The sequence below is a fragment of the Linepithema humile genome, chromosome 1, assembly GCF_040581485.1.
Source record: "Linepithema humile isolate Giens D197 chromosome 1, Lhum_UNIL_v1.0, whole genome shotgun sequence".
NCBI lineage: Eukaryota > Metazoa > Arthropoda > Insecta > Hymenoptera > Formicidae > Linepithema > Linepithema humile.
Genome location: NC_090128.1, coordinates 45,896,734 through 47,033,128, shown reverse-complemented (window position 1 = coordinate 47,033,128; position 1,136,395 = coordinate 45,896,734). Strand labels below are relative to the sequence as shown.

The following is a 1,136,395-nucleotide window of genomic DNA, read 5'->3' as shown; positions in this document are numbered from 1 at the left end:
GATGTATGTGTGAGGTATGAATGTGAGAGTGTATGATTGTGGATGAGTGTGTGTATGTGTGTATGCAAGGCGGGAAGTGGCAACCCACGCATCACCTCGATGCGCAGGTGCCCCCCGCCGATGCATGCATGACCCCCGACTTCCGAGCATCTTCGCAGCAGCGAAGGCGCCCAGAGAGTACGGGGGCCAAGTGTGTGCGTGTGCGTAAATGTGTGTAAATATGGGCATGAAGCACGGGGAGGGACGACCCCCGGCCGAGCATGCAAAGTCCGGGAACGACTGGGGGAATAGCTTACGCACCTCCCCCCCATCCACCCACGGTTTGATATCGGAGTTTTCCTTCTCCTAGGCCGACTGCCCACACAGGGCTAACGAGCTCGGCCTGCCCGGGTCTTTTTATAGAGGTTTTACCACCCTCGCGGCCCGTCCTAGCAAAGCTAGCACCGGCCCCCGGCCCCATTAACTGGGGTTACGGTGTGAGTCGCCACGCCCCCCCACGTGCCATGGGGGGCTCGACCGTTATGCCGAAACATCGGCGTGCTAACGAGGCTGGTCAGGCCCCGGATTTTTTCTCGAGGTTTACTCCTCTATCCCGGTGGAGTGAATAACACTCCTAACGGATCCGGGCCTCCGGGCGATTGAAGTCAGGGCCGCCAACCCCTACCGGCGAATCGGGCAAACACCCTTGGGAGGTCGCCGGACCCCCTTTCCCCCTTTTGGGGAAGTGTGTGTTCCCACTATCCCCGCAGAGGGAAACGCGCGCTCTTAGCACCCGCGCCACCAGCGACCAAGTGGCACGGGTGAGCCCCCTCACCACGTCAAGGTGGCGCACGACGAGGGGGAACCTAACCTAACCTTTTTTTTTTTTTTTTTTTTTTTTTTTCTGGGAGGGGCAAGCCCCTCCCCGGGGGTGGGGAATCTTCTAAAAGACACCCTCTGGCGTGCAATGGGAAATCCCTGCCAGAGGGTAGTGTTGGATTCGTCCGGAGGAGTGGTCTGCGACACCACTGCCCCCCCGGACGCCTACCAACTAAACCCCACCCCCGTTGATGTGCCATCAGCAGTCATATGGGGGGAGGCTGGGAACCGCAAACGCATACATCCAGCCATCCCCCCTGACGAGCCGGTTTCCCGGCACAGAAAATCATGGGGAGAACATAAGTTCTCCCCCCCCCTCTGCGCTGCTCCACTCCGGGCCGGGGCCCGGCGGTCCACACTGCGGGCGGCCCGCGTCCTTATGCCGCGCCATAAACCGCCCGCAGGGGACCAAGAATCTTCGGGTCGGTCGAGATGGCCGACCCGTTGGTCTCACACCCAGGCCCGTGTAATGCCCGACCTGGGTCAGGCCGGGCCTGGGGGGACCTAGACCATAGCACAGCTCACCTCCTCCGGACTTGTGTGCGGGAGGCGTCAAACGCGTAGCCCCGTGTCCGGGGAGGGAGCCCACCCTACAAATGGGGGCGATGATGTGTGGCAGGGGCACGCCCCCACCCCCCCCACGCCCGACTTCTCGTACTGGGGGGCTCAATGCCCCCCCTGAAACCTTTTCTGGCTCGCACCTCCTCCGGAATCTGAGGCGGGGGGCGCGAGGCGCCCTATCCCGCCCTCCGAAGGAGGGAGCCCACTCCTCAGATGGAGCGATGGTAAGAAGCGCGGGGGCAAGCCCCCACCCCCCCCTCACTCTTCTCCTCGATTGGGGGGCATAATGTTCCCCGACTCATCTGCCCATCGGGGGGGAGCCGGCGGAATCCCGTCTGACACTCCCCCCCCGGGGCAATCCTCACTTCCCCTCCCCTTTAAGGAGGGGACAGGGGGGCTAAGGAGGGAGGATGAAGTTACTCTCTCCTCCCGCCCCCCCTCTTCTTCTTCTTCTTTTTCCCCTGTCTGGCCTCTCCGGGGGGAGGACGTGACTCATGGATTTCATCCATGTCCTCCCCCAGGCCATCCATCAGGAACCTCGACGCCTCCCCCAAGGGTGGGGGAGGTTTAGCCGGTTTTGGGGGCTGCGGTTCCATCATCCGGGGCCTCCTCGGGACGAACTGCGTCTCCGCAATGAGCCTCCAGTGCGGATACTGAAGTGCAGCCTCCTCGGCCACTCTTTTCAGCACTCCGACCCCCTCCACCTGGTTGGGACCGGAGTGCCCCACCTCCATCCTCCTCTCTGTCCCGCATTGGGACATGAAGGAGCCCCCGAAGCGGACGCTGCGCAGCGATCCACCATGGGCTTCCCAACCCCACCGCATCCGCCTCACCACATCTTCACGGGCCGGGGGGAATGGAACATCCTCCCGCCCCCAATCCGCAGCTGTGATGATGCTCCTCCACCTGAGGAGGACCCCGGACGGGAGGCCTTCCCTTTCGCGGTCCTCCCCTTGCCGAGGAACATCACTTACCGGGGGGGCAGTTCTCCCAAACTCCTTTGCTCCCTCCAGATCGCCGCCCTCCTTCTGGATGGGAGGTGGGTCCTCCACTCTCCTTCCAGTCATCCCTCCATCCATCCCTCCCTTTTTGGGGAGATGGGGGGAGGGAGGAGTGGCCCCATGCACTTTCTTGGCAGGAACCAATCCCCCCTCTCCGCTCTTCCGCTCCTCCGCCTTTGGTTGGGGGAGCCCCCCTTCACCCAGAGCGGGAGGAGAGCCCTCGCTCACCCTCCCACTCATTCCTTCCTTCGCCACTACCCCGTCACCTCCCTCTCTCTGAGAGGGTTGAGTGGGCTGGGGGGGGCTAGTACACCCATCCTTTCCTCCCTTCTTGGGAAGGGGAGGGGTGGGAGGAGCGGCCCCATCTATTCTCCTCACCACCGGGACCAGCTCCATCCCCCCCTCCTCAAGTCCTCTGCCCGAATTGGGGGGGGCCTAGAGCTCCCCCCATCAGGCTGACCCTTTCCCTCCTTCCCCGGGGTGGGGATGGGACCCAGACTTCTCCTGGACCCCCCACCCCCAACCCCGGCTTCCATCTTCCGTGCAGGGGTGGAGCAGAGCGAAGGGCCCCCAGTGGCCCCCTTCTCCCCATCCCCTGTCTCCTCCCTTACCACCACCCCGCCACCCTCCCCCTCCCGAGAGGGTTGAGGGGGCTGGGGGGGCCAATACGTCCGTCCCCCCTTCCCTTCTTGGGGAGGGGAGGGGTGGGAGGAGTAATCCCGTGAACTTGCTTCACAGGGACCTCCCCCCCCGATCCTTCTGCCTGCATTTGGGGGGGCCCAGAGCTCTCCCCCACAGGCAGATGTCCCTCTTTCCCCGGGGCGGAGATGGGGCCCGGGTCTTTCTTGGCCCTCCCACCCCCAGCCCCGGCTACCTCCATCCTTCTCACAGGGGTGGGGCAGAGTGGGAGGCTCTCAGTAACCCCCCTCCCCCCATCCCCCGCCACCTCCTTTACGGGTGGAGGGATCAGCATCTCCCCGGCCTCCTTCGCCGGAGCGTCCCAGGGGACCGTCCCCCACCCATCCTCCACCTCCATTGCCTGTGGTGGGTCAGGAGAGAGGGCAATAACGGGGATAAGTACATCCCCACCCTTTCCCCCGCCCCCCAGGACTTCCTCCTCCTTCCCTACATCCCCACTTGGGGGCGCCGCGGGGGGTACGGTCTTTTCCCCCCCCGGTTTCCTCCAATCAGGGTCCCAGATGAGGGGGCTGGTCCTCCCCTCGCCCCTTTTCCTCCCCTTTTCCTTCGTCCCACCTTAGGTGGGACGACCGGGCAGCTGCGGCCACCTATACGGTGGGCCGCACTCCTGCCCTCCTCCGCACAGGCCGGGCAGCTCGCCTTACGTTGCGAGCATGCCCGGGCCATGTGCTCGGTGCCCCCGCAGTGGAGGCAGCAGCCGCTACGCTCCACCGCTGAGGGGCACCTCCACCTTTCGTGCCCCCTCCGCAGGCACTTAAAGCATCGAGGGGGGAGGGTGGGATCACCTTTCCCCCCTTTTTCCTCCTGACGGGCGGGCCGTAGTCCCCCATTCCTCCGTGTCTGCGTCCAGGCCTCGGATTTGCCTGGCGCAGCCACCCTCTCTGTTTTGGAGGCCGGAGGCATGACACCTCCCCCTCCGGAGAATCCCCCCTCTACCCTATGCACATTGGTGCGTCCTCGACGGATCTCCTCGATTACGACGAGGAGATCCCTTAGAAGCCTGTGGGCTTTCTCCCACAGGTAACCCTCCGCGGTAGCCATCAGATCCAGGGCGCCCGCGTGGCACGCCCTGGATAGCTCGTCGCACGATGACGACAGGGGGGGCACCGAGCCGGTATACCCCCCTCGCCGGCCCCTGGGGGTCCGAATCCCCTGAGGCGGTAAACGTGTTCCTCCTGTCGTCATAGTTTTCCCATAATTGTGTTTTGTTAACAGAGTTGTCATCTCCGGGTTTTTTATCGTGGTTTTCCTTCCACTAGGACGGTTGTCGACCAGAACTATCGAGCCCGTCCTGCCCGGGTCTTTTTATAGAGGTTGTTCCACCCTCGTAGCCCGCGTATGCAACAGTGCATACACCGGCCCCCGGCCCCAGACTTGGGGTTACGGTATGCTGCGACTTATGTACTGTGGGGTTGCGCAACTCACCCACAGGGATCGTTCGGACCACACATTTTTAACGTCTCTGTGGTCATTCAGCCTTCGGCACGATACCTTCCACCTTGGCTTGAGACACCATCCTTGTCGTCCCGGACTCAGCACACAAATCGGCGCGCACGCCTCACGGACCCCCAAAAAGCGACTGGCCCGCTCGGCGCACGCAACCGACCAGCCGGAGGGAGAACCCCCCCCGCCCACCCGCCCGCATGAAGCCCGACATGCGGCGGCTCACGCGCGGCGGCACGCCCCGAAAGCGCGCCCCCGGAAGGAGCTCCGTTCCAGCAATGGAATGCGGATTCCCCCGAGGAACGCGTCCCGACGCGGCCGCCGCCACCCTCACCACCACATGCCGGCCCGTAAACGGACCACAGGTCCCCACCCGGGCGGGCGTGAATGAGCATGAATGAAAGTGTATGTGTGCGCGTGTGATGTATGCGTGTGCGTGATTAATGAATGAATGTGTGTGTATATGCAGGACGGGAAACGGCATCCCACGCATCGCTGATGCTACAATGCGTGGGCGCCCCCCGCCGAATGCATGCGTGGCCCCCGACTTCCGAGCAGCTTCGCATCAGCGAAGGCGCCCAGACAGTACGGGGGCCAAGTGTGTGCGTGTGATGTATGTGTGTGTGAATGAATGCGAGGCACGGGGAGGGACGACCCCCGGCCGAGCACGCAGCGTCCGGGAACGACTGGGGGGGAGAGCTTACGCACCTCCCCCCCATCCACCAATGGTTTGATATCGGAGTTTTCCTTCTCCTAGGCCAACTGCCCACACAGGGCTAACGAGCTCGGCCTGCCCGGGTCTTTTTATAGAGGTTTTACCACCCTCGCGGCCCGTCCTAGCAAAGCTAGCACCGGCCCCCGGCCCCATTAACTGGGGTTACGGTATGAGTCACCACGCCCCCCCACGTGCCATGGGGGGCTCGACCGTTATGCCGGAACACCGGCGTGCTAACGAGGCTGGTCAGGCCCCGGATTTTTTCTCGAGGTTTACTCCTCTATCCCGGTGGAGTGAATAACACTCCTAACGGATCCAGGCATCCGGGCGATTGAAGTCAGGGCCGCCAACCCCTACCAGCGATTGGGACAAGTCCCTAAGGAGTCGCTGGGCTCCTCTTGTTCCCTCCAGCGAGGGAACTGTGCGCTCTTAGCACCACAAGACGACTCCAGCGAGCCGCCCCATGGTGAGCCCCTTCACCACGACAAGGTGGCGCACGACGAAGGGGAACCTAACCTAACCTTTTTTTTTTTTTTTATTGGTTTGGGGCCCGACAAGTCGGAGCCCCTGGGGGTGGGGAAATCTTCTAAAGACCCCCCTCCGCGTGCAATGTGCAGTCCTAATGACCGCACTGCGGAAGGGGAGTGTGGGATTCACCACCCAGCGGAACTTTGCTGCGGTGGTGCCTACCCACTAAAACCCCACCCCCATTAAACGCTTATCGTCTCCTGCCATTAAGTGGGAGAGGGCTGGGTATCGCCAGTGGCATCCGTCCAGACTCTCCCTGGCATGCCGTTGTTTGGCTCCGCAATTCTCCCCCCCTTTTGAGAGGGGGGGTAGGAGGTTGCCCTCCTCCGTCTTTCAATTGTCTTCTTCTTGGGGGCTGAGGGGGAAGGGACAGGTGCCCAAAAGGGGCCCAATCTTCCCTCCCCCCTCTCCCCCTGACCCACTCCGCGAGACGACAATCTAGTTAATAGACCGCCGTCCCGCGGGGGGCCTATCTTCTTTGGGGAGGAGAGGGGTATAAAGTCCCTCTCTCCCCCAAGGGTCCACCCGGCCTGGCCCTAACGGGGTCAGGCCTTCGGAGACCTCCCTCTGCGCAGCAGTCTGCTGCCAATCCCCCTACTCCCGGGAACCTCTGCGTCCCCGACACCAGTCAGGGAGCACAACTGCCCACGGAAGAGGGGGTTGTCCTGCTTGGCCATTAGGGCCTTAAGGTCCCTTTCCCTAGTGGGTGGGGGCCATTCTGGGCGGGGGAATCGAGTGCAAAGCATTCGACTCCCTTCCGCTCTATTTTGCACCGAGGTCTGCAGGTCCACCTCCCCCCAGTTTATACCTTGGGGACAGGCCTCGGTGCATACCGTCTTCAGGGCAATGAGTTCCCTAAGTTTTCTCAGGAAACCCACCGCCCTTTTACGGAGCTCTGTGGGGCCAGTTGGTGGGCCTCGAAAGAGGAACTGGAGGATTACTCCTCTTTCCTCCTCCAGATTGGCACCCCACAGGTCCGGCCTATGAGTCTTTGGAAGACTCATTTCCCTTAGGATGCCTTCGCAGGCATCCATCATTCCTAGGGAGTTCTCGTGGAAGCACATTACCTCCACTTCGAACTCCCTAAAGAAGTCGGTCTGCAGGGGATCCCACGAGCCGCCACTCGGCAATGCGGGTCCCGCATCCTCCTCCTTCCTCTTCTTTGGAGGTGGGGACTTTGTCCTCACCTCTTTCTCCGCAGGTGAAGGCTTCAGGGGAGTTTCCTCCTCCTTCTCCTTCACCTGTATCTCCAGGGGTGGGGAGTTAATCCCCACCACTTCCTCAACCACCATCCCCATTATCGGGACTGGTGGGGGGGAAGGATTAGCCTCCCCCTCATCATCCGTTACCACTCCCGCCACTGGGGGTGGTAGGGGGGGACGAGTCCCCCCCTTCTCCTCAACCTCCATTACTGGAGGCGATAGGGAGGGACAGGTCCCCCCCTCCTCCTCAACCTCCATTGCTGAAGGTGATGGGGGGGGACAAGCCCCCCCTTCCTTCTCAACTCCCACTGCGGGAGGCAGCAGGGGGGGACAATCCCCCCCACATCTGGTCCACCTCGAACAGGGTTCCAGGGGGGGATCTGTCCCCCCCTTTCCCCTCTTCTTCCTTCTTCTTCGTCTCCCCCTAGGGGGGACGATCGGGCAGGTGCGGCCACCAATCCGGTGGGCCGCATCCTTGCCCGCTTCCTTGCAAGCCGGGCAGCTCGCCCTCCTCTGCGAGCATACCCGGGCTTGATGGCCGGCACCCCCGCAGTGGAGGCAGCAATTGCTGCGATCCACCGCTAAGGGGCACCGCCATTTTTCGTGCCCCCTGAGGAGGCACTTAAAACATCTAGGAGGGGGAGTGACCTCCCCTCCCTTTTCCACCTTTTTTTCGGGCATAAGCCCTTCCCTCCTCTGGGTCTGCGTCCCAACGCTACGTACGTTGGGAGCAGACCCTTTCCTCGCTATAGAGGAATAGGAGGGTAGTCCCCCCTTTCCTCCGGGGCATTTGCCCCCACTGTTGGGCGCTTGCGCGCTGCGTCCTCGGATCTCCTCGAGGAGGGTGAGGAGAACCCGTATTGTTCTGAGGGCCTCGGCCCACAGATCGCCTTCCGCGGTAGCTCGTTCGTCCAGGGCGCCCGCGTGGCACGCCCTGGATGGCCCGTCGCACGATGACGACGAGGGGGGCACCGGGACCGGATACCCCCCGCGCCGGCCCCTGGGGGTCCGAATCCCCTGGGGCGGTAAGGTCGTCCTCTTCGTCGTCATTGTGTTTATCATAGTTGTTATTTGTTAACAGAGTTGTCTTCTCCGGGTTTTTTATCGTGGTTTTCCTTCCACTAGGACGGTTGCCTACCAAGGTTGACGAGCCCGTCCTGCCCGGGTTTTTTAATCGGAGTTCTTCCTTCTCCTAAGGCATGCTCTTAGCCCCTTGCTTCACCCCAATCCATCCTGGGACCAGCGTCCCGATCCGGAAAGGGAGATCATCAGCGTGGTCTACCCCAATCCATCCTGGGGCCGAAGCCCCGATCCGGAAAGGGAGATCATCGACCAGGGGAGCCCTGGCACCACGACAAGGTGGCACGCCATCGCCAGGGAACCTAACCTAACCTTTTTTTTTTTTTTTTTTTTATTGGTTTGGGGCCCGACAAGTCGGAGCCCCTGGGGGTGGGGAAATCTTCTAAAGACCCCCCTCCGCGTGCAATGTGCAGTCCTAATGACCGCACTGCGGAAGGGGAGTGTGGGATTCACCACCCAGCGGAACTTTGCTGCGGTGGTGCCTACCCACTAAAACCCCACCCCCATTAAACGCTTATCGTCTCCTGCCATTAAGTGGGAGAGGGCTGGGTATCGCCAGTGGCATCCTTCCAGACTCTCCCTGGCATGCCGTTGTTTGGCTCCGCAATTCTCCCCCCCTTTGGGGAGGGGGGGTAGGAGGTTGCTCTCCTCCGTCTTTCGATTGTCTTCTTCTTGGGGGCTGAGGGGGAAGGGACAGGTGCCCAAGAGGGGCCCAATCTTCCTTCCCCCCTCTCCCCCTCTGACCCTCCTCACAGAGTTTAACCCTATATAGGTTATTACTCCGTGGGGGGCCTCTCTTCTACCCGCTTCTCCACTACCTTCACCTTGGTAGGGCGGGTGGGGGTGCTTGGTGCAGGTCTTTCCTCTCCCTCCTCCCCCTCTGTTACTCTTGCTCTCTTTTGTCCCGGAGTTGGGCCGCGTGGCTCAACCTCCATTGGGACTGTCTGAGGCTTTTCCGCCTCAACGCTGCCCCTAACTGGGACAGACGGTGTAGGCTCTGGATCCCTCTCCAAGGGGGGAGTTGTCCTTTCAGCAGGGGGGTGGGCCCGTGATTGGGCTCCCCTCTACCTCCAGGTACAACTCCCCTTTCCTCCCTAGTAAGTTTTTTAGGTGGCTTCCAGCGGGGGGGAACTGGAGGACAGAGCTCCGCTCCCGCCCTATGGTTTGCCACCTTACCCCTTTTAGCACAGATTGGGCAGTGCGCAGGGACCTTGCACTGCGCCATCTTGTGTTCCTTCTCCCCGCAGTTCATGCAGCAGTCCGTCCTATCCTCATTGGACGGACAGCTCTGCCGCATGTGGCCACGGGCATGGCATCGGTAGCAGCGGGCTGGCCTACTTTTCAGCAAAACCACCTGGAAGGCGGTCCAGCCCGCTTTAATCCTACCCGCCTCTGCCGCTTTAACCACGGCTCTATCTGGACCCTGGGCCCAGATTGACCTTTTGCCCCTTATCAAGGGGTTCCAGGGTCCCAACTTAAACTCTTTTGGGGAACATTCCCCCACCTCCGCCAGGGCCTCCCGGATTTCTTCCGGGGTGACCGACTCCATGATCCCGGTTAGCCGTAGATCGAGTCGGCGCGACGGCCTCCTGATCGCAATGCTATCGGTATCACCAACAGCGATGCGGATCTCAGAGGCTAAGTATGAGGCTTTAGCCTCGGCATCCTCCCCCTTTCCTGGGATTTCCAGAAGAGCCCCCCCCCGAAGCTGGATTTCATCCGTAATTGGGTGATCCCCAGTTGTTCGAGGGAGATGCTCTCCTGCGCCTTCCTAATTACTCCGGAAAGAGTATCTGGCTCCTTCACGGAGATGAGGATAGCGGCGGAACGCGGCAGCCTCTTCTTCGCCTTCTTTATCGCAGTTTTGCGATCCATCTTCTTCCTCTCCTCCTTCTTCTGGGAGGCAGGGATTGCTGAAGGTGCTGGGGGGGCAGCCTGTGGGGCAGTATTAGCCCTTCTGCCACGCTTTCCCGCCACCGTGGCCCACGTTTCTGTGGGGGGATTACGTGGGTCTACGCCCGTTGATTCCCCCTCCGCTAACGGTCCTGCCGCATTTCCTGCCCCTGGTGGGGGATCCTCGGAAGGAGGGGGGGAATTTCTCCCGCCCCTCTGCCACCTTCGGCTCTTTTCGCCTTCTTGGAGCCAGAGGCGTCCTTCTTTAAGGGGGCCTTTGTGGTCCTCTTCTTCTTCCGCTGCCCCTTCGCCCCCCTGCCAGGCGCAGTAGGGACAACATGGGAAGCAGAAGGGGGGAGGCGAGCCTCGCTTATTCCGCTCTCCAGTTTCTCCATCCTGCTGGTGAGGGTCTGGAGTGCCTCCATTATCCCCTTGAGAGAAATCTCAATGGGGATCTGTGGGACAGAGTCACACTCCATTCCCTCATCTCTTCCTCCTTCCTGGGCTGGAGATATCTCCTCAACCCCGTCCGTGCTTGGACGGGGAAGGGGAGAAACCCCCCTTGTGGGAGAGGGCATCGGCTCGCATGGCTGACGCCTTCCTTCTCTCTCCCTCTCTCTCTCTCTTTCTCTCATTTCCGCCAGATCGACTCTCTGCAGTTTCATCTGCGTGTCGATCTGACGGACTTGGGCCTTGAGGGTCGCGTTGCTCCTCTTTTCGGCAAGGTATCTGGCCTTCCAGAAACCTGGGTCTCCGCCGTGGGCTGCCCTGCTCGTCAGGGTCTTGAGCACTTCCCTCAGGACGAATACGTTCATTTTAATTCGTCCGCTTTGTTGGCCTCTTATGTTCCTTGAACATTGCCTGATCTGCTCGATGGTGAGGAGCTTCCGGTCGAAACTTTTATAAAGTTCCTCCGTAGAGCCCCTCTCCATCTTTTGGATACTCCGCGCTGCCTCCCGCTTTTGCGGACCAGTCAGCGACGGAGGCACCACTTCTATCTCCTCTTCTTCGGAGGCCGTCTCTCCCCGAACCACCATTTCTAACTCCTCTGTTTCCGAGTCAATGAATGGGCCTGTCCCATCTTTCCTCGGTCTCCCTTGTGCCCTTCGGGCCGACGCGAATCTCTTTGACGGGTCCGTCCTTTCCCCGGCAGGGACCCAACTGGGTATTCCCGTCGAGGTTGATGGGGGGGCCGTGGTCCCATCCTCCATTCCCTCATCCTCTCCTGAGGTGATGAGGCAGTCCTCGAAATCCACAGTAGGTGGGGGTAAACCCTCCACCTGTGTGGATGGACCCGGTTGAGGGTCTTCCGTCCTGGACGTGGTCGGAGGGAGGGTAGTAGCCCCATTGGGCTCCCCACTCTCCTTCCCTCCCAGAGACAGGGAGACGGGGTCTTCCGTCCCGGGCGTAGCTGGAGGGGGGGTAGAAGCCCTCACGGGTTCCCCCTCCTCCATCTCATCCGTGGACAGGGAGATGGGGGTCTCGGCCCCCTCCCTCTCAGCCGTCCCCTCATCCTCCTCCTCCGAGGATGATGATGGGTAGGTACAAGGCTTGTACCTTTTTCTCCTCCCCCTTCCCTCCTCTTCCTGCTTGTCCATCTTTTCCCGGTTTCCCCGGAACGCGAGCGGCTTTCCTCCCCCTTTCAATCCCGTGGGATTGAGAGTTTCATCCTCATTCCCACTCCTCCAGAATTCGGCGGTACCCGGTATCCATGGGATACCGAGTTGCTCGAGCCTCTTTGTAGCTCGGCTGTCCTCCTGCATGGTTGGGGGAAGATCATCTCCCAACAATTCAGCGACGGATACAAAAAGTTCCGCCGCAAAAACCTCAGGGACATCTTCGGTTTTTATACCGAGTTTGCGGTATGACCAGGCTGCCGCCCGCAAGATTCCCTCATAGGCCTCCCTCTTATCCCACTCTCGGATAAAGTCGAATGCTTTGGTAAGGGCACTCGACAATGTTTCCGGGGATACTCCAGCGGGGAACGATTCATCCCAAACCTTGTATTTCACAAGGTGTGGTTTCGCCGTTTCGTACCCTTGTTCATCCTCATCATGATAGGCCAGAAAGGCCCAGAGCGAATAGAAACTCTTCTTGAGCCTATTCGCCTCTGCCTCACTCTCTTTGAATAGAAAATGGGAGGTGGCTATCCCCGTAGCGGCATCACTAACCGCCTTGAGGATTCTCCTCATCCTTATCATCGCGGTAGTATTTTCCACCTTCTCGCCCGCGGAGCACGAGACGGCTGGCCCTTCGTATGATGACGACGTACTGGGAGCAGGGACAATACCCCCAGATACGCCGGCCTCCGGGATCCGAAGCCCATCGGCAGTCTCCAATCTCTCTTCTTCCATGAAGATCCATAAATTGTAATTTTTTAACGAAGTTGTCTTCTTCGGGTTATTTATCGTGGTTTTCCTTCCACTAGGACGGTTGTCGACCAAGACTGACGAGCCCGTCCTGCCCGGATCTTTTTATAGAGGTTTTGTCTCCCTCGCGGCCCGTGCAAGCTCAGTGCAAGCACCGGCCCCCGGCCCCAATAAATTGGGGTTACGGTCTACCACCCCAGCAATAATGCCAGGGTGTCCTCCCTCTGTCGCTCCCCTTCACGCCCGCGTACTCAGGGACCACGTCCCCGAGCCGTTTGAGCGGAGAGGGGGAGCCACCCTTGTGGGACACCGCTTTCCCTCCATGCCAGACGGCATGTCCTGAAAAGGACATCCGCCCGAGACACAGAGGGAACCAGCACCCACATCCACCCCTTTAGACAGGGCCACCGAAGTGACCCCACCAAAGACCCGTCCCGCCGGAGCAGCAGCCCCGGCCAAGACAGGCCTCCACCACGGGGGGAGCACCCCCCTGGCCAGCCGCCCCACTGGGCTAACGAGCCTGGCCGCCCGTGCATGGAGGGGAGATAGAAATCTCCCCCTAACGGTGCCATGCCACCGGGGGTTTGAAGTCAGAGTCCCCGTCTCCTACCAGCGATTGGGACAAGTCCCTAAGGAGTCGCTGGGCTCCTCTTGTTCCCTGCAGCGAGGGAACTGTGCGCTCTTGGCACCGCGGGAACACCCTTTCAGGTATTCCCCCGGTGAGCCCTCTCACCACGACAAGGTGGCGCACGACGAGAGGGATAGTGGTGTGCCCGAAGGCCCATCACGAAGGTTTAACGACAACCTACAACCCTGAAACGGCGACCCGAAGGTCGCCCCATCACAAGGGGGTAATTTCAATCATGGGCACCACCCTTTAGGAATCCCAGGTTTATTCAAGGAGTATCCTTCTCCTGGACGTTTATTTAACCCTTCTCCGGGTCGTTACTCCGAGTCGTCGGGCGCCATTGGCTTGGTAGCTACCTTCGCTACATGTACCGGGTCGTCCATTCCCAGAAGCAACTTGTTAGGGGAGCCGCCCTCACCTCCCAGACGATCTTTGTTAAGCCTGGATCCCGGCCAGCTGGTTTTTCCCATTTTTGAGGTTTTTCATCAGGAGGTATCCTCAAACCCCCGGTTGATTAACGAGGCGATCCTGCCTCGGGGCGATCTTTGTTAAGCCTGGGTCCCTGCCAGCTGGGTATTTCCATTGAGACTTTTCATCAGGAGGTGTTCTCATACCCCCGGTTGTTTAACGAGGCTATCCATCCTCGGGGCGATCTTTGTTTAGCCTGGGTCCCGGCCAGCTGGTTATTTCCATTTGAGACTTTTCATCAGGAGGTGTTCTCATACCCCCGGTTGTTTAACGAGGTTTTCCTTCCTCAGGACGATCTTTGTTTAGCCTGGATCCCGGCCAGCTGGTTATTTCCATTTGAGACTTTTCATCAGGAGGTCTTCTCAAACCCCCGATTTTTTAACGAGGTTTTCTTCCTCTGGACGATCTTTGTTTAGCCTGGATCCCGGCCAGCTGGTTATTTCCATTTGAGACTTTTCATCAGGAGGTATTCTCAAACCCCCGGTTTTTTAACGAGGTTTTTCTTCCTCGGGGCGATCTTTGTTTAGCCTGGATCCCGGCCAGCTGGTTATTACCATTTGAGACTTTTCATCAGGAGGTATTCTCAAACCCCCGGTTTTTTAACGAGGTTTTCCTTCCTCGGGACGATCTTTGTTTAGCCTGGATCCCGGCCAGCTGGTTATTACCATTTGAGACTTTTCATCAGGAGGTATTCTCAAACCCCCGGTTTTTTAACGAGGTTTTCCTTCCTCGGGACGATCTTTGTTTAGCCTGGGTCCCGGCCAGCTGGTTATTACCATTTGAGACTTTTCATCAGGAGGTATTCTCAAACCCCCGGTTTTTTAACGAGATTTTCCTTCCTCGGGGCGATCTTTGTTTAGCCTGGATCCCGGCCAGCTGGTTATTTCCATTTGAGACTTTTCATCAGGAGGTATTCCCAAACCCCCGATTTTTAACGAGGTTTTCCTTCCTCGGGACGATCTTTGTTTAGCCTGGATCCCGGCCAGCTGGTTATTTCCATTTGAGACTTTTCATCAGGAGGTATTCTCAAACCCCCGATTTTTAACGAGGTTTTCCTTCCTCGGGACGATCTTTGTTTAGCCTGGATCCCGGCCAGCTGGTTATTTCCATTTGAGACTTTTCATCAGGAGGTATCTCAAACCCCCGGTTGTTTAACGAGGTTTTTCCTTCCTCGGCTTTTTAGGGCATGCAAACTGGCGGAGGAGAAAGAGGAGAGGATAAGACGGGAGGTGGAAAAGGAAAGGAAGGGAGACAGTCTACAGAGACCCATTTTGAGGTTTTCCCCCTCAGTTTTTTTCCAGAGTTGAACTTCTCTGGCCAAATTTTAGGTCATAAGGTGAAGTGCAAGCCTCAGAGCCTTTTTTGGGTATGGCGCCCCAAGTTTTTTTAACGAAGTTAGACTTCTTCGGGTGTGCTCTTAGATCCCGCATCTCCACGAATGGATAGCGGGGAGCCCTGGCACCACGTCAAGGTGGCACACCGTCGCCAAGGAACCTAACCTAACCTAACCTAACCTAACCTAACCTAACCTTTTTTTTTTTTTTTTTTTTTTTTTTTTTGGGACCTTTTCACCCGTCAGGCCCCCTCGAGGGTGGAAATCTTCAAAAGACTCCTCCCGTCGTGCAAGGGCTGAGAATTGCTACCCCTCAGCCTGACGGGAGGGAGTGTCGGATTCACCGCTCACCCTGACTAGTCAGGAATGAACGGTGCCTACCGACTAAAACCACCCCCGCGAAAGCCACATGCGCCGGCGTGATCAGGGGGAGACCAAGGTATTTACGAACTAGCGCATTCCATCTCGATCTCCCCCCTATGCTGGTCCTGGTGTCAGGATCTTGATCCCATTAATGGTGGTCCAGTTGTGGTCCGGACTCTCCTGTCCCCGCTACCATCTTCACGGACCCGTAGAGGGGCCTGGTTGGGGAGAACCTGACCGGTCAGGATCACATCCCCTCGGCTTCTTGGAGTCCACCTGAGGGGGGCTTGTCGAGTCCTCCCTCGGTCGCTTGGATTCCCCCGCACCTCCCAACTCAACATCCATTTCTGGAGATGAGAGGGAAGGGGGAAGGATCGGTTGGGACTCCTCACTGTCCTCTTCTCTGGGCCTCGATGCACCAACCGGTAGCCTCAACGGAGGAATCGGAGGGCAATCGTTGCTCCCGGACCTGTGGGCTGACGGGAGCCCTTTGAGGGCACATAGCGGACAATGCGGCCTCTTCCTGCAAGAGCCCGCCGTATGGCCCTCCTCTCCACAGCGGTAACAGCATTGTGCCCGATCCATAGTGGATGGGCAGTTCAGCTGTACATGACCCCGGCCTAAACACTTGAAACATTGCGCAGGGCGGCTCCGAAGGAGCTCAACCCTGGCATCCGACCAACCAATCCTCACTTTACCGGCACTTGCGATCCTCATCGCCGGTTCCGCGGGGCATTGGGCCCAAATCAGGCTTAGGCCTCTACGGCCTGAATTCTGAGTCCTGCCCACTCGGATCTCCTCGACCCCACATCCTCCCAATCGGGAGAGAGCCGCGGTTATATCCTCGCGCGAGGTGTACTCCTCGAGACCAACGAGTCGGAGATCCAGTCTTCTCGTCGGCCTGGTGACCCTCACCTCTTCCGCTTGGTCCGCCATCACATCCCTAATTCGACCAGCGAGGTCGTCCGCCTTCTGCTTGGAGTTTTCTCCCGAGATCTCCAAGAGAACTCCTCCATTTCTGGCCTTCCTCATGGTCAAGGACCCTATATTAAGGTCCTTAATGTCTATCCTCTCCTTGGCCTTTTTCATTACTTCCGCGTAGCTTCCAGCAGTTGTAATTGAAACAGCCGCCGAGCGTGGCAACCTTCTCTTGATCCCCACAAGAGATGGGCCTCCCTTTGAGGGCTGCGACGGCTGCGTTCCTCCAGACCTCTTGGCGGTAGAAGAGGGTGGCATGGTAGGCCCATGAGGCCCCGTATCTTCTCTCTTCTTTCTGCCTCCTTTTCCCACGGTGGTCCAGGTGGTTTCTGCCCCCCGTAGGGGAGGCGCAGGTCCACCTGTCGGTAAATCCCCCTCCGATAGAACCTCCACCCCACAGGGTGGGGGGGGCATCCGGGGGGGTGCGGCACCGGGCCCCTTCTTCCTTTTCTTCATCTTCTTACTTCCTTTAGGATCCGGTAGTACCGGGGCAGGAGCGGTACGTCCGCCCATCCCCAGGGAATCCACGCGATCCTTTCCTCCCTTAGTACCCGGTAGTACCGGAGCAGGGACGGTTCGTCCGCCCAGCTCCAGGGAATCCATTCTGTCCTCCATCCTCCTCACCGCTTCCATCACCGAGACCAGCGACCTGCTGACCTCCGTGATGAGCTGTAGACTCATCCTGTCTGCATCTGGGATTCGACGCAGAGAGTCCATCTCCAGATCCGTATCAATATTGGGGTCGGTCAGACCGGTAGATGCAGCAGCAGTGGCGCTCCCCAATTCCGATCGCCCCAACGGTTCCCTACCTAGTGTGGGGGACATGGGGTCCCTAATCAACGGGCCCTCCGGATTGGAGGCCTTTGCCTTCATAAAGCGGATGACGTTTTCCGCTTTGGCCAGTTTCCTTATGAGATTTTCATTCTGGGCCTTATAGGCCGTATTGTCCTTTTCGACTGTGATAACCCGGGATTTCCAGTATCCCGGGTCCCCTACCTTGTCAGCTCTGGTAGCCAGAGTCCTCAAAACCTCTCTAAGGAGGTATACATTTAACTTAATCTTCCCACTAAGGGAACCCTTCATGTTTGAAGTGACCGATCTCGCATGCTCGATCTCATCCAGGCAGCTGTCGGCGTGGACCACGATTTCCCTTGCCGAACCACGCTCCATCTGTTGGAGGCGATGTTCAGCAGTTGCACGCTGGTCCCCAGTGAGAGGCGGTGGGCGCACCATTAAGGCCGACGTCCCCGCAGTCTCCATGTCCTCTTCCCTATAGGGGAATTTCTTCCCTTTCTTCCTTCGAATATTATCCTTTCCTCTTTCCGATCCAGACGTGGACAGGGCCTTAAAAGGACCCGTCCCATCCTTTCTGGGCCTTCCCTGTGCTCTATGAAGCGCAGGTAGGCGCCACTTCTCCCGGGGAGGTACATCCTCCTCTTCAGGGCCCGTATAGGGCCTGGAGGAGGGGAAGTTCTCTCCAGATCCCAAATCCGACTCCCCCTCCAAGTCCGAATACAAAGGACCCAGACCAGGGGGTGGGACGGTGTCCTCTTCATCGGAGGAGATGGTCATCTCCACCACCTCGGTAGCGGGTTTCTTCCCCTCTTCCTTCTTCTTTTCTTCTATCGGACCTGGTCCCCTCTCCACCGTAATGGTGCCAGGGGCCAGTAGCTCCTGGGATGTTACCACAGGACCATGGTCTGAGTCCGAAGAATCCGGATCCCTATGCATTTCCTCCAGAAGTCTGCTCTTCCTTTGCCCCTTCCTGAAGACAGGGGGACCAATCCCACCTCTAAGTCGGAGAGGGGTATTATCCGCCTTCTCCGGGGATTTATATCCCAGCTGTCCGTATTCGTACGGTCTACCCGATTTCCGTAGAAATTCCATTGCCCTATTAACCTCTTCTTTCTGTTTCAGGTCGGAGCCCAGCAGTTCAGTAGCAGCCAACAGGACAACACACGCATGTCGGTAAGTATGCCTTAATTTCTTTCTCTTCCATTTTTCAGGAACTACATCCTTCATACGACGGTCATAGCGAGACCACAACCCAAGGACAGAATCCGCCATTTCCTTTCTCGTTGGTATTTGGAATGTGCTCCTTCCACCAGGACCCATAGTTTTATAGAATTCCCATGACATGTCTATATCACACCTACATCTCTTTACTCCACAACCCAGTCTTCCTGCTATAAAGCAGTAAATCCCGCACAAGTCTTTCGCGAACACCATAGAACGTTCCGAAAACAGTCTCTCACTCTGTCTATACAGGGCATACACTGATCCGATAGCTCTATTGACCACTGAGCTCGGTGAACACTCAATGGTCAGCCCGTCGCTAGATGACGACATGACAGGAGCCGGGACAGGACTCCCACCACGCCGGTCCCTGGGGGTCCGACTCCCCTGAGACGGTACACTATGTCCTTTTTCTTTGCCCATGTCCATATAAAGAAAATTGGTTTGTTGACGGTGTGTCCTTCACCGGATTTTATATCGGAGTTTTTCCTCTCCTAGACCGATGGCCCACCCTAGGCTTACGAGCTCGGTCTACCCGGGTCTTTTTATAGAGGTTTTACCACCCTCGCAGCCCGTGATAGTGCCACCACACTATCACCGGCCCCCGGCCCCACAAACTGGGGTTACGGTATGGGACGCTATCGCCCCCCTCGTGCAATGGGGGCTCGACCGTTATGCCGGAGCACCGGCGTGCTAACGAGGCTGGTCAGGCCCCGGCTTTTTTCTCGAGGTAATGCTCCTCTATCCTGGGGGTGTGTTTAAATAAACACACCTATCGAGTCCAGGCACCCGGGCGATTGAAGTCAGGGCCGCCAACCCCTTCCGGCTAATCGGGACAAGTCCCTTGAGGGGTAGCCGGACCCCCGTTCCCTCCTAAGAAGGAACTGTGCGCTCTTAGCACCGCGGAAACACCTTTTCAGGTATTCCCCCGGTGAGCCCTCTCACCACGACAAGGTGGCGCACAACGAGAGGGAACCTAACCTAACCTAACCTTTTTTTTTTTTTTTTGTTGTTTTGGGGCTCGACAGTAGTCGGAGCCCCTGGGGGTGGGGAAATCTTCTAAAGACCCCCCTCCGCGTGCAATGTGCAGTCCTAGTGACCGCACTGCGGAAGGGGAGTGTGGGATTCGCCACCCAGCGGAACTTTGCTGCGGTGGCGCCTACCCACTAAAACCCCACCCCCAAGTAAACGTGGTCCTCTCCTGTCATTAAGTGGGAGAGGGCTGGGTATCGCCAGCGGCATTTCGTCCAGACCCTCTCCCTGACTTGCCTTTGGTGCGTGGCACATCAATTCTCTCCCCTCTAGGGGGGGTAGGAGGTTGCCCTCCTCCACCTTCCTCTTGTCTACATCATGGGGGGGCTGAGGGAAAAGGGACAGGTGCCCCAAGAGGGGCCCATTTCCTCCCCCCCTCCCCCTTCTGACCCTCCTCACGGAGTTTAGCCCTGTATGGGTTATTACTCCGTGGGGGGCCTCTCGTCTACCCGCTTCTCCACTACCTTCACCTTGGTAGGGCGGGTGGGGGTGCTTGGTGCAGGGCTTTCCTCTCCCTCCTCCCCCTCTGCTACTCTTGCTCTCTTTTGTCCCAGGGTTGGGCCGCGTGGCTCAACCTCCATTGGGACTGTCTGAGGCTTTTCCGCCTCAACGCTGCCCCTAACTGGGACAGACGGTGTGGGCTCTGGATCCCTCTCCAAAAGGGGAGTTGTCCTGTCAGCAGAGGGGGTGGGCCCTTGATTGGGCTCCCCTCCACCTTCAGGTGCAACTCCCCTTTCCTCCCTAGTTGGTTTTTTAGGTGGCTTCCAGCGGGGGGGAACTGGAGGACAAAGCTCCGTTCCCGCCCTATGGTTTGCCTCCTTACCACCACTAGCACAGATTGGGCAGTGCGCGGGGACCTTGCACTGCGCCAGCTTGTGTGCCTTCTCCCCGCAGTTCATGCAGCAGTCCGTCCTATCCTCAGTGGACGGACAGCTCTGCCGCATGTGGCCACGGGCGTGGCATCGATAGCAGCGGGCTGGTCTGCTTTTCAGCAGAGCCACCTGGAAGGTGGTCCAGCCCGCTTTAACCCTCCCTGCCTCTGCCGCTTTTACCACGGCTCTATCCGGGCCCTGGGCCCAGATTGACCTCTTGCCCCTTATCGAGGGGTTCCAAGGTCCCAGCTTAACCTCTTTGGGGGAACATTTCCCCACCTCCGCCAGGGCCTCCCGGATTTCTTCGGGGGTGACCGACTCCATGATCCCGGTTAACCGTAGATCGAGTCGGCGCGACGGCCTGCTGATCGCAACGCTTTCGGTATCCCCAACAGCGATGCGGATCTCGGAGGCTAAGTATGAGGCTTTAGCCTCGACATCCTCCCTCTTTCCTGGGATTTCCAGGAGAGCACCCCCCCGAAACTGGATTTCATCCTTATTTGGGTGATCCCCAGCTGCTCGAGGGAGATTCTCTCCTGCGCCTTCCTTATTACTCCGGAAAGAGTATCAGGCTCCTTCACGGAGATGAGGATCGCGGCAGAGCGCGGCAGCCTCTTCTTCGCCCTTTTTATCGCTGTTTTGCGATCTATCTTCTTCTTCTCTTCCTTCTTCTTCTGGGAGGCTGGAGTTGTTGAGGGTACTGGAGGGGCAGCTTTTAATGGGGCAATAGTAGCCCTTTTTTTGCCACCACGTCCCACTACCTTGGCCCACGTGGATTCCGTGGGGGGATTACTAGGGTTTTGACCCGTTGATTCCCCCTCTCCTGACGGTTTGGTTGCCGTCTTTCCTGTCCCCGATGGGGGGTCCTCAAGAGGAGGGGGGGGAATTTCTCCCGCCCCTCTACCACTTCCGGCGTTCTTCATCGCCTTGGAGCCTGAGGCACCCTTCATCAAGGGGGCCTTTGCGGACCTCTTCTTCTTCCGCCGCTCCCCAACCTTCCTGCCAGGCGCAGGAGGGGCACTAGGGAAAGCGGAAGGGGGGAGGTGGGCCTTAGTTATCCCGCTCTCCAGTTTCTCCATCCTGCTGTTGAGGGTCTGGAGTGCCTCCATTATCCCCTTGAGAGAGATCTCAATGGGGATCTGTGGGACAGAGTCACACTCCATTCCCTCATCTCTTCCTCCTTCCTGGGCTGGAGACATCTCCTCAACCCCGTCCGTGCTTGGACGGGGAAGGGGAGAAACCCCCCTTGTGGGAGAGGGCATCGGCTCGCATGGCTGACGCCTTCCTTCTCTCTCCCTCTCTCTCTCTCTTTCTCTCATTTCCGCCAGATCGACTCTCTGCAGTTTCATCTGCGTGTCGATCTGACGGACTTGGGCCTTGAGGGTCGCGTTGCTCCTCTTTTCGGCAAGGTATCTGGCCTTCCAGAAACCTGGGTCTCCACCGTGGGCTGCCCTGCTCGTCAGGGTCTTGAGCACTTCCCTCAGGACGAATACGTTCATTTTTATTCGTCCGCTTTGCTGGCCTCTTATGTTCCTTGAACATTGCCTGATCTGCTCGATGGTGAGGAGCTTCCGGTCGAAACTTTTATAGAGTTCCTCCGTAGAGCCCCTCTCCATCTTTTGGATACTCCGCGCTGCCTCCCGCTTTTGCGGACCAGTCAGTGACGGAGGCACCACTTCCATCTCCTCTTCTTCGGAGGCCGTCTCTCCCCGAATCACCATTTCTAACTCCTCTGTTTCCGAGTCAATGAATGGGCCTGTCCCATCTTTCCTCGGTCTCCCTTGTGCCCTTCGGGCCGACGCGAATCTCTTTGACGGGTCCGTCCTCTCCCCGGCAGGGACCCAACTGGGTATTCCCGTCGAGGTTGATGGGGGGGCCGTGGTCCCATCCTCCATTCCCTCCTCCTCTCCTGAGGTGATGAGGCAGTCCTCGAAATCCACAGTAGGTGGGAGTAAACCCTCCACCTGTGTGGATGGACCCGGTTGAGGGTCTTCCGTCCTGGACGTGGCCCGAGGGAGGGTAGTAGCCCCACTGGGCTCCCCCCCCTCCGTCCCCCCCAGAGACAGGGAGACAGGGTCCCCCGTCCCGGGCTCAGCTGGAGGGGGGGTAGAAGCCCTTACGGGTTCCCCCCCCTCCATCTCGTCCGTAGACAGGGAGATGGGGGCCTCGGTCCCCTCCCCCTCATCCACCTCCTCATCCTCCGAGGAGGAGGAAGACCGGAGGGTGCAAGGCCTGATAGGCTTGTTAGGCCTTTTTCTCCTCCCCCTTCCCTCCTCCTCGTGCTTGTCCGCCTTCTTCCGGTTTCCCCGGGATGCAAGCGGCTTTCCTCCTCCCTTTAATCCTGTGATTGTGGGGAGGGAGGGATCCTCTCCTCCCTTCCATGCACAGGTGGTGCCCGGCATCCATGGGATGCCGAGCTCCTCGAGCCCTTTAGAAGCTCGGTCGTCCTTTATTAAGTAGGGGTCGACGTCATCCCCCAACAATTCAGCGACAGAGACATAGAGCTCTGCCGCAAAAGCCCTAGATACGTCATCGGTTTTTATGCCTATCGGCACGTATCTATGGGCGGCCATCTTTTTAAGGTAGCTGAAGGGCTGGTTTTGTTTTTCACCCCAAAAGTAGACTTCGGTCCACACCCAGGGGAGAATAACCGCCACTATCTCTATAGGCACGCCAAATGGGAGGGTGTCGTCCCATATCTCATCAATAATGAGTTGCGTCCTGGCCAGATTCAGCCCCTTCACGTCCTTCGCACGGAACGCCATAAAGGCGAGAACAGTCGCGAATTTTTCGCGGTACTCCCAGTCCTTTTTCCCAAAGAGATGGATCTTATCTCTTATACCGCATACGGTATCCTCCAGCGTCTTAAGGATCCTAGACATCCTTGTCTTCGCGGTAGTATTTTCCACCGTCGCGCCCGCGGGGCACGCGACGGCTGGCCCTTCATATGATGACGACGTACTGGGAGCAGGGACAATACCCCCAGATACGCCGGCCTCCGGGATCCGAAGCCCTTCGGCAGTCGCCAATCTCTCTTCTTCCATGAAGATCCATAAATTGTAATTTTTTAACGAAGTTGTCTTCTTCGGGTTATTTATCGTGGTTTTCCTTCCACTAGGACGGTTGTCGACCAAGACTGACGAGCCCGTCCTGCCCGGATCTTTTTATAGAGGTTTTGTCTCCCTCGCGGCCCGTGCAAGCTCAGTGCAAGCACCGGCCCCCGGCCCCAATAAATTGGGGTTACGGTCTACCACCCCAGCAGTAATGCCAGGGTGTCCTCCCTCTGTCGCCCCCCTTCACGCCCGCGTACTCGGGGACCACGTCCCCGAGCCGTTTGAGCGGAGAGGGGGGGCCATCCTTGTGGGACACCGCTTTCCCTCCATGCCAGACGGCATGTCCTGAAAAGGACATCCGCCCGAGACACAGAGGGAACCGGCACCCACATCCACCCCTTTAGACGGGGCCACCGAAGTGACCCCACCAAAGACCCGTCCCGCCGGAGCAGCAGCCCCGGCCAAGACAGGCCTCCACCACGGGGGGAGCACCCCCCTGGCCAGCCGCCCCACTGGGCTAACGAGCCTGGCCGCCCGTGCATGGAGGGGAGATAGAAATCTCCCCCTAACGGTGCCATGCCACCGGGGGTTTGAAGTCGGAGTCCCCATCTCCTACCAGCGATTGGGACAAGTCCCTAAGGAGTCGCTGGGCTCCTCTTGTTCCCTCCAGCGAGGGAACTGTGCGCTCTTGGCACCGCGGGAACACCTTTTCAGGTATTCCCCCGGTGAGCCCTCTCACCACGACAAGGTGGCGCACGACGAGAGGGAACCTAACCTAACCTTTTTTTTTTTTTTTTTTTTTTTTTGTTCTGGGAGGGGCAAGCCCCTCCCCGGGGGTGGGGAATCTTCTAAAAGACACCCTCTGGCGTGCAATGGGAAAATCCCTGCCAGAGGGTAGTGTTGGATTCGTCCGGAGGAGTGGTCTGCGACACCACTGCCCCCCCGGACGCCTACCAACTAAACCCCACCCCCGTTGATGTGCCATCAGCAGTCATATGGGGGGAGGCTGGGAACCGCAAACGCATACATCCAGCCATCCCCCCTGACGAGCCGGTTTCCCGGCACACAAAATCATGGGGAGAACATAAGTTCTCCCCCCCCCTCTGCGCTGCTCCACTCCGGGCCGGGGCCCGGCGGTCCACACTGCGGGCGGCCCGCGTCCTTATGCCGCGCCATAACCGCCCGCAGGGGACCAGAATCTTCGGGTCGGTCGAGATGGCCGACCCGTTGGTCTCACACCCAGGCCCGTGTAATGCCCGACCTGGGTCAGGCCGGGCCTGGGGGGACCTAGACCATATACAGCTCACCTCCTCCGGACTTATGTGCGGGAGGCGTCAAACGCGTAGCTCCCGCAGTCCGGGGAGGGAGCCCACTCCACAATTGGGGCGATGATGTGTGGCAGGGGCACGCCCCCACCCCCCCCACGCCCGACTTCTGTACTGGGGGGCTCAATGCCCCCCCTAAAACCTTTTCTGGCTCGCACCTCCTCCGAATCTGAGGCGGGGGGCGCGAGGCGCCCTATCCCGCCCTCCGAAGGAGGGAGCCCACTCCTCAGATGGAGCGATGGTAAGGGGCAGGGGCAAGCCCCCACCCCCCCCTCGCTCTTCTCCTCGATTGGGGGGCATAATGCCCCCCGACTCATCTGCCCATCGGGGGGGAGCCGGCGGAATCCCGTCTGACACTCCCCCCCCGGGGCAATCCTCACTTCCCTCCCCTTTAAGGAGGGGATAGGGGGGCTAAGGAGGGAGGATGAAGTTACTCTCTCCTCCCGCCCCCCCTCTTCTTCTTCTTCTTTTTCCCCTGTCTGGCCTCTCCGGGGGGAGGACGTGACTCATGGATTTCATCCATGTCCTCCCCCAGGCCATCCATCAGGAACCTCGACGCCTCCCCCAAGGGTGGGGGAGGTTTAGCCGGTTTTGGGGGCTGCGGTTCCATCATCCGGGGCCTCCTCGGGACGAACTGCGTCTCCGCAATGAGCCTCCAGTGCGGATACTGAAGTGCAGCCTCCTCGGCCACTCTTTTCAGCACTCCGACCCCCTCCACCTGGTTGGGACCGGAGTGCCCCACCTCCATCCTCCTCTCTGTCCCGCATTGGGACATGAAGGAGCCCCCGAAGCGGACGCTGCGCAGCGATCCACCATGGGCTTCCCAACCCCACCGCATCCGCCTCACCACATCTTCACGGGCCGGGGGGAATGGAACATCCTCCCGCCCCCAATCCGCAGCTGTGATGATGCTCCTCCACCTGAGGAGGACCCCGGACGGGAGGCCTTCCCTTTCGCGGTCCTCCCCTTGCCGAGGAACATCACTTACCGGGGGGGCAGTTCTCCCAAACTCCTTTGCTCCCTCCAGATCGCCGCCCTCCTTCTGGATGGGAGGTGGGTCCTCCACTCTCCTTCCAGTCATCCCTCCATCCATCCCTCCCTTTTTGGGGAGATGGGGGGAGGGAGGAGTGGCCCCATGCACTTTCTTGGCAGGAACCAATCCCCCCTCTCCGCTCTTCCGCTCCTCCGCCTTTGGTTGGGGGAGCCCCCCTTCACCCAGAGCGGGAGGAGAGCCCTCGCTCACCCTCCCACTCATTCCTTCCTTCGCCACTACCCCGTCACCTCCCTCTCTCTGAGAGGGTTGAGTGGGCTGGGGGGGGCTAGTACACCCATCCTTTCCTCCCTTCTTGGGAAGGGGAGGGGTGGGAGGAGCGGCCCCATCTATTCTCCTCACCACCGGGACCAGCTCCATCCCCCCCTCCTCAAGTCCTCTGCCCGAATTGGGGGGGGCCTAGAGCTCCCCCCATCAGGCTGACCCTTTCCCTCCTTCCCCGGGGTGGGGATGGGACCCAGACTTCTCCTGGACCCCCCACCCCCAACCCCGGCTTCCATCTTCCGTGCAGGGGTGGAGCAGAGCGAAGGGCCCCCAGTGGCCCCCTTCTCCCCATCCCCTGTCTCCTCCCTTACCACCACCCCGCCACCCTCCCCCTCCCGAGAGGGTTGAGGGGGCTGGGGGGGGCCAATACGTCCGTCCCCCCTTCCCTTCTTGGGGAGGGGAGGGGTGGGAGGAGTAATCCCGTGAACTTGCTTCACAGGGACCTCCCCCCCGATCCTTCTGCCTGCATTTGGGGGGGCCCAGAGCTCTCCCCCACAGGCAGATGTCCCTCTTTCCCCGGGGCGGAGATGGGGCCCGGGTCTTTCTTGGCCCTCCCACCCCCAGCCCCGGCTACCTCCATCCTTCTCACAGGGGTGGGGCAGAGTGGGAGGCTCTCAGTAACCCCCCTCCCCCCATCCCCCGCCACCTCCTTTACGGGTGGAGGGATCAGCATCTCCCCGGCCTCCTTCGCCGGAGCGTCCCAGGGGACCGTCCCCCACCCATCCTCCACCTCCATTGCCTGTGGTGGGTCAGGAGAGAGGGCAATAACGGGGATAAGTACATCCCCACCCTTTCCCCCGCCCCCCAGGACTTCCTCCTCCTTACCTACATCCCCACTTGGGGGCGCCGCGGGGGGTACGGTCTTTTCCCCCCCCGGTTTCCTCCAATCAGGGTCCCAGATGAGGGGGCTGGTCCTCCCCTCGCCCCTTTTCCTCCCCTTTTCCTTCGTCCCACCTTAGGTGGGACGACCGGGCAGCTGCGGCCACCTATACGGTGGGCCGCACTCCTGCCCTCCTCCGCACAGGCCGGGCAGCTCGCCTTACGTTGCGAGCATGCCCGGGCCATGTGCTCGGTGCCCCCGCAGTGGAGGCAGCAGCCGCTACGCTCCACCGCTGAGGGGCACCTCCACCTTTCGTGCCCCCTCCGCAGGCACTTAAAGCATCGAGGGGGGAGGGTGGGATCACCTTTCCCCCCTTTTTCCTCCTGACGGGCGGGCCGTAGTCCCCCATTCCTCCGTGTCTGCGTCCAGGCCTCGGATTTGCCTGGCGCAGCCACCCTCTCTGTTTTGGAGGCCGGAGGCATGACACCTCCCCCTCCGGAGAATCCCCCCTCTACCCTATGCACATTGGTGCGTCCTCGACGGATCTCCTCGATTACGACGAGGAGATCCCTTAGAAGCCTGTGGGCTTTCTCCCACAGGTAACCCTCCGCGGTAGCCATCAGATCCAGGGCGCCCGCGTGGCACGCCCTGGATAGCTCGTCGCACGATGACGACAGGGGGGGCACCGAGCCGGTATACCCCCCTCGCCGGCCCCTGGGGGTCCGAATCCCCTGAGGCGGTAAACGTGTTCCTCCTGTCGTCATAGTTTTCCCATAATTGTGTTTTGTTAACAGAGTTGTCATCTCCGGGTTTTTTATCGTGGTTTTCCTTCCACTAGGACGGTTGTCGACCAGAACTATCGAGCCCGTCCTGCCCGGGTCTTTTTATAGAGGTTGTTCCACCCTCGTAGCCCGCGTATGCAACAGTGCATACACCGGCCCCCGGCCCCAGACTTGGGGTTACGGTATGCTGCGACTTATGTACTGTGGGGTTGCGCAACTCACCCACAGGGATCGTTCGGACCACACATTTTTAACGTCTCTGTGGTCATTCAGCCTTCGGCACGATACCTTCCACCTTGGCTTGAGACACCATCCTTGTCGTCCCGGACTCAGCACACAAATCGGCGCGCACGCCTCACGGACCCCCAAAAAGCGACTGGCCCGCTCGGCGCACGCAACCGACCAGCCGGAGGGAGAACCCCCCCCGCCCACCCGCCCGCATGAAGCCCGACATGCGGCGGCTCACGCGCGGCGGCACGCCCCGAAAGCGCGCCCCCGGAAGGAGCTCCGTTCCAGCAATGGAATGCGGATTCCCCCGAGGAACGCGTCCCGACGCGGCCGCCGCCACCCTCACCACCACATGCCGGCCCGTAAACGGACCACAGGTCCCCACCCGGGCGGGCGTGAATGAGCATGAATGAAAGTGTATGTGTGCGCGTGTGATGTATGCGTGTGCGTGATTAATGAATGAATGTGTGTGTATATGCAGGACGGGAAACGGCATCCCACGCATCGCTGATGCTACAATGCGTGGGCGCCCCCCGCCGAATGCATGCGTGGCCCCCGACTTCCGAGCAGCTTCGCATCAGCGAAGGCGCCCAGACAGTACGGGGGCCAAGTGTGTGCGTGTGATGTATGTGTGTGTGAATGAATGCGAGGCACGGGGAGGGACGACCCCCGGCCGAGCACGCAGCGTCCGGGAACGACTGGGGGGGAGAGCTTACGCACCTCCCCCCCATCCACCAATGGTTTGATATCGGAGTTTTCCTTCTCCTAGGCCAACTGCCCACACAGGGCTAACGAGCTCGGCCTGCCCGGGTCTTTTTATAGAGGTTTTACCACCCTCGCGGCCCGTCCTAGCAAAGCTAGCACCGGCCCCCGGCCCCATTAACTGGGGTTACGGTATGAGTCACCACGCCCCCCCACGTGCCATGGGGGGCTCGACCGTTATGCCGGAACACCGGCGTGCTAACGAGGCTGGTCAGGCCCCGGATTTTTTCTCGAGGTTTACTCCTCTATCCCGGTGGAGTGAATAACACTCCTAACGGATCCAGGCATCCGGGCGATTGAAGTCAGGGCCGCCAACCCCTACCAGCGATTGGGACAAGTCCCTAAGGAGTCGCTGGGCTCCTCTTGTTCCCTCCAGCGAGGGAACTGTGCGCTCTTAGCACCACAAGACGACTCCAGCGAGCCGCCCCATGGTGAGCCCCTTCACCACGACAAGGTGGCGCACGACGAAGGGGAAACCTAACCTAACCTTTTTTTTTTTTTTTTGGTGCTGGGGCCAGGACTCGTCCTGACCCCAGGGATGGGGAAATCTTCTAAAAGACCCCTCTCCGCGTGCAATGTGCAGCCCTAGTGGCCACACTGCGGAGAGGGAGTGTGGGATTCACCACCCCAGCGGAACTTTGCTGGAGTGGCGCCTACCCACTAAAACCCCACCCCTTTTGCTTTGCCTCCACTGGCCATTCAGTGGGAGAGGCCCGGGAATCGCCAGCGGCATGTCTTCCGGACCTCTCCCTGACCAACCTCTTTCGAGGCGTACTCATCTCCCCCCAAGTGGGGGGAAGAGGCGTTAAGCCTCCTATCTCCTCCGTTGCGTCACTCATCTGGGGGCTGAGGGGAGGGGGACAGGTGCCCCAAAACGGGGTCCAATCTTCCCTCCCCCCCTCTCCCCCTGACCATCACCACCTCACGGCGGCCCAGAATGGGCCACCGCTCAGTGGGAGGCCTAACATCTTTGAGCGAGAGAGGGACATAAAAGTCCCTCTCTCACTCAAGAGTCCACCCGACCTGGCCCTAACGGGGTCAGGTCTTCGGGACTTTCTGCATTGCTGCATAATGCAGCAGCACTCCTCCCCTGCCAACCACGGGGCCCTTTCCCGGAAAGCGGGAGACCCCGCCGCCCACAGGGGGAGGGGCTATTCTTCCTCATCCGTATCCGAATCCCCAAAGAGGCTATCTTCGGGGGAGGAACTTCGAATTAGCTCCTTGATGTCCCTCTCCCAATAGGGAGAAGGCCACTCAGAGCTGGGGAATGGGGTACTCAGTATCCCACTCCCCTTGTCTCTATGTTCTAGCGAGGTCAGACTGTCTTGAAGTCCCCACTCAAAGAGGCGGACCTCAACCTGACCTGCCTCGACTTCACCAGTCTTCACCTTCTGGGCGACGAGGCTCTCGAGATCCCTCTTGAGCCTCCCCGCCCTGGCCTGAGCCTTAGGGTTTGTTCCTCCAGGCGGGCCACGGAAGACGAGCCCTAGGCTCACCATTCCGCAGCCGCCCTTCAGACCCCACAGGTCCGGCTTCTGTGTCCCATCCGGGCACACCTCTAGGAGGATGCACTCGCACGCATCCAATACCCACGAGGAGTCCTCGATGGGGCAAAACGCCTCCACCTCAAACTCTAAGAAGGTTGAGGGGATTAAGGGCTCCTGCGAGTCGTCACCTCCCGGCGACAGGAGTCCAGCCCCCTTTTCCTTCTCCTTCTGCAGGGGTGGGGGTAGTAAACCCCCGCCCATCACCTCTGATGGAGGATTTAGGGGAACGTTCCCCTTCTTCTCCATCTCTTTACCAACGTGGGAGGGCGCCCCCCCGCCCAAATTGGGCGAGTTGGGGGCGCTCCCACTTCCTTCTTCTGGGGGTTTGGGGGGGGTCTTCCCCTTTTCAGGGGTATTTCCCCCCTTCCCCGAGTCCTTTCGGACTTTCTTCCTCGGTTTAAGGGGTGGGGGACCCGAACTCTTCGGGACCACCATCCCCTTCTTCAGAGAGGAGGAGTCCGGGGGGACCGGGAGACCACACATAAGCGTGGTTCCCCCCCCCTTCCTCTCTCCACCACCCGTGGGTCGCTTTTCCTTAGATAAGGAAGAGCGGCCCTTACTTCCTTTTTTGGAGGGCGCGGAGGAGGACGCCGATGAGGTGTAGCCCCCATCGGAATCCCCTCCCATCCTCCCCTTCCCTCTCACCCTAATACCCCCATCCCCGCGCTTTCGCGGGGGGACCAGGGGGCAGGATGATCCGCCGATATGGTGGCGGTATGCCACCCCTCTACTCCTGCAGGCGGGGCAGTTTGCCTTACCGGCGCACTGTCCCGCCTGGTGCCCCGGCTCCCCGCACCGGAAGCAATTCTTGCTTCGGTCAAGGGGTCCGGGGCATTCCCACGCTTTGTGCCCTCGGCACAAGCACTTAAAGCATCGGGGAGGGGTATTATCCCCCCCCGATGCAATACGTGCGCCATCACTGGAGCGGGGTGGGGAGATCCTCCTTTTTTGGAGGCCCACTCCGCTGTCATCTTCCCTGGACTCGGACTCCGGGGGGGAGAGGGAGCTAACTCCCATCTCCTTCTTCTTGGTTGTCCCCCTTTCGGTCGGGGCCCGAAGGACCTCCGATCGCAAAGGGGGGGACGAATCCCTTTCCATCTGCTGTGGCCGGTGGTGGCCACATGTCGGACAAGTGCCCGACCCATCTAGTAGCCTTTTCAGGCGCTCATTCTCGGCCCTTAGAAGGGCCATCTCCTGCGTAACCTGCAGGATTGCCTGCAGGCACTGAAGGGCAACAAAGCCCTGGTCATCCTCCGCGGTAACCGTGTTATCCAGGGCGCCCGCGTGGCACACCCTGGACGGCCCGTCACAAGATGACGACAGGGGGGGCACCGGGACCGGATACCCCCCTCGCCGGCCTCTGGGGTTCCGAGGCCCCTGAGGCGGTAAGTTTAAGCCTGTAGTCGTCATCAATATCATCACTGTAATTTGTTAACAGAGTTGTCTTCTCCGGGTTTTTTATCGTGGTTTTCCTTCCACTAGGACGGTTGCCTACCAAGGTTGACGAGCCCGTCCTGCCCGGGTTTTTTAATCGGAGTTCTTCCTTCTCCTAAGGCATGCTCTTAGCCCCTTGCTTCACCCCAATCCATCCTGGGACCAGCGTCCCGATCCGGAAAGGGAGATCATCAGCGTGGTCTACCCCAATCCATCCTGGGGCCGAAGCCCCGATCCGGAAAGGGAGATCATCGACCAGGGGAGCCCTGGCACCACGACAAGGTGGCACGCCATCGCCAGGGAAACCTAACCTAACCTTTTTTTTTTTTTTTTTTTTTTATTGGTTTGGGGCCCGACAAGTCGGAGCCCCTGGGGGTGGGGAAATCTTCTAAAGACCCCCCTCCGCGTGCAATGTGCAGTCCTAATGACCGCACTGCGGAAGGGGAGTGTGGGATTCACCACCCAGCGGAACTTTGCTGCGGTGGTGCCTACCCACTAAAACCCCACCCCCATTAAACGCTTATCGTCTCCTGCCATTAAGTGGGAGAGGGCTGGGTATCGCCAGTGGCATCCGTCCAGACTCTCCCTGGCATGCCGTTGTTTGGCTCCGCAATTCTCCCCCCCTTTTGAGAGGGGGGGTAGGAGGTTGCCCTCCTCCGTCTTTCAATTGTCTTCTTCTTGGGGGCTGAGGGGGAAGGGACAGGTGCCCAAAAGGGGCCCAATCTTCCCTCCCCCCTCTCCCCCTGACCCACTCCGCGAGACGACAATCTAGTTAATAGACCGCCGTCCCGCGGGGGGCCTATCTTCTTTGGGGAGGAGAGGGGTATAAAGTCCCTCTCTCCCCCAAGGGTCCACCCGGCCTGGCCCTAACGGGGTCAGGCCTTCGGAGACCTCCCTCTGCGCAGCAGTCTGCTGCCAATCCCCCTACTCCCGGGAACCTCTGCGTCCCCGACACCAGTCAGGGAGCACAACTGCCCACGGAAGAGGGGGTTGTCCTGCTTGGCCATTAGGGCCTTAAGGTCCCTTTCCCTAGTGGGTGGGGGCCATTCTGGGCGGGGGAATCGAGTGCAAAGCATTCGACTCCCTTCCGCTCTATTTTGCACCGAGGTCTGCAGGTCCACCTCCCCCCAGTTTATACCTTGGGGACAGGCCTCGGTGCATACCGTCTTCAGGGCAATGAGTTCCCTAAGTTTTCTCAGGAAACCCACCGCCCTTTTACGGAGCTCTGTGGGGCCAGTTGGTGGGCCTCGAAAGAGGAACTGGAGGATTACTCCTCTTTCCTCCTCCAGATTGGCACCCCACAGGTCCGGCCTATGAGTCTTTGGAAGACTCATTTCCCTTAGGATGCCTTCGCAGGCATCCATCATTCCTAGGGAGTTCTCGTGGAAGCACATTACCTCCACTTCGAACTCCCTAAAGAAGTCGGTCTGCAGGGGATCCCACGAGCCGCCACTCGGCAATGCGGGTCCCGCATCCTCCTCCTTCCTCTTCTTTGGAGGTGGGGACTTTGTCCTCACCTCTTTCTCCGCAGGTGAAGGCTTCAGGGGAGTTTCCTCCTCCTTCTCCTTCACCTGTATCTCCAGGGGTGGGGAGTTAATCCCCACCACTTCCTCAACCACCATCCCCATTATCGGGACTGGTGGGGGGGAAGGATTAGCCTCCCCCTCATCATCCGTTACCACTCCCGCCACTGGGGGTGGTAGGGGGGGACGAGTCCCCCCCTTCTCCTCAACCTCCATTACTGGAGGCGATAGGGAGGGACAGGTCCCCCCCTCCTCCTCAACCTCCATTGCTGAAGGTGATGGGGGGGGACAAGCCCCCCCTTCCTTCTCAACTCCCACTGCGGGAGGCAGCAGGGGGGGGACAATCCCCCCCACATCTGGTCCACCTCGAACAGGTTCCAGGGGGGGATCTGTCCCCCCCTTTCCCCTCTTCTTCCTTCTTCTTCGTCTCCCCCTAGGGGGGACGATCGGGCAGGTGCGGCCACCAATCCGGTGGGCCGCATCCTTGCCCGCTTCCTTGCAAGCCGGGCAGCTCGCCCTCCTCTGCGAGCATACCCGGGCTTGATGGCCGGCACCCCCGCAGTGGAGGCAGCAATTGCTGCGATCCACCGCTAAGGGGCACCGCCATTTTTCGTGCCCCCTGAGGAGGCACTTAAAACATCTAGGAGGGGGAGTGACCTCCCCTCCCTTTTCCACCTTTTTTTCGGGCATAAGCCCTTCCCTCCTCTGGGTCTGCGTCCCAACGCTACGTACGTTGGGAGCAGACCCTTTCCTCGCTATAGAGGAATAGGAGGGTAGTCCCCCCTTTCCTCCGGGGCATTTGCCCCCACTGTTGGGCGCTTGCGCGCTGCGTCCTCGGATCTCCTCGAGGAGGGTGAGGAGAACCCGTATTGTTCTGAGGGCCTCGGCCCACAGATCGCCTTCCGCGGTAGCTCGTTCGTCCAGGGCGCCCGCGTGGCACGCCCTGGATGGCCCGTCGCACGATGACGACGAGGGGGGCACCGGGACCGGATACCCCCCGCGCCGGCCCCTGGGGGTCCGAATCCCCTGGGGCGGTAAGGTCGTCCTCTTCGTCGTCATTGTGTTTATCATAGTTGTTATTTGTTAACAGAGTTGTCTTCTCCGGGTTTTTTATCGTGGTTTTCCTTCCACTAGGACGGTTGCCTACCAAGGTTGACGAGCCCGTCCTGCCCGGGTTTTTTAATCGGAGTTCTTCCTTCTCCTAAGGCATGCTCTTAGCCCCTTGCTTCACCCCAATCCATCCTGGGACCAGCGTCCCGATCCGGAAAGGGAGATCATCAGCGTGGTCTACCCCAATCCATCCTGGGGCCGAAGCCCCGATCCGGAAAGGGAGATCATCGACCAGGGGAGCCCTGGCACCACGACAAGGTGGCACGCCATCGCCAGGGAACCTAACCTTTTTTTTTTTTTTTGATGTTCGGGGCCCGACAATGCTCTCGCAGAGCCGGAACCCCAGGAGTGGGGAAATCTTCTAAAGACCCCCTTCCGCGTGCAATGTGCAGTCCTAGTGACCACACTGCGGAAGGGGAGTGTGGGATTCACCACCCAGCGGAACTTTGCTGGGGTGGCGCCTACCCACTAAAACCCCACTCCTTAACTTTGTCGTCACAGGCCAATGTGGGGGAGGGATGGGAATCGCCTTAGGCATATCATCCATTCCCTCCCCCTGACCTCGCCCTATTACGGGGTACTACACACCCCCCTAGTGGGGGGAGTAGGAGGTGACAACCTCCTCCTTCCTCCTTTTGTCCCTCCTCTTGGGGATGAAGGGGTAGGACGAGCAGTTTAATGCCACCCGCCCCGCCCCCCCCCCCTGACCACCCCTCGAGGCTTCAGTCCAATTAGACTGTTACTCCGGGGGGGGCCTATCGTTCTTCCGCTTGGCCTTTAATTTGGCTGGGCGGGGGGATGTGGGGGAGGGGTTATCCTCTCCCACTCCCTCTTCTCTAGTCCTCTTCTGCCCTGGAGTCGGGCCCGAAGGCTCTATCTCCATCTGGGCAGAAGGGGATTCTTCTTCCACCACGCTGTCCCTAATCGGGGCAGACCGTGGTGGCATCGGTTCCGTCTCCTTTGGGGGGGTTGTCTTTTTAGCGGGGGGGGTGGCCCCTGTGGGCTCCCCACCACCTCCAAGGACAACTCCCCTTTCCTTCTCCCCTGCTTTCTTAGGCGATTTCCGGAGGGGGGCAACTGGGGGACAGTCCTCTCCACCCGCCCTGTGGTCCGCCTTCTTTTTCCTTGATACACAAACTGGGCAGTGTGCCGGAGCTTTGCACTGCGCCAGCTTGTGTCCTGCTTTCCCGCAGTTTATGCAGCAGTCCGTCCTATCCTCTTTGGACGGACAGAACTGACGCATATGGCCGCGGGCGTGGCAACGATAACAGCGGGATGGTCTGTTCATTAACAGCTCAACTCTAAAGTTGTACCATCCCACTGTAATCCTGCCCGCATCTGCCACCTTGATTACGGCCCTGTCTGGGCCTTGAGCCCAAATGGACACCTTGCCCCTATTCATGGGGCGACAGGGTCCCAGTCTGAACTCAGTGGGGGAACACTCCCCCACTTTTGCCATCGCCTCCCGGATTTCCTCCGGTTCCGCCATGCCCTCGAACCCCGTTAGTCGGAGGTCGAGTTTGCGCGACGGTCTCGTGATTGTAACTCCCTCGGTTTGGCCGAGGACGTTACACATCTCGGAGGCCAGGTACGATGCCTTGGCCTCCGCATCCTCCCTTTTTCCTGGAATCTCCAGGAGGAAGCCCCCCCCGTAGCTCCTTTTCGACTGGATGCTGGTGATACCCAGCGATTCCAGAGAAATGCTCTCCTGCGCCTTCCTCAAAGCGCAAGAGAGCGTTGCCGGTTCCCTTGCCGAGATGAGGATTGCCGCTTTACGCGGCATCCTCTTCTTGGCTTTTTTGACCGCTGCTTCACGGTCTCTCTTCCTTTCCTCTCCCCTCTTGCGGGAGGCTGAGGGGGCAGGAGGAGTGGCTCGCGGGCCAGCGGCACCGCGTTTGCCCTTCGCCACCGTGGCCCAGGTGGTCTCGGGTGGGGGGCCCCGAGGGCCTGAGCCCTCGGTCCCCCCCAGACCGGTATCCGTCCTGTTAGCTGCCAATAGTGGGGCTTCAGGGGGGGGAGGAATCTCCCCCACCCCTCTACCCCCAACTATTGATTTCGTCCCTTTTGAGGCTGAGACGGCCTTCTTCGAGGGGGCCTTTTTTGCTCCCTTTTTTTCCCCCCTCTTTTGTCTCCCTCCTCCCCTACTATTAACAGCAGGGCGAGCACTGGGAGCAGACGAAGAAAGGCGGATCTCCAACAGACCCGCCTCTATCGTCTCAATCCTCTTGGTGAGGGTTTGGAGCGCCTCCGCGATGCCCATGAGACTGGTCTCAATGGGGATCGGGGCAGGCGCGTGCTCCATTCCCTCACCCTCCTCCGCCTCGGAACCTAACCGCATCCCAGCCGGGTCCGGGGGAAGGGGGGACCCCCCCCTCGTGGGGGAGACATGACTCCGTTCCCACGGGGTGGGGCTTTTCTCCCCCGCCCTCCTATTGGCCAGCTTCCCCCTCTGCAGGGTCAGCCTTCTGCTGAGCTTCTTGACCTCAGCCTTGAGGTTCGCAGTGGTCCTCTCCTCGGTGGCGAATTTGGACTTCCAGTATCCTGGGTCGCCACCTTCTATAGCCCTGTTCGATAGGGTTTTTAGGACCTCCCTCAGAACATATACCGCCATTTTTAGGCGGCCGCTCTTTTCCCCTTTGAGGTTTCCAGAGCATTGCCGGATACCCTCAATGGAGATGAGCTCCCGGTCGAAATGTTTATACATTTCTTCCGTGGATCCCATCTCCATTTCCTCTATCCTCTTCACTGCTTTGCGCTTTTGCGCGCCAGTGAAGGACGGGGGAGCAACCTTCTTGAGTTCCTCCGCCTCGCCGTCGGAGTTCAGATCCGACTCCATTGCCACATCGCGTGGGTTCACGAACGGGCCCGATCCGTCAAGTCGAGGTCTCCCCTGCCCCCTAAAGAGCTCGGGGAATCTTTCCGCCCGGCTTGCCTTTTCCCCGGGTGGTATCCTATTGGACACACCCGTTGAGGTCAAGGGGGCGTCCTCGCCTGCCATTTCCACCTCCTCAGGAGAGGAGGGGAGGAGCTGGTCTGCGAAGTCCACCGCGGGAAGGGGCAAGCCCTCTACTCGCGTGGACGGACCCGACTGGGGGTCCTCCGTCTCTGTTGCGGTCAAAGGGGCGGGGGTGGGGGTTCCCGTTGACTCCTCCCCCTCCTCCTCTATCGCGCTTTCTGGCGAGAGGGGTGGCATGTCTACCTCAACCATCTCATCCATTTCCTCCTCCATCTCTCTATCCTCCGAGGAGGAAGAAGAGATGTAAGTGACTTGCCTGTACTTTTTTGTCGCCGTTCTCGCAGATCTACGGGGAACTGGCGGCATCCCTCCTTTCAGCCCAGAGGCTGGGAGGGGGGGGTGGTCCTCCCCCCCTCTCCAGACATCAGTGGTGCCCGTCACCCAAGGGATTCTGAGCTTTTCAAGCATTATATATGCTCTTTCGTCCTTCCTCATTAACGGGTCAAAGTCGTCCCCCATCAGTTCCATAACTGAGGTGAACAACTCCGCCGCGAAGGCCTGAGGTGTGTCGCCAGTCCTAATGCCGGTCGACTCATACCTTATGGCAACCACCCTCTTTAATTCACCCGCGGGGAACCCATCGCTCCATCCACAGACGAAACTGAACGCCTCCGAGAGGCACTCAGAGATCACCTCCACGGGCACCCCAAAAGGGAGCGAGTCTTCCCAGGTCCCAACTTTGGAGAACCAAGTTTTGGCCACCCTGCTCTTGTCCTCCCTATTGGCACGGTAGGCCAGGAAGGCAAGGAGAGCTGCAAAGCTCTTCAGGCTCTCATCCCCCTTCTTTCCGAAGAAGTAGCGCCTGATTCCAATCCCATCAGCGGTATCTGCTACCGCCTCAAGGATCCTTTCCATCCTATCCTTCGCAGTAATATGTTCCGCCGTTGTGCCCGCGGTGCACACAACGGTTGGCCCTTCACATGATAACGACACACTGGGTGCAGGGACAGTACACCCAGATGCGCCGGCCTCCGGGATCCGAAGCCCATCGGCAGTCGCCTTACTCATTTCTTCCATTGAAGATCATCATGTGTGATTTTTTACAGAGTTGTCTTCTCTGGGTTTTTACTCTTGGTTTTCCTTCCAATAGGACGGTTATCTGCCAAGACTGACGAGCCCGTCCTGCCCGGATCTTTTTATAGAGGTTTTGTCTCCCTCGCGGCCCGTGCAAGCTCAATGCAAGCACCGGCCCCCGGCCCCAATAAATTGGGGTTACGGTCTACCACCCCAGCAGTAATGCCAGGGTGTCCTCCCTCTGTCGCTCCCCTTCACGCCCGCGTACTCGGGGACCACGTCCCCGAGCCGTTTGAGCGGAGAGGGGGAGCCACCCTTGTGGGACACCGCTTTCCCTCCATGCCAGACGGCATGTCCTGAAAAGGACATCCGCCCAAGACACAGAGGGAACCGGCACCCACATCCACCCCTTTAGACGGGGCCACCGAAGTGACCCCACCAAAGACCCGTCCCGCCGGAGCAGCAGCCCCGGCCAAGACAGGCCTCCACCACGGGGGGAGCACCCCCCTGGCCAGCCGCCCCACTGGGCTAACGAGCCTGGCCGCCCGTGCATGGAGGGGAGATAGAAATCTCCCCCTAACGGTGCCATGCCACCGGGGGTTTGAAGTCAGAGTCCCCGTCTCCTACCAGCGATTGGGACAAGTCCCTAAGGAGTCGCTGGGCTCCTCTTGTTCCCTGCAGCGAGGGAACTGTGCGCTCTTGGCACCGCGGGAACACCCTTTCAGGTATTCCCCCGGTGAGCCCTCTCACCACGACAAGGTGGCGCACGACGAGAGGGAGGGAACCTAACCTAACCTTTTTTTTTTTTTTTTTTTTTTTTATTATTGGTTTGGGGCCCGACAAGTCGGAGCCCCTGGGGGTGGGGAAATCTTCTAAAGACCCCCCTCCGCGTGCAATGTGCAGTCCTAATGACCGCACTGCGGAAGGGGAGTGTGGGATTCACCACCCAGCGGAACTTTGCTGCGGTGGTGCCTACCCACTAAAACCCCACCCCCATTAAACGCTTATCGTCTCCTGCCATTAAGTGGGAGAGGGCTGGGTATCGCCAGTGGCATCCGTCCAGACTCTCCCTGGCATGCCGTTGTTTGGCTCCGCAATTCTCCCCCCCTTTTGAGAGGGGGGGTAGGAGGTTGCCCTCCTCCGTCTTTCAATTGTCTTCTTCTTGGGGGCTGAGGGGGAAGGGACAGGTGCCCAAAAGGGGCCCAATCTTCCTTCCCCCCTCTCCCCCTGACCCACTCCGCGAGACGACAATCTAGTTAATAGACCGCCGTCCCGCGGGGGGCCTATCTTCTTTGGGGAGGAGAGGGGTATAAAGTCCCTCTCTCCCCCAAGGGTCCACCCGGCCTGGCCCTAACGGGGTCAGGCCTTCGGAGACCTCCCTCTGCGCAGCAGTCTGCTGCCAATCCCCCTACTCCCGGGAACCTCTGCGTCCCCGACACCAGTCAGGGAGCACAACTGCCCACGGAAGAGGGGGTTGTCCTGCTTGGCCATTAGGGCCTTAAGGTCCCTTTCCCTAGTGGGTGGGGGCCATTCTGGGCGGGGGAATCGAGTGCAAAGCATTCGACTCCCTTCCGCTCTATTTTGCACCGAGGTCTGCAGGTCCACCTCCCCCCAGTTTATACCTTGGGGACAGGCCTCGGTGCATACCGTCTTCAGGGCAATGAGTTCCCTAAGTTTTCTCAGGAAACCCACCGCCCTTTTACGGAGCTCTGTGGGGCCAGTTGGTGGGCCTCGAAAGAGGAACTGGAGGATTACTCCTCTTTCCTCCTCCAGATTGGCACCCCACAGGTCCGGCCTATGAGTCTTTGGAAGACTCATTTCCCTTAGGATGCCTTCGCAGGCATCCATCATTCCTAGGGAGTTCTCGTGGAAGCACATTACCTCCACTTCGAACTCCCTAAAGAAGTCGGTCTGCAGGGGATCCCACGAGCCGCCACTCGGCAATGCGGGTCCCGCATCCTCCTCCTTCCTCTTCTTTGGAGGTGGGGACTTTGTCCTCACCTCTTTCTCCGCAGGTGAAGGCTTCAGGGGAGTTTCCTCCTCCTTCTCCTTCACCTGTATCTCCAGGGGTGGGGAGTTAATCCCCACCACTTCCTCAACCACCATCCCCATTATCGGGACTGGTGGGGGGGAAGGATTAGCCTCCCCCTCATCATCCGTTACCACTCCCGCCACTGGGGGTGGTAGGGGGGGACGAGTCCCCCCCTTCTCCTCAACCTCCATTACTGGAGGCGATAGGGAGGGACAGGTCCCCCCCTCCTCCTCAACCTCCATTGCTGAAGGTGATGGGGGGGGACAAGCCCCCCCTTCCTTCTCAACTCCCACTGCGGGAGGCAGCAGGGGGGGGACAATCCCCCCCACATCTGGTCCACCTCGAACAGGTTCCAGGGGGGGATCTGTCCCCCCCTTTCCCCTCTTCTTCCTTCTTCTTCGTCTCCCCCTAGGGGGGACGATCGGGCAGGTGCGGCCACCAATCCGGTGGGCCGCATCCTTGCCCGCTTCCTTGCAAGCCGGGCAGCTCGCCCTCCTCTGCGAGCATACCCGGGCTTGATGGCCGGCACCCCCGCAGTGGAGGCAGCAATTGCTGCGATCCACCGCTAAGGGGCACCGCCATTTTTCGTGCCCCCTGAGGAGGCACTTAAAACATCTAGGAGGGGGAGTGACCTCCCCTCCCTTTTCCACCTTTTTTTCGGGCATAAGCCCTTCCCTCCTCTGGGTCTGCGTCCCAACGCTACGTACGTTGGGAGCAGACCCTTTCCTCGCTATAGAGGAATAGGAGGGTAGTCCCCCCTTTCCTCCGGGGCATTTGCCCCCACTGTTGGGCGCTTGCGCGCTGCGTCCTCGGATCTCCTCGAGGAGGGTGAGGAGAACCCGTATTGTTCTGAGGGCCTCGGCCCACAGATCGCCTTCCGCGGTAGCTCGTTCGTCCAGGGCGCCCGCGTGGCACGCCCTGGATGGCCCGTCGCACGATGACGACGAGGGGGGCACCGGGACCGGATACCCCCCGCGCCGGCCCCTGGGGGTCCGAATCCCCTGGGGCGGTAAGGTCGTCCTCTTCGTCGTCATTGTGTTTATCATAGTTGTTATTTGTTAACAGAGTTGTCTTCTCCGGGTTTTTTATCGTGGTTTTCCTTCCACTAGGACGGTTGCCTACCAAGGTTGACGAGCCCGTCCTGCCCGGGTTTTTTAATCGGAGTTCTTCCTTCTCCTAAGGCATGCTCTTAGCCCCTTGCTTCACCCCAATCCATCCTGGGACCAGCGTCCCGATCCGGAAAGGGAGATCATCAGCGTGGTCTACCCCAATCCATCCTGGGGCCGAAGCCCCGATCCGGAAAGGGAGATCATCGACCAGGGGAGCCCTGGCACCACGACAAGGTGGCACGCCATCGCCAGGGAACCTAACCTAACCTTTTTTTTTTTTTTTTTTGTTCGGGGCCCGACAATGCTCTCGCAGAGCCGGAACCCCAGGAGTGGGGAAATCTTCTAAAGACCCCCTTCCACGTGCAATGTGCAGTCCTAGTGACCGCACTGCGGAAGGGGAGTGTGGGATTCACCACCCAGCGGATCTTTGCTGAGGTGATGCCTACCCACTAAAACCCCACTCCTATGTAACGTTGTCGTCACTGGTCAATGCGGGAGAGGGATGGGAATCGCCAGAGGCATGTCATCCATTCCCTCTCCCTGACCGGCCCTATTATTGGGTACGACATCTCCCCCCTTTTTATTGAGAGGAGTAGGAGGTGTTAACCTCCTTCTCCCACTATTTGTCTTCTACTTGGGGATGAGGGGGGGAAACCCCCCTCCCCTGACCCCCCACGGAGCTTCAGTCCTTCGTTAGACTGTTACTCCGGGGGGGGCCTGTCATTCTTCCGCTTAGCCTTTAACTTGGTTGGGCGGGGGGATGTAGGGGAGGGGTTATCCCCCCCCTCTCCCTCTTCCCTACTCCTCTTCTGCCCTGGAGTCGGGCCTAACGGCTCAGTCTCCATTTGGGCTGAGAGAGGTTCTATTACCACCACGCTGTCCCTAACCGGGGCAGACCGTGGTGGTGTCGGTTCCTTCTCCAAAAGGGGGGTTGTCCCTTTAGCGGGGGGGGTGGCCCCTGTGGGCTCCCCGCCACCTCCGGGAACAACTTCCCTTTCCTTCCTCCCTGAACTAGTCGCCGGTTTCCGGAGGGGGGCTACTGGGGGGCAATCCTCCCCACCCGCCCTGTGGTCCGCTTTCCTCTTATTAAGTACACAAATTGGGCAGTGTGCCGGAGCTTTACACTGCGCCAATTTGTGTCCCACTGCTCCACAGTTTATGCAACAGTTCGTCCGGTCTATATTGGACGGACAGAACTGCCGCATATGGCCACGGGCGTGGCATCGATAGCAGCGAGATGGCCTGCTTTTCAGCAGCTCAACTCTGTAGTTGTGCCATCCCACCTTTATCGTGCCCGCTACTGCCGCCTTAATTGCGGCCCTGTCTGGGCCCTGGGCCCAAATGGACACCTTGCCCCTGTTCATGGAGCGACATGGCCCCAACCTGAACTCAGTGGGGGAGCATTCCCCCACTTTTGCTATTGCCTCCCGAATTTCCTCCTGTTCTGCCATGCCCTCGGTTCCCGTCAAACGGAGGTCGAGTTTGCGCGATGGCCTGGAGATTGTAACTCCCTCGGTTTGACCAAGGACGCCACGCATCTCGGAGGCTAGGTATGATGCCTTAGCCTCCGCTTCCTCCCTCTTTCCCGGAATTTCCAGGAGGAAACCGCCCCCATGGCTGCGTTTCGCCTGGATGTTGGTGATTCCCAACGTTTCCAGGGAGATGCTCTCTTGCGCCTTCCTCAGGACAACAGGGAGCGCCGATGGCTCCCTTGTCGAGATGAGGATTGCCGCTTTACGCGGCATCCTCCTCTTGGCTTTTTTAATCGCCGCCTCGCGGTCCCTCTTCCTCTCCTCTCCCTTCCTCTGGGAGGTCGAGGGGACCGGGAGAGAGGCCCGCGGGTCAGCGGCACCGCGTCGGCCTCTCACTACCTTGGCCCAGGTTGTCCCAGATGGGGGGTCCCGAGGGCCTGAGCACCCGGTCTCCCCCAGTCCGACAACCGCTTCATTTGTTGCCAATAGTGGGGTTTCAGAGGGGGGAGGGATTTCCCCCACCCCTCTCCCCCCATTGGCTACCTTTTTCCCTTTTGAGGTCGGGACGGCCTTCTTCGAGGGGGCCTTTTTTTTGGACCCTTTTTTTTCCCTCTTCTGCTTCTCCCCTCTCCTGCTGACAGCAGGACGAGTACTGGGAGCAGACGGAGGGAGGCGGGCCTTTGCCAGATCCACCTCCAACGTCTCTATCCTCTTAGTGAGGGTTTGGAGTGCCTCCGCGATGCCCATGAGACTAATCTCGATGGGGATCGGGGCAGGCATGCTCTCCATTCCCTCTTCCTCTGCTTCGGGACCCATCTGGGTTCCGCTGGTCCCAATTGTGACTGGGGGAAGGGGGGACCCCCCCCTCGTAGGTGTCCTCGGTCTTGGCTCCCATGGGGAGCGTGTCTCCTCCCCAGCTCTCATGTCGGCTAGCCCAGCCCTGCACTGAGCCAGCCCCCTTTTGAGCCTTTTGTTCTGCGCCTTAAGGTCCGCAGTGATCTTCTGCTCGGCGGCGACTTTGGCCTTCCAATAGCCCGGATCTCCGCCGTGTATGGCCCTGTTCGACAGGGTTTTTAGGACCTCCCTCAGAATAAAGACCGTCTTTTTAAGGCGGCCGCTCTGCTGGCCTCGGAGGTTCTTGGAACTCTGCCGGACCTTTTCAACGCCGAGAAGCTCACGGTCGAATTGTTTATACAATTCTTCCGTGGAGCCCTTCTCCATTGCCTCGATCTGCTTCACTATCTGCTTTTTCTGCTGACCAGTGAAGGACGGAGCTATTATTTCCGTCTCCTCCTCTTCCTCGGATTCACCCCCATCCGGTTCCACCTCCAAACCCGTTTCGGTTGGGTCTATAAACGGACCCGAGCCGTCAAGGCGTGGTCTCCCCTGCCCCCTAAAGAAGGTGGGGAGTCTTTCTTCCAGGCTCGCCTTTTCCCCGGGAGGTATCCCAGAGGGTGCCCTCGTATAGGTCGAGGGGGCGTCCCCATCCTCCATCTCCGCCTCTTCGGAAGAGGAGGGGAGGAGTTGATCCGCAAAGTCCACTGCTGGAAGAGGCAAACCCTCTACCTGTGTGGACGGACCCGGCTGAGGGTCCTCCGTCTCGGGTATGGCCGAAAGGGTGGGGGGGACATAAGATGGACCCCCCTCCCCATCAGTCCCACTCAGAGGCGAGAGGGGTGGGTCATCCACCTCAATCACCTCCACAGTTTCCTTCTCCCTGTTCTCTTCCTCCTCTGAGGAGGATGAGAAGGCGGTGATGGGCCTAACCCTCCTCCTCATCACCCTACCATCCTTCTTGGCAGTCCTCTCGGATCTGCGGGGCCCAGTTGGCTTACCTCCTCCTTTTAGCCCAGTAATTGGGGGGAGGGAGGGGTCCTCTCCTCCCCTCCAAGCACCGGATGTGCCCGGCACCCATGTGATGCCGAACTGTTCGAGCTTTTTGAGGGCTCGATCATCCTTCTTCATGTTGGGGGGGAGGTCGTCCCCCATCAGTTCCGCAGTCAAGGCATAAGTCTCGGCCGCGAAGGCCCAGTGAGCATCGTCAGGTTCTATACCTGACGCTTCCAGGTCCTGGGCAGCCATCTCCCTTATACCTTTCAGAGGCTCCTCAAGCGTATTCCACCCAGTGGTGAAGTAGAACACCCTCGAGAGGTCCTCTGGGAGCCTCTCCGCTGGCACTCCGTATGGGAGCGAGTCGTCCCAGATCCTGCAGTAGCCAAGAGCTCTCTTGGCCACTGTCTTATAACCTGGGTTGTTCGCACGATGCGCCAGGAAAGCCAGAAGAGCAGCGTAGCTCTTACGGAGTTCCATCCACTTCTTTTTATCCTCGAAGTGCGCCTCGCACATTACTATGTGAGCGGCGACACTACTCACCATCGCAAGGATTCTGTCAATCCTTCCCTTCGCGGTAATATATTCCGCCGTCACGCCCGCGGGGCACGTGACGGTTGGCCCTTCACTGGATAACGACATACTGGGGGCAGGGACAGTACCCCCAGATACGCCGGCCTCCGGGATCCGAAGCCCATCGGCAGTCACCATACTCTTTTCTTCCATGAAAGAAACCATAAAATGTAATTTTTTACGAAGTTGTCTTCTTCGGGTTTTTTTATCGTGGTTTTCCTTCCACTAGGACGGTTGTCTACCAAGACTAACGAGCCCGTCCTGCCCGGGTCTTTTTATAGAGGTTGAGCCACCCTCGCGGCCCGTGCAAGCTCAATGCAAGCACCGGCCCCCGGCCCCAATAAATTGGGGTTACGGTCTACCACCACGGCAGTAATGCCAGGGTGTCCTCCCTCTGTCGCTCCCCTTCACGCCCGCGTACTCGGGGACCACGTCCCCGAGCCGTTTGAGCGGAGAGGGAGAGCCACCCTTGTGGGACACCGCTTTCCCTCCATGCCAGACGGCATGTCCTGAAAAGGACATCCGCCCGAGACACAGAGGGAACCGGCACCCACATCCACCCCTTTAGACAGGGCCACCGAAGTGACCCCACCAAAGACCCGTCCCGCCGGAGCAGCAGCCCCGGCCAAGACAGGCCTCCACCACGGGGGGAGCACCCCCCTGGCCAGCCGCCCCACTGGGCTAACGAGCCTGGCCGCCCGTGCATGGAGGGGAGATAGAAATCTCCCCCTAACGGTGCCATGCCACCGGGGGTTTGAAGTCAGAGTCCCCGTCTCCTACCAGCGATTGGGACAAGTCCCTAAGGAGTCGCTGGGCTCCTCTTGTTCCCTCCAGCGAGGGAACTGTGCGCTCTTGGCACCGCGGGAACACCCTTTCAGGTATTCCCCCGGTGAGCCCTCTCACCACGACAAGGTGGCGCACGACGAGAGGGAACCTAACCTAACCTTTTTTTTTTTTTTTTTTTTTTTTGTTCTGGGAGGGGCAAGCCCCTCCCCGGGGGTGGGGAATCTTCTAAAAGACACCCTCTGGCGTGCAATGGGAAAATCCCTGCCAGAGGGTAGTGTTGGATTCGTCCGGAGGAGTGGTCTGCGACACCACTGCTCCCCCGGACGCCTACCAACTAAACCCCACCCCCGTTGATGTGCCGTCAGCAGTCATATGGGGGGAGGCTGGGAACCGCAAACGCATACATCCAGCCATCCCCCCTGACGAGCCGGTTTCCCGGCACACAAAATCATGGGGAGAACATAAGTTCTCCCCCCCCCCTCTGCGCTGCTCCACTCCGGGCCGGGGCCCGGCGGCCCACTCTGCGGGCGGCCCGCGTCCCTATGCCGCGCCATAACCGCCCGCAGGGGACCAGAATCTTTGGGTCGGTCGCAACGGCCGACCCGTTGGTCTCACTCCCAGGCCCGTGTAATGCCCGACCTGGGTCAGGCCGGGCCTGGGGGGACCTAGGCCATATACAGCTCACCTCCTCCGGACTTGTGAGCGGGAGGCGTCAAACGCGTAGCTCCCGCAGTCCGGGGAGGGAGCCCACTCCACAAATGGGGCGATGTTGTGGGGCAGGGGCACGCCCCCACCCCTCCCACGCCCGACTTCTGTGCTGGGGGGGCTCAGTGCCCCCCCTGAAACCTTTTCTGGCTCGCACATCCTCCGAATCTGAGGCGGGGGGCGCAAGGCGCCCTATCCCGCCCTCCGAAGGAGGGAGCCCACTCCTCAGATGGAGCGATGGTAAGGGGCAGGGGCAAGCCCCCACCCCCCCCTCGCTCTTCTCCTCGATTGGGGGGCATAATGCCCCCCTTTAAACTCACCAGTGGGGAAGGATAGGGCAAGCCCTCATCCCCCCCACCCTCCTCAAAGCGGGCGGGGTTTGGTCCCCGCCCCGTCGTCCATTGTGTGGCAAGGGGAGGGCCGACGGCCCGTCCGCCACCCCGCCCCCCCCGGCCGGGCCCCCCATTCTAGCCCCAGCCCCGCCCCATCCCGGGGTCGCACGTGGGGCTCCACCGGGTTTACCGGAACCGTCGCACGCCTTCTAACGACGGTCCCCCGGCGAGCACATCCCACTTCCCGGGGGGCGGGAGCCCCTGCTGCGAGGAGCCGAGGATGGGGGGCCGGGGCAGCAGCACCACGGCAGTCCCCCCCGCCACTCTCCACGAGAGGGGGGGTCGTTAGTTGCCCCCCCCTCTTTACTCCTCTAAAGCGAACGCAAGAGGGGTGAGGTACCGGGAAAAGGGCATAACCCCTAATCCACCCACCCCTCTGCATCCTTCCTCCCCTCACCACCCTTGTTTTCCCCCACTATTGGGGGGGGGTGCTGCCGTCGCCGGGGACTGTCCTCGAGTCGCCGGGCGTTGTTCCCGCGACTCCACCTCCATGAGAGGAGGGTTGGTGGGCGGGAGAAGGGGGGGATCCCCCCTCCTCCTTAACTCTCGCCCCCCCCCTCTCGATCCTCCCTCCCCCTCCACTTTCCCCCGATCCTGGGGAAGGGGAGCCACTTACCGCTTTTGGAGGCGGCCGCAGGGGCACCGGTTCGTATCCCGGCGGCATTAATTTCGCCGTGAGTCCCCAGTGCGGAAATGCCTGGGCCGTCTCCGTGACCCATCTCTTTAGCACTCCGGTCCCCTCCCCATTGTTGGGACCGGAGTACCACACGTCCACCATGGGGTCCACCCATCCCGGGTTTAGACGTCCCAGGTTGATGTGGTCGGCGTCGAGGCCAGCCTCGCCCCACATCCGCCGCAACCTCTTGCGGAACTCCCGGAAGGATGGAGGGGGGCCCTCCGCCCCCCCCCCCGGTCCGGAACTCCCCCTCCTTTTTCCCCTCCACCGGAAGATGACAACTCTGGGGACGGTACACTCCCCGCAGTCACACCGCTCCCCATGTGCATCCTCCGGCGGTGGGCCATCTTCATCCTGGGGGGAGGCGACCCCTACATCCTTCGCCTCCACCCCCATTTTCCCTCCTCTGTTGGAGGGTGGGCAATTACCCTCCCTCCCGGCCTCTCCCTTCGGGCCCTCACTCCTCCCCGCAGTCCCCTCCCTCCGGAGGGGTTGGGTGGGGCTGCTACCCCCCTCCTTCTCTCCCCTCCCAGGAAGGGCAGGGGTGGGAGGAGCGGCCCAGTGTATCCTCCTCACCACCGGGACCAGCTCCATCCCCCCCCTCCTCAAGTCCTCTGCCCGAATTGGGGGGGGCCTCGAGCTCCCCCCATCAGGCCGACCCTTTCCCTCCTTCCCCGGGGTGGGGATGGGACCCAGGCCTCTCTTGGCCCCACCACCCCCAACCCCGGCTTCCATCTTCCGTGCAGGGGTGGGGCAGAGCGGAGGGCCCCCAGTGGCCCCCTTCTCCCCAACCCCTGTCTCCTCCCTTACCACCACCCCACCACCCTCCCCCCCCTGAGGGGGTTGAGGGGGTTGGGGGGGGCCAGTACGTCCGCCCCCCTTCCCTTCTTGGGGAGGGGAGGGGTGGGAGGAGTAATCCCGTGAACTTGCTTCACAGGGACCTCCCCCCCCGGTCCTTCTGCCTGCATTTGGGGGGGCCCAGAGCTCTCCCCCACAGGCAGGTCCCTTCCCTCCTTTCCCGGGGCGGAGATGGGGCCCAGGTCTTTCCTGACCCTCCCACCTCCAGCCCCGGCTACCTCCATCCTTCTCACAGGGGTGGGGCAGAGTGGGAGGCTCTCAGTAACCCCCCCCCCCCCCTCCCCCGCCACCTCCTTTACGGGTGAGGGAATCGGCTTCTCCCCGGCCTCCTTCGCCGGAGCGCCCCAGGGGACCGTCCCCCACCCGTCATCCGCCTCCATTGCCTGGGGTGAATCGGGAGAGAGGGCGACAACGGGGATAGGAACATCCCCCCCCTCCCCCCGCCCCCCAGGGCTTTATCCTCCTTATCTCCCCCCATTGGGGGCACCGCGGGGGGTACGACGGTTTTCCCCCCTCGGTTTCCTCCAATCAGGGGCACAGATGAGGGGGCTGGTCTCCCCCTCGCCCCTCTTCCTCCCCTTTTCCTTCGTCCCACTCTAGGTGGGACGACCGGGCAGCTGCGGCCACCTATTCGGTGGGCCGCACTCCTGCCCTCCTCCGCACAGGCCGGGCAGCTCGCCTTACGTTGCGAGCATGCCCGGGCCATGTGCTCGGCGCCCCCGCAGTGGAGGCAGCTGCCGCTACGCTCCACCGCTGAGGGGCACCTCCACCTTTCGTGCCCCCTCCGCAGGCACTTAAAGCATCGAGGGGGGAGGGTGGGATCACCTTTCCCCCCTTTTTCCTCCTGACGGGCGGGCCGTAGTCCCCCATTCCTCCGTGTCTGCGTCCAGGCCTCGGATTTGCCTGGCGCAGACACCCTCTCTGTTTTGGAGGCCGGAGGCATGACACCTCCCCCTCCGGAGAATCCCCCCTCTTCCCTATGCACATTGGTGCGTCCTCGACGGATCTCCTCGATTACGACGAGGAGATCCCTTAGAAGCCTGTGGGCTTTCTCCCACAGGTAACCCTCCGCGGTAGCCATCAGATCCAGGGCGCCCGCGTGGCACGCCCTGGATAGCTCGTCGCACGATGACGACAGGGGGGGCACCGAGCCGGTATACCCCCCTCGCCGGCCCCTGGGGGTCCGAATCCCCTGAGGCGGTAAACGTGTTCCTCCTGTCGTCATAGTTTTTCCATAGTTGTGTTTTGTTAACAGAGTTGTCATCTCCGGGTTTTTTATCGTGGTTTTCCTTCCACTAGGACGGTTGTCGACCAGAACTATCGAGCCCGTCCTGCCCGGGTCTTTTTATAGAGGTTGTTCCACCCTCGTAGCCCGCGTATGCAACAGTGCATACACCGGCCCCCGGCCCCAAACTTGGGGTTACGGTATGCTGCGACTTATGTACTGTGGGGTTGCGCAACTCACCCACAGGGATCGTTCGGACCACACATTTTTAACGTCTCTGTGGTCATTCAGCCTTCGGCACGATACCTTCCACCTTGGCTTGAGACACCATCCTTGTCGTCCCGGACTCAACACACAAATCGGCGCGCACGCCTCACGGACCCCCAAAAAGCGACTGGCCCGCTCGGCGCACGCAACCGACCAGCCGGAGGGAGAACCCCCCCCCCCCCCCCGCCCGCATGAAGCCCGACATGCGGCGGCTCACGCGCGGCGGCGCGCCCCGAAAGCGCGCCCCCGGAAGGAGCTCCGTTCCAGCAATGGAATGCGGATTCCCCCGAGGAACGCGTCCCGACGCGGCCGCCGCCACCCTCACCACCACATGCCGGCCCGTAAACGGACCACAGGTCCCCACCCGGGCGGGCGTGAATGAGCATGAATGAAAGTGTATGTGTGCGCGTGTGATGTATGCGTGTGCATGATTAATGAATGAATGTGTGTGTATATGCAGGACGGGAAACGGCATCCCACGCATCGCTGATGCTACAATGCGTGGGCGCCCCCCGCCGAATGCATGCGTGGCCCCCGACTTCCGAGCAGCTTCGCATCAGCGAAGGCGCCCAGACAGTACGGGGGCCAAGTGTGTGCGTGTGATGTATGTGTGCGTGAATGAATGCGAGGCACGGGGAGGGACGACCCCCGGCCGAGCACGCAGCGTCCGGGAACGACTGGGGGGGAGAGCTTACGCACCTCCCCCCCATCCACCAATGGTTTGATATCGGAGTTTTCCTTCTCCTAGGCCAACTGCCCACACAGGGCTAACGAGCTCGGCCTGCCCGGGTCTTTTTATAGAGGTTTTACCACCCTCGCGGCCCGTCCTAGCAAAGCTAGCACCGGCCCCCGGCCCCATTAACTGGGGTTACGGTATGAGTCACCACGCCCCCCCACGTGCCATGGGGGGCTCGACCGTTATGCCGGAACACCGGCGTGCTAACGAGGCTGGTCAGGCCCCGGATTTTTTCTCGAGGTTTACTCCTCTATCCCGGTGGAGTGAATAACACTCCTAACGGATCCAGGCATCCGGGCGATTGAAGTCAGGGCCGCCAACCCCTACCAGCGATTGGGACAAGTCCCTAAGGAGTCGCTGGGCTCCTCTTGTTCCCTCCAGCGAGGGAACTGTGCGCTCTTAGCACCACAAGACGACTCCAGCGAGCCGCCCCATGGTGAGCCCCTTCACCACGACAAGGTGGCGCACGACGAAGGGGAACCTAACCTAACCTAACCTAACCTAACCTAACCTAACCTTTTTTTTTTTTTTTTTTGTTTTGGTTTAGGGGCCAGAAGGGCCCCCCCGGGACGAGGAAATCTTCAAAAGACACCTCCCGTCGTGCAAGGACTGAGGATTGCTACCCCTCAGCCTGACGGGAGGTAGTGTCGGATTCACAGCCTGTCCTAACCTTAGTCAGGATCAGACTGTGCCTACCGACTAAAACCTCGTCCCAGACAAATCCATCGTGCGTCGCCGTGTTAGGGAAGGTTCCGGGATCACTAACGGGAGCATAAACTCCGTCGCCCTCCCTAGGCTGACCCTGTTAATCAGGTCCTGAGCCAAAGTGGTCCGGTGTTGGTCCGGACTTCCATATCCCCGTTATCGTCTTCACGGACCCGACGAGGGCCCTGGTTGGGGAGAACCTACCGGTTCCCGTCCTCTCGCCTTCTTCAGCTCCGCCTGAGGGGGACTAATAGAGTCCTCCCTCGGCCTCTTCGCCTCCCCCGAACTAACCGTCTCCCTTTCCACCTCAATATCTGAGGTAAAGAGGGGGGCACGAGGGGGCGGTTGAGTGGGCTTCTCCCCCGAATCACCACTAGTAGCGGCGATACCGCTGCGCACTTCCCGTTTTGGGGGAATTGGCGGGCAGTTTTCACTCCCCGTTCTGTGGCCCGAAGGCCGGCCGTTCAGGGCACAAATGGGGCAATGGGGGCTCTTTCTACAGGAGCCCGCGTTGTGTCCCTCCTCACCACACCGATAGCAGCAGCGAGCCCGAACCACGTTGGATGGGCACTGCTGCTGGATGTGCCCGCGGCCCAGGCAACGAAAGCACTGGGCCGGACGGCTCCGGAGGAGCTCCACCTTCACTGAGGTCCACCCAATGTTCACTGAGCCCCTCTCGGCAAGCTTCAGTGCCGCGTCCGCTGGGCACTGGGCCCAGACCAGGTTAAGGCCCCGACGGCCCGTGGTCTGTACCCCTCCCATCCTCACCTCGTCCACCTGGCAACCACCCTCCGTGGCGATTGTGGCGGCAATCTCTTCCGGAGTAATCGCAATCTCCAGGCCAACGAGTCGGACGTCCATCCTTCTCGAGGGCCTGGATATCTTGACCTCCCCCGGTAGGTCCTTCACTGCCTCTCGCATCCTAGAGGCCAGGGCGTCCGCCTTCATTCTGGACTGTTCTCCAGAAATTTCAAGGAGGACTCCTCCGTTTCTCGCTTTCCTCATGGTGAGGGACTTGATGTTAATGTCCTTGAGGTCGATCTTGTCCTTCGCAGTCCTTATAACATCCGCATAGCTGCCAGCAGCGGTGTTAATCGCCACCGCGGCAGTCCTCGGGAGCCTTTTCCTCGCCTTGGCGTAGGAGGGTCCACCCTTCTTGGGCTTTGTCTCCTGCGTCACCCTTTCCTTGGTAGGGGGAGGAGGGGGTAGAGGAGGCCCACGCGGCCCTTTCCCCTTTTTCCCCTTGCCTCCTTTCACCACGGTGGTCCAAGGGGCTTCCGCCTCCCGAGAGGGAGGTACAGGTACCCCTGTCGGTAAATCCCCCTCCGAGATGACCCCCGCCTCATGCGACGGGAGGGATATCCGGGGGGGTGCGGCACCGGACCCCCTTTTCCCTTTCTTCTTCTTCTTCCTTCCTTCAGGACCTGGTTGTACCGGGGTAGGGACGGTTCGTCCGCCCAACTCCAGATGTGCAATCCGGTCCTCCATCCTCTTCAACGTTTCCGTCAGAGTGACCAACGTGTTGCTAACCTCCTTGAGAACTCTCACTCCTGCCCCACCAACGTCCGAGGTCTGTCGAAAGACCTCGGCATCCGACTCCAGATCTAGAGTGGAGCCGATCATGGTGGCGGGTACGGCCTCCGTACCACTCCCCAAATCCGACCGCCCCATCGGGTCCCTACCGAGGGTAGGAGACCTAGGATCCCTAATAAGGGGCCCTTCCGTGTTGGGGTTTTGGGCCAGCTTACCCTTGAGGAAGCGTACTGCATCCTCCGATTTGGCCAGCTTCCTCAACAGGCTCTCGTTTTGGGCCCTATAGGCCGTGTTGTCGCTCGTCAGCGTGTTGACCTGGGATCGCCAGTATCCCGGGTCCCCCACCTTGTCCGCCCTGGTACACAAGGTCCTTAGCACCTCCCTCAGTAGGTATACATTGGTCTTGATTTGACCACTAAGGGAGCCTTTCATATTCGAGGATGCAGCCCTCGCGTTCTCGATCTCATCGAGACATTTATCCGCGTGGACTACAACCTCCCTCGAGGAACCTCTCTCAATCTGCCGGAGCCGATGTTCCACCTTCCCACGTTGATCCCCTGTAAGAGGTGGGGGGCGGACCATCATTAAGGAGGTCCCCGCAGCCTCTTCATCATCCTCCGTGTATGGAAGGTTTTTCCCTTGCTTCCGGGTCTTCTTCTTCCCTTCCTTCTCCGATCCCGAGGTGGACAGGGCCTTGAATGGACCCGTCCCATCCTTCCTCGGTCTTCCCTGGGCCCTGTGTAGCAGAGGGAGGCGGAATAACCCCTCTGGCTGCTCCACAGTGCTGATCCGAGAAGCGGGCCTGGAAGGGCCCGCCTCTTCTCCCGAGTCCTCAAATCCCCAATCCGGGTCCCCTGCTCTGCTGGGGGGGCGTGTAGTGTCGTCCTCCTCACCAGAGGAGTCGGCCACTTCCACCACTTCCATAGCGGATTCCGCATCCTTCTCCTCCTTCTTTTTCCCCTTTTCAGGGGCTGGCTTCTTCCCCACTCGGACAGTGTCAGGAGCCAGCCGTTCCACGGACGTAATCCTAGGCTTAGGATCCGAGTCCGACGAGTCCGTGTCCTCAATCCTATTCCTTATGGAAGTCGCCTTACTCCTTGTTTTCCTCTCTGAACCAGAGGAGCCACCACCACCCCTGATACGTATAGGGGTGTGATCCGCTTTCTGCGGAGAATCCCTTCCCAATTTTCCAAATTCATATGGCCTCCCCATATCCTTGAGATAGTCCAAAGCCTTAATAATGTAACCTTTTTGTTTCAGGTCCAGTCCAAGAAGTTCGACGGAAGCCGCCAGGACAACGCATAGGTGAAGGTAAGTATCCTTATACTTTCCAGCCTCCAATACACTATCAAAGGTGTACCATAGCTCCCTAAAAGAATCAGCCAGTTCCACCCTTGTTGTGTGGAGGGTGCTCCCTCCCTCGATCAAGTTTTTTGACCTTAAAAGGTCCCAGGCCCTTTTAGAGTCACATCTACAGTCACTCTTACCGCACTTAAGATTGTCTGTGATAAAACAGTAAGCCTTACACAGGCTTGACACCGTGTCCAAGCACTTTCCTGGATGCGTAGTTGTCAGTACAACAGCATGTTCAAACAACGCGAACGCTGAACCGATCACATTATTGACTGCAGAGCTCGGCGAACACCCCACAGTCAGCCCGTCGCTGGATGACGACGCAGCAGGAGCCGGGACAGGACTCCCACTACGCCGGTCTCTGGGGGTCCGAATCCCCTGAGACGGTACACTATGTCCGTTTTTCTTGTCCATGTCCATATAAAAGAAAATTTGGTTTGTTAACGGTGTGTCCTTCACCGTGTTTTATATCGGAGTTTTCCCTCTCCTAGACCGATTGCCCACCCTAGGCTTACGAGCTCGGTCTACCCGGGTCTTTTTATAGAGGTTTTACCACCCTCGCAGCCCGTGATGCGCCGCCACACGCTATCACCGGCCCCCGGCCCCACAAACTGGGGTTACGGTATGGGACGCTATCGCCCCCCTCGTGCAATGGGGGCTCGACCGTTATGCCGGAGCACCGGCGTGCTAACGAGGCTGGTCAGGCCCCGGCTTTTTTCTCGAGGTAATGCTCCTCTATCCTGGGGGTGTGTTTTAAATAAACACACCTATCGAGTCCAGGCACCCGGGCGATTGAAGTCAGGGCCGCCAACCCCTTCCGGCTAATCGGGACAAGTCCCTTGAGGGGTAGCCGGACCCCCGTTCCCTCCTAAGAAGGAACTGTGCGCTCTTAGCACCGCGGAAACACCTTTTCAGGTATTCCCCCGGTGAGCCCTCTCACCACGACAAGGTGGCGCACAACGAGAGGGAACCTAACCTAACCTTTTTTTTTTTTTTTTTTTTTGTTGTTTTGGGGCTCGACAGTAGTCGGAGCCCCTGGGGGTGGGGAAATCTTCTAAAGACCCCCCTCCGCGTGCAATGTGCAGTCCTAGTGACCGCACTGCGGAAGGGGAGTGTGGGATTCGCCACCCAGCGGAACTTTGCTGCGGTGGCGCCTACCCACTAAAACCCCACCCCCAAGTAAACGTGGTCCTCTCCTGTCATTAAGTGGGAGAGGGCTGGGTATCGCCAGCGGCATTTCGTCCAGACCCTCTCCCTGACTTGCCTTTGGTGCGTGGCACATCAATTCTCTCCCCTCTAGGGGGGGTAGGAGGTTGCCCTCCTCCACCTTCCTCTTGTCTACATCATGGGGGGGCTGAGGGAAAAGGGACAGGTGCCCCAAGAGGGGCCCATTTCCTCCCCCCCTCCCCCTTCTGACCCTCCTCACGGAGTTTAGCCCTGTATGGGTTATTACTCCGTGGGGGGCCTCTCGTCTACCCGCTTCTCCACTACCTTCACCTTGGTAGGGCGGGTGGGGGTGCTTGGTGCAGGGCTTTCCTCTCCCTCCTCCCCCTCTGCTACTCTTGCTCTCTTTTGTCCCAGGGTTGGGCCGCGTGGCTCAACCTCCATTGGGACTGTCTGAGGCTTTTCCGCCTCAACGCTGCCCCTAACTGGGACAGACGGTGTGGGCTCTGGATCCCTCTCCAAAAGGGGAGTTGTCCTGTCAGCAGAGGGGGTGGGCCCTTGATTGGGCTCCCCTCCACCTTCAGGTGCAACTCCCCTTTCCTCCCTAGTTGGTTTTTTAGGTGGCTTCCAGCGGGGGGGAACTGGAGGACAAAGCTCCGTTCCCGCCCTATGGTTTGCCTCCTTACCACCACTAGCACAGATTGGGCAGTGCGCGGGGACCTTGCACTGCGCCAGCTTGTGTGCCTTCTCCCCGCAGTTCATGCAGCAGTCCGTCCTATCCTCAGTGGACGGACAGCTCTGCCGCATGTGGCCACGGGCGTGGCATCGATAGCAGCGGGCTGGTCTGCTTTTCAGCAGAGCCACCTGGAAGGTGGTCCAGCCCGCTTTAACCCTCCCTGCCTCTGCCGCTTTTACCACGGCTCTATCCGGGCCCTGGGCCCAGATTGACCTCTTGCCCCTTATCGAGGGGTTCCAAGGTCCCAGCTTAACCTCTTTGGGGGAACATTTCCCCACCTCCGCCAGGGCCTCCCGGATTTCTTCGGGGGTGACCGACTCCATGATCCCGGTTAACCGTAGATCGAGTCGGCGCGACGGCCTGCTGATCGCAACGCTTTCGGTATCCCCAACAGCGATGCGGATCTCGGAGGCTAAGTATGAGGCTTTAGCCTCGACATCCTCCCTCTTTCCTGGGATTTCCAGGAGAGCACCCCCCCGAAACTGGATTTCATCCTTATTTGGGTGATCCCCAGCTGCTCGAGGGAGATTCTCTCCTGCGCCTTCCTTATTACTCCGGAAAGAGTATCAGGCTCCTTCACGGAGATGAGGATCGCGGCAGAGCGCGGCAGCCTCTTCTTCGCCCTTTTTATCGCTGTTTTGCGATCTATCTTCTTCTTCTCTTCCTTCTTCTTCTGGGAGGCTGGAGTTGTTGAGGGTACTGGAGGGGCAGCTTTTAATGGGGCAATAGTAGCCCTTTTTTTGCCACCACGTCCCACTACCTTGGCCCACGTGGATTCCGTGGGGGGATTACTAGGGTTTTGACCCGTTGATTCCCCCTCTCCTGACGGTTTGGTTGCCGTCTTTCCTGTCCCCGATGGGGGGTCCTCAAGAGGAGGGGGGGGAATTTCTCCCGCCCCTCTACCACTTCCGGCGTTCTTCATCGCCTTGGAGCCTGAGGCACCCTTCATCAAGGGGGCCTTTGCGGACCTCTTCTTCTTCCGCCGCTCCCCAACCTTCCTGCCAGGCGCAGGAGGGGCACTAGGGAAAGCGGAAGGGGGGAGGTGGGCCTTAGTTATCCCGCTCTCCAGTTTCTCCATCCTGCTGTTGAGGGTCTGGAGTGCCTCCATTATCCCCTTGAGAGAGATCTCAATGGGGATCTGTGGGACAGAGTCACACTCCATTCCCTCATCTCTTCCTCCTTCCTGGGCTGGAGACATCTCCTCAACCCCGTCCGTGCTTGGACGGGGAAGGGGAGAAACCCCCCTTGTGGGAGAGGGCATCGGCTCGCATGGCTGACGCCTTCCTTCTCTCTCCCTCTCTCTCTCTCTTTCTCTCATTTCCGCCAGATCGACTCTCTGCAGTTTCATCTGCGTGTCGATCTGACGGACTTGGGCCTTGAGGGTCGCGTTGCTCCTCTTTTCGGCAAGGTATCTGGCCTTCCAGAAACCTGGGTCTCCACCGTGGGCTGCCCTGCTCGTCAGGGTCTTGAGCACTTCCCTCAGGACGAATACGTTCATTTTTATTCGTCCGCTTTGCTGGCCTCTTATGTTCCTTGAACATTGCCTGATCTGCTCGATGGTGAGGAGCTTCCGGTCGAAACTTTTATAGAGTTCCTCCGTAGAGCCCCTCTCCATCTTTTGGATACTCCGCGCTGCCTCCCGCTTTTGCGGACCAGTCAGTGACGGAGGCACCACTTCCATCTCCTCTTCTTCGGAGGCCGTCTCTCCCCGAATCACCATTTCTAACTCCTCTGTTTCCGAGTCAATGAATGGGCCTGTCCCATCTTTCCTCGGTCTCCCTTGTGCCCTTCGGGCCGACGCGAATCTCTTTGACGGGTCCGTCCTCTCCCCGGCAGGGACCCAACTGGGTATTCCCGTCGAGGTTGATGGGGGGGCCGTGGTCCCATCCTCCATTCCCTCCTCCTCTCCTGAGGTGATGAGGCAGTCCTCGAAATCCACAGTAGGTGGGAGTAAACCCTCCACCTGTGTGGATGGACCCGGTTGAGGGTCTTCCGTCCTGGACGTGGCCCGAGGGAGGGTAGTAGCCCCACTGGGCTCCCCCCCCTCCGTCCCCCCCAGAGACAGGGAGACAGGGTCCCCCGTCCCGGGCTCAGCTGGAGGGGGGGTAGAAGCCCTTACGGGTTCCCCCCCCTCCATCTCGTCCGTAGACAGGGAGATGGGGGCCTCGGTCCCCTCCCCCTCATCCACCTCCTCATCCTCCGAGGAGGAGGAAGACCGGAGGGTGCAAGGCCTGATAGGCTTGTTAGGCCTTTTTCTCCTCCCCCTTCCCTCCTCCTCGTGCTTGTCCGCCTTCTTCCGGTTTCCCCGGGATGCAAGCGGCTTTCCTCCTCCCTTTAATCCTGTGATTGTGGGGAGGGAGGGATCCTCTCCTCCCTTCCATGCACAGGTGGTGCCCGGCATCCATGGGATGCCGAGCTCCTCGAGCCCTTTAGAAGCTCGGTCGTCCTTTATTAAGTAGGGGTCGACGTCATCCCCCAACAATTCAGCGACAGAGACATAGAGCTCTGCCGCAAAAGCCCTAGATACGTCATCGGTTTTTATGCCTATCGGCACGTATCTATGGGCGGCCATCTTTTTAAGGTAGCTGAAGGGCTGGTTTTGTTTTTCACCCCAAAAGTAGACTTCGGTCCACACCCAGGGGAGAATAACCGCCACTATCTCTATAGGCACGCCAAATGGGAGGGTGTCGTCCCATATCTCATCAATAATGAGTTGCGTCCTGGCCAGATTCAGCCCCTTCACGTCCTTCGCACGGAACGCCATAAAGGCGAGAACAGTCGCGAATTTTTCGCGGTACTCCCAGTCCTTTTTCCCAAAGAGATGGATCTTATCTCTTATACCGCATACGGTATCCTCCAGCGTCTTAAGGATCCTAGACATCCTTGTCTTCGCGGTAGTATTTTCCACCGTCGCGCCCGCGGGGCACGCGACGGCTGGCCCTTCATATGATGACGACGTACTGGGAGCAGGGACAATACCCCCAGATACGCCGGCCTCCGGGATCCGAAGCCCTTCAGCAGTCGCCTTATCATTATCTTCCATGAAGATCATCTTGTGTAATTTTTTACGAAGTTGTCTTCTTCGGGTTATTTATCGTGGTTTTCCTTCCACTAGGACGGTTGTCCCCCCGGACTAACGAGCCCGTCCTGCCCGGATCTTTTTATAGAGGTTTTGTCTCCCTCGCGGCCCGTGCAAGCTCAGTGCAAGCACCGGCCCCCGGCCCCAATAAATTGGGGTTACGGTCTACCACCCCAGCAGTAATGCCAGGGTGTCCTCCCTCTGTCGCCCCCCTTCACGCCCGCGTACTCGGGGACCACGTCCCCGAGCCGTTTGAGCGGAGAGGGGGGGCCATCCTTGTGGGACACCGCTTTCCCTCCATGCCAGACGGCATGTCCTGAAAAGGACATCCGCCCGAGACACAGAGGGAACCGGCACCCACATCCACCCCTTTAGACGGGGCCACCGAAGTGACCCCACCAAAGACCCGTCCCGCCGGAGCAGCAGCCCCGGCCAAGACAGGCCTCCACCACGGGGGGAGCACCCCCCTGGCCAGCCGCCCCACTGGGCTAACGAGCCTGGCCGCCCGTGCATGGAGGGGAGATAGAAATCTCCCCCTAACGGTGCCATGCCACCGGGGGTTTGAAGTCGGAGTCCCCATCTCCTACCAGCGATTGGGACAAGTCCCTAAGGAGTCGCTGGGCTCCTCTTGTTCCCTCCAGCGAGGGAACTGTGCGCTCTTGGCACCGCGGGAACACCTTTTCAGGTATTCCCCCGGTGAGCCCTCTCACCACGACAAGGTGGCGCACGACGAGAGGGAGAGTGGTGTGCCCGAAGGCCCATCACGAAGGTTTAACGACAACCTACAACCCTGAAACGGCGACCCGAAGGTCGCCCCATCACAAGGGGGTAATTTCAATCATGGGCACCACCCTTTAGGAATCCCAGGTTTATTCAAGGAGTATCCTTCTCCTGGACGTTTATTTAACCCTTCTCCGGGTCGTTACTCCGAGTCGTCGGGCGCCATTGGCTTGGTAGCTACCTTCGCTACATGTACCGGGTCGTCCATTCCCAGAAGCAACTTGTTAGGGGAGCCGCCCTCACCTCCCAGACGATCTTTGTTAAGCCTGGATCCCGGCCAGCTGGTTTTTCCCATTTTTGAGGTTTTTCATCAGGAGGTATCCTCAAACCCCCGGTTGATTAACGAGGCGATCCTGCCTCGGGGCGATCTTTGTTAAGCCTGGGTCCCGGCCAGCTGGGTATTTCCATTGAGACTTTTCATCAGGAGGTGTTCTCATACCCCCGGTTGTTTAACGAGGCTATCCATCCTCGGGGCGATCTTTGTTTAGCCTGGGTCCCGGCCAGCTGGTTATTTCCATTTGAGACTTTTCATCAGGAGGTGTTCTCATACCCCCGGTTGTTTAACGAGGTTTTCCTTCCTCAGGACGATCTTTGTTTAGCCTGGATCCCGGCCAGCTGGTTATTTCCATTTGAGACTTTTCATCAGGAGGTCTTCTCAAACCCCCGATTTTTTAACGAGGTTTTCTTCCTCTGGACGATCTTTGTTTAGCCTGGATCCCGGCCAGCTGGTTATTTCCATTTGAGACTTTTCATCAGGAGGTATTCTCAAACCCCCGGTTTTTTAACGAGGTTTTTCTTCCTCGGGGCGATCTTTGTTTAGCCTGGATCCCGGCCAGCTGGTTATTACCATTTGAGACTTTTCATCAGGAGGTATTCTCAAACCCCCGGTTTTTTAACGAGGTTTTCCTTCCTCGGGACGATCTTTGTTTAGCCTGGATCCCGGCCAGCTGGTTATTACCATTTGAGACTTTTCATCAGGAGGTATTCTCAAACCCCCGGTTTTTTAACGAGGTTTTCCTTCCTCGGGACGATCTTTGTTTAGCCTGGGTCCCGGCCAGCTGGTTATTACCATTTGAGACTTTTCATCAGGAGGTATTCTCAAACCCCCGGTTTTTTAACGAGATTTTCCTTCCTCGGGGCGATCTTTGTTTAGCCTGGATCCCGGCCAGCTGGTTATTTCCATTTGAGACTTTTCATCAGGAGGTATTCCCAAACCCCCGATTTTTAACGAGGTTTTCCTTCCTCGGGACGATCTTTGTTTAGCCTGGATCCCGGCCAGCTGGTTATTTCCATTTGAGACTTTTCATCAGGAGGTATTCTCAAACCCCCGATTTTTAACGAGGTTTTCCTTCCTCGGGACGATCTTTGTTTAGCCTGGATCCCGGCCAGCTGGTTATTTCCATTTGAGACTTTTCATCAGGAGGTATCTCAAACCCCCGGTTGTTTAACGAGGTTTTTCCTTCCTCGGCTTTTTAGGGCATGCAAACTGGCGGAGGAGAAAGAGGAGAGGATAAGACGGGAGGTGGAAAAGGAAAGGAAGGGAGACAGTCTACAGAGACCCATTTTGAGGTTTTCCCCCTCAGTTTTTTTCCAGAGTTGAACTTCTCTGGCCAAATTTTAGGTCATAAGGTGAAGTGCAAGCCTCAGAGCCTTTTTTGGGTATGGCGCCCCAAGTTTTTTTAACGAAGTTAGACTTCTTCGGGTGTGCTCTTAGATCCCGCATCTCCACGAATGGATAGCGGGGAGCCCTGGCACCACGTCAAGGTGGCACACCGTCGCCAAGGAACCTAACCTTTTTTTTTTTTTTTTTTTTGTTCGGGGCCCGACAATGCTCTCGCAGAGCCGGAACCCCAGGAGTGGGGAAATCTTCTAAAGACCCCCTTCCACGTGCAATGTGCAGTCCTAGTGACCGCACTGCGGAAGGGGAGTGTGGGATTCACCACCCAGCGGATCTTTGCTGAGGTGATGCCTACCCACTAAAACCCCACTCCTATGTAACGTTGTCGTCACTGGTCAATGCGGGAGAGGGATGGGAATCGCCAGAGGCATGTCATCCATTCCCTCTCCCTGACCGGCCCTATTATTGGGTACGACATCTCCCCCCTTTTTATTGAGAGGAGTAGGAGGTGTTAACCTCCTTCTCCCACTATTTGTCTTCTACTTGGGGATGAGGGGGGGAAACCCCCCTCCCCTGACCCCCCACGGAGCTTCAGTCCTTCGTTAGACTGTTACTCCGGGGGGGGCCTGTCATTCTTCCGCTTAGCCTTTAACTTGGTTGGGCGGGGGGATGTAGGGGAGGGGTTATCCCCCCCCTCTCCCTCTTCCCTACTCCTCTTCTGCCCTGGAGTCGGGCCTAACGGCTCAGTCTCCATTTGGGCTGAGAGAGGTTCTATTACCACCACGCTGTCCCTAACCGGGGCAGACCGTGGTGGTGTCGGTTCCTTCTCCAAAAGGGGGGTTGTCCCTTTAGCGGGGGGGGTGGCCCCTGTGGGCTCCCCGCCACCTCCGGGAACAACTTCCCTTTCCTTCCTCCCTGAACTAGTCGCCGGTTTCCGGAGGGGGGCTACTGGGGGGCAATCCTCCCCACCCGCCCTGTGGTCCGCTTTCCTCTTATTAAGTACACAAATTGGGCAGTGTGCCGGAGCTTTACACTGCGCCAATTTGTGTCCCACTGCTCCACAGTTTATGCAACAGTTCGTCCGGTCTATATTGGACGGACAGAACTGCCGCATATGGCCACGGGCGTGGCATCGATAGCAGCGAGATGGCCTGCTTTTCAGCAGCTCAACTCTGTAGTTGTGCCATCCCACCTTTATCGTGCCCGCTACTGCCGCCTTAATTGCGGCCCTGTCTGGGCCCTGGGCCCAAATGGACACCTTGCCCCTGTTCATGGAGCGACATGGCCCCAACCTGAACTCAGTGGGGGAGCATTCCCCCACTTTTGCTATTGCCTCCCGAATTTCCTCCTGTTCTGCCATGCCCTCGGTTCCCGTCAAACGGAGGTCGAGTTTGCGCGATGGCCTGGAGATTGTAACTCCCTCGGTTTGACCAAGGACGCCACGCATCTCGGAGGCTAGGTATGATGCCTTAGCCTCCGCTTCCTCCCTCTTTCCCGGAATTTCCAGGAGGAAACCGCCCCCATGGCTGCGTTTCGCCTGGATGTTGGTGATTCCCAACGTTTCCAGGGAGATGCTCTCTTGCGCCTTCCTCAGGACAACAGGGAGCGCCGATGGCTCCCTTGTCGAGATGAGGATTGCCGCTTTACGCGGCATCCTCCTCTTGGCTTTTTTAATCGCCGCCTCGCGGTCCCTCTTCCTCTCCTCTCCCTTCCTCTGGGAGGTCGAGGGGACCGGGAGAGAGGCCCGCGGGTCAGCGGCACCGCGTCGGCCTCTCACTACCTTGGCCCAGGTTGTCCCAGATGGGGGGTCCCGAGGGCCTGAGCACCCGGTCTCCCCCAGTCCGACAACCGCTTCATTTGTTGCCAATAGTGGGGTTTCAGAGGGGGGAGGGATTTCCCCCACCCCTCTCCCCCCATTGGCTACCTTTTTCCCTTTTGAGGTCGGGACGGCCTTCTTCGAGGGGGCCTTTTTTTTGGACCCTTTTTTTTCCCTCTTCTGCTTCTCCCCTCTCCTGCTGACAGCAGGACGAGTACTGGGAGCAGACGGAGGGAGGCGGGCCTTTGCCAGATCCACCTCCAACGTCTCTATCCTCTTAGTGAGGGTTTGGAGTGCCTCCGCGATGCCCATGAGACTAATCTCGATGGGGATCGGGGCAGGCATGCTCTCCATTCCCTCTTCCTCTGCTTCGGGACCCATCTGGGTTCCGCTGGTCCCAATTGTGACTGGGGGAAGGGGGGACCCCCCCCTCGTAGGTGTCCTCGGTCTTGGCTCCCATGGGGAGCGTGTCTCCTCCCCAGCTCTCATGTCGGCTAGCCCAGCCCTGCACTGAGCCAGCCCCCTTTTGAGCCTTTTGTTCTGCGCCTTAAGGTCCGCAGTGATCTTCTGCTCGGCGGCGACTTTGGCCTTCCAATAGCCCGGATCTCCGCCGTGTATGGCCCTGTTCGACAGGGTTTTTAGGACCTCCCTCAGAATAAAGACCGTCTTTTTAAGGCGGCCGCTCTGCTGGCCTCGGAGGTTCTTGGAACTCTGCCGGACCTTTTCAACGCCGAGAAGCTCACGGTCGAATTGTTTATACAATTCTTCCGTGGAGCCCTTCTCCATTGCCTCGATCTGCTTCACTATCTGCTTTTTCTGCTGACCAGTGAAGGACGGAGCTATTATTTCCGTCTCCTCCTCTTCCTCGGATTCACCCCCATCCGGTTCCACCTCCAAACCCGTTTCGGTTGGGTCTATAAACGGACCCGAGCCGTCAAGGCGTGGTCTCCCCTGCCCCCTAAAGAAGGTGGGGAGTCTTTCTTCCAGGCTCGCCTTTTCCCCGGGAGGTATCCCAGAGGGTGCCCTCGTATAGGTCGAGGGGGCGTCCCCATCCTCCATCTCCGCCTCTTCGGAAGAGGAGGGGAGGAGTTGATCCGCAAAGTCCACTGCTGGAAGAGGCAAACCCTCTACCTGTGTGGACGGACCCGGCTGAGGGTCCTCCGTCTCGGGTATGGCCGAAAGGGTGGGGGGGACATAAGATGGACCCCCCTCCCCATCAGTCCCACTCAGAGGCGAGAGGGGTGGGTCATCCACCTCAATCACCTCCACAGTTTCCTTCTCCCTGTTCTCTTCCTCCTCTGAGGAGGATGAGAAGGCGGTGATGGGCCTAACCCTCCTCCTCATCACCCTACCATCCTTCTTGGCAGTCCTCTCGGATCTGCGGGGCCCAGTTGGCTTACCTCCTCCTTTTAGCCCAGTAATTGGGGGGAGGGAGGGGTCCTCTCCTCCCCTCCAAGCACCGGATGTGCCCGGCACCCATGTGATGCCGAACTGTTCGAGCTTTTTGAGGGCTCGATCATCCTTCTTCATGTTGGGGGGGAGGTCGTCCCCCATCAGTTCCGCAGTCAAGGCATAAGTCTCGGCCGCGAAGGCCCAGTGAGCATCGTCAGGTTCTATACCTGACGCTTCCAGGTCCTGGGCAGCCATCTCCCTTATACCTTTCAGAGGCTCCTCAAGCGTATTCCACCCAGTGGTGAAGTAGAACACCCTCGAGAGGTCCTCTGGGAGCCTCTCCGCTGGCACTCCGTATGGGAGCGAGTCGTCCCAGATCCTGCAGTAGCCAAGAGCTCTCTTGGCCACTGTCTTATAACCTGGGTTGTTCGCACGATGCGCCAGGAAAGCCAGAAGAGCAGCGTAGCTCTTACGGAGTTCCATCCACTTCTTTTTATCCTCGAAGTGCGCCTCGCACATTACTATGTGAGCGGCGACACTACTCACCATCGCAAGGATTCTGTCAATCCTTCCCTTCGCGGTAATATATTCCGCCGTCACGCCCGCGGGGCACGTGACGGTTGGCCCTTCACTGGATAACGACATACTGGGGGCAGGGACAGTACCCCCAGATACGCCGGCCTCCGGGATCCGAAGCCCATCGGCAGTCACCATACTCTTTTCTTCCATGAAAGAAACCATAAAATGTAATTTTTTACGAAGTTGTCTTCTTCGGGTTTTTTTATCGTGGTTTTCCTTCCACTAGGACGGTTGTCTACCAAGACTAACGAGCCCGTCCTGCCCGGGTCTTTTTATAGAGGTTGAGCCACCCTCGCGGCCCGTGCAAGCTCAATGCAAGCACCGGCCCCCGGCCCCAATAGATTGGGGTTACGGTCTACCACCCCGGCAGTAATGCCAGGGTGTCCTCCCTCTGTCGCTCCCCTTCACGCCCGCGTACTCGGGGACCACGTCCCCGAGCCGTTTGAGCGGAGAGGGAGAGCCACCCTTGTGGGACACCGCTTTCCCTCCATGCCAGACGGCATGTCCTGAAAAGGACATCCGCCCGAGACACAGAGGGAACCGGCACCCACATCCACCCCTTTAGACAGGGCCACCGAAGTGACCCCACCAAAGACCCGTCCCGCCGGAGCAGCAGCCCCGGCCAAGACAGGCCTCCACCACGGGGGGAGCACCCCCCTGGCCAGCCGCCCCACTGGGCTAACGAGCCTGGCCGCCCAAGGAACCTAACCTAACCTTTTTTTTTTTTTTTTTTGTTTTGGTTTGAGGGCCAGAAGGGCCCCCCCGGGACGAGGAAATCTTCAAAAGACACCTCCCGTCGTGCAAGGACTGAGGATTGCTGCCCCTCAGCCTGACGGGAGGTAGTGTCGGATTCACAGCCTGTCCTAACCTTAGTCAGGATCAGACTGTGCCTACCGACTAAAACCTCGTCCCAGACAAATCCATCGTGCGCCGCCGTGTTAGGGAAGGATCCGGGATTACTATCGGGAGCATGCCTCCGTCCCCTTCCCTAGGCTGACCCTGGTGACCGGGTCCTTATCCTCTTGTGTCCGGTATTGGTCCGGACTACCAATTCCCCGCTACCTCCTCAAGGACCTGATGATGGGCCCGGTTGTGGTGACCCTGGACGCACTGTCTCAGGGCCTCGCGCCTTCTTTAATTCCGCCTGGGGAGGACTGACGGAGTCTTCCCTTGGCCTCTTCCCGTCAGTGGTGGTTGATCCCCCCACCGATTCTGTCTCCATATCAGGAGACGAGAGGGGTGGTTGCTGGGATCGCACAACCCCGTTGCCTTCATCGCTACGTTGGATCGTAGTCCGCACGGTTTCCCTCTTAGGAGGGATAGGGGGGCAAGCCGTACTCCCTGCCCTATGCCCCGAAGGTCGCCCGTGAAGGGCACAAATGGGGCAGTGCGGCCTAACCCCGCAACTCGCCGCTGTATGGCCTTCCCCACCACACTGGTAACAGCAGTGTGCCCGATCCACGATGGATGGGCACTTCTGCTGGACGTGTCCTCTGCCCAGGCATCTAAAGCACTGGGCCGGTCTGCTCGGAAGGAGCTCGACCTTCACCTGGGTCCACCCTATGTCCATAGACCCGGCTTCGACGAGCTTGATGGCCGCCTCTGCCGGGCACTGGGCCCAAGCCAGGTTCAGACCCTTACGGCCCGTGGTTTGGATCCTCCCCAGCCTAACCTCATCCACCTGGCAACATCCCACCTGGGATATCGCGGCGATAATCTCACCCCGGGAGTACGTATCATCCAGGCCGACGAGTCGGAAGTCAGTCCTTCTCGAGGGCCTGGAGATCTTGATCTCTCCCGGCAGGTCTCGCGTAGCCTCCCTCATCCTAGAGGCCAATGCGTCCGCCTTCATCTTCGACTGCTCTCCCGCTATTTCCAGGAGAACTCCTCCGTTCCTTGCTTTCCTGAGTTTCACTGACTTGATTCCCAGGTCCGGTAGACGGATCTCATCCCTCGCCTTCCTCATCACATCCGCATAGGTGGTGTTGGTGACGTTAAGCGCCACCGCCGCGGTACGTGGGAGCCTCCTCTTCAATTTCTTCACGTCGGTGGGACCACCCTTCAAGGGCTGAGTCCCCCGCGCAGTCTTCTCCTTGGTAGAGGGAGGAGGGGGTAAAGGAGGCCCTCGTGGCCCCTTCCCCTTTTTCCCCTTGCCTCTCTTCACCACGGTGGTCCAGGTGGTTTCCGACTCCCGAGAGGGAGGTACGGGCCCACCTGTCGGTAAATCCCCCTCCGAGATAGCCTCCACCTCACGGGGTGGGAGGGATATCCGGGGGGGTGCGGCACCGGACCCCACCTTCTCTTTCTTCTTCTTCCTCTTCCCCTTGGAGTCCTCTTGCACCGGAGCAGGGACGGTTCGTCCGCCCAGCTCGAGGCTTGCAATCCGGTCCTCCATCCTCTTCAGAGTTTCCATCACGGAGACCAACGAACTGTTGACCTCCGTGAGGACTCCCAATCCTGCCCCACCAACATATGAGGCCTGTCGGGGGGCTTCAGCCTCCGACTCCAAATCTGGAGTGGGGTCAAACGGAGTAGCGGGTACGGCCTCCGCACCACTCCCCAAATCCGACCGCCCCATCGGGTCCCTACCAAGGGTAGGAGACCTAGGATCCCTAATAAGGGGCCCTTCCGTGCTGGGGTTTTGGGCCAGCTTACCCTTGAGGAAGCGTACTGCATCCTCCGATTTGGCCAGCTTCCTCAACAGGCTCTCGTTTTGAGCCCTGTAGGCCGTGTTGTCGCTCGTCAATGTGTTGACCTGGGATCGCCAGTATCCCGGGTCCCCCACCTTGTCCGCCCTGGTACACAAGGTCCTCAGCACCTCCCTCAAAAGGTATACATTGGTCTTGATTTGACCACTAAGGGAGCCTTTCATATTCGAGGATGCAGCCCTCGCGTTCTCGATCTCATCGAGACATTTATCCGCGTGGACTACAACCTCTCTCGAGGAACCTCTCTCAATCTGCCGGAGCCGATGTTCCACCTTCCCACGTTGATCCCCTGTAAGAGGTGGGGGGCGGACCATCATTAAGGAGGTCCCCGCAGCCTCTTCATCCTCCTCCGTGTATGGAAGATTTTTCCCTTGCTTCCGGGTCTTCTTCTTCCCTTCCTTCTCCGATCCCGAGGTGGACAGGGCCTTGAATGGACCCGTCCCATCCTTCCTCGGTCTTCCCTGGGCCCTGTGAAGCAGAGGGAGGCGGAATAACCCCTCTGGCTGCTCCACAGTGCTGATCCGAGAAGCGGGCCTGGAAGGGCCCGCCTCTTCTCCCGAGTCCTCGAATCCCCAATCCGGGTCCCCTGCTCTACTGGGGGGGCGTGTAGTGTCGTCCTCCTCACCAGAGGAGTCGGCCACTTCCACCACTTCCATAGCGGATTCCGCATCCTTCTCCTCCTTCTTTTTCCCCTTTTCAGGGGCTGGCTTCTTCCCCACTCGGACAGTGTCAGGAGCCAGCCGTTCCACGGACGTAATCCTAGGCTTAGGATCCGAGTCCGACGAATCCGTGTCCTCAATCCTATTCCTTATGGAAATCGCCTTACTCCGTGTTCTCCTCTCTGAACCAGAGGAGCCACCACCACCCCTGATTCGTATAGGGGTGTGATCCGCTTTCTGCGGAGAATCCCTTCCCAATTTTCCAAATTCATATGGCCTCCCCATATCCTTGAGATAGTCCAAAGCCTTAATAATGTAACCTTTTTGTTTCAGGTCCAGTCCAAGAAGTTCGACGGAAGCCGCCAGGACAACGCATAGGTGAAGGTAAGTATCCTTATACTTTTCATCCTTCAATACACTACCAAAGGTGACCCATAGCTCTTTAAAAGTATCAGCCAGTTCCACCCTTGTTGTGTGGAGGGTGCTCCCTCCCTCAATCAAATTTTTTGACCTTAAAAGGTCCCAGGCCCTTTTAGAGTCGCATCTACATTCACTCTTACCACACTTAAAATTGTCTGTGATAAAACAGTAAGCCTTACACAGGCTTGACACCGTGTCCAAGCACTTTCCTGGATGCGTAGTTGTTAGTACCACAGCATGCTCAAACAACGCGAACGCTGAACCGATCACATTATTGACTGCAGAGCTCGGCGAACACCCCACAGTCAGCCCGTCGCTGGATGACGACGCAGCAGGAGCCGGGACAGGACTCCCACCACGCCGGTCTCTGGGGGTCCGAATCCCCTGAGACGGTACACTATGTCCGTTTTTCTTGTCCATGTCCATATAAAAGAAAATTTGGTTTGTTAACGGTGTGTCCTTCACCGTGTTTTATATCGGAGTTTTCCCTCTCCTAGACCGATTGCCCACCCTAGGCTTACGAGCTCGGTCTACCCGGGTCTTTTTATAGAGGTTTTACCACCCTCGCAGCCCGTGATGCGCCGCCACACGCTATCACCGGCCCCCGGCCCCACAAACTGGGGTTACGGTATGGGACGCTATCGCCCCCCTCGTGCAATGGGGGCTCGACCGTTATGCCGGAGCACCGGCGTGCTAACGAGGCTGGTCAGGCCCCGGCTTTTTTCTCGAGGTAATGCTCCTCTATCCTGGGGGTGTGTTTTAAATAAACACACCTATCGAGTCCAGGCACCCGGGCGATTGAAGTCAGGGCCGCCAACCCCTTCCGGCTAATCGGGACAAGTCCCTTGAGGGGTAGCCGGACCCCCGTTCCCTCCTAAGAAGGAACTGTGCGCTCTTAGCACCGCAGAAACACCTTTTCAGGTATTCCCCCGGTGAGCCCTCTCACCACGACAAGGTGGCGCACAACGAGAGGGAACCTAACCTAACCTTTTTTTTTTTTTTTTTTTTTTTTTTGTCTGGGAGGGGCAGGCCCCTCCCCGGGGGTGGGGAATCTTCCAAAGACACCCTCTGGCGTGCAATGGGAATATCCCTGCCAGAGGGTAGTGTTGGATTCGTCCGGAGGAGTGGTCTGCTACACCACCAGTTCCTCCGGACGCCTACCAACTAAACCCCACCCCCGTTGATTTGCCGTCAGCGGCCGTTATGGGGGGGAGGCTGGGAACCGCAAACGCATACATCCAGCCATCCCCCCCCGGCATGCCGGTTTACCGGCTACTCAGTATTTGTGGGGAGAACTAAGTTCTCCCCCCACCCTCTAACGCATCACCGGGTCGGAGGCATAAGCCCCCTCTATCCACCAAATATGGGCGGGACGAAGCGAACATAGCCATGTTAGTGGGTGTCGCTAGACGACCCGCCCATAGAGGATCTACTCCCTCCCTTTTTGCTCCTTGGCCCCGGTTTACCCGGTGGTAACAGCCTCGGAGCATCAAGGGCACGAACCTTGGGGGGTTTTCGGAGGGGAGGGCTCACCTCATCCCCCTTACCCCCCCTTGGTCGCTTCTCTGCCGGGGTACGGGAGGGCCCAACGGACCCATCCGACCCCTCCGACCTCAGGACTCTCCTAGAGCTGTTCCCGCTGGGATCATGCTCGGGAGATCTCCTCACCACAGTTTCCCCTTCTCCAGAGGAGGCGGGGCCCAAGCCAGCAGGCGTGGTCACCCCACCCCCAGAAGGGGGAATCAAATTGCTCCTTTTTAAAGGAACTCTAGGCGCAGGGGGGATCGGAGGACATTTCTCCGACCCCGTCCTGTGATCCGCCTTCTTTCCTGCTGTGGCACAAAGGGGGCAGTGGGCCGGACGTCCACAAGTTGCCCCCTTGTGCCCCTCCTCCCCGCACTGGAAACAGCGGGGGGTCTTGACCAATTTGGCCGGGCATCCCCGCTGTGTGTGTCCACGTGCGAGGCAGCGGAAGCAGCGGGTCGGTCTGTTCGCCAACAGCTCCGCCCGTGCGGAGAACCACAGTCCAACTGTGATCCTCCCTGCTTCCGCCACCTTTACAGCAGCCCTAGCCGGGCACTGCACCCACACCATGCGCAGCCTGCGTATTGCAGGGCGCAATGGACCCACTCGAATCTCCGATTCAGAGCATCCACCACTGGCAGCAACCGCCTGGCGGATCTCCTCCTCGGAGACCGATTCCTCGACCCCCTTTAACCGGAGGTCGAGACGCTTAGTGGGTCGAGTGACCCTAATGCCCTCAAATTTATCTTTGAGGGCCATTTGGAGGACGGTGGTCAGGCGATCCGCCTTAGCCTCCGCCTCCGGACCGCCTCCTGGTATTTCCAGGAGGAGGCCCCCTCCACCAAAAACTCCCTTGGCATTGATAACGTCAATGCCGAGTTCATTGACGTTTATCTCCCGCCTCGCGGCGGTCAATGCCTCGGACAAATTATCCTGTCCAACTAGCATCACCGCCGCCGAGCGCGGGAGACGCCTACGCATTGCCCCAACTGGGTTCGCCTTAGGCGCCGCCCCTTTAGGGGCTGTCCTCGGTGTGGCCAGGCCCCGCCGTGTCTGGGTTACTGGAGTGGGGGGATTAGGTCCCACCCCATCCCTGACAGCCTTCTTTTTATTGCGCCGGCCTACAACGACGGCCCATGTCTCAGGGCCATCCGCCGGCGTGACACCTCCAGAAGGGGGAGGACATACAGGATCGGCGGGGGACCCCGGTGTGGGTTGTGAAATTCTTCCATCTACCCGAGGGGCCGCCGCAACGGTCCTCCTTTTCCTCTTCTTCCTCCCCCCACTACCCCGAGCAACTCCCCCAACGGAGGGCGCCCGGGGGCGGAAAGAGGAAGGGGCCGGAGAAGGGGGAGGCATCGCCACCCTCTCCTCCAGGCCCTTTAGTCTATCGCCAAACCCGGCAAGCGTTCTGGCGATCACCGTCAGAGTCGCAGATAGACCCCCTGACAAGGGGTGAGGGGCTCTCCCCTCGCCCTCTTCCACATTCATGCCAGCCTCCCCAGCATTATCTAAGCCGGGAGGGGCACTGTCATCCCCAGGGGAGGCTGGTCTCTCCCCAGCCAATAAATTGGCCCGAACCGCCTCCAACTTCCTAACTCGACGCTGGAGGCGGCCATTCTCTGCCTTGAGGGACTCCACCGCCCCCTCCAGCGTCTTGATCTGTGTCTTCATATATCCGGGGTCTCCGCCCTCAGAGGCCCGCCCGGCCAATGTCCGGACTACCTCCCTGAGGACGTAGACCCCGAACTTGAGCTTCCCATTAAGCTCCCCCTTCAGGTTGCCCGCCCTCTGGCGGACAGCCTCGATCGAGAGGAGCTCCCGATCGATGTCTTTCTGCATCTCATCGGTTGAGCCCCTCTCGATCTTTCTGATGACTTCTTCCGCCTTCCTTTTCTGGAGACCAGTAAAGTTGGGCGGAACTATTTCCGCAGTGGGATTTCCCCTCGCGGAACCCCCTGCACCCGCCCGAGTAGCAGCGCCCTCAGACGCGCTACCGGCCGTGGAGGTGCCCGCATTCACCTCCGATCCCCCGTCGGAATCAGAGTCCGACACAATCAGGGGAGGCGCGGGTTTGAACGGACCAGTTCCGTCCTTCCGCGGCCTCCCCTGTCCCCTACGCAGGGATCGGAATCGCTCATCGCCAAGCGTCCTAAGAATAGGGCGCGGCGAGCCGGGATCAATTTCGGGGGAGGGGCTGCGGGCCCCCAAATTAATGGAATCCCCCAACCCCTCCTCCAACACCTCCCGGAGAGGACCCTCCGCAATAGGGGAGGAAGAACTCCCCCCTCCCAGCTCCATTCCTTCTCCCGGGGAGACGGAAACCATGGACCCGGGTGAATCACCCGCTCCGCCCCTCAACGGTAGGGGAGTGTAAAGCTCCCTCCCCTCGGTGGAGGGAGCGCACGAGTCTCTGAAACTCGATACGAATCCCCCCACCCACGGCCTGTTGACCCTCTCCAGGTCCTCCATCGCGAACGCCTGGTCCTGCCCGTTTTCACCCGGGCCCCCGCAAAGCTCGAAGACCGCCAACATTGCCCGGCAAGATTCCAGGTAAATGGGGTCCTCAGGCCCGTACAACCTGGTCCACGCGTAGAGCGAGCTCGCCTCATCGACGATCCCCATCCCCGGCACGTCGTACTGGTAGGAATCGTCCCACCTCGCGTCATTCTGGAGGATCCGCATAGCAGTAGCGCTGCGCTCCCTGCTATCCTCACCTCCCCCGCCAATTTGTTTCTCGAGAAACACAGTCATCCAGCTACTGGCCCACATATAGTCGACCAGGGGGATACGTCCCACCTGTTGACTATGGGTCAGCACTGCGTCCGCCAAAACGGTGCTCATCCCACCGATAATAGATTCTGCTACGAGACTCGGGGACAATCTCGCAGCAGGCCCATCGCTAGATAACGACGCGGCAGGGGCAGGGACTACACCCCCCTCCGCGCCGGCAACTGGGCTTCCGAGACCCTGTTGCAGTACGTTTGCATCTCTTTCTGTCATGGCAGTATCATCAAATGTAATTTGTTAACAGAGTTTTCTTCTCCGGGTTTTTTATCGTGGTTTTCCTTCCACTAGGACGGTTGTCTACCACAACTGACGAGCCCGTCCTGCCCGGATCTTTTTATAGAGGTTGAATCACCCTCGCGGCCCGTGCAAGCACAATGCTTGCACCGGCCCCCGGCCCCAAACTTGGGGTTACGGTATGAAACGCCACGCCCCCCTCGTGCAATGGGGGGCCAACCGTTATGCCGGAGCACCGGCGTGCTAACGAGGCTGGTCAGGCCCCGGGTTTATTATCGTGGGTTTCCTTCCACTAGGACGGTAGCCATCAGAGCTAACGAGCCCGTCCCGCCCGGGTTTATGTTCGGAGTGTCCTTCTCCTAGATGTGCTCTTAGCCCCAAGAGCCTCCATCCCATCCATGCAGGAGAGACATCTCCTACATGAATAAGGAGATCTGCGGCTTTGGGGAGCCCTGGCACCACGTCAAGGTGGCACATCGTCGCCAGGGAACCTAACCTAACCTAACCTAACCTACCCCAACCCAACCTTTTTTTTTTTTTTTTTTTTTTTTTGGTTCGAGGGCCAGAAGGGCCCCCCCAGGGTGAGGAAATCTTCAAAAGACAATTCCGTCGTGCAAGGGCTGAGGATTGCTACCCCTCAGCCTGACGGAATTAGTGTCGGATTCACCGCTCACCCTAACTATCGTCAGGATGAACGGTGCCTACCGACTAAAACCTCACCCCGGTAAGATCCATTCGTGCACCGCCATGTTAGTGAGAGTCCAGGGCTGACGGACTAGCGCATTTCACCTGTTGTCTCACGTAGGCCTATCCTGGTAAGGGATCCAGATCCTTAGAAGGTCCGGTATTCGTCCGGACTCCCATATCCCCGGTACCGACTTCACGGACCTGTTGAGGGTCCTGGTTGCGGGGAATCCGGACAATCTGGTCGATCAGGTCCAGTTCCTCGCGCCTTCTTGGAGTCCGCTTGAGGGGGACTGGACGAATCCTCCCTCGGCCTCTTGGCCTCCCCCATGCCCGACATCGACTCCGTCTCCATCTCTGGAGAGGAGAGAGGAAGGGGGGGAAGTTGGGACCGCATTGTCTCATCAGGCACAATACCGCGCACTTCCTTGGATTTTGGAGGAATCGGGGGGCAGTCCGTACTCCCCGTTCTATGGCCCGATGGTAACCCTTTAAGGGCACACAGTGGGCAATGTGGTTTCCTCCTGCACTCACCTGAGGAATGCCCTTCCTCTCCGCACCTATAACAACAGCGGGCCCTATCTATATTAGAAGGGCACCGCTGCTGAACATGCCCACGACCCAGGCAACGGAAACACTGGGCCGGGCGACTCTGAAGGAGCTCCACCTTCACTTGTGCCCATCCGATTTGCACTGAGCCCACTTCTGCGAGCTTGAGTGCAGCGTCCGCAGGGCACTGGGCCCAGGCCAGGTTCAGGCCCCTACGACCCCCGGTCTGTACCCGTCCCAGTCGGACTTCCTCCTCCGTCGCAACCTCCCTCGTGGGATATTGCCGCGATTATGTCCTCGCGGGAGGAGATGGAATGATCCCCCAGGCCAACGAGTCGGAAATCTAGCCTTCTCGAGGGCCTGGAGATCCTCACCTCGTCCGTTCGGTCCGCCACAACCTCCTTTAGCTTGACCGCTAACGCGTCCGCCTTCATCCTGGATTGTTCTCCTGCAATTTCCAGGAGAATTCCTCCATTCCGCGCATTCCTGATCTTCAAGGAATTGAGGTTTAAATCCTTGAGATTTATCCTCTCCCTGGCCTCCTTCATGACGTCCGCATAGGTGCCATCGGGGGCAGAAATTGCCACCGCAGCGGTTCGCGGAAGTCTCCTCTTGATCCCTGCGCGGGAGATGACGCCCTTCGAGGGTTTCTTCGCCTGCGTTTTCCCTTCCTTTTTGGCAGTGGTGGAAGGGGGTAAAGGAGGCCCTTGAGGTCCCTTTCCCTTCTTTCTCCTGCCTCCCTTCACAACCGCGGTCCAGGGTTGCTCCATCTCTCGTGGATGAGGGATGGGCTCCTCAGCCGTCAAATCCCCTTCTGACAGGACCTCAGTCCTTCGATGGGGTAGTAGGGGGGGTGCGGTGACGGATTTCCCCCTTTCCCTTCCCCTTCCCCTTCTTCTCCTTCCTCTTCCCTTCGTCTGCATGAGCCGGGCCAGGAGCGGTTCGTCCGCCCTGTTCTAGTCGTGCGACGCGATCCTCCATTCTCCTGATGGAATCCGTCATAGAGGTCATCAGGGTACTTAATTTCCTGTCGACCTCCATGAGGATCTTCGTTGCCATCCCTCCATTTACCGAAGGGCGAGAAGGGGCTTCCCCCTCCAAGTCCAACTCCATATCCGTGACGGGGTCAATCGGCATATCAAGTGTGATATCCGATCGCCCCATCGGGTCCCTACCTAGAGTAGGAGATCTAGGGTCCCTGATTAGAGGGCCCTCCAAGTTTGGAGGATTGGCCTTGAGGTAGCGTATAGCTTCCTCCGCTTTGGACAATTTCCTCAGCAAATTCTCGTTCTGGGCCTTATAGGCCGTATTGTCCCTTTCCACAACATTGACCCGGGACCGCCAATATCCCGGATCACCCACCTTGTCCGCCCTAACCGACAGGGTCCTCAGCACCTCCCTAAGGAGGTATACATTGACCTTAATTTGGCCGCTGAGAGAACCCTTCATGTTGGTAGTAGAAGTCCTTGCCTGTTCTATCTCATCAAGGCATTTGTCTGCGTGGACAACAATTTCCCTTGACGAGCCTCTCTCCATCTGCCGTAGACGGTGTTCCACCTTCCCTCTTTGTTCACAAGTGAGAGGTGGGGGACGTACCATAAGCATGGAGGACCCCTCCGTCTCCACATCCTCTTCTTTATATGGAAGGTTTTTGCCCTTTTTTCGGGTCAAACCTTTCCCCGATCCCTCTGTTCCCGACGTGGACAGGGCCTTGAATGGACCTGTCCCGTCCTTCCTCGGTCTTCCCGGTGCTCTATGAAGCATCGGGAGGCGATACGGCCCCTGAGGGTTTTCCCCTCCCTCACTGATGCGAGATGCAGGCCTGGAAGGGCCTGCCTCATCTCCAGAGTCCTCCGACCCTGGATCCCCAGCTCTGCTTGGGGGCGTTGAGTGGTGAACTCCTCCTCTGGAGAGTCTCCCACCTCGACCACCTCCATGTCAGATTCTTCGTCTTCCTTCTTCTTCTCCTCTTCAGGTGCTGACCCTTTTTTCACGGTGATGGTACCGGGGCCAACCTTTCGAGGGACGTCATCCTAGGAGCATGGTCCGAGTCTGAAGAGTCCGAACCGTGCAAAGCCGATAAAGTTCGGCTCTTCCGCATGCCCTCCTTAAACACAGGAGGACCAATTCCACCCCTAAGACGGAGAGGGGTATTATCCGCCTTCTCCGGAGTTTCCCGTCCCAGATGTCCGTATTCATACGGTTTACCCAATTTCCTTAGGTATTCCATTGCCCTATTAACTTCTTCTTTCTGTTTCAGGTCGGAGCCCAGCAGTTCAGCAGCAGCCACCAGGACAACGCACGCCTGCCGGTAAGTAGACCTAATTTTCTTTCTTTTCCATTTTTCAGGAACTACAACTCTTCTACGAAGCTCATATCGAGACCACACCCTAAAAATGGAATCCGCCATTTCCTTCCTGGTTATACGGAATGTGCTCCTTCCACCCGGACCCAGAGATTTATAGGTTTTCCACGCCATGTCCGTATTACAATGGCAATGCTTCTTTCCGCACCCCAACTTATCTGCCATAAAGCAGAAGGTCCCATACAAGTCAATCGTGAATTCCATGGACCTGTTCGAAAACAGTCTCTCGCCCTGGCTAAACATCGTCGCCACTGATCCGATAACTCTATTGGCCACTAGGCTCGGTGAACACCTAGTGGTCAGCCCGTCGCTGGATGACGACGTAGCAGGAGCCGGGACAGGACTCCCACCACGCCGGTCCCTGGGGGTCCGAATCCCCTGGGACGGTAACCTTGTTCCTGTTTGATCAGCCATGTCCATGTAGATAAACTTGGTTTGTTGACAGTGTGTCCTTCACCGGATTTTATATCGGAGTTTTTCCTCTCCTAGACCGATGGCCCACCCTAGGCTTTCGAGCTCGGTCTACCCGGGTCTTTTTATAGAGGTTTTACCACCCTCGCAGCCCGTGATAGTGCCACCACACTATCACCGGCCCCCGGCCCCACAAACTGGGGTTACGGTATGTGACGCTTACGCCCCCCTCGTGCAATGGGGGCTCGACCGTTATGCCGGAGCACCGGCGTGCTAACGAGGCTAGTCAGGCCCCGGCTTTTTTCTCGAGGTAATGCTCCTCTATCCTGGGGGTGTGTTTTAAATAAACACACCTATCGAGTCCAGGCACCCGGGCGATTGAAGTCAGGGCCGCCAACCCCTTCCGGCTAATCGGGACAAGTCCCTTGAGGGGTAGCCGGACCCCCGTTCCCTCCTAAGAAGGAACTGTGCGCTCTTAGCACCGCAGAAACACCTTTTCAGGTATTCCCACGGTGAGCCCCCTCACCACGACAAGGTGGCGCACAACGAGGAGGACGGGGTTGCAATATGTTGCAACCTGTTCCAACCTAACGGTCCGAAATTTTCCAAGTCCCCGACAACCGATGAGGGGAAAAAAAAAAAAGTTCCCAGATTCGCGGGTTCCAACGACGTTTCTCGACCTCCCGAACGCGTGGGACCCCACTTTTCGGAACCCGAAAAAAAAAAAAAATTAATTCAAATAATTCGGACGAAAGTCGCTTGCGAGAAAATTCTTTGTCTCCATTTATCTCGGAAACCCTTCGAGATAGACGCTTGTATAGAGGATAGCGTGGGAAGGGGTCGAGTTGCGTCGAACGCGACCGGTCCCGAGGCCGTCCGACCAACCCCCGCCGAGATATAAGGGATGAAGGGTGAAAAAAAAAAAAAAAAAAAAAAAAAAAAAAAAAAATCACAATTTCGGCAAACGGCTGCGCGCGTTCGAAACACCTCCCCGTGCCCTCCGATTAAGGTCCTGAGGTCCGACCCTCCATCTCCCGTAGTTACCGAGTTACCGAATTTCAAAGGTCGCATACCGACATCTTTCGGGGGCTCGTGAGCCTAAACCGAGCTTTGCCGCCATATAGTTCATAGGGCCAAAGTTGCTTGTTTCGACGAGTACTACACTTCTACCTGCTCACTTTTTTTGCTCCGATTCGAAGTTGCGCTACTCCTGTAACCTTTTTTTTTTTTGATTGGGGGGGTCTTTAAAGGCCCCCCAGGGGGTGGGAAATCTTCGAAAGACACCCCAGCGCGTGCAATGGGGCAGTCTGACTGTCCCGGCGCCGGGGTAGTGTTGGATTCACCGGTTTCTTTGCTATTTAGCTTTGGAAACCGGTGCCTACCAACTAAAACCCACCCCCCTGACAAAAGGCTTACCAGCCTTGTGATGGCCGGGGCGGAAAACCATCGGTATACTTCACCCCGACCACCAGGCGAGTCCCTCGAGGGAACATCTCCTAAAAGAGATCTTCTACAGGTCTCTCGTCTAATCTTGGAGGGGGAGAGTCCTCCTCCTCCTCTCCCTTCTTATCTTTCTCAGGGGCCCTGGGCCCCCTAGTCGGAGAGATCCTCCTCTTCCCGACGCTGAGACAGCGTCAGGGGGGATCTGTCCCGACTACGGGACGTGGTGCGGGACCTGGGCCCTGGCTTGCGGCCCGCCCCAGTCTCGCTCCTTCCGGCTCTCTTTTTGGCCGGCAGTTGTTGGGCCTGATCGGAGTCCGACCCCTCCGCCGGTCGAGGGCGCTTCTCCCCGGCCTCGGTGTGTGTCGAGAGATCCGACATCACCGAGGCCGTTTCCGCAGGCGACCCCGGCCTACTTGGTCGGGGCACCCCTCGGATTCTTGCCGAGGACTCCCGGGCCGTCCGGGGGGCCCGGCTTGCCGGGGCCCGGAATGGCGCCGAGGAGCCCGCGGCCCCTTTGGCCGTCGAGGCGACCGGGGGTACTCGAGGGCACTCTTGTGCCCCCGCCCGGTGCCCGGACTCTTTACCGCGGTCGGCGCATACGGGGCACCTCGGCGGGGCTTTGCAGGTGCCCGCACCGTGGCCCTCCCCACCGCAGTTGAAGCAGCAGCGTGTCCTGTCCACTTTGGACGGGCATTGCTGCTGCGTGTGCCCCCTAGCCAGGCACCGGTAACACCGGGTTGGTCTGGCTGGGAGCAGGTCAGCCTTAGCGGTGGCCCAGATTATTTGTAGCCCCTGTAGCGCCGCGATCTTCATCGCGGCCCTGGAGGGGCACCTCACCCAGACCACCCTATTACCTCCTCGCGGGGGGCGCAGTGGGCCTACCCGCACATCTTCCTTCTGGCAGCCGCCATGCGTGGCAATGGCGGCTGCGATGTCCTCCGCCGTGGCGAACATCTCGACACTGCGGAGGCGAAGTTCGGAATAAGTACAGGGACGAGATATCTTCGCCTCGTCCCCGACATGTTTCCTCATCTCCCCGGCGAGGGCGTCGGCCTTGGCCTCTGCACCCACGCCAGGGATGGCGATGAGGAAATTCCCCGCGAGTGTCGTCCGCGCGCGGACACCCTTGATGTCCAAGTCCTCCAGTTTAATGGAGGACTTGGCTTTACTCATTACCTCCGAAAGGGAGGCCGTCGGAGGAACCGAGATCATAACGGCCGCCGTCTTGGGCAGCCGCCTCTTGGCCCTCTGCAGGGCCTCCCTTTTCTTCACCGCCTCTGTGGGGGCCTTGGCCTTCCCATCAGTCGGCGGTGGAGGGGCTGGCTTGGACTTGCCCCCCCTCTTGCTCCTCGTCGCTTCGGCGTATGAGGGAGCCAGGGCCGAGACGGGGGGAACTGACACCCCCGCCCCCGAGTCCGGTCCCCCGTCAGCCGGAGTCCCCAAAGGTAGGTCCGCCAATCTGGCGGCCCGCCTTTTGCGTGACTCCCTCCTTTTCGCACTCCTCGAGACGGCGCCCGAAGTCGGGGGCCGCGGTTGAGGAGGGGGTTGGGAGGGGCGCTGCTTCGACGGCGCGCGCGCCGCCTCGAGGTCGGCGACTCTCTCGTTTAGTGACGAGAGGACCGCCGACATTCTCGCCATGCCATCTTTAAATATGGTGGCGACTCCCTCCAGCATCTCCCTCATTGCCGGGGTAATCCCCGGAGGAAGAGGAGGAGGAGGAGAGGGGGCCCTGGGGGGACGAGGGGGCGACAAGTCCCCCCCGCCCGAAGGTTCCTCTATTTCCATCCCCCAGTCGCCTGACTGGGGGGGGAGTGCCAAATGCACCCTGTCCACCTCCGCCCCAGTTGCCTCTGGCTGAGTGCCAGAGGGGTCCGGGACGGGGGGGTGTACGCTGGGGGGAGAGGGAGACCACCTAGATGTTCTCATCTCCCGCCGCATCTCCTCCTTCTCTCTCCGGAGGACTATTACCTCCTCCCGGAGAGTCTCCAACTCTCTCTGGAGGCGGGATAGTTCCCCGCCCCCAGAGTCCGCCAACCGTTGGCCAAAAGCCAGAACTATCTCCTTGAGGAGATAGCTGTCTTTCTTGAGGCGACCGCTCCAGTCCCCCCTGATAGAGGTGGACTTGGAGCGGATCGCCTCGATCTCGTCCGCCAGCGCGGCGGCCTCCGAGGCCGCTGCCATCGGAGACCTGTCGAGAATGTCCCGCAGGAACAAGTCGACATCTTGCCGCTGCGGCGCCGTGAATCTCGGTGGGCGGGTCAGTCGCAGGGGCGCCTCATTGTCATCGTCCTCACTATCAGTGAGGACGTAGATTTTTCTTGAGGCCCTCGGGGACCTCTCTCTCTTCTTCCTGACATCCCCCAGTCTCTCCCAAGGCTGGGGGATGCCATCCTCTTGGCGCTGCGCCATCTCCTCAATGGAGATGGACGGAGGCTTGTAAGGGCCCTGTCCATCGAGACGGGGCCTGCCTCGACTGCGCTCCAGCGGGAACTCCCCTGGATTTGGTGCGGGGGGGGCTGCTGCCTCCCCTACCTCTTCCTCCTCTTCGATCTCGATTGGCTCGTCGGCGGCAGCCGTCGACGAGGTCGAGGGGGCGTCTGGTGCCGGAGAGGAGGGCTCCGCAGGTTTGCGGTTGGCTCCTCCCCGGACCTTCTCCTCAAGAAGGTTGGACAGTTGGTACTTGCCCACCATTTTTGCGAAGAGGGGCTCCCTAGCCCGGGCTCGCTCAGTCTCGAGAGATTTCTCGAGGCTGTTAATCAGCTCGCCCGGGAAGGGACCCCCCTTCTCTAGCGCCTCCATCAGGTACTGGAGGGCAACCCCCCAGTACTTGGGGACGAAGCTGAGCTGCCAGCTCACTTCCTCGTCCCCATCGACCTCCAAAGTTGGAGGACATCGAGGCATCAGCCTCATGAACTCGTCCGCGGCGCGGGCGACACCTAGCCAGTCTTCCTTGCGGAAGCACTGGAAGGTTGACTCCGAAGAGTCAGCCAGCCCCTGCGCTACCTCACCGATAGCACGTTCACCGGTGGAGCTCGGAGTCAACTCCACCGGAAGCCCATCGCCGGATTCCGGCGCCGCTACTGCGGACGCCGTCGACGAGGGGGCACCTGGGACGATAGCCCCCCCCGCCGAATCCCTGGGTGTCCGATCACCCTGGGACCGTAACAAAAATCCCTTGCGAAACATTTCGTTACCATAGAATGTAATTTTTTAACGAGGTTGTCTTCCTCGAGAGGGTTTTCTCAGGGCCCTCCACCCTTAGGCCGGTTGCCTACTCCACGGCTAACGAGCCCAGCCTACCCGGGTTTTTTTTTATGTGGTTTCCATCCACCGCCGCACCGGGCTTGGTGCGTTCCGAGTTGGACTCCTCGGGCTACGCCCCTAGAGACCGACTCGGCTTCACCGCCGTCTCCGACCCTGCCTCGGAAACGTCCGAGCGGCTCGGGGAACGGCCACGGCCCGACGAGCCCGGTGGAGTTCCAGGACATCGCCGGCCCGCACCCTCCTTCACGGCCGCGTACGCGAGGACCACGTCCACGCGTCGTTTGGCCAAAGAGGGAGGGCTCTTCCCTTGTGGGACTCCGCTTTCCCTCCATGCCAGACGGCATGTCCTAAAAAGGACATCCGCCCGAGACACAGAGGGAACCGGCACCCACATCCCTTCCCTTTAGACAGGGCCACCGAAGTGACCCCACCAGAGACCCGTCCCGCCGGAGCAGCAGCCCCGGCCAAGACAGGCCTCAACCACGGGGGGAGCACCCCCCTGGCCAGCCGCCCCACTGGGCTAACGAGCCTGGCCGCCCGTGCATGGAGGGGAGATAAAAATCTCCCCCTAACGGTGCCATGCCACCGGGGGTTTGAAGTCAGAGTCCCCGTCTCCTACCAGCGATTGGGACAAGTCCCTAAGGAGTCGCTGGGCTCCTCTTGTTCCCCCCAGCGGAGGAACTGTGCGCTCTTAGCACCGCGGGAACACCCTTTCAGGTATTCCCCCGGTGAGCCCTCTCACCACGACAAGGTGGCGCACGACGAGAGGGTACTCCTGTAACCTAACCTAACCGGGAAAATACAAAATTCTCTCGGTCGCAGCTCTCGTCCTGACTATTTGCCATGACACCGCAAGGACCTACCCACTAAAAAAAAAAAAAAAAAAAAAAAAGAAAAAAAAAGTATGCCACGCAACCCGTCGTACTGCCCAATATGTATATGCAACACCCTGTTGCATATACATGGTGTTGTACTCCCACTTGATAGTGTGACGTCACCTCCCCTTCGTCGTGCGCCACCTTGTCGTGGTGAAGGGGCTCACCATGGGGCGGCTCGCTGGAGTCGTCTTGTGGTGCCAAGAGCGCACAGTTCCCTCGCTGGAGGGAACAAGAGGAGCCCAGCGACTCCTTAGGGACTTGTCCCAATCGCTGGTAGGAAACGGGGACTCTGACTTCAAACCCCCGGTGGCATGGCACCGTTAGGGGGAGATTTCTATCTCCCCTCCATGCACGGGCGGCCAGGCTCGTTAGCCCAGTGGGGCGGCTGGCCAGGGGGGTGCTCCCCCCGTGGTTGAGGCCCGTCTTGGCCGGGGCTGCTGCTCCGGCGGGATGGGTCTCTGGTGGGGCCACTCCGGTGGCCCTGTCTAAAGGGATGGGATGTGGGTGCCGGTCCTCCTTGTGTCTGGGGCCGACTCTTCCTCTTCCAATTTTGGGAGGGGAAAGGGTGCGGTCTGGCATGGGGGGGAAGCGGCGTCCCACAAGAACGACTCTCCCTCTCCGGCCAAACGGCTTGTGGACGTGGTCCATGAGTACGCGGTCGTGAAGGAGAGTGACGGGCCGTCGATGTCCCGAAACTCCCGGGCTCGTCGGGCTGGGCCATTCCGAGCCGCTCGGACGTTTCCGAGGCAGGGTCGGATGGCGGGGGTGTAGCTGCTCGGGCCGCTCGGAATTACTCCGAGGCAGGGTCGAGCAGTGAGGACCGTTCACTTCCGGAGTGCGTCCCCGGTTTTACCGGTTCCGGAGTGTTCGGTCGAGGAGTGGGTTCGCTGGTCGCCACGGCGGGTAAGGCGTGGAGTGGGTCGCAACACTCCCCGCCCCAACCGTCCGTGGGGCCCCCCGCGTGGCTGCACCCACTGCGGTGCCCGCATTGTCGGAGGTGCGGGACCCCCGAAAACCCCTGAGTAAAATCAGGGGCCAGTAAGGGGCTGGAGGCCAGTGCACCGGATGATTATTCCCGGTGCCTGAGCCATATGTTGACCTCCCGGGGGAACTCGGGACGTAGAGGGCATGCCCGGTCAACGGAGCCGCAGTGGGTCGTGGGATAGAAACGAAAATGATGCCTTTTACTAAAAACGTGAGCGATGATGGTTATCGGAATCGGTGTCCCGAACCCGAGAGTATTCTTCTCTCGGTCGATGCACAGATCTCCGATGTTGGGGGAGAGGAGATGTCGAGGACGTCTCCAGAGTCCAGTGCTCCATCTCAAGTCTCAACTTTGAGATTGAGGGGGGGCATGGACTCCGACGACGTGATGATGGTGGAAGAAATGAGTGGGAACCCACCCCCCTCTCTTCAACCACATCAAAGACCTGGGCCCAGGTCAAGAAAAGGCACCCCTGCGGGTACCCCGGCTCCATCAAGGAACCCTTCCAGAGCCGGGTCTCCGAGGAGACTGCAGGGTAAGTCAAGGACGGGGTCGGAGGAAAGCCTCCTACGAGGGGTCCGTGCCCTCGTAGACTCCAGCCTTGATTATGAGAATGATGGCAATGAGACAACAGCCTCATCTGCCTCCAGAGCCAGCAAACAGGAGATTGGGGCCAAAAAAAGGCCTAGAAAATCACCGGAGCCCGCTAATCTTCCGGGGACCCCCTCCTCTGATGAAAAGAGGAGGAAAAAAGGGAGAGGACGGAGAGGAGGACAAGGGTACAGGGTACCATGTCCACTGATGAGGAAGATAATGAGGACTTGAGGATGCGCGCTAGGAAAGATGAGCCTAGGGGGCGTCCTGCTTTGGATCCCTCACATGTGGGGCAATTCACTCTTCAAAAAAGGAGGGAGTCTGACATGAAGAATGTCGAGAAGATGCACAAAAAAGTGGCGGAACAGGTGATGAACCCTCATCATGTGATTGACCGTACGACGCAAAGATATCTCAAGCACGTCGAGAAAGTGAAGAACAAAGTCGCAGAATACAAAGATGCGTCGATCCAGGACATCTTGGACGACTTTAAGACGAGCACTGAAGGCATCATTAAGGTGGCCGACATCTTGAAGGGGTTGAAGGGGGACCTATCCGGGCTCCTTAAAACGGCGGCTTCCTCTTTTGAGGCGGGGGTTGCGATACTGGCGGAAAGAGCGGAGAAGGGCTATTATAGCCCCGTTGCGGGCAGAGCCCCCCCCTCCGCAAACACAAAATTGGAGGACATCCTGGAGGCTAATCGCCTCCTGAAAAAAGAGAATGATGACCTCCGTAGGGAGAGGGAGGAGAGGGAGAGAACCTCCCCTCCTCCTTCCCCCCCGAAAACAAGGATTAGAGCTGCGGCCGCAAAAATGGAAGAGGCGGAAGTGGCAACGGGGGTGGGGGAGGTGATGGAAATCATTCCAGAACCATCCCCCATAATAGTCACCAGGGAGGATTTGATAAATAACCCAGCATATAGACCCCCCGTCCAGAATAAAGTGAAGAGGCTGGAGGACCCTGTCCTCCCGGTGATTGCCAGCGACACCGTCCTCCCGGGTGACGGTCTTGCTGGAATTATCGCTAGGGAGGTGAAGAAACAGGTGGAGGAGTCTCTCTCCCGGGTGATGAGGGAGCTCCCCCAAATGTTGAGGGAGCTCTTGGGGGACAGGTTCCCCCCTCCCTCCTTGCCTAACCCTCCTTCCCCTGGACCCCCTGCCGGTAGGAGTCCACCCTCAACTAAAAGGGTGGCTCCCCCTGCGGCGGACTCCAGGGGGGGAGGGAAAGAAGGGGAAGGGGAAGGTGTTGGCGCGGTCCGCCGCTGTGCGACAGCCCACTGTCGGCCCTTCCCCCCCCCCCTACAGGGGAAAAGAAAACCCCGGTTGCAAAACCGAGGCAGCCAATTCCCACTGGAGGAAGACCCGCTGTAACGAGCACTGCCATGACCCCGGGGCAGCAGCAACAACAGCAGGAAAACTCACCACCTCTGTTTACAGAGGTGGTGAGAAGGAAGAAGAGGAAGGAGACCCCTCTCTCCTCTACAACTAAGAACGCAAAAGGGACAATAAAGACGGTGCCCAATACCGTCCCTAAATCCCCCCCCTCCCCGCCCAAATCGGGCCCTCAGGGAGATAAGGGAGGGAAAAAGAAGAAGAAGAGGAAGGTGCCTAACACCGCAGCTATCTCCCTCACATGTCCAGTGGGGGAGTATACTGAGGTGTTAAAAAAGGTCACCAGGGAGATCTCACTGAAGGAGATGGGGATCCCGCCGACGAAAGCCGTACCTGGTCAAACTGGGGCAATGATCATACAGATCCCGGGCCCGGAGGGACAAAAGAAGGCGGACATACTGGCGCAAAAGATGCGCAGTATGTTCGCTGACAGACCCGACGTGCGGATCAATCGCCCTCAAAAAATGGGCGAGATCCGTATTCGGGATCTGCCACCGTCGACCACGGCGGAGAGTGTTGCTCAGGCCGTGGCGGAGAAGGGAGGGTGCTCCCCCACTGAAATCAAAGTGGGGGACATAAAGCCCTCTCCCATCCCCAGGGGCCTATACACGGTCTGGGTTAAGTGCCCCCTCGGGGCGTCAATAAGGTCGCCCAGGAGGGACACGTAGTGGTTGACGGATTTTTCCGGGCCCGGGTTGAACTCTTGGAGGTGCGCCCCCTCCAATGTTATAGATGCATGGAGAGGGGCCACGTTAGGGCCATGTGCCCTAACACAAATGTCGACCGCAGCGGTATTTGTTACCGCTGCGGAGAAAAGGGGCATGAGGCCCGGGGATGCACGGCGCAGGTCAATTGCGTCGTGTGTCGAGATGCGGGCCTTCCGGCCTCCCACCGAATGGGGGGGCCGGCATGCAAACCCCCCAAAGGGGGAAATAAGAAGAAGAAGGGGGGAGCTGCCATAGTGGCACCCATCCCCCCTCCTAAAAACAAGGAGGTAATGACGACAGCGGCGAAATCGTCCACAGGGGGGGAACCAAATCCCCCCATGGAAGACATGGAGGTGGACCCACCTCCAGCTGTCGTAACAACGGCAGGCACGAGTGGCCTGGAGGAGGGACAGGTTAGTGAAAACTAACAATGTCCACGAAACTCCTCCAGGTCAACTTAAATCACGCCCGTCGAGCCCAAGATTTATTTCTGAAGGACCTAGACGGGCGTGATGCTGGTCTGGGAGTGGCGACGGAGCCGTATCAGGTGCAGGAATCCAATCCCAACTGGGTTTCGGCCTCGAACGGCTCCGTCGCCATTGTAAGGAGGAACTCCCCGCAATCCCCCCCCTTACCCTTGTGGAACGGGGGGCGGGATTTGTCATAGCGCGATGGGGAGCGCTTTATGTGGTGGGGGTATACGCCCCACCAAAACGGCCCCACCCTGAGCTGAGAGAACAGCTGAGGGTGGTGGGGGAGGGCATTCGCCGGTGCTTCCCCCATCCCGTACTGGTGGCCGGGGACTTCAACTCCTGGTCAAGGGAGTGGGGTTCCCGGTTCACCAACACCAGGGGTGGGGCCGTGGTGGATTGGGCGGCGGGTCTCGGCCTCTTGTTATTGAACAGGGGGTCAGATAGCACCTGCATCCACCCCCGGGGGGAGTCCATCGTCGACTTGACGTGGGCTTCCCCCCGGGCCGCGGACTTGGTGAGGTCATGGAGGGTGGCGGATCGGGAGACTCTCTCGGACCATCTATGTATAGAGATGGTCCTAACCGCCACCCCCCAAGAGGTGCTGGCCCGCCGCCGCCGTCAAAGGGGTGAGGGTCCCCCTAAAAGGTGGGCACTGGCCAGGATGGACCGGGACAAATTGTTGGCGGCGGCCTTGGTGGAGGCGTGGTCGGATTCCCCCGACCTCGTCGACGCCGGGGCCGAAGCCAGGGAGATCGGGGACATGGTCGAACGCATGTGCGACATGGCCATGCCCCGATCAAAACCCGCCCCCCGTCGGGCCAAGTATTGGTGGAATGAGGAGATCGCGGGTCTGCGAAAGAAAGCGAACGCAGCAAGACGCGGTCTCCTCAGGGCCCGAAGACGGGTGGGCGGGGAGGATGAAAGCACTGCCGAGGCGTACGGGGAGTACCTGGCCGCAAGGTGCTCCCTAAGGACAGCCATCGGCAGGGCCAAAGCCAAGGCCTGGGAGGAGATGCTCGCAGAGCTTGACCGGGACCCTTGGGGGCGTCCGTACCGTCTGGTACTCAACAGACTGAGACCGGCGACGCCCCCAACCTCGGAGATGCTGGACCCCGGGTTCCTCGACCAGGTGGTGGGGAGTCTCTTTCCTTTAAGAGACGTCCACATCCCCCCTAGGGGGGATCCCCCCACTTGGACCGAGGACCTGGAGATATCAGAGAGGGAGCTATCCGAGGCGGCCAAAAGGTTGGGGGCTACTGGTAAGGCCCCCGGCCCGGACGGGGTTCCCGGCCGTGTTTGGGCCTTGGCTTTTGGCGTGGTGGGTGCTCGACTGAGGCGACTGTTCAATGAATGCCTCAGGTCGGGCACCTTCCCCTCCTTGTGGAAGGTGGCGAACCTAGTGCTACTTCGCAAGGAGGGGAAACCGGCGGAGCAACCTTCGGCTTACAGGCCGATTTGCCTGCTGGACGAGGTCGGCAAGTTATTCGAAAGAATCATTGCCGGCCGAATCGTCCAGCACCTGTCGCGGGATGGTCCCAACCTATCGGAGGACCAATTTGGGTTCCGAGAGGCCCGATCTACAACAGATGCAATTATGCATCTGCGGGCCCTCTCGGACCAAATTGTAGGGGAGGGAGATGTGGCGTTGGCGGTGTCGCTGGACATTGTCAACGCCTTCAACTCCCTCTCATGGGAATGTGTGGGGAGGGCCATGGAATTTCATGACCTTCCCCCATACATAAGGGAGGTCCTTTGGGACTATTTCCGTGACAGGACGCTCCAGTATAAGGACCAGCTGGAGCGGGTAAGCCGAAGGGAGGTCTGTTGCGGGGTTCCTCAGGGGTCGGTGTTAGGACCCCTATTATGGAACCTCGCATATGACAGAGTGCTCCGCACAGCTCTTCCCCCGGGCTGTCGTCTGTTATGTTATGCAGACGACACTCTGGTGGTAGCCCGGGGGAGGAGCTGGAGAGAGGCCCGGGACGCGGCGAACGCCGCCACCCGGGCAGTCGTACACTCGATACGAACAATGGGACTCGAGGTCGCCCCGCAGAAGACAGAAGCTCTGTACTTCTATAGCAGAGAATCGGGGCGACCCCCCCCCCCACCCAAATCTGGGTGGGGGAGGTACGTGTCCGGGTAGGGACCCAGATGAAATATCTGGGCCTCACCCTGGATGGACTTTGGGGGTTTGAGCAGCACTTTGCTGGGATAACCCCCAAAGCGGAAAGGATGGCGGCGGCATTGGGTCGCCTCCTTCCGAACTTGGGTGGTCCGCGGAATAAAGTCAGGAGACTTTACGCGAACGTCGTGCAATCGGTGCTCTTCTATGGAGCACCGGTGTGGGCCGAAAGGGTCACGGCCAGTCGGCGCATACAGGCGTTGCTACATCGTCAACAGCGCCGGCTGGCCATTAGGTTGATCCGGGCCTACAGCACGACGTCGTACGCGGCGGCCACGGCTCTGGCGGGCCTCATCGCGGCCGAGTTCCTGGCGAACTCGTACGCTGAATTTTATCGGCGTACGAGGGACCCAGACCGGACCGGGAGGGCTCGCCTATTGCCACGAGTCGTGGCCAGACTACGGACGGACGCCCGCCGGGGAGCCTTGGAGGCATGGCAGACCTTCTTGGCTGGCTCCACGGCGGGTAGATGGACCACCCAGGCCATCCAACCCTGTCTTCCCGAATGGGCGGACAGGAGGGGACACGGTATCGGGTTCCACCTGACACAGGTACTCACCGGACATGGTTGTTTCGGTGACTACCTGTGCAGGATAGGTAGAGAGTGTACGACAAGGTGCCACCACTGTGCGGCCGGTCGGGACTCGGCGCGACACACTCTAGAAGAGTGTGAAGCATGGGAGGGAGAGCGTCGGGTCCTGACCGCAGTGGTCGGCGAGGACCTCTCCCTACCAGCATTGGTAAACGCCATGCTGGAGGGAGAGGATAAATGGAGGGCTGTCTCCTCCTTCTGTGACAAAGTAATGTTTCAGAAGGAGGAGGCGGAGAGAATAAGAAGGGGGGAGGCGGTAAGGGGAGGGGATTAATTAATCCCCCCTCCTACTATATTGTCGCCAATAACCCCCCCCCCCACCCCCAAGAGGGGGCAGAGGAAATAGGGGGCCTCCCTGGGCGGTGACATGTATCACAAGCGTGTTACTACCAACCCCCGGGGAGGTTCTCCCCCTAGGAGGGACACAACGGGTCCTTTCAACTTGGATGGCCGGAGAGGAGATACCGTAGACGTATCGGAATTCTATCTCTCCTCCGGCGGGGGGTCGGTTAGGAGCGGGGGCTCCTGGCTGACCTCAGCCCCCCAATAAACACGGGAGGGCGGGGAAAAGTCGCGATTGCCCGGCTTTTCCCGTAATAGAGGATCACATTGGGAGGGAGAAGGGACGTACTGTTCCCTATCCCTCCCCGCGAGGAGACCGATTCCGGTCAGACCTGAGGGAGGGTGAGACGAATACCGCTGGTGATACCTCACCCTCCCTCTATATGGTCCAGGAAGGCTATCGGCAGGGGTTTTAGTGGGTATGCCTGAAACACCTTCTCAGGAGACTCCCACATAACCCACGGGATCCCCCCCGGGACCCGTGGGTATCCATAAAGGATTTCCCCTGCCTCACCAAAAAAAAAAAAAAAAAAAAGTGTGACGTCACCTCAGGATTGAAAATTGTTGATGAGGAGTCGGAGGTAAGTAATCAATTAAGCAAAACTATGTAGCCTGACTGTTCAACCTCTCTCTCTTTCTCTCTCTCTCTCTCTCTCTCTCTCTCTGCTTCCTCTTTAGCTCTCATCACTCTCGCACAAAAAAAAAAAAAAAAAAAAAAAAAAAAAATGTGAGTCTTCCACTTTTCCTCGTTTTTGATTACTTCCTCAATAATGGATCTTAAATCTAATCCTACTTTTCTGCTCAGCACACTCCGAAGCGTATCCCTCTCCTGTTTCCAGGCGGGACAAACCTCTAGTGTATGCTGGGCCGTGTCAATTCCGTTATTGCAATGGTCGCAATTCGGGAAAATAGCCTTTTTAATTTTTGAAAAGGTATGCCTTAAAACACCCGTGCCCTGACACTTTTTGTGTACAGTGAAATGTGGTGTATCACTTTTTCATCCTGTACCACTCTTCCAGATGTGGGACGGTAGCTTGGGTCACCCTAATACCACTGGTATTGTGGCTAGTTGTCACTCTTATCTTCCACTCCTTAACTGCTTCTCTCTTAGCTTCAAGACATAACCTCACCTTGACGGAGTGTTCCAGAAATGTGCCTTCCCGTTCCATATTTTTTTTTACTTGTTTGTAAATTTTGTTTAAGACATTAGCGGTTAAATCCAATGGGGTGCATCTGGCTAATATCGTTGCGGCCACAAAGGAGATTGTCTTATAACCGCAACACATCCTCGGACAGATCTTTCTTTGCAACCTATAGATCTTTCTTTTTACCTGTATATTTCTAGTTATGTTCTCCGCCCACACTGGCGCTCCATATAAGAGCACCGAGTGTATTACATTGGAGTACAGTCTCCTTATTTGTTCCTTTGGACCCTTTGAGTTAGGCATGATGCCCGAAAGAGCGTTGAATGTTTGTTCCGCCCTCTGGACGGTATGTTTGAAATACGGGGCAAACGTCCAACTTCCGTCTGTTATGATACCCAAGTACTTAATGTTGTTTTTTGACCTGTACTAATTCTCCTTTTACTAATGTATATATTTGCTTGTTTTTTATAGTGTTTGAAGGGAACGCCATCGCTTCTGTTTTGCTGGGGGCTACTCTAAGGCCAAGCTTTTCAATCTCGAGGACGAGTGCCGCCGCTGCAATTTCCGCTCTTTTTGCTGCTTCTTCAACTGTGTACCCGTGCACCGAAAGAATTGCGTCATCGGAATAGCAGATCACAGTGCTATTTGCAGCTAAGTTCTTAGACTGTAGAATTCCGTCATATCCTATGTTCCAGAGGGTGGGACCCGGAACTGATCCCTGTGGGACTCCTCGAGTGATTTCTCTTCTGGTTATCCCACCACTCTGATCAATATAGGTTATCCACCTATTGCTCAGATAGTCTGTAATTATCCTTATCAGGTAATCAGGGAAACTCTTGTCCTTCATGGCTCGGATGATGGTCTTCCATGGCGACGAATTAAATGCATTTGCTATATCCAGTGCCACTGCCACTACTACTTTATCTTGCCTTGTCTGTTCCTGTAAATATGATCTTAGTCTGTTTATGGCATCGATCGTAGATCTTCTCTCTCTGAATCCAAACTGCTCATCGGAGAGGGCATTGTTATCTCTAAGGTGAGTATGAATCCTTTCTACAATTACCCTCTCCAACAGCTTCCCGGCTTCATCTATTAAGCAAATAGGATGATAACAACTCGGTTCATCGGATAGACCTTCCTTTTTTCTAAGCAGAACAAGATTCGCAACTTTCCACTTATTTGGGAATTTGCCTTCATTTCAGACAGGAAGTGAAACACTTGGTCCGCGTTGGGATCAAGTACTTCACCGTTCCCGTCATCACAACTCCTACGATTCCTCCTGGACCCGGTGCCTTGTTGTTTTGTATCTTACTCATGGCCAATTTAACCTCATACTCTTGTACTTCCAGTTCTGAGTTCCAATTAGAGTGCTCTTTTCTTAGATTCTGGACTGCATCCCCTTTCGGAAACAGGGCGTTTACAATCTTCTCCATCTTATCCGGCGATAGTGTGGATACTATTGGCATGGCCTGGGGTTTCAGTTTTTTGGTCACTATTTCAAATGGACGTTCTCAGGGATCTTGGCCAATTGTTGCCATTAGATTTTTCCATGCATTATTTTTAGCTCTGCGTATAGCTATCCGTAGTTTCTTCTGCGTTTCTTTGTACTTTTTAGTTAATGATTTTATTATAGTACTGTCTTCTTCCTTATCTTTTTTCTTTTCTCTAGTTAGTTTCCTTCTTATTTTTATGCATTTATTTCTTAAAGACGCAGTTTCTTCGCACCACCGATAGGTGTTATGTTGATGTCTTCTTTTGCTTCTTGACATTGCTAAATCTGAGGCTTCATGTAATGCCTCTTCTATCCAATGCACCTGTGATTGCGCATTTTGCTCCAGGTGGTTCCTATCGCACCAAGTCTTGGCCGTGATTGCGGCCGTTAATCGATCCATATTTATCTTGTTTTTATTCCATCTAGGGAAGCTACGTTTAGATTCTTTAGCTCTTCTTTTGATTAGAGTCAGTGAAGATCCCAACGTCATCCTAATATATAGGTGATCGGAGGCCGTAGGGTTCTTTAAGTCTACGTACCACTTTTTGATTCTACTGAACATAGCTGGTGTCGCCCACGCTAGATCCACTGTGGAGCTTCCCTGGGATCTCACACACGTAGGTGTAAAACCTCTGTTTACCAAAATAAGGCTTCTGCCAGCAGCCCACTCTGCCATGATTTCTCCTTTTTTGGATTGTTTTTTGTCCTACTGGAGAGACCTCGCATTAAAGTCTCCCATAAGCAGAACTTGCCTCCCTAGATTGGGGTCTATTAACGTACTTACCGAGCTGAGGAAGGCCCTGAACTTTACCTCTCCCGTTCTCGGCGAGCAGTAACATCCTATAATAATAGTTTTACCCCATCTACGGCTACCCAATTAGCTGTTCTTGCTATAAGTATACAGGGGAAGTTTTCCCCTATGTCACCTCCTCCCCATATAATGGCTACTTTGGGGAATTTACCAGTAGAGCTTCACCATCTAGGACTCTCTGGAATTTGGTAAGGTTCTGCTACGATTGCAAGACTCGTTCTCCACTCGCTCATATTCTGGAGGAGGAGATCTTGAGCCTCACCAGAGTGGTTTGCATTAGTCTGAATAATTGTGAGGGCCATTATCTTGCCGTATTGTCCTCAACCTCCATATTTGTGTCCTCTCTCGTCAGTGGGACCGTCGAGTTCTTCTCGATTGGCCTCCATTTGACTGGAAGACATGGTGGGCATTCAGGGCTGCCCACCTTGTGATTATCTTTTAGTCCTTTGCTTTTGCAAATTGGACAGCTGATCTTCTTTATGCAGTTTTCCGCTTTATGGTCGGTTTCTCCACAATTATATGATATATTTTGGAATGATCCATAGACCACCCCACGGTGAGCCTTCTCACCACGACAAGGTGGCGCACAACGAGAAGGCCCCTTGTAAGTCCTAGAAAAAAAAAACAAATTTTTTCTCGATAACCGGCAGTTCTGTTGAGAGTTCTGTATAGCCCCTCACGAGTTCTAACGATTATCCTTACTCGAAACGCTAAAATCAAAATTGAATAAGTTCATGCTATTTTTTGTTTTCTAAGTCGAGAATTTCAAATTTAATTTACGTAGTATTTCGAGCAGAACTATTTTTGAAACTTATCTAGAACTATAGAACTATTTGAAATCTACTCAGAACTATAAAAAAATTTGGATTTTTTACATAATAGGAGACGCCGTGAAGTTAGCCCCCCGATTTTTTAAATGGTGTTTTCTTTACTTTAAATGGCAGAACTCTTTCTAAAATGGTCTGAGAACTCTAGAACTCTTCGGGGGGCATCCAGAACTCTAATCATTTTTTTCAATTTTGAAAAATGTGGGGCCAACTTCACAGAAGTCTCAATGACTCACTCTCCGTTCCGCAGCTCTTTTCCGTATCATCTGATTTCACCCTCAGACTCTCTTGTCCGAAGTCATGCTCATGCAGCCACACTCACATCGCCTTAGCTTGATCACGTGAACCAATGAAAACATAGAACATTGTCGTTGGCGGGAACCCACCGGATTGGTTTGGGGAAACCCAAGCGGCCAATGACGGCTCATGGCTGACATGCACGCATTTGATTGGCCGGGAACGCAACCTTCTAGTGACTAGCCTCTTACAATAAAACCATAGGTTTGTCTCACGGACTAAGGAATAGAGGGACGGAGCACAAGCTGTACCGGTGGAGCACGTTTGCGGCGGGGGGGGGGCGCCATATTCGTTTAGTATCACCACACATAGAACTCACTATTTGCGTATGTGAGAAATGAAAGTCAGATCCTGCGCACAATAAACAAAATAGGAAATAGAAATAGGAATAATTATTAAATATTAGAAATAAGAAATTGGAATTATTTATTTTAAAAATAAAAAGAATAGAAAAAATTAATGCATGAATTAAGAAATAAGAATTGGAACTAATTAATATATTTTATTCTCTTGTTAGACGTAAAATAATTTCTCTTTTTAATATTAAATGTTTATTGCTATTTCTAATATTTTGTCTACTGTATGCAGAGCCTCAGAGTAATAAAAGTTAAAGTATTTTATAAAATTTATAGTACAACAAAATAAAACCGCCTAACCTCTTTACGCTTGTCACTCGTTATGTCTAGTGGCACCACTACACGAGTGTAACCATGTCACAGACACAGAATCTCTGTGTGAGAATCGCTACATCAATATGGCGGAAAGCAGTCCCCCCCGCACGCTTGAATTAGGATGCCGTCACATACAGCCCGTAATCCGTAATCCGCACCAGAAGTCCGCAAAAGTTACTAGGTATTTCGTCCGTAACGTTACGTGTGTTTTTATCTCCTCGTGTCCCATGGAGCCGTAAATACAGTCGTAACGGTAGTACTATTTTTTATTTAACAAATTATAATTATTTATTTGTATTTTATTCATAAAAAAACTACAGAATATATTATAATTTTAACAAAAGTTTTAATTAAATCATCAAATTTAGTTAAATAAATAAAATTAAGAAAAGCATTACTAGTAATAACTAGTAACTTGTAGTAACTTTTACGGAAATTTCATGAAATTACGGCTCCATGGGACACAAGGAGATAAAAACACACGTAACGTTACGGACGAAATACCTAGTAACTTTTGCGGACTTTCGGTGCGGATTACGGAATACGGGCTGTATGTGACGGCACCCTTACCATCCCCTCTCGTCTAAACTAGGACTTTAGACTCGGTCCCTCTATTCCTTAGTCCGTGGTTTGTCTTTAAGCCTTGTGTCCACGATACTAGAACTCGGTCCGAGATCTCGGACTGAGGGAAAGTTACTAGAACTCGGATCATGTACACACTGAATTTGGATGCAAAACTCGAATAAGAAGCTCAAACGAAAAAATGTGTTGCGTCCCATTTTTCGGAACGAGTTATTGCGAGTTATTAGATTTTACTAGTTTTTTTTGCAATCTGTCAAGACAAAATATAAGATACTTATAGTGATACGAGATACTGTGAACAATATAAATAATATTTTAGTAAGTAATTATAGAATTAAAAAAATAAGAAAAATATAATTCTTAAATAAAATAAATTAATAAGATTAATAATTAATAAGATTTACATAAGTAGTTATTATTAGTTTTAATGCAGATTAAATTAGACATTAAAAATATATTATAACCTATATATACATATTATTTTTCAAGAAAAGTATAATAATATATAAAATTGATTTTCAGAAAAAACTTCTTTTATAATAAAAAATGGATAATAAGGAAAATGTTAAAATTTTATTAATGTTATATCAACAACATTCTTGTTTATATGTTACAAATAGTGTTGATTATCATAATCGTATGAAACGAGATCAAGCTTTACAGATAATCTGTAATCAGTACAAAGAATTAACAGGACAACCACTAACAACTGAAATTGCAAAAAAAATTAATAATTTAAGATCACAATATCTGGACCATCTAAATAAAATAAAATATTTGAAATCAAGCGGTGCATCACTTGATGATATCTATAAACCAACTTGGCAATATAACATAGATCAGAAAATCATCGTAAAGAATCGTAACTCGATTACAACGCTAACTATATTCAGCCAAGTATAAATATTATTGTTCGAGGACTCGGACCGAGATCTCGGATTGAGTTCTAGCATCGTGGACACAAGGCTTTACAATCTCATCTGCAAACAGTAGCTATCTGAGATAGCTTCTGCTCGCAGATGACATCATCATTGCCCCTGTTGCCGCTCGCCCTTCTCTGCATTTACCCCTCTTGCCGCTCGCCCCTCTCTGTATTTGCCCCTTTTGCCGCTCGTCCCTCTTTGCGTATGAGGTAACCTTCTCTCTACAGATCTTGCACCAATTTGTTCTTCATTGCAGTGCAACAGTTCACGGTACTCGTTGCACTGGGTCTTGAGCAAGAACAAGCAGTGCAGGGCAGTGCGAGAATCGGGTAAGTTGATAATGGGTGGGAAATTTAAAAAGTACAAATAATCTATTATAAATATTAAAGTAACCTATTTAATATTAAAGTAATTAATAATTCTCTTAAAATTAAATTATAAGCACTGAAATTGTACTAATAATCTAAATTTCAGAAAATCAAGCTGTGATAGTACTAACTTTTATTAAATGTGAAGTTTTATTTTTTTAGAGAAGCTAAATGTATATAAAAGTTTTTTATGCTGTATTTGTGTAACATAAAATTATTGTTAATAATAATTGCAAATTTACAGCTGAAAATATGTATATATATGAAAAATATGCTGAAAAAGAGCTGAAAAATATGTATGTATATATGAAAGATTTAATTAAATATTATCTTCAAAGCTTTGTTTTTATCTAAAAATAATATATTAATAATAATATACTTTGTAAAGAAATAAATATTTCCAACACTCTAAATCGATCTATCAGTTCATATGCTACTATCCTCGATAATCGAAAATGCATGATAAAACCCAGTTTGTCATAATTATGAACAATATCTTCTATTTAATTATTTATTTTGACACGTTCAATCCTTTGTATCATTCCAAAAATTGGATGTAATAATTGTAACTCATCAAAATTAAAAAAAAATAGTTACTAGGTTAGATTAGATTAAATTTCCAAAAAATTTTAATTTTATTAATATATAACAATAATAAATAATAATACATTGCACATAAAATACATATCTTACCACCGTCATCGTCATCTAAAAGAGGTATAAATGGTGGCATTAGATTTATATTTTCTTTATCCGAAGAATCTAATAATTCATTTAATATTACGCGTGCGTCATGTTGATCACTGCACTGAAACGTTCTTTATACTTACTTACTTACACTAACTTGTCCCCGCTTGCACTATTTCAATTCAGTTCAGTGCAGTGTGAACTCAGTGCAGCGATAAAGAACAAACCTTATGAATACCGGCCGTAGTGCATCCGTCGGTCACACTATACTTACTACGTCTATGGACCAGACTATCTTTCTGTTCTGTACTATTTTGTTTAGTACAGTACCAGTGCAGCTAAAAAGAACAGATCTTACGATCGACCGAATCGACTGACGTGGTGAGTCGAGAATGCATGTGCGGCGAATTCAGTGGCCACATCGACGAACATCAGTTTTGCACGAATGGCCTGTGTGGCCTGTGGACATTGAACGACATTGAAGTCGCGGAACAGCGCGACGACGCTTTTATAGCTTTGTATCCGATTATTTTAGACGAAAAACGGCGATAAAATCCTAATAACATGGTTTTGTTTACGATAATCGCAAGAGTAGCGGATGGCCTGCCACTGGCAGCTACCATGCAGGACAACGAGCAGGTTAGTAATGTTATGATGAAATGTCATTTCACTATTAGGTTTTGTACTTTGCTTTTGCAATTAACTCTCATTGAGAAAAGAATGACTATATGTATTGGTGAAAGTTTCGTTTTATTTGTAAAGACCAGAGAAGAAAATAAAAATTTATAAATTTTGAACAAGCGAATGAAAAGTTAGAGCAAATTTCTAACTTTTCAATCAACTTTAGCACATTAATGTATAGTATGTTTGTCTCTATTCTGTTGCAGGATGGTAAGAATATTGTAGAATATCAGAATCAAGCAAAGATGTTATTTAGAAAACTAGGTCCGCAATCTCCATCGAGATGTACCCTGGAAACTGGACCTTATCTTTTTCAGTGAGTTTGGTTATGTAGATGGATTACTATCGGTATAATTTGTTTGTGTCTTATATCATATTTCTTTACAGCTATTTAATTGAAAATGAAGTATGTTATCTTGTATTGTGTGAAAGGAATTATAGTACACGCATAGCTTATAGTTATTTGGAAGATATTGCACAGGAATTTCATGCTCAGTACGGCAAACGTGTAAATACAGTAACCAGGCCTTACACCTTTATTGAATTTGGTAAATCAAAGATAAAAATTGGTACTGAATATATCATTTTTGTTGAATTTAGAATCCACTTTATTTTATTTATCTTTCAGATACATATATTCAGAAAGCCAAGAAAATCTTTTCAGATAGTAGATCTCGCAGAAATTTGAATACACTTAACAGTCAATTGCAAGATGTGCAAAGAATCATGGTACAAAATATTGATGATGTTTTACAAAGAGGCACTGTACTCTCAGGTATTTTTTTTTACATCAAAAGGATTTTATTATATTTGTGTGTGTGTGTGTGTGTGTGTGCGCGTGCGCGCGCATGCACACATATACACACATATATTAGTAATATATATTTGTGCGTGTTAATACAATATTGCACTTTGCAGAATTGGATACAAAGACGCAAAATTTATCCATGCTATCACAAAAGTACAAGAAAGACGCGAGACATCTAAACAGCAAATCGATGTATGTAAAAGCTGTTGCTGGCCTTGTTGCATTTTTGGTCTTCCTGTTGTATTTCTTTATTCTTTAGTTAAATATAACATAAGCAAAAAAGAACAAATCAATATGTATAAAAAATTCCATTTCCAAGTGAAAATAGAATATATTTTGTTTGTCTCATTTTTAATTACAAAATGTTTATAATTTTAATATTTATTTATAATCACGAAAAAAGTAAAAATTTACATACGAAACAAAAATTGTAAGAATATGATTATATTAATGTATCCAAACTAATCTATATCAAAATTATGTTTACAAAAGCATAGTACGTAATTATGAAAACACACACAGTAAAATATTCAGTTATTTTTTAACGCTATGTGAAAGCGCAAATCTTTTTTTTACTATGTAATATAGAAATGAATGTAGATGTAAGAATTTTTTTACATCAATTTCGATCGAGTCCTCGTATCTTATAAAAAGACAGAATGATAAGATGTGCAATCATTTTTAAAATATTTGTGTAATATATACTTATTTTCTTACTTATAGAATAATATTAAATTGCCCTAGAAATTGACGTTGAGAAACTTGTGTGAGAAAGATAAAAAATGTATATTTTATATCTAATCTCGCCGATAAAAGAAAAATTATATTCCTCATTCCTACATATTTGTTAAATCATACAATTTATGTGTAATCTATAAAATCTTTAACTAGTACTGATATAAGAAAATATATTTATTATCAATTGTAATTATATTTTTGAATGGTATGCAGGTATATGATGAGTAGGGATAGGAGAGAGGGAAATAATAAAATTGTATTATAGTCGTACACATATACAATTAATGTTATCACATTTGTATGTATTTCAATTGTACTGAAACTAATGGTGATGTATTTCCAATAAAAATCTATATACGAATAAGTATTTATATAATAATTCTATTATTCACATTTTTTGACTAAATCCATAATTTTTACACTTTGTATCATTCGTTTTTTCATCTAAAAGATAAGATGTATATATAAGTGCATGTTGATATACTGATAAATTCTGCTGTATTAGTCACGTAATATTTACCAGTACCCATCTATAATTTCATACATATTCGAATAATTCTTGATAATGATATGCAATGTTGGAAATTCCATTATAGTTTTATTTTCCAAATTTTCTTTCAACACAAGTGTAAGATCCGACCTGTAAAATCTGGAAAAACAATAACTAAAATTCATATAAAAGATTACTATTATTTAATATGTACTTATAAACTGTTAAAAGTTAATATCTTATTCTATCAAATAAATGTGAAAACTATTTATTTACTGAAAGTTTGCTTTATTTATTTTTTCAGATTTTAATAGTACTTTAATACCGTTTACTCCAGTTGCTCTATAAAATTTTAATTTGTTTGCCAGAATCAATCTTGTACTTAATTCTTCAATATTAGTCTTTTCCTCTAAAGGGATCGGATTTAAAACATGGTCCAAAAGTGTTGCTAATATAATGTTGTCTAAAGCTCTGTGAAAAACATAATGACAAATTATAATATGTACATTTGTAATGTGTAAGTATTCAAAAGTTTATTTATATTTTAAAACTACATTTACGTGTATACTTTTTCACAATCCACTTTGTGTTTTCAGCTTGTGAGAAAATCCATTCTATTCTCTAGAATAATTCATTGGTCTTCCAATTGAGAAATTAGTGTTTTCCTTGCGCCGACTAAAGATTTGAACATAAATAACAGTGATACTTTTCTACAAGTCTCAGTTCCTCGATTTAAGTGTTAGAAGAAAGAGCATCATAACTTGGTTGTAAGCTCAGATAGCATACATGTAAAAAAAAGATTTTTACTACTGATAAAATACTTGATTTGACGTGTGTATTTTTTCTCGATTTCTTCTCTTTTTATCAATAATTGATCTGTTAACTTGCTTACGAAAACGATAGTCTGCGTTACATTTTAATACCTTAAAACATTGCAATTTTCTGCTCAATAACTTAAATAGAAAAAAATATCTTGCAGCTCAGTAAATTATCAGTGATAAACGCTAAAGGGAGAAATTTTGTTTTATTACGGAGTGATTACGGAGAGATTCCGTCACAATTCAGTTTCTTGGATAACGTAAGTAACTTACTTTTAGAGCCACAAATCAACAACGAAATCATTCAGTGAAAAATCTAGTAACTTTCCACAACTGTTGAGTCCGCTTCGACTCTTTCGACTTTGAGAATTGCTATTATCGCTTTTCGATAGATTTCGAATTACAATTAATTATGAACGATTATGAAACAGGCGAGAAAATATGTATGTGCTATAAATACAAAATTGTTTTCGATTCGTCCCGTGCTCTTTTTGCGACTATTGCTCTTTGATGTAAATCTCACGTGCAATAACTAATTTTAGGTATTTTATAAGATGTCGAACGTTTTATAAAATGACATTGAACATTCATTTACATACAATTGTTATTTTATATTTTTTATTTTAGATTGAAGATCGATTTACCTGTGCCTCGAGAGTCGGCCAAAATCCTTCTCACATACTTATTTTATGTTCGAAGTATCACGAATTTGCTGCACGACTGTCATTAAGTAAACATTATCGTCTTTCACCTAATTGCTGATGCTAATTTTATATTTGATTTAACAAGTGGCATTTTAAAGGAATGAATCTTTACATTTTCTGCCCATCTTGACAAATTTTTCATAGTACTTTGTCAGTTATCTCATTTTGTTCAATGCCTAAAGTCGATGAATTAGCGAATGATAGCAGGTTCATATTAATACAATACATGTTTCAAAGTGTAAAAATTATTTTTATAACAACTATTGATGAGCACTCTGAAGATAAATTACAGAATGTCAAGCAAATGCTTACATTGTTTGTTTCTATTAAATACAATATTTTATATTATACAAATTATCTTAAAACAATGTTAAATTTGCGACACAGATGCTCTGCTTTTACACGGAATTATGCAATCAGTTTGAGTTTATTGCGAGAAGAACTTTTATTCGTCTGTGCTCTTTCTCTTCTTTTCTATTTTAATATTTCAATATATACAATGGTATTTCTTACAAAATCACTGATTATAAAATCAGTCAAGTTGTAACTTTTACTGTGAATAGACCAAGTCACCTTTAAAATAAACGTTAATCACAATGTTTATCTTGGAGGTAAAGAAACATTTTAACATGTGGTAGCCAATCAGGAGAAACAATTACAAATCCTCTTATAATTGCAGCAATTGTAACTATTAAGAATGTATATCTAACTATGTGAAACTATTTATAATTTATCTAAGTCGCAAATAACAAATGACTATTGACAATAGACGTATCGCATTGTACGAGTATTACTGACTGTTCGTACATTTTCTTATAAAGTTAAAAGAAAGAAAAAATATATAACAGTTGTGAACATAATGCATCTACGCTGCCTTCGCATACGGAACAATCTCATTGTCTTTCGGTGGAGCATCGTAATGATCACAAGACTTCTAAAATTATCTCCGGTGCATGCTGCGTCCCTTATATCGCGTTTGAGGTACGTATAAGTACAATATCGCGATAATTTATTGCGATAGCGCTTTGCACTGCTTACAATTCTCCATTCGCTCATTGAATTCCTCTATCTGTAATGTCATCTCAAAGAATTTATACTTGTCATGAATATTTCGCGTGGCAGTGCGTAAAATGTTCTGAGGGCTTGTTCCAGGTTCTGCAAATAAAAATTCATAATCATTTTATTTGTAAGAAAACATAAATACATACCACAAAATGATATAACGAACGGAAAGATAATAATGTATAATATCCAAATTGTGTACGTGCTCTTATTCGCAAACGGAATTGACAAAAAGAAGTTTATGATGAAATATACAATATAATGAAAGACTTTAGAAAAATTCTCAGAAATCAGAAAATATGAAAACATTCAAAAAATCTAAAAGTATAAGCGTCTTTTAGCATTCCCCGGCAGCGTGAGTTATTCAAGACTTAAAAATAATTGAGTTGCGCAACACTGAAATGCATAAATAAGAAATGCATATGTAAGATTATATTTTTAGATGAAGCATACTTATAGCGAGGTGCGCCGACAAGGCAGTCTTGTCGAGCGAGAGTGCCCAGATTCTAAGATTGTGCACCTTAACAACTCCATCTATTTGCATAAAGGTACTTTCCACTTGAGAATACTCGAAACCTTTTGGAATTCCTTCCATCAGGACGTTCACTACGTCCTTAATAATTGCCACCGTGGTGAGGATAACTAGTACGGAGAAGAGGAATGTGCATATGGGATCTACTATGCTCCAACTTGGCTGAAATATAAATGAATTTTTAAAATCAAAATATCTATTGCAAAATTTGTGTACTGAATTGTGCAAACAATACCATGAAATTTTCCAATATAAGAGATGAACATAAGGAAGCATAAAATAATGACATATATGTGTATCAATAAGAGCTATCACTGAAAGTTTTGGAAATACCTTAAAGTAAATGATTAATGCCGCGATGAATACTCCTATACTCTGAATAAAATCACCCAAGACGTGAATGAAAGCTGCACGAACGTTGATGTTCCTTTTCGTATGTTCACCTTTGAGATCATCATCAAGCCCGCTTTCTGAATCGTTGTTTCCGCCGTGACTGTGTCCACCATGACTATGACCATGTTGATGCAACGATAAACCCATTCTGCAATGCAAAATTTTTTATCTTGATGCTACATATGTATAATGTACTTATCTTTTCGTATACATATTTCTTCAAAGAAGATAAAGTTCAATTTCCAAAATTTTACAACAAAATCGATATACTACATTTCTATTTGTATCTTTATCATTTGAAATAACTTTTTAAATTATATAGTTTATAACTTGGCTTGATTAATTCTTAAAAATTTTAGATCCCTCGCTGAAAATATAGTTGTCATATATTTGCAACTTGAATTGATATCATGCGTGAAAGATTGCTCAACAATCGAAGAATTCGATTGATGTAACATACTATGCATATCGCGATCACGATTGTTATCGAAGTTTCACGGATAAATGCGCATAGTATTATAAATTATATTATTATGCACGAGCTATCGCAAGACACTGCGCAGTTAAATAAATATTATCGTTAATGGTATCACTAACACTAGATTTACCGCAACACCAACTGCAGACGTGATTAGCATCACCGTCGAGTTCAATTCGAAATCTTTGTGGACAATCCTTTCAATTGCGAGGTAGAATAGAATGCCAGTGACCACCCATATTAGTAAAACAGAAGTTAACGCACCGATTACCTAAAACAGCATACAAGTAATTTTTCATCATCACTTTTTATGCACATTAAAATTTCGATTATTTTCTGACATTATAGACTGCAAACTTCGAAAATGCTACGTGTAAAAATTTTTCTGCATACATCAATCCTTCTTAGTACAATAATTGGTGAACATTTTTCATATAAAATTGATTTAAAAGTTTTTTAAATAAAGTACAATATTTAATGCATATTTCAAATTGCTAACTTTCAAAACAAATTTTAAATTAGTTTATTAGTGAAATATTATTGGTAAAAATAAAATTAAAATTGACAATAAAATTGACAATAATAAAATCCATTTGAATAATAGAAATAAAAGAAATATTTATATTTGATATTAATGTGAAATACATACCTCCGCGCGATACCAACCAAAAGGCATTTTTCTGGTTGCCGGTCTGCTCGCGACCCAGATGGAAAAGAGAGATATCATAAATGATGCAAAATCAGTTAACAAATGTGCAGCATCGGTCGCTATCGCCAAACTATTTGACAATACTCCGCCTAAAGAGAAAAAAAAGAAAAATTTGTAGAAACACGCGTACCATGAGTATTTCTTTGCATCGATATGATTAGTAAATTAGTGTGAAAAATCAGACATTATGACATTAATATTAAATTACCGACGATTTCTGCTATCATAAAAATAACGCAGAGTGCACTCGCGATCAACAATTTTTTTCGAGCTTTCTTGTCGATCTCCTCGTTTCTCTCTCTGTGACAATGATCTTCTGGGGATGCTGAAAATATGACAAGGACACAGTCAACTTACATGCTTATTTGAAACTAGCTTTAAAAGATTAGATTTTTTTCGAATATTGACGAATTAAGATTAAGATAATTAGGATTGTGTTTGGCTAATTGTAAAAATTATTTTCTCAATATAATGGGCATTCAAACAGTTTCTTGGTTTTCCCGGTTATCTTCTTTCATTTTTATTCAAATACTGCAATAATCTAATCGATATTTCTTTTTTATATTTACATATATAAATATTGATTGTTATTATATTTCTATTTCTTCTCATAGTTTTCTCTTAAATATCTATACCATCAAACCTGCTTCCTCAAGAAAACATACTTGTCGGATTCTGTTGATAGTCCATAGTTGCATTGTCATCGAGAGAGCCTTTCACTACCGTGCAACAACCTGACAATTTTCCATGAACGCAAAAGATCACTTTACGTGGCGGCAATTCACTTTCCTCATCTTCGTTATTGTTCGGAGGAATACTCGTTCCATAGCCATAAATTGCTTTATCCTTGAATCTGCAATTTGTCATAAAATTGCAATAAAAAAAAATATTTTTTTTTTTTCTCGCATTTAAATATCATCATGTATGTAATTGTGAATAACAGCATAAAAATTATCTTCACAGAAAAGACTACTTGATTTTATCATCACAAATTTATCATCGTTTTTTTATTCATTATTTTATTATTGAATTTGTTATTTATTTCGTCTTATTTATCTCGTTTCTCTCGATTGTATGTATGTACGAGACAAACGGAGTACTTTCGATTTATTTGTTAGATTGTCATTTTCTTCACGATCGTAAACGCACATCGACTGCTCTTTTTTTATGTTACGTAATAAAAGAAAGTATGATTACGTGTTCGTCGAATAATTGTCAAGTGGGTTAACGGCGATAATTCAAAAATGGAGAAAATAAAATATCTATCTATATATGGAGTAACTTTTCTTTAACAAATCGTTCCATTTCGTAAATTATTATTGTCTCAAATTTATTTTATTTGATCGAACTTGACTTTTTACGCTGAAACAATTTCATTGACCGTTTATTCGTTGATTAACACACAAATCATGATAAATAAAAAATTACAGCAATCTCTCAGTTATCTCAGATATTGTGTTTCTCGGCTTTCTTGGATAAGATTTCAACGGAGATAGAACTCGCGCGTGATAGGACGTGCTTGTTTTATGTGTTGAAAGAAAACGATGTACAAATATTTGTGTATTGAGAAAAAAATTCGATATAAAGTCTTTGACGAAATTAATAAATATAAAGTTGGAATTTTTAATAGCGTTAAATATTTTCTGACTAGAATCTGCATATCACACGTAAAAACCTATAACCCTATACAACTTTATTAACTTTATTTATTCGATAAATGTTTTCTAATAACGTTTCTAGTATTTCATCGTGTCGTTAGATATTTGTTCATCAAATAAATACAATGCAATTACTCCTTGTAAATGTATGTTTATAGGGAAAAAGGGAAAATGTAAAACAATAAAATGAATAAAGTATCGACATTATATCAATTGTTATGATAGAAATGTATTTTAATTGCATCGTAATTATGATACACAACTACCCACACGGCACACATATCCGAAAGACGTCCAGAAGACATCCCGAAGATATCTTTGAGAGATACGATACCTTCGGGATGTCCCCCGAACGTCCCCCGGATATGCATGCTGTGTGGGTAATTTCATAACGAGCCTTATGGAACACTCAAATGCATAATATGTGTTATCAACCAGAATTATACATGCTACACTTTAATATGACAATATGCCATTATATGCGAATACGTGACCAATCCTTATCGCGTTTCACAGAGCGGCATTATCTGTCAGACAGATATATCAATAATGCCGTGTGCAAATGCGCATCCACGCATACACATTCTTTTGCGTTCTTCTATCTGACTGACTGTGATTCATGATTATCAATGATGCAAAGTCATCGAAAAATATCGACAGAGATGATGATACACAGTATAATAGTATATCGCACAGTGTGCACTATCATGTTAAAATGTAGAAAAATTTAGATGACATTTAGCTACATCTGATCGCAGATCTCTGTATTGGATATATATCTTCTACATTAAATGTTATCATACGATGATGTGATTGTAATACAATCAATCTGTGATACAGAGTAACACAGAGCTTTCTTAAGATCGATCTAATAATAATGTTACAATTAGTTATCCTATCTCGCAAAGAAAGTTATTAAACATTACGAAACTCATCATTTTCATCATATCACAAATTACAAGCATCAATCTCAATATTTACTCGCAATTTTACTCGCGGCAGTTATAAATCTATATATTGATATTTTTTCCCGGAGTAGAAGAAGTTTTGGTTTTTGCAGAAATCACACACTATTTGTTCGGAAGTTATTGACATAGAAAGAAAAGATTGCGATCCTCAAATCACACGAGAATTTGTTTTTAGAATAGAACCAGATCGTAAACAGATTTTTACGAGGATGGGAGTGAGGAGGAGGTGACTTCCGCCACTCAAACTGATCTAAATCTTGGAATTTTTGTCGGAATGAGAATACAATACAACGAGTATAAGATACGCGAGGATGTGATCACGCTGATACATATTCCGAGGGTCACGAGTGGCATACTTCGATCAACTTCCTTTTATTCACGATATACTCGCTCGATTCTGCTTATCTTTTCTCCTCCCACGCTCGTTAGTCAGCGAGGAAATGATAAATAGTTTTACAACTTTTCGGAAATTCCACCATTTATTATCTTTCAAATGACCAATCCGAGAATAGCTTATTGTCAATATTCTTCTTACATGAAATTACTAGCTTCCAAAAGTCGTTATTATTTTGTTGATGATAATCAGTTAATATATTGCTCTCTCTCTCTCTCTCTCTCTCTCTCTCTCTCTCTCTCTCTCTCTCTCTCTCTCTCTCTCTCTCTCTCTCTCTCTCTCTCTCTCTCTCTCTCTCTCTCTCTCTCTCTCTCTCTCTCTCTCTCTCTCTCTCTCTCTCTCTCTCTCTCTCTCTCCCTCTCCCCCCCCCTCTCTCTCTCTCAGCGATTAAATTATCATATCATATGAAATTATGGATTTGTTTTGAATGATCTGCGCATGGTTCATCATCGCAAAGTCCCAAGTAATCAGGTGTGCACCAGCGGATTAAATTGACGACAGTCAATTCGCCATTCCGTCGTCGAGTTATCCGACACCATGTCAGTTTCATATTAATTACACGGTGATAATACGAGCACAGTCTCGTCTCGCCGAGACGAGAATCACATCAAAGATGTTTCTCAGAGAAATGTCTCGCCGAGATACGACACAAATTTTCAAAAGTTCTTTAATTTCCTAATGAAAAACATTACTAATATTCTAAAAGTACACTAAAGCTTAAAAACCCTAAGAATGTGTGGGAATCAGATAATTGAATACAATTTTGATAAAAATAAAATTGTTAACTAAATGCACTTGACTTGTGCATGTAAATGTGGAAATCATCATCATAAATATTAATTTAATCTTTTGGAAGAAAGAAGAAAGAACAACTTGTTTGTATTTGTTTAATTGATTATTTCGGAAAACTCGAAAAGATGCAAGTACATTTCTTTTCACGGCGCCCATGATTGTTTCACGATCACATGCTCGCGATCATACGCGCTCGTGCCCTTCTTTCCACTGCGATAAAATGTAATCGTTATACTAACCATAAAAAGTATCCATTTTACAAGTGTCACTGCTTGAAACTTATGATTTCATTATGTAACTAATATTATTATTTATATTATTCATTCTGTAACTAATCAACACTTGATCTTGCTACAAATTTTGAAGAAAATATTTTCTTTTGCTTAATTTGAAGCAGGTATGAGGTATTAAATATTGAATATAGAAAATGCGATTTTATTATTGAAATTAAATGTAAAAGCGATTGCTAGTATAGTCCTTGGTGGATTTTAAATTATTTAGTGAATTAATACAATAAAAACAAATATAACGCTAAATCCATTCGTATTTTATGATTTATGTAAAAATAAGTTGAAGAAAGATGTAGAAATATGAAAGAAAGTATTTCAAAGTTACGTTTTGAAGACATGGGTCTTCATCATGAACATCAAGCTTTCGGGTCACTTGAAACCGGTTCCGTTATTTCCGACAGTTTATTGAAAATACTGCACAATGAATAAAAATGAATAGTGCGCGCGTAATGTTTGTGAAAATACATTCCTCTTATTGTCTTTCTCATACACGCGTGCATGATCTCGTAACTATGACTTACAGCGTGAATCATGTTGACGCTATATTATACAGTTCGACAATATCTATTGTAAATATCAATTTCGTGGAGAGGAAAACACTACATCGAAGAAAGTAATCGATGGAACGCGTTACGCGATGACTATCGTCGTCGAGAATTTTATTTTGTGAAATAAATTTTATGAAAAATTTTCGCGAGATTTTCAGAAAGATTTCTATATTTACAGAATCTAATTTGGATGGATTGGATGGAATTAATTTGTTACTTTTACATGTGAAACTTGTCTCAACGACTGACAAATTTAATAGAAAGAATCGTGTTTTTGTTAATGCACGCGAGACTGGTTGCACGTCCTCGCATACGATTCTATGTTAGATTCTGTCGCGTGGCAAAGTGAAGGGAATCGCGGCCTTGTTATTTGTAGAATTACACTGCATGTCGCGCACGGTAATTGCCGCATAATTTCGACAATCAGCGAGCTAGCTTCCTGACTCGTTAATTCGCGGAGACATTGCCGGAAGAAAGAGAAATCGAAGAGAAGAGCTTTCTCGATACGACGTGTGAATATCAACAAACAGCGATTATCATCAAGATTCGCGCTACTATTCGCGCTACTATGACGCTTGAAATTGTGACAAACGGTAAGAATATTTTGATAATCTACCGTGGAGCGATAGCGATACTCTCAGATTTATATCAGATTTCTCAGAATTGCTGCGCAATATTATATTTAACGTGATGTTATATAATTTATAAAAACGAGGGGAAAGAATTTTCAAAACTAAAAATTTAATCGACGAGAGAAAAGAACTAATTCTTAATAACTCAAAAATGCTCGATGCCTCGACATTTTTCTGCAAATATTGCAAGTACTCCAAATATAAAGAAATTGCTAAAACATTTCAAGCGAATCACTTTAGATCATCAATCATTTTCGACAATTTACACGACAGAAGACTTAAATTGAAGATTGACAATATACTTGCGGGCGTGTAATTTTTCTCAACTATACCCCACACGTGCTGTTATTTTCCAATTGATTTCACTATCTATCTATCGCGTCATATTTTTGGTCCGTCAATATAACATTCACACAGATATAAAATATCCCTACATATAACAAAATATCACAATATATTCCCACTCCACAAGAATGAGAAAGAACGCGGAATGTATTTCAAGAAACACACGATGGCGTACGATTTTCCAAAAAATCCCTTCTCTTGAAGAAGCACACTCTTCAATTGATTCCACTAGACACTAATAATCACCAAATCTTCATGCAACATCATTTTCCTTTTAGGGATTGTCAAAAATTAACTGATAAATTATCAAGAACTAACGATGCACATACCAAAAACTAACAGTGCACGTATCAAAATACCAACACACATGTACCAAATGTACCTCCGAAATAAGAAAAGAAAAACGCATGATGTAGATCACATTCTCCGCGAGGAATTAATCAAAATCTCCAAGATTCTCGCAATCTCGGGAAACTTTCCACGTGATGCAATCATTCGCCGGTCTCGCGAGATCTCTTCGGCTTTTCGGAGGTTGTTTTCGCCTGTCTGTCGTACGTCGAGGATAATGCAACTCGAAGAAAACTCACAGCTTAATCTTCTCGTCGTCCATGATCGATCCCGTAGTGAAAAGATCCAGTGGGGATCCAGCTAGTTCTCAGTAGGTCGACAGCCAAACGCGCGATGTCGTGTCAGTCTTACACGAGACGATCCGATCAACGATCTTGTTTTGTCGAATCGCTCGGGAACGCCAAGTGCCAAAAAAAAAAAGAAAAAAAAAAGAAAATAAAGAAAGAAGACGAAAGCCGAGCGATGCCGAGAGGTAGAAACACCAGGAGGCGGGTGGAGGCAGCGGCGGATGGAGAGATGGAGGCGGCGACTGTACGAGCTGTAATCAGTCGAGTCGTGTAACGCGCGTAGTTGTGTGTCGTCGTCCTCCGGATCAACTGCAAGCGTCACTCCTCAAGTGAACGACGAAAAGCCATGTCCGTCTTTCGGTGGAACAGAGCTCATGCCTGGCGACTCTCTCGTCCGGCAGATAAAAGACTTGACATCGACGCGCCATCAACCTCTCTCTCACTCTTCTCTTCTCTTTTCTTCTTCCTTCTCAGTCCCTCTACCTTTCTTCTCGGTTCGTCTGTCTTTATCGCGAATCCCCACTCGCCGATGAGTCGCTCTCTCGTTCCCTTTCTATCTGCTTGCTGTTCGCGCATCTCTGTCTTTTTCTTCTATCTTCGTTAGGATATCAGCAACTTACAGTACAGTTAAACGTATCTTAATTTACTCGAAACAGAGAGAAATTGAAGAGAAAAGTAGTTTACTTTCAGAATATTGTAGTTGAATCGGCTACCTTTTACATGAAAAATCTTTCTTCTTCTATCATAAATCTCATTCATTTTTTTTTTCGCTTTCGTGAAACTTTTTATATTCTTATGATCTTGTTACTTGAAAAATTAAATGCACTTCCATACATCCATTGATATATCCTTCGATAATCACAGAGCTCTGCAGTCGAATGATTCTATATGTCGTTTAGTAATCAATATTCAATAGATGTTTCGATCCCGTTCATTCGAGAGCAGTTTATTGAATTTATTATGCTGTGTGACAAATTTCACAACCGCGTCAATTATTCAAGCGATTTATCGGCTAGCGTGTTGACCGATTGTCGTTTATCTTTCTTGCACCGACATATAATTGGTAATAATCGCACTAGTCCCGACACTCGTCTTATCATTCGCTCGAGAATTTTAAAAAAGACACTCGGAACTGATTTCTTCGCAAATTACTCGCTGGTAGGATCGATCGATCGATCAGTTTTGCGCGGACGTCGTTCGTACTTTCACAACTTAAAAAAAAAATATCCTGCTCTTCCAGTAGACTGACGATACTTTTCTTTATAAAAAAAAATGCTATCGATAATTTTATAGATCGTAGCAGAAGGTAAATATCGCGATCCTATTAAGCGGCCATTGATCGTGCCGTGGATTGCGGATCGAGACTAATTGTGAGCATGAAATAAACGCACAGTATGTTCGTGTAGCTTTCCATGAAGAGGCACCGCCAGCGCACGTGATGCATGAGCAACACGATTCAGAAATCGCGTCGAATGCGTGCCGATCTTTCATATTTTTGTAACGGGCTTCTTATATTTTATATTTCATATTTTTGTAACGGGCTTCCTATATTTTAATAGCGGTTACTCCAAATTAATCGATCTAGATTTATCCTTAAAGAACCGTCATAGCATCGCCAATAGGTTTTCATAGATTGATCATTATCTTATGAGGACACAGAAGTCGAAGGAAAAATTTTGAAAACTCGATAAAAGTTTTAGCAAAAATGCAGCGGAAATGTGGCGTAAACGCGTTCTTTCGAAACAATATAATATACACGGAGAAAGAATAACAAATAAATTTGCATGTAAAACTAAATTAACATAGGTAAGTAGTTTAGATAAACTTGTCTACGTAAACATTCTTGTGAAATAAATAGATATATTATACTTTTCACATAGTTTTCTTGTGCGACTGATATGCGTGTGCTGTGCTCATATATAATTATTTTTTTGAAATGTTAAATGTATTGATGAAAGAAATAATTGACAATAATAAATTAAATTAAAATAAACGCTGTTCATAATGTTCGGAACATTTAATCCAATATGTTCGATATATGACATGGAAATTATATTCTCACACACAATATAAATAAAAGATTGAAAAGATAAATATATGAAAAAGATGGCTAAACTTATCGTTAAATATATCATGTAAATATGAAATATAAAAAATTTTTCCATTAGGCATGCTTTTTTAAATACTGACAATGGTATAAATTATGCTTCATGATGTATAACATGTTACGGTCAATAATACACACACACACAAGCATATATTATGACTGGAAGAAATAAATGCTCTTGGTCAAGCTAACTGATGATATACCTACTCTCATAAATTATCTATAACAAATTGCGCCTCGTTGTCAGTATAAAGATATAAAAATCAACACAATGCAGTGCAAAAATTCACTTTTATATGAGCATCAATTTGTTGAAATTGTTTGCACAAAATCGCTATATGACATACATGAAATCGAAATAATGTAATTTTGATATTTACTCATTGACGATGCAACTGAGGTCCATTTTTGCGGTGGCCGACATTCCGATGCTAAACTATCGAGTTCTGCTGATGCGATGACATTTTGTAACTTTTTCGAGAGTATGTGACGAAACGGGAGGGTAGGGTTTCGTGTAATACAATTGGACGTTTGATGCTGTATTTTTGCATTTGCAAAAGCGTGATCCAGATTGTAAAAACGATCGTCCAGGTATTAAAAACACAAGCAAAGGAAATAATAATACGTATTAATGTGTGTGACTTCCGTCTGTTTTTCAATAAATGGGTATATAGTCACAATCTCTAGCGAGCAGACGGTAAAAAATATATGATGGCCGTAGAATTTTTAACGATTAGTATGTCCTTGGTACGTGTAATTTAGTGCGCAACTTGAGATTTTTAGATAAATCAAATTAATATTAACGTTGGTCTACCGAAGCACGTGTCTATTGCAAACGCTAACATATTCTGCCGACCGATCAAAACTGTTTCTTATTTGTTTTTGCTATCTCAATTTTGTCAATATGGTGTGTTTGGTCAATACTCGATAACTTTTTGTTGTGATAAGGGAATTTCTAATTTATGTGAATAAATTATTAATATCAAAATATACATATATATATCCGCATACTCTGCAGAATAAACGAATATTTATTTTATTCTATATAAATTTGTGTGCCTCAGTAACTTTTGTGAAACTGAATTTCTCACATTCCAAATCTGAAATAAATTTAATATTTTTGTATTCTCTCTTATTTTTATTTTTACTTGCTCATTATATCACTTGAGAATTTGAATTACATATGTTAAATTATCTAAACTAAAACTATTATATTACAAAATATATGTTGAGAATAGTAAAAGAGATATATTGTGTGTGTACATTTTTGTCTAGCTATCAAATATTCGACACTCGAGTGAAACGCATAGAAAATTCTGTTTAACGAAAAATTCGTAAACAACGTAACACCGCTGTAAAACATTAAAATATTATTAAAGCGAGACTTACTCGTTGGTCTTGTTGTTTCGCCCGACAGTGACAATGTCACTATCTTCCATGTCGTCGTGAATTTTCCGGACAGATCGTCACTGAGAAATAGCGTGGACGACGCGAATGCGCGAGCATCGAGCAATTGACAGAGCCAAGCCAAGCCAAACCGACCACGCAGCACAAGGCAAGGCAAATCTGCGACAGCGCGGGGTTGTGATGCGTTGGGAGATGTCATTAGTACATGCGACTTGGCTCTCCTGATACGTGTTTACATAAATATTATGAGTGTGAGGGGAACGACGAGACGCGCGCGTAAAACAACGACCCGGATTATATCCATTTTATATCTACAATTCTTCGAGAGCCGTTGTGATAAAGATGCTCCTGATTTGATGCAGACGCGAAATGACCAATGAGCATTGCTTCGATTTCTGTCAATCGAACGATTAGGTGAACATGATAATCGCTCTTATCGCGAGAAATTGCTTTATTTTGCGCAGCACTTGGATTTTCCATCGAAAGATTTTAAATGATGGAACGTAATTCATCATCGTTACAAGCGCGTTATCGCTATGCTATCGTTTTTATTCGATTGAAATTATCGAATTATCAGGAATATTCGTCAATTTCTTTGTCCGTTTCGCTCTGATTCACTTCATCACCTCTGCGACCAAGCTAACTTTTTACAAAAGACACCAACTATCATTACCACGTGCAATGATGCGTATCGAAATCCATATAACATTACAAAAACTCATTAATAACGGGATCGAAAAAATATTTTATATATCTTCGAGAATATATAAATTCAGTCGTATTTAACCGCATCTGCTGATTTAAAGATCGATTGAATCAATGCTGACTAGTGATTAGCTATATTGTATATGGGACAGAATATAAAAGAGATATAGTACAAATGTTACAAGTTTATTCCTTACAACTAGCATAGTAGACAATAAATCACAATTGGTCTAGTAGCATGAACAACAAAAAAGAGAGACGTGTGTTCATGAATAACTGGAATACTGTAATCTCAACAATTATCAGTTATTGAATTTTACCGATTATTCGCTTCGACTTGGTTTGAAGAGAATTAGATTCACTCATATCTGCATAAAAAGGAGAAGAAAAAAAACAAGACACTTTTGAAATTTTACGATTGTATAAAGTGTAAAGTGTAATGAGAATAAGTAAGAAAAACATTTGGCTTATGCATCGTTATTTGACGAACGAGCATCCATGGCAAATATTTACACATAAAGTGCCAAATGTCAATTACAAAAGTGAAACGAAGAATTTTTACGTATCAACATTTCATGAATCTACAAAACAGAAATTCTTTTTTTACAGAATTCAATAACCTCGGTTCAATATACCTAGGTTGTTGTATATAATTTACAATTCTTCGTGCTTCGAGGCATCGTCAACAGTTTCTGAAACAAAGAGCAGAAGTGTCACGTAAAAAGTGATTGAGAGACGTACGTATTGTAAGAAACGTACCATTGTCTTTTTCCGTCTGTCTATTCGCATTCTCTATCTTCTGCTGCAGAGCTTTAATTTCTTCATCATAACCTATCCACTCGGGCAAGATACGCATGGCTGCTTGTAATTTGGCCTCTTTAGTCATCGGATTATTACACTTTAATAGGAGAAACAAAACAGAAGAGATGTTACTTGGCAAATGTAACATGAAATAAATATGAAATAATGACGCATTCGTCTTTGTTATGTATAAATAAGAATACATACCAGATCTATAGTCTTAGCGTACTGCTTGGATGCATCGTCACACCATGTTTCACACCATAGCCACTCTTGTGGTAATGTCTTGATGGCCACTTGATGAATCATATTATTAGGGAGATCCTGAAATGATTGACGCAATAAATGCAAATAAATGCAAAAAGGAACCGTGGCAATTTTAACAATTAAACTAATAATGTATTCTCTCTCTTACATATGCCCTTATAAATTATTCATTTCACGCACCTGATCAAGATTCGCTAGGCTGTTTGGATCTTGACTCAACGCCTGATACTGTCCTCGCAACCTATCTCCGGCAGCAATGCGGCGAAATCGTTTGAGATCTACCACGTACAACGCACTGATGTGATAAGCGCGCCCTTGTAAGTGATTTCTCCAATATCCTTGCTTCCAAAATCTGAATCCATCCATTTCAGTTCTACTATCACAGAAAGGTGTGTACGCATATGGCGCACCGCGGAGATCCATGGTTGCTAATTCTTTCAAATCTGCTCTTACAACCTGTATAAAAATAATTGTTATGAATCAAGTATACTGGAGTATGAGACAAATAATTCATATCACTATATTTTAAATTCTCTCATCTACCTGATCAGCATCGACAAAAATTATTTTCTTAACGTTCAGCGGGAATAACACATCGAGGAACAATATTTTGTATCCCCAAATAGTTCTCTGTTTCTCGGTCTGTTGATGAAGCCAGCGAGGCCACTTGTATTGGACGAGTTCATACTCAAAGCCATATTCTTTAGCCATATGTGGCAGAAAATCCTATGTTAGAGAAAAAGAATACTTATTACTCATGTCTGGAATAATTTGCAAGATTTTCCACTTGTGAAATAAGACACATCTTTTTTATGTGACGCTGCTGCTTACTTTTAATGTTGGTGAGAGGTAATTCTTCAAGAACCAGAACTTGACAGGACTTTTAGTATGTTTAATGACACTTAACATCATGATCTTTAAGAATCTTTCATATAGATGGCCGGAGGCGAGAGAAAAAATATTTAATTTTTCATCTTGGTCTTCATTTTCGTCTGTGGTAGTAAACGTCCTAGGTTGGAAATACATCAAGATATATAAGATGTGTTAAAAACTTGGATCACTAACGCGATTTAATCAATATCTATTTATATCAGTCTCACACACACACGCGCGCGCGCGCGCGCGCGCGCACGCACACGCACACGCAACACACACACACACACACACGCACACGCACACGCACACACACACACACACACTCATACACGCACACACACAATAAGGTATTCCGATTCATACATCATTATCAAGGCATTAATACGATATGCTACAGAATAAGATACCTAATAGAAAAACAGGTCAAAGACAAAAATATAACTTTATATTATAGTAAATTGTAATTAGAGCAGCTGTAAATGATTTGTAAATGATAATTGGGAGCATATTAACATTGCGGATTGACTGTAATTTTTTAACTGTAAAGTTGCGGATGTTACAATTTCAAGTCACACAAAGATATTCTTTTTTGTAACGCATACGTATTTATTTTTTGTGTGGATCTTTTTCGCATTCAATTATATTGATATAAAAAGTTATGGCTGTACTTAACTATATAATAATGAGAAGCTTACCAAAATTTGGCAATGCTAAAAAAGAGAGAATAAATAAAAGTTAAGTCAAAAGATAATGGAATACCATGCTACACATGTCGAGTACTAATACCCGTAACAGCAATAGGAGATTTCATTTAAACATGGAATATATAAGTAGCCTAATTAATCGGACGTACCTAGAAATAGAGTTCCACAATCCAGAATCCTTCTCGTCGTCTGATAAGAGATCCATTGCTGTCTTGTCTGGCTTCTTAGAAACTTTGATTTTTAGCACGTGACTCCTCAAAGAACTTATTAGCACTTTCACATCGTTGCCATTCTGAATAACATCTTGTCCGTCGACAGTGGTAAAGTCGTATATTTCTGCGGAGCGTCCTTGCCGGAGTCGCAACACCCATTCGCCGGGATTTGCCTTCAACTGGAAGTATCCCAAGTTGGCCATTACTATAGTGTCAACCATCACAGATTGTTTCTCAGTGCCTAATGTGAATTGAAGGCCTCTCGGTGGATTCCCCATTACTGCTTCAAAGCAGTGGCCTTCGAGCAACAAATATTCCAACTCGTATTCGCTGCGATATACGTATAAAGATTAGCGAAATAAACCACAATCTCAAATTCATTGTACATATTTGAATATATTTACCTGTGAACGCCCATCGCGACTTTATCGAGTTTGATGTTATCTAAATCATAGACACTGCGAACTACTTCTACCAGCCAATTTTCGGGTGCGTGAATATATTGTGTCAGTAATGACGAAGTCGGGAGTTTTGTGAATTTTGCAACAGAGCCACTGATATTTCCTTCCGTTGTGAACTGCAGCTCAGGTTCGAGCACAAATCGATAAAAACTGGAACAAGAGAAAATATGTACACAATTCAGGAAAGAAATTATAAGGAGAAAATAAAGCGTTACTTTACCTTTTCAATGGCATATCACTATTTTTGTCTAAGCAGTTTAAGAACACCTTTATATTGCAATTTAAGGCTCGCTGTAATGTTTTCAATATTGGACCCAATTTTTGAGCACCGCGTGAAACTGGGTCTGCAATAGCAATAAAGTTGAAAGCAACTTCATCAGGATTGGCCGCTAAAATCTTGATAACACTGCAAAATGGAAATAATCATTCTTATTATATATAATTTATGTTTCACACACTTTGTAGAATACTTGAGTAATTTACCTGTGATCATCTCCATGGAAAGGAACATCATACCGACTTCGAGTTTGTGGTCGTGGCACTAGGAGCGAAGTGATCTTCATAATCGTATCATCCGTGATGTCATTTTCTTCTGAATAAAATGTTACAAATATTCCATTATCTTTATCGTAAAGTTTAAAAAGTCTTTAAACTTGAGCAATTTATCATTAAATACCATATTCATCATTGAAGATTTGATCCTTTATTAATTTCATAAATAATTTATCGCCGTAAGTACTTTGACTAAATCTTTCTAACAAAGAAAAGTCTTCACTTGTGAATTCCTCGCCATTATCCAAGGGACCAATGACACGACCATTACACAAAATTGCTTTTGCTCCCGTCTCTAAATTTAAAGCGTTTGTGACGTAATGCTGATGCAACAATAATATCGGATTTTGATTTTCCAACATTGCTATGACGGATTCATCCTATGATAATATTATCGAATTATTAATGAGATCATTTTCGACACATCTATATATCCGCAGACACATGCACGCGCGCGTATGTGTATGTTACCTCAATGTTAAAGTTGCCATCCGCAATAAGAGCTGCATTGTCTTCTTTGATTACTTTACGTACATAAAGAATAGCTCTTTCTGGTGATAATGCGTTCAATGCAGAAAGGACAATTTTATTAATATCAGATTTTAGATTTTCATCATTTTCTGCATTAATAATAATACCAACTCGCGCATCAGTATTCGATTCCTACAAAAACGTACATATAACAATTTAATATATTGTGTATTACAATATACACAAAATTTGATTTCAAGTAGTAGTAGTGTAGTACTACGTACTACATATTCAAGAGCTTCTCGTAGTAATTGTCTGCCAGATAATGATTTTAAATCAGCTACAACCCAGAAAGAAAATAAGTGATGCGTATTACTGCGACGTGGTACAAAAAAATAGTGTATCTTCTTCATCAAATAAGTTGATAGATCTTGAATACTCCACTTGGTGTAATCCTCATCTTCAGGAATTGAGCCAATTAAATTTAACCACGCATTCTTGTCCACTTTCAAAATACGCTCGTTCAATCTAGAAAGCAAAATAATCGAATCCTAGAGTAATCAAAATTTATCGTATTAATTTGAAAAGTTAATCGTGAGTTACACACCGTGGCATAACATTGGGTTGGCTCATAAGAAAATCAACAACATCGTCTCCTTCGGTTACTTCACCTCGATATACTGCTTTTTGAATGATAGGTGTTTGTGACATAATAGTAGACAATACGGCTTCCTCGTATGATTCAGAATTTATCTGATTGGGTGTTAAAGGCACACCATTTAACAAAGCTTGTGGAAATTTTTTGAAACCACATCGTTTTATAAAGTCATTGGTTAGATGTCGTCCTACATCATATTCCGATTCTTCACCGAGAATGTAATTTATATTAGCGGAAGAGTCCTTGGATCTAATAACTTTTTTTATATCGTCTACGCTTGCACCATAAGGCCCGATGTAATTTCCTAACTGAGACAAAAATATATTTTGTTACTTTTCATTGATAAAAATACTACTGATAGAATTACATTAATACAAAGTTTCACCTCTGCTAAGAAATGTAAAGCTTCTTTAGTACTCTTGGTGTCTGCAAAATAGTGATATGCATTGTTCACTGCAACACTAGCATCCGTTAAACCAATTACGGATGTATTGTAATTTGCCACAAAGACAAATCCTATTCTCAGTGGTGCTGAATGTGCGTAAAGAGATTGTGCTAAAGTTATTAGAGACATTGAATCTTCATTCAGAGGATCGATAATTAATACCTGAAAAAAAAAAGAAAATAAAAAATTATATGTAACATCTCACATAAAATTATTATTATAGTATAGTTATTTCAAGTTTAGTGATATCAACCAGATTATACAAATTTCTTCTAATATTTCTCAGCATGCCAGGAAAGGTTGGTCGTAATAATTCAGTTAACGATGGCGACCATCTGCTATAACGTGAATCATTCTCAATATCGTTGATCCAATTAATTGCAGAATCTCTTATATCCATTGCAAAGTTTTGATTATCTGTGCCTCCAGATAAATCCAAAGCTAGCAGTTTACTCATCTTTTTGTTAGTAAAGCCTGTAACAATTTATCAAAATTCAATGAACATGTACCTTTTAATCTATTAAATAAATAAATAAATTAAAAAAAAAAAAAAATATATATATATATATACACATAACGTTCTGCAGATCCTACCAATTTTATGAAGAGCTTCCATCACTCGTAATTCGCTTCTCAGAGATTCTAAAAGCGTTAGTACATCAATGGCTTCCAGGTCAAAAAATAAGCCATTGATAAAAAGAGCTGTATCAGTTGGTTGTATATTTAAACTTGCCATGAATATTTCCTGATTTAACTTCATTTCTTTTTTCATATCACTATTCACCTTGGTTCTAATTAACGATTTTGCCTGTAATACGAAAATATGTCAACTAGTACATATGTGTATATATCCAGCTGATATACAGAATTTGCTTTAAAGTACATACTTGCATAGGAAAATTCTGTGATATATCAGTTAAAACGTTTAATGCTTCTGCATAGGGGGACTTCATTATTCTTTCAGCTGCTTGATGACTTAGTTCTTGAAATTGCCATACTTTGAAAGCTCCAATTTCGTGACTAGTTTCCAGTAAATGTGTTTGTATTTTATCCAGTTCAGCTTGTTGATCTGGATATAATTTTCTGGGAAAAATAATATTTTGTATCACATTAATACAATGCTATACTCTATACAAGGAATATAAACTGAACCTCTTACGTTCTTACTGACCACCTTACTTTAAAGTCATAAAGTTGATTCCTTCAATTTCTTCCATGCCGTCATTTGTCACTTCTGAACTCTTTCCTGTATTGTCTTTAATGTCAGAATCATCAGTTGCTTTGTATTCTGTAGACTTCATCTGCAACTCTACACCATAGCCCGATAAACACAATTTCTTATTTGTTCTATCCTGTAAATTATTTTTAAAACAATAAGCAGCAATAGCACACATTATCGACTTTCTCTATGTGCATATATATATTGACTGTATATATATTCTACATCACACACTATATATTTATATTTTTGCTACCTTTACATAATGACGCAAAATATAATTGATCCCTTTTGTTTCCGCTATGTTTTTTAACTTTTCATGAAAATGAATGAAAGTAGAAGTTCCAATTTGGCCATACAATATTATTGCTTTATCCGATTCTGATGTACTTAAATATCGATGATCTACATCATAAGTATCTGCAGTTTCCCATGTATTCTGAAAAGTAAACAATAGTTACAATGCATTATTTACACACATATACACACACACAAATTGCAAATTACAAACCTGTTTAAGTAATTCATCTATGTCATCTAAAGCACAGGTAAATGTTCCACCAATGTCGACAACATTATCGCATTCATATGAAGAAACATTTTTATTCACAGCCATTTGAGAAAACATTTCAACACGTGCAGAATAAACACGTAAAGACAATCCTAACTTAAAAACTGCTATTTCTGACTCAGATAAATACTTGCTAGCCAGTTCCAGAATTGTATCGTAATTTTCTTTTTCTGTACCTATAAGCAGTAAATTAAAGAAATTGAGAATGATCGGTCTATGAATACTTCCAAATTAATTCAACTATAACTGAATAGTTACCTATTACAAAATTATTAATTTTATTGGAAAATGCATCAATAAATTTCCAAAAGTAACTTGGATTTTCATCACTAAGATACTCAGCTGCTTCCAAAATGAGAGGTGTCTCATTCCATTTGGCATTTATTAAAGTTGTCACATATTTGTTGATCTTCTCTGCTCCGAGTTGAGTAGAGCATAACAAGAGCATATAAAAAAATATGAACCCCATCTGCAACATGTAAGAGAACAAGTATCAAATATATGTTATCAATGATTTATAATTCTCAAAAAAAATCAATTTATTGTAAAATAATTGAGTAAAATTGTCAAAACATCTAATAAAAACGCGTTTCACGAAGAAAAAGCTGAATGTTAAGAAAATTTTATATGGGGCAAATCTTTACTCGCTGTCAATTACATTTTAATATTTGTCAATTACATTTAATACAAAAGACGATAAGATCAAACTTGCTGCATGCTAGTAAATGATTAATAAATAATGTTATAACAATGTACGCGCGGCTTTAGATCTCGTTGATAACCTGACCAAGTTGCCGATCAACTCCACTAAACGTACCTCCAAAAATTTTATTAAAATTATATTAGCTACAAAAAATGCATTTATGATTACAGCCAATCTATACAAGACATGTGTCCAATGTGCCACATGCACAATCTCTTAGAACAACGAGCAAATCTACAAGTCTCGCGACTATCGTACACAACGAATGAATCGAATGAATGGCAATGGTGACGTATACAATGTATGTACATACGTACATAGATACATGCCGTCGTTGCCGTTGAGAATTGGCAGCATTCGATAGCGTTCTCAGAAAGTGAGAACGCTTGAACAACGAATGAATCTGATTGGTTGTATTTGATTGAGTGAAATTTGTCCATTTCAGGTACGTTTATTGGTCAGTTCAAATGTGCCGATCGTCTGCACAAGAATAGATAAAATAAATTTTATTTGTATTTCTTTGCACGCAATAATTTATTGCTATAATATTTGTTTATTTTGAGATACACAGAAAATTTGTTATAAATAAAAGAGTTAATTTTTTCAAAGTCGACAAGTCGACTTTTTTAAATGTAAATTAGCAATAAAATAGATTAATTTAAAAAATTATTTTTAAAGAAATTTGTCTGTAACTATTGTGACAATATACTATAGAAGTTTTCTTCTAATAAATAAAAAATCACATTAATTAAATTAATTATTTAATTAATTAATTAATCATGTTTCTCAGATGTAGAAGGATAATAAAAATGTACACAAAGCGTAATATACAACGTATAACCTATTATTTACAACCATGTACCAATTTTACATAAAATGTATTATTTTAGATTTTGTCTCCGATAATAGGTCGCTTATCACACTGTTTTAAAAAGGGCGCGCGATTGCGCCTTTCGATAGAAGCGTGATTTACGTTCCGGATCGGTCAACATATCGAACATGAGGTCTGTTCTTTATAGCTGAACTGGCTGTACTAGTTCAGAGTTTATCTTTTTCCCTCCACATTGGAAGAAGAAAGATAAACTCTGAACTAGTGCAGCCAGTTCAGCTATAAAAAACAGACCTATGATTGTTCGTCAGACAATTTCGCGCTGCAGACGGTAATATGAAGTGTAACGGACGAGAATCGTCACATAATGTGCATAACAAACGTTTCTTTCCGCGATTCATCCAAACAACGATTCGGCAAATCGGGCAGTCTCCGCAACTTTGTACGTAATTTCAGCTATAGCGACACCAGTTGTGAGAGCTTTCGGTACGAATACTTGAATGTGTAGGCTATGTATTCGCAGTATGCAAGACTGCTGCTTTTCCAGCTGAGATAACACACAGTTGCATTATTAAGAGATTTAATTATTAAACACAGCGAACCAGACTGCTACGCACCTACGGTGAGTCTTATGAAATTTTGTCTTGTCAATTTTGAATGAAAAAAAATGAAAGCGGCAATCTATGTTGCTTTATATCTCGCATACCAGAATATGGCGATACAAATAATGTTGCATGATATTGGTTATTATTAGGCACAACATAATACAGAATATATTAAACACAGCGATTTTTAAGAGTTACAATATTATAATATTGCACACAGACGTATATCAATAATAGATAACGTCGATAAAATCTCGAAATTATCGAATATTTATAATATTTTAGATATGAACCCTTAAAGTAATTTTGAATATATTGTTTTTGAATGAAAAATAACAGATATAAATAATTTTTAAGTTGTAATTGACTATGGATCAGAAATTATTAATGGGTTTAGAAATGATTAAAAATTGGTTTTTACCTAAATAAATACAAATAGATCTTACTTTCAATAGAATTTTGATTAGTTTACAACAAAAATGTATAATACTACATACTCTCTCTCTCTCTCTCTCTCTCTCTCTCTCTTATATTTACTCTTACATTAATATAATTTATAATGTCAAAATAATATTTATAATAACACAACATTACTAATATGTATTTACTATTAAAAATGGAAAATCTTCTTGACTAAGAGAAATTGTCCAAGTAGCAAGCGGTCATTTTCTGATGTGTTTTTGTCGTTCTAATTACTAATCATGATGTCATAATCGGTTATTATGATGACAAAATAACGTCAAATAATAATGGCTTGAGTGATTTCAAAATCGTCAAAGAATTGAAGTCTAAAATATTATCCAATAATTTTTACACTCCGCGAAAATAATGACGCATTCTCGCAAATAAACAATATTATACAATATTATAATAACAAATATTATTTCACAAATGTTTTATAAGAACTTTTTGAAAAAGAATCAAAATAAAAATATATGTTGCATTTTTTTACCAAATTATGTATTCTATTAGAATTCCATGGACCGTAGCTGATTCGCTTACATATGGCAGCCTTCATTGAAACTTATTATCAATTGTGCTGACAATATCTTTATAAATTTACACAAACAATAAAATTGTTTCGTATAATTCACTGAAAACATAACGCACGGCAAGTTTGATAAATGCCGCTAGATTTCACTTTACACGCTTGTGTTTATCGATTTATTATGTTCATCATAGTGGCAACTTTAACAGCTTTTTACAATGTGAATTTTATTGACATGTAGCAAACGCCCATCATGTATAGAAATACTTACGGGTTGCGTATATTTATATTCATGCGCTCACATTAGATGTTTGTGTATGGTGTATATTATATATATATTATATACGTGTATGTATATATATATATACACACACACACACACACACACACACACACACACACACACACACACACACACACACACACACACACACACACACACACACATACGCATACACACTATATATTATATGCGTAGCACGTTCAACGTGACGCAAAATCATAAAGTAATTAACATTACAACTTCGTTATACCATCTTGTTCTATATTACACCTACAAGACATTATTTGCAGTTTAGTGTGTCTCGAGAATAACAAGAAAAGTTTGAATCTAGCAAAGCAGACGGAAGCTGTGCTTTTAAATAAGCGTGTTTATCGTGTTTTGATTCTCTAAATTTTATTTAATGTAGATATAGAACAAAAATCAGAACAATCATATACAGCATCAAGTATGTGCTGTGGTTTTGAGTCGTAAATTGTAGAATTGATTCAAATATGAATCTAATCTCTTGTACGTTTTATGTACTTGTATTCCGATAGATTTTGTTCGATTCGAAAATGTTTGAACTTTATGAACTCGATAGTAGTTATCGACATAATATCTTGCTTTATTATGAAACAAAGCGATATATATATAAACAAAGTTATATACGTATATACATATATATGGAATATATCCTCAATTATATTTCTGAACTAACAATAAAATATTTATATTGAAATAATTAACACTTGGAGAAAAAGTTTATCGGAAAGAACTTTCTCTCTCTCGTACATGGTGTGCGACTATTATGCTCCTAACTCTTTAACAATCGCAACAGCAATTAATAAACGCCGTTTATCTGCGTTTAAATACTAAATCTCGCCCGCGAGAACGAAGGTTTCGTACCGGAACGCTAACATTACAATAATCCTGCTTCTTTCTTGTATGTCGTCATTTGTTGTCTAAAAGCAACTCTGCATGTATTCGCGTTGACAGCCGAAAGGATGGACGGATCGCTGCAGCAATGTACGGGGGATATGGGAGATAGTTTTTCAGATAAATTTCAAAGGAAGGTGCACAAGTTTTGCCCTTCGATTACAAAGCGAACCCTGTCTCATCATATATTTTAATTAACAACAACGGCAAGAACACTATATATACAATCGTAGTCTACGGTTGAGAAAGATCACAAACCAAATTAAATTAAAATTAAGCTTGACTATTGATTCATGTAGAAATAGACAGTTAAATGTTCACTAAATGTAATAGTTTTTGTTGTTAAAAATATAAATTTTTTCAATCGCTAACTTGTCAAAACTAATAAAAATTAGCAATCAAAAATGTTGATACAATAAAATTAAAAATTGAAAATATATTGCAAAATATAATGAAGAAAATAATAAAATAGATTTTACAAGTCTTTCTTTCCTATAAGTTTTCCAAATTAAACCTATTTGTGAAACAGAAAATAATCATTACTCAATACGCACATTTATGCAATTTATACTTTATACCTCACATGATGACATTGTTATATTTATACTATTAATAGTCAACAGAGTATTAATAGTATTCATTCATAGTGAATTAATTGAAGTGCACAGTCGGGGGGGAGGGGGGGGGGGAGCGGATCGTGATCTTTCTCGATGCGTATGCCATTATGGACGTGTGTGTACATTCGTGCCACATATCCAGGTCAGTGTATGCATACGATACACGTACATTCCTAATGCTCTTGTATGAATATACCTTGATTCACCTTGCGTGTGTATACGCTACGTACATCAAACGAAAGAGAGATACACGCGCTCATTCGTTCCACACAAATACACATACACACATGCGCGCGTATAACACATATACGTATATATATTTGTGCTCGCACAACGGTGATTCGCGCGCATACATATACGTTGTAAAAAAAATGGATAAATTTACACAATTAAGATGTAAAAATTACACGATAAATAGCAGAAATTTACTAAATATATAATGTAAATTTACATAATTTCATAAATTTTATACTATTCACTTACAATTAGTATACAATTTCCTTTATTTATCATATAATTTTTACATCTTAGTTATGTAAATTTATCGAAGTTTTTGATAGTGTAGGTATATGCAATGCATAGCATATAAAAGTAACTTGGTAACATACAATAAATCGTATTCTTGTTTGGCACATCTCACCACTTATTGGATCCATGCGCGCGCACGCGCACGCGCGCGCGCGCGCGCACACACACACACACACACACACACACACACACAAATTCGTATTAATCTTTAATTTTTAATAGAATGTAGTGACGTGTGTATATAGCGCCAATCCAGATGCAAATAGTTTCTCCACATATACATACTTTTTGCATCTTTGAGCTGCGAACATAATATATAAAAAAAATTCGATTATTTCAAACATTTGGTATTACATTTTATTTGAGATAAAACGCGATTTATTTTAGGGAGAGTCTAAAGATTTTAGGCGGGTGTTAAATCATATAAGAGCACGCACACATATATGTGTCTTCTGCACGAACTTGTATGCTCTAGTTCCGATCTATATAAATATTGATTATGAAAAGTACCAATGTTATTAAAGTACAAACTTATGGCCTGTAGAGCAAGAGTAGAGTCGGAGAATCTGCACTGACATCGTTAAACGCGTTGCACAAATATCCGCGCAAATATCTCGCCGAAATAATATAACTCACTTGTATAATACGCGCAGTGGGGTACGCGCGTACTTTATATATGTATATATATATATATATATTCTATCTATCTATATTTAAATTATGTACTTTCCGTATAATCAATATTAGTGCGTTGTCGATCCTATCTATCTCTAGAAAATTATAAGAGGAACGTGGTTAATCTGTATCACACACATATGTTTTCTGCTGTTAAAACATACCGCGCTGAACGAAGAACATGCTTAATAGGCGAACGCATTTGCATGGGAATTGCACTCTCGTGAATTCAAGATATTTTCCCGAATTTCACCCCGATAGGTCTCTTAAATTTTCTTCAATCAATTTTAATTAACCGTCAATGTCTTTGAAGAACAAGTTACATTGAAGATACGACGCGTTTTCGTTAAAAATTGCATAGTAAAAGTTTGCGAATCATACGTGTGCAAAGTCGCGAATGTAAAGATCGCGACTAATTCTGTCTCGCAAATCTTACGAAATTTTTTTCTAAAGGAACGAAATAATGAAACAATTGCGACATCATTCGACAAGAGTGCGACTCCGTGGACCCATTCGGAAAATCCGGTGCGCAATCGAAACCAAGATCGTCGATTACAATTTCTTTGCGCAGTTTTGTTCTCTCTTTGTTTAAATAATATATATATCCACGAACAAGGCACTCTCTCTGCTTGACAGAAGGGTTTTTGCCGGATAGTTTGTCCTCACACGTCGGCCAGTACGTGTACCGGCGAGTGAAGTTTTTATCGCCAGATCAAGTTTTCGTTTCATCTCCTTCCTTGAAAACGTCGAGTAAAAAAATGGTCGGGATACGTTTTAGAATATTTCGATAAGAGTTCTCGCGCTTTACAAATCTCGCTTGTTGCATCGAAAACTCCGGAGTTAGGCTCTACGCTGGACAGATTCTGCTTTTACAAAATTGTTTTTTATCTTTCTTTCTTTAAAGATTAATGACATTTTTTTGCTGTTCTTCCTTCTGCATCTTTTTCTCCACCTTCTTAAAGTCGTATAGTCAAAGATCGTACAAGACTTTCGATGAAACGTCATTCCGTTTTTGGCTAAGAGAAAAGTAGTAACACATCGATCAAGAGATTCTTGATCTATAGCAATTCTTCTTTATTTTCGATTATTTTATATTATGCACTAGAGCGAAATAATGTGACATGCACATTTGTGCTAGATAATGATATTGCTATGCTTTCAAACTTCTTTTCGTTCATGCTTTTATATCTTTATCACAATTCTCTCCTATACCCGTTAACATTGTTGAGAAAATTGCAAAAATGTGAAAAAAAAAAATTAAAAAACTAGGAAGCTACATTTAGCTGCCAGTATTATCCCTACACTTGGACAAAATAGTAGAACTGAATTCTACCTCTCCGTTCGCGATTAATTAATTATTCACGTTTAATTTCGACTAACTGAGAATTAAAACAGTGTGCAAAGTCACTTTTAAATTAAACACCATATTAAGAAAAACATGTACAACGCTACAACGCTTTTTTCACCTAGGTGAATTATTGACGAAATTTCAGCTACTATACTTACTCAGTTTACTTCATCTCGGAAGCAACTTAAAGAAATGCCACGGTCGTACCGAAAAAAGACGGATGTAGGTCGTAACCATTATTACGAATCACATGATCGGTTTAATCCTTTCAATTCTTATATGAATGGCATACAATATCGACAGTTTGCAATAATTACTTGATGTATAATTTTTTCATCTCTTTTATCAATGTGTAGTTATACCAGTCACCACTAACGGAGACATTATGTGTTGAATTCTACAAAATGTCCGAAATGTCGTAACAATGACGAAGAAAGTAATTTCTTGATGACAAAATAAATTACAAGTGTTGAATAGATATTTTTCGCGTGCAAAGTTTTGTGTTTTCAAGAACATTTGAAAGTGTGAAAAACAGGAAATTAGTAATTGTTATGAATCTTGATATCCTTCACACGGGCTAACCCGTGTATAATGTTGTATTTAATATTTGCAACATTTTGTCAAAATTCCAAGTCTTCTTTCGTTGAAATGAAAAATTTCGTTAAAAATTGCAAATTTAGCGCAAACGCGTACGTATTCGTATTCATTTAATGCGATATCGAGAGGATTAAAGCAAAATGTGACTAGCGCATTGTTTGCACAATTATCCTGCGACCTGCACGTCCATCCTCTTTCGATACGAACACGAGCCAGTGCCGTCGTCGCAGAGGAGGTCTCGCCCACGGGCAGATCGACGTGCGTTACAAGGGGAAGCATTTAGTACGTTTTTGGGCAACGACCGATCGGCAGTCGACCTTAGAACCGAGGGTGAAATTCTCCGGCTTGACGGTCTCCTCGACGGAGATTTTGCCGAGTCGCTTTTTAACGCGAAACGGCGTCGACCGGGGCGATATGATCTCGTAAAGATCACTAGTTCGCCCTTGAACATCTCCTTTGTTGATCCGCTGATCGATGGGAATGGCGATGTCCACTTCGGCGCAATGATTCTGACTGGGCTTCTTTGGTTGTTCCTTTCCCGTCGGTTCGTCGATCTGATCTGTCTTGCTCATCTCTTCAAACGGGGAGCTGAAGACGTCCGAAGAGTAGCTTTTAGAGTCACAGATCAGCGTGAGAGTGGGATAATGGTCGGTCTCTTCAGGTTCGAATGGCAAGTCTCTCGTGGAGGCCAAAGAGATCGCTCTGGCTTCTGGCTTTTGAGGCTTCTCCTCGTCGGCGTAATCCAGCGACAGACATTTCTTCTCGAAGAGAGCTGGCCCGGGTGATTTCTGCTCGGTTTTCGTCTCACTACTCGCCGTCAGCTGCTGTTGACTCTCTTTGGTCGCCTCTTGCTCCCGATTCGACGTGACTTTACCCTCTTCCGTAGTCTCCAGCGAATTGATCATTCTCGATGGACGTCGTACGCTATTCTCACGCTCGACCGAAAGACAGAACTCTTTGTCCGTCAGTAGAATGCGCTTCGGCATCCGTATCGGCTTCTGATCGAGATCCAGATCCTTCTCCCACGATGGAGTTTTCAACAGACTTTTGATCTTACGCAACTCAGTTAGCAGATCCATAGTCTCCTGCGACGGCTCGTGAAAGATCCGTCTCTTCGGTCGTCTGATGGACGCGTTCGTATCCGACTCGTGATCGCTGGGATGATCGATCCCTTCTTGCTTCCTCAGCACGGACCTCGTCGTGCTCTCCTGACTCTCCTCACCTCGTTTATCCTCAGCAGTTCCGGTGGCAATCGGTTTCGTGTCAATCGTTGCGACGTTCTCCAACCTCGCTGCGCTCGTCGTCCAGGTTTCCGCCGGTAGGAGGTTCAATCTCTCCTGTCGACTTATCGCGCCATGAGCGGCTCGAGTTCGCCGTTTGAAAGCCGCGTAACTCTCCGTGGATATCTCCTGCAGCTTGAACTTATCCTGCAGCTGTTTGAACGTTTCCTTTGTGTATTCTTGAACACCTCGACGTGTCGCTAGCGAGTCCTCCGACGAGATCTCCCGCGTTCTCCCGATGTCATCTGTTATAGTTCGTGAAACAGAGGGAAACGAAAGCGCGTCCTTCGCCAAAAGATTGTCGGAAGAGATGCCTCGTCTCTCGAATTGATTATATTTGACGGACCGATGCGTATTCTCGGCCGCCTTCCTAATATCCTCAATGGTGGATTTTCTGGTTTTCATCGGGGAAAGCGTCCCTCTTTCCAGAGTGTTGTATTCAGATTCGATATCGCGATCAGGAGAGACGCTCGAAATGGGCCTTTTCGTGGGCGAGTTCGGCGTGCTGCCACCGCTACGAAAAATCTCACGGGAATCCTGGAGAACCCTGCGACGAATCGGAGTGGCTGATTCCTTCTTCGCTCGCTGTGCTGCTCGCGCTGCACTTGGCGGCGAGTTGCTCCAACTGTTGATTTCACCCGATGAATCCAGACACGTGGTCGAGGAGGATATGATCTCCTCACTGGTGGTCACTCGGCACTTGAGCAATTCCGCGGCCACGCTGGTCGGTCGGTTCTGCAATTCCAGCTTCGATGCTGCTCGCTCGTCGTTGCTCTCTGCCGTCGGCAATGAACACGGGCCTGAATCCAACACGTCGTCGAGGGAAGAACCGCGCAACGGATCTCGATGCCCCTTCAACGGAACGGGGCACTCCAGATCCTCCGTTTCAAAGGAGTACATCTTGAGCAGAAATTCTTTGCCCGAACGCCTTCTCTCGAAGGTTGCCGCAGTCGCTTGCGAGAGCACCGAAGATTCGCGCACTTGTTCCAAACGAGAGGTTGGAACAGAAGTTGGCCTTCGAACGGTGTTTTCAACATTCTCTTTGGCAATAACTCGATCAATCTCATGTATAACGTTGTTCTGTACGCCGGCGTGATTCCTAACTGTGTCATTCGTCTTCGTCTCGATCTTCACTTGATTTCTGCGTTCGTTATGCGACGTATCGAAAATGAATTTGTCCAGAGTCTTGGACGAGCCAATTTTCTCCAGGAACGGTCTCTCGATGGCTTTGCTAGGTCCGATCTTCTCCAGATAAGGCTTGCCGATGACTCTCGGCGTGAATTTCGCCAGGAACGGTCGGTCTTCCGTCTTCGAGATACCAATTTTTCTGAGAAACGGTCTCTTCTTCTCCTTGTCTTTATCTTTGGCGGTGTCGAATGAGCGATCGCTCAGCCGATCGTTACTATAGGAAGAGTTATCGCTGCTCTTGGAGCGGGCTCGCTTGCTCCGCGACGAATACGGCGTGAGCGGTGTTCTGGGTGTTCTCGGAGTGAGAGACGGACTTGGTTCCACGTTCGGGCAGGTCTCGTCCAGGAGTGCCATCGCGGTCTTCAAATCCATGCAAGCTTTCCGAGGCATAGGTGTCGCCGACTTTGGGAATTCGCTCTCGATGCTGCTGTTTCTCGTCGAGTTTAAATCCGGTCTACCATCTCTGTCATCAGCGTACAAGTACGAGGGATACGAGCTGCGATCGCCCATCGGTCCCGGCGAGGTATCCGTCGTCGGATAGTCCTCCAGGTACCAGGGTGTCACGCCGAGATCCTCTGGTCTCGCGGCAGGATTCTGCGATGTCATCGTGCTCTTGCTGACAGCGTCCTTGCCGCCGGCAAGGATCTGCTGTTGCGGCTGTTGTTTCTGTTGCGGCTGTTGTTGCTCCTGCTGATATTCCGATACACCGATGCTGGACGATGGTACCGCTCCATCGCTGACAGAGACTTCGTTTGACGTACGACTGAGAAGCGGCCTCCGATAGCTGGAGCAAGTGGCGAAATGCGGCGGTGCCGGTCTCGCAGTCTCCACGATGACGCGACCTTGGGCGCACGGCACCACCGGTTCCCCGTCCGCCGGTGCCTCCTCCGGGGTCAGCGGCAGCGCTGCCCCGCGACCAAATTCAATGAACCACAGCTCGTCCCTCAACTCGCTTTCTCACTTCTTCTCGTTCATGTCTTTGTTCAGGTAATGCAGCACATAATGCAGGACTAAGTCGTAACAGTACTTGTATTCCGTCTGGAAAATGATATTACGAATCAGTATATCTTCGTAGGCGGTGACTTACCTTTTCATCTCAACTCTTAAAAATATCTCCATAAACAAGAAAAAAAGAAATGTATCATTACATTGGACAATATTATTAATTGTAATTGGAGGAAATAGAAAGTTGAGAAATATGAAATTGAAAGCTAAATATATTTTTAGTTGATTTGAATTGTATAATTTATTATAATTCGCGCTCAACTGATTAATGTTCAAGTCACTCTATTTTGGGAAAACAAAGAAAACCCACGTACCATATTTTCCACAAGCTGCGGCCTATGCCTGCGCACAGTTTTCACAGCTTGGAAAATATCAACCTCTCCGTGTTGAATGACCTGTTCTATGCAAGCGTTGGCGGCACAATAGACGCCGCAACGACTTCTGCCGTCGGGCGATACCACAGCTACCGGTCCGTAGTCCGTTCGTTGCCTCCATCTCTCAACCATATTCATGAGTTCGACTAAACTATTCGTGGAGGTGGGTACTTTGTGGCCCATTGGCCAACAAGTCAATTGGAACAATTGCACGGTTTTCGGCGGTGCTTTCACACCCGCCATCAATTCTGTCAACGAAACGATCTTCTTATTTATCCTAAAAACCTGAAAGACAAAATTGGTAGAGCTATAAATAAGAAGATTTATCTTCTTCTTTTTTCCAAATATACATTTTTCGCGAAAATTTAAATAAAGCTAGACTTTTGCTAGATTTTGAACGTCACGAAAAGTAGTTGACAAGAAGATTGACACACTCTCTCTCTTTCTCTCTCACCCAAGTTTTAATGTTCGTGTAATGATTATGGCTGATGTGATCGATCGTGAACACAGGTCCGTACTTCTTGGAGTGCCTTCCTTCCGGCCAAAAGCTAGGAAAATTTGCGGATCCCTGAGGCGGTACGCACAGCACCACCACCGCGGCGCATTCGTAATCGTAAACCAAAGACCAGAATTCACCGCACGTGTGCCGAAGAGGCCATTCCGTTACAATATATTCTCTCGGTTTTGTGTAACCCTGCATGACGCGAGAACAAATAAATATTTTGCGCAACAAACAGATCGCGCGAGAGAAATAATACAATTGTATATACATATATGTATACGTCGAGAATAACAGAGCTTTCTGTTATTCTCGACATTGAATTCACAATCTTGAGTCAGAATTATAGCTCACTAAGCAAATAGCAGATTTTTGAAAATTTATATTAATAATTCTTGCTGTAATGAATAATAATCACGCTTCATTATCATTTAACGATATGTTTTGCAAAACATTTGGTTAAAAATTTAGTTTTAATAGAAAAAGTGGAGACTTTTTAATATATTTTCGGTCTCCATTCTTGAAGGAAAGAAGTTCAGTAGATAATTAATTTTATCGACTTACGTCCACAAAAACGGCATTGATATAATCCGTGAAACTGTTGCCCTGAAAACTGGTAAGATATGGTCGAAAATTGTCCGCTGTAACACAAAGACAGAAATTGATTTGTGCAGCGAAATTTTCGCGAAAAGCTATTTTGTCGAAACTGTGCTATTTTGTCCAAGTCGCGCGCAGGTTGAAACTCACGTGGAACCACCAAGACATCTCTGTTTTTCTCTCTATTGTCAGCTCTGTGTCCACCGGCACAGTCGCCGATTGTAAAACGCGGCGTCTGCTTGCAAATTTGTTGATACTCTCGTTGGTATTCGTTCATCTTGGTTATGGAATTCTTTATGCTTTTTTGCTTCAAACGTTGCGACAATTCCGCCACGGGAAACCACGACGTACCGCACACGACAAATTCTTCTAGCGTGTCGTATATGAACTTGTACTGTTCCTATATCATAAAACAATATATAAGATAACAATATACAAGATAAGATCAAAGATTATCAAAGTACGCGATTATTAACTGTTTTAGTTGAGATGCTAAAATTTTCGATCGAGCTTGTACAATGCTTAATTGATATCGTACCAAATTTTCTATGACTCCTCTTCTGCTCTGTCTTAGCTTCTTCAAGTAACCAAACACGTCAAACGCGTCTTCTTCTTCGGCCAACTCCATGTTCGCGTCGATCGCTAAATATACCCCCGATCGTCCACCACCATCGCTTTACATAATAAATTACGAATAAGTTTATCATCTCGTTCGCGAAAATCAGTGTAATTAGTCATTCGCTCTTGTAACTTGTGAAACAGAAGTATTCTTACTTGCAGTGAACAATCATAGGTCCGGATTCATTCTTTATGGTTGATCCCACAACCGCACGAACACGCCGTCTAAATTCCAGTACCGCGTTTCCAAAGGGACAAGTATGCGAGTGCCATTCTGTGTAATGAAATTGTAGCAACGTTCTTTCTTCAGTAATCTCCTGAAAACATTTTCGTATGAAGAAAAAAGTGACCGAACAATCATGTAATCATCATCATCATTATTATTATTATTATTTCATAATGATTATTTTACTCTCTACGTAAAATATCATTCCCATTTTATTTCTCGCTTTGCTATTATTTTCTATAGCTTTGCTATTTCCTTATCGTTTCGCAAACTGTTTCAATTATATACGAAAATATATTAAGCACTTGAAATTTAAGATCAGCAATCAAAGATATAGAACATCGCCGCTTAACAAATTAACGAAATGCCGGTATGCTTTCGCGCGCGGAGCTAACTTATGCGGAGCCGGCAAATTACTTTCAAAGAAAAGTCAAGATTCTCCTTCTGCATTGTTACTCCAACAATGCCGCGTGTTAAACTCGACAATTAAAGTCGCATCTTGCATTGCTCGGTCCATGTTGCATGTCGAGATGTTTCGTAACACCTCGACTCGCACTTTGCTATTCCCGAAATGGCAAGTTACAGAAAAACTCATTTTTTTAAACATATTCGCGCGAATTGTTAATAGTTTTGCATAAAGAGATATATCACGTGTTGGCATTTGACGAAAATCTATTTCATCTAAATATAAACGTACAAGTTGAATGAAAACTTGTTTTAAAAAAATATTTAAAAAAATACTTCATATAATTAATACCATAGTATTGCAATGAAAATTTAATCGAATCGAAATTTTTCTTTGATTTCTATTAGCATCACTTCATATGTGTTATTAATTATTGTATTTTCTTAAAATACATGCAAGTTTTCTCATTCAATTTGTCTTAATAAACATAAACGATTAACATAAAAAAATGAGCGGAACATTATACGACATGTGAAAATAAAGTACTCGTCTTACGAAACAATACAATTGGAAAAGCATCTTTCTTTGATATACAATACAATACAAAAGTTTAAAAGAGAATACCAAGTCGAAGATTAGAAATGTAGTTGGGAGGGGGGGGGGAGAGCAGCACTAATGTGATGAGGAGATAATTTTTAAGTCCGGAAGAATTCTCTTGAAATAACAGAAAAATAAGTTTAACAGAAAAAGAATTAACTTAAAAACGATACGAGTAACGGAATCAGATCACAAAGTGTAATAGTTGTTCCTCGTTCTCGCAGATAAAGACGCAATTAAATTAGCCGCTTGTGTGTAACAGCTACTCGAGCAAACTTATCATCGTCTTTTTCTATCATCATCGCGGATTTGCATCACATTTCACGTTCGGGCAGTGCCGATTAATTACGCTAGCTCTTTCACGAACTTTGTTTCATCGTTTTCCGCGTCTCATCCACTCCTAATCTCATCTTTGTTTTTCGAGATAACTCGGTCAAGTTTCGAGTTTGTCCGAGTTTGTCGTCGATCGAATACCATATTACCGAGTCGCAGTCATTCGAATCCCACGCGAATGTTTAGCCAGCAGAAATTTCCCCGACAAAAGGAGTAAGAATCTAATGACCGTCCATAAATTATCCGGATAATCTTCGTCGATGTGTCGCCTGTGTAGTTGTAAGCCCTCTTGATTTATTCAAGTCTCAATATATACAAATATCCCTACAATATTGCAGCAAATTTGTGTCGTTCAGTTGACGATGACAGATAATATCTATTGCAAATTTTTCAACTTGTACGGATTCGCGACTAGCTGAAATAACCAAGCGTTTGCCACTGTATTGTCGATCGATCGGTGCAAAATAGTTGCACATATTTGCGCTTTCTCACAAATATTGAATGTATTTGGGTATTTGTTCTGCGTGCGTTATTCACTGCTGCATATATGTCGAAAGTTATTAATCCGTACGCAGGTTTGTTTAAAAAAAAAACACACTCGTGTTTCGCTTTTATTATCCCAGATCCCATTTAAACTTTGTTACAGAGGGATATCTAGTGCGTGCGTAAAAATTATCCTTCACGGAAATATCAAGTACACTCACGTCATCCTCGTTTTTCTTGTAGAGCTTTATCGTTCTTATATGAAAATTGGCGAGTTCTTCTTCCTTTAACACAGAAACACCTATGCCGCCGTATTCCTCATCTTTGTCTTTACTCGCCGGCCAGTACTGTACACACATTACCTGTGAAGAAAAAGTCACAGATGAAAAGCTACGAAGCAATGTGAAGAATTTATATAACGGACTCTAAGTTTAAAGCTGACATTAGCGAAAGACTCGCGGTCAATGTTATCGCACGGTGCTTTTTGGCGCGACGTGGTAACTTTAATGGACACTATTTTCGAACTTTCCGCATTCTGTTCTCTTTACAAGAGTCTTGTTTCAAATGGCCTTTTACCTTGATGAAATCAAAGGTTTTCGTGAGCATAACGATGCAGGAAGCTTGTTCTTGCCAGACCATCCGCCAGAATTCCGTTACTGTATTCTCTATAGGTCCCTGAGTGACGATGTAAGCATTTGGTTTCAGTATACTCTGAAACGCAATATTAATATCGACATGGTAACTTGACGCTCTCGCTACATCATTAATATTCGCCTAAGCTTTCTTCGTGTGAACGGATGTAATCAGCTTGTGTTAACTTTGAAGAGCAACAGACGCGATTTCAAATTTGCCGACATGATAAATCTAGTCTTTTTCACGGTGAAATACATGATCCAATTGCATTATTGGATCGCATTTAAAATTCACAATTTAAAACTTAATTAGCCAAGGACTTTCGGGTACTAACGGGTTAATATTTATTGTCGAACATACTTACGTCTACATAGGATGCATTAACATAATCGGAATCAGGCTCGCCTTCTATCGTTTCCAACACTACTCTATTATAGTCATCTATAAGAAGGAAGGAAGAGAAATACTTGAGTTCTCACTTTGGTAAAACTCTTATTCTTAAATGAAAAGAAATTCTTGTTAAATAACCGACGCAATCGGCAATTGCAGTCATCTTATAATCATCTTATAATCGTGTGATTTGTTTTCTCCTTTATAAAAAAGTTAATCAATGAAAATCCAACAACTGATAATTCGTACGACTAATTCGTACAGTGATAGTAAAGTAGTTATTATTGCAACTAATTCTAACAATTATCCATCATTGTTAGAAAATCTATTACTTATTTAGTACAAGCTCCAATAATTGGAGATATTAAATTGTCAAAATGCGTTATCCTAACTATACTCGTTTGTTCGCTGATAATTATCAAAGTGAATTCTCGTTATGCAGCTTTTTAGCGTTTTCAATCGGAATTTTATCTCATTACGTGTGCAAATTGTTCGTGTAATTAACATAATTTTCTTCTGGACACGGTAATATCCGCGGTATGACGCAATGAGGGACTCGATCGACGATTACTACCTACATGGAATACACTTTTGATTTTGGTTCTTTTCCTTGTTCGCGGGTTTCGTGGCGTGTCTGCACGAATGCGTTTCCACTTTTGTCGCCGTCTGCAACATAACAAAATGAAAGATGAAAAAATTGAATGTCAAAATTCAAATTGGTAAAAATAACAAATGTATTTTAACTATACTGGAAAAAGTTTTGTTGTATTATAAGAAATTCTGGTTGATTCTACTAGTCCGTGAACAAGAATACGCTCAACCAGAAGCGTTTTATTAATATAATAAAATCATTTTTCTCAGTGTATGTATTCAGTTTTAATCATGGACTCTTCGGCTTTTTAAATAATTTCTCCATCAACTTTGAAGGCATTTTGATGGATAATGCTGGTGGTCTCTGACTCTTCCATGTTCTTTATTGGACATACAGTTTTAACAACAATGCCAATTATCAATCTTTCTATATGGAAATTATTTGTCATGAAGAATACCTTGCGTATTTCGTCTTATTTGTTTGCTAAACGCTTCGACACTCTTGTGGTACCATTTATTATGATTTTTACTTGTAACGACACTGAGGAAGGCCTAATATAGGCAGAAACGTTTGTCTTTGTAATTTTTATAATATAATTTAATTTTTGCACAAACACCGGCTCTTTTTTTGCCTTTTTCTTCCAAAATTATTTGAAAAATAACAAAATTATAAAGAAAATTGACAAGTATTATTATATTATTTATATCGAGCAGAAGTATATGTAATTGAAATCTTGTTATAACATATTTTGTATAAATTATAATTATTCATCTCTCTTAGAGAGCAGAGCACACGCACACACGCACGCACAGATACTTAGAAAACACTGTCACTCTTATGATTGCTATTCCTAGTGAAAGACTTTATTGCGCGTATTATATCATTAGGTTATTTGCTGTCATCGATATTCTTAGTAGATTATTGGATTATTAAATTATACAAATATGTAAATTTAGGAAACCAAGCAATCTTTGTTTGGAAATAAATAAGATTAATTTTTCGTAGGAAACGTATAATGCTTTGCATGTCAAAATTTTTCAAGATTGTCGGAACTTTTTAGTCAAGTTTCGATTTAATGGGTGTGAGTGACGTAGTAATTGCACATTATTTGCTTTGACAGTGACAATTGTCTGAGCATATCGCTTTATTATTATTACTAAGTTTATCAAAATTGTTTGTACAATTTTTTCCAAAACATCATCGATGACTTGTATTATAACAGTATTAGAATGCGGTTTTTTAATCGATTCTGCTTGATACATGCATTTTATATATTAATTGAAAAATGATATTTTCATTGTTACTGTTACTATTAACAGTTCATTGTTGTTGGAAATTTAATTAATTCATGCTTTTCATAAATGCACAACTCTCGCTGTCTCAAGTTTTTCACATTTTCCATATGCAGTTAATGAACATATATATATATATACATATATAAAAGGTTGTCGATTTTTGTCGTATTTAGGAAGCGCGTTTATCACGTAGCACACAGATTTCTTGATAGAGTTTGATATATATATATATATATATTAGGACCTTGAATAAGTTCTCGCTGTTTTTTTTGTTAAAAAAAAACATTAATTTAAAATATAAGGCTTACAATAACTTTACTCAAAGTATTGTCCATCATTAGAGACCACTTTCTCCCATCTTTCTGGCAGTAATTGAATCCCCCGTCGAAAAAACGATTCATCTTTTGACGCAATCCATGAATCGACCCATTTTTCGGTTTCTTCGAAAGAATGGAAGCGCTGCTCGCTCAAACCATGCGCCATCGACCGAAACAAGTGGTAATCCGAGGGGGCTATGTCCGGTGAATACGGCGGGTGAGGTAGAACTTCCCATTGAAGCGTTTCCAGGTAAGTTTTGACTGGTTTTGCCACATGTGGCCGAGCATTGTCATGTAACAAAATGACTTTTGGATCATTCCTAACGCTTTTAAACGTTTTGAAACTGTTGACGCATCTACTTGCAATGTTTTCCCGAGCTCTACTAGCGTCTGACATGGATCTAGATCAAGCAATGCCTCCAATTCTTCGTCTTCAAACTTTGTCGGTGCTCCAGAACGTTCTTTATCTTCAAGGTCAAAGTCATTATTTTTAAAGCGCCTAAACCAGTCTCTGCATGTCGTATTCGACAGAGCATTGTCACCATATGTTTCAACAAGAATTCTGTGTGCTTCAGCTGCAGATTTCTTTTGAATAAAGCAGTGCAATAAAATTCCCCGCAAAAACACTTTATTTGGCACAAAAGTAGACATTTTCGCAATAGGTAATTAAACACGTGGTTGACACTGTGGTAAACTGTATCTACTAGAATTTGAGGTTACATATAGTACTACTTAGCTGATGCGTTTCCGTACGAAATTCCATGCACAGAGTGCCGCTACGCCATCTTTTAAGAAACAGCGAGAACTTATTCAAGGACCTAATATATATATATATATATGTATATGTGTGTGTGTGTGTGTGTGTGTGTGTGTGTGTGTGTGTGTGTGTGCGCGTGCGCGCGCGCGCGCGTGTGTGGAATAAAAGAAAGATTAAACGTTAAAACTCATTGTTAAAGTTGTGATTAGAGCTGTGCAAATCTTTTACATGTATTTAAACTTAAGATTTAAACTTAAATGTTTTTCTTGAGCTTTCATCCTTGCATTAGAAAAATATAAAAAATTAAATCCACTCTTAAAAAAGGCATGAAAGATAGATACTCGAATGTATCGAAAGTATTGTTGACGTTTTTCCGCGACGCTGATTGGTTATCGCGATTATTCTGACAGTTTGGTAGTTTGAGAGCAAAGGTTATTTTGACGGTTATTTAAAATAAAAAAAATTTTATTAAAATATTTAGATTTTATAATTATTAAATTATTATAAGAAGTGCGCGCCTGTATTGTTCTAGTCTTGTTAAAAAAGCCATTCGTCAATTGGAATTTCTCGAAAGTACATATATACTTATAAAGTACAAATATTTTCTTCGTGATATAAAAGATGTAGATCGATTTTGCTCTGTGAGAGAGTGAAATGTGAAAGCAACTCGGTGAAATATGTAAATATTGCTTGAAACTTCTCGTCTCCTGAAACAGTTGCGCCAAATAGAAACATGTGATTGTGATATGAAGAAAAGAATAAAGACCAGACTGAAATGATGTCGTACTTCAAGGTGCAGTTAAGAATTCAATTGTATCTCGTCATCCATATTGAGTCTTCTCGTACATCGCGTGCTACTTGTATAATAATAGGAATAATGATTAAAAAACGCAGACTGCAGTAGACAGTACTGAAAGGATTTTAAAATTTTGATGATGATACCTATGATACCTTTTTTAACATTGAAATTTTGAATTATGGATAAGGTTTCCTTGAGTTTTCTTTAGCCGCAAATAATGAAAATTAAGCCAATAAAACTTTGCTTTTAAAAGAGAATGTCCTTCTATAATCTCAATGAAAATAATGACAGTGTAGATAGGTTTAACTTGTAACTAAATTTGCTTAACCTAACCTAACTTAACTTGTTAACTGCTACTTTGATCAGATGAAATGTTTTCGAATCGACTGCGCGAGACGCAAAATTCGCGATATTCTTGGTAGAGCGGCTTGCATCATCAGCTTTGACTATCTCTTTGGATCGTGTGATAGTATATGTATAGTATCCGTGCAAATTACCGGGGCAAAGCATATCTTTCGTGTGCTTGCGTTCTGAAACGGCTGTCTAATGAGAAACCGATATTATACCGAGTCTCTATTTCTCAACCTATACTGCTGAGAGAGGTTTGCTTTGTCTCTTGGCTGTCTGTCTATCTCTGAGCATGCTGCAATATCCACAAGTATGCCTACGTGCTACATGCATGTACTTGCAGACGATGCTGTCGGCTGCATCACGTACGTATGCAATGATGTATATGTCTTCATCATCGTACAAACAAATAAACTTATTCCGGCAGCTAATAACATAGCACTGATCAGTATTTGCAATAATGCGCAATAAGAGCTATACATTATTTAACAAATTCATACAATTGTTAGAAAAGCAATTAAATTTTTTGTAATTCACTACAGACTACAGACACGTTTCTTTTTAACGCGATTGTGTGCGTAATTATCAAGTCAAGGAAATCGTAAAATACAATAAATTATTATTGATTGCGACATTACTAATAATCGCGATAGCGCGTTTAAGCGAAGAACGATGATAAAAAGTGAAAAGTTGTTGAAGCGAAAAAGACGAAATCAAGAAGTGACCAAAGTTTGATGAGTAGACGGAAAATGGCTTTTACCAGACCTCACCTGAAACTCCACTCGGTATAGAACCGGGAATTTCCGACGCAACTCGCAGAGCTTTGGGAACTGCGAAAGCTCAGTCGGTGCGGTCGGCAACGTGGTGCTCAATTTGCTACTCCCCAATTCTTCGGTAGCTGTAAAGAGAAGAGAAAGATTATTAATATAAAATATTATTAATATAAATGTGTGTATGATGGAACAACATTACAGTTACTGCTAGTAACAATAGTAAAGTTCATTGACAATAATAACGACGACATTTTTCTGCGGATACATATAATAATATCCTCGTCACAGATACATACGATATAAACAAAGCTGTGGTATGTGTATACTACTCATATGGAAAGAATCGTGGATAAATTGAACCGCTGAGCTCTTTAGCTACCTGTAAATTACTTGTTTGCTCGCGGAGATTTTGCACTCGCAAGGACTGAATCTCACCCGAGGGTAGAAAGATGAATGGCAAGGTGCGAGGGACAGGTGAGGGTGAGACAAATCCCTATTTCACTCGAGGAAAATTTGCAGCTGCTCGTCACTCTCAACATTCCCTGCGCGTATTATACGTATGTATGTTCTCTCGAGAAATGTATGCATGCGTGTACGTGTAAACTGCTAAAAATTATCAATTTGTTGAGAAGCACGAAATTTATACTTTGTAAATGATTTCTGACAGACTAATAAAAGCTAAAGAATTAACTTTTTAATATTAGACATTCTGATTAATTTTTGCCACTAAAATATAGTCGAGTGCATGATTAACGCTCGATATCATATGATTTTATTTCAGGATACACTGTTTGTGTGTGCATTGTTTAATATATCATTCCGTATGTTCTCGCATTTATTAGAATATAAATTAATTCTAATGCTTATACAGATTGAATTGAGAATTGTAAATTATTCTTGCTCATAGGAACGCAACGCTACCTATATGAATGCAACAACCTTGTTACCTTTTGAATAGAAAAAAACTGTACATAGTGCAATATTAATGTCATGATTATGATGACAATATTGTCTTAATTGAAAAGATTTTCCGAAAAAAAATTTAGAATAATTCCGTTTAAAGTATTATATTGAATAGTGGTTTAAATTGATTGTGACTAGAAGACTTTTAAATATTATGTTACGCGACATGGCATTATTCTTATTACTTTGATACATTCTACAATTTCCATCAAGCTTTCCAATAAAAAATACAATATAAAATAAGAATGAATCACAATTATCAGCATTTTTGTCTCATTTTCCTCTGTTGTAATATAATGGAAAACGTGTTGAAAGAAAACGAATTGAAAAACGTGAATTGAAAAACGAATTTCATTTCTTGTTTCTTGCACTGTAATTTTTTTGTTAAAAACAGTGCACTATACTTCTGGGAAACTCGCATAAATATCGTGTTCTATCAGACTTTGCATGTCGAATCGTGAAGAGATAAACATGCGCGTTGATGGTTGTTTATCGGTTCGAATTTATCAGTGGGGGATACATTTATTATTAGATCCACACATATACAACGCATCAAATCAAATTTAACAAGATTTAATCAATGTTTGACAAGATGTAGAGTTTGTTAGAAGTGTCTTAAGCCTAGAATGCAATTTTTCATAATTATTTATATAGCTTGCGTACATCTTTATGATATGTGAGAACAATAAAAGAAAATTACATAAAAATGTATCAAGTATATGACAACTTATCATATTTAATTTAAATGTTATAAACACGATAATTCTCTCTCTAAAATAGTCAGAAAAAATTTGACTTAAAAAAAAAGAAAAATTAAACATTTTTTTCACCTATAGATAGATTCAAAAAATTGAATGAATAGGAGGAATAGGCCAGACGAATAAGAGTGATAGATAGATAGATAGATAGATAGATAGATAGATAGATAGATAGATAGATAGATGGATAGATAGATGGATAGATAGATGGATAGATAGATGGATAGATAGATGGATAGATAGATGGATAGATAGATGGATAGATAGATGGATAGATAGATGGATAGATAGATGGATAGATAGATGGATAGATAGATGGATAGATAGATGGATAGATGGATGGATAGATGGATGGATAGATGGATGGATAGATGGATGGATAGATGGATGGATAGATGGATGGATGGATGGATGGATGGATGGATGGATGGATGGATAGATGGATGGATGGATGGATGGATGGATGGATGGATGGATGGATGGATGGATGGATGGATGGATGGATGGATGGATGGATGGATGGATGGATGGATAGATAGATAGATAGAGAGAGAGAGAGAGAGAGAGAGAGAGAGAGAGAGAGAGAGAGAGAGAGAGAGATATGGCGTTATATATACATATGTATAATTTATTATATATATATCTCTTCCAAGATCCATGTTGATCAGTACAAAAACCAAATGTCCTCATTTGAACACAGCCAAAAACCGCGGCTACTTTAAAGCTTAGATAGATAGTCCGGTCCTTCTCGAGGAAAAACCTAGTCTCGACAAGTTGAAAATCGCCTTGACACGCTTGGCTACCTCGACGATAGGGTGACCTTCGGTGCACACGTGTGCGCGTGAGAAATCTAATTAGATCTTTTCCTATCATCGCGTATCTTCCTCTTCCTCGTCAAACCTTCATCGATATCGCTCAGCTAATTGCCCTTCTTCAGCTTCGTCAATCTGCTTTTGTAATTATTAAATTTTTATACAGATTAAATATAAAATTATTTAAATATTCTTATTGTAACAAAAATCATTTAGCAAATAAAAAGAAATAGATAGGCTTTGAATATCAAATTATGAAACAAGATATTTCATTAATTTTGTTCACCTTCTACTCTGTAATTTTGAAGATCTTGTTCACAAAACGTATAAAAGTAAATATTTTTACAAAGTCAAGATTATTGAATTACCAGCAAGATATGTAAGATATCGAGCCATTTCTATAAATAATATTGGATCCCATTCAAAATCAAAATGTCTTTTACATGAGATACAAACCTATGTAGTCGGCGTCGGAATGCGGTATGTTCCTACGCGTGGAAATACAATACGAAGCACAAGCGTGTTAAAATTAAGAGGAAGCCATTTCCGTATCTGATCATTGAGCGTTGTATTTTCAGTTGCCAGACATTCTCAGATTCGACACTGGCCGGGCGCGACCCTTCGACGATTGCTTCAAGGAGTTGCATTCTTCGAGATAGCCGCAATGAATTCCAGCCCGGCGATTCGATAGCTTTCGAGAGAGTTTCGCAGTGATTACACAGAGTAATTCGCCAAAGAGTAACTCGACCCTTTTGCAGTCGACACGTGTCGATGTAGAGAACTCTCTCAACCAGTCGCTCGTTCGAAGTGAGCGCCCGTTTGCTTAGTAACAAATATCGTTTATTTCTATTTATCGCGTCAAGATTTAATCGTACGTATTCATACTGTTTGCGACTCAACTTTGTTAATTTCACCAAAAAAATCTTGGTCGATATCGCTATAATTATACGTCTGCATTTTTCATACGCTTGTTTGTCCAAAATGTTTTGCATCATAAATGTTTCTTTATCAACGCAAACAGATGGAAGGAAGCGGGTGCGGTAATGCATCAGATCGACAAGTACAAATACAAGTCGCAGAAAAAACGTCTCACGACAGCTCGCTTGCGTGGTAATAAACTCGCTGTTAAATTGGGCAAATCAGATCTTACGGATTCGAGTATCAGAGAGACGTTTAGATCAAATGCTGTTGACTTTGACAAGTTTATTCGCGATCGGGCGTTCAATTTTAGCGGAGTAAAGTGTTTAAAGTGGAATGAAAAAAATCTCTCTTTTTTTATTTACATAAATATTCTAGAAAAACAAAATTTACTTACATTGGAGTTAAACAAAAGAAGCTACAAGACGTATATATTTTAAGTTTTTCGCATTTTCGATCGATTTTTCACTGGTTTTGATATTCTTGCTTCTTAGTTGTTTAATATTTGAATTTAAGGTTTCTATGAGTGTTTCAAGGTGAGATTCGTAAATTTTTCAAATTGTACCGACAACAAACCTGTCATTCCATTCTTTATTTATAACACAAAAGATGTGTATGAATATATAAAAATCTCTTCTACAATTTTCGTTTACAATTTTTTTCGGATAAATTTTTTTTAATTTTTACCAATTTGAATTAAATTTAATCAAAACATTCCGGTACAAAACATTTTTTTCATTTGAGAGCAAGGCCGACATTTTCTATTGACAAACTCGTTTTCAAACTTGCCGTAAATTCTAATCAACCCATCAAGTACGGCAGTTAATTAACGAGAAATTTGATCCGCACGCGTTATCTACTGCGTGTCCGCGTGGTAATTGTTATTGTCTTTCGCTGATCGATTAGACATTTAAAGGCACTTGGGAAATTACAACGGAGATTCATCAACTTGGCCGCCGCGTTAACAATTGGGCGCAAATTTGTTTTGTTGCATTGCTGTTGAATCGTCCGTCGATCTGGTTTACGTATTTTATATTCTGTATCAACATATTGCGTAATGTGTATATCATAGGACATAAAAAGCATAACCATTGTTAATGTCACTAGCAGGATCATGCTAATTTCACGTCTACGTGACCCCGCGTCGCCCATTAGTTGTCTGTCACAAGGGTGAATGCCGCTTGTGTGATAATTGCCGATGGTTTAATTGCTTTAATTAAAAGTAATATATTATTCATGATTAATATAAAAGGTGGCATACAACCCTCCCCCCTCCTCCTGCTCCTGCTCCCTCCTTAGATATACAATACAGTATTATAGGATGAGAAATATCTAACGTTAAAATATAGAAGAAACTTTGATCAAATTTTCAATTTTTTGTTAATTAAACATTGTACTGCTTTATAAAAATGCATTCAATATATGTGTATGCATAGAATTGTAAAAATTTCTTTCCCATCTCTGACTTTTCTGTCAATTTCTGTACCATTTGATGAATCGAATTGATGAGATAGAAGCATTTTTTATTTGATAAATCAAACCACATTTGATTTGATAGAAATAGATGTTATTGATTGCAAGAATCTGTGACTCTCTCCGCGTAAAGATGTCTTTCATTCTAATACGTCGTGTGACGCGGTACGATACACTCCAATCTAATCAAGATTATTAAAGGATGCGATTTTAGTTAACGGGAGTGCGTATCTGATTGATTTATTATTGCCCTTTCGCAAATCACCCGCTATTGAACGCTTCAATCTTATTACAAAGAGAACGTAAAGCAAAGTAAATGAATGACGAGAAGTTATTATCAACAGACATCTAATATATAGTATCTCTACATTTAATAGAGACCATATTGAAGGAGCTTATACATATACAGGATGCCCCAGGATGACCAACTGTATCACTCATCGTTAATAGCAAATTCCTTAGGTCATTTAGAGATGAAAATCTATACCAAAATACATCAAGGCTACAGTAATTTTTAAATATAAACTATTTTTTAAAAATCGACCGATCAGATTGTTAAAAATTTACGCGCTCTCAAGCACATTACATGTTGACTTTTATATTCTTATCACATGAGAAATCTCAGGAATCTACTATTAACGGATGATACAGTTGGTCCGGGACACTCTGTATACATAAAAGAATAAAAGATTATCACGTCTAATAAATCACATACACGAATCTAATCATGTTGCGTTACCTCCCAGATGGTTTTCATCAACTCTCTTCTATTTATCATGATCCTATCGATAGAGCTCTTTGGTGGGCCGTAAGGGCCGAAAATACACGCGATGAGAGATTCTGATGTTGTTGACATTTTCGTTAAAAGAAACGACATTTTCCTACCAATTTTACTCTCATTGTGAGAACCAACGAGAGATAAAGGCAATTTGATCAGTCGTTTCGGGCACACTTTTTTATTGCACTTTCTCGGAAACCCTGTTTTCCTAAAAGGGTAAAGAAAGAGTATTTCGTGGAAAATTTCCCCGCATTCCGCTAGCAACGCACCGCACCGCACCGCACCGCACCGCGCGTGAGTGATTACATATCGTGTTTATTATATTGATTGCGAATGCCTTCAACTTTAAATAAACATTTGAATATAGGTAAATTGTTTTATCATGCGTGTCTTTCTGATTCCAACATGAGCCAGAATTGCGAATCGAGCATGAACACGTCAAACGCGAAATTACAGCACGTCTGAATTCAGCATCCTCATCAGCACGACGTGTATGTTCTTTTGGTTTACGGTCGACACAAGCAAGTGTACACGCTTGATCTCATCCTCATGATATACCGATTACGCGGTAAAGCGTGTTATCACATTATACCGGGACAGTGAGATGAGATGAAAATTCCTCCGGATCGAATGAATTATGCCAGGGCAAGAACAACGCTCGCTTAATTTTGCTCGGCAAATCATTAGTTTATCATTTGACATCGATTTTCACATTTCAATTTATGATGTGACCTAATTTTTGTATATGAGCAATGTTGTCGAATCGAATGCGAACCCTTATGTCGCCAAGTGAGTAGTGACAAGTAGATTGTTAAATCAAGCGATTGACGTACTTGAGATCGGAAGACAAGTCAAATTAATATTATACATTTGTACAAGAGCCTGTCTTCCGATTTGTGTGTTTTTTATTTATATGTAGTGAAAGATCGGACTGGCACACGATATAATTTACATTGGCGTCGATCTGTCGTTAATAATCATAATTGAATATGTTTTTCAGCACCTGTGACTGTTGTCAGTTTTATGCTATCGCACTTTCGAAATACGTCAGTAGTGCTTCAGCGTCTAATTATGCGAGGGTGATCAAATGCATCGAAAAACGTTAAATCATCAAACATCGAACATTTAGGGAGTCAACGTGATTTGATAGATAGAGCATTTTCCCGCAGTCCATGCAACGTTCAAGCAACGGTGAGTGTTTGTTTGTTACTTCTATGTGAATTTTTGTGTGTTGCAACTGCACAATGTGGAATTTGCGCGATTTGGAATTCGCTCGATGACTAAACCCGAGAGAAAGATATTATTTTTTCTTCGATTCCATATTTGTGTGTTTACAGCCAATATAAACAACAAAATAAAATTTTTTTATTGCAAGAAACTGCTAAAAAGTAGAAAAATTCAAACATAATAGGCAATATGTGTAGTAGATTTTACGTTATTAACGTGCGTATCAATCCAATAAAATATATTTGTCTATTTTATATTATTCTCCTTTCGGTACGAGTACACTACATCAAATGACATTAAGTCTATGTGCTTTAGCATGATATCATTTATGATATTCTGTAACATGAGTATTATATATAATAATACATCTTAAAGTTACGTACTTGTACAAATGCATTATAAATGATGTAACATGTCATTACTATAATTAACTGCTGCTATAAATTATTAGCGACTATCAATCAATATTCATTTCTCAAGATAATTAAAATTTCAATATTGATTTAGAATAATTATTAATTTTTCCAACTAGTTTCGTTGTTTGTTTCAATTTTACATATGAAACACAAATAAAAATAACTTTATTGCAAAATTATAACCAATTATAAAGTATTAACACAAATTGAAATAATGTAAAAAGTAAAACAAAAAAGAAAGAATAAAAATTTTCATCGTCGATATCATGCTTGTTACCTTGCGCAACTCATATCGATAATTATGCAGTTTTACGTCATTATATTTCTCGCTCGTCAATTTCGGCTATTTTTGGAAAGCAGAGTTTGATGAGCGCAGCATAATGGCGCTAATGCTGTACATTGTTACACGAACGCCAGCGTTATTTCTCCGTCAGATTACCAATGTAGAGAATCCACGTTTTTTTTTGTTCATCGATGATAATGCCACAGACGCGAGAAATACGCCGATTTCGCGATGTATTTTTTTTTGTCTGCAAATGTATCGGCATGATGGTGATATTGATTGGATCGAACACATCGCGCTATATGGCAGTTTCACTGTCGTTGGCAGACGTTGTCTAACCACTTGGACTTGTCAGGAAGCGTATAATAAAACGCAAACTATCGTGTTCACGTGACATCATATACTATAATAGGCAGTTGGCCATATCTTGTGTGCGAAACAGTTTGAAACATGTAGAATATTAATTATTGTATAATTGCCTCGGTAACAGATAAGACAAAAGTTAAATCGACATCAATGTTATAACGACATAAATGAAGAACAATTATTCCATGATCACTCTGACACACTCGATGCATATTCGTACACCTGGTATCTCTGTATAGAATAAAAGGACAAAGAAGGAAATGGCATAAATGATCGTACGTATCACCTTGGCTCTTTTTTTCCATTTTGGCGAGACGCATCGCTCCCTCGTGGATTGAGAAGATTGATAATACCCCGCGGAGTTGTTGGAAAAATTTATCACATCGCTGTGTGATTTTATTTTTATCCCAGTATCCCTCTTATCCTCTCATCTCTTTATCTTACAGCCGAGAAGTTTTAAGTGAGAACTCCAGTTGCGAATTTTATACGGAATATGCGAAATTTTGATTGTATCGACTGTATAACACGATTCTTAAAAATGTGTTAATGCAACTAAATTTAAAGCATTAAAACACCAAAAGGAACGACACCGAATGCTCTATTATTATTGCCTGAGGAAATACATAATACTTATCTGGAGATACCGTTTATCTAATGGTACTGTGTAGACAATAATTAATGGTAATGGGCCGCAAAATTCGCGATGAAAGTGCTATATGTATATCGAAAGCATTTCTGATCCACTACCACAGGTGTGGTACGATGATTGGATGCATACGTATGTAGGTATGTACATATACGTGTATACGATGTGCACGTAATACGGCTAATCGTTTCGAAATTTTTGCGCGACAGCAATATCGCGATTCTTTGTGCACAACTATAGAGATATGAAACTATGATGTTAAATGTGAGAGTTGCGCGAGCGACTCAATCTCGCATCTTTTACACAATTCTGCACGCCACTGTATTATATATCGTAGCGCCTGAAGCGCTAGAGAGACAAACAATTCTAATAATGTAATGGAAATAATTCATTCCTGGTTAGAACTCTGTATTACATTATAACGCATTGTCAGCGTCATTTAACGAGAAAAGAATTATTAGAAAATATTACAAGATTTAAGCTCAACGATTTTTAATCGTAAGAATTTTAATCATGGAAATTCAGAATTTTTATTTCTATACAGTGATAAGACAGAGAAGAAGTAAAATATTATGTATCTATTTCTTCGTTACCGATACAATTACTAGTTGTTACTCGATATACTCTTTTAGCTTCGATAATAATGATTGTATCCCACCATTTCAAAACTTATTGCAGAAACGATCATTTTTAAGCGTAATATCACCGAACCTCGTCGCAGTCTTAAATTCTCAAGTTTGTTGAAATCCAATATGCCGTGAGATACTTTACTTCCTTAAATCGTCGTCTCCTCGTTTAAACTTGTGGAACGCGGTGAGATGCGCTATATGTACATATATGGAAACTGCGATAAATTTACCGGCACACGTAGGGTGGCAAAATAACCGCAGTCATACATTATAAATTTCTGTGTCGGGCACTTCTGATAAAATGTAGCTGGTCGGCTGCACCTCTCCCTCTCTCACTCACTCTCTCTCTCTCTCTCTCTCTCTCTCTCTCTCTCTCTCTCTCTCTCTCTCTCTCTCTCTCTCTCTCTCTCTCTCTCTCTCTCTCTCTCTCTCTCTCTCTCTCTCTCTCTCTCTCTCTCTCTCTCTCTCTCTCTCTCTCTCTCTCTCTCTCTCTCTCTCTCTCTCTCTCTCTCTCTCTCTCTCTCTCTCTCTCTCTCTCTCTCTCTCTCTCTCTCTCTCTCTCTCTCTCTCTCTCTCTCTCTCTCTCTCTCTCTCTCTCTCTCTCTCTCTCTCTCTCTCTCTCTCTCTCTCTCTCTCTCTCTCTCTCTCTCTCTCTCTCTCTCTCTCTCTCTCTCTCTCTCTCTCTCTCTCTCTCTCTCTCTCTCTCTCTCTCTCTCTCTCTCTCTCTCTCTCTCTCTCTCTCTCTCTCTCTCTCTCTCTCTCTCTCTCTCTCTCTCTCTCTCTCTCTCTCTCTCTCTCTCTCTCTCTCTCTCTCTCTCTCTCTCTCTCTCTCTCTCTCTCTCTCTCTCTCTCTCTCTCTCTCTCTCTCTCTCTCTCTCTCTCTCTCTCTCTCTCTCTCTCTCTCTCTCTCTCTCTCTCTCTCTCTCTCTCTCTCTCTCTCTCTCTCTCTCTCTCTCTCTCTCTCTCTCTCTCTCTCTCTCTCTCTCTCTCTCTCTCTCTCTCTCTCTCTCTCTCTCTCTCTCTCTCTCTCTCTCTCTCTCTCTCTCTCTCTCTCTCTCTCTCTCTCTCTCTCTCTCTCTCTCTCTCTCTCTCTCTCTCTCTCTCTCTCTCTCTCTCTCTCTCTCTCTCTCTCTCTCTCTCTCTCTCTCTCTCTCTCTCTCTCTCTCTCTCTCTCTCTCTCTCTCTCTCTCTCTCTCTCTCTCTCTCTCTCTCTCTCTCTCTCTCTCTCTCTCTCTCTCTCTCTCTCTCTCTCTCTCTCTCTCTCTCTCTCTCTCTCTCTCTCTCTCTCTCTCTCTCTCTCTCTCTCTCTCTCTCTCTCTCTCTCTCTCTCTCTCTCTCTCTCTCTCTCTCTCTCTCTCTCTCTCTCTCTCTCTCTCTCTCTCTCTCTCTCTCTCTCTCTCTCTCTCTCTCTCTCTCTCTCTCTCTCTCTCTCTCTCTCTCTCTCTCTCTCTCTCTCTCTCTCTCTCTCTCTCTCTCTCTCTCTCTCTCTCTCTCTCTCTCTCTCTCTCTCTCTCTCTCTCTCTCTCTCTCTCTCTCTCTCTCTCTCTCTCTCTCTCTCTCTCTCTCTCTCTCTCTCTCTCTCTCTCTCTCTCTCTCTCTCTCTCTCTCTCTCTCTCTCTCTCTCTCTCTCTCTCTCTCTCTCTCTCTCTCTCTCTCTCTCTCTCTCTAAAATCCAAATTACACGAGGATTTGTGTCTAACAGAATCCGACAGAAATGAGATAGTAATCATGCAGAGTATAGAATTAAATATTATTATGCATATTTGTACACAACCAAATAAAATATTTCCACTATTCCACTATTTTTCTAATATTTCTATCTTGGAATAAGCAAATTTCAAATTACCAATTGTACGATTTTGTTACGATTTTGCATTCATGATCGACTGTAGGAGGAATAAGAAAACATACGCTTAGACAACTAATTGTGAGATATATTTTTAATCTTTCAAAGGTATGGATGTATGCTTTCCAAGCTACTGCTTACTCACTCACAATGAAACAATGAGATTCTTTCAGAGTCTCGCCATTTCGCTTTTTTGTTAATCTCTCAATATATCTTCAATGAACAATTGAAATTAAATCGAAGCTTTTTATCGATTAACCGCAGTTTCGAAAAGAAAAATTGCCAAAAGATTATCTTGAATTAAGCCTTGACCCTTTCTCGCTTACAATTAGTATTACAAAATGGCGGAGTAATCACGGACGCGTAATTCCTTCAAGACTACTTGCATTATTTCAAGATACAGAACGTATCTTGGATGTGCTCTCTGAGAAATCAATCTACTTATTCGAAATTATTGAATTAAAAAGACAATGTCAGTCATTTTTTTCTAAAAAAAACTTGGATAAATTTGCGATAATGCAATCACACTGAAACTTTTCAATATTGCAAATGTTGGCTATTTGTGCAAGTGTTGCAATCGCTGAAATTAGACTGCAATTTGCCCTCGTACTTCTCGTATGTACTGCTTACGTGTACTCGCACGTAGATAGTCAAATAGACAGTAGATAGTCGGTGGCGCAAGCGAGTGGGTGAATTTTCGAGCGATAGCGACGAATCAATAATCAATACCCTAGGATTGGATCGAATAAATGATGATTGACACACGACTACACACGGATATTTGCCGAAAATCCACATATTAGCACTAGCTGCCAAGCACTAGGCCAACCGTTTGTATGCCTGTTTATAATCGAGCACAATCTCTTGTCGAACACATGTCTATTTTAGCGTACTGGATCGAATGACATGGTGTACGTCGTGTAATATTTTTGCTTATCGAAATCGATACTTGGTTGAATAAAAGCGTTTACGCTTATTCCGAGACATGTGTTACCGCTCCTTTTATCTATGTTGACTAGTTTTGATCCAACTTTTACTTTTTTTATTACTAATTTAAAACTAAATCCTTTTCAAGACATTGATCAAGACATTTATCACCTGAAACAAAGTGCTCTCATTCTATAGCTTTTCAATATTTCATTTTATTCAAGAAAATATTCGTGACAATGAATGATCATCACGGCGGTAAAGAAGCGATAAAAAGTGATAAAAGAATGAATAAATCTTGAGGAATTAATGTGAGATATAATATTAATAATAAATAAATTTTACAAAATATATTTTCGCACATTTTTATCATATTATGTCATAATGTTTGATTTATGGTATATTCGCATACACTATATACCATATGAGATTTTATCGAAGAAAAACGATCCACATCCAATCTATAAATATATGCGATAGATCCGTGAATTAATACTGTTTGCACGATTGTTCACTAACGTTCGACCGGGGAGTCAACTCGGCAGTGATTGCGGCACAGTTGACAAAGCTCATTATGCGAGCACTGTAAACAACATCATCCTGCGTATCTGGTAAGCAATCGCCGTTCAAAGAACGTACATAGACGTAGTAATACACAGCCATAACTAGAATAAACATCGAGGCACAGACAAGTTGAAGGAGTGCCTTTTCAACTTACTGCTACCTATCGCATCGCCCACGATTTGCAATTTCGCAAAGGTCTCTCGCAAAACTTTCATATGATAAGCGATTATCGGTATCGGAGCGACTAGAGAAAGTCCTGGGGATTCGGATCGATCACAGCGATCATTCGGAATCTACGTCTTTCCGTTACTACGATATCTGACACAATCCGCGTAAATATAAACAGCTACGGGAGACATTCTTTGTCGTTTCGCATTCAGGATGTATCGGTAGAGTCCGAGAAAATCCGTGGGAGATGTGTCGGATATATTCAAATTTTACTGCTCGTCGAAGCTCGCGCGGATTTCCCTCTCTTTCTTTGCGAGGTATTTTCCCTGCATAGATACTTAGTCAGATACGATAGCACAAGATAGTCATGGAAATTCGATTCGAGACATTCGGAGAGAGACTCTTTCGCAACACAATACAAACTATAAGTAGAAAATAACAATTGCATAAAAATAAGTATTTCATAATGCTATGGATATTATTGATAAATCAAGTAAAGTAACATTATTTGTGAATTTATGTACAATGTGAAAAAAATTTTCTTAATTTGTATTGCAAAACTGAAAGCTGTTTAACCTATTATATAACAAAGTGGATACAGAACAGTGGAATTAACTAACAATAAGCACGAATATACAATCACTTCTAATGGATTTTTTTCCATGAAAATTTATATTTTGTAGGTTCAAAATTTGAAAGAAAATTAATCTCAAAGCTAGAATGTAAAACAGAGTTATGGTATAAAAATCAGATCTGCAACCGTGAATTCGACTTATTTTAACGCGATAGAAAAACAAAATACTAAGCAAATCGGAACTATGGTTAAAGAATTATATTGTTAATATTAACGCGATAATCTTGAGAATAGAAGATAATTATATTCAAGGAATTATATGCAGGCAAAAGATAGTTTTCTCTTAACGAGTTGCGTTGGAGAGTTAAAGTTTATTTACACCAAATGAGTTTACGTGCAACCCAGTGCAATTAATCGTTTCGAAAGGAGTAGGAAGGAAAAAAAAATTCGAAAGGATTCGGTGGCAATTAATTCAATGCTTGCGAATTGAAGTTGTAACCGAATTTGATGACCCAGAGAAGATCATCTTAATAATCTTTCTAGTTTTGCGAGCATATTGCACACGCCTTTTGAAATACCAAGTATCAAATTCGTAAACTAAAGTGATGGGAACAAGAAGGAAGGGGTGGAAAATAAATGAGATTATATGATAAATGAAGACAAATGGAGATAAATGAATAATGCAAATAAATAGCAATCGTCGTAACAGTCTTTCATTGAAGAAATATTATTCGAGCTATTGCGAGAGTGTAACATATTTTTTCAAGAACGAAAGGGAAATGATTAGCGCAAAAAATGTGCAAGCGTGTCGCAACCCGCTTTTCACCATCTATGGAGTTGCGAAAGGAGAGTACTCGGAGATCTAAGCTCCGATTAATCGTCCTTTCGCTATGCGAGAGCTTCAAAGCTTGCATAAAATCAGAGAAAATAATCGCGTTGAGAAGGAAAAGTGGAAAGAAAGAAACCTTCGTATGAAAGAAACCTTCGTATCGGAAAGATGTATTGAAGCAGAGTCTCTCTTAGATAAAACTTTATTTCCACTGAGAAGAACGTTTTTCCTCTCACCAGAGAATCGACGGGAGGTTGAGAAGAGAAAAAGATCAGGTGCCAAAAGATATTCGGAGAATGTAGGCGAGAAACAGAGCAGGGAGATGCCGCATTTTCCAAAGTTTACCTCGGACTTGGCAATTTTGCCGACCAGCAACCAATCGAATTTTCAACTGTAAAGGAGATCGCGAGATATCGACTTTCTCGCCATTTGATCAGCTGGCACTTGTCGCGACACAGAGTGCGCACCGAGTATTAAATTGTGAAATTGGATAAGGTAAGATCAGACCTTCCGCGCTAATTTTCGCTGTATCGAGATTTCGAGAAGATTCGTAACGTTAAAAATTTCATCGGCCATTCGAGAAGATGTCGTTTGAACGAAAGGCGCAAACTAAAGAGGGGTTGTTTCTAAAAATTGAAATGTTAAAATGCATATCCGAATACGTTGCATTAGAAACAATAATGCAACAAATAGTTATTTATATAATAAAAACCATTTTATATTAGATAACTTTCTGAGATATCTACAACTGACGAATATCACTGGCGCGTGCATGCGTATGCGTGTGCGTAATCTTGATATTCAAAAAATACATATTTTTCTTTTAATCGTTATATAATAAGTTCATATTTTTAAAGCATTGATAATAGTAGAAAAATATAACAGAATTCAAGTTTTGGCCACAAATGATTCAATATTCGATATCCACGAGACGCTGTTTATATAATACAATATTTGCTGTTTAAGAATTAGTGTAGAAATTTCTCTGTAAAATGGAAGCAATCACTAGGTTGTTCAAATATTAACGAGACTAATTTTTTTTAAGCATTTATCCAGAGAAATAATACACCTATTAAAAATAATAAATATGGGAAAAATATCTCGATCTTTAGGAGGAATATGTAAAGTAATAGGTAATAAATAATATTTCTGAATAAATGCTTTTTACACACTTAAAAAAATTAGTCTTGTTAATATTTGAACAACCTAATATTAACTGTTTTTGCTCGTGTTAAATTTTTGCAAAACAATGATATCTCCATCGTATAAAATCAACCAAATTCTAGATTATTTAGCATTTCCATCTGATAGTGTGTTTCCTATTAACGAGCAGGAGAGACCCAATTGCTCTCTCTTCTGAAAAATTTATGCTTCTGCACATAATTTCTCTTTCAGGCTCTTTTGGAGTCTTTAATTATAAATCATGAAGCTCAGTCGGAGCGCGCGTATCCGTAAATCCCAATCCTCCAACAACATTAAAGTTAATTTCGATACGAGTTGAAAAGACGCCGTTCCCGTCGCTCGCTCTCATTTCTACTTATTTAATAAATTTATGGCGGCGCGGAAATAAACGGCGACAAGTAGCCGCCGGAGTTAGGAGGAGGATTCTGTCGAGGAAAAGAGGAGGTTGGTAGGAGATGGATCGATTCGGTAAGAAAGTGGAGGATGAGAAGACAGGAGAGGGCGACTCAGAGGAGGGTTGGTTGGAAATCGTTGAAGCGACACTTTTCCAAGTTTCGTAGCTGATCGATCAGCGGCAGCAAAATACGCGGTCGTACTTACCCTTGAGACTTGGCAAAATTGAAAGAAAAATGAAAGTTATTTCCTCCAAAGACAATGCGCATATCATTATCGAATAATGAAGAAAAGCTATTATTTTCGATGTGCCGTGCGCGTGCTTTCTCTGCCCAGTCCCCCCCCCCCCCTCCCCTCCCTCAATATAGAGTGTAACCGCGTAATTATTCCCGAATATGTGCGATAAATGTCTCTGTCATTCGGTCATATAATACTTGCTTCAAGATAAACAGAGACTGTAGCAAGTATTTATAATTGATTTCTTTGGGGATTGCCGATTGCTTCATCAGATGATATCTTCAAGTGTCTTTGAAAGCTTGAGATATCTTGAATAGCTTCCTAACTTTTTGCAATGACATAACATTTTCCTAGTGGATTATATCGTGATACGCATGTTCTTAATTTCTTTTGGCAATACTAATTTTAATTTGCAAAACCGTTCGTCGATTGTCGTAAAAGCAACGTCTGGTCTCGCTGCGGTTAAACCGGCGAAAACAATTCCCGACATTGACAGTCATATTTCAGCGTCTACTGTCGCATAAAGGGAAGTATACGTAGAACTTTTGCCGCATATGCGGTAATTTATTCCGCTTGATTTCTGTACTAATGGTGCGTTTTTTCAGGCAGCACCTCTATACTCATGATTGCAAAGCTTTTTTCAATAAAAATAACGGATTTAAGAGAATTTGACGCGGTAGTATTCGGTTAAAATTAAAATATTTGAAAAATATTTAAAAAAATTGTCACCTTTTAATTTGATTTATTTATATACTATTGTAAAAACATGATTGTTATGACATTGAAAACATATTTATTTATTAAGTGTTAATATGATCAATCTATTTTTTCACATAATGTTCTTTCGTTAAAAGCAAAGTAAAATAGGAAATTATTGTGTAATAAAGAGTAATCCAGAGATTAAGTATAAGATAACAAAGCAGAAATGTAAATTTAATTGCCTAAAAATATAGATTTACTCCGCCTTCTGTATAAACGATTCACTTGATACATCGTGCGTGTAATTTGCAACGTGATCGGTGCTTGCTTTAATCTGTGTCTAGCACGTTCCACTGATCTACTGCATATACAATATCTAAGATGCGGAAAGGAGTTAACTGCCGTCACCAACTGTTTGCATAATTCACGCCGCATCGGGATTACGTTTCATATGCGAAACGCGAACTTGGATTGCAAATAGGTCAGCGATGTTCGTTGTACACGTACTTTTATTCGCTTGTTGTCGTCAATTGTATATACGTGCAGACCGGTCGATATTCTCTTGCATCATACATGGAGATTTGAAGAAAAGTCAAATGTCTGCATCGCGAGACATGTGCGGATCTGGTTGAAAAATTCAAAGACAAAATATTGGCCTAAATCGACGCCGAACACTCCGTGCAGATCGCTGTTATTGCGCACACCATTTGGCGACGCGCCAGACTTTGAGACCTAAGTAGCCGTCTCGAATTATTCTGCGAAATACTCGCGTTTCGAGAGAAAGAGAGAGAGAGAGAGAGAGAGAGAGAGAGAGAGAGAGAGAGAGAAGCACGAAAAATAGTACTCCTGATATATTATTTTTGTAAATAGCATCTCGGTTACGTGAAAAAAATATGCTAATATCGTCTTTGTTTCTGTTGTATTATTCCATGTTATCCATGAAAATCAATCAAAGTAAAGATCGTAAAAGAATCGAATCTTGGACACGGACATGAAGATATAATTTGGAAATATTTTAATTTTGACACAATATATCATTTTAACATCAATAAGTTGTATAGGAAAATATCAGTAAATTGTATATCAGAAAATTTTTGTATAGACACATTAAATTAATTAATCAATTATATCAATATGCAGTTATAAAAATCATTGCAGATAGTGATTTCGGTTACACTACTCTTTATCAAATATACAGTCGTATATGGAACGCGTCATTGCTACATTACACCCCCGGGGCCGCCGCGGGAAAGGCGCGGGGGGGGGGGGGGGGGAGAGTAGTGGCAAAAAAAATCCCCCTTTCGCGTCTAGCAATTTCGACCGTTTCCACCCCCGCTTTATTAATCGCTTTATATATTATAATTATAATTAATCGCTACTAAATTGTAAATTAACTAACACTTGGTGTATATAACGTTAATATACATAAAAATGATCAATCATAGTTGTAACAATTTCAAATGCATCTATCTATTGATGTACAATAACAATTTATAATACCCGTTATATTATAATCGATTTGAATTATTTGAAATCATTCTTTAGTCGAATCTATTCTACGACTGTATAGTTTTCACTTGTTTGCTGCGTAAGTCTCATCCAACATTTTGAAAAATTGTGAGAAAGATTGCACGTGTATCCAAGAGAAAGACAATAAATGTTATTACAATTTTGCGATTTTATCGAAAAATTATATGCATATAACCCTTTCTCGCCGAAATAGTGGAATCTCGAAGCGCGTGTATATATAAGCGAATTCATTCACGGCGAGTAAATTTACGTAATCCGAGACGCTCGTCGAGCGAATTTACGGATTACCGTGATTTCTCCGGACACTGATGTTTAATGCAATTATCCAAACTTGCCCGTTTCTATTTGACGCGCTCGCGTCCCACGACAATGAATTTAATCGCGATTTGCGCGATTAGCAAAATTTTTTCATTGTCTCTGTCATATATTTTTACAAAAAGATTTACAAATTGGTAGACTTACAACTGATTATAAATAGCACCTTGCAAGCATTTTTTCGCAGCAATTACATGTCTCAAAATATTGTTATATTTATTCATCGTTTATTTGCAAGTTTTATATCTTCTTTTAAATTTATAGATACAAATAGCTGCGAAAAAAACATTTAACAAATATATTTATTAATTAGTTGCTGTTGTTAATTTAATAGTTACACTTTTCTTTGTTACTTTGAAGACGGTGTAAAACTGATTTCGCTCCAAGCGTAAAACTATTGCAATGTTACTTGACAATTGTACAAATTGCAGAAATGTTTACGCCTCGTAGCATGTAACCAGGTAGCGTAATCAAAGACAAACGAAACATCCGTTGATGATGATTGAATCCGGTTGCATGCAATTCGGACAAAAATCATTATCATAAGACCAACGATCGATGGGCAATCATCCGGTCGGGTAATATCACCGGCACGGGTGACACGCAGAAAACGCGAGCTAACGGCAAGGGAAACATAATTATCGGCCAGTCAACGTAAATACTTACTCCTTACATGCCATCAACCTCTTGGTTTTCTCCTTCTCGTCTCTCTGTCTCTCTCGACTGCACGAAAATCATGGGTAATTGCGACGTCTGTCCGGTGTAGAGAGAGACCCTTCGATTTTGCTGGATTACTCATTTTGATCGCGATAAATCACTATCGGAAGCCGAATACCAATAGCTGATTTAATCGCGAGTCATACGGCAATGTGAGAGTAGCAATTATTTTCGCGTAAACGAAGGAGCTTCGGGGGAATTGATTTAATTATATTTAAGGAGCCGACCACACACAGAGGGTATGTGATTCATAAATGACAAATCCATGTCAATGTCGTTAGGTTCGGTTCCCTGCGGTTTGCAATTTGTGATCGATTTGATTGCAAAACAATCGAAATTGTTTATTTATCAAAGTGATTGATTTTGGTATGTAACGCTCACGTTAAAACACCATCGATTGTGAATGGAGGAGGAATATCCAGCGTAGAAACACAATAGGTGTTTCGATCTCGATATTCGGTTTGAAATTTAGTCTTATCGATAAACTGTAATCTATTGATCGATTTAACAAGGATTTCTTTTATGGATGTAGTTAGACAGATTTTCCGCTTACATTTCAGATTTTTTTCTTCCGATAGAAGTTTTTTATATTCATAAAGTATACACACAAAATGAATTATACTACATGGAATTAAACGATTCACGTGGCGAATCTTGTCGCAGCGCGAACAAAAGAAAGAACCATGTTCAATATTGAATTTAGTAAATTGGTGTAAAAGTGGAATGTTTGAAGAAAATGTTACTTTATCGAATATAGTTTGACTTGATGTGTAAAACGAATGCATTTTGGCTATTTTTACTTGGTGCATTTTACACGGAAATCTGCATTGCTTAAATTTTACAACAAAATAACAGGCTTTGCTCATGAGAGTGTTACGCATACGTCAATAGCTATGTGCAGAATCGGATATATATCAACGTAGGCCAGAAATAGATCTCGAGACCTGCGTCAGGGTCGCCCACCCAACCTCTCGACGTACACGATAGCTCATCGATTTTGAAAGATCGTAAATTGCATCCAAAATCATTAATCCATTATCCGTTACGCTAATCTTTTCTTATTCCATCACTTAACAACAAGCTGATATTTTTTTATTACTTTATCTTATTATTTATCACAAATCGTTTACTAATTAAATTACATTTAACATCCATGTATTATGTATACATTTGTTACATAGATTAATTTTATAAGCAATAATATGTTGGTTGGCAACCACAATATCTTTGATTATAACTTTGAATTTTCTACAAGTAGAAATTTGTGAATAAAGGTGCTGAAACGAGTTTGACATGTGATAGAAAAATGAGGAGTTGAATTTCCGTCGTAAACAGAGCTGCCACATTTCAATATCTCACAGAAATCACAATACTAGCGACTGTAATCTTTTCCTATTCCTTTGTGTCTACGTCTTTGCCCCATCATTTTTCATCAATTTTACAACAATAATCTTGACAGCGCCAAATATCTTTTTATAACAATGGAATGATAATAAAAAGTCAACACAATGCGTACATGAGACGAACGGTAAGTTACGAATGTGTGTTATTTGACGATAATAAGGACAATAAAGTATACAGATAGATTATAATAGAGTATTTACAAATACATAATAAGCCAATTATAATGGTCTATTGTATCGGAAATTTTTGTTGGATGCATAAAAGAAGCTGAATTAGAAAGGACCGACTTGACAGAGCTGGTGTTCTCCGAGTGACGTTCCTGAGTTTGTGCCGTCGTGAGAATTCGAATTCACAGTGTGGACTAACGTGGGAGTACGGTTAAGTGATGAGAAACGGCTTTAGATGGAAGGGTAGATGCCTTGCGGGAAGTAGTACATTCCCTCGTTGGGTCAGGCACCTCTAATCTGACAGCGAACAGAGTACAGTTCGCTCGTTCAGCGCAGCCCGCAGAGTTCGCGCTACTTGAAATCAATCGCAATCTATTTTTAATCTAATAGAAAGACTGCTAGCCGTCGCGTGATCACTCTACCAAGTCGATTGTTTAAGATGGTTAAGATAGTTAAGACGATGGAAAAGTAAAGCTTTTGGTCGACCAAGTTTAATCTTGAGCCACGTAAAATATTTTTCTTCCATTCTACAAGTTGAATTTTATTTCCAAACACACCACACATATTTGTAACTTTACATAGGTACGATATATATATATGTATATATATATATATATATATATATATATATATATATATAAGTACATATACATGTAATTAAAGTAGTCTGTATAATTTTGATATTTATTTCCACTATTTATTTCTGCTACAATTATAATAATTTTTATGTGTTAATAGAGTTGTGCAGTGCGCGAAATATTGTAATGCACTTGGGACTTTATGTCCACAATAAAATCTCCAATTATGTCCCTCCAATTATTTCGTAATTGAAGAGAGAAGCTATTCTCTCAATAGACAGGAGCTAGCATGATCATCTATAATTCTATGTCGCGAGTAGAGAAAGAAAACGATAGCATAACAATGAGCTTGCTAAAGGCTATCTACACTATCGAGCATTTTTATCGAACAATTTCTGCTATAAAACATCAACTCCCCCCCCCCCCCCCCTCTCTCTCTCTCTCTCTCTCTCTCTCTCTCTCTCTCTCTCTCTCTCACACACACACACACACACACCTAACTGTTCAGAAATAGTGTACAAGAATCGAAAGTTTTCGAAAGAAACAAGTATTCAGAAATAAGACGGCCAAACGTTGCCAAAAGTTTCGAGCCAAATCGCATTGAAATTCAACAGTTTCTATGTCGCTGTCCGTTACAAGTGCTACGTCTTATTTTGTATATAAATTATTGTAAATCTAGTACATAAAATTATTATTCTCAGTGCTTTTAAAAGTGTAAAAGCAATTTTTCTTTAGATTTTGCTAGATTTCTATGAATTATACGTGTTTCTGCGAACTAAACAGCGCGGCCTTTTAAGGAATAATTTGCTTTCACCGAGCTGCGGGACGTTTGTGTGTTGTGCACACTGTCTGTGGAATCTTGCACAGTTTTCGAATTTTTTCGAAAGAAAAATCTCGGGAGAAAAAAGTGAGAGAGGGAAAGTGGATCCTTCCCTCGGGATCTTTTGCACCTCCTTCATTTTGCGCGATATATATTAAGAGTCGGCGCACACGACAGTAAAAATATACGATCGGAAGTACACGCGCCGGAAAATAACTTTATCTGACAACCGGAAAAAAATATAACGATGAAACTTGTACGATAGGATAGGATACGAGAAATAGAATAAGTAATATTAAGGCTGTAAAGCGTATAAAACGCAGGACTTTCTAATTCATATTATCCATATTATCCACTTATTTCATAGCTGAAAGAGAGAAGAGGAAGAAGTTTAAATAATAACATACATTTCTTACAACGCTAAATATTTATTAAAAAGATTAAAATTATTTTTACTTTATTTGCATATTACGCGTGTGTAGGTATTGCGTAGGTATTGTGCACACATTGAATATCATGAATGACAACATCAATGATATAACGATAATATGATACGTGTGATATGTGCGTCGTTGCGACATGGTTGCAATCTAAGACCTTTAACCTTTACGTTGTCAAGCTTTTCACTAGACTTCGCTAAGCTTCGCACCAAACATGCACACGATTAAATTGGAATACAGTATTGTATGCATCTGATACAATAGAGATTAATGACAGTTTCTGGTAACGTGTTGCGCCAAAAAATTGATAGACAATTCTATATATGCGCTAGGAGAAAAATAGCAGCCGGAAGTTCCGATAAAAGACCGGTTGTTACTCCTGTTAAAAATTGAGAATAAAGCTAAGAGTTTTTTGTAATATACTTTATGCGCAATTCTTTATTAATTAATAAGCTTTATATTTTCAACTTGATTTCAAAGATTTACTTTAAATAATTAAACGCACGCGACATATATTAAATATACGCGATTTTCCAATTTCGTAGGATTTTCTCTTAACCAGTTGAGTGGTAATGTATCATATATGTACAAAAAAAAAGTGCCAAACGTGGTAATGTATCATATATGTACATTTCTAAATAACTCCACTAATTTTCAACAGATTTGCATAAAGCTTGATATCCTAAAGTTTTTTGGGCTGCTGAATTCGATTCTGTTGTCAAAATTGCAAAATTCAAAATGGTGGATCCAATATGGCGACTGTTAATTGTTAAAACGACTAAAATATTAAAGTTAGATAAAATATGTATAAAACCTTATTTGTAGAGCTTTTTATGAGCTTCATTTTATGTTTGACAACTTTTTCCGTACAATGAATACTTTCTGAAATAATTAACAAAAACAGTTTTATTTTTGAACCTTTGAGGGAGGCTGGGGGGCGAAGGGGGCATTTGCGCCAAAAATCCATTTGGGAATATTATTCACTAGATATAATAAGTATTTAGGCTGAATATAAGCCAAATCGGAGGTGATAGCTTTTCGGAAGTTTACCTCCCGTTTTTTGATCCACCACCACTTTTGACTGAAAAATTGTAATAAACATTAAAAAAAATCATTGTTCTTATCTTGAAACGCCTTTTTAAATGATCCCCACTCGATCCATAGTGCCATTTAACATTTTCCACCCCTATTCTGCCCCCCCCTCCCCCCGTCCCCCAGGGCGTAGAGGGGGGGATCCACACCCATTCCGAAAAGTTGCTTTTTTGAAAACTTTAAACCCATGTTTCACCGTTTTTCGATATTTTAACTTTTGGCTCTTACCACTTTTGGCACAAATCTTTCAGAAAAGTCTACCACTCAACTGGTTAAACTTGAAATAGACTAAAAAGTGAATAGAACATACACAGGTATAGTAGAACTAAATAAATACTGTAGAGGTTTGTTGGAAATGCACTTCAAGATGCCGTATATACATAGATTGTATTAATTATCGTATGATGTGTGATCGAGAGAATTCAAGATAGAAAGCTACGAAATTCAACAGAAGCGGAAAATAAATTGATTGACACCGGAATGAGGCTGTAAGATAACGATTGCCATCGATTGCAAGTATTCTTGTGGTAAAAATTACAAAGTTACAAACAACTCGTGAAAAATTGAAACGCGCATTACAATGGGGAGCAAGCGCTTTCAATTTGATCTCGTAGAGAGTTTGATGTATCCAAGCAGTATTCAAGACAGATGTCTGTACAGCGTGAGAGAGAGAGAGGGGGGGGGGGTGAGAACATTGCAGATAGAGTAGGGCTTGAAATAAAATGAGAAAAGAAGATAGATAAAAGTCGGCTTTAGAACCACGGTTCTCGCGCAGAAAAGCAAGCCTGCATTCGCCTTCAACACAAAGAGAATTTTTAATTGACCCTTTGTTGTTGATTCTAAAGTAAAGTTTTTTTGTCGGCGATTATAAGCAACTCCCGGGTCATTGTGGATGATATATAAATCACTTGGAGACGACGGCTTTACTTTTCTTTCCAACACTAAGAATAAGTAACGATCGTTCTATCGAAATTAATATTTAAATCGAGACGATTCTGTCGCGCGTAAAGTATTGCGAAGTATGTCGGAATCGCTCTTTCTTGCAGCATTGAAATCGAAATATCGTGATAGGCATATCTGTGATAATAATGCAACGCAAATTTCGCAATAATTGATGTCATTTATTTATTTTCGCACTAGATACTATGGTTTCTTTCGATGATGTAATAGTGTAATGCGAGGCTAATGCGAGAAATTCTTAATTGTTACAAATTTGCACATTTGTGAAATCACTCGCAGTTATTAATCGCCAATTGAACAAGTCAGCGCGCACGTAAATGAAAACACATCAAGTCACGCGATAAATTTGTTCGTGTGAAATTTGCGCGGATCTATAACTCGCCTTCGGGTTAGATTAAATGATCGAATTGCGCCTGTGCGCAATTTAATTTGATTTCGCAATCAGCGGCTTTATTATTACGCGCGACGAGCGGGCGAGCACGATGGCAGCGCGAGTCAGAATTTCCGATCGAAATTGAACACGCGATATAGTACACGTACCTATGTACGATCGTTTCGCAATTGCCCGTACTGTTGGATCAATTATCGGTGGACACACATATATGTGTGTATCACGCCACCACCAATTTCTTGTCGCAATTTATTCTAGTCCGATATATTCGATTGATAGCGGTAAGCTAACGCTTGATTAAAACTCTCCCTCCTGCTATTCTCCTTCTCCGAGAAATTAAATATATATTCGGTACTTGATGTATAATATCAAACACATTTTAGATTTAAATTTAATACAATAAAATATTATTTCTTTTCCATCGTCAATATCGGTATCGTAGTCTATTGTCGCACAACTTTAAATTAAGGCGGAGATATAAAAACGCGTGTAATGAGCCGTGTTACGACATGTAAAATTTCTAATGAGATAATGATACAGTTTCAGCGACAATGTCTGCATAATGATTATCAAAGTTCATTGTATTGAACGCAGGTTGTTGAACGTCTGTACAGACGTTCTATGCGCTCGTGCAACGCACAGTCGCTAGTCGATGCAGTCGCGTTTGCTGCAGTCTGACAAGTACAATGAACCAGTCTGTGGACATAATCGCGACAATAAACATAGATGTTTCGATTTCCGTAAGTTGGAACGGACAACTTTCCGCGTACATTGCCGCACATTCTATAGCTCATCATCGAACGCAACGCCGTATCAACTTACTGCGTTCGTTCGATATTACATATAGAATGCGCAATGTGTTTCGGACTTACATTCGACGCTTTGTTCTTCGGCGAAAATATCGATCGCCGGCGGGAAAGCTCTCAAGCACATACGAGACTGGTAAAGACTTGGGCAGAGACTTGGGCAGTAGACGCACGACGGTGAGGAGAATTTTGCAATTTTATCGCCAGCCACAATAATTGGATAAAATAAGAATTATGTGTCAAGTATATTAACGTCAAGTGCGAGAAAGATAGCAAAAACAAGAAAAGAAGAAATTTTTCATTTTGTTTGCCACTTATTTCCACAAAAAGTTAAATTTTCAATATAATTAATTAATTAATCGAGGGAATAATTATCGACAAAATAAATTGCAAATATTGGCAAATTTTCGAAAGGTGAAACTTTCATTGAAAAATATTATCCTCTTTGCGATTGTGCCAATAAGTCTTTCGTCTTTCGTCTTTTTTATTCTCGTGACAATCAGTGAGAATCAGTGACGTCGATCGTGGATGTAGTCGCGAGAGCTGCTGCTATCGTGTCGATGGTGACCGGTGACTCGAGTAACGAGCGATTGAGCTTACTTGGCGCTATGACAAGTTCGCATTTCGTGCCGATTGACACCCGACATCGATACACTGTGTGTGCCTCCTCTCGGAAATTCCGCATTACGAACACGCTCGACGGAATGCCGGGAACGCGATTCTTTCTCAAATAACCGTACGGCGATTCGGATAACCGATGGCACGAACAAAGCGGAAGATGCCGCGAAGATAAATATAAACGTGCTCGTGGTCGCGAATTAATGACCGTCCGCAATTCCGGAAGGGAAACGAGCCGAGCACGTAGGAAACGCATCTTCTGTCATATACAAGTTGGTGAATTGCACAAGTTGCATATTTTTCACATTTCGAAAAACAAATGTGTCCGCTGATTGTACTTGACGTATAATCTGACCTTATTGTTAGAGTCCAATTTTTTAATTTAAATATTAAAATATAACATTGTATATGTCATTGTATATAAATATGTTCACACTTGTGTGTAAAATTGCGCGCATCAATGCATCTCAGATATCTCAGATATCTCAGATATCTCAGATATGGTGCGGAATGAGCGGTAATCTTAACCGACTGCAGTTTATTTATAATGCGCTCTTGAAGCCGCATACACCGAAATATTTTTGTTTTATCTCGACTCGTTCTAAATACGCCAGCGTATTCTCTTTGCAAAACTTGGAGATGCCGAACTCCGTGTGGAATTCCATCAAGTTATTTTTGCCGGTCGGCTCATTTGACGCGTACCATCGCCACCATCGATCGAATGGATATTCAGTCTACCTACCTATTATTTATAATTATCAATTTGCAAAGAAAAATCGATCAATTTCAGCAAGTAAAATCACACAATGACGAAGCGATTGTGTGCGCATGTTGCGCATTGTAAAATCGCAATGGACAATTTTTTATCCAAGTGCCGTAAATAACCTTTTATAAATGATGTGAAAGAAAATATTTTGTATCAAAATTTATTATGAATCTGTATATTTTGACAAAGTGTCTGTCAAGTATACGTTAGATGGAGTTTATTCACGTTGTGTGTACAACGAAGATGCAGAATTGTTGTAACGAGGAACAATATTAATTTCTTACAATAAGTAAACATGTTGATCGGATTTTAACTCACTAATTTTTCTAATAAAAATTATTTAAGAAATTTTTCTGTCGATATTAAATGTACATTTTCTGTTCGTATGAGTTTTTCAATTTTTCACTAATTTCAGTAATTTGCTCAATTGTCAGGGACCAGCAGCAATTGTGCTTTTTCCTAAGCTTGGTATTGCATATTTTAGAAAAAGATTTGAAATCAACAATTAATTCTTTCAATTTAAAACCGTGTGTATAACAGTCGTCGTGTACCGATGAACTAACAAAATAAGAGGTCGAGTACTCTGACAAATTCCAGTATAGTCGTTGTCACGCAATGTGGCAGTTTTTATACTTGCATCCCGTATCCGGTTCGCAAACTTAGGTCAAACATGAATCAGTTCGGAAAAGCATTATTTTATTTTCGTTGCGAAAGAGGCCTGCCACTGCTAACAACGACGATGCTGAGGTACAACGCTCGTAACGGCGAGTCGTCCGCCGTATTTGTGTCAAGATCAACTAACTTTGTTCATCGTGTGACAGCAACGTATCTGCAGTGGCGTGGACCAAACGTTATGCAGTTGGTTATATGCGCCAGTTTAAAAATATCGGATGCACTGCTCTTTGCAGCATCTCTGTTTCTCCCGAAGCTATAATTTCTTGATTCGTCAATCAAAGCCAGCTAGCTATTTGACCTTGTCAACTAAACTCGATAAATCATACTAATTGTCTTTTAGAAAAATATCAAAAATGCAATTATTCAGTTTTGATTTATTCAGTCTTTGAAACTGAAAAAAAAAAAAACTGTGGAAGATTGACGTGTTTATTTCATATAGAACAAATTAATCTAATCAGAAATATCTAATTTCGATATCTGATCGTTGGCTGCTCACCTCTTTTGAAAAAAGTTTCCATTCCAAATGTAAACAAAGTCATATTTTCATAATATAATATTCAAGGGCATTTTTCTATATCTGAAAATAAAGACGACACGAAAGAGATTTACTGCGCTTCTCTCTTACGGTTTCGCTAAAACTGTAACAATGCATTTCGTGTTATGAAAAATTAGCCATTTTTCTATCTCATTGTCAGTCTCAATATTTGATATGCTTTTTCGACGCAATGTTTATTGAATTCTTTTCACATGGTTTTACTGGCCCGCATAATTTACCTTTCATAAGAAAACCATCTTTTTCCAGGATTTCACTTTGTATGTGAAGATAAAAAATGCACGTCGGAGAGCGCCATACAATAGCAATAGAGAATACGTAACTGACGGTGTCCTTGTTTCAAGCAATGATTAACGCATCTCGATCACATTGTTCACTGTATATAACTAGAAGTAAAATGACAATGCTGTTCGCGTACATCAACAAAGAGAAAAGTTTTTCCACGATCTAAGCGAGTAAATGAATGACTTTACTATTAGAAATGCAAGTCAACAATGACTTTATTTTACGTGACAATTTTCCGCTATAAAATACGAGTAATGAACTCGATCGGTCTTTAATCACCCGTTAAAACGCTAGCTACATGCTCGTAGCACCATGAGTGAAGGAACGCACGTATTAATTGATTTTTTGTATGATGACATGTATCAAAGCATATATATCAGTCAGGAAAAATACTACACCTGAAAATAAACAACTCCTCAATCTCATTGCAGATGAAATTCTCGATACATTGATTCGCCATTTAAAGCTGTCGTTTACTATAATTACTCTTGCATCACGAATAATTTTTTATCGGATTTCTTAATTTGATTTAAAGTTAATTTAAAAGTTACCAATACTACAAGCTTCATTCTGACTTGCCAACGATGGCAGATGACCGAGTTATTTTTTTGAGATGCAAAAGCATCAAAAAGAAATTTTATAAAATAATATACCGTTTAAGAAGTAGTCAATTTACGCCTCGAAAGGCTGAGAAAGAGAGAGAGAGAGAGAGAGAGAGAGAGAGAGAGAGAGAGAGAGAGAGAGAGAGAAAGCGCGTTCAGCTTTATGAAATTATGCGCTTGATGTTCTTTATCGAGTGTCAATTGCGCAGTCGTTAAGTAGGAGTCTTCAGATTTCGTGACCTGAATACATAAAATTCAACCTAGTGGAAAATGCATTTACGATACCGACGCGAAAATTCACGCAATTTCAACGTGCAACGATGCAGTATCTCGTATTTACGAAGCTAGTATTATACATTTTGTTCGTCCTCAATGAAATATTCATTTTGTTCACAGCTTCACTGCATCATATTGCATACATTCATGATCATAGCTAAAAGAGTAAACGAGAACCCAACGTATCGATTTGAAAAATATGTAAAGCATTGTTTGTTAATACTACATCTTATTTATATTAATAATTTATTACGCTTAATGCGAAAGTTGCACAAATCACCACCAATCGGATCAAGGCTTTCATTTGTCAAATGATTCAAGCCGTAAAATACCGATAAAAATACCATAACACAATACCATCAGCATCGATTGCTTTTTAATTCATTCTTCTGCTCGTGCTGTATACAATTCTCGTCGTTTATAATTCGTTATTGTATATAACGCACATGCATTTATGCACATTAGTGCGGATAATAAAGAGAAGCATAGAAAGTCGATTGAAAGATTTGGAAAATCAGAGCATCTTTTTTTTAAATATCTGGAAAATGTTTTTCTCCATCACTTTAATGTTGCCTGGGATTAATTTGGGGTACGCGATAGTAATTCATTGCGAGAAGAGGAAATCAAGTCGACTTACCGAAGGAGATGAGACCGCTGTTTAGCATCGACAATTTGATCTGACTGGGAATCGAGGCGAGACTCTGTCCGGGATTTAGATGACGCTTTCTAGGCGGTTTCTCTGGTGCCCGGGGTGCGCTTCTGCTTCTATGGTGATGATGATGCTTCCTATGCGAGTGAGAATGCGAACCGGCAGCAGTCGAGGCTGCGCCCGTACGATCGGAACCGACACTACTCAAACCAAGAACTCCACCACCCATCGATTGAGTTCGTAGAGACGACATATTCTGCAAAATTAAGAAAGAAAAGATAAATTTAATAATAATAATAAAGTCAATTTTACAGAGCGTCGAAACAACATGTTAAAAGAATATTTGCATAACTATGTAAAGATACAATTATAAAAATACTACGCATAATAGAAGGAAACTTTATTTTAATCAATTGATTCTATTATATTTATTTTATTTTAAAAGATTTTACATTTTTGGCGTTTACGATGCCTTTTAATAATTGTAGCGACATATTTCGACCGATTTTTATTGCTTTTCTTTGGAGAAGAAATTTCCCGGCAAAAATAAAACATTCCAACATTATAGACTTTGAGATGTATACATATAAATATATAATGAAATTAAATAATAGAAAAATATATTTAATATCAATAACATACGAGCCCACATACGAGCAAGGCCGGTAATACATAACTTGACAATATATTCTATTTTTATCACTTTTGCGAAAAACGAAAGAATGCAAACATTGAAAAAAGATAAATCGCGAATATTCCTCTCCTAATATTTACATATCCCAATAGCTTTTGTGTGTGTGTGTCTGTGTGTGTGTGTGTGTGTGTGTGTCAAGAGCGTTTTAAACCAGTCAACACTCTGTTGTAACACACCCACTGTCTTCCGAAGGATTGTCATCATCCTCGCTACGATCCATCGCGTCTGGGAACGTGCCGAGTGACGCGTAAGCACGTATAGTTTGTTATTTAAAAAACTATAGCATCCACTGATTGTGAGATTAAAACGCGATTTTTTAATTTCCCAGAAAAATATTTCCAACAATGTTAGTGACAAGAAGTAATTAAAGATCCTCTTAAAGACACTTGCATGTTTTTTTTCGGATATCTGATAAACAAATTAGTTTTTTTTAATCATTTTCCAAAAGATTTACCGAGTAATAGCGCTCGTGCGAGGATTTCCGCGAAATTTCACAGACGAACCGCGATGAGCGTCTAAAACAAGCAACGTTTCGCCTTTTGATCGACTATGATCGTTGCACGCGTCGTGACAAAGAATAGAGACACTCGGTTCAGCTAGCTGGCTAGCTGACGCAAGAGATCGTGTTGTGTTTTCTTGCGTTTCCTCGACGCCTATATTTATCAGCGCGACGTAATAAGTTAATAACCTCTTACGCGTGTCGCTCTCGATGATCGTAAGCAGTGTTAACGAATCAAGTGTCAGTGCTTTTTAATCTTCCCTCACCTTGTGTTGTAACAAAATCGAGAAATTCGACTGCAGAATACCTAGCAGAATAGCGGAAAGTTACAAGAGACTCGCCACGAGTATTAATCAAATTTATAGATAAAGCTTTAAAATGCAATCTTTTGCAATCATTTGTAATTATATTCAGTTTATTACAATATTTTTGAAAAACTTTCTGCCGGGTATATACGCTTTTATATTCTAATTGTAGATGAGCTAATAATCTATGATCGTCTACTTCATTGCACTTTCATTGTACTTGCATACACTCGGTAAATTTCGTCCATGTCTCCATTTTTCATTAATAGCACCGTACTTTTAATTGCATTTTCAGGGAAATCTGAGAAATGATGATATTAAAAGCAGCCTAAGAGTTACTTTGCCGGATCTACAATAACTTTGTAAATTGGGGGTTGATGGAACATCTCGCGCGATTAACAACTATTCTGTGAAACATACAACTATTCTGCTTAATTATTTTTACAGCATTTTCTATCAAATGCAAATTCATCTAAAAATTCATTGTTTTTATTAATAATGCATCTACATCGCAGAAGAGTGTACGATTATAAATAGCGATTTGCTCAATCGGTCGGAATTCGATTCCTTTGCACCGCGTTTTAGTGCATTTTGTTAAACGTAATTTGTATTAAATAAAATTTGTGCAAGTTTTAGAATTTAGTGAAATTTATTTATATCATGCGAAATATTAATTTCTATATTGCAAAATGTTTGTAAAATTATATCCTACGGTATTAAATATTCTATCTGGTTTATATACATATATATAAATTATAATTATTAACTTCTAACCATGTGCGATTAATGATTATAGTACGAGTATATCATGGTAGAACAGCCGACTGCTTTATTTGCTTAATCGACCGAAACTAGATAGCGAATTATTTCTCTGTACCCGGATTTCGGGGACACGCCCATAGGTAAATCAGTTAATATTATAATTATGCAGACGAAGATTACGCTCGACCAAGCGGAAAGAGCTGAAAATGTATTTTATCGGTTTGCAATCTAAAAGTTGATGATTAATTTGCAACAATTGTGATTGTTGATGATGTAAATTTAATAAGATAATGATTTTTATTTACTAATTATTATCGAGCAATCTGGCTTACAAAAAGAATTTCGCATAAAGCATTCGCTCTAATATCACAGCAGAGTGAATGTATGCATTCGTATTCATGCCATATTTATATATGTTTACACGCCCACAAAGCACAAATTTAGACCTAAAAATATTTAATATTGCACAAATTGCTGTTTCATAGCGGCAGGCGAGAAGAAGACCACCCTTTTTCTCTTGTATATCCTTTCATCAGAACATATTTTGTTTTTGCCTATGCTGTCGCCTTTTTCTTTAAGAATCGCTGATTCTATTTTATCGTCTAGCGTTTGATCAGGAGAGAGAACAATGGTGCAAAAAGATTCAAAAAAGATTCGTAGATAGAGACACTTCTCGCATTATAGTCGCACGTTGAACAGCCACATAGATTCCAAATTTTTGCCATCACACACGCCAGATGTTATCTGACTCTGCCAAAGATTAATTTGTGTTTATATTCGAGCTTTTGCTGTCTCGTTATTTACTGTCATCGATGTATGTTATTGATGTATGCATTAACTATATTCACACATTAATGAAATTTAGTTCAATGCCTCTTGAATTAATATTTTAGTTAATAAATTATTTATGTATGCAGTATTTAATGTGACAAAAAAATTCAGACATTATGGATTACGATTAATTGAATTTTTACGCACTATCTGTATCTTTACTATCTTTTAATCATTTTTGTTGATCTAATCTTTGGATATTTAGCAAAATATCTATTATATCATACTCAATCTCATTTTTTACTTCAAGAAAGATTACTTATTTTTTGTTCTATGAGAGAAAAATCTCAATTTTTATAATTTGAATACACAAGTCATTGAGAATTCATAGATAACGAAAAGAATATCGTTACCTCATGAGCAAAAGTTTTCAAAGTTTCGCGTGGGCGTCTTTGTTCGTTGTATTGATATTTTTAAACGTTTTGTAAGCAATCACAATCAATAAGATTGTAAGCAATCAATCTTGCTTCTTTCAGAGGCAGTTCAGTTATTCACTACTCTATCGACTTATTCAAGGTTGTTGTCGTTCCATTAAATGTGGGTCAAACGCGATTGTGCCAATGTTATCTCGGTTTCATTTCTTACAAAGGAAAATTAACTAACGATCGCAGCTTTTGATTTTATTTCAGCTTTGCGCTCCATTTGACGTTACTATGTTTCTTACTTATTTCTATACTTTTACCTTTCACTTTTCACCTTTTACACACAGAAAAATAGGAAAAATGATTAGTATGAAACAAGTCTATGTTTTTATGCGGTAAAACTTTTAATATTCATCGAATGTACCAAAGAACTTGTTCTCTTGATTTTCGATCATTTCGGTGGTATGCAATTTGCTCGAAGGAATATTGAAAAATTATCAAGATACAATTTTTGATTTAAATTTCTTCGTGGTATTCTAATATCACCGAATTACCAGTGTTGTACCAAAATCAATAATGGAGCGCAGCAAACAAAACCCAAATGTTTGGCTTCGCGTCAAATCGATGCACAGCGACGAAAATTATCTATTTATTCTCATCTCGTACGATGATCAAATAGTCATCGTAGAATAGCATTAGCATGGGTAAAATTAATTTCGCATTTCTTAATTTCAGATGTTTGAATGTTACAATTTTTAAGTTTTTAAAGAATTGATTGCAATAAGAAAGGCTAATATTTTTGTATATTTAAGAATTAAAAAAAAATACCAACTAATAGATTTAAAAAGATTTACCCAACTAATCAGTAGAATATATTGAATTTTGGCGGCATCTCAATAGTTATTCGATCAGAAAACAGACTGATCCATTGGAGAAACCAGTCTACAACTGTTTGTATCTACATTAACTTAAATCCACAAACATATGATGATACAAGATACCATTTTCTGAGATTGCATCAATTCATTTACCCCATTTTAAATTATTTATTCGATATTAAAAGAAAATTTGAACTTAACTGCCGAGTGACTGTTTATATTTTAATGCGAAAGATTTCGTAACTCTCGCGTTCCATAGGCTTCCATACTAGCCACTTTCGAGATCAAAGTCATTTCGAAGTTGTTTCAGTGCACATGCTTTCGCGTACTCAAGGCGACAGCAATCGCAATTTCTTTTCTCATGATGAAAATCGCAGCAAGTGGGACTATTCTTTCTTTTCCGCTCGTATAATTGGAACATTTTAGATTTTAAATAATAAATTTAAAATTAATTTTTACACAAGTATAAATATTTGGTTGTTATCAGCTGTGGGATTTTGTGCAGATTTGGTGCAGGTTTGGTGCAGGTTGCGCATTTTGCTCAATAAATTATTATGAGATCCAACCACTATTTTAACAACGATTTGATTGTCATCGTTACAAAAATCAAAGAACATAACTGACGTTTTAGCTTTTTTTATTTTCTTTGAAATCAGTAACCGGAATAAGAAGAAAACGTCATATGTATAGCGCATCTAGCATCTTGTAAATTCGAGAAAACGCTATGCGACAATCTTGTTTCCACGAAATGCATATCCGGATAATTTATCAAGAAATAACAACCACGTAAACGCGCTTAAGCCGTAGAATTACAGCTCTCTTATATATAGATTGGCTGCTCTTAACGCTCGTCCTTGCTCAATAGTCGCTAAAATTTCTATGCTTGTAGAAGCACGCGTGAATACACATAATTGATTATCATTTCGAATTCGTAAGTCGTGTTATGACTATATCTTTATTTGCAGATACAGATAATTCAAAACTCAAAATATGTGTTCGTAATTGACGCTCGCAAAATAGACGCTTTAAATATTATATTCTCTCTGTATTCAAAAATAGAGTAAAATAGATAAGTATAAGTGAACACGTGTAACGGATATAACACGGCAAGTAATTTAATAGCATTTTGTTAATTATGCAATTTACTATTATAATTTTACATGATGCCATTTTAAATTCAATATGTTTCCCCCGTTAATCATCATTGTATTAGATCAGATTATATTAAGGTCAATTTTTTTGTACACGACTAAACCGTGCTAAACCAACCGTTCCCGTTCACGCTCATATTAGAAGGAATTTGTAAAAATCTGAAAATCATCGAATATATATATATATATATGTTCCATCCTATTCTCGCTCACCTGTATTGTATACTACATATAATATATATCCGGACTTGAATTTCTTTCTATATTATCGCGGAGCTCGCATCCAATATTCACCGACAAACATAACCGTTGATGCGAGTAAATAAGATAATAAATTTACGATGATGAATTTCTTACTCGGCTTCGGTAAACATATTCGCCAATTGTGTGTATGTGTGTCAGATACATATTTACTATACGTGCGAAATAAATTTCTTGGTTTAATTCTCTTAAAACATCCAAGTCTGTATACATACGTTCTTTTACCAATGGATAATTTATCATTATTTATTACCTGTAATTATAATCTTTTATTACCTAATTTGTTAGTAAAACGAATAAACAATATTTAGCTGTAATTAGCAATGATCGATTGTCTTTGTAAAATCTTTGTTTATTATTGAGCACTATCAAATTACATTCAAGTTATGAACAGTCCAGTTTAAAACGTATTCTAGTTCGAAACTAGAATAAAAAACGGGGTATCACACGAATGATAATTAATTAACAAAGACCATCATCGAGCTCAAAAGGATTAATTATATCAACAATCAATTAATTAACTCTCTAATCCTTCCTCTCTAAATCACAATTTGTGAGCAACAAAATGAAATTTAGTTAACGTTAAAGTATCATACCTAAATTTCATCTCGTCGCGATCCGATGTCTCATTATTTTCCGAGTGTGGTCCGCTATTACTTCCCGTCCCGTTATCACCAAAAATTGCGTCGACGTTGCTTTTACATTTTATTTCTTTCGATTCCGCAATCATGCAGCAATGTTAATTACAAGATTTCGCGGCGGCTTCTCTTCGTGGAAACATTAAAATTCCACCTAGTTAAGTCTCACGCTTTTCCGAACTGCCGTTTCGTCTCACTGCTACGTCACAACATCGAAAACAAGGCGGAAACGCGTTCACGAATATTTTCCATCCAGCAGCGGAAGAGAAACACGAATGTAATAAGTTATATCTTTGCGGAATTGACGGCACTGTGAACTCGTCAGGGATTCGTTTCTTTCCCTTCGTGCAGTTATATAATACATAAAGAAAAATTACAGTGAAAAATTATAAGAAATAAAAAACATGTAGACGCTTACTCTGCGATTTTTTGATCAGCTTCAAAGATAATTATCATTTTTGAAATGTGAAAAAGTTAGGATTTTCTTTGAATGATCAATGATTATATTTGTATTATCAATTTATTTTTTATATTTATGTATGAATGTATTCTTATGATATATAGATCTTTTTCGTAAATATTTCTTGACATATGCATAATTTAAACCTTTCACGCGATACTTTAAAATAAAAATCAAATTAAAAAAAAAGATTTTCCTCAGACTCTTGAACGTTTAGCGTATAGTCTGTCTCATCATTCGCCTTTCACGAGAAACGCACATTTCTCACGTACAAAGTTATACATTTTTACCGTAGCTGTGAATCTCCGACTAGTCGCATTCGACATTTCATTGATGCATAGGCATCACTACTCCGTTTCATTATATCAGCCCAAACACTTGCGCTTCAACGCAATCCATGCTACTAATCTTCCGCACTACAGACTCCACGAGACTTTTCTTCAACGACATATATACTGTTACAAACCAAATTGTCACAACGTACCATATGATGTAGCTGCTTCCAATTTTGATAAACTAGAGAGGACACGAGTTCTGCTCCGCGTTTCCGTGCGATTCTTCGAGGGATTCGATGAAAGGCGTCTTTGGAGGATCACCAGTGACCACGGTGACTCCCCTCTTCGATCAGCAGCGGTGCACCACGCACCGCGAGGGTTCTCCGTTCGCACCACCACCCCAGTGTGTCATCCACAAGTAACAACCCTCGAACGAAGACACCCTCGTTGCAACGCAACGTGACGCGCGACCGCGCGTTTCTCGATCCCACGAATCGACCGATCTCGGGATACTAGAGATCGATGGATCGCCGGTCCCCTCCCGATGTCAACGACTGTCACTTTGTTGCGTGCGCGGACGTTTCACGAGCGCTCGGTTTCCGGCTTTTTCCCTCTCTTTCTCTCGCGCGCGCACTGATCATTCTCACCCACCACCACCACCACCACCACCACCACTACCACTACCACCACTACCACCACTACCACACCACTATTACGATTTCTAATACTATACAACTATCACTACTACCACTACCACCACCACCACCACCACCACCACCAGCGAAACGACACGATGTTGACGACGGGCGGAGACGACGGGCGGCGACAGCGACGGCGACGGCGACGGCGGCGACGGCGACGGTGACGGTGATGGTGACGGTGACGAAATAGACGATCGCGAGGTTGGTGGCGGACTAGCGCGGAATAACGCGCGAGTCACCGTCGACGACGAGTCGAGTCGCTCTGACGAGATCCTGGGGGGCCGTCAGGCTGGCTGGCACGGAGGCGTCGGGTGGGACACGGGGGCCATTGGGAGAGAAAGAAGGATAGAGAGTACAACAGTGAGAGGGGAAAAGAGAGGGCGAGCGGCGACGGGAGTAGATGCTCAAGAGGGGAGAAAGGGACGACGGCGTCGGCGTCGGCGTCGGTTCTTCGCCGAGGGCGTGGTCCTGGTGATGAGCGCGTTGTACCGAAGTGTAGAGGCAGAGATGGAGCGAGCGCGCTGCTTCAGATGTTGCTGATACTGATTAACTTTTTGCTAGTGTCAGTGAGACATTTCAGTTTATAAAAATACAGCGACTTTGAAAATCTTGTTTGAGAAACGCAGCTCTCGAAGCTCCAATTTTTGCATCGACCACCGTTTACGTAAATTGAATCAAGTTTTCCGCTAAAAGCGAAAGATGTACCGCAGATGCAGTAATGTTACTAATGGTAACTACAACTGGTACACTACTTGGAATCTTTCGTCATATTTCACATCTTTTTACATTTCTCAGCAATTCACATCTTTTATGCAGAATATATACATATACAAAATTATGAAGCTAATATAAAAGATGGAAGGTTGGTAGCAAGTTGCCATAATGTCTTTATTATCGATATTTATTGAAAATTCCAAGGTTTTAGTATGTTGACGGGAAAAAATGTCATAAACGGGACCTGATCTCTGAAAAATTTCCGCGTCGACTTTCGTCGATCGAGATATTCCCTCTATTCCGAACACGTTATCTCTTCTCGCGTCTGTTTTCATCAAGATTCTAGCGGTATATGGTGAGCATTCGTTATCGTTGTATTCTTTACTCGCAAAGAAAAACGAAAGCAAGAATGAAATATCGTTGTTACTTTGCATTCTCTCTTTTTACAGAGCTTTCACAGGAAAAGCACCCGGAAATTCCCTCTCTTCTTTGCTTTCCAGAAATCTTCGAAACGATTCTCTCATTTTCAGTGTTTGAGATTTTGCGTATTTTTTTCAGACGATATCTTAGCGTTATTCATTTTACAATACTTTGGTGAACGGAAACTAATATAATTGGTTTTGCTGTAAATTGCCTCTTTTGTCTTTGTTGCTTATTAGCGGGTTATATCATGGCGTAAATAAAAGAAAAAAAAACCAACAATTCATAAATGATATTTTCCGCATATGTGCACAAAGTTGTGTAGAAAAGATAGACTTGTGTATTTTATCTCATCTATGAGATATGGTACTACATAGACACATTTATATGTATGTGTATAAGAAATCTTTCTATATAATTCTGGAGATATCACATACTTTGAAATTCCAAGAAGAATAATATCGTGATAATTCTTTAACTATAAAAAATGGAAAGAGAAAATTTTAATAGAAATTGCTGGAACTATAATAGTCGAATTCAGAAAGTAAAGCAAAATATGCATTAGATTATTGATCGAAAGTTTCGCAGATCGGTATCTAAAGTTTAGATAGCAAGGAGAAACTTTAGATACCGATCTTTTACTTTCTTCCAAAAGCAAAAAGAAAGATATCAGAATGCATTTCTACGGTAGAAATCATAGTTGAATTATTTCGATAATCCAAACATGCGTCTTGATTATCGCCAGTCTCGTGGTCCGTTCATTTATTCTTTGAACTTGGAAGCACTGCAGAAAGATTAATTATACATATTCCTTCTCATTACTAGCTTTAGCTCATTACCAGCGAGCATTTATAGCTCGCTCGTGCAGTCGGAATTGTAGAATTGTGTTTACAAAACGATTAACTATCAATCGTGATTTGGCAAAAATCGATTTTTTACAATGTCGCTGTATCTGTATGCTATAAATTCAATCATACGTGCCGCGTATATCTTATGTGATTCATAATCCTACCGACAATATACAGTTTTTCATTTTATCTATACGATAAAGTTAATGTGCTTGATAATTAATCAAACATTAAAGATTACGAATTTAAGCTTTCACAGCACGTAATTATTCTCATTGTATCCCATCACTTTTCTAAAGGAATAAAATTGTTATATTTATATCTAATTTTGCTCGAGAAAAAAATTTCTCTTTACAAACACCATTTGAAAGATTTCAAAATCGCGCGACACGCGATTAGGTTGCGAGGGGAGACTCAAAAAGTCAAATTGTTGCAATAAATTATTACGACGTACTATTCTGTCGTGGAAAGAAGAATGGACGAGGAGAGGTGGCGCGAGTTTAATCCGCCTTCAAAGCTTCTGTCACTGACAACTCGTGAAATGCTCCAAAAAGCAGACGTGGATCTGACCCAATTGGAACCGCGTTTCGAGCAGTCGCAGGGAGCACAGTCGCAATAAAACGGCTAGGTGACATGCCTGACGGTCCACGTCGGGCAAGGTTAAGTGCCGACCCTCGCATCGAACTTATAAATAACACGTGATACATATCCTCCTTCTCTCGGGTCGGTCTCTCTTACGCAGCGGCGACACGTTGAGAACAGCCCGCATGATCTTTTCTCGAGCGCACGAAAGCTTCCCGATCCAATTGAGAAATGCAATAATTGGGTCACGGTGGATAGCGTTGATGGGTCCCGACGTGAAAATCCTCTTTATCCCCCTTCTGAAAAATAAATCTCTTGCGTGATGGCTGTAATTTTTCGACGATCTCGCGACAGTTTTGTCTTTCGATCCACACGACGAAGTCGCACGAATAATTTGCAAAAATAATAGTTATAATGATTGCAAATATATCGTACTTGCATGCGTTTCAAGTGTGAGAAGTATACGTATATGTAAATATGAGAGAAATATTGGAATTTTGTTATTCGACTTTTTTTCGCGCGATCTTTCGTACTCTTATTTGCGCGATTTGTATGCGATGCTTGTCATACTTTCTAAAATTAAAGCTTTGTTGTTGCAATGTATAGAATTTTTTGTGAATTTTTGCAATAATATTAATTCGAATTTCGGGAAACTTTTAGTTGGCTTTAATATTTTATATACAATAATACATAAGTTCAATATATGCGCAACATAAATGCTCGATGAAATGCTCGGTAGCCAATTAATCGATTAAGAAAGCGATAAATTCACTTGACAAAAGTCGATGAAATCTTCGTTACTCGAGTAAAATAATAAAATAGTATTTTGTATTATATATATTGATTTGTTTTTTTTTTTTTTGGGATCTGTGAAACCAATACAATTTTCGACTAACGAAAAATCCGTGTTCAGTTTTTCGTCATGCAAGAACTATTTCGTGCTTGATGCACTTACGTGCATATCTACAAGCAACGTTCGCATATGTATGTTCTATTTGGCACACATGTACGTTCATTATATACATATATGTAACTATTTAATTTGTATATCAAATATCATGGAAACGTCAAATTTTTGCTGGAGAAATGTTTGTTCCTCAAGACGCAAGATTCCTTGCAAGACGAAAAAAGTATTAAGTAATAAAATCAGTATAAAATCAGAGTAAAGCGTATACATATAGAGGTGCATTGCGGTGTTCTTCCGTCGCTAGGTACGTTCACGGGATATTAGTGTCGGAGTCGAAACTGTTACTAAAAATACCGATACGTTTACTCGAACGCACCGGAAACTCGGCGTTTTTTTTCATATGTTCAAGTTTCAAAAATAAAATTTCATAAAAATTTTCTACAAAGATAAAAATAAATAATAATAAATCTCTTTTTGTATAAAATAATATAATTACACTTTTAAACTTGCTATTTTATTATTTATTAAAGCATATTCACGCTTATATTTATCCTCAATCAATTTTTCTGCTTATCATTTTTGTTTTATTTTTCTAAGTTATCTTTTTAATAACAAAAGAGTGATAAAATTCAAGATATGGATTAGTTTTTGATGATAAAATCAACTAGATTTCGATTTCCATAAAAGTAATATGTGTCTTTTCATCCTTTAGATCTTCTATAATTACTCGTCATTAGAATTGACTTGATGCAGGCGGTACAGTGGAAAAATCCGGTTCACGTCTGCTGACATGTCCATCTCGAAATAGCGGCACTCGAAAATGGTAAGTCAAAATCTCGAAACAAACACGACAGCGTGCTAACGTTGTGTGTGTGTGTGTGTGTGTTGGGGTAAGGGGGGGGGCACGTGCGCGCGCGCGTAGATTGGCGATTAGCCAAGTAGTGAAAATTCTTCAAATCGATGAACATCCAACAATTTTAATCAAACCTGTTCAAAGTTGATATAATGCGCAAAGAATTTGTCGCTTGCATCTCACTTTTGCTTCCAAACGACAATCTCTGGTTTTACACTCAATTTTAAAAACAGTGATTCAGTTTTGCGTTGCGAGAAACTAATGCCAATTTTGACACGAGAGTCCGTGTCGAAAATTGCCAACTGGGTGAAGTACTCACGGAAATAGTATTATATCTTTCGTTAATACGATCTCATTATAAAATTGTTGCACCAAGATTTCATACTATGTAAAAGATCAAGCTAATTAAAATGAAGGAGGAACAGACTAGGAAGAATTTATATCTCAATTTACTACGAATTCAGATTCATCTTCGATTCCAGTTTTCTGTTAACTTTTGCATGATGAATTAAAAAGGTTAATTTCTCAATAAAAGTTAAAAGTTAAATTTCTTTCTGATTTTGTATTTAGTTGTCTTTTTGTTATGCTATTTTTTCGTAAAAGCTCATTCGATGTTGTAACGGCGAAAATAGACGGTTGATGATTAAAAATATGTGTGCCTAGCACATTACATCATTCTACGATAAAACACAGAATAAATGAAGAAAATCATTACTCCTGGTCTTAAGGTAAGTTGTAACATTTCTCTCGCAATTTTGCGTTAAATTCTTTAAGAAGCTTGCTTAATAAAATGCCAAATGTATCTGCTCTTCTTTGAAGCAGCAAAAATAGAACAGAATTGCAGTTAGAAGTGTAATTTTCATATACTACATTATCACACTTTTTATGGAAATTTTGTTACAAAGAAAAAAAAATTTTTTTTTTTTATATATATTGATAATGGCGTTTATATCGATAAATATCTTGTGTCAGCAAGTTTTATTATTTATCTGTGATTCACATGCTTTAGATTTTCTCGCAATAGATTAATTTCTTTTACAAAATCTTTAAGAATTAAATAAAAATAATCTATACTGAAGATGTTTAAAATGCGATAGGCGACCTCAGCACAATACTGAAATGTGTGTTATCCACTATTGCTTTCATAACATTTCAAAATAGGAATATACATAATCCTATAACAATTAATAATTAATAATAATCAGAAAATATTCTATTCCTGATAAAAGTAAAACTATCATACTTATAAAAACACGTTTATTATTATTATTCTCAGAGTTATTATTATTATTATTAGAATTCAGAGTACTGAGAAAATTTTTTGTGTGAAATAAACGGTCAATAATTATACCGCGAGAATTCTATGCAATTCACTTGTTAAGTAGTAATCGTTCTTAATGCTTTCTTCGCTTGTCACGATCATCTCTACGTTGTTCGCGCTGTTCGCGTTCATCTTTGCGCTTTGTTGTTGTCGTGGTCGAGCTACTGGCACGTTTAGCTTGTTTCAAGAATTGATCCAAACCGAAAGGATCTTCCTCATCTTTCTCAAATTGTACTGGTCCTGATCGTGTTGCCGATCTGTCAGTTCCACTAAATTCCTTGTCAGGAACAAATCTAAAATAAATAAGTAAATGCGATAGCTTTAATAATTCATGACATGAATAAAAATAAAAGTATAAAATATAAAGTATAAAAATATATAGTATAAATAAAAATATATATAACTCGTACTTGTCACCATTATGCAAAATAAAATTGACTCAAGTGTTGCTGTGAACATAAAATGAGAAATATTCCAACCTGCTTGTCTTAACCAATTTCTCCAAATCTTCTCCATAAGTGTCTTTATCGATATTCTTGCTTGGACGATAAATGTGTGAAGCAATGGAATTGCTATCTTTCCACGGCTTATCGTACACATTATACTCATCATCGTGTCCATAACCACTGTCCATGCCTTTGCTAGTGTTAAAAAGACGTTGATCAAATTGTGCTTCTCCCGTATTAGGAATGCTCTTTGCGGGTAAGCCAAGCGCAATTTGCTCGCTAATATCACGCTCGCGCTCGCGTTGCAAACGAGAACGTTTGTCAGGGGCGGCACGAGCTAAATTACGTTCGCGAGCGCGATCCTTGTGTCGCTCCTGTCTGAGCTGGTCTCTCTCGCGTGATTCCTCAGCCTTATCTGTGGAAATCATTCAAATATTTTGTTCATGATTTGTTTTAATTTTTTTATCACTATTTTGTGATTCAATTTCCAGAAATATTCTTTTACTTTTTTATTTTACATCAACGAACGGCAACTGTACAAACCTAAGGTCGCCGCGGATTTCAAGCCAGCGCGCTCCTCTCGAGCCTTTTGTGCAAGTTGCCTTAAGTGATCCTCCTTCTTTTCTTTTTCCTTCTGAGCCAATTTCTTCTCCAACTGTGCGCGCATTTCGACTGCTTCGCGGGCTTTTCTGTCGGCGATATAAAGAGCTTCTGCTAATTTTGCAAAGTTTTCATTTATGTGAACTTGTTGCAAACCCCGACCGTCTGCAGCAAGACGTTTGTCCAATGGAATTGTGTAACCCTAAAATCAAATATAGCTTTTCGCTCTTATCGAAAGAATTAAATATACATTTCTTATTACATTTTACTACTATCTCTTTCGTGATACACCGAGGTATACACAAGACATAAAATATTTCCAAGTACCTTTGCGTTTTTCCAATTACTTATACAAGGTGGAATTTTCCACTCTTTTTGTTCTTTTACTGTCACTTTTCTCGTAGGCGAATGCATAACAGGTGCTGGAGGAGATGGAGGTCCTCGTGGAATTTTTTTATTAATTCTGCAATTATAAATTTTTATATCAATACCCTTCTAATTCATTAGAATTTTTTGTACCATTTGCACAATTTAACCGTCTAGGTTTTATTCTACATACTTGAATTTTGGTGGTTCCAACGGATCCACTTGTGCTTCCACCATTCTGATAACTCTTTGCTTTGCACCTGAATTGAAAGACTGTCCTTGTTGCGATGGTGTATAACGTATGTACTGAGCTGGAGCTTGTTTCTCGGCGCATCGTACAGGCATGGCAGCTGCAATTTTTGATCTTGTTATTTTTTCTAGTGCTTTTTTCGTCTTATCTGTGAGTTCATCCAGTTCTTCATCATCTGGTCGTTGTAAAGAGGGATCTTCCTCGTTTGTAATTTCCGATGGTAATAAATCGCTCAATTTGCTATATACAATCTACAAAAAATAATTTTTTTTAAATTATTAGTTTATATAAATATAAATCAGGAGTGATTATTTAGAATGCTAGAATGTAATTTACATTCATGCTTACTTTATCTTTGCCATGACCTTGTCTCGCTATGAGATCATATTTTACTTTTCCTTGCGCATCAAGTTGGACCGCTAAAGCATTGCTTGTTGTTTCCTTGCCTTTAATTCCCATTCCAAGAGGGTATTGTGCAACATGAATCTCTGGAAAAGCTCCTCCATCTCCAAAGTCCTACGTGTAATATATATTATGCTCAGAATACCATCCGTGATTGAATAAAATTAAACGAAAAATTTATATTGATCAAAAAGAGTGTATTTAAAATTTTTTTGTGTTTTTTGAAAAGTTGGAGCAATTATATGCTCACTTCTGGATTGCGTGGTATCCATCCTCGACGTTGCCCATAAGGTGGAGCTGTGACAACAGCTTTGACCAGTGCTGAGACAGGTCGTTGGCGTAATTTTTGCTCACGTGCCTCATCCTCTCTATCCCACACCACTTGAGTAGGGGCAGGCAATAAGCTAATTGTAAAAAGAAATGAAATTTTCACAATTAAAGAAGTTATAAACTTTACGTTTAGGTTAAAATATCTGATTTTAAGTTGTTATAGAAAATTATGGGAAAATAATCTTTCAATGTTATTTAAAATGTAATAAACATTAACGATAATTTTACAAAATGTAAAAGTTTCTTACTTTGTTAAAGACATTATTGAATCACAATATATATGCACCAATATACACCAACTTAATAAAATATACTGAGTATATAACAAGCCATCGTCGATCAAGACGACATCTTAGCAATACACAGAATACACATTGAGTTTGTTCTTTTTAGCTGCACTGAGACTGTACTAAAACAGGATAGAGAACAAGTCAGACTATTGGCCGGAGCACAGACTTTTGCATAAAGCATAACGCATAAGCATAAGGAAATTGATTGGTCCATTTCCTTATGCATTTGCTTATGCTTATATATAGACCAATCAATTTCCTTATGCTTATGCGTTATGCTTTATGTAAAAGTCTGTGCTCCGGCCTTATCTATCTGCTTTGTACTATCCTGTTTTAGTGCAGCTAAGGCCATATCCAGACAAACTTGCATAATCGCATAAAGGTATGCATAAAGAAATTGATTGGTCTATTTCCTTATGCATTTGTTTATGCGATTATGCAAGTTTGTCTGGATAGGCCCTTAGTCCGTTCTTATTTCGAGATTACCTTAGGTTTGTTCGCGTACATGCCTTAACATGCTCCTACTTGCTGCAATACGCTCCAATCTATCTATAGTATACGTGACGTAATACTATAGATTGGAGCGTATTGGAGCGAGTAGCAACATGTTGGAGCATGCGACGCGAACAAAGCTGATGTGAAACTGTCTATTGTTTCTAGTATATGTTATGTATACTATAGACAATAGGCAGAGAGTTTCACACAGTGTGTGGTTTCCAAACGCCGCTTTATTGGTAAAGTATCCACACGTAAAGAATTCACTGAAAAATCTACCAATCACAAATCCAAAATGAAGGCGCCATGTTGTGGCGTTCTCTCTTGCGCAGTCTTTCTATAGGAAGTTTACACGGAAAGATGCGTTTTAATATTATTATTATTCGATGGTAAAGCCGAGAGCACAAGCTTTTACATAAAGCATAACGCATAAGCATAAGGAAATTGATTGGTCTATATATAAGCATAAGCAAATGCATAAGGAAATGGACCAATCAATTTCCTTATGCTTATGCGTTTTGCTTTATGCAAAAGTCTGTGCTCCGGCCATAACGCTTTTCATTTTTAGGATTTTTTCGTACATTTTGCAATTTATAAAAGAAACAAATATAACAAGAGCAATATAAATTTTCTATAGAGATAATGAAAACGCTTGGTTGGTGACACTGGTCGAGTAGGAACTTTCGGTACTCGTGAACAATTGTGGGAAGTGGCTTTCGCTGACATCGTAACCTTACGATTGACAATTAGTGCGGTTTATTGTATATTATTAGTGCTTCACCGGGCATTTTGAAATAGTATCGTGTTATATTACGTCACCGAGTGTACCGTGTTCGTGTACGCCTAGTGTTATTAATATTCCTTTATTCTTGTTGTCATAGTTTGCATCGTTGTATCTTGGTTAGAAAAGGGTAGGAAGGTTAATTCCGGCGATGGGAAACGTTCACACCTGCGGCCCAAACGAAGCTCTCGTGGTATCAGGTAAGTGCTTTAACTTTCGATGGATTTGGTGCAATCTCAAGCACTGCGACATGTAATTCGGAGCTGCTTTGCTTGACAAATTGGCGATATTATTGAGTTGTTGATCTACAGTGACAGTTTGACACTGTATTTGACTGTAAACAATTTGAGTCCACACAGACGAAAAATATAATTTGTAAAACGTTTGAAATCTTAAATTGTAAACTTTTGATCTTACAGATTCGATTGTAAAGTCCAATCTACAATGTGCTTTTTAATTTTTGTTTTCCGCCTTTTTGCCTTTATGTAAGGGCATATTTTTCTTTGGAAATTCAGAAAGAAAAAATTGTAAATTACAGTGTTTCTTAACTCCATGCGACAAATACATAAAAACAAAAATACGAAAGGCAGAGAGCAAGAAACAATACGCAAGAAGCACATTGTAGATCAGGCCTAAGATTTTAGCACTTTGGACAATGATATAGACATTGTTTGCGATAATTTTTGAAAGATCCTCCTGTTTAAAACGAAGTAAAAGATTGAGTAAAAGAAAGACTGAAAGGAAAAAGCTTAGTACTGCATCTCGAAAGTATCTAAAAGCAGACAGAATCTATAAATGAAAAAGAAATGTTAATTAAGAAAGAAAAAGTTGAATGTACATTGCCTAGGATGATATTTCCTCATGTTCCTATGTTCTATTAAGTAACGAAGATCAAAATTTCCCAATAAATAATATAACAAACTTTTATAATTTGTTTATGATTTTTTCATAAGAAAGAATATCATGTATTAGGTATTATTACATCCTATAGTCATTAAAATATGTGTAAAGCTGACGCATTATTTTATGGAAACTTATAAAGTATTAAAAATTTCTTATTAATTTTTTTTTCTTTTTGAATAGTTTTGTAATTTTGTAGTTTTTAATAAATAAAAAAAAATTTTCATTATTAGACAAAGAAAGTGATTCCTGTCAAACTGTCACTTCAAATGTCAGATTTATCATGCGGCTTAATTTATTTCTCCAAAATTTTTTATCAATTTTTGTCAGATTGTAAAAATTTTATGAGAATTCTACACATGAGTTTTGGAAAGAATTTTGATTACTAAAAACTAAAAATATCAATTATAATTGAATCTTTTTATTAAAAATAAAACAAAACTCTTAATGAATTGCCATAATACATTGACTTTCCTATAATATGTCATACTGTAACTTTCTTAAACACAGGAAGCGTAATTTCTTATCTCTTCATGATTTTTTAAGATAGTTTTAAACATACTTTTCTTTCTTTCTTTTTAAAGTACATAAAATGTTACTAAAACATAATTGTGTCATAATTCATAATAATTAACAAATACTCATGTAATAATGTAGTTTTGTATTATGCGTATCGTATAATAACAAAACTTTGATGAATATTCTTATCAAAAATAATCTATAAGAGCTTATTTTAAACCGGTTTAAAAAATTTTGTCTTATAAAAGCTTCCTATACATACATTGTACATACATACATATATAGATATACACACACACACACACACACACACACACACACACACACACACACACACACACACACACACACACACACATGCAATATATAGATGCAGCGTTTATTTTTAAAATATTCTAAATTATTACTGTAAAAAAACTATATATATAATATAATATAAATAAACGCTGCAATTTTTTAGAAACTTTGTTAATATATAAATGAAGTGTTTCTGTGGAGTTTTTCTGTGCCATTCTAGACGTTATCTGTTTGCGCCAGTTTCGCGCGCAAATAGGCGGGAAGGGAAACTATGACTCATCTCCCCTTTTACATCACGACTGAAACGTGCTGCCGGCAGGCGACATCGTTACTTGTTATATGAGAATATTCGTTGTCTTTTTCTCATTGTAATCGCTTCTCTTATCATTAATCCATTTGCGAGTACCTCGATGCGTGATACGCGAAACGCGAATAAAAGGCGGATAATTTTTCCTGCGATTACAAATTGCTTGCGTCACTAACAAGGACTGACGAGGACAATCGATCGAATAGATATTCTTGCGCAACAATTATTGTTCTAGTTTATCGGCATTAATGCTGACAATGAGTCAGTATTATAACTACGTACCGATAATAATTTTGCATGATTAATATTAATTGTTAATAATAATTGAATGCTAATATTAATCTGACATGAAGAAAACAATTAGCTTTAATTGAATTAGTTGAAAAAGAGAGCTATTACTGAAATGTTACAAATTTACATTATAGCGGACACCAAACATTTCTTACAATTAGTTTTACAAAACTTTTATAAGAAAGTTTATCTTTTATAAGAAAACATATAATTATCTTGAGAAGATACAACAACTTTTCTAAAAATCTTTAAATGATTTTTTTTCTAAAATTTATTACTTTTTATTTATTTATTTTCAGTCTCTTAATTTCAATTTAGCATCGGTTTATATTTACCAATTTGTCATTAAACAGTCGATAACACTTGTACGTGCAAAATTCAACACTCCCCCTAATTATACATAATTTTTAAACGACCATATAAAGAATACATTGCGTGGGATAACTCTTACGATCAAGCATGTCTATGTGTTTATGCACGTCTGCCCCTTTCATTGATGACTTCGGTGAATAAAAATGAAAATTAAACAACATTCTATCTATACAATGTAAACGTTGCGTTATTATGTAATGTAAATGACAAAGAACGATTGAATGACACAAAATTATCTATACAATTGTGTTTTTTATCTCAAAATCTTTAAATTAGTTGCAAATTCAAAGTTTGTACGAACAATATATATATAAGTTGGCATTTTTAGATTCTTACTTTAAGATAGAAGTTAAGGGACATTGGCTTTTCTATAGCTGTGTTTGTTTAGTCCACCATTTTACACACGATTACGATTCATACAATTATTTTTCGAAATTGCCTGCGAGTCTCGCGTATTGGAAAGAGTGAATAATGCGCTTACAATGCGCTCTTCCAATTTTCCTTAATCATGTCCGCAGCTTTCTCGCCAATCATGAAAATTCCCGCGTTTACATGACCGATAGGCATCGTAGGCATAATCGAAGCGTCCACTACTCTGAGTCCCTTAATGCCATACACTCTCAGTTGCGGATCGACAACCGCGTTAGCGTCCGTTTGAGGTCCCATTTTAACGGTCCCTACCTCGTGATTCATCATGGATGGCAAATGCTTGATAGCACAGCGCCAGTAATCATCAGTATTAAATTCAAATTGTCTGCAGCCTGGAATTTTGATATCATGTAATCGGCTCCCGTAAGCCTGAAAGATTTCGGTCCTGGATATATTGATGGCGTGTTTCACTCCTTCCAGAATGATCTCTAGATCGGCCGGATGGCTGAAGAAATTCGGATCCATTTCGGGCGGCTCGAATGGATCCTTGGATCGCAATGTAAGACGGCCGACGCTTCTGGGATATTGAACGATCGGCCAGATCGACCAGGCTTCCTGATTTTCGATGGGCTTGTACACAGTGTTGTACAGATTATCTGAGATTCTCAAGGCTTTCCTCAGTACCTGGCCGTTGTCCGAATGCAAAGAGCCAGATGCGAAGAGAAGCTCAATGTCCGGTCTTTCGTCAGGAGCATATTTGGTTCTCATAAATGCTAGCGCCTCGGCACCTCCTGGGATTGTCATCAAACTGTCTCTATGCAAGATATACCTGAGAAGTACACTGGGATTCAGGAGCTTATTCTGCAGCAGTGACACGCTCTGATTTACCATGAAAGTCAGCCCCAGGAAACCAATATGTTCATACATATTGTAACCGACCTTAGAGTCCTGAATCACTGGGATGCCCAGCTCTTTCAAATGGTCTCCAGGCCCGATTCCTGACAACATCAGCAACTTGGCTGAGTCGATCGTACCGGCGGATAGTAAAACTTCCTTCGAGCAGGTCACCTTCTTCCATATGCCGTTCTTGATATATTCGACGCCGTACGCACGCTTATTTGCGTCGATTAGTACTTTGACCACTCTCGCGCCAGTGATGATTTCCAAGTTTGGTCGATTGATTCGCTGGAGATAAGCTTTGGCGGCGCTGCAACGCGTTCCACGATTCATGTTCACCTGGATATACGAAAAACCTATCTGATCCTGTCCGTTGTAGTCCACGATTTTGTAGCCTAGTTCTCGACCAGCTTTTAGAAATGCAGTCGCCACTTTCGTGTGATATGGCACATATTCCACGCACAAATAACCAGTTTCACCGTGGTATGAAGAGTTCTTGATACCTAAGCGTAAGAAATAGCTTGATTATTTTACATATTCAATACGTGTGTGTCACGAGAGTTTTATTTTTCCACTGTGAGTCTGTTCGATTTGTTCGATTTAGAAAGAATTGTTTCCATATTGTATAGTATCTATGTATTTGTACATTTATCTCTCGTTTGAATAGAGCTTTTAATCTAAAATTTGGAACAAAATGTTTTAAGAAAATATACACATATATTTGAGCCTGAGAAAAATATCTTCAAAATGTAGAAATAAAAAAAATGACAAAAAAAAATTATAAATTTTTCTCAACAATATCGGAAAAAGTATAATTTTGCTATTTGTAATTAGCAATGAAATTTAATAGATTTTTTAAACTGGAATTAATTGCTTTCTTATATTTTACGGGATAGAGTTTCAGCAGAAAAGTACGACTTACCTGGTACATTAAATCTTTCACTTTTTTTAAAATACGGGAGAACATCTGCGTAGGACCAGCCCACGTTGCCCAGATTAGCCCATTTATCATAATCCAATTTATTGCCACGTGTGTGGATCATGTAGTTTAAAGTACTTGTACCACCCAAAGCTTTGCCTCGTGGCCAGGCGCACTGATTATCTATCATTCCTAAACAGGCGTTCTTCTGAGGTGTCACCTTGTATCCCCAGTTGTAATCAGACAATTGGAAATAGCCGACCAGTATTGGAATCTGATTGAGGAGACTTTGCGCGTATCCCGCTTCCAGTAAGAGAACTCTCCAATTTTTGTTCTCTGATAGACGATTGGCTAATACGGAACCTGCCGATCCAGCTCCTACGATGATAAAGTCGTACTCGCTTGCGAATCCGGAATTTGTTGTAGTTGGATGCACGGAGTTTTCGACGAGAAGACCATGAGTGTCGTCGTGACATATCGACGCGATAATGATGAGTGATAATAAAATCCTCATACTGTATAACGTTCTGCAATATTGTAGTTTTAAACGCATCTTATGTAGATGATTCATCGATATCGAATGTAAATATGCATACATACGCTAAGTACGCTTCCTCTTCCGACTTCTTAAGAATTAAATCAGTAGAATTGAATGGAATTTATTGTACAATTTATTACTCTTCTTGTACTATTTTGTACCACCAAAAATAATTTTGTACCCTGCGTCATTTAAGAAAAAATCATGGTTTTGCTAACATAATATAAAGCTACACAATAAGTGATAAATAATGTAATAATTTGACTTTACTAATCAAATTAAATTCTTAACAGATCGGAGGAGAATGATCTTATTCTTGAGGCTAGTTGAAAGAAATAAGGGTTGTTTTAAGGAGATAATAGAAATATTTCGATTTGTTTTGTGATACAAATTAGTACAAATTCAGCACTAATTGTATCTGCTTTGTTTTATTTATTTTTATTTTTTTTATTTTGCTTGCTTCATAGTAAATTAGCAGCGCCACGATTTTTTCTTAAGTGGCACGGGATACAAAATTATTTTTTGCGTTATAAATTAGTGCAAAATAAGTTCTTAATAATCCACTAGGTTGCATTCGATTCTGCTGATTTGGTCTTGCTAGCTTATAAGAGGTAATATATATTGTGCACTTTTCAGTAATAAATATTGAGGCCGTTATTACGAAATAAAGATGATTTTTAAAAAGGGAAAAGAAAGAAAAGAAATAAAATTTATAAAATTAATTGAACGGCAGTCTTTCGCCGCTATATCCTCTACACACTCACGATCTACATATGTCTTACAATTTTAAGATTGTACATACTGATTTTTTTGCAAGCCAACAGATGCAAATATTAATATATAATACAACCAAATAAGCATAAGTTGTTTTTGTATGTAAAACTGTTTTTCTTGGCAACTACGTAATAAATTGCAAGAAAAAAATATGCTCTTTATTTTTACTTAGTTTTCATTTTTTAGAAGAATCGCATTTTCTCATCAGTTCTACACGAGTTACAACATACGAGTTCCGAACATTTTATATTCTGTAAATATTATCGCGCTGCCACCGTAAATGTTTTAAACAAACAAATAGCATTTGCCATCGTACATTTATGTATATTGTAACATAAAGCATATTTCAAAACACATTTTACTATTTTTTTTTCTGTTGCACGCATAAAATTTTCGAGCGAAAATTTTTCTGTCAAGTTTTATTAAACCGAAAGAGTTTCTATCTGAGTCGTATTTTTGGAAGTAAAATGAGTTATAAATTTTATAAGCGAATATTACACGTCGTAATCCGTCCGTTTTTGGAGCGTCTACGAACCTGTGTGGAAAGCACGCGTATCGCAATCACGTATTCTTAGATTTTTTTTCTTGCACATGTATTTTTTGAAAAATTGTTCTTCGAAGCATTTCAGTTATGAACTTGTACAATTCTTTTGTAATTAGATAATCTACATACCGTTTGCGATAAGTATTTACGATCCACCGAAACGTCGTTTTTCTCTTTCTAATCGTCTTGCACTCAGCCGGTCGTCAGAATGTTGTCTAACTTGACGAGTTGTCTTGTATTTTTCTCTTCAGAAAGCCACACGACTGACCACCTTCTGTTTCAAAAGCTATCAGAGAAATGCAACTTTCTCGTTTCGTTCACGTAACGCTTACTGTAATGTTGCTTATCCTCCGATACCCCTTCTCAAGTTGCCACAGCAACATACATAGCTATATATACATATAATTTTATTTCGTGTGTATTATTTATCTCGTGTGTGTTACGTGCTTTCAATGATATTAAGTAATAACTTATTACAAAATTGACAGAAAAAATAGTTATCGTTGTCTAATAACATAGGAACGAATATCTGACAAGGAAAAGCTCTGAAATGTCCCCCATCAATTTTGACGGACTTTGAATATGTTGTAAAGTAGCTAAAAATAAAAGACACGTATTTTGTTATATGTACTTTTTCGCCCGTTTAGGGCTTGAAACAACCTCTACAAGCTGACATGGTATATTTAATTTTGAGAGAATATCGTGAAAACTGTAAGAGATATTAAAAAAATGTTTTAAATAAAAACAAATAAAAGAAAAGAGGATATTTGTGCCTAAAATTTTTTAATTATTATTAATTAATAAATTTTTAATTATTATTAATTAATAAATTAATAAATTTTAATTTTTAATTTTTAGTTATTATTTTGTACGTGCTTTATCTTTTCTTAAAAAATCTCTTCTTAAACATTTTTAAGCACGAATATCCTCTTTTCTTATATTTGTTATTATTTCGTACGTGCTTTATCTCTTCTTTACCTTTTTTAAATAAAAGTTGTATGATATTTAATCCTACAATTTTTGTTTTTACAAAAATTTTGAAATTTACAAAAATAAGGGAGGAAAGGGGGATATATAAAATTAGCTTAATGTCAAACTGAGTTTTGAACGTAAATTCCTGTTAAGCGCGGTACGAGCAGGACTACGGCTACGGACTACGGCAACAAATTAGCACATAATTAGCATTAAATTAATTAATAGATGCGACTTTATTTGGCGATTATGGAGGGGTTCGATTGAATAAGGATGTTGGATACAATCGCAAACGCAGTTATGAAGAATTAAGCAACAATATTAAAACGCTGATGCAATTATGCTATGTTCATGTTTGACGAAATAAGCTGAGGTTTTAATATTATTACTTAATTCTTCGTACAATTTTTTGTAACTGCGTTTGCAATTGTATCAGACTTATAATTTATGCACTGAAAATGGCTTAATCCAAAGGCAAAACGTTTGGTTTCATATTGTTTTTTACATTAATGTAAACAATAAACTATGAGCGCTAAGTCTCCTAGTTTTGGCTCTATGCTAGCTTTTAAATATATGTTAAATTACTTTGATGTTATTGATTATATAAATAATTCATCAAAATACTCTACACAAAATTCACTTATATTAAATATTCACTTATATTTCGTATCGTTTTACATAGCACATACACAATAGTAAGTAAATTTTTATATTGAATTTTTAAAGCACAAATGCTATGTAATTTTTTTATTAAAAATTTATTTAAATAATTGCATTTAATTTTGGTGAAAAAACTACACAATATGTCTAAGAAATTGATTTACTTGTGTACATTTTCTTATAAAAATTGCGCGGTTTGCAGGCGCTTATTTTTTTACAATGTCACGCAACAGGAATAGCAGAAATGTCAATGTATATCATTAGCATTATTTTATATATAAGGAGTGTCTGATAGCACAACTGCAAAAGAAATAACTTTATTTTTCTGTTAGATTTTATTTTTGAAAAAAATTACATTAGTCTGCGACCTTGTTTCGAGTATATATTGCTTATGATGTCAGATTATTCGTCAATCCTTTTTAATTAATATCTTAATTATTATTACGAAAATTACAAAACAGTAAAGGACTTTTTTGTTCAGTTTATCGCGCTTTATTCTCATAAGAACGTTGACACAAACATCATCAAACACTCTGTATACACATGTATTTTATTTCTTTGCAACTTTTATAATAACTTTTTAATAACTGTTTTATTGAATGAGACATGTATTTTTTTATTTATATGCTAGTAGCTACTGATAAAATAAATTTCATAATGCATGACATAAGATTACTGAAGGTAACTTACTATTAGGAAAATGTAAAAATATTACTGATCTTCCATTTTTTAAACCATTCTTTTCTTTTAGAGAAAGAAAAGCACTGTTTTCTTGATCATATACTGATTGTATATTGATTGTATACTGAGTATACTATTTCCTGAGTTATATTACAACTTAACATTTCCAAGATTTTGATCTTTAATGTTACAGAACGTGTATTTAAAAAACAAATATTCTATTTAATAGAATATATTTGATATTAACTAGTAATCTTTTTATCTCTTATTTTAAACATTACTTTGACATTTAAATATTAAATTGGCTATTTTTAGTAAGCACAAGATATCTCTTAAAGTTGATATTAACTTTTTGCTAATTGATAATAAGAATTGATTTATATATATTAGAAAAGATATACAGTCCCAGAATTCACAGACACGAAATGTACAGTGTGATTATCCGTGCTAGAAGAAATAACTTTTTCTTTGGCAAAATTGTGTCTGAACATTACTCTTTAAATGAAAGTAACTTTAAGCTAACGAATGAGCGTTCTAGGTTACGCATGAATCAGGAGCGGCGCGCATGGCGTGTGAGCGTGTACGCTATTTTACTATTTCGCTAAAGATTTTGTAAGAATTATGCATGATATCTAAATATCGCTATTAATGTATTAATGAAAATAAACATTATTTATGTAGCAAAGAAAATATTACTATTTTCTGAGAGGTGCCTCAACAACCCAGCCTATTTCTTATATAAAACGCTCCTGAGTCAGAGCTATCGGCGGCTCGGCCGCCAGCGGCCTGACGGTAGTGCAGGAACAGGAGGCGTCGTCTCGGGAACGCGCATGCGCGAAAAATCGGGCCAAATCTGGCTACACTGCTCGGGAATCGGCCCGAAATGTGCAACTAATTCCGAGCGCTGACCTAGAGTGCTCATTCGTTAGCTTAAAGTTGCTCTCATTTAAAAAGTAATGTTCAGACACAATTTTACCAGAGGAAAAAATTACTTCTTCTGACACGGATAATCACATTGTACATTCCGTATCCGCGAATTTTGGGACACTGTATATGATTTTATTAAATAAAAAAATATAATTATATGTTGCAAGCGTATAAATATCTGTATACATAGAATGATATATGAGATTATTTATCGATTTTGCATACAAAATATTTATTTTATATTAAAATATATCAAAATATAATATGAAGTATATAGGAAGACATTTATTTTTTTGTAATCGTATCATTGTGCGCAGAATAAATTTAGTGTGCAAAGAAAGTCATTTGCTTTCATTTAAATAACTTTGATATTTTTTAAACAATTAAAGATTACTTCTAAGTATTAGATTTGCTAAATGGAGCATGATATTTATAAAACATTTTTTATATAAGAAATAAAAAATTAAGATTCTTTACAATAATTTACCTTGTATATTTGGGGACTCATAAAGAGACTTGATTGCGTTACATGGTTGGTGTGTTTGTCGTGTAATTCGTAATTGTTTATTGTGCATTATACGTCTTTGACGAAGATTTCGGGCGCATAATAAGTCGCAACATCACTTTATCATAATATTTAATACTGTTATGATTATGCATGTAATGAACATTGTGACAATTCGTTTGAGCACCTTACTTGATCTAAAGTATTAAGGATTAATATTTCAGAAAATGAAGTCGTGTAATTACAGAATATAATTTTAATGTGACTTAACACTGTTTATCTGGTGAATGTGACCAAACTTTATACATTCAACGTCTCTATTGAAATAAAAATATTCATTGAAAACATTTGCCATTGGGTAAAAATTGAAGCATAGTTTTGTAATAATAATAACTCGATTTTCGAAAAATGTGACTTAACACAGTTTACCTCTGAGGTGCTCATATGTATGTATGCGCGCGCGCATGTGTGTATACTATATATTATATATCACACACATCACACAGGGTACCTAATAATTTTGATTGATTTAATTACTATAAAAAATTATGGATTTGCTCTGTTGAATCAAAATTTTTTCTAAATTTATTAGCAAATGATAAATATATGTATATGCATGTGGCATAGGTACACACATTTTTTATTTTGAAACCATATAATACGAAAGTTATACAAAATCTATGGAGAAAAAGAATACTTTAACTCTTTCAGTAATTTTTCTTTACAAAATGCAAATATTTCACACAAATTATAGATATTTTTTAAATTAATATTAACGTATATAACAATCACATCTTGTGGCAGATTTAATTTGCTCAAAAAATTACATCCCTGAATTTTCGTTACACGATTGTTTATAATTTATAAAAGAATAATAATCATAAAATAAAAAAATCTTGATTAAAATAGGAAAAATAAATTGTTTTATTATATTATTTATTTTATCAAGTTGTTGATTTAATTCCTGCCGTTTTCTGTACTACAGGTAGATGCCGAAATAGCAGTAATACAATAATACCAACATACAACAAAAAACACATTTAACAATTTTTTAACTCATTAATTTGTAAATTAACTCAGCGTCTTATATTAACAAGTAACAAAGTAGGAAATATTGTAATCTCATTCGTTTATTACGACTAAAAAGAATTAATTATTTTGCTAATGTAACCATATATGTTTGGATAACGAAACCTATATGTATGTTAAATTATTTATACAGTATATGCTCTAGACTATTACACACTACATTTATATGGCACATGAGAAAATTGAGAAACCACATCAAAGTTGTACCTGAGATGCATAACCACACTTGATTCTTTTTGTATAATCTCATGATTTCGAGTAATTAGGCTGGCCTCTGCAAGATTTCGTTACTGAAATTATCTGTATGATACAATAATTTGCATTATGTTATATTGTCAGGTACAGATTACAAATGCAACTAATCAAGAGAAAATGTGCATAAAATCGCATAATTGCAGCAATATTTTTATCATTAATAATTTATAGATTGTGTACGGAGAATTTTCTATACAATGAGACTTTTAGATGATGTAAATTCTGTATGTTTGTATTATTTAGAGAGTGACTCAATAATATTTTCCGACATGACTATTATACACATGACGTACATGAACATTGAATGTATATGAATGCATATGAATGTATAAGCAATGAAGCACACTATGTTGCAAAATTAAATGAACAAATACATAACGCCATACGTTTGTTACGACATAATTGACTTGAATTGACACAACAGTCACAACCTATCGTGTACAGATACAGCATGATACAACAGTTTAACATTTTAAAGCGTGTTTAAAGACTTTTCTATTACCTTTAGAAATAATCGCATTAATATAAAGTTTGTTGACGTAAAAAAAAGGTCTATGAATAAATCGAATCATCATAAATCAAATCGTCGCTTTTTTTCTCGTAATTTTGTTTTTGACCTGTTTCGCACGTATCTTCGCCATTAGCTAGTAACAATAGTGGTAGCTAACCAATCTTGTTTAATGAGATCCGATCCTTTCTCTGCAATCATAATGACAGGAGCGTTCGTATTACCACTGCATATCGTCGGCATGATCGACGCATCAATGACTCGAAGACCTGTGACACCGTAAACTCTCAATCTTGGATCCACCACGGCAGTGGGATCGGTTGATGGTCCCATCTTAGCAGTGCCTACAGGATGATAGATCGTCATGGAGATATGACGAATGTGACACTCCCAGTAGGCGTCAGAACCAAATTTGAGATGTTTGCATCCCGGCACTTTGATACGATGAAGTCTAGAGCCGAATTGCTTGAATACCTTTGCTTCACTGACCTTGATAGCGAGTTTCGCACCGTCTACCAGGATGGCGATGTCCATGGGATCGGAGAAGTAATTCGCGTTAATAATAGGACTGTGGAAGGGATTGGAACTTCTTAATCGTATAGTGCCACGAGATTTAGGTCTCAATAGCAGGGGCATGATGGTCCAGGTGTCTCTGTTAGTAATTGGCCTGTAGACAGTGTTGTACACCTCATCTGTCAATCCCAATACCTTCCGAACTTGCACTCCAGCGTCGGAATTAATGGAAGCTGGCGCCATATGGAATTGCACATCCGGATAGTCGACGGAGCGATTAGCGTATTTTGTATTAATGAAAGCGTAACCTTCAACGCCACCTAAGGTCGTCATGGGGCCCCTGCCGTTAATCACGTAGTGCATCATCATTGGGGTCGCCTGAAACCGATCCTGAACTATGGCGACCGGCTTGTCGATTAGGAAGGTCAAACCGCCCATGCCTACGTGATCCTGCAAATTGTTGCCGACTTGGAGGTCTCTAACAACAGGGATACCAATATGTTGTAGATGCTCCTTTGGCCCGATTCCCGAAAGCATCAATATCTGAGGACTATTAATGGCACCTGCTGATAATATCACTTCCTTTCGCGCTCGCACTATCTGCCTGCGGCCGTCCCTGACGAACTCGACGCCGATCGCCCTCATCGTTAACGGGTCAATCACAATTCTCGTCACATGGCTATTCATAGCCGTATGAATGTTGGTGCGTAATCGAACAGGTCGCAAGAAAGCTTTCGCGGTGGAGCATCTGCTTCCTCTGCGAATAGTGCCCTGAGATATCATAAAACCTGTCTGCCGTTCGCCATTTATATCTCTATTCTCGTATCCTATTTCAACGCCGGCTTGAACGAAAGCCACCACCAAAGGTGTCTTCCACGGCGACTCTTGGACCGTCAAGTAACCGCCGGTTGCATGATAGGGGCTTTTTTGCAGATATGGGTTCCGATTATCTTCTGACTTTTTGAAGTAATAAAGTATTTGCTCATATCCCCAGCCCGTATTACCCAGCGATTCCCAGTGATCGTAGTCATGTCTGTTGCCACGTACATATAACATATAATTAAGAACGCTACTACCGCCCAAAACTTTACCTCGCGGCCAATTGCACCGACCGCCCTTCATGGCTAGACAAGCCTTGCCCGTGGGTTCGGTCTTATATTTCCAGTCCAATTTTGTCAGCTGCAAATACGCGGCCAGAGACGGCACGTCTGTGATCTCGTTCTCGTCTGGACCAGCCTCTAGAAGCAACACATTCCAATCCGATACCTCTGAGAGTCGACTGGCGACCACTGCTCCAGACGATCCGCCGCCAATTACAATGAAATCATATTCCATGTATAAAGGGTATCTGTCGATAGGTCGACTTTCAGGATCCAACTGATCGTAACGATAATAAGAAAGGCCCGCGATTAGCAACGGCACGAGCCATAAACTCGTGCCTACCAGGCTGATAGCACCTTTTAAAGCTGAGGTCACCACTATTGCACTGAAGACCATTCTGGTGAAAAAAATTCCACTCCTCGTGAAATTTTAGTAATTTTAATATTCTGATCTGGTTGTCTCGTTGCTTGTCATAATCGTACGTCGGGTGGCTGTGAGTCGATCTTTTTAGTTCCACAACTGTCGAAGGACATATCGACATTTGTATTTTTTATCCTTCTATCAGTTTTGATGGATCATTTCTCTATCCTTCTGTTCTGCAATAAAAGAAAATAAAATATTAAATAAAAACAGAACGTCATTATCTCACTGGATAGTATTAAATTCAATACATAAAAAATTACCGTATATTTGAAAAAAAGAGTAGCATGTTTTGATCTAGATGAAGATTATATCAAATTACACAGCAAACATGGAAAATTATGAATACCACTGTTCTTGTCCATTCAAGAATCTCGTGGATATGACACGACTTACGATATGACACAATTTATAATATGAGTTTGAATTAAAGTCAATTTTAAAGTCACATACAAAATTCAATTATATATCAAAGTTTATTTTTTCGAACTTTAGAGATAAGCGCCCAAACAAAATTACTTTAAATTAAATTTGAGAAAAAGAAAATGTATTGACGCAGCATATTTTATACGGTTGTAGCAAATTTTACACAACATTTATTAATATGAACAAAAATTTTCATACAAAATTTGATACTATACATGTGTTTGTAAAATAATTACGTATATCTCCGCTATGTCGTTATTGCGGTGATATTATATAATAAATGCAGCCATGTAGCAATCGTGTAATAAAATACAAATAGACTGCTACTTTAATTGTCATTTTTTAAATCACTGTTTATAGCCATAAGAATTTAGAATCGTCAACTTTGCTTTTTGCTGCTTTTTTTAACTGCTTCTATAAAAGAAAGTTAAAAGTTATTGAGTAACATACAATTAACGTCGACATATTTCTCATATCTCGGAAGGAAGAGTAACAGGTCGTAGAACGAGGAAATGTGTTTCAATGTGACTTCAAGGCAGCGTTATACCTTGTAGAGGAAGATCACGCTAGCTCAACTTGTATATAATTTAATAAGAGCTACGAGACATTCGGTGGCCGGCTTCTATTCACATGTAAATAGCGCGTAAACGGCGCACAAAGTTATACGCACGGATCCGCCGGAGGAACAAGATGGTGATCTCATAACGGGGAAAGGAGAAAGTGTTTCACTGGCGTAAACCTCTACTCGACTTGTTTCCTTCTACGACTCGTGATTATGTTATGCCTCTCTCTGTCCTCTTCCTCCTTTTTTTGTCTTTTTCGTTCCTTTTTTATTCTATCTCATAATTATATTGCATATTACTGTTAGTCTAAAACGCACGCGCATTTTTAAAAGTAAGAACATTCCTGATATTAGGACAGGTATTAATCTCTCATATAGCACTTGCAGCGCGACAAGATTCTTACGAAAGACAAAGAAAGGCGTGAAATTGCAAATATACATGAAATGTCACGACTAAACAAAACTTGAATAAAAAAAGCAATAGAGATTTTATATTAAAAATTTCCATCCTTGAACCAAATTTTCCAAACACGAGCAAGGTGTTCTAAAAATTTGCAAAAATGACTACAAAAGCTAAAGGAATTTTTAGATTGTGAGAAATTATTAAAGTATTCCATGAAATTTGTGTGTGTGTGTGTGTGTGTGTGTGTGTGTGTGTGTGTGTGTGTGTGTGTGTGTGTGTGTGTGTGTGTGTGTGTGTGTGGGTGGGTGGGTGGGTGGGTGTGTACGCGCGCGTGCATGCCTACATATAATTCTTTTACATAGGATAATCCTAATTTCTCAACTTTCATAACTTTCGGTAAGTGATTTCTACGCTTTGTGCGTCATGACTTCCTCAATGACCTCGAAGACTTCCTCTTTGGCGCGCAAGAGGAATAATTGAGATAGTGCCTCTTGTGCAACAAATTGGCGAAGATTGCCATTTTCTTGCGCACAAGACACATTACGATGGCGTTATGTAGGGAAGAAGGAGTTCGAAAATAACAGTAGGAAAATGAAATTATTACTGTCGATCGTACAGAGGCGCAAGAAAAAGGAGCGGTAAATGCTCGACGAATTTTTATGCATTACGCGCAGAAAGCAATGCGGAACCTTTTTACTTTTCCTATAATTCTTCGTTAAGTCTCGGACATTACGGTAGAATTGTTTAAAGTCTTACAGATAGTAATGTAAATAATATCAAACAGTGCACATTACATATTGCCATATCGATGTATTTGCGTATTCGGAATGATTCATTGGCATAATTAGAAAGGGAGTAGTACAATTATGTATTCATACAAATAATGTTACTACTGCTATATATTATATCTTTCTCTTTTTCTCTGTTTCAGGTAAGTTTCCATTTCTCGTCGTATAAATTAAATCGCATGGTGAGTACTGATTTTATCTGATAGAATTCTATATACAGTACGTTTTATATTGATTGATTCAATGATATTAACTTTGGATGAATTAAAAATAATATATGTTAAATGTGTGTAAAAATAATATATGTTAAAATATTTTACAGAAGGCGTTGCAAAATATAAAATTAACAAATGTTAATCGGTGAAAGTTTCCAATATTCGTCAATTTCGAAATTGTATTAGAGAGGCGAAAATTTATGAATTACGCAACAGCTTTCGGTGGGTAATTCGTCCCAAATACTTTGGGTGAAACTGTAGAACAAACGTTCCTCGTCTTATTGCAGATCTTGTAGTCAGTTTAATGATTTTTCGCGTTTGCGCAGTAATTGCTTCCGACATGTGAATAAACGACATATAAATTACCTTTTGTCATGGTAGATGCGCGGAAAACATATTTGCTGATTATTTTTTAATCGAAATGCATAATACTAAATGGAAAACTTTAATTGTACTCGTGCAATGCAGCACACAAAAAAAGTAAATTGTTGTGGCGAAATACACAGAATGCTTAAGAAGTGGTGAACACAAGTGGCGGGAAAGTGGCTTCCCATGAAAAAGAAAAAGAAAAAAGAAAAAGAGGGAAAAAAATAGAAATTAAAAATTAAGAATTTAAAATATATATCATATATTATATTTTTCGGTTGCGTAATGTTTTCGATAAAAAAGAGTTTAGAAATGAAAGTAACATGAGATAACATCTATTGACTGCATAACGAACTTGTACACTTGTGTACCGATTAAAATGCACTTCTTTGTTATAATTAGCTATACTTGAAACATTATTGTCACGAGCTTTTGATATCAGAGTACCCTACATCAGTACATTCATGATTGCTATATATTATTTCCAAAAATCAGTAAAACACTAATGATATCGATATTTAATGTTATAATATCGGTATTGCAATTATAATGGATATATAATAACGTTTAAAAATAAATTTTAAGATTGCGTATAGTAAATTTTATCGATTAACAAGTGTGCACAAGTGTGAATACGTAATCAAGTAGAGACCCACTAATTTCATATTCAAATCATTTATATCATACTTTTATATTATTGTAGCACTAAATTATGGAATCAATTTTTTCTTGGCGTGTTTGCAGCGCGACGAAAAAGTTTATACCAATCGCACATAACGTTACATTTTTTAAATCAGGGATTACAACTGATATAATTCCACACTGAGTTTAATTATTTATTTATAACTTACCGAGGACATCACAGAGAAATAATATAGCAATTTTGCAATTTTTTTATTACCCATTGCATACTTTTACAGTCAACTGTATTTACGCTTTCAGTCTTGTAAGTACCATTAACAAGTATATTGTTTACATTATGTGTAAAAAATTACTATGAAAATGAAAAGTATAATACTATGGACAATAAGGGTATTGCAAAAATATAATTTTAACATCACACGCGCGTTACATACACGCAACACTATCTTCAGCAGAACGTTTGTATTTTTATCATTCTCTTGATGTGTCAATCTTTGACAGTAGTTTTTTATTTCGATCAGCATCTCGCTGTTACTTTGTCACTGCCCGATAATTAAACATAGTTGTCGAATAATCGTTCTAAGAATTTTCTACTTAAAAAGAAAAGATCGAGAAAGATAGAACCGCGTTGACAACAACTTAAATTGCGCCGATTTTTGCACAAATCCCGTACGATAACGGTCACAATTGCGAAAAGAATTTTGCGAGCGAGTACAAAGTGCGTACCATTATTGTCAAAGTACTGTCGAAAGAATTATCCACACACTGGAAACACGCCGAGTAACGAGACGATGGTCGAGTAACCGCGATGAAGCCGGTAATGACAGTCGGAAGAGCGGTACAGTACTGCACCGATATACCATCCATTTCACTCTCACCGTCTTATCGTTCCCACTCGTACTTAGTCTTCTTCTTGTTCTTTCCAAAGACTCCCAGCCGCACACTTTGGCAGTGAAAGTATTCTCTTCCTGTATGGTTATATATACCTAGCTGCCTATTTACCTTGCCAGCTGAAATGTGGTAACCAAATGGTACGAATGTGGCACGAATATCACTGTTTCTTGTGCGAAAAGAGATGCCACGGTCTTATTAAGAACCAAGATGGCTAAATCTTATGCGATTGTAAAAAATGGTAATCCATAATGCAATGTAGAGTTTCTGTTCTCAATGTCAATTTGTGTGTTTTGTCACACAAGAAGATAAGAGGTACATGAAAGCATGCTACGCTGAAGAAAGTGATATTACTGCAATCCATTGTGGGACAACCTGGTCGCTACGTGAACGTTAACAGGAATCGCACTCGTTATATATATTGTATCACGATATATGAATTTTGTACACGTCAGCCGAGATACGAAGAAAGTTTCTTACAAAATAAATCATTTTATTTGACAAAGACATTGTATCACATTTGAAAAGATTTTTCAATCATTCAAGAGTTTTGTTAAGTTTAATGTGCATTTTATTACTTGGTATATGCAAAAATATATATGTTGCTACATTATCAAGTTAGAATGAATTTATGGGCATGAATGTGCATTGTGCTTTATCACATTAATTAAATCTAATTCATTAATTCTATAATTAAATTGAAAAATAAATAAATTTCAATAATCTCAAGTAATAAATCTTGATATTTTGCACAAATATTTAAGCGATTATACATTTTTTTTACACACAATGTAAAACGTTTCCCCCCGTTTATTTGAGATAAATGTGTATAATATTTTACAAGAATAATTAACAAATCTATATAATTTAGTTATATAAATTTGGTATATTAATAAAAACAATAAAATTGTGCAGTGCCAAAAAACGATGATGCATTCACACATGTCACTATGTACTCGTTTAAAATTAGTTGCATTGTAACTTGAAGCATTATTCTGACGTATTTCTTAATCGGAGTTATTATATCGAATATCATCATTCTGATGATTACCGATCATATGACAAGACAAGGTTATCGTTATAAAATTTGATTATCCATCGTACGAACAATAAGGAAGATGATCAGCGACTCTAATGAATACTTCCACTCTTTCTTTTCATTTGAATGGAAGATTTAATTTTACAAAAAATAGTTGTTATATTCTCTTATTATTTTTTCAAATATATACGTGTAGTTAGTTTCAAATTTTATCTTTATACTTTAATAAATATGAAGAGAAATTAATTTTCTTACACAAAATAAGCCATCACACTCAACAAGCAGATTTTATCGCATTTAAAATAATTTTATTTCTAATTTTTTATAAAATATGTATATAACATGCATAAAATTTGTGTATATATCACGACACATAAAACTATACGAAAAAGTTTATGACAGATAATTTTCAACTTTTCAATTATGTGAGATGTTGATACATACTCTTTACTTAAGTAATTGTTACCCAATTTTGTCTCAATTTTAATATTTTTTGTTGGTAGTACATGTTGCAAAATTAAGTGCAACTGTATTTGATTTTTTTTATTTGTTCAGTTGCAGATTAATTATATCGTTTGTATGGTAATTCAAGTGCCATATTACAGCCATACAATATGCGATTATGTTGAAACTTACTTACATTTTCACGGAAATGCATCATCAATTCGTCGAACAGCGATTAACTTGTGCTCTTTCCTCACATGACTTAATATAACGTAAAAAATATGTAATTAATTTCATATCATGTCTTCTATTGCAATAATAAATTTGTTTCTTGCGCTTTTTGACACTTTTCATGAATAAGGTGAAATGGGTGAATAAGAATGTAAGCGCGATCATGTATTGCTGAAATGAGCTTTTTTTGTATCAATTGAATAGTATAGATGCTAATAAGGAAATTACGACACAAAAGCTACAACTATTCTATAACACATTTTAAATTCGATAAAATTGTACACCAAAAGGATAAGTTAAATCAAAATACAATCACATAATGTCGCGCTCGTTAAATAAATAAATAAAATTATAACACAATCTCTGTCATTTTTTAAAATTTGTCTTTAATGATACGAATCTACAGTTTGTTTGCAGATTGCACATACGAAAATATTTGTGAAATTTACCGAAATTTTATATAATATATAAATAGGAACACTCTTTCTTTTCTTGGCGGTTTTTTTTGTCTATTACACTTTTTGACCAACCTTTAGGCCAACTATTTTGACACAAATTTAATAGACAGAAAGGAGTCTTGTATTTTTATATTAAATACGACGGCAGTCGGTTCGCTTTCACCATTGTCCATCTCTTTTCGCGGGATATATTGAGGAATCTGATCGGATAATACAGATCAAACCACGATACCGATTTAGCGCGTAACAAAAGTATTGTATTGTATATTTCTTTCCGCATCAAGAGAGCGGTACGTTCAACGAAATTATATTTACGGGCAATCGAAAAAACGGGAATAAAATCGGTATTAGTTTGCAATGGTATATCTCTGTGTACTGCAATTTACTATATTTATCGCGCTTGGTACATTAAAATAAGACAAGGATAAGGCGAGGAAGCGGAAATGGAGAGTAAGAACACGCGTAAGAATTATATGCATTCCATCACGCGCGACTTTTGGCACGAGATGCCGTGTTATATAAAATTACGCTCGTCCGCTTGAGATTCGAAAGTCGTTACGATCTCTTGCGTTCGAGATCTGGAGTTGTTTTTTTTTTTCACGCTTGCTCTTACAATTGAGGAAAATGACTGTAAGATACTTTGAATAAGATGTACGCTTGATTTGGTCAAGAGAGTTTAATTCATACATTGAACATTTACATTGAATTCTTATTGACGCAACATATTGACAACATATAAATTATTATGAGAAAGTTATATAAACTTTAACGTCATATAAACAAAATCAAAACATTAATTATTATAAAATCTAGGGAATATATATATATATAATTAGTCAACATATTTAATCAAATAAGTTAATTATATTTTTTGTATTATTACAAAGAATGGCACTGCCACTCTAATGTTTCATTCAAGTTTTTAGTACAATGACTTTGATACACTCGATACATCTCATATATTTGTGTATACAGAATACAAATATTCTTTACTCTCCTTCACTAGAGAGAGAGAGAGAGAGAGAAAGAAAGAGAGAGAGAGAGAAAGAGAGAGAGAGAGAGAGAGAGAGAGAGAGAGAGAGAGAGAGAGAGAGAGAGAGAGAGAGAGAGAGAGAGAGAGAGAGAGAGAGAGAGAGAGAGAGAGTTAAGCACTTAATAATGTTAATTAATGTTAATATGTATTGCCTCTTACTTTTGAAACATTATTATTTTACATCGATGTCTTGAATCTCTGTCAAATTTGCGTAGAAATAAAAAGAAGGAAGAAAGAAAAAGAAGAAATTTATTGAAACGATAAAAGAAACAATAAACAACTAAAAATGAACTTGGAATGTTTTGAAAGAAGAGAAAGTAGAAGATTTAGTAACATTTCACGTGTACGATAATTGAAACTTTTGATTATATCAGAAACAAATCAATAACACATTCCTACAAAAAACGGGCATTTATCACCGTCACCTCGCGACACTCGGCCTTTTTTTCATCCGCCAATCTTCCTTGATAATATCACTTGCTTTTTCGCCGATCATAATGGTCGGCGCGTTTGTATTTCCGCTGACGATTGTCGGCATTATAGAAGCGTCGATGACTCTGAGTCCCTTCACTCCGTGAACTCTCAGTCGTGAATCCACGACAGCCGTGGAATCGCTCCGCGGCCCCATCTTGCAGGTGCCCGTTGGATGGTAGATGGTGAAGGTGAAATGTCGCAAGGCGCACTCCCAGTATTCGTACGTGTCGAATTGATATGTGTGGCATCCGGGCATACGAATTGTATGAGGCTTTGAACCGAATCGTTCGAACGCGCTGGTATTGGATACCCGCATCGCCAACCTTATTCCCTCCACAAGGACATCTATGTCTTCCTTATGCGCAAAGTAATTGGGATGAATTTCCGGATGAACAAGAGGGTTTTTACTCTTCAATCTAATCCATCCTGTACTTTTCGGCCGCAGCAGAAGCGGCAGAATAGACCAGGTTTCCATGCCATGCAAAGGCTTGTACATAGTGTTGTACACTCGGTCTGTCAGACCGAGGATTTTTTTTATTTGATCCCCATCTGAGTTGATAGAGCTAGGTGCAAAGTGAAACTGCACGTCCGGATAATCACCAGACTTGTCAGCGTACTTGGTGTTAAGGAAGGCCAGTCCCTCAATTCCCGGAGTGGTCATAGGTCCTTGCTCCTTTATGACATACTCGAGCATCACCGATAACGTCTGAAATCGATTCCTCAGCAGAGTGATTGGTTCGTTCAACAGAAAAGTCAGACCGCCAAGGCCCACGTGATCCTGAAGATTACTTCCGACCCCTCGTAAATCAGATATCACTGGTATGCCAAACTCGGTTAAGTGCTCACTAGGACCAATGCCGGACAACATAAGCAATTGAGGCGAATTAATCGCTCCGGCAGACAAGATGATCTCTCTTTTACATCTCACGATCTGTTGCCTGCCGTTGCGAAGGAACTCTACTCCCGTTGCTCTCTTCTCGGCATTAAAGAGCACTCTCAGGGCTTGAGCATTCATTGCTATGTGCAAATTTGGTCTATTTTTTACTGGTCGTAAAAAAGCTTTCGCCGTCGAGCATCGACTGCCACGTCGAATTGTTGCTTGCGTTAACATAAAGCCGGTTTGATTAAAACCATTTAGGTCGTGATTCTCGTAGCCCATTTCTTGGCCAGCTTGCAAAAAAGCGATCGCTAGAGGGGTTTTGTATGGCGGCTCTTGCACTGTTAAATATCCCCCGGTCTTGTGATAAGATGTTCTCGTTAAATACGGATTACGATTATCTTCAGACTTGAGAAAATAAGGGAGCACCTCTTCGTAACTCCAGCCAGTGTTACCTAATCGAACCCAGTTGTCGTAATCGTGTCTAAAAAAAGAAAGAAAAAAACCACACTAAATTATCCAGATTTGATCAAATATGAACTTGCTCAATTCGATGAGATATTATGATTTGAACGATGAAAATCAGGTATATACTTGCCGATTACCACGGATGTAAATCATGGCGTTGAGAACGGTGCTTCCTCCTAGAACTTTGCCGCGTGGCCAATTACATCTGTCGCCTTTCATAGCTAGACAATAAGCGGATGTAGTAGGTGGTGAGGACTGATACTTCCAGTCGAATTCTGTAAGCTGAGTATACCCGGCAAGCAGAGGAATGTCTGAAATTTCATTTTCGTCACCACCAGCTTCTAAGAGTAGCACCGTCCAGTTAGCTATCTCCGACAATCTCGAAGCGACCACAGCACCTGCGCTTCCAGATCCGACCACAATAAAGTCATACATTCGCAGCATCTGCAATCGCATCAATTTATTATCTTATTGATAGGCCAAAGTATTGTTTTAATTGTTATATCGTATATGTGTAAAAATAATGTATCGTTAATGTGGCAGTGTTACATAGTAGATGTAAGATTTTTTTATGTCGATGACTATATTCGAAAACTGACCAAAGAATTACAGTGAGCATTTGAAACTAGCTTTTGCGCTCTCTGTCGATCTAGTGATTCTACTTGTAGTAAATGACGAATACTATTTTTTATCAGCTATAAGGAAAGCTGTCTAAATTCTGCAAACATACATACCTCTCGTGCATTTTGCGGATGTGATTCTGGATCGAGGTTGTTATATTTGTACACGGTGAGACCGATCGCCAAAAGTGGAATCAAACCAAGTCCAAGAATGGAAGTTGTACCAATCAAGCTACTTAATATTACTGCCATTTCCACTTATTTGCGCCACTAAATATCAGTATCTAAATGCATGTCATCTGAGAAAATTCTTTTCTCAATCATCAAAAAGTCCTGGAAGCAAATCTCTAATTAATTTAACTAATGAAAGTAAAATATACTTTAGTGTCGATAAAGATATAGCCACTATTAGCTTCAATTGGTATAAATGCATAATTTCAGATACGATATAATCATTAATCATACAACATTTGAAATATTAGGAATTATCACTGATTTGTAAAAGAAGTAAAAAAATGTGTCAACGCGTCTACAATATTGTTGTTTCCTAATCGTATTCTCACCTCATTCTTTTCTCTGATAATCCAACGTAATCCAACGAAAATTGAATTACAATTTTATATGACATCTTGACATCATTCTGATTAGCCAGTGTGTGCCCTGTTTGAAAATGCGGATATCATTGTCGCAATAATATTTTTGTGATAATTATCCTGCTTGTTAACAGCATGCCTATATTAATACGTCAGTCGTGTGTATCTGCACAGATTTTCTAACGTTGCCTTATTATTAGTTTTCCGATGTGATCTTTATTTCACTGCACTTTCCCACACTAGCATCACTAGCATATACTTTTTTAATATTTACAATCACATTACAATCATTTCTATTGCATTTTGCATTGTGACACGCATGATGTTGCTACACCAACTTATTCGATAAGCTTCGATTTGATCAGAAACTGAACTATGAAGATATAATAGTAAACCGGCAAAATGGCAGTGAAATGAGACTAGCGCCGGTAAGAAGCAGACTGCGATCTACTGGTGAATGTTCAGAGTGAAAACTAGTTGGGGAACTTGAGTAGTATAGCCTTTCAATATATATATATGCGCAGCTTGACCCCGTAAAACTCTTGTTGTGAAACGTTGTTTCAAATTTTTTTTCGAGAAGATTATATATATATAAATTATTCTTTAGGAGATATTATATAATATCTCTCTTCAGCATTATTATTCATACTATTTTTAGGAATTTTTTCACAGATTTTTGTTTACACGTATTTATTTTAATAGGGATAATAACAGAGAAAATGTTTTTACAATTCAAGAATGCCGTGATGATGTGATAATAGATCTGTACTTTCTTTAGTTGCATTTCCTATGATTAAAATGAAACAAATGTATTTACGCTTTATTGCGAGAAAAAGAGAAAACAAATATGAAATGCGCGGGTTAATACGACGTACACTCATTTATTTGATAAAATATAAAATAAAGTATAAGCAGGTATGGAGTAAATAGATAAAATAGAAAATGAAATAAACAAGTATGGAAGTAAACAGATAAAATATGAAATAAGATAAGCAAGTAACACACATTTTCTAAATAAAAATTTTTGCTACAGTTACGCATTAAAATAATTATATTAAATAAACGACATTTTTGTCGAGAGTGAAATAAAGTACGAATAAAATGTTTATCGATACGCGATTTCGCAATGAACGTTATCAAATAAGGAATACAGCCTACGTGATCGCGCGATGCACAGCGTATCGTTTTCTTTCGCGCGAATGCATGAATCGAGACTTTCTTCTCTTTCGTGCGTGGTAACACGTCGGCGTCTTTCTCTTTGCTTTCGTGGCTGACACACAGATAGAGCCGAGTTTATTTGCGCGCACTTTCTCTCTTTTCGACGATGCCTACGTGTCTTTCAGCAGGTGACTTCATATTGAATTCTCCATACGTTTACAGTGGAGTGCCTCCTGCTGCGCTTCGATTGCCTCATTAACCTTGTCCTTGGTTACAAGAACGTTTGTCAACTTAATTTATTTTTATTGGTAACTTATGTTTATGGCATTTTTTTATAAATTTTTATATACATGATATATATGTATGATATATATAAAAATTTATAAAAAAATGCCATGAGCATAAGTTACCAATAAAAATAAATTAAGTTGACAAACATTCTTGTAAAGACAAGATTAATGAAGCAATCGAAGAAATATATATATATAAAACACTAGTTTACAAAAAAAATTTGTTTTAATTATTTGGAATTAGACAAGTGTTTCTTATAGATTTTTGGATGTTGAAAACGATGCCGCAAACCAAATTTCACCGTCAAGCAAACCAAAAACACGTCAAGTTTCCAAAATAATTGAGGTTTATTATAATATGTAAAAAATGGGTTTCTTGCGATATTTGATATTTTTTTGTAAGAAAGGTTAATGTTATCTTGAAATTCTGATCAGAAATCATGAATGTATTGTTTATTCTCTATAAAATGCATTTTTTTATTTCGATATCTTACTTTTGGGCCATGTTATGAAAGATTAAAGCTAGTTCTAATATGGGAGCTACTTTTAATATGGGGACGCGCGCGCGAGTGCTCCTGCGGCTCCTAGCTTTAATCCTTTATAACATGGCTAAAAAGTAATATATCGAAATAAAAAAAATACATTTTATAGGGGATGAACAATACATTCATGATTTCTGATCAAAATTTCAAGATAACGTTAATCTTTCTTACAAAAAAATATCAAATATCGCAAAAAAAACCCATTTTTTACATATTAAACCTCAATTATTTTGGAAACCTAACCTAACGTGCTGTTGAAATTTGGTTTGCGGTATCGTTTTCAGCAACCAAAAAGCTATAAGAAACACCTTGTTTGGTTTAAAATAATTTTTGGCTGTAAACTAGTGTAATTAAATTTATCTAATATTTTAACCAAATCACAATCAATTCTTTGTCGATTCATTCGAGCAACGAAACTAAATAATATTATATTATAGTAATATAATATTTTACCCGTCTATATACATATATATTATGCCATAAATAAAATAAACAATATTAAATTCTTGGTTAATCCAACTTTTAATTACGCGTTACATTTTATTTTAATATTTTTAGTAAAATTTTTAAATATTAAATAAAAAGATTATATATATAACTTTCACCTGACAATGAGTTTACATAATATTATTATGGCAATATGTACATACAAGGTGATCCATGGGCCGAGTTTTAACATTTGTTCTGTTGAAGATAGAAAAAAATGATACAGGCAAAAGTTAAATGGCATAACATGAAAAATTTTTCTATTGACTCATTTTTTTTGCAAATGCAACGGTGCACGAAAAAAGTGCAATTGCACTTTTTTAAAATGGAATTATATATTTCTTACATATATATAAAATTACATATATATACATATATATATATATATATATATATAAAATTTATATCGATGCGTAGTTGTGCGCAGTGTTATTACAATAAAAAGTTATAAAAGTAGATTAAAAGTTGATTGCCACAGAACAGAAATCATAGTAGTTTGTGCCCTATCGTTATAGAGTACATTAATCCTGATGCAATTGCAGATTAGTTACGGTCGATGCACTTTACGCGATTTAACCATTCGAGCAAATTTTCATGTTGGTTTACTATCTTGAAAATGCTAAATTGCACGGTTTCTTCTTCTTCACATATATTCTACATATGTTACATATGAACAGTGCTCTTAAAAAATAAAATTCTATAAACAATTTTAATTGAATTCTAATTATACTTTATACTTATCTCTAACTTATTTTTTTATTTATACATGCACGCATCTCTCTCTCTTTCTCTCTCTTTCTCTTGGCTCATAATAAAATATTTACCATTAGTAAATTAGTAAATTTTTAATTATACAATCTGTTTTTTAATTTTTTATTTAATATTTGTTGTGCTCAACGAGAACTTGCCGCTTGTGGCACAGTTATGGCATACTTTTCACGCGTTATTCATATGCAATATAATCACTTACATTTTCGGAATTTGTTGCGTAAATATCTAGAAATTAATTACATAATTATCATGGAACACAAGAGTTTAGTCCATAAAATTTTGATGTGTCAAGTTTGCGTATGAGCCTTTTTTTCATTAACAGAATTCTTCAACCATGTTACAACAAAGTTTCGATATTGCAGAAACATTGCTATAAAATTCTAACTAAATCGGAACTAAACGGAAATCTTTGAGGAGAGGAAATCTCGATCATTTGGTCAGTGCTGAATTTTTATGAGGCATTTTTACAATGCCTTAGGCAAAATGCTGAAAAAATGTAATAGTGCATCGTGTGAAGTAATGTTATTTTTTCAAGCAAGATGGAATTGCTGAGAAAATAATTAAACTTAAACTTCAAGCTGATTTTTCTCAAAACTATATAAAGTTATTCATTAAAGCTGTTATTTTACTCAATTAGCCATATAATTTTATAGTACGAATTACGCAATCAATTGATATGTTAAGAAGCAGCGGCAGTGACGTTATCTCTCTTAAAACGAGACGTCCACATCCACCTTGCTTTTACCATATCGGCGCCTTTTTCGGCCACCATTATCACAGGAGCGTTTATGTTACCACTTGTAATTGTCGGCATGATCGATGCGTCGATTACCCGCAGGTTCTCAATGCCATAAACTTTTAACTCCGAGTCTACGACCGCCATTGGATCACCGAACGGTCCCATCTTGGCGGTAGCACACATATGATAGATCGTCATAGTGTACTGTCTTACAACGCAGTTCCAATAGACGTCAGTGTACAGTGGAATATGCTTGCAATTGGGTAATGGTTTGTTATGGAATCTCGAGCCGAATCTCTTCATACTGCTGGTTTCGCTGAAGGCGATGGCCGCCTTGACACCCTCACGAAGCACTGCCACATCTTCCGGATGAGTGAGATAATTATGATACAGCAGTGGGTAATCCAAGGGGTTCTTGGATTTCAGTTTGATATAGCCGCGCGACTTGGGTCTGAGTATCATTGGAAACACTCCGAAGACATCGTGATTGTTAATCTTACCGAACACTTCATTGTAAAATTCATCGGTTAGACCGTGAGCGTTCTTTATATGGCTACCACCATCCGAGTTAGTTCCCGAGGACGTTAGCATGAACTCGATGTCGGGCCAATCGTCGGTTTGATTTGCATACTTGGTGGAAATAAAACCGACCGCTTCAAGACCGATACTAGATGTCAGCGGACCGTCTTCGGTGATAGCATATCTCAATGCTGAGTTGATGTTGACCATTCGATTCATTACGATACTGATTTCGTAATCGATCGGAAAGACAAGCCCTCCGACTGCTATGTGGTCTTGTAAATTTTGACCGACTCCGGGCGAATCTTGAATCACGGGGATACCCAACTGCTCCAGATGAACGCGTGGTCCCACTCCCGAAAGCATCAATAATTGCGGGCTGTTGATAGCTCCAGCTGAAAGGATCACTTCCTTTTTGGCAAAGACAATTTCCTTACGACCGTCTCTGATAAACTCCACCCCGTACGCCCTCCTGCTCTTCGGGTCTATCAACACTCGAGTCACATGACTCCATAGAGATAAATGAAAATTTTTTCTCAATTGAATGGGTCGCACAAAAGCTTTAGCGGTGCTGCATCTAGCACCCCGTCGCATTGTGTACTGAAAAAAGGCAAAACCGGTTTGCTGCTCGCCGTTGACGTCGAGAATGTCATAACCCATTTCTTCAGCGGATTGAAGAAACGCTACGCCCAACGGAGTGACATAAGGGCTGTCCTGCACGGTGAGATATCCTCCTAAAAATTTTCAAATGAGAGTACAGAAAATATTTAACATATTTACCAGTCGCTCGCTCAATTTATACACATACACACGACGCGCTCTTGTTCCAATTGGTATCGAGTGCTAATTGGAGAATATAGTTTTTACTCGTAATATTTATATTAAATGAGAACACGCACGCACGAACCTGTGCTATGATATCTTGTATTGCGCGCTAAATACGGATTTCTTTGGTCCATTGATTTCTTAAAATATGGTAGAACATCTTCGTATCCCCAACCAGGATTTCCGAAACTCTCCCATTGATCGAAATCACGTCGATTTCCACGAATATAAAGCATTGTGTTTAAAACACTGGATCCTCCAAGAACCTGACATGTAATTTAATTGTCTGTGAAGATTGCGTAAAAAAGAACGACACACATCGTATCGACACACATCGTATCGAATTATCGAAAAAGGAATATATATATATATATACAAAATGTTTCTAATTATATTCTGTAATATCTCTCTTAAAAGAGTATTTATTTTTCTTTAACTTTATCTTAATACTGCATTATCTTTATATGCTGCTCTTAGACAAACCTTGTTCAAAATTGAATTTTTATTATTTACCTTGCCTCTGGTCCAACAACATCGATGATCAATCATCGCCTGACAGGCCGAATTCTGCGGTTGCGTGCGATACTTCCAATCAACTTTGCTTTTATGCAAGTACAATGAAAGTATTGGTACGTCGGTTATTTCGGTTTCATGACCTCCAGCCTCTAGTAACAGCACATTCCATTCAGGATTCTCAGTCAATCTGTTGACGAGAACACTTCCGGCCGAACCCCCGCCGATAACAATAAAATCATATTCTTTCCGTAACTCTTTTGTCACATGCGGATGATTCTCCGGATCCATGAGATCGTAATTAAAATACGCGAGCGCGGCAATTAACACTGGGATTATGGTAATCTTGCCGATGCCGACACCGAGAAGGACGGTGGCTGCTTTTATAGCAGCGCCAGCTGCAGTTGTGACACTCATTTTTTACCTCTCGTGATTGCGATTCTCATGCGATCTAGATTTTCTTTGAACAGCCAACTTCGTCAATCCCTTTTACTTCTTCTGCCGTCAGATTTTTTTCGATTGTATTTCATAGAACTTGTGTTTAATATATGAAATAAAATCTGTTTTTCTTATGGATATTTTTTACGTTACTTTATTGTACGCTTCATGCATCGCTTTATAGTAATCGTGACTTCAATTTTGTAGTTACAGTTTAGTCTATCTGTGAAAAAACGCAGAACCACGGATAAGGGAAGTTGCTTAATGATTTTTTAAAAATTACCATTGTATAATATATTGCCAAATTAAATTGCTGGAACGCTTCTCGTTGGTATTATGTACGAAAATCTAAAAACTTTAAATAAAAATTTGTTTTATTTATTCAGAATACTTAAGCATATTATATTATATAACAGTCTCTAATATATAATAATACTTAATTTTTGAAACTAACAAAAAAAATTCTGACCAAAAAAATGATTTTTTATGATTTTGTGTATTGTTTCTTTATCTCTTATAGCACGTATTTTATAATAAATATTATTTATTTATTTTTTCTTAAAAAAATATTTATTTCTGAATATCTAAAATTGTGCTATAAATCAAATTTATTCTCATTAACATAATAGCAAACGAAAGAAAAAAAATTCCGTTTACGAAATCGAAAAATTACTAATAGATGTAATTTTTAATTAAAACTTACATAAATATTTAAATAATGCATACTTTTTAAGTATGTGCGAGAGAGAAGAGTAAAGTGCTAATTAAATATGTTTACACTATTTTATGATATTAGACTTTATTTATTTATGTCCTTGACTTGTATTATTCTATTTTGAAATTGTCGGACAGATGATTTTTGCAATAAAGTGAAATTGAATCTAAAAATTGGGTCATGGATGCTCAGATACCCATTCATTACAAAACTAATAAGATTGCACTTAAAAAAAATTTTTTTTTCAAAGTAACAATTTTGTTTATATATATATATATATATATATATATATATATATATATATATATATTTTTTTTTTTTTTACTTTATTTATTGTAATATAAATTGTTTAATAAAATCTATAATATTTTAGATATATATAATCTTGTTTAAAATGAACGCAATTGTGAAAATTTCATGTACATATATAGGCAATTGCTAAGCATATTTTACATTTTATATGTAACTTTTAAATTTTAATTTGGAATATTTATTCAAATACAATTATGTTCTAAGTAGGATAAAAATTAAAACAACTAAATTCAATTAAATTACTCTTACAATTATATTGAATCGAACTACACTACGTTAGTTGCGTAATCACATTTTATTTTTTGCCTATATATATATGATTACGCAACTAACGTAGTATAGTTCGATTCAATAATATATATATTGTTAATATAATATTATATATATATATAGTTGTAAAAACAAACTACAACAAAAGTGTCACTTTGTATTATGACGCTACTTGACGTCTCGTTAAAAAGACACTCACGCTAGAGTAAAATCAGGAGCACGTGGCGTCGGACACGATCGGACAGTTCGTCGTGGCAGAGAAAGCGAAAGACTGAAACCTCGAACATTACGTTGAACGTATAAACCATGCAATCCTACCACACCATCGTAAAACCTTTCTCGTATCCATATTTCATCATCGGGTCCAAATGATCTTTAACCTAGTAATGACTACCTAGTATTAACTCACCTAGTAATAAATCGATAGTTTGTTGCAGCTCGTACTACGAGTTATTATTATAATGTAGCATACATTTTGAACTTTTTTTTATTTTATTTCAACAACAGATTCATGTTTTAAAATCTTTATCTTGATGGTAAAATCCTTATCCTGATCCTGGATCCCGATCCACGAATCTTTCTGCAGATCTCTGCGGTCGATATCGCAAAGATCGATATCGATGTTTTATGATTGATATATAGATTGTGTATTGTACATGTATAGAGTTGCTCAAAATATAATACTTGAAAACATTATTTTAGTTCGTTTCGACGCTTCGTTTTTTATGGAGATAATGTACGCGAACTGATGCGTACATCGAGAAAAATCCACTTTCGCCGAATGATTTCGAAATCTCTTCATTATACTTTGCTTTTTTATTTTAGTTGTATAATATGTACTTTTTGCGTGTATACTTGTACGCGATACGTTTTAAAAATCTTACGAGAAAAGTGCGATACATAACAAAAATTGTTGTGCTAATATATAATAAGTAAACACAAAAAAGAAAAGATATTGCAAAATCACAATGTCTCAACTTTAATCATTATAAATTGCGTTGCGAAATGATAGAGTCGGATGTTTTTCTTATGGAAATTAATACAAATAGATTTCTTATCTTTTATATCCATAAGACACAGATACTTCTATAATCTAAGTTTATGTCTACTTTTCACTATTAATATACCGCATCTGTCATTATCTCTCATCTTTGTAGCGTGTTATATAATTAGAATTTTGACCCTTATAAAGCTGGCACCCCCACCATGAAAAATCGGGTTCAAATTTAGTGCAAAATTAAGTGCTAATTTGTTGCTAATTTGTTGCTCTAAGCGCGAATTTGTTGCTTTTATTCATTAGCAGGAAAATAATATTAAAGATGGGGGTGCTGACTTGCCATTAAGCTGGCACTCCCACCTCCGGAAAACACTTATAGCGAGTTGCAAATCAAAAAACAAATATACCAGAATTTGTTGCTAATTAATTGCTCAAAGATAGTATAAACAGATTTTTTAAATATTAAATTAAAAAAAACCAACATGACATATCGTGAACATAAAAGTAAAATCATAAAAAATAAGTAGCTAACAATAACAATCAGATTGTTATAAAATTGATCCTTGCATTAAAGAATCTCAAAATAAATCATTTCCAAATTTATTGTTCGCAATATAACTAAAAAAATCAACCCGAACTTGTGGCGGTGTTAGCTTGACGACAAGAGTAAAGTACATGAACGCAATTAGTTGCTCTTAATATTTTGGTCTTAAAATGTTTCTCTAATTTGTTGCTCTCAAGATTTACAATATCGAATCTATTGCTCAACATTTGACTTAGAGAAATCGACCCGAACTTGTGGCGGTGCTAGCTTGACGACAAGAGTAAAGTACATGAACGCAATTAGTTGCTCTTAATGTTTTGGTCTTAAAATGTTTCTCTAATTTGTTGCTCTCAAGATTTACAATATCGAATCTATTGCTCAACATTTGACTTAGAGAAATCGACCCGAACTTGTGGCGGTGCTAGCTTGACGACAAGAGTAAAGTACATGAACGCAATTAATTGCTCTTAATGTTTTGGTCTTAAAATGTTTCTCTAATTTGTTGCTCTCAAGATTTACAATATCGAATTTATTGCTCAACATTTGACTTAGACAAATCGACCCGAACTTGTGGCGGTGCTAGCTTGACGACAAGAGTAAAGTACATGAACGCAATTAGTTGCTGTTAATATTTTGGTCTTAAAATGTTTCTCTAATTTGTTGCTCTCAAGATTTACAATATCGAATTTATTGCTCAACATTTGACTTAGACAAATCGACCCGAACTTGTGGCGGTGCTAGCTTGACGACAAGAGTAAAGTACATGAACGCAATTAGTTGCTGTTAATGTTTTGGTCTTAAAATGTTTCTCTAATTTGTTGCTCTCAAGATTTATAATATCGAATTTATTGCTCATTGATTAACTTAGAAAAATTAACCCGAACGAGTGTAGGGTATCGAAATTAAGTCAAACATTGAGCAATAAATTCGATATTATGACTCTTGAGAGCAACAAATTAGAGAAACATTTTAAGATCAAAACATTAAGAGCAACTAATTGCGTTCATGTACTTTACTCTTGTCGTCAAGCTAGCACCGCCACAAGTTCGGGTTGATTTTTTTAGTTAAATTGCGAACAATAAATTTGGAAATGGTTTATTTTGAGATTTTTTAATGCAAGGAACAATTTTATAACAATCTGATATTATTAGCTACTTATTTTTCATGATTTTACTTTTATGTTCACGATATGTCATGTTGGTTTTTTTTTTAATTTAATATTTTAAAAATCTGTTTGCACTATCTTTGAGCAATTAATTAGCAACAAATTCTGGTATATTTGTTTTTTTATTTGCAACTCGCTATAAGTGTTTTTCGGAGGTGGGGATGCCAGCTTAATGGCAAGTTAGCACCCCCATCTTTAATATTAGTTTCCTGCTAATGGATAAAAACAACAAATTCGCGCTTAGAGCAACAAATTAGCACTTAATTTTGCACTAAATTTGAACCCGATTTTTCATGGTGGGGGTGCCAGCTTAATAGGGGTAGAATTTTGTTAGGATGATGATGAGTAATATTAGCATTCTAACAAAATTCTAATATTTATCAATGTAGGAATGACGTAATAATGAAAATAGCATATATTTTAATTCTTATTAGTACTATTACAAAACATAAACAATATGTATCGTACAATTGTGGTTAGACACATGCACACATAAAAACTTTACACTTTTTGTAATCGTCTTAAAACCTGTTGATATGCAACCTTTTATACTCTCGAGTATATATATTTCAGAGTCTTTGCTTTATTGCAACATATCGAAAATAAACTGCAACACAGAACTTAAAACTAAAAATAGAGATTAAAACAAATAAAAAATGAAACTTTCTTTAAAAAATATCAACATAGATTTAATAAAAATTAAACTATAATATATAAGTACAAGTGATAGAATCTATTTTTTTTTTTTTTAAATATTTATTAATAAGAGTAGACTTTGGTCTAAATAAAGTCTACTGTTAGCAATAACATCGGCTATATCATTTTTGCACCAATCTGGTTTAATTGAGCTTTTAAATAATTATATTGTCTTTTAAATAATTATATTGTATCTAGGAAATAATTATAATTGCATTGTTACACAGTGATGGGAGAAAGTTCCATAACGATCAAATATCTTGGAAAATAATGATTATGGAAGAAAGTGTTCAATACAAAAGTTTTAGTATATTAAGTGGTTTATTATATGGTTATATTGAAATGACCTTCATGTGACCTTGAAGGACACCGTGAAGATCAACTTTGAAATCTTAAATGGAAATTTCTATTTTCTATTACATATTCTTAAAGCTGGTGTCAAGACGTTTCCGAAACACTATAATGAAGTTATTTTTCATTAAGTACTTTTCGAGTTATGAGGCTTGAAAGTTACAGCATTTTGACATAAAATACAAAATATCTTGTAAAACATTCAATTTTCGGGAATCTTACCTTAATACTTTTATGCATAAAATAATGAGACAAATCAATTGATATAAAGAAAACACATAGTTGCTTTTAAAAAAAAATATACAGCTGCATGTTGCAAATTACATATTTTTTCTTAAAAGCAACAATGTGTTTTCTTTATATCAATTGATTCGTCTCATTATTTTATGCATAAAAGTATTAAGGTAAAATTCCCGAAAATTGAATTGAATTTACAAGATATTTTGTATTTTATGTCAAAATGCTGTAACTTTTAAGCCTCATAACTCGAAAAGTACTTAATGAAAAATAACTTCATTATAGTGTTTCGGAAACGTTTTGACACCAGCTTTAAGAATATGTAATAGAAAATAGGAGTTTCCATTTAAGATTTCAAAGTTGACCTTTGCGGTGTCCTTCAAGGTCACATGAAGGTCATTTCAATATAACCATATAATAGACCACTTGATATACTAAAACTTTTGTATTGAACATTTTCTTCCATAATCATTATTTTCCAAGATATTTGACCGTTACGGAACTTTCTCCCATCACTGTATATGCTCCCATTACTTTTCATTTTAGAAATATGGTTAGCGATTTGTTTATCGAAAAACGAAACAATTTCACGTCTCGCGTGCGGACGTTGCAAATATTAATTACAAAATGAGAAAACGATAAAGGCTAGCATCATAATTATTATTCTTAATAGTTTCCATTCTTAATGGATTCTTCATCTTGTCGGCGGCTCTCTCTCCAATCATAATTGTCAATGTTTTCGTATTACCACGGATGATTGTAGTCATCACGGAAGCGTCGACTACGTGTAATCCTATTTCTTTTATTTTTCAAACTTTATAAACATGTATGTGTGTGTGAAACTTTACACATGTCACGAAAATACAGTCACGCTTCTAACTCCAATAGCTATACTAATATTAGTTTCTATAGTAAAGAGTTTTTTTAATTATTCGATATTTTGAAAATTGCTGTGATAAAGCTTATAAATTCTATTGGAATTTATTTTATACAAAATTTTTTTTATACAGAAGCATATCTTTTTGTGTGTACAATAATAATAATAATGCGTATAATAACGTTCTATTGTTAATTCAAATTTAATAAAATAATGTTTTGTATGACATTATTGTAAAATATGTGCTTGATTTATTTTTTATAGTACGATTAAGAGATTAAAAGAAAGGGAAGAAAAGAAAAAATCTGACAATGTTGAAAAATCTTGATAGGCTTCAAGATTTTTTCCTCCTACAGTTCATCTTTGTCTTTTGCAATTGCCCAATCTTCCTTGATGAAATCTGCGCCTCTTTCACCTATCATTATCGTGGGCGCATTCGTGTTTCCGCTAGTGATTGTTGGCATGATAGATGCGTCAATGACTCTCAATCCTCGTATACCGTGAACCTTGAGTCGAGAATCTACGACGGCTGTGGTGTCGCTCTGGGGGCCCATTTTAGCCGTTCCAACAGGATGGAATATTGTAGACGACATATATCGTAGATTACATTTCCAATATTTCTCGGAATCGGGTTTGGTGTGACGACAACCTGTAATGTTCAGATGGCGTAGCAACACTCCCTTTTGCTTAAATGTCTCAGTGTTCACCATTTTCTTTACGAAGTCCAAGGACTTGAACATTGTTTCTAAATCTTCCTGATCAGAGTAGTAATTTGCGTTGATTCTAACGGGATCCGCTGGGTTCTTGCTACGTAATCGCAGCTGGCCTACACTCTTTGGTTTTAACAAAATTGATGAAGGAAGAAGCACGTTTGATTCTGTCGCGATTTGCGCTATGTTTTGTGTTATCTCCTTATCGATGTTAAATATCGGCAAAGATTGGAACACCATGTCCGTACGCCATTGTGGTGCATAAAAATGATGGAACTGAATATTGGGATATTTGGAGGTCGAATCGTGTACATTAATGAAACCTATAACATCGTTGATTGAGCTTACCAAGGGACCTCGACTGTGCATTAAATAGTCGTAAGCTTCATCTAGTATATTTATGGGCGATGGCGGTGTCGCGTTCTCGTTCTTGAAGGCCAAAAGTATGCCCAACCAAACGACGTGATCCTGAAGATTTTTGCCGACGGGCAGATCAACAATATTGGGTATCCCCATTTCGCGTAAATGTTGCTTAGGCCCGATACCGGATAACATTAATAGTTGCGGACTACCGATACTGCCGGCCGAGAGGATCACTTCCTTCGAAGCTTTCACCTCGATCGATCTTCCGTCTTTCAAAGTCACGCGTACTCCGTCCGCTCGAGTTTCCTTCAGCAGAATGCTGTCGACTCGAGTAGACTTCATCACGTAAAAATTACTTCTCTTTTTAATCGGCGACAGGAAAGCTTTCGAAGTGCTCATTCTGCGACCTTTATCCACGGTTCCCTGAGCTATGCCGTATCCGATAAATTTGTCACTGTTAATGTTATCCAGAATAGGCACGTCCAAGTCGCGAGCGGCATCCAATAACATTTCATTTATATGACTGTATGTGTAGTTGTAATATCTAATGTTTAACGGTCCTCCATGACCACAGTACTTACTTCTCCACTCGTTATTATGTCCATGACCGCAGGTTTGAGATTTCTTAAAGTACGGCAAGACTTCTTCGTAGCTCCATCCTTTGTTACCCATTCGGGACCATTTATTATAATCTTCTTCGTTGCCATAAACGTAGAACATGGCATTTAGCGTGGAGGTGCCACCAAGAGCTTTGCCTCTTGGCCACTTGCACAACTTGTTGTTTGCACCGTGACAAGCGAGTTTCTCAGGCTCCACAACATAAGAATAATCTTGCGACGATCCTAGCTGCAGCATAAATGCCCCGGGTACCTCACTAAAAGGTAAAGGATTCTCACCAGCTTCGATTAACAATACTTTCCAATCTTTTATTTCGGTCAAACGATTAGCTAGTACGGAACCGGCGCTTCCAGCACCCACAATTATAAAATCGAATTCTTTGTTAGAGCTCGCAATCTCTTCTGAGCGATCTGCTGGATAAATATCACTACTTAAGCTGCATTGCGCCGTCAGTAGCGTTTGTACCAGATGTATGAACAAGTTGGCAGAGGAACCACTTGCTGCAGTTGCACAGGTTGCAGCCAAACACGCCTCCATAGTTCAGTTGCATACGCGATGATTTAATTCTGTTGTAGAAAATATTTTTTTTAATACATAAAACTATTATAAATTTTAGGATTTTCTAGATTTTCTATCACAAAATAATTATTAGATTCCTTATAAATCTTTTCACTTATTCTGCCAAATATTTTCTGCCACACTCTTATATCCTATAATATTCACTATAAATTACCATACAATTGAAGAGAGAAGATAATTTATCGTGAAAAAAAGCAACTGTAGGGATTTTATGGATGCCGAGATAATAATTATCCTCGTAATTTATTTCGTCTTGCAATCTTGCTGTTTCTAAGAGAACTATTAAAACAAACGCCTTACCGACGCCTTCATCCTATTTAACAGATCCATCTCTGTTTTTTTTATTTATTTAATAATTTATGATAATTATTGTCAAGGAAGGCGTTTCTTATACAAATAAAAACATTGATTACATTTTTTTGTTGATTTACGCATTGATTTTCGCAAAAAAATAATATGAATAATTTATGCTTTTGAGACTGCTTGATGTTAACATATTCATATACAGGGTGTCCCATTTTAAATGACGACAACAAGTATTTCTTGAACAATGCATTTTAAAGAAAAATGTTTCATATAAAAATTGGAGAGTTCAAAGAGGGCAAATAGATGATCTTATTAGATTCCGGGTCTGAGGTCCATGTTGGGCCCAGTAGGGGTCAAGGGAGTCAATTTTTTAAAATGGAAACCCTCATTTTTTACTACAGATTTGAATTCTATGTCTCAAAATAAAACAATTTTGATCATTTTCCTGGATCATTTTTTGCTAAACTTTCTTCAACAGGCACAAAACATTGTTCGAAGTTGTTATTTAATTCATTACAAAATCTCGATTTTTGAGCATACAATCTTAAAAATGACAAGTTCTAGAAAAAATTATATACTTTAAGGTTTAGAGGTGGCGATCTGATGGTTAGATTGAATGTTGGATTCAAGTCCCAAGTTAGGCCCAATAAGGCCTAGGTCGTTTTTTTAAATAAAAAACCCACCAATTTCTTATCACTGATCCAAATTTCACGTCTTTAATTCAAACAGTTTTGTGTCTTTGAAAGATTGATTAGATTTTGGTTCTTAATTATTAGCAGAGTCATAACGCGAGTCAATCCTTATTGGACCAAACTTGGGAGTTGAACCCAATATTCAATCTAACCATCAGATTGCCACCTCCAAACTTTAAAGTACATAATTTTTTGAACCCTCCAACTTTCATATGCAACATTTTTCTTTAAAACGCATTGTTCAAGAGATATTTGAGGTCGTCATTTAAAATGGGACACCCTGTTGTATACTCAATATCAATAGATGTTATGTGTAAAGCTAATTTAATCTTTACGTAACATTATGTGCGTTGTTTAAGGTTGACATACAAAATAATAGTTTATCATTACTCAATTTAAATCACATCTATCTCCTTACTTCACATTGATAATGAGATCTAATAATAATTTCATATCTTTTCACATTCCGAATTTGATTTATATAGCGTGTCTTACAACTATCGCCCAATACTTTACTAGTATATTCTGGAGATAAAATAGAGTAAAAAGTCTTAATACAAAAATATCGAGGCTACAATAGTTTTTAAGTTATAAACAATCAAAGATTGCCAATGATATCCCTAGAACTGGCGCGCTCAGACCCGTAACTACACGTACACGCATACCGATCTGTCAACTATTATTGATTTTTACAAGTCAGATGATATTGATTTTTACCGCACAACTGATTTTATCTTGTCGGTTCTTGTATGCGTGAGTACTACTATCGCGATCAGTTAATATTGTACGTATACTATCGCGATCAGTTAATATTGAAAAATTAATTATTATTATAGAAAATTATAATTTTTTCTTTTAAGTGAAATGTTTAATTTTTTTGAATATAACTGATCGCGATAGTATACGTAATACTCACACACACAAGAAACGACAAAATAAAATCAGCTGTGCAATAAAAATCAATATCACCTATCTTGTAAAAATCAATAACAGTTGACAAATTGATAAGCATGTACGTGTAGTTACGAGCCTGAGCGCGCCAGTTCTATAGGATATTATTGGCAATCTTTGATCATTTATAACTTAAAAACTATTGTAGCCTCGATATTTTTGTATTAAGATTTTTTACTCTATTTTATCTTCAGAATATACTATTAAAGTATTGGGCGATAATTGTGAGACATCCTGTATATATAAAATTGAACCAAACGTTGAACATCAATTATCACGACTTATGTTAGTAATATGAGATAGTCTAAAAACTTTTCGCTATTTATGATATTATAATTATTAAAATTAGGTAACATTGTATTATTTTTGACTGATTATTCGATAAAATAATACAGCAATTGCTAAAACATTGATAGCACTTCAATAATTGTTTTGTGTATATATGGTACTATGTTTATTCAGTTTATTATATATGAATGAATAAAATTTGAAAGACACTTGTTTTCAAAAATAAAATATTGCAAGAAGGTATGAACACTATTCAATACGCTACCACATTTTAGTGTGCATAGGATCAGGTTATAGATTTTGTTGTCAATAATAATGATTTGTGACTTCCATTCACTTTAAATTCTTAATGAATTTTAAATGTAGATAAATGAAATATCATACACGAACGTCATTAAAAGCATATTTATCTTGGTTATTGTTATTGTTATTGTTATATTTATATTATATTGTATATTATATTATATTGTATTTATTTATCGTTATCAAAGTGTTGAGATAATTTCAATTTTTTATGACTTTTCATGAATATATACCCGAGTCGAAATTTAAAACCTACTATAAACCTCATACATGGTTATTTGTGCCTCTAATAATGTTCCTTGACCTACAAGTTCTATGTTGAAAGTGTTATGTCTTCTTTTGACCTTTCTTTAATCTTGTTGTCCTAGAAAACCCTTATTTTTATTGATGTTAAATATACAATTCCTACTTTTGTTCTTACAACTCCTACCTCTTTTGAATCTCCAAATCTTATCGAAATTTCTAGCAATAAAAATATTAATATTCAATCTATAATTGAGTTCAATTTCTATTGTTTCAGATTAATATAATAAATGTTATAATATAAAATAAATAATAACAAATGAATAGTAAAAAATATTTTTAAAAATTAAGTGCAACTCAGTATTATATTTAGTATTATAAATAACTATTTATTCGAATATTTTATTTTAAAATTTAAAAATTTTTATTTTTATTTAATTTTTAAAAATTAAAATTTATTCGAATAAACAAAAAACAATTGAAATTCAAAATTTTATTTAATATTTTATTACATATTTGACCTATAATTTGAAATTATTTAATATTCTATTACCACATTTACATCTCTCATAAGCTGGCAGGACCAAATCAGCAGAATCAAATGCGACTTATCGAAAAATTTAGTACTTATTTTGTACTATTTTGTACCACAAAAAATAATTTTGTACCCCGTGCCATTTAAGAAAAAATCGTGGCGCTGCCAACTTCATATTAAGCTAGCAAAACCAAAAAAAAAATATATATATATAAATAAAAAATACAACGTATACAGTTAGCGCTGAATTTGTACTAATTTGTACCACTCAAAAAAAGTCAAAATATTTCCATTAACCCCTTAAAACAACCCTTATTTCGTCTATCCTAGAAAATAGGACATTTCTTTTCCGATCTTTTAAGAATTTAACCAGCACAATTGAACTAAATTTATCTTATTACTTACCACTTGTCATGTACTATTTTGTACCACCAGAAAGAATTTTGTACCCCGTGTTATTTGAAAAAAATCGTGGTCCTGCCAACATGATGTGGAACTATCCGAATAAAAATTATTAAAAAATAACAAATAACGATAGATTCTATTAGTACTGAATTTGTACTAATTTGTACCACTCAAAAAAAGTCAAAATATTTCCATTAACCCCTTAAAACAACCCTTATTTCGTCTATCCTAGAAAATAGGACATTTCTTTTCCGATCTTTTAAGAATTTAATCAGCACAATTGAACTAAATTTATCTTATTACTTACCACTTGTCATGTACTATTTTGTACTACCAGAAAGAATTTTGTACCCCGTGTTATTTGAAAAAAATCGTGGTCCTGCCAACATGATGTGGAACTATCCGAATAAAAATTATTAAAAAATAACAAATAACGATAGATTCTATTAGTACTGAATTTGTACTAATTTGTACCACCCAAAAAAAGTCAAAATATTTCCATTAACCCCTTAAAACAACCCTTATTTCGTCTATTCTAGAAAATAGGACATTTCTTTTCTGATCTTTTAAGAATTTAACCAGCACAATTGAACTAAATTTATCTTATTACTTACCACTTGTCATGTACTATTTTGTACCACCAGAAAGAATTTTGTACCCCGTGTTATTTGAAAAAAATCGTGGTCCTGCCAACATGATGTGGAACTAACCGAATAAAAATTATTAAAAAATAACAAATAACGATAGATTCTATTAGTACTGAATTTGTACTAATTTGTACCACCCAAAAAAAGATTTTTTTTTCAAATAACACGGGGTACAAAATTCTTTCTGGTGGTACAAAATAGTACATGACAAGTGGTAAGTAATAAGATAAATTTAGTTCAATTTTGCTGGTTAAATTCTTAAAAGATCGGAAAAGAAATGTCCTATTTTCTAGGATAGACGAAATAAGGGTTGTTTTAAGGGGTTAATGGAAATATTTTGACTTTTTTTGGGTGGTACAAATTAGTACAAATTCAGTACTAATAGAATCTATCGTTATTTGTTATTTTTTAATAATTTTTATTCGGATAGTTCCACATCATGTTGGCAGGACCACGATTTTTTTCAAATAACACGGGGTACAAAATTCTTTCTGGTAGTACAAAATAGTACATGACAAGTGGTAAGTAATAAGATAAATTTAGTTCAATTGTGCTGATTAAATTCTTAAAAGATCGGAAAAGAAATGTCCTATTTTCTAGGATAGACGAAATAAGGGTTGTTTTAAGGGGTTAATGGAAATATTTTGACTTTTTTTGAGTGGTACAAATTAGTACACATTCAGCGCTAACTGTATACGTTGTATTTTTTATTTATATATATATATATTTTTTTTTTGGTTTTGCTAGCTTAATATGAAGTTGGCAGCGCCACGATTTTTTCTTAAATGGCACGGGGTACAAAATTATTTTTTGTGGTACAAAATAGTACAAAATGAGTACTAAATTTTCCGATAAGTCGCATTCGATTCTGCTGATTTGGTCCTGCCAGCTTATGAGAGGTCACATTTACTTGTATTTAATGCATATCTTAATTTCAATAAGCGCAATACATTAATTATGTAATTTACTTAACTGCAGATAGATATGTAAGAGATAAGTGAATATTATTTATATAATATTTGCTTATAGCAGTCTATTTACAGTTAAGCAAATTATAATAATTAATATATTGTTTATTGAAATCAAGATCCATACATTAAATGCAAGTAGAGTATATGAGATAATAGATTATTAAGTAATTTTGAATATTTATTTTCTAGAAATACATATTTATAGAACCTGGAGCCTTTTTAGAGGTTCTCAGTAGGTACTCTTTTGAGCTTCCACATGGAAAAAACGGCAATAAGTAACAATTTTTAGTATCAAAGGAGGGCAATAGCCAATGTAATGTTATATCTATATATATGAATTAAAGCTTACATTGGTTCTCCAAATTCGACAAAACTTGTAGGTTTAATCTAGGCTGAAAATTTCGACTCGGGTATATGCTCTATCTTAACTTTCCGTTAAGATAAGGCATATTTTTGATAATGCAGTAGAGAGCGTACATTCTAAACGATACGTTTCGTAACATCAAAATATTCTTCTCGAGAATAGTCGAAAAGTCGTAGTTTAAGTTGAATAGCATTACAGTTTACCAACAATAAATATTTAAATTCTCTATTTGAGATTTTATATAAAAATATTTAATATTTGATTGATGTAATGCGATATGTTTTATAATGTGTATTAATTTTTAAGTATTGAGAGAGAGAGCATTATTATTAATTAATATTATTATTAGTAATATTTTATATTTTACTAGACACACACAAGCACGCGGGCTATTTATTCTTATACTTGAAATTAACATCGACAGTGCATATCGGTAAATGCGTTCGATAAATTTTATTGTAGAGGTATAGAACTGATTGCACATGAGATGCTATTTACTTACTTTGGTTGTCGTTATATACAGGGTGTCCGGTAATTGCTGAATCATTTCTTGGGTATAGGCATCCGAGAGGTGATTCAACAATTACCGGACACCCTGTATATAAATACATATTTAAAGACAATTATTTTACAGATTTTTGTAATTCTGCCGCCCCCCCTCCCAAAAAAAAAATTGGAGACTATTTTAGTCTCGAGATAGACTATGAAGTTCTAAACTTTACATCAAAATGTCTTTTTTTATAAAGTGGCATGCCAAAGGTGGCAGAAAATAATGAAAAAACATATTTCCTATGTCTATCACTGCTTTAGCTACTGATATTTTAATAAATCTCTTATATAGTTTCGAAAAAATAAGTGCGGCGAGAAAAGCGCTTTTGTCATTGCTATTTAATTTTGCGATTGAAACTGAGCAAGTTTTGTCTGAAACATTTGTTGATATAGGATAACCATTGGAAAGGTGTTTCCAATTCAAGATATTTTCCCAGTCATGTTAAAAAGTGTATTTAACAGTTTTCAAAAACTTTCGAGTTTTCGTGCCAATTCCGATAAACACTTCGACAATATTTATTATTAAGCGCCCAGACAGATTTGTAGCATTTTTATTGTGTTTATAAATATTTTAATTAGCTAATTATTCTATATTTTTTTCATACTATACGAAATAAAATTAACGAGTTTGCTCCACAAAATAACGTTTAATTCATTGCATTCTGTTCAGTCGTTGCAAAGTAATTTAGTTTGGATACCTTTCCAATGGCCACCTTGTATATAACTATAAGCTAACTATAGTTATGAATTAATTTAATATTTGAAACAAAAATAAACTTACCTATAAATCGTTCAATGCTAACGAAAGCGTGCAATAAGTTCATGCAACAGCTTGACTGCGACTGACGGATTTTAAAGTTTCCAATGAAGTTTTAATCTTTTCCCCACTTACCAGAAGCGTAAAGCGGTGGTGGAAAATTATTTACACTTTTTGTATCTTTACTTGTTGATGTCTTATGGATGTCTCTTGTCGATTCCTACTTGCACAGACATGTAGAATGTCTATATATAATTTGTTTTAGTAATTATTTCAATTATGAAACAAACTTGTATAATCATTATTTATAACAGCTTGTTAAAAAATTAGTTTTTAGTATAGTCTTTAATTTTACAATTGTAATTACTTTGGCTTTCTTATTATAAAATAATAATTTAAAAGGAGACGCTATTAAAGCCCGAGCTAGAACTTGGTGTTCAAATAAATATTTTTATTAATTTATAACCATTTGCACAAACGTTTCGACCATATTTTTGGCCATCTTTAGTGTGTAATATTTCTCTTCACGGAACACTTTCTCAGAAAGCCCCCCCACTCTACAGGACTGTACTGCTCGTGCCACTGAGCTCTATAACATACTGGAGCGAGCCTTCCATATGTCAAACAAAGAATACTATGTCCGCGATTTGGAAGAGGGACACATATAGAGTGTGAGGCTCTCTATCTCTTTCTTACGCCAACCAGTCAGCGAATAACTGACAAGAAAAACCAGCTTCACGTCATCTATTTGTCCTTTTCAACCGAGGAAACACCTTCACTCCTTGAAGGCTCGCTCCAGTATGTTATAGAGCTCAGTGGCTCGTACAGCTTGTCAATGCCAACGCTCTCCCCACTTTGTCCGCTATACTTCTCCTATGCGCAGATCGAGGTTACTCTCTCGTTGGACAGAGTATAATTAAAACACAAGCATAACATCTTAAATTGTCGTTCTTAACATTACAATGTATAACATTCATATCCTTTATTCAGTATTTATTATATTATAAAATATCTTCTAAAATGAGTGTCAATTATAGTTTCCGTTAAAAATTTCTTTCTGCCGTGATCATTATTAGGGCGATTATTCTATTTATCATACATATCAACCTTTTATGATACAGGAAATCTATAATATAATTATTATGTTGAACTGATAATCTCAAAAATTTATTACAATTTCTTTATAATTTATCACATATCTCAATGAAGACGAGGCTCTTCGTAATATTAGTCGACATAATCTCCTTTTCCTTTAGTAAATTAATAAATTTTACTTTCAAAAGTGTTACAACGTATATTTTCTATCAAGTTTCTATCAAGAGAAGGTCGGATAAATATTAGGAGTGTGACTGGTATAAGGATAAAGAGAGTTGGTTTATATAAGAAGAAACTTGTTATAGTGGCGAGATTTTAAGAACTTAGGAATCTTTATTCTCCTAAGTGGGAAACAAATTTATTGGTTTTCAAAATGTTTCCCAATCACGCTCCTAATATTTATATCTGACCTTCTCTCGATAGATTTGATATAAAATATACGTTGTAACACTTTTGAAAGTAAAATTTGTTAATTTACTAAAGGAAAAGGAGAACTCGTCAACCTTGTCTGCATCGAGGTATGTGATAAATTATAAAGAAATTGTAATAAATTTTTTAGATTATCACGAGTCCAGCATAATAATTATATTATAGATTTACTGTATCATAAAAGATTGATACTTATGATAAATAGGATAATCGCCCTAATAATGACCATGACAGAAAGAAATTTTTAACGGAAATTACAAATTGACACTTGTTTTAGAAAATGTTTTATAATACAGAATAGAGGATATGAATGTTATACATTGTAATGTTAAGAACGACAATTTAAGATGTTATGTGTGCGTTTTAACTAGTTAAACTTACATAGATATTACACACTAAAGATGACCAAAAATATGGTCGAAACGTTTGTGCAAATGGTTATAAATTAATAAAAATATTTATTTGAGCACCAAGTTCTAGCTCGGGCTTTAATAACTTCTCCTTTTAAATTATTATTTTATAGTCTTTAATACTTGACAGTCTATTTTTTATGCCTATATTTTTCCTAATTTATATGTGAAAATTATATTACTCTATCTTGATGTCGTGTATTTTCATAATTTTGCAATTAGTACCGGCACTGAAGGAAGATGTCGCGCGCGCGCGGGTGTGTGTGTACAAATGCATCTCTTATTGGTTTTCCTCAACACTATTATATTAAAATTCGATATTTCTTGCAATACTTATGCAGCAATATTATATATTTCTAATTAGCATTGTTAATAGTTAATCAATTGCTACTTGATGCAACTCACAATAAATTTTATTGAATAGAGTATGTATGTTTTATTTTAAATATTTTGAGTTTATTATTATTTAAGATACATTAGGAAAGAAATCTTAATCGTGACTGTGTGCCATGATAAGTTTAAATTTTACATCAGTGCATAAATAGTGGACGTTAGTTTGATTGACCATATTGGAAACTAAAAAATAAAGTTTAAGGCCATCTTTTACAGTTTTCAACGTAAAACATAAATACGTAGTTAGCAACATAGTTAGCAACGTAGTTAGCATAAATATTCAAGATATAAATTCACATGTTTTTGTTTATGGATACGTAGCAATTTATTTGTAACCTGTTTACAGTATTACTGGTTTACAGTATCACACAGTCATAATGATATATTTTTTAAAATTATTTCAAAATTTTTATAAATCAACCAAATTCTTATAAAAATATTTTGTAGCGGCGATTCATTATCGAAATAAGGAATTGAAAGTATTTGTAAGCGATTTAAATAAATTTCTTTTATTCAAGTAAACTATAACTGTCAAGAAATATATATTACAATTCAGTGCAAGATATTATACATTAAAATTTCTGCGGCCAAGCATTGTTAATCATGTCGGCTGCCTTTTCAGCCACCATCATGATTCCAGCAATGGGATTTGAGTTTGGTACGATGGGAAAAATGGAAGCATCGGCGACGCGAATATTTGATATACCGTGTATTCGAAGTTCCGAATCGACTACCGCAGTTGAATCGGTATTTGGTCCCATTTTGCATGTTCCGGATTGATGATTTTCCGGTCCAGTCTCTGCTCGTATTTGACACATCCAGAAGGCATCCGTGCCAAAATGATAACTGATAAATCATAAATACGATAAAAAATTTATTATCGAGAAGTCGACTTATTTAGAAAGAAGCAATTTGTATCTTTTATTATAGTAATTATAAGATCAAATTAGGGAGCGGGGCGGTGGGGGGGGGGGAGATTAACGTCGTTGAAAGATTTCTACCTGCGAATAGAATAAAATATTGTTGGTCAAATGTAGCAATTGGCAATCGTGCAAAAGAATATCTCATTGTAAAATTTTTATTTGGATAAAGAAGATATTTCAAGTTCTTTTCCATTTATTCGAATACTTTACATTTTTATTTTACACAGTTACGTACTTTTTAAAAAAGATTTCTAGCTACATTTTTATTACAGTCGAAGAGGAAACAAGGGAAAGTTTGCATCCGATACTTTGAGTGCGTTCGAAAATAAGTTTGGTTGGTGTTGGGAAAAAAGATAAAGTTGGCAGTATTGAAAATTACCAGTGCTGCGTTTCGTTTCTTCCACTGGGATCATTGGAATTATACGTTATACCAGGGATCACTGAGGTTTGTTGAGGTTATTAAGGACATAAAAAAATTTGCTATTTGAGGTATTATGAAAGAGGTAAAGAAGAAGTAAAACATATTTTATAATAATATGCTTTATCTATATATATATAAATAAATATATATGCTATAGTTATTATATGTAATAATTAATGTAATCATAATTAAATACAGTAAAAATGTATTCTAACCTTTACTTCTTTTTCTCTTTTTTATAAATTATTGTTTCTTATATTTAAATGTAACATAATTGTGTAATATTTACAGATCACTTCTCTTGTTACTTATTATACGTCTCTTAAACATATATTTAAAAAATGAAGAAATCTGTGCAATTAGTTAAGAAACACAACACTCGTCAATTGAAGTTGCTTGATGAAATAACCAATATAGAATATATAATAGAAGTTAATGAAGAAGATTTCAATCGCGCTTATAAAGGTATTATTTCAATATTAAACAGTTAACTATCCAGATAAGAAAGCATGCAAAAATAATTATATATTGTTATTTTTATATATAGATATTACATTTGCTAATGCTTTGCTACAAAAAGCAAAACATACCCTTTTAATTAACGAACGTAATTCGAGCACAATTGATAATCCCAGTTCTTCGAAAAAAAATATGAAAAATATAAATACTATCATACAACTTGATGATTTATTGTCAAATATTGAGACTAATCAAAATGAAACAGACAACAATGCTTCAGATATTGATAATGAAACAAACATGTTGAATATAGGTATATTTAAATTATTGCACAATTACAGAAAACTGTTTAATATTGAAATAATACCTTTATAAGCGCGATTGAAATCTTCTTCATTAACTTCTATTATATATTCTATATTGGTTATTTCATCAAGCAACTTCAATTGACGAGTGTTGTGTTTCTTAACTAATTGCACAGATTTCTTCATTTTTTAAATATATGTTTAAGAGACGTATAATAAGTAACAAGAGAAGTGATCTGTAAATATTACACAATTATGTTACATTTAAATATAAGAAACAATAATTTATAAAAAAGAGAAAAAGAAGTAAAGGTTAGAATACATTTGTTTTACTGTATTTAATTATGATTACATTAATTATTACATATAATAACTATAGCATATATATTTATTTATATATATATAGATAAAGCATATTATTATAAAATATGTTTTACTTCTTCTTTACCTCTTTCATAATACCTCAAATAGCAAATTTTTTTATGTCCTTAATAACCTCAACAAACCTCAGTGATCCCTGGTATAACGTATAATTCCAATGATCCCAGTGGAAGAAACGAAACGCAGCACTGGTAATTTTCAATACTGCCAACTTTATCTTTTTTCCCAACACCAACCAAACTTATTTTCGAACGCACTCTTTATTTTTGAAAATGAGGTGCCAGCGATAAAAATAAGAAACTAAAAAATAATTAAAAGCCGGAATTATAATTAATAATACGTATTAAGAGCTTCAAAATTTTTCGAGAACTATTGAATTTTACAAAGAAAAAGATTTTTTTTCAAACTTGAGGTATGAAGTTATGAGAAAAATTAATTGGTTTTATTTTTTCTCAGTTCTCCAAAGAGTTTAATTCGTCGAAAAGCTTTTGTCTTTGATCATTGGTACCTTAAAAATTATTAATATATCGGCATTTTTGCGAAAAAAAAGTAAAGAGAGCAAATTTATCAGAGAGCCTTTCATTAATTAAAGTTGCGAGGTGTCGAATAATATGATATACATAAATTATAATTTTTAACGAATTATTATTTTTAACTTACTTGTTGCACAATGGACTTCTCGTTTGTTCCAAGCGAAGATCCCATTTCTTCATAGCAGATGTATCGACGAGCTTGCTGATTTTTTTGATTCCTTCAAGCAGGATGAACATATCTTTCTCATTTGTAAAGTAATTTGGATAAATCAGCGGCAAGTCTAAAGGATTATTCGAGCGGAGCTTTATGTCGCCCCGACTCTCCGTATAAACTACCGTAGGTCTCGCCACGATTTTTCTTCGATCCGGACAATCGCCGATTCTGCCGTTGGGACACTCGTTGAGTAGACCTGTCTTTGGGCAGGTGGAACTGAAACCGTCGAAAAAGACTTGAATGTCCGGCATGCCGTTGAGAGCGTAACTGCTCTCTAGAAAAGCAGTAACTTGGGTGACGCCGGTACTGGCTAACGGACCGCTCTTGCTTCTTAAATACTCATTCACGGCATCCATAGTTATGGTCTCATACGGAATGTCCTTGATACTCATGGGAACCGCCACGGACACGTGATTATGCAAATTCTTGCCAACCGGTAGATTTTTGTACACTCTGATACCGAGCTTAACGAGATCCTTCTCGGGTCCTATGCCGGAATTCATAAGGATGTGCGGCGAGCCGATAGCACCGGCCGTGAGGATTACCTCCTTGTCGCATTTGACCACCCTTTTGTTGCCATTTTTATCGATCAGTTCCACGCCGTGAGCCTTCTGTTCCCACGGACTGATCAAGATTTTGGTGACTTGCGCGTTTGTCAGTACTCGCAGATTCTTACGTTCGTGAACGGGTCTCAAGTATGCTCTCGAGGTCGTGAGACGCATACCATTCTCGGTCGTCATTGGCGCGATCATAAAGCCAGTTTGGTTGTATTCCTTTAATCGGGAAGTTTTGTAACCCAGCTCACCGGCGGCTGTCAGAAGTACATCTGCAAATTCCGGTTTGTGTGGATAATATTGAATATTTATCGGGCCACCTTCCTTCAGGCTTCTGTGCGTGTCCGACAGGATCATCGGGTCGACTGGGTTTTCCACCCGTTCGAAATAATGCCTGACCTCATTGTAGGACCAACCAGAGTTTCCCGCTCGTGACCAACGATTGTAGATTTCAGGATGACCTCGAACGTACATCATACCATGCAAACCACCAGTTCCGGCGACCATCTTGCCTCTCGGCCAAGTACAGACGCCGTCCGTTTCTGAAAAAAGGAATTGCGACATAATTAAAATAGTCTCTTTGATAAATACATTATCTTTAAATGTTTTTTATCTAATTCACTATATCATATATTATTTTTATTATTTCAAAAAACAATTATATGTTGTTAAGAAATTTAATAGATAAAAAACGTCACTCTAAGATTGAAATTACTATTACTTTTAGCGTTTTTGATTATACGGATTTTGATCGACCCAAGGTTCAATCAATCACTATTTTACTATGAATTTATGTCTTCTATTGGTGGAGATGATGCAATGATGTCATTAATCAACCTTGGGTCGATCAAAATTTGTATAATCGAAAACGCTATTTATTTTTTGCCAATATTTGAATCATCTATATTTGATATTGATATATTTGATAAAAGTTGAATTATCTCTTTTTCTCTCTTTTTCTCTCTCTTTCTCTCTCTTTAGAAAATAAAGACAATTGTGGTTTAACTAAAGTTTTTCATATTATAATTATGAAACATTTTAATGTCTATAATTACAGTTGAACGTCACATTTGCAATTTAAGATGCTATACCTAAGCAGGCGGTAGGATGTGGTGATGTTGGTTCTGTCTTCAAGTTCCAATCGAGAGACGTACTTATGGCATTGAACGCAAGTCCTGGTATAGCTGTCATAGTAGGTTCTTCTGGGCCGGCTTCGATAAGTAGAACTTTCCGCCATGAATTGTCGCTTAATCTTTTAGCGATTATTGGCCCTGCCACACCTGCGCCGACGATTATAAAATCGAACCTAGACATTAATAACCACAAAGGAATATGTACAACTGGATGCATAATAATTCTTCATGAATAGATAATGTTAAAAATGTATAACAAATTTTTCTCGTATTATCTCTCATTTATGATTTTAAACATATAAAAACTAACCATTTTTTCTTTTTGTTTAATTTGGATACACTTTAATTATTTTTTGTTAAACATTTATTTTGTCGATTATCTATCTGAACGTAACGAACATTAATAACGATAAGTTTAATATTTTATACATTACTTGAAGTAATTTAAATTATTTTCAATTATTTTTTTTTTGTTTTACATCTTTATTCTACTTCTTCGATTACACGGTTTAATAGCTGAGGCTTATTTTAATTTTCAAAATTATATCTCTTGAAAACAAAACAAAGTTATTTGTTAATAGAATATTTATTTTACATTTTTTTCCATAGAATTATTATATTTTCCAACAAATTATAGCAACAGCTATCATCCCGTGTACGTGTAACGCATGGTTAATCATAAAAATATATTTTAGAGATAGATCTTCTAGCATGTGTAGATTTCCTACCATTCATTTTCGTTTGGTGCTTCGTCCCTGCCTAATCGTCGGCAGGGATCAGCGATATCGCATCTGGTGGACATTACACTTTGAACCAATGTCATAAAACTGTTTCTGTCCCCACAGATACGGGTCATATACTCCGTATCTTCAAATTGGCAAGAACAACATCCAATGTTCGCGCTGCTGCTAATTGTTTGACCAGACTGGAATAATGAAATGTTATTATTATAAATAAACACGAATAAAAGATTTTATGTTCTATTGTTAAGAAGTTGCAAGCAGAAATTTACAAGTATCTTTTTATGCATTGAGCATAATTATTTACACGATTATCTTGAATACTATACGTATATTTCTTTCATGTATAATAAATATATACCAAGAGTAAAAGCATAATAATGAAAACATACATTTTGTTGAGCAACTAAATTAATCAATGCTACCTATTAAGTGCTTGTTAATGCCTACTTTCAAATGTGTCAGAAAGATGTTTCTTGGCAGGTTTTAATGCCATCTATAAATTGCATTTAACGTTAATCCATATGATTATGCCTGTATTTTTATAATTGTACCGTCCGAATTATTGAGAATTTTTTCTAAGATGTGCTGCCCGCAACGTATTAAATTTACGTCTCAGTGTTTCTTTTTATCCGATTATTCGGATAATTAGGGTACTCTCCAGTCGCAGAGAGAAAAGATGGATTCAACACACACAAACACGTGCACTTAAATCACGATAATGCGTGAATGCGACAATCTTCATGATTATAACATGTCTTTATTTTAAAAATTTTTACTTAAATATTGTACAATCATACACATATATGAGTATAATAATGCATCTTAAACCTATATAGGAATCTATGATAATTCAATATTTTCTTCTTTTCTTTTCATTTTTTTTATTTATTATTCTATTGATTTTATTGCTCCAGTCATATTACCAGAAATAGTGTTTGTACTAAATTGTAAAAAATTTGTAACGATAAAGTCATTATTATCATCATAAAAATGAGAAAAAATGAGAAAATATATTTTTCACATATTACACACACATATATTTAACACATGTATTTGTTAAACAACAGAACTGAAAAGCAAATTTTTATTGAGCGATTTACGAAATTATCTTTATTTGCTCCGTACTTCTTTTTTCGTACCCTACATACATCTTTGAATTGTTTTTTCAATAGAGGATGTCGCGATAACATTAAAGCTTGAACTTTGAAACTTTCTCAAGTACAAAATTAAAATTAAATCTCCTACAATAAAATTTTTTCGTTTGTTTACATTTTTTTGTTAGATTTATGTTAGTTTAGTTAATAATTTAGTGTAAACACTAATTTCTGGCATTAAGTGACTAGAGAATTAAGATTGGATAAGCAGAACAATCAATTAGAAACGTGGAAATTTGGTAATATACACGGGGAAAATTTTATATCAAAAATTCCTATGCCGAAAATAGCTGCCATTTTTTTAAAAACAATAAAGCAATGTAATTTTTACAGTGTTTGTTTGAATTTTACTTTTGTTACATTACAATATATCTTAGAATATCATTACGGTTCATGAATAATAAAAAAATAGTAACATGTGATTTGAGATTGTATTACAAATTAATATAAAATTTTCTCCGTGCAGGACAATATTATATTTTACTTACTTTATGTACTTGGAGTGGAGTAGCAATAACGTGCTGCACCAAGACTAAGAAAAGAATGTACCTCTGCATATCTGCAATTTGAAGACTAATATCATTCGAATGAAAGAAAATTATATAAAATTAATGCTGAAAAATTAAAAAAGTGAATTGAATTAGTTAAATCACAAAGAAAAAATAATATTGTACATATATACATGCCCGCATGTGTGTGTACAAATTTATAATAAAAGTTATAAAAAATTTATTATTGTATTATATATATAATGCACATAATACAACTGTATATGTGTGCGTATAGGAATGCGTTCGCGTAATAAATTGCACATATAAAACTCTTATATAATTATGCGTGAATTTATACGCGCACACACACGTACTAAATTATTCCATATAAATAAATTTTATTATAATTTGCATGGACTGAGCATAATTAAGTTATATGTTTCTTTTGTAGATATATTGGACAAAAGTCAACGTTTAATTCTATAGTAGGTGATTGTTAATAAAGTACAGATTTTGCGTTGTACTTATTAATGAAAAGGTGTATAATCACCCGCAAATGATTGCAAAAAAGTTTCGACACATGTCACTTATATACATTTGAGCTAGATGAACGAAACGTTAATTGCGATTTGTAAGATTGCCATTAAAAACAATGACATATGTCGACGTTGTAATATAAGTGCACGTTTTGCAATAAACTTAACTGTCCCATACTTATATCGATAACCCCGTGGCATCATTTTAAATTTTACCTTGTCGTACAAGATAAAATGTTAGATGATTTATAACTTCATATAGGTGATTAGTTTCTATTAATTCTTTATAATTCGCCTACTTTTCTGTAGAATACGCGGGTAAACGCGATATATATATATGTGTGTGTGTGTGTGTGTGAAAAATATGACGTATTAAATTAATTAACTTGTTAGATTAACTAACTTTTTAATATTACTTATTTACTGGAGAATACTTTGAATGATCTGAAAAAATGCACTGTGTTCGATTTTGGGCATTCCACGTAAAAGTGCATTATCGCCTGTCTGTGATAAATTTTTACCGTAACGATCGAACGAATAGCATCTGACACAGCACAGCGAATGTACAGACAGGCGCGAAAGGTCTGGGAAAATTTCTCCATCTAAAGTAAGTGAAATTTCGTTAAACACCATACATTGGCAGATGTGGATATTGTATAAAAAAAAATAATCTACCCTTCACTCCAAACAATACACGTCATTTTGATAAAACGCACGAAACAAAAGTTTTTATTATAGATTGCAATTCCAATTCCAATATATGTAGTAAATTGAAAGAATTTTTAAATTTTATAGAAATTTTTTATTTTTCTAATTTGTTTCCGTTTTTTGTAAAAAATTTTTTCGCAGCACGGAGAAAAACGAGTATTGCCTGAATATCGGAGAAGTAAAGTTATCTATAAATAATAAATAATAATAAAGAATGTTTTACAAAAACATCTAAAGTTTTAGAAAATATAGTTAGTGTAAAAAAAATTTCAAAATTACTTTTATGTATCTCAAAATTGCTTTTTTTCAAATATTACCTGATTTTAACTGGATAAAAATATCAAGTCTTAATACTTGGTGACAATCGACATTTCAAGGCTATTCGTACGATGATATAATACAATACACAAACACCAACTGATTTCTTTCCTCACCAGATTTTAAACGATAAAGTCACAGATTCTAAACGATCAATTCGAAGCGTCTTAGATTTGTAATGAGTTCATTTCCTCGTTGAGGACTATTCGGCAAGGGATAGTATACAACTACAGCCACAATATATGCACTAATCGAGAGACTCGTCGCGTGTGGTCAAGAACATATTCGTCGACAGAGAAAACACACGTGGTGTGACGTCATCGCGTCGCTCCAAGTAGGATTCACATCGCATGGATTAATGTCGAAGAAGACATTAACGATCAAGTAACTAACTTTTTAAGAAATCAATGAGAAATTAAACGCTTCTCTAACCCTACATCCAACGAATTATACAAAATTTGTTTTTGCGAAAGAGAATGGGACAAAAGTAATGAATTCTAAACTGAATAATATATTAGTGCAAAATTACAAAAAAAGTTGAAGAACTTTTGTACCACCGCAACCTTCGCTTTTGTGAAAATTATCATATTTATTTGATTCATTAACATATAAGCCGCAGAATTGAGGAAACACGAGCAAACATTTGCATTGGCTGCAACAAAGGGAAGGGTCGTTCGTTCGTTGCGCAAACTAATTGAATGGCATAAAAGTGTTTGTGCGAATTATTAAATAAATTCATGAAATTGGAAAGTATTTTATAAATATCTTGATTTTACGATGAAATGTGAGTGAAAAGAGTGAAACGAATATAGATACAGACTTGGAATAGATGAGATACAGACAATAAAAGATGGCTACTGTTGCACATTATTCTACGTATTTTTGTCAAAAAATCTTACCGAACATGACGATATATTCGACTGATCTGACTAGCTTCAGAGTACCGTTGTCACCGACCGGTATAATTTATACTGGATTACGGGAGAAAATAAACTTTATCACGATTAAACTTTATCACGATATTTCGGATTTGAATGAAAAACACCAACCAGCACCGCACACGTGGTGGAAGAAGACAACTTGATGACAATGAATATCACACACTTGTGTACACAAATTAAGCATTATTACATTATGATGAGAGGGTGAACGCATACACATACACAGGTGAATTTGAGGTAACACGTATCCATATATTTACATTTTGTGATCAATGCATTGGACACTATTATTAACGATATAATTGAAAACTATGTAGAGACGTCCACTTATATTTCATGGAGCAATTTAAGCAATTTATTGTAAATATTCTGTATTACATAGCATAGGAATTTCAAACATCTTTCTTTAAGAATATAAAAGTGTTACATAAATTTTGTGATGCATACATTTTTCAAATATATTTTAGTATTCAAATATATGTGTGCTCAGTTTTTTTATATCTATAAAGATACACGCACACATAACCTCATGTCATGCTAAAGACAAAAACAAATCTTATTTCATTCGTTTGTCATTATCATTAGTGTATTACAATATCTTTTTATTATTTCTAAAACTGCATAATTCTGTTAATATTTACGTCATATACATTTTTATCACATTGTTTCTTTCCGTAACCTTCAATTAAGCCCCCAGGTTCAAGATTCTTGATGTGGAATTTGAAGCATATTTTCATGATTTACTCGAGCAAATCCATATGTGCCATATATCATTCTTTGATTTATATGTATACACTGCATGCACAGTATTATTGATAATATGCAAACTCTCAAATTGGCAATAAAATGACAATTTAAAGGATTATGCAGGCTAATAAAATAACAAAAGTTTGCAGAAATTAATATAAATTTTATTGTAATTTAACCATAAATTTTTATTTTTAACCATAAATTTTTACGATCACACAAGAGAATAAAAAGATTGAAGACTTATCGGCTTTTAAATATTTCTCAACGATTCTATACTTTTGTATAGAATTTTGAAATAGCTGCTATCAGGAAAGGTGATGGAAAACAAGTATAATAAAATATACAAATTCCAATGAGATTATATTCTCAGCTCTAAATTATTAATCAATAAACAATTTAAATATAAGGCTGATAAGAGCTTGAGCTAGTTATTGTTGCTCTTTATTAATCATTTATATTATACAAAATGTAAATTATGGATGACTTATACATAATATTCATATTAATGGGGCCTCCATATTTTTTATTTGTACATATATACATACACATTGATCGGAGGATTATATTATAACTCATTTATATTAAAAAAACACTAGAATAGTTGGCGTATCAATTTTTTTTTTTTCTATAGCAACAGCTTTTTTAGAATATGTTCTACCTTGAAATTTCATGCGATAACAGCGTTTATTTTATTGTAGCCGAACGTTTGTACACTTTTATTGTAGCCGAAAAGTTTGTACACTTTTTAATCGTATATTAATAAAGAGAAACAATAACTAGCTCAAGCTCTTATCAGCCTTATATTTAAATTGTTTATTGAATAATAAAATATGTTATTATTTGGGTTATATCTTGTATCAATGTTCTTTTCGATTTTTATGATATAGTGTTGATCTTCACATAGAGTGACTTTGTCTTATGTTGACTTTAATATCACGGTCAAAGCGCTTAATTTTTTAATAAGAATTTTAAATAATTTCGAACTTATCAGGTAATATGACAAAATTATTTGCTCAGTGCGTTAATCAATATATGCATATATAACGCATATCATGTGTGTAATGACGTGAATTAAATAAATATTTAAAATAATTGCATATTTAATGAGAATCACCATAGATTGGTAACTTATTATGCATCAATAATTTTTATATTTCGTTAAATAAATTGATCGTTCATTAAAAAGCAAACCAAAATCCAATACATAAGTTGAATATAAGCATAAGCGATCTAATCAATTATGAAAAGTTTATATAAATTACAGGGACAAAACCTTTTCAACACGTATATTTATTTAATAATTACAACTAACAATAAGCGCTTTACAACTCGTTCAATAGAATTTTTCGATCTCTAGATCTCTTTCGCTATTCTAAAATTTTAAATAAAATTCTGAAAAAAGTATTTTTTACAGTCGAAAAGTATCTTACAGTTATTGTCTACAATTAATTAAAACATAACAAAGTTGAAACAATTGTAAAAGGACAGAATTATGGGAAATTATGTTGATCTGACACACGTAATCTTTTGCACGCATTTTTCAGCATCAACGAAATCATGACCAATCTTCTTTTATCATATCAGCACCCTTCTCCGCTATCATAATCGTCGGCGCATTAGTATTACCCGAAACTATGTGCGGCATGATCGACGCGTCGATTACCCGTAATCTCGCAATTCCATGGACCCTTAATCTTGCATCAACGACTGCGTGATCATCATTGGCAGGACCCATCTTGCAGGTGCCAACTGGATGAAAAATCGTCGATGTGAAGTGACGTGCGTAGCAAGCCCAATACTCATTTGACGAACCATCAAACTGCGAACATCCTGATATCAGATTCGGATTCAATCGTGCGTTTAACTTTCGCATGAGACGAGTACGACTCAACTTTTCCACGAATTTCATACTCTCCGCCTAAAACCAGTATAATTCATTAAATCTTTGTTAATCTTCAGTAAATTTTCAAGCACACAACAGTGTGCCTAAGCGATAAGCCCGGAGTAGTAGTCATACGATGCATAATTATTTTATTAATTTATTGTTCTTTTACGATACTAAATTAGACAAGATGCTAAAAGACCAAACTAAGCAAACAACAATTATGAATGATACATTTTGCATGGTTCATTACCATGCTCAGTCAAAGTTAATTATAATATAAAAACAGCTCTTACGCTGGCGACAAAAACATATCCGATGTAACGTACCAAAACTTGCAGATCGTAAGGATCATCGAAATAATTTGGAACAATAACCGGAGCTTCGTTCGGATCGATCGATTTGAGTTTGATATAACCCCTACTACGTGGTCTCAGTAGGAGCGGAAAAATTCCGAAAGTTTCAACGTTTTCTGTAATATTTTCATACAAGCTAGAGGCCGCGTATGGCTCAATCCCGTATACATTTGTTGTGAAAGATCCGAAGTCTGAAAAGGCTGAGAACAACAGTTGTATATCTGGATAATCGATCGTCTCGTCTGCATATCTACAACATAATAAAATGAATTAATTATTATCGACTTTTGTTCTTTAAATTAAATTAAGTTAAATTAAATTAAATTGTGTAATTATTTTTGGCTGTAAAATAATGTACATGATGGTTGAAGATTCATAAATTAAATCGCTTACTTGGTGTTAATAAATGCTGTTGCCGAGCAGAATGCTGTCGTATAGAGCGGACCTGAATTGTTCAACATCATTTCTCTAATGGCTTCCAACTGAATTTCGGAAAATTTTAAAGTGAATTTGTCTTGTTGTGAGATATTGTGTGGAGGATCGATAATATAAATAATTCCGGCCATTCCAATGTGATCTTGAAGATTCTGTCCTACACCGGGTGCATGATGCACCACAGATATCTTCATCTCTTTGAGATGTTGACTTGGCCCGATTCCCGACAGCATTAGCAATTGCGGCGACTGTATCGCACCCGCAGAGAGAATCACTTCGCGTTTTGCGCTAATTGTGAAACGTTTCGTGCCTTTACGAAACAGTACTCCATATGCCATCTTCGTCATGCCATCTACAAATGGTTTATTCTCTTATTTTTATACACTTGTTGTATCGAAACACTACCACGCTTCTCCATTTAGCATTATTATAACCATATTAGTTGTGGTAATACTTAATCGATTAGATATTGATAATTTATTAAATGTAGAAAGCTAAAAGAATAATAAGATTTTTCGAACCTTCTTTTATTAATATTTTCTCCACGAACGATTCCAAGCTGACATGTAAATTTTTCCTTGTTGAGACGGGTCGAAGAAAAGCTTTAGCAGTGCTGCATCGCAATCCATTTCTTAAAGTACCGTAAGAATACATGAAACAGGTCTGATTTTCACCATTTCCATCGCGCACTTTGTATCCCAGCTCCTCGCCGGAGCGAATAATATAATCGACAATTGGTGGATTATACTTGTAACGTTCCACCGTCAGATATCCGCCCTTTTGATGGTAAGGCGAGTCGATGAGTTCCTCAACTCTTGTATCTTCGGATTTTTTGAAATACGGTAGAATACTTTCGTAATCCCAACCCGCATTACCGAAAGTTGCCCAAGAGTCATAATCTCTTTTGTTACCACGGATATAAAGCATCGCATTTAGCACACTGCTACCACCTAGCACCTAAAGAATGCACCAATCGAGTCTAATTATTAAAACTCGAGTTTAACTAATTTGTTATATCGTTGACTGAGAACCAGGCTGTTCTATCTTTATTTTATTACTTTTCAGGTAATTAAATACGTAGTAGATATTATATGGAAAAATAGAAACTGTTTTAAAATACCAGAAAACTACAAATTATTTAATAAATAAATATATATTAGCTGTTTTAATTTTATATGAACAAATTTTAGAATATTATTATAAATGATGCGTGCACCTCCTTATCTTACGCATAAGATATGAGGTGCGCACGCGCGCACACACATACACACACACATTCGTAGGTTATTTTCTATTTTATCTTTGATACTTGAATATCTTGAAAAGGTAAAATTTTTTGAAAAAATATTTCAAACAAAAGTCACTTGTTTTCGAAAAGAACGTATTATATCGATCTTACGATTAATTTGACTTTGCATGTTAACTAAAATAGATACCTTTCCCCTTATCCATTCGCATTCATGATTTCTCATCGCCAGACAATAATTGGATGATGATTTTGTTTTAAATTTCCAATCGAAGAGTGTATTTTTCAAAGTTCCAGTTATTATGGGCACGTCAGTTAAAGTCAATTCATCGGCACCGGCTTCGAGCAAGAGCACAGTACGATCTTCATCCTCCGATAATCGGCTGGCTAATACAGCGCCAGCTGATCCTCCGCCAATTATCACATAATCATAATCAACTAATAGCTTTTCCGTCACTACTGATTGCACACGGTTCTTTTTGTCTACAATGTCTGGACGCATATTAATAATGAGACATCCCAACATTGTAAGGAAAATTTTGAAATTTAAGGATGTAATCAGCATATATGCTGCTGTCAGACGAATCATGGTATTTGATGTCAGCCGTCGTGTAATAATCCTATCATTGAAAAGAAAGGGAAAGAGAATTTATTACTTAATAATTAACTACTAACACACACACACACGCACGCACGCACGCACGTTCCATAATTAAATATTAAGAAAAACAAAGTATAAGTTAAATAATGAAACAAAGTACCTTCAATTCAGAACTTTTGATTGTATATAATATTTAATCGAGGTAATAAATGGTAATTATTGTAATAATTGTGATGATTTGTACTAACTGTTACACTATATATTCCATAACAAATCGTATTTAATTTTAATTATGGCACTATATATATTGTACGGTTACGAATCCAATTGATGAAAACTATTATAATTATCTTTGTCTCCTTATTTATAGTCCAGAGAGAGAGAGAGAAGAATTGCCTCTCTGAGCCTTTCCACCACTTCAAAAAAATATTTGGAGGGGAAAATAAATTATTAATGAGATGTAAGAAAATCTTATTACAAATTGAGCTCGAGTTGAATATTCAGTTGTCGATTGTCATTCAACCTACATCGATAAGTCGTTTATTTTGCATTAAACATATGGATAAAACATAATGAAAGAATATAACAATTATATTTGGAAAATAATACTTGCATTTATATCATGGAATATAACAAAAATTGCATTATATTGCATTATAAAATTATTGCAAAATTACAAGCATTCTCTCTAAAAAAAATAAAATAAATACATAACACTCAGAGTAACTTCTCGATATATCAATTGCGTGTTAGCCTAACATTCGTGTATCGTTTGTTTTTCTATCAAATTTATATCGAAGTTAATCGGATCCAATGACAATTATCGTCTTTATTAAACCGTTTCTGGTCTGCTTTTCCATTTCAACCAATATTCCTTGATCATATCCGATCCACGTTCACCAATCATAATCGTTGGTGCGTTAGTATTCCCACTCACAAGATTTGGCATGATCGAAGCATCAATCACACGAAGCCCAGCCACACCGTAAACCCTGAGCTGCGGATCGACGACGGCTTCAGGATCCCAGTAAGGGCCCATTTTGCATGTTCCAACCGGATGATAGATAGTGGCACTATAATGCCTGATCATACATTCCCAGTAAGGATCGGTGTACATGGGAATGTTTTTACATCCTGGAAACTGCTGCGAGTTTAGCTCGCTTCCGAATCGTTTGAAGGCGGCGGTTCTGCTGAGGGCGACACCAATTTTTACTCCTTCGACCAATGTGGCAATATCGACTGGTTCTTTGAAGTAGTTTGGATAAATGAGAGGGTGATCAAACGGGTTTTTACTGCGCAGTTTAATTATACCGCGACTTTTCGGTCGCAACAACATGGGGATCACACTCCACGTATCTTTGTCGCTGATCGACCCGAAAACGGCGTTATAAAACTGCTTTGTCAGTCCGTGCACCTTTCTTATCTGTCTACCGCCGTCCGAATTGGTCGACCCGGAAACGAAGTGCAGCTCGATGTCGGGAAAATCCAATGAGGCATTTGCATATTTCGTGTTAACAAAAGCGATGCCTTCGACGCCTCCCAATACTGTCAGAGGTCCGTCACCCAGCACAGCGTACTGCATCACCGTTTGCGTGCTGTGCAGCCGTTTCTCAACCATGGAAATTTCCTGGTTGACCATGAACGCGAGTCCTCCCAGGCCAACATGATCTTGAAGATTATAGCCCACCTGGAGATGCAGAAATTTTCTAATAAACAAGTAGGATAGAAATTTGAAAGGTTTTTTCGTATTATTTTGTATTATTTAGAAGAGAGTTGTATAGCAAAGGTTTAGAAACCTAGCGTGAATTCTCTCGAGGAAAAATCCAATTCTCACACTAACCTTGGAGTTTTGAATTACAGCGATTCCAAGTTCTTGCAAATGTTCCCTTGGTCCAATTCCTGACAGCATAAGTAACTGAGGTGAATTTATCGCACCACTAGACACAATCACTTCTTTCTCTGCGCGTATACGAAATACTTTGCCATTCCTGACGAATTCTACCCCATAAGTACGCTTTGATTTGGGATACACCAAAACTTTGGTCGCTTGCGCGTACATCGCGACGTGTAGATTCTTTCTGAGTCTGGCCGGTCTAAGAAAAGCTTTCGCACTTGAACAACGGCTGCCGCGCCTGATGGTACCCTGGGCGATCATAAAGCCGGTTTGATGTTCGCCATTGATATCACGATTTTCGTAGCCCATCTCTTGGCCAGCTTGAACGAAGGCCGCCGCCAAGGGCGTGTGCCATGGTGCCTCCTGCACAGTCAAGTATCCGCCGCTTGCGTGATACGGCGTCCGAACTAAATAGGGGTTTTGATTGTCCTCCGATTTTTTGAAATAATGCAACACGTCGCGGAATGCCCAGCCAGGATTACCTTGCTGTTCCCATATATCATAATCTCGCTTGTTACCTCTCAGGTACAACATGTAGTTTAGCACACTCGATCCTCCGATCACCTTGCCTCTCGGCCAATTGCAACGACCGTTTTCCATCGCTGTAAATATGTATAAATAACGTAAAGAAAACAAAAAAAGAATGTTTTTTGTGGGAAGATTTAAAGAAAATAATGAAAAGGTAACGAAAGAATTATGGAAAATACCTAAACAAGCATCACCCTGTGGCTCGGTTTTGTATTGCCAGTCTAGTTGACTCAGTTGAAGATAACCGGCGAGCAATGGCACATCCGAAATCTCCGTTTCGTCACCGCCTGCTTCAAGCAACAATACATTCCAGTCTTCGATTTCAGATAGACGACTCGCAACTACAGCTCCTGATGTCAAAGACAAATTTTCTGTCACGACATCAAATAAAGTTTATAAAATTTTCTAAAATTATAATAAGAAACAAGGAAACCTGACGATCCGCCGCCTATTACTATAAAATCATACGATGGTAACAGCATCTCCGACGGTACGTTAATCGGCGGTGCTTCATTGTCTAGGGCTTCGTATTGAAAATAGACAAGCGCCGCAGCAAGAACTGGAAAGAACCATGACAGTCCGCTGGATGCCGAAGTCAAACCTCCTGCCAAAATGCTTTCGATACCCATTTTATTTCTCTTACGCCGTGGTGCTTTTTACTAATAAACTGGAATTTGTAATACACGTATGAGAGTGTTATATTACTTGATAATAATCTATCATGCTATATACAATATCTAATTTCTAATTATAAGCAAGTAATTGTGTTTGCTCGACTTACAAATACGTTCCACATGTAACGTCACGTTTCTTTAAATTATAATTTTTCATAATACGAGAGAGATGCAAGTGGTATTTATTTTACTTTTATTTGAGAATTAAGATATTTCGGAAGAAATATCTAACCGAATCAAACCGGCACGTTCTACTGTTGAAACGAAACCAATAACTCGGCAACTATCACATTAGAAATTGACTAGAAGGAACCGAGCCAGCTGGCTATCAACTTGCTCGATCTCAATGTGAGTTGAATATCGATTGCTAAAACTTTCAACTAGTTAATACCTAAATAATTTTTACTATATCTTGTATGCGCGGGTGCATAAGAATCATGCAATGGAAAAAATTCTGTTTAAAAAAATTTTTTTTTTTTAATTTAGAGGTGCATCTTTTTCGTGCAGCCTCGATAGATTTTCATACTAGGAAGATTGTAATGTGATAAATAACTGATGGCGTATTTATCATGGTATATATTTTTTAATTGTATGAAATTAATGAATAACATATTAATTTGAAAAATTTTGTTTGCTTTTGGGAATTGTTATAAAGACACGTGTAACTCTTATTATAAACTGTTGCAATACTTATTAGGAACATACACACAACATACACACTAGCATTTCAACAAAATCAGATAGAGAAATAACGCTGAATTAAAATAGAATAAGGATGAGAAAATTGGACGTGAAATTGCGGATACGTGTTGTTCGTATCAATATGCACCGAACTCCTAACGAGGTAAATGATTTGAAAAGGAAAGCTGCACTGGTTTACCTACTTCCTGGAAGCGACGACAAATATACATTCTAGAAGTTTCCTGCATTCATTGACGTAACATTGAAGCTTTTTTAATGACATTTCATCGTAATTAAGGGGATATGCTCGTTTTCGGTACTGTTTTTGACGCGTTTTTTTTTTGTCAAGAGGAATTTTTTTTGGAAAAAGTATAAAAGTTATAAATTTACAACTTGGTACTTTTATTCTTCTATGCTTCTTCCATATTCTTTATAAATTTTTGCAAACATTAAAAATTTTTTATAAAAGTTATGGGCGTGTCCGTATAGGCGTATCAAAAAAACGTCGGCTCACTATTGCCACGATTTAAGATGCAGAAATTATCTGAAACAAAAAATTCAAAAAGATTCTTAATCTATACACTTGTAATTTTTGGCTGAATTACAACCAAGTTAAAAAATTTATTTTTGCAAAAATGGCACAGTTTAAAAAAAATCGATTTTTTCGCCTTTTTTTCAAGATTCTTTCTTGCCGGAAAAATCGAAAAGTTGGAATTTTTATTTGATTTTATTTGATTTAGTTCAGCCAAGAAAGGAAAGTGTTGTGAACGTCTCCTTAAAATTTTTAGTCGATTGGATTAAAACTGTACGAATTATGACAATAATTTTGGAAAATACTGTTTCGAGAAAAACGCGTTCAAAGTTTTACAAACAGTTTACATGTTAATAAAAATTTTTTTAAGTGTCTGACCTCTAATCTGCTATTCCAGCACCATACAAGGATCCTTTTTCGTATATTAAAAAGTGCATGATTAGCAGATTTGTCTTGTCTGCTTATAGATTTTCCAATTCTTGCCTCATCGGACGTCCGGTGTTCCGAGCGTTTTATGCGCTTTTGATCTCTCGCGTCTACAAAATTTTTTTATTTTTACACCGATTTTGACTTATTTATTTTTCCTTTACGTTTTAACGAGTGTCGCCACATCTTTGCAAATTATACCTTGTAAACAGACGACTATTCGAAAACAGACTATTAGCCACACGCTTCAGCAACAGACTGATTCCTTTTTATTTGCCTCTAGTATGCTCTTCTCGGACTCTCACACACACACACATTCATATAACGTATATTCTATAGCGTATATTTGATAATACAAACATTCTAACACTCTAAAGTTGTGTGTATAGAGAGCACCTAGCCTTGACAAAAAAAATTTGAAAGAGTGTAACGGTCGGTCGTTCGAGCGGTCGTGTAGCTGCGTGACGCGCATCCGTTTATCGACTTTCTAGACCAGTTTAAGAACTCAAATTGCCTTAAAACAAATGAAAATATATTCTAAAAGGTTCAAAGTATTCAAAAATGCAAAAAAAATCGATTTTTTGAAGCCCAAAAGCAAGAATACTCTCTTAATTAATAATTAATTACTCTTGCGCATATGTATGTACATCATTTATTTTCTTAGCAAAAATGTCGAGGTACTTGTATTTTTTGAATTATACGCGATTAATAAAAAGAAAAGCTTTTTTTCATAAAATGAGCTCAAAAGAAATAAATAACAAGATTATATTTTTTAATTAATTTTAAATAACTTTAACATATAATTTTAATTTAAGACTTATAATTAATTAGAAAAAATATAAAATTTTGAAATATGTAAAAAAATGGCGATGTATAGTGATTTAATGCTCGCTGAGGAAAAGTCAACTGTAAATAGTTCATGAGATGTCAATAAAATTAAAATTGCGAGTTTTGAAATACCTTGTATATTATCTTTATTATTATTACATATAATCAATCACATTCAAAATACACTCATAGATTACAAGAAATTACTGTGAATAAGTATAACAAAATGAGCATATTTTGATTTATGTATATAGGGTAACAACTTGATAGTTATTCTTTAACATTGCTAAAGAGTATTTAAATTTATCTTTATATATTTAAATTTATCTTCTCTCCTATATATACCATATATATATATGTATATTGCGCGCGCGTGTGTGTGTGTGTGTGTGTGTGTGTGTGTTTATCATGCTTAAAAGAATTAATTTATGATGTATATCCTAAATCAATCATTCATCGATATTTTCCATAAATTATTTTCTTACCTTTTTTTCAATTTCCATTTAGATTCTCTCAAGATTAATTTGCTTCACGCACCGTAAGTCCAATAATATCAAAGTAAACATTGTATTTGTCACATTTTGAATATATCCAGCAAAAACTTTGCCAACAATCAAAGATGTGATTTTTCGGAAGTAATTCTTTCATTACGTGACTGCAGTAAAATAATGTGAAATAAGGTGAAATTTCTTTGCTGATGGATACAAACGAGTTTACGTTAGTCGCGGATACGCTGATCAATGAATGAGGAGACAAAAGATTACTTGACGAAAAGTGATATAACACTGATCGTGACCTTGCTCCAGCTTCAACTACTCGCATGTTACTCGTATCTCATTGAGGATGGATCAGCCGTATGCACCAATAGCCTCGTACATGCGATGCATAGCGGTATAGACTCGCCTCTCTCTTTCTCTTTTGATTTTTCTCTTTGTCCGCTTTATACTAGTGTACCGGTCTCCCTTCTCGTCGTCTGCCTGGTCCCGTTCTTCGTTGTTATTCCCCACCTATTTTCTTCGAGACTCATGGTTTCAGCTGAAAAATAAAGTCAGTATAAATGCAAAAACAGAATTAACATTTAACATTGGATATTTTAATGTTTTCTCGACGGATTCAAGTGTGACAGCGCTGTGTGACATCATGCGGTGCAAACTTACGGTAAAAAGTTACTCATCCACTAAGTATATTATGGGTACCGACCTACTTATCGTTGCGATACAAGCATGCATTTAACGATCGTTGAGAACTACAAGTTAATCGATGACGTCGTAGCTACGTGCAACCTACAAAGTAAAGCTTTTTTTAACTTGAATCTTTAACACACACACCCGCATGTGTTTACAGTCTTTATAACTTGGTGAATTTTAGCTCTTAAATACTGTTGCACATATGTTTGTAACATTACCGTTGACACACAAGTTATATACCGAATTATATGTGTGCGTACGAAGAATCATATTAAAAAACATACATATATATTTTAATATTTTTACATATTTATATCCACATTGTATCCGATGGCGTACATTTTACAACAACTGTTGTGCAATAATATTGTCTGCATTTTATGAAAAGGCATGAGATGCCACCAACTCTGTGCTAAAGCTTAAAGTTTCACTATTTGTGCACTAATGTTTCTAATTGAGAACATAATTTTTTATGTGAATTTGAAAATATGAAAATATTGTTTTCTTTCTATTTTTAACTGTCATTTAGATGCTTTACGTGCCTCAATCTGTATAATTTCAGATATCGTATATTACTGTTCTCAGTTGTATGTTTTATATAAAAATGTCTAAGACGCGCAAAAAATAAATAATTTTGCTTTGCTTTTTATTCCTCGCGTCGTAATAAAAGAAACTTTCCTTTCAAGGAAAATGTTTTATTTTGTAATAATTGATATTTTATCGCAAACTCTAATAGTCATAAGTAGATACAAAAATTACAAAAAATAATTGATAAGAGAAAGAAGTTTTCTTATATACGAATGGGATTTGGCAATTAAAATGTTAAACGAATATCCATAAAATTTAATATACTATGATCAAATTCTCTTGTTTGTAACACGCTTATAAATATTATCTTTGCTATCCATTTTAGGAGGATGCTGCGGTTCGATGAGAAAGAGGACCATCGTCGGTGGATATGCATTTACCTGGTGGTTTGTCACCGATGTACAGCGATTATCACTAGAGGTGATGACCCTGAACCCGGTATGCGAGAGTGTGGAAACGGCACAGGGTGTACCACTGACGGTCACCGGCGTAGCACAGTGCAAAATCATGAAGGCTGACGAATTGTTGCACACTGCCAGTGAACAGTTTCTTGGGAAAAGTGTTCACGAAATCAAATCTACAATTCTGTCCACTCTGGAGGGTCACCTCCGAGCTATATTGGGTATGTTTGATCACTCTTAAAATTCAAGCAAACGTTTAAGAGATGTATGAATGATATACATCTGTAATCTAGCCTTTTCTTTTCTGAATCTGAAATTTTGACAAACTTGAGATTTATCCGTTTCTAAAGGTGTCTAAAGGCAATTATCGTTTGTTTTATTAGCAGTCATAGTCATCCAATTTATTGTTAAAAACACGAGTAACGAGGGATAAATGGTGGGTGCCATCTAAGAAAATTGACAAAATAGTTATACATTTTGCTGACTTCAAAATTACACTATAAAGATTTTTATATAAATAAAGATTTACAGTTAAGCTATAATACAATTGTTTTTATTTGTGGACTCATAAGAGAATATATTCGTTCTTTTATAGGAACGCTTTCAGTGGAAGAAGTCTATAAGGATCGTGATCAATTCGCGGCTCTCGTGCGCGAAGTCGCCGCACCGGATGTCGGTCGTATGGGAATCGAAATTCTCTCGTTCACGATAAAAGATGTTTACGATGACGTTCAATATTTGACATCACTCGGCAAAGCTCAGACGGCTGCTGTTAAAAGAGATGCCGACGTTGGTGTTGCCGAGGCGAATCGAGATGCCGGAATTAGGGTATGTTTCAGCTTGAAAATATATAATGCGTTATGCGTGACCTCACTGTCGCATATTTATATCTTATCCTTATAGGAAGAAACAGATACCACCAAAGAAGAAGAAACCTAGTTTATAAAAAATAGACATAGAAAATCAAAATTAATGATATGCAAAGTATTTTGCTACATTACAAGCGCCACATCAACGTTTGATGGCTTTGGATTTTAATTTAAAACCAATTTTTTTTTTCAACCAAAATGTTTAAATTAAAATTCTACTAAATTAAAGCTCGTCTTTTAAAGTAGTTAGAGATATCAATTTCAAATAAGTGTTATTTTAGCAAAATTTTAATCTAAACATTTCTGTTGACAAAAAAATTGATTTTAAATATAGCAGGCTGTTACCCGATTTTATGATTTTGTAATTTTTTTCTTGTTTTACGACAGGAAGCGGAATGCGAGAAATCAGCGATGGATATTAAATATAACACCGATACGAAGATAGAAGATAATGCGAGACTCTATCAGTTGCAGAAAGCTAACTTTGATCAAGAAGTAAACACAGCGGTAAGTTTATTTTCGCAAAGCATGAACATCATTTCCAGTAAAGTAAATCGTGATTGTTGTTACATATTCATCTTTTTCTGAACCTCTCCAGAAAGCCGAGGCGCAGTTAGCTTATGAGCTTCAAGCAGCGAAGATAAAACAGCGAATACGAAATGAAGAGATACAAATAGAAGTTGTGGAAAGACGCAAACAAATCGAAGTTGAGGAACAGGAGGTACGCCGAAAGGAGCATGAACTTCAGAGTACAGTGCGATTACCAGCCGAAGCTGAATTCTATAAAATGGGAAGAATAGCTGAAGGAAAAAGGTAGGAATTTCTTAATATGGGGAAGGGGGCTTGCGATGTTAGGAATTAAAAAAATAATTTTTCATTATTATCATCATAAAAGAAATTTTTCATGTACTATTAACATATAAAAAATTTAAAAAGTATATATGTGTACAGGTGTATATGGAAATAATTTTTGCTTTATAATAATTATTGTTTGTAATATAAAATTAGACTGCATAATGTACAATAGAATTATTATAACTTTTATCATGTATAACGAAAAAAACAAGCTATACATATGACAAGTGTGATCTTTCTTTCTCTCTCTCTTTCTCTCTCTCTCTCTCTCTCTCTCTCTCTCTCTCTCTCTCTCTCTCTCGTGTAATATTTATTATTGATTCCTTATAACTCTTTATATAATATTTGTGATTTTTCTTATAACTGTCATAAAAAAGAATGCTGTTTCAATGTTCTTCCATGTCGTAATATTTGTAATTCTTTTTATACAATGTTTAAATTTTATTCATCTCAGAACTCAAACTGTGAGCGCGGCGAAAGCCGAAGCTGAGAAGATCCGTTTGCTCGGAGATGCTGAAGCTCATGCTCTGGAAGCTGTCGGTATATCGGAAGCCGAACGTATGCGAATGAAAGCAGCAGTCTACAAGAAGTACGGTGAAGCGGCAATACTCAACATCACTTTGAACGCTTTGCCAAAGGTGCGTGCTACTTTTCACATTCTCTTTGTGGATGTTAATATGTATTATTTTGCAAATGATGATATTTTTCTCTCTACAGATTGCAGCTGAAGTTGCGGCGCCATTAGCAAGAACAGAAGAGATCGTGCTTCTCGGTGGAAGCGACGCAACTAGCGGAGAACTTACACGTCTCGTAGGCCAAGTACCGCCAGCTGTACAAGCATTAACTGGTGTAGATCTTTCTAAAGTAAGTTTAACCAGTTTTTTTTTCTTTTTTCTATCGCTTAATAAATTTGACTTTAGTAAGTAACATAGAACGCATGCCACGTGACAACCGTGTATCTTCGAACAATATTTAATCCAAGCGTCATAAACTCAATTATCAATAACTAATTCCATGTTCTATGCTTAGGTGCTAGGAAAAATACCAGGCGCAAAGTAATAATGGACGGGCGTGAGTTCAGAGATGGCGATCGGGCGAATAAATTTGGAATCAATTTGTGAAAGGGGCAAAACCTTATACTGCCAAAGGTTTCTCCGCTATATTATCTCGCTCCATTATCTAGCGACGATACACTCCGCTTTATCCTTTTTCCCGAACTTCGCTCTACCTCAAGTCTAGCTAAAGCAGCGCTACACACGGACACGCTTTGTTATCCCTTATCATGGATAAGTCCGTTCAAGTTACTCGCGTTATACTCGCACGTTCCTTATTTTAACCACGATGCGTACAATGTGCGCGATAATATTGCATTTCGTTGGTTAATTTGCAAGGTCACGTTGCAATCGTGGCTTTTAGGGGACGGGCGATTAGCGCGTGACCTTGAATCACTAATCGATTATCCGACAAAAAATACGCATTCGAAACACGACAATCCTTTCAAAGGGTTTCGATATATTTTATTATTCCAGTTATAAATATCTATCGTTTTCTAAATTTATGTAAAAACACTGCCCATGGTCGTGCCTAAGGTAGGAACGATTATGAGTACGTCGTAATGATACGGCTGCTTGCTACTGATGGAATGCATAAAGTGACGATATTTACGCGATGTTATTTCTAATAACGGCAAAAGTTATTCCTAATAACGTTTGTTATTTTTTTTAATTATTTAAAAGACGATAAAAAAATGAAAATTGAAGAAAAAAATCACAAACTTTAGGTAAATCAGCGAGAATTTTAATGCACAAATTTAACGAGAAATACGTCAAATGCGAAATAAGCCTATTAAATCACTGCCAAATTAAACATCCTTTCTGCTTCTTCCAACTAATGGTGGATTTGCATTGTCGAGGGCCTGAAGCTAATATTCCTGGCAAAGGGAAAGATTAAAGAAAAAAGAGATTATTTTATGTATATTTAATGAGTTTATAAACTTTAGGGCTTAAACGTCATTAGCGTACTAATACTGCCTCCAAAATATTCGCTAAAATAGAGTCTGTGACAACTTGTGATGACAAATGCTCTGAATTAAATTTGTGTAAAAACAAGAGATATGCAGAGTGTATCGTAATTTAGATACGTAGCAATCGAGGAACAAATGATTTAAAGGTCAACAAGGATTACCGAACTTTATTCCAGCGTGGAAAAAGAAAAAGCAGATGTGTTATTGACTTTTTAATCTTGACAGTTTTTCTCCAATACGGAATCTTTTAAATATAGGAACTTGGGCGTGAAGAACTGACCGCGGTGATATTAGCGTGAAAGAAATAAATTTTTTAATTTATTGATTATATGAATTATTGTGTGACACACATAAAATAATATAAAACACACACAATAATCTTTCAATGGAGATTCTATATTAATAAGGATAACTTTAAAAAAGTTGTACTTGACTTACAATTATAGAAAAAATAATTGTTAAATTACGATACGCTCTGTTTCGCACTTGCGATTAAATTACAAAATGATTTCCTTTTAAAGCTTATTAAAACATTTCCGCTATTCATGCTGTCTCGGTCAGTTTATGCATTCCACTTAATTCGTCAGAATACAATAAACAGCCACTAATCAATACCGAAATTCGGAATTTAAATCCAACAAGCAACATAATTAAGAGTTTCGATATCATTGTGTTCAACGTAATTAAGTGATTTAACAAAAGAGGAAAGAGTAGGTTCAACGCGATTCAGAATGTGCGTTAGCCGTCGTCTGTAGTCGCTGTACATATTTAGAGTTACGTATGTATAATAGGCAAGAAGTTTCTATCTTTATGAAGCAGAAAGAAAAGTACGTCACGCTGACATACTTGAAACAGTAAAGAGAGTACTCGACGCTCGATATATGTTCTCGGTTGACCACGCATCGGAATTCACAGCATTAAAGCAAAGAGAAACGATATATTCATATGAAAAGTGCCAATTTGTATATACGATTCCGACTCACTGGTAGAAGTTGATAAAGTGAGTAAATCTGAATAAAAGTTCGATATTATTTGTACAGTGACTCGTTAGTTACTACTGCGAGTTATGGATTTAACATTCTATACACGTTCTATTATTATCTCGTTCTCCATTTATTTCTTTCACGTTTGTATGTAAGCCATGGTTATTTCGAATATATTTTTCTGATATTACATACAGATTTTGTTTTACGATTATACATATTTTTAGATTGCTTGTTTTACAATTATATGTTTTTAGATTGCTTATAATTTACAATTATATTTTATTATGATATATATATGACACACATAAGTTTATACAAAACACGAGAAATATATATAATTCTTTCACCTAAGAAGTTAAATATAAAGTAGACATATTTATATTGGTTTTTATTCGTGTACACCTATCACTCATTATACTCAGTATATTTATATTTAGTGCTATCATTTTATTTAATAAGTAACAGCATTTGACAATTGAAAGGTACAATACGAGCGCATATTTATCCATTAATATCATTGCAATTATTGAAAAGGGAAGTCAAGAGACATGAGATCTTTAATCCAAAAAAAACCAAGTCTTCCCAAGATGCTTAGTGCAGCAAATCAGTACAAAAAAAAAGAAACGTCAAATACCTCCCCTTCCTAATAGAAAACATCCGCTCTGTGAAATCGGAGACACACAGAGAAAAGAAATCTGTTGGCAAAAACACAAAATAAACATATAATAATAATCCCATTATTATAACAAGAAATCTGTAAGACATCTATAGCAATCGAATCAATTTGATAAATATATCACCACCGAGCTGATATTTTATGTACAAGATATATTGTCGGCTTTAATAGTTGCTGCTGCGCCTTTAATCGACATTGTGTTTGTGAAAACTCCGATTGAAGTAAAATCTCCGTAATCAGAAACGAAAAATAGTGTCGTTAAATGTTCGATTTACTTTTTCAAGAAAGGGAGGAAGGGAAGATTTGATGCAACTCTTCCGATGAGTAGTCAATACGAGAAACGACGACACACACTTATATATATAATACAAAATTAGAATAGTTACAAGTTTTTAACAAATCCGATTTAATCGGCTTCTATTGTAATGTATCGAAGATTTACCAATTACCAATCATTGTGCCAGGATCAGATTCTTGTGAGGCGTCCAGTTTGCTTTCCCGAATGACAATGAACCAAGTAGTATCTCTGTTTCTGTCGATGGGACTCCGAAATAGAATAATATACATTTATTGATCCTTTGATGTAACATTAATTAATTAATTAATACTAACATGTATATGAACTTTTTTTACATATACTTTGTTTGTGAAGCGTATTCCACTAATACTCCTCTTTCCTTCAAACAGAAAAGCTAACAATTAAGTAACAAATGTAAGGACATTTTGCATAAACGCATTCTTGTTAAGATAAAAACAAGATCGCGTTCATCGTTCGAATCTAGTTAAGTATCTAATTGCGTTTACGCGATGGCGTGTGATATATTACGAAGAAAATATATACAGTTTTTATCTGATTTCTATCAGTTTCTATCTCTATTTGCTATCGCATAACTCGTGCAAAAAATACTGTCTATTCTGATTAGGTTTTCGTAATACCAACACAAATCATAAAAAATCTTCACGATGCTTAGTGTGTATTCTGTGTAGTAAATAGCGGAAATGAAACCAACTCGAACCGAACACATCGCTTATACGAACATGAGGCGATTGACTTTTGTATCCAAATACAAAGGAAATTCGATTTTCTGTCGTATATAATTTTAGCTACTTACTTCCATTCTCTGAAAATGAATGAAAATGAGTGCATTTATGATGTGCAACACACACATACGCGTGCGTGTGTACACATACACATTATTTTCTTCATTTTTTCTTACTCAAAATTGGCATAGTTATAAGAAAGTGCGCATTTTACAATCGTCTTCTATTGCTATTATTAATATTAGCGATGCGGAACATATTTCATTACTGTAATGTGTTTGTGTTCATTTCGTACGTGAGATAAATCATCTTATTGTGGAAAAAGGACATAATAAGTCCAAGTATATATACAGGATGTTGATTTATTATAATGAGAATGCTTCACTTTTAAGACAAAATTTTTCTTACAAATAAAATAATGTCTATGAGAAATTTGAAAAATGAAAAATTTTCTTTAAATTTTTCAACATATATAATTTCTATACGTATACATTACAGTTCTTCAAAAAGAAATATATCATGATATATTATTCGCAATTAAAAAATAAAAGCAATTGTTTAAATAAAATTCTTATATTATTATTGTGGTCTTTAACGAGTTAAAACATCAAAATGATATTTACAAAATGGAGTGTTTTGCAAAAATAGTAGAGGATGTTGAGATTGGTAAAAGAAATTTGTTGATTGTCTTGCCCATTGTTATAATAAAATTCACTATGTTTAAACGTGATTTAATACTCGTAATGCGTTTTGCTGCATCCTGCATATATTAAGCTTGACGTAATTCTTATGCATTAAATATGTCAATGGAAATGAATAAACTTTCGACATTTCACGTTAACCGTTTGCAAGAGCAATTGTAGTCAAGAGTTTATCAAATACGTAATTACTTACAAATACATCAATCAGTTTGCCGTTTTCGATATGCAACACAATACATTCCACGCGATTAAGAATCTTTGTAACTTTTGAATCAATATATTTGTATCGGCAGTTTTTTACTTATGCAAATAGATTTTCGAGAATTTGAATTGAAAAGATCTATAAAACTAATTATGTACGTATAAGATACACGTACATAATTGGCGACTTTGCGCATTCTCTTTCATGGAATTTATTCTATCTATGCATGATATCGAAGATTCTTAATCGGAGAGTTACTGTTACTATAGAACAATTATATAATATTATATAACCCGTGCACTCTATGTGAATTTGTTGTCACTAGCGACACTGTGTTTCGCGTTCGTGTTATATTTGCAAACAAGTGCGATTCCCTTCAATTAATAAGAATCTTGTATCGTAAATCATGAGACGCGCCAACGCATGGGGTGTCATTGTTCATGATTTTTCCAATGTGAGTTCCCATAAACGTTGCGACACACCTACGAATACACGACCAAAAAAAAAATTTGAAAGGAATGGTCCATGGTTCTAGTTAGAAATTCAAAATTGTACCGAGAAGTGTCTGGAGAAAATGAATCTAGTCTTTTATAAACAATGAACACAAGATAATGTATATTTTGAGAGTTATGTGCTAGAGGCGTCTCGATGCGTAGATAGAGGACAATATTATATTATTGTGTCATATTCTACTCTAACTGAAAGTAATGGATTACACAATATTGTGAAATTAGTGCATATTTTTAATAAATGGATCGCAAAATCACTTGTCCATCCAGTAATTATTAGCTCTCACCTATATATATTATTTGAAAATTTTTTAATAAAAAAAGTTGTTCTGAAAAATTTTTGATTAAAAAATAAAAATTTTTAAATTTATTCTCAACAAAAAATTTTATTAATTTATATATATATACATAATTAATGTTTCAGTCTAGTAAAAAGGTATGCCATATGGTACCTGTTCATTTAAAAAAACTATTTTTTGAAAAATCAATAAAAAAATAAAGTATATTTACATATATTTATATTTACGTATACATGTACATATAAATATAAATATATGTAAATATACTTTGTTTTTTATTGATTTTTCAGAAAATAATAATTTTTTAAAATGAACGGGTATCATATGGCATACCTTTTTACTAGACTGAAATACTTCACTGCGTTCGCCGCGTCGCGCATGCGCGAAAAACCAAGCAGAATCTGGGGCTGCGTTCGGGGAGCGCGCTATCAGCGCTATTATGTCATTCTATCCTTGTTTTATGTCTAATAAGCGATAAAGATAGAATGACGCAATAGCGCGCTCTCCAAACGCAGCCTGGCCAGTGTGCCGATTAAGGATCGGTTTGTTTGTGCATGTGCGGCCATACGGCGTCAGTAAAGTGTCTCGTACATATAAAAAGAGGCACCGTTACCCAGCTTCATTTAAAGTAATAAAAAATTTTTTAATGTATTAAAAAATAAAATATATATACATATATATATGTACAACAATATATATATATATATATATATATATATATATATATAATTTAATTATTTTATAAATATTAATTATATAATAAATAAAAAAGCCTTACCTTATTTTTATCTTTCTAACCTCTTCCTGTCAAAAGTCCCGCGTAAAGTTCTGCACACGACATGTGTTGGCACCTGCATTTCTATCGCCGCGCAAGCGCAAAGCCACATATACGCTAAGCAGCCGGTCCCTAATCGGAACACTGAGACTGCATTCGGGGAGAGCGCTATCAGCGCTATTGTGTCACTCTATCCTTGTTTTATGTCCAATGAACGATAAAGATAGAATAATGCGATAGCGCTGATAGCGCGCTCCCCGAACACAGCCTGGGCCTTGCTACACTGGCGCCAAATTCCGATTTGTTGCGGTCAGGTTTTGTTATTTGCCGTCACAGTGGTTGTTGGTATATCAAAATTCATTAAAGTTTAATTTTTAATTATAAGTAGAAGTTGCACAGATAATATGAAAATAAAATAGCCGGTTTGATTGAGATTATTAAAACTTTAAAATTTCAAGCATTTTCAAGTTATTTTGTACTATACTTATAGCCCTGTAAATATAACCTTATTTGCCAATCTTTTGTGTAGGTTAAGCTATCTTAACCATGGCTAAGAGAAAAGCTTCTTTGCGACATTCTAAACGGTTCTCCGGAAATAGATCTTCCTCTCTGTATAACTCTGCAGTTCTCGATTCGAATTCAACTATTTTAGGTGAAGGTAAGAATGTGTTCTCTTTATTATTCTACATTATACAGCATAAGTTATCATGCACTTATAAACATTTGAAAAAAATTTTGATGAGCTTTTGACATTGCAGAATCAAGATTTTGGTGGAATGATTTGGAAGAGAATACGTCTTTGCGATATGCTTTAATACGTAATAATGGAAATGAAACAACTCAACAATTGAGTCAGAATTCAGAAACCAAACCTGATCAAAATACATTACAGTGGTACAAATATTTATCATCGGACAGTGAACATAATGCTTCAAACTCAAAAGAAAACTTTAACAGAGGTATACTCTACAACAATAATTTTACAATAATAGTAGTAAATAATTTTATTTTAAATAATATATATTTTTTTAGTGGCAGTCAAAACACATCGTAAAGTTATAGCATCAACAACATCTGAATCCGAAAATGAAGTTGATGTAACAAAAGCGAAAAGGTTTAATCTAAAGCCAGCACGTAAAACAACTGAAAAAAATGTTTTTTTGGATGTTTTGAATACTGATACTGGTACTAACTCTGATAGTGGTTCTTTAAACAATAAAAATTCACAAATAAAGCTACATGAAAGTATAGAGGATAGTCCAAATTTGAGTATAAGATTAAAGCCAAATATTTTTAAGAAAAAAAGAGGTAATAAAGTGGAAGATCGGAATATCTTTCAAGATGTACTGGCAAAAAATAGCATTTTAGACAACAGTATAAGGAAAAAATCGTTTGGACTTGATAAGGAATTCTTGCAGAATTCAACTTCTCAAAATATTGATACAAACAAGGATCATATTAATGATCAAAGGAAAGGATCTATAAAATTATCACAAGCGTTATCACTGGATAATGAAATTGATTCTTCGGATGTATCAACTTTGAAAAATCAGAATGCAACATTTGAAAATAATATTATGTCTGATATTGATGAGACAGAGCACGGTAATGATAAAAGTAAAAGATTAGGTAAACGTATGAAATCCTATTTTTCGCGACGCGCACGAAGAAGCACAGGAAGAAATACTTTTGAAATTGCTCTGGCTGATGACAAAGATATATCAGCATTGAATGCATCTAAGAAGCAATTGTTAAATATTTCAAAGGAAAAAAACAAAGACAATATTGAAGAAGGTACGAGCAGTTCATCTTTAAATAATAATGAAATTCGCAAGTCCGTGAAATTTTCAAAGTCAAAAATTAAATATTCGAGATCACATAATAAGAGCTTAAATGAAAATTCACAAAAGGAGCCATTTGAACAGAACAATACAAACGGAGAACAGACTTTAAGCATATTCACTGAACGATTATCCAATTTAAGTTCTGGTAAGGAAACTCGTTTAACGCGCAATAGTTCTAAAACGCGATTTGAAACACCGACGCCTACGAAGAAAAGAGCACGTAAAGTTACGAATGATGATTTGGAACACAACATCAATGAAGAACAAAATTCAGACACATTGGTCAAACGATTACCCAACTCAAGTTCTGGTAAGGAAACTCGTTTAACGCGCAATACTTCTAGAATTCGATCTGAAACACCGACGCCTACGAAGAAAGGAGCACGTAAAGTTACGAATGATGATTTGGAACACAACATCAATGAAGAACAAAATTCAGACACATTGGTCAAACGATTACCCAACTCAAGTTCTGGTAAGAAAACTCGTTTAACGCGCAATACTTCTAGAATTCGATCTGAAACATCGACGCCTACGAAGAAAAGAGCACGTGAAATTACAAATGATAATTCGGACTATGACATGAATAAAGAGCAGGATTCAAGCACATTGGACAAAGAATTATCCAAATCAAGTTCTGGTAAGGAAGCTCGTTTAACACATAATAGTTCCCGAAGTCGATACAAAACACCAAACTTTACAAGTGGGGCAAAATTGTCTACACAGTCTGCAAATAAGAACGTCCATATTGAAGATGTCGATGTCGATAGCGTAAGTACGATTTCTGAAATAAATGTAGATGATTCCTTACCAATAACAAGTTCTACAAGAATTTCTTCCGCTCAAATTAATGAGGGTGTAAAAGCCCACAAAAATGCTATTTTATTCTTTAATACGGCTGATGAAGAAGATGTTTTCGCGACGCAAATGGTTCAACGAAAATATTCTTCGCCAGGTAACAGAACGAGCAACAAGACAATAAATCAGCAAACATTGTCGACCGTGGTAAATCTAAATAGCATTAAAGAGAATAAAGAAACTTCACATAGGCAAAAGAGCTTGAATAGGTCATCTCAAAATGACAGCACGCCGATTAAAGCATTAAGTAAAAATATTTCTATTCGTAATAAATTAAATTCACCCAAAAAATTGAAAACGATAAATGATTTTTTCAAAGTGAAACAATCTTCTACAACAGTGGCTGAACCGTCTACATCAAGTAATAAGAACTTGGCGCCCTCACAAGCTTTCATTGAGAAAATAGAGAAGATTAAAATGGAGCTGGAGACAAAAAAGCGAATGAAGAGCCACGAAATGGCTGCAACTGATAAGAAAAAATGTGAGTTGAAAGTGAGAAATGCGAATCCCGTCAGTATCGTGGTAAAACAACGTGCTAAGGATAAAGTGCCTGCAAAGTCGACAAAGAAAGTGGACAAGGCGTTTCTAGTAAACGGAAAGGTCTACAAAGTACCGAGGCTTCCTCGCCCCAAGTATTGGGTCACAGATCACCTTTATAAGTTCTTGTGGAAACGCATGGAGAAAAAGTATAAATTTGCAACAAGAATAAAATCTGAGAAATTCGTGCAAGAGTTAAGCAAGATAGTCTCTTTTATCTGCAATAGTAAGAAGTACGACAGCTATAAGATGGAATTAAAAGCACTGATGAAAGAAATGGCTCGACTGAATATTATTAAGACTCGTAACGACTTTTATAATTTTTGTTGGGATTTTATGCCATATGAATTTCGTGTTAAAGCTGTCCCTATGTTATTACCTGGCAACAAAAGGACCATTCCTTACGATCCAGAAATGTTACATACACCATTACTCAGTGATGATCATTACGATGATTAAAATCGTAATACGAAAGGATAGTTACAATGATAGTCGTCTAAAAATTACACCAAATCAATTAAAGACTTTGTTAGATTGTGCTTTTGCAATCACTTTGTGATACCGCGTTTGTGATATATCTATATCTAAGTCATATCTAATTAATAATATACTTTATAATATTGATATACAAATAATATATTTTCGATAAATGTAAGATGTGGAAGTATTGTCTGCAATCTCTATAACGTGAAGCTCCACGTGCAAATAATCGTATAATATTGTTACATGTGATTTTTTCAGATAAAGTTATGTATTTCTTATATTTTTTTAAATAACATTCTGCTCTTTATATATTTCGGTCTGATAAAACGCATTAAGTATTAATAAACGCCGCGTGTGAATAAACGGCCCGAAAATTATTTACACGTAGCGCGAACGGCCAATATTTGCACTTTCGCTCTCTTTCTGTCAGCGTCCTATTTGGCACGCGTCCCACGAGCGCGTGTGACGTCCGAAACGCAGTATTCCCACGCCTTTGATACCCAAACTTCTATATGTATCAGCCACTTTAAGCGATCTGTATTACATGTTTATTTACTTATTCCTGTAAGGTGCGCATATATATATATACGCTCGTAGCGCGGCGTTATATATAGATCTATTGTGATCTCTACAGCTATAAATATCTTCCTAATCGTTGACTCTGTATGATAATCTTTTTGCGCGAGCAAACAATCCTCCTTGTTTTTCTTCGATGTTCACAACAAAAATCATTTATGCTCCTTTAATAAGCTTCATCACAATTGCTATTTTTGATCGAATCGATAAATAATTACTTTAGAAGCGCTTTTGAATTATGATTTAAGTTAAATAAACGATTGAGATAGGAACTTTGCTGTTAAATTAAATAATTTACGTGAAGGGTGGCAATAAAAAGAAATTAATTATCGTGTTTATCACCATTCCATCTACACAACCTTTTTTTTTAATAACTCTTTCGAATTAAATAACGAATCAAAGATTCCATTATTGGTAGTTTATTCTTTGTTACGTTGTGTTATTCATGTTGGCCTTAAATTTTTTCATAAATTTGTTTTCTAAGCTAATTATTTCGAGCTACTTGAAAATAGTAATTACCTATATGATAAATATGGAAATTTGTATTCGACATTTTGTAGAAAAATATATCTTTTTTGCATTTAACATGTTTGATACTTGTTGCCCCTTTATTTATGATTTTAATAATAATTTATGAAAATAATAAATATAAAAATAAATGATTTTGCAATATTCGAAACTATTATATATAATTAATTCTCGGCTTACAATCGGTTATAATCTATTTTTAATCTATAATTACATATGTTACGTGAAACACATGCTTGCGCGAAAGATATTTCACTACGCAGAATATATGGTAAACTAAGTTTAAGATCTAAAACTTGCACGTTCTTATATAAAATATATTATATTAAATTGACGTAATTTCGTAATTGACGTAATTTCAAGTAGAATATTATGCGAATAACGGCTTGCTTTGCGTTCTAGGTATTGCAATTATACTGGCGACATAATACTACGCTCATTGCGTGTCGATGGACCGTGACGTGTCGACTTTGCAAATATTTGTAACAAATCAAACGTCGCGTTGACGTAACTGTGCTCACGCAATTCGTGACGCGCTCATAGCGAGTCGTCGCGCGATTAGCACTCCGAATCTATGCAACGTGTGACTGTTAGCTAACAGCTAACCAGATTACCGTGACCTCCTGACCCCGAAAGCATGCCGGATTTCCTGTATTCTGTGATAGACGCGCGCGTTAATAGTTGCAACAGCACGAATCGAGGGTGAACGTTCTGCTCGACAATCAACTAATGTAATCAATTTTTTTCGAGAGTGAAATTATATTTTTTGTATCGATAAATTCTATTAAAGTAAATTCACGTTTTCTCTCTCCACAAAACGAATTCTATCTACTTTTTGTATCTGACGTATACAACACATACGCATATTACTTTTTCTCGGTTTACTCGAGAGTACCATATGCATCCCGAGAGATTTCCAAATCCTTTCGGAATACGGCGCGTGTTTGCCCGCGAGGACCGAAAACGGCGAACGGTAACACGATCTTGCGTATTAATTAATCGCGCGCGAGGCACCCTCGAAGGCAGCGGTCTCCGTTTGAAGTCTAATCTCTATAATGGAACGACCGCCTCAATTAGGCAAGACTTATTTTCGCCGGGCCGCGATGTTTGAGCGCGCGTTTGCGGCCACGCGACCGTGCCACGCGCCGCTCGTTATACTCCATCGCCGATGGCGATTGTTTCCCCCCCCCCTTCCCCCAGCCGCGAAAAAATAATTGCAGCTCGCGTCGCTGAACGGTCGAACGTGTTGCAGTAATTGCGCGAGTGAACAGATCGACGGATTTTTCCGCACACTTTGCGTCAGCATTCGTGATACGATGCGGTCGATAGACATGGTTGATACACCGTGTGGGCGGTGAAGATGCGTACGTCATATTTTTGCGAAAACTCAATTGTTTTCTCCGCAAACGTATTACTTGAACGTCGTAAGTATGGTTGCTTTTTGCTATAAGATTCATTCCGCGTTTATGCAGCATGATTATCCGTTGGAGACAATCACCAGCCGGGGAGACTTATCGGCATCGTCGGAAGCGCCGATTGACGAGCCGGAGTGCACTTATGATTTTAATTCCAGTGAGCGATCTTTCCACGGTCGGCTCGCTCGAATGTTATGACAATTATGAGTTTTTCGTGGGGGCACCCGGGGGCGGCACGTGGCCTCCGGACGGTGCATCGGGGGTCGCGTACGGCGTGACGCGTGCCGCCGCGTGAGAACGACCGCGCTCACACGCGTCACACGCACGTCGATGGACACGTGTGTGCATACAGCCGTGAGAGGAGAAAGCAACAGAGAAAGAGTGCATCGCTTCGGGATTTACTCGTATTCACTCTCGACTTTGGACTGCGTTTGATGTATCTTGAAACGCCAATTAGATTTCGTTCATGTGTATTTATAAGATATCAGTTTGATTGGAAAACTATTTATTATTTAGATTTATACGTTTCTTGTACATTTTATCACTACAGAGTTATATATTTCATGCGGCCATTATTATGGCTCGTGTAAAAATACAATATAATATAATTCTTTGTAAGATTATTTATAAAATGCAATTATTTATCAAATAAAATCTCTCTCTATTATCTGTAATGCACTGATGATAACATTGATTAAATTTAATGTATTTTATCGCTATACTACATTTGGTAAACTGTATTACTGCGCTGAAATTGAATTATGCAAAAAACGATTAAATGTTTCTAAAAAAAATTTTTTTTTATTTTAAAATCAGAAATGTGAGATAATGATTTCTAATTCTTTCAACTTTTAATAACTTAATAACAAAGAATAATGATATAATAAAATATAGTCAAGTTTATGACAATTTATTGATATAATTATATTAAATTAAATAAAAATTTAATAAATCTTTGGTTTGGTCAAATCAATCAGTATCACATTTTAGGTGCGTTTATACTTTATACGCTATATACTCTATTTTTCGACAAACAGAACGACAAACTCATATGATGGGAATCTCGATGAATAAATCGTTATTGTCGTCTCTGAACATTTTATCTTTAATTTTTTTCTCTGATTTTTTTGTTTTAGGTCAGACAATTCTTTCCTATTTTCATACTTATGATGTAGTGTACCTGTATCAAGTCGTGTTTTGTCATTAGCCCATGCAAATTACAGTACAGAGTATTTATGCGGCACTAGTGCAACTGACGATGCAATATGAGAGATATTTCACAGCACATAATTAAGCAGTAAGTGAGAATTAATTAGGTCAAGATCTCTCAATAATTGAAATGATATTTCAGCATTGATTCACACATACAACTTTATATTGTTAAATTAAATCTTTTCGAATGTAATATTACAAATTAATTGTAAAGTTTATAAATGTTTTTTGTGCAGAAAAGAGAAAAAACAACATGCATAATTAATTGATTGGAATCAAGTTATAATAAAATTAGTACGTATCAGCATTTTGTCAATCGACAATCATCTCTTTCTCTGTGGATTCTCGTCAATCATTCGTGCATTAATCCAATTCGGTCTTATTTTCTCGCCTATAATCCCTATGGACCATTGAACACTCGTTCTATTCCATTGCACAGTGCGAATACGCGTGCACGCATTACTTTCCTTATTGAATTGTGCATTGATTAATCGCGATACCTTGCACTCTCTCGTTACGTTAGGAATAGATAAAATTGCTTTTCTTATTTGTTGCATCTGATGACCGACACGTGCAGTATCTTTGTCAATATCATATACAATTTTTCTAAATAGATAAATTCTCGCGCGAATGTACATTATAATTTATACACACAGATCTCCAACAAAGTTTACGCTAAAACAGTTTATAATAATAGTGTCATTTTGAGATAAAAAATTAAAAAGTACCTTACATATTTAACAAAAAAAAAACAACAAAAAAACACATCTATAAAAATAGAATTAAAGAAATTTTCAAGTTAAATAGAATAAGAATTAAAATGTTACGCTCTTTCAACGCCCATTCCAGCGAAATTCTCAATTATGGTGCAATTTACGAAATACTGCACAAATAGACATCTATCTGCCGCATCCGACTTACGGCAATTAAAATCAACCCCCGTCGGCGGCGTTGTGGAAATTGCTATTGCATCAAACCGAGCGTAATTATCGGTCGCTCATTAGCCCTTCGTCTCCGCAAGGATTAACCACCTCGAGCAAATCGCTGGCGGTCATAAGCTCAAAAGTCTATCCGAGAAATCGCGTGAGAGGGATGCGACAATATCCGCGGGTGCGAGCGCTTTCGCGTTTGGGGATGATCGTACACCGCCGACGCGAGTCCGGAGCCAGCCGAGGTCATAAATGGGGCGGCGCGGCGCTCCGGAGCGGCATTTCGTCGCGTGACGCCGTGACGTTCGCATCGATTCGGAGCAACGGAGCGACGGCGCGACGAACAGAGGCGCAGAGTGGATATAGGCGGCCGAAAATCAATCCCGCGCGTATTACGCTCACGGCAAGGCGGAGAAATAATCGACGAGACTTACTTTTTGTCAGAGGCGGCAACGTGAGTCGAAGCCGGCCGCGATGCTGAAAAAATTCCTCGGCAAGTCCGGCCGTAGGATCCTGCGGGTAAGTAATCTGTCAACGACGTTAATACTCTCCTCCAAACCGTTGCCGTTTTGACTGTTGCATGCACGCACGTTTCGGGCGCATGGTGCGACCTAATTCCCTCGAGTGCAGCAGCGAACACCTGGACACTGGCCGGCTCTCTGCGCTTCGCTCTCTCAATTAGAGAATCGGTCCAGTTCACTCGTTAGCTACTCATCGACTCGGAATTCTTTACTCGTGTGCTTTTCTGTCCCATTAATGTGAATCCACGTTACACGTTACCTCTTTGTCTTATCTCAAGTAAAATTTCGGTGACATATTGAACAAGATTAATTTTGCATGGTTCCGCTTACGTCATTCCGTCTAGGCGTGAAATTTCCGCGGGACGTTAAATTATTGCAGATCGATGTCCTTACGTGTCGTGGTGCGACTCGATGGACGAAAAACTCGGGTTTTCGGTTTCTATTGTATCGCAATTAAGCACACAGCGCACAGCGAAAATTTTCGTCGATCTCTTTCATGAGAGAATACGCTTTTTCTTTGTTTATTTTTATTTTTTGTATTTATCGGAGCTGTGATTTGCTTGGTAGGCCATCAAGAAGCTGTCCACCAGGAGTCGCAAAGCCAAAAAGTCACGCAATCCCAGTTCCTGGCACACGGCCATTCCGGACCTCGAAACGACTTCTCTATCGTGGTCTCTGCCGTCCTTAGACGCCAAGAGCATCGACACGTACATGACGTACGTTGCCGAGAACCAAGAGGACTGCACATCGAACTGTTGCTGTTGCGACGAGTACGAGGAGAATCAAAAGAACGAAAACAGAGAGAACGAGATGATAATCTAACATCCGTATCGTTAAGCGATGTTTGCTCGTTTGTCTCGTGATCATATTTGCACGGCGATCGTTCACGAGGGAGTGGAAAGAAATCGCACGCATACGATTTGAAACGATATTTAACCCTTAATTGGTGAGTACGAGTATACTCGTCCGTCATTCCTCTCTTTTTTTTTTTTTTTCTTTGCCAGGATTCCGGTATTCTGTAATATAAATGCAGCCGCAATAACCAGTGCAATAATCAGTGCAATGGCTATAACCAAAGAGAAGGTCGAAGGTTTGTCGAAAGCTTTCAACCGGTTAAGGGTTAATCCTACGGTCCTTCCGTAATCCGTTCCATGCACCGTAAACGCCTAAGCGCTTCTTTATTTTTCGAAATATGTATATCGTATGTCGAGCTGAGAAATGTGAGATGATGGAGAAGCCATAATTGTGTGAACTTCAGAATATTATACGTATAATATTATCACCATGTCATCGAGAGATGAAAAAAATTGTGATTGAGGCATGATACTTTATTTCCAGTTAGTCTTCCAGTCTAGATTATATCGACTTATTTTCTCGCACGAATCGCGCTTACGCGAATGTGCTTGTCCTGATCTCATTTAGCAATTTTGTTGATAGATGCGTTACTTATTTATTACTCCTTACTTATTATTTATTATCACGGATACTTCGATTAATCACGATACTGATAAAATTATGTTGATCCGACGATTTAATCGATTCGGCGTCAGAGCGACCATTTTATTTCTTCTTGTTTTATTGTACAAGGATGGAAGGAACCAGTGCAACGCGTATCATTGTCTCATTCGATATAGAGAACAGCAATACGTGACGTAGTACAAAAAAATATATATATACATACATACATATATATGTGTGTGTGTGTGTGTGTATGTATGTATGTATGTATGTATGTATGTATGTATGTATGTATATATGTCTAGCACGTTGTCGACATTCGCCAGAGAATGACGTCCGAAATATAATAGGACTTTTCCATTTGTGGTTTTATCATATCGGGTCTAACCCGCGGATCACTATTTTGCAAGATACTGTTTTTGGTGTCATGTAAACTATTTTAGGTAATCAATAGTTTATTTTCGCGACTCGCAAGTTGTACCAAAACATGTACACCAATGGCGGGACCTTACTATCTAAATAATTTATATTTATAATTGAAAATTGAAGATTTTAGAAAACTAGACTTTTACTAGGATTACAATGACGAGAATTAAAGTAACGAAGAAAAAAATTAAATTACTTACCTTCTCAATTAACTTACTGTGCACTTACACACATATGTTCATCGGGGACATTTGGATATATACGTATTGTCGAAGTGTAACAAGTTTCATCAATTAATCTTGCGCAGATTAACCTTGATTTTTCTACTATTTATCCGTAAGAAGAAATCCGACTTTGTAACTTGATGTCGTCGTCACTTTTACATTAATTGTCCTAGGTGTTCGATATTTTGCGCGGTCAAGATGCACCTGTTAGATTAGCCACAGCTGATATAATCGACCCTCGATGCAAAAAATTTATCATATTTTCATTAAAAATGAAAATAAGAATCAATAAAAATTGTTATTCTGAGAAAAACAATTTGTATCTGTGTGAATATTATTTTCTACAAGTGGCAGTTGCGAATTTACGGAAATGTTTCTGCATCTTTCATTTTAAATCTTGCCAAGTTCGAGTTGCCAGATATCGAGGGTGTTTACGCAATAAATCGCACCGGCCTGATCACTCGAACAGAGTTATTCTCTTTCCAATCGTTTTTAGCACCTTCGCTCAAAGTTAATCTCCACTAAAAGGTAGCAGGATGCGTTTTTACTCTCTCTCTCTCTTCCGACGCATTGATTTATAAGAGAAGAAAATGAAAGAAAAGCTTTAATGACTTATATCTATGTATAGATGCAGAGAATTTATATGTACATAAAAAACCAAAAAACCGAAAATATGGATGTGTACGTAGGTGTAAGATGCGTGTTGATATACTTTATCGTAAGCGTGTCCCGATAAGGCTGTGACTTTGTAACGGATATGAGTGTCATAAATAAAATGGTTTTATTGACGATTCCCGACGTGTTCCCATGACCCCTGTCATCACGGTTTCATTGATCGTGCGACGTGTGTGCAAGCTACAGCATACATATATATGCATACGTACGGGACGCACACACGCCGGGAAAGTACTGTAAAATCCACCGGTGTTATAAGACACAGAAGTCCTTCGTTTGAATTGGTAATGATATCGATCCGCGCGATTTTCTCGTTACGGTGTGTACCAATTATTTTAGCGTAGCGTGTATTCGCGTGTAATGAGAATTGATTATATTACTTTGCGACAGGTAATGCTACGCTCACCTCTGTAATTCGCGCAGTTTCTGACTGATTGCGTTTCGACGCTGCACCATTTTTGTGAATTTTTATACAGAGGCTTGTCGAAAATGAAATTGATGATGATTTTCACAAGGTTGTTGATTATTTTCGCATTCACTTTCAGATACTTTTTAATATTGATTATTATCAGATAGTATATATTATTTGGCGTCCCGGTTTTTCATTGTGTTCCTTGATTTTTTAAATAAAAATTAAGAAATGATTGTATTGATTGTTAAAAAATGATACAATTACCTATTGATTATTACAAAAAATTCACACACACAAAAAGCAGTTTAATTTTCCAAATAAATCACTTATCAAAACTCGTCTATTCTACTCAATTTATCTCGCCTTATTCATTACACACACACACACACACACACACACACACTCTCTCTCTCTCTCTCTCTCTCTCTCTCTCTCTCTCTCTCTCTTAAAATATTAATTATGTCCCTTGCAATTTTTTAGCATATGTCGTGCAATTTGCATCACTGACTGAAAGAAAAAAACGATTGACCATTCAACCGTTAACTTGACAAGCAGCGTCGAGCTTTGACAAGAGATCGCGGCCAAACACGTTACATAGGCGCGTTTCGCAATTATACGCGCGTGCGACCCATAGAAAAATCGTGCGTAACGAGCACGCTCGAACAATGGGACGCACGTGTCTACGCAATATTAGTAATTCCCGAAAATTAGGTTCTACCGACGCAGCGAGCTGGTAAGAGCGCGCGAGGGCAAAAATAGCTCGACTAATCGTCGGCCGCAGTGTGTTGGAAAAAAAAAGAATAAAAAGCAAAAAAGAGATGCATTTCGTGCATGCGAAACTAATGACTTGCAAAACTGGTTTGCAGATATAATGCGAGCGGAAGGGTCGTAAGCCCCATTGTTCTTTGTCGGAAATATTCCGCGTCTGCGAAGAGAATTTTGCATGAGAAAGGGGAAAAAACGGCGCTTTTGCTTCCTCCTCCTCCTCCTCCTCCTCCTCCTCCTCCTCCTCCTCCTCCTTCTCCTCCTCTTTCTCTTCCTCGAATGTGTAAATTCACGTGCGCTCTCTCGCCCGCAAATTCGTGTCGGTTTTTGCGCGAGGTACGGATGCGTGAAACGCACAAAAGCCCGCTCGTTTATGCGTGCGATGCGTAGTACGACAAACGTCAGACGTGGTTTGTTCACCGTTGTTGCCCTACAGAATCGTGCAAACATCGTGAATGTTTGGATGTGTCAAGTATCGATATTTGCGAATGATCGATCAGGATGTATGTGAGGGTTCCGATTTATTGCGTTTCGAGGAAACTATGTCGATTATCAATGTCGGTCATCCGGCAAGAGAATATAGGACACTCTTATCGGAAACGACGCTTCAGTTCCGCGTGATTAAAAGTCGCGTGAATTAGCGATTAGCGATTAGCGTCGTAATTCTCTGAAATATTGATTAGGCTTCATTGGAGAAAAGTGCAAGAGGGGGAATTACGTGCAACAAAGATTTTATTTGCATCTTCGTGTTATCGCTTTATTACAAAATCGTATTGCAAAAATACTTGGACCTCTCTCACATGTGTACACTGAAATGCGTAATGGCACTGAATACGTACAACACGACCTTTTTCCTCTCTATTTTTCTTCCTTATTTTCACTCGCGCTGGACTTTACACGCTCGCGCAATCGTTTATCGTTCGGCGGCGTGAAAAAGATCAACTTTGCGATGTACAAACCGGTAGTGGATTACGAGATATCCGATAAAATTACAAATACAGTTTTGTTATTTATATACAGGAATATGTACAGATATATACAATTTTTCGCGTTAATAAATATGTTCTAGATACTTGCATGACTATCATTATCTCACTCATTGAAAATATAACAATATATAGTTTTGGTTGTTGAACATTCCTGAGATGTGTTTAAGGTGTTAGAATATGGTAAAAAATATATATTGTATGTACACAAAGTAGCGAAATTTGTCGCTCGCGTTTCATTCTTTTTATAAATCGCGTTTGTATTAAATATCTCACTAAAATTATCCAAATATTTTGTGAATCATTACATTATTGTTAACAAATCGGTGAAAAGGAAAAATAACCGCACAACGTGCGGTGCAAATATTCGCGATTGCTGCAATTATAATTCACGAACAAATCGCTAATTCGATTGGCAAAAGAATGTGACGTACAACATCTATTTTTCTTCTTCCGCGCGCGAGAAATAAGAATATTTGCAGAAGATTGAAATATTGTATGATGGATAAAATTCGACTATAGTACTCTCTATATATTTTACACAAGGAAAAAAATCCTAAAATTGCGCGTTAAAATCTGATGTCTGCTCCACGGCATACAATCGTGATGAATTGTGCGAGAGTTTAAGGTCAGTACGCCAATTCCGCACCCCAAGGTCGATAAGGTTTTCCGTGCTGCTGCTGGGGATACTGACCAGGATATTGGCTCCAACCGAGAGTACCGCCGCCCAGAAGCGGTGGCATGGATCCCGCACCAGGCGGCATTCCGGCGGAGACTGTGCTTGATGGCGGCGGCTCGTAGCTGCTGGCAGTGGAAGTAGATGTCAACGTCGTGGGTGCTGAAGGTACTGCCGAAGGTAGTACGGCGGACGGCGGATGTTCGCGATGGAAGCTCTGCAAATGCGACAGCAGGCGCAGCCGAAGAGGATCCCTCTCGTCCAGGCCTTCCATGGTCACCAGGTAGCGACCCACCTCGGCGGCGCATTCGCCCCACCCTACCGCGTGATAATCCATGGCTAGTTTCGTACTGTCGTAGCCCTCCGGTCCTGCAATTGTTATTTAGATTTTTATTATGATGATTTCGATTACAACATATGCTAGATTAATTCGTGTAATTATAATGGCGATATTAAATAACAAGATAAAGCCACAAAAAGATGAAAGACGTAGACACACAAAGATGCAGTTCTTAAGCTCACATTTTTTAAACACGGAGAAAACAGAGTCTATTTTTCTAAATAAAAGATACATTATATACAGGTAATGACTTACAAAATTAATCAAGTATTTTGTCGCCATTTTACTGGCAATGATTTTTCTTCTTATGTCAGAAATTAATTGTAATAATTATATCTGTGCATTACACAGATAAATTTATAGACTGACTCCAATATAGAAAAGTTTGATAAGTAGGTAAAGAAAGTTTTCCCACGTAGAAATTGATTTGTAAATAAAGTTCTGAAATGTGAAATAGTCTTGATGACTATTACGCGGAAGAAACTTTGATCGAAATAAAAGTTAACTTAACTAGAAATTAAATTAAAGATTTGGCTTCAATGTTATCTTGGAAACTTTGGCTTAATAATTCAGAAGCATAACGATAAGAAAGCGCAATAATATTTTCACAATAATATTTAGAATTCCGTAATTTTATACATAAGGGAAGAAATTCTACATTATTTAATATTATTCTATAATTAGAATATAAATCTAATTGAAAAATATAACAAATAAATATATTTTATCCATTTGAGATGCAATTTTGGTATAAAATATTTCGGAAAAATTATTTTTCGCTAAAAGTATCGCATTCGGAAAGCGAGCAGGTGTCGGAAGATGATATCGCGTTTTTCCCAAGACTTTCCCGAATCTCTCCGAGCGATTCGCAGATTGACAACGTGGAAGTGCATCTGCAAGGCGAAGATCCTTTGTGCACTTTTGGTTTTCGCGGTGCAACAATGCCGGCGTACGTGCACCGAGGCGAGATGGGCGCCTTGGCTTTAGTAGTAGCAGGCGGCTTATTGTGTACACGTGGAATGGGACAGGTAGCGTGGGAACCGTTTAGACCCCCATAGGCCAGCCGGGCCTCGCATACACGGGATATACGTGAACGAGTGGAGTGTCCCACGTTATTATGCAAGTTCTCAGACCACCCTATGCAAACATCACTCGCGAGAAAGACACAGTACTGCTGCCATATCACGCGCGATCGATCATTGTTAAAGTCTCGATAAGTTAATGATCAAGACCTCGAAACTGTCCAAATGTCTATACAAACGAAGCGTATCCAATGTCTACTACACATTCGAGAACTAAATAAAATATTAAAAATGTTGGATTCTCAACATTTTAAAAATTCTTTTTTGCTTTTCATATTGCTGGATTTATTAATAAAATATTGACACAACATATTAGTCTGTAACTAAGTCACGAACACGACGGAGCTGTCGTTATCAAAGCACGAGCAAAAGACGAGTTTTTTTTCACGCGTTTCAGAGTAAACATGGGAGAGATTATCTCTCGCCGGTGTCCAAATGCCGCTCGCGTTTTATTTGGCGATATTAAATTTAATATCGCTCGCTTTCGGGGGTCCCTCGTGGCGAGCACGCATTTACAAATAAGGAGGCCGCATACACACAATCATCGAGCGGTGTGGTGGTGGTGCGTGCGTGTCTGTGCACACTTATGCGTAGCTAGCTAGTTTCCCACAGGGTTCGACATCTGCCCCAGGCCGATCCGACGAGCGCCTCCCTCGCGAGGGGTGCCGCGCGGGACACCTCACCCCCGGGCCCGCCGCCACCAATCGTGGGAACACCACTTCCAGAGAGTCGTTGACTTCCTGTGCTTCCCACAGGATTTCTCCGCGCCCGGTCCAGCACCTGCTCCGCGGATCCCGTTTATAGTCGGGCTCCTCGGCGGCCTGCCCGAGAAACCATATGCCATCTCGTCCTGCGATTTTCCACAACGTCTCTCTCTCTCTCTCTCTCTCTCTCTCTCTCTCTCTCTCTCTCTCTCTCTCTCTCTCTCTCTCTCTCTCTCTCTCGGATATATTTATCGCGAAGCGATCGTACAATGGAAAATGAGAGAAAAGCATTGGTGCAATTAAGAAACGATAATCGATATTATATTAAATTTAATATTAAATTAATATAATTAATCAAAAATTTTTATTACGTTAATTGTTTGTAAAATTTTGCCGAGAACTTTAATTTAATTAATTTGCAAATTAATTGATCTTCTGTATTATTTTTACAATAAAAATAACTGTTTATGACAAGTATATACAATTTGTAGAGATATTGAAGTTATAGAATAATGTTAATATGTAAGATAAAAAAAAAAAAAAAAGAAAAAGACGTCCGCACATTGCAGATATTATTACACTTATCTCAGAGATAATTTATACCAAGTTAATAATCGCTCTCAAAAATCTACTTAATAAGGAAACGCAGAGACGACAGATGGGCATTCGGTTACACAGTTACAGTTAACGCTGCTCGCCCAACAGGTGTCTTCCGGTAGGAAAGAAAAGGCCGATAGCGCCTAACAGAATACGTAATAACGGCGTACGAATCAAATTGGTACGAGAATTGGGGCTACACGTTAAGAGAAATTATTAATGCCTGGCCTGAGAAATCTCGAGCGAAAAAAAGGGTGTCTTATTGATGTCGGAGGATCATCTTCGAGATCCGTTGCTCCTTCAACGGGTAAAGGCGTTTCTTCCGGATTTGGAGATCTTATTACTCGACACCGTTACATCTTTCGATCTGCACTTTCGTTACGCAACTTCCGATCTTGCGTGTAAATCAATATACGCGAAAAGTTATCGAACAATCGTTACGATTATCAAGTAAATAAATTAACTAAAACTAGTTTTTTGTGACTAAAGTTCGTTAAATTAAAAAAATTTTTGGAAAATATTACTCTTGCGCTGAGAAAGTAATATTTGATAAGAAATCATTAGACGCATAGATTTGAATGCAGCGTTTATAACACAATTTAAAAAAATAATTCGGATAAAGGGTTGACAAAGGTGCATGGAACTCACCCTTATTACGGAGTGTGCGCAGATGCTCGACCGTGAGCTGCAGGATCTCCGCCTTCTCCAGCTTTCCGCTGTGAGGGTCCCTCGCGGCTGCCGGAACCAGCCTCCTCAACTCACCGAGAGATGCGTTAATCCTGTCGCGACGCTTTTTCTCGATCATCCCCCTCCTGCGTTTTCGCGACGCGTGCTGGCAGGAATCTCCTCCGGGCGAGTTGCATCTGCAATTTCGAAGGAAGGATTAAAACGCATATTGTTCGAGCGCGCGGTTAAGACACTTTGCAATTTCTTTGTTCGAAATTTTACGGGGGTTGTTTTTAACAAGGAGCGGGAGAGAACTGTTTTAATTAAATATTATTAATTCGCGTTGCAGAGCGCGCAACAACACGCTCATTAATTTCGGCCGAGTTGAAACAATGCCGTTTTAATTGCGACTCTATCGCGAAACAAAGAGACATATGTCGCGCGTTGTTTCGAAGAAATCGCTTTAAAGAACAATCGTTTCAGCCGAAGAAAATTCTACTGTATACGTTCCGCTTTGAATCGGATTTTTTAATAAGATTAATTATGCCATAAGATAACTAGACAGATCAAAAATAGCTTTCTAAAAAAGGAATTCAAACTTTCGCGAATTATATATGAAAAGAATTAAATTGTTCTAATTTTGGTACAAAACTATGAGATATTTTTTCACAAGAAAACATGAGTATGAAAGAATAAGATATGAATGTAATACGTACGGTTCCTTGCCGCTCTCCTCTGAGAACACGTCGTCGCAGTCGGAGTCGCTCATAGTTCTCTTCAGGTTCCTCTGCTGGTGTCCCTGATTCTGCTGCGATTGCTGTTGCGTCTGTTGCTGCGACTGCTGTTGCTGCTGCTGCTGCTGCTGCTGCTGCTGCTGCTGCTGAGCGTTATCCTGGCTACCCAACTCCGTCTCAATTTTCAGTTCCAAGAACTCGTGACTCGACCGCATCTCCGGCATGTCCGACCTCATAACCGGCATGTCCTGGTGCCGCACATCCTGATGCCTGGCGATATCGTGCCTGGACAGTTCCTGATGCCGTTGCATCTCCGGATGTCGTAAATCCGGGCCTCTAAGGTCGCCGGCGGCGTGTCGCAGCTCGTGCGATACAGGTGGACGCATATCGTGATGGTGATGACGCATGTCCGGATGCTGCGGCGGCGGTGGTGGTGGCTGATACGGCGGATGATGCGGTGGCGGCGGATAACCCCAATGATGACCCGAAGGCGGCGCCGACAGGGTCGACAGGTGACCGGGTGCGACCGCGCCGGAAGTGATCTCAGAAGACAGCAAAGTGCTGTTGTCGTCGGAACGTGCGACCACCACTCGCCACATGTTGCGCCGGTCTCGGGGGGACGGTAGAATCGATCTGACGTAGCGTGGCTGTTGCCGAGAATCGCAGGGACGTCCAAGTTGATCGCTGGTTCGTGCTACCGGCTAATGCGTAACATCGATCCCATAACGATGCGAGATGTCATTGCAGCCGCATTGCGGTGACGTGGAGAACGATCGTTAACGGCGTGCGATAAGCGACGGTCGACTATTGACTGGTGAAGACGGAAGCCGCAATTGAGTGATACGAGCAACGGGAACTCTTGAACGATACCGCTGTCATTAGATGGGTGTGATGCGTTTTTTCGTTTGCTTTTTTCCGGAAAAAAGTAGCTTTTCCTTAATTATTTCTTCGGTAGAATTTTCATCACAACAAACTTAATAACTATCCAATAACTGCAATTGTAAGTAAATAAATCCACAAAATTAATCAGAGCACAAGTTTTCCATTAATTAAAAATCACTCTAGCTTCTACCAAGTGATTATATTTGACACGCAAAACTCTAAAATAGATCGACAGTCTTGTTGCTGAACATACTTTATGGATTAAAAACTGCGTAATCTTCACATCGATGACTTCTTGCAAAACTCGCACAACTGAAATCTCGATTTCGAAGAGAGTTGACAGTAATGTCGCCGAATTTAAGAGATAATTTCTTCACAAGTTAAAAGTCGTATAATTTCCATCGATGTATCTGTATCGAAGTTGTAACAAAAATCTCGACGAAAGTCACAGCTACGCGAGAAAACGATTCCAAATCGCGAAAGGAGCAATCAGTCCTGGCACTTGTTTCGCGACGGCGGCGGGAGTTTATCGGAGTCCACGTGCCGGCGGCTACCCGCGACGTCGTTCGCGGTCGCGTGCCTGCTCGTGGAAGAAGAAGTCTCGCGCGCGACTGGACGCACTCTCGGCTGTTGCTATTGCCGCCGTTGCTCCTGCTGCTGCTGCCGCTGCTGCTGCTGCTGCTGCTGCAGGATGTGCGTGTGCACCGGTCGCGTGGCGGCCGACGTATGTCGTGTGCGGGAGGACGCAGGGACGACACACGACCGCGTGGTGTATCCATGAATCTGGTGGGGGGATGATCGGAGGTGTGCGCCCTCGGGATGGAGAGTGGGGCACCGGAGGGGACCCTCTGTGCCAAGTCGAGGTGAAAAGCACCCTGGATGCAGAATACGAGAGCGAGCGAGAGGGTTGCCGCCGAAGGGGAGAAGCAAAAATCGGGAGGGGCGATTTTCGTGGGAACGTTCGCGGCGACTCGTGTGCGAGCGTGCGTGCGTACGTGCGTGCGAGTGTAGACCCTTGATTGTGCGACTGTCAGCCGAATCCTGCGCTGCACTCGGTCAAGGAGACCGAGGAGGAAGCGATCTTCTCGTCGCTCGACCGAGCGGATGTGCGAGGAGAAAGAAGCCGGAAACTGCCCTTTCCCGATCTCGTGTGAACTCTCGTCACTTTCTGATTTTATCGTTTTTCTTGTTATTCAATAGTATAATTATTGTGTTGTGTTTTTCTGAAAAATACGCGATGCAATATTTCAGCTGCTATATGTTTGTTTCCATTAATGCAACTTTATCAAATTGAGTTTAGTATAATTTATATTGCAATAAAGTGTATAGTGTAATACAAATCCTCTCGAAGATCAATCAATGTACACTTCTATATCCGCGTCAAGATATTTTATCATTGTCAAGTTTTACAGTACTTTCGCAAATAAGAAAGAAGGCATTTCATTCGAGAACGAGTGAAAAAGTTGAAAGACTCGGTAAGACAATCAACCGGATGCTCCCCCTTAATCTCTCGCGCGCCACCATAAAATCACTCTAGTGCCACCCTCGCGGGAGCTACCCCCTCCCAAATTCGCACGCTCGAGCGTACATCGCGGAGACGTTCACGCGTGTCGGAAGGGCAACCCGAAGGGACATTCACAGGAGAGGGGGTGCGATCGCGATAAAGTTCACACAGGAATCGTACGCGGCACGCGCTCGCATGATTATCGGCGCCTGGGAACGGAGCTGACTAATCGTATCGTTAACTTTTCAGTGGCGATCGACCGAGCGCGATTACGCGGCGTCGAACTACGAAAAGTAAATTGAAAAGTTAGTATGAGAAAATTTGTATAAACTTCGTGACGCAATGTTGTAAAAAATCTATGATCTTTGTAAAATAGAAGTAAAATTTATTTATTGAAAATATATTTTTTTAATCTCACAGAAACACATAAAATTTCGTCGTAAGAACAATGTAAACACAACGAAGAATGCTAAATGAATGCAGCATTCTTATTTTCGTAGCATATTTTATGATGTTATAATAAATAAATATCGAAAAATTTCCAAAATTTTTGCAAATTGATTTCGAGATTACGTGTACAACTTGGTCTCTTAAAAAATGAAGCACTATAAATAGAACTTGATGTAGATTAACACCGCGCGAAAAGCACGTCTTGTAAGAAGCACGATGAAGAGATTGCCTTACTTTTCTGACGTATTCAGAAGCGATTGCATGCGCGACGGGCGATGAAACGGCACGAGACGATCGCAGCGGGTGCCGACGCGCGCGTATCACGGGATGTTGTATCGCGTCGCGTCGCGTGTACACACGTCCAGCACACGTCATCACGCGATCAAGGGCGCGAGAGGGGAGAGAGAGAAAGAGAGAGAGAGAAAGGGAGCAACATAAAGTGGATCGCGTGCCCGTATTTTTTTGCACCTCGCGATCGACCATTCTTCGTCACTCCGAGTTCACGAGAGCCCACCCCACGGATAGTCCTTCTATTCCGCATTATGTAATATCTTCCCGCGGACCTTCGTGGCCTTTTGATGTCTCCTGGATAGAGGCACGGGAGGGTGCTTGGTTCCCATAGGTATCGTGTGCTCCCCGCTTGGCCATCATATAATTCCAAACATTGTCGATTCTAAGAGGAGAAAGAGGAGAAAGAGGAGAAAGAGGAGAAAGACATCTTCAATCTTCTTCTTTTTCAAATTATTTTTTATAAATTGAAATACCTCATAAAACTGCAATACATTTCTTCATTACTCTTTTTCTTTCTTTTTTCTTCTCCTTTTTCTTTTTCTTCATTTCATCTTTTCATATTTCAATGTCATTTATGTCCACTTATAATTCATATTTTTTGAATTTTGTTACTTTTATTTAGATGATTGAACGAATGATATTTGCACGAAATTTTTGTTTCCGCACAAATGCGAACTTAATCTTTTATCTGTAAGCAGTATTTACTTGTATTTTTTCTGCATTACGGATAAACTAGTTGCATCCAATCAAATGCAGTCAATCGATGCATCGAGTACGTTTGTCCGTATTGAAAAAAGTCTGATTTGAAAAAAGAGAGACGACGCCGTCTGAGTCATCAGGCCATTAAGCATTGTGCAGGTTACGATATCGCTGACTTACATCGTTCCGTGTTACGAGCCGTGAGTAGGGCCAAAGTATCCGGCTCCTGCTTCCGGTCCGCACGCGACTTCTGCACGTGAAGACACGTGGCGCAAATCGAGGTGTTTGCATACATACAAGAAGTGCATATCTGTGTTATTTCGAGGAACATAAGCGACACAGTGTATCATCGATGTGTTTCTTCGATATTTGTAGCCTTGTTTTAATTGTACAATTTGCATTGTGCAACAATTTTCTTAATCAAAGTGAAATAAATCAGACATATTTCATTTCAATAAACAGATTGAGAAATTCCAAATTTAAATAATTGAATAAATTAAAAAATACACCGCGGATAATTAATTTTTGCATTTTGCATTTCCGACGAAATCACCCGACGTCTGGCGTTTCCAGCGCGGCAAGCCCGGTACTTTCTATCGGCAAATATTTATTCATAATTTCGTTTCAATCATGCGTATATACGCGTTGATGTCGAGTGGATTTAGCCGCTGGTCAGTCCATCTTCTGGACAAACAACGCGAGCGGGATGGATAAGGACACCTCCGTTCCGACGTCATATAGGCACACACGAGCATATCCCCATGCGTAAAGCAAACACGCATAAAATTACGTATTCGTGGCCCGCTCCAGTCGGCCAACGAATGTATTCTTAGAAAAACACGAAACACGATTGATAGGGGGTGGACAGTTGCGATATAGTATCGTCTGACCATGGTCGATAGCAATTGCAACAATACCGAGGCTTCCGCAATATCGCCTAAAGTTCTCTTTCCCCATTTTCTTTGCGATTATTTATTAAGGTGGAATGATGGAGGAAAATCACGAAATACGCTCTATTTTACTTGATTAATTTTTACAAGGATTATTTATTTTTTAAATAATCTTATTTTTAATCAAATTTTTTTGAATATTTTCTTCAACGTACAGAGACAAACAAATAAAATGAAGAGATTTATTCCACAATATTTGTTTTACTTAAGAAAATATTTAATAAACTGAATATTGAAAAAAATATTTATATAAATCATTTTTATAGCGCTGTTTAGCAATGTTATAAATATCTTTATTACCCGTCCACATATTTTGCTAATTGCATGATATTAATTCTGAAATTTGTGAGTCTTTCTACGTAGCAACTTGCGACTCGCGAAAATGTGGCATGCCGGACGGACCGGTTTTCTCAACGACAAAAGTTAATGATGTATCGACCAAAGCAGTGGTCACTCACTCCCCCGATCAACCGGCAACTTGACCAGCATCACGGACAGTTGGCGGCGACAATCGTCCGATAATTGGCAGACATTGTCCCGCGTTTGGCACACGCGCCCGACCCGAATAGGACCGCCTTTTGCTTTACGATTTGTTGGCCGCCGCGACGGTGACGCGGCCGATCGGAAATATGAATTTATCACCGATCATGTTACGATCGGTGAGAATAAAATTCGAGGTATATTCGGGTATATCGATTATGACGCGTGATATTGTACAACGCTCTCGCTCCCAAATGTTTGCGCTCGTAAATCTACGACGACGACTGGATATTGCGCTGACCGCATGCATCGTCGCAAAGTCGGAAGAATCAGGATCAGAATTACTAAAGAACTTATGTCACCTCTTTGTGTTTAGTGCATTTTTACGGATACATATAAATTTTTTTGCACACTGTACATTTTCACCCATGTTTTGTCTATTACAAATATGTTATCTTAATTATATAATATTTGTAGCTATGCAATTCAACAATATTTATTATATAATATTATATATTATTATTATTATTGTTATATTCATTGTATTTAATTTATTATATACTTTATTCATAAGCAAAAAAATTAATTTTTCCCGTTTAAATATTAAATGTTTTAAAAAAATTTCTGTGATCGATTGTGTCAATCAATTTTTATTGTTCAAGTCCTTACCTCAATTAATTTTATTCAGTTATCCACATGCGTATAATGAGATTGTAGAACACGATTGAAGTATCGTTGTTTCCTAATTAATGCTACATAGGGTGGCAGGATTTTCCCGATTTCGCCGAATCACGATTGCTAACACCATCTGTGTCCCTCGCGTCCTTTGAAGAATTGATCTGCCAACAGTAAGTCACATCCGCACTTAACAGCATTACATTCACTGTTAATTGGAGATCCAATTATCGTATTATTGACTTTGTGGTAAAATTTTAGAATATTTCTTTTTTTTTTTAATGCTTGCTTCGTCTTTGACTTAGAAAATAATTTAAATAAAATTAAGTTCTTACAGCAAATATATCGTAAAATATAAAATTTATGTTGTTATAAAAATTTTAATCTACTTCATATATTTTCTATACTCTTATAAGATACAGACGAAAACATTTATCGTGTGTCAAATATTGTTTAATGCATTTCAAGAGTTACAGATTTTTTTAGACAATGTAATAAAATATCGAGCGTTTCACGATCGATTTGCGACGCTTTTCCGCTTTCCCTTCATAATAAGAAGAGCGCGCGTTTTCATTTTTATTGCAAAAACAGCACGTTTGGGGAAAAATAACATAGTGCTCTCGAGCGGTACGAATTGAATTTAAATGAAAATACGCACACCCTAAAATTACATCCCCATTTGAAAGTTACCCCCAATCGTCATTGCGATTCGCCACGGTCCGAGGCGGTTCAATTGCGGACAAGTGCGTCGCGCAATGCACGCTCGTATATTAAAGAATTTTTTCAGCCGCGGTTTTAAAAGGTGACAGCTGTCAGTCCGACTTGACAGACCGAAACCGCACCGGACGCGAACAGTTCATTAAATGGAGAACTTCCCTGATATTTTTTTGGTGTATTACAATAAGACTTTGGCAAACAAACGTGAATAACATATGAAGGTTCACAAGTAGCCTAATTGCATTTAAAAGATCGGAATACTCATATGTATAATATATTATTCATAAAGAAAGATTGATATTGCAATATTTATCACTACTTATTGTCATTATTAAAACGCGATTTTAAATTTAATTTATCTTAATTTAGTGTTACTTATATTAAAGCAAAAGCAAATATTAATTTGATTAATCGTCATACACTTAGATTAAGATTAGCATTAAGATTAAGCTTTAAGTTATTACTATTTATATCATATATATAAATCATGCAAATCAAGCGTTAGTAAAGACCGATATTTACATTTCATCACAATTATAATTTTTTTCTGCTTTATATATATTTATATTATCGAGAAACTATATATTTTATGTTTGTTCTTGCGGAATATTTTTTTTCGTCATCGTAATATACGTTGCATCGATTTTCGATGACACGGACATTGGCGCGAAGTGCACTGCTGTGGTAATCAACCAGCAGCCGTGTCGTCTCTCGGGAGGTTAAAAGCGATCGATCATCGTCTCAAATTTTACAATATCATGCCGCAACGCGCGAATTAGGATACATGATCGATGACTTTCCAATCGTCGCGCCGCTTTGTTCGGCTATGAAAGGTTCGCATTACTTTCGTTATCTTCATTGATGCAATTTCCTGATCGGTTAAAACGACTCGTGCTTTAACGCTACAAAGTTCTGTATTTACATGTACATTACGTAGAAGTCTATCGTTACGGTTTAGAATATGCGAAGCGTATTATTGCGTGGGTCGAGCAACGAAAAATAACAACAATCGATTTTTAAGCGTATACGCGATGCAGAGTGCTACATTGAGAAAATTTCTATATTTTTAAAATTATATTTGTGAAAAATGTTCAATGTTTAGGTTACGAAAAATTAACGGCTCAATAAATACAACAGCAATAAATAAAACATTCCATGAATGAATTGCGCGTTTAATTGTGCCATTAATAATTATGTAAAATGTACAGAAAAAAATTACCTTTCGCGTATAAAATAAATTATCCTTTCTCAGATCTTCTTCTTCGATAATAACACAGGCCTGCGAAATTAAGGGTCCTAAAAGATATAAAAAGCAGAGTAATGATTTCCTTGATAATTTTGGTCGCTGAATCCGAATCCGTCAGCAAAAAATGTCCATTACGTCAGGTTTTTCAGAAAAATAGGGTAATATAGGCCAAAAACAGTGATTTTTGCCATTTTCAAGACGTTATTATGGCTGACTCAAATAAACTTTTAACATTTTGTCTGCGGCATCTTAAAGCGCCATCATTTTTCTTCAAATTGCGATTCTTTTTATTCTTGTACAATTTTTTTTCGGCCGTATAAAAAAAATTAGTATCCGTGAGTTATTTAGGTCGCTGAACACGAATTTGACGTCAGAATTACAAAATTCAAAATGGCGGCTCAAAAACAACCCCTGCATCAGCAAAATGGGGAGAAACGGTTACGAACGTTTTGAATTTTGTAATTCTGACGTCAGACGCGTGTTCAAATAACCCACGGATACCAATTTTTTAAATATTTACTTTATAATTCACCGAATTGTCGATTTTTCACCATTTCGGCAGTGCATAGTCTCATCGTCGAAAAGTTGCCATCTTCAAACCTTCATAACTCGGCGAAAAAAAATCGTACAAGAATAAAAAAAATCGCAATTTGAAGACAAAATATTAGAAGAAATATTAAAATATTATAAAGCGCTTTAAGATGCCGCAGACAGAATGTTAAACATTTATTTGAGTCAGCCATAATAACGCCTTAAAAATGGCAAAAATCACTGTTTTTGGCCCATATTACCCCATTTTTCTGAAAAACCTGACGTGATGGACATTTTTTGCTGACGGATTCGGATTCAGCAACCAAAATTACATAGGAAATCACTATTCTGCTTTTTGTATTTGAACCTCGCAGGTCTGTATAATAGATCAATTTCAATATCAAAGCTCGAAAATTCAATTATGCTCAACTATTGAAATTTGAAGGTTAAGAAAGAGAAAGTTTCTGAACAGCTACCTATTAGTTTACATCAGTTCATTTTGCTACATATCGAAATATGTTTAAATATATGATATTATAAATGCCTTATACTTTTGATTTATGATTTCAAATAATTATTTGTAATACTTTTAATTCACAAATTTTATAGTTTTATATCTCTATATATAGAGACTTGAAGAAAAATGATGTAAACATGTAGAAATTTGTGGGGACATTTTATATTAACAATCGTAACATATTTACTATAAAACTTGTGAATTAAAAGTATTACAAATAATTATTTGAAATCATAAATCAAAAGTATAAGGCATTTATAATATCATATAATATTACTATAGTAATATTATAATTATATTAAGATTTTTTATATCTCTCAAATATTTTTACATTGACGATATATTCATTTGTCTCCACTTTTTCAATTTTTTTTCAGATAAATAAGATAAGATTCCTTAAGTAAATTTTAAATAAAAGAAAATATTTCTTAACTAAATTTTAAGTTAATAAAGTTCTATCTTGAATAAATTACGCGCATGCGTGAAAGGTGTATCTCGAACTAGCATTACTCGCAAGCATGGTAATAACATAACCTAAGGTCTGAAAAACAATCTCATATCCGAACCATTGGCCGTCACTACCTAACCCTCGAAGAAGAAGATTTACTTATAACCATGATGAAAAAGACGACAGAAGGGAAAACAAGGTTCAAGAGTCTATTTCGACAAGGGGACATGAGGGCAAAAGAGTCCATTTCAAGCAATTTAATATAAAAGAACAAGAGATAAGCAAAAATGATTACAAACTGGCTAATAGAAGAATCGAGGAAGAAGATAATAGCAGTAAAGGTGCAATTTCACGTAGCGTCAAAACGCTAGCGGCTCTTCCCACTCTGGCGCTTTTGGTCGATGCGTCGTTTTGCCGCTTAAAGTTCGGAAAGGCCCAACTCGAGCGAAAAATAGACGTGTTTGAATTGGTTTGAATGTTGTATCAGTTGTATCAACAAAAAATGAGTTTCAACGACAACGACAGTGAACATTGGAACACATACTTGAATTGTTACATGTTTTCCATCGATAGCACCAATGCAGTGAATGAAATTGGACAATTCTTCAAAATCATTTGCAATTTCGAGCCAGTCTCCTTCCGACAATACTGATGATAAAACCAAAGGACACAAATTGCTCCAAATTGCTTCGCATGTCTCTCGAATAATATTACAAACTGTTGTTACCCCAACTAGATACTGGTATGACATTGACGTCATTGAATCGCCAGAAGCAAGATACCTAGAACATTGCAAAGATACAAAGATATATAATATTTAAACAATATCAAAGCAGTGAACAAGTTTCTTGTATAAAATTTGCAGTAATTTTAACATTTACAAACCTTAATGTTATTATCAAACGTTCTTTCGGTTGTATGGGCTCTCGAATAACATTTTCTTTTATCAATAGCGGTCCAACAATAGATAACAATTCCTCAAATTGTGTTGCGGACATTCGGAAATAATTGTGGAATCGTACTCCATTCTCTATGGTCAGTTTAGGAATTGACACATAATAAAAACTGTGCTCTGGACGATCCTTTAGATATGGTGCTACCCAGTATTGCTTCTTCCTGTACGGTCTCTTTTCATTTTTTTGCAATTTTCGCATAATTGCACACAACACCAGTATTCGTCGTTTCTTAATCTCTTTAGCTATTACTGATGGCAATGTATTTTGTAATGTTGTCGATAAAATACTGTTTGGACAGTTTAAACGCACTTTGACACGCATCCTAATTGTCAGTTTCATACACGAATTTAAATCTATAGAAAAAATTTAAAAAATACAGAAAATATAAATCCACAGCGACTAGCGATTTGTCGCTCCATGAAAAAGTAGCGGGCGTTTAGCGGCTGGCGTTTTATCGGCAGCTTACTATTGAGAGGAAATGTATCACAGAGTGGGGGTAGCCGCTAGCTTTTTGACGCTACGTGAAATTGCACCTTAAAAGAAGCAAAGATAAAGCTATAATGAAACATGTAAGACTGGAAGACAACGAGGAGACTAGAGATGAAACAGAAGGAAGTATAAGGAATAATACAATTAAGAAATTTTTATATTATTTGGAGAAAGATGAAGATCTAATGATACAACTACAAAATGTGATAGTAGCCAAAGAAAGAGAAGAAAGACTGACAAGAAGGGAAGAGGAAACCGAAGAGAAAGAAGAAAGAACAAATAGAAATTACTTAAAAGAGGAACGAAGAACATATAGAACAAACAACCAAAAAAAAGAGGAAGAAAGAATTAAAAGATACCGCATGATGGCGAAACAAATCAAAAAGGAATATTGGCAAAGGGAATAGGACAATAACTCACAATAACCGTTCCAGCTTAAAAAAAACAATTAAATAATAATAATAATAAGGATTTTAGGTTTAGTTTATTTTAGGTATTATTGGTCATAGTATACTTTTTATTTTTAACATTCAACCTTAAAATAGCAGTCTGGAACTGCAGAGGAATGCATAATAAAGTTAATAAACTTAAAAACAGAGTAACAAATTACGATAATCATATAGTAATAATAATCATTTTAGTAGAGACCAAAAGTATAGAATCGAAATAGTATTATTTTTCAGGATACAAGACAGTCTGTAAAGCTAGTAGAGGACACAGCAGAGGAATTACTATGATAATTAACAATGAAGTTGAGTTTCAGGTGTTACAAAGATGGAAAGAAATAAGTGAGGACATTGATGTGGTAGGAATTAAAGTGTGTAATGTAGATATTAGATTTAATTTAGTTGCGATATATCGTAGGCCGGGTACAGTAACTGTAAGATGTGCGATTAATTATTAGAATTTGATGTTAATTCAGATGAAACATTAATAATGGGAGACTTTAATGCTCACAATGTAGCCTGGAATTGTGGAGATACGGATGGAAATGGAGAAATATTGGAGGAGGCGACTTATGATCATGGATTATTATGTGTTAACACTGATACGTTATCGAGAGTTGCACATTGTGGTCAAAATTCTTCTAATATTGATCTTGTATTCTGTACTAATTTTGTTGCAATAATAGAAAAAGAAAAAGATTAAAAGATTATGTTGTTTTAGTTGTTAGTTTAAATTGATAGATTTGAATCTCCCACTTGTTTATCGATTTAGTTAGTCGATTTAACACGTGACGCTCACGTAACAATGTATAAGCCTTTCTTATCGTTTTTGTTTTTTCACGGGCATACGTGACCTTTTTGCTTATAGCAATAAACTCATACTTTATACAAATAACCGTCGGTTTTTGCTATCCATCCTGCCTAAATTAACAAATTTGTTACAAGATAAGATAGATTACTCACAGGAAATTCCGACGGACCATGGACAACGCCGTACGTTCGTCGATTGGGGATTGGAAATGCAAGCGGTTGACTCTAATTTTTTCAAGAAAATCATTTTGAGCGATGAGGCGCATTTCCACCTTCAAGGCTACGTCAATAAGCAAAACTGCCGCATCTGGGGCACTGAAAACCCAAGAGCGATTGACGAGCAACCTCTCCATCCATAACGAGTGACAGTTTGGTGCGGTTTTTGGGCTCGCGGCGTCATCGGGCCGTATTTTTTCGAAAATGAAGATAGTTGCACTGTCACAGTCAATGGATTGCGCTACCGAGAAATGCTGACAGACTTTCTTTGGCCTGAAATTGAAGAACTGGACCTAGATAATGTTTATTTTCAGCAGGATGGGGCTACGTGCTACACAAGCCGTGAAACGATCGCATTTATTACGGGAAAAGTTCCCTAGACGTGTCATTTCGCGTAACGGAGACTTCAATTGGCCGCCCAGATCGTGCGATTTGACACCCCTGGATTTTTTCCTTTGGGGTTATATGAAGGATAAGATTTACCAGGTGTATGCATAAGTTTTTTCCGGTTTAACTAAGAGATGGCACCAGCGAAAAGTACGCAGCGTATTAATTTGACACATACGTCATTTTGTTCGTCTGACATTTAAAACTACAAACACACATACAAGTTGAGTCCGCCAAAAACTAGCGTCTTTATTTTATCGTTCAGTGATCATGTCGAGTTTTGTGCCTGAAAAAGAACATTTGCGGCACGCATTGCTTTTCTTATTTAATCAAAAAAAAAAGGCTGTTGAAAGTCATCGTTTGCTGGTAGAAACATATGGTGAACACGCTCCATCGATTAGAACATGTGAGACATGGTTTCGACAATTTAAAAGTGGTGATTTCAATGTGAAAGACAGTGAGCGCTCTGGTAGACCACAAAAATGCGAAGACGAGCAATTGCAGGAATTATTGGATGATGACCCAACTCAAACTCAACGGCAATTAGCAGAAGCATTACATGTATCACAAGAAACAATCAGCAGACGTTTACGAGCAATGGGAAAGATCAATAAACTCGGTAAATGGGTCCCACACAATTTGAATGAACGTCAAATGGAAAATCGCAAAGTCACTTGTGAAATGCTGCTTCAACGCCACGAAAGGAAATCATTTTTGTATCGAATTGTGATGGGTGACGAAAAGTGGATTTATTTTGAAAACCCGAAGCGGAAAAAATTGTGGCTTTCACCTGACGAAGCCGGTCCATCAACACCAAGGCCAAATCGCTTCGGCAAGAAGACCATGCTCTGTGTCTGGTGGGACCAGAGCGGTATTGTGTATTATGAACTCTTGAAGCCCGGCGAAACCGTTAATACACAACGCTATCGCCAACAAATGATTAATTTAAACTACGCATTAATCGAAAGACGACCGGAATGGGCCAAAAGATATGGCAAAGTGATTTTGTTACACGACAATGCGCCGTCTCACACAGCAAAACCAGTGAAAGACACCTTGAAATCGCTTGGATGGGACATCCTTCCGCACCCGCCGTACTCCCCAGACCTGGCGCCATCTGACTATCACCTCTTCGCATCAATGGGGCACGCGCTTGCAGAGCAGCACTTCAGCAATTTCGAGGAAGTTGGAAAATGGCTCGACGAATGGTTTGCCGCAAAAGACAAGCAGTTTTTCTGGCATGGTATTCATAAATTACCTGAAAGATGGGCGAAATGTGTAGAAGCCGATGGCCAATATTTTGAATAAAAAAAAATTAATTTCCCTTGAAAATTACGTGTTTTTTTTTTTACCAAAAAACCGGAAAAAACTTATGCATATACCTGGTACACAAATGCTCCGCAAATGATTCAAGCACTCAAAGACAATATTCGAACTGTTATTGGCGAAATTGAGCCGCAATTGTGCGAAAACGTGATGGAAAATTTCCTCAAAAGAATGACCATTTGTAAGAAAAGTCGAGGCGGCCATTTGGATGATATTGTGTTCCACGTTTAATCGCACAATCTGTACTTTGGATTAGAATAAATATATCTCAGCGTTTTCAAAAACTTATTCCTTTTTTTATTAATTTAAAATGAAACCTCTTAATGGAAGACCCTGTACGAGTGAAATTATAAAAGACTTTGATGAGGATATAAGAACAGTTCAATTTGCTGATGATATTGCAATTTGTTACGGGCAGAAACAGAAATGAGAATAAAGATAAATTAGAAAGAGCCATAGATACGATTGCGACTCGAGTCAAAGAACTAGAATTAGATTTGAAATCTAGGAAGACAGTACTGATGAAATTTTCCAAACCAGACTATTATAATATAGAATTAAAAATTAATATAAAATTAACGTATGTACACAATTCTAGAACGGCAAAATTTCTAGACATATGGCTGGATAATAAATTAAACTTTTGGAAACAAACGATGGAAGTTAGAGGCAAAGTTTTTAAAGCAAAAAAAGAGCTTAGGGCATACTCTTAAAAAAAACAATCTCATAAAAATAAGCAGCAAAATGTCTGCGATGGAAGATACAGTGCAGCACTGGGAGCGCTATGCTGTATTAATAGCGCGCTCGAGATTACCAAGTTTGGATCAGGTACTCGCGATCAAGAAGGCGGTCGGCAAGGGATAGATAATGAGCGATATAATATTTTGCAAAACGTGATACAAAGTGGGATGTGCCGCGCTTCTACAATCCGATGATATCGTTACTGCTATCGCCCGCAGAGAAAAATCAATGAAATGGAACTACCGGCCAGTTGAAGCGAGAGAAAAGTATCCGCACGGAAGCGGAATTTCATATACACGCTGAGCGGTCGAGCGGGACGTTAAAGTGTTCAGACCGCTGTTGATTCTGCGCAAGTCTTTCTTGCAGAAAGAATTCCCGTACAGAAACGAGTTCAAGCTCCAGTCTGTGCCGCATCTGCGTAAGTTCCAGTTCAAGCAGGGCAGAACTACACCCAAAAGCAGGAGACGATGACGAAGAGAATAACGTCGTACCAGATGCAAGTCGTATCAGGCAAGTCCAGGAAGCCGAAACAAGTAAGATAAGAGATTGTATACAATTGTTTTTTATACATACACTGCAGAAAAGTATGCTGAAAAGAATAAATGAGAATGTTTATTGGAATGTTGAGTTTATTGAAAACGTTTGCATAAGTTACAATAATTACCATATATTATCAAATATATTAGTCCATACAAAATAACAATGTTAGCCGCGGCGTTTCTATAATATAGCTTGCGATCCACGCCACGATGTGATAGTATGATGGCCTGTTGAATAATTATCTCCGCCCTGAAATATATGAAAGAATACGGCATTTATTTTAATGCTGTTCTATTGCATAATGTCTAAACATCATTAATGAAATTACATGTTTTATGAGCATCATTGATTAAATTAAATGTTTAACAAGCATCATCAATTAAAGATTTAAATATCATTTTATACATATACATATATATACATATTTAATATTCACAGTAAATATTTAATTGTACATTTCATTTAAAAAATAAATGCAGATAATCAATATGTTGATTTTGACGTATGAATTAAAAAATGATTACTATTCTTATACCTGTGTGAGCATTAGTAATTCGTCTTGTGTGTCGACAATTTTAACGGGGAACGGTGATCCTGGCACCAAGACACCAGCCCAACGAACCTCCACTCTGTAATCCCCAGGCTCCGTCGGATCGTACCGGCAGAGAATGATGCGATCTTTTTGAGTCTCTCGTTGCATTTCCACCCTAAATGCACCTTTAGGGCCGCGTACTCTCACTGTAAGCTGACCAGCGCCAGCGCCTCGCGTGTCGCATATAAACCGCGACTGAAAGGTCGCCAGTACACCATGTTCGATTCCAGGTCCGTAAACGCGAACCTGATATTTTGCGTGTAGTAATTAATTTGATTTACTGGGAAAATTAATTTTTATTTCGATGAATCAGCATACTAATATTGTTATTAATTCGAAAAGCGTTTAATTTAATCTGATTTAAATTTTAAAATGTATATTAAATTTTAAGATAGTTTTATCAATTAGTAAAATTTTTCATAGAAAACTTTAATATATTGTCAAATATTTTTGGTACCTTTGAGGCGTCTGGGGCTCCGGAAACACGCAACGTAAACGGAGAACCAGGGACATGTTCTCCAGCGTATTTAATCGTCAATGCATGCCGTCCCGCTTCCTGAGGCTTCACATTCAATGTAAATGTGGCATCGCCGTGATCGTACAACTCGCAATACGCAACTTTGTGCGGCCCAACACAATGCGCCGTTAATTCACCTGATAAAAAAGTTTCTAAGAAAAAAGTGTCCAAAGCAGTAAATATCCGTGAAAAATAATTCTTTACCTGGTCCAGCTCTTCTCGTATCGATGAAGCTTCGGATCTCTTGCCCGACGACACCGTATTTTAATCCATCTCCCGAACAGATCACCCTCGACGCGTCGGCCGCGCTGGTAACGTTAATTTGCAGAGGGCAGCCTTTCAATTGCCTTCCGTTCCACGATACCGTCATCAAGAGTGGATCCGGCGTTAGCGGTATATAGCTTGCGCGATAAACGCTGTCGCCTATATACATACGTTTCGAAACATATTTAGAGTCGCGTTTTTTACGTGTATTCGCAGATTCATCCATTTTCTTACCCAAATGTTGCAACATAACATTTAGTTCGCTGGTAGGTGAAAATAGCTGCACTTTCGGGGTCCCGCTACCGGCTTGAGAACCGTCTATGGTGAAACTGACTTCCTCGCCACATTTGGCCGACGTTAATCCTCGTCCCTTCAGTAACACGCGACTTGTATCCTGCATCGGTAGCTGATAAAAATAGATAGTGATAATTACGTGATATGCAGTTTCCGAAAGTTTTTTTTCAAAATTAAATCCAATTGATAGAAAACCTCCAAGTCTTGCACGATCGCAAGCTTTGGTGCACCGGGAAACGGTGTACCGTTGAACAGTATCTCCAGACGATGCTCGCCGCTGCTAATCTGCGGCGGAACGAGTTTTAGCCTGTTGCTGGATGTCATTTCGAAGGCGAGGGGATAATCGCCGATAGTTCCGTTGATCTCGCCGGGTCCAGCTTCCGCGGTGTCGAAGCTTACTTTGTTCGAAGGATGCAGTTTCAACCGACCGATATCGTCGCATACAGCGGACCAACCACCTACGATCGTAAGGAAATTCTAAGTAGGAAGACACATGGAAAATTCTTACGGCATTAAATTGCTCCGATTGTTTACCTATAACGCGAAGATTCCGCGTGTCGATGATCTTTGGATGCCACGGAGATCCCGGCAGCTGTTGCCCGGCGGAAACCACTCTTATGTCGAACACTCCAACTTCAGTCGGTACGTAAGACACGTTCCACGTACCTGGATTAGCACCCGCTTCGATGGTAGCTTTAGAAACGCTGTCCGGTCCATCCACCTGCGACAAGTATAGTTAAACAAAAAGATTCCGCACATCCTACGCGCATCGATGAAACAACTTTCTCGTATGCAAATACCTGAACTGCCGGAGGACTTCTCGTACCGGTGACGATAAAGTGCGCCGGTTTACCCACATGACCATTCAGCAATCCTTCGCCTTTCGCGCGAGCCTGTCCGGCCGCATCGACGGTGCATGCCACTGGGCTTCCAGGCACAGAGCATCCGCCTGTCAACAGTTATAATTGGAAATAAAAATATAAAAAAGATAAATATAGAAAGTTTCTTTCACAAAGAAGAAGCTTAAAGAATACAAGCTTTTGCACTCGAAAATAATTAGAAATATAAATATTTTCACAAAGTTTTACCAAAAATGTTCAAGAAATAATCATTTTTGCGCTTGAAAATAATTGAAAAGATTAATACAAAACGTTTTATTCACAAAAGACGCTTAAAGATAATTATTACCGTATGTAACGTTGATCATGTAAGTGCCAGGCACGCTGGGCGAGAACTCGATCATTTCAGCACCATCGTTAAGCGGAGTGACTTGCAGAGGGATCTCCTGACCTGAGGGACTCGTCGCAGTCACGTCCAGATCAGCCATGCCAGCGTCAGCTTTCATCACTGTAACACGATATATCCAACTGCGGTAACTGCGATAATCTGTGATTTTTCCTTGGCGTTTCCAACACCAGCTGCTGGCGAACAACGCGCTCGAATACAATATCACGGCGCGCGATGTGTATCACGACTGTTCGCTCGACGACGTATGAAGCAAGGCTATTTGAAAGTGGTCTGTGTTTGTTTGAGCTATCTGCTGCAATTATATTCCAACGTCGCGGCCTTGAAACGCGTTGCACAGTTAACGCGGTGCACTAGAAAACGCTCGCTACTTTCTCCCGCCCATGCGTACGCGAGTGTGCTGGCACATTTATATAAGCACGGAATGCAATGCTGGATACACTTACATCTCATGTAAGCGTGATATTACGCGTTCATGTTCCGCTAGACGGTTACTCAGCAGCGTTAACACAGTTCCTCGGCTAGCCGGATAACTCGATTTCAATCGTATCGCTCGATCTGGGTCACATCGACACTTTCTTCGCGCGTGAAAACGATGCCATTCGCACGGAGAAAAACATACGCGATGCGCACGCTGTAATTATCTCACTCACGTTTGAATGCGATGTGATCGTGAACTGAAATCGTCATGGGACCCAACTCCTGAAGCTTCACCTTGGCAGCATCGAAGGCTTGGCAGAAGAATGGTGAGCCTAGCACCGATTTCGCTCCGTGCAACACGTCGATTTTATATGTACCTGAGCGAAAAATAATTTTATTTTAATTATATATAATGAAAAAGTCAATGATTTTTTTTATATTTTGATTTATATTTACAACACTTTACGCATAAGAACAAAGAGTTCATCTCCAATCTTACCAACGCTATTTGTCGTGAATTCAGCAAGCAAATTGCCATCGCGATGTTGATAACAACGTACGGGTACGGCGTTACCCTGCGGACCACTGATAACGACATCGAATTCCTTGCCGGGACGTCCAAGTGTCTCGATCGTGAAGGATGTCACTTTTCCGATGCACGATTGGTACAAACCCAATCCCGTCGCTGTCACTTCTCGTCCTCCCGTAGGACCGCGTACAGTCACATCCAACGGGCTTCCTGTAAGCAAAATTAAATAAAAATATAGTAAATTAAAATACATCATAGTAAATTATGATATATTCTTTATGAAGTAGAAATAAAAACGTATAACAGCCGTTTAAACTCTAATTCTAATTTATTATTTTTTCAATTTATAAAACAATAATAAATAATTTATATAATTATTTCATAAAATTATAAAATTTTATAGCAGATAATGACTTTTCAATGTTACTAATAGAAGTGAGTAATTTACTGTACCAGGAATATGGACTTGGTTGTATTTTACGTGAACTTTGTGAGGCGCGGCGCGTGTTGGATGAAATACAATCTCGTAGACACCGTTGTCCGCTTCTCTCACTAAACTGTCGACATCCGCACCACCAGCTCGCACGTTCACCGACAACTTTCCGGGACCAGCTTCCTTCGATGCAACAACTGTAGAAGAAACAAAGTGTTATTCGTACTTTTATTTGATAAATAATTTCTATGTTACACAGATAAAAATATTTAGCGAATCAAGTATTATAATTAAAGCTCACAGATCCAAATTACCTAAAATAGTTCCAGGTCGATGACAAACCACATCCGCTATTTCCTTGATGGACACCTTGCCGGGATCGAAAGCTTGAAGTGTTTGCGAACTGACCATCCTGTGTCCGTCGTTAAATATTATGCTATACGTTCCTACTTGTCGCGTTCGAACTTCCACGCGATATAAAGTGGACGATAATTTCGTCAATGTACACGGAATAATGATTCCGTCCGGGCCTGGATTAAAAGCGCAAAAGATAGGCGAAATAAATTACATTTCTTATAAAACTGGATCGGAGATTTTCATTCGTATAAAAAAATAGTTTACCGGTAACTTCTGCGGCGACAGGACCATTCAAGTCGGACATGTCCAGATCTATGTAAGCCGTGTTGCCAATTCGAACCATCGATGGACCGTGTAACATGCCGCTAACGACGGGGCATTTAAATGGACTCCCTAGCGTAAGCAGATCAACATAGTGAATCTCCTTGGCCTTTTGAAGGACGACTTTCGAAAATGTTAATCGATGAAATTGTTTGCGAACCTGGCACGTTATCATCGTTGAAACTGATATTAACGTAATGCGCACTCGTCGTCTGTGGCACGAACGTGACATCGTACAATCCTCGAGCACAGGCCACGACCTCGGCTTTAACAGTGTTGTTTTCAGTGCTCACTACCAATTCCAGCGTTCCCTCGCCGGCTTCCGCGGCATCGACGGTAAACGTGGTCGCTTGGCCCAGTAATGCCTCTGTGAGGCCAGACACATGTACCTACAATCGTTACGATTTAGTGGAAAGTGGAAAAAAAGCAGAAAACTCTCCGTAATTTCCAATCGTCAAATCACTTACCTTGGTCACATCGTAAATATTGCAAGCGAAAGGAGAACCTTTGATCGATTCGCCGTCCACCAGGACGCTGATGTTGTGTCTGCCGACTTCAGTGGGCACAAGGCTCACGTTGTACTTGCCGTCAATAGGCTCGATGGTGATAGGCAGAGCGATGCTCGACGGTGGCGTCGCAATAACGTCGCAATTCGTCGATGCAGTCTGCGGATCTACGGTGAAGGATATCAGTCGCTTCACAGCACCCATTTTTAGATTGTGACCGGAAATGGTCGCTTGACCGGCGCCTACCACCTTACAGCTGAACGGCGAACCTGAGAATTTAGGCGAGTGTCGAACAAACTGCGAAGACAGGCTCTCACACGATCGGATGGATTGTCTTTATACCTGGCACTGGCTCTCCGTTGAAACGAACGCTAAGGCTATGTACAGCAGCTTCTTGCGGCTTAAAGTTGACTCTGAACTTTGCATTGCCCTCACTTTGCACGTAATTTGGAACGTTCTTGCCGTTCACCGCGACTATGATTTCCAGATTTCCAGCCCCAGCCTGACTAGCGTTGACTAGAATGATAAATAAAGGATGTTATATCTAATCAAATAACGATTCATCGCATCGGCATAAAGAAAATAATCTTACTGCTAAAGAAAACCGGTTTCCCGACGACTCCGCTATTTATATCCGTCACCTTGACTTTATCAGCATTGTAAGCCTTGACGAGAAACGGACTGCCCTCCACATGCGATCCACCGAGCTTCACTTCCACGCTGTGATCGCCTATGACAAACATCGTTTAAACGATAACAATTGTACAATTATATTTCCCATGTCATTTATCTACAACATACCAACGTCCTTTGGAGTGAATCCAACGGTGTATGTGCCATGACTGTTCTGCTTCATGTGTACAGATAAACTCTCTCTAGTGGGAGAGAGCACCTCGACGGCGGGTGTGCCGAGGGATGCATCAGCCTCTATTGTAAAGGTCGCGACCCGATTCACAGAAACTTTCTCGAGTCCCTCGGTTATTAGCACTTTTGCCGTATCGCTCACCTGAATAGTTTGAATAAAACTTTTATATCCGTCATATATATATGTAATTGATTACAATTATTGTGGAAATGTAAAATAATCAAATTATAATAATATATAAAGTAATTTTAACTTTAGATAATACAACTTTTACACTTAGATTTAAATATGTGACATAAGAAGGATAAAATACCTGACAGCTGAATGGGCTGCCAGGTACGTCTTCCCCGTTGAATCGCAAATCCACAGTGTGCGCGATCGGTTCGCGAGGTGTAAACGAAATCGCGTAAGTGTGAGGACCCTGCGCCTGAGCCGACGTCGGCACACGTCCACCATTTACGGTGACTTCTAGATTTCCTGGTCCCGCCTGACTAGTCTCAACTGGAAGGAGAAAATGGGGAAATTACGGACGCACTTGTACGGACGAATTCGCGTTCCGCAAGCGCGATCGCGAATGTAAGTGACAAAGACGTACCCAAGAATGTTACGGGCAACCCGATGACACCTCGCTTGGCGTCCTTCACTTTTATCGCGGCAACATCGTACACCTTGCAGCTGAACGGACTGCCGACCACCGGGATATTCCGGTGGCTCACTGATATCCGGTGTTCGCCGACGACTCTCGGTGTAAACGCCACGCTGCACGTTGTATCTTTGTTGTCAGTGACCTGAGCAGGTACGGCCTGTCCATTGGGTCCTATCAAGTCCGGCGGGTTAGTCGTTTAATATATCGTTCAGAGTCAGCCATCTACTTAGGGCGGATCGCAGGGGCACCGGCGGAATGGCCAGCGAACAGGTTCGCGTACGTTCGATTGCTTCTGATATCGTTGCATGGCTCAAATCCGCAATAAGCAAACGTTAAAAAAAGCCAACTAATGCGCGGAAAGAATGGCTACGATAAATTATTGTTACTGCGACTAATGAAAGAAAGCTACGTATCTCTCGACCGATAAATTACTTCTAATTTGCTTCAGCGTACATCAAACGCACCGATATTATGTCCTAATTTTATTTGTAGCATGCTTGAGCAGAGCAATCGGCAGAGCAAAGACATATTTGAGAGATTAAACGTGATAATATAAATGCTCCGTTACGTAGAAGAGACATTGGCACGAGAGACATTGGCACGCTTGTTAAGGCACTGTATGATCCGATATCCCGGCAAAGATCGTTACATCAGGACGTTTAACAATTAATGACTAAATGTAAAAATATGTAGCACCGTAAAAATGGCTTTAACGCGAGTTAAATACATCTCGTGAAAGTGGGAATGCAAGTGTTAGATATAGTGTTTTGCCCATACTTTTCCCACAATCAGTAGAACCCAAGCGCTCGTAATACCCTTGAGTGGTAACCAACAAATATAAGGAATGTGTGAGTAAAAGAGTATGGTAATTAGACTACCCTTACGCAAGATTTTCAGAAGATTGAGTTAGCAACCCACCACCGTGTGTATCGTTATAGTCCATAAATTAAGATAAGAGATTAGTTTTGCTTTTTTTCTTTTTTTTTTGAGTAGTCTAGTAATGTCGTAGTCTGAAAGCTGGCCGACCTGCAACAGAGAGAGAGAGAATTGCTCTCAAGCTACAGATTAACGAGATAGATGAAACAATCCTGTACAAGTCTCCGAGACAATTACGCCGACATGACGTTAAAAACGAAAAACAAGGAATCCCTTCCGATATTATTAAGTACAAGGTGAATTAACACATGGATGCTTCTGTGCATTTTTGTTGGTGGCATTATATATATATATATATATATATGTGTATATGTGTGAGTCTGTGGTGCGTTCACATAAATGTCGCAAATGTACATAATATTTCTTAAAGAAAATGCAATTTTGCGTAAAAGCATCGATCGCGTATTTTGGAAAAATCTCACTCGTACAAAATATCACTAAAATACAAATTTTACCGAATGGCAGTTCAATTTCAAACGAAGCGATACGCCAACATGCTAACAAATAAGTCACATTTGTGTCAGTAACTCGTGCAGATTGTGAAACGTATTTCGTGCAACATATATTTACCTTCAACATTAACTTCTAAATCCTCCAAGCTACCGGCAACGTTACTGACAGTCAGATAGCTTTGCCGTCCTAATCCAGCGCTGCTTAACGCCTGTCCACTCACAGTTACATGACTGTCGCCCCCCACTCGCGTCACTATAGGGCATCCTGGCACAGTTTTCTTATTAAAAGCTATATTGATAACGTGCTCGCACGCCTCAAACGGTACGAAGCTGACGGAGAACCGCGCGTTTCCTTGCGGCGTCACTTGCGTGGGAATATTTTGGCCGCGAGCCGATATCGTAATCTCCAGATTTCCTTCACCAGCTTGACTTGCATCGACTGCCGAAAAAGGTGATTGGTATAAATTGGTATAAACTTGGACAGTTAACGCGATGATGAAAATATTTATTAAATTTTATCTGATATTTATTTAATTCCAAATATTACGTACCAGTGAAATGGGTTGGTTGACCGACACTGCCTCTAGCTACAGGTCCAATTAGTACTTTGTCCGCGTTAAACGCTTTAGCTAAGAACGGCGTGCCATTCACGGGGTAGCCGTTGTATTCTACACTAATCGAATGTACACCCACGTCCCTCGGTATAAACTCCGCGGTGAAACCGCTAGTTATGTCGCCAGTAACTTTAACTGGCAATTCACTGTTCGGTCCTACAAAAATAGTTAAAAAAATCTGTGTAATTAGAGAATGATTATATAGATATAATTATTTGATACATGGTTTTTTGTTATAAATATACATCTTATTGACATCTTTATAAGACTTGAATATATAAACTCAACTATGTTAACGAAGAATTTAGGTATTAATTTAATTTGTTCCAATTTATAAAATTTCCATATATAACATCGAATAAGTTACTCGAGGATTTAGGTTCCAAGTTCTAATAGTTGTAAACAGCAGGTAGGTGTTCATCAACTAACCCCGTACGGAAACCGCGAGTTCCGCGCTGCCGCTTCCATCGACTCCCATGTGAAAGCTGGCAGGCTGATCGACGGGAATTAATTCTAAATGATTCAAACTCAGTGTAACTCTGCTCGTGTCCGATACGTTGCAGATGAAAGGACATCCGCGTACTGCTTCTCCGTTAAACTTTATGTCGATATAATGAGGCTTGGCAATTTCGGGGGTGAAGGATACGAGGCAACGACCACCACCAACTACTTGAACATGATTAGGCACTTCTCCCTCGTTTATGGAGATTTCCAACTGGCCTTCTCCAGCAGCGCTGGCATCCACTGCAAGAGTTATAGATTTGAGACATGTTCACGAGCACGAGACGTAAAGTGTAAACGGAGTGAACTTACCTCTGAATTGACAGGCATGACCAACTACGGCGCTAGGTACGTCAGTAACTTGGATCAGACTACTGTTGTACACCTTGGCGACGAGAGGTCCCGCCGGTAGCTTCTGTCCCGCGATGCTCACTTCCACAAGGTGACTGCCCACTTCAGTCGGGGTGAACTCAACGCGAAATTCACCGGATCGTCCTGGCTCCTCCTCAATTCTCGCAGGAATATGCCTCTTCGAAGGTGCTGCAATTCATAATACATTTAGTATTATACATTTAATACATTTAGTAAGTAATAAATGAGTTTATAAATTGTTGCAAAGCGAATTAATAATTAACATGTAAATTAATACTCACTTATTATTTGGACATCAATCTCACTGCTGCTAAAACCTAATGCGGACAGCTCGAAGAGGGCGGGACTACCAGCAGGCACTAACCTGATGGAATCACCGATCACTGACATTTTCGGTGCAGGCATGATGCCAACTCGCCAAGGTGACCCTGGAAATTTGCAATTAACATAGTTAATTCAACAATCTATGACGTTACTCATATCATTATTCATCTTGGCACCACGAAAGCAAAATTTTCCTGCATATAACAATCTGCTCAAAATAACTAATTGCAAATATGAATGATATTTTATACAAGTTTTCGTCATCAATCAACTCTCACCGAACTTTGCATCCATATTTACTGTCGAGTGATTTTGAAGCATATTAAAGTTTAATGATAATTTCTCTGACAGATTAATAATAATTTTTCTCTATCAAAGAAACGGGCATCGATTTGTCAGTCGATTTAACAGAGTGAGAGTTAATGGTCGACCGATTAAATAGACGATTGGAATATATATGTATATATGGGCGGTTTCGCGTCCCACGCTCATTTTCGTGCGCAAACAACGCTCGTGCCCGCACCCTTTCGCGAACACCGTTATACGGTTTCCCCGATTATAATAACAGTACTCGGCGCGCCGATATAGGCCGCCAGTCAGCCGCTTCGAATCGAATTCCAGATTCCCGGAAGTGCAACGTGACTCGCAGCGCGAACTCATTACCTAACCTTCCTGCCGCCCGCGCGACAGGACGCGATCGTCCTATCGACATCAACTTCGAAAAGAGTGGAAAAATCTCGTCTAATTAATTCTTGGATGGAAACAAATTCGCGAGATTGAAACCGGTGCAATATGAGAGTTTTATTCCCAAAGGTGCGGAAGAAGAAAAAAAGGCATTTATTACATATCGCAAATGACACGGAAATTATTCTCGCGTGACTGCAACGTCGGAATTCATGTCACCGAATCGCGCATTAATTACCTCGGCGGTTCGCGGCTCAAGCGAAAACCTAAAGAGAGATCCTAGAAGAACCTAGATTAGAGAAAAAAAAAAGGAAGAAAAAAAGGAATTGGGTTGGATTAATCTCGCGATCGAATACGAACGAAACGCTTCACTCGATACGGACGCGCACATCGATCCTGCCTCGCCAGGATCTTACGACGAGAGAAACAGGCGGCTGCTGTCCCTCACTCCCGCAGCTGCACGAGATCGGTTCGCTCGCCGCGAACAACGCTGTCCGCTGCGGAGGACGATCGCGACGTCGCAGCTTGTCGCAGCTGCATCACGCGTTGTAGGACGAGGACGAATCCTCGAGACAAACTCCAAGAGACACTGCGAGAAACACGACACAGCACAGTGCACGCACATACGCGACGCGAAGAAAATGTCAGAACGTAAACGTAAATCGTGGCGATCCAACACGACGCCGCGAGACTCGACCGAGCCGAACGACGAGACGAGTATGGTACTCCTCGCTGCGGACCGTCATCGCTCGGGCCCAGATCCAGGGCCGTATTGCCGCGTGGCGCGCGACCACGGCCTCGATCCCACCGCCAATGTAGAAACGGTCGATCAGCGCGACGACGGACCCGCACTTGACCTGTATTTCTAACACATATTTAACGCCAGATTACGGCAAGTGAATAACAAACATTATCATTACTTCAATCATTCCTTTTATCAAAAATCACAACTTTTAAAATTTACGACGATTTGCAAATGCACTTTATTTATTTATTTTTTTTGTTAAAAATGAGATATAGTTTAGTAACGGATAGAATCTTATCATTTTAATGGCACAATTTCGAATAATTTGCACAATATCCGCACTACATTATTCTAGATTTTTTCTCATTTCAAAGTTAACAGTTTCGAGTGACACGAACAGAATACCTATTCAACATCGAATTACCGATTGTTTGATTCTAACTTCAGATTGACATTGAATGATCTTATTGTACCAATTGTAAGCAGATTAAACTCCAAATTATAGCTGTAAAGGTCAACGACCGATCAACCTTCACTTTCTCCATCCGCAATCACTCGTTTATGTGACACACTTTTTATAAAATATGAAATCGATGCATTCGAAAGTCCATGTTCGCAGGCACTCACATGTCTATATTCATCATTACAGTCTATTTGCGATCGCAAATCGCAACAAGAAAAGGGAGGGGGGGTTAAACCACGGGGCCCGGGACGATGCGATACATCCGACGACTCCCATCCATTTCTTACTCGCCCGACCAGCTACGGTTCATACGATCTCAGTAGGATACCCGATCTGCGTATTTCGATATCTTCGGGTTCGGCATAAATAGAAATCCCGACGTGGTCTCACACGACGATGCAAGATCCCACGAGTGAAATGGATGAGTTCCTCTTTCTTCAAAAAGTCATTAACTTCTCTTGCTTTCCATTTTTGTAAAAATTTTCAACATATTTCAACATAAATAATTCAATTTGCCGAGAGTTTGACATTTTAGAGCTAAATCGTTTGTTGTGCATTTTCATTTTTATTATGACACATTACTTGCGCTAATTATACATTAAAAAAAGAGAAAATACATTTTTTGGGGTGACAAAATGTAGAAATATTTGGTATTTGAAATATAAAATATAGATGATTGGATCTTTGCTGATGTATCTGGCATGATGTTAAAATTTGACATAATTATGCAATGTTTATATCAGACGAGAATGCAAATTCTATAGAACTCGCAACGTTAACGATATCTCCAATTAATAAATGACACTTATTTATACCGCAGAAAATCGATACTTAAATATCAATATCGCCGATTATATTTGCACTAGTTGCATCTGACACTAGCCTAATATAATTTGCACGAGAATATAATTTGCGAAGGCAAATTATATGGCATGCGTGACCTATATTCAAGTTAAAATTGCGTGAATCTTTTGACGTTTGTGACAGCGGCTCCTTATGCGGTTCTTGCGTAATGCAACATGTTAATAAACGGTACACGTTTGTTATAAGAGATACAATTTGCTTTTTCGAGCGTCATGCAATTATGGAGCTGCCAATTATTCCTGCATACGGATCGCAGCTGGCGAAGAAAGAAATTAGCCGACGATAAATTAGTCGTGGGCAGTGCTTAATTAATAGAACAATTTGTCATTCACTGTGCAATAGTTTTACGACTTCCAAAGGCACCGGCTGTTGTTTTATCCTTGAAAAGAAGGTGGTCAAGAATTGGAAATAGAAGAAGAATCAACATTAGTTTAATCGAAGCGGCAGCGTCTTGTTAATACAACGCACCTTGTACCACGCTTAATTCTGTCAAATAAGGTACAAACACTTCCATGCAGAGTTCAGTTATCGTTTCACAAGAAAGTGACCTGCTTTACATCCAAAGTGTCGAGCCACGCTATAATCCGAGTGCGATCGAGATCCGATTGCGCCATTGAGATACCGATGACAATACCGGTCCCTTTCTTTCTCTCTCTTTTTTTTATGCCAAATCGCTGAGACGTACACTGTATTCTTGGCGACAGAAGTTACGTCGAAGCGACCGTGCACGGTAAATTGCTGCATTCCTCGATGGATAACAGGTTATGCAATTTGCAGCTCCAAAATTGCCGAAAACTTCCCGACCCAGTGGATTCTATCGAAAGTTCCAAGGCCGGCACCCCTGATGCCCGGAGAAACGAACGCGCGCGAATCTCAATTAGCTGTTCATTCATAATGCTGCCATATGAATGGATGAATTATAGAAACGCGGATTTGGTTGAGAAGATGTAGGTTTAAATAGCATTACGAAATAGTTGTGTTTCGAAGAGATAAAAATACATGTTTGTGGAATAATTTGATTGGTTAATCATAGGAGAAATGTCGAGATGTATTCCTTCGAAACGGATACGCTATCAAAGAATCAAGTTCTACGCGTGTGTCTATGCGCGTGTATCGCTGATATTCGCCTCGAGGCGAAGTCGAGTCGCAGATGGGCGACTACACAGCTGCAGTCTTCATTGATTCTAATCATATTATAGCTTCGTCTACATATGGAAAAGCAGATACAGCATATACAGGGTGTCCTAACGTAAATTTCATTTCAGGAGAGAACATTCATCTACTACTCATTCGTCTACAGAAATTTGAATGATTTGTTTTAACAATTAATTTTTAAGCAATTAAATATTAAAAAATATCTAAATGTATACGCGGAAATTCTACAGATTAATTCGTGTGTTCAAAAATTGTTCAATTGTGAATTAAATTCACGTTAGAAAAAAAACGAATGCAAATTAAGTATTTTGTAGCACAAGTTTTTGAAACGCCTTATATATCCCGAGCAAGCAATAAAAACCAATTAGTACTGAATCTCACTTTGTGCCATGTAATTAATCGATCGCTGTTATCGTTATTGGAATGATTGTGCACCGGTGCAATAATGACACTGCATGCGGCGCAAACGGTTACGCATTTGTGCCAGCTACCGCTCGTTGAAATCACCGGCCGCGGCCGTGGAAATCTCGGATACGGCGCCTCTACCCTTTCTCCGATTTTTCACATCGGTCCGCGAAACGTCATCCGGCAAGAATTGCAAAAGGAAGCATCTCGCGCAGCGAGTTTCACAAGTTTCACCCGGACGATTACATCCTCCGGGAATAACAAAAGAACTATAAAGTTCCATTTCGAGAATCGAAGCTAACATTTGGGTTTTCCTTAGATTAACCTCGCACCGATGTTTTTTTTTTGTTTTTGGAATATCGAATCCTTGAATTTTTTTGGATCCATTGGGATCCTTGAGCAGAAGCAACGTAAAAATTTGTCTCGAAATAAATCGACGTCGCGATCGCTCGAGCGAATCAACTGCGCTCATGCGCGGACTATTTAATTGCACGCGAGATTATATGTTAAAGTTGTAGCTAATTATCGAGGTGTTTGAGTTAAGATGAAAGTCCATGAAGCGTACCGTGGATAATCTCTATTTTATTGCCAGACTTTGAACGAGATTTGAAACACCGATTATTGTGCATTGAAGATTTATAGCTCATTCATTATTACACATTTCACTCATCTCTCGCACACGGAGAAAAAGTTGCCGTTATTTTTCATCACGCAGGAAGAATCACAACACAGTTATTTTTCAAGATGTGAAGGCGGGAATGAGCTAACGTTCCGCTTAACTGTCTTTCGCAAATTGACTGATTTAAATTAATTAAAAAAATTAACGGGGTGTCAAATGCACATAGCAATGGCCACGCACACGCGATTTCTCGGGTTTCTACAATTGCAACCGCGCGATTTTCTCCTATCGGGTGTCACGGTCTTCGGAACGTCATGGTCAATAGGAGCCTCGCTCGAATGCACAACGATCGCGTTGCTTTTGTTGAAACTCATGTCACGTTGCTATCGACTCTATTAGCGCGTGTACCAACGGTGACGTTTATCGCAATTACGTACAGCAGAGAATTATGATCTTGTTTTTTTATGACAACAGTTGCATCAAGCGATCGGTGATTAAGTAATTAAAAAAAATCCGCTCCAAATTACAACGGAGACCAAAACATATTGAGATATTGCACAACAGAGTTGTCTTTGTATTCGTATCGTTATTTTGAAAAATCGAGAATTACGTAGTTTATCGTAAAATGGAAAGAATTTTCTGCTTTTATTTTTATATCTTTAAAGCTGTCTATAGATGGAAAATAATCTTCTTTCGCGGAAAATTGAACTGTCTAATTAATTGATACTTGACTCGCTTTATTTATATTTAAACCAGTCTTGCGCGACTTGTTGCGCGATACCTGACAAGGACAAATCGACCGGGATTTCGGAAAAAGTTGGATGAAGAAAGAACCACGTCCACGAGAGACTGGCGGGAGATTGGCGATAACTTCCTCCGGCGTGGTACAAGAGCACACAAGAGCGCATTCCACGCGTCGCACCTCTATGGGGTGTCACGCGGAAAACAGCCGCATTTCTTCCTCCGATCAATGATAACGGTCCGCGTGTGTTCACTCCGCTGTATGATTACGCGAAAGGAAGTAGTACCGGCGTGTAACGACCGCGCAGCGGTTTTCCCGATGAGTAATTCCGTTGCTACGGTTTACCTTCACATTTTATCCACCTTCCGTCTGAAAATTCAGTTCACCTTATGTTTTAGATTTCTCTCTATTTTATTTATTTCTCCGGTGCGTCCTTTTATACGAAAACTATATATAACAGTCGAAGAGTATCGCATTAAACGTAACTCATAAGTGATAAGGGATACTGTATAAGTGATACTTGTTATATTAAAATAATAGTGGCAATTTAATTTCGTTTAATATGAAAATTAGCATGACGGTGTTGCAAGATACGACCACGTGCTGATTATGTTTATGTTCACGTAGGTAGCAAGCTGCGTATCCTCACATTCGTAACCAAATACGTCTGCACGCCACAGGCTTCGCAGCCACACCTACGATCGTACGCGGTATTCGTTACGTGTTCATATTCCATGCGTAATTTCCACGGCGGATGCAGGCGAAATATCGATCGGAGGAATGCACTGAAATGTAGGATCCGATTACGCAATACTACCTGATATTCGATACACCGCGGATTGCAACAATTTTCTTGTTTATTCAGGTGCAATGCACGCGATGCAGTTGATTCAATGCAGAAAGTAAAAATATCTCATATTAATCCATATTTATGAATTCGCAATATTTCCATTTTATCTATTCAATTAATCTTTATATTTCATTTCAATTGGATTTCATTTTAATTTGTCGGATTATTTGATAAAAGATTATCAAATAACGAGAAAAAATAAAATTTGTATTTTATATCTATTTTCAATTAATCTTTATTGTTTTGCTATAATTTTAATTTTATCTAAATTTGTTCCGCAAAAAATTGTGGGTGATGGGATTTCAACCGTCTCGAAACATTTTGAGTTAAAGGATGAAAGTCAACAAGTCTTGCAAGATTCTTTCGAAATTCTTGATTTTCGGTCATGCTTGACTTGTTTAAAAATTTATAAGTAAGAGTTTTGAAATTCCATCACTATAGGTAGCTTGAAGAAACAAAATTTATGTTCATGAAACATGATTCTTAAAATTAGAAAACAATGCAGTGAGAATTTCATGTTATTTTTCTCTCGACATAATACGAGTGTATTGCTGCTGCTTCCCTATGTGAACATGTAGTCACGGCTGCGGAGTGCACTGTATAAGGCATCTAAATAATATTATTCATGCACGTGCAGTGGCGTAGCAGAGTTACATCCTCAAGTTATTTCACGGGCAACAATTTCACTTTCAAAACGTACTCCTTCTTTCCGTGCTTGTTAAATGCAATAATCAATATGAGAATATGAAAATCTTCCAAAATATTACATTTTAAGAACTTTTTAATTTAAATATTCGCAGTTCCGCGTAGATGGAAACAATTTCAATTCAGATAATATTTTTATCCGATAGAAAATTGAATAGACATCGCATGCGAATTATTTTCTCGCTATTTGCGAACGTTTTACATTTTTCGCACGTTCTTGCGACGCTAAATGCGCCTCCGACAACTATTTTACGATCAAGGCATGTAGTAGCGTTACTTAAATGGGCATAAGAAAGAAAGAGAGAGAGAGAGAGAGAGAAAAGACGAGCAATGTCACTCGGCATTGTGGATCACGGCACACGGCCTCGCACATTGCGACGAGCGTGATATATGACATTGAGGTAGCGGCGGAAAAATTCATTCGGGGAGCCGAAGAAAACGATGACGTCGCATATGGGTCAGTGGAACGTCGCGTGAATGCGTGAAATCGCAAGTCAACGACCTGCCCGATGACCCGCTGACTTAGAGACACGCTTGCTTCGCGCGCCTGAGACGCGGATGAACTCGATCGGCCCTCGCGTATGCTAGCGGCGCTATACTCCGTTTATACACACCAAAGTATGAAAAGTAGCGAACACTCCGAGGTACTTACTGCGGAAGAATACGATAATTACTATATGCGTCCGCGCGGCCGAGGAATTCCACGGCGAAAGGAAAAAAAACACGTTTCTCTCACGTGGAGACTCACGAAAGCAGCGTTGGCTCGGGAGGAAATAGTTACCTGTTCACGATTTTCGAAATTCTGCGTCTTTCAACGTAGAGAATATTCGACGCGAAGGAAGTTTCCCGTTTACCGAGAACTGTTGTATGCACCTACAGAGCGTTACTTGAGCGCGCGCGCATGAAGCAAGGTAGAAGCACGGAGATTTTGCAAGCTGTCGTTTACGCGGATTGCAAAGGCCGTTTTTAAAAGTTACCGTGAAGCGTAAAGCCGGGCGTAGGGAGAACACCGGAAGTCGCTTACGACACTTTTCTCCGTTCATGTTTACGCGATAGCCATCGGAAATCGAGCCGCAGATACCTTTGCAACACACTCGGTAACGTCAGCGCTAAAGGTCATAAGAAAAAAAACAACGCTCCACAGTGCAGCAGTGAATGATATTCCCGGATAAAATCGCGAGTACTTACATTGTGAATTGTGCTCGCACGCGTGAGAGAAAAGAGAGGTATTACTCGTAGTTGACGTGGCGAAGCATGACGGGGCTCAAGGTGGATTCGTGCCAATGATGTACCATTTAACATACGTGTGTAATACTTTTCTGAATTTAAGCTGATATCAAAAATTAATTTGCTATATGTTTCTCGTTTCTCTCATAAATCCAAATTAATTAAATAACAATAAATTGAATAATTTAATGTAATGCTAATTAGCGAAGCATTTATGTATGTAAAATCAAAGACAATGCTTGAATGTCGAAAGATCTTAATATTATGTACAAGACTGTGGAAAGTGAATGAATTATTTTCACCAAGAGATATTCAGAAACACAGCGACTCGAACATGAATGTTAAGATAAAAAAGATCATAATTAAAGAATTATTCTTAGACCAAGTTTATTTTATAATTAGATCTCACTATTATTAAAAGTATTAATGAAAGTACGCGATAATGCGATGTGAATAACGTGAACGTGAAGAACGCGTTGATCAGTCTAAAATTTAATTGAAATGCTGATCTGATATACTCTTTTTATCTCACACGCATATAGAAATTTTCATCAAACAAATCATTTTGAAATCTTGATTTATCGACGCGTTAATTTTTGTTTATAAATAGCATATCGACTTGGATAAGTTTTCAGACTTGGATCATCGTTCGCGCAACGTATTTATAAACAACATTTCAACGGCGAGTATGCATTCCAGCTTCTTTAATGGTGATGGCAAATACTATCGTGCATTCCAGCAGATATGTGTATTTGTGCGTATGTATGCACGCACGCGGTAAGAATTTATTCTAGCAGAGAAGCGCTGAAGGCTGTTACCATTGGAATTCGACAAAAGAAAGGTGCGTTAAGAATCGCACAGCAAAAATTAAGATATTCGCGACAACAATAGCGATCGTACCAACACTGAGACAGCATAGAACATTATGGAAATAAATGTCTGAGTTTTAACGAGCATTTAATCGTTAAAGAAACTCAGTTTCGTATTAATACTCGAAATCCGGAATCACGTAGCACATATACATAACTGATATTAAACAATGATTTTTCCGAGATCTCTTAAAATTTTTTTTTTTGCTTTTAATCAATTAAACACAATATTTGATTTTTGAAATTTAACATGCGAGGAAATAATTCCACATTTTGTTGACAACAAAATGAAGCTATTTTACGATTTGCATTTTAATATCTTGTTGAATAAATTTAAATTATATTCTGAATTTAAATAATACAAACAAGAATGCAGACAAACATTCTTGTTTTAACAAGAATTGTTTAAAGGCTCACAATAATTAATAAAATAGTGATAAGAGAAGGGGATCAAGAGCCGACGCTGGATCTAAGTGCTTCTTAAATCTTCTTAAATCTTTTTTATTTGTAGCGCTCATTGACAGTAGCTCACAATCTTTTAAATAGACTACTAATCAAAGATTACACATGTCTTCACACATTTTTCTGTCTCGTATAAAATGGCAGTTACATTAAAGGACGACTTGCAACATTTTGTTTCATAAGACTCTCACGATTCTTCGAATTCCAGATTTTGTACTGAAGATGGTCGGATTGACGACAGAAACGTTTACTCAACTCTTTTAAATCAACTCTTTTAAATAAAGAAGATTTGAGAAGCACTTACATCCAGCGTCGACTCTTGATCACCTTCTCTTATCACTATTTTATTCATTCTTGTTTTATATTTTTAAACTCGTTTATTAAAAGATTTTCGACTGCAAATGTCGAGCGAAGTAAATGTCTGTACAAAGCGACTTACCAGGGATGACTTCCCCGTTGAACGTCATTTCGACCAAGTGCGTAACTGCTTCGTGTGGCACGAACGACGCTAAAAAACGCTGACTGCCTAGCGCTCTCACGAAACTTGTAACATGTCCTCCGTTTACGAGAATCTCCAAGTTTCCCGAGCCGGCTCTCGATCCATCGACTATCGAACAAAGCGTTTCATTTATAAATTATATCAGCTGCAATTACGGTTTCGTGATACACAAATACGTACTTTCAAATTCTACCGGCTGATTGACAACTCCGTTCGGAATATTTCCAACTTGTATTACCCGGGCATTGTACGCCTGCGATCTAAATTTAGAAAATATCATATAGTATATAATTTATCTACGTTTTTATATATCTTTCAACCGATGAATCTTCAACGGAATGAATGAATATTTAACAGAATTGAAAAAAGCTCGAATTTAATTTTATAAATTTTTTAAAGCTACATTATCAAAATTATGCTAAAAATTTCTCAAAGATGTCTTGAATAAAGATTTGAAGATAAAAATATCATCTTCTACAAACTTGAAGGGCGATCCCTTGATGTGCTGGCCGTTTACTAGAATCTGGATGACATGTTCGCCGATTTCTTCGGCGGTGATTGTGTATGTGAGACCTCGTAGTTTTGACTTCTGTACCGACACAGTCTTGCCACTGGGACCTGCAGAAAATATGTAATTCAAACTTTATGCATTCGTGACACGCACCACGAATCGAAGTAAATCGCGTCAGGATTTACCTGTAACGGTGACGGACACCTTATTGGGATCGACGCTGGATCCGGAATTGACGCTGAAAGTGGTCGGCCGATGCACCGGCAGCGTTTCCAACGCGCTTCCGGTGGCGACGACCGAGCTGCCATTCTTGCCGGACGATGCGGACACGTAAACGGTACCGCCGTTGTTGAGATATTTGTCGTGCGTCACAGTGCCGTCCGTCGTGTCTACGCTCTTGCTGTAGTAATTGTTCTTATTCTTCAAGATGCCATGTGTACGAGCGGTCGTCTGACTGTCGTTACCGAATTTCGATCCGTAATCAGGACTTGGGGAGGATTTTTGCACGGACGAGTAGCTCGTCGTCGCGATGTGCGATGACATGTTCTTGGCGGAATAAGTCTGCGCGTTCTTGTAATTGTTGTTTAGAAAGTTGTTCGGACTACCGACGCGATTCTCCGTAGTCGGTGAGTTGTTTGTCAGGTTCGCGAGAGATTCCAGGCTACCGTACGATAGCAGCGATTTCGTTTTGGCAATCGCGTCCCAGGAATCGCGCCTAGAAGCGCCGCCTACCATCGACGACACCCGCACGTTGCTGCTTGTGTCTACGACGCCGTTATCCGTGGATCCGCGCCGATTGAAGGACGCGTCCCTGTCGCCGTTCCGCGGGCTAAAACTGCGATTTACGGGGCTCTGCGTAGCGCTGCTGTACGCCATCGGACTGCGAGTCGGCGAGCGCGATCTCTTCAGAGAACCCGAGTTGTAAATGTCCTTGGACTCCTTGATAACGTGCGCGGTTGGGCTTAGGTCCGGTGACCGCGATCTGTTTAATGTACTAGACGAGTAAATGTCTTTAGATTCCTTGATAAAACTCGGGCTCTGCAGGTTTGGCGATCTCGAGTGATGGTTGTACGCGCCGCTGCTATAAATCTCCTTCGTCTCCTTCAACACCGATGGGCTGTGTACATTTCTCTGCACCGGGCTGTGATTGATATGATTCGGTGAACGAGTGCGATTTAGCGAACTGGTGCTGTAGGTCGTAGAATTCTCAGTGACATAATTGCTGGACATTTTGTAGGTCGGACTGGTTTGATGGACGGGCGAATAACCGCGTTGCGTTGGGCTGATGGATTTATACGCGGTGGACGTGTACATTTTCTGAGTCGGACTGATCCGCTCCGTCGCAGACACATTCAGCCCGTTCATTCGCCGCTCCAACGACGACACCTTGGATCGCTCGAGACTGGATGTAGATTCCTTCGATCTCCGAGAACCCTTCTGCGTGCCTACGCGTATCGAGAACGGCGAGCCGCGTACGTCCGATCCGTTCAAGTATACGTACACCCGATACTTGCCAGCGTCGCCGGGCACAAAAGATACTCGGTACTGCATGTGGCCAAAGTCTTCCATTCTGTATAGCATCGATTGCTTGTCGTGGACAATGTCGATAATCACATCACCGAGCCCGCCTGTCCCTCGGGCGTCCACGATGAAGGAGAAAGATTGCCCGGGCATGGCACCGTCGGTATCCAAGAGCTATGTGCAAGTGATTAAAAACTAATTGTATTAAATTATTCTCCGCAGCAAAATATTTTCACGATTATAGTTTGAAAATTCAACTCTCGAAGCTTATGTTACTTAGCTTACTTGAATTTATTTTATCGAATATTGCCTCGATCAATCAAAGTTTGGAAATTGAGCTCGGCAAAAATTATATTTCAGAATTCGTGTTATCTCGGAGATATAATTATCGCAAATAGCGATTGTAACACGTGTAAGCTGGTCTTGCTTGTAATTATTAATCGCGTCTTGATCGTATCGTTTACACGTTGCGATTTACAAAGTGGTTGCAAGTTGGCGGATGTAAAAGATAAAAACCCGTCTGTACCTACGAATTAAGGAATGAATTATGTTGCCGCTCGTACCTTGATTCCATTAGGATCGAACACAAAGCAGGTGAAAGGACCGCCTTGTATGTGATTTCCCTTGTGCGTTATCGCGATGCTCCACTCTCCAGTCTCATCGGGCTGGAAGGTCGCCGTATGCACACCGTCCTTTTCTTTGACGGGACACGGCAACGATCTGCCGGTTGGAGACCACGCAGTCACATCAATACCATCATGACTAGTTCCTAAGCGCAGAATTACAACATTCTGAATGATCTGCTCGCCGGACAAGTGCTTTCGTATCCTTGTAAAAACACTTACCGTAACTGTTGACTAGAACCTCGACGATAGATCCTATGGCGCAAGGATCCATGCCCGGGGATTTGATTTTTGTCAAAGGTGGCAAAACCCTGAAATAATAGGGACATCCGCTCACCAGTTCGCCATCATTGTACACCATTAGCTAAAAAACAAAAAACAAATTTAGATAATATAGAAAACATTGAATATCGATACTTGTACAAATTTCTAAATTTTAATTTTCTATAAAATAAAAATTCCACAGATGCACAAATCAGAGGCTCGAATGTCTTAAAATTACTAATAGATTACTAATAATAGATCAGATACTATAATTAAAGATAATAATAATAATATATTACAGATTGTAAAATTTCCAACGTTTTTTATATTGTCCTTACAACGAACCTTATGCATACCGACTTCCGTAGGTACGAAAGTGCCTTTGCCGTGAACTCCGTTCCACGTTAGCCTGCACTCTACGCGTCCGCTGGGACCAATGATCTCGCCGCGTACCTCTCTCGGATTTACATCTTTGGTCAGCATCTCCAGTTTAAAGTGCGCCTATGATCAAATCGTACATCTTTACTATTCAACCAACATAATCGGAGGGTAGAACGGTCTTTGCAAATGTTTTATCGACTGATGAAGGAGAGACCAAAAGAAGTATTGTACTATGACGTGACGCGTGAAAATTCGTGAATAATGATTATCTGCGGCGCGGAGTTGCAATTAACAAACAATGACTTGACCAACCGGCTGTTGCACTCGGGCGGATGTACTGTCGATATGCACAGCAATCTGTTGGCTTGCTTGAGGGCGAGGCTTCACCCACTGAAAGTACGCCGCGTACGCCATCACGCCTAGATGCTCCACATTCTGGTCGGCCATATCTTTTACTTTTAAAATCGGCTCTACACCCAATTTCTTGCCGCCATCGATACCTTTACAGAGAATACAAATCGTTTGATTGCTAACAAAAATTAATCGATTCTTGTCCTTTTTCAGAAATTTATTTGAGTTTTATTTAATTTTTTAATATGCTATAGGCACACTAAAAATGTTGATTAGAATTTATAGTTAAAATATAATCAAATAATATAATATTTAAATCGCAGAATGTAATTAATTTGTATGGATGTGTAATAAATGCTTGTTAAATATTTGTACTTTTTATTTAAAATTCACTGCAACACACTGGAAAACATATTTATGAATTGCTTACCCATTTGCAAATTCTGCTCCCACGCGGACGGGTCCGTATCGAGTTTCTCGTAGGTCGGCGCCGGACCGCCCAGATTTCTGACAATTCCACACAGAACTCTACCGTCGTTCCAGTCCGTCTGTGAAAGCGGAATAATTAAGTATCGTTGTAAGATATTATACACAGAAGTACTGTTAAGCTTGGGACGCCTTAACTCCACCCACCGTGAAGTTCCGTATCGAGGTGTGCGATAATTGCGAATTGACCCATCGTAGCGTTGCGTGGAAGCCCGGCGAGCCTTCTTTCATGAAATACGACAAGTAGGTCATCCCCGAGAGCTCGTCCAGATACGGCGATGCCAGGTACTCTGGCTCCAACACCATGGGAATGTCAAATTCTCGTTTCGATATCTCCATGGCCTTCCGACAATTGTAAACACTGAAAATAAATACAAACATATGTGATGACGACACATTCCATATAAATTATGTAAATGCGATTTTATTTCATCACAGTAATAATTTACGACTAAAATTCTTCAATCTTCATTATTAAATAACTATTTAATTATTAATGTCTCGCTATTGAAAACACTCGTCCTTTTTTGAAATTTCTTCTAGCTTTTCTGATCTGAACTGAGAGAGAACATTGGTATTATTTATGCTATGTTTATGGATAAAACTTAACATTCCCGCGGCGGATGAGCAAAAAACACGAAAGGACCTAGAGTTTCGGCGATGAAGGAGAGGGAAACGCGCGAAAAGACCCAAGTTTCCAAATACACGGCAGGACCTAAGCTTACAGTGGGTAACTTTTACGCGCGAATACCCAACTTTCCAGCCGGCGGATGAGCGGATGAGCCGGAACAGCGGTAGAACCATATGAATAGACGGAGCATTGCCCACTTCTCTCAATAGAAAAGCGTATTCATAGTATGAATACATTTGAATTTGATATTCATACTATGTCTGTCATCAAAGGAGTTAAAAAACAATTTCATACTATGCCTATGGTATTATCCATTTTACCTGTCATTTGGATCGAGCTGCCGCCAATGAGGAAACAGACCAGGCTTGCAGTAATCCAAAAGCGCGCTCAAGTACACGCCGGAGTTCCAGTCGGTCGTGAAATTATTAACTCTGCATTCCGGTAAAACAGCCTGAAAGCAGAATCGCTCTAAGAAATTATCCAGCCCTTTGCCAATTATTTTTCTCCAGTTATTAGCGAGCAATTAAAATGACTGAGATATGCAAGATAGCCAAGGGTCAAACGCAGCGTAAATAAATTACAACGCAATGCGCTGCGCTGCGCGTGTGTGTATATATACATACATACAAATATTAATATCATGCACAATCGTGCAAGCGCATAATTCGTATACGTGCTCTGTGCTTTTTCGTAACGAAAATACGTTCCCGCATAATGTAATATACGTAGACTCAATCGAATAGATAAAATAATCGTTTACTGCATTGTGCAGTAAAACTTATTTACCAAACGATTGATTAGAATTTATAGTTAAAATATCATTACATTAAGAATAAACATTTATAGATATCATTTATATCATTCGATAAATATTGAAAAATAATATAAAATCAGAGATCACAATCACGACATTTACAGTCGAGGTCGCGGCTCATTGCAATCGTATTGTGTACCGACCTTGAGCCATGCAAGCATGAGTTTCCTCGGCGGGAACTTGGACTTCCCTATTTGATATCGCACGATGAGCGACCATATCAAACCTAAGATCAGCTTCAAGTTGCCGTTCACGATATCCACGTTACCTGAAAGTAAAAAAAAAATCAGCTTCAGCATTTACAATAACAAGTACGGTACGGCTGTCAAGAAAAAGAAAATTAATTTGATTTATTGTTGACCTGAATTTCTTCGTCCGTTCGAAAAGAACGGCGCGGTCTGGCGCACACGGAGAAGCGATTTAATTCGCGAGGAACCGCGAGAAAGAGAGAAAATATATGTAGTGTGCGTGTTTACGCTGCATCATTCCGCAGTCGTAATTGCACGAAAAAAATGATTTACAACTCTGTAGAACAAGTCTGAGGACTTACTTCCCAACTACATATAACTCACATCGGTTGAATGTTGAATATCTACAAACGATTCTTACGAAATTTCTCGTCACTAATTATCTCTTACGAAATGTTACAAAACAGTGCAGAATTTCTTCGAACAAAAAATCATTAAGTATTTCCTTCTTATCATTATCAGATTTTGAACTTGACCAATATTTCTTATCTCTTAATACTCTTGCCGCCAAAGTTTTATAATTTTTCAAAATGTTCACACTCTAGAATCCATACATTTCTTTTACTTCTGCAATCTTTAGATCTACCGGAATCTCTGATGCTACACGATAAATAATAGCGTGGCTGCGATAATTAAGGTAAAATTACGAATAAGCTCGCGTTTGTTGCGCCTAGCGTGTCATTTGGAGTCGCATGCATTCCTCGCTCTTAGCCGCGAAATAAATACGCTGCTCGCATATCGGTCTCATGAGGCGGCGGTATTGCCTGCTCCATCGCGAATTGAATCACGAGCCAACAACCGTGCGTGCACACAACAGCGACGGCTTTCAGCGGCTTCGTAGGCGCCAGCATGCACGACACAAGAAAGGCAACGACCTCCAAGTTCCGCGATTTGCAAGGTGTGACATAAAACGGGAAGCCGTAGCACGTAAAAATCTGGAAACAGTATAATATGAATCGCGACGCTTGAACGCGCGGCATTCATCAAATGGTCCTTTTCAATTTTGCATTCAATAAAAATGTCTCATCATCGTCGCTCAATAGTTTTCTTATATGTCTGAAAGAAGGCCGTCGAAAAATGATCAAGGAGGATCAAAAGGAAATCTTGCGGCGGCGTTTCGCATTTCGCGCTGTCACGCGCGGAATTAAAAATCCCGCGAGGGACATGCAGACCTTCGGGCATCCGTTGAAAGACAATTGCTTACTCAACGATGACCCGCGTGTTTGAAATGATTACGTCTCCGTGGCCACGCGCTGACTCATAGAGGTAGGATAGTGCGCCGCGCGTGTTATTATTGTTACACTGTAGTCTAAAGAAAAACGCATTACTCGCGGCGGCGTGCCGGCAGGTAATGGCCCGCATCGCTGCCGATACTTCCGAGTGGGAAAATTATACTTTCAGCGCGCTTTCGCAGTCTATGATTCCCCTACAATCGAATAATTTCATTACCAGAAATAGAATTATCGACATTGATTTTAATTGCCAGGCGTATATAAAAATACATCAAGAGATTGCAAGAATAAAAAAAATATCAAAGAGAAAGAATTCATATTAAAATATGAGAATGTCGTGCATTATGTTCGGTGCAATAAGAGCGCTCGGCAATTTGCTCGTACGTATGTAATCACAGAAGCGAATGATAGTCCACTGACACAAAGTTATCCACTATATTTATTCAATACTTAACTGCGAAAAGGAAGCTTTTTCATGCACGGAAAAAAAAGAAAATTAAATACGATTCACGCGTATAAATCGATGAAGCAAAGAAATATTTGGATTTATGCGGTCTTTTTCTCGGCGGCGATGAGGATGATCATTTCCAGCGATTGCTCATTACCTGAGGAATGCGTCGTGTCGGTTACCTCGTACTTTGATTGCATATCATTATAATAACGCATATGCGCGCGTCGCTTTCTAGACACCTCAGCATGGCAGAAAGAAGTGAATGAACACTGCGAGCTTCTCCCACGCGGATTATTCAAAGTGAACGAATTGTGAAAGAGATAATGTACTGAACGATCACCAAAAAAGATTTGGTCAACACATTTGAATAACTTAAATTTCATATTTAAAGACCGTAGCGTATAAAATATCACTAGAAATATCACTTTCAATAAATATAAAAAAAGCGCTGAAGATCAAGTCTGTGTTTAAATGTAATGCCTCCTCATTTTCTAAAACATTACATTGCTGAAAGATGATCAATCTCTCCGCTGAATAAAATAATCTTTGAGCAAACAAGCCGCAAAAAAATGTAAATTTTAAAAAGTAGTAGCTAATTATTTTAATGTTTTTTTTCATAAAAATTTATGTATTTATACAGCAAAAGAAAGGAATCGAGATCGACTGACATCGATTCGTCGACAGGAACCATGTTTAATGGGGAAATTTAATTCTTATGCGAATTATAACGAATTGGATACTTTGAGACACATTGTAGATGCGAGTCCTAACGATCGCCCGTCGTTCCAATTACGAAGCGTAATTGGACGTTGAGCGCGCGTAACGCCTTGACGGTCTGGCGCGACCGTGGACGGACAGTCGGCCTTCGTCTCGCGTTTTACCTTTGCAATTCTCGTCGATCTCTATAAAACGCGGTATTTTTTCTCTGCATTGTGCAGAAATTCGAGCGTTGCAACTGTCCTCGTTTTTTCTATCATATTCGATATTGTCTACAAAGTACCGTAAAGTTTTCCATGTAAACTATCTATTTTACGTGTTAAAATAATTTTACTTTTGATGACAAAATTATTCAATCTTTGATCTCAAGATGCACAATTGCATTTAGTGCATCCCAATGATTTCACTTTTGACACACAAGGAGCAATCAAATTTTACTCACCAATATTGACAAGCTTAACGCCATCGGCTTCGATCGCCTGCAGTGCCGTGGATACGTTCTCCAGGTGGTGGTGTTGGTTCGCTGGACGCGGGTTCCATCGCGGTAGGCGGCGTTGCGTGAGGACTTCAACCAGGGCGCAAAGGCGCGTGCCGTCCCGGAAATCCTCGGCAAGATCCAGCACAGGACCACCGCCCGCATCGTCGGCGTGTTTCAGATGCTCGTTCACCCAGTTCCGAAAGGTGTTGGCCTGGATTTCCACCCAGAGATCCTCGTGGCCCTTGATCGGCATGCCCTTGGCAGCCGTGCCCTCGGCCGAGCGGGCCACCAAGCCCACGAGTTGCTCCGGTCGCAGCTGCTCGGTCGACTGCATTCTCGCGTTCCTAAAAAAATCATGCGATTAATCGCGGACTCGTTAATTAATCCTGCATACAATCGATCGAGTAGGATTCTTATTGATAATTTCACGCTTTGCTTCGCCTTCGTCTTTAATTAAAGATTTAATCAGGTCGCCTGAAGATTAAAAAAAAAAAGCTCTTAAAGAGATATTTATACGTGTATTCAAAGATTTATCAAAGTCGTACTGAATTAAATTTAAAAACTTAAAAAATAAAATAAAATTGTTACATGTTACAGCTGCAAGTGTTTACGAATAAGTATATCTCTCGTGCGTTTATTGATACGACTGCTAATTTACTGATTTAATTAAGCATATTGCAGAGAAGAATGTATTATAGAACAGTAAATAAGCGATAAATTGTGAAATAGTTAATTGTACGCGCTAGATGCTCAAGCGTTTCAGTAAACCACCTGTGAATGCGACCTTTAAGGTCGTCTCGCTACGAGAAACTCAATTTACTGCGCTGAAAAATAGGCGGCGGTGATGTATTGTGCATTCACGATCAAACGAGGAAGATTAACGCGAGAATTTCGCGGTGAAAGTACCGGTACACACACACACCTGCGACACCGTTCGTCGCGAATATAACTATCCGATATCGCTTGCATAATCTATTTCCGCGTCTATCCTCACGCGACACAAATTCGCTGCATTTCTCATTCGCCACTTCTACGCTAATTTTCAGCGGCGATCCGTTCAAATCCCAGTCAAGGGGAGAACCGGCGTAAGAAAGCGTTGAAACGGAATTCGCCAATTACAACGAAACGGCACATGAAATGCGTTGCTACCGCATGAAATAATGAGAAACAATTATTACGAATGTTTTAGTTTTGGAGCCGCGACGATCTACTTTTGTCGGTAGTAAAAATTTGCGAAGCAAGATATTATTATAATTCGCTAATTGCGACGAGACGACATGCGGGTTTCTTCGATGCTATCGTATCGAATAGCTAAACAACTTTACATCAAATTTAGATTATTTTTTAGCCGCTGTAAAAATTACAATGCATTGAGATATTATCGAAGAACAAAGTTCTCATGTCTAATAATTCGTATTTCTGGTATTGATTAATAAGTAAAACGATACGTCTTAATGTTTCGTTGTATTGAAGTATCCTAAGAGTTTTACTATTTTAGAAATTATGTATATTGACTGTGTAAATTGCATCGAGACAACTCTCTGATCACAAACTATGCTTTTCAATTTTTGCACAGCTATGCATGAACGATGAGTTATATTTCAGCGTGATACATCGCAGCGATGACATCATTGTTGTCTCAAAAGCTCGTCTGACCGGTAACGCTTGCGTAAGTGGGTAAAAATTTACGGTGAACCACGAAGAATCTCCAACGATTAATAAATATTGTAACTCTTGAAGAACGCCAAAAAAGCATTCAATACATATCAAATCCAAGTGTCTAACCGTTTCATGTTTTTACATAAATTATAAAACTCTATGAAATAGAGGATTATTCGATTTAAAGCTGCGCGGCTTAATGATTTTAATAAAATAAAGCATAATTGACATGTGATAAAAAATACTCTGAGAAAATTTGACGCAAAAGAAGCGTAGCTATAATATATCTTTTCAGATATATAAATAAAACATCGCGCAGACCGATGCAGAGTAAGAAAAATCTCTCGACGCTTATTAGAACGTGTCAGGCAAACTTAAATAAAAATCGCTCTCGCGCACCCATACATAAACGACACTCGCGAATCGAATTCACTAACAAACGATAATACCGCGTGCGCGACTTTCACCGCGTTCTCAAATTTTGTTCACCGTGAACACACGCACTCACGAATCACGCACGATCTTGGCTCGTGTCATTTGTGTCAATCAACGAGAACGTTACTAGAAAATTTGCGACCACTTCTTAACACCTTCATTACTCCATTCATTAGCTTAATTAAAAAAAATTGAGATTAAAAGAACGGCGCACTGTGCAACAATAAAACTCCATTTATCAGAATGTTATTTAAACGAAGAATGATATTTCCGAAATCTTGCTTCATACATTTTTTGTCTCCTTTTTATCCAATATCTTTCTGATAGACTAAAATATTCGAACAGATATCCCTGGTTGATAGACAAATCGTTAAAAGTTCCTCCTTCCAAAAATCCAAAATTACGTCTTCAAACTATAATTATTTCTGTATACATCGTGATTCCTGGTGTTTCTAATACAATAAATTCCTTATTTTATAGATTTTCACAAATGTATGAAATTTCGCATAACTAGAAAAAGATTCGAGTGAAAAATGAATTCTCAATGCTATACATTTTTTAATTTACACATCTTTAATACCACGGGTATTTGAAATTCTTGACTCCACGAATTATTGTTTGCGTGGAATCATAAATCATAGATCGTTCAAAGTCTCGGTAATCGTAGATTTTAGAATTTTAGATTGTACAGAGTCGTAAATCTTCAAATCATTATTTTGTTCGTTGTTGTCTCGTTTGTCTTGTGCTCGACAGGTCTTTGCAATTCTTAAACGTGCAGCTCAATAACATTAATCTTTATCTAAAAGTTCTACAATTATTCCAATAAACATCCCCGTAGTTTTATCATTGAAGCAACTTTTGCATGCATTCTAATAAATTGGAGTGCCTCCGCCCGCCCACCGTTCATCAGCCTAGGCGTAATTCATGAGAACGACGTAGAACTCCAGGACGTCACGCATATCTGGAGGATACTCGTCGTCGCTCATTTCAACGGAAATACATGCACACAACACAACGGCGCGTATCATGCATCCACCCACTCACGTAATCGCGCGGCACGCAGGACATAGGAACGCACGGCATGCGAACTTGTATATTTACGTTGGACTTGGCGCGCCCTCCTGCTCTATCAGGCTGATCGCTCAAGCTCCACCGAGCGGATTGTGACGGTATTGTCGAATGTCGGCGACGACAACGACGACGACGAGTTATGCTATGCGAAGAACGCCATTTTTGGATGTGCCGTCGCGGCGCCGAGTTGCGTTGACGAGTCTTCGATGTGCGTGAGCTCACTGAACCGACGTGGAGACCCCTTCCTTGCGCGTTCTCCGCCAGTTCTCCATGGTTCCCCACAATCGCCGTTGTAGGATCGTGGGGTACGGGACGATTATAATAGCAGCAGGGCCGTAGACGACAAACCATATGGCGCCTCATGGCAATCCGATCACTTGTTTACAAGAAATACAAATTTTTTTCTTGAAATAATTGTTGGATGCGTCACGAGAACAAATATTGTGTGTACAAAGTGAAAATTTTCATATTATATCTGTACCTGTCGCGTAGATGGATTTGATATATACATGCATACATCTTTTTCTACTGCGCTTATTCCGATTCACAGTTAGCATTCGACAAATAATGCTAGATACTTGGTTGAATTCTAGGCAAAAGTGCGGAAATCATACCGCAAGGTGGTGGCACCTGCCAGAACCATAATCATCGTTTGCTGCATACAAACAGGAGCATTTACCCGCATCGAACCTGGCGAGCGATGTATTAATGAATGTCGGTGTTTACACATTTCACGCCTTATCTGGCGCGTTTGTGACGTCAGTACGGCTCTAATCGAAGAAGAGAGACTCCTTAATATGATTATAATGGCGCAGCGTAATACTCATTTATCTACAACACAGAAAACTAATGTTAATATTATACAACGTGATTATTATTTACAATATTATTACGGCTAACGCAATAAAATTTTGCAGTGAACTGTATGACGCAGCGACAAAGATTTCAATTTCAATTATGCGAATTAAACTCTCCAATTAAGCTCTCTCGATCGGTCGTTGATGTCTCCGCGCGAGCGGCCGCGCCGATCCAAAAGCTCAGCCCACTCTCGACACATTTCGAAACGCTCTAATTTATTCGCCTTTGTCGCAGCGCAACAGTAGGATAAAATGCTCGACATTACCTGTTGCAAAATAAATTAGTCAATTTACAACATATGATATAATATTATATTTCAACATTGTGACTATCCAAAAGCAATAATATAATATTATATCTGATAGGAAGGTTGTGTGTGTGCCGCAAAAATATTATTAATATTGTAATTATTATAAGCCATATTACAATGCCATATTATATTTTATGACTATGTTAAAACATCTATATACAAATGTGTAACGCGTATAAATAGTTATGAGTAAACATCGAATAAATCCGGCACAAGGCTGCTAATGGCGAGCTGCCAATATAGTTGCAACTGTTAGCTCAGTATCAAATTACCAGCTTTTCTCACCAAGTCAAGAAAGATGCATCTTTGTTGAAGATTGATTGATGCTCAAGGAAGATAGCGATTATTTAAATTTCTACATTGTAATGAAAGCATTTATCACTGTAGTGTTTTTGATATAGCGAATATTGTATTCCTCTATTCTGTTCGCTAAAGCGCGCAATGTTTATAAAACTTCTACAACCTACTATCGGTGCAGAAGTACTCTTCTGTACCGATATTTAATCAGTCTTAGAAAAAGACTGTTGAAGGGGCCTGAAGGGGCCCGCTCTTTCAGAATGCGAGAGTTGATTGATTCTAATTTTAAAATAAATAAGGTTAAGGGACTGACGCGCGTATAAACGACTTCTATTACAGATTAAACGTTTTAATAATGTTCTGTAGAATCTTGTAAACAGCTTTGGATTTTAATAATAAACGCCGAGAGGATCGCTCTATCGCTTAAATTCGCAATTTGTTTCGCAAAATTAAACTCGAATAAGAGCGCACTCTCAAATTAACTGCTATTAAGATTAGATTAATTATACAACAAATTGTTATATTAAAAAAGTTTCAATTTGTCCTAAAAGAGAAATTGCAAGCTTCACATTCGTTATACATTCGTTAAACTATAAAATAAAGCTTTAGTGATACATACTTGTATGCTTTTTTCGGAGCTTTAATCGCAAAAGTGTGATTGCCCATTTTTTTGCCCAACGATTCGACCACGGTGACTCGGTCAGTTTTTGACTTACGCTACACCATATCGCGTCTATACATATAGAGTTTGGCAGGGCGCCGGCGCCGCTTTCTATAAATAACGAGTGCGACGCCAACCGACGCTCACGGTGAGCAGAGTGCCGACAAAAATGACGGGAGCTTGCGAGGGGGCGTGCGGCGCGACGGCAGTAGTTACGAACGACGAACGGTGCGGCGGCAGTAGTAACGGGCGGCCACTCGTGCTGCCGTCTCGATTTCGTTTTGCTGCGGCCGCGACAGCGATCAATCGAGCCGGTGAAGGGTAATGCGAGAAGCGTTTCGCACTCTTTTGAATTTCTCAAAGGAATCTGCGGACAGCCCGACGATTGCAAACGAGCAGAGTAACGCGGACAGTCAATGACGAGACAGCCGGAAAGCATTCGAGGATCACGCGGGCACCAGCTCCCACGATTCGAGCGTCGAAGAGATCGCGAGCTCCGTGAAGTTCGTGAATCGCGAAAGGAAAATCCAGAATCGTCGAGAATTTATTCGAGACGGTGTCGCGAAAGAACGAAGATTGTTTCGAGAATTCGGCAGGAAGCAATCTCGGCTATTAATCTCGTTACTTGGAAATCTCTCTTACTTGGAGATATTGAGATTCGAGGGGTAGTTTAGACAGCCAGGCGATAAGGAGCGCAAATATTTGCTGTGTCCCGACTATGCGCCGGCGTCTCGTGGATACTAGGACGCCGAGATCGTCGTCGTCGTCGTCGTCGTCGGTGATCGAGCGCGGCGTCCTCGCGGCAACGGGGCGCGAGACGTGACTCCGTTTATACGCATCAGCTGATCCGGCGAGGCCGCGACGGATAAAGGAGGTGATTATGTAAACGAATCGCTGCTGGAGATCCGTGAGGCTGTGTCACCGCTCGCTCGCTTGTTCGCCGACATGGTCCCGTTGACCAAGCCGGTGAATTCCCTCCCGAGTGAAAGAGGGACTAATTATATTCGCCTCGTGTGAACAGAGGTTACTAACCAGCCAACCCTCCTGTACATGCGCCTGCGTGCACAGTCAGCGTTTTCCAAGAGGGATTACGAACAATGACACTTGATTAGCGAAATAGGATTGCAAAAAGCTCGATTGCAATAATCAAGAAAATAATCGACCTTTACGGTGGAGAAATTGAATTTATAACTAAAATCTAATATCTTTTATTATTAAATACGTTAGCAGTAATTATTCTTAAATCTTCCTACTTTTAAAAATTTTGACAAAACTTTTTACATGTGATTTATCAAATATAAAATTGAGGCGTTGAAATCAATATTGAAAATATAAACGCATTAGAGATTTTAAAATTTGCAAATTAAAATCTAAAAATTTAAGATAATAGACTTTAGCTAAAAGGTAAACATTTAAAATTTTAAACATTTCAACGTGAAATCGGAGAATAATTGCTAAATTTGTAAGCAGCCTTTGAAGAAGAAAGATTCAAGAATAATATCTATTAATTAGTACATCTTATGAGATTAGATTCGATTTTATTTCAATTTTCCCATCATAAAGATCAATTTCTACACGTGTAAGTCACGTGAAATTTAAAAGAGGGACATAAAAATAATCAATAAAGAAATCTCGATTGTATCGTATATGCAAATGCGTCGGATGATTATGGGACGAGAGATTTATGAGTAAGGAGGAAACGATTAGCTACCCTGGCCGGCTTTATTTTACGATCGCGCTACTTTGGCGCGTCCATCACACATAACTTTGACATATCACGCTAACTATAAATTTAAATCGATTAACGCATTTTCAAAGCATGGTTGTGCTCAGGCTGATTGCATTAAAAATTGCATAGCATCGTACTAACTTGAACATTCGCGTGATATGTTGTAACAGTTCGCAACTTATACATCCGCTCATTACTTTTCTGCACTTGCTTGTTTCGCAGATCCACAATGGCTCTAGTAATGTTACCATGTGATTTGCCTTGGTGGCCGGCTGTTGTAAAGCAATTAGACAAAGCTGCCTTGGCCAAGAATTCCGAGGACCTAATAGACGCGATGCAACGATTACATGACATGTGCAAGTACGAATAACATTTTTCTTGTTATTCTTATTCATTGTTCTCTAAGCTATGTATTTGTTTTTCCAAGATTTAGATTCTCATATAAATTCAAGTAAATAAAGAATAAAAAATAAATCAGAATTATTATCTAATCTAATATGACTATTACTATTCATAACATAATTCTAATACTATTCTTTCAATAATAATTGTAAAAAACAATGAATAAAGATGTAATTCTAGATTTTCATGAATATTCCCACGGTTGTTGTGGCTTTTTAAAAATAGCATTTGTTATTTAGTATAAGCCTCGATCCCGAGGAAGACGTGCAAGACTCCAACCTGTTCTCCAAGTTGGCGACTTTCCTAGATAAAGACCTTGATCTAGCAGAAAGAGAGCAGGTGTTCACGAAGACAATACCGCAGATGGTGGAAAGGGCGAAGGCCTTAAAGTTTACTAAACCTCCACAAGGTCTACACTTTAGTCTCCAACAGCAAGGTATCGTTATCATAAGATTCGATATTTCTCACGATAATCTCGCGAAAATTAGAAAATACTAGACGAACTAAAAAAATAAAGGGGGCTTTTTCCATTCCTAAAATCAATTGAAAATGTTTCTTTACTTGTTGATTTTCCCTCGTAATATATATATATTTTTTATTTTTTAACATGCTTTCGAAATTATTTTAAACATTCTCATTAAATGTTTAGATCATATAAATAAATAAATATAAAATATTAAAATAGAGATGATGCGATACGAATTAATTTATTCTACATAGGTGATAGCGTCGAATACACTTACGCTTTCGTCTCCTCCTTAATTGCAAACGCGTTCTTCTCAACGTACCCAAAAAGAACCGCGAAGACTCACCCCACGTTGCGCGATTTCAACTTTACAAACTTCTTCAGGCATCTTCACAAGTGAGTGACTACAGAGCAGATTAAATCCTTAAAGAAACTTATCGACTACTTTAAATTAAACAAAAAAAAAAAATTACAAATTTATACTTTATTATATATTTCAATTTTCCGTTTTTCAGAAACGCACAGAAAGCCAAACTCAAAAGCATTTTTCATTATTATAATTATCTCGAGATGGAACAAGCACTCGACGGTCGTCTGATCATTTCTAGACAGGTACGCGACAAATTTCTTTTAATTCATGTAGCAGCCATTATTTCAAATGTTAAAGATTTTCTTTTTTTTTTTTTTTTATTAAGAAGATAATTTGCAGTATACAAAATGCTTTTTCTGAATTCGCAGGTAATGACGTCTAAACAATGGTTGACCATCGAAGATTGGCTGGAAAGTAACACACCTCTGTGTCCGTTGACGATACGTCACGAGGGTCGGCTGGAGAGAATCGAGACAGAATGCAAAGTACTGCAAGTTTGCTTCGCGAACGCTAAAATCGGTGGCGGAGTGCTCGATGACGATGTCACGCAGGAGACTGTACATGTAATTAAGACAAGCTATTATAAAAATTCGTATGCTTGACGTTAATTAGCGTGGCAATAAGTTGTACATTTAATAGGCTTAATTTTCAAAATTAACAATTTTTATTCCAACAAATATTCATCTTATTTTTATGTTTGAGGCAAAAAAACATTCTATATGCATAATTTAAATCATATTATACATTCTCAAATTCTTTTGTTTTGTATTTTGCCAATGAGATACTTAAGGCTACACAAAATTGTGATTTTTTATTTGTCCAGGTATTTGTTTTGTTTTTTTTTCTAGGTGGCGACGCATCCGGAGATGCTCGCCGCGATACTATCCGTCGAGGCCTTAGAAGACAACGAAGTACTAATAATCGAGGGTGTGAGACACATGTCGAGAATAAACGATCCGCGGCACAAGGCGATCTTTGAGGGTATCTCGAAGCCGAACGTGGTGAGTGAAGAGAGTCTTGTTTCGCGCGTATTCACGACGGTAAGGTAAACAATCGTATAGTTTCTCGAGCGCAGGTAACGGTGTGCTGCATAGACCCCGAGGACTATTCGCGGTTGCCGCTTACGCAGTTCGAGGAAGACAACATCCTGCGGGAGATGAACAAATCGCTGCTGGGCTTTCGCCAGAGGCACGTGCCCGGTAGCCCGACCGATCCAATTAAGACGGATTCAGAGACGGAAATTGGTTTGGGTTCGCGCAGATTGTCGCCGATCGGCGAGAGTTTTAGCAGCACCCCGCCGGAAACGGAAGGCGAGGACAAAGTTTTCGCGGCGAGCAGTAATTCCAAGATAGGTGGGAGAACGCGAAAGACGATACACAATTTCTACAAGTTATTTAAATCACTCTTCTGGCGTCTTTGTAATACGTATCTTTTCTTCTTCGCAGATAAGCAGCCTCCGCACGATGAGTGCTGCAAATTAGAGAGCGCGGCGGAAATGCGCACCAGGCCTAATGGTAAATCAATGAGGCCACCAAGCCCTCACAAAGTATGCAAGGATGCGAGCTGTACGAATCGCAGGAATCGATTCATCGTGCTCGGGTCGAGCGGTGAGGTTCTGCCAGTGACACGGAAGTCGCTCGGCCAGATGTCAGTCTACAGCAGTTGCAACAGTCAAAGTACAGACAGTTTTCACAGCGCCAAAGAAACGATCGATGAAGAACCTGGTATGCGTACGTTTACACTCGAAATAAATCTGGAATGATTTAATGATGAATTATTTTTCTATGAACGGTTTTCAGAGGAAGAGGAAAAGCTCACGAAACTCTATAGCGCACAATTAGATACACCTGAGCGAAGAGGAACTTTTGCGCAGCGGCTGAAAGACGCTTTGAAGCGGGAGAGCACGGCGACCGGGGCGACTTCGTCGAACACCTCTTCCGGTGAGAGCAGTTACGCCGTTGGTATAAGTGTCAGCGGTAGCCATGTCGGTGATCAAGATATCAAGTGAGTCAAAATTTATGAACAGGTAAACAGGCGTAATATGTAATAACAAAAGATAACGAACGAGACGGTTTAATTATTAATATTGTGAAATAAAAAATATTGGTGTATTAATTTTCATTCAGACGTCATTTTATTAATTTATTTTTGTACAATACAAATGCAATATTACAGGGTGAGAAGAGGCGGCTCGAGGGGTTTTGTCTTGCGAGACGAGACAGTGGATGAGGAGTTCCTGAAGGAATCTCTGGAGGCCGAGCAAAAGTGGCTGGGCCGATTCCGGCAGAGTCAAGGACCCATGTTTCAACGGAAGGACACAAGTGCGAGTAGCAAGTATAGTTTTAGCACAGAGTACAATTCTGGCGAGTATTCGAATAAGATCTATTGCGAACGAATGACGTTTTGTTCTCGGCAAGATGAAGTTAAAGAGTCCGAACTTTTACACATGCAGATTTCTGTTCCGAGCTGGAGGAGGTTTACGAGCAATTGTCAAAGTGGTTGGAGGATCCGATAGTGACGGACGAGAGTCGGGAACTAGACGCGAGAGACCGGGCCGTCGTACGATTCGCCGGTTCGCTCCTGAAGCGCGCGTTGAGCGAGTCATTTGCCGGCGTGCCGGTTCAGGAGGGCGAGCCGCAGCCGTTCATCGACACGAACGACGTGAATCAACAACACAAACTGGCTCTAGCTGTCAGGAGTCTCAGCTTGGAGCTCGCCCGACAGAAAAACCGAAGACAGCAATCGGTAAGCAGTGATAAGTTCTTACAGACTTACTGTCAACAAACAACTGAATTAGAAAGATTTTTATTCATTCTTTTAAACTAGATAAAACTTATCACATTTTGCAGAAATGAGTTGAAATGTTTTCGCCATTTCTTAACGTCTGAAAAAAACAAGCACTTGAGTCGAGAAACTTACCATTCCACTGTTATTTTAATTTTCAAATAGACATCGAATCACAAATTAAAAATCGGAGTTTTTTTATCTAACTGCTTTCTTTTGGAGCCAAAAAATTAATAAACTTAATATATTTTTAATTGTTTTTTACGAAATAAAAGTACAAACGCTTGTAATATAAAAAACCTTGTAGCGAGCATTAAGATGGAGTGAGAGACAGTCCGAATCGGTTTGTTTGAATAAACCTAACACAGAATAAAAATCCGGTTGAACGAAAGTTTCAAGTTTGGGCTACAGGCAGCCGAAATACTATACAGGTGTCTGAGTTGGAAGATGTAGATCTTTACGAGGATGCCTCAAGCGAGATGGTAAGAGAAACTAAGGATGTCCAACATAGGAAACTTTGGGCTGTCACATTCACGTCGGAAGTGTTTCAAACATTGGTCGATGATCAAACGATCGTGCGCCTGTCTACGCCGCCTGTGCTCGAGTCAAGCCGAACGGCAAACGAGTGTAAATCGCGCGAAGTGAACACGCTCGGTGTTCTGGAGGTGATTCTGATGACTTGATCGCATTACGTGTATAATCGCAATGCATGAGGCAGCAACTGTGTTGAATCATCTGTATTTAAAATTGCTTGGGGAAAGAGCGCATTCTGTAACTCGAGACTCTTCAAAACGCAACGTAATACGTCATCGTGATAAATCTGTTCGAGATTTCGTATTCCTTCTCTCGACTTGATGCATGACGGACGACCTGATTGTGAGATCAGCTTCTCATCTGACATATGTAACTAATAATATATTTATCTGTCTCTCAATTTATCCAATTTATAGTTCTTCACTCGTGTCTCTCGCTTCATTCTATTGAATATTAACCAAGCCAAAATATTTATCTCTCTTATTATTGTGTGTAATAAAAGACAATGCAATTCTTTGTGTCAACTAAACGACAATAACCCTTTTAGCTTTGTATATTACGTTACACCTATCTTTAGCGACGTCACACTCTCAACGAGTTTCATGGCGAATTTGATTGGACGCGCACTGGTGAAGATTAAAGCGTTTGTTGTACATTTCAATCTATCTAATTATAAAAACACTCTCTTTCAAATATACTGTGTGAAAAACAATCCCAGTAAAATATTTCATTCGTTCATGTTATTACGCGTATATACTTTTACATGAATTTGTATACTTTAATGCGCGTCCAACCAAATTCGCTACAAGATCTTTACTAATTACACGATTACTAATTATGATATCATATGTTTATGACAGAGAGGACCGACACAGCGGTAAAATAATTTATAATAGACTGTGTTATTGTGTGCATAGTTGCCTCGCGAGAACAGTCCTCAGGGGGGAGGTTTACTGCCGGTAGCCACCGGTAACTGGGGATGCGGAACTAGATTCAAGGGTAATCCGCAATTGAAACTCGTTATTCAATGGCTTGCTTCTTCCCTCGCGGGCGCGCCAAGACTAATCTATTACACTTCCGGCAATCCTAGTCTGTCTAAGGTAAAAAAAAGAAAAAAATTAGCGCCATTTTTCATCGCGCAAATTCTTTACTCCTTTAAATTCGGAATTTCAGTTAGACACGGTGACCAGAGTTCTGATGGACAGACGTTGGTCGGTGGGCGATCTGGCCGCCGCGACGCTAAGGTACGCCGTGCAGACGATTGAAGAGCGGGTAGAAGGCAAGAACACCCTCTTCGAGGAGATTATTGGTATGGACAAACCGAGTCCTTAGCCCGACACGATGCTGTCCGTTTTGGTGGACGTGCTAGCCACCATGATCGAGGACAGCCTATTGAAAACTTAATATATCAGTATATACTCCCTTCGCGGAAAAACGCAGAAACAAAAGAAGAAAAAGCAAACGGGTATTTAATTGTAGTTAAACACAAAATCGAGAATTAATTCTAATCTATGCAAGTTGTTTTAGAAATGTATTATACGAGTTTCATCGATTTATTTTCTGTTCGAAAGTCGTCTTGTCTAGCATATCAAAATAATATCAGGCAAACTCGCACAATTCGTAGTACAAGGCAATATATCAAAGTGATTAAAAGAAAAAGAATGTAGTAGCTGCGATATTTTTTAGCTTGTAATGCAGTTGTATCACGCTGTCGAATCAGGTTGTATTAGAAGCGTCACTCGTTACATTTCTAAGAAACATTGTGAAAGAAAACAATAGCATCGTATATCGGAAGTTCACTTGTCGTTCATGTCACGCTATCATAAGTCAGCGTGAATTCTTTGCATTTTCACGCGATAACGGTCTAGTCATGTATGAGAAGTCAATTCTGGTTTTATTTCGTATGAAACGAGTAACTGAAACACAGTTACATGCAATAACTAATGAGGCACAATATACTAAACTATATTTTGTACTAAATAATATTTATAAGTCGTTCTATATATATATTTAATTTTAAGTCGAGAACATACATACATACACACACATACCACATACACATTCTTACACACATACATACGTACATGTAATATGCAAATAGATTTTTAGAGGAAAACTTTTAGTATTTTATAATAAAATATTGTGTAATAGAACATTTTTTTATAAAGATAAAACATATATATGTAAGTCGCTTCTATAAAATCGTAACTTTGGAAATAGATTAATGTGGCCTACAAAGGATAAAAAATACGTTTGGTAGCATGTAAATCAATTAAAATGAGGTCTTCCATTATTAAAAAGAAACATGTGAAAGTATCTGTCCTATGACTTATATGCTTCTCATTATAAGCAATGATAAGAGTGTTTCAAAACTATATACATGCAAAATATACACGTAAAGCATATATTAATATATTTATATCAGGACAAAGTGAAATTTTATGTCTATACGAGATTTTCTATCTGATTATATTTTAACATACGTAATGCGTTACCTATTGCAACATGAATTTTCTTTTCTTTCCTTTTTTATAGAATAATTTAAATAACCAAGATGTTAAATCAATGTAAATATAAAATAAAACGTCTCTTGCATCACAGTTTTTATTAATATCACACGTTATTATTGTTTGAAATATCTTGAACATACCATTATTCAATTATTCAATTATTCAATTATTCAATAAAATCAATAAAAGCATTTAATAAATATTATTTTTAAACAGTACTACTAAAATAACGCAAGTATCGAATGGTTATTATTCTCTGTCAACTGCTATTACAATTTTACTTAAACCAAAATTGTTGCATAACTTTTACTTTTATTTATATTCGATACAATATACATCTAAAGTAGTATTCAAACTATTCCTTGATTAAGTTGGATGGTTAAGCTTTAATCCTGAGTTCAGTACTTACCTAAGAAGTAAAAAAAGACATGTATAAAAACAACAGATTCTATTTACATATCAGAAGAAGAGACTTCGTAGACGTCGACCTACGCCTTGTCTATCGTACAGAATATTGAATTTGTTTACAAATTGATTTATATTATTACACCCTTTAGTTATAATACCCAGATATGTCATCAATCCGAAATCGTTACATTGCTGAAAACACAGAAAAATATTATTCGAAAAAATATCGTTATTGAATAATTCCGAGGATTGTGTGTTTGGAAAAGCATACTAACATTATAAAAGTCGGCCTTAAATTTCGGATTATTTAAGACAGGCAATCGATGACTCAAAGAACAGGCTGCTCGAAGAACTTCATGATTTCCCTTTAATTCCCCACTCTGCACCGCTTGCACATATCTCAGAACAAGTTTCACTCTTGCGTGCAACATTTTAATGGCGCTATGCTGTGCCGTTAAATGTTCAGCCACTGAAATAAAATATTTCAATCGTATATCGTTGATGCTAATAATTTATTTAAGTATGAATAATAGCGCTATCATTGCATTACCCACCTACTGAACATTCGCCTTGATCGTTGTTACACATCCTTTGCACATGATCGACTCCAATCCTCTCAGCTTCCTCTGTGGCTAATGTATAAGTTAACGGAACAAACAGCATGGTGGCGTCACCGTTAACTAAATCGATCACTGATTCATACATGGAGACGGATAAGTGCTGCAATAATCATCAAAATCATTGTCAAATATATTTCACTTTTCATAAAGCAAATGCCCTTCTTCCAGTGTCATGCATTTTAGTGAACTTGCCTCTGTATTTTTTGGTCTAGGATCAAGTTTTAATAACACTGGGCTTTCATTTATCTCGCAAAGTTGCTTGTGTACTCTGATGTCTCTTTCATTAGGCATATCTCCAGTGGTATACCAGCCCAAAAAGTCCATTTCGCTAAACACTACCTTAAATTGCTCTTCCTTCGTGTTGTAATAGACTCTGTCAATTACGACATCGTCGCCAATACATGTAAACAGCAATTCAAAAGAATTCATAATCTCTATGTTGCGACCCTTCTGTTTACCAATCAGAGCACCGTATACTAAAATAATATACACAATATAGTCCTACGAAGTATTGTTAATAAAATTTTTTTAAACGCATCGCTACAATTGCTCTATAAAAATTATAAACATTTAGTTAATACGTATCAAATTCAATACAAAACTTTATAGAACTTTATACATATCAGTTAATTGCTTAATTTAAATACAAACTTTTACACTTGTATTAAATATTTTGTTAATTTTTAAGTGAGAAAAAAATCTTACCTAACTGATCACTACCCTCTTGAGCCCTAAGTCTGGTCCAGTGCTCACTGACATTCATGATTACCAATGGATGCAGGCTGATGGACACCGAGCCAACGGTGCCCGAGGATGCCATGACCTTGATGGCACTTCCAGGCATCTGCGCTTTCCTTTCGGAAGTATCTTCGTCGACTTCCATCGGCGTTTGCTCATTTGTATCGCCTGTAGGCACGTCGATCTCCATATCGCTTTTCAGTGGTTGCTTTTATTCTCACTTATGCTCTCTACAAGCTTCGTAGTCTCTTTCGGAATAAGTAAATTCGGACAGTATCGGTGATGCCTGTACCTAGACGACCAGACTACTCTAAACCGAAATATCTGTCGTATTTCCGTCAATCAGGTTGATCAATGAGAAGCAATGTGGACGGCCATTGCGTCAATTCCTACTTGTTCCTACTCCTACTATTTTCAACTGTGCCGATGGAAGGAGAAGTGTCTCGAAACGCGAGAGAAGAGAGATTGATACCTCGAAACTCGAAACTCGAGACGGTAATAAAGGTATATCCAAACAAACTTGCATATGCTTATACGCTATGCAAGTTTGCTGGATGTATCCTAAGTACAGGGTTGGCAGCACACACACTCACACAATATCCTTTTAATTTCACACGTGAGGACGTATATGGCGTGTAGTGTGTGTTGTCACGCGTTTTCTTGCCAAGTTATCTGAAATCATCCGTAAGAAAATTTACAAAGCTTTATCAACGTATTATAATTAAAAGGTAATTGAATATTTTATCTTGTAAAAATATTCTAATGTGCATATAAAGGCAAGCTTTTAATTCACATTTAGTTAGGACAGTGTGTAAAATTTGTCGCTTTTGATCATAGGAATAGGAGTGACTGCTGGAATATATTAGAGATTAACTCATTATCAGCGGATCATCGAGTAAAAAGATAGATCACAGTCATTTTTGTTATCGTATGATCGGTTGTACGTATGCTCCTGTACGTACTGACACAAGTCAATCCTCCGGTGTATATTTGTGTACGTGTGTTGCTTGAGGTTAGAAATTCGGATTTGACCACAGTATTCTTTTTCTCGACATATGAGAGAAACTTAATTTTCTTAATTTCCTTTGATGTAAATAACTCGAAAGTTATTGACAAACTGCGTTTCTAGGTTAGATGGGCGATCACATTGGGAAAGAGTGCGATTGATTACGGGATCTATAAGCACGAATCGTCAACACGAGGACACTGTTAACGAGAGACGCATGTAAAAGCTCAAAAATTGTCGATTGCCTTCGTTTGACATGCCTCAGACTCCATTGACTGTCACAGCATGAATCTTCGAGCTCCATGGTGCGAAGCATATCGGCTGTACTTTTATCGTAAAGCGTCTTTCAGCAAAGCAAATTTTTCGATGCATTTGTAGGTAAAATTTGTTGTATAAATTATGCGGAATTAAAGGTATCTGTTAATATATACATTCTGGGAAGTAGTTTTCAAACTAATCGAATTCAAACTATTTTAAATACTAGAGAAAATCGTCGAAATGTCCCAACTGAAGCATCTAATCAAAGAATTTCCCAGAAATATGAAATTTTGCTTTGCTTATGGATCAGGTGCATTCAAACAAGTCAATAACGATGGTAATAATATGCTGGATCTTATATTTGTCGTACGTAATGCCAACAAATGGCATGCGGAAAACTTAGCGAATAATCCTAAGCATTACGCTCAACCAATGAGATTTCTCGGCCCTAAAGTAATCACGAGTTTACAAGAAGAATCAGGCGCCAACATCTATTACAACACATTGGTCAAAACTAGTCAAAACCAGTTTATTAAGTATGGCGTAATTTCTGAGATTTCATTGGTGGAAGATTTGCTAGACTGGAACAATTTGTACTTGGCAGGGAGATTGCACAAGCCGGTTAAAGTATTAGTAGAACCTGACGAAAATTCCCAATTACGTACTGCTCTGGTGCAGAATTTACATTCGGCTGTACATGCAGCTTTGTTGTTACTACCCGAACATTTTACGGAGATCGACTTTTTTAAGAAAATCACCGGTCTGTCCTATCACGGTGATTTTCGAATGATCTTTGGTGAGAATAAAGACAAGGTCAGCAATATCGTGCTACCGCAGTTGCAAAATTTTAAGCAGTTGTACGAGCCAATCTTGAAACATTTTGACAATTATGTAGATATTCCTAGATCAGATCATATGGTTGTCACGTGCCGTCAGGACACCAGCCCGGCAACAAGAATTCATCATTTAAATCATTTACCGAGAACACCACAGGTTAAGTTAGTTAGGGCATGGTCTCAGGGTCCAAGATCGAAAGACACGGAAGATTGTTTACGTGCTATCGCGCACGATCCGGAATGCTGCGAGATATTGGAGCAGTGCTTGAAAGAGATCGTTTTGAGATCCAGCGTGACGCAAAGTCTAAAGGGACTCATAACCGCAGGACTCGTAAAGTCTGTTAAATATAGCAGCGCTAAAATAATTAAGATGTTACAATCAAATCCTCCTCAACGTTTGCTGCTCAAATCGGACTCGAAAAGAATTGATAAAATTGTTGAAACTGTTGTAAAGAAAACAGAGACCAAGAATACCGAGAAACGTATCGAGTAGTTGGTTATTTTCTTAGAAAAAGCTAATTTAATTGTGAGATATACATATGTATATATATATACATTTGTAAACTCTTATATGCTTGTATCACAAATAAAGTAAATAGTTGCAATCAACAGTCTAACGTATTTTTCGCATCATTCGAATTAGCAGTATTATTCGATGCCTTTATTTGCAATGTAAGCTCCGCAATAAAGCTACTTTTTAATTTCTTAAAAAGTTATGTTCCAATAATACAGATTGAAGTGTTATTTGCTAAAATATATTGTCTAATATCGTACAAATCGCGAAAAGAGATGTTGTTACGTATAATCATTGATGTGTGCATCGTTAAAAATTCAACTTACAATAGCTTCATTGTATTTACAGAGTAACTAGATTATGACAACGATGGATTCCGATTCCGCGAGCCAGGATAGCGATGATGGACGTCGGTTTCGTTTTGAGGCAACGCGCAAAGACTCGGCCGCGCTCGTGGAGGACGCGATGAGAAGAACAAGATTGCCGAAGAAACAGTCGAAGCACAAATCATCCCGCTATGAGAGCGGTAGGCATTATCACAGAGAGAGGAAAGAACGGTCAAAACACGAAAGCGATAGAAAGGGGGACGATCTCAAACACTCCGCAAAGCATTCGAAGCACGAGTCGAGAAACTCAAGGCAGGAGGATGGTGGTTCATCCAAGGATCATAGAGACGGCAGGGACGCGTTCATTGGATTCACCGTGAATGACAGAGATTTTAGGAACTCCAGCGGGGGCGGCGACGAGAAGGAAAAATCGCGGGACTCGAAACGACAATCGGATAGAGATCGAAGCATTCATCTGGCACAACGTTCGCGAGAACGTTCATACGAGAGAACCCATCACGAGGAGCAAACGTCGAGCGACAAGCACAGAAGTCGATATCACGAAAGACACGGACATCGTTCCCGAGAGAGATCTCATCAATCGAGTAGGGTCAAATCATCGAACGGCGATCATCGATCTCGAGAGAATCACGGGAGACACGATTCCTCGAGGAAGACATCGATAAAAGAGGACAGATCGCAGAATTTAAAAGACTATTCCTCGCCTAAGAACGTCGAGCGAGAACGCAGTCACAGCGAGGCTCGTTCGTGCGAGAATACGAAGAAAGATTTGTCGGTGAACGCTCAAGACTGTAAGGACTTGGATCTGTCGCAGTTCGATGTCTTGTCGGAAATCGATGAGAATACATCCGACGATCGGGATTACGAGAGTCGAGCATCGTCTCCGCGCGAAACCAAGCTGCACTCTGATTCCAGAGATTGGTTGGAAAGTTGTGCGACAAAGGAAGCGAGAGAAAATGGCGAAGACGCAAACAAGAGCAAAAGAGAGTGGCGAGAGGAATTAAGCAAGGTAAAAAAAAGGGACTACGATCCAGTGTCCAGTTCCAGAAGTAATCCTAATGCCATTTCAGATTCCCCACTTAGTTCCGCGCCGCCCGCGGCAATCTTGATAGTAAGAGACACTTGCACGAGTTCGAAGAGAGAAAAATTTGAGAGTACGATTACTTGTGATACTAGCGAATGTTCAGGCTTGGGAGAGAAGAAATGTTCCGACGCTTTTTCGGATGAAACGCGACCGGAAAAAGACGCGGAACAAACTGAATCCGTGTACGGTCCACTGTTGCCACCAACATTTGTATCCAACGTATCCGACAGTGACGAAAAGACGTCGCCGCATGCTCTCGACGAAAATAAAATTGATAACCAAGTCCAAGTTGATGAGTCGCACAAAAAAAGTGTGTGTTTTATCGGACCCTGTCCACCACCAGGATTGAGCAGTCGTCAAAATGAAGAGCGAGAAGAAGCGAAAGATACTAATACGTCTGCGACAGAAGCAGACACCGTTTTTGGGCCAGTATTACCGCCGCATTTGTTGCAACGGCAACGCGACAAGATTATCGGGCCTGTCCTACCGGACGCCGTGCAACTGTGTGAAGAAAGTTCAGTCGCATTGTCCGAATCTGACGAGGACTGTGCGATAGGTCCTTTACCGGTCGATCATCCAGCTTTAAGAAATAGCCGTGTGCACGAGAAGCTAGATTTGAGAGCGCAAAAGATCAGAAACGAAGGATATTTGGAAGAGGTAAAAAAAGTGGCTTGCGTATTAAACAAATATTTACAGTTTTATCAACGAGGGAAGAAAGCATGTATTCGTATTTCAGGTTGACATTGGAAGCAAGCGTGAAGAATGGATGACCGAGTTGCCACCGGTCCAAGCTGCTAATCTTGGATTAGGCCCGCGCAAATTTAGGGTTCGAGAAGGCCCGGATACGTCGGATAGATCGAGTTGGACTGACACGCCCGCGCAAAAAGCTCAGAAGCAAAAAGATTTGGTAAATATGTATATATTATATTTTTATCCTGGGCTGTGCTATTTATTCCTTTTCTAAATTAAAGAATATATTTTTCATATATGTGCTAATGTTAAATTTATCGAATATTTTTAGGAGGTAAAAAAACTTAATAATGTATCAGAACCAGATAAGAAGTGTGTAGAAGAATTTTACAAGAAGGACACGGGAAAAAGCAAAAAGCGTGAAAAATCGCTATTAGAAATGCATCAAAGCAAAATTGCAAAGAAAAAAAGGGTAATTTGATTTTACATATATAATTTTCAAAAATCACGATGTATCAAGCAACTCGTCGAATTAATTTCCAAAAATGGTCACTCTTATTAAGAAGTATATATTGCATTTTACAGAAAAAAGAAAAGGAGGCAGAACGAACTGGAATATCAACGAGAAGACCATTTGACAGAGATATCGATTTACAAGTTACCCGATTAGATCAAGCGCAAAAAAAGACTGTTCTGATGAAAGCACAATTGCTCGACGATAGATTCTCACGTGGACAAATTTAAATTTTTTAATTGTCACGCGAAAATTGTAAATAATTGCTACTAACGAAACTAAAATCTGTATCAAGTATGTTATCTTTGTTAAGAATTAACAAATGGTAGAATATTGATACAGATTCGTGCCTTGAATTACGAAATATTTATTTTAATTTCAATTCTGTAAAACGTGTAACATTTTTCGCATCTTTCTGCAGCAAATACATTGTGTTAAGAATATTATTGTAAATTTAATAGAGATGTTATTCAAATTTTTTATTTATCAATTAGCTATGTCAAATAGCTATGTGCGATAAAACTTTTTCAAAATTTTATTATGTTTTCTATAAATTGTTTTTCTATACATTTCATAACACAATACAACAGTGCAAATTTCAAAGTTATATAAACGATGTTATCTTTTATAAATTAGTTCATCATGAACAATACTGCTCTCGTGATGCAGTATAAGAACTCTATAGTGAGAATATGAGAACGTATGTAATAATAACAACGATTGTAAGGTAAATTTTCGCATGGATGTAGATATGCCGCTTGTTGTATTTCTTTGTCATACATTTTTTCTATAAACAAAAGAGTACAAAATAGTGTAATATTTAACACAGATTATATGTACTTTGGAATGCATGTTATGTACATGAATATACGATATTGTAATTGTGTATGTATGTGTATTATCGCAATTCTGTACATATTTAAATAATGAACAAGTAATTGTACACATCAATAGAGTATTATTAATAGTTCTCTCTCTCTCTCTCTCACTCCCTCCTCCCATCTCTCTCTGTTCACCTACTGCAAATTCCGCTTTGAATTGTTCCGCATTTTGATTAGAAGATCGATGATAGCAAAAATCCAGATTTACAATTAATTAATTACATACGGTATCAAATAAAAATCAACTCGGGCATTTTACTTTAGTTTTGTCCCTCGGGCCATTATAATATTATTAGATACAATGACCGTAATTACACAAAATAACGATTTCTGCTATCTTTTATTTTCCAATATTTACAACAAATGCCACATTTAGCTGCAGCGCATGTAAAATGCGTATTATTTTGTATTTATGTTCCGTGTGTAGCGTGTACGCGACGTACAACTTTTCGAAAGTGAAATGTGTCTCGCCCACGCGTATACGCGATTGGTTGCATCCTACGCACTTCCCGCGTGTCATTAGTCGCGATCACGAACCATCACGAACTTTTATTGACAATTCGTTTGATTAGTCAGTGATCACGATTCTCAGCTGATTTTAGCAAACATCCGATTCGATCGATACTCCACCAATAGTTCGCTCATTATCATTCCTTCGTCGTCGTAGTCGTCGTCGTTTCTTGGTTTTAGGATTAGTCGGCGAGTCTTAACGCGTCTAACCTCAAAGTGACGTTTGATTATGGCCCTGTTGTGAATGTGGGACTGTTTCTCGTTTCTCGTGTCGTCGCAAACACGTGAGAAATTGCTTCCGCCGAGGGAGCATTCGAAAACGTTTCCCACGAAAACAGATATTTCAAGGTGGAGAGAAGAGAGAGAGAGAAAAAAAAAGGAGATATTCTCAAGAAATCTTTCCCAATAATGGTCGGCTAAGGCGTGTATGCACCACTAATAATGGTTGCATGGAATAAGAGCCATACGCAGTTTTAAGGTATGTATCGCGCATCCTCATCTCATGACGAGTGAGTGGGCCCATCGACCCACTCCGAAATTATGGGAATCTGTGTAACTCGCGTCGTCGATGATAGCCGCAAGTGTCATCGTGATATAACGCGGAACGTCGCATCTTGTCCGCCGTATGCGCGCACGAATACACGCACGCGCCCATAGTGCGTCACGTTACTCCTAGCATTAATTGATACGCATCAACAGGGTGAGGAAGAGGTAGGAGGGAGGAGAAAAAGCGCATGTATCGTTCTACCAAGTTCTTTTGTCCAATAAGGCAGAAGGGCTCGCATTTAGAGACAAAAAAATAGACTTTCACAAAAAAGGAATAATTGTTTCGCTTGATAACAAGTGTTGCTGCGTTTTTTATTATTTCTCGCGTCGTCAATGGTCGACGGAGTTTTTCCTCGATCCGCTGAACGATAGACCTTGGAAGCTGCGCGACAATCAATTTACAACAATTACTCACAGATCGTTATTAATGCTTTGTCTTGCTACATGTAAATCACAATAATTTGTTGTGAAATTATGTGCATGAGTTTTAGAATTGCAAAGAAGTAACTGACTGGTAGGCCGAATTATTTGTTTATGTTTATTATGTTTATGTTGCGTGATGTGTATCATGTGTGTCACTACACATTGTTCGTACAATTGACAAAGAACAACAATTTTCGATTTAATGGGGATTTTTTTAATTTTATTCTATATGAATTTTATTGTGTATTAAATAGTAACGATTTATCCGAATGCACATAGCGGAATATTGTTCTGGAATTAATGTGAAATGTGTATTTATTTTTGCAGATCAGTCCAGCTACAGTTTTTATAATGTGTTTTATATCTTGTGGAAATGCGCTCTTCCCAATATCTGCAAAATAGATCTGGCAATTGTATAATGAACGATTCAAGAGAAGTCTTAACAAAATATTGAAATTGATCGATTAAAAATGGGACAGTATTGTTTAAACTACCAAATCCTATTGTGGCTTATCTTTTTGATTCTATGTGCTACATACAGCAGTGCGGATATTTTAGTATTTAACGCAGTTGCAAGGCATCAAATTGAAGAGGAATTTCGTGACATGCCTGCCAAATTTGGAGGCATAATACCACCCGAAGGGATTAAGGTATTTAGGATTAAGGTGTTTAATCAGTTTTGTAATCAGTTTTGTGGTTATATTTGCTACTTTAAATTATATTATTTTTATCAGGGTGTGGTAGTCTATTCTGATCCCCCCACTGCATGTCAGAAGATACAGGCTCCACCGAATAATACTGATTACACTGGTAATTGGATAGCTTTAATACGACGTTACAACTGTAGTTTTGAAATAAAAGTTAGAATGGCGCAAGAAGCTGGATATGATGCTGCTATTGTACATAATATAAACAGCAATGAATTAGGTAAATTGAATGCATAATAATTATAAAAATAAAATATTCTATCTTGACAAAACTATATGATAAGTTTATTTCATTTCAGAACCAATGTCAGCAAAGGATCCTGTAGGAATTTTGATACCGGCTGTATTTGTCAGCGATATTACTGGAATGGTTATCAAAGAAAATTATTTATATGACCAGCTGTTCTTTATATTGATTAATGATGATCTGCCGTTCAACATCAATACTCACTTGCTTCTACCCTTTGCTATTGTTGTTGGAATATGTTTTTTAATCATATGTATTTTTATGGTAAGTTGACATAAAAAAAAAGTGTAATATATCGTACAATACATATTTTAGCGTTAATTATTTATGCATACATATTATAGATTATCAGATGTATAAAAGACAGAAGGCGACAACGAAGGCACAGACTACCCAGTTCTAGTTTAAAAAAGATTCCTACACACAAATACACAAAGGGTGATCCATATGAGACATGCGCCATTTGTTTGGATGATTATGTAGAGGGAGAGAAATTACGAGTTTTACCATGTGCGCACGGTAAGTTTTTCTCATTGACGAGTTACTTGACATTTATTACGGTATCAAAACGAACGCATTTTATTGAATATAATTTCGTTAGAATTTTTCTCAATACCATTTCAAAGAGGTAAAAGTGTTAAATTATTGTTATTGACGTACGTTCAACTTCAGCTTATCATTCAAAATGTATTGACCCGTGGTTGACAAAAAATCGAAGAGTTTGTCCCGTCTGCAAGAGGAAAGTTTTTGCGTCGGATGAACAAATCGTGACCGATGAGAGCGATTCGGATGCTGATGATACAACGCCTCTCATTCGCGATGGTCATCAAGGTGCGTGGATATTTTCTTTCAGGGTCAATAAATGTTTCACCGCTCACCCTGTCTTTGTGCAATTTATTTACATTTCAAATAACTCGTGAAATATTTGATTAGGTACGCAAGGTGGCACATTTGCCCACCAAAGGGAGAATCCTTTCAACAGAGCTAGGAGATCGCAGGCGAGACAGGATACTAGTAATTCCAGTGATAATAGCTCCGACTCTGAGCATTCTTCTGTTACTACTGAAGACGGTGTTAGTACTAGCGCTGGTGAACCATCCAATGTCAATGTTTTTATGGTATCCGATACCCATAGCATAAACGGTAAGGTCTATCGCTAATCCTACTACACACATTCCGTCGTGTACATGGAATGCAAGAAAATGTTCACAGTTGTTTGTATTAATCTGCTTTTCCCGAACAGGCGAACCGCAAGATTTAGAAGGCTCAGCCAACAGTGAAAAGTCACACGTGGTAAATTCACACGCGAACGCTCAAGAATTCCCAGCACCTGTTCAAATCGCATCGACACGACGTGGAAGGGCCGCGTTGAATTCCGGGATATCAAATTCTGATTATTATGTGGAAATCTCGGATAATACATCGGGAACGGCCAACAGTTCCAACAGAAATGATGTTGTTACGTAATGGCTTGACATAGCTGTGACTACAATTATATGTGTTACGAGACGTTCCGTTGCGTCTCATAGAAGGATTCTTCCTTTTTTTCACGGGAAAGACAGTGGTACAATGGTGCACGGCGTTAGTAGAGGCGACGTAAGACAATGAAGACGAATAATCCGAAAATAGCGTTTTTAATACACACGAAACTATTCACTTCTCTTAAATAATACGATATTACGACTTTGCTTTATGCCAAATATTCTTTTGCATTGTCTTTTGCACTAATATGTCAAGTACGGTACGGTATATATATTGTGTATATTTGGCGAATTACGTAATATTACACTACCGATTTCTTCTTTGACGAATACCATGTGGAGTGACTATTATGTATTACAGATTGATGAACATCTGATATTTTTTAATTCGATTTTCATAGGAAATAAAAAAAAGTAATATATAATTCAACCAATATGTAAATAATAATTATGTGATTTGTTATTTTTATTCAAATGATGGTGTTATGTATTACGTTATTCCCTGAATATTTTCAAATTTTACAATTAGTCGGAGCTATATTGCCAGTAAATAAATAGATATATACATATAGGTAAGACTGTAAACTCTAGTTCACCGTTTAATGAAACATTATTTTATGTACTAACTTAGGAACTATATACGGCCTACTTGATCTTGTTCCACAGAATTTTTAATTCAATTGCTTATTTTTCGTTGTTTAATTATTAAAACAAAAATTTGTATCATATAACGTATGTTAACAGTAAAAAGTATCGATTAATTTTGCAGCGATTACGTTAACAGTAAGTAACGAATGCTGGTGATTGGCTACAAATTGACTAACATGGCTGTTTTGTCGACATTAAATTTGTAAATATTTATTTGTCAATACATACGGAATAAGAAAGCATCCGCGGGCACACTGTTCTTTAAGAGTTCTTTAAGATTCAGTTGCCGGATGTAGATCGCGTTTCAGAAAAAGCAGGAAGAGATGAAGTAGATATGGGTGTGTAATAAACCGTTGTATTTAATTAACAAAGCGTATTTATTTATTTATTTTGTCACTTTTGATCGCCGTGTAATCTCTCTGTCCATTTCCCTCTCCCCGTTCTCCAACGTATTTCATCTAACCACAGCTGATCTACTTTGCCGATTTATCACTTCCTTTCATTTTTCCGCCCCTCTTAATCATAATGTAATTAAACACGTTGAGATTGAAAAAACATTCCAACTCCCAAATTGGATGAGACAGGAAAATGAAAGCTTCCAACAAATATTGCAGTTGAATGAATTTCTGTTATCGCTTTATCTATCATCACGCATCTAGCTTCTCCTTTTATTCATTATTTTTTATATCATAAGGGGATATTTTATAAAAACTAAATTACGAATAAAATAAAGAGCTGAGAAAGCTGCACAACTTTTCACACGTATTTCTTGCATAATACGGTTTTTGATTAAGACATGATTGATGAAGATTAAAAATGCTCTGTATTCTGCTTGACAAAATAAAGCGCTCTTGAAAAAGAGTTCAAGTTACTTTTGATATCCCTAATATTTAATTAATAATAGATACATAGACCGTAGATATATGCAGGAATAACCAGTGCTTGCCTTTAATAACTCTAAAAAAAGAATAAAAACTTTGAGCTATTTTTGCGAATAACATATTTTAAAAGCACAAAAGTACCAATACTCGAATTAAATCCATTAAGAAACTAAAGATAACATTTTCATTAGATATAAAAATAAAATTATATATTTGTAACTTTACAAAAAATGCTGCTTTCAGCAGTCAATCAAGAGTTGAATGATGTTAATATTTAAGTTTCTAAATTATTGCGATGAATATTACGACTACTTCGGGCCGTGCTTAGGTTTGAACCCGACCTAACAGTGAGTTAACTAACAGTCATCTAGATTTGAGCGCTATTTCACCACTGTTTCTCTTAAAAGTATTTTAACAGAATTCTTTTGTTTATAAGTAATTCTTAAAGCAGAGTTTTATTATTTACATGTTGTAAGACGTACAAAGTCGCGCTATAATCAAACATTCTTCATGTACATGTTTCGTAGGAACATCCAACTGTGGAAGGTTTTTACGCATCGAAATCGAGTGCGATTACCGTGCGCCCGACTCATTCTTGCACGTTTGAAGCGTGACCTTTACGCATTTCGGTGGTCTTCCAAGCTTTCTTTTAGCCGTGGTACTCACTATTTCATTGGCAATTGGCTTTCGTTTGGAGGTTTCATGCGCTTTACTCGTACCGTAAACTATCCTCATTGCACTATCGATCTCGCGCGAATCCACCTCGTTTTTCACATTCTCAGTAGCCTTTCTCGAGCGCCTAGTACGTCCAGATATCCATTCCATCTCATCGAATTGAGCCTGTAAGCGACGAGCAAATTCCAAGTCCTCTCGTTCCTGGAGTAGTAACCGCTCAATCCGTTGCTGCTCTTCTATCACCTCCTTATCCAAGAGAAGTTTGCCGGCGATGTGGTGATTCTCCTCGACACATTCTTCCGTTTCATCGCAACATGTCGATAGCGAGTCGTTCAATTTGCTGTTACTTTTATTGCGCGTGCTATTCGATTCGTGGCTGTCTACTTTAGAAGAGATCTTGGTTAAGTTTCGCGCGGATTTCCTCAAACTCGACACAATTTTATTACTCGCGTCCTTCGATAGCTCACTCTTCTCTGAACCGTTTGTATTACTGTGAGAAGTTCTGCTTATCTTTCGACGTTTCGTTCTGTGCGTGTGCGGCGTACAGTTTCCATCGTGTTTCGTGCTTTCTTGAAACGATGAGAGTAAGATTTGATTCGCCGCGGGCGGACTTTTGTTTCTCGTCTCAGATAATGCTTTATTCTTTGTTGTTTTGCTTCGTTTAGGTCTGTTGGATTCTGTTTCTGATATCAACATCTCTTGTTCCATATTTTCTTTTTTCCTTTTAATTCCCTCCATCGTATTGTCGACAGTTATATTATCGTTGCCATGTTGCTCATCATTTTGCAAACTTGTTTCACCGAATGAAGAATTGAAGCCCGTCGAGTTATCTTCCTCCTCGTCTGTTGCGTTCAAAGTGAGTTCAGTTCCTCTTCTAATGTTCCGTAAATTTCTATACCGTTTATATTTTGTTACCATATTATTTTTTGTTCGCTTTTTCCAGGATTTTTGACTTTTTCTCGCGTCCGATTCGCTGTCCAACGTTATCTTGCTCATTTTTGTGTCATTAACTATCTTGCCTGCGTTCTTTGTATAATTTTTGTTGTCGTCAAACGAAGACAGTTCGGGCATAAAATCAAGTCGGCGAATAGCATCGTTTGTCTGAAGTTTAGTTATGAACTTGTCTGAAACCGTTAGAGAATAGTCGAGTGGTGATGTTGACGAGTTCTGATTGATTAGTGTCTTTTTCGTATCCTCTACATTGTACAGGTTGTGTACAGGTTGCTTTTTCTTTACATCTTGTTTTATCCTGCCTATAAAAGCATTTTATGATTAATAAAAAATAATTTAATAAATAAAAATTTATAATACGTGATGTCCATAACTTGCCTCTAAAAGCGCTCCAAGAACAGCCAATAATACGTTTCATGTATGTTGGTGATGGAGGCTTTGGTACTGCATTAGATACCTTTTTCAAAATAGGGATTACTCTAATTAGTTTTGGGTCCATCAGTTTGCCATCTGAAAATAAATACATTAATATACAAAGTTGTTTAATAAAAAAAGTTTCTGATAATTTTGTACTAATAAAATAAGCACCACTCTCAACCACTTCGATAGATACCTACCTGTAGAAATTTTCAACTTTGTTCTCGGTACTGCCTTGATTGGTTTGAAGTGATGGATCTCCTGATTTATACTATCGTGACTACCGGAGCTCTCGGCGCTTCCTATTCTCTCATCATTATCAGCCAATGTCATGCATATCTCTATCCCCAAACTCTTCTTCTTGTTGTTTACCACGTCATTTGGTACATGCAGTTCCTCCTTAGTCTCTGTAGTATAAGCTCTGGATGTAGAACATCCAGGATCCATATAATTCGAAGTACAAGGTTGGATAAACTTGGACACTGTTTGATGTTTCAGTGGCTTCGTGACAGCGTTGTAAACGGGCATTTGCTTTTGACAACAATATTTAACCCGATTCTTATACGAATTTGATGCATTTGTCTCATTTGAATTATATACATTCGAATATATCGCTTCAATTTTAGATAATCTTTCTATATTTGTTTGTCTCTTTAAACCGTCTCCAACATCCTCGAGAGAATTCATCTGCCTGTCTTCCAAGTGTACAGATTCAGTTTGCAAGGCCTTCACATTATTTACAAATGTATTCTTAGTATTAAATCTGGATGTATCAAAAACGCAACTTGATATCGATGTGTTTAAACGTTCATTGTAGCATTTTGTTGTCACTTTTTGATTCTCCACTACCTGCTGCTTTGCCAAGGACTTAGCTAGCAATTCATCCTGTGCCAATTGAGCCAGTAATAGTTGCTGCTCTGCCTGAATCTTTTGAATCAAGGCTTCGCTGGCCATTTGCTCAGCTTGTCTCTGACGACGCATCTCTTCCTCAGCCATTTTAAGTTGCATCTCATATTCCCTGTGTATTTCTCCAGCTGCGCTAAGTATTCTATTAGGTGCATAATCTGTATTAACAAAAGATAATTTTCTGTTATATACTTTACATGAAATTATTATATTTAATATGGAAAACACTATGTATTTTGTAACTATAATAATTTTCTATTTAAGAAACCATCAATTGATGAAAAGTTATAGCTGCTAACGGCCAAACGCCTTTAAATAGCTTCAGAAAGAGCAAAATAATGCCACATATACATAAAAAAAATAATACTAAGATTATATAATTCGTATAGAGTATCCATCTGTTTCAAAGAATACGCGAAATGCCGTCCGAGGAATAAATGCATTTGCTGTCGCACGCCGATAGGTTATGTTATGTTTGTTATTACTAGTGTACGTGCGCGTATATATGTATGTGCGTCACTTACCAGCGTCCAAATCGAGATCTCCCTCCTCACCATGGTGCTTACTCTCGACCTCCTTTGGAAACTTAGCTCTGATGAGATCCCAAAGATCATTGTTTACTAAGGTCTCCGATTTGGTAGCGGTACGCAGCCACGAGCCCACCCTGACTCGGCATAGCGGACAGTTTAGGCTGTTGTGCTCGAACGTACCTTTGAGGCATCCTAAGCAGAGGTTATGTGTGCATGGCAGCGTCACAGGCTCGATTAGTATACCGCGGCATATTGGACACGTGAGGTCACGTAGATGCACATCCGCAGTAATCTGTGGCACTGATAGATCTAATAACTTCGATGTACGTTTTAGATACATTTTCCCATATCTTCGCGACAACTACTACTACTACTATACAATCACTGTATGATCACTGTGTACAACACTACCGCCCCCGTGCGAGGATTGTCGCAAATACTTCGCATTTTCTGCATTTATTTCATAGATGGAACTCTGGTAAAAAGATTCGGCGATCTGAAAACGCGTAGCTGTACTGTATAGTATGGAAATATGTGATATGTGATTATCGCAAAGTAGGATGAGAAACAAATGCGAACTTGTAATTTGACCATCTGTATCACGTATATGAATAACAGATTTATTTACATTATAACACGGAATAGATACGATCCATCCTTTCATATTTCATATCATTCTATTCGTTGCTTTTGTTTCAATAAAATTTATTTTATTTCATTTTGTATAGATATAAAAAATCACATTTATATTACGAAATAAATACCATTTATAAATTTTGCATCATTGATACCCATACAGCACAAAATATCCTTAGGACATTTTGGGGAGATCTCGTCCTCAGAACATCCTTGGGACACCGAAATATCCTCGATGTCCTGAGGATAGCCTGAGGATGTTTTATGCTGCATGGGTAAATATTCCTTTACCAGGTGTTTCATGATGAATATGAAAGTTCTGGGATCGTGATCGCCTTTCCTCTCGTACGCTTCACTTTCTTCGTAACTATCAAAAATATGTTAATTATTTTTATTATTTGATGAAATTGTATTTGAGATAGTTGAAAAATAGTTTAGGAGACATTTCACGGATATTCAAAGAGTATCTTTTATTTGACATTGTTATTAAATTGAAATTATCATAAACATAAATACACAAAGATAAATAAATAAACGCATTGTCTTCTCAATAATAGTAGTTTGACAAATGATAAAAAAAAATTTATTTGCAAGTAAAAACTTTAATAAATCTAGTAGATAAACGCTAAATTAGAATTTGATCAATCAAATAGTCTCAATCTATATATACATATATATATATATAATACACACACACATATATATATATATAATACACACACACATATATATATATATATGTGTGTGTGTATTTATCCTGATTGATCGACTTCTAATTTTCTATCTCCATTGCATAGTTTGATATGGATTGATATCGAAGGGAAATCCTTAAAAAATTGCACAAAGAAAATCCATTGAGAATTTTAAATAACAATAAACAAGAATAAAAACGTAAAATTTTTCTTAACCAATTTACAAATCGTGTGTACTTAAAAGATATACGTGATGCGCGTAAAAAGACGATACGCAAAAACTTAATATTATATAATTGAAATATAATATCTACAATTCATATGAAAGCGAGTAAACGAAAAAAATGTTTATGATTTATAATGCACTAGCAAATTCGTTTCGTTCGCCCCTCCTTTTTCATAAACTATATAAAATCTATTTATCAATTTTATATATCCTTCGAGTACAAAGCTAAGTGTGTCAGATACGTCAAACATCTGCACAACCTTTAGGAATCTCCACAACCCAGTGACCCTGAATTTGTAGTAGCACTATGGAAGCTTCGCATTTTTATATTATGAGAAATGGTTATCTTTTCATACATTCTAGTCCGAACAAACCGATATATTCATCACGCATAGAGACAGTTGAATATTTGATCAGCCTTGTGGGTAATTTATCTATTAATTAATTTTTATTTTGTTTTAGCTGAACGATTTCTCAGATTTTTCTTTGTCGCTTGATCAACTTCTGGCAGATCGTCGTCCTCGGACAAGGCAAGTTTCTTTCCTATATACATAACACATGCATTTAATTACAATAAATATATACATATAGACTATAGATAAATGTGTTATAAAATAAACTCCGATATATAGGTAATAGAAATAAAACCACAATAATAAAATATATCATACCAAAGCATATCATAATAAAAATAACAAAATAAATGGAATCACCCTTACCTTCTCGTTTCCTTAACTTCTGCTTTGGCTTTGTCTTCGTGACGACGGGTACGACGTTTTCGCGTGCACGCTTAATTTGCTTTGAGATAAAGAAATACAAGAGGTAACCTTGAAAGAACAAAATAATAGATACTGCCGAAAATTGTACAGCAGGAGAATTGAAGTTGCCAGTAGCATAATCGAATTTGAACTCCAGTTTTCTTAGACCATATAGAAACACCGCACTTGAAAGCACGATGGTTGCTATTCGCGCGAACGCATATATCGAATTGGCGATGAAGAACGACACTGCAAATATCATTTAATATTATATTAATTTAGAATACCAGCTATGTAAGTGTAATAAGTGACAAAAATAACTTACATTTTGTTCTTTTCTCTTTTTGACTAATAAAGTGAATTAATCTAGCTGCATGTAGTAAAGCGTCTCCCACATAATGGAGAGTCAGCAAAATTAGGGCAAGTTGTTGGAAACTGTAAGGATAAAAATCATATTACAATAAAAACTGAAAACTGAAGAAGCAAAGAAGCATTTATACCATATTATTATAATATTACTTGAAGAAGTAAGCTGCAAATGTGAAGAATAATCCTATGGTTGCATGAAGGAGACGTTGTGGAATGTCTTCTTTCTTGATTCGTTGAAAGTAGAGCTCAGGATAACAATGCAACCAGTACGCAAGTTGGCCAATAAAGAATAATTTCAAAGAAAAAGACATTGGGGCTGGGTATTCTTCCCACAATGACCATATGTTCAGAAGCATATTTTCTCTAGACAAAAAAAAACCATCAATTTTATATATATATATATTTTTGACATTATTACTCCAATATTACCATTCTATTATTAAAATTTAAAAAATGCAATTGAGATAAAAATTTACATTAATATAAATTTTGTATTACCTGATTACAATATCAATAGCCCATAATGCAGATAATGTATAAAACACTATCAATTGGCTGGACTCGTTAAATTTAGAAAGCTTTACTTTGCTGAGATGAAGTCGTTTGGAAATTTTCTACAAAGAAAAATAATTGCATTGATAAAAGCTTGAGTATATTCTTACATTCGATATCACAATGGTATACTTACATCAAATATATATTCCTGAAGTACAGCATGCATAATAATAGTTATTAAAAAGTAAAAAAATACTGCACATATATCTTTCAATCCTGTGGTATATTTTATTACTGCTGTTGGGTCTTCAGTAGTATTGGTCACATTGTGATGAATGGCGATAAACATATATGCCCATGGTGAAGTAACCTAAAAAAAAAAGATAATTATATTCAAATAAATTCATTGATGAAATAAGTAAATTCAGAAGTCATACGTAAAGCATAGATATTTGAATAATATGATATATGATAAGTTACTCTGATATAAATTTTAATTCCTTGATATAGTCTTCTTTGAGAAAGTAATATAAAAAAACTCTATGCAAGATAATTATATGTAGCATACAGCTATATGTAGTCCTTATGTAAAACAAATTATGTGTAGTATATAAGTTTAAATATATGTGTACAATTATATGTTGTTATTACAAGTAAATTTCTGTATATAAATATTTAAAAATGAAGAACATTTTTTCAAACTTAATAAATAAATATGTATATGCAATTAAATTCTATTGTTCTATTTTAACTGATGTTGACAACCTGTAACATATGGTTATCATACTTTTCATTTTTCTACGAATTTCTATGTAATATGAAATACAAAAAACACAGCCAGATGCTGATCACAAATGACTTGTGCGAATACAATTTTTCAAATTGTTCCATTCAGACGAAGTAAACATGATTGGAACAAATGACAGACAGATGTTAAAAGGAAAAACTCGCTGTCACACTGACCTGTATCATCAAGCCGATCACGAAAACCATAGCCACACAGGAGACGATATCTGCATGATTCTGTATAATAAATTCATGGCTGAGTATCGGCGGATTTTTGTTCGAGCTTTTGCGTCCCTTTATCGCGACCATCCTGACTTGGCAGAGTGTGCTCACTGCAGAGCGAACGACGGACTCCGACGGACTGCAACAAACAGCCGTTTTACCGCGAAAACCGGACCGCACCGCTCCGCTCTGAAACGTCACACGCACACATTGTGCATGCGGCGGCCAACGCCGCAATGTGGCGCTCGCCATCCCAACTCGTTGGCACTACACACGTCATGCTGGCAATCATACTCCGAAGAATTATTTCCAAAAATTCTGCCTCGACCATATTATAAAGATGCAGAGATTCATATTTTACTTTTATGAATAAGAGATGTAACGAGAAAAAAAGATTTAGAAAAAGTATGAATTAGAGTTTCGAACGCTCGTTTGACTTGTAACGCGATGTGTACGATGTTTCTAGCGCAATTTAAATGAAAAAGGAACGGTTGCACGTGATTGCATACTTAATAAATAATTATTGCAAATTAAGAATTTAGTTTGGCGTAAAAATCATTTTCGATTGTTATGTTTTCTGAAAGTAATTAAGATTTATCAGTATAATATATTGTGTTTCAAAATTTTAATTTAGCAGAAAACTGAATGATGTATGCAATCTAACACATTCGGAAGATATAATTTATTTCACAACATAGATACAACATTTTGCATGATAACATGTGCATATTCGTTTTTTCTAAATTTAGGCATTTATCGCAACAATTAAAATGCGCAATTTCGAGTTGTTGACAAATATAATTTTACACGTAATACGCCATCAAGAATTCAATGACGTCGATAATTTAATAGTGGAACAGAATAAATTATAAAATTGCGATATATACTACACATGCATATACTATACTACATAAGATGTAAATTCATTGATCAACAATGAGTCAAAAATATTTCTCTCTCTAAAATTTAAAAAATAATATATCTCATTTTTAGATATTCTTATTGCGCTAATGACGGATAGCTCAACAACAGTTCAACATTACACAAGTACTATTTATGTATTCTGTATATACAACTTCGAAAAACTTGGTATATATAACACTCTATTATTTAATTATACATACGTACTACATCCACACGTGTAAATCATAAATAAAAAGTGTAATATATTTGTATTAAATATTAATATAACTCATTAAACAAAATGTTGGCACCAAATTTGATTAAATTTGCTGCCAATTTGCTAACATTGTTAACATTTGGTCATCTGGGAATTTGATTGTAAGAGGGAAAGCCCTCTCGGTGTAGACAATTTATGTAAAATATTGATTTCTTGCAACAAAACATTTCTCCTTTTACCTGCTATCGTTCTCAGTTATATGTTAAAACAAAAAAGTTTAACAATTATTTAATATATTTAATTGTAATTTAAAAAATGTGAGTCTTAATAAAATAAAAAGATATAATGTAAATTTTTTATAATTACAAATCTAATTTTCTACATAATTAATGAGAACTTTCGTATCTCTTCTATACTCGTTTAATTTTGTTCTATAATTTATTAGAGACTCATAGTATATCAATAAATAGATGAAAAAAGTTCTTATGTAACTCGTCGTTTAAATAGGCATTATTAATATATATATTATATAGTAATATATTATTCAGAGTTGCCTTTTGACACAATTGTTTCATCGTTTACCAGACCATGTGTATATATTTTGCGACAACTTTGAACAAGCAATCTATCGAATAATTTATGTATATATTGTACCTCTCTGGAGTTTATATTACATATATATATATATAAACTTTCAACAGTACAATAATACGCACATTGTGTGTTACATTCTACTCGAACTAGAATACATATATAATTCTATTTTATTTCTTTACGAAACATGCATTAATTGCTATTCACTAACAAGTTAATTTTCAACGTATACCGCATTATTTTGAGCAGCATCCAAATTGGAAATCATTATGTGCTCAATTCTTATATAAACATCAGTATGTTATGTGTGTAGGTGAATTATGTTGAAAAATTATAACATACGCTACTACATACAGATTTCTCTGTCTTATGCGCATTCTCATTATGCGTCTTAATTACATTCTGTATAATCCTAATGTTTTGCAATTCTACGTTGACGCTTGAGTAAATTCACGAACATGTGTAAGAGTGCACAAGTCATAATTTTTAGTGATGTCAAAAAGAATTGAATCTCTAAATACCTTTGTGGTCACAAGCCTTAAATTTTAGCGAAATTTTTTTTTAAATGTTATGTGCAACTAACGCGACTCAGATCAACTTTTTTTCTTGCGAGTCGTTCATCATTGCAAAATTATGTTTTGAGGTAGACAGGTATATTCTCCAATAGCTTTTTATAGCTTCGAATAATGCTAAAAGAAAGACAACAAACTTTTATCGACGCAAAATATCGTATTACTTTTAATCCTATACTTTAGTAGACCACAAATACAGTTCAGAACGTTTAATCTGTGAAACTCTTTAATTTTTTAAAAATCTGATTTACTTCTCTCTCTTTCTTTCTTTCTCTCTCTCTCTCTCTCTCTCTCTCTCTCTCCCTCCCTCTCAATTTGTGTTACAATTAAACATTACATTTATTAAATGTTATATTAAATTATACAACTAAAATAATAAATAGAATATCAAAGTATCGACTAAATGTTGATAAATATATTATTTTATTTAAAAAATACTGCATCTAATATCATAATTCTGTTAAATAATTATTTAAAAAAAAGCAATTTAATATGTGTGTATATATATCTACATTTATAGACAAAAGATTGGAATATTTTTTGTTTGATAAATTTTGGAACTGCTCACATTTGGATTTTTAGTTGAGTTTGGAAATATTTCCAAATTCAACTAAAACCCGTGGTTGTATATTTAATACGGTATGTCTATAGGAAACGATAATTTATTACATATTTTTATATGCACATTACAGAATACAGAATATGTAACGAGCATATAAAGTCTAGTAATTCAGATGATTATTAAAAAGACATTTAAAAAAGATATACCAAATTAAAGGATAGAATAAAAAGTGTAATTCTTAATAGACATCAACAACGTAAAATAAAATAAACTAAGAAAATAATAAATATTAAATATTAAATAAAATATTACTTTAAAATATTTTATTTTTTAAATCTCTTGTGACATACTGTGCAAATCTAATAAAATCTGATATTTCTACATGTACAATGATGTTTTGTTTTCGTAATGCAACATGGTTTGATGAGTATATATGATTTAGCTTGTATGATCAAAACAACAAAAAATTACATATATTCACATGAAAGTTGATTAAACTTTCTTTTACAAAAGAATTTTCCTTTCTTTAATTTAATTACCTGACACTGCTCTAACACAATTCTGCGATTAATTTTGGATATTTTTGTTTCGCTGTTGTACCAAATGGTGCAAATCTAAGATTGCTTGTTCTTCTGCAAAAAAACAGTTTAAACAATTTTACATTTTAATATTAAATACATATGTAGTTTTGTCATTGTTTGAAATCTCACCTAATAGTGTTCATAATAATATTCATATTACCAAATAAGCTTACAGATATGTTTTAGACATCCGAGTTGCTAACGAGAAATACCGTCTTTATCAACAAGCTGCACCGACGTTACACATCAGATATCTTATCTTTGCGCTTCACATATTATCTTTGTACCTTTGTACCTATTTCTTACCCGAGTTGGAAAATGTTCAATTTACCAACATGATTTCTAAAAAAAGAAAAAACAAAAGAACATGATTTCCTATATTCTCTATTATACCTGCTACAACACCGTCCAAATTATTTACATTTAAACTTGCGTACAGGTCTTAAATAAATAGCAACAAATACACGCAGCGCATGCCGTGTCGTAAGAGTCAGCGATGTACAAAACTAATAACACGAAAAAGAAAAGCCAAATTTTCTTAATGCACATGATTGAATAAATATATAAGATTTGTTTCACGTTCAAATAGCAATAAAATTATCATAAGTCATACAATATTGCAATACTTTTAATCATTGATATCTACTCGCCATACGATTAGAAACATCGTAATTAGAAATCTCGCGTGTCCACGTTATCTACATAATACTTTAGATGCTTAATTTCGCGAGTTATACAAGAGGCGGATCCTTCTGCTCATCTTTTCCATCCATCTCTTCAACAGTCATATAAAGGCCTTCTTCTTCGTACGTTGATTCATGCTTCGCCAATACCTTCAGCAAAGGACGTAGTTTCATCCACCATTGATACATCGGAATGCGATGCCTAACAATTGTTATTGAATATTACGTTGCAGGTCGAGTAAACTAAAATGACTCGTTGGAAAATTCCAATAGAATACATACTCAAAATCAGTAGCTTCCATAAGTTCCGTGAATGGTGTAAATCTATATTGACGTTTAATAATACCGAGCATTACTGCGCTGTTCACCGCTGTAGTGACCGTTTTGCCATCAGGACTAGTACATTTTCTTAATTGATCGCTGAACCATTCCACCGCCTTAGAGCCCATCTTTGTTCCCAAGTTACGATCGAAAGGCGTCGGTGAGCCACCTTGTTGCATATGACCTAAAATTCAAAAAAATATTTAACAATAACGAAAGACAACCCTACGTTAACTTTTGCGTGTTTAGGTATAATATTCGAGATAATAATTAAAAGAAAAGACGCATATCGGGAAGATGCATACCGAGTATGTTTCTCCTACAACTGAATAAACCCTTTCCTTCCTCGCTGAAAAGTCTATACATAAATTCTGTATTGTAATTTTCATTGGCGTTTTCATTCCTGATAATGAGACCTCTCTCGACACCCTCCGACATCTTTGCCGCCATCGAAATGACATCTTGATTCAAATCTTTAATGTTAAATTTCTCCTCATAGATATACGCCGCATCTGCACCACCAGCTAGACCAGCGACGGTCGCTAAGTATCCGCAAAAACCGCCCATCGTTTCGATGATAAACACACGGCGCTTAGTACCTTGCGCCGATTGCCGAATACGATCGCAGATCTGATAGGAAAAATAACCAATTACTCTAGTATTAATTCTTAAATTAAGTCACATCTATAAATGGATCGTATAATATTTACCTCTGTAATTTCATTCAACGCTGTATCACAACCCAATGAAAATTCAGTGCCCGGTACATTATTGCTGATAGTTGCAGGAATCATAGCGATAGGAATCTGGAACTCCTCGAATTTATTTCTCGCTTTGTAAAATGTGAGACAAGTTTGAAAACCCTGAAAATAAAGTATGTTTTATCAAAACTGGCGCCCCTTCGCGCAAATGAGCGAGGCTCGAAGAACTTGTTTACCTCAAATCCACCTATAATGAGCAACGCTTGAATTCCAAATTCCTTCAGTTTCTGAGCGATTTGGGGTAACTGATCTTCCTGAGGTGGTGAGCGTTTCGTTCCCAATTTTGCGCCGCCTTCCGCAACCCAGCCAGTGACAGACGGCCAATCCATTAATTTTAATCTACCGGCCATGAGACCCAACACTCCGTCGCAGATACCGTACACCTATACATCGAGATACAGAATTAACTGCAACAAAGATACAAGATTGCGAATGCTTTGTTGCACATTATACCTTATCGCCTCGATAAATACAATTTCTCACGAAGGAACGAACTGCTGCATTCATGCCGCAAGACGGTGATCCTATATGCATAACCGCCAACGTATAATTATCCTGTAACAAAACTGTAATTTATTAACGCAATAACAATCGATTATTGCGCACCATGCAACGTGTATGGAGAACTGAACGATTGCTTTCCATGCACAACGCTTTCGTTAAATGCTTCTCTTGTGAAAGCGATCATCAAGTATGAAAAATGACATGTATTTTTCTAATACAAGGCATACATTCTCTACTCTACAAAGACGTGGGTTAACTCACTTGTCCACATAAAGTGTATTGCTATGGAAGAAAAAGAAATACTGTTGTAGGAAAGATGCGTTTGGCATTGGTATTATATACGATATTTGCGAAAACAACGCTTATAAAATTTTTACAGAAACTGATTTACCTTCGATAATGTACGGCCATTAACTTCCTGAAGCAGTATTAAATAACATATGTAATAATCTACTTGTGCAATGTCATTTTATATATCAAAAACCCAATATTTTAATAGTTTATTAAAGCTTTTTTTATCTTTTATATTTCAAAATATGAAATAGATTTATACTACATAATATTATAGAATTGCGTTTTCGAGTCTAAAATTGGGTTTTTAAGTCTGAATAAACTTAAACATAAGCGGAAAATGATTATACCTTATTTACATCGTGATCTAAATCTGGAGCTTTCAAACGAGTCAACATTTTGTAAGTTTCCAAATTTCGTTCAAATCCCCTAAAAAATGTATGTGAGTGCATTTCATATTTCGCATACAGGAATATGTAAAATATTTTATCGATTTAGGTACTCACTTTCCTCGCAGTTGAACGGCAAGATCCCAATTCTTATTAGCCATAGCTTGCGCCACAGCTTGCGTACGACGCACACATTCCATAAGTGGCAATCTCACAGCTTGGTTACCGTCCAATGTAACGACACATGCTTCTGTGTCAAATGTTGCTTCCATTAAAGCCATCACAGCTTCAGCTCCCATCCGGCACCCCTGTAACAATTTATTAGTCAAAAATATATATGCAACTTTATATAAGAAACAATACGCAACTAAAAGCGTATATAAATCTTGTAAAATTCAAGATTACATATTAAAAATAATATGTACACATATTATATTTAAAATAATATTAAGAATCGTAAATTACAGAAATCTTACCAAAACTCTATCAAAAGCTGAAGCGTTGCCACCTCTTTGTACATGACCTAAAACGGTAACTCTCGTATCCTGCTGTAATTTGTCCACGACTACTTTGTGCACTTTCTCAGCAGTAATCGGATCGCCATTTCTGTCGACAGCTCCCTCAGCCACAATAATAATATTAAGCCGTTGACCAGTAAGTCTTTCCTGAAAAGAAAGTTCTACATAGTAATAAAAATCAGTAGAGAGAAAAATTAAAATTTGTCTTCGATTGATCTAAAAGCAGGCTAAAAAACAAAAAATAAAAGTAATAAAAAATTAAAGACAATCGTACAATATGCAACATATAAATTAACAATGACATAGAAAAAAATATTATACAGGGTGTCCCATTTTAATTGGCCACCTCTGTTAACTTCGCAGGAAATGATCAGATCAAAAAATATTCTCTACAAAAGTTGTGTGGTTTGGAGGGAGACATCCGATGGTGACATTGATTTAACCTAGGGTGTACGTGCCAAGGTCATACGTGGAGGTCAACTTTGTTTTTTTTAATGGAACATTTTTGATTCTAGAATCTAATAGCCGGTGTCAAGAGCTTTTCAAAACACTATAATGAAGTATTTTTCATTAAGTACTTTTCGAGTTATGAGGCTTGAAAGTTACAGTATTTTGACATAAAATATAAAATATCTTGTAAAACATTCAGTTTTCAGGAATCTTACCTTAATACTTTTATGTGCAAAATAATGAGACGAATCAATTGGTATAAAGAAAACACATAGTTGCTTTTAAAAAAAAGTATGCAGCTGCATGTTGCAAATTACATGTTTTCTTAAAAAAAAAAATTACATATTTTTCTTAAAAAAACTAAGTTGACCTCCATATGACCTTGGCATGTACATCCTAGGTTAAACCAATGTCACCATCGGATGTCTCTCTCCAAACCCAACAACTTTTGTAGAAAATATTTTTTTATCTGATCATTTCCTGCGAAGTTAACAGGGATGGTCAATTAAAATGGGACACCCTATATACATATTTATATACAACTTACTCTAATTCTCTTAATATCTTATGTAAGAGTATTATATAATGCTGCCACGCACATAACAATATTTTTTTAATATTATGTGTGTTCGCAGCACTCTATTGTAGTAACACTCTATATAAAAAATATTAAAAGAATCCCATAAGATATTTTTTAGGTTGCTGCAGCATGCATTCGATTAGCTTTACAGAATAATGTTATATTTTTCCTACATCGAATGCGAAAGTGTTTCCAAAGCATGTCGCAGATAAGTTACATAAGCACAAAAAGTAATCGAATAAAACATAAGCAATTAAAATAATAGTAAATTACAAAAAATAACGCATTGATTTGCAGGTTGCATAAGTCAGATATACATACATTTATATACATATATATATCTGAAGTGTGCTTAAAAAATTAAAAAAAAAAAAAAATTATCGAACCTGCAATAATTTTTTGCACAGCTTGTTGGGCCACTCTTGCTCGGGTGGCCATTCTGGGATGAAAACATAATCAGCTTCGCAACATATAGCTGCCACCAGAGCCAGATAACTGTAATAGTATATTGTAAACCTAACTAAAATCCTCTGCTTCAATGCAACATTTAAAATATTGTATAAAATAATATATCATCAATCATATAATTGTGTAATTTTGAAAAAAGCTATGCTCGATCAAAATAAAAGCCAAGTAAAAAGTAAGATTTGTAATAAATTTTCGCGCAATATAAGTGTTAATAGGAATAGTACGAACCGAGTAAATTTTACATGTACAAAATGTAATTTGATTGTAATCAATTATTTCAGAGAGAAGTCATATTGCATTTAAAAGTGCAAAAATAAATGTCCATCTTTTGAGTATTTCCATATTTTTGTAAACTAGTATTATTCCGAATATGCGTTAACAGTAATAATAATTTGAAGTAACGACTGGTTGAGAAACGTGCCTGTCGCACAGCTTGACAAAGCTCTTCGACCCAGTCACCACTTGTCGGAGATTCGGGAATAAAGGAATAGCAGGCTTCGGAAGATAAACTTGACATTAATGTCAGGTATCTGAAAGACTTTGTCATCTAATTATCTTCGGTAACAACAAAACATATGGCTATATATGTATGGTATATGTATAGCTATATATTCATTAATGCGCAACAAGTATAAGCAAAAGTATAAACACATTTCTCGTTCACATTCCTCTTTGTGTCGTCATTCAGAGGAAACAGATATGCATTCAGAATGTCTTATGATTCAATATTAATTCAAAACATATTCAGCAACAAAAGAAAACTGACATATACTGACATATATATAAAAAAAAAAAAAAAAAAACAGTTCTCATATTTAGTCAAGTTAGTAAAAATTAGCAATGCAATCTATAAAATTTGGAAAAATCTATTAGACGTGCCTGCTCCAATTTTTTACATAATTTTTCAGGCCAGTCGACGGGAGGCGGACATTCTGGGAAGAAAACATAGTCGGCCTCCGCAGCTAAAGCACCCACGATAGCCAGATACCTAGCCGAAAGTCACTCATTTATCTATATTTATTATTTAAATTCACTTATAGAGTCAACATCGTTTCGGCATTATAAAAGTTAGCAAGATTAATATTTGTATATCAATCTCACCAAATCTCTTGTAATTGAAATCTACCACGAATCACGCGCCATGATTCTATGTTGAGAAACTAACACTTGATAATTATATAACGGTATAATTTAAAATAAGTATTGAATTACTCTTTAAAATCAAGATTGCGAACTGTACTTACCCACAATGACGACCCATAACTTCCATTATAAATGTTCTCTGATGAGAATAAGCTGTACTAACTATAGCATCTATACTTTCAATGATACGATGCAACGCGGAGTCGGTACCGATCGTCATATCCGTACCGCAGAAATCGTTGTCAATGGAACCTACTAGACCGACAATATGCAACTGCTTATTCTTCTCGCTCTGTTCGGCAGTTATGTCCCCTAATGAAAGATAACGTTAGTCTCGAGCATCCTAATGCACTATTGAGATAAAATAAACATTTCCTATTTACCAGACGCAACCAGTTCTTTCAACAGCTCCGGCCATTCTTCCTTGAAGAGATTGGCGCCCGTGAGGGAACCGTCTCCACCGATCACTACTAAATTAGGTATGCCAAGATTGACCAAGTTTTTAGCAGCTTTTCGACGACCCGGGCGCTCTCTGAATTCTTGGCATCGAGCGGAGCCTATCACTGTGCCACCCTGAAAAAGAAAAAAGAATACAATATGTAAATAATGCATGAACAAGTAGTGATGCAACATTTTCATCAATTTTATGATACATACTCTATGAATGATGCAAGATACAGATGACCATGTAGCTTCTTCAATGTGTTTTCCACCGTCTACCATGCCTTGATAACCTTCCCGAATAAAATACACTCTGCATCCAAGATAAATACCCATCCGTACAACTGCCCGTACAGCAGCATTCATTCCTAAATAATGAGGTAACAAAAGTTAAGTATAATTTATTTAATTATGTTTTATTTCAAAATAAAATATGTAATTTATTAAATTATTTGACATACCTTGAGAATCACCTCCGCTGGTGAACACAGCAATCCCTTTGCCCTTGTGGCTCCCAGGTCTTATGAATTTTTGAGTTAGTGCGTCTTCAGCCATGATTGTACGATGATATTCCTTAAACCTCTGTAATATAAAAAATTACATATAAAGTTTTATCACATTAATATTATTGAGAAATTAAATTTGCTATTCCTTCATTTTTGTATGCTTTCCCGTGTTATTTGATTAGTGATTCTAATAATTACCATAATAATATAAAAATTTCTTGTTTTACTAGTATTTGTTTAACATAAGTATAAAGATATCAATAAATTATATTAAAAAAAACAGTATCATAACTTTTTGTCTCATAAATTGTGGGAAACGCAAACTTCTGGCAAATTCTTCCTCAAATGTGTCAAATCTTATCTCGAACGAAGAACCACTTGGTAAGTTTTCAACTGATTCAATATTATTTCTCCAGAACATCTAATCAAAATTCAAATTTTAATGTTTATTTTACATAAATTTCTAGTAAAAAATAAAAGGAAAAACTTTGTGTATAACATTGTAAGTATTAACATCACAAACGTTAACACAAGTGTCACTTGTAACAAGCTTGCCTCTGGAAATATTGAGGAAAGCTTTAAATTTTGCATACTGATCCTGTTTATTTTATCGACATCAGTCTTCTTCAATGCTTCAACAGCAATAGATTGTCTCGACATGTCTCTACATGTAATGTATTGTGATGAATATTTAGTTTCAATAGAGTCGGTTAAATTTAAATCTGTTTGAATTTCTACAGTGCTTTCATGTGTATCTGAAACATCATCCAAATTATTATCACTCCCTCCATAAGATTCCAAATCATTTTTGCCTGCACAGAGACACTGAACAAATTCATAATTTTTAGACATCTTTCTGCAGAAGGTATATTCAGTTTTATATTGTTATGATAACTTTTATACTGATCAATATATAAATTTTAACCTTAATTTAATAAACTCAAGTGGTATATGTATATACATATGTATGTGCAAATATTATATTCTAAATTCACTTCATTGCAAAAAAAATGAAGTGTATGTACACACGGTCACAGGAATGCCTTAACACATGAACTTGCACGAATGTGAATTTCACAAGCCAATTCAAATGTGCCTTGACACTCGTTGACCGTGTCAATTGCACAAAAAAATATCATTTACTATTTTTATACTTATACTGTTACTTGTACTATTACTATTACTGATTACAAGTAAATTATTAAACCTCTTTATTAACTCTTAATTCAATCTTTTTTTATTCACAAATTTATTGGATTATGTATATTCTGCTGTGCGGACAATAATAAATGTGAGATAATACATCATTAAAACAGAGGGAATAGCAATTAAAAATATGCGAAATCCATTAAAAACAAACAAATGTGAGATATTTTGTTGTAATATACGATTCGCAAAAGAATTATTCAAATTTCATATAAATGTTGAAATTATTTGCATCTTAAAATTAAGTAATACATGGCGTGAACGATATTTGGCTGCGTTTCAAAATGTGAAGAAGCGTCCACAATTTATATATATAACTACACAATTATTGCCAGTTGTATCACCAGAGTTTTTTTTTGTAACGAGACATTCTAATTTATATTCGACGACAGGCAACGACGTGTCTCGCGAATCATTCGCGTAAATATCTTTGCAGTTCTTGTGAAAAAATATGTGTCGCGCGATTGCAGCGACCAATGTCAAATCCAAAAATTTTACGACGAACATCTTGATTGTGAACTTCTATATACAATCTTGACATTCCTTTGATCTTGCTCGTAAATTCCAATGAAACGCAACAGCGGTAACCGTGTATTGCGCGTATCGAGAGAAAAAATTGCATCTTTACACGCAAACACATTATTACAATATTATTATGATATGCATACTTTACACATAAAAGATATTTTGAGTGTACTTTTAATTAAAATTTTCCATACTGTTTTAATTAAACGATAGAGATACCAAACAATCAATTGTTCAAAAGTGACTACGATTTGTACGATTTTGCTTTGTTATGCAAATGTTATATACCAAATCAAAGTTCCATTCGTGCTATTTATAGACATGAACTGTCAGACATTATTTTCTCAATCGATTGACTGTAATTGCTCTATAAGACGTGGCGAAGACGCGGTGAATTTCAACTTACCCGCGAAAAGTTAACCTAAACGCATCTTCAGATCATTTAAAAACACCATTAAGTAAATGTCATTAATAAACAAGTCGGCGAAAATATCAGTCGAGCATCAAGCAAATCAATTTTCAGAGCAATGCTATCGTGGATCATTGATATGCACTTTAAAGAATCAATTGACAGTCGCACGCAGGTGCAAGTACACGAAACCAAAGGTCGCGAAATCAACGATGAGCGTCGGTGCATCACGCGCTCACAGATAACGTTAATCAAGTATTGTAATCGATAATAAGTAATTTGACTCACCAGACAGTGACAATTGCGACGACGATACCCCTACGCTTTCAATGTTTCTGTAACGAACACTATGATCACCACACTGTTCAGCCGACTGAAGGTGACCTTTGTGCCACTGTTGGGTGACGGAGGGATAGATCCCACCAAGCTGACCAAATCCTTTTGGTGCGCATGATAAGTACGTCATCAACCACGTGACTGTCTTCATCATAAACTCTTGTTTAAATGTGTACTAAACGTACTTTTCCATATGAACCAAGCATAAGACCGCGAGAAGACGAAGAGAGCAGCAGATTAGTTGTGTCTCATTTCTTCGTACGTGATACATTACGCAAATCTGCAATGCTATCAAAAATAGACTTTCGATACCTATGAAAAAAGATACAAAACATGTTGCTTACTTCGTCTGACAGCAGGCCATACGTATGAAGAAAATAAATTCGAATAAAAATTAATATTTATTTTAATAAAATAACAATGCAAATTGAAAATTTTTCTTTAATTTTTTTAGTGTAAAATAATTTCTAAAATATCTTTAGAAAATAATAACCATGCTTCCTACGGATCCAGATAATCAAATGTTAATAATGTTGCAGATTTATAGTAAATTTGATTAAATTTGTTAACTGCTAACATTTTGTTTATTAGAAACTTTGTACTTGCCGTAATTCGTTTTCTCTTCCAGGCAAATTATTGAATATTTCTCTCTTGCTTTTCTCAATTATATATTAATTAATAATTCAATAAATAAGAGGGAAACAATTGACATGTAATTTATTGAGAATAAAAACAAAGCATCATACATACGAACTCCATAGAAAGCGTTAATCATTATTATTTATTAAAAATATTTTAAAAATTATTTTATGTTATATTAACACAGAAATTAATAGAATAAGTCATTATTTTTACAATTGTTTAGATTTAGCTTTATCATACCTATTGATGTAAATCAAAATTAGTATTATTCGCATTATACTATAAAATTATTATTAAACGTATCAATTAATAATATTATAAAATATTTTATGATATTTTATTTAATGATGAGAAACACAAATGGCGTGTCTAAAATGCACTGTGGATTACCGATGAATTTTCTCCCATTGCACCAAACGTGTGTCTTTTTCAAAGTGCCGAGAGAGGGACAGTTTTTACTTTAAAAATCTTCTTCCATGAAAGAAAAGGTTTTGAATAAATATAATAAGACTACGCCCGCTTTTATCGCTTTTACAGCTTTATTTACAAACATCATCCCACCAAATCAGCGTCGTCTTTTTTCTTTGTTAATCCATTTAACGTGTAATATACTCGATTGAAACGGCATTGATCTATATCAATTAATGAAGAGATGGAGGAGTAGATAAGAGAGGGGATTGCAGATTGATAGCTAAAAAGAGGCTACAATCTTAAAAGAGCGAAACTGAGAAAAGTTTTTCTTCTAGCTGGATTTATGCGACGATTAAATCGAAGGATATATATATATATATATGTATATATATATCGTTTGATCGCAAGAAAAATATTGCGAAAAAACAAAAATTAAGCAAGTTATGACAAAATACTTAATTGGAGCAATCAAAATATACAATTTAATCATTGTTAGAGAAAGATTAGCTCAGGATTGCTACAGAAGGATTTGTTCGATGAAAACTAAAAGCGAATTGATGTGACATTGCATGAAAAATGCATAAACATATCATAAATATAACATTTCATAAATATTATGTCAACGTGATGCAATCTAACATAATTTCAGATATGTTTTTGAAAATAATTATATAAAAATGTTAAAATTAAAAAACAAAATTTACTAATTATCAATTATTAAAATTTAGACTTGCGTGCGTATAATATATACGTACAGAAAAATCATTCAATGACATTTCTAATGTAAAGAGTATCATATTATTCTTTATATTAGATATGTAATTAATAAATTTTTCTGCTCATATGTATTATGCGGCTATACAAGTTTATAGTTGTATAAATTTTCTTTCTCTGTCAATATTATAGACAACTATAATCCGAATAAAAAAAATAAAAAAAAAAAGTTAATTTCCAGATTTATTAATCGTAAAAACATAAGTATATCAAAAGTTCACAACAAATCGACAAATTTCCGAAATCAATCTCATCAAAGTCTAAAGAAGAAATTCCTTCGAATTTTGTCGCTGGTATTCTTAGGATTATTTATGCGGGAGCTGCTCTACAATGGTATATTCTACACTTAACGCGGAGATCCTCAACCTCGTCCTGGATGCGACAAGTTCTATTTTCACAGGCGAAGAACTCTCCCTTTCTCTCTTGTGCGCGCGCGCTTTCTTTCTCTCTCAAGTTTCAACCCTCAGTCATTCGTTTTTTCATCCCTCGATCATTCTTCTGAACGACTTCTCGTCGAAAGTGTCACGACGCGCAAGTTGAAACTCGCTGGATCTACTAATATCTATCTAATCTCGCCACAAAAGACTCTGTTTATGATTCATGTAAAATACCGGGTGAATAATTCTCTCGCTTACTCTCATGCGTATTTTAAAATTTTTTCGTGAGTAACTTTTTTTTTTTTTACCTCCGCATGACATTTTGCGTCTCGTCACTCGCATTAAATAATATCTAGTGTAATTCGCTATTCTCATTAGCAAAAACCATATTTCATATTCCACATCGGCTACACGTATAAATGGTGCAAAAAATTTAGCATGATTAATCGTAGATAGGCCCTTCTGTTGGAAAAGGCACGCGTACATATACATATATATACATTTTATCGTATTTTTACCATGTATCTCTCTGGTGTATGCATATACATATGTATGTATATATACATAATGCATAAGTCATGTATACAAGTATATGTGTGTAGATATACCATCGATAAGAAAAATGGGAGAATGGACATGGAAGAGAGTAAAATAGGGCGAAATGGGGTGAAAGAGAAGGGAATACATCTAACACAACGATACCCATAATAGCAATCATAATAAATATTTTTTTGCGTTTTAAGTACATGAAAAAGTCTATGCAGCTCCTGCGTGCTCTCGATATATTGCTAGACTAACTATGTCAAACAACATATCGTCCTTACATGAATATTCTCCCATCGGACTTTATATCCTTTTTCTTTTTCTCTCTTTCTTTCTTTTTTCTTTTTACATTGATGCAGCTATTACAGTTTCGTCATCGCCCAAGCTGTTGTAAAAGGACCAACTCGTTTTGCATGTTGATCATAAAAGACTCGTTAAAATTATGATAGATGCTAAGTACAAAAAAAAAAGAGTAATAATATATCAACATTATTTATGAAATCAAATTAAAATGTAAGTAAGATTTTAATCGTATGACAAATTAAACCAAAAATATGTGAACATTTAATGTGAACACAACGCATTCTGTCCAAAAATATCTCTAGAAAATGCGGATAATAAATACAGACATTGATATATACAGTAATCATATCTAGATATTTGTGCATCATAACTCAGAATATGATCATTAGTTTGACATGTGCGAGAGAAAATAAAATCAGAAAGAAATAGATAACGTTTCGTACGATATTAATGAAAAAAATGTAATTTGGAATTTTTCAATCATCATAATGCATGAATATCCAGACACAACACATACGCCTGGAGTACCCTAAATGTGCATAACTTTACGTTGAAGCTTCGTATCGGATGATGTATATACAAGACAAAAATGAACGAGTAATTATCCTGTAAATAATATTATCAGTATATTACATGTTTCACGTTTACTTAGAAAAATGAGAAATTGTCGGTGAACGATATTCTCTCAACAAGCTTCTTTAAAAACCGTAAAATGTGTAATTTCAAAGTGTGTCGCGAATCGTGGATCCCGAACTCGAGGAAACGGCCATTCCGATCCAATGAGATTTTGTTGACAACTAGACGATTGCAGGAATCCTCTTAAAGAATGTTTCGTACTAAAGTCCATTAATTATGTTAATAAAGCATAATCGGCACTTCTCTGTCCCGGGACGTTATTCGCCATGTGCAAATATTTCCTCCGAGACACAATGGCATTGTCGATGCAAAGCAAAATACAATCGTGGGGTATGGTTTTTCTCAGACATTTTATCAGAATTTATTATTTCGTGTAAACGTTTATAATAATTATAATTTACAATTACGATGGGCTCATGATAAATACAAATAGATCAACGTAATTTGGGACGGGGAGAAAAGGGAAGAGGAACGTGGGAGGAAAGGGGAAAAGAATGAATGGTAGAAGGAAAACGGTAAGTGGATAGATAGATAGATAGATGCAATTTTCTATGTGCGAAGAGCAGGACCAAGGTTGAAAGGTTATTCAATGGGTAAATCACATAAATTCATGTGACTGAACATGTACTGATATAATGAAGAGACGCATCGTCGGCGCTCCTCTCGCAATCGTGTCGACGTACATATTCGCGCTACAGACGTGGTCGACGCTTTCAATTGCTGTTAAAACAACTCGCGTGTGATTCAACAAGATTTGAATAAATCAAGAAAGAAAAAAAGGAAAAGGAAATTCGGATCGAGAAGATTAGAGATGAGAAGAAAATCGGAGAAATTATGTACCAACAAGCCGCTGATGCTGATAATGATAATAATGATAATAATGATTATGATGATGATGATGATAATGATGATGATGGATGATGATTATGATGGTGATGGTGATGGTGATGTTGATGTTGATGACGATGAGACGATTGTAATAATGATATCGGCAACGATAAAGATGATAATTATGATGATGTCTCTCCCGATCGAATAAAGTCACTGCTAAAGTTATTAAAAAAACATAACGTTTATTTTGGAAAATTTATAATACCCAGAAAATGAAAAGAACACAACATGTTAAACGTTTGGTTGTTGAATTAGAGAGATGGGCAGTTGGGGTTCACGGACAAAGTTAGATTGAGGAAAATATTTATAAGAAGCAGAAAAGAGCGGAAAAAAAAGGAAGAGGTGGAAAAAGAAAAATGTTACATTTGAGAATGGCCCACTGCGCGAGATCGACAATACTATCTTCCGATGGTAGTCTTCGTATCCTGCCACTTGCGATCATACACGCACACACATACACACACAACACACACGCCTGGTCCCGCCCAGCTGGCTCTCGTTGAACGTGCATCGAAGACTCAATGAAAGAGGAGGAGGGTAAGGTTCAAGTAATGATACCTGTCTGCATTTCTCATCGTTCGACTCTTCGGCCTTGGGTCTCTCTTGCTATAGTAAATATCGAGACAAAACGAAATGCAAGAACGAGGAATACAGACAAGAAGTGAAAATCAAGATATTGCGGATATATCTCATTTCCAATCAATCGTAATTTTTGCATATGAGATCACTCGTTTTCTGATCGGTTGCTTCTTACGCGGTTCTTCTCTTATACTAGTAACATTAATTTTATTTCTGTATCTTATCTTTACTTCTCACTTCGTCTCGATCTCAAAAAGCTCTATCCGCAATGGAGCAGCGAGTCGCAGATCGCAGGATGCTTCAGATTCGATTTCCGATGTCCTGCATCCTCCATTGAGATCAAAGCGGAAACAATGTCGACGAGTAAGTTGCAACAAGGCTTCAATTACACACGCTACATTCTCGGTCGAGGGAGGAGGAGATGGGCGGGAGAGGGTCGACTCGAATGTGTCTTTGCTCATCGTCTCTCCAATTTCGCGTGTTTCATTCTCATTTCTTTTCTTTTTCCCCGGTTTGATTTGTTTTTTCCCCTCCTTTGCAACCAAAGTGTTCCCGCGCATCTTTCCTTCCCGGCGATTTCGGACCATCTTGTCGCGAAAAAGACATCGATTATACATCGAGAAATATCAACATGACAATAGGAAAACGTTTACCCATTTACGTGCAATTAGAGCGTCTAACTTGCTGAACTTTGCTGTCTCTCATAGCAATATTACATATGCATGGTATATGTGTGTTTGTGTATATATATGATGTTAGCATGCGCGCGTATATACACATTCTTAATTATACATATATATACGAGAAGAGTGTGAACATTCAGTTCCGTATTTCTTTCTTTTTCTCTCTCTCTTCGTGTCGGATGAGCGTGCTTGCACAGATCTTCGAGCTCCCATTAACCTTATACGCTTTTTCCTCAACATGGAATAAACACTTTCAAATTCAGTTGATACATCAGGTGTCAATAATTTCTTACGCTTTCGGTTCAAGACTTTTCGGGCCGTGCGCGTCCAGATACCTGTTATCATCTGACACGGTATTATGTTTGATATTTTGATATATCTATGCGTTTGACATCTGTGAAAGGCTAAATGTTAAAATATTAACAATAAAATTGTAGTTTTACATTTTTATCAACAATTATGATGCACAAATATCCAGATACAATGCGTTTGACCCGACAAGTTTTCTAAATCGCAAGCCTAACGAGGCATTATTGACGCCTGGCGTAATACATAACACACAATCCCTTCCGCGAATTAAAAATGAACATCGCACAGGACCAAAGTAAATGACTGCGTTCCGAAATTTACTGCCAGTACTAAGAATCTACAACATACGTGACGTAAACTATAGATTTTTAGTACTGGTAGTGAATTTCGGAACACAGCCAATATATGATTATATGTCTATATATGTATGTATGTGCGTACGATTTGTTCTCTCTCCGTTCTTCTCGACCGCGATACAATTTTATTAAGAGTAAGTAGTAAATATATCTGTAGCGTATATATTATAATCGCGTATAGTGGAGAGAGAGGGAGAGAGAAAAACGAGGATCGGTCGAACAATAGAGTGTGCTAGAGGAAGTCAAGGTCCAGACGTCAGGATCGAGATATACAGCTTCGTAATGATGCGTCATACGTGTGTAATCTCCGCGCTCGACAGTGATAATGGAAATCGAATGAATTCTTCCACATTCCACCTCCATCGATCACGCGAAACTAGGGGAGCGTATGTGAACGATGACGAACAGAACAATGACCAGAAACGTGCTCTTTTCTTTTCCCTCTCTGCGTCACAATTATACGACCAATGAGAATGTAATATGCAATAGTTATTGACGATCGCGTGCGCGCGAGTGAAAAACCGAGCGCGCTCGTTCGTCGCCTCCAAATCTGATCAAATTCAATTTTTTTTCCTCTTGCCGCTTTTACATTGCAGATAGAATCATGTTACGTGGAAAAAAAAAAAAAAAAAGAGTCACATTTCGGTTAAATCCCTGGTCGCGATTCCGGGCATTGGTAAATTCACGAAAGCAACCGCGACGTTTCGGTCGTGGCGAACGGAGAAGTTTGCATGAGAAGAGATATACCGAGTCGCATGCGGTGTGCAAGATTGTGATGGCTATAGGATAATTATAGGACCGCTGGAGATGGGATAAAAAAAAGAAATAAAAAAAAAGAGAGAAGTCAAATGGCAAGAGTGTGAAAATCAAGTCACCATTAATATCGTTTTGGAACTTAATAACTTAATGTATTTGTTTTTACTTTTCTTTCTCCTCCTGCGTTCTTCCCTTTGTATAATAATATTCGTACTTGCTAGACAATGTGAAATTTAATTTAAATGACAACTGGATATAATGTAATAGATTCATGCGTGCTTTTTGTTTCTTCGCTTCTTCTCGTACCTCCGCTATTTCTTTTCGTCTGGATTTTGTTTTCTCTTTCGTTCTAGCTCTATAGTCTGTTTCTTTAGATGGTAAGCAGCGAGCAGATTCTGCGAGTAATGACAGCAGGTTGTCCTCTGCATTCCGTGTCTCGTCCCAACGTGATTCACTCTTTAGTATATCATTCTTTTGTTTTCTACTAGCAAAGCCGAATAATCTAGCGCTTCCTTTTTTTTCTACGATGTGTGCGTTACCGTGAAGGTCACTCGTGCATCGGCAGCATCGCGCGACGATGCACGCGTCGACGAGACAGGGTATGCGAAGGAGAGGCGAGTGTGTACCTCCTCCTGTCCTTTCCTCTGTTCATCCACAATTCGCTCCTTCCTATATTCCACCGGAACAATACGGTAATGAGTGGATCAATATGGATTTCTTTTGCTTGAGAAACGTTTGTGCCAGAGAGACCGAATGTGATCCACGCGTCTCGACCATCCCCCTCCTCACCGATGATGGCCGATGTACGTGAATATTTTACTCGATGCTTCACAATTAATATTTTAGCCTCTTCGTTTATTCTGGATATCGCGACGAGGTTCCAATTTTATGTATAGATTTTCCAAATTATTTTTCACTTGCCATCATCCGTGAGCGGAGAGATATGGAGTCGAGCATGGGTGGGTGGCACGAGTACTCTTAGCACGTTCGACTTTTTCGAACTGGGCGTAACAGCTGTGGCGGTGGCATCGGCAGCAGTGTGCGGTCGTGTCAGGATAAAGAAAGAAAGAAAGAGAAAAAAGAAAGGTGAGAAGGATCAGTTTGTTTTGTTTTCGAGGAGAGATGTGTAAGGAAAAGAGAGATCTGCGATTGAAAAGAAGAAAGGAAAGAAGGAAACGAGGTACGCGAGGGACGAGAGGACAGGTGGACATGGATGGATGAATCTGGGTGGATGAAAATATAGGTGAGCACTTCAGGGGGGGACGGGGAGACGATAGAGAATAGGATGTTCTTATTAGGTTTAGAAAGGACTTAAGTTTAGGAAGGTTAGTTGTCGCCGCCTTCCTGTGGCTCGTCCCCATCACCCTGCGTATCACTGGTCCACAGAGTGAGGTTGTCGCGCAGCAACTGCATGATCAGCGTGGAATCTTTGTAGCTGTCCTCGTTAAGTGTGTCCAGTTCTGCGATCGCGTCGTCGAACGCCTGCAAAGGTCATTTATCTGTGTCAGAGATCTTTTTCCTTCAGCTTCTTTTTTATTACATCATTTTTTCCCTACTTCTTAACATTAATGTTCTTCAATATCAATAATTTAATCTCTATATCCAATAAAGAAATAATCACACTTGGAAATATGTTTGTATTTCCAAGTGGACAAATAAAAATCAAACTATCTACTTGCAAACAAATTATATAAATTTTCTCAAATTCAATGTAATCTACATTCACAAATTATTATTTAATATTAGATTTACAAGTAAAGAGTGATGCGAGATGGTTAGTGTGGTACCAGTGGAGATATCAGTTTATTAATTATTACAAATGTATTAGCAAAAAATTTGAAGATGGTTAAACGGCATTCACACAAAAATTCATTAATTAATACTGTTAGGATTAAATCAAACTGATTACAAGGAGATATAAAAAGGATAAATTCACTCTTGCAAGACAAGAATTAGCACAGGAGAGAAAAGTCTTTATTCGGTATAAGACTGTTGATCTCATTTAAATCTATTGTAAAATCAAGACAAATATGTGTTTTTCTAACATCCAATTCGAAAAAAAGTGAGATTTAACATTTTCTATCTTTTCAACCGAAAGCTTTCAAAAAAACATACGTCTAGCTTTCTATATTTTTTATCAGCAGTCTTGTCGCATACCGATTCAATGACAGAGAGCACTATCATTATGCGTTGAAACGCATATAACAGCGAATTTATTAGAAAAAACTTGGACGCAGAAGCGCAAATCTTTCACAATCCTCCTTCTAACCTGCTTGGCCAGGTGACAGGCCCTAGACGGGGAATTAATAATTTCGTAATAAAAAACGGAGAAGTTGAGGGCAAGGCCGAGTCTGATCGGGTGCGTAGGCTGCATTTTCGCCTTCGCAATGTCAAACGCCTCCTGGTACGCCTTCTGCGAGTCTTCGACTACCGCTGCAAATGCAAATCAACCTCTATTCAGAATACACCTTCCACGACCTCATTTTTACGCCATTGAAGTAATAAATCGCTGTTGTCAGGACGGGAAAAGGAAAAAGATGGAGGAAAAAGACAAACAAAAGCCGAGTAAATGGAGGGAATACGCAACCGAGTTTCGTCGATTCCTCTTGCATCTATCCTACAAAAACTATGTGCGCAGTTTTACTTGGCACACATTCGGCCTTGAATGGACCGAGTCCATAAAATGTGATCTGCATCTCTATCTTAAATCATCATACGCATAAGTCAAATCAGTAATATATCGACAATAAAAACAAACACTTTTCTCGCGCATCAGGCAATATGTACCACTGAATGCATCTGATAAATGCAAATTCACACTAACAAAATAATTTCAGGTAATTCGATGAGTTTACAATTTCTCACGTTTCTTTATCTAAAAAAAGCGTAATTGTTAATTTAAAACCAGACTTTAATGTTATATTTTAATCGTACTGTTTTTTGAAAAAATACCTTTTATATGCAATTGTTAAAAAGCTAAATAAAATAAAAACAAATATCATCAAATTTTAATTATTCCGTATGAAATATCCGATAAATTATTAACAACATACTTTCAACAAATTTGCGTGTATATCGTCTGTCAGTTTCTTCATTTATAATCAAGTTGTACTTTTTACATAGATTTCCGGAATTGCATTTTAATTCTTCTATTTACAATTATAATTATTCGAATAGATTTTGAAATGATCGCTGCAAGTGATAATTTCTGATGAAGCGTTTTCCAAAGTAAACCAGTATTAATCAGTATTGGAAGATGCCGATTTTTGTAGGACAGAGGTAGATAGATATCGATAGGACGAATCGCTCACGTAACTTTACGCAACCACTGTGTACCATCGCCACCATCACCGTCATCAAGCTCTTTTCTGCAGAATTGCTGAAAAAATATAAATTAGTCCTCGTGTACCTGTTTGGCCAGTTGACAGGCCTTGTCTGGTGAGTTGAGGATCTCGTAATAGAAGACAGAGAAGTTGAGGGCGAGACCTAGCCTGATCGGATGGGTAGGCTGCATCTTTGACTTGCTGATTTCGAATGCATCCTGGTATGCTTTCTGGCTGTCGTCAACCACCGCTGCATATTACGTGGATCATCAGCATGTCTGTCTTGTTTACGCGAACTAGCACGCGTCAAGTTCGTTGTATCAAATCAATTTTAAGAGCTGTGTAGAACTTGAGCGATCGTAACAAGCGATGTAACATTCGAATAATGTTTCAAGATACAAAAATGAGAGAATTGAATCTATATTTTTTTATAAAATATCAAATTAGAAACTCGAATAAATTGTAAATTTAGGATGTAAAATTATCTTTCTTTTCTATTACAATGTTACTAGTTTATTTCTTCAATTGTTTATATCATTATATCTTATTGAAAGTTCTATACAGCTCAATTGCTCTTGCATGTTTCTAGATAACTTTGGATATTTTTAAATTTCCAATTTTAAATAAGCAAATATTGATATTTCGCTAAATATTGTTATAATATTTAATAATCGCGTAAGTGCGCAAAATAAAAAATTATCGATCAGTAACGTAAACTGACTTTTATGAAAACCACGATAAATTTCTCAATTTAACACTTAATTAGTCTAGTAACACTTAAGAGCTTTTCTACCTGGCGAATAACGCGCTAGCATTCGCTTCAGAGATCAACATCTGTTTCCATTTAAACTACATTCCACAGATATACATCTGCAATTCTCTAAAACTCGACAGACCTAAATTCGCAATTTTTATAATTATCATCATTGATAACTTTATCTCAAAAAAAAAAAGCAGCTTTAAACAAGATAATCTAATGCCAATTTTTTTTTTAGTATTTGATTAATTTAAACAAAACTTTTTAAATTAATTATTAACAACTACTATTATTAATGTTGAATTAGAAATGGAGAAGTAAAAAAGAAACAGACCTTTAAATCAATAATTTTTTTTTTTTTTTTTTTTTTTTTTGGTAAATGTTATTTAAATATTTTCGCACTGAAATTCATGCAATTCCAATCGTGAATGTTGCAACCGACTTTCACCGTAAACAGCTATAACTGCAACCGACTTTGTTTGCGATGTAAAAGTCCAGGGATCCGCCTATACGTCAATACGAAGCATCCTTCGATGCAACTGCATCGTACGCAAATACTTACAAGTTAAAGAGAAGCATTAAATTCACGCACTTGCATAAATGGACACACTTGTATCGATTTATGTTGAGAACACGATCGAAGCGAAAGATAACTCGTATGATTTTCTGTATAATATGCCCAATACGGCGACATTTAATTTTAGACGAAGCCCCCCTCCCTCTATCAATCGTACCAATATTCACGACGATATTGCTCGAAGAGTCGCGAACGCGAAAGAATGAATTTTATAATATTTCAAGCCCTACCCGCTTCAATCTGTGTCTACTAAGATCGCCCGATAAGGTGGCACACGGAAAAACGTAAACACGTAGGACTTGAGCAACAGGATCTGCTTACCGTTTTTCCGTGTGTTATCGGCCAAAGTCCGCGTGTAATAAATAATTGATACGTACTGTTTCTTGTCTCACCAGTGGCGACTTCTGCGAGATACCTGTAGTAATCACCCTTCATCTTGAGGTAGAATACTTTGCTCTCGGCATTGCTAGCTTTAGGGATCAGGTACTTATCCAGGAGTCCCTAAAAAGACAAATAAATCAATTTAGCTGAATGCTGACTTGAAAAAAATCTATCGATATAAAGTAAAAGAAAAATGTAAGATAAAAAAATTGATTTTTGCTTAAATTTAACTTTCTTCACTTATTCGAATAATTGATAAAGTATCACAATATTGAAGTGTAATGAAAAAAAGAATCTCACAAAGAAAACAATTTAATTGCGAAAATGAATCTCGCAATGTATATTAATCTCGCTTGTATCATTGCCAAGCAATTCTACTACCCAAACGAATCGCGTTGTTGCAATTTGATCGTATTTTGTAAATAAATTGATTTATTTCTACGATGCATAATATACAATTCACTTTTTATGTAGAATAATTGATCAAATCGACACAATAGTTTATATATAAAAGTAATCATGAATTTGATAAAAATGTGCAAATAAAATTTATTTAATATATAAAACACTAAATATATATATATTGCAATTGGCAATATCATCGATCAGATAAATGAATCGATTACTAATTGCAATAAGATAATAACGTTTCTTTAGTAAGGTATGCATTAATCTGAACATCGCAAAGTTGATGCGCATTGCTACGCCGGTCAATGATGAATCATCTAAAACGTCTTTTACGCCGCGTACATTCATGCGTCCCGTGGTTGTTTCTACTAATGATATAAGAGCAACGTAAACCGACTAACTTTGCATGCGCGAAACTCCGCGTGCCAACAGCACGAAAATATGTAATGCATTTTAATACATCAATTACTGCCAGGAAAACATGAGAGATAAAATAGAAACGAGAAAACACGAGAGATAACAATTTAGACGATTAATATAATTTAGAGTAATTAATAATAAAAAAATGAAAAAGTTTAAAAACAATTTTATATAATTAGCATTTTTAATGTAATTAAAAAAAATTGTTTACACATTGAGGTAAACAAGACATTAATTTAACAACTTTAATATTCAATCTAATTGCTGATGATACGAGTTTCAATAAGTAAATCTGCTAATTGTATTTCGATGTGCAAACGTGTAAATTGCGTCGTGTAATCACGCAAATGCGCAACGTGCATTGCAATAAAGCAAAACAGATACTAGTTTTTGTACGTCATCGTTTTCGTCTAGAACAAAAGATACCGGTTAGTTGTTTAAAATTCTCGCCGTTATTAATTTTAATCAACCACCGCTCGATAACTTTATCTATTTACGAAAGACAAAAACGCGATTGTGAATTATCAAAACGCATTTTTCCACAAATTCGATGAAAATTTCCGTAGTCTGCAAAATGGACTTTACAAAATGAATAACTATATCGTCTCAAATGTTTTGTTACTTTTTTTATTACACATGTTATTTAAAATTGTTATATGTATCGCATCCAATGCCTTCTGTATCATTTTAATCTATTTCATCCAATTGATTAGTTTCCATTCAAATAGATTTCTAAAGGCATCGTTTCGCAAAATTATGACACCTATTTTAAAATCAAGATAATGACAAACTTTTGTATTTTCTGTTTTATTAAACCGAAGCGATTTCAAACTGATGGCTGTATCAGGGTGCAATACAATAGTGCCACGCTTATCATGAATGACGTGCATAGAAGTGCGAGATGAGGAATGACACCGATTGTCCGGTGATTGCATTTCAAGCTGGAGCCTTGCTCCAGTTTCGCCATTTAACGCATATCTCTCGGACACGGCTCAAATCTGACCCCCTTTCCGCCCTATCACTCTACACCTGTTGCAGTTAGCAAAATCTTACGACTTCGGAGCAAACGCGCAGACTCGATGAAATAATTAAAGAACTTGTATTTAAAATATCTTTTGATTTATAACTTGTGAAAATATAATATTTGTAATAATATCGCAATAATTTATAGCCATTTAAAAAAGAAGCGTTGTGAGAAATTTCTATTTTTCAATTTACGACACTCGAGAATTCACAAAATTTTTTCTTTTTACTTTCAAAAAATTTTCAAACTACAATAAATAAAAACAAAGAAATTAGAACAATTTCTGTTTTTACATCGACATATTATCGAATAACGAAGTAAGACGAATGTGATAGTCTTTTATTCTTGCAAAGAAAAAAAGAAAAAAAAAAGAGCGTAGCACAGTCTCGAGCAAATTTAATTCTCTCCCAGAAAGAGCTTCCATTGCGAAGCGAAACGTGCCATTTCCGGCGACCCGAGGTACGTTCGTCTCAGCAGGCGTGTCCGTTTCCTCTTCCGTTTCCGCTTATTTCCGGATACTGGAAAATATCGCTCACGTAATGAGTACGGATATCGAATGGTACCCGAGGGCACGTGTAGCACGTAAAAAGCATCGGATAGATTACAATTCACCGAGTTTAATGAGTTTCGGCAACTTCCGAAAGTGACGACGAAGCTTGAAAAGTTGCGCTTTAATATGCTCACTATACTTCTTTGTAAAGAGGTGTCGTAGATGTCTCGAAGAACTTATTAAAACTTAAAAAACGACGTTAAGAAAATTATGCAACAAGGCGTGAATTATTATTAATAAAAAAAAAAGCAAACTTATTTATAATTAAAAATTTGTAAAATATTAATTAAAGAAATCTTCAAATTATATATCTTATTCTTATAAAAAAAAACTCACGAAACTAATAAAATAAATAAAGAACACTAAAATAATGAAATTACCTTCAATATGGTGTCAAAACTGTATGACAACAGTGAATGATTAAAAATAAAAGGCAAAAGAATTGGTTTCACTTTTATGCAAAAGAGATGGTATAAAGATCACGAAGCAAATAGTAGCCGCGTGAAATTCAATCTAAAGGATGATCTTCATCCTCCAGAGATTCCGGAGCAAGGAAGCACACGCGTACGCGAGAGATAGCGGAAGCTTGTAAGCTACGTAAAACGATACAAGAGCGGAAGAGAAAAACGGGTATTGCTCGCAAACAGGTTTTTGATGCGTAGGGCAAGACGCAGAAAGGACAATCCATCTCATCTCTCCAAGTTGACAGAGTGCTCGACTGCTAATGGATTAATTCTTTTTTCATTTTAACGAAGGCCTTAATCGCGAAAATATTTATCGTAAAAAATTAAAATAGATAACATAGATCTTGCCGATCAAATTCAGTAAAATGTACACTATTTAAACAGAAATTAAAATTAATATTTTCCATAATTACTTTTCAGATGGAAAATTTTATATGAGAATAAAAAAATCGAAACTTAAACAGTAAATGCTTCAAACATACAGCGCTGATAGCTTTATAGCGCATAAAATGAGTGTTTTTGTGGCTGCATTTTATTTCATTATAGCCGTTTGTCGACGACGCAGTAATGAATCGCTAGCGAATACTCGGCGCGTAGTTGGATGTATTTCGCACGCAACCGAAATTAATGCCTCTGATTTCTTCGACGAAAAAGTTGCTTATTAAAAAATTAGAAAAAACTTTCTAACAATCAGATGTCACATCAATCGTCTCGACGTAAGAAAGCAGCTGCTCACAGTTGACAGCAATTTTCTTTGTAAATCCATTCATTAATTTGTTATGCGCATTGAAGTTATTCTCACTCTTATTTATTTGCTGTAATAATTATGTATTTTTTCAAATAGATCGAAGACTCTATAAACATACTCTATACAGATTTGTACATTTCTTTTCCAATTTCTATTCTATCGTAAGACATTCTGTGGAAAATAAATCGTAAAGAATATTAGACAGTACAATATTCTAATATAATATTAATGAGTAATAAATATCCAAGTGGATATACTCTGGAATTCTATTTACGTGGGAATATAGAAAAAAAAAACATGTATGAAATCATCATTCAACGCAATTATACGAAATCGGCTATTTGTCGCAATTCTTGGAGTGCGACGTTTTTTTTTAGACGCAGCGTTCGCGAGCGTCGATTAGTCAACAGCGTCTAATTTTCTTCACCATCTTTCCGCTCGTCGCTATATATGGAAAACGTCGTGATAATTATATCGGCGCGGAAAAAAGGAAGTGGAATGCACTGCACGGCTGTTTTCGAAGTACGCAATACAATACGCACGAGTATCGGAATGAGTCTAAAACTCATAGACGAAGAAATCTCAAGACTTTTTATTTTATCAAACTGAACAAAAAGCAATTATTCGACAAAATTCGAAATTAATAACAATAGGAGATTGAAAAGTTAAATTAATCGAGTGATTATTTTCATAATAAAAAAAATTTTTAAAACGTCTTCTAATTATAGCAAGCATATAAAATTACAATTAAATATCCTTTTAATGATAACAAATTTATTCTGAAAAGATATTGCGCAACGATGGAACAACGGTGGTCTAGCACACTCACTTAAAATAGACAAGAATGCAAATTAGGCGCGACATGATCTTCAAAATCGACCTAATCTGGCTACTTCAACAATTGCTTCCACTAAAATTGGATTATTCAATATCAGTTTGTAAAATTTCACTTAATAATTCAAAGCATAATTTGACATTAACGCAAGAATATTAACATAAATAACAAGATACGTCAACGTACTAGATATTTCTTTTTATACAGTATATAATTTGTTGATGCTCTTTCCAGCAAGCCAAAAATATGAAATCTGAAATTATATTGAATGTATGTTACACTTGTGGTAAGTACACGTACATAAAAAATATAGCATTCCTGCGTGAGTTTCGTGATTCTATGAACTCTGCGAATTTATTTTCTCACTGTTATTAGACATGGCATAAGAATGTGCGATAAAACTGACATATTGCTAATATAGTCAACACTGTTCGGTGTGAAAACTCGTGATAGTGCCAACTGTTTGAAATACGACACCACGAATTCGTGTGGGAAACACGTACGCGCGCACACGTGTTTCGCGAGATGGAAAATTAATTTTGATCAAGAATAAAAATTGAATCTTTCGAATGTAAATTCATATTACGGGCGAAAATGAAATATACCGTTCTCCTGGCGACATTTCTTACATTGTTACAAATGTATCGATAGCGTTGATGAATCGTTTATTGTGTAAGCAGATTAGGAATCAAAATCATGCGTTAACAAAAAATAAAAAAAAAATATGAATTATTAAAATAAATTAATGAGACAAAGGTTAACATTAATGATTATTGAACAATATTATTTTTTTCACGCAAAGAATTAACATGTGAAAAGAATATAGCGAGTCTGCAACTGTGCATCTGTGCAATGCACCAAGTGCATTGTCGTTAACGGACTGTTTATCGCAGTATCGAATCATGCAAAAGGCTATGCGGTAGCTCAAAGCGAAAGGCCCGCCCCAAACAGTTGCACTGTACGGAGGAGTTCGCTTCATCAAGACTACAGAGTCGACTCAATTAGCCTTATTACGGTTTAATCATGAGCGTGATGTCTCGTGCCAATATCGTCCGAAAATAACTCTCAACGATTGTTTATCGTTTAGCGTAGCGAGAGCAGCAAAAATTTTCACTGTATCGATAATTGCAAATTCAGAATATGCACCGGAAGAGAAAATCATTGCGATACAAAAGTAATTAAAAGCACAAAAACTATTGTAATTTATTTTCCAACATAAAAGTAGCGAAAGCATTAATTTTCTTTCACATTTCGCACGCGTCTCGAAGATTAAATCGCTATAATATTGAGGAATTACATTAAGCGAAGGCGAGGAATATTAAAAACCTGTTTCTCATTATTTAGGTCGCGCCAAGACATTTGTTTAAACACGTTTACTTCTCGGCAAACAATTCGCGTTTCTCCCGCTTCCCGTACAAACGAGAAGCTTTACCTTGCATATTTCAATGCCGGCCTCATCTCTTATCGCTCATGTTGCTTTTCTTGTCTAGAGTAACTTCGATCAATAGCGGTCAGGCGACACAATGAGCCTGAAACCGCTGTGCAAACACAAGCGAATTACGTGTACGATGAAAAAGGCGTTTTATAGCTGGCACATATTCGATTCATCGCCATTTAAAAGGCGTCATTTTTATAACCTTTTAAATATTTTACGAGAATTAACAGTTATTAGTAATTTTCTATATTGACAGAAAAAATAAATGCGATAATCAATACAACTGGTGGTCTTTCCAAAGCCAACGATTTTTTTTTCATTATCAACAACACGTCACACGTGAATCGGCAGCTTTTTTCCCATTATTTCCTTTGTTTTTATCTTTTCTCTCTTAAACGAGGAAAACTCGCTGGAATGAGAAGAAAAAGACAACCGGTATGCCCGATTTAGGCTTAAACGAAAAGAAAAACGGTGCTATTACTCACCAATACATCGTAGCAAATCTCGCGCAATTCCTTCTCGACCTTTTCTCGGTATTCCTTGGCCATCTGCTGTTTGCGCTCGGAGCCCTCGGTCTTCTGCTCGATAGAAGAGATTACTCGCCACGAACTACGTCTCGCCCCTACGACATTCTTGTACGCCACCGAGAGCAGGTTCCTTTCCTCGTTCGACAGCTCGACTCCCGTCTCGGTGACCGCCTTCATCGCGGATGCCATATCGTCATACCTCTCCGCCTGCTCAGCAAGCTTCGCACGCTGTACCAATTCCTCCTTATCCACGGACATTGTGTCGGCTGAAATCAGAAAGAATGCGAACAAAATTTAACATTGATAAAATGCAAAATAATATTTCACTTTAAACATCAATACAAATGATAGATATTCATCAGAATTTTTATCACACTTGGCATAAGAAATAACAATCCGAGAAACCTTGCGTTTACTATGCAGATCACAGACTGTCGAATGAAAGTACGCGTCAAGATATCGAAGATGCAACATGCGACGACGCATAAAGGCCAGTAGACCGCGCGCTTCAATGTCGCTGGGTTCCTTTTGTCGCGTGTTCGGAGAGGTTGGGAAGAATAAGTCTCGCACATCGATACATTTAGAAGCCAGACACAATGACACAACGACACAACGACACAACGACACGACAATGACGACACAATGACGTATCCACGAATCACGGCTGGCCTCGTTTGCCCTAGCGAATGATCAACGAGCGCGTTCGTCTCAGAGAAAAGACTACTTTTTTTATTTCCCTTCCAAATCACGTGCGCGAGACCGAGTCTTATTCATAAGATCCAAGAAAAATCATGTACCGATACAAGGAAATATTTTCATGTTACAAAATATATGTGCATATTAGTAAATGAAATATCTGTTCTTCGAATTTATACGCAGAAAAATTTGGCTTAAAAAATTATCATATAATTTTGCTTCTTTATTCGGACGTAAAAAACAACATTGATTGTGCTAGACTTTTCACTCAAATTTTTCATTTTATTTATTATTTTATTTTAGTGAAATTAGATTTTTATTTTATTTTTAGGTTAATTTTACTACGAATTAACATTTAAATTTTGAGATTTTTAAATTGCAAAATTATAGAATTTTTTACTTTTACAAACATCTTATTTTTATTTCAAAACAAAATCCTGACAATATTCTTACGATGTGTTTACAAGTTAGGCAGTTGTCGGGTTCGTCTTATTCGACAAGAATGTTCAGGTAGATTCCGAGATGAGATCTTTTGATAATGAAAAGAAGAAAATAGGTCCTAAACCTTCGAAATATGAAGAATAATGGACTACATCCCTAAATAAAACAAAATTTTCTACACTTACTTTCTTCTTTACCAAGAAAAATTTTGTTTACGCACTATCCCATTTCTATTTTTTTCTTATATGCAACAAGATGGTATAGTAACATTTTATGCACGTAATAATTGCAGCTACATAATTATCACCTTAACTGTCTTATTATTATTCTATATTTTTTCCCCGTGCTACGAAAAAATATAGTTAAAAATATAAAATAAATAAAAAAAAACCATATAGTATCGAAGATACTAATCCAAGTGTTTTCCTCAATCTAATAAGAATTTAATCGTCGAAGAATCGATACAAACATATCCATACGCACATATGTGACTTGATATATACATTATGCTATCAAAACGAAGCTATCACATGTTACAAAAATGCACGCCCGCATGCACTTGCCACGTATTTCTGTCAAAATTGCGCAAGGAATGTCTATTTCCGGAATGAAAGTGAGATTGGCTATGAAATGAAGGCCCTTTGGGTATTACCGATCGAAGCACACACTAATGTTTTGTTATCTAGCAAAGCATGTTACGTAAAGTCTACTATAATTCGGATTTTTAGATATAAAATCTTCATTGATGTTTGTTAATAAAAACTCTGTGCAAAACGAAAAACCGTTCAAATTACCAAGGATAAATCATATTCATTATACAAATGTTGACTATAAATATTATATTTATTCGGAATAAGATAAATCAATGACATTCATTTTTCATTCAAAAGTACTATTACGTAATCAATTTTTTCTGATTCTCAGACATGGACGTGTATTGACTTAAGATTACGGACAATTTTGTTTAATCTCATCTCTTATCTCATTGAATTTATCATTTTAATCTACTGATTACAACATCATGGAACGTTTTACTAACCGACAAATATACCACACCACGTGTGACTATTTTACACAACAATCGCCCAATGAATCTTTTTTATCTGTTTTTACAGTATTCTTTATTTAAAAAATTTCAACGTGAATTATGTCGCGTAAGCTTTTACTAACAATAAATAAAGAAATTTTAATATAAAAACTATTAGAGTCCCTGTGCTACGACTACCTAATTTTAATCCTGAACAGACTTCGATCTCGACAGATTTAAGACACGTGGGTTATCGTCATGGAACATTCTGTTTGTTCCTTTTTTTTTCTTGTTCACTTCACATCTATCGCTCGATGTGATAAATCACTAAACAACTGGACGACTCGGTCAAACGACCAATATCTCGTCGGCGGATCACGCGCACATGTGAATCTATAAGTGGATAAGAGAATCTGACCGATAAAACGAACGAGTGAGTGGACACTTTCGATGCACTAAGGAAAGCGGATGATCATGTCGTCGAGTCACAAGCACAGACAGCCTACCGGTAGATGCATCATTATCGAGAAATTAGAAAGCGCAAATTCCGCTCAAAGAAGCCGTTGATACGCAATCAGTATTTAAGTCCATATTAATATTAATGATACAAATTTACTTTTTATGCTATATCAATATATTTTTTTCAGATATATATATATATATATAAAACAGAAAAAATAATTTTGAAAATTATATAAATTAGTAAACACAAATAAACATATAATTTACATACATTTTCAAAAGTTCAAAAAAACTATAATCGTAAATAAAAATTGTAATCATCAACTTAGTAAATTATCAGGTTCTCAAACATTTTACAAATTTTTACAAAATATTTAAATTGTTTTTCTCATTGTAATAATTGTAAAATATTTTACCCAATATTCAATTAACTTGGAGATTTACTACTTTGATTGATTCATAAATTCATGAATTCTTCGTATTTTAAAATTTTATACATTCCAAAAAATCAGTGAAAAGTTCTATAAAATAAATATTGAAATTTACATCTTTCGGAATACGTAATGCGCATCTATGAGAGTAACGAGATGTCGTAATGCGTTCGTTGTACCGACCTGAATGTTACGTCGTCGTAGTAGTAGTACGCGAGAGAGGAAACGATGATTCATACCGTAAAATTGAAAGAATGAATTACATCTCACAAGAGTGGGAAGTCAGTCCAGACGCATTTATAAAAGTATATCAATCAGTAAATCGCATAAAACACCGTACAAGAAAATCGAAAGGTATAATTTGCACGTAACGAGGTCGCATAAATTGCCTTGCAAATTTCCTTATATCTTAATCTTCACTGATTTATGAACTTAATTAATTACTTATTAATTCTTTATAATTACTAATTAATTTATATTACTAATTAATTACTTATTAATTCTGTAAATAAATATGTACTGTTGCGGTTTACTAATATATGTGCTTTAGTTAGAATAATCAATGTTCTTTCAAAAACCGTAACTTAGTCTTCGTAAGTCTTTCGTTTAACGAATTACAATCATGTAAGAAACAAATAAACAAGTGTACTTTTAATAATGATAAAAATAGTGCAAAACAGATATAATTTCCCTTGAAAATTAAACACTTCAACTTTGTCTGAATTAATTTTCAAGCGGAGGCAAAGTGACATGAAGGAGATCGAAGCACGCTCACGGTGCATCGGGAGATTTCCTAAGGGAGGTCTTCGCGGTGCAGTCATAGGAAGGGTAATTAAAAATACATCGTGGCGCATTAGAGAAGGGATTCTTCGTAAAAATAACTTGTAAATAAAATACGTTACGTGATCACGTTGCGCCACGAAAGTTTCTCAGCGATGCGCACCGCGTTCCCATATACAGAAGATATTCAATTTGATGCTATATATTTATTAAATTTTAAAAAATCAATTCTTGTATAATCAACATAAGATAGAAAAATTATCAAAAAGATATTCATATAAATAGAAATAAAATCTTTTAAATATTGATGTTTTACTCAAAGCAGTTAAAAATATTAACGATAATAGCAATTTCAACATATGAAAAAATTTTAATTATTAGCTTAGTTGCAAGACAGTTAAAAAATGTATAGCATTTTTGCGAGTGGAAGTTCAGCGAGTTACAATATCAATCAGTATCGTTGAAAGGAAGTGAGGTTGGCAAGAGAGAGAAGAACCCTCATACGCGCAGATAATCTAGTATAGAACGAGTGGGTATCACATGGTACGATGATTCATTGCTTTAAAGCCGGTCGATGCCGTCGAAAAGCCCACGAGAGTACTAAGGGCCACTTAACCCTGAGGAATATAGACACTGCGCCCACTCGTTTAAAAATTTATAAATATCAAAGAAACAGAATTAAAACTTCAGAAAACCAAGTTTCTCGATATTTTTGATCTCTCACTTTCATTTTTCTCACACAACACCGACATCCATTTATATTCTCAACGAATTTTTATCCTAATTTATCTCTTATTTAAAAGATAGATGAAATATCGAGTTAAAAATCACTTATACATGCATAATTCGAAAACATTTTACTCAAATCTAAATCGAAAATTTAACTCCTTTAAATTCACAGAGTTTTGTGAATTAATGATATAAAATTTTCGTAAGAACGGATGTTTACTCATTAAAAGAGCGATACGAAAAATTGACAAGCTGTTTGGTCTTAAAATAATGCAGTTCTGTCTACGCGATCAGTAACAAGTCAAAGTGCAATCGCAGCTAATCACATATGACTGCAAACACTTCTTTCCCACTGAATCGAATAATTCGTGTGGGATAGGAAAGTTTGAGAATGTGCCGGAAGTAACGCCAACCAAGTCACCTGCCGCACAGGGAAAACATGCGATGATAAATGCGCCGATCGATGTCAAGCCTGCAATTTTTACCTCTCAATGTCACTCGACGAGAAATACGACATAAAAAAATACATTAAAATTCTATGATGATTTTTGCGCTTAAAATGCATATTGTCGATTGAGCAATTACATCTTTATTCAGGCAAAAGTATCGTTTTATGAATTCCTGAACTCGTAAATTATTACTGTCGGAAAAATATGCCGCAAATATACGTGACACATTATTTCACGGATTCTTAAATTGTATCTACGCAAATCCTTCATAAATGTAAATTCTACAAATTCTTGGCTTCGTGTATTTCACAGATCCTAAATTCCTCACAAGATATTATTACATTTTACAAATATTAAGTGTCACACAAAGCTAATTTTGAAATGAAATTTAAGTTTTACAAGTTTAATTTAATAAACCCTCCATAAACCAGCAATTTTATATTTTATTTTACAAAGATCTCTGCTTTCACATTTTCTCGAATAAGTAAGATCGTTAAAGAATCCTTATGCATTCTTTAGATTCTGAATCGAGATTCTTTGTCCCGAAAAAATTCTAGAATGTATAGACGTTATAGTTGATGATAGATTTTCGATTCCGGAAATCGTTTCGTTTAATTTCGACTGTCTATCGTCGTCGCGATTCATAAATTCTTGCCGCCTTTGAAAATCATCGGCGCCATAATAAATTCACGATGATATAATAAATCCAGATTAATATCGACGTCGGAGAAGGATGGAGGACCGGTATTACCCACGTTCTACATTTAAACGTCGACGCGAATCAAAGACTTATAAAGCGATGAGAAGCGAAAGAATTCTACACAACAAATGGCGAAAAGACCCGAGATCCGGTTTCATTAAACCGTTTCCGGTTCGCGGCATTCACTACTTTCTCGAGATGCACCCGGCGAAGAGGGAATGACATTCCGCGAGTATTCGATTTTCCGCGATGATTCCACAAATTCCACAAATTCCACAAATAAAGATAATGATTCTAGTAGTTGAAATTAGTTAAAAAAATAATTGCAAAATTTAAAACACTAAAAAAAATTTCTGTCAACTTTTGTTCAAAATTGATTACTAGTATTTTTTTATCTAAAAGAATCGAGTAAAAAAATTATAACCGATATTAATCACCTTTATTTTATTTTATGCTGAACAAATTGCCTCATTTTGCTAATTTATCAATAACCTTCCACCAATGAATCATCTGTTGTAAAAGACAGTTTGTTAAACAATCGAGAAATAACCTTGTACGCGCGTGATCGAGGTAAACTGCGAATAAAACTGCAAATTACATGTGAGAATGCGAAGAAAGATTACATGTGAAGATACGTATGCGATATGTGAGACACGCGGTTTCTCTTGAGAGGTAAACGATCGCGCGATGCTGTATTAGATATTTTTTTACGGACTTTATATAACATTTCGATGTTTCTCAAAACCGACGTATTAATCGATATTTTAAAAAAAGAGCGTGTCGCGCACAAAAAATCCAGACGGAAATATTGAACGAGCAGATATTCGACGTCCTATATTTAATCACGCGCGATCACCTGGCGACTTCGGTGGGTTAGCGGACGACGACGACGACGACGACAACGACGACGACAAGAACGACGTCGAGATGCCCCGTGTCGTCGTCGAAATATTTTTGGCGTGAAGAACTCTCGCAAAGCAGCCCGCGTGAGCATTTCACACGACGCGCGCGCGCAAACTCGTTCCAATTCCCAAACTACAAAGATTGTCTCCGGATTATTTCAAATGTAACGTATAATCCTGATCGATATATTTCAAAGTGCGAAAATATAGCAAATTTTATTTCCACAAGAAAAAAGTTCATTAAAATAAACCTTGAATAAAAAATAAAATTATTAATTTATTTTTTAACGTGCGCTGAACTGTGCATTTCCAAATTTCACATTTATTAATAGTGATTTAATTAAAAACTTGTTTCTTTGATGATATTTATCCTTTACAAAATATTTGGAAATGAGTATTAAAAATAATATTTGATACTAATTAATTTTGTTGTTAATTAGATGCAAAAAGTTACAAATTCTGAGATAATTGCTTTGTAACTAATAAATTTTTAGCGTTATTATCGTAGTATGACGCAATATCTTTTATTCTCATTTTTTTAGTGAAACGTTGGACCAATACTCGATCCTGAAAGTAAGTGCACTTTTTCCATTCCTCCTGAGCGAAGAAAGAATGCGGCTGGCGTCATGTGTGGGTAATCGACGCTTTTATGAATGCCTGCGGCCTATGCAATGTCGCGATTGCGATGCCGAGTAAAACCGTCATTGCCATTCTTACGCGGCGCGATTCATTAATATCGGACCGCAAATACGATAGTCGTAAACTAACTTCCACGTAGCTATGAAAATATTGATAAGAGTGCATATAATAAGTTATTCAAATATTAATAATGACGACTATATAATTAATTAAAGAACTATGATTTATTTCTATATTATACTTCTTGATAGAAACTATAATTTTTCAGACGATAAATTTGATTGTAACTTTCTGTTCCTATCATACTTAGTACATAAATAATTCAATTTGTTAAAATATATATTCCATAAAAATATAAAAAACATTCGTAGTTGTATTAATTGCAAATGTTAATTCATTTCTCTTGATTATCGACACATTATAATCTTTGACGAATTGAAATCTACGGAGATTGGATTGTATTGCGTTTTACGTAAACCGCGACTTTACGTAAATATGCTTGAAGCATCGGGGGAGACTCTGTTATCAGGGAAGTAAAACATGATACGATATAGGTACAGATAAACGCGGTGACTGATAAAATTAATATCTATATCTGCACGTTCAAGATGCTCCGACGAGCACTTATACATGTTTCTATAGCAATAATTCGTAAAACTGTTACGTAATGATATTTAAAGTTCGATATTAACGTAAAATTGATATATTCTATAATTCAGAATTTTCCACACTTTTTAATCAATATCAGTTATCAGCGTCAAAATAGATTTAATTACACATAAAATATAATCAAAGTCGTAAATATTTAAAGATTAAAATTCTTCATTTTCTTCTTTATTTAAAAAAATTTCTTATTTCTCGTTAACATTGATATATAGTGTAATATATATAAATTTATTAATATGTAATTTATATGAAATGAAAGCAAAAAATATCATTGAACTACTACTATAAATACACTCAGAAAATAAGGTTAGACTTCATATTTAACGAGATCTCAAGACTATCGACCGACGTAAGATTTGCATTGTCCTTGATAACAACGAACGATTATATGCTAATCGATCAATCGATGTAGAATCTGCACATCAAAGACAACGAAAAAGAAAAAGAACCATCACACGCAACATGTTAAAATGATGGATCAGAGTAGGATCTACATGATCCATGTAACAGAGTTGCGCGATATATTCCACTATCATTATAATTTGAGTAACAGAATTTAAAAAAAAGAGAAAATTTAACTAAAGATTAACTGTTATAAACTAAATTTCAAAAATTTAATAATAGGATTATCTTGTTCCTTTTTTAATTTTAAGTAAATTTAAATAAAATTTTATTTTAATTGACAAAATACTCGACATTAACACTTTCGCGATCGTTATATATTCGGCTGCTTGAAGCTGCTCTATTATATTGAACCGATGTAAAATCCGACATTTTTTTCATATTACACGACCTAATACAATGCAGAAAGTGCAAAAAGTAGTAAACGTAAAATTACGTGACCGGCTCCTGATTTACACCGAAGTATAAATATAAAAATATGTGAGTGGCCGCGAAAGTGTTAAAAGTAAAAAAAGAAATTGTCAATAATAACTAGCTTTCAAAATTTCGTTATTTATCGAGAAATCTCTTGGTAACGTTTTATTTCCAGTAATAACAAAATACCTGGTAGAAAGTTCGCGTTGGATATCCCGAGTGAAAATCATTGCAGAAAAACATATTTAGCCATAAGAAGTAACTTTCGTGGGAGATATACAGTACTGTTGCGACGAAGGTAGCGAAAGGTGCCTCGGAAAAAGACAGCGGGCAGATATTACTCATATCGTATCATGTGTGATTTGAGGTTATGGCCGCATGTGAGTGAACCAACGGACGACTGCTGCCTTTTAAAGAGGGAGCCGTCGCCAGTCGTAGTAGCGCCACGGCGCTACTTTCACAGAGCGAGAGTAAAATTTCCAATCGCATTCTAGAGCGATGTCTTGTCAATTATTGCTAGAGATCAATCGATCGATCGGTTGTCTGAACGAGATGTTGATTATCGACGAGTGTTAAACGTCTCAACATTGATCGAACAAGCCTCATGTAACACGTCAATGCGGAGATACAGATACGCGACGAGCTTCCGTTCTGCGACGCACTATGACATCGCAGAGATCGATAACCAGTTCGCTCAGTTCTCACGCCGACAAGTTCCCACGAGATAAGCGACCGAGCGATTTAGAAACGGCAGCGACCGTCGACGACCAGTCCGTCACGCAGGAAGTGATAAGTGCGTGGAAGTGGCCCGACCGACTTGCGCGCTATAGCATGCGGCTAAGAGGGAACGAACAGGCCAGAGGGCGCAAAAGCGAACGTGCGAGTAAGAGAGATATATTATAGACAAAGATAGGCATGGAAAAAAAAAATAAAGTGCGACGCAAAATCACGATTGTTGCACCTACCTATGATTTATAGTCCTTTATACAATAAATAGTGAAGTAAATACACGATCTGTGCGGATCCGTACACCGGTTCCGAACTAGGCGCGAACGCGCGGGGGAGGGCAAGCCGAGAAAGAACTTGCGTGTCGCGGTAACGACGGCGCTGACTACTACGCGCGATCCGGTTTTTTTTCCCTTTCGCTCTCTTTTCTTTTCTTTCCCTCGGTAACCGGAAGAAATGCGTGCGCGATACGAACGAGAGAGCGTGGAACACGAGCGAAAACTAAAACGCCGGCTCTTTATTCCTCGATCACACTCTCGATTACGATACCACACATCCCTCGGCGACCACTCCCGCACAACGACTGAGCCGGCAACGCCGCCCGTAGTGGGGAACTCGGTTCACCTCGTGCCGGGCCTCGGTCGCTCTCGAACGTACTCGACCACGTTCGTGACATCTCGTGCTCAAGCCGAAGTATTGATCGACTCGCAGCCCCGGCATGGCGGCCTGTCGACGAGGTTGGGTGGGGCAGCGGAGCGGCGCATGGCTGCGTCCCGGGATCCGACGTGCCGCGCCACGGCGACGATGACGACGCGACGGTTCTCTCGTATCTTTTTCTTTTTTTTTTTTTCTTTCTTTCTTTCACTCCCGTCCCTCTCCTACCTATTCACTCGCTCTTTCGATCGTCCAACTCGTTTTCTGTCTCGCTCACTTTAAACACTTCGAAACTGCCTATCCGATACATATCTCTTTATTTTCCTTCATCGCTGCAACTATTCGTCCTCTCTATATATCTCGCACTTTGTCTCCTCTCCTCCCTCTCTCTCTCTCTCTCTCTCTCTCTCTCTCTCTCTCTCTCTCTTTCTCTTTCTCTTTCTCCCGCTAAATGTTTGTCATATGTATCTCCGTCGATTCTATGAACAGCCTATTCTCTCCTTCTTTACCTTCCTGCCCTACTCTACCTCGGTTCGTTTCCAGCCCCATGTAATTTTGTGCGAAAATTAATCTGCAAGGAGTGGTCGTTTTTCTTTCATCGTTTCTTCCGGCCTGTTCTTCTCGCTGATTTTCCACCGAAAGCTACGGTCAATCGTAGCAATGCCGCATGATTTCCTTGGGAAATCATCGATATTCTATGGATAAATTATACAGACGGTTTACCTATTCTTCCTTCGATTTATATCTTACTGTATTATATTTATAATTAACGAAGAAGACATTGTCATCTTCTTTTGGAAAATCTTCCAAAAATAAAGGAAAATATTACATTCGCAATCTAATTGATCTATAATATGCACCACAAGTCACACGATACGAAAATACACAATTATGTGAGATCATAAATTGTATACTCAAAATATGCAGAAAAAATAGACGAAAACATTTTTCCACCTGAAGAAGCAGAGGAATGTTCAGTCGACGTCTAAAATAAGTGCATCAAATGGGTACGAGAAGTTTTTAGATTGTCATAAAAGCCCTTTCGTCCTTTTCGTCCGTGATTGTTGAACCATATTTTTTTCCACAGTAAATCAAAGGATCTCATAAAACAGAATTTTCTGCTGATATCAACAATTTTCATCTTACAGTTCGTCAGAAAGTAATTTTATAGATTATCGCGTTTTCTATTTTTGTGAAAAGATATAAAACAGAATTGGACGAGCAATAATGTGTGTCTTAAATTTAATTTGCGATCGAGAGAAGAATTTGTAAAAGAAAATATTTACTTTGTAGATGTTATGATTTATGACAAGGACACATGAATCCGAATGTTTATAAAATCCAAGGATTCGAGAAATCTACAAACTTAAAGGATCTAAACATATAGAAATATATCAGTTCGAGAAAACATATTTTAACGTCAAATAAAACCTTTAAACCATTAAAAAATTTTTAATTCTTAATTTAATCTAATATAAAAATGAGGTTTGTCCTTAAGGTTACAGTCGATAAGTTCTACTATGTATATTTAAAATTAAATATGCAATAAAAATATGAATCTACGAATCCATTATCGCAAAATCTGTCGATTCAACGTTCTTGGAATTTACGTGGAAAAGTGAACGTGTGCAACGTATGAACGTGCAAGCAACGAGCGCAACATTGGCAATTTCAGTAACGCGAGCAACATAGTCGCGTGAGTTGGATCGCACGAAGTTGACATTACGCCCTCGTGAAAATTTAAATCGGGTGTATCTCGTTTATTTGGCCCGACGCCGGATAACGACGAAACGGGACGCCGGCGTCAATGAATCGCGGGCGTATACACGGCAACGTTATGTCTGACCCGATACACGACATCAGTATGCATTAGCGACAAATTCGATCTCGCACTCTGGAAAACGTCACGTACAAACAGATGAAAATTCAACAGATGAATTTCCGTCCAACGTAATTTCGTCTATGAGATGAATTAAATCCTCTTTGAACGAAAACATGTTTGCTGTTGTAAATATCTATCAAATTTATTTTATATTTATGGTTCGAATACTCTTTCGAAAGTTACATGTGTGCGGATTATTTTCACACCATTACATATAACTCTCTTCGGTTATAATTAACTCATGTGAATCTCATAATGTATTTAACATGCCACTTTAGAGAATTTACGTATTCTTTTTCCTTCTATATAATGTTCATTGCTTACTTTCGTCTGTTAAATATTTTACTTTTATTTTATTGTTATATCTAATTTCAAGACCGGTTCTATTACACATTTCTTTCTTCGTGATTAATAAACATACTTATTATTTAAATTTTTGTCTTGCAATATGTACAATTTACAATTTATTTAATATCTGTTATTATACCACGTGCCTTGTAATTTCATTAATTTAAAAATAATTGTATTTTAAAATATGTTACTTTATTTACATTGTCTCTCTTTGAAAATTTTGCTTTGTAACTCTCACTCGTGTTTGTCAAAATAAACATACTGAATGCGTTCACAAGCACGTATTTAACGTATTGTCATAAGATTTACGCTTTCAAAAGATCATACATCAAATTCTTCTCCAAAGCACGAACCGTGTCACTTTAGAGTCACATTAAATATTCAATTCAACGTTTCATTTATTCCAAACGACGTTTAACACAAGCGCATAGCATTCATCTATTTTAACCAACACTCCGATACCTTACAATTCATTGGCACTTCGAAATACATACAAAAACAAATCGTTAATTAAAACTTTATGACATCTGCTTATAACTTCGCGTAATTATTTAAGCAATGATATTCAAATGTATTCGCATGTGTTCATGCGTGTTTTTCGTTCAAAAAATATTCGCAAACTCATAAATTCAGCTCAACTATTGTAAATATATATAATATATAATCGTACAACAATAAATTTTTAATGATAATATAAATAATAGTAATGAATAAATTTAGCTAAATTGTTTAAATCTAAAGGATTGTTCGTCTTCTTTAAATTTTTCAATTTATTTCAATCAGTAATCAGTTTATTGAAATATAATAGTTTTCCACAACCTGTTGATAATCTAAGAAAAATTGATGCCACAAAATATAGTTGTATATATGACATATATACACAAATATAAACACAAGCTTCATACGACTTCTTGGTATCTAAAGGTGTAAGAAGATATCTCGATATTGCTCATGTTAATGGTGGTAAAGATGGGGATGCACATAAAATTTTTAATTACGGAAACTCGTGACGGCTCGTGCCGCACGCTCGACTTCAATATGTCAAGGGCTATTATCGAAGGTACGAAAACGCTGAAATAGCATGCGTTGGTGAAAAACCGCGAAGAGCGATTGAATGTTGGATTTGCGAACGCGAGAAGTGCGAACGAGAGCACTTTTGTCCCTACTTCCCCCTTCTTCCTGGCGCTCGCACATGCCAGTCTCAGAGCATGAGCTCCGCATCGAATGAATAACTGAAACAATGCGGAACGAAAGCAACGCGCAGTACCAGTGGCGCTCTCGTAACATCGATCGTAAGATTACAATTGGGTTAAAGTCGGTATCGTCTGTCTCGGCGCGAGAAGTGAAGGGTTGATAAATCATGCTGAATTCTAAAATGGCACCATCTAATTCCACATGCATTTCAGTCTTCGAATTCAACTCTCGATTATTTTCAGATAACATGTGTCTTGGTTGAAAAGCAATAAAAACATAAATTATTCCGCTTGAGAGAATTTTTGCTGCAAATTTGTAAAAAATGTATAAATTCTGAATATCAACAAAGAAATAAAATGTGTGTACTAAGATCAACGTTATTTATCTTGCAAAAAACTACTGCGCTACAGGTTCGTTCGAAACAACTTTAAGTTGCAAAAAGATTTTAATTTCTACATTCGAAAAACTACGCGTGAAAAATAATTTAACCACGAGCAATAAAAATAATCAGCAGATCTGAAACATGTCATTTCCGCTGCGACAAACGATCAACTGATGATTCTAGAAAATCCACTGTATTGTAACAATCAACGATCAATTTGGAACTCGGAATGTCTCGCATTCGACAACCCCCAGCTGTATGACGACGGAGTCATCGGGGCTTAAAAAGGCTAATGAAGGATGATGGAGAAAAAGAGTGGGGCGAAAGCAGGCGCGAAGGTAAAGGAGGAAAGCAGGGAAACACGGGAAAACATGATGGAGTGAAGAATTGTGAGAACGAGACGCAACTACGCGAGGTCGTGAGGGAAGTGGCTGAAGACGAAGGGTGGAATGATGGGATGGCGAGGTGCGGGGGATGGGTGACGGTCGGAGGTTGCCGAGGCTGAAATGAAATATTGATCTGAGCGGAGGCGCGCGCAACCCCTGCAACCGACCCGCCCTTGTCCACCATTTTCCATAGATATCTCGCCGTTGTGAACGCTGTCGAAATTTCTGCCAGTTTCGCGAGAAGGCCGATTTTTCGTTTTGCGAATCATTCGTCGTCCTCGAGTCTCAATTCGGACATACTTTGTCACAACTCTTTCATATCAATAATAATAATTCGGAACAAAAAATTCAGAAAAAAAAAATCGGAAGATACTTTCGGAAAAAAATTTGCAACTTAAGTTGTATAAAACATGGGGTAGAAAGAAAGTTTTGTAAAACTCGTCGAGCGTAAAACGTATCGACGTAATATTTTTATGTGGATTGATTCTGCAATCTTATCTTATCCCGAATTAAAATGTACGATACATAGTGTCAATTTAATTAATTGATTTCAATTTAATTTTAAATAAATCTGTGCATGTCTTCAATTTTCCAATCATAAAATACTTAAGAATATATTACGCTCTTCAAAAAATTCATTTATTATTTAATTGCACAGTTGAACAAAATTCTTTGCAATATAAATACATTTTAACAAAATTGCATATCACAGAAAGGCAATGCACGCTTTCAACTTTCTGCACGCGCGACTTTAACGAATAAATAAAAATCTGTCGGTAAAGGTCAAACAAAAGCACGCTTGGTGACAAGTAAAACAAAAATCTATGGAGAACGACGAGACACAATGTATCGACTTTCGAGAAAAAGAAAAAAAATGCAGCTGTAATTCCTGCGCTGTAAATTTCTGCGACGCCCACGCGTGCGATTTCGCACGGTGGCAATTAATGGTAATTTCTGCCGAACGATTGTCATCTTGATGAACGTATCTCAACTCAATATCCATCGATATAACACGAAAACGCACGAGCATACGGCACGAAATGAAAATCCCTGTCACTCGATATGTTTATAACGACATGCAATGTATTACGTGATTCGAAGGTAACACGATCAAAGAAACTTGATTAAACGAATTTATATAGATATTGAAATTCGCGGATTTTAAGATTTATAGATTCTCAAACTTTTGATTCATAACTCTCCAAACACGACCGTGATTTTCTTCGTAGAATCATCGTATTAACGGATTATAGAATTCGCAGATCCTTGGATTCGTGGGTTTTTACATTTAAGTGCTTTTTCAAATCTGGATTTTGCGAAATCCTGAATTCATGAGTTTCAATATTCTTTGTGTATAGGCAGAATATAAGTTCGCAGAATATTGCGAGGATTGAAAACGTCCCTCAAAGCCGTGAGTTAGAAAACTCGTTTATATCATGTGTTTCTTTGCGGAAAGGACGTATCGATATCGGACGGCAAATCTCCGCGCGGTGAATATGCGCCTCCACGTGAGAAAAAAACGCTTGGATGGCCTACCTGGAAAAGCTCTCCGCCATGCGAAAAGTGCGCGCGCGTTCGTGTACGAGAACGCGCGAGAGAGACCTGCGAGGGTATGCGGCATGTCGGTTAACGAAAATCGATAATGGGTGGTTTTACGAACCAATTTCTGCGACAATACAGTGTCTCCTTCAATGACGTTGGCGGGGGATGGCGAACTTACCTGCAAAAAGAAATAAAAAAACCATCAGTTTGAGCATAAATCGAGTCTGACGCAGCATCGCGTGAGATTTCCATCATTCATCATTTATGATCTCTCCATTGTAGCGCGTTAATTCTCTTTTATGATTGTCATTACTTTAATGTAAATTTAACACTACGAAGTATAATTTTATGCGCTAGCTTACAAAATGTTCGTCTCCCACGTTCATTAGCAATTATAAGGCATGCACTGATATCACATTAAGATAAATGTTAAGTGAAAGGCGTGCACTCTTCGTGGAACGCTAATTCTTGGTGAGAACAGCGAAATAATAATCTTCATTATTGCGCGCATCGATAATTCAACAAATATTTGAATAGTGATTCACGGTGTCGCGTTTGGTATTTAATGGCAATCGGTGTGGGCGGACCTTTAACGCTCCACTCGCGAGACCAGTGTGTGTGTATATACACTAGGTTAGTAACAAATAGATCAATATTGGCTCGCGGTTTGCGTGTGACGCATCGGGTCGCATATGAACTCATTTCCGCCGAACCATCCGTAGAATATTTTCGAAAGAATATATATATCATATGACTGTTTAAACTTATTCGTATATAAGCAATATTTTCTTCGGTTGATTAACTTCGCCTTCTTATTGTTATACGAATATACGAATCGACCGATTTCAAGATCTAAGATTCGCAGATCTTCCAATTCATCAATACCTAATCGGTGAAATTGCATTGAAAGATCCAACTCTTCACAGGTTCCTGAATACTGATATTCTAATATCCAGTTAAAATATTAATTATATCGTCGGCTCTCAATATAAATTTTCCGTACAGTCGTGATGTACTTTCACGTAAATAATCATTGAACATGTTTTCTTCACTCAAAAAAATATTTCGCTGATGTAGTTAGATTTCTAGATATCGCAACAAGAATATATCGCTATTTTTCGTATCTGTGAAAACATTGTTTGTCACATATAGAATTTATAGCAGTAATGTTCTAGCAATAGCTTCTGAAAAATTTAGGTACCATTGCTAAATGTTATACATTGCATGATCTAACACGTGATTGATCTTATATAGATAGGCGCTTTAGAGAAACTTTCTTTTTAAAGTTCACAAACAATACAGATATATATTCTGTTTCTGTCATCTAAACTGATTAAGTAATTACATATGCAATATCACAACAGTTGCTAATCATTTATCTGTTTTAGTTAATTTTTTACACCTAGAAAATTTTAGCTATTATTGCAAGATCATTTTTTTGAGTGTTCGCACGTGCTTTGATTAATCGTGCGATCGTGTTTCTCGGAATGAAATCGATACACGCGTAATGATAGTAAGCAAGACATGATCGGCGGCATGATTACTCTTCTTATTTTTTTTATCAGTGACGTCGGATAAGCCGCGTGTTTGGTTTTAATAGGCAAGCCGGCCGCGAATCGGCGACCGCAGGCGGCCACAGGCCGATTCGCACTAGCGAACAGCCTGAATGCGCTTTTCTCGTAAAGCTGCGATGCGGATCCGTCGCGCGCACCGCAAATTGAGAATGCGATGCTGTGGGTGCTTTACGTACGACACTGACCTTGCCCACTCGGCTGGAATTCACTCGTCTGCGCAATTATTTCGCAGAGTACGAATAACGAATTATCGAATGTGCACAAATGCACAACACATTCGCAGTTCAAAGTTACGTCGCCGTAATAAATCCAACGTCACATCCTGTCGTCATTTCCGAAGGTAAGATCGTGTCGATTTAGTACCACCGATTTTCAACGTTACAACCTACATTTTATGTTATATACTTGTATATTTTATGACTAGCTACAAGCTAAATTTATAGCGTACTGCAATGTTCATACAAATATTAAACGATATACTATACGATAAAACTGATATATATAATCACTGATTAAACTTAAACCATTGAGATTCTATTCTTCATTTCTAGCTATGTACAATGACGTTACTTTTAACGTAGTGCCGTTCGATTTATATCACGTTGCTCGAAATAAACAACGTCACCTCTTACGTTCTATTTTCTCTGACTTCGACCTACGTGTTTTTACTCTTTTCCGAAATGTCATGTTCAGGATAAAATCCCTCGTTGTAATAATATCGTTACGACACCATATGAAAGATCAAAATTTATTCATGCATCAATTAGTATAACAATTCTTTCCAAGTTATTAAAAATCATGGCGCTATATTTTTATCAAATCCGTATTTTCTGCTTTCACATAGCAAACTAGAAAGTAGCCGAGGCTATTGAATCTTGCGATATGTATTTGAAAGATAAACTGCATTGTCACAAAATTGCAAAACTAGGAAATGAGAAAAAAATGCGATATTGCAAAACATCTGTACATTTCGTCTATATATTCGTCTCTAATACTATGGTCTATAATCAAACAAATAGGTATCCAGAAGCAATACAGCACTCGATACAATGCGAATACGTGATAAAAACTTATTATGGCTTGTAGGCAAACGAGGCGACTGACTTTACTACTCGACGTCGCGTGTAAATTGCATTGACATGGAAAAATGACTTTTGTATACGATATCATTATTTGAAGAACAATGAGAAATAGAGCAAAAAAGACACGAGGAAAAAAAAGTGAACAAAATATACGAAAATAGAACTAAAAATAAATTTAGAAAAAAGCAAAGTTGTAAAAAAATTTAAATTAAAAAAAGAATAAAGTTGTAGAAAATTAGGGGAAAAAAGAATTTAGAAAAAATAATAAATGAAAATAAAACATAATCCGCGCATTTTTCATACAACAATCAAAACAACGACAATGAATATTTTAAAACCAAACAAGAGCTGTTTAATCTCTTCAGAAACAATCTCACCGAAATTTAATCTCGAGAATGCGCGGCGAATACGCGGTTAAAAGTCGAAAGGGTAAGAACAACAAGACCAGCCAGCCGTGTCCGGCTGGCGAAACGTTGGTCGGAGACTTAAAAGCAACGTCGATCGATATATCGTTCGTTGGACTGTCAAAAATACCAAAAAAAAAAAAAAACTGCCAGAAATGCGGACTTTTCGTCGAAACGATGTCGAGAGTTCGGCCCCGCGGCAGTTCTCGAGCGGAAAACACGACGTCGCCGGCGGCGACGCCGTCGACGACGTCAGGTCGACCCGAGCCAATCGCCGTCGCGAGCAGCTTGGCTGCACCAGCAGCAGCAATGTAAATCGATAATTTCATATGCATTAAACTGCACCGCGTGGCGCGCACACCAAGTGCTGGCCGTTTAGTTGGTTATCGCGATTCCCGTAGAAAATGGAAAAATGCGGATTAATCGAAAGCTCATTGACCTCTCCTCCGTGATGTGTTTTTTATATGCGTAGCATATTCAATTATTGACAGATTTCACGAATATAATGATGTTCCTCGTAAGAGAGAAATCTTTCTTGCTTCAACAAGAACATCAAGAGAGAATTTGTGGATAAAGAATTTGTGGATATAAAGAATTTTTTTCAACGCAAAAATTATTTTAAAATTATTGAGAATTATTAAAAATATAGATAGAATCTGTCGAGTTTTAATTTCACATAATTTATAATTACTACGATGTACCATATCCGAAGCTCTAAAGTACACAGCGAAAAATGCTTCGCGTGTCGACGTGTCGTTGCATTAATCAGACAATAATCCCCGATTTCTGAATTGAAATATAGATGAGTGCTTCTTAATTTGAGCTTCTCTATTCGATATGCAAATGGCATCTGTACGCTGAATGAGCTTAATCCTTCATTCGAACTGTAAGCGCGTATAATTTTAACATAGATTCGAGACTCTAATGTGATTTAGGAATTTCCCTGTAAAAGTGTGAGCAACAACGTGAGACACTTTTGCATTCTCGGAAAGCTATTCTATATTCGGAACTTTCTCCAATAGTTTTGGTATAAAACTGGTCCAGATTGGCAGTGTGAAATCTACTTGAAATCGTCGTTCGAGTGGACGACGAGCCACAGGTGGTACTGTATATGCGCATATATACGGTATTATATGTATGTATATATGTGTGTGTGTGTGTGTGTGTGTATGTGTGTACATATATATGTGTAGCCACTTCAGCCTAAGGGCTTTCGTCGTGCAAACGAAGGTCGGAAAAAATGAGGTTTGCTTTTCTCCCTTCCTTCAACCGACAAAACTACAATTAGTGCTCGTGCACCTTTAGCTGTTTTATTTTCTTTCTCTTCTCTCTTTTGTTTTTTCACCAAGCAGCAGAGAGAGAGAGAGAGAGAGAGTGCATCTGAGAAAAATATCTCATTGAGAATTTTATCTCGGTCTTGCCAACAGCATTTTGCATTTAACAAAAATTTAACGTTATAAATCTTTAGTATAACGTAAGGTTATAAAATATGATTAAAATGATTGAAACACAACTGATTTTATTATTTCTATTCGAGAAACTGCGAGCTCGCGAAGCAGATTCAACTAACGCAATGATAATGTCCTATCAAGTCACTTGAATCCTAAACGTTCCCGACGTCTCGACAGTAACACAGACACGAGTGCGAGAAGAGAACGCCAATATGCTCTCTTCGCGAATACAATGGGCGCCCATCGCGATGCTGAATATCGGTGCGCAAGCTGTAATATCGCCGATTTGGCGACGTTATCTCGCGATATCGTGCATCGTCGCATAAAATGCAATCGAAATGACTACAAATATGTAAACGTTGAATTTCACTAACCTCTAGAAAAGATAGCTGTCTGTTAAGACATGGTTGTATCGGGAAAAAATTTTACGATATCTTAGAAATAATGGCTAAAGTTAATTATAAATGTATTATAATACCTATTAATATTATAAAAATATATACTCGACTGTTATTTATTACTCTCTATCTTTGAGTTTATATGCAAAGGTAATTCATAAAATTATAAATGACAACGTCATTGAATTTCTTTCAAATGTCTTGAAAATTTTATGGATTCTAATATAAATGCTACGCATTAGGATTAGATTAGGATTCGCTGTCAACTCGCTTATTATCATTCAGTCCATTCGTCTTTATGCATTTTCAAATTTCGTTCAAATGGATTTACGCATGAAAGCAAAAAAGTAACAACTATATCCGAAATACTTCAATAGACTCATTAAATATTCATAGATGATAGTACCAAATATAACACTCACAAATGCTGATAAAATATTTCTATATATAGAAACTTTTGCGTATTTCAAGTATGAGAAAAAATAAATATTGAATATTTTTCACGTCTTCCAATTTTATACGATTGATACATTCTAACGACAAAAGCGTAAGTTTCTTTGAAACATGACGTATTAGAAATTTTTACAGAAAACATATTTGAGAAATATTTTCTTCAAGATAGGACTTTTATTCTCTCACTTTTATCATCATTACACAGTATGACATTCACGTTCCATAAATATCTTTTGACGTTCAAAACAAATTGGGATCAAGCCATTATGTTCCATGAAATATCGCGATTTACGTGAGATAGATACGAAACTGCGAATGATCGCCGAGGACATCAACGAGGCGTCCCTCGTCGAGGGACCGGAAAAAGAGGTTGCACGCGAGATCCTTTACGTTACGCACGTGTACGCGCATCGACGGGGACGTACATACCGGCGGCGCGTACGAACACGACAGACGAAAGATAGTAGTGCGTCACCCGGCTTGGAATAGCGGCTGATCTCAAGCCCTGTGCACTCTTATACTCGCGACTTCGCGGACATCTCCACTCACGTATGCATGGCACGTGTCTTCCTGCCATGGGTCGAAACAGAGCGATTTGTCATCTTTTGAAAGAGCAAAAGTAATCTCATCTGATTATTTATGCTAAATTTATGCGAAAATTTTTTACTAATTTATATTACGAGAGGCCTCTTAAAACATTTTTTTTTTTTTTTTTTGTCATACTTGACAGTGGGCGCGATTTGTAGATTCATCTCGAACAAACTATAAAAATGTTGGGAAAAATTCATTATTTTCAGCGATGATAATTGTGCATCAAGTCTATTGCATCCATAGTGCTCGTCCAGAACTAATTATGGCGACCGGCATGACACTCAGGCGTTCGTTCTTCGGCGATTTTATTTCCGTACGCGGTTTCCGTGTATTTCTCAACGTGAGTCACACACGCGGCTGCTCGGCCGTCACGGACACGTCATTCGCGCGTCGCGAATAACGTCCGCTCCCATATGGGATTGCTGCGAAACATGATGTTAAATTTTATTTCGAAATATAATGGAAAACGAGAGTGCTGCTGCGCGAGAGTGCTGGCGAGATTGCCACAAAATTGTATTGAATAGAATCTTTGTTATTCCAATACTAAGATATAGTCAAAATTGTATACTTCAGATAGTAATAAATCAGAATTCTAATTTAAATCTCAGCAATTTAACCGCAATTTAACTCTAAAGATTACTATATAAACTTATAAATAAAAATTATACAGCAAATAAATACGTCGAAATTTAATTTAATTACTTTTTTGAGTAACGAAGGAAATCTATCTTAATTAGCTAGATCTAAATCTAAATTAACTAAACGACTTCAAATATAAAAATATGATAAAATTTTCATATAATTATTAGAAGAATAAGACATTATTTGATACGAAACGTTCGGCGATGCCGACAAGATCGATTAAAGCGTAATGAAATTTGCCGCTTAATCACATATATCAATCTTCGAAATGATACTTAATCGCTACGCAGGCGTGTGCAATCGGATTATACTGCATCGTCTAATTTACGTTGCGACCACTATCCCTTAAGCATTTTATCCTAATCCGTTTTTTCCGGAATATTAATTAACAAGAGATGACGGGTCGCGATACTCATGGTACTCGTGCGAGTAACAATGCACGATGCAACCTTGACACACCAAGTACTGGTTTTCTAGAGAAAGGTCGACAAGAATTAATGTGATTATTCGTACAGACAAAATCTATCATAAATCTAATTCTTAAGGAAATATAAATGTAACTTTTTACTAAAAATTCGCGAGTTTTGTTAGATTCGATAAAAATACGAATATTAACATAAAATATAATTTTTTTACCACAGTTGCTTCAAAGATAATGTAAATATTATTTATATTTTGACAATTGCAGATATTAAACAAAATTGTAGAAAAAAACTTTACGCTATCAAAAAATATTCACTTCTTTATTTCATTACTATTATAAGTTCTTGTCACGTGCGACGTGTAAATGTCATAATCTACAGAGAAAGAGGGTTCTTTTTCCTCTTTCTCATCCCTTCGGAAATGCAACACAAATGCCGATAGGGAATGTAGACTAGCTCGAAGCGTCGGCTAATTATCTCAGTAAACTCACTTAGAACGAATACCGGTCGCTCGGTGTGCTAAAAGCGTTTCTTAAAAGCGAGCTGGAGAGACCCTTCACGCAGCCACTTCTGCGATACGACTCCTCCCCCCCCCTCTCCACCCCCCTTTCGCAGGGTTCGTCGATGCGACCCGCCGATGGGGATTTACGCAATCATCCAGTTGAATAGGGGTGGGCCGCGAGGGCGTGTTTGCGCACTTTTTGCACGTGCCAACAGAGAAAAAGAAGACCATCCAAGAGTATCGCAATCAAGAGAATTGAACGAAAACTATCTATTTCAGTCTATCTATTATTAGATCTATTTGGTTTAGTTTAATTTCATAATTGACGATAATTACATATATGAAAAGCTCAGAATGCAGAGTTAAATTTTACAGATTCTAGATTTCGGGAACTTTGACTTTGTAAATCTTAAATTTTTCTAGATTTTATAGGTTTCAAATTTGATCAAACTAAACACTTTTTTCTCTTATAAATTTTATAGATTCGAGTTCCTACGAATTCCAATTTTTTTTTAATCGTCTTTTCTACATTGCCTAAATTCTGTAGACCCTATATTTTACAAATTTTGTTTTTCAGAAATTCCAATAATAATATTGTACATTGTGATAAAGTTTTAGGAAAGATCGGAATAAATTGATTTCTACACTCAAATCTTACGCCCAACAAATTTTTCTGTTAGCAAGACATTTGTATTACATTTCCCGTACTTTATTTTCCCGCATGAAGAAATCCCGCTCGAAACGAACATAAAGTGCTCCCAAAGAGCTAGTTACGACTGCCCCATTTGGGGCAGTCTCCCCTTGACATATAATCCGGTAGCATCAGCGAAAATCGATAGCTCGATGGCTCGCGACAAAAATGTCAATTTAATAGATTACCCTACTGCCACAAATGTATTACGCAATGGGTTATGTGCCGATTAATGCCCCTCCTTGATTGTAACCCACGCTATTGCGCAATTCCCATTATCACGTCTTCGTAAATTCGCGATTACCCAACTTGGCGACTTATTCCGGTAGAATAGGTCGCAATATGTTAATTAAACAGCATCGACTGCATTATTCGGAATGTGGGAAGATAATTCCTATGTCGAATTTACATGCAATAACGTTGTGCGCGATACGTCGAAGGACCGTATGTGTGTTTCGTGAAAAGCCTTTTTAACACTACACCACATTTGATGAAGCGATTTCAAAGCCTCTTACGTATTAAAGATACAAAAGACTTGAGTCTCAAAGATACTTTGATGTTCACATGATTTGCAATTATCCTCTCGTAATATCTGCGATGCTCTCAGATTCTAATGTGATTCGCGTTCGTTCATTTGCGCATGTAAAAATTTACGTTTCCGTGATGAAAGCGTTTTAATTAACTTTCTGCATTCGTAGAATTGAAAACTAAAGATAATTAAGGTTGCAATTAATTCTTTCATAATATATCAAGCAGACATTAAAATCGTTAACGAATAATTTAATAATTTTATTTTCATTCTGTGTGTATTATACTTGTAATCTCCAGAATTATTTCGCGGTAAAAAGAGTAGTGTTGCAAAAGGTATTCTTTTAGCGTGACAATTGTATCGACAATGTAAAATTTTAGGGATGAAAATACATTACACGCGATGCGATTCGACGCAGCTAAATTTTGCCCAAGGTGCTCAAGGACCGAGCATTCTTTCATTGCGCAATTCACGTGTTAATTCCAACGAGTTTCTAGTTTAAAGTGGCGCGAACTTCGGGAGCAAACTGCGTCGTGCTTGAAACAGTTTCGACGCCGGAGTGCCGTCTCGACGGCAGGAAGAGACACACGTTAATGACAGAGCTCGCTCGAAACGCGCGAGACTAATTGATGCGCGATAATTAACGCATTCCCGCGCGCGGAGAGTGACGTGCGACATGCGCTCATGCAAATGAAACGTAACTGTAAAACACTAATTGCATCGGTAATCGTCACGAGTGATGCCAAATTTTTCAACACGGCGATAACAGCGAATTTCCGATCTGATAGAGCGCTATTCGTCGATCCTTAATCACCGTATCTGTTCACGTACTCGCGATAACGATATTAAGTGGCGATATAAGCGATGTCTTTCAATTCGCTCTTTCAGATGACATTGTTTGCCAAAGTGTCGCTCGACATACAAAACGCTCGATAATTCGTTTGAATCGCAAATATTACGGCTAAATTAAAAAGTCTTTTTCAAGTTATATCGTAAATATTGTAACAATAAAATCTAACGTAAAATTTGCCCGATTATTAATATTTTGGCGAGAAATTTGTGTTCATCATATTCCATGTATTATTGCTAAAGTCCGTCGTTATATTAGTTAAACTGAGAATCAAATGTCATATTTAGGCTAAATGAATGTACGGGACACAGTTGCGTAGGCGGCGAGACGCCTAATGAATGCGACTTTCTTCAATGGGCCCGACGTGATTCCGATCACGGACGTCGCTTTCCAACCAGGAAATGAGCTCGCGTCAAGTCGAATTCCACCCGCAGATGGAATAATCATTACAGCCGGCCGCGCAGAAACGCGATTTTCAAATCCATTAACGCGCTGCCACAGTCGAACGTTTCCACGAACGGAGTTAAGAGAGAAATCTGATTGTCTCTTTTCTCTCCCGCTTACAATTAAATTCAATCATTTCTGCGATAGTGGCGAAACACTTGTTCGCTTCGCAAGATTGTGATTACCATCATATCGAAGGTAACACATGGTTATTTAGTCATTTTTGCAAGTAATTTTGCAATCAAAATACTGGAAAAGATGGAAAATATTTTGTGCCGCAAAATTTTGTAGATAGTAATTAGATAGTGATTAATTAATAGCACAACGTAAATAACGTCTGTTAAAGGAAATTCCATGTTCGAGAAGGAATCTTCATGATCGCATTTGTTCGGTTGAAAGCATCGACGCAAATCGATAAAATCACGTCAGTCTTTGCTGTTGCTTTCGATAAAATTAGAAGCATTATACGAAACATTCTCATAGTTGCTTCTGGCATCGGCTTTCGATTTTGCGTCATTAGCAACTAACAATGTACAAGCAAGTAATTGTATATAATATCCATAAATACTAAACTATTTTTCAACGAAAAATATCGTAAAACAATGTCCTAATATCCGAATCAAATTTAAAGCCAAGAGAAAATTAATTTAAACCCTGAAAAATTGAATCACTCGTAATTATAAATCTAATTGGAAATGGCATAAATTACTGACATATTTAATCCGTTATAATATTATCGCGACATTATCCGCGAAATCGACGAGTGATCAAATAAATTGACGCATCGACAGGCGAAATGTACGTGGACAATTTCGGCAACGTTCATCCAAAAACAAAGCTGGTTCGACGCAGACGTGTGCGTTATGTAAAATTTAAGTAAATAACTTGGGATTGAATTGGCGCGTGATACATCATTACACGCTCGATAGCGACTCCGATAACTAGGATTGAATCGAAAACGATTAAACACCGAATTCGTACCATCACTGAAGCAATGGTGTATTAATTAAGAGTACTATGAACAAACAAAATCCCTTCACGCAATGCCTCAGCATTATGATGAATAATGTAGCAGAATGATCATTAACGCCAAATCCTTTTGATTAAATTAATATGCCATTTACAGTGAGCGCGGTGTGGCAATCGCAGTAATTGCTGCAAACACTTCTAGGATAAGTAGGAGTATGTGTGTTGAGTGTGTGTGACATAGTACCAAATCACATTAAACAATCAAACGGTAGCCCCAATGAGATCTGAGCATTGATTTTATATAAATTAGTAATACACAAATATAATTATCTGGCATTTCGAACTACTTCATAATTGTTGGAAATAATTCTTGAAAGAAATTGCTATCTCTTTAGATCTTTGGCAATTTTCAAATTTTTCAAAATATTCAATGCCACATTTTTAATCCACGTATGCTAATTTCCAGTTTAAATCAACAGATTTTTGAAACGCCTTACATAACAATTCTTTTATTATATGAACTATCGCGTAGTATTTTTTATTTCTATCATGTGGATAAAAATATATGTATTTATGTCTCTTACAATATGATTTTTTTATTATTGCCCTACTGCATGAGGGCCAAAGATGCCAAACATATTGCATTTCTTTAATAATGCAGCAAGCAATATAGAATATCGAAACAAAAATCAAAGATGTATTCTCTGACTAACTAGAGTAAAACTTTTACTGGAAATTTCATTAGATTCATTCCATAATTTTTTAATTTTGTTGAATATAAGAGACAAATTGACATTTTTATTTTTAATTATTTTTAATCGATTGAGCATGATTTTTTCAATTAAAAAATGACCGACATCCTAATATTCGTCAGGATTGTTTTACAACAGATATAAATTCTTAAATTTTTTCAATACTCCATATATAAGTATCCTTCTTTTTCTCGTGTGTGCATAAGTAGCCGGTAATAGTTGCGATCGATCAGTAAAACCGTCGATGGATGAATGGCGACAGCCGCGAGTGATCAAGCGAGAATGCCGCGAGAGTGAAGAACACGATGGCCTCCAGAACGTAAAAGAGGCCTTCGCTCGTTACGCAAATACGTAGAACTGAGGAGGTTACAAGGAGAAGAGGGAGTAAAGGAGGGTGTCGGCCTTGGCGAAAAGAGCAGATCTCGCCGGCTGTTCGATGACCTAGAGGGAAGACGGGCGGGAACATTGAGAACAGGTAATCTGATAATATCGTTCATTAGACATCTGAAACGCAAATTGACGAAGCTTTGTCAGGGAGATTCGTTTACCAAAATGCACTCAAGTGCGTGTGGTATCAAAAGTTTTAGTATATAAACAAGACACTACTTTATGTTCGCTCGTTAACTTGTAATTATTAACACTCAATTATCTTACTCCATGAAAGATGTCATTTTTGACACATTTAGATTGCAAGTTAGTGACGGTAATAATAAAATATTAATGATTAAGCTCTTACAACACAAGAAATTTCATTACATTATACAAGTAAAAAGTGTGTAATTATCTTATATGATTATTTATCATAATTATTTTAATATAATTTTATTATTATAAAAATTTTTCTATGAGACATTTACAGTGGAAAGAATTTCATGCCAAAAAAATTGCAATCTATGGTTTGATATTATAGAATAAATTTTTGTCGACAAATAGTGATAAATATTTTTTTTGAAAACGATCTTCCACTTGCACATAGCGAACAATCAACTGTAACATAAACTAATATATAGATTTTTCTTATTTTTTAAATAATTTTTTAATAGAAATTGACAACGTTATCCTTAAAGTAGTGTCATGTTATCTCAAAATTGCAATAGTCATACATTATGACAAATTATGTATAAACAAGTGTATCTCGCAACATAGATCACCCATCTTATAGATCACCTCAGTTTTGCGCACTTATCTATTCACATATATGTGAGATGCGCATAAAGCAAAGGTGAACAACTACAATACAAACATACGACGCCAAGTTTGTCGGTATGAAATATGTATCAATTTCACAACCAAATTATATAATAATAAAATTGTTTGCCTGCTTCTGCGACGCGCAATTAACATATCACCTATCAAAAGTGCGAAAATACCAATTTTAATCATATTAAAAAAACGATTACGGCATCGCAAATAATAACTCTTCCGGGCGAACGTTCGGTAAATAAGGGTTAAAAGAATTTCTAGGAGGAAGGAAGGAAGGAAGAGAGGAGGCGAACGGAGAAAAGAGAAAGAGAGAGAAAGAAAAGCGATCGATGCGAATGGTCGAGCGAGCAAAGCACCGTCCCTCAATATCCTCCATCCTAACCATCCAACTGTCCCACTGATAACCACCGAGCCACGCAGATATCTCCGCGAGATATCCTTTCCTCGAAATAGCTCGGTAACGTGCAAGGAATTTTGTCGCCGGCCGTGAAAGCAACATGGCGATAGCGAGAAACGACGACGGGCGAACCTCTCTCTCTCTTCCTCGCACGCGTCTCGTGCGTCATCGGTGCGGCAAGCGGCTGCCTTCTGACCGCCGATCACGCGATGTAGTCGAAAGAACGAACGATCCGTACGTTTTCTCGACTGTATTTCGTTAGATTGACGCCATCATGCATGTCCCGGAATTTGATTCCGACCAAGTGGGATCACGTCTGGAGGGAGGGAAACATGCGGCGTAATTATCGCCGGCGAAATTCCGACGAGCAGTCGCCGATGTCGTCGGATTGCACGGCTACGGGGTTCACACGAGCGTTGCGGCGCACGTCGCGCAATTTGCCGAAACCGCAGCACACGACAACGATCGCGACAATTTAAAAGTTGAAAAGCGAACAATTATGAGATAAAAAAGACTTACCTTCGGATTGCTGTAAACGGCCTGGAAAATCGAGCTTTCGACGTGTTCAACAGCTACCGTTCACTACGCTCTTACTGAATGCACTGGCGCGACTAGCGGAAACCACCATCTTGCCGAGCGCGCGCACGCCCGCTTCCGGCGCGCCGTACCGCGCCGATTTAAATTGCTCCATTGCGCGGCTACAGACAAATTTCGTAAATGGAAACAATCTTGCAAAAAATACTTAAATTAGAAAGATAAATAGTTAATAATAGTTAGATTGATAATTAATAGCACTTCAAATAAAATATTAGATATAGTTTTAATTAAAATAATGGTTGAAAACTGTTATCAAAAATAAAGTGTAGATATTTATTTAGATAAAATGCATTTTTATTAATCAAAATACTTTATCTTTAAAATTGAAAATTTATTTAAAAATTGCTTCAAAATTGTTATATAATAATTTACAAAATTTTTAATAAGAAAAATATTTTATAAAGAGAAATCTTTAATTAATAAAAACGTATAAGGCGTACAATTTTTATTACAAACTTTGTATTTAAAATAATACAAAACTTTAACAGATAACAAAGACTTTTTTCTAAAATTTCAAATGTTTATAGAATTTGAGAGCCTATTTGAACACATTTCAATTTGCTACGCGTAATGCCCTCTGACGTAGCATTTTAAATTTATAGGGCGGTATAGTAGCCAGTGAGCTATGTAACATACTTTATTTATACTTAATACGTTTTATCAAGATGAAATATATAAAAGATAGAATGTTATTTAAGAAAAGATAAGAAATACATAACTTTATTTAAAAAAATACAAATGTAACAATATTATACATGTGGAGCTTCATGTCATACAGATGATACTTGTACATTGTCCTATGCTTATCGAATATTATATTACTTATATCTCAACATTATAAAGTATGAATTTACAGACTAATTAAATATGACCTAAATATAGATATATACAAATGCGGCATCACACAGTAATTACAAAGGCATAATCTTTAATTGATTTGATGTAATTTTTAGACGACTATCATTGTAACTAACTTGTAACTCCGACTAACATTGTAACTCCTTTCGTATTACGATTTTAATCATCGTAATGATCATCACTGAGTAATGGTGTATGTAACATTTCTGGATCGTAAGGAATGGTCCTTTTGTTGTCAGGTAATAACATAGGGACAGCTTTAACACGAAATTCATATGGCATAAAATCCCAACAAAAATTATAAAAGTCGTTACGAGTCTTAATAATATTCAATCGAGCCATTTCTTTCATCAGTGCCTTTAATTCCATCTTATAGCTGTCGTACTTCTTACTATTGCAGATAAAAGAGACTATCTTGCTTAACTCTTGCACGAATTTCTCAGATTTTATTCTTGTTGCAAATTTATACTTTTCCTCCATGCGATTCCATAAGAACTTGTAAAGATGATCTGTGACCCAATACTTGGGGCGAGGAAGCCTCGGTACTCTGTAGACTTCCCCGTTTACTAGAAACGCCTTGTCCACTTTCTTTGTCGACTTTGCAGGCACTTTGTTCTTAGCACGTTGTTTTACCACGATACTGACCGGATTCGCATTTCTCACTTTCAACTCATATTTTTTCTTATCAGTTGCAGCCACTTCGTGACTCTTCGTTTGGTTTCTTGTCTCCAGCTCCATTTTAATCTTCTCCATTTTCTCATTGAAAGTTTGTAAGGGCGCCAAGTTCTTATTATTTGATGTAGACGGTTCAGCCACTGTTGTAGAAGATTGTTTCACTTTGAAAAAATCATCTATCGTTTTCAATTTTTTGGGTGAATTTAATTTATTACGAATAGAAATATTTTTACTTAATGCTTTAATCGGTGTGCTACCATTTTGAGATGATCTATTCAAGCTCTTTTGCCTATGTGCAGTTTCTTTATTCTCTTTAATGCTATTTAGATTTACCACGGTCGACAATGTTTGCTGATTTATTGTCTTGTTGCTCGTTCTGTTACCTGGCGAAGAATATTTTCGTTGAACCATTTGCGTCGCGAAAACATCTTCTTCATCAGCCGTATTAAAGAATAAAGTAGCATTTTTGTGGGCTTTTACACCCTCATTAATTTGAGCGGAAGAAATTCTTGTAGAACTTGTTATTGGTAAGGAATCATCTACATTTATTTCAGAAATCGTACTTACGCTATCGACATCGACATCTTCAATATGGACGTTCTTATTTGCAGACTGTGTAGACAATTTTGCCCCACTTGTAAAGTTTGGTGTTTTGTATCGACTTTGGGAACTATTATGTGTTAAACGAGCTTCCTTACCAGAACTTGATTTGGATAATTCTTTGTCCAATGTGCTTGAATCCTGCTCTTTATTCATGTCATATTCCGAATTATCATTTGTAATTTCACGTGCTCCTTTCTTCGTAGGCGTCGGTGTTTCAGATCGAATTCTAGAAGTATTGCGCGTTAAACGAGTTTTCTTACCAGGACTTGAGTTGGGTGATTCTTTGTCCAATGTGCTTGAATCCTGCTCTTTATTCATGTCATATTCCGAATTATCATTTGTAATTTCACGTGCTCCTTTCTTCGTAGGCGTCGGTGTTTCAGATCGAATTCTAGAAGTATTGCGCGTTAAACGAGTTTTCTTACCAGGACTTGAGTTGGGTGATTCTTTGTCCAATGTGCTTGAATCCTGCTCTTTATTCATGTCATATTCCGAATTATCATTTGTAATTTCACGTGCTCCTTTCTTCGTAGGCGTCGGTGTTTCAGATCGAATTCTAGAAGTATTGCGCGTTAAACGAGTTTTCTTACCAGGACTTGAGTTGGGTGATTCTTTGTCCAATGTGCTTGAATCCTGCTCTTTATTCATATCATATTCCGAATTATCATTTGTAATTTCACGTGCTCCTTTCTTCGTAGGCGTCGGTGTTTCAGATCGAATTCTAGAAGTATTACGCGTTAAACGAGTTTTCTTACCAGGACTTGAGTTGGGTGGTTCTTTGTCCAATGTGCTTGAATCCTGCTCTTTATTCATGTCATATTCCGAATTATCATTTGTAATTTCACGTGCTCCTTTCTTCGTAGGCGTCGGTGTTTCAGATCGAATTCTAGAAGTATTGCGCGTTAAACGAGTTTTCTTACCAGGACTTGAGTTGGGTGATTCTTTGTCCAATGTGCTTGAATCCTGCTCTTTATTCATGTCATATTCCGAATTATCATTTGTAATTTCACGTGCTCCTTTCTTCGTAGGCGTCGGTGTTTCAGATCGAATTCTAGAAGTATTGCGCGTTAAACGAGTTTCCTTACCAGAACTTGAGTTGGGTAATCGTTCGACCAATGTGTCTGAATTTTGTTCTTCATTGATGTTGTGTTCCAAATCATCATTTGTAATTTCACGTGCTCTTTTCTTCGTAGGCGTCGGTGTTTCAAATCGCGTTTTAGAACTATTGCGCGTTAAACGAGTTTCCTTACCAGAACTTGAGTTGGGTAATCGTTTGACCAATGTGTCTGAATTTTGTTCTTCATTGATGTTGTGTTCCAAATCATCATTTGTAATTTCACGTGCTCCTTTCTTCGTAGGCGTCGGTGTTTCAGATCGAATTCTAGAAGTATTGCGCGTTAAACGAGTTTCCTTACCAGAACTTGAGTTGGGTAATCGTTTGACCAATGTGTCTGAATTTTGTTCTTCATTGATGTTGTGTTCCAAATCATCATTCGTAACTTTACGTGCTCTTTTCTTCGTAGGCGTCGGTGTTTCAAATCGCGTTTTAGAACTATTGCGTGTTAAACGAGTTTCCTTACCAGGACTTAAATTGGATAATCGTTCAGTCAATATGCTTAAAGTCTGTTCTCCGTTTGTATTGTTCTGTTCAAATGGCTCCTTTTGTGAATTTTCATTTAAGCTCTTATTATGTGATCTCGAATATTTAATTTTTGACTTTGAAAATTTCACGGACTTGCGAATTTCATTATTATTTAAAGATGAACTGCTCGTATCTTCTTCAATATTGTCTTTGTTTTTTTCCTTTGAAATATTTAACAATTGCTTCTTAGATGCATTCAATGCTGATATATCTTGGTCATCAGCCAGAGCAATTTCAAAAGCATTTCTTCCTGTGCTTCTTCGTGCGCGTCGCGAAAAATAGGATTTCATACGTTTACCTAATCTTTTACTTTTATCATTACCGTGCTCTGTCTCATCAATATCAGACATAATATTATTTTCAAATGTTGCATTCTGATTTTTCAAAGTTGATACATCCAAAGAATCAATTTCATTATCCAGTGATAACGCTTGTGATAATTTTATAGATCCTTTCCTTTGATCATTAATATAATCTTTGTTTGTATCAATATTTTGAGAAGTTGAATTCTGCAAGAATTCCTTATCAAGTCCAAACGATTTTTTCCTTATACTGCTGTCTAAAATGCTATTTTTTGCCAGTACATCTTGAAAGATATTCCGATCTTCCACTTTATTACCTCTTTTTTTCTTAAAAATATTTGGCTTTAATCTTATACTCAAATTTGGACTATCCTCTATACTTTCATGTAGCTTTATTTGTGAATTTTTATTGTTTAAAGAACCACTATCAGAGTTAGTACCAGTATCAGTATTCAAAACATCCAAAAAAACATTTTTTTCAGTTGTTTTACGTGCTGGCCTCAGATTAAACCTTTTCGCTTTTGTTACATCAACTTCATTTTCGGATTCAGATGTTGTTGATGCTATAACTTTACGATGTGTTTTGACTGCCACTAAAAAAATATATATTATTTAAAATAAAATTATTTACTACTATTATTGTAAAATTATTGTTGTAGAGTATACCTCTGTTAAAGTTTTCTTTTGAGTTTGAAGCATTATGTTCACTGTCCGATGATAAATATTTGTACCACTGTAACGTATTTTGATCAGATTTGGTTTCTGAATTCTGACTCAATTGTTGAGTTGTTTCATTTCCATTATTACGTATTAAAGAATATCGCAAAGACGTATTCTCTTCCAAATCATTCCACCAAAATCTTGATTCTGCATTATTGTCAAAAGCTCATCAAAATTTTTTTCAAATGTTTATAAGTGCATGATAACTTATGCTGTATAATGTAGAATAATAAAGAGAACACATTCTTACCTTCACCTAAAATAGTTGAATTCGAATCGAGAACTGTAGAATTATACAGAGAAGAAGATCTATTTCCGGAGAACCGTTTAGAACGTCGCAAAGAAACTTTTCTCTTAGCCATGGTTAGAATAGCTTAATCTACACAAAAGATTCACAAATAAGGTTATACTTACAGGGCTACGAGTATAGTACAAAGTAACTTGAAAATGCTTAAAATTTTAAAGTTTCAATAATCTCAAACAAATCGACTATTTTATTTTCATATTACCTGTGCTATTACTTCTACTTATAATTAAAAATTAAACTTTAATCAATTTTAATACACCGATAACTGTCAAATATAATAAAAGCGCAATATATTTTTGCGTATGCCGTTTTTAGTGCCATCTCGTGAGTCCGATGCTCAAGCTAATAAACACTTTTTTCGATATTTTCTAGCTATATAGCGACACGTGTGGTGTAGTGTAAATTCTAATAAATTATTTTGTTATATTTCTTTGGTTCGCAAAAGATTTCATTTGCAAAATGCCAAAATCGAAACGAGACAAGAAAAGTAATTTTATAAGATTTTATCATATAGTTTTGTATATATGTAGTATGTTTTAAAGATTGTTAGCTTGATTGTCTAACCTCTAAGAACGTATATACATTGTTTAAATAACCTTTATTATATTATATATGTTTATTTAATATTTATTATATTACTCATACATGTATATATATTTTATAATTAAATAGATAAAAGATAATTTTGTTGTAACTATATAATTTGGTTGCTATAGCATATAAAACATTAGTTATTTTTAACACTGAATGATTTATATGAATGATATCTAATATTGGATAAAGCATTTAACACATTTATAATATATAATGTAAAATATTTATTTTTGTTTAGTATCTCTTACTAAAACCGATAAAAAGGGCTTAGTCTTGAAGCAACGGATCATTGAAGATGTTAAAAAATGTGTGGAGGAATATAATCGTATATTCCTAATTTCTCTTCAAAATACACGCAATACAAAACTGTTCAATTTGCGTGCAGAGTGGAAAGATAGTAGACTTTTTTTTGGTAAACTTAGAATACTTGCGTTGGGTCTAGGAAAAACACAAGAAACAGAAGTTGCAGATGGCATACATAAATTGGCTAATGCAATGAGAAATCAATCCATGAAAGGTCAATGTGGTTTATTATTTACTAATAGATCAAAGAAACAGGTATGTAATATATAAAAATTTAACTACTGTGATTAAATTGCATTTAAAGCTAAGGTTTGATAAACAAAGCTTTATTGAACCATAGATATATATGTATTTTAAAGCTTTGTAATAAAGATCTTATTTTAACTCTGTGTTGCATTTATTAATAATGAATTTATATAGGTAACAGAGTGGGCAGAGGAATATGAAGAAATGGAATATGCACGTTCTGGATTTGTAACACCCGAATCGTTAGAGTTACCCGAAGGACCTCTCCCACAATTTGACCATAGCATGGAACCACAATTGAGACGTTTGGGTATGCCCACTTCATTGCAAAAGGGAGTTATCACTTTAATTAAACCATTCAAAATTTGTCAGAAGGGTGATGTACTAACACCAGAACAGGCACAAATTTTGGTACATATATATTTTTTATATTCTTTATATAATACAGTAAAATTTTTATGTTAATATAACTATATATTTTATAGAAATTATTTGATAGACCATTAGCAGTTTTCAAACTGTTACTCTTGGGAGTGTATACAAAAAAACATGGTTTTAAAAAGCTTGCAGTACCGGAAAACAGTGAAGAGGAAATGGATATGGAAAACAATGATTATACGTGAAATTTATATTGTAATTTTATATATAAGAAAATATGTATCTGTATATAAAACTTTTTTTCCATACATCAATATACTCGGTTAATATTTTATATATAACTGCTCTTGCTATTTAAAAAAAATTTACCAAATCAAATTTCGTATGAACATGTAAAAAATGAAATTACTACATTTAAATAAGAAATGACAAATGAATATAGAATAATCGATAATTTAAATGTCTTTTAATGTCAAGCAAAATTTCAAGTGTCTTAAATAACAAATATAATTTTACAAAATAATATATAAATTGAAAAACAATAAGTTGATCAAAATATGCATGAACTGTATGCATTAACCCCATTTTGGATGATCGGTATATTATATTGGGTGAGTGGGGGAGAGGTTATTATCTCTTATTACGAGTATTTAAATATTTGATCAAGATATTTTTATATCATAGGCAACTATATTATTTTATATATGCAGTAATTTAATGCATTTTAAACAATATTTTAGGCCATATATCAATGCTATTGGAATATATCTAAAAATCAAAACAAAAATAATGCACCCAAAGTAGTTTTTGATTTCAATTCTGATACAAGACACAGTACATCTTCTATCGAATCTTTAGAGCATTCAGATAATGAAGATACTGGAAGAAAAACTAGAAGAAAAAGTATGCAAAAATTAAGACATGAGGTATATAATTAATAGAGAATAAAATGTGTTTGAATCATGTAATCAAATGTGCAATATGAATGCAATCTGTTTTCCTGTAAAACGTGATAAATTTATGCGACATATAAATCTTGACATTTTAGATTAAAACTCGTTGGCCCAGTAAAACCAGGATCGCATAAATCATTCTAACATATATCACATTTTATATGCAAAACATTTTCACAAAATTTTTTGTAAAATTTGTTGCTCTTTTATGAAACACAATAAATAAAACATGGTTTGATGTAACATATATAACATATTTTAAATTTTTGGTATGACAAAATATATCATTATCGTTGTTAATAAGGGGTATTTTATCTAGCTATATTTGTTATAAAAATTTATAAAATGAATAATACAAGAGTGACGAAACTAATAATACTGATTTTTACAAAATAATCGTACTTTGATTATGATGAAGCAACTATTTTTATGAATTTTATTATTTATGATTCTAAAGGATACAAGGACATACATTTATTTCATATAGGAGTTTAGTGATGTGTTAATATTGCTAAAACAAGAATTAAGTATACCGAATCTAATGAAACATATTACATTATGTAACGATGAGATCATCTTCAGATTATCTACAGATAATGTGTACTGCTCTTATTGACACAAATGAGATTTACTCTTTAGTAGACATACATATTGTGTCACTCTTATATAATAAATTTTAACATATTGTCTCATTGCATATAATAATTTCTAAATGTTTTCACTTTTTTTGTCAAAATTATATTGATTAGTGTAGAAAAATAATATCTAATAACTATAATTAAACTAACATACTTATTTTATCACTTTTATGGAACGTTATACCTTAAATTTTCAATTTTACATTTACATAAAAAATCGGAAATTCTTTTCATTATTGCAAAAAACGGCTATGATAAAATGATACGCAAACGACAAAGGGAATTATGTGTAAACAGATTTTGTTTGGATTTATTTGTACTAAGAATAATAGTTTTAACAAAAAACGAACATAATACACTTAAATAATTACAAATATACAGTATACCGTTACGTCTTGTATCGTATGTACAATATACATTTAAAATAAAAGTCAATTTAAAGTCTGCTCTAAATCAAGAATACAAAATCTGTACAATATTACTTCTTTCTGTTGTTTGTCACTCTCCGCACCATTTTACATTTGCCTAAATAAAGACATTTTTAAAGCTATTCGTTCGGTAATCTTTCTGCATCGTTGCCCTAAAGTGCACTATACTTAATAAGACATATATTGCGAATGTAGCTCTTTGGTTGAATATAGTTGTACCTGTACTGCTTTAACCACATAATTCGAGCCAAGTTTAAAGTGCAAACCTGTCAACTTTACTTCCATATTAAATTGCTCGATCCAACTAAAACACAACAATAACTTAATCTAAATGTCAATAACATATTTTAGGTAACTTATGAAAGACTGCAACCTAATAGAATATATTACAACCACGAGTAAAGAACAATCAAATAAAAAATAAAAACTACGTCACATATGATCTACGGAATATAGAATAAATTCGTATTTTGTATGACTACAATTGATTTAAAGGAAATCCAAGTCTATACACATTATCTACTTCGCAATTTTCCTTGTTTGATTAGAATATCACAATGTAAATGATAACTTTTGTGAGGATATGGCAATTTCACAGCATACCAACTTAATCGAGATCTCGTACAAAAATAAAAGATAGTTCTCTAAAAAAATAAAGAAGCGATAAATAGTTAACTATCCTCCCATATCTTACGTCCTAGAATATCCTATCACCAGTTATTAAGCAAAATTCCAACGCAGTTCAATGTAGAAAATTGACATGTACGTAGACAATTAGATGCTTGTATAAAACTTACATGTATGCAGTCATAAGCGAGGTTTTCTAGTACGAGTATTGCGCGATGAATATATAAACGATTCGCACTATGCAAAAGACTGAAAAATTCCTATCGACCATCAATTGCCAAAATTGTGTTCTACATCGACTGAATGATAAAGTATCACTTGGGAGAGCTTGCTGACTTCATCAAGCATAGTGCAAGACTCACTTTAATTATACCGTGAAGCATGTATCGTATCTAATTACTAGGCACGCTGTGTACATTGACTGGTGTGATTAAGTCCAAATCATGTAGAATGTATCTAATATAATATCGTTAACACGAGCATCTTCTATTATCTAAATGTAACTGAAGCTGGAATGTTGTGTGACGTGCACCTATAAATAAAAATCTAAAAATATGATTTATATTTTTTCGATTGCTTATATAACAATTATTCTTATATAAAAATGATGCAAAATTTATAAGCGTATATATAACTTACGTTGTAATGTAAGTTACATATATATATAATGTACAATTTAAAACATAAATTAAGTTAAGTTAAGTTGTACTTAACAAAATTTTCCATCTTTTTATATAGAATTTCTTAATTGTCGAAACAATAATCTAACATTCAAATAAAACGTTAAACGATTGCGCTTTCGAGACTTCTAATGCACTATATTGGATAATCATACCAGTCAAGGTCACTGCGATTAACGCACAAAGTATAAAAGTTAGCTAAATATGACGATCATCGTTCGTAATATAAGCGAATGATTGTTGCAGAATAAAATTTCTTAGGTAGCTTGAGTCTAAGCATGAAGCTCCTCGAGTTTCGGCACTTCAGGTATCGGGTCTCGCCAATACGCAAAATTGCTGAACTCATCGGCTGCGTCCTCTCGCCATGCCGGGAACACATGGTCGACGATGAAACTCATATTCGAATACCTGTAATGAGAAAACAAACGAAAATTGTAAAGCATATATCAAACATGTTTGTGTCCTTGTGCTGTCAGAATGGCTGGAAAATGAATAATCTGTTGCTCGTTTATATAAAATAAATCAATACATTAACCGATAAAGAAACATAAGAATTGTATGGATTGAAATATTTCTAACACATATACTGCCACATGAAATAAATGTGCTGCAATATGTACAAATGTTTTTTTTAGACAAGTTAGATTAAAACGTAAACGTAAAGGACACAATAAATCTAGATTAATGTGACAAACAAACATAAAATGTGAGAAAAATGAATATAAGAATTATAAATTGGATAAGTTATGATCAATTTTAGATAAAACAACAAACATGGATGTTAATATTATAGCAACATAAATATTTGTAGCTTACACACTATGATTATGTTTTATAAGTAACATTTATATTCTTCATGTTGAAGTAGAATCATAGTTTATGCCAGAGTGAACATGAAGTGCTTGGTTGAAACATTACGAGCAATAAGCAGATAAGAAAATGTGTCTGATAAAGACAATAAAAGTTCCCCTCATTTATACATTCAAATAACAATACTTGAAGATGAATTATGAATTGCGTTAATATCATCCCCTTCCCATTTCTGCCTGAAATAAATGGAAAATGTATGTTGTTCCCAATGTTGTCGTGAAAAGATGTTAGAATGACCAGAAACCAAAGCGTATCAAGCGGCGATGAAAAGCAAATGTGTACAAAACAAGTGCTTACCCTATAAATCATAAGAAGATAGGTAGGAGTTGTCGCACAACCAAATATATCCCAAAATAATACAATGATACTAAAGTATCTAATTACGTTTATATTCGACCCACGTATCCGGTTTAATTGTTCATAATTAAAAATAACTTTTCCTGAGCTCATCCTATCACTTGTACGTTCTTACACTACATGAAAATGTGCATTTTAACTTTGTACTATGTCCATTGCCAAAAAATAAAGAGATTGCATTATGCATGGTAATATTCCAAGCATAATGCAACCAATACACGTTAAACGTGGCCGGATACCATTAACATTGTTATATGACACTGCAATCAAATGGTTATTGCAATTCAATTTAACTAATACAAGTCTGATAAAAGTTATGGTTGTGCCGCTATCAGTAGACGTTTGGCATACGTTGTGGCGGGAACAAGTCATTGATGATATTGCACTGACGCGCATAACTGTAATCACAGAAATATCCGACCTATCAGTACCCTCTGAAAAAACTCGCACATCCTTTTTCCAACCAATAACTTCATTTCCCAATGCTTAAGCCCTTATCAAAGTTTAGTAGGCGGTATCCACTTTGTTAATTATTGTAAATTCCTTTTTAGCATGCTTAAAAAAGATAATCGAGAGATCATAAAAGCTGTTAATATAAACATTGATTTTATAAGAGTTGGTTAAAGAGAAAGATTCGACAATGTCACAAAATTAAATACTATGTATACATCATACAATCGTAATTGCTATTAGTCACATATCTCATTTACAAGACTTCTCTTAAGTTAGCGTATTCATGAACACAATGAAATACTATCTCGAATAGTACAAAATATTACATTTACAATATTACGTTGATAAAATAATGCTACAAAGCATAGAAAAGAAATGTTAAAATTATGAGAAAAATAAAATAACAGTTAGGTTAGATTATTATTATACATTGCTAATCGAGCAACAATAAAAAAATATGTATCTTTATTTCTTAACTTTGCGATTACGTGCACTTCTCAGTATAGAAAGAAAATATCAAACAATTATTATATTTTAATAGTAGAAGTGATGCAATACTTACGATGATTGGAATGTTTGCGTCAATTCATGCTTCAATTCTCCTCGATGGTTTATTGTAAAAATCCGCATTATAGGAATGCCTACTGCTCGATACGCCCATACATCCTGTACATATAAAATAATTTTTTGCATATAATTATTCACATAAAATTCTAACTAATAATCGACAAATATAATTCAATGTTCATACGTTTATTCGATTGCCATATCCTGCGTAAAATGGCTCAGATCCCTCGGGAAATAACGCTTGAATATCTTTCAGACAGGATATCTTGAACTCTTCCGGCTTCTTCTCTATCACCTCGCGATGAAACGCCAAAATCAAGCTCGTAGGATTCAAAAGTAACGGACCTTCCGGAAGCGTCAAATCTCCTTGTTTCAAATTCCTCAAATATTCCCGAGTACCTCCAGCCTGTCCAATTGCTCTCGCCGAAAGATACAGTAGCTTATAGCCGTTGTTCTTAATCTTCGTGAAAAGTTGAGCAACCCCTGATTGGGCCCAATCTTTGCCTACTATCGGCAGAATGTGACCCAGCACATCCGATTTCGTGATAGTACCATCGATATCGGAGATAACGATCTTATCGTCCCACTTCCATTTATAAATGTGACACTTGCAGCGTTTCGTGCCCTGATAAGCTGTGGTTACACTAAAGACCACTTCGTTGGCGCCATCCTTCAAATCGAGGCTCGCCTGTAAAAGAGTCGCAATTTATTCATTTTTCCTAACTCTTTACATAATTGTAAAAAATGTAAAATACTCACTATCTGCTCGGATGACAATCGTAGAGTTTTACGATACTTTTCCGTAGACTCATAGTACGGTCTTCTTTCCATCGGTATTTTAATGCCCGCTGGTTCATTATGATTACTGTCGGAATCCTCACCGCCGCTATATCCTTCTCCTTCTCCCTCATGCTCTTTCTCGGTTATTGTGAGCGTAGTTTCGCTAGATGCGGTTGTAAATCTCGAACAGGCTTCTATCGCATCGCTTGAATTTGACAAATCTGTATTTTGCTCAGTCTTTGCTTCTCTGTAAAGAAATCATTTTTCTCAATGTTATTAAGAAACGTGTAAAAAATTATGAAAAAACGTAAAAAGTAATCAAAAGAGACTTACGTGTTAGCTAGTATTTCTTCATTTGTTACAACCTTAGCTTCCAAAGATTGTTCCGACATCTGCACGACAATTCCATCGACTATGATAAAATCAACAAAAGTCATATTTTAATATATTCCGTGGTAGAAATATACACACACATATATATAACCAATACATTCGTAAAGGAGAATTTGTCAAGTTGCATGCAAAATTGAAAGCATCTTACTCTGATCACTTGGTTTTTTGGGTGGTTGCGTAGAACGTCTCCAAGAGAACCATGAACTATATCCGCTACGAGTTTCAGACTTGCTGCTACTCTGTTGCTTCTTATCCTCAAGCACCGGTAACGACATGTATAGACTTTCAATCGCGCTTTGCGGTAAGTATCTTTGAAAAACGACGTAAGTCAACACTATTGGACAGGCTGTAGTCCAATTGTAAAATTTCCCATTGATCTTGATAACCAGGTTCGGATTCTCGTACAGTTTTGGATCGGCGCAAACGTCCTCGAAATGAAGTAAGTTTTCGTCGAAAGCCTCTTTGGATGGCCCATTCTCAGTGTCCAATCCGCCACATAGGGACATACCTATTTCTATGCTATGATCGAAAATAGAATGCTTTGGTTCCTCGAAATCGCTGTCCAGCGACTTTGGTCCACCAATGGCTCCCTCAACACTGTTGGGGCTTTGAGGTAGACTCGGTCCGTTACCCGACTCTGTATCTTCTTCATCCATTGTTTTTCTATCTGTAAGAAAATCGTGTTTGTGTAAAGAAAATATAAAGAGCAATATTAAAACAACACCACAGTTTTAGTTAATTAAAACAATGGAAATTATTAACTTGATTTATAAATATACAATACACTTTTTATTAGTTCATTCATTTTCACTACCAAAACAAAAAACTGTACACTTTTGCATTTCTAAAAATAAGAAATTTGTGAATTATATAAATGCTTCGGAAATATTTTATTATTAAAGATGCAAAAGTGTTTCTAATGCAATTCTATGAATATGATAAGACAGTCAGACATGTAGTTAATAACATGTTAGTTTCAGTTGTATAGGTTGTATAGGTTTAATGTGCTAAAGCGAAAGCAAGTTTACCGTATACCTTTAACCACCGTCGGGCCTCGATGCGAGGAGGGAAAGTACAGAGCCGCAACTTCAGGGTCCAATTCGTCGGCATTAAGATCGCTAAGGTAAATTCCTTCTGATTCCGGATTGTGTCTTACGCGAGAAGTCTTCTTCATAAAGGAGAACATGCCACTGAGCATAGATCTTTGTGCATCTTCTGCCATTAAAAAAAGCGGTTTGCGAGAAGTTAGCAATCAAGCAGTTGAATTAGCTTCTTTTTGTGGAAAAAAAATTTTATAACATTGATTGGTTAAATTTTATTATGTGTATCAGAATCAGGCTTATTAGTTCCTCGAAATGTGAAAGAACGATCGACAATAGCACCTCCCGTTTAGAATTGTATAATGTGGTGTTAATTGTGAATATAGTGTATATAGTTCGACGTGAGAAATCGTAGTAATACAATTGTAATGATATATTATACTAACTATTCGGCTGATTGGCTATCGTCGAAGAATTCAATGAATTTCTATGAGACAAATGCGCTGACTCCGGAGGTGGACTGGGCAATTCACCCCATCTCCAACTCTGCTGGTGACTCTTGTCGTCCTCTCTCTCACTGCCATCTTGTATAATTTTACGTACTTCAAATTCCGTGTCCGACTGAACGGGTGAACATGGTCTGGAGTCTTTGTTCCTTTTAAGCACATTATAGCACATTGGTAAATATTTCCATACGTTATTGTCGAATAAAAGTATCATAATACGTACTTGGTAACTTCTGAGTCACTGAAGAAGTGAAAATCGGTTTCAGGGCGTTTTTCAATTACATCTTGAGAGGATGTCAAGGGTTCTGCAGCGGCATTCTTTCTTTCAACTTCTATGATTGGACTCGGTCCCTTCAACATCTTTAATAAATAAAAAGATATCAAGATGTAACGACAAAAAGGATCATGCTCATTAGAGTAATATTACTTACTGTTTCACTGATTGATTCCTCGGCAAAAATTCCATCAGTCTCGCTCATTTCTGTCTGGCTACTGCTACCATTGCTAGTTTTTCTTTGCGAGCCTTTCTTCTTCATAATACTCTTCCTCTTGCGTTTCCTCTTGGTCGAATTGTTACTCTTTGTCTCTTCAATATTCTCTTCCTTCTTTTTATTTAAAGATGAAGTTGAGTCGTCACTAGATTTTTCCTTACTACTACTTTGAGGATCATCTGTGATCGGCTTAAAATCATTCTTCACTACACTAATTTTACGAATTCTCTCAGATGACGTAACAGCTACGAAAGATTTCGGACACGATATTGCTGACTTTGGCTGTTCGTCATTGATGGCATCCATATCAAATATCTCCTCATCTTCATTTTTAGAATTGTCATCTTTTCCTTCCCATTTTTCCTCTTTTTCTTCCCATTTTTCCTCTTTTTCTTTCCAGTCGCTCAGTAAAGCCTTCTCAAAGTTTTGTCTTTGCTCGACCGAAAGTTCCGGAAAATTCTCCTTGAACAATTTCTCTTTATCCTCTGTTTTCAAAGCGGAATATTGTTCTCTGATCATCTGCTGCTTTTGCTCTGGAGAAATAGTGCCAAAACTTTCCTTGAACATCTGGTCTCGCTCTTCCACGGTCAATGAAGCAATCTGAAGCCACTTCTCACGATGTTCCGCAGGAAGATCTGAGAACTGTTCTATCAAAAACTTCTCCCGTTGATCGGGTGGCAAGGCGGACATCTGCTCCCATTTCTCGCGTTCTATGGAAAGGACCGAATCTATAAGAATTTTTTCTCTTTGTTCCGGAGGCAAATCCGACAAAAGATTAAATTTTTGCGGTGGAAAACAATTATCATCAGGTATGGGTGAACAGGCCAAATGTGGTGGAATTTCCGTATCCGTTGGAGATCCATTTGAACTAACTTCTTCCACAAAGAAAGCCTCACCGGAATCTCCGAGTTTCATATGAATTTCCCTGGGTTCTCCATTTATCTCAATATCCACCTACAAAATAATAAAGCACAGTATGAAAATCTGATTCTATATATTTGTTTTATCGCGTATAAAATCATGTATAAAAAATGTTTTTAAGAGTCATAAGATAATTATAATAAAAATGCAAAGCACATATAAAATTATCTGAAAAATAATTTACTTCAATAAAGATAGAAAGCAACAACACAATGAAAGATACATTGTTATTGTTATTAATGTATTCATTATGCAGCAATAAATTATTGATAACAATGGCAAATGCTTGATAACTCACCACTTTCGCCCTGGAGCGGAGTACACCGAGCTTGCCGAAGCGAACATGGAAGGGCGAGCACGTGAAGGAGCCGTCCGGCTGTTCGACGACGATGACGTCGATTGCACCAGTCAGAGTCGCAGCGTTGATCTCGTTGTAGAACAAACGGAAGTTGCTGATGATCTTGGCGATATAGTTCATACTGTACATGTCCTAAATCCGCGCACCACAGGCCGCGGAACTTGACCGACGAGAGAACACAACCAGTAGTGTTGTTCGAAATTCGCGGCGCAGCGAAAGAAACGTAAAACTTGCGGCACACTTGCGGCTGTCTTTAGTCCAAAGATATCTCTCTCTCGTTCTCTCACAAGAGAGAAGAGAGAAGAGAAGAGAGAAGAGAAGAGAAGAGAAGAGAGAGAGAGAGAGAGAGGTACAAAAATTTGCCAAGAGACTTATTCCGTACTTATCAAACTTTTCTAACGCCACGAAATCGATCCCGCGCTGCCCTGCAGTCCTGATGACACTGACTGACGAACGAAGAAATTCGAATGATGAAACACCGATGACACTGTCACCGCGACAGCGATCTGTCAAAAGCGTTCGCCGGGCTGCGTGCACACTTGACAGTGTGTGTCGTTCACGCGAATTTCTATCGATCGCGTCCAAAATCAAGACGCGACGTGCTCAAAAAGAGTTAATCTCGATGATTTCGCAGCAGCGCAGAAAATGACACCGGACGACCCGAACGAGAGAGCGAGGTTCTTTGTTCCTGTAGAGAGTACGTTGACAAGTACGCTAAAGTACCTGCTACTGCGAGCAGACAGTTGTCTAAACTGACGTTGCGCGATACCACGTGATCTAACCGAGCCAATCGCGCGACAACTGTCCGGTGGTCGATACGACGACGTATCACGTGGTCGACCTGGCGTTAGCGCGCGTTTCGAATCATCAACGACGTCGACACGAATTACCTGGAACAAAGAAACATGATATCATAGCTACCTTTGGTAATCAATTAACATTGTTCGATCATGATAAGCGAGTGATATTCACTGTCATTGAGAAATTGAGGTAACTTCTGACCTTGACGTATAAGGACAAAGACTCTGGGAGTAAAGATATATATCCAGACAAACTTGTATAGCGCATAAGCATATGCATAAGAAATATTGGATTGGTCCATTTCCTTATACATCTTCTTATAGACCAATCCATTTCCTTATGCATATGCGCCTATGCAAGTTTGTCTGGATAAGCTCTAAAAGTCCCTATTAATGTGTCAACTTCAGCGAGTTAAACGATGCAGATTTAAGCTCATTTATTTTGCGCCATATTAGTTTGGCTTGCTTCGTCGATTAAAGTCGAACGGATATTCGCCGTGGTCGCGCGCACATCTCCCGAATTCTTCTCCTTTACTTAATTTACTCGACGGAATAGCGACAGGCTGGCAACAGCTTCGCTATCCAGTAAAGTATCCGGTAACAACGATCAAAGTCCTTTTTCGCGGAAATCTAACGCATGTGAACTGATGCTAGCTTAAACCAGGCTAGTTTATGCCATTAACGGCTATTACGATAAGATCACGTAAGTTATTTCGGTCGTTAACTACGCAACAATTTCATTCGACAGAAGTCAATAAATAATCAAGAGAAAGCTTCGCGTTCGCAGTAAACGCAATAGGTTTTACGAAAAAATCGATACTAAATACAATTGCAAGGTATTCTAGTCCTCCCCGCTTTCATTCCATTAACGACACGCAATAACCTTATTTTGTGATCGATATCACATTAGGTAAAATAATCGATTATTTTTATTTGTTTGGTTCTGATAAAAGTCAAGGTGTAATCATGTGAAGTCATTTACCCGGAAAAATAACGGGAAAAAATTTTTTGCTATAATTAATAAAAAAGCAGGATTAGATTAAGTTAATTATTAGTTTAGAAATTATTCTAGAAAATGACTCAAATGCGTCGAACTTGATTATTTCTTATCTGATCGATTAAAATAAAATGTTACAACGGCGATTATATTTAATTATTATAAATTATAATTATAATATAATTATTGAGAAAAAAGATTCTTGTCTTATCACGTTATTTGTCACAAAATTTTATTTTTAAATAATCGTTTAACGGATGGGATTTCGTTGAAATTCTAATCTAAATCTTATTGATTTCAATTTCGAGTTGTATAGTAATTGTTTAGCATTCCTATACGGGAACAGTAAATATTGAGGTAGCATGAGATTTCTTTTCAGTTTTTTTTCGGTTGTCACAGGCGAAGAATGACAAGACACGTTTTCTTTTACGTAGATTTGATATGAATGACACAGCAGACTGCGTGGCGACCCACTTAAAGAAAACACAAAGAGTCACACACAATATATCTTGGTGGTTATACTGAAGAATTTCCGTTCTTTTCTATCTCGATATAATTCATTCAAAAATAGCACAAATCTCCATTATAGAAGACTTAATGATATATACTCAAGACTACTTTTATTCGAACAAAAAGTTCTAACGTTCTCATTTTATATTCAACTACTTAATTCTATTCGAACATTATTTGACCTTCGCCATAGAAAGTATTGAAAGATGAATAATGACAAAATTATTGGATAGAATCTATTAAAAAATTTAACAGTATTTGATTACGCTTTTTTTAAATAATATTCAGACTGTAATACAAAATTATTAATTTAACAACCAAAATATTTTGCGTCATATGTGGCAATTTGTTGTTAATCTACATGAAAAATTATTACACATTATGAAGAGGAATAAAAAGAGAATTCAAACATGTGTAATTGTCGAATCACGTGTAGGCGGCTGATGTACACGCAACATAAAAATCTTGAACATTGTACTTTGTTCGCCAACGCAGACGTGTCAGGCATATACTTCGCATTGTCAAGGTTTAATGACAACACCGCTTCTTTTTTTTGTGCAGCTTTCGCGATTGAACAATTATGGAATTCAGAGATGCATGCCTTCTCCGATGCAATCGCCACATGCTGTGCCGATCCAGATATTTCTCAGCATCGATCGGTGAGTCATATATTAAAAAGGAATTACTACTAATCGATTGAATGTTTACGAGATGCTCACACTTTTTCGCCGTGTGATCGCGCGGTTTCGTCACATAATGATTATCTAGCGATTTATCAAATGTACGTTTTGTGATACATTATGCTGACAATTGCGACTGTGACAAAAACCTGATTTTTTAATTACTATTTTTTATGCACAACAACGTATTTGTATTATAACAAATTTGCATCATCTTACAACCGACTATATTTTTCACATATGAGACATTAATCTCGTATTAGCCAGCTTTATCGTGTGTAATCATATCTCTCAGTCATTAGCCATATCATTATTGCACAAGTAAAATGATATATATATTTTATCGGAATCTACCCCTCTTCTCTCAAGTATAAAATTTATTAATAAAATTATAGATAAAAATAAAGAGACGCGGTGATAGGGCGATTTACCGCCGGTAATACTTCTCGAAGCCAAATAACATGATATTTTATTGCGAGGCAAGAGCCTAGATTATCTTTGGCGGGCGAATAACAGCAAAAAGGTCGATCACTTTCCATGGGCTTGCGTAAAAGAGAAGGTTGCGCGCGAGTGAAACGCTCGTGTAGCGACGGGAATCTACCTGTACTCGACGCGCTTAAATTATTTTACCATATGCATCACTGCTTACGAAACGGTACAAACTAGGACAGATCAATTCGCGGTTTTGCATTCTCGAATTTTTTCGACAGAAAACTGAACAAGTCGTATTTATCTAAAATGGAAACTGTATTTTTATGCATGCATAAATCGTGCAGCATTTTATGCATGCTTAAATGTATATTATTCCGTTTATTTTATTACAGAGAAATAAAAAACAAATTGCGATATTTCGGTAAAATTAACAAATAACAAAAATGATACGAAAGATTATTGTTTTGCATGTGTACTTCAAGTTATGTATAAGTGTTGACTTTTAAGTAAATTACATAATAATCTATAGAGGGATTCAGCGAGTTTAGTGAAATAGAAATCGAACAATCGATATTATCCGAGAGAACATAAAAGCTATCGTGCGCTCTCCCAGAAAATATGTAAACTCTCGTACGAGTTCTCATCTTCAAACTCTAACAAAAGGGATTTATCTCTTTGACTGACGAATAAGAAAGTTTATCAGAGGTTCTCAATGCATCCTGCAATCTCTTTATAACATAATCGTTCTTCTCATTAAGTAATTATTATCTCTATTTAACTACATGTGCCACATAATCAATACAAATTTTATAGAAATACTTGGATTACATTCTAAAAAGTTTTATTATTGTAGAAAGTAAAAATGACGATAAATTTGCGCGAACAAATATTTTTGACAAGATTATTTAATCTTGCGCAATGACAAATGCCAAAAGAAGAATAGATAAAAGTTTACCATCCGACTTACAATAGTTGGAACGGTTTCAAAAAATTGAACATATTTTCGTAAAATTTTATATATATATTCGGAACTTTCCAACATGACGTCTATCTACTCATCCGCTCGAAGCCGCGACATTGACATGACAGGCGTAAATCTCGTTAATGCATACATTCTGTCGTCGATAGAAAACTTACAAGCTTTACTTATAGGCGTAAGTAACAAACAGTTAATATCGATCCATCCCAAAGTAAATTAAGTCGATACCTCACACATTTTTCAGGATATTTATAGACGAAAGCGATAATTGCGAAATATTGGTTAATCTCGAAAATATGATGTAAAACATAAAAAACCTCACAGAGACATTAGATCTGATAAGTTTAAATTCGTCACTGTTTGCAATATAACAAAATAATAATTGAATTAAAGTATAGATATGGTCGAATAATCGACCAAATATTTTGAGCATCTCACATTCTTCTCGGAATGAGACAAAATGCAAATTTAAACATTTGGACAATCGCCTAACGAGAATACGCTTTCGTGTCTGCGGCCAAACGGCAAAGGCAGACAATCATTCTCGTTGAGAGAGTCGACAATTGTCGACAAGCACGCGAACTTTTAATTATGTCTGATATTAGCAAAATTCCACTACCATTCTCAACAAATGTCTTTTTTTACTGCGGTGCACTGACCCGCGATGTTTCCTAGCAATTTTCTTATATAATCTCATCTTTTTATACCGAGAATATAGATGTGCCGTGACGATCTTAAAATTTTGGGCCAACAGCCAAAAATTTTGCGAAAGATTTTGAGCCAAAATACGAAACCTTGAAGTCTCGTGTGTGACAGATCATTGTTATAATAGGTTCTCGTCACTTGAATGAGTGTCTCTCTAAAGCTAAGTTGTTCGTCCTTACTTTAGAATTCGAAAAAAAAACTAGGAATATTAAAAAGTATGTTTTTTCTTTAGTAGAAAATTTTAATGAAAGAGTGACATTGCGGTTCTTTTAGCAAATATGAAATATAGAAGTATGTCTTTTTATGCCATTATGAGTCATCGTCGGTTAAAGCTGATCAAAGTCACACTTTTATATCAACGTAAAAAGAGATGCGTCACGAAGCGTTAATCTATATTAAATTTGTGTACCTTGGATTTTATTATAGCTTGTAAATTTTTTTTATTTTACACATTTTAGTAATTATATTAAATTATATATTTTTTATAGACTTTGATTTTTGAGCTCGAGTTTTTTCAATTTTAAAAAAACTTCAGCAAAATAAGCTATTAACAATCACTATCTGTAAAATGTAAACCATGATTTGTAATAGAATGCGAAAACGCAGCTTTGATTAAAATTGCTTCGTCGAGATCGCGAAATTAATTCGACCGTTGCCCCGTGCGATTATTTGCTAACACGCACCAATGATTAATTGTGTACTTTTCGCGATTAATCATAATCGGTTTCGTTGTTATCGTACACGCGCGGAGATGTATTGCTATCACTGGCAGGTTAAACGTTTTCAAGCTAATTTTCAATGATAAACAACAAACACAGTGTTTTCATCATTAGTGCCGATTTGTTTTTTAATTTCTCGTGACACACGTATTACACAATTTTTTTCGGCATGTAATTACATAATCCATACTTATATAATCGTATATAGCCCACGCACTTTGCACGGAAAAAAATAAGGAGTAAATATAAAGGATTATTCGTGAAAGTAATTAGGTCATAAAGTAGTAGTCGTGAATTATTAGTTCTCTGTAATTTTTTTTCTAAAAATCGTGCTGCAATAAGAGCCGTGTAATAACGATTAAATTGCGACAGTAACCGGTTTTCGCAAAGATCCTGCGAATAATAAACATGCGTAACGAATTCGCGAAATAATTTCCCAATTTCAGAGGAATTACGCTAATAATATAGTTTTCCAAGACTAATGTTGCGAAAATCTACTTGTTTATGCGTCTGTACTAATTATGAGGTGTGCAACTGTCTTTTTTGTTTGTTTGAAAATTGAGAGAAAACATATTTCTGACGTATTTGTTTATTGCTTGTTTTAAGAATATTAATCCGCACTAAAATGAATCTACTCGTGTAAGTATATGTATATTTAGATGAAACTGTTTTACTAATAATTTGCTCGATTCCGAGCGCAATCTAGGTTACTTGCGATCAGTTTCACGCTGACTTACTTCAACATACTCCGGTGAATTCGTCAGTTTACCACATCTTTACGCACTCTGAGACGATTTCTCATCATAGTCGACAATACCGCGCATTGTTGATGCTTCCGCGATACATTATCACGCAAATGGGAGAAAATAGTAGGTCTTGTGACCCGGTGTTTTGAGATCGAGATGAATTCGCGTGACCGACATAAACGACTCAAAAGTAGAATATCCGGACGAGATAGAGACGGCCGGCGGCTGGCCTTCGTCCAGGTGAATTTGTTTGGCCATGGACCTGGCACTGAATGCACAATCGTGATTATTGCGACTATTTTCAACTCGTCTGCACTGATTATGATAAGACTACACGATTTATTGATTTCGAGTAAAAAAAATTTAACTCTCACACAAAATCAAAAGAAAGCAAAATAAAGAAGCTGAATAATCGATAACGTCAAAATTTTGAAACTTGATCTTAACTGTATAGCGATGTTTCGAAACCCAGGATTGACTTTTTCGGAATTTGTCTGAAACTTTTTTAGATGATGAAGAATGTATATTTATATCAATCTTGTACCAAAATATTTCAGTTATCTCAGTTATCACAAAGGTAACATCAGCTATTTTCGTGCTGCTTCTACGAATAGAAAATTCATGGAATGTACTATACAGAAAATTATTCATACGACTTTTTATACACATCAACTTTTATTCGAAACTCTTTTGTGCGATTTATACTTTCTCATGATTCCGACTTCTCAGGTATAAAGTCTGTCGTATCTCTTAGCGTAGCCTTGAGCTTTGTTGATTCAGCGCGTCTCACAGAAATAAAATCAAAGCGCAGGAAACACGGTCTCCCCGAAGCCACTATCACCACCACTCCATACATACATAAGCAATGGAAATTACGCAATAGACGTATTTCATAAGAAAATCATCGAAAGAACGCTCTTTGATCTTATCTATTCGTATTTCTTTCCAACTCGTACTATGAACCTAGAGAATTGTCACAATCATCATATAACAAATGTAAACACTCTCCTAATACTGTTAAAGAATAATGTAATGATTTAACAAAAGATTATTATATAATATTTAAATATTAATAAAGTTTGTTAAATTTTTTATTCGTATTTAATAAATTTATGCCCGATTCCACCAACGTAGATTAACTTTAATCTTGGTTCAACTTATTCTTCATCTTTTTCTAATTCTTAGAACTAAAAAAAGATAAAGAGTAAGTTGAACCGAGATTAAAATTAATCTACATTGGTGGAAATGGGCATTAAAGTGCTAGATTTTTTGTTGCAAATTCTGTTGAAGAAAAGAAATCAAAAAAATTCTGAAGTATCCAAATATTTAATGAAATTCTCTTAGCTATTACAATATCCAGTACTATTTTAACTTTATTATTATTTCTAAAATTTATCTAAAATTTATCATGAGTTTACTTCACACAATTGTTATTGTATCTTGGCACAAATATCTGCACAGGCACTTCTGATACATAACAGTTCGCTGGACTTGCCCCGCTATTAACTAATATACCGGTAAAATGATCAACACGATTGTCAACACCAATGATTACGCAGCGACGTGTAAACATGTTTTCTCGTACTGACTCATGAGCTTTCCATTAGCGTCATCGAATTAATGAGCTTCGAATGAACGGTGCACTTTGAGTGCCACCGAGACGTTAGCGACGAGTTTCCGCGAATTCAAAGCTCGCGAATTGACGCGATGAATTGCGTGCAGTGGTTATGACAGGCATTCGTCTCGAATCATCATTTGAATAACTCCTTCTGAAACTCTCTTATGTAACTTGAGAAATTTTTGGTAGTTGCCAACCATTTGCCAATTTTTTTTGGTTATTATTATATTTACTGTGAAGTTTTATTTCAATAAAATTAAATTTCTCTGAATTTAAAGTCTGATGTATAAGAATTTATTAGCACTTAACAGTTATAACAAATATACTATTTTGCATTTATTTGCATTTCTAGCGTGGTTATAGCGAATAATATACATCAAAAAGTACTGTCGACTATACAAGATAATAAAAATATAATATATTCGGAATAATAATTTTTCATCAATATCTCACTATAGTTCGCTGTTCAAGATGTTTCAGTTAATAGATGATCTTTGCCTTCAAATGTTAAACATCATATATATAGACACATGCCGAATCAATAAATGTGAAATATTATTAGTTTGGAAGAAACAAACAACTATTGGTTATATCTTGGCATAAATGTCAGTCAACAAATTTTTTTATCGATATGTCGATCTATACGACGAAATATACGACTTTTTATTGATTAGCATGCGATTTTCACATAAATAATTCGAACAATAATTATCAAGTATTATTAATAATTAATGTAATATGAAAGAAATCGGTGGCAATCATACAACACATTGCTAATCACGATTTTCTCTCTTTGATAGAACATTTACTTATAAAAATATATATTTTTGTGCAACCTGCTCGATCGTGCAAGTTCTAACTGCAATTTATAATTTTAGAATTAGTTACTGAAAGTTATTTCTTGTTTACGAAATTATATTAAAATGGACATGACAGCAAGTCGCTGTGCATTGCAAACTGTTTACATTCTATGACAGGATATTCCTGAAACTCATTATCAACGTAGTAAACAATTTGTTTATCCGTTGAAGATTATGTAACTCTAATCTATAGGAAAAAGTCACATGATAAACATAAACATAGTACGAAAGATACACGGTGGTCCTATAAGTAATCTTAAATGGTTTTCTCAAGATAATCTGTTGTGTAAAATAAAAATATTTCAAGATAAATATCTTAGGATGATGAAAAAGTTATATATTATTTACACAAAATATTGCTATTCACGTTAGTTAAACTTAATTAGAATTTAATCAATACATTATCTCTTCTTGGAAACAAGCTAAAAGAAATTAAAGAATTATTTCGCGAATAATTTCAATTTTTCTTAAATTTTGATATGTTTTTCAACAAAACATTGCAAACGGAACGCTACAAATATAATTTGAATTTCCAATTTCTCATAAAATAACAGATACTGCAATATGTATTAAATAGGAAATAACACTTAACCGAAAATTAAACAAAACTATCCTTGTTACCTCGAGAAGAGCACGGCAAAGTGTCGAGATGCGTGGATGTCAGTGAACACGTGGCGCGATAAAGGAGTTCGACAGGATCGATCACGTTTGCGATGGTTTTATTTTAACACGCCGGATCTACTGTGAGGAAGCGCGAACGCGTAAACACATCCACCGTATTCGAGCGACTGCGCTTGACTGAAGAAGTGGCTCTAAAGTTTATCGTCACGAAGCAGTCACGGAATCAGTGTGTATACATATGTATGCACGTACACGTAGAAGCGTTGTCTGTGTAGAAAAGCGCGAGCGATGCGTGACATACACACGATAGGTACGAGCGGTTGAAGCAGACTGAATCATAGGCGAACGCGGTCCGGAGTTTATCGTCGGGACAGAAACAGCTGAGAATATATATTGTTGCGCAGGGTGTCCAAAAAAAACGCGTACTAGTAGTAGTAGAGCGTTCTCGGTTCCTGATCGAACCGGCTGTAAATAAGATAGTTACAATATGTTATATACACATATTTATATTTAGACACACGCACGCACACTTATATATGTGAGATACGGTTATTAGGTATTTCTTGTAAATATTTAATTTCAATAATTATTCCAATAATAGCATTTATTTTCTGTTTTTCAATATTAGGAACAAAATTACATTTTTGAAATAATCTATTCAAAGTTAGGTAAAATCGTGTGTACGACTATCGTGTCACTCTGTACATGAGATACGTGCGTGCGTATACGTGGTGTACAAGTGTGCGTACCGAAGCGAAGAAACCACGCGATGTTTTCACGTGAGAAGAAGCTCGGCGATTGGTCATTGCGAGTCGTACCAGTGGCCGAGCCTCTTTTGCCTTGATATACAAGAGGAAAGGAAGCAAAATACGTTAATCGTTGGCCTAGATCGACGACAGCAAAGCGAGGTACCATGCAATTAACTGCGCCGAAAAACACTTTTATTTATCTCGTGCCAGTGATGGATGACTAAGCATTGCGCATCAACAGATCGTCCTCCAAGATGCTCTTATGTTGTTTTGCTAGAAAATGTATTTTCATTGAATACTTATTACTCGTATACGTTTGACGTATCGAAAAGTGCGTTACGTCTGTAATGCGGTCATGTAATAGTTTTTCTTTCGAAAGCCGTTATCTTTATTGATACGAGATAATATATCCACAGACTCAGCTTTCTTTCAAAAATAGAGAACGATAATAGTAATTGTTCCATGAAAAAGTTTTTAAAGAAGTTTCTATTTATTATCGTTGTTATTTTTTAATAATTTGCGCTTTATCTTTTGCAAGTCAAGTAAACTATTTTATTAATAATTTAACGATAAAATTTTGTGTAAATTATTATTTTATTAATTAAATCTTAAAATATTATGAATCTTTCATCAATAATTTGATTTATCTTAGGAAAAAAATTTAATAACGTGTCGAATGACCTTCGTCAGTGACCTCCAATAATTGAAATAGGAAAAAGGAACTGATATGTTTGTCCAACACATTTTACCTTGGCATATCTCCGTATAATGGAGATACCTCGGAATACAAATCTATCGTCATTTTCAAGTAAGCTTTTAAATAACTGTATGAAGCAGTTCCATAGTCAGTCTCATGACCAAATAGCCTCACATTTTCTAGAATAAAAAGATTCTGCAATAATTGTTTTTGTAAAATAAATAGCCAATTAAATAGTATTTTAGCAACAAATTGTGCGAACAAACTTATATCGAACGCATACCGGTATGCTCGGTATGAAGTGATAATATATTTTTTTATGTAAAAATTCAGTGATGGTTTTTTATCTAAACATTCAGCGATGATATACCATATCACTTTGTAATTTCATTTTAAACATTGCGTAAAGTAGTGTCTTGTAAGAGAACACTTTGTAACACATGCACAAAAAATAATCACAGATAATTTGTCGTTTTCTTGTTGGAACGTTGAAACGAGTTTTAATCAAGAACTTTGTAATTTCGTTGTCTCTCTCTGTATTGCCCAATTGATAGTAATATGGACGATATTCGAAGATATAAGAAGATACTCTCTTTTGAGAAACGCGCGCGCGAGTATATTTTTGACTGTCAAATTTTTCAAATATGTACAAGCTTGTTAACATTCGCTACAATGTAGAAAAAGAAATAAAATATTGATTATTGTAAAGAGAGAGAGAAAGAGGAAAAACAAGGTATTTTGACGAGAATGTGACACGCACATTACGTAATGATAACATAAAAATTTCATTAAGAACGACGTTCAAGTTTGCATACACTCTGTGGTAATATCAACGTAATATTTTAGTTAGATTTCTTATATAAGACACATACGTATATTATTTTGCAGTACATACGTTATATTTATAACTATTCATCATTAACATTGATATTTAATTTAGAAAAAAATATTCTCTGAAATTTATTTAAATAATTAATATAATAGCTGTATATAATATTATATTTAAAATTTAAATATTTTTACAATTTTTAACATATTTAATCTAATTATTTCTTTTATTTACTAAACATATGTAGAAATTTTACACAAATATCATTTATGTGAAAATTTTTCAACTTTTGCAATCTATAATTTTACATATATATATATAGTAATAATAATTAATCAAGACAGTACATCGATTTTGCTTTATTTATCAGGCCAGGATTAAGATCTTGGATAAAGGATTAAGAGTTAACATTATACTTCTTATCGTCATTCACGTGACACACATTAATCAAAGCAATCACGTATATTATTTGTGACGTGTAGTATTTGTAGTCATAACACGTGCTATATCGTGTGTGATAATAGGAAGACTAGAGGATTGTTGACTGCTTGTACAGTATAATTTCTGCTGCGTAATATAAACTGCGTAATATATGAAAAAACAATACTGTTATATGCATCCACTCAAACATTTAAAGATCGTTCCTGTTTTACAATTAAAGTTTATACTATTTCAACGTTAATTAAGTAAGTATGATAAGAGATATCGAATCTCTATTGAAAAGATACTATATAAAAGATACTGTATGACATATGACATCGTTACTGATAAGCAACAAAACAAAAGAATTTATTAATGGCACATTCGTGTCTAGTGGGAACGTGAAATTCTAGCCGGGGTGCTTCAAAGATTTAAATGGGAAAACTAAATTTGACATTCCAACAGAATGATAAAGGAATAGAAGCAGTGATATTTGTAACAAGAAGTCTAATAATCAAGAAGAAAATAGATGATATGAATCATCTCTAGTTATCTCGAATTGATCCAAAATTTGACCTGATTTGATAATGTATCGGTTGATAAAAAAAGAAGTACTTCAACTTATATTTCTTATATATAAATGTTATTTAAATCTTATTAAAATTAGCATTAAAATAGTATAAATATTAACCGTTAAATAGGAACGATTCAACTTGAATGGCTGTGCAAAGTGCTATTTCCAAAATGTTTCTTCTCGATTAAAATAGCACATGTTTTCAGATGTTAGCATTTATTACATTTTGTCATTACATGTGTTTGTCATCATATATTTAAGATAAGAGTTTCGGTTGTGTACAACTGACATTTCGTTTTCGCACTTCTAATTTTGAAATATTCAATTTTCTATCTTTCAAAAAATTTAGTTCTTTTGGGACGGAAGGCATTGAGTGACTTTTTGTGAAAAGGCATTTAGTCACAATCAGTGGCTCTGCTATCACAACTGTCAATATTTTATTCGAGTTCTTTGTTCACATATACTATTTTACTCTTGAGAATGCGTTGGTGGTGCGGTATCGAACTTTCTCGCGATATTCCTTTCCGTGACAGCAGATAGCCTTACGTTACGTCACACGCGGGAGTCGTTCGCGAGGTCACTGACTCTGGACATCGTGAATGCAATATACCAGCCGCCGTATATTAGCGGCTTTTATGTGCGAGACCGAGTAGGAACTGCCCCGAAGGCGAAAATGGAGTAACAAAAGCACGCGGTCCGCAGTTTCTCTTCAACGACCGCGCTCGTTTAGCCGCAGAAGGAGAAAGCAATGCGCACCTTCTGTCTCTTCGCGTGTTGCGGAAACCTTCGTACAATGGAGCCTCGATTATTTGAACGTGATACACACTGTCCGATAATTTTCTTTTTCCGGTATTGCTGGAACAATTGTTTCAAACTTCTTCAAAATATGTTGTCGCAATAGCACATTATTTCTTTTCTGAACAACCTTAAGCGATATCTACCTCATTTTGGAATATTTATTAATTTGGTGAATTTTTTAATCTGATAATATCTATTAAACTTAGGTAAATTTATTTATTTATCAAGATTTGAAGCAAAATATTTTAGTGCGAGAAAATAATCACAGTGGTAAATTAAATTAGATATTAATGACAGAGTTGTTAATTGATATTAATAATAAAGACAATAGAGTTTTAGTGAGATAATAAATTTGAAAAAAATAAAAATGAACAGAATATGATGATAAGATAATCAGGTGTTGTTTTCATCGCAAAATAAAGATCGCTATTGTGATGTGTAGAACGAGACGATGTCAAAAACAAATCGAGAAATATTACATCGTACATATTATTACGTTTGATAGAAAAACAAATCCTACCTCCGATGTGTTTATGCACAGTTAGACATTTCAGTTACGCCATCTAATCATAACATGTGCTCGCTCTTACGCATGAGATTTCGCAATTAAAGCGTAGAATAGAGAGACGTCACAAAACACACCTACCGTTTCTCGAGTTACGATTGGTCAATCGTGACTAATTTCTCGAGGACGAACCTCTCAGGGCCGATAAACAAGATTGTTTTTCACTCGTAATAGCTTCCTAGTGCGTCGTGGCCCGCCGTTTTAAACACTGATAAAAACAACAGAGATTGGAAAGGGATAGAGATAAAAAAGAGTTATTAACCGATTTTGAGTAATCAATAACAGGAAAATTATCATGTTATTATGCTTGCTTTGATGAATATAAGGTGCCTTAAACCAACTGTATCCGTTAATAGCAGATGTTTGAGATTATTGGAGACGAAAATCTATGTATCAAAACGTCGAGGCTACAGTAATTTTTAAATGTGAAGTGTTTAAAGTTGATCAATCAGATTGTCAAAAATTTACACGCTCAGACACGTCGGATATTCATTTTTATATCCTTAGCGTGATGAAAACCTCAGAAATCTGTTATCAACTAGTGATACGGTTAATCTCCGCGACACTTGTATATTTTGCGTTGTTTTGAAATCTATTTTCTTAATGATATTTAAAAAATTAATTGGATTGACTTACTGACACAACGCGCAGCAGCGGAGTTGTTCACAAGTTGATCTAAAGTACATTTACATTATAGCAGCGTTTAAAATAATGATTTGAGAAATTACGCACATTAAACTGTTGCTCAATTTTTATACAAATATCTAATTGAAATTATATAGTTATTTAATAATCATAAATATTAAAAATTGTAAATCTTTTACTGTATATTTTAAAATTTCTATGTGCGTGACATTAAAACTACGGGAAATAATAAGCAAAATACTATTGGAAAAGATAACGCGTCGATACGGAACGATTGGTCTTGTACGGCATGCAAACGATAAAGGTGCAATAAACATATCGAGAACGAAATTGCGCCGATTCCAATTTGGGAGAATAGGGGCAGTGAGATATAATGTGCGCTTTGAAACATAGCGCGAGAAAGAGAGAGAGAGAGAAATGGGGGAGGGGCTATAGATCATGCAATTTAAGAGCGACGAAAACAAGCCCATTAAGCGCCAGGTGTGAGTCGGTCTCGAAATTCTTAACATTAAGGTATTTATCGAATGTGTATCAATTTCAACTGGATTTTAATAAATATTTGATAAATACCCTAATGTTAAGAGTTTCAAGACCGACTCGCGGTGTTTGATAGAATTGTTTTCGTCGCTCTTAGGCTGCGTGATCTATATATCCTCTCTCTAATTAAACTAATTAAAAACTAAGTAAAAAAAATGCATATAATAGAAATTATTATAACAGTAATTTAGAAAATAAAATAATAAAAAATAAAAGTTAGATTATTTGACGAATTGTAAAAGTCTTAAAAATGCACAATAAATTTTCTGCTAGAATTTTTTAATAAAATCAAAGATATAGTTCTACTGAAATCTTTAAGCCGACCTAAAATTTGCATTTGCAAGAATAGTCGTCAGAGTTGAATGTTGGCAATTCGTGAAATATCGATTCTAATTAAATTATGCAATGAATAGATAACGTGGTTTGCCTCGTTAATACTGTATATTACATTAAGAATTACAGCACAGAGAGCGCCACGTAACGAAGTAGATTCTGTAAAAGTCGATAAACGAACGTCACGAATCTCTCGAGTGTAGAGATCGACTTTATCTCGTCAAATAATGATAATAAATGCATGCGAACAAACAAATAATATTTGTACATGTTAAAATCGTAGGATTTCTAACGATTTAAACATTCGACGTGATATAATATGGTGAATATGATTTCTGAATTTAATAATTATTTAATATTAAATATAAAGGATAAGTAAGGAAATGTTGAAATCAAATTTTATTATTTTTTAACAAAAATTTTATACATAATTTTATTTAGATTCTTTCGAGAAATAGAAAGCAATATTGATATGATGAGATAAATGCTTACTTTTCAGTTTCTATACATTTTACGTATTTTATATTATTATTAAATCAGATTAGAATAAATTAGGTGTAAATTAGGTGTAAAAATTAGTAGGTTAATAAATTGGATCCGAAAACTGTTTTAAGTGGTCTAATGATAAAGTATAATAAATAAATCTTATATTCTCACGTGATAATATTAAATTATAAGCGATACTTAATGGAACTACGTACATGAATTCCTAACTCTTTTTATTGATATGATTTATATCTTTCACACATACTGATTTAGAAGCCTTTGATAATATTCTTTGTTCTCTTTTCGCATACTGCTCTTTCTTAATGTGTTAGTGTGATTACATGATAAAAATGTAATTTCTAAAGGCACATTCTTTTGATTGATGATCGACAAGATTAATAATCTTGATAATCCGGTAATCTGCTGGATTTACGCGAAGAATTATAAAAGCGAAGTGAACACAAAGAATAGACATAGTCTCCATACAATTGCCATGAAGCTTGTTTACTTCGTTCTGTCATTTGTTGCTCTGGCTTTGGCCGAGCTAAAAATTCGGTAAGTATGCATACAAATGCAATTTATTCTTTTTAAATATTATTTTATTAATTATCGGCAATATTTTCTTATAACATTCAGAAAATATGCCTTAAATTTTAGAAACTAATTTTTCTAAAGGTATGTATACAATTATTTATTATTCCATTTTGCTTGTGTACTTTTTTATTTCATCGAGTAAAGTCTGTTTTAATGTAAGTTTATTTATATACTATTTAATATTTATTAAAGTATATATAATATACATATAGAATTGTGAATATAAAATTTTAATAATTACAGGGATTTTACTCAGAATGAAGATCGGAGTATTGACTTAAATAAGTTGATGGACCGTTTTAATCCTCAAATTTCAGAATTTATTATTAATCGTGGCTTGGATCCGCTCGATCTTCCACGTACTGAACAAAAATTGTGGGTGGTGCGTAATGCTCTTAGAAATAAACATTGAAGAATAATAATAATTATCGAACTATTCGATTAGACAGTAAACATTTTGTCGTATCACAATATAATAAAATACTTTTTACAAAAAAAATAAATGTAAAATTTGCATGAATACGCATTAATATCACCGAAAAACTAATCATTCGCATAAGAAAGTCTCGTTACTACGGGAAACGCGCACGTTCGCTCACGATCGCGTTAGGTCACCTCGAAAATCGAGAGAAAGCTGGGTTTTGAGGTCAAAACTGGGATTCGAGGTCAACGGGCCGCGGTGCGAAAGCGCACGCTTAACCTCGGGACCGTAGAAAGCGAAACCGAAGAGTTGGGCCTTGGACGAGAGCGAGAGTGAATCGCAGGATGACACTTTCGAGTATTGACCTTGAGCCGAGGTGGATCACGGTCAAACGTCGAGGTCATCCTTCGCTTCGTTTTCGCTGATCCCATTTTTGATGTAGCGCAGCAGCTTTGAACTTGGACGAAAGTGAAATCAAGGTTTCACCTGGTAGAATCACAATAGAAGGCCGAGTTCGGGCTAAAGTTTAATGCCGCGTTTTTCAACTCTTATTACGCTAGACACGTCAGATACTGATCGACCCATAATATTGTAAAAAAAATAAGTTTGTGTGAAGAAAAAGATATTTTTAAGTATTCGATGCTTCAATCATTCAGTAGTTTTATCATTCAACAGTCAAATATTTATGATATTCATGCAAGAACTGATATTATATTTAAAGTCAAAGCAAATACTTTTACGCATAATTTTGTTAAGGTTTTGATTTCTAATAAAAAGTGCTTCGACTAATTGTTTCTGATAATAGAATTGGAATTGTTATTAAGACAAGATGTTAGAATATTGATAATCTTATACCAGCAATTTCCGAATTCTACTTCCGAGAGAGAGGGAGAGATACCTATCCAACCAATGATATACAAAGCTGACCTCATTTTGCATTCGGGAAAATTGGAACGTTTATCCACTTTGAAACGCTATGGCGACGCTACCTTAACTTACAAAGATAACATATTAAATACTGAGTTTGGATTTGAATTCGAACTTTTGGAGGTAATTACATCATTATTTTTTGAACTTTAAAATAACGTAAGAGAAATACTAAAAAAATTATATTTGAGTATTTTTCTGTACAAATAATTTGTTTTATATTCAGGGAACATACAATTATATTCTAAAACTAGTGTTCTTCGACTGGACAGGTCGCGTTACAGTTTCAGGAGAAAATGTACACGCTAAGGTTAACATTTTATTCGACACGACAAATTACATTCTGACTCTCAACAAGTTCGAGTTACAAGTTGATGGGTAATTTTTCTTAATTGCATATATTGAATAGGTTTTATATTTTTTTTACTGTAAATTGTTTTATTATTGTAGTAGCATTAAAGTGACATTCCATCAAAACGGATTAGCGGGTGCGATAAAGACAGCTATCGTCAATATGATAATACCATTCTTCAAAAACACTATTACGGACACCGTTCAAAAGGAAGTGACAAATACAATTCAATTCTATTTCAATGAAATAAATCGAATAATTGCTCCGCGCGAAAAATCGGAGCCCGTTTTCAACTATCAGCTATTAAATCAGTTATTGGATCAACTGAACAAATAAATATTGATTTTTTAATATAATATTGTACATACTTGTATTTATTATTTCTAAATATATTATACTTCTTTAATTCTTTTGTGTACATATATTCACCCCCCCCTCCTAAGTATAATCTTTCATTTATTTCTATTAACATCGAGATGTGAGTAAGATGTTATGCTTTTTCAGTTTTATTGTATCACAATTGCAATACTATCTGTGCTCTATTATTTTAGTTATCAGTATACTGTTAATACATAAAATTCTTAGATTACAAGAATTCCTCAACAATTTCTTAATATCCAATTAGATAAATTTACATTTGTCATGTGTCAAAATATTATCAAATTGATAAGATAATCAGGTGGCAGGGATTGAGAATAAAAATCAGGAATCAAACAAGACGGTCAGATCGACCGTAGTTCCTTTGCAGTGTAATCATGGCTGGTCAAATGCAATTGGTTTTTCTCTTGGTGATTATAGCTTTGGCGCAAGACAATGTCACGCCTTTTGCAATTGAACACAATTTGTAAGTCCATTTCTGTTAAACAAATTCTTATAATTTTACAGACTTATCTTAGTTTATTATTGTTATATTTTTCTTCGTGATTAGATTTCTGCGTTGCGTCTTGTAAAGCGCAACAATTAATTGTTTTGTATCTTTAATATCGCAAATTGCAATTCACTGTATGACAATTACAAAAAGTACAAGTACGATGGTTTTTAAATTCCCGAACATAAAATTTAAAGTTTTGACATTAAGATCAAAATTTTGTATCAAAACTTAATTAAAATTAAGTTCAATTAAGTTATAAATAAAAAAATTTTTAAATGTATATTTCTGCCTTGTGCAGCCACGCTTCTCATCAATCTGCGAAGATTGTACGTAAAGATGTAAACCTCAATGAAGCAGTTGACACTCTATTGCCGTATATACATACGTTTATTTTGGATAATGGAATGGATCCTATGAAACTCATCGATTTTTCCGAAGCAATTTTTCCAGAGCTGGTAAGTATTTCTTATATATATATCACCCTGTAACGCAAGCTGTCAAAAATTACATTTCTTTTTATCTTACAAATATTTGTACAGAATATTGTGATATGTTACTCATTTATGGTAAAATGAAGAAGAAGTGCTACGTAATGTAGAAGAAAATCCTACAATGAGTATTCGTGAAATTAGTCGTCAAGTTGGAATGTCAAAAACAATGGTTCATAAAATATTAAAAGAAAATGAAATGCATGCGTTTCATTGCTCAAAGGTACAACATTTATTACCTCAAAATTATGCGCAAAGAGTCTTTACATATTCAATATTATTTAATTATTTTTAACTGTTATTAAAATAAAATATTGTGAAACTATTTCAATTATTTAATAATTTTATTGTACAAATATCTGTAAGATAAAAAGAAATGTCAAAGAAATGTAATTTTTGACAGCTTGCGTTTTGTATATCATAATATTTTTTTCTTTATAATATTTTCAACAAAATCTTAATTGCGTAAACAATATTTATGTTAATATGTATTAGCAAATTTATTTTCCAAATATTAATACTGACAACAGGGGAGCGATAGTCAATTTCGCTTTTATCACTGTACGTTGTACACCTGAGCGCGCAAATTTCAGGCTATCTTATTCGCTAACTTTAAATGCTTCTAATTCAAAAACCACTACACCCTGAGTATTTTGGTATTAAGATTTTTTGCTCAGAATTATCTCAGAAATATACCCCTAAGCGTTGTTACGGTTTTTACGGGACACCCTGTATATACTAACAATCTAGCTAACAATATATCCTTTGATCTTATTTAAGTATTTTTTAAATATTACAGAAAGTTTGTTTCTACAACGAAAAACAATTAATTAACAAGAGGTAAAACTTTTAAGAGGTAAAACTATTAATTTTAACATGTCTCATTTCGAAATAATTTTTTCAGCCTGGAATAGCTAAGGGAAACGTCGACTTCAAAAAGGGATGGATGCAGAACTTGTCGAAAATACAACGCAGCAATGATGTGACTGCATCATACAAGGATAAACGTTTGATATTGGATATGAATTTGGGATTTAATCTTTTGGACGTAAGAACAAGACAGATATATAATGATACTAATTAGATACTAAATTATATAAATTGCTACAACAATTATGGACAAATAAATATATTTAAACTTTATAATTTACAGTTTAACTATGAATATTATTTAAAACATATGGTATACGAAAGGCAAGGTGACGTCTATGGTCGTTTCTACGATCTTAAGATTAACACCGTAGTAACGATCGATCTAGCTAATTACTATTTGTCTCTTAATTCTCTCAAGTTTTCTGAAGTTTCGTAAGTATCACTTTTTATATTATCTTTATATTTTTCATTCGTCGTGTATGCATACGTAAAAAGGATGTGTCAAAATAAGCTGACTGATATAATCACGTTAAACACAGTAAAATGTTTATCCGCTTTCGATGTCAAAAATTACATTCTATCGATTGACGATGATAACATGCAGTAAATTGTTTTCGCGATGAAATCGCAATATTGGGCAGGTGAGCGGTAATGAAACAGAAGTGTGCAGATATAATAATCGCAGTCCGGTATCTGAAATTATAAACCGATATCCGCTATCGGATAATCAAGAAACAACAATAATCCGTGTAGAAATTGTTGTCGGATTTTATCTGCTGTTTCTTACAAAGTACAACATTCAATTTAATCTAACTTCTACTAGTTTTACACGTGTAAAGAGTTTCCACGTTAAGATATCTTTGTTTTTTGCAGAAAATATGATCTTAAATTCGAGGGTAACCTCGTGGATCCGATTTTGAACATTTTGACTAAGATAGTTACGGTAGTTTTCCGAAAATGCGTATTGCTAGCTATTGAGGATCACGCCACGCTAATATTTGGCGCAAAAATTGACGAATGGAACAAAATGATTCCGCGACCAAATCGCACGAGGCTGATAGAGGACTGGCTTGATCGCTTTTCAAAAGTGTAACTTTATTAATCTTTATCGTTTTATGGAATATTTATTTTTTTTGTTTTGTCTTTCAAATATAAAATATTAATTTGTTTGAATAATTGAGTATTTTTTAATACAAATATTACCATTTAATATAATTTTATCACCGATAATCTATTTGTGAGCGTTTAATTCTCTGAATTGATTTAATAATTGCTTCGCAAGATTGGAATATATATGCTCTGATTTTTGCAGCGATTAATTGCATCAAACAATTATATAAATGATACGAGAAATATTCTCAAAAGAGCATAAATTATTTTTATCTAATAGGTGACGTAACGATTAATTAATTTTTATCTCAATCTTTCAACAAACAATTGAATGTTAAACGCGAGCTTGGTGGTTTCGTGAAACAATAATTACTGATATTTCGATTGCAAATATGGATAATTAATCTGTCCAGAAAATATGCTTTCAAATAATTATCAGATGGTCAAAAATAATCTAGATGGGATATGCAAAATTTATCAAGTATTGGAAAATATAATACTTCGCTACACACTCGGTATTCATAAACGATAGTGAATCACTACGATAGTTTTGCTGGGCAAGTAATGAGTAGACAAGCCCATCTACAGTGACGATCAATATGCATTACTTACAACATTGTTAAGCCGTAAACTTCGCGCGCGCTCGTGCCCCGCTTAATCTTATTAAACTTGCCTGGCCACGTCGCATCTTGGTGCGACGTCGTATCGGTCGCAAATGGCGATAGCGCAATCTGCATAGAGATGGCTCTATGAAAATCCACGGGGTGGTCTCCGGGGACATCATGAGATGCGCACGGCGTAATCTTGTTTAGAGACACAACATTGCAAACTGTGAATATCGCCAGTCGATCGATAATGCCATGTGATGTAAAGCATTAATACGTAAAGTACTAATATTAATTAATCGTACTTTCGCTATATTTAATTATTAATTCCTCTTGAATTCCGATTTATCGACTTGAATTTCTAATACCCAGTAAATTATTAGTATTATTGAAAGAGAGAAATGAAAGGATTTAATTTAACACCAAGAATCTAATATCTTTTTACCCTTGTAAGCATTACACGTTAATACGCTTATGCGACTGTGGTTGCCTGTTACCAGGTGTATCCAGGAGAGTACGAAAGCCACTAATCCATATAAATTTAATTAATATGATTTAATTAGCGTAACTAACAGTAGTACGTACCTATGTATATTGCTGAATTGTCCAAGTGTAAATTTGCATATTTCTCATAAAAAATAAAAAATATCTCTGCTTTATATTAAAAAGTTGTATTTTTTTATCTGAATTTGATTGCTGGCATGTTTGCAATTTTTTGAGCAATTTACAAAAATATGATAGAAAATTTTATTATAAAAATGATTTAAATTATATAAATCTATGTGAATATGATAAATTTGTCATGTACACTAAAATTTGTCGTTGCTTCGCGTTCTATTTTGTAAACTTCAGACAGCTCGCAATATCTCAACTGTCGAAAGGAGAAATCGCGCGGTTTATGACAGACGTGTACTTGCATTATACGCCGAAGGCATATCTATCTAGCTTATGCTTCACATACTGGATCAGATACTCAATATAGTAGTGGACCGAGAGCGGACTGCTATTGTCCGTCTTCGCGATACCCAATATCCAACGTCGTTGCTTACTATTGATCGTAATACCTGCATGCCGAAGGATTACAAACTGCATGGCTATCGCGTCGCACAGATATCGCTGATTCATCTCGGCAAAGCTGACTCGTCGTTTCTGGCGACGAATTTACCGAGTTATGAAAGCTGATTTTTTAACAATAAGTCTTTCGATTGTCTTAGCACAACAATCACTGACTTTGAACACCTGAGAATTATTAAATTGGCAACATTTATATTTGTTAATTTACAATCATAAAGTCTGGAATTTTTATAGTTACATTTATAGCAATTCGAAAATAACTAATTTGAAAAATCTGTTATGTAACTTAAATGTTATATTTTTCAATTCTTTTAAAATATAACAATTATGTTTAATAATTAATTTAAATTTAAGATTAAAATTTTATGACGATAACGGGCGAAGGATAACTACTTAATCTTGAAATCATGCTGGTGTGTTGGCATAGTCCGCTTCAGCTTTTGAATCCACATCAGCACGAGCGTGGCGCGGTATTATTAATGCGAAACATTTCGCTGTGCGAAGACAAGAGCAGATGTAACTAGTCCTCCAATCTCCCTTTGTTTTTGCGGACTAAGCAGAAACTGATATGAGACACGCCGACAGATTACTTCAAGTTGGGCGCTGATTAGTACGTGGCGCGACGACGAGCGTATATGGAAGAAATGTGAGAAATGCGACGAAACGGAGATAAAGCTTAAGCGAGACTGTAGGATTATGCGGCGAAGATAAGCGTACGGTCAAATTGCACGCGGCTCAATGAAAATGCTAATGTTGCGAGAAATCGAGTTCAAGATAATTAATCTTCTTCGAATTGCGAGATATTTGTAATATAAAAGATGCGTCGATAGAATTGATTGCATATATCGGAATGTAAGCAATCGAACCGTGAAACTTTGTGTGAGTTTTAAAATCGAAGCAAGTTTCTATACGTCACGTCATTATGTCAAAGTGTTGAAAACCTTTTTTCGTAGAAAAATCGTGATTTTTCTTGCTTTCACAAATTTGGATACATTTGATTTTACAACCTTACATTTCGGCTACAACATAAATCTTCAGCACCGCGGTTGCTCGAACGTTATAAATCTTCGCTTTACAGCTGCTCTCGCAAACTTGTGTGAATTCATAAGTCCTTTACTTCGGTAGATCCTTGGATACTTTGCGATTGAAGTAACTATTAATAGAAATGCGAATCATGAAGATCGTATGGGGCAAGGTTGTTACAGTGGGAGTGGTAAGAAGCGCAGTTGCTTCGCAAAGTCGGCCGTGTGAATACACGCCTATTAATAAACAAAATTAATCCTATTTGTACAGATGTAAAGCTGTGCGGAGCGTGCAGCGTCGCGTGATACTCTTGATTCAACGTGACATGATAATTTAATACCAAATCCGATAAATCTCCGGTATTAGACATTCGACAAATTAGGGATCGCGGAACAATATGTAACATTTTAACCATAATAATGCATTATTATAGTTAAAACTGTTAATCTCTCTCTCTCTCTCTCTCTCTCTCTCTCTCTCTCTCTCTCTCTCTCTCTCTCTCTCTCTGTTTCTTATCTCACCTTATCAACTATTTATATTATCTAGCTACATATTTAAGTTTTGATTTATCATTTTTAACTAAAATGATAAATCGTTTGCGGAAATATCTCTTTCGACATTCTGATTTCGTCGATTTATGGTTGATGCTTTTCATCCATACGTGCCAAAATCACGGTTAAGAGACTCCAGCCGAATTGTATGTTTGATGCTGGACCATCGCGCGAATCACCACGGCCCATGTCGAGGCCGTGGCCATCCGAGGTGAGCCGAGCTGGATCGAGCAGAACCGAGCGGAGTCATGCTAACGAGCGGACGGACCAGCGCGTTCGTTTCGTTGCGGCGCGGTGCAGCGCGGAGCCGCGATAAAGCAGAAGCAGAGCGGATGCGTTGCTCGCAGCGGGTGACGCGACTGCAGCTGCACGCCCATTCAGTAGCGGACACGCATTAAATGCTAAGGCGCATTCATTTTCAGCGACTTGTCTCGCGAATACCTTTGCTCGCGCGATGTCCAAAATGGAAAATTTTGTCGGGCTTAAGCTCTGTGAAGAGAAAAGTTAAAGCTCTTGTAAAGACGGTTCGTATTGATGATTAATATTGAAACAGTATTAGTGCTTACATATTATCGATAATTAACAATGAAACATAGTTAATATAGTTGAACTATAAATAATCGAGTTGTTATTAGATTAGTCTCAGTCTCGCTGCAAGAAATACTCTAAAAGATAGAAAGCGAAAGTTAAGATACTTTACTCCGGAAAGCACGTTGGAACACTCTGGAACTGGACTACAGGAAGTAAAGAGATTTTATTACCGAGAAATACACTCTACACAGAGTAATTCTTCTCTATAAAGTTGCGGAAACTGTGAAACACGAAGAAGATAGTTTTGCCGTGAGAGGTTGATGGATTTATGTCAAGTGACTGATCATCCGATATTACAGATACTACTTCTGTGCGATTAATGATGTTCGTGAAAGTTATTTCGGTCACTCATCTCGACCGAATTGCGATCGATCGCGTGAGCCTCGGTACTCTAATCAGTAGCCTAATTAATACCGCAGCTAACAATCCTGCTCCATTTGTTCGACCCGCTCCAGGACAACTCGCGCGTATCTCCGCCCCTGCGCGCTCACCAAGCCGGTGGTGGTTTACTCGCTCGGCGTCAATCCGCTCCTCTTCACCTGCCCCTTCCCAAATGCGCTCTCTCTTTCTCTCACGCGCGCGGTAACGCGTTGTCCGCGCCGCGCGGAGCCGCGCGGAGACGCGCTGAGTCGAATCGAGTTGGGTCGAGCCGCGCCGAGCGGAGCCGAGCGGAGCCGAGCATCAGGGTCGAGCGGAGCCGAAGGTCCCGTGCTGGCCGCGATGCGCGCGAGTAGCACCACACCGCCGGAGCGTGTGTGTGCGTGCGTGCGTGCTGTGCTCGCTTGTACTCGCTCTGCTCATCTTCTGGTGTCCATCGTTCTTCGACCGCGTGGGAAGATAAAAGTATCGCCTTAGTCGTCCAGCGTCAACATTAAGAATCAGCTTCGTCAGCGTGAAGATCGTCGTCGTCGTCGTCGTCGTCGTCGTCGTCGTCGTCGTCGTCGTCGTCGTCGTCGTCGTTGTCGTCGTCGTTGTCGTCGTCGATCGTCTCATTTCCTCGCGCGTGTAGTGCGCCCCGCGTCTTTCCGGCTGGCCCGCGCGCGTGTATGGACGACACGCGCGCACGAGCCGACGAGGATATAGCCCTGGATTCGTCCCGCTTGCGTTCATCCGCTCGGCTCGGCTCCGCAGCGAGCACCTCCGCTGCCGCCACTACCACCGTCGCTACTACCACCACCTCCACCTCCTCCTTGGCCACCACCTGCCGCGTTGCGAGACGCAAGAGGAAGAAGAGGAGACGTCAGCGACCTGCTGCGAACAACGACGACGAAAGCAGCGTCGCCGTCGCTTCTCGCAGCGCTATCACCTCGAGCGGTAACGTCGCCGTAGCCGAGAGTAACTCGGCCGACGCCGTCGTCCTCGAGTCCGACGTCGACGCCGTCGACGCCGTCGTCGCCGCCAACGCAGCCACCGCGGGGACAGACTCGGCGGCGGCGCGGGTCGATAAACCGAGGAGCCGCCTCCTCGTCGAACAGCACACCGCTAGCGGAGACACCCAGCCACGCGTCGGAGGAAGCGGCGCGCGTGCGGCCGCCTCCTCCGTCGGCACCGCCGGCGTCACGCTTCTCAATCGACGCGCCGGCAAACGCTCGCCCCGGCGATGCAACGCCGCCGGCGGACGTAGGAGCGCGATGACGATGGATCTCCAGCGGCTGATTAACGAGGTGCACGCGAGACCCGCAATCTGGGACCAGAAGAACGTCAACTATCACAACCGCGATGTCATACTGAAGATGTGGCGGGAGATCGCGAGGGCCTGCGAGGTGTCGAGTGAGTATGAGTAGTCGAGCGAGACCCGTTCGACGGATGTTCCTCTCCTACCCGCGTATTCGCTCCTGCGATCATACATCTGTATATGTTGCGCGCACGTGCACGTATGGGTGGTTGCTTGTCGGGTGGGTGGATGGGGGGTTGGAGATAGGGGGGTGCGCTGGGTACGAGTCGATTGGCTGCTAGGATCCGTACATTGTTGCTCGCAGGTTTCGTCACCTCGATGTTGCTCGAAATACCTTGCTGCACGGAGCGAATTGCGACCAAGGTCGAGGAGAGAAGGATCGCGAGAAAACGAGACGTCGGTAAAATCGAACGACGAAAAATCGAATTACGCCACTAGCTGGAATCGCTCGCTGGAAGGTCGATAGCTCCCGCGCCTCACGAAACGAAAAGCCGACCGGAGGAAGATAGTTACTAGTTCGCGCGTATCGCCGCCAGGTCGCACGCCGGTATTTTCACGACGAACCGATATCAATTTTTTTCACGATCGTGTTTAGCACGTGGTCGCGGCACGCTAATATCTATCTCACGTCGAGCACGTGTAAGGCCGATTACTATAAGGCGCTTAATACTTGTGTCGATGGAGAATGGAGTACGTTGCGCGATCAAACGTATTCAGATGAATGATGTCGATTTGCATAAATTTCGTTATATTTTTTCTAGATTTCTTTTTGAGAAAATTTTATGATCCCGCATATATCGCGTGGCTAAAAATCGCAAACGTTGCAACAAGTAGCATGTAAAACTAAATTTTGGCAGAGGAGCGAGCGAGCATATTTGTCGTCAGCGGTCGTCCTTGCTTTAAGTCACGCTATAAAAATGCGATCGCCGCTCTGTTCCAGCGGACGTCGCCAAGTCCAAGTGGAAGCACCTACGCGACAATTTTCGGAACGAACTGAAGAAGACCTACCGGGGTAAATGTGACGGTGTCGGTGGCACCGAGCACGATTCCAAATGGGTCTGGTTCAAGAGTCTGTTCTTTCTTCGGGACCAAATGAACTCCAGGGTGATTGGTTGCGCTCTGTCGCAAAATTGCGTCGGTATGCGCTCGTCGCCGGACGGCACGCAGATAGAGCCGCAGATCGACATCCTCGAAGGCCACGAAGAGACGCAGTTCGAAGATCTAGACGGCGACTCGTGCCAGTCGTTGCTATCCAACGACGACGGCTTGCATCAGGTGATGCCGCCGCCAAAGATGAACAAGATAATCGGCCGGAAGCGGGCGCTGATGGACGCGATCGACAACGATTACGGCATAGAGATAGACCGGAAGCGGTACGAGTCGCTGCAGAAGAGACTGGCGATCGGTTCCGAAGACGAGGACGACACTTATCACTTTCTAATGAGTGTCCGGAATCCTCTGAGAAGTTTGCCGCTCGACAGGCAGATGTTTGTCCGACTTAAGATTCAGGAGCTGGTCTACAACGAGATTAACTCGCAGAATCAACAGCCGCAGACAACCAGCCGCGGCGTTTATGATGCATCCTCGCAGAACCAAGACGTGAAGCCGCCGCGGACGGGTAACGGTGGAAACGGCGTCGTCGGCGACGTCGTCAGCGACATGTCGAATCCGGCGTCGTTGCTGCAAAACTGTACGCCCGAAGGTTCCAGCGATGACGCCTTCTTCGGCTGACGACAGTTTGTCGCGGTTTAATTCGCGTGCTTATAGGCTGTATGGATGATAATTTTATTAATAGGGAATAAACGATGATATTTTTTCAATAATATTCGCGTAGTCTCCGCGCAGTCTTTCCGATCCTCATTTCCCGCATAACGATAATTCCACCTCAAATATCCTGCGCATTCCTTTTCATCATTAATTCATACAAGAAAAAGTTTAAACTTTTGCACAATGATAAACCTTTCATAAATTTTCAAAGTCAGCTAAGAATATCGTAATTTTAAAATTGACATGTTTACATGTAGCTGAATAATGAATATCTGCGTTTAAGTAATTGAAAGGATAACTCTGACAATAAATCATCATCTCATTTGAGAAATCGTAAGCCTTCTGCGAAATAAGTTGACGAGAATTTCGTTTGACAAACGACCATCACTCGACATATTTTTATCTTTGTGACGGCAATATTTCAAATATCTTCATTTTTGTCGCCGGCCGGCTTTTTAATTAATGAAGCACCGGTCGTCGGCACAATTAGTGTTATTAGAGCGCGCCTCACCTACCTACATCGTGGCGGAAGCGTAATTATATTTTGTTGCGGTGGTTGACTTCCTGGCTCGCATATCGTCGCGTTTCTCACTCTTTCTGATTAAAAAAACCTAGCTCGGCGGAAAAAGCCGCGAGCGTGTGCGTCACGACGGAGCTGACCCGACACGATGCAACCCACGATCAGCGGAGACACAAATATAGGAGGGTGCATTGCCCTGACCACACGAGGAGTCCGGTAGGGTGCAGAGTCAACCAAATTTACCAACATTGGTGTGTCTCACGTTCATTAATCCTTCGCTACGAAGCGCCAAGTGATCGCAATCGGCTAATTTACTACTACGAATTTAACGTCGCCAAAATTCGACATTCTAACGGGAGAATGAGATCTTTTCACTGATAAATCAATTTAAAATATTTTATATAATTACTTATATATAAATTATAAATAGTGAACGATCTGTTTATGATATTATCGGGACTTAATATATCTTAATATATGAAAGAGAGATATGTTAAGTTATCACATATATAAACAATATATCAATTCCTTAAATGTCTCTTTACTTTTTGACTTTATTCCTTGTAAATTTAATTCAAATAAATTGATTCCGTTTTTTAACGAAATTATTTGAAGTAAATGACGTTATAGTTTGAGAATTTCTCTTGTTCGTTACAATATATTTTTTCGGCTCAAATGTACATCGAATAAAAAACGGGGGCATGTAGTTACACAACGTTACTTCACCCTTCACGATAGGAGTGGAATATAAAAACAGAGTCATCGTTCCCCGAGTCTGTTGATGGGTGAACATCGATCACTTAACGGTCAGGCTTGGACAGCGCATATCGATCATATTTCGTATAAAAAATATCTCAACTTGTCACACGATGATCAAGTATCGATACAATGATATTGTTTTGCAGAGATTAATCATATATTCAAATCCAATATTAATATTATCTTGAGTGTTTTGGAACATAATTGATCTATTTTTAATTTTTATTATCATGGACGATTTATCACTAGTGAAATTTCACAGAATTGATTATTTCTATATAAATCTGCTTTGCCCTAAATTGATTTTGCAACAAGCTGGTACATTATCGCCGTCAATCCAATTAATGCAAATTTCACGACTCGATTAGCAACGATACTTCATTCAATTGCATTATACTGACGTCGCAAGGCTAATGAACAGTCATTACTGTCCGACCGTTGGATAATGGGCGATGGATATTGCGGCGGATGGGCGATATGGAAGCGCTAATTTTGTTGTCACACCGGGTATACGCTGAAATGTAATCCGCGTGTATGCGCTCCCTGACGCTCGGCTGCGTGTTTGCGCGCACGCATGCATTGTCCGCGTGTATCGCGGCGTTTGCATCGGTAAAGCTTTTCATGAGGCTATCGAGTATGTTCCGGCTCGGCATTCATTGCTCTCACTGGTATACCGAGTGGGCTGATTAATCGCAGACCCTCGAAAACATGTTCGCGTTACATTATTATTCGCCGCGCGGAATCCCGCGAGTACGTGTTTTTTTTCACAATAACACTCGGGATTGAAAAACAGACATTTCCAATGATATTTTTATTTCGAGCTAAAGTCGAATTGGAGAAGAGATCGATGACAATTTATTAAAACATTTTAATCTAAAGGGGACACTATAACTTAAAACTTTTTGTTCGCTATTAGAGTTTTATGTTGTCAGAAGTCTTAACATATGTTATCATAATCGCTTTTTGTTTTTTTGCATCATAAAAGTTTAAAATCTTTTTTACGTTATTAAAAAAAAAAAAAACGCAAATATCGTTATAAAGTTAGAATGCTCGAGAATAACTTTTTTCAAAGAAAGAAAGAAAACTTTGTTAACTTTAATTTTCTCGACTTTAAAAGTAAATGTTCTGAAGAAAATGGGCTATACCATCGTCAGGCAGTATCCCTTATTCAGTCTACCGCGAAGTGTGTTTCAACACGTGGTGCATGCAAGCACCGCGATACGGCACTTCGGATACAAACTTTCCAACTTGTCAGAGAGAGGCAAGATGTGTATTTCAACGTAACAGCGAAACAGAATGACGCACCCCCACAACGCCATCGCGGAATTCTTGTCTCCATTATGGGCCAGCTCGTATTGACTAGAATCGTGCGATATACCTCGATGCACCGTGACAGTGTTACACGCTATAACGGCGTGATGCCACTGACACCGCGCACGGTCCGCTGAATGCGATGTATTGTGTGATGTCCCGTCGTGCTCACGCGAGCCGTCCCGATAACGTTGTCCGTAGCTCCTGAGTGAGTTTGCACCAGTTTCCCGAGGTGGTTGCACCGCGCGCGCCGCTACCGGTTATTGGACGTCGATGCGACGACAACGCGCGCTTTGAATTTAATTAAACCAGGTTATTAAGGGACGGCGATGCGACAGAGCGGAATGGACGACGAAACGGCCGAACGCGCTTTAAATGTTCGAAACAGATCTTGCACTTGTACAAGTAATTTCATTCGTGAATTCTCTCTAGAATGGCTTATCTCTTGTAAAACGAACAAAGTTACTTTGATTGTTCTCTTGATTAATTTCTAATACAATAAGATATTAATATTTAATTTTAATCTACTAATTTTGTAAGAGAATCTTTTTTTTCTTTACAAAAGCACTTTTATCTTTCTTTCATTTCCAGGCAAAGTGAACAACATGGATTTCATATACCACATTCACCTTCCACATTCATTCGTCTGCATTACTACTGGGTCCTTTCCGCAAAAGCGACATAACGAGGTAACTTTTCGTCCGGTTAGAACGGTCACTGTCGTCTAGACGGGACGCATTATATTAACACGGTATATTGCACCGACTGAATGGTTTATTCGAAAGCCTCGCACAGTCTATAGAGCCGCTCTCTCAGTTTTTCCATACAAAAGGAGATTAGCATCCTCTCCTCTTTATCTGCCTCGTTCCTCCCATCTCTGTCCCGATCTCTACAAGTAGTTCAGCATAAGCCGTACATTGTTACTGTTCCGTCAGTTAGATTGCAGCGATATTGCGTAACACGAGAATAGGAATGCAAGCAGTTAACCCTTTAAAACTCAACACATACATATTTTAATACGTGAATTGATTATATAATCAATTATATAACAAATCTTTCTTCACAAGTTCTAATATATTTCGATGAAATAAAGTATCGCCGGATTGAATATATTTTAAAAACTTACTTTTTCAATCGCTCTTTGAAAAAACTACAATTCTTTCTATCGTCTGCAATTAGTCGCGAACGGAGAACATGTTTACTTTCCACCTTGATCGCGCCGACAAAGTACGGAAACGAGTCCGGTGGACTGTCTTTGATCACAAAGCGAAATGCAATCACTTCTCATCTCTTTTTTCTATCGTGTCCGGCCGGCATGTTCGATGAAAGAGTTCATCCTCTGTAACCCGAGGCTCTACGTTCAATATCATCTATTTTATTTCACTTTTGGTGAAATAAATCTTGCGACGGAGCAACTACATACAAGGCGCTTAGTTTTATGGACACGATATATCGCATTATTATGTAGACATAAATTATACTAAATTATATTATGTAGACATAATTATAGGATACAGAAAAATCTCAAGATTTTATATTTCCAGAAAGTTAATCGGGATAATGTAGAAATTTTCGAGTGGACAAATCGTATTCTGATTGTGAGTATTACAATCTGTATACTGTCCCGTATCGCTGCATATATCCAAGCTAACAATCTGCAATTTTATGTCTTATCCATGAAAAAGTTTCTGTACCGCTAAAGTTCTCTTTATTCAATTTCTCCGGAGATCCAAACGGAAAAGCGATGGCATCGCGTGTCTCGAAATAATTCCGGAAGCGTCGTCTGATGAACGTGCGAGACGATCGCGGAGCATAATTCCGACTGAAATGGAAATTGCAGACGAAATCTGCTTACGTCGGGAATAAAAGGCCTCGGCTTTTTTCAATCCTCGGATGCGCCGCGTGTAGAGGAGGGAAAAGGAAGAACGAGATCGGATCTAATTTCCATTCGGGCAGACAAAGGGAGTGCATCTCGCACTGGTAACAGGAAAAAAGCGGTAAGACCGCATCTCTTCGAAGGAGGAGCTCGTCGTCGCCCGTCGTTGTCGCTGTCGTTCTCCACCGAGAAACGCAGACTGATACGCGGTCCCTTTTTCCCTTTGTCGCCGTAGTAGCATGCTGGACGGGTTACAAAGAGGCGTTTTATTGGAATTCGAGAATACCGTAAATAAAGGACGATGCACGATAGACGGCGCCGTCTCGCGAGTCACTGAACCGCTATCAGGGCTCCACTTTCTCTATTGGGATCAACTCTATCATTGATCGTTAACGGTGTCATCGGTATTTCGTGCCTTGTATTACACAATAGATTTGATTTTTTCTTGTTCAAAATGATCGGGTTATTAAATCGATCATGTATTTTATGCGATAAAAAATAATTGACTCATGTTGGCATTATGTGAATAATTTATCATAATTCAACTTTTGCGCGAATACGATGTGCTTCCTTCATCTTCCATCGCACAAGAAAAATTCGAATGTACGGAACACAGCGCGCTACCATTAATCTATCTACGTGCAAAGCTCGTAAAATAGCTCCGTATATCGCCCGTTAAATTTCGCAAGGGACTACAACGCGTCATCGTTTCCTCTTATTTCCCTTTATGGACATGTTGGTGCCGATGGACACGTAAAAACTCTGCTCGGAGAACAACTCGTTGTAAAAAATGAGACAATGTTGGACCGCGTTGATTAATGTCGCGCTCTCGCAAGATACGTTTGCCCGAAGTTTCTTCAGGATTTCTTCTTTACACGTGTAGAACATGCCGAGAGAAGGAAGGAGTTTTCTTCTCTTAAAAATCGCAGGCCCCGACCGCGCAAAAATGCGGCTCTGATTAATGTCCGACGCGCGTAAAATATATCGCCGGCCGCAAAACGCGCGTGAAATAAAGAAGAGAGAAAATACTTCCGCACGACTTTAAACTAACGGACTTTGTACAAAAGACGATAATTACGAAGTATAACGAAAAAGAAATATTGACTGTGTGATCTTTGTTGAGGAAATCTTGTCTCCTCATTTCTTTTTCTTTCTTTAAAGCTTTGGCGCGTTGCTACAATGTTTTATAAGATAAACTTGCAACACTTATCAACTCATAAATATCATTTTTTGAGCGACAACCGTTATATCAAATGTTTTCTTTTTCAATATTCTTAATGTTATTAACATTGCGAATTTTCAGAGTAGTTGTATAAAATACCATCTGTTTGAAGAATTTTTTATAACATTTTTTATAATATTTAAAATATATTTAATATCGTGTATTATGATTTACAATTCTGTTTGGCCATTACAGTTCAATGGAAATTTTTGCGACAAACTATATGACGTTCAGGAGTAATAAGCATAATCCAGATTGGCCGATCTGCCAGAGGTCAAAAGATCGCGATAGGTCAAGGAGGTTAATGCAATTTCTCGTGCATGTAATTACTCCGGTTATTCATGCCGATCGCAACAAACACTAAAAAACGGCCTTACATTATATTTATATTTTTTGGCAGTGTCCTGTCTCGCGAGTGATTACGTGTTAGACTTGTTCTCATAACTATCGTGTATGTAGAGCAAAATAAAAATAATTGCGATTGTAATCAGCGTTGCAAATTCTTCGCAGCATTATTATTCGGAGATTATTTTAGAGATGTGTCTTAAATGTAAATTCGTTGACAAATTTGACGAAAGTAATTTTTATTTTAAACAAAAGTTTAAAAAGAAATCTAATATTAGAAGTGTTTTATTTAAAAACATCGCGATCGATAACTATGTTTTATATTATGACGAGAATAACTTTAACGTTCATTCAACTATCACCGAGTGCTTTCGAGTATCTCAGACTCTCTGCTAATCCTGACCGCTTGTGCAAACACCCTAATCTATTCGCAATGTTGCGTAAAAGACACGAGACGTAAGATACCGATGCAGCGTGCGGCCGAGTTATTATGTTCGGTCCATTAATAAATAATCATCGTATCAACTTTAATTTACGAGCGATTCATTCATCGACGGCTTATCGATACATTCCACCGGAGCCGATCAGAGTTTCTGGTTTTACAAGCAAAAATATTTCTTTGGCTATATATTTAGTCTATGATGATGGCAATAAGACACATTAAAAAGTAAAGTAGATTTGCAAGATGCTGAACGATAAAAAAGAAATGGAGAGCTTAGCATATTAACGAGAATGGTCAACTTTATCAGTCCGCTGATGTTCTTGCAGCACCACTGTTTTCAGAATTAATTAGATTAAAGTAGCACTTAAGCACAGAGAAAATGATTAGTTTCACTGATTAGTTTCACTCGTCGCTAGCAATGTGAAATTCCGCGTAAGGCGCATTGAACGCAATTGAAGTCAATTTTTTTAAAGAAAGTTACAAATAAAATGGTATGTTTGCTGTAATTATTTTAATTTGCTGTGAAATCGAGCAAATAGATTTTTCATTTAATAAATGACTGAATAAAAGACTCCTTTTGATAGCACAGACAGTTTTAGAAACGTATTAATTAATTTACATTTTTTGAAAATTACTTTCTCTGATATGAATGCGACAAATTTTATAATTATATAATTATAATTTAGAGTAAAGGGAATTATTTAAAAAAATAAGTGATGCTATTTTAATTTCTTTTTCTCTTTTTTTCTTTCTCTATAAAATATTATATTTAACAATATATTGTAACTTTTTAATTATTTTAATATGTGATGGGCAATATTAAAATAATAATTTAAACAATTTTTAGACATTTAGAGATATAGTGATATACCAAGAAAAATGATCTTAATTAAATTTTGTTCGGTATATAATTACAATTAATATTTTTATTAAAATAGAGATGTTCTTTAAAAAATTCTCAGAGTAAATCTTTTGCAAAATCGTGTTCAAATATTATTCTCAATCTAAAGACCGAAAAGGCGAATAATCGTGAAAACAATGGGTGAAATAAGTAAAAGGAAAAAGAGAAAGTAAGAAGGAAAGAATCACAACTTGTGACTCACAAGTATAACTCTGCACTTGCCAGTCGTCAGTGAGATTCTCGGAAGCAGTGTGTTTATCCGTTGCACAACAAAATATCTATTTCGGAACCGAGTGCGCAATTTTTAATCGATTGTAACGAATTTTGCCTTACTTTACGTTATTACTTTTATTGCGATTAAAAATAACTGCCGATAATAATACCAACGTGATTAGTTTGCATATTTCATAAAATCAATTGTTAAATTTACATTAATTTGGACTGCAAGACTTGCTCGTATTCTAAGATTTTTATTTAATGTGATATGTTTATCTGTTTTAAAAATCTGCTTTTTTAAATCTCCATTTAGCACCATAGAGTGTGTAATATGTTTATATTAATAATAAATGAGTACAGTATTTATATTGCTTTCGTGGCTAAAATTAAGCTGCATTAGTCTGACAAACTCCAGACTATGAATAAAATTTCCATTAAACTAACGCAGAGTTAATACGCGCAGTACATAATTTCGTGGAAGTTGGATAATATAATCATGAAAACATTGGTGGTATAAAAAGAAAGTCTCGAGCACCATCGAGCACATTAAACAAAACAAACGTTCGAGGAGTGTCGTGTCGTCGATCATAGCCGAATGTTTTTCGCGACGCAGTGTGTTGGCAAGCCGAAGCGAAGCGTACCGCAGTTGTATGTACGGGGTGGGAACACTTAGACGTTCAGTGGTACGTAACCCGATTTCTCGGTAGTCTTGGTGATCTCTCGCGTCGCCCGACATCGGCTCGTCGTCAAATCACGACGTTTCGCATTACTGACTTGTCAATTTAATCATTTTAACAAGACGCCGCGCAGCTGAACTCTCACGTTCTTTACATAACCTTATAGACGATTGAACTTTGCAAACAGTTGACATTAACTTTGCTTTCAGTTTCACGTCGAAACGTTCGAAAACAGAATCACGATCGTATCGCATATTTTGTACGCTATCGGTTCTCTAATTATTTTAATAACACAAAATAAGCGAGTTTTGATATGCTGGCAATTTTGAAATAAAAATATGCGGGAAGCGGTTATGCAGCCAATGAGAGGGAACACGGCATTGCGCGGTCGAAATACACGACAACTTTAGTTATTCTCGCGCCGTTCGCGTCAGTTTGCTATCGAATCACGTCGGCTTCGTGTTCCTTGCATCATTCGTACGTCGAAAGTGAATTATATGCGCGAACGAGAATCGGGAGTGATGAATCAAATAATGGGTGATAGTCTGAGTGTACTTACTAGATTGCGATAGTACAATCAAGTGCATTTTCGATATCTATAACCTAACTCTATCGTATAAGTACATTCGGTGCGGCATCCTTAGACACAATGTATTCACTACATGTCTATTTCGCATTATTTGTTCAGGAGAGGAGCATTGCGAATCAGATTAAATACCAGCAAGGTTCACATTAACCAATTTATTGAAACAAATGATTTTCACTTATTTAATCATCAGATTACGTCCGCTAGTTTTGTCATTACATTTTGAACTTTTTAACCTGTGAGAAGTGTGTGTGTGTATCGCGCGCTCGAATAATAAACTATTTCTATACGTGACCGGTCGAATAAACGCGTATTTCGTGTCATTTGTTCGTCCCGTAAGCGAAGTGCGTGATTATACAGAGTATCCGGAAATATCATGAAATAACGGGCGGTATCATCGAGATGGATTACTCTTTGTCAGTGTGTGAGTTTATAATCTGTCAGTATTTTGAACATGTGGACGGAAGAGCAGCCAGCAGCAAATTGAAGTAGGAAAGAATGAGGGAACAGGCGATGTATCTCAATTGGTGAGTAAATATATTGAGAATACGATAGATATATTGAGAGAATGAGATATTTTTTAAGAGAATATTATCAATTGTCACATTAAAGTTGAAAGCAGACAAAATAAAGTCTGTGATATAAAATTAGACAAATCAAGTTAAATTTTTTAATATTTTGTTAAAAAATGTAACATGTTTTAAATATGTTGAAGCATTTTAAAGATTATCACGCGTGTGCGATGTATTTGATAAAATAAATATATTAAATATTCTCGTAAGAGGATACGCGATGTGAAATTATGTGTAAGCGATCTGTAATCAATTCTCTGCAAAACTTAATCAACTCGCGTCGCCGTGCAAAACAAGATTTCTGCGATCGCGCGATAAGAAGATTGGATTTCTTGTTCCGTCGCGCAGTTTTCATATGCGCGGTTACACGGTCATTATTTAAAGTGACTAGTCATGCATTGCGGTTCAGTGCACTCCGTCAATGATAAGCAATATGAAAACGCATGTTTTATGAGACGATTAAGTGATCGATATTTGTCAACTGAGAGAAAGAGAGAGAGAGAGAGAGAGCGAGACAGAAAGAGTAGTAATATATATTTCCCATTTTCTTGATATTTAAAAATTGAAGCATCAGCCGCAGTAGTTAAAAATTTTGTATATAATTTATTATACATTGCGTTACATTCCATATTGTATACATTGCGTTGATAAGTTATATTAGAAATATTAAAAATAAATTTAAAAAACACATTTAAATAGATATAATAAACTACAGCATGTGTGGATGAGTTAAGAAAAAATCTTTCCAAATTTGTCAACGAGTTTTTCATTAAATCGAAATTAAAATTAAAATCACAAATTCTAGAATACCTATTATAAATTCAAGGATTCGTCAATAATAAGTTGCATCATTACATCGAATGTTCATTAAAAGGTTTCCGAAAATATTCGTGCTCTCGACAGCTGCAATTAATTAACTGGCTTTATGGCGGTAATAATATGTCTTATATACACGATTGATCCAGTGCAATTAAAATTTTTCCAATGGCATATCTCGCTTGAAAATCGTGATGCTATAATAATTAGCGACGGTAATGCAAATTTGTGGCGCACATATGCTTACAATAATATCACACGAATATTTACGTGTATTTTTGTCAAACAATTTTTTCAATACTGTTATTATGGTTAATAATTACATGGATAATAATGATGTAACTTCATGCGTGCTTGTGATCTATCAATGATCCACTGAACCGGAATGTTTCACTATCTCAATGCAACGCGAATGCATGTTGAAATCCACACCTCGTACGTTGTCGTCACGTCGTTTATATAATGTACAGAAAAAATGAAAATGTACCCAGTTAATGTAACGGTCGTGCTAATTGCACGTCCTGAGAAATCAATTTTTATTAATTAAATTTTTTTTTATTTTATACATAATTAAAAACGTGTTTGTTAGTTAGAAAAATTAGGACGTTATTGAATTGCACTCAGAGATTATACGTATATTCGAAATATACATAATTTAAAATACTGAGACTAGATTGATAAAATTTTATTTTTATGTACTTGAGATGTGTATCACACATTTTGCGTGTGATACAAGAATTGTTTTAAATAGAACTTTATATTTACGATAAATCTTTTAAATCTAACTTGGTTCTACAGTCTAGAATTTGGAAAAATGTACTTCAAGTGTGAAAACATACTTCAGTTGAACCTTGTATAAATCAAGGGCCTTTTATTTCATTCATATTGTTTACGATGCGGCTTTTTAAGCGCCACTTTTATCTCTGCAATGTATTTCCTGGTTGCTTCAATTTATCCCTCTTTTTCGAAAATCCCTACTTCCAAAACTCATTCATACGTGTAACACGTTCCGAGTGAGTTCACGCCGCAAAGTAAGGGTTAAGCCGTCATATCGAAGCCTGTCCTATCATTTCCAGCTCATGTATTTTTAGCTCGGCATACATACACGGTTACGAAAAAGTATTGCACGATACTCGCGAAAAAAGAGATGAGAACGGAGAGAAGGAGAGAAAGAGAGACTCTCTTGCATGTGGATCCCTCCCACCCATCTTATTTATGGACTTGATATTTCATATTTAACCTCTTAGCGTGCGCTTCTGAGAGCTCGGCGTGTCTCGATCGATCAAGATTAAGCTTCCAGTTGGGAACTTCAATTTTACAAACACATGTACGCGAAATCCCGTTACTTTTCGTACGGTTTCGCAAATGACTCGCTGTGTGCTCACGCGCGAATCTTATTCGTTCTTGCGAATGCAACTGAGGACTTATGTAAGTGCACTTTCAGAACTTAATCTGCTTTTAGGCGCCACGGCGAAAACCAAGGTCGACAGTTATGGCGCTTACTTTGTCACACGAGTTTCGCCATTCCTTCTCTCTCTTTCTCTCTCGTACATTCTCTTTTTTTTTTAATTATCTCGTTGTACACCAAGTTCTCTTACGTGTTTAGCGATGCAATTTATGTGACATTATTAACATGTACATGCCGCGTAATTTACGGCGTTACGTGAACGTATTTTATAACTGACAATGGATTTTATATGTAACATTTTAGATACGCATAAATCGATTTCGCTTCTTAATAGAGTTTTCATGGTTATCTTGTATGCAAAAACGAGATCATAATTTACAAATTTTCGTTTTTTATTGAACTAACAACAGATATTTAGGAAACTCTTTAAAATTAATAATTTCTCCATTCAAAATGAGAAAATCTTTATTCTCATGATTCTTATCGTTAGATTGATAGTATAATTCTCGCACTGTGTCTGTCGATTAAATAATCTATTCGACGTAGCCTGTGACAAATAAACGATAATTGTGTCTATCACGTGTAGATAGATCGATCTTGGTCAGGCCGCACAATCTAGCCTTGCATTCCTCGGGACTGGCTGGGGCATTAATCGAAGCATGATACCGTGGTTGACCTTATTCAGCGGAGATACCAGCCGACGTTGGCGCCGGTGATCTTACGATGTGCGAAACTTCGATGTCCTCGAGAATACATACACCAATTCGCGCTGGTGCCTACGCTGTCGTCGTCGCGACCTAGAAGTGAAAGTATCCTTCTCGAGATACGTCTATCTCGAGCCTGTCGCAAGCACAGGTACTTAGGCGTCGTTAGAATTTTCAAAGATTATTAATATATATTTATAAAATATTTATCCAATTTTATACGAATGTATAAAAATTGGAAAACGTGTTCTAAAATTGATAAATTATGCGTTACTTGCACTTTAAAAATCCACTTTTATCGTTATTAGTACATAAAGTACAATTTTTGTTAGCATATCAATGTATAATTTACGATGTTATAGATAATGCTATGTCACGAAGTGAGCAATAATTACATGGTTTGACAATTTAAGTAGATATTGGATTTATAGATAGATCGATACTTATTTCTCGATATTAAGCCACAAAATTGAGGATTTATTTCAGCACATGTTTGAGTTAATTAGCAAAATAAAACGCGAATTTCAGTTACGTCGTGAGATACTAACATCTCATTTGCAATTATTTACCCATCCGTACCAAATGCGGTCACTATAGAATGCAATTAGCGTTAGCGTAATAGCGACATTCATTAATATTAACGATCGTATGGTAATACAATGAGAGAAGTAATAGTACATTGTTCGCCCCACGATGATAACGAAGTAGGTAGACTTGAAGAGGAGGTGATTACTATCGTGATATCCCACGCGAATTCTCGATTAGATTTGCCTAAGAATTGTTAAATTACGGAAAAACCGATATTGTCGGTGATCGGAGGTAAAATTTGGATTTAAAAAAAATCTTTATTATTGACAACTGAAAGAATTATTTGCGCAATGCAAATATGTGTGGTATTTCGGAGCAGTGCAGGCTAGTATACCTCCTTCAATATATTTATTCTTGGTACTAGATTTTTCATCTTGGTATTATCGTTTTATCATAAAATCAATTATAAATAGAACATTTTTTTGTAAAAATCTAAAGTATAATAATTTATTACAAATTTTTATTAAAATATTTTTAATATGCGCATAGTTAAACTTTAAATTAAATTTGAGAAGAAAATTTGAAAGTTTTCGCGAATAAAACAAAGTTATTTAAAAAATAAGCTACTCATTTCCGATCTTATATTCTTCGCTTAAACTAATATAGAAATTTTTCAAGAAGATACAATGAGAAAACTTGCACGTATTTTGATGAGAGATGTTGCAACCGAATTTTCGATGACATTCTTGCTTGAATCTTTTTTGCAAATTTACAAGAGATATTCAATTCATATAATCGCAGTCGTTCTTTACCGACTGTAGAATTTACTTTCGTAGGAATGAACGAATTTCTATGAATATGCGTTTACTGCGCTTGCATTGAAATAATTCTCTTCCGCCCCATTCGTTCTCGCAGACAACGCAAATAGGTTCGATAGCATTTATCATCTGTGATTTCCAATGTGAAATAGTTCGACTATGTATATTATGATCGAGAGAACACAATATGTAGGTAAGTTGAGATGTTTACGTATAGGAAAATTTGTAGTAATTCACGGAAGTTTGTTTGGCAGTATAGATTCTTTACATTGTTCGTAATTTCATTCGTTGAATATTATCGCGGCAGTAATTCATATGTTTATTTTCTCAATATTGTAGATCGCAAATAGCGCATAATTTAGCGTTAGCTTAAAAGCGATGTGTTTAGGAGGTTAATTAACTAATTATATGAAAGTTTAGTTGATATCGCGGTATATCCTCGCACACGTGTATACTTATAAACGATCTCGTACATAAAACCGCATACTCAATAAGGAGTTGATACGAATTTACTTATTCCAATATCGAAGAATTATTGTGATAATTCGCATTCGAGCATCGTGCTCGGATTACGTAACAAGCACTTTTTATAGTACGAAGATCGATGAATACACGTGCGAATTGAAACTGCTTTTGCTCAAATTATTTATCTGACGATATATCGAATATAAATTTTCCCTTAATTTTTTAAGCATTTTTATTAAATTTTTACATATTGCTTGCCAGATGTTTTTTCTCGAGTTTTTGCTAGGTAAAAATTGTTTAAATGTTTTTATATATAAAAAAAGTTAATATACAAATTCACATATTAATTCTTACTATTTTTCCAATTTTAGATTCTTAAAATTTTTGCGCAAAAGTTAAGCTCGAATGTAGAATCGATCTAACAGACTTAATTAACACATTAGTATGCGAGTCGTTTAAATAGCGCAGATTAATCTGCTACCGTGCAGAAGTATTACGTGGAACAAACAAAAATGAGAGCCGGCTATGCCTCGTCGAAACTCAGATTTTATCGGGTATATAATATTCTCGAGTAAGGGTATTCATTACATGTCCACTCGAGCATTTTAATATTCGACTAAAAGGTGTGATGAAGGAGCAGCTGTCACTTGAAATGATTCCTTCCCGGATCAGAATATGCTAATTTGAATGGATCCGCAAGCTAATTGTACGGCTTAATTTCATAGTATATTCTTCTTATTTTAAGATTTTTATTATGAAGATTCGAACACAAGACGGACTATTTCGCAAAGTAAATTAATGCTGCTGCTCTTCGACTTTGTATTTATATATTAAACTTGCGTTCATATTAGAATTTTGAAAATAATCAATAGTATCAAATTAGAATGTGCTATAATTAAAAAAACTTAGCCTTAAAGTAAAACAAGGTGTTACTCTTTGTACTTTGGTTTTTATTTATGACATAACAAGTCGATAAATACAAGTAAATAATGAGAAGAAAGAGACAGGTATGAAAGTTAGACCCGAAGCAGCTGCTTTACCCGCTTTACGACAGGCCCAATCCTATACTTTACGTTCCGCGATACGTGTATGTAATTATTTAGACATACTTGCATATCGATCTTCGATTCTCGCCGAGTGGCACTTTGCAGCTTTCGCGCGAGAAGATATTTCTCCCGCGTCGCGATAATGCGCGACTGCATTATTCATGGCTTCGCGCGCGTGCTCAACGCGACGTAAAATTAGAGAAACGCACCTGCCTCTCCCTGGCCAAATGTCCCGCGGGTAATATCTGTCCCATCTGTCGCTTCGCGGCTTCGATTAATCGGGCCAACATCACGTCTTCGCCGCGGAATTCTCCCCGCGCGTGTGTCTCTTCGTCTCGATGAATATCTGCGATCGCTGGAATTTTCAGGATGTCTAGTTGAATTCCGCACAAGAGCGAACGAGGATCAGAGTTCCCCGGTGAACGAGATACGCTAACGATTTAGTTCGCGATGACTTTTGAATCTGTGATGACAATATAAAATTGTTGTCGAAAAATCATGCTGAGTTACTTTCCAATGCGAAAAGAAAGCCTTTGAGTAAAAAATAATATTTTCTTGACATTTAATATCATGATACAAATATAAAATATATAAATTTATATAAAAGTTTATATAACTGTTACTAACTATATAACTATATATTGTATAACTGTTAATAAAAGTATCGAGATTTAATTTTCGAAATAATAATTTTTAAATAATAATGTAATATATTGTATTTTCTATAAAATAGTAAAATAATATAAAGATCGAAGTTATTCGGTCATCACATATTGTAATGTATCGTTCAGGCATGTATTCTCATTGAGCGTGCCAAGTGCGGCCTTTTGCAATACATCGGCGATGAGCTTTTCAGCGAAGATGCTCTGTTGCGACATGGAATTCCTCAGCTTCGCCGCCACATAATTTCCGAAGCTCTGAAACATATCTGAATCGGTTCCTTGCAATATTTCATTCTTCGGCGTGGCTGTCATTACGGATTCGTTGTCCAAACTACAGTTCGTCTTTCTCTGTAGATTTGTTTCCAATTCTGTCGGTAGGTCCATCATCAGAGAGCTCGGCGAAGGAGGAAGTGACAATGGCTCGATTTTCTCGATGGTACACTCAATTGGCTGAAATTAATTAATCGATATTTTTTTGTAAAATTTATATAAAATAAATCTCATTTAATTTGATCCATTTTGCTTAGTCTGAGACAATTTAATAGCGTACGAAAAAAGTTTTTCGAGAATCTTATTTATAATTATCTTATAAAAATATGAGATTTTGAAATTGTGAAATCTACATTTACATCATTAGAATCAGTATTAAGATAAATAAACGTACTATTTCTTTGTTTGTTTCGGCTTCCGTGACTGTTCCGTTTATTTCATTATTTGTTTTGAATTTTGTCGCTGACGCGTTTACTTTATTGTTGATATCTTGGTGTAACTGTATCTGGTCTTGGTCATCGATTTGCTGTTCGTTTTGCTCTGCCAAGAATTTCATAAGATCATAGTACCACAGAGAAGATATATATTTTTCTGATTGCAAAGAACAGATCTTTTTGTACTCTCGTCTAAAGGACGTTCTTAAGATGTTGATCTTGCGGGTGACCATTTTACGATCCGCCCTCGCATCTACCTCTTTCAATTTCTTTACCAGATTTTGATAGGCACGTTCTCGATGATCTATGTTTCTGTAAAATATCGATTTTTGATTCCATAAGCAGCGGTTTTTGCGGTACAGTAGAATAAACTCCTTGATGAAATCACGCGGATAATCCATTTTTGACGATAATTGAATTATCTTTGATCTTTGATCGTATTCATCAAATGTTTATTTACTATCCTGTGTTTCAAAATAAATGTTATATTTTACACAATTTTAATTTTATATTCTTATCACTCAAAGCACTGTCGATAACTTGTATGTCGATACTTAGATGTATGTTTGTCCTGTTTCACAATTAGTTTTTTCTTTATGTTTGAATTGCACACACACTGAGGTATCAAAAGTATCGAAATATTTAATTCCAGTTTAATGAACTGTTTTATTTATCTTCCCAACACTTTTTTAAGCAATAATATTAATTTTTTCTTGTCAAATTAATAATATGGTTTATGCTGCGACTCTCCATTCACAATGCCGCTCTACATTTCTCCAATCTGAAATCAATAATGGCGTCGTGGAGCTACATACGAGCTAGGTTGTATCCTTTCCTTTCTCCAGCGAGGTTAAGGTTATATGCTAGTAGTTTATAACGTTGTAACTATACGATAATGATTGATTTAAAAACTGTATCAACACCTTGATGCTGTGTATTGATCTTGTTCTCGAGTCGACTTAGATGAACTTGCGTTCTTCTTGTATTGGCAACATTTCCTCTCAAACGAGTGTAAACTGTCTGGACGTTTGCAGCTGGCTGATATGATCCGTTTGAACGCGTTGTACGCATGCCCGAAGATCTGGCCCCTCCAAAGCAGTGTTTGTGCAAGCCAAGAAGTATTCGTTCGAGTTATTAAATTGTGTTGTTACGCGATTACTTGATTTATTTACAGCGAGTCCTTTGTTACTCATGTTATCTATCACACTTATAGCAAGTTTGCATTATTAAAAAGATTCTAAATCAATAATATCTAAACTAAATATTGATGTCTTTCTTTGATATTAAAAAGTATGTGATATAGCAAAGATATAGAAAGTAACTTTTCAAAAAGGTCAATTTATAGTAATTTATGTAATCAAATTTTATTTGTTTTCTTTTGCAATATAATTATATATTATTGTATTAATATCGTATAACACAGTGCTGTCTTTTTGTATATGCGAGCTACTTTTTTTAATAGAGAGATCTCGCGATCTACTCAGGTACGGAGCAAAAATATAAAATTAGAATGTAATTTTAACGTTTATTAAATATATCAGTAGAGACAAACTAAGTGTCAAAATAGAAACAAATGAATATGAACAAAATAAATATTAAAATTAGAAACATAAATTTTATAATAAAATTAAATAAAGTGAGAATCAAAATGTGATAAAAAAACACGTCGATTGATCGGTAGATCGCGATCGATCGGTAGATCGCGATCGACTGGTATAGCATATTGTTGACCTATTGAACTTATTGAATGCAAATTATATGTTTCTTTAAAATTAAATTTATTCGGTAATATGCGAATGTGTGTGTGTGTGTGTGTGTGTGTGTGTGTGTGTGTGTGTGTGTGTGTGTGTGTGTGTGTGTGTGTGTGTGTGTAACGTGGCGAGGATTTCATTTCACTGCTATGCGACTTTATCTAACGACCTTCGATAAGATGTGCGTCACTGTGTCCACGGACATTTGACCTTAATAAAATGAAAGTGCAGAATATTATGTATATATGCATTAATTATATTTATGTTAAAATTTATCAATATTTATAATTGTTTTATGTTAAATAGAATTTTTGCATTTTTTTTTTATGGGAGTCGTGAATTTGTCGTGTCGCGAGCAGCGGCGATGGCGAATGATATAATTGGTTTATCATTTCGAACTAATCACAATTCAATTCGACGGTGAATGCACTGACACTGATACGATTACGGGGTTGAATCGCTTCTCTCGTCAGTTCCGCAGACAAGACTATTATATCGGCATTAATTGACTGAAAACGCGCAGCAGTCTCCTCAGCTTTCAGCCTTCATGTGAGTTCGATTGCGTCTTCATCAAATATAATGATACAATTTTTCTTTAAATGTTGTCATATTGATATTTTATTGCTCGACAGCTAATGGTTATGTAAGTGGATCGTATAATTGAGTAGTTATCGCTATATAAATATAAATTAAACTTTTCTCATTTATCTTACGCAATGTATCTCTTGAAAAAATAATTAAGACTTCATAAATCTTTCGTGAGATTACAATATTAAAAAGAAATTGTTTAGAATATAATTTTAGGATATTATTTAGGATATTTTAGTTTAGGATATTGTTTAGGATCGTAATTTATCTCTGCGGAAGCAGAAATTTTATTTCTGATACGCACGTACAAGTATTATAATCCGAGGAACGAACGAGGTATTTTCGTGGCTGAATCAACTGAAACTTTTGTAATAAAAGTTTTGGCTTAATCATGGCCATAGCCGGTAATCACGACTAAGTAACTTATTACCGGGGCCGCATTGAACAATCGTTCCTTTCAATTTATTGATACACGCGCCCACAAAGAACCATTATGTTATGAAGCATTATTTATCGTTTCTTTGCCAATTACATTTTAGGTAAACGAGCGATAACTCATGACGACGAAATAATGCATCGACACTAATATGCTTAATCAAAGTGTTAATAATTATTAAAATATTAAATATTGGCGCAAAATATTTGAATAATTTAATTAATAAAATTATATGAAATTTTAATAGGTAATAAAAATAATTCTTAAAAATCTCTTTGTGAAATTGAAATACGTGCACGTATATTTTCAACTATATTAATTATAATTAATAATATATAAGGCTCAACTGATTACTAAAATCAATTAAAATTAATAGGAGCGTAAAGAGCCTCAATGCTAGTTCTTCGTGCGAAGGTTAAGATATATTCGTTAAAATTGTTTACATCAAATCAAACGTTTCGACCTGCCATCAGGCCTTCTTCAGTGTACATTAATAAAAATACAAATAAAACGGAAAATTTGCTCGCAAAATTCAACGTGAAAGATGTGGAAGACGTTAAAATCATCCTTTCCACCCGATTATAGTTCGGTAAAAAATAAGTTAGTATTGAATTCAATTCATGTTGAAACGCTAGTCCACGTAGAGAGGACGAGGTGGAAAAACAGAGAACAGATAGTCTTTACATTTTACAAGTCAAGCTCTTAGTCAATATATTAATTATTGTGTTACTATTTTTAACATCATGTAAGAAATCTTATATCAATAATACAGTCGATTCCGGTTAATAGGGCCACCGGTTAATTAGAGCAGCCGTTTATTTGGGACAAGTTTTAAAGAACAAATCTCAATAGATAAAAGATCGGAGTTCGGATAATTTGAGGCAACTGCTTAATTGGGCCGTCCCGTTATATGCCAGTTAACTGGAATCGACTGTATATTTTTTAAATTTTTTATAGACATATTTTAATACAATAACTAACATTTGTTACTAATAAAATCTATTATTTTTAATATAATGTTACGATTATAAAAAATTAATAAATATTTAAAAATATTTGTTATCGATATATTATAAAAAAAATAATTTATTGATAAATTTATAGGATGCATTATGGTCTGTATATTTAGACAAAAACGTACTCGAAGACGAGGTGGCCGAGTGGTTAAGGCGTTGGACTGCTAATCCAATGTGCTCTGCACGCGTGGGTTCGAATCCCATCCTCGTCGGATGTATTTTTTTTACATATAGTATGGAATGTTACATATTTAATATTATTATAAATAAATAATTGTCTTATGTTTTATAATAATTTAATTTAGATACTTTTAGATGAATTAAAGTGTGAATTAATTATTAAAATTAAAGTCAAGATTTCTGGGATATATTGTATATTAATATTTTTTGTGCATTATTCATATTTATAATTGTAACGATATCCGTTTTGATGATTGATTCATTTTTATAATCTTTAATAGTAGTAACAATGAGGGGTGAATCTGTGACAAATTTTCAAGTTGTATAAATCAAAGTTGATCCACTTTGATGACACTTGATTTGTTAAAGTTAAGATTGTAATTCTATAAATAGAGAGAAAGAGTGAAAGAGTTTACTATCGGCCACTTAGTCTAGCAGGTTACTAAACTGTACATTTTCTAAGTCTTTTGATTTTAAGAATATGTTTTTAGAGAGTTTGTATTTTTTATTTTTTATTTATTTAAAAAATTTTGTCTAATTTTTATGATATATTATTTTCCAGCAAAATTATGTGAGAAAGTGCTCCCTCAAAAATTCCTCGATAGTATAGTGGTCAGTATCCCCGCCTGTCACGCGGGAGACCGGGGTTCGATTCCCCGTCGGGGAGAGTTTTTCTTTTGCTTTTCTTTTTCTTTTCTTTGATTTAAGATCTCTAATATTGTATTGTTGCAACGAATGATTGTTCAAACGAATAATGATCGCTGTCAAAATATTTCTAGAACAAGATTTATCTGCGAATTTGAAGCATATACCATTAAAATTAAAATTGCAGTTTGGAGGTAACTTGTGAAAATAAAAGCATAGTTGATATTAGTATAATTACAAACAAAAATTTCCTCTTAATGTATAATTTGACTTTAAAAAATTGTATCCGGATTCTCGTAAATAAACGGGATAACTGACGTTCTGTGCTGCTCTGAGTCAATCGATAATGCGAGACGCCCTCATGGTTTAAAGCGGTTTACAGCAATTTTGGAATGTGATGTTGAGTCTCTAGCATCGGTGTTTATCTTTTAGGAGCGCGGTAACTCTAGGCTAGAAAGCTTTCTGAGATACGACGAAAAGGATCTTAAAAGCAGCGCATGTCGGAAAGATAACAGAGGAATTATAGCAGTGCATCGATTATTCTTTGTTAGTACATACAATACTCTCGCGATACTAACATTTTGTGATTGTGCTCTAGGGATTTACTATTATTTACATTCTTAGCGGCTTAATATAAATTCACGTTTCCGATAGAAAGTGTCGGCGAAGTTTAAATGGGACTGGGTACTTAAAAGGGACTAGATAGAGAGCAATTTGCACAGTGGACGCGATTTACATATTTGCTCGTACCGTTGCGGTATGAGCGAATTACAAGGTGTTTTGAAACATATTATTTGTTTAAATATAATATAATCGAATAATCTCCATTTATTTGATGTTAAATGAAAGTTTAGCTACAGTTTTAAAACAATATAAAAAATTGAATATACTTGCTAAATTTTATTTAACAAATGTAATGTTCAGTAAATTTAAAGGAATTGAAGAATTTTATGATCTGAGAAAAATATAGGGAAGTAATAGGTTCTAGTTTATTTATTTTTCAATTATTTAATTACAATTATTTTTAATTATTTACTTAAAAAATAATTTTTTTCTCTTATATATTTAATACTCATAAATATTTATATTGTTCAATATAAGTAGTGGTTGATAATTAAGAACAATGATAGAGATATTAAAACAAATTCTTACTGATTGTCAGAAAAAAGTTTCAAAATTCTTCAAAAAATATCAGATGTTTGGTAACACTGTATATGCGCGACATTAAAATAATATAATCAGTAATTTTGCAGCTCTTGTAGCATTAATTAGACAGTTAATTAGCGGCAATTTTACTTATAGCTAATTTATGGTTTACTTATGATTTTATTAGACATTTCTCGGTACATGTATTTGCTTACATCATTTGACAAGGGAAAAATTATTACACACATGTGAGGCCTACTTGTTCATGATGTTTTATTTTGCGAAGTTTCGTGCGTTATTACGTTTTACGATTTTTTGTTTTAGCACATAATTTTTGAGTATAAATTACGTGTATTTAAATAATAAAGAATAGTAAAGAAAAATATACATTATATACTGTATCAGAGTAAAGATTTGGTTGTATAACAACAGCCCGGCTAGCTCAGTCGGTAGAGCATGAGACTCTTAATCTCAGGGTCGTGGGTTCGAGCCCCACGTTGGGCGATTTTTTTACTCACATTATCTATCAAGCTTAGTGCATTTTTTGTATAATTTACTAAAAGTTTTATTTTTTATTTTTGTATATATTATATCTTGCGCAGTAATTTTAATTCTTTTTACTGTATATTGCATCTCTTTAGACTAAAAGACTGCAATAGATAGCATATTATTGCAATACATTATTAGTTGCCAATTGATAATGAGACATAATTATTGCGTAACAAGACTTATTACAAGATATTGTAAAATTGTGAATATTATATAAAGTTTTTATTTTCTATTGTTGATCGGACGATTCGATAGTTTCCGATTAGGGGTGGTAAAAGAGAAACCTCGCCCCCGGGTGGGCTCGAACCACCAACCTTTCGGTTAACAGCCGAACGCGCTAGCCGATTGCGCCACGGAGGCAATATCCGTTACAATTTTTGCAGAATACAGCCGCAGATACGGTCTTGCAATTATAAGTTCAAAGTTTCTTGAGTCTCTAATCTCATCATGTATTTGACACGAGCGAGAAATGATTTCAGAAACTACATTAAATATTAAATGACGACAATTATTATTCGTATCGTGAATTTTAGCGACTTGTCATAATAAATAAATAAATATATGAAATAACAAACAAATGATATTTGATGAATAAGTACTATGCGCGTCTTATCGAGAAATATTTTTTTTCTGAGAGTTTCACTTTCAAGTCTTATTTGCTAAACAAAGTAAACAGCTGAATTGAGAGGTACAAAGTGCATACAGTTAGTAGTTCGCGGCGAAATCAAGAAAGACAAACGAACTTGGCTCAATAGATCACAATATACGGTTGTTCAAATAATTCTATCTTCCATTGTGCAACAAATTCTCGAAGACGTCATCATCAGCGGTTCTTTTGTCTTACCTAGTAATGTCGATTCTTTCATTTTCGAGCCGACAGATAGATAGATAGAATTTCGTGAAATTGTCGCTTCGTATTTCCTATAATAGTCCTGGAAACTAAAGGCAACTGTGTCTTTTGATAGGGAGAGACAAATTGGAGATGGATATGTATTATTTGATAGGAAGAGAGATAAAGAAATAAGAAGAAAGAGATGTATCATCTAATAGAGTCTTCGTGAGCTTAGATGTCGTAATATTATAATCTACTGGTAGTGCGATAAATACATAATAACGGCGCGTATATCGATAACATTATCATAACAAATTAAAAATTTATATTTGAAATCTTCGGTTTGCCAGTTGTAGCTACTTGTCGTTAATTAACATTCAAGTGTATATCTTTAGGTAAATGTTTTATTTAAGTACTATTTTTTTGCGTCTAGTGTCGTAATACAAAATTTCAGAGCTTTCACTTATATGAAACAAATCATAGACATCCATTTACGTCTGTGACAAGAATTGAATTCGGGTACCGACCATAAAAGCAGTTTTTTGGAAACGTTTCTCGACGACATTTCGCCGAGAACGATTGGTGAACGAAATCGATTTTGTCCATTGACTGGCATCTGGTTTGACGAATCGAGGACATGGCAAAGGGTGGCGAGCAAATGAAAGAGAAAGGATATTAGAGTGACGATTGCTTTTCCTTCTGGCTGCGGCGACTAATATCGCGTCTTTTCGAAGTAAATGGGTCCTGCGAGAATGGATTTTCTCGAGAAACTCACCAATGTGTCTTGAATCGTCGTCAGAAACATTTCGTTTCTGTCATTGTCGTTGCAATAGCATCAGAAAGAAAGTAGTAGCGAACTGGTAGAAGAATTGTCGGGATCTTTTCACCGGAAAGTAACCTGACGTGAAAAATGAAATTAAAGGAAGTAAATAGATTGTAACAATATAAATTGTATCGTAATTATATCTAGTTATAGAATTGATTCTTTTAAACATTTTTTTAAATATTGCTATTTTTTTAAAATTACAACGTTAAAAATTAATAGAAATATTTGATAATTCAAAGATTTTTAATACATAATTAGATTTTTGCCAGACAAAATTGCAATGTGAACAATATATTTGATATAATTGTTAAAAAGTTTTTCCTTTATTTCTTGAATTAATGAATGTTCAAAAAACATTAAAACATATTAAGAAAATTGTTTATCTTTAATTTTACAAATTAATAAACTAATTTTATAATTCTCATTTGTTTCGACAGTTACATAAGAAAATGTTATCTTAAAAAAGTGTGCAATATTTCAATTCATTATATTTGTTATAGTATGGGAGTTTCTCGCGTGTGGAACGTTCTATAAAAGAGATGCTTCACGTATCCCAAATATTATAGTTGTTGTTTCATCGCGAGTATTTGTGGTTCGTTTGACGTTAAGACGCGTCGTAAATCCGCGGATTTCGATGAATGGCACGTCATCTCGTCGCTCCTCATATCCACGCGATCTTTTAGGTGTCGCAGCAGCCCTCGCGAAACTCGTCAGCGTCGTCCCCTAAGCGCGTGTCGTTAATCAAACGAGATTTATATCCTTCTTGCGACGCGTAAACAAGAGCGTAAATTGCACTAACGCGACATCTGAAATAATCGACCATCTCGACTTATAACGTAAAACGCTTTTGTTCCGCGATTGTGAGAAAAAACGTTTCGAATTAATTCTTTTGGTTAAACTCTTGATGGGTAATTTTTCAAGTTTTACTTTGCTAGTCGTGAAAAGTTAATTAACGTTAAGTATTTTCATCAAATATTTGTTTTCTGAAAAAACTTGTCATAGCTTGTTAGCACTTTAGTGTCAAGAAGTGTTTATTGATAGATCAATAATGTGAATATAGCGAATAATTTTATTTATTTAATGTCAATCAATAAGCAGAGTAATAATTTGATAACATATCACAATATGCAGTTTATGAAACGCGACGTTTGTTAAGTCAGGTGTACCTCATGCTCGTCGCGGTTGATTAATTAAATAATCACAATCGACGTACCGCGAATTCGCACGCGAAAATGCAGATACCCAGTGCACTATACGAGTTTCACGGCAAATTACCGATGCTCATTTGAACGTACCCCCTCATCTTCAGTGCACTGCACCCCCTGTAGCAGCTTCTACGCGCGCGCGTACTTACGTAAAGGGGAATGTACGCGCTAGCGATTGTCGGATAAAAAAAAAGAGAGGAAAAAAAAGAGAACAGTTCAGAGTATGCGAGCAGCCGGAGGCGCTCTCGGTTTGAGGGTCGTCACACACAAACGAGGGACGGCAAGCCGCAAAAGATCCCGATGAAATAAATATGCGGGGGTGCGGTCTCGCCCAAAGACGCGTCTCTCGCACCCTCGCGCGCGTTATGACGCGTTTGACGTTGTCGTTCAACAAAGCACCCCACTCACCGAGCGCGTACTTCAACGACAAGTCGCGGTAAACGAAGGTATAATTACCGCTCGAATCTGTTTGCGTTACTATAATCGATCAATACACACTTCAGCTTCAAAAGATTCGCTAATTTTTATTAAGCTTATTGAGTTGAAAAGAATAAATAATATTTTTCGAAAAATAACCTCGAAAAAACCTTATTTTTCATGAAATATTTAAGTTGTTAGTATATTTGTCAAGTTATAAAAAATTTGTACAATATTCTGTGATTTTAAAGTCGGATTTGACGTTATAGAAACAATTTATAGTATAATTTTTTATTTGGCTAGGGACTTTAAAACAATTATATTAACAATTCACGATTAAAAATTTTTATAATTTTTTATATTTAATCGAAATGAAATTATGGCTTGTAAAAAATTATTGCAATGTCGTATGTGTAGATATGTCGTGTTGTTTCGAGCAAATACAAAATTCAGAAATTTTATCTTTTTTTGTATATTTCAATGAGAATTAAGTAAAGAAAAAAGTGCATATTTAGTGAATAAGTATACATATTGACACATCCAAATCCGTCATGCGAGTCAGGTTACTCGGCCGAAACCTCGACCTAGCTAGTAGCGTGTGTAAATCGATCTTAAACGATGTGTAACTCCCGGTCGACGATGTAGAGATTCGAAAAGCTCTCTAAGAGGGTGGTACGTTTTTTTGTGTTCTCTTTTCCAGCATGCTCGGCGAAGCGCAACCGAACGGACGCGCGCGCGCGCGCGGTTCGCTAACGAGCCGTGAAATGAATCATACATTGTTCTAGGCAGCGCGCACGTTATACGCGCGTTCACACGTGCGCCCGAAATCGAGAGGAGAGAGATCGCCAGTGAATTGTGGAAGGAAAGCAGCTCGATTAACCGTGAAATTTGCCGTCGCCGTCGCCTGCGATGAGACTCTCTCGACCGCGGCGATTATTATCCTGCGTCTCCTCTCGCCAGTAGATCGGTACACAGCCCAAGTACCATTCCTTGAGTTTTCCCTTCTTTTTAACATGTTGTCGAAGCGACAATATTTATGATAAATTTATTTAATTCACTAAACGATACAGTATCGCAAGTTCTAAATTTTTATGTCAAAGATTCACTATAATCATTTTAGACAATATTTTAACTGTCCCTTAAATACGTAAAATATGTATAATGTAAATAAGAAAAATGGGTCTTCCTGCCATTTGATTTTCTACGCTCATTGCGGAAGTCCTGCTCCAGTTACAGCAACCCACGCCTCGTCCTAAACATCGGAAGTCGCCTTTAATACTTTATTGTTCCGCCTGTGACTTCTCGATAAAATATTCACAAAGCTGCTCGACATTTAAAGATCAATGTCCCGTATAAAGTGCATTTGTAACTACTATTTAATCGTATAATAGTTGTCATAAAACAATTTCCTTTACAATTAAATAATTAAGAAATTCGAATACAGTTTTGGTAAATATTTTATGATGTAACAGTTAGTAGTGCATTGATTACAATAAAATCAATTAATTAGGCACGTATAAAAATCGTATTTTTTACCGCATATTTGTTCATTCTTTTCTCATTGAGAGACAAATGCCTTCGATTATCAGCTGAGAGGTATTTGATTTCTTCCCTGATATTCAAATAATGTCGAAACTTCACGCAACGTGTAACTTTTTCCGAACTGGTTATCAAATTGAGAATTTTGTGTGGCTATGCAGAACCGTTGAATTACGACGTCATTAAAATCTCATCGCGAGAAATTTGATATTCTACTCTTTCGTGAACAATTTTCTTTTTCTCATTTTTTTCGTCGTACAACTGCGTACCGTGGGTGTGTCTGTCAACTTCGTACGGCTTTAAGTGACACTAGTCATTTCCGATTTTTACACCCTTTGTGGTTACACATTGGCGTGGACACGAATAATTCGGTCGATCAATCGAATTGTTTAACAAACATACATTTTAGAGAATAATAGTTTCCGTAATATAGCGCAGTTGAATGAGTCGAATAATACTCGTATTATTGCATATTACACGATTATTGATTTCGGGTTAAAGAATTTCGGTTTTTCCAGTTCAGTTTTCCAATATTATTTCGTTATTTCCAAACAAATTAACAGCTAAAATAATTATTGTGTCGAAATTATAAAATTTATTATCAGATTTATTTATTTTTTTTTTGGCCGAGTGAAAAATGTATTTGAATGGTCTAAATACCTATTTTGAATTTGCAACAGCGCATAACATGCTACGAGCACAATCTGTGCCTTAATATTATTCTCATTTAATATTTAATAGAAGCTGTCACACACACCAATGCAATTTTCCATTGCGAGAAAATTCGTATTGTAGCATGAAATTTTACTGGCGAGGATCGACGGACCGTCCATAAATCGGGAATTGAGTTTATTCGGCTCTCCGCATCATGCTGTCGACTTTACTTCGGTAAAATCACCGATGTGCCGTTATCGACATTTCGTACGGCGTCGCGAGTCGCGTTTGCAATTCACCAGAAATTTTCTGCTCAGAAAAAATCTGCCTAAGCCAGATTATTCTGTTATCGCGGAGGAGATCGAGGAATCGACCGATAACGTCCGGTGATGCATCGGGATTACCACATGTACTTAACACATGGAAATAAAGCATACGCGGCGATATCGACTCCCGGTGACATTCTATATATCTCCGGGATATGACAAGAGTAAAAGCGACTGCTAAGAAATCGCTCGCCGCGATAATACTCCGCACTCTTTAATAAAGAAACAGAACTTTGTTGCTGGGTGCAAAAAGGATATTTATATCGATACTAGGCATTTCTATAATGATTCAAATTTTTCAAATTATTATAATCACTTATTTGAACAACCGTAAAAGCTACAATATATTAATATACACGATAATTAATTTACATTTATGAATAAATAACTAACTAAAGTAATATTTAGTGCTTTATAGTCTCTAAATTATGATTAAAATTAACTAAAATGAAATGCAACTGCGAAAGGGTCTACATTTTATACATTATTAAATATTAAAATTAATTAAGATAAATTTTAGACTGTTGATATATTTTATTTTACTACTTATTACTTTTTTGTGTGTAATGTATACTCTGTGTACTAATTATTAAAAGTAACTTATCAATCACAAGTGCCACGCTATTCAAAATGCTTGCGACTTTTTCGACGAATGAATTCTGTCGAGCTCGTACGCGCGTACTTTCTTTTAATCCGTAGTTGAAAACGAACGCGGAAAAAATGGAGAAACCGAGCCGGCGTCGGTAGCTTCCGGAACGATATAATCACGCTGCGCGCTGCATTATCCGCGAAAAAGCTGGTTCCGCACTGGACGTCAGCCAGGATAAATATCAATTTTACGACGTCTGTGGGATACATTCCTGTTTGTTTGGCCAAACTCGCATGTTACGGCAAACCGAATTGCGACAGTTCGATTTATCGTTACCGAGTTGAGTCACGTGTATAACCCTAGAGTACTATTTATATTCTACCTGTTTTTTCGTTAGACAAAAGAAACATGAGATAGTGTTTTTCTATGAAAGTATATCACAATAAAGATAATAAATTTTATAATAGAATTTTCTTATTGTGTGCAGTCTGTTTCATGTAGTTGTATTTATTATCTTTTAATACAAAATAATAATTTATAAATTTTGATTAGATACAGCCGGTTGTCCACATAAAATAATTGTAACAGAAATGGCGTTTTTTTTATAAAATATGGATGTGACGATGATAAATGGGCATTTTTTATCTTTATTTCTCTAAAGGATGGGATTCTCTGATTGGTTTCATACATGTCAAAAAATCGAGTTTTTGTTACTTTGAGTTTTTGGATTTGTTTATTCATCGGGTTATCCTTTTAAAACACAAACGTGAACTAGATATTCCTGCATTCCGTAGCCTTCCGGCGTTATACTCGCAGCTTTACGATATCTCATAAAAGCTGATAGTGGACGTTTTTTTATGTTGAAAAATAGAGTTTTATACAGACAAATGTCGGCCGCCAGAGAAAGCAAGTTGAATAATAGCACGTGTAGCAGAATAAATTTTATCGAGTTGCGTAGATGTTAAGGATATATATAGTTGGATTATTCGCGTAATACTATCGTAATACTTATTACGAATTCACCATTATGCACTTGACAAGTAGAAAGTAAAATAATGAAAGTTTGATTAATGTAATTTTGCTTGGATAATTAAATATCTTTTATACCAAAATTATTTCGTAGTTCTCTTACGTGCAAGAAATAATTAAATGTTTTTTAATTTGATTGATTGTTTAATGACCAGACAATTGAACGCATTAATAAATTATAAGTGCCGTTTATCGAATTCTGTAGTAAGAAAAAACAGCATTAAAACTTTTGCGACTCGATTCGATTCTGGCTTTATTTAATTTTTGTGCAATATAATGCGAGGATTAATTGCAATCTTCGGATCAGAGAAACTTACACCGCTATAAAGGCTTTATAATTTTTTTTCGGATAAGTGAATTTTAGCGGAACTCGATATTATTATACGTCGAATTTCCAGCGGAAGCGTAATTACTTTAGCGAAACTTCGATAACGCTGCGCGCTTTAACTAGCCCGAGTCCATTATCGGCCGCGCCACTCTTCGTTATTAGATAAAAAATTAATAGTCGATCAATCACGAGCAATTTCAGAAATGACGCTGCTGACGCAATCTGCAAAGGTGGGCAAACGCGTTTTATCTCTATTTTCTATAGGACGACCGTAGACGAGCGCAGCAAAAGATATTATCTGGCACGATTTCTTCGTCGCGTCAAACTGTCGATTGATGTATTATACACAGTCGATTGGGTGAAACATTTAATTCTTATCAAAATGACCTTATATTGTGCTATTATTAGAAGTGCCCATGTCAAATTCTTATTTATTATATATATTATTGTCGTCGCAAGCATCAATAATTATAAAGTTAATACGTTGGAACAATTGATTGAATCAAAACAGGTAATACAAATGAATATGTTTTTCCTTTTAGTACGAAAATACTCTAGAAATACGTATCTATACATTAATATATCGTATGCGTATTGAACGATTGAATAATTCGCTTGGTACGCAAATTACCACGATAAATCTAATTAATGAACTAGATACAATAATTCCTAACGCACTACGTTTTGATCATGATATACTTTACGTAATAGAACGCATGGAGTACACTGTGCAGTCTGATAATTAGAGCAATAATTCATAATTGCTAAGAATACGCGAATTCAATAATCCAGATATTAAAAACTTTAACAATGCAAAAAGTTTAGCGAAAATAACCTTGTTTAATATATAATATACTATTTCAATTTATACTTTATTACTGGTGCATGTCAGCATTAAAATTTAATACTTGGTCCAATTTTATAGTCCGACTTATTATTTCACACGAATTATATATGATGTGAAACGAAATATTGATCTGGAAGCACGTTGAAGCAAAGTTTTGAAAAAAAAACTTGTGAATAATATAATCAAATATAATTATAAACTTGAACAAATTAAAATTTCTCGCAATATTTAGACTTTGCTCATTTGCGCAAAGTTTTTTAAATGTTGAATAAACTCAAGTTTGAGTTTATTTTGTACGCGGTTGAGACCCATCACTTGGAGCCTCGATTTTCCGCTTCATCGAGACATCGCCAACGCAATCCGGCCAGCCGTATGCTAATCAGATGCATGGCGGGAGTGCCTGAACGCAGAACGCCACCCTGCCCGAAGAAGGGCGATACCGGCCGAGGGGCGAGATGGTTCCCCGGATGATCCCTTCAACCGAGTGAGTGACATTGCGCACAGAAACAAGGGCGTGCAGATTTTATGGTACATTTTTTGCGGACCTGACGGCGATTACGCACACGCGCCGTCCGAGCGAATGAACAAACGACGACGACGTGACCGCGTGAAATCGCGTGGGTGATGAAGGATTTGTTTCCTGTTATTGTTGCAGTCAAGAGACGTGAGAAAGGTGAAAATTTTAGGTGACATATGAGTGATTATTTTAAATTATTCACATTTCGTGCAGTTCCTCAGTTTTTAATCATTTTGATTTAATATGTTAAATTACATGAAAAAGAGTATTAAATAATTACAAAATAAAAGAATTGAGTAGAAAGTTTTGATTTATATTTATAATTATAGTTACAGACTTAATATCAGCAGGAAATTTTTTCTTTAAGAGAATAACACAAATGTACAAAGAGATTTAACCTTTATAATTTTTTTCTTTAATATTAGTCTACATTTTTTATTTTTATATTTTATTTTGTAATTGTTTAATATTCTTTTCGTATATATCATTTCTGATCATTTATGTTCAGTGTTGTAAGTAAACTGTGAATGCCCTGAAATTTTACCCCAGACATATGTAAGAAACATTATAGTCACTTTTATCTTATTCTTGTATATATTCTAGACTTTCGATATACTAAGCGCATCTTCTATATAGCTTAATGGTGCAACCGAGTAATCGCTCGTGAAATTCTGTTTCATTCGGCACATGCGATCTCCGATAGGGGGAGGAACGTTCCCCGCACACGTCGTAAAAATCCGGTAATTCGTGGACAGGACATTCCCTCAGTGTCAATATTCCTTCGGGACACATTGTTACGGGCGTCGAGTGAGGCGCGGGCGCAGGGCGCTCTTTCCCTACGGCCCTGCCGGTCGCCCACCCTCGTTTGTCGCGGTAGCCGGCAGCAGCGCTCAGTCTTGCTCGAGCTACCGTCGCGTATAGAGGTAGTTCATTTTGTACGTACTCGTTCGCTCGTCGAGTGTCGCGAGCGTGATCGCGGGAACGAATAAGTAGCGCGCGTGAGTTGTAAGAATCAAGTACAAATCGTAATTACATTGTGAACAGTTTGAACAGTGCATCTGTCTGGTAGTAGCTATTAGCAGCGCAGCACACCGAAACTGATGGGGGATGATGTTCGATGGAGAAACAGGTACGATTATGCGAAAGAGAATTGAGAGACTTTAAAGGCTTGAGCGAAGGACGACGCGGCGTTGCATTATGACATCGCGTCAAGGATGCGCGTAATGCGTATCATAATCGCGAAATGGAAATCTCTGGCGAAGCTCACTATCAGTCGCAAAAGGTTACGATCGAGATGGTTAGAAACGCAGTATGCGATTTGGAATATTTGTGAGGTTGGATCAGCTTAGGATTGTAGGTATTCGCAAGTACGATGTAATCGAATTCAGCATATCCGTGTGTGACGTTTGATGGGTTGTAATTTGGAGATTGGAATCGTTCAAATATTTGCACATCGAAGGATTTGAGCCGAAATTTAGTACACTGCAGGGTTTAAGAATTCTAATATTTTTTTACGGATATGCTGTAAACGGTGCTCTAAATATAGAATGCGATGAATAAAGTCTAAAATTAAAATAGACTCGAAGATTTAATATAAGTTTCAAGATTTTAACTTTTTATATTTGATCATCGGTTTCTTCGTGTGCGCTAGAAATTTCTTTCTCAAAATATCACTGTCATGTTTTCAATATCAATATATCACATTTCAAATCATATGTTGCACATGAAATATATTATACAAATATATGTAGACATAAACGCTAGCATAACGTTTAGCTAAAAATTAAAATGTGTAAAAAATAATTTATTAATTTTATTATAAAATATTATTAGCGTACAATGATACTTAATCCTCAAATATTACAGTTTATTTAATATTATTATTAATATGAAATAATTATATTGTTCACCGAATGTCGTATTTTATTCATCGTTATTTATCGTTTTATTATGCATATTATACTGACACGCATTATCGCTAATCCCCCGAACATTTATCTACTTTCTCGTAAGAGTAAGAGTATATATCTTGTTCGTGTGATCGGTCGTAACTCGAGCCAGGAGATTCCTTTCGTCGATAGGATTCAGAGCGTCGCGGGTCAGCGCAACGAGCCTCAGTCGTCTCCTTGCAATTTCTCCGAGAAATTCTCTCGACAATTTCTAAAAGAGACGTTCCTATTCGTGGCTATTACGTGACTCGTGACCTCGCGCAAAAAAACCCGATGAATAAGGTAGGCTGCAATGAACGAATCCGTAGATGCCAAGAATAGAGGTGTATTCGCGTATATTCCCGATTTTCCGACGTTGAAAAGATTCGTGGCGGAAATGCGCATAATGGTACGCCGTGCATAATCTTACGTTCCAATTACATCGCTTTTCCGATAATTGAATAGCTGGTTAGAAAGTTTAAGTGGTCTTCGTCATACAATTCGCTTACAATTTGAAAAGATATATACACGATTGCGTATGCTAATCTATGAAGAGACACTCGTCTGTGTGTGGAATACGAGAGAGTGTATTTATAATTAAATCATTGAGAAAGAATGTGAAAGAACAGATGCGTGTAGGCGGAGAAGCTCATACGTCTGTATGGAAAGACTAATTTCCAGTTTTCTACCAGTTTTCTTTTTTTATTTCACATTAATAAATAGACTTGAAATTTTACTTAAAGTTAAGAATAATAAAATTAAAAAGTTATAAATTAAAATTTTTCTAATTAAAACTTATGATTCTTATAATTTCAATTATATATCTACTGTAATTGCTTTAAAAATTATTCCAATATTATTATTTCCAGAAATATCGCCAAAGAAATTAATACTAAATACTGAAATATGAATAAATTAGATTCAGAGTGTAAATTAATTAAGGCCAATTACGCATCCCGGATTGCAATTTAGTCTAGTGTTAACACAGTCAAATGACCCTGACCTGAGAAACAGCGGCAAACCTTAACGAAGGTTCCCACGTTAGGTAAGTGTGATGTTCCGCGGAGCTTCCCGAACTTGGAAGAGTCATAATTCGACGACGCCCACGTTGGCGGATATGCCATCATTTTCGGACTTAATGATCCAACTCGACCGCGCGGAATTTCTTCCCCATCGTGTCCATAATGCGGAGATCGAAGCGAGATCGAGCTTGTCTCAGGGATCGAACGAGAGTGTACTGTTTGTTCGCTAGAGCGGGGATGTCGCGTTCGCACGAGGGAAAAGGGTGGCTGTGAAATGCGCGACCGTTTAATCGCCGCTACCCCAACTTCAACTTCCACTCTCTGCCTCGCGGCGTCTTTAAGAGCGGAACACGCGTGAGTTACAGCACCGCAGTGCAGCGCACTGCGGCTGCGATGAGGGCGAAGTGCGCAGTGATCGATGTTCGCGCCCTTTTAAGGGTATTGTCGGCGCCTGAACGTGTACGATTCTCTCTTTCCTACGTCAATGTTTTTTTGCGAGGATAATTTGCAACCTCTAGAGATTTCATTAATACGACGAAGCGTGGAATATCGGAAAATGTTACATATTGATTTGATGGGTTTAATATTGTTAATCTCGTGATACAGTTTCCGCACGGATAAACAATAGGGAATTATTTTTAACTCGAACACTAGGTTAATTCTCTTGAATTATTTTATTATTTCATCGCAAGATAGTTGAATGAGTATTTAGGTTTTATTCTTCCATTTTTTAAGCATTTATATAAATAATAATAATATATTATTTTGTCGTGTAAAATGGTTATTACGGAATCATATAATTGTGGCGCTATTTGAATATTTATATTGCATATAAAGATTCGAATGTACGAAATTTAACGCCAATCTAGATAACAGAATATTTTAAAGCCATATTCGCCAGTTTTTTTAAACATCAGATATTTGTACAATATTTGTACATTGTCGGTAAAAATCTGTTATTTCTGTTATTCCGAACAATTCCTTTCCTTCACGTGTCTAATTAAAAGCTCTTAAGATTTAATTCCGTGAAGAAAATCTTCCGACGGGGAAAGAAATAGATATCCCGTGGGTGCAGTCGAGAGCTTCGAGTCAGGATCGAGTGGGTGGGAAGTTATCCCGGGAGATCCAAGGCTGCGTTCGAGAGTTCTCCAAGGATGGAAGGGAGGAGCCGCGGAAGGGGCCACGATGGGATTCGTTCAGTGACCATAAAGGGCGCTGATTGTCTGCGCCGGAAACTCTTAGAAAAGCTCTCGAAAGGAACTCGACAGAAATTCCTAGACAACCTATTTGCGATACTTCTATCTTAGATAACTTATGCTTTAACTACTCTTATCTCTTCTTTGTGACATGGGCGACAAACTATTCTTAAATATTTTTTTCATAATATTTTGAGATAAATCGATGTGATTTCTCTTATTTTTTCGATGCTAATGCATTGATTAATATCAAACGACATCAGGTTTTTGCGAAATTGTTCTTACAATTCTTGTAGAACTCGCCAAGTATCATATCACTGATTGCTTCAAAGATATTTCTCTGATTTCTTAAAAGTTTCAGAGACTGGTGGAAATAGTGGCGGTGAAAAACGTACAGTTCAAAGCGTCTACCGTACTCAAAATAACAAATATTTTCCCGATACGGAGATTCGGAGTTGATGGCGCAAAAATTCTCTCCAAGCGGGAGATATTTTGCTCGGATTCGAGATCACTTCTCTAAAGCGACTGGCTTCTACTACTTGTTCGCGGAAGGAAGTGTGCGCGACGGCACCTGACCCTTCTCACATAATTCCGGTAAGAGTTGCCGTCTCTCAGGAGTAGTACACATCCTTATCCTTTCGCGATCCTCGCGATTATCCCGCAAGGAACAGTGCAATTTTTCTCCCCCGGAAACCTTACTCGACGTTTTCCGAAGCGTGAGATAAAAATGAATTCTTTGTTCGTTACATACCAACAACGAAAACATTTCGTTTCTTATCTACGTGAGGACTGTCACGTTGACAAGAAAAGTTTCGTTGCATTAACAGTAGAATGTGATATTGACTGAACCACTCGGATAATTGATACAAGAATGGGCTTCTCTTTCTCGCAAAGGGGTGAAAAAAGGGCGTGGAGTTTTCAAGGATGGTGGATAATTCGTGGGAACACTTGGTAGGAAAAATATGTGTGAGAGGGTTGACAGGGTGCGAGGGGACGAGACGAATAGAAGAGAAATGAGTTTATTTTTATCTCTATCAAGATTTTCAAAAGATTGCACGAGATATCCTAAAAGTTAGTCACTATTTAAGTGGAATTATATTTTAGAAAATTTAGATAAAATATATATTAATATTTAAAGTGATGCATCGCAATTTTTTTATTGAAAACACATTATTTATAATACAATATCTATATTGTAATTAATTCTCAAATAAACAAATAAACGGATAGAATAAGTATAGAGTGCAAACTTTAAATATTATTACCTATTTGTTCTCACATTTCTTCTCCCGGCAACAAAGCAGAGTAGTCGCAAATTCAATCAGAATTCAGTCATATTCAGCTGTATGGAATACTGTGAGAAAAATGGAGACGACTTCGAGAGAGGATCAAAAAAAGAAAAACAAGGAATCAACATGAAAGTCCTTTGAAATTCCTACAAGGCGAGTTGATACGAATACCGCGCGAGGAGACACCCCCGATCTCACTTTCCCATTGCTTTCGGACTTCCTCTGTCTCTGCTTTCCTTCCTTTCTTCGCTTCTTTATAGTGCTGAGCTGTCGCGATTTGACCCGTACAAAAGTCACCCCTCGTCGTATCCTTAATGCGGTAGTCAGGCACGCACGTCGTCGTCGTCGTTGTCGTCGTCGTCGTCTACGCGTGTGTTTCGCACGTAGGCTCTTCACCCCTCTTGTACTCAAAGCGGTTTTCTTCCCGCGTCTCGAAGAGCGTGACGTAATTTTTGTCCAGAGAAAATTTTATTTGAACATATATAAAATATTCGGTATATCTCGCACGAGTCTCTTTTATAAATGTCGAATAGACTTTTTCTCAAAGGAAACATCGTGGCTATAATATCTGGATTATAAGGAAATAATATTCTATGAATTTTTTAAAATTAAATTTTATGAAAGCGAATATACCATATGCGAATGGCAGTAAAACCTTATTGCTCACTCAAATTTAAATGGAATTTTTAATTTTCAACATGCTTCTCCGTAACTAACTCTCAAATTAAAGTCCTGAATTCTTGGAACGAGTTTCGAAGTTTGAGTTTAATCTTCGGGTCGAATTAAAAATTCGTTGCAAGCACACAAACTTCTCTCATTTTCTACATCTCTCTTCGCATAAGCATCAATTATTCACGAACTTGCCGTTAAGTTGGAAAACCGTGCGACAAGAAATTTTGCAGTTGAAAACGAATAATAATCGGCGAATTTTTACACATCATAAAAGCTTCCAAATGCTTGTGTCTATTTTCTCTTTTGAGTCATTTTTCATATACCCGAATGTCTTTAATGTCTCTTCATAGTTGCGTAGTCATTCGCGTTTCCGTCGTCGCAGTTTTATTTTCGTATCCGCGACAGTATCTCTCCCTCTCGGTTTCACAGGGTAAGAAAATACTCCAACGTCAGCAGAGAAATTGCGATGCGTCTCGATCTTTTTTTTTTTCTTTTGCTACTTCTGTACATATCGATAATGCTTCTCACAGCATTTTCCCGGAAAAATGTTGCTCGCAATATTTCCGTAATGAAACCGCGTTTATTCTCGAGATACAACGTCGAAGAAACCATAAAAGAGATTTTAAAAAAACTGGCGCATTTGTTACGATAAAAAGACAGAAAAGTACAAGCAGAATAATGAGAAAGCAGGAGAATTGTGAGAAAATGTAAGAGATAAATTTTTAATGATATTTTACTTTGTTAATGACATTATTTTTTGCTTTATTAATAATATAAACAGTGTTATGGAAATGAAATTATTCAATTATTATAATAATACAAATATGAAATTGCATTAAATGCATTTAAATATTAGACGACATCTCTATAACATTTAAATGAATGGGATAGATATTTGTATGCAATCAAGAGTTTTTCTGTGGAATATATGTTTTTTTTTCGGTTATGTTCATCGATCGATCCGATTATCTTGAAGACTGTCTGCCTTATATGAAAAGGATCGTTTTGTGAACTACTTATTATGCGATTTAATGGCCCGTCGAGGACGTGTCGCACATAAGAATCGATCTCGACGAACGTTACGGACTCATAATTTATAGAGATGTAAGTCAGCGACAGCGATACGCTGTAATGAATTGTAATAAGTTCTCGGTCATTACGCAATTACGACGATTATGCGATTCGCCGTTTCGTTCATTAAAGCATTCGATATTGTAATTAACATTGAAGATTAATCTTTCAAGTGCTACAAGCAAAGATATATTTAACCGATTATGAAGGACTGACAGAAATCATTTTTACAATTGTTAAAAAATTTATTAACCATATCTATCTAGCACTTTCTACATTTTTGTTTTGCCTAAATTATGATGCAAAATTTGGATGCAAATTTATTATAGCAAATAGAAAAAGAAATTTTTTTGTTAAATTGTGTAATGCAATACTAAATTATTTATTTTTTATATTTTAGGATTCTCTCTTTCTCCCCCCCCCCCCCTTTCTCTCTCAACTTCGATTATTTTATCTATTTTACTAAATATGTTATAGAAACAACATAATGCATAAATAACAGGTATATATTTTAGCAATTACTTTAGTATGAGTGAATTGATGAGAAATATCAAATATTGACAGATATCAATATCTGTGGTGCAGCAGCAGCATTTTATGCAAAGCTACTGCATTCCGTTCGATTGTCTGTAATTGAGAGCGAATGCAGTGGAAGATTACCAATTAGCGGTTATGCGCGCGATCGATAACCGCCGACTCAGATAGATTGATATCGATGGAAGACCGAGAGTCCGTGGCGCGGTAAAGCTAATGTAAGGCTTTGTTGTGATATCGCACGGCAGGGAAGTGCGTCCAACGTGTCGGCTGGACGCGATTATTATCGGAGCATCGGATTTCATCGTAAAGCGCTTTCTCCTCATCTCGCGTATCTTGCATCCATCCCGCCTGCATTGTCATTAGGGTTTCGTTGCGACGCGTTCCGCGGCTATAGCGTTCTCCCAAATGACGTATCATTCGGTTGCAATTTATTCCGCGTCACGGAGACCCGGTTTTATTTGCGTCCCTCGCGTTTTAATACAAGTTTCAATCTCTGACAAATGGGACTCTGAAAATGACGTTTATCTGATTCAATCGAATGACGTTTGCTGACGAAAAGTTATTTTCAATTTAAATATTGTTACATTTGTACAGAATTAAATCTTTATTTTCAATCGTGTTTATCAATTAAATTTGTTACGCAAATATTATTGTAAAATAGTAAAAATATCTCTCAGTACTTCTAAAAAAAAAAAAAAATATATATATATATATATATGTATAAATGTTCTCTCTAAATAAATTTCAAAACAGTTTCAAACAATTTTTGTGTATAAAATCACATTGACGAGACTAAGGCAATGCGCCGATAGAGACAATTTAGTGTTCAAGGAAGAATTCTATCACGAGGATGCCACAAGGCCCGCCATTGTGCGGACCGCTTATCAATTTGTCGCGCGGGTCCCAGTGTATTTGCAGTAACAATTGTACGGCCGACGAGAGTGCCGAGAGAGAGCGAAGAGCGGATTGTCCCATTGTTTTTGCTCCGACAATGCCGGGTGCAGCGGGGTGGCTGATTTAAATTAGTCTCCGAAAGAGAGAGGGTGATGCTACAAATTTTGGCAGGGGGGGACGCCTCTTGCTATTTCCCCTGACGTATCCTGATTAATGTTTCATTTAAATTCACGAGCGTGCTACCGGCGCCGCCGTCACCGCCGTTGCTGTTGCCGCCAGGAAAACCGAGAAGCGCCGAGCGAAAACATAATACCATGGCGCGCGTCCCTTCGGAGAGTCGATCCCGCGTTCCTTTAATCGCTCGTAAGCCGCGCGTCGCCCTTAATTCTTATTAATGGCTCTTTAACGCGCTCCAGATATAATAAGCGGCGGTAATCGATATGCTGGCGAGATGACGCCGACTTTTTGTTGGGTCGTGCAAATTTTTGCTACGTAACATATTTGTGATCTCTCGAACTTTGTTCAATCGCAAATAATAAAGCGTATGTAAGAGGAATTGTAATTTTTGCTCGAGATGAATCGACACTCCGCGCATTTCCGAAACGTTTGCGATTGGCTTGAGGCAATTAAATCGATCGAGTCTCTGAAAGAGATACTTTGAATTCTCCGTTCCTCAATCAAAATTCTGTTGATCGAGCGTAAGTCCTGTTTGTGCTTTGATAAACTATGCTGCCAAGTACGCTACGCACTTGCGTGATGGTCAGCTACAATCAAAGGAATTGGCTTATTCGATTCTCCGGATGACGATCGTGCTATCGTTCTCGCTGGCCGATAGCCAATCTTGCCCGACGACTACATATATTCTGCACCGTACGATTCCTCGAACGATGCCGTCCGTGTGATTGATTTATGACTTATAAAATATTTTTTTTTACCATAAGAAAATAATTATTATAACACATTTATGTAGTTTTTTTCTGGTCTAAGATGTTTTAAGAAAAAATATTCACATATTCACACATTCTTAGAAAAATAAATTTAATTTACTTTTTTAGAGAACTATAATTGAAAATCAGAATTTTTTGATACTATTAGCATTATTTGTCGTTATTAGTTTTTTACGACTTTTTTACGACACGATTAAAAAAAAAAAGCAGTGCACTGACAACGAGGTTTTATTTCTCACGCATAGCACGTTTCTTGTATTTCGCCAGCAGCAAGAGGAAGTAAATTCGCTTTTCTCCGATTTTGCTCCCAGCTCCGGACGTTTGATTGGAATCTTAATGACATTGTCGGGATCAGTTCGCGCGGAACAATCCAGCAATCGAATGTATCACGCTCCATTCCGTCGTGTAATGAACTCCGAAAGTCATCGTAGGAAATATCGCTGTCTACACGCGAGAAAGCATGCTCCCTAAATCATTTACTTCTTCCCTCGCTCTCGGGGACGCCCGGGGAACTATGCATCGTCAAACTCAAACTCGGACGCGAACGTGGAGAGCGAGAGAAAAGTCTCCTCTGCTTCGAAACTTGGGATTTCGTTTAACTTTTCTCATTGTGGCGAATTCAGTTTCGTGGAATTTACTATCCTGCGAAATGTTATCAATGCGATATTTCAAGGGGTGGCTTTGCTCGGCAAAAAGTTTGAGCACTCACTGCCGCGGATGAAACTCTTTTAACCTCTGATGCGATATAAAGCATGCGATCCATTTATTTGTTCTTGGATTACATTACTTTTTTTTATAATATTGTGCATAATTTTTCAATCAGACGGCATTGATGGAAAATTAATTAACTTGAAAATATTTACATGAAAATATACCATTTTATATTTTTACTAAAACAACGCGTTGAAATGATATGAGATTCGACGTAAAGATAAATATGATGATTTTTGGTTAGGAAAAATGAAAAAAAATCCCCAAAAGCCGAAGGAACTGAAAAAGGAGTTCTTTCCTTTAAACCGATTCCGATTGGAAAGCGCATTTTTCAGCCGATTATATGAGATTGGTGGGGGACTCGTGGCATGGTATTTCAAATTTCCTCACGGCCGGATGCCTTCGCGACAAGGGTGCACTGTCCCAAGGAAATCCTTATCGACGTCCCTTTATCGGCGTACCCACCCCTTGAAGAGCCAAGTGCTCCCCTACGCTAGCGTTATTACCGAAACCCCGACGTGCGCTCGCAACGCGAACAAATATCTTACTTCGCTCGCAGACATGGGATGTTAAACGGCGTGCCATCATTCTCGAATGACGGCGCACAATATAAGGCGGAGCAGTCACTTCGCGATATCGAAGCAGCTTGACTTGTGACGTATCGACGGTCGAATATAAATACGTTTTGAAATGGCAACGATATAGATAGGCGCGATAAACACTGTAATAGATCGTCGGTCGACGCTCGTCGGATTAAGATGAACGATTTTTCGCTCTCATCCGGACTTGACGCATTCTTACGAACAGATTGAAATTGATCGTTTAAGTGAACTCTATCGTGGTGTTTGAATTTATAAACAGCTCGTTCAAGTGGAATTTTATGCAAAAGCAAGTAAACGAAAGATTAAGTGTAGTTTTTTTTATTTGTCGAAGCAGCCTAGAATAATTCTCTAATCCGTGGATTTAGAGAATCAGGGATAAATCAGGAATTTGAAGAATCATGTTATTATTATCAGGTTTTTATTTTTCTAGATTCTTCTGTTTTTTTGTTAAAATTATGACGATAAATTTTTTATGTTTGGAAAATAAAAGCGCTTGGGTTATTTCTCTGTTTCTTTTGATTTCATTTGTGTCTGTACACTCGACTTTTTTAAAAATTATATATTATTCTGTTCTTCTAATATTTTAAATGACATCAAAAGAATATTTCAATAAGCAATATTCGAATGCAGACTCAAGTTGACAGCCTCTTTGTTTAAAAGTCCTTTGTCCGAGCGATTTATATGCAACGAGGAGACAGCGACTCGAAGAAGCGGACAAAGACGAGAGGCTCTTGTTACAACGAACCGAATGTCGAGCATTTGTTTGGGCGCGGAGCTGCCGACCTCTCTAAATCGGGGTGGACGTTTCGGTTTATCTGGGGGGCGCGACTATGGAGAGACGAGATCGATAACATAAATGCGCGATCAGTGTGCAGTCGGGAAGTCGCAAACCAGTCGTCGCGCGGAGGCGTTCGACCGGATTTAACCGGACGAAAATAAGCCGCACTGCTCTCTCTCTTTCTCTCTTTCTCTCTCGCAACACCCAACTGCTGTCCGAAACACGCGTTTGACGAACACGTGTAATATCGACAACGCCATTCGCACATTCCATTCGTACGCGACGTATCGCGCGCGCATTCGACGCGTCCATTTCGTCGAATTAAATCGACAACCTGTAGACGAAGATGCACACACGCGTTCCTATTATTCATTTGATTCCTCTCATCAAACGAATCGTTCGACTTTCAATAACTGCGTTTGCATCTCGCGAATAGACGTAGAAAGTTTGGAAATTATAATTTTATATCTTAAATATTCAAGAAGTGCAGTTTAATTATTTCAAAACCGATTTTTATTACAGATAAATTAGAAATGGTAGAACTTTATTAGAATTAAGAAATAACTCGATTTAAAGCTCTATATTTTAAGATATATATATATATATATATATATAATTATACTGCTTATAGAAAATTAACATATTTATCTATTTCTTTTATTTCTATTGATTTGTTTCTTTATTTATATTTGTATATCATCTGTGAGGCAACAATTTGCCGTTATATGCCGCACGATAGACAAGGCTAAATAATAGATAAACGTATCAACGTTGAAACGACGACGTGACAGTGCTTCATAAAAAGTTTCGGAAGATTCGCTGAGCCATGCGTTATGTATCTTTGCCCATCGGGCCGATGAATTGAGTATGTATAATGCATACATTAGATCGTGCTAACGAGCTCGAGATCACTCCGGCGGATCTGACGAAGAAGATTATTCGCTCTTCTGAGTCCACCTTCGAGTGGACTCAGAACTACTTGTCTCCCCGCGGTGAAAAAGCCGTGGTTCTTACGAACTCGCGACGAGAAGGGACGATCATGAAGATTATCGTGCGTCCTCTTCGGAAAGGAGACTTTGATCGCCAGGACCTCCGACGAAATTATTCCGTGGGTTCTCACAATGAGAGCTTTTCTAGTCTTCTTGCGAGCGACAAAGAAACTTGGTAATAAGGGTCGACCGGGGGATGTCTTTCCGCGATAATTCTTCCTCCATTGTGCATTACGAAAATTGCGAGTTCCCTCGGCTAAATTCTCTTTCGACTCCAGGCGACATTGACCTTCCGGCGGGGGGGTTGTAGATATTCGGCTGAGTAATGGTGCTCGTATAATAACCACGTCTCAAGAAATATGTGCGTAATATTTTAAGCGCGCGCAATATAATGGTACAATAATTTTAACCGTTTAAAATGTCAAAAGTATATTTTATTGTTTTACAGTTCTACATCTTGCATTAGAAATAGAGAGCTGAAGAAAATTTCAAGTTTCGTCCAGCTTTCAGATATCATCGAAGGCTCATGATCTTTGTTTCATTTTGATCTGCTGTAATGGAATTATATCTGTATACACACAATTCTGTTGTCTACTATTTCGAGATATCTCGAACGGGATACCCGTGGAAAGGTTTATTTGTCGGATTATTATTCCGAGCATGTTTCATGCTCCTTCGATTCTCGAACAGCAAGTAAACGGCGAGTGTTCATTCGCAGATACGAAAGGGCTGCGGCTGAAACACTCGCGCTTAATCCCATTACAGCGCTCCTCTAAATAGTCGAGTTAGTACGAATTATGTAGCCGGCTTCGCGTGATTACTACAATCTACTCGCAGCAGGTCGAAACAGAGCGGCGGCAGCTTTCGCGGGAGGGAGATTTCACTGCGAGTCCGACGAAGTTATCTACTATGCCGGGGGTTGCAAAGTGAGATTTATTTATTCCCGAGCGTGAGAGAAAAACGTAACGGTATGAAGCGATATATCCTTACAAGCTCGCCGAAACTTTGCACGTCCTGTATCTCGTATCTTTGCACCGCTATTTTTTTACATTTAATTCGGAACCTCTTTCGAAAGTCAGTCAGTTTTACAACTCTTCGCGCAGATTAGAATTCAAGCTAACGCGTCAATATGTAAATTTTCATTGTGCACATTATTTTATATTGCATTACGCGCACTTCGTACCTTCCAAAAACTCGCGTCGATCGTAATGAGCGGAATGCTTTTAAGCGTTCGCGAAAGCGGGAAGAGAGACCTCACTGTTTCAAACGCCATCCCCGAAAATCTCGTTGCAGGGGCAAATTTCCCCTCCGGGGCAACTTTGTGCTCGCTAACACGGCTGCGACGAGGAGTTGCGCGCGAGTTGACGAAGTTTGTTAGGCAACACAAAGAGGCGTTCTTAATCCTATTTTCTTCCTTCGCCTTCTTCTTCGCGACGCCTGACGACGGATTCACTCGCCCACAGTTGAATCATAGTCCGCTTCTGAGTTCTTTCTACGAATCGCCTATAATAATCTCTCCCACGTGTCTCATCCTACGTGTAGAAATTATAGATACTTACAATTGTACTCTTCCATCTCGTCGTCTGTACATCGTAAATCAATACTTTGGAACTAAAAGTGTCGTTTCATTTTTGAAGCGGAAGGAAACGGACGACGTCTATAGATAGAAGACAGTCATCTTTGCAATTCCAAGTTGCAACGTGACGTGTGAAAAAATTTATTCTTTTGCGGAGTAATACAAATATGATCATTGTTTTGAAGGATCCGAGTGTGTGTTTTCAGCGATCTCATCTTACGAGAAGTGTTCGCTCCTTACGCATTGAAACGTAATCCCGTGACGTGCGTGATGCGTCAAAAGGGGATACACGCCAATATTGACAGAAGTAATGCCAAAGCCAACACCCCAAAACACGGTAACGTGATCTCCGCAGCCACGCATGCGGATCAAACTTAATTACCTCGCGATCCCGAGTGTGTTTATCTAACCATTTTGTTGCCAACCCACATGTTCGTTAAAAAATTTATAAATTATCGCAGCACGTGATTAATAATACGTGTACGAGAAATGCGTGCGTCATTTTGGAGTCATTTTGCAATTCAAATTATAAGTAACACATTATAATTTGATAATATATATATAATTTTTTATATTGTAGAAATAACAAAATTGAGAATTTAAAAAATTGTTCGATTTTATCGATTTTATTAATTGATCATGAAATATCGCTAGTGAGAGATGAATTGATACGATCTCATTAATTAGATTTGTTGTACGTGTGGTCTAGTCATGAAATTGCACAAATTCTGGCTGTCTGCCAGAACATGCGTGTCTTTGCTGTGATCATGTTACACATGACATTACGCAAAGCGTGCATACGTTTCGTGTAATTTGGTTTCCATTTTCCATCAATGTCAAATTAATCGATTTCCACAGGTATAACTTTGCAATTAAATACTTCAACATTGGTATAGGCAAACAGACTAAAAAATCGATTCTTTAATTTGAGGACAATCATATTGATTAACTTGAACTCTAAATTAATTGTCGCGGTACGTAAAAAAATATCTTCAAATTTCTCGTCATGCAGAAGGCGGCCACTGGAATATGTATTTTTTGTATATCACGTGTGTGATGCGTGAAGGTGTTAAATATTTTTCGCAAGGCGAGCAGCTTATTGTGAGACGTCGCGACAGTGTAATCTCGAGACATTTGTCTTATCGCACTTATGTTACACAAGAAGAAGCGAGCCGTTAAAAGTACGCTTGTTGCACGAGCGACGAAGTGTGCAATCTCGTGCTTGCATGTTTGCATTCAAGTTCTGCAGATTCAGAGAGAAGGGAAATTTTGAATTAAATTTTATACATCTCGCAAAACGTTATCTTCTTATCAGGGTTTGCAAAGATGAGGATCGCGTTTAGCGAGAGGGGAGTGTAATATATAAAGTCGTGATAATTATCGTGATATATTTTCTCTTAATCTCGTTCTGGCTGGATTCTCGAGAATATTTTCCGCATCCACCCCTGCGCGTAACATTGTGCCAAGCTATGCTCATTCTCGCGTGCAATGTTGCAGCAATTTTTATCGGACATTCTACATCGTTGCGCTTATCGTCTGCAACGTCCAACCTCGTTAGGGATTTATTAATTACTTCCGAGCTCCCACTTGTTGTCATCTTGTAGTATTATCTCGTAATTAGTTCTTCCGAGTTGTGTATAGTAAAAGTATGAAAAAATGTTAACTTGATTACGTTAAGTCTCTATTAGCTTGTCACTTTTAATTCAGAAATCAGAGCAGTCAAGGACTTTGTTTTACCACAAAATTATAATTTGCAGATCGGTTAATTGGATTTTTTTCTTTTTTTTGTGATTTATGTCGGAAAAGCTAACGTGTAAGTGTCTGTTTAAATTGTGTTATATTATTTTTAATTTTGGTTTGAAAAGAGGAAAACAGAGTTGTGAGAGTTGAGAAATGGAAGAGCATGGGAGAGCGTGATAACGAGAACGAGGTGTTTAAACGACGGAGTGGCTTTAGAAAAAGTAACGATGCTCTTTCTGCTGCATTCTTCTTCTCATATTCGTCTTTGAGCGCCTCGTGTGCTCGTAAATCGATGTACGTGCCTTTGCACTCGATGCACTGCTGCTTGCCTCGTGAAAAGTCACAGTGATTACGACAGCAACTTCTCTGTCAATGAATTCTTAATGAAGCCTTTCTCGTTTGTTCCAGAATCGTGTGTGCAAAATTCCCTCAATTTTCAATGCATGTATTATTTCACATATCAATATTTCATAAAATACAATTGTCTGCGAATTGATATCTCAAATAATTTCAACAAAGAGATTATTTTTTTCCGGTCGTTAATTTCAACATTTTAATATGAAGCAAAGCAAATTTGTATGTGTAAAACTGATCAAAGGCTTGAAAATTGCTGAGCCAATAAAAATGCAAGATTGAACATTGTTCAATCGAGGTGTTCGCACGCAATTGATAGAAACTAACAATTTTAATTACGACCCTGCTTTGATTTGTCGACGACGCACTGCAAATTTTTTTACCTTGCTTTTTTTATATGCTTTAGTAATTGTAGGAACGGGCGAATGGTACGATTTAACGAGTAATTTGTCGTACAGCCTATTTCGCCGGTTTTTTCATTTTCTCTTCGTCTCAGCGCCGATAAATAATTGCCTGAAAATCTACTGGAGAATTTTTGTAATACCGCATTCTGCGAGTAATAACACGAGGATGTGTGTCGATTGCCGATATTTCTACGATTTGAAAAATTTCAATACTGCGAAGTGAAGCCAGATAAAATATTTAATAAGAAATTAAATATTCCGCATACATTGTTTTATATCATCTGTTTTATTTTTCTGCATGTAATATTCCTGAATATTTTTAATATTTAGATATTATTAAGTTATATGGTATTAAAAATGAGAAGACTCAAATTTTTCTCGAATATTACAATATGAAATTTTCCATCAAATCAAAATTAGCATATTTATTTTTTCATTCGCAATTTTCACACGCGTTGCTTTGCAATTATCCTGTGCAGGAGGTTTTAGCGTTAATTACTACATATTGACAACTTTGTCGCGATGATATTGCCGATCAGCTCATGAACATTATATTCCGTGAAAATTGCATCTGCTACAGGAAACGACCCTCTTCATTTTCTCTGGATCGTTAGCTGCCCTCCATACACTCATTAATCAGCCCCCGCGATACCTTGCCGTGGCATCCATCTTCCACGTACTCATTCTTGCTACACAGTTCAATTTAAGTCTCGCGTCGATTTACTTTTTGTCTTTGAAGAAATTCTCTGAGAACGTATGTCGCTTCATAATAGACTCGTTTTGACTTAATATGGCAAACTAAAAATCGCATTAATTGAATAATTTGCGATTTCGCATTGTCTAATACCTTTTTCCAAATTTTTACAAATTTTATTGCAATTTGTAAAAGAAATAAGAAATATTTTAATCGCTAAATTTGTAAAATTAAATGAATATATTGAAAACAAATATCCCTGGTAGAAATTTGTGCAGTTTACTGAATACCTGGCCAGTTACTAATATTACTGGTTTTTCTTTATATACAAAAATACTGCATCGCAACTAGGCAAAATTAGTTAAAGCAATTTTATTATACAATATTATTATATAATATTATATTTTATTGTATAATAAAATTGCTTTAACTAATTTTGCCAAAAAATATTTTAACAAAATATATCATTAATATTAAAAGGTTTTTAATCAGTTTTTAAAATAAAAAGTTAATAAGTTTGTAAAATAATCAAGTGTAAAATTGATAAAAATGTGTGAACGCGTGCAAAAATATAGGGCAAAAAAAAACTTACAGAACTTAAAACAGCTTAGAATACGTAACTCACATAATTTTGTCATAAAAATTTCAAGAGAGGTTAAAAGTGACAATTGTCAATTATCTATTTATTGCCCTTTTATTGCTAAGTAACTGAGTTCAGATTTTGTACATACATTTTTTCTATGTAGTAACTGCGCGAAAAGCGTTATGTCTTGATTGGGATTCTAACAGTTTTACTGTTCAATTACTAGGAAGAAGCCAATATAACTACCCAATAACCAATCGAAAACTGCATTAAATTACTACCAGGGATATACTCATTTTACAATTTAATATTTATTTACCTGATATTGAACTTCGTTGGAAAAATTTAATTGTTATTGTTTAGAAATTAATTTTGTCACATTTTTGAAAAAAAATATTTTATATATTTCTTTGCTTTCTTTACAAGCACTGCGAAAATTATTTGGTTTGCCATTTTGTATATAAGAATTTACAAACATCCGACAAATAGATATTTGTCGAATATACATTTTCCCCTTTGGCAATTTTATGCGATCGTGCCGTGCGAATCTGTCGTCTAATTTCCACGTCCTCGCCTGACTAGGAGGCGTCTAAGAAAAGCTTACGCCGGTTACAGGATTACAGCACCCTTCGACTGGGGATGCCCCTTTTCAGTCACGCTTAAAAGCGATCATCGGCGAGTAGTCGGGTCTGCTTTTGAATAAAAATTTGCATCGACCAGAAATTCACGTCACGCGACGTGCAACCCTTCTTATTTACCGAAGAATAAATCGCATTTCGTGCGGGATGTACATTCAACATCGTTCGCGGGACAGCCTTAAAGGAGAGTGCACCCTGTCGGAAAGATAAACGCCACCCCCCCCCCACCGTATCGGACTGGCGGTCGTTCGATAAACTCAGTGACGCTTCTGCTTGACAGTATTTGCGATATGTTGCGCAAACACAAGAGATAATTGACAGATGAAATTTGTGCGTCAGAAGGAAATTGTAAATGATAGGCTGGGGCCGAGAAAGCGCGAAAGAAAAGAAATCAATTTATCTTTGTGGTCTCCAAGGAATAACGTTCCCTTAAGTGTCTATTTCATATAGAAAAATGAAATATTCACTGGAAAAGGGAAGATATAAATGAAATAAATAATCGCATACCCAAGTTTTGATTTCTATCAAAAATTAAGTTAATAAATTAAGTTAATAATACTTCAGGAAAAATAAAAGGAAATTATTGTACATGGACTGACATTTAGATTTAATATTTTGTTTTTAATTTTAGTTTCGATGGTCAGAGCACATTAATTTTATTATCTAGAAAATCGACTCAATAGAAAACATCGATCTTCTCATATCGCATCGCACAGATGTTTCCTGTTTTGCGCGCACTATACGTCTTTCCGTTTCACCGTGATGCACGAGCCACGCGACGGACACTTGCACGATGAGTGCTCGCAATCCTGTGATAAAAGTGAAAAAGATACGAGAAGCTACCTCACAAATGATAGAAAAATCTGCGACGCGAACGGACCGACAGCCGAACGGACGATCGGCGTGACGGTATCCCTTTTCCATCAAATCGCCCTCGGCCGATCTTTGGCCCGATGTGACGATTGCTACGTCTCCTTGCATCGATCTGGACACCCTGTAGATCCGGGGGTTGGCTGAGGGCGAGAGCTCAGTGGGTTGCCATGACGACCACCATCGCCCCGCCACCGGCAGAGGTGCTCAATCGAACCCTTTTGGCTACTTGGTCGCATATGTTTCCAACCCCCTGCAGCTCCCCGCACCGAGTACCCCCTTGAATACGTCCGCCGAAAGCGGAAGGGGTGTCCCGACTTTGGAAAACTCATCGAAACTCTTACTCCTTCTACCGTCAACTGTGCGAGCGGCGTAAATTTTGACAGCTTGCGCCGGATTTTCCGACCGAAGTAAAATTGGAATTAATTTATCGATGCTAACTATAATTAGATATTACGTTTCGATCAAATCGCGTTTATCCGGATGATTGCACAAACGAGATTCTCATAATTTTGTCTATATGATGTAAAAGAGTATTGAACTCTCATGTGACGTTAATATTACATTTTCTACAAATTTTATTTGGTAACAAACTCGTATCTCTTTCTCGTTTCGTAGAAAATAACACGGAAATACGGGAAAATCCTTCACTCGGAGCACTCACTACCTAACGTTTCTTTCAACTTTTGATTCGCCGGCAGGAATTGATCGCTGCATGTGTGCTCACTCGTTCGCTGATAGCGCCGTGAAAAAGGAAGAGAGAGAGAGAAGCATGGGGATGAAAGAGAGACAATTTGGCCACTAAAGGCTTTACCGCGCGTAACCACCGCTCGGAGTATGGAAATTCGAATTTTACCTCGACGCGCTACTGGCCAGGTCGACCGACTGTAATGAAATTACAGCCTCCGTTATACAGCCGGGCGAACTTTTTTTTTCACGTCGAAAAATGTGAGTCGAAGGGAAGTTTTCGGGCTTCCAATGAGTTCTTTTGGGCGGCCGAACGACGACGCTGATTTCATTTCGACGTGAAGGAACTCAGATTCTCGGCGAAGGGTGGGTAGGTTATATTTATCGACTGCCAACGAACACCTGGCACGGATGGCTACGACTGGTTAAATTAGCCATAAGCGTGATATCGGTGAGATGTAAATTCTGTTACAGCTTGCTCGAAATCGATTCATTGCGCTCCCCTTTACTTCAGATTACACACTGAAATGATAATTTACGTATTGTTATGATTACTTAATATTGTTTGTATCTGACGATGTGCAGCAACAATATGCATATTTCCAGATCATTTAACGAAATTAAGTAGAGAAAATATCAAAAATTATTTACATCAAAAGCGCTCACCTCTAGTGCAAGTAGGAGGACAGTAACGATCGGATTTATTCCGTTAGATTAATGGTCATCCATTTTGATCCCGGTACAATATCAATTATAGCTCGATTACGCATTTCCTCCTTTATTTCGACTCGATATAATGTCGGATCCGGTGAATCGAACATTCGAGAAGGAAATTAACGATGAGATACTGTGGGATTATCTGAATTTATTCTCGGGCCATTTCACGCCGACTGGATAATCCACGATCTAACAGAACTCGAATCCGCACTCACGCGAATTAATGCCCCTTATGAGCAATTCGTCACACTTAGTACCACCAATATCAATTCCGTTTTCGTCGATTCGTTGTGAGATACATCGAGAATTGCTGAGGTATTAATCATCAACTCCACTTGTGTGAGATAATGATGATTTAAATTTGTAACAATATTGAAGATGTATCACATTATTGGCGTGAAACTGATGATGAAAAATGATGAAAAACTGATACGTGATATAATCTGTTCGAAAATTATAAAAAAATAATAGTGTTTACATATTATATTTCTTTTAATGTTAGATTTTTTATAGATATTTTTATATTTATAAATTTAAAAATAGATATAGTTTTATAAATTTCTTTATTCAGAGAAATCCAATTTTCTTGAGATTTATTTTATAGGAATACCAGAATATTTATTTTAAATATTTCTCCATTTATGTGAGATAAAATTTCAAACATGTGAAGTCTATATTATGTAATAAAAATGAAAGTAAAAAAATGCAGAGTTAAAAGCGGCGGCTGGCGAATTAAAATTCCTCTGCGAGAGTACAATACAACGGATGGAAATGTCTGCGATGGCATTCTTTTCGCGGCGGCGTTGCGAAAAAAAATGAAGTCTCGACTGCGTTATTGTTGTAGGCGGAGTTGTAGCGAGGCACGAATGAATGGACGATACAGTTCCAATACGAGGGTCCTGGCTCTCATATCCTGGACAGGCTTGAATGAAATTACTGAAAGCGACGCGTTAGAAAAAGGATATATCTCATATCAACCCGGCCATTGTCTTTGGATGTTTTATCTTTTATCGTTTATTTTCATTTTACCCCGTCCGTGCAAAAGGAAGTACAAGGATCGCCACGGAATATAATGCCTGTCTCCTGTCCCACGTGTGTATATCGTCCTGCGGCTGTCTAGTCCATGTCGAAAAAATTAATGTGCTCGTTAGCGCCGTTTATATCTAGTTATCGTATTCGTTTTTATGATTAAAATATTTTCTGCAAGAGATTCTTTCGTCTACACAGCGCTTCAATGTTATCGCAGTTTTTCTCCCAGTTACAAATTTTATAGAACTAGTGTTTATTTTATGATTTATTTGCCAAGAAAGAATTATGCAGCTATGATGGATGAAAGCACTAGATAAAATTTTGATAAGAAAATATCATCTCAGTTTTCTTATACATTCTTCTTTCTGTCATATTAACGTACATCTTTTCGCATCAATATTTCATACGTTTCTTATCATTCAGTTACCGCAAGCGACATTCTCGCTTTTACGGACGAGAAAATTGCTTTCACGAGAGAAAGCCAAGGAACCGGCATACTGCGACGTTTGCGAAATCTCGTAGGATAATTCATCGAGCGATCCCGCTCTTTACATTTGCAGAACCTAATCGATTTTCTTTCTCTCTTCTTCTCTCTCATTTTCTGGCATATCGTTATCTTCGAAAAGTCGCAATCTCCTTCCCGTCGCCGTCGTCTCTCCTCCTGTGTAATTCTTTTCCTTTCTTTACTTTTCTCCCGCCGCCAGACAATTTTTTTTTCTTTCGACGTGCAGGTAGCTCTCGGGTCTACGCCGATCCGCACGAAATTGCACCGCAAACGATTGGCTCTTTGCCCGCGACGGTGGATTGATTCGGTCCAAGAGGGGGGGAAGAGGCAGAGAAAAACGTCGGAGGAAAAAGCGGAAAAAAGAGAGACAAAAGCAGCATGACTGATCGAGCAGGGGGGATTAAGAGAGTACAAGGGGGATGGCGCGAGGGATTATCGGATGGGTGGAATGCAAATTAATTTTTGAGCAGCTTTGGCCACCCCGAAAAGAGCTTAAAACTTCGCAAACGATCGCGTCAGCTCGATAGCGACTCCATTTCCATGTTATTCGCCGTCGCAACAAAATCTCGCGATTTGAACGCCGCTAGCGATTCCGCGATAACGAGCGATTTACAACTTCATCGAATCTCCGGCAAACGAATAGGCGAGGAAAAATCGTAGTGGCGCGTTTTCTCCCCGATTTCGTTGTTGGAAAATTTATCTTCGTAGGTGATACGCCTGACACTCTCAAAGGAGAGCCTCATAAAAATGTACCATGAATTTACGCCCTTTTTCGCTGGCCCTTTCGCTCGCAAATTCAATTAAACGCGCGGAAAAAGAGAATATAATGAAAGCGTTTGTGTGAAGATGCGGGCTTGCCTCGGATTTCCGTAGATTTTCTGATTTTCGTTGATTGAATCTAAATATTACAAGTACAAGATTTTTATTTCAAAAGACAGCAAACGTCGAATATTAAAAGTTTTTTTTTTTAAATCAAAGAAGGATACTAATAAAAGTATTTATTTATCATATCGGTCAGAATATCAAGAATTATATTTGAAGCTTCACAATCACTTTTGATTAACGAGCCTTAAAAGTTAAAATTAATTTGTTAAAAGGTTAAGTTATATTAAGACCTGCTTTCTTTGTAGATTTTTTTTCATTACTTTCATTCAACTATTTTCCAGCTCGATATATTTATCCCAAATTAGCACGCTTTACGGTAATTGACGATAATCCGATAAAATCCTTCGCTTGTAGTTAAAAAGCTCGCGTTACGTGTTGTTTCTGCCATCTAGGGTTAAATAGGACGCATCGATCACGGCTTCTATAAATAATCCTGGAAACGATAATGCCAATAGTGGCGACCGACTGAATGTAAACTCATCTTTTCTCATATGGAAGGGCCTTGGACACGTTTCCTCGCGTTTGTTCGCGAGGGATAAGTCGTGTTAAACGCGTGCATTAAATGTGACCGACAGCGCATTCTGCACCGCACTCGCGCGACGGTGCATTTCCTTTTATCATTGTTCCATTACACCGCATCGTTCCCTGCGTGCTTTCATTTGCTCGAAAGAAACTGTAATGAACGCTCTCCACCAGCAGGGAGCTTTGCTCGCGTTGCGCCCGGATGGGAAAGGTAATTTACATAAGCACATTTCGATTCGAATTTAATGACGCGTGAGAACGCAAAGCGGCGCATCGGGCTGAAAGCTCTCTTGACCGTCTTTCAACTTTGTTAAAAGTTTGCGCGATCGCTAATTTTATAGCGTTACATTCATCGCAACACGCGATTGCGGATAATTATAAAATCCTGTTATACAAATCAGATAGTGATACATATTTTATTATATTATAGATAACACACACACATATATATATCATATACCTACTCTCAATGAACGAAAAAGAAAGGAAGATTCTGCTAGTAATAAATAATAAAAATAAAAATGCACAGTAAAAATATTTCAATAAAATTTTTATTGAAATATTTTTACTGTGCATCTTTATTTTTATTATTTATTACTATTTATTATTTATTTTATTTTAATAATGTATTGGAAATGCAAAATAATAGAAAGTTAAGTCGTTTTCTGGATGTTTTTTTAAGCATTGTGCATTATTATTAATACAATATTATTATATCTATCATAATTTAAACTGCAAAACTTTCTCGTGATTTTGTTATGAATACTAATAGTGAATTTAAATGATTGTAAAGTTTGACCTGTCACAATTTATTAAAAGTGTCACTGCGCTCTTAGTCAAGTTTGCAGAAGTGTCGTATGTTCAAATACAGAACACTTATGTTTCTATCTTCAGGCCACAGGATAACATCGAGTGTTCTAGTTTCCAAGTATTGATATATGGTCTCTCTTTTTTTCCTCGAGCATTTACTGAGCTTCAAGAAAAGCATGTTTGTCGGTGAACATGCAGATAAATTTATCGATCGTACTTTTATTTGCTTGTCTTTCGTCGCTTTGCATGGTGGTTTCTATTTTAATTTCTTGATGCTTAGCTTTAATCGTTTATTTATAATTGCTACAAAATAATTGTCTTTTTCTTTATAAATATAAAAAATGTATGCTAATATTCTCATAAGAAAAATTATATTATTTTTATATATTTTATTATATACAATTTTATGTGCAGAAATTCAGGAAAGAACTTTGTACAGGAAATTAATTTTATACATTAAGCTGTCATTTATATTAATGCGTCTATTTTATGTATTGAAACAATTTGCATCGTCACGAACATCACAGACGTCAACGTCGACGGCAATGGCAACGAGATAGCCCAACAACGAATGATAAATGTGTAGGGTCGCTCTGAAAATGAAAAGAGATGGGCTTGCGAGAGGAAGAATTCACACCCTTCTTTCGCTTTAACGAAGCGCCATTTATGGAGGCGCGATGAAAAGTTTTTTCTCATTCCATAACGGTTGCTTGATTGTTTTTTTTTTCTTTTTTTTTGGAAGGCACTCGTGCTCGTCGACGTTTAAGGCATTTTCAGAATCTTCGCGAACCTGGTTATTCCATTATTCGACGACAATAATTCCGCCCCTACATTCTTCCCTTTCCGCGCAATATCTTTCGTCTCCACCCTGTGTTGCAATCGCACCACGTGGTATAAGAGGGTGGGTTTTATGAATTTTTCAGGGCACCGCCGGCGCGGATCGCGAGGTATCACTTTGCATTGCATTTCGGTTCGTTTCCATACCAAATAATGCCTTGGCATCACTCTGTGATAGTATCGTTATTTTTTATCATTTTTTTAGATGTATTGGATATATTTCACACCATCTCGTTTTGATGCATCTGTAAAAATGCTTCCCCAAAGATATTATACAAAATGTTTCTCTCAGGAATCGAATACATTCGCGATGTGTTTTGGAATATTTAGGAAGATTTTCCAGCAAACTGTAACTGTTTGCGCTTAAATGCGCAAATATACAAAAATTATAGAAATATATAGAAATTTTTATAATTACTGTATGTTCTTTGATATTTCTCATTTTTATTCGTGACGTAGATTTGGAATATTACAATTTTCAAAATCGACCTGGTTGTCTAGGTATAAATCCTACTTGATGGTTTAAATTAACTTCGCTAGGTAGTTGAGGGAACTTTAAGCTTCAGCTTCCTCGTACACGCTTTATCTATTGTAATCCTTGTTAGAGTTATGTAAACATTTTGATCTCTACTCATAAGTCATTTATTTAACGTTAAGTGCGGCGTTCTTATTCGACCTTATTCCACATTTTACATGTTTGAGCTAAGAATACATTATCTCGAACTAGTGAGTCAGACAATCACCTAGCATGGAATATAAATGTGAAACTTTGTCTTTACGACCCTAGACTCTTTTAGACCGGCGTCAAATCGGATTTTTTAGTACAAAATTTACGCACATAGTACAAACTGCGAAGATGTGATTCACGGGATCGCGTTTAGATCCTTGTTCTCGCTGAGAGACTGTAAAACGAAGGAAAATGCATACCCCGGAGCTGTCCCCTTCTCGCACCCTCTTCGACCCTTTATGCAGATCGTTCCGTCTCGCTTTCATCCACGGACCTCGTGAAAGTCTACCGGCGGGCTTCGACCAAATTTCCCGGTCTCGGGCCTCGTGAGAAATTCAACATGCGTCTCTCGTCTGCCTCGCGTGCGAGTTACCCGCGAACGAGAGTGTGAGGAAAAGTTATTCGCGAATAGGTACGATGATGGCGACGATAGCGACGTAAAACGAGAAATATAAGTGACTTTGAAAATGACGAAAGTTGAAATTGGCAAAGACTACGAAACTATACGAGACTATTTTGAGTGGTTGTCAATGGGAGTTGGAAATAACTCTTCAAAAGTTGTCACTTTGGAGAGAAAATATTCTTTCTAAGCATCTATTCGCGATTTACTTCCGTTCGACACAGCTTTATGATTTTATTTTTGCTCGTAAAACTGTGTTCTTTTCGTAAACTTTATTTTTACGTTATGTGTGTTACATCTCGTTGTGTGCGATAAGTATCGAGATACATTTTAAGTCCACTAAAAAATAAGTTCTTCAAATATTAATACAAGTATTATTTTATTACATTCAGAATCGAAATACTTATAATAATAATGACATATTAATAAAATATATTAAAGCAGAAAAATCATTCGTTACATATTTAATAAAGATGTGGATAAAATTTCTTCATATTGATAAAAATAATAATTACAGACGATAGCTAATTTACTTTACATCATCGTTCAAAAAGAATAATGTAACATTAAGTATAAATTCTAAGTCTTGTATTATTTAACAACGAAATACGTGCAAAAACAGATAGATTTGCATCTAAATGCGGAGAAAGCGAAATAAATAGCCGCGCAATTTTCTCGAAAAAATACTGTATACATAAACCGTAAAAATGTTTGCTGGATATGGAGGAAATTGCTGGAAAATCCTTCCTATATATAACGCTGAGAAGAAATTTTTGCGCGAATTTCGCGCGCATATTGCGCGCGGAAAAATGTTGCGGTGAAAGAAACGCAAATATTATTCCGTGCATCACTATGTATACGCCACTGTCAGCGCAATCGCGTTAGATAGAGCTCTTTGTTTTCGAATTACATCGTGCTGGAAACACACACGACATCAAAATCCGCCATAGGATGCTATAGGGATGTATCGCGACAACGGAATAATAAAAACGCAAAATCCCGAGATGATGAAAATGTAAATTTCGAGGACCTTTGGGATTCGCGAGAGTCTCGGCTCGGAAATTCGTATCCGATCGGAAACGCGTTGTTTCGTTTTTTTCATATTCCACTTCGCTGCTCGCTCGCGATAAATTGAGCGTTAAAAAATAGACGAGACGCTGCGATCGTACAGATAGTGGTCTGTCCGTGGCTTATTTTAAAATCACGACGGAGATTGTTATCGTTGAAAATCGAATTTATAGCTATCACTTGATCAAATGTATCATCACTAAATAAATATTGTAGTTTAAAAGCTGACAAATGAGTATCGACTTGTAATATCGGATTTTCGGAAAAAACAAAAGCGCAGAACTGAAATTATAGATAGCAAAAACGATTTAGCTGAAACGTCTGTGATAACAATTCGTATATTATGGTTGCAGAATCATATATTTGTCAAAATGTCCACAACACACATTTAAAATACTTTTATCACGACGCAAAACTACAAGCTGTTTCCTCTTTTCGAATGTTTTTTTTTTTTTTTTTTATTGTTGTGATAACGTTATTGGACCGCTGTGTATATTGGTTGCGTAACTGATAGAGATAATTACTTCATCGCCCATGTGTCTCGTATATCGTACCCGTCGTTTAATCCGCGACTATAGATCCAGGAAGATTTAGATTGTCACGTTACAAGCCGCACCCACGCACGCACGCACGCACGCACGCACGCACGCACATTTTCTCCCCCGCTATTTTTCATCCCGCCAAACTGGGAAACCATCAAACGAATTCTGTCGGAGAATCTAGGTCGGTCCCTCCTCCCCCTGTATTATCATTCTCCCCATAATCATATCCACTCGACATTTTTATCATAATAAAAATCCTTTTGCGAAGCGATATTCTTTTTTTTATGATTTTACGATTTTATCGATTAATTCCAATTTCTTAATGTGTTGATCGTTGAACGACGCGTAAAAATTAGAATATATATAATATGAGAATAAATATATTTAATATTGCATTTTTTTTTAAACAGTCCTGATTTTTTTAAAAGGCAATGAAAAGGAGGAAATTGTGGGAGCATTTTTTCATTTTCCTCGCGGTGATACAGAAATGTCGAGCAATCTAGTTCTCCTCGCGTTAAGAGAAAGCGACGTGCCGCGCCGAATGAAAGTTCGCAAGAAAGAAAGTCCGGAGCGATGCTCGTCGAAAAAGGGAATCTCGCGCTTTGCCCGACACAGTGAATGAACAATCGTCGTGATGTTCGTTCAAAAAGGCGCACCCCTTTTCGTTTTGAATCCGTTCGCAGCAACGTGGTCTCATAACTTTCGTGTCTCGCAAATTCGTGTGAACTAATTCGCTCCCGTTTGCTCTTACCAGTGTTAACTCTTCGCTCGTGAATACGCGAGCTAACTCAATTTACGAAACTCGAAATGGAACTTTGGTCGAAGTTTTCGGACTCGTCGCTGCCATCGAAGTCGCAGAACTCACTTCGAACTCGCTCCTTCGGACTTGAATGTCTTTTAACGAGCATCATTAGCAACTTCGACTCCCGGCCGAAGGATTCACAATTAATCCAAGGAGTGCTCTCGTCTTCGCTGGTTCCTCGGACATTTATACTATCTCGATGAAGCAAACTTATGGAGTTTCCCAATAACAGATACTTTATTACATCCCGGATGTTGTTTTTAATTAGCAAGTTTGTCTTACTACGTTATACCTTTGCATAAAGAGCGATTTATATCGGTAATCTCGAAAGTAACGTTGGCGCCCACGTTAAACTTGACGATTTTTCGCACATTTCTCTCACAGTTTATATAATTTCTGCTTTATACGACCGCGACATTTCCGCTCAGAATATTTCGGACTTCAAATTCCTCGGAAATGGAAAGAAAATACGTCGGTGTGAAGCTTCACAGATGGAAACGATACAGTCCGAACACGTATTCCAAGACGAGTTTCGGATAAAGCGTCGTCTCTCCAAGATAAATACATACGTCACTCCATCACGTTTAGTATATAGAAGCTAATAGTGTCATATTGCCCTCAGCGCGCCAATATTTTGCCGCTAAAACAAATACGCGACGTCCTGCTGGACGAATTCATTTTGCTAATTACCGCCGGCCATTTGTTCCCAATTTATCACGCCTCCCCCGTGTCTATCATCGGCGCCGGTTTGCCGTTTAATCGGGAATTTTATGACGGAGCAACGCGGAATCTAAATTGGGGCCACTTTGCTCCTCGTCGCTCTCGGGCTGACAAAAATTAAACGAGGTTTCTAATTAAAGCGCATTCGCAGTCGCGCGTGAGTCACGCTCGCACTATCTTCGGAGCAATTTTTCGCAATGTCGCTCCCACAAGAGTCTGACGTGTCGTCATCGTCGGGGAATCATCCCTCGGGAGTGAGGGGATTGGCCCGATGCGATGAGGTGTCAAAAAATGAGGACACCCCGTATCTCGAGTACATTGGAAATTGTCGATTAGTGTCGGCGGTTTATTTTTAGGAAGAAAATTCTTTCCAACTTGAAACTTTTTAACAAATTCATTTGAAAAGGAACATTTGAAACATAAAATTATTCTTTTAGAGTGTAAATTTATTTTTATAACTGCAGATATACTCGTAATATTACTGGACATAAAGTTTATTTTACAAATTGTCGTAATTTAATTGAGCAAAAATTCTTCAAATATTATTAAATAAATAGTAAAAAATGACATAAAATAATTAGATATTTAAATAAATTCCATTTGAAGTAATATACTTCTTACATATTCATTTCTGTTTGACTTTAATCGGGAGCAAGGATCAGTTTGCACCCACAATCGTCGTTACGTCGTAAAATAGCATCCAGGGGCAATCCACCCTTCCCAAAAGGCCCCTCTCGTTATAAGGAATGTCTGGCGAATCGGCAGCATAGCTCCCTTGGGCTAGAGGGTGGTTCCTCGCGTATTACCAGAACGGAAGAATGTGTTTCGACCGAAAGGAACTTTAAATCACATCACAAACGTACAGTCAGCGCCATTACTTTCGGCTCTTTCAACCCTTCTGGCGAGCTCCCGCTGGCAAAAGCTATGATATTTAAGAATCTTTGGTTTACAGAAAAGAATGAATTATATCTCCTATTATATAGATCGTCTTTTATCATTATTTTTATAATAAAGATAAACGGGCAATTTAGACATTCTTCGTAGACCATCGCATAGGCGGGTCTCTTATATTATTTAATAAGCAATTGAGTTGCACGTGCACGCACTGAGTGCTGCGTTTATTGTTGCCTACGCAAACGATTCAAATTTACAACAGAAAGAAAACTACTTAACTATTATGCATGCATGCACCGAAGCATGGAGTTGTGCAAGTACGTCGCATTCGAAGAGAGTTTACATGAATATTCCGTGCGTTTGTAAAGTTTTGCTGCTTTATTCAAAATTATGCGTTCTTGGAACTTCGAATCTCAAACTTGGAATGTACAGAACTTTAATACTCCAATAAACCTTGGATCTTTGGAATTTTCGGAACTTTAGATGTATAATATTCACGGATATTCTTGGAACCTTGAATATATTATTAATAAACGATGGTTTTTAATTAGATTTTTGCAATTGTGTAATTTCGTGAAAAGACTTGACGGATTTTATGACATTTAGAGTTGCGAAATTTTTAAACTGTAATTCTTTTCAATATTGGAATCTTAGAGTGTTAAATATTTGACACTCAATTAAGGTACGCAGAAATTTTAGATTTTCGACTGTCAAAATTGTCGATCTGACTGTTGAGCATCTTTGATCTTTAGCACTTTACATCTTCGTATTGTCGAACTGCCAGATGTGCCAATTTCGTAGTTTGACGTATTTGACTTACGCTTCGAAATCCAACGATTGTAAAATACTTTCACGGCAGGCAAAACGTTATCACCGCTCCGTTTCCCTTCTGATCGAAAGAAGGGTGCCACTCGTCGGTCCATGTGGAATTCGTGTAGGGGTCGCGCTTTGGCCCGCCGCATTGCAGTGTCAGTGAATTTAACCATTCCCTTCAGCCAGTAGCTTGGCACCTTTATTTCCGGCGACGTGGGGTCTCGTGGGATGTCCGGGGAGGGGATCCTAGCGACGCTGCCACCGCCATAATTTCCGTCCGCTTTAATCCGCCGCACGTGCGTTTTGCAGGAAGAATCGGCTGACTTCTCACCAGCAGGAAGGTCTCGCAGCGGGAAGAAACGGAAGTTTGACATGACTGTCGAATTGGAATCGCCATTTCTTATGATACTTTTCGAACGGTATATAATCTCTCAAAATTATAAATTGCTCTTCAACCAGAATTGATAGTCGATGATGGATTTGCTACATTCGGCTCATAATAAAAGTAACTAATGATATAAACTATTAAAAGTTCGAAATTGCACTAACCAAGTTTCCGATATCAAATATTATAAATTCTCGAAAATCCAAGATTTTGATATGTGTGCGATTTTACAATTCAAACATTTATTTAAAGATTTCATGATAGCTTCGATAGCCAATATCAAAATTTAACAATCAAATGTAAAAATCTTATATAGAATGTGTAAAAAGATCGAAATTTTAAAGATCAAATATTTCCTAGATTGGCAAGTATTAATTTAATGTTTCTGAATATTTCAAAAATTTATGACACACTAGATTTCAAATGTTCAACTTTATATTATACATATGAAACGTTGGTGAGAGGAAATTAATGCTCGCGTGATAAGAGTATTGATTCGCATCAGCGCGTAGAGAGGTAAAATTTTCATACGCTCGAACGGGCTTGTTACGATCGCGTGCATAGCTACGTAATATGCGCGAAATCGTTGATACGCGATCAAGATTCAACAAGAAATCTCGAGTTACATTGCGTGTGATACCGCCTAACCGATGTACATCAAGTCATACACGTGTACCAGACTTGTACGTGTGTACCAGATAAGGGTGACATTTGCATATACGCGATTAGCGTACAACCCGTAAATCATCTGGCGCTTAAGTCATTTCCTCTTTATTACAGAAGCAATTCAGATGAAAAATCACGTTATGCTAGCACGCGCAGAAATAAACGTAGAAATGCATAATTTTAAAGATTTTATCATGACACTTTTAATAATGCATGTTTTTAGTAGAGAGAGATAGAAATCAGAGACTGTAATTGAGAGACGAATAAAATCTCTGTCGTATAAACGACCCTGATTTATTCAAACAAAATTTCATAAATATTTTTTATACTTGTGTTTTTATTTTTTTCTTTGATATCATAACTTTATTTTTTCGGATTTATTTTTGTAATGTTGCGTACCTTTATAACATTTTCTAATTTTACTAATAAGATACTTGTGATGCCTTGACATTTTAGTCAAAGGTGAATGGAATTAAGAATCCGTCGTTAAAATCAAGATGAGAGAAATCTGGGAACACCCTATATCTATCCCATGCATATTAATCGATACGACGAAACACTGACGCGCCTTAACAAAGACAAACCTCAGACGAACGAAGAACCATAGAGAATTACAAATCAGTCGATACAAATTTTATGACGTGCACATATGTTAACGCTTTTATTATTGACATCGTTGTCAGCGCTTGTGAATGTAAATGATTAACTATTAGCTTTTAATGATTTAAACTCGAAGAGTGCAAATAACTATTTCTGGTGGAAATGATTATGTTTTTAGCGACAGAACACGGACAATATTTTCGAATGTCTTGTATGAAATTTTCTCGGACAGTTTTGCTAAAAGGAAATTACTGTATTTTGCGCATGTACTCTGAAAATTCACTCGAGTATACTGAGAATGCTATTCGTACACGCATTAGGGTAATTTCCATTTCAGCGGGGAGAAATGCCAGCGACTACCCTCGCAACAGAGCGCTATGATTAATGGCCGATATGTTACACTGTAACTTTCCTTAATATTCCGTGCATTCCCGGCATTTCGATTTACACGACGAGAGTGTAGCGCGACTACGTCCCAAGCTCATTTCGAGACGTCCTCAGCAGACACTCCTAAATTATTTCTTGGTGTTGAAGCAAGTGCTTCGACATCAAGATATATAGTGCAATAAACTCTCTTCGTCAAGACGGTCACACCTTAAAATAACAGCACCAAACATATGATTTTGTATTTTTTTTTCTAATATTCAAGGACCGAATCAAATATTATATTTCAAATACAAATCGGAGACAAGCGGGTTATATTTTACGTAGTGAGCCACACCGAGTCTCACACGTGCTTCGCACTTGACTAGACGAATTTTCGGAAAGGTGGAAAATTCTACGAGGAGCAACGCGCCGGGTCGTGCGATAAGCCTCGCTTTAATCACAAGCCAGAAGTTACCCCGATATCATCGTTATTACACCCGGCCTCGGCCACGATAAATTACAGGGGTTAACGCGGTGTACTCACTTGAACCTCCTTCTTTCCTCTCCTCCGGCCGAGAGAGACGCGCCTGTTTGCGACCACCATAACTCTAACGAGACTAACGAGCTCTTGTCTCTGACTATTCATCGATACGACGATACTGCCGCGTGTCCCCCGGCCAAAGGAACCCTCGTTAACCCGGAAAACTCCTCGACTTGACGTCTCCGCTAGTGTGTGCCGACGTGTCGTATATTAAGTTTTACCCTCTCAGCCACCGGAGCGCTTTCGTCTTTCAAATAGAGTGTCTGTCAAATTAGTTTCAGTCATATCGACGATTGACACCGGATGTCAGCAATGACGCATGAAAGTCGGATTAAATATATGCATGTATAATATTTGACTGTAAAGATAAAATAAAACAAAAAGTTTTTTTAATCAATGTTCTACTGTGCGGAGAAGAAGGCAATTATAATTACAGCACAATAATGAGAAATATACATACAATAGAATAATAAAATATGTAAAAGCTGTTATACTATAATAATGAAAAATTGTTATTGATGTTAAGTGAGAAGGTATAAAACTGTATATTAACTGCACCATTGAATCCATAATTCTACAGGGATTTAATTTGCGTGAAAGGTAGAATTTTTTTACCTTCACGTATGTATTCCATAATATATGAACATCGCCGATTTTATCCGAGGCTGATAAAAATCGTGCTCATCATGCATCTCCAAAAAGTCGCTTCAAAGAGATAATTAGATAGTGTGTCGATCGAACGTAGCGTTTGATATCGATATCAAGAGAGAGAGAGAGAGAGAGAGAGAGAGAGAGAGAGAGAGATAGGGAGAGAGACAGAGAAAGGGGCTTGATTCACTTCGTAATTATCGAACCGTGCAAACTTCATGAATACATGCAGGTGGTTCAAAGCGGGCTGCTTTGTTCACGCAAAGCCGATATGACGGTGCAAGCGGAGAGAGAGGGAAACGCAGAGAGCAATAAGGGGATGCGGTCCTAGTCTAACGAAGATCCGAGGGTTGCTTGTCCTTCTGGGTGTCCTTAAATTCTGCCGAAACATTATGGAAATGAAATCCCGGGGCTCGACGACGACGACGACGACGACGACGAACTTAACCGCATTATATAACTTGCGCGTTAGCATACGCAATCGAATTATGGCGACTGACACAAGGAAGTGACTCTTAACGAGCGTCACGATACTAGATCTAATTAAAAGATTCGAGCTGATTCCCGCGACGATTTGCAGTAAATAGAAGAGAGTGATCTATATGAAGTTACTTCCACTTTCTCAAAATTTGAAAGAAATAAGAAAAATTCTAGAATTCTCTATCTAAAATCTAAATCAAAAGAGTTTTCGCGACTAAAAGCATGCACAGTCGAAAAAATTTTAAAGTTTTGAGAGATCAACAACTTTTTAAATCAAAAATAACTAATATCTTTTTAAATAAAAGTTAGCATTTAATTTTTCTTTGCTCTATTCTGCTAGAATGGACTTTTCTTAAAGTCTCCAAAAACTTGAGCGAAATTTTCATCTTACGGAACATCTATCCTTCATTTAATCCACGTGCTCAGACTTTAATTGCGCGGTTTTCCCAGCGAATCTCGCTTTTTCCTCGTCACGAATTCGTTCTCCGGTCACGACGTGGTCGGATACACCCTCGCCAAAAAATTCGCCGCGTTCAGTTCGAGAGGGCATCGTCATTGCCTTCCGATTTCCGCTCACGTAGTGTCAGTCGAGCCAAGAGAAAGCAGAAGAAACGCAGGATGATTCAATCGACTGCGATGACGCGGACGCAGCCGACGAAATATTTATTTCGCGGAAAGCTCTCTGCAGCTTGAAGATTGATAAGCCCCCGTCTAGATCGAGGAGCCTGGCTCCGCGAGTAAATATGCATTGCGAAGCTTGCATATGGCCTGTTACATAGCGTGCAACTTGTATATAGGGAAAGCGTACGTGAAACGCTTTCTCGAGGAAGAAATCACATCTCTCCCATGGATGATGGATGTGAACGAAAAATGTGTAAAGAATAACAAAGTCGATTTATAAATTTTTACAGAAATGGAAAATGTGGTAATGGATTTCAAAAATAGAACGGTTAAAAATGGCAAAAAAATTATAAATAATCACGTTCCTTTCGTAGATGATTAAAATAGGTAATTAAATGTAAGAATAACGCGAATTTTGTAGCAAAATATAAAAATAAATCGTAAAAGTGCTAGAATTGACGAGAAAAATAATAACGCGAATGAAAAGGAAGGCAGGGCAGAGATGAAAAAGAATCGGTAGCGCTTAAAAACGGTGCTAAAATATTAATAACATCTCAGTGAGGGACTGTGTAGAAGCATGGAAATGTAAGCGGAAGGAAAAGACTTATAAATTATTGTAAGTCATTTTGAACCAGAGGGCGAAAGCGCAGAGGTTTGCGACTGTACGGCCACGTACCCGCATTTAATGCCTCACAAAATCTGCCAGCCGCACGAAGTTTAATTAACGCTGCTAATTCTCTGTATATAATGCGTATATAATAAGATTATTACGTTCGAGAGACTTCCGACGCGCACGGCAATTCAAAGTTTGCGGTCTCTGTGCAAAAATGCGTTTAATCATTTTCGACTATGGCCCCCGTCTCTGCCAAAAACTTTCGGAGCGACGAAGCCTTGATTAAAACTCGGCCGGCGCTCCTAATACCTTTTCAACGGTGCCTCTTAAAAGTTGACGACAGCGCCTATCCGCTTATTTCCATAAAGTGATCGTTCTGCCACGAGTTTCCGAAATCGTGCCTGAAACTACAGTCTTAGGCCACGTTTATGCAAATTTACATGCTGGTCTCGTTGAAGCGTCGAAGACGTAAACCGAGGATAAACAAGGGCGGCAATTTGTGCAACGAATATTATAAATCTAGAAAATTGTAAAAGTCACGTGTATATTTTATAAAGCACAGAAATTTAAAAGTAATAATTTAGCTGTACAAAATATTTGGACAGTAATATTTAATCTTATTTCTAAAAGTTAAATCCGAAAACAAGAATAATTTTCATTGGATTTTTCTTACGTCACATCGCTCAATTTTTTTTCAATGGTTAATGCTTTAATATGTAATTAACATCTATATGTAGTATAATTATAGTTATTTAAAATTTTATGTTTCCTAAAAGCGTAATAGATATCCCGGTAACTTTAATGAAATTGGGAAAGGGTTAAAACCAACCTAGTCTTCTCGAACACGTGAGACATTAATTATCCAGTCCGTTAAATTGCGCGGACTCGATAGCCATTTCCTAATTAAATTTAGCTCGCTGATTATCTCCCTGGACGTAATGAGAATGGTCGAGAAGTTCGATGTTTCACATTAAGATGTAACGAAACGAAGAAAATTTATTTCACTCGCACTTCCACAACGATTTCTCAATGGGCTGAAAAATTGAATTCTCGATATTGTTTGAAAGACAAATATACATCGTCACAAATTTTTGCTTATTCTAAATACGTCGTAGAATGTTGAAAGAACGTTGCGATAAATTCCGCATATCCTACACACAGCTTAATAAGTCGGCATTAAAATGAGATCGATCGCTTTTTCCAGTGGCGATCGCATAAATTTGCGCTCTGCGATACGGCAGGATTTACATGGATGTATGTTTGTATCTTCCGTTACAGATTTATCGTTTCGTGGGAAACGAGGCGGTGGCTTATCACGTTGCTCGTTCACATTAGAGCCCGGAAAAATGGCGTGGAAGCGACGACGGCCACTTAGTATGTTAATGCGAGGCGCAAGCTCGTACGTACCTGCGGGAGGCTGTTATTGATGATTCCGACGGCGAAGGAACGTAAAAGTGACTCGACGGCGCAGTCCCGTGTGTAAATAGTCGGTATAACGCGAGATTATAATAATCGTCTCGTGCGACGCGCAACGCCGCAGTGATCTACGAGATAATCCGGGATAGCCGGAGAACCCGACACCGAGCGGGCAATTGCGAGCGTCTGTCGCGTAATGATTAAATTGAATCGACGACCATGCCGAGCGCAATTATACCGCGCGCGGTTCGCATTTCAACCGGAATTGGATTTATAAGATAATTTGTATTATTGAGCTGTGTGACATTTGTGATAATAAATGACAATTTCGGTGTACACAGTTTTTTTTTTTTTTGTTCAAAGTGAGATTGTGAACGATTGTTTGTAAGTAAATCACTCTTGTTGCAGAAATCCCGTTTCACTGTGAAATGGAGCATCCAAGCAGACGTGCGCGCAAATAAACGCGATCGCAGCCGATACCGAGAGCAATAATCACGGGAAGGGTTCCTCTATCCACTTGGGCATTTTCGACGAGGCGCCGCTCCGTTAACCGACATTCGTGTGCAACATGTTTGGGACGAAATTGCGCACGTGGATGGAGGCACACATCGTGCGATCGAAAAAGAAAAAGGATCGGAAGAAGGGCGACAAGGGATTCGACTCGAACTGCAACTCCCCCAGGAGCCACAGCGCCAACAGATCGCCCGCTTTACACCAGGTGAATAAATATCCCGCGATCTTCTCGGTCGCTTTGCGAAACGATTCTAAGATATCGCGAATCTCCGGCGTTGCATTATTCGTTTTGTGCTATTTTACAAGTTGAAATTTTCTGAGCAAAGTAATTTTGTATAAAACCTACTTTTACAATACGTTATCTTCGCGACGCGCGCGCGCGTTTATATCGCCCGACGGAAATTTTTTAAAGTTTCTTACTCCGATAGACGCGTCTAGAAATCTTACCGCAATCCGCATCAATTTATACAATGCTTATAACATTTAACGAAACAAATCGATGAAAGGTAATTTTCCAATGCAATTTCCCAAAATTTTTATATCGTTTCAACAGTCGTTTTTATAAATTTGTGTGTAACATTTTACATCGATTAATTGCTACACTCGCGATCTCTCGATGCGGCACAGCTCTTCAAGCATCTTGAAAAGTGCACGCTCGTTGGATTCATCGTCATTATCGGCAAACTAGTTTGTGAAGTGCTTCCCCTATTTTCCTACTGGTTGCCAGCGTTTGCTCGTTACGCTTGTCTGTTTCTCCGCCAACAGACCCTTACGTCGGCGCTTTCCAGTAAGACCGGCCAGGGCACGTCGACGCTTATCGTTAAGACGGGCAGAAAAAGGGTTTAGTATTCTTTTTCCGACACTTACCGGTGGACGAACTCGCCCTCGTTCTCTCGCGCCAGCCGTCGCAGATTGCCGCAGTATCTTCGGACTTTATGCAATCATCGAACGACTGCTTTAACGAATTGTGTGCATTAGTATAGAGAAAATTGAATTTTTAAGCACACATTTCATAGATTTTTCCTGCAAGCTGTTAAACACATTTGATACTTTTCCAACTTTTTGCATAAAATATCTAAAATTGATAAAAAAGTATGAGAAAAAAAAATGATAGATCCGAGACTGCAAAAAATGACAGAATCTCTTTAATTAATATTCGTAATATACCTCTTCAAAACAAAATTTTTGTAAATGATTAGTGTTTTAATGAAGTATTTCACATTATTTATATTGACTTAAATAGGAATCGATATTGTGAATAAATTTCACGGTAATCGAAATCGTGATTGCACATCCGGAGGAATCTTTTTTCCAGGTACATCCGGTGGATTCGCCGACGAAGAACGTGGACGGTATCCGATTGCACGGGGGCGGCTACGGCGCGTCAGTGACTACTTCATCCGGCACTTCCGGCGGCACCGCCGGAAGCGTGAGCCTTTCCTCGCCGGAGAGCGCGTACTCGACCGGCTACTCGACCGACGGCACCTCGCCCGGCACCAGTTTCCCGCCCGAGTACTATATCAACATCAGGACCGGCACCCACTACTTCCAGAGCAGTAGCGGCGCTACTACCACCACCAACAATAACAATAAGACCAGGGCGAAGAGGCCGCCGGGCGACGCCGCGAGTCTGCTTCCGGCCGGTAGCGCCGCGTCGGGAAATGGAACAGCCGGGGACAGGAGGCAGTCATCCGCGAGCACGACGAACATGACCAGGGATAATACTCAGCAGGAAATACGAACGAGTACGCCGCACAAGGTAAGAGTACATTGTCCGTAAATTAGAATTCAAGCGCGATGAGAAAATTTTGCGGCAATAAACATCAAAATGCGGCTTTGTTCCACAACAAAGCATTAGCGAATACATTTGAATGAAATAAAGTCAACTGCAGCACTTTTCTCTTACTCCAAATATGTCATTTTAAAATGGGAATAATTAAAAAAATATATATATATTTTTACTGAAGAAAAGACACTTTTATGAATCATTTATTAATTAGAATTGCTTATAGTCATATTTTGTGGAAATTTGTAAAATTTTTAACACAATTTCTTGTCAATTGCCTCAAACATATCAAGTTTAAATTCGATCGAAATATTTCCGATACTAATATAATTAAAAAATCCTTAAAAATTGATAATTGCTTTTACGCGCGGCCTTTTCTAAACAAAATTCTAATTCCAATGTTTAAACGGAGGAAGCCGCTAGGAGCCGCGGGCTCTCGCGGAGTTTCAACATGCCTCGATATAATGTATTCACAAGAGGCTTCTTCGTCAAACGCGTCTCGTTCCTTTCAGTCCCTATCTCCCTCAAATAGTTTATAGGCCGAAAGTAAATGCTCCTCGAATACACGGTACGAGATTACCGTGGTTTCGCTCAGACACCCTCCCGCGCGCGCAAAGTCTTAGAGGGGTGCGTTCGTTCGCCATTGAGCCTTTGAGGCCACGAGTTCAATGACATCCGGCCTCTTTTACCAAGCAGGAAGTATACGTTCTGGAGTGACGCGTTTATCGTCACAGTATATATTACGGGTACAAGAGAGAGAGAGACGTAGTTTATGAGTTTCCTCTCGGTGGATCTCAAGCGCGAGCATACCCGAGAAGCGATGATCCATTCTCTTTACGGTGCACGTACTGCTATTTGTCAAGGAAAAACATTTATTAGCCACATTGTTGTATTCTTCTTAAAAAAAGAAACGTGTCCGCGGAAGTGAAAAATTCTGGAAAGGTTATTCCGCTGCACCTTTCCTCGAGATTCACTTCTCCGCCGAGTCTCGCGACTCGAAAGAGGGATGCATTGTCGCGAGACGTGCGCCAGGATATCAGGCGTTAATGGGCGGTAGGAGTGAAAAATGAATCCTTCCTCTTCTGGGTCGTGATCGATTGCGCGCTGCACACACCGTGTCAGGGTACCCTCGTTTCAGCACAATGGGGAGAAACGATCGAGCTTGCGATTTAGATTGACGATAAAGGCGAAAAACCGGAGCGACGAATACAAAAGCGCGATTTTGAAGAAGCTTGATCGAATGAATTCACGCGTGAGACATATTTTATTTTCTTTCATATTCTTTTATATAGAAAAATTAATTTGCAAATTTTGCTGGAAACAAAATTTGTCTTAATATTTTCTACAGATTTGCTTGACACGCAGCGAGACGCTAATTAAATGTAATTTTCTAATTCCAATAATAGCACTATAAGTGTCATACGCGTATTCCTTCTACGCGAATTGTTAGTTTTATCCGATAAATCACGATCTTCACAAAAATATACGTTATTTAAAAAAAAGTGACAATTAATTGATCTCACCGACCTAATTATTTTTATTTAATCGATTTTATTCAATCGATCTTCTGTCTTTTTTTACGTTATAGCACTATTGCATAAGTATGTATCAACGGAAGATTTAATTAACCGCTAATCGGCAAAAATCGTAATCGCTTAATAAACTATAAAGTTGTCGTTTCCTTCATCCCAACGGTTTTTTCATTTCTATCCGCGTTAAATCGGCAGAGCGAAGAAACACCAACGAATCATGGTCAGAGGCAGCAGCAGCAGCAGCAGCAGCAGCAGCAGCGGCAACAAGAGAGTTCTCACCGCAGGACCGAGTCTTATTCCGCCGATTCGAGGAACAGTCTGCCCGTACCGTCTTCGATACCGCCACCGTTGGTCTCACCTCCGGTACAATCGCCGCGCGAGCGTTCCCGCATTCGGACGAATCCGTGGTTGTCGGCGAACTCTTCCGGTTCAAGCACAAACGGCCTCAAGTCACGACTCACCCTGGACGAGAGCAGCAGCAGCTCGGGCTTAAAACTCACGGAGTCGTCCGGTAGCGCCAGTGACGTCAACCTGAATGGCAGGGAGCTTCAAAGCAGGCGGGAGCATCGTCAGGAGAGCCTCAGCGCAGGTCGAAGCCCGTAAGTGATGATGATCTTATTGTATAAATTTTGATTTGCAAATAGTGTAAGATTTCGGAAGAAAGAATTTAACTGTGAAATTAGATATCGATTAAATTGAAAAGTAATATTATTATAATGATTAATTAGATATTGATGACAGGATTATCTGGCTAAAAAGAGAGTAAGAATTAAAATTAGATAAATAATACTAGAGAAAAATTTATAAAAATAAGATATAAGAAATTGCGAGGATAAAAATCTATCGTATTTCTGCAGCAAGCCTCGGAGCCAATTCAATTTTTCATAAGAAAAACTTTTAATTGCGTAAGTTACCGGCCGATGGAAGACGTATCCTTCCAAGAAACGTGTTTCTTTTCACAAACCCACCGGCTTTCCAGACTTCTAGATCTGGAGTCGACTGAAGCAGATGCGATGCACTTAAAGGAAAAGCCAACAGTTAAAAAAGTTTACGAGACAGGAGAGACTTGCGGAACTATTTTATTATCAATTCGTAATTGTGAGAAAAGGGCTTTCGCCCTACACGTGAACGCCTAAGTTAATTATTAATTCGCAATTAACCCCCCACGCGGATCGCTAATTGTCGATCGACGTAATTCCTTTCACAATATGATTATCATTGGTTTGCAAATTGCGCATACATATTTTATATGTTGATAGTGCATTTATAATTTACGCTCGCTTAGAATATAATTATACACTTTGTAGAAACTATCACGCGATCGTAAATTACTAGTCTGCAAAATTTTTTTCTCTGCTTGAAAAATCGGCAGACGATAGTCAGTGATTCGGTTACGATTTATTTAATTAGTTTAGTATATCAAATACGTTGAAATAAAATTGTTTTATGCGTGTATAAATAAAGCAAAATTGCAGTTTATTAAAACCGCTTCCAAACTTTATTCATTGGTAAAAAGTTTTATAAACTCGCACATTCATAAATAAAGCAAGCAAATTAAATAATTTTAAAATAAAACGAGTAAAAATAAAAGATAAAATATTAAATAAAATCAATACTTCCTGTATAGTTCCTCTATTTTTTTTTTACTCTCTTCTATTTGCGTGATAATGTAAACCAGCCTTTGATTAGCAATTTTATCGTGTCTCTCGCGCAGGATCAATCAAAATTGGAGGATCACATCGGGCATGGACCTCCGACCGAAAATTCCTTTGGCTCTGCAACGACGAGCCAGCAGCAGCAGTTCTTCGGCATCCTCGGTGACGCGCAGCATTCGCTCGTCCGAGGACGATATCACGCTGAATGAGATGATGGGCAAGTTCGACGAGAGCTACGTCTACGAGAAGGAGACGGATATTCTGTCGGACAGCGACCCGACCGACTGTGAGGATTACATTGACTCGCTGTCGGACATCGACACCGGCCAGGACGGTGGCGATGAAAACGATCCATTCGAGAACGACGAACTCGATTACATCGACAACGGCTCGTTCCTCGACTTGGACAGTCTCGAGTGCAGCGGCCACTTTCCCAATACCGGCCACTGCACTTACTTTGCCTTCAGCAGCGAGCTCAGCCGCCGCGGCACCCGACTCCGCGAGTCCTTCCTCAAACGTAGGACCAAGGACGAAATTGTGTCTCAAAGGTGAGTTTTGCAAAATTTCTCCTTCGAATTGTCGATAGATATATTTTACGTTTCTCACACCAAACAATGCTGAAATTGTATTGTTGTTCTTGTTACGTTGCCAGAGCCGCAAATGCGAGGGCCAGCGCGAAGAGACAGAGCGCGCGACACAAAAAAATGGACGACAAGCAGAGCGAGAAGCGCAAGAAGAGGATATCGCAGCGTCGCAAGCCCACTTTAGATCGATGCGACGACGAGACAGCGAATTTGAACCGCGTGCTAGTCGAAAGAATGCTGCTGAAAAATTCTGGGTTTAATCAGGGCAGTAGAAGTGTGGGCGGCACGCCGATGTGTCTGCGACGCAGGAAGCACGATGTCAACAAGAATCTCTCGCCGATGAGGCTGAACGGTAATCCGTCGGCAATCAGACCGGCGCCGATTGAGAATGACATTGTAAAGAGACGATCAAACTCGGTGAGGATCCAAAATCTAATTAATGCCACTCTATTCAGTTTCTTAATTAAAGTATGATTAACTTTTCTCGTGTTATGCTCATATCGAGGTCTTAAATTATATTACTTTGTTTCTCTCTTCAAGATAAGCTACGTAAACGGCAACATAGTGCGACGCCATGTAGCTGGCAACACGTACATGGCGACTTTTGCGTCGGAAATCGCACTAATCGAGGCGGACAAGGAGGCCGATCGCAAGTATCGCGAGCTCATCCTCGAAGCGGAGAACATCCTGGTGAGCATGCAGAAGTATCAGAACCCATCGCCGTGCGTGCCGTCGCCGTCGCGCAAGCTGCACAATGGTCTGGCAAACAAGCGCGTCGAGCTTATCAAGAATACGGAGCTGAATATCGAGCTGGCGTTGTCAAAAAGCCGCAATTCCCAACCAGAATTGCAGAGCGGCAGTATCCGGGATCTGGAACACACCAGCCCCAAACGACAATTTACTCAGCCACCGTGCTCGCCGATTCACCGGTTCATGGAAAGAAATTCGCCGGCCAGTTTCGTGCCGAAGGAACCTCCCGCTGCTTACCGGCAACACGAGCTGTCCAAGTGTCCGGATTCGCCGGCGATGCAGCGTAGAACGACGCCGCAGAGTTCGCCCAGCAGAACTCTGATACATCATCAGATGCATCGAGCACGCAACGGCGAACTGGTGGAAGCCAAGGAGTGCAATAGATCGCCTCGGATCGCCTTGAACTGCAACGGCGGACCGAGACTGGAGATGATGAATGTGAACAACTCCCTCGGAGATAAGATGCACATGAACGGAACGTCCCAGAACTCTCTCGCTGGAAATAGAAAGGAGTTTCGCGCCGCGAGAGAACCGACGAAGGAGGAAGGAGTGACATCTAGCTCATCGGATTCCGAAGAGAAATGCGACGTGAGACGAAGGGCTCCATTGATGACTTTCAGGTTGGCAATCGATAAAATCTTGAATAACTGATGTACTTTAACGGAAAATTGCCATTATTGATTTCTTTAGATAAAAAATTGCTTCTTAAGCAATTTATCTAAAACATTGCTGCTTTGTTTTTCACCATGGAATTATTATTCCATATAAAATCCCTGATAGCCAAACGTTAGCAATAAAGTGATCTGATAAAATTAGCGCAATAAGGTAACGAATTTACATTTACTATTAATAGGAATTGATATTGATATTTGATAAAATAATATTAACTTGATATGAAAGTGTGTCGTGGAATAGAAATGTGTAGTCGTTGAATATCTTCAACAGAAAGATGCTTTTGTAGATCGATCGACATGGGTCCGATTAAAGAAGGTTCTTCTTATTGCCCACAAAGCGAACCGGTCAAAAGAAAAGTGTATGCCGGAAGCGCTACATACGGCCGGATACAAAAGACATTGGGCGAGCATGTTATGCTGAGAAATTCTGACGGCGATACAGGGACCGATGATACTGGTATGTACTTTTACATCTACCTTTTTGTAATGTTCGAAGAATTTCCTCGTTTTTCGATAATCATATCATTCTATGCCTGGCATATCTGTTATTTGATAGTACGTAATTGCAATTTCTCAATCTGCTTTAATTTATTTAATCCACAACAAAGTAATAAGTAATATAAATGTCGTGTTCCCTGCTACTTTAAAATCAGGCAAACTATTTCTTTTTTTATTTCCTGAAAACTGATCTATTTTCCCTATTTTGTTTCAAAAAAGCGATAATGAATAACTCTATGGCTTGAAAATAAATTTCTGATATTCTCTGCATTTATTATAATATTTTTGTTTATATTATATTTCATATTATATTTGTCCAGTTTTAAAGTTGTTGCACTTCAAGCTTAGTACAACATGTGAGTTTAATTTGCCTATCGTTGTCAAGCTATATTTCCGTCCATAAACATTGTTTTCGTACGCAGATGATTCGAGGAGATCCCTGAAGGAGAAGGTAGCGCAACTGCGGCAGGAGCGATTGGCGGCCGAGGCGAATGCGAATAACACTCAAGATTCGCAATTCTTCCAGCATCAGCTATCTCAGTTACGGCGACAGATGCTGATGCAGACGATAGAGGGTCTAAAACGCAGCCTCGAAGATCAGTCGGCCACTTTGAAGACCTGTTTAGAGCCGACGAGTCTGTTGACCGATGAGCTACCTTGAAGCTCACCAATCAGCTGACCCATTTCCGATCTGTGCCATGCGATTATGACTGACGAATTTATGACATCGCCCCGCTGGTCGCGAGGGAAACGCTCGTCAGACAGTATCGAAGTCACGGGTACTGTCTTTGGCGGATCCCTGATTGGTCGAGTCGCCGCGCATCGCGAATATTGATCAAGAGCGTAGCGTTTCCTCCATGCGCGCCGAATTATATTGATGCGGTCCTTCTCGAGCTCGGCTATACCGGAGTCAGCTAAATGCTGATGCACACGTTAAATCTATTTTTCTGTCCGTGATGTATCTATGTGATGTATGTGTATGAGAGAGAGAGAGAGAGAGAGAGAGAGAGAGAGAGAGAGAGAGAGAGAGAGAGAGAGAGAGAGAGAGTATCAAAATCGAGTGTTACGTATCCTCGCTGGACATAGTTCCACTTTGTTGTTCGTTTCATACAATAATTGAAATTTCTCACAAATTTTATTTTTTTCACCATTTTGTTTGCAACTTTGCGCGAATAGGTAGACTTCGGTTGCCGCTAGATTAGCTTTCGCTAGCTTGATTCTCATCATTCGATCTATCGTCGCTCCGAAATCCGTCTTTTCGCAGTCATGGCAGACAGGAAACACTTACGGATCGTCGAATATATTAGATTCGTCCTAGAACGCTACGGTAAATTATTGATAATCAATATTATCAAATAATCATGCTAGCAATTAATATTATTACTATTATATCGACATTTATAATAATTAATAATTTTTCAATTAAGTAATGCAAAGTGTAATATACCGATTATCAGTATCTTGGTACGAAATTCGCAATTTCACGAGGAGAGGAAAAGTAGAATGCACTAGTTTGAAACTGCACTAGGCTCTTATAATATCCGTCAACGTTCTAGGACCAAACTTAGACTACTTAACATCTAACGGGCCTATTCACGGGTGTCTGTCTTTGATATACTTTAGAAAAAGCAAGGAAATTTTTAGTGAAAAAGCGTCAAAAGTAAATCGCCTGGACGAATAATATGCCATAATATCAAAAAAAAAAAAAAAAAAAAGCGTAGATCTTTAGTGTATTCATCTAACGGATTTAGTGAATCACGGATTTAGCCGTTACTAGCAAGTAGATGACTCGAAACGTATATACAAGTACATAATCGATTTAGACATTAGGAAGTTAAACGATACGTGCCCAATGAATATGGCCCAGTCCCTGATCGAGGCGTCGAGGAAGGATAATGCTGGGCTAACGTAACGACATTAAGAATTTAATTAACCGTTCGAGTCTCACCGAGATAAATAAACCCCTTACACGTAAGCTCCTTAAGCAAAACATACATCTCTATAACGGATGTGACTAATTTTTATAAGTATTTCTTAAAAAAAAAAATTAAAAAATCAATAATAAAAACTGAGACTCAAAGGGTTAAATAGATCAAGTAGACGAAAACGAGTCGTGTATGAGAAAGCAACGAGAATACTGATCACCAAGGCGAGTTTATCGTGTTCCAGATGAAAATGTAGGTTCAACGCTTTCTTTCTCGGCGCTCTCGATTTTTCCAATTTGATCTGTCGTAGAGTATGACGTATGTAGCGCATGCACACCCGGTACTTTGAAATGGATTGAACGTAGTTATGCGAGAGGCAGTCGTAAAATGGAGTTTTCTACCATGTATATTCCAGTGAAAAAAAAAACTACTACTTTGCTCTTCTCCATCATTGTGTGTCCAATTCTGAAACACGTGTAGTCATTACCTATTTTTAGAGGACAAAAACTGATAATCATTTCTCATGGAGACGCTATAACCAGTTAACATATTACTCGTAATGTTCCTATTTCTACGCGATACTCGTCTCCATTCGGATTCGGAAGCGAATCTTCCCTCGTGAATGATTGTCACCTCTGTCTCTGGTTAAAATAAGCATCCCCCCCCCCCCCAGATTAGTATACCAAAGACGATAGCTTAGCTAGATAGTAGATTAGAACCGTTTAACCGATCAAAAAAAGCACAGCGATGCATATTTATAATATTAGATCACAGTTAAAACGTTTTTAGAGCCTTAATTTGCTAGTAGGATAACTGTCCGAGTTAAGTCAAGCGAATTACAAATCTTCCATGTGAGCCAGAGTCAAGCATTTCATTCCAATGTTGGCAAGAAATTTGCATGTCCACGTATATCGTACTCGTTTAAGTTGTACTTGTAAGCGATTCAAACACGCACAGTTGATTTTTGTTTCAAGCGTATATTTGTTTTTAAAGTTTGTGTTATTTATTTGTCGAACTTGAATCTATTCGGTTCTTTTGGACTCTGGTTACATACGTTGATACGATACTTTCGGTCATAGTGATATTTTTGTGAGAATAGACTGATAGCGTTATCGATTGTTAGATTAAAAATTTTTTAGCGGTTACTTACATGTGATTTGTACGTTAAAGGTTCCCCAAAAACGGCGGATTGTAATACGCGATATATTTATTTGTGTTAGATATTAGGAAGTATAGTAAATGAAAGCATTAGATAAATATAGCGGCAGTAGATTAGGCAATCGTCAAATAAACGAAGTCACATTATTTTCTCTCAATTTCTTCGCGTTTCTAATTTATTTATTATGGTCTTCGTGGTTTCCATTAGATCGTGATTTTTATTTATAGCTTATTGTGGAGACGGACTGTGAGAGCTATTTCGATCACAATCGAAAATCTTACGCGGTACGCTATGAGAAGTTGTTCAAGAGTTTTATACGCGAAAAAAACTGTATATAACATAATTTTTAACCGAAAAAAAAAAAAAACACTTTAGTTTTATAATCGTAAGGCGAATTAATACGTCATTGTCATAAGTTCGATGATTTTTATGCGATCGCATTGACATTCCAAGAATGCAGTTTGGTTGAAAAGACAAGTTGTCGAGATCGATTTGTGAATTGGCAAGCGCACGAATTCAAACGTTGCCCTTGCCGCAAAAACGTCACTAGTCACTTGATTATTTACGCAGGGTATACATCGGCAACTCCGAACGTGTTTGGAAGAAAAGCGGAATTATTGTTGCATACAACATTTCTTGTGTACTAAGCCATTTATGAAATAAAATGGTTTTTTTATATGATTATGAATAAATTATATTATGTCGTTAGATCGGTTTTCCTTCATTCTTCACCTTGACAAGACAGGAATGGAAGATACTTTTCTTAAGAGCATAACATTTTTTACTATGCATAAAAAAATACACCAAGTTAAGAGGATATTTTTATTAAAAGCAGTAATTTTTCTATCACATTGTGTAAGCTTGTCTACAGAAACACATTGAGTAATTGCTATCTACAAGTGTGCATATTTAGTGATATACTTATTCTCATGCATAGAGAGGAACGGAACAAAATTTTCCACAAGTTCAAATTACGAAGAATTATTATAATTTATTATACGATTAACTAAATGTGATTTTCCAAAAATAATTTTTCTAAACAGTAATCAGTAATTCTTTAATTACAGATGGAAAACATGTGGGTCTATTGATAGAAACTCTTGCAGACATAGTTCGCACGACCTCAAGATTAACACAATGCAATGATACAATTATAATATTAATGATTTAAACAAACAAAAATTATATAAAATAGCATGAAAATTGTATATAATTTATAAATATATTTTTATATATTTTTACATATTTACACATAAGAGATGCATTTATCTCATTGATAAAAAATAATTATGAAAAAGTTTAGATAAACCAAATATATGTTTAATGTTATCAAAGCATGATTTACTTGATTTTCTCAAATTTATGCTTGATCTCATATATTCCAACAGGCTCCATAATCTTGTCACAGTAGTCCTCCCATTCACCTTCACTCAAATCTACCTCTGCAAACTCTTTGCCTCCCTCTGCAGCTTTAGCGATCCATCCTTCTCTTGCGGAGAAGTCTGAAGGTTCTATTCCTCGACAATCAAATTTAACAATTGTTTTGAATTTTCCCTGATCATCAGCAATAAAAGATTGAATGGAATCCTCTATTATCGTCATGGAGTTTTCCCGGGAGCAGAGCTTGCACTTGCTCACAAAATGATTGACACCATTGCCTCGTTGCACTGGAATAGACTCGTCCAAGGAAACGTAGTTCCACTTATCTGATGTCTCGCCACAGTTGCCACAAGTGAATTTCAAACACCATCTAAATTCATGTCCTGATGGCTTCAATTCCTCGATGTTGTCCAGTCTGCATGTAATTTGCAACGCTATTTTTACCATTTTGATAATCCTGCGGTGTTTCTGAAATCTTTTATACAAAAAATTACTTAATTATATATATATGAAACAAATCATTTGTATCATATTAGTTTTCTTACTTACGCACAGGAATACTCTATCTAGAATCTTAACTGATAAATTTGCATCAAGTCACGATACACAGAGTAATCCAGTTTTGATGAATCTGAAGGTAAACAAACCGATAACTCTCTGGATTCGCAAGAACAGTTACGTAATCAGAATTTCTAGGTATTACAATTTTGAACTTTTAAATGCACATTGTTTTTCGCATGTGTTTTACATGCATGAACATATTTAAACTCCAAAATGTTTAGCATAAATATCCAAACACGCAGGCAATTCGTCCAAATTCAACCTGATGTAACTGAGATGAATTAAGCTAAGCGAACGCGCGTTAAATTCACTGATGCCAGAATGGAAACACGGCTCCGCACAAACCGTGCAAACAACCGAGAACTACATACAGCTTTGGGCATCGATCATGTAATTTTTCTCTAGGAGCGAAAACGTGAAAAGTGAAAACTTTCATGTAAATTCGATTATTCTATTCATTGAATTTATGTGTAACTTTTATAATTAATATTATATTATAATATTATTATTATTTTGTAATATTAATTAAATTATAGAAATTAATCACAGAAACAAAGCAATAATTAAATTATATTTCATCAAAATTCGAATTTACACCTTCGGATATGCATAAATCGAAGAAACGTGCAATGTTGCTTTCGTTGCCAGTTTGATAGGAACGAGACAGAAAAAAACAATATCTTTGGTCCTCAATTGTGTGCGTCATTCCTTCCATTACGGTTTACGCGAGGCCGCGTTTCCATTCTAGCTGTCTTTTTATGCCTTTTGGTTCAATGTGACAGCAGGTAGCAGCCGATATGATACTGCTTAAACAAAGTTTCATTTTTCTCATTTATTTAACCGCATTATGGACGAGTTCCATCGCTCAGGATATTTTAGGATGCGGTGGTTTCCTAAAGAGTCACGCAGATATAGACTTCACAAAAGTGCACGTAAAACTGTAAGCATGTTTTTTTTTGGAGGTTACCAAGTAGCACTTTCAGCTAATGTACTAATTGAATTGTTAATTTATGAGATAAATTTTCGTCAGGTATACGAAGACTGGTAGTTTAAAAGATCAGACCGAGTGTGCGCCGAACACCGGCTATTATTTTCTACCTCTATATGATAAGGGTGAATACATATTAAAGGTAAAAGATGCATGATCATCTATGGTTCTCGCATTGAGACACATACAATTTATTTGTTATATTATTAGTAATATACTATAGTCTTAATGCATAATACAATTATTTTATTTTCTAAACTAAACTTTTATTTTTATATTATTAGAAATTTGTTTCACAATCTCAAATAAGAAGGGACAAATAAGGATATAAGGCAGAGTTGTATTTTTTTAGTTAATTAATGTCATTTAAAATTTATAGGAAAAATTTTACAATAGCTATTTAGTTGTTAAATACTGTAAAAGATTTTATAAAAATTGTCTGAGTTTTAACATTAGGTAGAACCTCCCAGAGGTTGGAGTTTTGAACCTACAGAGGTAGGATTAAATGTGGATGGTGTTACGGATGATTGCAGTCAGGGAAAAGATATTAACTTCACATTTAAAGGATTTGGTATCACAGGACACGTGAGTAGTAAATTCCTTTTTGTTACATAAGTATATGAGAATATATTTAAAAAGCTGATGTGTTAATTTTCTAACAGTAGTAAAATAATTTGTTATAGCTTGAATATGAAAAATTTATGTATACAGTTAATAATAAAACTTATTTTTGTGTATCTAATTATATGTAAATTATTCCATATTTCAGGTTATTAGTTTGGGTACTAACTCTGGCCCTAAGGGAGTTACTATTTCTTTATATACAGATAGCAATAAACAAGTCCCTGTTAGATCAACGGTAACAACAGAAGATGGCATATTTTATTTTACTCCCATTCAACCTGGAAAGTACATTCTTGTTGCATCTCATGCCAAGTATGTAATCTAATGGTCAATTATACAGTTGATTTTAAGGCACAAGATATCTAAAATTGCATTATATTTCTTAACAGGTGGATAATAAAAAATAATAAAGTTGAAGTAACTGTACAAGAAGGAAATACAGAACTGGCAGAAAACAGTTTGATAGTATCAGGATACGATGTCAATGGCAAAGTCACTAGTGAAAATGAACCAGTGATTGGAGTATCTTTTATTCTTTTCGGCGTAAGATTTGTTTTATTCTTTTTATCAGCAGCATTTTAATAGTTATTAATTGATTTATTTATATAATTTTTTAGGCATAAATTCCAAAGTAAATTTTATCAATATAAATTATATGGAACACAATTTTATTTTACAGAATGGTGTTGCGGAAAAATGTGAAACTACTCATGTAACTAAGGATTTTGAATCCAAAAGACCACTTTGTCACGTAACTTCGGACGATAGTGGTAGATTTATATTTCCCAGTTTGTCTCCTGGCGATTATAAGCTTATACCTCATTACGCCGGTGCCCAGACAAAGTTCGACGTTCAACCGCCGGAATTGTCTTTCAAAGTTAGTCATGGCAGTGTGACTCTCGCTCAAGATTTTAAGGTAACCGGTTTCACGGTCGACGGTCTTGTTCGTAGCTCTACGAACGGGAATCCCTTACCGGGAGCGAAGATATTCTTGTCGCAGAAAGAAATCGCAGTCACAGATAAAAATGGGAAATATGTATTAGATAATATGAAAACTGGCCAGTATACACTCAGAGCAGAGTCTGGTATGCAACATATCATGAAATTTATTATAAGATAACTTGTTGAATTTTTGGAAATTATTGTATCGCCATCATTTGTTTCAGCAAATGTACAATTCAGCGAGAAGACGGTGAAAATATCTCCCAGCTCACCAAAACTTCCGGTGCTGGTACCCTCGGCGTATAAAGTTTCGGGAAAGGTGACCCTGTCGGCGAAAGGAACATTGCATTTCCGTAAATTGTCCATTCAGAATACAGCTGCCACGTTCTACAAGGAGTTGGACACCGATGAGAAAACGGGAGAGTACTCTGTGTATCTTGCGCCGGATAAATATCAGCTGAGTGTAATTGTGAGCACGGAAGAGAAAACTAAAGGCTTACAGTGAGTATAACGAACATAATAAGTCATATGAAAACGTTTATAAAATTATACGTATGATGTAATTACATATTTTTTCAGATTCTATCCGCTGCAACAAACAATTGATGTAACATCTCAACCAATTACCAATGTCAACTTCTTACAATTGAAGGCCACATTAACAGGAACGGTAAATTGTTTGTCAGGAACAGATTGCAGCCAAGCCTCTGTCACCTTAAAAATACTCGACGGAGTTACGATAAAAACGGTACAAGCTAAAGGTGAGAGCTGACAAAAATTCGAATCATTGTTGAATTTTTTCAACATGCTTTCGTAATAACTGCAATAACAAATATGGTTTTGCAAAATAAATCTGGCCTGTCTTATAAATTTTATATTTGTAGTAAGCTCGATAGTTGCTTTATTTCAAATAACTAATGTAAAGAGCTTCCTGCTTATTTGTTATTGCAACAGTGCTTTTAATTCAATACGATACTACTGTCTCTGTCTGTGAAGTTGTTTTCCATTCCGCAGATGGCCAATACAAGTTCACGGACGTGTTACCCGGCCATTACGAAGTGTTGATAGATAACGACGTGTTCTGCTGGGAGAATCCCAGTTACAGAATCTCGATAACGTCGGAACGCGCAGAAGTACCGCCGTTTAAACAAACTGGCTTCTCCATCACTTTCATATCGTCTCACGATACAGCTGTGGAGTATTCTGAGCCCAATAACACGAAACGGATAACTCTACCATTGAGCAAAGGCAGCACGAGGCATTGTGTGCCCAAGTCTGGAGCGTACACTTTTATACCAAAAAGTTGCCATGTGTACGATAAGTCCTCTTACAGTTGGGACACGAGCAATCTTTCCCCGATCTTGCTTCATTCCACGGAACACACTCACAAAGGCAATATTATAAGCTCAAGCGCGCAAAGCGATCTCAGAGTGAAAATCGAAGACACAAACGATAGCGTCACGTGAGCATTGATTTTGACAAATCTTTTTATATATTTTTTTTTATATTTGAGTAATATTGATATCACTGTTAATTCAACGTAGATAGAATGCGTTTATTTCTATTCATTTATTTTTATTGGATAGAATTAGTCCGTTAAAACACGTAAAGATGGACAATGGATACAAATACGAGTTCGAGTTTAAGGCAAAGACTGATAATGTGTACACCATCACTCCTCTGTCAGATATTCTATTGTTCAACCCACAATCTCTGAAAGTCTTTGGCGTAAATGACTGTCACAATGATATTGCAAGTTTTGTTGGTGATTTAGGAAAGGTAGACGATATATTGGTTTAATAATTATCAATATTAATATTATTTAAAGTGATAACTATTATCGGTATATATATTTATTAAAAATAATTTATATTGTTATATTAAGAAAAATATTATTCAGATTATAGCTGGACAAATCTCTCCACCATTGGAAGATGTGACTATACAAATATTTGGGAAAGATAAAGAGTCTCCAATTCACACGTTAATTACACAGAAAGACGGTACTTACAGTATTGGGCCTTTGGATGGAAAAATCGCATACAGGTATATTTTCATCAATGTTAATTTTATAATAATAATTATTATTATTAAGAAAAAATTAGTAATCGCTTGCTATCAGTGTTACAGCTGAAAAGGAGGGTTTTGTGATCACTGGACCTGACGCTAAAGGCGTATTCTTAGCGCACAAATTAGCTGAAATTATCGTGCAAGTTTCCGATATCGCTGACAGCTCCTCGCTGCAGGTATTTTCGATGATTTCTAAAATATCAACGGGTCGAAAATATAGAATTAACACCGTATTTATTTCGCAGGGTGTGCTACTTTCCTTGTCCGGCGGTCAAAGTTATCGCAAGAACAGTATAACTAACGAGGATGGAAAATTCGTATTCAATTCATTGTCTCCGGGCGAGTATTATCTTCGGCCCATGATGAAAGAATACCGTTTCGACCCATCTTCGAAGATGATCAACGTCATGGAGGGGGCGACTGTCAAAGTGAATCTGTTTGGTAACAGAGTTGCCTATAGCGCTTACGGTTCTGTAACGTCTTTGAACGGAGAACCGGAAGTGGGCTTACTGGTCGAGGTTCAGGGTCAAACAAATTGCTCGAATCTTCAAGAAGAAGCTACGACCGAGGAAAATGGCAACTTTAGAATCCGCGGTCTCCAGCCCACGGTGAATAATTTATACTGCTTATGTAACGTACAAAACATTTTTAGTTATTAGTTTACGCGTTGCGTAACGATTTGTTAATTTTACAGTGCACCTACGCCTTCCGCCTGAAGCCGGATGTGGAAAGCAATGCTCATATACAACGCACGAGTCCAAGTTCTCAATTGGTGCAACCAATCGAGGACATTCACGGCCTGCGGTTGATCGCCTTTCATCCGATTTCGCGTACAGACGTCTCGGTGCACATCACGTCCAGTCAACCGGAACATTACCGCACCATCAAGATAAAGCTGTGCCGCGAGGATGCTCCCGACTCGCCGGTGCACATCTCGAAACTGGATGCGCAGCAATCCGCTAGCAAAAATTCCGGGCACTACAACGCCGGTTTCTTGGTGCATTTCCCGCCGTTGCAAGCCGACGGCAGGAAATACTTCGTGCAACTGGAGTCTTCGCTTTCCCAAGCCGTGCATAAGTACCGAACCGTTCCGGTTTACTTCGAGGCCAACTCGTCGTTCAAGTACGTCAAGCTGATGTTTAATGCGGAGCGAAAAGTCGATCAGAGTGATATGAATCAGACGTCAGTGGTCGCATTGCCATTTATCATATTAGTCGCGCTAGCGTTCGTCAATCGCGAGAAACTTTGGACCTTGCTGAACGCGCTGCTCGAGAGACGCTCTAAGCCCACACTGAGTTCTAGGACACCGGTTCAAGCCATTCCCATCGATCCTAGAGCGGACGATATCATAGTCGAACAAATAATGAATATCAACAAGCGGAAGACGAAGCCGCGAAAGACGTAAACCGCGTTTACTATTATTTCAAGTTATTTATTATACTTTTATTGTTTTATAAAAAATATATAAAAGATATAATGAATCGATACAACGTGTAACACATAATTCTAATACATTTCAAAATTTTTGTCAGATGAAATTTAGGCGTTTGATGAGAATGGAATATTTGTCAAATTTGCGTCTGCAGCTAGATTATCCCATATTGAATTTGAAAATGTTGATGAGAAATTTGAATTTAGTTTTAAAAAATCTTGAATGCTCTGTTTTGTGAAAATCTTACAGATGGAAACCACTTTTTCTGGAATGACGCATAGACTGCGATTATCATGTCAGTTTTTAAATGATGTATATATCCATCATTACACTTAAAGAATTAAAAAACTTTCGACATAATATTTTAAGATAAATATTAGAATGCATAATGCACCAAGTCGAACTTGCACTGCATTATCAGATATGTAAATCGTTAAATTGTGTGATATAACACAATATTAAACGCAATGGATACATACGAAAATTACTATTATATCAAATCATGTACAAAGATATTATTAAATGTTTTTACTTTAAAACTTGATTTATTTCATTCCTACTCTGAATACGTATTTTACCCTATTTATATAAATTAAAGAACGAAAAATAAAAGTAAAATATTTAAATATTTTAAAAAAATTGATAATATTTAGATAATTTTATTTTATTATGTTACAATTTACAGATGATGCTCTGGGTTCTTATCATACTTCCAAATACATATTATTTAGATAACGAAGTAGGCCTGGAAAAAAACACAATGAGATAGCGCCTTGCGTTAACAATTATTGAAATTATATATTATCTAATATTTTGTATTTCTATACTAAAATATTCATTGTGCGCCTTTATACATACCACGGGATTTGCTTGGTACATGCATTTGTTGAAATTGAAGCCTATTTCGCAATTGTTAGCACCCTCTGAAATTCACGAAGACAACACAAATAATACGTTAATTCAAATTACATGTAAAATATTAAAAATTATACAAAGGCGGTAAAAATACAAGAAATTATAATTAAAATGGCAAAGAATAAATCCACCGATCTCACGCGCAGACACCGTCCGGCATAGTGCGTTTTACCAAATACTGATACTTGCCTATAGTTTTGCATTCATTGAGCATTTCTTGTCCAATGTGTTTGACCTGTTGCGGCAACATCTTGGTCATGAGTTTGGTGTTAATTTTGCCATCTTTCTTCAGCTAATCACAAAAATAAAAATTTCAGCGATTGATTTATAATTATTATTGTGTGTGGGTTTCTTCTAAAAAATGTCTTACCACTCCTCCTTTCTCCATCACGCACTTGAAGTAACACGCTAATTTCTTGTCATCTGTCGGAAATTCGCCCAATTCTACCTTGTCTAACGTTTCTGCGATAAAAATTGTTAACATTATTAGATGATCTTGTGTAACGATGAATTTGGACAAGAACAAGAAAAAAAATCGATGCAGATTATTCTTGACGATTATTATAACGATTTTTCAGTCATTTCTCTTATGATGAATGAATTTCTTTATCTTTCATTTAACGCGATACTGTTAAAACGTACCGAGCGCTACGCCAACTTCAGCGACGCATTTTTTTCGTATAGGTGCGCCCAATTTTCTTAATTCATCATGCATAGTAGACCAATCTATATCCTATGAAAATATTATCCATGATAAATATCTCGGCAATTTTAATTAGATTCAAATTCATACTCACATCGGTAGAAACAATGACAAGCTGTGCGACGATTAGAGACGCACAAATGAGAATCAAGTTTTCCCTTGCCATTTCCTATTTCATATGTGCACACACAAAGTCGATATTTAATCAAAAATGTTTATTCGTCTACTTAAGATTACTAAGTACGCAGCCGCGCAGAATCATCGCGAATTTATGCGAATCCCAAAAACGAAGTGGGGGAAAATAATTAGCGCTGGCAAAGACAATACTCTCTTAGGAATCAGCTTGATGAATTACGCAAATGTTTAGATGCGCAGATTCAAACCATATAAATTTTACAATTTTAATTTTATTTATATTTTTTACAAATATTTGAGAACAATTTTATTTTATACACAATTGAGGTTTTCATAAAATCATTAATAATTTCTTCTTAAATTATTTCTCCTAAATTATTATTTAGAAAAATATTTAGAAAAAGCCAGATTTAATAAGAATTAATATTTCTTATTAAATATCAATTTGTTATTTTAAAGTAATCAGGAAGAATTTGCAATACTAGAAAGAGTTGGCGGTACCAGGAAGAGTCGGCAATATTTCGTGTAATATGTGTGCAGGTGTAAGCGAGAAGCGTGACGGCAAACATACATATAATTGTAACTTGTAGGAATCGTCAAGTAAAACCTGTCCAATGCTTCCTGAATAATAGTTTCACAAAGATCTCTTCCTGGTTCTGTATTCAATAATTTCACCATTTTCAAAATTATACGTGATTCTTTAATTATGAGATCTGCGTTCGCGTATGGCAGATTAATGTATCAATTAAAATGATACATACTGCTTTAAATGAAATGTTTGTTTTTTAATTATAGTCTATTTACACACAGTAACTCTGTATGTTGTGTAACTTCGCATTATCCTACGCAATCCTATACAATTGAGTCATCTTATGTCGCAAGATTTACAATCAATCAAAGATGATTAAAGATGATTAAATTTTATATAGAAAAATCTTTTAACGATCCAATATGACAGATTCATATCTATTATAATTTTATTAATGACTTTTCTGGTACGCTGCATTTTTTCATCATATCTCAGATAAAGAAAAAAAAATGACTACATTGATATAAAAGGAAAAAGGAAGGAACAGAGTCTGCTGGGGGAAATAAATATTAATAATAAAGCGACTCTCCATATGATTGTTAAGTATAGCACAGTCGTAATATTTCTACTCTGATCGTCACAAAGAACTCGTTTGCGAATAAATGTTTCAAGTGTGTTATAGTTGTAGACCACTTCTTGCATTGCATTTGATCATCAAATGTGACCTCAATCAGCAATTGGAACGTTCTACTTGTGTGTCGCAATTTGTAATATTAAACTCGATCTCATCATCAAGAGCGCCATCAATTTATTACGAATTTACTGTAATAGGCACTTTATATAAATTATACGTCAATCTTCAATATTCAATATCATAATCTGTTAAAAAGAATCTTCCGACTATTTATGCTTCTCTTGAAAAGATATTTAGCATGCCTAAATTTAAGCGCTTTGCGACAAGTATAAATTAAAAAGTATAAGTGACAGGATGGCGATTATAACAGTAGTCGGAATACATTGATTGGATCGTTGAATCTTTTATTTTATCGACACATATACGGTTCACGCAATACGGCGTGTACAGCAGTTACATAATAAAGTGGAAAGTGATTTAAACGTAAAAATCTCAACACATTCGGCGAAATTGTATCTTGAGCATTTTATCTTTGGTCTTCTTGCCGACATCCTTTCGCAACTCGTTAGAACAGATAGTAAGTCTGAAACAAACAGCGAGATCACGCGTGAAGTAATGAATTATGGCCAATCGAATTTGTTGCGACAAATCGACTTAATCGATGATTTAAAATCACTCACCCTCGGAGATTGCTCCGCGTAACATTTGTTGAACGTATAAGCGTATTCGCAATTATCACCTTTCGCTAAAACGGAAAAACGATTGGCAATTAACTGCACCATGAGAGCGTTAGACGACAAACCGTGCAATCGAAATCAAAGTTAAACGATTCAAGTAAAATTTTAAGAAAAAAAAAAAGAAAATCATTTTCAGCACAGGTACAACTTTCGAGCACACGCAATTGGTCGCAGGAATGAACGAAAAAGAAAACAGAGTAGATACCAAAATAGTTACCGATCCCCTTGCATTCACTGATCGCCTTCTCGACTTCAGCTCTATAGGCGGGTATTCTTTGGAAAAACGTCAGCATGCCATTGAGACTTAGCTCCCTTTTGTCGTCGACCAGACCGAATTGTTCCCAGAGACAATACATATAGCACTGCGAGAGAAATGAGAATTGAATAGTTTTAGTCATTTCGGAGCTGCGAGTCCTATATATCTTTGCGTTTCGTCGCTTGAATGTTTGAATAATGATTTGTTTGCAACTAGACATAATTGGCAATTCATGCGCTTTGCGCATCGGTACTCACCTTCAATTGACGTGTTTCCGGCCACTGACCATTTCTTACTGCTTCTATGTCAGCTAAAAGAAGAATTCAATATGCTCGTTGATATGTACATCTTACATTGCGGCCATAAGTTTCCTAACGCTACTGAATGCGAATACAATAAGCGCATAAATCGCACACAATAAATTAATGTCTGTCAATTTTTCTTACGTAAAACTAAACTGAATCTAATTAACCTTAAAACAAAAATTAGATTTTTGCAGAAATTGTTCTATCAATTTAACTTGGAGCAAATACGTGCAGTTTATACAAACTGCAACGTAATTAAAGGAAGATTTAAATGGAAGTGAAAAAATTGTTATCGAGTAAAATACCTGTGGCAACTCCTGTTTGCGTTTGGCAGGCATTGACAACGCTGGCCGCAGTTGCGATCATCTGATCGGAAACGAAGCTGGGTCTCGTCTGCAAAATAGACGATCATTAAGAGCAATAGATAGTAAATTGCGAGAGACGAGCGTTTTCAAACAAGCTACACTGTTCACAGGATATTTTCCTATTTACAACATCCATTCGCAACTTAGTGGAAAATCTAAAAGCGTCATTAAAATGTGATAATCACTTTGTCGCTTAAAGTATGTGATTGTCTTTATAATTATTTTAACGCCGCTTTTAATTTTTCGTTGAATTATTATTCGTTACAATAACATTCTAACACAAAAAGATGAAAAAATATATATCAATATACGATAAAATAAAACAATATTGATTCTCTTTAGTTTTTACACAAACAGACATGCACATTGTAATCATTATCTTGATAAGAAAAATAGCGTCAGAGAGAAATATCGTACGCGTATCGAGCGCGGGATTCATCCCCGGTCGCCCGGGGTCGACAGCCAGCGAGGAAAACAATCCCCTTCCATCCCCCGTCCATCAGCATTTTATCGAATTTCGCCAGAGTTTGAAGACGCATAATCGAATCTAGCTTTCTGATTCTTTTTTTAAATTTTTTTTTTTTTTAAAAACCACAAAAAGATAAAAGAAAAATGTCTATCGATTAACTTTTTAACATACTTTTTTTTCACCGTACAATTTTTGAGAGGTCACAGTACTCTCGCGAGCCTCCTAGATTCGATTACGCCTCGATTTCGAAATTCCGCCACCGCCCCGTTCGCATATTTGGCACGTACCCCACAGGACACTATCCACGCTTGAAGGAGGAAACCCACGGTGATCGCAAGGAGCCTCATCCTTAAATTCTCTCTCTCTCCCGAGCTTCTTATCCTTCTTATCACTTCACGGACCTCTTTCTTCGCTAGCTAGTGGTGCAAGTGCGCTCCCTTTGCCGGCGACGTTTCCGGCGCGTGTCAACTGACGGCGTGCGGAGTGCGCGCCGTGCCCGAGGCGAGGGTGCAACTGAACGTACAGAGATGAGAGAGAAAGAGAGGAGGCGGGTGATTGGGTCCGGGGGTCGGGGTGAGAGATGAAGTACGTGGTCCAGGAGATTGAGAGAGAGAGACGAAGATGGAAGCTGTGAGCCCTGCCGCGCATCCTAGAAGCTGATTCGAGAGCAGGTTGCAAGCTGCTCTCTTTCTCTCTCTCTCTCTCTCCCTCTCCTTCGTTTTCTCGTCCACCGCCCTTGCGCCTATTTCCTAGGCGTGTTTGATTGTGTTCGATAATAGACGCTTCTGATATCAAAATGTAATTGCATGATACTGTGCAAGATACTTCAGTTGCAACGCTATGCTACGGATTTTACATGAGCTCTAAAATGTTTTACTACGAAAAGCTTTCAAGATAAGTATAATAGCGCAAATTTTAGGATTAAACAATTAAAAAAGAACGATGATCATTTATTAGATTTATAGTTAAACTTATCTCCTTTGCTCAGAATAAATAATATCAATTTTATTCGATAGATGCTGATAGATATTTCCAAATATCTGATTCTTTTAATTCTGTAGACTAAACACAGTTTCTTTGTAAATTTTACATTTGAACAAATTGTCAAAAAATTTGAAAAGAAATCTACGCTTTCATTAAAAATGATTAAAATGCATCTTTTATAAATTTATATCAATGTTAATGCAAATAATTATAAAAACATATAAAAACATTGTGTTCCTGCATTAAGAAGGATTTCTGCAAAAAATCAAGAATCAAATTAACAATATAAAATCGTATAAGTAAACGAAAATATAATTTTCTACTTAAAGGCAAAATGCGATCTACTTTTTATAATCCCTCTACGACTCTGACTTGGATAATAATGTAATCGAAACGATTTCCATTGCATAATACTGGCGCGATATAGCGCGCTCTTTTCATCGCGCAAAAATGAATTACTGTCTTCTCAGCATAGAAGCTTTCTATTCTAGGCCAGGTCACACATATACAGTGATTGGCGGATGTTACCAGTTTACGATCCGACCCTATATGATCTCTATCCTACACGATGTCGACACAAATATGAATTGTCTTTCTCTCTTCTTTTATTCCTTTTCGCCTTCGTGTAAGCATTTCGCAAAAATACACAATTATAGTGTTTACTCCTTGCTTGTATAAGCCTGAAATGCATACATACATACATACATATATATTAAAGATTGAGGCATTCGTAATAAAATCAGATAGAAAAATTTTCGGCGATTAATCGATTATGATTTTTCGTTCTTAATTTACAAACTTTGTCATTATAAGTTCCAATTAATAAAAATGATAAATAATTAAAAAAATTAATTTTACATTTCGCAGTTAAAAAAGACATGTTTCGATAGAGATAGAGATATTACATATCTAGGAGCAGTAATTTTACATTTATTCCACTGAATACCGTCGGACCGACATTATCTATTTCTACTGCGGCACGGAGAATAACTATTGTCATTTCTCTATTAAGTCTGCCAATTTTATCTACATTTTAAGTGAATGTTTTATTCAGTTTTTGTACAAAGTGAGCAAATAAAACTGATTCATTAATATTTTGCATGACCAATCGTCTAACTTACTTCATATCAGACTATATTAAACAAAAACTATCATAAGACATCTAATTAATAATTAATCGTAATAAAAATCTAACATTAATGTAGATTTAATATTAAATTTCCATTGAAATAATTAAGTATAAAATTAAATATGTAAAAAAATAGCTGATATTTAATTTTTTTTTTATTCTGCTTCCATCACCCAGTAATCAAAATGTTAGCACATTCACAGATTGACAATAAATTGCATCAATTTATAATACAATAATACACAACCTGTCAATCAATATACTGTAGAAAATGAAATATTGCATTTTATTATTCATTTCATTTAAAATACAATATTTATCCAAGAGTAGCGGATCTGTGATTTCCTCACGTGGCGAGTGCATCTATCCTCGTAAGAGAGGACAATTGACACGTGCGAGGGGTGCATTTTATGGGTCAATATAATTCCGGCGAAGGTGTGCGAGCACGTCCGAACGAGTCCCGAATAACCTCACTTCTCAGACGCGGTTGCATGTAAAATTATTGGCCACTGACAGTGCAAAACAGCAGACAATCAATTGTATTTAGCCGGCATAATTAAAATTAGCCACAGCAGCATTGCGCCATGCGAATATTTGTATTAAAATAAATCGACAAAACACAACATAGCGTTTTGACGACAATACTCTCGGCTTGCGACATAACCTTCCCACGGACTGTACTTTTCCCGCTGCAAGTACAGTCTACGGACTAAATATTGACTATCCAATGTCCAGGTTGCGATCAATTGGCAATTCTAATGGCAATTTTCGTATGAATTAAAAAAAAAGGCCATTAAGAGTACAATTTTGAACTGTACTCTCGAACGTAAAACGTAAAACATCGAATGCTTTACTCCAAATAATGAGTCTTTCATTTGCATCGATTTCTATGGACTGTACCGACGATGACGCGGTACAGTCCGCAGGATTCTAATTGACAATAATAGGCTGCAATTCTCACTCGATTTTTGACTCGTAGAATAATTAACGAATAAAAATTCCCGTTACTCGACTCGACGACGCGTCTCTACACCGCTTTTTTCACGAGCCTCTCGACGTAGCAACGCCGTTGAACGTAAACATTGCGATCGAGAGACGCATCGAGCGGGGACAAAAGAATTTCGACAGACTGTACGCTGCGGCGGTGGCGGCGGCGGCAGTTGTATTGACCGCAGTTGTATTGTTCCTCGCGGCTCCTTGCTGTGGCGTGAAGTAACGTGTTTCGGCGGGGAAAAGAATTGTGGACGTAGGTGTGGTGTGCACTGTGAAATTGACGAATCGCGTCCGGGAAAATCTTGCGACCACCGCCAATCCATCAATCGAGAATCAGCCGATGCTTTAACGGTCGCGGCAAACCGTCCCGGCTGCTCAACGACGCCGCGATGTCGACAATCCGAAAGCGACGACGCTCGTCGTCGAATTGATTTCATAATGAAATTCTTAGAATTTAAGAAACTCCGTGCGGATGACCTCTCCAGGATGCGAGCGCGTGATCACACAGCTGGATGCGAGCTTTGAGAGAAGTTCGAACTTTACGAAAGCGACGATCGGTCGCTCTCTTGTCACGTGGTCCGCATTTTTTCGTATACGTCACAAGTCGCGTGCGATTTAAATTTCCGCGTCGTCGTCTTTATCGCAAGGATGGGTAAAACGAGAGGTGTGCATGAGACAACTCCCGAATTGAGGAATCGGATGGTGGGAATGTACGAGGCCGGTCTTGGTCTGCGAGAAATCGCGGCCGCGGTCAATTGTTCGGTACATAATACGTCTGGACATGTTTTTTTTAGCAGTTACATTGTTATTATTATGTTATTAATATTTTTATTTACAACTGAAGTACTTGATATATTATATATCAAATAATCTTACTTTTCATCCATTTCTAAAATGTAAACATTTTGGCTTTTGTACACTTTGTTGTAACATAATGTAGTAAAATTGTAACACTCGTTAAGTGTATCATAATTGTTGCAGCAACGTACGGTAAAGAGATGGTTAAATAGATTTGACAAGGAAGGTACGGTAGAAACACGGGAGCGTTGTGGTCGTAAAAGAGCCACCACAGTAGAACAAGATGAAGCAATTATTCGTCTGGCTACGCAAACACCCATCACTGCAGCAAAGGCTGTACTTCCAGCGTTAGGTTTGACCTGTTCAGTGGATACAGTGAGAGAAAGGCTGCATAAGGCTGGAATTCATAATTGGAGTCCTTCGCGCAAATATATGCAAAGGATTCCATTAGGGTTAGTCAAATTGATTTCATTTTCAGCCTTTAATTCCTATTATTTTCACTACATCTCTTCTGATCATGCGTTTATCTTTCAACAGTGATGCGGATGGCGCGGCAATTCAGCAAGCGGTATGGCGGCCAACCGGCACCCAGTTGGGCAAGAAGAAGTCTTCCAAGGACTCGAACAAGTCTGAGAAGAACAGTGCCACGCCTAAGAAGAGGAATCCAGGGAGAAAAGCTAGATCTCGAGAAGCATATGTCGATGATGGCACGCCACCCGAAAGTCAAAAGCAAAATCAAAACCAAAACATCGAGCAACAGCAACAGCAGCAGCAGGGGTTCGTGTTTCCACAACAAAATCTTCCTCCACCACCTCCCGGTCCTCAAGCCACCGAGATGCAGCCTTCCGCACAGCCTCTACCCACGAGCCAAACAGAATTTAGTAACGCGTTAAGTCTGGCGCAACAGCCGCAGCCGATCTATCAACATCCGGGATTGGCCATTGTGCAGAATTGGCCATTAGATTTAGTGCAAGGCAGTCATCATTATCCACAAGTTTGTCTTTGCTTATGAAATATAAATGCGATGAACATGTAATAAAAATTGCAAGTGCGCAACATGATAAATTGTATTGCACACAGGGGCAACCGCATCCGATAGCTCACGAGCAGCCACCGCCGCAGCAGCAGTTGCAAGAGCTGCACACGCAACAGGAGCAGCAACATATGCACGCCCAATCGCGATTACAAGATCAATCGCATCAGCAGAATACTCAGCCTCATCATCACAATCTCGATCAGCAGCAGCAGCAGCAGCAGCTGTCGATGGAACATCAGGTTCAACAGCAATGCATGCAGTCGAGTTTACCTAGTCCCGAACAAACGCATGTAAATATAGGATCGGATAGTTCAAACTCTTGTAGTTCCAACGAGAATAGTCAATCGTCCTGCGAGCCTCAACAAAAGACAGAGTCGTCGAGGGAAAGTGGTGAGAAATCGGAATGGCATAAGAAAAAAAAGGGCGGCAAGGCGAAAGGAACGTTAGAGACCAGTGTGGAGATTAGGAATCGCATGATCGGAATGTCCGAGGCCGGATTATCCACTCTGTCCATCGCGCTGGCAATCGATAGATCGGTATGTAAAAACATCTTGTTTGCTTTATGTTCGCTTTAAATTTTAATATTAGATCTCGGAAAAGTTGCATCACGTGAATACATATGAAAGTTGTGCTACAAATTTCGAGAGAGTTAACGCAGGAGATTTTACATGGACGTGATTTTGAATTAATCAGGAACGTACTGTTAAAAGATGGTTAGAACGTTGGCATAAGGAAGGCAATGTGCAAACGAAGGAGCGAAAGGGCCGACGTCGAATTACTACCAAGGAACAGGACGATGCTATCGTCGCGATGGCGACTCAACACCCGCTCACCGCGGCTAAATACGTAGCACCCGCGCTGGGTCTAAAGTGCAGCGTGGATACAATTAGAGAGAGGCTTCATAAGGCTGGAATACATAGCTGGAAGTTAGGCAAAAAGCAAGGGTTAGATGAATCATATATTTCTACATCTTTTCGATGCAAAACACTTGCGAAATTTTTTCAAGAAAAATTAAGCTACAGATATCTCGAGAAATTTTCGATTAAAATATTTTCCCAATTCTAGAACAATTTTTGTAGTATAATCAGAAAACACCAAACATGTGGAATATGTAGAATTAATATACTTTTTTAGAGAAGGAAATGCAGTCCATACAGTTCATTTATGGCAGCCGAGTGGCAATCGTCCTAATAAGCCGAAAATGGCAGGTGAGAAGAGAAAGAAAAGTTCCGGCAATAAGAAGCGCGATCCGACAATGAACATTCAGAAACGCATCGCGCGAAAGAAAAAGAACGACGAACCAGCGCCGCTAAAAGCAACTCCACCTCCGACGAATATGATGCCGGAACAGTCCGCATTGCCGTTCCATAATCCAGGAACTAGTAAGTATCGAAGAATCGTGATAATAAAATTTTATAAAACGACATTGATCAAAGATTTATTTCTTTACTGGAGAAAAAAAATTAATTACCTTTGAAACCTCTCCTCAGTGGCGAATTACGCTTCAGCCTCTAATATAATGCAACCAGTGCATAATATCGCCGTACCACCACCCGCACTTCCACAACCGCAACCACCTCCTCCACCGGCGCCACAGTCGATGCAACCAATGGGTCCGTTAATGCAACAGAGGCCGGACTGCAGACTAGCGCCGATAATTCCGCCCGTATCGGGCCCGGGCAATCCCGGCATCGCCTATCCGTCATGCATGATCGGTGGGAACAGTCACACGGGTCACATGGAGCAAACGGACCCTCTAAATTATGAGCCATACATTTGGAGTTTTAATATCGACACGACAATCTAAATCGCGCGTGTAGAACTGAATGGAAAGGGAGTTTAACTGTATTAGATAAACTTCCGCGCATTTACCAGGATTTCGTACAAATTTTATTTGTATACAAAAAATTCTACAGTCGGAAACGTTATAGGACAGTAATTTTAGTTTATGTAAGAAAAGTAAGACTCAATGGATTCAACAAATTTATAACTTATCAGGACTAATGAATCACAGGCTAATTGTTCGTGAAAATATTATATCTTACTTGTAATCGATATAGTAACACATTTCGATCTGTATTAGGTTATCCCAATTTCTGTGGCTTCTGTATTTCAGTGCATACGATTTTTGTTTTTAATGCGTTAATTGTAACACTTTTACTGAAAATAATTTAATACAGGTTGGAACGTTTGTTATATCGGTTATAAGTATATAATACTTTCAGCACGGACAATCAACCTGATTCATTAGCCCTGATAAACTATAAATTTTACGTTACGACTTTTGTGTACAATTTAACTTATTAAAATTGCAATTGAAAAATATATTTATATATGTGCAAGAAAAAAACGCGGCAACTTTATCGTTATATCTGAGAAAAATTATAACTTTAAAGACTTACGGTGCACGCAGCGTTTAGTCATAATTAGCTATAATTGATTAGACCAGCAAATCAACGTGAAGACTACAGCATGTAAATATAGAGTCGTAAATATAGAGTAGCGGAGACGTATATCATCTTTATTTTGCTATGATATATCATCTCTTTAAATATCGTATAAAGTCGCAATTACAATTTATATTGTATATTAAAAATTGATTTTCATACAACACGACGAGATTTCTTTAAATCAAAATCTAGCATTTGTGTTGCATTTATGTTTTATGGTTGAAAGGAAACAAAATTTTTCAAACTTCGGCAAAAAATAGTATCAGCTGATTAAACATATAAACTATTAATAGCTATGTGGAACATAGAGCCCAAAAAACTTTTAGCAAATTCAGTGATGGTTCTATTTTCGATATATAGATTTTTTTCTCATGAGAGCATACTGTATACATTCTGTAATGTGTTTCATTATTACATATATGAATTTGCTTTGAAACTTATAGTACAAAAATTGGCATGCTCCAGTTAGAAAAGATTATAGTAAATCAACTTTAAACAGGCTGCCAAAATAATTACATTTAAACTGCCTTTTCTATCCTACTCACATACAAGTACATCACATGTATATCATTTTTTTCAAACAATGAATGCAGTGTTATCGTTACACTATTGTAAGACTGTTATTGTTTTATATACATCAATTTTTCTTTTAAACGTAGCACTTTGGCTAATAATTAATGTTTATATTGTAAAAAATGAGTTTTTGTCACAATGTTCTTATAAAATTCTTCTTTTTAAACAAAGTATTCATATAGTTCGTCCATATACAATTACCGGTGGTACAAATGCGAAGTAGTGCACTAAGTACGCGAAAAGTATAAGATATTGTAGGAAAATTTTGTCGGATATTTTAAATGTCCATTTCCACTTTGCATTGATATTGAAATAGTAGAGTATTATGTACTCACATCCTTATGAATGAATGTATTGTGTTATATTTTACAACATGTGACAATATCAACAATACATTGCAGAATTAATATATTTTCAACCATATTTCCATAAAAATCCACTTCGTTTTGTATTTGTTTTGTAAAGGAAAATAAAGATAATTATAGTACTTACACTGTATTATGGGCTGATTTTTTTTAAGAATAGTAAAATATTCAGATGACAGGATATATATATATCAGTCTCTATTGCATGACCATCAATAGTTTTACTCGAAATTATAACTACAGTTTCATCTTTTATCACGTGATTTCCCAGATTTGTGCAACGTTATTTATGACTGCATCGGGATTATTTTTGTGAAACATGAAATATCCTTGAATCTGTGCTGGACTGACGTCCCTCTTAAAAGACACAACACTGTCTGCGAATTTCTTTGCAAGTTCTCCAGGATGCTTGTCCGGTTCCTTATAAAATCTTAGAAACATTTGCTCAACCTGACTCGTGCTGCACCATCCTGAGAAAATGTAAAATTATCAAAATACCCAAGTTTCTGAATTTCCTAATTATGGTTTTTAATTTCTAAATTTTTTGCGCATACCAATGTATTCTTTGACATCGACTCTGCCCGGCCTAACGAGTGCAGGATCTAATCTGTCCAAGTAATTGGTCGTCATAAATAATATTCTAGCTTCTGTAGAAGCTACGCCATCCAGACAATTCAATAGACCGCTAAATGTTACTCTATTGAGGCCATCGTACGCTGCTTTAACTAAAGTGAAAAAAAGTTAAAAGTATACATTAAAATAATACAAATAATTTATTCTCTAATCTTACGTCATATATTTTAAAGATTTTAAATACCTTGTTTAGATTCTTCTCTACTGGTAAAAGCGGCGTCAATATCCTCGAGCAAGATGATAGTCTGCTGTGGAGCTACTGCTAATAAATGATTCAATCTATCATCCGTCAGACCTCTCTCGGATAAATTTAAAACGCATATACCGCGTTCCAATTCTCCAGCCAACGCGGTGATATATGATGACTTTCCGCACCCTGGAGGTCCGTGTAGCAAGTAACCCCGGCGATACGGAATGCCTAGAAAAATTATAATTTCTAAGAAGTGAATGCAGCAATTGTCTAATTTTTATTCGCTAACAAACTAAATTATTTATAATTCAAGTAGTACATGCATGGATAGTTGATACCTCTTTCGCTATACCATGAAGGATTATTGATAAACTCTTGACAATCGTTTATTATTCTCTCGGAAACACCGGTGTCCAAAACAACCGATTCCAGTGGTCTTCTTTTCCTGGCATGTCCAAATTGCCGCCACTCACTTCCCATGGCAGTGTACGTTATCGTCTTTCCCTCATGCTCCTTTAAAGCCATTTGTCTGGCTATATGAATGAAGAATTACTTCTGATTTCCGGATGTTACATAACACGTCTAAATATTTGTAAGAACTCAACCTTCTTCAAGAATATTAAAATATATGCTTCTATCTTTGCCAAACGCTGTCAGCTGCACAGTTTCCCACGGTATACCCATGTGTAAATCTAAAGTCTGTTGCTCCCTTGTTCTTTCAACCTTTATCCAATTCCCCTTATATCTGTAGAAATCAAGAAATGTGCAAAACATTAAAATTACTTGTAAAAATTGAATTTTTAATCAAAATAAAGATCAATATATTTTATAATACATTTTAATAAAGAAGAGATAACAAAACATATCTAAAATGTGTCTGACCTGAAAAAATGAGTTCCTATACTTGGAATAAAATCATATTTAGTTTTTACATGACCAGTTTCTTTCTGTTCAAAACTAGTTTCCACAGAAAGGTGTTGTGTTTTTCTGGCACCTTTGTGTGTGATCCATTGCAGAAGCCACTGATAACTTTTATCACGGCATGGTACTTCCAGAGTGATCATATAATGCCGTCTATGAATGAAAAATCATGTTAATAGTATGTTCTACAAAATAGTCAACGTATTCAACGCGATACCTGAATAACACAGCTCCAAACTGTGTGCCTTTTCTTAATAAAGCAGCTGCAGCTCCAAGGCCAAAAAGACCAAAACCAGCTCCAAAATAAGGATTATCGGATAAAGTTTGTATGTATTCAATAAATGTCATGATGCCAATTGATAGTGCACAGTTTGCATAAATAGTAATAGAATTTACTGTGTATCAAATAACAAGTAACAATATTTCACAAGTTTTCTCTGTGTTACAATATTTTACAAGCTTCTTTGCAAACTTATTAAATTCAATTTTCTAATTTTAATGATCACTGTACAGTTATATAAACTGGAATAAAGTAGCTGAGTTGGACTAACCACAATGAGAGGTTATGCACAAGCTACCAACATTCAATTAATAACGAAAAGAGACTGACATTTAATAATATTTGAACAAGTGTATTTTATAAAAATAATGTACGCAACATTCCTCGCAGTACTTCCATGTCGGTTTGACAAAAAGATAAAAACCTATTATCGCATAAACTGCATTTGAAAATTGCAGCACACTTTGCGGATGACATTTGGAGATGTTTTTATCGATATTTCACAATGATCAAATATTCGATATTTTTCGATTTTAATTTCTTGTGTATAACTTTTTATTGTAAAAGAAACCTAAGAAAAATATTATAATAAAGGGTTTTCAAAGCTTTTATTAAAAATTGGACTTATTCGATATTGATTATTTATTCGATATCGATATGAATACTTCTTAAATTGATGATATTCATATTTTTTTACAACATTTTTACAACGTTTCATATTAATCTTGCCGATAATGCAAAAATCCTTATTTTATATATTTTAGCAAAGGCACATATCAATTACAGTTATTTCTCTTTCAAAGAACATTGTTGTCAGAACTAAGTTGTTAGATTCTCAAAACATTAATTAATTGTCTGCCTCCAAAGTATGTAAGGCAAACGCACATCTCTCAACAAATTGTAATAATATTAAGGTTGATACATTCGTACTTCGAAAATATAAAATATGCAGCAATAAGGGATGTTTAGAAAAAATTAATTTCCACTTCTGTTACAAATGATTATATTTTACTTTATATTACAAAAGAATCCCTACTACGTATAGTGTACCATTGTTTAATAACGTCAACTCCAGGTACCACGAGTGTGGTTTGAATATCTTGTCCTCTTCTTTTGTTCTTTTTTTATACTTTTTTTCGGTTCTTTTTTTTAAATACTCTCTTGCAAATAATGTCACTGAACATCTACTTAACCGCTACTTCTGATTTAATTTAACACTGGCATTCCTGCTCCGATTAATTCTCAATAAAACGTACGAGAAAAATCACGAAGTTGCTATGAACGGTGGCTGGTTCTGGGGTTTTCTTTCCTAAACGTTAACGATTAATGATCTATAATAACTACGGAGAAAATATAATATATATATATGCTCGTTGACGTACAATATATATGTATAAATCCTTCGTTATAATCTCCGCTCTGTTGGTACATTTTACATAATGTATCATTAATGCCATAACGCTAGAGTGCATTTACAGTATGTACAATGTTCTGGGTCCATGCTCGAATGCGAGGCAACGCCAAGCTGCCGGATTTGGAGATTTTCTTTTTTCAATTGAGAGAACAGTGTAAATACTGAACTTATAAGTAACTCATCAAATCGGTTTCTCTCTACGCTAGACGATACAATTATCCAATACGTATGTATATATACATTAAATAAAGGAATCGTAATGCAAGTCCATATAAGTATTATACAATTGAAATTACAATTAACTTAGGAAAACCAATTGCAACTCATCTTCAGTGGAATATAAAATTAATTGAGCTATATGTGTATATTGTAATTAACTAATATCTACGATCAGCAAAACGCAGTGCAAAAATCGATACTTTCTCGTAACTTGATTCAAAGAATACTTGAACATCTCTAAAATGTATCTCATGTGTTTCTTTAAAAAAAGCCTCGCCTTGCATCTACTTGGCGCAAGACTCCGCCGAGTCTTTTGATTCAAGAAAAAATTGCACAAACGTTAAGTAGACCATATTAACAATCATGCCTGTACAAATACAATTGGCACAACAAAATATACAGAATATTATTCAATGACAAATTTGCAAAAATGCTCAACAATGTTGCCCAGTCTGTGTGTCAGTTATTACGAAGGAATACAATTACAAGTTTTTTAATAATGCACGATGTCTCGAATGAAGTGTTAAAATATCTCGTATAAGCGCAACATGGACCCGGTTAAAGTGCAACACATCCAACGTTGTCGGGACGTCTTACACGCATCATTACGTCGAAAGTAATCTCCCCGAGTCCTCCTAGAGATAATAATTCCAGCACACATTACGCAGTCAATTAATCTCTTAGCCTACGCCGTTACAGCTAATCGAACTCGTTACTCGAGTCCCGTTCTTTTTTTCTTCAATTTACTCCTAATCTCACGAATCGTGATCTAAGCGCACCACCGTTGGGAAGTTCACCGGACGGGACGCAATGAGAGCTTTTGTGGAAGCCTTGAGCAAATCTGTCCGCCGTTTCGGTCCTGTTTCATCAATCCTCGGCGGACAGATCCTGATATTATTGTTCGCGATGTATTCTCTTCTTCTTTTCTTTTTTATTTTATGTAATTTGGATAAGTTATTTTATTTGGTCTCTCTTTCTCTCTCTCTCTCTCTCTTTCTCTCTTTCAAACTCGCTCCATTTCTTTCTCTCTAGCTTATAATCTTAAATAGGTACTCGATAATGTATAATTTGATACGCAGATTGCATACGCTTTGATCCTTCTCAAGAAATACGGTTCGTATAGAAATGTTACGAGAGATGTAGATTAGCCAGATACTGAAATCATTAATGTAGATAATAAATAATCGCTTGAAATTTATAATACACGGAGGGTAAAAATTTTCAAGAGTAAAACAGCAAAGAATCCTCTTCTGAAAGAGAATTCAGAACAATAGCTGGCGAGATAGCGTTAACAGTTCGCAGAGTTCAATACGCAACTCTTGATGACGCGAAGGAACTTTACGAAGGACGCTAAATGTACAGAAGAGCCCATATTGGGCCCTTGAAAGGACAGAATTATTTTTGGCAAAAGTTGTCGAAGTTATGCGCTTCCGCGACTGGTCGCTCGCATTTAATTCGCCAATTTTAACGATACTTCGGAAACTGTGCCTCATTATCGCAATTCTTTCACAAATGAATTAACAGAAAGAATATGCTAACATAGAAACTTTAACAAGTATCACCCGTCTCATCGACGGAATAATTTTTCTGTTTCTAAAAATTTATTATAGAATGTTATTTGATTCTTACTGTTACAAAATAGCGATAATTATGCGCAATTTCTAAATTACATTTAGATTTTATTACAATTTGCGACACAGATTTTTTATGTTCTAATATTTTTGTTACTAACATTTCCAATCGCGCGAAGCGGTGCGGACGGCTAGGTAGAGTCGAGGACGAAATTTCTCGTGAAAAATAGTGAGGATAGCTTCTCGAGAAACAGAAGAATTTTTCTTTTTGTCCGGCTCGTTCCCGACGGTGGTGCGAGGCGAGAAGGGAAGGGACGGTGGTCTGAGACTGGCTCGGTTTATGGACACAAATTAGCCCGACCTGTGTCTAACTAAGCGTGCACGAATACCACGAAAATCCTTCTTTACTTTTGCTCTTGAAAATTCATACTTAAGATCACTGGAGTAGAATTAATTCAGTATCGCAATAAAATAGCATGATTGAACAAACGTTTTTCTTTCACTATTTATATGTATTATAATTGATTCTAAAATTTACAAAAAGATAGAGAATTATTAAGTAGGATTGACGGAGTTATAATAAAAAAGCTAGGAACTCATTAATGCCGCTGACTGTTGATAAATTAATAGCTACTGTGTTAACCTGCGTTGCATTATTTGACAAAGATATACAAATAAATCAAATTCTATATAAGAAATAAACCGTGAACGAAATAAAGGCCTAAAAAAAGGTCTTTATTCCGAACATGGACAAAACGTGATTGAAAGTTGTATAAAATAAGATCTCTCCATTCGCGACACACGTCGTAGACACAGGCGCAATAATTACACGATGTAAATATAATATAATAGTGACAACTGATCAATCGATTGATAAATCGATGAACGATTGATAAATTCTCTTTAGATATTTGTCTTATTGCGACGAAGCCAATAGACAATAGACAATAGCTATAATAATAATACAATTGATAATAATAATAAACATAATAAGAACGATAGCCATAATAACAAATTTGATTGAAGACAATTCGTGACATCATTAATCAAGTTATATATACATATAAATTTACATGCAGGATGCTCTATTATACTCAGTGTACTTCAATTCTAATATATCTCACAAAATATTAATATTTATAATAACAATATAATAATAATATTTAAAATATTCGTGAAATCTGATCAACATTGCTTGAAAGTTTTGTAATCATCAAAAATCAAGTTGCATAGTTGAGTATTTTAATTGCAATAACTCTTTGCACACACAAGTGCAAAATTCAAATATTATATAAATATATAATTTTACAATTAATAGAAACAGGTGTGTGATGTATCTACAGAGAATATTAGAGTAAATGAGCATCCTGCAAAATGCACTAAGAACACACTCATCATTATTATGCGATTACAAAGATACGAGACGAACAAATAATCAATAACTGTAATCAGTATTTTTTTTCGTGCGCTCTTTTAAAAGACCTTTTTGGTGCATAATTTCGTCAAATAAGGTCAGCGATTATTATGCGTCAATAAAGTATTGAAAGTGCCTTAGAAAGCGTTTTGATATAGTAAAAAACACATGTAGAGATATAAATAAATATAACAAATAATATGAAACCTGCATTGAGTAAGCTGCATCGAGTAAAATAATTAACTGTAATAAACAATAAATATAGATTCAACAAGCTGCCAAGATGCCAATGTAAATGATCTAAAGCCCTCTCTTAGGCCGCTTTTTAAAGTAAAATTGGATAAAAATACGAAGTATAATACATTGCAAGTTCTATGGTTAATAATAAAACTGTGAAAATGCATAATTTTCAATAGTAAAGCATTAGATACATGAAAACTGGAACAACCGATCCTGCGCTCGAAAGTAAAACAAAAATAAAGTTTTGGCTTAAAATTTGTATGATTTATTTTAAATGCAATTTTAGAATATCGAAACAAATATTTTTTTAGCTTTTCATAATATGTACAATTTCTTTTTGAGCACAGAAAGGCATTGGTTATTCCAATTCCAGCATATAGAAATATTTCTGCGACAACGCGTATTAATTGAAAAAACAGATTTTCACAAATAAATTATCGACCGAAATAAGTCAATTTAGATGGACTATCAATGCATCCGAATGTTTTGCAGTCTGTGGCGGGTGACCTGACATGTACTACTTGGAAGGAAGGTCTCTAATAATGTGTTTTTGTATACTGCTACCGTTTAAAATTTTTGAGTCTACTTGTCTATAATACTCAAATTCCGCTACTTTGATTACAAACGCTACCGGTCACGCGCAATGTATTAATATTGTCTCTATGGTATGTAATGTAAAATTCGTCGTCTTTCGTTATCTACCTATAAATGATAAACATTCCTTTCACCATACGTTCCTCCTTTTAACACGTGTCAAAGTGTTTTTATCTGACGAAAACGTTCCGGAGTTAATTATTATTATGCTACATACGAAGTATCAACGAAATATTCTTCAAGTCGTTAGAATACAAAAAGCGTTAATAAATAAGCGTGCTGAAGTAGTAAAAGAGCTGAATAAATCCGTCATTTACAACGTATGAATGTTGACTCTGTACAATTAAAAACAATCGACGGAACGTCCACGTTAATCTAGCGCACTTGACAATTTAACACGGCTAACGCGCATTGTCGTAGAATTCACATTGAATTCAAATTCGAAGCCCCGCGTAACAGCGACGCTTCCTAAACGAAAATGTAGTCTCCTACACTCCTTAAATTTCTCTACTAACAATAGTGGTAACGCAAGGCAGAGCTCCCCGAAGAGACTCTATGATATGGAGCAAAATCTGTACGGTATGAAACTGAACATTTTCGAAGCCTTGAAAAACGCAGCCCTTACTTCTCGTTCACCGAGCGCGATTCTCTCCCGTATTAGTGAGGACGGCGTCATCGTTTCCTTTTCTTCATTTTTCACTCGTCGTGTCCGTCCATCTCTTTTGTAAAAATACGCTCCGCGGAATCGTCACCGCGACGAAACGATGAACCGGTGTACCGAAACCGCGGACTGAGTCTCGCCCTAACGGAGAAGTCAATTGTATATGGACTATCACTAGGGTCTTCCAGCCCCGCAAAACGGGCCCGGCAACGAACAGTAGAAAAATTTTCGAAAAGGTTCTCAAAATCCTTGCTCCTCTCAGAATATCTTACTCCACATCTTCATCATTTTCTAGAAGAAATCTCTGCCTAAGGGACGGTTCGTCTGTTGTGACAGTCGCGGCCTACCGCGTCCGTTCGCGCCGGCGGCGTGTCGCCTGGTGTTGCGCAGCTCCCGATCGACCTCGAGCTCCTCCAGCTTCATCGTGAGGCCGAGCTTCTGCTGCACCGCCAGGCGCAGCAGCTGGTTCAGCGTCTTCCGGTCGTCCTCCGCTACGGCGAGCTGCCGCTGAAGCTCGTCCACTTGTGTCACGTACTCTTCGCAGCGTGCGGCAAACATTGCACGCAGACCTGGAGAGCGTATGGTTAGCAGGGTTTAACACAATGTAGAGATAAGCGAACGAGGAACGCACAAAATTACAGGCGTATCAAAATTTACTGCGAAAAACCGCAAGCGAAAACCACAGGTTTTGCGATAAAACGAAATGTACTTTTACATTTAATATACATATTATTGCATCTATAATAATTAAGTACATTAACCCTTTCAGGACGGGTTTAAAAAAAAAAAAATTTGTATTCGAAATGATGATTTTAGTAAATAACAATGCACTACAAGTTTGTTTTTGTGTGATAAACCTCAAAACAATCACTTACACAGAGCCCGACGTTACAATTAAAAGACATGATGTCGAACTCTTTTCAGCAATCGTAGAAATAAATTTTTTCTTTTCTTTACTATTCTCTATAAAATTTTTATCTTTTCTCAACAATAACAATAAATTAAGAAAAATTTTTTGAATTCTATTAAATGACTGTATAAGCGAACGCGACCCTAAAAATTCGAAAATTGCAAGTATGATGGAAATGGATGATGACACACATCAAAATGTAAAGCCTAAAATCCTGATTAAAATAATACTTTATTTATTAAAAATTAATCCGTTCTCGAGATATTCGAGTTACTATATATAGTACGCCCATCCTGAACTGGTTAAGTAAAGTAGAAGGAATATACATCCAAAAACCAGGTACATTGGCAGTTACATTACGTATGATAATGCTCGACTTAGTTACAAAATGCCAAATGTAAAAATATACGCTTGATAACTTTTTATGCAACATGATAATTATGGCACAGAATTAAAGAGTTGGACAAGTCAATCGTTGTACCCCACAGAATTAACAGCAGCGCGTTCATTAAAGCTAACAGCAACCATTTTTAGTTGATATATTAGTAGGCGTGATTAGTGGGACAAAATAGAAAAAAAATGTATTATTGAATTTCATCAATAAACTGAAGTTTGTGAAATTATTTTACAAAGATCTTGCAGTTTAGTAAAGATTCACAGTGCAAATATCATATGATTTTATCATTGTGTATATATATATATATATATATAATTTCTTTTACAAGCTGTGTTTTCTATTAAATTTAAGATATGTAATCGTACTGCAGACAGAAAAAAAGATCCCAAAATTGAATACTCACTCGAGAATGTCGCGGCATTTTCCTTCAACATTCTAAGCTCATTCCTCAGCTTGAGCATTGTCTCATTAACGATGCTCTTCTCATTCTCGTATTTACTCTTCAGATTCGTTAACGCCACTTCCGCCGTGTTTTTATTGGATTTTAGCACTGTTCTTAGTGTCGCGATCTGTTCTCGTTTAGCGGACAGCAAGGCCTTTAACCTGATAACCTGCTCTTGCAGATCCGTTACTTCCGCCTTGTTCTCATTGACAGAAGCTGATAAGGAAAAAATTAATTTCGTTATGTTATTAATAAACATTGATTATATTTATGTTATAAAATAAAAACAAGGCTTTCTTTTTAAGCGTTGAAAATGTAGAAATCCGCTTACTTTCGCAAACGTTGCAGATGTTGGACTGCATTCCTTTGACTTTGGACAGTTCGATCGTGTGCTCTACGGCGCTTCGGAGATGCTTTATTTGGTCCATCGCGGTTTCTATGTGTTTCGCAATCTCCTTTGCCTTGCTGAGACTCTCCAGGTCCTTAATTTTGATGTCCGTCTTAAAGAGAGTCCGACACCAATCCATTTTGCCGTTCTCCTCCTCCTTCTCGGGCACAATCTCCGATTTCTCGTGATCCAGCACCACCCGCGAGGGTGTCTCGCCGTTAACAGTGCACACGTGATGGTAGAGTTGCGCGAGTTCATCGGAAAGGTTCTGCAGGTCATTCTGCGCGGAATCGAGAAAGCCGCCCGCTTCCGCGGTGAGCTTCGACAGCGTTGACACATCCGATTCGAGCTGCATGCTCCTTTGTTCCGTGTCTAAGAGCTGAAATGAAGGGGGGAAAATTATGCACGCGAATAAAGGCGCGATACCGATCGCAATAAATGCATTAGGTACGTTTTCGTTTAATACTAAGTGTTTATCGGAAGTTTATTGATGAGACGTGTTTGCAAAACTCGGGTGGTATTTAGGATCGATTCTGTAGTTCTTGCTAGTATAGTAGAGACTCTCTGCGAGAGATGTATAACATGTTATAGATGATGTTTCTCTTTCTGAGTATCGTGCAAAACAGGCTCGAGTTTCGAGCAACATGCTACGTTAGATACGCACTAAGTTTACATTGAAGAAGAAGAAGAAGAAAAGAGTGATCAAGTCTGATTCTTGATTCCGAAGCGCATTCTGTTTCAAAAGCCACGGTGCATAGCGTATTACGATCCGTACGCGGATTATTTCTTTCGCTTGCTCGATTGATAATGATATTCGTTCAAATGCGCTGATGCGACGATCCACGTGTGAGAATATACAGACGCGAGTCTACGGCGTTCAGAGATACAATATTATTCTCACACGTGTACCAAACGTTCAATGGAGTGATGGTGAAATTCGTCAGTAGCTTCGGAAATATGTACGGTTAAGTTTATAAAGAAGTATCAGTCATCAGATAGGAAGCGAGATGTATGGGCTGTTAGGACACTGAGAAGCGAACTATCACTGTACGGATCATTAGAGGAGCCAACAAGACAAATTGTTATTGAAATATCTGGTAAATACGTCAAAAAGAGGGACCACACGTAACCCAACCTTTTCTCGAAGGCTCTTCTCTGACTCGGGTATCTGAAACGCCACAATTTCTATTCAAAGTCTAAATTTTGCATCAACAATTGCGCCAATATCGCACACATTTATACTCTTGCTATTAGCAAGCTCTTGTTCATTTTTCTTTACAATTTATTAACAGCTAACTTACATCATTGTCCTTTGTCGCAATGTTGCGACGACGCTGACAAACGTTTATTTTTAAGAAATCGCAATAAGATACAGATTAACGTGTACCTTGTTTCTCAGATTTGTCAGTTCCGTTCTCAGTTGCTGCGTAGAGTCAGACACGGTCAAACCGTTCTCCAATTCCGCCAGATCTTTCTGCAACTGATTGACCTCGCGAGCGGACATGGTGCTCCATTGATGATATTGTACAACGGCCTGTCCAAATAGTAAAGTATTGTAAAAGTAACGTTTAATGATAGCAAAGCAATTTGTGTCTGAAATTAGAACGCAATTTTTCTGTTAAACAAGAAGCAGGATCATGTACATAGAAATATACCTGATTGAGTTTATCCAGCGTCGTTTCTTCACTTTGCTTCTCCGGCAATTTTGAGTGAAGATGATGCAGCGATTGCACATGCGCTGCCAGCTGCACTATTCGCGCAACGAATGATTGCAATTCCGCCTGGCTCTTCTCGACCGCGTACTGCGATTCGCGCAGATTTTGCGTCAGGTGCGCCTTTTCGGTTTCCGCGAGTTCCAGTTGTTTCTCCAGTTTCTTCAATTCGTTCAGATGGATCTCAGAGAACAGGTCGACCTGCTTGTCGGTGGCGGATGTGCCTGGTTCCTGCGTCTTCAAGTCCGCTTCGATCCTACGCAGCGCAGGCGAGTCGTCTTCGCCGTCGCTGCATATCGTCTGATCTTCCGTGATGCCACGAATGGAAAGCGCGAGATTGCTGAGATTATATATCGACTCGCTGTTGATCCTCTGGTCCAGCTCCTTCTTCAGGGCGTACTTGGCCTCACGCTCGGCCTGCAGTGACTCCAAAGCCTCTTCCATCTGCTTCTCCGCTATCTTCTTCAGGTTCGTCAGTTCCTCCACTTGACTGTTCAACAACTCGACCTCCTCTGTTAATCTTCGAATCTCGTGTTTGGCACCTTCGAATTCAACTTGACTGGACCGCAAACCGGACACCTGTTTTTGCAACGAGATATTCTCGTCCTCCAGTTCGGAGTAATCCTGAAGCAGGCGAGTTTCGCGGAAGCGGCACTCTCGCAATTCCGTTCGCAGCGACTTACGTTCCGTCTCCGCCTGTTGGTGATCCTTGCCGACTTCCTCGCGCTCCTGCAGAGCGTGATCGCGCTCCGCTTGCACTCGTTCCACTTCATGACGCAACTAAAGACAATTTGCAACGTTAGGAAAACCATTTTTATTCTGAATAAATGTTGAATTGCAATTGACTTGGTGTAAACCTGTTTTGATTCAGTCTCCAATTCAATGATCTGCGATTGGAGAGACGTTTCTCGAGCAGCGCTCTCGTTGAGAAGACTCTCTTCTTGCTCGATGCCGCTTTTTGCCGTTATTTTCGTAGTCGTCTGGAACTTGGCGAGAGCCTAAAGTGACAATAAAATATGTGCTTATGTTGGAAATGAATATACATTCTTACTCCTGACAAATGATAAGAATAACTAGAATAATTATTCAAAACTTGTTACAGAATTTGCATTCCTTTTTTGAATATCACTATTGCTACTAAAAATAAATCCAATCATAAATATATTTTCCTAAAATTATAATTCTGAGTGAGAGCAAACCAAATATATATATAAGTTACCTATATGATTGAATACGCTAATGCAAACACATGACTGAATGAGTCAGTGCGTAGATTCTTCTTGTGCTCATTTAACAAATTGGTTGCAATCAAATTAATACAACTAACTCTACCTGTTCTCTTACCTGTTCTACTCCAAGAACAAACGACTAATCACTATTATTTTGCACATTTATATCTCATTTTTTATTATTTAAATCTTTATTGCGTAAACTCACTCATTCCTTATTTGTACGATTCCACGTTACTTGCTCTAAAAAAATGTTGCAAGAACAGAATAAATTTTCTTTCTCTTTCTTTCCCCTTTTAATCGGGCGTGTCTAATGACGGGGCGACCGTGCTCCAAAAAGTATGACAAGGAGTGCTAACCTCCTGCGTGATCTCCAGCTCGTGCTTCGTGTTTTCGTAGAGGGCCTCGAGGTCGTTGCATCGTTGCTGTAGGGCCGACTTCTCCTCGAGCAACGCGAGTCCGTACTGCGCCGACTGTATCTTCTCCGTGGAGGCCAAATCTAACTCACGCGACAGCCGTTCGATCTCGGTCCTCAGCTGCTCGACCACGACTCCGTCGACGGCGGCGGCCATTGCTGCTGCCTGCGTCGACTACGCTGACGACGATGACGACGGCGACGACGGCGATGCTCCTCACGTTTCCTCGGTGTCGCTACTCCTCGCTCTCACCCCCTTCTCCTTCCTCGTCACCTCCTGCACCTCGTCGTTATCGCGAGTGGAACGAATGGACGCCGGTCGCCGTGGTTGCGCGACCCGAGCGCGGATGCATCCTTCGGTAATCGTCGATCAGGCGCGGCTGAACACGTCCCGTGTTGCGTTCGTTCTCTCCACTCTTCGACGAAACTCGCGCGACTTTTCCTCTTCCACCTCTTCACATTCTACCTGCGTGCGTGGTGTGCCACCGTCGCGAGCAGCCACACTACGATTTTGACAGACGCGGCGCGACAATTCGGCCACCGGCGGAACGCGGGTGGTGGGCGGGCGGGTGAGATCACGCGAACAACCGGATGCATGTTCCGCGTTCGTGGTTCGAGCTTTAACCCGTTTCGGTATTCCGCTTGTCGCTCGCGCGCGCGCGCGCGCGTGCCAGTGCCGACGCTGAAACCGAGAGACCACTTGCCTCGATAAACTATTTTTTCCACGCTCGAGCTTGTTTTATCGCGTGGATATTCACGCTTCGATGCCGCGTGGTTATTTATATTTTTTCCTGCCGGGATACTGTCGCGCGTTTGAGTATCCATTCACTCATTTCGCTTGTTCATTCATAACGAACCAGCCGATAGCCTTCCTTTGCGATAACAGCCACATAGATAAAACAATATGTTGAGAAAATACCTGCAAACAATGAATACGCAAAGTATAGAGAGAATCGGCCATAGAATATCTGCAAAATATTTTTCACGATATTATTTTATTTTACACACGGTATTATTTTACCTACTTCTACCACATAATGTTGCAGAGTTTGTTTAAGACAAGCATGGAATTTTGTTTAGAAATTGTACAAATCTATATAATCTAACATTGACGATGATATGCAGATTGCGTAGGTCCAATTCGGAGCATGCGTGCATCGATACAATTACATAATTCTCTTCTATATAGCCAGCGATCTATACGTGCACACAGTGTATCGCCACGATCGCTGAAATCACGAAGCGTGAACTCATTGGGCGGAAACTGTGGAAAACATTCACAAAACAAATGAAGCATTGGAACGAGACGTTCGGAGAAGGAAATATTATTTACAATACCAATATTGATCTTCGCTTCCGGACATTGGAACGTGGAGCAGGATCGACGGATGTATTTGGAGAAGAGAAAAACAAGACTTATTTTTTTGCCCATTTTTCTCCGTACACATTCTATTTCAAAAATTCAGTTTAAAAACATAACTTCACAATCCTTTTTATTACTTTGTAATTTATTTCTCTTCCTTTATATCCTCCTGCTTCTTCCTTTTTTCTTTCTCTCTCACTCTCTCTCGTTTCTTTTCCTCTTTTTTTTAAGTATTAATAGATTAGTTTAATATATAAGTCGAGCCGTGGACCCGGCGTGCGCCGCCGGTCGAATTAAATTCATATACTGTAACAGTCGTATTCTTTACAATATTCGTACGTAAGTCTTGTAGCAGAGACAAAAGCGCAGGTGCCCTAATCGCACTCATTTTTTTTCTTTTAATTCTTTATAATAATTATTCGTATGCTCGTGTGATACCTCTCTCTCGTGCCACCAGCGAATCCAGACGCTGCGTCGCGGAGGGAATCGGTTATGCGTACCTAGACTGTTAATTCTTACGTGATGTAAAGTACTCGAGTTGCGTCAAATCTCTTACAAACATCCCCAGCCAGACAATACAAAAAAGACGTCTGAAAAAAAAAGGAGTCTAACTCAAAAACATCTGAGCGATTGGTGCGCACTTTTGATTCCAATTTGATTTGTCCTCTGGCGTTGGCGAGGAGCAAAGGCTCGATTGAATGAAAGCTGATCGAGGCTGCTACAAGAGAGATCCTCTTAGAGGGAGATTAAACGTAGAGAGTAGATGCACTCCAATCTCTCAGACGTCTGTTGGAGACTCGCGTTGTCCGGGAAAATACTGGACCGACGCACGTCCGCGCGGTGGTAGCACCAGGAATCGCGAAGTCCAAATATAGCGAAGTACAATTTGTTTGATCCTCTCCAAGTCTCGTCGTGAGCACTACCGAAACTACGCAATGAGATCCGGCTCTTAAAGTCCCCGAACAGTGTGTCAAGTGTATAAAATTGTCGCAGGACACCTGGGTTATTATACGATATAATAATACCCCCCGGGCGCGCCATCGCCATGCGGGGGAGAGGGCGGATGGCCCGGGCCTTTCTTCCACCGAGATAGTCAGGCACGCCTGGCTTCTGAACGTTAATACACAATTGTCGCTGCTGGTAAAAACCACTGAGCTCGCACGTATGTGCGAATCGCGCAGAGTCGGTTTCTTCGAGACGTAACATCCGCACGATCCGTCCACATGTTTATGTGTGTGTGTGTATATATATCCGTCTTTTCATTTTTTTTTTTTCTTTTTCGGACTTGAACTGAGACTCGCCGCCCGGCTTCCGGATTGATCGGATTGATAATGCGCGTCGCGCTGTTGCTGCTGCTGGCGTGAACATGGTCCGGTATTCTGAAAAGTAGTCGGGAATCTAATCGCGTCTTATCTCCTAATTGCGTTGCGTTTTTACTTTATGAACACTTCGCGCACCGCGACGAGTCGCGGCTCTCGCCAACGTAATTTCGTCGCGCGACTACTCGCGCTTCGCATCTTTTTGTTTCTTCTTCTTTTAGGAAAAAATCTCTCACTTTGTACTCGCATCGAGCGTAAATGGTCGTTCCCGCTTCGTGCGGCGGGGAGTTTTCTTTTTTTTTTCTTCTTTCCTACGAGTTCCGTTAATTCGTTTTTTTTTGTATTTTTTTCGACCGTATCTACAAATTTCGCTTCTACAACTTATCAGTTACACATGAGAAAAAAAGTATCGATTTCATCAGCATGTACTCTATACATGAAAAATATAATTTTTTCATGGAAATACAAAGAAGAATCGCATCATCGGAATTAGTCACCAGCAACGACCAGAGTATAAACTAGCTTTTTACAGTACAAAATACAGCTCCTGCACATATGCATAAATATATGTATACACATATGCGCATATATATATATACATATACCTAAGTAACGAAGTATTTTCAGCAACATGTAAGGATATAGTAAGGTTGTTACACTCTCTCCTGTGGGGCTCCTCTCTTTATCGCAAGTCTATCAACAGTCCGGCGACAGTATGAACAATATGAGTCTATAGTCTCGTTATTAACAATTATATGATTGTACGTACAAAATGTGACAACTTGTACAGACCACCGTGTTTAAATGTATATATACATACATATCGATGTAGCATGACCGTTTCGAATTGCATCTTACTGGTATTAATCGCAATGTTTCCTTTCTTTCAAAGACCGTGTAGAAAGTACGCGTCTTCTCTCTTTCGCCCTACTTCGTCGAAGTCGAGGGATCAGGAGTGAGAGCCAATATAACTGTATATAAACCCGTAAACACTGACAATCCTACAACTATGCTTTGCTTTCGTCCGTACGGATACGGAGTTAAGTGTCCGGTAGAAGAAAATAGTGAAAAAGAAACAAAAGAACACAAAAGTGACGTAGCAACAGCTCGGGCGAGATCCTCATTACATCCTTACACATTAAAAATTAGCGTTACTGAATCTTATTTTTATGCATTCAGGGCCGGCATATGTTCTCGCTTTCTTTTTCCATTTCCCGCTTTCGCTTCCAAATTCTTTTTCTTCTTTCCTTCGGTTGTTGATTTGTGAGTGTCGGCTAGAGAGTTCGAGAGGGAGGACCGGAGAATACAAGATGCGTGGATGCGAAAAGTGGTGCAACATGAGGCCTGTATCTTATGACACATTCGTAAACCGCATTATTAATAGTTTAAGACGTTTCTCGCCGTCGATAATCGCCTATCCCTTCTTTTTTTTTTTATAACCAATCATATTAGTTTGTTTTGTAAAATTTGCTTGATTCATTCAAATGCAAAAGTCAAAGAGGGAGGCGCATGGAAAGGTAATGCGAACTTTTACTACACAAAATCTTGCGAGACCACTTGTAAGCTTCCCGAGGATCCATACATCTTGCATTGGAAAACAATGCGCGTACGAGACAGTTGAAAAGTCAGGGGACAGAGGACTCATGTCTCTACTCTAATTCAATCGAATGTTTATAATATTATTACATAGGTGTATATTGGTATGTATGTGTATATGTGTTCGTGTATACAGTGTACGTGTACAATGTAAATGTAAGAGATGTTACTCGTAGGATGAATCCTGCACGCGCTCATTCACACGTAGTAGTCATTGTATGTGTGGCATGTTGGTGTAACAGCAATAAAAAAAATTAAAGACATCGTTAAGAAAAAAAATCCTTGCGAAGAGAACGGTGGGCAGAGAGGGGGAAGGAGATTGGGAATAATAGGAAGGAGGGTTGGGGAGCAGACCTCCGGGAGTTGGGAGCTGGAGAGATGGAAATTCGAACGATTACGACGACGACGACGGTGGCGATGATGAGTACCGCCGGCAACGACGACAGCGCCGTAAGAGCAGCGGCGACGACGGCGACACGCATCCTCTGCGAATTGTACGCGTCAACGAGACATACGTCCGCATCCCTACCTAGCTACAATCCCCGGTAGAGGCGCGCACATTGGATTTACGGCTTATTGTTATCGTTAAGCGGCACGGATTCCGGTTATCTCCTACTTCCTGTCGTCCTGATCGCATTCGCGGCTTATGTGACCAGTCTTGCCGCAGATGTAGCAAGTCTTCCCGCCGGCCTCGGTGCAGTTGCGAGCAATGTGGCCTGTCTTGTTGCAGTTGTAACAGCTTTGCATTGCGAAGCGTCCGGAATCATTGCCACCTTCCGGGCAGCTGCGCGCCATGTGACCAGTCTTGTTACAATTGTAACAACTCAGCTCCGGTCCCTGGTGGAAAACAGTATAAAACCTTTTGGCATCCATTTCTGCGCCACGACCATGTTCTCAACTGTGAACTCGGGACAATCGGGTGTCGCTGAAAGTAACCGTACTAACCTGTTGACAGTCTTTCGCAATATGTCCAACCCCGTTGCAGCGATAGCAAAGATCCTGATCCTCTTTACACTCGCGTGCGAAATGTCCAAATTGGTTGCATTTGAAGCATTTCTCTCGGCCACGGCCAAAGCCACCATCTCTATCTCGTCCACGATCTCCTCTGCCACCGCCTCCTCCTTGTGGGCACTCCCGTGCAAAGTGGCCCATACGGTTACATTTGTAACAAGCACTGGAACTCATTCTTTATAAATCTGTAATCATATAGCCACACACGTGTTGTTGCATAATCCTGAAATAATTAAATTACTTAGTTTTTTTTTTTTTTTTTTTTTTTTTTAATAATTTTTTTTATCAATCTATATGCCGCTTAAAATATTTTTAAATGTCGCAACAGTTCCTACCATGTGCCTCTTTATTTGTACATATTGCAACATATGTTATAATTTTACAAATAAATTAGGAGAATATACACTCGCATCGCATTACAGACGGAACAAAGTTCTCTCAATGATTATCAAATTCACACTTGGAAAGTTTCTATCGAAATACGCATATTTTATTCAAATTATTACTTTGCCCAACCACGAAAATACAATTATATATTTATTACTGAAAAAAAATCGCAGAAGCGATTTTCAAGTATTTGATGCTAAAACATCTAACTGTTCTCGCGAAAGGCGGCGAATCTGCCATATCAGCGCGCCCGCGCGCACTGCACACATATGTCTCCTAAACGCGCGAGCGCATAACGGCGAGGATGGGTATACGATACGCAGGTGAATGTGCATTTTATCGGCAAGAGAAGGCCGTGCGAACGGCGCTCGCGAGCGCAGGAAGCGCCGGCCGGAGCGTAGCGAAGCCGCACGGCAAAACCCGCGCGGCATGGCGCCGGCCGGAACGATGCGATCGAAGCGGCGCGAATAAAATGGATGCATCTTACGCATCGCGCTACAAATTTCACCGTACACAGGCACCAAAAGTAGATGGATAAGACGAAACGCCGCGCGCGGAACACGTGCGCGCCGCGAGGTGTTCGCGCGACGTCGAATGATGGCGGGCGACAAGGCGGCCAAAGGGACAGACGAGAGCGCGTGTACAACGACGACGTCGGATACGCAGCGCGATGATGCGTTCCGTCGTCGCTGATAATCAACGATATCGAAATATTCACGGTTTTTTTTACCGATGCTCTTTCGCCCGACAATATCCCTCGGATTTCACGGCGCCGTACAACGTGGCTGATCTCGATCCTCTGGTTAGTTTCTCTCTCTTTCCGTGCTCACCCCCACTTTACGCCATCGGTGTGTGCGTGTGGTACGTCGGTACGCACGCATGTACGCCGCGCGGCACAGCGCGGCGCGAAGATGGCATCCGAGACTGACGCCGCGCGCGCTACGCTTTTTTTGCACGGAGGAAAGATCGTCCGATGGCGATCGCGATGCCGTTGCTGCCGATGACAACGACGGTGACGATGATGATAACGATGACGCCGTCGTTGCAGTAGCAGCTATCGCGCATTTCGTCAAGTTCGCTACCGAAATATCTCGCGGACAATGATAGCGGCCGGTTGGCTCCGATTTTCTAGCGAGAGCAACACGCATCATCGGAAGCCTCGATTCGCGTTGCAGCGTAGGATAGGTCGCCCGAAGGTAAACCGGGAACCACGTGCCCAAGTCGCACGGCCACCGCGATGAAGAACCGCTCTCTCTCTCCGGCGGCAGAGCGGCGCGACCGTGTGCCATGCATTGTCGTACGAAAAATACGGCGTGTTCACTTACCTGCGTAGCTGGACGCCCGTTTATCAAAGAGGCTGTTACTTGCTCGTGCTGCACTGCGCGATACGATACCGCGTACGGCGACGATGGATCCACGGGAAGTGGTATTTTCCGTGGTAAAACGACCTACGCTCTCAAGCGGCTCTACGGCTCTAAGCGACCATTGACTACAAGAAGGACAGACCGGCCAATCACCGCTTTGCCAACCCGCCAAACCGTTGCAACAATGAACGCCACCTCTTTCCGTCGTCTACGACGGTGACTCGCGTGCAAATATGGGCGATTCGTCGGTTTTGCGCATTGATTGGCCGTCGCGTGTCCCGGCTTGCCACTAGCCAATCAGTTGCGAATTATACCACGCGACAGTGGTAAATTCTGCAAGGCATGTGCATAACTGGACAAAAGAGAGTTCATCGATCGCAGTTTTTGGATAAAATTTATTTATTACTTTCGGAAGACAAACTGCTCGATTTTCATGTTGGATGTCAATAAATCACGCAAGTTACGAAACTTGTAATTTTACGCGTACGACATATTGTGACTGAAAAAAATACATTGAAAATTAGAAATATCTTAAAGGTGGATTTATATTAAAAATGGAATGCTGAATTTTTTTAAGTGAATCAGAAGTCTGAGTTGTAAAAGACGAAAGCAGAACATACTGGCCACAATACTCACTGCTACTAGTTTCTGATTGGGTCGAAAGAGTTTCACCGTTCTTCATTTTGTTTTGCCGCATTCAGGTGTATTCTCCTTTACATCATATGGAGGTATCAACATTTACCCGCTTGTTTTTCCATTCCGCGTTGCTCCGCGTCCCTAACCCTGTTTAACCTTTCATCACGCACGCGAAAAATACGTATCCACGTAACGTGTGTGTGTCAACAAATTATATTGTCGATATTAAGGAAGGTTTGTACACGTGGTATCGCATTAGTAAAAGAACTTGATATATTTTATCGTAGAAATCTTGCTCTATTGATGTTATAATTGATTGTTCAAGATTGGTCACGATAATTGGTGAACAACGGATTCCGGTAGTTTGATAAAAATGATAATGGATGAAGCAATGTGCGATGAGCAAAAAACTGTGCAATTTTTTGTATCATCCGACACATATTACAGCTTCATACCACCATACTGCGTGCAGGAAAACCAGCAAGGTAATTGCGGTGATACCGGCGATGAGTATCGCTAACGCATTGCGATATTGTTATATATATATATATATATAGAAATAGATGACGGCTACTATAATTAGAAAGCATTTATCATGTGTTTTCAGAATTAACCAGATGGAATCCGTGGCGCAATTGCCGATTGGAGGCCATCCCTTGGACCCAGCAATGGTACAATCAGCAACAGCAGCAACAGGAGGACGTCAATATGTCGTTTTGCAGGAATCGGAAGCGAAATCGGCATGATAATGACAAAGGGTGGCCTATTGAAGAGCGAAAAAAACCTCGAAGGGGTAAGAATATTCTTCTTTCGATCGTTAGCGATCTTCCACGAACACTTGATGAATTTACCATGGCCATTTTTTTCCCGCGACGTTTTGTACGTGAAATTTAAAACCTAACAGAGATTGCAATAATATTCTTTATGTTTATCCAGGGCGTAAATAAATTACATATAAAAAATAATTGAACTTGACGAGGTCTGAATTTTTAAAATAAGTAAGTTCTATTAGGCTATAAGGGATGAATAACAAGCGTTTGATTATAGTCTTATAGTCCATTAGAATTTATTGTCTATATAAAAAAATAAATATATCAGATACATTGGGTTTTTCCATGTACAGTAATACTTCATCCATGCTGTCGATGAACTTTTCACAATACGATTACCACTGCTATTAGCAATTATTTTGCTGTGAGCAACTAAAGTCGCTCTTAATACCCATAGATTGTTTCACGGAGAGCAACTATAGTTGCTCTTAGTGGTGAAAGGGTTAAACAAGATATGTCAACAAGATATGTTGGCAATTATTATTCTGTATCTATGGATTTTATAAGCCGGATACTGATGGAAGTCGGATACACAGGCACATATAAACACTCGATATTTTTACTATGGGCTTGCACATTTACATCTGACTACAGATATCCCGGCAAAAAATTTATTTTGAAGCTTAACGCATCCCGCGACCTTCTATATCATGGATAAATGGTATGCGATGGAAAGTATGGATGCTAATATGCTAATATATAATATTAATATATCATAGTGCTAATATTATTTTATAATACAATAATATTATTTTATTAATTATTGGTACTTAGCTCAAATATCTTTCTACTAGTAAATTTTACTATCTGCTAATCAAATAGATGATATAAGGTGTAAATAACAAAAGTTATTGGGTTTCCTTTTTTCAGATATGGCAACGTCTGCATTGTTTATGGTACAAGAAGCAGAAAAAGCACGTTATAAGTCAGAAACATTAGACATGGACTTAGATACCGATACTGCCAATTGTACAACTTTGGAACAATTTTCAACGACAAAAGAGAATTGGGCAGCAGGTAGTCCTGGCTTAGATAAAGTAGATAAACACTTATTGTCAAGTGGAGATGTAAAATTAGACGAAAGCAACAAAGACTATGAAAAATTGTTGTTCACCACTCATGGGTGTACCATCTATCACCATGAGCGAATACTGCTGAATAATCAGATAGACATTTGAGCTCCACCTGATTGACCACTTTTGTTTCCCTCTACTTGTGTATATATACTTATCCCTCTTTACTTTTATATATAACTTTTCTGTATTACGTATGACTGTGTGTATGATTAGAAACATTGACATATATATGACATGTGAGTCATTCCTTTGTATTCATGAAAAACAATAAATATATTTATTTTACATATTTAATAACGCAAAGTTCTCTTATTCTCTGTTTTACTTCTTATCCTTACATTAATCCCTGCATGTCTCCTTAATGGCATATGAGAGAAAACAAGCGAGAAATTCTTTTTGTTGTTGATTTATAATATATTGAAGCATAGACTGTATCTATTAGGTACCGCGGAAAGTTCGTGTCGTTTTTCCCGATGAACGACATCTCTTAGAAAAACGACACGAACTTTCCGCGGTACCTAATACAAATAAAAATTTGTAAAAACTCAAATACTAGAAAAATGGTTTCAATAAATTCAAATTGAATCCTGTCGAAACATATTTTAAGGTTTCTCTAGATGGAACCTAAAAGAAAATGTTCAAAAATATCGAGTCTGAAGATTATTAAGTAGAGAAAATAAAATGCAAAACATTTCAAAAAGATTATCTTGTGCATCTAAAAGTTAACGTATTCTTTTTCGGAAGAATAGGTAGAAAGAATAATGATAAGATATTAGATTTGTATAGAGATGTAATGAATCTTGACATATATTTTATAAATGTTAAAATATACACATGGTATACATCGTAAAATGTAATAAATTATAATAGTTTAAGTTGTTATACTAAACGTACAAAGTTTTTTACTCTAGGCAAATTTATAATTTAAATCTTGTGCGTTTTTAAACTTATATCTATATTTTAATTTTCTAATTTTTAAATGTATCACAAAGAGCAACATGTATAAGAAGTAATAATGATATTAAAAGATCTGAAATTTTTCTCACAATTTTTACTATATAAGACTTTATTTATTGACTAATGTTTTTGAAGCGCTAGTTAGCCAACATCTTATTAGAAGTCAAGATGCATCGTCATTTTTTTTATCATTGCATTTAAGTATAAATAATTATTTATATAAATATGTAATATGAGAGAGGAAAGAAAAGAGAGAGATTAATGATATAATCTAGTAAATAACTTATCAAGTTCTTCGCAATTATCCTCTGCTCTTTCATCTTCAGTTTTGTCAGCAAGGCCTTCAAGATCAGGAATAGCTGCTTCTGCAGTAATCGGATAAGATGCTGCTTCTTCTTGCCCTTCTTCGTTATCCACATCATTAGTAGAAAGCTGAAGCAGCATATAACATGTTTAGTATCAATTTGTATCATTCATTTAAATTCGAGAAATTTAAGAAAATATACTTTTTGATGAGAATTTCTTGAAGAATCAGGTCGCGATTGATCAGCTTCCGCCAAGTCCTCGTTATAAGCGGATTTGGCGTTAGAAGTGGAAGGCAGAGCATTCGCACAATCGAGTGAAAATGTGCCCTAACAATGTTGGATCATAACTTACAATTAGATAATTTTTCATATAACGTAAAGAGTTCTATAGATTTTTTATATTAATATTTACCGATATTTCCAGATGCTCTATTAATGGTACTTGAGATGAAGTTGGAGAAGAGGCCGTGTCTACATGAGATGTTGCAACCAATTCAGTCCCAGATGATTGGTTTTCCAAACAGAAGCCTAGCATTGCACCAACGTCCGAATCTTCATCGCTAGATTGGCAACTTTCACTTGGAGTTAAGTCGGACACCTCATTCTGGATAGAATTTTAATAAATATAAAAAATGCAATATTATAGTACAAAATGAACACGCATATTCTATAAGTCTGCAGATTATATACTAACCAATGGGTTATTCAGTGTTTGCGTGTCTTGTAAAGCGCGTAGTGTTCTTAACAAATGAGACCGCAATCTGTGATCCTCGCTGATGGTCTTAACTTCTTTCAAAATAATTATTAAATAATCGGGTCGCTTTTTATTTACTGCGATGAGTGAACCGATCGCCTCTTTCATCTCTGAACTGTCCGTAATAAACATTGTTTAAATTAATGCGTTTATATAATAATAAAAGAAAAAAAAACACATAATAGCAATTATTAAAATATTAATTGACACAATTTGATTGAAATAGTTATATCTGATAAATGTTAAAAATGATTCAAACCTTAGATTATTAAGAAGATTGTCATCATTTGTTGCAGATGATATCCGAAAAGAACTATGAGTTTCCTCCCAAAGATTATCGACTTGTTGAGACACCTCGTTTGCTATTATGTTACTACGAATAGTAGCATTTTCTCTGTCTTGCTGCTGTAAATTCGATGGCAATTGTAAATTCAATGAATATTGTGCTTCTGCACCAGTTAATGGCAAAGGTAAGTTGTCAGTTCCTTGTTCTCGATTTCGCTTGTCTTTTCTGGAAGAAAATAAAAAATAAAGATATATAAAGAACACATGCTAATTATCGATTTAACCATCTTTATATTACATACATTAGCGAACTGTTGACGCTACTTCCGCTTGTATTGGTTGTATTTGCAGAAGATGACGAATTTGCTATAGCCGCTGAGGATTCAGTCATAGTCTTTACATTTCCTGATAGCAAATTTTGTCGAGAATAGCTGGAAGTTAAGAAAAAACTTAGTTAAGACAAGAAGAAAAATATTTTTTAATTTATTTAAAAAATTCAGATTATAATAAAAATTAATTATTAATACATAAAACAATTTTGTTACAAAACTTGAAGTTAAAATGGTGGGGACTTTATTTGAAACCACATCTAAATCAAAGAAGAAAACTTCAACGTTAAGATAATTATTGTCACTGCATGCATTAATGTTAGTCATTAATAAAACTTTGGGTGATGGCCTATCCAATCTCGAAAAATCAATTTACATACCTATATGTTACCTACCAACAAGTGTTCCTTTCTTAGTCTTGTTTGTATTAACCACAGAGTTATATAACTGAATTATGATATAAGATATGAGCTTAAAACAAGGGTGGTGAAAAGTGATAAGTATAAGACAGAAAGTGATAAATATAGATTGTGATGTTTATTACTAGTTGTAGAATGATACATTAACTTACAGAAAAATGAAAAACGGAGGTAATCAATCTGGTAACTACGAAAAATATAAACAAATATGGAGTACAAATTTTGTAATAATTTTGTGTAGGTAATTTTACTTAATTTTTGCCAAAGTTCGTAAATTATTACTGTAGTTTAATTGACAGTTAATTCATTATTTTTCCTTTACTACAGTAATCATCTCAGATTTAATAGTAAACAGATTTTTAGAAAACCTCTTTATACACGCTGAAATAGAAAGTTAACTGTGAAAGTGTAAATATTTGATAAAATATTTATCATTTTCACAAGTTTACAACTTAAAATATAGAATAACACAAATATTGAAATCAATTTAATAAATCAGAAATAACGAAATTATTTTCATATAAGTTTACATCTTACAATATATAGAAGAACACATATATATTGAAACCAATTGAATAAATCAGAAATGACGAAACATATAATCATCAACTTATGAGTCAATTTCTTTACCTTCGAAAATTGTCCCAGTAGTTGTTCGCTCTATTACCAGGAGGTACTTGATTGTTCAATTGCTGCTGTTGCTGCTGCGAATTAGATGTAACTATCGGAGTGTGCGATAATGCTGCTGAAGAATTAGGTAGAGACACAAGATTCGGCAAGGACGAACTGGGCGGTAAAGTTGCGTCCAACGTGTCGCCGAGATTGTGAACATTGCGACTCAAATTCGAGTATTCCTCTTGATTTTCAATATTATTGGCGCGCTGCGGAGTCTGATTTTGCGATCTCGTTTGTAACTGCAGCTGAGTAATTGCGGTGCGCATGGATTGCAGCTCGCGTTGTTGCGCCCACAAAAGCTGACAACAGTGGTGCAGCGTTGTACCCATCATTTGCAATTGTTGAGCTTGTGAACCTAATAATAACTGCCGATAAAATTCGACCGAACCTACAAAACGAAACGAAACGTATAAGCATCGTTTTATTTCTCAAACTTTTAAAGTTTCAAGATATTGTTATCAATACTTTACCTGGTTGTCCTTGATTCATAGTTGGAGGTGGCACAGGACAGGCCCACCAATTTCCGTTAAATCCACCATTTTCAGCAGCGATGGTTTGTGGACCAATGTCCAATAAATTTTCCGACGTAGATATACCGTCTACACTGTGCTCGTTAGAATCTCCTGCACCTGTACGAAACACGTATTATACAACAATGCATTACTTAATGTTATCGTGATATATAGTGATAACACTTGCCTGCAGCTGCAGAAGCCGGCCAGATGTTTGCAGGTGTACTAGTGTGACTAGCTTGAGAACCAGAACTTTTTTGACTATTTTGATCCGGCGCTTGAATATCTCGATTCACATTGGAGGATTGCGCTTGTTCCTATTTTTATAAATGTATAATTATATGATTGTGTAAAAAATATATATGTAATATAAAATTTCTCTTTCATAAGGTTTTATAAGAAACCTTTTTTATAAGATCTTCCAGTTGGCGTCTTTTCGCTTGTATGGGCTGAGTCTCTGTACTGACATTATTACTCTGCTTCTTCTCGCCTGCATTTAAAGGTATAAGCGCTGGAGGCGGACTGGAAGATGAGAAGGAAGACGAAGAAGTAGGATGGGCAGCTGCGGATAATGGTTGTTTTAAACGTTGCAATTCGGCTCGCGTGGCTTGAAGCAAGACAGATTGTTCTTTAAGCTCTCGTGTCACATTCTAGAAAAAAGACAAGTATTACAATTTACGATATGTTACAATTATATACAATTTCAGATATATTATGATTATTGTTATCACCTGTATATCTTCAAGTGTCGGTATAGAATTTCGAAACTTTCCATGACCGATGTCGTCACCGTCGCTTCGGCATTCGAATGAGATGTTTGACACATCTTCAGTAATCATATCTACTGCACTTTCTCCGTTCACGTCCATATCTTGCTCAGGTTCGGAAGTTGAATCTACAGAGTCGCGAATTCTTACGCCATCTTCCATTAGAGCCTTTATATGCGCAAGCTGTGCTTTCATCGCTTCTAATTCTGCGGCTTTATCTCTTATTGTGTTTCTTGAGCCTTCGGAACTCTAAATTAAAACAAATAAAAATGAATAACAAATACTATAAACTTATTTACAAAGTGTAGACGGAGAAAAGGGGAGAAAAAAAAATAAATATATGTCACAAATATAAAACACATACGATGCTTCGTATAGCATACTAGTAAGATTAGGAGAATGACACAGTTGAAAAAGGTAACCTTAATATTGCCAAATGTCCGATATTGTATATTATTTGTGTAACATGAGTCAAAAATATATTGCATATTTTTCTTAAAGTAGTATCGATATTATGATAAATAAAAAGGAATATTTATGTATTAAATTTATAAGAGATATGTAAGAATATATAAGAATTATGGAAGAAATTTCATATTTGCGAGATATTTATTCTTTTGATTCTCTATTATTGTATTGAATAAAAAATAAAACTAACACAACTGCCTCTATCGGATGATTCTATGGCTTGTAGTTCCGCTACCAAGTGATCCATGTGCTTTTTCTTTGTCTGAAGTTGCGCTAACTTTCCTCTAAGAACCGCTGTTTCCGACTCAAGTTGCTCAACATTAGCAGGACCTGTTGAAGGTGCGCGGTTGCTTTCCCATGTAGCAGTATTCGATGTATTTTGATTTTCCTGTTGCAAAAGTATTTGTTGAGCTTGACGCGCCTCGTTTAATCTTTCTCTGACGCGTATCTGCATGCCCACTAAGCTAGCTTGATGTTCTTGTAATTGTGCGAGCTTGGTCTGATATTCTTCCATATTCCTCCGTAAGTGCATCTCTCTACCAGCATCGCCGCCTTCATCAACGTCTTCTCTTCCGTTTTCACCGTTCTATAGAAAAGAAGGTATTTATCTTTCTAAAATCGATCTATGATCGGTGACTTAGTAAATTATCAAATAAGAATAACCTCATCAGAAATTTCGTGATTATGATATTGTTCCAATAATTTAGACAGCTTTATCTCACTATCGTGCAGATCCTCCACCAGTCTAGTTAATTTTTCATGCTGGGCTTGTGCGCGCTACATAATATTTGTGATTAATATATGGCAAGATAGTCTCTATGTTATTGTTGCACATAAATAATACTTACAGGATCGGAAGACTGACTGAGAGAATCCATCATTGTTGCAGTGGATCTAATATAGTCCCTGATCTGGTTTAAGCGGCTTTCTACTTGACTTCTGTCAGGCTTGAGAAAATATAAGATAAGCAAGTATAAGAGAAGCAAGAGTATATAAAATTAAAATTATAAAACACACAAAATTATTTACAAAAAAGAAGATATCAAGATACAGTTAATGTTGCATAATACCATTTTATTCACGTTAGAAGGTTTGGTGCCTGATTGCATTCGTGGTGGTGATTGAGTTCTAGGGTCAGTAGGCAGCACCATTTTTGGCCAAGATATGTATTCTTCTGGAGTGTAATTGCACTGCCTTCCTGAGCTGTGTGATGCTGCAATAATGAATCAAATTACAAACAATGTTTACAAGTGAAAAATATAGATAGAATTAAACTCACAACAGTCGGATAAATCTTGGTATGTAGGAAAGTATGAGCAAAATGGTAAAGAGGAAGCTGATCTTGTGTTACTATTCTTTGCTGCTCTTGATGCTCTTGGTTCACGTTCACGCTCGTTCAGTGACTGCCACTCCAGTTGAAACTATACAAATTTCTTTTTTAAGAATACTTTCACAGAGAAAATAAAATATAAGATAAAATAAAAGTTTATACGACAGAACAATGTACAGGCAGCTCTACAGTACAAATGTGGATTCACCTCTATGGGTATGTATATTCTTAGAGTAAGAAACGCCCCACCATTTTATTATCTATTAATAGACTGAATTCGACACTGCTAGGAGTGGCTTAACAGCATATTTCTGTCAGTAGATTTCAAATTGTCTTAAACCATTAAATATCATTTAAATATTGAATCAATTCACAATTCAAATTGTCTTGGACCACTAAATATCTTTTAAATATTAAATCAATTCACAATTCATTTTATCTCTATTACAGTTATTTTTTATCATTATATTTATATAATTTTTCAGCAAGTACTTTTTAATATCAAAAATTAATTGTATCAAATATTGAGTTTTAATTATCTATAAATTAATATATGTAATAACAACCTTTATTTTAATGAATAAAACTAATTTTAAAAATGCTATAAAGTGTTGTATTTTTTTCTAGTGAGTCAGACATTTCAGTTTGCTTAATAAAATAAAAAAAGGATAAAGAAGAAAAGTTGCTGCTTGTTAAATTTACCAAATTGTTACAATACTGTTCCTGGCTATGAGACATCAAACGATTTGCGATCTGGTGCTGAACGGACTGTTCTCGGTTTCTATCGTTTCTGCGATTGTTTTTCGGCAAGGTGCCCGTGTTGCGGGGACCATCGCCGTTAATTCCGGGCGACATCGTTGTTTTCTTGCCGCTCGTGTACGGCTTTCACCAACGGATATAAATTACGCACACTCGATTCCGTAACTCGTAGTAGCGCGTACTAACCTCAAAGCAACGATCACGATAATCACACGTCTAAACACGTATCTTATTTACCTGGAAATGACACGAGAGAGTAGGCGAGACTTTCGCGAGCGGCACGAAATTCTTACGTTTCAACGAACGACAAAGCGAGATCAGCACGACATGCGATCTCGCGATTCTCGCAATAAGTGCATTTCGGTAATGCGAAATCGCATTCGACTGACGTCTTACGTCAAAATACTTGGCAAACCAATTGAAAGAATAAGATGTGTACTATAAATAAGACAGGCCATTGACGTATTAACTGCGATGATTGCGATGACACTATCCGCCGTAACTTTAACAGCAATCGTAACGTTTTCTAACAAACCAATACTGCGGCCATTTTTAAATGCTACTCAACTTCTGCATTGTGTCTGCAGACTTCTGATATCATATTTTTTTTGGAAAAGTGTTTATTAATGACGCTCACACATTGAGATACAATAGATGTTTTATATTATATCGATATGATGCAAAGTTTGTTACTTTCTGCAATAATAATAAAATGATGTACACTCTAATCTTGTATACTCTATGTTATTATTCATTTTATTTTATTTTATTTATTTTACATTTGAATTGAAAATTAGAAAAACAAAAATATTTTTTAAATTTAAATTACGAATAATAAATAAATTTTTGTGTTTACGAAGTTTTTCAATAACATATAATTAATATATAATTGCGCGCTCTAAGAATAACTTCCAACGTGTGAAAACTTATTTCGCAAATTAATTAAAAAGTGAAATTTTTCCTTGAAAAATGCGTACTGACAGTCAAGTCATATTTTGCGCCATTATACGGAAAAGCGGTTTTATACATTGGAATTGAAACTGATTCTCCAAAGAAAACGATGCAGCGAGTTATTTGTTGTTGTTGTTTGCTGTTTCCTTTTTTTTGTACGTCACTTGTAAGGATATGCATAAGGAATTGACGGACAGTCAATTTTCATATGGTTCTTTTTATGGACCAGTACTTATGCGTCTACGCAAGTTTATCTGCTGGATAATATCGGTGCCAAATATATCTGTAGCACAGTATGATATCATTGAATATCTGCTGCAATCAATCGACAATTGCTGCCATCTGATGGAAATCTCGTGATTTCGTCGACGCGGGCGAACGGTGACATTTCCCGCTTATGGCTCGAGGAGTTAATAATAAATGTCCGCGCTAGCGCGTAGCATCGCGATGCCGAGGCGGCCTGTCTTTGAGGTACAGTCTCTAGCGAGACATATCTCCGACTCCGACTATGACGAGCAGCGCGCTTCGGCGCGAGCCTCGGTGAGCGCTCGCTTGTAACGCGCGACTCCCGAAAGTCCGCAGTTCGCCGGGAATCGCGCCTGAATTGCGCGCGCGTCAGGCATCATCGTACGCGCGATTCGAACGAACAAGTAGGAGCGGAAACGTTCCCCTGTCATTTTCACCGTCGTCCCTATCGTACAACACCACTTGTCAATCGTACGCGCGTTTTCCTCATGCGACCAGGTCCGTCGCTCGCGCGGTTCGCGAAACGGCGGCCCGTAGACGCGCGGATGTGAAGGAGACGCGCGCGCCCGCTTGCGTGTCATGCGTGCGTGCGTGCGTGACGTTTCCTTGGAGTTCGCGCGGATTTATCTCCCGACGCCGTGAGATGCTGACAAGCTGGCAGCATGCGTGTGACGGCATAGTCAATGTGGCGGACACGCGACCACGCACGGGTGAGTGTTTGTACATTCTGTCTCTCTCTGTTTTGCCCCGTTTCGCGCATATGTGTGTGCACCGCGCGATGGGATTTGAGGTTAGGATGCGAGATGTATCAAGTGCACAGAACAGGGCGAAGGGCGTCCCGTGTAGGAACGCATGTCTTGTCAGACCATTCGTTATTTACGACATGAAAGTTGGAGATGGATTCAAAGTTGTTGCGGCCGTAAGCTGCGACACGAACGACTTGCCAAATAACAAGTGTCGCTTCAAGCTTTTTTAAAGAGAGAGATGATTTTCTTAAATTATTTTTTATGTATCATAAAGTTGTAAGTTATGAAATTATGATTTGATTCCATTTTTTTTTTATAACTCGCATTCAGTGCGCATTTCAACACATTGCTTTAAATTGTACGTTCATATTAAGTTACAACTGCTAGTAATCCTCCGAGTTCGCGATAAGAGTTCTCTTAGAATAACATGACTTTTCTACTTTCTCTGCTGAACACGGTTCATTTTTCACTGGAACATATGCTAACTAGTGAACGCTCTTATAAATATTTATTAGGCATTATCCTTGACATTCTCGCCGTGCTTTAAAACAGTTTATGCGTTCTCCATGACGTCACGAATAGATTTCGTATTATGCATATTTAGTTGTGATGCATCGGGAATAATACTTCGGAATAATTTAGCGGAAAATGCGTTTATTTCTTTCTCTAGAACTTTAACTGAGAGACGTGTATCTACTTGCGTGTATACATTACACGTGTCAGCTGACTTTACACTTGTGCACCAAACTGTCGCGTTCTATATATAGTTGAAATCGAACGGGAATATAAGTTTAACTTTATTTCTTTAAGAACTTGAATAAATTATTGCTATGCGCGATTAATATTAAAGAAGTTAAATATACACGTAGCGAAAAATGTGAAAAATAGCGAAAAATATAGGGGACACGGAAATTACTTTAATTTGTAAAATTTACGTAATTTACGTCGACGATAACAATTAAAAAGCAATCTTTTTTAATTAATTAAACAGTTGCGATTTAAAAATTTTATTCTGTGATACTTTCTCCGTAAAATTGTAAACGTTTAAGGGTTAGTCCTCTCTCTTTTGCAACAATCTTTTCAATCTCGCAATTCAGTTGTCTCGAGCACTTTGCGGGCGATAAATTTTGATAATAAATTTATCGTGTGTACTCGGATATTGACAGAGATATTCGGTATTGATAGAAGACACATCGAGAAAGAAATACTCTATCAGTATTGCGCGTAAATGTCTCGTCAACAATTTCGCCTGAATATTCGTGGTATTTTCTCGCGACTTTTGCCGAAAGCGTAACGCCAGCGGCAACTGACTACTTGTTGCATAATGCATCGATTTCCGTGACCTGGCGCACCGTTGCAGCGTCTTTGTGCAGCTCGGTGTACGCAAGTACAGCCGGGCACATACTTAAATTAAATGTATGCAATATCGCTGTCTTTCAGTCCGCATTGAACACCGCAAATATCGGACGTGTTTCTCTCCAAAGCTCCAATAATTTATTGTATCGTTTACAAGCGAGAAATAAAGTCTTTGCAGCGCAATCAATGAACAGATGGCATTTAATTATACAGGATATTTCAGATTCATAGCTCGGAGGAATTATCAATGTCTTTATTCAGCGTCTCGAATTTATCGGCTGCCATTAACTTTATGTTCATTTGAATGAGAACAAAGCGGCAATTTTATCCACGTAAATAATTTCTTTCGACACTTTATCGATACGAAGTATTACCGATACTTTTTCCCGCATGACAATTTTTAAGCACATAACGGCGCGTATCGATGAAGTCACTGCATCGTCGTTTCTTTCATTCAGAAGCCTAAATCCACGGCCTTCAAGAACTACACCCTGTATGATCGATAATATAACGGCCGTGTTAAATCCGGAATACCGTGCAACTCACGCTATACACCGCTTCGTACGCTAAACGTGCTTAGCGTGAAATTTGTTTCTGCAGAAAAATCTAAGCCGATTGCATTCTTCTTGGGAAATTGAGATAACAGCGCGGAATATTCATTTTAATTTAATGTCTTACACATATAATGAGACGCTATATAACGTAATCACGAGCGTTATCGAGTATGTATTTTGATCGCGATTGTAAATTCCCTTAATCTCTCTTTCTTAATCTCTTGATCGTTTTTATGTGTTGTTCGAGTTATTTGTGAAATTTATCGTCAAATGAAATTACCGATCTGAATCACTCGATATTTTTGCAAGTCATTTGGCCTGATTTTTTGAACCTTGAAAGAAGCGAAAATATAACGTTTATACAGTTAATATAATTATACAGTTTTTACCTGTCTTGTTTCGTCGCGTTAAACCTCAATCAATTAATTCGTCTGTATCAGAATTACAATTTCTTTACTTTTCCAAGTTTCATGCTTGATTATACTGACTTATAATTGTTATCTCGACGTGGGTGTACGATCTGATCTTGGATTAGTTAGAAATGTTTCACATATGTACATCGCTTTCATGGCAATGAAATGGCTAGTGTGTCGTATGAATTAATTAACTTTTTTTGTCGTCCTATTCATAGCGTATTTTTAATTCTGAGATCATACGATGGGGATGGGGGTCTTTCTCTTGCGTGAGCTGAACGTCATACGTTTCAATTTTGTTGGTTTATTTTTGTGAAGAATGGGAGCGGTCATTATGACATATTCCATGAATCCACGCCAATGTCATACTTATCTATATCCGCACGTTATCTCGCTTGTTAAAAATTTATGTAGAAAGATAATTGAAGGGTTTGCTTCCAAGAAGGCGTGTAAATATATTCATCCTCATAACAAATTAATTTCTATTTAAAATTGCGATATTGAACATAAAAATACATAGAGAAATCTGGAGGAAAGGAAACCTTGGCATTAATAACGATTGTTAATTATTTTCCTCAAAATTATGAGATTTATATTAAATTTTAAAATATATTGTGTTAAATGTGAATTATATTGTTAACACAATTTGAATTGTGTTCATTGCAATTAAAGAGTTTTAATTGCAATTAACATTGCAATTAATTAATTAGAAATCTTTAATTGCTTCTTCGACAGAGCAAATGATATATTGCGAGTAACAAGTGTCGACGGCGTTCGGTGCGCTCTAAATTCGATTTCTCACGCGAATGAAGTATTCAGTGTTTGCAGAATTAAATCCGGCCTCCCTCGTAGTTCTATTCACACAACGTATTGCTCGGCGTTGCCACTCGTGTCCAATCTGTTCCCAGGTAATCCTTGGTTATCTGAATTGGCAATTAAAATGTTTTATGAGTGCCAGCTTGAGAAATACGCTTCGCCGAGCTCTCGGCACGCGCGAAAAGAAAGCTAATTTACAAAGTCAAGTGTATCAATTTTCTCGGGAAAGCCCGTGAGAACCATAAACGTGCACTTTCGATATAAATTAATTAAATAGCTATAAGAAGTGAATCGATTAAATGAACCTAATAAGTACACTAAATCCGTGGTATCGTAATATTGTTTTTTTATACGACGAAATTATATCATTTTTGAAGCATGTTTGAGTATTTGTTAGTAATCGTGATAATCTCACACATGTGGATGACACTGTGTGCCATACTTTTTTCGATTTACGCCATACAGGACGCTCCTCGGCGGAAAAAAAACATTTTTTCTATAAAGAATAACGACAACTGATAATCATCGGGCTATATAGTGATGTCAACAACTGCTTTTCATTAGCCGGCCACAGAGATAGCTAAAAAGATAGATGATATATAATCTGACCGGACAGGAAGGCGAATTGTACCGGGGAATTTTGTGTGGTTTAGCGGGGTGCGGCTGACGCTTGACCCAAATCTTCCATAAAAGCTTCCTGTGTCATCATCTACGTGGAATGTTAAAAAAACCGCTGGATTTACACGCACGAATACCGTCCGTGACGAATAACGTGTCTCGAGTCGTGTCACGCGAGTCTCGAGTCGTTGAATTTAGATTCGCGGACTGCTCGGAAATAATACGCGAGTAGTAAAGACGTGTTGCGCGACGGCGGCTTACATAATCGTACGGCCCAAGTTTCGTGAGTGCGACTGTCTGTTGTGTTGTGTACGAATTTGCATATCGAACAAGCCTTTGCTTTCCACCTCGCGATCGACGAAAGTGTACTACCGTTTGATCGTTCCATTCTTGACGGACAACGTCTGCCCGAGAGCTGTGTATGTAATATTCTTGCGGAAGATTATTGTTCAAAATGAAATATATTATTGTGGAGTACAAAGATTCAACAGGGCAATTAATATCTGTGGATAATTATATTTGTGGGGAGGAGTATAGCCGAAGAATTCGTCATTAATTCGCGAAATCGTCCCGATTAACGATCATTCGTTCTGGAGTAGCGATTCTTTATACAAGACTAATTTCGTTCCCCCGACTCGTCCTCGTAATAGCAAAGGTCATGCGGCCTCATTTCGAGGAAGGGTGTGGCATTCCGTGCGGCCTATCGATAGATTCACGTCATTATCAATCGCAAACACGTGCACTGCACAGTACACACCTTTCCGCATACATAATCAACGTTTCGCGCGACACGATGAAGTCGATGGTCGTGCCTTTGTCCCATCCAGTATATTAAAACAAACTTTTTTTAAATTAACATTTGCCGAGTTTTGACAAATACGGAAATATAAAATATTTGTCAAGACACAAAACTCACGAAAGCTGTAATAAAATTTGCGACAGTCCGGAAATCAAGATGGCACCTTTAGCATTTGATACGTGAGCGGACTGCTGGTTGTCATTACGTTGTGGCGTTGAAAATAATAAAAAAAAAATTGCGCTCTAATCATTTCTCCGTTATACATCGCGTTTTCCGTGTCACGCTAATTACATCGACTCATTAGTGGCGCGTCGGGCGACAACGTGACGGGGGCACGGAAGTAGTAATTTTACGATAGGTCGCCTCGATAGGTTGGGCAAGCTGGAGAGACAACTGGTTATGCCGATGGAAACACGCGAAAGGGCATCACTCTCGGGAGCCGACATTTCCGACAAGTGGAGTTTGCAGAGTATAATGCTCTTTTTAGAAAGGGGACACACGTTTTAATGACTCACTTGCCTCCTTTGACGGAAGGACATTCCGTCATAATGCATCCGCGATGATATGACGCATGGGTTGCGGGCTTCATTATCAACTCGATAAAATTCAATTATTCAACGTCTCTTTACCACTGACGATTCTGGCGATGGCCTTGTCGCGAAAGGAGCATCGTCGATACTATCGACCATTTTGCACTCTATCATCATGCTATCCGCCTGCCTCATATTGTATCTGCGTTATTGATGATTCGTTCGCGGACACATACTTTTCTCCCTGCCGCGGGAATGATTGCGAGTCTTCGGGAAGTAACATGTGCACCCAATTTGCCTCTTATGATTACGCTTACTTATGTATCTTAAGATAGCGCATGATTACCGCAAAGTAGACAGCTGCCATTTTCTGTTCAATTTGTAAATGATTATAGTTCTCGAAGTCATAGCTTAACTATTTTACTGCTAGCTCTACTAAGTGTTGCATTTAAAAATTAATTAGTGAATTCGAGCATCCAGATACGTATTAATCAGTTGCATTTTTCTTTCGGCGCGAAAATATAATATAGCAGTAAAATAATAATCTTAAATTTCATATAAAGATATGAAAAAATAAAAGAGAAAAGCTTATTGATAGTTTTACAAATTTCCATTGAAAAGCGTCGGTTAATTTTTTGAAAGAAAACGGATATATCGCTCTTTGATTGTGAAAAGATCAATAATATACAATAATGTGATAATAAGTGCTTACAACTTACGAAACGATTTACGAAATATTTCTGAACGTACGTTTTATTTGTTCAAAACAGAATTATGACTCGAATGCGAAAGGTTAATAGAACTGTACGACTTGACAATCAATGAATTTTAAGCATATCAGATCGAGAACTTACGCTACGATCGATACTTGTATCAGACGGGCGTCACTGGAGTCGCGCATTCAATCACGGTGATAGGAATAATTAAAAACTCGTAAGCCCAATTCCATTTTGAAATCAATCCTCTGAACATCGGCGAAATTGTCATTACTTAATGTGGAGAAAGACATTATCTTGCAGAGTTAATCTACGCTTTTTTCTAAACAAATAAATAGAAATATCAATATAGATTTAAAATGTTCAAACAAGATAGTATTTTCCTGTGACGCAATTGTTGCATAAAATATTATCTTGCAATGTAATTTAACATATCGTTTCTCACAATCTTGACTAAGCAAGCAAGGTGACTCGACGATTTTCTCATGATGGAAAAAAATTGTCTTTCTTGTAACAGAAAGAAAAGTTTAGTCATTCGCTCTTCTTCTGAAATTCACAATTTTTTCCCTCACTTCGAAAAGATAGGATCACTCTGAGGGATGGCCGTTCTAATCGAAGGCCTACCTTTCGAAGACAGCCGCGGGAATTCGCGACAGTCTCGATACAACCACACGAACGAACAGCCAGACAGCTAGCCAGGCCGCGCCATAGAAATCTCGATCTTATCAGGTCGAAACTTCGTGTCTTGCGTTATCGATCGGTTCGCTCGCTCGTATTGGACGTGCCTTGTCGCTATCACGTTGGATTTCTACAGTAACTCCTGGACGTTCTACGGGAAAAAACGTCCTCTCCGCTGCCTTCCGATGACATCGTTATCATTTCGATATTTACTCCGCATCCGATGATTAGAAGACCCGTATATTCCGTTGTCGCAACATTATTAATATAAACAGGGCTCCTTTCTCACACCGATAATTCATAAAAATTCGCGGAAAGAATCGAATCAATGCGACCTGCGTACGTGAGTGCAGTTTTACTCGTAGTGTCGACTAACGCATCGATGCAACGATCGCATGTTTTTCTGCAGTGATAAGCAAATGTGTCTTTTTGCTGATTGTAGCAGAAATGCGTGGTTTTTATTTCTTTGACTATTTTTCGCAAAAGTTTTTCGTGTAATGTCTACTGCGAATGTATATTACAGTTATTGATGCGTGAACTTGAAATAAGCTCTAATAGGCTTAAATGGACTTAATAGATCATACTTCTTTCCAAGTTGCATCTCGTTGGAACTACAGTTGAAGCTGAAATTCAAAGAGTGGTCAGCATTTTAAGTCGCAGTTCTTCGAAAATAATTAAAAGGAAAGAGGAAAAAGTCGAACTGATCTAATTATACGTTTGGAAAAAAGTATTTTGAAACTTATTGATATTTTTTAAAGCTATTAACAACATCTATATTGCTAAATACAGACTTTATGTAACTTTCTCAAGAAAGACTCCGCAAAGTTTTCTTCTTTTGATCGTAAAAGTTCAGCAATCTTCCGACGTAAATAGAGACTCGGTCGTTCGTCTGACCACTTTCTTGCTTTTACTACTGAATGATAACCGTCTTCACATTAATTTACATATACTTATCTTATCTACGAGGCGCTCTTGTAAAAAAATAAACTTCCATTTATCAAATCATCGAAAATCTATCTCTCGCATTGTTTTTGTTATCATTTCGATAACGAAGTGATTCGATTAGTTTTGTATTCTTATTCGTTTCATTGTGTGTGCGCGGATTGCGTCGAGGTATGTCAAGTATCTAAGAAGACAGTGCTCCCAGACATCGCGCGGCTTGTTTAGGTTAGCTGTTCTGGCAAACCTTCCGGGCGATGAATTATTGGCGAAGTCTGTCGCGGATCAACGATAAGACGAGGCAGTAGGTCTGACGAGCCAAGACGTGGAAGCGATCGAAGCTTGAAAACGAGGTTCAAGAATCAGCCTCGGACGACGCGTTTAACAGTAGTGAGTAATCCATCGTCACGATACAGCGATGATCTATAATCTATAATCTTTTCAATGGTACGATTTACGCTTACATTGTGTAGATCTGCTAAAAATACACGCCACGCAATTTACGTAACCGGGGAATCTGGTTTGTAATCAGGGACAAGTGTTTCCACGCTGACGTGTGTGCAATTGAAAACGGGCCCGTCAAAACGTCCGTCTGTCAAAATAAGCTCCAAATTTACCTACATGCGAGAAGGACACACCTGCAAAATTAATCCAAGCGTTCCATTCACGCCCTGTATATTTCCTCATGTCACTCACACAGTGAAACGCCGTGTACAGAAAAAACGAGGGACGACCCAGTTATCGCGGCTTAGCGAGTGGTTAAACATTTGCCTTCGCAAATTGCAAATATTTTGTCGCTGTGATATTTTCCGCTCTTGTTCCACATTCGTCTGTCCGCGTGCTCGCTCAAATACTTCATCACGATTGCTTATTAAATGGAAATAGCAGCGTGCGGTCAGGCGGAAGAGACGCACGTATGACAGCACGCGTCCTTCTAGTATCATCTTCTAATTTCAACGCGCGTAATCGCGCGCGAGATATCTTCGCATCGCAGAAAAACAGGTCTTACGTAATGACTTTAACTCTTATTGCGCCCCACGAAGATTTCTTATCGTCATTATTGCGGGAAAATGTGCGCCTGGGTGACTGGGGAAATGTGCGCGATCGATCTCGCGTCTCGTTATGGTTGAAAAACAAACTCATATTCCTGGAGGGCACATTACTTCTTGTACTTTCATTAATGAAGCACACAGCATACAGGGTCACTCAATTAAGCACTCGTTACGCACTCGTCGTCGATCACGATGATCTCCCGTCTACATCCCGTTTCGCTAGAACGGTTCTGTTTACGTTTTTAGAAGCCAAGTACACATATATGTATATTTATGTACCCTCATAAGTTATCTGCATGATTGCGACCGCAAATGTATTATCGTTGAGTACCGTTTACCATTACCGTCGAGCATGAGTCATCAGTGTCACTTGTATCGTCAAGCGACAGTAATTCTATGACAAACGCGATGCGCAACGTGTATTTTTACGTTTGTTGATGTTGAAGACGAACGGCAAAAATTCCATGGCAGGGCTAATTCAATTCAAATATGAGTTATCTCGTAATTGATTGTGTATCTTGAGCGAGAAAATTTGAAAAGTAATTTCTTAAATTATATTTTGCTTTGAATGTTATAATACGGAGAAAATACTCTGAAAATATTGTAAACATGCTAAATCTTTTAATTAAAAAATAAGAGATACTGCAACGGAAAGAGCTAATGCAACTTTTGGCGTAAGCTTGGAATTCTTGCGTTTCTGCAGAATATATATATATATATATACATACTTTAGCTCGCTGTGTGACTCAGCAATCTCACTTCGGTTGCCAATTCTGACCAATTCAGGGCAAATCACATCGCCAAGGCTCAATTAGTTTTATCTTGTCAAGGCGAAGCGTGTTTCTAAGAAAGGTACTATGGCATATTACGTGATGTGTCCGATTAAACAATCGCAGGTGAATGAACCGTGACGTATACATTGTGAAAGACCGGCGAGTACGATTTCTTTCAAGGTTGTCGGATATTCTATATACAGTGCTATCGTTATGCTGTTGTTGCATTTGTTTTGCTTGACTACGTACACATCTGCATATCATTGTGCAGGAATATCATCGTCGCATACTTAATTAAAGCTGACTCAAGTATCTGATTTCACCGTAACGGTACGAGATACGCCGAGGAGTGTGAGAAGCGGAAAAAGAAAACAATTAGCTGTATCGATGTTAATTAAGGAACTGAGGAACTTGCAGCTCGATGAATTTACATCGAAATCGAGTCTTTGAAACAATAATTTTTGTTCGCGCTTATTAATTCTTCTCTATTGCTGAAATTCAGATTCCATTACGCCTTCATGCACTTCCGCATATCGGCGGGGTGACGAAGTAAGGTCGCGAAAAGTAAGTCGGTCGGCGTTGCTATTTGTTCCAGGCGCCGGCACAGTCAATGCAACCCACTGCCAGGAGGAACCCCCGGGTTCCCAGTCCTGGCCCGTTGCGACCGTTCACACCGCCGGACCTCTCTTCCATACCTCATATGGATGGCACACCTCTGCACAACAGCAACGACAACAGCAGCGAGAACAGTGCTCGTAACAATGCGTCACCCGCGAGCAATCGAGCAAACGACGGCGCACAACAGGAGACCACCGGGCCCTTCATCATCGGCAGTCCCATCGATCTCGGGGACATCGACAATGTCGACAACATCGGCCTCCGTTTGGATCCCGTTACACGCAACAGCAGTAGGCGGAGAGCACGGGAGCACATCGAGCTTCAGGAAACTGGCTCGCCGGAATCAACTTCCGAGGGTGAGTAGATTAAATTGATTCATTGAAGGGATTAAACGTAATTCAGAAAAAAAATTCTTGTAATTGGTATAAGCGAACGGCAAATATTCCGTGACGTGATAAATAAAGCAATAAATATGGTAGGTGATGCGATTATATCATTGATAAAATATAGTGTTTAAATGGATTATTCGCTTTTCATTTATTACCTATATACATTCCGTCCTTTCTATTCTCTCTCTTTCATTTATGACTACATATTTATTGCTAATTAAAGTTCCGTCAGACTTCACTTTGAGATGAACGACGGTTAAATGTTCAATTTTAATGGCTTATACTTGGAAGTTATTAGCGTTCTGATATTTTTCCTAATAACTTCGAGGTTCTAACTTTTACAAGGAACAAAATGAAGTGTCCATTTAGAAGTTTCTTTCCTTAATTAAAAAATGTTTATCTTTGTACGAAAGCCATCTCTCTTTCCGGAGACGATAAAGAAAAAAAAAAAAACAGACTGCGGTTCATAAGAGTGATGGTATTCGTCGGCGCCGCCGCTCGTAGCGGATAGAGCCACCCCGTCGGCGCGTCGCGGCGTGTCCTTGGCCTATCGATAGGCGTTTATATAGTCGTCACGCCATCGCGCGCCTTCTCCACGCTCCCTCCGGGGCGCAGCCGTTATTGTTTGCTCCGGGCACGGTTGGTGCTGACACCAACTTGTTGCCGTCAATGGGCGCATGCTCCTTCGTAATGGAGCACGTGAACACGGTTGACGCATTCGTCGGGTCACCCCTCGAGCAGTGCCGCATCGGCAGCAAATAGAAAAATAATTTAAATGAGAAGCTCCACGGAGATGGCCGGATCGCCAGAGGAACCGCGACAATGCATTCCTTCTTCCGAAATGTTCTTCAACGTCCTCGCGGATCGCGGAAAGTTGTCCCGATTTTATACTTACAGCTACTCTATTATTGAAAATTGAGATATATTCAGGATTGTCGCAGCTGCGAGCTCGCACCTGTCCGGGATGCAGAGCGCGATTCGAAAAGTCACGGTCGTTCAGTGCCACCTACGGGTGTGGAGAGCACCGGGGCCGCATTAAACAGATGTGAATCTGCTGCGTTGCGTCGCGCCGCATTGCGTTGCGTCGCGCTGCGTCGCGTTTCGCGGGCGGATTTTCTGGCGGCCCGATCGATGCTCCGGCGTCGCGGCGCGCGTAAACGACGCACGTGTACGCAGCTGACGACGTGTCATCGTCGGCGGCGGCAGGGGTGTGGCGTGAGAGCGGAGGCTTCTTCCGACGCGCGCGGTGACGTAAACGCTCTTATTCGGACGATCGTTATTCCAACCGGGAGAGAGAGAGCGGACCGCGTACTGTAACGTCGCGCGGTGCTGTCCAGAAAATTGTGTGCGAAGGCGAGTGTGTGCGAGAAACATTTCCGCTTCGTACGACGGGCAAAGGTGCGAAAAAGATTGATTGCCGGGTGGCCGGATGTGCTACAGACCTGGCCTTCTCTCCTTGAGAGAGGGCTCGTTCGATCGATCGCCGGACGAGACGTGCCCGATTCACGCATATTTGGCCAGGATTTTAGCTTTTAGGCAGCGTGCTATCTTTTTTATAGATTAAATTCTCGTGTAAAATCTGAAAAAGATTATAAGTTGAGAAGCTGGATGCTATTTTCGCGTCTCTTTCATAGGAAATAAATATCTGAAATCCGTGGAACGAGCGATTATGCTGATTGTTTCTCGATTTAATTAAGCTGCCAAGTTGATACGCGAATGCCAATAATCGTGCAGATCACATAAAAAAAAGTAAGAATAATAGTTATGCGATTTTTAGGAAGGATTGAAATTTTTGCCAAAACCGAATAGGAATGAAACCCTCGCTTTATAAATAATTTCGCCGTTCTTGCCGCTTGTGACACAAATTTTCCGTAGCTTGATGTGTGTTCGTGTGTTCATATATAACACTGTCATAACATTTGGATTTATAATGAATCGAGAAAATTTATTGTTTGTATAAACAAAATTGTAATATTGCTTGGAAGATTGCATGCTATTTTTAATATCAATCGTATTGCTATATTTCTTTTTTGTTAACGTAGAATAAAAGATCGCGAAGGTCTGTTTCAAATCTTCTTTCTTTTTATAAACTGCAAAAAAAATTCTAATTTTCCTTTATGATTGCGTGTATAAATACAATCGTTCTAATCAAACAGAACACTAATTCTAATAATAGACAATGTCTTTAATTAGAAGCATCGAGAGCTTATGTTTCACCGTGTAGAAGGACAAAGTGTGCAAGACGGAAATACTAATTGCGGCGTTTTAGCGAGGCTGTCGTCGATTAAATGAGCGCAATCGTTTCGCGTGCGAACTTGTCAGAGGACGATGAGATACAACCGCGCTGGGATTATGTGACACTTATTATCGCATAACTATATTACGCAATCATTATCTTTCGGATAAAAACATATGACGAGGTGCGCCGTTACGTCGCCGAGTTCATCGGGTGTGAGTTTAGAAAATCAATAACCGATGTTAATTAAAATTGCGCGTCACTTCGTTGTACGCGATACTTCTGGAAATTTTTATTGTGTCCTTCGTTTATTTGTTCATTATCACTATCATTAATTATATACGTGTCGTAAATGACTTGACAGGCATTCGTAAATCTAAACGTTACCGTACATATATAGGGTGTCTTAATTCTGCTGTATTATTCTTTAACGTCAAGGCGATTTTTTCATCGATCGATTTAAACAAATTTTTTTTTTCAAAGAAAAAAAATTTATTTACAATAAATATTTACATTCCTGAGTAATCAATGCTCGAAGATAAGGGTGAGTCTAGCCTCAGGAAAGAAAATATAAGCGACAGCACCGGGACACCCTGTATAAGATGCATCGCTGCACAGCGCCGCTAGCACGTGATGGGAGTATTTGTCGTGCAGTGGTGCGTCAAGCAAGTTTTTTCACGTATGAAAATACGCGTTAGTGTTCGCGGACAAAACACAACCTGCCGTCGGGCGGTTGTGATTCCGTGGGTCATGTATGTATAATACACATCACAACAATCGCCATTAGTCGCGGCGAAACCGCCTCGCGTTTGCGGAAGAAGTTCGTCGAGCAGCATAACCTCAAAAAAACGCGATAATAGAAGGTCGTGGAAGAGGAAGACGCGACATCAGTTTTCTCGTAAAATGTGAATAGCGACGGCGAATAACGAACGCGATTCGGCGAATACGCGACGCGTTACACAACGACGACACAACGACGATCACTGTTGCGTGGCACGGCGCGCGCGGCGATCGATGCAATTAAGAGGAATTATTTATCGGGCTTATAGGCAGTCTAACCTACTGTCGCGACCGTTCGGTCGCCTGTCCGACGCGTTTGCCGCCCGCTCCGATCCGGCTGCAGCACGTCCGGTGATCCATGTGGGATTTAAATATGAATCGAGACGGACGTAGAACGCACAGAATCGTGTGAAATATATATGATACGTACGCGAAGGATCACAGCAACGAGCGATCATGGAAGTCGCGGCTACGAAGTTGGTGCAATGGTTCAACGAACTTAGATCCCGTGTGCACCTCTATCTCCACGCCCAAACTCGTAAGTCGTCTCCCGTAAGCGACATTTGTAAGTCGATGATAAACGGAGCAATCGAAAGTCAAGCGCCGGCATTAAACTCTAAATGTATACTCAGATATTTCCATGAAATTCGTTTTGCCGTAATTCGACGTCCGATAACTTGATGTTATCAAAGAAGTCTTTTTTTTCTTTTTTTCTTTTAGAACGGCAATTGTGTACACATGATGATTATTTTCATTTCAGTATTGATATCTAGACATTTTCTACGCGAGAGTTATTTAATAATCATTTAATGTCTTAGCAATTGAGTTATTTCATAATACACGAATTATATTAAACGACGATGATATATTCAGCTATATAAAAAATTTTTTAACTATATTTTCTTTAAATCCATAAGCATACTACGTATTCTTTGAATATATTTGGCTGTAGGTCAGCTGTAGTAAATAATAACTAATATTCACGATGTACATCGATCAAAACACATATCTTTTGTACTTTGAATTGTATATTTAAAGTTTCTTTTGTGAATCATTTGTAACCGAATGTGCAATAACTTGCTAGCATGCGCTTATTTCTTTTCCGTGATATCTTTTATCTCAATGTGATAGTAATTTCCCGGATGTATATGATTCATTATTATTTTATTTGCGCTCACAATTGTCAACGTAAAAGAATGCGCAGAAGTAATTTATGAAGTATATAGTTACTATTTTTTTATCAAAATCCAAACTTTTTCGATTTATTTAATTTTGACAAACAATATGAGAAGTAATTGTCATAATGCTTTATCTAAAATCTGTATTTTATTTCGGACGCGGAGCGATAGAGACAAATTGTTTGACATGCACGGCAATAAATTGAAGCTTTTCGCACAAATCGCATTCGATGCGCATCGCCGAGAATAGCTATAAACCGGTATTATTTATCTCTCAAGTTTAGCGTATCGCATACTTTTCTAGATTATTTGCTTCATATTGCTTATGTCGCGGTACAACTGTCAGTTCACTGTTTGTGGGTGGGACATTATATACGACCTGTAGCTATAAAAGAAATATGCGCGATTCAAATGTCATTTTCTCAGACATAATAAGCTTTTACAATTGGAATCTAAAGTAGTACGGCTTTTTTTTACATCGACCTTTGACGAGTGTGTATTTCTGTATCTGAAGATCAAAAGATCAAATATAAAAGCACACTTTATAAAAAGGTTGCGATCATGAACTTTTAAAATAAAGACATAGTTGCTTTACTTTCTGATAAAATATATTGGAATCTGGTAAAAAAACATTGAAATATTTACCGTAGGTTTACCGAGATGTGGATTTTATATTTACATAAAGTGAACGTAAGATGAATCGATTTCGATCCTGTTTCATGTGTTACAGTTGGTCCGATAAGGACGGAAAATGGTGGCTCACAGGGTGATGATCAACCACCTACGCAACACATTGATGGCGAGGAGAGGGTTATTTTTGTCAATGCTCCTCATCAGCCTGCAAAATACAGAAACAATCATATTACTACCGCGAAGTATTCGTTCCTGTCGTTCATACCTTTATTCCTGTTTGAACAATTCCGTCGTTACAGTAACTGCTTCTTCCTGTTCATCGCACTTATGCAGGTAGTCTATGCTATGCAAGTTAAAATGAATACTGGCAATCTTTTTGTAAATATTTTTTTGCGTATTTTTTAAAATTTTTCATACGTGCAATTATATTAAAACTTTGCAGTGTTGATAACATTCTTCGTAATTTAAATTTAGCAAATACCAGACGTGTCTCCGACAGGACGCTGGACGACGTTGGTTCCGCTGATTTTCATCCTCAGCGTGTCCGCTCTGAAAGAGATAGTCGAAGATGTTGTGCGTATCTTTAGATGCTAATTCTCGTTAATTGTGTGTCGCGCGACTGCGAATAAGAGAAATCTGTTAATTTTTAGAAAAGACACAGAGCGGACGACGAAATAAATATGAGGGAGGTGGAGGTCTTGAGGGATGGACGCTGGCAGTGGATACAGTGGCGCGCCATAGCCGTTGGCGATGTGGTTAAGGTTGTCCCCCTGTTTTCGTCAAGATTATTCATGTGGTAATAATTGCCATCGATTACATCCCCTTTGCTACAATCGCTTTCTTTAATATGCACAGGTTCACAACAACACTTTCTTCCCCGCTGACTTGATCTTGCTGTCGTCATCGGAGCCGCAGAGTATGTCCTTTATAGAGACCGCCAATCTGGATGGCGAGACGAACTTGAAGATCAGACAGGCCCATCCCGACACTGCCAATCTTTTGGATACCGCGGAATTGATGAATTTTCGCTCGAACATACAGTGCGAGCCGCCTAACAGGCATCTGTACGAGTTCCACGGAGTTCTACGGGAGACCAATAAGCAGTAAGAACACACACATGTGCATGTATGACAATCGCTTTGTTTCACTAATACACGCTTCTTTGCACTGATTCAGCGATTTATCGATTTAATTCTATATATCGTTATTTTGCTATGTATCAACATTTAAAGCTGAAATGTTCTATTACTTGTTAAATACTTGTTAAGTAAATTTTTCTTAAAAAAAGATTCCACTATTTGCCTTTAAAGTCTCGGCATCTCATTGTCTCGACAGTCTATATACATCCTTGCGTCACAAGCGGTATTGTTCTTTCACAGGAGCGTAGCTTTAGGACCCGATCAATTGTTACTCCGTGGCGCGATGTTGCGGAACACACGATGGGTATTCGGCGTAGTCATATACACAGGACACGATACGAAACTCATGCAGAATAACACCGCGACAGCGCCATTGAAACGATCTACTCTCGATCGGTTGATCAACACGCAGATACTGATGCTATTTTTCATACTTCTTGTGTTGTGCATTCTTTCCGCGATCTTCAATGTCGTTTGGACGAACGCTAACAAAGACGGCCTCTGGTATTTAGGATTACAAGGTAAACATACATGACACGTGCAATTTTGCAAACTTTCGGCGCGACTTCTTAAAATAATCAAGTTTCTTTCTTTTTTTTTTTTCATTGCAGAGCAAATGACTAAAAATTTTGCCTTCAATCTTTTGACATTTATTATTCTCTTCAATAATTTAATACCGATATCGCTGCAAGTGACGCTCGAAGTAGTGAGATTCGTTCAGGCCACATTTATTAACATGGATATAGAAATGTACCATGTGGAAACGGACACTCCGGCGATGGCTCGTACGAGTAATTTGAACGAGGAACTCGGAATGGTGAATTACATTTTCACGGATAAAACTGGCACTCTTACGAAAAACGTTATGGAGTTCAAGCGGTGTTCGGTCGGTGGAAGATTGTACGAGTAAGTCTTCTTTAGTGTACATTTCTTTTTGCTACGATAATTGACGCTTTGAATACCTGCGTTCTTAAACGCTGATATTTTACAGATTGCCAGATCCGTCAAATGGTCACGGAAGTATGAGTGATAGCAGTTGCGAATTAATTAAAGATATTATCGAGGGAAGGTCCGCACGAGACTCTACGAATCCTAACGATAAGAAGAAAGCGGAGCACGCGGATGTGCTTCACGAATTTATGGTCATGCTGTCGGTTTGCCATACCGTTATTCCCGAGAAATTAGATGATTTGTTAATTTATCACGCTGCATCTCCGGGTAAACGTCATTTATTAATGCTAGTATATTAGCACGGTGTGTGTTTATCTTATTCCCTTACTTTATGCTAGATGAAAGAGCACTAGTCGACGGGGCGCGTAAATTTAATTACGTGTTCGACACTCGGACGCCCAGTTACGTGGAAATTGTAGCTCTAGGCGAGACACTGCGGTACGAAATACTGAATGTAATAGAATTCACTTCGGCCAGAAAGCGGATGTCGGTGGTCGTGAAGACGCCCGAGGGAAAAATTAAAATATTTTGTAAAGGCGCGGACTCTGTGATCTACGAAAGATTAACACCAATCCCTTTAGAAACTAGCGATCTCGACCAAGAGCACGCAGATGATTTTCGTCAAACTACTTTAGAGCAGTTGGAGGCTTTTGCCAGCGACGGATTGCGCACGCTTTGTTTCGCCGTCGCGGAAATATCTGAAGATGCTTATCAGGTAAGTATCTTGCTTTTTAAATACGATTAAAATTGTCGAAACGTTCTACAATTTTTTGTTTTTTTCTCTCGACAGTGGTGGCGCGAATCGTACCAAAAAGCGTCGATTAGTCTAAGAAATCGTGAAAACATGTTGGAACAGGCTGCGGATCTTATTGAGACTAAACTCACGTTATTAGGAGCAACTGCGATTGAGGATCAACTGCAAGACGAAGTATGGAATTTAATCTTCAAACATCTGCAAAGTTATATTATCTTATCGTGTTTCTTGCAATATGTAACTTGCTTATATAACTTTCGTAGGTGCCGGAAACGATACAGGCTTTTCTACAAGCTGATATCAATGTTTGGGTGTTGACGGGAGATAAGCAAGAGACTGCTATAAACATTGGTTACTCTTGTAAATTGATAACGCACGGAATGCCTCTTTACATTATCAATGAATCTTCTTTAGATGTAAGTGAGCGATCGATAAAGTTTTAAGCAGACGATTATTAAAGTTTTACTTAATGTGAAACTCATTTTACAGAAAACGCGGGAAGTCATCATTCAACGCTGTCTTGATTTTGGGATTGATTTGAAATGCCAAAACGATGTGGCTCTAATTATAGACGGCAGTACATTAGACTTCGCTTTGTCTTGCGATATTAGAATGGACTTTTTGGAATTGTGTTCAGCTTGCAAAGTAGTTATCTGCTGCAGGGTGTCACCGATTCAAAAAGCTGAGGTAACACTAATCAATTTTTTCACTCGTATGATAAAATCTAATCGCTTATCTATACTGCAATATTATAATCCTTTTTTAGGTTGTTGATTTAATCACGAGTAACAAGAAAGCTGTGACTCTTGCAATTGGAGATGGCGCAAATGATGTGGCTATGATACAAAAAGCTCACATTGGTATCGGTAAGTTTTGTCGCATACGACGAAACTTTCCATCGAATATTTTTGATTATTAAAATATCGTGATATATATATTTTTTTTTGTAGGCATCTCAGGTGTGGAAGGTCTTCAAGCAGCCTGTGCCTCTGACTATTCCATTGCACAGTTTCGTTATCTGAAACGTTTATTGTTTGTTCACGGTTCTTGGAATTATAGCAGAATGTGTAAATTAATCTTATACTCGTTTTACAAGAATATTTGTCTATACGTCATCGAATTATGGTTTGCAATTTATTCCGGCTGGTCCGGACAGATTCTGTTTGAAAGATGGTCTATTGGACTTTACAATGTGGTAAGTTTTAAAAAAATCATTCCGATATTTTTTTTTACCAAAAAATAAAATTAACTTTTAATGATTGTATTTTTTCTAGGTTTTTACCGCTGCGCCTCCATTAGCTATGGGTCTTTTTGATAAAGTGTGTTCCGCCGAAACTCACTTAGCTCATCCGGGATTGTACGCAACGAAGAATAACGGTGAATCATTCTTTAACATTAAGGTAAATTATATTTTTACACCAATAGTGACAAATTTAGAGAACAGCGACTTTTGAAATAATGTATTGTCAAAAATAAATTTCTACATTCGGCAAAATATATCTGTTCTCAAACAGGTGTTTTGGGTATGGATTATAAATGCGTTAATTCATTCGTCGCTACTTTATTGGCTGCCACTTATGGCTCTCAAACAAGATGTAGCATGGGCGAACGGCAGAGACGGCGGTTATCTTTTGTTAGGCAACTTTGTCTATACTGTAAGTATTATGCAATAATCTCCACATTGTGTAATTCTATAAGACAGATTTATGGAAGTTCTTGTGAAACAAGACAGAGTTATGAACATGTTATGTTTTTCCTCAGTACGTTGTAGTAACAGTATGTGCGAAGGCAGGTCTAATAATAAATTCGTGGACATGGGTCACTCATTTAGCGACTTGGGGATCTATTATACTCTGGTTCTTATTTATTTTTATATATAGGTAAGATTTTCTATATTATTAACTTTATTACTTTTGGCGGATTAGTGACGCGTAATATTTAACACGTTTTTCATCATTGCAGTAATTTTTGGCCCGTCTTGAATGTCGGTGCTGTAATGCTAGGCAATGACAGGATGTTGTTTTCTTCGCCCGTTTTCTGGCTGGGACTTATATTAATTCCAACGGCAGTATTGCTTCTGGATATTACAGTAAAAGCGTGAGTACAATTGCGACCAAATGACCGTATGCGTATCTCTTTCATACTTAAAAGTAACTGTTTTTATCGCGTCAGAGTGAAGAATACAGTATGGAAATCGGTAACAGAAGCAGCTCGAGAAAACGAAATTAGAAAATCTGATCCTGGAGACATCTTCAATAATCAGGATTACAGAAGCTCGTAAGTACTTGCCCTTTCTTTCATTTTTGATTAACATTTAGGGAATATAAATAAGAAAGGTGCTTTCTAACATTTAATTCAAGGATGTAACGTGAAAATTGCATATTATTATTATAATATATAACCGACGATTGAAATCTGAGAGATGAAGTATCCATATATCATTAATTTGTTTAGTTATTTTTGAAAATTTTTACTGCAAAAAGGGATACCCATCATTAGCGCATGAACCATTCTAATAACCATATATGTTCTATTGTGTTGATTTCTTAAAACTGACTATGCATGGCTTTCTAGGTCTTAGTTCCATTATTGCGTACTATTTATACTTGAGGACAAATTTACATTGCGTGGATGGTCTGACTAACCTTGAACAAAAATTTATTTTTCGATATCTTTAAGTGCATGTATGTAACAACTGTTCGAACTAATCGTTACTAACCGTTAATTCACAAGTTTCCTAAAATAACATTGCCATTTGTATGCTCGCTTACGTATTGATTGTTAACCAGAGTGTGTTCTTAAAGATTAAAGTTTTATTCTATTAGAAGTTTTTACTCTACTTGCTCTGTTAATAGCGTAAAGTAATTTACGTCGCCTTCTAATTGAGTCGTTAAATATGAATTACGACAGGAGATCGAGATCGATGAAGCGATGGCTCAGTCGTTGGGTCTTGATCTGTTCGCGACGAAGACACAATAGACTGAGAGCGTTTCCGTTTGTAGCACGTGGCTCGTGGCTCGCGCATCGTTCCGAGCATGCATCATCCGCATCACTTCAAATCCCGTACTCCTGAAATAACGATATCCATCCAATATATTCCCATTCTTCAAGAGTGCCAAAATCCAGTAAGCGTTTTACTATGTATGATTATCTTATCTATATCACTCCGATACGATCAAATATCAAGGTTTGATTGCGGCTACACAATCATTGATTCAGTAATTCAGTAATACTTTGTAAATAGAAAAAGGGACGTAAATGCAATCGACGCTTGATGCGTTTGGTGGCAAATAGCAATTAAACATTCCTCTCAAATACAACGATTGTAATATTAAGATTAATGCGGTAAATCTTGTACGATATTAAAATGTTCGGTGCTATTTTTCGAATGTATACATGCACTGTTAATCACTTGTCACGCATCTGCGTGAGCTCAAAAATACTTATATTTTTGAATTGAGAAAGAGTTTTTATCTTATATATCAGTTTAAAATTCAGATTTACACACATGTATTTCTTATATTTTTTATGATATTTACTATGATATTGAAAAAATGCAATTGTAATTATTCAATAATTATAGATATAATTGTTACTATTGTGATAATTTAATTCAAATGTTTTTTTCTTTATTGTTTTTTATATGTACAATAGAACCTCTCGTACAATTTTCTCTTGACTCGTTCTTGAAGTTATTTGTATTATATTATTTTAAGGTTTTTCCAGGAAGAAATAATATGATATAATACATAATAATAACAATACGCAGGTTCCACTGTATGTATATATGATATAGTTTTTGTTGTGTGTTATATATTGTTAGTATTATTATTAATAGCATGTCTTCTATTTTAAATTAAAAATTTTTTATGACATTTTTTATATTCTCGATTACTTAACAGAATCAATCGATGTCCACCTTTCTGTCTACATGCGATAAAATTGTACGCTAAATTATTGTAATTTTAATCAAGTTTAATTTGAATGAAAAATCAATCCCATATTTCTCAATCCTGTATACATACGTGCACAAAAACGATTTCAATCGAGTTAGATTATTCAGCCAAACGTTAGCAATATTGGCAGATTGACAGTAAAAATTTGATTAAATTTGACCAACATTGCTAACATTTTGCTCATTAGATTAACTTTGTTATATTCAGACCTCCATTTTTTCATGGTAAGCAGACTACAGAATCATGGAGCATTATAGATAGCCCGTATTAACCTCCCCCCCCCCCCCCCCGTTGAAGTAACAACGCTTGTAGAATTTAATAGTGTATCGCTACTTATATTAATGTTTATCGTAAGCGATTTGCCATTCGTTAATGCGGTTTTTTGATATGTTTTCTCCCGTGGTATCTCGTGCAGGCCTGTGCATGCCATCGCCGATCTCGCGAGGTGTAAGTACTCCCCTCCAGTAGCAGTACGTAATTCGCAATGTTCCCACTAATTTTTTTTTTACATTAGCGACAAAGCGAGAACACTGCCGATTAATAAGAGCGCATGATCGTTTGATGTTTTTGCTGTAACAACTAAATTGTAAAAATTAAGCACAGCACAGCGAACCAAGACAGCAATCACGCAATTTCCTCACGGAGTTCCAATATAGTTTGAGACGATTCCTAACGAGATAAGCGTACAGTAAATATGACTACTCACTCGCTTGTATTGCATTCTCGTATAACCGGCTAATCAGCAATGCGCACATTTCGATTAATCTTTATCAAGCCTCTGATGAACGTGAGGGATCGTCAATAATCGATTGCCTTCTTTGCGAACAAATTAACAGACATTTTTCATGATTTTTTATGTTTAATTTTCACTTTGTTCTTTTTTCTTTTGGACTTAATTCCTGCACGGTAGCTGCACCGCACTTACTTTCACATAATCGTTGACGCAATTAAAGAAATTCACACGGATGCAAAATTTGGAAAATACTGTTGGTCGGAGAATTTTAAAGGCGAGTTTTGCGACGACTAGAAAAAATAAATATTGAAAGAGAAAGAGAGAGTTTATAGTTCGTCGTTATCCATGTCACGTGGACGGAGGGAGTTTGCTCGCCAGCCGAGAATCTCTAAATCATTGCTGAATACCCGGCTTTGCAGATTGACTGAGACGGCGAGGCTGCTGAAAAATGTTAAAAGTGTTTTCACCAGGCGCTCAAACGCCGCCTCCAGAGTCAATGTCGAAGTGGAGCTATCACGTAAGTTGTCTTTTCCACAGAATTCACGCACGTCGGGGATAAATTCCTATTTACGGTGCCCGGGCGGTTTCTCCTGTCTCTCTCTCTCGGGTTACATATAAATCTATGACTTCGCGAACCTCTTTCTCACTAGGCGAATCACGATTCTAACGTACTTTCTCGTACTTTATTCTATACTTGAGCACGCGCTTGATTTCTCACGGCTTTCCGTTTCTCGTCCGTCCGTTCGTCCGTCCGTCCGTCCGTCCGTCCGTCCGTCCGTCCGTAAGCTTTACTTTATTCGACGAGTGCCGTCCTAAATTTCGAACGAATCTACGTGTTTTCGATAAATTAATAATTAAATTGCACATTTTTGCACATGCACCGTGCTATCTTATAGTTAAAGATTCTATTCTTTTTAACAGTCGATGCATATATATGTATTGTGCCAGGCGTTCTGAAAGTCGTACACTTCTCGGTTCGTTTCTATCTTCTTTGTAGATTTCTCAAGAGCTATAATCGAGAGATGTGCCACTTCTAAATTGCTCTGTACATATATATCGCTGTAGTTTTATTTAGTGGAACGATCTGAAACTAGAAAATAATCTATTTTCCTTTTTGCTATAAATAGCATATGCGCTTTACTGGATCTCGATAAATGCTGTACAATAAAAGCATTTTTTAAATTTCCGGCTGCTATAAACGTCGTGTCTAGTAGTGGGCTAGCGTGCTTGAAGAGTTTCGCATTATTATTTCGAGTGCAGAACCCAAAATTTTTGAAAATTCTTCAAGACTTTGCAATCGAATTGAATTGTATAAAAATTTGCGAAGGGAAATGCTCATTGCTAAACACGACAGATTATGCGATAGATCTCTGATATTTTGCATGCTCAATTGTTGAACGTTTTCACGACAGAAATTAATGAATTGCGACCTTTGTTATTGCGCATGCTGCGCGATGCAGATGGTTTCGCGTTCTCGCAAGAGGAAGGCGGCTCGGTGACCCAGACAGACGTGATCAGAGCCTACGACACGAATCTTCCGAAACCCGGCGGTATGTGATTTAAGCTGAGCGATCGTAATGCTGCGAAATGCTGCTGATGACGAGGCTGCTGTCTTTCGAGCGGCCTGAGAAAGAAGGCTTTGCGTGTGCGGCTCGGCTACGCTTCAGTGTTTTACTCGGCTGACGTTCGAGGGGAATCGTCAGATGGATTGATATTCGATACGAAATTGGATCGAGGATGAACTCGAGGACACCAGGAAGACTCGAGAGGCTGGAATACACTCTTAATTAGTCGCCAATTTTCGCCAATTAAAATCTAACAATCGACATTTTATATAATTTCGGATAATAAAAAATTTCACTCCACTAGATTTATTGCAAGGGAAAAGAAGGAAGATAAAACTATATATTTGTAACTTTACATGCTGCATGTCAGCGACCAATTAAGGGTTGATAAACGTTAATGTTCAAATGAAAGATTTTTCTCTAAATTACTGCGATCAATTTGTAGAAGAAAATTCCGATATTAGTACTAATAATTATTTTGATACTCCATGAAATTTTATTCTAATACCGTAAAGACCTCGTTCTTAAAATATCGAGTAGTGACGTATTCGCGCGGAATCGGTGACGCAGCTGCGTTTTACCGTCATGCATTTGGAAATGCATTTCGTATTAGTGTCAAAGTTATTGTATATGCAGAGTCCTATTAAGCACCGAGGAAACCGTTTACGTCTATTCTCGTAGAACAGAACGCCGCTCTACTTTTTCTGTCAAGGAGCAAAGTCATGTAAATTGCGCAAAGTTGTCATTGCGATCTTGAATGTTACTTCAAAACTAACAAATATATATATTTGTTCTGTATGTGAAGAGAAAGAAATTCGTCGTGCAAGATAATCATCCAGAAGCGCACTCGAATGGGCTCTCTCTGGAATTGTGTGAGTACTTCTATATATATATATATATATATATATATACACACACACACACAACACACAGGATGTTTCATATACATATATGTGAGACATGTCTCTTATGTTATGAAACACCCTGTATATAAATCTAAATTTGTACATTTCAAAAATTGAGAAAGAGCTGCGATCGCAACGCGGTGGAGGATTACGTTCAATTTCGTGCCAGAAAAAGACTGTTTCCCTTGTTCTATATATGTTCCCCTTGTACATATATACATACATATATATTATGTTACTCTTTATTTTTTTAAATGATAACGATATACTTTATTAATGTACATACACGAAACTACGTTGTTATCTAGTCAGAATCTAATACCGATCTCTTCAGTTCAGAGATTCACTCTTCCGCCCATCACAATACACTTTTTTTTAATTTTATGACTGATAAGTTCAGTTAGAAAGAAAGAGATATATATATATATATATATATATATATATATATATATATATATATATGTATATATATATATATATATACATACAACATGTGTAAAGTAACAATTGTATACACTATGTTCGGAATAAAATGATGATAAAGAAAGCATTTTAATTCATTTTCTCTTTAGCGACAAAAAGCTATAATGTATTTCATTTTGGATAGGTAACATCAAACAAAAAAATTTGATCTCTGATAACGGATTGATAGTATTGTTCAGTCGTTTGTGTTTGAGTTTTATTACCATCCTTTTATTCTTCTTTCGAATGCTGCACGACAGCTTCATTGAAGAATCAATACAAGTCTTACAGTTACAAGAGATACGTGTGTTAACGAAAGAAAATCAATCCGCGCATTTTATTTTCGAAAATAAGGAATTTACGTTGCGAGTTTGTCGTGCTATAGAATACAAAACGACTGCATAATGCACATAAGGTAACCTTCGAACTCGAACGGGATAAGCAGTGGTATCATGCTCAATGAAACTTTATTGCTGTCGCATCGAGATAATCCCTCTTGTCGATGGTAAATTTCAACCGTCTTAGTTTAAAATCTCTCGTAACGCTCAATTCGATCCAAAGTGTCAATTTTATTCAAACAAATTTTATTTAGACAAAATTATTATACATACTTAATATGTAATGAGTAAAATGTACAGAATATAGAAATTTTATCTTCTATCTGTCTTGCCGGTTCCCCTTTTTCCGGAGAACAAGTGCTTCGGCATCTTATTGCCGATGAAACGATCAGCTTCGCCTTTGAGACCTTTTTTAGCCACCTTCTTCTTCAGTGCTTTGTGTGCTATATTTTTCAATTTCTTCTTCATCTGAAACAAACGCGAACATGAATAATATCACATTTGTATTTATTGCACAAATAAATGAAATAAGGAACAAAAGCTTTTTGTATAAATTAAGAAATAATAAAAATAAATGTTTCAGTTCAATAATAATCCATCCACTCTAAGCGTAACTTTTTCAAATTTAAAATTAATTCTCTGCAAAGTCTACACTGAAGTCGTCAATGTTACAATTGTCTTTCCATCAACTTACCACTGTATTTTTTACACCCATTTCATCTCGTGGTGGTCTCGAGACACTACGGGCGCGAGATTGTGATAATGATTCCACACGCATACGTTTTTTAGCGGGTTCGGAGCGGGATCTGGATCGTGTTCTTGTTCGTTTGTAGTGCGCCTAAATTATAATTAATGTAATATTTACTTATTATTATTTACAAAATTAGCATAAAAACATTTCTAGCGTCAAGAACTGTTTTGATCATAGATATGCTTAAAAAGACAATAAATTTTACTCTATTACCAGACTCATTATTTAGATGATAGATTTAGGTCAAAAAATTTTGAAATATTTTTATTATATACTCTGTTTTTAAAATAATATATATCTAATATGAAAGGTTGATTAGCTATGAATTTTAATTTCGAGATCATTTTAATTTATATCTCATATGTAATACTTACATTTTCGGTAGCTTCCATATCCACACCCAGGTCTTCCATCTGTTCCTTCAACTTTGTGACTGATCGATCGCGTAACTTGGCCGCGGCTGTACGTGGCATAACCGGCTTTGTGGAAGCTTTTGTTATTCGTGCCTCATCCTTCATGATGGTCTTCTTGTCACGAATTTGTTTCGCAAGCTGTTCGATCTCGCGCATTGTCTCCGATAACTCGGGCATCTTGTAATCGTACATACCAGCCTCTTCTCTCAATTGCTCTTCCTTTTCCAGTTCAGTCAATTTCTGAAAAAACAACAAAAGGTACACGATAAAGAAATATGTTTTGTCAGGATATAATCTTATACAATTTAATAGAGTTTGTACTAACGTTGAATATATCTGGGTCTATGTAATCAGCTACATTATGACCTTCCCAAATTTCGGGTATGCAGTCATATTTCTGCTCACTCTCAATATCATAGTGCTTCTTCAAATCAAGCACATAATCATCTCCCATTTCTTCCTCTATTTGTCTCTCTAACTTCCAACTTCTTTCACATTTTTGTTCTAGTATTTCCGTGTTCATCTTTGTTCTTTTTTTTGCAGCCAATAATTTCTTGTTCCGCACACTTTCCGGTATACATGGAACACGATTTGGATCAACATATTGTGGTTGAGCAATGTGCAACCGATTAAGAAGACCTTCCACCTATAAATATAATAAATTGTATTATGACTGTATAAAATTTTACAACACTGGAAAATTTTCAGACAAATTACTTTTTTTGTTTTTATTTTGTTATCTATTCGGAAAGCTAAAAGTCGCTCGCAAACCGCCTCTTTTATTTCCATCACGCCAAAATCAGTGAGCGTACTCATTTCATATTTAGGTAGATTATTATTTTTCAGCATATCTCTTTTGTGTGGAGGTAACTCTTCCATACGTAGGATATCTGCTTTGTTCATTACTAGTAACAAAGGCTTGTTCACAAACAAAGGCTTTATGGATTCAAGTAACTTCATCTACAAAAACAAAATGGTTTTTATAATGTTAAGTTGCAACTCATATTATGCATTGCAACTTACTTGTTCCATCAGAGTAAAATTACATTGCTCTGATAAGTCAAAGAAATAAAGTACAGCAGCTTGCAAATGAGCGAGAGCCGTTATCGCCTGCATTTCTATAACATTTCTCTGTTCCAATGGCTGATCTAATAATCCAGGTGTGTCAATCACTTGAAATCTCAAATATTTATAATCAGTATGCCCAACATACAAGGATTTTGTTGTGAATGCATACGGTTGAACATCTACATCAGCTCGAGTAATCTGTAAATTAATTAATTGATAAAAGTGTATTAAATAATTATATCAAATTTTACTTTTATAAGAAACATGTAAATCACAATTGTTGTACAACTTACTTTGTTCATAAAACTGCTCTTGCCAACATTCGGAAACCCACAAAGAATTATCGTACGTGTGTAAGGATCTATACTTGGTAATCGAGCCAGATGTTGGCGAACTTGTTCAAGATATGTTAAATTGGCCCCTTGCCTTTTTATAATAGTAGCCATTCGGCCTAAAGCAGCTTTCTTCAACTGTTTACAACGATATAAAGAATCTCCATATTTTAACAAACGGACGTAGTCTTTTGCTACACTATAATTATAAAATAACAATGATAATAGTAATAAGTAATAGAGGTACGTTTATATTTTATATAAATTACTTACGTGTCAATCAAATGCCTAGCGGTATTTAGCTGTCCAAGAGCTAACTTAAAGTGATCTCTATCATACAAAACATTTATTAAATCTGCATAAAATGGATGAACGTCATCCAGTTTAGGAAAATCTTGTATTATATGGGACAATCTATCATGAAAATTCTGCTGCGTGAATTTGATTTTTCGCATGTAAAACGCACGTATTCTCGCTATTTTATACTGTTTGTGAATAACTGTAGGTGTCTTGCGTTGTGTCTTCGATAAAATTATATCGATAAAATCCTGAGTAAAAGAAGCAAAATTTTGTATTATTACTAGTTTTATAAAAAAATAGAAAAAATAAGACATAAATGAAATCAACATATCTAACCTTTGCTGTTGGAATAACAGCAATTTTCTTGAAGTTATAATTGAAAGACATTTTGAAATTGATATTAGAAACACGTTTTTTATTTTACTTTTTTAATTATTGTTTCTTTGGAAACACAGTATTTTTATTATCCTTTCCAGAAAACCACGTGTTCTAAACCTTACTTGATCTGTACCATAACCTGCTTCTCACCGCTTCTGCTGCTTCACACATTGTTCACACCACTTCATATTGAAAGACGGCAACGAATTCATCCGATAGACGGCGCCAGCTGACGGCGGCCAGAGTATCGAGCAGCGCCTCGATAATATCGATTCTGCGCGGCGCGCTCCCGCCCCATATTTTTAAGAATAATCATGTACCCATTCTGCTTTTCTTGAATGTTCTTACGAGGCGACCTGTTAGAGAAATGGATATCTGAAATCACTCTCTAACGTCGGGTCGAAAGCGTAAGTCGAATAAGAGAAAATCAATTAGAGAGACAGTCGTGAGTTCGTCGAGAATTAGAACTTATAGAATTTGGTGAAGTCGTACTTTGGAAAATTACTTATAACATCTTTCTGTGAATTAAATGTTAAGTATTCAATCTAGAAGCAGTGTCGATTCATTTCTTACATAAACTGTCGTTTCTGACAATCTAACAACTTTTGCCGGAATTATTTCATAAATATAATAAATAAGGTCAGAGATAGGACGTAACCGTCCTATCATTCAAAAATAGTCGTTGCCGAACATTAACTTTATTCATCATTTAATTTAAAAATACAGACAATCTCGGAATTATCTTACAATACATAGGACGAATGGAAGCTCTGCCACATATGCGGAACACCAATCAGTGTAGCCAGAGATTATAAAAGTCTGGTATTTGGTTCGCAACGCTCACTGCATTTATAAAACTAAATTCCATTGCAACATCCACTTTGAGAGTGGCAAAACATTATTTGATTAAACTACATTCAAAATTTATAAATTAGGAATACATTGCGTGATTTAATTATATATTTTGTTATGTATGCATTATCCTTTGCTATTGTAACATTAAAATTAATATTTAATATGTCGAAAAAATGCAGAATGCAATATCGGCATATTCTCATAACTACTATTTATTAATGCGTTTGTATAAATTAAAATAAGTTTTAATTTTTAATAAAATTAATCAATTTTTAAATAATTTTAATTTAATAAATTTTATAAATGAATTAGCATATATGTTTTTATAAAGCATAATAGTATAAATAGGCAAGAAGACCAACGCTGAGTGTTCGTGCATAGTTTTATTATGTTTATTTGATTTTAACTCATTATTGGTCGTAATTTTTGACATTTATCAGTGTTACTGTTATTATTTGATATATAAACGGTTTATAATATTATAATTTATTTTAAACAATCGTATTTTCTATATAAATTAGAAATAATTATGTGTGATAGACAATAAATAAAATCTTTCGTAGTACATGTTTCCGTGGTGTAGTGGTTATCACATCCGCCTAACACGCGGAAGGTCCCCGGTTCGATCCCGGGCGGAAACATTTTTTTTCTTGTCTAAGGATTATTTTAAATTACTGTCAAAATTTCTTTAATTTTAAGTAAGAACTAAATACTATTAAAATATTAAATTTTGTTAATAACAATGATAAAACATGTAAAGTTCTTAATAATAAAAATATTTTTATATTTAATTAAGTCCTTTTTTCATTATAAATTAGTAAATCTATTTATTGTATCATTATAAGTATAGATATTATATAAAATAGGAATATTAAAATTTTTAATATTCTAAGCAACTAAATACAAAATTAAATTATATACTGAGAATTGCTAATACGTATCTCTATTCAATAGTAAAATGTAGGTTTATGCAGATGTACAGTCTGTCAAACAAGAGCGTCGGCTAGATTATTTTAAGAAAAAATTTGCTAGAGGGCTCCACTATTATGGTATTCGTTAAGGAAGGGGGAAGACTACTACGCTTTATTATAAAAACGCCAGTATTATTTTCCATTGTGATAAGAATACGTGATTTATAAAATGAGTGCGTCGTATGTTAAACGTTTTGAGGCAGTGTTCTTGTGTACTCACAGTAAAGGACCTAAAATGACTTATAAAGCTGCTGCAAAATATATGCATAAGTCAGAAGACTTTGTACGGAAGTGGGTAATACGATACAAAGAATTAAAAAATGTTGACGATTTGCCCGAGAGAGGAAAAACGCGAGGGACGTCAAAAAAAGAAGATAAAGTCATTTTAGAATTATTTCAGCAAAATCCTCTGTTGACATTGCGACAAGGACAAAAGTTATTGGCCAAAAAGAAAGTAAACATAAGTATAATGACTCTAAAAAACCGATTACATGAGACGAACATCTCTTGGCGTAGCACGATACTGAAACCTTTCCTCAAACCAGAGCATGTCGAAAAGCGACGTTTATGGGCTACGCAAAATTTAAATCGTGATTGGACCAATATAATTTTTACTGACGAAGCGTCTTTTTACACATGGGTTCCTGCCAAACACGCATGGTCTTTTCCGGGAAAATCGCCTTTACAGCGCACTGTTAAACATCCAATTAAGGTTCACGTTTGGGGATGCTTCAGTTTCTACGGTTTTGGTTCTTTACACTTATTTACTTATAATCTAAATGCTGAAAAGATGCTCGAAATCTATCGGCGAGCATTATTAAAGTCTGCTGAGAAATGGTTTGGATCAGATAATGAATCGTGGATACTACAAGAGGATAATGATCTGAAACATCGCAGTAGGTTGTGTACTGCATGGAAAGCCGAAAATGGTATTCAGACTTTGGATTGGCCTGCGCAGTCGCCTGATGCGAATCCAATTGAAAATGTGTGGGCCATTATTAAGAAAAAGCTTCAAGGAAAGCGTGTGTTCACGTTAAAACAATTGTGTCGCCATATCCGAATTATTTGGCGGTCATTACCCCAACAATATGCAGAAAATCTTACAAAAAGTATGCCAAGACGATGCCAGCGAATTCTCGATAATAATGGAGACTGGACGACTTACTAAGTAAATGCGTAATAGTGTTTTTAGTACACTTTAAATTAATCTATCAATTTTTGAAAAATAATAATTTTTCTTTCATATATGCAGACGACGCTCTTGTTTGACAGACTGTATATTTAATGCAAAAGAAGTAATTTAAATGTATACTGTGGCTTTAATTTCATGTTGGAGTTATGTATAAGGATGCTATATGTAATTCAAAATATCCATTACTGTCAAACTACATTGTTTTTTAACAAAATCAAGATATTTTTGTATAGATATATATCGATAATTGTGACGGTTTTATGTATGATATTTAAGTACTGTATCGAAAAAAAATGTGCGAATTTTATATTTTATATATATAAATATATTAAATTACAAAATATATAAAGCATCGGTAGTCGATGTATGCAGTTAAAATCTGGTTATGTTTAAACAAAATTCATATTTTAAGAACAAAGTCCTGGAAAAATATAATTAACAAAATATTACAAAAATTTTTATTTTTTATATAACAATAACATTTAAAATTTACCAGCAGATATACAGTAAATTATCAGTCAAATATTATTAACTTATAGAATTTTTAATATTAATCTAATATTTAATCCAAATAATGATTAAGTGTATAGTAGATTACAAGTAGAGACATTATATTTGGATTAAATATTCGACAGTAATACTTAAATAGTATTTATTTAATATGACATCAAAACAATATTTGGACATAACTCTGTTATTTCATACTTTCTTAAATTATTTCGTAATATTTACATTAATTTTTGTACGTGGGAGCACTTATATCAATTCTTTCCTTGATCAGATTGTATTAATGTTATCTATAATTGTTCGATCGTCGTATTAATAACAAAGGAGATCAAGGAGAAAATGGAGCATTCCTCAGTTGTATTCGCAAAGATGTCCACAGCCCGCTGGACATTGCCGATTGCCATTAAACCATTCTCTCATATGATTTATATGGCCTCCGTGTGCACAACCTTGACACCACACATAGATACCGCGCACCACCTGTAAAAATCACAACAAAATAATCGTGTAACAATTGTACTCTCTTCCTAACATTATTTCATTGTATCAATTCTAATGAATTATTGCAATTAATTATAATAAATTTATAATCTATCAAATAGACAAACACTTTTATACTATTGTAAAACATTTTGAAATACAATGAAATCAGCACGTTCAACCAGCTGCTACCTCTTTCAATATAATTGTGTCAAGCTGGGAGAAACTCAAAACTGTGATATTTCTTACCTGATTACAAACGGAACAGAGAGCGTGCTCGGATGTATGACAATGGTCGCACAACCATGCTGATCGTTGCAAAGGTTTCGTGCACGTCGCACAACACAAGTGTATCAGAGTCGATTGCTGATTTAATTGCGATATAGATGGAATCCATGCCAATTGTATTATCTACGAACATATTCAAATCTATCAGTTTGTTATTTAAGTGTGAAAATTACTGTCGAAAGATATGCCGGATATTGTAATCATGGAAATAACAGAATTTTAACTGTTTTTCAATATGAAAAATATTATCTGCTAAAAAGCAATATTGTGTTATTTCTATTTATGAACAGACCTGTGTAGCTACATGCCAGAGCTTAAATTTGCCAAGCATGTCCAAATACTCCAATATCCAATGTTCTTGTAAAGCTATTGGAATTTTCAAGTTTTTCCTCTTTTCTCCCAAAACAATGAGCATTGATACTGTGGTTTGCAGATCTCTCAACGCGACATGATAGTCCAACGCTTTTAAAATCATAGGAGTAAAATCGAAGGCTAGCGGCTTCGACAGATGCGGTACTACGAGCTGAGGCTGATCTTCGACTATAACAGAAGTTGCATCCTCGCCGAGTTCAGGTGGATGATTGGGAAATTGTTCCGGCGGCGGTGACCGATCCTTTATTTCATGTCGTAAGGGGAAGGCTTCCTTCTGCAATTCCTTAGTCCATTCGTCATCCTCCATACGCATCACAATTTGCCTGTTTTCGCCGGGATGTTCCAAAGACACGGGTTCGTATTCAGTTTCGCCGAAAATAAAGTCACCTCTCGATGTCGAAGGTATGTCACTGAGTAACGGTCTCCTGCAATTACATTAATCCAAGTTACTTAATGTTGACACATGATAGAATTTTTAAATACATGACGATATCAAAATGCAACAATACCTCGGTAGTACAGTTGTCGAGTTAGTGGATGGTCCTATATTTTGATTCTCCGGTGCTTCGGTTTCTGTTTCAGTCTCATCATCGCCGCCGCTGGTAGCGCCAGCTAAATTTTCTCCTTGAAGAGACTTGACATCGTGTTCATGACCTGAGAAAAATAATTATTTATATAGCTGAACGTGAAAGACTATGGCACACAATGTTATTATATCGTTCATATAACATTTCTGCTTACTTGATTGTTTGCTCGCGTTCGACTGTTCCATACCAGGATTCTTTGTTCCACCTTGTGCTGTGTTTGACGTATTAGCTATGTCTTCTTTGGGTGCCGTTGGTGAAATTTTTAGTAATAAATCAAGGGGGTCTGCGTGCATAATTTTTAAAACTTGCCATGTTGTACCAATCTGTAATTAATATAAAATTAACTGTTATTCAATACATTTCGCTTATTGTTATATAAATATATTGAAAAATAAAACATATATATATTATTACACTTTCTTTGCCAAAGCTGATGGCAACACGCGCATTGTGATCACAGATTTCATTTAAATTTCCAGAAAGCAAATAACTTTCTGCAGCTATTTTAAACCAAAGTGGCTGACGTACATTCAACGAGAATCTATGCATTACACTTGAAGCCATACAAAAGGCATCGTCATTTGTTACAGGTGTTCTCCTGTAAAAGAGTATATATGTAACAATCATTCATTACTTTTGTGAATCTATTTTATCATCGTGAAATTATTTTTCGTATTCACCTCATTAAATTAGACAGTCTTGCAGTAATTGTCGGTTCATATTTTACCTTGCAAGCGCATGTCACATCACCTCTTAAATCTAACGCAACGCTTTGTGGATTTGCTTTGCTGGCTGGCCTTACCGCGTCGTCGAACACATGATGATACAAGGTGCAATCCTATAATAGTGAAAACATGAAGATGAGAAATGTAATATGTTAGAGTTGTGATAAAAACTGGATAATGATTAATAATATTACTCTGCTAGTTGATAAAAACGACTGTGGATTGCCTCTCCATGCAACACCCGTGGGGACGTCTTTGTGCTCATTGAAACTGGCAAATGGAATATACGGTCTGCGAATGTCCCATACATTTATACTACAATCAACTACTAAGGCGCAACTGGCTATGTGATATTTTTTCTGTGGCCTCCATTTTATGCGTCCCACTGATGCTATAGTGTGTATAGTGTAATCACAACTCGGTTTACCCGATAGATCCCAAACCTGAAATTCGAGGAGTGTAAATATGCAATTGTAATTATATTTGATAAAAGTGCGATATAAAATAAGGTATGTACTTTAATAGTTTTGTCTCTAGAAGCTGTAGCAAGCCAAGTAGCTTCGGGATGCCAGTCGCAAGCAAATATGGGACCGCTGTGTGCGGTAAAATGTTGAAAGTATCGATCTGGCTTCCTCATATCCCACTGCTGTACATGACCATTTTCAGACACTGCAGCAAAAGTATGTGGCTGTTGTGGACAGAATTGAACATCTCTTACAGATTCTGTATTACTAGAAACAAACATATAATTTTACGATAAAATTCTCTTTAAATTATACACATAATGCACTTATAAAAACAAACCTTAAAATGTCAAAAAAGAATTTCATTTTCTTTAACAGATATATAAACCATTGTGCAATAATACAAATTCACATACAGCTAGCTTTACCTATAAAAAGTTTTAATAGCTTCCTTCACTCTTAAATCAAAACATTTCATTGTACCATCTTGTGACCCAGATATCAACCACATGGGTTCTGTCATGTGAAAACTGACTTTATTTACAGTTCTTTTGTGATCCATAAATACATATTCCTGTTTTGATCGAGTAGGCCTATTTAAATTCCATAGAACAACAGCACCATTTGTTGCTGCAGTTGCTAATATGTGATCTATAAATTAATGTAATAGTAAACACAAGACAATCTAATAAAGTATATTATTAGAATTCATTAATGTAGAAACATAATGCTATACTTGAAATTATCTAAACTAAATATGTGGATAAAGATTTAGAATTATTATATTATGATATTATGTGATGATTTATTAGATTACCATCATTATGATTCCAGGCAACATCATTGCAGGAAAAATTGAGATTCAAATTCTTTCCTACTCGAAGATTGCAGACTTCCTCAAATCTATCGTCCAGCAATGTAAAGATCTTAAAAACTGCAATATAATATTATTGTGATATATTTTTTTCATATAAAATATAATAACATAAAAAGATGAATTCTTTTTTCTATCATAACTTTGTTGCTATAAAATTAGAGAATATTAAATTGTGATTTTCTGTATTAAATTACAGCTGTATTATAATTGAATAATAAAATTATAATAAATAATTATGATTATCAAGATCACTGCATGTTTTCTATATCTATTTATCCTTAAAATTATTTGTTGATATTAATATATTACTATCTGAACAAACGCACCGTTGCGGCCGGCTATTACAATTTGGCTATTATCTTTGTTAAGGGCTAAGGCATTCGCAGACCCATCTTGAGCAATGCATATCGTTTTTGAAGTCATATCGTATTTTTTTCACGTGTCGACGCGTAAACTATTTTATCATACTAATTTGTAATAAGTTGTAAACACATGTAACTTGAAGCACACATGCGCGTCACAGTACGATGCAGTAGCTCGATGATTGGTGTATACTTCTGGATCATTTGTGTCTACTGAATATGATGTTTGATGTTTATGAAGCACAATATCTACAAATTATAGTTTTCTCTCATCTTCTCTTCCTCTTCTAGACATTTGTGCCTTCGGCGATCCAACTCAGCAGGTCTCAACGGTCATACGCGAGTAAAATAATGCAGTTTGTAAACCGGCCGTGAGATTTCGCCATCGCTCGCTAGCTCGGCTGGCCCGTCTAATTTGACAACATGGTAGTGACGGTGGCCCCGGGAATGTTGATGTGAGACGTCTCCGCCGACGTATCGACGCCTTACGCGACGACAAATGGACGATGATCCGCGCGAAATATGTCTGCTAATTCCGAGTGCGACGAGCGCCAGCGGTAGCTTGAAACGAACGAATGATACTTGCGATAATCGCGAATAATCGACATCGCACTGTGCATAGGAAGAGTCCCGCGGGGATTATCACTGCGTCACGGATAATGTTATTGATTGATTTTTTAATGACTTACGCGTCGACGAGTAAACGAGAATCCTACGGCGACGCTACGAGGAATAATATTATCGCTCCATTAATGAGGTACGCGTTCCTGCTGCTGAGCTTCCTTGTAATTCTGCAGTTGACACCGTCGGCCGTCGTCGCGAGCGACTCCTTGGGGGATCCGTACAAGATATTAGGGGTGTCGAAACATGCGACCGTACAGGATATCCGAAAGGCATACAAGCACCTCGTCAAGGAATGGCAAGTGACATGCTCCTATTTTTTATTTAAGAGCTATATATAATGCTACGTACAAACTACATCTTTTCTAAAGACTTCAATACCAAACTCTGTATATTCTTCTCAGGCATCCGGATAAAACTGATCATCCCATGGCTGAAGATAAATTTGTAGAAATAACAAAAGCCTATGAGGTACGTTTAGTCTTATCGGAAATAATGTTCAAGGTAAAAAGCAGTAATACCGTAAGAATACCGTTGTTGTCGTGTCGATTGTTTAGCTTTTAACGGATCCGGAGAGAAGAAAAAAGTATGATAATCATGGGATCACAGAGGAAAGTATACCTAGACAAAGAAGGGACAATAGTCATTACAATGTTCTTGATCCATTGGAAGAGTTATTTGGCAGCAATTTTAAGTTCCACTATCAGAGTAGAGACATCACCCTGTTTCATAAAATGAGCATCACATACCGGTACGTATTTCCCGCACATAATAACGATTTATCATCATTTGTGGAACATTGTATTGAACAATTTTTAAATTGCAGAGCGTTCGAAAATGTGATAGTACCCAAAACTTACCGTATGCCGTATTTAATTTTATTTTACTCCGATTGGTGCTTCTCGTGTCTGCAAGTGGAGCCTACTTGGAGACGATTGATCGAAGAGTTAGAACCTCTGGGATTCGGCTTGGCCACGGCGCACGCCAAGAAAGAACCTACCTTGGCGAGAAGACTTGGCATTCATTCGCTTCCATGTCTCGTTGTTACGATAGACGGACGTACTAGTATCTACAAGGAAAATCTGTTTAGCATTCAAAAAGTTGTTGGTAAGATTACTGAAACATCATATGCTCTATCTGCACCGTCTCCGTTTTATAAAGTTTTAGAATGTGGACTAATAAGTGTTTACTTTGCAGAATTTGTACGAAATAAGCTACCGTATAAATTGATAAGTACCATTACTAATACAAATGTAGAAAATTTTCTGTCGGGATGGACGGATAATCGAATTCGCGCTTTGATATTTGAGAAGAGAGACTTTATCCGTTTGCGGTATCTGCTTACGTCTTTTTACTATAGAGATCGGGTAGCCTTCGGCTTCGTTCAGGTAAATATTTTACAATGTCACATTGCCTCGATTCACTTCTCAATCGTAATTTTTCATACTCTCTGCAGATTGGTATACCTGAAAGCGAGAACATAACATCAAAATACAAAATCTCAGGAGAATTAGATACTTTATTGCTATTCAACGAAAACTCTGAGAAACCTATGGCGTCTGTTAGCATGAAGGATATTTCCAGCGAAACCATGCACAACGTTATCGCTAACAATAAGTTCCTCGTATTGCCAAGACTTTCGAACCAAGCCATGCTGGACTCCATATGCCCGCCCGAATGGTTGAGGCCGCAAAAGCGCCTGTGCGCCGTTTTAATATCGCAACAAAATAGTCCTCTGCATGATGTGGCTAGGCACAAATTTAGACAAGCAGCATTAGAGTCATCTTATAGGTAGCGTCTACAATTAAACAAAATATTCACATCTCAATAATCCTTCATTTAATATAGTTTAGTAAGCTCGTTTTGCGTCTATATATAACTCGCTGACGATATTGTTCACACAGCACGGAACGCGTTCGGTACGCGTACGTATTCAAAGATACGCAGCCAGAATTTGTATCGGCGCTGTCAGCCGGTGAAGGCAGTCCGATGGAGCCTTTATTACATATCGTCATCATCTGGAGACGAGACGCCAATCATCTGAAGTACGAATGGCTTCCTCACCGATGGGTCGAGGCCGTTCAGGACGATCGTATATGGAATGAAACGCGTAGGCATTTAGAGAAAACCATACAGAAGCTGTTGCGCGCCACTGAAGCTTTACCATATGCTGCTGTCGTAGGGGAACTAGCGGATGAACACGCACAGGTATATATCTCCTCATAATAATCCTCATATATTCTTTTTCACTCGCAAATTGGTAGCACATCGTCGATCATTTATATCCTATGTTTTCTTCTCAGGGTACTGTAGACAGACTGATAGGACGAGCATTATTAGCAGTAGATTACATATCCGATAATCTGACAAAAGAGCAAATTTTACCTTTGATATCGGTACTAGCGACTCTCGTGCTAATCGGAGCTGCAGGGTATGGCATGTCATACCTAGTGTGAGTAGAATTTAACTGTGGAATAACGTAGTATACTTCTTCAATCTTATTTCAGCATCGCAGAACATTAACCCGTTTCAGGAGCAAGTGCTAATATCAGTAGAACGTCGAATGCCAATATATATAATAAACGATCATTAGTTTTTCAAAGCATGTATATTAATCATATACATAAAATTGATTTATGAAAATAACTGCGTAATTTGTTGTACATGTAAATTTATGCATTCTATTTTGGATATCCAGCAAGCTAGAAGAGGCTAGTGTCCAGACTGAACGTGTCCAGTGCAAGGACAATGCCAAGTCACTTCCGTCGCAGCCGCAACTACGATTGCACGAATTGCGCGCGGAGAAATACAATGGATTAGTTCGGCTTTTAAAGCCGGGATGCCGAACTATCATTCTGCTGGTTGACGCTCAAAGTCGATTAAAGTTATTGCCAGCCTTTCATAAAGCTGTGTGGCCTTATAGGTATGCTTTGTCAAATTTAATTGTATTTCCTGTCGCCAGTATCTTCATTTCCCAATAATATATCCTTGGATATCAATAACTATGTGACAAACTGAAATAAATTAAAATTGTCATCGTACATGTTCATTTTCAGAAAGAATAAGACGCTTATGTTCGCACATATGTCACTGGAAAAAGGTCTCGATTGGTACAAGAAACTGTTGTCTCTCACATTACCCGAGCAGAAGGAACTAAATATAAACGCCAAGAACTGCGTGGGCACGGTCCTGTCTTTGAATGGACATCGAAAGTATTTCTGCATGTATCACGCCAAACATCCGGAGTGTACTAAGGGTAAAGGTTCTAAGGTGTGTAATACTAAATTAAGCTTGAAACAATAGCTACATCTGATATAATCTGTAATATCTATATCATACTGTGCACAGCGTATCGAGAAGATGACCAAGCAACTAGCCCAAAAATCGGAAGACCCGGAAGCAGGCGCTTTCATCGGTTTCGACAGTTCCAACGAATCCGATTTGTCTCAAGACGAGGTACAATACGATACGATATGATTGAAAATTTCTCTCATTTTCAGCAATTTTCATCGACAACAATTGAACGTGTGTGCATTTCTTGCAGGGTGGAAACAACATTTTATATCAGGATAATCTTTTAGATGGATTACCGATGTGGCTCGACAGACTGTTCGAGGGCTTAACGCACCGTTATTATATAAATTACTGGCCCGAGTTTACAGTCAAGTAAAAAGAGAAGGAGGGAATATGATTTCTTTTAGGGGAGACTATGCTGCATAGATATATTATATATATATCATGCTTGATGTGGGATGATTGCCAAGTTAGCTTATCAGATTGTGCGACAAAAAAATACCATATCCGACATCTTGAGATAGAAATCAAAGAGCAGAAGCTGTTTTGACTGACAAGTTTCGAAGCGAGATGCGACGAGGATATCCAAAATTGACGAACAATCAACTTTCGTCGTTATTTGATAAAGATATTTCCAATTTGCCAAGTAGTCCGCAATGAAGAAATTTTGATGAGAAAACAAGAGGTAACATCCACTGTTTCTGAGAATAACCAATACGTAAATTTAAAAATAGTTTTGAAACGACGATATCTGAAATTAAGAGAAGAAAGAAATGATCAAAAATTTTCTAAAAATCAAGAAATGTGTATCAAGAAAAGCCTTTAGATGCTATAGTCTCCCCTTGCACTCTCGGCAAAAGTGATAAAGAACAAGGTTTGCCTAGTCAGCAGAATATTACCATTGAGTTATACTGTGATTCGAGTGGACACAGACGTGATTCTGTATAGATGACAAAACATATTCATTACCTACTAAGTACCATTTATAAATCTATTTACAGTTTCCTGCATTTTAACGTTTTTAGATTGGTCTTTAAGTATTGTTAAAGAGAAAGTATATGCTATAAAGTTATGTAGCAGAGAAAGAGAGAGAGAGAGAGAGAGAAAGAAAGAAAAAAAAGAGAGAGAAAGAAGAGGGAAAGAGATTACCACCAAGATAGAACGAATCGATCCTCTGGCATAGATCAACGTTTTCTGTATACTACTTCGTCCGTTCCTATAAATCGGAATGCTCTTTCTATTCCTCGAAATTGCTTGTAACTATCTAGTCAACGTTATTGAAAACTTAGCAGTATTTATATTGCACAGTACAAGTGGATAGATCGTTTATATTTCTGCAGATAGGACTACCGAAATCGCGGTCGTTTAATCGCGCTCGTAACGAGATTCGAGTACGTTAAATCGATGGTTAAACGAGATATCGTTAATTAAGTGGCGATAATGCGATCGCTAATTTTAATGTCACGAGAAAAGGAAAAGTACATTTAGATATATAAACAGGTGATGTGTTTATATACCTAAAGATGCGTATCTCTGTCGCTTGTTCACTCCATTAATCAATATATCGCCTTTGTACTGAACGTTTCCGAAATCCGAATATCAATAGCACGTATACGTAACTTACGAGATTTATACTTTATCGATATAGTTACCGTAAAATCGATATCTGTAAGATCGACACATATACGTTAGTGTGGTAAAGGTGTTGCACTTGTAAAAAGAGATAAATGCCCTTATCAAGATTTATATACGTCCATTACTTTACTTCCAATCGCTTTACTTTTGTAACACAATCTCATTAGTTGCGTAATATATTATTTCAACGACACGTTTATCCGGCCGACTCGCTCACAGATATTCACCCTCCTCTCGTGTGTAACTTTTTTCTCTTTTACTTTTCTTTTAAGCGACAGATATAGGTACCTCGTATTACTTGTATAAGATATATCCCTATTACGAGAGAGGCTACTAGAAAGTATTAAACATGTATTATAGAGACATGAGATATATCGTAATGCTGTTAAAACTGCAAGTTATGTGCGCCAGCTCAATTGTTTATACTTTATATCCTTATATGATGATTAAAATTGACGAAACGAACACACATGGAGTTAACATTTCTACCCCGAAGGTCATTACACTCACATTTTTTAAGTAGGTAGCCGGTAGTAATCGTTAAGCATGCATATTTGTAAGTATCAATTTTGCGGTAACTATAAAACGCTTCAACTTGTTGCTCGTTTTCGTTCAAACGTTAAGCGATATGTAGCAGTCTTTCGAATTACTTTTACGAGATGCGTAATACGCTACTTATGTGTTCCGCAGATATTTCGATTGCGTATAAAAGAATTAATATATTTAGGAATGTTGATTGATAAGTGTAGAGTTTACCGCACGTTTTCCACACACAAGACGCGCGTGCGTCTTGCGATCGCAAGATCCTCTGGAAGGAGCGAAATGGGATTGCGTACTCGTTATATATCACATTCATACTTTATTTCATCAAGGAACTTTGCTTCTGCTGCAATTCCGGAAATACTTCGTACATTAATACTTCAAATATATCCTGTAAAAGAGAAATCAGAGTAAAGAAAGGGAGCGAAGCTCGCACGCACGATATAGCAGCAATGGGGATGAGATCGACTCACATAAAATAGTTGTTTGTTCAGATTCACGTTCTGCAGGGAGTCGAAAACTTTAGTCGCGCCGCGTTGGGCGCTTTGCGCACCCACTAGATTCGTCAATACTTCAGGTACATTATTGAGAAATTGCCTGCGCGCCTCGCCACGCGTCTTCAACTTCTCCTCGTCGGTGCGAAGAACGGTCTCGGACACGAGCTGCCCGTTCGGCCACCACGACTTCGTAAACAGCTGTATGTAGTAATGAAGCATCGGCTCGGAAAACACCCACGCAACGGTATCTCTGATTTGTCTGCGAATCGATGATGTATCAATACACAATTCGAGAGATATCTCTATTGCTTTATATAAGGCAAAATATTAAAGTTACCTATTTATAAAATATTTATAAAAAATAAAGTACTTAAAGTATCTAAAGTCTTGTCAGAGTTTTATTTTTTCGCTTATCTAACGCGTACAAAGTGAATAAATATGTATTCTTACCTATTTATGGTGCGTCCGTAAGTAAGTTGCACGAAGGTAATGAGAGATCGTCTGAGCCAACGAAACACTCCCCTCAAGTCGAAAACTTCTCCTAGAAGCGTGTACAACGGCTCGGCAATCGCGTCCTTGCTGGCATTTAGATAGGTCTCCGTGCTACCCGTACGACCCGTCTCGCTGTCATCCAGCAACAACGAATAATCCTCTTCCTCTTCTTTGTCACGTAGCTCGTTACCAACAGATCTGTCGTACAAGTTTACAAAATTAACGAATAAATTGATTGCCATGCGGCGAATTTAATGACGCATACGTTTTGAATAATGTGGACAAAGAAAAGCGAGATTTCTTAGGAGACGGTATTACGACTTTTAGGTGTTCCGAGCTTGGACTGAGAAAAGCATACAGTGCTTCGCTTTGATTAAGCCTCTCGTCCTCCAAAACAAACTGCGAAAATTCATGAACGGTGAATAATATTATACAATGATATGCAAGAGTTTGAACTTGCACTAAGAAGCTGCGAAACGTACATTTAAATACTTTTGTATCTGCATCTTAGCCTTGTCGAGCGTATTTTTATCGGATTTCCCGAAAAACTTGAGAGGCTGCGAGGGTAAGTCCAGGTTTTTAACGTTGGAACACAACTGACGTAGCTTTCTGTGGAGATCCTGAAAGTCCTGCAGTTTCCTGAACACCACCCAACCGCTGGATATGCTTTCGTCATTGTCTTCATCCTCTGCCATGTGGACGACCAGCACGAATTGCGGATGATCGCCATTGTCAGGCATCTGCTCGACAAAATCGGAAAATCCGATCGTGTAAATTTACGCAAACGAAAATTCGTACACGCATTGAATTACCTCCGCGCCTTGCACGTCGGCTCGCCAGCGACCCAGATGCTCGGCCCACATTTCCGTATGATTCAAATGCGCCTCCAGTTGCCGTTTTTCACCCTGCAGGCATTCGACCTCCTTCGCCAATATACTCAGTACCTTGCTCTCGGGCTTGAGGGAGGATTTCAGCGCCTGTAGAGCTTGCATTTTATTATTCAACTTTTCCTGCAGTTGATCCAGTTTGCTACGAGCGTAATTCGAGCGTTCGCCCACTAGCAAAGTCGAAGAATCCGACAATGCGCCGTCGACGATCCCGCGATCTTCGGCCAAACCTGATGTGCAAAGAAAAAAATTCATATATAAAAATACATCACTTATGATAAAAATAATTTTCTATTCTGTTTAATCGCATCAGCACTAAAGTGTACAAATGTTTTTAATAAAAATCAAATTCCTTAGATTTAGTACAATACTGACCCTCTGCTCTCTCATTGAGCAACGCTTCCTGCATATTCATGTACTGCTTGCTAACAAGAAATGGTGGATAATATTTCTCTTGAAGCGTCTTAACGACGCCATCTTGAACCTCGTAAAATACATTAGGCCCCGTATCACCCAACAAAAACGCCTCCATTCGCTTCCGCACGTTCTTATCCACCTTAATCTCGGCGGTGGGTGATCTGATGTAAGTATAAAAGATTTCGGCTCCCAATTGATGCCAATTGGATCGTTCAGCGGCGCGCAACTCTTGCACCGCCGCCCAATAGCCGAGCAATCCCTGACTAGAGACCTGCTCTAGAAACTCGGACAAGTGTCGTCGACCGGTCACGTTATCCAGAATCGCTTGCAGCGGAAGTATCCTGCTTTCCGTAATCTCCGCAGCGTCGCTGATTTCCGTATCCTGAAAAATATCATCATGAAGCATAGTAATCGCGACACTGCAATTTGTGCAAGAGACATTCTATGCAACCTGACGAGGATATCCGTCCCATCCTAATGTCTGCATGTGACACTCGCACGTGTTCTTAGCGTACGTCAGTTGGCTGATGTATCTCTTTAGTTTTCTCGCCCGAATGGCATCTGAGTTGCCGAGCGCGTTGTTCTCGGGATCCAAACCTTGAGCTCGCTTAACGTTTTGTATTGTGGTAGCTTGCATGATCTCGGTCATGATATTATATCTGATATGTTTAAGAACTTCCAAATCCCTCGTGCCTTTGATCATGCGGATAAAATCCTCGAAGGATTCTGCGTATTCGTATGTTTTTCTGTGCATCGCCTCGGCGAGTTGTTGCTGATCAATGTACGCCAAGATCTTTTGATTGATGTAATCGGGATCCGTGATTAAATCTATTGCCGGTTTTAGAACTAAAATAAGAAAAAGATAAATATAAGAGATTATAAAAAATACAGAAAAAAATTAATATATCGATCAAGCTATTGATTCATCATGCACTTACTTCTGCATGTGAGAATTTCCCTCAAAAGAAACTTTATTGGGGAAAGAGAATAACTGCGTGGTAACAAAAACAAGATAAAAAGTTCACTGATTTTCCTCAAATATTCCGATTCAGCAACAGGTGACATTAAATGCGCAGATAGAATAAATACAGGATCTTCCCCTTCGGATCTAAATGCAAAAAAACCAATAAATTTATTCATTCCTAATTTCTTACGTGCACTGACAGAAAGAGCGACTTACGAAGCTGCTTGGGCTATCCTGATTTTTTCAAAGTGGAAGGTGAGCTTATTCACTATATTGCAAACAACTAATTTCGTGTGATCAACACGCGACAAGCGATCATGGAGGCTCTTTATGGCACCCCACACATCCTGCTTCATATTATCTATCAGCTGTTCCGAGCTGAATGCTAGATCATTCAACCAGAAACCGACAAAGTCCTGAAAGACTAGATCCAAGAGATTCTGCAGAGCGCCGTCCACCAGACGAGTGAAGACAGGATAACGCATGTGCTTTGTAGAGGTGACCGATTTAGACTCATATCCTTTCTGAAAGATCAGGAATAGATGATGACAGTATCGCATTGATGTGTCAATGTATGTATCAGTGATAAAAGCCACATACCATCAACATGTTACGGAAGGCGTCCATCTCTGCAACGGTTCTCACAGTACCAGAGCCAGTCTGGTGCTTGGGTGACAGAGCTATGTTAATTAGTATCATGATTAACGGGCCGATAAGCAAACAGGAGCAAGTGAGAACGATGTAAAGACAACAACATTGGAGGCAAGTCCAGTCCATAATAATTCCCAAACTCATAACAGCTAACGACATAACACAAACGACAACAGGGAAAACCATGATTCTCTTTGGTGGAACGACGACGCGACGACACTTATAATAGCAGATGTATACTCGCAATAATGTTCTTTAATCGCGTCGTGTTGATAATACAAACAATACTCGGTGCCATTTTTAAATGCCGGTGGCTCAGTATTTCACTTTGCGTTTGCACGACGAGTGGCGACGTCACTGCCATCTTGCGAGAAAACGAAATAATAGAATGCACTTTTTTTTTCATCAGAGAGTAAAGAATAAACTGTAAATTGCTTCATCGCGGTACGTCGGGTTGCCGTAAAAAAAGAGCTAAACATTTTTTTATCAATGTTATACTTAATTATTTTATCAATTATGATATTAATAGTAACAAAAGAAATATTTAATAATTATTATATTAATAATAACTAATTTTTTATTCAATTTACCAATAATTTTGTACCGGTATATATGGACACATAAAAATAATTAATTATTTTTTATCACTCGCACACCATTCGATTTCCATAAGTCCTTCACAGATAGCGCTGTGCAGATAAATAAAGAAGAGGAGTAAAAAAAGCAACATGAAAAGCAGGTTTTCATGATATTTATGCGCATATGTTGCTTAATCCAAAATTCATACAGCTGCAGTCGAATAGAAGCAGATCAATGCCACAGGAAGATAATGCTCAAGGAAACCTCGTTCCCTAATTATTTTTTCTGGCGAGGACAGAAGAGTTGACGAAATCGACCTTGTATCACGTATGTACAACGGCCTAGTTGTCATGCCCACTTTCACGATTACGCGCTGAAAATAAAATCGCGGCAAAGCATTCGAATCGATGTAAGCATTAAAATCACGGTCTAATTCAAGTTTAATGCCACATGCGATAAGTGTCATTCATTGACATAGACAATGATAAAAGATTCTTTATCGAATTGGGTATTTCAAGTGTAAAAAGAATGGTATAAAATTTTTAAGCGATACTGCAAGTCTTATCTATTATATTATGCACATTCTAATCTCTGTGATTTGTAATTATTACGATATTCTTGTACTATTTTTACACATTATTATATTGCATTGTTTTATCTATTTATTAGATCGTTTTATAAGTTTTGTCGTTTTTTTTATCAAAAGTTTGACATGAAATTACAGAGAAGCATTATGAGTGTTTAATCATCAATGTATTCTCTCTCATTTTCTATCATCTCTTCTTATTTAGAAACTAACTTTTCTATCCCTAACTTATAAAAACTTCTTAAAATTTAAAATTTTTTCTCAAAATCTCGAAAACCATCTTTCGCATGTTTTTACATCTAGGGTTTGCGAATAAACCAAATTAATGTTTTTAATTGCTACTCTTGCTTTATTTTGTTACAAAATTCATATAAAATGTCACAAATGTTCTTGATTTGGGCTTTTGGTTGCCATTCTTTAATCACTCTGTCAATCTTGAAATGTGCACCAATTAAAAATTAAATATTAATAAATAAAATAAACAACGTAGTTTTGACAGGTAGGGAGCAATATTTTATTGAAAATCGGTAATGAAAAAACGACAGGACTTATGAAATAATCTAATAGTTTTAAATTTGTCGATATTTAATTTTTTAGGCCCATGAAATGATAATCCATAACTTCTATCACACAGCTTTACTTTATAAAAAATTAAAATAAAGTCGATGGAAGCAAATATCATAAAACTGCAGTTTAATCAATATAAATGTAATATAAAATTATTGCAAATTGAAAAGCATCTCGAGCCATAAAATTATTGATTCTTGCATGTTTAATCTCACCATTTCTTGATTTATTCTAGAGTCCTGAACTGCTATTTGCGCTCAAAAGAATGCGTTTTTTTCAAAAAGCCACAGCTTCTCCGCTCAGCATCATAAAGAATTTCTGCAAGGCATTGAAGATATTCTTTACTCAGTACTTCATAATCACTTCAACACTTCAATCGGCACTTTCCCTTCTCCATTCTCCAGTAATGGTTGGATTCCTCAAGGGTCGAGAATACGAGGATGCATGGAGTGAACAGGCGTCGTGGCGTTATCATGTACCCACGCACATTTTCTACGCGTCGCGGTGTTGATACGTATAAAATGTCGATGAGCGAGATTTTCGGCTCTCTGTTACGCGCCGGCCGTCGCGATGCCGTGGACGACAACACGTCAACGATGTCGGGTCTTTGTCGCGATAATCGCTCTGAACTGTTGCTTCTGGCTGGCAAAAGCGTTTGGCAAGACCGATGACAATCCGGACATTTTACTCTTAACGGTAAGTCATTTTCATAACTTTCCATCTTGCGAATAAAATTGTTATGACATAGTAATCATTAGCTAGATAAATTGCGCTATTATAATGCATGGAATCTTGGACGTCAGTTAAAAGCAGCTTGCACAATATGTGTGAACTTACTCTCTCCTTCTATCTCGGCAATTATTATTTCTTGACAATAAATCTCTTCGAGAAAATAAAATAATCCCTAAAATAACAAAATATCTACAGTGTGAATAACGTTTAAGCAATATCTTTTAAAATATCTTTTATAAAATTCACACAATTTTTATTTTTAATTTTATTTTAATTAAAATTAATTTTATGTATGTCTGATTTGTGTGAATTCTCTTAGCTTGATTACATTCATTACTTAGCTTTATTACATTCATAATTTGCATACCTTTATAATAAATATTTATATAACATTCTGATGCAAATATTAATCGTGTTTATTGTTATTGATCGATTAAAAGAATACAGTACTTATTCAACTGCAATGCAATAAATAATGTATTCATCAAACAGCCCGAATTAGTGAGAAGATACGGATATCCTTTGGATATTCACGATATCATCACGGAAGATGGCTACACCTTGCAATTGCATCGAATACCGTACGGCCGTAATAAAAATAAAAAAGCGCAATCGGAGACAAGATCGCCAATACTTTTGGTGCATGGTCTGGTAGGCAGTTCCGCCGATTGGGTCCTTACGGGCCCTGAAAAATCATTAGGTTCGTTAGCGTTATCATATCAGTGCATAAATATTGTTAGTTAATTTGAACGAGATAACATAATGAAATACTATTTCTAGCATACATTTTAGCCGATGCGGGCTATGACGTGTGGCTAGGAAATAACAGAGGTAACATTTACTCGAGAAACCATACCTCGCTGTCGCCAACAGATCGAGCTTTCTGGGATTTCAGGTAAATTTGAAACATTGACTGTAATCTTCTCATGCGCTGTCATGCGATAGATAAAAAAAAATGTTCATCATAGAACTCTCTCTCGTTGCATTATCCATATCCATTTGCATATGACCTCGGTCTTCTTTCCAGTATAGTTTTTAAAAAATTTAAACTAAAAACTCATACAATTAAATTCACACAGATAAGATAAATGCATGTAAAAGCATTAAAAGTTATGTCTCTAAATATCTGTTTTTAATATAAGCTTAAAATTACAGAGAATTGAGAAAATTATTGTAAAGAAACTTCGTGCGTGTTTCAGTTATCACGAGTTCGGCATCTACGATCTTCCTGCGATGGTCGATCACGTTTTACACACGACGGGACACGATAAAATCTTCTATGGCGGTCATTCAGAAGGCACTACGCAATTCTGGGTAATGACATCGGAGAAGCCTGAATACAATTCGAAGATCGCTTTGATGATAGGCCTTGCACCTGCGGCTTTTATGGGCAACATTCGCGGACCGATAAGGAAACTCGCCAAGTTAACGTATCTCGGCGTAGTAAGTTCAATTGTCGTGCAATCACGGTCCTTCTTTAGAAAAAAAAAAGAAAATAACTAAGTTAGGTCTCAACAGAGTTGAGTTTTCGATCGGCGCAGCATTAAAAGAATATATTTTGTGATAAGAGATAAAACGGATTAAAGTAAGTCGCCAATCTACGTTTTATGGTTTGATATTAAATTTCCCGATATTCAAGGGATTAGACATTCGGATAAATTCGAAGCCGATTGAATTTTCGACGATAATCGCTTCTGTTTCTCTTCGCAGTGGGTTGGCGAGACTTTCGGTTATCCGGAACTTCGTTCTCGATCCACCTGGGGGAAATTCGTATTGAGTCTATTCTGTCAGAATATGGTGAACGCACAATTCTTCTGCAGCAATCTGTTGTTTCTGGTTGCGGGAATTAATCGTGAAGAATTAAATACGGTGAGAATGACGTGTGCTCATCGATTTCCATTTCTTATTTTGCGGCATTTGACTATTAATAGACTTTCTTTGCGCGAATAGAAGGATTTGACAGTTATCTTAACCCATTTACCCGCTGGAGCTTCCTGGAAACAAGTAGTGCATTATGGTCAAGGATATATTGATCCAGGTGACGTGTATAATAATTATTGCAGGAACATCTAAAAAATAAAATTATTTCTCCGTTCCAAACAATACATATTGCGAAAATAATATATGATTCTGAATAATGTTCTAAAGAAGTTTTAAAAATACTTCAGGACAATTCAGACAGTTCAACTACGGCGAGGACAAGAATCTCCGGATGTACAATTCGACGATACCACCTGCTTACCAATTAGAAAGAATCACAACGCCGATCGCTCTCTTCAGCAGCGATAACGATTGGCTGGCAACTACAAAGGTATTTATACGGTTGGAATATATTATTTCTGCAGATATATCAATTGTACACGCATGATATTTTCAAACTTATGTGATTGAAGTAAAATAAATTTCACTTTATTAAATCTTTCATCGTAAATAAATTCTTGTTTTAGGATGTGGAACTCTTGTCCGCGAGGCTCAACAATGTCGTGTTTCATCACAACGTTCCCATAAGCATTCCTTTTAATCACTATGATTTTTTGTGGGGAAAGTCCTCTTGGCAGCAGGTATTCGAACCTATCCTGCGACTGCTTACTCAATATCAATAGCGGCATCTTTCCTAGATTATGAGGAAAAGGGTGAGAAAGAATACAATAAAAATGTGTAATGAATCGGTCTAATTTATTGTTGTTACTATTAGTATCATTGTATAGTACGTTGCGTTTACATATATAGTCTGCACTCGTCTAACTTCACTTCCGCCGCACTGCGTCGCGGATTCTATCCGCGTCTTCAACGCGAAGCGTGACATCGCTAGTCTCCCGATTATTAATACCCCCGTCTTTCTCGCTCTATGTACATTTATACAAACTCTCTAGCATAAATCAACCTGCGATCGCCGCGTAAGAAACTACATTCGCGATCGTAATTCCGCGCGGTCGCATCTCGTGCGGTGCCGCCGGTATAATTATAAACTTATACTTTTTTTTTTTTTCTTTCTCTGTAATCGCACTTGAGCAGCGTCCGGGAAAAAGATACTTTATCTTCGCTTTGAATACTGTCCTGGTGAAGTACAGTACGCCTATTCTGGAAGAAACAGACACTTCGCCTCTCGCGGCTGATGCTTTAAACGATTGATCTTGAGTTGCTTCGCGTAACATCGTTTACTTTACCGTAATTGTAATTATATATAGCCTATGCTAACTTACAGTTGTAATTGTTTATTCATATCTTATTATGATAAATTACCCATGCGGGAGTATGAATGGAGTCAGCTGGCGAGTTTCAGGATCGGGTGCAACTTCGAAGCAATATTTTAGATAAATTGAAAATATTTTTGCAATTAATGATATCCTATTCTTCGTTAATTCATTAGAAACGATAATAACAGACGAATGCAATTTTTCACACTTAATCAAAAGCGTGATTTAAAATTTCTTTTACTTCGAAATTTCATATCTGTTTAGATTGGAGGTAAAAATGAAAGCAAATCGATCGCACTTTGCTCGCCGAACTGACCGTATATAATGTACATAATTGTATATCGCATGATATGTATTAGTTTATGTTAGAATAAGTCGGATGGAAATTGTCGGGAAGGCTTCCCGAGCGCGATTTATATGAAACTTTTCCGTCTTCGATAGCGGTGAAGCTTTATCATAATTGAATACAAACAGAATTTCACCGTATCGTTACGCCTGTATTCACGTTTGCGGATGAAAAATTGCGCACAAACCATAATTGATACTTGAGCTCACGTGTTGGCCACTCGAGGTTTGAAAACGATTTCTATTTTCGCAAGAAGAGAAGAAACACCCTGATTATAATTTAGCGTCTACAAAGTTCAACGATACGCAGTGTCTCGGGGAACGAATTTTGACAACGTTAATATAACTATAAAATGTATCGATAATAGAATAACTGTCATAAGTATTTATCATTCGGTAATACAATATAGTCTCAAGTATTGTAACAATCGTAATTGAATACTTTTATTTTAACGATTAATTTAAGATAATATCACGATAGAGAATAACGCTATGCGCACTAATGAATGTAGTAGACTTAAGACTAATGTACCTCTTCCACCACACCACGCGATCGAGTGATAGTGATATATCCTTAAAAAGATGTAGATTATGGTCATTCCAAATAAAAAAAAAAAAAAAAAACTCTAAACATCTTTTTTACATTGAGCATTTTCTATCGTGTGAGCATCTTCTACTTTGCTAGCTGATCTTTCTAACTAACAGTTCGTTCCAAACGTGTAACGAAAATTCATAAATCATAAATGTCTATCAATTGATGTAAATTCATGTAAAAGATATTGTATTAAAATAAGGAAAGTGGGATTTTGCGGGGATGTAGTTTCTTTGACAACAAAAATGATGGGGGGGATACAGCTTGTTCGTGTGCCGAGAAATGAATGTAACGGAGTCGCGTTTGTGGTGGAGCGAGAGGTGACTGATTAATTCCTTTGCACGTAGGGATTGTTTTATTTGTAACATTTTAAAGGAACAGAATCACACATTTTCGTGCATTCACGGAGATAAACGCGGCTACTCGCGCGAGTAATCCGCCGTTTCGCATAACGTATATAAGATGCATTTCGAGAAGCAATATAATTTCCAATATAGTTTCGGAGAACGCAAGAGACAAGCCTTATAAAAATACTATCCAACGGCAATATATATGTGTAATAACGTATCGATACAATTTCAAATACATGCAATTACGCAGTAAGTAATTCTGAGGCCATCGTTAATATGTCATAGTAACATACGCGTGGCAATTTGTCGTCACGGACGAAGGAAGGCACCCGCGCAACCTCATTAATTCCGCGAAACAGGACGCATTTAATTAATCCGCCGGCTCTCTTGAGTAACTTTCTTCTTGACCTCTCAGTGAAGACAAAGTGCGCCTCATTTATATCTCATTTAGATCAAGTAACAAATCCTAAAGTATAAGCGTCCCTTCTGTTTTTTGATATCTTGTACTCTATATAACAATTAAATGCAACCACTTGTCAAATTTATCTATAAATATTATATATATATAAAGTTTTATATATAATTAATAGTCATCTTACTCTCCATATCATTCCGTCAACGTTTGAAATAAAAACAGTCTCAATATATCGCCAATTTACAAGTGGAAACAATATATATTAGAATATTGATTTCTCTTTTACAATTTTTCTTTTTTTTTTTTCAATTAATCAATATGCGCATACAAGATGTTCAATAAATATAGAACATTGTATTGCCGATCAATGCAAGAGTGTGAATTAATTAATTCAGAGCATTGTATGTATGTAAGGAAAGTAAAAAAACAAAAAAAAATACGAGCGTGGAAGATTTATTGGAAAGAAGGCAAATATGTAATGAAATACGGTCAACGTAAGTTTCATATAATTATATGATAGACTAACCGAGCATTAAGAGTGATGTGTGTGTGTGTGTGTGTTTTGTGTCTGAAATTAATTATTGTACTATAATGTCACTATCGACCTTTATAGTTAATTAATATATTACAGATACCTACAGTTCCGATATATTTCTTCTTAAACTTCTGTTATATAGTCCGGCGCACGTGTATCGCGCCGCCGAACATCTTTTGACACTATGTACATGCATAAATATATTATATACACGTTGAGTACACATAGCGGGATGTCCCAAGAGAATAACCAGTCGTCACTTTTGCGCTTTGTTGCATAACGAAGGAAAAAAAAAAGATGTATAAAATCAAATCGGATAGGGAATTTGGGATCTGTGAGTCGCGTCGAGTCGAGAAGATAAAAGCGAGTCACGTGTCTACGGTCATTATCTTAGAATCCCGATGTGCATATTCAAATCCGGCATTCAGGTTGACAAACGTCAGACGAGAACGTAAGTAAGAGCTATGGATCTCAATTCCTGGTCGATACATATGTGAAAATTAAATTATGCGGAAAAAAATGTTTGTGTGTCTATCAATCTGACGTTGATCAATAATACATTCTTGGAATTGTCAATAATACATTGTCAGTCGCGAAACTGACTGCATATCTCTTTCTCTCTCTCTCTCTCTCTCTCTCTCTCTCTCTCTCTCTCTCTCTCTCTCTCTCTCACGCGCGTGATCTGTAAAAAATCACACATACCGGAAAGTACGAAGATGATTGACTCTCTTACGCGCTATTTCCCTAGATATATACTTCATACAATATCTGCTCGCGTGGAGCTAATAATTTCCTCCCGTACTTTCGGAACGTATTTGGGATATCAGAGGCTCTCGAATATGAGACAACTGAAAATTCACGTGATATATTGACAACACGTCGCGCCAAATTATAAATGAAGTTTCAACACAAATGCGCCGGACACGTTGTTGCGGAATACGTATCTCTTAGTTCGTTTCGGAATTCGAGACCCTCGGATATCGAGGTATAAATAGCTATGTAACATTTCTCCTTTTTGTAAATGCGTCATACGACAGAAGCGTACGAATGGGTAATTCAAAAAACGGTGGAAATTTAAGCAATGTAAGTCTCGACCTGCCGTACCCGTTGAAATACAGCTGAAACTCGTCTTAGTCTTTAAAAAAAAATATATATATATATATAAAGCATGGAAATGTATTCCGTCGCAATTTTGCATCGCTGTGCCGCACGCTAAAACTTGTAAACGGAGCACGGTGTAACGCGCGATTAATCGAGCGCAAGAGACGTTATCGATTTCAATCTACGCGCTTTTTCCAAACGTTTCCATCCGTTAATCCGACACTATCGATCGCGAAAACTCTGAAAATTGCGCGTGCTCCGCTCGCGAAGAGACAATATATTCGCCGGAAGGTATATAGACTTTAACGGTACTCGAGCGTCTGCCCTAAATAATAAATTCAATCGCGGTATACGGTGCCGAAAGTCAACAGTATGCGATTGTATATAGTGTAGCATACTGCTCAATGCTCGGCACGCTAAGGGTCTCTTTTATCTAGAATACTTTTACAGTTGTCCATTATCTAGACTCGTCCCTATAAAAAAATAGCGGATCGACAGCATCTGCTGCGTAGTTTATACAAAATAACAGCAGCCTTTGCAGCAATATAAGTTTGCAGCGAACAACACGTATTCCATTCATTCGCTATGTTACAGTAGGAAAAGTTCATGTGCGAAGTATTCTACGCGTACCGCAACATTCTCGTGGAAAAGGAGACAACGGCGAAAATAAGTACGATTCGTACGGACAAAGTAAAGACGGGGGAAAGCAAGTTTCAAAAAAAAAAAAAAAAAAAAAAGTCACGTAAGCTCTGCGAGATGCATCGTTCGTTACGCACGAATTACTATTTAAGGTGTTGAATGTTGGCACCATATTCTCTCTAACGTACAATTCTCTTTTTTTTTTTTTTTTTCTAACGCACAAGTCACATGATACTTTCTCTTTATACACGATTGCTGCGTTCATGCTGAGCGGGGATATTGTAAATATCGATTATTGTTCTCAAGATAGTGCGTGCATGTCAGAACCAAGTCATTTGCACGTATACTTTTTAGCGCTCGAGAGAACCCAGAAAAAACTACGAGATTTAATTACAATCTCTCCTTTTACGTGATATAATTTGGTATATCCTTCGTCTCGTTACTTCCTTGTGTATGTATTACTCCTACGTTAAATACGTTTCATATTTATATGTTTCGTAACTCCACGCCGATCTTCGCGGATTATCAATTGTTGCTATCCGCGAATTCCCTCTCTTTCTTTCTTGACGTTTTCAACAGCAGTCGTCATCAATCACCGAAACAGAAACTATGCGTAATAACTCTAATACATGGTACTACAGTGTACTCGTCTATGTGTAATTCCATTCTGAGGCTTCAATTCTGATTCAATTCAATTGACGGCATTTTGTCGAACGTAAAACATTTCATCGCCCCATTTCTCTCGTTTATTAAGATATATTTAATTTAGTTAAAATGTTTCACGGCGCTTTTTAGCGACATCTCTACGTTTAATACCTGCAACTTGTAATACGCTTCGAAATTAGCGATTATTTTAGAATAAAGTTAGAGCGGATGCTTCACATTGCACGTCTTATTTATTAAAGTTTATAAATATTCAAGGAATACTGTGCACAATGATCTCTATGTGACTTTAACGACAAGAAGGTAAACTAGTCTTCGGTACTCCAACTGCTTGTTCGCTTGCTCGATACATTTTGAAAAACTATAAAAATTGTACTAACCACTAGAAAAACGGTATGCCCTCTCACGCTTCGGACGAGAAGTACACCGTTAATGTAGATAAACGTGTAAATACAACTAGCTGTTGTGGAGTAAAAAATATTTCCGGAATACATTCCTACAAGTAAAAAACCACGTTTCCATAGAAAATTATTTTTACTGCATATCTCTTTTTTTTCCTAACTGCGAGTACAATTTCTCAATAAGAAAAGAAATGCTTGGAATTCACAGCTGCTGCTACAACACACGACGGTCCTTTGATCTATCAAGATCCCAAGTGTAACGTCTATCGATTCAATCGAGTAATAGGAATGTTCGTATAAAAGCAAACGTTTCGCTATAATTATTATTCACAATACTTTTCATGTAATTTAAATGAGAATGTTCACGTAAGAACTATTCAACGAAAAAGAGGAGAGGATATATTACGCCTACGTTTGGTATAATCCTTTTATAATCTATGATTCATAATATTGTTTGGAATGTGATAATTATACGGTTAGAATATTTCTGGCCTCTTTTTTTCATCATCGAATATAGTCACGTACGGAAAGGAATGGTTAGTCGCGTAATACTTTGGAAATATCAATTCGCTGCGCAAAAGAAACGATATTATGTATAAAAAAAAAATCGATCAAAGCAGTCAGGTACGTTCTCACTTTCAGCTTTCCAGCTAAAAGCCGTGGAAAATAACGTTACCCAGTAACACATTTGTTTGCAGCACCATGTGTGAAAGAGAACGGTTAACTTAACGATATATATATTAAATATATGCAATATATATATTGTACACATACGTACAATATGCATATTGTATATGTATATATATGTATATATATTTATGTATATGTGGATTGAATTAAATACTGTATTTGTAAAACTACGTCACTACGTAGGACGTTTACATCCGACGATACTCGTATAGGTCTCGTGTCGTTTCTACAAAAATGCATCTCGAATAATCGAACTGGAGGCAATCTTGTCCCGAAGCTCGGGACGAGCTTTTAATTTAATGGAAGGCAAAATATCTGCTTTAGTAGACCTTTCCGCGGATTCTCATCCTCCATATCGTCATAGTCGTTCTCATCATAATTGCTAACAATCGCGTTATTATTGCCTGAATTGTAAGTTACGTCTGTGATACTCAGAGAACGAGAGCACGCCGGGCTTTCGTATCGGAACGGGAAGGGCGGCGGTAGCCGATGATGCTCATTATAATTATTGTCGTTCTCATTCTCCTCCGAATATGTCATTAGGAATACGTTATTGTGATAACCTTGATTGCTTGAGCCGATAACGGGGAGTAGGGGATCGATACGAAGTTTCGCGAGTCTGTCTTGCAATTCGTACATGTAACACTGCTGCAGCTGATGATGCTGGTAGAGTTGCTGGTCTTGATTGTGACGCTGCACAATGAAAAGCGGTTCTTGTCACACGCAGTCCTCCAGTGACATTAGTAGAGGATTCACATACTCGAAACCGTCGAATTCGCTCTGATCAATCTTCTTAATTACGTCCCTGAAAAATTTGTTTAAATCAATATCGCGTTCCAAACTCATCCGACAATGTAACAGCTTGAGCACATCAACCTTGTACAAAGGTATCTTTCGTGCGTTGAAATAATATAAATAAATTAGGTTGCGACAACTTACTCATCATCATCAGTCAAAATGACAGGCTCGTCCGTAAACTCGGGCGGGAAGTTCGCTAGATCGCGATCGGAATCCAAGCGTGGCTTGTAAGGTGGCGTGACCTGTTTTTGCTCCAACTACAAAGTTCAAAATAGTATTGTTAATATACAAAAAAAATTGTATTCTTTAAAACAGACAAAATTCTGCACTATGAAGATATTCACCATTTCCCAATCGATTGCTCTGAAGAAGGGATGAGATACTATGTCTAGAAAAGCGGAAGGCCTCTTTCCACAACCTAGCCTCTCGGCGGGATTTTTGCAGAGGAAACCTTTAAGAACAGACGCCGCCTTAACGGACAATGATCGCGGTATACGTATGGTCTTCTCGAGGATGACTTGAAACAGGAAATCCTCCGTATTCTGGTCCGGATTCTCGGCCGCGCCGGTGATGTCAAAGGGACTGCGGCCCGCCAGCATTTCGTACAGCAGGACCCCCAAGGCCCACCAGTCCACCGAGAAGCTGTATTCCTCGCCACGAAGAATCTCGGGAGCGATATAATTCGGAGTGCCGCAGAAGGTACCGGTGTTGTCGCCCTCCCGAATGCCCTCCTTGCACATTCCGTAGTCCGTAAGCTTGACGTGTCCTTCGTGGTCAAGCAGTACATTGTCTAGCTTCAAATCCCTGTATATGATTCCTGAAAGCGAATAATTGCCGCGTTTAAACTCGTCTGCTGCAAAGCTGTTCGATTTGTTCGTAACATTAAAAAAAAAAAAAACAATTTTCCTTACCCTTCTCGTGCAAAAAGTTTAACGCCAGACTGATCTCGGCTACGTAGAACCGCGCGTGATCCTCCGGAAGACGGCGCTGTCTTTGCATGTGGAACATAAGATCACCGCCACGCACGAATTCGATCACGAAGAACAGACGCGATGGCGTCTGGAAGCAGGAGTGCAGGCCCACCAGGAAGGGATGATTCGAGGCCGTCTCGAACACGTGCTTCTCCGTCTGCACCCAATCGATATCCTCGTCGTCCGTCACCAGTGCCTTCTTGATCACCTTCATGGCGTAGATCCTCTTGGTACGCTTCAGCTCCACCATCAAGACCTTCGCGTACGAACCACGACCGATCACCCTAATCAGATCGAAGTCGTTCAGTGAATACTGCCGCTGCATGTCGTTCGATGTGTCGCCCTCGTTCAGAGTGTCCAGTGGCAATTCTTCCCCTTCCTCACTTCCGATTCCTAAAAATAAAAAAACGTATGAATCGCGTGTCCTTGGACTTTAATTATATTGCAATAGTGCTTTCTTAAAAGAATTGCAATTTATCATCGTTTCTGAAAAACAATATCGGGTAAAAATTCTTAAAATCCATCTTACGATCGCGCGAATGCTTCTCAATAATCGGCGACTCCGTGATTTCATCTTCGAGATGAGTCGCTGGACCGCAAAACGAATCAAGCTGTTGGTCGCCGTTTCTGTCGAGGGTCGTCTGCGACTCCGCGCTCTGTTGCTGCTGCTGCTGCAGACTCAGGCACGGCTTCCGCACCACCTTGTGGCATTTTTTGTGCACGAGCAACTTGCACTGGATGCACTTGAACCCCTGCCGCCCAAGGCCCCAGATCCGATCCTGGCAGAACGCGCAGAAGGCTCTCTGCGAAGCAACCGACGTGAGACGTTACATCACTTTCAGGACTTCCCATGCCATGTATGGGGGAGTATCGCGAAATGGAAGTCGCGTTCGAAGCCTTGCGAGGAAATCAATAACGTTTTGTACGCGACGTACCAACTTGTCGAGCTCTTAAAGAAATCCAAGCGTAACTCCGGACGCTCAATTGACTTAACGCAGCGCAGCTAATACAGCGTAATATCGCGCGAATAAAGCGTGAAACTTTGCAGGACTGAAGTCTGAGTTGGGAAAAAAATGTTAATTGAGTTTAAGTATCGGTCTTAAACGCGAAAAACGCTCTTTCAAGAACGCGGGAGAAGTAAGGTAAGGTATCGGAGAGAGGAAGGAGATGAAGATAAAGCCGCGAAACGGCGGGATCACGCACGAAGCGCGAGATACAGTGGGTTACGTGAGTCCAGTTTTTGACAGCGACTTTACGCCTCCAGCAACACAGAGGAGAAGAGCATTCTGCTCTCTCTCTCTCGACGACGAAGTCACTAGCCAGCAAGTTTTAGTGTGTTGGAAGCGTGTTGCTCTGCACACGAGAGCTCTACGACTCGGAACGTCGTTTCCGTCGCCGCGTCGCACCTGCGGCACGTCTATCTTCGCAAAGATAGTGCGAGGTGAATGGGAGGAGGAGGAGGGAGGCTAAGGAGGAGAGAAGTGATAAATAAAGTAAAGGTAATGTGCAATGAGATAATTAAATGGCATGATGCTTACCCGATTGAATCGTTTCGCCTGAAATATATGGCCGTTCACTCGGTACAGCTTCCTCCATCTACGTGCGCCACGTCTGTAGATGCTTCCTTCAGAAAATGAAATAACATAAATGTCACAAATGATGAAAAGCACCACCGACTGATTTGATCTTGCCGCGATCCGACCCGATGATCCGAGCAACGATGAAACTTCATTACAACGCAGTTTTTAACGCAAACGTCCAATTCATTAATGCACATGCTAATTAATAGAGTTATCTTTCGACCAATTTACTGACAAAGAGATTTAAGAAATTTTATGAATCAATCGTTTTAACATATTCTTAAATTTAAGGAATATTTTTTTTAATTACAAAAAATGCTTGCACAAAACTTCGTAAGAGACGAATACCTAACAGAGAATTTAAATGATTTAAAAAAATCTTTAGCTCGTACGTTCAGAAATGTTTCTCGATAATAAAGTTTCGTCGTCGAATACTGCGAGTTATTTTCGCGAATTCATTTCGCACCACCATCTCTCTCTTTTTGTCCGGTCGCGACCGATCGCGTAATCGAACGACGCGCGGTTTCACCGGCAACAAACGAAGCAAATCGACGCAAACGGGAACGATATAAACAACAATAACAACAAAGGCCAGTGATAAACAGTTCGTGCGGAGTGTAATTCGTGCAGCGTCAACGGTGAAAACACGCGCCGAAGTGACAATAAGTTGTGTTATAATTTCTTTTTTTTTTTTTTAATCAGCAAACTACCGCGCGGAAAAATTTGGAGGAGACTCGCGACTGTTCGGATTAGATCCATGCCTGTCCACGAGTGCAGTGATCACGGTGTGTGTCGGCTACAACGCCAAAATAACTCGAGGAACGCTCAGCGAAAGTAAGTCGCACGCATGATGCGCGCGATTCAAAACAACAGTTTTTTCTGGTCATGCCAACAACCGTGATTTCCAGAATTCGTTCCTCAAGTCGTGATGACGTCAGAAAAGTCGCTCGGATAGTCATTCAACCGAGCGACCTTCATTGCAATCATCCTGAATTGTGACATCAACAGGAAAAAATTATGTAAGTTTCTTTATTACAAGTATGCGAAATAAATTATAAGTATATTATAAATCTCGACGGTGAATTGACGCGTAAAATATGCCAATAATTCTCATTCATAAATCTGCTTTATCCAATACGACTTGCCGCACGTGGGAGGAAAGTTAACTCTTCTTGCACGAGATGCGAAAAAAAAGAGAAAATTATACGACTTTCCTGATGTCACAAGCCAAGATAATTGCAAAGCCGGGGAGTCTTTGATTTGATGTTACTTCGAGGTCTAGCGCAGGTGTCGATGTCATGAGAGTTGTGATTAAAAAACGTATCGAAGGGGAGAACTTGGTGGAGAACGAGGGTGTCGAGAGCGAGAGATGAATGTTTCCTCTACAGCTTCCGCTTCTGCACGTAACGGAGTTACGCGTCGTGTCTGTCTATTATCGCGCGCTAATCGTCTCGTTCCACCGGCCGGTTAATTAGAACTCGCTGGCTAGTACGCATTGGTTAACATAATGTATAGATACATATATATATGCATGTATATATATATATATATATGTATATATATAATATGTATGTATATATGTATCTATATCGAGCGCAAGCGAGATGCTGCTTGACTTGGCTGCGATGTTTCCAATGAACGGTAAACACACTCACTGTCTTCTCCCTGACACGGCATCCCGGGAGCGGGCGGCACGTTAGGAAAAACTGCAACAGAAGAAAAAGAATTCACGCTCGCATCGCTGATGAAAATGCGATACTCCTCTCTCGAGTTTGCGACAAACAGAATTACAAACATTTGCGAAACGAATCTACAATCTCTACCACCTGCTTAAATAATAATTTCTATTTCTCGTGTTGTCTCGTTACACATTTGCGACGCAAGCAGACTCGCGTCGAAAACAAGAGTATAAAATTAACGACAATGATTATTGTTCGTAATGTATGAGAGGCGTGAGAATAGAGCGGAAAACCACGCTAACAATTAATTAAAAGCAAATTTTTGCTTTCACAGATCGTGCGCTGATGTTGAGATGAAAACGGCTGCGATATCATACTTCTTAATGTCACACAGTTTAATGTGCAGGACTTGAAAGTGCGGATTCAATTCGTCCATCGACTGACGTCACTCCTACATTCATTCCGAAAAGTATTACGTGAAGACGTCGACGAGGCATCGCGGGCTTGCAACTTACACGGGAAGCAATTCGCGTATCGGAACCCGATCGAGACTCGCTGCTCGTTGTCCAACATGCTGCGGCTGTGTGCTGACTGTCGTATTCCACTCGATATCACTCCGGCTACGGTCAGATAACGAGCCGCCACTGACTTCCACACCGTCGAGCCATCGTCGCATTATCACTTATCGCCGCGAGAGAGGCACGAGGACGGCGCGGGGCGTTGTAAATAGGTGCGCGACGATACATAGACGGAGAAGTATTGCTTCGATAGGTGCAGCAGTGTGATTAAATTTCCACGCGGCGATAAAACCGCGAAATCGATGCGAGCTGCGCGGCGCGAAATCTCCGCCGGGCGGCCCGACGACGTTTTCCTTCGCGCGGACCTACGTAATCTCGTTACTCGCGACGTCGCGTTAATCCTGTCCCCTAGGAACGGTCACGAACATCGTGTAAATTCCGATTAGCGAGAACGCGAGGACACGTGACCTTTATCAGAACGATCCCAGACACGAGTCGGTCCGTATAATAGAACGAAGATTAAATGTAATTAAGTATATTACGTCGCGTGTCGCGCGGATGAATAATATTTAATGAAACTCCCGGAGTCCACGGAAGAAATGAAAGTCGGCGCGCGCGGTTGACGGATGGAAATTCAATTAAATTGTTCCGTATTATTCGCTTTAACCGCGCTTTAAAGCGAGCCGCTTTGAATATCCCGCTACGACGAGATTCGAGTGGTGTAGCAGCATCGAGTAGCTTAAGCTAGAGGCTGAAAACATACCGAAGGTTGAGAGTGAATTTTTGTTCGCAGGCACGTTCCTCAGGCCAGATAAAACGGCCGACTTTTCGCTGATCTTCGAAATAAATCCTCCGCTCGCGCGAAACTCAACGGATGACGGAACAATATCTGTACAGCGCTAATAACGCAAATTCGTTAATCGATTTATTTAAAATAAGGGCTTGAATAAATTTAAATCCAACCAGTCCAAATCGTATAACTTTATAAACAAATTTATTCAGATTAAGGATAGAAAAAAATTCATTAATTGATTTATCAAAAATGAGGATTTAAATAAATTTAAATTAATTCAATTAAAAAGTAAAAAAGAAAAAAGAAGGGTAGTCAAATAAATCTAGAAGCAAAGTTATTATTCAGTTCCGGTTAAGACTGGAAATTCATTCAGTGGTCCATTTAAAATGCAAGACTTGAACGAAATCGATATACTAAATATTACAAGTTTCGAGATTTTTAAGACAAATCAAATATTGAATTTGGCAGAAAAAAGAATCGACTACCTGGAAGAGAAGCGCGGATTATCACGGTTCTGCTAAAATCATCTAGCCTTAGCACGGCCGCGAGGATTGCGTGGACACAATGACGCGTGTCATATGATCGCGACGTACGGACGGCAAGTTTCGCTAACGAGGCCATCGGTGCTCTCCCATCGGTACAATATACGTAATCGAATCCTTTGTTACGCGAGAGCCGCGGCTCGCCGCCAACACGTATCAATGATGCAGGACGTGTGTGTATATATTATATATATATATACATATATATACATCGCGGACGGTGAGCGCAATTTCTTGAAATATTCATGGACTAATTATCGCGGAGGGGAAGATCGATGACACGGGCGATAAAGACGAGACGATGTACGTTCGCCCTGCGTGGGGCAATGTGGCAGCGAGCTGTGTGCGGGATGCACGTACGATGGACGCGTAGCACATCCTTGGGGCACGATCTATAATGGTAAGTGCATAAGTGCACCGGCGCATAAACGCGAAGGAGGGCAACGAAGATCGTGTCTCTGAGACTCCTCTCTGTGTAAACCGATCTCGCGTCGAGCACGCGTCGATACGGCCCAAGTTCTAATTTATGTGTCCAAGTTCAAGCTATTGGACAACGAGACGCGTATCCTCGATAACAATATATGTGCGAGCTGAGGAAAGAAAGCGATAAAATTTATCGTCAGAGCGGCGCGAGATGATAATCATCATCTTTGTCGCTAAACATACTGCGAATAAAGGGCGCTACTATTGCGATATGTATGATACACTTTGATTATTTATGTGTAATTATATAAAAAGCGAAAAAAAAAAAGAGAGATAAAACTTATCACATCAAAGTACATGCGATGATAATGATCGCCTTTGTCGCTTAACACGCTATAAGCGAAGCGCTGTTGCAAAACAATAATGATTATTGTAACGCATTTTTTTTCGATTATTTAAAAGTAATAAATATGAATCCCCCTAACGAGCCGAATGTTGACAGCTGATTTATCACGAATTAGTAGAAAAAAATGGAAAAAGTAACGTTAAATTGTGTCACCAATGATGAACGCGATTAAACAGAGCGAAATAATCCAGTATGAAAAAAGTATTTCCCTGTTAAAAAATAAAATTAACGTCGCTGCTATATATAATACATTTTAATAATTTATAAGCAATTGCGTGAGGTAGAAAAAAAAAAAAGAGATAAAATTTATCATCCGAGGCAGTGCGGTGATAATAATCACCTTTGTCGCTTAATATACTACAAGTAGACTATTATTGCAAATAATAATGATGCAATTGTGCGGTTTATCTTCTCGATTATTTATAAATAATAAATGCGAGTATTCAACAAGCCATAAATCATGCAACTGTACTTAAAACGTTCAAATTATTATCCACAGTATTACGTGAAATTAATGCGAAAAAAAAAAACATCGTTAAATTGTGCCATTAATTATGACACGATTAAACAGAGCGAAGTAATCCAGTATGAAAAAAAGTTTCACCGTCCATCATACTCGATACTACGATACAGAGGATGCACTAAAGCACTCGAACAACAACTTGGCTGCAACTGCCAAACACAAACTACCCTTCCTTATTTTAGCGAGGACAAAGTCGCGATAATTAATTCACGTGACCGACTTAGAGTTTTATATTACTGCAATGCGCTAAACGTCGCGACCGCGACGATTTCCGTCAACAAGAGCCGGGGGGGAGCCGGCGAAAAAGTGCGGCGCATCGAGTGAGTGTCGCGCGCTGTCGCGCGATTGAAAACACGCGTTTTTCCGGGCGTCGCGGCCAGCGCATCGAGCGGAATGCGCCACATACAATCGTACGAAAGAGAGAAAAAGAAACGTGACGCAAAAACGTTATCTGGCAAAGGCAGACTTTGACCTAGATTGCGATGCGCCGCATTAGAAAAGGAATATGATGATGACAGCGAGCGAGCGAGAGAGAGAGAGAGAGAGAGAGAGAGAAAGAGAGAGAGAGAGCGCGAGTGGTGGAGAGCTGTGGTCACGCGCGAGACGCTCGCCGCACCCTCGCCGCCACCTCGGCTCCTCGCACAGCACCTACCCCAGGTGATCTCGTTGAACTGGAACTGCGACGGACCGGCAGGCTCGATTTCGAGCAGCGACGTCATCGAGGGCGCGGATTCCGGCGGCAACGGCGGTAGCGGCTGCTGACCGCACGGTCCATGCAGACGGCACGTTGCGGTGGGCCCGATACGGCCGTAGATCAACTCGGCGTTCATCGTCACTTCCTCCAGCTCGGCTTCGGAAAGCTCGTCCATACCTTCGTCCGGCGGACACTGGAGCAGCTTCGCCACTCTGGACGAGGACGAGGCGCCGGGCTGCGCGAACATGTCGTCGTGATGATGATGATGATGATGAAGCGACGGAGGACTTCCGCGCGAGAGCGGCGGCGAGATATCGGCGGCGCGAAGATGACCGGCGAGCGGTTGCTCGTACTCGGCCGAATCGCCGCTGCCCGGCGACGACGGCGGATACGCGCTGGTGCCGGGTTTCACGTGGCGTTCCCGCGGCAGCACTTGGATGCCGGTGGACGTGATGGAGGATGGACCACCGCCTTCGACGGCGGAGATACGACGGCTCGCGGCGGCCGCCGCCGCCGCCGCCGTCGCCGCCGAGTACGAGTAGAAGGAACCACCCTGGATCATCATGCTGCAGGGCGGCTCTTCGACCGCGACCGACCCGACACCGGCGACGGTGGCCACGCCGCCGAGCTCTCGCTCCTGCTGCACGCTGCCGTACGCGCTTTGCGTCGACAGCTCCGACTGGTGCATCTGCTGTTGTTGCGCCTGCTGCGACTGCTGATGCTGGTGCAAGCTCTGATGCTGTTTGTCCTTCTCGCGGCGAGGTGACCGACCTCGATCGCTGACGGAAGTCGCGCTCCAGTAGCCCCACGCCATTCTGCGACGAGTTGAGCCGTGCTTGCCTCGCCTTGCTCGATCGCCGCCGATGTGTATATCCCCCTTTCCGCTGTCCGCTCTCCGCCCGCGCGCGCTCGATCGCCGCCTCGCCTTTCTGTTTTCCGCGGCTCTCGGATTGCACCACCGGCGGCGACTTTCTTCCCTCGCTTCTTTTCTTTCGGCCTTTCTCTCTCGTCCCCGCTATTCTTCTTCTCTTTTACCGCGGTCGACCTCTTACAGGAGCCGCCGGGATGAGCATGCGACGAATCACCAGCTCGATCGATGCTAGTTTACCGCCTCTTTTGCGACCTCTCTCAAATCGCGGTGTGGCGAGCGCCAAGCGCGCCGACTAGCCACCGTAGAATGCTAACCACCGCGTATTCAAGCCCCTTCGCGCGGTGCACCCCGTGCGCAACCCCGGCGCAATCAACTTCCGGCACGGCTTCCTCTCCGCCGCGGCGAGCCGATCTCGCGATCTCGCGATCTCACGGCGACCAATTGACGTCGCGACGGTGGCCCTTGCTGATCGGTCCGTGCAAGGATATCGACTACCGCCGCGGCGAGAGATGCGTTAACCGCCCGCCGCCGCCGCCCGGCGCACGCCGCCGACCGAATCGCGCAAACGCGGATCACACCGAGGTGGAGGCGATACATATATCCCCCGTCGTCCCCCTTCGCGCCGCCGATACTACACCCGTCTATATCCACCCACAGGCAGAACCTTTCCCAAGCTCTACCTCCACCTTCTCTCCCTCCCGCCCTTTCCCACCTCCTTTATACTTTTGCTGTTTGCCCGCTGATTATCCAGCGATTCTTCTTGTCGCCGCTTCAGAGTGAACTTTGCCACGCCGCCTCATATTATGTCACACATGCTTTTTTTTCAGCGCTTCAGCTCGTTAATCCTATTTTCCGTCAAGGATTTTCCCCATCCTTTGTACGTTTCTGCGGAGAATTCCGAGGGAAACTAGTATTCCGAAGTGCAATAGACTCTATTGTACTTTATTCTCCACTTTATTTTCCTGCGTTTCTCCTATTTTTCACTTGTATCGTTGGTCGTTCGTCTCTTTGAATTATCACCTTGTTCCTCCCACTCCTTCCTTCTCTCTTCTTCGATCCTTCTTTGTCATTCCACAGTAATGTGCAGTTATCGCCGTTGTTGTTGCTGTTGCGATTGATGTTGCGCAATCGTATAGATTTACAAAGGCTGATCACGAGACACGCACAGCGAGAAGCTGAGACTCTTCTGTCAATATTGCGCCACGATGCCTCGTCGCATCACGCGCGGTAAAGCTAGCCCTGTCTCGAGTTTGTTTTCATTAGAAAATTACTCATTTTTACGATTTGCGTTCGTTCAAAGGCTTCGGAAAGGAGAGAGATGTAGTCGTTATACTCGACAAAATTAATGGCAGCGATGTGTTAAACGTGGAAGCCTTTTCAGATCCTTTGTGAATTCTTCGAAAAATCAAGTAATTTAATTGGTTCAATTTCCTCATTATTTCAGTACTTTCTGGAAAGCCAATAATGTATTCACTGTTTGTGATCGACCTGTTTGCCCGTAGATGCGGCTCACATCAGATTAATTTACATAGATTTAATAATTTGATTTAAAAATAACCATAATCCACCCACCTCTTTTTCTTTTCATACTTTAATCTTCGAAGCTCAAAGGATTTGTTTCATAAAGTTGTCAAAGAGCTTCGATCATCATTAGCCGCGCGAAGAGGAGCGAAAGGCGAGGCGAGAGTCGAGTCCTCCGAACCGGAAATGTATGCACGATCACGATACGCTTCATCTTCCAAGAAGCATCCTACTGTCGCACAAATAAGACCCGTATCGAGTCATCTCGGAGGGTCGAAGTAGATGAATTTCTGAGCATATCGCACGCCGCGTGATTATATATTCTCGTAGACACAAGCGCAAAATGCGACCTGAGAATATTGTCATCCTTGAGAGGCCTAAATCGATATCGAGTAAACGCCGATCGTGGTCGGGCGGTGTTTCGCGTGCGTTTGTTGTTAATCAGCGACTTGCATCGACGATAAACTGCCGATAAGACGAAGTCGTACCGTTATCCAAGGCGCGTATCGATACTCCGTACGTTGGAGTGTTTGCATACGCGTTGGAAGTTGCGTTAACGTTATCGTTAATTGCTCGTCTACGTACATCATAGATATGTTATTATTTATGCGCAGTTTATTGATGGATTTCGTGTCTATAACACAAGCGTTATCATGAAATGTTGGAGCTACCGGTGGACGTCACCGGAAATTGTTTCATCGAATCTTTGTTTAATCAATTAATTCTCTCCTCTACCTACGTGATTCATGAATACGGTGCGCCGCTTTCAATTATGTAAACGCCTACGTAGGAGTAATTATTATCAGACGCGCAACATATAATTCTCAAATAATTAATACGCTCGTTCGTTGCTTTAACGCGTCGCTGAAATTGAAGCGGCATGCAAGATGACTAGACGATGAAATCAATGCTTATGTTTGTTGCATAAACGCACTAACCGTGTATCGTTATTTCCGTGTCCTTCTCGAGCTCGTACAGCCTCAGCGCTTCATCCAACTCCTGTTGCGACGCAATTCTGCAGGGATCGCCTTCGTCGTCCACCCATTTCATCGTAAATTGCTCCGTGCTGAAGCCGCATATCGTTCGCATCTCCTCGCGTAATGTGTCCACTGAAATCCCGGGGCTGATGTACGTAATTTGGACCTCCCTGATATAAAAAATAATGTACTTTTTATATAGCTTGAATTCGCTATCTTTCTTCCATTTTTTTATCAATATATATGTACTCTGCAAATTCTCCTAAAAAATTGCTACGTTATATTTATTACTAAATACAATTTTTAACTCAATACTATTAACTAATATATGAATAAATAAAATTTATTTTGTACCAAATTTAAAAGTTAATGTAACAAATTTTGAAAAGAATAAGAGATAATTTAACCATTTGAGTAGAACACAGGGAAAAGAAAAAATCTACTAGATTGAAAATTATCAATAATGTTAGCAGATTGATTGAATTTGCTGTTGGCTATTTGGATAAGTTGCATTTATCTTTCAGCACTGAAATATAATGATAATGTAATATCCAAAGAGAAAAAAAGAGAATAATAGATAACTTTATAAATTGAAGAAGCATCATCAACATTACTTGTCAAATAGAAAAGAGAAGGAAGATATATCGCAGTTTTTGATAACAGTTAAAGATAACAATTTAAAAAATTAAATATTATTTTTTTTAAATTCATCTGTACATCATATTATATATCATCATCATCATCATCATATACAACATGTATTACCCATTGTATATAATTTTCACTCGAATGTCATCGTTTTCCGTCGTTTGTGTAGGCATTTTCGAAGCAATGATCTCCTATTCTGAAAGTACAATTCAATTATATAAATTTAGCATATATTAAAAATCGCACGAAATTGATTGATAACGCGATTTTATTTGATGAAACAGTGCCATAAGGAAAGTGAAATTTCACCGTAAAATATTCGATATTTGAACGTTTTAACAATGCCGAATCCAAGCTCAACTCACAAATTGTGCAATTATTTGTGCAACACTGATTTCAACACGAAACTGCTTTATCACACACAATCGTCCGAGTCGAGTATTTAAACTGCAGGTTAAGATATTGTATAACAGTTATATCTCAATAAGAAAGCGAGCGACAGATACATGGATTCGCGGAACGGGAACAAGCGCACAAAATCGACGTTAGCCGAGCGGCGGTCGACTAACGGCCTGCTTTTTACGGTCGCGCCAATTAGAGCTCAGATATGTGACAATTGTCTCTCCTTCTGCTGTCAATTAGGCTCGCGCGTTTATATACGTGTGTAGCTACTGACTCACCGCGATGAACCGTCGTCGCGAGCCGCCGTCACCGCCGTCGCCGCCAATGCACTAGTTGCACAATTCCGCACTGGCTGAGAGACTTCCGCCGGTCTAGGCTACCTCTACTTTTGTAAAAACGTAGAAAAGGGGTTCGCCGACGCGAAATGCGGAATAATATGCACAACGACGAAGTAACATCAACTTATTAGTAAGGCACTCGTTACGCGGTACGGAGCGTTGTTACTTGGCAATCGCCATGTTTGTTGGCTACTGACTCGTCGCGCAATTGCTGTCGTTGCTAGTACGCGAGCTTCATGATAGATAGCGCAGTTTCTCTGCTATTTGTAGCGTTTCTTTTTGAAATTTTGTCCTGGTCAGTAGATCTATTTAATTTCTTAAATCAATATACATTAATTTTTCACAAGTTTTTAATTTTACTAAATGTTTTCCTCGTAAAATTCAATTTGTTTTAAACAATAAGAAAGAAGCTAAGTGTATTTTCTTCTTTATGATCAAGCGATCAATGTGTATTATTTGATAATAAAACAGTACATCAGTTGTCTTAAGTTTCATAGGATTGAATAAAGATGTCGATTCTAAATGTGCGATTCTTAAAGCTGCGTACACTATAAATTATTTCTCAATTTGTATCACTATTTATAAATCGCGAATTTATAAAAAGACACGGGAAATGAAGATGGAACAATTACGACGAGAGACATGATGACATAACGTTTAAATCCACGCCAGATTCAAATCTCATTTCCGGAGCGGCGTTACGCGATTTCATCGTCTCGTAAATCTCTCGTTGCAGTGGTCATCGGATTTGCGGCTCCAACAGAAACGCCGGGACGGTCCAATCGTGTGGAGACCGAGGTGGCCGAGGATGATGCAGGTGTTGACGCATCGTCGAGATGCGTCAGCGACTCACGGCACTTATCTCCGCTAGTGTAGATACGATCAGTTTTCATTCCGTATATCAGTCCGCCTGGTTCGCCTTCTCGGCTGAGTACCACCTCGCTCGTTGCACTCGCATCTGAGAGTCTCATAGTGCAGTTATGGTCTCCGTGGTGTTCAAAGTGGAATTCTAGCCGCGATAGCGCCCGTGGCTCGCGAGGGAGGTGTCGCGGGATGTAAACATTCGCCCTGCAATCCCGTGCACCTGAAACTGCGTCGAAAAGTCCCGCGGCGCTTGCAGCTGTGCTCGCAGAACGGCGATCATGAGTTGACATCGTTCTCGGCATCGCGCAGTAAATGCCGCGCGCCGCATCAGTCGAAGTATGGACGTCGCGGAGGACGCGGAAGGCGCGTTGGACCCGCGCATACAGGTAACCCTGGCTGCCGAGCCTTTTCCGAACATTCATCGGCTCGTAGGATCCTGAATGAACCTTTCGGCGGTTGCTTACGCACGAGTCGCGCCCGTGCATTTTGGTTATGTTTGTTGGCTCGCGGGTGCGATCATAGTGCCTAACACCGCCTGGTACATCGTCCTACTTTGCTTTCACTTTCCGTCTTTTGCACCGACGGATGTACGGTGAGATGCGCTTGATTATGAATGAATCGATTGTGTTTGTGCGGTGGCAATGTCCTGCCGAAAGGTATTATTCTATATGGAAAATTTGGAGACTTTGCTTCATATGTGTGTGATCACAATGCATTTCTTTTATCGTTTGTTGAATCATATTTTTTTATATCTTACGCGATTTTATATTTTGGAAAATAAAATAGTATATTTATGTGTGTGTGTATATAATGATAAATAAATAAATATTATTTTATAATATTATTAATAGTATTCTTTAAATTTACTATAAAACTATATTTCCTTTTTTTCCATATTTTGTAATGTTACATCAAATAAGGCAAATACACGATAATAGAATAACAATTTTTCGATTATGTTGTGTTAAGTATAAGTTTGCAGCATGTGACACAATATTATATAATTCTACCTATGAACAAAAAGACTTATAAGATGTCTATGTTTTATGTGATTTTTCGTATTATAAATTATGCAAATTATAGATAATATATATGAGATAATAATATATGTTATAAAATAAACTCGTCTTTTAGATCGAATTGGAGAACTTAAACAATGCAACAGATGATATTAATAAGCTGGAGACTGAATTGGATGTAAGAAACAATCTTATTTATAGTAAAAAATATATTCATTTATAATCTATATACAGAGAAAATATATCTAACTTAAACATATCTGCAATATTTATTTGATTTTAATTGATTTTTAGGAAGCTCATACCGCTTTTAGGCAGCTTCTTTCTGATACAACAAGAAGATTGAAAGAAATAACAGAGAAACTGGGTACTAGCTGTATTGAAAAGGCAAGATGTTATTACGAAGCTTTGGAACTGGCTCGCCAAGCTCAGGTAAAAATCTAGACGAAGCTAATTTCATTATCAAAATGCTTTTTAGAATAATCCAGTCCAAAAGCATGTAATTATAAAAATGATTTACTATTTCAGCTATATATGCATATGCTAAAATTATGCATAAGTTAAAATCACATGTTTTTTTTTTTAGATTTCTTTCAATTATTATATCCCCGAATGTAACATTTTATTTTTAATATAAATACTGTTTGTACCTTTTTGTATTTCTGAACATTAATCATCTTGCATTATTTTGCACTTAATTTAAATTACAAATAGCTGAATTGCTGCTGAGCTGACTGTTATATAAATGAAACAATGAGACGTTTCCTCATGCAATTTGCAGGTGCAATGTCAACAGCAGGCAAAGCTATTTCAAAGAGCCAGCGAAATTCATGCGGCCGCGAAAGAGACGGTAGCTCTGGCCGAAGCGCGATTCATGTCACATCAGCATGAGTGGAATTTCGACCAGGCATGGCAGGATATGCTCAATCATGCCACTATTAAAGTAAGCATCAGAGTAGAACGTATAGCGCGTGGTAATCACGCTATACGTTCGATAACAATTTTCTTCAGCATCCATTTTATAGCATTATGAAGCATTTAAAACCGTTGAAAACATTCTGACATTAATTTATCTATTTTTGTCTATTGTAATTACTTGCATTAATATGTTTGTCTGTCTATCGTATTGAAATAAATTTTAGCAATGATAAATTTCTGCCAATTAATACATGAATGCATCGTAATAAAGATATAAAATGAGATATCTTATCAAGGTCATGGACGCGGAAAACAAAAAAGCGGAATGTGGCCGCGAACATCATCGGAGAGCAACGCTGTTTCACGACGCCGAAAAGAAGCTAGTACAATTAGAAGAGAAGCATCGACGTGCGATAATAAAAGCTAGACCGTATTTTGAAGTGAAGGCTCAATGCGACCAAATGCTGGAGACGCAGAAAGGAAGAGTGGAATACTTGCAGCTAACTGTTAAGGAAACTAAACGCAATTATGCAACGAGTCTCCGGACATTGGAGGAAATTAGTAATCAGATACATCAGCAACGAAGAGATTATGGTAGTTTGAAATACGTTTTTAGAGGAAAGTATGTGTTCTTTCTTTTTTATTTAATACATAACGTTTCAGACATCGTGGCTAATGGACCGCGAGAACCTGGCGTTGGTGCCGAGCTCATTGGTTCAGACATGTATCAGAAGTATGAGAACGAATTCAACAGTAACGACAGTTGTAAAATATCACCCGTTAGATATAACGAAAGTGGAAACAACGAAAAACTGCATGCTATCGAAGTTAGTAAAAATATGTAACAGTCAATTTCACGTAGAATGTTAAAATTGTCAATTTCTATTGTCTGTCTAAAATTTACAGAAGCCTTGTATGACAAGAGGGGACGCGGAGCATCTTGATAAGAGATCCGTGGACGGCAGTGAGAGCAAATTCACGCAATGGGAACTGGAGTTACAAGCCAGTATGGAGAAATTGAATCGCTTATCGGTTGAGAAATCGTCGTACGTGAAGGAGCGAGGAAATGCGCAAAGTTCTTCTGATTTACGAGACGCTGTTGAAGTCGGCACCGCGAATGGAACATGCTACAATCTTTTACCTGCCGAACAATCTAATGCGCACAGCTTAAATCAATTTCCAAGATCGACTGCGAAAGATTTGAAAACTTTCGTCGGCAGACCGTCGGAAGGTACATCGACGCTCGTTTCGAAGAACAACATTTCAAAGTCGCTGAACAACAGTCCAGTGAATAGGAGTACGTCTACTTTCGAAGATAGGACTATGAAAAAAACGGGAAGCGCAGATATATCCAAGTACGTGCCAAACCAAACCTCCTCTCAATTCGACATTAAGAGCAGAAGAGCACAGAGCAGCTCAAATATCAACATTTCTAGCATCGATGTCGATGCTACGAGCGAAGAACAAAGAAGAAATAACGTGAATGATACTTTAGTTAGTAAGAGCCATGTACAACTTACAAATTTATCTACCACGCAAGCTTCTAATGCCGAGTTCCTGCCTGCGGAGTCTAGTTTATCAAAAAAACGTTTTGCACCGGCCTTCGGTGTTAATCAACACCGTGTGGGCTCGCAGAGCGATGTCACGTTATCGCAAACACGGTCTAGTTCTAATATTCTGCATAAAAATGCATCGTGCAGTGCCAATTCGAGTCCGCGGAGGCTGAAGAATCTGCTGAGGTCGACCGCGAGATCTACGGATAGCAAGAGCACGGAACGTCTCGACGAGAGATTCAATCTCAAAAAGTTAGCCAGCAAAACCGCCAGCATCAAAGAGTTACCGTTACTGTCGTTTTTTGGGTCAACGTCCGCGTTATCAACGATCAGAGGCAAGAGTTGCAGCATGATCGATTTGGACGGTAAACAGCACCTGAAGACACTACTGGATAACTCTCGTCTAGGCAACATACAGGCGGTGAGTGCGGAAAGATTAGCGAACGCGAGGCATAAATTAGTCAGCGATTATCCGGAGACAAAGACGGACGATATTAAGAAATAAGTACAAGAACAATGCGATAGGATAGAATTACTTGTGATAAATGACTTCTACGTTCAACATATGTGTAAGTAGCTAATATTAACGTTCAGGAAGCTCAAGTGTGCACAATGAAACACTGACGCGTCATAATTTAAGCTGTAGAATGTTCTCGCGTTCCTGAGATGTTACAAGAATCATTTCTACAACTTTGCTGCCAATTATACAGCAGCCAATTATTGAATATATGCTGCTATGTTAATCAATGATGCGTATTGTATAAATCTTTGAAGATTTAGTTAGATATTAATATCTTACGTCTTTTAAAAATAAACTTACAGTGTCAACACGATCAAAGACGTTCGATCATTCAAAAGTTAGATACACACGATTTACTTGAATGCACAAATCTACGTCATCATTTAGTTAAGCAGTTAAGTATATACTTGTTATTAAAAATTGATCAAACGATATATGTGTCGTATCGTTTACTATTTTCTAATCTTTTAATATGTGCTTTTTTAATAAAACACTTTTCTTAACAAGCAGCTATCATATGTGTACCTCACATTCACAATGCTTCAAGTATTGCAGCAGTATTTCTTAGAGTTTTTGTTTCTTTTCTAACAAAACTGAACAAAAGTTTATTTGCCATTATTTTTTTATTTTGAACGTCAAATATTGTGGCACTGAATTAAATTTCTTCTAGAATAAAATGCCTTTAAAATAAAGTAACAAACTAATGTTTTTACACCTCGAAATTTGATTCTCATTATTTTCGTCAAATCGTGTTAATTGTGAAATAAAATCATGAATATTTTTCTACGTATATAATTTTAAAAATAAGATGTTTAGTGCGCTTTTTTATTAATTTTGCCAATAATAAATAGCAGATTATTTTTATTATGAAACGCGAATTTGAATAAACGCTTATGTGATATATGTAATACAGAAATAATAACTATTTTATATTAAATATTTATGAAAAATGTATGATTTTCTTACAAGTAAATGTAAAGAGACAAACTTTAATCTTATCGGTCTATTTTTCCTTTATTATTTAAAATTAGGTATCATAGATTACTATCGCTCAAACAGATAGACATCGCGGCGGCACACGTCGATTGTGTAATGAAAAAAACCTAAAGATCAATGATTATATATATCACCTTGTTTCTATCAAGAAGTGGACTTTGATTGAAGATTGAACGATTTGTCAAATTTGTGGAAAGATAGCACGATGAACCGGGTATCGAATTTTCTTGCAGCGACGTTGCGCTGATATCGTAGCTTGTTTCTTCTTTGTTCCTGAGACGTCAATATGGCCTCATACTTTTGATCTAAATACCGTACATATCGAGCATTTCTGGCTCTGACGAATGTAAATTCTCTTGGACTAAATTACAGCGAATCGGGAACGCTCGTCAATTGGACTTCAATCGGCCATCAATAACTCGCGTCACGAGTCACCTCGGAAATCTAAAAAATTCGTCTCGTCGCTACAATATATCTTTTTCAATTCCATAGAGATAATCATTAAGGAGAGAAAATTAGCTCTTTAAAACTGGTAAGCTCATCGATAAACATCGGCCATTCTTTAATGTATAGGGTGTCTCGCATTAACGCTTAATGATGAATTCTTGAGCTAATTTGGAGTTGATAATGCTTCCGAGTAATTAGTGGTTAAAAATAGACATCGTAGCGAGTATAGATAATACAAAATTACATTTGTCAATTAGTTTTAACTAGACCTTATCTTCCAATCTTAATTTGAGGCTTAATTTGACTTTATTTTCCTCATTAAGTTAAAAATTGAAAAATCACGAAGAGAATATTATGATCATATTAAGATAACTGTTAACATAATCATATTAATAACTTTTATCGCAGGAAAAAAAGAGTAATTATAAAAATGTTTTTTACGCGATAGTTAAGTTTCAGACACCGGAAACCGCAATCGCGTGTTACGAGGATAAACACTCGTGGCGAAGATCGTCTGATCGCTGAAACGCGCGTCATCGACGAAAGGTTATCAAAACGCAGACGATAAGGCACAGCCGACAAACGGCGAGGATGCTTCACGAAGAAACGGACAACGAGAGGGTCGCCGGCCGCGCGATAAACAATCATCGCAAGGCATGTGATATCTGTACGCACGAGACTACCACGGACGACAAAAACATGCATTGGCGGATCTCGCAAAATTTGCCTGATAAAAGAAATTGGAGAACAATGGCTTTCATATCATTTTTACAGACGTGTGTTCAATCAACCATAAACGCAGTGCGACACAAACTGCTGTAAAAATATATGGAGAGTCAATTCATAAAAAAATCCCACTTTTTGCGAGAACTATTGATTATTATAAATATTTTTTACAGACATAATAATCACTTTAATAAATTTACAAATTAATTTTATTAACACGAATATCCTGTAATCCTAGTGAATTAAAGTTGGACTTTTTATCTGAAAGAAAAGAAATGTTTGCGTTACAGGGATTGAATTATTTTCATCTCGAACGCAAATATTCGGATAACGACAACAGAGTGCAGAAAAGAAAAGAATTTCCTAGCGAAACTACAGAAGACGAGGCAGAGGATGAGAAACAAGAAATTGATGAAAATCAAAAAGAAGAAGACGTAGAAATACAGAAAGTGAATACCAAGATAGAAGGAGAAGAAGAAGAGAACAAAGACGAGCAAGAAGATACGCAAATTGGAGAATGCGCGATTTGTCGCACTATTATCAACGAAACAAATCTGGGCGGCAGTGTCGGCGACTCTGAGCAGAATTCCGAAGGCTATTTGTTGTGTCTACATTGCGTACAAAAATTTTCCATTCGATCAGGTCAATAAAATTCAGTTTATATCGATTATATTAAATTTTCGCTGATCAATTGTATTTCATCAGTGGTAATTAATCCGCAAAGCTTCTTAAAGTGTGATCAAAATTTATATTACAAAGAAAACTAAATAAAATAGACTACGGTAAGTGGCAAATCGGGGCCAAATAACGAACAGATTATTTTTTTCTATAAATTTTGAAATTCAAGGATATCTTTTGAATGAAATTCATCATACACGTTCCCTGTTTTTCCACTTGCATCAGCTTACCCTATCATTTGAAGACAAAAATACATCAATTGTCACAGGCGCGGAGCATCTGCAATCCCGAAGATCGTACGGGAGCTTCTCTCAGGACAGAAGCAATGATCTCGGCGATTGTGTACGCTTGAGAAGAACGTACGACTCACCGATGTACTTGCAATCGCCGTCTCATCCATTGGAATTGCGGCGCGATCAGTGGGCTTGCAGCAGGACGACGATGTCCGGCGAGTCGAACAACGAGGCGATAGATTGCGAAAAGAGCTGCGGAAGACAGCGGTATGGCTATCGCAACCTGACGAGGAGAAACGACGTGGATCGATATGCCTCCGAAATTAAGGTCAAAAGTTCTTCTCTGCCGGCCTCCGCCGATTGCTCCCGCAGACCCATACGTTGCCCGCGTCTGGATTGCTCGGTAAACGTCGCCTTCTCGGCGCTCACACATCATTTCCTCTTCGATCATCCCGAGGTACCTATTCTCAGCGTCGAGCCCGGCACTAAGAGCACGCTCATCATCAGCTACGGAGCTCTCTCCTGCAACTCCAGTCGATGTCTAGCTCTCTTGTTGGTATCCGGAAAGCTCTCGTTAGTACATTAAATCATATAAATCTGCCATGTATCTCTTATACAAAAGCATTAGTATACATGGTATACATTTTGCAGAAAACAATAATGATCTTTCTCATGAAAAATAATTCAATTTGTCAATCAATTAAAAAAAATTCTTTAGCGAATGCAGTTTGCGATTCCACGATTAATACTGATTCAACTAATTAATCATACAAATTTCTGTAACAATAAGAGATTCCGCAGCAAGATTGTTCGGTGGCAATCAGGTGAATGCCAAGTATCGAAATCGATTGCCTTTGCCGGTGCTGGCCGCGCGTTTGCACAGCAATCGCAGTTACGCAAATTGCGAAGAGGTACACGCCGGCGGAGAAGGCCAGTGTGAAAAAGATGTCATCATCGCCTGGGTGGCTGGATTAGATGTCAGCGATACAGCCGACAAACTTCGGTGTAGTATCCAGGTATTCGTATTTCGATCGATTTGCCGTAACAAGTGCTCAAAAAAATGCGTAATGGGATTTGATCGATTTGGTCCGACAGGCAGTGGATAACATCGAGAACGGGGGATTCCGATCGCTCACGTATACGGGCCCCGTTACGTCTCTGAGAGCCGCTCAATGTCCACGCGACGTCTTCTTAGCCGGCGACTGTATTGTCCTTCACGAGGGACTGATCGGTCACATCACTTCCGGCTGCACCAGTCTTAATGTAAATGTCATTGTACACTAAGTCTATTACGTATCAATGCAGGCCGTATGTATACATTCATCCTTTAAGCTGTAAGTATTACCGTTTCCGAAAATGTATACTCGTCCAATATATAAATCACAAGGAAAATGCAAGAAAAACGAACGGAGCAAGTGACATTGTGTATAAAAACATTTATATTGCATAAAAATATGTATAAAAGATATACGCGTATAAAAGTACGTACAAGAACGGCTTAAGCTCATAAGCTGGTCATGGCAGGGGGTCGCGCGTACGCTTTAGGAATGAAACCGTACTTGCGGGTTTTGGGCGCGTAGGCCCACAACCAACCGTCCACCGTCTGATTTCCCAGATCCGCGTAAATCCAGTCGGCCCGTTTCACCGATAGATCATCCGGCGCCTGCGCCTTGTAATCGTAAAGCACCACTAACTCCGTACCGGTTGTCTCATCCCGGAAATCTCGCACTCCTTTTTGCTGCAGCGACTCGCCTCCCGTTATATTGCCCACCGTGCCTTTGCCTGCAAAGTCAATGCAAAACGATGAATTGCCAATGGAATTCCGTCATATGCATTTTAAGTTTTTCCAATTTTATTTTCATAAAAAAATGCATCCTATAAAGCGAAACTTTTATCATCTTAAAAAGCCTTACGATTCTCCGTAAGAGTCAATGATTAAATCAAACACCAACCTGGACTGTGAGTCTCCGCAGACGCTGTATTTGTTGTGGCGGTGGCGGCGGCTGTCGTGGTAGCCGTCGCGTAAGAATGGAGAACGTGACCGGGATAGACGAAACCGGACGGCACAAAACCCTCATTACCATCGCAATGTCGAAGCACCCAAAACCAATCCGGATCGTCGCGATTCAGCACCGTCACAAATTCACCTCTCTCGACGCTAACGTCGTTCTCGTCTCGCGCCACGAATGTGTAAAGGACAATATATCTTCCGGCCGATGGATCCTGCAAGGAATACAAAATTACAATAGAATCCACGAGAATACAATAAAACACTGATGCGCTCTCTAAAATGAATCAAAATTTATAGCGACACTGAAAAAAAAAATTCAAAATCAAAATAGATATTTGACACTTGGTATTTAGCCAAGCGGTACCTTGAAGAAGGGATGTACATCCGGCTGAGACGATATAGTCTGTATGGAATTCTGAGATTGCGTGATGGAGCGATTGACATTGACGTCTGCAGTAGTGATATTATTTCGCGCGTAGCTCTCACAATCCGAAGCAGATCCGGTGTCGGTCTGTTGCGTCTCTTGCAAGCGGCCCGTGGTAAGAAGATCGCAATCGTTCTCGCTGGATCGTGGCAGCTTCTTCTTCACGTTATTCAAACTGGCAAGTGTCAATTCCGCCAGTTGCGATGTGTACGGTGCGCAATATGAATGCGGCACAAAACCTTCCATACGCGTATCCGCCGCTATCACGTACACCCAGTCATTTTCTCTATAAAGGACGTTAACCACCTAAAATGTTAAAATATTGTTAGCACAATCCTTTCTTAATAAATATCATATTATATAATATAATAAATAAAAATTATTTTATATCATTTTTTGTTATGTAAAATAATTGCATAAAATAAATTAGGAAAATTGGTTATAAATACTAGAATTACGATATACATGATACAAATATGCCTTCTGTAATACGTGATTTATGATAAGAGAAAAAGAATCATCGAAGTAAAATAATATTTTATTAATTAATTATTAACCTGGCCCCTTTTAACTTGAAGTTCATCGTCCACGCAGGGAGTAAAGTCGTGCACGATGACCATTTTACTGTCTGGAGAAAGCCCATTTTCCTTTTCAATGCCGACTCTTACGAGAGTTTCGATACTCGCGCTTCCAGTTATCCGTCCAGGAGGCAATGGTACCCTGGTGCCTAGACCAAGTCCTGTACTTCCACCTCCAACGCAGTCTTTCTCTAAATTGAAGTTATGTGTTCCAGCTATTTAAAATCAAATAATTGTCACAAATACGATACGAATAAATTTACATAAAACATTTTAAAAAAAATAGGATTCATTCTTTTTTAAACGGTTTTACGGTTTCGATAAAGATTTTATAATTTTATAATTTCTAAAATTTTGAAGATTTAAAAAAAATGATGTTTCAAAAATTCTAAAATAATATACAAAATAAAAAAAAATAATAAAACATAATTTTCGAGATAATACAAAAGTTGAGTATATTTACAAAATAAAAATAATAATAAATTAAAAAATGATATTTTTATGTGGGAGGAAATCATCTCGTGTGCTCTGGTAGAAGAAAAATCGAAAGTTGCGCGTAATCGGTGCTTGAACTCGGCCCAGGTCGCTTCGACTTGAAGCTGCATAACCGGTCCCGAGCAACAGGTGATCGAGCCGAATGTGACAACTGGCTCTCACCGACCGAACTGCTATGTCGTCGTTCGATCTCGTCTACTCTCTCAATACTCATGTCGCTTACGCGCTCATTACTTACGTTTCTTCTTCTTTCCACGACGTATACGCACGGGACACAGGAAGGCCATTCTGTGATTTCGTTGGTGATATCTCGCTTCGGAATGACTCACATCTCCAGCGCGGCCGAACGACTACCTGCCTCTTACGGTCCAGACGTCGCGGCACGCGCGGAATGCGAGCGTCCTGTTTAGCTCCTCAGAGATATACGGTGGAAATCGTGTAACGTAAAACGTGAAAAAACGAAAGAATTTTGTTAAAGTCGCGAAAACATGCGACCGCGATTAAACGAGACACCTCTCGCCACGGCGAACGGACGCGTTCTCCGCGTTCCTCGGGCAGGACTCGCGACCGCGATCGCGAATTAATCCTGGACACGGCAGGTAGAGAGCGCTACGGGATGATTGCGAGCCGCGGTCGCGGCTCGGCAATTGATTCCGTTAAGTTTTCATAATGATTCATATAAAATGTGACGCTGTCCTCCGAAAGGACAGATATCCGTAGAACTGAAATAAAATAGTTGGAATTGAGCTGGGCTACGGCTATACGAGAAATGTAATAGATGATATATTCCCATTATATAATTAATAAAGTTAGATGTGAAGAGAATCATGATTAATGTATAACTGATAATAATTAATACATAACTGCATATAAAAAGTTAAAATAAATTAATAAGGAAAATATAAATTTTAGAAAGGATTTTATTCCAAATGTGATGGAAAAAGGATTTTTATTTTCGTACCATACCATTTTTTTGTATTTTTTAGATTTTTACGTCAAAAATAAAAGCATAAAGTAACATACATTTTCAAAAATTATTACCACTAAATATTTCTTGAAAAATAAAGCTCTTCTTAAATAAATAATATTGGTATAAAAAATTGTTCTCTAAAATTCTGATTTGAAGCAGCACTTTTAGCATTTCTCCAAATAATAATTACCTAATTTTGCTGACAAATATTAATTTCGAGAAAACTTTTATCATTTCGTGATGAAATAAAATATTTGGGTAAAATTTTCATGCTAATTTCGTTGAAGCGAAGTGTGTGATATTTCGAGAAGTTGCGATCAATGACACAGAATGAGACGTATATAAACTTTGCTCGAAACTTGCTTTTATTGTATTCAATTAATATAAACGACGGTGGTATATTCGTTTTTGCCTATATAACAGAGCTCTCCTGACTTACGCTTAACAATTGCGGGTGTTGTTTTCTCTTTTCTCTTTTCTGGAAAATACTTGTATATGTACAATTATGTGTCTTAATTGTGCCGAATATTTAGTCATCGTAGATTGCGAATCGACTACTTAGGTACCATTAACGTTAACTCTGGCTAATATGAGAGACCGTAGAAATGCTTTTATATATATATATTATATATATATTATATATATACTACTCTCGGTACTGCTTTTCAGGCGTACAGAAGTCGCGAGATTCTAACGAAGGATCGCCGGACGTGTGTCTCTGTGTGTGTTACGTGTGTGAAATAGGTACAAAATCGATTCGGTACAAAATCGTCCCTACTTTTTTTAAATAATACAGCGCAACTACATGTCCACGGCGAAGACGAAACTTCGAGAACGAGCGGGCCGCTCCCTTTATAAATGGAGCTTCACTGTATTATCGGTGTAAATTTATCGCTGCGCGAGATATGATCTCGGCTGGACGAGATCACGGTGTAACGCCGCGAAAAATAGCCGGCGCTCATTATCGTTAATTTATGCCCTCGCAATTCTCTTACGACTTACGAGGGCGTGGAACACTTAAAGATGAGCGATCGATCAATTTCTCTTCGTTTCTTCTTCTCTCCCTCGTGGAAAGGGGGAGGGTGAGGGGGAAATTTACAAAATTCGAGAGAACAAGAGGTCAGACTTTGTACTTTCGTATTGCACTTTGTTGTAGTGTAATTTAATGACACGCTGGAGTTTTCTTAAGAGTAAATCCTAACGTAGTCGCAAGAGACCGTTTTACTCTAATGCTTGATACAGTTTTCTCACGCGAGAAAATAAATAAGAGTGTGAGTTAAGAAAATAAACTATTGCGTACAAAGGGTTTCATTATTCCCTCTCCCTGCGAGATCGCGCGCGACGGCGTTCTCGAGGTGTTTATGAATTAATTTCCTCTGCGCATCTTTTAAATTAATTGCCGATAACAATTTCAGATACAACTGCGTCTCTTACCCAAACGACACAAAAAATTCGTCTAGACGACATCTTACAGATTAGGGATATCTAAAAGGTGGACTAAAAATAACGTCTCAAAAATTTAAAATGTCTAAAGAGTGTCTAAACAACGTCTCAAAATTTTAGAACGTCTAAAGAATGTCTAAAAGGTGTCTAAACAACATCTAAAAAATTTTAGAACGCCTAAAACATGGCTAAACAATATCTCAAAAATTTATGACGTCTAAAGGGATGTCTAAATAACGCTTTAAAAAATCAAGACGTCTAAAAGATGTTTAATCAACGTCTCAGAGATACCAGATATTTAGAAGAGATGTCTGAGAGGTATCGGAAATGATTTTAGACGCTCGAGAAGATGCCCGGCGTCTCTCAGGTATTTATGAAGTCTGGGTACTTATGCGAATTAATGTAGACGCGGGAGATTACTTTTCTAGCGGTCGAGAGAGCAGAATGCATATCTCTGGAAATTTTCTGGAGTCGTTTTCACGTTATAAACTATCGCCGATTACAGATTATCTATTTTTCCGCTAGTGAAACTTCCGCTTAAGCTGCAAAGCGAAGCACGACATGTCGCGGAGTAAAGTTCCCTCCTTTACGTACACAATAACGTCTTGCATCGTCCGTTTATTTTGTTATCGCACAAAACGCTCGATGCAATGATACATATATATATATATATATATATGTGTGTGTGTGTATATGCCTTATCGTCTATTCAAATAGTTTATTTTCCTCTTCGGCATGTGTTCATACATACGCATGTGCGTACATCGTTCGTATCGGATGCTCTTACGTTTTTACGACTTTCTTGTTTTTGTAATAAGTTAAAAATAGAATGACAGAGTACGTGTGTACGCGCAGACACACAGGGTACATAATACGCGCGTTATACATTTGGCGATAATGGTATCGCTGATAAAACGCGCGTCATCGTCGCACATTGGGCGAAAATTCACGCGATTTTGACCGTCGAATGGTCTCGAGATAAAAAACTTCCCGATTGAAAAACGAGCGCGACACACGATTGCACGCACACGCATAGGTCGTCAGGTCGTATCAGCTAGCATTTACAATTTGTGTTTCGAAAGTCAGACTAAATATATAATAACAACAGAGATAATAGTCGTGAAACGCACGATAAAAATTACTTCCGACGTCTGCTCCCTTGAAAGAGAGAGAGAGAGAGAAAGAACCCGTTTAAACGAGCGTCAGCAGTGTGTTTCGATACAGTTCGTGACATATGTCATAATTATATTATAAGCGCGATGCATCTCGAGTGTCGTACACATGTACGCAATCCAATAATATTTTCCCTTTCTTTCTTTTTCAATGAAATCCAGGTATCGTATGTACTCTGTTTTTTTTTATTTGCAATATATTTTCATTTCGAAATTAAAATACATCTCCCATGCGAAATTGAAATACATCTTAAGTCATGGCAGTTACATGATTCGTCGAAATCCTGTTTTTACACACAGACTTCAAAATGTATTCGAAACCGAGCTGTATATTAATTATTAGGTATTACGAATTATCTTTTACGTTCTAGGTAACTCTACATTAAACTGAGTGTGTGTATGTATGTACGTGTATGAAAAACATAGACTATTACATTCTTTTATATCTTAGGTGGGATGCTTACATTACTGTAACATTACAATATAACGTGTCTTATGTATATTGACCGAATGTTACATAGGGCATATATATATATATATATACATATATGTATATATATATATATATGAATGTATTCTCTATTCTACATCGTCGATTACTTCATACATCGTCAGCTTTATATTAACAGATTGCTTTGAAAATCTAACATTCGCTCCGTTCAGATATACACCAGAATCAAGTACTCGCGGATGAGTTCTTCCGTTTTCTATCATAAACATATGGAAATATCAAATTTCTCACTGTGCTTTCCTTTTTCCACAACTTGATGTAAGAATTACTGGCACTGTTGTTATATAAAAAAAAAAAAAAAAAAAAGGAAAGAAAAAAAAGGAATAAGACAAACGTATGTACGATGAGATCTTCGAAGCAGTCTCGACATATGTATACATGCGGTGTATTTTTGATACACGGTTATGTATTCAATAAATCATCATGTTTCGCTACACAATGGAATTATAATGCAAGTATACGATTTATATTGTTATAGCTATTGTATCGCTGACAGAAGGGATATGTATGCATAGACGTGCGTGTCTATTATACAATCCCGACAGTTTAGTTTTCCACATCCTGCGTCCTGGGTACACATAAACGCAAGAATATCTCGAAAGATTTTCGCGATCTCCACAGAGTCATTATAAAATCAAGATTATATTTCTCGAGGTAGGTGTACCGTGTGCGAACAAACAGCGCGGAGCGCGAGAGAATAAATTTGTGTAAAAGTTGTTCGACCGAACGCAAATCGAACGCCATCGGGCATTCTGTTTGCATTCGTGATGATAAGTAAACATCTTCCGAATCTGGAAAATTTACATCATCCGTTCGTTCGCTCGTGTATACCCATCTTTACAGATACTTTCGCATAATAGCATATTTAAATCGGGGATTACATTATATCCTGTCACTGGGAACTCCGTCACGTATCTCGGTGCAAAAATATTCAAGCGGCGAGATGAAAGCGTAGTATAATAAAGAGGGCAGGGGGAGGGAGAGTAAAGGAGAATATAAAAGGTAAATGTTTCTATCACTCATTATCGACTGTACGTGTAATAAATGACAACAGAGTCCGTAATAAAAGTTATCCTCTTGCATATATATGTTTGGTATATATGTATGTATTTTTTTCCGTATCTACATCCTCTTTTACACGTGCATATATCTTGCTTGTTTGTTCATGCTTCACTACACACACACACATATATATATATATATATATATATACATATATATATATGTGTATATATATATATATATATATATATATTTCGTATGAATATATTTAAAAAATCTATTTTCCTTTATTGTGGCGTGTAATAATATAATTTGATACACAGACATTCGTATATATGGAGTATTTTCATGCAGGAAAAATAATCTTTGTTTTTTTTCTTCTTTTTTTCGTATCATCTCAGTCCTAACAATCAACTTGAATCCGTATGGAAATAAAAATCCGCAATAAAAAAATGTAATAATATGCAACATAATTTAACACTCGGTCTCTGCTAAAACTCGAGAGATATTCAGAAATCGCCGTCAGTGCCGCGATTGCGTCTCTCTCTCTCTCTCTCTCTCTCTCTCTCTTTCTCTGCGTCTTACGATATTCTCTCTTTATATAATTTTCCAATGTTGACAAATATAAAGTGGAAACGCTATCTTAGCATGCCCACTATTTTCTGCATATCTCTCATTTTCTTTCACAGTAGGACCATTCAATATATTAAATACAATTAAAGTAAACTGTACCAACAATAATATACAAAATAAATATAAATATATATCTATATATTAAGAATATAAGTTCCTCAGCTGCGGATCTTAGTAAAAATATTATATATTAATAACAAAATATATATTGTAATCAACAGAAATTATATACAGTACGTGTCCACACATACAATAAACTTTCCATTGCGCTTTCAATCGCGATTTTCAAAAAGCACACAAATTAAAAGGAAAAATAGAAAGAAAAAAAAAAAATGTAGAGCGTTTTTTGGGGCGGAAAAGAGAAACAACCAGATCGTCGACGATCCATTTTATAAGTGACCTATTATGAAAATCACAAAATTCATCATTAATAAATTAAACAAACTTGATAATCACATAAAATGATTGGAAATGTAAGAACGATCGAATATGTTATTATCAACAATGATTCGAATTATGGTCCTACTGTATGAATCAAATAAATAACTTTTAGATACGCGAATTTGTTTCCTTCTCATTAGGCATGGACCGAGCTTTTTCATAAAATAAAAAAGCAGATCCCACTCATACGCATTAATCACAAGATTGTAACCGTGGCGATTCGGTTCGGAACGTGTATATAACGTCCTGGGTATTACAATGTAGTACGAGCTGCTGGAACACACCTAGGTTTATGCTTACAGCATACCTAGAATAACAATATAGCACCTAGGTTTTTTTGTACTTTAGTATTATTTCGTCATGATAGTGTAATTAATTATAAACATACATTTATGATGCCACAATATATTTACATCATGCGATCATGACTACCAAGATGTGAATGGAAAGCAATTTCAATTCATTCTCACTATAAACTTTCTTTCTTTCATTCATTCACTCATTCTTTTCTTCTCTCTCTTTATTTTCTCATCGTTCATATTCAGGGATCAAAATAATGACCGTAAAAATCTTTACACTTCGCATATATTTAATATACGCGAAACGTCTTATCGCAATATCGCACTAAATGTAATCGTTTTATTGGCGCGGTATAATCTCTTAAATTCTATACTCCCCCGTTTCATATATAATACAATATCTACATTCGATTTTCATTAAAAAATCGACCGATACAAGTATACTTGACGTGGCTGTCCAACTCGTGGCATCGGTTTGCCACATCTCCCAACGGGAGTATCACCCTATCAAATCCGCTAACATTATCCACGCGATCGCGAGACGAAATGTTAACGAAACGACACGTCTTTCTTCGCGAGACTGTAGAACTCGACAACTCAAAATTCATTCGGAAAAAAACGCCTATCTTCGTTATCCACGAAACGCTAGACTGCAAACAGGAAGTGGATGTATCACGCGTGATTATCGACAAACATGGAAGGCAAAGTATGTTCGCTGACAGTGATCGATTGGTCAGTGTGAATTTCGCGAAGCGCTTCTTTCCGCGATGACTCCTCCTCCAGTCCGATGTTTTGAGTTGGATAGCACGTGGCTTACTTACTTAGTTAAAAACTTCGAATTAACTGCGATAATATTTAAAGGCTCGTCGCGTATCACATAAACCTAGACAGATTTTTTTCATTTAGTTTAGAATTGTAATATATATATATATATATATATATATATATATATATATATATATATATTTATATATATATATATATTTATATATACCTAATGTACTAATTTCAGTGCACGCTTATTCGGCCAACGGATGAGCGTCGTCGCGGTAATCGCTGAGCAGTTGTGTGTATGTGTGTTAAATTAACTTCCGTGTTATCCTAGTCACTGATCCGACTCGTTATTAGTCGTTAGCACGTTGGCGGGCTCAGACTCTTTATTGTTCGATGGTAGACTCGCGGCGTCGGTCTCCTCGTTGTCGCCCTCGGTGCTATCGGCTGCACTGGCACGCGGCGCTGTCGCCGCCGTCAATGCCACGTCCTCTTTTTTATCTTGTTCATCCTCATTGGCGACGTCGACACCGATGGATTGTTCCTGTTGTAACTTCTGCATGTGCAGCTGACTGCGCAGCTTCGAAATTTCGCGCGCGTCCGACCGCCGATGACGCCGTAGTTGCGCATTCTCCGACGCCACGCGACGCGCTAGCTCTATCACGTCCTGCGGCACGTCCAACGCTCTCAGTCGCTCTTCCAGATCCGCCGCCGCACTACCGTCCGTGTCAGAGTCGCTTTCCGATGGCGAGGAAGTGCCGACCTCGGAGGAAGCCGCCAGCAGTGGAGGTTCCACGCTCACCGTGGACGATGTCACAGCCGTGCTGCTCTCTTCCTCCTCACCGTCCTTCTCCTTCCTATCCTTCGGTGGCGTCGATTCCTTCTGATTTTCATCAGACACGTAATATAGAGGATAAGAAGCTGCAGTGGCCGCTTGAGTCGGCGATGTTTTTTCGAGTTTGATACTGACTGGCGACAGCAACTCTTGCTTCTCGCTCGTAGGACTCGACGAGCGATGATTGTGACGGCGATGCTCGTGATGATGCCGTCGTTGCTGATGAACGGAAGAAGGCGGCGGTATCTGAGCTATCTGAGTGGGCGTCGGTATAGGCGCCAGTGCCACGTTGGGTTGGAAATGCGGCTCGAAACGCTCGCACTCCGAAAGCGGGATAACACGTTCAGGATGTTGCAGTACAGGCGGACCTCGACTAAGAAACGCAGGCACCAATGTTGAACTGTCGATAAAAAAAAATAATATTACTGTCATTTCTGAGAATCTCTTTTGTGGAAAATATATACAACACGCTGTGTTATAATAATTACAACACTCACTTGTCCCTGTGCTTGCAATTGCTCGTCGAGTTCCAAGGCCGAAATGCGGATGCGCCTCTGGCAGCGAGCTCGAATAATGTCCACTGCATCTGGAAGTAAGGATCAGCTGCTTGCATTTGGGACACAGGATGATATATGCCTAGTCCGTTGCCATTGTAGATTCCAGCGCAATCGTTCTTCCCTACGTCCTTCTTTGTGCGTTTGGTTAACCTTTCGTATTCATGTCGTAGCTAAATAAGAGATAATTATGTTTACATATTTTTCAGACACATCTGCGATGTTGCAAATCAAATAAATTTCAAATATATATTTGAAAGTTATTATATTTTACGTATGCATAAAGTATTGTCAAGTATGTGTATTATTATTTTATGTATAGATATGTGTAATATTAAAATGATCTGATTAATATATTTTATAAATATATTAAGTATCATTATTAAATATGTATGACATTAACTTTATTTAATTTCGTAAAAAATGCATGATAATACCTCCAGCTTTCGCTTGGAGTTTAGCACAAAATGCCTGTCCTTCAGCTCTCGGAAAAGGATGAGCGCTTTGTTGTAGTGCGGTTGATCACGGCAGAGCAGCAGATACGACCGCCAGTTTGCCGAGTCGAAACCCCAGTGACAGGTACGATTTTCCAGAGATCTGTGAGCGTGTCTCACAAAACGTTGGGGAGAGAACTGATAGTTGCACTCCTGGCACTCGATGCATACCGAATCGTCCGTTTCGAACAGATCCGCGTCGAAAACGCCTTTACACTTACCGAAGCACTCGTGATACACTTTGAACTTGGCGATCGTTTCCTCCTCGTCGTCGTTCTTGCCACACACTTTCTTTTCGAGACAATCTTGCGTCTGGCCGATTTGAGAAGGATCGCAGGATTCTGTCCGTAATAGCAAAGCACTAACGAGCCTCTCGGCGTCGGTTTGGGTGATAAGACCACAGGATGGCGCATTGTGCGGCAGGATTCCGGACTGCTTGAGTCCTTCGAGCTGATCACCGGTGCAGCGCGAGCAGTAGATCTGCAGCTCGTCGCACACCTGGTTGATTTGTTGCAGAGAAAAGTCCTGCAGCACCGTGTTCAATATCTGCGGTAAACATAACCTCCTCTCACCGCCCACCACGAAGCACGATATCCTCTCGCCTTCGAGGATCGTCTCGCATCGCTCGGAGCAGTTTTGATCGGGCGCCGTTAATATCGGTATCTGGAACTCGAGCTCGCGCTTCTCGACGCTCTTCAGACGATCCACCGCCGAGGGATGATCCTCGTCCGAATCCTCCAACGATCGCGGCGCCTTGATCACGGGCGTCACCGGGCGCGTCTCGCGACCCTCCTTCTCGACGATGTCCTTCGGCGCCTGCTCCCCAGGCGATTCCAGGCCGCAATTGGCCGCCGGACGACTGGCGGGTGGCGAGAAGCACGAGATCGCCGATTGTTCGCGCAGCAGCGCTTTACAGTCCATGCCCAGCAGGGCCGAGCTAGGACCCTGCAGACTCTTCACGGCTGACAGCTGATAGGTCTTGAGCACGGTTTTCAACTGCGGACTGTACGACTGACTGGCGGTGGTGTTGCCCGGCAGTAGTGTCTCCATTATTGCTGCGCCGCGTGTTGTGAGCGTTCTTTCTCGGTTTCCGAGAGAAGTGTGTGCCTTTCCTCCGCGTGGAAGAGGATAACGCGGCGAAGAGAAGCGAAGAGAAGAGAAGCGAAGAGAAGCGAACGCGAAGACGCTCGCCGCCGGTCGTGCTCTTAAACGTGTACGGCTCTCGTCGCTGCGCTCACACACACGAAAAACAAAAAAAAATCGACGAGTTTGTCACATTCGTATATCGATATATCGCGTTATTATACGATACGATACTCCGTATTGTATCCCACAACTGTCTGCAACGAGCGTTTCTCTATTTCACGTCGCGGAACACGCCGTGGCAGCGGGAATCGAGCACTAGAACAACTGGCACAGCGACTCGACTGCCTCGCGATCCCACTTCCATGTCACTCGAGCCCAGTGTGTCGTCGTTGTCGTCGCCGTCGCGATGATTCTCGTCGTCGCACCACATTCTCCGCGTTTGCTCGCGGATCGACGTTCCGAATCGCGAGACAGACCCGGGTCCATCTCACCGCGCGAGCTTCTTCCTAATCCGCGCGCTGCTGCTCCGCACTTCTCTTTCTCACTCACTCTCTCTTTCTCTTTCGCACTTTCTCACTCGTTCTCTCTCTCACTCCGATCTCCGTCCGGCGCGAGAGACCGAGTTACACGCGTATAACCCGTCCGCGCGCGTCCGTCCGTCCGTCCTTCCTTCCTCCCTACGTTTGCCCCTCCCGCCGTTGCATTACACCGCCGACGAAGACAACGATGCGACTGCTGCTACCGCCGCGACCCGCGATCCGTCGCGACGCCACCACTTCCACACACATGATAAAGCCGCTCTCCGTCCGTCTCTCCCGCGCCTCTCGCTCCTTTGTCCGTGTCTCCTCGCTCTCCCTCTCTCGCACTTTCGCGGGGCAGAAAAGCGCGTTACGCGGAGATCGCACGCAGCAAGTCCTCCGTCGAGCCTCCTCGAAACGAGAGAGAGCCTCCTCCTCACGAGTTCCCTCCGATTCCGTCGCGAACTCCCTCCTTGCTCCCTGCCACTACCTTCCTCCTACTCCTCCTTCACCACCTTCTCCTCCTCCTCCTCCTCCTCCACCACCTCCTCCTTCTTCTTACGACGGCGGTTTTCAACGCGACGTTCTCGTAGCCGCGAATTCGATGCGCGTCGAAAGCAGCACGGATTCGAGTCGCACGGTCACGGATACGACGGCCCGACGATCCATAGCGGGCTCAAGTCTCCCTGCCTTATCGAACGCAATCCACAACCGACCAAATGACACATGTGTCCGTCTATTTATCTTTCGCACTCATTGCACGTTATTCATCGTTACACACATACACACACGCACACAGAAAGGCACGCGCGCGCGCGCGCGCCCACGTTTCTATTTATCATCTCTTTATCCGTCACTTCACCACGACGCACTGTTGTCGCGCGTACGATACATGCTATCCCGCACTCGTTGACAACGTCGTCGTCGTCGTGTGAACTCTATCGCGCGCACCACGTACGTTGTCGTTGTCGCTACTGGCGTCTGCGATGATCGCTATCGGGACGCCGCGCCGCCGCGGCACCACCGCTCCGCACCGCGCGCGCCAAATACCAACGAGAATGTCGGCGATGATACGTCCGACGTCCGGCGAATATTATCGCGTCACTGGAGCACGACCACCAGCACGGTTGGCATCGTCAAACGAACGATTTACTCGTCGGCACGTCGCGACGCAATGGCGTATCGATCGCAGTGGTGGCGGCGGCGGCGGCGGTGGCGGCGGCGACGGCGGCGGCGGCGGCGGCGGCGCCGGCGGTGGCGACGGCGACAGCGGTGCAATCGAGTAGGCGAGAAGACGACGATGAGTAGCAGACACTCGCGGGAACACGCATATTTCTTACAGCGTCGCGGAAGCAATCGATGACGATCTCGATTCCGGATGACGTGCGAGCGAATGGACCATTCGACGATGCGAATACACGCGCGATCTGCGATGCGAATATTTTTCTATCCGTCTCTGTCTTTCTTTCCCGCCTATTCTCTTTCTCCCCCTCTTTCTCTCTATGCACAGACGCTAACGAGACAACGGCAGAGCCTCCGCGATATATATGTATACGTTTTTCACGCACGCTTCTCCTCGCCCGCCGCGCTTTCGTGGATGATGACTGTGTGGATGTTTGTTCTGTTTCTCGCTCTACTCGTTTCTGTCCTCCTCTCAGTCTCTTTCTCTCGCGCGTTCCCGCTCCGCCGAGTCTTTTTGCTCTCACGCGCGAACAGAGGGGTCCTCCTCCTTCTCGCACTTTTGCTCTTTTTATTTCTCTCCCTCTTCCTCTCTATCTCGTGTCCGCGCACACGTACACACACGAGTGCGAACGGTCGCGTAAACATCGGACGAGAGTCGGAACGGCGGAGCCCTTGAGAGAACGAGACTGGCTCCGCTCGTGCAGAACTCTCATTCTCTCTCTCTCTCTCTCTCTCTCTTTCTCTCGTTTGTATATGTGTGTAGCGAACGTGCTCGAGCGCTTGTGTATATTTTGCTAGTTCGCTATGCATATATGTATGCTGCACATATATATGCTAACGCACGGTGCTCGCGCGTGCTGCTAGCGCACGCTTTCCGCGCGATTATGTGAGTCTCAGCCGGCTCTGTATATACCAGGTGTCAAGAAACTGCAAACCTTACCTATTAATATTTCTGCTCGAATGGCGATTTTTTTCCTCAACCGAAGCTTAATCTACCGACATTTCTTTCTCCTTTAATTTTCGAATCCAAGTATCTCGAGCACTACATTAACAGATATATAATTACATTTAAATTTTATTTAATTAAAGATGAAATAAGGAACAAGGCTCTGCTATATTTACCCACACTAGATTAGATTAATCATTAATCATCCATAACGTAAATATCTTTCCTGACGCTGTTTTTAACTCGAATTCTCGATTCGATCTCGAAAATCATACGCTTAATCTTTCCGTACTCCGTGCATGCATGCTTGCGCGCGCGAGCGTTCTGCACGCTCATCTCCTCTCGGTGTGCGTGCTGGCACATACGCGCTCATGTCCGCTCGGTGGTAAAGAATCACCGTAAACTCTGCATGCCTGTCTCGTTCCCCTCTACGAGCATCGCGGCCGCGACGGCGACGGCGACCGTTCCTCCCTTTCTCCTCGCTCGGGCGACAACCGGCCACCTACTGCGCACCGCCGCGCCTCTGTCGCGAACAGTGCCGGATTAAGAGACGACTGAAAGAGGACTGTCATTACTAAATGCCTATGGAATCCAAACAAATCCACTCATATATTTATCTTATCGTAAATTCCGGGACTCGCATCCTGTTATCTTACTCTAATCTCTTTCCCCATACAATGCTTTTTCGTCCTTACAACTGCACAATGTTGTATAGAAATTGTAGTACACGGATTTGATATTTATACAAGAGAAAGGGGCCCGTTCGGAGTGCCTCGGCACAGTTCTGCTTGCGAACTTTTCTCTCCGGCTTCCACTCGGCCCGATACTCGGACGTAACGATAGGAAGAAGCATAAAAGATAGCGGTGCTTCTGGACATGCTTAATGAAGAGGCCTCGTCGCAGTTTTCATGTGCATATTACAATATTCTTACCTAAAATTTTATAGCGTGATGAAATAGCGGGCAATTGTAAAAAGAATTTTATTTCGTTATCAAGTTCTTACTGTTAATTTGTTTTCACTCGCTCTCTCTCTCTCCAAGATTCTAGCCACATCCCTGCAGCTCCTCGCCGCAACGCGCATAGCTCGGTTACGGCGGCGGCACGCGTCTCTGTGTGAATCGGCCGCCGCCGAACGTCTAGTCATGTGACCTTCCCGTCAAAATAGCCTGCGTACCTCCCCGCGCGCGCTACGCATACATTCGCATGGCGCAGCACGCTACACAAGTACGTACGTAGCCGCGAGACGATGGAGTGTGGAGGTGCGGCCGTGGCGTGCTTAGTATCGTTGCCATTTTGTGTTCATTGTCAGGGCCGGCGCACAAAGTATCGTAAAGCTCAGACCGACGGCGATGACGTGCTCTCCATCTTGTTCTCCTTCCAAGCCAGACAGCTGGTTGCCGTACTTAATGTCTTCTGACAATACTTGGAAGAAATTAGATTCATGTCGAAAAAAATAATTAAAAAATGTTGAAATTTTATGAAAGAAAATAAAATACCATAAATGTCGAATTCTAGATAATTTCTACATCGCATCGATATGTTATGTTTGTTGATAAATAAAGTTCCGTGATGATAGGAATAAGTTTTCTGTGTAATTAAGCTGTTATCGATAAAGAAACAAACAGATTATAGTTCTTATTGATATTATGGTAGATATAAGAATAGAATAAATATCATATTCATTTATTCGAAATTCTAAAAGAATTATAGAATGATATAGTAAAATATTTACAAGGATGAAATCTTTTATCTCATACATACATATCTAAGTACAATTTTAAAATAAAAAAAGTTATCCATATCACTTAACTTATATTTACTTTTTATTTATCTTTCTTTGCCGTCTTATTTTTCTTTTTCTTCTTTTGCGTCTTTTTATGTTTCTCTTCCTTTTTGTCCTTCGATTTCTTTTGTTTACTTTTCTTCTTTTTCACTGGAACTTCATCTTCCGACGACGACGACGAGGATGAATCAGTTGTTGTCGAACTAGACGAACTGGAGCTTGACGACGAAGCGGACTCATCGGAGCTCGAGAGTTCTTCCTCCTTGGTGATTATCACCGGCACAGCAACTGGCTTTGGATGGGATTTCAAATGTTCTCTTAAATCGTCTGTCAGACCACCTAAACCAATGGAAGTGAAAAAATTAATTGCGAAACGTGTATTCTTCGGATCATCTCTAGGAAAGAGTCCTTCAAACACTTCCTGCAGTGTCACATCCTTGACTCGTTCATTCAACTTTGCTAGGCCCATGTATTCGGAAAGCTCTTGAAACAGAATCTTGATAAATATTCTGTTGGAACTAGTGGTGTCCTCCTCGTTTAGTTTTATGCACGACAGCACGCTCCACGATATAGAGTCTGTGAACAACAAATGTGCAAAAAATTTCGACACGTTTCGCAATTTGTTGGTATCGAGACGATGTATCGTATGGTACGAATCTTTGAAGATCTGCTCGAATGGTGTCACGTACATCTTGTTGATGGCGCAAAATCGACCGGCCAAGAGCCCGAAGAACTTCTCATATGTCCGCATTTCTGCACAACAGTCTAAGAACATGTGGCAAAGCTCGATTTCCTGTCCAGGTTTCAGCTGCATCTTCATCAGCTTGTGTGCGCATTCTTCGAAATCGAGCGAGGAATGTATCGTTAGATATATAGTACGTCGAAGAGCGGTCAAATTTGTTTCCGTATTGTCGAGTATGACACCTTCTTTTCCTTCGGTTTGCTCCGCACCGCTGTCTTCATCCGAACTTTCCTCCTCCTCGTTCTCGTCATCACCTTCCGAATCGCTTTCGTCCGAGCCAAGGATCTCTTTGCTCAATTGCTTGTACTTCTCTTCAGTGGCGAGATAGTCCGTGTCAAACTTGAACACATTAAGTATATCTTGTCCATTCATCTCATCGTCCAGTCTTATCAGATGGGTAATTTGATGTTCTTCCTCCACGAGGTCTAATTCTTCAGGCACGGCTTCGTGATCCTTAAATCCGTCTTTTCTAATTTGAAACATAACTTCTATCATGTATTGAACTCGCTTGTCCAATTGTCCCTCGTGCAATATATTTCTCAGCATCTCAAAGATAGCTTCAATGCCTCTTCGCGAAACCTCTGTCAATTTCATGCCACACTCTTTCAGAAATGCTATGGCCACTTCCACGGAATCGTCCGTCGGCGTTTCTAACAGCAAAGTTAAGATTTCCAAAGCGATAATCTCATAGGCTACACGCTGATTAACTAAATGCGCTATAAATGTTCCTGAAGATATACACAGAGGTTTATCGTTTCTTTTAAATCCGCGTTTAAATTGCAGCACGAGACGCTTCAGCACCAGTTCTCCAATGTTAGGAAACTTGGAATTGATTATAGATGTTAGTGCTGCGTAAACGGATGTGAATGTTGGAGAAGCTGCTTGCGCTTGAATGATTGATCGTGCCAACAAACCTCTACCACGCACAATATTTTCATGCAACAGTTCTCTCGTAATAATACCTATATTACTAGTGTTAACTTTGTTGATATATCCATGGATGGACTTCTTCAAGGCTTCCCATGCGATACGTTGATAAGCAGCACCCGACTTATCGGTGATCTCCGCTTGAAGCATACGCAGTTTTGCAGGCGGAATATAAGCACCTCCTGTTTTTGAAGTCAGGAGATCCGTACGCTTCTGCCTGACTTCCTCTGGATTTTCTTGCGTTTTATTCGGTTCTCCATAATATCTAGTTCCTATCTCTTCCTCCGGTGAATTGCGCTTCTTGTGCCTCTCGTTATCGCTGTCTCTAGAATCCTTGCGATCGTCATTATACTTACGATCTTTGTGATCTTCGCGTCGACTACTCCGATAATCATTGTCGCGTCTCGAACTTCTGTGGTTATCGTCGCGTCTGGAACTCCTGTGATCATCATCGCGCCTGGAACTCCTGTGATCATAGTCGCGTTTCGAGCTTCTGTGATCATCGTCGCGTCTGGAACTTCTGTGATCATCATCGCCTCTGGAACTTTTGTGATTACCATTGTGTCTGGACTCCTTATAGTCGTCGCTGCGTGTGTGATCTCTTCGCTTGCGATAGCGTTCGTCGTTCTCCTCCTCGTCTCTTTTTGTATGCGATCTCTTCATTCTGTCTTTGCATAACCTCACATGAAAACTTGGATACAAATCTCACTAATTTTCTGTGTACATATAGTTCAATCTTTACTAGTGCGTTCGTAATAATTGTCCAATAATTACGTATATCGCAACACGTTAATTTATATTATATGTAAATATGTTATACAGTAAATAAAAAGTCGCCACCGTACTCGTGATCTCGTCAGGTTTTCCAACGTATTCAAACGTGTTCAAAAAATATAACAGATGAGTCGTTTACATTAGTTTTTAGAAGATAAATCTGATTGGTTGCATTACTAAGTGTGTTCTAACTTGCTTCACGTTACGAGTTTCCTGAATACGCCACCAGATTCTACTCTGTACAAGCATAAGAAAATTTAGACTGCAAAGGGTCTACATTGAAATTAAATTCGATGGTTAATTTCATGCTGCACGAAAAATAACCTTTTAAATCATTTAAAAGGATTTGTATAATATTTTCGAATGGACATAAAGTAAACAGAATAATAATAGAAAATTGAAAAAAAAAATTGAAATGGCTGTGATTTCGAGAATTTTTTCTCGTAAAGGTTACGGTGGATTACAACCAGCAAAAATATTACGTAGGTTATTTTAATGCTACTCTCTGTTATGATATAGTTATAAAATATATTATATCCATACCACAGTTATTTATATAAAATTTATAATTTTTTTAAATTGATAATTATTTTTTTATAGACAATGCAGTTAGAGGAAATACCTCGACAGTGGTTTCAAACCCAGTGAAAGAAACACACAGCAATAAAGAACAAAATACTGAACAAAAAAAAGCAATTCCAAGTAGATACCGATTTATTTATCCGGAATTTTTACCAGATCCAGATGTGAGATATCGCAATGCACTCAGGGAGAAGTTGGAGCGGATGGATATGATGGCAAGACGAACGCATATAGTAATACCTGAATTTTATGTCGGTTCCATCTTAGCTGTTACTTACTCCGAGCCACATGCCACTGGCAAGGTCAGTAGATTTGTTGGCATTTGTATTGAGAGGAAAGGATGTGGATTGAGATCTACATTTCAATTGAGAAATGTAGTTGATAACCAAGGTGTTGAAGTACTTTATGAGTTATACGATCCTGCAATACAAAAAATAGAATGTCTCAGGTAAATACAGATTGTTACAGTTTTATATATAATACTCAGAAATTTCCTTTTATATTGATTATTATTCATGAAATACCTAGGCTTGAGAAAAGATTGGATTCACATCTGCGATATCTGCGCGATGCACCACCAGAATACAGTACCTTTCCCTTTGACATGGAATCTGAACTTTTGCCAGAAGGAGCATCGGTTCCTGTAAATGAGATCAAAGTAAAGCTTAATCCATATCCATGGATAGAAAGATGGGAACGTCAAGGATTGAAAGGTGTAGCAGAGTTGATACTTAATGAGAGACGCATCAGAAAAGCCAAGGATACTGAAAAACCTTGGGAGAAATATGATCTAATGAAAAAATACAGGTATGCCAAAAGTGTAGAATACCTTCTGGTATAACACTTCATATTTTTGACACATATTAAACTACTTTGATATATGGTTTGCTCTAATTTGTTATCTTTCCATCAGGGAAACGATTCCTGAAGAAGAACAGAATGAAATATTCGACGAAGTGTATACAAAATTACACGAACTGGAGATTGCTAGACGCAGAGAAAAGCATAAACGTACTTTCGTACGTCCAACGAAAACTGCGTAGCTTACAATTATGTACAGCATTTCTTAATTCATGTAAAGAAACAGAATGCAATAGATAAATATATAATCGTTTTTTGTTACAATCTTCTATTATTTCATAACAATGCAGCTATTTGCTCCCTTAATATGACACAATTGTAACTTATCGTACAAAACAGTAATTTAGTTATTTTTTAAAGAAATAAAAATAAATTAAATATAAGAACAAAAAAACTATTGATTTCTTGCTCCACACACTCTATTTACATACCAGACTTATTCTATTATTTATATCATGTAGCTATATTCTGAAATAATATCGTATTAATATAGTATTTGTCGGAAATTCTTTGTGGTCAATAAAAGTTTCTTTTTATTAGGAAGTGAAAAATATACAATAGTAACTGGAAAACTTGTTTAATCCTATATTTCTGCATCGCATATTTTTTCTTTTGTGATAACTATTTGTAGATTTTTTTAACATTTTGAATGTCGCACATCTATACATGGTATGTTTGTCCTTAATAAGAAAAAATCGTCATTAATTTATATGAAAAATTTGAAACCATATAAAAATTGAGAACATAACTCACTATTTTTTTTCCATTTAACGACACTAACTCCAGAGACTTTACTGTATTGATCAGTATATTAAATGTACATTGTAAGAACATTGCGGATTCCGGAGTTAGGTTTAAATTTCACAGTCAAAATTGGCAGTCAAAATGTTAAAATGACTAACCGTTCCTACTATTTTTCTTGTCATTGCTTAATAATACAAGAGATCAAAGTAATAGGTGAAATTAACTCGTTAGTAATGCTACATTAATTTCTTTAACCATTTTAATACGATATAACATTTTGATGAGATGTTCCTTCGCAAGAGGCGATGTTGAATACCATACCGGGCTATCCGGTACGCAGCTACGTTCCGGCAACAAGTAGAAGACATCGTTTCGCGTCTTAACGCTTTCAGGGCTACAACATTTCAAGTACGAAATATGTAATATATCATTACAAACGATGCATTAAATTAAATTTAAAATATTTGACTGTCATAATATGTGTAGATACCATTTTGATAAGTAGAATTCGTATAACTTAACGGGGCATCTCAGTGGATTCTCTTCGTTTTCTTGCTGTTCATATACCTTCTTCTTCCTTGAATTAGCTTCTTTAAGAAAGCAATAATCAATAGATTAACATGAAAAAAATTAATTAGAAAATTAACACACATTTTTTACGGATAACATAAAATTTTCATCAAATGTAAAATATAAGTTAGAAACCAACCAAGGGCTGATTGCGGTGGATAAAATCTCAAAAGGACATTTCGTGAACCGGGAACTTTTCCTGTCACTGCTGTGGGCTGAGCTGCCGGATTGCGCTTCCAATGTTTCATAATGTGAGAAAAGGAAAGTTGCATATGTTCTTCCACTGTCTGAAAAAAATATTCGAAATATATTTATTAGTACTGAACTAAATTGTAAATAACGAGTTGCATGATTTTCATTAGCCGATCTGTGAACTTACCACAAGATTAAAATGTTTCGTATTGAAGAACATAAGTGTGCTTAACAAAACATGTGGAGAATGGGCACCCAATTGCTTGCATTCCCATAAATGTTCTTCTTCTACTCTCGTCACGATATATTCTACAAAATAGCATGGTTTCTTTATAAAGACAAAATACCGAAAATAAACTTTGCACAAACTTTGTTACAAACAAAAAGACATATACTTACGTGCGTCGTTGTACAGTACAGAGAACTTTTTCGCTACTTCATTTAAACAGTCCGTAAATTTCTCGTAGTACGAGTCCGTGAATATATTGTCAATTCTGTTATTTTCAAACAGATACTGCTGTATTCCTAAAACAAACGGTTTATAAAAAAAAAAATGTTTGACGTTAAAATAAAAGTTTAAACAAAAACAAAATACAGAAGTTGATTTACCTAGGCAGAGATAATAGATTGTATCTGGAGCATATTCCGCGCCATTCGGTTTTCTTACTTCCTTCACAAAGAGGCATAAGGAATAATTTAATTCGTCCGCGGTAAGTTGCAAAAGATCGGTCTTGAATAATTTTATTTTCCTCATCGACGTAATTTGCTTTTCTAATTCGGCATTCTTGCCAATTACCTACAATTACAGTTTTAAAGAGATTTTTGTAAGTAATTCCGCCTCGCTCCTTGATGTATATAAATAAAAGCAGCATAACAAACCCATTGTCTCCACGCATTCACGCCAAATGTATATTTTAGCGCCATGTTAGCGTCGGGCTTTTCTATCGGCTCCATAATGCGCGGTTGCGGCGGCGGTTGCGGTTCTGGTGGTGGCATTAACGGCATGTCGTTCGTACCGGAGACACGTCTTGGTCGTTTATTTGGTGTTGATCGTGGCTTGTACGGCATCACTCGCTTCCTTCCTCTAGAGGCAGCCATCAATCGTTCAGATTGCACTAAAAACATATGTTATTAAAAGTAATTTTTTTGTAGATCGTTAATAAAAAGTATCATGGATTACTTTATAATTGATACATATACAAGTAACAGAATGTTAATAAATAAATAAATTTAAAAAAATAAAAATTAAAAAAAAATATTTAAAAAAAATAAAAAAGTAAAAGGCTCAGGTGATTAACAAAATCAAATATAAATCAAAAGGAGCGTAAAGAGCCACAATGCAAATTCTTCGTGCAAAGGTCACTGTATTCTCATTTGCAATTATACGTTTCTGCCCGACATTAGGCCTTCCTCAATGTACAATATTGACGAAAGAATTGCACGCAGTAATTATAAAAATACAAAGAAGTGGATGATATATTTCGAATCAATTTCGCAGAAATATTGTTCGGATCATTAAAATGGATTGTTAAAATTGTGATACAGACATGTTATCAGATGTTATCAAAACCATTTATCCAAAAGAAACAAAATAGAAGAGTGAATAACTATTGAAACTTATCAGTCAAAAGTTAAAATGTTAATAATAAATATGGTTATCAATTGTTATATATATTGTGTATCGAGTAAAGTTTTACGATATGTCACATACCATCGTTGTCCATAGCGTTTTCGGTCTGTGGCGTTGATTGCGTAGCTGTAATCGTATTCGGCGTCAAAGCAGCTTCAAGGTCAACCGCCGGCTCATCCAATTCTCCCGTAGCCATTTTCAATGCCATTTGTAACATGTCGTCCCCGAATGTGTTACTGGAATCAACCGGATCTTCTGGACTGAAACCATCACTATGTAAATTGTCTTGATCAGCTGTGTCACCTTCCCTAAACAAAAATATGTGCTTTTTGTGCACGAGATAAATAGAACACCACATCATAGTGCGATTGTGTCTGACGGAATAATGTTAAATTCAAATGGTTTATCGCTCACCTATCGTCCACCGAATCCGAATCGCTCTCATTAGTCTTCTTTTCGGTAGCTACCATTTCTGCCATCATAAGGAGTTCGGCTTCATATGGATCAGCTGGTATCTTCTCTTGTATCTTCTTTATATCCTTCATAATTCCTTTAGCGCTGTTCCTCGTAGTAGGTATGAAGAGGGGAACGGGAATGGGTAGTGGAAAAGGCATCGGGATCGGCAAAGGCATGTTATACATGTACATTGGAACTGGGACGTAAATTGGCACTGGTATGGGCACAATTACTTGTTGAAGCTTTTCCGTTGTCTGCGTTGACTTCATGCAAGGATGAGGACGCACAGAAACCCCCTTCGTATGCACTACAGGTTTGCATTGAGTCGTCTTGTTGTGAATTTTTACCGGACTAGCTGGCCTAGTAATAATCTGCTGCTTGTAGAAAATCTGCGTCGTTTGATTCGACATTGCACTCGTAGGCATGACTTGCACGTTTTGCTGCGAGTTTGGACTCGCTTGTCCGCTCCCTATTGTGGCTAAACTTGTTACTGAAGAAATAACCGGCATCGTCTTCTTATTTTGCATCTCATTCGACACTTGAACCGTCTGAGTCGCATTTTTCTGAGATAACGTGGTCCTTTTAGGCGCGCCTGTAGGCACAGGGTCGTCGCTCGTTGGTATAGTTATAGGAGATTTAGTGTATTGCGCTTGGAAATTCATGACACAGTTGTACGAGCAAAAATTACGTATTGTCGCGTCTGACATTGTGAGATGATAATGTGCTAAGGAATACTCCTTACAAAAATCACAGTTAATTCGTTTTGCAGATACCGCGTTAATGGAAACCTGCAAGAAAATAAGAAATGTATATCTTATATATTATTGCTAGGATTGTTAGAATCAGGAATGTGACTTAGAGTCTTATTGTAAGTTAATCAAATTTGTTAATAACACTACTGTTATATATTTCTATTAATTCTTGCCCAATAAATATAATTCCACATTATTAAATGTTATTATAAATATTAAATATTATACCTGATATAACGTTAAGCAGTTTAAACTGCACATCATCAGAATCTGTCCCGATTTCAATTCCTTTTTAATCATATCAAAGTTATATTTCTTTACTTTGCACCAATTACACGGGACTATTTTCCTATTGGTTATGATAAATATATTTAAGCATGTCTTGTGGCAAAACGTATGGGGCTCATTCTTGTAAAATACCATGAAGTGTGCCTTATTTGGTAGTTCGAAAAATTTCTTGCAGGTCGAACATTGCTCGGGCTTCACTTGCTTTACAAACTTAAATGCTGCAAAACAGGGTTCACTGCATATGGCTACTGGTGTGCTATTATATATTTGAACTTCGCAATGTACAAGTTTTTCCTGTAAAAAAGTGTCATTAGATTTAAAAATTATATATGACACGCATAAAATATTTAAAAATCTAAAAAAATAATCGTACCTCTTTACAAACACTGCAGGGTTTCTTTTCTGTAGACACAGGTTCTGAAGAATTTAATTTTGAATATTTTTCCATACAATCCTGGGTACAAAAGTCTTTAAATTGTCCTTTCTCTCCAACTGGCGCTAGAAAACCATCTGTACTAATACTTATGTCTTTCTGACAGTAACTGCACACTTTTAAACCCTTTTTAAATTCCTCTAAACATGTCGAACAGCAGAACTGCCTTACGTCACACCCAAATCTCACACAATATTTGCCTAAACTCACTGATTGAACCAGACCATTGCAATTCTTACAATAACTTCCATATTTTCTTTGGAATTTTCCCAAGCATTCCTCATTACAAAATTCCATGGTTTCCCAAGAAAGATTTCGTTCCTCATTCGCATCTATAAGTGATATACAATTCGCACAGCGTTTCTCTTGTTTAGAACTACTTCCGTTGCTTGGTATGTCCACTGCTTTATTATTGGCTGCTTTGAATAATGCTTTACACGTTTTCGAGCATACGTGATAGTTTTGTGTACCAATTTTCACCCGAATTTTACACGTTCTTTCCTCACCGCACTGTTTACACGTTTCTTTAGTAATGATTTCTTCTACCTCCGAATTCTTGGACTCATCATCAATGTTAATAACATCTGTTGATGGGATTATATCTTCTGTTATTGGCGTATGTTCATTCTGAATGGTTACTATATTTTCCGCATTATCTTTATTTTCTGTAGCTGCTAAACTAGGACTATCTTGTGACATATCTTTATTAAGCTCAAAATTAGATTTGCTTGTTGTTTCATCATGTTTGGAGTCTTTATCAAGTGCTGATTTACTTTGCTCATTGTCCATTGCCTTGCCTGACTTATCTGGTATTATTACTTTCATACTATCAGGAATAATACATAATTCATCATCTTGTCCTGGTAACACATCAGCTTGCTCCTCCTCTGTTTCCATTGGCGTAATCTCTTCAATATTCTTTTTTGCTTGTTCATTTTGCTCATTGGACGATTTTGCAGACGAAGCATTTCCTGTTCCTGTCTCGGATGTGCTACTCGGTAGATCGGTGTCCATTGATGTAGTTTCAAGAGAATCAACAGTGGTTTGTATATTATCTGATGTTTTAGTAACGTTATCCATACTTTTATTAACATTGGTACTCTTTGGATCAGAATCATTTGATTCACAATCAACACTAAGTTTTTCATCACAATTGTTACTGTTAGCATTTACTGCATCCTGTAAATTATCACCTCGATCGTATAAGCCTTTAAAGCTAATTTCATCGTCAGCAAAACTGTCAGTTTCTATTTGTTCCACATTTTCGGAAGCAAGATTATCACCGCCAAATGGATCTTCTGCATCCATAGATTGGTTTTCAATTTGTGTATCATCGTGCTTGTCATGAGAAAATTGTACAAATTCTGTGTGTTCGGGTTCAATGTTCTTCTCAGATAGAGAATCCTTTTCCAGATTTTCTAAATTACTGTCCGAAGATTCCGATTCTGTTTTTTTCAATGATTCAACCTCCTTTTGAGACACTTGCTCGTCATCTGCATTAGTACTTGTTTCATCTGGATTATCACAATGTTTATTTTTTTCTGTAGGTGTTTCTAACTCAGCCACAACATTTTCATTGGTAGATTTAGCACATTCACTTTTTGTATTATCTGGAACTTCCAGTAAATCTTCACAATTTGATGAATCCACATCACAATTTTCTGTTAAATTATGTGTACCCAGTTCTAATGTTTCCTTATCTGCATTAATTGCTAAACTTTTTTTGCAAGAACTTTCAATTAAATTATTTTCTTCACTTATTACAGTCTCACTTTTCTCAAAGGATGGCACTGTGATTTCTGTGTTATCATTATCTGTATTATCTGCCAAAGTTTCTAAACATGCAACAGAACCACTTGTTTCTATACTTAATGGAGTTAAATCTTTTTCAGACTCTGCTACTGCAATTGTTTCTTCATTTGCTTCTTTGTTAATTTCTTCATTTACTTCTTTATTAATTTCTTCATTTACTTCTTTATTAGTTTCTTCATTTACTTCTTTATTAGTTTCTTCATTTGTTTCTTTATTAGTTTCTTCATTTGCTTCTTTATTAGTTTCATTTGTTTTTTTATTTTCTTCTTTATTTATTTCTTCATTTGTTTCATGATTTTCTTCTTCATTAATTTTTTTACTTGTTTCATGATTTGTTTCTTCGTTTGTTTCATTATTTGTTTCTTCATTTATTTCAGTTTCTGTTTCTTCAGGTTGTGGCTCATCTTTATCAAGATGTGATTTATCAGATTCTTCGTTTTCTCCTGAAACTTCCTTAACACAGTTCTCATTATCATTTTTATTTTCAGTATTGTTTACAATTTGTGCTTCAGATATAACATCAGTCTTGTCTAAAGATACTGGTTTATCTTCGGAATCCATTGTTACATTAATTTTAGATTTGTCCTTTGTATCTAAAAATATATGACATATATATAATAAATTTTAATAACAAAATACACATTTTTTGTTCATTACAAAAGAAAAAACTTCTTTTATATTGACTCACATTTGTCAAGCTTATGATAAAGATCTAAAAGTTTTCAATAAGCTAAAAAACACAAATAATGCACTTAGATTTATTAATTACAAAAAAATAGATTTCAATTTAGAAATTACAACATATATATTTTCAACACTCTTTTTTTACAGAACATAAATATGGCATTAAACTACAATAAGTATTTAAAAAATTTTTGAATATTTTATTTTACACATGAAAATAAATTAAACACTCAAAGTATAAAAAAAGCTTCAAAATCGAATAAGAAATATTTCGTACAATATAAATGTGTAAAAAGATATTTCGTATATAAGTATACGTCAAAAAGCTGCAATATGAAGTATCAACAGCTTGTTTTATGCGAGCGATATTTAGGTTATGAAAAAGATCTGCTTGCATCGCCATGTTTCTCTTACCCTATCGGTCTAATCGGTCGTTAAAACGTCGAGCTTAAACTTCAACGGGAAACGTCGAAGACACGCCATGTATAGCATAACCTTACGTCCATTTAGAAATAGATGTATGCATTTTCCACAGATAGCAGGAAATTCGGCACTATTGACTGTCTCATTGAAATGCGCTTGTGAGAGCCGAACGCGCGATTCGTTCGAAACGAAGTGACGCAATTATCGAAGTCTGGCAGTGCGCGGCTGAACGCCGGTTTTTGCGAATGAATTCTGCTTTGAGATATTCATTCAAAACAGACAAAAGTTGATTCATAAACAGTGTCAAAAAGCAACGACTGTGAGAAGCTGTTTTCCATCGATAATATAAAATTTTATTTCATAAAAGGCGTAGACATAAAATAAAAAACATAAACAACAGTAAAATCTAAAGATTTATTCACATAGCTTGCGTGACTTAATTGACTATTATAACCAATCTCGTCGGTGAACAAGACTGCAGTGTTGCCAGCTGCACTTGCTACTGCTAGGTTAGCACTAGATGATGTGTTCTGTCCGCTACGTTTGGACGGCTAGAAATGATCTAATATAGCATTGAAATGTAATATATTGCAAATTCTATAATTTACTTAATATAAAATATTAAAATATTTAGATAATACAAATAATACTTTGTAATGAATTTTATATTTTCTTGAACAAAGAAAACAGAAATCAGCTGCTGCCACGTAAATTTTAAATGCATCAAGAAAGCAACGTGTTTATCATGAGATAATTTTTGCTTTTACTTTATTTATAGTTACGATATCTTAGATTAAGAATTACTCGCTATATCTACTATCAATATCTCGTTACGTATGTTTGCAGATATTATTTAATTTTTATCAGACTTTTGTTAATCATATAAATATTACAAATTAATTCTGTATTTTTTAATCTTATTGGTTTTCTACTGACAAAGTTGATTTTGTAAAATCTATTCTCGACAAATTTGGCTAATATAAAAATAATTTAGTAAAAAGACAATTTTTCTATTTGTACGCCACTCAAGCGATAAAAATTTGATTGAATTTACTAAGTTTACACATCTTTATTGCATTCCTATTCTCTTCAGAATAGTGGCAACATTCAAAGTGAAGCACTTCGCAAGTGAATAATGATGCAATATGATTGATCCAGCAAGGATCTAAGGGTAAGAGCCAATCACATTAACACATCGTTAATCGACGAAACATTTCGTTCTGTTGAATGCAAGCCGTTCTCTTTGCAATCTTTGGCAAAAGTTGATAACGACTGACAGCAGCGAGCACGTGAGTTTGTTCCGTTCCGATTTATGTTCGCAGGGTAATACATAAACACATCGACAAGTGGAGGAGCTCGGTCGAGTTCAATGACCGCGCGTCACTGCTGATTCGCGTGTATTCGCGTGCGGACGTTATGCGCATTTTACGTCCGGCGATCTGTTTTGGAACAGCAGATAGGAAAGTGCGATAAAAACGTTCTTCGATTGAGAAAAATATAAACTGCTATTTAATCAAGTGGGTATTACGCGAGAGAAAATGTGATTTGCGACCTCGAAACATCGCTATCGTGTCACAGAATTAACAAATGTATAACCATATTTATAGAAGTGCTTAAGTCCATTGATAATCGAGATAACAAACGTTACATCACACACCATCACCACGTGGAAGCGTTAAACGGTTGTCTATGCCTTCTGTGTTTTGAGAAAGAGATTTGGTGCAAAAAAACACAAGATAAATGGAAAGTAGAAAAAGGTGGAAGACGCATGAGTAGCAACGGGCAGCACTGTGATCGAAGATTAGAGATATCCACAACAGATATATCACGATAAAGAAGAAGGATAAAAAGCGGCGAGAGTGCTCGGTGGTATTTAAGCGGTCACGGATCGAGCCGTGCGTGACATTACATCGCGTGGTGACACGCGTATCACGAGTGGAAGGGCGAGCGAGAAGGACGGACGCGCGCGCACACTCGTGTGTGTCGTTCACGTCCTATCAGGTGCATTTATTGTGCGGCGCGAGGCGAGCGCCTTCTTGTCGCACAGAGAACGTGCTGTAGTCCACATCGTGCTTTTCCGGGTATCCGCCGAAGCGACCGTTTGAGCCGGAACGGTCTGCTCCGAAGTGCACATCACTCTACAACGAACGCGCGCGCTACTCATCATCCGAGGAACGACGCGTCGTCGATCATCATTACGACGGAGGAGGAGCAAGAAAATGGCCGACAATTGGACGCAGAGTGTTGCTTGCCGGTAAGGAACGTACGTAATGGGCATTGCGCGTCGCAAACTTTGGGGCAGTTATTCGCGAAAGACGTTCTTCGCACGTGATCGGGGTTTACGTAAATAGATAGAGATAGAGAAGTCGGGCGCAAACATGTCATGAAGTGGCAACGTTCAATCGAGACAAATGCAATAATATAAATATTGACACTGGCGGATGTACATCTATGTCGTTACGAATTTCTCGATAATTTCAAACCCAAACGAGCGTATTTTGCATCATCGTGGCAACACGCTTGTCTCGTGTCTTTCACATAATAATATACTTTTTCTAGATACTTCAAGAATGGCGCTTGTCGCGAAGGAAATAACTGTCGGTACCGGCACGTGCAAGCGACTAGAAATGAAGCTAGTATCAATGAGGCAGTGGCAACGTCGACCAATGGTCCTACCTACATCATGACTTGTCGCTTCTTCAAACAGGGCATGTGTAAATTTGGCAATCAATGCCGTTTCCGTCATAGTTCAGATACCGAAAATGAAGCTACGCAAACCAACGCAATAGAAAATTCTGCCTCGAGTCAACCTACAACAAATTCTTTGAGAAATAAGTAAGTATAAATGTAGCATTGTAACACGTGACCTGTGTATTAATTCTTAGTTATTAACAGAGTAGAAAGCGCCAGTGTAAAATATGATATGATTCTATAATATTGTTTATTAATTTTTTAAAGACGAGTCATAAATGTCTATTTAGGTTCATTAATAGATTGAATCATACTTTCTTGAGCAATTGTTAATTGTCGCAGCAAATACATTATTATCTTTATCGACGATGTCTATTTACTCGTAGAAAAGCTGATAAACGCAATGCTGAAGAATGGGTGAAAGCACCTGAGTTTATACCTACAGCTGTGCCTCCTGTAGCTGGATCATCTACAGATGGAACGTCTACTTCAGGAACATCTACAAGCACATCAATGGCAGTTTCGTATGCTCAAGCTGTTAATCCATCTGGTCAAGCTTCAAACCCTGCCTTAGAACCTCTGTGTCCATATGAAGAAGCGGGTGGAGTTTGTAGGAATATAAACTGCACATATCTTCACGGCCATACTTGCGAATTATGTAGCCGTGCAGTTCTTCACCCATATAATGAAGAATTGAGGAAAAAACATACAAATGTAAGTATTTATCCAGCTGTCATTTTATCCAATTACATTATATTAGATTGAATCGTAAATAATTTCTACTACAGTAGAGAAAATACTTATCTAAGAATGGAAATTATTTATATTTATATTTATTTATACTCAATATTTATGTAGGCTGCATATTTTGCTCATTATACGTCGAAGAAAGATAGAATGACGCTTTTAACGTAAGCGTTCAAAGCAAACGCAGCCCTAGTATTATATTTAATAATTTATCTAATAATAAATATTCTTTGTTCTATATATATATATGTTTTAAGTTATGAAATAGTCATTAAAGGCAAATTAAATGACTATCAAATTTCTATTTCAAGCTTAATATTTTTCTCATTAAAATGTGCGCATGTGTATGTTTAGAATATTTTATAAATTTCCATGATATTTAACATCTTGATTTTATACAGGCATGCGTAAAGCAGCACGAAGCAGATATGGAGTTATCCTTCGCCATTCAGCGTAGCAAAGAAAAATCCTGTGGCGTTTGTTTCGAGACAATAATGGAGAAATCCTCACGAGAACAGAGGTTTGGTATATTGCCAAATTGTAACCATTGCTTCTGCCTATCTTGCATCAGGAAGTGGCGTCAGGCTAAACAGTTTGACAACAAAATCATAAGAGCATGTCCAGAATGTCGTATTCCCTCGGACTTTGTTTGTCCTAGTATGTATTGGGTAGACACAAAGGAAGAAAAGGAAAAGTTGATAAGAGATTATAAAGGCGCTTTAAGGTACGAGCACTTTAACAGATGATCAATAATACGCCTTTATTTGAACAGGTTTTATAATATGTTGTTATTTTTCTAGTACCAAGGACTGCAAGTACTTCAATAAGGGTCGTGGCAAGTGTCCGTTCGGTAATAAATGTTTCTATCTACACGCACTTCCCGACGGAACCAAGAAAGACGTGGGTCCACCTGTTCGACAAAGGCGCAACACCGCTGATCCCGACATGGACCTATTACATGTAAGTATTATTTATAATTTGCAAAAGTATATTTATCTTGATCACGGATAAGCGCATTTTTTTTTGTAAAATGTTTCTCGAGCGTATATCACACGCTGTGAATCAAACAGTCGAGTTACATCCGTATACTTTACATCGCATTCTGGCATACATAGAATGTGAAAAAGCGGCTTTGCACTATTTACAGCAACTGATCTTGTGGGATTTCCTCGATGAAAGGGACGATCGTTGGATGTATCTCGATTTAGAAGATATTCCTTTCTTCTCAGATTCTGACGAATCTGATTGGTCCGATTATGAGCTGTCGTTCGATTAGACAGGCAAGCCTAGTCGATCGACGCAAAACTGCCTTGATACTACTGTTATAAAGACCATTGCTTACTCTGTTGCTACATCGATACCCACTTCCTTTACTATTCACGCGCGGATTTAGCAACTAAGAAAATTATTAGATAATTAGCAAATAATTTGAGTGATTATAATTTGAAGACGTTCTAGCGCTACGTAGAAGAAAAAAAAAATACACAAAAAAAAAACAAGAAAAAATGTGCGCACTTTCCTAAAATAATTCACGTATAAGAAATAGAATCGGCATCAAAATAATTAAGATACTTTTTATAGTAGATGATTTTTAAAAATTTTATTCTTTATGAAAGATATGTTGATAATAATTTTTAAAACATTAAATGCACATTTATCATAGGAGAATTGTGTAAACTATTTAATAGAAAATTTAACATATTTTAATAATTATTATCTTCAATGTGGAATAAATTTTGTAAAAATTATCTGTGAAAAGAACATTCAACTATTTTGATGCTGACTGTATACCTGTGTATAAGCGGTTATGAAATCAGTAATTTCATTAATAATCGAACAAAAAAGAGAAAAACTGGGGAATAACATGGATAGTAGTGAAGATTTCGTTAGATATGCATCGTAACTTCGGAGTATCACCTTTGTGTGTCTTGACTAATGCTGTACTAACTAAATGATTGTTCTAGCAACTATTATTAATTCAGTGGTCCAAATTTCATCAGTAAATATAGTACATCAATATTTTCCTGATGTCCTTTTTCTCTTAAAGTACCTAATATTGTTAGTTTTTTTCTATACTCGCAATACTAATAATTATTGTTAAACTATTCCATGATGCATGATTCGGAATACATTTACATATATTAAATCGAATCATAGAGTAAGAGAGTCAATAAAGAATCGGAATTTTAGTGATTGTCAGCATTGAAGGGTAAAATTACTTGCTTTTTTTATAAGTATAAAAAGTAGTCAGATATATCAAAATAGGTGAAAAATAATTTTATTGTAGTTTTTTTTTATTAAGGCTTTTCTTTGGTTACTGTCAGTTAGATTAGATTAGATTTACACTATTTTGTAATTTCAATAAACATTTGTCACTCCATAATATTACATTATTACATGTACTTAATCGATATCTAAAAATTTTCGAAAATGTGCTAACGTGGTATTTAAACTATACTATAAACACAATGCAAATTATGATTTAAATTGATTTCGTCAGATTTCATTTAAATTTATGAAAAACATCTAAAAAATAGACTGTTACGAAAAATGTTTTGTGATTGCAAGGTAACTTTGCGTTTGAAATAAAAATCTTTCTAAATGTAATGGAATTTGATGTAGCCCGTAGCATATAAATTAAATATGCATTACATTCAGTAAAAATTTTTTAATAATTGTCGTGATAAAGCGAAGTAATGTTGCAATTACAGCGCATTCTATTTCATTATTACTCGTCGAAGGCTCACAACACTACTATTCACATATAAAATAAGAAAACTGGACAACGATTTATTACTTGTGTGATCAGTGTGCATTGTTAGTTCAATTTTTCACTAGTTCATATCGAAGGTACGATCTACAACTATCGTCCTACCTCTTGCTACGGCTCCGCGAATCTTTAATACATTTCTTTAAATTATTAAAGTTGTATAGCGTTATTCGTGAGTAATATGTATTCCTAAGACTTCTCTGAGAATAAGTGTGCAAAGTGAATGTGATATGTGTAAGGTATGCAAGCATGTATCGTGCGATATTCATATGTGTGTGCGTAAGTGTGCGAATGGAAGTAAGTACGAATATAAAAATATTTGCGAGAAACAGACTACCGATATAGCATATATGGGATAAATAACAAATGTAATAAAGAGATTGCTTTTCGTGAAATACGCACTTGTAGATTGAAGATTTAAGGAGACAATTAGGGAAGTACGCACGACGGAGTTGGACCCACGACATAGAGCCATACTGGGAAATCATCGTCGCTTTTTACATTTTACCAATTTACTTATGATAGCAACACGTTCCGAAAGCCGTTTTCTCCATATAGAGCCATGATGATTACGCTTTGAAAAAAAAAACAAAAACAAAAACAAAAAAAAAAGTGGAATTCTTTTGTATAAAACGGTTACATCTGACGAGATGGTATGTACGAACAAAAATGCACACCAAAGAAATAAGATATTCGTTTTTTAGCAATGAACACTTTGTTAAAAAAATTTATTTTTTAAGTTTCTGCCGAATGGTCCTTTTGCGATATATATATATATTTATAACAACTCTCGCGTTGTTCTTCGTGCAGTTTTTCTGCTCGCACTTACAATTTAATTCATATTCCCGGGAAGTAGGAAGAAGTGATCGGCTACAACTGAGACTCATCGGTACTGCCTTTCGAAAAAAAGCTATGTGATTGTAGAGATTAATATATCGTTCGTCGCTGTCGTCAGTTTTTTAATCTTCAATGAACGTTTTATCGCGTAAAACTTTCGCTATGCTATCGTTTACATTTTCCATAGAATTTCTATGCTGTTAATTTTATCGATAACTGTTAGTATAAAACGCTTATTGTTACCGATAATGTTTATAGAGAGCTTTTTACGATATATTCTGCGTTTCGAGCGGCTATTTTTAAAGTTATTTCAAGAACCATAAATCCCGAAGCGGGAAACCAAAATGTATAAGCGCTTGAGCGATTTTGAATTGTAAAATATTGGAAATTACATCGATGAGTCGATTAGAAGTTCTTAAGTCTCTGATAATTTTGGAAATAACGGAAATTTTTATCGTTTACCGTAGGTACGTTTAGTACAATATGTATTGTCAGAAGAAAGCTAAGTTAACTGCGTTGATCGTTGCACATTTTGCTGTCGTCATTGCTACTTTCATTTATCTCTAAATAAGCATATTGTCATTTACTGCATTAGAATGCTCTAAATGCATGAAACGCGGAAGCAGATACATAAAATTAGGAATTGATATTTGTAAAATCGTTCAACGCACACTCTTTCGTTTTCTTTTTGGCGATGCGTTTTCGAAGCTTCGTTTTATAACTTCGGAGAGAGTTCAGTATACAACATATAGTAATTATCTGAAGTCAATATTCTATTTGTGTGTGATTTTTTAAATAATTCCGAAGAATATATATTGATTGGAAGAAAGGTCAATTCATTGTTTTATTTGGAGTATTGACAAGCAAATTCATTAAAACGACATTCTTGATACTTTAATCATTTCATTTTCAGGATGGTTTTATTTAGGTAGTTTAGAAATTGTAGGATTTGCAAAACAACAATGCGTTATATCTGCGTACAGAATTCAATCGCCAAGATTCTACCGTAAGTGTGCATTGATGCGAATTAACTGTACCTGTATTGAATGCTGTATTAGGTAACAACGGGTGTTTTCCCTTTAGCAAGATAAATAGGCTTCATAGATTGTTACATAAATCATTATTTACATAAATTTGAGATTAAATAGTTCGAATCATTTTTTCATTTTTTTTTTTCGGCTTATAGCATGCATGATTGTTTAGGATAATATTGTGCGGATTACATCAAGTGTATTATTTATTTTTATTCCATATGTTAAACGATTATTCTGTGTGTTTTATCATATCAGAAACGCTCAAAGAGAGAATCTTAGCGAAGTAGTTAAGTTTTAGGGAAGAAAATTTGTTGATATCACCGAAAATTTCTATACGTAATTAAATCTTATATTTTTGTAATTATCGCATTGTGCTTACGTTATATAAAACCGATCGATATAATAAATATATAAATAAAAATCTAATTTGCTAGGTAATGCATATCATCATGAAAGAAAAAGGTAAAGTCGACGTTGCAAGCATTGTTGTGCCACAGCTTGTTTCTTACGTCTTTAATAGATCTTAGATTATTGTGAATGTTCTTTTAGCCAATAAATATGTAGAGCAAGCAAACTGTATTTTCACTACATAATACGAAATTAAAAGTAAGCGAACAAGTATGTCTGCATCGTCTATAATTCACCCTTTTTATATAACAATACATTTAATTATAATAACAGTATGTTCTCTTTTCTCTTAGTCTTTTCATTTCGCTTTTTTTTTTAGTACAATATGTAATAGAATATAATAGTAAAACTGTTATGTTTGCTTTGCATCGTATTATGTCGCATTTTGTAGGCAAAAAATATACTTACAGTCCAAATGTGTTCAGTAGTTTTTTGATAATATCTAGTATTTAGTAAAGTATATTTGTAAAATATTGAAACTACTTTCCCGGCATTATGAACAAACGCAGACTATTCGAGGGTAGTTGAGCACAAATTTTATCGACCATGATCAATATTGCGCTTGTAGAATACACGATAATAATTGCAGCGAAATAAATCTGTCGTGGCAATCGTGACGACGAATGTCGTTCGTAAAACATGCTCGCTCACTGTAGATGTAAACGTAATTCTTATATCGGGAACGCTATAAACTTGAGGCAGAGAAGGGAGTATAATTGAGCGATTTACATATCATGCATCGCGATAGAAGATTTTTCGCGTGCTCTTTTCATGTATCAGAAAGTACATGAAATCTGAGAATTGCAAAAGAACACTGGAAACTTCCTGTTGCACAATACACGATATTTAAATTATTGCAGCATTACCCTCCTTTCTCCTATCGTCGAGAGTTCGCCGTCAGTTTTGCGTGCCCATTCACTTTTAACGCAGTAGAATTATTCATTAGTGATAAAAAGTCTATGTAACGTTATTAGAAATTTATATAAAATCCGTTTCTCGTGTGTACGATCGGATCGGTCCAACGTGTTTTCCGATACTTTTCACCGTGTGACTTCGACCGGTGTGTCACAGCTAATACAAATCATCCGCAGCAACTGCAACGTTGTTGTATCGTTGTTGTATCGTCGTTGTATGAGCTTCTCCAGTTATTATATAAGAAGGAACATAATGACTGTCCTGTTTGTTTTAAGCGCTGGTATCAGTAGTTATCGATTGTATATTCATAGAGTCTGACGAGGAAGATAAGTGATCCCTGTCTTCAATTTCATTTCTTACGATGATATATTTTTATTATTGGACATTAGACTAATAAAATTGACAGTAAGTCTGTAATAGATGGAAAACAGGTGTTTTGTATTCTTCCTCTACTATTTTTTTTTTAGTTCCTGAACCACTAACAATCCTATTCAAAACTGAACAATTGTTTCGAAATATTTCTCCATTTATTTTATATCTATTTATGTATTCATATTTTTCTGCAATATTTTTCCAACCAATTTATTCAGCGATGGCTAAAATAATTTATCGTAAATTGATATAAATAGATTAATAAATCATGACAAAATATTTTATTTTGTGTTATTTATATCATTATTTTTATTTTGAAATTAAAAATTTAAATACTGAAATGCTAAATCAAGCAATATTATGCAAATGCTTTAACTTTATCGCGTGTTTTATTATCAATGCAATCAGCATTGCTTTACATTTTATGTTATCAATAGTTGTTAAGTTGATATTTTTGTTTATTACGTTGTAAAATTTGATAGCAGAGGGCGACTGCGGTATTTCATTCGTGGTTTATTTGGTCCAAAGCTCACAAATAGCCATGGTATTTCTGTGATAATTTATTGAAAAACGATGAATGTATTTTTGCGAGCGCTGATTAAGTCGGCGCCGATCTAAAAGAATTACATTTCTGCGAGAATACGAAAGTAGAATCGCAGGTAATTGATCTTTTTCGATCGTATACTTGAAATAATGTCGAGAAAGGGAGAACAGGTCAAAAACCTCACAAGGCAATAGAAAGAAACGCACAAATGAATATCTTTCTCTACTTTTATTTACGCCAATATTTTAAATTATATATCCTATGCTGCATAGATAGCCGCATGAAGTGTTTACCATGTAAACACATCTTATCGTGATTGATATATTTGATAAGTGAATCTGCCAAAGCAATGAAATACTTTTTCTACTTATAGTTATTACGTAATACAAATTATCTACTCCCATGAATTTATTAAAAAATTTATTGAAAAATGTTTGTATTAACAAACATTGTCCAATTGCAAAAATTAATTTCCAAACACTGATGTGAGCAAAAAGGCCATTTTATTATTTAATAAAAAAATCGTTGTTTTATTAAATATTGTAAACAAGAGGAACTCAACTCCCACATATTTTTATGTATATCCCGATATTCGGATTAATATCTATTTGCATGATTTTTTTTGCATGTAGGTATTATCTCGTTGAAAAAATATCAGGAAAGTTTTATAACATTCGGTGAATTACATTCAAAATGGATATCTTAATATTGTAAATAATTTTGCGCACTTTGGATCGAAAGTCAGAGTAAAACCGTAACAAAAATAACGACTGACAGGACACATGGACGAGACAACACAGTGCATTTTTGCGGAACACCTGAAATCGGATTTGTCCAATTGACAGAGTTTCGTGGTAGAACGCAGTACAACAACGGCGGTGTTTACGTCATTCGTTGCGCGAGGCGCGACTTTATTGTACAGGGCGGAATATGGGTTTGGTCAACCACGGATTCGCGATGGTTAACTAGAACAGGAAGTTAATCTCGACGAGCACGACGAATTAGCATATAAATTCGCCGAAATGGTCTATATATATGTGTCCAGGTGATATATATATATATATATATATATATACATGTCGCCACGGGTATCGCGAGATCGCTTTGAGTCGCAAGACATGCGGCTTCCCTTTGTGGATTTGATTCGTTGCCCTTTTGTGATTCGGCGTTTGTACGGATATTTGGATGATACATCAACGACGCGTATTATATTTCTCTCTCTAAAATCGCCGTTGCGGCTCAAGGGACTAAGCAGATTGTGCGGCCGCGAATATTTAATGTTCCCCGGATTCGTATTATTACGATACGCGTAATCAGAAAATGTGCGCGGCGTATAAAATAAAATATTGTTGATTATACTTATACCAATCACTGCAGTCAACGTATATTGTTGCGCAATTACATCTAAATTGCGATCGATTCGATTGCGCGAATTAAATTACTAAAATCTATTAACTTTACTGAAATTTGATATATCAATTGAAATCTAGAGAAAATAACAGATAAATTTCAAATGAAATATGCAATTAAAATCTCATTGTACGTTTATCTTTATCATGTTGTTTTTATCATGTATATAGGAATTTTATAAAAACAATTTTCACACAGGTATCAATATCACTTACCTCAGTTTAGCTTTTAAAATCTCGTTGCAGCTGATGTTGCAGATGGTGTTGACATGGCTCGTGGTGGTCGTCGTCTTTCATATCTCGGAGTTTTTGCCATACGATTCTGACGAAGAGATTATTTAGCCGCGGTTGTCTAGAATAAACGCGTGACAATGGTCGGTGAACTTAATTACAAGTGAAGATTTGTTTGGTGGCTACCGGACGACCAGGAATTTAATTAAATGCTCACCTGTGCTTACGCTACTTTCGGACACCATGGATGAGACAGTGGTGAAAAAAATCATGCGATATGCACCGACATTACGAAAAGGTGTTTGCGCGGATTCGCGCGTACGAAGTAGAAATGCGTTTCGAGGTATAAGCTGGAAGCTTAAAGCGCGGTAAAATGTGCGGTGGTTAAATTTCCCGTGAAAATACAGGGTGTCACGGGAGCAACGAACGTAGAGAAACTATGTTTCTTGCGTGTGTGTGTGTGTTAGAGAGTTGCGGTGATTATTCCCTTAAAAGTAAATTTATAGTAAGCTAACCCGACTTTGTAGAATTATTCTTTTATGCGTGCTGCTGTGCTGCATTTTTGTTACACTCGCATGAGAAATTATTGAAATTATAATACCGTCGCATTCTATGTACAATTCCTTCTTCACGCGACGAGACTTTAATTCCTTGAGCAAAATCTGCTTAAATTAATTCCAATTTAATTTCTATATAAATGATAATAATTCGTGTCTGCTTAACGTCCGAAATATTTATTTTCTTTTGTAGAAGATCACACAAATTCGACTTTCTTTTAAAAATGCGAGAAATTCAGACAGTAGCGAGTTAATGGGAAAAATCTCAGATTCTGGACGTAAAGAAAACCGGGGGAAAGATTAGGATAGAACCGAGTAGACGGAAAAGGGAGAAAAAGAAAACAACGGGCGAGGGAATATAGAATCGGTTTCTCTGTCGAGTCTATTTAGCCCCGCGAAGAATCTCTAAATTGCCTCTGTTTGTTTCGCAAGCAAAGAAGCGCCGTCGTGCATCAAAATGGTCGATCGGTGTGCCGAGGTAGCCGATGTCTAATATATCGAGAAATCCTCTTTTGGGCTGATCGTGACCCATCGACTCGATGTTGATTCGCCGCGTTTTCGAGTTGAAAGCTCTTTTAGCTGATCGACGGAAAAGCTAGAAAAAAAGGAAAGCGGTAAAATCAAATAGTATATAGCATAACGATTGTACTGACAAACGCTCAATGCGAGATTAAATCGGATTAAAGCGGGTAATTTAGATCTACATAATGTATTGCGAAATTATCATAATATCATCATTATACGATAAGAACATTTGATATATAATTATCACATTATCTCCTTTTCAAGAAAAATTGTTTCATAAGGTGACAATACCAGACATAATAATGAAGTAATATAAAGAAATTGTTTTTATATTAATTATCGATTTAATATATTTTAATCGAGATACATTTATTTTTATTCGGTCGATTGATTTTATTTTTCATCGAGAATTATCATATTTATTGCAATGTATGCGATAATAATCTAATGAACTGATCAAAAAGTTTGTTCGCATTTTTGCAATAGATGATGTCATTAATATATTGCACTAAGCATCGAAACTTCATCAAATGATTTTGAACACTGGATTGTGATATTTTTAGTGTTTCTGCAATCACTCGCGTCGTTATGTGTAAGTTTACTCCCATCAGTGACTTGATTTTGTCATCGACAACTGTAACTGGCCTCACCATCTTCGAGTGTCATGTCATTCTCACGGAATCACATCAATCAAGTTTAACACGTTCTTTCTGTTACGGCATATTCTCCATAAACGGCGCAAATCTTTTTTAGAGTCTACGTTGCATTTTTGTTTTTCCGATAATAAAAAAGCCTCAAGTAACGGAAATGCACTTTAGTTTGTTCCATACTTAAAACGACGCCAAATTTACAAATCTCAATCAATTTCGATAAATTTTTTTTAAATGTGCAGAAAGTTGTCAGTTATAAAATGATATAGCATATTATTTCATTGAATAATGTGTACATAGTGCAGTTTATTAATGACATTATCTGTTGCAAAAATGTGAACGAACTTTTTGATCAACCTAATATAATATCTTAATATTTGAAATCAATCGATGCTAAACGCATTGCAAAGTAGACAAAACACGCATTTAAACGTCAGCTCATACCAAAGTTACCATAAGTCGCGCTACGTTTCTCGTATTTTTTTTTAATTATAAGAAATTATTTTATTTTCTTTTATAACAAATAACGACAAATCTCGATAATACTGACGAGAAAAAATGACGAATAATCGATTAATACGATCGCGTAATGAGTTGCGTGTAACAACGCTTGTGAATTGTGATAAGTTATGTAATGGTTTACAACAATATGCGCATCGCAATCGAACGATAGCGTACATTGAATTATTATAAGTAACAGCATATTTCCGGTGTTTATATACTTACATCTTCGTCGAGCGATGCGATGCAGAATACAGAATATCAAAGCTGTGATATTTGTTTCGCACTTTCAATATGGAATAATATAAATGTATCAGGTATTAATAAATATCTCTCGTTTGAATGATATCTCCATAACCTCTTGTTTTAAGTAATAAAAAAATAAATTTTCTAAGAGGACGATTTACGAATGTACCAAGCAGTTGGCAATACGTCGCCAACTGGTATATCGCTTTGGTACGTTCGTATTACGAGATGTTCCGTGTAATCGAATGATACTTCACGCGACAGCCATTATTACGCATCGCAAGCAGCAAGTGTTTAGACGTGCTGCAATCGCTCCGTATATTTTTTATAATCTTGTCCGTAAAAAGCGATGAAAATAAGTATCAAAAGTGCCGATTGCAATACGCCAAATTGTAGTAAGTAATTACATATTTTTAGTATTTGTAACAATATTTGAAATTCCATCGAACAATGCGACATGTAGCCAAAACTGCGATATGTATTTATGCGAGATTTATTTTCCATCAAAATTTGTTGCATTTATATGAAGCAATACAATATATATAACAAGTTTTATAAATATCTCATTCATGTCTGTCATGTTAAATCATGTCTTATAAAAAAAGCGAATTTTCTATGAGAGAACAATTTACGAACGTACTGAGTAAATTAAGTTGGTAACGCGTATGTACAACAATTTGATATTCGGCGTGTACGAATCGCAATCGAGGGATACTTCACATTCTAATCACCACTTTGTGTTGCAAATAGCTAGCGTCCGAACGTACTGCAATCATTCGGTATCGTGATTTTGCTCATAAAAAATAACTGTGACTGAAAGTGACCATTGAAACTGATAATTGCAATGGCACACGTTAGCGTAAGTAGCCACATATTTTCTATATCCGTAATGATATCTGAGTTTTCGTCCAAACACGATACAGAATGCAATGAAAACAATGGTATTTATCTCACACATATTATATTGGTTAGATATACAGAGTAATACAATAAATGTAATTAATTTTAATAAATATATCATTCCATTCATGTGCAAAATATACAATTTTCTATAAATTTTAGGAACAATTTACGAACATATCAAGTGAAGACGGTAATGCGTGGTATAATAAATCTAATTTTTGATGTTTATAAATTATCATTGAACGATATTTTACAGTAGTGCCACCATTTTGTGTCGCGAAGCTTTGCGTCCGGACGCACTGTAATCGCACGGTATATTTTTCGTAATTTTGTCCGTAAAAAGTCACTTGCGATTGAAAATGAATATCGAGACTGACGAACAGCGTACGCCGGATTACCGTAAGTAGCTATATCTTGAGCATTCGTAACGCGATATTTGACTCTCCATCGAACAATGCTACATAAAATACAGAGTTGCAGTATCTATTTCGCATCGCATCGTTGATGTGATAAGATCTTTATATGATATAAATATATGAGCTATAATAAATATTTTCCCACATCGAAATATTGAACAACATTTTAATACCTAGCGATTACTGCGGCAGTTAATACAGTAATATTTTACGATTTGAACGTTTCGATATTTTATGCATGTGAATCATAATTACATAATAGTTCACACAATAGCCGTAATATGTCGCCTCATGTCATTATAATAAATAGTTCATATGCTAACCACTACGTCGCGTCGCGAATTGTCAGCGTCTGGATGCGAAATTGTTTCGTATGTTTCTCGATGATTTTATTCGTAAAAAGTAAGTGGATTCGTAAAAAGTAAGTGGATGAAAGTGAATTTCAAGAGTGCCGAATTTAACATCGCGCGTTCATATTGTTATGATTCTCATGCATGTTCAATATTGAATAGTAGTTCCTGAATTTTGTTTGAACGATTCGCAGCTTTTATATGTAAAACGTGAACTGCGAATAGAAAACACCATAACATTAAGGTTAGGTTAGGTTTTTTTATTTATCTATGTATTGATTTCTCACACGTAATATATTACGCGTGTCGAATAAATACCTCACATTAAACGTTGCAGGCAATAATCACGATAGCATAAATTAATATTGCTCGCGATCGTAATTAAACGTATCCGTTCTCCAATCTTCATAAAATTTTACATACTTGCTTTTATGACAAATGTCTCCTCGGATTTATATACGCGATGTTCACAGTTAAAAGATTAATATCATACATCACGTATCAATAATCAATCCATATATTCTATTCTCTTTTTGTAGAGCGAAAATATATACATGTAATTATAAATGCTATAATTATATGTATATGTAACCGTAACGAATATCGAAATAAATGTAAAAATAAAGAATTCCAGTTAATATGATATGTACACCACATACCGTATCGTATCACGCGCCGTGTTTTGTAATTAGTTACATATTTTCAATATCGGCGGGACCACTGATTGCAATGCGATAATTTGATCTTGAAATAAATGTAAAAATATTGATGACTATAGAATTTCGAAAACGTATAATATCACGCACCGTGCTGTGTAATTATTTGCACGTTTTCGATATTGTTTATTCATTGTTTATCCCAGTCGACGGTCTAACGGTCCATCGAAGGTCAGAGCGGATAGCAGCGTACTTGGAAGTCAGGTACACGTCGCTAGTCTCACGTATTTCACTCGGTGGTGGCGTACGAATTTCTTTCTCTCTCGCATTGTACACTGCGGACAATGATCGCGGTACTGTAATAATTACTGTAGTACGCAGCCGTAATTAACCGTATCTCGATACTCATAACGTGTCGCTGTTGCATCCCGATGCACAACCGTCCAAATTTCCTCCGTCCATTTCATATCGTACGCTGTGCATATAATGACGTCGTATAATTGTCGTCATCATGTGTTAATTAAGGTTCTGCGGCCGGTGGAGATGCGTTTGATCGAGTCTGAACAATCAGTGAATATGAATCGCGAGCGAATATCAGGAGTGCCTAAAATCGGAATTGCCGACAATCGAGAGTACCGAAAATTGAACAAAAGTCGAAAATCGGGAGTGTCGCAATTCGGGAGTGTCGAAAATTGTGCGGATATCGAACATCGGGAGTGTCGAAATCCGGGAGTGCCGAAAATAAAATGTGTCGGGCGAGTTTTATTAAAAATTTCGTGTAATCGTAATTATAATCGTGTTGTGCGACTGAAAATCAAGCAATCCACAACTGGATATCAACCTGAATGCAGAAGCTGGCGAAGCTGAGCAACGAACATCGGCTGGTGAGTAAATTCAATTTTTTCTTTTAATAATTATTTGAATATTATTTATTCTTTTAATTGATCTTATATATAAACATTTTAGCACTTTGATATAAACACTACAAAGATTTTTCTTGTCTTTTCTCTTCTATAATTTTTAGAAAATCATTTATTTAGAAAATTTAGTTAAAAGAAAAATTAAGTTGAAATAATTTTTATTTAATATATCGAGTTACAATGATAAATTTAAATAAGTTGATGATTCAAAAAAATTGTAATGTGACTTTATGTAAAAGATAATCATTGAATTGCATATAATAATCGCGAATTAAATTTGTTTTCAGGCGCAGCATGATGCAACTCTGGTGAGTGAATTTCTCTATATTTATATATTTTATATGAATTCTAATGCTCAAATTTATGTATAATTTATTTTTACGCAAATTTAAATACACATGATGCAAGTGATAAATATTGAAAACTAAATCAAACGAGAATTTATAATTATATTTGTAATTATATTGTATTAACAGATTAAATTGCAGATTATTAATTTAATTAATTGAAAATAAAGTCTTCTACAAACTGCATTTATTTTTAAAGTTTTACAGATATAATAAAGTTTTTCTATTTTAAAATATCTTCTTTCTTAATGAGGATATACGCATGTTAATGGAATTATAATTAGGACCATAGTATATGTGGCACTATAGCTGTTTTACGCGTTATTCATATTTATTTACACGACAGCGAGTTTCTGTATACTTTGCATACTTCGCATAAATTTGGGCATTACTGTACTTTCATTTTGGTTAATGCGCGTGGTTCGCGCGTTCTGACAGATGCTTCGTCGTCCTAATTGGGGTTGCATTCATTAAACAATAAACCAGTTCTCTCATTCTCTTTCCGGAGATATTTGCGTATTGTATTTTTTGCAAAGTCAAATACAAAAAATTTCCTTCTTTTTAACTTGTGCATTCAATGATGATTAAAAATAAACTTTAATTTAGCTGTGTTATATGAGGCTATTTTAAATATGTATAAAATATGCTAATCGCATCAGATTTTGTTAAATGACTTCGAAATCGTTAATTCAATTGCACGAGAGACGGGCGATATTTATGAAAGCGATCATGGCTCGCTTCTCGGCGTTGCAAAAAATTTCATCGCAAAAGTCCAATTTGAGAATCGCCCCACGGGTGGAGTGGGCAAAAAATGATCCATGCGGATTCTGAAAGTTCAATTTTCCGGGACGGCGAGAGAGCTTGTAACGGCAAATATGCGTCGACCTTTTTGTTTCGATCCCACGGGACTTCGATTCCCTCGGCGTTGAATATTCATGCGATTTTATTAACTACGTTTCAAACATCGCATTCAGCGGGAACACCCTTTATCTTCTTAGATCTCTGCTTCCGTTCACCAACCCTTCGTCATGGAGCGCACAACGGCGCGGCGCGACACAGTGGCGGGAAGAATTCTCTCTCGCGAAATTAAATTTTACCCGATCGTATTGTCCCCTACTATATTACGTGATGTTTCGTTACTTCACCAGACGTCGTTAACCATTACGACCGAAGAATACTGTGATCTTTTCGCCGCGCTTGATCCACGTTGACAAATTCTTACGAGATTACAACGCACGTTTTCCTCTGTAATTCGTGATAATTTGTACGAACGATTCCATTAACTTTAAAGTTCAATTTCAATTTGTACTGTTACAGCAAAATGATATTTTATCATTTAACGACGAAGCATCTGTAGCAATTGCTAGAATAACAATATATGTCTTTTTTTTTATTTTTTAGTGTTCATTCTTTTGGCTGTATTATCTATAAATGTTATTATGACGGTACAAAATATTTTAAAATTATTAAAAAAATATATGTCGTAGCGAAAGAAATATTTTTAATCGTATCTTATTTTATGATTAAATATAGGATGTAACATTCTCTGGTATTTTGTTGAATATAAATTAAAGTTTTGTTTATTGTTACATCGTGCATATTCTTTTCTATTTATTATAAAATCTGAAAAAATATATAATTTGTGTTATGTAGAAATATGTAATCAAGACTAAAGATAAATTCTGAATTTGTTTAATGCTAAAAAAATTAAATAATTATTTTACAAAACTTGGAAATATTATATTTGCTGTTTTGTACTTTTTACTTGCACTACTTTTCTATAAAACAGCCAAAAGGATTAATCAATCGTGTAAAATTTAATGATGATGTATTAATGACAATGTGATAATGAATGACGTGGTATGTAATTTTGGCGCAACAATTTGTATGGTATTCTTTTTTTAAAGAGAATAACTTTCCGTTTCGAAAATCCGTTTTCCGATGAGACTCGTAATGTTTCGTCAGTAGTACTTCATCGCTATCCTTTCGGAGCGGGCCGGGCCGCGCTGCGGCGTTCACCAGGAAATTTTTCCCACGGCGCGCGGAAAACTTTCGCCGAGTTATTCACGCGCGCATATTAGTGCACATTCATCCTTCGAAATAGCGCTAACCTCCGACCTGAGAACAATTTATCGGAGGGCGAAGCCCCGGCTACTACCTTCTCCGCGAGAACCCTGGGTTACTTATTTGCACGTTTCCGCAGTTTACATAGCTTCAGTTGAGCCCCTTGGCCGACCTTCCCTCCCCGAACTCTCGTTCGTTCGTTCATTCGTTCGTACAGGCGAAGCTCCACAAGCGAATGAATTGGCAATACGAATCGGTCCCGACCGTTCTTGTTAGGTTTCGATGCATCGGTGCATCGGTAATTGCCCGTCTATTTGTTGCACCAGAATAGCGTACGGCGTTATTGATGCAGCGCATCGCTCAAGCACTCAAGCAGGTAATTACACATTACTATATTTCCTTCTCTCAGTTTACATTAGAAATAATCGATAGAAAAGTAGAGAAAGATAAATTACGGTAGATAGCGAGAAAAAGAGAGAGAGAGAGAGAGAGAGAGAGAGAGAGAGAGAGAGAGAGAGAGAGAGAGAGAGAGAGAGAGAGAGAGAGAGAGAGAGAGAGAGAGAGAGAGAGAGAGAGAGAGAGAGAGAGAGAGAGAGAGAGAGAGAGAGAGAGAGAGAGAGAGAGAGAGAGAGAGAGAGAGAGAGAGAGAGAGAGAGAGAGAGAGAGAGAGAGAGAGAGAGAGAGAGAGAGAGAGAGAGAGAGAGAGAGAGAGAGAGAGAGAGAGAGAGAGAGAGAGAGAGAGAGAGAGAGAGAGAGAGAGAGAGAGAGAGAGAGAGAGAGAGAGAGAGAGAGAGAGAGAGAGAGAGAGAGAGAGAGAGAGAGAGAGAGAGAGAGAGAGAGAGAGAGAGAGAGAGAGAGAGAGAGAGAGAGAGAGAGAGAGAGAGAGAGAGAGAGAGAGAGAGAGAGAGAGAGAGAGAGAGAGAGAGAGAGAGAGAGAGAGAGAGAGAGAGAGAGAGAGAGAGAGAGAGAGAGAGAGAGAGAGAGAGAGAGAGAGAGAGAGAGAGAGAGAGAGAGAGAGAGAGAGAGAGAGAGAGAGAGAGAGAGAGAGAGAGAGAGAGAGAGAGAGAGAGAGAGAGAGAGAGAGAGAGAGAGAGAGAGAGAGAGAGAGAGAGAGAGAGAGAGAGAGAGAGAGAGAGAGAGAGAGAGAGAGAGAGAGAGAGAGAGAGAGAGAGAGAGAGAGAGAGAGAGAGAGAGAGAGAGAGAGAGAGAGAGAGAGAGAGAGAGAGAGAGAGAGAGAGAGAGAGAGAGAGAGAGAGAGAGAGAGAGAGAGAGAGAGAGAGAGAGAGAGAGAGAGAGAGAGAGAGAGAGAGAGCGAGAGCAATGGATCGAGAGAGCGACGATCAAAAGCTCACATTAGCGATTCGAAAATGCCGAATGCTTTCCGTGAATTTTTCACGTTGATTTTAAAGTTGCGTGTATTAGCGTAGTATCTGTCGTGTAAAGCGTGGTGATAAAAAACTGTTCATAGTTGCCATTCCGGCACAAGTATCTGTGATGTCCAACCTCGTAAATTGTACATTTTATTTTGCACGCTGCACACGCGAATAAATTGTTTGCTCGAGGATACGCTGAGTTGTTGCTACGAGGGGAAAAAAAGAACGCGGATAACATATATAACGATTCGACATTTTACGTTTTACCCACTCATTAACGAGTACGTGATCAACAAACTGGAATTTTACGAGAAATTTGTGTAAAAAAAATGTACTCTGCACAAGCTGAACGGCGCGCGATATAATTGATGCAATTAAATATCGATATTGCAATATATCCTGAACGGATCGATAAATGGATTTGTTGTCCTGCCAATCAACGAACATATCATGACTTTCTCGTTAACGATAAGAGACGAAACATATACCGCTAATGAGCAAATAAATTTAACCTCTTGCACGTTTAAATCAGTCGCGCGAACGATACATTTTATAAATAGTTCTGCATTCTAATTGACGCTTCTAATTGCTGATAATTTGCTTGAAATTCTACCATCTTGTTTGCAGCTAAACTATTAGTTTTATAAAAGCTTGCAGACTCATCTGTTCTACTCATTTTTTTAAATTTGTGACAAAGAAATATCACACACATGTGTGTAGATTTGAATATATAGAAAAATACACAATAAAGAGGGAAAAGAATATAATTAATTAATTGGATTTAACGTTTCAATAGTAATTTCAAATGATTGATTGCTAAGTATGTTAATTAAAATATCGATTTTATTCTTTCACGAATATTTGCCGAAAAAGTATTGTAGCATGCCAAAATGGTGGAACCGTTTTCGGTTAGACAGCATGTTGTAGCAAAAGGGGTTAAATTGGTTTTACGTTCGCGTGGGGAACGTAATCCGGACCCGGTACATGGGCGACGATCGTCTTAGGACATGCTTCCGGTCGGGAGTGGATCTGAGCATCCCAGCATCCTCCGAAATGTTCGCGTCATGGGGATTTTAGGAGATCGCTCCACGGACCGATGCGGTTAATTTTATAAATAATTTATAGACACCCAACGCGCGTGTGTACGTGGGACCCCCCATTATGTGGCCATTAATAAATCCTGCTCTTCCGGAACATATTATTAACGTCAGGGTTTTTAATACAACGCGTAAATCAATAATGATGTAAATGTGTCATTAATCGAGTTTAGTCTTTTCAATATTCATAAAGTTGGCTAAATACGATTAGCATATCCAATTAGGCGATACAAATCGTACTTCATATTAATTATTAACCTCGATTCTGTATGTGATAACTTGCGTAATTCATTATTCATAAGTCGTATAATTACCTCGTTTTGGTTATGGATTAGAGTAAGAAAATCTTACGCGCGATACAGAGAAACAGGTAATTAAAGGTAAATAATGGCGTGTTAAAGATGAAAGAAAAAGCGTAAAACTTTTGAAGATTGAGAATCATTATCCGTTTTTATAGATAATATAATTTAATAATTAAAATTGATTCACAATGCCGATGTATTATGACGGTGGGGGGGGGGGGAGGGGGATATTGATTTTATAAATTATCAACTACTTTGAAAATAACTCCACGAGGGATTACTCGGGGCTTTTTTTAGGTTATTCAATGGAGCCCTTTAAGACTTGCTGTATCCTTTTTTCACGGCTCATAATATATTCCGACTGCATATTGTTCTTTGTCCTTTGGGTAAACTGCTGCACTGGGATCTATCATTTTTGCATATCAGGAGAAACCGCGAGACATCAAGATGATATACAACTCTAGTTCTTTCAAATAAGAATAGCACTAACTTGCTTTGTTGCGAAAGATACTTGAAATTACTGTAAATAAATGAAGACTCGTTACTTATAAATCAAGTTCTTTGAGAGCAAAAAGCTCTTCAAGAATATTTAGCGTTTAAAAATATAGATGCGCCATTCAGAAAGCTGTTATTTAGGAGTAAAGAATAAAAAAAGGAATAAAGAAAATTATTTATGCAGAATAATTTTGATAATTATAAGTGTGATAAATTTCTTGAAGTTAGGATCAATTACATTAATTTCATGCAATTCCGTCGCCATGCCTACGCATCGTAGCGTTCTATTTTTTTTCGACCAAGTACTTACATTCCTTGGCCTGTATTCGCCATCGTCGAGATAAAAGTAATGACATTACCATTTGTCTGCATCACTTTACCACCGCTCTTTCGTAGTCTGTCGCGCAAGCCCTCTTTGTAATCGATAGCGCAAGGACATTCGTCCGTCCGTCCGGCGGTCCAGGCTGTCCGTCCGGCTCGGCCACCCATTCATCCATCCATCTATCTATCTATCCATCTATCCATCCCATCTATCCGCTACCCGTCTACCCGCAAACTTAACGCAGCGTTCAACGCGATGCAAGAAGCGGCCATTATCGCTCTCTCCTTTTTGCGTTCTCGCGTTGTCCTGCTTTTTTCGATACTTTCAATTTATAGAAACGAGATTCCGTCACCTCTCTTGTATGAAGGTCCTTGCTCCTGTCGAGAGGAGAGTTTTATTCCAAGTCTCTCGCACGTGTCTCTCGCGATCGGTTTAATGAACACGATGGGTTTAACGAAGCGCGTCTTTTTCGTTTGTTAATAATCTTTGATGCGAAATGTACTGCGAACGCAGTGAGATATTTGATGGGAGGAAATATCGAGAGACGATTTTCGATACGAAAGAGAGAGAGAGAGAGAGAGAGGGGGGAGGAGAAAGGAAAGGACAAAAAAAGGTAAAAAGATTAAAGTGATTACCCTTCTTGGATTAGAAGTTACGCGGGATCGTCAGATATGGGCGCGATGAGATAGCGCAGATGCGTTTTCGAAAATGACGACGTAAAAAAGCGTATAAAAAATGAAAGTTATTTTTTTGCGATATCACGTCAGAAGTGAGGAATATCAGCACATAATCCGGTATATATCTCTCCGCAATACACGATATCCCATTAAGAACTTTGATGCTACCAAAAGCTTCTCGATTCTCTATTGGTTATTTCATTATCTTTGAATTATTTCCGTGCTTGGAAACTGTGCCACGTGATTTCCGTGTAAAAATTTGTCAGTCCGTTAGAGAGAAGAATTCTTTGACTTCGATTACATTTCTTAAGCAGTGCAAATTTGCGTTCGGATCAGCGGCGCGTTAGTGGGCGTGTGTGTGTCCTTCCATGCTAATGAGTTCATTGAAAGAGACAGATTCGGAACGTATCGCACTGGAGTCACTAATGGAACGTTGACCGACCAAAAAAGTCCGTGCGAGCGCGCGATCGGAAATCACAGCGAGACGCGGAGTCGGAGTCGAGCGAGATACGGCAGATTTAAAGGTCTGTTTTCATTGCTATTCCGGATCGTGTGTGGGTTTCCGCACGGCTTCCGCGCCGCTCTCCACTGTCCTGTACGGAAGGCAGGCATCGAGCCTGATTGGTAAATCTACGGCTGCCCAATGATGCGTTTATTTGTCGGGAGAATTAGGGCAGTGTGCGCGCGAGAGACACGGAAACGACGGAGACGGGCGAGCGTGTCGGTGCGAGAAGGTTACAATTAGCGGGGGAAGAGAGAGCGTGACCAGAACGATGCGAACCAGGGTTGAATGAAATGGAGAGAAACGGGGGGAACGGGGGGGAAATCAAAAGAAGGAAGAGGGGGAGGGTCGGAAAAGGGTCGGTCTCCTCTCTCGGAGGACCGCGTCGTACAGGCGCTCCACCGCAATCAGTAAACCTGTAAAACATTGGATTAGGTGGCCTAGCTTGACCTTATCCCACGACGCTAGCGCAGACGAGAGGAGTTCCAATTTCTAGCTACGACCCGCTCTATACGCGCTTCGTTCTCCAAGCCAACGTCGCGATACGTTATCCAATAGCGCCCGAATTATTCTCGTTTTATTCGCGTTGGTCCAGCAGCAGCAGCAGCAGCAGCATCCGCGACCACGGCGTGGCGTGGTCGAGCATCCCGCGCGCTTCCCGTATCGCAACCGGTTAGCCGGCCAGCTAGCCAGCCAGCCAGCACACCGCTGGTACATTCAGCGAGAGAACGATTTATTCCTTCACGTTTCTTCTCCCCCTCGCTCCCCTCACTCGCTCGCGCTCACTCTCTTTTTGTCTCTCTAGTTAACAAATTCTTCGCCTTTGTCGCGCGATAAATTTGATTTATTATTATCGTTATTGCGCTTGTTATTCCGCTCGGATGTAAAGTCTTGCCCGCGTAATTCCCGTGTCCACGTACATGGCACCGTGTGCACCGTCGCCGCCGCCGCCGCCGCGTCAAGAGCCGACGTATCATTATCAATTTATCACTGTCGTCCTCGTTTATTCTCATCGGTAGATAATCAGTCGCGGAATACCGACGACCACCGGCGCGGACCACCGTCGCTCATCGACTTCGCGCCGGATAATTCGAGGAGGCAGCTGTCTCTCTTTCTCGTTTCCAAATACCCGGAAAGCGTTGTCGTTTAGAGTCGTCTTTTCAACGTGAGAATGTTTGCGCGCTTGTTATCGGCGATAGCGGGTCAGCCGCTACTTGCCGAATTCCCCCGCGAACAGGTTTAGTAACCACTCGAAGATGTTTTTATCCGAAATTGTCATGTGGCACACACAGATCCCTCTCTTCGAAGAACAAAAGGAGGAAAAGACGAGGGACGGAGGGGGGAAAGAGGGAAGAGCGCGCGCGCGCGCGCGCGAGAGAGAGAGAGTGAGAGAGAGAGAGAGAGAGAAAAAGGTATCAGGGTGGCAAAGGGCGCGCGGAAGAGGGATGCGCAGATCGGTCGGGCTTGAGAGAAAGACGGAAAGCGTGTCGATGTGCCGGTAGTGGTGGTGGGACGGAGCTTGGCCCCCGGTGCGCTCGCGCACCCCGATCGTACACCCCCGACCAACCCTGTGTGCGCGCGCGAAGTCCATCGCTGGAGAACCGTGGCCGGAATGGCGTCGACGTTGGTATGAGTATCCTGCCGCTTCGTACACAGACGCACGAGCGCGCGCGCGCGCGCGCCTCCGCGCACCCACACGCGCCCGTCGCACGTGTATACGCTGGGTGGGTGGGAGAGAGAGTGGGGACCCGGGATGTCGGAGGGTTGCTGAAGTTTCTCTAACGCTCGATGGCGTACCAGTGCGGATCGTGATTCTGCGGGACGCGCAGCGTCGCGGCGCCCTCCGTGTCTCGTATCCCTTACCGATCGCGTTTACGTCCGTTCGTTCTGCGATTTGACCGAGCGGCGCGAACAAACGATCACTTGGGGTCGAGTGCGACGAGAACTACGGTGGGATTGAGATATCTGCGAGGGGGGGATTGGAAAATAGTAACTTGAGAAAAAGATATCAGAGATATATATGACGCCATGATAAGACGCTTCTTATCACTGTGACGATCGGGACGTTGACGCTGAGCGCGGAAAGTTGGACTGTCGTTCGGCGAGGAGCGACGATGCTTCGTCCCGAGGATCACCTGTTTCTCACGTTTCCCAATGTTTTTATCGTTCCTCTTCGCGCTTCGACGTCCCGATGGCCGAGCAGTGTTTGAGAATAAAGGTATCGGAAATGAAGGAATTTTATGCTGAAAGCACATTCATCGATAGTCGGTGTTGAACCGGGTCGGTCGGGGCTCTCTTCATTTCGATCGATGTAGATTGAGAGCAAATTCGCTTAAATGGCCCTATTGCTTAATCGACGTTTGTATTTTCATAGTTTTCCCCCGTGCGTTCCCGCTGCGACTTTCATTAAGGAGTTTCCAGCGTGTAATTGCTTAGATCCTATTTGGAGTAAAAGAGCGGAGAGTGTCGCTTAAAAGTTAGTTGGATTACCATTCTTGTTGCACACTGCGCGACGCGCAGTGTGCAACTTACCGCGTATTCATGTAAGAACCCGGGATCGCTGGATCTGTCCATAAAGACTTGGTCGATTATGACTTAAAGAGAGCGCGCGTTTCAAGTTTTGCCAACGATTAATTGTTTCCTCTGACGGCGCAAAAGACTCGCGCGCGGCCAATTAATTTATTTCACCGTGGCGGAAACGCATGCCCAAGCGTGGAAAAATTCAGCGGACGTAATTGGTTTTTTCGCTCCCTCCCTCCCTTCGGTTGAGAGTCGTAAATTATTAACTGTTCTCCCTGCGAGCCGTGTTTATTAATCAGCCGACGATACTTGCCATTGCGGCATCAATAATATACGTATTACCGCTTATGCAGCAGCCGTTAATCGCTACCGGATGCGACGCAATATTTTTGAGCGCGCGCGCGATTCGGCAGTGTAGAAGTAAAAATAAATGCGAAATTCGGACGAGAGTTCCGGCGAATCGTGACGAATCGAAAATCGCACAGCCGGTGAGAGTGGCAGTTTCGCTGAACCAGCGAGCAGAATTTGATTATTGTTGCATTCCGGAAACAGTACAAAGAATACGAACCTTTGCATTTTATATAGGCATTTTTCTACTTTTGCGTTTTCCAATATATCCGGTTTTTTTTTTATTTATTCATAATTACACCGAGAAATTGTTGGATCGTTGAATAAAAAGTAAAAAAAAAAAAAAAAAAAAAACTTTCCGCTTGTTTCCATGATTAAAGAACCGAGTAATTCGTAAGAAATATCTCTTCGTCAGTTATCTGTTAAAATCCGTGGATTTCTCATCTCTAACGAGCCAGTGAGAAAGGAATCTGTAACATTCACATTCTCGACATCATCGGATTGTAGCCGTCCGCGATTCACCGTGGAAATTCTTGCTCTCGCGGCGCATTAGCGATTCCGCCGGCGGGCAGGTTCCGCGTCCGTCGGATCGCGGACATCCACCGGCTCGGCTCGGCGCGATTCCGGCGCGGTGGTCGTGTTTTATCTGGATCTGCGGCCGCGGCGATCGGCGAGATCGTAAAACGGCTGGCCGACGAACTCGTTGTCAGTGGTATTTCCAATTGGCCGGCTGCAATGTCGAGAAGGAAACCGGTTCGACGACCAGCCCTGGATGTGTGCTTCGGTCTCCCGCCTCGCGCGCTTCGTCCCGTCCGTGCTCTCTTTCTTTCTTTCTTTCTTTCTTTCTTCGTTTTACATATTCTTCCTCTTACTCCTCCGGGCGTCCTGTATTCACTTTCTTATCCGTAGTCGTACTCGCGAGTCCACCTTCCGCGCCGGCTACTAGTCTCGGTGTTACTTTTACAGTGGTATCCGCGGCACGGCTGCGATCACCGGTCGTGATTTTGCACACACGTGTGTTTAAAACGCCGCGATATCGCGCGGTATCGAGATATCGAGGTTCGGCCGCGATAGAGCTTTCCACGCGCTGGATGTTACGCGTGCGAGCTGGTGGTGACACCGTTCCGAAAAACGTTTCCGAAGGAAAATACGGGAGGGAGGGACCGATTAATCTGTAATCGATTAGCGGTCTTCATCGCGACACGCGATTATAAAGTGGGTATCCGAATACGCCGGTGATCGATGCGTAAATGTTTCGCTGGGATTGTAGATCGGTACGAAGAACGCTGAGCGCGCGGAGCGTGAGAGAGATCCGGCTCGATTCCGCAGCTTTTAAAATGGTTAAACAGCGTCGTGAACTGCTCTGAGGCGAAGGAATATCGAGATTCGGCAGTCATGTAGAAGAAAGCCGACGTCGGATCAAGGACTTTGGCGTTGATCCTGCAAGAGATTTCCAGGATATAGATCAACGACGATTTCGGATCGTCGACTTTTTAGTCTCGAACGAAACAAGAACTTTAAGGGGGGATCGGGAGATATTATCTGTGAGGTTCAGTGAGTTCTGTGAGTTGAACGAGGGGACGAGGGAAAGAAGGGACGGGACGTCTCTCCGCCGAGATGTCGTGAATGTCTCGAAGGAACGCTGGACCGTCACTGGCGTGCAAATTTCGGGAATTTTTGCGATTGGTGGAAGAAAAGTTCCTTGTGTTTGGTTTCCAAGTTGGACGGAACTCGGAGACTTCGGGCCAGTTTGTCCGGAAAATTGGCAGTGTTAGTTCACGAGGATTTTCGCAGTGCATCGTGGAAGCTTGTGCAAGATTCTACCTATGAGTGATGCCCTCAGACGTAACGTCGGCGAAAGTTTGGCCGTTAGTTCCGCTCCGTTGAACGATACCGAGAAATCTTCCTCGCCGAGGGCTGATTCTTTCGCGCGATTACGCGAGGCGGAACAGCACGGTTGAGGATTCCGAAAGAGCCTGCGCCGCGCGGTTCGCCGCATTCTGCTGTCGCGATTCATTTATAATAATTGAAGCGATCATGCGTCGCACGAACGGTCGCGGTAGCGTCGTCAATGGCGCACGTCCAATCTCCAATCGCTGCATTAGGTTACGGATTCCGCGTAATATTGCGGATATTGCCCGCGTATGTACCAGTGTATATCCCGACGATCGAGCTTAGCTCGCGAATCGATCAGAAGAATCGTTTTACTTCCGCGACATCGAGTCGCAGACGTCGACCGCCCATTAAGGAAATATCGGGAAAAGGGAAGCAATAAAAAAAAAAAAAAAAAAAAAGGAAAGAAATCTATTGAAAAACATTCCGCGGGCAGTTAAAAATAATTAAATCGGGCAATTACGCGTGCCTACCCTGCGCGCCCGTTAAAGCGCAACGTGCACAAACCGCAGTGAATGTGAAAAGTGTCGGCTTCGTTATATCGCGCTTGTTCGTAACTCCTCCCACGTCGGGTTTCGTTATATCGCGGCGCCTGCTCATTCTCATTCTCTCAAGCAGTGCCCCGAATATACACACACGAGTGGTAGATCGCGTGTCTGCGGTCTCGTGCCCCGATGCTTGTCGTTACACGTCCGATCGTAAGTGTAACAAAACTTCCTGTATACGCGGTATCGCGCCCGGTCACGGTACGGTAAAGTTCGCGCTGCTATGGACCGGCTCGCCGTTTAAACGGGGACGGGGATCCTATCACCGGCTAACGGAGAGAGGAAGATCGACAAAGGGTGATATGTGTGTGGGATACCCGCTTCGGATCGCTCTCGGCTATCGGAAGTCGAGGATTCGCCGGTACGGTGACACTCGCATTTAGGCACCTGAAACGGTCACCGAGAGCAGGAAGCAGAAGCGGCAGAAGGAGTGAGAGAGAGAGAGGAGAAATTGAGGGTGCGTGAGCGGTTCTAATCAACGTCGATCGAGTTAGATTAGGGTCCAAGTGGTTCCGAAAGGGACGCTGATAAAAGCAATGGACATCATGGATACGTGGAAGCGCGGACGGATAATCTATGCTTATCTCATATGGGTCGTCTTCAAGGCTGCCACGGCGGGGGGGCTTTACGGTGAGTATACATTCGTCTTTCTGATAGTGTCAAGAGATTTCGACGCACACTGCTACTCTTGCTACTTTGTGTGTTGAACGAGAGCGTGTTATTACGTCGTGGCGTATCGCGGTCTTTATTAAACTCTTATATAAAAATAAAAGTACATAAATATGATTATAAAAATAAAAGTAGCGGAGTCGGGAGGAAATAACTCGTCTTTAGAATGCCTTAGAATATAAGGAGAACAGCGGCTTCGCGCAAGAAATCGCCGGGGGGGGACTATAAAGACTTCCGGTAAACATTGTCTCGACTATTCAACGCTGCGCGCAAGACACGACATCAGAATTATTTTAACCTTTCGATCGCCGCTCATAAATAGAGTCGCGCTGAGAACTGCTGCCATTGACTCCGACCGCGGTGTAGGCTATAAATGTAGTATATTGATCGTATTCGTGTTGCTTAGTGAAGGAAAGTGCGTTCACATTACGCATATTTTAATCTTTGCATACGAGAATAATCGTGCCTTGGATTTATCGATAGGCCGGAGTTGTAAACAAATGTAAAAAAATCGACCGACCGACAAAGCAATGTTGGTAAAAAAACTGAAAGCTTTGTAACAAAAGCTCGATTGTGCAAGACTCCGGCGTTGACCGGTGCGAACTCGTGGAAATTGTGGAAACGTTAATTAACGTTTGCTATGGAATTTTCGCGGTAACATAAATGCGGAGAAATATACAGCCTGAATTCTTAACGTACGTGCGGTTTTAATGATAATGAAAATTGGCGAATATTGCAGGTGAAAAATAAAGAGTTATAGGGTGTGCGTTTAATCTGCAGACGTATCGTCTCGACTTTTGCGATTAATTTTCGAGCTGTTGAAATAACGTACTGTGACACCGATATCCCATCGCCCTATCAATCTGCCGCGGATAATATTCATAAACTCAGTCATTATCGTATCCACGTATTGCCACATTTAAGCATTAATTTGTCCCATCAATGCGTTATGGATATTATTCATAAACTTTATGCCATTATCATATTTACATATTGCCATTTTTAACCTCCATTATCCGTCTTTATTATTTTATTCCGTTACTCTTTTTTTCCACACATTTTATCCGTTTTAACATTAAACCTTTTTTTATTAGGAACATATAATTTTTTGAGCGCAAATGCGATGATAAAATCACATTATCTCTGAATTAATTCCGTAGTTGGCACAGAAAGAGAGAGAGAGAGAGAGAGAGAGAGAAGCGCCGGGAGATAATAGACACATATATTTAGTTTTCATTAACACGTTGAGCGAGAGCGCAAAACTATCTCCTGCCGTGTATTGTTTTCGAGGGATATTCAGGAATTAATGCCAATTGGAAGAGCACGCGGTGAAAGAGATTCTGATGCTTTGTGTGTCGTTAATGAGAAATACGGCTTTGGAGAGTGTTTCGGTGGACGAGCCCTCATGGCGGAAGCAGGTAGTCGTTTAAATCCCGCAATCGGTGCAAACGTCGTTCGGAGAATTTTACATTGTCCTATTTTGCTCTCTCGCTGGTTTACCCAGGTAGCGGAACGCATAAAGGAGAGCTCGGGTAAAAGTGGATGTTACTTCCACGAGGAGGAAGATGCGCGCGCGCGCGCTGCGAGCTGCGCTCTCTCTCTCTCTCTCTCTCTCTCTCTCTCTCTCTCTCTCGAGCTCAACGGCAGCCAAGTTCACATTTTTCAATTTGTATCTTCTTACGGATGTACGTGGAGCTAGCCAGCAAAGCCAGCTATTCTTGCGTCGGACTTTGTGGTGTGAGCGAAGGTGGAGAGCCAAGTATGAGAGCGTGGTGCAGAGATATCGCGCAACGGCAACGATGCGAGTGGCATTAATTAAGGGATGTTGCGCGATCGCCGACGTTGCTGATTGATCGGTGTGTGTACAGCGTCATCATGTTCGACAGGGTAGAAAGTGTGCACGACGATACGGATTGATGATGATTCCCGTTCGATATCGCGACGTAACGCGACGCGGTGCGCCGATGCGGTGCACATTTTTCATCCGCGCGTACACCGTACGGCACACGCGAATATTAAATGCTACGTTATCATCGTGTAGATTAATTATGAATCAACGCGTAACCCAGATAGCGGCGGCCATTAATTAATGCGTGTCAAACCGTTGGGACGCACGCGGAAACCGCGCCGGGCTACGCTATGCTAGCCACCATCATCGGGACCTAACGTTCTTCCGGTTCCGTATAAATCTCCCGTCGCGTCAACGTTTTCACGGAATACCGTCGGCTTTAATGAACACTTACCGAAAGGAAGGGAGGGAGGGACGGGATATCACACGTCGCGCCGAATGTAACGCTCGGCGGCAACGACTACGGGCGGTGTATTCGACGGGACGGGAAGGGATAAATGAACCGTACGCGCGGAAGAAAGGGTCGTAGCTCCGGAGAGATAGCGCGGTGCCGCGCCCTGCGAATTAGACCTAAGGTATGCGGCGTACCCTACGTGTAAATACGTACGTGTACACGTGGTGTGTATGCAAGTCACATAGTAACGCGGGCGTTACAACGCTGCTGCACACACGCCGCGACCGTATCCGTACATCCGACTTTCGTGTAAATTGGAATTGCAATTAACGGCTACATTTGCTACGGTCCAGCGTTACATCGCCTCGTGGCCGGGGAGAGGCAGCAGCCCGTCTTCCATATTTCTGTACCCTCTTCTCCCTTGCGACCTCGTTCTTCCGTGTGTCGGCCAATTACGTATTCTCGAACCACGCAAGAATTTACTGTCGCGTAACCGCTGTCCCATCGGCTGGTTAAGAGCACGGCGGCACGGAAACCGAAGTCGATCACGATCCGGGTGGGTACACCCCATCGCCCATGGAAATCAGCGGTATCGATTTCCTGTCCGAAGGATCCTTGTCCGAGAATTCGGTCGTTCTAAATGTTTCAAAGCGGTTAATGGAATTCGTCAGTGACAGAAATTAGACGAGCGGAATATGCACCTGCCGCGGTGAATTCGCCGCGGAATAAATTTATTTTGTCATGAATTGGGCTTTTGGGTCGTCGGAACAAACTGGATGACGGTATGTAGTATGTGCACCAGTATGAAAATCCGAAACTAATTTCGCAATTAGCCGCAATCCCGCGCGGTGAATAAATGTTGTATTTCGGTAACGAGAATTTGTAAACCGCGGGAGAGTGACAAAAAGATAAATATCGCAACGTTAAATTTTCGACCATCGTTAGATGCGTAATCCGGCCACATTTATATTGATTGCGTGTGCATCGTTTCTACAATTTTCGCGACTGTACCCGCGTCCTAGGCAACGGACATAGCGTGTGCTGGAATAATTTGTCCCGCTGTCGTTGTTCTCACTCGGCCGTTGGCGTTCCGTAGGCGTTGCACCCGACAACTTCATTGAAAATGCAAAAGACGTTTCGTATACTCGGCAGTTAGCGCGGCAGCGCTTAAATAAGCCGACCGAGTTCGCACCTTACGTAAAGCGTTTAATCCACAGTGTCAAATACATATCAACATGTATCCATCGTGGATTACCAGAGCGAAATAATCCCCATCCGTGACGTTATCAAATATTATTACCATGGCGTCCTGCTAGGTACATGTTGCGACTATGATCTGCTAATACGGAATATTCGATTTTACGACACTCCGCACACTCGTACTGCGCAAATTATCCAAGCACACTTGATTTGCCTGCCAAAATTATATTATTTTATATATAATACTTTTAATATTGCGATATTAATGAAAATTTGAGCAATGAGATAAGAACAAGGTTAAGGTTATAAAATGTAAAACTCAGTTAATCTTTAGATTCGTAGCCCGATTTTATACACGTAATTTTCTAATTATGGGTCGTTGTAGATCTCGGTATTTTTATGCACAATTACTTCAGTAAATCATAACATAATAGTATTTTTATACAAAATGTTTAATCGCTCAAAATGTAACATAAAAGGCAAAATAAACTATTCTTATTTAAAATTTAAAATATGGCTAAAAGAATATTTAATATAAAATTTTTTTAATTAAGAATTAAAGTTATTGATTAAAAATATGTAACATTTTGTGTAAAAAAAAATTTATTTTAAATCTATTATTTTTTTTGCGTTTAGCCACATTTTCATTTTATGCTTTTAATTCTTTCCAATATCGAAAAAATTTTCTGTTGAAATTTAATTGATTTAATTAAATAGCGCGAATATATATATATATATATATATATATATATATATATATATATATATATGTGTCTTTTTGCTAGTTTTTAGTATATTGTTCTCCATAAGGTTCAATATCGATGTGCTTTCAAGTGTGACATCCAATTGCGATCACATGAGATGCAGTTAATCTGCAGGTGCACGCAGGTGTCGTATACTCAGGTGGGATCGTGACGACTGGTTGACGCGTTATCGCGATCGAGGAAAATCGATGTGAAAGTTTTGAGATTCTTGAACTCGCGCGGAAGGCGAGAGCTTCTCGGAACGCGAGTATATCGATCGTCGTCGTCGTCGTCGTGTGGCCTCGCAGTTTCGGTCGAAGCGAAGTACGCGAGAGAGAGCTGCGGTAGGTTAGGTCTTTGGCCTGGATACCGATGCGTCTTTAGAGTTAGGCCGGCCATCGGCATCGTCGAAATTGAATTTCTCGAGGACGATTAGGCGTCGGCATCCTTGCCGCACACGAGAGAAATAGACAGGGCGGGTTATCAGTTGACTTTGTCGGCGACAAAGTGAGCGTTCGCCGAAAATGCTCCACAAAGCTTTGATGACGCGTTGCTGTGAATTAGAGAGAGGCAAAAAATAGTTGGCGGATAATATGATGGCAAAAGTTTCAGATCGGATTGTAACAAAGTAGCTGTGAGTAACGAGAACTACTCGAGGAGTCTACAACTACTGGTCCCGAGAGGAATACTTCGTAAGATATGTACCGCGATGTAGCAACTTACGGTTGAAACGGAAATAAACCTTGTGGTGATACGCTTTTTTTATTCACGTGCATTGCTTCGTCTATTTTTCCTGAAAGCATTATATACATATCGAAATTCAATGATATCACTTTATTGCTACCACAGTTGTTATTGCTACCATTGTGAACAAATGTAACTTTATTTCTTTATTAATTTTTCGATATTATTAATTATTTGTATTCAGAATTTTTTCACGTTTGAAGATGTTAAAATATTAAGATTATTGTATGTCTTGCGTCTTGGTTAAATTGTTTTAACTTCAAGTCACTTGGAGCAAAACGCAGGTTGAAAGTTCCTCCTTATAGTTCATCTGAAGTTTATTTCAGCATTTAATATATTTCGCGTCACTGCGTTATCAACTATTTCTGAGGAATTTGATTATTGTAAGCTTCTACGTTATTTTCCCAGCTGCTATACGTGACGACCGCATTTTGAAGCATATAACCGAATTACACTCGAGATAGCGTCGAAATCCTTGAATTTCTATTGGCATTTATGTGTGTCATCTTATATGTGTGCGTGTTGAGTACGATACGCATCCAAATTTACGGGGAATCTACGTAAATACGCGAACGTATCCATTATTCCAGAACGTCGACAAATACCGTCTGTTCTACATCGCAGCACGTTACTCGCGCAAATGATTCAAGCAACTGAACGCCATGGCATATTCGATGAGTTCGATAGCTTTCCAAATTCTAGGCCAGTCAGAATCTAAAAAAATCGGGGGCAAGTTAGATTATTTTGTTTTTTATGCTACAAAAATTCACGCGATCGATTTGTTCAAGATGATTACCAAATGTGATTATTCTACGCGAGAAATGTATAGATAATGAGAAATCATATTTTAATAAGATTTGCACAATTCTTTCAATCTTGAAAATATTAATATATCAATTTAAGTAATGGATATAAATTTAGGACATGCATATTTTTATCTTTTGACGTCTCTATCATTGTGAATGATAAAATAATGAGACTCTGAGTATTTTATAAAATGCAACCGTAGCTACTGTAGCTACGAGTAGTCATAACGTAGTTATCTCGGCTATAATTTGTGAAATTCTGAAGGTAATTTCTTTGAAGTAACGTGCCACACGATTTATTGTACGTATAAGTCGTTGCCTCGGTCGACGTATTTTATGTTCAAGATTATCGTTTAATTAGAATCTGTGCGTCTTTATGACTCATTCGCGTAGCCCATTGCTTCTCAAGCTCGAAGCTGCGATGAAAATCGAAGTTACAGGATATTTTGATAAATATTTGCAAATCATCGTCGTTTCTCTAAGGATATTAAAATTATATTATAATAGCAAAATTAGATCATCACTTTTGTATGCTTTTTTAAATTTTAATCTTAACTTTCTACGCAGCTGGCATAAATATAATCAAGGACGTAAACATTATCGTTATACATAAGCTATAATAATAAAGTTTGTCTTTGTAATTTCTTTTATGATAAATTTAAATATTGATTTATGTACATTGATTTACATTGCCTCGTACACTCGGGATTTTATATCGTGTTTAGTACATTTTATCCTCAGTTTATGACTGTGGAATCGAACAGTTGTGTTTGCGCATAACATTTAAATTTCACTTGCGTAGTGTGCGCGACTATGCTTTTATTAGATTACTGCTATCGCATCATCATAGTAAATAAAATTTTGTCATATACATTCAATAGCATATTTCACGCGCGTACGCTTATCGGATATGAAAGGGTTGCATCATGAACCTCGCGGCATTCAAGTCCGAATACATCGAAAAGCGATATAATGCTGATAATATATTCTTGCCGCTCGTATATGCACATCCCGATTCCTTCGGATACGATTTTCCTGGCGAGATGACGGCATCCATCGTGCGATATCCGCGCTAACTTCATTAGAACTCGTCATTTTAGTTACGCGATATGGAATATAAACGCGGCACGTGTTAACGGTACGACGCTGATAATATATTCTCGCCGATCGTACATGTAATATCCTGATTCCTTCGGACACAGTTTTGTTTCTGGCGGGATGACAACATTCGTCGCACGGTATTTGCGCTAACTTTACCCGTGCTCGTCGCTTTAATTACGCAATATGGAGGATACGGTACGAATGCGGAATATGTATCTAATTTCGCGAGTGCACGAAGGTGATGCTCACGCTCGCTGCCGTTGTGTACGTACTATTTATTATCGTCATCGCAGTTGCCCTCCCACCTCGCCCGCCATTATAATGGCCTGTAACTCCGTAATTACCGCGAGGGCCGTTCTCAACTACGGTGTAACATAAAAGCTTGGCTCACTTATGACGCCGAACAACGGTAGTTGTATTATTTATGATGCGGAAGTTCTCGGCAGGCCCCCGGTGCACTACCCTTTAAAATCTATAATTATGTCGTGATTCCTCCGCATTTTCCACTATTTCCCTATCATTTGCAGAACTATGTTAACCTTCGCGGTCGGAGTTGTTTCATAATTGCCGTGCGCACTCGTAATTATCTTTTGTCGCACATAGGAAGTCTATCCTACCCGGCTAGACATGCAAATAAGTTGTACTGCAGTGAGAATGCGAGCAGACGATGTTTCTTCTTACAAGCACGATTTCTTTCCAAGTTTTAACGACGCCGATCGACGACATTTTTATCTCCGTTTAGGAGATACAACGTTTCGCTTTCCGGTTTTTGCGTGAACGCGGGGGTCCGCGTATTTTTAAGGCGAGATACCATCGCGAAGGAGCGGCCCGATCGCTAATTAATGTTAAGTCCTTCGCTGAGCATTGGTGGCCGTCGTTATCGACAACCTGTCGCGGACATACTATTAGTTACGCCTTATCCAGTAATTCCCGATTAAGAAAATCTCCGTCGTGAACCACCGCGCGTCGGCACAATCGCTCAAAGCGATCTAACGATTAGCGCGCACAATCGATTAATTTTCACCGTTTTTATACGAAGCAATCTTCTCATAACGAGTAATTAATCGCGAATAAACCTAATATATTTTCCACATTTCGTTCAATTTGATCATTTTATGACGTGTCAATAGATATAAGGAGCTTTATTGTTATATACGTTTTTAATCTATCGATCGGATGAAACTCACATGACCTATATTTACTCTATGAGATAAACACTTTCCGATAATCTTTGCATCGGTTTATTAGATATTTAGGTATCAATGTCGGAGAGAGCATATTTAATAATAAATTCACTTTCTACGTAAAGAATAAACGTGTTTCGATTATTTTGGTGATAAGAACACGTTGTTTACGAAAAATATCCACAATAATCGATGAAAAATAGGATATTTTCAGTTTATTTTTCAGTAATAATTTTCAAGTACCATTTTAGTTAATTTTTTAAATGAGTTTTAATGTCTATTCGTAGAAACGTGTATTTTTATTCTACTCGTTGGAATTCTGTTCGATACTACACTTTCGATAACGTGAAATATTGTCGAGTTACAGCGTGCAGTAAAATTTTGTAAGATGTGATCCTGTGCGAGGGCGCACAATGGATCTATTAAGGAGCGCACGCGATGTGACGTGACTTGCGGCGAACCGAATTCCTTACTCGATATCGGTATGCCGACGTATCTTTACACCTATCGCGTTTCTTTGCATTGTGATGTTAACAACGTGCTAAAATATTAATACTAGCACTTGGTGCGATACTCTCTTCCGCCACTCCCACCGGAATACTATGTTGATATTTATTTTTACGATGTAAAACTCTTTATTTTTTACTCGTATTTTTCAAACAGTTTTGAGATAAACATTTTTTCGCAACAAGAGCTGTATTTATTGTATGTGAAATTGATCGCAAATTAATAGATTTCAAAATGATTTTTCTGTTATATTCAATATCTGCAGTGGCTTTTTGCAAAAGTGTAATTTCTGTTTTCTGATACACACGGCTTGCGCGATAGACTCTTCTGATACGAGGGTTTTCCGCCTACGGATATAATCGAAATGTGAGCAATACAATGAAACTGCGGGAGCAGATGACGAGTATGAAGTGGCGGAGCGTAGGGAAGTATTGCTGTCGCGCGGCAATTGCAATCCGTGGCCAAGCCGTGGGGACAAAAGTGGAAAAAAGCATTTTGACAGACGCGCTTGCCAAGTCGCGTCGCGTCGTGTCGCGTATGATCGTAATCCCGCGGGAGTATCGGACGACCCAAAGCCACGTGTTGTTCCCTCTCGCGTTCGACAACTCGTCGTCGTGAATCTCTTTTTAATTAAACTGCGGCAGCGGTGCGCCGCGCGGAAAACTTTCGAGAGATAGAGAGAGAGAGTCTCGTTTGATGATGACGTATACACAGTGTAATCGAGGCTTTTCTTTATCAAGGCAAATGAGTATCTCTCGCGCGCACTTCGCCTTCGTGATTTTCGTGCAAAGTTTTAATATAGGCTTTAACGGAAGACACACGAGAAGTAGGAGAATTTCTAAGCAGAGCTCTAAAAGATGCTCTAAAAGTACTCGCTTGTCGCTCGTTTCCTGTAAGGAGGGGCCACGGCGTGTCTTATCCGAGGCATAAAGTACGTAACGAAAGGAAAATTTGGAACGAGCCATCCGCCGCTGTCGTGTAGTCCGCCGGTCCTGACCAAACTTTCATTAAAATGTAGTTTATTCTGCGCGAACAGCCGCTGGCAGCGGCACTTGGACATTGTGAGTGGCATTTATTAGCATTCCTCATCTCGCGATAACAAACCCTGCGAAAGCGAGATAATACTTTACAGTCGACGCGCAATTTGCGTAGTTAATCTTTCGCGTTTTGGCGAAACAGCATAGAAATTTGCGAATTAAAGTCGCGCGGAAGAGTATACACACAAGTACAGATAACATAAATGATAAGCACGATAAAATGAAAGCTTGTATGAATTTTAGACTCGGTTCACATTAGCGGCGGCATTTTTGAACCCGCCGAAAGCGATTTCGAAGCGGAACTCGCGGCAAATTTTACGTGCGCGCGCGAGGAGATAACCGGGCGATGACGGGCGAAGAACTTTATGGGTAATCAAAACGTAGTATTTGAATTTCACCAGATTTGCGAACCCGCGCGCAAACTTCCCGCAGGCTGTGTTCAAACATCTCCAGATAAGTTTGATATTTGCCACGTGCGAGCGCACATTTCTCCACGAAGAGGAATCTTTGCCGCTCGAGGAATACCGCCAGCTGACTTTTACGCCCGACGCTCGAAAACCGACGAATAAATGTGCACAACAAAACGCGCGAGCCCCGCGTATACGGTTTTTCGCGATTGAGGCGAGGAATTGATTTTCGTTCGCGGACTCGATGGTGTTTATCGTGGCCTCACGGCCGTCAGATATTCCGATAAGAATATCGCTCGCATGCAATTCTCTGCGATAAGTTAATTACAGATACGAGTTTGCGGGGGCTCGTTTTTGGAAATTCGATTATTAATAACGCGATACACGCGATGGATGTTAATAATTCGCGGTTATCAAGTGCACTGTATCGACGATAGTCGATAGGTCGAAAAATCGGGACGTATTGTTAGCACAGGAGGTGTGTTCCGTCGGAGAGATTCAAGAGGGACTATCTCGCGGTTCTTTACGGTTCTTCGCGGTAATCCTGAATTCCATCGCATTCCGGGAAATGCGTTCCGTCGCATTACAGAGAATATTGTCTTGAATAATTCACGCGATGCAGAATCATTTTATGCCGCTTGACTGCGAGCTCAATTTCTCCGCTATTCCTAGAAAATATTTGTATCCGGACGTAAGATTTTGTACGTCGCGCAACAAGCGCTGTAGTTTGTATTACTTAAAAAAAAAAACAAAAAAAAAACGAACAAAGTACAAGGCGTGTTTCTTGATTGTTAATTTGAATTTCAAAAAGTTTGCTGTCTTAAGCTTGTAAATAAGTGTGTTTTCCTTGATGAAGCACGACCGGCCATTCTTACTGCTTAATTATAACGTCGCGTGTAAGCACTGTTCTGGGAAGTACGCTCCGCTTCGCCCGTACTTTACGTACGGCTTTTACACCACATCGGATATCACGAATCCTCTGCATTAATTGTAAACGTAAGTTGGCGACAAGCTCGGAACTTTGTTCATATGTTATCCGCTGTCGCGTCGCGATTGGTCACAAAATCCCCGGCGTTGCACGTTGCGTGAATACAAAATTCTCTTGCCGATAATAGTAACCCCGAGAGTCTCACTGTAACGTATAACATATTTAAATTTGCTTAACGTTATCAATGATACGAAGCGCATCAGAGCGTCGGTAATAACATTTCGCGCACAATCTCCCGCGTTTCATACCGCACTCGCGTACACGAAATATTGCCGTCACGCGAAACAGATTCGAATCTCTTCTTTCGGTCCTTCGGCGTTATTTTCCGTGTTTTCGCGCGTGCCGGCCGATCGCCTCACTGTCCAACGACGCTATTAATATTCATGCGAATCGAGATGCACTCGGTATCATTCGATGTCGGGAATAATTTCGTACCCTCGACAAACGCCAGTCACAGAACTGGTCGATGACGGAAGCGAACTGTAACTTAACCCTGGAGACATATACGCTGATATATTTATGAGATTACTGTTGTCAGATTTAAACGACGCGCGGTTCATAATGATTTATGAATTCGTACGATGGATTGTGATTTACAGATTTGACGTGTTGACAATTTTTTTTCGTGTCAAGAGCGCTACAGTATCGTTGCTCTGCGATAAGGGCGTCGCGATTCAAGCCTCGTTAACTTTCAGAAGTGTTTTAAAAATTACATGAAACTATGTCAATTACATTATCAACAGGCATATCGATTTAGAAAAAATAGTGAGTTATCAGTAATTATTAAGCGAGTCTATTTTTCAATAAAAATATTTGTTTTGTCTCAAATAAAGAAATATAAATTTTATAATTTTGAATTAATATTCCAAATTTTGAATTTGGTTCCAAATTAAAGGTATGCTCAATTCCGCGTCATTTTACGCGAATCTAGAATGCAAATTTACATTCATCCGTGAATTTCGTCGACGGGCTTCATTTCTGTGCGCCGGAACGAAACGAAACCCATCGGGGTACATAATTTATTCCGTTTATAGATTGTACCCTCGTACGTAATTAGGGGGTGGCGTTTAGGGCCGGTCGGACGATATATTTGTAAGGGGCAGATTCAAAGCGATGGGATGCTTGACAAGGGGACGTGAATCTGAAAGAGGGAGCGAGGGGGCATCCTGGCAAGTGGACGATTGATTTTCCGTGCCATAAACGTGCTCGTCCGTACTCTCGTCGCTGTCGAAACGAACCCCCGGGGCTGGGGCGATTTGTTACAGATTCCGAACGATGGTTACGAAATTGACTTATGCGGCCAACGATGGGGCCATCTTTTCCACTCCTGTGATCTCACGCACTGTCTCTACGTATCCCTACCTCCGAGAATGGCTGTAAAAGTATCCCTTCTGCCATAACTCACATCTTTCACGAGATCATCGTCCCCCATTTTTAGTTCCCCCTTTCAAACCGAATGGACCGAGCTAAGATAAAAGCGTGCATTAATGTTACGTATATCAATGAGCGATGACAGCGGCTAACAGCGTACTAACTTTCGACCGTTGATCAGTTACACATTGCGGATTACCGCGCTCCGAGAGAATACTACGAAGAAAAACGACGCGGTATTGCAGTGTCGGTGTCGCGCGTTTATTTAGTTACTCGCCTCAGAATCGCTGCGGTAATCGAATTGCGGTTCGCTTTTCGTCGAGCGTCGCTTCGAATTTATCGATTCAATGTATCTTCGATGCTATACGCGCGCGTATAGCCGCCGCGAAGAAGACCAGATACGATTTCTTAAGGCGACGTAGCACCACACGCTTGTCCGAGGATGCATTCGCGTTTACGCGTGTTCGCTGTGAAACTGCAAATCGGGTGCCGTTTTCGAGCCTCATAAAATCGCTTTACGCCTCTGAGTCTTAAATTGATTTTGACAAATCAATCGAAATACCGGATCTCACCGACGCTCTGCCTCCGAGATCCATCTCGTCGCGTAAAGGCTTTTGACTTGCCCCTTCGAAAAAGAAATCTCTCGGGAATATGCTCGTAAAATCTAAGCGGGTCGTGATCCGAACGCGTTCATTCGCAACGAGCGTATATTTCTGTTGGCGTAAAATATAAGTGATGCAATAACGTAGAAGCGAACGGATATTAATTCGAAATTCGTATAAACGCATTTATTACACATATATATTTTATCCGCGCGTTTGTCTAATACTCGATTATTCGACGAAATATTTTAATTTCACAGATAGATAAATTCATTAAAACGTCAAACTGTTTACACGCGTGTGGTAGAGCATTTCGTTAATTACCGGAAGTCGTGACCACCATCTCCGGGAACAAACAAGCAGGTGTGGTGTGAGAGGGCCAACACAGCAACTATACGTGTTGTCTCGCTCGAGGCGACTGACCCAAACCCACTCGTGGTGTTGTGCGCAAAACTCGTGCAAAATTTTTACTTTTGCGCGCAAATTCTCACTTTATGGTTCTTTGTGCGCGCGTCGCGTGTTCACGCTCGATCGCTAGTTCTAAAGTACACGGGGTGAAACACCGGCTGTTGACGGGAGGGGGAGGCGCGAGTGCAATTCAATTAATCGCCGATCGCAGCATCCATTTAAACACCCGACCGATAATGGGGCGAAGGAATTTATTTCAAGCGATATTTATGTTTTAGCCGTTTATGTACATCGCGTGCTGCGTGCATCGTTCACGTGGTCGCGACTCTATTCGCAACTTTATTTTGCCGCGTGCAGTAATATCGTTAAAATTAATTAATGCTATCGATGTGATCGGGGCTACTTAACTTATTTTCCGGATGTATATAAAATTGAATAATATTTATTATTAATTAGCCGGCGATAATAACCATATAAGAGTATTTCCGATATTTATTCTCCTTCTTTCCACATTTCTGACAACGAGTGTTATTATAAATTAATTATTATTTTATGAATATTTCGTTACCATATTGTCAACCTCATTTAAATACGCGTTATTGTATATTATTTTTATTATTGCATCGTTGCGCACATATAAATGATTGCATTTTGTATAATAAACCGGAACAGATCAGATTATCTTTTGGAATTAATTTTTCGACCATAATTTTAATATACTCTTCATTGTCCATTCTTTATACAGATGTGTTGCTGTTCGCAACGCTCACATTCATTAATTGCATTCGTAATTAAAATATTGACAAGCATAAAATTAACAGTAAAATGCAATATTAACGCGTTCTTCTGTTATACATAAATTTTGCGGGACTAATATTTAAAACATACAAAGTTAATTTTAGGACGCTTCCATGTAAATCTCTTTCTTTGCTTCCGAAGATGTTTGCAAATTTTTAATGCAAGCTAAAAATAATTTCTCGAGATACGGATCAAAGATCATGAAAGATCTAAAAGTGCAATTTTCGTTTGAAAGTAAGCACATACTTTTGATGTTCTCCTTCTATTTTCAGCAAGCAAAGTTTTCATCAAATATTTTTACTCGTATTCGAAAATAATTTTTGCTCCAATTTTCGCTGCCAATAAAATTATTATTTAGTTCATGTGCGCATCGGCGCGTAGAAAAATTTATTACCCCAAAGCGAAGGCTATAATATTAGCTTTTGCTCGAAAAGGAAACGACCGGGAGTCTTCGGATGCGCGCACGCATCGGGGATGAACGAGCACGGAGGCGCGCCGGGCGAAGGGACAAGGGAGAAAGAGAATGGCGTTAGAAAACGAGAAAGAGGTAGAAGAGTCGGCGACAGCGGTGATGGCGGTGGCGGTGAGAGGCGGACGAGAAAGTCGGACGGGAGAATCGGAAGGAAGCAGGCGAGAGGAGCTTCTGTACGTGACGGTGGTGCTCGCAGTAAGGTGTGGCAGAAGTCGCAGATGTCTCTTGATTTATTGGTGCGACAGCTTCCGTAGACGAGCGGCATTCCCAAAATGGTGCCCCCGCGCACGCCATGGGTACCTTTTAACGCCCCAGCCACGACCTCACGGCGAACTTCCGTTTCACCTGCGAACGTACACGCGCGCGCGAGTAACAGAGAGAGTGTGAGAGAGAGAGAGAGAGAGAGAGAGAGAGCAAGAGAGGGAGGAAACTGACGCTACGGGACGGACGGTTGGTCGCTAATTTTCATTTCTGATCGCAGCAGCGGAGTCACGCCTCGAATTAAGTCTCGGGTAATTGACGGAGGGCTCCGGCTCGTTCGTTACGGAACGATGACGGCTGCTTTTGTCTGTTGGACCGCCGCCGCTGCCGCCGCTGCCGCCGTCGTCGCCGTCGTCGCCGTCGCCATCCGCCCGTCGTCTCTCTGCGCCCTGCTGGCGTTAATTAGGATGATTCACGGCACTCGCGGCGATCCCCGTCTCGGTGTTAACAAAGTCAAATAAATAGGCGGCGATTAATGAAAAGAGCCGGGGACGGTTAGCGCTACGGTGCGGGCTTCTTCCTCAAGTGCACGAGCGTTTTGGAGATTCTGTCGGGCGCGATCTTCGTCAAGTCGCTTTCGAAATTCTTCTCATTGTCGCGTCGTCGATTTACAATTCGCTTTGTCGTAATGGGCGATGGTGCGGCTATTAATTTTGTTGGTTGGAAAAATGGATCGCACACCGCTGGTCATCGCAAAAAACGAAACTTCTCGTCGGAGCGGGTCTCTTAACCACTCTCTCAATAATGTTCGCGCGAGCGTGAAACGAGTTCTGCCTTCTCTCGTTTTCATTCTCCTTCTTCTTCTTCTCCCCCCCCCCCCTCTCTCCCTCTCCCTCTCTTCTTGATCGTGTATACACTCGTACGGGCGGACACGTGGAATCTCTGTACGTCTCTTTTGCGAAACAGAGCACTGAAATGGTTGCGTGGCAAAGGAAGAAGACAGAGGAGGCGACAGAGAGACAGAGAGGACGGTAGAAGGCAAAATTGACTCGATCGTGAAATCGAAATTGCAAGGAAATGAACAGCTAGCCGCCGGTAGCCGAGATTAGACGTTCGGGGCTCTAGATTGCTCGCCGAGAAGACCGGACGGGTAGGTCGATAGCTCGCTCGAACTCTATATCGATCGTTCGAACGAAGTCGATGCGCCCAAATGATGCTAGTAGGGAGTGGCGACGTTTAATTCATTACCTTCGTTCTACAACGACGCTCGTCGAGATCAATTTAAATAATTGATTCGTACAAGCGGCCTGGTCCCGAACATCCTGCCGTTTCTAAGTACCTTGTGCACCTAATCAAGAATATCGGCGAGAGCTACTTCTAAATTTACGTTCCGTTCTGTTAATTATAAATCAAAACATCACTTCTAAAGATGTTCGTTCTATAGACGTTTCCTAATATTACACTTTAATCGCATTATGATTAAAATAAACGTAATGTGGATAATTTTATTTAGAATTTTCAAATATATATATCGACGAGTGAACGGTCGCTACAATTCAGCGTGATAAGGATAAAATCGTACAGCGTCTTTCATCTTCAGTTCTGGATACTCGATCTAATATATTGTCCTTTCGGTGTGCGCTGCGAATGAAATCTTTTTAAAAATTTAACCTCAACATCGTCTGAATGATGCACCGGCGAGCCGCTCGGCCGGCCGAAAGATTAATTTAATCCGGAATGACGATTTGTCTTTCTTTAAAAAGAGGAATGTCGGTGCGAGGGCGAGACGACCAAAGGAAAGATTGGCATGGAATTGTGTCCGCCGGTGAGCGGGAGCGAATTGTTGGAAGGAAGAAAAAAAGCAACGAAAGGAAACGGGGAAAGCTTATCAAACGGGTTTTCAAATTACAGAAGTGATCCCCTCCGTAATAGACTCTCCTATTGCGACTTATAGGATCTCGGCTGGCTCGAGTTGGGAAGGGAATTATAAAAAGGGGGGGGGGGGAGACGCGCGCGAGACAGACTGAGGGAGCGAAAGAAAGCGAGATGTGTGAGGGCGGCGGAGGGGGAAGGGAACAGAAAGGAGCGAAACACATAGAGAGATAACGAAGAAGACGGATGAAAAAAGGAAAAAAGGAAAACAACAGAAATGTTTTATTACGAAAGGTCATTCTTTCCCTCGTTTCCTGGTGGGATGATCGTGGGATTAATTGGCTATTATCGGCCGCTCATCGCTATACTATTGTTATTACGATCGAATATGTCAATCGTCGCGTGAAATCAGAGTTTAACACAATAATAAACAGGGGACGTCATCGCTGAAATGTACGCTTGGTTTCGAATACGCTTTTATAGGTAAATGTGGGTAAATGCCCGGTCGGTTAGTAATTGTCAATTTGATCCGCGTATATTGCATAAAATATTCATTCGAACGCACGCCCTCCATTTTGTGCGCTTACATATGTACATGATCGTTACTAACGTTACATTAAGTTAATGCCGTTTAAACCTGTAGAATAGGGCGCCGCAGGGATTATTTCGCTCGAATAGTCGGGTATAATATTTCCCTGTTGTTGGCGATTGCTGTCCCGGATAGCATCCCAGAGATATTAATTGTGTAGAAAGCGCTTATATGAGTGAAGGAATGAAAATATATTTCCGATATCAAGCGCGACGCTTCGTAATTCTTTTTTAAACGTTGGATTATTTAAGTGCGAGTTTTTTGTACTTAAATTCTCCAGTCGTTGACGACTTTCCATTTGCATTTTATTCCGCGTATTGAAAATTATCCGCTATTGATATATTATGCACTTAAATAATCTACGTCATATATGAATTTATTCGTTCGTTGGTAATTATAATGGTTTGAATCGGGGCGGCCTGAAATGTAATTCATATACTATTACAGCGTGCGTGATAACTTTGCTGATTTTACATCACACGGCCGCGTAACAACTAATATTTCGATGTTATCGAGAGAGCGGTGTACGTGCCAATGTAATTTACGCTGCATATCGCAAAGATTTTTGCGTAGACGGTAAATAACTTCTCTCTCATTCATGAATTCAGTCCGTGGATACTTAAGAACGCGCTCTCTTCTTCACGGCGGTCTTTAAATCGAATCAAAGCAACGGCTATTATGCTCTCCTTGTAGACTAAATTACAAGCGTCGCTTCGCTCAATAGACGCATTCTTCCTCTAAATTAATTGCTTGCAACGATACTAGTCGGATCTCTGTTGACTGGCGTTGAATGGCGATCACATGCCCATCTTGATGAGGTATATCGATACCAGCATAATGATGTCTCGAACCTACGTGCACCTAAGTTATGATGACAGACTAATTAGGGCACTCTTCATTAAGTGTAATCGCTTTTTCAGAAATTTAAGGAGGTAATTCGAGTTAAATCTTCACAATTTTAAGATTAATTCTCACAAGGGAAGCGAGTTAGATATTATTGCGTTAAGTTCTCTTTAATTTTTAATCTACCGAGTTCTCTCTTTAATACGTAAAGTCCGGTATTCATTTCTCGTAATAATTGAGGATTTCGCTTGTTCGATGCAACACGTATTCTCCATGCCACGGTTGATTAGCCCTCGAGTTGATCTACGACGATAATCGACAAATCCGAGGTCACTTTGTAGAACGCGGACATCACGGAATTGTAAGCCCCCATTGTGCTGTGCAGCGTTCAAGCCAGACATAATTTTACACCATATACGAGTGCGCGGGCGACCATACGAGCGTGTAACGCGGGCACACGCTTGCACCGAATACAATGGGTCGTGCGTCGAGACGTTAAAGGCCAGTGGCATGGCCACGTCGACCCGCTTTTATAACGGAATTGTCGATTAATGGATGGAGGTAATTAGGGGCATATCGTGCCTCCAGGATACGTCCATTACTTGTCCTCTTCTACTCCGTCGGACTAAAACGCATCTTGACGTGTACGAATAGATGTCTCGCAATTGTAACGGTATATTTGTTACACTTGAGAGCAAAATAGAAGCTGATTTGAATGCAACGGTAGTTTTTTTTTTTTAACTTGGACATTTCTCTCGGTTTAATATCAAGATTCGACAAATATTGTAATATTTGAGAGATTCGATATTGATTTTATTCTAAAATAATTTTTCAAGATAAATTTGTCACGTTTTTCATGCGAATGGATTATTGTGGAAACATCGTAATTTTATTTCGACATTTAAATCAACTTTGATGCCACTATTTATACGTGTAATAGATTTCTTTAGGATCAATTTATGCGAAATTTACTGAAATATATCCATTAACCTAGTTTCCGTTCGAAACTTTCTGTATTTCGAGTAACGGATATCACGATCTTGAGCGGTTGATGTCAACTGCCTTGATTTGAAATTATCTGTCAGAGTATCTGTAAGCTGTTCCCGACGAAATTACATCAGGACAAGAAAGAGGACGTGCCGCTGTTGGCCGCTATAATGTAATTTGCGATGCTTTTCGCTCGCTCTTGTCGCTATAAATCGAATGACACGAACGATCGCGCTCGTTCCGTCGAACGGAGGAAAACGGTTCGACTACAATGACAGCGTGGAGAGAGAGAGGAGCCTTCCGCTTTTAGCAGCATGCCGCAATTAAGTACGCGCGAGTGAGCGTTTGCGACGTTCCCAAAAAGGAAACAATCGCAAACGTCCCTGACATTATAGAGGCCCGCGGAAAAAGCACTCGTTGGAAGAACGTCGTCGAAGCTGTCGGGAGTGTCTAACGAGGGAGGCAGAAACGGAAAGAGGCGGCACGTACGTTTAGTGCTCGTCGAAGGAAAACGTCTCATTTCTCGCGCTACGAAATATGGAGCATATCCAACGGTTGTCAAAAGAAATAGTTGGAAATAGATCTGAAATAACTTGAAAGAAATGACTTTAGAATACATGGAGTATGCAGTTAAATTGCTTGTTATAGATGGCAAGGTGCAAAATTGTATTGTACGTTTAGCATACATCTTAGGTATCCTGAAATATAAAATTAATGATTTTATATTTTAGGAAATGCAGAAATTGCATCCGATTAGAATTCTAACGTTCTCGCGAAAATGGAAATTTAAGTTCACCGCTATAATTGCCATCGATTGCAGTTTGACAATAGAAATTCGGTCGGTTCCGTCCGAAAGATAGCACGCGGAGAAGCGAACACGGAGCGTCTCCCGATGAGTCACACACAGTTCGGCTTCGTCGTAAGTTATAAAGATCAATCTCGCGATGGCGGGAGTTACAATACACGGTTACACGCACACACCGCGACACTTATATACGCCGTGATCACGCGACCGCGGTTTTTCGGTCCTGGATAATATATCGCTCCGGCGGCAATATCGAAAGTAAATCACGAAAACCGCAGAGATTCCGGCACGAGGAAGAGGGAAAAAGTGCTCGCCTCGCGGTTTAATCGAGTTAAGTGAAATTGTGGGATTCGCTTAGCGAAGGAGACACACGTAGACGGTGAAATGTGTTCGTCGATCCTGAGATTGTGCTGCCGGATTATCCATCGTAATTATTTATGGACCGACAAAAATTGGCGTGTCGTATATCAATAAAAGTCGTTAAAAGCGTGTAAAAAATTTGTAGCTGAAAATTGAATCAAGAGTAATATTTTATCATGTGTAACTATTATTAGACGGTTTAACCTTTATTGTGTAAAATTTAAAACACGTCACATGAAAATATAACGTAGAAAATAATTTCAAGCTGATTCAAATTCCTATTTTTGCAGACGTCAACATTTTAATTCAATTTCTGTCACTGTGTACTTTCTAAAATAAATCCCGCAAGTATCTGACGCAAGTATAAATAATTATACAAGCGACATCAAATTATGCCATTATATTTGAATAAGTTGTTATCGAATCAAAAACCGAATGAAGATCAGACGGGCATAATTTATTCCACAACCCAATTATCATTGCATATGCGAAATCCGATTAATTTCGTTAACTTAGCAAAAGGAGCTCTCGCACACCAACTAGCATACGAAATGCGCCTCTCTTTGCGTCCGCAAAGCTCTCTTTGTCCCTATTATCTCGGGTCACGGTCGCGCGTGAGGGCTACCACCGACCAACGATAGCGTCGAGGGGGAGGGCAATGAGCGGACTATCCACCGTGTGACGCAAGACATTTCCGTCTGACAGAAATAATAACCAGTCTGGCTTTTAGCCAAACAGCGATTCCCGCAAGTGACTGATGGATGTGTTTGTCTCATCGATTCTGCGCCCGCTAGTTTACCAGCTCGGTGGGGAAACCCTCTCGTTCCCTTCCACTCTTCCGTCCTCTCCTCATCCTTCCCCCCCTGTTCTAGCTGTTACATACATATGTATACGGTACGTACACGTCAGGCCGAAATGGAAGAGTGTCAATAGCCCGGGTCCTAAATGCGCACGACGCGCGCTCTGCGGCGATAGTGCGCGCGAGCCGAGGGTGCCAATGCGGTGTCAGCCCTATTATGTGTACGATAATTCAATGTTACATGGCCCGGCGACCACCCTCACGGCACAATTTCGTTCGACCGCATTTGGCTCTTGTGTTTCCTCCCTCCCCCTTTCCACCCATCCTTTCCGTGCGCGTAGCGATCGTGTTTTTCCTCTCCTCGTGGTATCATCGATAATTTTGGAAGCCGCGATTTGTAGCGCGCGCGCGAAGGGTCGCTATAATCCAAGGGCTTTTCTCTTCGCGTCCCTGTCACGACTGCGACTTTGACGCAGCTGTGGCTCGTCAAAGGCGATAAGTTTTTTTTCCGAGGCGTATATCCCGCAGGATATATCCCATGCCCAGTCGCGCGATGAGTAAAGCCGCCGGCCGTGTTGAAACGCCGTTGAAAAAAATTAAGCGAAATTCGTGATATAAATAGCTCGTAATTTTCTTGTTCCGAGTGATAGTCTCCGAAGCGTAAGGATTCGATCAAAGTTTGGTTCGTGATGAGCCGCGCTCGAGTAAGTCGTTCGTGTGTGAGTCGCGGGTGCGACGGTGTTCGTGTTAGCACTTGGCGCGATCGCTGACGCTAGGCGAAATACGCGATTCACAAACACGCACGGTGTGCGGATTCACAAACAGAGTTGGAACTCACAGGCGGATAACCTGTTTAAATAAAGCTTTCGCTTGATCACGTTTTTTAAGTTCCAAACTAGTCTGCTCACTGCGAAAAGCAAATCGAATAAAAAATCGCAGGCACTTTTCGAATTTTTATCTGCCAGATTATCTGTCGCGTTATTTGAGACCACCCCGTATAACGTGGCACTTGATGCGCTTTTCATTAAAAGAAAAGGATGCCGGCAACAAACGCCTTTTATGTAGCCAACGCATGTTGTCGTGCGAAGAGTGGTGAAGCGAGGGGCGGTACTGTTTTGCAATTTTCCTCGTGGAATTTCACTATGGGGAAAATTACAATCTCGTCGTTAGCCTGTCTTGAGTTTTGCGGTCGCGGCGTTTGTTTGCGCGCAACCACGCAATATTTGCGCAACGTTTATTCGAATGGTGCATTATATCCGATGGTCGTTCGAAAGGAGATAAATCCTGATAGAATATTCGATAGAATATACGTGACCGTGCATTACGTCGGATTACGAAAAAAATAGCGTATTCCCGGGGTTTTCCGTTTTCGATAGCGCAACGCGGCGGAAAAATTTTTCACCGGGGGCAAATATTATGACGGACGAATGCGATTCGTTATTCCTTCCTGCGTGGGGCGCTGTGAATTCATCGGGCTGTTTTGTTGCCCACATGCGGAACGATTATTTTTTTTTCCTTCCCGCGTTAGAGAAATAATGTATCAGCGGCCTCTTTATTCCCCCCTTCCGTATCGCATTGTCTCGAATCTCGATATACCGACTCGGCTGGCTCTCGGGAAATTTATCGCGTGTTTACTTACGGGAGCGCGACATCGACTCCGAAAGTTTTCCGCGTCACAGTGTGCAGCGCGCGAAGATGCTTCGCTCTCGCATTTGTCAACCCTCGAGTAGTTTCTCGCGATACGCATAGCACGCGCATTAGCTTTGTAGCTTCGCACGGGTAGCTCAACGACTGTTTTCCGGTTGGCGGAATTCTTTTCCGCTTCTTCGTCTGTCCGTTTGCTCGCTCGCTTGCATCACCGTCACAAAGATTTGTCACAGGAATCGAATATTTCTAGCATCCTTAACCGGCTTGACTCATGATCGTAGGAGTTTCCGGATTGACTACTCCATGTATGTGCGGTTAATCGGGCGTACAGCCTTTCGGCTCATGCACTGGAAGTTAATGAACTCTCGAGTACGTGCAGTCGTCATTTTTTAAATCGCATTTGGCTACACGGATGTAATAAATATCGTGAATGAGGTACTTGATCCAAATATAGACCGGTTTCCGATATGGTCCGCTCGCTGCTTCTCGCTTGCGACTTCTTTTTTTTTTTAAATAAAAGAACTATCATCTGAAACAAGAAACAAGTGATTTGCATCCTGGTCATACTTTTGAAAGCGCTTAAAAATATGACTGTAAATAAAAATTTTTTTTTTTTTTTTTTTTTGAATGTTTCACCGAAAGGGATTAAACAAATCTGTAAAATTTACATAGGCCATATTCAAGCTGGAGGTACTTTAAATAATATCGAACCATAACGATCACGGGTAAATAAACGCCAATATTAATTTATGTTAATTACGAATTAATGTCGGCCCATGGACGCGCCATTGGCCGGTATTATTAATGTCTGGATGCACAATGCGTAAAAAAAACATGGCACGTAAACTCGTAATTTCTCCTCGCGTTACACCTTCCGCTGCCAATAAAATGTCTGCGCTGATGATCCTTTTCAGTGTGATTGAAACGCGCTTAACCGCTCGGCAGCTCGCGCATCCCCCGAGGAAATACAAATTTCCTGATTGGCTAAGTCCCTTTTCCATTCCCCGGATAATCGACTTAGATTGGACGACGCTTAATTCGAAAGTCGACCGCACTCTTGGCGAAGAGAGAAAGCTGTTAGCGAACTAGTCGAATTAAATGAATCAAGTTAGACCATTAGCCTCGTCGGCGTAGGAGTCGGTGTCAAGGTAAGAATGTTACGTATGTTAGGTGATATTGTTCCCTGTTCCTTACAGCAATAATTTTGTTTCGTTGAACGCGATCGATTCCCGCCCGTCGATTATCGTCATTCTTCCGCGAGTGATCAAAATTTATATTGGAAATGAAATATATATATAGTTTCGCTTTGTTGCAAAATGATCCGCAGAGCGCGCCGGTATTTCGTCGATATCGAAAGAGGAACATTTTTAAATTATCGCGAAATTAGACTCGCTTGGACGTCACATTACGTGAAGAGTCTCGGTGCCGCGCCGTGTCAAATTGCGTAAAAGAATTCGAATTAAAGCGATAAAGTTCCGGACACCGTGGGAGGCGTGTATCGTGTGTCGGCTCGTGTATGAACGTACTTACGCGAAGTTCGATGAGAAATCTCACGTACACCAGGCTCGGGAGAGAGAAAGAGAGAGAGAGAGAGAGAGAGAGAGAGAAAGAGAGAGAGAGAGAGAGAGAAAGAGAGAGAGAAAACGGAAGATCGCGTTCGTATTTCTTGAAAGTAGCGGACCCGCGCGCTTCCGAGAGCATGAGCCTCGCGGTTCTATTCAACTTTTCATCCGAGCGAATGGTTCCATTATTAAGGCCAGTGGATAAAGCAGAAAGGGCGGCGGGGGGGTATTTTATGCATCGACGCGAGCTACATTCTCTTCCGTCACTGTCTCTCACTCTATGCGATATAAAATATGAAAAGTCTATAAATACGTGTGACTTCGATCCGCTCTTTTTTGCGATCGTCTTTATATATCTCTTCTCGTCCATTATGTACGACCAAAAAAACAGAGTAATTAAAAACGTTTTTACCGAATATTCTACGAGCAATTGGCAATCACCGAGCGATTAAACGTTTATTAAATCTGTGAACAATTGTCAATATTTTACGTAAGTGAAACAAGTCGCAAGGTTTTTGGTGGCGAAATTTCAATTTGAACTTTTGCAGCGAGCTGTTGCAGTGCATTTTGAGAATTTTATTTAGACATAAATCTCTTTATTCCATTAACATCAATTTTAATTGGACCCGCACGCGCAGATCTGTTCACGGAAAAAAGGATTAAAAGTGGGACGCGTCATTAACCTGAGCAATTTATAAGTAAAACGCCACGCTTGAAACTGCAGCTACAAACGCTAGAGGAGAGGAAAAAGTTTTCAAGAGTAATTCCTTTGCTCTGCAGTTGCGATTCCGTCCATGAAAGGAAAGTACAGGGAGTGGACCGCAATCGCTCGAACGCTTTTAATAGGTGCCAGGCTCAATGCCAATAATTTCATAATTCTCCATGGTTAATTAACTATGCCTCCCCCCCCCCCCTTCTCCCCGTCACCGTGTTATTTTCCTGAAGGTAACAGCGTAGAAAATGCGGTTAATGAAATAAAACATAGTGTAATCGTTATCCGATGGTTGTATTTTAATCCGATACGTTTTTGTTTACCAATATCGAGCGTTTTTAACGATAGCGCTATGCTTCTGTCTTTACATCGTTAGCAATCTTTTCACTGATCAAATCAGAGATTATTACATATAGCGTCTGTATTATTCTTCGCGCTTTTGTATCTCTTATAATCATAAATTTAAACCTTTATAAATTTTTACGCGTACAGGTGAAATAATATACATGATAATTTTATATTTGATTTAAATAATTTGAGATTCATTGAATTATACAATTCGCGTATCGCTTTCCACAAAAATCTCCGTTAATATTCGTTCAAAACAAATCGCTTCAGTTTCATTTTCTCGGCTGTTCGTTCTTCTCTCCACGCTCTTTTCATTGTAATCGCAGTTTTTCTTGCTGATAAAGAGCAGACCGCGAGATAATATTTTACTTGGCCTTTGTCCCTTGTTCTGCTGGTGCCGTGCGGTTCGCGGTTCCTCTTTGTAGTCATTACCTACCTACCTCGCGAAAATTATTAATGAAGTCGGTTTAACCTCATGCCGCGATTGTTCTGGACGCGCGCGGCATCATCTCGCGTTTTCCTTTTCATTGTCCCCTCTTACATTAGTGTGATTGCGAATTACGCATCGGGAACGATCGCTTAATCGTACGAGAAAAAAATCTATTTTCATGTGTCAAAGTGAAAATTGATGGTATTATTAAAAACCATTTCGTATGTATGAATAATGTTGAAATATTCAGGATTGCGTTTCACTCCCTATATTTTTCTTGTAGATTAAAAGTTCTGGATTTCAAAATACATTTTTCCTTAGCAAAAGTTTTATCGGTTATCATATTTTTTTACAGTATCTATCTATCTATGTGTTAAATTCGTTTAAATTTCAATGAAAATTCAAGATTTTTTTATCCATTTTTTATCTACAATATTTGATTTATTAAAGGCATTTATGTTTAATCGTTTAATTCAAAGAGAAAGCCTTTTTAGATCCATGTTACAGAAACTCTTCTTTTGAATTTTTAACACAATCCCAAAGTTTGTACATAAAGTTTTTCAGTACCTTGTATACGTGAGAGAAGGAAGCTATTAATAATTATATCTCGTTGAGTTAACTAAATACGACGACGAGAAATTTTGCTTTATTAAAACTAACTTTAATATACAAGTAAGAACTTCTAAAACGTACTGATTATCGTACTTAAAAAATTTTTTAATTAAAAAATTTACATTTTTTGATGAATATCACGTCGGAGGAGAGTGTTAAGCTCAACATACTCGGTCGATTACGTTCGGTATTTTTCGCGAAATCCCCAAGCTTTGATAGATAAGAATCCGATATCCGTCGACATACGGTTTGTTTGGTCCGTAAAACTCGCAAAGTTTTTGGGTGCACGAAGCCGAGTGCAGCCGCGTGCGATGACAAGGTTAGCTCGATTAAACGAGCCCAGTTAGCGGCTTGCCTTGGCGAGTTTTATCTACCACCGCCAAGTTTTCCTGGGACAGGATTTAATAACACCATAAGTTTCGGTAAGTGGCTCGGCAACGCGGCCGCCGCCGATCTCGCGTGCGAACTATGTGAAAATTGATATGCACCGACACTCCAGAAATTAACACAGCGCGTGCGGTTACGATCGCTTCTAAAAGCTTTTAAAACATTGCGAGCATTGATGTAAAGTATAAAGTGAACATCATTACACTTTTGCGGTTAAGAAAATTTCCGACCCTCTCGCATGCCTCGGCGAGGATATTTAGAATGAAAAAAAGGCGTTTGGGAATTTTTAATCACTTGTTGTATATCAACGACTATTTTTCTAAAACCGATATGCAAAACGAGACTAAAGATTGATCACATCAAAGATAAACCCTTATGGACCCGACGATAAATATTGATATTTACCGTATATCTATTAGTTTGTTTATCACCGATATGTCCAAAAGTTTATACAACACATAAATCACGGCTATATTGAGGTAAAAAAAAGGGTGGATAATCCGCTGTCGAAGTTTCCGCGAGGGAAAAAAGAGTTACGATTATTGTCATAAAATTAATTTTCCGCGATACTTGAATATGCGCAATTTGTCAATGCGCGAATATATTTGTGAAACTTTTCAGCGGCACGTTCGCGCGCGCGAAGATATTTGTTCTGTATTAATTCGCGTCTCCCCTCCGATCTAAGGGTGTTTGACTTCTTGCACTTTCCTCGCCAAACAACTTGATTGATTCTATTTCGTGAGGACATCTGCACACGGGAGAACTTCCTGACGTAATGATTTCAAACCGAATCCATAATCATAAGCCATGTTAACGAACCGTGAGGCGCCGTAATGCTGTGTCATAAGTCAGGTAATTAGCCCGCGACAAGATTAGGGGGGTAATATATAATCGTCTCCCTCTGTGTCGTTACGGCGTAATGTCGAAACTTCTTTAGGGTCCGAGGGCTCTCCGTCGCGGCGAATGTAAATGTCGTGGACTTCCCCTTGTGTACTTTATGTTCGTCGACTTTCTCGAAAAAATAAGAAAAAATTGTCTGTAAATTGTACCGGCTGTAGTATGAATATTACATGTTCAGGGGGGAGGTGGCGCGGAAAGACACGGAAAGGGGAGGAAAACACCGATGGTTAACTTGACTCCACGTCCGCCGTGCGCTTCATTTAATTCGCTACTGCGAATGCCTTTCGCCAATCTTCCTCAACGGCGGATGCTATGCTACGAGGTCGAAGTGGCAATTGTCCAAAATTGGCCCAGATTACTAGATCAATTTCAAATTTCCAACTTTCAGCCCCACGTGTCCCCATCATCGTTGTGACGAAACAAACTACTGGTACTTTTTAATTAAAACTTTTATTATTATTCCAAAACTTCAGCGGACCTTTCCGAAATAACAAATATTTGCAAAAGATACTTCCATCCAAAGATACTTTTTTCTGAAATTTTCCCTTGATGTTGCAGATATTAGAGCGCCATTGAGAACTTTATTCCACTAATGTAGCATATGTGGAGTAATCTGCAGAATAGAACAAAAGAAAAAAAAAAAAAGATTACACTGAGTTAGGTGAGAAAAGAAAGTGTACGAGGCGCGGAGAGAAGCGACTGGGAAGAGCGAGAGAGGCGAAGGAAGTTGTAGAAAGGAACAGTCTAATAATTTCTGCAGTTCAATCGTAACGGAAAGAGAACCCGTTCCCCGGGGTGGTCTGAAAGAAATATGTATTGGGATATCTCGAGTGCCTCGCTCTTGTCGCGCGTTGCGAATATAGCGATACTATTCCGACGAGGAAATGCCTGTCCCATGTACAGCGCAACGGGCGTATGCGACGCCCGTATACGTATGCCGTATATTTACTGGAGCGCGGTATACCTTGACGCGTGTAAAGTATTTGCGAGAAAGTCCGACCCGAAAATTTTACGTCCTCTGTCTCGTACCGGCGAAGGACTTCGTACATCGTCGCGTAAGTATATTCATATGCGTAAATACGTTCGCTGCAGTGCTAGAAAAGCCCGAGAATTGCGAGCCATCTACAAGTTTATTATTTTTCGCGATTTTTTTCATTTTTTTATCGTCTCTGTGTGTTAAAAAAAAAAAAGAGACGTAGCTAATGAAGATGTTAAATAATGATATAAGTGTTGGAGCTTACATCTTTTTAAAATACGTTTCTGACATCTTCTTATAATTATGAACTTACTCACATATTTTTACCGTACTTAATAATGCAAGGAAAATATGTCTTCATTCTTCTGCATTAAAGTAGTAAAAATAACAAAATTACAAGATTTACTGGCTTTTAATTTATTAAAGTTATGAAAATTAAAATTCTGAATAAAAATAGTTGAGTGAAAAAAAAATTTCTGACGAGTTAATGCATTTTTGCATTTTAAATCTTTCACTGAAAATTTCAGATCGTCACTAATATTATACGTTGTTCGCTCGGTTTTCTTGAAAAGAGTCGCGACACCTTACGTATACAGCTTCAATTATAAACTCCGCGAAAGGGGGATTTAATATGTCTCGCTTTATCTCTCTCCATATAATCCTCGTGCCGCGGCTGGTACACAACATTGCTGTTATCATCCAGACATCTTCAGGTACTTTATTTCGCAGAACAACGTGCCCGCAGACATTAATCAAATTGCGTAAACTCATCCGATTGAAATTTGAGGTTGTTCTAATGATGAGATAATGCGCGATTTCTAAACAAGCATCGGAGTGAATGCTACGTATAATTACGAGTAAATATTGCGGTTATCTTTGGTCAGTGATCGATTTCCGATCTTGGATTTAGGATTCGGCCGGCTATCCAGCGAGAGAGAGAGAGAGAGAGAGAGAGAGAGAGAGAGAGAGAACGGTCCCTTTCCGGCAAATACCCGTCGCTCGATCACGCCCGCTCGTGCACATATTGGTAGTAGGATATTGCCATTGAGCAATCGATCGTGGATTATGCGAACGATTCATCAAGAAGCGCACACTCACGCACGCAGTATTCGGTGGACTATCGGGTTAAAGTTATGTGCTTGCGGGGGGCGTAATATAAACGCCAGGCTTGTCTTTCCCATTATTTCCGTTATTTTTTAGCGAATTATGGATTTTACTGTTAAACGCGAGCAAGGTGGATCATCGTGTCGAATATGATTTCAGCGAATTAAAAAAAACCTTTTTCCTGCGAGATTACATAATTGGTTTTCCTCCGGATTGCGCCATCCGGCTCCCGCCGCTATGCTAACTGCGAAAACCTTTAACGCAAATTGCGAAATTCAGTTCGGATTCAAGTCTGGAAATTATACGAAATTTTCGTTAATTTGTAAAAATTCCTTCTGCATATAAATCAGCGGAGAATATAAACGGGAGCATACATATTATATTGTACTATTCTTTAGCAAATTAAAAGTTTGGTATATTAAATTAGTTTTAGCGTATTAAGGGCATGACGGTTTATCTTTAATTTATCGTTGCGCTGAATTAGTCATTTAAAGCGTCCAACTTATTAAGGACAAATACAATATTGATTTATTAGTTATAGCCTAATGACGGTACAGCTTAATGATGTGAACTGGTGATGACGTGTGTTTTGTGCAAATATATCTATCATTACAAATCGATCATGAAGAGTTCAAATATCTTTCTCTGCTGGTTATAAGTCAATTATGCGCCTGTATCGAGCGTATCAGAGCACGCGATACGCGCGCACGGTAACACAAAGCCCCGCATCCTCTGCCTAATTTCACCGTTCATTTCGGGCGCGCCTTTTGTATCTCGCAACATTTCCGCCGCTGTAAAACATGATGCAGCGCCGTTATACATATGTTGAACGTTCCGCGCTGCCGCTGCTGCCGCAATACCCGGCTGCGCTGAAAACAAACGATTTCAGCTAAGTAACTTTCCGTCCCTTTCGCAATTATCTCTTTCGTCGGCCGTTGCTTCACGCGCGCTCGCGCTCGCATGTATATGTATGTGTGCAGCTTTGTATGCAAATAACGAGTGCGCCGGCTGGACGGCTCGCGCGCGTAACAGAGACGCCGACTGCGAAGCGACAGGTCAGCCGGTCGCGCTCGGTCGGTTGGCTCACTCGCGAGCATCCCCCTGAAATTGAAGGGTCGTGGACTCTCGCGGCGGGCTGTTTTCCCGTCGGCTAAAATTAAAACTAGGTTGCATCGTTTGAATACAATACGCCCGGACAAACAGCTCTCTTTTCCAGCCCTACGTCGAGCGCGGTTAATTAATTTCCCTTGTCGCGCTTCGCGCTCGATCGCGTCCTTTAAAGTCACGTCCTAACCCGACGCGCCAGCGCGCGCCGTTGCTACCGCGCGTCGCACCGCTGCGGCACGGTACGTTTTCGTACCGCGGGTGCGGGACCGTTTCCGTACCTTCGCGTTCGCTCTCGGAAAATTCAATAAAGCGTTCGGGAAAAGGCGGTATCCTTCCTCCGTCCTAGATATAGTGATAGTCTGACATATCGTCGGTTTCTAACGCCCGGCGACGACAGCTCTTTCCAATCTCACGGATAAAATTCTCTTCCCGGAATTTCGAGCGATCTAATACAGGCGCGGCGCGAAAAATCATCGCTGTTCGTGATGTGGGATAATATGAATAATGTGTGAAATAATGTATATGTATATATGCATTCGGCATCGCTGTCGCGAAAGGCCGGCGCGCACGCATGGAGAGCGAGAACTCAAGTAATTTAACGGCATATAGTAAATCAGAGATTTTTGAGGCGCGCGCGAAAATCGTGGCTTCGCGCCCGTGGTGGTCTGTATACGGCAAAGAAGGAGAGCACCTGCCACTGACGTTTGGCTAAGACTTACGGTCAGGAAATACCGAGAGTCTGTCTAATTTAAATTGCATCCGCCGGCGCATAGACGCGGACGCGCGCCGAGTATTCGTGCACGCAAACGAACCCGGCGTGCTTTGTGTAGGGGTGTGTATAGCCGTGAATGTATACTACGCGCTAAAGGTAGGGACCTCCCATGGGACCTGGTATGCTCCATTTAATACGTAAACCATTACATCGCATCCTACCATCCAGCCCGAGATTTTGCTATCGGGTGATCGAGCAAGAAATCACGCTTTTGAGGGAGCGGAGCATGATAATTGAACAGTTTTTTTTTTTTTTTTGTCGTAGAGAATTATCAAGAATTTGTGCTAACGTTACGCACGCACGCATGCACACTGCGCCGATCCTTATCATGATGTATAAAGGGAAGAGATGATATGGAGATACTAGAGCGTGAAATACTAAATTGACGTGTAAATTTGTTCAAGTAATATGGAAATTAAGTAATACATAAAATTATTACTCGAAAGTAATAAATTTCGAGTTTCTTACAAGCTGGTCTTTCGTAGTCAAATTATTCGTGATTGAAAATCATATGCTTTTACATGATTATAAAAATATCAAATTATATTAATGCAACGTTAATAAATTTATTGCAATAACGTTATTAAATTATTATTCTTTTTACATTTTTCTTATCCATATTAATAGAGATCTTTAGAGAATATTGCAAAGCGAGGGATGTGCTGAATTTCACGATCTACAATAACTTTTGTGCCGTTGATAACAAACCATCTTTTCGCCCGAAGCGTTCCGGAATGTTAAACGGAAGATACGAAACATTCCGCACACGTAAATTTTAAATTCGTGCCATATTATTCCGGTTGGAAAAATAATTAACAATGCTAATTTGGATTTGTTCGAGATACCACTGTCGAGCGCGAAGCAGTATCAGTTTTAACCTAATTCATCTTATCCGCGGGGAATAAAACGTAACGTTAAAAGCTACAGTGTGCCGAGATAATACGTTGATTCCCATTTATACGGATTTGCATGCGCTGGCCATGCCCGGCGTATGACGGGCGGACACGAAACGTTCTACGAATAAGGACTAACGAGCAATTTTCTTGGCGCCACCGGCGGCGGCCCGGCTTTGCAGGAAGAAACGAACCGCGCCGGAAGTCCGTAGTCCGTAAAACAAAGAATATTTCGCTGCTATGACGTCGGCGGTCGATACTTTGTCAAATTACTTCATCAAAGATATGTCAACGCGATCATGTATGACGTGCATTAACGAGACACGGCGGTGTGCGGGACTGGAGAAAAAAAAAGGGGAAAGGGGCGAAGGTGACGCGGCGGGTTACCGGGTGAGACCGGGGCGAAACCACGGTTAAAGTAAGCACGTACAAAAATACGACTATGCCCCACTTGTTTAATGCAGAAAAGGTACCCACTTCATTCGCCGCAACTGCGTTTTTCGCCGCGTATACACGAGAGGGTGGCTGAATTATCTTTGACGCGTACGGTGCCTCGGCTACGTGCCGGTTTATTTATGCAACATTGTTTAACCCGAGCGATCTCGCTAGCGCACATTGCTCTTTACGAGGGAGAAAAAGATTTAATAAAATCGTAGGATTCGTCGCGTCGCCGTATCGTTGCGGTTGACGCAACACCCGGTACGTGGGCGATCAATAATTCCACTCCACCGCTCATGCCGGCTCTTAGGACAACGGGCCCGAGGCCCTTGAACCTTAAATAGTGCATTAACAAATAAAATTAACGGCGTGTCGTCTGCAGTCCTTGGTTCGAAAGTTAAACCGTGTCGCGTACCTTTTCGGCGGGTGAGAATAAAACGGCACGCTGCCGTTGAGCTGCCTGTGACGACGCGATAAAGATATACATGCGATTTGTGAGGAGAGACGGCAAACGCGTACAATTGCGAACTTGTAATATCGTTACAGTATCGTTCTTACGCGCACGAGTAAGCAGTCCTCATGCAATTTGCAACGATATTGAAAAGTTCATGACTTAGTCGATATACAGCGAGCTTCCACCCCCAACAGCAGCTACGTCGACTTCGCGTAGGAAAATAAACAAGCTCTCGTATCTTTTCAAGCCAATAGTCCGACAATCGTATAAAACGTCGGACGCGAAGGAAAGAGAGGAGCAGAATCGGTAGGAAAAGCGGGGCGGTGAGGGGGCGGCGGGGGGAAAGACATTGTCAAGATAACAGGAGTGCACTTTCATGCATGGCTATGTTTTATGGAGTGGGTGGGACATGTAGTGCGTGCAATAAAATACAATAAGGAGAGCTTTGTCAAGGGCTCGTATAAAGGCGCGGTTTTCCGCGGTCAAGCCGGCCTGGCCGAAGTCTGGCGAGCGCGGTATCCGAACCGTGCACTTGTTTCGGATAATCCCTCCCGATTTTAAGGCGCTTGCCTTGCGTTTTCGGATTTTCCGTCGCAATTCTTTCCGTATTCTCGAGAATAAGCGCGCTGAATAATTTACACGATCGTCGCGATTTATCTGGCCAAGTCAAAGTTTCATTTCGACGATGTAATTTTGTTACGCGAAATAGAATAAGTTTCGACTGAAAACTTTTCCGTTATGCCTTCAGTTCTGACAGCTATTTTTTTTTTTTTTTTTTTTTATACGAGACTAACAAATCTCGCGTAAAGCAATGGAGATGGCGTATCGTCGGTGAAACGTGAAATCGCTCGTCCGCGCTGACATCAATTCAGCGAGCGAGATTCCTCGTTGTCAAATATACCGCTTGAGCGTTCCTTGAAATTCGCGAATGTTGCAACGATTGAGAGGGATCGAGAAACGTCTTTCTTCATCTTACGCGATTCCTGACACGAAGAGGGTCGCATGCCCGTGCGGATCGAGCCCGCGAGCAATAAACTCGGGCAAAACATGTACGCACATACTGGTAAAAGCAGCCGACGCGGGGCTGCGAAGGGCGGGAAGAGACGGGGCGGCGAACGAGGAAGAAGGGAGGAGGAATAGAGGAGAAGGTATTTCGCGTTAGTGGAATACGTACGTGCATTGCACGTAGGAGTAGCGCGGGCGCCACCACATTGAATATAAATAAGCTGAATTTGTTAGATTACAAAGCTGGAACGCCAGAGCGTCGTCGTTGTCGACGTCGTCTACGACGACGACGACGACGACGACGACGACGACATCGCGGTGTGGAGATGCGAGCGAGAAGCTGCAACAGCAGCAGCGGGAACCCGCGCTGGAAGCAAGAAAAGGCCCGAACGGTTGGCTGCTTTGGCTCTGCTCCGCTCTCGAGCCTTCCAGCTTTGTATACTTTCGCGGTGCTTTGTACGTGTCGCAAAGTGGGTGGGACTGATCGCTTTAAACCGAGAAGGGGTCTCTCCCGCGCGTGCGGAGCGTGCCGCGCGCTTTTCGATATTTGTGTAAGTATATGTATGAGAAAGAGAGAGAGAGAGAAAGAGAGAGAGAGTGTACTTACCGTGCCGGGCACCGGAAACGGGAATATTGCAAAGTATTCCTTCTCGATTTTCTTCCTTCGCTCGAGCGATACTTTCTTCTAGCGCGCTGAATCGGCGGCTTTCGTCCGCTTCTTTTTACCGCGAGAATACTTTCGAACACGCGCGAGAACATGCGAGTTACCGTTACCGCGTGTCTTGGAGCAAGTCGTGCGGTTATAACGCAGCTAAGGGCACGATGGAAAATCGGAAAGCCGTCGCGAGGTGCAGTGCGTGCGGGTGTAGTGTGCGTAGAAAGTGTTTTGGAATAACGTAAACACAGCGGTCGTTGAAATATACTTTCGTGCGTATGGGCTCGACGTAGCGCGAGTGTTTTGCTTTCTCCCGAAAATTTATAGGAAATATACCGGCCAGAGGCGGGAGATAGCGACGCTCCGGCCGGACAATTTCGGGAAATATTAGAAAGCCACGTAATATATAGGATGGAGCAAACTCGCGTTTGCTGCAATTTTTAAATATCGCTGTTATTCTTGTATTACTTTTTACCAAAAAATATTAGGATGAATTCACCAGAGATGTATATAACAGTGATCCGACGCGAATCAATCAAATAGAAAATCCAGTCAAACAAGCGAATGAAAAAGAAAATAAAAGTCGGTTTGCGCAAAGATAGAAAACAAAGAAAGAGAGCGAGAGAGAGGGAGGGAGAGGGAGAGCGAATCGGGAGCTGTGGTAATTCCATAGTACACCCGGGTAGATCAAATTTCGCGTTGTTTTGGCCTGGTAATTCGCGGTCGGCGTATGGAGCGTGATGTCGCGGTTAAACGAAGCAAAAGTTCCCGACGGGAAAGGGAGTAGGTAGTGGAGAAAGGGCGGGGGAAGGAGAAAGGGGGGAAGAGGTGACGGAGAAGCGGGAATGGAAATAAAGAAAAATCCAACGATCATTTCGCTCGCTAAAAATGCGACCACCTACGTCGAAGATGGGACGGGTACACTCGAGCCGGAGGGCTAAGAGAAAATATATAGAATCGAGGTCCCTCGGGTATCTCGTGATATAAAAGGAGACAAAATACACACAACCCGCAGGCATACGAGATATGGGTCTCGTGGAGGAATGAAAACGAGATTTCCCTCCGCGCCGTGCGGAATCGCCGCGCGTCCCGCCCACCCGTCTGTCCGTCCGTTTTCTCTTATTTTTCTTAAGAATGTTCCTCCCTTTCGCTACGTGCTCCGTACTCCCGTAGCTTTCTTCCCCGACCGATCGTGATCGGTCGCCGCGCCGCGCCGAACGTTACGTACTAAGCGTTTCAAAGCTTTCGGCTTTATTAACGGATCAAGGGAGCCGAGTGTAGGAGGCTAAACTGGCTGACGCGACGACTTTGTTACGCGTTCAGCGAGTTTTGCGGGATTCCTCCTTCATTTTATCCCGACGTCGTGTTTTGCAATTAATTGTATCAATTTGTCGGCGTCTAATGACACGGCGTCTGTTAGGACGCTGGATCGGCAAAAGTATCAACAGATTAATTTTTCGCTCGCTATATTGTCAAATATAATATACGGCGCATACGCTTTACTCGCGTTTATATTCTGACGTTGTTGCGCGGCACGACGGTTCCCGCAAAGGAGTACTGGATGCTCACAACTGTCTTATCGTTCCATATTCTCTCCCCTTTTTGCCTTTCTCCTGTCGAGCCGTGTACTTTGTTCTCGAATACGTACGAGATGAGATCCCAAGCGAGTTACGCGAGAAAGTTTGTCGATAAAAATTCCATCGAGAGCTTCACTAGCCGCTTTGATTTTTGAGATTTAACGGCGCGGATTTGCTCTGCCGAACAAAGTTGCGATTGAATCATCATATGTCGCTGGTATATTCTGAAAAATATTTTATTATTTGCATATAGAAAGCATGATTAAACTCAACAGATGCATAGATCAAAATTATTGATTCATCACCAGTTTTTAGCAGAGACGTGAGTTAGCAATCGTTATCTCGTTATCAATTCGAGACTTGATTTAGCAGTCGTTCTTAATTAGAGACATCGACAAAATTATAACATCTAGCGAAACGGAAATTAAATCAGTACAGTTAATGCGATTGCAACATTTATCGAATAATCCAATAATAATAATCCATTCTTTGCGATAAGATCACGCGGTAAGGAATAATTTCTAATAACGAGTATTGCGAGCAACCGAATCACTTGTATTGCCGATCAAATATAAATGCCGATATTCAACGTGAGTGTTCGTGCTTTTCTCTCGATAACGCGGTCGTCATAGACGAAGTAATCGAATGCAAAAGAGGTTGGAACAAGGAATATGAAGGAAGTGGGTAAATATTACTCTTAGAGATTTTACTTCGCTCGTGTGCTACGTTTCTGTTCCTGTATGACGTATCTCTTATCCGTTTTCGCGTAACTATCCTTGCTTAAAATAATACTATATAGAAGAACCTGTTATTATTAAAGATAATAAGAAATGATTTGGAATTAATTATATCGTTAATATAATTCTTTGAAGGAAGTTGAATAATTTATCGAATTTTTAAAATATGAATACTTAATAATTTGGATATTTTTTCAGAATGTTAATATTATAGTGCAAATTATTTAAACACGCTACTATTATATTATAGATTAGATGCTATTACACTATTATAGATTATGCATAAAATAATTCCGATAGGAATAAAATCAGATTGAAATATATCAAATACAGATTTAACTAATAATAATAAACAACTATATTGGGATTTCTTACGTAGACTGTTTGACCTGATTTTAATAATATCGTATATCTCTTTATCAAATATGATTATTGCGTTTAAAATTTTCTATTTTTGGAGTACAGATTTCTGGAGCTTAATTCGTCGGATTCCTTCTCCCTCCTGTCTACACTAGCGGTCTTACCGATGAATCTCTCGTGTAGCTCGTCTAGGTGCAGCATGGACCGTATCGATGACACACCGGTGATGTCGTATGTGCACACACACACACACACACGCGCGCACACACACACACACACACACACACAGATATACGCCAGAACGTGTGCTCGATGTACCTCGAGATAGAGGCAGAGCGCATCCGTATTACGTGGGGTCGATCAGGCTAGACTCATACCTAGTTTCGAGAAGAGAACACACGCACATACATACGTAATACACACGTATACGAACGGGAGCTCGTAGATTCGCGAGTAGGCGAGTATATCGTTTGGGACGTGCCTGGATTAACGAATGAGTAATAACCGGCAATGGTAGCTGTAGCGGCATTCGCCTGTGCAAGCGGCACCGCGGAAACTTTACTAGCCTGTGTCGCCGAAAGTGCAGATACCGCGATGTCGCGCGAAAGCCCCCTCTTCCGCCTCACCGCTTGCCATGTCGTGGCAATTAATACGCGGATTACAAGATATCGTTTAAACGATGCCGCGGGATCGCGTTGAATAAACCCGGATGGGCGTCACCGATCCATCCACCGTCTCTCGGGGCAAACGATACCGACAGGTGCATCCCCTCCCGCCCCCTCTCCCCCCGGTTCGTATAACTGGTCCACGGCGCTTACTGGCGTGGAACATCCGCTCGCGAGTCCCTCTATATCCGCGTCACGTCGCCTTGTTATGGATTTCGATAAACGATAACGTCAAGAGACGCGCCCTCGTTACCTATCTCGAACATTAAAATGTAGATGCGGCCGGGGAATTTGGGAAAAATGAAGACACGGACACTGAGACGACATAATAATCTGAAAGGCGCTACGATGTTTTCAGATAAGATTTAGAGAAAAAAGAAATCAGCACAAATTAACAGATTAGTTTTACTCGATATTTTTAGTTACGCTAAATATCGCTTTTGCTTAAATAATTTTGCTTTTCAACAAGTCCGACAGCTGATTGTTCTTCAACTTAAGATAAATACTCTCGCAACATTTTGGAAATTTCAAGAACATCGATGAATTCGCGAAAGTTGGATCGTTAGGTGTAGCATCTGAGGGATAAGAAAGTGCCGACGGAAAGAAGAGAAAGTTCAGGTTCACTTAACTAGATAGTGAGGATCGCGGGGAGGCACGCGATGCACTCGATAGCGGATAATAATAAATAGCCCAGGGTGGAGGAACGACGTGGAACAATGGGCGGCGGCAAATAATTTCCGAACTCGCGGAGAGCAGCCCGTTGCCGGTGGTGGTCGGGTTAAGTTTCACGTAGAACGGCCAAACAGAAAGTGGAAAAAGAGACGGATGGCGGGACGGGATGGGGATACCAGGGGCGAGAGAGGAGACGGCGGGGATGCGGGGAGGGTCCATAGAAAGCGAGAGAAAGAGCAAGGTAGAAGATGAGCGAAGGCGAGCATAAATTCAAGCATTTTTCGCGAAGTTTTGGCCCCCGGGACACCGTAATGGCGCGCAGCGAGGCGAGCACGGCCGTTTATGTCTGAATATGAGGTAGGGTTGGAGGTTGCAGAGAACGGGAGGTGAAAGAGGCTGTGGACCGAGGTGCGTCTACCTGGTCTCGACCTACTCGGCTGGGCATTCTGTCCGGTATTACAGCCGGACTCGAGATAACATTGAGATCTGAATTCCTCTCTCTCTCTTTTTCTTCAGCTGTGCGTCGTAAATTTATCCTTGTCGTTATCAGGATTTTGCAATGATCCGCTCGATCTGTAATAGAGACACATGTCTTCGCCATAATTGAATCAATGAATCGACGAAGACAAAAGGCGAAATGCATTGCGATTGTAAAGCACACGCTCGAATAGATTTATCTCCGCCAGGTTTCATTTTTCGATATATTACGATCCTAAATCCATAATAATGACGATTGGCTATCGTGCAATACATTGTGGCGTACTACATTCATTCATCGATAATTAGACGATTATCCCGTGTAATAGTAATAGACCGAAATGGACAATGGCTTTTGCGCGTGGTTGTATCGTACAACCCTTTCTATATATTATATAATTCTATATATGACGCGATGCACATAAAAGTAGGAAATGCGTGTGCGATGCACGCGCGCTGTTACTTTTGTTAGTAAGAAGGTTACTCCTATAATTCCTGCCGTCTGCCCGGGCTGCAAAATCCGCAAAAAATAATGTCGCGAGTGCTGCGGCAAATGGCGCAAAGGAGAAACACGTCTGAAAATAATATTCCCTGCAACGGGAAGGATTTCAACTCGGGAATAACATCGCGCGTAATAGTGATCCTACCACGGAGCATGGTTACGGGCATTGTAATGAGATTGCGTTCAGAGATTTCCGCAAAAGTATTGTCAAAATTTTGCTCTACAGTCTCGCATATTTTTCCTTCCGGTTTTACGTGTAGTGAGACAATAATGTTTCTTGCGAAAAGAATTTTTATTATCTCACGGCGCGATGTTCGTACATGATAAAAATAAGACATTATATAAATTCGATATTCATTCTGTTTTCTCGATACAATGCCGACGCGGAATCGAATCAGATGGTAATTACACGTGTTATTTACGTGTATAATCTAATAATCTAAAGAGATTAGTTTAATTTACGAGCGAATCAAAGTAAATCGTCGTCTCAATTAAAAAGGCATCAGCTATAAAATACGCGGAATGTTCAAGTGTTTTGGGAAAAGCACATTTTCTAGAGTACATGTTGAGACAGGATTTTCTCGGGGATTTTATGACGAAAAAAAATGGCGTCGCCGATCGATTTTGCATCGTCGGAACACTTGGCGAAGAATATCGATTCTTCTAACGATTCGCCGAACGTTGCCTTGGCACCCGCTATATTACCGGTGGCTAAAGCTATGGTCGCGGTTTACGATTTTCTTCGAACCGATAAATACCGGGTGTGAAATAAACTTGGCGTCAGCTGCCCGCGCGCGATTATAAAGCAGCCTGCGAACGGGGATTACTCGTATATCGGGCTTGCGGCCTGAAAACTAAACGCCAGCGTATGCGACATTGCAGTCCTTCGAGCTCGGGAAATACGCCAAAACGTTGAAATAACAACCCGTCTTGTTGGAAAACTCTCGCGCTATGTTATATTTTATTATTACATAAAATATTTCTCAATTTAAAATTGTTCTGCGCGCGACCACGGACATAAACAGTTTTAAAAACTATTGCGTAAAAATGTCCACGGTGCATTTATGATTCACTGTGTTATGTAATTATAATGATAATGCAATCTTCAACAATAATGTTAATTTAACGCTGTAATATTAAGCATCGCGATTTGTCGCTCGTTTAAAAAATATTACGAAGGACACAAGAGGACAGAGAATGGAAACGCGATGGGAAAGAAAAAGGAAGAGAGAGTAAATAAAAAAATAGTCAATTTGTTCATATCAATTCAGTCGTATGAAATCGTTCATACAGTCATTGAAAAGCCACGTTAAAGTCGATAAAGAAAATACATCGTTTGAAACTGCGAATTGACTTTCTAACTTGGATGCAACCGGTGCCTCGGCAATGTTAATATTTATTCTGTATCGCGAACAAAACCGTGATAGAAAATGGAAAAGGCTATGCCGCAGACACGGAGAAAAAGAGTGAAATTGGAGGCTTGATACGCGACGAAAGGAACACCGCGCTGCTTTGCGTTGCGCCTTTTGTCTAAATCGCATCCCCGGTTTTTCTTTCATTTCCCGTCGCTCTGATTCCTTCGGTAACTATTGCGTGACGCGAATTCGAAATCAAGAAATGAAATTCGATGTTCTGACGGAGCTGCAACGAGCGGTTTCACGCAGATTAACGAAATCAAAGCAAGGGTCGACTCGGTCGGCGTGTTCGAACGTGCATACAAAATGGATATTGCAGTCTATTTTTCTGCTGACCTTTTCGTTGTGGAACTCAATATCCGATCAACTCTGACTTGCATACGTTGCGTCGCAATCAATAGCGCATGCGGAAAAATTGAAATATTCTAATTTAATCTCTCTTGTATTTATATTTTATGGTTAAATATTAATTGGCTTATTAAATGTCATTACGGTTTGCGTGTTAGGCATCAATTATTTGATACTCGGCCCGATAGCGCTCTGTGGAATTGTATGGTGATATAGAGAATGATTTTATTATGACTGCACGTAATTATGAACTTTATTCTATATCTACAAAGCCGCATGCTTATTAATATTATAATAAAATTTGTACAGTACGGAGAATAATGTAAAAACATGAGAGCAATTGTTAGCATTTCTTGTGACGAGTTTTATGATGAACTTTTAAAAGTGCAGCTTTTTTTGTCAACAAGAATTTTTCTCCAATAATCAAGACGTTTTGTTTTGCGAGACCGTTCTATTCCCTCGATAGTTTGCTTGATTTCGATGAATAGAAATGAATAGAACGAATAGAATGAATAGAACGGATCGATGTCCATTTGATACTTTTCTTTAACCCGCACTGCGATTTTTCTCGAATAAATTGCTAACAAGAACAACCGCTGACCGAAGGAACGTATTACAATCCGCGACTACAAAGCTGGTTAGATTTTATATCCGTCTTGTGGGAGCTGTACGTATCCGGTATCTATGATTTTCTGAAGTGCATGTAAGAAGAAAAGTAGAATGATAAAAACGCCGAGTACAACTTACATACGGGCGCGGCGATACGAGTGAGGGCGCGCGTGCGCGCCGGAAGGGGGAGAATGTGGCCGCTTCTTTCCCGCAACGACATCCGTCCGCTTGCAGATAGCGACGATCGTGCTGCTGCTGCTGCTGCTGCTGTTGCTGCTCGTCAAAGGTGAAATGTCTCCGACAGATAAATTCGCGTTGCGCCTGGCGTGTATATATGCGCTGGAGGAAGCGGAAGGAGACAGATACACATATATGCGCTTAGATAGTCGCACCGCGAGAGTCACCAAGAATTTACAGAACCGCATAGGCAAATTATACGGACGAATGCATCGGGCAAACGGCCGGCCCGTTTACGAAATGTTCCTAGTACCTAGTCCTACCTTCGGGGACTTCGCCCTCATTCCGGCGCCGCTCCGGCTTGCCGCTAGCGCGCCGGCAGGGAAGACGAGAAATTCTGCTGGATACCCTCTCCCCCCTCCGTCACTTTGCCCGAGGTCATTCCTGCGAAGCCGCGCGCGTTGCCCTCGTGCTCACGGTGAAAGATTTTAATTAATTTCGGGTATACAAGGAGAATACTTTGATAAGACTCGCCGCGGTTCTTTTGTCGGAATTATAGGGGAATCCGTTTGTTCCCGCTTTCGCTCTTTGCCGTACTTTAATTTTGCTGAATTTCTAACGGATTCTATTCGCCTCTCTTCTACCCGCGTTAAGGTATGCTTATTATATTAAATGGTAACGATGATTAATCGGCATTCTGTATCGACGATTCGCGTTATTGAAAAATCAGTGAGCGGGATCATCGCGTATTCATGTACGCGCGTTTCCCGAATTTTCCCGAATTAATCAACCCTTTGTTTTGAAATGCGAAATTGCGTTTCAAATGCCGCGGCATATGTTAATCTATGCGTCCTGCAGGAAGCAGATGAGAGATTAAAAGAATCGTTGAAACGTGAAATTTTGAATAAGAGCTGCTTCACAGTATTTTATGATTATTCAATAAAATAAATATAATAATTTAACAAAATTACTATTCACACGCATATGTGTAATCGCACACAAACACAAACTAAACTATTAATAAATAATTTGAACGATTGTATTTTCTACAGAATTGTGTATTTTTTTCTGAAAAAAATGTGAAGAGATTTTACGAAGAATTTTTTTTCATTATTGTGAAAAATTGAAATTTTTCTATTCGCGGTTTTGCGTACTGATTCACGTGGTGGGTTATTCGATAAATTATTTGTTTGTTAGAAATCGACACGCGTTATGCAACATTAAAGAAGTTTCTTATATCTCACTGATTTACGCGGATTTGAATACCGATAATTTACGGGCGGTGCAAAAAATGGCCTTTCACGATTTCGGCGGGGCAACTGTTCGGACCCTCATTTATTATCGAATAAATCACGCGCATTCTTTCGCAGCGATGACCGGGCGCGACGGTATTATCTGGCCGGGCCGAGTTTATTAATGGAACGCGGGCTATGACCAAATTAAAACACGCTCGCGAGAGTGACCCGAGTGAGCCGGACCGACGGATATTCATTTAAGTGGGATTTACTCAGCGCACGCCGACCGGCTGCTAGCGTTTCCGCCGCAGCATTCATCCCGGTCCCGTTGCTTTTCGCACGGTTTTTGCGCGTCGTGTGTTCGCGCGCCGCTCGAAGAAAGCAGGGAATTAAAGCGTACGCGACACAGAGCGGTTAGATTGGGGGGTGAGGAGGGGGGTGGGGGGGGTGAACGCGGAGATGAGATAGTTATAGAATTGCGTAGAACCGCGTAAGGGAGCTACTAAAAATGGTGGAAGAGTGCCAGCGCGCACACGCATCCGCTGTAAACGATGTTAAAGAGAGTTCTGCATCGGTTCTTTCTCTCCATCGCGGCGGACAGTCGAACGTCATATTTCGCATTGCCAGTGGCATTTTTTCTTTCTTTTTTTTCTTTCTTCCTCGCCGTCATCCGTCCATTCGTTTAACAAGTTTTATTCTTTTTTTTCCGCCTTTACGCAATGGCTGATTTATCGCGAAAAGCTCCGTAATCGCGCGCGCGCGCGTGCAGGATGTCCGCCGGTGTCCTTCCTCTTTTTTCGAGTCGACGAATTATATTCGCGATGCAGCGCACGGTCGGTCGAGCGGAAACTGCGCAAACGGCTACCGCTACGTTACGTAAGACGGATAAATTGTTTACCGCGCGGATAACGAGAAGAACGATGATGTTTGCAGTGAATGATAGCAGACTAGACGATAACGAGTTATGTAAAAATTTCATTTTTCTTTATCGCTTGGCCCAACATTGCCGGCGCGTATCGAGCCGTGTACACAGCGTTAAGGAGCGATCGTTCAATATATACGGCACTGATGCGGGCGATAAGCCTGACGGAAATATAATAATGCGGAATATTAAGCGCGATCGTGTTATTAAGTTACGGTGTTCGTTATTGAGTTGTTGAGAAATCCGCGCGGAGAAACTATAATTGAATCAATTATTTTACGCGGGATATTGCTCGCCAACAAAATTTCTTTTTGTTTTCCGAAATATAAAAAACCATTCGGTGGCATTAATATAACTGCAGTAAAAGCATTCTATTACTGTGTCATTCCATTACTGCCGTTATACAAACGGCTGAAATTGCGCGTCTGTGTAAAAAGAAATGCATTGCGTGCAGCGAAAATTCAATTTTGGCATTTTTTGGGATAAAGCCCTTTGTAAAATGCGCGATTCAACAACAAAACGACCAATACACTCTTATTATTAAATTATAAAATTTAACGATACGTTTGAACGTTTTTTTGCGTGCCTTTGATTCGTGATTGTTCTGTAAAGTAAATCAACTCGCGATGTTTGTCGCGATTGATGAAGAGAGAGAGAGACCGAAAGGGAGAAGGCAAAAGTCCAAAGTGATGCTTCGAGTCGGGTAGTCGAAATAGTTTCAGCCGCGGCTAGGATTACCATTGAAAGGCTCGTGCAGTCGTCGTTGTCGTCGACTGTTATCACTCTCATGGTCGCTACTTCGTCGTCTCTTTTCGCACGACTACTACCGAGGAAATAAGAGCATTTCGGTTCGCGAGCGCAGCCGTAAATGGGGCTTGCGAAACAGTTAGGTACGAATGGACTATCCTGCGCGCTGACGAGGGGGACGTCTTGAGGGACGAAACGAGGGCGTTCTTCTCTCGAGAGAAGAACGGCGTAGAAAGAGGAAGAACGCCGGAAGAGACCGCCGTTCTCTTCCGAAGCCGCGTCGTTCGCACCTTTCCACCGGCCAAGTTCTCGCTCCCCTCCTCCGTTTCGTCGCTCCTCGACATTTTCCACTTCGTCTAATACGCCTTTCCTGAGAGGCAAGTAACCGGGAAGCCGCGGTGAATCGATGCACTTTCGTTGACCTAATCGGCGAGCGCAAAGCGATAGTCTCTCTCTCTACGTGACCGACCTGTCAATTGTAATCAGGACGGGAACCGATCCCTCGGAGAGACTCGGCGAAAGGGAAATCATCGTAAAAGTCTCCCGTTTCATTTACCAAGAATTTACCGTCCGTGCTGGTGTGTGTGTGTGTGTGTGCGCGCGCGAAAACGCACGACGGTAGGGAATAAAAATTCTTTTTTTCTGCTCTCTGTGCCTGTTGAGTTTGTCGATGCGACAGGCGGTCGTCGTCGAGTGTTTTTTCATCAGCGCACACAGTCCGGCTTCCCGGGTGTTTCCCCGCGAACACGCGAAGAAAATCTCGACGCGAAATCGACGCGAAATAAATTCTGCAAATTACGCGCGCGCGCTTAGCGTCGTGGAAATAAATTCTCGGAAATCACGAAGCGATAGCAATCAAATTGCCGAGTGTCGGCCATCTCCCGTTGCAACCGTCGCAGCCCGGCCTTTGCTCTTGTTAGTGATACGAATTGTTAATCACTGTACCGCGAGATAACTAACGACCGGCGGATGTATCAGGAGATATCGCAGTTAAACTTCAAGCTTGGAGTTTCTATCGGCGGAGCGCGCAGAACCGATGCCGTAATTAGCGCGTCTATCTATGGTCCCGGCGTTTCCGGCGTTCTCCCGTGAAAGGGAATTAAAATAGCGTTCGATTAACGCGCCGAGTAACTCGCTTTTCGCGCACAATCACTTTATTTCCGGAGCAGCCGGGAATGCGGCGATTGATTCGGAATCCATGTCGTTTCCGGCCCGATGGGAATTCGCGGCGATTCGTTTTTGCGGAGAATCTTGCGATCACGATCGACAAAATCCGCTTGTGTCTCGCTCGTCGGATCGTGATCGCGCTCGTGCGCGGATGTTTGTCCCGCGAACGACGAGGGGTTATAATGGAGATGCCTAGAAATTGTATTTCCCACCGACGCGAAAACGCGGTTATCTCTCGTAGTAATCAGAATGCGCTCGCGACTCACGTATATGATGCGCATGGGCCTTTCATGCACGCAAATTCCCTTTACTGCGTTCGCGTTTCGCCGCGATATGGAATTCCGCTTGGCACCGCGAGTCAATAAATAGAAGCTTAAAAAGGGATTTACGCTAACTGTGCAGTAATAATACTAGCGGTAGAACAAATGAAGACAGAACTGTATCTCAAAACTCGCCCGTGCGCTGCTCCATTTATTATTATTAGTACGCGATCAATATTATTCGTTGCTACAACGCGCGATGTATTTATTAATGTTGTATTATTAATCCAACGCTTTTCAATGAAATATTTGTCTATATCTGTTTTTATTATGCAACTGGACGGAATGAATATTGCGCGACCGGTTTTCAGCGGCGTTAAAATTCTAACAACGCTTGCGGATTGACGTGAACCGCCGTTCTTTGGCCGTGCTCGGGCGAAATAAGTCAGCCGTTTGTCAAAAGCCATTCTCGTGCTATCGGAGGAAGGGGAAAAAGCTAAGCTCGCTAGATTAAGCAAATCGTCGCTTTCTCCCACGTTCCTTTTTACCGCGGCGATCCTTTCTGCATGCTCAATTTTCCAGCTGTTGTGATGCAAATCATTCATTAAATCGTTATCGCATTGCGGAGACTGGCTTGATTTCACATCGCGCGCACGCGCGCGTGTCTTCATTTCTCTTCTTTTTTCTTCCTTTTTTTCGCGATTCATATTTTCCCGGGTCTGGAGGAGGATTTATTTTTTTCCTCGGTCTCTTCCCGTCTCAATATTTCTTCTGTTCCCGCGGTGGCTACAAGACGCCACTAGACCCGTGGGAATTCAATCCCGAATGGCTTTTTACAAATGTAAATTCCTTATCAAAGTTAGAGTCGGATTACAAATTCGGAAGGAGGCGAAGTTTCCGCAGTGTCGTTTCTCCCTGCGGAGGATGAGCGGATGGGCGAAAGAGAGAGAGAGAGAGAGAGAGAGAGAGAGAGAGAGCCAGGGTGGAAACGGGGCGTTGAAAGAACGCAGAGGTGGGGTCGGCCGGTTGGTAACCAAAGAACTTATGAGAGGAGAGTCACGAGCGCCGCGGCTACCTGATATGCATAATAGCGTCTGATTCGGAATTTGCATTCGTACCTGGCCGCCGTCGAGTCTCGCTCACCTCGAAACGTCATCCCGGGTTACGTGGAGTCGGGGAACTGCATCGGGAACTATGATACGAGTCGCGCGAATCCTTACTTTGTATTACGTGCGATTGAAGTGATTTAATGCGCATCCGAAATCAGGTTCGCATTATTAATGTTTAATGCGTTGCGGAAGCTCGAGACGCTTCGCACCCGCGCGGAAGAGATAGAGACGCCGCGAACTATTTGCGAAATGCTATCACGTCGCTCCGCGCCGTGCGCATTATTATTATAAACATTTGCATCCTCTCGAAAATAGAACGTCAGAGTTAAAGATAAAAGTTTTTGCTCGCCGTTTTTACATCGGAACGAATTCCGCTTTCCGTTCTCGTCGCTCCAGTATATTCGTGCTCTCCGGTGAACTTCTAAGCATTACCGTTAGAATTTTTGCCCAAGTCATAGACTGAACTAATAATACTCTCGGAGAGAAATTGAAATGGTAAGAGAGTACTAGCGCGCGGAGACTACGCGCGCGGGGGGATCTTCGGGGACAGCTGCGGGCGAGGGAATCAAAACGTACCGGCAGCGGTTGAGAATTAAAAGTTTGCAAGATTGCCTTATAAATCTCGGACGTAAGTAAAACCATTACAAAATATTTTACTGACTACGAAAGTTGGCCGGTTACGCGCGTAAGGGGAGAAAAAAAGGTCGAGAGAAAAGAAAAAAAACTGTTTTGCGGTCCGCTGTTAGGCGGTTTCCAAGTTTTATACGGCGAGATGAAACGCCGATAGAGAGAGAGAGAGAGAGAGAGAGAGAGGCGGGGGGAGGGGGGGGGGAATCACCTTGACTCAAACTGCCCCGTAAATTTGTCTTCTTACTGCACGCAGTATCTCGCGCTTTTGCGAGGTTAGCACGCGACGCGGCGTTACGCGATGAATAGACTCTGCGGGTTAGCGTTATACAGCGCACGGGAGATTTGGCGTAGCAATTATGCCGGCGACCGAGCTCGTATCTGTTGCGGTTATAGCGGTGGAACGGCAACGGTGGATCCGGTAACAGAGAGAGAGTTGCGCCGCGAATATTAGCGAGTCTTCCCTCGCGTAAAAGTGACTAGCTCGTACTCGGCGAAAAAAAAATTCTTACGAATTTTCGGAACCATTATTCCCGCCGTTGGCGCTGCCGCCGCCGAGAGAATTTACGGCCGCGAACGGCGAAGCGAAATTCCAGCGCGATTTTCGGCGACGCGGCCGAAGCGCTTCGCAAATGGGAGATACTTTATGTTTACGCGTCGTAAAATTTTCCTTCCCGGCTAAATTATTCGGTAAACTTGTACGAGGCTCGAGACTCGGGGCTGTGATTCACTTTCGCGTGTTTGCGTTACGTCTCGCGCGATACGACCGTGCTGCTTTTTGCATTCGTGCTCGACCGTTTTTTTTATCTCACGTCTAAGTAGCTACGTCACGCCGCGCAGTTTTCGACTGTATACATTCGCGTTCCATTTGCATCTCGGCACGCCAACGATTCCACGAGCAATAACGTTTCGACTGCGAAGTAGAACACCTCACTGTGCGCAATGTATACATCTTCGAGACGTGCCGGCACTTTCGCCGCGTCTATTTTCGTCGCCCCACCTGGGATCCATTTTCTTCATTCGCCAATTTGAAAATCCTTTCGGAATCGTAAAAGAGAGAAACGCTCGGCTACACATCGATCTCGCGGGATGAATTCTCGAGAAGATAAGTCGACGGCTTTTGTCGAAAACGATACCCGATCGCGCTTCTCGTCGACTCCGACGTTTTAGCGAAATGGAAAACGAATTCGTGCCGAATATCGCTGAGAAACGGAGGGAGCTTGGCGCAACGGCCATGCAAGTTCTACGCAATCAGTTAAATCCTCGCGAGTTCATCGGATTCACGGCCGTGCTCGCGTGTGTTGTATTTATCATCGCGGAAAGGGCCGAGAATCAATAACAAGCTCGTCGAAAAGTCCCTGATACTTCTTTTCTCGTTTCCGTTCTCATCGATCTTTCTTCGCCCGCACCTCAACCGTTTGCCTCGTGTTCCGCTAACTTTGCCACATAATTTATTCTTCCTCTTTCGGTGTGCCTCGGCGTGCCTCGGTTCATCACTGATCGAGCACGTAAAGAATATTTTAACGTTGCCGCCGCGACGATAAATACGTAAAAAGGAAATGAGAACGCGTCACTTTCGCGTGCTCGCTGTGTTATTTGACTATCTGATGTTTCGCGAGAGAGCATCGTCGCCGCCGAGTGTCGAGACTCTTTTATCGCCGGCCGAGAAGCCCAAGTTTCGTGCGCCCTTCTGCCGCGCTCGCCGTGCGCGACGCGAGGAACCGTTAAACGTCACGACGAGTAGGCAAAGGGGAAGGAAGAAAAGCTGCTGTAAGGGAGAATGAAAACGGTGAAGGAAGAGAGGCGTCGCGCCGGTGGTGCGGAAGTTTTCAGGATCGTATAAAGGAGGAACTGCCGCGCGGCGCAGGAAGGAAGACCCGCGGACGAGGGCGGGGCGGGAGAAAAGACGGAGAGAAGAAAAGCAGAAAAACAGATTTGGAGAATCCGGCGGACCGTTTCTGTGTGCGTGTGAGCGCGCCACGGTGGATCCGTATGTGCGGCTGTTGCGTGTGTTACGTGCACTACGACAGTGCCTCTCAACTTTTCCCGCCCGCCCGAGCAAAACTTCCATCCCCTCGTTTATCTACGTTACATCTAGCGTCGGGTCGGGAAAGAAAGTTTCGATGGTCCACTTAGAAATTTACCGCGACCCTCGTAATGCTGCATCGTTTCGCGCGCGGTCAGTGCGGTTGGAAATATGACGCCGGTCCTTCGAGTGATCGCGTGGCCGACGTTGAGCACCATTGTCGTTGGAGCCGGAGAGAGTGAGAGCTGCGCTCGCGAGCCCTAGCGTGCACGATCCAACGTGTGCCTGGCGTAGAAGGCAAAGAGCCGCGGAGAGAAGGTTGTCACGAACTATCTCCGCGATTCACGCACCGAATAATTCAATGAAATCAGGATGTGCGCCCGGGCGTGAAATTGCCCCGAAGGAGAGAGAGCAGCGTCGCGTTGAATGGGCCTGGCTGCTCCGTGCGCGCCGGAGAGCAGTCGTTCTACCCGGTTACGACGACTTCTGGGTAATCCGTCGCTTCGAAATCCTTAATTGTCTTCAATTCGCCTCCTCCGACGATCCGATTGCTCGCGTCGCCGTTACACACGCGCATTGCGCCGTTCATAATTATTAAAAGATACCGACGGCGAATTAGAAGCTAGGAGTCTCGCTCGGCAAAACGTCTTAACTTTTCATCGAACGAGCCGAACGTTCCATTGTTGCACGATGAATCCGGTTGTAAAATCCAGTGTAGCGGAGTTGAAGCGAGTCTCCGCGAGTCTTATCAATCCTCAGATCGTCGAGTAACACTTCTTCGTTTATTTTTCGTTTCTTAAGAAATAAATACGGTAAAGATAGATTCGTGAACGGATGAAAAGATATTTGTCAAGGTTCTCGAGCTGTATCTCGAGATACGTCGAAACGCAGAGCGCTTCGCGTCTCAAGAGTACCGCGATTGCAGCGTGTATCCTTTGTTGTTCGAGCGAGGGTCTATGGTGCTACGGCTTCGATGCGAGCTCGCGCTGGCTTGAGTAAGAAGCGCTGCGAGACAGTGTGGAAATGATAGGAAAGTCTGGAAAAGCTCGGGAAGAGGAGAGTCCTCCCTTTTCCTTGACTCAGTACGTCCGGCTTTTCACGAGCTTTCGAGAGATCGCCGGACGACCTCCCGCGAGGTTTAATGGATCGAAACTCACTGAAAGTGAGCTCGCGGAGCAGCACGCGATACCGATATCGGAATACCGTAGAGCAACGACGGCGGCGGCGGCGGCGGCGGCGGCGGCGGCGGCGGCGGCGGCGGTGGCGGTGGCGGTGGCGGCGGCGGCGGTGGCAAAAAGACTATAAGACTCTAAAGAGGTGACGAGGGAGAAGTGGGAAAGAAAGAGGAAGACGACGACGACAACGACCGCGAACGAGGACGATGGAGGAGGCTTTCGCGAGGACGAAGAGAGAGAGAGAGAGAGGACTTGGAGTTCTCTCCGAGAGTCGATTTCTGGGCGGCTCCTAACATTTTTCTCATTAAATCGATCGCGGTGACACGCGGATAGACTCGTCTCTTTCCTTCCGCGCCACCAGCCTCGTCCTACCCGCTCGTCTCTCCGAGAAGAAGTGTGCCGTCTTCGTTTCTACGTACTCGACGTCGTCCTCTTGGAGTCGCGCAGTCGACGTCCTCCGGAACGAAGTTGGTTGGTTTCTTCTTCCGAGCTCTCTTCGTAATTTACGTAATCCGCTGACGGGTTCCACCCCCCGTGTGCCTATTCCCGTCCTTCTCTTATCGTCCCGTCTGCTTTCCCATCGCTTTCTTTAGTCGTATTCAGCCTGCTTCGCAGAGTGGATGAAAAAGTTTCCGCCTTGCTCGTCGATGCCCTTCGAAATCCTCCGACCGATCACTTCCTGGTGAAACGCGATCGTAAAGCGGCTTTGCTCTGCAGCGACGGGGTGATTCCGAGTGAGATGCTGCCACCGGCTGGTTTGATGTATTCCCTGTTAATCGTATTTTTGCGCACACGTGTCAGAAAGTTTCGCTCTGAGAAAAGAAGAGTCTTTCATCTTTTATTCATTTCTTCGTTTTAATGTCAGCTTACTAATTCACGTGTATTAAGTGCACGCGCGTTCTTATTTAAAATTTGTTGTGCATATATTACGAAATTATATCAAGATGAGGAAGATGATAATCAGTTGTTAATAAGTTAAGAATATATATATACAATTTATTGACAAATTATTTTTGTTCTCGGAGAACGTGTGGACGTACAAACTGACTTGTTATAATGGGAGTAATAATAATTAGCGCCTGAAAAAACAGAATAAACGTGAAATTATTAATTTGCATTAAATTTTGATCTTTTGATTTTGATTTTCATTCGCGAATTTTATTACGGATAATTGCAGAATAAATAAAATTATTGATTTCGCGCTAAAACTCAGCATTTATCTTACAAGTTAATGGCTTCAGAAACATGTAATTATTCATTTTAAATTCGAAATTATTAATTTTATGTTAAATTTATTTTTTATATCTACTTAATGGCAAGTAAAAAGTTTACAAAGAAGGAAAAATTAAGATTGTGCTAAATTTTGATATTCATTTAATTTTGGTAAGATAAGCCAGTAAAAGACACGTGGACTTGGACGTACCTTCTTCCTTATTAAATGGAAATCATTCAAGAGCTCTTTCGGGGAAGCTAGTTTTCTTAAAATTTTTTCGAGACCCTCATCTTCACGTGTTCACTTATGCGTATGGCGGGACTTTTGTAGTAACCGCTTACTACTAATCCGCTTTCGCTTTGAATACATCCATAGTTATGGAGGAGGGGAGCGAAATTTTTACGGCAAAATTTAAATGGAACATTTCGGATCTTCCCATTGTCGGCCGGCGAACCTAGGTTCGCTTTCGGAAAGTAAGATAACGTCCCTCGAGAGTACGGGTAGAAAAATGCAGACTTTCAATTCGGAAGTAGAGGCAAGTCGATAGAGGGTGGAGACGGTACTTAAGCCCTATTCATCCCTCGCGAGAACTTCATTCGGGAAAAGGAATATTTAACGGAAACGAGACGATTTCAAAAAGGTCCGAACGATTCGGGTCACGGGACTTCGATAGCGGGTTAATGTTATATTACCGAAAGACTCGCCATTCTCGCGGGTCGGAAGCGGAAAAGAGGCCAACGATGGAGGAAGTAGAAAAGCCAAGCTAGATTCGGTCGTAATTTCTGACTCCTTTTACCCTTTCCCACCTTCAGCCTCTGCGGATGCTTCGTCTTTCCGCCGTCGAAGTGAAACTTTCGTTCCTGCGGTCGCTATCCACGACGGTTTACATCGATTACCCGGTGATTATATTTAGAGACTCCGAACGAAAGTGCACGCGCGCGCGTTTGCAACGTTTTAACTCGATAATGATTATTTTATAATCTATTATTCACTACTGTGCCATCCGTTTTACAAATAGCCTTGAGCTCGTTGAAACATCGTGCATTTTTCGTGAGAAAATGCAGTTTTAATAAACACAGCTATTATTTATTTATCGTGTTTCACGGGTCGAATCAAAAGTCAATTTCGAAGTATTTTTATCAATTTTTTTTTATTCTGCTGCACGATTTCGGGCACTTATTTTACTTTATCGGATTCATATCAATATACTTGTATCAACTCGCCAATATGTCGAAAATGCACGGAGATGAGGCGAATACTTTTTTTCACATGTATTCGTCACGAATTTCTGTCGACGTTTTCTTAGAAAAGATGAAACTCTGTAATCAAGAAGGCGATGCGGCACAATCGGACGTCGCCGCTGCTTTTTCTATCCGAAGCACGAATATCCCCATAATGAGAAAGTTCAGCATTCCGGGAAAGAGCTGGCGACGGGAGAGAGAACGCCAAAGAGAGTCATCGTGTTCATACGTATTAAAATGTTACGGTAAGACGACACCGTCGTGTCGCATCTCCAACGTGTAATATGGCGTCGACAGAGTGCACGCGCGGTACGAGCAAATCTCACGGAGTCTTTGCATAAAGAAAGGCGAGAGACAATGAGGAGCCGCACGGTTCGGGTCACCGTTGATATCGGAGTCCTGAAATAAAAGTTTCATTGCGATTGGAAGTCCGTTGGCGATAAAGCTCGAGCGAACGTCCCGTCGAAGCGGAAGCTCTAACCGGGGGACGTATAACGAAATATATTGCGGAAACCTCTCAGCGCGTGCCGTTACTCATCCGCCGGAAATTATCAGCTTGGGTTTAAAAGTATACGTGTATACGTGCGTCCGCGGGACGCATCTTGGTGTATTATTCTTAATGTTCTGATTTGCGCGCACGTGTATCGACCGGCATACATAATTCAGCGGTGTCGAAAAAGGACAGCAGATATGACGATCCATTAACGGAGTCGGGCGCATTATCGGTTCTTGCGCCGTCCTGCATTGTGCAGCGCGGGCGCCGCGCTGGTATGCAATAAAAGATTAATCGAAGGGATTCCTGGACGATGGGAAACGGCTCCATTCTCTACTCCGAACTTTCGCAAAAATAGTGAATACGGGAGTTCCGCTCGAGCTGCTCGCGCTATTCAACTTGTTTTGCGAATTCGAAAGTTTATCGCATATTCTTCAGCGACGCTTCAGCAACGAAAGTAACTTTTATTGGTAGGCAATCTTTATTATTTTATCTCTCCATTTTCTCGCATCATTTGGTCGCTGTTGCGTATTCCACATTGGTTATTGGCGTTGCTTCCGCAATGTCGGCATTAGTTTAATCAGTGGTTTAAGACGGAATTAATTTTAAGATCTAATTTAAAATGAATTTACAAATCTAAATGGAAACTCGGGTAATTTATTTCCACTGAGATTTACGAATTGAATAAAAGGCGAAATCTTGAAAAAAGTTTATTTTTCCTAAGCTTTTTGCGCGCGCGCGATCGAAGAATTCTAATTTATTTGATTGAGATTGGACTTTATATCTCGAATGAAAAAGTGGATCGATTTTTTTTCCCCCTAAGCCGGATTAAATAATCGCGCATCGACACGATCGGCGCGCACCAGGTGACACGCTCCACAAATCATCGTGTGTTTCCAAGTCGGTGGGAGGGATTGCAAACGCGGCCGTACAAACCGGCGTTGGTACACGCTACGGGCATAACTGCGGACGTCAACAGAAATATTATGAGATTACATATAACGAATACGCGCGCTCCATAATCCACTCAGTGCGCTCTCGCGTTTTCCGCCACTCGAGCGACCGCGCGACGCCGGCCGTTGCGCGCGTGCCTGCGCGCGCTGTAAAACAATGTGCTGGCTGCGAGCGCTCTCGTATCGCGTGTACTAGTACGCCTCGAGATTTACGAGAGTCGATCCTTCTAGCCGCCGCCGGAATTAAAGCGATACAGGTACACCACCACCGTGACTTTCAATTTGGTGAGTGGCGAATCTAATTTTCCAACGTAGCCAACGCGCGATCTTCTGGTCGGCGGATTTACTTGCGCGCATGCCGCGATGACTAATGTACTTAGTTTAAAAGGGTGGCCGTGCTTCCGCAAATATAGAGGAAATCCTCTGCCGAGCTTCTCCCGTCTCGTCACGCTCCGTCTATTCATCGTAATTATCGCATCTGCATTTTTCGAATATTATATTGAGCTGTCTTTCGGCAGCAGAGAAATGATAATTTTATACCACATTCTAACTTGCTTTAAATATATAAGTCCATTTTTTTTCTCACAATTTCTCGCCGTTCTCTCAGAATTTCTTGGTTCTCCGAGCGAACTGATTGAGATGTTTTTCGTCAGTCCTCAAAATCGACGAAAAGATCTTTTACACGACCCAATATTTCACTCATCGGACCGTGTCACGGCGCGGATTTATCATCGGTCGTCTGCAGTTTTCCAACGATTGCGAGTGTGACCTAAATAATGGTTTCGAGGCGGCGGCTGCGAAGAAAAGGAAGTCGGAACCCCCGCGAATTTAATCTGCAGATGTGACGTCGTAAATTTAACGAAATTTATTCCATGCTGACGCGTTGCATTTTTCATGGGCCGGGCGAATAAATTCGAGAGTTAGAGATCTGGCCTCGCGATCGGTTTAGATTTCGTGCGAGAACAACGCACGACGGTAACACGAGAAGCAACGAAGCGTGGCCGGATGGGAACGCTCGAAAGAGGCGATAAGGGACCGAGGGACTCGCCCCCTCTTTAATTCATTCCTTTTCGAACGAGCGCCGAACTGCACGCACGAGTAAACATCGCGCCGAGTGGTCCCGCGGGGTGAAAAAGGAATTCTAACGGGCGCCATGTATTTCCCGCCCGTTTTCCGCCGGGCCCGATGGACGCTTCTAAACGGGCTTTTAAGTCCTCCGCGGAATATTTCTGGCGGCTAAGTCGCCGCCGGCTGTCCGCCCCGGTGTTTTATGCACGAAAATGCATCCTCAAGATCCGCGCCGCGCCGCGATATTTCCCGAAAGTATTTATCGCGCGATTAGCCACCGGCAAAAATTACGTGTGCGAGGCGAGTGTTGTCCGATCTAAACCGGACAGATGTTGCAAGCTTCGCTCATCCGCGCGCCGCTCGTGTACAACTAGATACAACTTCCCTTTACGGGTTAATAGAGCGATTGATCGAAGGATTCAAGGAATGATGGACGCGCGCGTTCCACTTGGCGATTGGAACGTGCAATCGATGTCGCGAACCATTTTCCGCAGTTCGCGTTAATGCGACAATTCACGATGAACGCGTCCTCCTTTTGCGGCTCGTCGATAAATGATAAGAAGCACGGTATCGGCTGGAGAGAGGAGCATGGTAATTTCGAGTCTGAATTAGCGATTCCGATTAATTCATATCCTTTTATCGAGCGATATGTCTTCGGGAGAGCGTGCGCGAGAATTTCGAATCACCGGAATGATTTATACTGAGAGTCAGTGAGCGCGAATCGCCGCGCACAACAAAATTGATTCCGCGCTTTAGCGAAAGCTCGAAAGCTCTCTCTCTCTCTTTCTCTCTCCTCCTTTCCGTGATGGCGAAGCTCGTTTATGGCCAATATTGGGTTGAAATCGTATATTGGCGGCAATGCGGCCGGAAGAGATCTCAAGCGGCGATGCGTATACTTGCCGATGTTGCGCCGATGAAGAGCTTTCGAGCTATTCCGGCCTGGCTCCCAGTGGACACGTGCATCTTTTACTGTCGCGGATAAATGCAGATCTGGCAGGAATTTAAATAAAATCGAAAACATTTTGCTCCTCCCGTGACGCTCGTTCTGTGTTTACTTTTGTTTGATTTTCATCGAGCACTACTATGCATTTTATTAACTTTTGCTGTGAGACATTACAACATCTCGAAATCAGTATTCTGCAAGTTTAACATTAAATGTATACATTGTTTTGTGCAACAAAATGTTTGTGATTAAAAAAATAGATGCCCTACGGCGCTATAAAGGTTGAAACATTTTCGCGAAACAATCATGATATTGCAAGTTAAATAATGAACAGAAATAATGCGTAGATAATTATGGAAGTTTATTTTATTTATCTCAAGCTTTTTTTTGAAACAGTTTCGGTTTTATCAATTATTTTCTAATTACTAAACATTTATTTAACTGCTTTTTATAGACCGCAGGCTTCCAGCAGTTTGCCATGAATACTTGATGATCAAGAGATTAATCCGTGGCGAACTTTCACCTCGTTTTAATTTGTATTTCTAATTAATGGGCACTTAGCGGTTCTCTCTCCCTCGTATCAAGCGAAATCCCAAAGTGGGTTGTCTCCTTTGAGATTTTGCGCAATATTCATCGTGCTCAGACGTTTTAGCGGCAGGAAGGCGTTTTTTGCAAAGCTTCCTTCCGACGATCGATCGTAGGATTAAATATTCCCGAAGCTGTTTACGATAGCACGGCTCAATCGAGAATGGCTCTTAGCAGCCTTTATCGGTGGGGCGGAAAAATTAGGATGGAAATAGGCCTTTTATATTCGCATTGTCATGCTGCAACTAGATTTAATTCTAAACGATCGTACTTTGCGCGGCGGAAAAAGTTCAGGCACTTTTTGAGGACAGATACAGAAGCAAGATTCGATTAATGTGTATAATGTTGATTTAAACAGTAACGATGTCGAGTAAATCGCGCAATATTAGAATTGTTAGTGTCAATTACAATTTGGAAATGTTTCAATTATTTGTAGAAAATTCCTTAATCGCACAAGTTGCAATTAATTATGCAGTTATCTTACGTGCGAACGGAATAGTGAGTTTTTTTTTTCGATCCATGACTCTCCAGATATCGTTAGAGGCATCGCGAGCAACGAACAAAGGCGGCTCCTGGGAGAATCGAAATGAAAAAGTCGGTCGGATGTTGAGCTCGTTGCTCAAGAAGGGCTCCTTTGATCGTCAAAGAGGAATCGTACTCGAGAAAACGGGTCTCGTTAGAAACCGTTGTACCACGCAATTCCGTCTTTAATTTTTCTTGAAATCCTTGATAAGTCGCAGTAATTCTTCAGCACACTCGACTAGCGCCGTCGGAGAGTCGTCGCGGGCGCAAGCGTGCACGGCACAATTAAGTTGGTTGTCGTTTAGCGCATAATGTGAAATGGAAACGATCGAAGCGTGAGAATGCTATTCTTAGGAATCACTCCAGTTAGCGAATCCTTTTTTTTTTTGCCGCTTTTCCATCCGCGTTCAAAGAACACGATGTAATGATTGGCGAGACTTGGCGAAGTTCATAAAGTGCGAACTGTGCTTATAGTTACTTCCTAACTTCCGCAGTAATGCTATATATATAGATCCCTCTTTCAATAGGGTTGGGGTATATCTAAGTTAAACAATCCACTTAAAAACTCACATTACGAGAAGCCTCGTGCCATTACTCGTAAAAAATACTCGTGAATTATTTATTTCCAATTTACAAACGTCTTCGTAAAATTTACATTATTATTTATTCGTCGTGATATTTTGTTCATATCGTAACTCGCAACTGCGACGAAAGTTAAGTTTGCAGCTGGTTTTGAATAATGAAGAACGATAATACGATATTGTAGAATTGCATCCATACATGGATATGTATTGTATATTCGCGCAATTATGTTGGCGCAAATATTTCCATGAAATATTGTTAGTCTGTATTAAGTCGCGAGGTTGATAAAATCACATTGTTAGTAAGTATAGTTGCGCGACGTTGAGGTATAAGCATCATCGTATAACATCATTTTAACATGGGAACAAGTAGTGGCGCAAAATTAATAAACACCGCCTCCGCACATAGATCCGCTTTGTTGCCAGTCCCGCATTGTGCCGCGTTGAACTTCCGCCTTTTGTGATAGGTCCGTCCGGGGTATCCCTGCGTCATTATCGAAAGTCTTTTGCTGCGAGGAGCGATGTTCAAGAACGTCAAACGCAATAGCCCGGCTGTCCTTGCAGTAACCGGCACGTTTAAAACGGTTTCGGCGCGATGCTGTAATTTTTTAACTCCCGCTTTATTAATGCGGCGGCTTTGCCGGACGATCGGGTTTATTGACAGCATTAAAACGGAAAAGGGCACGAAGGCATCAAAGGGCGAATTCAATTAACAGCTCATGAAAATGCCAGTGTGCGTTTTTATCGTCGATTCGTATCGTTAACGTTCACTCGGTTTCGTTTACGATATCATCAAATATTAATGCCCCGGAACTCCAAATACTTCAAAGAACGGCGCGTTTCAAAGGTCGAGTCGCGAAGATATAACGGGCGATCGACTTCGAGATCCGTTATTATTATATGAGCAGCCCGGAGAAAAAGAAAACGTGGAACGCGCAAAGTTATCGCGATCAAAGCCTCTTCAATTCATAACGAGATTCTACAATGAGACTACATCTGAAACGACGAAGACGAGAGGAAGAAAGAGAAAAGGGTGGGTTGGAGAATATCAGATTTAATCGCGGCGAAGATGAAATATACAAGAAAGTGCGCGTATGTGTTACGATTACTGACGCTTCGCTTTTCATAGCGCAACGTGCTTTTTCCTCTGCGAGTCAATATTCTTCTGTATTTGTTCGCTTAAGTAAATTCATAACAAGTCCTGTTTTGTTGCCGCGGCAGCTCCGTAAAGCGGAGAGAATGTTCGCAAAATGGAAAAAAAGGAAAAAAAAAAAAAAATACGCGAACATTTTACAAATAAAAGTAGAAAATAAAAAAGGGGGGCCGCGCGCTTTCTTCTCGCGCTTGCGAGAGAGAGAGAAGCGGAAAAATCACCGCGTTGAGATTAGATCGGAAGGAGGATTCTTCTTCTCGGACAAAAAAGAAAGGTGTCAAAGGAGCCCGATAGCTGGAGAGGTTCGCGACGGGCGGTGGACGAGGAAAAAGCGGTCGCCGCTATATCCGGTTTTTCAGATGGAAAGTTCAAAACCGAATGCGAGTTACCTCTGTGTTGCTGCGGCCCAAGGGGGAAAGCCGGCGAAGGCACGGCGGAGATCGCGTCAAGATCTTAAGTTACTTTCGAATGACTGGCTTGGGGCTCGTATCGCGAGGCTTGCTCTCCTCGATATTTGATCCTACCACGGCATGCTTAGGAAACGTTCTCTTTGATGCCACGTAGGTGGCTTGCCTGATAGAGATAAATCGCATAACGGCACGCGGAAAAGTCGCAAATCCCGAGGTTATAAATATTCCCGATGGAAAATGGAAAAGTGACATTTTTGTTGTTTTTTTCAACTCGTAATTTAAATAATTTTTAAATGGCTTTTAAACGGTTTAAATAAAATAAAAAAAAATCCGTCAATTTTTATCCGCGAAGTTATGTAAATTAAATTTTACGAGGTGACTGTACACGTTTCCGCTATTGATCTACATATTAGCGCGTAATGCATTTGATTTGGAACGAATGTCATAATACCATCGTTGCTAATTTACAGTTGAAGCTCATTGCCGAATGAACAAGCGCTCGCCAGCAAGGCGCGTGACACCAGAATGCGAAAATGAATGTGGAAAAAATTCCGGGAGCGCGAGGCATTTCTCATTAACAGTTCATTACCCCCGAAACCAGGGGTACAATGATAAAACCGCGACTCGTAACGTGGATGACGTTGTATCGCGAACGAACGCGGTCGCACAGAATCGCGCGATTGCCGCTCATATTGTAACGTTTTGCTGACCGAGTGTTTTGTTTTCTCCTTTGTTTGTTATTTTCAACATTGCAATTTCATTTTGCAGTTTTGTTCGTTCCAGTCGAATAAAATATTTCTCTTCATTTTTCGTCAAAAGTAAAATATTTATTATTTTAAGAGCAAACCTATCGTTTACATCGATCTGATCGTCATTAATGTTTGACGTACTCGAAGTATATTCGCTTTATGGAGCTGTCTCGCTCTATCTATCGCGGCAGCGTCTATGCTGATTCTATAGTGTGACGGCACTATTGATCGCGATTACATGCAAAGGCCAGTTCATTTGGCGTGCGCCTCATACTCAATTCATTCATATTCCGTCTTGCGGGCAAAGACGGCCTTAACCGAGACATTACTCCTCCGATCGAGGATGAGGCTTTGCATTTGAATTCAAATGGATTCACGAACGTGTAACTGTGAAGGGAACCGGACGATTTGCACGCGAGTTCTCTGTGAGCTGACAAAAGGTTTTCTTTGGGAATTAGCGAGTCAGACACACCGATCATCGTGTTTGGAAAGATGTAACATGTTGGAAAGAGCAAATCAATTTCGAGTATCAATATCGGTATTTTCATTTCAATTTAATTGTCAATGATAAAAAGGAAGGAATAAAAAAGTGTGCATCTTATCGCAAAATAACGCTAACGTTTCTAATCACATTGTTAGCTTGGCTTTCTCGATGGGATAAGGAGGCGGCGCGCGTACGTACGAGGGATGAAAGGAAGAACGAGCGTTTAGGCGTTGTCTCATGCGGAAATATACCAATGTATATACCAATATATTTTCTGTCTGCGCCGCGTCCGACTCCCCTTCCTATCTTGTTAACGAAGCCGTTCGAGCAACAGAAACGCCTTTCATCGCGGCTTTGATCTCGCGGAATATTTTCGAATAATATTGCCGGCGGTCGCGTCGTCTTTTCCCAACCAGGCAAGAAAATTCTATTCTTCGTCGAGCCGCTTTCGCCGGCTTTGTGGAGTGCGTATCCGCATGTAGTATGTACGCGCACGTCGAATACCATTCCGCGAAAATACGCATACGTATAATTTTATGACGGGAATAAACAGAATTGCGATTTTCCGAGTGTAAGAAATTAGAGTAGCTAAATGTTGTTAAATAGTTAAATTAAACCGGAGTTTTTGTGCTATTTAAATAGAACATATAAACTGTGTCAAATCGTACATTTCATTTATTTTTAGAAATATTTTATGTTAGATCTCATAAACTGTATAAGATATTTATTTGTTTGTTTCAAAATTGTCTGAAATATGTATTGTCTTGGGTTTTAAATTTTTAGAGCATTCTTGCAATCTACTTGTCAATTTCTTCTATTACACATGTCACCATGTTACAATTGTGCTCGATATCTTCCAGCTTTAGAGAAACAGTTTTTGGAATTAAAATTATTCGAGGACGAGAGTGTGCATGATGATAACAGTTAACGAGGACGGGGGATGATCAAAGAGATGGAAACAGAAAACATACGTAACTACAGGATTGATAACGCGAAACGAGCTTCTAATTGTCAGTTAAATTGTTTCGTGTGTCGTGCGGTATTCAAAAGCACCGCCCCAACGAGACGGTCGGAACGGAAAACGAGAAAAAGAGATGCGAGTAGTTTATAAAACTACGGACGAGCGAGTGCGGATAGAAAACCGCAAACGGACGTTGTCGTCCGAGACCGGATGGATCGCATAGATTTTTTTGAACGCGCAATCTCGGGATTCGCGCCGGAGTAGGCAAAATGAAAATGAAAATTAAAATTTATGGCTTTGAGTATAATAACTTTTTCCCGCCCGGCGAGAGAGAGAGAGAGAGAGGGGGGGGGAGAGAGAGAGAGAGAGGAGAGAGAGTGAGGAAAACGTCAAACGTCTGCCGCTCATATCGCAAGAGAAATTGCTTCGTAATTAAAGTTTACGTAAGCCGTAATCGTCGTAGTAAATGTACCCTCTAATAAATAATCTGCGACGTTCGCGCGGCAAGGCCGGCGTGGGCGTCCTTAAACCGAAAATTATAGCGTCGATGGCGCTGATAAGAAGAGGATTTCGACCGATTACGGCTTAGTCGCGAGACACGTATTACGTTAATCATTCCTGATAACGAGGTAGACGCGTTCGATAATCTCGAGAGAATTAATTATCGTTGCGCGATAATGCGAGAAACGACTCATCGGATCCCCTACATTGTTACGTTGCTCGAGCGCGAGCTTTATCCAGATAACATTTCTGTTTTTCTTACGTATAGCGCTTCGTATGTTGAGCGTGATAATAATACGCGCGACGATAATAGGCCACGCGCGGGAGAAAGTAGAAAAGGAGGGAAAGAGAGAGAGAGAGAGAGAGAGAGGTACAAAAGCGTTATGACGAGTGATAATGGCGAATGACAAGCGATAACATAAGATTTCATGTTGCAACATACGTTTATCAGCATTCCTCCACCGGAGACGCTTTCAAGAACGCATTTCTCAGCTGTGGATATCCTATTGCGGGACATCCTGTACAGAAGCAAAGGGGAATCGGACTACTTAGTGATCCAGGTAGAATAGAACAGGATGGTTACGCCTGGGGCCTTTGAGCGCGAGTGGGTACTCGAATATCTAAATCGAGTCATCAAATATAGATCACGAACGCGATACGTGAGAAAGCATTATCTATATGGTGATATTCTTGGCCCCATATATACCAGCGTCGCGCGTTTACCCTACCCGGAACACGTATACCGGGAAACTTACACTCCGGCCGGAATATTTCAGTTCAAAATCTTCTCCACTTCTCTTCAGACTGCGCGTGTAATCTGTTTGCTTGTTGTATTCGATTTATCTCGTTCTTATTTTAGATGTTCTTGCAAATATCGTGTTACAGCTACCGGAGTGGAGGAAATGCAATATATGTTTATTCGTACAAATGTGATGAATGATTATTGAAATAAAATGAGATTATGAAATAAAATAAGAGAGAAACGCAATTTATTATTGAAATATATATTATAGAGAGAGAAAAGATACATATAATAAACATAAAACATATTTAATATATTTAATGGATTTTACGGATTTATTACTTTCGAAATATGTCAATGTAACGACGCGATACAAATATTATCATCGATCTATCTCACATATTGCATTTTCACGGGAGACCTATTTTGCCTGACCGATGTGATCCTAATCTACTGGCGGCACTGTTCGAATATTGTAATCACTGCATTTAAACGCGTTGCAATTGCAAAACGACGCGACGTGACGCATATTTATGATATCATTAGTTGCATCATTACGCAATGTGCATTCAACATTAAAAGATCCGTTCGATATCGCATCAAATACAAAACGGAAAGCGGTGATGGTAAATATTCTGCAATATATAGAGCGCTTTGAAATACATGCACTAAGCGGGCACGAACAAAGCACGCAAGAATACAAGGGAACTTTACGACGCATTAGACGAATAACAGATTACCGAGTAAAGCGAATTGTCACACCTTGCTACATGACATCCTTTCATACGTGTAATCGCGCGAAGCGATTTCATGCCACCTAATCATAGTTTACGACGGGCATTTGAGCAAACAAGCCACGATAGCGGGATGAATTTGTAGGTCGCCGATACTTCGATGGGGCAGAATGAGCGAGCACTAGTGCCGAATAAACAACTACACCCTGGGCTTATTTGCATTCAATATGAGCTTGCGGATAAATCGATATTCCCGGCCAAGTGGCCGTATCTACTTCCCGCCGATAATTCCAACGAATACCAGTTCGATAATCTCGACTCGTGTACAATGGGCGTTTCAATTCTTCGACATTCGACAATATTTTGCTTATTTTCTTCTTCTATTTGTCATTAATTTCTGAAAACACTAGCTAACATCGTACCGTACAAATATATTTATGGATAACGCGCGTGTAACATTTCATTAAATTTCCGTTCTTTACCTCAAATTGAACTTTGTTGCTATTTTAATCTTGGAGTAGCTTTTTTATATTGAACAAAATTAATTCTTACAAGAGAGATATTTAATTTTTAATTAGTGACGCAAAAGAATCGAGACAATTAATGAGATAAAAATAAAAAGTCTATTAGATTCTTCTTTTTTAAATTTTTTAAGAGTCGTTTGTTGTTCATAATAATAATTATTTATATTAAGTTGAAAAAAAAAAAAAAAAAAAAATACGAGAGAATTATTGTACTGTATTTGATTATTTATCAATTTTTCCTACAAACAAAAGCTAAAAGATAATGGAATAAATTAAGCGTGTTACGAATCGTTACGTAGGTGTAACAGGTATTGTTATATAATTAATAATAATTAATTTAATAATAATTAATTAAAACCATCAAGGTGTTAAGCATATTTGATATCTTCCTAACATTTTGTTGATTTTACAGGAATATTTTTACGTACATTTGCGTAACGGCCTTTAATAGCTTTAATATATTCTGGTTTTCAGGCCTCTTGAGCCTGTGTAATATTTTATTTTAAACGACAAAGCTTTAGGATCTGAGGGACTCTACATATTTTATTAAAATTTAAGGTTATCATTGAGTTTACTTGCGTTTTTGATCCAAAATAGGAAGGTGAAATTTTGATAATAATTTCATATATACTATATATACGAGTTATTAAATTAAAAACATAAATAAAGGCTGAGGTGCTCTCTTATCAAGTTGCAAATCTATAATTATAATCAATTATAATTAAATTTTCTCGTATAACGTACTTTACTTTTACTACAAATATATTTAAAAATATATATACCACGAAAATAGATGTCGCGGTGGTCAAAATGGAGAAATTCACTCATGTTTCATTCATTCGCGATCGATACATGGCATATTTATATTCACGTTCGTGTAAATTTAAAAATCACAAATGGATCGAAACTCTCAACGGATGAACTTGTTTGTTAAGACTTCTATCGGACACGGGGAAAGTGGTTAATAATTTGCGGCTACGTGAATGTAAGAAAGCCACGGCTACGAGCATGAGAGTTGTCGGGGCACGTTCGAAACTCTTCGCGTGAGACGCCTGAGAAATGAATTAAGTTCCAAAGTTTGCATACCTCGCGCTCTTCCATACCTCCGCTGGTTATGCGCCTTTGTGACTTTCGTCTCTCTTTCTCTCTATCTCTCCCTCCCTGTCTCCCTCTCGCCTTCTCTCGCGCTACCTTAATCTTCCCGTTTCCATATCCTTGTTAAAATCTCTTTTTCTCTTATTCCATCGTAGTCCATCTCTCTTTTGCCCTCGCGACGTCCCCCTTGTCTTCGCCTTTCCATTTATTCGGGTTGGCTGCTGAGGCTCGAAGACTCCCTCGTTCTTCGCCCAAACGTCTCCATGTCTGAAATATTCCAGTCAACGAATGCCCTTACGAATTGGAGCATTGTCCTCCCGCAGGCGCAGTGCCGGGTGGAACGTCAACGCCCGTTCCGTGACGCGTTATTAAAATGGACGTTGCGCTGCCACGGAGGCCTGACGCGGAAATAGGCGAGGGAGGTATCGCGTTGCACGACCCTGCTCCACGTCTTTCACGGGCTTTTTGCCGGGCGACACCGAAATACGCGCGCATACCTAAAGATGCTAACGGGAAGATGAGATGGGCGCCCGAGCGATATTCATGATGCATTCGATTCGAGAAAAATTCCTCGAGCAAAATAAATCGGATTACGGGGGAAATAGCTTTGCTCTGCGCTCCGAATTATGCGTTCTAAGAACCATACACGAGACCGCCCGCGTCCCATTCTCATCTCTCTGTCCTATCTTTATTTCACTCTGGCTTAACTTCTTTCGCCGTTACATTGTATTTCCCCGATATCCTTTAATCGGAGTGTGCTACGTGTGAAAGATAAATGCTTTCGCGCGTTCTATCGATCGCGCGCGCTATCCCACACCACCGCGGCGCGTATATATGGCACCAAAATTATTATCTCCATTCCACTTTTTACTTCGCCTTTATCAGCTCCTTTGCGAGGTGTCCCTCACTGCGCACCGCTGATAATCCACCCGCGCTCCTTTCTGGAAAACCAATCCGTCGGCAGGCGAAGGGAAGAGATATGGCGAACCTTCGATTCGATCTCGATTACCAGCGGGAAGGGATGGGGAGGGAAGGAAGGGGGGATGCCACCGCGGAGAGAAGCGTCGAGTGAATAACTAAAAACGTTTAACATAATATCTGATCCGGCGGAAGGAGCCCCAAGGCGCTCTTTTGCCGGAACCGTATCTTATTCCGAGCCCAAAGGCTGCCGGCGACAAATGCAATTTTTTCAGTAGGGCGGAATCAAATGAGGGATCCCGACCGCCATTGGTAACTACCTTCGCTTTTACTCCGCCACCTACCTGCTATCTTCTTTTTCCATTCTCTTTCTCTTTCTCTTTCTCTCTTTCTCTTTCTCTCTCCTCCCCTTTGCTCGTCCCCTTTCTTCTTATCGGTCGTTGTCAATCCTCTCACACTGTTTTCCTCGTCGACGATTATTGCTCTCATTTCCCTCGATTGTCCGTTTAGGATCCGCCAATAATCCTTTGATCCCTCTTATTTTAAATTGGGACGTGGAAGGAAACGTGGCGTGCATCAATTGTGCGCCCGATCGCGTCAAGTTTACACGAGAACGCAGTTTGCAAGAATTATAGTTACCATTAATTATTTATCTATCTGTCTATACCCTGTTTAATTTGTGAAACGCAAATATTGATACGCGCTTATACAAACGTATAACAATGTGTAAATAGCCGGGCACTTCCTGATTTTACAAATAAATCCGAGATCGTTGATGCTTGCTCGCTTGTACTTGGCTGATATTTTGTGCTGAATCAGCTGTCCAGGAAGCGCGTAGGATTTATTGCCTCTCGTGTGATTTAACGTCACCGAGCCACGAGCGTGAAAAAAGCGAGTGCGACAGAGAGGGGGAAGGGGGGGGGGAGATAGGAAGAACGAAAGACAGAGAGACGTGGGCGGTTTCTAGGTGTGCGCTGCGAGGGGGGGAGTCGAACGGAACACTTTCCGTCATCGATGTCGCGATGGAATGGGCCTCGATTTTTCACGACAAGCCCGCCTTGCTCTAAGATACGTATCAGCAGTACGGAGAGAAAATAATAAATATTCTTGGCGTGCGGTGGAAAAGAAGCGAGGTGTATCAGGAACAGAGAAGCGACTGAACGCGAAAGGCGGCGGGGGGCGAGACGACCGAAACGAAGAACTCGGGAAAAGATTTCACCGAGAAGCCAATATCGCGTTTCTTAAAATAAAAGGCGAAAGATTCCACGTTGAAAGTTTATTCAAGTGCAGCTTCCGCCGTGCGCAATTCGGGGCGACTTGTTTAACGCCGAAGCGTCACGGGCAAAGTCCGAAGGATTAGCAGGACCGGGATCTCGCTTGTCGCAATGATAGTCCCGACCCTACGTCGTTATACGTAACTATGAAACCTATGCAAATTGCCTTTCCAAACCCGCATTAACGGATTTAAAAGCGATATATGCTTCGCGGTTCACTTCCGACTTACGGTACACTATCAAGGATTCGTCCTGCGGATCAGGCGACCATCTGGCTTTACTAATAAACTTAATCGCGTGTTTGAACGCCGGTTAATCAAGCGCGATAGAACGAAAACCAGGACTAAAAGTTTAACCATTTTTTTCCTATTTTTTCAATAAAACATGTGCTTCGAAAGCAGAATATATTGCATTTACGTGGAAACTCTCGATGGCCGTCCAGCCGTTATTTTCTTACGTGTCCCTCGTGTAAGAGCCGCCCTGCTCCGACACTTTTTCCACGCTTGTTTCTTCCACCGGAGAAGCAGGCTCCAGAGAGTCTCTAGTGCTGTTGAAGGCGAAGAAGAAGGTTTATCGGTGGGACAATGCCGCAGATATAGGTAACGTTCTTCTCATAGAGACGTCTCGGGGAACAATGTGTTTCGTGCGTTCTAGGAATTTCTGGAAACGAAAGTGCACGTGAGCATGCAACGGTGTGGATCGGCTGGTATTAATGGAATGCCGGGTATCAAGATTTTCCAAAGTTGACGTCCGTTATGCTTAATTACACCGAGATATACCGCCGTGCCTCGAGTTCCATTTCACTTAATGATATAGATGCACGAGACGCGGCTTCGCTAATGTAGTTGCAGAATCCTAATTTGTGGAACTTCTATGCCTGTAATGAAATAATATTACTTTGCGCGGCGAGATATCCTTTGTATTTTGAAGAAATCTTACCGTTTTCGTCACTGGTATTATTCTAATTAGATAAAGTTTTAATTAAATAATAATTAAGTATATATGAGAATACTTGTAATAAAAGTCGTGAATATCTCTCGAAATTCTGCTTAAGCGCAAGATATGGAGCACTATTAGCTACTCGAGTCTTTGTTGAGAAAATTCAGTCGCGAGAGTTGTAATTTACGAAATACGTGTCGTAATCTCATCATCGCAATCTTGCGGCGAGCGAAAATTTTCAGATATTTGACATTACGTGAGACAACGTCAAAACTCAGTAACCGTTTGTGTATTTTAAGGCGTGGCCCTAATTTTGGGAGCACAATGACGCGCCCGAAATTCTGTTGACCTCACGGCATTCGGTGCAGAAATTGGATTATTCGTGTTTGGTGTAGACCCTTAACTGGCTTAACCACTTCATACTCCTTGTCGAACGTCGGTAGTTATTCCAAGACAAAGTGTTCGATGCAGATCACTCAGAATTCGCTAGAGAACCTGGTAATTCGATTAATTTCAGCTAACTCGCTTTTGCATTTCCAGTTCGCTATCGATGAGGCAGGGAACGTCTACGAATTATATATACTGTCGGCTAATTGTAAAAATAACAACGGAATTCTAGGAATGGTTTTGCTATTGCAAATAGCGGCAATCTAGCGTCGATGTAACGAAGGAGTGATTTACGACATCTGCAAAAATGTCAAATAATTGCACTTACCGTCCGTTAAAAGCTTTGAGAAAGCGATTAAATGGAATTGTTGAAAGATTTTTAATTGACTCTAAACGTGTAATAAAGTTTTTCTAGAAACGACGTTGCGATACTGTCTACGGAGATAAGAACAGTCTTCTCTTTGCTGGCCTTAAGGATTAAACGAAGAAAGTACCATTATATCGCGAAATGGACTTTTAAAAGTTGGCAACTGAACGCGAGCTTATTGTTCATTTTAATTACTTCCGGAATACACTTCGGATCGCTCGCCGTCCCTTGAAAACGCATGGGCCCCATCGTCGTTTAGCAATGTGTTAAAAAAAATACTGTAAAAATTGCTGCAATTCAGATTTTTATTTCGCAAGCGTTGCCATCTATCACGCAATTTGACACGATACAATCGATTCTCTATCGAGCTTTGGTCAGTGATATATCATTTTCAACGGCATTAAAATAGCTACATCCGATATTTCGACGTACAATTGACACGCGGGATTGTCGAGGGAAGATCCCGCGCGCACCACCGCGCTCTCCCCGAAATTTCGCACGGGCGTATCTTTAATGCGATATCGATCTACGTCGTCGAACACGTCATAAAACGTACTACGCGAAACTCACGACGTCACACAGGACACGATGGGAAAGCACGGCGCGTCTAGCAGCTGCTGGCTGTAAGAAGTTTGCGAATCCTTCCCACTGAGTTTAACCTCAATCACTTATGTAACGGAGAGTTACCGCTAGTGTATATAGAGCCTTCTATCCAGACAAACCCCTTTTCGTCCGCATACGTTAACTCGGGATACACATTCGGTGTCTTCTTGACCTCTTCGATCCGCAAATAGGAGACATTTCTTATGCAGAATAATAACAAACTCACATTTTATGTATTTGAAATAATGTTTTGCGTTCCATATTTTACGCGATATATTTTTTGCCACTGTTTTTAAATTAAATATTTGAATGTTTCCGGTAACTGCACTTCAAGTTAAAAAATTCAGCTAAAGAGTGCTTTATTCACAATTAATTATTTATTTTTATCGTAAATATTACTCTTTTGCTTTGCACAAGCTGAATCGTTACCATTATAATTTTATATATTATTTTAAACTTTTTATTCTCATTTTTACCCTTTTTAAAAACGCGCTTGTCAACTGCGCTACTTCCTGATAACATCAGGAAATAAAATTGTGTCTAATGAGAGTTGCTTGAAAACTTAAAAACATGGACTGATAATATTATTTTCTATGGACAGATAACGTTGAAAGAAATAGCGTTTGCTCTCTCGTCGAGTTAATTAAATAATCGAAAAAAGATACTAATTCCATTCATTTTAAAAAAGTTCCCCTTTTTCGATCCGTCGCTTTTCATTACTCCCAAATTATCCATGTACAGATGAACGCGAAGGCGTAGAAATCGCTGGAAAAGAGTGGCGTAATGAAGAGACTTTATCGAATCCAATTATCGTCGAGAGTGCGTTCGTCGTGTGCTTTAACGAGCATCCGCCTCTTGCGCCTGCAAATATATCGGCTCGCTGCAGGAAATATGGAAACGCATGTTCCTACCGGATGAGAGCATTATGTACTTCATATTTACAGCGACGTTTACATCGATCTTTTACAACGGGGGACATATGGCCGCCATATATTTATAAAATTGTCAACTATTTCGAAACCTTTTTATTCTATATGCATGTATATATGCATGTATATATGCGTGTAAAATATATATATCTTTCGCCCAAGTTAAGAGACTCGTGCGCTTTCGAAGCGGCGATTCGCGCGTGCGTAAGCCCAGCGCATGATTTGATTTGACGCAATCGAAAATGCGATCAGCAATGAGCTATCGTCGCGGAGTGTTGAAATATCGCCCTTGCTTTTTCCCCGAGGCAGTCGAGACAGTAATTACGCGGACGCATGGCCGACACGACACAACGTGTCGCCTCGCGGACGACGAGGAACGATCGTAATGACGCAGTAAATGAATATTTCCGTGCCGTTGTGACAGGATAGAAAAATGACAGCAGATACGGGGAAAATTGTTAGTCGACGGTGGTTAGTGCAGCTACGCGCGCGACCTATGTGTCCGCGGGGGTGTATGTAAATTTAATTGCCGTTATTCTGACGTTGGTGTTTTAGGACGCGCATTCTTGCTTATCATATTCTGCGTCGCGAGTAAGCAAACGTTCGCATCGCGTTTCCCGCCGTTTGTTGCTGTCGGAAGTGCTGTTTATCGATCGTTATCGCTATCGCTATCGGTTGCTATCGCTACCGGTTCCGAGTATGACTGTTAAACAAATGCATTTCACAATATCGTACAATGGTGTATTGAAAATTATATTATTTTTCTCGTTTGGATTAAAATCATGAAAAATAAAACTCGATTACGGAATAACAGCTTTATATATTAATAAATCATAATTGGATGATTAAATTACGCGAAAGAAAGTAGCGACTCGGATGAAACTTTAAAGTTACGAATATTTGAAGCTCTAACCATTTTGCGAGGCAATCGATTCTTCAAGGAAGTATGCCGGCATCTCACAGAATTGTCCGTCTGAAAATTCCGTCCGTTCAAGAATTCCAAGACAAATCCAAGAGATGGTTGGCGGTGAACGAACGAAGTGGCCACCGTTTGTAGAGAAGCACGGTGGGAGGGAGGGGGGGGGGGAGGGAGGGTGCGGTTCCATTTGTTTCGTTTCCCGCGAGCGCTCCATTAGCGAGAACGTCGGCTATCGGGTCGTACAATTCTTTTGGTCGGAGTTTCAGTTTCCAAAAGGGGAGAAAACTAATACCGAATGGTATTCGCCCTAACAGTTCAGCGGCGTCTATTTCGATGCGAGTGCGAGACCGTTTCGTACATATAAACTGTTCCGGACGTTAAAACAACGGTTCATTTAGTTACAAATTATTTGCGCGGACCAACGCTGCGGTTCCTTCGGTCGATATTTATCCTAGAAATTTCACTGTTTCTTAATTACGCGACGAAGTAATATTTTCCCATAAATTCGCATAAATTCATCGAGTAAACGGAGGAAATCTTGCAGCGAAACGGATTTCAAGCGACAAAGTTCAACCGACAGCTAAACGCTCGCTTTGCAAACATTTTCGGCGCGGTGCTCGTGTATTTTATGAAACTGTATTAAGCACTCGCCTGGTCTGGGATACAAACCTATTTCCGCCATCCCAAATTCACTTGCTCGAGCAGAAAACTAACATCGCTACAAAGCGTCGCCCGCGCGCACGGTAGATACGATGGCAATACAGGCGTGCCGGATCGTCGGAGCATTCAAATTCGATGATTTACAACACGCGGGGCGACGGGGGGGGGGGGGCGGAGGACTCTTCCCTCCGGTGTAAGAGGGTAAACGCTAATTAAATCGGAAGTAATTAACGAGGGCGTTTGACCGAGCGAGCAATTAAACGACGGAGTTTACGTACTGCGCGCCGGCAGGGACGATCTCGGGGAATCATTCGTGGATTTACGACGATTTCAACTCTCGCAGACGGGAATTCGCGCGAGTACGGCGCGCGCGCGTGAGCGCGCAACGAGCATCTCCCCGACGAGCGTTTGTTCGTGCAAATATGCTCCTGCTGATGGGAATCTACCGATGATTAATCGACCAGCGCCGCAGCCCTATCTACGCGCGGCCATTCCGGGAAAATAATCGCGCGACCTCCTTATTATTGTCAGATCGACCGCTCGATGAAAATGTTATTTACCGCTGCCAGCTGATTACCTCTCGTGTCAGCACTGGTGCCGCCTGTGATCGTAGCGACGATCGCTGATAATCGCGCCGTCGATCCGACGGCCGCAAGAAAATATCGCGTGGCGTCGTAATCTACGGGCGTGTGTACATACGTTTGCGTCATTGCTTGTAAAAAGAATGGAAAAAAGGAAAAGGGAAAAGGAAAGGTGCGAAATATTCGCTCGGGAGAGTGTGATGCGCATGTTACGGTATCCGCGAAGTTGTTGCCAGGTGCGGGTGGCACGAGTGTTGTAAGGTAATAAGTTGTTGGTGTAATAATTCTCGTGAGTTGGTATTAAAACCGACTTGTCTTGCTCGCGATAAATCCTTGTCTGTCGCGACTAATGCCGGGAGTTTCTGAAAAGCAATCAGCTGTATCAAGATTCCCCCACTTTCATAAAACTGAAGAAGACTTGCGTTACGCTTTGCGCTTATCTATTTGATGGCCGGCAAGAAAACAGCAGAAATCTCGCAGCGAAGAATTGTGCGCTTTTGCAACGGCGCTGCCGGCGATTTACCACCGCAAGAAAGGCAGCCGGCAGAGAGATGAAAAAGTTTGAGCGAATTTGCGGGATATTTTTACCCATCGTGCTTTTAACCAATTCTACTTACCTTAAAAGACTAGCGGGAGATTTTTTCTAATTATAATGAAGCGTCCGCGCGCGGCGTTTCTCTTTCGATTCCTCTTCCGTTAATAATTTCGTGCGAAGCAGTACGAAATGGTTCGCCAAGTCTTTCGTAAAAATCGCAACTGATTAGAACGATCGACAAACCCGTGAGCGCTTCTCGCTCTTTCCCGCGCCGTCCCGCTTGTTCGTGTCGACGGCGATGCTCGATCTTACTCGTCGCGCGAAATTTTCCACGGGAAATAACGAAGGTCGTCGTCTCGCAGCGTGATGGTTAACGGAGCGAAAATTGGCGCGAGCGACGTACCGTTTGAGATTCTCTTAGGAAGATTGCCTTTTGTGAACGTCTCTTCGACTCCTCCGCGGAGGTCGTGATGTTATCGTCGTCCCGATAAAAAACAAGGGACGTCGGAGGCGTAATGAAAAAATATCGGTGACTGCGGGAGTAATCGTGCGATAAGAGCAAACGGGGGGGGGGGGGGGAGAGCGGACAGCGGAAGCGAACGAATTTAAATCGACCTCCTGGGCGAGGATAGGATAACCCCCGCGGATAGTCGCTAACGACACAGCGAGAGGGAGGGGGGGAGTTTCGGGGGCAACGGGGGGGGGGGGAGGACCGGCATTCCTCTGTACAAAACGAACCGGACTTAGTGCAGTATCCAGAGTTAGAAAAGCAAAAGCAATTAAGATAGTTACTTGGTTATGAGACAAAAAGACGAAGCGGAACGAAGGTAGGAAGGTAATTACCGTGGTAACGGCTTGCCTCGACCGTATGACCGTATCTCGCGGAGCGTGGTAGCTTCTGGGGAAATTAGTGCTGGAAAAATTCATGCCCGCGGAAGATTTGCGTAAATTAATTTACGGCGTACCGAGCCGGCCTGCTGTCCGGGGAAAAGAGGATAAAATTCAATTTTTAGGCCAGCGTCAGCGCGCTCGCGCGTTTCGCTGATTGTTACTTTTGCCTGACGATCGTTGCTCGAAACGGATGCGCTTGATATTGCAAAATGAGAATCTCGAAAGGATACAAATCACACAAGGGGTTTTTGTTAATCGTCGAAAGGTTTGCTTTACTATTTTTTTTTTTCGAACAGTGCACGGAGTTTGTATTATTAAATTCTCCGCGATGCTTTCTCGGCGCTTTTTGCAAGAGTGATGGCTTTCTATCGCCTCGGTTACTCGAGATGTTAAGTGATTTGCTTTACTGCTTAAAAGTGATGCAGCTGTTAAACAGTGCACCACGTTGTATTACTCTTACTTGCATTTGCATAGCGCGAGCTTACGTTGCCTCGCGCTTTCTTTCCACATCCCGCTGGAAACTGTGCTAAACAGAATTCGAGATAATGGTAGGTCCTTTCGCGATGTCGGTGAAAGAGATAGCTGCTTGAAAGCTCCTATTTCGCCGACACGGAGACGCGCATTAAGTTCTCTCGTAATATTCCTATAGCATTAAAGCAAATTTCAAGGCCCATGCGGGATTCAAGATGCCGTTTGCCTTCTCTATTCCCCTCTGGGAAGTATAACGAATATCACTTTGTAAGGAATAATTAACGGGCGCGCCTGAGAGTCGGATAAAATAATTGGCCGGCAGTTTGCAGTCGGCGAACGTAAATATCCCCGCGCGTTTTCCTCGACTCTGTCACAATCGAAACATTACGCAGGATTTGTGCTGTAATTAACGTTAATTCGTTCTGTGATTTAACGTCTAATGGAAAGCGCTCGAGCGACTCAATGCGCCGTAAAATTCGAAAAATTATCGCGTAACACTTACCTCTTTTCCGGTACCGCGGAATATCGAAGGAGAACAATTTATGGGTTTTTCCGTAAGTATGGCGGTGGAATCGGTATAAAAACTTTTTTACGGCGTACTTTTGACGAAGTTCGAGAAGTAACGAGGCGCGTTTGCATCGTTCGGCTGCTACTGCTGCTGCAGTTGTTCGAAAACTCTAGCAACGTTGCGCGCTCGGAGCTTCTTTCGAGGGTTGCGAAGGGAAAATCGCGTGCGAAGTCTCATCCCCGTCTCTGCGGTGGGGTGTACGCGATCAAATCGTGCGCGTGGGTGGAGCGAAGTGCGTATATTTTTCTGTCACGGCGCGCGGGACGTTATTCACCGCCGGGAAACTTTTTACATTATGTTAACTTGCGTGCGAAATGGACCGCCGCCTCGGCTAAGCGGCGTATGTAGCAGCGCGAAGTTTAGGAACGTGACGCGCGTGTCTGCGGCAATTCTCGAAGATCTTCCGCGGCATCTCGTTTCTCCGCGTAGTTAGATCGTATTGATCGCATTCGGAATTTGCGCAGAGTATTACACCGTGAATGGGATCTTTTAGCGATTGATGTTATTTCACTGCGTGGCAATTGCAATCGACGTCTAAATACGGCTTTCGGGTCGGCGCGCACCGGAGTCGGCGACAGAGATTAGTTATTTGCTCGTGAAAGCTTACGACATTTACGATATTCCGAACTCGCGAGAATCGCGGGGAAATGGCGCGCGGAATCGAAGAGCGCCCGATATTGCGCTCGCGAATTTGGCTCGCGGCGAGAGCACGCGGAAGCGATCCACCTTTGTTCGCGAATTCTTCTTTTTTTTTCTTCTGCGCCGCATGTCATGCGGGAACTCTCGTACGGGGCGAAACGTGCGCAATTACAGTTTTATTTTCTTGGGCGATCTGCCATGGGTTTTACGAGCGTATGTACAATGGCCGCGAATGTTTCGTCGCGCGTACGAACGACGGTGATGCTCGTTGACCGAGTGAGCTCGCGAGCGTTATCGTTATCGCGCGGTTGCGTCCACGCATTCATGGCGCTCCTTCTATTTCCGTTTTTTTAACTCTTCTCTCTTGCATACCGTCGATTCTTGGCCACCGAACGATCAACAGCATCAATGGTCGTAGATTACTTTCCGGTTGTACTTTTCGCTCGCCACATCGTATCCGCCTGAATTTTTGTTAATCTTTATCTTTTCCGCGCGTACTTTTTCATTCATGAAAGTGTGTTCTATCGTGCTAATTGCTACGGGTTTCGAAATATATTCCTTGTGCTTAGGATTTCGCGAATTAACGGGAATGTAGTGACGTTAAACTCGAGAAAGAGTGCACAAAGTCCGAGTTTTTAGAAGTGTGCAAGCTTTGAAGAGCGATGTCCGCTTTAAAATTCCGTAGAGATATCTTTCGATACGAAACCGTTTCCCAGTCGACTCATTTCGTGAGTAACTTTGATGTTACGTTTGAAGAAATTTAGTTTTAAAACCCAGAGATCCGATATCATATACTTTAAAGTTCTTGGTTTCGCCAGCTATCTGCATTAATGATGCCGGAAGAAAAAAATAGAATATATATATTTTTTATTTTATGGTTTATATATGCGACGCGAGCTTTTACAGCTGACGAGATTTGCAATCGATCAATCGAATATTTAAAAATGCACTGGTCAGTTTGATTCTGAATTCGTTAATTTACAAAAGACCGCGTTATTTAATTCAGATGTCCTATTTTCAGACAGAGAGCGTGGCATGATGGCTATTTATTGATTAACGAACTAAATGGAAGTCTTTGGCACATTTTATAAGACCGCTTTATTGATTATGAATGCCGTTATATGGAAAAAGTCGCATTTATTCCGACGTGTACCGTGAAAATAAATCATGTATCATTCTCGCGTTCCTGACATTAATTCAAACCGGCTAGATTCAATCAGGCCATCAATCAAATAACTTGCTTAAAATTTGTTATTCATGAATCAAGCCTTCTTTTATAACCAGCGAGATAAAACAAAGGCTTACATAAACTTTTTATTGTAAAAAGAACAACGATTTCTTTTCGAAAAGGAAGTATCTCACACATAAATTTCCAAATCAAAAGAAAAAAAAATATGAGGAGGAGTATAAAAGAAAGAGACGGGAATGAATAGAATAATTCAAAGGAGCGAAAGAAAATTTATCGCGCGTAGAAAATTGAGGCAACATTATTTCGCGGCAAATTCGTTATCGCGTTTGCAAAGATAGAATGTCGTCGCAGACGCTCGCAGACCAACGATGTAGCTCAAAGGGTCGGGCGTGATTTATGCCGATTGCAAGAGAAAAAGACCGGACGCGCCAAAGGAGCGCGCCTGGCAGGCTCGAACTTGCACTTTATGCACGTATGAATACGCTCGCGTGATCCGAATACCGTTTTGCGAAACGCGCGTAGCGAAAGCTTTCCGGGGGCTTTCCAGAGATTGCGGAGGGAATCTCTTCGTGAATTACCTCGCGGATGACCTACCGCATCGTGATGTTCGTGGTTTTACTACGTACGATCGACGTACGGCTCTCCGTGATACAGTACACATATCCGCACGGCAGTATATATTCCCGGTGCTTACGAAAGCACGTGCGAATTCCCCGTCTGTCCCGTTCGTTCGTATATATGGATTTTCATAGATTCTCCAGACCGACAATGTTTCGCGGTCGGAAACTGAGCTAATGATGCGTGCACACGCGCGCGTCGTGTGTACCAACGGTACACCCGTCGGGAGAAACCAAAAAAAAAAAAAAAAAAAAAAAAAAAAAAACAAAAAAATTGAACTCTAGGAGGAAAATTGAATGGATATTCAGAATTCCGTGGTGCAATATGACGTAACGCGCGCTTACTCGCGCGCGAGCGAGAGCGTCGCGTATTTTGCGTTGCAAATTACGATCTGGCGCGGTGAAATTTAAAAAGTCGATCGGAAGCTACTATGATGTAGCCCATAGTCGCTCGTACATTAATCCCTTCAAGTATTCAAGCGAGAAACTGGGTCTAGCACGCGCCCCGTCCGGTGTACACTGTTTACGTTGTGCGATTAAAAGATATTAAAACTTACCTGCTCCGGAACAATACACGGAGCACGGGGTTAAGAAGAATCGAGGGGGCGATCGATAAAAGTCCGGCGCGCGCGCCGCTTAAAATTCTTTTACGCCCAGCCCTTACGAGCGGGCGGGATAACGCGCTTGTAAAATCGACAAACGTCCAGTCATTCTCGGGATTTTATTCGCTCCGCGCTGAAATTGTCCTGACGCAGGTAAATCCCGATCGATCGATATTTCGCGCGCGCGCGCGCGAAATTCGTCACGCGCAACCGTCCGGCTTCCGGCTCGCTCTCCGATCCTCCTCGATCCCAGCTGCGGCCCTACGTTTGTTTTTATCGCATCGATAACGTTCCGGGCTGTGTGACAAACGTAACGAAGGATCTATGTTCGCAGATGCCATGAATTCGCTGGTGGAGGAGGTGGTCGTGGAGGCGGGGAAGACCGTCACGCTGGGCTGTCCGGGTGTGACGGAGGATTCGCTGGTGCTGATGCTCGAGTGGCGAGCGAACGGGATGCGGCTGCTCGAGTATAAGAGCAGAAGCACGACCGTCGTGCGGCACTATCAGAACAGAATGTCCCTGTCGTTGAAAAATTATTCGCTGCAGCTGCATCCCGTCACCGCCGGCGACAGCGGTATGTACGAGTGTCTCGTGAACAACCGGAATGCGCCGGAAGCTGTGATCAAGCTCATCGTACGAGGTAAGTGGCGGAATGTTCTTAATCTTCTTTTCTCCCCTTTTTTTTCCCCTTTCGCGGAGTTCACTGCTCGTCTCGGAGAATAGATGGTGTCAACGTTCGTTAATGGAATAACGAAAGAGCTCTTAAAGCTCCGAGCCAAATTTATATCGTAATAACGTACGAAGTCCACACGGATCAATTCAATTTCTTCCAGTTTTTTAAATATTTTATCGACTATGCAAAAACCGATAAAAAACTTTTTTGATATTTGCAGAACCGGGTTTGAATTAAATAGTGAATGTAATCATCTGTGCACCATCGAAATTGGCCTCGGAAACGCCGGTTGTTGATGAAATTTTATCTGATAACCTGTGAGATTTGAACGCGACTGTTAGGTTTCCGGACCAATGAGCGGCACTAGTGAATTAAAAACTCATTTTGTGTCGTATTGCGCGTTTGGTGTCGTGCCAATAAGCTCCACCCGAACGGCTACATTCCGCTTTTTAGTTTTGGAGATATCTTCATTAAGCTTTAAATATTGTACAGTGGTTACAGACTTTAAGGATATTATTATTGAAATTATATGTGATACGTTCGCTGTGCAATGAACGTTTCTATCAATAATTTCGTTGCAAAGTTATTGAAAAATTTTATTTTTTGTGAGATATTTAGATAATTGAATCTTACTCTGTAATCTTCCTTTCTTATAATACATCATAAATGCTATCTCCGAAGCTTATTTTCTGTAACTTCAAAGTTTTGCCAACAACATATAGTTATCAATATTTTCAACTGTATGATTGAAGGAGATATAAAAGTTCGAATGCGATTCTTCTGTTCTTGGCCGAGTTAAAAAAGAAGAGAACTTATTTACCCTACTTGCTCTCAACCGTTAGCTATATATATATATATATATATATATATATATATATATATATATATATATAAGAACAATTTTCCGATATACGAAAACTTCTTATAGTTTGATATTTTATTTTTTTCAACTCGAAATAACTATATAAATATGTTGACTGTTTATCACTTCTGCATTTATGCATTATATAATATCACTTTGATAATTAAAAAAGTTGTAGAAAATATTAAGAAACTTTTTACTATAATATTTTAACAGAAGAAGAGCCGATAAAAAATTATAAGTGCGTAGAAATATTTATATCAATATACATGATTGCTTTTATAATACTCGTCCAAACTTTTTCATCTGCTCCGAATCATTTTCAGAGGTGAATTAAATAAAATTTCTCTTCGGGAATTAATAAGTGCTTAAGTTACGTATATTTTACTAATGCTTTTTTAATCAAAGCGGTGTAATTTAATACATTTCGCGTAACACATACCGCAGATATTTACTTAGCATTTGCGAAATCCTGATCCTGCCGTTCGGAAGAGATCAATTCCGATTTTGTTCATGTTTTCGCAGGACAGTCGAAATGTTTGCGATTTATTCATCGCGGTTACAATTTGTGTTCAATGAACTAGTTCATTGCTAAACTTGGCGAGTTTACGTAAAGTTTACTGCGAACTCTGTGAGGAAGGCCGGCTCGGTTGGTAGCAGCACCCTTCTTAACTACCTCGTCGTTCGTCGGGCTTCTAATGCTTTATTTTAAAACCGAGTTTGGTACCCCCTTCGTGGAGTGTTTGCTTTAAGTATTTACGCCTGATTTGAATTCGTCACGTGCAACCCGTCGCGTCAAAAGCAAACTTTTCTGAGCATCCTATAGACGACGACGACGAGGACGACGACGACGATGACGACGACGACGACGACGACGACGACGAAGACGACGACGACGACGACGACGATGACGACGACGGGTGGAATCACGGGAGTACGCGCGGCATAACTTTGGCCGCATAAGTTTGGCCGTCAACTTCACCGTAGGAAAAAAGAGAAACGACGGGTGCTATCGCGTTATGTCGCGGTGATTTGCATTCAATGCACGATCCGTTACTCAATTTGACTGAAAAGTTCCGAGTTGCTAAAACGACGCGGAAATTACGCCAACCGGCGGGCGTTCGCCTAACTTGGCGCGAAAGTGAACTTTGTGTGACGCGGCAATATGCTTTTAAAGAATCAATGTACTGTTTGCGATCAGGAGACGCGAAATTTACATTTTTCATCGTCGCATACTTGATTTTAAGCGACATATTCATGTATCTTACGGCGTTATATTATGATCTATATATGTACATTCTACTGTACGTGCTTCTACTTGAGACTCGGAGCACGTAACACTTTGGTGGTAACCAATATTCGCGTTACGTCAACCATTAAAATGAACATTTTTCAAATCTTTGCAGTAGAACCATACACGTATCTCCTGAATAGATTCCACTTGCGAGATTGATTCTCATGTTTCCCTCATTTCTGACTCTCGCAAAACGCGCATCGAAAAATTGTGGGTTATGGTCACGCGCGAGGGAGAACAAATGGCCAGAGATAAGTTTTCTATTACACATCGCTGTCGATATAATATGTTCCGCGCAAGTCTTATATTTTTATTATGAAGTAACAAAACACATTTCTTTTTTCTTTTTCAAACGAGCGAAATTTTTATCGCAGGGAGAAAAAGCGTTTTCTTAATTATCACCGATTTTATAATTACAAATCGGAACAAATTTTATGAATGATATGCGCGCTTGCATAAACTCACTCACGTCTAGTTTTCGAGTTATTTTCTCGTTAAGTCAGCAGAGTCGCTGATTTGTTTGATGAACGAGCATCGGTGAAAGGTGGCGGATACGCGTGCGCTTCCCTCGCAACGATATCGCGAGCGCGTACAAAGGGTCCAAAGGGAACGCCCGGAACGAGCTTCGAATTATCGTCTCTCGAAGCTCCAGCGGCGTAGCAGGGACGGTGTTGGTTGACTGGAGCTATGAATAAGCGCGAGTCGTTTAACAGCGTGACGTTTTTTCAGCTCGCGGCAAAACAGTTTCATTCATATGCATGACAGGATACGCGGTTCGGCGTGAAAGAGAGTAGGATGGCAGGGAGATGGATAGAGAGAGAGAGAGAGAGAGAGAGAGAGAGAGAGAGAGAGAGGGGGGGGGGAGAGCGGAAAAGACCTTCGCGAAATCTCGGTAGCGACTAACGAGTCACGATTATTCCTTCCACTTCGCTTAACGAGCAGATGCAGATGCGAAAATCTCACATTACTCGCCATTACCAAGGATTTCAGCATTGACCATTCATTGCTTGTATCTTTGTGCTTATCGAGAAATTTTCCTTTACCAGCAAAGCCAGGGGCGATGTGAAAATTTTGTTTTTTAATGCGGTATATTGTATATATTATACACTCGCCATTAATACGAACGAACGTCACGTAACGTTTGCTCTCGTTCGGAAAATATACGAGACATACAGTGACGTAAGGCATCGTCGCGTATTCTTATGCGTCGCGTGTAGATGACGAGACGAGCCGAGGAAATAGTACTAGTAGCTTGACTAGGTGATCCGAGAATCGAGTTCGAAATGGATAGAGGCGGAAAAGAAATGCGCTCTTGGTGGAACAAATAAAATTGTTCCCCTTCGGGATTACCGTGCTGCATGCATTCGGCGTGTGTTGTCAGCTCGCGAGCTCCTCTAAGATCCCTTTCGTTTCTACGCTCTCTCTCTCTCTCTCTCTCTGTCTCTCTTTCCCTCTTTCTTCCCTCTTTCCTCGCCTCCTTTTACCGCATTCGTTCCGTTCCTCTTCGGTTGATTTTAGTGCAAGCGAATCATCGAGGTTGGTCGTGACCCAAAAGACAAAAGCGTCGTCGACAGTTATTCCTTCAGTGGCCACTAAGCCATGAGTGCTGTTTTTCATTCGGGCGTCTCATTTGAGACGGGGACAACGTCGGGAGAGAGAACGGCGAGTGCTCAGCAAATGGCCTCGTTCGATTTTATTTGATGTCGGGACGAAAGGATCGCTTCGCTGCCAGCAGCCCGCGCGTGTAGGACAGTCGACTCTATTAGAATGCTCGTCCGATACTACCGGAACGTACTAATGCCCGCGCGCAGCTGCACGCATGGCTTCTTAACTGTCCAAACGACGTGTTTTATAGTCCCGTAATCGAGATCGATATTCCATAAATGAGCTTAGTTTAAATCACACTCGCGCAAACCGGCTGCCTGTGAAAATACGAAAGCTGCGAAGGGAGGAAAATAATACACGCCGCGTCAAAAATTTCTGCCGATTTGCTTTGGCAATATTTTATTGCGCAATTTTGCGCGATAAAATTCCAGAATTTTTTTCCCACGCGTCATCATGCGTGTCTCGTATTTCGCGAATTTACACCGTAGCCCAAAAATCCACGATACAGTGAGTATCGCAGTATTTTGCGATCCCGTGCTTGAAAGTTCGTAATACGATTTGTAATGTATACGACGGATGGAAAACCCGCGATAAATCTCCAATAAAAAATTTCAAAGATATCATACTTTCTGAAATGAGAGTATTAGGCGTGTTTTTCTTTTTTTCTTTCTTTTTTTTTTTCCTATTGGAGATGAGGATCAAAGTCTGCGGTGCGCGCCGGATCGAGATTTATTTTACATTGCAAGTACACCGATCGTCCGAACTTCCGCGAAACATTCTTACTAGTACGATGGAGTGAGTTTTTCTCACGGACTTCTCCGAAGAGAGGGAGAACATACTACCGCTTTCCACTAACCGACGAGGCAACGCGGAAGACGCGGTGCAATTCGAAAAGTTCGAAACGATTCGCCGAAGAGCCACGCCGTAACGTTCTCGGATTAGCATACTATTCGTTACTTGCCTATTCCGCGAATGATCGAGTGTTTCTAAATATATCTTGTTTTTCTCGCAAAAGTGATTCCACATCGAGATAAATTATTTAATCGTAGTATTGGAACATGTTCCATTATGTGATTCATTATTTATTTAATTATTTTCACTCAACGCCAAATATATTGAACATATTGGATGAAAATACTGAAAAACGAACAGTCGATCATAAATTCGTGAAATAATTTTTATATGTTTTTTTTATAGAAACATTAATAATTATTTTTTATTTTTACGCTGTTTGTAAAAGTTCGGCAAACAGTTTTTGTTTTAGTCGCATGACGTACAATAAAATACAATCTAAATGTATATAGGAGATTAAATAAATAATAAATAAAATTACGATGGCCGGCTATAAATCTAGTTAAACAAAATATCGTATCGTTAAGCCAATTATTTTATAGCCGTTATTCACATAAGCGGGACGTGTATAAAATCCTGTGCGTAAAATCAGCTTTTATTACGGATTTAATCGACAGAAATAGAACGAGATTATTTACGTGATTGTATTTAGCTTGTTCTATGACGGTATGGCTGACCGGTTGATTTTACGAGATAAATGACTAGTCGCGCGGTGAGCCTTGAATAAAGGCAAACGATTTAACGCGCGCTAGCACGGCGCGCAGTGCGATATAAATGTGCTCCACCGACTGGAAACTACTCCGGTTTCGAAGATAATGAAGCGTGCGTTGAAAAATGCCAGCTTTTCTAAGCCAAAGCGCAGAGCTTACTTCGACAAATCTTTTGCGCAAATTGCCGGCGTTGAGCTTTAATACGTTTTATCGCCTTCTTGAAATAAGTTACGTGTTACGTTGTCGACTTGCGAGATTTTTATTTTCTTAATACGTACAACGTACGCTACGTAATGTCTCTGTGCCATAATATTTTAACAGAAATTATTAAAAAAAAAAAAAGGAAAAGAGAAAGATCCGAGGTTCTTTCGCAGTAAAAATAATTTACATCTGTAGTGAACAATTTAAGACATATTTTTGTTACATCATATTAGTAACAAATTTTTTATCTTCTTTAGTACACATTTGTATATAATATGTATTTAGCGCAATCAGTAGTTGCGACAGAAGTTTGCCAGACGGAACACTTTCAGAAAAATTACTTCTCAAGATAGCGTCGCTCTCGTCACTATTTACCGTAAACTTTACGATATAGGGGGATTCTTCTTTCAATGTTTGCAGAGGGTAATTTCACTCCGCAAATAACGCGCTCTCGCCTAGTTCGGCCTCCGGATAAGATTCGTGAGATCGACGAGATGCGGCGCTATGAATTATGTACTTCGCGGCACGGCTAATTAAATGGCGTTTAATTTGTGACGTCTACGAGAGAAGACCGCTTCCATATTGACGATGGTAACGTTAATATTATTATTAATAGTTATTAGTAGTTTAGTTAATTTCTCGTAATGCATAATGTTTTGCAAAATTGATCAATTATGGAAATTGGCAATAAATTATCGACAAATTTTGTGATTATTTTGTATGTTATCACACTAATTTTTTAATGAAATACAAATATTTGTTAAATTAGCAGTATATTCAATAATTAGTAATACTAATTTGCTTGTACTTAACAAACGGCATTGGCCACAGATCGCAATTTTCTCTTTTATGTGAGTGTTAATAAAGCAGGCGACGTCCAACTGTCATTATGCTTGAAAGCGAGCAAAGAGGATAACTAGAGTAAACTTGAACATTAGACGGCGTTCTTACTTAGCTAAGAATTGGGAGTAAACTGTTCTTCCATAAATTAATTTCCATTCGTTCCCGACCAACGAAAACTTACGGCCAACTACGAACGGATCCGCATCTAAAGCCACAGCTGCCACGACTCGCGTTCGTCGCGTTCTTTAGCATTATTATTGAAATGATATTCGGCGCACGGTCCGTTCGTTTTTTTCTGTAAACATTTAAAAGTTCGTTAATAGTCGAAAAAGTTGTCAACGGAGCCACGAAAGAACGGAAAAATGCGAGCGGATTATTGCATAAATTTCCCGAACGGAAGAAACTTTTATGGAGAAAAATTTAATAATTCCCAAGATAAATCAAGTAGATACGCTTTAAGGGAAGTTAGGGACTTTGTTAGATTTATAATGAGAAAATTAGCCTTTGGATGTATGCTTTATTATTAAGACATCAATATTGCAGGTGGGCATTATGCCGCGCTCGAATAACAATTTTTACAATTAGTTCTATTTGGCAAAGAGAAAATTTGTCGAGATAGAATACATTTTGTGTTTTCTCTTACCAAAGACTCGCCGCGGCAGCGAATCATCGGAGTGAACAACAGCGCGAATTGGACCATGAAAATCTCGACCGAAATCCGGAGGACAGAAGATCAGGAGAGAGAGGAATATTCACCGAAAATTTCAATTCGAGTCAAATGCGCAGCTGCATTTATACGTTTCGTTGTGCGAGCCAAAGCGCGCGCGAGTGTCGGTGTGGTTGTCGATACCGAAAGCAACTTTGTAGTCGGCATAGTTGAAATACTTGCGTGTGCCGCGTACATGTGAAAAGCAGAGATAAAGAGAGGGGAAGAGAGATAAAGACCTAGATTTTGTAATATCTCGAATACGTTGCAAAGCATTTCATTGGTGACGGGGTATCAATATTGAATCGATAAGTAACGTCGCTTGATACGTTTGACAGCTTTGAATTGCCACGCGAACGCATAGAAATGGAATCCCTTTCGATTTATTTGATAAGCTTTCCTGGCTTAATCTTTACACTTTTTCTATTGTTGTTGTTTCGCGTGTCCGATTTAATTATCTACAACTGGTTTACTTCTATATTTTATTCGGAACTGTTGAGAATCCGATAACATCTCGAAATCAATTACTCAATCTTAAGATTAAAACTGCAATAAAATTCAATACATCTATCTCTTGTTGCTGGACAAAAGTAACAATTGATTATTACAGCCTTCATTGTGCATAAATTAATAAAAGTGATCGAAAATTGGCGAAAGTTATTTCTCGTTGATTGATCGCGTTGATGTCAGTTAGAAGGAATTGATTGCATCGTACAGTTGACCGAGAACGCGAGATCCGAATGTCGAAGGCGGTTTCGCAGCGTCGATACTAAAGCCTTTATCGGAATTAGTCGGAAAGCCGTGGGAGTTTCAGGGAGGCTTGAGAGAGAGACAAATCGGACGGTGGCGGTCGCGTGTGGCATAGAAGTGAATAATGCAACGCATCACGTCGCCGGAACCGCCGCCGCACGCCGTTGCAAATCTCATCTGGCGACGACGATATCGGATCTGTCCATCCCTTTCGGCGCTCTGCGACCACTCGATCTGCCTCCTGTCGATGAACTAGCCATCTCGCATCACGGTCGTTCGTATTTATGAGTGTTTCATTATGCCAGTCTCGGAAAATATGTATGTAGCCGTGAGAAGTCAGCGGCTCCCGCGATTCGGTTTCAATACGCAACGTGAATTCAAATAAGTAGAAGATTTATATTTTTATATTGTGAGACAAGAATATGTAAGAAAGCACTGATATACCGTATGATAAGCTTGCTTCTTCAAGGGAAATAAGAAGATAATGTTTTTCGTATAAAATGAAAAAGGCAGAAACTTTTACGATATTAGAATTTAGAGCAGGTAATGTACGAGAACGAGTATAACGGTGCTATTGAGTAGCTTAGCCTTTAAAAAGGCTGAGAAGCACGAAGAGGCTCTTAAGCTCAATATGGCGTAAGGAGGTAGGCGTTGAAGCGTTGCGTGTAGGTGTCAGAGTAGCTGATGGTTGTCCAGACCGGAAGCCATGGTTACGTCGCTGAGGTGACAACGCATCACGATGTGTCGTCACCTCATTAACCGCGTAGAGAATATTCGCTTATACTGCTGGAGCTGTGACGATATCGACTTTATTCGATGATGTAAATTTATTTATATTGGTGTATATAGACAGTACATATATATACATACACACATTTTATTTTTATTTTTACATTTATTTCAAAAATGTTATTTTCGCTGTTTGACATTACTTTATTTATATTATTCCATTTCAAATTATATTATTATTTCAAATATTAAATTATTAAAATATCAAGAATTAAGATAAAATGAAAATATCAAATGTAAAATTTAAGACGTAGGATTAAATAAGTGACAATAATATTTGTAGCAGTAGCTAATAATATTTTATTAAATATTAAATATTGATTCTTTTTTTAAAGATTTGTAAGGATTCGTAAAAAGTTAAACTAAATGAGCATAATCAAATATTAATGATAATGTTATTGTATTTTATATGACAAATGGGGAAATCATAAATAAGAGACATTAAATGTAATGTAAAATTGATCAGGACTGTTACGGTAATGTTACATTCATGGATTGCGGAGAGAAGAAAAAAACTCGGCATTGCGCATGTTAGGATGGCTGTAAATAACCGTTTCTGTCAGAGTATACTATAGTTTATAGCTAATTTAACCACATTTCTCTCTTAGCGTACACGTATATGCACATGCGCTTAGGTTAATGAGTTTGTAACGAGAAAAGCGACGTTGGACGCAGGCTCTTCCGTTCCCTGCGGTTTCTTTATTTTGCGCTCTATTTCCCTCCCGTCGCGCCCCTCGCGCAAATTAGTGCACGTCCATTGATCACGGAATCACGGCATTAACTGCACGCAGCGCCCAAAACGCACCGCGCCATCGTCATTCGGCCGAGTGAGTTCTGTCGGCTGATTCAGGAATTTCCCGTGTTAACTTCAATAGTATCTGACAAAAGCTCATTGTCGGTGAAAAATGAGAAGTAAAAAAATTTCCGATTTTAAGACATTAAAAGGAAAATATCTTTTGCATGCGCGCTCGAAAAGGGAAAATGCTCATATTGTACTCTATATTAAATTGCTTTGTTGCTGCGCCACGTAAAAGCAAGATAAAAATTCGAAAGATCTCTGTTTTATTCACATGCTTCTGCTTATACTCTGTATCTGTCACGGTACAATGCTCGCTCAATTTTTATTACTGTCTAACATGTCGAATACCTCGAACTACTTGAAAAGTTAGGCGCTTCCCCAGACTGCTTACCAGTCGATATACAAATGCATGAATTCTAACGTGCAGCGAAAATTCAGAAAATCTTCATGAATATTCCACCGCCGACACACTTCTGCGACAAAAGTTACGCATTCCGGAAGATACAGAGAGGCATATATTTTATTTCGATCGCTGATTCGTACCGCGTTCGTAAGATTGCGCGACACGCGTGCAGAGGCAGAGGCGCTTATTTGTAATTGATGCTCCTGCCGGGAGAAACCTAACTATCGCGAAATGAAGCTCGCGCTAATTGAAATTACGCGAAATATAGACTGTCTATATTTACGACGCGGAAATTGTTCTCTGCGCTTTAGACGAATATGATTTACAAGATAGTTTTCAGAAACACATTAATCCCGGAAGTCAAGAACTATCTGCGCGCAACACCACGGTGCTGCGAGCATGATAACTCCGGGAGTGAGTTTAAGAAATGAAAACCTAGGAGCGCGCTCGACGAAATGGAAACTGGGAGAAACATCGAGTGCTTGTGAAGAGCATATAATTTCCTAGAAAGCCGAAAGCCGAGACTCCGCTCGCTCGCGGAAGAAAAAACTTTTTTTGAGGGTCGTACGAGTTCTCTCCTCCATTATCAAATTAGTTTTCAATAAAAACTATGGCGTTTGTTGTTCCTCCATATACGTGGTATCATGCATAAATGCATAAATGCATTTTTAATTTGAAATTTAATCCGCCCCATTCGTCGGCTTGCTCTTCTTCCGCGCAATTGCACGCGCATTGTAATGAATATTCGCTTTTTACAAAGCGAGATGTTAATGAACTTTATACGCGCGTCATAAGTTGTCATTAAATTTTAATACGAAACTACCTCGTTTTGCCCCGTCACGATTATCATCGCGTACTCCGCGCGACTTTACGTCTGCGCCGTAAGTCATATTTTTTACAAGCGAACGATGTAAAATGGCGGTAAAACGCTACGTTTACATTAGCGAATATATTATTCCCGCGGCCGACATCGGCACACGTCGGCGACAGCGGCGAATAATTCGCGAAAAATACATGACATCCGCGTACGATCCGGAAAAATTACGGACGCCCTCGTCGGTGGTGCGTAGTGAAAGTACTGTGCGCGCGCGTTTGTCTCTCGAGAGTACGATTTTACTACTGATTCGCTGAGCGTGTTTCGGGTCAGTGAATAAAGTGCGATCGAAGCGAAATTTTCGTGGGACGGGAACGCGGGTGCACGAGGAGGAAAGTTTTTGATTTCATCGCACTAACAATATCGTTGAACATCGCATTATACTGACTGTCCATCAGCGATCTTATCACGATAATATAGCGAACGACATAATCAGGATAATGTCCGCCGCGGAGAAGGAGAAAGGTCGGCTCTGCGTACGTGGAGGAGCTGCAGAGGGGGGCGGTGAGAGGGTTAATTTTACACGTGGAAGACAAAAGTTCCAGCGAACTTTTTAAGCATTCAATATAAAAAGACCGGACCGCGAGAGGAGGAGGAGGAGGTGAGCGGATTGCCCCGGAGGTGGATCCGAACTTGCGCAAGAAAAATTGTATCAAGGGTCCTTGCAACCCGAGGGAAATTTCCATATAATAATTAGATACTTAAATTACTCTAATAAAGGAGGATGATTAAGTCGGTTATCCAACCACCTCTTGGCTCCTTTTTCGTATTGCTATAGGCGAAACCGCGGACCGAGTACGCCGAGAGATTCAAAAAGAGTGAGAGAGAGAGAGAGAGACTTTTTTCCTCTGCGAGATATTTTTTCGTGATTGCTACTCTATTTTGTCATTTTTTTTCAACGTGAAATAACTTTTGAAGGGGAAAGAAACTGGAGGTACGAACGGAGGGAACGAATATACGCAGAAAAATATTATCGTTATAATCTATATAATATTTTTGTGAATTATTATTTGGATTCATTTACTTCTGCCTTAAATAATATTATCTTAGAAATGTAATTAAAAATGTATATTTGTGAATTATCGTCGATTTATTCTCATCTTAACAATTACTTATTGTTGGGTATCCGGATTTTCGACATAATTATTTATACCGCGGTTAAAGTCATTCTAATTTCTCTTAACGCTGGTGTGCTCGATCGGGAATTGAAGCGGGGCTGCTCGTTATGGAAACGCTGATGAATGCGAAAATCGCCTCGTTACTCGCGCTTACATTGTGCTATTAATTTAAACGTTTGTAATTCGTCTGAACTTTTTCTTTGTACTGTCAAGGATTTTCGCGTGTTGAGCTTGTCCTAATTGGCCGGCACGCCCGGCGCGCAACAGCGCGGATTATGCTAGTTAGGAATTCAGCCTGCTACCAAAGTTAAACTGCACCGATGGCAGAAGACGCGTTAAGATTCCACACGCTTTCCTCGCTTCGGTGGATGGAAGAAATGCTAGCAAAAAAAGGGAGAGAAAAAGGGAGTACGTCGGGGCAATGTCGAAAACAAGCAAAATGAATAAAAGAAAGAGGTATCGATTGAAAGGTTGGAGGAGGATGTGGAATAATAAATACGGCTGCTTTCAGTTACAAGAGCGGATAATGGAGTAACAAAGTCAAGTCTAATTCCACTCCACTCTATGCGCAGAAATTTCTATATATAGTTTTCTGGATATACACGTTAGAAGTGGCAGAATAAACCCGTGAGAGTAGATTGATGAAAGGCGACTATCAGGTTTGCGTGAGTCAGCGTCGCGAGAAAATGATATCTTCGTCCTCTCCATCGTCCTAGGCGAGGTGGCGGATGATTCGGTTCGGTGAACTAGTAAGCGCCTCCGCGCTTCGGAATTGCTTCAAGTTATTATGACGTCATTTCTAGTTAGGCAACTATAGCTGCTCTTAGTACACAGAGGCCGCAATATGTCGAGCGATTGTAATCGTCTTCGGCAATGAAGGGGCTAACGACAGGAGCTGCTAATCGAGTTATCGTAAATATCGTATCTGCGCGCGCGCGTATCCGATCGCATTACAGAAATCAGCGGAGTTCCTGCTGTGCGGCGGATAAAATCCACCGATCAAAATTTCCATGCCGGCTACGGGGCTGCCTTTGCCGGAAAGAGTGCTTGCGCGCTGTGCACACGCACACGTAGACTACGGTCGATCGAAAATTTGAACCGCGTCAGGCTCGCGTTCCAGATCATCTCGGGAATGAAAGTCATTTCCCGATAAGACCGGGGCGCTCCGTTTAAACTCCCGTGCAATTGCTGCGAGCATTGATCCAAAGTTTAAGCAGAGTTCCTTGCGAACAGAGAAACCGGGTAGCGGGAGTTCACGCTACTAGCTTTAGCCTACTTTATCTTGAGCGCGAAGGGAATGAACGTGAGAAGCAGAAAGAGACGATCGACATCGAGGAAGGGTGGCCAGGAAGTAAGCGGGGGGAGAGCGAGGAGTGCTGATTGTTGTAGCCGCTCTCTGTCTCTGTCTCTCTCTCTCTCTCTCTCTCTGCGTTTAGCCGCCCCGAAACGATCGCGTGTGAATATCTGGACTATGCTTGTACTCCACGCTTGACTCTGGCAGTTTTCCAGTACTACCAACCTGTCGACCCGCCACCGCGCAGCAAGCCAACCCCATCGAAAATTTCGGCCAACTTTCAGCCTCTTCTAGATCGCGGTCGGCCACCGCTCGGGCTCGTAATATTTACTGACACGAACATAATCGTTATGTCGTGGATAAATCGTATTCCCGGCGAATTGCTAATAATATAGACGACCGTTTCCGCAAGTATCGACGATTCCATGCAAGCCGTAGATGTATCTTTATATCCCGAATACGCGGTTCATCTATTTTCTTCGTGGCTTTTTCATTGTCGGGAATAAAAAGAAGAATTGAAAGAAGGAATGGAATATATATTATTTATTTACAAAAGCAAATTTTTCGTATTTCTTGCATCGATATTTCGTGTATCGATAAATTGTAATCGTGATTATTTTCGCAAGAATCTAAATGGAAATCTTTTTATAAGTTATAAATTTTTATCCGCAATATATCTGCTCTCATGGTGCAGATGTAAGTTGTTCATTACTTGGCAACGTTAATCAGTTTAATAAATTCTGTAAAAATCTCTATGAAATCCTGGAGAAGTCGTTTTAAACGCCGTCAATGAGAGAAAATCTAAGTGAGGAACCGTGTAAGCGAAACTGTTTCTTTATTTAAATTTCTCCTGGCGGTCCGAAGATAATGTGTTGAATTAATCATAAGGATTCCGTCCTTGCATTTAATTCTGACGTCCTTTCGAAGGAGCGAAGTAACGATTAAAGTTTCGCGCAAGTGGTCCAAGGAAGGCTTTGGTGCGGCCAACCGTCCGAGACCACTTTCCAGCCTAATTTTCTCTGACAGTTTCGTATAAGTACATTTTCGTTATAATAAGATTCAGTCCCGCTTTTATCGATTGCGTCACCTATTTTCTCTCTCTCTCTCTCTCTCTCTCTCTCTCTCTCTCTCTCTTTAGCATTGATAATTTTACGAATTATAACGGTATAGCGCGAATTAGCTCTAAACGAGATGAACAAATAGCTATAAACGTTATTTATGATAAAATCCAAGTGCGAAATCCGATTTGGCAATTTGGTAATTAAATTAATATATTTTTCAAGTATAAAAGAATTAATTGTTGCAAGTATAGATTTTATATTAATTATTTGCGTAAGCGTTTTACATGAGTAATTAAATACATTTTTAATCTGAGTGACACGTAAGTAATTACATGTACTTTTAATTTCCAACATATTCAACTATTGTGCGTAATATTTATGTTGAGCGATATTTCGCCGTTATTTTCTGTCTTTGTTGGTCGAGAGAAAGAGCACTGGACAAAACTTTGCGCATATAATGCGGCCGTAATTCGACTTCTCGTCGATTATCAGCACGCGATCGATGCCAATCTCGATAATTGTTATGCGGTAACTTCGTTACCGTTTTGCGTTTGATGTCATTTGCGAAAGTGATTGATCGCGGCAATTGCGGGGACAGTAATATTCTCGTGGAAGCTCACTCATTGGAATTAACGCATTAGATCGGTACGTGATTTGCGTGCATCTTACGATTTGGACCAAACGGGACGCGCTGATGTTTGATCGTTTCATTTGGGGCGCCCGTTTTGCTGCGGCTGCTCATTTCGGAGATTGAAAAATTTGCAAATATAATAGCGCGGAGCTTTCTTCGCGCTCGTCTATGCAACGCGCGGCGTAATTCCGAAGGCAGACGTAATTTCGTTTCAATTAACAAGATTATGCATTGAGGTTTTAATGTTCGCCCGGCGTTGCTCGTAAGTCGTAAAATTTCCACGATAATCTCATTTTATGGGTCTTGGTGGCGTATCGTGTGACGTTTATGCCATTCATTTTCAGGCGCCATAAACACGTTCCGCTATGGAAGTCACGATCCCTTTTTTACCGGAAAGGTTTCAACGACTTCTTTGCTGAGGCGTCTTAACTCGCAGACTGCGCCTATAATTCTCGGCGAGGTATATCCCCTGCTCTCTCCGTCCAACTATATACCATATATACATGTGTAAGTGTGTAACAGTGGTGAGCATAAATCGTTAACAAGGATCCTTATCTGCATCGTAATGCCTATTAACTATCCTCGTTGAAATTTATCTAAAAAGAAGGACTGCAATTGCGTATTAAATTGCAACCGCGCGTTAAACCGCGTATCAAATCGAAATTAATAGCGAATATAGTTGCAATATGCAATATCGCTCGTGTGATTTTTGGATGAAAGAAACGAGCGAGCTCTCGAAGCGTCGGCGTAAGCCGATGGCGTTATTAGCGTCATTAACTGTTGCAGTGCCGATTAACGTTTACGAAAATCCGTGACCGATAAAAGCTCGATAAGACATAATGGAATATCGCAAACTGTTTTCAATTTCACCTTTTTCGAATCGATTGAATCGGACACGTCTAAAAACCGAGTTTCCGCAGCGTTGTTTGCAAAATGTCCAGACTGCGCTGTCGACGCAACGAGAAAGAGCGTTCTTTTAATAGTCCACTCTCTATGTAATTTTTTGCACCCCGAAAAAGTCGATCGTTTCACACGGCTGCATTGTCCATTAATGGAAGCAGCATTGATTTTTTGCAAAGGTGTTCGACTACGGCACAACAATATTATGCTTCCGGTGTTTCAAATCGTGCATTAGAGTCGCGCGGAATTATATATAGGGTGTCTCATTATCTCAGATCAACCGTATCATCCATTAATAGTAGATTTTTGAGATCATTTGGAGACGAAAATTTTTATTATAAGATGTTGAGATTACGATAGTTTTTAAGTGAAAAGTGTTTGAAATTGAACAATTTAAGTAAAATAAAAAATTATCACGCTCGTCGCATATTGATCTTCGTATCCTTATCATATGAGATCGCTCAGAAATTAACGACGGTTGATCTGACGGTGGAACATCCTGCACATAAATTTTTTCTTTGAAGAAATTGCATTGTCATATTGTTAAACGATGCTATTATATCGTCACTCATATAACGGCGCGACGTTTGCGAGGTGTAATGTTGCGTAATGACGCTGATACATCTTCGCCGGGAATACCTATGTCATCCAGCGTAGGGTTCTCATTAGGTACGCGCGATAACGGATGATTATTGTATCATCTAAATTACACTAATCCGCGCGGCGTAACAACTTCCGACGTCAAAATTCTGCGTTCGTGCTTTCTAATTGTGAGATCTCGTCGGGCTTAAGTCTTCGCACGGTTACCTCCTATAACGATGATTTACGTTCGCGATCCTCAGGGCCCTTCCGAGGTATCCTTTATACCCGAAAAGCCGCTCTTTGTCGTCATCCCGTAGTCTATGGCGTGTGGATATCGCGGGCTGCTCCATCCATTGTTCTGGCCGACAGTATTCGCGTGTACCTGCAATAACTAACGTACGTGGCCGTCGTGTATATATGCTACTGTGTTTATGTGTGCGCGGCTCTGTATATATTCCGCCCTCGCACCTGCCTCGTCTCTTCACATCAAACGGTTACGCAGGTACGTCTTTTCTGCGTGACGTAACGCGATAATGCACTCTGAATGCGTTGTCGAATCTTCACTCGTTATTTAAATAAGATATCCACCGTGCTTTAAAAATTTGCATTCCGCGAAAATACGTTGGCGGACGTATGAAGATTTTCCGAGTTTATCCTATCGAGGTTTATTCAAAGCTGTCGTTTATGCGTAGCTTCCGTTACCGTCGACTTTTCCCCGGGTTTTTGCAATTTTTGTCGCGAGTCTCCGCTATAAATCCATTAAGACGAGCCGTTTTCCTGGTCGAAGTTCAAACCGTGCGCATTCGAATTCATTTCTTGCGAATCCACGAAGTCACCGACAATAAATCATGAATATTAAAACGAGCATTCCGAGCGGATTCCCGGGTACCTCGCGATGATAAGATTATATTCAAAGGTAAAAGGAGAGGATCTTGAAATGGATTGAGAGTACAGATAAATTAAAACCCTCATTCACCGTGAGAAACTGCATAGGTAGGCGTTCTGTAATTTAAATGCAAATCAGTTTTTAGTCAATCGTCGAGAATACCGTTTGCCTAAGAAAGAGAACGGGAGTGAAAAGAGAGCGGACGGGCGCGAGAGCGAGCCGCGAGCCCAGGAACATCTTAACGTAAATTCCTTCAAAACGAAGATCATTCCGTAACGTCTCGTTTTCCCGGCCGTCTACCAAATTACAAGGTTCATCGACCGTCTTACGCATTCGTGCTGCGGAACAAGACCGTAGTCTTCAATTTAACGCATTTGTCTCGGATTTTCCTCTTGCTTGCAACAATATCTGCTGGTATCATTAGCTTCAGAAAATTGCGCGTTTTGTCAACTTGCATTACACTTCAAATCTTACGTAAAGTGTTTTAGCTTCGGACAGTTTAAAGAGAACTTTTATTTTCACTTTTTAACTGTACGTAAGATAGTTAATTTTAGCTTTTCACATTAGTGAAAGCACATTGTTGCTCTTTGCGTTTATCCAGTCTCTACTTTTATGTTTATTATAGTGAAATATTGGCGAGGAAATCGCAAGATTGAAGGCTTCAACTGTCCCATTGCCGAGATTTTCTTGCTTGATGCGACGTTTCCTTGGGATTTCCAACAAGCAAGACAGACGATTTAGCGTCAAAGAGATCTAGAAAAGAGAATACGAGAATCCTAGAGCTTGTTTGGAGATCATTTACAAAGTAACGTACGGATTTAGAATTATAAAGGGATCGCGTCTGCAATGGTTTAATAGTTAAAATGAAAATAAATGTATGCGTTAAAAGCTCATTTGACTGAATTAGTAATCACGCTGCACGTATAATGATACGCGTATATCATATATAATTTTGTACGATGATACTGAGTTATACTGGAGCCATAATACACGTCACACGTCATATATTATTCTGTTTTCGCGCATTCTTCTTCGTATTGTTGCATTTCACTGTAATCTGGGTCTTCTATTCGAATAATAATATGCGTTATCTGCGTCCACACAGTCGTGCAATAAACAATAATTAATAAACAATGCGCCGAATGATTCACGGCAAAGCAACCGGCGCCTGTCCGCGTGATTCGTTAAATCCGTTAAAGCCGTTCGACATTGTGTTTCCGGAAAAACGAGATGCGTCTCGCAAAATGCGGGACTCGTTCAGATTTACGCCGGTAGACTAATAGCCAATTAACGGCAGTAATAAAAATATTCTTCGTTTTGGCCGGCGGAAAATGAAACTCGATCTTTTGCAGCCAGGCGGAACGCGCAGATATTTATCGTCCGTCATGCTAACGCGTTAGTTTTTTGGTTCGCTATCAAAATCGCGGCGATGCTCTTCCGTGAGAGAGAAATTAAATTCGTTGTCATCCAATGCAGTTTTGCAGATTCATCAAATCTCTTTTATATTTGCAAAAATAATATTTATAATATCTAAACCGACAGCTAATCGTATTTATTATTTTCTACAACTTCAAAAGAGATGTTCTCATATTTAAGTCAATGCATTTGTTCTATAATAAATGACATCCGATGTAATTTACGGATAACTGTTACGTAGCAATAACTCTTCGCAAAATTATAGCGTCAAGTGCGATGTTACGCCCCGTATAGCGTTGCGCTCAACCTTCGTTAAAATGTCTTGAAGCGACATTTCGAAGCACGTGGACTTTTGTTCGCGATAACAGGTGCGGGTACCCTCTGGGATTATGCTAGATATTTCGAAAGTTCGTAACTTTGCGCAGGATCTTCAATTTTCTCGTTTTAGTCTTTTTGCATAGGAAGCCAGATATTTACTCCATTACGCGAAATAAACGACGAAATTCGGAAAGTTTGACTTCGTCACATTTCACGCGCAGCGAGCAGCGTTTCCTATTTTTAAACCAAACGCGATGTAAAGGAATGTTCCTTGTTACAGCAGTTGTAACGGAACTAAATATTTGCGAGAATCACATAAATCAGCACGTTGGTATTTATCGATAGCTGTTCCGTACATTTCTGTTAACTTATTTAATTTGGTCTTAGCAAATTAAGCGCTCTCTTCATTCTCATGCCTCATTCTCAACTATACTTTGTTGGAACAATGCCATGATTCTGTTCGGGACCCCATCGTTTAGTGACGAGACCCATCGCCAAACTCACACGCTAGGGATAACTTGACATTTAAACGCTGCCACGGTCTCGCCCTGACAGCTGCGCCGACATCGTGATTTTCCGGAAGAACGTGTCTTTGACGCGAGCGTCTCCATCCACGTCGCGGTACGCTATTTGATCTTTTCGATGTGAAAACACGTAGCGTGGTTTGGTACTGCGATATGCGATACATATACTCGGCCCGGGCCAACATACATTTTAGGTCGTTCCATCACGACAGTTTTCTCGGCAAAGCTGTATTCGACAGAATTAGGTTTGCGAAAAAATTGAGATGAGAAAATAGTTTCGCAGCGACAAGCAATCGCGATACTCCGTCTCAAAGCGGCGAAACCGTTTGAGAAAATTTGCGCGACTCTGAAATACAGATGTGAATGCAATTATAATTTTTAACTTGTCGTAATAGCTATCGCTTGGAATACTGGAGTACGTGTAAGCTGATTACTATGAATCGCATCTCGTTGGAAAATGTATCGGCGATACATCATTGCTGCAATAATTTCGATACATTAATGAACGCGCTACATGCGTACCTGCCGATTAATAACAGATATGGAAGATCTTATTATCAGGAATAACGCATATCACGGAATATGTTTTGAATTATATAACCGGGCCGTAATATGATTATATACATAATGAAGAAATTTCTGTAAATGTCAATAATATTTGTCACATGTATAGTGCAGCTCTCTCTCGTTGCAGCGATACGGCTCTATGATTATTTATAGACAAGTGAAATATAATTTGCAATAAAATATAATTTGCGTATGATTGCAGTAACATCTAATAATATATTATTCCGATGAAACTGTGAAATATTCGCATCAAACGTCGCATCGATGAAAATGCAGATTACGTTGTCGTTTATTTAAGAATTGCTGTCGCTAAAAGCCTGGCGTATTTCCATTTTTCAACAAGTGACTTTCCTGACTTTCTTTTGTCTTGGTTTACGTTATCGTACACGCTTATGGTGATTTACGAGCGTGTATCCGACGTGAAAGCACTTATCGCGTGTAACCTATATGCGTGAGTAATCTAGAAAGAAATCGTATACGCGACCTAGATGTATGCGTTGTAACGTTCCAGATGGACGTAAGTGCCACGCGACCGAGCGGTTTCTAGCTGGTCTGGAACATGTTCGCCCGGCGTTAATTTTCCCCGCGAAAAGTACATTACGCTGAGGAATGAAAGAGCGCAATGAAAACAGCTTGTGGAACACCTAGTTTGAATTCATTCAAGCGAGAACAAAGATGCTGTCTCTGTTTATTCTTTGGCGTATCGATAAGCGACTATTTTCCTTACACATATTTTTTTTCAACATTTATTTCTCAAATCAATTCACTTAACATTCACGCATTACAGAAAGGTTGAAATTTTTGGCTGCAATTTTTCACGATTGATTTTATATGTTGTACAAATAAGGTTCTCGCACGTTATTGGAAATAAGTTACTAAATTTTATAGTTTCTCCGAAAATAGCTCAGCATTTACTTAAACGCGCCGGTGTTACGTATTCCTTATCACGGACTTTATTAATGTCCCTGCAGGGATGTACATACGTTATCTTGTACGAGCTTGCGACGTGTACTTTACATGCGAGAAGGCACCACCAGGCTTACGTTGGGAACGTAACCGCCTTACGCGACAATACGTTTAACTGCCGTTTATACGATTCCATTATGTTGCGCGTTAAAATAGGATGCAGTTTATCTCGATGAGTTTGCTAGTTAGCCGCAATACACGGACAACTAAAAATTACGTCGACATGAAGGCGAATCTCGCGGCGCGGACGTAGTTCCGCAACTTGTCGCACGATGGACGAAGCGAGTAAAATTTTTTTCTCAGATCGTAAATAAGAACGCTATCTCGAGGACCTGATTTAAGATGACCTGCCACGTAAGCAAAGTGTGCGGTAGCGCGAGCATACTCCACCGGTGATTTGCATTAGATTTATCTTAAATGAGAATTTAATGGAAAACTTTACTTGAAAAAAATTAATTCTGAAACGAGCGGAGTTTTGACAAAAATGCAAAAGTTTTAATATTGTAAAAACATCCGCGATAAATGAATAATACTTGTTACGAAGTAATTGATCCTGATAATAATTGATACAGCAAAAAATTGCATGCGTGTAATTTTCCTTTAGACTTTACACTTGAACACGCGAACCAATCATCTCCGAGATTTTGTGTCGTTCGTGAAATTGGGTCATCCTTATCAACCACATTTCTGTCTTTCATACTCTCGAAAGTTGATTAATCACGAGCTAATTCATTAAATGCTATTTCATATTTTATATTTTCATCTATTTCTCTTTCTTTTCGTCTCTTTTGTTTCAATATTATCCAGATTTTCCGCGGAAATAGCCACTCATTTTTCCTTCAGCGCCCATGAGGGATTATTTATATTCATTAAATTTTGCTTCGCGGAGCTCGTAGGGCGACATTAACAAAATTAGCGCCATGAATTTTTCTCTCGGTTAGCTGGTCGCGCGGCTCAACTTCTCTATTATGATACCTCTTGATTTCACGCGGGTGGATGCATGTATATTTTATACTTACATTGCCGAGAGAGAGAGAGAGAGAGAGAGAGAGAGTGTATCGTTCGGGATAAAGCTTATTTAGATTTAATCGGACATTTGATTTATCCTCAAGGCACGACGGCATTTTCTTCCGTACACAAATCTGTGCACTCGCGGCACTGCGGCATTCGCAGCATTGACATAACGTTCCAATTGAAACAGTTAATCCACCAAGCTTCGGGGATAACACCGATAACAAACGATTGGGCGACGCTTAAAATTCCAAATGCAAAGGTACTCGACCGCGAGTAACGTGGCTCGCTATAGCTCAGCATTTTCCTGAGATTTCTATTTCGCTCCACTTTTCTCTCGGGTTCTTTTTCTCAGTCATTGTACGGAGAACCCTTTGTGCCAAGGAACGCCCATATTAAACTCCGGGGCAATCTGAACCAGTGCGAATGGTTCTTATTTTCAGCACGGCACCCATGGGGAACATATGAAATTCCTGAAGAGCTATCATTTCTGCGCCACGTACAGGCCATAACTTATTTTATTATCAGCTTCTTTTCGATATCGGTACTGGATTATGTACAAGTGTTGTTCCCTTGTTTGCCGTTAATTATTGGCCCGCGCGTGCGGAATATCGTTTGCGTCGCTCATAAATCAGAGCGTGATGCACAAAATTTAATGATGCGATTGTACTTTGACGGGCAGCTTCGCGCGTAAAATGATAAAAGGGTTTGGATTTATAGAAATATGTGAAATAACGAAAATCATATTTAGTAATGATCTAAAGTACAATGCTAATAGTACTGACAGAATTATTCATCAGGACGGATTTTTCGTAATTACATGTAAAAATAACTTTGACTTGATAAAGTTTTTACTTTTATCATCTACGAAATGTGAAATAATATCATCACGGAAATTAAAGCTTCTTGCTAACAGAGAATGTTTTATGAAATTAGATTTATATTTCTGTTTTTACTCTCGTATATTTCGGTTTTATGCGCTTTACCGAGTGAGAGCAATCTTTTGTTGAATTTCACCGAGAACTGACTCGATTGGGACAAGCATCTCTGACTATGTTATGTCGAGAGAATGATTGAACGGAATACCTCCACGGAAATTAAAGAACGTACGTCCGCCAACGACGGCGTGACGTCTTTCCGCGCTAAACTAATTTCATTATCTCCAACGGCGAATATTCTTAGACGGTGGCGTGTCTTTTAAAATCGGAAACGCGCGTTTTAAATTTATAGCGTCGTTTAATTCGGTCTTGTCTCTTCGCTCACTTCCTTGCGGTTGAGATGAAACGTCATGCGGTTTTGTTTCGCGGAACAAGAGAATATCAAGCTCACTTTCTGCTTTCGTCCATTGTTGATTTATTACTTTCGCGTTCAATCTCATTAATCAGGGGATTGCGAGGTTTGCTTTCGAAAAGAAAATCATAGAAAGGCACAATCCTAAAGAAATACGGAGATACAGCAAATGCGCTCGGTATCTCCGTCAAAGGAAAACTCCGTTGTCTACTTTAATTACATCTTTTAATTACAATTTCCTACAGCCTTTTAATCACATTTAGTCGCGCTTCAGTCTTTTCTAGGTTAAAGTCTTAATATGACTATAATATCTCTAAAAATGATTATTGGACAATTTTTGGCGGCGATAAAACTACGGGACTATTGTTAAAACGATTGTGAGCACGATGAAAGCGTAATTAATAATCCGATGCTCGTTTATTAGCGGCGCTTTGAACGATATAATTCCCGTACGTAATTAACTCTATCGCTATACGATAATTAATATTAAGGCGGTATTAAGGCACGCGCAGTTGAGCGGAAAAATAATATTTTTCTTTTTGCTTGCAAAATTAATGCGCGCTGCTTCTCTCTCTCTCTTTCGATAAAATCGTAATCTGAATCCAAGCAACATTGTCATGCATACTTTATGAATCTATTATGATTTTATAATTTGTGTGACAGACGTGTATATTTAACTCTTTACTGTGCAGACTGTTATTGGAACTTTGAACTATGTTGTGCAAATACAATATGCAACTTGCTCACAACTAATTTCAAATTATTTAAATTAATATCATTAATCTCGTGTTTTCTTTAATAATGTAAATCGATATTTATCGAACATAGAGTGCAATGATATTTGAGTAGCGCTAGATTGGTAGCTAGATTTCCAAATTTACTAGTCATCGTAACATGACACTTGGTGATTATATGGTTTAATTGCGTACGAAATGATATAGATATCTTCATCCCCTTATATCGAATACGGGATGCGCAGATAGCTTATATAACGATTCGATGCACACAATTTATCTAATTATTAATCATAGACGATAATTGTGCACTAATTAACTATCTGATACTCTTGCGATAGGAATCATAATATTATTCGCGGAAATAATTACATGGCGCTCGTACGAAAATAGCATGTTATTAACGCACACGCGGCTTGGCATTAAAATTAAAGATTACAGCAAAACCTGATTCGCCGACGAATTAAATTCCAAAACCGCGCGCGATGCATTATCGTAAAAAACTCGCGACAATCCTGCGAAAAAAGTTTCTCCCGATGAGAGACAAATTCATGAAGAATTAAGAAGCGAAGTTCAACGTCGTCGAAAAACACACGCGGTTAGCCATTAGCGGCAGGAACAGGCGGGCGGCTCGTACCAACGATGGATGAATCGAAGGAACAAGAAGAGCGGTAGGGGTAAAAGAGGAGGAGAGACGGTGGAGGAAGAGTAAAAAGAAGACATTACGACTCGCGTGGCAAAAAGGCGAATCAAACAGGCCGGTGATGATACCCGGATGTTCTAATCGTATTAAATGGACCCGGCGATTTCTCCGATGTGAAGAGCGTCTTTTTTCCATCCTACATATCTCCTCGAGATGCCCGTAAACGAGCAAAGCATCGCGCAGAATTGTGGGAAGCTCGACAGGTGCGAGAAAACCCCAACGCCATGTTTCGAGGGAGCAGCACCCATAAGCACTATCTTCCGCGTAGCATCGAGCCCCGCGGTTAACGTTACCGAAAGTAATTTAACGTGCTCGGGTCAGGCTTCGTAATCACCTTTACAGGCTATTTTATAAACTCCGGTGGGGGAGGGGAGGAGAGGAAAAAAGGAGAAAGTTCTCCGCAGTGGTTAGAATAACGCCGGGAAATCTCCGTTAATAACAAAGCTCCTCTGGCCGCGATAATGGCGGTCTTCGCCATTGCGCTGTGCTATATTCGAGGTGCTTGCAAAGGGAATTGGCCAATTTTTTATTCATATATGGATGTATGCGCGCGCGAAATTTTCAAATCAATCATATAATCGCGCGCGGCGCATCTAACACGCACACACGCGTATATTATTTTTACGCTACATGCGAGTAGCATCGATTTCACTTTGTTAATTAATATTTCTGATTAATGTTGCAGCCTTTCATTCCCCTTGATGTATAAGCGCCCAAATGTACATCTACATATGCGTATATAATTATATATCAATAGTAATCGCCCCTACTTCTCAGCGCTGAAATATATATTGGCAATTAGGTAAATTCTTGTTTAATCGCAATGCGTAATTATGTAGGAATAGGCTTCCAGTGAAGTGAATAATTCCCAAACGTATAACGCGACTATTACTCATTGACTATTAATTATTATCGCGTCGAGCACCTGTTGTTTACGGCTTGATTGCGATGTTAACCGATTTTATCGGCGCGCGCCGTTTAAATCTTAATTTATGTTAGGCGACGAGCGGCGCGAACGCGGCAAATCGCGAATTTCTTACGGCGCCGACATTTCCCACGCGTATTTCATTCACGAAAATGCTGCGACGCGTGCATTTTTTATCGCAAATGCGCGGCATCGTAAATCACGTTATTACCGCGGGAGTGCATTAAAGAGAGGCAATGCATTACGAAAGTGTTCGCGAATAGATCCGTCGCATGGTTTAAAGTTAGTGCGGCAGCTATCGCCATTAGTTACGACTTTGCGTGGCGCTTTCCACTAGGAAGTCGATCACCTTACGAATCACCCTACATAGGAAAGTACAGAAGGTAGTATAGAAGAGCCAAGAGAGAGCGAGAGAGGAGGTTTGATACATATACACACACATATATAAATATATATATATATGTGTTTCTATATATATACATATATATACTACACAGGAGTAGATATTGAGTGTAGCGCAACTACGGGTAACTTCGATACGTACTAAACTTCCAAGTGGCAAGTGGATCGGCTACGTCTTTTTATCAATGTGCCTGAGTAACTTCGATTTGTTGTCGAACCGAAGTAACCGATAAGAACCGTTTCGCTGCGATATAACGCGGCATATTCCACTTAAACTCGGCACGAGCGCTCGGGCTTTTTCCGTTGACGACGAAATAGGTGCTATTTCTTATTAATCGTTTATCGGATATGACTTCGCGTGCCTCGCCACTGTAATCGCCACAATCGAAATCCGGATATGAACGGAATTATTTCGAGGATGCTTCTCCGAGTCTAAAATAAGAAACAGGCGCCGCCAGCTTGTTATTAAATTAAATAGAATTTCTCTCGTTTGCCCTCGATAATACGACGACGTGCGCGTAAAAGCTTGGTAATCTGAAATTCTCACTATAAGCGGTACAAGTGCGCTGTGAAGAGAAAATATTTCCCGAGAAAAGAAATACGTTCTATTCCTTCTTTATTTTCTTGCACGATCTCTCGACCAAACATCTCTTCTTGTATACCTCCTTTCAGCTATCTATTCATGTCTACTATCTATCCTCTACATCGCTCTTCTTTATACTTCTCTTTCTCTCACTACCGGCGCGAGACGAACCAGTTTTGGCGACTGGCTCAGCGCGAGAGGTAACTTTAACCAACTTTGCTGATTTACAAAACAGACATCTTTTGTGCCCTCCTTTGCGCGAGGATAGTAACGCGCGCGCAGAGACGCCGAGGTCGGAAAAGGGGCAGGAAAGGTGAGAAACAAAGAACGTTGATAAAGGAAGGTCGCGCGAAACGGACGCGGGGGGAGAAAGAGGGACGGCAAACGTACACGTTCGCGGACACATTGTTTGTCGGCACTGTCGGAGGTGTCGACAGGACGCGCGGAATCCATAGTCCTCCACCTACATTGTGCCCCGGCACCGGGTGAAAGAATGGCGAGATATAACCTCGTCGCCATAGTTCCATTTTTTTCATTTACGCGGAAAAAGGACATCGGACACTTTTGTACCGAAACTTACAAAAGAGCACTCGCTCGATTTATCCGACGCCGTCAGTCGGGTGTGTGCATCGCGATAGAGCGAAAACGCGTCGATTACCGCTTTTAATGGTCGGGGAATCACTTGAGGAGGAAATCGCTCGTGTGCTCTTCCACGTGCCCGAGGAGGATTCAGCGCGCCAGACGCCAGACTAATGTACGTAACTTTATTAGTAGTCAACAGATGTCTGCAGAATGTAAGAAAAGCGGCGAAAGTTGCATTTAATTACGTTAATTATATCCAAAGTTATGTACATTAGTGTATTTTATGGCGTGCAAAGAGTGCCAAGTGAAATTTAGAAGCGCCGCTAATTTCATTAATACATCCAAGCGTTTTCGAGCTTTCAAGCTTGCCGCTTCGTCCCAAGATTTGCGATATTATTTCCGCAGCGTCTTTTTCTATCGACAGATGTCGATATTATTTGCAACAATCCGAATATCCGAGAAATATTCACGACTACGCTGTATCCACGAAGCACGGGGGATCTCGAAGATATTCACGATCGCAAAAGTGTGTACTCGGCAAGAATCACATGCGCCGTATTCCTCCTTCGGATTCCAGCGAAAACTATTTGACCAAGTCAACGAGAGATACTACTACGAATGGCACGTTAGGCGGCAAAAAAAATATTTCCCTTGTCATTTGCGAAAGCGGAAATTTTCGCGAATGTCGCAGAAAACTTTTCCGTTTTCTCGATAACACATTTTAGCGTCCATATTTGAGATATTTAATTTCTACATACTTGATTTTCTCAATAATAATCAAACGCTGATATTCATTTTGTTTAGCTGATATATATATATATTTCAGTAGGATAACATAATAATTTAAGCTGTTAACAGGAATAAGTTGCGACAATTATCAAGGACAAATTATTTCGCGACGGGAAACGCGTCAATTACCTATTAACAACGTTGACTGATCGAAATTTCATTTTGAATAGACACGTCTGCCGGTGCGGTCGTGATGTATATAAGGGTCCATTAACGGATTAATCTCCTTCACAATGATAATTGTCTCACGCATCCTCGACGTACGTCCTAATGCCAGAAGGGGGAGTCCGGGAATCCGATTGAATTTGCCAGCGTGGCCATTTCCAATGGTCCGCTGGATTACGTCCACGCTGATTCATCCGCGTATACACAACTGCTGTCATAACTAGTGACACGAGGTTTCGGACATGAATAGAGTCCTAGCCGAGTGTCCTGTGCAGCGGCAACCTAGATCAAGCCTAACCAAACCCTACCTAAATTCAAGCGATATCGCCTCTCGGTGGAGCGTTACTTAAGGGCGTTCGAGCCCAGACTCGCCTTATTGTTCACGGTTACTCCTCGGATATTGGTATTCGCACGTAATCCAATAGTCGGTCTCGCGGCGAGGAGTGGAAAAACAGATTATTATTATTATTATTATTTTATTATTATTATTATTGTTATTATTATTAATGTATTGTTATTATCATCATATTACACCATTTTCAAGCGTTGGGATTTATTGGATTTATTGCTCACTCGTCATTTCATTATTACATTCGTTAATTGAATTTCGTTAAACGAATCATACGCGTGAATCCGTATCTCGAACTAAATGATATCCTCGGTCTTATCCTCGCGTAAATGATATTTCAGACGGCGTATTGCGCTGCTACATATTTAAGCTTGATCGTGCCCGGGATCGCAAAAGAGAGTACCCTTACGATCGGATTCAAAGTTATTCAACGGAATAAGAAACACCGTGCCATCGGACAACTTCGCATCTTTTTGGCGCGCGGAGATAAAAAAGATGGCGGGAGCGGGAAAGCCGCTGACACTTTTATACGAACTGACGTAGCGGTCGCATCGACACGCAGCAGCGCCGATCCATTATGCATGCTTCTCTCGAATCTCCTTTGCTCCCGGCATCCCCCGATCTTTCGTGATCCTAAGTGCAGACACAGTCGTCACCCTTAATACGTTTCGATGCTTGTCTGCGTTTCATTTTTTAATGTCTTCTGAATATCTCGCATCGCACGCGATCTCTTAATCATAAAATTCTAATTCTATCTCTCGGGACAAATTTATCTTTACATTGTAGGAGCATGCGCGTAACTTATGATTTCTCCTTTAAATTTGCATTGCCAATAATTTTTTTTTTTTTTTATTTTGTTCCTGAAAATCGCTAATAATTTTTATCGATTGATAAGTTTTTTTTTTTTTTTTATCACAGTCTCGAGCCATCGTTATCCGTTGCTCTCATTAAGGCTTTATTTATGTCCACATAAAATTGAGAGAGGGATGATTCCCAATTATCTCGCAAGTGTAAGATATAAGCCGTCTTCGATCCTAGCCGGGTGGAAGTTTATGGGCGCCGATAAGCCGAGTATACTGATCGCAGTGCTACTTCGCATTGCGAAACCTAGCGTGACTTTATGTCGCTGTAAAAGCAGGCACGATGTATCATGATTGTTTTTTGAGAGTGTTCCATTCATGGTTTCCTATAACTTCGTATACATTCAATGACTTGGAATTCTTTTTCACTATTCATCTGTCCATTCCTTCTGCCGGCGTACGCGAGTGGTTTTTTCAATACAATACTGTTTAGAAACTGCCAGAGAAGGAACGATTGTTATTGGCCGCCTCGATGCACGATGAAAAATAAAGATATCACTTGGAGTGGAGTAAAATTTTACAAGACTTCACAATGGGGATAGGGAGAAATAGGTTTCGATAAGGATTCCTTCAAATTGATTGCATCTGAGTATTCCGAAAATTTGTGCGTCGCATCTTCGCGGAGCGCGGGATACTCGAGATAACAGGAGAGTAGAAGTGGAAAGTACGGAGCGACGTAAAATATTTTCCCGATATCCGAATAGGCGTGGTGTTGCTGTTCATTTCCCAAGGCGATCCCGGCAACAGGCCGAATAGAATCAATTATAGCGGATTTAACGAAAACTTGTCCGCATATTCATCCGCCCGCGTGATTTGCATATTCGGGCGTTGCCTCGTCAAATACGGAATGCAACACACGCAGAAGCCCCAAGGATGTACATATGTAAATCGGCAGCGGGAAGGTTGTCGAGTTTGTTGGGCTTCCCCTTTCCTCCCCCTCCCGCCACCCCGTCCAATCCTCCCCTCCTCATGAAACGGGTTCGGGCGGGTGGTGTAGTCAGGGGTGATGCATCGGCCTGGTACGTGAGGATTCGCGTGAGAGATCACGAGTATTTCTTTTATCTCATATATTATGAGTTTTATGTTCGCCCGTCAGAACATTTATTTGTTTGACTTCCTCGCAGGAGAGAAGGCAACTTTTTCCCGGCGGCTGCGCCCGGGCGGGCGGGCGGGCGGGCCACGAGAGCGAAGAAACTCGAGAATTATTGTAGATGTTAGTATCGCAAAAATCGTCTGGGGGATAAGCTCGTCTAGTAAAATGTGTCAGGATAAGTAATAACGCGCGCGCGCGCGCGCACGAACCGCCGGAGATCGATCTAGATCAACGTGAGAGAGATACGTGTCGTCCGTGGGTTTTTCCCGAAATTTGCGTGCGCCTTTTTCTCCGCGCCGTCAGTGCTAAATTCCCGGGGTGAGGCTTCTTCTTTTTTTCTTCCCCTCTTCCTTTAATCCCTGCGCCTCGCGCAAACTCCACAATGACTCGTATTACTCGTGCCATGCGCTTAATTCTCCTCGTCAGAAACGATCATATTTCACGGGTCCTGACTAGCGGAACCAGTCGTGACAGGTTTGTCGCGGGACGGATTTCTCGGGCGCGCTCTATGTAAGATGTGGAACAAGTGCGAAGCGCGCGCGAAGTTTTATCTTATAAATAGCGGGAGTTCGCGAGCGGAGGGACACGTCGAGAGCGCGCGCGATAAGGGGGACAGGGCCGGGAGAAAGGAGGAAAAAGGGGGAAAGCGAGAAAGGAAGTATGGAACTATGTCACGAAGAGGAGAAAAGCGCAAAAGCGGAAAGAGCGAAGAGCTTATAAGAATAGGGGGTAGGGCGTGGGGCGCGGAGAGGCCGTGGACGGGTGGAAGAAGGCGAATGTGAAAAGTAAGGACAGGCGAAACTTGAAAACTCCAGGGCTCAACAGCAATTAAAGTAAAATTATACAAAAGTGCATCCAGAGAGTGGCGCGTCTTGCGCGTCAGGCAGCCGAGAAACAACCGCTAGTAGAGCGAAAGAGAGAGAGAGATACGGTGCACTCTCTCTCTCTCTCTCTCTCTCTTCCTTTTCTCTTCTTTCTCACTTCTTTCTCAGCTAGCAGGCAGCAGGAGATGTTGGCCAACAAGATCTCTCATATTTAATGACCCAGTTGGACCGCCCAGTTGGGTCGACGCAAGCTGAACGTGCTGAATTTTAACACCCCTCCGTACGGCGCGGAACGGTGGCCGTAGCGCGCGAAAAGAGGCTTTCGACGTCGCAAGCCGGTGCGAACGCTCTCTCCCGAGCTTTGAGCTCGCTCACTCTCTCGTCGCGCCCCTTTTTCGATTGTCTGCGCCGCGCGCAAGAGAGTAACGCACCTCTCTGGATTTCTCCACGGTATTTAATAACTGCGGTAATTAACCAGACGTGATGAGTAACGAAATTTACGTCGTAATGCACGGCTTCATCGTTCGCCAAGTACAACTTTACCGAGAGAAGACGTTGCGTTGAAGACGTTAAATAACAAACGAGAAATTCCATCCATATAGGCGAGCTTGCTCCGCGCGCGTGCTCTCAGCTCTCCGCTGATATCGACGTTGCTATTAATTATGACGGATGGTTTCGCAGATAAAAGATACCGCACGTCACGTTAATACGTCTTACGTTAATTGCGAGTCAGCGGGTAGTTTTATCGCGCGGGATCGGTTTCTCCGCCGCCGAAGAAGCGCTACGTCAATTAACGGCTGTTCCGCTTCATAATGCGCTCTTACGTTATCGCGCACGGGGCAAACTTCGATGCCCTTCATACAGCGATGACACGGTCGAGACGCCCCGGGCGATGAGTTACACGCGGCGAAACTTCCGAGCCAGCTGCCTGGCTCGGATGAAGTCCTTCGGCGTAACTTGGGTTCGACCGGTCCGCGTCGGTTGGTGGTTCTTTCGTCCGCCCGGCAAACTTCCGCTGTTGCTGCAGGTGTAACCATTACCCAAGTCGTTGCCGTGTCAGCGCCACGAGAGTTAAAAGGGCAACACGGCTTTGCCGTCCGTATTACGACTCCTTTAACAGTCCCTTCCGTTTGAAAGCCGCATAAAACTCGTATATACGCGTCGTACCTCACTTTCGGAAAAAATATTGCAGCGCGACTGTTTATTTCTCGTGCCTTTCGTCTTTTTATTTTTAGTTTCCTCGTATTATTCATTTATACAGTATTATTTATTACTTCTCTCTCGTGCAATGATTATTCCCCTTGAGGAAATGAATTAATTATCTTTGTTTAAAGATTCAAATAGCGCGAAATACTGTATGATTTAATTTTTCTTGTTTCGCAGTCTTTCTCTAGTCGGAATTTCGAATAAGGTTGATTAAAATTAAACGTGTCGAGTGTAAATATCGCAGCGAAACGCCTTATGCATAGTAATTATCGCCTAGAGGGGATCTTCCTAAATCATAATGGTGCTGTCGCTGCCTGCGCCGTTGATCTGCCGCGCGGTAGCGCCCGCAGATTTCATTTCGCCGCCGCGCACAATACGTACAACAAATAAGGCGTATTATTTATTTGGACGCTCGAGGTGTCAGCGGTAAAGTCGGGCCTCGTTGCGCCGGTTTCGCCCGGCGGCGGCGGCAGCTTGTAAGGGTGAGTTCGCTTCGGGGGCGAAACGCGAAATAAGGGGGTGGAAATGTCTCTCCCTGGATGATATATTTCCACGCCTGCCTGGCATCCTCCAGCCGCGGATATATGGTGTGTTGTCGAAAAAAGCAACGAGCTCCGTAAAGACTACTGGGCTCGGAAAATAAAAACGGGCTCGGAAAATAAAAACATCTCGAAAACAATGATTCGAGATGTATGAATCTATTTCTGCGCAGCGGGACGTCGCGTTTAAAGAGAATCTCGGTGCGATTTAACTTACAATTAGAATTAAACAGCAGCGAAGTCATTACAAATTATTGTTTTAATTTCAAAAATTTAACTCCGTGTTTGCAATGTTTATCTTTCGCTTCGATCGTGTCTTCGTTAAATATTCTGGCAGTTGAACAATTTCGGTGTCTGCCAAGAAAACTTTTGGCAATAACAGCGGTGATGAATAATGTAATATTTTTTAAATAAATGGTAGTTATTTTTCTCTTAAGGCTTAGGATGCCTTCTGCGATGTCGGAATTCTTAAGCGTACGAACGAACAGGCACGTCGTGCCCGGTGTGTCGTCGTTCCATTTCGAAGAAATACTGAGATAGGCGCACGACGTACAAACCGTTCCTTTTTATCACGGACGTCTCGACAGACGGCGGCATAATACCGGGCGTGGAAAAAAAGGCTAGACATTCCGCGTGAAGAATAGTCCGCTCTCGTGCGGGGAGACACTAACTCTCGATCATAAACTGACGACCGGACGATCGGCTCGATAAATTTCACGATCTCCCGTCTCGTTTAGGGCTATTCGGCGCACGCCAACTCGACGATCGTTGAGACCATTTTTTTCTTCGTTTGCGTGATTATCTGATGTTCGAGTATTAATCGCGCAATTTGGTCATTAATCAACCATGATCGGCGGCATTGTCAGCACCAGCCCACGTAATTCCGCTTCTGTTATTTTACGTTTCGAATTTTGAATTGTTCACACTGCAGGCACCCACTGCCGAAATTCGACGTTAATATGTCGTTAATAGGTTTGATTTTTGCCTCTCTAATTACAACTAATTCATAAACAAATATTGCGTTATATTGCAATTGATGTTAAAACACTGCAGCTGAAACGTTAGAGCGGCATGACTGATAGTTTACTCTGCCATTGCAAATACGTCATATTGTCCGTTGTCATATCGTAACGAGAGCTATCGCGTGCCAACGATAACATCGCGAACAAATTTTGCGCATCCCCCCCATTTCGTTTGCCATAAGAATACACTCTGATAACGTTTATGTCATTGTCGTCGAACTTACAAAACTTGTTCTGGCGCATCGATCGCCTCACGGACACTTCCATCCATAATTCTGTAATTCCCTCAGGACGAACAGTTGAGCCACGTTGTCATTTTCTTTTCTCGCAACCGTTTATCGTATCGTCACACGGCTGTGTAAGTATGTATACATATGTCCGACGCGTGTAATTTACGACACGCGAGTACACGATGTCACGGGGGAAACGACTGCGCGAAAGACATGACGGAGGAAGGGAGGGGGGGGGGAGAAAAGGGGTGGACAAGGGGTAAAAGAGAAACAGAGAGAGAGAGAGAGAGAGAGAGAGAGAGAGAAGGCGCGCGGAGAAACGAAGTATACCAGCAATGGTTACAGGTGGATGGCGGAAAGGCGGTCGGGGGACGGCGGATGGTGGCGGAGGACTAGACAACTCATTACCGGGGACTGGCAAACAGAAAACTAGGTTATGCAAGCTCATACGTCATCGGAATTAGAACCGTAGTCCGCTCGCTGTATCTCAAATGTACACTATCGCGTGGAACGTGTTCCACACACACCTCACCGTCGCGCCACCAACGGCAACTACCACCATCGTCGGCTACACCATCACCGCCGCCCCTCGGTCGCCCCTCATCCCCGACGACTGTGGCGGCTGGCTCACCTACCCGCCCTTCTCGCGGTATATGAATTTATGTAATGCGCGCGTTCCTAGATTGCGAGGGAAATACCATACGCGCGCGGATGTGTGTTTCGTAACTTCGCCTATATCTGACGACTGTAGCCGCGGGTAGCGCTAACCCGCACACGGCCGCAATCGATACGTACAGGAAATTTCGCGTTTCATTCTCGCGGAAGCGCGATTTGTCGCCGACAGATTCCGCCAGATCCCCCTCGTTTGCGAGAGACCCCAAGATACCGGATGGGCGCGGTTCGCTACTCGGCGCACGACCTCCGCCTGTGCGATGATATCGCACGCGCTCGCTTATATTAATTAAGCGAAAAACGAAAAAGCGGGGCGGACACAGCGCCGTGTGACAAATGTGCTGCGCGCTTTAAATTTCGCTGGGATTGAAAATTCGCATATTTCGCTATAGCTAAAGATAATCCTGTGCAATAATTTGTCATTTGTACACGTTACACACACACGCGTATAGAGAGCGCTGATATTCTATTTGCATTTATTAATGAAAGAGAAATCGAAATTATGTCTGACACATAAGCTTGCTTCGAGCAGAAGTGACGTGCGAAAATGGCACGTGAATTTACTGTTGGAACGCACGCGATAGAAAGCATATTCGCCGTCTTTTTCATGACGTTTTGAGTACCGATGTCGAAATCAGCATGACACAAACAGCAGCTCCGTGATTGCTCGACAATGTTCGTTTTATCTATGTAACATTCGCACGCTCAAATCTCCATTAGTCATGTCATGGCTCATCGAAAATTGAAAATCAATGAAACGGTCGTTAGTACACTTTATACTTCGCCAAGGCTGACGTTTTCTAACCCGGGCTCTTCCTTTTTCACTCATAAAAGTCCGCTTTAACATTGCCCGTGCCGCGCTCGCGTATGTATACGTGGAACTTGATTCTCTCTCCCTTCCTAGCCCTTTGTCCTCGGCATGAGAACTCGCGTCTCCTCTCTCGTCGCCGCACTGAGAATAAATGAAGGAGCCCATTGAAAAGCTATCTAGCTAAAGGACTGCTTCTCGTACTAGTCGCCTGTCGCCGATGGCGGCGAAATCAGAATTTAATGGATATAAAGCCCGAACGAATAGGCACTATCGCGCCAATGTATCGATGGATTCGAAGGAGCGGGAACAATTTATTCCAGCAATTGCAGCGTTTTCAAGAGAGAAGTGTTTTCAATTAAATTTTGAAAGGATATATTTAAATGTTATGGAAATACATTAAGCTCGCCGTCTTATTCGTATTTGGTATTTTAATTATGCGACAATGAGCGTCGTCGTTGGCTACGGGAAAATCTCGGGTAGATTTTCACTCGCGGCATGTTTGTCCAATTGCAGATGTACCGAAATTTCACGCAAGTTTCGCGCATAATCGAATTAACACGGCCGAAACTTCTCGATCTTCCGCGCTTCTAAATTTCGCGAAAATTTTACCTCGTAAACGCGAATTTCGTGCGGCGTGGGCGCGACAGCTGGTACGAGAAACTGCTCCCGTAGTGGGTGCGCGCAGACTTTGAACTTTTGCGCCGAGCATCCGGCAGTCACGGCGATGTAACGCCCGTCTAATTAAGACTAAATACATAATTAGAGTGTTAGTCACGTGCGGCCACGGCGCAATTGAACGGTCAGCTTCGTGCTGCTTCTGCCAGGCAAACACGTACCGTACAGTCAGCACGTTTACGTTTTAAGTTGCAGCAGACGGCTTTGCTATTTCTCTCTCTTAGCTTGCCGCTCTCAACCAACGCTTAATTTCATAAATTTCCGTGAGTATCTCAGAATCCAAACCTCACGGCAAAGGGCGCGCTAGCGGTTGCAGCTTAAACCCTTTGTGTTTCTCTGTTACGTAATATCTTTTCCGTTCGTGTAATCTCTCGTAATTCAGATTCGCGTAAATCGTAAGGATGCCGAGTAACTAATTTCATATGTGAGAATTGTGGTGCGCCAGCTATTTTAACAATTAGTAGCTTTTTACGCTACTTGGTAGACAGTTGCAATATTTTTCAAAGCTTTTTTCAGAATTGTCTGTTTCGCAGAATTTTTTGGCTCTACAAACAGCTTTTCTACTATTAAATTCGAGTGTTTTTTAACATTGATTTCTAATAAAAGACACGCAAACATTCATACTGTAAACTTCGCTATCGCGAACCAAGTATTTTAATCAAACGTACGTATGCATAGATAGAGAACGCGATGTCACCGAAAACGAAGCTGTTCTATCGATTGCGAAAGTGTTGGATAAATATTGAATCCATACTTGCGACTGGCTTACAGGCGGATATCGTAAATTTTTAACAATCGCTCTATGAAACACAAAACTCACGGCGCGAGTTCGGTATTAACGATCGTAAAAATCGCAGAAAATTGAAAAAAAACACTAGGTGATTTATCGAATAACTGTCGTACACCGCTACTGTTCCACAGTAACATCAATTATCATTGACAGTCCACTTTTGTTTAGACCTAAACCTTTGGAAAAAAAAGCTCCATTATAAACCTTATTGCCACGTCGATGTTGATTTGCTTCCTTTTACGACAGCCGCGTGTTTTTGCCGTCCGATTACGCGGGCGCTGCATGCGCTCGACAAGTGTGCACTGGCCTTTAAATTGGGTTCCAGCGAATGATATTATGCGTGTATCTCGCGCAGACTGAAATATATAGACGCTTAATTCGGATGAGCGATCAATTTTGGCAGGAGCCAACGAAACTGCTTGCCGGCTCGAGGATACCATGGAATTCACTTAAGAGCTATGCAAGCTGCATTTAGTTAGTACATTTGAAACTATCCTCTATTCGTATGCCCGGGACTGTGTTCATGTTCTCTGAGTTATGCACCGCGCATGTTCCATGCGCGGGTTATGTCTAATTTGCTTTTCCGAGAAATCCTAATTCCTCCAATGTTTCTGCAACGACTTCTATGAGCTCTTTCTTCTGCAAAATTATTGACTTTTTCCCGATGCTGATACGATTGAATTTGATTTCGCGAAATTAATATACTGTCGAGTGTGATATCAAGTGCTTTTTATTTGAAATCCTTTATTCGTTGTAATTTAATTTTTTGAAAATATACTCGTTTTACGGTACACGTTAAAAAATAAGACAATTAAATTATTATTCGAATATAGCTATTTATTTGCTTTCATGCTTTTAATGAACAATAATGCGTTGCGATGTTTATTAAGATTTTAATTATTGTTTCGACATGTATCGGATGGCGGATCGAAAATATGAAACACGGCTATTCATAACGGATATAATCTGCTGCAAAGTTATTTCGGTATAACATATTTTTATTAGGTCTCCTCTCATGGATATACATCGTAATTTGTGGGATAACCTGAATCTGCTTCCGCGTCAAGACTTGCATATATCAGATTAACGCCGTACACGTAACCAAATCAATTATTCCACGTAAGTGCGGTAACTGTCGGCTTATGATAACGTACACCTAGAAATGTCGCCGTCCTGCGAAATAATCCTTAATTAATTGACGCCTATCCGATTTTCCGTAATTGTCAAAAAGGAAAGGAAATCCGAAGTCGTCTCCGCGAGCGAATAAATTAATGCCGATATTCAATTTAATATCGCCGAGCACTCATTAAAATTCATTGATCATTTTCTGATCAATATTGAATTGCAGGTTTTGTTTTTCGAAAAATCGAGAGAATTGAAACACCGCGAGTTTCACGTGTCATTTATAATAGTTACGTGGTGATCGATAATTCGTTTCTTCGTTTATCGCGACGAGTCGTATCACAGTACCAGTTAGCGCGGTACAAGTACTTTGCGCTCTTCGAGAAATTCTATTGTATCGCAATTTCGTGTACGATAGCGATTATATTTTGCGACATCAATGCCGCATTTTGATTGTTGAAATTATCCGACGCACGAAATCTCATCGTGCCACCACACTCAGTTTCCATTCTCCGCAGCCGTATATCTATCACATCTATGCATGTATATAATACGTATGTAAAGTATGAACGTGCACGTGAACACTAGCCGACGCTTATCGCGCGCAAATGTAATTAGTATAATTACCTTTATTGGTTGCATCGGTAGGCTGCGTACAACATGTTACGACCGCAAATTAAACGCTATCTATCTGTTAAGCTAGGCAGGCAAACAGTAATTAACAACTTTTCAGAGGACCGTTTCAGGTAGGATGCTTTGCATTCGCTCGACGACCTGTCGCGGATTCCTACGGGAAATCAAACTTGAAGAAAGTATGCTGTGAAATATTTATTTCGACGGATAGACCAGCGAGTTTATACTTATAAATCAGCGGGTCAGCTGAACAATCACTGTACGATCGATCGTCTCGCGCGCGGCACATCATTGTTTGATGTCTTAAACTTTTATCGATACTAATGCGGGTACATTCATCATTTCGACACACTTTTTATCTTGCATATTATTCAGAAGTACATGAATAATATTCGCCAAATCTGACTTTGAAGGATTATCAGTTTTGAAAAAAAAATTTTTAAGAAAAAATGATTGACAAGTTTTTAAATATTTTACTTTTTTAGATGAAAAAAGAAAATACAGAAACTCCACGGAGAAACCATCAAGATTATCCTCTTAACGTAACGATAAAATATAGTCGTAGATTACAGCGTTAAAGTCTTTTCATCATCGGTTCTATCGACATCTTGTTATCGTGGCTTCGGATATCCTAAGTTAATTACGCGTTCATTACGATATTCATACTTTACCTGGATATCGATATTGCCGAGCGGGATGAGAGTTCTTGTGCACTCCACCTGCAATACCACTGTAAAAAGTTCGAAGAAGTGGTAAGCTGTGAAACAATGAGAGCGAGGCGCAACATTATAAATCATGGTTTTTCGAGCGAATCTGAAACGCGATATCGCTGCTCGTACGAGGGTGGATAAAGGCCGCCACCTAGTTCCGTGACTGCTTGTACGCGACAAAAGTCATAACTAGCAGCGCTATACCGAGAAGTTGCAGCACTAATAAATAACGATAATGTTACCCCTACGTCGAGTCACATCGAGCTTTGTATGCAAAACACGCTGCATAAACTGTGAAAAAAGATAATGTCCAGTACATTGACATTAATCATGATAAAGCGAGGGCATCTATTTCAATATGTTATTCATTTTAACGAGATATATGAAATTTGCTATAGATATATATTGAAACTACATTTTCCGCCTGTCAAATTGCCTTTAACGTTCTCAATATTCTATCTCACGCTTTATTTTGCAAGCATATCGGAAAATGTTGCGTTAATGCGATAAATATTGATCGTTATTCGAATTAATCTTGTCAAACTCGTAAGCCGATCCGATGCATGTTGTGGATTGTTCTTTTTTTATGAAAATATCATCGCGTAGTGCTTTGAGAACGCGCTACTTTCGAATCTCACGCTCTCCACGACGATCTAATCCGCCGATGACAGAATCGGCGGTAATCGCGATATCGATTGTAACGGAAGACCAACTTTGCTCCCAAAAGGGAGGTAAGGCGCGATAACTGATGCGAAGTGGTAACGCGGTAACGTGATTCGAAGTCGTGAAACGGTGAAACTCGAGTCCGCGGTGAGATTACAAATCGAGCGTAGTCACGGTTTTTCGTGCAGCGCTCGGCCATTACAGACAGGATAAGTGTGTTATCCGGCGATTGCGAATATTATGTGGATTTCTGGTAATTCGCATGGAATCACAATAGCCGGAGTTACACAGGCGGAGATACCAATAGCTTTATTTCTCGGATTGCCATCGCCGCGGAAACGAGATCGACGATGAAACGCGGAGAAAAACATTTTATAAAATTCTCATTTTATAAAGTATTGGTATTAGTGTAACGGGAAACATAATACGGAATTGAATAAATAAGATATTCATTTAATACTTGGCGTTGTAAAATGTACGAGACAACGTATTTATCGCGACTTATGATTTAATATTTATCGAATAAGACACGTTTCTCCCCTTCTTACACGGTATAAATGTTCAACAAAGGCTAGTTATATCGTACGGCATCCATAAATATAGCACGGTGCGTAGTTATATTGATTTATCCCTGACGGCGTAAATATCCGTTGCTACACCGGCCGAGCGGGTAACGCGCTCGGTTTAGCAGCAACAGCGACTCGTAGCTTGCGGTCGCTTCAGTCCGATTGGATGATACGATTATCTACTTCATGCCATCAAATGCTGCAAATGCTCTTCCAGTTGTGCACGCGAGCGTTTTGTTGTCCATTTTTGCAGCAATTTCAAAACCGACGTTTGTCTAGCAAAAAAAAAAAAAAAATAGATTTATTCAATCAGCGAAATGCTGAGCATTGAGTGCAAATTATAACAACGGTTAATACCTGTCGTTAATCGGTGTCGACACACAAATGCTTTTTTCTCATCTGCGCTGCACATTGCTGGGAATTTCACAAAACTCACGTCACGCGCTAATTTATGCTTAAATAACGTATTTTCCTCTTTCTTATCCTCTTTACTCCCCCGATTGTCGCATTTTCCTAACTGAGTTTGAATGAATAGAATCAAAGTTCGGTATACGATGCAGTGGGATGCATAAGATAGTATGTTAAACGTCGACTCTGTGCTTCCTGCGACTAGTTGCGAGCTATTATTGTTGGAATTTACATCGGCAGGCGCCGACGATTGTGACAGTGCCGTGAGAATTCAGACCGACGTTTTGCACTTGAATGTCATGCTTTTCGCAATGACAAGACAATATAACGTATTTCGCCGTGCATTTTACAGTAATGAGAATTGCTTCAGTCTTAATTTCAACGCAAACTACAATTTTAACGTAAAACTCGCGATCAAATATGTAGAAATCGTCGAGTGACTTTCATCAATAATAGCGCGCCGCTAATGAACGCGATAAAATGTAATATCATTGCGCGAATCGCACTTATTTAAGTGGAAATTATCACGAGGCAATCGTCGCGGATTGAAACGATCTCGCTGAATTTCCGGGTTATTATCGTTCTTACGCTTGCCGCTGAAGTGCGCGCTCCACGCTTCTAGGACTCGTAAGGCTCGTCTTACGAGGATCCTAATTACGCATCTGGAAAGTTTTAAGATCATCTGGTCTCCGTGATATTAGAAGTTCTCATCGTGTCACGAAGTTCATCGTGGGACAAGTTTGAAAAACGTCGACACGGAGGGATACCTTGTCGAGGAAAAAGTTAGGGGGGACGTCGAGTTTTCCGGACGAGCTAAACTCGATAAAACGTTGGTAAATGTGCCTTCACGACGACGATATGCAGCTCCAAGCTCGCGCAAACTTTCAGGACTGATACGGCGAGCGCGGAAAATTAGCCGAATGACGAATACTTGGCGTAACGAGATAATGGCTCGCCGATCGTTCGCATTTTATCAACGAGCAATTTTTATTTCATACTATTTACATTACCGTCCCGCCGCGCGACGCGGCCCTAATTTTACGGAGCGGAACCCATTTTCATCGCGGAACAAATGGGGACAAAGAAGTTCCCGGTTAGAGCACTCCATCTTTCAATTGCCTTGCATTTCAATTTTTGTGGACGACGTCGAAATGGATGCAAAAAGACGAGACGAGCTCGAAATATTCCTTTCGTCGGGTGACGTTGCGCTAGTTTGGTGGCCTTTCACCATCCACGACAGCTTTCGATGTCGCGCGGGAAGAAAACGAGGAAAAGAGCGACGGAGAAAAAATGGGCGGGTGGGAAACGTAAGGAAGCGTTGCCGCGCTACGCTGGAATAAGAATTTTTGCGCTGGAAGACATGTAACGCAAACGTAAAAGTACCTCGTGCGAATGACGGCCCATCCAGCGACTTTTCCCGCTTCCGAAAGCAGGGATGCATCTCAACGAGTAAAAATACATTTTTTGTTTCGCATAAATATTTAATGAGAGTAATAGCGTTTTCTCTTGACATTAATAATTAAAATAATTACAATAATGATATTGCTGATAATAATAATGGTATTTTCATTACTGCAAAAAGCATTATTTATTAAAAAAGCAATTTCGCCTAAATATCATTATAATAAATGCACATTGTACACCAAAACAGCATGATATGTCAAAGGAACAAATAAAAATGGCCAGAGCGAAGCTCGTTACGTCACGAACAAATTATAGTCAATCCGCATTCCACATGTTGCAGCGTAATTTTGCATTTATTACGAGGTATGCGATTTTGTAAGTTAATAAGCTTTATTGCGATTGGATTTCTATGGTTGAGAAACATGCTCGTGAAGTAGCCCTGAATTCACAAAAATCCCGAAATGAATTCGGAATGAAATCCGATAAAAGTAGCGACTTGTACGTGTGTCAAAAGCACCCACGTACTGCACAGGTGGAATGCGATATAACGAAAGAGAAGATAAGTGGTGGGGTGGGACGCGGATAGAAGGCAGGAAGCAAGTAGCTTGAATATAAGCCGTGCGCGCTCATAAATTGCGAAGCATAAATAGAGAGATGCTCAGGATCGTTATACCGAAAGAAAAGGGAGAGTCAGACGTGGGGGCTCAAGAAAGAGAAGGCGGGAGAACGGAAGTGGGAGGGTGGGAGCGAGGGAGAGATAGAGGGGAAGAAAGAGTGCTTGTAAAACACTACGTGCGTCTGTATCCCCGCAGAAAGTTTTTAAAGAGAAACTACGTTCCGATAGAAATGTCAGTTTCGTGGAAATAGATGGGGCTGTGCCAGGCGTGGGTGCATGCAGCCTCCGTTCGTTCCTCCCTGTCGCTGCATTATATCCGCTTTGTCAACTAGAAGTGGGTTACTAGCGCATCGATACGGGCCCGGGCTCTTCTTCTGCACGTCCCTTAAAAGCGCAATACGCTCGAGAAATGGACCGTTATAACCGAGTGAAAACGCGGAGTCCCTCCCCCCCTTTTTTTGTCCAACATTCTCGCATATGTGTAGTGCACTCGGCGATCGTTTGGCAAAATATACATTACCGTAACGCTATCCAAATTATTAAAAATACCAGCTTGATTTGGCTCGCACGACAAGGCACTTTGAATGAAAACTGTAAGCAATTCGTAAAACTACAAATGGTATTTTGCAACGCAGCCAGTGTAGTTTTTAAAATGCGCTCGGTTATTCTTTCGCTTGTCACGAAGAAGATTACTATCGCTCGGAAATTTCAAGTCGAGTAGTTCGGATCTCAAGTTTGCACGTCAAATAGTTCGGACCCTTCGAACTGTTTGAACTAACTTTAGGTTTGAAAGTTCGGACACTGACATCTGCGTAAAATTAGGTGAAAATATAAAGCTTATCATTTTTCGAATTTTTGAACATTAAAAATTGATATTGGAGATCAAGGTTTATTTTTTTACTTTGAGTTATTCTAATAGCTGAAACGTACAATATGTTTGAATCTTTTGTGTAAATTCTGTAAAAAAAGAACTGTAAAAAAGAAATGTATAAAAATGGAAAATTGCTCTCTCTTTCACACACACATACACACACAAAAAGTGGGTTACTTTTAATTAAAATTATTTATCGGAAGGTAAAGCTCAATGACCTGCGCGATGTTATGTTATGAGGCGTTTTTTGAAAACACATCAATGCATTCTTCAATAGTATGTAAAGCGAAATAACGATCTCGCCGTTATTATTCGCAACAAAGACGAATCGCAATATAAGCCACTGGAAATAGCGGCGGGGTAAGCGAGTGTACATATACTCTGGAGGGTCGCTAACCGGAAATCGATCGGTGTAAGTTCGGTTAGACGTGCGCGCTTCCTCGAGGAGAACGAAAGATATAACACTATACACGTAACTCTGCGAGCGGGGAAAAGAAAAAAGGGCGGAATATCGGGAACGGGCCGCGGCCGACGTTGGCAGCTAAAGGAGAGCGGAGCAGAGAACAGCATCCCTTGGACAGGTTAGCATCCCCCAGAGTGGACCAGCCGATAGATCTAGCGCTCCTAACGCCAACGCTACCAGCACTAACCAACACCAGCACCGGTCCGGTGCTGATGGTGGACCTCTATTCTGCGAACTACGAAATGGACCCAGGAGTAACGCGAGGGATAAATTTACTGGCCGCCGCGCCGAACGCTTCCGTTTAAAAATACAGTCTCCGTCCAACCTGCGAAAAAGGGATGGTACGCCGATGTGTATACGTGATAGTCTCGCCTGGTGTGTGTGTGTGTGTGTGTGCACGCCGCCTGTGTACACACGCGGGCGTAACACACGCGCGCACGCCGCGTCGGATAGGATTCTCCATCTAGCCGCGACACGCCTCCCCGTCGCGTATAAATCCAAGGGTAAGGTGCAACTAATTGAACGCACACGGCCATTTGATAAAGGACCAAGTTTCCGCGCTGATTCACGTTAGTCATCCCGCGAGTGAACTTTCCACATAATTCGTTACTCCGATTACACAAACACATGATTTAACGATAGTTTATTTCGTACTTGCGATTAGAGAGGTGCGCTCATTTCTGCATGTTATTTCGCGTACATATATAAACCGTCTGAAAATAGCGCCCAATTTCGCGCGTTCTGATATCACGTAATATTTTCGGTAATGCGCCGCACGTAACGGGGTCTGTAGATAATATCTTTATCGGGGCCGGAGAAGAACGCACACATCTACGTGGGTGCATTTGAAATAATTTCGGAATCGCCGGCGCTCTAATGGCGCTCCCGCCGGCCGTTTACGGCCCTCGCGCGTAGAGCGCTAATTAAGCGCGCTAATAACTTCGTGGAACTGCGTTTTCGACGAGCTACATCTTTCGCTTTGTGCAATCGATAACGCGGCGACCGCGTTCTCACGGATTCTATTACGATCTTACGCGGAGAGTTTCGGACACAGACAGCGCCGGGGATGGAAAAGAAACAAATGGGAAATTTACTCGGCATAAATGGTTGAGAGTCCTGAAAATGGCGGGAAATTTACTTAGTTCCTCCTTTCCGGGCGATTCAATTGCGTAACATTCTTGGAAACGAACCGGAACCCCGTCTCGCCTGAAATTTCAGAAGTACGAAGAACCGAGAGCACGGTTTCCTCTCTCTCTCTCTCTCTCTCTCTCTTTCTCCGCCGACACGAGTCGTGCTTCTCTTCCTCCACTCTTTCGCTCGCGAGCTTCTTTTCCCGCTCCCACCTGTTTCTCCTCTCGTTTCCGCGTCTTTCTCGTTTATAACGAGACACAGCATTCACTTTTCGAATCACGATGCATATCTCCGTCCGCGGAATTTAATTCGAGAAAGCATCTCGCGAGCGAGATGAGTATATACTCTTTTCCGGTACGATTCCTTACATGGCGCAATTAAAATGCCCCGCCTCCGTCGTCAGTTGTATTGATTGTATATATGTTTTATATATATACATACATATATATATATATATATACTTCGGGAACTCGAGAAACGGACGTAGCGATGAAAAAGTCACTCTTCACGTTAGCGCTCGTTATCGCATACACGTCTTGAATCCAAATGGACATGTTGCGATAATGATTAAATTTATATAGTTTATTACGTTGCCACGCAAAAATGTAGTTAAACGCAAAATTTTTTTGGGACATCTACGTTCTACGCGATTTTTATTTGTAACTTTAACCGCGGCTGTGTACATGCATATGAATAGATTCATGCTTTAATTAAAACAGATATTGTTGCCATCGTTAAGCCGACTGTTCGTCTCTAGTTTGTACAAGCGTGGATGAGTCGAGTCCGGGCACGTAAGCAGCTCTGTCTCCAACTACGTTAACGAATAATGTCGAGTCCAAGCGGTCATTAATGGAAAGTGGTATAAGCGGCGGATGATAGAGCGCGCATGGTAAACGACACATTCATAACGCGCTGTGGTTAACTCGCCGGAAGGAAACTTTTAATTACGCTTTCTTCATCGGATGAATACGCGCCACTTAATTATAACTTCGTCACGGTTACTTAGTTAAGCCAACTTGCAAAAGGATCTTAACGCTGCCTAAAAGTAAAAACAGAAAAAAAAATAGAAAATGCAACATGTCGTTTTTTTCCCTCCCCCCTCTAGCTACGTTCCTCGGAGTCGTCCATCCATCTTACTTTACGTTATTTACGAGATTTGCAAAAACGTAGTAATTCAGCGAATGCGCGTATCGCACGAGCCAAAATCGGACAGCGAACGTATATGTAATGGCGTTGTGTGCCGAAGCTGGAAAATTCGCGATTGACGTCCGGTGGATATTTGCGCGCGCGCATTAGTCAGACTACACGGCTATCTCTTATCGCGATCCATTCATAATTCGGCATTAAAGCGAGCTCGGTCGTCGCACAGATTTAACTAGCTGTAAGCACTGCGGCGTCAAACTGCTGCAGCTGCAGCGTCCGTAGTAGGAAGCGGGCCTACGCGCGCGCGATAGTTCTATCTGGATCGTACGCCTGCATGTCCATTGCACACTGTGTGTACTATCATACACGTCGGTGCACGAACGAATAGCAGCCGTCTCTGAAACAGATGCAAACGCTCAGACGTGAATGCCGCTGCGAGCGTACTCACGACTGTTGACGTATAATTTGCTTAATATATTGACCGTGAAGTGTCGTATTTCCAATTCTGCAAAACATTAATGGGTTCGTCAATATATACATTGGGAATTGAGATATGGAAATATTACAGCTTATTTATTGTCCGTTTTGTTTATTTTTCTATTTCTGATTTTACATTGTTATTTCTCATCAAAATAAGCACTGTCGAAATTAAGCGAGAAAAAAAAATATCTGTTTCTTTATTTAAAATGCCAATACGCCAATCATTGAAAATTTTAAATTAGAAAATTAGATTCTAATTTGAAAAGGTTCAATAACGCGCTTACTTTTATATTAAAAAATTCTGACAATAAATATTTTCCGCGATAATATGAGAAAATTCTCAACTATTTTTAAAAATTGTTATTTGTTACAAAAAAATATTAGAAAGAAGTGTGAGAAGGAAATAGCTTTTATTTGAAATTTATCACAGATAATCACAGGGATCATATAAAATTGGATAAGAGCAATTATGAAATATCTAAGAAGGTTCAGAATAATTTATTTACTTTTATATTAAATAATTTTTGACGCTATTATCGACAATGAATTAAATACTCTTCGCGATAAATTTTGAATGGGGGAATTGTGAAATTTCTATTCGTATCTTTTTCGCGTTTGCTCGATAACGAATTCGATGACAATTCTCGATAATATACGATCGATATTCACATGATCTTCGATGAGACTTGGTACGATAGAGCATCATCGGAGGGACCAATAGTTAATGTACGCGCGCGGAGATAACCGATGACCCAGTTCTACCGAGCCACGACTATAACACGGCTCTGGATATCGTCTGTATCGACAATCGTGATTGGGTACCGAGATTCGTCGTCATATATACCCGCATACGGCCAGATTCCCAGTATTGCCAGCCCCGTCCAGATCTCCAGATGTGCATTGATTTCTCCGTCAGAACGTATCGCGTTGTAACTCCGTTGGCGTCGCCGCAGCAGCAACAAGCGTCGAGAACTGTTAGATTATCGCTATTAAGGACTTTGCAGGAAGGCGGTGCGGCTTAAAGCGCAAATACCCGATCTCGAGAGGCGGGAGATATCCTCCGATAAGAAGACAAACCATAAACGCACAAAGCCTCGATTTCCGAGTATCAAAGATCACGTACGACAAATAAGATCTCGCGACGCGGGTTGAAGATCGGGAAGCGCGCAAATCTTGCTTAATGAAAGCGCAGAAGCATCATTACGGAGAATTTAATTTAATGAGACCGTGGGAGTGGTCGTCTGGACGATACATTGAAATACCCGTGGCGATCGTTACATACGCAGCCGGGGCAAATACAGACGTAAAAATAATTACGTTGATAGACCGATGGCAGGCTGCCAAGCGCACGATACGTTGACTCTGCCAAAGTCAAATATTCTGTTGTTTCGACCGGATGCATTATTCGACGGAAATACATGCAAATAAAGGACACGCTGCATGACAGTCGAAGCGAATACACTGCGAAGATGTATAAATGAATATAATGTATCGTGTGTTGGTTCGACTAACTTGCATAATTTTATTTTCTTTTTATCAATTTTTTTCAATCATGTCGGAGTAAAAATATATATGTATATATAAAATATTCTGCAACGTGTTTGCGGATATTTGACGATATTTTAATATACATATATAAATAATTTATAAACGTATCTGATGCAGCGTGTATGTTTTATATGGCATTTTCCTAATGACGTTTATGTTCACATTTTCCTTTAATTCGGTTGTGTTACTCTATTGGAAAACTACAGAGGAAAATAGTTGGTGGATACAAAAAAAATTATTGTCGTCGACTCTCTTTTCTTCCACCTTTCCCGCCACGCTTTGTGAAATGGCGCACGTCGGAATCGCGATTTTGTCTTTTAATTTCGGCATTCGTCTTTGACGACGCGTAATCGATGCGATCGGGACTTGAGGAAATTGCCTGTTCTCCGTGGATATACAGAGCGTTCGAGACACACAAGAGGCCGCCGTTGGAAAAAAGCGACTTCTTTTGGATGAGAGCCAGGCTTTATCGCCTAAGAATATTAAAAGTGCTCTCGCGATCGAGAGACGAGTCAGTAAATCAGAGAAACGTAGAAACATCTCTTGTATTTTAAAGATCTCGCCAAAGATGAGTATTATCAAGCTCGCAGGTAAAAGAAAATTACTACGCTGCGGGCTCTCGGAATAAAAAGGCGTCTTGTACAACACAGCGAGTCGAAAGACTCAATTGCTTGCATTCCAATTATTTTATCTCCGCTACACGGGAAAGAATCGCAGAAAATCCAGCGATGAAAATAGCACGCGCATTACCGGGCTCGTCCTTTGTTTTAATGCATCGGTATTATATTAATATCGCATTTATTGCATTAACAAATTGTAATTTGCATCACAAACGGTGCGGTGAACGCGCGAATTCATTGCCAAGAGGCGCGCTGTTTAATTTCGCGCAACAATATTCACAGGTGCAAAACACCTCCTGTGGCGACTGCCCGGGCAAACGAACGAAATCGAGTCGATGCCAATGATTAATTGCTCGTAATTAGTTCCGTGATGCGTCGGCGAGCGTCAACGTCGCCAAGGACGGTGGCGATTTCTCGGAGCAATTTATCAGTAATTTATCTTATTTTTCTCACTCGGTACGACGAAGGTGGAAGGCCCGGCGCGCAGGACCAATAAGAAAGATACATGGGCACGAATATCGTGTGCGTGATATTCCTGAATATAAATTATGAATAATTGCGAGCGAGCGGGCGGGCGGGCGCGCGAGCGAGCGAGCTCACGGAAGAGCGGAAGGTTGCGCCCCGTGAAGTGAATAGTTTCGTTAGGGGGCGCCAATAAATTGTCGCTGAAGCTTTCTGAAAGAAAGCTCGTCCGCAGTCTTAATTTCGCGCATGGCGAGAAAGCGCCGTTAAAATGATCGCCGCAAGACACGTAAAAATGAACCACCGAAAGGTCATTTTATTATTTTTTTTTTTTGGTTTTGTTTAGTTTTTATTATTTTTTTTACGAGAGCAGGTGCGACAAGATGCACGCGATGACACATCGAGAGGGTGGATATCGAAAATGGGCGGGGATCTAAAAATTGGACGTTTGTCGCTGCGGAAGCGAGCGAGTATGAGTAATAATTCGTGGAGCCGTAAAGCCCTATGTATCGTGTGCGAAGTGTACGGTCGAATTTATCGCGCGCTTGTTACTGCTCTTTGTTAGTGAAACCGTCGAAATGTTATTGATGGCTGCGACTCGTATAACTTTGGATAACTCTGGACAAGAAATCGATTTTTAAAGCGTCAAAAAAAATTCGTTTGAGAGCACGGCGAAATTGTATTACAAAAGGTTACGGAATTTATTTTCGAATAACTTTTGTGATTTTGGCAAAATTCGTTGCTATCGAAACTATGTCGATTTACATTCGCGTTATTGGCGGCCAAAGCGGAATGTAATTTATCGCGCGTACAAGTTGTACAAGCGAATCTCTCATAGAAAGAGAGAGGGGGAAGAGAGGGGAACGTTAAATCGTCGTGATACGACCGACGCATAATATGTCAGGATCAGGAATTGGATTTTCTGATCAATTAACAGTTAAAGCCAAACTAAGTGTTTGTCATGGCGAGTTAAAGTTTCCGGGGGTGAGAGTTACGGTGCTCGTGATTCGTTAAGCCGTTCCATCGATATCCGACCGATCGTCCGGAGAGCAACTTTTGTGCGTCGTTCATCTCGCGTCTGCCCCTCTTTATTTTCATTCAATTATAGCGATTCGAGTATGTAATGTATCGGCTTTTAGTGCCGATATATTAAATTTATACTTTTTCCCCGGTATCGATGCATCACGGTTGACAGTTTCAGTTTACTAAGCAATTATATTATGACTCTCTCATATACTTAAAAGTCGTGTCGACTTCTATTTGGCATAAAATCGGGAGTAGGAAGAATTTTCTTCGCGGTTTCATTGAAATTTCATCGAATTTCTTATCCATATTGAAATTCACGAATGCCACGAGTGCTGCTACATTTGCGTGAACATCAGATCCGACGATACTTTACATGTTTTATTTATCTGTTAAGTGTATCCGAAAGAGTGACATCGCGATGTTATCGATGAGTCTGCCGTTACGGAAATCAAGTGTTCAGGAGGTTGCTGTTACATAAACTAGCGCGGTCGCTCTTGTTTCTCTCTTTCCACGGTTGTGGAAATATTTTGTAACTTTGCATGAAATCGATATTCGATAACGACAATGGTCGAATCTCTTTCGCTTTATTTCTAATCTTGCCGTGACGCGAGATTGACGACGCAAGGAGAGCTATCGTAGGTTATCTATGGAAAATGTAATATGTCCAATAATAGGTAAACCGCATGGCCGAGTGGATTTAGCTTTGTGTTCTGCGGTCGCGATGCTGCAGATAGATATTTGCCGGTACGTAACGCCCCTAGAAATTGTTCAAATATGCTTGATTGACTCGTTGATTTTAATGAAGTTTACAGTAGCGTTGTATTGTACGCTGTAACGGATGATCTAATCAGGCGTTATCTGGCAAGTTGCACGTCAAAATTGCATAAAGATAATTATTCTTGCGTAATAATGCGTCTGAATAAAACTACGAAATGCGATTTCGCATTGTCGCAGTGGAAAAACGGTTTAACGCGTTCATTATAATTTAACACATTTTCTTCCTTCACGAGCGCTCTCTAAAATGGAAGACCGTCATTTATTAGATTTTTTTCCTGATAGTTTTCCCTGATAGTTGCCCATAATATCGATCAATGCGAAATATCTCTTTCGAGTATGGCCGTACGTGTCGTCTTTCTTCTTATTTCCGAGAACTCAAAATGGATGCTCCAGATTACGCGACTGCTATCTAACGGACCGTTACGGATGAAAGAACTGCGATTCTTACGAGACGATGCGTAAAGTCCTGTACGAAAGATCTATCATGGTAACAAAAGTAACAAGGTCGGTCGTCGGGGCGGGCGGGCGGGTAGTTACTGCGTTTCTGCATACGCCGCGGTATGCGATTTATTTTCAAATCGGAGGTATTGAAAAATTTATGACTCGCCTTATCGTGCGTTGCGAAAGTACCGAGAAAATAAAATGTCCCGTATTATCTGGAAGGTTATTTCATTCTATGTAACGCTGCCGACATCCCACGGGCCGCTTCAGCAAATTTATTTACGTGAGATCTGAGATCGCGTTGCATACTCAACATTGTCGTAATATTACTAACGACAAAAGAGAAACAATTCACATTTGCATGCCTCGCGTGTCATAGTCCAGCGAAAACTTTTCAGACAGACACAAGAAATAGAATTTCTTTAAATCGTCTGCGCTAAACACACGTCGCAGACGTGAAGTTTAATGTATGTGAATATGGTTTTTCATGCAAATTCTTAGAGTTACGCGTAGCATACCGCCAGTTGGGGGAAACTAAGGTGTAATGCACGACTATAAATAGGACATTATGTTAGATATAATAAAAATGAAATCGTAAAAAGTCACAGTAAGCAGAACGGTCGGTAGTTTTATTTCTCTCTCTCTTTCGAAGCGTGCATAGTGCGCCGATTTCTGTGTTACTGAAGCGTATTATATTCCCGCAAGCAGAATACAATGGGAATAAAAATTGTCTAGTGACGTTAAACGATTGCATTCAAAGCCATCTCTCCATGCTGATAAATCCATTTAAATTATATCCCTTGGGTGCTGAAAAAAATGCATTCAAAAAATAAAACTTTATTAAACTTCATTAAGGTCCTTTAATGCTTTAATTAATATGATAAGAAATTACTATAAATTCTAATCATCAGTTTCTAATTCTTACAATACGTATTGTCTCATTTGTAATCATTTCAAACAATTAATAAACAATGACCTTAAATAATTAATAATTAATTAATTTGAATAATAATTAATCAGTTAAGTAATGAATTATTAATTATTTAAAATTATTGTTTATCAGTTACTGAAATTATCATAAATGTGATAATCAGTGTATTGCTAGTATCAGATGATAAATAATTAATTAATGTTCGACTATACATGCACGTTTGATTTTACTTAAAAAAAAACAACGTGCATCAAGCATTTAATCGGAAATGGAATCGATGCTTCCACTCGCCGCATTAATTTCGAACTTGTTTTTCGACTGTAAAATATTTAAAAACCTATCTTGCGCCATTCTATCAAGAGCATTCCTCACTTACACGGATAGCGGCTGTCGCGACTCGCTCCTCCACCATTTCACATTCCGTTTTCGTTTTTTTTTTTCGTATCTCGTATCTACGGTACTCTGTCTTTTTCCGTTTTCCATTCCTCCCGTGCTGAGTCAACTGAAACAACCTGGCAATTACTCCCCGAGGATCGTTACAAGCTAGAAAACAATCTTGTCGCTTGTACGGAGACGAAGGCGCGTTTCGGTAGCGCGCGACCGAATTGGCGCAGACTCGATTTAATTTTCGGGACGATTGTAATTTTGCGAGTCTAGCTGCAGTTACCATACGCGGGACAATGATGCCGAGTGTTGAGTTTTCTCGCGCTCGTAATGGCGGATGTTTCATCAGTCGCGTGCACGATGAATACTGTATGGACTTGTGAAAGAAGTTTTTTCTTGTGTTTATTGATCGTTACAATTTTAAATTCCTTCAACCGGTTTCGCTTCTCAAAGGCTCTTGCCGAGCCTTCGTTATCTTCCTTTGCATCTCTTAAACTAACTTTTATGGGCCTGTCAGTTGCTGTCATTTCTTTCTCGACTTGTCGATCGTTTTGCGAGTAATAAAGAAAAAAATGCAAAAGTACCGTAAACGTTTTTTTCTTCCCTAATATTCGAGATATTTCCTCGCGACGCTCGCGGCTGCAGAGGAAGTGTAAAGTGTATGCGCGCAGAGAGGCTGGCGAAACGGCCGCCAGATGAAATTATACATTACGTTAATTGCGATATAATGTAACGTGCATGTGCGCAAAGTGTATGTTTCTCTATTTGAAATCCAATATCGGCGAGGGCCGTTATAATCTAGCAGCGCAGGCAATACCAATGGGATGGTCCAATAACGAGCCAATAACCCTCCAGCTTACCATTCGCGAAGTGCTATGAAATTAGCATAGATTGTTATGCCACGAAGATCAGCCTCGCGTATATGATGTGTTTGCGGTAAACGCCTCCAAGGAAGATCGTAAATAAATATTTGTTCATGTAGGTAAAAGCCTACGTGAATATGCATCATCCATCAAAAAGCGACACGAGTCGAATACGAGTATGCTGTATATTAATATATATGAGTACGCTGTGTACCTATATTTTGCGAAATTTTAGAAGCGTGGTAAAAGTCCCGTCGCTTATTTCGCTGAAAGCTTGTCGTTCAATCGGAAACTTTTGTCCGCAAGTTTTTACACCGTTAATTAAATTTGCGGAGAAATTAGATTGTCCATGGTGAAGTATAATCAGATATTTATCACGGAGAACGAATACCTTTTTTAATAATAAAATTATGCGAACTTTATACATCGAACGGACGATGTATATAGCGCTCACGCGCGAGTTGCTCAACATTTTATACCAAATTAGACGGTGTTTGATGTATAACGACGTGCGTTTGCGCTTCTGTGCGCGTAAAAGCATTCATTGTATACGCTGCCCCGGTCACGTTGAATGTTCAGGCAGGGCACCCACAGGCTAATATTCGCACTCTGAATTTATCGCCGCGCTGGAGATCCGTCGGGATTGTCACGAGTCCGGCAACTTTATTTTCGCCGTTTGTGAGTTTGGCTTTCCGTATCTATTACGGCAATGCGGTCCTCGGCAAAATGAGCGGCTCGGAGGAACTTTCCTGCTGAGATATCCCGTGAGATGAAGGCTGTCATGGGGAGTGAGAGGGGGAGGGAGGGGGGGGGGGGAAGAGAGAAGGAGGACGATAGGGTACAGTGTGAGCGCCGCGTGTTACTAACAAAGAGGAACGGCGCTTCGCCCGAGACTAACGTCCCGACACCGACGCCCGCGCGACGTCGACGGTGGGTAGTAACTTTTGACGAATTTACGACGCTGTGCGGTAGACGAAACATTGACATTGCGCAACATTAGCGAGCGCTTGCAACTTTGATCTGTAGGACTGCGCGCGCGCGCGCGCGAGCGCGCTTGCGCCTGCTTCATAAAGAGGAGCGTAGCGCAGCGGAGTGATGTCTTGTTTGGGTAATTTCATTTACGTCGAGAAGTTTGCATTGGCGGTATTAGCTACTGCTCTCTATTTCCTTCTCCCGCTCTCTTCCTCTCTTTCTACCTTTCTTGTTTCAGTGCGGAGCTTGAACTGTTAAATATTGAAATGTCGTGAGGCGTGACGACGACGGCGGCGACGGCGGCGGTGGCGCTCGTATCTCAAGACGCTCGTATGTGGGAGCGCTTTTATTATTAATCGGAAGCGCTATTTTAACGATAGATGACGTTTTATACGCAAGTCGGCGTAACTACCCCTCGGAGACTTCATTAACGCGCCGCGGCATTATTTAACTTTGTCCTGCATCCGGCGCAATTGCAGTCACGTGCGAGAGGAGGGGGATGCCTAAGTCCTGTTGGGTAATTCCATTCGCGCTTGGCTAACTATGCGCGGATTACATCCCTTTACTGTTTTACGCTCGGATCCCGGTCTCTCCCACGTCTCCCACGGTGTGATATAAATGTTATTAAAAAATCCCAGTGTACGCGGTTATTCCATTCTCGTGCACCGTGATTTGATCTGAAAGTTACGTAATGAGAATCAGAAAAAAAAAAGAGATGCGTGCCCTATCCGTATTTGATATGTGAAAGCCGCTCCGGATCTCCTCGCCGCGCACAAAGTTTCATTTATGCCGTATGAATCAACTGCGAACGGTGGTGAAGCGGGACGTACGGAGAGAGAGAGAGAGAGAGTGAACTATCGATGTACTCGGCGGGCGCACGCGATAGAACGCATAGAACCAGACTCATTAATATTGCACCGCGATAGCACCTGCTAGCAGCTGATAAGTTCGCGTACATTTAGTCGCGTGGCGTGTTCTTTCTGTCTGCCTTCATTGTGGAGGGTAACTACTTTCGCGATTAACTCCCTCCGTCATTTTGTAGCGGCGGAGTAGCGAGCACGTAGAGAATTTTCATGAATTAATTCGGCGATTCGAATTCTCGATGGTGCGCCTTTCATAAATCCGCTACAAATAAAAACGAGGTTTTTACATGTAACCTCGTTTGCGCAAAAATGCGTATCCCTTTTAAAATCAAGCTATCGCGTTGTATCGATTGAATATCGATCCTCTTCGACATATCCTTCCGTGTCATATATATCGTGGAACGGCACACAACATCAAAATGCATAGCCGGATGAGCGTCACCGATGGTCCCCAGCCATAAACCATCCGCCTCATTATGTTCTCCTGCGATGCACGGTATTTGCGCAGTCCGTATAATGCACATCGAGCAGCTTCGGCGACAATATTAATTTTCGCCGTATTGCACGCCCAACGGTGGGTTATCAGGCGTCAGTGGGTTAATTAAATCGTGATTTTCGTAGGCATGGGAATACGCGAAGGCGTATTATTCAGCTGTGAAATTAACAATCGAAAGAACCGTCTATTTTCCGATAATGACACGGCAGAATCTCGACGATATATATATATATATATTATACATATATTCCGAAATAGCTCTGTTTTGGAAATCTTTGCGGAGGCTGTGAAAGATCCGCGATTAAATGAAAAATGAGCGATAATCCGGACAACGAGACCGATTAAAACGCGACTGCGCCAACGCGATCGTGAATAACGCCTTATATTTTTGCCGGATGGCCATTGAATATTATGACATTAATTAGTGTGACAAGCGCCACGGCAGCGGGCGATGATACCTCATGCGTTTATGAACAAAATGGGTGTCAAGTTCCATATTGCGGTAAAAGCTCCGCGAGCATATAGCCGGCGCAAATGCGTGTTTGACCGAGGAGTATTATTCGCCGTGATAAAATGAAAATATGAAACTTTCAGATTTCCCGCTGACGCTGCTGCGAGATTAATCGATCGCCCCGTTGCTCCCCGATGCGAAAATCGACACTATACTCAATAATTATGTTAACCCAATAATTACCACATAACTACCTCGCGTGAAAACGACGCAGCTGTTAAAGAGTCTGTATCGTTACGACGATTAATAACTTTTTTCACAATGTAGTTTTTCTCACAGCTCAGGATGCATCCCGATGTAATATTTTACGCAAAACGAACTTGACATTATCAAAGAATGAAAACCCATTTAATAAAAACTGAGCATATTAGCATTCTCTCTCTCTTTTTCTCCTCCTCTCACGACGCGCGTGTGTGCGGCGTCTGTTTTGTGTGTGCGCTCGCGCGACACCCGTTCGATTAACTATCCGCGAAATGAATAGTCATGGCCGCGGTATAGTGAAATATCCGCGTAGCTTCTTCGCTATGCTACATATCACCACCTCTCAGCAGCGCTCCACATAACACATATTACGCTTCCGTGAGTTATAAATTGGATCACGTCGCTGCATTATTCATGATCCCGAAGGGCGTCAAAGCCGTTTGATTCATTTCGTATCCACGCGGTAGACACCACACGACGATGGCAATGGTGGCACGGAGATTCCTACTTGACCGATATGATACCCCGTCTTCGCGCGCGCGTGTGTGTGTATCGCTTTTTCCTTCCTTTTTCTCATCTCCTTCCGCTTCTTTTCTCCACCGGGCGCTTTCTCTTCCATCTGCCTCGATTTTACTTTCAACGACAGATCGACCGTATGTCACATATTTCATATTAGAAAGAACTATGAAAAACGATGAAGGGCATTACGCGATACTGTACGTGCGAAGCTTTCGTAAAATAATGATGACGCAATTTAAAATGCATAGTCCACGCGCGTAATATCAATTTTGCATACCATTTATTAAAATAAATTCTGCTCACATTTAAAATATAAACTATATCGCGTTACATTTGCAGCTAGATTACTCATAACTCGAGCACTTTATTTTTTTTTTTAGTTTTTTTATTATAGTAATAAAAAAACTGGCGAAAATAAAGCGTTTATAGATGTATTATTTATCGTAATGTCACAAGTTTTATTTCTTAACCAAAAACCGAACCGCAGCAGGGTTCTAGCGAAGCACTGTTATATCTCGCAGGGTTTTATCTACTAAAAAAAAAAAAAAAAAAAAAAAGCGAAAGAAGGAAATATAGGTAAAGCTGTAAGGAAAAAACGACGAGGGAAAGCGCGAATTTATCGCCTGGGTAAAATTTACCCCAGTTATATAGACGCGATCTTTTAATTCAGAATGCAATTATGCCGGTATTTTCTATATTCTCTTTTTGAATGTAGATTTACCGTGGCCGGTATACACAATGTGCTTTTGGCTTTGCTTCGCGGAAACTTTCCCCGTGTTCTCTCGGCTGCCGCCAGCTGAGAATTATGGGCATCCTCGCTAAGGTGTTTACACCAAATGTAGATTTTAGTCGGTCGCATACCCACGCATTCAACGCTAAAAGACGTTTTATCGCCATATCCGCAGGTGTACTCCGCCGCAACTACTAAAACCAAGAGGAGAAACACTGAAATGGAGATTCCGCTATTCACGACAACTCCCTATTTGTTTTATCGCAAGTCCGCTTTTACGATGCTGTTAAAAAAATATAATTAAAAGGAAAATTGCCAAAATGTCATAAATGTTTTAGAGATACTCGAGTGTGCGAAATACGGAAAACGCGTGATTTTCCCATTAAATTTTTGCTCCTCAAACTTTCTTTTAAACATCACAATTTTTATTGGTGTATAAAGTAGCATAATTGGTCGGTTCTTTGGAATTTTAGTATGTGTATAATGTCACTTTTATTTGGCAGAAATTCATAATTTCGCCGTTTTGCATTCGCAACAAGAGAACGGCTTCTGCTTGTCGATTTTCGTAATTCCGGCTCTGGTCTCTTTTTCGTCTATACGTCGAAAGTTGTCACGTCTCTTACCTAGGAGCTTTGGCAGAATAGAAAGATCGAGAGATTCATCTGATGGAAAAACATCCGCGAGCACCAATCACAGCGCGATAAAAGTTGGAAATCCCAGACGATTCGCCATCGGAGACTGCGAACTTTTCGACGCTCGCCTGCCAGTAGAAAACTCATCGTTGTTTCCAACTATAAGCTCAGGCATTCCCGAAATTGAATCTCGAAAATCTTACCGATATCGGCTTCCCTCAACGGTTTCGACTTGGCGATAGAGCGATCAGCGTAGAAGTGCATACGTATTAAGACTGAGGTTTGATCGATACGCGTTGAAAAATTTCTATATTTCAAAAGAATCAGTTGAGAGAGCTCGCGTTTTAGCATTTTCTCGATGAGAGAACTGATTTATTTATCAGCGTAATTTAATCTGTCAGAGGTAAAAAAGTTGCAAGAAAATCGAATCTCGGTCAATAACCGTTTATATTCAATGAAAGAAATTGGCGCTGTTATTAATGCGGAGCGTTAATTAACGTGATCAGCATCCATCGTTTTCCGCGCTCGCTGTGTAACGAAATATATGACAATAATTCGACAAACGGGGCGTGCTTATGGATTCAAGCGTAGAGAAACATTAATCAGCATTAATTACGTTTTCACGATGATGCGCGGCTAACGAAGATGTTGCGTGTATGCGCTTCATTCCGAGAATCCGCGATGTTGCACTCGCTTCTCTTCTCTTTCGCGCGCGCGCGCGCGCGATACCTTCTAATAATCCCTGCTTCGATCGTTACGCGCCACGGGCACGTAGACTTTGAACCGATCCGCTAGATTACGTAACACAATTGTAGATTGAATGAAATTAGACCGTGAGGGGAGCAGACTCCATATATTTTCCCCGCGACGACCAGGCTTCTCTCCTGAGACAGATTTCCGAAATTAATATAGAAACTCCTGCGCGCCGTTACGCCAACAACTCGCTCTCTGTCCTTCCTCGGAGCCGCCGTCCTCGTGCGGCTTCCCGTGTCCTCGACGCGTAACAGACATTTCGCTCTCATGCTTCGAAAACCTAATTTTTCTCCGGCATCGGGGAACGAACGCGCGTGCACAAGCGTGTGCGAGCGTGGCAACGCGCCGTCTGTTCCCTGATGAAAATTCATTTCGACGAATCCCCGACGTTCATCGACGAAGTAGCCCATGTTCGCGCTCGTGTTTCACGGTACACTCGCGGTAGACACGCGGTGGTGCCCTTCGACATTTTCAACTTAAAATTGCTTTTCGGGATGAATGTATGAATTTCGTTTCGCCGATTAACTTGGTTGCGCCCCGCACGCTCGTCCGCCCGAGGCAATCGACGGGCTAACAATGGCGAAATGCCGGCTGAAAAACTGGGGCCGCTTTGCAGAAAAAAAAGAGAGAGAGAGAGGGAGAGAGAAAAAGAGAGATAAAGGAAAAGAGGCAAGGGGTTTCGGACGAATATACAGCCGTAGTCGGGATATAAACGTCACAGCCGCACTGCTGGTTCGGCGATGGCCGACGCCCCCGTTTACACTCGATATCGCCGAAAATGTTTTTCATTGTCTATCGTCTTGCTGCTCGCGATGTCAGAACGTCGCAGCTGGCCGTACTTTATCGGCGAAATTGATTCCCGATTGAGAAAATCGTGGGATTCGGTGCTCGCGAACGAAATGTCCGTCCGGGTACGTGCACCGAAATGTCCGCCGGCGAAATTTTTCTTCCGCGCGATTTAATACGCGTCCGTCGACGATGGCCGTTCCGTGGGATTAACGTCAACGACCTGTGCAAGCGTACGCGCGCTCGCACGCGCGAGCAGTGCAGCGTATGCATTCGTATTAGCATAATCGTTCGCTACAGCGGCGGATGGGTTTTAAAAAGATGAGGATGTTTTGCGCATAAAATTAAGCGTTTTAGGAAATTTTCCCCGCCCCGCCCCCCCACCGCGTCGAAACGCGCGGAAACATCATATGTTCGATTATTTAACTCGTCCGCGATATGACAATTTAATGCTCACGCAGCCCCGTTAATGTCCGTTATGCTTCGTAAACCATAAATCGTGGTTTAGTTTGACGTGACTGGGAATCCGCATAACATAAGTAGATTATCTAATGCAAAATAGATTAGCGCAGATATGAGAAGCGAAACTCCGCACACCTCTGTAGGTCTTTCTCTGATAAATTATGCGGGTAACGGACGCTATCTGTTTCAAAGCGGTGTGCTATTGCTGAGAATATTCCATTCTATTTTGTACACACGGCGGAAAGTTTCCGGCAGCATGTAAGAAATATTTCCAATGCATTTTTGAATTAATTAGCCGGTTAATTAATATAAGTTATAATTTCTAGGATTGAGAGAGTGGAAATATATAATTCACTTTAACCTATTAATTATTTCAATAATGACTCTGCCTAATTGATTTAAAATCTTTACAATAGGCGATATACTCATCGCTTAATTGGAGCTCAATGATAGGCTCTTAATTAGCAAAATTAATGTAGTACATTAATATCTGAAATGTTTAATCAATATTCTCATTATAAACGCCAGTTAATATAATTCAATTTCTATAATTTTATTATCAATTTATTTCTAATAATCATGGGTTATAATATTCTATATTCCCTGTTAAGATTTGTGGTATGACTCATCTAATTAATAGCAAATTTGCTCCGTGTAGTTTTACAGTATTTTACTGCAGTTTTACAGCTTTTATTTTATCTCACAAATTGAAGACTGTAAAAACGTTTTTTTTCTCTGAGACGTTGCTGAACCTAAAAATAGTTAATTCAGGTATCTGTTCTTTTTTCACGTGTAAAATGTAAAATTAATGTTTTAATTTTTTGCAAAAATTCTTCAGACATGCACAACCAGATCTCTCGTCTCGAGAATTATTTAACCGACATTCATAAATACAAGTGTGTCATTTGACATTTCATGTTTTCGACGACATTGCTGAGTGAATTAATTTATCATTGGTTCGCTTGGGGGCTTGGCTGGGCATCAGTGAAACCGCGCAAAGTTCTGCCTGCTAGCATAGGGTCCCCCCGTGCCGGCGATGCGAAAATAACAGAAACTCGTCGTCGCTATCACGGTACGGAGACCAACTTGGATTATAATACATTGTTGCGCGACAATGCTCGCTCCCGGAGAACTTGTAATTAAATGAGCCACTTGCTGAAATCTCCGCACTGACATTTCAGCGCTCATCGACGAAGAGTAAATTACCTTACGAAACTTCCGCGTATTTAAGACGATCGAACTGCCGCACAATTTGCCGTCCGTCAAGATAAATATTTAATAAATATCGATAAGCGCGTCGAATGTCTTGAGCGTAAAAACTTGCGGACGAATATCTCGCGACGTTTTTAATGAATTCTTCTCATGCGTAAATGTCGATACGATAGTACAAGCAATCTCGTACTGCCGTAAATTTGCGACGCGCGATAGTTGACACAGACTGGTCAGTCATTTTTCAATTTGGTTACGCGATTGTGTCACTTTCCGCTCGCTGCTATCTTTTGCTCTATTTTCCTACGTTTATTTTTTCAGTCAACTGCAACTTCACCGGGATCGAGAGAGAGTGTATCGATACGCCGTCCCGCGCTCTGTCAGCAGCGAGACAAAAGTTATTATCACCACGGCATCCGATATTCGCGAAAACTGATTTTTAAGTCAACCCCGGCCGCTAGCCGGTATTTGCCTTTTATATTGCCGAATTTAATACGCGACACTGATATTTTATTATTTACTTATGCGTATGTGTATGCATGAAAACGCACACCTGCGCTCCCGTACGCGGGCGCTTGCGATGCACGCACGACCGCATATTGCATCGAACGCGCCTGTGTGCGGACCCACGCATCGACGGCCGATGAGAATTTATGAGTAAACGCGAAACATACGCGCGAGTGTACATGCATAGAGCAGACGTTCGCCGGCATGTATATCCGTCGCACATGCGTACGTTCGCGTAATCGGTACAGCACGAATTCTGCAGTCGGCCGTCGACGATTTGCGCATCGCCATTCGACGATCGATCTCCCGTATCGATTGTGATAAAGAGAATTACGAATGATTGCGCGATATCCTGCACGGAATGCGCACTCGAAATAATTTAACTGGCACAACATTTTCACAATATTTATTCAGATCGAGGAGTAATCCGTGAATTTTGTAAGATAAATGCGAGACAAAAGAATAATACGCCCGTATTATTCCTGAAAATATTTGACGACGTCTTTTTTTCTGTCGAAGGGAATCCAATATGAGGTTCTTATGATTTTCCAATACTTAATGACTTGGTAACGACTATTACCGAAGACAAATTCTCGCTTAAGCAATCCCGGACGTTGCGGTGAAAATGCTTAATCGAGTTACTCGCGGAAAATCTCCGGCCATTTCCACCGCTGGTTATGTTGATGAATGTGAAAAAATTCAAAAGTGTCTCTTAATTGCCCACGAATTTGCAAATCCATCGGTGCGTGTATTTAATTTCAAATTTTTATTGTATTCATTTGCGCATTTGTTTTGATTTAATTGAATTAACGGTGATTTTTTATGTGTAAAAAAAAAAAAAAAGAAAACAATACCCGGATATCGTTTTCACCAGAGCCCGTAACGCCAATGTATTTGAAGAGAATTATTCGAGTGCGAGTAACAAGAGAGTAAAGATTTCCTTTGCCTTTGTACCTTTCGCTGTGTGTTTGATTTTTACAACTGTACCTTCGCCGGTAGAAAAGCGCATTCGTCGGGTCATCGCGTCCGTTCTGCATACATGCACGTCCGCTCGTGGCGTTTGACAAAAAGGGCAAAGATATGGAAAAAGAGAGAGAGAGAGAAACGTGCTTTACGGGCAGCACTTTGCAAACATGGACAATCGAATGCGCCGCCTTTACAAGGTAATAATGTCCTAGCGATGTGAGCACGAGACATGAATCGTTGCGCGCGAGCAATAAAATAAATACATTCTCTTGTTCTCTTTGAAACGATGGTCGCACGACCAACTCGCACGACCTCAAAAAGGCTGTGTGCATTGAAAGATGCCTTCTTAGCTTAGCTTGTTTTCCGCGCAAATCCCTCTGTTAGAGAGACGTCGGACGTTGTTCCGACGTTGTTTTCGAGACATTCGAGAGGAAGGCGAACACCGCTCATAATAACGTCGCAGCAGTCTTATTATCATCCGACGGTGCTTGTTAGCCCGAGGGAAAAGGGACTGCTCGATGTAACGTTTGAGGGAGGAGTGTGAAAGCCGTGCGGTCGGCCACGGTGCATTTCGTAAGCAAACACGGAACACACCACGCTACGCGCATCTCCTACATCGCGACGTAGTTTCCCGTAGTCGTCGGCGAATGGAAACTGCGGGATTTTATGGCGAACTAAGCGCGGACGCAAATCCGCGAGCGTGAAGTTCAGCTTCAAAATTCGAAATCCGGAGTTAGCCGGAGGATGGGACAAAACTATACGCTGTGTACGCACTGCACGGCAAGTCCGCGCGCATGCGCGCCAAGTCGGAATCTCGGCTTAATCCCATCTTGATTTCGGGGAAACGGATTTAAAATTAATCGTGTAATTCGCGTGTACGCCGCGCGCAACGACGGTAACTTCCACTTTCGCGTTGCAACAGCGCTGCGGTGTGGTGCAGGACGGGTGGGATAGGAACGGTGCAATAGCATCATACGCGACAGCGTATTTGTGCGCGCCAGGACCGATTTTATTTATTTTACAATTGGATTTACCAAAGCGATATAATTGCAAGTAATTGACATGTTTATCGTTTGCGATATGCACAGCGCCGTATAGACACGTCACAGCGAGTTATACATTTCGCATGACGGCTTGCATTTCGATCGACGTACGCTCTCTGTACGCGTCTTATACAAATGTTTCCCCGTTATTCTCCCGTAGACTCGATGCATCTATCCGTCACTATTTGTCCCCGGGCGACAAATGCGTGTACAGACATATCGGCATTACCGGCAGTGTGCCGAGAGCGCGGCGGCGGACGACACGACACGACGGCCGCCGTTTCGCCGTTGCGCGCTATTGGAAAGGGGTTTTACAAGGGCCGTTATTGCGGTCCGGCATGCCGTCCTTCAGACCACGGCGAATATCGTTTATTGGCTGCCACCGCCGATAAGCCAAACGTTAGTCACTCGTTCGTGTCGAAGCCCGACCGCAAACAAGCCGCGGGCCGTCATTTGGCACCGTTGTCTTCCCCCCGTTGTCTCGCACGCCGCATGTATCACGCTTTGACGAACTTCGTTTTTCATTCACCCCTCCGACAATGTCCACTTTACCCAAGCGGAAAAATCCCGCTAAATCCCACGCGTAATAGCGCGTTAATTCTCCGCGGGGCTTAAAATCCTAGCGGGCAAAAACAATGAGGTATTTTATATTTCATTGTGCTATAATATTTACGTCGAAATTATTAACAGATTTCATTTGCGGAAATAGCGGTGAAATTTTGTTATTCTCAAGACTTGAAAAATTCACGGGTTTTAATATTCGTGCGCATTTTGGTTAAGAACATTAGACGCGGTGGATAAACACGCGTAATGAATAGTTAAATTTCGCAAGTATCGATAAATGTTTCATGGATGAGGCTGAAGTTCAATATTTACCGGTTAATATTTGTCGCGATGCGCAATGTTTAATACGGCTTTAATTGCGTAACGTTACAGCCGTACGCAAAAATATATGCGGACATTTCGTATGATAATTGATATTAATTCACGAATGTTCTTCCCGTATTTCGCGCTTCATATTCGTTGGATATGTCCGCATATAATTTTCTGCTCGATTAAACTGTAAACACGCGAGTAGGGACTGGGTTTCGAAAACCGATGATTTACATATATTAATATTTTTATCTCGATTTGATATGGCAAATTTTCAAAATTGCGCTGAGAAATACGTCGGGAAAGAAAAATATGATTCGAAAATGTCATATGACATTTACAACAAATTTCAGAGAACGAACAAACCGCGCATTGTTGAATCAACATACTTTTGCGTGTCGAGTGAATTAAATTTACAATTTACAATTTACAATAACATTAGCATGCATCGCTGCCCGGCGGAAATTATTTCCGGTTAGATAGAAATAAATTTGAGCGCCATACGGGACAGCTGAGGGTTTCTCACGGATAGATATGCAGACATGCAACCGCTGTGTGATCCTGTTTCGATCCGCGCAACCGTCTTACGATGATTTAATAGCGGACGAAAGTTGAAGCGTTTATCTCAAACGCTCTCCTAGTGAATTACACCCGGGAGAGATGACGAAACTGATACGATCAATCGAGAATAGGAGACAGGCGTCCCCGGAGACGACATAAATCTGCATGTATCTAAATTATTATTTTCATTGTTTGCAACTGTGCCGTGCAATTTTGTGCGCGCGATGAAAAAGAGACAAAGAGCACGCGCGCGAATGCACTCGACGACGCCCGAGCGTATATTTTATTCTTACAATTATTATTACGGAGACGTATATTTTTATAAGGTAATGGTGAAATCTTATGATTTATATGCGCAAACGGCAGTGTCTCTGTTTGTTTCCCCAACGGCATTCGAAACGACCTTCTCCAGAATCAGCGAAAGAATCAGGATATCCGGAAGAAATAACTCCGCTTACATTTGCATGAAAGCGCATTGTTTTATCAACCTTTCCAATTTTTATTTATTCACCCGCATCTGTTACGTGTTTCTCGTGCAGAAATAATAGATCACTCGACGTTCGTATTTAATCATAAGGATTTACCAAAATTCAAATTGCCGGCTGTACACGATGCATCGACAACATCGTGTACCAACAACAATAACGAATTCGCGGGAAGGTGGGAAGGGCAACGGCACTGTGCGAACCACCCGATGCCGAAACTGGGGCGAACGAAGCTCGGCCGAGACAACGGGCCGATCGATACGGTCCGCCACCGCGATTAGTCGGAGTTACTTTGAGGATTGAATGCGCATCTGGCCGCGGAAAGCCGTTGTAAGATTAAGCGCGATGTAATTCGGATAATTCGACCGCGATCTCCGCTTGATTCGAGACTGTCGCGTATCTCCTCGTTTACCACACTTTCTCACTCACTCTCTCTCTCTCTCTCTCTCTCTCTCTCTCTCTCTTTCCTCGAGTGTATCGCGCGATTGCGGATATGGAAAGCAAAGAGGTTTCCAGGAAGGCCAAAGTCTCGTTGTAGGCCAACGGGCGACCACCTCCATTCACGTTTATCTGATCGTATCTAATTACGATCTACGACCGCGATCTCCAGCGTTCGTTTTCGTACGCTACGACTGCGCCACGTTAATAATTTACTCGTGCGCGCTGCGGTAAGAGAGAAACGAAATCGACCACGACGTAAGTACACTTAAGCCACCTTTTTCGTTTTTTCCTATTACAGTCTTTCCCCACATTTTTGTTATTTTTCATATTTTTGCTCCTTTTCGCGGGCGAACGTGGTCGTAACCCATTTTCATACCTGGCAATCGATGAATTGTATCTCGTCGTCTGACGTTTATCGTTAATCGTATTTATACGGGTAAATTCGCCTTTATCTCGCTTCGCACGCGAAAGTGGATTATTCGGCGAATGGAAGGATATAAGAGCATTCGGAAGTCCTTGAAAAATTATAATGGTGTTGTACACAAGACACAGATTTTACAGCGCGAACGCGAGAATGGGTTTGCCCGCTTTAAGCCACGCGTATCCCGATAATGGAGAAAACCGTTGAAACTTTACATTATCACGCGCGAGCTGCATGATAGAAGGTTTTACTTCTGGCGCAACGTAAACCTGGAGATTAGCTGTACTTTGTTAATTCAATATTCCCTTCTGTTCTTATTTTGAAGCTTATGGTCGGACGAACAGAATGCAGCGGTGCGGTATGCCAGATTAATTTTATGAAGGACGTTAACGTCACGTACAAGCGAGAGAAGTACGTTAAAAACGTGTAATGGATGTGGTAATAAAAATGTCGCGACACCTCGTTAACGTGTTTCGCGCTTCAACTTGCACAATTTACGTTCTATCTTTAATAATTCGTAGAACGGTCTTCAATGGAGCGGATGTACGGTTAAGCGCGTGACGTGCGAAAGTTCGTCCAGAATTCAATTTATTTCTTTACTTAAGCGGAATTAAGCTCGATTTATATCTTAATTTCAATGGCTCCGAATCGAAATACCAGCCATTTATATTCACTTAGCGAGTAATCGAGTAATTGAGCAATTTAAAAGACATAGATGTATATCTCACGGATGGAAACTATCGACATACATTGTTCCCGAAAACATCGTTTGTTTCGAGAGAATTTAATCCATTATCGCGTGTTTTTGAAGCGATTTGAGGTAAACGAGCCGCTCGAAAAGGACACGGCCGACACTTTCTACGGCGCTCGGCGACCGCAAGGTATCGTTTTCGCGTCCTCGTTACTGGCAATTAACCCGTTCGATGCAATTACGAACTTTCGTGGTCAAAATGCTCTCTCCCGGTTTCGACCGCGCCCGGCACCCGGTTAAACGTATTAGCGACGCGAAATTCACTCAATTTACGGTATCGCGTAATTAATGTCAGGACGTAGCAATAATTTCATTTGTTTATGATTATCAGGATTAGCGTGATGAACGGGAAAATGGACGGAATCGGATACAAATAACGTTAAAATCTTGTCGCGCGCAGCGACAATCGCTGTCGGATGCCGGCAACACCGCCGGCATCCGACAACGTCGTTTTTGTCGCGGACTGTCTCTCAATAGCGCAGCATGCCTTTGCGAAAACGTAATCGTTGAATCTGATTATTGCGGACTCGGCGTTTGTTCTGGGACGAAAAAAGAGTGGGTCGGAACGCGACGATAATTCCATCTCGATGGCTTTGTAAGGGGAGTTACATCGAGTCCAAGTCTACCGTCGTAGTTAATTGGCTTCCCGGGAGGCTTATAGAGACATCCGAAGGTGAAGACGACGAGGAACGATGCGTCGTCGTTAAGTCGAAGTCGGGAGGGCGAGCGTGAGTCACCTTTCTTATGGAGGGTATTAGGATCCCGTGCCATTCATGGGAAACCCACGACCGTTGTCGTACAATGAGAAATCGGGCTGCGCTCCCTCGCAAATGAGCGCCTGGCTGACGCGGACTCGGTACAACTTTCGAACAGCAAAATTACCGTCCTTGGAGGAAAGATCGTAGTGCGCAGTGTCGAAATTTCATTGCAGTTGGAACGAGAACGAGCGAGCGGGAGGATCGACGGAGTCGTGTCGGTGAAATTACGCGCGTATATCCCTGAGAATCTAATATCGACGGAACACCTCCCAGTTTCTCTCTCTCTCTCTCTCTCTCTCTCTCTCGACTCGTATAAAAGATTTTTATCTCTTTGCTACCTTCGAGTTTCCGTTATATACGTATGATCTCGCTCTCTTTCTCTCTCTCTCTTCTCATCATTAATATTTCTCGTTAATACTTCAAAGACATTAAGTAGCGAGCAATAAAATTCGATTCGCGGCGCGGGCAACGCAGCAAAGTTTCGTACTGAGGTAAATTCCAATTTATTTCAAAACTGGGTAAAAAGATAGCGCGATAGCGGAAGTTTCCGAGACCGGACGCACGCGCATCGTACCGCTGCGCCTCTCTCTCTCTCTCTCTCTCTCTTTCTCAAGACTCTTAAAAAATTAATAAAGAATTTGAGGTCGGGAGTTATACACTGGCAAGGATTCCGAAATACTCGTAGGATCGCTACGTTCTTAGCCTTAACTTTGCGGGGTCGAGTGCTCGAAAAACTTTGGTTAGTTCGCTTCAAGTGGGCGGGAGCGGGAAGTTTAGACAGACATTAGAAAATAGACGCAGTAAGGAAACGTCGGAGGAAAAACGTTCGGCGAACTTTTTCTCTCCCCGGATAGGTCGACGTTACGTCACACACGGAGCACCTGTGTGTGGTCGGTAAGGATAACTTCCCTCGCCCGTGCCAGTTTCACTCGGATCCATCCAAATAAACATTCGTCAATTTGCAGAAAACTTTTATTTTAACGAAAAAGCTTTTATAAACTGTAAGTGTGTGCAACAAACTCCGCGTAACGATACCAGAGCTGTTTGTTACGTTTAATACGCACAAGTGTGGAATATAAATATTCATATATATTTTTTGCCTGAATTTATACATTAGCGATTTTCCGCGAATCAGCGATGAGAATAATATTTTATTTTTTTTTCACGTAAGCTTTATCTAAATATTATTTCAATACCCAATTAAGACATTTAATCAATTAAAAATTGAAAGTAAAAAAGATGTTGTTCATTTAGATTTTTTTTTTGCTACGGGTAACTAGAATTGAAATTGATCAAAAAGTTTTAATAGAGTTTGCGCACGTAATTTTTTTAGCTCGCTTCTATTTCTATTTGTGTACAGTTCTTTTCGGATAAATATTTAACGCAGACTTTTATTTCTAATTCTGCATATACATACACGTATAACTCTTTTCTCCTAATTTTACTTCCTCTATCCTTGACGGAAGCTCATCTTGTTGTGTAATTACAGTTGCCTAGCTTATAATTAATTATCTTGTTTTCAATTAAATCTGTAACTATGTTACTACGAGGATCTAGCGAACTGTTCTGAATTCCGTCGCAAGGATTGTGCGGAATCCTACGGAATCTAGATCGATAATGTATGCGGAAGCGACAGGGACATCTGAATAAGATAGAGTGTCTTGCGACTGACGATTTAATGACAATTTTTTTAAACGGCTTAATTCTTGATTGTCGTTAAGTTTTAAGATGAGCGGATAGCAAAAACGATGACGAACGCGCTCGTCCTGATAATGCTGGCGCGGCGGGAAACAGGTCATTACAGCCCGTCACAAAGCGTTGTGCATGTATAATTCGCGCTGACTCGATTCTGTCAGCGTAATGACACCCAGATGGACGCGATCTCGCATCGGCATATATTATGACCGCTAATTCCAATCCCGTTGATGAAAAAAAAAAGAGAGAGAGATAAAAATATATGCGATATATACGAATAACACATTCGACGAATATTGTGCAAATTGTTCCTCGCGTTGCTCAATGAAAAAATACAAAAATACCCCGGTGTGGGAAAGCCGTTTGGGAAAAGAGAGAACAATCCGCGGAATTGCGGATAAATTATTCCCAAGATATTTGGATAGCATCTCTATAACAAGGTAATGGCGAGAGCACTATCGGCCGCCGATCAGCGGCCGACAAGCAGAGAGGTGAGCCGATAAACGAGCTCGTTGCGAGCATTTGCCAGGTGGTTGCACCGACGCCTCCGAGTTTAAACGATCGTTTCCAATTTCTCTTGACTGCGAAAGCGTTAGCCGACGCGTCGGTGTAAACGTTGCCGAGTTAAATTCGCATTCTGACAGATTAAGTCCGAACTTCCGGCAGTGGAGAGGCAGCGACTAGTCCGCGGAAGTTTATCGACTCCCGAGCATACGTTCCCGCGATATCGCGCGGGCCTACATAAATTAGCGCGCGTGCCGAAAGTCCGCAGTCGGGCGTGCCGGAGCGCGGGAGCTGGATGCGCGCGCGATTTATAACCAGTGGCGGGCCGGGCAGATCGGTGAAACACTTGGGGGATCTCGAAGTTCTAAACGGACTTTGTAGCTGCCTGGCTGCTGTTGCTGCTGCTGTTACTACTACTTCGCTCGAGAATGCTCGATAGAACAACAACAACGACTCCCAAATGGCACCAGGTACAGGTAACCCCGCGTCTACGGTATAACAGGTATCTAACGTCTCTCTCTCTCTTTCACGTGCCGTTCAGAAGCGTTCGAGTTGCAAACCGCGTGTTCTATCGCAAAAGTGAGTCGGTATGAGCGAATATCCCGCTTTTCCGTAATCTCTTCCGCGTAAACCGTCGTCTGTGTACACGCATATCTATGCATATCTATACGCGTATTTTCCTGTGCACATTTTCGGAGAGGTAAAAAGAGCGGTAAAAGTCGATGATGCATCAATGCACACTCGTCGGATGCATTTTTATTTTACAACTGCTTGTGCATTTGATTTCGACCTCTGCTATTCTACTTGCCGAATAATATGCTGTTACATTTCTAGCTCGCGCTGTTATAAGCCCGGGTCGCGGTTTTACGAGCATTTGTAACGAGATATGGGAAATTTAAAAAGCCGACCCCATTCCCGATAATACGACCCTTTCGTTCGTCGCCGTCAATCACGCCCGCATTCCGCTTACTCGCGGATTCTCGAAAAATTGCTAACGCGAATTATTAACCGCTTGGCGTGCGAGGTTATAACAGTGATTTCGTGCGCCGGACATTCATAAATCGCTCGATATACGTATTTTTTATTATCCCAAAGCGATCGTCATTATTCCCTAACTGGGGCCAGAAATGGATATCAATTTTTACCGAATACAATTTATCTACGGCGATTATTGCTATTTATTTAGCTACGTGTGTAACAGCATTAATAAATGGTGCTTTAATCCATATATAATTTGATGCTTCGCGAAATATTTTTTTGCCACAGAGCGCTATAGAATTTTTATATTGATGTATTTTTTTTTTTTTTAATTTCAAAAAGAATTTATTTTAAATTTATTTTATATTTTACACTTTGACAGAGTATTTGGTTGGCTGTATCTTGGTATATAATATTGCTATTTATTTTCCACTGAGAAGATGAAACAGATATTAAAAAATGGCATAGAAAATCTCTCTTATCCGCACGATAAGCAGAGATAACAACAGCGACAAGACAAGCAAGACCAAATCGTTGGAAATTTCTCATGGCTCCGAGCTGTATAATGCACCGCGGTCACGTTGCACTTTATTTCGTCAGACATGGCGCGACATAGCGACCCGTGGAAGCCCGTACCGAGTATCTTAGGAGCTTCCATGCGAATAAATATCAAATAAAGAGCTAAGAAGCTCGCGTCAACTAGCGCTATATCGCGCCGCCTCTCGATCCGCGTAAGACGCTTTTAGCGTTTTATTACCCGGCCACTCTCTCACGCGGGCGGTTTCTCTTAGACTAGACAACCACCATTCGACACGCCCTGCGAACTTTCTTTCCCCGTACGAAAGATTTAAATTCACTGGAACGCTAGAACGCCCCCGTTCCCTTTGCCAACTCCGCCGCGAGTATCCATTATGCCTAGCAAGGGAATGAAAACAAATGAAACGAAACGACGCGATCGTGCCCACACATCAGGCCACTTCGCCGCGGCGTCTCTTTTCGCAAATCCGTAACGTACGGCTCTGTCCGGATTCCCCGTTCCAAGTGGTGAGGACGAAATTTATTCTCGCCGCGAATCGTTCGCGGACGTCGCACGCTAATTCCCTTAATGTTATATGCGGAAGTGCCTTTCCGATTGACAGGTTTGCGGTATAAATTTAATTGAAATATTAATTTTCGCGACGGCGCGTTCTACGATATTTCCCTGGCGAATCCATTAAAATCGCTGAATTAACTTTCGCGAAAATTCTCCCCCGGGGAGAAATTTTGGGCAAATCTTGGCGTTTCACATCGATTTATTATGTCGCTTGTCTTGCCACCATTTCTCTACGTTTGACATTTTTCAATCTGCCTTGTTCTCGAAACTATTCAATTTTCACGGGTGATCGAATCTTCAATAAGAACAAAGTTAGTATTGAAAACAGCCGCCTTCGAACTTGAAGCGCGAAAACGCCTTTTGTTGCATTCGAATCTTCCGTCTCGGCGATCATAAAATTCACTCTGCCTTTCTGCGTGCAGAAGGGAACAACGGCATCGTTAAACCAAAAACACTCCCGCATTCGTTTGCATTTGTATATAGCCGGCCGCGCGTCTTGGCAACTAGCGCGGTGATAACTTCGTAGTTTTGTCCGTAATGGATTCGAGGTGGCCAAATGGTTACGCCGGGCCGCTCCGTCCTCCTCTACACTCCCTTCCTTCCTCCGCACTCCCATGTTTTTCACTCTCCACCCTCGCTCTCTTCGCGCGCCGCCGTGCGCTCCGTGACCCCAGAATAAATAGCAATTTCACGGTTCGAAATGCGTATGATGACTTGACGTGACACATTATATCCGGAATTCCATCTTCTTGATAATGCCGCGGCGCGGAGAGAAAGAGGCGTGGAGAGAACGAATCGCGGAAGACTTGATATCCGCGTATTCGGGTTCTCTCTATCGAGTCCCACCATTGTTCAATATTTGAGATTTTCTGGAGCGTAATATTCCGCGCGTAATGCGCGCCCGCGCGACGAGTAAGAATTAAACAATTGAATTCAACCGCTGAACAAGCTCGAAAGGTATGCGTAATGTAACAATAGCGTTACACTTTGCGCGGCGCGTGTAATTGTCTTTTGATAATGCTTGTATTCCAAGTTTGCCCGTATTGTCCGAAATCAATAATAAGGGAGAAACAATCCGCTAAATATCGACGATATTAGAATATTATCAGGCGGAGGCAATCTCTCTCTCTCTTTTTAGAGAGGCATCGGAGCAGGCCGATACATTTTTTAACTTTGTATTTCCTTTTAACGCATAACGCGTACGCGTGCAACGCGCTGTAACGTTGGCGGAGAAAGGATTGATCGCGATTTATTATCCTACACAGACACTCAATTGTCTGCCAATGCTCTCTACTGAGAGGTGGAGTAGAATTCGTTGTCGTGTGACAGGCAAAATCCCATTAATTCCGTGATTCGTTTGATGCTCATAACGGGGTTAATAAAATTATACGGCGAGCCCGTTCGTTCTAGCGGCGATCGAATGGATTTTAATAGGATATCGCTGAGCGAGATAACGGAAGTATTTAATCGCTATTGCATTCCCTTATAACGAAATCCCTCTCTCGGACGGACAAGAGAGAGAGAGAAAGAGAAGGAGAGTTAGCGTCCTGGGCGATCCTGCTTGATAATCTGCATTCGTCCGCTCGTATCACAACTAATTCGGTTATCAAGCTTAAACTGCAGTACGAACGGCGAAAAACACAGGCGAATAATCGCGAAGGGTCAGCGAATTGCGGCAATTCATCGCGCTAGCGCACAGGCCGATAACATACACGCGATTCAGTGAAATATGTATATGTATTTTATCGTATCTTATCGAGTATATCGCGACGTTATTATGCATCATGCACACATCTCGGTCGCAATTCACAATTACGTCCGCGGAAAGACGCGCGTTTAACGTTGCAAATCGCTTCGATTAAAAGCTGGGCGATATCGCCGGCCGAGGGAGGTGTGCGCTCACTCGGCGCGCATTCCGAGCGGAACAATATCGATGCGAAACTCTGCGTTCCACGACGAAGGACGAGTACGTGACGTACATCGCGCAGCTGGGAACGATGCTGCGTGGTGAATGAGCTGGCTCGGCGCCTGTAAGCTCGAAAACACTTGGCCGTCGCTTGTTGGAGCAGTCATCAATCACGATCCCGAACTCTGCGAATGGCTACGGACGCCTTTTACCGCTCCTATTTTCTAAAGTATCGGCCATGTTGGCGCAGCTTTCGCGCGCGCCGATGTCAAGGTCCCTTCGACGTGCTCGCGCGATGAATTTCTCCGTGCGCAGTCTCGAGTTTTTATTTTTTTGTATTTTTTTTTGTATCAGTATTACCACGTTTTCGATACGCGGTTTGCGCTCGATCCGCGTTTGTAATCCGACTGCGCATCGGCACACGCGAGGAATAAAGAGCTCCGCGAAACTGACATATAGTTTTAATGCGCGACCGTGCCGGTTAGCTATGAAATGTAATAAGCTTCTCACCCGCGCCGATCGTTGTTAAATATTATCTCGCGCTTTCGATATTCGATGCGGTCGTTGCTCTTCATTCTGGCGAATACATTGTACACCGCAGCCCATAGCCATGCATGCGTAAATGCGTCAAAACGCGTAAATGTTAAATTTGCTTAACCAAGTTTAACATGGTGCATTGAAGCAGGTTACATATTTGCATAACGTTTTTCTACAGATATTATTTGGTAATTCATTAGAATACCGATGATGGCGATTAAAGCGTGCAAACTATTGATGCCCCGTAATTTGAGCTGTGACGCGTCGAAATGGATTTTGTAGTTAAATTATTTATCTGTTATTTGTTAATTCGAAATATGATACGTAATATTAATTGAAATAATAAATTGCAGTTTTAGCTTTCTCTTTTGCCTCTCTCTCTCTCTCTCTCTCTCTCTCTCTCTCTCTCTCTCTCTCTCTCTCTCTCTCTTCTCTGGCTGCCGCGTTTTCCGGGCTACTTCAAAATCGATATCTCAAGCCTGTCGATCAATTGACAAGTAAAGTGGAAAAGACGTTCCTCGAGGACCAAGGTAAACTCCGTCCAAGGTGTATTAAACTTGCTAAATCCAATTTGCATAAATTTGGCGTTATAGCGATTTAGTCCAGCGCTGTCTCGGGCTCTTGACGGCGACGTCCAACGATTATTCTGGTAGTTTAATTCGAATGATTAATGAATGGTATTTCGTCGCTACTGAAAAAACATCTTTGCCGTAAATTACCTCAATATTTCAGTTTGTGACACAGAATGCGCACACGAGAAATAAACTTGTCGACGTAAAATGAATTTCATCTACTACGAATGCTCTCGCTGCGAGAATTTCAATAATCCGTGATTTAACGAACGCTAACTTACATAATAATGTAGTTCTTATACGGTATCATCGAATAAAATTTTCAAGCTCCCACCGAATCAAATATATTTTCTAATTACATTCACGTGTAATTAGTGCGCAGTCGCGTTCGATCGATCGTTTTTAATCTGTGCCGGCGGTACATAATGCAACGGTCTCGCTTGTTCTATTCGAAAATTAAAGAATTTTGTAAAGCCAAAGAATTTATTTATAACGATCTCTTTTCACTTATAAGTTACTTCGATTAACGTTCGATTACGTTTATTTCGAGCGCGACGAAACGCGCGAGAAATGCATTTCCTGATGTTCGAATAAATTATTTATTCATTTCCGGCCATCATCTCGTATTATTTTGTATATATAGTTATAGTCACCTGTGGTATTTCCTGCTCTTTATGATCAAACAAGGTTCATTCTCAGTCGCGGTCCATTAATACCGCCGCAATTATTTCCATCGTAATTTTCATAACATGCATTTCAACTCGGAGCGACGGCCGCGTATATGCGATCATTCAAAATTCGCTTTAAAATGCCACACGATGACATTTTGGTTGTCAAAGGATTAATAATCTGCGATAATTTTAATGATCCTCGAAAACTTTAACGCAGCTAATGAAACATGGTTGCGCGCGCTATCTGCGGCGCGTTTTCCCATCACAGGAATTCTTCCGTAAATTTTCGGGAAAAGCGTACGCTCGCGCGAATAGACTATTTTCAATTATTGAGTGGCCTAAGCCATTGCACAAAGTCAGTTACTCTGCGATAATTAATTCATCGATCGTCCAATATCTTTCAACAAGTTGCTCACCGCTATCTTTGCAATTCCAACGATGCGATAGCTTCGAATTCTCATTCCTCTCATTAGTTGCCATTCGTTCTCGACAAACTCGCAGCTTCTAGTAGCTATTGATTTGAGTTTCCCGAATATAAACCGCTTTATCAATATGGACGGTTCCTTTTGTACTATTTTCCGCTGTGCGTCCCAGTATTACCGTTAATTTTACATCAAGTTCTACTTTGGAGAAACTTTGGTCAATTAAAGTAATTAGAATGTCAAACGCGAAATAATTAATACATGTTTCCTTTTAGCACAATAAATAATACATCACCACTTATTCACACTGACATTGTAACGCCAAATGTATCGCGGGATGTATTAGAGAAGGATAATATTTATTTATAATTCATACGAACAGCTGGTGTTGAGAGAAATCAATTGCCGAATAAACAATCATATTTATTATTCTATATCTATATTTTTAATATTTTTATCAAATCGAACGAAGCATTTATTAAATTAATAGAAAAAATTCAACTTTTTTCGCAAAACATTTCATCTTTATATCCGCCGGCGATGTAAACTGCGGGGAATTCAATTGAGCCGTAATAAGATCCATATCTCCTTCCGTTATTTCGAGCGACCAGCTTTGCCGCGTCATACTGTCCAACAGGTATGCGCTGATCTAAAATGCATCGACGAGCGGCGCGATGCGACGGCGCCTCCGTCGACGCGGTACTTTCCGCTTTCCCGGCGCCTACAACCTTTCGAGTTTAATCATTGCATTATTCAAAGCACCGCGAAATCGCTGAATCACCGAGTCTTGATGCCGGGAAAACATCCGCGCCCGGGTAAACAGAATCGGCCCGTGTGTGTTGGAGGAAACACGCAGTCGCGACGCGTGTCAATACGCCTTAATTATTACGTACGGCCGGGCATTCGGAGCGCGAATATTTGCCGATCGTGGATAGGGAGCAGGAATTCGCATTTGCTCGAATATGCTATGGAATATGTGTGCATCAGGTGGAGTGCGACGATGATCGTTTCTGACACGGGACGCGGATAGAGAAGCGGCATCGTTACGCTACGCAAACGTTGCCGCGACATGTCGCGATTTATCAATTTCGAATGTCACCGTAGACACAGAGCTGCCGCGCGCGCTCTCGCAGATCGCGGAATTCTCTCGCGGCGATAAAATTGCTTCTTTACACCGTCGTTGACGTTATTTTTATCATCGTTATTATTAGCCTCGGGGATAATGGTGCCGTTTTATCCAGATAGGATTTTGCTATCAACTCCAAATGGTTCTGCAATTTTCTAGTACATGTTTTTATTTCACGCAAAAGTGTTCTTTCTTTATTAATTCTTGGAACCTGCCGCGCCCTCGATATTGATCTCGCCGATAAAGCGCCGATCGATCGCAATTCGCAATCTCTTCAGGGGCCAAAACGTTATCCGCTAATGTTATTTTTATCATTGTTATTAGTTCGATAACAGTATTTTGTCTAGATAGGATTTTAGTATTGAACTACGTTTCCTGCAGTAATACAGTATAATGTAGTACGGCGTTTTTTTTTACTCCACGCGCGCGTCCCTTCTTCATTAATTCCCAAATCCATCGCGTCCCGTATTGATCCCGTTGATAAAATTCCGATCGATTGTAATTTGCAATATCCCCGGGGAGTAAAACGTTATCAGGTAACCGCTCGGAAAACGTGCGCCACGACTAATACACGCTGAGAAATATTTACGAGTTGCAGCTACACGCTACGAGCCTAGCCAGCTAGTCGAGAGAAGTTAACCGTTAAGTAAGTGTCCCCGGAGAGAAGTGATCCGGCGTGTAAGGCACGCGTCCCGTTCGAGAAAACACACGGAATTGCACACGTGAGCGGAAGTTGCTGCCGGGCTGCTCTCCCGCGGACTTTGCCGTCTCGCGAAAATTCCCGGTGGGCGCACTCGCTGCCTAATCCTTCGCCCGTCGAAAGAATGTGTTTGTCCCTTGCGGATTCGATCGGTAGACGGAGTTCAAGTGGACCCGCGGTGGCATGACTCTCATCTACCGCTCGACATTCCGCATCCCAACGAGGACGATGGGATCGCGCGAACACCGGCGAGAGAGTAAGGAAATCGATAACTCTCCAGCAGACGATAACTTTGACTCGACGAATCCCCCGGTCGCGGCGCGTTTCTCGGCGCGCCTGTTTCACAGAATTTAATTCGCTCTTCCGCCGTAATTCAATTTGTTATTATTTGAGTTGCCCGATAACGCAGTTAGCGCGCAAAGCTGATCGAGATTTAGAGTAAACGCGCGACGACCGCAGAGAGTAAGCCCCGCCCCCCCCCCCCGTAGGGGCCCCCCTCGCTCTCGCATCCAAGTGTCTGCTCGCGACATAAGGAGTTATTTCCTCGAGTTTTAGTTGACCCTTGTCCGGCCTTGTGATCCACTTGGATCGACTTCAGCACGGTCATAGACTTAAGAGGAAACGTATGAAACTCGGGTGTCAGAAGCATTCTCCGCGCCGCCTTTCGAACTCAACCCCGAAATTTCGCAGCGGTCGGATAAGCTATCCGAAACCTCTGTGCTCGCGGTAAACCGCGGCAGCTCCGTGATGCGCCGGTGTGTATCATTGTTCCGCAGCAGATGTGCGGTAAATATCTCAACGCGCATATATCGGCAACGTATTAATTCCCGCGCACTTGTACCCGAGCTTGGATATTTCGGCGCTTCGGGCTGATAAATGTAGAACACCGTGCTCTTAAGTTAATTACACTTTAGTCACTTTGCAATTATTGATTATACTTTCTTTTTTTTTATTTTTTTTTTTTTTTTTACGCAATTGAGGGAAAAAGGGAGAAGCGAGGGGGAAAAAGCCGAGGTACGGAACGCGGAAACAAAAGACGGCGAAGAGGGAGCAGATAGAGAGAGCGGGCGACGTAGAGAAACGAGAAGCGGAACGAAAAGCGTTACACGATGTCTTTTTACGTCTTGCTGCGGGACGTCGTAAATTATTCTAATGTACTCCCCAGGCAGGTCACCGATTACACTGATTTAGGGGCACCGCCCCGCCTTTTTTGACGATGCCTCATCCGCGACCCCTGGGATGCATACAAGACGTGGCCTGACGTTTTAATGTCGCCTTTTCACTAACACCCTCGCGAACTTAAAATGCTACCTCTCTCGCCGGGTGCGCCACCCGTTTCTCGCCACGGCTTCTCGCCCTCCGGCCCGCCCCGTTCTCCACTCCGTCGCTTCTCCACGACCCCCGATTCCCCGCCCTCTCCCTATCTGCTCACCGTAGCTCCCGCCCCCCCCCCTCCCCCCCGACTCCTTGACATCCCTACGGGAAAAGTTACGTTCGCCTGAGTTATAACGGACAATTAAAGCGCGCCCCCGGTATCTGCTCGCAGCATTAATGGACCGTCTAGCTGCGGGGCGTAATGAGCGCGGCGCGCGCGAACGCGAAAGATCAACGTGGGAGAAAAGAGCGCGCCGTCGACGTCTTATGCGCGCGCCGCGTCTCGCCTGTAAAGAAAACGGTAAACGCCGTGGTTGATGATATACCTGGGAATTATGCATTATACGTCGTTGGGCCGCGATGGCGCGCCAAGGCGCGCGAGTGCACGGCATTCTTTGTGCCGTAAAGCGCTTTTATGCACCGATTGCCGATAAGCCGGTGCCAACCAACACACCTGGTCGTGCAGCTCGGTAGCTCCGCATTACGTGTACCGTGCGCGATATAACATTAATTACGCATTTTGATTAGCATAAAATGGGACTTTTTTTCCGCAACTTGTCGGAAGTTGTCACACTTTCTTTTTCCCGCGAGTCTCCGCGCGTGTGGCGACTTTATTTCTTACGTATCGGTATCGCGTACACGTATCGGTACAAGTGTAGCGGGGGGGAAAAAAAGGAAAGAGAGAGGGAGGCGCGAGAGAGAAAAATGCGATTTTCGCGCGAATAAGAAAATCAAGCGCGATTAATGCTTCCGGACAGCCGAGGGACGGCGAAGGTGTAAGCGATGTTTAATTACGATGCAATTGGCGTTAATAATTACTTTAGCTAGACGCGTATTCAGCGATGTGTATCCAGTCATCAAATTGGATCTGCTTCTCCTTGTCCTCCGTTATCTCCTCTTTTCTGCCGTCGCTCCCGCTTTCATTCTCTCTATCTCTTTGTCTTCCACTGTTCGTCTCTCTAATCCGTTTCCTATCACGATGTAGCACCGCTCGACGCGTTGGAGTTGTAATTATTTCCATTCACCACTCCAACGTCGTCCGAGACGCGTAAACATGCGCGTATATAATTTATTCCACAGCCATCCACAGCTCCACCCGCGCTGTAATATTCCAACCTCCACTCTTCGATGGCTCAATAATTAAATCGCAAATTAAAAATTTAATTATTAAATGTTAAATAGCTCCATGACAAGCCCAATGACGTTCGCTAGTTCGCGGAACTAGCTATTGAATTTTTGCCCAACGGAAAATCGAAGTTAAAAGAGAAACGAGGATGCCGCCACGCGACATCTTGTATTCGCGAAATGTCAGCTAACAGAAAAGCGGTCCCGATATTTGCGAAGCGTCAAAAATTGCGGTCGATAAATCTCCCCCGGAAGCTTTACGTTTTCTGACGTGTGTGCACGCGGGCGCGCGCGCGCGCGCGCAGGCGACGTCGCGCCGTACACATATCATAATTGCAAAATGTGTCTTCTCAGGGATATGCAAGAAATGATATCCACCGTGAAATTGGATGATCGCGCGACTGCCGCCTGTGGCTCTAAAAACGGAAGATACGAACTTCCACGGCTATCGACGTCTGTTAAGGATAATTTATGGTCCAATAAATCGGTAACTCGATCGTCGGCCATTCCTTTACTCTCTCTTCCCCTCCCGTTTCACCCTCCCCCCTCTCTGTATAGAGATCTCTACGCGTTCTTCATTGAATCTTCTCTCGTCTCTTATCTCGGCCGCTGCAAATCGCGAAAACTCGGCTTTTACACTCGACGTCAGCCTTTAGCAATAAGGTACAAGTACATCGACCGGAGAACGAAATCGTTATCATCCATCGGACTTGTAACATCTCATCTCCCCGGCGAGAAACGTGCTCCTCGTCGCGCGTGAATACATACATCCTCACGTACACGCGCGTAACACCTGCGGGGCCAAAAGGTTCAGAACGATAACAAGCCCGGATAAAGGAGGGTGAGCACTGTTCATGGCGATCCAAGCTGTGACCTCGCCATAAATTTCCCGGAAAGCCTGACGCCTGAAAATTCCCGGCGTAAGAACGAGAGCCGGTGCGAAACGAGAGTGCGCGCGCGGGCGAGCGAACGAACGAACACGCGGGCGGCGGCTTTAGGGATCTTTCCTTTTGCGTGCTCCTCTTTCTTCCGTCGCGAGACCTGTGTAATCCCCGCTGTCGGAGGACCATCGTCGATCCCAAAAAAAGGTCTCATTTGCTCCACCGTCGTTGGTGTGACGCCTTTTTGTCATCGCGCCGATAACCGTAGCGTAGCGCAATATCCGTCCCGACTTAACATCCGCGCGCGAACGTACACGTTCCACCGCCTGACAAATTCTCGCTCCATGAATTCCGATGTCAAAAGCACGACCGGCGGATGCCCGGAGCTATCTTTTATCGAAATCTATTAAAATTCTTCCGGGTGACAAATCCCACCGGGCGGAGAGTCCGGTTCGGGAGAAACGAGAAACTCGCCGACCTCCAGTATTTCGATATAAATCTTAAGATACAATGTTGTATTTCCGCGGCGAGCATTTTGGCAAGACCGAGACTGCGCTTGTTTTATTTTATTTTATTTTATTTTTTTTTTATACAAATATTTGGTTTTCGTGTGTATTCTTGAGACGAGTGCTATCGAGACAGGGAATTTAATGTCGAAATCGAGTATAGGATAAAGAAATTAAGAACGCGTTAAAAAGAACAAGTTAAGAAATTTATGAGTCTAATAAAAAAGAATCGCGCGCGTATTATATAAAGAGGAAATTAAAGAGATTTCTTTGGATAATAACGTCACGACATTAATTAACTATTATCGCTACCTGTTTACACTATTGTCGCTAAGTTACTTACGTAACGCATCGTCTGACTTCCATGTAATTAATCAGGCGCTTATCACTTAATAAAAGCAGGCGAGCAGTAGTAAAGTTTTGAGTAGATGTTAAGCTCGACATGTTCTAAATATCATTTGTACCGTTTATCGGGTAATTACCGTGATACGCCCAAGTTCATCGTCGTTGGCTGTCGCTCATTTAATGCGCACTCGCGATGTTAACTTCTACGTAAGTGTATTAAGCTCGATTATCCTCGTGCAAGTTGTGATAAAAATTAACTCGCGCGTCACTCCCGCGCGCTCTATTATTTTCCAGCGTCTTTCAGTCCGACTCCTGCGCGCGTTGCCGGCACATCGATACGCTCACCGATCGGTCTGTTAATTTCGAATCTTGAACGTTCGATACGACGGAAATCCGATCAGAAAAGTTTCCGATACGTCAGCGTGGAAGTACGTTTTCAGTGAAAAGATTTATCCAGAAGTAACGACTATATGACATCAAATTACTTTCGTGAAATAACAAAAAGACATCTTTCCAGCGGCATGGATATTGTATTGAATCCTGGCGTTTGCGCCAATGCACAGATCGATCGCCGCCGAGCGGATAAACGCAGGTGGTACATTACGATGAACGAAACGCAAAAATTTCAATAATGATTTATGGGGAAAATTCTAAAATACTGGGTAAATCACGACAGATAAAATGTAACGTTGCGTTTAGGAAAAGAATGAATAAAAATCGGTTGGTAAAGGTTGTTTTTAGAAAAAAGTTATTATCTTTAGATAAAAGCTTTAATTTGATGGTATATTTTTGAGAGATATTATATTTTTTCAACTTGATGATTTATTCTGCAGATTATATTTGTATCACGCACAAATTAATGTTATTTCCAGAAAGTTTTTGTTCCCGTATTAGTCATATTTAATGGAAAGTCTCGCGAATTATTATGTATCCCTCGTTGCGAGGGTACGCTTGACGGATCCAAGATATAGCGCGGATGAAATTCTCACATAAATTGTAAGCAGGATGCTACGCGGGTTTTGTATCTTCGAGTCGTACCAGAAAATATCCTTGTACCGAGCGCACTCGGCGGCGGAAGGTGCGAGAACAATCCGGCTTGTGCCAGACGATGTTTGTGCATCCGCAACTTCTAGAACGGCGTATAAATCAAAAGCAAGACATTCTTTAGCCCCCCGCGAGGGAGTACGAGCGAGAGAAGAGGGGGGGAGGGGGTGGGGACGTCCTCTCGCCCGCCAAAAATAAGCCACTCAAGCGTCTCTCTTTCTCGCTGCGTGGCTGAACACCCCGCAAAATGCCGTCCCGATATATTATCTTCCGTATAAATTTTACGGGCTCACCCTCGCCTTCTTTCTTCGCGCGCGCCTCCCGCTTTCCGTCCGCCATTTGCCGTGTTCCTCTCTCCAGTGGCGATGCTTTGCTGCGCAATGAAAGTCTGGTACGCTCGTCGCCGGCCTAGAAGAACACTTGCGATGAGTGCGACGGCACACAAGTAGTTACGCGAGCGTGAAGAAAAATCACGTCGCGCGTCGCGAAAAAGCACGGGGCGTACGACGACTACGTACGTACCAGGTATGCACAGACAGCGTCACTCGCGAAAATGCAAATTTACGTATGCGCGTAATAACGTCGCGGGAGCGGCATTAACGCGACCTGTGACCAGAACCAGCAATAATGCAATGCGGATCGTGCAAATATCGCCCTCGCGCATCTTTGCGCGAACTCGCGTACTCATGCGCGAATCAGAGCGGGATAATATGGCGCGATTACGGCGCTACATCACAGCCAATTCACCGGGTGACGTTAATTCGAGGAAAGACAAATGACAGAGAGCCGCTTGCGTCCTACGACCGAAGCCGAAACTTTCCTCATAATATCCGGGCTAATGAAACCGCGAGAGCGAGGCTGATGCTTGTACACGCGTCTGCGTATACCATGGAAGAGAGAGACAGAGAGAGAGGGATATAGACGGAGAGAGATAAAGAGAGATAGAGAGAGGGAGAGGGAGAAAGAGACGGTATATTTCGTGGCGCGATAGCCTTCGGCTGCTCCGCGCTCACCGGAAGTTGCTGATCGTCCCGACGCCAGTGTCTCCATCCAGCCGCTCCGTCGCCTTGGCAAATTTCCATGGCAGTCTACGCGTTATCTTACGTCCCGAGATAATTGTTTCCTACGGTCGGACGTGCAAACGTCGCGGCTCACGTCGGCCACGCTGAAATTCTTTGCGGTACTTTCTCGGATATGGACTCGGACGTTTATGTCGCGTAATAAACGTCGCTTAGTCACGACCGCGCACGGACAGTCACGGGGGAGACCGTCATAAATGCTCGTCCCGCATTTAGTTTCTAATTATGTCATAAGGATTTATTCCACTTTAGTGGTTATTTCACGATTCAGTATATTTTGCACTTTACGGCAATTACCGATACTAATTATATTAAGATGCAAAATTTTTAATAGTTAAAAACGGCATGAACTGGTTTCAGCTATCGCGTTGTCCCCGTTCGTATCCTCAAATGTGTTAAGTATATAATTGATCGCTGCAACATTAACGCGTCGTTTCGAAGCGAAATATCGTACGAAGGTATAAAAAAAAAAAAAAAAATACAAAAATGTCATAGACACTTTTACGCAGTTTTATAAATCCTTACTCGAAAATAAATGGTATCGCCAGCAATAAACATCACGGTGCGACTGCTAAATTACGACGTTGTAACGCCACGACTGTTGCGTATACACCTCGCGCTAAATTCTCTTTGCTCGGCCACATGCAGTTCGCGTCGGGAGATATTACATTGAATAATTTAATAAATCGTCGTAATTTAAAACGTGTGAAAGCGACAGTGCGGCGCGCTTTCATTTTATTCCGCGTATACGTCACAAGATACACTTGCCGCGTACATTGTATACACACATACATGTGTACGTGTATCGTGAAAAAGTAATGATCGAAGCGAGCACCGAATGTTTTAAATCGCGATCGCTTCGACGCACAGCGGCAACTTGTTAATCGAGAGCTCCATCAAAATCGCCGCCGATAGTTGTTGCGCCGCCGCTAAATTGATAATTTTACGTGTCGTTAGCCCCGATTCGCAGAGCCCCGACCACCGGCGCGGGTTTTGGTTTCCAAAAGCTCGGCTGAAAGCTCGCTTATCTTCGAGATGACGGAAGTGGCGCTCTGACGCACAAAGTACTTCCAATCAAACTTTTCGAACACCGGCACTTTGTAAATTAAGGAAAATATATATGGATCGCGGATTCTCGCCTCGATCGGCGTGTGATTCACTCGCGTTCCGCACAATTCGCAGACCTTGGCAGACTTCTCGACTTTGCCGGGGCGAAAAATTGTTACAGTATGTTACAGTATGTTATCTTGGGGAGAGAGAGAGAGAGAGAGAAAGAGAGGGAGAGAGTGAGTGCGCAAAAGTTTTTGCCAGATACATTTCCTCCTGCGCAAAAACGCGGGACACGCGAAATTGCATTACAGCGCGGAAACGGGGCACGAGATTTCGCAAGAACTCAAGATCTCGGCGGAGCCCACGCGAAAGGAGCGTTTTTCGCGAAACTACCGCCGTAGCACGCGCTTCAATTGGTGCTTCTTATTCCCAACATTGAATATATTTAGTTCGCAATCTATGCGACAACGTGTAATTAATTAATCGCTAAAGTAGCAGCCGTGTCTTCACATTTTTGATGCATTAAGGGAGATACTTTATTAAAGTAACAGCAAATTGTGATAGATAGAAGAGAGTTTTTTTTTAAATGATAATCAAGATAACGGTTTTTATGTTTGAAGGCACGAGAGGCGGGCTCTCTCTCTCTCGCGGCAGATCAACATAATAAATCGCTGCCTATACGTCGTCCGTTTCCCCGGGGATGGAAGATTACGCCCGAGATTTTTAGTATAATTAACGCTCGCGCAATAAAAGAAATGTCGCGAATGAATCTTATTACTTGCCACGGAAGTATGGCGAATTCCATATAAATCTGCTATCTCGGGATAAAAAGTAATAAACGTAGGGTCTGACGTCCGTAGCAGTCGCGTTATAATTGAATTAAACGGTCATACTTTTACCGAAGGCCGACGGGATTCTTGCCTTTTTACACTCGCGCCGGATAAAAACTTATAATATTAACTCGAAAATGTAAAATACGACACCTCGATTTACATACGTGTGTTAATCCCGCCGAGATGAATGTCATAGAATTAACGTCACGGCGTCCTGCATCGGCGTCGTCACGCTGAACGAAATTAAATAATTCCCTGCGTGAATCAGTCAAGCAGATTTCGCTGCGCTTCTTGAGCGACGCAAACTTATGGATTTTGCATACGTCCGTGTTAAATGGAGTACTTTAAATGGAGAGCGTAATTAATTTTACGAAGATGGACATTTATTTTTATCGACGAGATAACTCTGTCATTTCATTGATCTTTTTTCCCCTTATATATTTCCATCGCAAATACACAACGCCAAAAAATAAGCGAGAGATGGATCATTCCTTCTAACATTTGTCTTTCTACTTGAAGCCGCGTACTTAGAGCATCCGAGGCACAAGTAAAATATTTGCGCAAAGTATACGCCCGCGTTCTCTCTCTCTCCCCCGTGCTCTTTTTTTTTTCCGTCCCCCGCCCGAGCCCATGGCGCCGCGATATCGTTGTTTCTGCCTCGCTCTCCAGCTCGCGCGGCCCAGTAAACCGGCTAACATATATTTTTACGAGGGATTACAAATCCTCCCGGTAATTCTGTCTAAACTATTTGCGGAGGGAATGTCCCGCCATCGCGCGCAAACAAACAATCCGCAAAACGCGAACGCGGCTCTGATCCCTGCTCTTTCGGCAATGTCGTATTAGCCGAAAAGACAGAGGGAAATCTGCCGTCGATCTATTTTCGCGGAAAGTCGATTTACCTCTAATTTTCTTCGCCGCGTGTCATGCCGTTGTAAAAGGAAAATTTAACGAAAATAAATCGTCCGAGGAGTCAAGATAATGTGACTTACTTGATGAGAATTCCAGCGGTAAAGCGCGAACGAAGACATATCCGAATTTACACTCGAATATCGAAGAACCTGCCGATAACGGGAGAGAATTTCAGGACACGGGGTAGAGAGGCGTCTTCTTCGATCGCTCCTTAATGCCGTGTTTTATATTCGATTAATTCCGTCCGGCTTCACGCGAGAGCGGTCGGCAAGCAGCATCCAATCGCAGTGCCTTCCTTCTCTCACGAAATTTCAAATTCACCGTGTGTCGAGTTAAAATTCTGCCAGGTTACGGGGGAAGCCCCGCTGGTCATCGTTTCCCCATGTGAAAAGTCATCTCTCTCTCTCTCTCTCTCTCTCTCTCTCTCTCTCTCTCTCTCCACTCAAAAAAATATTTCGCTGATGTAGTTAGATTTCTAGATATCGCAACAAGAATGTATCGCTATTTTTTGTATCTGTGAAAACATTGTTTGTCACATACAGAATTTATAGCAGTAATGTTCTAGCAATAATTTCTGAAAAATTTAGGTACCATTGCTAAATGTTATTCATTGCATGATCTAACACGTGATTGATCTTATATAGATAGGCGCTTTAGAGAAACTTTCTTTTTAAAGTTCACAAACAATACAGATATATATTCTGTTTCTGTCATCTAAACTGATTAAGTAATTACATATGCAATATCACAACAGTTGCTAATCATTTATCTGTTTTAGTTAATTTTTTACACCTAGAAAATTTTAGCTATTATTGCAAGATCATTTTTTTGAGTGTCTGTGTGTGTGTGTGTTGCGAGAGGGAGACGAGAGCAAAAGTTTTTTCGCGACGACGCAACTTGCACATTTTCGACATGTGCAGTTATACCGCTCGCATTGGTTGCCCAAGTAGACAGCGTACACGCACTAATTCGCCAACACTGTTTTTGATGGGAAATATACAGTCGGCGTGTCGCGCCGACGGTTCGCAAAGAGCACTGCCCTTTTCAATTTTTATACACTTTATTCCCTCTCTCTCTCTTCGTGACGAAGCCGCATTTTAGCCCGGCCAGTTAGCAAAAGCGGCGACTGTTTCCGCGCCAGAAACCGCAGCGAAAATTCGAAATAAATAACGCGCCCGAATCGAATACCGCGTTGCGTTATACATGACAAGAGAGCTCGCTCGGGCAAACGGTGATAAACCTGGGTTGATCTATATACGGATCGGTGACAGATAGTCAATTGTGATAGTCAATAATGGAAATTAAAAAGGGGAACGATATCAAGGATTGCAAGATTGGGTTCAGTTGAATTGTAACAGATATAAAATGAATGGCAGGTACGATAGGTATGTAATCTGAGTGGATTTAGAAATAGATGTTTATCCGGCCCGGGCTTTCGAAGTTTTCAGCGTATTAATGGCGAGTTCAATATCGTTTGATTTGATTAAAACGTTACATCGCGTTATTTGTTACATCAGGTTATATTACGTTATTCGTTGCGAGTAACACGAGGCGTGATTAACGCAAACGCGGCATGTAAACCCGTTCGCCCATGGGAAATATCAAGTTGCCAATGTACTATGGCGCATTTATAGGTAAACATCATAACAACCTATGGACATTGCTTTTGCATTTTGAGCGCGATCGCCGCCGCCGCCGCCGCCGCCGCTGCTGCGTGAGCGCGATTATATGCAATTTCAACAGTGCGATCATGATGAAGTTATTCAGGCAATTTTCGGCGCGAAGTGGGGGTGTCTTGCACTCGAATACGCGCTCACGCGCGGCGAGATGTTATACGATTCTCACTTTCGCGCGTCTAATTCCGAGAAAATTCCGAATAAAGAGCGACAATGGCGCGGCCGTCCCGCGCGAAGAAACTCGCGCGTTTCACGCGATACTTACGATCGGCAAAATGGGAAGAATTACAGTGTCCTGGAAGGGCGGAAAATAAGCGGAAGCGGGAATTGGACGTTTCACTTAAAAAGCCGTAATGTAGCCGCGCGTATGGAAATTTTTCGCGGAAGGCAAATTCACGCGACAAGGACTCGCAGCACACTCTGTGTCGTACGACCCTTTAAACCGTGCAACTTTTATACGAAATACTTTTTTTTTTTTATTTCTGCCATTGCATTACGAATTATTTCGCTGGATATAGCACGGAGGAGATGTACATACTGACGGTACATACATATACGTGTATACATATATAAATGCACTAAATGTACAGAAGGCCCGACGGCCGTACATATCTACGACAGGTATGTACCTAAAACGCGAATGTCCTCTTTCGCATACAGACTCTTGTATGTATACATACATATATATATATATATACACATGTACGTATGTAAAGAAAAGCTGACGGCCGGAAGCGGAGAGGTAAAAATGGATAAAAACGAAGGAAGACGAAGGGAAACCCTTTTACCTTCGGGAGGGGCGGGGGGGTGTTCAGTGTTTCCAAACGCACTCCGTGGAAACTGCCTATTACGGCTCGTCGGCCCGGGCACCTGGGTCCGCCCTTTTCACACAAAGGACCACGCAAATCCACCCTGGATCGAATCGATATCTCGACGACGACGGCAACACCTAAGTCTAGGAATGGACTATGAGCCAATTTCGCCGGGACACTTTGCGATTTTTCACTTTGCCCGCGCCTTCGCGCAAGCCCCGTAATCCCATTCTTCGACTAACGACGGAGACGTGTCGGCCGCGCAGGGAAAATATCGACGATTGTCGCGACGCGACGCGCCGGGACGGGATGGGACGGGACGGGACGGGACGGGACGAGACGGGGATCGCGCATGCATATTCCACGGCGAATGATGTCGAATCTCGGGAATAGCATCGTCTATTTGCAATCGATTGCGCTGACTTTTCTGCGTGTGCAACTATCCATGCATAAATATGGCGCGTGTGTAAACAAGCGTTCTGTTTTTAGCGGGCAGTAGCCAATTCTAATTTCCACATTTCATTTGAATATTATGAGTGGATCTGTTCTGTCGTCCTTTACGGATAAATTAATGGGTTTCTAATTTCGAAACGAAGTTTTAAATCTATTCTAAAATATATATGTGTGTCCATTCCTTCTACATCTAGTGGAAGTAATTTTCCATTTATGACAACTTCTATTATTTAGTTGATCCCGAAATGGAGTGGATGTGATAATTTAACATATTTCAATTGATCATCTGAAATCAGATAATAAATTACCTCGATGCGTTTTTTAATTTTTCTCTCATATTTATTTATACTATAAATAATTCTATCTTTAAAAAGGCGTGTAAAATCGATACTCGCATTAATTGTTGTCGCTTTTCCGCGACGCCGATTGATTATCTCGTTGTGCGTTACTTTGTGCTATCGAGCGGCTATCATTGCGAAAGTTATATACTTTGATAGGTCATATTTTGGGAAGATTAGTGCAGGTATTTTTTTATTATTTTTGTGTTTTATAGAAAATATTCAATTCTCGCGTGTAGCGCTTGTGTGTGTCTAGTTATGAAAAAATTGATATTCCGGAGCTAAATAAAATGGAATTTTCTATGTTAATCAAACTGTTTTGCAAATATTTTTGGAAAAGCATATATACTTTATACACGCAGTGTGTAACACATCTTTCTCATAGTATAAAACGAGTTTTCTACTGTTTATTGTCCAAAGTATTGTTTTATTTAGCAGAAACTTTTTTCTCTTTCTACGAAATATACGGCAAAACGTCCGTGTAAATTTAAAGCAATATCCGAGAACCGCAGTAATTTTTTAAGTTTTCATCAATTCTAATGCCATTAGAGTTGCTAATAGAGCTATCATTTATCAGTTGCACGCGCAAATTCGCGCGTCGCCGTGACACGCCTTTTAAGAAAAAAAAGAAGAAGATAAATCTAATTAGGCCGAGTCACGTCAATCTTATTGCAATTAACTAGAGTACTAATTATGCTGATGACGTCGGCGAAAGGGAAACTTACGCGTCACGGATGGACAGAGAGGGGCAGGAGGGGGAGAGAAAGAAAGAAAAGGACAGTACGGTTAATGCTTGAGTACTGAGTTTTAACCGAGAAACGGGGTGTGAGATATTTACGTGAGAGCCATATGGTTGAGCAAGGCAAAACAGTTCTTAAAATGACGCTCGTAAATTCCGGTAAACGCGCTCGTAGGAATTTATATTCCACCTACCGTAAGGGACGACGCAGCATCCTTCGGCGCATACGCGCGGTTATCCCGGTATGCGCTTACTAATACACATGCATACACCGGACCTGCCGTATCGGTCACTTCGCCTCCGTAACGGAAATAGTTTGAACAATTAATTTTATTGCGGGGCCCGCCTAGTTTCTAACTTAGAAAAACTGCCCCGTAAATTCACGGGAGTTTTAACTCGTTACGTTAAAATTTAATTAGTCAGCTCGCGTACCTGTTTTGCATATTTCGGTTTACACTTGTTAGATACAGATTTAATGTAAAAAAATATATATCGTATATTTTCACCGAGATATAGCCCGTCCAAATAATTTTAGTCGAGTTTCATCCGTCCGACGTAAGCTAGCAAGAGATGTTTCGTCAGGTTCGATATTGTTGTTTTATCGGTTAATTACTCGTAATCGGTTAAAAGGCGACGGCCAATTTGTTGCTTCGCACAGGGTGTGGTTCTTGCACGAAATAATAACCAAAAGCCTATTTAAACATTCTACAGTATTTATAAACGCTTTACTCTCCGCGGAGTCGCTTGAATATTGCAAAAAGCTAAATTGTAGGAATCTGTATAACGAGGCTCGTAACGTTCGCACGGCCAGCCCGATTTTGCCTCACGTCTGTCGGTGGCTTTGTGCCGCGACGCAACGCGCTTAACTTGCAGCACGAATAAAGAAACGTCTACTGTTGACCCCGTAAAGCGAAACGCATGAATTATTAATGAAAGGCCACAACACGCGGTAGAGAGAACGGGGGTGGAAGCTGGTGCGATGCAGCGGCGTACCCTGTTTAAATGGTATAGAATTAATTGGCGATCGAAGGTAAAGTTCCCGTAACCTCCACTTCTTGGCGAAAGGCAGCGCAAAGACTCGCCATTGATTTTAATTTTTCTTTATTGAATATCGCGCATGCTTGTTCGTTAAAATGGAAAATGATCGAAGGTAATCGCCACGCAGTTCAGTATCTTCGCACAATTTAATATTTCAGCTGTTCGAGAATTTAGCTTCTGATAAAGCTACAATCACTCTCTCAGAAAATTACGTATTCTGCAAAATTGTCATCGGTTAATTATACGAATAATTTAATAATTCTTTACCGCAATTACCGCGTGCGTATATATCCTGCGTGCTGAAAAGATGAAATGTTTATTTTCGGCGATTATTTAAAAATCTAATAAGAAGAAACAGGAATAAAACTTTCGTGATATAAATAATTTCTCGTCCATACTCATAAAGTTTATGAACTGAATTATCAAGGGTAAATTGAGCCATTTATATTCACTTGTATTTACGCAATGCGAAGCTTGAGGAAAACGTAAAAATTTTGCATAAATAGATGCTATTATATTAAAATCTTGGAATGCTACTTATACGTTGCTAAGACGTATATGCTTCTATTGGATTTCCTTCTTGTGATATATGTAGGAATATAGACATTCTTCCCTCTCTGACATTTTCCACTAGTCAGTTTTGAGATGAAGTGAAAGGCGGAATTGCTACGGTAACCTGTGAATTTCAATCGATCATCTGAATATTAGTACGTCTCGCGACGTATAGATTTCAAATTTGTCATAATAATTTTGTTTTTTAAGAAACACTTTTTCACAATTTGTAATTTCCGTTTCAAATATATAATAATATTTAGATTATAAATAAATCTATTTGAGCCATTTTTATAAGATATATATTTTAGAATCGTTATGAACAATTGTAGAGAGAAAGTTAACGTTTCTAAGTTAAAAGAAATACTTAAAATACAAGTGTAACGTGGATGTGTCGGTCAATTATGTGAAAAAAAAGACAAATAACTGCGAAGAGAAATATTTTCTCTTGGCACGATGAAGACCTGGTTTGTTTCACGTACTGCTTCAGTTGAGCAAAGAAAAACTCGCTATCCACTCAAGACGCGCGTAATGCTCCGGCATTCTTTTTCTCGTTTACCGATCGAAAACGTTATGTGAAATTAATAAAGGTACGCGAACGGCGGCTCGCGCGCGCTCTCTCTTTCTCTCTCTCTCCCTCTGTGCGTTCCGGGAAAATTTCATTTATTCCACTTCCACGCCTTTGAATTTTCTTCCAGTGTATCTCTGCGCGCGGAATACAAGTAAATACGCGCCAGTACGCGGATTGCAAACGAGGTAACATTATAAAAAGTACGGTTTATTCAAGAGTCTAATATAACGAGCCTTTATTAATTGTAAGACGCCTGCGCGTAGCTTTTCATGAAGAAAAACAATAAGCGTAAGTAATGCGCGCCCGTGTTCGTCGAGGCTCTTACAGTCCGTTGATGTTTATTACGGTTCTTATGTATTTACGCGACTTGCGAGATATAACGTTGCCAGTATTTCATTACGGTAAAGAAAATACGATAATGGACTCCTGTGTGATGGACAGAATTAATTAATTTAATATTACCGAGATTATCACCGAACGACGCGGTACAGGCATAAATTGTGTAGACAAATGCACATTTAATCACGTAAAAATCGTATCAACTGGCACAGTGCGAATAAATTTGGCGAATATTAATTGCACAGATAAGTGCATACATTTAATCACATAAAAATCACGTAAGGTAATGCAACGAAATGAACGGCGAATTAAAATATCCCCCGCTGTGACTTTTCTGTTACATCACGCGCCGTATTGAACTATACAAAGCAAATATTAATCGCACAGACAAGTGCGCATTTAATTACGTTTAATCACATAAATTCAGCGGCGGATATAGACGTCGCGCAAACATTTCGTAACTTTTCCAGTCGCTGTATTAAATACTTAATACCGCGTCGGACGCGGTTTCTATGCGGTATTCATATAAATCGAGGATCACGAGAAGATGTGTTTCTGTGTTCGAAATTTTTCTCGCGCGGGTGTCACGGCGCGCGGTAACAGCCGACATAAACAGCGCAGCCGCACGCAGCGACGGTGAAGCGCGCGGCACGAGAGAGAGAGAGAGAGAGAGAGAGAGAGAGAGAGAGAGAAAGAGGTCAGAAAAGGATGACGACTCCATCCTCTGAGAGGTTAGAGGTCCCTGCTCTCATTTATGATCTTATGCAACGTGCGCGCAATGTTATATCTCGCAGCGCCGCACGCCAGTGCATATTAAACGCTCTAGCCTTATCCGATGCGGCGGCCGCAGAGAGCGTGATCGGTGTTCCTGTCCCGCGAGTCACTTCGGCGAGAAGAGTTTCGCGAAAATACTAGCCAGTTGTATCTCTCCGCGCTGTAGATCGTGTCATGTTTACAACGCAAATGCAGAAACGTTACGTACGCGTTAAAATAAAAGAGAGAGGGGGGAGGGGGGGGGAGAAAGAGAGAGAGAGAGAAAGAGAACTGTAAATCTCTCATGGAATCTACAAGTTAAATTCTGCATTTAATTTTTTATTTTTAATTAGCTGAAATTTAATTTATTTGGATTCATTTCTGCGACATCTGTGATACTTAATCAGCATAACGTTACTCGTTAAAAAATAAAAAAGGCTTAAATAATAACTCAATCGTTTGAAAAAGTTTCTTTCGCATTTACAATAATTCCGCGACTAACTTTATTCCTAATGAAAATATGAAAGTACAAAACTATTTCACAGTCGACTTTTTTTTGAAAAGAAAAGTTGAATCCGGAGCTTAATTATCGAATCGTCAAAACGGACGAAAGCTGATCAAATGGAACACACTTTCGTGATTACATAGCATCTCGTGCATCGTTTAAAAGAGGCTTGTTTGTTATACGTTGAGTCGGTTTATGAAATTATTGCCTCAGACTCCCTTTATATCTGAATTGAACATGGCGATCCAGTTGAATATTTCAATAATTTAGTTCCATCTAAGTCTTCATTTCATATTTATTCAAATCTCAATTTAAATATAAATTAACATTTATTTATTAAGTTATTTAAATGTAAGTTATGCGCATAATGTATAATTGATCGTAATTTATTTTCTACATTGAATTGATTCGATAATAATACTTAATAACAAATTTTACTGCGCTTAATCTGATTATGTAATGCAAACAATACACACAACGATTTAATATTTAAACGGCACGCTAAAAGTGTAACACGACCAGAGAGCTGTCGACACGATCAACGAAACATTTCAAGCGTTTCTATTCCGTTTCTATTCCGTGACAAGAAGATTGCTTCGAAAATATAGATATCATAAGAATCTGTGTAAGGGCTGTTACGTGTTTGCGTTTCGCGTCAATATCGATGCAAATTCCCGTAAGAAATATCAACTACGTGACTCCAACTTTGGACAAAATAAATTTCAGCTTAAGGAACTAAAACGAGTTAGCGTTGTACTGCAGACGCGTCGCGCCTGTACATACAGCTGCTGTAACTACTTGAAAATAATATCTTCCCTAAGTACTTGCAGCACACTATGTACAACATACTTGTTTAGTCAGAATTCATGAAAATTTACCTAGTTTTGCGATGAAATTATTGAATGCGCGACAAATTTTTATAATTACAAATTGCCAGACCTTTAATACAAATGATAAAACTTGTTTTCAGATGTGCCCGATCCACCGGAACGACCACTCGTCATAAATTACACGTCCAAGGCTGTGAATATATCGTGGGCACCTGGTGTTAATTCCCACAATACTCCAATTACGCAGTACGTCATCTACACCCGGTAAGTCCATTAAATATAAACTCGGAAAAAAAGCACTCTCTTGCACAAACTAACTTCGATGTGCTTTGAATTTTGCTCCGATAATTTCGAAATCTGTATTACAAAGTGATTTCTTTGAGGGGGGAAAAGAAACCCCCCCCCCCCCCCCCCCGAAAAAAATCGACACACTAAATTGACGCCTCTCTGGCTTTATTGTCGCCGTCGCGAGCTTATACACGAAGACGCAAAGATTAAAAGTGAAAAATTAACTCAATCGATTTAACAACCGGGGACTTCTCTTTTCGTAATGTCATTTAGAAGTTACGCCGTGACGTCAGTCACTAAACTTTACTGTTGATTTCCGCGACATGCTACTGCCGCTTTCTCGCAGAAGTTGAGCAAATTGCTCACGCCGAAGTGAATTAATGTCGCTTTTTCCCGGGGAAAAACATTTCTAATGGGGAAAAAATCGGTGCGCCTTCGGGATACGCCCGGAAATAGCTTGGTCTACGCTCGAATAGATCTCGGTCTGATTATCTTACCGGTACGGTGGCGGCGCCGGTTTCCGCCGGTCCTCTCGCAGGAGGAGGCAGAGAAGAAGAAACGGATAAAATAAAAGGAATTACCGTGGATAAGAACCGCGGTGTCGATAAGCACCCTTTGTTCTCTGCAACGTCTCTCCGTTCCCTTATCTTCTCTCTTCTGTCCCTTCTTCCGCTCGGTCCCTTGACCTCGCGACCGACTCCTACTTTGCCACCGCTGCTACATTCCCTTTTCCACGAATTTTTCGAACGACGCTTCGATCCCACCCATGAAACCAAATGACCAGTCGCGATATTTGTTGTAATAGAAAAGAAAAAAATGAAAATATATATACGGGAGAAAATGTATAAAAGTGGAAAAATATATTCACCCGCGTGCTATTTTGTGTAGAATATAAACAATATAATATACCGTAAAACCTTCAACCACATATATGTATATTCGCGGGGGTTACGTTCTGCAAAACTGTTGCGAATATGGAAATTGCGAATACGGGAAAGAGAAATATATATAGAAAGATTAAGGTTAGATAAAATATATGGAAGAATTTAAAACTAGGAAATAAAAAAGATGCGGTTTTTTTATCTATTTTTTATGTTATTTATTAAAATGAAAATTACAACTAATTTTTGAGGGCTATTTTTTGCTCGAAATTGCTGGAAGCATTTAAAATCTTTTTATTCATTTTTTTATTATTTTCATTAATTTTCTCGACGAATAAGGGAATTTTATAAATTCTCTAATATAAAAATAGTAGAAAATATCGAGCCGCAAAAATGCGCGGAATACGTGAATAAAGAATGTGTGAATATCAAGTGTAGTGTATTTTAATTTTTATATATTTTGAAAATATCGATGGTCTCTTAAATCTTTTATGTTTTCTTAGTTGGATCATTTTTAGACGACCTGCTTATTATAATTAAATTTTCGTGTATGTTTGCAGGCACGAGTTTGAGATTCTTAACTTAAAATATTATTTTTGTATATAAAAATCTATCTATTGTTTTTTTTAGATATCAGATATTTACAGTATTTAGTCAATAATAGCCTGTTGTATAATAGGATCCTGTAACTCGATAAAAGTACTTTTTATCGATCGTTATCGACACATTCGCGAGCCAATATCTCGGCCAACTGCGAGCACTTCGCATTTTGATCCGGTCGTATTGAAAAGGTTAATTTGCGCGATGCATCGTGTAGTCATGATCGTGTTTCGATTTCACGAATAGCGCAGAGTCAATTTGATCGATGGAACCGTAGTCGTTACTGGGCTCTCTCTACTAGATAATCTTTGGAGAGGAAAAAAATGCGTCGGTTGGTGCACAATTTTATGATTAAATCTTCATATCGCCAGTCGTTTATTTCGCTACGCAACGCAGAGCATCGCGGTTCTCTCTCGTTCTCTGGAAGGAGAATACTCGCGCGAGACTACGAGCGGATGGAATTCTTAATCAAGTTTCCATTTTCTTCTTTTTTTCCCTCTTACGTCTCGGCCGCCTGACTGCCGCCCCCCCGCGCTTTCTTCCCTTTCTTCCGGCCGTGGAGCAGACAAAACCCCGAGAGTAGAAGTTGTAGGAAATAATATATCAGTCGGTGTCGTTATGGTCGCCGAATATTGAAGTTTCGCTCCGCGAACCATTTCGCCTGGCAGGCTCTTTCAGAAAACTATCGTAATACCTCATAGAACTTGGAAAATATTAGTTTTATAATAAAGTTCGGTTGAACTTCGTTCAGCCGCGAAAGAGAGGAGAAGAGAGAGAATTTTCGCGGACAGGCTGCGCAGTCGTTCGATTCGAAGATTATTAATCTTCCCGGAAATCAACCGCCGTTTTGACGAGGTTCCCCTTACAATGGCATCTCGCCGATCTTCCGGCTGGAAATGACGTCGACACGCGGCCCACGCCTTCCGACCGTCGTAATCACGTCGGCATCACGAGTTTCCAGCACGAGCAATGTAACGCGCGTCGGGAAATGTGAATTATTACATATAAATGGAACAATGCAGTAATGTATCTTAATGTTTGTCACGTTCATTCGCACGACATACAAGAATAATTAGAATTATTTTGTGAAATTCTCTCAATCGCAACTTGTAAAAATCCATAATCGGCCAATTGTTTTGACACCGAGTGGATCTCGCAATTTCGTGTCTAATTATTCGCCACGTGTGCGCGGATTAGAAAACATTTGCGAAGCTTAAATATATATATATATATGTATATATATATGTATATATATATATATATATATATATATATGTACGTTAAACGTATACGGCCAAACAGATTTTCAATTTGCTGGTGTAGCGTGCATCCCGTGCAAACAACGGCGTATTCGGACAACATCCGGGCACCTCGGTGCCTCTTCCTCCGCGCCCACGTCACCGATCATTTATCTCCGTAATATCAGAAAAGTGGCTGGAATAAATGCCGCGGCCGCGTTTATTAGACGGGACGGACTATCGATCTTAGCGTGTCCCCGTGGGCGGCCGATCAATTTTCCGGGATTCTTCCGCTTAATCTTCTCGCGTTTTGTTAAACGTATTAAAATGGAATTTCAATTTCGCGCAAGCTCGGCGCAGGTCACACAGGTTGGTTATGGTCGGCGGGCATACACGGCCCCGTGAGTTTTAATTACTTTTGTCTCGCGCTTACAGTTGCATTTGGGACTCGCGTTTCGAGACTCGGTTTTTTGGCCGGAATCGACTTTCCGTCTTGTCTCGCGACAGGATAAATCGAAGAGGCTTTTTCGAGGCCCCGCGAGCGCCCAACATGCATTTAACGAGCGTTAAATGAGTATTCCATTGCACGTCGCGCGAATAATAGCCCGGAAAACGCTTTACTTTTCGCCGGACACTTTCATTAAATTCGACGATTAAATTCGAGGTAGTACAAAGGGCACCATTTCGCAACCACGTCACTATATCATGAATGTTATATTTCGCGCATAAAAGTCCAGATTTCCCAATAGGAAAAGGCAGAAGGCTAATTTTCAAGAGGAAACGTCGTTTACGTGCCGCGGACGTTCAAAGACCTTTGTCGGGCTAATTTCCAATTTCATGAGCGGCAACTGTCTTATAAGGAATTTTTCAGAGATAGAACGCCAGATAGACTTTATACGTCGAGAAACATTTTGCTCTTTTTTTTGTTTAATTTATACGTAACTAAAATTCTAAATTCTTGAATAAATGCGCATGAAATATCTTCGACGTTTATTGTGACAAAATTATGCGTTCTTCTCTTTCTCTCTCTCTCTCTCTCTCTCTCTCTTTCTTTCTCGGTCTCGGAGAGAGGTTGACGTAACGTCATCTCTTTTGCGAGAGATCGCGGTTTAAAAGCGCACTATCAGCACTAGTCGGTCGTGAAAGTCCGCAATAAGTGGCCCGGATTAATTAAGACTGGCGCAAACGCGACCCAACATAATCGGCCGACGTTAACTCTGTGCCTTAATTCCGGGGGCCGTAAACTGTTCTTCAGCGTCGTGAGGGTAATGCGAAATACGTGACGTCGTTGATCACGCCGCTTCGTAGATTTCGTCTCGGTTCTCCCCAATTCCGCGCCCTCTTCGACCATCCAGAAACGAATTTTGCAGCTGACGCCTGGATTAAGGACCCGAACGTATGAAAAACTCCTTGCACTTAACGAGTGTAATTTCGACGTTGACCTCGGCACGCTTACGGGTCCGCGTATATATATATGTTTGGATAACGGATTAATTCATAACCCACACTGCTACTCGATTAGTTTTCCGATAAAGCGATTAATCCCGTCGCGAGTGATATATGTACCGCGATTATCAATGTCTGAGACCTTACTTCTAATAAAATCTCTTTTCGTAAGAATAGTCGTTCAATAATCGATCCTCTCATTTGTATTAAATACTTTTTCAAAAATAATAATCGCGCCAATACCGATTATTTCCATTTCGACTTATACAATAGTCGCTTCCGCGTAAAATTGATATAGCTTGTCTACTTTAGATTTAAATTCGACATCAGAGCGTTGAGCGGGACATTTTGATGAATAAAAAAAGTGTACAGACGGAGTCATTGATGTCTTCCTATTTTTATAGTATACTGTATATAGTATACGTAAAAATTCCCATTTTTATATAGTATATTTACGTATACTATATAAAAATAGGAAGGTATTAATGACCCCGTCTGTACAGGAAATGTTATTCTTGGGAAAAATTGCTGATATTTCAAGAGAGTCGACTGGAAATAATCGATACCCGTTTCAAAAAATGGAGACACGCAACGTTGTGTAAAATTGAAAATATGCATAAATGCAGAATGTAAAACTTTAAAATTATGTTACATTTTAATGTAATGAACAAGCTGAAATATAAAATGTTAAAGTGCAATATAATTTAAATATTTCACGAGTCGTACGTCACGCATTTTGACGGCGATGCTTTTTGTAACGTAACTCAGTTTGCCAAAAATATTTTGATTCACTTTTTCGCAGCAATCAAGAATCGTGCGAAATGCCGCAACGTCGACAAAAGTGAACAAAGCGGAAATTATTCTCGATACCGCGCGAGAATTGTTACGCGGTTTCTTTCCGGCGTGCGCATCGATCGCGTCATCGTTGAAAAATCATTAGTTTTCGTTAGAAGTCGTCTTATTATTAAAGTCCATGAATGCACCGCACTTTGGCGAGTAAGATTGATGCGGGGGAGCGAAACGAGATTAAGAGGGCAGCGTTCTGATGCTTGTCGAAAATCTCACGGGGATGTTTCCGCTTCCATCGCGAATCTTTTATCTTCCACGAGGCATTTCGTCCGCCGGTCGAGATGTAATTTCAGGAATTGTGTGCTATTGCTATGTTTATGTTTGCGCATTCCAACGGCGCGGGTTAATCGGCCATTGCTAAGATTAGACAGAAAACTTAATTATAAGGATCCTGATTGGTTGGATTCTCCGGAGGCTCGCTCCGTGGAAAAGACGAGACCATTTCGTCGTGATTCTCCGCGCGATAACAACTTTTGGAATTGCATATAGCGCGTATATCGCGCTTTTTTCGCTCCGGATATAACGCAGCATCTCTGAAACGTTCAATTATTGTAAATTAATGTTTTTATCATTTATAAAGCGAAACAGCATAAATATTCGACCTAATTCTTGTTTCTGAAACTGAAATACACATATGTCATTTTTGCGTTTTAAATAATTGACAACTTGCTCAAATATTTATCATAACTGGCTAGCTGTGCTGGAACAACCGGTGAATGTTCAAACATAGAAGGATATAAAATTGCAGCCGAATTTTTCTCCAACGCTGCCTCATCGCGGTATAGAGATATACGCGAATTATACGACAGGCCAGGTCGCTTTCTCTATTTGTACATGCAGTGTCAACCTTTTGAATAAACAAGACCTTTTAATTAAGCGCACTTCGTCTGGGGCCGCGCCCCACGTTGTAGACGGTCTTCAAAGACGCTACCGAGACGCGACTCGCGCGCGCTGCTATCTTCCAGAATGATTTAAAACTCAAGTACGAGAGAAAATACGGAAAGCGCGCGCCGGGAACGAGGACGCGCGGCGCTGGCCAATTTCACGGTTGCCAAAAAGACGAAATCAAAAATTGCGCGCGGAAAATGGCGAGGGAGATTCCGTGTGGCAGAAGCTAACGGCGGCTCTTAACGTCGTAACGAACAGCCATAAAGGGATGCGAGTGGGGCTCGTACCGAAACGCGGGGCGATCGGCCGGGCCGAGAACGGGCTCCGAGATTTATTGGCCACGGCACGATTTATTTGACGCGTTTAAATGCCTACTTTATCGCGCTGGTCGACGGTACCGGGCGCGCACACAGTGTTTCAACCTCGACCAGTCCCATCCTCAGCTCTTTCGATCCTTCCATCTCCCTCGACGGTTTTGCACGCCGTCCATCGGCCGAGATTTTTTTAAGGTGTTTTCGCACGAGCGACGCTGCGACAGGCCGACCACACGCGCGCGCGCGCGCGTGTGTGTGTGTGTGTGTGTGTGTGTGTGTGGTGGTAACCGTGCAGAATTCATCGGGGCGTAACAGCGCTCCACCCTGGAAACTTTCCCAACGATTTTCGGTATTTTTCGTATTCTCTACGGATAATTTCCTTAATAATGCTTCTGGGTGAAATCCGCTAATTCGGATAATTGCTTTAATCACTTAACATATCCCTGATATTACGTTTAAAAAGAATTTTAGTATTTTGCTTTGCTGCATTGTAAATAATATCGAGCGTCGAATGCATTATTTAAGTTACTTTTATGTTTTTACCTGTGCGTTTGAATCATTTAAAATCATATATATCTTGTTTTATTTTGTATAATTTTTTATTGTGGATAAAAAGAATTAAAAGCTTCTAAGAGGTGTAAGTTCTCTCGATTTAGAAGAGTCTTCAAAAGATTTGTTAAAGCGGAAGTTCGATATGTTAAAGCTTTCTCGTATATTTTTCCGAGCCGGTTTAGCGTGCGTGATTCCCTCGATTTAAGAGGCTAAGAGAGATGTGATAAACGTTCGCGTGAGGTCGATTTTCACGTTTATCTAACTGCCGGTTTGTGTCCGGTGTGACTTTTCCGATCATCGAGTCACCAACTTTATTATCAGCACGCGGCACTAAATACGCGCCGAAAATCGATGATGCGATAAGCCAACTTGACCAGATTCGTTTGCATATCTGCGGCACGGAATGGCCGAGTGGCGCGGCGCGAGTTCAGCCGTCGCGCGCGAACGTATTAATCCGCATATTAACTCTTCGTTATTGCCGCGCGTTGAAAAATGCAGCGGGACACTGAATTGCAACGCAGCCACGGACGCCATTTTAATCTCCTTTATAATATATATACATTCACATTCGCATGAATATCGCGCTTAAACGCACGTTTAGGCAGAGACGAGCGAAAGAATGATAAAATAATATGAACATTTTTGTTAAAATTGCTCACGCTGACTGCTAAGTGCTGTATTCAATCCATCCCGGCGATATACCGCATGTTATTTCGAACGTAACACACAAGTGCATTTATTCCAAATGTGGCACAGTCTTAATTCAAAATACACACACTCGAAGCTGTACGTCTGATGTCTCTCTGACGAAAACTTTCGAAAGCAAAATATACGTCTTATTAAAGCAACCTCGATTTGCTGTAGCTCGCTGCCGTTAATCTAATGCACCTTGCGGCTTGTATTACGCTAGAACATGCATCGCTGCTGGTTTTGCCCGCACAAATTCCAAATAGCACGCGTCCCGATGCGGCCCCGATACGAGTGATTTATTGGATTGGCATATTAGAAAATACATCATGTGATACGCGCGTGACACGGGCGAAGGAACGCGGTTCTTTAATGCATCCCGACGATTCGACGGAGTTGTCGAAATTAATTTTGCGGCGGACTTTTATCATGTCTTACAAAACCATTTCGCGATGCGATGTGATTTATTTTCATTCCGCCGGCGAATCTCGTTTGCCGGGATAAGGCAATAAAGTTCCGCCATTATCGTCGATCTTATTATTCCGCTTGAGAAAACTCACTTTCATATTTTGAGTACAACAGATCTGTCCTCCTCGATTAATAAAACCTTTTTAAAACATCGGCCTCGCGCAGGTAGGATACGCGTTTCCCTCCCTGACGACAATCCCGAGGCTCCCTCGAATCGTAACTTTTATTACGAGAAATTCCTATTGTCCCATCTATCTTTAGCGAGCCTTAAACGCATTATCTCGACTATCGTTATCTTTCGCGCTACTATTTTACTACTTTTCCCCGTGCATTTTTAAACTAACGTCGCGCGAAACACGGCTTGCATTAATCTCCGTGGATTATCCGCTTGTAAGGTACTTAACGAATTTCGTGGATTCTTAGACGTTTTCCGAAGTTCCAGAGCTGAGCTCCGCGGAGCCGTCGTGGCGGGACATCGCGTTTAGCGAATGGCTGGCAGGACACGGGGAATCGAGTATCCTTTTCCCAGCGTTGAACGAGAGGGGGAGATCGAGGGGCTCGCCGACGAATGTTCATCGCGGTCTCGTTGAAATTCGAGACGATCGTCGACGTCGATACCGTTTTACGCGGGCGTAGCGCTGCCTTACGGTGATTATCTCTGACTGGTTAAGCTTCCGCGGCGGGAAGCTCTCCCGGGGATTATCTCTCTGTCTCGACCTCTATACACCCTTCAGCCGCTGTCGATATTTCAACGGTCTTATCTGCTCCTTCGGGATACCAGCCAGAATCGCCCTCGGCCGCTCTCATACATGTTAGAGTTGTACACTGTGTTCGGTTAATTAGATCACAGCTGCGAGTAAGCGCGCGGGAAATCCTCAAAAAATTCTTCGGCTGTATAACGAAAAGCTGGCAAACAGCCCGATCGCGCCGGAGTTCTGCTATTGCTGCACTGAAATGAGGCGTAAGAGGATGCTCCATAATGCCTCGCGTAAACAATATCTGCTCCGAATGAAGGAAGGATCTTAGCGAGACGGGACGGCTGGCAATTGATACGGTGTTTCTCTTTTCAATGGGCGTTGTTAGTTTTATTTCTCTCATTAAATATAACAGTCCCCGTATTTCTTCTCTAATCACATCTTAACTTTGAGATATCGATTAGAACAATATATTATATCGCGCTCCTATTTACCAACGTGATACATACTCGGCGTTGATATCGGATCGGATCCGAGTTAGTCGGTGCCGCACATTTTCCAAAGAATACCGGACTCTAACGGTAGAAATAATACAATTATCTACGGAACTCGCAATGCCATCGCGCCGCAGCTAGGTTGGCGTGACCGCCCGGATAATAATTGTCATTAACACGGAAATATGTGCTGGAAGTAACCCGCAGGATTGCGCCCGGCCTTTTCCCACCCTCCGTAATTTCCGCTACGTTTTTTCGATCCCTCGCTTCCTTTCACGGGCGCGAGAGCCCACCGACATAAGCTCGCTATCTCGTTTTCCTCAGTACTTCGCGGAATTTAAGGCCGCCACCCTTTCTCGCCAAAGTTATGCGTTTTTAACGAGACTGGGTTCCGCGCTCCCGCGATCCCTCGTGTCAGTTAATTTTCGCCTCCGCGTGTCTTACATGTCGCCGTGTAACGGCAATAACCGACACGGGCGCTAATCGGGAGAACAATACGACGATGTCGCGCGGATCTTCTTATTTCGCGTGACACGCGAAGATAACGCGAGATCTTTCATTACAATCTAGTCGAAATTTGCGCGGAACGCGTGTCATGAAACTTGTCGTGTAAAAAGAAATATGTATCGCGTTATGAGACTAATGTGACGTTGACGAAGAAACTACTATTATTGTAATTTAAAGACTGCATCGAGCTTGCGATGCAAACGATTTAGTCCAATTCGGGTTGCTTTAATATCAAAATTATATATATTTTGCAGTGTTTTTCAATTTGGACAAGAAAAGAACATTTAACGATGAATACCTGATTAATTGACACGCGAACACGTCTGCTTCGCGCGTTTGTAGGTCGGTTGCGGCTTATATCATTTTCAAAATGCCTTCACTTTACTTTTCGCCGTCAGCTCGTTTTGAATTTTGTAAAAGTAAAAACGCGAGCGGACACAGCGAGCGTTTAATTATCCTGGGCTGACTCGTAGCGTTCAGATTAGGTGGCTTAGAATTAAGGGACACGGGGCTCCAGACTTTAGCAGACTACGGACACAGAGGCTTTCACGCTCATCCTAACTACTATACTCTGTCGCCTAGCAACCAGAAACCGTCTCTTCGGTCGCACGGCTTCCGCGATTAATCCATTCGAAGTGCAGATTAAACCGCCGCGTTACTTTCTAACCGCGCGCGAGCGCGTATACGATCGCTCGTCAATATTCGCAACTTCCGCCAAGTTGGGGATCACGGAGACGACGATTCGAGGGAAGTTGGGGGGAAAGTCACGGATCGGCTTGGGGAAAAAGTCACCCCCTTCCCCAAGGGAGTGAAATTCTCCGTGCGATAAGCGCGGACGCAGTAGCTCCCTTTTACCGCGGCTAAATTAATTTGTTTCTACTCGTAACATTAGATATTAAATATTTCGTAATTATGAGTGTACAAGGAAAATTTAATTAAGATTCTCCGTTGTTGTGTCAGAGGCGTTGCCGCGCATACTGCACTTAACACAAACGTCCGACACATATATTCTGCGCTGATAAACTGACGAAAATGGAACCGAGCGCGAGAAGGAGGATGCTGCGGTTCGTCGAATATATAGAACGAGCCGCATCTATCTTTCGAAACGGTTTATGAAACGGTGTCGCAATAATCCAACGAAATACGACTTCTCGAAAAATATAATCAAAATTCAGGTAAAATGGAACGAGATGCAGAAATGATTCGTAACACTACCATTTATATAGACGAAAGATAAAAAGTCATTCTTTTCCAGCCTTTTCCGACAAAAAATTATCTACGTGGTGACGCGTGACAATCCGCAGATAACCGAGTCAAAGGCATTTTATCGCAAAATGAAAAATTCCGCGACGTTCTAAAAAATTCCGCTTGCTTAACGCGATATACATTTCGCGCACGGTGTGCGCGCGCGCGCGCGCGCGCGCTCGCGATTAATTTATTTAACGGTGCCACGCAGTGCTCCCGCGCTCTCTCCGAACTTTTTGGATGAAAATCGAAGGTGGTGGTGCGCTGGGAGCCGTTTCGGCGGTACTTTTAATCTCCCGAAATCCCGCGTAATGTAATATTTTTGCTCTGGCGTCATTTCTCCCTGTCAAATGGAACCGCGCGCGACCGATGGCGGGTGTAGGCGGCGTCGGCGATGAGCCGCATCGGCGACGCGGAGATCGACATTCGATGGATATATCGATTATAACTCGAGAGTCAGGGCACACAGCCATCCACGGTTATTTCTCGTCGAATTTGAATTTCAAGCCCCGACGCGCAAATAGATTCAATTTTTAACGAGCGCCGTTGTCCGTCGCGCGCATTTGACCCCGTCGGTTGCGGGCGCCGCGTTGGACCGAGTAACGTTACAACTGCGAACAACGCGCTCGCTCGCGCGCCCCGCCTTGTCCATAAATGTAAATGAAATCCCATTGTCGAGGGGCAGTTGATATTCGCGTTGTTTGACAGGCACGGCGGAAAGAAACAACGGAGGTTAATCCCGGAGACAAAGGATTTTAGATTTGTGATTACGCGCAAATCGCGCAACCGTCGTTCGGCTTCTTATATCCTTCCATCGACCGGTAATTTCACCTAATTCTCAGTTTGATGGAAACGCTTCCACCGTAATGCAACGTTACCGTTATAGAAGCGGGCTATAGAAAAGATTGCGTACCTCCTGCCGTAGACGCGCGGATAAGCCGCGAGTAAATGAAGGGAGGAATGCGAAATAAGTAATTTCGCTAAAAGAATAGGTAGCTGTATCCGCCATTATTACGCAAGATCGATAACGATAGTCACGTTAAATTCTATTGTGCGCCAGACTGGTGGCTTAATGCGATCCGGAAATGGAAAGGGACGAACGGGGAGGAGACGGTGGAAAACGTGGAAATGGAAAAATGCTCGTGGAATATCATGGCCGACCCGGGAATGAGCGGCTGAGGTTAGAATTAAGGTGAAAGGAAAGCGGGGACATTATCGGGTTGGTCCATAAATTTAAGAAGATTAGTCCACTGCGAATCTTACCGGTCGCGCGTCCCCTCGAACTGTACTTGCTATCGCGCAATCTTGTGGATACTTGAGCGTTTTATATCGCGCGCGCAGCTAACTCCGAAGACGTCAACTTTAATTTGGATGTTGAGAATGATTGTAGAGAAATGCATTGTTGAATTAATTCAAAAGGGGGCACAAATCATCGCATTAATTAATTACAAAGCTATTATCAGCGGACATTTTTCGAGTCACCGAGATACTCGGCCCGGCTTCATTTGGCGAGTATCTAATAGCGCATTCGGCCCCTCGTTAGTAAAGTGGGTTAATTTTTTAAATCGTGTCCTACGCGATAACACGGCGCTGCGAGCGGGGTAATCCTCGTTACGTGGAGTTAATCTAGCCACATTTTTATTAATTATCATTAACCGCCTTTGACCGTGCCAGCAGGCCGGTCGGTGCGGTGATTTTAATACCTGGCTATTATTATCCCGCCACTTTCCACGCGGCGTAATCGCTTTAGACGCTTCCCTGTTTAAGCATATCGCATATATTGACTCAACAAATGTATTTTAATCGAGCACTGCTGAATTATCGTAGTTTGCTTAGCGATGATCGAGACTCATTCGTGTATTTTTCAACATTCTGTAATATTTTCTCAAACTCTGTCCATAGCTGTCCGGAGAATTTATAGTGAAATTGAATCTCGAATTTGAATTTTCAATCGCAGCTATAATTGTGAAATTAAAAAATTGTAACATCGAATTAGCGTCACGTTTTTGTGCGAGCTGCGATAAGACAGATTTTCGTATCGAGAAGAATTGTACTCTGAGAGTCATGTGTGTGACTTTATGTCATGTAACTCAGACGTGGGCGATAACGATGGTTGATTACTACAAGCCGCATGCCTAAGGGAAGGAGAGGAGACACATGGGTGTAAGGCGAGGCGACGGGGACAGCAGCGGGCGAGCCAGAGTAGATAACCAGATAATCCACCGAATCAGCAATTAGTACACATTGGAATAATTAACACCGATCTGCCGTTAAATCCTCGGGCAAGACACCTATGCGGCGGCTTCTCAATTACAAAGAGGGAGAGGGATTGCATGCTCGTCACGGGATGCTCCTCCAGCTATTATTTGCGCGCCTACGTAACGCCGAAGTTAGTCGGGCCGACAAGAAGTTGTTCGGCGAAGCGAAACACGTTCCGCACTGTGCGCGAGCGGTGGATTAAGTAAATATTTAGTTTAAATATAGAGCTCGTGTCTTTAATAATTGCAGTTACATTTAATTAAACGCTTGTTTTGCGACGCTGCATTTTAATATTCTTATCCGCTTGTCGAGGCGTCGATCGATAATAATCTCGTGTAATTGACGAACTTAATGACGAAGAAGAGAAATGTTCACACGATTAATGCTTGGGAAATTCAATTATTATTACACATGTAAGTTTGATTGATAATACCGTAAATGGTTAAACTTTATTTTGCCCGTCATCAAGATTTTTTTCAATTAAATGTCTTCTTTGCCGTGTATACGCAAGTTGTCGTGCTGGACCTTTATATCGGCGTCCAAAGAAAATGCAATTTCAGTAAATTGACAAGCAGGTTGCGCGAGAGTTCCTTCTTTTGATCGCGACCCACTTCTTTATCGACAGTTTGACAGATTAAGAAGCCATGTAGTTATTACACGGAAGAGACTTGTATCGCAGAGATAAAACTAGCGCGGGTAATAAAAATATCAAAAATTCTCTCTGACGCAATTGACAATAGCGGCGTATCGTCAGAGGCTTCCGCGATGATGAGAAATAAGCCAATTTCTTATTATTTCATGATAACAGCTATACTAAGTACGATAACATCGATACACGTGACGTTATTTTCTATTAAGAAAGGCAGAAAAAAGCTTTGAAAGTAAAGTCAGACAAAATTATGTTGAAATCGATGAAAGAAGCTGAAAGATCAGCATTTATTATAATGACACTATTTTGCACAATGAAAATTTCATTACGCATTGTTTTTGGCGAGCAATTCTTAAAACCTTTTTTAAAAAATAATTTAAAAATATTATAATAGAAAAGGTTTAATTTGATGATAAAATAAATTTTTTAGTTTCTATTAACGCACTATCGCTTGTATCGAATCCAACATTTTTACGACTCGTTCCGACCAGCACCGTCGACACGTCGCGTTATTTGTCTTGCGTATACTTGTTAGCGACTGATGACGTATATAAGGAAACGAAAAGTGCATTTTGCGATTGTAGCCTGAACATTGCCCGCACAAAGACCACTTTTCTCTTTTCCCCGATCGAACTTTCCCCTTATTGCGAGAGCCGAGCCGTAACCCTCCGGTGGCCCGCTTTGCAAATACACTTACTGGCTTTTACTGGTCTATCGAGTGCCGAGAAGTGCGCAATTCCTCAACACGTAATATCTTAACGATCGAAAGGAAAAGCTTGCTGCTGCAACGTGCTCTATAAACTTGAAGAACTCGTTCGATCGCGCGGACCGTCATATACTGAAATTGCATTTCCACAGTAAAGAAATGTATTGTGTCCCGCGATGCTGAAAATAATATTGGCTTTTAAAAAAAAAAAAAAAATAAATAAATAAATAAATAAAATTGATAACTTATAATATTATTTTTTTACAATTTCGAGCGAGTTTTACTTTAATTGTATTGTATTGCCATTGGAATTATCTCTGTAAGTATATCAATGATAATGTCGAACGCATTGAATTCCTCCGTAGCACATTTTATACTTCACTGCTTTAATTAACCCTTCTTTTTAGGCCTCTTTCTAAGGATAGCGAGCTCGGGGGTATGAAACTCTGTCAAGGAAATTCCTAATGATTTCGCACATTCTTCTCTTTAATGAAATGAGTTTCAATTTGACTGAGTATACATGCGGTTCGTTCATGTAGTCGATGGCGAGGAAAGTATTTAAAATCCCCAACTTGAAATTCCGGTCGTAGAATAATGAGAATATTATGGATCACGCCGAAGTTGTGATTAATTAACGACTCGTTACATGAAACTAAATTACGGAGTATATTAATGCTTTTCGGGTGTAATTTACTTTCTGAAACACATTTCCCTATATATGGGCACATTTAATTGATTCATTCCATATTTGTATATCATTGCAGTTGATTTTAACTCATCGCCTTCCCGACCGCCAAACGAGATTAATAATAAAATTTTTGCCGTTGAAAAATATTGTAGCTTTTAATACGTTTACTCTTTATTTAATTAATTCAATGAAATCAAATCAAATTTATCATCGAATGATATTATTTGTTAATGGAAGCAAATTCGCGAAGCGGAAAATCAAGTGCAGCATAATGGGACGACATGGCAAGAAGGAGTAAATATCGATCGCGAAGGTTCGATTACGGATTCTTATCAGAGCGAATGCACGGCGAGCATTATCATAAATCAATTCCGGCGGGCGTCACAGGATGCCAAAGTGCGTTAAAGGTCTTCTGCAACGTGAGGGCAAATGCTAATTACAAACGGCTATCCCGAACTGACCGAACGCGGAAATATCAGTGGGCGCTCTCGCGTGGCAGTCTCGGGCATAAATTGAAGATTTTTGCGTTTTGAAACGCTAATTTGTAAATCGCGCCGCCATCTGCCCCGCGCCTACTCGCGATAAAGGTATTAACATATGAACGGGCCGGTATAGTACACATTAATGTGCAATATTCATATGGAGATTTCACTCGAAGAGTATTATGGATCTAACAACCCGTGGCTAACCTATTTACATAAATGATGACATCCGGTGCGATTTAGTTCCGCGATGACTTATGGACCGCCGCACCATCGATGCACCGGACGTGGAAATGCATCGAAATAGTCTTCGATCGATATTTCAGCGGGTCGCTGAATCGTTCATGAAACCGAATCACGATACAGCGAATGTGCGAATTGCGTTCCAACTTTCACTTCCTACATCAGCATTGAATCTTATTTATGAAATAAACTTATCATCGAATATGTGTAATTTAAAAACTGAGTGGCATGCGGAAAAATTATAATATTCTCACCGGAATTAATTATACAGCCGAATAGAACTACTCTACATCATTAGAATTAATGTATGATTTTAGCGCGAAGCAACTTCTCGTTTCATCTATCAATAGCGACAAGTACAGGAAATTGCGTCCGTTTTTTTTTTATCTTATTTAGCTCTTCAAATAGCTCATTGCGCAGTTTCATGCTGTGTTTCGTGCCAGTATTACTCGCGATAAATCAACTATCGCATCCTCAACTGCAGATCATCAAACGGTAATTGCGTTGAGTTTTTCCTTCGTAGCAGAATAATTGTGCGAGGGTGTGCTGAGCGTGCTTTTTTTATTGAGTGCGAATATCGGCCAATTTCGTGACAATCGATGCTCTTTCCGCACATGTCGCAATTGCGACAGTAATTCGTGCATTAATTTATCGATAAAATCTTCTACCCAATAGTTCGAATGTAATTCCAATGTGTGGAAGGAGGGAAAATCGTTTGCTGTTAACGCTACGTCGATTATTATCGATATTTCCTCGTATTTTATTTCGCGACTTTTTTTCATCTCGCAATTTACTGTACCTAGCAAAATATAATTTTCTAATTCACTTATCGGATGCGTAGATTATGCGAAATGTGTAATATGTATGATGGATGCCATATTTCAAATATAAATCTGGTATAAACTTGGAAATTTTTTAATATTATATTTTTATATCTTTGTATTAATTTTTTTACGTCAGCGGAATTTTCATATGAATTTATTTTATCAGACTAAAATTTTTAATATTCCTTTACATTTTTGCCATATAAGTATTAAATGTGAACTGATTCTTTTAGCCTATTTTACGTTTTTGTTTGCAACGTGGGGGACATTTCACATTTGCGTCGCGAAAAAAAAAGTTTGCAGCGTTCAACGAGTACAGACATTTAACTAGACATTCGTGTCAGCGTCAAAGTGACAAATCTCAAACCTCCCGAAAATTTTCGACAAAATGAAAATGGAATATGCGATGAACAAAACGCAATATTCCGGGGAACAACCACAGACTAAACTTTTAATAACGAAGTGTTGCGGTTAGCAGTGACGTTTACTTTTCGTTAACCAAATTTGCATCCGTGCTTCGTCGATAAACGTCGATAATGATTTCATTCGACTGATAGGTGTCAAAATGACGTGGCGTGCGTGACGTGCATTTCGTGTGTTGCTTCCCGCCAACGCGAAAACGTGTTCACCGTTGCAATGAAACCTCAGTAACCGTGTTTTGAAAAAGCCTGTGATATTGTTCCGATATTCGCGCTGGTTGATGTTGTGTGCGTGTACGTGAAGTTCAAACCTGCAAAACCGTGCCGCGGAACCATCAATCTCCGCAATGTTCATAAATTTCAGATATTGAACAATTCAATAATTATCCTTATTACAAGTACGTGATATTAATTACTTAATGATGCGGTTAATGCTAATTACATCTTGCATGTGATGTCAAGTGCTTTTTTTTATAATTAAAGCTTCTCGAAAATTCTTTCCAACATCACGCCTTTCAACAATTAAAAACGATTCAATTAGCGCGTTATCGTGTTGTTTAAAAGTTTATTTATTCGATCCCGTTTTCTCTCGAACGTGGATATAATTTCCATCCGCAGGATAGAAGCATAATCCGGCGGTTATAATTTAATGGAAAACAATGAAAACGGCCGACAATGGGTGTTAGCGCATTTACGATTGTACGATACGATAGTGCGAGGCAATAATAACGGTCGAAAAGGGAGCCGCCGCGCGTCCGGACGAGTTTTTCATCCGTCCGAAACCTTTCGACGCTACGATATTTTCGGCGCTATAACAATATCATAGAACATGCCAGCGTTATTAAGAATCGAGCTTCGTTTACTGCTCGCGACAAAAAATACAGCGAAACTGGCGGCCATAAAAAGTTTTCGGGATCGAAAAACTTTTATTCGTTTTCCACCCGTCCGCTCTTGTCCCCTCCCGCCCCGCGTCGCGTTTTGCTATTCCTTTCTCTCCTCCTCACCTTCGGCGGTGGTCGCCGGTGCTACCACAGCGGAGAATCTCTCTCTTTTGCGGCGGATCTCTGTGATCCCAACTCTCGTTTACCAGAATATCACATCTGCCGTTGGAAATTGAGAATCGGTCCCTGCTTTTAACGGCGAACGACTCTCATCTCGCAACACTATTTTTAACGCGAATGGAGATCAGCGTGCGCGCGCGCGCGCGCGCGCTCTATCTTCAAAGATTCCTTCTTTCCCACTCCGCGCCAAGTTTTATACGCATCCAGCTTATTTCAATTTATTCCATCGTCACGACGAGCGTATACCCCGTTACGGTGTCACGCGTAATAAACCACGAGACTTGAATAGTAACTAGGCGCGGAGAGTCGTCGAGTCAACACGAGTCACGCGAGTGGAGAGGAAGACAAATGGCCGGGATATAACGAATTGTTTAGTTTCCCGAAAATTTTCCTCCCTAAAACCCCTTAACGAGGGAGAGCTTCACGTGTTTACGAGAGAGACTCTATCTATTTTCAATCGGGATGAAAATTTAAAATCGTGGAAATTATTTCCACAAACCTTTCACGTGTCTACTTTCAAGATCTACGTGTTTGATTTGCAGATCTTTATTTCGAGAAATAAATTATAGCAGTGCGTAACACTTGAAATTCAATACGATCGAGGAAGAACGAATGACTCGGATCTTGATCCGGCGACATCGCGAGGCAATTTCCTCTCCGAATATCTCACGATTGGGGCGCGCGGCATCGACGAATGGCTTTGACTGCGCCGCGGATCATTTCAGTTTCCTGGAAAGAAGCTTGACGCCACTGAGGACCCTTAATATATCCTCGAGAGTTCTTTCGACGGCTCACGGAAGGCATTCAGCATTAAATCGGACGCGTTCTGGTGGAATGGCGCGTGAAAAACAAAAGGAATATGCGTTTGTGCGCGTAAACGGTGTCTGAAAGGGGAAAAACCCCGCGCTATAGTCAGACACGAGGAGAAATATAGAGCCGGCGATGCGCGCCAACGCCGAGCACTTTATTCCGGCGCGAATCGCAAGATTGCACGAGTACCTAATCAAATTTCCGCCGGGGACGAAATTAACCATGAAAATTGCACTTATAACTCGCATGAATGTCACTCTCATCAGAATTTTGCTATAAATACAGATTTTTAGTTTAGTGAATGAATCCAATAATCAAGCTTCATCTCTTTGCTATTTAAATTCCACCCGACTTATACATTCTATTTCAATCGATGCAATCGACACCGCCATTCATGACGTACATCAATGATCGATCCGATTCCCGAATCGCAAAATCGTCTGCTCTCGTTATCGCGGGGAAAAAGTGTCTGGTTCGTCAAATCAGCAGGATAACGCGCTACGGTGCACCGACGTATAAATTATGTCGCAATATACGACTGGCCGCTGTGTGTGCGGTGGACACCGTTAATATGTACGCAAGTACGGCACGCACAATCTCCTCGCCAGCGAGAACCAATGCGGACAGCGCGGCGAAGTGCGGGTTTCCCTTCTGGCCATACGTTATTAGAGCAGTTGCGAAACGGAGGTCCTGATAGCGCGCGCCGCACAGTCGGTCGGGAGAGAGATTCCCGCCGCCGTGTATGTGTTTAGACTGGTTACGAACGGTGCCGCCCGCCTAGGCCAGATTTGATACGACGGCATTGTGTGCGCTTCCGACGAGCAAGAACGATACCTGCATACGCGCGCGCGCGCGCGCACGGATAACACGTTATGGCATAGACTAGCGAGCGGTGTAACGAGCCGCGCGTAATCATTATCGCTAAACTCCGTGAGATTCTGCACGATACACATCGACAACGTTGCGTCAAGTTCGCGTCGGCGCGGAGGCGGAGGGAAGCGAGTTACGATAATACGCGCTCGCAAAAGAGACAGTTCGGTAGGAATTCTATTCTTCGGATTCCGCTCCGCCTGAGCTCCTTTCTTCTTTCGCAAATGACTACTTAATGCAGAATCACGGGCTCCGGCTGAAACTACAATCTGCATGTCTATGAGAGAAGCAGTTTAGGCGATGAACACCTACAATTAAAAGCTTCGCTGCAACGGTAGTCTAATACAGTTTTTTTCAGAGACTTTAAACGATCTTAATTCTTTCAAGTATTCGCGCTGGGTTAATTTGTTTTTTTTTTATTTTTGTTCTTTCTTGTAAAGAAAAATGTAAGAGATTAGCCTCAATCTTTTATTAAATCCTTAAGTTTCAAAGATCTAATATTAAATCCGCTTGATGAGAAACCGGTAAAGGAGTAACCGGTGTCGCTAACACATATAACTTTTCACCAGACGAGTTATTTAAAAATTAAGAATGAAAAAATTACTCTTATTTTAATTTACGAGTACATCCAATTATTTAACTAGATAATTGAAATCTAAATATTATATTAATTTAGATTTTATTTAAGCTCTACTCTTGACGTTCATTTTCATGGATGTAATTAAATAGTAATATGTTATTCATATCGTGACAAATGATTGACACGTTCTCGTTATCGTGAGATAAAATTATAGTGGTAGTTCATCAAATTTTCAGGAGGATGCATTACCAAAATCAATGTATAAATTATGTAAACAGTCAAAATATGAAAGAATATCAAGTCGATTAAACGAATGTATTGCTGATTTTAGGAACATTTCCATTTATGCGTAATTAGTCAATTATTTAAGAAAACATATATACGAATTTTCATTTATTATCCAGATGGGAGAAAAAACAACAGGAGAATAAAATAGCTTATACAAATACTAATTAAGACGCGCAGCGCAGCGAAACAGAGCAGAGACTTTCGCAACGCTCGGCGATGCACTCGATTGCATCGCGATATCGTCACGCTATTGTCGATTACGTTGCGGACAAGCCGTCGAAACAAAGGCTACCGAAAAACAAACGCCGCGCGCAATATCGACGGGGGTTTCAATCATCGCAACCCAGGTACGCCGTGTTCGCGTTTTACCAGAAAAATTTCGTGCCAATCGAGCGCGACGCGTGCTCATTCGTAGTGCGGGCGTATAAACGCGAAGGAAAATGTTTGTTTACGCGGTCGCGGAAGCAAGCGGTTGCGCGAGAGTGAAAATAATCTATTACGGTGGAGAGGAGGACACACGTTAGAGTGCGGCACCGCCGGCAGCGAGGACGAAATCAATGGCGTGCTGTTGGAAAACTCGAGATTTCCCGCGTTTCCGCTTCTCCCCGGCCGCCCCTTGCCGCTGTTCGCCATCGTTCCGTGCATTATGGGTGTACTTTTGCTTGTAACGCGCATAAAGTAAACGCGAAACGTTGCAGCGAGCTGCGGCAAGATGAACCGGCCCGTGAAACTTGGATCATTCATTCGTGACAGCATCGGTGCGCTCCGAGAATTTATCCTAAAATTTGTGTTTTTGCCGCAGACGGAGCGGACCAATTTCGCCTCTAAACGCAATTGTTAACGTTCGATCGGTTACGGAAAATATTCGAATCCACAGATTTGTCTTCTTCTTCCTTCTCTTTTTTCTCCCCCCCCCCCCCTCCGACGTGCTTGAAGCTTTCGATTGGACGCTTTATTGCGTCCTCGACGCTTGATTTGTCACATTTTCGAGCGAAACAACTGTCATGAAATGTTTTACTGCGCAGTTTCCTTATTCGCGTCCTCCTCGCGGCTCGCCGTTTCGGGATGCGCGCTATAGATATCTATGGCCGAAATGATTTATCGTTGAAGGCAAATAAATTTCTAGCAGCTTACAAGAGTTCGCGTCTAGTTAATACGTCGCAAATGGTGAAATTTATTATCCATAAAATACGTCAATCACGTCGGCGCGATTTTATCCGCGAGTTCTCGTCGATCGCGCTCGCGCGCGGAACGCACAATAATCTCGTCGTCAAAACGGCCAGCCCGACCGACCCGAGATCGATAAGTGCATCGAAGGTAAACTCGAAAATATATAGGACGTATGTATATAGGACGCGAATATATATATCCGGCTGCGCGTTGATTTATGCGACGCATCCACACGCACGAGCGCGGCCAATGGCTTACATTATTTTTAATCTGGACTTGATCGCGCCGCTGTCATTTTCGACACGACTCGTTGACGTTCAAGCCAATGAGCGCAGGAAGCCCGCGACGTCGACAACGGCGCGCGTCCATCGTAGCATTGCATCGTAAAGCCTAGTAGAATATAAATCCATATTTGCTCTGCGAGCTTCCGCACATGCGGCTGAACAACCCGGATAAATAAACATTAGCCGTTGTATGTGTGTGTATGTGTGCGTGTGTGTCGGTAAACGTTAGCAAATGCGTACGATAAGTCCCTTTCGATTCACGACACATTCTTTTCCTTCGATCCGATATATAAACGTCCTTCTTCTAAGATATATAAACCCCTTCTCCCTCCCTCCTCCCCCCGTAAAATCGTATTTACGAGCCGGATAAGACGCGAGTATGAGGTACGACAGATTGTCGGCGGAGGATCTGAGATCCTCGGATTTCAAGTGACACAGATCTATAACGTTCTCCGCGGAAGTGCACCCTATTGAACTTGGCGTTGCGCTATCGGATTATCATTGACATTTCGATGGTTGTGCTGGGTGTCCGAGCCGGCGATACGTAACGCGCACCGATAATACGCGTGAATTTACCATTCCGTTTGAGCATAAACAATCGTGACGTTTGCCGCGAGCCAGAATCACGGCCTGCGTTCGGCGCGTACGTTCCCGATATATTGCGAGCGTCGCAAATCTTCGCTAATTGTCGCAGATTACCGCAATAATCGGCGCGACGCGAAAACCGCTCGTATTCTCCAAGTTTTGCGCAATCGACTGTAACGCGAAAGCGTTGTATCGCCGACCGGGCGATTGGAATTAGTGGGTAGACCCTCGCACGCGGAATCTACATATTCCGGAAAATGGCTATTCACAGTTTGCGACGAACGTTTAACAGCGCGTTGTAAAGAAGCTCGTAAAGTAAATAGCGCAAAGTGCCCGTAAAATAAATAGTGCAGCTTGCCGCGCCAAATTTTTTACGCGCAACAAGTCCGCACAGTTTCGTGCGAAGCGTGTACGTTTCGTTTGCTCGTATTTACGACGCTAAATAATGACGTAATTTCGGACGTATAACGTCCGGTGCGCTGGCCGGCTCGTAAATGCAAAAGTGGCATTTAATTGCGATCAGCGACGTTCGTTTCGTACATTTATGGCGATGAGGCACGGTGAATTAATCCGAAATTATTCATCGCAAGGATACAACGTTTTATTCATTTTATGCAATTTATTCCGCATGCATCTCCAAAAGCCGTGCACACGCATACGCGTAATGCGGTTGATGCGCCGATATACAACGAATGCACGCGTCCACGGAAATATGTATGTACACGTCGGCGAAGAAAACTAGGCCGATCCGATCGCATTTCGTCAACGCGTATATGCGGCAATAAATTACACGTCGCTCAAGCGATGTGCGATGAATAGAGAGTGAAATTCGAAAATAGTGAGAATTCGCGAAAAACTAGATTCGATTTGTTAACGTTTTATTTTTATCATTCGAGTCGCGGCCGTCGAAATCGTGTTGGCGCTTTTGAAGCCAACTCTGTGACGTAAATCATGCGGAAAAACGGGCGGCGTAATGTGAAGATAATACGTCATTAGCGAATCGTTATTTCCCGAAGGATATTTTTCCGTTTAATCGCCAGGAATATCACGCTTGTTTCCTTCAGCTTTCCTTTTCCGTCTGATTGAATTCACTGGAATTAATTGGAACAACCGAAAATATTTATTGTTGAAAAAATGTCGCGTAATTCCACGCGTGATTCCTTCTTTTCGTATTATTTTTAACGAAAGACTTAATCAACAACACAGAGGACTATAAGAATAAATTAATACACAAAAATGAACAAATTTCGGCCACAGTTTATCTTCAATTTACCAGGGTATGATAAAAGAATGAGAGAATTTAGATAGAAAAAATTTTAAAAATTATACAAATGTGGGTGAAATAAAAAAAATTGATAAAATTAAAGTAACAAAAAACGGACCGACCGATCTCACGCGCCATCCGGCACGATATGCCAGAGTTTAACTTCAATATATATCACGAAGACAGTAGTTTTACAATTTTTTATATCTACTACGGCTTTCATTAGATTGCGCAATTTGAATAGAAGAAGAAGCTATTTAAGGGGCCAAAGTCGATTTATTAATGCTCGAGCAGAGTAGTAGTCTAGTTGGTAATACCGGTATGTAAGACGGCTTTGTAACGTCGAGAAGCTACGGCTAATATAGTTAATTGGTAACATGTCGGATAGTATCCGCGCGCAACGTGGCGTGTAATGTAATTTGGTTGTCAAATTTACCAGAACGCCGCTTGTACACACGATATATGTATTCCGCTTTGTGCGGAGAAATCGCGCATAACCCGCGCTGCAGAATTTCGCGACTTTCGATACGATATTTTCGCGCGGCAAGCAAAATTGATGTCGCGTGGTGGCGCGCGATGACAGCCGCGGCGGATCGTCGCGGTGGATTTACCGTAACGCAATCGCCCATGATCATTGTAATTGAGGCGCGTCATCCATCTTACATTTGTCGATCGGCGAAATATACTTTATTACGACAGGCGGTGGGAGAGAGAGAGAGAGGGAGAGAGAGAGAGAGACGATGCGTCATGCGATCGCAATCGGGGACCTATAAAGTACGTGACACACGACACAATACGATCGGGAAAGCGGTATTCCACCCTCGATGCGCAAACGTTTCGTATATTCTCCGCGGCGACAGGTGGATCACGGAAGAACATCTCCGACAATCTGAAGCGGACGGACGGGCGAACGGTTCAGGAATTGATTTATCGAGACAATATATCAATTCCTTTAACGCATTACGGCGTACGCTCCATCGTCGTCGAATGCGAGAAATCAATTATTATAGAGTGCGCGCCGCGGCTTCCTAAGATGCTTCAATTTTTCCGGCGTTGCTTTTGCGAAGTTTCCTCTCTGTTTCTCTTTTCTCGTTTTTTTTTATACACCGAACTTTGGCGAAACTTTATTATCAACTTTTGTTATCAAAGTTCCCAACTCATCTCGCGACTGGCGATGCAATAAATCTTAAAAAGATAATAAGCAGTAATTCCTCGAAAACGAGTGGCGTCTTTTGTCTCACTGGAAATTCTCACACGGGAGGGAAAAGTGGATATATTTTTTCCTCCGTGCTTAAATATTTGCGGAGCGTGAGTCGAATTCCGTTGGGTAATCCGGTTCGAAAGATTGCTGAAAATTTGATATTCGCTACCAATTGCCGTCACGGGTGCGGATGCGGGTGGATTCGGTTCGCTCGACAGTTCGATATTATGCACGAAACGCATGTCAACGCGCACCTAGCGAAATGCGCGCGGTTGTTTGGCCAGGATCCCCGATGTTGGGGATTTATCGGGATTGCACTGGCACACACACAATAGACCTGGAATTATGAAGGACCCGTACCGAAAGTTTTGATAGGCTCTTTCTTTTCGTGTCGGAGATGGATTTAGGTTTTCCCAAAACTAAAGTTTTCATTGTTCCATCCTGAATCCTCACGAGCCCCTTTTTATATCCCCTCGACAATGGACTCTATCCTGTCCTGTTATTGTATGCATCTTTGGGAATTAATATGCCAGCCGGCGTATAAAGTTTACGCGTAAAAATAACTATTCAAAAGCTATGTATACACAGATATCGATACATTGTGTTCTACTTGCACTGTAATATTTTCGAATGCTCTATTTTTTTAGCGAACATGTTGATATGTTTATAAAAAAATCGAGAAATTGATTACTTTGTGAACAAGTGATGAAAATAACCTTGCGTTAAATTAAATTATAGAATGTGGCGATCAAATATTTGTTAATATGTAATTAGAAAGCTGTAATGACCTTTTCCGGCATCTTTGCTGCGGAAAAATCGGCTTTGAAAAGAGATTTAACAGACAGTCAAAGAACTTTCCATTAATAAGTGATGTGGCAAAAGTGGAATATCCTGTTTATAGGTATTTTCGATAATTCAAGACTGAATTGCTTTCACAGACTCGCGGCTTTAATAATTTATACGTTATCTTTTACGAGGTAAAAGTTCCAAAATTACAAAGTTAACGTATTCGGGATTATTTTAGAAAAAAAGTGTATCTTCATTTGTGTATTGGGAGTGCGATTCGCGCGGAGAAGTCAAAAGAAATCGACGCCGCGAAATTGTTTTTCATTCGCGAACGAGCGAATAATTAATTGCTCCGAGTTTCTTGAAATACGTTTCTCTTGCGAAAAGGAAGTACGGACTCGCGCGCGCTTCTTTCGCTCGATAGAAAAAAATCAAGATGAAGAACTGAAACAATCAATTACTCCCGCAAGCCCTGATAAGAAAGTTGTTTCTCTTCGGGATAGAAATTTAATAGGCCGCATGCATTTTCCTCGGCTAAATTAAGTCTTCGCGATGTTTGCGTAAGCGCGACTTTCTGAGAATGAAAAAGACAATGCCTCTTGAATTCCACTCTAATTCGTCGCGAGAGCGTGAGGATCCGAATCGTTAAATGCGGATGTCATTTACTCGTTTAAATCCATGTCTCGCACCTGTAGCGAGCGCATTTTTCGTACAAAATATATGTATCGAGAATTCAAACGAATTTGCCGCACGGCGCAATGACACGAATACGTTAATTGGATACAAGTCGTCGATTGCTTTTCCGCGCTGAGCTTCCGAGCGCAAAAATAGCGCAAATAAAAAACAGACGCGTCAGGTCATTTTTGTATTTAATTGCTGGATCATTCCCTTATCTCACAGTGGCAAATTGGCGATAGGGGTTTGTCGGCGGTAAATTGGTTGCGCCCTATAGAGGGATGTTGAACATAGCATAGCGCCGGCAGGAGGTACAGTGAATATATGTGTCTATTGATACGCGGGGACACAGCTGCAATATGCGCGCGCGCGCGCGCGCGTGTGTAACGTAATTCTTCATTCTTCACTTCTATTGTAATTCGCCTCGCCGGCTCACGTATGACGTGTATTCTCTTGCCGCGTGTATTACAACGACTAAATGCGGCGATTCTCGTCATTATGTTGCTTTTGAGCGCGATCCCGGCGATAAGCTAAATGAAACTTACAATCGAATCGCTAAACGTATTCGTTGAAGAACAGTGAAAATGTAACTCCCCGTGTTTTCCCCTCGGCTAAAGAAAACTATTTTCCGCTATCTGATGTAGCTGCGAAACCGAGTGGGTTACTTTAATACACTAGAGAAAGATAAACCGCGGATAAACCGTGAATAAATGGTATTTTATCGCCGCTGCAAGATTATGCTGATGAAAAATAAGGGACCGGCAAAATACTTGGAAAATTAACGTCGCCAGTGTACCGAGAGATAACCGCAATTCGCTGTACGTGACAAATACATTATGTTTATGTGTGTGCGCGCGCGCTTATGTATGTAACGCGACTTCGTACGCACAATACCGGTGGATCGAACCGACCCTCGCGAATGCAAACTGTGGCAATTATTTGAACCGCAGCTGCGCGGAAACTTTCCTGTAACAGATCGCGCTACGATTAATAATCTATATTAATTACTGCAAAACGCAGATATGCAATTCGGAGACGATAAAATCTCCCGCCCGCCGTGCTGGCACGCTGCGTCTTCGACCGCTAATTAGTCTCCGAGAATTACACTACTCGACACACATTCCGAGGAAGTCGTAATTATTTCGCGTGTAAATTCTCCGACATTAATTTCGCCAGCAGTTTATTACGTCCAGCTTTTTCACTCTCACAATTTTGCGGAATTTAAGAAAATATTCATTGATTTTATTCTACGCTGCGAAGGAAAATTCCAGAAGTGGATGTTGCACGTGACAGTTGAGCATTCGCGGACGAATAATGATCATCTGCCTTTTTTAATTTCACGATACTCTTGATACATTCGCGATGCATATCGAATAATTCAAAATTTATAAACGCGTATTTGTAAACAAATTCTTTTGATAAACGACGATCCGATATTGAGAACCGCGTTTGATTGTAATTACGCGGATTAATTGACGCACCGAAACGATCGCCCGTAGATTTATTCGCCGCTCCCGCTACTTTATCACGCTGGCGAATAATGCGACATGCGTTTATTAGAAAGTTAATTAATTTTTCATGGATATTGATCCGATAAATTGCAATCGATTGCGAATGTCGAGAAATGCGTTTCGTCATAATTGCGCAGACTCTTTAATGCATCACAACGATAATTCGTTGACGCATTCGCCACTCTCGATCTGTCGTGAGTACGAAGGTGTGTGATCGCATGAAAATTCCGAGGACTCTCGCGACATGTCGACATGACGACGACCGTTGCGCGAATGGATCTCCTAGAGACAAGCGGGATCAGCTGTCTTAATTAATCCATTATAACGATCCCTCGATGCTCTTCTCAATGCTCCTCGATGCTCCGAGGCTGAATGGCACTCGAGAAGCTCGTCGAATGAGCGAATGCCGCGAGACACGCGTATTAGATAATGGATTCTACCGACGGACATGGCTCCCACAGAACGCGAAACGGCGGACACCGATCGCGAATATTCAGATACGCGATTAAATGCAGTCGCATGCGTATACTAATGCACCGATGATCGCCCGTCAGTAGATTCGGCATTGTCGATATTCATTTGTATGTAAAATTCGTCTGTGTTTGTGCCGGTATATACATTTTTATAATAAAAGATTGAATTGTTTGAAGATTTATATAAATGATTTAACTCGTTTTTTGACAAATTACGATGCGAAAAACGCCGAAATGGCGCTTAATTGTCAGTTGCGCAAAAATGTTTTTTAGCGGCAGAACTGTTTATTAAAATATTATTAATGTGTAATTAAACTATTCGAGCTACTCGATATTCATTTGAGAACCAAGTACGACGCGAGAAATGCCGAAATAGCGATCTAAAATTCGATCACGTGATCGCTTAACTTTCCGTGCTTTCGCATGACGCAGGTGAATTCCTGAGAGACCCACGTCTTTCATGTGTAAATTTTGAAAGTGATCTTGGAAATTGCCTAGATCATGTCTAAAGTTTTAGCCCATCCTTGACAGTTTCAAAATTTAAAGAAATTTTATACTTGTATCGCATGATGTATCTTTATTCTTCAACATATTTTCACGCGTCATAAATATATATATTCCGGAGTCTTATTTATTTTATATTTAATCTTGCTCGCGAAGTATATTTGTAAATTATAGCCGTATATTTTAATATTATCAGCCTGTGTAAAAGAATCTAGATAATTCTGATTATTTACCATTAGAATCGGCTGCTTTCTATGCTTTGCGACTAAAATACTGAAATGAGATTGAGAGACTAAGAACATGCGCTGCGTTAGCACAAGAATCGCGCATCTGGGAACGCGGTTAGTTACAAATTTGAATATCTTTCACAGAAGTTGGCCTTCGTCTCATACATAGAATGCCCCAGCGAACGTTACTTTCGGAAATATTTTCTTAATGCATTTTGGGAGTTTCATGCAACTTTGCGAAAGAGGCAGGTATAGACATGCGCTATCACGTTGAGCCCCTTAGAATCGTACAACCACGATGCTTGCTCTCACAGATAAAAAAGAAAGAAAAGATGGGAGAGAAGGATATTTGATAAAATAATGTTAGATGGATAATCTTGTATAAAGGTTTTCTATAAAGATTTTCAAGTTTTCTGTAATATGAATATAGTAATTGAAAATTGTACATATATAATTTTATTGTAATATGAATAAAGTAATTGAAAATGTCATAATGCGACGCATTTGTTATTTCCAGCATCGGGGAAAACGGTGCATGGAACGGAACGAAGGAGATCATAACGCCGCACAACGAAACGTTTTACACCGTCGAGAATCTAAGGCCGTTCACGGTGTACAGTTTCCGAGTGGCGGCGATAAATGCATTAGGACGCAGCAAGGCCAGTCAAGCATCCTACTATATGGTGACTCTTCGTGAAAGTAAGTTTTCTCTATTTTAATTCTCTTTTTCTGTTTTGTTTTTATCGGGTAGTCGACCGATACTGGTACATTTTTACCGGTCGCCATCGCAGCAAGTGTGCATATGCAACGTATTTTGTTGCGGCATATATATTCTTTTGCAGAATATAAGAGATAAAAATAGCATTACAGCTGCACCGAAAATTCTGTTTGTATTATAAATAATACATATTACATTTATACTTTAATCAAATTAATTAAACTATTATTTTAATTGGATGGTTTCCAAAAACGCAATAATATATCATAAATATTTATACACTTATGTAATTGTTATAAACATATATATTTTTAATTATAAAATAATTGTTAGGGGGAAATGTATATATATAATTATTATAAATTATTAAACGTATTATAAATATATTAATGTCTTGATACAGCAATATACGTTGCGCGTAATTAGAAATTGTAATGTGAGAGACTTACTTTTTCGGTAAATAGAAAATGAATCATTCTAATTAATTTATTCCCTAGATTTTAATGTTATTTATTTATTGGAATATTTTATTAAGAAAATACGCGATGCGTTATGTAGAATTTATTTCTAAATTAAGCCGTCGCGCGGTCGCAAAAGTGCTCTCGTCTTTTAGAAAACTGACAGTAAAGTTTGCGGATGAAGGCCAATATCGGCTACGGCATGTCCTCTCGTCGCGTACATCTGCGTTCCAAGCCGATTCAATCGTCCAAATTACATCTCCCGCGGGTTATCAAAACGAAGTTTGTCGACCACGATGACGCTGAGAGAGGCGTCATGCTAAATTAAACGGTTGACACCCTCCGGTCGTTAGCGCGCCGGCGGGCACAAAGCGTTTGACGGCGAGGCGAGGAAGAAGACGAAACTCCGACGGAAAGGAGGAAAGTCCGAGTGTTGGGAAGTGTTGGGTAGGGATTAAGAGCGCGAGCATGGCCAGTTCTCGGCATCCGGGGAGGCGAGAAGAAGCCGTTCAGAGCGGCTAACTAAAGGGGTGCTAATTGCAGCCGGCAGCCGGCTGAGTGTACAAGCAGGCTTGAGTCGAGCCTATTCTTTTTCTTTTGTTTCATAATTCACCTTCTCTCTTTCTTCTTTCTATCTCCCTTTCTCGTTCCCTTTCTTTCTCACCCCCCCCCCTTTCTCTCTCTTCCTTTCTCCGCTATTTCCCTATTTCCTTCTTCCGTCAGGCGACAACGTCAACGCTTCCGACGTCACCGACGTCGTCGACGTCGCTCTCCCGCGCGTAATAAAATAGCTTGAGCGCCCGCCTCGCGCAAAGCGAGCCCTATAAATTCCACCGAGCTCGAGCGCCCGCGTGCAATGGGGTGGCTAGTAACGTGTAGTTGTATATATACGCGCCACGGACGACAAAGTTTGCGTGCACGGCACCGTGGACCATCTCCTCTCCACGCTCTACCCTTTCCGACCTGGATTCCCGCGCGTCCTGATCGCAGGCCCAATTACCGCGTTACTCGCGCGCGCGAAGGGTCAACTCGCGGTCCAGCGGGAATTAGATACCTCGTGGATTGTATATACCGTCGTATGTGGAATTCGGATTCATTTTAATGGACAAATGAATAAATGAGAACAGAATTTTTTCGGATCTGTTGCAATTGATTTTTTCTTTGTTTTTGTTTTTTATAGTTTTATATAATTTAATTCTACACTCCATTGATCATTTATCTAGTATTTGCGAAAAATACTTGTAGGATCAATTTAAACAATTAACACTTGATATATAATCAATATTACGAAAAATATTTTATAATAAATGCTATGTATATAATTTTCAACAATGTTTCAATTTAATAGTTTTGCTGAAAACTGGCATTCAGACATTAGCTATCACAATGCATTTATACGTATATTATGAATATTGTTATGATCTTTATTATATATTACACTATTTATTATAGATAATATAATAAAACTCATTATAATTTAGTTTGTTTAGAGAGTAAAAAAATAAGACTTGCATTTCGTGTTCACATTTATTGCTCACACATGCTTGCGTACATACATACCCTTTTAATTTTCAATTTATTTATTAATTTATATTAATATACTACACCCTATAGGAAGTACACTATATATTATTATGTAGTAATACAGTTATTAATTGTATAATATAATATTAATTTTAATAGCTTGCCAATTAAGTTTTAAATTAAAGCGTAAATTTGGTCGTTGGATATTTTGAATATAGTGGTTCGCCATTGCTAAACATTCCAATGTCATATTTAGCTTTATATTATAATTATTTTGATTAACGCACACATTATCTGCATTATTAAATAAACTATTGCCTAGATATATAGATTTCTTCATTCATTCATTATGTTGTTGCGCCCGCACTTCTCGTAGTAGATCAACGAGATTCATCACGTACTCGCTCGCATTTCACACCCTGATCCTATTTCCTAGACGCTTCGCATCAAAAATTGAGGCACCAGATTGCGCCGCGGTTATTTCCAAAGCGGAGCGGTGTATAACAAAACCGATGCTATTAAATACCACGTAACCGTGTCGACGTCGGCGGCGGTGGCGGCGGCGGCGGCGGCGGCGGCAGCAGCGGCTCGTCGCTCCAGCGCGTGAGATGGGAATAATTATCCGGGTTATTGAGACGCACCCGTATTGTCGAACCCCTTGTTACTTCCTAGTATCGTCACATTGATACGTGTGTACGCGTGAACGCGCGAGTACACTCGATGTCAATAATTAATTTAAACGCCGCGAAATGTCGCCCCGTGGCGTGTCATCGCCCCGCGCGGCGGAAAAAATTCGGCGATATTACCCGGCGGCGGCCGATGAATCCCGTTCTACGCGCGATTACACTGGCGTATCATCAACGTTGGCGCTTTCGCAATTTCCCGTCGCAATATCGCGCGTGCGATCCGATCAGTTGTGCCCCGAATTAGCGTCCCGTGATAACGTCCCGCGATAAAATCGAAGTAATTTTTTACGTGACCGCGGCCACACGTACGCTTTCTCACGGTGGTTTAGGATTCCGATAACTATCGAGCCGCGTATCATCGGTTGATGAATATATATTGGGAAATGCAATATTGCCGAACTTTTGGGACATGTGTGTAGTTTTTGCGCAGTGTTAAGTAACACGATACACTACGAATTTTTCTATACGTATTAAAAATGGGATGAAAAAAAAAACTTTTTCACGAGACGCAGAACGCGATCGAAAAACGATACATTCGTCGTGCGATGCACGTTGCTGGTTCACAACGCGCGCGCGCGCGCGCGGATGAAATGCAGTCGCGATATATTCGCGTTGCCGATGCAACGGGTATCGTATGTACTCGAAATCGACGCGGCGGCGCAGCATATGGAGAAAAGGAACAAGTAGTTTTGCTACATTCGACTGCTGCTACATTTCTTACGTCGCTTACGAAGAGATATACTTTTTTCACGCGAGATAAATAAACGTAAGAGGGAATACATCATTAATGTGAAAAAGGAAGAAGGTGTAAATTACTCCTTTTTTTTTTTTTTGTTTCCGTCCGTAATTTTTCTGGGACCGTGGATAAAAAAGATTTATTTCTTACGCGGCATACTCTCGCGTTTGTCGAAACGTGCTCACCTGGTTTCCAGCCTTTATTCATTTTTAATTATGCGCCAGACGTTTCAGATTGTAACGAGGAAACATTGTTGGCGCGCTCTCTGAAAAACGATACCTTTCGCGGTCGGTCGGTCGGTGCGGCGTGGTGCGACGCGCGATTCGTTTCAGTTTGCAGGATACGAATGGAATGCGGCAGTCGATATGCCCACATCGACATCAACGATCGTACGAGTGTCGAGTAATGCGTCAATATTGACAGGACGCGTAGACGGGTCACGTTGCGTGCGTTTCGTGCAAGCGCGGCGGCAGCGGCGGCGGCGGCGGCGGCGGCGGCAGCAGCGGGTTCGACGAACGAACGGCGGACGGTCGCACATAGAGGAGACCCGGACGCGCATTGGTTTATGCCACCGGATTCTAATTCGTGATTCTAATTCGTGGGTATCGGTGCGGTAGGCCGGCCGGCCGGTCGGATAGGTAGGTCGGCGGTAGCGCTCGCGCATTTCGCCCGCTCGCCTCCCTCGCGCGGCAACAGCACGGGAATTCACGATGGCTCAAATGAAAGCACCCCCCGTGCACCCGGATCAATAGGGCACGGACCGACGAAACTTCTCCACTACCACTTTACTCCGCGGCCGGGTTCAATACGTACACGGCACCACCGCTTCTCGTGCCCATTTCCGGACCTCGTTCGCTCGCTCTCGCCATAAATATACAGCGCAACCGAGCTACCAATTAGCTATCGGGACACCCGTCGGCACTGCGTCGTCCTGGTAAGTTCATTCGCACCGACGAGTCCGAGGGTTGGTCTGAAAATTGCAGGAACTCGGCTATGGAGGGTTACAGTTCGTCGCGCTCTTTTTTTTTCTTTTTTTTTTCTTTTTTTTTCTCTCGGACATCTTCGATGTCAGTGAAAAAGCACGTCTCTCTAAGACTTTTGTGACAATCCTGCTGTAACTGCGATCAGACACGAATCGTCATGTTCAAGTATTATATGAGAATTTTTTTACATGAATAAGAGGTAGCTTTCTTTCTGAATTTCTAATTCCAATTGCTATTTTTCCATTTTTTTCTCTTTATAAGAGTTTGATGTTATATCGCCACTGATTTCGGTTGCACCAACTCGAGAAGATTACGCATTGTCGGTGACCGCGCTGTTAATTCAGTATATTGAGCAAGTTGGGCAGATTAACGACCGCTTGTAATAACAACGATAAATGAAGGACTCAAGGCTTAATCGCCGGTTGATTCAGCCGAGGAATTTGCTCGTCGATTAAATGTGCATCACGCATTCAGCATAGTTAATTTCTACGTAGGATAAATTGAGAGAGCGAAGCCTCTCTCGGGCGAAAACTCGGATGAAAGAACGCGGAGGAGAGAGACCGAAAATGAGGGAAAGAGAGGGACTCGCATTGTTGCCGCCGCAACATCCGATGGGTCGGGGTGCTGGGCAAGTTCATTCGCGAGAGTCGTCTCGAGAATCGGGAAAGAGCGGTAGCTTCTGCCTGCTGTGAACTATTTTCGATTCCGACGGGGTTGATAAAGTAGTGGAGGGACTCGGTGGATGCAATAAAGGCGCCTTTCCGCGAGTCACGTTTCGACGTAGCGATGGAGCCTAAGGAATCTCTATAGCACAGTGACCGAAGTAATTTATTTTCCGCCTTGATATTACATAACGACGATACTTTGTCCCTCCTCGGTTAAATGATGAATCGTCCGAGGACTCGAAATCACGATTCTTGATTCTATCCCATCATTATCACGGTAATATTCATTTTTCATGCTCCGAGCGATATATTACGATCGAAATATACGAATTTCGCACGTGAGCGCGCTGAACCGCTTAATCGCGAGAAACCTTTATTTGCGAAAAATAATACAGTGCGTATATCGTGCGGAAAAATAAATAAATTAAAATTAATTATGAGAGTACACGAGGCATCAATTTGGATCGAAATGGGGTAATTCCACACGTCGAACTGTGTAATACGCTCGCGTCTTTACGACATTATTATTAACGATACATAGTATAACGATACGTGGAGCAGCATTAGCCATGTTTACATGGTTTGTTGCGATTAAGCGGTTCGGTGTTCACGGCGAAATTGGTACTTCGATAATATATCGCTCGAGGTATAAAACCCCGGCGTAGCTATCGTCATAAATGCGCCGACGGAGTAATAATAAGTTAACGCAGATTTAGCGCTAGTAAAAAAAGTGCAGCCCGCATTTATCGTGGCGCTAAATTGCTCGGCGAAAGTGGAGAGCGGAGACCCGCTTTTAAAAAGACTTATCACTTTCCACTTATTCTGCTAATACCCAATCGGCTTGCCGGCTTATCACTCTTTGACAGATTATAATCTCTTCTGGTAATCAAGCAGCGCAATGATTAATCGATCGCATTATTTTGACGTCGCCTGTGTGTACGCAGAATATTGGAATTTTTTTTTTCTTACTCTAACATTTGTAGGAATTATCAGAAAAATGCAATTAACGTGAAATTGTCTTTTTTTTTTTAAGCATAAATTATCAGTCGCTTCTCTCGCTTTGGCTTCGAATGCAAATGTCGATTCGAGGGGAGAAGTGAATCAAATATTAATTAATCAAATAATTAGTTACTAACATTATCATCATTAGAAAGTTTCTTATTTTTCCATTACCGACACAATGCACGCCTGATGCCGCGCGATTATCCTCACGCGCCATTAGTATGCGCGATCGTGCAATTAACGCTTCCACAGGTATTAACACGACGGATGGGACGGTCGGGTTAACTGAGCGGCGACTGACACACAACGCGCATTAAATGTCTCGGTATTATTTCTGCGACAATTTCTCACTCCCGCGCGGTCGAGTCAGCCAGCGTGCCGACGCGATATTCATGACAGCGCGCGGGGTCTGGGTGTTTTAGAAGTGACGCGCGGATGCTAATTATTTCGAACGGCCGTCGCTCGCCCCTGTGACAAGGACAACGAGCGGCTCACCTGCTCCGCCCTCCCGCCGCCTTTGCGCTTCGCGTGCGATAAGGCAACCCGAAACAAATTGCGCCGCCTTTAAAATTATTACGCGACCATTTTTCCACATCCCCTCTCCCGCCGTGCGTCGCGACGTCATAAAGACTGAATGACCGTGTTGCTTCTCGGATGTGTAAAGTACATGTGAATGATATTTGGCTGCAACGAGATGTACTTTTTAAATGCGAGATAATCCGATCGGCCGCTAATTTTTCTCATAATGCGGAAAGATATTACAGTTCGGAGTGGAGCGAACGTATGAAGAAAATAATATTTAATTATTCGACGAAATATCTATTAATCTGTAATAAAGAGTATTTTTCGCCGGCAACCAAATCCGATTACAGAGTGTCTTATTCATTAAATTGTTTTTTTATTTTAACAATGCGGAATGTAATGCTATTTTTCAGAACTTCTATTATGAAACGTGTTACACGTCGGAAAAGTGATATCCGATTCTCGATGAAATTTCTATAGTGTTTTTTATATGTAGGAATAATTGTCTCATTGACTCCGTTTTCCTATAATGACGCAGAAACGTATCACTTGCTATGTAGAAAAGAGATTGCGATATCGGTGTGCGGATTTAGATGCGGTTTACGCGCTCGCGAACATGAATTAAAAATATTCAACTTTGAAAACAATTCCATGCGGATCAATAAGCGATGCGTACACTGGTAAACGATCGTATGTATAAAGAGATATTGTTAACATACATAGATTGAATGATTTCGACGAAAATATATATCCAATATTAGGATGGGGAGGAGGAAAAATGTATTCGCGCCTGCGTCAACAGTACGTACATACGTACAATCCGCGGAAATTTTATATCGTCGGCCCCTCCATACATACAGAGACTTGAAATTTCCAAGAGGATATCCCGCTAGTTTAAAAATTTATATCCGCGATTGCCGGTTAAATATTACGTTTTAATTTTTTTCCATATTCGTTACGTATTTACCCGTGTTCGACGATTCGACGCAATCACAACTATCGATTTCTGACCGACAACCATGCCGTTCAACAGCAACTTTAAATATTATTTTTACGATATGTCATACCGCCGCGCGTTGTTCTTTAGAAGCGATTCTTTTTTTTCCCGTACATTGATCGATTTCTATAGCGCGTGTACGTTTTGTTCGAGGAACTCCGATAAGAGACGTGCAATTTTCACCGAGATTTTCTGGAGGAAATAAAACTCTATTTTTTCACGCGGAATATACGATATACGAGGTATTTGGATAAACTGATCACTGCGAAAAACTTTTGCCAACTTTTGTGCGTAACAATATTTATGAATATAAAGATAATACTTCTGCGCGATACTTTTTTAGGATTAGATGCCGTGCGTGTTTATTTTTAAGACCCTCGTCTCCAAAAGTTCAGGATTCAGAGGATTTACACAATGTATGATTGTTTGCAGTCCCAGAAGGAAAACCGACCATCACCGCAGCTCATAATACCTCGGCGACGTCTATTTATCTGGCATGGAAACCGCCGAATCGTGACACCATACACGGCGAGTTCCTCGGGTATCGCATAGGATACCGACGACGCGAAAAAGCGGATGAAGAAATGAAAAATATTTATATCCGCGATCCTGCTGTCGACGTAAGTTGCGTGACATATTATTCTAGTGCATTGTTATTACAAAAAAATATGTATGAAAAATAGAGGTACATTTTTTTTATCTTTGCTTTTCAGAATCACAGTATTCACAATTTGGATACCTTTACGCAGTACCTTGTCTCCTTGCAAATATTCAACCCCGAGGGTCACGGACCGGCTTCGACTGTAACAGTGATGACCGACGAAGGCGGTAAGTAGAGAGGGGAAAAAAAAATTATTTTACCTTTTTTTTTTTTTTTTTGCTAAAGCTGAATGATAAAGTTGAATGTAAAATTAAGTTAGCGGGGAATCTCGAGTACAGTAACAGATAAAGAGCGCGAATACCCGGGTACGGTAAAACAGAACGTGATATCATTTGTGATAAAGCATTCGTGGAAAGCTGGCTTAGCTGGAGCTGCAAGGCAAGAGTTCTTCACTGATACGAACGCAAATATTTCTTTGTGCATTATTTATTTATATTGAAAGTATATAATTATTATAATAGATTTGCATTCTCCTCAGACTTGAACTCGGCATTTCTGCCGTGTTCGAATCGAATTCGAAATGAATTTATTAAATTACATAATACATATAACGAGTATATTATAATTAAAATATTATAATAAAACTTTAAGAAATGTTTCGAAAAAGAAAAGAATCGACGAATTCTTGAAATCGAAAAACCTGTTTATTTTTGAAATATTTGAAACGCAGTACGATAATGTAAACGCATCTACTGCTGGTGATTCATCATTGTTCTGAATCATCATCATGGCTCTGCGCATTTTTATGCGCTGACAACTTTCTAGCCGTGTTCCAGCCGCACTCTCATCTGAAATCTCATTGTGAACGCCGAAGTTTCTTCGTTGCGAAGGAAAGTGCATTCTCACAGCAGTATCTACGGATTCTCAATATCTCATGCTCGTGTTAGATACTCGCGCTTGAGAGTTTCCCAAGCAGTGCAATATTTCTTAACATTTTCAATGGAAGATTAGCATTAAAAGGATTTATTCAAAAAAAAAATTGAAGAATCTTATTAGAGTTGTGTAAGACTTCTTTTTACAAATTTATCAAAGAGAAAGAAAGAGTGAGAACGAAAGAAGGGATAGAGAGGAAAGCTGAAGATAGAGAAGGACGGCAGAGGCAGCTGATTCAAAGATCCAAGAGAGAAAGAGAAGACGCCGTTTGCGCGAGAGAGACGAGCGGAGCGGTCACGGGAGAAACGCGCAGAAGAGGGGATCGTGACAGCCGGCAACCGTGTGCGAGAGGAAGCCGACTATACAGAGAGCCCGGGAGAAACAAAGACGGGGATAGGAGGCAGGAGAAAGAGAGAGAGAAAGCGAGAGCAGCTGCCACGGCGTTTCGGTCGGCGCCCCGCCTGGTCGACGATCGATTTTCCCCGATTTTTCAGCACGAGAGAAGCGTGCCCTCTCGAGTCGGCCACGGCGAGCACGTCGCATCGCGCGCCAGCCGGTTTCCTCGCCGTCCACGCCGTCATCGTCATCCGGGAGCGGACACGCACGCGGAACGGAGCGCGTCCGTGTCTGCGCACACGTGTGTGCCTCTTCGTTCGCTCGGGCCGCGTGTGAAACTATCGGACTAATACGCGCGCGATATATTAAACGGAGAAGGCGGCCGCTCTGTGTGTGTGTGCCCTGTGTATACGTGTGTGGGTGTAGTAAGCACGACAGCGTGCGACGCACGCATCGCGGCGTGGTCGACATCCGGAAGCGAAACTCGCGGAGCTTCTTCACCAGCGCCAGGTATAACTGGAGATAATCCGCAACAACAATGTTACGAGGCGGATACGAGCCGCGGCGACGAGCTGCGACGAGACCGCAAAGCGTACGCTTGCATTCGAGTGCGTGAACGAGAAGCGAGCGCGAGCGGTGCAGTGCGAATGCGCTCACGCGTACGCGCGCAGTGACAAGTACGCGTCCCCGGTGTGAGTGTCCGCTCATACACAGAAAACAATCACGCGGAATCGCGTGCGAGCGAGTGCTCACTGTCGATTGCGGTCGGTGCGGTCTGCGTCGTGAAATTGCGATATCGGCGAGTGCGAGAAAGCGAAAAATCAGGACCGACAGATCCTGTCCGGACGATTATCTCTCGCACGAAGCAGAGAGAGAGAGAGGAAGAGAGAAAGGGAGAGAAAGAGAGAGAGAGGGACTCGCCGAGATGGCGGCGCACCGTCGATTCCGACGACGCCTTCTCCGGGTCGCTGGTGACGCCTAGAAATCGTAAGGATATATTATCAGAGGCAAATCCGTTCGCCCGGGTGCGATCCTTTGTTCGGGTCGCTACGAGCTGTTGCTCGGCTGGAGGGCCTCGGCGCTCCGAATCGGATTTCGGAGTAGTGGGTAGAGACGTCGGGGTCGAGGGGTCGATATGACGCGAGCGCGAGCGAAATGTGCATGTCGAGCAGTGCCGAAATGAAGCTGGAGCGGCGCATCCGGAATGTCCTTAATATTCATCGGCAGGTCCGCTAACATCGCGATATATTCTTCGCGCTTTTAGGGCTCGTCTCTCGTTCGGTCGCAGCTTTCGTTTCGTGTGCGCAAAGTGCAAAAAATGTAGTGTGACACGGACAGGTCTATTGTGTCCTCGCGAAAAATCTCTTTATGCTGCCGTGTCTGTGGATGACGTTTTGATGAGTGCGCGAGACAGTAAAGGAAGAGAAGGAAGAAGTTAATTACGATGCTCTCGTGGAGGAACGCGATTCGTATATATATTATATATATGTTTTTTATAAAGAGAAATAACATTTTCTAAATTTTTTTCTCGTTCATTCTTTTTTCCTTACAAATTTGTTTTGCGATTAATCAGTTTAATGTGAATCATCACCTCCTGTCCGAATAATTTCAAGAAACACTAATTAATTTCGATGAGTGTCGTTAAAGTGATAACGAGGAATAAATTGAAGTCTTTTCCCGTCGTTTAACTTTCTATTCGTTTGTATTCGATATAAGAAAAATTTCTACTGGGGCATCTAATTCGGGATTTACGAGAGAGACTTTGATAAATTTCGATGATTTCCGTTTGTGCTTACATCCTTTCTATTCGATAAAGGGAAAATAACGGTCGACACAACGCTGCTATGAGTCATGTCGGTTAACAATGACATGTATCGGCATTTAACTCGTATACTCCATTCATATTCGACGCGAGGAAAAATAAGGATCGATACAATTGAATCAGACACGAGCGCCATTGAATAACAAAAGTGGAGGAGGGATTTAAATTGTGAAAAAAGAAAATCGATAAACTCAGAGTCAGACTGCGAGCGCCGTTGAAGGATGAAAAAAGCGAGGCGAATCACGGCTCCTTAACTTCCGCTCCGATTCGACACGAGGAAAAATAGCGACCGAATGATTCCGTCGATTGCGGCGCGGCGCGACGACGCGACGTTGAAGGACTCGTCGTAGCGAGTTCGATCGGCGAAACTCGGTGCATCCGCCGCGCCGGCCGCGTGGAAGCGCGAGGGGGAAGGGCGCGCGGGGAGCGACGACGATTCATCGTAGGGTCGACGACGGTGGCAACGCACGCTCCGGTGCTTCTCTCGCTCAAAAATCGCACTCGCATGATCGAGGTCAATCCGTTCCGCGCCGCCGTTTCGAATCGTGGACTCGACGTTCCAATTTCGACGAGCGACACTTGACGTTCCTCCTGAACGGTCCGCGCGAGTGCATCCGCGCGCAACACGCGTCCCCACGACGTCTTTCTCTTCTCTCCTCGGTCTTTCTTTCTTCTTCTTTCGAACGGACGAGAGAATATCGTGCTTTGAAAACTTAACTCTCCTTCAAATATCCTCCTTCGTTCCTCCTTCTCCGATTTCACGGAAATGAGATACGATTGCGCGAATAAAATACTCTGTAGCGCGAATGTCAATTTCTTTGCGCGTTCTTTGCGAGGAGAGCGTTCATCCTCGAGAAAATAATCCGACGCAATTTTCGATAATGCATTGTCTCGTTTCGCGTCGACGAAACGTGGACGAGTCGCGAAATGGGGCGCGGTCTCGCTGCTCTCGTTTGGATGATTATATTCATGCTTCTGTCGCATTGTGAAATAAAAACTCGAGCGAGCATAGGATTGACGTGGGAACCATGGATTAGTCTCATCCGCTTTTGCATCTTTCCTTTTCCCGTAAAAAATATGGGACACTCGGATATTTGACCGTTTAAACGTTAACACGTTTCATTTATTCCGCTGTTTCGAGCACAATAATTTTAATCTGAATTACTTTAAACGCAAGCTGGACAGATATTACGTTTTAATCATCGTTCTCGTTTGAACACAATGCAAAATATGCTGCAAAATATACAATTCACTTCTTTTATTTGAGACTTGCAACGCGTAAAAAGAACTTTAACGAAACGACATTATTCCTTTATGGACCAATTGTGGACCGTTAAATGTAATCGCGCGTGTGTGCAATTCTTTTGCATTGAATAAAAAGTTTATATTGCCGTGAAATAACACATGTCACGCTATTCGCCGTCATTATTCCCAAGTTCTTGCAATTATTTATCTATGGTATAGTGCCAATTAGGCGGTAAATGGAATATGAAACTGGAACGCGATCCTCTTTGTACGAGAAGTACCTCTGTCTCTCTTTCTATTCCTCTCCATTGTCAAGGAAACACCATTGTTATTGGCCGTCCTGTAATTTGCTTCTTTATCCGTTTAATCCAGCATTCAAGCTAACTCAATTTCTGCTGCAACTGACATTTAATTGTTCGCACTGCATCAGGAATAGTCACTCTCGCGTTGCTTCGAAAATTCGATTTTCCCGTTCTCTTGATCGGAAATTGAAGAAATGTACAAGATACTGACAAAGTTTAAATCTTGAAGATATACATTAGAATTTAATTTTCGTAAAGGTAAATCTGGACAGTTTTTTTTTTTTTTTTTTAATCAAAATAGATTGAAAATGAACAATCACAAGTCAGCTTTTAAAAATACGAGCGAATGACAAATTCTTCATTTGTAATTCCGGCACGTTTTTCGAACAAAAAAAGTTTGGGAGTAAGATTTAATTAATAAAATATTTTACATCGGAGATAAAGATGTTACAAGGATGACATTCAATTTGTTCCGAACAAATATTGATTTGCAAAGTTTCCAACTTTAATCTTGTTTTAACGTTAAATATACTTTTTCACTTCTCTCTCCACTTTGCTCTGCTATTTCAAATAGATTGAATGACAGGGCTCGATATGTCGATATTAATCAGTACAGCATCGTGCACCGTCGTTGTTTACGAACGCAGTGCTATATTCCCCTAGTTTCTATCCGCTAAAAATGCAGGGGGAAGTCACTCGACAGCGTTTCAAGGGGGCCGAATAATCCGCTGCTATGTTCTTCCCTCGTGGCGTGATCGTACGATCGATGACGGATATTTGGGGACGCGATCGTCAGAGCATAATGACAATATTACAGTATCTGTGTAGCGATGTTCTTTTCCAAGCCTTTTTTGTTATGACATTAAAGCGTGATATTCAAGCAGCTGCTGTCGCGATTTACAAATTGCTGAAACGGTGCACGCACAAATATTATTTTTTTTTTACACGAATTAAAGCGTAGCGCTATCGACGGCAACTTTCAAGAACCGTTTCGAGGTTGGATAGATAATTGAGTCTCATCTTATAGAGCTGTCGCTCCACATATATACGTATATCGCGATTTCCGCATCCGCTATTCCATGCACGCTCCACTCCGTCAAAAAGCGCCACGATTCTCACTCGAATCTTTCGCGAGTGACGACCGGATTCGCACTCGCGATGGACTCGTCTCGGAATTCACACGGAATTGTTCGTTCCCAACAGGAAATAACCGTTCTCGAATATAGTGCCGCACCAACTGTCGTGACGCGTGCGATAATTTTGCTGCCGAAAAGTTGATTCATCGCTTGATAACTGGAGAGAACTTCCGCGTGCGCAGTGTGACAGTGACAATGGACCGAGCGGTGAACAACGCGTCGTTATGCGCTCTACTTAAGACTGCTGCGACGAAGACGGTGCGATAATTGAGAGAAATAGCGCGAGCGCGCCGTGCTCCACGGCGAGGATGGGCGAGTTTGTGAAATAGCGGGCGGATCAGAGGAGAGACGCACGCACACACGCACGCACGCGAGCACGCGGCGTCTTACAGCTGCAGCTGCCGCAGTGCGCGGAGTAAGAGGAGAAAACAAAAGGAAAAGAAAATAATAAGATGTCGTGGGCCAGCGTGGCCAGTGCCGCTCAATTGGCGGCCTCGCTAGCCCTGATCCTGAGATTCCTCATCGTCACCGCTGCGTACCCGGTCACGGAGACGACCGACGGGCAGACCTTCTTCGAGCGGACGACCTACATCGTGCCGGTGTCTTCCACGGAGAATGACAGCGATATTTATCGAGGTAATTCGCGGGAGACAACAGGCCGACGCGAAACTGCTTGCGAAGAGTTTGCGTGAAGAAGCGGGACGTTTAAAATGATAAGATGATGAAAAGGGCGAATGATAAAGCGACACATTAATAGTAGGAAATATAATTTTAAAATGATGCAAATAATAAAGAATAGCGAGGAGAAATATGTACCGATAATAGTAGGAAAATATATGATAGAAAGAGGAAATAAAGGGAGGATATATTTCGATAAGGCAATATCGCGTCACGCCGCTGTTAAAATACAATATACTTGGAAGCGTTTTGAAGCTACGAATTAGGCGATATGAACTCTATCTGTATTATGTCTGGAAATTCAGGCTATTTGTCGCCGTCTTAAGTTTCCTGAGCGCTTCATTTAATAAGCTAGCCATTGTTAATCAGTAGGCAAAATGTCAGCAATGTTGACAGATTGACAGCAAATTTGATCAAATGTTTGATCATATTTACTGGCAAATAGCTTTGATCGAATTTGATTAAATTTGCTGTCGATCTGCCAACATTGTTAACATTTGACTATTCAGATTACACAATACTGATATTATTAAACGAAACAAATTAGATTAATAATTTGTATTCTTTTCAAAAAAAGCAGGGTATTTTTAAAATATACAAATAGGTTAACGAGCTGCGATGAGATAAAAATCTCGTTACTTGGTAGACGTTTAAACGCTCGATTAATTGGTAAAGCGCAAAAATAAACGCGTGAGTTTCACTAGGAAATGCCACGCGCTCGCTCGAGTATTGCGTTACTCAGCGCGCGCGCGCGCGGCGGCCACTTCGTAATCACCTTGCGAGCATAAGATTGTCGCTTGTAATCGACGCTTAACTCATTTCCCGTTCCGTCTCGATTTCGCGGAACGCGTCGGCAGTGCAACGTACGTGCGTTCCGTCCTCGCGCGAAGACGCTTTGAAGAAAAGACGCGGAGGTCCGTTTTACCTTCTTCTGAAACTCCGCGCGCTCACCTACAATGCACACCCATGATTGCGCAAACGTTTTGAACCAAGCACACATGTATATGTATAAATACGTATATGCATATGCACACACGTGTATTATGACACAAGTGTAAACGGTTGCGCTGGATTATTTTGCAAGCCGTTGTAATTGCCGCAAGTGCGCTGACTGTTGCGGGAAAACGATATTTTGCAATATTTTTGTTGCACACGGGATTTGTTCGGCCGTAATTGTGGATGAATCGACAACGATCGCTTTGTTCCCCGCGTAAAAGCGTAATAAAATATTGACAGGATTAAAATATTGACAGGATCAACGTGCTTTGCGCGTTTTGTACCTGCATAAAAGAGATACACGTCATTTGTTTTTTTTTTTTTTTTTTATTTTGTTATGCAGCGTACAGCCGAAGGCGCGTGTTGCCATGACAACAATTATCTACTGATCTTAAATGTCGTCGGAGCATAATTGTGGAAATATGCTTATTTCGTATTAGTCATCTTCAGGATCAGCTTGCAATGACATTACTTCTCGCGCGCGAGCCAAACGTGCTATTTTTATGACAGGATCAAGGTCGATCGATCTAATCGAGACGAGTGGAAACATTATTATGATCGCGGATCGTTAAATGATTTTTGCAAAGTAAAAAAAATTATTAACATGCAGACGAAATTGAAAAATTGTCAATTGAAAAAATATCTCTCCGCGATAGAATATAAAAATGATTTGTCTGGCAATTAAATAGACTTGTGTATTAAAGCAATAATAGGAAAGCGATTGCAGACTAGAGCTATTTTTTTTCCCAATAAATCTGTTAAAGTGGGTGGAGTTTTTTATAATGTATTACAGGTTAAAAATAATTTAAAATAAATTGAAACACATTTTTATTTTAAAAAAAAGTTACGAAGAGAAAAACAGCGCCGCGCACCGACCTGCAATTGCCCGTCTTTCAAATTTTTCAGTCATTTTTTATTTGAAATTTTTGATTGGAATGAATCGAGAGATTCGAAATAATTGCATCGGAGTTCGGATGCAGCGCCGATGACGCGCAAATCAACGTGCAGGCGCGACTCTCGAAGCAGGTACCTCGTTTCGTATCGACTGTTCCTTTCACTCGTGAACCGTTACGGCGAACCTATTCTAATAAAAGGCACTTTCGCCTACTCGAGCCTTGGCCTCACGGGTTTCACGGAGAAAACGACCTCCCAATGTTGGCATTTCTATTTTCATATCTTTCCCACTCGTAAACAGAGTGCATCGTTCAAGTCTCGCTTCACCGCGAAATCGCTTCTTCTCATTCTTATTCGCTTGGGACAAGGTTATTTATCGATTATTCCGCGCAGAATACAGCCACGATGAACGTGATGCTATTAAAAGCATAAGTATTCCGAGTAGTTTCGGCGCGACTCGCTTTTTACGTTGCGTGCAGCGTACGGCGGATTGCAAGATCACGACCTTGCGCCACACAGGCCATAATCGTATTCATTTTTCAGCCTGATAGTAATACGAGTGCGGCTCGGCCGCCGTTGCCGTGCGTGCGCGGACTCGATATGACATCATCCGCCGTCGCAGCTTCTAAAGCGTGTAGAGGCGACATTCCTGTCCTCTTCGACAGTCCCGCGTTTTATTACACGTCGTTAATCTAACACGAGCTCGATAAGCGCGCGATGCTCCGAAACGGAGTGCCGCGCGGCACAAACGATAACGCAAACTAAAGGTCGGCCAAATAGCTGTGAATTATCAGCCGTTGTGTTTCAGCAAAGTCGATAAAACACGAGGCACGATGGATAGTCGCGAGTAAAATAATCGCCAAGTCGCGAAACGCCCTTTGTGCAATTTTTGTTTTCTTGACTTTCACTAAGAATCTCGATTTGTTTAAACTTTAGCCGATCACAGATTTCCTCGTTTGATTTTATTCGGCATGACCAAGTTTTTCCGTACTACGCGTCGCTTGAGGTTTATTTAGAGCGTGTCAGAGCGAGCTGTCTAAGCAAGTTTACTGTCAATGATTTTACGCAGCTGAGACCGGAGAATGCAAATCAATTTGCATGTTTTATACCGCGCGCCGCGTGGCGTATGGTAATGTCGCAGCGCAGATATATGAATATTCAATAAATTTGATCTCTCTTATGAACGCTTCGACGGCCGTTTATTCATCCGTGCTATTTACCTCGCTTTAGAAAAATGGAAATGCAGAGGGTCAGGTATCCGCTGCCCAAAAGAACAATTGGATAATCATAGATATGCGCGGATAGACTTAGCATCGGCTGTGTATTGCATGCGTGCTCCAAACATCGGGTCATGTTTCTCTCTTATCTGCGCGGCGCGTAGGAAAGGATGGGAAGAGGTCTCGCACTCTCGCTGCATTATGCCCGGTGCAACCATAGAAATGTATATCACACGCCGGGTCTATCCCTTTATGCTTGTGTTAATGATATTCACCGTGTGAAAAAGATATTTTGCCTAAAAAGAATCTCCAGCTCGAATAAAAGAATGAGATAGAAATTTTAGTGAAAAGTTTCACCGCTCACGCGACATGCGCGCGTTGCGCGCTTTGACGCGATATCGCGAGCGATTGAGGAGAGATCGATGCGTCTCGTCCTAATGAGAAACGCGTGTTTATTTGCAGCTCCGACGAAGCCGGAGAATCTCACCTCACGAGGAATCACGGGCACCACCATCGAACTCTCGTGGGCGGAGCCTGAGAACGCCAACGGTGTTATCGCCGGATATCGCGTTTACTATATGCATTCCAATTATACGGACGTGAAAATGCATCTGCCCGACAAATCGGCGGACTCCTACGACCCGAACATCGATTTCGTCCTGAAAGAATTGCGTGAGTATGCGAAACGTGCGAAATAACAATGTGTAAACGAAATTGTGCGCGAATAAGATCGTTAAAGTCAGTTGTGCAAGTTTCGCTGAATTTATCTTTTTGTCTCAACGTATAACAGAGCGGAACGATCAACTCCAGTCGACCCGCGCTCTATTCTCTAAGTTTTTGTGCCTTTTCTAACGCGAGATAACACGAGATTAAGCATGTAGCCTCTCGTCGGCTACGAATGGTCGTTACAGTAGACGAGTGTAGATAGGTCGGTGTACTTAACTCGCTGATAAGGAAAGCTTGAAGAATTTTTATCGCTGCACATGTTCTTCCTTCACACGCGCCCATTGCTCAAACAAATGCATTGTTAGATAACTTTAGGATTTTAATTACGGATAAATAACTAATTACTTTTTCGAGAGAAAACCTCGATAAAATCCAACGAGATGTACTTTGTCGCTATAGAAAAAGAATAGTCGCACGAATTTTACTCATGAAACTTTATTCGCTCGATTATTATTCATAACCTTCGCCGCTTGTCATTGTGCTGTAGAACCGCACACCGAATATAAGATTTGGGTGAAGGCTTACACGCGGAAGAACGAGGGCGAGCCCTCGGATCAAATCATCCGCAGGACCGACATAGTAGGACCGAGTGCACCTCTGATCTTGAATTTAACTTGCCATTCCGACGAATCGGTCTACGTTCACTGGGCCAGGCCGGCCACCTTTTCCGAGTCGATCGATTACTATTACATCCACTATCGAAAGGAAAATGGAAGGACTTACGAGGAAGTGGAGCTACCAGCTGAGAAGAATCATCTCGAGAGCTCGGTATATACACATATATTTTCTACATTCTTGCTAATAACTAAATTTTAGCGGTAATAACAATTTATTGTATGCTATGATAATTAGATAATTAATTTAGTAATTGCTATTATATAATTAACCACTAATTGCGTATTCTGCTCTACTACTTTCTCCTTTATCGCCAATTTTAGTCAATAATAATGAATTTCTCTATTATATTCCGCATTAATTTAGATTAATTCTAGGGAAAAAGAAAGGAATATTTTAACACTTGCGAATTTCTGTTTACAGACGCATATACCCAATCTGACGATGAACACCATTTACGAGGTTGTGGTGCGGGGAGCCACCAAAAGCACAATAGACAGCCGGCCTATTCTAGGCGAGAGCTCCATACCGGCGAAGGTGTTAGTCACCCGTGATTGCGACAAGTTATCGCCGATGAGTAGCAAGAGCAGCAAAGAGCTGAGCGCGGGAGTGATCGCCGGGATGGTCTGCGCCTGCTTCGCCGTGATGCTGGCGATCATGTCCTTCGTGCTGTGGAAGTAAGTCATGATTTAATGCATAGCGCGTTGTCGCGGTTATACGGAGGCAATTCTAGCGGCTCGATTATCAGACGACATTTCCGCGTTGAGCGCGACTGCGCACAATCCCGTGAGATTGTACATAAATCCCGGCGAATTCTTCATTCAGAATATTACGTAATAATCCTTCCACTTTTATCTAAATTTTTGATTTGTATCATTTATTCGAGTAATCTGTATAATTGCTAATCTTAAATACATTGAGATAACCGAAGAATTATCATGATAATCGTTTATCGCGTTTCATGTAGAATATTTAAAATTACGGCGAAAATTTTCCAGATTGAAACATGACAATTGAGAGATCAACTTTCTCTCTCTCTCTCTCTCTCTCTCTCTCTCTCTCTCTCTCTCTCGCCGTAATAACTATGCAAGCCGATCGTGCAGAATATTATTTCGCATCGCTATGAAGTTACGTTTTGCTTCCGCTCTAATCAAGCGATTTTCAACGCTAAAGAATCTATTATTTTTGTTACTTGGAAATTGTAAGTCGAATAATCGGTACGTTCGAGCATGCCTGGATCGTGAATCGCGTTTTGAGTACGATGTGAGCGATTAGAAAGTTTCCTAACGAACGATGCAATCGCGCACACCTTCACACGCACACGCGTATCCGTTTTTCCTATTGAAACTTCCCCACCTGATTTCCTGCTGCAGCCTGATCGTCTTGATATAATCTCCTCTCAATTTACAATCTGTAATTTATTTTCTGAACATTTTCTTTATAGATTCCTTCCGCTTACAAATTTCTTTAATTTATCATACATTTTACCAGGAATTTAATTTTATGGATAACTAAAAATTGCAGAGAATATGTTTAAAACCAATTAATAGGAAATATAAAAAATTTGATTTTTATAAACCTATGAAGTCATTTATGCAATTCATCAAAATGCAACGCGCTCAAGGGATTATTTGAGTGTATTTATTAAAACAGCTCGTATCATTTTTACAGCAGTTTGAATTTTTTTTTGAACCGGCGATTATTATTTCGCGAATTGTTAAACGGTGCCGTTCAATCACACTCCGATGATGCCATTGAATTTATCTGACACAATTTACGTGGCACTCTACGTGTGTGAACGCGCGACGATACGCGTACCTTAATATATCGCAACGCTCGCGCTCTTATGTCCCGCGTTATCATGCGAGATAACGAGCGATGACAAGGGCTAAGTATGGTCTTACAGTCACCGGAGCAACTCTCCGCGCGCGGTGCGCGGAGCGGAACGAGGCGACGACGCAACGTGACGCTACGCGGCACGCACTGAACGGGGAGACTCGCTCGCGCGCCGTGAGCGAGAACGTGTGTGCGCCGTACGAGTACGCGAGACCGTGAGTAATCGTTCTTTTCGCTCGTCAGTATCTCGGGTGACGTTCAAGAACGACGAAAACACGAGCGATGCGCGAAGAATCGACCGCGGCTGATGACAAGCTCATTTTCTGGGTCACGGACGAAGTCCGGCTTGCTCGTTGTTTATTCTGCATGCGCGTTCGTTGATTCGTGAGATCCCGGCGATCGAGACCTCGCCTATGATGGACGCTATCGTCGAGATTATGCTGACGAAATGAAGAAGTTCTTTCGCAACTTGTAAGTTCGGGGAGCCCGCGAGGAATCGTGCGCTCGAGAAGCGTGCGCGATGGAATACGTTATCATACGGCGTGGATTTTAGTGTATCAATATTTGATCGTCTCTGTCGGGGTTTTCCCTTTCCAATTCATCACACATCGTGTTTATCGTTGATACTGCAAACTTTGCAGCGCGAAACACACTCGAATAATTTCAGATTGTTTGAAATGCATACGGTTTATTATTGCGGACTGAAAAATTGTATAGAAAAAGAAACAGAAATTCTCTACAGATCTGGAGAAAAGGAGAAGAGAATTTCTGAATTGCGCATCTCTTGTTTTTCCAGACCGATCTTTAGGAAATGCTTCAACACTGCCTACTACTATCTGGATTATCCGCCGCGAAATGTTCCAACTCTTCAAGAATGGGAGAACAGCGAGCAAGACGGCGAGCGGACCGCCGTCGCCGTCCAACAATTCGTTCAACATGTCGCGAGCCTACACGCCGACGGGGACATCGGTTTCAGCAAAGAATACGAGCTGATACAGTCCGAAACCGGCGACTACACCGTGGAGAATTCACAGTTCGCCGAGAATAAGGCCAAGAACAGATACCTGAATATACTCGCATGTAAGTAGCCTTTGACATATAGTCCGTCGCGCGCTGTCGTAATATTTACAAATGAAAGGAAACATCTTAATATAGAATCGGTAATGCTTTAGTTCTCTATTCCCGCGACGACGTATTCATTTCTATAAGATACTTGTATTTACCATCTTGATATTCGCCGCTCGTTGCGCTCGATTTATTTTAGTTCAGCTGGCCTTCAGTTGTTGACCCCTTCATTTATTCCATCTGACTGAAATTACGACACCTCGTTATCGATTCCGTCGGCGAAAAAGAAAACTGAAACAAGCTTATCGCGCACTACGGAATAACTGAATTAATTGATTTAATGAGTAATCGAGAGTGTCGTGCAATATCGTGCGCAGTTGTGAACTTTTTTTTAATGCGGAAAATACGGTTCTTCTAATTTTATCATGCGCGGGAAGGAATTATTGCTACATCTTCTTCCGTCATATTGAAACGACATACGAACCTCGGAAATGCGTATCTCGGCTTGAATCATACGTTGATTTCTTCACCGCTCAAGACTGATAAGTGCGATAAAAATTTATATTTTTAGATCGACAACAAACTGAAAACAACTAATTATAAAGATTATAATTTTAATGAAATATAATGTAAGCTTCAACTTTATTTCGTTAAAAATAGCTCAATTCTATTTTTACTTTATTATTATCGTTAGACGACCATACGCGTGTACAATTATTGTCCTGCGGCGGCGGACCTCCGCGAAAGGGGCAGGATTACGTTAATGCGAATTACATCGATGGTTGGCAAAGGGCGCGAGCTTATATCGGTACTCAGGGTCCGCTTCCTCCAACTTTCGATGGCTTCTGGCGGATGGTTTGGGAGCAGCGTGTATCAATAGTCGTAATGATCACCAATCTGGTCGAACGCGGTCGTGTAAGTATGAAATTTAAGTGCCCTGCTTTTCACGACATACAGAAATTACGTGACATGATAAAGTGACATGAGAGTTTCCGGTTTGATGCCATAACTGGTCAAATTTTGTTGGTTAATTAATTATAATTATTTATAGAGGAAATGTGATATGTACTGGCCCAAGGAAGGTACCGAAACGTACGGTTATATTCAGGTAACTTTAGTGAGAGAGGACATTATGGCGACGTACACCATCCGTACTCTCCAAATTCGACATTTAAAGGTATTCATTTAGAAATAAAATACTTTTTGCGATGCTAACAAGAGAATGGAAACATACGAATGTGAAAAGTTGAGGCTAATTTTCGCCAACGAGAAATCTTTTTGCATTTTTAAGCAGATCAAGAAAAAGAAAAATGGGACCAATGTGGGTGAACGTACTATATGGCAGTATCACTATACCGGCTGGCCTGACCACGGCGTGCCCGATCACCCATTACCCGTTCTGAGCTTTATCCGTAAATCGTCCAATGCTAATCCGCCCGACGCTGGGCCCATCGTGGTCCACTGCAGGTAACGACGCAGCATATAATCCCATCTTAACAAATTCACTCATTTTCAAGCGCTTTTTAATTCATAAAGCAGTGATGATGCACAATTAAAAGTGAATAGACACTTTTGATTGATAAATAATTCCTAATTTCATCTCCCGTCTGTCTAATGTGTTTCAGTGCCGGCGTCGGACGTACCGGAACATACATTGTAATCGACGCCATGCTGAAACAAGCTAAGGCCAAGAACGAGATTAATGTATTCGGTTTCCTCAAGCACATCCGCACCCAGAGGAACTTCTTGGTTCAGACGGAAGAGCAGTACATTTTCATTCACGATGCTCTGCAAGAGGCAATCGAAAGCGGGGAGACCAATATCGACTCTAATAATTTAATGCAGCACGTTCAAGACATGCTGTGCCCATCGAATAACAAGACTGATGCGTGGAACAACATCGAAGCTCAATATAAGGTGACTGATTTATCTTTGAGACTGCATTGTCAAATCAACTATTAAATTATCAGTTTTATTCTCTTTGCCCAATTCAAGAAATTATTCACTAAATCAATAATTAATTTTGTTTTTTATTCTTAGTTGGTAACGTCATGGAAACCTAAGGACTTCAACCTTGTGTCCGCTACCAAAGCTTGCAACATTCACAAGAATCGTAACATGGATATTATTCCTATTGAAAACTCGCGCGTCCATCTGACGCCGAAACCCGGCGTCGACGGAAGCGATTACATAAATGCAACCTGGGTTTCAGGTAAACACAATATTATATCTACATTAACTGCGCTTACCTACAATACAATCTAATTTCTCACCGCAAATAACAATGCGTTATTTTTAGGTTTCCAGCGCAATCGTGAATTTATCATAACGCAGCATCCGATGGAAAACACTATAATGGAGTTCTGGCAAATGATGTGGGACCACAATGCGCAGACCATTGTCATGCTGACTCAATGCGACGAGGTGTGCTTTGAATAATATCATTAATAATTATTCAAGAAGCGAGAACAATAGGGCAATTATTTTAACGCGAGCGTTATTTAACAGGAATATCCGGAGTTTTGGCCCATCGAAGGAAAGGATCTGGAATCCGAAACGTTCCGAGTGCGACTCTGCGGAACGAAAGAGACTGTAAACGGAACTATTCTACTCGAAGTTGCAGTTCGGTCGTTGCAAGATGATTATGAGCTTAGCGCTAGAATCGTTCAAGCGCCAGCAAACCAGAATGGTCTGTGGCCGCACAACAACAATCCGAAAACTTTTGTTAATATAATCCAGGACTTTCATCGGGATTATCAGAATGGTCCTATCGTCGTGATGGACAGGTGCGCTTAAAATCTCGTTTTTCGTTAATTTACGATAGTTTATCACTTTTAAACGAATATATATTTCATATTATTATTTATTTTAGGTATGGCGGAGTCGAAGCTGCGCTTTTCGTTTTGTTGACTACCTTAAACAAACAACTGGAGTTCGAGCAAAGCGCCGACATCTACATGTTCGCAAAGTTACTTTATATGAAGCGACCTGGTGTTTTCCACTCAAAGGTAAATTCTGAAGATACAATGTTGATCCGAGTCTAGAAAGTTAAGCACAACGGAGTATAATTTAAAAGGGAAAATTAACCTTCATAAATTTATTTCTTCCGCCGTAGGAGGATTACGTGTTGCTGTACCAGTGCTTGGAATCCATGCTGTCGATGAAGGGCCGCGCAGAGCCTGATCTGTACGCCATGGCGAATGGACACGTCGCTACGCTGAACGATCCGAACGAGATCAGGTCGGCCTCATCGATTCAGCATATGTCGCTAGATTATCCATCTAAGTCATCCGTCATTCGCGAATACGCGACTGTAGAAGTCAGTTCGGAATACATCTCCGACTATACCATACCCATACGCGTGGATCACCCGATCGAGTCGTCCAGCAGCCGTGGGAGCGAACCCTGCCTCTCCTCCCACGGCGGCAGCAACGATCACGTAGTACCGGAGAAAAGCATGGTGGTGTCGCAAAGAAACATTAGCTACCATAATCACCCACCATCCGGCGTATCCGTAATGGTCGATGCTAATGGTTATATCACAAATGGCAGCATGCGCGTACCCTCCGACAGTATGGAGCCCAGTTGCAAGATGATGCCGCAATGATGCCGGCCTATCTTCGGTTGCAGCGCACCTTCGCGACGGTCGGCCCCGCTGTAATCGCACCTTTTTCCGCAAGTTTTATCTCGACCTGTGGTGAGTGTCACCGAAATGTGAAATTCCTATTCGCGGAACGACAGATATGACACTGAAGGAAAAATATCTGTTTCCTCGAGCAGACGGATCCTCGCGTTCGCGCGACGGAGGTGATAGTTTGTATCCAAGGAAGAGAGCTGAAGGATCTTTAAGCGGACTTCTTAGTGTACATAGAGCTACGTGAATGTTAAACGTGCGGGGGAAAGAATTTTGATAAAGGGACCTTCTTCTCGGCGCGAGAGCGGACAGTGCCAAACAAACAGACAGAATTGCCGTCGATGCACGCCGGGTGGGTGATGCTTATCTTATCCGTCGCGTAAGTTTATGTTGTTCTCAATCACTGTATATATTATATATTGCTACATAACACACACGCGCGCGCAGGCACATATGCGTATATACATGTGTGTATATATATATATATATATATATATATATATGTATATATATATATATATGTATATATATATATATATATATATATATGTGCATGTATATAGATGCATGCACAAAAAAATATATATGAATGTTATGTATGAGGTGTTTGTGTGTGTGTGTGTGTTGTCTGTGCGTGTATACGTCGAACATCTCTGAGTTGCCAAAGAATCTACGATAGCCTAATTGTTAGGACGATATTACCGTGGATGAGTGTGTACATATATATCACATATACGTATACACGTGTATCCGATTATTCTCTTATACGTGTTATAGTTTATTATACGCGAGAACGCACACATCGCCGGGCGGCAATCGCGCATGCACGAGAATCACGACTGTCGCCTCATAATAACGAAACTAATTTATAAGCGTCTGCCCTCTCTCGTTTTTCATCCATTCGATGGTCCAGCCCGGAGTGTTGGCCGCGATATGCACTGCTTATCGTACTATTACTGCCATTTAGCGAAGATAAAGCGACTTGGCGAGCACGATTGTCGTGGTTCGTTCATTGTTAATTCTTAAAATTAAGTTCGAACGAGTGATTTCTCACGTAGACCGCTCGACGCGCGTACGAATCAAAAATCAAAACTACTGTGTAATTAACGTTACTTGTACCGCTTAATTCGCTTCACACACGCGGTAAATGAACCGAACGCACAACTTCATAGGAAACTATGTGGCTTTTGATAACATCTAACGCGCAATATTATTCGTAAGATACGACTTCGCGGAAAATTGACGTAATTTACGGACGTTGTAAAGTATTCATGAGAAATACACATGAATGTATTTCTGAAATTGTCGTTTAGAAAACACAGACGCATTGATTTTCGCATTGTAGCCTATGCTTTCTTTTTGTCAAAAAGATAAAATAATATTTTATGGTGATGACAATCGCAATATTTTAACAATTTTAATTTGCTATTACTTATATATTAATCGAGAACTGTGAAAGAAACCAAAGTAAAGCGGTACTTTAAATTTACGATTTCCGCATTTTTATATTATGTATACCGACACATTAAGTATAAAAGCAATATTTAATCACGTCGTTGAAAAGTCTACATCTATCAATAATATATCGAAATAAACAATTAATTATATATTTCCGTAAAATCCGTGACACCTGCATTTGCACAATATAACACGCATCACAGATAATCTGCATCGTGAATGAATGACACGAAAATTGATTTATACGAATAGCGAACGTAAATGCTAAATGATATACAATTTGTCCTGTTAATTGTTAAATTAAATTGTTAAATTAAATTGTTAAATTTACGACGAAGAAGAATCAATCGAATCGAAAACACATTGCTTTCGTTGCACGTGATGATTATCGCGCGTACATGCGCTCATTTATAAATATATTTCGCTGATTATTCGTTACAGTACTAAAAAGGCGCAGTTAGATACTTTGTGAAGTGTACATTTCGTCGCTTGGCCTAACTCGTATAGTACAAATTAGACTCTATTTTTCAGAAAGTACTCATTTAATTACCGATGAACAATGCAAGAGAAACTCAAAACCAGTTCGTTTTAACTTGCCGAAACTGTATTCTAATTAAGCAACAATACTATTTTAATAATAATTACGACAAGCACATTTGTGTCGATATTACTGAGTAACATTCTTCCGTTGTAATCAATAAATCAATTTTATCATCGTATCCAAATGGAGGAACATTCGGAGCGAAATTGCGCGTTGCGAAAAGAGAAAACACTTTTCGCGTCCTCTCGCGAATCGCGGCGCAGATATTCGACGGATTTCATATCGCAAAGACTGAAATCATCCTTTTTAATCGCCATCCTTTAGAGAAATTGCTAATAACAGAATCACTGGACGAATGGGAGAGAGCAGAGGCGACGAATACAGAATGCTGAAGTCGGAATGTACATAGAAAAAAAGAGAGAGAGAGATAGCTCTATATATTCTGTCAGTCAGCCCGCTGTGATTAGCTATGCGACATACCAATTAGAGAAGATCGCGTTAGCATCAATGCGTGGAATTATACGATTATACGTGACGACTAAGGATGCTCGTACAAGGCAGAAGACTGATTGTTACTCGTGAAAATCCGAACGATAATCAATTATCCGCTTTCGTTCGCATCGAATTATAACGATCGCGATTGTGAGAAAAAGAGGTAAAGCCGAGATTTTTAGAAAAGGGAGTGGCATCGACATATGCCATTTCCTTTCATACGGAATTATTACAAAAAAATCTCCCGCAGTAGCGCCGAAATGTAAAGCTTGTAGCGCGAACGACGCAAGCGGAACGGACCGAATATACTGATCTTCGTAAGATCACTCGAGAGAACTGTAATGATCTATGTACTGATCTGTGTGCACCCGACTAGCCGAGTGCGATCGAGTCTCGATTTAATCATAAATAGGCACGAACGGAACACCTATCGACTATCGTCTAACTAGAGATTACTATGTATGTATGTAAAGAACGTGTCTTTTAGTTAACATCGTAACGACTTAAGTCATCGAACGAAAGCGATATTATTATATACGTACATGCATGCACACGGAAGGATACGTACCGGACGGAATACGTACACGCGAGTAACAAACGCGAACAAGATTATTCGAGGTTGGAAAAAAAAAAACACAAATATATTATATATAAATATATAAATATTTATGATATGAATGGACGCGATCGGAGAGCGGGATGTGAATTGTGAATGCGTGGCGGACGAGGAATCGCCCGGTCTTCAAATCGATTCAACGACACGTACGGAGACATATAATGCCACGAAGAGAGAAAGAGAGAGAGAGAGAGAGAGACGACGCGCGGAATCCCGCGGACGACAGGTTGATGATTTGTACAAAAGCGGCAAAGGGAGAGCGATACCTCGTCGCGCGGACGTACAGACGCGATCTACGCTGTATTTTACGATATTACACGATTATATGTATGTACCTACATGGATAATGCAAAATAGACGTCTAATGAGGTATGAATGGCCGTGAGAGATAAGAGGCGATCGGCGACGCGGCCGCCCGCATATAATTCGATGATAAAATAGGTGGTGTGTATAGATAATGTAGACTCTAGTCAACATAATATTTGTAAGATGACGCGCGCACACATACACACACACACATACACACATACACACACACACACCACACACACACGCGACACACATAAATCGTCTCATTCGTTTCACGTCGTTAGTCCGCATCGACTTCTCTCTCCGATTCTTCGTTTTTAGTTCTATCCGTTCCTTTCTCTTCGTCGTTCACCGTGCTACGCTACGATCGTCGAAGAGGATGACGTTGACGCGTGCGATTGCGTTTTCCATCGTCGTTCGTTCACCGGACGGCTATAAACAGCTGTTGCTGAGGGAAGGGGGCAATCTTTTTCTTTTTTTCCCTTTCCGTTTAATCCCGTCTCAGAAGACGAGCTCCTTCCGCGATTGGGAAACGATTCGCCAATACCAATCGCGGATAACGGGTTGCTCGATGAACGATCGAGCGCTTCAGCGTCCGTCGAATTCTTTTTTTACGCACCACTCGATATTACAAAGGCGATTGCGATTCTGTAACTGTAGTATTCGCGTGGACCATACGTGGAAGAGAGAGAAAAAAGCAGACGGTCGTTTCCGAGTTGGTTTTATGTGATATATATACGTACGGTATGTGCATATGTGTATTTTATTAAGTAGAACACGAAATATCGAGGGTCGCGCGGCGAACGCGCGCATCGTCTCGGCAGCAGTCGTTTCGAGGAGTCTGTTACTTATATAAAATAAGAATCCGGCGATATAGAAATGGATGTGTTGAAAACAGAGGATGTATATGTCGGAACGCCTATCGAAACTCCAATAGATAACCGTGAAAAAAAAAAAAAGGAAATCACCACACTCGAGCACGTTCGATCGCTCTAACATAAGTTTTGCCGCAGTTTATAACTTGATCATTATTTATAACAAATCGTTGCAGCGCATAAAAGGGGGCGGATCCCCGTTTGAACGTACGCATTACGGCCTACGGTAACTGTAAAAAAAAAAAAAGAAGCTGTTTATACATATATTCACGATTCACACATTGGTTCGTCGAGAAACCCATTAGAGTTACGAAAGCGGTTCGGAGGGTGAAAAGTCAGGGAGAGCCCTGGGAGACAACGGGTTTATATCACGAATCCGCGCCATGCCCAATTAATATCCGATGAATACGAGAAAAATACGCGAAGCCAATACGTTTAAAAAAAAAAAAAAAAAAACGACAGTCGAAACTGCCAAACAAGTACCTACGAACACTCTTTCCTTCTTCTTATCTTTTTCCTTGACTCTTTCGCTACGGTACTAGCGGAATTTTGACGGCATACTGAATACTTTTTATTTCATTCTTCGTAGAGATCCATGGAAATTCTGAAATATTTGGAGAATTGATGAATTTTATGACGTCAAAAAACCTATCAAACATTAAACGAGAGAAATCAATCTGAACTATTAATCCGCAATATATATATTTTTGTTTATGGAAAAATGAAAAAAAAAGCAGAAAAAGAGGTAGAGCAAATATTAGTTCTGAATAAATAGCCGGTGGAATGTTATCGACGAAGCTTCACCTATTATACCAGTATAGCGGAAGAGTTAATTTTTTCAAATATAGCGACCGCACTGCCTTCGATAGAATTTTTAACGAATCGACTCTGACCATCGATCGAGAATGAAAACAATATCTAATCTGCGTCGAAAGGACGAGCCGCGTGATGTGTTTAAAGCAAAGCACGAGTGAAAAATCAAACAGCTCTGTTTCTCCGTTCCTATAATGTCATGCGAATCGTCTTTGTCAGCGCTGACTCGTCATTAATTATAAATCGTTAAGCGGCAACGACACACGCGTCGAATGAGTCGCGAAGAGCACAAAACGCCGATCTACTGCGGTTTTCATCATTTTCTATTAACCGACATACAGTACGTGTCTCAACGAATAAAAAAAAAAAGAAAAGAACACACACAGAGAAATTTTAGAGAAGTTTAAAAGGGATATAATGATTGCGATATCAGTCATTATGTGCGAATAGTATTACTCGTTTTTTTAACTGTACGCTTCATTCAAGAAAGATTGTCCGTGCTTAAGAACATATACGTCTAATAAATAGTTTGCGAGAAATTTGCAACTGGTCAAATCAGCCAAGTCTTACTCACCAGCGAGTTCCACAGGCTTTTCGCGAGGCGTCAGTCAATCCAGATTTAACCACTTCCTAAGGAGAAGGAAGCTCCGCAACGATCCGATGACCAATTAATCTTAAGCTAGCGCGAACGTGTGCGCTGAACGGCTCAATTTACTGCGATATTCATTGTTAAAACCTACCGTAGGCCGCATACGAGCCTTTTCGCAGTTATACGACTTCGTAGAATCGCTCCTTTTCCGTAGACCGAAGTGGATTCATTTCATTACGCAAGAATTAAATAACTATGATGATTGTTACTAATGCATCGAAATATACATCATGCCAACAATTCTTTAACTTTTGCAGAGGTGACAGTAGCAGTTTTTCCGTAGCATCTTATAATAACGTTAATTGCGAGATAATCATAATCTTTTTCAAACGGCAAAGAACACGCGAAACTGGTGTCACGTTTAATAGAAAAAATATATACTTTTTTTTATCGTCGGATAATTTTGTTATCACGCATCTTGTGTAGCGATAGAAATAGTGTTTCTCTCTCGGAGCAATAATTATTGCGATCGATCGTTATGAGAAATTATATGTAGTACTTACTTGAATCTGCATGCGATTTTTTTTTTGTTACTATCGACGATCAGCTGTAGAACGCGCGATTCCTAATAATGTCGGATTTATCTGCATCTTCATCACTGATACAAGATTCGCAGGTAAGTATGCGATGCATATATGATGATGGATTATGACGTACGATGCGGGATTGTGGAAATAAACGAAATTACACCACTTCTCTTTTCTTTCCTGTTTTTTTTTTAGAAAAATAGTATTTATTTATAAACGAATCCTTTGACACTCCAAAAGACAACATCCAGAGATCTAGATTCGTAGAGCGGCGCTGGCGATCGCGAGGATCTCAATGGCGAAAAATCGTAACTTACTTGACTTAATAACATTCATGCTTTGGCAATGCTTCGCTTATAGAATCTTTCGTTTTTTGGTTTTTATTTTTTTTTCTTACTCTTTTTTTTGGTTTCGATATTTGATTAAAACACTTAGACGGTGATAGTGAAATCCTTGGGCGATTTGGAGAGCGAGCTGTTCGAGTGGAGACCGGTCGGTCGCTTCCTGTGCAGCTTCAGCTTCATGTCGATGTCGCACTCAGCCTCGCTGGTCTCGTGGACGTCTGTGAAGCCGCTCGGTGGCTTCAATTCCAACGTAGACAGCTCGCTGCCCCAATCGTCGTTCCTCCTCATCATTCTGAACGTGCCCGCCGGCTCCCCCAGGAGGCACAGCGACTCGATGGACTTCCTGATGCTCGACGGCTCCTTCTCTAGTCTGTCGTAGGAACCAGGACGCACCGGATGATTCGGCGACGCTCCTCGCGAGTACGAATGCACTCCGGACTCCGACAGTTTCAGCACTGGTCGCAGTATGCCGGGAATGCGACCGTCGATCGCGACGTCTACTATCGCGCCGCGACTCCTGTTCAAAATCAAGATCATTTGTGAGAACCGCCGAGAAAGCCAAGATGAATTAAACAGACGAAAAGAATCAATTGTACAAATTATCTAATCGTCGAATAACTAAATTTAATTCAAATAAATCGAATTATTTAATTGACAGAGCGAGCGACGTTGTTTTAAGGATTAAATTATTAATCAATCAAAGCTATTTATTTTCACACAGCGATGCATAATTTGTTTTTCGTTAATTTTACATTTCACTGTTAATTCATATTTCATGAAATATTAATATTCTTCCACAAAAGAAGGAGCAATTGTCTCTCACCTTTGTTTTTCGAGCCTCGGGAAAGTCTTTCTCTCAGAAATTGGTGACGGCTCGGTTGATGTACTTGATTCGTGCGTGTGGTACAGCACATCTGGAAAGAGTTACGCGTGACGTTGACGCGTTGGGCAGTTAGTGGCGCGCACTCGACTACGTGAGAGGCCCGCGGCCCGGACACAGAAAACCGAATACTAACTTACTATGATGAACCGGTCGCTGCACCAGGGCGAGCCGCTGCTCCCGCTGATTGACGGAGTTCGGTCCCGGCGAACGGGCGAGTATCGACGTCGGGCCGGAGTCGTCCAGGTGATTCGACGACTCGGTGCGGCTGCTGGTGCCGACCTCCGTGTCGCTGTCCGAGCCCAGCGTGTCGTACTCCTCCGACTCCGACTTGAACGATTTCGACTTGCGTCGCGCCCGGCCTCGCACTTTCGTGTATTGGTCCACGTCGCACTGCAATCGATTTGTTGTTGCATGGGACTCTTCGCGGACGGAGATATGAGAAATGTGTTTGACACACACGACTCTTGCAAATATCAACCTACTTTCTAGAATCCGATAAATGATAAGTGAGGGATTTTTATTCGACCGTTGATTGCAAAATATTGATGGATTGAAAATGGCACGACTCGATCAATTAGTAAAGTGTGTTTTTGCATCGCAAAATACTTTTGCTCCTTTAATCCCATTAATGTTAGCATTACCTCACTGATACAAATTGCAATTCAATAATCGATATCTCGGGCAATTTTCATCCCAAGTTGTAGACAACACAATTAATAATCCCTTTAAGCATTAACGCAAACGAGAAAAGCAATCGTACTTCTATTGCATTATAACTTCTTTAATGAGATTACTTGATCGTCGTGACTTTATATCACGGATAGCTATCTGAACGGCGCGAGTTTGCGAATTTTTTATCAGCTCAGACGTCGCGTTTGACGAAGAAGCGGTGTCAAAAGAATTGCAAGATAGATTGTGCGAGGCGCCGGTAAACCGTTGTGAGATGTGAACGTACTTGAGCACCCTGCAGCATCGTCTCGCTGCGCTCGTAGAAGAACGCTTGTCTCATGGGATTCGCCGAAAGATTTTCCTGCTCGGGCAGATTGAAGGTGGCATACGGATAAATATCTTCCGAATACTCGGGTATTCGTTCCAGGGCGCTCACCTCGCGGCAAGGTGACTGTTGTCCCGGTTTCCTCACTGTGGCATAGTACTGCTCCCTCTGTTCCATGTTGTGTTTGTTGTCTAAAGCCGCCTGTGTTTGCGAGCTCGGATCGTTCGCACCTCCGGATCCCTCTGGATCTGGAAACGTTAGCGTGGCTTTGCGGATCGCCGGGCGCTCGGTAATCAACGATTACCGATACGCACCGTGCAATCATCGAATTCTCATTGTATACAGAAGGTAGTTTTGCAACATACACTTGTAAAAGAAAACTGCCAGTTAGTGTTCTTTCTTCTCTCTATTGCGCTGTTATTTTTGGTCACTTTTGCTTCAAGCCATTCTTGATGCCATATTTATCGTGCGTGGCATCGAAACATTCGCGTCTAATCCGCATACAGCGATCCGAGCAAATATCGATATTTTACCGATTTTAATTAAATCTCGCAAATTAAACCATCCGCGATCGCACGGTAATTAATATTTAATAGAAATTCAATATTTATTAAATGATGAAAACATTATAAAATATTGTAAATATATCATGCCGGATGTAAATAAAATTTATATGTACTAAATGTTATATGTGAATCTCACATCCTTCAAAATTGGATCGCAAAATCACTGATGTGACAAACTCACTTTTCAAGTGTATCAAAAAAAAAAAATAGATATCGAATACGTCTAGCAAAGATGCAATTTCATCACTTCTAGATGAATCAGATTGTTTGACGGCGTCATAAAAGGTGAAGCCATTTGTATGAAAGCTGTCGAAATGTTGGCGTACGAAAAATTGACTCGTCTGTACTTATACTCGGTGTATTAGTATTTCTTAAGAGAGTTCACGTAGTTGATACACCCTCGTCTCGCGGTAACCGACGGCTATCTGGAGCAACGGCCGCCTACGTGATTCGTTTATGAAGTTTTTAATTAAACCAAGCGCTCGCGGCGGATATCGCGAACCGCTGCTGTTGACATTGTACCTGATATCGAGGGTAGTTGACGAAAAAATAAAACATGGAGACTATTTCACTGCTCCCCCTCGTCACCCTTCTGTTCCAATTCGCGGCGGAATCGTTACAATGTGTACCAAGTGGAATACGCGAAAATAAACGGCGCTCGACAGATTTTTTTTTCCCCCGGCGCAAAAAAAAAAAAAACCGAATCCGGTATCCGGAAACTATATTCTCACGCTCGAAACGTATACACGTTAATTGACAGAACAAAGTCCCGCGATCGGCCTCGGTACTCACGTGTCTTGAGGCAAAAGCACACCCCGGCGATCGCCAGCATGACGGCCAGAACCGAGATGACGCTGGGCGCCAAAACATGCGCGTCGAGATAGAGCGGAGTGTTCTCGCTCTCCTGCGGATGATCCTCGTGCAAACGGTTGTTCCCGCTCGGTGACAGCGTGCTGAACAGGTACTCAGCCTGGGTGGAACCGGCGTTGTTGTAAGCCGTCACGCGTAGTTCGTAGTTTGTGCCGCTCTCGAGATCCACGATGGGAAATTTCGACTGCGGCGGCACATTATTGGACACTGCGGCAGATATTGATTGAATCTGGATGAGTTTAATCCCGATCAAAATTTAATGCCCGCGAACGATCCGACAAATGAAAATTTTACGCATTAAGATGTCACGAATTGACGTAACCGCGCGATTAAGAATTAAATTGGCCGGTGATTTGTTCTCGTATTTTTCAGATGGATATCCGATTTTGGATCAACTCGAGACAATCGATACCGTATTATTCAATCGCGATTGATTATTCGCACGATGGCGCAATAGAAAAGTGCTACTGGCGTTTCTCGCGAATCTTCCGAGTACTTGTACTTTCCGAATAAATTCGGGACAATCAACGTCATGTTTTCGGGAATTATCGAACATTATTTTCTCCACTTTGCGACTTGAAGTTCTCGAGGAGAGTTGCAGGTTCTTACCGAGCAACCAATCCCCGGGCAGCCTTCTATATTCTACGACGAAGTAGGTCAACGGGCAGCCGCCGTCTTGCCAGGCGGCCAGCTCTAGAATCGCGAACGTCTGATTCGGCCTGACGAAGTGATGCTTCGGCGGCGGCAGGGGCTTCGAGCCGTTCGTCTTCGCCGTCTGTATGTCGCTCGCGCTGCCGCTGCCGATTCTGTTGAACGCGGCGAGCGTAAACTGGTACCGCGTGCCGCACTGCAGGCCCTCGAGCAGATGCGTGCCCGCGCGACGATCCAGCATCACTTCCTCCCATTCGGCGAATTCCCGACGATAAGCCAGGAGGAATCCCTTAATAGGTGCGCCACCGTTGTCGCCCTGCTTCCATTGTAGCTGGATGGCGTCGGTCGTCGTGCCGGTCGCCAGCAAAGTCGGCGATGTCGGCGGCACTATACGTAAAGTTTACCAATTAGAAGTTGGCTGGGGTGCCGCTCGAGAGACGGCGAAACACCGCCCGACGCTCGCACCCCAAGTGAGATACGTCTCTCGCTCTCTTCCGCACGGATAAGAATTCATAGGAGTTATCCTATAAGACTCGCTCCCATTCTCGCATCGACGCGGCGACGCGTCTTGGGCGCTGATGAAAATGCGCGGCGCAACACGCGTTGAAAATCGAGATTTTAATTTAAATTGAATAAAAATTGTAAAACGTAATTTCAAATTAAAATATAAAATATTCACGAAAAATATCCATTGCGGAAATATTATTTACTTGCGCAACGGGCTGAAATTGCGTTGATTGAAATAATTCCACAACTGCATCGAGAAGCCGCACGTGTGCTTGTCGCGAAAATTTAATTAAAAATATAAACATAATTACGCGATTCAATATTAGCGGCTCCTTTTCGCGTGTCAAAACCTACCCTGTATATGCAGCGTGTACGTAATTTCGTCGGTGCCGAGCGAATTCTTCGCATGGCACGAATAATTGTCCTCGTGGCCCCTCTGCACGTTTCTCAGAGTCAAGGTATTGTCCGGCCCCACGTCGGACCTGTAAAACTCGTCCCGTAAAACTCGCCCTTCCGCCCATTACGCCTCCGCACGATTCATTCGCACTTACTTTTGCTGCAGTTTCGTGTTGGCGCGCCGCCACTCGACGCTCGGCCGAGGATCGCCAACGACGAGGCAAGCCATATTAACGTCCACCCGCCACGGGACGACGATGGGCACGCCGAACGATATTATGGCAGCTGGAACTAATTGAAGGAATTCTCGTTACAAGTTTCCACTCGTGCCATTTGCACGAATATAACGGTCTCCGCGAACGCGGATATTATCGAAGGGTCGTGAATACCGCGCTTACGCGCTCGTTATCGATCGGAGCGTGTCGTGTAGTTTTACCGCGCGACACAACTTAAAATAAAGTTCGACCGAGACGCTCGGCGCGACAAAGTTTGACACGAGGTCGGGGCGAAGACGGCGGGGAGGGAAATTGCCGGCGACTCGGAATATAACGGCGCGGCTCACCGGTCGTGCTGGGCTGAAGTTTGATGACCGGCGTGCTGGAGCCCTGGCCGACCTTAGTCGAAGCCGTGACCCACGCCTCGTAGGACTCGTGCAGCTTCAGGCCGGTCGCCTCGTGGTGCAGACTCTGCGCCGGCAGGATGCTTTTAGTGATCTTCACCTCTTGACCCTGGTCCAGCACGCGAATGTAGACGGTGTACTGAGTGAGCAGGCCGTTCGGCCGTCGCGGCGGCAGCCAGGATATCACGACGGCGTTCTCGCCGCTAATTACCGCCTTCACGCGTTCCGGTGCGTCGGGAACTGTCGGCGACAAGAAGCGTCTCAGCTCTTGGTCATCGATCGATTCGAAGAAAGAACTCCGCAACAGGAGTAGGTTGAATTTATAATTGATATTATTCGCATTAAATATAAAATCATGTCTAAAGCGGGATTGTATAAATTAAATATGATTTTATATCTAAAACGGATCTCATAAATTATGCATTTTTCTTATTCCGCTCTTCTTACTTTGAGCTCGATCAAGCTTGATCGAATACGAGATCTGCTCTTTTCTCAAGTGCGCTATCTTGAGAGCAAATTCTGTATTCGCGTACTTGACGAACGAGTGATCCAATTTACCGGTTTCGCCGGTGGTGCAGGACACGGAGCTGCTCGCGACGCCGTCGCCCGGCCTCGTGTAAGCGAGCACCTGCACCGTGTAGTTGGTGTACGGGCTGAGCGCGTGGAGAACCGTGCTGAGGGCATGGCTGATTTTCGTTTCCCTGCTGGTCTGCGAGTCCGAAGCGGTCCCGCTCGCCGCCTCGTACAGCAGCTTGTACCCCTGCACGACCCCGTGAACTTTGTCGGAAGGCGGCGGTTTCCAGGTCACCTGGATGTTCTGACCATTCAGGGCGGCGCAGGCTACATTCTGCGGTGGCGCACTTGGAACTATGTCAAATCGCACCGTAAATCGCTACAGCCGGCCACCGCTCTTCCCGACGTATCGAAAAGTGCAAATTTATGTTATTAATGCAGTGCACTATAACGCTTTTTAAATTTATACTTCGGACACAGGCAGCCGAGTTGTGAAAAAAAAGCACGAAATCACAAAAGTGTAAATAAATTCGGATTTCGAAAAGTGTTCATTAAACGTTAAACAGTTTTTAAAAGATTCAAAGAGACAGATATTACGTACTCTACACAATAATAAAAAATTCAGTAAGAAATTATTATCGTCAAAGGTAAAATTTATGTCAGTTTATGGCTGAAATTGTGTAAAAGCTCGCTCCGGAAACCAATATCGTTACGCAAATGATTGTTCAACGTTATGCATTATATATCGCATAGAACGCGTTTGTGTACCGTGCACCAATATGGTGTACATGACAAACTTTAAATTATAATATTAATTCGTAATTTGAAACTTGATCTCATCATTTGCAATTCTCGATTGCATTTAGTTCGTAATCAAAATGCAAAGAGGCCGCTTCAAAGCTGTTCACGCTGTAATTGCCTTGTTTAACGTGCCAAATATTTTCTGTTAACTCGAATTCCCGCAGACTCCATAAATGGAAAAGTAAATGGACTTTTCACTCACCGTCCTCGAACGTGTGCGCCGTCACGGGATCGGATCCCGGGCCGTCTCCTTTGCTATTGAACGCCTTCACTACTATGCTATATTGGGTATATTTTCGCAGACCAGTTAGCCTGTAATCGTGCGAGCCATCCCCGTTTCCTGTGATTCCTACTCGCGTCGTGTTCGTCAATTGATCATCGCCTCTGAAATAAAGCCGCGGACCACGGTTCGTTGAAGCGGCAAGATAACGCCAAGTACGACGGCGTTCGATGTCGCTAAAATCTACGGTTGTGTCAATCACGCGGACGCAAACTAGGTCACAGGGAGAGATGGTCTTAAAATAATTTCGAAACAATAAACGGTTATAAAGAGTCGCTTTTAAATTCTACATTGTACACAAGCAATATTAATCAAGCGTCGACTGTAAACAACTGCTCATTATAAAATTCATATCACGACAGATGATGTATATTAAGTATATATAGTATATATATATATACCTATAATCTTCCTCTTCTCTTATATATTCGGTTATTTGAAAGTTGATGCTGTCTAAAAGACGGGAAATACTTGGCACGAAAGTCGCTGTCGCCGAAGTTTACCGGAAATCGTTCTTATCGTTCACATTTATTACGTTCCGCCGTCCGATTCGAGTATAATGGAGGAGGTAACAATCTCGAAATTCAATGGAATATAACTATGAAGCTTGGACAAAAGGAATTTTAAGAATTCATGGTACTTTCTGCAAAACTAGACTGTTGAAGCATGATCCAATTATTCCGGCTCGAAATGTCACAGCGCAAACATTTCTGTCGTAATGTAATTTACAATTCCCGCCATGTCGTTTAAGGATGTCAAACTTGTTTTCAGCAATAAAATGCATAGACTGCCTTAATTTTGGGGAAAAAACAAACAAGCAATATAAATATACCTACTGCATGTGCAGATTAAGAGAATTATTCGAGAAAACAAATGTTGAAAAATTAAAAGACACTTGTCTCGTCATTTTTCTAACGCAGCGTACAACAACAGCCGCTAAATATCTTTCTCGTGAATTTTCAATTCGTACTAAAAATATTCTTCTTTCTAAAATCGATACGTTCGGGGATGAAAATTAGCCCCACTTCAAATAATTCTGCATAAACACGCCGAGTACATGCCGCTGCGTGTTATCCGGCAAACCGATCATCGCCATCATTGTGCGAGACTTCGGCTCCGATGATGGACGCTAAATGCCGCAAACTGGCGTGGCTCAAGAGCGGTAAAGCAGATAACGATACCCGAGATTGGTGTAGCTGATGGTGTATCCGAGTAGTTCGCCGTTCCACAGGGATCGATCCGGCGGTTGCCACGTGATCTTGAGCTGCTGTGGACCCAGAGGCTCCACGGAAACGTGCCTGGGCGGTCCACCGGGCACTTCGCCGTCCGTTTGCACCTGTTTCGAAAATTTCAAGACGCACCGACGGCGCACGTGAAAAAAAAAAACAAGTTCGTTCTGACATTATCGCAACGTAAATGGCTTCGTGATAATGTGAAAGTTTTCTTTCGACTCATGCTTTTTTTTTTCTTTTCTTTTGATTTTCGACAATGTTTGATACTGACATGAAGGATGTCGCTTGGCGCTGATGTTCCAAGATGATTTTCCGCAAGCACTCGAAAGTGGTAGGTAGTCGCGGGTTTTAGGGGCGATACCAGAGCGACCGTGTTGTCTCCGTCTACCAGCTTCTGCGTGTTGTGCTCATGCCACACGTCTTTCCAGCAAAATGTAACAACGCTTAGATGGATGCAGTACTCGATCTCTTAAGCGTAATCGCGAGTCCCGCGAGGCCGAGCGCGACTCCACCGCGCGAAAATCCTGGACGTTTTGACGCGCGCGATGTGGACTTGTGTATTATCACGGCGGATCTGAACCTGTCTCCATTTTCCATATGTGTTGTATCTCGCGTGGCTTACAGTTTAATAGTTCGTAGTCGGCCGCGAAAACAAATCATATGGGACGAGCAGACGGATCAATCAAGCGAATGACACTTTAATGGAGGGCGGGAGCTCCGCAAGTCCACGTAAAGGTAGTTTATATCAATAAATATGAAACGTATAGCCCCGGATGGCGCGTATGCCGACGCTCAGTTGAAAACTAATACGCAAACTGTTACTCGCAGCGCAAGCGATCTCAGATGCAAATTGCTTCTAATTTTAATCTGTACTCGTCTTTACGGGAGAGCTCGCGGAACTCTGAGAGGACTAATATGAATATATGGATATTAAAATAATTCATTCCCGCGATGCGTGTGACGGCAGTCTCGTGAACCAATTATACGAACAAACAACGAGGGCGCGAATTTATCATCGTTTGGCGAGCATCCTCGGAAATCTCGATCCTCGCGAGACTCGATTTTGGTAAGAGCGATAATAATTCTCGACGGTGCTTGCCTCAAGAACATGTTTTATGCGCGTTAACACCACGACGCTTCCATGCCCCTTCGTGCGTTAAGTTCGATAATTTAACACCGGCGGGGAGACTCGAGTCGATTAGGCGTAAATGAGGACATCCAAAGTTAACGAGCGGCCAGGGCAAGGGGCGGTTTCAAAGAGAAGTTTGTGGCATGAAAATAGGGTGAGTGAGAGGGAAGATGTACGATAGTCGGGGATGTAAAACAAAGACGCGGAGAGAGAAGATTCGCAAACGACTTTACAGAAAACTTTGACTCGGCTGTCGTAATGAAAACCGCCAACCTCGGAGATGCCAGGTATATATATATATATATATATGTATATATATATATGTATATAGACAGCCGCTTTAGAAAATAGAGAGCGCTTCCTTTATATTTCAATAAACTACTTTGCAATACACGATCTTATTAATTATAATTTAAACTTATAATTAACATGTTATGCAATGCCTCGATCTGAAAATATGGAAAGCAAAGAAGAAATATATACACCGAGAGCGTAAACAGACGTCCAAGTCGGCGAAAAAAATATGAAAATGCAAATATAATTAAAATATCGCGTAGAAAGAGAATCGCAAAAATATCTCGCGGCGTGGAATGTCAAAGAGTTCGACAGCGATGAAAATGTAGCGGTGTGTGAACAGCCGATAGCCCTTTGCTAAACAAATTGATCAGTGAGAAACGTGCATCGCGCGCTCCCGGACTCAAACATGCGGAAGAACATCAAAGAACGGAATTGCTCCTGCGGCCTGCATATATTATATAGGTGTACGAATCACAAACAAATTCGCGGCGTTGTTATATGAAATCAACTCAACAGTTTACAGAAGAGAGCAGCGATGTAATTACCATTGCTCTTGACAGTTGCAGCCCGTGCGACAGACTACATCGCGTTACGTTGCACGCGTGCATCTTCAAGCAACGTCACAAAACAGCGTATTATGAGAGAAAATATTTAGCTTGTATTTGCTAGAGTTGCTCCGTGGAATATAACGTTTTAATAAAATGCGAAATATTTTTCGTTCAACAACATGCGTTACATGTTATATATATATAAAACATGTATGTATTGCAAGATGCATTGTACATATAATATCTACACGCATATGGTATAATAATACATTACACAAATAAATTATTTAATTTGATTTGTATCTTCTTGTTTCGCCGACAGAAAACAAAAATAGGACTTCATATATTTCTATTAATATGAACAAATTTTAATTTAAAAAATGTATATTCGATGCACTAAATTAATTTTTTATTACTCTTTTCTTATTAATTTATCGTTTCTGGAACATAACAATAACGCATTTATCGATATTTGATTATTATCAAACTCTTTGCCACACTTCTTTACGTATAAGTTAATCATCATATTGATCTATTCCTATTATTTTGTATATATTCTTTCGTATAATTGCTCTTTCGAATAACTCAAATAACTCAAATAACGGAATTAAAGAGCTAAATATTTCATCGGGATAGGAGCCCCGCGGGTAGACATACATTCCGCGATCGAATTATTACTTACTAATGAGATACATATTACGTTATTCGTGTTAATGGAATTTCGATCGTTTTGACATGCGTTCGTTTAAACACCGGCTGACGGCGGGTGCGGGCTGATAGGAAGAGAAAACGGACGAGGTCCGGTAAAAGCCATGAAATAAATCCAAAATAAATCCTAAACGAATAGCGGGACGTGGAGCAACGTCGAAGGATAAATGATTAATGACTCCCCCGGCGGTGAAAGCCGCGGCGTTATTCTCGAATAATGCCTTTTAACGGAAGACATCGTAGTGTTAACTCTAACGTCCAATATGATATTGCGCGCCAGATGATAGAGACGCCAAGCGCACTGTGAATACGCACGTACGCGTATAATGACGATGGATCGAGAATGTAATGGGGCGCTGTTTACCGTGTGCTGTACATCGATATTTCTTTCCGTTTTTTTTTTCCCACTTTTTTTTTATTTTTAACTATCGTACGAGCAAGCACGAAAAAATTCTGCTATTACTTTCACCAATATGCGCGGTAATAACGCAATATCTACATCAGCCGTTGGGATTAATCGCGTACGCCAACAGTAAATAGAAAATTATCCAAACGTTTTTAATTTCCGCCATATTTATATATATATACATATATGCGCGTATCCTGAAGCAACTATTAATTGGACTATATTAAAGCGCGTATTACAACCGTAATTCTAATTTAAAAAATTTGAAATTCGTAAAAAAAACACTGAAAAATCTCTTGCAACACATTCGCCGCCACATCACCCGTGTAAAGCATTTTCTTCGGAATGATGCAATTTTTACTTTTTACTTAGTATACGCTTATTTTCGCTACTCGCAACCGAATAACAAATTAAAGCACCCGTAAAGATATTACTCATGCACATAAACGTCATGATTTCCAAAAGTGTAATATACATATATGACTTCAATATAGTAATAGTATTATTTTATAATAAACCTGTCATGATTGTCAAATTAATAAATCGAGGAAATGTAAAGATTTTTAAATACAATTGAAGATGTGAGATTGCAAGCTATCTCTCCTATTTTTGTTACGTTTTGTTTTTGCGTCATGATTATATTTATCATCACATAAGAGATAAAATGTGATAGAATGGAAACATTAGATCAACTTCGAAATTCTTTTTAACAAATGGTGATATTATTCCGAACAGTTTGGGTTAATGTGACAGTTAATGTGTTAAAAAAATAGCTACTGTTGGCGACGGGCGCGACAGTCTCGAACGAGAGAGTGTACTTTAAACGTTCGATCGATAGCAGTCGATCACAGATCTGATTCACGAAAAGAGGAAACGACAGGAAAGGGAAAAGTATACCTTGCGCCTCCTTGTACTGCACGATGTACTTGGTGATGGGCGAGCTGGCGTGGCTCGGATCGCGATCGGTCGCCGGCGAGGACCAAGCCAGCCGGATCGACCGGCTGCCCTGCTCGGCTACGTGCAGATTGCGTGGGAAATCGGGCGGTTCCTGAACGAGCAGGTGGATCGACGCCTTGTCGTGACCGTAGGCGTTCGCGGCGACGCAGACGTAGTCGCCGCGGTCCATGTGGCTCGTCTGTACGATCCGCAGCTCGGTGGTGACGCGTCCCGATGCGTCTATCGTATTGTCCACCACGTATCTGAACAAGAACCCGAGATGAGCGGTTGCTTCGATTAATCGATACGCGAAGCAATTGTAGCAACGGTTACTTTAAATAGCGAATTTCGTGGAAAATATACACGGAGGAAGAAAATTTGATTGTCGCGCTTTACTCTACGCTGTCGCCTAACAAATTTTGTTAATTATTACGTAAACGGCGAGAAGACTTATTAAGAATGTTGATTTTATTTGTTGAAAATAATTATGCTGAATGCTGAACGCAAACTACTTCGCTATCATAACAAATGAATTCTTATTCCGTCACTAATAGCGTCACTACGATGCGACAAATTGCATTCACTAGGAGTAGATTATTTTGTTTTAGCAGTAAATGAACGTGTTCCTACGAGCAAATTTGCTCGACAAGATTTTCCTGTTCTGCCAACAAAACGGGTTTTCCTGCAATATCGAATAATTGGCTATAGTGGTGAAGTTTGCCCGCTTTCGTATCAAATATGCAATAGCATACGCTTTTACCACATAAAACTCTTTTTTTTTTCATTTATCTATAATGAAAGCTAAAGATTGTACGTTTTACATACAAAATTTTATTCAAAAGTTGATGCTCAATCTGTAATTTATAAGATTTTTTAATAAGAATATTAATAAGTCTTTTCGCAGTTTTATTTAAAATGCGTAAAACCATATTTTGTAAGATTAATATTAGCCGCGTAGAAAAAAGTAAACCAAGTATTTACGGTGAACTAAGTCTTTAATTTGCAAAGTTTAAAATATATGCATAAACTAAAGCCGTAATATGTAAGATCCTCTTTTAACGCGAAACATCTTCGGTCTAATCCGAGTTCATATAAAATGAACCAAGTTCCACGATTTCATATGTACAGTAGACTTTATAAATACTGAACTTGACTCGCTCGCGCGCTTTGAGCACTTTCATTTATGCAAGATGATGTAGCGTCAAAATAGCACGTGCGTCAAATGGTATGCGCATTTCAAAGCTGTGAGCTTTCACGCGAAACGCGCATAATTAATTCCAATACGAACCTAACATCGTAATTAGGATCGATCTTGCTGTCACGAGCACGCCAGCTAAGTTCAAGAGGCGCGTCTCCTTCGGCCTCGCAGCGCAATATCACGCTCTCTCCTCTTCGCACCGATTCCTGTTTCGTTCTCACCGTCACTTGGGGGCCCGCTGTAGCGAGAATTCTTCATCAAAACGCTGACTGCGCCCCTTGCGACGCACAATAAATATCAAATAAGGTAAATAAATATTCGCGATAGCTCGCGGATGTCTTGTTTATACGTAATTATAAACGAACGATCCAATTTCACGTTCAGATCGGCACGGCCAATCTACGGCGCTTTGTCGAATGCGCGTTTATTTTTTAGCCAAATGGAAAAAGATCAATTATCGTCGCATGATGCTATCGGAAATGAGCGCGCGTATGCGCCCGCGTGTGTGTACCTCTGACAGAGGGGCTTTCATCCAGTGATGCGAAGCAATTATCCAGTGACGAATATTGTAGTAATGCTATTGAATTTCCAGTGGACATACCATGTGCAAATTCAAATTAACAAATTTATTAAATTCATGACTGTTGCATTACACATCACACCGTGAAAATATATATCTGTACGTCGCGTAATAACGAATTAAATGGCAAATTTCTCTGCCGCTCTTTTCATTAATCCTCTAAAGATAATTTCCGAGCGACAAAATTCGTCTCGAGGATGGGTCTGAAAAATTTTACCAACGATATATTTTTCGCGCGATGTCACCCCGCGTCGATGTCGGATGAACTCCGATCCGGAATCCCGGATACTCTACCGAGCACACCGAGTCTTCGCATCCAGACGGGGTGGCGGTAACGCGCAGGTTACGTGAATATTTTACCATGAACCGTTAGTCGAATGAGCTTGCTGAGGCCGGGCCCGATGCCGTTGCTCGCCTGGCATAGATAGAATCCGGCGTGATCTCGCGATACCCGCGGGATCACTAAGGATCCGTTTCTGGCCACCCCGGCGCCCTCCGTGCCGCCGTATCCGAGCTCTCTGTAGTCACCCGGAGTTTCACCTAAATGTGCAAGGATATATCTTAACGTTCTCGTATAATAGACTTGTCTGCCAGAATTATTACCCCATATTTTACAGACAATCGTGTTCTATCGAATTTTCAATTTTACTCGAATCTTGCGCAAAATAAAAAGGTCAAATTAAGCATTTGCAAACAATTGAACATTCACGAAAATTGAGACTGAAAAGCGTATGGAGAAACGGAAATTGTCCCTAAACTAATAATCCTTGAGTTGTGTCGGACGAGAAAAACAAAATATTTCGGAGAATGTTGTTTGTGAAGTGGAAATAATAAATAAAATTTAATTCTTCGCGCAATTTTAAACAAGTTTTACAGTGTTTTGACTTCGGGCGCAGCTACCGAGATATTCAATTTTAGAACTTCATAAACTGCGAAAATACAACGTCTCCAGTTTTAGTAAAGGAAGAATTATTTCAGTTTCCAAGCAGAAAAATATCACCTTGTTCTCCACGCCCGTTACAGAACACGGTGTACACCGACGTAAATGGCGAGAAATAGCGCGGAAAAAGTTCCTTAAGTATGAGATGTTTTAAATGCATTTCTGAATACATGAATGTTTAAATGATTCTAAAACGTAGCTGTAAGCTAAATACGACTACGGGCGGAATGCATGCTCGCGAACGTCTTTTCCCGCGTAGACTTTATTCGCTTATTCTACCTTTTCATAAATAAACGGCGGGAAGAGGTGGAAAATGTATCAAAGTATATACCATCTGTATAACTTCAAACGGTAAAGATTTACTTCGCGAGAACTCCTGCCTCGCAAGGTAAACCGAACGCTTTGAGAGCGCGCCGCTTTTGAGTAATCAGTCTTTTCGCCGGGAGTCTCGCGAGAAATTATGTTTTATCAAAACTTACGGTAGTTGCTCGAAACATCTTCGACTAACGCGAAGTGCACTTATTCAATCTAAAAACGAGCTGTAACAATATTACGCATAGTTTAATAAAATCATCGTTGCTCTGCCGTGTTCTACATTCGTCCTACATTCGTGTAATGCAAGTCGTAACGGGACACGAAATGTCTTCCTTCGATACGCTGTTTTTTTCTTTTTTCTTTTTTTTTCCTGTTCACGTCCGATGCTGCTATCTGCACGGCGGGCATAGCTCGACAGCGGATCGATGGTTCCCGACATCCTTCCCGATACGGTGAATGATGAAAAAACATAAATATCCACGCGAAATCTGTTTTTTTTTCACGGCAACTTGGAAGATATATACGTGCGGCGAGCAAAATTTTTATGGATTAATATCTGGAGCAACGAAATCACTTAAAAAATATATCATATAGCGCGCGATGGAAACATATTCGCGTAATGCAATCGCGGGGGAAAAAAAAACCCGAGAGTATTTCACAGGCGAGCGCAATTGTCTGTTTGCTGTAGTTAATTAATGCGAATGAAAATATTCCGAGATTTGATAGCAATCTCATCACTTTAATACAACTACATCGTTTCGAGACATACGAAGCGCTCCCCTGTAATCTGACGTAGCCGCGGGCGAAGGAACGATTGGCCGCGAAAATAAAATCAGGATAAACGGTGCAAAATACAGCCGAAACGAGAGCGGGATTGCGGCGGGAAAATAGAAAAGAAGAAAAGAATTACTCGCGAAATGCGCTATATCAAATCCAGCGATCAGCAAATTGATGAAACTAATTATACGGCTCTGTTCACAGGGTGGGGCTTATTTCTGACTGCGTGGAGATCGACGATTCAGCGAAATTTGTGATTGATTGTGGCAGACTGATTACAGTCTTCGACGCGTCCCTTTTTTTGCCATCGATCTCTCGCTGTTTAACCTAAATGAAATTTACATTGGATCCGCGCAAATAAAGCTCTCGACTAATCAGCAAAAACGCAAGACATTATTAGAAAATGGGCATTAATACCTAAGCCGTGTACATTTGCGAGTCGAGTAGAAATGAAAATCGACAGATATAAATGATATAATTTTGATTTCCAGTGATATCCGTGATTGACGGGACGCAATCGTTATTAGACGATTAATTGTTCCACTAACAACTCTATTCCTATTGGAAATGGAGAGGAATTTAGATTCCATCAAGAATACTCCTTACACGTTATTTAGAGAGATCAGGTGCGAATGAACGTTCTCATTTCTCGCGCCACGTCTGAGACGTAATACCTCTCTCGTTGCGCCGGAGTAGTAGAGCGGAGAGAAAAGTTTCTTCGCACCCCGAGATCCCCACGTTTAAGGGAACCTCGTGACTTACCGATAGATTGCTTCCAAGTCACAGTCGGAATGGGGAATCCTTCGGCCTGACAGGCGATGGAGACGCCGTGACCTACAACCGCGTTCTGGTCGATAGGTTCCACGGTCCACCTCGGAGGTACTAAAAATACGAACCGATTGGCTTAAAATCTACCACTCGCTCGAACACACATCTGCCAGATATCTTACTCGACGCCCCCTCGTTTTCCGTCGCCGTACATCTCATTCCTCGCGAGTTCACGATGACGAATAATGAGATTGCGTTATTCATGAACGGAACATGACCATTGAATCGACGCTGACGTTCAAAAATAAAAGTATTCCATGCTTTCTAACGTCACCACGTCATCTTCGTTTTATCATAAATCGATTATGAAAATTCCTTTCATTTCATATACATATATTGCACGTAATGTACAGTCTATCTCGTAATTTTGTGTTATTTTTTGAAAAACAACATCACGTAAAATCATCAAGCGGCATTGTTTTCACTTTATAACCAGACGTGATTTTATCTTTTATCACTTTGGTCTAAAAATGATATGACAGGTTATTTACAGAACATTCGGTGCGCTGTATTGCTCGGAAATTTGATCGATATTCCACCGCGGTTCGAACGGCGACGAATACCTGCGGCGTCGACTAAATTAATGTTTTCCTAGTGTGTTAATAATTGTGTGACGCATGCATCTTTCTCTCAACTAGACTATATACTTACGCGATTCGCTGAAAATTAGAACAATATTGTACTACGAAACCCATGAAGGCTACGACTAAATTACTTGAATTGACGATGTTATGTATATGTATAAATATAGAAAACAAATGAGAATGGATCTTTTTGTACTTAACTACTTTTAACCTCATGAAAAATCTAAGCAACGTCAAATATACATATGTCAAGGAAATAATGATTCAGTAGAATATGAAAACTAAAAGAGAACAACATGCATCTCTGTAGTGAGAAATTATTATCAAATCTACGTACTTTAACTAAACTGAACATTCTACATAAATTATATAAAGTATACGATATAAAAAACATACAAAAAGAGAAATAAAATCGAGGAAAGTATAATTTAAAAAAAAAGATTGTCCGTTTAGTACGTGAGAGTAGTATGAATTGAATTATAAATATATGTCAAGAAAAGTATAATACACATAATAGTACGAGTATATAAAACGTAATATCATGCAAAAATGCAAAGTCCGTCATTATCATAAAGAACGTAACAACGCAAGCACCATTCCAAGTAAATAGAGCTGTAAGATGGATGTAATATAAAATGCTTCCAGACAACGGACAACGACAAACGCAAACGAGATACCGTGACAGTGTTACCGTAATAATACAAAAATAGAAAGACACGTAATAAGGAGGAGTATCACTTTTACATTCTTCCATCGTCATTCCAAGTCGCTCTCGCAAAAAAAAAAAGGGGAACTGGGGGACTTGTAACCAGAAACAGGTTGAAAACTACGCGAATGCATGCTTATGCACACCCGTCATAGACAATTGTTGCATTACATTAGCACAACGTCTCGAATATCAACTCGCTACGAATACTCTACCTAGTTACATTCGCGAGAACGTCCTTTAAAACTCTGAACACGAGAAATACTTCTACGTTTAAAAAAAAAAAATTGAAATCTCAATTTTCGAGGTCTACATCGATTTCAGCGATGCTGCTCGTGGAATAATAAAAAAAAAGGAAACGATAAGAAACCAATAAATTTTTTGGGCCTTACCGGCACGTCGAATCAACGATTCTGGAATAAACCATGTGTGGGTGTTGAATTACATCGCTTATATCGAAAGATATCCTCTCGTTAAAAATCACAAATAGAAATTGTCCTGCCGCAACGGCGATTGTAAAAATCAAATTATCTTTCGCTGACGAGCATGCAAAGAAGTAAAGTCGGCGATACATATGTCGTGTACACGATCCCATGTCGTCTGTCGAAGCATTCCGCTTGCTTGCGCGGCACGCACATCCACGACTTCCAGCGACAAATGAAAATTCTATCGAGCTATCCTCGGAGACGAACGAAAGAAATCGGGATATGGCGGCACCATGCCAGGTATTGCTTTCGATAGCGCGACTGCAATTTCGAATCGGGCTTATCGATCTCTCTCACTATTTCGGCTTTTTACTTTTTAAAATGTTAACGATTAATGAGAGAAAAATTAATCGGTATTTTCGCCGAATTGCTTCCTTTAAACTCAATATTTCAAAGAGAAGGTGAGGCGTAAATGGTATAATTAAATATATACATATATAATACGACCAGAGCATAAGTAGTACGTCCGAAAGCCAGTACAAAATTTTTCATAATATACGGAATGTAAAAGGTAAAAATGTTAAGTTGTTTCCGACCGCGTAAATATAAGAAATGCATAATGCGGCCAAGTAGTAGTACGAAAAATATCAATGCATGCAGATCGCATTGAAATACAAGATGTCTGCATACATATATACATATATATATATATATACTCGTCGTAAACCGTGACGGCAAGGTACTGCAAAACTATAAAACTGAAAAGTACAGTACTACACTCGGTACTCCATCGTATGATGAACACAAAGCGAACTTGAAAGCGCATTGCCTTCTATTTGGCAGACGAGGCAAATATTGCGAAGGTCTGAAGTTATATATATGCCATATAATACGGCTGCAGTATTTTCGAAGAACATACAAGCATGATGACTTGAGAAATTCGACTGTGCCGACATTGCAGACGCGAAACGTTTCGATCTTTATTTGTCGCGGCGATTATTTTGTACAAGATTAAAAAAAAATTCGCAATTTTAGCGTAAGAAGACTAAATGACTAAATTTAATTATTTAGCTCCGCGTTCTCGTCTAGTGAGCGCAATAGAAAATCCAATTACGATTATTACTTACTCTTTGATGTTTGTTCTTGAAAAATTGCTTTGTACATTCGTCTTCCAATTTGTTGCGTGCGTATAGCGTTTCGTCGGCTTTGTGGAAGTTAAGGGATCGTATCCTGCTTTGAGAAAATTCCTTTGCCGCGCGACAGTCGGTGGAAAAATCTTTAATGGCTTTCAGATGTCGAAAACCTAACGATCATGCCGCATTTTATGCCCATTAGAAATGGAGTCGCTATTTTCTGCCGAATAATGCATATACGTACGGACGTACGGAATTTTCTACATTACATTCGTATAGAATTTTGATCGAAATAGCCGAAAATAAATGAAACTAATTGTTTAGCACAATGGTAATATATTAGGAATGTAATTCGGCGAAACCCATTAATATTTGACTCTATTTAATCCATTAATCCTCGAAACTATTTTAAATGTTGCATAATGGTATCCGATTTCCTGCTCAACTACTTCAATCTATCAATTTTTTAGTTACGTGACTAGTAAATAGCCTTCCTATTTCTCAAATATATTATGCATCGCATTTCTTTTTAAAACGAAGATTTCTCAGAAATGTCGAAACATTCTTCAATATTGTCACTTCTTGTAATTAGTGATTTAATAATTAGTGATTCTTTGAAACTATTCTTAGAATGTTTATATACTCGACTTAGATAAATATCTGTATTTTTATATATTCTTAATGAAATATAAATAAAGAATCTTTGACGTAAGCTCTCACACTTCCCGCGAGTTAAAAATTTATGTACACAGTTTCGAAGAACTTGGGATTCTTACAAGTATTTTATGATAAAACTTTACGCTTTCCACAAAAAGTGAAATAAATTTTTAAGATTTCCGTCCAACTTGCGTTATTGGGGGGGGAAACTTTTTTCAGGGATAGAAAGCGGCGTTGCAAATTGGCGAAATCAGATACTAACATATAAGATTACGATCCGGCGAATGGGGACTTGTATCGCGCGTATCCCTTCTCGGGGGATGTTATCAACGACACGGAAAAAGTCGTCCGAGTGACTCGAAGGACTGAGGGAGGGCGGATTAAATAAAAAGGGAACCGAATAAACTCAGCTGAATGTCTCTTCCGAAATTCCGCGTTATGATACGGATTATTGTATACCTGTCCTGTATATATGTGCGTATACATGATTGCGTATACACATCTATACGCGAGAAAAGAGGGGACAAGTTGCGAGAGAAAGAGAAAGTGTGAGAGAGAGTGAGAGAGAGAGTGAGAGAGAGTGTGAGAGAGAGAGAGAGAGAGTGAGGGGTAGAGAAAGATAGAAGGGTAGGAGGATAGCGAAAAGGAAGGTTGTTATTTGCGGACGCATTATGTACACAGTTTTCTTACGACTACCATGTCAGTTTTCTCGGGACACCAACCAGCGACTGAGAGGCTGGTCGAGTGCTCGGCCAGGCCAGCGATGTTGCTAATCTGGCACGTGTAGTTGCCGCTGTGGCTAGCGCTGACGCTATTTATCGTCAGGATGCTGGAAAACGGCGGATAGTCGCTTATCTGTATGCCGTTGCTGGTCTCGACGGTAGCGGCGGCGGCGACGGCGGCGGTCTGCACCGACGACACCGATGTACCACCGTCGCTCGGTCTGACCTGAATCGGTTTCTCGTCCATCAACCACGTGATGTTGAACGGCTGGTCGCCCTGGCTCGTCGTACACATAAGCTGTGTCCGCATCCCCTCCATCAGACCGTTTCCGAAATAAAACGGCGAGATCCGCGGCGGAACTATAAACGTTACGTTGTGACATGATAATGCATGTATGTACCTCTGGGCGTTGCGCACCAGCATTCACCGCACCTAAACAACGTTTATCGATCCAAGATTTGAGGAAGTCCTACTGCAAAAAGGGGGTTGGGGAGGGGGGGGGGAGAGGGTCCCGGCCCTCCGCCACACTCGTCGTGTGCGGTTTTGCGTTTCGCGTGATGAGGGACACCGTTCGCATATACGTGCAACGGATCACCGGTCTCTCGTTACATTCGTCGGCTGTGTATATAACGTTTACCTGCGAAACGGGTCTCGCAACGTATACGATTAGACGCGATCTCTCTCGTCGCGGTGGCTCGAAAGCGGGAACGAAATCACGCGGAACGGCGCGTTCACACGCACCGCTGCGTAGTCCATTTTTTTTTTCCGGTTCACGTTCGACGCGACGACGCGCGCGTCGGGGAGAATCTGCGGCGGAATTGCGGAAACTCGATAACCGCCCTCCATTTGTTTCGATCCATTCCGCCGCGTGATTTCCCCCGCAATCGCGGCGCGGGAAGGACAAGTGCAATGCACGGTCGTCAGTTTCTCGCACCTCGGCTGCACGCGTGTCTGTGCGGCGTGCGTATGTGTGTACGTATGTGTGCACGCATGCGTGCGTGTGTATGTGTGTGTGTGTGTGTGCGAGCAAGGTCCACGGAAAATTGTAGCACGGTCATAAATATCGGGCTCGTACTATGCGGCCGACGAGTATAACGCGCGTACAGTGTAGCTTGGGAAATGAACATTTACGAGCGAGCATAACTGTTAATGTCGGCCAATGTGTCTTTATGAGGAGACTAGCCAGTGAAGTTAGAAATAAGCTCGCTCGCATCCACCCCTCCTACCCCACCGCCGCCGCGCCCGGCAAGCGCGCGGAAGAAGGAGCGTTTAATAAATCGTTTCGCGCGAATGTCGCGGTGCGTGGTAAACTTTGCGACCGGGGCACCTGTGTATCTTCCCCCGCATTCGTAAATGGATTTCCTCGCAAGCGTACATCCCCGCGGAGTCACTTTAAACGCGATCCTGGCCTGGCGAGATGCGCCATAACGACCGCTCGACCGATACGGGACACCTGCGTGTGTATATGTGTGTGCGTATGTGTGTGTGTGTGTGTGCGTGCGTGTGTTGTACACATTTCTCCACCAGGAGGTATATATATCCCTTTTCAGTTGCGTATCGCAGACTTACTTACCGAGCCCTACATCGATAGATGAAATTTCAAACGTGAAATCAGAACTCTCTAAAGTGCGCGAAAGATCTCTGGACGATTTTGGATCGCGCGTTGATTTTCCATTCGGAAATTCTCAATTCTACTTGCTTATTAATGCGAAAATTGGCGAATGGGAGAAGATTAAAATATATATCTCTGCCGAGTATTTCAGAGATCTCTCGCGTTGGATGCTTCTCGAATACAAATATATCACTACAGTCACCATAATAATATCGTAACAATATAGTGATGGTATAAAAACGACGTTACACAAAGTATATATGATATATCTCGAGCTTAAACACATTATCATAAAACTCTCTGCTACATTAATAAAATGACGATTTCGTCACGAAACGCCCAAAATGTGATACCATACAACACAATAATGAATAACAGAGTCATTCGTGAAAAAATACAAAACGTGTAAGTACGCCTCCTACGGGATCGTAGAAAGATCGTTAACAGCGATTCCCATGTGTGTCAAGTACTAGGAGAAAATAGGCAAATGTAATATATTCAGTCAAAACATTACGTGTGTCTCTCGAATATCAATGCTGGACGATGCATACACCTGTGCGAATAAAAAAAACCAGTACGTACTTTACGACAGCTTTACGAACTCTCGCTGCGACATCGAGATTCCGATTTCCGCGGCGAAACGGAAATCGCTCTTACGTCCGTTCTTGCGTGAGATCGCCTTTTCTCTCGCATCTCTCTCGATGTCGCAGACAATATCTCATGTCTAAGTGGTACATACTGGTATGGTAAGTACGTACATACAAGCGGCTAAATGCCATGGGTGCCCAACTTTCTTTCACATTTACTTCTTTATATATATATATAAAAAAATATTTGCTATTTGTCCGAAATTTTCACTAATATTTTGCAATATTTGACTTGTCGTTAATTTTTATTGTTTGAAAAGAATCGTTACTCAGATATCCGAAGACAAAAGAGATGCGGGTTGGGCAAGTACAGCTCCGGGCCGCTCATACAATGCTAATACGAGAGTCAAAGGCATTGCCAAGAGCGTACAGTACAGTATAATACACACAGGTATCGATAGTGGTTGCAGGAAAATTCGATCAAAGCGTGCAGATTGGCGTGCAAAGAGAGAACGGCGTGCAGGACGAGAAAGAGTGGAAGAAAGAGAGAACGATTCAAAATCGAAAGTAGTCTGAGAGGTAGAGAGAGAGAGAGAGAGAGAAAGAGATAGAGATAGAGATAGAGAGAGAGAGAGAGAGAGCTGGCAACACGCCGAATCGGTGACATTATAATTTGTGCTCGGATAGAAAGCCCTTTTTCCCAATATCTTTCCAATGCTGCCTCTTCGGAATTGTTCGTAATACGAGCACCGATGCGACGTGTTGATCTGCGTGCACTTTGGACTAGCGTGTAGCAGAAACGGCCGCGTCGGATGATCTTAGATCCCGACGATCTGTACGATCGAAGATCATCGTTTGCGAGCCGGAATTTAGTCGGTGCTCAAACAGCCAAGCTACCGCACGACGACGTCAACGTAGCGACGATATATAATGAACCCTGGGAAAAATCTGTTCCGCCCCCGAGAAACTGACAGCGATTCCCAGCGTGGCGTTATCGAGAACTTTTTTCTCGGGGTGGGGGCAAAATAAAATTGATTACGGTACGCATCGCGCGAAGTCGGACGCGTTGATTGATCGATCGCGCGGAGGCGTTGCGACGCGGAGCGGAGCGGAGCTCCGTCGGTCGGACGAGGCGCGCAAACGTGGCCGGTGCGTTTCCCTACGTGCCGATCAATCAGTTACTCGCCGTCACACGATGCCGGCCAACGAACTGGAAAATTACCAGTCCGGTCCTATCACGACCCACGGGCCCGGCTCGCGAATCTCAATGACAATCCACCTCTCGGTCGCGACGCGATCTTATTCCGCAAGACGTGGCGTGAATCTACTCGGGCGGCCCCGACGTCGTCGTTGGCATCCCGATGAGCGCCGACCGGGTTTGCCGTGTTCCGAGATGCGATGCCGCGTACTCGGGCGTCGAGAGAGGCTGACGCGTGACTCGATCGTGACAGGCGCGATAAGAAGATGCGGAGAAGGAAGAGAAAAAAATAATAAAACAAAAAAAAAAGAAAAAAAAGAGTAAAAAAAAAGAAAGAGAGAAAGAGGGGAGGAAAAATCGAAGACAGCCGCCCCGCAGTCGTGGAAACACCGATTCGCCGGAACACGGCCGTACAATTACACCAACGGTGTGCGTTTACCGTTGACGTGAAGGAGTGCAGAATGAGCGACGGTTGCAGCGCCATTGGTCACGCGACAGGTGTACGTGCCATTGTGCGCGGGTGCGATCGTGCTAATGCTCAGGGCGCTGGTAAAAGCGTCATATTGCCGGATGGTAATGCTCTTTCTCTGGGACGAGGAGGACGCTTCGTCATGCCCGGCGCCGGTGGCGGTCATGGTGGCGGGGCCCCTTCGCTTGGGGCCCCCCTTGATCGCCGCGTCCCCAGGACCGGCCGGCGATCGGACGCGGCTGCCCGACGACGCATCCTGCGTCTCTATCGGGACGTTATCTTTGAGCCACGTGAACGTCAGTGGTAAATCGCCGGTCACGACTACGCACTGTACGCTCGTGCGGTCCCCTACGTTTAAATCGCGAGCAAAACTGAAAGGCGTGATTTTAGGTGGCACTGAAAGAACAATACAGACAAGGTGGCATTCCATCAAAGCAGTTCAGATCACTAGAGAATCACGATGTGGATCGGGATATCGTGAGAGGGGGAAGAGACTCGGGGGGAAGAGGGTCGGCGGGGAGGCGGGATGGATAAACGGTTGTAATCGTCGTTCCGCGCGCCGCCAGACGCGCGCCTTTAAGTGGGAAGCAATTTTTCAGCGGGCGCGATCCAGCAGCGCCGCGGATAAGAGGAAGCAACCTCCGTCCGATACGGCGTACGTCAGAAACCGGGAGCGAGATTCGACGCGAAGCAAGCGAGATTAATCGATCGCTCCTTCGACGTCTTGACGGCGGGAGTCAAGAGCGCGCGCCTCGAGCGACGAAAAAAAATACAGCGATCGGAAAAATACTGTCGATTTAAAGAATGATTGCGATTCTCGTGAAATATCAGTTCTCGTTCGTTTCGCGCGCGCGCGCGCTTCGCTGAGAAAGAGTGGATGTATATATTTTTTATTGAAAATTTTTGTCACGAAAGTTTTCGCGCGGATTCGTGACGTAAGGCGCTCTCGTCAGGAGCGTTGCTTCGTTAGGTATGTCTATAGATCGATAGCGGGTTGAGTGAAAATAACATGTGCAATTTTAACGAAACTGCGAATCGCGCCAGTGTTTCTCGACAGAATGTTCAGCTTTGCCGACAATCTCTGTAACAAGCTCCGCATTTGGAATGAAATAAACTACGCGTGTGTACACACGTTAAACAAATGCGTTTAATTAAAAATTTTCGAGATTGAAGAAGATATTTTCTGCTTTTTATTTGCACGCGATATTTAACGTTCGCCACTTTTTCATTCGTCCAGATTGCCGATAAATCTGACAAATTCTGTTATCGCGATCACACTTGGCGATGCAGAGAGAGAGAGAGAGAGAGAGAGAGAGAGTGCGCGCGAGACTCCATAGAGTTCGTCGTACCTATGTAATTTAACTCTATACACGATTTTACGGGGTATTACGAAATATCGATATGCGATTACGCGTTTGCATCCCGCCATTACATTGCGAGTTATATAGAGAGATGACACATCGGCTCCACATACATACGCGCGCGGAGGAGGAAATGTTAGAGGACCGAAAGATATTTTGCGGTAATACCCCGTGCAACATCTGTACGCAGTGTACGTCGCGTCGTCGGTCCTATGTACATACGTTACGTACATACGTGGCAGCTGGATTTTTATGTACATGAATAACACGAGTACATAAAAATACATGGAATAGAACAGAGCAGTTAGGCGAGCGCGTGCAAAGGAGGAATGCTTGAGCGATGCAGTGAGGTGCTGTGCTCTGTGCATAGGTCATTTCCGGACACGTCTTCAGCACGCGCGGCGTACGTTTCGTACGTATATATGTATACAGAAAATGATCCGGAAGTCGCACGTTTCCTTCGGAAAACGAGCAGAGAAGAGTAGTGCTCCAATATTACATAATGTATCATCTGAAATAACATTTCTATTTTTTATATATTTTTTAAAATTTTATTTAAAATATTTCATATAAAGATAATTTCGATTATTATTATTTAATTAATGTTTTGCATATTTAGAAGCATTCAATATTTGATATCGAAAGTTAAATGGAAACGGACTAACAAATATACGAAAACAATTTGATTCAGAATATTGCGCAATTTCCGGAACATTATATGTATATATTATATATGTATATGCGCACATGCGCGCGTTACATCACAGTGAAACATATAGAAAATAGTCCGTCTCAAGAAAGTTCCACTCGATCTCGGGAAAGCTTTTCGTTAGAATCCAGGTCGGAGGCGGAGCTGAAAACTGCAGAATGCCCCTCGCATTTTCGGCAGAAATTTAAACAGTCATTTTCCCTTTTCCTCTCTTGTTTTTTACGGTGTAATCGAGAAGCGATGGATAAATGAGTAATCAAAATATAAAAAAAAAAGCAATTAACCATTATACTCCGCAATCATGGAATTTTCGAAAGTGAAAATGAGATACTTGGGCAAAATATATTCCCTCGGTGTAACGCAAAACTTTCTATTTTAATTTACGCACAATTCGCATTCGGATTCAATAATAATCGCGCGCTCGACTGGCAGGATCGATATGATTCTCGTGCGTGGAGCACGATGTATAATTCCGACGGTCGATGTGCAATGCGATAAACCGAAGACTCGACCCGATGTTGTCCCGCACTAATTAATCCTGCCCAACGTCAAACAACGCAGTATAGAGAGTTTGCTTGATGAACCTAATAGAAACATTATGTAAAGATAAATTCAGCAATACACGTCAAACGCGCACGCCGCTCCGTTATGTATTAAACGGGCTGCAATTAATACGGTTGGACGAGGGACGGGCAATGGATAGTTAATACGTGCGACAAAGGGAGAATACATATTAGCGGAGATCCGTGATATCCATAATCGCGCTTCGATACCGCAGAAGTAATTTGCGAAATGCAATATATGCCATAATCCAGCGTCAGATTTCGCGGGCGAAATTTTTTTCGCGAAATCTTCGTTCGAAGATTGAATTTCTCCGTTGAATAATACGTTTTTATAATGTAGACGGTAAAATGGCTTCTCAATAAAAAATGTGGGTTACGTTTTACATATAGGAATATCATCATATAATTTTTCCACTGTTGCGTAAAAGCTAAGCCAATTAAATATATATCACTTCTATAAAATATTTATATATGTATATCATGATTGAGCATTTATATGTCCGATATAAATAGTATGGATGTGTATTGCATTGAAGATATTGTCCTAAAAAAATTGTTATTTCGATCGTGACTGAATGTGATCTTTCATTTAATTTCGGACAAAGCGAGAAGATCGCAAATACGCGCGTAGCGCGATCTTTCCCATTTTCGTACTACTAATTTCGCGAATACTTTGAATTCCGGTGCTCGATATCGCGGGGAAATTATGCAGAAACTGTCGGCTGTGTTTACTTACCTAAAACACGTACTTCGACCGAGCGATGCGATGTAAAATTATGTTTGTTTCTGGCAGTGCATGTGTACGTGCCTTGATCGGCGTTGCGTTGCACGGTATCGATAAACAGCGTGCCGTTTGCGACTCTTTGTCTCATGTTGGTAGGCAATTTTACGTCCCCTGATAACAGCGTAAGAAGATTGTTACAATTAAACAGAGAGAGAGAGAGAGAGAGATTTCCACAGAAATATTCGGGGATGTTCGATAATACGCCGCTTTTCGTTCCGACGCGCAAACATTTCGACGCTCGCTAGTTAACCCTAAATCGCACATAAGCTAATTCCCAAACATAAACAGGTAGAACGAATCCGCTGAATAACACACCGAGCGCTCACGTAATCCGCAGAGTATAAATAAGGATTATCAATCAATGCGAAAAGTCGACGAGGTGTTTTAATGTACCTTTTGCCCACAATGGAAACATTGAATACCCAAACGACACACGAAGCTCACGCTATTCGGCCGGGGATTAACAGAAATGACGCACGATGCTTACCTTTCTCCCACACTATCGATTCAATGGGATAACCGGCTACAGGGCACTTGATATATAGCTGCTTCCCCGCAACCGCTGAAACGGACGACATCGGTCTGACGTATGGCAGTCCTGAGATTAGAAAGCGGTAAAGGTCGTTAACACCAGGCGAAACTGCAAACGGTTATAAATCTCGCGGAGAATCTAATCTTAATTTTTCAATTTTAGAAAGCAGAGAGAAGTGAAAAAGAAAGCTGTGTAAAATTAGCGTTTAAACGCGCTGCTTGAATTACACATTAAAAATTGGATACTTCCAAATTGTTCGGACTTGCTGAATTTCAAATGTTACATTTAATGAAAGGTCTTGTTGAAAAGACCGGTGGAACGAATAATATTAGCTTTAACAAAGTTGAGATTGCACTCTCTCGCAAAGCACTCTCGTAAGTCTTTCTAATTACGGAAAACGTGTACGTTTGCTGGCGCGACTTTTGCGCTGACTCACCGTAAATATTGAGCCTCGCCGAGTGTCTCGCATCGCCGGCACGACTGCTGGCGATGCACTCGTACTCGCCGCCGTCTTCTGGCTTCACCGCCGTGATATTAACGTGCGATATTACGTCCCCGTACACGGTCACGTATTGGCCAATCAGGAGTCTGTCGTTTTGTGGAAGCGGAAATCCATCTAGCAGCCAGGAAATTTGCGGCGTGGGATTACCTGCGGCGCTGCATTTCAGAGAAACCGATGGACCGGGCTGCATTGTCTGTTCGATAAACCTGTAGACCAGCTGCGGCGCGATCTCTGTTAACAGACGTTACGAGGGAGATTACGCATCCACCGAAGTTTCCAAATGTTCCCCTTTGTCCACCTAGCACCTATATCTGCACGTTATTTCACAGCTGCATCTATATTTCCGCACTTTTTTTCATCACCACCCCCTTTTGTACGTACGTCCATATCGATTGTCGGACGTGAAAGCGCACCATGTGAATTTAAGTTCGCGACCTGACGATATCTCTCGTCGATTCGTCGAAACCGTTTAAAAATAATCTAAATGAAAAACTATGTCAATGGTCGTTGCAATATCTCGTCGACCCGTGAAGTTATTTAAAAATAATCTGAATGTGGAAAAAACTCAATAGTTGACAATACCTCGTTGTAGAGCAAATAAAAAAAAAAGCAATATCACTAAATAATTAATCTGCGTCCGAGCGAAAAATCGTATTAGCAGTGACTATAAAATTTTCATTGTCAAGTATTGTTGATTTCAAAAGTTTCTGCGCGCGCGACGAAAACGGGAGGGATATTTTTAAACAAGATTATACAGAAATATGAAAGAGAAAATGTAAAATATTCGCACTCATCTTTTCGTAACATTATGGTGCACTTTCGTTTCCGTCGACCTCCAAAATGACGCGCTGATAAATTCGTGAACTTCTCGTAACGCGAATATATATCCGCCGGTAGACAACGTCAGTTTCGCCGAAACTTTTCGTATTCATTCGCGGGAAGAATCCCTTTATCGCCGTCGGCGTTATTGATATCGATATTGATGAATATTTATGATAAAGGCGATATCTCAGCTCGTTTTCTTCGCGACGGCGTCGTTGATTCGTAATTCCAGGACGCGGCATTCCTTTCTCTCTGTTTATCCTAACTATAATTTCTGTCAGGAAGTACGAAAGGCGGCGAAAAAAGTCGCGCGATTTATTTAGCGCGAGTTAACTCGATAGTTAAAAGTTAAAACTCGTCGGTGCAAACATTGGGCTCTCGCAATCCGCCTGTGTATAATTAAAAGACTACGTGGAGTCCCATTAGTAAATTAACAATTAGGCCGACTAATTATTCTGTCTCGCTATTCCGCGCGTGGGAAGAAATCTTGCGCCGCGCGTTTCTCAACGTCGTAGATTAACGTTTAAGACCGCGGCGCTTTAACCGCCAAGCGAGTATTACGGTATATGTTACGTGACAAAAGCATCTCGTTATAAGTGAAGATTGAACAAGATCCAAACAATGTTAAACATTTACTCTCTCTCTGGAATATGTATAATGCGTAACTTCCACAATAGCAATGTGGAAAATCAATTTCGTCATTTGTGCCGTTTCGAAAAACAATTACTATTGTCAATTTGTCACATATCGGGGATAGAATATTCCAAATAACTCTCTCTCTATTGTACAAAGCTAAAAAATTTTTTAATACATATTTTTCCATGTCCGTAATAATTTTAAACTAAAAAAATATCCGTCCGAGCTATATATAACTGTAAAGATTAATATAATTTGTTAGCGCTCTAACTAATATTAATTGGCGCTGCGGCTGCGCTTGTTTTCTCCAAATTTCAGAAAACAAGTTCCAGCACCGCGCAAAACGCAAAACACGATTGCTTGTTTATACGGTAATTTCACTAAAACGGAACGAAATCGCGTTTCAGATTACAGCTCGTCAACCGAAATGCCAAAGAACATTTCGGCGGAGTGACATGATAAAGCGTAATTTGCATGAGCGATGTATCTTTTCGAGTTTGCCGCGAGTGACACGGATTTCCGCCGTGCGGCAAAGTAAACCTCGTCCAACGAAATGGGAATTACATTAAAATTGTAATGCAAGATATCGTATTCGTGTAATCCCGCCGGCGGAGAAACCGCCGGTAAATTCGCAAATTCGTCGAGATGCTCCCACCGACCAGCTTTCATCTCTGACGTATCTATGACGCATAATAAATAGACGTAGCCGCGCAGCGCCGTGTCGCGCCGCAGCGAAATCGCGCGCGGCCAGCATACAAAGCATCGGCAAAACCGCAGGAATCTCGTTAGCGTATGCAAATCCGGGATAGTAGTAGTAGGTACTAACTATCCTATCGTGCTGCGGGCGATCCCCCACCTAATGTACACTCTATGCCCTACAGCTTAGAAATCACGGAGACGGGAAGAATCCTAATGGCGAGGTAATAGGGACCCCCGGCTTCCAAGTTGGACGACGTAAATTACTAATTTTCTATCCGCCGTCGTAACTGGAGCGACGGCTTCATTACCGGATATGAACAGCGATTATGCGACATCGCTGATGCAATGATGAACGGCGGTGCATTCGCTGCGAATCGCCTGCGATGTTATCGCGTTGATAGATTTTTCGATTTCGCATTAGAAACTGTCGCGCGGATGTCGCGTCGTACAATTTTCAAAAATTCACCGCAAGTTAATTATTTTATTCAAATTTCGGAGATAAAACGTACCTTACATTTAATCGTTTAATCCACATTTCATTAATTTAAAAATTTTACAACAGACACCGACATTTTTGTCCGAATAGAAATTTAGAGGTGAGATTATTTGAAAATTGGGAGAAAAGTAGGATAAGAGAGAAGGAAGGAAGTAGTAATTTAGCTCCCGTGATATCTGAACTCGGATTATGGTTGGGGAAGAAACAAACTCTACACAGTGTCCAGATCGGTACTATTGTTCCCGATGCACTCGCCAGCCGAGTAGAGGCTATAAGCGATTTTGAAAGAAAATTTAAAGTTTCAAAGGTCATAAAAGTTACCAAATGCTGGCCGTATAAAGGTTAAATGGCCGCGGAAGTCCGTACAAAGTTCTAAAAGAAATGTACAAATCGCTCGTGAGAACGCGTTCTCTTGCAATATTCACGTGAAAAAAGTGAAATAAAATAAAAATTCGAAGCTGAGAGCGAGAGGAAAGTTCCATCTCCAGATCTAATTGAAAATAATACTATTGTATTTTGCACTACAAATATAAGAGCTGTTATTATATAAATAAATGATATTAATTATCTTGATATAAAATATTAGCAATTGATTAACCTTTTATGATCAAACATTTTTGATATTAATTTTTGTATTATTTTACGTAATTTTTTAATACAAAAATTAACATATTTGTAAACATATCGAATTATCTACACTTAAATGTACTTGCGATATATTCATGCCGCCGGTTAAATCTCGATTGTTGTTAAACTGCGATTCCGCTATCATTACACACTGATGATCAACGTATTTTATCACTATATATTCTATTCGATAAGTTCTATTGTTATTATCTTAGATAAATAAGTATCAAGATTAAAGCAATCCCTTTCGATGTGCATTCGCAACAGAAAGTTTACGATATCGGAAACGTTCGGATTTATAATCACATATCAATCGTACTATTTAGATAATAAGCACAAACATATAGAGGCATCGTGCAAAAAAATTTTACGAGAAATAAACTGACCTTTTTTTTTCGCATGGAACACCGCGCTGTAAGTTACTGGACGTGTCCCGTGTGTCATATGTTACTCGTGTGGTCCGTCCAATACTTGGCCGCGACGTTATCGGTGAAACGTATCGTAAATCGCTTTTATTATATTCCGGGGCAAATTCGCGAGTCGTGCGGTTGTCCATCGGACATTGATACGCGATGGCGGAGGTCTCATGCGGGGCTTGCGAACGGCAGAGCAAACGAGGCCATTTTCGTACAAAAATGGCACGTATCCCGCGGCGAAACGACTGGCCCGATGGAAAATACGTTACGAGGAAACGCTGCGCAAACAGGCAACCCTTTTTCCGCAACATGTACCGAGTTCCAACAGCGTTAACCAACATTTTCAAACCGCGAGCAAACCAAGTTTCTGATCAAGTTCGCCAAACACGCGATCGCTCGCCCGGAACTCTTTATTCTGTAATAAACGCCCAACTGCCCGGGAGAATTGATAAATACATTTCGAAACGTTGTTATATATCCCGCGATTCCGTTAACATTACGCGATAATAATCCGTATAATTTATCATTGTGTTCTGCGAGATATAATTTTATTATTGTTACGATTCTAAACAAATAAATATCTGCTGGATTAGGTAATTGAAAACAATTATCCGGGAGATAGAGATAGAGATAGATAGATAGATAGATAGAGAGATAGAGAGAGAGAGAGATAATGCAATTCACGTAGAATCGGTGCCGCCTCCGTTAACGAAATTCAACCGGAGCTAATCGAAACCGAGACCGCGATTATCGTTCCGCAGATGGGAGCACGCTCCGCAGAGCACAATCGGAAGAGCGATGAGGGCACTTTCCCGCAAAAATGGCACGTAGCCTGCAGGAAAGTCGTGCTGCCTTCTGATGGGAAATGCGTTACGATGGAATGGCACGCGAGCCGTGGAATGGATCGTGCGGGGAAGAGTTCCACTGCATTAACCAACGGCAAACCATCACCGGATGAAACCAGTCGTTCGATAAACAAGCGGTTCTCTTTTATCCCGAATCGACAAGAATTTACAACACTATGGACATAATACTTCCCGTAATTAAACAGTAATTATGCATGGAGTCTGTTATCTCGACGGTGATAATGGTGTTTAGCTCGAAAATGATTATTAAGTGATTACAAAGTGTTTCAAAACCGTGTTTTGACATTGACTGCACACCGCTTTGTGAATTAAACTATAATTTATAGTATTTGAGAGTACAAATTGATTTAGTAATTGCGTTTAGTTCAATATTGAAATATCATTCTTGTTTGTTTTTTTTTTACGAAAATCCAAAAACGTTCTAAAATTAAAATACCATATTGAAATGTTATTCTTTTACAAAAATCCTAATATTTATTTCAAAAGTTTTTAAAACGCACACGCGTAGTTTTCCGTGCACGGAGAAAATTTTATGTCAAAAATTATGACGGCAGCAGCCGCGGACCATAAGAGAAATTATAAATTTAAATTCAAATACTATGGCCATTATGTGAAAAAAAAAAACATAGTAAAAATTTTTATAATTTTTCCATAATCCGCGGTTATTGCCGTACATGACAATTTTTGACATGAAATTTTCTCCGTGTGCAAAAATGTCGACCGCGGGCTCGCCTTTCAAGATGTTGAAGCACATATCATGATATATGCTTTGAGTTATGCTCTGAAATACGCGCAAGAGGCAGAATGCTTACCTCCTAAGCGCAACTCCGCAATTCCTTGGGCCATTTCGTACTCGTTCCGCACGAAGCATTGGTACATGCCGCGGTCCTCTCTCGCGACCGACGTCACGGAAATACGCTCGCTGGTGACCGTCCTTACGCGGGCGCCCATTCTCAATGGCTGACCGTCCTTCAGCCAATAGAGTGCCGCTTTCGGAAATCCACTTGCGGTGCACGTCTGCAAAAGGAGTTTAGACGGAAGGAACTGATGAGAATCAAGAAAAGAGGAGCCGCGCGCGTGGAAATGCGCAGAAGAGGAGGAAAAAGAATATCTCGGGCGAATTCTTGAGAAAAATCAGATCTCTATACTCGTGAAAATATATTCGAACCGCATTTCGAACCGCGAATGGCATTAATTTCCGGCACGTATGAATTCATTTCCCGCATCATCGGCAGCGCTTTGCTATATTTACAGACAGATGAAAATATCGCGGTAAATATTCATAACAGTAATCAAAGTGTCCTGAATAAATATTGACCCATATTCCGTCCACTTGAAAATTACACGTGTATTTCTTTACTATTTTTTTACACTTTTCTGCTTTCAAAAGCGTCACTATTAATACCGCAAAAACTAGAAAATTTTATAATGTATAAATGAAACACGTAAAAGCGATTTTTGAAGCACTATTAACTCTATTGACTGATTTTTATTCCATCGCTTGCTGCAACATTATTCTCTGGGGTTCACGCAATCCTCTTTCGACGAAAAAACCATACATAGCGGAAACGAGTGAGAGCCTTTTATTCACTTTTAAATAAGTCGGCGTCACGATGATGGTTAATTACCAGATAGGCGGATTTCCCCAGATCGACGGTCTGTATCGCTGGCTGCACGTGAACGCTTAGCGGCGCAGACACCGTTAATCTGATCTCCAAAGTTTCGCTGCCTTCGGAATTGCTGGCAGTGCACATGTAAGAGCCGGCGTCGTTCTCCTCGACATTCTGAATGATCAGAGAGCCGTCTCGCACTATGTAATGGCCCGACGACTCCTCGATCGGCTCTTCCCTCTGATTTCGGTTGCAGTACCACCTGCGGAAAACAAGAAACGCTCTTCGTCAGTTAATACTTGATTTCTATGGGCTTCTCGTCACATCGCCGGCGTCCGTAGCGAAACGACGTAAACAGACATGCGAAAACTCGCGCGCGCACGCATCATTGTTCTGCGAGGCTCGCGTGTGTGTCCCGACAATGTGTATGCAAATTACCATTTCCCGCGCACGTCAAAGCGACGATGTTATTATTATAGTTGCCTAACCGGCGAGATCTCGAAAACGTTACGTATGTACATACGTCTGTCCGAAAGCGTATCTCTCCACTGCACACGCTTACCACAAAATAACTATTGTTTCATTGGGAAGGCCGAATGCATTTCACCGCTATTGTTTCACGGCTGCGCTATAAAGCGATATTCTCATTTCTACTTGTTCGGCGTGCGCGACATCGCGCGCGATACGCTGGCACGCTTTCAAAACGTTCACTTTTAAAGAACATATATTTTAATGATATTCGTCGCGCTTATTCAGACAGTTGAGCATAAAATATCATTAAAATGCATGTTTGTGTAACGCCCGATCTAAACCCGAATGGCTTTATTCCAAATTGCTTCAACAAGGAAATACCGCCGGGAGAATGTCTGATGAAACGCTCTGTATACTACTGCGCGTAACTATGCGAGTAATACAACTCCACCGCGAATCGACCATTGGCAAATTTCCGCAAAACGAGATCGCGCATAACTTCACCAGCTTTCGGTGTCCGTCTTAATTGAAAATTTAAAGCGTGCACCCCGATTTAAACTAGCCTCAGCAGACAGGATAATCCAATCGATCTTTGGTGAGCACGCGCGACCTTTGACCTTATCGGTGGCCACAACGACGCGAAATACGCGCCGACATCAGCGCAAGAACGCGTGTCAATTCCAACAAAATCATCAATCTCTCACGGCAATTGACTCGCAATGTTAAACAATAAAAAAAAATATATCGTCAGTCTTATCGCGTTAGAAGCATCCGACATGTAAGAAATTTTATAATTATATAATTAAATGGCACTTTTGTAATTAAGTGGCATTTATAAAAATTATCTTCAGATGGCAGATTTTACCTCCGTCTATCCAAAATTAGTACGGTAGAAGTATTTAATTGTGAACCAATTAAAAGTTATAGAATAGGCTTTAATTTAGTAAGCTTAATTTTTTTAAATACATAAATGAATCAAAGTGAGCACATATTATAATATTCTCTCATTATTCATAATATAATAATTCATAATAAATTAAAATATATTTTTAAAATATAGAAAAACATAGTTTTTATATATCTCGCTGTTACATAAAATGCAAAACTCCGAAAAACATTTATCTTCAGAATATTGATGTGTATTGTCCATTTTATTCTCTGTATATTTATGATTTCGGAAAATTTCAATTGTTGTTTTTCGAGAAATGTCACGACATCACGACTTTAGTTCTCTCTGAACAATTTAATTTTAGAAACTAATTCAAGCAGATTTTAGCATATCAGAAAAAAGCATTATCGAAACAAATTTAACACCTTTTAATGCAAATTTTATAAATATACTTTCATTGGCAACGATAATGTATCCCGAGAAACATATTGTAAAGTAGGATTCTATTTCCAATATTATTATTATTAATAAATTGTTGTATTTTCGTTTAATTTCAAGAGTTATATTTTCAAAAACAACATCGTATTATTGCAGCTTTGCAACGAAATATCCGGATCTCTCCAGATAAGTCCTCTCGAGATCTCTTTTGAACTAATAAAAAGGCGCGACAAATTACTTTCATGTATATAATTAATTAAATTAACTTTTCGTGTTTACGTTTCATAATTTCCACTTTTGCGTATATATGGATTAAACACTAAAGTAGATATTTCAGTCGGTAGAACGTTAAAATATTAACCATTTTATCCAGAATTATTATTATTGTGTTGGAGTGTCGAAATCGTTTCTAAATCAGTCCACATTATTGAGCACAGGCGCACACAGGCGTGTACAAAAGCTGTATATAAAAGAGCTGATAAATCAGAGTATAAATTTAGATAGGGAACGTTCCCTTATCATCTTATCAATCCTGTCGATACGTGATAGCCGCAACCGCATCGACGCCACCCACGGAGGAAGTCACTGATGAAAATTTCAAGCTGCCGCCATTTCTACTATCCGAAGCTGTTCGCATCAGCCAGCGTCGCCTGCGCTTTTAACGAACTCGCATATGTATTTGTGCAGCCGGATTGACATGAATTTTTAATATCACGCAGATATGTTTCAAGCACGCGCTCTCCGCGCTTTAAATTAAACGAGATTAGTTAAAAAAATACACTGCTTCTTTAATAATGTGAAACGAGTTTATTCTTAAGTACCGTCAACGACGAGATCGGTTTAAATCTGAAATAACACAATATTTATATTCCAATTAAAGTAAATCTAGTTAAATAGGTCCCAATTAAATACGTATAAAATAGTGTGAAAAAAAATTAATGTCGTCCTTTTAATAATATAAAACAAGCTTCAAGTATTAAATACCGTGAATGTCTGGATTGATCGGCGTCGTGAAGCTACATACATATTTCGATACTACAACTTAATTAGTCTAATTAAAGCGGGTCGATCGGAATACAAACCGTGCACCACGCCATACCACGAAACAAATGTGCTTTCAGGTCATTGCCAACATCTGAATCGATTCCAATTCAAAATCCCTTATCGCCCCGGCGGGAAGTTTATCGAGACCGAATGGAGCCAGTTCATCTTTCCGCGATTGCCGGTAACGCGCCATTAGCCACGATATCGTCCGCTCTCTTGTGCGCGCGCGCACAATAACCGCTCTCTCGATCCAGCTCCTCGTCTTACACCGACGATCGGCCCCACGTGGTTTAGAAATCCGCCAAAGCATAGTGGTCCCGGGGACTCTTGCTTACTCCGCGCATCGGGTGGAGATACGTGAAAGGACGACGACGAGAACGACGATGACGACGATGAAGATGAGGAGGAGAGCCCGAAGAGCCGGAGCGGAGATGCGGCAGCAGCGCGGCAGAAGTGGAGCTACGGGGATGAGGAGTATACCTATAGATAATCGAATTTACGGAGGGAAATTGGCGAGGGAAGGAGATAGGATACGGCGGGATGCTCGAGTGCGAGGGAACCCAGAGAGATGGAAGCCTCTGCGTCGCGGCGAACCCTCAAACTCACTCACTTCTTCTCCCTCTCTCCGTCTTCCCCATCTTCGTTCTCTTGTCCTCTCCATCTCCTCCGTCTCTTCCTTCCTTCCCCTTCCGTTCCGTGTCCCTTATCCCTATTTCCACCTTCTCTCTAGCCTCGCCCCGGCTCTCTTCCGTCGACTAAATCAACCCGCGGAAGAGACGGCTCGGCAGAAGAGGAGGCGGCGGCGGCTAGAGGCGGTAGGCGATGGTGGAAGAAGAGGGCCGCCGCAGGAGGTGGAGATGGCGGAGGAGAAGGAACGAGAGAGGGAACGAGCGGTTGATGAACACAAGCATGGAATACTCAGTGACGTCGACGTATACGTAAATGCGGAATATTTGATGGGCTGTCAGAAGCAGTCTCTGTAATCAGCGGTCGGTTTGTTTGCGCTACCCATACAGCCCAGCCGACGTCTATATATCTTCCGACTATCTTCGTTCATCCCACCGGCTACTGCCGCGTCGCGCGCGTGCATAGAGCCGCCAATCTACGCGTCGCGCGCGCGCGTACTTACGCACGCATACGCAGCGAGTGGTGGCCGCTCTATCCGCATCGATCCTACATATTTATACGTGCGTGCGATCAAAGTTCCGTCGATATGTCCTGCCGGCGACATTTGAAATTTTCATTACACATTACAACGAGGGGGGAGGGGGAGGAGGAGCGCAAAACGGGTGAGAGATCCCGGGAGGGGGAAAGGGGGAGGGGGATGTGAGATAACACGAGAGAGCGTTGCGATATTCTTGAGTGACTATCACGCAGGGTTTTAACCGCTCATCCGTTAACCATCCAAGCGCAACCCGCCGCGCGACACAGCACCGTGTGTTTCCGCTCGACGCAAGTTTGATTACCGCGCGATCCTCTGTACGGCGCTCGCGGCATCAATGATGGAACCAAACTAGTTGCTAATCGCGTAATCCGCTGTAATAACACGCTCTCCCTCCCACGCAACAAGTTTCGCGGAGCTCCTCTCGTTCGTCTCTTCGGCTTGTTGCGTCGACGTGTAACAAAACTCGCCAGCTCGATACCGCATTGTTATCTCGCGATTCTGTCTTCCGCTCGTTATTGGATAACGACATCGAAGTTGAAACAAGCGCAAAAAAAAAAAAAAAAAAGATGGCACGATACTTTGAAGAAGAGAGAGGAAGAGAGAGAGAGAGAGAGAGAGAGAGAGAGAGAGAGGGAAAGTCAGTCGTTAACGTAATATTTAATGCTCGAAGCGATGGCGGGAGTTCATCGTGTCATGTTCTCCGCCATACTGTTTTCTCGTTCGGTTTACCTTTCCTCCAGTCTGCTGCTCCGCCAACGTAAGTCCGCGTGTCGATGAACTTTGAACGTTCTCGCATTTCCGTACGGGAAACTCATACCGCGCAAAATATTCCGGCCGGATCTATGTTTAAAATTAGCATTAATATAAGGAAAACAGAGAGACACGCACTGGCGGGCTAGCACTAGGTCTAGTAGCGAATGGAGTATCGTCCACATATGTTCTGTCTGTTAACACAAAGATTCCAATTTCCTCGTTACGGCTGTCGGCCGCAGATTCCGCCCGGCGCGAACGCAAACAACACTGTTAAATCGCGCGTTTTTCATCCTGCGAACTTCATCCTAAACGCGCGTTACTTACTATTTTATATAACGGATTTTCATCATTATCTCTCGCTAGACAATACACGTACACGCGTTTAACTCTACAAAGAAGATAAAACTCGTTATATAAATTTCCATGCAATTAACTACATTTTTTATCTCTCCCCTTTATCTTTCGTTATTATTCCTAAGAAGAACAATATTAGCAAACTTTTTTTTATAAAAATATAAATTACGTAATGGAGCAGCTTCCTTCCTAGCGGAGCCATTAAAGAGGGCATAGCGGATCCCTTTAAAACGCGACTTGATTCGCCGTTCGTTTATACTTTATATCTCCGGCTATGAAAAATCGGAAGCGGAATTGAAATCCGGTCGGTATGTTTCGCCGGTTTCGTCCTAATATTGGATCGTCAATATTTATCGTGCACGTCGCGGTCACTCTTCGTTATTAACTGCCATTCACCATTGAGCTGCCGCGATATATATATGTATATATATAATATATACGATATTCGGAATCGCTGTTTCGTATTCGCCCACAACTGTGGGCGTGAGCCATCTTGTTAATCTTCGGCATCGTCCTTAATTCACGTGCACGCGGCTCCATGCTTTGTATGCAGATTACTTAACAACATCGCTCGGTCAGAAAGTAAATGTCTGCTTACCGTTTAATTGCGTACCTGAGCGTAACGCGAGCTAAGAGGATCGAGGCGAGGGGAAACGAGATATGCGAACAGGTCGACGAGAAAGATGCATTTAAATTCTAATTATGGACGTTTTACGGAATTGAGAAATCGGTAATACGACGTTGCGATAAGCCAGATAAGCCGTTAATACGAGATCTAAAGATACGTGCGCATTTATAGACACAAAAAAAAGCGTTTATTGCGCCAATAAACTTTGCTTAAACTAATTTATATGATAATTAAATTTAATCTGCAATATAAAACTCTACACTCTATTGATTATCGTAAAAAAAACTTACCTATTGGTCGGAGTGGGATTAGCGTAGGCCACGCAAGGAATCACGACGGTGTCCTTCAGGCGAGCCGACATATAAACTAATTTGTCATTTATTATAGGCGGCATGAAACCCCGAATCTCTGAAAATAGAAACAAGCGAAACACGTGAATTCAATTATGGCGTAAAATCGAAGCTTGTTTCGCTGGCAGGCCTCCGCCGCACGTTTCGCGAATCGATCCTTGCCAACTTTACTGCGTGATACGTGAAAAATATGTTCATAAATCGCCAATGTCTGGGGGGGGGGGGGGGGGGAAAGAAAAGCAGGACCTCGGACGGCGAGAGAAACGAGAGTACGCGGGGCGGAAGAAGCGAGGAGGAAAAAACAGGACCCTGCGCACGCATCCCCAGCGCGACGTTTAATGGGGAGTTATGGTCGCAGATAACGCCACGTCTTACGACACGGCGCACTATGAAGCGGAACCACGTTAGATAACGACGATATATCTCCGCGCTTTGGCGAGAATTTGAAATTACGTCACGCGCTATCAAAACTGTCGGAAAAATTACGTTCCGCTCGAGCGGCAACGTCCAGCAACCTTCCACGCAAGACCGGCACGCCTCCTGCATTAGCAAAATTTCCATGACACTTTTCTTCATGACTGAACACTCTTTCTCAATGCGCCGAAACGTCGGAATTGTCGAGCGAGACATTTCCGCTCAATATGTAATTCTATTGTGCGAAATAATATAACAACGTAACGTGGAAAACGAAGATTAAATCGCATTCGTTTAATTAAGCTTGCACATAGTTATGATATTCTTTGCTGGCACACTGCCGCACAGCTAGCTGTATTGCTACATAAATCGTTCGCGTTTCCTAATTTGCACCCGCCATACCTTCGCGCAGTAATTCTGCTCTGCTCGAAAATTCGAATTTTCTCACGCAGGATGAATTTATAATTAAGCAGATCCGCGTCCGGTCGAGTTACGCGTGCGCGCGGCAAAAATGAAGATAGCCGCGCCGTTAATAACGTATCAAAAACGACGTATCGCGGCCGACGCGGTTATTCCATTTGTTCAATTACAAATGTAGGTATTTTTATTCCGCGTGGCACTGTTAAAATCGAGCCACTCAATCTGCCCAGCGCATATCTGCGGTAGAAATGCAGCGCGGTTTATTGATTCGTCCATAGATACTCAAGTGCCCTCCTCTTCGGCACGTGTGTTATTTCACGATCAAATGATGTGTGGACAGCACGACGCATACGTGCTGTTACATTTAACGGGGAATTAATGCGCTGGATTACGGCGGCGAATAACTCGCCCGGGCGCATTCATACACATCTCCCGCACGTCGCGACAAAAATGTTTATCGTTTACGTGAGGTGTAGTCGTGTAGCGGCGAGCGAGCGGGCGTATGTGTGCGCCGCATCGCGCTTGATTTCACGATATGATTAAAATTAATCGCAAACGTCAATACACGTCGAACAATGCCGCGCGCGTCAGTCTTAATTGAGTAATATTCTACTTGTTGTACTTGTGAATAAAATATAATTCTTATAAATTACGATCGCAATTCATGGGGAAAAAATGTGGGCGAGAAAAAACTCCACGCTCTCGACGAGCTGCGAATTGCGCGGAATACGACTTTTCAGAAGTAAAAATTTCGACAGAGACAGCGAGTGAAAACATATAAATTTTGCACCGCTGAATCGACAGTCATCGTATTGCACAGATCAGCGTGACGTTTTCAAAATTTTCGAATTTTAAACTGACTTTATGTCTCTTTGCAAAAAAAACGTACGCCTACAAAATTCAACTATCGAAATCCGCAATAAATCAAACATGCGTAACGCAGTTGTCCGCTCTATGGCGTCCATCGCCCACCGTCGAAATTGTTTTACGGTCGCTCTTGATACGCGCGATATTACATCTTCCAAAATTGTACATTAAACGTTAACTTGGCGCCGCTTCCATATTCATCGGAAACCCACCCACCGGGATTTACACGCGTTGGATAATGCGCCGAAAAGTTTCCTCATTACTCCGGAAAACTACTGTACATCGAGATTTTGGTTAATTTAGGTGTACGCCGGGTCCAGGGATGCCAACGACGCGCGAACGGCGCGCGCCGAAATATGCAAACGATCAAATTTCTCCCGAACTTCATTATTAAGTTATTAACTACGTAAGTGCGCTTAGCATAAATTTCTATCTTACACAGCGGGAAACACCGGGCGCGGCGCGGCGTGGCGCGGCGCGGCGCGGCGCAGGCGGACCTCGCCACACATACCGGCTTTATTACGAGTGCACGGGCAAACGCGTACGTTTCAGGGAAATTGAAACCCGTGAATTTTTTAACATCCGCTGAGATATTCTTGCCCGAGCACGTCGGATCGGTTTTTCTTGCCTGATTATGCGGCGGCACACAAACGGCAGCGATCCCTCTCTCTCTCGCGCGCGCCAGCGCGCCTCAAGAATAACGTCCGGCAGCTCGAGTTATAAAACGCCGCTCCTATTGCTATTATCGTTATTAACGATTCACTTTGCAATTTCAATTGCTCCGCCGTAATTGTGTTTCATCAAATTATTTCATTAATGATTATTGATACAAGGATGATTGTCATTATAATTCGAATCATTCTGTTTGTCATAGAATTCAAATCGTAGGAACTTGAAATACCGCGAATGAATGATTAATTTTTTTAATGAATTTTCCCTCACTGCCTTGTTTGTGACTCGCTTCAGACAAATATTTGTTCCATTTGTGTATCGCTGCCGGGCTTTCAGCGAATATCGTTTGTTCGGCAACCGTCAAATGATACAGGAGGTAATTAACCCACGAGCGAATAACGGACGATAATTAATTGATGTTCATTGGAAATATTTGTGATTAGGAATATGCCAAAGCATTGCGCTTGGTTATGGATTTCAAACATGTTTTACTTGGATAAATCGTATCATATTAACCAATTTCCAATCGGGGAACTCTTCCAACTACACTAATTTATTTAATGTATGACAAAGTTTATAGGTAATAATTATATTAATTAATTGTTATTATTCCGATCGCATTTATCGAAGCAATCTTGCGAATCTCATGTGGCGTATTTCACTTGAAACACAGTACGTGGAAAGTAGCGACACATGAAATCACACGACGGCTCTCTATTCCCGCCCCGAATCCACGGGAAACTTTAAATAAGTCGCCCCGAAATTTGCGATATTACGAGATATTCCGCCAGTTTTAAAGTTTCCGAACTCTCTCGGAGAGAGTTTTGTAAATCTAGACCATCGCCCGGAAAGTCGGAAAGGAGATTTCACAATGAGGCTGCCGCGTTGTAGAAGCGCACTCGATCAATATTCCATTACAAACATTATTTCTACATTCACTTTGTGCGGTGGGCCGAGAGTATCGATTTTAATCGCGCACGTTAAATAAGAATAATAAACGGATAAAATATTTATAATGTCTGCGGGAAAGGTTCGACGTTACCGGATCGATTCGCCGGCTCGTATAGCGGGATCGCAGAAAAAGCAAGCACAAGGGTTTGCTTTTCCCGCCGCGCGTTCGCGCGGATACGATTAAAGTTCCACTTAATTTCGAACGCGATGGATCCGAAGAAGAAGAGGAACGTCATTAGCCAGATCGCTTGGGGTAACTTCCTTTTCTCCTTCCGCGCGTTTATCCAGCCCTCTTGTAATTTACACAACGCAGTACTGTCATCACTTCTTCGCCCGTTATCTAATTAAACATCGACCGCCGCTGTCGAAGAAGTCGCGCGCGGACGGTTTCATGCCGGCAGTTAAGCGCACCGTTTTTCTCTTCTTGCCTCCCTCGTGGCCCTCTCTCTATCGCGAGGTAAGATCCGAGTTAATGTGCTCGGCGTGCGATAAGGGAACAAATTGCGAGAGCGTAAAAACGAGGGCGATGCCTCCTGAAATTAATTATCCACTCTGTTTGATGACGCCTTGATTCTTAACGCCCCCCTTTGATCAGATACTAATTAAATGACGAAAACGATAAGGGGGGGTGACTCGCGTAACTCGTCCGACATTTACTTTATAATGGATATAAATAATCGAGTGACATGATAGCGGCGCATCCCGCAAATTTCGAATGCTCGTATTAAAAATTTTAATGAAGCGAACGGCACTGAATACTCGATCTGCGGGATAAATTTTCCCTTTTCATCGCTCTCCTTTGGTTGCTTTCACTTCAGATGGAAAAAAATGGGAAGTATAATTGCCGCGGTATCGATCGAATCGAGTGCAGGTAAAGTAAACATTTAATTAAACTCCGCCATACGTCCGATATACGCCCGGCTCGAGGCGGAACCGGAATTTACCGTTCGACAAGCACAACGGATATCCTGCGTCCGCGAGCTCTCTTCTATTTACGTTTTCAAAAAATTTAATAATTGTCGGAATAGCGGTCTTTGTGCTTGGAATACAATGAATACGAGCGGAATCTATTTTTCCGTACGTCAGCGAACTAATCCCCGACCAAGTTACTTATCAACAACGAAAATGAGGTCATGCGTGTAATGGTACTAATAGTTAACTCTTCCGCTTCTATCATACTGCATTTTATTAACGAATTTCGGAGTTGTTCTTTCCTCAAGACAACCACCGAGATATCCATTGTGTTCCGTAATTAATGATAGAAAATACGAGTTTTCGAACTAAGCTCCGGGGCAGAAACTAATTATAAATAACGAATAACCGAACCGTATTCTGAAAGTAATTTCAAACCGGCTTCAATAGAATCTTAATATTTCGCATTTATTTCGCAAATTTAATTGAACTTCTTTATAAACGTACAAAATATACGGAATATCGAAGGTGATTTTCGTGGGTGGATCCAAGGGCGGGAAGTTTAAATGACAAATTTCAAATTTAAAGTAAATTGACCGCGAAGAAATGACTCCTTACGAAATCGCGATGGCAGCGGTCGCTCCGTGTACAACGAGAAAAATGTACCGACGTACTCACCAGTCAGTTGCAGTCGCCCTACATTGCTGCTGACGACGGTTTCCTGAGTTAGCCGGTGATGCGTCCTGCACCGATAAGTCATCTGTGCGTCGCTTCGCGTAATATTGATTATCATCAACTCGCCAGTCGGCAGCATGTGATATTTGCCATCTATAACAACGTACGGACGGCGCATACGCGCGCACACACACATACGATCGGGTTTGAATTACGTTTCTATCGCGAAAATCTAAATTGATCGGAAGGAAATTACACGTTTGTACAAGTGTGCGAGCGCGCGGGCGCGTATAAATGACGTAATGTAATATAACCCCTGTTTTCCAACAATATAATCACAATACAATTAATTTGCAATATTGCCCGAGTGTATTTGTACGTATAAAATAATTTTGTAATTTTAGACTAATTCCGCGCGCTCGCTCACTGAAAGTGTTTATTGTCAACAATAATAGTTGATATTATACGCTAATTTAAACTACTTACCGCCCATTGTCGAGGGGTAGATATTGAAAGCCGGCTCTTGGAGCCAAGACGTAACTGTGACGTGATCGCGAACAAAACTGGGCACGTTGCAGCGCATGAGCACGTTGTTGCCGGGGAAGCCGCTGGGACTTTGCACTTCCGGATCGTAACGTTGGTTCACCACTGCAACACATAACGATAAGTTCTACACCCCCTGCATCCATATACCATGCGTTTCAGTGCCATAAGAACGTAACGCGAATGCTAATACACTGCCGTGGCGCGCCGGCGGGAGCGCGTTACGAGACGCGATTTAATAAACGCTTCCTGATAAGAAACGAAATAGCGCGACGCGGGACAGTTTCTCGGTTGCTTTGAACAACATTTGATACCACTTCTAATTAGCGGGCTTTCATAAATGTGACCGTAATGTATGCACGGACATGCGTAATTTTATGGCTCTGTATATACTTAATGATCTGTTTAACGCGTGTTTGCGGGCAAATACGCGTTACATTTACTGCACATGCAATTCGCATGTTGAATTTATATTATCAGTTAATAAAATGAGTTACAAACACAGAGCCTTCATTAATTTAGAAATGTAATAATGGTGCTTTGGCAGAATGATAGAATGAAAGAAGTGAACAATGGACGTACAGTGAATAACAGTGCAAAAAAAAAAAGCGGGGAAAACATTGAATTATGCAGAAATTGTGTATTTTCGCATAAATAAAACAAAAATCAAACTAGATATTTTCTTCGTGTCGCGCGTACAGTGTTTTTATAATTAAATCTCTTATGTCACGCTAATAATTTAATATAAAGTTTGGTATATTTCAAAGTATGAACTTTCATTAGCTTTTTGAGAGACATGTCCCCATATGAAAATTACCCGCATCAATGCTTTAATAAAAAAAAAATCTGGAAAAAAGCGTGGCTTTAATTTGCGAGAAAATACGGCGTAACGTGAGTTCTCCCTCAAAAGCATTGCGTCATCTTCCAACCGCCGTCATTTCTGCGCGGCGAACGTTACTTAACGGAAAGGGGCCCGGTGAGTTTGATAGAGGCGCACGAGCACAATATACGGTCAAAGTAGAAAATCCGAAAAGGCGGCGGCGTCTTATCCGAAATCTCGTGTCACGATCCGCCCCTGACCCGGCAGCCCACGTAAGTTGATGGGCTCGGCTGAAAGGTTGGTAAGGGCATGTCTAAGAGGGGGATGGAATAAGGTTGTAAAGAACGTGGAAGGCAGTCAGGCAGCCAGGCGGGAGTCTGAAAGAGAAGAAGCAGAAGACGAGAGAGAGAGAGAGAGAGAGAGAGAGAGAGAGAGAGAGAGAGAAAGCGTGAAAGAAGGTAGAGAGAGGGGGAAGCAGGCGGTGGTAGCCAGGGAATCGTTGCGGTGTGGTGGTGCGTTGGAGCTCTGCCTCCGCAACCCGTTTCGAGAGTCAGCGGAGCGAGGCACTCAGACTTCAGAATGGGGTAAAAACTCAGTGAGTTTGCCCGTACTCCATCCGCCTCCTCGTGCTCGCTACCCCCCTCACCCCCAACCCTCTTGGTGCTCGCGTTACTATTCTCTTTCTCTCTCTCTCTTTTTCGCCCGTTCTCGTTACGTTCCCTTGTCAGCCGCCCTTTTCTGACTCTCCTCGTGTATCGCTCGCCCGGCTCTCTCGGTTACGCTGCAACCAAGCCGAACATAAACTCGGCAGACGTCTCGTGGCAGGTAATATTTACAAACCATGAAACGAGCAGAGAGAAGATATAACGGATGCCCAGCGGAAGGAAGACGCGAGGGGAATCAAAGAACGAAAGACAGAGAGGAAGATGCCGCGTGGAAAAGCAATGCGACGACTAGCTCTCCATCAGGCGTATCCATCCTCTCTGAGAGTCATCCGTTAGAAATGAGTAGCTCACCCGAAACCGACGCTTTTTCGACAAGTCGGATTTTATGCAAGAGTCCCGAAGAACCTCTCGCCGATGACGTGATTATCTCTGACGACAGATGCGCGACCGACGAGTACGAATGCGAGTTTCAAAATTAAGAGTACGGATAATATTATTGTATACGCGTGTCGTTGTGCGAGTGAGAAAGAAAAATGTAATGGATTCGGATAGAACAAACATCGAAATAATATATTGTATATAAATCACGATAACTTTAACGGCGTGTTTTAACAATTGTTTTCAATTATCTGTTTTTATTTTTTTTTTTTATATAGAATAGCAATTTACAAAGCTTGAAATTGCCGTAACTTTTAGTTTTTTAATTCTACGAGTGTTATTAAACATATAATAGCAAATATAAAATTTTCCACATCAAAATATTTCTGTTTCTAAAATTAAATTACAAACACAGAGTTAAATTGCATAAAAGGTAAAAAAAAGTAAATGGTAAATACCAACAAATGTAAAAAATAGAGATATTGTAAGGAACTATAATATTAAACTTAAATTTTGCTTTTCATTTTACTGCTCCATTTTTTGCTAATAATTCGAGAACAACCCGCAACAACTTTTAGTTTTTGCCATCATAGTTTTAGCACTTAAAATACTTTAGAAAACCATTTTCTTATCGCGCCGCTGAAGTTATCAGAATCTTCCTAAATCATAAATTGTCTCTGCAATAAATATTGTAATAACGTTTTTTAGCATTGCGCGCATAGTTTTACGTATAAAAATTGCTATTTTTATAAAAATTTTCAATTAAAAATTGCTATTTTTAATTTCCAATAAAAATTCGCAATAAACAGTCAGTTAGAGAATAATATCTAAAATGAAGTAACAATTTCGCTTATACGAATTCCGTGGAGAAGACACACTTCCTCGGCATTATCTTTGAATGATACGTTGTTAAGTCGAGACACGACACGAGGTTGAAAACGTGACTGTACCGTCAAAGTGAGCGACGCGCGACGGTTCTTGCAGTTTTTACAAAAGACTCCCGTGCGGTCGTTAAACTTCCTCATTTTCTCTCGGTATAAGGCGACGCGCCGTACATACGTATATACGCGCGAGATGACGTCGCAACGTTTGCTGCGGGGTTGGCACATATCGGGCGGACAAATAAAGAAGGACGACGGTGAACCGTCGAATCTTGGTGGTTCGTGTTCCACGAGGCGCGGCCGCTTGTCCGTTCGTTTCGCCGAAATAAATAACGAGCGAAACCGTTCGGTCGAATGTTCGAGCTAACGCGAGCCGTTGTTGAATACGAGCAAACAGCGAAACGCGTACTGCCGACGCTCGCAGGTATTCGTTAGCCGTTCCGTGTTGTTCGAGACTTGCACGGCGTATGGTATATATATAAACATATATACTCCGAGCACGTATAAAATAGCGTACTCTCCCGAACGACGAGCTCGAGCTTGAACTTGCTTTCTTGCAAATAATGCCCCGCGCGGCGATTATTTTCTTCCGTCCTGCGCCATTCTCCGCGTCGTTTTCTCTTTCCCGTTTGTGACGATCCGTGACGAAACATGTCAAGAAGCAACGAGACTAATGGCCTGCTTGTCTCATAATTCTGTGAAAGAAATACTGAATTATGAAACTTATTTCCCCCGAGGACGCGTTCTTTTCGTCGAATCGTATCGGAATAAGAAAAGGAACGAGCAAAAAGCGAATCGTTGCTAAAATCCTCCGACCATTAAAAGCCATTAATTTCTCGAAGAAAAGATTGAAACAAAAACAATATGAAGCATTTGTAATACATTCTGATTTCTCAGATGTCAATTTCTAAGAAGTTTCCTTTACAGTGATACAGGAGTTTCCTTACGGTAACAAAGTGACTCCATATGACGGTGACTCCTTCTTCCATTTCTTGACAAAGCACCGTGATTACGCACGACAGCTGCCGAGCGAGGGGAAAAACGAAGAAGGAGTCGACATTTCCGACGGTAACCAGCAACGCGCGTTCGAACGATTGCGCACGCAATCATATCCATTTTGTTTCCAAGAATAGAGCGTGCGAAAGATTTTTCCGTCGAAGACGGGCGAAGGAAGAGCTAACTCGGCTTCGGCGAGCTCTTTCTTCGCCGCGGCGTGGTGAGAAGGAAAGGCAGGATGAAACCGTGGAGAGGAGATGAGCAAAAAGAAAATGGCTGAGGCGGAGACTAGGAGCTGACGCGGCAGAGGTACCAGGCATGAATCTGAAAAGGTATGGGCTGCGTTCACGCGACGATGATTTACGGGCGTATTAGGTCGATAAGATATCTTCCGGTTCGTTGACCCGGCGGAAGCTCTATTTTTAAGGCGCCTCGCGGCCTCCTTTTACTCCATTTATCCATCCTCCTGCCGCCTTCTCTTTCGCCCGGCGTCTTCTACTTCGATACTCTCGTAGACGCGAGTTTTGGAAGGTATCGCGTCGTCGAGCAAAAAGAACCTCGCAGAGACCAAGTCTTCTAGCGTTAACGCGATTTCAGTGACTAAGTGCTATAGCCGCCCGGCACGAATATTCTATCAGATTTCACTTGCCAAATTCATGTTTTCCTCGCGAAACAAATAGAATATTGGAAATTTCTACATATAAATCTGTCTGTAAACGAAACTAGAAAATATATAAAAGATTCAAAAGGACATTAAAAATTCTTATCAGGTTACTTATTCATTCAAACTACTATTCTAAATCCCATTTGAAGTCATTTGTCAATATTGTTAAAATTATCGAACCCCAATATTTAACACGGCAAATCATTTAATTTTTTAATTCAACTTAATTTTTTACCATACAATATTTAACATCTGAATAATTCAGAATTTCATCTACAGAATTTACATTTTGTTTTAAACAAGATATTAAAAATTGTGGTTTCAATATTTAACCATCCGATTATTGATCCGTACGCCGCGGCAATTGAAGAAAACTTCGTTATTTCAATCTGCCGATCACGGTTTGACGCAATAATTTGATTAAATCCTAACATGCAATATCTAACATGCGAGTGATCCGAAATCCCATCTTTCCGAATTTATATTTTCCCTTGGACGAAACTAGAAAGTGCGGTTTGAGCACTTAGACGCTCGATTACTGCTTGGTATCCGCTGCCGTAATAGAGAAAATCTCGTTATTTAACTTCTCGACCGCGGTCCGATACGGTAAACGCACAAGGAAACTTCATCGCACAGTCGCGGAGAGAGAGAAAGAGAGAGAGGCGATCGAATCCGTAAGCCGCGAACGTGGGTCCACGAAATAGACACGCGCAAGCGCCCGCTTACGTTGCGGCGTAGCGTGGGTCCATTTACGGACCTACACGCGACGGATATACGACTGCAACGACGACGACGACAACGATGACGCGGGGGTTGAGCAGACCGCACACGGAGCAGATAACGAGCGCGAGAAGTTTCACTTTGGCTGACGTACCTGCTCTGACGGTGACGTCCCTGCTAACGACCGCGCCGACATTGTTGACGGCGGAGCATTTGTAAATGGCCCAGTGGACGTCCTGCCGGAAGGCCTCGGCCTCGAACGCGGGAAAGTGTATCGTCCCGTTGCTGAGGACGTGCCTGATGCCGGGTATGCTCGTTATACTGCCGCCGTCCGCCGCCAGCCAGTCGACGGTCGGCAGCGGATTTCCACGCACGGTGCAGTCCACCCGGCCGCCGTTCACGTTGGTGAACTCCACCCTGGACGGCGGCTCCGCCACGAAGCTGGGCCCCTGCGTCTCGTAGGACGCGTCGGAGATGCCTGCGGACGGATACCAGATGCGTATTAACGGATGGAGAGCGGTAGAAAGCCTCTTAACTATATTCAATTAAGATTACGAGCCGCCTCGTACATATTTCGCGGATTTCTACCTTCCGCCTTTCCTTTTCATTATTCATTCCGCATCGCCGCGGCGCCATACAACTTTAAATACGCTTAAAATTTCCATTACCAGCGTCGCCGTTTTCGCATTTCCGCCAAATACGGGAGAGTCCAGGAGAGTCCGCCGCGCGGTATTGTCGCCGTGAGTCGCCGTTTATTCGTGCAAGCGGACGATTTCGTGCGGGCGCGTCCGTCTGGCGCGTCCGCGCTATATTCCGTAATTCTAATGCGCCATAAATTCCGGAGTATTACGAATAACAATCAAAAACGCATTAATCACGCCGCGGTGTCAGCGAATGGACACACTCGTCGGTGGATTTTTCCCTCGCCACCGGCCGAATGCGAAGTAATTTTCTGGGGCGGGGGGGGGGATGAGGGGGGATTGGGGGTGAGTGAGGGGTCAGCGACGACGAGAGGAAGGACGTGTGCGAGCGGTGGGACGTGCACTGTATCGTCAACGGACATGAACGAAGATAATACGCCCGGCCATAAATCATACATTTAACGCTGAAATTCGGCCGTAATAGCTTCCATAAATGGAGCGCATTGCGTCCCTCCCCGCGCCGATGCCTGTTAACCATTCATCACCCGAGTTATGTTGATTTAAGTAGGAATGCCGACCCGTTCTCCCGATGTATTCCGCATTCCGTCCAGCATTGCTCATCTGGAAGCCAGCCCGAGCAAGTACAGAATATCCCCCCCCTCGCAGAACGTGCAACGAATGACGCGCGCGCTCGCAGCGTGTTTCCGCGTGTGTTTCCGGCGAAATCGCGATCAATGCGCATCCAAAGTACGCGAGCTCTACCCGTTTTTCGGTGCGTATTTTCGGCATAAACATTTCGGCTTTTTTTTTAAAGTTCCGATAAATTAACAATGAGGAGAATTCTAAAATTATAATTAAAGATCATAACAACATTGCAGCATTACAGCATTACTTTGCGCGTCAATTGTGAACGCACAAGTCGCTGGGGCTTAGCTGTTTTTAATAAAAACTGCGTGCTTTTATCTGCACGATGCAGGCTCGAAGCCGGCGTATCCTCCGGTAGCCGAATACAGCCGGAAGAAACGACGTGAAGTGAGTTATTTCGGCGGAATCTCCAATGAGCACTTACGTCTGCAATTCCCTCCCTTAGACTGGCCTAGCCGAGTTTAAATCTTGATTACTTATCTTCCATAAGCTAAAGCAACGCTCCTGGTAACCGGAGGATTTCCCACCCTCGTGACTCCCGTCTCTCGGACGCGCACGTTCGAATACGGAAAGTTATCGTTTTCTCGAAAAAGAAAATCGTGGACTCTCTCCTATAAAAGCTGTAGTACCCGGCAAAGATTTACTTCCTACTTTCTCGCTCCCTCCCTTCCTTTCTCTCTCTCTCTCTCTCTCTCTCTCTCCCTCTCGTTTTCCCTTATTTTCTCCCGATCTCTCTTTCTCCAGAGCTGACGGAGTTTCGAATCTTAACGTCGCGCGCACTCCACCATCGTCAGAATAGCCAGCGCACTGCAGACCTGCGATTGGATATATCTTGCGACCTACATTCTCCCCGGGCTCCGTAATCATTTCCCCGCGGAAGGAAGGAAGGAAGGCGCCCCGCATAAAAAGTTAACTCTTCATCTTCCGAGAGTTCCGAGTTCGCGTTATAATTCCGCCGCCGTTCGTATAACCGTCTGACGTACGTCGGCCGTCTGGCGATTTCATCATTATCCGCGCGCGCCGCCGGATTAGTATATATCAAAAAAATACGAATCCCGAACGTAATCTCGCATCTTCTCGGATCAAATTGGATTACAAGCGTAATGAAATCTTCGCGTTCGCAAGATAAATCGCGTAAATTTTTATCCGCGCGATGAGTGCATTCTCTTCCTAATCCCCGCGATATTATTAGCGCTCGTAAAATAGCACACGGTTCCGTCTTTACTTCCGACGTAATCAAGGAACTGCGGAGACAAACTGAGGATTAACTACCAGCGGGCGTCGAATGCGCTCGAAATAGATTGGCTCGTCGAAATAGCTAAACAATGGACCGCGAGGGATAAGCGAACGCGCAGCTAAGGGTTGCGTCTACTCCAGCACGTACTCGACTGCACACCCTCTTTGGATGCACTCGGCGGGTCCGAGCGTGGTGAGCAAGAGAGTGGGAGAGGGAGGGGGGGGGAGGGAGGAAAGGAGAGAGCACGTGCGATTGCCACGCCGGCTGTCGTAGGCGATACACCGAGTAGACTACTACCGTAACACCCCGTCAACCCTCGACGTCACATCACGAGTGTCACCTTCCGAAGACGCGCACTTGTGCTTCTTAGCCGGCAGCCGCTGAAGAGACGAGACGAGACGAGGGCGCGGCGGCCAACCGTATAATGTTTTGTGTCAACATCCTTTGGGAATTCGCTCCTTCTTCCTCAAGTACCCGCTTTTATTCGCGTTCCATCTGGACCGCCCGGTGTTCTTTCATGGAACAACGCTGATGCCATTAGCATAGTCGACAAAAAACCAACGAACCAACTTTTTTCCAGATACCTCGCGCAGCGTAAAGAAGGAATGCTTAATGATATAGATATTTTCGCATGATAGAGCCAAGACTTTCGAAGAGATTTCGTGATAACTTTCCGCGCGGAAATGGAGAGCAAACCGAGATACGTTTTGCGTTATTCATGAAAATCGTGGCGGTTTTAGACATGTTGAACATGTATATGTGAAATGTATTTGTATAAACTTACAATTTGCAACTTTTATATTTCATACAGATGTTTTATAATTATGTTGCCGCTTTTTAACCGTCTGACCTACATCGGTGTCCTTAATTCGATTAAGTACAAAAATTCCTCAATTTTTGATAAATTAACCCCGCTGAGCTTTTACATTTTCAGTGAATAAAAACATCGCTCGAATCGTACGAGAGCTTTTCATCCTCGACTCTTCGCGATTTCGAAAAGTCAGCGCGGATAATGACGGAGTCAGCGGAGTAGTCGGCATCACTGACTAATTGCCGATGAAGGGTGGGAAGGTAAAGCTCTTAGTGAAGTCGACTCGCGCACAAAGAGCGGTGGAAGCGTAGGACAGAGCAGTCTCCGCTCCGGAATCAACGGCTCATTCGGCGGTGTACAATTCTTTCCCTCGCGCGGGACGGATAAAAGAGAGAGAGAGAGAGAGAGAGAGAGATAGAGGAAGGCGGAAAAGTTAAGTCTGGGATCTACGCACGCTGAAACAAACAGCACGCGGCTCTGTGTGCGCGATGGCACAGAGCCGAGAGGGGAGAGCGGAGAGGACGGATAGATGGTGGATAAACACGGATAGCGACGGATGCGGACAGAGAGGGATCGAAAGAGGAAGAAAGACGCGAAGAGGGAGAAAATGAGGAGCCCTGTCTGCGGTTTGTTCGACAATGCAAACCGGCTTTCTCTCATATCACCGTATTGTTTCCATTGTTCCAGTCGGCTCGCGAACGCGAGGAGTTGTTAGTCATTATAGGGGGCGGAGAAGTCAGAGAGGGGGTAAGAGAGGGAGATAGGGACTTTATCCGCCTCCCCTGACGACGATCGTCATCGCGCGCGATCCCCGTCGTCGGACGTCCCGCAACTCTCGCGGGCATAACGAGTAATTTCCGCCGACAACGCGGCGTCGCGTTCTTGCGAAACCGGCGGTTTCTATCATCTTCTGTCCTCGTGAAATACGTATCACCGGGAGCAATAAAACAATTTCAATTTATATTTGCAATTTGTGTTCGTGAAAATTCACGTTGTTGCAAAGCGCGGAAAAATATATACGTTTTTATAAAGGGAATCCGTACCTTTCTTTAATTTGTTTAATTTTTTTGCTAAATAAAGGCTTTTATGTATTGCTAATGCAAAGGTAAATCGCAATTTTATATTACGATTGAATTACGCGTGGATCATGTGGTATACAATTGGCTAATAAATCGACAGTGTCGATTGTAAAATGTTACTCCAAAGGAATTTCAATCGACAATGGAATTACTGAAATGTAAAACGGATAAAATGTGTGAAACCGATGATACTAAACGGATCGTACCTTCCCCCATGACGAACTCTCGATCGAGTAAAACACGGGTATGAAATTAAATGCGAACATTTTTTCACCAACAATCAAAAATCATCATTGTCGCAGTCTTCGATTAATTAAAACTCAAATTTTGCTTGCTAAATATATTTCATCAAAATTATATGACGCATTTATAAAAAAAAAATAAATAAATAAACAATATGTACAATTTATTGAATAGATAAAAAACGAACAAATCTCCTAATCGTAAACTTTGTTCTGCATCCTTGATGCACGTATAAGATGTAGATTTTAATCCCCATAACAATCTCTAAATCTAATCTACTTGTATAGCCTGCAGTGAATTATTAATCGAAAGTTCTCCGCCGTTCCACTACATTGATCCACTCTCGAGACCTTTGCGAACTCTGTGCTTTACGATTTTATTCGGCTTTGCGCTTTAACTTCGATATCAGCAGTCAAGTTGAAAGACCGCGATATTCTTGAATCAAAATTCCATCAAGATAAAACACAGACGAAATTAAATAAAGAAGATTTAATTATCCATTCATGCGCGCGAAATTTGATTTGCGGAAAAATTTATTGTTCAGAATATCATTAGCGTTTCGAGTTTCTCTTTAAACATGAAACATCTATTACTTTTTAATTGCAAATTGAGCGAAGATATTTTAGATTGCGCTGTTAATTTGCGAGCGCTCTACATACACACACACATGTGCGTTATTGCACGAAATGGCAACAATGCCTAAAAACAATACACGGTGTGTGTACATTAACGCGATGGTCAGACAAAATTATCTTTGTTGCACGGTAAGGCGCAAACATTCGACCGCGTTAATTATCTGCGTCAGCAGCGCTCGTCCATTTAATTGAGCCGGAGTATCTGCGATCGACCGTTAATTATTTCACTACTATAGAACAGCTAATCTACGATTAGCCGGCCATTATCTTGTCTCTGCAATCTGATTTCTAGTTGAGCAGCTTATCGGCGATGTTTTCGCGCGATCGCGTATCTACCCGGCGTATCAATCCGACGGTGGAAGATTAATGCGTAAGCCCACCCCCGGACACTTTTGTTAAAATATAAATGCACTCCGCCAAATTGATCCGCGAAATGGTGGAAGGTGATGCGGTAAACCAGAAGCACCCCGGGTACGCGTTAACTACTGAACTTGGCGCGATAAAGCTTTGCCATTAAATTTCGGCGTGTACCATGTTATCGTCCGGAAATTTATCCGCATTACCACATCAGAGATTAGCTAGTCCCGGAGATAGCGGGGACGTGTAATGTTAAATAATATTAACACGATCGCAAATTGTTGGTGGATTTTCGGTGCAATTTTCACCGATGAAAAAGTTTCGCGTAATCGTCGGCGCGGATCGAAAATCGCCGACCGCGAAAACTATACCTGCGATTATTCCGCTTTGGCAAATGTGTTCCGTGTTATTTATTAATACGCGAAAAATTTGCATTAAAAGTAATGTACTAATTTTCCAATATTTGCCGCTCTCTGATCTCTCTCGCTTTGTATCATGTTCACGTTTTATAACTTTGTTATAGATACTTTTTTTTCCCCGACATACACCGCCAGGCATCTTTTTAGTTTTAGAACAACGCGCTGTGTATTTTTTGGTCTGGAATTTGCTAATTCCGCGATATATGCGGTTTTTTGTTTCGCCACGGCCCTCCCCTGCGGCCTGCGGCTTATAATAAGCGTGAAAGCTACCTTAAAGCGAACATAAGTAGCGTCATTATTCGCTCACACTGCACCGTGTTATTACATTAAGCGCGCCTGCATATTTGGTGCGTAGAGAAAATAATTATATTGCGATTCGTTAACGTAGTTAAACACACACGCGCCACGCGCACTGACCTTTTCCACATATTACAAGATTTCCGCGGGCTCTTCCGCAAATTTTTAAATTGGATCGTATAAAACACGAATACCTCAATGTGCAAACACTTTCAACGAGATGAAAGCGCGTGCGCGCGATATTTTCCGAATGTAATCGCAAACGAATATATTTTTCAAACGCGATCGGTAAGTTAATTGAACTACTTTCGGTCCCCCGGTATAATTAACTGTCCGTGTTTTTTTGATACAAATAAACAATTTTATGTATTCCGGTTATCCATAAACGAAACAGTTTCAGCTATTTAACAACGGATCCCGGATAAAATTGATAACGCCGTGTATTTTTCAGCACGCGGTATCGATCGAAAAATATAATGAAACGAAAGTGCGCCCGGCAGATTTAATTGTCGCCGCGGCCGGCCGAGTCACGCTTCACGCACGAAAGCAGGTACTTCCTCTTTGTGCATTGTCAAAGGTCAATATCTAAAATTGCTTCGCTTTCAGGTCCGATGCTTTTCATTCGTCATGCCTGCTTGTTTCATGTGCGCCACGTACAATTTTCCACCCGCCACGTGCATTCGTGCTTGGAGTTAAACGGCGTTTTGGGCGGTTGACCGTGCAAAAACGAGAAGAAAAAGGGTAGAGCACATATTAAAGCCACACCGCAGAAAAGGAAAAAGATATTTGCGCGACGGTTGCCTATTTTCCGGTTATCTTAGTGCTTTCGCCGTCCGCGGCTTTGATTCGGGCGGAATTGCGGCGATTTGTGTTAAAAATGCGCCCGTAACTCATGTTTCGTCGTAACCGTGGCCGTACGTACAGTGCGCACGCACCATCGATTCGAGAATCGCCCGCATAGTGATTTCCCCTCGGCGTAGATGGCCCGGTAACCCGGGATCATAAATCGGTGATACTTTACGACGGACCCGCCAACTTACTAACTGCCGCGGAAAGAAACTGCCCGAGACAGCCAAGATCGTAAAGTCGGCCGTTCCAAGGGAGATTTAATTCTGGAATTTCGAGGGGGAGAGATTTTGTTCAAACTGGCTACCGTCGGTAGCCAAATAAAAATCGTTTTCTCACTGTACAATACACAGAGGCGCGCCTCGGCTCGGCCCGCGGCATATCTACACCTCTGTAATTTCTATGCAAATTAAGTTCGTGTAATACGCAAGTTTTGACATTCGAAAAGTTCATGTTTCCTTCGGAGAGATCCGCCTCGGCTAAGAATTCCCCGGACCGCGAGCTCGAGACGCGCATGCGACAGATTTGGTCGAGGTGTCGCTAACCGAGGACTTTCGTTATTATTCCGAGCTTCAAGAATCGCAGGGGAGATAGAGAGAGAGAGAGAGAGGCAGACAGCGGGAGAGAATGTTCGCGGAACAGGTCCTCGCAGACACTGGATTGTTCAACAATGAATTAATCCAAGGTCTGCGAGAGCGTAGACTTACGTACTGCAAGTTCATACATTCAGAGACGGAATCGCGGCAAGAAGTCATGTTAATTTCAGCCCTCTTGGCAGTCCTGATTTTGCCCCTCGCTTGCGCGCTCTCTCTCTCTCTCTCTCTCTCTCTCTTTGTCTCCAGGCAACTCCGAATTTTCGAAATTCCTCTGAAATATATACTGACTCGAAGTAAAGTTATTCCAGCAATTTGAGACTACATTTTGATATCTCGATCGAAACGTGTTTCCCAAATATTGTATATATTTCCGAACATCGCTCTGCACCAAAAATAGCAGGTTTTATCGATAGCACATTTCGTTTAACATCCATCGCAATCGTCGTCGCAGGGACGTGAAACAGCGAGTATTGTACGAGTATCTCTTACAGGAGGGGGGATGTCGGCCGATTTGCCGGGAGTGTCTCCCTCGAGCTGGAGAGAAAAACACCGGACTCTCTCTCTCTCTCTTTCGAGCATTCGCGGTGAAACGTCAGAAAAGCTCGATACTCGTACGGTATCGAATTTCTCTCTCCAACAATGATTTAATCCGGGGCTTATAAATACTGTCTTGGGGGGATAGTTGGAGGCTCGTACGGGAACCGCAGTGCGGTTAACGCCATGCGAGTAGATCCGGAACGGGGTGTACGCGTACACGTAAAGCGGAGCCAGCCAACCGAGCCGAGCCGAGCAGCGTCGCTGGACCTGCGCGCGAACGAAGGAACGGGCGCGAGTAGCGGCTTCAAGCGGCGCGAGCAAGACGGGAAGAGGGACGGCGCACTAACAGGACACACCGGTACAAAGACCGAAATGCAAATACGTATTCTGTGTACTTAGGAAGCGGTAGCCCCAGTGAGCCTCATGCATAGAGATTGTACGTTGTCCGTGTAAAATCGACCCACGCCGGCCTTCGCCCTCTCTCACTCGCAGCTCTTGCCCTCCCTCTTTCTCGGCTCTCTGCTCAGTTAACGTTACGTTCACTAGGTGCACCACTGGATTCACCCAAATTACTACCCTTTCTTATCCGATCTTTGAGCCGCCGGCCGATGCTTTTTCTCCGCTTCCTCGATGTGCGCGACGGCGCGGAGTTAATTCAAATTTGTGCCCCAAAAGCACTGTCGCTAATTTTTTTCCCAATTGCTTTGTAAGAGACAGCGCGTGTTATTGAAACGGATCCTCGAATTCGGACGTTATTGAGCCCGGGTGCGAATCAAAATGAACTCTCTGCTCTCAGTATTTTGTTTGAGCGTGCGTGCACACGCGCGCGCGCGCGCGCGTGATGCAGTGCGAACGTTGCCGTCGCGCAAACAAAACAAGCCCCGCGCCGACTGCGCCAGATAGGTATCAAACGGATTAATTCATCGCGAACGATAAAGTCCGGCGTTTAAAATTTAAATTTAATTGCCCGTTACCACTTTCATCGCGCGGAATGCATCGCGCGATTAAGTACCACTCATATTTCTCATGAATAATTCAGGAATCGCATTACTACGCGGTGGAGTATCGAAGGTGACTAAGGCACTACGCCCGACCCATATCGTTGATGCCGACATATTTGGCTGCTTAATAAGTGTAATCACAAATGTTTGCGCACTATTTGTAATCCGGCCGGTACCCAGTTATTGCGAAATGCGATACCAACAACCGCGAACTAATACGATACGTATTTCCTACAAACAATAACAGTTATTTTTGCGTGTTTATAATAAAATACAATAATAATATAATAATAATAATAAATGATGAAAAGAGAACCTGTGATGCAAACCGAACTGTAGTCGATGCACGCGATTGCGATTCTGATCGCGAACATTAATCGGGATTTGGCTCGCACCGGCTTTTCTTTTTATCGCTCGCTTTAACATACCTACATTTTTACTAATAATAAAAGGAAATGAATATGATCCATTGTGATACTTGTAAAAATTATTTCTTAAAACGTTGATTATCATTAAGTAAAAATATCTTTTCACATTATGCTAAATACGGATCGTTTACACAAGCCCAGTATCCGTTTGTTAAATAAAGCGCGGAGCTTATGGACGGTGAATAACTCACACTAACGCGACATGACGCTGTGCAGCGCTACGCAGGCACGGCGGGGAAGAAATATTGCACAGAATAATTTGAAATACGGAGTTTGTTGACGTTCAATTACCTCTTAAAGTTTGTAAAAGAATATAGGTAAAGCGCACGGGGGACTAGAAAGAGATAAAAGCCGCGCGAGAGGCGGCGGCATCGCATCCGGCACGCTGCACCGCGCGTCTTTTACATGCTTTTATCTCGTTTACGCATCTGCTGCCGGGAGGTTTGCTTGAGCCGAAGCGCCGGCATAACGACCGGCATTCTTGTCTATCACGATGCTCTTCTTTCATATAAATGTCCATTTGCGCGACCGGCAACGGACTCCCCCTTCCTGTATACCTCCCCCCGTGTCTTTGCTTTTCTTTTCTGTCCCATCACTCGCCGCAAATGCCCGACTGCGCCGTAATTAGAAAATCATATTAGCGAATGAGCGAGTAATTTCATCTTGTAATTATATTTGCTCTCTAATAGCTCGCTAGTGTATCCAAGCAGTACGGAAAGTAGAAATGGGCCACTTTGTGCAGACTAGTTGCGCAGGAGTCAAAGTCAGTGCCGGCTCGACCGCGCTGTGAGTAGAAGCATAGACCCAGTAGCATCAATATTATTTTTAACTACTATTTTTGCACTTGGCTATTTAAAAGAAGAATTCAACGTTTGTAAAAAACCGGCTCTAAATAGATTGCGATAATTTTAAATTATATCTAGCAATTTTATATTCATTACATGCTTTAAAATAGCAAAATCTTTAAAAACATATTTTTGTAAAATGCTATAATGTAATAATCAATGTATAAAATTCAAACATAAATATACGTCAAATAATAAACATTTATAAAATCCATTATTAAGTTTATTATATTGAAATAATTACTATATGCGTACGTGTTTACTGTAGAGTCGATAGGGAAATTGCATATTTCGCTAACGATTTTACGGCAAATTTTATTACTGTATTCGTAAGACTAGCTTACTGCCGAAATATTCTAGAACCAGCCCTGAGTCAAAACTACTGTGGGAGCGTCGAGTATTACGGAGCTTGTACACAGAGAAGAAAATTACGTTCCATGTTCTCCCCGTAGGTACCATTAGAGCAAACATATTCTACGGGTGCGTCTCTTTCAGACACGTTCGATTACTGTAAACAGTTTCCCGCGAGTGGAAAAAGCGTGACGAGAACTCGTTGGGAAAGCTAACACATGAATTATTAGGATTTCGTTGACAATCGTGGAAACGTCTGAGACGCGAAAATCGTCGAGCGCGCAAAAAGAATTCCTTCGTAATAAGGAAAAGATTGCTTATTATTTCCGCATCGATTTTTTTATTCTCCTCTATAACGAAAATAATATCTCGGAAAAAGCGCACAGCCGAATGCGAAAGCTGCAAACATAATAATAATGCCGCGATAATGCTAAGCATATAATGTATATTTTAATTAAGCATTAAGCAATTAATACTATTCTTTTTTGTCCATCGCGCAATTTCACCATTTCTATAATTATAATTTTATGTAAATGGAAGCAACGAGATTTTTTTCGCGTATCCACCGTGTCATAATCCGGCTCTTACACTCCATTGCGGAAGCGCACAGATAAACGCCACAGCATCACGTCGTCCACTATTAACATTTCGGCAAAACTTTTCTGGGACGCTTGACAGGCTGCCAGCGCGCGTTTCGCATGACAGTGATTTGCTTTGTGGTTCACGTTGAATGAATTTGTGGTAACCGTCGCCGCAGGCGTGTGCGGTTTCATATAATTACGCACTTAATTGCTTATATTGCGAGAACCCGTTGATGACGGAACCATCATCTCTAACCGCGTGTGTATTAGTCGCGTTGCCATTCGCAAATTAATGCCAACAAATGCTTTCATATTCTGCAGCGCACATTGCGCAGCAAGTGTGCGTTGCGTCACAGCCGCATTGTAATAAGATGTAATTATATGTTCGGTGTGTTTTTGTAATCGCGCACATTGCCTATTATCGTCGAATTTAGTTCAAACGTTATTACGAATGTAATTTAGCCCTGTGTTAACGCTAACACATTGGAAAATTTAACGCATTCGTCAAATCTACGATTCGTTAAACTTTACACAAATATCACGTGCGCGTATAAGAATCGATAATAAATTGCTGCGAGAGGACCGCACTTGTGTGTTATAGCCAGGTGCAATTACGATCGGCATGATTATACTCGGTGCATTGTCATCGCCACGCAACGCTGATCATTCGCGAATGATGCGTGACATATATTTCAGGCAGGCCATTACGGCTCCAGGCCGCGCGACGTCATTGTTTCGTAAATTGTAGTTCGCAGTTCGCGAAAGCATTGTCGAGGGAGGGAGGGAGAGAGAGAGAGAGAGAGAGAGAGAGAGAGAGAGAGAAAGCGAGAAAAAAGAAATGCTTTGTTTGCACAAGATACCGCACTATCGGCCAAGAGAAGAGAAATCAAGAGAATGAAGACAAGACATCCACGAGTGAGAGATGTACGAAAGGAGAAAAAAAAAAAAAACAGCGTAGAAAAGCAGTCAGGACTTGGTTTGTTCATTCAGCAGGACGCAATTTCGATTCCCTGAAAGCTCCTCGGAGCTTTCGAGCGCGGCGAGGAGTTCCGCGGGTAGTGACTAAAGTTTCCCGGGGAGTCTTACGTGGCAGCCGACAGGTGGATAGAAGCTTCTTTCCTGGCATACCAATTACGAGGGTGGAACAAGTAATTGTTTGTCCGTACCTTACACCGAAGCGTGAAGGGTAAGACCAATAGCCGCGGACGCGCCGGCGGTGGTAGTCGGCGCTGTGCGACGGTGGTGGTGGTGACGTTGCCGATGGTGGTCGTAGCGAAGAGGTAGTTAGGTCGGGAATAGTGCTGCAGCAGTAAGGTTGATTGTGGAGGGCGAGAGGGACGGAGCGGAACGGGGGGGAAGCGTGGGGGACGATGAGGGGGAGGAGTGCGGAAGGGTGGTGCGCGCGGCTGAAACGACAGAGCCGCGCACGTCGGGCTGAACAGAGACGGGCTATCCCGCCGTTCCTTCACCCCCTCGACTAATGAGACCGCGTGGTTACATCAGAGGCCGGGGACAAATTGAAACGTACGAGCCTAGAGGGGCCACGGAACAGAGAGCGACCTCCTAATGCGTGACTATGGAACCTCACACCACCCGACATCCGCAGCCCCGTTAACACCATTTCCACCGCGACGTCTGACCGAAAGAGAGAGAGAGAGAGAGAGCGCGCGCGCGAGCGTCGTCTCGGAACCGGTGATTCTTGAATTTCACTTCATTACCCTCGAAGACCTCAAGAAAAAATATAGACACGAATGGCGCAAGGAAATTGCACGATGTCGAAAATCAACTTACGCTTCATGTCGCGGAGTTACTTTGAAGTAATAATGGAGAAAGGAGCGGCAACGCGAGAGTTATTACTTAATTTTTCCCATGTTACGTCGCAGTCGCCGTGTTCTTTTATTCCCGTCGCGCAATATCCGCAAAACACATTTCCCGCGTTTTTTCGAGGATGTAATTTACGTCATTGAAACGCCCGCTTTTACGATCGACGATTCCTTTCTACGAGCAATACCACGCGTTACTTTGACGCCGACTTTCCTTCGGAGAAGCGGCGCGGAGGCCGTAAATACGATATCCTTAACGTCTCTCCCGACGGACACGCCGCTCCTTTAACGGTCCCGTAATTATTCTTCGTACGTGCGCGGTGTTAACTATCCACGCGGGCGCGTCAAACTTGCTACTCCAACTAGGACAATCAGCCGTTCTCGGTTTCGCGGAGAGGACGAAGACACATAGACGAATTGCCAACCGTGAAGTTCGGTTATCGACAAGAGAGAAGAGAGCGTCGGTGTCGCAGCGCGCGACATCGTACTTTGGCGAGGGAGTCGGAAGCCGCTACATAGGCAATAAAGCTAGCTAGACTAGCTTGAGCAGATAGTAGATTACGGCAGCGACAGTACGGCGATCGTGGTGGTGGTGGTGGTGGTGCCGGGATAGTAGCTGGCTGTTGCCGGTTGTATGCGTTCGGAAACGCGCGCGTGAGTGAGAGAGCGAATAGACGTTGTCGAGGGAAGGAAACGAGAATGGATGCGGCAGCAGTCTAGCATGCAAAATGCTGCGTCGACGTTATCACACCGCCAGAGATTAAGGGGCTGACGCGGTGGATATCGGAGCGGCAGCGGCGGCGGCAGCGGCGGCGGCGGCGGCAAAGCAACGGCGGGTCTTGGTTCGTGTGTTCCTATTCTTCGTACTCTGCTGAGTTTTACTTGGCAGACATCCCGCGCACACCGTCCTTATTGTTCTCCCCCTCCGTTACGCTACGTTGTGCAACGCGACCGCGCTCCATCCGCTTCCCTTCTGGCTTCCTTCACGTTTTTCTTACTCGGCGTATTTTGCATCTTCGCGCCGCCGCCGGCGTTTTCGCCTTGGCGAACCCCCGCCGTATTAAATTGTTAACCGCCGGAAGATAATCAATCTTGCGCCCGGTGACACGCGTCACGTACGTAATTCGCCCGCGTTCCCTCGTCTTCCCACCCCACATTTCTCGATGCACCCGCGTTTGGCTTCGATTGGCGTGTACTCGATACTAACGACGATACCAGTCACGTCTTCCTTTCTTCTTGCCTTCCGCCGAGCCATTACGCGTCTCGAACGCCCTTCTATTTTTACTTCTTTCCGTTCAATTACCTTGAAAAATGTCAGGAAAAGAATGTCGCGACTCCGAAGAGGATCCGTACTTAGGCGCGTTTAAGGGCTCCAACGTCGGCGACTCGCGATATCCTCTCCGCCTTCGCCCGTTAAGTTCCCTATATTTCGTTTAGCTCGCGAAATTTCAGCTGGCAGATATCCAACCCGCTACCTGCAGCGTCGTTATTGTTCGCCATCTTTCCGTCACGTTTTATTACTGCCTGCTGGTAGCTACCGTCGTCGCTGTGCCGTCGCTATCAGACCTACCGCCACCATCATCACCACCAACCACCCAGGGTGGGTCTTTCTTACTTTCCTTCTCGTCATTTCGTACCTCGTTCAGGTTTACTCCCTCGGGTGCAACGTCTTTTAACAAAGCTGCCGCCGCTGCGAACGCAGCTTGTTGCACGATACATGTTAAGCCGTTCAAACTGGAATTTATTTACGCAATCGCTTTAGCAACTTCGCCGTTTTCCTCGTCTCTCCGCGGACGCACAATTCTCAATTCCTGGCACTTTAAAGTTTATTTTACCAATCTGTGAATCCATGGTTAGCGAAATAATTTCGTGTGCTTTCTGTTGCGTATTACGTTATATCATAATCCTCAGATCTGATGCACGTTACAACGCGCGCGCGCGCGCGCGCGTGTGTGTGTGTGTGTGTTGTATAAATTTTCCAAAATTAATTAAATTTATTTTTATTCCTTTCAATATTTATATATACGTTTCAATTTTTTACTGTAAGCGCTATCATATAATGAATTTTATATGTAATTTAATACATTCCGCTAATTTTGCATAAAATCAGATTTAATTATACAAGAACAGGTCTCCACACATATTCAGAGTTGTAATTTTTTATTAATGTATAATTATTTTTTAATGTTTAAAATTATACATGTGCATGAGAAAATCATATGTAAAAATCATCAATTTTTTATGTTTATAATTTTCACAGAATTCTAAAAAATAATATGTGTGTTATTTTAATATTTTAATAATATAAAAAGTAAATAAAGATATTTTTATTTGCAAAAATAAATTTGAGAGTTAACCAAGTTATTAAATATACTACTTTCCTTTCTATTTTACTATCTTAAGATGAAATATGCAGAATGTTCCAGAGACCGACCGTATCACCTATTAATAGCAGATTCTTGGGATCATTTTTAATGAAACAAAGGTCTTTATACCAAAAAGTAGACATCTCAGAAATCTGCTATTAACTGTTAGTCTGAGACATTTTATATATTTTGCAATATTTTGAAATATAATATAATATATTTTTTCAATGATAAAATAAAATTAATTGAATTGACTTACCGACATAATACGCAGCAGCGGAATTGTTCACGAGTTGATCTGTAACATATAAAATACCAAATTATAGCAGCATTCCAAACAATTATTTGAAAAACAATTATTACGTACATTAAACTTTTACTCATCTTCTCTTTCATGCATATATCTAATAAAAGAATTATATTTATTAAAAAAAACTATAATTAAAATATATAAAAAAATAATAAATATGTTCAGAAATCTAATAACCATAAATTTTAGAAATTACAAATTTTTTGCTGATTTTATTTCAAAGTTTCTATGTGCGTTACATTACATAATACTTCAAGTGCAATAACAGATAATAAATAAATGATTACTTACTTTAAACTTGCTCCACCGAGATTCGTCCTGAGTCTTTTCCTTCTCTCAGTCCTTTTTGTAGTCCTTCAAGATACTCCACGCGTTCGTGACGCGAATATAGAAATCGCACAATGTTTTAAACGACACTCCTGACGCACACTTTATCATTCACACAAAGTAAAACTCGAATATTGTCGCACAGATTACACATTCGACACTGCCGCGTCTGTAAAAGTAACGACGGGAAGGATGAGGTCGAAAACTATGGGAAATAATAAAGATAGTATTATTAAAAAGCATAACGCGCCGATGCGGAAACGGTACTGTTTCACGCGAGGCACCATCGTGCGAATAATAAGGGTGCAATAAACATATCTGACACAATTCCGATTTCGACTTTGTCTTTGATATGTTTGTTGCACTCTTGTTATGTGCACGGCAACACCTCGCACGGAGCAGTATCGTTCCGTATCGACGTATTATCCTCTCCAAAAGTATTATCCTTATTATCTCCCTTGGTAGTTTTCAATCTCACCATTTCCGTCGTTGCTTGTTACGGACGCGACAGAGTGTCGAACGCGTAATCCATGCGATAAAATTCCGTGTAAATTTTACTTTTTTTGTCCTAATATGATAAAGTATGCATAGGAAGTGCCGTTTAAAACATTGTTCGATTTTTGTATTCGCGTCGCGAACGCGTGTAAATGTCTTGAAGATCTGCAAAAAAGATTGAGAGAAGGAGAAGGCTCAAGAAAGACATCGGAGCAATTTTAGGGTAAGTAATCATTTATTTGTTATCTGTTATTTGCAAAATATTATGTAATGTAACACACATAAAAGTAATATTATTTAGTAAAAGATTTGTAATTATTAGATTTGTGAATATATTTATTATTATTTTTGAAATTATAGTTTTTCGATAAATTCTTTTATTAGATTTATTAGATTTATTCGATAAAAATAATTCTTTTATTAAATATTTGCATAAAAGCTTGCATAAAAGAGAAGATGAATAAAAGTTTAATGTGCGTAATAATTGTTTCGCAAATAATTATTTGAAACGCTACTATAATTTGAATGTACTTTATATGTTGCAGATGAACTTGTGAACAACTCCGCTATTGCGCATTATAGTACGCTAAGTCAACTCAATTCATTGATCTGGAATACTTTTGTATACTTATAATTAATACAAGAATAACTTTATATTATATTATTCAATAAAAGTCACTTAAATATCAAATCTATAATAAACTACAAAAATATATGTTTATTAATAAAAATTATACCAGTTATATAAAATGGATTTGTATTATTTCCAGCAGTAAACTCGTAACGATCGATCGCGGCACCCTTCTCTTTCTTAAACGTTATTATGCAATTGATTGATGCGAACTCGGTTGTCATATTACCGCGCGTTGACGACGATCGCGACTATTGCGCCGAGAATTATGCAAAGTTTTGTCTTGTCTTGTTCTATGTACTGACTACATCATCGACTCAAACTACTGGAAGGACATGCGTCAAGAGTGCGCGATATGCACGGCAGTCACGTAGGGAATTGAACACTCCGCGACGACGTTCTCATACCGGAGTGCGATTCAGCAGGAAACGTTGGAAAATTTTCGCTCGCTTGCAGAAAACATGAAGCTAAACGAAGCACGAGTGTATAAGCGAAGCATCTCACTCGTTCAAACACACTCACTTTAATCATCTCCGCGTGCAAACATCTGTATCGCGCGGTGCATCGCGCTGCGCCGAGTTTTATTGACTTAGCCGCCGGAGCCGAATTCGCTTCCACAATTATAAATTCCACACGTCCAAATAAGAAATATACGCGCGCCGAGATGTGGACCGAAAAATCTGAACTCTCTAAAGATTCGTTCCCGAGAGTCGACAGTCTGCAGAAACGAAGCGTTTAATCTCGACCGGTCGACGAACCTCATTGAGAAAGCATGAAGCGAACGTAGAGCGAAACCGCCCGCGAAGACGTCTACATTACGAGAAGACGGTACCGTAGAAAAACATGGCAACCCGGCGGCGATGTGCTTGAGTTTACAACAAGAGAGAGAGAGAGAGAGAAAGAAAAAAAGAGCGCGCGCGTGAGAGAGAGAGAGAGAGAGAGAGAGAGAGAAAGATGACTTTTTTTCTCGCTTTGACGTGCGCTTCTCATTTATTCCCATGGTGCGGAGTAGGAAATAGCAAAGTGGAGAAGGGAAGGGGGGGCAAGATCAAGCAAGCGAGCAAGCACGGAAAGGAGGACGCCGAGGCAAGAAATAAAAGCGGAATATGAGAGAGCGGGAAGGGTGACGAGGGGGAGGACGCGAGGAAAGAAAAGAGCAGAAGCGTAACGCCTTGGATGGGGTGCACCACTCGTTATAGGCCGCGGTGCATTGGCGAAAAGACGGAGAAACGAGAGGCTTCGGTAGAAACGAGCGTTGAAACGAGCAACGACGGGCGAGGTCGCGACGGCGCGGGAGGGAGCGGCGGCGGTTGGCAGAAGAATGAAACGGCGAAGCTCTGCAGGGGTGGTTTCAGCCGCGGCTGATAGGGTTGTATTGTGGTGGTATGACGGCGGTGACCCGAAGTCGACGAGCGTTTGCAAGCTCCTCTAAGTTCATCGCTCGTTCGCCTCCTTCCCCCCCCCAACCCACCACTCCTACGCCCTCCTCCCCCCGCTGCACCGAGTTTCTTTCTTTATCTACCCTCTATCTACTCCGTCTTTATTCTGTGTCCCCGCGGGCTTCACGATCCCTAAACTAAATACTGCCGATGACAGTCGCGGGCCGCATCAGCGGGAAAAAGACGCGGAGGAGAGATACCTGTATTATAGAAGCCATGACTTTATGTCTTTTTCTTTCCCCCTTTTGTTTTTCTTTGTTTTCTCTTTATCGTCATTTTATTTTGTTATTTCACCTTTGTGCTTTTCCGCCTAATGCGAAATACTACTCACGACGCATCGCAAAATCTTGATGAAATATTTAATATAATTATTTTATTGGCGCTATATTTATCCAAACCTGGAATTTTTAATTTGTATCATACAATTAAATTTCTTTACACATAGACAGCACGGTATTTTTTTTTTCTTGTATAATTGAAAATAAAATTAAAGCTGAAAATCGCGATCGCTAAAGGCTCATCGAACGTGAAATTTAATTAAACCGGCTGCCACATGCGAAGCTCTTCATCATTTCGTGCGTTCTATTTTGCCGAATGAGTTTAGTTTAAATCGTGATATCGGAAACGGCACCGAGAATAACGCTGGCCATAACTACGACAATGACCGCGGCATGCATAACAACGTAGCCAGGCTTAACTTGAACGGCTCATAATTGCTTTCCGATTAGGTACCGTCGCATTCCAATGACGTTATTTTCAATTCCACGCTCCGCAACAGCACGCAGTGTGTATCGACAGCTATACCGAGGCAAATTCAACAGGCGGCCATGTGCGCGGGTCTTTGTACACTTTTCCGATTAATAGGATGGGAGAAATGGGAACGGCTGACCACGCGCGGCGACTACCCACTGACCAATCTCATCGACGTGATATGCGACATCTTGCTTCCTTGGAAAGCACTCGGCTTATAGAACCGGCCAAAATCGATTATTAGGATTATTCACTGCCTGTAATTTTCGAATTCAATTGAAATCTCTTTCCGAAGGGTTCCATGATATTTTATCATGGCGCAAAATTAGAAAAGTTCCGAGATTGCCAAAAAATGTTCTACCTTTTATGACATTGATTCTTCTTGCAATGTAAAAAAAAAAAAAACCATGTCAAAAAATGTGTTAAAAAATATGCAGAAAAAAAGCTTTTACAAATCTAGTAATTAAGATATTATTGATTTTTACAATATTCCAATTTCCAATAATTATTTAATTTAATTATTCGTAACTTTTGTTACAAATCATAAATTATTAATGTTTTTCGCTTTGACGATTATTATGCTATTAGTGATTATATGTACATCTGTTGGATTAATAAAAATTCCGTCTCTCCAGTCAATAATTTTCAAACGCTTTTTCGATATTGCAGCAGCACACTTTTTCAATATTGCAGCAGTACACTTTTGGAACGCGCGTATGGAATGCCGTGACATTGCGATTCGCGGATTTAAAATCATTGCACCGCTGCTGGCAGACGTTTACAGCATCCCGAAAGGTATGCCTTGTCCTGCCGTCCGAGGGAAGCGATAAATTGACCAGTGTAAGCGACGGTTTGGCGCATTCCACGTCGTAGATCCATTGTGGTCCGAAGGATTACTCGGCGGTTGAATGGATGGTGGTCGGACGTTCGCGGACTGCGCTCGTAGGAGCACCATTAATTACGCGCGGTAATTAAACATTGTGTCGAATTATCTTTCTTGCCGGTAACGTAGTGACGGCGGCGGGGAAGGGAAAGAGCTCCCGAGTTGCGCCGCCTTTTGTCGATATAGCTTATAATCTTATCCGCGCGGAAGCTAATTTAATGTACGTTACGTAAAAGTTTTGCCAAGAAACTAAACGCGGCTCTTGAGCTTATTCACGTTGGCGGATTAAACTTCGCCCGACGAATCCTCTTCAAAAAGATCTTTTGTGGATATATCACTTTGATGTAGTTTGAGACGAAGCCACGTATCTGCTCGTTATCGTGGTGAACGCGACCATTTTTCAGAAGATTTCTCAAACATCGAAATCCTATTATTCGCCGCACCGGAAAATTCCGACTGTAATGTCGTGGTTGTTTTAAAAAGATAAACCCTCGGGATCTGACCTCGAGACTTTTCGTTCGAGTGTCTCGGGAGAGAGAGAGAAAGAGAGAGAAAAAGGGAGAGACGGAAAAATGGTAAAGTGTACTACTGCAATATTTATCAAGTATGGGTCAGAAGAGCGACGCGGTCGTAGATTATTAGCGAAGGGCTTGCGCTACAGTGAGCTCCTCCCTCGCATTCCCGTCCCGACTCTATGTGGCTGCTGAATAAACACTTTGATTTATGCGACATCGTGCTCCCGATAAGGATAAACCAGTATAGCGACAAGGAGTCGAATCATAGGAGGCTGAACCACATCGACGGGACACAATACGAGAGATTCCGCCGCATTTCTTATCGCTTTTTTAGCTACCGATTTTCTTCATCCTTTTTTCTCCTTTTTTATCATAAGTAGTACAAATAATGTATATATCACAAATCTTTATTTTTTCAATCATTGTAAATAATAATAAATGTTGACACGATTTCAATAAAATAAGTTAGAAAAATGTCGCGAAGAATTCACGAATGTATTTCGCGAAAATTGATCATAGCGAGAAATTTTGAAAATTCGCGATATGCAACTCGCAGGTAGAACATATAACTCAGCAAGGAGCGCATATAGAGGGCCGGGGAGGGGGAAATATATATGTATATAATATATAAATTTAATGCAGCATAAATTTTCTCGTGGATGCACTGCGCGAAATGCGATATACGTGTATTCTGTGCGCGACAGTTTCTCCCGTCCCTTTCTCCCTATCCTAAGAAATAATAAAATTTTTCTTCCCCCTCTTTATCCGTCTGAAAAGCTGATACTGATAACGATTCCGCGGGTTGATCGCGGAGCCGCTGGTACTCTTTTTCGCGCTACAACGACAATACGCGTAAAATTAATGCAGCATGCAATATTCGGCGCTAACATAATTGATTACTCGCCCCCTACCAATTATTACTCTACTACAGCTAAAGCACTTGACCGATTAGTGCCGTTAGACATTACTCTCCATCGCCGATGCATTTCAGAAGTGCTCTTTACACTCCCCAAGCTTGCTAACTTGCCTCCTAATCGGATCGATGGTAAAATACTCTTGCGTCATGGTAGAGAGTCGGGGTAATCAGCGATAGAAAACACGATTAACTTGTTAACAATATTGTTTCGCGTTAAATATTAATGAAATTCATACGAAGACTGATAAAATTCTCCAACGCCCGAATCTATGAAAATCCACTCCAAAGTTTTAAGGTTAATACAAATAGAAATATATATACGTTCGCAGTTTTCGCCGTTTTATCACGTTAACATTATTACGAGTGAATTTCGCGATCAATGACGCTCGTAATAAGACACTTGATATTCCAGCTTTGCAATCCCGACAACATTGAGTTTTAATGGCGGCGGGAAATGGCGGAAATAGATTTCGTTGCGGTGCTCTCTCCGCCGATCCCGACAAACCGCGATTCTCCCGTTACATTGCGACGCGCGATTATCCCCGAGCGCGAATATTGTCGTTTCCACTTTGTTAAGCGACATTGCGACTCAGTTTACGCGATCGACTACCACCGGCGGCTATCTTCCGCTTCGTAAGATCAATATCTGGTTTCGTACAACAAGATATTTCTAGCAAAATTGAATTCCGTAGGTGTACCGCTGTATCGATTTTTCTATGTGCTTTGCGAAACTCTATCCGACGGTGAGTTAACACACATCGCAGTTTCGATCAAAAACAAACTACGCAAATAACGATTGTAGCGACACAAAGATGTAGAATAGTACATCAACAAAATAGAGATGTACAAATTTGGTTTGAAATAAAATACATTTGTTTTTTCGGCAAGTGGTTTTTCGCGCCGCGTTTGTTGCAAAGCCGATAAGTTACAAAACTCAAAATGTACCACAAAGCAACATGACTCTGAAATGCGTGAAACTACCGTCCCATGTGTCTTATTAAAACTGTAACTCGAACGCCGCACCAAATTTGTCGGCATTCCGGCGTTACGCGATATGTAGCTTGGTTAACCCGCGAAATAATATGTTTTATAGCGTGTATTCACGAATTATTAGTATGAAACTTGTGCGAACCATTCCATTTTATTTAACGACTAAAATATTATGGCCGTTGTTTTCAAAAGTAATTCATCTTTAAATTATTTGTATCGCTGCAACAAGCAACAATATACGGATCATTCTTTCTCTATTTTCTCAATAGAAATCTAGAAGTTTCTTTCCTAGAAGAGTGGAAAAGCCATATGAGAGTTGTTTCTTTTACATTTTCTGGAAAAGCAAGAAATCAAAACGAAAGCCATCTAAAAATAATATATTAAATGTCATAGAGACTTTTTCGCGTTTTGACTCTTTTCACTTTTCCAATAATTGATTCGTAATCGCAACGGTGATATTAATATTCCGACAGGTCCGCAATTCACGAGTATTCGCGTGTAAAGTAAGGGTTAAGTGCGACTCACCGAACGTGAAGATGAAGACGAGGGCAAACGGTGCCAGCGACGAGAACACGAGACCGCGATCCACGTGGGCCGACTGATGACTGGCAAACTGTCTTTTCCGCAGTTTCGCATCCATCCTTGCCGGTGCTGTTGTCGTCGGATTCCTTGGAAAATTTATGAGAGGCCAGGGAACAGGGGGTAAGTATGGTAAGATGAGAAGGATCTACCACTCCCGCATGATCGTGGAGGGAGGACGATTCACCTGTCCGGCTTCCGTCTGTGTGTAAACATAGATGGGCGCAAAATCAGACTAGCGAAACAAGAGGATGGGAAGTGAGCAGGGGGAACAAGATGACGTACAACCACGCACGCAACCCTCGAACGGAACAACCCCTCTCGGCACCCGCCGCGTCAAGCGCTTCAAGATAGACTAAAACCGGGTCCTTCGAGCTGCGCGCTAAGTTCCCGCGGTGGACCTCCTCGGCTCGCGATTCGACCACCCTCGGATGTGCTCGGTGCTACTCGGCACCCTCCGACCACCCTCGGCACACGCTCGGCAGCATCCCTTCGCGATACGCCCGCGAGAGACCCGTTCGTACTGTACTGACGACGTTACGCATACTCTGACACGAAGACACGGATATAGGAGAAATTGCACGTAGCCTAATGCCCGTATCACGCTGCAATTTCGCCGGCTATTCGGTGGAAATGAAATATGAAGTTGGAAATTTATTGTAGTATCAGTTGCGGTATGACAATAGCGCGTGTAGTTACGATAAATTTCTTCGCGATAAATCACTTTACGTCGTTCTTCGCTGCAATAACAATTAATAATTTTCAATTATATAAAGAAAATAAAATCTTACTTTATAATGTACTGCAACTTTTTATAAATATATTTTGCCAAAGCGCCGAACATGAATCTTTCTAAAGAAAGAGCAGAATTTATGATTATCTGATGGCTAGCAAATTGAATTCCGAGTATAATCAGAAATCACTAAAATACAATGGCTTATCAAATGTTTTTAGAATTTCATTAAGCAAAGGCTTCATCGTAATTTTGATAAAATATAAATATATTACAAACAATAGATTTTCTGAAATAATCATCCTTTTTTAAAACAAATTCTATACATAATCTTATAATCTATATTACTCTCTATTTAATCCTAATTCTTTATAAAATTATTTTCCTAAAAAAATATCAGTAAAAATGGTTAGGCCAAGTAACATCATGTAAAAGTGCGTGAGACATGAACAAAATGCGGATCTTTCCTAAAAGAATATCAAGGTAGGAAACAGGACATAGTGATATACAGCTACTGGGTTCGGTTTAAGCCGCCCCGCACGCGAGAATACCATCACCGGATAGTACAAACCTTATACCGTCTCTTTCCACTGATCTCTCATTCCTTTTCTCTGTCCCTGCTCGGGGGTTACGTTCCATAGCAGCCTTCAGTGCGTGCACCAAGCCCACATCGCCAGCCAGCGGCGCGGAGCGGGGCAACCAACCGCCATCAACCACCGACCTCAAAGAGCGAAAGGCCCGCGTAACCTTACGCCACCACTATCCTGCTCCCCGCAGCCCCCCGTCGCCGTCAGCCAGGCACAAATTAAATAGCCGTGCAGCGCGCGTAGCCGTTTACCCTTACTACTCCTTTACCGTATCGGTCGCGCGATGCTCTGTTTTTCATGCGTCGTCAGACTGAATTTCTCTTTTGAAGGATCTAACGGTTACTAATTTAAATCGCGAGCTTTTTTTCTGAGCAGTGTCACGCGATCGACTGTGTTATCGGCTGGAGATTGGAACCGTTTCAAAGTAAACCGGAAAGAAAAGAAATATAGGGTTTCCTCGTTATATTTCGGAGCAATGCAATTTTTTTGTGAAACAAGTATGATGTGTGCGTTTCGAAACGCTTTGAAGAGCGTTGGGAATGAAGAGTAGTTCGATGCTATCCGTTTTGATCTTTGTTGCAAATAAAAAATCTGTTAGCGTTTTCAGGTCACCCTATTTTGAACGGACCGAATTCAATTATTGGCAAAACTAAAGCCAATATGTGAACGATTCCTAATAACGCACAGATAGACATATATTAATAACTTTTCGCAAGAAAAGAAAGTAACAAATTTAATCTGAGAAAATACATTTAAAACTCTCATCTTTCAAATATTTACTGCTAAAATCAACAGCTATTAATTGTTCTATTAATTGTAAATATTAATTGATAATATAATTAATTATTTATTCATTGTTAATAAAATTATTTCCAAATAATCTTTAAAATGATACATAAACCTAGTTTCTGTTCAACGACAACTACATATTTGCAAATCTAGACGTTTCAAATTAGTATTTATTATATAAATTATAAAGTCGTCGAATATATCATCCCCTTTATGCCAAAATTATGAAATTATGTCAATTTTCCGATTTTTCACTAACATCATTTTTTACCCAATTTTGGATAAAGATTCTATGCCAGAGACGCGAATGTGATAATAATAGTAAATCAATGCTTGAATAATGTGAAGAAATTACAAGAATAAAACAAAAACCTGATTTTTCAGAGCAAATTGAATTTTCAAGTAGCAATAATTCTAAATTATACAATATAAAATTACACATTCATCGTTTTAGCATAAGGGCGATATATATATATATATCTTTTCTATTTAACTTTTTTATCTATTTAATTATTTCATACCCGTTCTTACTTTATTACATCTTTCAGAAAAAAGGTTAGAATTTCAATAAGATCAGAATTTGTAATAAAGAAAGTTCTTACCTTAATATTAATATGAAAAAAATACATTAGTACGAGTTTTAGATGGAATTAGATCACATTCCTCTTTCTGCCAGATTACATCGTGTAATATTAATTACAATATAATTGAACTAAATTTTTTGCATCCTACAAATCCTACTTGCCTCAATTTTTTTTTTTTTTTTTTTTTTGAGTAAAGTAAAAGCTTTGGCCATTGGTCATACAGCAAAATTACTTGCCTCAATGAAGTGCGTCATCAGTGGTGGTATCTAGTGAGTTTCGGTATAATTGTATGCAACTAATATTACCGACCGCAATGCACTAGAATAATTGTTGCACTTTTCTGATTTATCATCAGCGCATATTCTGGCTGCAACTTCTTACGCTGATCGTAAGATTCCTTCAGAGGGCAGTAATGCACGGCAAATTTATTTTTGCGATATCCAAATTCCCAATTCATATGATCATCGCCTCTGATAGTATCTCGGTACTGTATTTTTATTTGAATAAGTTCCAATATTTTTCAAAATTAGGACTTATATAACTTCTACAACAAACATAGTTCTTTTAAACGTAGTTATTTCAAAAATAACAAAAATAATTTTAAGTATTAATAGAAAAATGTAGGCTCCAATAATTTAATAAATAATAATAATTGTAATATAATACAAATAATAATTTTAAGTGTTATTATATTTATAAATCTATCTTATGATATTTTTCTGAAAAATATAATCTATAGTTTACCAAAGTATTAAATTTTTTTTTAATTGCCTTTTACACTACGCTGACCAGATTCAGATGACTTTTGAATACTTAATTCTTATCAAGATATTCTTTGTTCTCTCTCTTAATAAAAGTGTGTCGTAAGATAATGAGTCACGATATCTTATCACGCTACGTGCGATTCTTTGGAACTTGGAACCTTTTCCAATTTCACTCTTTTCATTATTTTTCACATTAAGAAACTTGTGCGTGTTATACATAATTTCATTGCAGAACCAACCTCAGACATGGTACAGTAGACGTACATTTACGATGTGAAAGTTATACAAAGGATCTAAACGCCGCTGCGGGGAACGTCTCAAGGTTGACTGTTGTACGTAAATCACAAGGAAACTTACAGTAGACAGATGATCGCTGTCGATCCGTAGATACACCACGCGCATTTTCCTGTCGCATTTCGGCTGAAAGTTCGTTCACTGCATCATGGGCGCGAGTAATTGCAAGGCTTTCAGGAAGAGCACTGGCTCGAATCAGGATAAATCCGTCGCAACAGGTGTGTATTCTCTTGCAAAAATTAACTACAAAGAAAACTGAAAAATAAAAACTATTGTAAAATCCGAAACAATTTTTTGCCTTTATTTCTTAACAAACAACAAAATTAGTCTTATATTTCACATTGTTATATTAAAATTTATTTTATAATTGTTCTCAATTAATAGCTCGCATGGTTAAATTTTATCTAAATCGCTTTTTTAAAAATCTGCAAAAAATTGTTTGATTCTATTAGTTTTTAAATTCTTTTTCCACGTTCTTGGAAAAAGTAGGTCCGCTGTTGTTCCGAAGCATTCAATTAACAATGGGAAATTACACAGAGTACAGTGACTAGTTCGTTTGTGAAAAATAGTGTTTATTCTATGTAACACGAGGACGCACGATCGAATCGCAGTGACAGGTTTTTAGTGCCTTTTGCGGCGATCGATGCGGTGTGTCAGAACACTTGCGCTTGGAAGACGGTGGACTGCCTTGATGGACACGCCGTTTTTACGTCGTTTCCAGGGTAGGCCTTGTAATATTTGACGCAAAGGTAGAATAAAAGAAATGTAGATTACAAGAGTAAATGCTTTTTTTCTCAATCGCAGCGCACATTTGGAAAAGTATTAGAACGATATTGGAGCAGTTGCTTAAAATAAAAACACTTTTGATTAGAGGTTATAATGATTACTGTTTGGAAAATATGAATAATAAAAGACACGAATTATATAATGTATTTGTAAACCGGTTTACACAATCAAGTTTTACCGCCCGACGTTGATTAATGTTTATTGTGTTGTTGTAAAAAATAGAAAAACAAGGCGAATATTTTTATTTTGAGCGAAAACTTTTTTGTGCAAATTGTAGAATAAGTTTTTACTTTTGCTAATATCTGTTGCTCTCCTTATCAATATATTCCACTACACCATTAATGATAAATTAAAAATGATAATGAATATATCAAAAATCATGACAGTTATCAACTGTCATATCAAAGTGATTCGATTTAAAAAATGTAGTGTTTGAAAAGATAGAATGATTATTTTTCATATACTTTATATAAACGAAATCTTTGCGTTTGTGTGTCCATTGTCTCATACAAGTATCACTTTGTGCACACTTCGATAGATGTATGAGAAATTTTCTGCGCACGACGTATATGGATGTTGCACATCTTTGGACTTATGTATCTGTGCCACGTGCACAAGATACTAATTGCATCGTTGTGTCGTAACGTAATGACGACAAATTGCGCGAAACTCTATTTCTGACGAGTCATTTATTTCATTAGATCGTTTCGTTGCATCTTGAAAAAGCTCACGTTGCAATTATCACGGAATCCCGTGTTAAATCACTGACAACCGATAACCTATCGAGTGCAACTGTCATCACGTACGAGATAATGGCACTTGGAAATCCCCATGTGCTTTTCTAAATTTCCTTATTATATTCGATTATATGCTACGTTATTTAATAAACGCGAGTCATGTATTACGTAGTTTATTAACGAAGCTTTTTGTTCTGATATGGAGATATTCAGTGGGCAAATTGATTAAAGGTAGTATTTCTTTTTATTTCCGCAAATGAGTGTCATGAGCATTCTATTGTTTATGGACTGCTATGGAGACGTAATGAATTTGGTGGGCTATTTTCTCTTATTAGAAAATATCAAACTTCCATATATTGGCTTATGTATTCTTACATTTGACATACTCATGTGCTGTTTTTTTCATGTATATTTATGATTAATAATTGTAGAATTTAATGGTTTTTAATCGATGAAAAATATTCCTTTCATTATGTTCAATAAAAATAAAGAAAATAAAAATTATACTTGTAATAAGTGTCACGTAGCAGAAAATATTCCACAGAAATACAATGTATTACCATGTTGTTGTTCCTGTGAGTTACCTGTTGCTGCACCTCTGATAACATGTCCATAAAAAAACTATGATTATTGTTATAAATAATTTAATTAAATTGGATTGTTTTGTCTTCATTAGGTCCATCAGAGCACCATGACTACATCGAAGATGTGGTATGCAAGCAAGAAGATATCAACGAAAATGAAATGAAATTATTGCCGCTTGGAGAACATGGAGGGAAAATTCTATTGGTGAAACAGAAAGGAGAATTGCATGCAATCGGTACCAAATGTACGCATTACGGAGCTTTGCTACATACCGGTGCGTTAGGAGAAGGAAGAGTGAGATGTCCATGGCACGGTGCATGCTTCAATATTAAAACAGGTGACATTGAAGATTATCCGGGCTTAGATTCCTTGCCATGTTACAAGGTATGAAAATAAATCTTTCACAATCCTTTCCTGCATTTCTTTTTGCATGTATAATTGTTTAATATATTATCCCTATGTGTTTTAATAGGTTCGCGTAGACGAGGCTGGCCAGGTTCATGTAAGAGCCAAACGCAAAGATCTGGATATTAACAAACGTGTGAAGGACATGTCTGCGCGTGATCCTGAAAATGTGAAAACGGTTGTAATAATTGGCGGAGGACCAGCAGGTGCAACCTGCGCAGAGAGTTTACGACAGGAAGGCTTTACAGGACGTATCATTATGGTGTGCAGGGAGAATGTTGTACCTTATGATCGAATAAAAGTATCTAAAATATTAGATTTTGATGTTCATAAGGCAGCACTACGACCGCCCTTGTTTTATGATGATCACAAAATTGAGACAAAACTTGGTGTAGAAGCAATAGGTATGAAAAAGAATAAGCAATAATTAAACAACAAGTATTTAGTTAAGTTGCTTAATATTTTACGATATTATTTTGTTACAGGTTTAGATACGACACAAAATATTGTCAAACTAAGTAATAAAGAGGACTTGAAGTATGATTACTTGTTTACTTGCACAGGCAGCAAACCAAGGATGCCGAATGTGCCTGGAAGTAACTTGTCAAGCATTTTTGTGCTGCGAGATTATACTGATTCGCAAGGTGTATATTCACTGCTGTCTCCTGAGAAGCATGTAGTCGTACTAGGATTGAGCTTTATTGGTATGGAAGCGGCAGCTTATTGTATCAATAAATGCGCGTCCGTCACAGTAATAGGACGTGACACTGTACCCCTCAGAGCGATATTTGGAGCGGACATTGGCAACAGAATTAAAAAGGAACATGAGGCAAAAGGTTTTGTATAAATTCATTATGCATAGTATACATCTTTTATACATTTCTATAAGAATAATAAATTATTTTTTAGGCGTGAAATTTATCTTTCAAAATAATATCAAGCGATTTATTTCAAAAGAAGGAGAAGAAAATGTTTTAGCTAAAATTGAACTTACGGATGGTCAGATTTTATCAGCTGATATAGCCGTCGTTGGAATAGGATCTACGTTTTATACAGATTGGATGAAGGAATCATCTGTTCAAATGAGGGACGATGGCACTATAGTAGTAAATAAGGTATAACTTTTGATCTTTATATGTTTTTGATCATCCATCACTTCATATTTCAATATTGGATATCAAATTACAGCACTTAAGAACGAATATAGAAAATGTGTATGCTGGAGGTGATATAGCTTACGCACCAATATATGGATCCGATGATATGCTGGCTGCGATAGGCCATTATTCCTTAGCTCATTATCATGGCAAAATTGCAGCATTAAACATATGCGGTAAAGAAACTCCTTTGAAGACTGTACCATTCTTCTGGACAAATTTACTGGGCAAAAATTACAGATACGCAGGTAATACAATTTTTCGAAAATATAATTGTTGAATTTGATAAAATGTTAAAAATCCAATTAAGAATTTTTAAATTTTATTTTTAGGCCATGGAAAGCCCACCAGCATAAAAATTTATGGTTCGTTGGATAAACTGGAATTTTTTGCTTATTATCTCAAGAATGGCAAGGTAATAGGAATAAGCAGTGTTAATGCTGATCCTGTCGTATCAGATTTTGCAAATATGCTTTATGAAGAAAGAACGTTAACAGAAGAAGAAATTAATACGGATCCATTCGGTTGGATGGAAAATAAACCAAAGGATGTTTCAAAACGGTTTCAGGACAGCATTTTAGTAGAAGTGCAGGCTTAAACTTGTTCTGCATAAATATAATTTAGCGCTTTGGAACAATAATGTCACAGTATTAATTTTTTAATTTATACACTTTCATAATGCAAGTTAGATAAATTGGTGTAATATATTCTATATATATTCTATTTGAAAAATACTTTGTAAAATATACTTTAGATTGTACTTACTATATAAAATGTTGCAAAGAAAAAAATTATATTACATTTTTGACATTCATTTAATTTGCAAGGATCTAAAGCAATTTACGAAATAATAGTGTGTCCAGATATTAGAGCATTTAATCCCATGCTTCTGTAACTCTCATATGACATAAACGTTCGGCAATAGTAATTTCTTTTTGAAACTTTTGTCTGTGTTCTGCATATATCTTGGTGAGAAACTTGTCTTTCCTCGATTGCTTTGTTTCTCCCGTGTGACCATGACTTTGTTGAAGTGTAATATAGGGATGCCGTAGGATTAACATGTTTCTTTCTTCCCTTTCAAAGTCATGCTTCATGTTAAATAAATCTTGCAAAGTTGGTTTCTTAACTTTGCGGTATTTCCTGTATGATATAAAATAATGATTGATAAAATAATGTATCTATGAAATGATAAAAAAGTAATATATTGCCATTTAAGCACAAGTTTCTGTTAAATAATACGAGATACTTTTTATGGAGAACAAAAGTTAGTACTCACCCTCTAAATCTATACGGTATCTTAGTAATAGCGAACAGAACTGATCCAAGCCTCATTGTGTATGTGTAATTCAGATATCATAAACTGTTAATGTATAAACATTTATAAATATATGTCCAGATTATTATTGTAGGTTAAGTTAGATCACTGGTAAAATGTTAGTGAAGATTGGTAATCTTACGGGAACTATAATATCACCACGTTAACGCCCTCTGGAGAGGCAAATGTTAAATAAGAATTACTTCAAAGAAATAAAATTATGTAGATAGGTAGACTAACATCGGTGTGTGAATTAGATATTACAAGATTTATTAGTATTACAGCTAAAGTGGACGAGGTACAGACATTGCTCTGTTCTGCAGTAGTAAGAATCAATTTTTCTACAATACAAATATTATAATATTCTGAGAACACAGTCGATATTTTACAGTAATGTTCTTCCTTCTCATGTATGTATGACATGAAAAGCCAGTTTGTGCTTCGTATTAAATTATCACGTATTTAATTTAGTTAAAATGGAAATCAAATGTGGCACACAACTCACCGTCTATTAATATTAACAGCACTTAACCTGTCGGATTAATGTGTAGCAACCTGTTAGATCAATCCTCAGTAGCAAATTTAACTGCTTCAATACTTAGTAGAAGCTTTTTTTTCACTAAAGATGTGAGACTAAAGTTACATTAAAAAAAGGAATTATGTTGAGTATTTTGACTATTAATTGGCATAGAATTGTGTCCTCTTTGCGCCGGTGGTTGATAGATAGGTTGTGCACTTCGCTGCTGACTTCGTTTTTTATTGTATCCCTTATTCCCACCGGCAGTACCACTTCCGCCTCGTCGAAATTCCATACCTGCTGCAATCATAATTTTTTTTTTTTTTATTTTTTTTTTTTATTAAAATGCATTGATATTAAAATATCTCGAACAAATGTACAAAAAACTTGTAAATATAATTTAATATTTTTTTACTCACCATTTATATGATTGTGGCCCTGATCATAACGAGGATGTCGATTGTTAGTACGCTGATCTTGCCGTCTTATATCCGGAGCATGATCCTGAATCTGATACTGTCACAAGAAAAATTATTATAAGCATATCGACATCAATATTTATACTCTTTTGCAATTTTACATACGTCATCTGTTATTGGTATGCAGTCTGCCTGAAGCACTTCCTCATAGTTCTCGAATCCCTTAAATTGCACTACACAAGTTCTCTCGGAAACACCAGTAACTTCAGCATTGTAATACTAAAAATTTGGTGCAAAAATATTAAATAACTCTTACGCTTAATGACGTGTCAATGATGTAAAAAAAGATTGTACTTACCCTGTTATCTTCCCAATATTTGGCCATACACTTATCACCTACTCGCCATACCCACGTATTCGCAGATGTGTTGGTATTTTGATTGCTGTAATAGTTTTCGCTTCTTTGCATATTGGGATTCATAGACATCCGGTTCCCAGGATTAGTATTTGGTTGATATCTAAATTGATTCTTAAAATTTTGTTCGGTTGTATTGGAGGAATACACCTTAGAAGTACCATTTTGTTGCATCCGATTATGCCTGTCGTGAGAAACATCGTACGGATGCCTATTTTTCGCCTCAGCATCAACATCATGGGTTCTTTTACTACCAAAATTCTTTCCCTGCAGTTCAGTCTGATTTTTGTTATAGTTCTCATTACCGCTGCCACTGGCATTTACATTACTTGCGCGCATATTTCTATAATCGTTCGGCTGAGAGAATTTTTGCGCTTCTCTACCTCCATCGTGTTGATATTGATGCTGAAACTCTTGATTGCGCTGGAATCTCGGTGGCTTATTTTGCTGTGCATGACTAGCTCCGTTGTATTGCGAATACATGGTGGAATTGCTATTATTCGTACGTTTATTGTTTTTATGCTCCTCCTGCATCTGGGAGTATCTGGGGGGAGGTTGATAGGATCCGCGACCTCCTTTTTGACTTCTATAAAAATCGATATTAGAAGAACCAATACTTTGTTAAAACAATTCCACCCTATAAAGTAGTTACATACCGTCCGCCTCTTCCACTTTGTGTATCGATACCCTTAGATTCAAGACGATCTTGATTACTTTCGTTGTACTGCGCAAAATTATTTTGTGCTGAAATGGTTGTTTCAACACTTTCAGCCTGCACAGGCAGCTTATCTTCAAGAAAGTCGAATAAGGATATTTTTCCACTGCTAGGTTTACTCTCCTCGGTCTTCTTGTCGAATCGCTTGCCACGTGGCTCTCGCGATTCTCGAGATTCCTTAGCGCTATCGTAAAAAGATTATAATTTGATGGCAGAGTAAAAAAGAAAAAAAGAGAAAAAAAGAAACAAACTTACTTATGTTTATAGTCAGTTTTCTGCAAGCTTTTTAAAGCTTTATCCACATTATTTCTATTGACCCTCAAAGCATACTCAGCTTGCTCTACGGTAAATCCTCGATCTACAATTTTCTGAACGCTATGATCTAATAGCTGTGAAAAATATAAATTTTTAAATATTATTCATATAAATATTTGAGTTAAATATAAAAATGAGTTACAAACCTGCTTATTTCCGCCACCAAATACTTTTTTACAGCCTTGTTTGGCAGCTTCCGCTATTGCATCTTTACGTTGAGTCTCAAATTCGCTATTCTCTTTGCCAGTTTTTTCCTTTTCTACCAGAGCTTTAAAGTTTTTATCTTGCTCTGAAACTTTTATAATCTTTTTGCCAAATGGAATCCATGGTGGTGGTCCGCCTTCTTCAGCAGATCTTACCCGGGTGTGTAAAGCCAATTTCTATAACAAAAATATTTGCATTAATTAAATAAAATTATATTTAATTATTGTATATATTGAATTAGAATGCTTATTATTACTATTATCCTAACTAAAATAGTTTATATCCATTAAATAAAATATTGTTTACCTTATTTAATTCCCATTTTTCCACTAGATTATTAACTCTTCCTCCAAGCACATGAATTATATGTGACGGTATTATTAAAAAGATTCCATGTGATGTAGGTAAACCTCCTGACTTTACTAATATCTTTGTACCAGGTGGTGTGTTTAAGCTAAAAGCACATAAAATTACTATAAGATAAAAATTAAAAAGAAATACAAAAAGTAATACAACTTGATATACTTACTTTAAAGCTGATATATGATCAACTTCTAAAGCTTGAAAATTATTTTTTCCATCAGTCATTGATAATTTTAACATTCGTGGTACTGCTTTTGATTCCTCATTTCCCTTAGGTGTAGAGATATTACGTATTTTTTGTATTTGCAACACGATATTTCCCTGATGGATATCGCCATTCCCACTACCAATTTCTCTTAAATCAAGCTGCAAATAGTTCAATTTTTTAAATATATTTTTTCCCAACCAATATCTACTTTGCTGAATTTTAATAATAATAATAATTCTAACAATTTGTCTGTGGATAATTGCATAATACGTACATCTAACAATCGTTTTATTATCCTTTGCGTATCAACTATGTTTCCTGAATCAGTCGCTGCACTATAACCATGATCGGACAGGTACCTAATAAAAAAGAAAATTAGTTAAATAAAAATTATAAATTATAAAGGCTGTAATGATTCGAAATTAAAAAGTGAAGAAGCGACAATAGCCGATTTTTCAAGGACGAACGCAAAAAGAACTTTTATTAAAATTACAAAATATAGAAAACAAATGTTTTGATGACAGGTTGAAATGTTTGTATGTTTTATAATTTCAGTACATGTCCTTTTCGCACAAAAAACCGGCTTTAGATCTTTTCACTCCTTCGCTTTTTAATTAGTTAAATAAAATAATTAGAAATATTTATCAGACTTGAAATAATCGTGAATTGTCTAATTTTTAAGAGTAAAAGTATGAATTTCTCTTTAGCAAAGTCAGCAAGTGGCACAATGTTGAGTGTACTTTACTCACCATCCCAACGCTTCCAAGTTCTCCATGTCTGTACCTGGTTTTCTCTTTATTCGATAAAAATTGTTCACGTTTCATTGGATCGATGCAGCTGTCGAGCGTAAAGCGTTATTGCATACTGTTCGTGGCTTACAACGCGTTGCAACGCGTTACAAACGATGTATGCATCTGAACGTATACAAACATCTAACAGCTGACACGTTAAACCACGAGCTATCGCAGCAAGCCGTTCGAACAACAATTCGACCAAATATTTCGATTTCACCAAAACAATCACAAGCAGAAGCTATCACACGAAATAACGTTGCGCTGGTGCGGCGATTATAATTACTCGGACAAGAGAACCGCACCTATCTACCTTGAAAATACTCGTCGCCATTTTGCACCCTAAACATCGTGCGTTTGTTTCTCAATAGATACCGCTGGGATCGTCTACGCGAGTGATTTAAAATAAATTTCTTTCATGTTATTTAGAACTTATGTTTATATATTGTAATATTTAATCGCGATCCTTATGATTAAGTAAGCCAGATTTTCTTACTTTTATATATACATTCTCCAAAATGAATCAACAATAATTGTGTCATTATATTAGTGTTTAGATAATGAAGCGCTTCCAGGTTTTTAAAATCTATTTTATATAATTTATAACACGCAACAAATTGTATAAAAAAATAATATTATGTTTTTGAAATATGAAAAATATCTTACAAGTAGAATTAATTTATGTGGATAAAGTGTGTTATATTAAATATTCTTTTGTAAAGCCAATACATATAAAAAAAATGACAAAAATTACAAATATATTACTTTGCGTAATATTCGCAAAATTAACGTACAACGATGGTTTCATTAAAACTCTTAAAGCCTGAATGCCGATTATTTCAATTAGGGCCAACGATTATTGCTTGGGTGGAGTAGTTACTAAACAAACGTTGAAATTACCGCTATCAAATGCGAATTAACTTTGGAGATGACGGAAGCACGTGATATGCGTGTTACAAATAGTCAAGACCCACCCACGTTTAATCTCACTTCACATTTGATAAAATGCACCCTCAATAATCAATGTAATTGATGTAACTCAACAATTAATTGTTTCTTGAAATTATACAATCGTTATAATTGTGTAAATAATATAAAAAAGAAATATAAAAGCGTATTAATGTAAGAAAAATACTTTAGACTAAATCGGACAATTTCTTTATCAGAAACATTCTACAAAGAGTATTAGAATAATAATTATATATTAATAATAATTAAAAATTAAAAAGATATAAGGCTCATATGATTTTCAAAATCAAAATTATTAAACAGGAGCGTAAAGAGCCAAAAAGCAAGTTGATCGTGCAATAGTGTATTACTTAATTTACATTATCGTAGAATATAAACGTTTAATAATAATTATATATTAATGGGTGGAAAAAGTTATGATTCAAAAAAGTTGAAGAAAAGTAAAAAAGTAAAGGAATTTTTGATTCCTAAATTAAATTAATTAAAAATGTCCCTTTACTTTTCGACTTTTTTTCGTGTTTCGCGTAATAATTGAATAATTGAATAATAGAGTGTCCGCTTAGATCTCCCCATATAACTCGCTTAAGATTCCGTGCAATGAAAGTGAGACAACGCTATACTTCTTTCAGCGACGAGTGTTATCGAGGAATGTCGCGACAGAAATTATCAAAACAATTATGTTAACGATTATCTTTTGCAAACGATAGATGACTTGATTATCGCATTTGCATTCCGGATCGAAAATGGAGCTCGAGAAGAGGCCCCATAACATTGTGTGCGTGTGCGCACGCGCGCATATTTGAGCATGCGTCTCCTGTATATGTACCAAACGCAATTCCCCATTTTCATTGGACCCCATCATAGATTTTCTTCGTGCTTCAACTCGTATATACAACGGCTCGCACTATAGTTAGACCGTGATAGTAGTAACGTATACGCGACGCGTATGCCACAGTGAACGATAACTTGTTGAGAGAGACTATAGTATAAAAGCGATTGGGAAGGGAGCAGGAGAAAAATAGTAGGACGGAGACGGAAAGAGAGAGTGAACGAGACAGAAGTTCGCTCGGTCTTACCATTTCAGTTTCACTCCGACTCGGCCTGAAATCGCATGTGTTCACGCTGATCGTCCGGCACTAGACGCCTTATACGAAATTCCCTCGCCGAAAACGAAACACGAATGCGATCGTCGTCGATGGTCCATTGAGTCCTTTCCAGTGCGCACGCAATTCATCGCTTGGCATCTTCGAAACTAGGGAAGCTCTCCGCGGAAAGAAAGGAATTATTTGTTTTCCCGCCGCTTACCGCCGAATGGAGAAAGGATTCACGCCTGGGATCAGCGTAAGTAGAAATGTTGAGCAATCGATCGGCGTCGGTTAGAGGATATCGTAGCACCGCGACTCGCATGAAAACGGTTTTTCTTCTCCCTCGATTGACGTAGAGACGCCAGGACGCATCGCGGTGATTCATCGCAGAAGTTACCGCCATTTACGCTCAACGCGTCGCAGTTTCATAATTATACGAATCTGATATTTTGATAAGTTTCTGCTTTGCAAAAAGTTGAAGTTTTAGTTAAAGGAGAAAATCCTGTTTCGCGAGTTTTTAATTTTTTAAATTAACACGCACAAACAAGGAAATTGATATGAAAATGACATCGCTAACATACAGTCCATACAGCACAAAACATCCTCAGGATATCCTCAGGACATCGAGGATATTTCGGTGTCCGAAGGATGTTCTGAGGACATTGAGATCTCCCTAAGATGTCCTAAGGATATGTAGGATATTTTGTGCTGTATGAGAGTCTGACTAATTTCATTTTCAAAGTAAATTACCCGTATATCTTATTAGATTAAATTGTTGTTTTATCATAATATTGTTCTGAGGTCATGAATCACACAGAAAGGAAGTATAATTAAAGATAATCTAGTTCGTTAAGGAAATAATATGTAGCTTAACTTGCGCCTACGTTCGTCGAATAATATCAATTCATGAAGTGGTCGGACGAGAAGACAGAAACTTTCTTAGTTAATGTGCTAATTTAATTTACATACACGTGAATGAACTTGATGGCTAATAAGCGAGAAAGTTGCTGACAATAAGAGCCGCAAAATTTCGCCAGTTTATATTTTTAAATATTTTGATACACACATATTTTCTATCAGTAACAATAAGAAGCTAATTAAATCAGTTATCATGATTTATAAATGCGGCACAAAGATAAGTGCCATTATTCCTTAATTATTCTGTTTAATTTTAAATGTATTTATTTTTAAATATTATAAAAAGCAGTATATTTATTTTTTTTATTTGATAAACGTGCAATTATATTTAAAAGAAAATTTCACAGAAAGATGTTATATTTTATCGAAATATAAGACGAATACATTTTAATATGTAGCGCTGCTACGTGACTCGAATCGTTAAAAGATTCTTTATAGAGCCTTTCTAAAACTAGATTTAGGTAGAGAGACTCTTGTGCGCATTTACATTATATGCCTTCAACTATTCCGGTATATTAAAGAAAAATCAATAAAAACCTGTTTTAAAATGTAAAATATATTTATAGATTTGTTGTTGTACCACAAGAACATTCGATATAATGTTCCAAATTTTGCAGATTTTGCGGTTCTGTCAGCAGTTATGTCAAATATGCAAGCGTCATCTATTAAAAAATAATTATGATGAGAAATTTCACTCGCGCGCGATATATTTTGTCCTAAATTCGTGAGAGCATTGAAATCATTTGGCGGATCTCCGTGTAACTTCGAGATGTAACGCGCCGATTTTTATATTACTAGCCGATGTTACCGACTTCCCCTCCCGACGCGATGTTTACAAAAATTATCGTAAATCTCACGAAGATGAATGCTCGTACATCGTAGAAGCAACGATTGTACACAAGGGTGTCGCACGGCGTCGGTTTCGTTTTCGTTGAAACGCGCTCCGATTGCACGTATCAGTTTGCGCATAGCTTATAAGTTCAGTTTTCATAAACTCAGCGTGAGTATGAAAGGAACAGTTGAACAGGGATCGTCGTAGTACTACTTGGAAGAATGAAGCTCGGCGACCTCGCGCCAAGATTAACTTTCGATTTATCGGGGGCTTCAATCTCTTCCTTCTTCCTACACGCTCTTCCTGTTTCTACGGACATTCCCGGCATTTCTTGTCAACAATTTGTGAACAATCGTTCACAATTCTGCCAAGATTGTTTGCAGATATACGCATACATGTAACTATTTTTAGCACATGTAAGAGAAGTGTTTCGCATCACGCGGATAAATACGTGATTGTTCGCTGAGACACGTGGATGCTGATTTCTCGCGAATGTGAAAGGCGTCGTGTTTATCTCGCGGTAGAAACTCTGAAAATAATTCTATACAAATAAAGTTTCGCGCTTGTGTTCCTCTGCGTTTAAATAGACGCGGGATTGACGGCCGCGGAATCGTCCAAGTGTTACTCTGACATTGCGTGTTTAAGGAAGAGCAAATAAATGGTATATTTGTTGCTTCATTGCCTTAAGGGAAAGACGCCGCTTCACCCGATAACTCGCAATAAAGCGAACTACATACTTCAGCATTCTACGCTACGACGTTTTTAACTGATGAAGTCAGAGATTGTTACTCAGATTGCATCGACACTTCTACGCCGAGATCCAGTAATTTATTTAACAAGCGCGAGTCACTTTTAAGCACACATTTTCCAACAAAGTTTCGCGACTATTGACTTGCAAATTAATTCTTAAAACGCGCATCTTTGTGTACAAGATATTCCAGACGTAGTTTTGAGCCATTCTTTTTGAATTTTTGATTAATCTCTCGAATCCAAGGTGGCTTTGAAAAAAATTGATTTACCTTCGTAACTTGTTGATACAACACTTCCTCGGCTTTTTCTGGGTCACTCTATATAAACCAGGATGTAGATTCTCTCATGACTTCATTCCACTTCGTGGAATAACAAGTAATCGGATGCTGTTAACATACAGAAAAGCAACCTCAACAAGATAAACTTTGAAAAAGATCTCGACATCATCTTTGCGTATGACGTCATCCGCGATATGCAAGGCTGCAAGGTGCGAGCATCATCGCGTCATTTTTGCGTCTCGCGCTGACCGTGGATTACTTAATCTGCGAAGGGAGAAGCCACTTTCTCTCTCGGTCTCAACGTGTTTTTCGAGGCAGTATGCTGGTGCGTGACCGAGGTCTACGTTACAACGCGTTACAAAACACGGGAGGCTTATGTGAGTGCGGTATGCTATATCGTGCGGAGCGATAGCAATCATTGTGCGCGTTAACCTGAATCGTTTCCTTCAGGATCGCACTGCGTCAATAAATGTAGAACGACGTGTACGTTCTTATGACAGGTGAAACGTGTCCTCCAGCGATGAAGCGTTACGCGAGTGTTCCAGAAATTGATCGCGCCTCCATCCGGTGCCGCGACATAAATATCGAAGCTGCCGAACGGCATTGTACCACCGGAATCCTATTACGTGTTCGATGAACAATAACGAGTAATTGTGCCGTGTGCGTAGTATTTTCAAAACAGGAAGTTGCCCGGAGTTTTCCGAGCCGTGAAAACTCGCATTGATCACGAAGGTCCGTTTATCCTCTTGACTCGTAAACAGTTATTAGAATGCCAGGTTAATGAGTGTGAAACACTACGTAACACGAGCGCGAGACGCACTCGAATAAATTAGATTTCAATCTAAGTCGTAAAAAGTCGTAACGAGACTCTGAAGTGTAAACAGTTGAAAAAAAATTGAAGTAAAATCCATCTGAAATTAGACAATGAATGAAACGTTCAAATTTAACTTTACATAATTATTTAATCCAATTAAAGAAGTAAGTTTTCTGAATTTTTAAATCTCCTTTTTATCATCCTGTGCATAATAAGTTTTATCGTCTCGATCTTGAAACCCCGTGAAACCAAAGAAGGTCCGACGCCTATGAATACGGTCAGGGTTACGGTGTATGATCAAGGTGTTTCAAACTAGGTCAAACATAAGTCTGATGTCATCGAGATGTATGACATAATTAAAAACGATGATACGTGACTGTAATGAAAATTCGGCTAATTACGTTCGTCTCGCAGCCTTCGAGCCATTTAATAATATTACGTTTACGAGACGGAGCAAAAATAATAACACCGAAGGTGTAAAATAACATAATAGACTGAGACAAAAAAAGAAAGACAAAAGTACAAGGCAAAAATTTGACTATTAATTTTTACAAGAGGAAAGTGTGCAAATTCTGCTTGGAATAAAATTTGCAAATTTTAATTCGTTATGCAAAATAGCGTGGAAACAATCGCAAAGCTATAATAAAAAGTGGCAAGCACTTAGCAAAATATCAAAGCTTCATCTTTATAACATTCTTGCATTTTATTGATAATTTTATTATTGGGTTTGTTAACAGATTAACACAGGCGAGATGTCAGAATACGAAGCGGAGATAGAGTTTTGCGGTCAATTCATGAAATATGGCTTATTGCTCATGAACTTGATTATCTTCGTAAGTTATACCTTATTAAAAATGCAATATATTTATACAATAATGCATACATGGAAATTAAATATTAATCTGCACTCTAGATTGGAGGGGCTGGCATAACGGCCTTAGCCGCATTGGCCCTAGATGACAAAATACCAGCGATAGGTGAACTCGTAGGGAACGATCTACTAACCGGTGCGGTTTACGTCTTGCTAGTTGGCGGGATCGTCGTGGCGTTTATAGCCTTCTTCGGATGTATCGGTGCATCGCGTGAAGTCAAGTGTATGATTCTGACAGTAAGTATCAAGCATTCACTTCCATCCGATAATCGATATCTCAGCATCATGTTGTTCGGTAAACTTTGCATTGAATTGATGCCGGAAAAAACTATGAATTAATCTCACAGAAACAAATTAATCGAAAAGAAAATTTAATTATTTATTCACGCAGCTTTTTATTCACTCTCGAAGCTTCGAAAACTCATTAATTCGACCCGTCTTTTTCAGTACTTCATAGTCATGCTTCTGCTGTTCGTCACCATGATCATCGGCGGCGTTCTCGGATACGTTTTCCGCGAAAAGTTGCTGAACGTCGACAGAGAGATGAAGAGTTCGATCCGACTTTACGACAGTCGCAAGTCCATTCGGGACGCCTGGGACATCACGCAATCAACGGTGAGTAATTTCCGGAAAATTTTATCATCTTACATCGAGTATGTTTTTCGCCGCTGCGTCGAATCCAATTATGATTCGAAATTTTCCGTAGCTAATTTAACTCTGAATCTTTTAGCACCACTGTTGCGGCGTTGACAGCTGGAGGGATTGGGGAAAGTATGGTCTTAACGTGCCCGAGAGCTGTTGCCGAGAAATTCTACCTGGCCAGGTAAAAATCAATTATCTTTCTCAACGCGGCTGTGCGTAGCTTGATGAAATAGTTAGTCGGCTGCGCGTCCGCGCAACTAATGACGGCAATTCACTACGTACGTGCATCTCATACTGTAATACGCGTTTGCACATACGGCAACAATTACGATGTCTCTCCGTTGCTTAATGACTCTCGCCGAGTTCTGTCAAATCGAATCTTAATATCTAGAAGTAGAATTCCGCTTGACCTTTGTGCAAAAGCGGGACTTGTAGCGGTAAAATCGACAGACCGAGAGTTTTCGGGATCCGTGAGTCCGAGTGGCGATTCGCAAATCGGCGCGAATAATTGTTCGCGGTTTGAGCGATGCCGTCGCGATTCCGAAACGTTCACGACCCGCCGATTTCCTTCGGCAACGCCGAAGACCGTCAATTTGGCCGCAATTACTTAATCGGCCCCGAGTCCTAACCGCCCTGTCTTGTCCTCTCACGCTTTCACTCCGCCGATCGGCTTTCTCGCGAGCCGTGTTTCTCATGGCCGTCTATCTGCTTGCAGCGATTTAACTGCAACAGCGGCTCGGACACGGTGAATCCTTCGAACGCTTACGTGGAGGGTTGCATCAACGGAACTAATTACAACCTGCACGTGCACTCAAAGTTTATAGGCGGCGCTAGTCTTGGACTCGGATGCATGATGGTAAGGGTGCAGTTTGCATTTTTATGAATCTCTTGAAATCTAAGAGGAAGCATCAGCGTTGGAAAATATCTAGCAAATATTTCTTCTAGAATTGAATTATAAAATACACGAATACTTTTTCTTTTGTATTTTTCTTTTCAAAAAATCGTTTCTGTGACTAGCGTTTTCACATCTTTGCGTTTAAATATATATTTCTTATTTGTTACGCAGTATTTTGATTTGATTTTTTTCAACTTGCAGTTCTTTGCTATAATTATGTCTTGCGTGCTCTTCAAAACGATCCAATGACAGGAGGAGTACTTAGATGGAGGCTGCTCTCCGTAAGAAAGTACGGGAAGGAGGTGGGTTTTCGAAATCCTTAGGGGATTTTTTCATACAATTTCATCGATTACTCGTCGCTGTAAGCGCACCTGATCACACCGTGATAATCAAACGAACAAATCTCTATCCGATTGTACAGTTCTCGCCAATTTGTTACATGAATATAGCATTGTATCATGATTATCATTATTCTTTATATTTTGGTATATAATTTATACGTGTAAGATTATTTTCGATTTAGTTGCGTGTGTCATGAGTACGTTAATGTATCGAGTACCTTATATATGTGCCGTAACAAATGCATATGTATATTATGCATCTGTCAATCCTTTCGGTAATTATTGTCGATCAATACCGAGTGAAGTAATGTGTAAAAATTAATTTTTCCAGCGATCGCTTTTCTTTACGTTCCATTAGTTATACGATAGTTCCGATTCTTCATTTATCATCAGGAAATATAAATTCTATCGAATAAAAATAACAAGATGCTTAATTATATAAAGAATATATTGTAAGATTAAATATGTAATGTGTATTTTATATGTAACATTTATTATATATATAAATTCTATCGAATGAAAATAACAAGATGCTTAATTATATAAAGAATATATTGTAAGATTAAGTGTGTAATGTGTATTTGATATGTAACATTTCTTATATATATGCATTTTATGTAGTAATTCTATATAACATTTTCATGAATTGTGTTGATATTATATGTGTGTTTCTATATGATATTATAAACAACAGATTAATGGGTTCCGCTGTGTATTTGTCTGGATTTTATTCACCCCTCTGTTGTTTGCAACTGTGCACCTCCGCTGTATTAAAGCACGACGAGTCGTTATAATCCGGGCGTTTCGCTAAAGTGAACTACCTCATCGCCGTCGTCTATCAATTCCCTTTCTATTCTTCTAGTGATTATCGATTGTTGCAATCCGCATACCGAGACGGTACAACCGTCCTCAAAATTTCATCCAGATTTGCGTGGATTTCACGCCCGATTAAGTGAAATCCAAAAACGCGTCAAGTAACGCAACTTACACACAATTATTATAATTATAAATTTTTAAGCAAGAATATTCTATTTCTATCTTTGTTAATTCTTAAGCTAAAGCTCTGAAAGCCACAAGTTTTGCTTGCACAGTAAAATTTCCAGCGAAGAAATGTAAATTCAGACATAAGCGGTAAATTGAGTAGATTAAGTAATATTCATTTTGTCAATGTACGCCTGACGAGCTCGCTCGACTGCGTAATTTTCTGCGAGTATATCAAGAGTATGATAATGGCTACCCCCTTAAGTTTATTCACCCCCAGTATGCGTCAGCTGTACGCATGTCCTCGCGATGAGGCGTGACTCGCTGCCATTCCACGGGAACGTCTCATCGAATCGCACGCAATTCTCCATCGTTGCCCCCCCCTTTTCCTCCCCCAGCACCCACATCGTCAGCACATCCGACCCTTTCGTCGCGACTTGTTTGCTCAAACCCTCCGTGTGCGCGAGCGATGGATCGAAAGAAGGTAAACAGAGCAGCGACCTTCCTCGCTCGTTGAATGATAAATGAGTAGATTCTGACTTTCCACGAAATTACGTCGTTCCAAGCGACGTCGCACGTGTCTGTCTCTCAGCTTTCGGCGACATTAACCGAACGCTTGTACCTTTCTGTTTCTTAATTCATGCATAGCTGTACCATCGCATTTGCGCAGCTGGCGTATATTTTCCGAGCTCGGAAAGTCGTAAGAGTCGTTGGTCAGCACCGAAATACGGTGAGTGCACGTGTGTATGCCGTGCACACTTGTAGCGATTCACCGGTGAATGAGCCCATATGCCGCGAAAGTCATCCTCGTGTAACGTTACAAAGGGCTCTCGGACAATGACGGATGAATCGGTGCGCGCAGCGCGAATAATGCTGCCCGTTCTGCGCGCCGATCACGACGAGCGCACCGCGTCCTTCCACCACTGCTTTTTCTCTGTTTCTTTGTCTGTATTTTCTCATCTGACGACTTGTACAGAGTGATTATACATTGTCAATATTTAAAAGTCCTGTATTTTCATTGCCAAGCAGGCTTCTCATTTTTTTTAGAAATCTAAATGCCTGTCAAGCTTCACAATAAACTTTTGTATTAAAGTGAAATTGCAACAAAGGCAAATCGTTAGTAATGTAAATTAATTAATGCACATTTGCATTTCAGAAAAATTAAGCATATTGACAGAACTTGATATTAATTCAGTCGATTCAAAAGTGGCAGAAAAATTGCGGACTCCGCAGATTTTTCAGCAGGGACAGCTCGGGTGAGTGATTTTTCCGGATGTCAGCAACTTTCGTCCGAGCCAAAAAAGATTAGAAATTGGAAAGATTCGATTTCCTCGGTTTTCGACGCTTGCCAATATATCTGCGACCTCCTTTCGTTCCTTTTTTTCCCCTTGGCACACTTTACTGCGCAGCCGGGAAACTTATTACCGGAAGCAGGGGAGCAGGCCGGGAACGGGGGAAAATAGCTGAGGCGCACGATATCTATGTATTGATTTCGTCCCGAGCTCTGAATCCGAATGCGCCGGAACTGGGGGAGTCGTCCAGGTGAAACCGAGGACTCCTGACTACTTTAGACCGGCGCTCGCCCATAAATTAAATTGCACTCCGCCGAAGAGAGGAGCCGCGCGGGCGGGCAAATGCAATTAGCCCGAGTATAACCGAACAATTATACGAGTTAGCGTCATTGTAACCGTGTCTGCCGGCAAACATCGTCAAAGGACGATCGATATCGCGCGCGTAAAGTGTTTCCAACGGGCGCCGCACAAACCTAATTTCGGCGGAAACTTGTTTGCCGTGTACGCACGAGTTCTCTCGATGCTCTCTCCTAAGCAATCAGCAAAAAGAAAATAGTATTGTTGCGCCGCACGTTTCGAGAAGAGATTGCTGAATAATCTGTAAAATCTTTTAAGCTACTTTCCTACAAAATAAAGAAAACGCGTCGTTTGGAGAACACGACGACGAATTAATAAATATTTACGTTCCATCGTTCTCTAGCGAAAATCGCGCGCCGGTATATCTGCTCTCGGATCTTCGTGCAAAAAAGTGTCTCGCGCAGAAGCACGAATGCGGAAGCGAAAACAAGAGGAAAATAAGTCATAAAAAAACAAGGAACAAAGGGAAAACCCAGCAACGAGAATGCTCGACGATGGTGCTACAGAATGGAAATGGAACTGCGGAAGCTTACAAACGCGGAGCAAAAAAATTGCAATTGCCTGTGCCAACATTTTCCGGCCCTTACAAGGAATCGCCATCGCTTGTCTCGCTGAGACAATAAAGCGGACGTAGAAAAACCTACGCAAAAATGTGACAATGCGCTAAGAAATTGCATCTTAGCTGCCAGCCCCGCCTTCGCGAAGATGCGTTACTTTCCCTCGTGCAATATGTGAAGAATTTTTGCAATTAGAGTGAGATGGAATTCACGCCACGTTGATTATTTGTGTATCTAAAAAGAAATCAAATAAGAAATTACTAATTTTGAAATATTCGTGTGCGCTAGACGTCTTCTGACTTAATAATTCCTTACATTTCCAGTCTAGAAGTTTTCCTTGCAATTTATTGAACAATTTTTCAATTAATTAACATATTTGAATAGCTTCGGAATTTTTAAGCAGTCATTATGCGGCCAGACAATACGTTTGACTCGAAAATACCCAAGCGGAAATATAGGCACTAATGACTTCGCCTGGAATGAGGAAAACAAATAAAAGAACTCTATTACGAAACAAAGCGAGGTCTCGCGCTTTCAAGTAGCGCAAGATTCATCGCCTGGAAAGTCATATAATATTTTTCCATAAAATCCAATTACACGATTGTCCTATATTTTTTCTCTCGAAACATTGTCTACTATCATGTGTAACAATTGCTATCTGTACCGCAGAGTTCGAAAAACAAGCGACGTTATTATTATTAATGAAAAATTTTGCAGGCTCGGAACGCACGGCGCAGATGTAACGCCGGTTTTTTTCCACGACGATTTCTAGTCTCAATTCCGACAGAGCGACGCTGCTACGTGTCCCATGGGTGTTTCTCGGCCAACACCATGATGCGCGACTAAGGTACGTGCCGTTGCCTGATGGAGAACGCGACGCGCAGCCGGCACAGACGGCTCTGTCAAAACCCCACCAATCCTCGAGCACCACTACCGCCGCCGCCGCCGCCGCCGCCACCTCCAGCTCTCCTCCAGCACCGACCACCACCATGGAAACGGGCTAGTGCGCATTCTAACTTCAGTCCGGCGGACGGTTCCAACCTGTCCAGGTCAGCGCAAGGCAGGTGTCACAGCAGACGTGCCCTATCCACCGGTCGTTGTTGCCAGCCGCGCTCGGTCGCGTCGGGTCCACCCGTTCATCGTGGATTCCCCGAGGTCATCTCGAGGTCGCGGTGCCGTGAAGAGACGAGGGTGACGGGAGAGCCCGGGAGTATCGCGCGAGCGAGAGTGTCGTCGAGAGGGTTACGTTAGTCGGATCGAATCGGGAATTTATGGAACCACCCCATGGATAATAACATGTCAACTGCCGCCTTCATGCACCGGTATGTGAAAAAAAAAGCATTAGATCGATAGGCGAGTCCTGCGTATATATACACGAGTGTGTACACGCGCACGTATACACGCACACCGTGAAACCGCCCGCGCTTCTCCCCGTTCGTGTCGTCGTCCGGTTGGGGTTTCTCGTGGTCCCTCGCGCGGCTTTCGAAAAGCCGCTTCCGCGGCCGATCGATGAGTTCGTTGCTATGTAGTGCGCTGATAGAGACGCGTGGAGCGATCCCCCTCGCTTCTGCAATCGTCAAAATATAGACGGGCAGACGCTAAAAATAGCGAATGGATTGGCAAGAAGCAATTAATGCTTTCTGCGGTTCAAGTATTGATTGTGCCTATTCGATTTCATTTCGATGTTGTAGCACACATAAGCTTGCGCATGTATTTCACGTTTAAGGTGAAAGCACAGCTTAATTGCGACTTTCATCGCGAAGCCCTGACGCGTAAAATTGACTGATGAGAAAATCAGTGCTTTGTTTATTCGAAAGATCGATAGGCCCCCGAGTCAATTATGAAGAGACTTACGTCGCTTATGAAAGAGTCCATAACAATGAGATTCGTTGCCTCATTAGAATTGCGCGAGAACAATTGGCATTCAATAGCAGTCGGATTCGTAATCGCTCTATCTCTTGTTACGGCAAGTAATCGCTCTGCCCTTGATCAATATTATCAGAAAGAACAAAAACATGATCTTTTTATAAACTTTCGGATAATTATTTTTGCAATATATAAAAAACTCCAAGTTTATATCTCGAATTTATCCTGAAATTGAAGAGGTGAGCAGAAGAGCTCGAATTTGATAGGCGCAGGCTTGAATTGAATTGATATCCTTCTAAATATCACGCAGCGATCAATCTTGAATACCAAAGATATTCTGTACGTGCCAGATGTAACATCCTCGATAGAGGCACGACATAGTTCTCTGTTCGATCGCTGAAGCATGGAAGACTCTCGAGAATCCAGTCGGCGGTAATCGTATGCAGTTGCAGCAGCAGAGGCTACTTAGACGGCATTCCATTAACCTGCATTTTCGCAGAGGCAGGCGCGTCACCTGTTCGGTTTCCCCGGCGGACACGACACGACGATGTCGAATCGGACCAGCCCGGTTTCCTTGAACCTGCGGATACCGCAGCCATTGACCGCGCGCGGCCAGCTCTCGCCTCGTCTCCGTGACGAAAGGCCCTAAGTGCACAGCGTTCTCTCTCGTTCTTTCTCCTCCTCCTTCTCCATCCGTTCCCCACCTGCCCGCGATCTCTTTCTCATCTCGTCGGATACTACGCGGATAGATCCGCGCACTTCTCAGGTGGTCTCGCGCTAAAACGCTAATTACCGCTTCTCCCGAAACGACACATTCCCCGAACATATCTTTTTTTTCGCAATTTATTCTAGCGTTAATGAAAGTACACAGATGTTTGGTAACGTATGAAGACGTTCGTAATTATTCATCATAGTAATTATCAGGCTTGATAATAATAATTATCATGTTCCGAGGCCTCATCCACACTTCGCATGCAAAACAGCTGCGATTCTGAAAGCACATCTCGCAGAGGAAAGCGCAGCGGAGCGCAAGCTCGCACACGCGCACGAGTTACGCAAAACAAGCGTCAAGGAGGAAAAGGAGGAGGAGACGTACGTACATCTTCGGTGCCCCGGGATATATTTTATCAACGCTGGCGATGCATAAATCCCTTTTCCTTGCGCGCGCGCGCGTGACTACCACTCCGCATTAATTCCGGCCGCGTTACTCTGCTATCTTTCCGGGCCTCCGCAGCCGCGCGCGCGGACGCGTCGAAGTGCATCCTCGTGTTCGAATCTCCAGGAGCGACCGACTGTGAACTCGTACAAAAGCGAGACGCGCGGCAATCGATACATCTCTCGGCTACATATGTCCTGCGGCTATCGGATGACACGGTGTCGATGGACGAGGAAAGGAGTCTACGGTTGCGACGCGAAACGAATGGCTGTGATTGCCATCTTCTCCCGCGAATTCTCGACAGATGAACGATCGCGACAAAAAAAAAAAAAAAAAAAAAAAAAAAAAGAAACGATCGGACACGTCCGAGCGAAATTGCAAAAGCGATTTGCGACCATGTAAATTACAACGCCGCTTCGAGGAGAATCGCCGCTCGTATAACAAATGTGTCCAGCAAATATTCTTGGACATTCACAGTGAAAACCAAATGTCCTGACGTAGCTTTAACGAATGCGTAAGGAAGGTTTTTTAATACGAGAATGTTTATAGGAACATTAAAAGTGGCTGCAAATAAATCACGACAACATCAAGACATTATTATTCGTCTTACAAGGAAACTCAGCTCGCAGAAAAAGATTTAACGATTTTGTTTTACCTTATAAACTTTTTTTGCGAAACAACCGTAATTTTATTAGCGGAAAATCATAAAGTGAAGGGAATTGAAAACTTTATTTTCGTGCTCTAAGCCGGATTTTTCTGTTTGTGTGCTCTTTTTCCAACCGACACCATTTCAATTATGCAATGTTTGATCTGCAACGCGGCATTTGCCGCAGCCCCGAAGTCGAACTGGAGCAGCGCGCGCGCGCGGAAAAGTACAGAAAAAGAGGATTTTCTCTCCGGTCGGCAACCGGTCGTACTCTCTAACTCGGCTAGTTGATAAGCGTGTGACACTTCGCCATTGCGAGAAAGAATAAGGTCACAGAGTCGCCGTGCTCATGTTAGATCCCGGCATTGCCGCGCTAAAAGTGCATTCACACTCGGTGCTATGCACCCGATAGAGGCGCATACAGGTGCTTTGTACGCGGCTCATTGCAGGCGGTCGTTTACCGCATCACATGTCCGTATCCGTGACGGGACGAGCGGTCCGGTAACAGTGCACTGCAAAGTGAAACTCGCGCGGAAGGTTTCCTATAGGGTTACACGGCCATCCGCGACGAGGAAACGGGGAGTTCGACACGACTCCCCTCCGGGTTCGCGCCGAAACTCGTTTCACTCGGTCGTCGAACGATATCGATTACTCGGCGACGACGACTCGGGGCGTTTACCGCTTTCCCGGAAGAATCGACGGGCCGAAGTTTGTCCACGAACTTTACCCCTGAATCCGATAATTATCGCCGATACACCGCAGCAGCCTCGTTGCCTTCTTTTGCGTAATGGTTTCCGGTAACCGTATCGAGATCTTGTGTAATCAATACACTAAATTCGATTAAAGAAACTGTAATTTGCGAAAAGTTTACTGAAAATTAAGTTTTTTTATTTATTTTTTTTTTAGTTGAGCTTGAACTGCGAAAAAATGATAATTTCCTTCAGCCAGAAATTTTCAGCTTTTCAGAAAAATCATCTTCTTGTAGCATATTTGCTTCCTACAGTTTTCATCTAACTGGTACACTGCTGATCGTCATCGCGCAAGACTTGAAAGGATTAATGCCGGAACGATAACTCGTGGCAGGATCACGTTGGGCGTGTTTCACTATTCCCGGCATGCCGGCCATGTATCCTTGTTGCTCTTAGAACAATGCTCGTTGCATTTGCTGCGTTGTAGAACGCGGAAGATCGATGGTACGGAAGAGATCCATAAACACCGGAGCGGCGCGATCGCAGCATGCACGAGACGCATCTCGAAGTCCCGGAGATCGTTTCGTAGAAACACCCGGCCCGCAACGCTGAAGGCTTTCCTGCCGAGTAGCGCGACTCGTTTGACCGCGTAAAACTTCCACTACGCGCGATACAGCCGGCGTTTATCCGATCGTCCAAATGAGGCTACTTACGTTTATCGCCAGTGACTTTTTCGCGGAGACCCGGAAGATCGATGGCAGGATTAGTGATATATATGCGAGACACCTATTAATTTTGCACCGCGGGACGATTACTCGCGGAAAAGCAATTCGATACGCGAACGCGTATCCTGTGGAACGGAATTTTGTACGGAATGCCTCGAGAATTCGAGATGCACTTTCTGTCTATGTCACACAGTTCGCACAAACAAAGGTTTAAATTTCCATTTCTTTCTCCGCAAGCAATACCTTTTCCAAATATAATTTCTGATACACTAATATTAATTCTTGATTCTCAATTTATCATTAGATTTCCGATTGTTGTTTGTCACAAAATCAGTAATAAAAAAAAACAATTACAGCTAAAGTTAAAAACGAGTAAATTTTCAAAGTGCAGAAATTCGCAAATTTAGTATAACATTGATGATAAATTGTAAGAAATGTGTAACATAGATAAATTAATCTTTAAAATACCCACTTTCCATCACTCAACGTTCGTATACAAGTTCGAAAACATGTAAGTTATCTACGTACATTCATAACATTTCTAGAGCTTCGTATTTCCGTCGCGCACGACTTGAGTGCAATCTCTTGACCGAGTAAAGTAGGTCTAGCCGTGCATACGGCATATACGCCGTGCATCAACCTATAGATTCGAGCAGCAACATTCGACCGGAGAACCGAGCCTACTTCCAGCGTTATCGGTCGCGCGCGGTTTCTCGCGCGAACCAGGAAGATCGATCGATCACGGGAGGAAGTCGTAATTTCTTGAGAGCGGTAAAGCGCTCACAGAACGGGCCCCGATTTTGCAACGACGATTCAGCATCGCAATTTCTTCCTCCCGACTGACTTCAGTTCGCTTTTCGAGAAATTATTAATGTCGGCCCGAGGCTGCGGCGTTTCCTGTCTACGAGATTTCTCGATCGTCCGCGCGCGTGCACGGAAACGGTCCCCTTTCTAAAGGAATTCCGCGACTGTTGATTTTAACATACAATTCTTTTTCTATTTATATTGCCGTAATTATAGCCAGTGATATGCGATTAAAGTAAAAGCACGAATAATTTCACGATAAAATTTTACCACCGTGGAATATCGGCCTGTTTCCTAGATTAACGGACGTGTCGTTAATGCGGTCGAGACACTTCTTGCGCTTGTCGATATGGCCGGTGCGCTGTACGCTTATTAGCGTTTCGGAACAACAACCGTTTTTCACTCGAAATGTTTAGCGAATCGCCATATGGCGCGTAATGATACATTATGCGCTTTTACTACTGCTCCTTAAACGCGCATTTTGCTTTTACTTTTAAACAAAACTCCATTTTAATGCCAAAAGAGGCGAGCCGGCCGTTCCGAGGAATTTCTTCATCGGGGTTTTATCGTGAAGTATTCAAGACGTAGGCTTTTTATCGCCATATTTGTCGGAGAAAACCACGTTTTTTTTCCCCCGTAAAATATTGTATAAATAAAGTTAGACATGCAATGGTTCGTGGTTTTTCCTTCACGTTTAAAATTGCTTGGTTATTGGAGATACGCGCGGTATCTGAAATGCAAATTAATGATATGCATTCGCAATAGCACGTGTATATAATACCTACGCAAAAGATGTCTTTTTTTCAAGATTGCGTTACGCTTAAAATTATTCGTATACGCAACGCGTAGAAAACATTTCATCTTCTTTACGCATTTATTATTTTATCACTGTTTTATTTGTGATTGTTTTTTGTGCCTTTTTTTGTCTGTCACTTTTTCATTATTGAAATGCACTGTCTTTTTTCCATCCATCTAAATTAAAAATCTCCCGCAAAGTTCGACGTGCTGGTCGCTCGTTGACGACGGATTAGCATTCATTGATTCGAGTACCCGGGTGTTTCGTTCGTTGACAAAGGGAGAGACGGGAGATTATGCACCGAGCGCGGCCATTACGCCGAGAGCGTGTATACGATCACGGTAATAACAGTACATTAACGACGAACTTATGCATTAGGCAGGACGATAATGAGAGAGGCGCATGCAGAAGCGATGCAGAAAGTCCCTTCTCGCAATCGCGCGCCGATGAGATTCCGCCGGCCCAAAGCGCGCCCTCACGATATCGAGAATGGCCGAATTAATTTCGGCGATAATTTCGGCGCGCCGTTTCTCAGATCTCGGTTTCGTGTTGCACATCTAAATTAGGGCATAATCCCGTTATTTATTGCGGAATAAATCTGAATTCGATTTAACCAGGCTGAACACGGTATTTTCGTGGCTTATTTAGTTGTCAAATAGTTCTAATTATGCTGTTTTAAAATTGACGCAGCGATGTCTTCATTTCTGTGTATAAAACTGTGTATAAACAGTTACGGCAAAGTGTAATCTATCATCATCGTTCATCGAGCGGCATGTTATAAAATTAGAGAGAACGATAATTAGAGAAAGAGCGAGAAAGAGAGAGAGAGAGAAAGAGAGGAGAGCGGTGATTTTCGTAATCTGTGCGGCAAATTTGGGACGAAGAAAAAGCATCGTCCTACTTGCATCTTCATTTTGAAAAGAAGAAGAAGAAGAAGCACACTCATACGATAATCTCGACACTCACATTAATGTGTTCTGTGCGATATACGATTCGTCGCAGTTGACAAATAAGCGAAAAGACGAGAACGCAAAGTTCCCGAAGCTTCGATATATTATTTAACTGACCAATTTGACGTCTTCTCTCGAGGAGAACCGAATGCAGCCAGGTGGTAAAAAAGCCAGGCCTGGTAATTGCCATCATAAATTACGCTACTTTACCAGGTTTATTAGAAACAACGTCCGCGATATATTATATTGATATAATTACGCGTCGCTGGACGTCGCGCCCTCATTGCTTGCTTAATTCATTAATTGGTCGATAGATACGCACTTCGAGGGTAGATTGCTAGTCACTGCCGTTGCTAACCGACGCTACCGTGTGCACCATGAGAAATGTAGCGAATAATCGTTAACATACCGTGGCGACCGCCGCCATGCGGCTCGATGCATCATCATCGTGGACGAATCTCGGAACATATCTGCATATCGGTGACCGAGTGGCTTCACGTGTTCGAGTGTCGAAATTACGGCAATCTTCCACGATACGTCACGCGGAACCAACTTTTACGCGTGTGTAATTTCCTTTAAACGGTTGCATTTATTGGTTATTATGGATGTGTTCATGTTACCGTTGCATTTTTGATGCACGAGTAACGCCCATAACTAACTTGTTTACATTGCATCGTGCTCGCGAGGAAGCCTATCATATAATGAGCAAGTGTATCTGTCCGTGTACCGCAGCTATTTTGCATCGACGTTGCCGGTAAGAACATTCGATCATTGCCATTGATCATTGACACAACGATCTATCATCATTGCGTCGCGCCGGCATTCGTACGTCCAGGAGGCGGGCAGGCATCCGGCATCGGAAAAAAAAGGCCGCTGTGCCTGATAATCGGTGACTTGCGATTTTCGTCATCGCTCGTCGTGAGAGAGTACCTACGGCAAGGAAAGCGGCGGAAAAAAAAAAAAAAACGGCGCCGGCCGCTGGAATTACGCTGAGCGAGCGAGCGAAACGCGCAACGCGAGATTAGCACCGTGCAATTTAATACAACAGCGTCGCGGACGGCCTCGACACCGCGCACTTACAGGGTGATTCGAAATTACACCGTCAAATTTGTCAGAGAAATTTGTCACCTACCGAAGTCGATTTGTTCCCGACGAAATTGCCTTGGGACACGAACAACTTTTCGGTCAGAAGAGGTTGAAAAAGATGAACTTGTAATGAATTAAGTTTCAAGAGTGAGAAGACAAGCGAAGAGATCTTTTTCCCTGATTTAATTTGAAGTCCAGATTACCGTTTCATAAAACTTGTGTTCAAAACTTCCTGCTTGCTGCGGGAAACATTCAATTATCAATATTTAATAAAATGTTTCCTGTGGATTTGGCAGTTTAATTTAGCATCACTCTGTATATACACGAAGTGTCTATCTACGTATCGGTGCCGCTAAACAAACGGACGAACGCGAGCGAAGACCTGCACTTCGTAAGTCATTATTAACTCGCGTGTAATTATGCGGTGAAGCGGCAGAGCAGGCTTCTATAGGATAGAGCGAACGGAGAAAAGCAAGGATTCGCGATCCACTATCCGGAGTGTGGTGGTATTTAAATTGGCTTAGCGCGCACGTCCATCCTTTGAAGAAACTCGCCGCACGATTATCTCGGGTACTCTAGGAGGACAGCCCCTATAAACTGCGTAAGGTCGTTATATCGAGGCCGTTACATCGAGGTCGTTACATCGAGTTAATTTCCACATCGATATCAAAAAGACGTATAGAAGTCATACTTGGTAAAAAAAAAAAAAAAAAAAAAAAAAAAAAAGAAAGTAATTTGTTCTCTGCGTTATATTATACTTATTGATATTAATTTTAAACAAATGATGAGAAATAAAATTACGTGAAAATCTGCGTGACTAATTAGATAGAGGCGTTCGAATGTTAAAGTGCGAATACGAAACTTTTCTAACTATTAACAAACTGCATATGTCAAAGATAATATACGAGCGGTAAGATACACCTTAAGACCGTGCGAATGTTTGCAGAAGGTTTATAGAAAATGGTAAAGTGAAAGGGAGATTTAAGCTGAAAAACAGTCGCGTTAAAAACCGCCGTTTTAAAGCCGCGACTGCGAGCGTACGCCTGCGGTACGATTTTCCGTTTTGTTTTACGCGCGCCGCAATGGTAATGCCTGTCGTAATTCCACCTACCTATGAAGCGATTCCATGACAACGGCTGTTTCGTACTTAAGAGTAATGAAAGTGGCAGTGAAAGTTGCGGTACGCTGCGATTTGCGCGAAGCGACCGAATGCAAAATTTCTCTTGTTCACGCTATTAACCCTCGCATTAAGGCGAATTATCCATCGATTCCGTTCGGACTTTCGCATCCATCTTCGCAAGCCTTCCTTCATGTTACAATCGCAATCGTTTTCACTCACATCTCTCGACAAAACGCTATCTTATCTGCCGTGCGTTTCCACCTACCGCTTACGAGCCTGCTTTAGACACGATCTATAATTCTGAAACATTATTCGATATCGGTTTTAACGTTCCGCGTGATTGTTCTTTCATGTTTCCTTTCCATTTTTTCTGCGAAATTTATCAAAGCATTTGCAAAAATCAACAATACTTGATTACCGAATGTTATTTTAAATTTCTAAACAACAAATTTGCCATAAATTTAATTGAATGTAATGTCTTACCCTTTAAACAATCTATAATTCACAATAGAAATGAGTTTTGTAGAATAAAAATATATTGCTGATGCATATTTTGTACATGTGTATATCTGGATTTTTCACGTTACATCCGGCACGTAAAATAATAAATAGAATTTTATCTTGAATTCTGTCACACAACACAAGCTGTGGATTGTTAAAGTGTGTTCCAGAGCGAAATTCCGCTATGAGTCCGAGTGAACCCGGTATCCGTCATTCGGCTAGCGGTCAGGTGATTCAAGGGTTAAAGTATCCAGACGCGATGCAAATCTACGCATAAGCGCAACGCGTTATTACGGCCGACTAAAATTGTTGGTTTCCAGTGGAGGCCGATTCGCAGGATTCCACCGCCGAGAACCGTTTGAATTCCGTGAGACAGGTTTAACGCGCTCGTTATCCCGAGATGACTTCCTGACTTCCACTCATAAATATCTCTTGATTTCAGTATATTCGGTATCGCTTGGGAGAATAGGCGCGTGATACACTTTTGTATAATAAAATTTGCTTGCGCAATTGCGATTTCTCAATGTGCAACATACAGCTAAATATTTTCCGGGTGATTTACGACCCGAGAAAGCACAACTGTTTGCCTAACGATCGTGCGTATTAAATTCAATCGAATTTTACGGTAAATTTGTCGCTCGGGAGTTTGAAACAACGGCTGGCAATCAAGCGCTGTTGATTTCCGCAACCGCTTCTGCAACGCCGTCGTAAACTCCGCGGAAAAAATAAGGGAAAACATAAAAGAACAATTACGCGACACGTTGAAATACCGATATACCGTCGAACGGTGTTTCGAGATTATTTCGCTCGGAGCCTCGAACACGCGGTTGCGTCGGTTTCCACACGCTGCCGACACAATTCTGGGATTCTCGTTACGGCTCGTCTCGCCCGCGCTTCTTTGCCCTCTCGAAATTTTTCCGCCGGTCGACTTGTGTAACGGACTATTGTCCGCGTCATTGTCCTCGCTTTTAAACTGAAAGAAGGCCATCCGTACGCGAGAATATCGAGTAAAAAATCTAACTCGATGCGGAATTATTTAGAATTAAGAAACAAATTATTAATACGCACTGCATGACAGTGCACACGGAAATTCTCTCGTAGCAACCTTGTACACGAGCCAATGTCGATCTTAGCGTGAAAAACGCGAGACACGCGCGCGATAGCGATCATTTCGCTAAACACAACCGGCGAGAGCGCGAGACCGTGCGTGATAAATGGCGCTGCAGTTTAGTTTATGATTTAATTGCCGATTTCTCATGTTCTGAATTCTAATAGCGTTGCTGGTAGATATTTCGCCGCGGATAAGAAATCTTCTCTTCTCGATCCAGAGATTATCCAGAAAAGTAAAAAATTAATTTAGATAATTGATGTTCCACTGTGTCCACATTTCTGAGACTATTCTCGTTAGAGAACAATCGGAACTGCTTCCAGGTCGAATTGTTTATGCGGCTCGTGCAGCGCTGCGCAATTGACGCTAAATAGCGCGCGCGCGCGAGAAATGCCGCGATAGTCGCGTACGCGCCATTCGGAACTTCGTGGTGCGTGAGAAAACTCACGCCGAGAGCGGAGCGAGAGGCTCCGCACTGAAAAGAAGAAGAAGAGGAACATTGCATAATTAGCGATTGCGATGCCGGTTACGTCTAAACCCAGCCTCGCAGAAATCTCACCCCTCCTTCCCTTTCCCAGCCTCCTTCGGTGCTCTTTCCTTTTGCGCTCGACATACAGGATCTCTCAAAGACGGAAGCGGGATTGATCGTGTAAGTTTCTACGATTTTTATCAAGCGTTAACAATTTTCAATTTTTAATCTTCAACATGAAGGATTCTTTCAAAATTCCGCCTGAAATTACAAAAAGAGCGTAGATTCGTTATCTGTGCGGCTGGCTGGAGCTCGGCTTTCCTTCTTTAATCACCTGCTGGCTTGAATTATTAGTGCAGTTCCGTACTTTTGCGAGACCGAGTTGCAGGATTTGTCATTAAGATTAAGATCGCGAGTTGTGGTGCATCCTGTAGACGCGAGTGCGCCCATACCACGGCGCAGGCGCGTATCTGTGATTATTTATCCGCGCGTTGAACAAATATCACGGGGCGCGCGTACGCGCGCGCGATGGGAAAGGTCATTGAAAAATCGCAACTCGCGGCGCAGCAACATTAGCGGAATAGAACCGTCGTTATCTCGCGGGACGCGCTGCAACGGCGCGCAGATCGAGTATCGCCGCGCGCTTCGATAACGCCGTCGATCGCCGTGTGGAGCTCGGCTCGGCCGTGGCTCGGACTGAATGGAATTCGCAGCAGAGAGCCAATTACTGAGTTTACGATCCCGTGAGGCTACCTGCCAGTGGAAACTCGGTTAGCCCTTAACCCTTAACCCTGCCAGACCTGCCCCTCCGTCTACAATTCTCTGACTTTTCGCTTGGATGTTATCCAGTTGGAACCATTTAGTCGTCTATTTGGACTAAAGCTCAGAGACAAAAAATAGTTGAAAAAGAAATCAACAGTTCTATCGTTATACACAATTAAAATAAAATACGTAATCAAATTTTGTTCTTTTAATTTGTTTAAATTTCAATTATTTTTATTTGATTTAATACTTGGTGCTTCGAACACGTATTGTTGAAATGTTTAAACCTGCGAAGAGATTGTATCTCTCTCAATCCTCGCTGAGAAAGATCGACTTGAAGTTATATCACAGATATCAGAGAAGTCAGCTCTTCATTTGTCTCGGGACATTCTGCCACGTATGCGCTCATGTATCACAATCACGCGAATAAAACATTACAGTCGGAGCGCTCATACGTGCTCTCGAGCCATGTGAAAAGTCTAATAACCGTCAAGGGAGAAGAAACGGGGTCGGCGATCTGGGAGTCGCACGATCCGTTGAATTTACTGAAGCAGAGGTGCAATGTTTCCGAAGTAATCAGCGCCGCTAAAGGTCAGCTCGCACCTCTCGGATAGTCGTTTATGATCCACGGCGACGTGCAAACAACCGTGTTCCCTTTTGCTTTCGTGAAAGCAGGTGCGCTCGCGTGTCGCGCATTATACGTGCTACTGCTTCCGAGTGATACTATTAAAAAATCGATCCATCTCTAAATCACGCGACAAACATACCATGTATATATATAAGTTTGATAAGAAACGTGTTCTAAGTTTATCACTGGAGAATATAAGTGAGTATAAAAGAAATCTACGACGAAAAACAGTATAATAATATATAAAATTGATAGATAATCATATCACTTGTATCGCAGTTTGAAATGTGATATATTTCAATCATTAATCACAAAATATCGCAATTTCGTTAAAAAGTTAACTTTCAATTAAGAAATATAATTATAAAATAGAAATAAAAATGTGCGCATTTCAGAAGAATGAGGAATGGGGCCACTGATCTTGAAAATAAATCGAAATAATAAAATGATCCGACGTTGAATCAAATTCTTGCGAGCGATTGTATAGCGTATATAATACACCGCCGGCTGAAGTAAATAGATATTGGCACACAATCTAAGGTGCAGCGTTATGTAACGTCTCGAGTTCACAAACTCAGGCGTACTCTTACGTATCATTCAAAAGCTTATATGCATGCACGTACTACCTGCCGCCCGAGGGACACGGATTAACGAATTGACGCCTGAAAACTTTCCTTTCCTTATACGCGAGGTGAAAACCTAGATAATGTTCGAATTAAGGTACGCCGGCTATTACGCGAGAAAGGAGAACTCGAGTTTCCGCTGATTGTGCCACGTATTAACCCTCTTTTTTAGGGTCGCGAATTTTTCTTGATTACAACCGCGCTGGTGAGGGTATTATTATTACGGTTTTAATTGGACGTTCTTATGCAATATTAAGCCAAAGAAACCAGTTGCTTTATAGTCTCTTTAAAAAAATCATAATTAAAGTTGTTTTCTTATCGAACTCCATTTTTGTTGCGTCAGCCGCACTTGTGCCGAATGATAAAAAAGAAATGCGGTGCAATAAATTTTGAATATCTTTTCTGAATCACACGCTGGGTAGCATTTTGACGGTGCATTACGATTCTTTTCCGCCCGGGGGGAAAATAATTAGCCTATTAGCTAACAAGTGTAATGCAACGAGTTGCAGATTAACGTTACTTTATCTTCTCGCAGCAGGTACACCGCCTTCGGCGACAGTGTCGCGCTCGCGCAATCTGGCGTTTAGTCAAGCGTAATCTGTGTCTCCCCGCGTGAATTTTCAACTTTCACTCGCAAAAACGTCCTCGCGAGTGAAAACCTCCGATAGGATCAAGATAATCGCGCGATAGTTTCGCTGGACAATGTAATGCTCGTCCACTGCGGTTGAAACGACATTAGAAAGCTTCACGGCCGGACGATGCACCCATTTGTCTCCGGTTGCAAACATCCCGAGTGAATCATTAATATCACTGTCATAGAAAATGAATCCTCGACGCACACTGGCGTAAAAATCATTCTATGTATCTTCTTAAGATAATAATATAAAATATTTGTTTGTTTAATCAATTTCCAAGTATTTATCTTTATTTTATTAGCCTGACAGATTGTAGCTATATCGAATTGATTTATTTAATACCGAAATTGCATGCAAAGTCGCTATAAAACAAGAAATCAAGCGTTTAGTGTTAAATGTGAGATAAAAATAATGCAGTTTATAGCGTCTGGAATTCGCTCGGGCATTATTAGCCCAGCGCGTTTTACGATCTGATTTTAGCCTTCTCGCTTCGCAATTTAACGGAATGCTCACCTACAACGTGCTTAGTCGGCTCGCAACGGGTCGTGCCAAAGTCGGTTGCAGACCGCAAAAGGACGGCAATTAGTCCGAGAGAAACGGGAGCGATCGTATTTACGCTTACACATGAAAAAAAAAAAAATGGAGATAAACCATTATACGCGTAATAATGCCATTGTATTCGAATATGTCTCGCGCGCCCGGTACGGTTTTACTTTCGAGTCAATTTCAGATGCAATTAGGCGGTTTCTGGACGACTCTAAAAAACGGGATACGCGGAGTCTCTGGGATCGATCCCACAGTTAATCAGACAAGCGCTCCAATTATTTTTAGGAAGACGTTGCGTATTGCGAATCCGTTTCTTCTTCCGGCCGAATATATCGAAAAAGTATGCCGAGCGACTATAACATTGTGATCGCCGTCGGCTGAATAGAGCGTTACGTTCGCTCGCAACGTAACAGATGTTTCTTTTTTTAGTACATCGGACCGTACAATTAACCGCAAAATTGCATGTTAATTTAAGCGACATGTGTCCGTAGCCTCGGCCATGTATGTACCATATGTTGAAGCGATGTGTCGAGAGGTGCATCGAAGCTGATATCATATTAATCCTTTACCGCGCAACTCGTTGCAATGTTTCATCATGACAAATAACAGAACTCGTTCTCGGAAAGATAACGATATATATATTGTATATATATATAGCGATATATATATTGTATATGGCACATTTATCTCTAAACGTAGAAATAAATTAGTGTTTGGAAATTTCACATGTTTGAGCAAAATCACTTTTTTATGACAATTTTATGAAATATTTATTAGAGGTGTTCTGTTGAATATCAAAAATATGCTAATCAAGCCCCAGTAAGGAAGCAAACGCGATAAAAGAATTTCTTTTCTACGTCGTAAAGTGAACAGTCTTGTTGGATAATTAATGGTCTGTCGAATGGGAGCTGTTTTGTGCTCGGTAGCCGGCAGCTAAGCGCCAAAGAGATATCATTGCCGCTGATGGATGTCACTGACCCGCTGACACACATCGATCTCCTCGAAATGCAGACGCGTTTCTTACGCGCCCATGTGTCTACTTGCGAATACAAACGAGCGTAGTATACCGTCACGTGTCAATGAACTCGTATACGGTTTATTTTCATTCCATCGTCATCAGCGGCGACATTATGTTGCAATTTAAATTGCTTTTGGCGCGGAATATAAGTATAAACCTCATTAGAATTTTTCTTGAAGGTGCCTTGTAAGAAATCCACCGCAGCTTATTATCTATCGAAGCTTACCTTTGGCGTATTTTCAAGAGTTTACGACGAGATACAGCTCGCCATAGTTCGAGACTATCATTACGAGTATCCGCGATTTATGGCGCTCATGGACCGATAAAAATCTGATGGTTATGGGAGTATGGAACGCCCGCAACATCGTTCAGATATAACGATCGAGATAACGAGAAGATTTTAATTATCCGCGATAGGGCTCGCGGCATAAATTGATCCACAGATACGATCTGCCGCGACTCCCCGCTTTCCATCGTGTGAAAGTGAATCGTTCGTTTCGTAAGTCGAAAAAATGCAAAGTCAATGACACGCTCGTGCGACTCCGATATATATATATATATATATATATATATATATATATATATATATATATATATTAATACATAATATACATAATAAGTGGCCGTACAGCGACCCACATCGCGCCGAGAGAATGAGATCAAGCTCCCAGGATTGTATGACGTTGATGCGATTAGTTGCGGCAAGGATAACTCATTCACCGTGAATATTCATCTCGCAGACAGTTGCAAGTTAATTAGCCAGCGTAACGAGTTAATAAATATCGGTCAGTCATTAGATTCGAAATGTTATATCTCGCTGAAGATCTGCTTCTGTTTGTTTCACCGAATCTTAATGTAAACGCTACTTGCATAAAGAGTTTGCTCAATTTTTTCGAAAAATAATAAGTTTTTTTGGACGCTTCGCGAAGAATACTAGTGTTCTTTATTGATTTTAGAAAGAGTTGTGTGTCATTTAAAGTGGTAAAAGCGTCGCTCGAAAAATTTTCGAAAAACCGTGTTTGCTTTAAAAAAGACAAGAATTTCTTTAATTTTGATTTTGATCAATTAAAGTCAACAGAAAATTTTACAACTGTTTTTGCAAGACATCTAGAATTCTCATTATTTTTTTCAATTACGATTCTCGACAAGTAGACAACTTCAAAAAGATTCTGCGGATTGCATTGTATTCTTTTAAGCAAAACAGAGGGAGAAAATCCCGGAAAACACACACACAAATCGCTAGTTGTTACTCTAATTGCTAAAATGCAGGAACTACAATGCAGCTTAGACGGGCGGATTATCTACGTGACGGATGGAATAGCGAGGAATCAAATATCCGTTGTGTAACCCACATGCTTCTTCGCGGAACGGTTTTGGTACGGTCTTAATAAGGTGTAACATTATGCAATTATCCATAAGTAGCTCGGCAAAAATCATTGCAATTCCATCTGATAGCAAGCGATTCCGTCGTAATAAATCTATCGTCCGGGCAAGCCAGGATTTTCCAATCTTCTCTGATTGATGGAATAACGATGGATAATTGCACGCAACGTGCGTCCAATTTATTATTCTCGTTAAGCTAAATTTTATTTTCGTTAAATTAAAACTTTCTAGGAAGAATAATACGATCGCTTTCTTTTCTAAAACATTCTGCCCATCTGAATATTCATTGAGACAATAATTAGCGTATTTTCGTGACGCAATCGATGCATCGAAAGAATTTTGCGCGCAAATAATGATCGGTGCTGCGAGAAAGTATGCATAAACAGTCGTGGAAACATTCTCTATGTTGAAAGATACATTTGAATTCAAAGAAACGCGGTACGTGCGCGGCAATAAGCGTGCGCTCGCGAAATTATTGCTTTTCGCGTGGCTCGCGAGCGTCCCCGTTAGCCGCAACGAAGAAATTATTTACCATCCTATCGGCATTGTGCATTAAAGTCCGGTAAGGCGGATACCGAGACGGGCCTCCGCGAGAGACGGCTCGAAACTTTACTGCCAGAAGATGATCACCGTTACCGTTCACCGCAAACACGGCAATGAGCTTTGTGGTTCTTTTCTTCGCGATATTCGCCCTCTTTCTCTTTCTGCCGTCCGCTGACAAACCAGTGAAAAGAAACGAGTAACGAGGATCGTAAATCGTTAACGCATCGAAAAGAATCCCGGAAACGAGCCGTTCCGCTCGCTTTTTTCGTCCCGATGCGGACTTTCCCTACGATCGATATTCCGCACGATTTATCATCAACAACGGACGTCGCATCGGCCGCGAACGGTGTCACTTTTCTTGCTTTCTAATCCATCGCAAGAAATGATCTTCATTATACGAGGTATTCGCGATTTTTTATTTTTATTTGCGATGGAGCTCCACTGCATATCGCAGATTAATTCATTTCCCCTCAAAAAGAAGGAGAAAGAACGATCGAGAAATGCGATCGTCGAATCCCCGAGCAATCTCTTCGACTTTATCTCATATAAACGATCATTAATCACAGTTCAAGGGTTGTTACTTTTTTTCTACACCGGTAGATCCTGCTTCTACGACATTGCCGGGCGTCGCGCGACATCCGTTTATGAATCCGTGACCCTCGCGGGTCGATGATCGAAACCCTCGTGGATCAACGACCAGAGCGCGCAAGTAAATCGATCGATCAAAGGTGCGGATTCTCCGGGATCAAATGGAACGTGGCCGGTCGCGCGTGAAGGGAAGAAACGCGAAACACGCCCGACTTCTTCCGTCTGTTTCTTATCCCGGCGGCTTTTACCGCGATCGTTCTCGACCGCGTGTAGTTAAGCCGGCAATTCGGCCGTGACGAAAATGAATTTTACTTGGGAAATGCCGATGCGGCGCGTATACGATATCGCAACGAACGATACTTGACTCGCGAAATTTGCATGATCACGTGAAGTACGCAATAATCGCGATAGCCTTTCGTCGCGTCTGTTGGAGCTACAGTGGATGAGCGACGTGTAGGCATGAATTTCGTAAATCGATACCGTGAAACTGGAACGATCCGTGTCGTGCTGTGACGTAGAGAAAATTTTCTCTATATTTGAACATATAATTTGTATCTCGTAATGTTGTAACATGTGTTCCGCTTCCAACCACGGCTATAGTTGCTCCAGTTGCAAAGCAACGAAGCGTGGTTTCCATAATGATCCGAGCCAACTGGAACAAAGAAAGTATTAATATTATTTCAAAATTTGGAAATGGAAAAAATGTATTCATATATGCACAGAGTGATGTAAGAGAGAAAGCACAATAGAGTTCGGAAATGTCAATAGATTCTCTCCGCTTGTTTCTGTTTAGAAACCATATTAAAGCTTTTTCTTTCTGTATATTTCTATATTTTCCCATATTTTAGACATAAATAATATAATATATAATAATATTTCTCTATTTATTATAATGCCAAATGTAAAGTTGTTTAGCCTTCTTTTCGATTGAACAACGATTCAAAGAAAAAAAAAAATATTGTTAGTAATTATTTCTCAGTTTCTTTTTCTATACGCAAGTCCAACGTGGTTTCTAAAGTCTCTTCGTTCACAAAACCGGTTGAAATAAATGCTTTTGAGAAGCGTAACTTCGAAACCACCGCAACATTCTTGAGTGACTTATTACCAATTCTTTGTGACATAAAAGTCGACATGTTCCACATAATTCTCTACTTATTCGCACGTAGCTATTTATATGTATAGCAATAATTCGTTCGTAAAGGGATTAGCCATAAGTGCAGTCCGAGAGACGAATCGCCAATACCTTAAATGCGCCTGGTAACAATTTGTCAACTTCTGGTTCGACTGCTTGCTACCAGTTCTAAAGTTAGACACACTGAGCGCCTCGCGGCTACACGTGTATCTCGCTCGAGCATTCCTGAGGTTAACCCAGAAAATGCCTTCATGGAAATACAATGAAACAGTTTTCTCAACTCTTTGATTCGAATTAATAGTGCTTGTAAATTTCGTAATTTTTGATAAAACTTATATTAATTTTTTTTATTTTACAAGTAGTTTCTATTTTTAGATATATATTAATAAAATAAGAATAAATAAATTTGATTAAAAGTACATTAAAAAATCTCTTTAAAGACTTTGTTCTCAGATATTCACATACATTGCAATCAGTACGAAAACACAAAATTCGAAAATGTGTTTGTTATCCACGTAAAGTGTCTTCAAAAATCAACCAAATATTGCGAATTTTCAACATCAGAATTGAAACCATATCGTTATATGCTGACATATGGACTTTGGAATTTTTATCCTAACGATTTTTTGTAGGTTTTTCTCTATCAAAGTTTAAATTCTGAAAAACATGAATGTATTAAAGATCTTTGCTTTTCATTTGCAACGTGAGTCACGAAATATACGAGTCAGAGAAGTAGAATTATGAGAGTCGAAAGGACTCGTCAGGGCGTGCCTTTCCATGTTCTTTACAGTCTTACATCAACTTTCTCCACATTGTCGGCGAGCTGGACGTTCCACGCGTCCTTCATGCCCCGCGCTATTACCATAATGCATAAAAATAATAATGATAAATATTGCCGAGCTCAAAGGGGATGATGAGAAAAATAGAGCAACTAATGTGATAACAGTAGCAATATAAATCACTATTATTATAACTGATAATAACGTGTATACATAAAAAACACATACATTCTCCAACACGGACGGACTCTCTCCGAACCTCGAGATTGCAAACCTGTCCCATCGAAGTGAATTAGCATAAGACGCGAATTGAATTCGTAATCAGTGATTCGGAGATGTCCTGTTATTATTATTACACGTACGATCAGAATTCAGGTGTGGCGACGTGCGAAGAAAATCTAATAATTTATATTCGAGAGCGTCAAAGAAATATAACGCTATTCGGCAAATTCTCCATTCTTGGCGACTCTTCGCTTTATTTTTTATTAAATGTTAACATCTAATTTAATTAATTTTATACATTTTACTTTTTAAAATTTTCTTCATTCCTCTCTTCCGACGTCTTTTCGTGGAAGTGGTTTCCGTTAACCGTTTGGTTGTTTTACTCGCGAGTCGAGAATTAACATAAATCGTGAACGGAATATCGAGGCCCGGATTAACACATGCACGCTGATCGCGATCGTGACGCGGGCGGGTCGCTCGAAGCCAGATGCGGAGAGGCGTGTGCCAGACGTTTGCGTTAGTCGTGACACTTTCGGGGCACTTGATTGCCGAGCGATGATATCGACAACGGTAACGGTACGGCTTTCCGTATGAACGCGCGCGTTGTCGCGAGAACCTCCCGGGCAACGCGGCGCATCCCATTGTCCTCTCCTCGTCGCGATCGCGTAACAGATCTTCCGGCCACGAAGACGGCAATTTGACTTTTGCGCGCAGCTGCGCGCCCGAACGTACAGACTCGTCCCATTACATAAAAAAAAAAGAGTACGTGATTAAGAGCGTTAAAATAATTACGTTATCCCACGCTATCATTATGTAATATAGAATATGCGCATTCGCCGAGAATGTTGATGTCAGCGGCCGGGGAATAAAATAGTTATTATCCCACGACCGAGCGCAATCCGCGCGTCCGATTTCCTCCGAAGGTTCTCACGCTCGATTATATCCGTGCCGAAAATTCGCATTTTGTCCAAAAGGACGTGGGGCTCATTCCTACTTCGAGTATTGTTCCTCGAAGAAATGACAGTGCAAAATGATGCCGGGAAGAGGAAAAATCTTTTGTAAGGCGAGGCGAAGTCATTCCAGAGCGAAGTCTCTCCCTCGCGCTCCCGTTAATGATCATCATTTACCCGGTGTCTTCGTGTCCTACAGCGTCCCACATCGTCGCCCCGATGTTGCACACGACCTTTCCAGCATATATCCGCGGGAAGATGGATTCCCGGTGTCATTAGCAAAGTGTCCCTGTATTCAGCTTCACCTCGAGCCCCCGAGTCATTCTCGGTCCATCTTCCTCTTCTCTCCTTGGAGACCCCGCGCGGAATTCCTCCAAGACTCCTCCACTTTGCCGCCACTATCTCCGCTTCCTCAGCTCGCCATGCCATCCTCCTCGTGCCGGCGCGCGGTACGCCAGGTGTGGTCATTAATTTCACAGCGAGGTGGAAAAAGATCGGCGGGATACGAACAAAGGTACCGGAGTCGCTCGCTTGCTCGTCCGTCCGTCGAAGCGAGAGGGGGAGGGGGAGGGGGAGGAGGAGGGGGGAAATGGGGATCTTTGCGAGACAATTACTCGCGAAGGTGAAATAAGACCGCGATGGTGTTACAGCGACGCATTGCGAACGGATGTAGCGCCGACGGGAAAATATACGGAACGAGCAGCGAGCGGACACGAAAGAGATATTTCAAGGTATCTGAATAAAATTCTCGATGCAAATTTAATGGAATAAAAATATTTAAACATCTCGAGAAAAGATACTGCGGCGAGGGTAAAATAAAGGTATCTCATTTAACGAAACCATTTTGCGAAATTAATTGGACGACTTCGAAGTGATGCAGCTTGAAAATTTCCGCCGGTCGCACGCGCGTTTCGAATTTTACTTGACGAGAGCTCTTGAAAAGAATGACGAAATTCTTGCCGGCTGTTTTCGTTCGCCGTTTGCGAGTGCGGCGCGACGTTATTTATATGCGTCCTTTTTACGATGCCGACAGGTCGGGCGGCTCCTCCAGCGCGTCAAGTGCTGGCACGGGATCATCGACCGGTGGAGGTCCTGGGAACCCGGCAGGAGGCGGCAGGATGGCCGTCATCGGCGTGACCAGAAACGTACGTCTCAGGCGTCGCGGCAACGCCGGCTTCGGATTCTCGTTACGGGGCGGACGTGAATACGCCGCCGGCTTCTACGTCAGCGATGTCCAGCCAGGTGGCGAAGCTCACAGAAATGGATTAAGGGTACTTATCTTGAATTGCTACTGTTTTTCTCCGGCGTCAAAGTACAAGAAAATATACGCGTTACCTCTTTTTTTTTAGAAATTTACATTATGCGAGATTTTTCGCGATGCTTCAGCCGATTTGAAAATTAATTCAATGCGATTATACGCGACTAATTAATGTAAAAATTACGAGGAATCTGTTGTCTATCATAATTTTGAAATTCGTGATCTCACTTTCGCCCTATTGTTTTCAGGTGGGCGACCAGATCTTAAGGGTGAACGGTTATCCGGTGGAGGACGCCGTGCATCAGGAAGTCGCGCTCCTGGCGAAGAACCAGCAAGTCCTGGTTCTCAAAATTCGAAGTAACTATCTCGTCTTTATCTTAATCATCTCCGCCGCGAAGTATTGCGCGCGTAAATCTACGCAGAACAGACAGCGAAGCGATTGAAAAGAAAAATAATTAATAACAGTAATACGCGCTGCGTGCGCAATAATCCCTATCTCGTTTACTGATAGCGGGAATTTATGGCTCTCGATTTATATTGCAGGTGTGGGGATGATACCAGTAAAGGAGTAAGTATCGAAATTTAATTAAAACCTCGCGCGGACCGTACGTACATTGCGTACGTACGTACGCGCATTGCGTACTGGCGATCGGCATTCTGTCGTTACAAAAATCCTTTATGATTCGCAAAGCAATCCAAACGATCCGGTTACCTGGCACATGGTGCAGCAACAGCAACAGCAGCTGCAGTACAACGAAACTGGTTTAGGCGGTGTGCCGAGTGCAGAAGTTAGAATTCGGATTCTCGTCGGCGAGAAAGGCCGTCTCGGATGCGGCGTTTGCAGAGGCATCGTGCCTGGTCTTACCGTCCAGGTTAATAGCACCCTAATTGGACATAATTATGTCATGTACAAGCAAAACCGGCATTCTCGAGATTTTTACTTTTGTACTGCAAAGCTTATTCCGCTTGAAAAAATCACAGTTATTCTGCAAAGAAATTTGACCTTGCTGATTTAAATGCACGAGCCTTGTGTGTTTTAACATGTACAGCTATATTCAATATTAATTTTAAAAATATAAACACTTAAGATATGATTACGAACGTTGTTCTAATTGTAAATGTCAAATATTTTTTTGCGTTTAGATAAATTTAAAAAAATCTATATATTTACTCTTGCAATATAATTTAAAATTAAAATTGATAAATTTAATTTTTATCGATAAACTTATATTTTCTAATTTTTTACTAACAAGGGAATTTCGCAAATTTGAAAATTTTAATTTTGATGAAAAAAAAACTTTACACACGTAAAAAGCAAAAAGCCGCTCTACATATAAGGGGTAGTTTCACCCCCTAAAATAGTTTTGGAGCAGCAGCTGAAAATTTCTAAATTCATCTGTTTACTCCCTCCCCTTACATGTGTGTAAAGTTTCATCAAAATCAGAATGTTCGGATTCGCGAGGCTTCCTTGTGAGTCACTTTCATAATTACTGGCACATAAACTCGAATAAAGTAGCAGAATTCAGCCGCTTCAAACTTTTACGTCTTTAACTGAGTATCCCGCAAAATTAGCGAAACAAATATTCATTTTATTGATTAAAAAAAACGCACATTTAGGGCACGAGGGAAGGCGGGCCGGCGCGTGCGGCGGGTCTGAAGGCCGGCGACGTAATAATCTGGTGTAACGGTCAACGACTCATCGATCTGCCGTTCGAGAGGGCCATCGAGGTGATGCGCAGTTCGGCAGTCCTCGACCTCGTGGTGCAACGACCCACGCCTCCCAATCACCTTTACGACTGTCCCGAGCCACTGTGGACGCGCGGCTCCAGCGGTTACGACTCCGAGACGTCCAGCGTGGTGGCCGCGAGCTCGCCCTCCCAGCATCCGAACAATCCACCGACGTCACCGCAGCACCATCACGACGGCAGGATGCATCAGCGGTATCCGCGCGATGACGCCTGCAACAGAAACGGCAGGTCAGCAAACGTTCTAATGGTACACGCGAAAAGAAAGATGGAAATCAATTCTTCCTAGGGTTTTGTCCGATTAATTTCGACACATTTCATACAATTGTGAACAAAATGTGAATATACGATCGCGAGATTACAACGCAGCGTGCCAATCGTCGATTTTTCCAAGCGCCACTGATCGCAATTACCGATCGGTGTCGCTTATCGTCGTGCGAATCACTCGTTTTGCGACGCGCAAAGAGCAGCTGCGTGACTATCTACGATACTACGCAGATACGCACGTATCTCTCGGCGGTCCTCGACCGTTATCGAGTGGCATCAATGAATTTACGCCGGGAGAAAGTCGGTCCATTAATAGGACACTTGACGATAACGATCGTAGAGTCGGCCGCCGCTTGAATTCCTTGCCGCCACGTAAACATTCATCCTGTTCCTCGTCCCCCCCCCCCTCTCGGTGTGCTCTCACCGTTCGGTAAAAAAGCGCGTCCCGCGAATACCGTTCTTTAGAAATCGGTATGGACTCTCTTGCATAATCAAACACACATATAAATCTTGCTTTATTTCCGGGTGACGTTATAGAATATGCTGTCCTCTCGCCTTATCTACCAGCAGTTGCAGTTCCTCCTCAGAGTGGGCGCACGTAGATCAGGTAATGAACGAAAATAGCTCATTCCGTAGTTATGTAATGTAGAATTAACTTCGGATATCGTCTCTCTCATTGCGCAAAATTGATTCTTCAAGCAATTAGTACTGATCATGCTTTACTCTCTAGCTTTGTACAAAAAGTAACTGTCGAATTGTCTTGAATTCTATTCAGAATAACATATTACATTTTCTCTAAATATCGCGGTTCCATATGTATTATTAATTAATTAATTCCGTATTGTTAATAAAACGCGATGACCATAATATGCTAAGATTACGAATACGTATGTACACAGCTTTTACTTTCTCTTCAGTTTTGTTTTTGGCATATTGTGTTTTTTTTTAAATACGACATCGCTTAAAAGCGGATATGCAACTCGTTATTGGCCGTCTAATCTGACCGTTTTCTAGGCACAGGAATGGTCGCGAAAACCGAATAACACGACCGTGATTCGTGTTAATCAGAGCTCGAACCAGAACCAGAACCAGAATCACCGGCCGATCCCGGGCGAACAGTATCACTTCAACTCGCGGGGCAATTACGAGGATGACATCGACAACGAGCCGCTCTACGATCCCGTGGCGCCCAGGATCGATTATGAGGTCCACGATTTCGACGCCAATCCGCGAGACGAGGCCAATCGGCGGCTGGCTTATCGGCGAGATAACGCGCGGCAGCAGGATGTGATTTATGACGGCCCGGCGGACGATCTGCCCGCGTACCACGGCTCCAAAGTAAGAGGATTTCGCATTTCGCTTGAACTCGCCGATCTGTTTTCGTTATCGAGTCATTTCTCACGATAAAATGTTAAATGCTCGTTAGGCGATTGTGTAAACCGCGAGCCGAATTAAATAAAGATACGTTAATGCGTGGTGAATAATTTTGCGCCAGGAGAACGGCCAAGCGGTCGGTAATCGATTGGCGGACCTGCAACTCATGCAGAGGCAGAGCGAGGCCGAGAGGAAGACGATAACGACCGTAGAGGTGCATCAGTCAGTTTGTCCACCTGCACCCCCGCCGCCGCTTCCTTACAAATGGCCAGCAGGTCTGACGACTTCTCTCTCACGTCATTAGAATAATAACTGGACGTGTGGCGTTCTCTCTCGCCCGAGCGCCGCGCATCTCGCAGCAAATTCTCCGACTACTATCGATCCGCCCAGAAACATAGTTCTTGAAAGATTGAAAGTTTCACACAAAATTCTTTATTTCTTTAACGTGTGAATATAAAATATTGTTCTTTTTCTCAAAAGAATTAAAAGTATTTTCTGTTATTATCGATATTATCGATAAATCGATCTAATTTATAAATTTTCTTAATTAAACAATTTATTTTTGTGCAAATTTTTATTTAATATCCAAGCGGAGAATCCGCTTCTAATGTTTTGCATAACAGTCACGAGTCATCGTCTACATCATCTACCGTTACAGAAACAAAACCGATGAACGCCATGGGCATGCAAATGGGCAGCACAATGTCGATGGGCAGCACCGGCTCGACGGAGACCGAATCGAGCCTCGAGTCGTCCTGCAGCAAGGACTCCGCATCAACATCGTCGTCGCTGTCAACGTCGTCCTGCGAACCGGCGTCCACCATGTCTTACGGATCGGCGACCGGCGGCGGGTCCAGCAGCATAGCGAGCAAAACCACGGAGACTTCAACGGCCGCATATGCGACATCGCGCAAGGATACCGTCAGGACATCGCCGATCGCCAACACCGATCTGGGCACCGCTATCACGCAGGAATTGCAGAGGCGGGCGCAACAGGTAAACCGAGCGACGTCGAACAGGAAATTGGCATTTCAACTGCACAACTCGATTTTTCCATAATAAATTTATGATAAGATGACAAAAAATGATTCAAAAGAATTGTGATTAATAGGAAAAGGGAAATGGGAATTAAGAATTTAAAAAATTACTTCCAGGAAATCTAGAGCCAAGCCTGAATGAAAAGCTAGCTAAAGATTGAGTTCTTATAATTTATTTCTAACGTAACATATATACGTGTTATCATATGTACAGCGCATGATATTGCCTGTTTTTTCTTCTTTTAAATGTATTTGTAATTTTTTCCTATATATTCCTGTTGCGCTGATATCTGGCGATCAGTTTATCTATAATGCGTTTTATGTTAGTTTTTTATGGTATCGCGATGAAAAATAATAAAGATTATCAAGAAGTTTGAAGTGCTCCGATCATGTTTTGCGATACAACGTACTGTAATTTTTATTGTCAACTGATAACTATATTATCTATTTGCAGATAAAAAATAAGTTTCTTGATACTCTAGTTTCTTGAGAACTTTTCTATTTTTTATGTTTCCTATAAATATCTTTCTAAAAATATCAAAGATAAATGAACATTGAATAAAATCACTTTACATTTGTTGCAATGTATTTATCTTGCAATCGATCACATCTGCATTTTGCTTAATTGTTCGTTATTTCTAATTATTTATTACTCACATATTCGCAGAGGATGAATAATGCCGCTAAAGCGGAAGCACCAAAGGACAAAGCTCCAGACAATCGTAAACCTCAGAATCCTGAAGCTCTAAGGTCGCAGGAGCAAAGAGTCACACACGATAAGGTTAACTGCTTGCAATTTCACATATATTTAATGAGCATCGCCTCACTTTATACAATATTACAATAAAATCGACGTTTATTTTTTCTTACAGCTGATGGAGGAATTTAAACGTGCACACCAAAAGATGTTCAATTCTGCTCAGCAAAAGGCGCAGTCCTCGGATCAAATTTCTGAAAAGGTAATAAAAAATTATTCATAAATAAACCATTTATTTTGAAAATTATGTAATTCAAACTTTATAAGTTAATAGATTAAATTTATTCAATAACTGCTAATGGAGAAATCCACAAAAAATTATTTTAAAAATTTTATTGGACTTTATAAAAATGAAACTCGCGAATTTATTCGCCTATCTCGTGGAACTCGAAATATATGACACTTTAACTTTCGTATGATAACAATAGTCTACCTGACGCCAGTCTGGTATACCGTTCAGTGATAAGCGGTATCTTTGAGACCGATTAATGCGTAACGTTTTGCACGTTGTAACTGCAAGCATGCCTTGACAATATAAATATAGATGTGCTTGTTGTTTTATCATTAATAAAGAATTAACTGAAAAAAAATTAATAAATAAAAGATGAAAAATGTAGAGTTGCGAACATTTTAATTTAAATTACAATTATGTAAATTTAAAAAAATTAAAACAACATAAATTTTAATAAATTGTGATTAAAAAATTGTTAAGCATATATTTTAAGTAATTATATTTAATAAAATGAGGTTGCGAAAGTTGCTTGAAAATATACATACAGGATGTTCACTCATTTTTATATGAAGTTGATTTTGTTTTAATAAGAAATCAAAAATGTATGACGGAAATTCGAGTTTTTTCACTCGAGTGTTTTTTTCCTGTTTGATGAATTTTTAATGTGCCTTTTACGAGACGCAATTACCAGGCGGCTCAAGTAGCGTGCTCTTAATTACACAACAGTATAAGCAAAGATCCGCCGGTGTAAACAGATAAGAGCACGAAAATTATGAAGACTCCGGAGTAGTCACCGTCAGTGTGTGTGTGTGTGCGCGCGGGTTACACAACAATGTACGCGCATGTTTCACGCGTGTGTACGTATTGCTGACGCACCGACACGTTGACCTGCATGTACATACGTAAGGCACACTATTGGTCGTGACGTTCAGCAGTATTGTTGAAACAAGGAGAGATAGCGAGCGGTTTGCGCTCGAAGTCATGCATTTTCCGATGTTCTCTCTCAGTTCTTGTATTATCGCCCAGCGGAGAGGATTTGCAAGCGACATTCGCGAAAGCGCAGATTAGTTTTAACCACGGAAGCAATATATTAGCAAACCAATTGTCAATTGTACGAGTGTGAATTGCGGTCACTTCATTTTTTTCATTCGTATCACCTTCGACAGTTATCGTGCGACGGAAATATATTTAACAGTTCCAACGATAATAGTGCGAATAATAATATTATACATACACGATGGAAAACTAAATTGATGGCTTCTTGCATATCGATTGTTGAATGCAGCATTTATTCAACTAAAGTGTTAACATTTTGTTAAGTCATCGCTGGTTAAATCTTATCTTGTTTTTTATTTTTATTTTATTTTAGTTTTCTTTTTTTTATCAGTTTGATTCCAGAATTGGTTTATGTGTCTAATTCTTTTGCTTCAAGAAAAAGCGATTTGTGCTAAAATTATGGAATTATAATGTTTTTTATCTTTGATAGAAAAGATATGTTATTTGCAATATAGAAGATTTGTTTTATTTTTTTCCACATTTATTGTTAGAATTGTTTTTCTATGATTTCCACGCATTCTCTGTTTCTCTCTGAGCGGTAGGAAAACCTGTGCGCATTGTGTAAGATGTTAGAATTTATTGATTACTACAAGGATAAATTACTTTTAATATGATTAATGATTTGAAACTGTCGAGAAACTTGTCGTAAATTAATGACCATTAATTGTTTGGAGCTCTATTACTTTATTATTTAAAAAGAAACTGTTATATTTCAAAAATCTGTAAATTGCCGGGAATAATGACGATTATCACATGCTGAAATGTATTAGAAAAAGGTGATTTCGCACAACAGAGACACATCTCTCACTTAGAAAGTAATTCAGATATCATTTTTTACTGTCGTCATCATCAACAAATTTCTGCCTTTCTTTCATCTTTTAATAACCGAGCGCTCAATAATCAATAACTTGATTAGCGGCTTGTTGCCGTCTTATCATTTGTTAATCGTTATCGGAATATTCGCGGATTCAATCGCCATCGCCAGGAGCGACGATCGCGACTTTGTCATGCGCGACGCGTCCGATATCGGGATTGTAACGCGAAACGCCAACGCGGCTCTCTTGTGCCACATTTTTTCTTCGCTTCGACAGTTTTCTACGAATTGCAGCAGACGTGCAAAATAATAGGGCTTACATAAGAGTACCGGCGTAACACACGCTCTTGTCACCGCGCTTCTTCGTGTTTCTTCAGTTGTCCGTCGTCGTGTCGCGCGATCGACGGCCCGCGAAATACCGCAAAACGCGAGGTCGCCGTGCAATCGTAATTAGAAGAAAATAAGGCCGCACGCGGAGAGCGCGAATATAGCGAGGAGTAGCAAACGCTCACTGAAAGCGCATGGTGAACAAAATTTTTTCATCGACAATCCTCCTGAGAAGTGACAATAAATTAAGGCTTAAAGCTACAAATTTTAAAATATAAGTTTTAAAATGATACGAGTTTAAGCGAAACGTTAAGTAACATCATTTGAATACACATCCGGCAAAGATACTATTTTTACCTTGATCGTTCTTCGTGTGTGTAGAATAATTGACTTTAATAGAGGATAATATATGGCTGCTCAACGTGTTGACTGTAAAAAGTGCAAGCGAAAAAAGGACCATAAATAATTGACTCACGAAGAGGTGAAAGGTTGGATGTATTAAATTGCGCCTGTTGTTATATACAATCTAAACATTCAAAGTGATGTATGAATAAGAAAAAGTTCAAAGACAAATCATATAAGCGACACAATGAGGAAGAAACAAGCATTGGTTACGATCACTCCTTATAATGTTAGTAATTACGCATAAATTATTTAGCATTAGTCTATAATTTAATTTAGGAGTTTAACACTCCTATCTAAAGTTAAATTATTAACGTACTAAAAAAAACGTACCTAATTCTAACGTGTTAATACATTAAAAATGTATTTTAATTAAAAATACCAAATTTTACTAATTTATAAAAATCTAATACTAAAAAGTACATCAATTAACATTATTATTATATTTTCAGGAACAAGAAAAAAGAGTGCTCAATGAAACGCCGACAGCGACGGCGACAGCGACGACAACGACGGGTCTTTTGGCATCGCCGCCGGCTCCTCCGCCGCTTCCACTGCCGTCTAAAAACCGAAGCAACGACGATGCGGTAGAGATGCAAAGCATCGAATCGTTCAAATTGAAGGAGACGCCGAGCACGGTGCCGAAGCCACCGCCGACGTACTTTCCGGTGACGAGCCCATCGTCGACCGGTAGCCCGCGTCACATCGGCGCCAGTAAGATCGCAAGTGGCAAAGACGTCGCGACGAGTCCAGTCGCGGAGCTCGCGAAAACACCGTCGTCAGTCTCGCCGACCAACAGCGTTCAGCCTTCGAGGCAATCCGGTGGCAAGGTGGCCATCAGAATAGGGGCGTATGAGGGTGAGACCAAGCAGCCGTCCAGGCTGGAATTCTTGGCACAGCAATCAGGTCGCGAAAAGAGCAGCGTCGCCGACGCAGAGACGGCCAACGGTCCGGTCGTCTCTAGGCTGCAGAACGAGCTCGTGGCGACTCTACAGAGGTCAAATCTTAGAAGAAAGACTGAAGGGGTAAGCGAATAGTAGTACAATAGAGTCACAACGGAGAAGAGAAATAAAATTTCACGAAAGAAAGAACAAAATATGAAATTAAATTAAAGAAGAGTAAAGATACAATTGTTATAAATTGTAGTCGACAATATTTCATGTTAAATTTTTCCAAAACTCCAGGAAAACCAGTCGCCCGTGAAGACTATTCCCGAGAACGCTGCGACATCCAGCAACGATACAACGAATTCAGAGCCGCACAAACTTCTGCAGGGCAATGTGGAGAAGCTCGCGTCTGTCCTCAGCAACAAAGTCACCATCAAAGTGAATCCGGAGAATAGTAGTCGATAAGGATTCAATCGAGTTGAAAGAATATGAGCGCAGAGGTATACTATGTTGAGTCACATTTTTTCGAAAATTGAGTTATTATTATCTACTCTATACTTCAATGTTTCACCTAAATCTTTTCAATGAAAATAACGATGTTGATTGTATAAAGTTAAGTCACAATGTGATAACACATTCACCAGGTAAATAGTATCATTACAAAAAAAAAGAAATAATATCTATCAAAAAATTACCTTTTTTAAAAAAAGGTAAAAAAAAGACGTCAAGTGCACGCTTTTGTCACAACTAAAACAAAACCGTACCTATTGTTTTACCTTTCAAAAAAATTGTCGTATATATTAAACCTTCCAAAAACCTGTCATATATTAAAACCTTTCAAAAAAAACTTGTATATATTAAAATTTTCAAAAAAGCTATTATATATACTTTCTACAAAAAAATATGATATCAGGAAATGGCACCAAGTGGGACTAAAGAACTATGAAAAAAGTTGTACACTATTTCTATAAAACTCTTCTATAAAATTCTACACTACTGTGTCTCTTGATTAGGTTCACATTAAAATCACACATGTCGTAATCACAAAACTTTATTTTCTGAAACATATCGAAGTTTGATATATCTGCGAATACAAAAAAATATGCAAAACATTATAAGTACTTTACTAAGAACATATTAAAAACGAAAAATCTCTTTAGATCCTTTTTCCGAAAAATTATGTTTATGTGACTTAACATAGTACACCTCTCTGTGCTCATATAGAAATAATCTTTCGTAAATTTTGTACATTTTTGCACGTTTTCGCTAACCATTTCGATTTTATTGTAAGCGAAAGAGCGCTCCCCCTATTGGTGAGGTTTTACACGTACATACATGTTTTTTATATGTTATTTATTATCGTATTATATACACCGAGTAAAGAGTAAAGAAGCTAATTCTTATTAACCGAGACGAGGTTTTACGACCAGTATTTACCACGTAGTCTTTGAATGTAATCTACTGCGATCGCGACTATGTAAGAATCTTAATGGAAAATTCGACGTAACGTTGAATTTTTAAATAAAAACAATGATATGCAACGCTTAATCATTAGTTACTTATCAATCTTTTAGAGGAAATAAACATTCTAGGATATAAAATTCATGAAGCACCTGAGGAAAAGCGGTTTGAAAACTGTCAAAAATTAAAATTAATGTAATTTCTTCAACAAACATAATAGCTAAAAATTAATTTAGCAGCCTCAGTTTTCATAATCCTAAATATATCAGTCATCCTTTAGAAAACATTTCGTGAGAAGTTGCTCGCGAACGATAGTAAGTATTTCTCTCTGACGTTTTGATCGAAGAAACATTATTCCAGCGCGGTTAAGCACTGACAAGTAGGGTAACATTTGTACGCTTCAAAAATTCTTCAATCGTGCAGAATCTCACAGATGATACGAGTGCCGCGATATCATTCTCTTCCTTCCGTGAGAAAAGTCATCAATGAATGCGTCGTGTAAAGCGAGGTTGCACGGTCGCGATGCTCCGCAAAATAACAGGATACGCAGGCTACTGCTATCGGAGTACTGCGAGTTCTCCGAGACAATTCTGGTGGAGTCGCCGTTCGCGGAGACCACGAGAAACGGATGTGGACTGCGCCAGGTCACCTTGGGCCTCACGCCGACCAGGCTGATCGTCGCCGCCGACGTTCTTCAAACTAATCCCGGCTTCCTTTGCCCGCCTGGTATCGATGTCAGTATCGAGAGTTTCGAGCTCGTGTCCGTGTATCCTCTGGAATACGTAACGCTCAGTGTGTTCAGAAGGAGACGCCGTAGGACTCTAAAGGCAAGGTACCCATAGAGAACAAACCTTGCAGCTATGTACACGTGTATTCCTTCAATTCCCGAAACTAGAGGAGAAACTCACACTACCGATACTCAAGAAGAAAATAAAAAGACACGTAAAATGTTTAAATTTATTTTTTAAATTTATTTTTAGTGAAAAAGTAAAACTCACGCTTGTGTGAAATCGTCGTATTTGAAAACGCTATGTTAACTGATTATAAATTTATTATTTTTAGATTTATAAATGGTCGCGCGAATTATTACGAGCTCGGTGGTGTGCGGCGGAAATTTTTTTGGAGAATTTGGTGCAAACGGGTACAGAAATTATTAGAGTCCAAGATGGACGGTAGCTCGTTGTCGGAAACAACGGCGGCGAGCTCGTCGAGCAGCAGCGCACTGTTCTTACTGTCGTCCGAGATCGAAGTTACGAGCAATTGCAACGCGAGAGGCAGAAAACCGATATTCAGGTACTAATCAGCGTGAACTGATTCTCATCATCATTATTATTTACAGAAACTAAACATTTAATTTTTTTATTATTATATACAAATTATGTTTAGTAATTACATTCATTATATAAATTACTCTTTATTTATATCATCAAAGTCGATTTTTGCTTATCAGAAACGCACTGATTCCGATTTACGAGGTACTGTGTGCATATAGTATAGCGCGTTTAAAAATAAATACGTAGAATATGGACGCATTATGGAGGCGCCGGTGATTACGTTGCTCCTACATGGACCGAAAAGGACTTGTATCTCGGGCCATCTTTTAACGAACTGGTGAACGGCCATTACACGCCGATTCCAGTGCGATTTGCTGGAGCCAGTTTGGAAGATTTGAGATACGAGCTAGAGGATCGTACGTCGTGCTACATCGCCTGCAAGAAATCTTGCCACAGCTGGCCTTGTCACATGAAATTTGATGGTCAGGCAAAATCGCAACGTGTTGGAGGACTGTGTAACGTTCTTTTCGCAAGAAATCGTAATAGACGTTGTTGCGCAAATTGCAAAGTTTCATCTTGCAACACCTGCCAATTAGATGACAACGTTGGCATTAATATTCTTGGAAAGCACAGTCGATGTCACGGTTAGGGCAGATTTTTATTTATTTACATAAACAGTTTAGAAAAATCTCAATTTTTTTTTATTATAAGATAAGAAACTAAAATAAAGAATTTGTAAGGAAAATAAATAGAAAAAAATTAAATAATGAAAATAATAGATTTAATAAATTAAATTTTAAAAAATGAACTAAATTGTGTATAAATGTATTCAAATGCAAATATTCTCATTTGAGGACAATATAAATATTGAAAAATTTTCAATTTCTAGAATGTCAAAGTATGCTTGCCGAAAAAGAGTTTATAGAACACATGGAAAAAAAATACGGGAAAATCCAACAGCACCATCAGAAACCGGCAGCGTCTTTAACGTCGAAAGTATCGCGTTTTGGCTTGGGTGTCTCAGAAAAATGCAATTCCGAATTAATCTTGGGACCTTATCGAGGTGATTCGAACTACGTCCCCAGAATTGCGCATCACCTCGTCGATCCTTACACATTAATCGAGAGCGGTGTGACGGTCTGGGAAGATCATTGCAGATCTTTGAAGAGTCAAAGGCATCCACGAAAATACGCTTTCTCTTCAGCGGCGCAGTTCTTCCACGCTCTCGGGCCATGGTCGGTCCAGCCTGGAGAACGCGAATCCGTGCAGACTTTCAGATCACCGAGCGCGGTGAACATCCGTAGGCAACCCTCGGATCCAGAGCTGAGGCTTCCGGTTTCGCGCCGTCAACTGACGGCAAGCATCTCCTGCGCCGCTTTGACTTCCGGCGGAGCCAGCAACATTGGTACAATTACTAGAGGACGAGTGATACTGTTCTGGACACCAGAATACTGGTACAGACCTCAGGCAGCAGCGGCTGCTTACAGGTAATACAAAAAAATCTGCCGTATCTACAAATATATGATTTATATCTCAGTTGACGAGAGATTTCTCTGCTTAAGGGGATCCTAAAGTGGTCTGTTTTACCTATTTTTTTCAAATACACTTAACTTTTTTTTGGCTGAGTAGAATGAAAAGTCCTTTTCTGCAAGTAAAGTACATATGCTAATACACTACGGATGGTCGATTTGAAAGGATTTTTCAAGCCATGCAGCCAAAAAAAACAAATTTTACAAAAAATAGAAGGTAAAACAGAAAACGTCTCTGTTTTACCTTCTACTTTTCATACAATTTGTTTTTTTTTTGGCTGCGTGGCTTGAAAAATTCTTTCAAATCGACCATCCGTAGTGTATTAGCATATGTACTTTACTTGCAGAAAAGGACTTTTCATTCTACACAGCCAAAAAAAAGTTAAGTGTATTTGAAAAAAATAGGTAAAACAGACCACTTTAGGATCACCTTAAGACTAAAATTTAGCTCAGACAGTAACTTTAGCAAAATAAAAAAAATTACATTTTATCCAATTTAGCTTGCATTTGTAAAATAATTTTAAAAAAGGTGCAAAAATAAGTTTTTTATTAAATAATAGTATATAAAATAAAGTGCTTGTACTCGAAAGTCTTTAAATGTTCACACAACAGAGAACTGAGACATCACTTGGCGGCTCTTAAGAACTTTCGATGTGAAAAGGAGAGGCATACGAAAAAGAAGTTCTTCTGCAAACGAATGAATCATATCTCGGGCGAGAATGGCAAATCTGAAATCACAATCACGGGAAGATCCAGCAGTCTCTTGGAACGTATGCTCTCCATAAATGGCGGCCGCAAACAGAACAAAAAGACGATTAAAAAGATGGATATCGACAGAAGTACGGCACAATTGCGGAGATTGTTACGAATGAACCTTCGCATCACCATATGGGACCTGGATAGCACCACACTAGCCACGCAACTGACAATGATCGATCGCGATCTCTTCGTTCGCATACCGGCGACCGAAATCGAAGTGCTGGTGTATCAGAGATCATCGCGCAACTCACCGAATCTGGGCGCGTGGATCGCCTTCAGTCACCGGATCGCTTGTTTGACTGTCAGCGAGATCCTCGCAATCAAGCAGATTGACATGAGGACTAGAATCATGGCAAGATTCATCAATGCGGCTGACAAATGTTTCACGCTCGGCAATTTTCAGTCTTGCAGATCCATCCTAGCAGGACTGCAGGCACTGCCAATCTACAGGCTTCGGAGAAGCTGGTCTTACTTAAGGACTCATCATGCTGTCAGGTATTAATGGATCGAGTAAAATAATAAATATAAAAACAAAAAGGATATCGAGCCATGCAAGTAGTTCGCGCTAATAATTACAATTTTGACAAAAATTTATCGAAAAACTTATGACAATTGCCAAGAGCTACAACATTTTACCTACAAAACGTGTGTTTTAAAATTTCGCTACGACTACTTTTTGGCCAATTTACGTAATTTTAAAACTAAACTCTAATTAAAATTAAACATTATTTTTCACAAAATGTAGGATTGATTTCAAGGTTTTGTAACTCGGTTCAAAAAATTGTAGCAAGATTTTAAAAATTACGTTTTTTTGTAGACAAAATGTTGTAGTTTTTGATACTTGTCATAATTTTACGAGACAAATTCTTTTATTAAACTGCAAAATGTTAAAAACACGTAATTAAGAACAAAATAATACTTTTTTTTCGAGCTCACAGCTGCAAAGAAAATTTTCAAAGAAAATGAGCTAAAGCATAGAAAAGTGCAAACTTTAAGCTTTGAAATTTTTAGCGCTTTTTTAATTTTCTCGCCGAGTTTTAGCAGTTTTAAAATTACTCAATTTTGAGCGTCTAAAAAAGAGTTCCTTATTTTTTCTGGAATAGTATGTCTAAGCGTTACAATTTCCATTATACACTTTTTGTTTGTATGGTAGATACGAGTCGATGGAAAAATTATCCAAGATATACAAAAGCCCACGCTGCTCTAAGTATGAAAGAGCTTGGACCACAGCAAAACATAATCCACCTTGCATGCCATATGTTGGTCATTTTCTGATCAAAGTCCTCGGATTAAATAGCTTGAGGAATATTCAAGAGAGCTTTGCAATGTCTTCTATAAAAAAACAACCAGTGCAAATTGCTACGACTTCAAAATCCTTATCTATTAACAACAATTATAATAACCTTTACTTCAGAAATAGAGAAAATTTAATAAAACCCAAACAATGTTTAGCTAGACGTATTTTCACAGCAGCACTAGACAGAGTAAAGTTCTCCACGCATCAAAAGATTATTAATAAAATTGAGAAAGATGTTTGGACATGCAGACAACGATACTTGGTACGCAAATATTTCCATCGTTGGCACATGATCATACTGGAATCAAAGATACACGCACAGATCGAAGAAAAATCGAAAAATATAGACTCAAAGAGGAAACACATTATCGATGTTGCGACGTGGTTAACAGACTGTCAAAGATACGCGCAGGGCTATAATTTTCCGTTAAATTCGTTCGCGTACGAATTTCTTCTGAAAGCGCGATATAGAGAAGATCGCGAGAATTTTTTTATTAGTCTCAAGCTAGAGCCATCAAAAACAACTTGAAGATATCTTTTGAGAAAATATGATCAAGATTTCGTCCACAAATACGGCTCCGTAATGCATCCGATCGAATGGAAGGAACGCAATTGTTGCATCGTGGACAAAATAATTAAAATACTTTAACATTAAGATGTTAACAAGCAATTGTTCATTCAGTTATAAATATTCTTTTTCAATAACAATTTGTAAACTCTGTTCAGTACTTTATTTTGCACATGATGTATTTGGAAATACTTTTACTTGATGTCGTATCTACACATCTTTCATATAATTTTGTTATGATATTTTAATAAAACTACGTCTCCCAAAAAATGGATCGTTACAATGGAATCTCAGTTCATGAATTTCTGTGTCATCATACTTGCCTAAATGTATACTCCTCATTTGCCTACTTTAAAACCTCAAAACATCTCATACAGAATAAAAATGCGTTTACATAATCATCAACCAAATTTTCCTTTTTGTAAATCAATTTTTCTATGTAAATTAATAATTTTTCCATTTTTTTAATAAAATAAATTTTATTAATTAGTCTTAGTAACAGTAGATTAAATGTTATTTTTGGCACAATCTTCGGTCCATTCATCTACGTCGAATGTGTAATGAATGCCGTGTAAAATAAAAATAAGCAAAAGTAATACGTCTGACAATGAGATAAACGTTCGAAACTCGACAAAGTAACTAATGGTTATAAATTGATTACGCATGTTTTGCAATCACAATTCTTCCATATCCTCGTTTAGATATAAATTAGTTGAAAATTTTTTTCCGAATGTGTAGTTTTGCGGCAGACAGTAATGCTTACGACAATAATAATTCTGGTTACATTCCCAGTGGCACGCACCATAGTCCATCTGGTAAGTATGGATCCATGCCAAAAGCAATTATTTTACTGGGTGATGTGTAAATATTTAAAAAGTCATAAGGAATGGCAATCTCTCGATGACAAAATATATTACAAGCTATCCAGGGTCTATCGTTATAATAATTACCCTGCATTCCTGCCAGCACCAACACTTCCGATATGATGGTACTAAATTCGTAACTTTTTGGAAATAAAGTCGTGGGTTGTGCGACGACTTTTCCGTCGGGCAGAAGTAGACCCGCCGGTAAGCGTATCAAACCTCGTTGCTTTATTTACTGGATGTTAACAATTTCGACAAGTCTTATGATTGGGCGCCAGGCGCGGATTAACGCGCCGCACGAACAAATTACGTCAAACAATATTTTATTTATTTGAAAGCAACGGCGATAAGCGCGACTAGCCCACTCTACAAATGGCAGAGGGGCGAGGTTCTTTAGAGATGCTAACCCGGTTTGGAGAGAGGAGTCTGAAATAGACGGTTATTAAGAACACACTAATCAGTAACAAATAACATGTATTTCCAGTAATGAGGTGATATAGATAATTGAGTAATCAAGTGAGTTTGACGCCGGGTGATCGGCTCCTTAACAATTCCGTGGAGCGGAGACATAAATTACCTCGGAGAGAGGCTCTATGATTTTGGATATTCGACTCGCGGAAGTCCGCGTACTTCCGTCTCACGCGGTATAATATTTTCGACGTACCAGTTCTATACTTCTCATTGGGTACGGTCGTTGCTATTCACTCTACGTTAATCTCTCTTGATAATAGTCAGCGTGCAACGCAATTCTTTCCTTACGCGATTCTTAATGGTTCTTAGTATTAACGCTCAACAGAAGGTCAAGAGAAATACACGACAGGCTAACTTCAATAAGTTCTTACGCTCGGTACACCATTACGAGAATTGACGCGAAATTATTACTTATACAAAAGACATTATACTATACAAAGCGACCGTCGGCTCGGCAGCCCCGAGGGGAATAGCATGGTGGAATCTTATTCTATAGAAGCGGTAGTCAGCGGGGCCCGGCCTAAATCTAACCTCGCACCATATCGCGAGACATTTCGATACTCTTAATACTCTTTCACGAAAACCAGGCGGGTTCTTATTTCCGCGAGGCTCGGGCCGCCTACTGATACCGCTCTTACCGCGAAGTCGAAGTGGTGGCCTTACAAAA

The 1,136,395-nt window shown here is 40.5% G+C and overlaps 71 protein-coding genes, 10 long non-coding RNA genes and 5 other non-coding genes across 183 annotated transcripts; 38 read left to right on the top strand and 48 right to left on the bottom strand.

Moving 5' to 3' along the window:
- Positions 1 to 44: 44 nt before the first annotated feature.
- On the bottom strand, positions 45 to 13,519 carry LOC136997078 (uncharacterized). The gene is made up of 2 exons (XM_067347309.1): positions 8,400 to 13,519; positions 45 to 855 (listed from the first exon to the last, which is right to left on the bottom strand). The coding sequence occupies exon 1, from the start codon at positions 12,332 to 12,334 to the stop codon at positions 10,124 to 10,126; it is 2,211 nt and encodes a 736-aa protein (XP_067203410.1). The 5' UTR covers positions 12,335 to 13,519; the 3' UTR covers positions 45 to 855; positions 8,400 to 10,123.
- Positions 13,520 to 31,622: 18,103 nt separating this feature from the next.
- On the bottom strand, positions 31,623 to 41,737 carry LOC136997079 (uncharacterized). The gene is made up of 2 exons (XM_067347317.1): positions 38,759 to 41,737; positions 31,623 to 34,224 (listed from the first exon to the last, which is right to left on the bottom strand). The coding sequence occupies exon 1, from the start codon at positions 41,044 to 41,046 to the stop codon at positions 39,328 to 39,330; it is 1,719 nt and encodes a 572-aa protein (XP_067203418.1). The 5' UTR covers positions 41,047 to 41,737; the 3' UTR covers positions 31,623 to 34,224; positions 38,759 to 39,327.
- A 9,409-nt stretch (positions 41,738 to 51,146) lies between these two features.
- Positions 51,147 to 69,597, bottom strand: LOC136997076 (uncharacterized). 2 transcript variants are annotated; one of them, XM_067347292.1, is made up of 2 exons: positions 61,772 to 61,896; positions 51,147 to 55,201 (listed from the first exon to the last, which is right to left on the bottom strand). In XM_067347292.1, exon 2 carries the CDS (start codon positions 54,638 to 54,640, stop codon positions 51,500 to 51,502), a length of 3,141 nt encoding a protein of 1,046 aa, XP_067203393.1. In that variant the 5' UTR covers positions 54,641 to 55,201; positions 61,772 to 61,896; the 3' UTR covers positions 51,147 to 51,499. The 2 variants fall into 2 exon arrangements, 1 of the variants encoding a protein (XP_067203393.1); XR_010887895.1 differs by lacking the exon at positions 61,772 to 61,896 and adding an exon at positions 66,099 to 69,597 and having other exon boundaries at positions 54,499 to 55,201.
- Positions 69,598 to 91,568: 21,971 nt separating this feature from the next.
- LOC105669502 (uncharacterized) lies at positions 91,569 to 92,027 on the bottom strand. The gene has a single exon (XM_012362493.1). It carries the CDS (start codon positions 92,025 to 92,027, stop codon positions 91,569 to 91,571), a length of 459 nt encoding a protein of 152 aa, XP_012217916.1.
- A 1,208-nt stretch (positions 92,028 to 93,235) lies between these two features.
- On the bottom strand, positions 93,236 to 93,892 carry LOC105669501 (uncharacterized). Its single transcript, XM_012362492.1, has one exon. The coding sequence runs from the start codon at positions 93,890 to 93,892 to the stop codon at positions 93,236 to 93,238; it is 657 nt and encodes a 218-aa protein (XP_012217915.1).
- A 4,804-nt stretch (positions 93,893 to 98,696) lies between these two features.
- On the top strand, positions 98,697 to 100,973 carry Sec22 (vesicle-trafficking protein SEC22). Its single transcript, XM_012362503.2, has 5 exons — positions 98,697 to 99,021; positions 99,270 to 99,379; positions 99,451 to 99,611; positions 99,692 to 99,838; positions 99,982 to 100,973. Exons 1-5 carry the CDS (start codon positions 98,947 to 98,949, stop codon positions 100,128 to 100,130), a joined length of 642 nt encoding a protein of 213 aa, XP_012217926.1. The 5' UTR covers positions 98,697 to 98,946; the 3' UTR covers positions 100,131 to 100,973.
- Positions 100,891 to 102,555, bottom strand: LOC105669547 (uncharacterized). The gene is made up of 3 exons (XR_010887900.1): positions 101,660 to 102,555; positions 101,425 to 101,570; positions 100,891 to 101,258 (listed from the first exon to the last, which is right to left on the bottom strand). It is a non-coding gene; the product is annotated as an uncharacterized lncRNA (long non-coding RNA).
- Positions 102,556 to 102,850: 295 nt separating this feature from the next.
- On the bottom strand, positions 102,851 to 115,760 carry ZnT35C (Zinc transporter 35C). Of its 5 annotated transcripts, none has more exons than XM_012362562.2 (8): positions 115,554 to 115,760; positions 106,461 to 106,648; positions 106,004 to 106,120; positions 105,736 to 105,884; positions 105,206 to 105,357; positions 104,549 to 104,756; positions 104,137 to 104,377; positions 102,851 to 103,776 (listed from the first exon to the last, which is right to left on the bottom strand). In XM_012362562.2, exons 1-8 carry the CDS (start codon positions 115,601 to 115,603, stop codon positions 103,631 to 103,633), a joined length of 1,251 nt encoding a protein of 416 aa, XP_012217985.1. In that variant the 5' UTR covers positions 115,604 to 115,760; the 3' UTR covers positions 102,851 to 103,630. The 5 variants fall into 5 exon arrangements, with proteins under 5 accessions (XP_012217985.1, XP_012217986.1, XP_012217987.1 ...); XM_012362563.2 differs by lacking the exon at positions 115,554 to 115,760 and adding an exon at positions 114,545 to 114,923; XM_012362564.2 differs by lacking the exon at positions 115,554 to 115,760 and adding an exon at positions 112,010 to 112,753.
- Positions 115,761 to 116,446: 686 nt separating this feature from the next.
- Uggt (UDP-glucose-glycoprotein glucosyltransferase) lies at positions 116,447 to 124,537 on the bottom strand. Of its 3 annotated transcripts, none has more exons than XM_067347279.1 (24): positions 124,331 to 124,537; positions 123,772 to 123,982; positions 123,454 to 123,689; positions 123,199 to 123,381; positions 122,903 to 123,075; positions 122,611 to 122,806; positions 122,318 to 122,531; positions 121,977 to 122,197; positions 121,664 to 121,885; positions 121,228 to 121,586; positions 120,905 to 121,148; positions 120,621 to 120,812; positions 120,274 to 120,529; positions 120,081 to 120,189; positions 119,818 to 120,003; positions 119,541 to 119,747; positions 119,074 to 119,466; positions 118,916 to 118,930; positions 118,176 to 118,353; positions 117,888 to 118,070; positions 117,525 to 117,800; positions 117,285 to 117,401; positions 117,036 to 117,174; positions 116,447 to 116,968 (listed from the first exon to the last, which is right to left on the bottom strand). In XM_067347279.1, the coding sequence occupies exons 2-24, from the start codon at positions 123,980 to 123,982 to the stop codon at positions 116,931 to 116,933; spliced, it is 4,548 nt and encodes a 1,515-aa protein (XP_067203380.1). In that variant the 5' UTR covers positions 124,331 to 124,537; the 3' UTR covers positions 116,447 to 116,930. The 3 variants fall into 3 exon arrangements, with proteins under 3 accessions (XP_067203380.1, XP_067203381.1, XP_067203382.1); XM_067347280.1 differs by having other exon boundaries at positions 120,081 to 120,186; XM_067347281.1 differs by lacking the exon at positions 118,916 to 118,930 and having other exon boundaries at positions 118,176 to 118,357; positions 119,078 to 119,466.
- Positions 124,538 to 125,324: 787 nt separating this feature from the next.
- LOC136997085 (uncharacterized) lies at positions 125,325 to 191,334 on the top strand. Of its 2 annotated transcripts, XR_010887906.1 has the most exons (4): positions 125,325 to 125,667; positions 151,814 to 152,004; positions 187,444 to 187,554; positions 191,199 to 191,334. It is a non-coding gene; the product is annotated as an uncharacterized lncRNA (long non-coding RNA). The 2 variants fall into 2 exon arrangements; XR_010887905.1 differs by lacking the exon at positions 191,199 to 191,334 and having other exon boundaries at positions 187,444 to 187,589.
- LOC136997077 (uncharacterized) lies at positions 126,988 to 134,880 on the bottom strand. The gene has a single exon (XM_067347301.1). The coding sequence runs from the start codon at positions 134,673 to 134,675 to the stop codon at positions 131,865 to 131,867; it is 2,811 nt and encodes a 936-aa protein (XP_067203402.1). The 5' UTR covers positions 134,676 to 134,880; the 3' UTR covers positions 126,988 to 131,864.
- On the bottom strand, positions 134,969 to 183,281 carry Ptp36E (protein tyrosine phosphatase 36E). Its single transcript, XM_012362509.2, has 14 exons — positions 182,769 to 183,281; positions 175,432 to 175,699; positions 145,109 to 145,236; positions 140,809 to 140,896; positions 140,205 to 140,281; positions 139,784 to 139,918; positions 139,429 to 139,569; positions 137,319 to 137,479; positions 137,083 to 137,218; positions 136,695 to 136,944; positions 136,512 to 136,588; positions 135,903 to 136,142; positions 135,389 to 135,733; positions 134,969 to 135,107 (listed from the first exon to the last, which is right to left on the bottom strand). Exons 1-14 carry the CDS (start codon positions 182,769 to 182,771, stop codon positions 135,027 to 135,029), a joined length of 2,130 nt encoding a protein of 709 aa, XP_012217932.1. The 5' UTR covers positions 182,772 to 183,281; the 3' UTR covers positions 134,969 to 135,026.
- On the top strand, positions 183,275 to 185,496 carry LOC105669526 (uncharacterized). The gene is made up of 2 exons (XR_010887902.1): positions 183,275 to 184,329; positions 184,424 to 185,496. It is a non-coding gene; the product is annotated as an uncharacterized lncRNA (long non-coding RNA).
- On the bottom strand, positions 188,546 to 191,715 carry Bx42 (Puff-specific protein Bx42). The gene is made up of 8 exons (XM_012362521.2): positions 191,548 to 191,715; positions 191,220 to 191,373; positions 190,916 to 191,083; positions 190,511 to 190,818; positions 190,279 to 190,414; positions 189,895 to 190,153; positions 189,385 to 189,766; positions 188,546 to 189,198 (listed from the first exon to the last, which is right to left on the bottom strand). Exons 1-8 carry the CDS (start codon positions 191,559 to 191,561, stop codon positions 188,979 to 188,981), a joined length of 1,641 nt encoding a protein of 546 aa, XP_012217944.1. The 5' UTR covers positions 191,562 to 191,715; the 3' UTR covers positions 188,546 to 188,978.
- Positions 191,716 to 192,648: 933 nt separating this feature from the next.
- Flo2 (flotillin-2) lies at positions 192,649 to 272,748 on the top strand. Its single transcript, XM_012362522.2, has 8 exons — positions 192,649 to 193,065; positions 264,554 to 264,850; positions 265,225 to 265,457; positions 265,886 to 266,005; positions 266,097 to 266,311; positions 266,808 to 266,991; positions 267,071 to 267,217; positions 267,383 to 272,748. The coding sequence occupies exons 1-8, from the start codon at positions 193,017 to 193,019 to the stop codon at positions 267,410 to 267,412; spliced, it is 1,275 nt and encodes a 424-aa protein (XP_012217945.2). The 5' UTR covers positions 192,649 to 193,016; the 3' UTR covers positions 267,413 to 272,748.
- LOC105669522 (uncharacterized) lies at positions 195,094 to 211,612 on the bottom strand. The gene is made up of 5 exons (XM_067347702.1): positions 211,352 to 211,612; positions 205,334 to 207,399; positions 198,337 to 198,362; positions 197,740 to 198,263; positions 195,094 to 197,320 (listed from the first exon to the last, which is right to left on the bottom strand). The coding sequence occupies exons 2-5, from the start codon at positions 207,197 to 207,199 to the stop codon at positions 196,029 to 196,031; spliced, it is 3,708 nt and encodes a 1,235-aa protein (XP_067203803.1). The 5' UTR covers positions 207,200 to 207,399; positions 211,352 to 211,612; the 3' UTR covers positions 195,094 to 196,028.
- On the bottom strand, positions 214,955 to 217,431 carry LOC105669525 (glucose dehydrogenase [FAD, quinone]). The gene is given in 2 exon segments (XM_067347313.1): positions 214,955 to 216,984; positions 217,275 to 217,431. Coding segments are annotated over 2 exon segments (1,980 nt in total). The 5' UTR covers positions 217,413 to 217,431; the 3' UTR covers positions 214,955 to 215,142.
- Positions 220,918 to 224,244, bottom strand: LOC105669519 (glucose dehydrogenase [FAD, quinone]). Its single transcript, XM_012362517.2, has 3 exons — positions 223,597 to 224,244; positions 223,166 to 223,349; positions 220,918 to 222,992 (listed from the first exon to the last, which is right to left on the bottom strand). Exons 1-3 carry the CDS (start codon positions 224,011 to 224,013, stop codon positions 221,680 to 221,682), a joined length of 1,914 nt encoding a protein of 637 aa, XP_012217940.1. The 5' UTR covers positions 224,014 to 224,244; the 3' UTR covers positions 220,918 to 221,679.
- Positions 228,573 to 240,078, bottom strand: LOC105669520 (glucose dehydrogenase [FAD, quinone]-like). The gene is made up of 2 exons (XM_012362518.2): positions 239,504 to 240,078; positions 228,573 to 232,455 (listed from the first exon to the last, which is right to left on the bottom strand). The coding sequence occupies exon 2, from the start codon at positions 232,424 to 232,426 to the stop codon at positions 230,549 to 230,551; it is 1,878 nt and encodes a 625-aa protein (XP_012217941.1). The 5' UTR covers positions 232,427 to 232,455; positions 239,504 to 240,078; the 3' UTR covers positions 228,573 to 230,548.
- LOC105669518 (glucose dehydrogenase [FAD, quinone]-like) lies at positions 242,300 to 251,840 on the bottom strand. Of its 10 annotated transcripts, XM_067347314.1 has the most exons (8): positions 250,679 to 251,043; positions 250,329 to 250,549; positions 250,057 to 250,255; positions 249,115 to 249,185; positions 247,458 to 247,654; positions 246,688 to 246,902; positions 244,956 to 246,138; positions 242,300 to 242,652 (listed from the first exon to the last, which is right to left on the bottom strand). In XM_067347314.1, the coding sequence occupies exons 4-8, from the start codon at positions 249,181 to 249,183 to the stop codon at positions 242,379 to 242,381; spliced, it is 1,938 nt and encodes a 645-aa protein (XP_067203415.1). In that variant the 5' UTR covers positions 249,184 to 249,185; positions 250,057 to 250,255; positions 250,329 to 250,549; positions 250,679 to 251,043; the 3' UTR covers positions 242,300 to 242,378. The 10 variants fall into 10 exon arrangements, 8 of the variants coding, with proteins under 8 accessions (XP_067203415.1, XP_067203416.1, XP_012217935.1 ...); XM_067347315.1 differs by lacking the exon at positions 250,329 to 250,549 and having other exon boundaries at positions 249,115 to 249,199; XM_012362512.2 differs by lacking the exon at positions 250,329 to 250,549.
- Positions 242,779 to 243,483, top strand: LOC136997080 (uncharacterized). The gene is made up of 2 exons (XR_010887898.1): positions 242,779 to 243,232; positions 243,442 to 243,483. It is a non-coding gene; the product is annotated as an uncharacterized lncRNA (long non-coding RNA).
- Positions 251,881 to 263,450, bottom strand: LOC105669488 (uncharacterized). Its single transcript, XM_067347699.1, has 9 exons — positions 261,578 to 263,450; positions 259,746 to 261,211; positions 259,492 to 259,662; positions 258,731 to 259,386; positions 257,729 to 258,577; positions 255,565 to 256,000; positions 255,002 to 255,395; positions 254,582 to 254,858; positions 251,881 to 254,288 (listed from the first exon to the last, which is right to left on the bottom strand). Exons 2-9 carry the CDS (start codon positions 259,939 to 259,941, stop codon positions 253,926 to 253,928), a joined length of 3,342 nt encoding a protein of 1,113 aa, XP_067203800.1. The 5' UTR covers positions 259,942 to 261,211; positions 261,578 to 263,450; the 3' UTR covers positions 251,881 to 253,925.
- A 931-nt stretch (positions 272,749 to 273,679) lies between the features above and the next one.
- LOC105669499 (putative uncharacterized protein DDB_G0292292) lies at positions 273,680 to 278,448 on the top strand. 3 transcript variants are annotated; one of them, XM_067347296.1, is made up of 4 exons: positions 273,680 to 273,906; positions 274,095 to 274,223; positions 274,324 to 274,524; positions 274,598 to 278,448. In XM_067347296.1, the coding sequence occupies exons 2-4, from the start codon at positions 274,112 to 274,114 to the stop codon at positions 277,261 to 277,263; spliced, it is 2,979 nt and encodes a 992-aa protein (XP_067203397.1). In that variant the 5' UTR covers positions 273,680 to 273,906; positions 274,095 to 274,111; the 3' UTR covers positions 277,264 to 278,448. The 3 variants fall into 3 exon arrangements, with proteins under 3 accessions (XP_067203397.1, XP_067203396.1, XP_067203398.1); XM_067347295.1 differs by having other exon boundaries at positions 273,680 to 273,910; XM_067347297.1 differs by lacking the exon at positions 273,680 to 273,906 and adding an exon at positions 273,964 to 273,987.
- Positions 278,449 to 282,203: 3,755 nt separating this feature from the next.
- LOC105669610 (uncharacterized) lies at positions 282,204 to 285,367 on the top strand. The gene is made up of 2 exons (XM_012362664.2): positions 282,204 to 282,466; positions 283,036 to 285,367. Exons 1-2 carry the CDS (start codon positions 282,422 to 282,424, stop codon positions 283,288 to 283,290), a joined length of 300 nt encoding a protein of 99 aa, XP_012218087.1. The 5' UTR covers positions 282,204 to 282,421; the 3' UTR covers positions 283,291 to 285,367.
- On the bottom strand, positions 285,266 to 295,049 carry LOC105669514 (Hairy/E(spl)-related with YRPW motif). The gene is made up of 3 exons (XM_012362507.2): positions 292,196 to 295,049; positions 291,462 to 291,676; positions 285,266 to 288,459 (listed from the first exon to the last, which is right to left on the bottom strand). The coding sequence occupies exons 1-3, from the start codon at positions 292,810 to 292,812 to the stop codon at positions 288,044 to 288,046; spliced, it is 1,248 nt and encodes a 415-aa protein (XP_012217930.1). The 5' UTR covers positions 292,813 to 295,049; the 3' UTR covers positions 285,266 to 288,043.
- A 12,536-nt stretch (positions 295,050 to 307,585) lies between these two features.
- On the bottom strand, positions 307,586 to 340,133 carry jbug (filamin-type immunoglobulin domains fbug). The gene is made up of 40 exons (XM_012362566.2): positions 339,895 to 340,133; positions 336,664 to 337,043; positions 333,717 to 333,841; positions 333,080 to 333,210; positions 332,276 to 332,489; positions 332,073 to 332,190; positions 331,604 to 331,791; positions 331,256 to 331,411; positions 330,869 to 331,010; positions 330,587 to 330,792; positions 328,688 to 330,197; positions 328,474 to 328,609; positions 328,172 to 328,251; positions 327,932 to 328,099; positions 317,660 to 317,806; positions 317,319 to 317,546; positions 316,935 to 317,249; positions 316,443 to 316,661; positions 316,010 to 316,330; positions 314,453 to 314,674; positions 314,171 to 314,358; positions 313,794 to 313,998; positions 313,585 to 313,722; positions 313,335 to 313,508; positions 312,954 to 313,261; positions 312,647 to 312,875; positions 312,430 to 312,558; positions 312,123 to 312,338; positions 311,829 to 312,005; positions 311,346 to 311,585; positions 311,080 to 311,223; positions 310,370 to 310,528; positions 309,982 to 310,130; positions 309,716 to 309,902; positions 309,377 to 309,639; positions 309,122 to 309,293; positions 308,828 to 309,046; positions 308,564 to 308,760; positions 308,050 to 308,352; positions 307,586 to 307,763 (listed from the first exon to the last, which is right to left on the bottom strand). The coding sequence occupies exons 2-40, from the start codon at positions 337,031 to 337,033 to the stop codon at positions 307,695 to 307,697; spliced, it is 8,862 nt and encodes a 2,953-aa protein (XP_012217989.1). The 5' UTR covers positions 337,034 to 337,043; positions 339,895 to 340,133; the 3' UTR covers positions 307,586 to 307,694.
- Positions 340,134 to 342,204: 2,071 nt separating this feature from the next.
- LOC105669599 (uncharacterized) lies at positions 342,205 to 350,875 on the top strand. 3 transcript variants are annotated; one of them, XM_012362648.2, is made up of 15 exons: positions 342,206 to 342,864; positions 343,942 to 344,079; positions 344,361 to 344,557; positions 344,842 to 344,983; positions 345,103 to 345,199; positions 345,326 to 345,520; positions 345,806 to 345,958; positions 346,033 to 346,309; positions 346,403 to 346,681; positions 346,757 to 346,961; positions 347,133 to 347,320; positions 347,410 to 347,702; positions 348,173 to 348,406; positions 349,193 to 349,375; positions 349,449 to 350,875. In XM_012362648.2, the coding sequence occupies exons 2-15, from the start codon at positions 343,949 to 343,951 to the stop codon at positions 349,605 to 349,607; spliced, it is 2,733 nt and encodes a 910-aa protein (XP_012218071.1). In that variant the 5' UTR covers positions 342,206 to 342,864; positions 343,942 to 343,948; the 3' UTR covers positions 349,608 to 350,875. The 3 variants fall into 3 exon arrangements, with proteins under 3 accessions (XP_012218075.1, XP_012218071.1, XP_012218074.1); XM_012362651.2 differs by lacking the exon at positions 348,173 to 348,406 and having other exon boundaries at positions 342,209 to 342,864; XM_012362652.2 differs by lacking the exons at positions 349,193 to 349,375; positions 349,449 to 350,875 and having other exon boundaries at positions 342,205 to 342,864; positions 348,049 to 348,189.
- Positions 350,876 to 351,077: 202 nt separating this feature from the next.
- CSN6 (COP9 signalosome subunit 6) lies at positions 351,078 to 352,974 on the bottom strand. Its single transcript, XM_012362647.2, has 5 exons — positions 352,519 to 352,974; positions 352,006 to 352,289; positions 351,748 to 351,913; positions 351,469 to 351,662; positions 351,078 to 351,385 (listed from the first exon to the last, which is right to left on the bottom strand). Exons 1-5 carry the CDS (start codon positions 352,739 to 352,741, stop codon positions 351,245 to 351,247), a joined length of 1,008 nt encoding a protein of 335 aa, XP_012218070.1. The 5' UTR covers positions 352,742 to 352,974; the 3' UTR covers positions 351,078 to 351,244.
- Positions 352,975 to 353,127: 153 nt separating this feature from the next.
- LOC105669553 (protein starmaker) lies at positions 353,128 to 358,751 on the top strand. 6 transcript variants are annotated; one of them, XM_067347310.1, is made up of 7 exons: positions 353,128 to 353,279; positions 353,389 to 353,545; positions 353,681 to 353,935; positions 355,514 to 357,253; positions 357,333 to 357,503; positions 357,618 to 357,758; positions 357,872 to 358,751. In XM_067347310.1, the coding sequence occupies exons 4-7, from the start codon at positions 355,526 to 355,528 to the stop codon at positions 358,028 to 358,030; spliced, it is 2,199 nt and encodes a 732-aa protein (XP_067203411.1). In that variant the 5' UTR covers positions 353,128 to 353,279; positions 353,389 to 353,545; positions 353,681 to 353,935; positions 355,514 to 355,525; the 3' UTR covers positions 358,031 to 358,751. The 6 variants fall into 6 exon arrangements, with proteins under 6 accessions (XP_067203411.1, XP_012217997.1, XP_012217998.1 ...); XM_012362574.2 differs by having other exon boundaries at positions 353,389 to 353,563; positions 353,681 to 353,862; XM_012362575.2 differs by having other exon boundaries at positions 353,389 to 353,563; positions 353,681 to 353,931.
- On the top strand, positions 354,056 to 355,144 carry LOC105669498 (phosphatidate cytidylyltransferase, mitochondrial). The gene has a single exon (XM_012362490.1). It carries the CDS (start codon positions 354,056 to 354,058, stop codon positions 355,142 to 355,144), a length of 1,089 nt encoding a protein of 362 aa, XP_012217913.1.
- A 392-nt stretch (positions 358,752 to 359,143) lies between the features above and the next one.
- On the top strand, positions 359,144 to 363,614 carry LOC105669555 (E3 ubiquitin-protein ligase RNF13). 4 transcript variants are annotated; one of them, XM_067347318.1, is made up of 8 exons: positions 359,144 to 359,669; positions 360,488 to 360,825; positions 360,895 to 361,087; positions 361,167 to 361,378; positions 361,459 to 361,633; positions 361,787 to 361,945; positions 362,048 to 362,257; positions 362,358 to 363,614. In XM_067347318.1, the coding sequence occupies exons 2-8, from the start codon at positions 360,631 to 360,633 to the stop codon at positions 362,579 to 362,581; spliced, it is 1,368 nt and encodes a 455-aa protein (XP_067203419.1). In that variant the 5' UTR covers positions 359,144 to 359,669; positions 360,488 to 360,630; the 3' UTR covers positions 362,582 to 363,614. The 4 variants fall into 4 exon arrangements, with proteins under 4 accessions (XP_067203419.1, XP_012218002.1, XP_067203421.1 ...); XM_012362579.2 differs by having other exon boundaries at positions 359,148 to 359,669; positions 360,488 to 360,810; XM_067347320.1 differs by lacking the exon at positions 359,144 to 359,669 and adding an exon at positions 359,720 to 359,902.
- A 946-nt stretch (positions 363,615 to 364,560) lies between these two features.
- Positions 364,561 to 368,277, bottom strand: LOC105669552 (uncharacterized). Its single transcript, XM_067347300.1, has 4 exons — positions 367,598 to 368,277; positions 366,368 to 367,231; positions 366,125 to 366,260; positions 364,561 to 366,048 (listed from the first exon to the last, which is right to left on the bottom strand). Exons 1-4 carry the CDS (start codon positions 367,941 to 367,943, stop codon positions 364,698 to 364,700), a joined length of 2,697 nt encoding a protein of 898 aa, XP_067203401.1. The 5' UTR covers positions 367,944 to 368,277; the 3' UTR covers positions 364,561 to 364,697.
- An 846-nt stretch (positions 368,278 to 369,123) lies between these two features.
- TRAM (translocating chain-associated membrane protein 1) lies at positions 369,124 to 372,040 on the bottom strand. The gene is made up of 7 exons (XM_012362500.2): positions 371,743 to 372,040; positions 370,973 to 371,149; positions 370,783 to 370,898; positions 370,435 to 370,647; positions 370,241 to 370,350; positions 369,877 to 370,164; positions 369,124 to 369,700 (listed from the first exon to the last, which is right to left on the bottom strand). Exons 1-7 carry the CDS (start codon positions 372,037 to 372,039, stop codon positions 369,606 to 369,608), a joined length of 1,296 nt encoding a protein of 431 aa, XP_012217923.2. The 5' UTR covers position 372,040; the 3' UTR covers positions 369,124 to 369,605.
- Positions 372,041 to 372,454: 414 nt separating this feature from the next.
- Positions 372,455 to 384,913, bottom strand: Pfk (ATP-dependent 6-phosphofructokinase). 8 transcript variants are annotated; one of them, XR_001100280.2, is made up of 20 exons: positions 384,700 to 384,913; positions 382,827 to 383,026; positions 382,564 to 382,692; positions 382,227 to 382,347; positions 381,982 to 382,133; positions 381,708 to 381,897; positions 381,426 to 381,636; positions 380,100 to 380,208; positions 378,642 to 378,830; positions 378,283 to 378,473; positions 378,127 to 378,205; positions 377,877 to 377,903; positions 377,747 to 377,767; positions 377,435 to 377,536; positions 377,158 to 377,364; positions 376,931 to 377,083; positions 376,526 to 376,850; positions 376,182 to 376,404; positions 375,390 to 376,101; positions 372,455 to 375,267 (listed from the first exon to the last, which is right to left on the bottom strand). XR_001100280.2 is itself a non-coding variant. In XM_012362544.2 (19 exons), the coding sequence occupies exons 1-19, from the start codon at positions 384,899 to 384,901 to the stop codon at positions 375,948 to 375,950; spliced, it is 2,985 nt and encodes a 994-aa protein (XP_012217967.1). In that variant the 5' UTR covers positions 384,902 to 384,913; the 3' UTR covers positions 372,455 to 375,947. The 8 variants fall into 8 exon arrangements, 7 of the variants coding, with proteins under 7 accessions (XP_012217967.1, XP_012217966.1, XP_067203395.1 ...); XM_012362544.2 differs by lacking the exon at positions 380,100 to 380,208 and adding an exon at positions 381,061 to 381,169 and having other exon boundaries at positions 372,455 to 376,101; XM_012362543.2 differs by having other exon boundaries at positions 372,455 to 376,101.
- Positions 384,914 to 385,904: 991 nt separating this feature from the next.
- 14-3-3zeta (tyrosine 3-monooxygenase/tryptophan 5-monooxygenase activation protein zeta) lies at positions 385,905 to 433,334 on the bottom strand. 5 transcript variants are annotated; one of them, XM_012362552.2, is made up of 5 exons: positions 433,185 to 433,334; positions 403,415 to 403,722; positions 397,042 to 397,165; positions 395,417 to 395,580; positions 385,905 to 393,489 (listed from the first exon to the last, which is right to left on the bottom strand). In XM_012362552.2, exons 2-5 carry the CDS (start codon positions 403,712 to 403,714, stop codon positions 393,334 to 393,336), a joined length of 744 nt encoding a protein of 247 aa, XP_012217975.1. In that variant the 5' UTR covers positions 403,715 to 403,722; positions 433,185 to 433,334; the 3' UTR covers positions 385,905 to 393,333. The 5 variants fall into 5 exon arrangements, with proteins under 5 accessions (XP_012217975.1, XP_012217977.1, XP_012217973.1 ...); XM_012362554.2 differs by lacking the exon at positions 433,185 to 433,334 and adding an exon at positions 419,430 to 419,453; XM_012362550.2 differs by lacking the exon at positions 433,185 to 433,334 and adding an exon at positions 419,306 to 419,405.
- LOC136997087 (uncharacterized) lies at positions 400,181 to 403,406 on the bottom strand. The gene is made up of 2 exons (XR_010887908.1): positions 401,681 to 403,406; positions 400,181 to 401,569 (listed from the first exon to the last, which is right to left on the bottom strand). It is a non-coding gene; the product is annotated as an uncharacterized lncRNA (long non-coding RNA).
- Positions 433,335 to 433,966: 632 nt separating the features above from the next.
- On the bottom strand, positions 433,967 to 438,708 carry LOC105669603 (uncharacterized protein DDB_G0288805-like). 2 transcript variants are annotated; one of them, XM_067347290.1, is made up of 5 exons: positions 438,572 to 438,708; positions 438,313 to 438,441; positions 438,009 to 438,209; positions 435,029 to 437,935; positions 433,967 to 434,935 (listed from the first exon to the last, which is right to left on the bottom strand). In XM_067347290.1, exons 2-5 carry the CDS (start codon positions 438,422 to 438,424, stop codon positions 434,280 to 434,282), a joined length of 3,876 nt encoding a protein of 1,291 aa, XP_067203391.1. In that variant the 5' UTR covers positions 438,425 to 438,441; positions 438,572 to 438,708; the 3' UTR covers positions 433,967 to 434,279. The 2 variants fall into 2 exon arrangements, with proteins under 2 accessions (XP_067203391.1, XP_012218079.2); XM_012362656.2 differs by having other exon boundaries at positions 433,967 to 437,935.
- A 12-nt stretch (positions 438,709 to 438,720) lies between these two features.
- On the top strand, positions 438,721 to 440,204 carry RpLP0-like (ribosomal protein LP0-like). Its single transcript, XM_012362504.1, has 4 exons — positions 438,721 to 438,856; positions 439,202 to 439,521; positions 439,687 to 439,923; positions 439,998 to 440,204. The coding sequence occupies exons 1-4, from the start codon at positions 438,829 to 438,831 to the stop codon at positions 440,133 to 440,135; spliced, it is 723 nt and encodes a 240-aa protein (XP_012217927.1). The 5' UTR covers positions 438,721 to 438,828; the 3' UTR covers positions 440,136 to 440,204.
- A 1,560-nt stretch (positions 440,205 to 441,764) lies between these two features.
- On the bottom strand, positions 441,765 to 459,987 carry Lpin (phosphatidate phosphatase LPIN). 4 transcript variants are annotated; one of them, XR_001100285.2, is made up of 13 exons: positions 459,620 to 459,987; positions 449,893 to 450,842; positions 448,614 to 449,627; positions 448,406 to 448,542; positions 448,123 to 448,331; positions 447,672 to 447,851; positions 446,785 to 447,303; positions 446,577 to 446,655; positions 446,223 to 446,490; positions 445,648 to 446,151; positions 445,459 to 445,562; positions 444,384 to 444,841; positions 443,485 to 443,624 (listed from the first exon to the last, which is right to left on the bottom strand). XR_001100285.2 is itself a non-coding variant. In XM_012362567.2 (12 exons), the coding sequence occupies exons 2-12, from the start codon at positions 450,079 to 450,081 to the stop codon at positions 443,489 to 443,491; spliced, it is 3,339 nt and encodes a 1,112-aa protein (XP_012217990.1). In that variant the 5' UTR covers positions 450,082 to 450,842; positions 459,620 to 459,987; the 3' UTR covers positions 441,765 to 443,488. The 4 variants fall into 4 exon arrangements, 3 of the variants coding, with proteins under 3 accessions (XP_012217990.1, XP_012217991.1, XP_012217992.1); XM_012362567.2 differs by lacking the exon at positions 444,384 to 444,841 and having other exon boundaries at positions 441,765 to 443,624; XM_012362568.2 differs by lacking the exon at positions 444,384 to 444,841 and having other exon boundaries at positions 441,765 to 443,624; positions 448,406 to 448,533.
- Positions 451,192 to 471,954, top strand: LOC105669551 (uncharacterized). Of its 2 annotated transcripts, XM_067347327.1 has the most exons (6): positions 451,192 to 451,455; positions 452,821 to 452,918; positions 469,716 to 469,872; positions 470,810 to 470,953; positions 471,059 to 471,210; positions 471,652 to 471,954. In XM_067347327.1, the coding sequence occupies exons 2-6, from the start codon at positions 452,857 to 452,859 to the stop codon at positions 471,869 to 471,871; spliced, it is 735 nt and encodes a 244-aa protein (XP_067203428.1). In that variant the 5' UTR covers positions 451,192 to 451,455; positions 452,821 to 452,856; the 3' UTR covers positions 471,872 to 471,954. The 2 variants fall into 2 exon arrangements, with proteins under 2 accessions (XP_067203428.1, XP_012217994.1); XM_012362571.2 differs by lacking the exons at positions 451,192 to 451,455; positions 452,821 to 452,918 and adding an exon at positions 468,976 to 469,390.
- On the top strand, positions 466,620 to 468,952 carry LOC105669550 (uncharacterized). 2 transcript variants are annotated; one of them, XM_067347326.1, is made up of 5 exons: positions 466,620 to 466,807; positions 467,090 to 467,228; positions 468,126 to 468,317; positions 468,421 to 468,572; positions 468,648 to 468,952. In XM_067347326.1, the coding sequence occupies exons 1-5, from the start codon at positions 466,635 to 466,637 to the stop codon at positions 468,880 to 468,882; spliced, it is 891 nt and encodes a 296-aa protein (XP_067203427.1). In that variant the 5' UTR covers positions 466,620 to 466,634; the 3' UTR covers positions 468,883 to 468,952. The 2 variants fall into 2 exon arrangements, with proteins under 2 accessions (XP_067203427.1, XP_012217993.1); XM_012362570.1 differs by having other exon boundaries at positions 468,645 to 468,952.
- Positions 471,955 to 476,480: 4,526 nt separating the features above from the next.
- LOC105669497 (uncharacterized) lies at positions 476,481 to 479,232 on the top strand. The gene is made up of 2 exons (XM_012362489.2): positions 476,481 to 477,502; positions 478,348 to 479,232. Exons 1-2 carry the CDS (start codon positions 476,779 to 476,781, stop codon positions 479,136 to 479,138), a joined length of 1,515 nt encoding a protein of 504 aa, XP_012217912.2. The 5' UTR covers positions 476,481 to 476,778; the 3' UTR covers positions 479,139 to 479,232.
- An 8,158-nt stretch (positions 479,233 to 487,390) lies between these two features.
- Positions 487,391 to 560,745, top strand: LOC105669582 (uncharacterized). 3 transcript variants are annotated; one of them, XM_012362623.2, is made up of 9 exons: positions 487,391 to 488,556; positions 549,370 to 549,679; positions 550,790 to 551,233; positions 552,988 to 553,391; positions 554,507 to 554,995; positions 555,100 to 555,448; positions 555,572 to 556,401; positions 556,743 to 556,912; positions 557,376 to 560,745. In XM_012362623.2, the coding sequence occupies exons 2-9, from the start codon at positions 549,530 to 549,532 to the stop codon at positions 557,612 to 557,614; spliced, it is 3,075 nt and encodes a 1,024-aa protein (XP_012218046.1). In that variant the 5' UTR covers positions 487,391 to 488,556; positions 549,370 to 549,529; the 3' UTR covers positions 557,615 to 560,745. The 3 variants fall into 3 exon arrangements, with proteins under 3 accessions (XP_012218046.1, XP_067203394.1, XP_012218045.1); XM_012362622.2 differs by lacking the exon at positions 487,391 to 488,556 and adding an exon at positions 512,038 to 512,301; XM_067347293.1 differs by lacking the exons at positions 487,391 to 488,556; positions 556,743 to 556,912; positions 557,376 to 560,745 and adding exons at positions 512,034 to 512,301; positions 556,472 to 556,606.
- LOC105669583 (uncharacterized) lies at positions 494,270 to 496,965 on the bottom strand. 2 transcript variants are annotated; one of them, XM_012362625.2, is made up of 3 exons: positions 496,676 to 496,965; positions 495,713 to 496,533; positions 494,270 to 495,498 (listed from the first exon to the last, which is right to left on the bottom strand). In XM_012362625.2, the coding sequence occupies exons 2-3, from the start codon at positions 496,151 to 496,153 to the stop codon at positions 495,142 to 495,144; spliced, it is 798 nt and encodes a 265-aa protein (XP_012218048.1). In that variant the 5' UTR covers positions 496,154 to 496,533; positions 496,676 to 496,965; the 3' UTR covers positions 494,270 to 495,141. The 2 variants fall into 2 exon arrangements, with proteins under 2 accessions (XP_012218048.1, XP_012218047.1); XM_012362624.2 differs by having other exon boundaries at positions 495,713 to 496,965.
- Positions 499,674 to 499,755, top strand: TRNAS-GCU (transfer RNA serine (anticodon GCU)). The gene has a single exon. It is a non-coding gene; the product is annotated as a tRNA-Ser (tRNA).
- Positions 500,319 to 500,390, top strand: TRNAD-GUC (transfer RNA aspartic acid (anticodon GUC)). The gene has a single exon. It is a non-coding gene; the product is annotated as a tRNA-Asp (tRNA).
- Positions 501,946 to 502,018, top strand: TRNAK-CUU (transfer RNA lysine (anticodon CUU)). Its single transcript has one exon. It is a non-coding gene; the product is annotated as a tRNA-Lys (tRNA).
- On the bottom strand, positions 502,350 to 502,423 carry TRNAN-GUU (transfer RNA asparagine (anticodon GUU)). Its single transcript has one exon. It is a non-coding gene; the product is annotated as a tRNA-Asn (tRNA).
- A 100-nt stretch (positions 560,746 to 560,845) lies between the features above and the next one.
- On the bottom strand, positions 560,846 to 562,297 carry LOC105669584 (CXXC motif containing zinc binding protein). 2 transcript variants are annotated; one of them, XM_012362628.2, is made up of 2 exons: positions 561,971 to 562,297; positions 560,846 to 561,892 (listed from the first exon to the last, which is right to left on the bottom strand). In XM_012362628.2, the coding sequence occupies exon 2, from the start codon at positions 561,862 to 561,864 to the stop codon at positions 561,379 to 561,381; it is 486 nt and encodes a 161-aa protein (XP_012218051.1). In that variant the 5' UTR covers positions 561,865 to 561,892; positions 561,971 to 562,297; the 3' UTR covers positions 560,846 to 561,378. The 2 variants fall into 2 exon arrangements, with proteins under 2 accessions (XP_012218051.1, XP_012218050.1); XM_012362627.2 differs by having other exon boundaries at positions 561,967 to 562,290.
- Positions 562,298 to 562,569: 272 nt separating this feature from the next.
- Positions 562,570 to 568,573, top strand: LOC105669600 (BOS complex subunit NOMO3). Of its 2 annotated transcripts, none has more exons than XM_012362653.2 (14): positions 562,570 to 562,918; positions 563,009 to 563,108; positions 563,423 to 563,551; positions 563,736 to 563,902; positions 563,980 to 564,133; positions 564,270 to 564,675; positions 564,757 to 565,033; positions 565,112 to 565,293; positions 565,529 to 565,994; positions 566,119 to 566,311; positions 566,433 to 566,578; positions 566,655 to 566,778; positions 566,848 to 567,210; positions 567,297 to 568,573. In XM_012362653.2, exons 1-14 carry the CDS (start codon positions 562,776 to 562,778, stop codon positions 568,005 to 568,007), a joined length of 3,561 nt encoding a protein of 1,186 aa, XP_012218076.1. In that variant the 5' UTR covers positions 562,570 to 562,775; the 3' UTR covers positions 568,008 to 568,573. The 2 variants fall into 2 exon arrangements, with proteins under 2 accessions (XP_012218076.1, XP_012218077.1); XM_012362654.2 differs by having other exon boundaries at positions 562,573 to 562,918; positions 565,547 to 565,994.
- Positions 568,574 to 568,677: 104 nt separating this feature from the next.
- LOC105669513 (Odorant-binding protein 56b) lies at positions 568,678 to 569,905 on the bottom strand. The gene is made up of 6 exons (XM_067347331.1): positions 569,747 to 569,905; positions 569,592 to 569,682; positions 569,320 to 569,411; positions 569,139 to 569,241; positions 568,893 to 568,957; positions 568,678 to 568,779 (listed from the first exon to the last, which is right to left on the bottom strand). The coding sequence occupies exons 1-6, from the start codon at positions 569,816 to 569,818 to the stop codon at positions 568,762 to 568,764; spliced, it is 441 nt and encodes a 146-aa protein (XP_067203432.1). The 5' UTR covers positions 569,819 to 569,905; the 3' UTR covers positions 568,678 to 568,761.
- A 1,424-nt stretch (positions 569,906 to 571,329) lies between these two features.
- Positions 571,330 to 573,629, bottom strand: LOC105669595 (general odorant-binding protein 72). Of its 2 annotated transcripts, none has more exons than XM_067347330.1 (6): positions 573,370 to 573,629; positions 572,554 to 572,641; positions 572,201 to 572,253; positions 571,905 to 572,049; positions 571,631 to 571,695; positions 571,330 to 571,533 (listed from the first exon to the last, which is right to left on the bottom strand). In XM_067347330.1, the coding sequence occupies exons 1-6, from the start codon at positions 573,427 to 573,429 to the stop codon at positions 571,516 to 571,518; spliced, it is 429 nt and encodes a 142-aa protein (XP_067203431.1). In that variant the 5' UTR covers positions 573,430 to 573,629; the 3' UTR covers positions 571,330 to 571,515. The 2 variants fall into 2 exon arrangements, with proteins under 2 accessions (XP_067203431.1, XP_012218066.1); XM_012362643.2 differs by having other exon boundaries at positions 571,893 to 572,049; positions 573,370 to 573,627.
- A 2,422-nt stretch (positions 573,630 to 576,051) lies between these two features.
- Positions 576,052 to 581,543, top strand: LOC105669496 (ATP-dependent RNA helicase ddx46-like). Of its 2 annotated transcripts, none has more exons than XM_067347311.1 (7): positions 576,052 to 576,950; positions 577,170 to 577,438; positions 577,524 to 577,980; positions 578,067 to 578,558; positions 578,716 to 578,966; positions 579,157 to 579,404; positions 579,513 to 581,543. In XM_067347311.1, the coding sequence occupies exons 1-7, from the start codon at positions 576,837 to 576,839 to the stop codon at positions 579,827 to 579,829; spliced, it is 2,148 nt and encodes a 715-aa protein (XP_067203412.1). In that variant the 5' UTR covers positions 576,052 to 576,836; the 3' UTR covers positions 579,830 to 581,543. The 2 variants fall into 2 exon arrangements, with proteins under 2 accessions (XP_067203412.1, XP_067203413.1); XM_067347312.1 differs by having other exon boundaries at positions 576,946 to 577,084.
- Positions 581,544 to 581,611: 68 nt separating this feature from the next.
- On the bottom strand, positions 581,612 to 583,940 carry Bcs1 (Bcs1 chaperone). The gene is made up of 7 exons (XM_012362642.2): positions 583,372 to 583,940; positions 583,116 to 583,307; positions 582,839 to 582,978; positions 582,572 to 582,766; positions 582,228 to 582,461; positions 581,965 to 582,135; positions 581,612 to 581,880 (listed from the first exon to the last, which is right to left on the bottom strand). Exons 1-7 carry the CDS (start codon positions 583,500 to 583,502, stop codon positions 581,666 to 581,668), a joined length of 1,278 nt encoding a protein of 425 aa, XP_012218065.1. The 5' UTR covers positions 583,503 to 583,940; the 3' UTR covers positions 581,612 to 581,665.
- Positions 583,941 to 584,420: 480 nt separating this feature from the next.
- Positions 584,421 to 596,364, bottom strand: BicD (protein bicaudal D). 4 transcript variants are annotated; one of them, XM_067347304.1, is made up of 8 exons: positions 594,985 to 596,364; positions 594,254 to 594,394; positions 593,340 to 594,176; positions 593,072 to 593,218; positions 592,820 to 592,852; positions 591,628 to 592,063; positions 591,258 to 591,512; positions 584,421 to 590,116 (listed from the first exon to the last, which is right to left on the bottom strand). In XM_067347304.1, exons 1-8 carry the CDS (start codon positions 595,195 to 595,197, stop codon positions 589,839 to 589,841), a joined length of 2,340 nt encoding a protein of 779 aa, XP_067203405.1. In that variant the 5' UTR covers positions 595,198 to 596,364; the 3' UTR covers positions 584,421 to 589,838. The 4 variants fall into 4 exon arrangements, with proteins under 4 accessions (XP_067203405.1, XP_067203406.1, XP_067203408.1 ...); XM_067347307.1 differs by lacking the exon at positions 584,421 to 590,116 and adding an exon at positions 590,143 to 590,875; XM_067347306.1 differs by lacking the exon at positions 584,421 to 590,116 and adding an exon at positions 590,834 to 590,971.
- A 1,784-nt stretch (positions 596,365 to 598,148) lies between these two features.
- Positions 598,149 to 602,233, bottom strand: CNBP (CCHC-type zinc finger nucleic acid binding protein). Of its 3 annotated transcripts, none has more exons than XM_067347329.1 (3): positions 602,042 to 602,233; positions 600,264 to 600,552; positions 598,149 to 600,155 (listed from the first exon to the last, which is right to left on the bottom strand). In XM_067347329.1, exons 2-3 carry the CDS (start codon positions 600,501 to 600,503, stop codon positions 599,931 to 599,933), a joined length of 465 nt encoding a protein of 154 aa, XP_067203430.1. In that variant the 5' UTR covers positions 600,504 to 600,552; positions 602,042 to 602,233; the 3' UTR covers positions 598,149 to 599,930. The 3 variants fall into 3 exon arrangements, with proteins under 3 accessions (XP_067203430.1, XP_012217953.1, XP_012217954.1); XM_012362530.2 differs by having other exon boundaries at positions 600,264 to 600,514; positions 602,042 to 602,231; XM_012362531.2 differs by lacking the exon at positions 602,042 to 602,233 and adding an exon at positions 601,447 to 601,601 and having other exon boundaries at positions 600,264 to 600,514.
- Positions 602,234 to 602,479: 246 nt separating this feature from the next.
- Positions 602,480 to 604,919, top strand: LOC105669529 (uncharacterized). Its single transcript, XM_012362529.2, has 4 exons — positions 602,480 to 602,950; positions 603,042 to 603,201; positions 603,324 to 603,509; positions 604,417 to 604,919. The coding sequence occupies exons 2-4, from the start codon at positions 603,090 to 603,092 to the stop codon at positions 604,722 to 604,724; spliced, it is 606 nt and encodes a 201-aa protein (XP_012217952.1). The 5' UTR covers positions 602,480 to 602,950; positions 603,042 to 603,089; the 3' UTR covers positions 604,725 to 604,919.
- Positions 603,607 to 603,999, top strand: LOC136997081 (uncharacterized). The gene is made up of 2 exons (XR_010887899.1): positions 603,607 to 603,714; positions 603,840 to 603,999. It is a non-coding gene; the product is annotated as an uncharacterized lncRNA (long non-coding RNA).
- Positions 604,920 to 605,394: 475 nt separating the features above from the next.
- On the bottom strand, positions 605,395 to 612,823 carry LOC105669527 (AF4/FMR2 family member lilli). Of its 3 annotated transcripts, none has more exons than XM_012362524.2 (17): positions 612,126 to 612,822; positions 611,373 to 611,514; positions 611,164 to 611,306; positions 610,942 to 611,040; positions 610,757 to 610,870; positions 610,284 to 610,679; positions 609,590 to 609,874; positions 609,263 to 609,508; positions 609,046 to 609,175; positions 608,817 to 608,975; positions 608,302 to 608,734; positions 607,226 to 607,354; positions 606,898 to 607,149; positions 606,579 to 606,753; positions 606,297 to 606,488; positions 606,086 to 606,211; positions 605,395 to 606,011 (listed from the first exon to the last, which is right to left on the bottom strand). In XM_012362524.2, exons 1-17 carry the CDS (start codon positions 612,276 to 612,278, stop codon positions 605,838 to 605,840), a joined length of 3,348 nt encoding a protein of 1,115 aa, XP_012217947.1. In that variant the 5' UTR covers positions 612,279 to 612,822; the 3' UTR covers positions 605,395 to 605,837. The 3 variants fall into 3 exon arrangements, with proteins under 3 accessions (XP_012217947.1, XP_067203392.1, XP_012217948.1); XM_067347291.1 differs by having other exon boundaries at positions 612,420 to 612,819; XM_012362525.2 differs by lacking the exon at positions 610,757 to 610,870 and having other exon boundaries at positions 612,126 to 612,823.
- A 769-nt stretch (positions 612,824 to 613,592) lies between these two features.
- On the top strand, positions 613,593 to 639,099 carry ATP8A (ATPase phospholipid transporting 8A1). Of its 11 annotated transcripts, XR_010887894.1 has the most exons (23): positions 613,593 to 614,089; positions 623,965 to 624,343; positions 629,301 to 629,536; positions 629,678 to 629,776; positions 629,854 to 629,964; positions 630,059 to 630,306; positions 630,583 to 630,863; positions 630,954 to 631,248; positions 631,334 to 631,560; positions 631,632 to 632,008; positions 632,084 to 632,221; positions 632,311 to 632,463; positions 632,537 to 632,734; positions 632,814 to 632,913; positions 632,998 to 633,242; positions 633,322 to 633,447; positions 633,562 to 633,702; positions 633,809 to 633,927; positions 634,010 to 634,144; positions 634,220 to 634,324; positions 636,419 to 636,450; positions 637,156 to 637,253; positions 638,197 to 638,240. XR_010887894.1 is itself a non-coding variant. In XM_067347284.1 (22 exons), exons 1-22 carry the CDS (start codon positions 614,063 to 614,065, stop codon positions 638,292 to 638,294), a joined length of 3,984 nt encoding a protein of 1,327 aa, XP_067203385.1. In that variant the 5' UTR covers positions 613,593 to 614,062; the 3' UTR covers positions 638,295 to 639,099. The 11 variants fall into 11 exon arrangements, 10 of the variants coding, with proteins under 10 accessions (XP_067203385.1, XP_012218018.1, XP_012218019.1 ...); XM_067347284.1 differs by lacking the exon at positions 636,419 to 636,450 and having other exon boundaries at positions 638,149 to 639,099; XM_012362595.2 differs by lacking the exon at positions 637,156 to 637,253 and having other exon boundaries at positions 638,197 to 639,099.
- On the bottom strand, positions 629,161 to 629,826 carry LOC136997082 (uncharacterized). Its single transcript, XR_010887901.1, has 2 exons — positions 629,685 to 629,826; positions 629,161 to 629,546 (listed from the first exon to the last, which is right to left on the bottom strand). It is a non-coding gene; the product is annotated as an uncharacterized lncRNA (long non-coding RNA).
- A 1,136-nt stretch (positions 639,100 to 640,235) lies between the features above and the next one.
- LOC105669505 (nucleolar GTP-binding protein 1) lies at positions 640,236 to 643,407 on the bottom strand. Its single transcript, XM_012362497.2, has 9 exons — positions 643,207 to 643,407; positions 642,844 to 643,118; positions 642,532 to 642,769; positions 642,194 to 642,436; positions 641,888 to 642,130; positions 641,496 to 641,816; positions 641,132 to 641,410; positions 640,701 to 640,844; positions 640,236 to 640,474 (listed from the first exon to the last, which is right to left on the bottom strand). The coding sequence occupies exons 1-9, from the start codon at positions 643,255 to 643,257 to the stop codon at positions 640,319 to 640,321; spliced, it is 1,950 nt and encodes a 649-aa protein (XP_012217920.1). The 5' UTR covers positions 643,258 to 643,407; the 3' UTR covers positions 640,236 to 640,318.
- A 199-nt stretch (positions 643,408 to 643,606) lies between these two features.
- Positions 643,607 to 648,901, top strand: LOC136997084 (uncharacterized). Its single transcript, XR_010887904.1, has 2 exons — positions 643,607 to 646,242; positions 646,327 to 648,901. It is a non-coding gene; the product is annotated as an uncharacterized lncRNA (long non-coding RNA).
- On the top strand, positions 644,672 to 644,744 carry TRNAV-AAC (transfer RNA valine (anticodon AAC)). The gene has a single exon. It is a non-coding gene; the product is annotated as a tRNA-Val (tRNA).
- Positions 646,711 to 651,033, bottom strand: Wdr24 (WD repeat domain 24). The gene is made up of 12 exons (XM_012362605.2): positions 650,893 to 651,033; positions 650,507 to 650,623; positions 650,118 to 650,340; positions 649,743 to 649,956; positions 649,420 to 649,668; positions 649,181 to 649,338; positions 648,915 to 649,098; positions 648,655 to 648,823; positions 648,423 to 648,567; positions 647,834 to 648,338; positions 647,503 to 647,664; positions 646,711 to 647,253 (listed from the first exon to the last, which is right to left on the bottom strand). Exons 1-12 carry the CDS (start codon positions 650,987 to 650,989, stop codon positions 647,125 to 647,127), a joined length of 2,352 nt encoding a protein of 783 aa, XP_012218028.1. The 5' UTR covers positions 650,990 to 651,033; the 3' UTR covers positions 646,711 to 647,124.
- Positions 651,034 to 651,503: 470 nt separating this feature from the next.
- On the top strand, positions 651,504 to 656,943 carry l(3)80Fg (dnaJ homolog subfamily C member 16 l(3)80Fg). The gene is made up of 12 exons (XM_012362603.2): positions 651,504 to 651,847; positions 651,954 to 652,020; positions 652,107 to 652,300; positions 652,376 to 652,656; positions 652,747 to 652,937; positions 653,006 to 653,340; positions 653,454 to 653,757; positions 653,853 to 654,001; positions 654,248 to 654,472; positions 654,606 to 654,819; positions 654,898 to 655,005; positions 655,094 to 656,943. The coding sequence occupies exons 1-12, from the start codon at positions 651,504 to 651,506 to the stop codon at positions 655,217 to 655,219; spliced, it is 2,538 nt and encodes an 845-aa protein (XP_012218026.1). The 3' UTR covers positions 655,220 to 656,943.
- Positions 656,944 to 657,317: 374 nt separating this feature from the next.
- Positions 657,318 to 661,255, bottom strand: LOC105669566 (sorting nexin-25-like). Of its 2 annotated transcripts, XM_012362602.2 has the most exons (11): positions 660,876 to 661,255; positions 660,492 to 660,799; positions 660,250 to 660,419; positions 659,763 to 660,157; positions 659,270 to 659,693; positions 658,820 to 659,124; positions 658,490 to 658,747; positions 658,273 to 658,406; positions 657,966 to 658,205; positions 657,492 to 657,774; positions 657,318 to 657,409 (listed from the first exon to the last, which is right to left on the bottom strand). In XM_012362602.2, the coding sequence occupies exons 1-11, from the start codon at positions 661,110 to 661,112 to the stop codon at positions 657,338 to 657,340; spliced, it is 2,826 nt and encodes a 941-aa protein (XP_012218025.1). In that variant the 5' UTR covers positions 661,113 to 661,255; the 3' UTR covers positions 657,318 to 657,337. The 2 variants fall into 2 exon arrangements, with proteins under 2 accessions (XP_012218025.1, XP_012218024.1); XM_012362601.2 differs by having other exon boundaries at positions 657,318 to 657,774.
- A 132-nt stretch (positions 661,256 to 661,387) lies between these two features.
- On the top strand, positions 661,388 to 669,330 carry LOC105669557 (lipase 3-like). Of its 3 annotated transcripts, XM_012362587.2 has the most exons (9): positions 661,388 to 661,832; positions 662,894 to 663,354; positions 663,883 to 664,090; positions 664,171 to 664,285; positions 664,590 to 664,833; positions 665,101 to 665,259; positions 665,341 to 665,428; positions 665,559 to 665,701; positions 665,838 to 669,330. In XM_012362587.2, exons 2-9 carry the CDS (start codon positions 663,229 to 663,231, stop codon positions 665,991 to 665,993), a joined length of 1,239 nt encoding a protein of 412 aa, XP_012218010.1. In that variant the 5' UTR covers positions 661,388 to 661,832; positions 662,894 to 663,228; the 3' UTR covers positions 665,994 to 669,330. The 3 variants fall into 3 exon arrangements, with proteins under 3 accessions (XP_012218010.1, XP_067203426.1, XP_067203425.1); XM_067347325.1 differs by having other exon boundaries at positions 661,388 to 663,354; positions 664,183 to 664,285; XM_067347324.1 differs by having other exon boundaries at positions 661,388 to 663,354.
- Positions 669,331 to 672,884: 3,554 nt separating this feature from the next.
- On the bottom strand, positions 672,885 to 686,209 carry aPKC (protein kinase C iota type). Of its 5 annotated transcripts, none has more exons than XM_012362584.2 (10): positions 685,943 to 686,209; positions 685,380 to 685,458; positions 684,576 to 684,784; positions 677,323 to 677,373; positions 675,626 to 675,711; positions 674,617 to 674,890; positions 674,028 to 674,480; positions 673,461 to 673,933; positions 673,258 to 673,373; positions 672,885 to 673,123 (listed from the first exon to the last, which is right to left on the bottom strand). In XM_012362584.2, the coding sequence occupies exons 2-10, from the start codon at positions 685,433 to 685,435 to the stop codon at positions 673,036 to 673,038; spliced, it is 1,806 nt and encodes a 601-aa protein (XP_012218007.1). In that variant the 5' UTR covers positions 685,436 to 685,458; positions 685,943 to 686,209; the 3' UTR covers positions 672,885 to 673,035. The 5 variants fall into 5 exon arrangements, with proteins under 5 accessions (XP_012218007.1, XP_012218008.1, XP_067203404.1 ...); XM_012362585.2 differs by lacking the exon at positions 685,943 to 686,209 and adding an exon at positions 685,628 to 685,880; XM_067347303.1 differs by lacking the exon at positions 685,380 to 685,458.
- A 347-nt stretch (positions 686,210 to 686,556) lies between these two features.
- On the top strand, positions 686,557 to 691,385 carry LOC105669604 (SH3 domain-binding protein 5 homolog). Its single transcript, XM_012362657.2, has 7 exons — positions 686,557 to 687,252; positions 688,001 to 688,063; positions 688,180 to 688,317; positions 688,667 to 688,828; positions 689,100 to 689,397; positions 689,467 to 689,630; positions 689,710 to 691,385. Exons 1-7 carry the CDS (start codon positions 687,205 to 687,207, stop codon positions 690,859 to 690,861), a joined length of 2,025 nt encoding a protein of 674 aa, XP_012218080.1. The 5' UTR covers positions 686,557 to 687,204; the 3' UTR covers positions 690,862 to 691,385.
- A 150-nt stretch (positions 691,386 to 691,535) lies between these two features.
- On the top strand, positions 691,536 to 695,242 carry LOC105669608 (uncharacterized). The gene is made up of 6 exons (XM_012362661.2): positions 691,536 to 692,404; positions 692,768 to 692,973; positions 693,336 to 693,687; positions 693,992 to 694,529; positions 694,747 to 694,972; positions 695,052 to 695,242. Exons 2-6 carry the CDS (start codon positions 692,911 to 692,913, stop codon positions 695,238 to 695,240), a joined length of 1,368 nt encoding a protein of 455 aa, XP_012218084.2. The 5' UTR covers positions 691,536 to 692,404; positions 692,768 to 692,910; the 3' UTR covers positions 695,241 to 695,242.
- A 135-nt stretch (positions 695,243 to 695,377) lies between these two features.
- Dlish (Dachs ligand with SH3s) lies at positions 695,378 to 698,042 on the bottom strand. 2 transcript variants are annotated; one of them, XM_012362663.2, is made up of 5 exons: positions 697,703 to 698,042; positions 696,949 to 697,160; positions 696,332 to 696,697; positions 695,909 to 696,179; positions 695,378 to 695,738 (listed from the first exon to the last, which is right to left on the bottom strand). In XM_012362663.2, the coding sequence occupies exons 1-5, from the start codon at positions 697,749 to 697,751 to the stop codon at positions 695,461 to 695,463; spliced, it is 1,176 nt and encodes a 391-aa protein (XP_012218086.1). In that variant the 5' UTR covers positions 697,752 to 698,042; the 3' UTR covers positions 695,378 to 695,460. The 2 variants fall into 2 exon arrangements, with proteins under 2 accessions (XP_012218086.1, XP_012218085.1); XM_012362662.2 differs by having other exon boundaries at positions 696,949 to 697,184; positions 697,703 to 698,041.
- A 734-nt stretch (positions 698,043 to 698,776) lies between these two features.
- On the bottom strand, positions 698,777 to 711,852 carry Snoo (Sno oncogene). The gene is made up of 7 exons (XM_067347308.1): positions 711,325 to 711,852; positions 710,978 to 711,253; positions 710,502 to 710,875; positions 706,533 to 710,417; positions 706,039 to 706,268; positions 704,930 to 705,941; positions 698,777 to 704,818 (listed from the first exon to the last, which is right to left on the bottom strand). Exons 4-6 carry the CDS (start codon positions 707,637 to 707,639, stop codon positions 705,041 to 705,043), a joined length of 2,238 nt encoding a protein of 745 aa, XP_067203409.1. The 5' UTR covers positions 707,640 to 710,417; positions 710,502 to 710,875; positions 710,978 to 711,253; positions 711,325 to 711,852; the 3' UTR covers positions 698,777 to 704,818; positions 704,930 to 705,040.
- A 136-nt stretch (positions 711,853 to 711,988) lies between these two features.
- Positions 711,989 to 714,667, bottom strand: ncm (nucampholin). Its single transcript, XM_012362607.2, has one exon. It carries the CDS (start codon positions 714,434 to 714,436, stop codon positions 712,145 to 712,147), a length of 2,292 nt encoding a protein of 763 aa, XP_012218030.1. The 5' UTR covers positions 714,437 to 714,667; the 3' UTR covers positions 711,989 to 712,144.
- Positions 714,668 to 714,822: 155 nt separating this feature from the next.
- Positions 714,823 to 716,254, top strand: mRpL19 (mitochondrial ribosomal protein L19). The gene is made up of 4 exons (XM_012362608.2): positions 714,823 to 715,029; positions 715,148 to 715,577; positions 715,658 to 715,936; positions 716,043 to 716,254. Exons 1-4 carry the CDS (start codon positions 714,963 to 714,965, stop codon positions 716,170 to 716,172), a joined length of 906 nt encoding a protein of 301 aa, XP_012218031.2. The 5' UTR covers positions 714,823 to 714,962; the 3' UTR covers positions 716,173 to 716,254.
- Positions 716,255 to 716,496: 242 nt separating this feature from the next.
- woc (without children) lies at positions 716,497 to 724,372 on the bottom strand. Of its 4 annotated transcripts, none has more exons than XM_067347276.1 (12): positions 723,966 to 724,372; positions 720,996 to 723,460; positions 720,563 to 720,916; positions 719,541 to 720,370; positions 719,208 to 719,434; positions 718,376 to 718,611; positions 718,106 to 718,292; positions 717,896 to 718,021; positions 717,684 to 717,805; positions 717,444 to 717,591; positions 717,225 to 717,321; positions 716,497 to 717,128 (listed from the first exon to the last, which is right to left on the bottom strand). In XM_067347276.1, exons 2-12 carry the CDS (start codon positions 723,426 to 723,428, stop codon positions 716,954 to 716,956), a joined length of 4,935 nt encoding a protein of 1,644 aa, XP_067203377.1. In that variant the 5' UTR covers positions 723,429 to 723,460; positions 723,966 to 724,372; the 3' UTR covers positions 716,497 to 716,953. The 4 variants fall into 4 exon arrangements, with proteins under 4 accessions (XP_067203377.1, XP_067203376.1, XP_012218029.2 ...); XM_067347275.1 differs by having other exon boundaries at positions 717,225 to 717,324; positions 723,966 to 724,369; XM_012362606.2 differs by having other exon boundaries at positions 717,225 to 717,324; positions 719,208 to 719,398; positions 723,966 to 724,369.
- Positions 724,373 to 725,216: 844 nt separating this feature from the next.
- LOC105669581 (probable E3 ubiquitin-protein ligase makorin-1) lies at positions 725,217 to 739,864 on the top strand. Of its 3 annotated transcripts, none has more exons than XM_012362621.2 (6): positions 725,217 to 726,228; positions 726,534 to 726,809; positions 727,052 to 727,379; positions 727,814 to 728,136; positions 728,213 to 728,372; positions 735,948 to 739,864. In XM_012362621.2, the coding sequence occupies exons 1-6, from the start codon at positions 726,194 to 726,196 to the stop codon at positions 736,041 to 736,043; spliced, it is 1,218 nt and encodes a 405-aa protein (XP_012218044.1). In that variant the 5' UTR covers positions 725,217 to 726,193; the 3' UTR covers positions 736,044 to 739,864. The 3 variants fall into 3 exon arrangements, with proteins under 3 accessions (XP_012218044.1, XP_012218043.1, XP_067203424.1); XM_012362620.2 differs by lacking the exon at positions 735,948 to 739,864 and adding an exon at positions 728,560 to 733,804 and having other exon boundaries at positions 725,233 to 726,228; XM_067347323.1 differs by lacking the exon at positions 735,948 to 739,864 and adding an exon at positions 728,560 to 733,804 and having other exon boundaries at positions 725,235 to 726,237.
- A 10,712-nt stretch (positions 739,865 to 750,576) lies between these two features.
- On the top strand, positions 750,577 to 994,445 carry Ptp99A (Protein tyrosine phosphatase 99A). 5 transcript variants are annotated; one of them, XR_001100291.2, is made up of 21 exons: positions 750,579 to 751,053; positions 752,974 to 754,771; positions 835,062 to 835,367; positions 932,905 to 933,028; positions 962,993 to 963,174; positions 971,199 to 971,386; positions 971,480 to 971,594; positions 981,389 to 981,598; positions 982,140 to 982,420; positions 982,691 to 982,944; positions 984,900 to 985,183; positions 985,863 to 986,083; positions 986,220 to 986,345; positions 986,460 to 986,635; positions 986,794 to 987,085; positions 987,209 to 987,380; positions 987,468 to 987,592; positions 987,677 to 987,954; positions 988,041 to 988,176; positions 988,284 to 988,865; positions 988,949 to 994,445. XR_001100291.2 is itself a non-coding variant. In XM_012362619.2 (20 exons), exons 2-20 carry the CDS (start codon positions 754,678 to 754,680, stop codon positions 988,773 to 988,775), a joined length of 4,053 nt encoding a protein of 1,350 aa, XP_012218042.1. In that variant the 5' UTR covers positions 750,577 to 751,053; positions 752,974 to 754,677; the 3' UTR covers positions 988,776 to 994,445. The 5 variants fall into 5 exon arrangements, 4 of the variants coding, with proteins under 4 accessions (XP_012218042.1, XP_012218041.1, XP_067203383.1 ...); XM_012362619.2 differs by having other exon boundaries at positions 750,577 to 751,053; positions 986,463 to 986,635; positions 988,284 to 994,445; XM_012362618.2 differs by having other exon boundaries at positions 753,053 to 754,771; positions 988,284 to 994,445.
- Positions 849,484 to 855,783, top strand: LOC136997086 (uncharacterized). The gene is made up of 3 exons (XR_010887907.1): positions 849,484 to 850,454; positions 850,537 to 850,699; positions 853,186 to 855,783. It is a non-coding gene; the product is annotated as an uncharacterized lncRNA (long non-coding RNA).
- LOC136997083 (uncharacterized) lies at positions 982,417 to 985,869 on the bottom strand. The gene is made up of 2 exons (XR_010887903.1): positions 985,327 to 985,869; positions 982,417 to 982,936 (listed from the first exon to the last, which is right to left on the bottom strand). It is a non-coding gene; the product is annotated as an uncharacterized lncRNA (long non-coding RNA).
- An 803-nt stretch (positions 994,446 to 995,248) lies between the features above and the next one.
- On the bottom strand, positions 995,249 to 1,071,839 carry LOC105669596 (cell adhesion molecule Dscam2-like). Of its 6 annotated transcripts, none has more exons than XM_067347273.1 (30): positions 1,071,307 to 1,071,825; positions 1,063,785 to 1,063,823; positions 1,047,942 to 1,048,265; positions 1,042,607 to 1,042,768; positions 1,042,124 to 1,042,273; positions 1,037,150 to 1,037,267; positions 1,031,136 to 1,031,379; positions 1,030,320 to 1,030,524; positions 1,024,880 to 1,025,176; positions 1,024,399 to 1,024,509; positions 1,023,864 to 1,024,022; positions 1,020,465 to 1,020,890; positions 1,012,335 to 1,012,454; positions 1,009,901 to 1,010,080; positions 1,009,051 to 1,009,198; positions 1,007,724 to 1,008,025; positions 1,004,010 to 1,004,158; positions 1,003,688 to 1,003,842; positions 1,002,429 to 1,002,610; positions 1,001,471 to 1,001,779; positions 1,000,856 to 1,001,152; positions 1,000,449 to 1,000,584; positions 1,000,252 to 1,000,379; positions 999,349 to 999,777; positions 998,662 to 998,946; positions 997,415 to 997,551; positions 997,265 to 997,339; positions 996,447 to 996,699; positions 996,250 to 996,340; positions 995,249 to 995,943 (listed from the first exon to the last, which is right to left on the bottom strand). In XM_067347273.1, exons 1-30 carry the CDS (start codon positions 1,071,419 to 1,071,421, stop codon positions 995,514 to 995,516), a joined length of 6,156 nt encoding a protein of 2,051 aa, XP_067203374.1. In that variant the 5' UTR covers positions 1,071,422 to 1,071,825; the 3' UTR covers positions 995,249 to 995,513. The 6 variants fall into 6 exon arrangements, with proteins under 6 accessions (XP_067203374.1, XP_067203373.1, XP_012218068.1 ...); XM_067347272.1 differs by having other exon boundaries at positions 997,265 to 997,551; positions 1,071,307 to 1,071,562; positions 1,071,646 to 1,071,731; XM_012362645.2 differs by lacking the exon at positions 1,020,465 to 1,020,890 and adding an exon at positions 1,016,628 to 1,016,987 and having other exon boundaries at positions 997,265 to 997,551; positions 1,071,307 to 1,071,823.
- A 3,170-nt stretch (positions 1,071,840 to 1,075,009) lies between these two features.
- Positions 1,075,010 to 1,079,726, top strand: LOC105669588 (apoptosis-inducing factor 3). 3 transcript variants are annotated; one of them, XM_012362637.2, is made up of 7 exons: positions 1,075,010 to 1,075,329; positions 1,077,311 to 1,077,603; positions 1,077,692 to 1,078,028; positions 1,078,110 to 1,078,460; positions 1,078,534 to 1,078,739; positions 1,078,813 to 1,079,029; positions 1,079,114 to 1,079,726. In XM_012362637.2, exons 1-7 carry the CDS (start codon positions 1,075,260 to 1,075,262, stop codon positions 1,079,377 to 1,079,379), a joined length of 1,740 nt encoding a protein of 579 aa, XP_012218060.1. In that variant the 5' UTR covers positions 1,075,010 to 1,075,259; the 3' UTR covers positions 1,079,380 to 1,079,726. The 3 variants fall into 3 exon arrangements, with proteins under 3 accessions (XP_012218060.1, XP_012218059.1, XP_012218058.1); XM_012362636.2 differs by lacking the exon at positions 1,075,010 to 1,075,329 and adding an exon at positions 1,075,674 to 1,075,833; XM_012362635.2 differs by lacking the exon at positions 1,075,010 to 1,075,329 and adding an exon at positions 1,076,379 to 1,076,865.
- A 623-nt stretch (positions 1,079,727 to 1,080,349) lies between these two features.
- On the bottom strand, positions 1,080,350 to 1,084,416 carry Tdrd3 (Tudor domain containing 3). Of its 2 annotated transcripts, none has more exons than XM_012362634.2 (11): positions 1,084,002 to 1,084,416; positions 1,083,527 to 1,083,611; positions 1,083,211 to 1,083,410; positions 1,082,988 to 1,083,135; positions 1,082,624 to 1,082,857; positions 1,082,418 to 1,082,551; positions 1,082,104 to 1,082,346; positions 1,081,391 to 1,082,033; positions 1,081,198 to 1,081,311; positions 1,081,033 to 1,081,129; positions 1,080,350 to 1,080,910 (listed from the first exon to the last, which is right to left on the bottom strand). In XM_012362634.2, exons 1-11 carry the CDS (start codon positions 1,084,025 to 1,084,027, stop codon positions 1,080,741 to 1,080,743), a joined length of 2,094 nt encoding a protein of 697 aa, XP_012218057.1. In that variant the 5' UTR covers positions 1,084,028 to 1,084,416; the 3' UTR covers positions 1,080,350 to 1,080,740. The 2 variants fall into 2 exon arrangements, with proteins under 2 accessions (XP_012218057.1, XP_012218056.1); XM_012362633.2 differs by having other exon boundaries at positions 1,080,350 to 1,080,913; positions 1,084,002 to 1,084,414.
- Positions 1,084,417 to 1,085,930: 1,514 nt separating this feature from the next.
- Positions 1,085,931 to 1,093,142, top strand: LOC105669586 (CD151 antigen). 2 transcript variants are annotated; one of them, XM_012362631.2, is made up of 7 exons: positions 1,085,931 to 1,086,353; positions 1,090,427 to 1,090,522; positions 1,090,603 to 1,090,797; positions 1,091,008 to 1,091,175; positions 1,091,291 to 1,091,383; positions 1,091,918 to 1,092,058; positions 1,092,299 to 1,093,142. In XM_012362631.2, the coding sequence occupies exons 1-7, from the start codon at positions 1,086,324 to 1,086,326 to the stop codon at positions 1,092,344 to 1,092,346; spliced, it is 771 nt and encodes a 256-aa protein (XP_012218054.2). In that variant the 5' UTR covers positions 1,085,931 to 1,086,323; the 3' UTR covers positions 1,092,347 to 1,093,142. The 2 variants fall into 2 exon arrangements, with proteins under 2 accessions (XP_012218054.2, XP_012218055.2); XM_012362632.2 differs by lacking the exon at positions 1,085,931 to 1,086,353 and adding an exon at positions 1,089,094 to 1,089,607.
- Positions 1,093,143 to 1,096,271: 3,129 nt separating this feature from the next.
- LOC105669585 (protein scribble homolog) lies at positions 1,096,272 to 1,129,054 on the top strand. Of its 2 annotated transcripts, none has more exons than XM_012362629.2 (14): positions 1,096,272 to 1,096,947; positions 1,118,384 to 1,118,621; positions 1,118,857 to 1,118,965; positions 1,119,152 to 1,119,176; positions 1,119,300 to 1,119,480; positions 1,120,226 to 1,120,584; positions 1,121,158 to 1,121,227; positions 1,121,635 to 1,121,958; positions 1,122,116 to 1,122,269; positions 1,122,653 to 1,122,990; positions 1,123,699 to 1,123,812; positions 1,123,904 to 1,123,990; positions 1,127,072 to 1,127,644; positions 1,127,804 to 1,129,054. In XM_012362629.2, exons 1-14 carry the CDS (start codon positions 1,096,910 to 1,096,912, stop codon positions 1,127,969 to 1,127,971), a joined length of 2,778 nt encoding a protein of 925 aa, XP_012218052.2. In that variant the 5' UTR covers positions 1,096,272 to 1,096,909; the 3' UTR covers positions 1,127,972 to 1,129,054. The 2 variants fall into 2 exon arrangements, with proteins under 2 accessions (XP_012218052.2, XP_012218053.2); XM_012362630.2 differs by having other exon boundaries at positions 1,096,273 to 1,096,947; positions 1,121,689 to 1,121,958.
- Positions 1,129,055 to 1,129,232: 178 nt separating this feature from the next.
- On the top strand, positions 1,129,233 to 1,134,650 carry LOC105669515 (uncharacterized). Its single transcript, XM_067347298.1, has 6 exons — positions 1,129,233 to 1,129,799; positions 1,130,030 to 1,130,260; positions 1,130,488 to 1,130,885; positions 1,131,131 to 1,131,728; positions 1,132,383 to 1,133,024; positions 1,133,683 to 1,134,650. The coding sequence occupies exons 1-6, from the start codon at positions 1,129,453 to 1,129,455 to the stop codon at positions 1,134,353 to 1,134,355; spliced, it is 2,889 nt and encodes a 962-aa protein (XP_067203399.1). The 5' UTR covers positions 1,129,233 to 1,129,452; the 3' UTR covers positions 1,134,356 to 1,134,650.
- Positions 1,134,651 to 1,136,395: the final 1,745 nt, after the last annotated feature.

Coding starts and splice junctions, on each gene's coding strand:
- LOC136997078 (XM_067347309.1), bottom strand. CDS start 12,334: ATGGAAGAAGAGAGATTGGAGACTGCCGATGGGCTTCGGATCCCGGAG.
- LOC136997079 (XM_067347317.1), bottom strand. CDS start 41,046: ATGATAAACACAATGACGACGAAGAGGACGACCTTACCGCCCCAGGGG.
- LOC136997076 (XM_067347292.1), bottom strand. CDS start 54,640: ATGGACATGGACAAGAAAAACGGACATAGTGTACCGTCTCAGGGGATT.
- LOC105669502 (XM_012362493.1), bottom strand. CDS start 92,027: ATGCCTAACTCAAAGGGTCCAAAGGAACAAATAAGGAGACTGTACTCC.
- LOC105669501 (XM_012362492.1), bottom strand. CDS start 93,892: ATGGCAGAGTGGGCTGCTGGCAGAAGCCTTATTTTGGTAAACAGAGGT.
- Sec22 (XM_012362503.2), top strand. CDS start 98,947: ATGGTTTTGTTTACGATAATCGCAAGAGTAGCGGATGGCCTGCCACTG. Junction 99,612..99,691: donor TTACACCTTTATTGAATTTG/GTAAATCAAAGA, acceptor TTTATCTTTCAG/ATACATATATTCAGAAAGCC. Junction 99,839..99,981: donor AAGAGGCACTGTACTCTCAG/GTATTTTTTTTT, acceptor TGCACTTTGCAG/AATTGGATACAAAGACGCAA.
- ZnT35C (XM_012362562.2), bottom strand. CDS start 115,603: ATGGAAGATAGTGACATTGTCACTGTCGGGCGAAACAACAAGACCAAC. Junction 106,121..106,460: donor CTATCAACAGAATCCGACAA/GTATGTTTTCTT, acceptor TCATATTTTCAG/CATCCCCAGAAGATCATTGT. Junction 103,777..104,136: donor GTCGGCGCACCTCGCTATAA/GTATGCTTCATC, acceptor TTTTATTTGCAG/AACCTGGAACAAGCCCTCAG.
- Uggt (XM_067347279.1), bottom strand. CDS start 123,982: ATGGGGTTCATATTTTTTTATATGCTCTTGTTATGCTCTACTCAACTC. Junction 118,071..118,175: donor ACCTCTCACCAACATTAAAA/GTAAGCAGCAGC, acceptor TCTCTAACATAG/GATTTTCTGCCACATATGGC. Junction 116,969..117,035: donor ACAGACGGAAAAAGACAATG/GTACGTTTCTTA, acceptor TCTTTGTTTCAG/AAACTGTTGACGATGCCTCG.
- LOC136997077 (XM_067347301.1), bottom strand. CDS start 134,675: ATGACATCGCAGAATCCTGCCGCGAGACCAGAGGATCTCGGCGTGACA.
- Ptp36E (XM_012362509.2), bottom strand. Junction 136,589..136,694: donor AGATGTCTTGGTGGTTCCAC/GTGAGTTTCAAC, acceptor TTTGTGTTACAG/CGGACAATTTTCGACCATAT. Junction 135,108..135,388: donor CGCAGCTTGTGGAAAATATG/GTACGTGGGTTT, acceptor ATCATTTTCCAG/ACGGAATACAAGTACTGTTA.
- Bx42 (XM_012362521.2), bottom strand. Junction 190,819..190,915: donor AAGGTCATGGCAAAGATAAA/GTAAGCATGAAT, acceptor TATTTTTTGTAG/ATTGTATATAGCAAATTGAG. Junction 190,415..190,510: donor TTGGAACCACCAAAATTCAA/GTATGTAGAATA, acceptor TTATAATTGCAG/AATTAATAAAAAAATTCCAC.
- Flo2 (XM_012362522.2), top strand. CDS start 193,017: ATGGGAAACGTTCACACCTGCGGCCCAAACGAAGCTCTCGTGGTATCA. Junction 193,066..264,553: donor CGAAGCTCTCGTGGTATCAG/GTAAGTGCTTTA, acceptor TATCCATTTTAG/GAGGATGCTGCGGTTCGATG. Junction 265,458..265,885: donor ATCGAGATGCCGGAATTAGG/GTATGTTTCAGC, acceptor GTTTTACGACAG/GAAGCGGAATGCGAGAAATC.
- LOC105669522 (XM_067347702.1), bottom strand. CDS start 207,199: ATGGTCTTCAGTGCAATAGTGGTGACCTCAGCTTTAAAAGGTGCTATC. Junction 198,363..205,333: donor ATTGGTTAGCTACCACTATT/GTTACTAGCTAA, acceptor TTAATTCTTAAG/AAGTCGGAAGAGGAAGCGTA. Junction 198,264..198,336: donor GAAGAGGAAGCGTACTTAGC/GTATGTATGCAT, acceptor ACAATATTGCAG/AACGTTATACAGTATGAGGA.
- LOC105669519 (XM_012362517.2), bottom strand. CDS start 224,013: ATGAGTGTCACAACTGCAGCTGGCGCTGCTATAAAAGCAGCCACCGTC. Junction 223,350..223,596: donor GTTGTTGGACCAGAGGCAAG/GTAAATAATAAA, acceptor ATTACATGTCAG/GTTCTTGGAGGATCCAGTGT. Junction 222,993..223,165: donor TACAAGATATCATAGCACAG/GTTCGTGCGTGC, acceptor GAAAATTTTTAG/GAGGATATCTCACCGTGCAG.
- LOC105669520 (XM_012362518.2), bottom strand. CDS start 232,426: ATGGAGGCGTGTTTGGCTGCAACCTGTGCAACTGCAGCAAGTGGTTCC.
- LOC105669518 (XM_012362510.2), bottom strand. Junction 246,903..247,457: donor GCACCAAACGAAAATGAATG/GTAGGAAATCTA, acceptor ATTAATGTCTAG/GTTCGATTTTATAATCGTCG. Junction 246,139..246,687: donor ACATCCTACCGCCTGCTTAG/GTATAGCATCTT, acceptor TCCTTTTTTCAG/AAACGGACGGCGTCTGTACT.
- LOC105669488 (XM_067347699.1), bottom strand. CDS start 259,941: ATGGGTATCGAAAGCATTTTGGCAGGAGGTTTGACTTCGGCATCCAGC. Junction 256,001..257,728: donor GGAAAAGCAGACCAGAAACG/GTTTAATAAAGA, acceptor TGCATTCTTTAG/GTGCTAGGTGGTAGCAGTGT. Junction 254,859..255,001: donor ACAGCATTTATTAACACCAA/GTAAGCGATTTA, acceptor ATTATGTTGTAG/ATATGCAGACGAGACGATCG.
- LOC105669499 (XM_067347296.1), top strand. CDS start 274,112: ATGGCTAAGAGAAAAGCTTCTTTGCGACATTCTAAACGGTTCTCCGGA. Junction 274,224..274,323: donor TTCAACTATTTTAGGTGAAG/GTAAGAATGTGT, acceptor TTGACATTGCAG/AATCAAGATTTTGGTGGAAT. Junction 274,525..274,597: donor AAAAGAAAACTTTAACAGAG/GTATACTCTACA, acceptor ATATTTTTTTAG/TGGCAGTCAAAACACATCGT.
- LOC105669610 (XM_012362664.2), top strand. CDS start 282,422: ATGCTGAAAAAATTCCTCGGCAAGTCCGGCCGTAGGATCCTGCGG. Junction 282,467..283,035: donor CCGGCCGTAGGATCCTGCGG/GTAAGTAATCTG, acceptor TTTGCTTGGTAG/GCCATCAAGAAGCTGTCCAC.
- LOC105669514 (XM_012362507.2), bottom strand. CDS start 292,812: ATGTGGCGAGTGGTGGTCGCACGTTCCGACGACAACAGCACTTTGCTG. Junction 291,677..292,195: donor GAGGAGAGCGGCAAGGAACC/GTACGTATTACA, acceptor TCGAAATTGCAG/ATGCAACTCGCCCGGAGGAG. Junction 288,460..291,461: donor GCGCACACTCCGTAATAAGG/GTGAGTTCCATG, acceptor TAACAATTGCAG/GACCGGAGGGCTACGACAGT.
- jbug (XM_012362566.2), bottom strand. CDS start 337,033: ATGCAGTCGACCGAGCAGCTGCGACCGGAGCAACTCGTGGGCTTGGTG. Junction 316,662..316,934: donor ACTCGCGGTTTCCGTACGGG/GTTAGTTGATGA, acceptor CTATTTTTGTAG/GACCGAACAGTGAATTGCCA. Junction 312,339..312,429: donor TGTCGCCGCAGAAGTTACCG/GTAAACTATTTT, acceptor CTTTTAATCCAG/GCCCGGACGGAATCATTATT.
- LOC105669599 (XM_012362648.2), top strand. CDS start 343,949: ATGGCTCTAGTAATGTTACCATGTGATTTGCCTTGGTGGCCGGCTGTT. Junction 344,984..345,102: donor TTCTTCAGGCATCTTCACAA/GTGAGTGACTAC, acceptor TCCGTTTTTCAG/AAACGCACAGAAAGCCAAAC. Junction 347,703..348,172: donor AAAACCGAAGACAGCAATCG/GTAAGCAGTGAT, acceptor AATACTATACAG/GTGTCTGAGTTGGAAGATGT.
- CSN6 (XM_012362647.2), bottom strand. CDS start 352,741: ATGGAGATCGACGTGCCTACAGGCGATACAAATGAGCAAACGCCGATG. Junction 352,290..352,518: donor AGAGGGTAGTGATCAGTTAG/GTAAGATTTTTT, acceptor ATATTATTTTAG/TATACGGTGCTCTGATTGGT. Junction 351,914..352,005: donor CTAGACCAAAAAATACAGAG/GCAAGTTCACTA, acceptor TGATTATTGCAG/CACTTATCCGTCTCCATGTA.
- LOC105669498 (XM_012362490.1), top strand. CDS start 354,056: ATGTCCCAACTGAAGCATCTAATCAAAGAATTTCCCAGAAATATGAAA.
- LOC105669553 (XM_067347310.1), top strand. CDS start 355,526: ATGACAACGATGGATTCCGATTCCGCGAGCCAGGATAGCGATGATGGA. Junction 357,254..357,332: donor ACGAAGGATATTTGGAAGAG/GTAAAAAAAGTG, acceptor TTCGTATTTCAG/GTTGACATTGGAAGCAAGCG. Junction 357,504..357,617: donor CTCAGAAGCAAAAAGATTTG/GTAAATATGTAT, acceptor GAATATTTTTAG/GAGGTAAAAAAACTTAATAA.
- LOC105669555 (XM_067347318.1), top strand. CDS start 360,631: ATGGGACAGTATTGTTTAAACTACCAAATCCTATTGTGGCTTATCTTT. Junction 361,088..361,166: donor TATAAACAGCAATGAATTAG/GTAAATTGAATG, acceptor ATTTCATTTCAG/AACCAATGTCAGCAAAGGAT. Junction 361,946..362,047: donor CATTCGCGATGGTCATCAAG/GTGCGTGGATAT, acceptor ATATTTGATTAG/GTACGCAAGGTGGCACATTT.
- LOC105669552 (XM_067347300.1), bottom strand. CDS start 367,943: ATGTATCTAAAACGTACATCGAAGTTATTAGATCTATCAGTGCCACAG. Junction 366,261..366,367: donor AAAGTTGAAAATTTCTACAG/GTAGGTATCTAT, acceptor ATTTATTTTCAG/ATGGCAAACTGATGGACCCA. Junction 366,049..366,124: donor TGGAGCGCTTTTAGAGGCAA/GTTATGGACATC, acceptor TTTTATAGGCAG/GATAAAACAAGATGTAAAGA.
- TRAM (XM_012362500.2), bottom strand. CDS start 372,039: ATGGCGAGCGCCACATTGCGGCGTTGGCCGCCGCATGCACAATGTGTG. Junction 371,150..371,742: donor TGATCGGCTTGATGATACAG/GTCAGTGTGACA, acceptor TTTTTTTTTTAG/GTTACTTCACCATGGGCATA. Junction 370,165..370,240: donor AAAAGAGAAAAGAACAAAAT/GTAAGTTATTTT, acceptor TGATATTTGCAG/TGTCGTTCTTCATCGCCAAT.
- Pfk (XM_012362544.2), bottom strand. CDS start 384,901: ATGATGAAGACAGTCACGTGGTTGATGACGTACTTATCATGCGCACCA. Junction 382,348..382,563: donor CACAATTTATGAGACAAAAA/GTTATGATACTG, acceptor TTTATATTACAG/AGGTTTAAGGAATATCATCG. Junction 381,170..381,425: donor GTTATGGGTCGTCATTGTGG/GTAAGTACAGTT, acceptor ACTTTCGGCTAG/GTATCTGGCTATCGTGGGTG.
- 14-3-3zeta (XM_012362550.2), bottom strand. CDS start 419,390: ATGCCGCATACCCTCGCAGGTCTCTCTCGCGCGTTCTCGTACACGAAC. Junction 403,723..419,305: donor ATGGCGGAGAGCTTTTCCAG/GTAGGCCATCCA, acceptor TTCTGATTTCAG/CCGACACAATGTCCGTGGAT. Junction 393,490..395,416: donor CCTGTCAACTGGCCAAACAG/GTACACGAGGAC, acceptor TGACCTTTGCAG/GCGTTCGACGACGCGATCGC.
- LOC105669603 (XM_012362656.2), bottom strand. CDS start 438,424: ATGGCTAAGAGAAAAGTTTCTTTGCGACGTTCTAAACGGTTCTCCGGA. Junction 438,210..438,312: donor TTCAACTATTTTAGGTGAAG/GTAAGAATGTGT, acceptor ACAATAATGCAG/AATCAAGATTTTGGTGGAAT. Junction 437,936..438,008: donor AAAAGAAAACTTTAACAGAG/GTATACTCTACA, acceptor ATATTTTTTTAG/TGGCAGTCAAAACACATCGT.
- RpLP0-like (XM_012362504.1), top strand. CDS start 438,829: ATGCCAAAATCGAAACGAGACAAGAAAA. Junction 438,857..439,201: donor ATCGAAACGAGACAAGAAAA/GTAATTTTATAA, acceptor ATTTTTGTTTAG/TATCTCTTACTAAAACCGAT. Junction 439,522..439,686: donor CTAATAGATCAAAGAAACAG/GTATGTAATATA, acceptor GAATTTATATAG/GTAACAGAGTGGGCAGAGGA.
- Lpin (XM_012362567.2), bottom strand. CDS start 450,081: ATGTACAGTATGAACTATATCGCCAAGATCATCAGCAACTTCCGTTTG. Junction 446,656..446,784: donor CAAAAAACCAAGTGATCAGA/GTAAGATGCTTT, acceptor ATTTTATCATAG/TCGATGGAATTGTCGTGCAG. Junction 445,563..445,647: donor GATATGGCAATCGAATAAAC/GTATGAACATTG, acceptor TTATATGTACAG/GATGTATGGGCGTATCGAGC.
- LOC105669550 (XM_012362570.1), top strand. CDS start 466,635: ATGATCGACAAGATTAATAATCTTGATAATCCGGTAATCTGCTGGATT. Junction 466,808..467,089: donor TTGGCCGAGCTAAAAATTCG/GTAAGTATGCAT, acceptor TAATAATTACAG/GGATTTTACTCAGAATGAAG. Junction 468,318..468,420: donor TTGAATTCGAACTTTTGGAG/GTAATTACATCA, acceptor TTTTATATTCAG/GGAACATACAATTATATTCT.
- LOC105669551 (XM_012362571.2), top strand. CDS start 469,302: ATGGCTGGTCAAATGCAATTGGTTTTTCTCTTGGTGATTATAGCTTTG. Junction 469,391..469,715: donor TTTGCAATTGAACACAATTT/GTAAGTCCATTT, acceptor TGCCTTGTGCAG/CCACGCTTCTCATCAATCTG. Junction 469,873..470,809: donor AAGCAATTTTTCCAGAGCTG/GTAAGTATTTCT, acceptor TAATTTTTTCAG/CCTGGAATAGCTAAGGGAAA.
- LOC105669497 (XM_012362489.2), top strand. CDS start 476,779: ATGGACGACACGCGCGCACGAGCCGACGAGGATATAGCCCTGGATTCG. Junction 477,503..478,347: donor GAGGGCCTGCGAGGTGTCGA/GTGAGTATGAGT, acceptor GCTCTGTTCCAG/CGGACGTCGCCAAGTCCAAG.
- LOC105669583 (XM_012362624.2), bottom strand. CDS start 496,153: ATGGATTATCCGCGTGATTTCATCAAGGAGTTTATTCTACTGTACCGC. Junction 495,499..495,712: donor CCGAAACAAACAAAGAAATA/GTACGTTTATTT, acceptor AATTAATTTCAG/CCAATTGAGTGTACCATCGA.
- LOC105669582 (XM_012362623.2), top strand. CDS start 549,530: ATGTTTGGGACGAAATTGCGCACGTGGATGGAGGCACACATCGTGCGA. Junction 551,234..552,987: donor GAACGAGTACGCCGCACAAG/GTAAGAGTACAT, acceptor TTAAATCGGCAG/AGCGAAGAAACACCAACGAA. Junction 553,392..554,506: donor CTCAGCGCAGGTCGAAGCCC/GTAAGTGATGAT, acceptor TCTCTCGCGCAG/GATCAATCAAAATTGGAGGA.
- LOC105669584 (XM_012362628.2), bottom strand. CDS start 561,864: ATGGTAAAAATAGCGTTGCAAATTACATGCAGACTGGACAACATCGAG.
- LOC105669600 (XM_012362653.2), top strand. CDS start 562,776: ATGATACTGCTTAAACAAAGTTTCATTTTTCTCATTTATTTAACCGCA. Junction 563,903..563,979: donor CTTGTTGCATCTCATGCCAA/GTATGTAATCTA, acceptor ATTTCTTAACAG/GTGGATAATAAAAAATAATA. Junction 565,294..565,528: donor AAAAACGGTACAAGCTAAAG/GTGAGAGCTGAC, acceptor CTGTCTGTGAAG/TTGTTTTCCATTCCGCAGAT.
- LOC105669513 (XM_067347331.1), bottom strand. CDS start 569,818: ATGGCAAGGGAAAACTTGATTCTCATTTGTGCGTCTCTAATCGTCGCA. Junction 569,683..569,746: donor TTGTCATTGTTTCTACCGAT/GTGAGTATGAAT, acceptor ATATTTTCATAG/GATATAGATTGGTCTACTAT. Junction 569,242..569,319: donor TGATGGAGAAAGGAGGAGTG/GTAAGACATTTT, acceptor TTTTGTGATTAG/CTGAAGAAAGATGGCAAAAT.
- LOC105669595 (XM_012362643.2), bottom strand. CDS start 573,429: ATGAGGCTCCTTGCGATCACCGTGGGTTTCCTCCTTCAAGCGTGGATA. Junction 572,642..573,369: donor CGTGGATAGTGTCCTGTGGG/GTACGTGCCAAA, acceptor TCTATTTTGCAG/ACGAGACCCAGCTTCGTTTC. Junction 571,696..571,892: donor GGGGATCGGTAACTATTTTG/GTATCTACTCTG, acceptor TTTCCGTTTTAG/CGAAAGGTGATAATTGCGAA.
- LOC105669496 (XM_067347311.1), top strand. CDS start 576,837: ATGGGTAAAACGAGAGGTGTGCATGAGACAACTCCCGAATTGAGGAAT. Junction 578,559..578,715: donor CGCTGGCAATCGATAGATCG/GTATGTAAAAAC, acceptor TGAATTAATCAG/GAACGTACTGTTAAAAGATG. Junction 579,405..579,512: donor GTTCCATAATCCAGGAACTA/GTAAGTATCGAA, acceptor ACCTCTCCTCAG/TGGCGAATTACGCTTCAGCC.
- Bcs1 (XM_012362642.2), bottom strand. CDS start 583,502: ATGACATTTATTGAATACATACAAACTTTATCCGATAATCCTTATTTT. Junction 583,308..583,371: donor TTTGGAGCTGTGTTATTCAG/GTATCGCGTTGA, acceptor TTTCATTCATAG/ACGGCATTATATGATCACTC. Junction 582,767..582,838: donor TTTTAATATTCTTGAAGAAG/GTTGAGTTCTTA, acceptor TCATTCATATAG/CCAGACAAATGGCTTTAAAG.
- BicD (XM_067347304.1), bottom strand. CDS start 595,197: ATGGCCGCCGCCGTCGACGGAGTCGTGGTCGAGCAGCTGAGGACCGAG. Junction 592,064..592,819: donor AGAAGAGCCTTCGAGAAAAG/GTTGGGTTACGT, acceptor CCTTCATTTCAG/CTCTTAGACACGGAACAAAG. Junction 591,513..591,627: donor CATCTGCAACGTTTGCGAAA/GTAAGCGGATTT, acceptor TTTCCTTATCAG/CTTCTGTCAATGAGAACAAG.
- CNBP (XM_067347329.1), bottom strand. CDS start 600,503: ATGAGTTCCAGTGCTTGTTACAAATGTAACCGTATGGGCCACTTTGCA. Junction 600,156..600,263: donor TTGCGAAAGACTGTCAACAG/GTTAGTACGGTT, acceptor GTTTTCCACCAG/GGACCGGAGCTGAGTTGTTA.
- LOC105669529 (XM_012362529.2), top strand. CDS start 603,090: ATGATAATGGATGAAGCAATGTGCGATGAGCAAAAAACTGTGCAATTT. Junction 603,202..603,323: donor CGTGCAGGAAAACCAGCAAG/GTAATTGCGGTG, acceptor ATGTGTTTTCAG/AATTAACCAGATGGAATCCG. Junction 603,510..604,416: donor GCGAAAAAAACCTCGAAGGG/GTAAGAATATTC, acceptor TCCTTTTTTCAG/ATATGGCAACGTCTGCATTG.
- LOC105669527 (XM_012362524.2), bottom strand. CDS start 612,278: ATGTCGCCCGGAATTAACGGCGATGGTCCCCGCAACACGGGCACCTTG. Junction 608,976..609,045: donor GCCGGCTTCTGCAGCTGCAG/GCAAGTGTTATC, acceptor TGTTTCGTACAG/GTGCAGGAGATTCTAACGAG. Junction 606,212..606,296: donor TAGAGCATCTGGAAATATCG/GTAAATATTAAT, acceptor CAACATTGTTAG/GGCACATTTTCACTCGATTG.
- ATP8A (XM_067347284.1), top strand. CDS start 614,063: ATGTGGCGGACACGCGACCACGCACGG. Junction 629,777..629,853: donor AAGAGATAGTCGAAGATGTT/GTGCGTATCTTT, acceptor GTTAATTTTTAG/AAAAGACACAGAGCGGACGA. Junction 630,864..630,953: donor CTGGTATTTAGGATTACAAG/GTAAACATACAT, acceptor TTTTCATTGCAG/AGCAAATGACTAAAAATTTT.
- LOC105669505 (XM_012362497.2), bottom strand. CDS start 643,257: ATGTCTTTCAATTATAACTTCAAGAAAATTGCTGTTATTCCAACAGCA. Junction 643,119..643,206: donor CTGTTATTCCAACAGCAAAG/GTTAGATATGTT, acceptor TCTTTTACTCAG/GATTTTATCGATATAATTTT. Junction 641,817..641,887: donor ACAAAATAAAAACAAAAAAA/GTAATTTGTCTG, acceptor TTATATTTATAG/GTGGAAGGTCTTCTTAATCG.
- Wdr24 (XM_012362605.2), bottom strand. CDS start 650,989: ATGACTTCAAAAACGATATGCATTGCTCAAGATGGGTCTGCGAATGCC. Junction 648,568..648,654: donor GAACGCGAGCAAACAATCAA/GTAAGCAGAAAT, acceptor TATTTTTCTCAG/GTCATGAACACGATGTCAAG. Junction 647,665..647,833: donor TCTGGCATGTAGCTACACAG/GTCTGTTCATAA, acceptor ATATGTTCGTAG/ATAATACAATTGGCATGGAT.
- LOC105669566 (XM_012362601.2), bottom strand. CDS start 661,112: ATGGTTTTCCCTGTTGTCGTTTGTGTTATGTCGTTAGCTGTTATGAGT. Junction 660,420..660,491: donor AGGATAGCCCAAGCAGCTTC/GTAAGTCGCTCT, acceptor TTTTGCATTTAG/ATCCGAAGGGGAAGATCCTG. Junction 660,158..660,249: donor GGAAATTCTCACATGCAGAA/GTAAGTGCATGA, acceptor TTCTTATTTTAG/TTCTAAAACCGGCAATAGAT.
- LOC105669557 (XM_012362587.2), top strand. CDS start 663,229: ATGCCGTGGACGACAACACGTCAACGATGTCGGGTCTTTGTCGCGATA. Junction 665,429..665,558: donor TCAAGGATATATTGATCCAG/GTGACGTGTATA, acceptor AAAATACTTCAG/GACAATTCAGACAGTTCAAC. Junction 665,702..665,837: donor ATTGGCTGGCAACTACAAAG/GTATTTATACGG, acceptor TTCTTGTTTTAG/GATGTGGAACTCTTGTCCGC.
- aPKC (XM_067347302.1), bottom strand. CDS start 682,059: ATGGCGTGGGGCTACTGGAGCGCGACTTCCGTCAGCGATCGAGGTCGG. Junction 675,712..677,322: donor GCCGTGTCAGGGAGAAGACA/GTGAGTGTGTTT, acceptor CATTTTCTGAAG/GAAGCATCTACAGACGTGGC. Junction 673,934..674,027: donor AAACTTTTTGCACGAGAAGG/GTAAGGAAAATT, acceptor ATTCGCTTTCAG/GAATCATATACAGGGATTTG.
- LOC105669604 (XM_012362657.2), top strand. CDS start 687,205: ATGGACGTCGCGGAGGACGCGGAAGGCGCGTTGGACCCGCGCATACAG. Junction 688,064..688,179: donor AGCTGGAGACTGAATTGGAT/GTAAGAAACAAT, acceptor ATTGATTTTTAG/GAAGCTCATACCGCTTTTAG. Junction 688,829..689,099: donor TCAATCATGCCACTATTAAA/GTAAGCATCAGA, acceptor TATCTTATCAAG/GTCATGGACGCGGAAAACAA.
- LOC105669608 (XM_012362661.2), top strand. CDS start 692,911: ATGCTTCACGAAGAAACGGACAACGAGAGGGTCGCCGGCCGCGCGATA. Junction 694,530..694,746: donor TTGGTATCCGGAAAGCTCTC/GTTAGTACATTA, acceptor TGTAACAATAAG/AGATTCCGCAGCAAGATTGT. Junction 694,973..695,051: donor AACTTCGGTGTAGTATCCAG/GTATTCGTATTT, acceptor TTGGTCCGACAG/GCAGTGGATAACATCGAGAA.
- Dlish (XM_012362662.2), bottom strand. CDS start 697,751: ATGGCCTTCCTGTGTCCCGTGCGTATACGTCGTGGAAAGAAGAAGAAA. Junction 696,698..696,948: donor TTCAAGTTAAAAGGGGCCAG/GTTAATAATTAA, acceptor TTAACATTTTAG/GTGGTTAACGTCCTTTATAG. Junction 695,739..695,908: donor TGCGGAGACTCACAGTCCAG/GTTGGTGTTTGA, acceptor TTGACTTTGCAG/GCAAAGGCACGGTGGGCAAT.
- Snoo (XM_067347308.1), bottom strand. CDS start 707,639: ATGGAGACACTACTGCCGGGCAACACCACCGCCAGTCAGTCGTACAGT. Junction 706,269..706,532: donor ACTCCAAGCGAAAGCTGGAG/GTATTATCATGC, acceptor TCTCTTATTTAG/CTACGACATGAATACGAAAG. Junction 705,942..706,038: donor AATTGCAAGCACAGGGACAA/GTGAGTGTTGTA, acceptor TTTTATCGACAG/TTCAACATTGGTGCCTGCGT.
- ncm (XM_012362607.2), bottom strand. CDS start 714,436: ATGAAGAGATCGCATACAAAAAGAGACGAGGAGGAGAACGACGAACGC.
- mRpL19 (XM_012362608.2), top strand. CDS start 714,963: ATGGCTGTGATTTCGAGAATTTTTTCTCGTAAAGGTTACGGTGGATTA. Junction 715,030..715,147: donor ACAACCAGCAAAAATATTAC/GTAGGTTATTTT, acceptor ATTTTTTTATAG/ACAATGCAGTTAGAGGAAAT. Junction 715,937..716,042: donor GATCTAATGAAAAAATACAG/GTATGCCAAAAG, acceptor TCTTTCCATCAG/GGAAACGATTCCTGAAGAAG.
- woc (XM_067347275.1), bottom strand. CDS start 723,428: ATGGATTCCGAAGATAAACCAGTATCTTTAGACAAGACTGATGTTATA. Junction 720,371..720,562: donor ACTGCTTAACGTTATATCAG/GTATAATATTTA, acceptor ATTTTCTTGCAG/GTTTCCATTAACGCGGTATC. Junction 718,612..719,207: donor AAACGCTATGGACAACGATG/GTATGTGACATA, acceptor ATATGTTTTTAG/TGCAATCTGAACGATTGATG.
- LOC105669581 (XM_012362620.2), top strand. CDS start 726,194: ATGGCCGACAATTGGACGCAGAGTGTTGCTTGCCG. Junction 726,810..727,051: donor ACAAATTCTTTGAGAAATAA/GTAAGTATAAAT, acceptor ATTTACTCGTAG/AAAAGCTGATAAACGCAATG. Junction 727,380..727,813: donor TGAGGAAAAAACATACAAAT/GTAAGTATTTAT, acceptor GATTTTATACAG/GCATGCGTAAAGCAGCACGA.
- Ptp99A (XM_012362618.2), top strand. CDS start 754,678: ATGGACATCATGGATACGTGGAAGCGCGGACGGATAATCTATGCTTAT. Junction 982,421..982,690: donor AGAATCATCTCGAGAGCTCG/GTATATACACAT, acceptor TTCTGTTTACAG/ACGCATATACCCAATCTGAC. Junction 985,184..985,862: donor ATACCTGAATATACTCGCAT/GTAAGTAGCCTT, acceptor TATTATCGTTAG/ACGACCATACGCGTGTACAA.
- LOC105669596 (XM_067347272.1), bottom strand. CDS start 1,071,421: ATGGATGCGAAACTGCGGAAAAGACAGTTTGCCAGTCATCAGTCGGCC. Junction 1,048,266..1,063,784: donor CGCTGCTGCGTATTATGTCG/GTAAGTCAATTC, acceptor ATCCGTCCGCAG/GCATCTCCGACGCGTCCTAC. Junction 1,010,081..1,012,334: donor GACTTGGAAGCAATCTATCG/GTAAGTCACGAG, acceptor TTGCACATTTAG/GTGAAACTCCGGGTGACTAC.
- LOC105669588 (XM_012362635.2), top strand. CDS start 1,076,766: ATGCTACGTTATTTAATAAACGCGAGTCATGTATTACGTAGTTTATTA. Junction 1,076,866..1,077,310: donor AGTGGGCAAATTGATTAAAG/GTAGTATTTCTT, acceptor TGTCTTCATTAG/GTCCATCAGAGCACCATGAC. Junction 1,078,740..1,078,812: donor GCACTATAGTAGTAAATAAG/GTATAACTTTTG, acceptor ATCAAATTACAG/CACTTAAGAACGAATATAGA.
- Tdrd3 (XM_012362633.2), bottom strand. CDS start 1,084,027: ATGGAGAACTTGGAAGCGTTGGGATG. Junction 1,082,552..1,082,623: donor TTGGTGGCGGAAATAAGCAG/GTTTGTAACTCA, acceptor TATTTTTCACAG/CTATTAGATCATAGCGTTCA. Junction 1,081,130..1,081,197: donor GCATACCAATAACAGATGAC/GTATGTAAAATT, acceptor TTCTTGTGACAG/TATCAGATTCAGGATCATGC.
- LOC105669586 (XM_012362631.2), top strand. CDS start 1,086,324: ATGGAGAAAGGATTCACGCCTGGGATCAGC. Junction 1,091,176..1,091,290: donor GGGACATCACGCAATCAACG/GTGAGTAATTTC, acceptor TGAATCTTTTAG/CACCACTGTTGCGGCGTTGA. Junction 1,092,059..1,092,298: donor TTGGACTCGGATGCATGATG/GTAAGGGTGCAG, acceptor TTCAACTTGCAG/TTCTTTGCTATAATTATGTC.
- LOC105669585 (XM_012362629.2), top strand. CDS start 1,096,910: ATGGATAATAACATGTCAACTGCCGCCTTCATGCACCG. Junction 1,121,228..1,121,634: donor AGTGGGCGCACGTAGATCAG/GTAATGAACGAA, acceptor ACCGTTTTCTAG/GCACAGGAATGGTCGCGAAA. Junction 1,123,813..1,123,903: donor AAAGAGTCACACACGATAAG/GTTAACTGCTTG, acceptor TTTTTCTTACAG/CTGATGGAGGAATTTAAACG.
- LOC105669515 (XM_067347298.1), top strand. CDS start 1,129,453: ATGAATGCGTCGTGTAAAGCGAGGTTGCACGGTCGCGATGCTCCGCAA. Junction 1,129,800..1,130,029: donor CGTAGGACTCTAAAGGCAAG/GTACCCATAGAG, acceptor TATTATTTTTAG/ATTTATAAATGGTCGCGCGA. Junction 1,130,886..1,131,130: donor AAAGCACAGTCGATGTCACG/GTTAGGGCAGAT, acceptor TTCAATTTCTAG/AATGTCAAAGTATGCTTGCC.